At 39.7% G+C, this 1100323-nt stretch overlaps 4 protein-coding genes and 1 non-coding gene across 15 annotated transcripts; 4 read left to right on the forward strand and 1 right to left on the reverse strand.

The window, feature by feature from the left end:
* The first annotated feature begins 137889 nt into the window (after nt 1-137889).
* LOC139158233 (U6atac minor spliceosomal RNA) lies at nt 137890-138014 on the forward strand. Its single transcript, XR_011557632.1, has one exon. It is a non-coding gene; the product is annotated as a U6atac minor spliceosomal RNA (small nuclear RNA).
* Nucleotides 138015-344764: 206750 nt separating this feature from the next.
* On the forward strand, nt 344765-839400 carry ARID1B (AT-rich interaction domain 1B). 8 transcript variants are annotated; one of them, XM_070733771.1, is made up of 23 exons: nt 344765-346463; nt 391201-391395; nt 470764-470901; nt 499587-499697; nt 595172-595213; nt 675142-675385; nt 702895-702984; nt 725062-725241; nt 736088-736415; nt 739145-739273; nt 776523-776668; nt 787553-787659; nt 788407-788565; nt 799978-800187; nt 802692-802896; nt 810963-811101; nt 812547-812719; nt 815762-815912; nt 824466-824582; nt 827525-827621; nt 831582-832374; nt 834703-834833; nt 836780-839400. In XM_070733771.1, exons 1-23 carry the CDS (start codon nt 344766-344768, stop codon nt 838511-838513), a joined length of 7317 nt encoding a protein of 2438 aa, XP_070589872.1. In that variant the 5' UTR covers nt 344765; the 3' UTR covers nt 838514-839400. The 8 variants fall into 8 exon arrangements, with proteins under 8 accessions (XP_070589872.1, XP_070589873.1, XP_070589874.1 ...); XM_070733772.1 differs by having other exon boundaries at nt 787571-787659; XM_070733773.1 differs by lacking the exon at nt 824466-824582.
* Nucleotides 839401-911930: 72530 nt separating this feature from the next.
* TMEM242 (transmembrane protein 242) lies at nt 911931-941367 on the reverse strand. Its single transcript, XM_070733779.1, has 4 exons — nt 941133-941367; nt 935516-935616; nt 929871-930008; nt 911931-915408 (listed from the first exon to the last, which is right to left on the reverse strand). Exons 1-4 carry the CDS (start codon nt 941275-941277, stop codon nt 915310-915312), a joined length of 483 nt encoding a protein of 160 aa, XP_070589880.1. The 5' UTR covers nt 941278-941367; the 3' UTR covers nt 911931-915309.
* Nucleotides 941368-954677: 13310 nt separating this feature from the next.
* On the forward strand, nt 954678-1027769 carry ZDHHC14 (zinc finger DHHC-type palmitoyltransferase 14). Of its 4 annotated transcripts, XM_070733758.1 has the most exons (10): nt 954685-956781; nt 982082-982254; nt 989346-989504; nt 992968-993105; nt 994685-994733; nt 999852-999954; nt 1001533-1001642; nt 1003038-1003140; nt 1007490-1007548; nt 1011583-1012605. In XM_070733758.1, exons 1-9 carry the CDS (start codon nt 956531-956533, stop codon nt 1007517-1007519), a joined length of 1116 nt encoding a protein of 371 aa, XP_070589859.1. In that variant the 5' UTR covers nt 954685-956530; the 3' UTR covers nt 1007520-1007548; nt 1011583-1012605. The 4 variants fall into 4 exon arrangements, with proteins under 4 accessions (XP_070589856.1, XP_070589859.1, XP_070589858.1 ...); XM_070733755.1 differs by lacking the exon at nt 1007490-1007548 and having other exon boundaries at nt 954678-956781; XM_070733757.1 differs by lacking the exons at nt 1007490-1007548; nt 1011583-1012605 and adding an exon at nt 1027729-1027769.
* Nucleotides 1027770-1034099: 6330 nt separating this feature from the next.
* Nucleotides 1034100-1085079, forward strand: SNX9 (sorting nexin 9). The gene is made up of 18 exons (XM_070733765.1): nt 1034100-1034517; nt 1052716-1052802; nt 1054315-1054389; nt 1057429-1057542; nt 1065938-1066091; nt 1068524-1068677; nt 1069972-1070056; nt 1070626-1070751; nt 1071197-1071314; nt 1073158-1073288; nt 1073737-1073840; nt 1074825-1074928; nt 1075439-1075516; nt 1076387-1076463; nt 1077391-1077480; nt 1078338-1078452; nt 1078664-1078755; nt 1083279-1085079. Exons 1-18 carry the CDS (start codon nt 1034506-1034508, stop codon nt 1083324-1083326), a joined length of 1764 nt encoding a protein of 587 aa, XP_070589866.1. The 5' UTR covers nt 1034100-1034505; the 3' UTR covers nt 1083327-1085079.
* The last annotated feature ends 15244 nt before the right edge of the window (nt 1085080-1100323 follow it).

A 1100323-nucleotide genomic window follows, 5' to 3' on the forward strand; every position in this document is an offset into this window, starting at 1 on the left:
AGCTAAAATATCTCTCCAGTATATCAGCACAGGAGTGCTCAGACATTGTTGGTTTTGAGAGAACCTGTGCTTGCGGAACCCATATGAATAGAGTGGAAATGATGGCAGAGAGATTTTCCTTCTCCCTTTGCAAGGTCCTTTTTCCTACAGATTTTGATCAAACATTGCCAGTTGTAATCTAAACTATTCTAAATTTTATTAACTTTAAGACTTGTAGCCATGCTCCCATACAAGTCTTAAAGTTGACAATAGAATAGAATAGAATTATTTATTGGCCAAGTGTGATTGGACACACAAGGAATTTGTCTTTGGTGCATATGTATTGTGGTCCGTTTGCGTCCTGCACAACTAGCAATGGATCCAGATACAAGCAGCCTGTGTTCCTGGTACCCAAGTCTGAGAGTGAAGAGGACATGGTGTCAGAAGCTGAAGAGCAACCAGGGCCTTCTGCACCTCCTGAGATGAGTGACTCAGAAGAGGAGAATCCTTTTCTTGATGCTAGGTCTAGCAGGGCCTATAGGAGACAAGAGTGGTTACTCAGAAGGAAGCTTCCTCATGAGTAGCACTGTTGGCTATTGGGCCATGCCCTCAGGCTATTTAAGGCTAAATCATGTGATACTTCAGTGCAGAGGGCAACACCATTTAGTTCCAGACTCTTGCTGCATCTCTTGTCTTCGGCTTATGATTTTAAAAGAACCACATTCTTGTCTGTGTTCATTAGCTCTGGGCTTCCAGACAACCTCTGTAAGTCTATAAGGAACTCTCCATAATCTAGTAATTATTGTTGTGTTTGCCTATTCCTGGGACTCTGGCCAGCTACTAAAACATTATTAGCAGTGTGGTGAAGACTTCAATAGATTTTACTTTATTTTAGAAGAGGCTCAAAACTGCTAAGACTTTTATTTGTAGTAAACTTTTAGTATTAAATCCGGTGATGTTCATCTTATTTTGGGGGGGGGGGCTCGACACTGGTACAGAACAATATTCTCTCAGTGTTGGACATTCCTGGTCTAAACTCTCCTTAGCTTTCAGATAGCATGGAGGGCTAGGAGACTTGGTTCCTAATGCCACTCTCAGTCTGCCCCTTGGCCAAGCTTGTCCTGTTCCTTCATTGGCTTTTGTTACGTTGATTGTTCTGACATCAGAAACTGTTAGGTTAAAGGCATGGGAAGGAGTTCTGCAGTCTAATCCTGCCCTGAAGGTTGTTAATAATAATAATAACAATATTAATAACAATATTAATAACAATATTGATAACGATAACGATAACAATAGCAACAGCAACAGCAACAGCAACAGCAACAGCAACAGCAACAACAACAAAGTTGAAAGGGATCTTGGAGGTCTTCTAGTCCAACCCCCTGCTTAGGCAGGAAACCCTACACTACTTCAAACAGATGGTTATCCAACATATGCTTAAAAACTTCCAGTGTTGGGGCAAGGTTCTGGATCTATTGTCTGATCTCAGAAAAATATTGTCCATGAATCTTAGAGGACCACGATAGAGTTTGTTGCTATCAGTCAGACTTTTATAGAAAAAATAGCTTGACCCAAAACCACCACCACCACCTCTCCTTCTTCCACTTCTTCCACCTCCTCTTCCTTCTTCTACTTCTTCATCTTAAAATTGCTGAAAAACATCACCAAGGCTTACAAATGGACACAAGTGAAATAGCCTTGAAATTATCCTATTCTAGAACTACAGTATTCCGCAAACAGTTCAGAAAACTGTGTTGTGGTATTGCAAATGAGATTTTTTTAAAAAAAACCCTTATAAATCAACATCCCCCCCAGTATTAGATAACTGAAAAAGCTCGCACTGAACTATCATGTAAAATGCATGTGTTAAAAATTCCATTCAAGTTGAATCACACCGAGCTTCATGCTGCATTTGTAAAATCCACAAAGAAGATATGAGACCCTTATTGCCCCTAGGCCTGTTATTTCATCCCCTGCATGCACATAAGTATATCAACCTTTCGTGGGATTTATCAGCAAATATCCTCCGGAGCACTTAGATAAGAGAGCGCGCCTTCTGCTGCCAGCTTTCTGCAGCACGACATTTGTTACGGTGGTGTCAAAAAATCTCCCACTAGGTAGGATACCTTGAAACACTACTCAGGTTTCCTTTTGCTCTGGTTGTTAGGAACTTTGCCAAGTGGCACATGGTGTTATTTACCTTAATAAAGAAATGCTGCACGTAATTTGTTTCAGCCTGGGCAGAAATTAGCTGCCAAAGAAGTTCTGAAGCCTGCTCACTCATTACCAGCAGGCTCTCCATCTGCTTAATTGAAAGAGCAAATATTTGGAAACCTGAAAATCCTACAGCCATGATTTAAAATTAGGTCTCCTTGTTGCAAGATCTGGAAAGTGACTGTGGATAATTGTTAGGTTGTATTCCGTGCACTTCTAATTATAGGACATTATGATCATATTCACTCATGTGCCATGGTGATGAACTGAACACCAGAGCGGAGAGAAATGATCCAAATAAAATGTCTCTTTTGAGGAGACGTACTGGGTGGCTCTTTGTCTGAAGATCAGAACTGAACAAAGGAGAGCAATGCATCTCCCCAGATTTCTAACCAGATGTATTGCCTGCTACATTAGAAACAATGAGTTTAGCAGTCCGTGGAGATGCAGTTTCTCTGCTTGGTGAAAACAGAGGCTGTTGCTTTGCATTGTGTGGGTGCCATTTTTCTAAAGGATATTCTTTCTATGGGCGCCGGCTCTAATTTGCATTCATGTGCGCATCACTGATCATTTTGTAAAATGGGAGCATGGGACTGATGGATTCAAAGGAACAAGGTTTCAAACGCTTATTTGAAATTGGTCGACTGTGTGTTTAGCCTGATTGACTACATACTTGTATTCACTGTGCTTCTTCGCACATTTCTGTCCCTGTCTCCATATGTAATTCCTTGAATTTGGAAAGGGATGGTCAGGATAAACATTTATCCTATTGCAAGTCAAACCCATATCAGTTTGTGAAAACAAGTAGTTCTCGACTTTCAGCCACCCCTTTAGTGATCATTTGATGTTAAAATGGCACTGATAAAAGTGACTTATGACTGTTATGAGTGTTACAGCATCCCATGGTCACATGTTCAAAATTCAGTTGCTTGGCAACTGGTATCCATGTGTGACAGTTGAACTGTCCCAGTTGCACTGTCATGTGATCACCATTTGTGAACTTCCCAGCAGGCTTCTGACAAGCAAAGTCAATAAAGGGAGTCAGATTTGTTTAGAATAGAATGGAATGGAATGGAATGGAATAGAATAGAATAGAATAGAATAGAATTTTTATTGGCCAAGTGTGATTGTACACACAAGGAATTTGTCTTGGTGCATATGCTCTCAGCGTCCATAAAATAAGATATACATTTGTCAAGAATCATGTAGTACAACACTTAATGATTGTCATAGGGGTCAAATAAGCAATGAAGAAGCTATATTAATAAAAATCTTAGGATATAAGCAACAAGTTACAGTCATACAGTCAACATGGGAGGAAATGGGTGATAGGAATGATGAGAAAAACTAGTAGAATAGAAGTGCAGATTTAGTAGAAAGTCTGACAGTGTTGAGGGAATTATTTGTTTAGTAGAGTGACGGCGTTCGGAAAAAAACTGTTCTTGTGTCTAGTTGTCTTGGTGTGCAGTGCTCTGTAGCGACGTTTTGAGGGTAGGAGTTGAAACAGTTTATGTCCAGGATGTGAGGGGTCAGTAAATATTTTCCCCGCCCTCTTTTTGACTCGTGCAGTATACAGGTCCTCAATGGAAGGCAGGTTGGCAGCAATTGTTTTTTCTGCATTTTATCCTCTGAAGTCTGTGTCGGTCCTGTTGGGTTGCAGCACCAAACCAGACAGTTATAGAGGTGCAGATGACAGACTCAATGATTCCTCTGTAGAATGACCAAATGATTCACTTAGCAGTTGCAGAGATTATCTTAACAACGGGAGCAAGAAAGGTCATAAAATGGGGCAAAGCTTGCTTAACAACTGTTTTGCTTAGCCACAAAAATATTGGGCCTCGACTGTGGTCATAAACCAAGGACTGCCTATAATACCCTTCTGTCATCTTTGCAGATTCCAGTGCTTTTTTCTGCTTGCAGGATCACCTCCTTCTATTCTAATCCAGCAGCTTTTCATTAGAGTACTCATCAATGCCCTGTGTGAATTTTGAAAATGAATTAACTGGATAAGGTTGTTAGGCAAGCACAGCAATGGCAGTTAGGTGGTTTTACATGGAGAGCAACAAGTTCCAATTCAGTCCAATGGATCCCAAGAAGCTGTGGATGTTGAGGCTAGATTCCAGACTTCTGGTTGAGAGCCATGGTATGTTAGTCATCCCTTTTTATAGTGGGACCAGGGATGGGCTACTGCCTGGACAGGATGGAACGCCGTAGGGTAGTGTTTATCTCTTTTCAATTGTGAGCTACTAGAATGAATGAATGAATTCATTCTAGTAGCTCAGAATTCAAATTTTTTTCCTTGGCCCATTATACTCAGGCCACCATGATTCCCCATTCTGTGTCCGATAATATCACACACCAAAACTAAAGGAATCTAAGACAAATAAAAACCTTACAATTAAACATACAGCCAGAGAACATCATGGCAGCTGCAGTCAATTTTCTCCTGTAACCCCCAAAATGTAGAAATGTCTCCTTTTATTACATATGCTCTTTTATTTTCTCAAAGTTGACTTGTTTCAGAATGTTTAGTGAAGGTAAGCTGTTCTTTTCTTCACACTCCAAAAACGTGAAAGGAACTATAATTAATATAGTTGATTGGAAGGCGTCTATTTTATATTGAAGCAGAAATGCATAACAAAAGTACTTATTCTCAGTATCAAATTTCTGCAAGCTTCCTTCTTTAGACTTTGGAAAATGCCATTTCTGTATCTCATCTATAAAAAACCTCATACAGTGATCTTCATGATATCTGTCAGTGAAAAAGAAACACCTCCTATTATGAACTCTTCAATAATGAAAATAGAATATTTTTGAGTTTTTTGAAACAGATAGCCCAAAAGACAAAAAGCAGGTTAATTTTGTGATGTTTACAGTGTGACAGATAAGTGTTATGATTGTGTCCTAGCACTTGTAATCATCAATTTCATTCTGTGAGAATGTTCCTCATATTAGCTATGTCTTTGGCACCAATCGCAACACAATAACTCAGAGGTCAGATCTGTGAAGTTATACCCACATTCCCATAAGCGAAGGAAGCCAGCAAGATCAGATGCGAAAGCAATGGAACATATGTACATGAAGGAATATAATAGCAAGCTGACATTAGGTGATAGTGTAGTATGCACACCAGACCTTTACAATTCATCCCAATTTGGTTTACATTTAAATCTGAGAAAATGATTTGATCAGAATTTATGATTCAAGGGCAACCCAATTCAATTTGAGCCACTTTTGAGATTCAAGTAAAAATATTCGTAGGCTTTAATGAGGAACTCAAAATGCCTGATACTGATTGCATTTTTTAAAACAAGAATTGATAGAAGTAGTAAGAATAGTAGATTTTGTCCTTAAAGGGCATTTACTCTGACAAGTTTCAGCTCAATACCTCAAGGGGCTTTATTGCAATAAAATATCAAAACATCCCGAAATATGCTGTTTTGAATGCATAAATAGCAGGGACAAGAAAATCTTACAGAGAAACTGGGTAATCTGATGCAGGGGGTGTCTTGCTCAGATTTAAAATGAAACCGACTTTCAAAATCTAATTTATTTTTTAAAATTCCTATCTTTCAACTTACTTATCTCTGATACCAGACTAGCAGGAAAATGAAATCTGTTGACTTGCCCTGCTGTGGGATAGTATAAGTTTACTGCCTCTGATTGCAGATTTCTGATTCTGATTGCAGATTTTTGAGGTGTCGAAAAGGATGCGTAACTAGTTGACAAATTTGGTGTCTCATGGAAAGGACCACCCCCCCACCCCCAGTAGGACATAGTGGTGCTGGTGTTATGGTTTACTAGCAATATACTGCTAGATAGCAGAAGCAGGATGTCCATGGAGATATAATGCCCCAGAGGTAAGTAAGGCAAGAGAAAGAGGCTAGTACAGAGAAGGTGGTATCCATAGTCTTGCAACTCCCATTCCTAAAAGTAGTATTGTAGAAGTTTGAGTAAAAACATGAAAGCTATTAACACAGCACCCATCCATTCAGTCTCAAAAGACTTAAACCTGCCCCAATTGCATTAATTAAAAGTCGCATCAGAGTGATAAGAGCTAAACTGAGCTCCTGGTTGTGTTGGGGGGAGTAGCATAGATGCAAATCTGTCGGGGCGATTTCAATGAAACACTTGAAACAATTTACAAATCATATTGCACATTATGTCAACAATGTAATGCTATGGAGTCAGGAGATAATGCACCAGAAAGTTAGGTCTCTCCTTAATGGCTGCAATATTATTATTATTATTATTATTATTATTATTATTATTATTATTATTATTATTATTATTATTTATTGGATTTGTATGCCGCCCCTCTCCAGAGACTCGGGGCGGCTAACAGCAATAAGACAGCGTACAATAATAATCCAATAATAAAAACAATTAAAAAAACCATTAATATAAAAACCAAACATACATACAGACATACCATGCATAAAATTGTAAAGGCCTAGGGGGAAAGAGGTGAGTTTTAAGTAGCTTACGAAAGGCAAGGAGGGTGGGGGCAATTCTAATCTCTGGGGGGAGTTGGTTCCAGAGGGCCAGGGCCGCCACAGAGAAGGCTCTTCCCCTGGGTCCCGCCAAGCGGCATTGTTTAGTTGACGGGACCCGGAGAAGACCCACTCTATGGGACCCAACTGGTCGCTGGGATTCTTGCAGCAGAAGGTGGTCCCTTAGATAATCTGGTCCGGTGCCATGAAGGGCTGATGAATGAGAAATATAATAGATTGGTACCTATTATACTATTATATCTACACTGCTTCAAAAAAACAATATTGTTCACCAAAGAGTCACCAATATGCTGGTAGCCTCTAGTCCAGGATTTCTCTTGCATACGCAGGAAGCAAAAATACCAAAAAAAAAAAAGAGAGAGAAAAAAGATGGCAGCACCTGAAGGACTAGCACCAGAGTGGTCACACACAAATTGCACAATCTAGCGGCTGCTACCGGTGCACAGTCACCTACCGCACTGGCAGCAACCCATCCCTGCTCTAGGCTATTTTTCACATTAATTACTTCTTTCCTCTCTAGCTAAATCTAGTTTCAGTATTGAGTATCCAACACCAGTTATAGCTCAGTAAAAATGGGAAGCTTAACATTTTAGTATGCATATTTTCCTATCCTCACCCTTCTGAAGTAGATATCATTGGAACATTATCTGGAGTTTCCATTCCTTCGGGAGTTTATTTTGCAAGGACAAGTGAGTCTTGGTCATAGGTGGAAATTCATGTGTATGTATTGTGTGTGCCCCACTTATCTTTTCCAATAGATTATGGAAGGTTCTCTTCATAGTGATATCACTGACATCTCTTTCTCTCAGACTGCATGGCCTACATTAGTCTGTGTAGAGATTCTTCCCACCTACTGAGAAAAGAGATGTTTTTTAGATTGATAATTTCACAAATTCCAGAAGGAAGGGCAGTTGCATTTACCAATTGTGGTGTCCTGCAGTGCTGCATATAAGGAAAAGAAACCCTAATGTTACAACCTTGCCATAGCATTTAATCTAGATACCCCCAAAATATGATTCAATCGAAACACTCCAAGGAGAACATTAGCCATGGTCTAAAAAACTACTGGTTTCTTATTTCAAAGCTAGAAAATGAGTTGGAATCCTCCATTAGACATAAGGGAATGAAGAGTAACATTAAAATTATTTGAACAAAACAAAAATGCACCATTAGCAGTGAAAGGAGCTGGTGGGAGGATACAATTGCTCATAGGAAATATATTGCCCCCAAAAATCTCGGTCCTCATTTTACCCACCTTGGAAGGATAGAAAGCTGAGTCAACCTTGAGCCTACTGAGATTATTTATTATTATTTGTTATTTATTAGATTTGTATGCCGCTCACAGGATACAAAAACAACACAACAACAAATCTAATTAATTAAAAAAAATACTACTAAAATCCCATACATATTAAAATCAGTCAGCCAATTCATTCATTCATTCATTCATTCATTCACATCTGCCATGGATTTTCCAAGGATTCGATCTGCCAAACTGCTGCCAATCAGTGATCAGCAGAAGTAGCTTGCAGTACTGCACTCTAACCACTGTACCACCAAGGCTCTCAGCCTGAAGATTCTATATTAGAATTAGAATTGCTTCTAATAGCTATTTTTTAATAGGAATGTTCAGAATCATCATTGTTGCAGCATCTAAGAGATTTGCACCAGGCACATCTGAGTACTACTTATTTCCCCATTGGTTCCCATTGTGACATTTTGTGTGTGCGCGTACGCTCATGTAATTTAGCTTTCACGCATGCTCAGTAACAGGAATCAGCCCAAAACACATCTGAGGAGCTGATCAGATATGCTTTGAGTGAAGAAATAAAGGTCAGTATTAGCCTGGGGGCAGGTGGAAGGGCCCTTTTTCAAGCAGGGTAAGAGGAGAAACCTTCCAAACAATTTCACTTTTTTTAAAAAAAAAAGATGGCGGCACACATGGACCAGCCTCAGCCAATCCAGTTCAGTGACATCACCAGCGGGTCACTATTGGTTGGGGCAACTCAGTACCAACCAGGAGGAACCCCCCTCTGATGTGCACACAATTTCTAGACTCACCTCTCAAATTCTCAAGCAGACATTTTGCACTGGTACATTAGTAGTCCTATTTTCTCTACCCATGGAGTTCACCTATCTCCAGTGAGACAATATAGCAATAGCACTTAGACTTATATACTGCTTCATAGTGCTTTACAGCCCTCTCTAAGTGATTTACAGAGTCACCATATTGCCCCCAACAATATGGGTCCTTATTTTACTGACCTCAGAATGATGGAAGACTGAGTAAACTTTGGTCCTGCCAAATTGCAGGCAGCCAGCAGGCAGCAGGTGTAGCTTCCAATACTACATTCTAACTACTGCACCACCATGGCTCATAAAAGTATAAAAACCAACATCCAACCAGCACTTTATCCTGAACCTTTTGTCATTGAATTTCTTTGTAGCAGAAATTGAACTGAAGTTACTCTGCAAGTTTGCCAAGCTCCATGGCATTATGTGTATTTTGGAGGACCCATGGTACCAATCTCAGGCATATACCATGGACATGATCAACTTTCTCCAAACACATGTCTTCAATTGAAATAAATGACAATTGAAATAAATGACTGCATTACTAAATGTTAACAGTAGCTCTCACTGCTTTCTCCCACTCTCTTTCATGATGATGATGATGATGATGATTATTATTATTATTATTATTATTATTATTATTATTATTATTATTAATTACATTTGTATGCCGCCCCTCTCTGCAGACTCGGGGCAGCTCACAACAGAGATAAAACAATATGTAATAACAAATCTAATATTAAGTCTAAACTAACAATTTCACATTAAAAGCCTAAAAAACCCCATTATATAAGAAACATACACAAAAGCATACCATACATAAAACTGCATAGGCAAGGGAGGATTAGATTAGATTTAGATTAGATTTATTGGATTTATATGCCGCCCCTCTCCGAAAACTCGGGGCGGCTCACAACAAGATAAAAACAATACATAATAACAAATCCAATACCCACCAATCCAATTACAATTTTAAGCTAAAAATTCATAAAAACAACCCCAGAATATTAAAACACGCATACAATCAATCTAACACCAAAACAGCATGGGCAAGGGGGAGATGTCTCAGTTCCCCCATGCCTGACAGCAGAGGTGGGTTTTAAGAAGTTTATGAAAGACAAGGAGGGTGGGAGCAGTTCTAATCCCTGGGGGGAGTTGGTTCCAGAGGGTTGGGGCCACCACAGAGAAGGCTCTTCCCCTGGGTCCCGCCAGCTGACATTGTTTAGTCGACGGGACCCAGAGAAGGCCAACTCTGCTGCTGGGATTCGTGCGGCAGAAGGCGGTCTCGTATATATTTTGGTCCGGTGCCATGAAGGGCTTTATAGGTCATAACCTAGAATTGTGACTGGAAACTGATTGGCAACCAATGCAGACTGCTGGTGTAACATGGGCATACCTAGGGAAGCCCATCATTGCTCTCGCAGCTGCATGATGTCACTGGCAAACCAGCAACTCTCCTATAGTTTTACAAGTGAATATTTTGAGCCATCAAAGTACAGGCACAAATGAGTCCTGCAATGTGGAAGTTACTTCTGTTATTTCTATCTATTGAATGAGCTGAGGTGGCGCAGTGGAGTACTGCAGGCAGTGAGGGGCTCCTATGGGAATGGTCAGGAACGTAGTTCTGGTAGCAAAATTTGGAGCTCCACCCCAGAGCACCCAATTTGCACTGAATGATGTTGAAACAAAATGCATAAGCCACGCCTACAGTGTGGTAGTAAAAATTTTGGTAGCCCATCGCTGACTGCAGGCCACTAAAGTTGACTGCTAGATCTGCAGGTCAACAGTTCAAATCTCATCACCGGCTCAAGGTTGACTCAGCCTTCCATCCTTCCGAGGTGGGTAAAATGAGGTGGGTAAAACCCAGATTGTGGGGGCAATATGCTGGCTCTGTTAAAAAAGTGTTATTACTAACATGTTGCAAGCTGCCCTGAATCTAAGGAGAAAGGTGGCATAAAAATGGAATAGATAGATAGATAGATAGATGGATGGATGGATGGATGGATGGATGGATAGATAGATGATAGATAGATAGATAGATAGATAGATAGATAGATAGATAGATAGATAGATAGATAGATAGATAGATAGATTCAGTGAAGATGTACATTCTACATATCAAGATTGCTGGATCCGATTCAGGCAGAATTGATAGCTGCCTTTTTATTGGACTGTTGATTTTATTATGGTTCTTATTATATCAGCAATATAATAACTACATTAGTTCCACTGAGGTGTACAAATTATAATGTCCATAAGTAAATAAAAAAAATATTTTATTATAGCCAGTTTGGTCTAGTGCTAAAGGCACCAAGCTAGAAATCAGGAGACTGTGATTTCTAGTTCCAACTAAAGAATGAAAGCCTTTGGTTGACTTTAGACCAATCACTCTCTCTCTCTCTCTCTCAGCCCATCTCATTTCACAGGGTCATTGTGAGGAAAACCGGAGGAGGAATTTGATATGTTTGCAATTTTGAGTTAATTAAAAATAATAATAAAGGCAGAATAAAAATAACTATTAATTATTTTATTTCTAATTTCACATATTTTTAGTTTCATATTGGTATTTTATTAATACTCCCACTAACAAAAAGAGCTTTAAACAAATTCTTTTTGAAAGAGTTTTTAAAACTCTTGTTTTGTTTTGTTTTAAAGAAAAACCCCTGTGGTTTATTGTTAGCTTTATGGCATGGTGTGAGTGAAAACATTATGGCAGATTCTGTTGGCACTTATCCCACCAACAAATTGTGAAGCCAGACTAAAAGGAACATAATCAATAGAGTATTGGGAAGTAATATGAAGCAAGATATCTACAGGTTATTTACATCTAGTTGTGATTAGAGAGCTGGTAGATTTTTAATGAGGCATCTTTCTCCTTTCAAGATTTCTCATGTGCTTTCCTCGAAATTACTTATATCACTCTGTGTTCTGACACACTGCTGACCCCTATCCTCTTTAAAATGTCAGCTCTTAAAGTGGTAGGATTGAACTCTAAATTGAGGTTCATCTTCCTACCTCAAAGACACACTGAGTAGGAGGCTAAGTTGGATTCAGTTTCTTCTTCTTCTTCTGAAATATTAGAGTCTCAAATAAAATGGCATTAGAAGTGATTAGATTCTGAGTAGTTATAGCATGGAAGTACTGTTTTGTAACAAACATTTGCAAAAGAAAAGAGAGTGAAGAAATGTGAGTGTTGTTATTATTATTATTATTATTATTATTATTATTATTATTATTATTACTTAGATTTGTATGCCGCCCCTCTCCGAAGACTCGGGGCGGCATACAAATCTAAGTAATTCCAGTATACAGTTTAAGAAACAGCTTTTTGGACATTATTTCTCCCTAATTGTTTATTCAGAATGTTAATTCATCCATCCATCAATCCATTCATTCAATTTTTATGCCATCTAACTCTAACTCATTCTGGGTTGCATAAAAATTGAATAGATAAAAAATTGTTATTATCCTCCACTCGCAACAGAATACACTACGCAACTAGACTTACAATTCTAGTTTTAGAAAGCTTAGAACTATGTCACCTTAAACACAACCTAAGCATAGCCCATAAAATCGTCTGCTACAACATCCTTCCCGTCAGTGACTATTTCAGCTTCAACCACAACAACACACAAGCACACAACAGACACAAAACCGCTCCAAACTCGACTGCAGGATATACAACTTTTAGTAACTGAATGGTTAATGCATGGAATTCACTACCTGACACTCTGACCAAATCCCAAAAACTTTACCCTTAGACTATCCACTGTTGACCTCACCTGATTCCTAAGAGGTCAGTAAGAGACGTACATAAGTGCATCCGCGTGCCAACTGTCCCCTCTCTTAATGTTTCTCTTACTAGTATCATGTCTATAAACATTGTAATATCTTTGTATACTTCCAATATGTATTTGACTAAATTAATTAAAAAATAGAGAATTGAGTATGTTCAGTTACAGTATATGGGCCATCATGAAATGTTTTTGATTATACCTAACTATTAAGCAATTCACGTTTCCTACCTAAGTTGCCAAAATTTATGATTTTTATTAACTGCATTTTTTACTATTTTTATTTGTTTACTTTAAAATAGTCATATCACTGCAATGATGATGTTACCTAGTTTGATGAAATGAAATGTTTGCAAAGAAAAAAAAAGAGTACCAAGGAACTCTCAATCATATCATGCTTCCCAGAAGTTAAGGGGAATCTAAAACAAGCCAATAATGCAACAGTTACAAATATTATTTCAATTTACAGTACAAAATTACACTTTACAATACAGAAAGAGCAGCAAAAATCACATAGAGCAATCAGATAACTCATTTATTAAGCAAACATAGAATTGACAAATTAAATATGGGATGCCTTCATAAACAAGAAGCTCTTTACTAACTTTAGAAAAATCATTATATACAGCCATTCTTTACACCTGAAAGCAAATTCGTAAATATTAAATACAGTTACAAAAAGTCTTCTTCTACAGCCTCAAATAACATTTCTCAATATTATCTAGGATATATAAGAAAAATGTTAAAGATTATATCAATAGGTAGAGTGGTTGATTTTGGTTAAAGTAGTCCTTTAGTTATCCTGGCCCAAATTGTTCTAAATATTATCAAAATAATTTTTTCTTCCCTCTACTTCAGTGTTTTCCAACCTTGGCAACTTGAAGATATCTGGACTTCAACTCCCAGAATTCCCCAGCCAGCGAATGCTGGCTGGGGAATTCTGGGAGTTGAAGTCCAAATATCTTCAAGTTGCTAAGGTTGGGAAACACTGCTCTACTTCATCAAATCAGCTTTTCCTCTTAATAGGCATTGTGAGTGACAGATGTTTCCCATTAATTTACCTACCTTTCAACAGCAAGATCTCCAAACGTGGCTGGATGGGGCTGTATTCTTCCTGAAAGACTAAGTCCAAAGGCTAAAAATACTTCTTGATCCTCAGCTGGATTTTCAGATGATAGCCAATACACAAAGCAGTTTTGCAAAATAATACTGAATGTGCAGCTGTGGTTATTCCTGTGCCAGTTGGATTTGGCAGCCATTAGCCAAGATTTTGTCACAATGTGCATTCTAGGTAAAGATACTCTTCAAAATTGTCCAAAAATTGCAGTTGAGGCTAAATATGGCTGCTAAATTGCTAAATAATGCAGAATAATAATAATAATAATAATAATAATAATAATAATAATAATAATATATTAGATTTGTATGCCGCCCCTCTTCTGAAGACTTGGGGCAGCTCACAACAACAATAATAACAATGTTACAATGGAAACAAATCTAATATTAAAAAACAGCTAAAAAACCCATCATTTAAAAACCATACAAAACACACATACCTGTTCTGCCGGGCTCTATGGTATGAGTCTCCCGAAAATTCAAGGGTACAAATTTCAGACACATAAACACTTGAAAGTTCAAAAACAATGTTCTTTATCACAAAAATTCAAAAGAAACAAAGCACCCTTTTTGTATTGCAAAGAGCACTCGTCCCAAAACAACCTGGTAGTCTGTACAATCCACTTAATCAGTCCTTAAGTACTTAGCTAGCAGCTGTGAAGGAACGTCACAGCCCTCCTTCTTCCACGAATTGAAACACACACACTTTGCTCTGCTTAGGTTTCAAAGTTGTGAAAAATCAACAAAGAAAGTCCAGAAACAGCAAGGCACGGTCCTGAAGAACAACGATCAGATAATCTTCCACAATGTCCAAGCCAGCACACTGCTATTTATATCAGCAGCTCTAATTACTGGAGCCCCACCCAAACACAGGTGGCCTCTCTTATCTCCTGTAATATTTCTTCAATTGGTCACTTCGATGCATAATTCTGCACATGCGTGGGTCTAACACTTCCTCATCCGAATCGACCGAAGACAATGGAGATTGGCTTTCTGGGCTGTGTGCCAAGCCCCCCCCTCTTCCAAGTCACCCCCACCTTCTTTGTCATCGTAGGAAACTGCACTACCTGACTCTGGCGGCAATAAAACAGGCCTATGACATGTTGATGTTTCCCCTGCATCCACCTCCACATTCCTTGGGGCAGGAGCTAGGCCAGAGCGAACCACAACACATACCATACATAATATTTAGATCAAATGAAACACTGTGCAGAAAGACTTGCATTGTATGCTAAATACTTTCCAATAGGGTGTTATTAAGGTATACAAATGTTTTTTGAACCTTACTATCTAGCTAACTGTCCTCTTCATTTGGGAACCTCCTGGATAGTAATATCTGTAGAGGACACCCTTCTGAAAATACCCCTACTTTCAGAAGGGTCTCTTCATCAATCATTCATGTTAGATCAGAGGTGGGTTCCTCCAGGTTTGCACCGGTTCTATAGAAACAGGAGCAAACTCCTGGTGATGTCACAATGATGTCACTGAACCAGTTCTGTCAGTGCTGGTCCATGAACACTGCCATCTCTCTTTTTTGGAATTTTTTTTTCTTCTGCACCTGCACAGAAGTTGAGTTTCTTGCACTGTGCATGCATCACCATCTTGTTTTGAATTAAAAAAAAAAATTCCAGCACTGCGCATGCCCATGTGGAGCCACGAGATGCGACCATGATGCTTGGTCACAAGGCACAGCCACGAGGCACAGGAGGAAGCAAACCAGCAGCATGATAAATTAGAATCCACCCCTGTGTTAGACCAGTGTTTCCCAACCTTGGCAACTTGAAGATATTTGGACTTCAACTCCCAGAATTCCCCAGCCAGCTTATTGCCATGGTTGGGAAACACTGTTAGATGATAAACTAATAAAATCTTCTCTTTAATTTCTAAGATCTGAGATGTTCTACTTGTCTGTAGAAAAACTACCAAGCCATTTTTTTAACCAGCCCATTAAGCATCATATTATTTCATTATTGGTGTTTTCCTTTACTTTTTTTTTCATCTTAATGTTATTTTATAAAGGAAGATCACCTGGATGTTCACCCTGAACACATATTAAGAATGAGAAATCAGGAATATGCAAACATGCACTCACATTTTTGGTGCAGCTGGGCAAACCGGTAGGGAAATTGTATGAATCCCATCGCTGTTTATGATAACTGCTATGTGCACAAAACTGGAAGACTGGAATGATTCGTGTAGAAGTAAAACAATGAGAGATAAAACCTCTTACTGACTTTTTGCATGAAACAGGAAAAAAATAAATTATGCTGGATGATTTTTATTATTACAAAAAAATAGAAATAAGCAATGCTGTAAACCATAGAGTAAAATTTTAATTGACATTAATGTCTATACCATTGTTTCTCTACCTTGACAACTTTAAGATATGTGGACTTCAATTCCCAGAACTCCTCAGTCAGTATGTTAATTGGGGAATTCTGGGAATTAAAGTCCACATATGGTCAAGTTGCCAAGGTTGAGAAACATTGGTCTATACCAGTGTTTTTCAACCAGTGTGCCGTGGCACACTAGTGTGCCGCGAGACATGGTCAGGTGTGCCGCGTAGCTCAAAGAGAGAAAGAAAACAAGAGAAAGAAAGCAAGAGAAAGAGAAAGAAAGAGCAAGAGAGAAAGAAAACAAGAGAGAAAGCAAGCAAGAGAGAGAAAGAAAGCAAGAGAAAGATAACAAGAGAGAAAGAAAGCAAGAGAGAGAGCAAGAAAGAAAGAAAGAAAGAGAGAGAGAGAGAGAAAGAAAGAAAGAAAGCAAGAGAGAAAGAGAACAAGAGAGAAAGAAAGCAAGAGAGAGAGCAAGAAAGCAAGCAAGAGAGAGAGGGACGGAGGGAAGGTGGGAGAGAGAAAGACATAGAGGGAGATAGGGAGGGAGAGAGAAAGAGAGCAAAAAAGAGGAAGGGAGAGAAAGAGGGAGAGAGAAATAGAGCGAAAGGAAGAGAGAGAATTTTTTTGTCCAAACTTTTTTTAGCCCCCCCCCCCCCCCCCCCCAAATGTGCCTCATGGTTTTGTAAATGTAAAAAATGTGCCGCGGCTCAAAAAAGGTTGAAAATCACTGGTCTATACCATCTTTTTAAAAAAATCAAAAATCATTTCTTTACATTCCTTTTTTCCTTTATTTTCTACATTTTTATCTTTGTTATTATCTTCTTTTTCTCTTCTCTTTTTCTTCTAAATATTCGTTCTTGTTCCTTTCATCTTTTGACTTAAATTTTAACACGGTTATATTTTTAAAAGAATCTTACAGTTTAGTTTAATGTAAGGAATGGTAGCAAAACTCACTGATTTCCCCATTAAATTTTAAAGTGATCCTTAAAATTTAATGTCACATTCATGAATTAATTGCCTTTAGAAAGTACTGTATACCTTGCAAATTCTTGCCATGTTCTGATTGGTTCAGGAAGCTATTGCTGATCACCATTATGTATAATGCACATTCTGCATTGTAACTCCTGCCTGTGAACTTATATGGATCTATAGGGAATACATGTATGCGATTAACCTATCCAGCCACTGGGTGTGACCGTTGCTCTACACAAAAGCTAGGAAAGGAGTGAAATCTCTGAACAGGGGGAAAAAATCTATTATTGGAAACAAAACTTTCAAGATCAGAATGTCATCTTATTTGCATTCTTTTACATGAAAGAACAGTAGTATTAATCAGCTCGGAAATAAAACACCTCAAAATTTCGTCATGATACATTAAAATGCTAATTATGTTTTCTAAAGGCGCTCTTCATTTTTTTCACCCCAGCTGTTTGTATCTTTATTAACAAAAATGATGGCAGAAAGTAATTTGTTACTTTTATTTAGGCCATAATGGCAAAAATGAATAATCAACATATACTTAAGTGTAACCTTCTTGAAATGAGGAAAATTAATTGATCAAACAATTTGACATAGCTAATTATAGAAATGGATGTACATTCCAATAATATCAAACCACTTTAAGATTGTGTGTGTGTGTCTGTCTGTGTGTCTTGAGACAAAAAAGGGAGACATAAATATAAGTGCATACGTACATATCATATATAAATATAAGTGCATACGTACATATCATATATAAATATAAGTGCATACGTACATATCATATATTGAAAAATCTGAATAGACTGGTAGAAGTGGTTGAGAATAGATGATAGTTGGTAAAATTAGATAGTAGGGCTATCTTGTAAATATTACTAATAATGTCAAAATAGGATGTTTATCTTCAAAATAACAATCCTGTAAGATATATTTGGCTGTGTGTGACTAGCTTATACCATTTACTGAAATTGAGAGTCAGTGAGGGTTTGGATCTTCAGCTTCCGGTTCAAGTCCACCAGAATAGAATAGAATAGAATTTCATTGGCCAAGTGTGACTGGACACACAAGGAATTTGTCTTGGTGCATATGCTCTCAGCATACCTAAAATAATAATAATAATAATTTATTAGATTTGTATGCCGCCCCTCTCCGAAGACTCGGGGCGGCTCACAACAAGATACATTTTTTTCACAGGATTTTTTGGAAATGGATTGTCATTGTTTCCTTCCCAGGGCTGAAAGTGATTACTCAGCTGCTTTGTACCTAAGGCAAAACTAGAACTCACAGCCTTCTAGTTTCTAAAGAGTAGCCTACTCTTTAACCACTACACTAGCTTTCTATTTTTATTCTGTGGAGATGCAATATTCAGTTTTTTTGCTTGCTGTTTTGAGTGCTGCTCAGCCCTATAATATAAAACAAGTGCCATTGGTGGTAATTAATACTAAAATTTTCATGGTTTAATATATAGCTTTCTTTTAATGGTCACAAGCAAACCACTACGAGATGGCTTAAAACCTTAGTAGAGAATTATGAGCACACAGTAAGATGAAATAAGAAATAACATGCTCATGAACAAATAAGTAAAAGGTTAAATAAATCTAATCTATAATCCTGGACGAGACCAGGAAATAAAAACTAGTGACAATTGCCAACCCACAAACTTAGAGAAAGCAGAATCACCCCCCCCCCCCCCCACCAATTAGATACAGAGCAGTCATTTCTGACTATAGTAGAATCTCTGGTCAAGACCATAATTCATTCCATAACTTTGATCACAAACTGATTTGGTCACAACCCAAAACTAATTTTGGAAATTTGGTGCTTACAAAAAAAAAAATGACATGGAATTGGCAGCAGGAAAAAAAATAGTGATTTTTTTTGGGGGGGGGAACCCAATTTGGTCACAGTCAGAAGCATTCGTGACCAGAGGTTCTACTGTATGGGCTTTTATAGCTGATATCAGGTCTTGCTCCAGAAGATGTTAAAACAGTGTGGAATACAATATAGTTATCCAGTTTCAATAAAGGGAGGATAAAGTGTGGTAGTGACCATTTGAAACAGTTGAAAATTATTTTAAGTTCTGAAGTGTGTGTATATTTTCCAAAACCAGTAGCAACATAAAATATTCTGAGCCCCTAGCTAAAGGGTGTTAAACTCACAGCCTGCGGGTCAGATGCACCAAGCACTGGCTATGCCCAGTTTAGCGAAGGAGGGAAAGTTGTGATACATGATGCCGCTGTGACAGTATGAGTTTGACATCCCTGCCCTAGCTCATCTCCAGTTGTTATTTATTTTAATCATATATTTTTTTTGCAAAAATGTTTTTAGTAGGTTTTCTTACTGTTCTGCCTGACTGGCTCAGGCAATGCGTAACAGTCCAAGGAAAATAAATCAAACACACACATGCTCTGCTAATCAGCAAACTTGTATTAAATAAACAAAAAAGGGTTACTCAAAACAGTTCTTAGTGTCTGAAAACAATGAGAATGCAAGGCTTACTTCAGCCACATACAAAAACACAGGAAAAAACAAACAAAGACAACCTGGAATGAGCAAAGACGTTTCAGGAGTCCTTTTGAATCTTTGGAGCAAACAGCAAGTCCCAGAGTTCTCACCTCCCACTTGTCTGAGAAAGCTGGGTTGAAAACTCCAACGGCATAGAACAGAAACTTCAGAGCAGGAACCACAAAATAACACAGATAAACAGCCACAGTTTGCCTTGGCCTTTGTTCCCTTTTATCCCTTTAGCCCTCATTAAGGGAACCACACCCAGCCCTCAGTTTAAGAACCACACCCAGCCCAGGTGCTCCTATAATGACTTGTAATACTCCTTAAAATGATCCCTTCTTTGCATAGCTCTTCGGCTACGCAGATCAATATATTGATCTGCAGAAGAACCCAGGGACGAAAGACTGTCTGCCAAATCCCCTGGGCTGTCTACTGAATCCTGCGTCCCAGTGGCCTCGTCCTCCTGGCTGTCTGCCATGTCTTCCTTTGTGCCGCGTCTCTCCCATCTGTGGGAGCAACGGCTGGCCCAGGCCCAAACACAACACTTACTACCAGGGCTAAGTTGCCATTTATGAGATAAGCTGCCAGAGAACTTGCCTTCCATCTCTTTCTTGTTTAGGTTTACCCTACTTTCCCAACTTCCTACAATTATTAAGACAGTAAATAGAAAACTATGGCATTGACAGGAAATGCCTATTGATGTTATTTTTTTGGGGGGGGGGATATCATTGATGCACTGCTTTTTTTTTTAGGCCAGTATAGTTTTTGCTTCTGAAGAGTCATTCTTTGTAAACACATACCAAGTTATGCCACACCAAGCATTACACTATGAATTCAACAAGCAAGAGACTTTGCATGTAAAAAAACCATAGAAATAAAATCTGAGTGTTAACCAATAACCAAGCACATAATCTCTCAATACTACAATTTAAGGACAAATGAGCCTCCCAAATAATACATATAATTGGAAATTCTGGGAAACATGTTTGATAAAAAGCTATATTTTCTGTTCCAACTGAGCCTTAACTTTCTTCTGGTTATAAAGTATGCAGCAGATACTGAACCTGCTTATTTCCATTTGAATTTGTTGATAAATAGTTTAAGATAACATACATTACCTTTATGCTGCTTTCTACACTTTGCTTTGTTGAACTGATCACAAAGATGCTGCCTTTTGCCAGGCCAGGCCTTGACCCATTCATGGTAACACTGTCTCCTACCATAGGATGGTCTTCATTTCACAAGCTCTCTTGCAGCTTGGGTACCTTTTAACCAGCCATTTTTCAAGGTGAATATGTGGTTGTACATACAAAGCTGGTGTGATCCCATAACAAAGTAGGTATCTCCAATGAATGCTTAAACTACACAAATTATATCCAGAGAACAATTGTGATTTGGTTTGAAGGTCATGGTGACATTTAACCATCTTAATCTGACATGATAGCATTGAAGTGCTTGCTCAATTAGCACAAGAATAGGTCATCTTGACCAAATGCTGTGCAGGTGAATGGGGAGAAATTAGCTATCAAGGAGTTAAGCAAATGTTATCAAAGTTTATACAGGGCAGGACAGTTTTAAATTGTTCTCTTGGCTGAGCCTGTAGATTGGGAAGTTTGGAATGAATATGCATTTGGCCTATATTAGGATTGATGTATGTTATATATAAAGATTGCCATGTATTAGGATTGAGCACTTGAGATGTTCTATTTAAACATACTGAAACTCTGTCTATTTTTATATCGAAAACTTAATGCTAAGCTAGAGAAATACAAGCTATACTTTATTTATTTTTTATTTAGTCCAATACATAATACACATTGAAGAGAATAGGTATGTAGTAATATAAATAAAGAAAAGAATAGAAGAAAAGTTATAAAAGTATAGGTGAACATATTTGAAAGGAAGAAAAGATAAATGAGATAATGAGAGACAATTGGACAGGGGACGGAAGGCATACTGGTGCACTTATGCACGCCCCTTACTGACCTCAAAGGAACCTGGAGAGGTTAATCGTGGATAGTCTAAGGGAAAAATGTTGGGGGTTAGGGGTTGACACTACTGAGTCAGGTAATGAGTTCCACGCTTCGATAACTCGGTTGTTGAAGTCATATTTTTTACAGTCAAGTTTGGAGCGGTTAATATTAAGTTTGAATCTGTTGCGTGCTCTTGTGTTGTTGTGGTTGAAGCTGAAGTAGTAATTGACAGGTAGAACGATGCAGCATATGATCTTGTGGGCAATACTTAGATCGTGTTTTAGGAGTCGTAGTTCTAAGCTTTCAAGACCTAGGATTGATAGTCTGCTAGTATACTGAAGTGGAATCTTTTGTAGGATATTTTCCCTTTACCCAGAATGAAAGCAACTGACCCAGCATCATCTAATGTTGCTGTGAAATTCTGCTGGCAGAGAACAGGGTTGTTAGACAGCAAAATTTCAGACTGCATAATAGGCCAAGGAGGCCTAGACTGATGTGCTGCATAACCCTTAATAAGGAGTGTCAGAAAAATCTGCTGGTTAGGTGGCAGCTTGAGCAGACTTTTAGAAAACAATAGAAAGACAGAAGGGTGTTTTTCTTGTGGAAATTGCAAAAATTCCAAGGGTTTGCTGAAAACTGCTGTAGCAGGTCACTTCTTGTGGAGCCTTATTATCACATCCTCAAGTTTTCACCCAACAGTGAATGACAAGCTGAGAGAACTTTCGAGTAGTTAAAAGGAATTCGCCTTCAGCAAGATGCTTTGCTTAAGGTTGCCCTCCTAAGCATATTAGATGCCTCGGTGGAAACGCTGATGAGTAGGATACAGATAAATGCCTAATTGCATGTCTGCTTCACAGGAAACTTGAAAGCACTGAACATTGCCTCTTGTTTTCCTGAGAAGAGACCAAACAAATGTTTTGACCTGGATATTGAGGCAAACACTGGAAAAAAGTATGACTTTAGAATCATCTGCAATCAAAATATCTTTTTTAAAAACCTGACAGAAAATAGCCCATTCTTTATCATATGGCACAAACAGGACAGAATACTTCTAAATACAACGCAATCATTTTCATGTGTGTGAAATAGAGGAGATAGAAACATAGAAACATAGAAGACTGATGGCAGAAAAAGACCTCATGGTCCATCTAGTCTGCCCTTATACTATTTTCTGTATTTTATCTTAGGATGTATATATGTTTATCCCAGGCATGTTTAAATTCAGTTACTGTGGATTTATCTACCACGTCTGCTGGAAGTTTGTTCCAAGGATCTACTACTCTTTCAGTAAAATAATATTTTCTCATGTTGCTTTTGATCTTTCCCCCAACTAACTTCAGATTGTGTCCCCTTGTTCTTGTGATCACTTTCCTATTAAAAACACTTCCCTCCTGGACCTTATTTAACCCTTTAACATATTTAAATGTTTCGATCATGTCCCCCCTCGCACTGGGTGTATGGGAGGCAGCACGAGGGAGTCACCACAATGAAGTGGCTTATTCCCTCTCCAAGCGCCCAGAGAAAGAAAATGCATTGTTCACTCTGGGCTGCCAAAGCCTCCTTAAGCACCACCAAAAGGCTCCTCTGGCAGCCCAGAAAAGCCCAAGATGGCCGGGATTAAAGGGGGAATGGCATGAAACTGGCCGGGTCTTCATATCACTCTCAAATTTCCTGGAAAATTTTTCTGGCCTCAGGTTCTTAAGTAGAGGCAAACAAATCTTGAACACCTGGTTCTTATCTAGAAAAGTTCTTAAATAGAGGCGTTCTTAAGTAGAGGTACCACTATATAAGGTAAATAGATGCGGTTTATTTCCACAGACTTTCTAGCCATCTGTCCACACACACATACACACAAATATATACATGCTAAGGATGCTCTGGACCAAACCATTCCTTTATGCAAGGAGTATACTTCCAAATGAAATATTGGGGTTTGAGTTATAGCAAGAAGAAAAAGACTAGAGAAATTCCTCTCTTCCACCCTTCTGTGTTTTCCCCCCTTCTACAGCCAGTCTGTCCTTAAACAGTTGTAAACAGCTGAGAAGTAACCTGAGCCCAAAATAACATACACAATAGACTGCTAATGCTCTTAAATTCTGCATAAATGTTAAGGATTATTATGATAACTTCTTGTCCAAAGGGAAGAACATTTGAAGATTAAAATTTATAGAAAATATTTGGAGAGTATTTTGGCAAAGGAGATCATCGTATTCAGATTTTCTTGCACATTATTGAATTTATCTCTGAATAGAACACCTAGTGTATCTTTCAATATACTGTACTACAAATCTATATCAGAGATAATCTCTGGTAAGAGCAATCTGTTATTCATAAAATTCTCAAAGTCAAGTGATCTCTCAGGACAATAAAGCCTGATAGATGCATTCCAACTCTCCAGTGACTGAAATTTGTTTTGTGTGTCTTTCTTTCTGGGAGTTTGCATTGTCTTGTGGCCTTTTTAATGAGAGATCAGTTAATAGAAAATTTCATGGAATTTTAAAAAACTACTTTGACAGATACATGTCTTCATTTGTTACATAAGTATGTATTTGTACAGGTGCTTCTACATATTAGCATAGACAGATTTTTTAAAAATATTAAAAAGAATGCAATGTAATAATGATGAAACGTATGATACAATCTATAACAAACAAATGTAGGTTTTAGCAATCATTGCCACTACTTCATGCTTCTCCGATTCTCCTGATTTTTCCTTTAACATTTGGAATGAAAATAGCAATCCTTAAATTATCTTGTGTTTTGTTGTTGTTTTTCTAAAAAAAATGTTCTGTTGGATAAATATGAATGTTAAAGACACAAATATTGGAGCTGGCTGAAAGGCATTTAATTTCAAAGATCACTTCCAAGAAATATCTCATGAAGCAAGATCCAATGTTTAAAAATGCCTTCTTCCAAATGCTATTGAGGGGTACCCATGAATTATTTCATAATTATCTTTTAAAAAGCAGGTTTTTGAGTGGAATGCAAAAAGGGGGGGAGAGGAAGGTGCCAACTTCCAGCTGTCGACTGTTTTCATTTCCTCAGAGTCTTTGGATGACTGTAGATGAGGAGAAACACTAATCAATCAACAATGTAGACTTCTGGGGAACAATGGCAGATAGAACATAGCTGTGTGATAGACAAGATGGTGGCCTGATAAAAGAGAAGCCAGTGAATTGATCAGCATCTCAGATCTCCTCTCTGGATCAAGGAGAGGGCTAAGATTATCCATAGGTTTGACCAGTAGTGGATTCTAAAACCCATTACTACTGGTTCATGCTCGCACGCTTGCGCATGTGCACGCACAATGCTTCTGCATATGCGCAGAAGTGTCCCAGGTTCGTGGGTGGAGCCTCCCGACATCACCGCTATCAGTTCACAGAACCAGACCAAACTGGGGGCAACCCACTGCTGGGTTTGACCCACACAAAGTAGCGTATCTCCATGAAGAAATTAATTAAAAATAGTGATATCCAGCAGGTTTGAAAGCTCTAGGAATCTAGGGAAAATCATCCTGACTAAGCCATAGTTCATCACTGTCAGACATTAGAGTCACCTACTTTCTCCCTTAACTATTTCAGAAGGTTGGTATTAATGATTTTGCGATTAAGAACCTTCTGAAGAGCAGGTTTTATCACATTGGGACAGCTTCTTTGTATCCTAGATAAAGGAAGTTTTAGATCAGTTTAATGTGGTAGAAGGCAGTCTTGAAGATAGTCTGGATTGGTGTAATTTGGGTGTACCTTGGCTGCATTCTGGACCAACTGTAGAGTGCATTGCAACAATCTAACCTGAGGTGACTAGGGCATGAGTAACTGTGAGAAGAGTGTCCTGATCCAAGTAGGGTCACAATTGGTGCACTAGCTACAGCTGTCAAATGTTGGTCTAATCTTAGCTGTGAAACTAGGAGGACACCCAAATTGTGAACCCATTCTGAGGGGGGCACTCTCAACATGGTATTCCTCTCAGGGCAGTTGAGTAATGATCTGAGATTAAGGGGCTTAGAAATGTTGCCTTTGTCATGGTCAGACCCTTTTCTACTGCGGCTTGATTTTAAGGCCCCAATCCTTCCCCGCAGGGAGGTAGAACTGATGCCTGATGGATCCAAAAGATTTTCAAAGGGCGCTACGGGTTTTGCCAGTTTTGCTTGTACACAGTTTGGCAGAGTCTCTTGCTGCGGCCTGGAATACAACTGCGACGGAGGCTCTAGACCAAATTGCGCCTTTGCGACCTCTCTGTGGCAACAGACCCTGAAGATCTCCTTTGTTTACTGATGAACTCTGGGGGATGAAATGCCAGAAGAGAGGTCTAGAGAAGTGTTGGAGGAAAAGCAGATCCAAATCTTACCAAACACTTGTAAAAGCTCATATGGAGATTTACAAAGTGGCTATCAGATCAACAAGACATGCATACAATATCGGCCTGATTCTGTTTGCAGAATACCACCCAGTCACCCTGTTTAGGGTGACTCGCTCCCTCCTTAATCAGGGGGGAGTTGAGGAATCCTTGCAGGGTAGTGATGAGGATTTTAACAGGTTTTTCACAGATAAAATCGCTCAGATCCAGACTGACCTAGACTCCAATTGGAATGCAGTGCCGGCTGACAATGAGTCAGTCGAGGTGACAGGGGCTCATTTTAGTCCATCTGTTTAGAGTGAGTTTGACCTGGTGACACCTGATGAAGTGGATAAAGCCATTGGAGCTGTGAGTTCTGCCACCTGCTTATTGGACCTGTTTCCCTCCTGGCTGGTTTTGGCCAACAGGGAGGTGACATGGAGCTGCTTACCAATGCTTCATTGAGGGACAGGTCCTTCTTAGCCCGGCCCTCTGGAATCAGCTCCCCTTGGAGATTCATACTGCCCCACCCTCCTTGCCTTCCAAAAAATTTTAAGATCTATTTATGCTGCCAGGCCTGGGGCCATTAGATCCTAGCCCCCTGACCAATGAGTGTTTTATTGTATTTATGGAGTGAATGGGGATGAATGTTTTTTTTAAATTATATTGGAGTTTTTAAGTTCTTTTAGTCATATTAATTGGATTTTTGAGATGTATACTGTTATGTACTTTGAAATGAGTCCTCGGAGAGGGGCAACATATAGATAGATAGATAGATAGATAGATAGATAGATAGATAGATAGATAGATAGATAGATAGATAGATAGATAAATAAATTGTTCTGTCTAGGTCACTCCAGAAGCTATGACCAACCCAAAAAGATAAGCCAGACACACCGCTAGAATCCAAACACAGTTTTATAATGGTAAAGAGAAAAGAAGCCAACAGAAAATGTCCTTACAAATCAGGAAAACACTGGAACTCCAAATAGATACATGAAGGCAATTGTTCATACAGAAACACAGGATCCTTAATGCCAAGATGAGGCTGTTGAGATAACAGACATACACCTCCCACGGGTCTTCAAGACTGCTGGGCCACGAGCCAGGAACAGAAACGCTGAGACAATGCATATAACAGCAACTCCACGCTGATAACACTCCACACTGCCGAAAGAGTTTGCCTGCCCTAATAAACCCTTCCCTGCTAATGAGGACCACACCCAACCGCCTGGTGTTCCTCATTCAATGCTGATAATATTTATTCAATTGATTCCTCCTTTGATCTATGCATCTCTGTCGCATACTAATGACAGCTTGTGCTTCGTCATCCAATGACTCCAGAGACTCTAGAGAATCCAAGCTACTGGCTTGAGAGAGCCCCTCCCCAGGGCTCCCAGGCCTTTCTTCCTTGTCACTTTCCTCTCCGCTTTCATCCTCCCCCGGGCATGGAGCCAGCAGAGACGCAGCTGGTCTTTCATCTGACTCAGGCTGAACCACAACATACATACATACATACATACATACATACATACATACATACATACATACATACATAAATAAGAGTTGCAAAGCAACTAGACCCAGAAGGTTATAGAAAGAAGGTAGAAGGGAGAGATGTAGATAAAGGGAGGGGAGTGTAAATAAATTAGAAAAAACAGACTGATAAATAGTAGCATAAAATAGATGCGACAATAGGATATTGATTCATGATATATTGGATAAAAATGTATAATTATGTGTGTTTGATATGTTTTATGGTAAATGCATAGATGTATATATGGAAACTGGAGAGAAAAATAAAAATAAAAAAAGATTGGATGGGAAACATAACGCATCAATAACAAATAAAGCTTTTAGTTCTTTAAAAAAAAGGAAATTCAGTACATTACAAGAAATTGTACAAAGCCTATAATGCTCAGTACAACAGAACGTATCTTATCCCTGGAAACCCAAAGCTTCAGAAAGGAAAATGGATACCAAACATGAACATGTGCTGAATATCATCAGAAACCATGTACCTTTGAGGAATCTCCAAATCTAAGAACCATAAACAACTTGTTAAGACACACAATTACTGAATAGCACTAGCAGCAAGTGCTTCCCTTGATGAAACAAAGAACACAAGGCAGCAATAAAAAAAGAGCTGCAAAGCAACTAGACCCAGAAGGTTATTTTAGAAGAAGTAGGGAGATGAAAAAAGGACATGCTTGTAACAGTTCAGTTCTCATATCAAGGATCACTGCTCAAGGCACTTCCCCGGCATTATAAATTGCTAACGGTTTACTCTGCATGCTGGAAGCAGCTCTCATTTATTTTGTAGCAGGCTATACCCTGTTGATTTAAAAGCTAAACACAATGCTATTTGTTGCCAAATACATACTAGAAAATGGCATAATTCTTCTATAATAGCCTCAACCAAACATAACCCTTTCTGACTGTCAAATTTTGATTTTTCCCCTTTTATGTGTAAATTGCTTCACCAGCGTAACCAAAAACTACCATCAGTCGCAGTTTGTTCTCAACATAAGTTATAGTTTCGTATTTATTTTCTTCTTCTATACTAGTTCAAGGTGTTTGTTTGTATATCTATCCCCAATTCTCAGCAGTATGCAAATTATCACTCAATATCCAAAATTTCACATGTTGACGAAACAATGGTTAGGATCATTCAGTAAATATATGTAAATATATGTAAATATATGCCAGAAGTTCAAACTGGTTTTTGAGGAAAGGGGTTTTATTGCTCATTTTGGATAATTAAGAAAGCCAAAGCATAGCAAAAAGAAGTCCATATTGCCCATGTTGATTATAGAAAGGCCTTGTACTGTGTTGACCAAGTAAACTGTAGAATGTCCGTCAGACAGATGGTTATGCAATATCTTCTTTAAAACTTCCAGTGTTGGAGCATTCACAACTTCGGAAGGCAAGCTGTTCCACTAATTAATTGTTCTAACTGTCAGGAAATTTCTCCTTAGTTCTAAGTTACTTCTCTCCTTGATATTACAACATTTCATTGTCTTCATGAAAAATTAAAAAACAGGACAAAAGAGACTGCATCCAGATTGGGGTGAGGCAAGGCTATACAGTCTTTCTCCTTATTTATTTAACCTATATGCTGAATAACTATTAAGGGAGTCCAGAAGAAGAGAGGGAATGGTTTTAAAAAAGGAAAGAAGAAACAACAATAACCGATGCTATGCTAATGGCGCTAAACTTCAAAAGAGACATTGAAACTCTGGAGAAGGTGCAAAAAAGAGCAACCAAGATGATTAAGGGATTGGAAACCAAGACTTACGAAGAGAGACTGAGGGAACTGGGCATGGATAGCCTAGAGAAAAGGAGGGCCAGAGCCGACATGATAGCAGTCTACAAGTATACGAGGGGATGTCACAGAGAGGAGGGGATCACTTTATTCTTCAGGGCACCAGAGGACCGGACGAGGAACAACAGCTGGAAGCTGACCAAGGAGAGATTCAACATGGAGATAAGGAGGAACTTCCTGACAGTCAGAAGGGGGGGAAAAATAAAAATAAAAATTTGCTACCGGTTCTGCGTAACTGACCATAACCATAGGAGCCCATCACTGTACAATATCCACATAATTCCAGAGTATATGGAGAAAACCCCTTAATATAGAAAACCAAACACACATATGTGTGTTTCATCCACCATCAGCAGAAGAGATCTTTTGGTAGGTGCTTATTTTTTTGAGCTTTGAGTTTCTCTCTCTTGCTTCAGGAGGTCCTTTCCCTAATGTTACTCTGTGTCAAATGGCAAAGAGGCAATAATCAGTAAAGGGCATTGTTAACATTGATTAATCTCTTGTGAAAAGACTTAATGATACAAACGGAAAATGGGAATACTCGTGACTTAGTAATCTTCTATATAAAAGTTATCCTTTACTTCAGATATCAGAAAGAATCCAATATTTTAACTTTATGTATGTGCTTTAATAGATCTGTGTATAGATACAATCTTATTCATTGAACTATAGCAGTCATGGTGAATCTTTGGCATGCGTGCCACCAGTAGGATGTGGAGCCATAACTGAGGGCATGCGAGGCATTGCCCTATATCAGCTCCAGTGTACATTCATTTCCGAACTTCCGGTTGGCCCATTTTGCTGTTTTTCACTCTCATCAGGATTCAGGAGGCTTTCCTGAACTCTGGGGAGAGCAAAAAACAGCCCAATGGGCCTACCAAAAGTCTTGATGCTTCAGTTGAGCCTGTGTGCATGCATGGGAGGGGCAGTACAAGGGGATTGTGTACATGTGCAGGTGGCAGTGCGGGGATTGTGCACACACAAAGGGGGAGGGCCTTGCATTATGGGTGCAGCCACGGCATTCACCCATTTGACACCCAAGCTAAAAAGGTTTCACCATCACTGAACTATCGTCTACTATCCTATTTCCAGTGGTGGGCTACTAGCCGGAACGCTAAATTGAGCTCGCCACCATGGCTTGTAAGTGCTTGCAGGGCCAGCACAATTTTGCTTCTGCACCTGTGGATCAAAATCATGCACGGAGCCACAGTTTACTGTGGGGGTGCCTGGTAAAACCTTCTCCATATACTCTGGAATTATGTGGATATTGTGCAGTGATGGGCTCCTACGGTTATGGTCAGTTACGCAGAACCGGTAGCAAATTTTTATTTTTATTTTTTTCCCCCTTCTGGGCTCTGGGTATAGAAACATAGAAACATAGAAGTCTGTTTTTCCTATCGCAGTAAATGGGGTTGAATATGTATAATTTTAGAGGAGCTGTGCTTACGTGTGTGTACATACACTTTATATAGTAGATAATGTATATTTTTGTGTGCCTGTGTGTAATATATATGTAGAAATATAGCATATATACATATAATTAAATAGTATGTTTGGGATGTACAGTAATAGTAAGGGAAATTGTATCTCTGAGGTGAGGCCAGGCACCCTAACCCAAACCCTTGATGTGAGTGGCGTCAAGTTGGTCAAGCATGATCATCAAGCTACTCCTACCTGGTCACATGGCTAGAAATCCACACTCATAGAAACATAGAAACATAGAAGTCTGACGGTAGAAAAAGACCTCATGGTCCATCTAGTCTGCCCTTATACTATTTTCTGTATTTTATCTTAGGATGGATATATGTTTATCCCAAGCATGTTTAAATTCAGTTACTGTGGATTTATCTACCACGTCTGCTGGAAGTTTGTTCCAAGGATCTACTACTCTTTCAGTAAAATAATATTTTCTCATGTTGCTTTTGATCTTTCCCCCAACTAACTTCAGATTGTGTCCCCTTGTTCTTGTGTTCACTTTCCTATTAAAAACACTTCCCTCCTGGACCTTATTTAACCCTTTAATATATTTAAATGTTTCGATCATGTCCCCCCTTTTCCTTCTGTCCTCCAGACTATACAGATTGAGTTCATTAAGTCTTTCCTGATACGTTTTATGCTTAAGACCTTCCACCATTCTTGTAGCCCGTCTTTGGACCCGTTCAATTTTGTCAATATCTTTTTGTAGGTGAGGTCTCCAGAACTGAACACAGTATTCCAAATGTGGTCTCACCAGCATTCTATATAGCGGGATCATAATCTCCCTCTTCCTGCTTGTTATACCTCTAGCTATGCAGCCAAGCATCCTACTTGCTTTCCCTACCGCCTGACTGCACTGTTCACCCATTTTGAGACTGTCAGAAATCACTACCCCTAAATCCTTTTCTTCTGAAGTATTTGCTAACACAGAACTGCCAATACAATACTCAGATTGAGGATTCCTTTTCCCCAAGTGCATTATTTTACATTTGGAAACATTAAACTGCAGTTTCCATTGCTTTGACCATTTATCTAGTAAAGCTAAATCATTTACCATATTACAGACGCCTCCAGGAATATCAACCCTATTGCACACTTTAGAGTCATCGGCAAATAGGCAAACGTTCCCTACCAAACCTTCCCCTATGTCACTCACAAACATATTAAAAAGAATAGGACCCAGAACAGACCCTTGTGGCACACCGCTTGTAACCTGACTCTGCTCAGAATACTCGCCGTTAACAATAACTCTCTGATGTCTACGCTTCAGCCAGCTGCAAATCCATTGAACTATCCAGGGATTAAGTCCAATCTTCACTAATTTATCTATCAGCTCTTTATGTGGAACCGTATCAAAGGCTTTGCTGAAGTCCAGGTAGGCAATATCCACGGCACCACCTTCATCCAACACCTTTTGGACATAGTCAAAGAAATCAATGAGATTAGTCTGACATGATTTGCCTTCAGTAAAGCCATGCTGATTTGGGTCCAATAAGTTATTGTTTTTTTAGGTGCTGATTTATCCTCTTTTTGAGTAGAGTCTCCATCATTTTAACTACCACTGATGTCAAGCTAACTGGCCTGTAGTTACTAGCTTCTTCTCTACTGCCCTTCTTGTGGATAGGCACAACACTGGCCATTCTCCAATCCTCAGGAACATCTCCTGTTAACACGGATTGGTTAAACAAATCAGTCAGGGGGGTAGCGATGACAGATCTGAGTTCTTTAAGAACTCTGGGGTGGATGCCATCTGGACCCATTGCCTTATTTATGAAATAAGCCACAGCCACCGTGTGGTAGTAACATTTTTTGCAGTCCTCCACTGATATTTATTATTATTTATTTATTTATTAGATTTGTATGCCGCCCCTCTCCGCAGACTCGGAGAGGGGCGATATTGTGTAACTGTCTCCAAAAATGGTATCAGGAAATATGTAGTACCTTTCCTGGTGGGTAAATGACAACACTAATTTCTAGCCACCCATTGGACACAAATCATATTTTAGGATTTCTATAGACAGAAGATCTGAAGCTGGGTCTCTGATCAACACTTCATAAATGTTACTTTGCTAACTTCATTTAAATGTTGTAGAAGTTGCAGACAATATGTGGTCCTCCTAAAGCTGACAACCATTGTATTCCACTTCATAGAGCCAAGTTCAAAAACAGAATTAAATTTTTGTTTTATATGTACTCTAATTTGTAAGATAAAAGCCCCCAGGAAATTTTCAAGTGTTTGCCAAAAAAAAAACCTAACAACTTGTCAACAATTAGTTATTAACATTCAAACAGTTATACAAAAGCAAACTCCATGATGTTCCAGGTATTTAATGGAAGGTTCCTTTTTCTCTACAAAATGCAAAATCAGCTACTTCTTTTGGTCATAGAAAAAGCTTTGTAGCAGACATTTTAGTTTGTAGCTGATTATGCCATTAAACAATAAAAAAACCAAGATTCTCTCTGTGTGGCGTCTTAGCCAGCATTATTTTATTTGAACCCTGTTATTAGTGCCTCATTCTTTTAAGTCTTTAATTCGCCCACATAATTAGTTAAAGAAAATAAAGCATCTCACACTAAGAATCTTTGTCTAAAGAAAGTTTATATTTTACATACAATATTATACTATTTGTAACCAATGAGATGGTGACATTTGTTGTACAAGCATGGAGTATAAAGTGAATCTGTGGACAGTATATTACACGGAAGTAGTTCTTCTTTCATCTTTTGTACATTTAGTAAAAACCCAGTGACCCAAAGTCTTCTCAAGAACAACAATGCTGCCAAAATAAGTCAAGCCAGTCAGGAAAAGCAGCCATGGAATGTCAAAGACACATTCCAAAAAAGGAATCTGCCCAACTTATTTTTATATTTATATTCTATTTAATTGGATTTGTATGCCGCCCCTCTCCGAAGACTCGGGGCGGTTCACAGCATATATGAGAAACAATAAGAAGCAATCCAATTAATAATACATTATAAAACAATCTTAAAAATTCTAATTTAAAAAACTTTCATTAACCATTCATTCAACAATCATACTAAAAGCATTCATTGGTTGGGGGGAAGATCTAGAAACCCCAGGCTTGGCGGCAAAGATGAGTTTTTAAGCTCTTTCGGAAGGCAAGGTGGGTGAGGTCAGTGCGAATCTCCAGGGGGAGCTGGTTCCAGAGGGCTGGGGCCCCCACAGAGAAGGCTCTTCCCCTAGGTCCCACCAGCTGACATTGTTTGGTCGATGGGACCCTAAGGAGACCAACTCTGTGGGACCTCACCGGTCACTGGGATTCGTGCGGCAGAAGGCGGTCTCAGAGATAGTCTGGTCCTATGCCATGCAGGGCTTTATTTTATTTATTTATTTATTAGATTTGTATGCCGCCCCTCTCCGGAGACTCGGGGCGGCTCACAGCATACAATGAAACAATTCATAACAAATGTAATAAATTTAAAAAACTTTTAAAAACCCCATTATTAAAAAAACATTCACAAAAACATACCATACATAAATTGTATAGGCCCGGGGGGGGGGTGTGCCTCAATTCCCCCATGCCTGACGGCAGAGGTGGGTTTTAAGGAGTTTACGAAAGGCAAGGAGGGTGGGGGCAGTTCTAATCTCCGGAGGGAGCTGATTTCAGAGAGTTGGGGCTGCCACAGAGAAGGCTCTTCCCCTAGACCCGCCAGACAGCATTGTTTAGTCAATGGGACTCAGTATATACAGTAGGTCATAACCAATACTTTGAATTGTGTCCAGAAACAGATCAGCAGTCAATGCAGCCAATGCAACTTATTGGCCACTAGCCTTGGAACAGGCTAAAAGTCCAAATCTAGAAGAAAGGGGATTTCCAAATTGACCTATTGACGAATGATGGGAGATTATTTTACATGTGCAAATTATCAGAGCACAGAAAATACAGAACCCCCCCTCCTCCCAAAAAAAATCATTCTAATGAAACTTAAGTGATGGTGATTTTTTTCACAACAGTGCAGAAGACTGGTTGTCACTGCTTTCTGTCGTTTATTTATTTTTATTTTTTATAAACCAATAGATTTATGGGGATTTTGTGGCTTTCTTACCCAAGAACCAACCATAATAGCTTTTCAAAACCAACTGTGGTTAACTAAGTGCTTCCATCTAGCTAAGTTTTAAGAATTCATAACTACTGTTCTCACCAAAGGTCTGGAGACACGTGGAAACTCAAGGAATGTTATGAATTCTTACTGGGGGGAGGGCATTTGATGTCTCCCCCAAAAAATCAAGAAAACTGACTTCAAAATAGGCTAAGTAGCATAGTTCTAACCAGTGGTGAAATCTAAATATTTTACTACTGGTTTTGTGGTTGTGGCTTGGTGGGTATGGTGTGGCTTGGTGAGTATGGCTTGGTGGGCATGGCATGGTAAGAATACTGCAAAATCTCCATACTCACCCCAGTCTGGAGCTAGTCAGAGGTAGTATTTGCCAGTTCTCCAAACTTCTTAAAATTTCCAAAATTTCCAGCCTTTCAGAACCTGTCAGAACCTGCTGGATTTCACCCTAGGTTCTAACCTAGGGGTGCTTGGTGTACAACACTGAAATATTCAGGAGGTATATAGACACAGATACAGATGAAGAAAGCAGGAAGCTTTCACCATTTATGAAATGTTAGGTCTAATGCAACAACGTTGTGGGATTTTCTTGAAAAATCCTGAAACAAATCAGTGAAGAACTAAGGCATTTGTAAGTAGGAAAGTAGAGAGATAACAAATCAAATCCATTGAATCATCATACATATCATCATCACTTCTGGGCCTGGCAGTTTCATATCTTTGATACTTTACTTAAAACATTCTCAGTGATGTTGTGGACGTCAATCTTATTACAAAGTTCTTGCTTTTTAAAAAAAGAAAGTTTGCTCCACAGCAATATGCATGTGTCTATCTGTGTACATAAATCTGTGTACATTGGACCAGAGTACCTCCGGAACTGCCTGCTACCGCACGAATCCCAGCGACCAATAAGGTCCCACAGAGTTGGCCTTCTCCGGGTCCCGTCGACCAAACAATGTCGTTTGGTGGGTACCAGGGGAAGAGCCTTCTCTGTGGCAGCCCCAGCCCTCTGGAATCAACTCCCCCCGGAGATTAGAACTGCCCCCACACTCCTTGTCTTTCGTAAATTACTCAAGACCCTTCCATACCGCCAGGCATGGGGGAGTTGAGACACCTTTCCCCCAGGCTTTTTTATATTTATGTTTGGGTATGTATATGTTGTTTGTTTTTTAAATATGATAGGGTTTTATGTGCTTTTTAATATTAGATTTGTTTTCGCTGGAATATTGCTTTTATTATTGTTGTAAGCCGCCCCGAGTCTTCGGAGAGGGGCGGCATACAAATCTAATAAATTGAATTGAATTGAATTGAATAAAACATACATTTCACAATGCACTGTAATGGCTAGCGATTACAAGTCCCCTTGCGTATCATCACTTTTTAAATTCTCCTCTGCTGAAAACTGCCTTAAATTAAACAGGGAAACTATGCAAAAAGAAGAAACCTTCAATTCCTAGCTTCAGTGTGTAGTCATGTTCTCTTCCTGCTGGACGATGTATTTAAAGTGCATTATAAAGTCAATAATTCCCTGTGGTTTAACAGCAAGGCAAGAAGATGAAAAAGAAGGCATCATTCTTTGAAGACAGGGAAGACAAATCATTTGAGTAGGCTAAATCTCCTTTGGATTTTAAAGTCTATACTGTGCTGACAGCAGCGTAGTTTTTAGGTTTCAAAACTAGCCTCTCATCCTTGGCTTTATTAGATCCTGCCACTTCAGAGCCCATCAACTGGTTTGATCAGCCTGAAAAGCTTTTCTTTTAGAAAAAAATCCCATCAAAATCTGTATCTATTTTCACTTGCCAGTCACAAAAGTGTACCAGAAGGGAAAGGATGAGGGGAATTATTTCACTTCCAAAGTTGAAGAGGGGGAAACCCATAGTGTTCAAGTCTAATTTCTAGTGCAAAATCCTTTTTTCTCACATTTGTAAATAAAAGTATAGATACAACTGAATTTTTGTTGTAATCACAAAAGTTTAGGAAGCAGTTAGCTCAAGTAAAAAGAAATTAGTATAACTGACCAGCTAGCATGGTCACACACACACACCGCCCCTTCTATTGTCCCTCAATTTTGGTCATGTATTATTATTATCATTTTTATTATTATTTATTAGATTTGTATGGCACCCCTCTCCGCAGACTCGGGGCGGCTCACAGCAATAATAAAAACAATTTACAATGACAAATCTAATATATTTTAAAAATATCTAAAACCCTTTATTTAAAAACAAAACATACACACAAACATACCATACACAAATTATATAGGCCTGTGGAAGATGTCTCAATTTCCCCATGCCTGACGGCAGAGGTGAGTTTTAAGAAGTTTACGAAAGGCAGCTGGTTCCAGAGGGTTGGGGCTGCCACAGAGAAGACTCTTCCCCTGGGTCCCGCCAGATGACATTGTTTAGTCGACGGGCCCCGGAGAAAGCCAACTCTGTGGGACCTAACTGGTCGCTGGGATTAATGCGGCAGAAGGCGGTCGCGGAGATATTCTGATCCGATGCCGTGAAGGTCATAACCAACACTTTGAATTGTGACCGGAAACTGATCGGCAACCAATGCAGACTGTGGAGTGTTGGTGTAACATGGGCATACCTAGGGAAGCCCATGATTGCTCTCGTATATCAGAAGATAAAGCCCAATTAGAATTTATAAGCACTTCACTTCTATTATCAGAAAGAGCTTAAGGGAAATGCAATTTGTGGACTCCTTGGTGCTCTCTGGGCTTGGTTATTTGCTTGAAGACATTTTACAATCCAACTAACATTTTTAGCCCTAGAAGGGAGTGGAGTTTTCTCTGCTCATATAGTAACTTTACCTATCAAGGTTGGTGAGATGTTGTTTTCTCCATGGTAGTACCTTGCTTATGTTGTGTTTATTGCTTGATTGTTTGTCTGGTGTTAATCCCCGCTTATCTGGCTGTTGTTTGCTGGTCTTTCTGTTTCTTTTCTTTTTTAAATTCCTTTTTAAAATATTGTGTAAATGTTGTTTGTCTCTATGTACCTGTTGATGGCTGACTTGTCTGAATATCAAGATTCTAAAACTTACTCAGGTTTTGGATTAGCTTGATCTAGAATGCTCACACTTTCCCAGTAAAAACTATGGTTGAGTTTGTCCGTGTATTGTGATATTAAAATGTTTTAAGCGTGTCTTCTGATATCTAGTTGGTGTTCATGGGTTAGCTCTGCTAGTTTTCTGTCTGTCTGTCCTACATAATGGACAGACAGACTGTTACAGTTTTTATACTATATGCTGTAGATTACTCTTATTTCCTGTATCTGAGACAAAGCTAAATCCAAAAAGATGAAGCAATGGAATGACTCAATGAACACTGGATTTCAGCAGTGCAGTTTTGATTTCTTAAAATCTACAGATTACATTTCAGAGAACTGTGTGTAGGCTGCAGTTTGTCCAAGTGTAGATGCATTCAAAAGCCCCAAAATGCCCAAAACTCCCATAAAATGGAATTCTATAACTAGGTTCCTATGTATTGAAGGATACTTAGATATTTCTATAAACTTTTGGAGCTGTAATAAAGAGATGGGGGAATTATATTCATACTCTAGGGTGCTCACCAGTAGTTTACAGATAGTTATCCCTTTCATTATTCAGTTACAGTGGCAACTAGTATTTGCATTGGGGAATTTGAAAGTACAAGTTAGGGATAGATTAATATGGAGAGCCGGGGTGGCGCAGCAGGTATAGTGCTGTACTGCAGGCCACTGAAGCTGACTGTAGATCTGAAGGTCAGCGGTTCAAATCTCATCACCAGCTCAAAGTGTACTGAGTCTTCCATCCTTCCGAGGTGGGTAAAATGAGGACCTGGATTGTGGGGGCAATAGCCTAGCTCTGTTAAAAAGTGCTATTGCTAACATGTTGTAAGCCCCCCTGAATCTAAGGAGAAGGGCGGCATAAAAATAGAATGAATGAATGAATGAATCAATGAATAAATAAATAAATAAATAAACAAACAAACTATATATGTGATTGCTAGGAGTTGAAAATGACTGGGTGGTACATAACAACAATAGCTCTTAGACTTATATACCACTGCTTAGAGAGGGTTTTACAGCTCTCTCTAAGAAGTTTGCAGAGTCAGATTATTTCCCCTAACAATCTTGGTCCTCATTTTACTGACCTCGGAAGAAGGGAAGGCTGAGTCAACCTTGAACCGGTGAGAATCGAACTGCTGACAGTCAGCAGAATTAGCCTGCAATATTGCATTCTAATTACTGTGCCACCAGGGCTCAAATAATCAAAAACAACAAACACTGTATAGCTTAATTAATATTATTCTACTTTAACTTAGTTTAATTTTTCAAACCCCTTTCTCTAAAAATCAATATACAGCTTTAAAAACAGTACATAAATGAGTCAAGTATAAAATTTCAAGCAGTAAATCCTGGTTTCAAAACAAATGCGTTTAATTTACATAGCTTCAAAAGAATGTAACCTGGATTTGCATATATCTCTTCTCTTTTGTTCTGCCTGGGTCACTCCGGAAGCCAAGACCAACCCAAAAAGAGAAGCCAGACACACCGGTAAAAGACAAAGGCAGTTTATAAAATTCAAGAAAAACACAGGTAACAGAAAATGTCCTTACAAACAGGAAAACGCTGTATCTTCAAATATATCCACGAAGGCAAAAGTCCATGCAGCAATACAGGATTCTTGCTGCCAAGACGAGGCTGTAGATAGCAGACCTACACCTCCCACGGGTCTTCCAAACTGCTGGGCCACAAGCCAGGAACAGAGACGTCGAGAACAAAGCAGGACACCGTAACTCCAACTGATAACACTCCACATGGCTTCAAGGGCTTGCCTGCCTTTTAAGCCCTGCTAAGGAGGACCACACCCAAGCCCAGCTGTTCCTAATTCAGTGCTGATAATACTTCTTTAATTGCTCCTTTCTTTGATCTGAATGTCTCTGTCGCATGTCAATGACGGCTTGTGCTTCATCACCTAATGACTCCAAGCTACTGGCTGGGGAGAGCCCCCCCCCCCCGGGGCTCTCATGCTGTTCTCCTTCGTCCCATTCCTGACTTTCCTCTCCCCCGTCCGACTGTTCAGCCCCCTCCTCTTCGCTGTCATCCTCCTCCGGGCATGGAGCCAGCAGAGACACAGCCAGTCCCTGAGCAGCCTCAGGCTGAACCACAACATCTTTAATATCTCTTTCACACATTCTCTGATGTTTAGCCCTTTCAGAGGAGAAATTGTTGATAGTTACCAGCTTCCCAACATTCCCCTCTCTAAAACAACTTATTTAGCCGATCCTTTTAAATATCAACCCCGATCATTTGAAACTGACCCCTTCAATGATGGCAAAACTGCTCAGCCCATACAAAAATATCCAATGTGAATCCCTGCAATGTGTTCCACAAGTATTCTACAACTGAAAAGCTGGTTAAAACCAATAGCTGAAGAAGCCTGTGTTGGAATTAGAAAAAGCATTAGGAGGGAGGGAAAAAAAGGAAATAAAAGAACTGTGGGTATAATTGACAAAGAAAAACTGCCTTCCCTCACTTCCTCTAACCAAAATGAACCAGCGGGGCTTGGAAAAATGCTGTTTTACTACTGTGCACCCTCCTCCCCATGGCTCTCATCAAGTACAAATAATGTATGTGGCCACTACCCCTTAGACACAGCGGGAGGCTTTGTTACACTTAGTTCTGCTCTCAGTTCTGACGCAGCGAGTCCCAGCACCCACAGGCTATAAACCTTCTTTTTCCATATGCTTCGAAGGGGTAAGTGGAAATGAAACTACACTAGCGGAGTGCAACATGCAAGAAAAATAGGTTTTTCAAGGAGCCTGGCCATCTGTTTGGAACCCTCCCTTCCTTCATTCAAAGTCTTAAACATGGGTAGAATTTTCACAGGGTTTCTTCAAACCAGGCTAGAAGTTTTTGCTTTGCTTCCCCTTAATGTAATTCCTGGTCTCATCTTCGTGGATCAAGCACTCTCACGGGATCATTTGGTCAAGCTGTTGCTTTCCCCCACCACCCAGCCCCTCAAAAGCCTGCTTTTCATAACAAAGCAGAGTTATTAGATCTTTTTGAATGTACAATAGTGCCAACAAATGACTGGAATACATTAGCCATGCAGAGGATGTTTTTTTATAATATAATAAGGAAGGGGCAGGAAGGAGACTTTCAGAGAAAAGCTGCCAGACTCACCATGTTGAACTGCCCTCTGCACCCATTTAATCCACCAATGACTAAGACCCCCAAACAGTATTACCGGGCTTTTCTTTCTCCCTGCCCCCTGCTGAACCTTAATACAGAAAAATTCACCCCCTGGGAAAGCACGTGCCTCTACGGTTTTTGTTTCTTCTCTTTTCTATTATCCAAGTGTCATATTTTGCCTGACATTTTACAATAGCCCAGCTATTTTACTTTTATATTTTAAAACCTTTATGCAAATCATCTTGATGGCACCGCTACCTCAAGTTCTTGCATTAATGCCAAGTATTATTCACATATAAAAATTCCATTTAAATCCCATTAAGGTTCTGACATAAATCCCAACAAACTAGAAAATGCACAGTTAAAGGTGGGACGTGACATATGTCTTCCACTCTCCTCCCTGTATAAGGCACTGCAGAATAAGGAACCGATTAAAGTGTCAGCCAACTGAATCACGATATTCTTTTGTGTGTTGTTGTTTTTTTTTTAAAAAAAATCCTTTTCTCGCCCCCCTCCCGCTTAAGAGATACTGTTTGCTTTGGGGAAACTACTGATAGTGAAGTGTTTTATTGCTGGATCAGATGGGACACCAAAGGCAACTGTTAATTCTTAGCAAGGGCACTTTGAAGAATGGTCAATTCTCAGTCAAACATTTCTGGAGGGTTGGCACCTAAAAGCATGTTCTGTAAAAGGGAAATAGGAAAGGAATAGCATGAGTGTTTAATAGCTACAGCTTTGGCATTTCCAGTTTGTTCCTTTATTATGAAACAGTCATATTTTAATTATTTCATTGCAATCATTTATTATATCCCAAAGTTCTTCTAAAATAGTGTTTCCCAACCTTGGTAACTTGAAGATATCTGGACTTCAACTCCCAGAATTCCCCAGCCAGCATTCGCTGGCTGGGGAATTCTGGGAGTTGAAGTCCAAATATCTTCAAGTTGCCAAGTTTGGGAAACACTGTTCTAAAACAGTGGTTCTCAACCTGGGGGTCGGGACCCCTTTGGGGATGGAACAGCCATTTCATAGGGTTGCCTAACGCTACAGGAAAAAACAAATTTCCCTTGGTGTTAGGAGCTAAAGCTTCTATTCTGGCGCCTTGGAATATATTTTTACAATCCGACCAATCAGGCGTTTACACTAGGGATGTCCCTCTGACCTTTCTTCCAATCAGCTTAAAGCTCTGTTGGGAGATTTGACGCTAGACTTATGGTTGGGGGTGACCACAGCACAAAGAACTGTATTAAGGGGTCACAGAATTAGAAAAGTTGAGAACCACTGCACCAAAACTTCAGAAGGTACATCCATTCTCCCCTTTCGTTTCACTACATTTTAAAGTATGGATATTTATCGTTCATAATTACCCTGTGTCAGTTTCTCCTTTGGATGACTCTAACTGGACTGATGGCACAGCTGGCAATGCACTTTTATTATATACTAGCAGAGAAGTTACTTTCAATTGATTGATTGCCTTCTGACAGTAAAGGATGCTATTCTTGTTTAAACTTGGTGTCCTTGCCACCTGTTTTTTCATCCCTCAATAGAAACCCTGCTAACTATTTGATGTTTTTTTAAAAAAACCAGATCAGACTATATGAGGTTATGGCTATATTGTTTTGGATAATAAGGACCATCCCAAGAAACAGAATCTGAAGCACATAGAAACCAATGTTAATTTTTTTTGCTGAGTTCCTCTATAAAGCTTGCCCACGGAGGCACTTTATATGAATCCTGCTGAATAACATCCTTCTTTATTCCTCATGCCTGGTTAATTATTAAAGGCAGTCGCTTGCAACAAACTCCTTTAGCAAGTTGAAAGTTCCATAAGGACAAAACCAAAATATTAATATATATCACAGAGGATGAGCAGGATCAGAGTCAGGTTAAAGAAGAATGGGCTGAGAAATCAAAGTCCATATCGGTTGATCAATGTCTTGTTGGGCTTTGGAGTCCCACTGAAAGGAGGCAACATGTCATAGAAGGAAGGATGGGCAGCCTGTAAGGGCAGAGGTTAGATCACAACATCAGAAGACATGTTTCAAACCTTCAGATTCAGTGAACAATCTATGTTTCTCTTGATAAGCTGAGTTAGCAGGGTGAAAAGAGCAGCAAAGTTAGACATTAACTTGCGGGGAAAATTGACAGAGCCTAGGAATCACTGTCAATCTTTGGTAATCTGAAAGCGCCCCTAAATCAAAATGAATTGTACTATAGCCAGATTTATATGTATTCCTTCAAATGAGATGTCATATCCGAAATACTAATTGGTTCATAGTCAAAACAAGCTGATCCATCTGTGTAGCCACCTGGCTTTGATTCTGGAGATGTTGGCTAATTAACTGGTGGATTGAATGCTACTTCTCAGGTGGATGTGCTACAGATTCTCCTCCCACTTTTGTGGAAATAGTGGAGAAAGCAATCAAAATCCCCTCCCTATCTTTTAACTGAAGCTTCTCAAAACTCAATATGGCATGACTTTCCCAAATATATTTGGTATAAGCCTTACAAATATGATCATTTTTCATCATCCTGGGACTGATTGTATTTGTACACCAAAACTCCCAGGATTCACCAGATTTATACAATGAACAATTCTCAGTAACAAAATGCAATGTAATGCTCTCATTCAGACACAATGCTACACAATTATTTAGCACATTCTGCAACCCCATAAATGTCAGTGAATGCAGATGGAATGATTTTCTTCTGTATAAAGCTAATATTGTCCCTGTGATATATCTAAACTTAAACCAGCTGATTAGACTTAACCATTGTTTGGAAAACAACACAATTAAAATTATAGTTTATACTCCAGCAACTTACTTTTTAATAATTTTATTAAAAGGTTTTTTTAAAGGAGCAAATATAAAGTAAGAAAAGAAAGAAACCAAAGAGTAAGCTGAAAATGCAAGAAAAGAAAAAAATAGTTTTAAAAAGAAGAAAGTACAACATGGCTTCGGATCTTTAAATTATCTCTTTCTCTAAGGTTTAAACACAATCTCTCTTTTTTTTATAATATATCCTGTCCAATTAGCAAAACCTTAAATGGTAAATTTGCTGTTTTTGGTTTTCTCCAAAATGTCTATAAGGGGTTTCCAGTCAGCAAGATATATTGATCATTGTCTTTTATTTGATCAAAGAAGTCAATTTGGCCATCTCAGCAAGTTCCATCGTCTTCAGAAACCATTCCTCCATTCTAGCTATTGCCCAATTCCACCTATGCATACACAATAATCTTGCACAATTATTACATACAAATCTGAAGTTCCATGGTAGTCAAAATTATCTAATTCTTTTTCCAGCTCTCAGTTTATAACTTCTGTTTTACTTTGCAGAATGTCCACTTTACCATTAATTTGTTTTACATCTCCTGACACTTGTTCTACTGAGTTTTCCATCTTCTTGACTTCTCCTTTCATCTCCTCTTTCATCTGTACAAGTCTTTCATCCATTCTTTTTTCAAAAGCTGTCAATGGAGTATCAAACGATTTAGTCAATTTAGTATCAAGTGATTCAACTAACGCACTGCCCAATTCCTTAAAGATTTTCTGAAGTAAATTTGGTGCAATCTCTCTCTCTCTTTCTCTCTCTTCATAATTTTTTAATTGTTAATAAAAATAAAAAAGAACAAAACACAAAACTAACAGTGATAGTTGTCAAAGTGTCTTTGCATCGTGTAATCAACTTTTATGACCTTCTGACAAGCAAAATCAATGGGGATTCCCTTAACAACAGTATTACCAAGTTAATAACTGCAGTGATTCACCTAACAACTGTGGCAAGAAAGGTCATAAAATGAAACAAAACTCACTTAACAATTGTCTCCCTTAGCAACAGACATTTTGGACTTAGTCTACCTGTACTTATCTAATGCAAATATTATTCAAGCTGTAGATATTTTTGATACACTTATACAACTGTCTTTTTAACCGACTGTATTCTGGATAAATGAGTCCCATATTCATTATATTTATCCATACAAAGTCTTTGTCTATAGGCAAAGGTGGCAACTGTTATCTAATCTTCAATCTGTTCAATGCAAGGGCCATAAATTTATTTTTCCAACATTCAGTATCAGCAAGGGCATGGAGAATCCAATTAGGTTGTCTTGGTTGTCAACTTCTATGTACTAGATATATAGTTCAAGAGAATATTATCCTCTGAATATTTTAGCTTTTGTCATGCAATGATATTTATATCATCTACTACTATCTCCCCAAATTTGCTGAGTATAAGAAGTTGTAAACACAGGTGTTTAATCCTTATTAATGTTTCAACAAAATATTGTTTTTGAGAATCCTTTTCTATGCAAACATGAACTGTATATAATTATATAAATATATACAACAGTACACATTCTAAATACTAATTTTTGTTATTTAAGTCCAATATAGAGTGGACTTACTATAGAGGCTAAGACACTCTTCCGTTGTGTAGATAATATAGAAACCTCTAATTCATTATTCCACTCACTTCTTAACATCTGCCCAACTAATTGGTTTATTGATAATAAATGTCTATAAAAATGAATAGTTTTTTAATTAAATAAATTAATAAGTTTTCTAGTACTATATATTGCATGTCTCAGAAATTAAAATACTTTTTGATCAAAACAATAAGTGTTGTAACTTGTAATTATTAAAAAGTGGGACTGCTGTGGGAACAGCAGTAGAAAGACTCACAAATACCCACAGAGGAAGAATGGAGTTGGCAGAGATAGCAAAGTTGACTACTTTGATTACAGAAAAGATGTCTGGCTTCATCTCTGCTTCAAAATCACTCTTGAACCTTTTGCCTGAAGTGGAAAGAAATGAAATGTTAACTTTGGGATTTGATGGCTTGATTGGTTTATTGACAACAGAAAAATTGCAAATTATCTTAAGTTACCATATTTTTCAGGTGCACTCCTCCCGCCCCCCAAAAAACCAAGGCGGAAACAGGGATGCATCTTATACACCAAATACAGATGTAGAGGCTATGTGGAGATTGTGTGTAGCAAATTGCCCACCTCAAACAGACCTCTCATACCTACATGATCTCACCTAGTTCACATAGACAGGATGATGTAGGACACTATCCCTGGCTGGTACATGATCTCATCTAGGTTGTATCAAGAGGTTGTTCTTAAGGACTGGTGAGGAGAATTGACCAATAAAATGCTGTTTCTTTCTTATACCTTTTGCTGCTTAGAAAATGCTATAAAAAGCAATAACTGCAAAGGCAATCAGACATCTAAGCATCCTGCAATGACTTGTCTCTAACTCTATCAATTTGTGTCTTTGAAACCTTGGTGCATGTTATAAACTGGTGTGTCTTATAGTCCGAAAAGTACAGTAGTTCAAATGTTTATCATATTTTATATTTGTATCTGCACCAAAGAAAGTGGAAGAGCTATCTTTCATAGCTCTTCTCGTTTGACTGCATTCCCAATTTTATTTTATTCCACCTCATTTTTTCCTTTCCTTGAGGTTTTTTCCTCTTTGTATTTTATATTTCTTTTGAACTACAAATAAATATTTTTTTAAAAAAAACAAACATTGCTGTAAATATTCCCATTGAGTTGTATATCTGATAGGTGATTGTGTTTTTAACATTGAGTATATTAAAAATTTATCATCATCTATCAGTTGGCCATTTTTCCATATCGCTATCTTTTTCCTAATTTTCAAAGTTGGATTTCCCCATAAAGTCAATTTGGCATGGGGAAAAGGGTCAAATCTTGTTTTATTAGAATATTTATTAAACAATAATATTCATTCCGAAGAAAAGCAGGAGAATGGAGGGACACGTGTGATATTATAGTTGTATTCATCTACTGCACTAAGCCAAACAATTTTGCTCATGTTGGTTGCAAAATAGGCCAGGTTTCTGTGTCTGCATCTTCTTCACAAAAAAACACCTCCTATAAGAGATGTAATGGCAGAACCACTTTTAATTATTAGGATTATATCTTAATTCAATTTGGTATGTGTTGGTATACTTCTACTTTAGAGTGTTTCCTTCTTATATTTCCAACAGCTTCATAGCTTTATGTAAGTACAGTGGTACCTCTACTTAAGAACTTAATTTGTTCCGTGACCAGGTTCTTAAGTAGAAAAGTTTGTAAGTAGAAGCAATTTTTCCCATAGGAATCTATGTAAAAGCAAATAATGCATGCAAACCCATTAGGAAAGATATAAAAGCTCAGAATTTGGGTGGGAGGAGGAGGAAGAAGAAGAGGAGGAAGACAGTTGCTGCCGAAGGAAGAAGGTGAGGTGAGGTGAATCAAAAAAATCCAAAACTTTAAGGCTTAAAAAAAAAGAGGGACTCTGAGGCGGCAAGGAGGAGCACGCGCATCCCATACACCCGGCGTGAGGCTGCCTTTTATACACTGCACCAGAGAGAGAAACCCAGGCAGGTGAGAGGGGGAGTGCCACTGAAAGGCTCCTCTGGCAGCTGAGAAAAGCCCAAGATGGCCGGAATGAAAGGGGGAATGGTAGAAAACTGGCCGGGCCTTCATACCACTCTCAAATTTCCTGGGAAATTTTTCCAGGCTCAGGTTCATAAGCAGAAAATGGTTCTTAAGAAGAGGCAAAAAATTCTTGAACACCCGGTTCTTATCTAGAAAAGTTCTTAAGTAGAGGCGTTCTTAAGTAGAGGTACCACTGTATCTCATTTATCATCCAATATCATCAGCCACCATCCTCTCTACTTTCCCAATGGGGAACTCTCGTAATTTGAAGACAGCCAGGACCTACTTCCATACTTACCACAGTTTTGTTTCATAGAAGTTGATAGAAGCAACAATGCCATCTCTTAGTTTGATGGTGGAGAACTGGAAATGGGATAATTGTACTTCCTGTCAAGGGAATCCATCTCCTTCAGAGCTCCAGAGGAAGCGTTACAAAGCTGCCATTCCAGCATTTCCCCTGAAGCAGAAACCTATTCAAAATCAGTTCAGCACTTCAGGCTTCTGGGGGGAAAAAACCCCCAAATATTGTTGAGTCATAGAGAAACTGGCACCACTTTCAGAATGGAAAAATTCCTATATTTCAAAGTGACCTTAAATAAGCTTGGATGTTTTAGAATTTCTGAGCAGGTTGATTCACCCTTAAGCAGCAACCTAGCCATTTATTTAAGGTGGTATACTGTATATTACTTTTCCAGTTCCAGTAATGGTAGAGGAGTTGAGACCGTGCAGTTCTTATATCTAAATCCTCCTCCACTCGAAATAGAATACCCTATGAGACTAGACTTTCAGTCCTGGGCCTAGAAGGTTTAGAACTAAGACGCCTTAAACAAGATCTAAGTATTGCCCACAAGATCATATGCTGCAACGTCCTGCCTGTCAGCGACTACTTCAGCTTCAACCACAACAACACAAGAGCACACAACAGGTTTAAACTTAATATTAACCGCTCCAAACTTGACTGTAAAAAATATGACTTCAGTAACCGAGTTGTCGAAGCGTGGAACTCATTACCATAGTGTCATCCCCAAACCCCCAACACTTTACCCTTGGATTATTCACGGTTGACCTATCCAGATTCCTAAGAGGTCAGTAAGGGGCGAGTACAAGTGCACTAGAGTGCCTTCCTCCCCCTGTCCTATTGCTCTCCTATATCTCCTATACCTTTCTTCTATTACTACCGTATATCTCTTCTTCTATTCTTTCATTGATATGTTCTATTACTATATCTTCTTTTCTATTATTTCTTACATATATTTTACTATGAGTATCTCCTCTATAACTTTCATCATGTATTTTACTATGTGTATATAGATATATACCCACTCAACCCTCTTTGTGTATTGGACAAAATAAATAAATAAAATAAAATAAATAAATCATTGGCACATTGGTACTAATATTCTGTTGAACAAGACTATTAATGCAAAATCACTTTCAGGACTATAACCCCCATGCTTAACTACCTAATCAGAATCTGTCATACTACAACCACTATAACAGTCACATAATAATAACACAGCACTTTAGATGGTTATAAATTATACCCTAGCTGCCATCATTCATGTATTCTGTACAGATCATAGAGTTATGGTTATTGGTTGCAGTATGTATTACCAGGTCCCAGGGTCACCAACATAGAGTAAAGTGATGTAAGGGAGTGAGTAAAAGGATGGTCTGTGTTTTCCAACTGCCTCAGCCTTTTGCTGCCTACTTAACTGACTCGGTATGCTGATACATAATGAATGCATAATCAGATCCACTGGAAACAGTTGGGTGTTGGTAATAGTCATGCAAGAATAGTAGTTGATTACAATGATTTGCAGCAAAGGCTGTTACTAAGAGTTTTAATATGTATATGTCATAGGACCTCCATGTGGTCAATTAGATATGCACACTGTAGCCCCATGCTTTTCAAACTTGGCAACTTTAAAATATGTGAACTTCAGCTATTGAATTCCCCAGCCAACATGCTGGCTGGGGGATTTGGGACTTCACGTCTACACATCTTAAAGTTGCCAAGTTTGAAAAATACTGCCATAGCCCAGTGAAGAAACATAACTTTTTTCCCCAGTAAGCACTATGGATGAAGTGATGACTGATTATCTCTCCTGTATGCTTTAATGGACAAAGAGCCAATTCATAATGGCAATACTTTCCCAATCCAAATACCGATGTACTTAAGGAAGCCTGTTTTTATGAATGTAATACACAAAGTCAGGATGAGGAGGTTGAATTTTAACTAAAATACCCTGGAAAAGGTGCCACTGCAAATAAACTGGAGGCTGTTGGGGCCTGGAAGGGTGTCAACAGACTCAAACTCAATCCAGACAAGACGGAGTGGCTGTGGGTTTTGCCTCCCAAAGACAATTCCATCTGTCTGTCCATCACCCTGGGGGGTGGATTATTGACAATTCGCAACTTGGGCGTCCTCCTCGATCCACAGCTAACATTGGAACATCATATTTCGGCTGTGGCGAGGAGGTGCGTTTGCCCAGGTTCGCCTGGTGCACCAGTTGCGGCCCTATTTGGACAGGGAATCATTGCTCACAGTCACTCATGCCCTTATCACCTCGAGGTTCAATTACTGCAATGCTATATATATGGGGTTACCTTTGAAAAGTGTTCGGAAACTTCAGATCGTGCAGAATGTGGCCACAAGAGCTATCGTGGGGCTTCCCAGATTCGCCCACGTTTTTACAACACTCCGTGGCCTGCACTGGCTGCCGATCGGTTTCCGGTCACAATTCAAAGTGTTGGTAATGACCTTTAAAGCCCTACATGGCATTGGACCAGAATATCTCCGGAACCACCTTCTACCGCACGAATCCCAGCGGCCAATAAGGTCCCACAAAGTTGGCCTCCTCCGGGTCCCATTGACCAAACAATGTCGCTTGGTGGGCCCCAGGGGAAGAGCCTTCTCTGTGGTGGCCCTGGCCCTCTGGAATCAACTCCCCCCCTGGAGATTAGAACGGCCCCCACCCTCCTTGTCTTTCGCAAATTACTCAAGACCCATCTATATTGCCAGCTCTCCCAGGCTTTTATATTTTATGTATGGTATGTATGTGTTGTATGGTTTTAATTGTTGGGGTTTTATATATTTTTTTCTTTTAATATTAGATTTGTTCCACTGTTTTATTGCTTTTATTATTGTTGGGGCGGCATACAAATCTAATTAACTAACTAAACTAAACTAAGCATATTGTCCCCAACAATCTGGGTCCTCATTTTACCGACTTTGGAAGGATGGAAGGATGAATCAACCTTGAGCCTATTGAGATTCGATCTGCCAAACTTTTGGCAGCCAGTGATCAGCAGAGGTAGCTTGCAGTACTGCACTCTGACCACTGCACACCGAGGCTCTGAGTCCCAAAGGGTTGTAGACTTGCCTTATATTCTAAGAAAGTAGCATCTTTATTAAAAATCACTGTCATAGATTACACTGATTCCCTGGAAGTCTGTTTTATTTTACTTTAATTGAAAAATGCTGGCATAAAAGCCACCGTCAGTTAAATAAAGTTAAATAAATTAAATCACAGCTATCACTAGCCCATTATATGAACCCCTGGTAAATGTATTTCACACAAGCATTCAGAATGAAATCCCGAGCCATGCTAAATTTAGGCAAATCCCACTGCAGCCATCTCTATATCTGCTACAAGCAAAAATAATGTTTGCATATGCATTTAGCCAACTCGGTGTTTGCGCTTTAAGCTTGAAGTATTATTCACTAAAATTTTATTCATGAATCCTTTGAACTTTCTTCCATCTTTGCAGTTAAGAGCATTGTATTTCCGCAAATTTGGAAGACCTCAAAGACAGCCCTAATAAATCACAAGTTCCACTGTAGAGAAACTACTGGGACAGAATAAAACAAGAAGATTGCCTCGAATCCCAAATGCATCGGGAATGGATACCCAACCTTAAAAAATGTAAACAAAAGCAATTACAAAAATTGCATGACTCCCCCCTCCAAAATCAGATTACATAAATTCATGTGCGCACATACACACAGAGAGACCCAAACACATATCTTCCACTGTTTTTAGACCACAGAGATTTATAGGCTACCTAGGATTGATTGATCCTGCTACCAGTCGTGAAATGTCAGCACATTCAGGAGCACTAGGTGTCAGCAAAAATAAATAAAAATAAAGCAAAACAAAAAGCTTGCACATATGTTATTTTTATATTCTAGATGAAATCATGTTAGATTTTTAAAAGCGGTGTCACCTGGAGAGTAAAAAATATGCTTAGGTATGAGTTCTTAGGTAAATAATTTCTGTTGGACAATCCATCAGCTTGAAATAAAGTAGGAAAGTTATCTCTCATAAATGGTTTTTTTGTGTCTGTGGAAATGTATTGCTTTGTTGAAGCTGCTCAGCTCTGTGATTTATGTTTATATCTTCTTGAACACCTAGTGATTGTTCCAGGTTTTCTAAAAATGTAAAGCCAATAACAACTGCTATATAAGGCCTGGATTGATGGATATGATCCACTCAAGATGTGGATAGAAAATTCCCACTGGGAATTTTTAAAAACAGTTGATTTCCTTCCTTTACTTCTAAATCTGATCTTCTTGCTTTAGTTCAGCTATCTGAAGTGCACAGTTTAATCAATAGCCATTAAGATAGGTAATCCCAAAAGTGTTTTATTCAGTTTATTGTAATTTTTGCTCCTTTTTGTTTTCTTTCCTATAAAGCACTTTTCTTTTCTAAGCTACTTTGAATTTTATTTTTAGAGAATGGAAATTAAATAGATAGGAACATGGCAATAAACAATAAAATTAAATAAAAACAGGGTCAAAACAAATGCTCAGCAAAGTAATTAAAATCCACACGCATGTACACACACATAAAATACACACTCACATACAAATAAGCATATCTGTAGAAAGTTCTACCAGCAGAAAGCTATTGCTGCCAATTCTGCTTCTAGTATTGGCCTCCCTAGATGGCACAATCCAGGACCAATTGGAGCCACTTTGAAACCTCGTTAATAAAATAGTAACTATTGTAAGTAAAAATTGCTCCCTCAAGTCAAAGAAAAGAAAAGAAACACACACTTATCTTCTTTCCCACCAAAGCAAGTTATGCAATTTGTGTATAAGACAATGGATAGTCTTGGTCCTATTCAGGAATTTTCTGCTAGAATAGAATCAGCAAAGCCCAGTGTTCTCCACTTAAGACAAGGATCTCCTAGCTTTTATGCCAAATGTGGCCATTGTCCTAAGCTCAATAAATCATTTGCCTTATTTCTAAAGCCCATTATAATTGCAAAGCACTGTTATGAGATTCCTCTGTTCCTTGATAATCTGCTGCTTAACTAACCAGGAGAAAGATGGTATCAGAAAAAGAGAATAAATAGTACCATCTATTTTAGTTCAAGCTTCAGCCATCAGTATTGACATGTAACTTGCCAGGAAAAAATAAATTTGCCTACTCCAGATTTCAGCAATTAGCTCCCTAAAACCTTGGCCAAATCAATTTTCCCGTGTCTGTCTTTTGTTGAAAGACAAAAAGGACAAATATAAAAAGTGGAAAGAACGAGAAATAACTAAGGCAGAACAACAGCAAATAGCCCGAGCCTGTAAAGATAAAGTGAGGAAGGCTAAGGCTCACAATGAACAAAGGCTTGTGACAGAAGTAAAAAGTAACCAAAAAAAGCTTTTTCCAACATATTAAAAACAAGAAAATAGTTAAGGAAACAATTGGTTCATTGCAGGGAGAAAGTGACAAGAAGGTGACAAGCAACAGAGAGAAAGCAGAGCTATTTAAAACCTTTTTTTTTTGCATCTGTCTTTGCACAAAGAAAAAAACCAGTCCAATCTATCAAAAACAGCATAACAAAAAAGATATTAGGAATACAAGTTAAAATAGAGAAGAAAATGGTAAGGGAATGCCTGTCTCTCCTAGACGAATTCAAATCACCAGGACCAGATGGATTACACCCCAAGGTTCTGAAGAAACTGGCAGACGAGATCTCAGAACCACTGAACTACATCTTTCAAAGATCCTGGCACACTGGGGAATTGCCAGAGGACTGGAAAAGAACTGATGCAGTTCCTGTCTTCAAAAAAAGGGGGGGGAAAACAGATCCAGGAAACTACAGATCTATCAGCCTGACCTCAATATCAGGGAAGATTTTGGAAAAGATAATCAAGCAATGAATCAACAAACACCTTGTTTGTTTGTTTGTTTGTTTGTTTGTTTGTTTGTTTGTTTGTTTGTTTGTTTGTTTGTTTAGATTTGTATGCTGCCCCTCTCCACAGACTCGGGGCGGCTCACAGCAACAATAGAAACAATATATTACAAATCCAATAATTAAAATATCATTTAAAAAACCCTTATTAATAAACAAAACATACACACAAACATACCATGCATAACTTGTATAGGCCTGGGGGGAAAGGAATATCTCAATTCCCCCATGCCTGACGACAGAGGTGGGTTTTAAGGAGCTTGCGAAAGGCAAGGAGGGTGGGGGCAATTCTAATCTCTGGGGGGAGCTGGTTCCAGAGGGTCGGGGCTGCCACAGAGAAGGCTCTTCCCCTGGGTCCCGCCAGACGACATTGTTTAGTCAACAGGACCCGGAGAAGGCCGACTCTGTGGGACCTAACCGGTCGCTGGGATTCGTGCGGCAGAAGATGGTCCCGGAGGTATTCTGGCCCGATGTCATGAAGGGCTTTATAGGTCATAACCAACACTTTGAATTGTGACCAGAAAATGATCGGCAACCAATGCAGACTGCAGAGTGTTGGTATAACATGGGCATACCTAGGGAAGCCCATGATTGCTCTTGCAAACCTAGAAGCAAACAAAGTAATAACCAAAAGCCAACATGGGTTTGTCAAAAACAGATCATGCCAGACTAATCTTATTGCATTCTTTGACAAAGTGACAAAATTAGTGGGCCAGAGGAATGCTGTCAATGTAGTTTATTTGGACTTCAGTAAGGCATAGGACAAAGTAACCTACTACGAGATAAAGTAGAAAAATATGGGATGGACAGCAACACTACCATATGGATTCAAAATTGTCTAACCAACCACACCTAGCGTGTGGTGCTGAATGGAATAGCATCTACATGAAGGGATGTATGCAGTGGAGTACCCTAAGGCTCTGTTTTAGACCCAGTACTCTTCAACATCTTCATCAATGACTTGGACAAGGGGAAAGATGGTGAACTCATCAAATTTGCAGGTGACACCAAAGTGGTAGGAATAACCAACTCTCCAGAAGAGAGGCTCAAGATACAGAAGGATATTGATAGACTTGAACATTGGGCACTATCAAACAAAATGAAATTAAATGGTAAAAAAAGTAAGGTTTTACATTTTAGGCAAGAAAAACAAAACACACAGGTAAAGTATATGTGGTACGTTGCTCAACAGTAGTAACTGTGAGAGGGATCTTGGAGTCCTAGTGGACAACCATTTAAATATGACCCAGCAGTGTGCAGCAGCTGCCAAAAAAGCCAACACAGTTCTAGGCTGCATTAACAGAGGGATAAAATCAAGATCACTCGAAGTGTTAATACCACTTTATATTGCCTTGGTAAGGCCACACTTGGAATACTGCATTCAGTTTTGATTGCCACAATGCAAAAAGGATGTTGAAATGCTTTAAAAAATGCAGAGAAGAGCAACAAATATGATTAAGGGACTGGAGGCTAAAACATATGAAGAATGGTTGCAGGAACTGGGTATGTCTAATAAAAAAAGAAGGATCAAGGGAGACATGATAGCAGTGTTCCCAACCACTAGCGATGAACCAATAGCAGGCCGCCTCTCATCCACACCCAGGAAGGTCCCCGCTCGGGCTGCCACACACTTGTCATTGTGTGGCTGCGGCGAGTAGTTGAAGCTGCTAGTCCTCCCCATGGTCCCGATTTCTAATCCTGGTCAGGACTGGAGGTAAATGTTGCCACCACTAGATGAAGCCTCAGCTGGTTGTGTCTTTCTACCATTCCTGCCAGGATATCCCTTTTGTGTTCCTCGAAACAGGCCCAGGTTTCACACTAAGTGAGTATAAATACATTTAGAAACTATATTATTAACTATATGTATAATATCTACTGTGTTAGAGTGTCATTTTGTGTCATTTTGGTTGGTGGTGTGCCCCACCAACCAAAATGTAAATGTAAAAAATGTGCCGCAGCTCAAAAAAGGTTGAAAATCACTGCTTCAAAGCACCTGAGTGTAGAACAAGAAGCAAATGGTAGAAACTAAACAAGAGAGAAGTAACTTAGAACTAAGGAGACATTTCCTGACAGGACAGATAGAACAATTAATCAGTGGAACAGCTTGCCTCCAGAAGTTGTGAATGCGCCAACACTGGAGGTTTTGAAGAAGATTTTGAGTAATCATTTGTCTGAAATAGTGTAGGGTTTCCTGCCTAAGCAGGGGGTTGGACTAGAAGACCTCCAAAGTCCCTTCCAACTCTGTTGTTATTGTGGTGATGATTATGATGATGATATTGATGAAGAAGAGGAAAGAAGAAGAGAAGGAGGAGGGGGGGGAGGAGGAGGGGGGGAGGAGGAGGAAGATTGCCTCTTTACCTTTCCAGACTAAAAAAGAACATTTGGGAAGATACGAAGCTACTCAAAATCCTGGAGAGATCCTGGCCTTCAATGTGATCATTAGTGAGAAGAATCTACATTCTAGTTCTTTATGAAGCAGTTATCTAGATTTTCATTTTTCATTCATGCAAAATGTATGTGATGTTGAGTACAGTGTTATCCCATGGGGGCAAGTATGGTTAAGTGTGAATAATGAAATATGCATGACAACATCATCATACTAATGCTGTCATTTCCATATTTGTGACAGTCATCAGGATATAAATTCAGTACATAAAGTTGGCATTGGCATACTGATGTTGCCACACACATGGTGACATTTTGGGATCCTTGTGCCACTATGTTGGAAACCACCCTTTATTTTATTCTTAACTTGTAACATGCATTCCAGAAGCCTGATGCTACTGATAATTTTGCATGGCATAGCAATTGAATAGCATGTGACTAAATTGAAAGTATAGCATCTTCAGACCAAAAACAATAGGATAAATATTAAAGATACAGATAAAAGCTTCTCTCCTGGATTTGCAAAAGTTCCCATCCATTGAGCAATAAAATGAATGGTAAAATAAAATGTAACCTGTGCTGAATTTTTAAACCCTTCAGCAAATCTAAAGTTCAACAGCATACCTCTAATTGATGTTTGCTATTGCACTATTGGTATGTAGACAGCACATCAAAATGTGTAAAAATTCACTCTTCTGTAATACTGTATAGCAATGCTTCTAAAAATGCTATGCATGTGTCAACTGACTTCCAACATCTCTTCAGTTTCTTGAAGTCCAGATATTTCAGAATCCTTTCATAAGTTTTAGGGCATTCCTGTCTAGCTATTTTCTGTAAGAAAATAAATCCTACTTCTGCTGCCTCAGCAATCAATAAAATTAATATTTTGTCATTTTGTCATATTTTTCTCATGTCAAATTCATACTTAAGCTTGGGTGTATGTGGGGGGAGGGTTGTTACATCACTGTGCATTCCTAAAAGACAAATCTTGAACACCCTGTTTTCTGTGCTTTGAAGCTGGCTGCTAGGCAAAACACCATTTTCCAACATGTAAAAGTTTGAACCATTGTGAACGAATTAACCTTTCATTGATGCATTTTGAAATTGATAGAATATGTTATACCTTTGAGTTTATGAAGATGTCAGGGACTATTCTCTGACACTGAGTCTTCGGAGAGGGGCGGCATACAAATCTAATAAACTATAACTATAACTTCCATATACCCTTATAGACAGCTACTTAGTGACAATGTGTCAGCAAGCTTTCTCAGAGGTGGTCCTGAAAATGACCTTTGTTCCATGGCCCATCAAACCCCAATGTTGATATATCGGAAGCAGTATTTTGAAGCAATATTTCTTTACCTCAGAATTACACGGTTCTATGTGTGTATATATATTCTACATACACATAGAACCCTGTAATTCTGAGGTAGCAAATTGTGTTGCTCTTCTCCAGACTTTAGTTCTGTCTACTATTTGTTTCTTCTTCTTTTTTTCTATATTATTTTTAATGGAATTGTAATTTTGGGCATTTCAGTAACAAGTACTTGTATAAAATACTTCAAACAAATGATGCTTACTGGACATCTGAAATCAGAGTGAAATTGTGGAAGTAAATGCATAGAGCTAATTCTGGAACTTTACTTAGACATCTTCTCTTAAGTGTCATGGTTGGCTCTGGGCCAGCTCCTGCTCCGAGGACTGTGGTTTGGGTGTTGGTTTGGGAGAATCCTCACGTTCTCAGAAAACAGTTTTAATGCCAACAGCTTTGGACAGTGAAGATTCTGCCCTTCGGACAGGGCAGACTCTGGGAGTGAAGCAGAATCAGATGATGAGATAGTTACAGGCAGCCCATTAGCTAATGACCCCATTAGTGAGTCATCATCATTAGACTTGGAGGAAGAGCGATTCATAGATGCTCGCAGGTGCAGGTTTATGATGGGAAGGGAACAACTGCACAAGTATTATAGAAGATAAGGGAGAACACCTGTGGCTGGGGCAATTAGGCTAATGGGGATGCTGATAAATTGCCAGTGTCTCTGAGAGCATGCGTGGGAGATTATCCATTTGAAGAGGGGCGAGTGTTGTTTGAGTTTTGGACTGCTCCAGAATTTACAAAGACTTTTTGGATATTTCACAGTTAAGTACAGTTTGTGGACTCTTGAAGGGGGTGGTGGTGGCTGTGATGTCTTCACAGCTGTCTTTATCTGCTCTGCTTTTGTTTTTGCTTTTTATAGCATTCAAGGCTTGCGGTTTGTGGGAGAGTACTTTGGCTGATTAAAGTGCGTGTGTACAATATTTTTGTTTTGATAAACTGACTCTTTGTTTACTTTACAACAGTGTGTGTGTTTGAAGTTACACTTCTGACTTAATTGGGGCTCGTACCGTGAAGCCCAGCATAACATTAAGTAAGTCAGCCTTATTTCAGAATAACAACAATAGTCAAGTTGCTCTTGCAGTGACCAGGCTGCAGTTCACACCAGAGCCAAGCAATAACCACTTTTATTGTAATCAGCAGTACTTCTCAAGAGCTAAAGCACTAACTGCCATAACCAAAAGGAGAAAAGTTCCTAGTTTTGTCCAGGAATGAGGGAAATTGAGCAAATACTTGTGATAGTCAATATGGCCCCCTTTTCTGTACTCCCTGTACTCATACTGTCTATATAACCCAATTTGTCCATGCATTTGTGGTTTTGCTCAAATAAACATTATCCTTCCTCTCCCGCTCCCTCCCCCTCTCCCTCAGTGCTTCACAAGGCTCTACAGGTTCTTAATAAAGTTATTGGAAACTGCATCCTAATTGAGTAGGGATATGAGTGAGAAAGGGAAAGGCTTAGTGTTCTGTCGAGCTCTCTGGTAGAATCCTCCCAAAAATGCACAGATACAATTTCAGATACACACACGTTTGAAAATTCAAAACAATGTTCTTTATAATGAAAATTCACTGAAACTAAGCACTCTTTTTGTATAGCAAAGAGCACTTGTCTCCAAACAAACTGGTAATTTGTACAAGTCCCTTATCAGTTCTGTGATACTTAGCTTGCAGCTGTGAGGCAATTCACAGTCCTTCTTTTTTCACAAAGTGGAACACACTTTGCTCTGGTTTAGTTTCAAAGCGGGGGAAAATCAGCACACAAAAGGTCAAAGTCAGTAAAGCAGTCAGGAAATATAACGATCAGATAATCCTCCACAATGGCCAAACCCACAGGCTGCTCTTTATAGCAGCCTCACTAATTACCACAGCCCCACCCAACCACAGGTGGCCTCATTTTCTTTGATAATAATCTCTCAGTTGTTGTTGCCTATTCATCGCTCTCCTCATGCGTGGCTGTATCATTAACTCTTGTTCTGAATCCAAGGAGGAGCTAGATAATTGATCTCCTTCTGAGCTGTCTGCCACACTCTCCTCCTCCCTGTCACTCATGTCTTCTTGGTCAGAGGAGCCTTCATCAGCAGATTCCACCGGGGGCAAAACAGGCCTGCAGCATGTGGATGTCTCCCCCACATCCACAGTCCTTGGGGCAGGAGCTGGGCCAGAGCTAACCACAACACTGAGGAAACTCAATTAATGTTCTCCAACAAAATCAAAGATGACAAATACCACAAAAAAGGGTCCCCTTATTTTCAGCTTTGTCCCAACTTTATATAATAATATAATTTGGTGTCATAATGTACTCCTTAGAGTGCAATAGTAAGAAATAATAGTAAAGCTATGGAAGATAAATTGTGAAATTTCATGTTTCTTGTTCTACACCCACTGCTGGTTTGGCTAGCGGGGACAAATTCCCGCCACGGGTACAGGGAACCAGTCTGAACTGCCAGCAATCCACCACTGAAGAAGGTCCCACAAGTTAAGAATTAAGCCCTATGAAAACAGAGTGAAGGAACTGGGAATATCTGGCTTTGAAAGTAGAAAATTTGAATGTAGATAAGATAGTCCTTCCCAAATAATGGAAAAATATGTCATGTGTGATTAAATTGCCATATTATAAATCATAACTAATAATGGGTTTTTTTTTAAAAAAAATTATTGGTAAAGACTGTAGTCTGCTAGTTTGAGCCTCGGTGGTGCAGTGGTTAGAGTGCAGTCCTGCAAGCTGCTTCTGCTGACTGCCGGCTGTAGTTCACTAGTTCAAATCTCACCAGGCTCAAGGTTGACTCAGCCTTCCATCCTTCCGAGGTGGGTAAAATGAGAACCCAGATTGTTGTGGGCAAAACACTGATTCTGTAAACCACTTAGAGAGGCATGTAAAAGCATTGTAAAATGGTATATAAGTCTAAATGCTATTGATATTGACAGTCACCATAGCAAAACATGCCATTTATTCAAACCCTCAATGCCAGATCAAAAACAAAATTTCTTAAAATTATAGAGGGTAAAATGCAGCACTATATTATTCATTAGATTTTTATTAGATTTGTATGCCGCCCATCTCCGCAGACTCATACTAAAATTTCATACTAAAATTGTGTTCCCAAAATTCTATTATTATTTTAGGGAAAAGGAGAGACAGTAATAAAGTCCATTCTTTTTTTCTTGAAAAGTGTTCCCAGCGTATCCTCTAAGACAGTGTTTTACCAAACATGGCAACTTTAACATGTATGGACTTTGACTCCCAGAATTCCCCAGCCAGCAAACATGCCATACTTGAAGAGTTGCCAAGTTTGAAAAGCACAACTCTAAGGAAGTATTTGACATCCACATCTTCTGAAGGAAATGGAGCTTTCCCCCAGGCCCCATTTTTGAAACCCCATAACCCCATCAGGACCACCAAAATTTGGCAATAGATGAATTATATTTTTGGTCCCCACAATTTTTGTTTTACAGGACATGAAAGTAATAGGTGTAATAAACTTTCAAGAGCACAAGCAAACCTGGTTTTTTAAATGGAAAAACAACTAAACTCAAGGGTCTTTCTGCACACTCCTTAACAGAACTACTTTCGGGACTCTGGCTCTGGATTTTGCCTCAAGGTTTACTCTGGAAGCCTTTTTCAATGATGGATATAGCCACAAGGCAGTAGAGGTTTGCAGTAAGAGTTTCCCTTCTCCTAGTGGTTGACTAGGGCATCTTTTGTATCTTTCAGTGCTCTTAGCATATCGCATCGCTTGCAGAGACTGCCTTCATGACTTATTCTAGTAGAATGAGCTGTCTGCCACACTCTCCTCCTCCCTGTCACTCATGTCTTCTTGGTCAGAGGAGCCTTCATCAGCAGATTCCATTGGGGGCAAAACAGGCCTGCAGCATGTGGATGTCTCCCCCACATCCACAGTCCTTGGGGCAGGAGCTGGGCCAGAGCTAACCACAACAGACCCATTGGCTACTCTTAACCTTGTTTGGCCAGCCTGTTGAAGCTGTTGCCCAGGATGTGGCCGTTGCACATGCTACAGCTGCTAGGAGCCACAGGTGAGAACTGAGTGACAGGTAGGGACCAAAGGTGAATGAGCTGCCCTAATAGCTGCCCTAAATGAGCTGCCGTAAAAGAACATTTCCCCTCCCTGGACACCTCATACACCCCATCAGTTCGTCTAAAGGTCCAATGTGGCATTTATTTTTCCTCAAATTGCCATTTTCAGTCTGAGGTGAATGAGGAAGCAATGCTGTCTTCTTGGACTGGAATGGTAGAATATCTTCCTGTGAAGCCTGTGATATGAGCAGTTTGCCATCTGGGTATTCAGGTGTGAGAATAGATGACTCAGCAACAATGCTTAGAAACCCTGTCACCGCTCGGTCAGATTTCTCTTCATTATATGATAGGCTAATTGCATTTTCCCCATCTGGGTGAAGATGAAAACCTTCATCATCAAGATTTATTTTTTTTCACAATCTGTGCATTAGCAAATGTTAGGGACTTAGCTGACAAGGTTGAATCTAAGAGTGGAGTCCAGGCCAAATTTCAAGAGGAAAGGCTAAAAATAAGAATTCCTTCTTTGGCCTTTCAAGGTTAAGATAGGTATCTGAAAGCAGGTCAAAAATTAGGTCAATAATTAAGGGTCAAGATGTAACTTGCATCTCATGACTGGGGTTTTTAGTCAGAATTATACAAGTGGAAATCACTAAACCAGAAGAAAACAAAACAGGCTGGAAGCTTTATGAGCTACAGTGTTTCTCAATTTCGGAACTTTAAAATGTCTGGATTTCAGTACTCAGAATAACTTAAAATATTCCAAGACAGCAGTTGTGAATGAGAACATAACAAGCACACAAAAAACCATCCAGTGAGTAGCATTCAAACAAACAAGAATCCTGATTCCCATGCCTCGAGACCTTTACTATTGCCAGTGGCCAATCAAGAACAGAGTTTGGAAGAACTGTCATAAATAATGAGACAAGAAGGACCCAAACTTTTATTAATTCAAACACCTGCCCAGAACATTATACATATGTGGATTGTAGAGAGTGTGCTCTTTCAAGCCATTGAAGGAAAATCAGAATGGGTAAAAAATGCAATGTACTTACCGTGACAATAGATGCTGTGCTAACTACATATAACTTTCAATGTATCAACTTCCTCTTCTCTTGGGGGGAGGGATGCGTGGAGGCTCTTTTCCTATGTATCTCATAGTGCTACTTTAGTTGCATTCGAGAACAACAAAAATCCAGTATAAGAAATTGTAATTTTATCAATAGGAATAGCATTTAGACTTATATACCGCTTCACAGTGCTTTGCAGCCCTCTCTAAGTGGTTTACAGAGACTAAGCATATTGCCTCTAACAATCTGGGTCCTTATTTTACTGATCTTGGAAAGATGGAAGGCTGAGTCAACCTTGAGCCTACTGAGTTTTGACCTGCCAACTGCTGGTAGCCGGTGATCAGCAGAAGTAGCTTGCAGTACTGCACTCTAACCAATGCACCACCGAGGCTCTTGAAGCAAGAATAGGAAAACAGAATGAAATAGCTTAAACATAATTAAGCCACTATTTGCACTAAACCTAGATCGATTGCCTTGCCATTTTCATGATATTTGTATCTACACTGAGAGCAGCCTAGAGTTGCTTGAAAGATGAGTGGACAAGAGGGAGAAGAGGAGGAGGAGGAAGAAGAAGAGGAGGAGGAGGAGGAAGAGGAGGAAGAGGAGAAGGAGGAAGAGGAGAAGGAGGAAGAGGAGGAAGAGGAGGAGAAGGAGGAGGAGGAGGAAGAGGAGGAGGAAGAGGAGGAGGAAGAGGAGGAGGAGAAGGAGGAGGAGGAGGAAAAGGAGGAGGACGAGGAAGAAGAGGAGGAGGAGGGGGAAGAAGAGGAGGAAGACGAGGAGGATGAGAAGGAGGAGGAGGAGGAGGAGGAGGAGGAGGAGGAGGAGGAGGAGGAGGAGGAGGAACCACCAATGTCTAATTTAGGATAGAGCTGTTTATCTTGTAAAACCATGCCTGTCTAAAGAGATCATGTTTACGGGCCCTAAAGAGATCATGTTCATTTTATTTGTCCTTGCAATATCTGAAATCTATTTCACTAGGATTAGGGAGGCAAGAGGGCACACTGGCAACCCAGGTTCGAAACCTGAGCACCATGTAAACAGGTGAGCTCCTGTTCCTTGCCTCGACTCCTGACCATCTGCTCCTGACCTGGCCTCAGCTCCTGACCATGGTGAACCTATGGCATGGGTGCCACAGGTGGCATGCAGAGCCATATCTGCTGGCACGCGAGCTGTTGCTCTAGCTCAGCTCCAACGTGCATGTGTGTGCCAGCCAGCTAATTTTTGGATTGCACAGAGGCTCTGGGAAAGTTTTTCTGGCTTCCAGAGAGCCTCTGAGGGATGGGGGAGGGCGTTTTTTACCCTCCCCCAGCTCCAGGGAAGCCTTTGGAACATGGGGAAGGCGAAACACAAACCTACTGGGCCCAACCAGAAGTTGAGAAACAGGCCATTTCCGGCCTCCAGGGGCCTCCAGGGAGTGGGGGAAGCTATTTTTGTTGTCTCCAGGCATTGAATTATGAGTGTGGGCATGTGCGTGTGTGCAGTAGCTTAAGCCCACGCTCTTTCAGCACCTGAGGGAAAAAAAATTCTCCATCACTAATCTATAGGTTCAAAAACATTCAAAGGCAGGTAGATTAATGGATCTACTCTCTACCTTCCCATTTCAGTACCTTCATTCCATGCATCTTTGGCATATATAACCATGCTGGCCAGATGCCTCCAGACTATGCTGGCTTCTTCAGCTAGGAAACAGAAACGAGCAGGCCAGAGTCAGACACGACTGGGGAAGAAAAACCATTACCTTTCTAATGAGAATATATTTTGTGGACAGTGCATCTAAGCTCTGCAATTCTTTTCCAAAGAAGCTCGGCTCTTTATTAACAACTTTCTATAACCTGTCGAAGTTCTTTATTTTTGGAAAGTCTTTTGGTGAATAATTTTTGTTTTCTGTTTTTAATCACTTTTTTTAATTTAAAAGATGCTTGCTTACTATTTTGCTTATTTATTTATTTTTATATTTGCTTTCTTATTTTGTGTGTGTATGTGCCTGTAAGGGGCATGCATAAGTGTACCAGCGTGCCTACCATCCCCTGTCCCAATGTTTCTCTCTTACTAGTATCATGTATATAAACATTATTATATTTGTACACTACCAATATGTACTTGAGAAAATAAATGAATAAATAAATTTAAAAAATAAACGTTTTTTTCTTATTTACACTTCACTGCTGTGAGACACTGAAGAACTCTATTTTAAATAATTAGTCTTCCAATTCTTCTTTGCAGGGGACTCTGATTATTAGGGAAATTTGTTTGATAAATACTAATAATATCTTCTCTTCCTAGGCTGTTCAAAGAAGCTCAAAAATAAATTGATAGCAGCCATCAGTTATTATTGACAAAACACTAATTGTATCAGACTCCTTTGAATATATTTTTTGAAGTGTAAGTGCTTGTATGCAAAAAAGGGAGTTTAGAAACCAACCTTTAGATCAATATAACACACTACGTTCCATGCAACATTTTCTTGTAAGCATTTGCCTTTTAATAATTTATCACCTGTGGCTTACCAAATTTCTTCTGCTCTACCTACAACTGCACATGACTTCACTCACGCAAAATGAATGAATCATTCTATTGATGTGAGCATGGCTACCTGCAGAAAGATGGATAAAATGTACTTTATAAATGCAAAATGTGGTTTTCCCCCCCCTAAGCAATATATCCTATGATCTTTCCCTTTTTATTTTCTCCCATATTCCTCTCCTCAACATCTATTCATCCATTCACAATAGCTGTATGTATTGTGTATGTATGTACCAGTATGACTCACAAATCAAGTATTTACATATACAGTGGTACCTCAAGATACGAACCCCTCGTCTTACGAACAACTCGTGATATGAACCCAGGGTTCAGAAAAATTTTGCCTCTTCTTACGAACTTTTTTCGAGTTACGAACCGGCGTTCGGAGACTGCTGGGAAGCCGCACAGCTGTTTTAAAAGGTGACAGCCGGGCGGCGGGGCTTCCCAGCAGCCTCCCAAACGCCGGTTCGTAACTCGAAAAAAGTTCGTAAGAAGAGGCAAAATTTTTCTGAACCCCGGGTTCGGTTCAGGAGGTTGCTGGGAAGCCCCCCAGGCCAGCTGTCACCTTTTAAAACAGCTGCGCAGCTTCCCAGCAGTCGCTGAACGCCGAACGCAGAAGTTCGGGTTTGGCGTTCGGCTTCGGGAAGCTGCTGGGAAGCCGCACGGCTGTTTTAAAAGGTGACAGCCGGCCTGGGGGGCTTCCCAGCAACCTCCCGAACCCCGAACTTTTGCCAAACTTCCGGGTTCGGGGTTCGGGAGGTTGCTGGGAAGCCCCCAGGCCGGCTGTCACCTTTTAAAACAGCCGCGCGGCTTCCCAGCAGTCGCCGAACGCCGAACGCGGAAGTTCGGGTTTGGCGTTCGGCTTCAGGAAGCTGCTGGGAAGCCGCGCGGCTGTTTTAAAAGGTGACAGCCGGCCTGGGGGGCTTCCCAGCAACCTCCCAAACCCCGAACTTTTGCCGAACTTCCTGGTTCAGGGTTCGGGAGGTTGCTGGGAAGCCCCCCAGGCCAGCTGTCACCTTTTAAAATAGCCGCACGGCTTCCCAGCAGTCACCGAACGCTGTTTTTTTGTGGGGGGGGGGGTTTGGTTGTACGGATTAATTGACTTTACATTGTTTCCTATGGGAAACAATGTTTCGTCTTACGAACCTTTCGTCTTACGAACCTCCCCCCTGGAACCAATTAGGTTCGTAAGACGAGGTATGACTGTATCATAATAATCAGCCATTCTGTCTTACGCAGAAAACCTTTCTGATCAAAAGATAGACACCATAAAATGTTAAAACCCATTGTGGATGCTTAGAATGTTAACCAACATTGGCTAATGCTCAGCAGTTCAACTGAGCAATATTTGGAGATGTTTTCAAGTTTGCTATGAAGTTGGCATTTCATAGTCAATATCATGGCAGCATTCATGGACCAGGGTCTATTTTATTCCCATGTCCCTACCCATTTTGACGACTTTATCTAAATTGGGAAGAAAATCAGCAAAACAATGTTGTCTGCCAATCTCCAAGGTTTACATAGAAACATAGAAGTCTGACAGCAGAAAAAGACCTCATGGTCCATCTAGTCTGCCCTTATACCATTTTCTGTATTTTATCTTAGGATGGATATATGTTTATCCCAGGCATGTTTAAATTCAGTTACTGTGGATTTATCTACCATGTCTGCTGGAAGTTTGTTCCAAGGATATACTACTCTTTCAAGAAAATAATATTTTCTCATGTTGCTTTTGATCTTTCCCCTAACTAACTTCAGATTGTGTCCCCTTGTTCTTGTGTTCACTTTCCTATTAAAAACACTTCCTTCTGGGGGGGGGGGGAAATCCTTCTTGTGTGTTTGTCTCGATTTATTTCAACTTCTTTTATTAAAAATTTGCAATAGGTTTTGTGCAGCCTTAATCCTTCCGCTGCATAAATCAGAGCCCGGGATTCATTTTCTGGTGTTTTAGTAACAAATTATCTCAAAGAGGGAAGAGGAAACACATTTAGCCATATAGTTTCACTTTGTTTCTATTTGATCTTTTAAAGTCTCATTTTAATTCTTTTGCAAGTTTTCTCTGTTTTTTCAAACATTTAACAGTCCAAGTTCAAAGTCAAAGCAATAAGTGAAAGTGTTGGAAATGAGATCCGGCTTTTGATTCGCGCCTGGATACAATGTTTTAAACAACTTTCTCTTTCGCCTTTTTTCAAGAAATTCTTTAACTTTTCACTTTCTTTTACTGCAATCTTGTTGTTTGAACATGAAACGTAGAAAAAAAAAATTTTACCTTAGTTTTACTTCTTTAATGTATTCCTTTTTCGATGAAAAACGCTGTAAACTGCTTTCACTTTTCCAGTTCTTTCTTGCTTCCCCGGTGGTTTGGTGGGATCGCAATGGTCGTGTCCTCCGTGCTGGAGGGCTGGTTCTCCCTGCTCCCGAGCTGCAGGATGGACCGCTGCCCCTGGAGCTTCGGCGGGAGCTCCTCGGACAGGGGAAAGTCCCCTGTTCTAGGATCGAGCCATCCGGACTCGATCCAATCGCGATTGGGCGACCTCGGGGTGTGTGTGAAAGGAGTCTCTGGGCAGAGCCCTGCCGAGAGACTCCGCTTTTTTCCCCCCCCCTTTCCTTTTTGGATTATAAATTTTTGGATTATTTGATCGTCCACATTTGGATTACTTCATTTGGATTACTGGCTGTTTCGTCGGATTCGTAGCAGAGAGGCTGTTTATTCTCTTCTAGGCTACGAGAGACGGATTGACTCCATCTTAACACCAGATAACTATATTAAAACCACTTTGAAAATTGAGACTGTATAAACTTTGAAAAAACTAAAGTTTATTCCTACTACTGCTGAAATTATCGGAACTTCTTCAAATTAACATTACAAATTTTTTTTTCTAAATAGAACAGATCTTCAATCAACAAAACTACTTCAGAATATTAAATAGTTGAATTTTGCTCCTTGTTTTCTCTATATCCTTAATTTTTAAATTTCCTTTTTTTTTTATACCTACTTCTGGAATAATATATGCATTGTTAATAATCCTTGGTCCTCTGCTCCATCTTAACCAAATTAAAAACCCCTCTTCTTTTTAGATCGCTTTCCTCCCTTTATTCTTTCTTCATTCTCTTTTCTTTTTCTTTCTTTCTTTCTTATTTTATATATATTTCTCTCATTCTCTCCCTCTCTCCTGTACTTTTATTCTCCTTTTTCTGTTGTGCCAAATTGTATTTTTTTTTCTATATCTCTAAGTCTACGTTAAATTGTACTGACGGTTATTTTTTCCTTTTCTCTTTACAAGCATTTAATTTAGAGTAATAAGACAACATAAGGTGATATTTGTTTAAAACTATATATTGACTATACTTTCAATTTAAGTGCTTTTTTTTAAGGGAATCTGTTTTAGAAATTGACTGAATAGGTTTGGAATTTATAGTGATTCTTTACATATCGCTAACATAAAATAATATTAACGGTAAATTTAAGAATGTCGAGTACTTCAACCTTTACTAAAACAATCAAGAAACAAACGTCTGCTGCATCATCACCTCAAGGATCACCTCATTCTTCCCCAGCACACCAGGTCTTGTCTGTAACTATGTCTACCAAGGAGAAGGAGAAAGAAAAGCCACAACAATCCACACTTAATACAATACAAGATACACTGAACGCACTGAAAGACTTCATGCTTCAATCACAAAATGATGCATCCCAGCAGAGAGAAGCCATAAAAACAGAGATGGCTGAGATGAAGGCAGATACGGGAGAGATGAAGGACCAGATGAAGGAGATTAAACAAACTTTGAAGGAGAGTGAAGACCGAATGAAAGCAGTCGAAGAAAAAACTGAGAAAATCGAGAAAAGAATGGATTATCTTGATGACAGAGCGAACCTGCGTTATAGAAGATATGATGAATCGATTACACACTTGGAAATGCAACGCGCTTCATATGGGCTACGGTTTCAAAATATTACAGAAGAGAAAGATGAAGATTTAAAGGCCACTATGGCCAAAATTATTGGAGGAATCCTACAAATGGATCCTGCAGAAATAATAAAAGAAATCGATGAAGTTTACAGAATTTCTAATAGCTACATACGTCGCCATAATCTTCCAAGAGAGATTCATATCAAATTTGTAAGAAGAACTCTGAGAGACGATATTCTACACTGGGCAAGAACTGGACAACCGCAATTTAAAGGCAAAGATATAAAAATATTGAAACAGGTTCCAAGAAGCGTCAGAGAGAACAGAAGAGACTATCACTTCTTGACTAAAATTTTGATCAAAGAGAATATAACTTTTCGCTGGCTTATTCCACAAGGACTGTCATTGACATGGAAATCTACAAGATATAAATTGGAAAACCTAGATCAAGCAAGAGACTTTTACGAATATAGTGGAATAAGCCAAATGGAGCAGATAACAAAAGAATTGACAGCACTGCAGGCGGCAGCCATGGGGGCTGCATCACAAGAGCAAGAACAGGACCAAGGCGCTAGAAGAAAGCAACCGCAGTGCGAAACCAAAAAATACAACAAATGATCACATTGAGTGATTTAAAAATCTTTTCTGTAAATGTTAATGGACTAAATGAACCAAAAAAAAGAAAGCAAATGTTTTCTAAAATTAAGAATCAAAAGGCTCAAATTGTAATATTACAAGAAGTACATATAAAAAAAAAGTAATCGGAATTTATTATTAAATACCAAAATTGGAAACATGTGTGCTGCATTAGCAGACCAAAGAAAAAGAGGAGTAGTGATGTATGTCGAGAACTCTATAAATTCCAAACAATTATTTAGTGATGATGAAGGCAGAATTTTGATTGTCCAAGTTAGTATTGAACCTAGACCTCTTACTATTGTTTCTATATATGCCCCAAATGAAGATCAAATGACATTTTATAAAAAACTGCATCAAAAAATTATTGAATTAAATGTGGAAAATATGTTAATTATTGGAGATTTTAATGCTATTTCAAATAGACAATTAGACCACTCGGGAGGGGGAAAAAATAATAAAAAGAAAAAAAGAATTTACTACCCTCCACTTTTCAAAAAATGAAAACAGAACTACTATTGAATGATATTTGGAGGGAAAGATATACCCAAAAAAGGCAGTATACTTTTTATTCAAATCCCCATAAAATTTGGACGAGAATAGACATGGTATGGGCCCCGAAAATAACAGCAGAATATATAAAAGAGGTTGAGATAGACGTTAATACATGGGCGGACCATAATCCTGTCATAGTTTATATGACAAATAGTAAAAAGCGTTATAATTGGCAAATGAATAGAAATATTCTGAAAGAGAAGGAATATAAAGATTGGATTGAGAAAGAATTAAAAATATTTTTTGAAATTAATAAAAACACAGACACTACTCCCCAAAATTTATGGGATGCAACTAAAGCATACATAAGAGGATTAACAATATCTTATACAGCAAAATATAACAAGGAAAAGAAAAATAAATATGAACAATTAATAAAGGAATTAAAACAGTTAGAATTGATATCACAACAAAATATAAAAGATAAAGACTTAGGAAAAAAATAAATATTATTAAACATAAAATTAGACTGGAAGAACAGAATCAAATGGTAGAAAAAATAAAAAGAACTAAGCAATACTATTTTGAACATGCTAATAAACCAGGTAGGTGGCTAGCATATAAATTAAGGAAACAGAGACAATCTAAATTAATTAAAAAATTAGAAGATAAAGATGGAACAATAAAATATGATACAGAAGGGAAAGCAAATATTGTACAAAACTTTTTTAAAGAATTGTACAAAAATGACAATATTGAGGAAGATGAAGTATTTAAATATTTAGAAAGCTCGGAGTTATCTCAATTAACAGAAGAACAACAGGAGAGGATGGAAAGCCCTATAACAATGGAAGAACTCCTTACAATTATTAAAAGGCAGAAAAATAATAAAGCTACTGGACCAGATGCTATTCCAGCAGAGTGGTATAAAATAGAAAATGAGACAATAAGAAAGAATATGTTACAAAATTTTAACGAATGCAGGCTAGATGGTAAAATCCCTAAATCATGGTCTGAATCTTTAATAACCTTAATCCACAAACCAGATACAGCAATGGAAAAAATTAAAAACTATAGACCAATATCGTTACTAAATGTTGATTATAAAATATTTACTGCAATATATGCAGATAGGTTAAAAACAATTATAAATAGTAAAATCCATCAAGACCAGAATGGTTTCTTGCCAGGTAGACAGATTAGAAACAATCTTAGAACAATTATGAATGTATTAGAATATTATGAACAACATCCAGAAAAAACATTAGCATTAATGTTTTTAGATGCTCAAAAAGCTTTTGACAACGTCAATTGGATATTTATAAAAATGCAACTAAATAAAATGAGATTTGGTCCTAAATTTGTTAATTTAATAGATGCCATTTACTCAGAGCAAACAACTAAAATTATATTAAATAATGATCAATTGGAAGCTTTTAAAATAAACAAAGGAGTTCGACAAGGATGTCCCATTTCACCCCTACTGTTCATTATGTCTTTAGAAACTCTATTAATAAAGATTAGAGCAGATTCAAGGATAAAAGGCTTAACTGTTGGAAAAGAGATATATAAAGTTCAAGCCTTTGCAGATGACTTGACTTTTATTATTGAAGATCCGATTGTAACAGCCCCAAGATTAATTCAGATAATAGAACAATATGGTAAGGTAGCAGGTCTAAAAATAAATATAAATAAAACACAATTCATAACAAAAAAATATGAATAAAACTCAAGAAAGTAATTTGGAACGCATTTCTGGAATTAAGATAGTTAAAAAAGTTAAATATTTGGGAATATGGCTAACTTCCAAAACAATAACATTAAAAAATGATAACTATATAAAACTAATTAAGGAAATAAAAAAAGATTTAGAAATATGGAATAATTTAAAAATATCTTTTCTGGGAAGAATTGCCAAATCTTGTTTTTGTTTCAGGTAATCCCAATAAACCCAGGGGGTAATTTTTTCAAAAATTTAACAAACATGGTTAAAAAAAATTTATGGCAAGGTAAAAAGGCAAGAATAAAAATAAATATGCTAGAGGACATAAAAGAGAGGGGAGGCTTTGCCCTCCCAAATTGGAAATTATATTATCAGGCAGCCGCCTTAACATGGATTAAAGACTGGATAACTTTGGAAGATAAAAGAACATTAAAATTAGAAGGTTATGACCTTATGCTTGGCTGGCATGCCTTTGTATGGTATGACAAAGATAAAAATCATTCACACTTTAAAAGACACACATTAAGAAAATACTTATTGGAGGTATGGAAACATATAAGGAAAAACCATTTTTTAGCCATCCCTGAATGGGTGGCCCCTCTAGAAGCAATCATACATCCAAATTCTATTAAGGACACAAAAATAATAAGATATAAAGATTTGCTAGATGACCAAATGAAGTTAAAATCTAGAATTAAATTACAAGAACAAGGAATAATAATTGATTGGTGGCATTATGCACAGATTAGATCTAGATACCAGAAGGACAGTATGCTTTATATTTTTAATAAAAACAAAAATTTACTGAGTAACTTAATTACTATCAACCAAAATAGAACAATTGGGAAAATATATAAATATTTGATTGCCCATAAGAACATTGAATTAACCTTAAAAGATAACATGATAGCTTGGTGCAAAAATATAGGCAAAGATATAGACATAGATACATGGGAGAAAGTTTGGATACATAATTGGAAAATGACAAAATCAGTGTCTTTAAAAGAAAACCAAATTAAAATGTTCTATAGATGGCATCTCCCACCATATAGAATAGCAAAAATGTTTCCCAAGACCTCTCCATTATGTTGGAAATGCAAGAAAGAAATAGGGACCTACTACCACCAATGGTGGACATGTGGTAAAGCTAAAATGTATTGGAAAATGATAAAGAAAATTATAAAAGAAATAGTTATGCAAAATATAGAAATCACCCCAGAGTTTTGTTTGTTAGGAATTACTAACCAGGTTTATAAGCAAGAAATTTTATATTTAATTATACATATTTTAACTGCGGCAAGAATTATGTTCGCGCAAAATTGGAAAGGGGAAAATATTCCCAAAGAGGAAGAAGTTATTACAAAAATATTAGACTGCGCGGAAATGGATATGATGACAAGACGCTTTTTATTTATTTTATTTATTTTATTATTTGGATTTGTATGCCGCCCCTCTCCGAAGACTCGGGGCGGCTCACAACAAGTGTAAAACAAATCATAAATAATTCAATTAATTAAAATATTTAAGGATTTAAAAAACCCCATATACTAACAGACACACACACAGGCATACCATGTATAAATTAAATGTGCCCAGGGGGAGATGTTTAGTTCCCCCATGCCTGACGGCAAAGGTGGGTTTTGAGGAGTTTACGGAAGGCAGGAAGAGTAGGGGTAGTTTTGATCTCCGGGGGGAGTTGGTTCCAGAGAGTCGGTGCCGCCACAGAGAAGGCTCTCCCCCTGGGGCCCGCCAACCGACATTGTTTAGTTGACGGGACCCGGAGGAGGCCCACTCTGTGGGACCTAATCGGTCGCTGGGATTCGTGCGGCAGAAGGCGGTCTCGGAGATATTCTGGTCCGATGCCATGAAGGGCTTTAAAGGTCATAACCAACACTTTGAATTGTGACCGGAAACTGATCGGCAGCCAATGCAGACTGCGGAGTGATGGTGAAACATGGGCATACCTGGGTAAGCCCATGACTGCTCTCGCAGCTGCATTCTGCACGATCTGAAGTTTCTGAACACTTTTCAAAGGTAGCCCCATGTAGAGAGCATTACAGTAGTCGAACCTCGAGGTGATGAGGGCATGAGTGACTGTGAGCAATGAGTCCCGGTCCAGATAGGGCCGCAACTGGTGCACCAGGCGAACCTGGGCAAATGCCCCCCTCGCCACAGCTGAGAGATGGTTTTCTAATGTGAGCTGTGGATCGAGGAGGACGCCCAAGTTGCAGACCCTCTCTGAGGGGGTCAGTAATTCCCCCCCCCAGGGTAATGGACGGACAGATGGGATTGTCCTTGGGAGGCAGAACCCACAGCCACTCCGTCTTATCCGGGTTGAGTTTGAGTCTGTTGACACCCATCCAGGCCCCAACAGCCTCCAGGCACCGGCACATCACTTCCACCGCTTCGTTGACTGGGCATGGGGTGGAGATGTAAAGCTGGGTATCATCGGCATATTGATGATACCTCACCCCATGTCCTTGGATGATCTCACCCAGCGGTTTCATGTAGATGTTAAATAGCAAGGGGGAGAGGACCGACCCCTGAGGCACTCCACAAGGGAGAGACCTCGGAGCCGACCTCTGACCCCCCACTAACACCGACTGCGACCGGCCAGAGAGGTAGGAGGAGAACCACTGAAGCACAGTGCCTCCCACCCCCAACCCCTCCAACCGGTGCAGAAGGATACCATGGTCGATGGTATCGAAAGCCGCTGAGAGATCGAGGAGCACCAGGACAGAGGATAAACCCCTGTCCCGGGCCCGCCAGAGATCATCCATCAACGCGACCAAAGCGGTTTCCGTGCTGTAACCGGGCCTGAAACCCGACTGCTGGGGACCTAGATAATCGGCTTCTTCCAAGGACCGCTGGAGCTGGAGTGCCACCACCTTCTCAACAACCTTCCCCATAAAGGGAAGGTTGGAGACTGGACGATAGTTGTTAAGTACGGCTGGGTCCAGGGAAGGCTTCTTGAGGAGGGGGCGCACAAGCGCTTCTTTATAGAGTGTTGGAAAAACTCCCCTCCCCAAGGAAGCGTTGGTGATCTCCTGGGCCCAGCTCCGTGTCACCTCCCTGCTGGCCGAGACCAACCAGGAGGGACACGGATCCAGTAGGCAGGTGGCGGAACTCACAGCTCCAATGACCTTGTCCACTTCATCAGGTGTCACCAGATCAAACTCTTCCCAGACAGGTGGACAAGTACGTGCCCCAGTCACCTCGACTGACTCATTGTCAGTCGACTCTGTTTTACAATTGGAGTCGAGGTCGGGCCGGATCTGAGCGACTTTATCAGCGAAAAATGTGTTAAACTCCTCGGCGCTACTCTGCAAGGGCTCCCCAACTCCCTCCTGATTAAGAAGGGAGCGGGTCACCCTAAACAGAGCGGCCGGGCGGAATTCCGCTGATGCAATCAAGGCGGCATGGTACGCGCATCTTGCCGCCTTGAGCGCCACTTTGTAAGTCTTAATAAAAGCTCTTACAAGTGTTCGATCAGATTCAGACCTACTCTTCCTCCATCGCTTCTCTAGACGTCTCTTTTGGCGTTTCAACTCCCGGAGCTTAAATGATCAAGAAGAAACAAAATTTTATGAAACATGGAACAAAGTTTATATATGGATAGACAAGAAAAAAATAAAAGAAAATTAAAGTCAAAATATGTAAAGAAACAAATATGTATGTAATGGTTGAGATTTACTTTTTTCTAAAGAATAGTGTTAGAATTAGTCTATATATACAATAGTAGTAAGATGAGAAGAATGCTTGATTTTATCAAATTACTTGTCATTACTTCTTTTTTATTAGCTATTTTTTGTTTATTAGTATTCAATTATGTATTCAATTATGTATTCTTTTTTCTATATCTGCATTTATACTTTTGAGATAAGCGGGGAAGATACCTCCCCACACTATATGTTTAATGTTTGTAAGTCTGTACGTCCTTTTATGAAAATTAATAAAAAGATTTATTTAAAAAAAACTTCCCTCTGGATCTTATTTTAACCCTTTAACATATTTAAATGTTTCGATCATGTCCCCATGTTGTTATTCATCACTAGCATTATGTAACATATCACTTGATCTGTGGCTGAAATGCTTTCCCTATGAACATATCCGTTGTGTTTCATTCATCACTTTTTCATCTTTGCAAGTAGTCTGATAGATTACTGAAGTACGGGTGTTGACTCTTCAACAGATATGTATATAGTTGTACAGTAAATATAACATCCTCGTTTCTTAAAGGTGTATTGCTTGCTTCTGTGAGAAGAGACTATCAGTGACATCACGTTGATAAATGAACCTTACTGTCAGAGACTCAGGAAAGACTCCACTAGATTAATGGACAATTAAATCTGTAACTAAAATTTTAGATCAATGTCTTTGGTCATTCCTCCCCACCCCATCCTCCACCCTCCACCCACCCCTCACACACACACATTTTTAAAACGTCTTTTCAAATTGGCAAGACCACATTAAGTGCACTTCATCATTTTTAAGGCATGAAGATTAGGCTTTGACTAATTGGTGGATTTGCTCATTATTTAAATGCAACTTGTTTGCTGCTCCATCATCTATACAGAATCTGGAAAGACATCAGAGACTATCCCATCAATTTAGCTGGAAAAGAACAAATGAATAAAATATGCTAACAATTTCTTCCCTTGGGCCGCTCTCTCATATTGTATTGTTTCCTCCATTATTAATTGGTTACATAAAAATAATTTGCTGCGCAATAATATCTACTCCACATTTAAAAGACTAGATATAGTGTCAATCTGTGTGTCCTTTGGTGTGCATTTTTTTTTCTTCGCCTGGCGCACTGTCATGCAATACTGCATTTCTTGGAAGTAAAAAGGCTTCTTATATTGCTGTCCTTTTTGGCAGTTTTGGATACCCACAGTAGTATCCATGTTCATACATTGGGGATCAGGCCCTGTGGCGATTCTTAGATTAAAATTGTGACATTGTAGAGGTTTATTTGCAAGATTGGCAGGTCACTGACATATTACGTTGCCAGCAAGAGTATAAATGGCTGGATAAGCCATAGCCAAAAAAGAGAACCCAGGAAATGAATGCTTTCCAAGTGATCTGAATTTGTTCATAGAGGAAGCATTTCAGTCACAGATAAAGTGATATATATTACATAATGCTAGCTGTTTTCTCTGTCGAAATCTGTTTTAGGACAGAACTGGGAAACCTGTGACTTTAAGTTCATCTTCAAGTTCTTCAAGCTTCCCTAACTGGAATGAAGGAAAATGGATAGCACAATAGCCCTCCATTCTGAGGTGCAAATTATATGATGGTCATAACGTAAGCCTCCAAAGAGGCATGAGTTAATTTCAAAGGTACTTTCAAGAAGGGACCGTTGGCCGCTTTCAGGCTGGCTGCATTTGCGGTGGTGGCGGGAGAACAAAGGACTCTGGCAGCAATTTGGGGAGGAGGGGTCTGCCGGTGCATGTAGTTAGTGCGCAGCCCCCAGCATGCCCAGCGCTCGTCGCGGGGACATGATGTGCTTTAGGGAGGCGGCATCACCCCCAGTATAAAGGGGATGGAGTGCCGCCCACCTCCCCTTTCTGCTGCTGTCGCCAGCCTGTCTTGCTGTTCAAGTTCAAGGCCAAGTTCAAGGCCAAGGGGACCTTCCCTTGCTCAGCAGGGGGCTTCGCCCTATAGTTGCCCAGAAATGTTTGAAGGGTTATTTCCGCCGGCTTCGTTTTACTTCTGCAGGTCCTGGGTTATTCAATAAATGTGACCCATATATCCCAGTTCTGTGTCTGTGTGCTTACTCCGCATCCACCACAAGAACAAGCTGTACTGCAAATGATTGAAGGCTGCTTGACCTTAGCAATCACTGCAGACATTTGACTCCTCCCATTCAATAAAATGATGGCAAAATAATATTCACCAACCATTCTGATTGCATCTGCCATCTCTTTACCATGTGAACAGCATGACCAGGCTATCAGATCCTCTTGCTTACTGGTGATCAGCTAGCTCTACCATTTGGCAAGTTGCAGATTTTGGAGGAAGCAGTCCACCATTGTTCTAGAACCCCTTTGGCTGGGCCTGCTGACCAACCTGATATCAGCGAGGATGATGAAAGAAGTGAACCTTAATCACAACTGGAGAAGATTCAAATACAAATTATATAAAGGCATCAGCAAAATGTCATGGCTTAACCATATCACTAGTTGGTACCATCATTTGTCTTTTCTTTCTTGAAACAGATATCCATCTAGCAAAGCCTCTTGGTGGCTAAGACAATAGGAAATAAATAAAATAAAATAAAAAGGCTAACTTTTCTGCAAATTTATATTGTAGCTGTATACTGTATTCTCTCTCTCTCTCTCTCTCTCTCTCCCTCCCTCCCTCCCTCCCTCCCTGCCTCTCCTTCACTTTCACTTTCTCTGTCTCTCTTTCTCTCTCCCCCCTTGTGCAAATGTATAGGATTATATATTACCTATGTTTATGACAACATTTTTCAAAATCAATGTATATGGCAGTTCTTGCCTTTAGGGCTTTCTATTTCTTTTTCCAAATGTTCCAAATGTGCAATCTAATATAAAATGCTCCCCAAAACTTTGATTCATTTGTCATTAGATGGATCGCTCTGCTTGTCATCCATCTTTTTGTTTATTGTTGTTCACAGGCACATTCTGTGATCAATACCTAAGCCACTTCCTGATCCATTCAAGCATTTTCACCTTCATTCCACACAGATATACCTGCTGACTCATTTTATAAAGAGGTACCATTTTCTGAAGACATCACAGCCTGGATAAATAATATTTGTAGCCCCCTTCTGTTCACCCTTTTGTTTTCTCACCTTAAAAAGAATACTATCAGATTAGTCAGACAGGCTTATCTTTGTAGTAATCCAAGTACAATCCTTTTGATCCAATAATACCACAGTGGGGTCTCTCTATCCTGCACACATCAGCCCAACTGGTATTTTCAACTGGAATCAAGGTCCATTGTGCTGTTCCACCTTTCCTGTCCTCGTGACAAAAGCATATCAAGATTAAGGAACATATGGTACTTTAATATGGCTTTGAAAAATTAGACAGCATGAAGGTTTCAGAGACGCATCATTTATTCCCGCTCCCCAAAGAGCTGGACATCAATTGTAAGTAAGTGAGCCTTTCTCCAACAGCTTCTTTCAATGATATTCCATTTCAAAACTATTTCACCTGCAAGTCATGAAATAATTAATGAAGGTCACACCAGTTTCCAAACAGGTTTTGCACCACATAAAAGGAGATGGAAGCAACCCCTCCTATTATCTAATACAGTCCTCTATCAATACATTATGTCTTTGCAAACCAGAAAGGTTAATACTCTAAGACAGGGATGGCAAACCTATGACACGGGTGCCACAGATGGCACACAGAGCCATATCTACGGGCACACGACCTGTTGCCCTAGCTCAACGCCAATGTGTACGTGTGATTTTTGGCTCGCACAGAAGCTCTGGGAGGGAGTTTTTGGCTTCCAGAGTGCCTCCGGGGGGGATAGCCGAGGGCATTTTTACCCTCCCCCGGCTCCAGGAGCCTGGTGAGGGCAAAACACGAGCCTACTGGGCCCACCAGAAGTTGACAAATAAGCTGTTTCTGGCCTCCAGAAGGCCTCTGGGGGGTGGCAGAAGCTGTTTTTGTCCTCCCCAAGAATTGGATTATGGGTATGAGCACTTGCTATGACTCTCCATTTTGAGTGACATGATGTGACCTCAACTTCAGCTCACTGTGGAGGCAACCTGTAGCCACCTTCACTTCTTTTGCTTTGGAAATGCTGTTTTCCTTCAATCATTCTGCTACTCAAAGAAAAATACTGCAGAGTTTAGAAATTATCTCTTCAATGGGCTAGGTCAAGCAAAATGATTTATCTTGCTCTTACTTGTTTCCTTTACAAAACAAAATAAACATAATTAATCCAATATATTATGAATCCTTTAATGATAAACGTTTACTACTATATGAACACACCAGTGAAGGTCTACCAATTTTTTTACTACCACACTGTGGGCGTGGCTTATGCAGGATGCCCTGCATTTTCTTTCAACATCTTTCAGTGCAAATTGGGTGCTCTGGGGTGGAGCTCCATTTTCGCTACCCCACTGTGTCGTCGTCCCCATTCGGGCAGCAGCCCATCCCTGGAACATACCAACAGGTGTAATTTTGACTCTTTCTTAATCCAAAGGATGAAATCAATTATTATGAGAATTCTTTCACCTACTTAAGCTCTTTTTCAGAAAATTATACCTAGACAGGATAACTTGCCAGTCAATTTACCATATTTTCCAGAGTATAAGACCCACCGGAGTATAAGACACACCTTAGTGGGAGAAAAATAGAGGGGGGAGAATCTGCCTACCAGACATTTATCTGGCTAGCATCCTTAGTCTGGTCAGCTTCAGCACATTATTTTATCCCCTGGTTAGGGCTAAAAAACCTTATACAGAGAGTAATGAAAGTGCTTGCAAGAGGGTAAGAGCTGGGAACATCATTATTTATTTATTTATTTTATTTATTTATTTATTCAATTTTTATTGCCGCCCTTCTCCTTAGACTCAGGGCGGCTTACAACATGTTAGCAATAGCACTTCTTAACAGAGCCAGCATATTGCCCCCACAATCCGGGTCCTCATTTTACCCACCTTGGAAGGATGGAAGGCTGAGTCAACCTTGAGCCGGTGATGAGATTTGAAACCGCTGACCTTCAGATCTACAGTCAGCTTCAGTGGCCTGCAGTACAGCACTCTACCTGCTGCGGCCACCCCGGCTCTTCATTAGCACCTGGTTAGGCTGGAAAGAAACATCTGGAGCAAGTAGAGCAATGAAAAAAACACCTGCAGAGACTTAGGGCTTGGAAAACATGTTTTTTGCTGAATTTGAAAATTAAGGGAGACTAGGATAGATCTATTTCAGCCTTATTTTTTGGCCTCATCAGCTAGCCATACCCTCATTGGGACTTGAACTTGCAACCTTTGCCTTGTAAGGCAGATAATTAACCTCTAGGCTACAGTATCCAATCCCTTCAGCTCTGCACCAGGGAAGGGTTACATATTTTGTGTCAAATCACCCTGGTGTAGACGTATATACACATATATACACTTACACAATTTTATTTATTTCATGTGTATTTACATAACATATGCTTTCCTCATGGTCTGTCACTTCCCATTTGAGGTTACTGTTAAAAAAAACCCTCTCAATAAAAAAATAATACTAAAAAGCCACAGAGTAATAGACTTAGCCCATAATGCAAACAATTAAAATTAGTTTTGGACATATCTTGGGTCACCCAGGTAGCACCACTGCATTGCAATTTCTGGGTGCAATTCAAGATACTGGGTAGAGTCCACACACCCCTTTGTGTCATTTGGTTTGGTTATTTTCAGAGCCACTTATCTTGATTTACCTGTGGCAATCCATGATATGTAGCAGAGCTTCAGGTTCATTCTAGAAAACAATGCACTCTGATTGGAGCCCAGGAAAAGTGCCTTCTCTTTTTCAGCCCTTGCCCCATGGAACAACATTTGCTCTAAGATTTGAATGTCCCTGATCTTTCTGTCCAATCTGCAAAGCCTTAATACCCCAGTTCTTCTCCCAGAAAGTCTATGGAATGGCTCCCTAGTCAAATTCAAGAACTTGATTGCGATTCACTTCAGTTAATTCGATTCTCATTAATATTTCTGTTATCCCATTGTTGTTTTCTTTCTGTTCAAAATGCTTATCATATTATATTGCAGTGTATTTTTAATTCCTTGCTTACATATTTCCAGAAATTACAACTCACTGAGATGCACCTGTCAAATTGGACAGCGTATATATCTAACGACCTGATTTATATCCTATCCAATTCACAAATTCCAAGCCGTTTGTAAACAAAATGTCATAGGACATGTAAAAACCACCCACTTAAAATCTTTGAAATTTCATAAAGACAGTAGCATGTGACGATGCCCAACTGAACAACTATAGCCCCTTCCTGAGCTTTGAAAGGGCAGAACTTAAGTGGTAGGATTTTATTTCATTGCAATGAGACTGTCACAGAAGAAACTTTCTTCTGGTCCACGTGTTTAAAATATGTTGTGGTTAGCTCTGGCCCTGCTCCTGCCCCAAGGACTGTGGATGTGGGGGAGACATCCACATGCTGCAGGCCTGTTTTGCCCCCGGGTGGGAATCTGCTGATGAAGGCTCCTCTGACCAAGAAGACATGAGTGACAGGGAGGAGGAGAGTGTGGCAGACAGCTCAGAAGGAGATCAATTATCTAGCTCCTTCTTGGATTCAGAACAAGAGTTAATGATACAGCCACCCATGAGGAGAGCGATGCATAGGCAACAACAATTGAGAGATTATTATCAAAGAAAATGAGGCCACCTGTGGTTGGGTGGGGATGGTGGTAATTAGTGAGGCTGCTATAAATAACAGCCTGTGGTTTGGTCATTGTGGAGGATTATCTGATCATTGTGTTTCGTGACTGCTTTACTGACTTTCACTTTTTGTGTGCTGATTTTTCCCCACTTTGAAACTAAACCAGAGCAAAGTGTGTTTCACTTTGTGAAAGAAGAAGGACCTATGAATTGCCTCACAGCTGCAAGCTAAGTATCACAGAACTGATAAGGGACTTGTACAAATTACCAGTTTGTTTGGAGATGAGTGCTCTTTGCTATACCAAAAGAGGGCTTGGTTTAAGTGAATTTTCATTATAAAGAACATTGTTTTGAATTTCAAACTTGTGTGTGTCTGAAATTTGTACCTGTGAATTTTTGGGAGGATTCTACCAGAGAGCCCGACAGAACAAAATAGTGTTATTAATATATGATCACATGAAGGTTGGCATATTCAAAAGTTGGGCTCTATGACTTGTATTTTGGGGAGAATGATGACTTCTCATCCTTCTACTAGAATCCAAAGCAGCATCCCCTAATATGGGAGGAAGTTTCCATTGTAGTTAGTGATATTTTCTAAGTAAAATTAATTTACTTAGGAGTACATACTCATTGTCTCTCAAATCCAGCATAATTCTGGTTTAATTGCTTTCATATCTTTAGATGATTGTATCTTCCCTTCTTTCTCTATACAACTGTCTGGGAGAGCATATCAGCAGAAAAAGCCTTAATCACCTGAACTATCCCCAAGCTAAATGCATTCTATATGGACCACTGCACAACATGTGCTGATTAAAACTCCCCTAAGAATAGTGTGTAAAGTGACTTGCTAACATGCATTCACAATATTTATGAGAACAGAAGCTATATTGGACATTTATGTGTACTTTTATCTGGCAATTGCTTTTTCTCCTTCAGAGGTTATTGTATCATCTGGATTTCATCAGATTATTACTTTTGATAGCAATAGTGTGGTGAAATTCACTCCTGCTGCTTTTATACACTTTTTAAAATTCTTTCACAATATTTACTTCTGGCTGAACTTTCACTTCCAATGGTACCACCCCTTAGTCACAAGGAACAATCTTATAGGAGAAATAGGGAACATGCAATTGAATTCAGTTTAAATAGATTGGAATCACGAATCTTGAATTAAGGGTGCTTGCACAAATCTTGAATTAAGGTGCTTGTACAGTTCTTTTGTTACAGCTATTGGATATTAGAGGAGTTCCAATTAAAGCTTTGGTTTCACTTACAAAACAAGTGGTTCATAATGTGCAGGAATACAAAGCTAGCATCTATCTGCAGTTCCTTAAAGTAGCCATGTCTTTGTCTGCCATCTTGTAGCTTCTTTAAAGGACAGGTTCATACTTCTGCAAACTCTGAAGTACCTTTTTGGAATCATTTTAAAGCACTGTAACATAGCCTGCTCCAGACATCACCATGTTGCAAGTCTCTCCAAGGAAGAATTTTGTATCTACAGGTGAGAACTTGAAACTAATGATGCTCAACTGAAGCTAGACAAAGCTGTTGACTGGATCTTGTTAGTATTATGTCCATAACTGACTGGGTTTGGCAATATATAAACAAATTATCAATGTGTGTTTAAATGAATTACCACACTATAGCTTTAAGAGTTAGTGTTGCAGTTAGCCATAAGAGGGAGCCAGAAGCGCCTCTCTCTCTCTCTCTCTCTCTCTCTCTCTCTCTCTCTCTCTCTCTCTCTCTCTCTCTCTCTCTCTCTCTTTCTCTCTCTCTCTCTCATTATTCTCTGCTGGTTTGTCTGTGTGACTATGCTGTAGAACTGTGTGTTCAAATGACGGTTTAATGTAAGTAAGGCTTATAGCGTTGTTTAATATATTGAGAGAGGCTTATAATATTGTATATATATTGAGAGCTACTGTGTATGACTAGGATTGTTCTTGACTAAGCTATTTGCCAAAGTAAATAATATTTATATACTTAATGTATCTGGTTATTTGAATTACTACTTGTATCTCTGGGCTATCAGCTGGATATCTGCCTCCTCCACATTTCCTCTGCATCCTTGGTAATTCAAGGGTTACTCTGCACACTCCTCAACACTTAACAGATCTGTTCCTTTTAGTGAATGAAAACAAGGGCCCCTTCTAATGTATTTACAGGTGTGAGCTGGATTCTGTGAACATGCCCACATCCAAACTGGATGCTTCCATGGGTACTAACCTCTGAACCTGATTCAACACTTCAATTCATTTGATTCAATGAAGAGTCCCTAATATAATCTTAAAACCCCAAATGGTATTATTATAGGCAGTAAAAATTGTTTCAGCTTTAGTGTAGTTGATTTCCTGATCTGTTCTGTCTAGTGGTATTAACAAAATCCTGCAAGTATGATAATATTGCTTTTAATAAGAGGTTTTTAGTGATTTTTAGATTATTAGATTTGTTGTACATTGTTTTATTGTTGTTGTGAGCCGCCCCGAGTCTGCGGAGAGAGGCGGCATACAAATCTAATAAATAAAAATAAATAAATAAATAAAATATTGCACCTTTTCTTCATATTTATAGTTCAAGGAGTTGAGGGTGTCTGCTTGCATCATTTCAAATGTTACCTGCATCATTCCAAATGTTACACAGTTAAAATAGATTTTATTTCTTCTTGTCTTGACAATGCAGCTTGAATATGTGTCGTGACTCTCTGTCTTACTTTCTACACCTGCCACTTCCCCCATCCCAAATCGGTCCTTTTCTTATGAATGCTTTTTGGGCCTAAATGCACAGTGGGATGCCAAAACTAAGATGTGATCCAGACAAAGAAGCAAGCCTACCCCAAAATGCGCAATTAACCGAGCCTGGTGAGTAGAATTCAAAACATCATTCAGAATTCAAATTATCTCCTCTGCATCTTCAGACTTGATTCATCAAAATGATATTCCACATTCAACTGTTTGTAATTTCTATTTATTTATTTCAATGTGTAAGACACCCAACTCTAATAGACTCTAATAGAACAGTGTTGTATTAATTCAACTGTAAAGAGATGACCCTTTTGTTAATGTAATGATTGTTCATAGGAAATTACCAGTAAGCTGCTGCAAGAAATTTGTAAGCCTACTATGAAACTCAAGTTTGGCTTTTCTCCTTTTCTGCATGAGTATGCAAAACGTTTTTAAAGAAAGAATTATAACCAATTATCATAGATAGGTGCCAACATCTTAAATGTCACGTTTGCTTTCACATGGAAAAGTTCATTTGCTGTTAGAAGCTGGTGAATTTAAGAAAGAAATCATTGCACTTTTAGAAATGATGTGTTATATTAAAATCGCATTCAAAATGATTTTTACCTAAAAAGAAAAAAGAAACATAAATACTGAGTCAGTTGATCTAAGAAGAGAGAGAAAAGTAGTTTTTTCCCATCCAGAAACAATTCACTAGGCATATATAATATCTCTAGGACAACATAAAGTTTGCATAAGAGTAGTGCCGAGGATTTTAACACGTTTTTCGCTGATAAAATCGCTCAGATCCGGGCGGACCTCGACTCGAATTGGAAAACAGAGTCGGCTGACAACGAGTCAGTTGAAGTGACGGGCCCGTACTTGTCCATCTGTCTGGGAACAGTTTGATCTGGTGACACTTGATGAAGTGGACAAGGCCATTGGAGCTGTGAGTTCCGCCACCTGTTTACTGGATCCGTGTCCCTCCTGGCTGGTTTCAGCCAGCTGAGAGGTGACACGGAGCTGGGTCCAGGAGATTATCAACGCTTCCTTGGGGAGGGGATCCTTTCCATCATCCTATAAAGAAGCGCTCGTGTGCCCCCTCCTCAAGAAGCCTTCCCTGGACCCAGCCGTACTTAACAACTACCAGCCAGTCTCCAACCTTCCCTTTATGGGGAAGGTGGTTGAGAAGGTGGTGGCACTCCAGCTCCAACGGTCCTTGGAAGAAGCCGATTATCTAGGTCCCCAGCAGTCGGGTTTCAGGCCCGGTTACAGCACGGAAACTGCTTTGGTCGCATTGATGGATGATCTCTGGCGGGCCCGGGACAGGGGTTTATCCTCTGTCCTGGTGCTTCTTGACCTCTCAGCGGCTTTCGATACCATCGACCATGGTATCCTTCTGCACCGGCTGGAGGGGTTGGGGGTGCGGGACACTGTTCTCCAGTGGTTCTCCTCCTACTTCTCCAGTCGGTCGCAGTCGGTGTTAGTGGGGGGTCAGAGGTCGACTCTGAGGTCTCTCCCTTGTGGGGTGCCTCAGGGGTCAGTCCTCTCCCCCCTGCTATTTAATATCTACATGAAACCGCTGGGTGAGATCATCCAAGGGCATGGGGTGAGGTATCATCAGTACACTGATGATACCCAGCTTTACATCTCCACCCCATGTCCAGTCAATGAAGCAGTGGAAGTGATGTGCCGGTGCCTGGAGGCTGTTGGGGCCTGGATGGGTATCAACAGACTCAAACTCAACCCGGATAAGACGGAGTGGCTGTGGGTTTTGCCTCCCAAGGACAATTCCATCTGTCCTTCCATTACCCTGGGGGGGGAATTATTGACCCCCTCGGAGAGGGTCCACAACTTGGGCGTCCTCCTCGATCCACAGCTCACATTAGAGAACCATCTTTCAGCTGTGGCGAGGGGGGCGTTTGCCCAGGTTCGCCTGGTGCACCAGTTGCGGCCCTATCTGGATCGGGACTCACTACTCACAGTCACTCATGCCCTCATCACCTCGAGGTTTGACTACTGTAATGCTCTCTACATGGGGTTACCTTTGAAAGGTGTTCGGAAACTTCAGATCGTGCAGACTGCAGCTGCGAGAGCAGTCATGCTCCTACCTATGTATGCCCATGTTTCACCAACACTCCGCAGTCTGCATTGGCTGCTGATCAACTTCCGGTCACAATTCAAAGTGTTGGTTATGACCTTTAAAGTCCTTCATGGCACTGGACCAGAATATTTCTGAGACCGCCTGCTGCCGCACGAATCCCAGCAACCAATTAGGTCCCACAGAGTGGGCCTTCTCCGGGTCCCGTCAACTAAACAATGTCGGTTGGCGGGCCCCAGGGGAAGAGCCTTCTCTGTGGCGGCCCCGACCCTCTGGAACCAACTCCCCCCGGAGATTAGAACTGCCCCTACTCTCCTTGCCTTTCGCAAGCTCCTTAAGACCCACCTGTGTCACCAGGCATGGGGGAACTGAGACATCTCCCCCGGGCATATACAATTTATGAATGGTATGTGTGTATGTACTGTATGTGTGTTTAGAAATGGGGTTTTTAAATGTTTTTAGTAGAAATTTAGATTTGTTGTGAATTGTCTTTTGCACTTTGTTGTGAGCCGCCCCGAGTCTGCGGAGAGGGGCGGCATACAAATCTAAATAAACATAAACATAAACTGAAGTGAAAGAATTTGGAGAAAACAGCATTAAGATGCAAAATCAGCCCCTCTTAATGTTGGTCCCAGTGTCCTCAACACATAGAAAATGATGGGAGCTTAAACTGTGATTCTGCCTTCTTGACTTATTTACCATACTACCACTACTCCTTGCAGAGACCACTGGGAACTGCATATAAATTCAATCCCAGGGACAAGTGGCTACTACTAAATACATTTTGATGGTTACTACTAAATGCATTTTGATGTCAACAGTGGTTTCTAAGCAGCCATATTCAGCTCTGGCTGGATCTGATCTGTATCACTAATATACACTTTTATGTATTAGTCCATTCCATCAATGTTTTTGTTTTGTTTTTGAAATCCTGCTGGAAAATAGCACATTCAGTATCATTCATAATTCTTCACAATGTAAACAATTTTCCTCAATATAAATTTACAACCATGTGCCATAATCTATATTTTTTTCTAATGAAACCATCTTATAGACTTTGGAAAAAATACAACTCTCCAAATATACATTATTTTGGGACAATAACTGACTTTTTCATGGAAAGTATTGAGCAGAAAAACAACACATGTTAATATATTATATCCATTGTTGCTTCTTGATCCATTTTGAAAGCATGTGCCATTTTGGTTTATATTCCTTTTCATCAGGGGTGAAGTTCAAATTTTTTCCTTACTAGTTCTGTGGGTGTGACTTGGTGGGTGTGGCAGGGGAAGGATACTGCAAAATACCCATTCCCATCCCACTCTGGGACCATCAGAGGTGGTATTTGCCGGTTCTCCAAACTACTCCTAATTTCCGCTACCGGTTCTTCAGAACCAGTCAGAACCTGCTGGATTTCTCCTGCTTTTCATTATATATTTTCATTCCCAAATGCCATAACTCTGCTAAACAAATAATTCCCTCAGTACTGTCAAACTATTTACTAAGTCTGCACTACTATTACTACGTTTTTTCTCATCATCCTTATCATCCTTTTCCTCCCACTTAGGACTGTATGACTGTAACTTGTTGCTTGTATCCTTAAGATTTTTATTAATATTGATTGTTTCCTTATTGCTTATTTGACCCCTATGACTGTTCTGTCTGGGTGCCCCCAGACTTCAACACCAACTGAAAAAAGCAGCCAGACACGCTGATAAAAACAAAGGTACTTTATAGTTGGGAAAACAAACACATAGACAAAACTGTTCTTACAAACAGGGTTGTTAGGAGGCTTCACAGCAGAGTCATGATGGCCAGACAATACAACAAACTTCTTGCTGGCACACACACCTCTGTAGAGAATAAGACCCACGCCTCCCCCCAAGGTTTCAGCTTTCAAGGCCACAAGCCAGAATCAGAGACGCCAAAGAGCACAGCCAGATCGCAGGACTCCCAAAGATAATACTCCACAATTACAGGAAGGGTGGGCCTGCCTTTTCAGCCTTTCTGGGGAGAACCACACCCAAACCCAGCTGTTGCCTATTTAGTGCTGGAAATACCTGGCTAATTGTCCCCTTCGCTGGGTTGCTCTTCTCTGCCTTAGATCAATTATGGCTTGTGCATCCTCAGCTAAGGACTCCAGGCTGCTTGCTGGGGAGAGCTCCATCCCGGGGGACTCAGGCTGTTCTCCCTCTCCCTCGGCCTGATATTCCTCCTCCCCGTCTGCCTGGGCCTCCTCCTCCTGTTCCTCATCCTCCCCCTCTGAGCATGGAGCTGGCAGAGGTTCAGCCATTCCCTGAGGAGCCTCAGACGGAATCACAACATATGACAATCATTAAGTGTTGTACCTCATGATTCTTGACAAATGTATCTTTTGTTTTATGTACACTGAGAGCATATGCACCAAAGACAAATTCATTGTGTGTCCAATCACACTTGGCCAATAAATAATTATATTCTATTTCTTTTCTAAACAGTTAGATACCTACTGGACCGCCTTCTGCCACATGAATCCCAGCAGACGATTAGGTCCCACAGAGTTGGCCTTCTCCGGGTCCCTTTGACTAAACAATGTTGTTTGGTGGGACCGAGGGGAAGAGCTTTCTCTGTGGCGGCCCCGGCCCTCTGGAATCAACTCCTCCCGGAAATTCTAACTGCCCCCACCCTCCTCACCTTCCGCAAGACTCTGAAGAACCATTTATGTTGCCAGGCATGGGGAGACTAATGCGCCCCCTTCTGACTAGTAAGACTTGAGTATGGTATGATTGTGTAGTATTGATTGTTTTTTAATGATAGTGGGGTTTAATTTTAGTTTTAACTATTAGATTTGTACTATAATAATAATAATAATAATAATAATAATAATAATAATAATAATAATAATAATAATAATAATTTATTAGATTTGTGTGCCGCCCCTCTCCGAAGACTTGCTGTTGTTGTTATTGTTGTTGTGAGCCGCCCCAAGTCCTTGGAAAGGGGCAGCATACAAATCTAATACATTATTATTATTATTATTATTATTATTATTATTATTATTATTATTATTATCAATCCACTTACCAGTTTGCCTGGGATTAAGAATTTTTTCTGGTCATGGTTCCTAATAACTAGATGTTTGTAAGCTTTTTTGTATCCTCCTTTTGCATTTCATTTTCATTCTGTGACCATCACAGAAGTTCGGACATATGGGGAAGTTAGCAGCAAACTGTTATACATATTGTCACTAGCACCATATTTTCAGCATTTGTTCCTTGAGGGTGTAGATATCCTGAGCTTTATGCAATGTATAAAACTATAGTTTAACGAATATTAAAACTTATAAAAATATAATAAATTAATTTATATTTTTCTTTAAGAATAAGTGTCCCTGCAGTATTGTTAGTAACATGGTTATTAGCTGAATTCCGTAGGGTTTATAAATAAATAAGGATGAAAATATCATTCATTTTAATTAATTTAGATATAATATTTGAAAATTAGGGTTGACTTCCAATGATTTTATTTGGTTAATATTTGTCTTGTCAAACAACTTAATTTTGAAATATGTATGAAAGTCATTTTTGGATATATTCTGTAATACAATAGATATTGTCACTAATATTCTAAAAGCACACACTCTTTTTTTCAGATAGATTTTTGTGATTTTTTTTTTAATGAAAAGCAACTACTTCACATTCATGCCACAATGAAGTGCCATGGGAGTGAAAGACTCAAAGTTGCTAACAATAGATATTGGGATGGAATTCTTACAGATATGTCCTTAAAATGGATTAAATCCATTCTCCGAGTTAACTTTTCTTTGTAGATGAAGAGCTTCTTATGTGGAATAAAAATAGTGTTCTGTTTATAAAAGAGTTACAGTCCCAAGAATTTTAAACAGCAAAACACAGCTTCCTATGTTCTGTTTTTTAAGCCATAGAGAGGATCGTTATGGCTTAAAGAACAGAACTTAGGAAGCTACGTTATTCCAGATCAGTCCATTAGTACATAGTGCATAGCCCAAGGCCATCTTTTCTGAACAATGGCACCTTTTCAGGGTTTTTTTCCCATCCTTCTGCACCTGCTTCTTGTTTTAACTGGAAATTCAGTGATTTAATTTGGAACTTGCCATATACAAAATATATTAAATTTTAAAAGGGGCCTTGTTCTCCCCCTGTCCTGGATATGTCTTGTCTCAAAAAAGACTGCAGTTGCATCCCCAGTGGAAAAAACACTTCCGTTCATTCCTCTCTCCCAGTCCAGGCAATACCATGCTCATCTTTCATTCCCAGCAGTAGTAATGTGCAGATGTTAAAATATACCCAGGAGGGTTCCTTGAATGTAATAGAAAAACAGGAAGAATTATAGTATGAGAAAATTTAATACAAATATCAACTATAAAGGACCGTGGAATTAAAACAATATCTTTCCACAAGTTCATGCAGAGAACTAGGTACATATAGTATTTCATGCAAATCAGGCATAATTTAATGGGTGATTTATTTCATCCATTAAAAAAAAAGCTTGAGATTCTGGGTAATGTCATTTCCCCTTGTACAGTTGAGCCACACATTTCTCCATAAATACAGTAGTGATGCCAGGGATAGCTGTATATGGCAAAACAAATGCTGAATCAACCAACTCCCTGTACTTGAAGATCCCAATAAGTAAATATCCCTTAATGAGATAGCATATTTGATATCAGTCTCTGCTTTCTTCTTTCAAGATTGTTGGCAGCAGTTCAAGGTAAGCCAGGTCAAGAAACAAGGATGGCAAAAATTCTAGGAATGATCTTTGTTTATTTATTTATTTATTCATTCATTTATTTATTTATTTATTCATTTGTCCAATACACAAATACATAGGAAGAAAAATAGACATGTAGTAATATATATAAGGATAAAGTGAACTTAGAGGAGAGGATATATGAAAGGAAGAGAATATATATGATAGGTGAAAGAAAGGAGAGACAATTGGACAAGGGACGAAAGGCACACCAGTGCACTCAACTGCTCCCCTTACTGGCCTCTTAGGAACCTGGAGAGGTCAATCGTGGAGAGTCTAAGGGAGAAATGTTGAGGGTTAGGGGTTGACACAATTGAGCCCGGTAATGAGTTCCACGCTTCGATAACTCGATTGTTGAAATCATATTTTTTACAGTAAAGTTTGGAGTGGATCGTATTAAGTTTGAATCTGTTGCGTGCTCTTGTGTTATTGCGGTTGAAGCTGAAGTAGTCATTGACCGGTAGGACTTTGCAGCATATGATCTTGTGGGCAATACTCAAATCGTGTTATAGGCGCTGTAGTTCTAAGCTTTCTAGGCCCAGGATTGTTAGTCTATTTTTGTAGGATATTCTGTTTCGAGTGGAGGAGTGAAGGGCTCTTCTGGTGAAATATCTTTGGACATTTTCAAGGGTGTTGATGTCTGAGATGTGGTATGGGTTCCAGACAGATGAGCAGTAGTCTAGGATGGGTCTGGCAAAAGTTTTGTAGGCTCTTGTGAGTAGTGTGAGATTGCTTGAGCAGAAGCTGCGTAGGATCAGGTTAACAACTCTAGAAGCAAAGATCATTCTTTGTTGTACTTTGTTTTCAACAACTTCTTGAAAGCCAATCAGGTTTTCTCGCCACCCTGACTTATACCAAACAAAATCATATTTTGATTTTTGTGTACTTTGTTCTTTCTCAGGACTGAGTGATCTTTTTTTAATGTCAGATTTACATTCCTTCTCAGGGGGTGATGGTGTTATCTGGGCCTTCTGGTACAATCCATTTCCCTTACCATTGGATACCATTGGACACCAAAGAATCCATAAGACATTAAAAATGACTAGAACAAAGTAAACAAATAATCCTTCCCCCCCTAAACTGCTATGGGTGTCTTTCAGACTGAAATAGGTATAAATGATTCCAGTAAATTTAAACTGAATGACAGCATTCTGCTTACTCCTGATGTCATCTTGCCTTCTCATTTTCAAACTGATAATTGTTTTACCGACTATTAGTGGGGCGGGGGACATATTCCTTAAGATTTGGCTGTTTGTATTTGCAAATTAAACAACATAACTGTATATTTCAATATAACTGCAGAGTATCTCTCTAGAAGTTTTCTTTTCTTTAGGGCAACTGTGAACAGTATAGGATCCTTGTCATTTTATAACTCATATTCCATTTGATACGCTTAATCTCAGAAGTCCAGGAACGCATTGTAAGTTTGCTATTGCAAAATTCTTTATGTGTAAAATTTTGGAATGTAATTTCTTCTGAACATCTTTTATTTTAATAACTGGAATATGCAATTGCATTTCCAGTTGCTGGTTGCTAACTTTATATTGATTAATGTGTACTCAAAGCATAGAGTATTGAAGTGAATAAGATTATATCTAGTATTTATGAAATAGATAAATGTTTAAGGCACTTCTCTTAGACATTCTTAAGGATTTCATCCAGTTCACTTTTTAAGCAAATCAGCTTGATTTGATTTTCCTAAAATAATGCACATTGAAATACATTTATTCTTCAGATTAGGTATTTTCCTAGATTTTGTGATGCAATTATCAGCTTCAAAACTCTATCAAAATGCAAATGAGAATGCATTATTTCAGAATAATATAACAATAATGTTACTTAGTGGGTAATTATTTAAGAATAGATTTCATTTAATAGTTCAAACATTTAAAAGAAAGAATGTATTTTTAAATGAACACATGCAAAACAGATACAAACATATAATACGAATTAGTCTGATTTATCCATTCCTAAATCTACATGACTCAATTTTCTGAATAATAAATAACATTTTTTCATTTTTCTTTCTCTTCTCCTTCTCCTTCTCTCTAATCCACAACCTCTCTCTCTCTCCTTCAGGACAAAAAGACAAAGGAGAAATTCTGGTTCAGGATATTTATATGCTTATTTTTCCTTGACATGTTATTTCAATGTATTTTATGTATGTATAAAGCATATGCACCAATGACAAATTCCTTGTGTGTCCAACACTTGGCCAATAAAAAATTATGTTCTCTTCTCTTCTCTTCTACTCTACTCTACTCTACTCTACTCTACTCTACTCTACTCTATTCTATTCTATTCTTTGTGATGACCTTCTGATAACATAGCAAGTGGTTTCCACTATATAATTCTGTATGATGTACAACATCTTAAAGCTCTACCAAAAGTTTAATATAACTACCCAGGAAGGATTATAAAACCTGGCTGTGCTTCAGGCATGGGGCCCATAATATTAGATGAAACCAGCCTAGGAGATAGACATATGTTGGTGTGCTCTGTATGGCTGGCTCTGTTGTTGGCTACTTTTTTCTGATTTTTTTAGATATTGTGATTCTCATTTGGAGTTGTATTCTGTTACTCAAGTGACCATATTATACATACATTATATATACACACACACAGATACAGATACACACACATATATTTATTAATTTTATTTATTTATTTATTTTGTCCAATACACAATGAGGGTTTTAGTGGGTATATATCTATATACACATAGTAAAATACATGACGAAGGTTATAGAGCAGATACTCATAGTAAAATATATCTAAGAAATAATAGAAAAGAAGATATAGTAATAGAACATATCAATGAAAGAATAGAAGAAGAGATATAGGAATAGAAGAAAGGTATAGGAGATACAGGAGAGCAATAGGACAGAGGACGAAAGGCACTCTAGTGCACTTGTACTCGTACACACACATGCCATTCTTTCACAGCATCATACTCCTCTTGTGTACAAATTAGTATATACGTAAATTTATTGTCACGTAATTTGTGAATCTGCACACTTGCTATATTTATGGAAAATATTCATGTCAAATTCATACCTGCAACACCTATTGAAAAACAAAGAATGATACAAATGTAGATAATAGAGATGTAAATGCATAAAATGAAGTTTTAATGGGTTTTTTTTTTAGATAATATAGTCTCCTATTCCAATTCTTTTCGAAGGCCATTCAAAAACAGTACAATCCTTCTTTCCAGTCTTTCTAATTATATACAAATGGGAGGATAATAAATTCTTGATGGCATTTTTTATTTTTTGACATTGTGCTTAACTTTGTAATTTGTATATATTAATACATAATCAGCTTTGCAATTAATTGTGTCAAGGGAGCTATTTATTGGTAGCTGTACTAGATTTTACACTCAAGCGTAGCAGATGTCACAAGAGATCACTAGAGGGACATAACTTTGCTCAAGATTGGATTAGTTAACATGTAGCTGTAGTCCTCTGTTTGTTGTGTGCATATGGAGCTTCTCCAAGTCACGTAGATGCTTTTTCAAGAGGCAATTGGACTTTTTTGTTTTTCTTTAAAGATGTTTTGCTTGTCATCCAAGAAGCTTCTTTGGCTCTGGCTGGACAGTGGGGAATGGAAATATTTATGTTCCTTGCAGACAGCAGGTAATTTGCATTTTTTTAGAGACTTGTGAGGCCACTTGGAGGTTCAGCTATGTCCTCAGGGTCACCTGAGTAGTGCAAATGGGTGTAGAGCTTTCTTGGAACTGCTGAAAGGACTGTGTTCTAGACTGGAGATAGATGATGTTGTATCCCTTCCCCCTCTGTTGAGAGAGGGCTATCCAATTTCGACAAAGACAAATCTCTTTGCTGTAGTTTGCTATGGAAGGGTTGGTCAATATGTTTCAGCTGTGAACTCTATAAATATCTCACCTGCTTTGCTTGGACCCACAGGCTGTGGGTCTACTCAACTGCAACAACACACGAGCATGTAATAGATTCAAACTAAATGTAAACTTTTCCAAAATAGATTGCAGAAAATACGACTTCAGCAATAGAGTGATCAACGCCTGGAACGCATTACCTGACTCTGTGGTTTCTTCCCCAAACCCCAAAATCTTTAACCTCAGATTGTCTATAGTTGACCTCTCCCCCTTTTTAAGAGGTTTGTAAGGGGCATGCATAAGCGCACCATAGTGCCTATCGTCCCTGTCGTATTGTTTTATTGTCTTCTTTTATCATTACTTCCTACTTATGTTATGCTTATACAAACCACAATCCTATACTTGTTCGACAAATAAATAAATACATAAACACATAAATACATACATACATATATACATACATACATTCAGTGAAGGTCTACCAAAATGGCAGCGCCGGACTTACCCGGCGGCAGGCTTTGCTGGAGGGACCGGGAGACACGGTCCCTCATGGCGGCCGCCATTTTGGATCCCGGGCAAAGTCTCGCGATGCGAGACTTCGCTCGGGAGGTCAGGCCTAATTGGCCAGGCTCCTGATTGGTCCGGGCGGGGCCTGCTTGCCCTATATAAGGGCGAGCAGGCCCGGGGCTCTCCCTTTTCGCCCGGACTGCAGAGCCTCAAGCAGACACCCGCCCGCCCTCCACTATTTTGCAGTGTGCTTAGGGGTCGCCCTTAGGGGGCCGAATGGGAATTTTTTGCAGTTCTGCCTCTTAGCCGAGCTGTTTTTTCGCCCATTCCACACTGAGGTGATGGATGTGCAGTTAGGGGGTGCTTGCATTTATTAGGTTAATTGGCTTACCTTTGGTCATTTGGGTAGGCAGGTTAGGGGTGGAAAACTGGGGTGGTTTAGCAACCGCGCGTTCTCCCTTGGGCATCTTTGGGGATGATTGACAGGTTCTCCGCAAGCTCATGGAGGGAGTTTCTGCCTGAGCAGCTGGGGGGAACCTGTCTTTGGGTCCTGCACCTTTAATTCCCGGATTCGGGTTAGCCGGTGGGACCCCCCTCATGCACAGCATGGCAGGGTCGCAGGTGATGGTCTGGCCCCTCACCTGGACTTGCATCGAGATACGCCCATGAGTTGCCCAGGAATGTTTTTGGCATAACGTCATTTCCGCCCCGGAAGTATTTGTTTGACCCTGCAGGTCCATTTCCGGGTCATAGTTGATTATGCTAATTTATGCAAAGTATTGAATAAATTATGCAAATTTATGTTAATAAAAATGACCCAATTTAAATCCAGCTCTTGTGTCCGTGTCGTTACTCCGTCTCTCCAGCAATGTTTACTACCACACTGTGGGCGTGGCTTATGCAGGATGTCCTGCATTTTCTTTCAACATCTTTCAGTGCAAATTCGGTGCTCTGGGGTGGAGCTACATTTTTTGCTACCCCACTACGTCACACACACCCCTACTGCGGCAGTAGCCCATCCCAGCATACATTAGAGTTTCCAGTACGAATGGAAGGAAATTGGATGGTTAAAGGTTAATCCACCATTGAAAAGAAAAAGGAAACTAAAATATTGCCTGGATTTGGGGACTTTTAAGGGGTGCTTTGGATATCTTAAACCTCTGCCATTTTTCAGGCAGCCATTTTCTTGGCGGGTCCCAGGGGAAGAGCCTTCTCTGTGGTGGCCCCAGCCCTCTGGAACCAGCTCCCCCCGGAGATTAGAACTGCCCCCACCCTCCTTGCCTTCCGTAAACTCCTTAAAACTCACCTCTGCCATCAGGCATGGGGGAAGTGAGGCATTCCCCCTCCCTCCCCTGGACCTATATAATTTATGTATGGTGTGACTGTGTGTATGACTGGTTTAATAATGGTTTTTTAAAAATTTATTAGATTTGTTGTGCATTGTCTTATTGTATGCGGTGAGCCGCCCGAGTCTACGGAGAGGGGCGGCATACAAATCTAATAAATATATATATATATATATATATATACATACATACATACATACATACATACATACATACATACATACATATATGGGGGGGGAGAAGAAATCAGAGAGAAACAGCAAGAAACATTTTATCTCTTTACCCATTCTATCACTAACGTGTGGAAATTCATCAATTCTACTACTGCCAGACCACAAGTGAGAATTGGATTCTACTTCTTTTTTTCTGTTCCGGCAACACCGAAATGTCTTATGACAATACCAATTCCACCTGATGTCATTCTTCTTTTCGAGTTCTTTCTAAGCATTTTCAAAAGTCATCTTTAAACAGTAGCAATCTAAAGTGCACGAAACCCTGGATGTCACCACCAGAAGAGTAGCTCGACAGAGAATGGAGAGATCAATAGGAAGTGATACTCTTGAGTATTATGCAATGTTCTTCCTCTTGAATTCTCACTTTTAAAACTCTGTGACTGCCCCCCCAAAAAACTCACAATGAATGGTAAACAGTTACCATTCTCTGCTGTGAGAAGAATGAAGCAAATACCTTTTTCCGTCCTTCACAGCTTTCTTGACTTCAAAGTAAGGTCATCCTTCAGCTTCTTTTTAGCAACAGGTTTTTGAAGAGAAGTTTCCAATTTAGCCAGATAAAACTAAGAATCATACTGAATAGCAAGTAGGAGTATGCTAAACCTGAATCTGACCTTGCACCTTTCTCATTACATATCAGTGGAGCAGCACTATATACACTTTATAGCACTATATAGTTTGTGGAAATGAGTATAGTTACAGAATATATTTGTGTGTCTGTGTGTTCTTAAAATGAAATGATCTTATTGTAAAATTAATGTATAATTTCAAGCATAACACAGGGCAACTCCAAATCTCAACTAGCAAATGCTCTGTCCTACACATTGGGAAGAAGAATCTGAACTCCAAATACGAATTGAATAATCAAATTATCACAGATAATCCCCACTCGGTTAAAGACCTTGGTATACTAATAATAAAAGATTTAAGTGCCAAAGCCCACTGCAACAATATAGCCAAGAAGGCTTCAAGAGTTGTAAACCTAATTCTACGTAGCTTCTGCTCTGGCAATCTCACACTACTTACCAGAGCTTAAAAAACTTTTGCCAGACCCATCCTCAAATACAGCTCATCTGTTTGGAACCCATATCGCATCTCAGACATTAACACGCTTGAAAATGTCCAAAGATACTTCACCAGAAGAGCCCTTCACTCCTCCACTCAAAATAGAATACCCTATGAGACTAGACTTTTAATCCTGGGCCTAGAAAGTTTAGAACTAAGACACCTTGAACAAGATCTAAGTATTGCCCACAAGATCATATGCTGCAACGTCCTGCCTGTCGGCGACTACTTCAGCTTCAACCACAACAACACAAGAGCACACAACAGATTTAAACTTAATATTAACTGCTCCAAACTTGACTGTAAAAAATATGACTTCAGTAACTGAGTTGTCGAAGCGTGGGACTCATTACCGGACTCCATAGTGTCATCCCCAAACCCCCAACACTTTACCCTTAGATTATCTACGGTTGACCTATCCAGATTCCTAAGAGGTCAGTAAGGGGCAAGTACAAGTGCACTAGAGTGCCTTCCGTCCCCTGTCCTATTGCTCTCCTATATCTCCTTTCCCTTTCTTCTATTCCTATATCTCTTCTTCTATTCTTTCATTGATAAGTTCTATTACTATATCTTCTTTTCTATTATTTCTTAGATATATTTTACTATGAGTATCTCCTCTATAACCTTCATCATGTATTTTACTATGTGTATATAGATATATACCCACTAAAACCCTCATTGTGTATTGGACAAAATAAATAAATAAAAATAAAAATAAAATAAATGAAAAGGGATCCACATAATATTCAGCACTGGTTTTAACCACAGATATATTTGCAGTTACCTGCAAAAGTTTCAACATTTTATATTTTATCGAGAAATTAAATAACAGAAGTTGACATAGCCTCCACATGATACAAAGTTAAGCACATACTTTATTTTTACAATTTGAATGCATACTTATTATATAATGCAGTTATTTATAGACTGAAGATAAGAACATAGTACATATGGCAGGTGCCAAAGTTTAAATAACCTTTCAGTAAGGATTTTGTAATGCGTCTTTTGACAGAAATAACAGCTTCCAAAGTTTCTTGTAGCTGGCTTAATATCCTTCTATTCTTGAATTTGGATTTTTTTTTCATTCTTCCTAGCAGAACTCTTCTAGCTGAAAAATATTCTTAAATTTCTTCACGTGCACTTCTTATTTTAGATTTCCCCATAGTTTTCAATAATTTTAAAATCTGGGAATTATGAAATCCATTACAGAACCTTTAGCTTATGTTGCTATAAATAATTAAGTTTATTTGGAGTGTGATTAGATTTGTGTATTGATCTGTATTGATTCTGTATTCCCATCTTTTTCAACTTCTGTTAACAATATTCATTGTTTTATTTAGATATATTCCTCTCCCCTTTATATAATTACTTAAACAACATTCCACTGTGAGGTTGCAGACAATTAATTCAGGAACAGCTAGAATTTCAGCATATTTGGCATTGTCGTTGGGTTTCTTTTTACTATTCCGACCAGTTTCAGAGAGGTTTCTATCAGATTTTTCTTGTTTCAGCAGATCCTGCCTTCCCTTCAACAGTTCTATGTCACTTCAATTTCTTAACAATGTTTCTCACAGTTGAAATTGCTAGCCTGAAGCATGTAGAATAAATTCTATAGCCTTCCCCTGCTTTGTAAGAATGAAATACCTTCATTTTCAACAGCACAGACAACTGCTCCAAGAAGCCTTGTGATTGTTACAAACAGAAACAACAATCACAACCCAAAATATTAGAAAGGTTAAAGTATTTGTTCATCCATAGAACTGTTCATCACAGAAAATATGTAACTTTTAAATATGTTTTGTATGGGGGGGAAGAAAAATAATATTTTTGAATGTATTCTTTCATTGATATGTTCTATTACTATATCTTCTTTTCTATTATTTCTTAGATATATTTTACTATGAGTATCTCCTCTATAACCTTCATCATGTATTTTACTATGTGTATATATATATATATACCCACTAAATCCCTCATTGTGTATTGGACAAAATAAATAAATAAATAAATAAGTTTGATGATAGAAGAAACATGTAGAAATGAAAGCTCGAGCACAAATCCAAAGACAATAGCCTGAAGATGATGAGTGGGACCTCGTTGAAACGTCACCAGGAGTCTACCAACCTTACACTTACTGCAACGCTCTCTACATGGGGCTACCTTTGAAAAGTGTTTGGAAAGTTCAGATCGTGCAGAATGCGGCCGCGAGAGCCATAGTGGGGCTTCTCAGATTTGCCCACGTTTCTACAACACTCCGTGGCCTGCACTGGCTGCCGATCAGTTTCCGGTCACAATTCAAAGTGTTGGTTATGACCTTTAAAGCCCTACATGGCATTGGACCAGAGTACCTCCGGAACCGCCTGCTACAGCACGAATCCCAGCGACCGATAAGGTCCCACAGAGTTGGCCTTCTCCGGGTCCCATCAACCAAACAATGTTGTTTGGCGGGCCCCAGGGGAAGAGCCTTCTCTGTGGTGGCCCCGACCCTGTGGAATCAACTCCCCCCAGAGATTAGAACTGCCCCCACCCTCCTTGTCTTTCGTAAATTACTCAAGACCCACCTATATCACCAGGCATGGGGGAACTGAGACACCTCCCCCAGACTTTTATATTTTATGTTTGGTATGTATGTGTTGTTTGGTTTTAAATGATGGGGTTTTATATGTGTTTTTTTCTATTTTAATATTAGATTTGTTCCACTGTAACATTGTTTTTATTATTGTTGTGACCTGCCCCGAGTCTTCGGAGAGGGGCGGCATACAAATCTAATAAATTATTATTAATTATTATTATTATTAAAAGATCTGAATATGCCAAGACCTCTACACACACACATAGACTATGAATGTATGAATAACATGTAGAAATGAAGTTTTAAAATAATATAAGAAAAGACGGAGATTGAAAAATAGAAGAAAATATAACGATTGAAATAGGTAATTTTGATTTATATTTTGCTTGGAGTAATGATGTGGAAAAAAGGATAAAGGATAAAGAAATTATAAGTTGATTTTGGATTAATGTTCAGGAAATAAGTGAAGTAAAATATGTTAATATTAGAAATATATAAATCAGGAAATGACCACATCTTTGATTGTTGGAATTAAAATAGGGATAAAATAAGAGGGGGAAAAGAATAAAGACAGATAGTAAGAAGAAAAGAAATGCGAGAGATGTATTGAAAAAGGAAATGACAATGGACTGTAATTTTTTTTAAAAAAAAATTATTATGAAAATTAAGAAAGCAAATGCTCAAGACATATGTGGAAAGACCAAAAAAATTAATATTATTTCTTTTTAAAAGGACATGGATGACTTGGAGCAATGAGCATTTTTGTATGAGGATTGCTTAAACATTTTTATAAAGCCAAATCATGTTTTTACACATTTCATCAACAGATTTCAAATTAAGTATTTTCTGATCGATGGTACGACTTTCCTTTTATTTATTTATTTTTAAGCTTTAAGATGCCTAGAAAAGCCAAGGGAAACTATTAAAAAGTGAAAGAATATTTTGTGATGCAACACCCAGAAAAATATGGCATATTTCACTTAATCATCCAAGGAAAGACTGAAGGCAAATGAGATCCAGGCAGAAAAAGAACATTATATCTTCAAAATCTTTTTTGGAAAAAAACTCAACAGCACGTTTTTGTGCGGCTGTTGATAAAAATAGGATTGCCAGCATGATTGCCAACATCCAATGGTGGATATGGCACAAGAAGAAGGTACTTTTAACCATCAATGATCAAATGATCAATGATAAAATCCAGAAACTACCGTATATCTGTCTTGAGGACTGTCTCTAGATACTATTAATATTTCTGTTTTCTGAAAATAGTGGTGGGGGGAATTAAAATATTTGCATGCCTCAAAGAGAAAACTGTGTTCTCGTTATCCTTCCATTCCTAAATTCTTTTCCAAACAAAGATTGCCATTTTCCTAAATACACATTTAATGCTGCTTGTAATAGGGATCTATCTACTTTTATCCAACTAAATCTTAGCAAAAAGAGAATTTCAGGGACCAGTAGACAGAGGCCTTGGAGCAAAGTGATACGTTATTGATTTACTCAGTAAATTTTTGACTCTTCTTAGCTACAGGTGCAAAATGGCTGTTATGAATGTGGCTTTCTGATCTTCATTTTAAATGATTAAGTGGTTAGTTCATGGTTGATAGAGCCTAATGTTTGTAGAAACCAATTTAATTTTTTAGTTCTTTGCTGTTCTGCAAACTTTCTTAGGGTAGGCATTTCAGAGTGGAGAAAACTAGCAAAGGATGAAATGTATTTCATAATGTAAACTCTGCTCTTTTTATACTTCCTGCAACATTGGGAAAACTTCAGGATCATTGTATACCCAGTTATACATCTCCACCCCATGTCCAGTCAACGAAGCAGTGGAAGTGATGTGCCGGTGCCTGGAGGCTGTTGGGGCCTGGATGGGTGTCAATAAACTCAAACTCAACCCAGACAAGGCGGAGTGGCTGTGGGTCTTGCCTCCCAAGGACAATTCCATCTGTCCGTCCATTACCCTGGGGGGGGGAACTACTGACCTTCTCAGAGAGGGTTCGCAACTTGGGCGTCCTCCTCAATCCACAGCTGAACATCATCTTTTGATCATCATTGGAACATCATCTTTCGGCTGTGGCGAGGAGGGCGTTTGCCCAGGTTCGCCTGGTGCACCAGTTGTGGTCCTATTTGGACAGAGAGTCATTGCTCACAGTCACTCATGCCCTCATTACTTCGAGGTTCGATTACTGCAACTCTCTCTACATGGGGCTACCTCTGAAAAGTGTTCGGAAACTTCAGATCGTGCAGAATGCAGCCGCGAGAGCCATCATGGGGCTTCCAAGATTCGCCCACGTTTCTTCAACACTCCATGGCTTGCATTGGCTGCTGATCAGTTTCCGGTCATAATTCAAAGTGTTGGTTATGACCTTTAAAGCCCTACATGGCAATGGACCAGATTACCTCCGGAACCGCCTGCTACAGCACAAATCCCAGCGACCGATAAGGTCCCACAGAGTTGGCTTTCTCCGGGTCCCATCGACTAAACAATGTCGTTTGACGGGCCCCAGGGGAAGAGCCTTCTCTGAGGCGGCCCCAGCCCTCTGGAACCAACTCCCCCCGGAGATTAGAACTGCCCCCACCCTCCCTGTCTTTCGCAAACTACTCAAGACTCATTTATACCGCCAGGCATGGGGGAGTTGAGATCGCTCTTCCCCCTAGGCCATTACAAGTTATGCATGGTATGTTTGTGTGTATGTTTGGTTTTATAATAGGGCTTTTTAGTTGTTTTTATTATTGGATTGTACATGTTGTGTTTATTATTGTTGTTAGCCGCCCCGAGTCTGCGGAGAGGGGCGGCATACAAATCCAATAAATTATTATTATTATTAAGAACAAATGCCTTATGAATTTTAATTCTATCTATTCCAAGTCAGTCACAATTCTAACTGATGGTTTGGACAAGTATCATCTGGTTATAAATATCACCCGTGGGTCAAGGTGCTAGAAAAAATTGTGATCATTCAGCTAAAAGGATATTTGTAAGAAACTAGTTGCCTAGACCCACTTCAATCTGGCTTCAGGTCTAAATAACACAAATAGAAGCTCTTATTCAGCAGCCATTTTTAGAATAGCATAGAATAGAATTCCTTATTGACCAAGTGTAATTGGACACACAAGGAATTTGTCTCCAGTGCATAAGCTCTCAGTGTACATACAAGGAACAAGTGATAAATCATGATCATGATCATAAAATACAATCATCATAGATAATAAAATACAATACTCAGTGATAGTTTAAAAATACCAAATAAAAGCAATCAACACAAATCATAAGCAATAGAAAACAAAGCAATAGTCATAAGATGCTAAAGAATAGGTAATGGGAAAGAATAACATTAATACAACCCTCTTTATGCCCTATGTCATGAGATAGTGTTGTGGGAATTAGTTGTTTACCAGAATGATGGTATGGGGAAAATAATCTTGGTATTTTGGTGTGCAAAGCCCTATAGCAGTGATGTTGAACTCTGTTTTTGGCCAAAAGGGGGAAGAATGGGGGGGGTGTTCCTGCACCCATAATTCCATGTGCCCCCCGTGCATGCAAGTGCTTGCACCTATAATTCTATGCACCCCCAGATATGCGCATGTGACCCTCCCCCTGCTCCTGGCAATGCAATGGCACACCTGTTTTTCGCTCTCCCCAGGCTTCAGAACCTGGGGAGGGCGAAAATGACCTCCCGCCCTGGAGACCTTCCGGAAGCCCATTTGCCAACTTTTGGTTTGACCGGAAGTCCTGTTTTTTTGCTCTCCCCAAGCTTTAGAACGGCTCTGGAGCTTGGAGAGAATGAAAAATAGGCCTTCCCCACCCCTTTCAGAGTCCTGAAACAACCTGTTTCCCAACTTCCAGTTGGCCTAGAAAGTTCAAAATGAGCTGATTGGCAAGCACTTGCACACCAGACCTGAGTTTGCAATATGGATATGGATCCATGTGCCAAAGCTTTGTCATCACTGCCCTCTAGCATCAAAATTACAATAGCACTAATTGTACGGGTCCCTGAAGTTCTGACTGTCCCAGTATCAATATCAACCTGGATGCTGACAACCAGCTCTCATTTATAATACTTGCAGCATCCTGTGATCATACAATTGCATTTTGTGACTTTCTTTCTGGTTTCCCACAAGCAATGTTAATGGGAAAAGCATCCTTGTTCTCACACTGCACCTTGCTGGCTACCTGCACGCCTTTGTACAACCACCCTGGGCCTCAATGGGCTTGTGCTGCATCTCCCCTGCCACTCACACACCCTTCTCCACCACATGTGGCATCTCATAGGTCTTCTCCCATCCAGCAAAGATGAAATCTTGAAACAGTCCTGCTGTATTAATGTACAACGCAAATTTACCAGTGACTTCAAACAACTCGAGATCCCACCCTTCTTGAACACAGCCTGAAGCTAAACCTCTGTAGTCTTACTTTTCTATTTATGTTTCAGTGCATGCTGGCTACAAACCACCCATTTGGCCTGCTTATATCCAACAATAAAGAGAAAGCAGTTTCGACACTGTTGGTTATATATGACAAGGACTCAAGACCATAAATAATGGAAAAGAAATAAACAGGTTGTCTTTCCTATTTGAAAGTGGCTTTCTATGCTGTAGATCAATGTTTCTCAACTTTAGCATTTTATGATGGGCAGACATCCACTCCCAGAATTCCTTGGCTGGCTGGGGAATTCTGGAAATGGAAGTCAGACAAACTTTATTTATTTATCAAAAACCAACTCAAAAGAGATTTGTGTTACAGATGGACGGACGTAGTGGAGATTTGCATAGCCACTGCTGATTGGCTAATATAACAGCGGGAGAGATGAATTGCTGTCAGTGGCTGGCCTGGCTGCCAGCAAGCCCTGCAGCCAGCCAGCAGTTCGTATTGGAATCCAGCTAGTACTGAATAAAGTGTTGAATTGCTCCTATGTACATATCTTCTCTCCTCCGCTATCTAACAACTTGACTTGGAATAACAGAATATTATACTACAGCATTGTTATAGAATTTTTTTCTGAAATGGAAGGTCTAGTATGAAATATTTAGATCTGAGTTCCACTGAATACATAAAGGGATGTTAATAGAGCTGAAAGGTAAATATGTATTCACTGAATTCATTATTATTTCATGATAAATACATATTCCTTAAAGATGAGTCCACCACCACTCTTTTTTAAACGCATATGGAATGATCTAACTCAATATTCCTCCTCCCTGCCCATCTGCTCCCCAATTCCTCACTAATTTGGGATCACTTTGTATTTGCATAGGCTTCGTGCTGCACACATTATTATTTTATTTGTCATTTTATTACTGAACACTAATTGGTATGCTTAACTGAACACACTGGATTTCTTATCCTGAAGTAATTTTCAGCATACTGGACATCTCATCCAGCTTCAAAGATGAGATGTCAATAACTCCAGGACATACATATATTCAACAGACAAAACTTTTCATCATTGCCTACCTATGTTGGGAAAAGTCTTCTTTCTAATTTCTATTTAGCAGCCTTTGGGACAATCCTTCTGAACATCTCAACAGGACAGAAGTTTAATCATCTCTGTGGTTCTAAACATATTTTAGAAATCTTGTGAAAACCAGTGGGATGTAATGATTAAAGTACTGGACTTGGGCAACGAAATCTAGTTCAAGCCCATCAACAAAACCCTTTTAGATTATTCTGGGCCACTAGTGACTTCTTCATCCCAGTTCCCTTAAAAGATTGGCAATGTGGAGCAGAGATGAAAGGACAATTCCTAAGCAATGAGCTCTTAGGGAAAAAAAGAAGAAAATATCCTAGTTATTAATTTTGGAATAAAAATATCTTAACATATTTTTATCATGCAATACAAAATTGCATATGGGACAGAACTTTTCAGGATTTATTTTTGCCATCAGTTTGTTTCCTGTTATCATTAGAATTCGATATACTTTGGGCGCCTGCTAAAGTAGGTCACCTGCATTTAAAAAGAGGTCTCTAGAATTAAGATGTTTTATGGCATGCTTAAAATGTTCCAACACCAATTTTCTTCTCTTACAACAAGGAAGAATAGGAAGGTACACAATGCCTTAACATGGCATATTCTAAAATCCATCACTATTCCAAAAATATATTCATTTTATTCATGGCCTTTCCTGAAAGAATTTATTGCAGAAGGATGTCATGCAGACTATGAATCTTCAGACTGGATCATTCCCCCCAATTAAGTTGTTCAGGACTTAGACTTAAAAAGCTGTCACAGTGGCGACAACTAGATTTATTTCCTGATTATGGTCTGAGCTCTTGAACAAAATGGGAAAGGACACAGATCTGGATAACCTCTATATGAATTTACCTCTTTCCGTTTGTAATAATATCAGAGTGTGAAGAAGCATTCTAAGTAACTCTGATTCTTTCAAAGGGTTTCCCACCTTCTTCTTCTCTCTTCATTGCCTCAACAGGCTCACACCTTCCTTTCAAGAATTGATAAGTGTTTCCATGAACAGCAATTTAAAATTGTTTAAACCTTACCCTCTGGCTGAGGAGGTGTGACCATTGTAACTTGTCTAGATAAGGCAGTGAAAATCAGTGTGAACAAGGTCCTTCTACTCTGTTTCCGATTCACTAAATTCACAGATATTGTATATGTTGAATTAGGTTACGTGGGAATAAGTTAGTACCATAGTCATATTTACTACTAGGAGTGCTTAGAGCAGAAGCAGGCACTTTGTGGTCAACTGGCTGCAAACATCTCCCCAGCCTGTTGTGTAGCCCTTAATTCCTCCATCTGTTGGAGTACCTAGTAAGAATGCGATTACCTAGTAAAAGCAGAACAATTCCTGTCCAACTGGCAAAGGCCAACATGTTTTCTTTAGCTGATCTTTATTTGCTACTGTAAAATATGCCTCTTCGTATTATGCTGAGAACCTTTGGCATTGGTCAAACAGAGGCAAGCATTTATTTTTGGAATGGCAGTTTCAATGCCAGCCACAGCATCCAAGCCAACAGTGCTCTATTCCAAGTATAAATCATAAAGCATAGGGGGGAAAACAAATCATAAGCTGATGATAAAAAATACAATTGAATGATCTGACACAAATTCATTTTTTGTTTTAGATTCTTATTGAAGAAAAGAAAATCTTGGTCGGGTAAGACTTCACAATACATGAGTTCCATGTCATGAGCTATCTGAACAGAACCAAATCTGTTTTAGTTTTTTTCCAAACTAAAAATTAATTCTTAGAAAGTACAAGCTGTCAAGAGAAAATAAGAAACATTAAATCCCCACTTTTCATTATTAAAATACAACTTATTAAAAGTTGTAGCACTACAACTGTATTAAAATACTAACACATCAGAAACATAGAAACATAGAAGACTGACGGCAGAAAAAGACCTCATGATCCATCTAGTCTGCCCTTATATTATTTTCTCTATTTTATCTTAGGATGGATATATGTTTATCCCAGGCATGTTTAAATTCAGTGACTGTGGATTTACCAACCATGTCTGCTGGAAGTTTGTTCCAAGGATCTACTACTCTTTCAGTAAAATAATATTTTCTCATGTTGCTTTTGATCTTTCCCCCAACTAACTTCAGATTGTGTCCCCTTGTTCTTGTGTTCACTTTCCTATTAAAAATACTTCTTTCCTGGACCTTATTTAACCTTTTGACATATTTAAATGTCTTGATCATGTCCCCCCTTTTCCTTCTGTCCTCCAGACTATACCAATTGAGTTCATTAAGTCTTTCCTGATACGTTTTATGCTTAAGACCTTCCACCATTCTTGGAAGCCCCCCCCCCCCCCCGGCTTGAGGGGGGCTGACACAGCAAATAGTCCCCCCTTTGTGTGCGCGCGGGCACTGGTGTGAAGCGGATTCTTCGTGGGGAGGGGGCGGCGGCGGGTGTTTCCGGGCCGGGAAAGAAGCAAAAGGTTGAACGAAGGGATGGTGCTTTCCCGCCCTGGTGTGCCATAGGAGCAGGAAGAGGAGGAGGAGGATCACATGGCCGGCGGCGGTGGGGAATGGTACTAAAACTACTCCTTGATGCTAGAGAGACTACAGAAGGCTAGATTTTGGAAATTCAACTTCCTTATTCTCTGGCTTGTGCTTCTCTGTAGCAAGATGCAGGTAATCTCGAAAGGTGCCAGCTTAAATCCTAATGCAAAGGTATGGCAAGCAAGCATGCAGGGAAACCCAGAAGCTGCAGCAGTAACTAATGGCACTGAGCAATCATGGCAAGAGGCAGCAACTGTGCAGGGTAATTGTACAGAAGGCAATACTGAGGCTGCAGGGGATTGTACTAAACAATATGAAGCAATGTATACATCTTCTGAATTATCAAGAAACAGTTGCTGCTAATGGTCTGGTCTTAGCACATGAATCAGCTGCTAATGGTCTGGTCTTAGCACATGAGGAACTTGGATATCCACTCTATGATGTTTTGGGTGAAGGCAACCCTGTCATATCAGTAACAAAAACAGACAATAAAAGGTACTGTAACAAATCATTATGAAATCAAAATGATACATGCATCAATACTTCATACAAATGACACAGTAATGTAATAAAAGTATGACATCTGACATCAGTAGGTAAATTGCATATTACCTGCTTGCAATATTCAAGAAATATATCAACACCAAAGATTTATTTGACCTCATTTAAATTAAATATGTAAGAGATAGCAAAAATAATCTATGATGAAGCAGTAATCTCAATGGCCAGAAGTCCACTGTTGGTATGACACTGCCAATAAATTATCTTTCATATATACCAGTAAATCTCTTGCGGCTCTTTAATTGTAACTTTCACTTAGGCCATATGATGTATCACAAAGCAACAATGTTTGAATCACTCCTTCAAATGGGCCAATTTAAGAAATGCATCCAAAATCCAAGATCCATGACTGTAACTGGAATTTGACACAGTTGTGACTGCTTCAATGATGCTGCTGCATGACCACATTTTTGTGATCAGCTTCAGTTATGTGATTTCCAGTGCTTGGTGCCAGGTTCTTACCAGGGAAGTAAATGGGGAAGCCAGCAGGAAATCAGAAGTTGCTCTTGGCCTTTTTGCGCACCTGTGCTCATTCTGTTCTCTGTTTAAAATTAAGGAAATATTTCTGAAATGATAATCCAACAGGCTGTTTAGTAGCTATTTAGAATTTTCAAAGAGGTTTCATGGAGCATTCAGGTTGAATGCCAATGCACAAATCCTATATAAATGCATACCTTTTGTTCTGTCGAGCTCTCTGGTAGAATCCTCCCAAAAATTCACAGATACAAATTTCAGACACACACATGTTTAAAATTCAAAACAATGTTCTTTATACCAAAAATTCAAATAAACTAAGCACTCTTTTTGTATAGCAAAGAGCACTCGTCTCCAAACAAACTGGTAATTTGTACAAGTCCCTTATCAGTTCTGTGATACTTAGCTTGCAGCTGTGAGGCAATTCACAGTCCTTCTTTCACAAAGTGAAACACACTATGCTCTGGTTTAGTTTCAAAGCGGGGAAAAATCAGCACACAAAGGTCAAAGTCAGCAAAGCAGGCACGAAACACAATGATCAGATAATCCTCCACAATGGCCAAACCCACAAGCTGCTATTTATAGCAGCCTCACTAATTACCACAGCCCCACCCAACCACAGGTGGCCTCATTTTCTTTGATAATAATCTCTCAGTTGTTGCTGCATATGCATCGCTCTCCGCATGTGTGGCTGTATCATTAACTCTTGTTCCAAATCCAAGGAGGAGCTAGATAATTGATCTCCTTCTGAGCTGTCTGCCACACTCTCCTCCTCCCTGTCACTCATGTCTTCTTGGTCAGAGGAGCCTTCCTCAGCAGATTCCACCGGGAGCAAAACAGGCCTGCGGCATGTGGATGTCTCCCCCACATCCACAGTCCTTGGGGCAGGAGCTGTGCCAGAGCTAACCACAACATCTTTTGGGCAATTTCAACTAAGGGAATAATACATTTTGAAAGTGCTCGATTTATAAACTAAATTTTCAGGCAAATAGGTGTCACTGCACATGACAGTAGCAAAACACAATTGGATTAGCAAGGATGAGGAGCAATGATGACAAAACCAAGAAGTTCATGAAACAATCAAAGGGAATCTCATTCACAGCTATCTCTTCTCACCACATGCTAGACAGATTTTAAATTCTGGAGTTTCCAGTATATTCAGCAGGCATGGGAAAACCTGACTATTTTTTAATTAACATTAAAGCATGGGGGGGCACAAACTTCTAAAATTTCTAATTTCAAGAGATACAGCTATATTTTTTATTATTTGCATTGAAAATTTTTTGCTTTTGCTTGACATTTAATTACTAAAGAGATTTTGCTGATGTTGCCATTTATTGCTTTCCAACGATCTAAAATGAGATGTGATGGTTCTCGGATAAAAGATAGATGTTAATATGAGTGATGTCTAGCACTAATGGCTTCTCATCCTTTATTTTCCTTTTCTTTAATACCAAGTGCCTCTGTTCAAAAGCAAACAATATTCTAAAGTAAGGAACACTTTTTATCACTCATATTTCCTGCTCAGCAGAGACAATTAAGACTTATTGTATTCCAGGCAAATGGGTGTTTAGTCTCTGACAAAAGAGCAAGACAGAATCCTCTGCTTCTTTAGATAATGGATTTTATTTGGGAGTTACAATAAACTTTAATAGTTTCATATTCTACTGTACCACCAAATGTCACCTTCACTGGGGATTGTTGTCAGTCCAAACCCACATCCCTAACCAAATATAATACAGAGTCATTGATTAGGGGGTCATCATCATCATTTATTTATTTATTTATTTACAAATTTTCAATTTGTGAATGAAGAAGAAGAAGTGGATTACATATACAGGAATATTAAATTTGCTTATACTTTTTGTAAAGTTTCTTTCTTTTTTTCTTCCTGGTTTTTCTTTCTTTCTTCTCTTTCTTTCTTCCCTCCTTTCTTTCTTCCTGACTTTTCTTTCTCCATTGTTCTTTTTCCATTGTTCTTTTTTTTCGGATGTCAGTTTGTATTATCTTCCAGTACTGATAAATCCTTAATAAAAATATTTTTTAAAATTGTCATTATTTTTTTAAAAAATATTGGCCACTCAGCTCCAGGGTAAGAAACATGACTCCATTTGTTGAATTAAGCTGTTTTTTACAGTAGAGCACCTTTTCCCAAGATTTACGACACAGTAGGTTGTGTTACAATTATCAGTATTACATCTTTATTTAATTTTCATTATGTTCATTGTTAACAAAAAGCTGAGGGAAAGCAAATCTCATCTGAAGGAAATCCTTGGAATTATCATCACTTTTAGATTCTCACTGTTTTTAGTCACCAAAACCAATATTTGCAAATTCCCACTTGTTAAATGTGTAGGATTAGAAAAGGATCCACTTTTGTCAATACAGTCCTTTGATCACAATGATTGAGTTCCAGCACCAGAAGTAAAATACAGAGACTTAATAATGAATAACTATGAACCTTTTAACACTTGATATTTAATTATTTTGAAATTGTGTGTGAATTCTTTGCCGAAGGAATAAGGGAACATAAGAGAAAAAAACAATGCCAGCAGTCTCCATAACCTTTTCTGTTGCCACACCCATCCCACTGCATATTGTGAATTGTTGGACTTTTTGAAGTCTGTGTCATGCACATATCTTTTAGCCCTATTGAAATTTTCTCACAGAAAGTGCTTATAAGTTTTGCATTATGATCAGGTGAATAAAAGCTCAGAATCATTATCTAGATCAGTGATGGCAAACCTTTTTTTTCCTTGGGTGCCAAAAGAGCATAGGCGCACACTATGTGCATGAGTGAGTGCCCACACCCATAATTAAATGCCTGGGGAGGTGAAAACAGCTTCCCCCAACCCCTGGAGGCACCCTGGAGGCTGGAAACAGCCTGTTTCCCAACTTCTGGTGGGCCCAATAGGCTCATGTTTCTCCCTCCCCAGGCTCCAGGGGCTTCCCTGGAGGCTGGAGAAGGTAAAATCACCCTCCCCCATTGTTGTGGTTAGCTCTTGCCCAGCTCCTGCCCCAAAGAATGTGGAGGTGGGGAAAACATCCACATGTCACAGGCCTGTTTTGCTCCCGACAGAGTCAGCTAGTGAAGTATCCGATGACGAAGGAAGTGTGGGTGTGATGGAAGAGGGAGGCTTGGCTGACAGCCCGGGAGGAGATCAATCTTCCTTATCTTCGTTGGATTCAGAGGAGGACAGTATGACAGACCTACGCATGCGTAGAGCTATGCATAGGAGAGAACAACTTAAGACATGTTACAGGAGATAAGAGAGGCCACCTGTGTTTGGGTGGGGCTCCAGTAATTAGAGCTGCTGATCAAATAGCAGCGTGCTGGCTTATCCGTTGTGGAAGATTATCTGATCGTAGTTCATGAAGACCGTGACTTGCTGTTTCCTGATTACATTCAAGACTTTGTTTGAATTCCTGGAATCTGGACTATAATTCATTATGAGTGTTTATCCTCGTGTGGACAACAGTAGCTGTGAGCCAATTCCCAGTTACTGGGTTAGTAATTGGATTTATTATTAGACTTCGTTCTTGGATTGTCTTTAAAGTGTGCCTTGTTTGTACAAGAGATCCCTTTGAAGTTTAAAAGGAAGTTTTTTCTTCTCCTCTGTTGATAAATAACATTTAATTGCATTCTATCGTATGTGTGTGTCTGCTTGGATTAATTAACCTGTAATTAAGGGCGGGTGGCACAAGCCGGCAGAACACCCATCCCCTTGGAGGCTCTCTGGAAGCCAAAAATGGCCTCCCAGAGCCTCTGTGTGAGCCAAAAATCAGCTGGTTGTCACACACATGCACATTGGAGCTGAGCTAGGGCAACAGCTCACGTGCCAGCAGATATGGCTCCGTATGCCACCTGTGGCACCCTTGCCACAGGTTCACCCTCACTGATCCAGATGAAGTGCCAGGAAATAAACTATATAATTTTTTCCCCTCTGGTCTGAATTTTTTAATTTCCAAGTTTATTTTTATTTGTTTATTTTACATTCCTTCTAGAGAATATATTCAGGGTCTCTTTCTTTACCACTGACATCTGACCTACATATATGCATGTAGATATTTTAAAAATCCATTAAACCAAGTTATTTCAGCAATTCTAACATGATGCCCAGACACTTGACTGGCGTTCTGCATAATATTTTTAACTTTCACTGCCAAAGGCCACAAAACCTGGGTGCGGTTCTCCACAAGTCTGGTTTGTTTTCACGTCAAATACATGCCAGTTCTGTAAGAACTTAATAATTTTATAACAATGGTAGTGCTATACAAGGCAGATTGGGAATTTGGGAAGATGTCCAAAATATTCTTAGAGATGTAATCTTGGAAATCACAAGGATTTCTGCTAGGATACATGGGTCATATTGAAAGGTTCAGACACATTACTGGATGATCTTCACCACTCATCATTTTCTGGTCCATGATCTCCTGAGCTCCACATGCTAAGATAATCCTGTGTGTTTCTATTCTTTGTAATGTTTCGCTGTATTTACCAGTATGGTCTGGCAAATACCTCCTGATGCCCACAAGCCGGTTCTTGACCAGATTGCGCCTTTGCGACCTCTCCGTGGCGCTAGACCCCGTAGAGCCCCATGGTTCAACGAGGAGCTCCAGGAGTTGAAACGCCAAAAGAGACGTCTAGAGAAGCGATGGAGGAAGAGTAGGTCTGAATCTGATCGAACACTTGTAAGAGCTTTTATTAAGACTTACAAAGTGGCGCTCAAGGCGGCAAGATGCGCGTACCATGCCGCCTTGATTGCATCAGCGGAATCCCGCCCGGCCGCTCTGTTTAGGGTGACCCGCTCCCTTCTTAACCAGGGGGGAGTTGGGGAGCCCTTGCAGAGTAGCGCCGAGGAGTTTAACACGTTTTTCGCTGATAAAGTCGCTCAGATCCGGGCCGACCTCGACTCCAATTGTAAAACAGAGTCGACTGACAATGAGTCAGTCGAGGTGACTGGGGCACGTACTTGTCCACCTGTCTGGGAAGAGTTTGATCTGGTGACACCTGATGAAGTGGACAAGGCCATTGGAGCTGTGAGTTCCGCCACCTGTCTACTGGATCCATGTCCCTCCTGGTTGGTCTCGGCCAGCAGGGAGGTGACACGGAGCTGGGCCCAGGAGATTACCAACGCTTCCTTGGGGGAGGGGAGTTTTTCCAACACTCTATAAAGAAGTGCTCGTGCGCCCCCTCCTCAAGAAGCCTTCCCTGGACCGAGCCGTACATAACAACTATTGTCCAGTCTCCAACCTTCCCTTTATAGGGAAGGTTGTCGAGAAGGTGGTGGCACTCCAGCTCCAGCGGTCCTTGGAAGAAGCCGATTATCTAGGTCCCCAGCAGTCGGGTTTCAGGCCTGGTTACAGCACAGAAACCGCTTTGGTCGCGTTGATGGATGATCTCTGGCGGGCCCGGGACAGGGGTTTATCCTCTGTCCTGGTGCTCCTCGATCTCTCAGCGGCTTTCAATACCATCGACCATGGTATCCTTCTGCACCGGTTGGAGGGGTTGGTGGGTGGGAGGCACTGTTCTTCAGTGGTTCTCCTCCTACCTCTCTGGCCAGTCGCAGTCGGTGTTAGTGGGGGGTCAGAGGTCGGCTCCGAGGTCTCTCCCTTGTGGGGTGCCTCAGGGGTCGGTCCTCTCCCCCTTGCTATTTAACATCTACATGAAACCGCTGGGTGAGATCATCCAAGGACATGGGGTGAGGTATCATCAATATGATACCCAGCTTTACATTTCCACCCCATGCCCAGTCAACGAAGTGGTGGAAGTGATGTGCCGGTGCCTGGAGGCTGTTGGGGCCTGGATGGGTGTCAACAGACTCAAGCTCAACCCGGATAAGACGGAGTGGCTGTGGGTTTTGCCTCCCAAGGACAATTCCATCTGTCCGTCCATTACCCTGGGGGGGATTACTGACCCCCTCAGAGAGGGTCCGCAACTTGGGCGTCCTCCTCAATCCACAGCTCACATTAGAAAACCATCTCTCAGCTGTGGCGAGGGGGGCGTTTGCCCAGGTTCGCCTGGTGCACCAGTTGCGGCCCTATCTGGACCGGGACTCATTGCTCACAGTCACTCATGCCCTCATCACCTCGAGGTTCGACTACTGTAATGCTCTCTACATGGGGCTACCTTTGAAAAGTGTTCGGAAACTTCAGATCGTGCAGAATGCAGCTGCGAGAGCAGTCATGGGCTTACCCAGGTATGCCCATGTTTCACCATCACTCCGCAGTCTGCATTGGCTGCCGATCAGTTTCCAGTCACAATTCAAAGTGTTGGTTATGACCTTTAAAGCCCTTCATGGCATCGGACCAGAATATCTCCGAGGCCGCCTCCTGCCGCACGAATCCCAGCGACCGATTAGGTCCCACAGAGTGGGCCTTCTCTGGGTCCCGTCAACTAAACAATGTCGGTTGGCGGGCCCCAGGGGAAGAGCCTTCTCTATGGCGGCACCGGCTCTCTGGACCCAACTCCCCCCAGAGATCAGAACTGCCCCTACTCTTCCTGCCTTCCGTAAACTCCTCAAAACCCACCTTTGCCGTCAGGCATGGGGAAATTAAACATCTCCCCCTGGGCACGTTTAATTTATACATGGTATGCTTGCTTGTGTGTGTGTCTGTTAGTATATGGGGTTTTTTAAATCTTTAAATATTTTAATTAATTGGATTATTTATGATTTGTTTTCACTTGTTGTGAGCCGCCCCGAGTCTTCGGAGAGGGGCGGCATACAAATCCAAATAATAAATAAATAAATAATAAATAACCAGGTGTAATTTCCCAATATGTGATTTTTAAAAAAATGTAAAGTACATTTGATTTTGGAGTTAGGAAATTAGAATTATATTAAACCAGACTCAAACTTCCCAAGATAAGAGGATCAAAAACAGTACCCTCCCTTCCTTCCTCTGTTCTTTCTGCCCACAGAATGTACATTGGCTACCTCTAGAGCCCTAAACAGATACACCCAAAATAGGAATTTTTAACTGGGATTGAAGTAGTGTTTGGCATTAACCCCAAACCAAGAAATATATTTAAATAATGGCTGAGTGCAATCTTCCCCTGTATGCAAACCCAAAAAATAAAAATTCTAAGTATCCTCAGAAGTGCTTTGTTTAATAGCCAAAATTTAATTTAATGGCTGATTTTGGATGGGATTGCCGATCCTTTTTCTGATCCAAGAGATAAGCTTTTGTATTTTGGAAGACATATTTATTTCACAATTTCACAGTCTGAGAAAATTCTGCGTGCTAATTTATCAAAAGTATTTATTTATTTATTTATTTATTTATTTATTTATTTATTTGATTTGATTTGATTTGATTTGATTTGATTTGATTTGATTTGATTTGATTTGATTTGATTTGTATGCCGCCCCTCTCTGAAGACTCGGGGCGGCTAACAACAATAAAAAAGACAATGTAAAGAAATCTAATATTAAAAATAATCTTAAAAACCCCAATTTAAGAGACCAATCATACAAACAAGCATACCATGTATAAATTCTATAAGCCGACAGAGGTGGGTTTTAAGGAGCTTGCGAAAGGCAAGGAGGGTGGGGGCAACTCTGATATCTGGGGGAAGCTGGTTCCAGAGGGTCGGGGCCACCACAGAGAAGGCTCTTCTCCTGGGTTCCGCCAAACGACATTGTTTAGTCCACGGGACCCGGAGAAGGCCAACTCTGTGGGACCTAACCGGTCGCTGGGATTCGTGCTGTAGCAGGCGGTTCCAGAGGTACTCTGGTCCAATGCCATGAAGGGCTTTATAGGTCATAACCAACACTTTGAATTGTGACCAGAAATTGATCGGCAACCAATGCAGACTGCGGAGTGTTGGTGTAACATGGGCATACTATTCATAACAAAATGAAAAAGTGAACAAATACTGTATTTCTGTCTTCAATGCACTGACTGTTACTGACTACATGGATTGGACTAAATTTTCAAAAGAATTTTAAATAACTTAGACTTGTCCTATACTTGAATTTTTCTGCCCCTTTATAACCATGAATGTCATCGTGGTTAATGAGAAGTTAAAGGGACATATTTGACAAAAAGCATCCGGGCTCCTTTTATAGGTGGCTTTATAACTCCCCTGCATTATACAGAATATGACAAACTGAACACAGTTTTCATTATGTTTCTGCTTCGATTTGGGAGAGCATATTAGTACAATATATTGAAAATAAACTATTGGTTCAGTTATCTGAAAGGAACCTGCCCAGAGCACTTAAGAAGTTCTGTAAAATAAAATACTTCTCAGGAAAGAAAGGCTCTTGGCTGGAGCAGTTTGCCAGTTTTTGAAAATAAAATAAATATAAATACTTTTTTTGGATATGAAATAAAATTGCAGGATAAGAAAAGAGTGTAATTCCAGCTCTGCAGCTGCAATTTTATTTCGGAAATAACATACTATTGTAGGAAGGATAAGAAAGGCTCTTGTCTGAGCACTTAGGCAGGGTTTTTTTTTCCAAAATAAATCACTGACTGGCAAAAGAAAAGAGGTTAAATTTCAGTTCTGCAGAAGTTTTTTTTAAATTAAAATACTGTTCCAGATAACAAGGACTCTTGCCTGGAGCACTTATACAATTGTTGACAATAAAATACTGTGTTCAAGATAATAAAAGCCCCAAACTTGACTCCTCTACTACTATTCATAGTGCTTGCTTTCGTATTATTTTCCTCCTGCCCTCTCCAATTGCCCACCAAAGCTTCTTGTCAAATGGAATGTCCCGAAAGAGGGTAGAAAGGCAAGATCTCTTTTGGAAAGAAAGAAAGGGTAGATTCTTCCTACATCCCAGGGCAGATGAAGGCATAGCATTAAGTAGCAATTTGAGCAGCCATCTGGGGAGAGATTTTGCAACAAAGTGCAGAATCTAGATTAGCACCATGGGTAAAACAAAGGGCGAGCATGTTGACAAAACCCATAGAGTTAATTTTTGAGTACGCTTTTTGAAGTGCTGCAAATTTTAGAGATGTGCTTCATTCCTTTTCAGTCTAAAATGGCTTTGAGCATCTTATGAATGCACAGAGAGATACAGAGTAGATCAAACACGTGTTTTAGACTTAATAGTCTAAGACTTTTGCAACTTCCCTCTTCTTCATAGCACCACGACTTGATGCCGCAACTTTCATCAACAATATTTATTGTGGAGTAGCCCTACTAAAGTGGAATTAACTTGGTACATAGTAAAAATGGTTTATGTCTTTCAATATCCAAAAGCTCTGATTGCATTTCTTTTCAGTAAGGAAGGTGGGCTATATATGAGCAAATCTTCTGCCAATTTTGTTGGCAGATCCACTGGCAATACTTTTGTTTAGTCACAGTTTATTTGGAAGCCTGACAGTTGACAGAACACACATACACTCAGAAAATTGGTGGCATGCATAAATGCTTTCATGTATTATAAATGCCTTTTTAAACAGACTGTGTAATCAGAATCATAAAATGCTATAATGATCCCAGAAGTCATCACATCTGAACTGGGTATTAAGTGATTTCCTCCTGCATGGGATTCTTACCACACTACCAGAGTAAACAGCCCTGAACAACAGAGTTTCCCAAAACTTTGCTTTTCAGGGCCTGTTGTGCTATTGACCAAAAGTGGGGGCACGATTGCTCAGTGAAAAATGCTGAGCCTGTCAGATGGAAAGCTGACTGGCCCGGTTCAAGACCCAAATGCCTTGTAATGGGGTGAGCAACCATTATTTACCCAGCTCCTGCCAGCCTAGCAGTTCAAAAGCATGTAAATGTGAGTAGATAAAAAGTGAGCGTGAAGATAACAGCATTCTGTGCACACTGGCATATAGTCAGCGGTGGGCTAAGAGCTGGAACACTAAATTGCACTTGCCGCCACAGCTCCTAAGTTCTTGCGGGGCCAGTGTGATTTTGCTGCTGCACCTGTGGAGGTAGCAAAATCACACACAGAGACGCAGATGCACCCGTGTTTCGCCGAGGTTGTACCTGTGGCTCCATGCGCAATTTTGCTACCTCCACAGGTGCACCAGCAAAATCCCCCTGGCCCCGCAAGAACTTACGAGCCACGGCGGCGAGCACAATTTAGCGTTCCAGCTCGTAGCCCACCGCTGTATATAGTCATGCTGCAGTGCCCACATGTCTTTGGATAACACTGACTCCCTTGGATAAAAAATGGGGATGAACACTGCTCCTTAGAGTCAGATACAAGAGCCGGGGCGGCGCAGCAGGTAGAGTGCTGTACTGCAGGCCACTGAAGCTGACTGTAGATCTGAAGGTCAGCGGTTCAAATCTCATCACGGGCTCAAGGTTGACTCAGCCTTCCATCCTTCTGAGGTGGGTAAAGTGAGGACCCGGATTGTGGGGGCAATATGCTGGCTTTGTTAAAAAGTGCTATTGCTAACATGTTGTAAGCCGCCCTGAGTCTAAGGAGAAGGGCGGCATAAAAATTGAATAAATAAATAAACAAACAAACAAACTGATCAAAAGAAACATTTACCTTTATCGACCAAAACTAGAGACCTGACAGCAATGTAGCTATGATAAAAAGAAAAAAGCTAGCGGGCTAGACTTGAAAAATGGGTGAAAGATTTACAGACTCTGAGAAAACTTGAGTCTCAGGAGAAGGGTGGCCTAGGAATCGATTAAATACATAAATAAATAAATATCATCTCCCCCCCCCCTCTGGATGGGGAATGAGGTTAAGGTAGACCCTTAGCAACCAAGATGTTCTCTGGATGGAACTATTGCTGAAAATAGGACAAGGGAAACTTCACTCAACAGATTAACAAGGAAATGAATTTAGTGGTTTGTTCCTGGTATGTAGCGAATGAGGAGAATCTCCATTGCTGAAAATATGAACTTGTGCAGCCAACTATGTTTGGAGGCACTGTGATAACGGCAAAATCTAAAGCCAGCTGCTTCAGGGGGGAAAATTGTAACTTTGTGTGGGAATTCTAAGACCTAGGCTTGCTTTTGCTGCAATCTCTAATCCTTAGTAAAAAAAACCTATCACTTAAACCAAATGGAGTTGAAGATCTTTCTTTCCTAGGGACTTCGCTGGGCCAGGTGTGACAAATAAATACAATTTAATATCTTCAATCCTCTCGAACACTTCCAAGGTATCCTTATTTCATTCCATGCAAACAAGAAATAAAATTGTTTGCATATCCAATCCCCACAAACATCTTTTTCATGTCAAGTAGGTTTACTTGATTGCATATAAAATTTCTCAGCGCTTCTTTTGAAGGGGAGATGAAAAGGCTTCAAGTGACCTTTCCCTTTGGACAATCTAAAATACAAGAGTAGTGAGGAGGGCAACAATTCCTTCAAATGAAGAAATGAACTATTCACAAGCTAGCGCCAAAATTCTTCCTTTTTCTTTTTTCTTTTTTCTTTTTTTTAAAAAGCTTAGTTCTGGATTGAGATACACTGTTGCTGAACCAGAAATAAATTGATTCAGTTGTTGAAACAGCTGATGTTGTCAGATCACTGAGATTCAAGACAGCTTTGGAATCTCAGATTTAGGGTAAGTTATTCACAGGTAAAAATGTATAAGTTTGCAGCTTTCTGGCAGTGATTTAAACAATAAGCTTGCCATTTTTATTACAAAACTATCTTCCAACACTCCCCCCTCCACATTTGGAGTACTGTGTTCAGTTCTGGAGACCTCACCTACAAAAAGATATTGACAAAATTGAACGGGTCCAAAGACGGGCTACAAGAATGGTGGAAGGTCTTAAGCATAAAACGTATCAGGAAAGACTTAATGAACTCAATCTGTATAGTCTGGAGGACAGAAGGAAAAGGGGGGACATGATCGAAACATTTAAATATGTTAAAGGGTTAAATAAGGTCCAGGGGGGAAGTGTTTTTAATAGGAAAGTGAACACAAGAACAAGGGGACACAATCTGAAGTTAGTTGGGGGAAAGATCAAAAGCAACATGAGAAAATATTATTTTACTGAAAGAGTAGTAGATCCTTGGAACAAACTTCCAGCAGACATGGTTGGTAAATCCACAATCACTGAATTTAAACACACCTGGGATAAAAATATATCCATCCTAAGATAAAATACAGGAAATAGTATAAGGGCAGACTAGATGGATCATGAGGTCTTTTTCTGCCGTCAGTCTTCTATGTTTTCTATGTTTTCTAAGTTATCCTTTTGCAGTGTAATCATACAGCTGTCTATTTAGATGTAAGTCCAGTTAAGTTTATGGACTCTTATTCTAAACAAGAGAATTGTAGCTGTCTTCCTAAAGCATATTTACCAGCACAGCAGAATTAGATAACACTGCCTGTATTTGGCACTTTTCATCACCACTTGGGATGATGAAGAATTCTTTTCCTGTCCCTTTACCTCTTCTGACCATTGGCTGAGAAAAAGGTGCACAAAATAATTTAAAAAATTGATGTATGCGACAATTTGTATCTCATTTGCCTTGCATTCGAACTTTATCAAGCTTTTTCTCAAGAAACTGAAAAAAATCAGTTCTGCTCCTGGCAAGCAAACAGTGAACTCTTGTTTGTCCTAGATACAAAAGGAATAGTGAACTCTAAACTCTATGCTTGTCAGTTTCCAATAGCATCCTGGTTGATGATGTTTTGAGAACTGCTTTGATTGTAGGTGTGTCTTGCGGATGTTTCACATTCTTTCCCAGGGCAGGCATCCTTGAGACAGTGGAATCTGGCTTTTAGCATCTCTGGTTCCTGTCAATATCTTCCCTCTCCTTTTACATTCCTCTTCTCTCCACCCGCACAGCTTCCCCAATTTCTTCTAACAACCCTCCCACACCCCTCTGTTTTTGTCAGGATGCCAGAAAGCTTAGCAAAGTGTGGCAAAGATGGCAGAGCTGTCATGCAGTTGTCCTAAAACATATTTACCAACACAGCAGAATCGGGCAATACAGAATGTATTTGCCACTTTTCATTAATTCTGGTTAGGTTAATTGGAATGTGCCTCCAAAGTTTGCACTTAGTCCACCTCCCAATGCTACATAATGCAACAATCCTAATGTATACCTACCATATCTGAAGTATGCTCATGTTCTGTCTCTTAAATTTAAGAAGTCTTCATATAGGTTCATCCATACATCCCAAACAAGAATTTCTTTCTGCTTTGAATTTAATTCCTCCACCCAAAAGGGAGAACACCCCCCAGATATACATCCAGATATACAACATAAATTATTTGATACTCTCATATATCACAAATTGAATTGAATTAAATCGGGCCTGGGACCATGAATGATTGAGAGTATGTATGGTTTTTATGGGCTATTATTATGTTTTTATATTTTTACTGTTGTTGATATTGTAGCCTTTTTTACAATAAAGGTTGATATTGTAACCTTTCACTGCTTTTTAATTGTTGTTACTATTGTGAGCCACCCAGAGTCCACTGGAGTTGGGCGGTATATAAATTTAAATAGACAGACAGATAGATGATAGATAGATAGATAGATAGATAGATAGATAGATAGATAGATAGATAGATAGATAGATAGATAGATAGATAGATAGATAGACAGATAGATACCGATAAATAGATAGATAGATAGATAGAGAGAGAGAGAGAGACAGACAGACAGACAGACAGACAGACAGACAGACAGACAGACAGACAGACAGACAGACAGACAGACAGACAGACAGACAGGATTTGAAAGCAATATTAACATTAGAAAATATAGTTTTCTCCTTCTTATGTGGTAAGCATCCTGTCATTGAATTCAGCTACAAATGGCTGTTTGGATAGTTTGAAGACCAAAATAGGGCTGCCATTTTTATAGGTATAGAACAGTGAAGTAAGTAATCTGAAGCTCCAGGTTTACAAACAACTCCTTAAAGCCGATCTCCAAGCTCTTCCAATAGTTTTCACCATGTTGTCTTTGTTCATTAAATTTCCTACATTCCATTAATGTTCATTAAGTTTTTAATTAAATGGTATTTAAATTGTGCTCATTTCCTGCTCACACATCCCTCAAAGGTCCTTCAAAGTTGACCTCCGGATAGTTCACAAACTTGTAAAATAATTTGAAATGACCATTAGTAATTTCAAAGTTAAAAACACAGTAGGGGGGGGAAAAGCAATAAACTCAAGTGCTACTGGTTGGCCTAAGTTGTGTCCTCTTGAAATGTATGGGACTGACTTCCATGTAAATATGTTTAGAATTGAGTTGAAGGAGTCTATTGTTATTCCACACTACACTCTTACAAAGATTTATTAGCTAATACATTAACCTGCAAGAGACACTTCAAAAACATGTCTGGAATGTCTGTGCTTAATGGATTTTAAGCCATTTTCTCTAAGGAGAAAGCAGGTTTATTTGATTCATTAAAAATCAGGTAAATTTCTGACTGTGGAAAGAAAGAAAAAGATTCTTTACTGAGATAAGTTACTCTTCTATATCCTATTTTTTTTCCCCAAATGGGCAGACGGAAAAAAAAACTGTCTAAAACCATAAATGTGACTCATAAGCAAGCACACAGTTCTAGAGTTTAAAGAGCTAGATGGTTTTTTTTTAAAAAAAACAACTGGCTTCTGAGAGTATTTATTCCACATGGCCATTAAATAAATGTCTTGTATATTTAGAGTCTCTGATTTTGTGTTTTAATCACAGAGAAGAGTATATTAATTTCCTATATTCCAGTTAAGTTTATCTCCTTTATCAAATCCAAATTTAAGTCATTGGTGATAACTGCATGGCACCATAGCCCTGGCTGCAGAAAAAACTGCATTTTTAAAGTGTATCTTAATGAAATTGGATTCATTACCTTTTGACAAAGCATGCCTGCCAAAAAGGCAGACACCCTTTATCTGCCAGGTCCTGCTTTCAATCTCCCAGTTTCTGATGGTGGGGGGAGTGAGGAGTTAAGAGATACTTGAACCTCTAGCGATATAGGGAAGCTGTGTTCACAAAATATTTTGCTCTTGAAGATTGCATTTATTCGTGTTTTGCTTGGCTAGAAGCTTGTTCTTGAACAACAATGCTGTGTCTCATCTGTGTATTTGTTTATGTACTGTGCACTTTTGAAGGTCAAATGCACTCCTTTTCTTCCTTAATAAAGTGACTTGCCACTTCCCTTACTATAATTTTTTCAGAACCACCCAAGTTCAACTGTTATAGTAATAGTAACAGCCATGGCAATACTATTAATATTAGATTTGTCATTGTATATTGTTTTATCACTGTTGTGAGCCGCCCCGAGTCTGCGGAGAGGGACGGCATACAAATCTAATAAATAATAATAATAATACCAATAGGACTTAAATGTATACAGTGATCCCCCGATTATCGCGAGGGTTCCATTCCAAGACCCCTCGCAATAATCGATTTTTCGGGATGTAGTGGTGCGGAAGTAAAAACACCATCTGCGCATGCATGTGCGGCCTTTTTCCATGGCCGCACATGCGCAGATGGTGGAGTTTGCGTGTGGGCGGCGGGGAAGACCCAGGGAAGGTTCCTTCGGCCGCCCAACAGCTGATCTGCTCTGCAGCGCGGCAGCAGCGAGGAGCCGAAGATGGGGTTTCCCCGTTCCGCGCTGCTGCAGCGCTGCGGAGCAGATCAGCTGTTGGGTGGCCGAAGGAACCTTCCCTGGGTCTTCCCGCCGCCCAGGCAAAGGGGAAACCCCAAGATCGCTTGCCGCTTGCCCGTTTGCCCGCCCGGCTGCTCGCTTGCCGCTCGAGAGCAAGAGGGGGAGAGATAGAGAAAGAGAGAGAAGGAAAGAAAGAGATGAGAGAGGGAGGAAGAGAGTGTGAGAGAGGAAGAAGCAAGATAGAGAAAGAGAGAGAGAAAGAAAGATGAGAAAGGAAGGGAGTGACGTCATCGGGTGGAAAAATCGTGATATAGCGTTTCGCAAAGATCAAGATCGCGAAACTCGGGGGATCACTGTATATCACTTCACAGTGCTTTACAGCCCTCACTAAGCAGTTTGCAGAGTCAGCATATCACCCTCCAACTATCTGGATCCTCATTTTACCCACATCAAAAGGGTGGAGGGCTGAATCAACCTTGAGCAGGTGAGACTCGAACTGCCGAACTGCTGACAGTCAGCAGTCAGCAGAGTTGGCCTATATTTTACCTACTGCACCACCACAGACATAGTGACAGAGGAAATGATGATGATGATGATAAAAAATATTATTATTATTATTATTATTATTATTATTATTATTATTATTATTTAGATTTGCATGCCTCCCCTCTCCGAAGAAGAAGAAGTAGTAGTAATAATAGTAGTAGTAGTAGTAGTAATAATAGTAGTAGTAGTAGCAGCAGTAGTAGTAGTTTTCAAAGTAGTTGAAAACAAACATGCCAAAATACTTTGGGACTTTAGACAGGGTTTTGGAACACAATATACCAGACCTTATGGTTGTGGAAAAGAAGGGGACGTGGATCATTGATGTCGCCATACCAGATGACAGTCGAATTGATGAAAAACCACAAGAAAAACATAGCAGATACCAGGATCTTAAAATCGAACTAAAATGCCTCTGGCATAAACCAGTACAGGTGGTCCCAGTAGTAATCAGCACACTGGGTGCTGTGCCAAAAGACCATAGCCAGCATTTGAAAACAATAAACATTGACAAAATCACAATCTGTCAGTTGCAAAAGGCCACTGTACTTGGATCTGCACACATCATACGAAAATACATCACACGTCCTAGATGTTTGAGAAGTGTTCGACTTGTGATATTGTGATACAAAATCCAGCATATAAATCTTGTTTGATGTCTATTACTGTTCTTTTGTAAATAATAATAGTAATAGTAATAATAATAGTAATAGTATAACAACAACAACAACAACAATAATAATAATAATAACAACAAGAAAAAACAGCAATAGCTTGACAATCAGCAGTGTCAGGAGATTAAAAAGCGGGGAACTGTAAATTCATTCCATTCCCTTTTGTTTATGCATTGATCCTACACGCACCATAAAAAGGCAGAGCTTTGATTGTGTTATTATGATGTCATTCTCACATTCTCATCTAACCTATCCTGTAGATGACAGTAAAGTTGCCTCAAATCAAGCCTGACTGATGGTGTCTTTATGGACATTTCCATCATGTGTTCCCAAAGTTGGCTTGCCCTTGGCTTCTTCTGGGATGTTGCTTTGATTCTTGTGACCCATGTGTTTCTCAACCTTGACAATTCCAACAATTCTGAGAGCTAAAGCCCACACATTTTGGAGTTTCTAAGGCTGAGAAACATTGTTCTAATCGAGTCTACAGATGTCTCCCATTCTAGTACTATCCAGGTCAAGCCTTCCTTAGTTTCCCAAGTTCAATGAGACTGGCAAGGGCTGTGCCTGTTGCCACACTGACATTGACAGCAGAACATCAATTTAGAATTGACATAGAATAGATAGATCGATAGAATAGATAGAATTCTTTATTGGCCAAGTGTGACTGGACATACAAGGAATTTGTCTTGGTGCATATGCTCTCAGTGTACATAAAAGAAAATATAGATTTGTCAAGAAACATGTGGTACAACACTTAATGATTGTCATAGGGGGTCAAATAAGAAATGAAGAAACAATATTAATCAAAATCTTAGGATAGAAGCAACAAGTTACAGTCATACAGCTCTAAGTAGGAGGAAAAGGATGATAGGAATGATGAGAGAAAAATAGAAAAAATAGAAGTGCAGACTTAGTAAAAAGTTTGACAGTGTTGAGGGAATTATTTGTTTAGCAGAGTGATGGCGTTCGGGGGGAAACTATTCTTATGTCTAGTTGTCTTAGTGTGCACTGCTCTGTAGTGATGCTTTGAGGATAGGAGTTGAAACCGTTTGTGTCCAGGATGTGAGGGGTCAGTAAATTCATTTGCAGTGCAAGATAATGCGCTGTTTTGCCTGGAATATTTTGCAACTGCTCTTTTGTTTCCTAGTAAAATAATGTAAAGAAATGTAAAGAAGAACCAGGTTGTGAAGTCCATCACCATATGCTGAGCTGAGTTTAGACTTCATCTCACACATAATGCAATTAAACTGCTTTTCAAATGTGTTAAAGTGTATTTGAAATGGAATTTTTAAAATTAGCCATATACAGTACTTAGCTGAACTGCTGAACTTCAGTTTCATTCTGGCAGAGTGAATGTTTTTAAAAGATAAAAGGCCAGGATACCCAAAACCTTCCTTTAGAGCAGTGGTTCTCAACCTGGGGGTCAGAACCCCTTTGGGGGTCAAACAACCATTTCACAGGGGTCACCTAAGACAAATTTCCCATGGCGTTAAGAACTAAAGCTTCTATTCTGGTGCCATGGAACCAGGGGTGGGCAGCAGGCAGGACAGGGTGGAACCCAGTTCCACCAGTGGAAATGAAGATGCGTGCACAGCTCCAGCTGATCGGTGGCTGTCACTTCCTGGATTACTGGGCTCGGCTTGGCTCAGCTCTCCTTTTTTTCCCTGCTGCTGCTGTATCTGCACCCCTTGCTTTTTTCCTCTTTCCTCCTTCCTGGCCTCAGATGAGCTTCCCTCTCTCCTGCCCGGCTCCCTTCCAGCCTCACGCAGCCACATCCCACCTGAGGTGCAAGCAGAAGGCGTGGACGGAAGCGGCGCTGGCAGCATTTATGCTTCTGGCAGCACCCGTTTGCCTAGCTACCCAGCCTGAGGCGAGGGGCTGACCAGGAAGGAGAGCACGGGAAACGTGAAGCAAATTGTCACCCCAGTGAGTGACACTTATAACTGACAAGGTTGTAAGTCGAGGACTTAACAGTTCACTTGACTAATGATGATTGTTCAAGCAACTCCCACCTGGTCACATGGCCGGCAAGCCATTCTTACCCAGTCACATGACCATTAAGCCACACCCACAAAATAAGCCACACCCACAATGTGGCAGTAAAAAATTTAGCTACCCATTACTGCTTGGGACATATTTTTACAATCTGACCAATCAGGCATTTACAGTGGGGGTGTCCCTCTGACCTTCCTACAAATCAGCTTAAAGCTCTGTTGGAAGAATTGGCTCTAGACGTATAGTTGGGGGTCACCACAACATGAGGAACAATATTAAGGGGTCACGGCATTAGAAAGGTTGAGAACCACTGCCCTACAGCAACTGCAGAAATAGGCTTGGAGGAAGTACAGCTTCAACATATGGAAATCAAGTCAGTTAAAAACCATTGCCATGAATGAGAAAACCATAAATATCTGAAAGTAACCAAACTTGTCTTCTGCTTCCAGGTTTAAATTCACAGAAGTAGTGAATTCAAATTGACAGTAGACCAATGGTGAAACTTTGTCAGCAGGCTAGGGAAGTGCAGGGGTTGATCAGAGAATTGGCTACAATTATAATTCTAGGGGGGACATTTATTTCTTGATTATATTGAATGATTGGTTCTGCTTTTGAAATTTTCCCAGCTTTTGTACATTTTAAGATCATCACCACCTAAGATAGGGGTGTCAAAGTCAAGGGCCACAGGCTGCATCAGACCCACAATGTGGTCAGATCTGGCCCAACGGGCCATCCCAGTTTATACAATGTGAAGAGGAAAGATCAGGCCAGCGTAACTTTGGTTTGGTCTGCCCAATGCAAAGAGGAAACATGCCAACAATTTGGGGAGTGGCATCAGGCTGGCCATGCCCACCCACTTGACCATATTTACCCAGTCACACCCAGCCAGCCTTCCCCCCGAGGTCAACCACAGCCCTGGTGCGGTCCTCAATGAAGTTGAGTTTGACCTCCCTGACCTAGGATAATGTACCCAGTATAAATGAACTAAATAAATAAACAACTGTATTAGCTAGAAACCACAATTTGCAGTAAACAGAAATAAACCAATCATTGCCCCCTACTGACAAAGAATAGCAAAGTAGCATGGAAAAATTGTCTGGTTTTACTTTAATTTAAAGCTTGTGTCTATCTGATATTTTCCTGACATTTTGTATGCCTGTGTGTGCATTTGTGCAATGTTGTGTTTGGATAGAGATATAGATACTCAGGAATGATTTCCTGGAAATTTGCAAGGGAAGAGTTGAGTTAACTCTTAGTTAATGGGAGTCAGGAATTATTTTAGATGTCCAACTTTGAAAGACAGTGAGTGTGTATCCATTACTGTCACATCCAATTCAATTCAAAGTATACATTATATCTAATAAATAGAAGGGCTAGAGTAGGCATAAACTTTAAAAGCAAAGGAAAATATGCAAGTTGATTTTGTTTTGTTCTTTTTAAAAAGACTCTTGGGAATCCTTAAAATAATTTTCCCTACCTACTACCAAGTATCCAATGACAGGTGACTCTCTACTTGTAAAATTGCCTGAAGAGAAACATTTACACACTTCTGGCAAATCATCCGAGACATTAGTGAAAGGTGATCTTAGTCACAGCTACATGTCAGCCAATAAGAACAATTTTGTGCATCTGAATCCAGCTGATGGATGACAATCAGAAGAACATGTATAAAAGTGTATACTACTTTTAACTGTTGATCATTGGCCCATGGAATCACAATGTATTAGAGGCTGGATGGATACTTATCCACAATACTAGGAGTCTTGCATTGATCGATTGGACCTGAGAACTTTCGTGCTTGCTTTTAATGCTATGATTTCATGAAAAGTATTATTATTATTACTATTATCATCATCATCAACATCATCATTATCTACAATTGTATCATAGTGGCCAGTTGTTTCACTGGATTTGGCATTAATTACTAGTCTAGCCCCACCTAGGGGCTTAGGACATTGTAATATATTTTCAAAGTACAGTATATGTACAGAATCAAGCAGTCAGCTTTCTGCATTTGATTGGTGGTGATTTTGTCGATTTTGAGCTGTTTTAAATGTAATTTTTGTGCTTTTGGGACAGCAACCGGTGTTCCAATCACCATTGGAATTGCCACTGCTGGTCTGCGCCATAATTATTGAATTTCGGTTTTTAAATCCTGGTATTTTGCAAGTTTTTTGTGTTCCTTTTCATTGACCTTGCTATCCCCTGGTTTTGCTATGTCAATGATAACCACTGTAATGTCTGGTGTATTATACGCCAGTGCCTTACCCCGTTGGATGCAAAAATCCCACAAGATCTTGACCAACTGATTTTCAGTTACTTTTTCAGGCTTGTGTTCCTATGGATGTTATAGTTTTTGCATAAATTCCATGGATCATTTGTGCAACAGAGTTGTGTTGTAATTTGTAATCAGTCTGCATGATTTTTTTTGCAACAGCTGAGCATATTATTATTGTTGTTATTGATATTATTGATATTATTGATATACTACTATTATTTCAGGAATCCAGCTGTCTATGCCATGACGGCTTTATACAACCAGCATCTTGAACATATTCTACTTTTGATGCAATAGATGCCCTACAATTTGGAGCCACTTAGCAATCAATACATAGTTTGAGGGATATCTCCCTTATAGTATTATTTTGCTTGCAATGCATCAGAGCTTCTGGAAATGTTCTTTCTGCTTCATTTCATTCAAAGATGATAGGCAGAATGCATTCTTCTGCTATCATTTCCTTTGTCAAAAGTGAAAGAAACACTTACATAAATCTTTTTGCTTGTTCTCAGGAACCCAGTCAATAAGCGTGCCCTTTGTTATTTGTGTTTCTGCTGACCAAAGAGGGAAGGCGCTTCTCATGGAAAATTTAATAAGGCCTCAGGAGAAGCTAAACAGAACAAATACATCAAAACTATTTGTGAAAATATCCTGCAGCCAAAGCCAATCAGTGTTTTGAACAGTTATTCCAATGAAAGAGTCAAAATGGAGATAAATGTAAGAAAATAGCTCATAAACTGAGAAATAACAGCTGGAAATCTTTTCACAGCCTAAGGTCATAGTCAAACAAAGACATGCAATGCATACAATATATAAACTTTTGTCATCAAGGCCTTACATAGGCCAACAAAGGTCCTGTGTTTTTTCATGCTTAGCTCTAGAATTTAATCAAATACAATACAATAAAAGCAACGTCTATCCAGAGCTAATAAAAATCTTGCATAATCACTTCTGGGAAAGAATTAAAAGAGTTTATGAAACTGCTTATTATATAAAGCACCTAACACATACATTCTTCAAATGTGTAGGACAACAACTTCCATCATTCACAATAAAGAGGCTGTTGTATCATGCTGGAATTTTGGGAACTGTGATTCAGCACATCTGAATAATGGCAGGTTGAAAAGCTGGTTATGGTTTAGGACTTCAGAGCACCAGAAGGTAAGACAAGAAACAATTAATGGAAACTAATCAAGGAGAGAAGCAACCTACAACTAAAGAGAAATTTCATAACAGTGAGCACAATTAACCAGTGGCACGACTTGCCTTCAGAACTTGTGGGTGCTCCATCATTGAAGGATTCATGGTCCTTCTTTCTTCTTTCAGCAGAGGAGAACATAGTTTGATGCATTTAGGCAATGAAGAAAGATATGGCTTGAAATGGTAAAATAATTGTTTTTGTTAATGATTGTTTGTATGTAGCACGGCTGCCCACTCCAGGAACTCTGGAAAGAAGAGTAATACTAGGAAATCCTCGGGATTTAAAAATCCTTACTCAGGGTTAAATATGCACAGTATAAAGTAATGTGCTTAAATCTTGACAGTTAACGTTTGTTGTGGTGTGTGTTCTGGAATATATCCATTCTGCCTCATCTTCCTGGACAAGACATAATGTATTGGAAATAGGGGATCCCTAAAGGAACCAGGTCCTCTGCCATGAAAGGCTTGATAGACTGTAACTACCACCTTAAATTGTTCTAAAATCTCATGTGTTATATTGAAAAAGATGATTTGTCTTCTCTTGTGTCTCTTGTATTAATTACTATGTTTTCCATCTTCTTCTCCTTTAAAGTTCAAAAAGTCATTGGTTTTTATCACCTCTATCCATTTTATCATTCTAAGACTGATAAGCCTGTTCCAGATCTCCTCAAAGAGACATTCTTGCCACTTCCTCCTGACAAAACTAATTTTTCATCATATATTTTGAAATCCCTCTCCAGTGCCTCCTGGCCCTCTGCAAAAGATGTCCCAACTGCCTGGACATCGCTTGGTGAGGTAGAACTAAAGTGAAAAAGAAAGTGAGCTAGATACATAGACACAGACTGGTGTATTATGTTAAGAGCTATAAGAAGAAATACTACAATGAAAAATTAAAAATTACATTGCAATAAAATCTCAAGATACTCTTGTTTATTTCTTTAATTTATTTAGGAATAATTTTTAGTTGCCATCTCAACTGGGCATGTGTCCATATGCAACTATCAATGATCATAAAGTATCAAAATCAAAGCTTGAATAGACAACATCTTGAAAATGATGATTTTAAGGAAAAAAAGATGACTGCTAGGGAATCCTATTGATTACTCCTAATCTGGGAGTTAAATCACACTGGAATGCCGAAGATTAACTGGATCCTAAACAAATGCATGACTGAACCCATCCATACAGCGCTATACAACACTGTTACCAATCTATGACTCAACCAACTAGTAACAAACAATACTAGACTCAACAACTGCCTTGACCTCATATTCTGCAAAGCAAAAAAATTATGGACTACAAATAAAAGAACCCATTTCTAACAGTGACCACAGCATGATAGGCTTCAGCCTCAATCTACACCACTGCAAGAATCACCTTAATAATGGGACATACAAGTACAACTTTTAAAAAGCCAACTATGAACTCATAGACACTGACCTCTCAACTCTACCATCCCTGTCCAATTGTCCCCTCTTATCAGTACCCATCTTATGTATATAAACAATGTTTTATCGATGTATATTATAAATACGTACTTGACAAATTTAAAAAAAAGATCTCGAGCAGTGGTTCCCAATGTAGAGCCCATACCCCACAGGGAGGCAATTTGATTTTTAATTAGGGCAATTGGAAACTTGTTTAAGCTAAGTTAATGGCATTTTAGACTTCCTCCACATGAATAAGAGTTCACTTTTTGAATAGTAAGAATAATATGTCACGGGGGCAGAATTTTAGAAATGCTTAGGTGGGACATGGCCAGCAAAAGGTTGGGAACCACTGGTCTAGAACCTAGGAAAAGGACTCATTCTCTGAAGAAGACTGAAGTTCATCAAGAGGCCTTGAGTAATCCCTTTTATAGTTCACATAAATGATTGTGTAGAAAACAATAGCTCTGAACATGTAGCTTTGAGGTCCATGGTGGAAGGAAGCTACACAAACATGAGTAGCAGTCCAAGCAACAGCACTGATTCCCTAATGGTTGGAAACTAGGTGGCAACTTCTAAAATATTAGAACATTTGGGATAGAAATTAAATGTCACTACTAACTGGAATAAGCCCAGCTGATTTCTTTGACTGAAATTAGAGGAAGGGGCTACCAATAAAATACATCAAGTAAGTGATGGGATTTCAAGATTGGAGATTCCATCCTGCCTGTGAATATTTCTGCTACTCTTTGTGACCTGTGGATTCAAAAGATCAATGGCATGAGAGCTACAAGGAAAGTAACAGATGGCTTTATTCTTTTACATCATATCTATTTAATAACCTTGATTTGGCGGTTCGAATCTCACCAGGCTCAAGATTGACTCAACCTTCCATTCTTCTGAATTCGGTAAAATGAGAACCCAGATTGTTGGAGCCAATATGCTAACTCTCTGTAAACCACCTAGAGAAGGCTGTCAAGCACTGTGAAGTAGTATAGAAGTCTAAGTGCTATTGCTATTTAGGCTGAAGTATAATTCCATGGGGAAAGGGTTCAGCTAAATACATTTGTAAGGGTAGACTTGGATCATGCTGTCAAGAATGTTAAGAACATTAGAAGCTAATGAAAACAGATTATTTGCATGCTAGTTCTGGTCCAGCATTAGCTCTTAAATTTTAGCATTTTTTCAGAAAAAATAAGGCAGTTGATTGTCTGCCTCAAATATTATTCTATACACTAACTATGGCTGTTCTAATCAATTTTTCAAATATTTGCCTGTATCATGTTTCTTATGACCAAATTATAATTACAATCAATTTGGAATTTCAATATGCTTGTGTCATTTCAACAGAGTTTATGTGTCTAAATATAATTGGGACTATATTTTCACAAGTGTTGGCCACAGAATAGATTCAGTAAGCATGTTCCTGTTCTACCTTCATCACATATTCTTTGCACACCTTTTTATCATATCTAAAAAGATTACTATTATAGTAAAGGGAAGGAGGATAATAATGTACTCCTTCTCAAGTTTGTTGTGAGAACAAATGTGCCATATAAAAAATTTTCCTGGCAAAGATACCATATTTTTAATAAAAATGAACCATATCAGCGACAACTTATGTCTGAGGTGTGGTTCAATACTTATGGATTTTAAAGTATTTTTTTAAGCATGAGACTAATCTTCCAGAGACAACTTTTTTTAAAAAAAAATTAGAAGTTGCCACAAGTTGCTTGGTATATTTTGAAATAGGGTTACCAAAATGATGTTAGAATCCCACTAGCCATTATGGGCTGGTGGTCCTGTAGTATAAAATGAAACAAAATCAAATAGCAGAGATAACACTTATGGACATTAAATAACAAAAGGTAATTAGACCATTACTCAATATCCACGATGGTCCTTTGAGAAAATTTTGCATCAAGCAAATAATTTCAATTTCAGATGTTTTAGATAACTGAACAATTCCTACTGACTCACTTGGTGAGTCTTTGTGTGCCTTTTGTCCCCTGTCCAATTGTCTTTCCTTTCTCTCACTTATCATATATATTTTCTTTCTTTCATATATCCTCTCCTCTAAGTTCACTTTTACCCTTATATATATTACTACATGTCTATTTTTCTTCCTATGTATTTGTGTATTGGACAAATGAATAAATAAAATAAATAAAGTATCCTAAAAGGTATCAAGAATCTGTAACTTTCAATACTTCAGAAAATAAAATCTTTATAAAATGATTCAAATGACATACACACACACACACTTTGTGTGTATTTCTCTGTGTATTCAGTAAGGCACATGATTATGTCAATTGGCCTTTCTTCTACCTGGTGCCCTTTGAAAATGTTGGGGCTGCAGAGTTCATGCTGACTGAGAAATCATAGTTCCAATGCAATTGTTAAGGCATGAGGTTGGTGGCAAGCTGACAGAAATAATGTGAAATTGCAATGTTTATTTCCATTATTATATTCCCTTCATAAGATTTCAGCTTTTAAGCAATCTGGTTTATTGAGCAAGAAATAAGATCACCACCTTGTCAAGCTCATTTGCCCTCTTTTTCTTTGTCTCACTCCCTTTCCCTCCAAGGAGAGAAACGTGTTTTTAACAATATGAAAGCTGATATTCTCTAGATGCCAAATTTAACCAAATGCCAGATTGCAATCTTGTGTGACAAAAATTCACAGATGAACAGAATGGCGTACTGTGTTGTCTGTGCCGAAAAGTCCTTTTTATAAAAGGCACTGAAAATCAGCTAGCATCTTGGAACTCCTTTTGGTTTTCACATATTCATTTGACACTTTTATATCCCACTTTCAGAGTGACACCTAAAGAGATCGTCTGATTTTATCCTCACAAGAACAATAAGTAGAGATAATGTGTTCCAATTTGCACCAGGAGTGTCCCTGTTGCAAGAACAATGTGAAACTTGATTAGTGTATCTGACAACATGATAAACAATCTCCGATGTGGAACCAAAGCCAACTTTGAATAATATTAGCTATTTTTCAGTAAGGATGCCTTATTGAATGTGATGCCTAATGTGAACAAATTATCGTACCGTACAAGAGACAAGAAGATTGTAATTCCCCATGAAATTCAAGATACCCAAATGGACAGGATTATACACAGTCTCTTGTAATCATTACTTCAGATGTGTCAGTACCAAAGCAAATAAAAATAAATACAATTCACTCCTCCACCACTACCACCGTCAACAATAGAAATTTTGTAAAATGAGAGGCCAGGCGAAATAACGCCTGGCCGAAAGTTGCCAATGGCGGGAACCAACTTGGCTCCCCCATCAGCTGGGGGCGTTCCCTGCGATAGCGCGGGAACGCCCCAGAGCAATCAGTGGCCGCTCGGGCATTCTGGGTAATCCAAGGGGCGGGGCGTGTGCCCTTTATCAGGGCTTGCTTGCCCCCCCCCCCGGCTTCTCTTGCCCCGGGCTCGCCAACAAACGGACCAGCGAGCCTTTTCTCCTCGATGCAGCTAGGAAGAAGCTGAGGACGGTGCCTTTTTGGAGCCCCTGGGATCGCTAACGATCGCCAGGGGCAGCTCAGGTTTGCTTTGCTGAGGGAGAGGGGGAAGGTGGTCGGATGGCTTGCGGGGGCCGACGGCTCCGGCTCCCCCCCACACCTTGTGTAAGTGGCAGCGGGGCGCGCAGGGGCTTCCCTGGCTTGGATCCTGGTGTCTGACGGCCCGGCTGGCGACGGTCTCGGAGCTTGCCGGTGCCGGGCGGCCAGGATGAGCGCTGGGGAGTGAGCGGCAGCAGCGGGGAGGCTTCCCCCACGTGGTTTGTTGTCAAGTTCGGGGGTTTCGCACACAGGGCGACGCCGGGGGGGTGCCACATGGCGAGCCTCTCGCACACACACCGTCCCCGGCATGGCACGTCGCGCCTGGCTTTGCTTTTGTATGGGGGGGGGCAAGGCCTGAATCGAGCATGCCAGCGCCCCCCCCTCCCTTCACTTGATGCGTCTCAATTGGACGCTGATCCACGCGAGTGGTGGTTTGCTTCCAGTGCATTCCGATTCAATGGACCGGTAGTGGCCGTGGTGTTGTGCGAAAGGAGAGATTGGCGCTTCCCTTGGTAAGGATGGAAGAAGCCCTTGTGGTCTTTACAACACACGTATGGTTAAGGCTCTGCCATTTACTTCGTGGCATCTAACCAGTGTCCATCATGGTTATCAGCAATGCTGTTATCTTTATCCACACCAAAAGAAAAAAGAATAATCTAAAATAAACATTTTTTGTCTGTTTATATTACATTACATTCTATATATTGCCCATCTCACGGGGGCAACTCTGGGCAAGTCATGATTTCTCTTCAGTCTATTTACTTCATTAGGGAGATTATTTGATGAGGTATGGAATAAACTATCATTTGTTTGGTGCTATTTTAGATGGTCAGTCATAACAAGTATGCCATAAAATTATTATTGCTAAAAATGAATGTTAAAATGATTTAATTTATTTAAACTGTATACTTGAAGGGGTTTAGCATAAACTGATTGGTAAAAAGATTTATTTATTATGTCAGTATAGTGAAATTGATTGAGCTCGAATTGAATTATTAAAATGAATTAATGGATTTAAGTCAATAGACTTGAATTGATCGAACTTAAAATGAATGAATTCAAAATGATCTAATTTAATTTAAGCTAGTATACTTGAATGAATTGATCATAAGAGGAATGAATTAAAATGAGCTAAGTTATTGAAACAATTGTATGGGAATTGGTTGAACATAAAATGATTTGGAAAAATGATTTAGGTTATTAAGTCAGTATATGGGAATGGATTGTGCTTAATGAATTATCAGAATGGTTTAATTTATTAAGTTACTATATTTGAATTGAGTGAGCTTAAAATGAATTAATTTGAAATTAAGCTGATTTACTGGGGGGACACAACACATGGGTTGTGATATTACAGTGGGGGGGCAAAATCCCCCCCCTCTGCCCGCCCCACCAATTCCACAGGGCAATGTGAGCATCCCTTTAAGGCAATCTTTAGCGTACACACATTTGGAGAAATAAGGCTCCTGTACGCTAGTTAAACATTGGGGTAGGCTAAATGGGCCACCAGGTTATGAGCATTGGTTAGAACGAGATATATAATTGAACCATAATGTGGTGGACATAGAAATGGTATGGGGATTAAAAATTTCATATTTGGAAATGCTTTTCATCAGCCCGGTTTCACTAACATTTGATAACAGTTCTTTCATACCCGGTGGATAATGGCGCCCTCCTAGGGCATTTTATCACAAGAGGGACAATAACAATCAGGGATAGTAGCCATGAAACCAGGTTAGGTGGTGTTGGAGCAACTGGACCTATGGAAAGACTGCTTTGTCAGTGAGAATGGCTTGTAGTGATCAAAAGACTGTAGCATTACTATAGACCTTGGCCCCTTTTGTCCATCATGGCTTCAAGGGACTTAGCTGGCTTCTGACAGCAACTTTGCAGTTAAAACCTTGGCTTCTGCTCATAAGCAGGTTTAGAAGAAACATTACAACAAATGATGAGGGTTTTCTGCTACTTGGGAGGCCGTTAATCTTTATTACACTTTTATCAAACATTATAAATCTCTGCACTTCATTTGGAACAGCGCTGCTGAATACAAAGGATTTGTTTCTTCCTATGTAAGGATCTCCTGCCGAGAGCACTGTGCAGAAATATATCTTGGCTTTTCTTTGAAGCACTGTGGAATGGGGACCTAAGAAGCGGTTTGGCAGACAGGTGTGGCATATGTTTCTTTACCACATTGAAAATAGCAATTAGGTTATTGGGCGGTAAGTAAATATAGCCTCATGCAGCTCCCTTACCCTCAATTTAAAATAAATAAATAAATAATTGCCCTCACGCTTTAATAAGGGTTGACAGTGTTAATATAAACTGTTATAGCATGTGTAACATAGTGAGCTATGTTCTACACCTTACATAGTAAAATTTGCTTATTAAAGCTTTTTGTTGAGATTATATACATGTTATCAGGCCGGAGGTTTATTTTTGTATGTTTTCCTCTTCACTTCCAAGTTGGCTTAATGGCAATCCTCCTGGTCAAATATGCCCTGAGGAATTATCTTTGTTAATTTTATGGCCATACTTAACTAGTGATGTATTGCACTAAAGGGTTACTTGGTAACAGGGTTTTATGTGCTTGCTCCTGGGGTATTTTATTATTATTATTATTATTATTATTATTATTATTATTATTATTATTATTTTATTTTTTCATGATGTGCCGGATCCTGGAGCAGTTGCGCATAGAAGTCATTATGTCTCCCTGAATGGTGCTACTAATATTCTGAATTTTGCCACATTTCCAAATGTGAAGTTATTGTACTGAAGGCTACAACAGTACTGGTGCAGTTGGTAGCAGGCCCCCCTTTTCTGTACAAGCAAAACGGAAAGATACTATTAATACCATAACTACAGCCTGCAGATCCCCATGTCATTACCATGCTGAAGGTTGGAAATCTCCCAAATTCTGGCTAATCCTCTCATGAGTAAAACAATGAGGAACCGGATTGTGGGGGCAATAGCCTAGCTCTGTTAAAAGTGCTATTGCTAACATGTGGTAAGCCGCCATGAGTCTAAGGAGAAGGGCGGCATAAACATCGAATAAATAAATAAATAAATTAGTCGGCTTATCTCAGCCCCTTTAGTTTGTTCATAAGAAATGGTATAGTCACTTACCGGAATGGGGGGTTTGCAAGAACGCTAAGCATTGAGGTCATCTGAATCAAATTCACGCTTGAGTTGATTTTAAGCTTAATATAAGTATTAAGCATTATATTAATTGTTTTTAATGAATAATTCAGAAAATGTTATTATCATAAACAATATTGAAGTCGGGGTGTCAGGATGGTACCATTAATATTATGGTTATATTGATGAAGTCATGTTGGTAAAGCTAATCCATACCCTAACGGTAAAGAAAGCATTGGCATGGGCCTTTGCTTATCTTCATAAATTTATTGCAATTATTTTACTCCCTGGGTGAGCAGGCAAGGCCACGGAGCATATTGGCTAATCTCCCTGGCATTTTAATGCTGGAGGAAGAGTATTATGATTTCCTGAGAGGAATACAGGAACATGGGACTGCAACTATGATGTACAGCTGGCCCATCAGTGGAGTGAAGCGAGCCAGCAACAGGAGGCCCAGTCTGTTAACAGGGAGTATGTGTGCATGGGCAGGCGGTTGGCAGCCACATGGCATAGGCTGGGGCGCAGGGTACCCAGAATTGGTGGACGGCACCATCACTCAAGCAAAGGAGTGCAGGTTGCACCACATGGTTACATGCCATCATATAGGGGCAACAGGTGGACTTAGCTCTCCTAACAAAAGACCTCGGTGTCAAACTATTTGAAGATAAGGGGAATGATCAGGAGATGGTCCAAGGAAAGGACTCAGATTGGGGAGACATTAGTAAGCCGCTATACATTACCCAGTTTCAGGGGCAGTGGGCATTGGATGAGACCCAGATCCTCACCCAACGAGGCGAGGCTGTTTCACATGGCAGCCATAAAAAAGGGCCTTTGGGGACATGGTATGTCTGCAAAGTGCTGTCATGATCGCATAGTAGTGGATCATGCAAGGTTCCCTGGGCCAGCAAACCGATGTTAAATGGGGGCTGCGGCAGCCGCGTTGGTTATGCACGGTGGCTGACCAGTAACGCAGATGGTGGTTTGATCACTGCCGGGTATATCAAACAAGGATATATGCCGGGGTATGATAGACTCAGTGCAAGTAAAGCGAGGAAGCCAGGGAATGGTGCCCTTTGTACCATAAGACAGTTCGCCACAGGAGGATTGGCAGGATATCGGGTGGGATTCCCTCAGCAATACTGAATGCAGTTTTCAACAAGTTCTCAGCAAAGTAATGAATCCGGTGGTGGATGGAAGTCAGTGGTTTTCATGAAGTATATTCAGAGCACCTGAGTACAAGTGTTTTTGGGATCGGGTGGCTAACACTGTCTTTGTATCCTTATCGTTTCTCTAGGTCCTGGCCCTGCTCCACTTTGTTACGTGCGAAGTGCGAAGGAGCTGCCCTTCCGTTGCCCACAGTAGTGAACTGCAGCCACAGCGTGGCTTGGTGGCTGAACGTTGAGCTGCAACATTATCTTCAGGAATGTGGAGGTTGCTGAGTCGCTGGGGCTTCAGCGGAAAGGCTTGAGCTCGGAGGTCTTCGTTTGAGACGGGTCTCTTCCGTTGTGAAAAGTCGGGAGCAGTGATGGGCCGGACCCAGATTGTTGGCGTTGCACATGGGTGGCAACGACCTGGTGATGGTGAAGGACTTGGCTCAGTGGCGTCAAGTCATGGCAGTCCCCCGGGGCTTGCAGAGCATATGGAACAGATTGTTGGTGTTGCACATGGGTGGCAACGACCTGGTGGTGGTGAAGGACTTGGCTCAGTGGCGGCAAGTCATGGCAGTCCCCCGGGGCTTGCAGAGCATATGGAACAGATTGTTGGTGTTGCACATGGGTGGCAACAACCTGGTGATGGTGAAGGACTTGGCTCAGTGGCGTCAAGTCATGGCAGTCCCCCGGGGCTTGCAGAGCATATGGAACAGATTGTTGGTGTTGCACACTGGTGGCAACGACCTGGTGTCGGTGAAGGACTTGGCACAGTGATGTCATGTCATGGTGAACCACCGGTCGTACGGGGCCTACGGCTGTGGTGTGTGGTTCTGATACCCCCACATGGAGGGGATGCGGAGTCGCCGTCACACCAATAGCTGTTGACGGGACCAGGATATGGGTTAACATGGCAGGGGGAGGCAAAGTGATCTGACACACGGGCATGTGTTTTTACCCCCCCCCCTAGCTTTCACTGGGTCAATTTAGGAAGACGTCAGGAGTGGCAATTTTTACACAGACCTGCAGTGGTGCCTGCGTGAGCTGGGGCAGGCTTAGGCGGGGAGCAGGGGGCCAAGATAGAGATCTGACCCCCTGCTGTGGCAGAAACGGGGCGGAAAGGGTATCAGTAGCAACTGTGTGTTCTCCTTTGGGTATCTTTTGTAAGATGATTGGCACCCCCATTGCACAACTCAAGCTTCCTCCACGGACAGAGAGGTGTGAAGGGGGTGCCCTTGGGGCTCACCTACATCATTTCCGGTTCCGGGTCATGCAAGGCGAGCCCTCCCACATGCTGGGCGTGGCTTTCGGGTCGGGAGTAGGCAGGGCGCGGCTCACCCTGACCAGGCATGGAGTAACGCCCATTTCAGTTGCCCAAGTATGTTGTGTTCAGGAAACTCCGCCCCATTCAGTGACCCCTGCAGGTCTTTCTGTTAATATTTAATATAGTGACCCATTTTACCCAGCTTGGTGTCCGAGTGTTCATTTCCCGTCCAAGGCAAATAGCTTCCTGTATTATAGCTTAGTCTGGCAAACCTGAATTTTTAGAGAACTCTGGTGTTTTCATTTTTCTTTAACTGATAGCATATGATTTGTCAGAGTATTATCATCATCCAAGACAAAAGCGGTTCGGTGTGTAGTTGAAAAGAAAAGTAGAAAGGAAAACAGACCAGCAACTCAGGAATGCTTCCCCTTTGTGCAAAGCTCATACCTTGTTCCCAAACCACCTTCATTTAATTTTAAAGAAGCTTTCAAACATATTTGCCTGCTTTGAGTTGGACAAGGACAGTCTAGGGAGAAACGTGTTGATCTCAAATCAGATCACACAGCCTGTATGATTTGTATCCTGCTAAGTCAATTATGGCTATTTTTGCCACAGGCACAGGGATCTATTTTGATAGTTATGCCCAGTTTGTTCCCTTTGCAGAAATTCCCTGGCCAATGTATGCCTTGGCTAAATTGCATCATTCATTATTAGGGATGTGGTATATATGTCTAGGATTTAGGGCAGACAAATGTACCGCACTCCCACTAATAAAGAACAATAACAACAACAAAAACAACCTGATAGATTCCCCTAACATTTATATTGCTAAACAAATACCGATATAGAAATAATGGTTGTAATTTAAATAGAATTAGAATCAGCATGGTGGAGAAAATGTGATCAAATGATTCGTGTAGCTACTCAGTCTGCTGCAGAGATTCTGCCTGTTGAGCAGTAACTTCATGTTCCTCTGAACCTTATTAACTGATCATTGTTTTCGAACTGGACACTTTTTCAAATATAGAATATTTCCAAAGAGAAGAGATAAAAGCAGATAACTTTAGTTGAACTTAGTGAGTCACATGTTTTACAGAATGGTTTGGGGATATAAAGATGTTTTGATCTATCTGCACTGGCTGCACTGGCTGACGATTGGTTTCCGGTCACAATTCAAAGTGTTGGTAATGACCTTTAAAGCCCTACATGGCATTGGGCCAGAATATATCCGGAACCGCCTTCTACCGCATGAATCGCAGCGGCCAATAAGGTCCCACAGAGTTGGCCTTCTCCGGGTCCCGTCGACCAAACAATGTCGTTTGGCAGGCCCCAGGGGAAGAGCCTTCTCTGTGGCAGCCCCGGCTCTCTGGAATCAACTCCCCCCAGAGATTAGAACGGCCCCCACCCTCCTTGTCTTTTGCAAATTACTCAAGACCCACCTTTGTCGCCAGGCATGGGGGAGTTAGGATATTCCTTCCCCTAGGCCATTAGAAGTTATGTATGGTATGTTTGTGTGTATGTTTGGTTTTTATAATAAGGGTTTTTAGTTGTTTTATTAAATTGGATTGTTACATGTTGTTTTTTATCATTGTTGTTAGCCGCCCCGAGTCTGCAGAGAGGGGCGGCATACAAATCAAATAAATAAATAAATAAATACATACATACATACATACATACATACATACATACATACATACATACATAAATCTGTGTTCTGCCCACAGACCATGAAAGTTCAGCTAAACTCTATATACAGCCTTCAACACAACGGCTTCCATCTGTTTTCTTCTCTTCTTCCACCCCTATTCCCTGGCAGTTCTGTTCTTCCTATTGACCTCTCTTAGATTTTGCAAAATGGAATTAGGTTTTGTGTAGTGAAACAGTTAAATGAGATGAAGAATATTTCTCAACCTCCAGACCATGGGTAGCTCATATTAAATTACATTGCAATTAATTATTCAATGAAGATTGTCATTAACGTTACAGTGAAAAATATGATCAATATTGCAGCTGTCACAGATGAAAAAATTACATATATGGATGACCATCATGCCTATAATTCATTAATTGGTTTATGGACAGGAATTTTCCAGGGGGAATATCACCAAATCATGCAGTGTCCATCATTGCCAGCTATTACAAGTCACATTGCAGAAAAGAGAGAAGTACAAATCTAGACCTGCCATTTCTTATTGGAGAAATAGCTTAGATCAAGAACATTGCCTTAATTCTGGAAATAACTCAGACTAAATGAATTTAATTTCTCTTTAAGAGTGTGTGGATGTAGGCTATAGACTTAATTTTAACTTCTTTATTATTTTCATTTTTGCAGCTAGAAAACTGCATGGTCTTTCAACATATTCTCTAGTTGAATCCAAAATAATTTTTATGAAGATGAAATGAAGTACAAGGTGTAAATCCAGGCAAGACATTGTATTTCTCATGGCATTTTGCCTGAATTTTCTTTCTTCTCCTGACTGACAAAAATAAATTGAAATTATAAGAAAGGAGTCTTTAAACTGCTGTTCTGTGAAAAATTGGGATTCATCACCCCTGATCATTTTCAATGGAAGAAAGGCTGTTGCAAGAGATCTATTTTTATTTCATTCTTCTTTTCTTCCATTTTAATAGCTATTACTGTTTGTAGATTTCCATATCTTCTGAACAATTGAGCACATGTATTCATAAGTTATCTTAGAAGGAGATATTCTAAAACGTTTGAAGACATTCATTGTGGAATGCTGCCTGAAAATCAGTCACAAAACTACTCTGTTCTATTTGAATGAATTTCCCCACTACGAATCTAGAAAAACCTCTGCAGGGGAAGCAAAAGCTGCACTTAGGTGTGAAAATGCAATTAGTCTTTTATTCATTGATTAAAATCCATTGATTCTTATAATTCTAATGGCCTCAAAAGGAAGATTTCTGCCTGACTCCACCTATTAAGGATGTTCATGGAGGGTTTATGAAAAAGGGCCTTTTCAGTGGTGGCACGTTCTGTGGGGAACATCATTCCCCAGGAGGTATGATTAACCCCCACCTTGTTGCTTTTCCGAAAGGCCTTTTGTCAGTAGACTTGGGCATTCTGAAAGGAGAAGAAGCTAATCAAGCTCCTGGATTTGATTCTGCCATGGGGATAGGAGGTTAAGGGTTTTATGATTTTGATGTTGTGGATTTTTAATCCCAGAATCACCCTTGTGTGAGTTGGGCAGCCATATAAATTTGTTGAATACATAAAATAAGTAAATGCATGTGTAAATAATAAAAAGTTGCAGGAAGATAAACAAGGATCATAAAAAGCAACGGAATCTAATACGGACATGGGGAAAAGTTAAAAAGAAATATTATGCAAAATTTCCAAATTGGGTTTCAACAATGGATATGTCTGAATACATTAGATTTTAAAAAGATAAGATATAAAGAATTATTAGATAGCCAGGGAAACTTAAATTAAATCAAGAAAAGAACAGGGTATAATCATAGATTGGTGGCCATATTTACAGACACAATCAAGGTATAGAAAAGATATGGAAGAATATGGAATTCAGAGGATACCACAAAAATAGATACAATACTGATGGGGAATGAAGAAAAATTTATAACAAAAGCATATAGACACTTATTGGAAGTAGAAATGGAAGAGCACATTGTGAAAGGCTTGATGATTGCATGGGCACAAAATATAGACCATAATATAAATTTAGAGAAATGGGAAAGAATGTGGAACAAGAACTATAAATTAACATTATCACATTTTTTAAAATCAATATAAAATGCTTTATAGGTGGCATTTAATGCCAGTGAGATTGGCAAAAATGTATACAAATATGAAAGCAAGTTGCTGGAAATGCAAAAGTAAGGAAGGGAGTTTTTATCATATTATCAGATGGCTACAGGAGATAATAGAGGGAACAAATAGAATTTAAACCTGAACTGTTCTTATTAGGAATAATTAACCAAAAGATAAAGAAATAATTCCAACACATCATTTTACACATAGTAACTTGTTCTGTCAGGCTCTCTGGTAGAATCCTCCCAAAAATTCACAGGTACAAATTTCAGACACACGCACGTTTGAACATTCAAAACAATGTTCTTTATAATGAAAATTCACTTAAACTAAGCCCTCTTTTGGTATAGCAAAGAGCACTCATCTCCAACCAAACTGGTAATTTGTACAAGTCCCTTATCAGTTCTGTGATACTTAGCTTGCAGCTGTGAGGCAATTCACAGACTTTCTTCTTTCACAAAGTGACGCACACTTTGCTCTGGTTTAGTTTCAAAGCGGGGAAAAATCAGCACACAAAAAGTCAAAGTCAGTAAAGTAGTCACGAAACACAACGATCAGATAATCCTCCACAATGGCCAAACCCACAGACTGCTATTTATAGAAGCCTCACTAATTACCACAGCCCCACCCAACCACAGGTGGCTTCATTTTCTTTGATAATAATCTCTCAGTTGTTGCTGCCTATGCATCGCTCTCCTCATGCGTGGCTGTATCATTAACTCTTGTTCTGAATCCAAGGAGGAGCTAGATAATTGATCTCCTTCTAAGCTGTCTGCCCCACTCTCCTCCTCCCTCCTTTTGGATTTGGTATTATGTACTGTACTGTTTTTTATTATTGTTGTGAGCCGCCCCGAGTTTGCGGAGAGGGGCGGCATATAAATCCAATAAACCTAAACCTAAACCTAAACCTGTCACTCATGTCTTCTTGGTCAGAGGAGCCTTCATCATCAGATTCCACCGGGGGCAAAACAGGCCTGCAGCATGTGGATGTCTCCCCCACATCCACAGTCCTTGGGGCAGGAGCTGGGCCAGAGCTAACCACAACAGTTAAAAAGATTTATGACAAAAGGTCATTTACAACTTACAAGCAAGTGAGAGAAGTGATGTGATTTTGCTGATTATAAATCAAACTTGATTGCTTTGTAAAAAAAAGTGCTTTAAAAATACAGCATCTTGTGATTTGATTTGGTATAGGATATGGATTTAGCTTGCCCGAATTACAGATATAAGAAGCTCAACTGAATAAATATTGAAATTTAGTTTCATGGCAAAATGATGACTTTAATCAATTAAAATTTAATTTTAGAAAGGAACTGAATGGTCCTGTGGGGATCTTGGGAGATCTGGTTGCCAACACTGAATGTACTGCTGGGTTAAATACTACATGTTCTTATTCCTTAGATTTTGCTACTTTTTTAATTTTTTCAAGTTACATATCAATAAACATTTTTAACAGTACTGTGTCATATGTTTCATACGGTTATTTACATTTATTTCTATACATCTTTATTTCTCTGTTCTAACCAATTATGCCACTTATACCTCATCTCATAAAATTCTGTTTCTTCCGTACCTTTCATTTCATTTCTAATGTGAGCTTATGCCACTCTGCACATTCCAGTATCCTTTCATTGATTGGTTTAATTGAAGTTTCCAACATTCAGCATATACAATTCTTGCTACAGTTACTGTTGTGGTTAGCTCTGGCCCTGCTCCTGCCCCAAGGACTGTGGATGTGGGGGAGACATCCACATGCTGCAGGACTGTTTTGCCCCCCCCCGGTGGAATTTGCTGATGAAGGCTCCTCTGACCAAGAAGACATGAGTGACAGGGAGGAGGAGAGTGTGGCAGACAGCTCAGAAGGAGATCAATTATCTAGCTCCTCCTTGGATTCAGAACAAGAGTTAATGATACAGCCATGCATGAGGAGAGCGATGCATAGGCAACAACAACTGAGAGATTATTATAAAAGAAAATGAGGCCACCTGTGGTTGGGTGGGGCTGTGGTAATTAGTGAGGCTGCTATAAATAGCAGCCTGTGGTTTTGGCCATTGTGGAGGATTATCTGATCGTTGTGTTTCGTGACTACTTTACTGACTTTGACTTTTTGTGTGCTGATTTTCCCCCGCTTTGAAACTAAACCAGAGCAAAGTGTGTGTCACTTTGTGAAAGAAGAAAGACTGTGAATTGCCTCACAGCTGCAAGCTAAGTATCACAGAACTGATAAGGGACTTGTACAAATTACCAGTTTGTTTGGAGACGAGTGCTCTTTGCTATACCAAAAGAGGGCTTAGTTTAAGTGAATTTTCATTATAAAGAACATTGTTTTGAATGTTCAAACGTGCGTGTGTCTGAAATTTGTACCTGTGAATTTTTGGGAGGATTCTACCAGAGAGCCTGACAGAACAAGTTACTATGTGTAAAATGATGTGTTGGAATTATTTCTTTATCTTTTGGTTAATTATTCCTAATAAGAACAGTTCAGGTTTAAATTCTATTTGTTCCCTCTATTATCTCCTATTAAATTACACATTCATATTGTCACTCAACGCCCCCAGGCCTTCCGGTAAAGATGAGTCTTCAAAACCTTGTGGAAGGCCTGGAGGGTGGAGGTGGTACGAATCTCTGGAGGGAGTTGATTCCAAAGGGCTGGAGCCACCACAGAGAAGCCTCTACCCCTAGGCCCTACCAGATGGCATTGCCTGGCTGACGGCACCCAGAGAAGGCCGACTCTGTGGGACCAGAGAGTCCCTGGGTCACTGGGATACAAGAGGCAGAAGATGATCCCATAAATAATCTGGTCCTAAGCCATGTAGGGCTTTATAGGTCATAACCAACACTTTGAATATGCTTACACAGCTCCTCTTAATTGGAAGTTGGGCTGTTATTTTAGTAACCGAATACCTACCAATATTTAGTACGGATTGCTTTTTAATACTGCATTTCTAATTTTCCATCATTTCCTCTGCTGCTGTTGCTGACATCCAGGAAGGGTAGTGTGCTGTTGTTTTCTTCTCCTGTGAATTTATTCCTTTGAACCAGAGGTGAGTTACTCCCAGTTTGGATCAGTTCACCTGAACTGGTAGCGACCCGCTGGTGATGTCACAATGATATCACAGAACTGGTTCTGGTCCGTGGACACTGCCATCTTTTTTTTCTTTAATTTTTTTTGGGGGGGGGATTTTTTTGGTGGGTTTTTTTCTCTTCTGCACATGCGCAGATGCAGAGTTTCTGGCACTGTTCGTGTGGTTACCATCTTGTTTTGGGCTTTTTTTAAAAAAATGATTTTTTGCCACTGTGCATCTCAGCCACGTGGTGTAGGAGGAAGCAAATTTGCAATGGGGTAAGTTAGAAACCACCCCTGTTTTGAACATGTTGATTATTTTATGTGTCTTCTATAGTTGTTCCTTTTTCATTATGACAAATGTGTCTTCTAGATACATACCTTTGATTGTATATGTAACTGTAATATGGTTTCTATATTCTAAATTACAGTTGCTGCTGAGTTCTGAGGATGGTGATCCTATGGGTGTTACTCTGTTGTGTTGATATATTTGTTCATCAAACTGAAATTAGATAATGAGAGAGAAAATGACGAGATCCATGATTCTGAGTATTTTGATCTTATCTTACTACTTCACCAGATTTGATGCAGGGTGTAGTACTGTTACCATGTATTCTTTCATTATTTCTGAATCTTCGGATATTAACAGTACCATGACTTCAAATGGAATATAATTTCATCTTATTCTATTTTTAGGCCTTTGATTTTCGGGAAGCACTGTACTCAGGAATCAGCTCCCCCCTGAAGATTCGTATTGCCTCCACCCTCCTTGTCTTTCGAAAGAGTCTAAAGACTCACCTATACCGCCAAGCTTGGGGTCATTAGGTTCTGCCCCCTGGCCAATGAATGTATAGTGGGTTTGTTTGAATTGATATGTGTATATTTTAATAGGTTCTTTCATTTTTTAAATGTAACTTTTAATTTAAATTAATTGTATCTCAATATATCATTTGCTGCAACATCCTGCCTGTCAACAGCTACTTCAGCTTCAACCGCAATAACACAAGAGCACGCAACAGGTTCAAATTTAATATCAACCGCTCCAAACGTGACTGTAAAAATATGACTTTAGCAATCAAGTTGATGAAGCGTGGAACTCATTACCAGAATCCGTGGTGTCAACCCCCAACCCCCAACATTTTTCCCTTAGACTTTCCACGGTTGACTTCTCCAGATTCCTTAGAGGTCAGTAAGGGGCGAGCATAAGTGCACTAGTGTGCCTTCCGTCCCCTGTCCAATTGTCTCTCCTATATTTTATATATCTTTTCTCTCATCCATATATCCTTCCTCTACTCTTCATTGATGTATTCTATTCTCATATCTCTTCTTCTATCCCTTCCCTGATATTTACTACTACACATTTTTATTCTCCTTAACTTTCAATTTGTATTGAACAAAATAAATAAATAAAATAAAATAAAAATATACTATCTTTTTATATGTTGTAAACCACCTCAATTCCTCGGAGAGGGGCAGCATATAAATCTAATTAATAATGATTATGATTATTATTATTAATAATAATTAATTAATTAATTGATTGATTAATTGATTGATTGATTGATTGATTGATTAATTTGACTTTTATGCCACCCAATCCTGAAGGATTTTGTGAGATAGCAAAGTTTTTTTGTAAGTTTTTGGCTCTGTAGTATGTTGGATGAAGAGATACAGTATGTTGGGCTTGTGTATTGGGCATCCATAGTAGTGTGTGTGAATGGGCCCACTGCTTTTCATCTGCCAATGTTCTTTTTGTGTGCGTGAATTGACCTTTCTTAATTAAATCATCCAGGAATCTCTTGATCAAATTGTTCAGTTCCTATATAGAGTGGTGTTTACTTGGATGTAGATTTATTTGTCCTCCAGTAATTCTTTGGATTTTTGTGTGTATTGTGTTCTGTCCATGATAGCTGTGGTCTGGCCTTTGTCTGCCAGGATGATAGTAATGGTTTAGTCCTTATTTAGGTTTTTGAGGTGTTCTCTGCATTGCATTGGTTCTGATTCTGTGTTTATCTGGTCTGTCTTCCTACACCCAGATAAGCAGGGATTAATACCAGACAAACAACCATGCATAAAACTATAAAATAATCAAGGAACTATTAAGGAGAAAACCACATCCCGACCAACACTGGTACCAGCTACTGTTTATAAATGCTGTTTATAAATGGAGAGTACACACCATACTCATTACAGTAGCACTGATGTTACCCACTTAGATAATGAAATATCTCCAAGCAAACAGCCAAGCTCAGAGAGCATCAAGACTAACAGTTCAACCCTGAGTTACACATATTCTCTTGTATTAGAAAAAATGTATCTCCCACTTTTTCATGTTCATTCTTTTATATACTGTTTAATGCAGGAAAGGGACCAACACTAACACTTGCTTTATGGATATCTATTTATGCTGTTTGAAGTTGAGGTATGCGGGCAAGAATATACATAAGTTGATTTAGAAGAAAAAGAATCCATTTTAGTTGGTTTCATTATTTGGAAAAACTCTGCCATAAGGAATAATAAGAACTGTGCTACAGAAATCTGTTTGGCAGATGGCATCTAGATTTGTTTAGAATATTCACAAACTAGAGAACTATTGTCTGTTTTGACAAAAGATACAAGAATATAAACATCAGTATAAAAATACCTAGGCATATGCTGTAGATTTTTTAAAAACATATCAAACTGAGAATAACTTAGAAAAGACCAACAGGATGTAAATGGGGAGAATGCTGCGCTCTCTCTTCCTCCCCAGAATTTTCTAAATCAGCTTTTCCCCTATTGTTATGTCCTTATATAAATCTCTTATTTGTAAGGGTTACGCTTCTTCAAAAATGCAGCACAGCGAATGCAATAAAATGCTATCTTCTGTACTGGATAAAGCCTTTTTGTATTTCATTAGTGATACGAATTTACCTGTGGACCAAGGGAGATTTTAGTATATCACTCAGAAAAATTGAATCTCCATCACTTCTCCTGACAAGCCTTAAAAAATCATAACAGATTTAAACTTAATATTAACCACTCCACACTTGTCTGTAAAAAATATGACTTCAGTAACTGAGTTGTCGAAGCATGGAACTCATTACCGGACTCCATAATGTCATCCCCAAACCCCCAACAATTTACCCTTAGATTATCTATGGTTGACCTATCCAGATTCCTAAGAGGTCAGTAAGGGGTGAGTACAAGTGCACTAGAGTGCCTTCCGTCCCCTGTCCTATTGCTCTCCTATATCTCCTATACCTTTCTTCTATTCCTATATCTCTTCTTCTATTCTTTCATTGATATGTTCTATTACTATATCTTCTTTTCTATTCTTTCTTAGATATATTTTACTATGAGTATCTCCTCTATAACCTTCATCATGTATTGCACTATGTGTATATATATATACCCAGTAAAACCCTCATTGTATATTGGACAAAATAAATAAATAAAAATAAATTTACAGAATTCCGCAGCTAGGATAAGGAAATCGTACATCTTTAAATTGCTGAGGTTAGGAAATACTGGCTAGAACCCTTGAGGACCTCCTTTTTTACTGTTTCCTTATCCTTCTTGAAGTAATGGCAGATGTGTTCTTTTAGTGACAACAGGGGCTGTCATAGACATCCTCAGAGGGGAGTATGTCGTGTGTCATAACACAAAACTATGAGTTATCAAGTAGCATCATATTTCAGGATCAAGCCTGTAAGGGCAGGATTTAAGATATAATGTTACCATGTATGTGTCAACGCTTTGATATAATCCCAGTTTACTGCAGGCATCTATGGTACCTTTTCTAAACATTTGTCTTCTTTTTACCATTTCTTTTCTCTCAATCTTCAGTTTTAGAAGTGATATCCCAATATGAATTTATAATAAAAATTCTTAAGAAGCCTTGAAGAGCCATATGTACTTTTGTTTGCTGTGTGCTTTTCATGTTTTCATATTGCTGACAAAAATTTGTCTCTATGGATCATACTAGTTATTCTAATCTGGACAAATAGTTTTTTAAACCATTTAAATATTTTAACAACTGACATGGGACAAAACTATATGAACTGCCAATCACAAAGGAAGAAAACCTCCAATTTCAGTTATTCATCGTTGTCCCTTCAATGAATATGAAGGGTTCTCATTGTACAATTCTTGGATTTCTGTTAAATATATTTCTCACAAATTAATAGTAATTTGTGCATTGTGACTCTGTTAACAATTTTGAGAATATGATTGGAAATACGCTATCATGAATAAATAACAAATAACAACATTCTAGCTATTTCCACTTAAACTATGGATATTGCTCATGTGTTATTTCTCACATTCAATCACTTTTGAGCCAAATAGCTATATAATCCTTCTTGCAGCTTCTGTAGATTGTAAACTCTCTTTTAGCTTTATACAGCAATTTCTATACAAATTGGTTTTAGCTCAGTAAGGATTTCAGGATTCAGTTCAGATCAGCTTCTGGTGTATATCACAAATATGACCGTGACATGAAAATTTAAACAACCTAAACTGAATAGCAAATAGAACAAGCCAAGTCGTTGTTGTTTTCAATTTATGCAACTGAAGAGAAATAAGCTGGGAGTAGAAATGAGGAATCTGGACAGCATGGGCAGACATGAATGATGGAGTTATTTTAAGGGCCCACTGATTTATGTTTAAGACATTTGAAAACTGGGCAAAATTTTCAGAAGTCCTCCTGGTAAGTGAGACATTGGAAGTAATGATGCACAAAATTGAAGATGTACAGTATTTTCAATACTGCTGATAAAGTACTTTAATACACATATAGAAAAATATCTGCTGATTTATTTTATTTTATTTTGTCAAGCATGTACAAGGTAGTAGGTATTGGTATAAACATAAACATTAGCAAGGTAGATACAGGTAAATTAGGCAATAAGACAGTAGAATAGGGATGGTAGGCATAATGGTGTGCCTATGCAAGTCCCTTACAGATCACTTAGGAATTGGGTGAGGTTGACTGCAGATAGTTTATTTTTATTTATTATTTATTTATTCATTTGTCCAATACATAAATACATAGGAAGAAAAATAGACATGTAATAATATCTATAAGGGTAAAAGTGAGCTTATAGGAGAGGATATATGAAAGGAAGAAAATATATATGAAAAGCGAGAGAAAGGAAGACAATTAGACAGGGGACGAAAGGCACACCAGTGCACTTATGTACGCCCCTTACTGGCCTCTTAGGAACCTGGAGAGGTCAATCGTGGAGAGTCTAAGGGAGAAATGTTGGGGGTTAGGAATTGAGATGATTGAGTCCGGTAATGAGTTCCACGCTTCGATAACTCGATTGTTGAAATCATATTTTTTACAGTCAAGTTTAGAGCGGTTCGTATTAAAGTTTGAATCTGTTGCGTGCTCTTCTGTTGTTGCTGTTGAAGCTGAAGTAGTCATTGACCGGTAGGACGTTGCAGCATATGATCTTGTGGGCAATACTCAAATCGTGTTTTAGGCGCCGCAGTTCTAGGCTATCTAGGCCCAGGATTGTTAGTTTAAGGTTAAAGTTTTTGGGGTTTCGGGAAGAAACCAGTCGGGTAGTACATTTCAGGCACTGATTACTCTGCTGCTGAAGTCGTATTTTCTACAATTGAGTTTGGAGCGGTTTCCATTACGTTTGAATCGATTGTGTGCTCGTGTATTGTTGCTGTCGAAGCTGAATTGACAAATAGGGCATTGTGGTAAATGATTTTGTGAACTACATTTAGGTCAGATCAAAGATGATGAAGTTCTAGGCCAGTGATGGCACTCAGAGCCATATCTGAGGGCACGCAAGGCATTTTTATGTCAGCTCTAGCGCACATGTGCACGCTGGTCAGCTGATTTTCAGCCTTCTTTTCTGGCATTTTCACTCTCCCCAGACTTCAGGAAAGCCCCCTAAACCCTGGGGAGGCCAAAAAACAGCCCAATGGGCCTACCTAGGAAGAGTCCAAAGGCTCCAGTTATGCCTGTGCGCATGCATGGAGGGGCAGTGCTGGGGGTTGTGCACATGTGCAGAGGAGAAGGCGAGAGTTGTGTGCATGCATTGCATTATGGGTGTGGGCACAAATGCACACACTTTTGCATGTATGCCCACCCTTTTGGCCAAAAATGGTTCGCCATCACTGTTCTAAGCTATCTAAGCTCAAAATTTCAAGTCTAGTGGAATAAGATATTCTGTTGCAAGCAGAGGAGTGAAGGACTCTTCTTGTGAAATATTTCTGGATTCTCTTGGTTGTATTTGATATCTGATACATAGTGGTCCTTTTCTTCCCTTTTCGGCTTGTTGGTTGTCTTTTCTGCATGGTATGTAAATGTTGTTTAGTTCTATATGCCTATTGATGGCTGATATGTCAAAATGCCAAATTTCCAGGGATTCTCTACATTTTTGGATTTGGCTTGGTTTAGGACAGTCACAGTTTCTCAGTGGAAACTATGGTTAAATTGGTCCATTGTAAAAAATTTAAAAATCTATCATGTCTTCTCACTCTAGTTGATATTCATGGAGGTGTTCTGTTAGTCTTCTGCCTGTTTGTCCTACAAAGTGGCTGCTGCAGTCTTTACACTGTATGCTGTAGATGAGTCCTATTTTTTTTTCTAGGGCTGCTGAGTCTTTGTTTATTTAGGATGTCGTGCAGTCCCAAAACAGTCCATGTTAGTTGCTAAGAGTCTAAACCAACCCAAGTGTTAGCCAAGGGATGTCCTCTTTCTAACAACATACAGTGGAGGGGGGATTATTTAATTAGACACCAATTGTGCAAGTTCTCCCACTTAAAAAGATGAGAGAGGCCTGTAATTGACATCATAGGTAGACCTCAACTATGAGAGACAAAATGACAAAAACACATCCAGAAAATCACATTGATTTTTTACGAATTTATTTGCAAATTATGGTGGAAAATAAGTATTTGGTCACCTACAAACAAGCAAGATTTCTGGCTCTCATAGACCTGAAACTTCTTTAAGAGGCTCCTCTGTCCTCCACTCATTACCTGTAGTAATGGTACCTGTTTGAACTTGTTATCAGTATAAAAGACACCTGTCCACCACCTCAAACAGTCACAATCCAAACTCCACTATGGTGAAGACCAAAAAGCTGTCGAAGGACGCCAAAAACAAAATTGTAGCCCTGCACCAGACTGGGAAGACTGAAATGGCAATAGGCAAGAAGCTTGGTATGAAGAAATCAACTCTGGGAGCAATAATTAGAAAATGGAAGACTTACAAGACCACTGATCTCCCACTGTATAGCAGCCTTCCTCAACCAGGTGCCTGGGTAGGAGTGGCTTACCAACCAAGATAAGTTTTCAAATAGGTGCTGTTGTGGTTAGCTCTGGCCCAGCTCCTTCCCCAAGCAATGTGGAGTTGGAGGTGGGGGATACATCCACATGCCGCAAGCCTGTTTTGCTTCCAGTAGAATCTGTCTCCTCTGACCAAGGAAGCGTGAGTGACAGGGAAGAGGGGAGTTTGGCAGACAGCCCAGGAGGAGATCAATCATGTGTATCATCCCTGGATTCTGAACAAGAATTAATGACACATCCACGCATGCGTAGAGTTATGCATAGGAGACAACAACTGAAGGATTATTACAAGAGAAAATGAGGCCACCTGTGGTTGGGTGGGGCTGCTGTAATTAGTGCTACAGATAAAAGTGGTGTGTTAGCCTCATGGCAGTTTATCTGGTTCATTGTTTCGTCAAGATTGTGGTTTTTGCTGTTCAGGATTGTGTGTGTGGACTTTCTGGACTTTAGAATTGGACTCAATTTCCCAATTATTGGGTGAGCAATTGGACTGTGCCTTGTGTGTACCAGAAAATCCCTTTGACATTTAAAAAGGGAGCTGTTTCTGTTTTTCTGTTTATAAAAACTTTTGGGTTTTCCTTTTATCGTGTAGTGTGTGTCTTCCTGGACTAATTACCCTGTAATTATGGGTGGTTGAGACAGAACAGGTGCTTGGACTCTTTTTCAGTTAAGTCACATTATTTGAATAGCCACGAAAAGGACAAATGATAGACAGTTCTATAAGATTTGGGAACTAGTTATTTTCAAGCCAGACTAGGCTGGTTAGAATTTGTTCATCCAACACAAGCAAACAGAGAATACCTACTGATGGTATCTGCCTCTACCTCCAAAATCAAGAAATCTGCTAAAGGACACTCAGAGGGCAGATTCTTTGAAGATGAGTTCTTTTGGGACAGCTTTCCTTCAGAGGTAAGAATACCTCTTTCACTCATGTTGAAAATATATGATCTGGCTGTCAAAGTGCTTTTGGGAGCTGAGCTGGAATTACTTCTTAATGTTATTCTCAGTGAAAAATGGCACCATGGGCATTTTGCATTGACTTTCATTAAATATTGTACCTTATGATTCTTGACAAACTTTTCTTTTATGTGCATTGAGAGCATGGCTACCAAAACAAATTCCTTGTGTGTCGAGTCACGCTTGGCCAATAAAATTCTATTCTGTTCTGTTCTGTTCTATTCTCTTATTGTGTTTGTTGATTGTACATATTTTGTAATCCACTTAGAGCGAACCAGATTCAAGCAATATAAAAGTCACCATATGTATGTTTTTCCCACATTTAGTATCTTTGGTAGACATTTCCGTCCATCTCTTATTTCCCAAAAGCACATAAAATGACTTCTTTAGTTATGTGCAAAATCAAATTGCTTGTTTCTTTGAATGACTGATTCTTTTATTTACTCAGAATCTTCATTAAATACTTAACTCATTCAATTATGCTTTGTCATATTAGGAACTCCTTTTGGCAATAAACTCTGTGGCTAACTTTTTTTTAAAAAATCTCTTATTCCCTTTTTAAAAAAACCCTATCATGTGTAGTCATACTAATTCAAAATGTGATATAATGGTCTGAGAGATATTTATCCATTTCAAACCTTTACAGGATAAATGCTTTTTCATCTGAATTGTTCATGTGAAACAATCAAATAAGGATATAATTTTAAAATGTCAATGTCTTTGATCGCAAATAATTATTACTTCCTATGCTTGATTTAACTAAAATATAACTTTAAAAAGTTCTCCTGTTGATCCCATTGGTGCAGAAAAGCTTTTTCTGTTTCGATGCAGAATAAAATGATAGAAAGGAAACTAACTTTGGATCTTTTATTTTTTAAAACCATTTCTAGTAAAATGGTTCATACAATAGTACAATAGTTCTAGTTCATACAATAAGTAGGACAGGTAGCAAAGGCCTAAAATAGAAAGTGCTTTTATTTGTTTATTCTTATTTTAGAATAGAAGAATTTACATAGTGTTTAAGCCTGATTATTTTAGTTGTGTTTAATTTCCTCTTAATTGGAATTAGGTTAGCCGACACAAACCTTTTAAGGTAAATTCACTGACGTCTAAATCCATAGGAAGAATTCCAAACTTGAATATTGTTTGAAAGACAAATTCCACTACTCATTTCTGGGTGAATGAAACATTGATTTGAATGGCACAAATTTTGGATTGAAATAGGATTTTTATTGATCCCCGTGCAAATAAGAAGAATAACACATGGATATAAATCTATTTACTTGTATGCTTACTCATTGAGTAAGCATTATTTTATCTAATAATGTGAAGGACTGTTGACTGGGGATTGGAAATGGGGAAGGAAGAATGAACCATTAAAGAGAGAGTTTCCCAAGAAAGTAGAAAGTATGGGGGGGGGGGGGAATCCAGAATAATCCCACCCTGATTTTTATTTGCTATAAGAGAAAGGTAGAAATAAACCACCAGATTTTTAGGATTTTACTCTGTAACCATTTAATAAATTCTTGCAATCCTTGCTGTATCCGTTTTTTACCTGACTTACCTTAACGAGCTGATGAATTGTTACTGCCTGCAAAAACTCAAATTATGATCTTGAGCACAAGCAGGGAATAATAACAAAAGCCGTTTTAACATAACCCAGCCTTGAAAACTGGACTTCAATAATAGAAATAGGGAGTTCTGGTCTGTATTCCTAAATGTTTGTTTGTTTGTTTATTAAATTTATTGGCCACTAATATTACCACAGAGTAAGTCTGGCTGACTCACAATATTAAAAAGATAAAACTATACAAAACCTATAGACAATATAAATAACATTATAGACAATATAAACCCATTTCCTCCCATGTTGACTGTATGACTGTAACTTGTTGCTTATGTCCTAGGATTTTTATTAATATTGCTTCTTCATTGCTTATTTGACCCCTATGACAATCATTAAGTGTTGTACCACATGATTCTTGACAAATGTATATTTTATTTTATGTACGCTGAGAGCATATGCACCAAGACAAATTCCTTGTGTGTCCAATCACACTTGGCCAATAAAAATCTATCTATCTATCTAAAAAAAACAATTACAAATATCACTACTTAAGAACTTAATTCGTTCTGTGACCAGGATCTTAAGTAGAAAAGTTTGTAAGTAGAAGCAATTTGTCCCATAGGAATCAATGTAAAAGCAAATAATGTGTGCGAACCCATTAAGAAAGAAATAAAAGCTCAGAATTTGAGTGGGAGGAGGAAGAGGAAGAAGAGGAGGAGGACAGTCGCTGCCAAAGGAAGAAGGTGAGGTGAGGGGAATCAAAAAAATCCAAAACTTTAAGGCTTAAAAAAAAGAGGGTCTTTGAGGCGGCGAGGAGGAGCACGCGCCACCCATATACCCGGCACGAGGCTGCCTCCCATACACTGCGCCAGAGAGAGAAACCCAGGGGGAATGACAGGAAACTGGCTGGGCCTTCGTGCCACTCTCAAATTTCCTGGGAAATTTTTCTGGGCTTAGGTTCTTAAGTAGTAAATGGTTCTTAAGGAGAGGGGGAGAAATCTTGAACACACAGTTCTTATTTAGCAAAGTTCTTAAGTAGAGGCGTTGTTAGGTAGAGGTACCACTGTACTCAGTCTTAACTAAAAGATGGAGTATGAGGGAGTAGGATGAATGGGAATGGGGGAACTGTTATTAATCTACCAACCAATCTGAAACTCCTCCATTGGAGCTTCAAGTTAACAGGAACAGCCAAATCTTTAAGCTCTTGCAGAGAGATCAGGGGGTTTCAATCTGATCAATGTCCCATTGCAACCTCTAAGATGATACACTGGTTTAACAATCTGAAAAGCTAATTATCTTTTTAAAAATTCATACAACCATTCAAGAGGTTTTACCCAGAGAAATAATTGAGTTTCTACATCCCTTGGCCAATAAGCAACACTAGCATTGCCCTCTGTTAGCAGACCCACTCAGCAATTCTACAACATGACACATTCAGTGATTTTCGTGGTGGTACAAACCCATATAGAGATCTAACAGAGCACATCCTTTTCACACCAGCATTGATTTTGCACATCTTCTAAAGAGACGATGCCTGAAACTAGCTGAGAAAGTCAATAATGCAAACCAATGTGTTTGAGATCGTGATAAGTAACAGAAAACAAAATCAATGTTTCCAACTATTATTATCATGAAGTATAGTTCATTATAGAGAACATTAAACTGGAACAAATGGCATCATTCACATTTCTGCACTGTCACTCATGATGACAATCATGAGAAATGATGCACGCACAAATACACATTGCCGTTTGGGTAGTTACTACCCAATAGTCTTCCAATCAATGAAGTATTACAGAAACACTGAAGAAGATGGATGCTCGAGTCACACATCATCATCACTGGCACTATCTGGACATAAAGAAGGAAAACTAAATGTGCCAGACTGCCTGTGATGTCCCAAGTAAGGTAGTTTTCACAGGCAAATAAGAACCTTGTATTTCCACAGCAGGAAACAGACAACCTTGTATATCTTGAGCAAGAAACAAATAAGTAGAATGCAAGCAAACTGACTTAAACCATGGTTTATATTAAACCATTCATTCATTGGCCACAATAAACATATTTATTCCCCCAAGGAAGCTTTTCAAAATAGGATGCTCATCTTATATTTCTTAAAAATATGTTAACAAAAACCAAAAGAGTAGAAGGATTGGAAGAATACAAGGAATGTGACAATACTTATTATTGCATGAGTTTTTCGTTTAAAAATATGAAATTATTTTTTTTTTCAGTTAAAAATATTGCTCCAGCAATATCAGTGTTGAAGAAGAAAGGTTCTTTCCCCAAAAATCTTTTGTAGAGTTGTCTCTATCTGGCCTAACTCTAATTACTCTAATTAACATTAATTTGACCAAATCAGCTGCACAATTTCTACTTAGCACGGTATGTCCTTTGACCTTAGATTCTTTGAAAAAGAAAGAATGAGCAATGAGATTCTTTGAAAAAGAAAGAATGAAATTGCTGGGAGGCCAAACAACCAATTGCTCTCATTCATATAGGATGGGCAGAGTTGGATAAATGTAAGTAGATGATTATGTGAAGGACAATCATTTGTGAATGCTTTTTCTATTGGCAGGTGAGAAACTCATAACATTCAAGGTAGTAGTGGGTTCTAAAACCCTTTACTACCAGTTCGTACGTGCGCGTGCCCACACATTGCTTCTGTGCATACGCAGAAGCGTCCTGGGTGGGCGGAGCCTCCCACCGCCGGCACTAACAGTTCTTAGGACTGAACCAGAAGCAAGCCGCCACTGATTCAAGCGTGTGGGAAATGAAGTTAGTGAATCCAATAATTTCAAATTTGTCCTGCATCAAAATTCTAAAGCAGATTAAAGCTTGGCCCATGGAGCAGCACAATTTATGTTAGCACACCTTTCTTGTCATAAAGAGAACTGAAAAAATATACATTAAACACCCACTTGGTTGTCCACATACGTCCTTCAGGATTCCAAATTAAGTAGATTGCATGTTCTATGGTAACAACTGACCTCCTATATTTGTCTTAGTTTCCATCTCTTCGTACAGAGCATGACTGGGGCAGTCTTCTGCTGGAACCTACATGCTACATATGAATAGAATGCAACTTTTCCTGTTTAAAGGCTCCAAGACAAGCTGGGCTTGAAAGCAGCAGTTCAGGGTATTTAAAGCTAATAGCAATAATCATCTAATAGCACTAATTCCTTTGGCAGTGTCTGGATCACACTGATCACAGCAATCCAAATAGTACAATAGAAACACCGTGGCTTGTAACTTTGACCACTCTTGATCTAGGGGATCTTTCTACATCACTATGTACCCCACAAAATAATAATAATAATAATAATAATAATAATAATAATAATAATAATAATAATAATTTATTGGATTTGTATGCCGCCCCTCTCCATAGACTCGGGGCGGCTAACAACAATGATAAAAACAACATGTAACAATCCAATAATAAAAACAACTAAAAACCCTTATTATAAAACCAAACATACACACAAACATACCATGCATAACTTGTAATGGCCTAGGGGGAAGGAACATCTCAACTCCCGCATGCCTGGCGGTATAAGTGAGTCTTGAGTAGTTTACAAAAGACAGGGAGGGTGGGGGCAGTTCTAATCTCCGGAGGGAGTTGGTTCCAGAGGGCTGGGGCCGCCACAGAGAAGGCTCTTCCCCTGGGGCCCGCCAAACGACATTGTTTAGTCGATGGAACCCAGAGAAGGCCAACTCTGTGGGACCTTATCGGTCGCTGGGATTTGTGCAGTAGCAGGCGGTTCCGGAGGTAATCTGGTCCAATGCCATGTAGGGCTTTAAAGGTCATGACCAACACTTTGAATTGTGACCGGAAACTGATCGGCAGCCAATGCAAGCCACGGAGTGTTGAAGAAACGTGGGCGAATCTTAGAAACCCCACGATGGCTCTCGCGGCTGCATTCTGCACGATCTGAAGTTTCCGAACACTTTTCAAAGGCAGCCCCATGTAGAGAGCATTGCAGTAATCGAACCTCGAGGTGATGAGGGCATGAGTGACCGTGAGCAATAACTCCCTGTCCAAATAGGGACGCAACTGGTGCACCAGGCGAACCTGGGCAAACGCCCTCCTCGTCACAGCCGAAAGATGATGTTCCAATGTCAGCTGTGGATCGAGGAGGACGCCCAAGTTGCGAACCCTCTCTGAGGGGGTCAGTAGTTTCCCCCCCCCCCCAGGGTAATGGACGGACAGATGGAATTGTCCTTGGGAGGCAAAACCCACAGCCACTCCATCTTTTCTGGACAACTAATCCTGCTGTGTTTCACCAAATGTAGAAAAATCTGGATATCAGTTGGTTTAATGACAGTGATAGGCAGCAGTAAATCCCTGATGAACAGTAGGCAACTACAGTATTCACTGTTTTAGTTATAAACAAACACATTATTTTTTTAAAAAATATCATATTTTATGAATGCTAACTATCATGATCTCTTGTCAATTTTACAGTTTTTTAAAAAGCCTAAAATTATCAAATCCAAAATATCATTGCGGAGCCTGGAGTAGCAATTTCATTAGTTAATATCTCAAAACCCTGCACTTTTCAAGGGAGAAGAAAACAGATGTTATACTCAGTCTATTCAGATGTTCCTTGCCAGTTATCCAAGGATGCAAGTAATGACCTAAGTCTTTCCAGACTTCTGCAAAAATAAACTGCAGAAGATTATGACATGTGTCCTGGGACGAAAATATGAGTTCATATTAATACGTCCACACGATGATCTCTACTTGACATCTCATATAAAAATTGTTCTTTCTTTCTTTCTTTCTTTCTTTCTACTTTCTTTCTTTCTTTCTCTTTCTGTTCTGTCAGGCTCTCTGGTATACTCCTCCCAAAAATTCACAGGTCCAAATTTCAGATACACACACGTTTGAAAATTCAAAACAATATTCTTTATAATGAAAATTCACTTAAACTAAGCCCTCTTTTGGTATAGCAAAGAGCACTCGTCTCCAAACAAACTGGTAATTTGTACAAGTCCCTTATCAGTTCTGTGATACTTAGCTTGCAGCTGTGAGGCAATTCACAGTCCTTCTTCTTTCACAAAGTGAAACACACTTTGCTCTGGTTTAGTTTCAAAGCAGGGAAAAATCAGCACACAAAAAGTCAAAGTCAGTAAAGCAGTCACGAAACACCACGATCAGATAATCCTCCACAATGGCCAAACCCACAGGCTGCTATTTATAGCAGCCTCACTAATTACCACAGCCCCACCCAACCACAGGTGGCCTCATTTTCTTTGATAATAATCTCTCAGTTGTTGTTGCCTATGCATCGCTCTCCGCATGCGTGGCTGTTCTGAATCCAAGAACACTCTTGTTCTGAATCCAAGGCGAGCTAGATAACTGATCTCCTTCTGAGCTGTCTGCCACACTCTCCTCCTCCCTGTCACTCATGTCTTCTTGGTCAGAGGAGCCTTCATCATCAGATTCCACCGAGGGCAAAACAGCCTGCTGCATGTGGATGTCTCCCCCACATCCACAGTCCTTGGGGCAGGAGCTGGGCCAGAGCTAACCACAACATCTTTCTCTCTCTCTCTCTCTCTCTCCCCCCCCCCTCTCTCTCCCTCCTCCCAACCCCCAAGGTCCATATACAGTATATTAGTTTATTTTTTACTACAAAGCTGGGAATCATTGATAAACATGGACTTTTCATAAATTATGTAACACTGCCCTATTCTAAGCAAGGTCTCCATTTACTGTATGCTTCCCCAAAGCAGACAGCCCAAAAGCAGGAAGGCAGTTTTTGTGGGCACCTTGAAGTAGATCCAATCAGGTTGACAGAGCTGGAGAATTTTCCTTCAGTCAAGCAAAGTCTCCAAAGTTCAAGCTAAAGCAACAGCACTAAAAAAAAAAAAGCAGTGACTTTGTTTCACTCAGCTACAGTGTTTGATGCTGCTTTTCCAATAATAGCCCCAAGTAACTTTCCATTCGGCCTGTCATTTTTCATGCCCAGTGTGAAATTGTTGTATGATTTACTGCTCTGTGTTTTAAGAGCTACTGCCCAAGACTATGTTGCTGCCCTCCGCACTGATTTACTTAAATCTTTCTTACGTTTGTCAGTTGCAGGTAATGGGCATACTTCTGCATAACAACGGATAATTTGAATGGAAAATACAGAACAATGCAGTATAAAGCTAGTGGCTGAGATTACAGCGCTTGACAGATGAGGTTACTGTCATTATCCTCTGTGCTCATGAGTTTCATTACTGGAAGAAGAAGCACACAAAAGAGACCAATTCCCCAAACAATATCTATGGCTACTTTATTTTGGTAAGAGCAATTTCAGAGGGAGAAGTCCTCCCTTGGTTAAAGGTACAAGGATAATGGGGCAGCCACTTCACACAAATATTTAGTGCTCTACACATCAAATGCCTCTGATTATAATTTCCCTGCTCTGTTTGAACCTGGCAGGGTGCTCACTTTAAACAGATTCTTTATCTGAGAAAGCTTAAAGTTCCCTTAGGACAAATTCTTCAAAAATCTCTATCATATCTGCTTACCTTTCCATTGCTGGGTCTGGAGTCTAAGAACTAGGAATGTTGATGGAATTAATTCTTTGCAAACTGACCTAATTCCCACCACCGTGCAGAAATGAAGACTGGGATGTAAATGTCCTCATTTTACCTCACCCCAAATGTCTTTAGGCAGTCCTCCATTCAGATAGAAATGTAGTATTTAGAAATGCCTTTTACCTTATTCAATATATTAGCAATGTACGTTATAAGAGAGAAATATACTTGGATTTAATCTTGCATTTATTCTCATAAACAATCAATTTAATTAATTTTAATAGTATACTATTATTCATTCATTCATTCATTTATGTATGTATTTATTTATTCATTCAACTTCTATGCCACCCAATACCAATGGACTTAGGGAGATACATATCATTCTCTTCATATTTTCATTTAATTATTTCTTATATTCCACCAAGAGTCATGTTGTTGTCTAAGTTAGGTAGCCATGGCAGTGATGATGATGTTATCCAATCAGTCATCTCTTAGAATTGGCAATTCTATGGACCACATCTCACAACATCTTCCAGTTACTGTGGCTTGTAACTTTGACCATTCTTGATTTAGGGGATCTTTCTACATCACTATGTACCCCACAAAATGCCAACTAATCCTGCTGAGTTTCACCAAATGTAGAAAAATCTGGATATCAGTTGGTTTAATGACAGTAATACTTTTGGACTACTTGGACTACTTTTTTTTTTTAGTTTTTCTGTGCTCTGGTTGGTGTCAACTTTGGTGGTATCCAGACATTGTTCTTTGACTTCCTGGCTTCTTTTTACCACTAACTCTTCCAAACAGAATTGCTTTCTCCAGCAAATGGCCCTGCCAGATATGGCCAAAATAAGTGAAATGCAGTTTTGTGATTTTGCCTTCCAGTGACATGTCTAGTGTTACACGTTCCAGTAGTTGCTTGTTAGTCACCTTGGCTGTCCAAGGAATACACAGGAACCTTCTTCAAACAAGTTGATTTTCTTTCTGCCTTGCTTTTTCAAGGTCCAACTTTCACAACCCTAGGTTGTTGCAGGAAAAGCAATAGAGCAAATTCATCCAGATTTGGTTGTCAGGCTGATGTTCTTTCATTTCCACACAGTATATGACAGATGTCCATCATTGTTATGCAACCCAGTGCAAGCTGATATGTAGCCATATAAATGTTCTAAATTAGGGTTTCCAGAATTATCAATATTGCCCCCCCCAAAGATTGATGGGACTGTCGCGCTGGAAATTGCCAGCCCCCAACGACATTGAGAAACATCCAGTAGTTAGAGAGTTAATTCTGTCTAGTAAGGTAGCTCCTCCTGTGTGATGTAACCTGTTTGCTCACATCCTGTCTCTTCTTGAAGAAGAAGGGCGGTCCTTAATTAGGAGACATCTTTTCTCCATGCATCCTTAGCCAGAGGATGTGCTTTTTATGTCTCTTCAGACTTTTATTGTTTTTATACTTTTATAATAAAAACTAATTGTTCATTCGAACATGCTTGTCTGTACTTCAATATTCATCACCTCCGGAAGCTCCCGGCTCACTCCTCACGGGTTGAGCGCCTTGTCTAAGGTAAGGGGGTCATTCCAATCCCGACAGGGACTACCCAATAGGTCAATGTTGCTATTATTGTTGTTATTCGTACTATTAGTTAAAATGGTAATTTTCATAATTGTTTGGAGGGTGATGAACAATATGAAACTTTATGAGAGGATTGATGAGTTGTGGAATTTGAGGAACTCCTGTTCCAAATAAACAAATAAATGTAGGTTTGGATAATGCACAGATAAGTTGTAGGCTGTGTATCACTTCCAGTCACAGCTTTATCCTTTACCCAAAAAGGACCATCTCCTTGTAGTGGTATGAAATGGGACAAACTGGGAGTTTTAAATGGAGTCACTGGAAAAATGTTTCCTTCACAAAAGCAGCAGTGCAAGAATATAATGGCATGGCAAAAGCAACTGTTCCCTGAACTCTCCTTTGCTAAATTTGAAGGGTAAATTTGATCAGCATCGTATGATACAGAGAGATTTAAGCCCCACTCAAAGTTCAACTCTTAACATAACCTTAGCCACAGAGTCACTATTCATGTCTCCATAATATATTTTTAGCATTACCCTGCCATTTCACCTTGTGCAGCTATTTAAAGATCAAAAGGAATTTCTTTCACTAAAGGCAAAAAAAGTAATGCATTTTAACAGGGAAGGAGGGAGGAAGGGGAGAGAGGGGAGAGAGAGAAAGACAGAGAAAGGGAGGGAGGGAGAGACTCTGACTAAGGGGTGAACAAGAATATTCAGTGAATGCTACCTAATCATTCTTAAGAATTTAACATTAGACTGTTAAATGTGCTTCCTCTCTGATTCCACCAGCATAAATTGCAAAACTAAAATGAGATCAGAACCAAGAAAAGGTGGATTCAAATTTCAATTCAGCCATGCACAAAATAATATTGACCTTTGCTTCTCCCCTGACCATTTAATCTACTCCATGTACTTAGAAGACTGCAGAGTGACAGCATCCTGCCCCCCATGTCTGAACTATTTAACAGGGGATACAAGTGTGACAGGAAATATAAAATATGGGACAAATAATGAAAAAAACCTGAAGAAAAGAACATTTCTTTACAGAGGACAGATTTGACATTTTCTTTTAACTATATAGTGGTACCTCTACCTAAGAACGCCTCTACTTAAGAACTTTTCTAGATAAGAACTGGGCATTCAAGATATTTTTGCTTCTTCTCAAGAACCATTTCCCAGGAAACTTGAGAGCCCAGAAAAAATTCCCAGGAAATTTGAGAGCAGCACGAAGGCCCGGCCAGTTTCCTACCATTCCCCCTTTTAATCCCGGCCACCTCAGGCTTTTCTGGGCTGCCAGAGGAGCCTTTCGGTGGCGCTTAAAGAGGCTTTGGCAGTCCAGAATGAATGGCGTGTTTCTCTGGACACTTCAAGAGGGGGAAAAACCACTTTGCTGTGCTGACTCCCTCGCGCTGCCTCCCATACACCCAGCGCAAGGTTGCCTCCCAGAGCATCTGGGCACAGAAAGGCAAAAGTGGGTGCCTTGCCCCATCCAGATCAACTCGGCTCAGAGTCCCTCTTTGGTTTTTTTAAGCTTAAAGTTTTGAATTTTTCTGATTCCCCTCACCTCACCTTCTTCTTTTGGCAGCAACTGTCCTCCTCCTCGTCTTACTCCTCCTCCTCCTCCTCCTCCCACCCAAATTCCAAGCTTTTATTTCTTTCCTAATGGGTTTGCATGCATTATTTGGGTTTGCACGCATTACATTAAATCCTATTGGAAAAATTGCTTCTACTTATAAACTTTTCTAGTTAAGAACCTTGTCATGGAACCAATTAAGTTCTTAAGTAGAAGTACCGCTGTATATGACTTGTTGATTTTAACTACCATGCCATGTGAACTGTATCACTTGAAGCAGTGGTCTCCAAAGTATGGCTCGTGGACAGAAGGAAAAGGGGGGGCATGATCGAAACATTTAAATATGTCAAAGGGTTAAATAAGGTTCAGGAGGGAAGTGTTTTTAATAGGAAAGTGAATACAAGAACAAGGGGACACAATCTGAAATTAGTTGGGGGAAAGATCAAAAGCAACATGAGAAAATATTATTTTACTGAAAGAGTAGTAGATCCTTGGAACAAACTTCCAGCAGACGTGGTTGATAAATCCACAGTAACTGAATTTAAACATGCCTGGGATAAACATATATCCATCCTAAGATAAAATACAGAAAATAGCATAAGGGCAGACTAGATGGATCATGAGGTCTTTTTCTGCCGTCAGTCTTCTATGTTTCTATGTTTCTATGTGTATGTATACACACACACACACACACACACACACATTTATTTATTTATTCATTCATTCATTCATTCATTTATTAGATTTGTATGCCGCCCCTCTCCGTAGACTCGGAGCGGCTCACAACAAGAAATACTACAAATCCAATACTTAAAAACACTTTAATACTTAATACTTAAACACTTAATACTTAAACACACACATATATAAGAAAGATATATATAAGAAAGCATGGCATTAATAGCTTGAATACACAGTTGCTTTGAAATGTAATCTTCAGATGATTTTAAATCTTGCTTTTGTTTTGTCCTTCTGAATCTGAAAGTTAAACCCTTATGCTTTTTGTAAACTAAATATTGGTGGTGTGAACATAAATGGAGGAAATGTGGGGGCCAAATAGGTTTGGTTTTGTTTTTTGAAAAGAAAAACCAAAGTTCATACATGTTATATCTTTCATTTTCACTGTTTTTAAGAATCTCAAAACAGGGAAGCAATTCAGATTAACATTTTTAAAAAATCACTTAATTAAAAATCCTTAATTTAAAACTAGTTCTAAGTACTATAATGAATGTTCAATAGAAGCATGTGAGAACATATATTTTAAATCATAAATTCTTTAAAACTGTCTATAGGCAGCGAGTCGAGCACATACAAATGTACTACTTAACAAAACGGCTTGTAAGCTGATGCGAAAAGTGGTAAGACTTATTACTAACCATACCTGAACAGAAAGAAAATTCCAAAACCGGAGCACATGAATCACACCTTCCCTCACACAAATTGTCACATAAATAATCACTGAAAGATGTGATGCCCACGAGAGGGCACCCCCACTAAAGCATTTTTGATGGGGAAGTACAATAATGGAGCGCTTGTCACATACAGCTTTGTCATATTACAACAAGTACAGTACCTTAAATATTGCTTGATGACAAACTGAGAGCCAATACAACTTCTTCAAAATACAATACACTATATGTAAATTGCCATTTTCTGCAATCTAACCATAGTACTGTATATTACACTGGCTGCAGCTTCTGGACACATGTCAAGGGTAATTTCTCATATAAGGCTTTGCAAATAAACCACTCTCGAGGTTATCAATACTTAAAGCTGGGGGAAGTGAAAGGAATAGTCTCAGTCACAAATCTGATGTTTCAGAGTTGGCTGGATTGCATTCACTTCAAAATAAACTTTCTACTGGATAGCAGTGTTTCTGCCTTGTAGGAATTTAATCCTAGCTTGTTCCTTCCTATCAAGGTCATGATTAGACTTGGACAACATTCAGTTACTATCAGATGTGCCCTTCAAGATTTATGACCAATAGCAACCATTGTCATTTCCTGTATATATAAAATACTATAGTAAACAAAGTGAAACTCTGTAGGATATCCCTTCAAGAGGACAGAAATATATTTGGTAAATCAAATCATTGTTTATCTGAGAGCAACAGGGAAGTTAAATAGGAAAATTCTGATGGCTCCCAGATTGGCTCCCTATTTAAACCCCCTGCTTTTTGTATACTGCTGCTGGAATTTACTTCCTGTAACCTAATAAAGAACTGAAGTCACTCCACCAGCAGGGGTGGGCTACTGCCCGAATTGGGGGGGGGGGACGCAGTGAGGTAGTGAAAATGGAGCTCCACCCCAGGGCACCCAATTTGCACTGAAAGATGTTGAAAGAAAACGCATAAACCACACCCACAGTGTGGTAGTAAAAATTTTGGTAGCCCTTCACTGTCCACCAGTCTCCTATCTCTTCAGTATCAGAACTCAATAAAACTATTTTCTATCGGTCAACCTATAGTCCTTCTAGAATCTAGACATAACGTGATAGGAATGTCTAGGACAGTGATTTTCAACCTTTTTTGAGTCGCGGCACATTTTTTACATTTACGAAACCCTGGGGCACATTGAGCGGGGGGGCGCTAAAAAAGTTTGGACAAAAAAATTCTCTCTCTCTCTCTTCCTCCCCTTCACTCTATTTCTTTCTCCCTCCCTCTTTCTCTCCCTTCCTCTTTCTCTCTCTCTCTCTCTCCATCCCTCTTTCTTTCTCTTCCTTCCTTCCTCTCTTTTTTGCTCTCTTTCTCTCTCCCTTCCTACCTCCCTCTATGTATTTCTCTCTCTCTCCTTCCCTCCCTCTCTTTCTCTCTCTCTCTTGCTTTATTTCTCTCTCTTGCTCTCTCTCTCTTGCTTTCTTTCTCTCTTTCTTTCTCTCTCTCTTGCTTTCTTTCTCTCTGAGCTTCGCGGCACACCTGACCATGTCTCGCGGCACACTAGTGTGCCACGGCACACTGGTTGAAAAACACTGGTCTAGGACAGTGATGGCAAACCTTTTTTTGCTTAGGTGCCAAAAGGGCGCTCACACAATAACATGCATGTGCATGCCCACACCCATAATGGAATGTTCTCCCCCTGTGCATGCACACACAACCCACACACATATACACATTGTCCCTTTGCTCATGCGTGCAGGCCTCACTGAAGCCTCTGGATCTCCAGTAGGCCCGTTGGTCTGTTTTTCATCCTCCCCAGGCTTCAGGAAAGCCTCCAGAGCCTGTGGATACCGAAAAAAGGGAAGTTCATTTCCGAACTTCCGGTAGGCCGGTTGGGACCATTTTTTGCCCTCCAAAGGCTCTAGGGGCTTGCTTGAAGTCTGGGGAGGTTGAAAAACAGCCTCACCCACAGTCCTGAAGGCCAAAAATCAGCCGGCCAGCATGCACATGTGCACTGGAGCTGACACAGGGCAACACCTTGCATGCCCTCAGATATGGCTCCGTGTGCCATCTGTGGCATGTGTGCCATAGGTTCACCATCACAGGTCTAAGACTTTAAGATCCAACTCCACCCAGTAATCTAAAAAGGAACCATTGGCAATGGCCTCAAAAAGGTACTCAGTACTTGCAAAACAATTAATGAAGCGGTAGTCATTGTATATCATCTGTCAAGATGACTTCTGCAGTTTCAGATCCATATCCAAATTCAAACCCAGAATTAAATGAGTCCAAATGAACAGTATTCTCTAGGTGCATCTGAAATGGCATGCAGATGGAAATTTCCTACCTTCTTTTTTTCCTTCCAATGGCATATTAGTTACAATGAGCTAGCCATTAAAGGGCAAGAGCTATGCTGGATTGCCAAATATCAGAAGTCTGTAACATCTTTTCTAACTAACACACTTTAATTAAAAGACGTATACAGTGGCACCTCTACCTAAGAATGCTTCTACTTATGAACTTTTCTAGTTAAGAACTGGGTGTTCAAGATTTGTTTGCCTCTTCTCAAGAACCATTTTCCACTTACAAACCCTAGCCTCCGAAACCGTAACCAGAAAAGGCAGGGAGAAGCCTCCGTGGGGCCTCTCTAGGAATCTCCTGGGCCAGAAAAAGCAGGGAGAAGCCTCCATGGGGCCTCTCTAGGAATCTCCTGGGAGGAAACAGGGCCTCCACCCTCCCTGTTGTTTCCCCAATCACACGCATTATTTGCTTTTACATTGATTCCTATGGGGAAAATTGCTTCTTCATACAAACTTTTCTACTTAAAGAACCTGGTCACAGAACGAATTAAATTCGTAAGAAGAGGTACCATTGCACCATTGTAAGTTGAGGTACTTTAGCCACTCTATGTGTCTAACGAAGTGATCTGTAATTCACAAATGCAATTATTAGTCAGGAAAGGTGCCACCAGATTCCTTTTGAAAGACCTAGCTATGAAAAATTGTGTTCCGCCTTAGCCACGAAAGCCATTTGGGTGATTTTCGGCCAGTCATCCTCTCTCTACCAAACTCTGTCTGAAATAGTGTAGGGTTTCCTGCCTAAGCATGGGGTTGGACTAGAAGACCTCCAAGCTCCCTTCTAACTCTGTTATTGTTATTATTATAAATTCATCTCCCAGAGAAAATAGGAGGAGGAAGGTATGTTGGATATGTTCGTTACTGGGAGTTATTAGTAAAAATAATAAAGGTGGGATGTCTTTATTATTTTTACAAATACTTTTGTAAGTAAATAAATACATTTCTTCTATTTTGGAAGCTTTTTAGTTTCTTTAGCAAATGTGAATACACATCCTGATAACCCTTTCCAGCAAAATAAATATGGCCCCGGCATTTCCACAAAGACATTGATCAGATGTTTGTTTGTTTTTTTAAAAAAAATCTGAGAGAAATGGGATATGGTTTGAAACTATAAGAGAACTGAAAGCAAGGATTATTTCAAGTAATTCTCCTTGAAGCAGTAACAAAAGAATGTTTCCTGGAGATGAATGAAATGTCAGGTAATCAGAAAAGTTGTTTTAAGTTGTCCTCGAGAAATAAAAAGAATTTCTTTGGACAGATTTTCACTGCACAATTTACAGCTTAGACTTTGGTTGCAGGGAAGTTTATTATATCACTTATAAATAGCAATAATTTTGGAATTTTTGCAAATGTCGATTTGGTACATCAGCACGCCAAGATGGATATCGTGGTGTATCTAGTCAGCCAACTATTATATTAGATTATTAAGATAATTGAAGATGTCATAATTACCATTATCATCACTAAATTATAGAATTGGAAAGTGTGTTCCCTGATTAGTGCATGTGAAGTCACCAACAGGAGATCAATATAGTAGAGGTGGGACTATGATTATCTTTCAGATGTTTCTAGGTTTCAGCTCCCAGCATCAAACACCTTTGGCAGCACAATTGGGACTTCTATGGGCTATGGTTCAAAAGGCATATGATTCTCTCTGCCTTATTTTTAGCCAAAGAGGCAACTGGTTAACACTTTGCTTCAATACTTTCAATGAATGAGAGTCCATCTACCCATAAATGGAAAAAGAAACAGGGGGTTAGGTGATGATACTACAGAGTCAGGTAGTGAGTTCCATGCATTACTAAAGTCGTATTTCCTGCAGTCGAGTGTGGAGCAATTTACTTTAAGTTTGTACCTGTTGTATGCTCATGTGTTGTTGCGGATGAAGCTGAAGTAGTCGTTAAATGAGATTTTTTTTTTAAACTAGCCATAATTTGGGGTTTTTTGCATTTTTCCCTTAATTTTTCCCTTAATCTTTGCTTCTGGAGAGATTATTATTATTATTATTATTATTATTATTATTATTATTATTATTATTATTATTACAGTGATCCCTCGAGTTTCGCGATTTAAAAAAATATTAATTAAAAAAAAACCACTTCCGGGTTTGGCTTCGGGAGTCAGCTGGGAAGCGGCGCGGCTGTTTTAAAAGATCGCAGACGGCCTGGGGGGCTTCCCAGCACCCCCCCCGAACCCCGGGGGGTGCTGGGAAGCCCCCCAGGCTGGCTGCGACCTTTTAAAACAGCTGCGCCACTTCCCAGCTGAGTCCTGAAGCCAAACGCCAAAGGCGAACTTCTGCGTTTGGCTTCAGGACTCAGCTGGGAAGCGGCACGGCTGTTTTAAAAGGTCGCAGACGGCCTGGGGGGCTTCCCAGCCCCCCCCCGAACCCCCAACCTGGGTCTTCCCGGCCGCCCACGCAAAGGGGAAACCCCGGCTCCTCGCTGATGCCGCTCGCCCGCCCACCAGCAAGAGGGGGAAGACCCAGGGAAGGTTCCTTCGGCCGCCCAGCAGCTGATCTGCTCGGTAGCGCAGCAGCAGCGAGGAGCTAAATTGGGGTTTCCCCTTTGCGTGGGCGGCGGGGAACGCAAACTCCACCATCTACACATGCGCGGCCATAGAAAAAAAGGCCGCGCATGCGCAGATGGTGTTTTTACTTCCGCAACCCTACATCGCAAAAAATCGATTATCGCGAGGGGTCTTGGAACGGAACCCTCGCTATAATAGAGGGATCACTGTATTATTATTATTATTATTATTATTATTATTATTATTATTATTATTATTATTAATTGGATTTGTATGCCGCCCCTCTCCGGAGACTCGGGGCCCAAATTCTGTCTTTTATGATATCACCTCTTAATCTTCCACCACATACACCAGGAACTCTCAAGATTCATTTAATATAATTCAGACATATATATATATATATTATTTAGACCTATATATATATATTATCAGCAGTAAGGCAATTCAGTGTAAGATGCCAATCTCTGATCCAAATGCCACTGCATGAGAGATGAGGAACAACCAAAATCCAGCATCTTTATCATATACTCATCCATAGACATATGGATGTTGATATATACTTGGGAATCATGACAGACCAAACAGCTTAATTTCATATTTAAGAGAAAATAAAGGAAAAATTATACAGGACTAATGAACTTGAAAATTAGAAGGAGGGAGGGAGAGCTGTGTGTGTGTGTGTGTGTGTGTGTGTGTGTGTGTGTGTGTGTGTGTGTGTGTACAGTGTCCCATAAACATCCTTTTGAAGCAGCTACCCTCCAGGGCTATGCGACAGATGGAAACAAATCACAGAGGAAAAATGTACAAAAAAAACCCCTAGCAGGCACCAAAAGAAACCCAGAAACTAAACAGCAAATTGTTATTTGAAAACACATGAGCCTACATATTTATTTGCTTGCTCCTTTTTTCTTTTCTGTTTTTTCTTCTTCTTTTTTTTTTTTTTTGTCTCTCTTTGTACATGCCACATATTGGGTTTCTCTTGACTGAAATGAGAGTTTTATTATGTTCGATCCCTTGGAATATAGCAGACGGGAGACAGAGTGCATATGATAATATAGACATAGAGTGATAATATAGACATAGATACAAAACTTTTAGACATGAAATGAATATTGTACAAATAGAATTCTTTTGTTTGTGTTGCTGCTTTTGCAAAGAGATTACAGGTAGTCCTCTACTTACGATCATAATTGAGCCCAAAATTTCTCTTGCTAAGCAAGAGTGTTATTAAGTGAGTTTTGACCAATTTTATGACTTAAAATTTTGCCACAGTTGTTCAGTTGCCAAGTGTCCAGATTTTGATATGGAATGCTGCAACCATCGTAAGTGTGAAAAAATTATTTTATTTATTTATTTATTTATTTATTTAGTTAGTTAGTTAGTTAGTTAGTTAGTTAGTTAGTTAGTTAGTTAGTTAGTTAGCTATTATTAGATTTGTATGCTGCCCCTCTCCGTAGACTCCTAAGCAGTGAAGGGCTACCAATTTTTTACTACCACACTGTGGGCATGGCTTATGCAGGATGCCCTGCATTTTCTTTCAATATCTTTCATGCAAATTGGGTGCTCTGGAGTGGAGCTACATTTTTGCTACCTCACTGCATTTATTTATTTGTTTGTTTGTTTGTTTGTTTATTAGATTTGTATGCCACCCCTCTCCGTAGACTCGGGGCGGCTCACAGCATACAATAAAACAATTCATGACAAATCTAATAGATTTAAAAAAACATTTAAAAACCCCATTATTAAACCAGACATACACACAGACATACCATACATAAATTGTATAGGCCCGGGGGAGAGGGGGGGGAATGCCTGATGGCAGAGGTGAGTTTTAAGGAGTTTACAGAAGGCAAGGAGGGTGGGGGCAGTTCTAATCTCCAGGGGGAGCTGGTTCCAGAGATTCGGGGCCGTCACCCACCAGACAACATTGTTTAGTCGACGGGACCTGGAGAAGGCCAACTCTGGGACCGAATCGGTCACTGGGATTCGTGCGGCAGAAGGCGGTCCCAGAGATATTCTGGTCCAATGCCATGAAGGGCTTTATAGGTCATAACCAACACAGCATCCCACCCCTGGTCATAAGACACTTTTTTCTGTCCTGATTTAACTTTAATCAGTCACTAAATGAATTGCTATAAGCAGGGCTATGCACGAATAAGCCTCCTCATGAGTAACCACTCTTACCTCCTATGGGCCCTGCAAGCCCTAGCATCAAGAAGAAGGCTCCTTCTCTTCTGAGTCACTCATCTCAGGAGGTGCAGAAGGTCCAGGTTGCTCTTCACCCTTTGACACCACATCCTCTTCGCTCTCAGGCTCGGGTGCCAGGAACACAGGTTGCTTATATCATCCCTCCACTATCTCTGAGTCTTCTAGATCCATTGCTAATTGCACAGGACGCGAACGGACCACAACACAGTCCAAGCTGGTTCATGAAATACTCTTTCCAAACTCTGACACAACAGAAACACTGACACAAAAAACAATTCCTGCCAACCTGCCTTCCATTGAGGACCTGTATAATGCACTAGCCAAAAAGAGGGTCATGTAAATATTTACTGACCCCTTGCATCCTGGACATAAATTGTTTCAACTCCTACCCTCAAAATGACTCTATAGAGCACTGCACACCAAGAAACTAGACACAAGAAGTTTTTTCCAAATGCCATCACTCTGCTAAACAAATAATTCCCTCACCACTGTCAAACTATTCACTAAGGCTCCATTACTATTACTATTAGCCTTCTCATCGTTCCTATCACCCATCTCTTCCCATTTATGACTGTATGACTGTAACTTCTTGCTTGTATCCTTACAACTCATAGTAATATTGATTGTTTCCTGATTGTTTATTTGACCTCTATGACAATCATTAAGTTGTTGTACCTCAGGATTCTTGACAAATGTATCTTTTGTTTTATGTACACTGAGAGCATATGCACCAAAGACAAATTCCTTGTGTGTACAATCACACTTGGCCAATAAAGAATTTATTCTATTCTATTTATTAGAGTTGGAGTAAATGTTGAGCCGTCTTGGTTCATATCTGTAGCTTCCATGAACATACTTAACCAATTTGTAGGGAAATTTTGAAAGAAAATGTCAGCATAGAAATTATTGTATTTGAAGAGAGTGTAAGAACTCCTGTATTGCCATAGGGTCTTGGGACAATTCCCATTTATAGACTGCAGTTGAAGAACAGACTTTTCCACACCATCTCCAGCTACCAATGAATCCTCACCAGTCCATACGTCTCCATTTATTGCTGACCATGTTGCCTGTCAATGAACCATTATGCCTTCTGAAAGATTTATTTGGTTCCAAGCATCCAAGAGGAATTTATAAGCAAGGACTTTCAGCAACCTAAAATAAACATTCACTGGGACATCATAACACATCTTGCCATATTGTGCACGGGCCTTAAATGGTAACTGCGTTCATAGCAAATTATACTCATTGATGCATCAGCCTTTTTTGAGTTAAGGCACTACTTATTTCTGAAACTGTTGATTAAGCTCCTTTCTATGCACTGCCTCTGCTTAACATGAATCATTTCAATGCAGGGTAATGCTGAAAGTCTGTCACAAACAGTCTGGAAATAAAAGATTGAAGTTATCCCCCCCTCCCTGCATCTCATTAAAAACTGTACCAGATTTGTTTTTAAAAAATAATGCATAAATACATATTTTGTCTGATTCACTTATATATCCAATTCAAATACGCATTATAAAAACCAAAAGGCTGCATTATTCACCTATTTTTAAGTAATTTATTGCTTTACTTTTATTTATTTTTGAATAAGTCACAGCTGGCAGTAACCTAATAACCCATAAACACCTTCCCACTCCACCCTTCTCCACCAAGAAGCAACCAGAGCTGTTCTAAGTAACTTATCCAATATTTCTCATTTTTAATGCTATGAATGCTTCTTCTTACACATAGATTGTCAGAGAGCCGGAAAGAATATTTCTCGCTGCTTAATTAACAGCTCAACCCCATGCATATTTATTCAGAAGTATGTTCCACTCAATCCAAATAAGTGTGTTTTGAATTTTTTTAAACGACAAGAATCTGCCTGAGTCTTTCATGGAGGACCTGTTTCCTTTTGGGAAAAAGAAGGCAATTTGGAATGAGTGATGAAAAAAGATGAAAAAGGCGAAGTTATTGCACCATATTCAGTTTGATTCAAATGGTTCCAGTCCTGTCAGTTGTTCGCAAGGCCTTGAAACAGCATCTTTCTCCAAAAGAGATTGAATTCATTTCTGTTGTCTCTCCCAAAAAAAAGGTCAAACAATATATGTTGACTTTCAGACTGCACGAGATCTGTGATTGTTATTCACTTGATAAAAGTTTAATTTTGAAAAGTAAAGTTTAAATATGTTCAAAATACAAGAAAGAAAAGGAAGAGGGGGAGGAAGAAAGGGACATTCTAAATGCTTTTTGAATAATGTTTTTCTTCCTTTTTTTCTTTTCCCAATTTTTTCATTACAATATCAAAATCTAACCACCAAAAGGGGGGGGGGAGAGATAAATGCATGTAAAATAATAGAAACAGATTAACAGAATTAAAGATGGGAACCACATCAGCTCTTTTCCAGTCCTCTGGTATTTCTTTGTTGTTCCAGGATTTTTGAAATATGCAGTGGTTCTGAGATGGGTTCTGCCAGCTCTTTTAGAACTCTGGGATCTCATTTCTGGTGCATGCACCAGCCACTGATTTTCAGGCCTTCTGGGCCCAGTGGGAGTCAGGAAACAGGCTGTTACCAGCCTCTGGAGGGGGTGCTGAAGGCCCGGGTTTTTTTATTTTGTTTTGTTCTCCCCAAAATCCAGAACCTTTCTGGAGCCTGGGAAAGGTGACAATTATTATTATTATGTCAGTACAACACAGCAAACGAGATCACTATGCTGGATTTCATATTTCATCACCAGTCGGGCGCTTCCCAAGCACCTAGGACTGCGTGATGTAGTGGCGAATTATGTTTGCTGATCCCAGTAAAGCGGCCTTTTGCAATTGACACGTGGAGATTTTGTCAATTCCAATGGTTTTCAAACGTCCGCTGAGATCCTTTGGCACTGCGCCCAGCGTGCCAAGTACCACTGGGACCACTTTCACTGGCTTATGCCAGAGGCGTTGCAGCTCGATTTTTAGATCTTCGTATTTTACTAATTTCTCTAGATGCTTCTCCTCAATTCTGCTGTCTCCTGGGATTGCGATGTCGATGAGCCATACTTTCTTTTTCTCCACGATCACAATGTCTGGTGTGTTATGCTTCAGAATTTGGTCAGCCTGAAGTCGGAAGTCCCACAGTAGTTTTGCTTGCTCATTTTCAACCACTTTTTCGGGCTTATGATCCCACCAGTTCTTTGCCACTGGTAAATGGTAGTTCCAGCACACGTTCCAGTGGGTCATCTAGAACTTGTGCCCGAACTTTTATTATTATTGTTGTTATTATTATTATTATTATTATTATTATTATTTATTAGATTTGTATGCTGCCCCTCTCCGAAAACTCGGGGCGGCTCACAACAGCAAAACAGTACAAATCCAATAGTTAAAAACAATCTAAAACCCTTAATATAAAAAACAATCATACATCTCAGACAAACCATACAGAAAACGGAACGGCCCAGGGGAATCAGTTTCCCCATGCCTGACATCAGAGGTGGGTTTTAAGGAATTTGTCATGAAAATGGCCTTCCCCACCCATCCTCAAGGTCCTCCAGAGGCTGGAAACATTTCATTTGCCAACTTCCTGTTGGACCAAAAGGCCCATGTTTTTGCTCTCCCCAGGCTTTCTAGGAGCCTGGGGAGGGCAAAAATAGCCTTCCCCAGACACACACCTATAGGCCCTCCTGACACCAGAAATTGCCTATTTCTGGCCCCCGGAGGGTCTCCAAGGGGGAGGCCATTTTTGCCCTCTCCAGGCTCCTAGAAAGGCTCTGAAGCCTGGGGGAGAGCGAAAAAAGGCCATGGCATTGCATGCTGGGAGTGGGGAGGTCCCGCATGCAGGCATATGCATACAACACCCCCCACCCACCCACCCCCAGTGCTCTCCTTTCAGCACGCAAACCAAAAAAGATTCGCCATCACTGCTCTAATTGCTGATGTGTGGTTTCAATTTTGCAAAAATCAGAAACACTTCAGACCTAGGGGAAGCCAAGTCAGCAACTCTTTAGCAAGTAAATGTAACCCCATTATGTCTCTACCAACACAACACATTTGACCAGGTCAGTTAAATTTCAGCAGTTGTATTCACACAACATGTTCAGTTAATCATACTCCCAGTCCATGTATGGTATTTTGTGATTCAATATATTCTGCAAAACCCCAAAGAGTTAATTCAGTAACCTAGTTAAGTGTGCTCCTAAAACCAAGCCTAAGGCTATAGATGTTCTCAACCTACACGAATCGTCCATTGGGTTTAACGCTCTGTTGAGACATCTTTCTATAGCTACCTTAGAAAGAGAGCTCTTTAGCCTGCAGGGCTCACTTGTTCAAGATCTCATTTTTTTCTGGTTCACTTTATGAGAATTGCCTCTTTATTAAAGGTTCTATTCTCTGTCCAATCAGAAGGTAGAACTATGCCAAGCATTGTTTCAGATGTATGCCATGGAAGCAGCTGCTCTGCAGGCATTCACAGGTTGTGGGATTCAGTCACAAAGGTGGCATATGGCAATAGATGATAGTAAGAGGAAGGCAAAATCTGGCCACCTTCTTCTTTTAAAAAAAAATATTTTTATTATTTTTCAAAAGACAGACATTACAGACACAATAGATAACATAAAAAAGAGCTACATTCGCTCCGCTCAAAATAGAAGTCTTCATTGTACAAAAGAAAAATCATATTATTGTTTAGATCAATTCAGATAATTATAGAAATACCTGTTACAACTCGCTATTTGAAAACAAATCTAATGATATATTGAACTACATATATTTTGTTAAAAAAAACCCTGAATATAAGTTAAATCAAATCAAAGAAGTACAGTACATTCTATTATGAAACATCAGTGCCTAACTTATTTTTTCTAGTACATTTAAATTTTTGATTTAATATTTCAACATCCTTATACATTTTTTTTATCCCACCAGAGTCTGCGGAGAGGGGCGGCATACAAATCCAATAAATAAATATACCATCTGTCAAATATTATAGAATTCCGATTCTTCTTGATTGTTTAACCGCCTCGTCATCATATCGAGCTCTGCACATTCTATAATTTTCCTAAGTACTTCCTCTTCTTTCGTTGTTTCCATTTCTTTCCATCTTTGTGCAAAAACTATCCTGGCAGCTACTAATATATGAATTATTAAGTAATATATTTCTTTTTTATATTTATTATTTGAGATACCTAATAAAAAAAATTCTGGAGTTTTCTTGATTTCTTGCTGTGTGGCCACCTTCTATATTGATTCAGTACATGGAGCTCACTGTGATATGACCATTTTCTTGATCATCTCCAAAATCCAAAGCCTTCAGCTGGGCAGGCTTCCCTAAACTGTGGCAAGATGCACCAAAGTGGAAAGCAGCTGTGTATACACATGGACACGAAGAGAATATGGAAAACCTATGAAGCAGCTTTTTTGAAACAGAGAATGAGGGCAAACATTTCAAGGAAATGTGCCGGTGAACTTTGATAGACTATTCTATTATTGTGCAGGTCTTGGTATCAGAATTTTGTTTTTATATTTAGATTAAAATTAAATTAATTGCAATTTATGGCCATTATTTGGTTGGTTTGGGGGCCATGGAAAATTGTTCTGGTCCAAGCTTAGGAAATGCTTGTCTCAGACAGATAAAACTCCATGCAAATGGGTAAATCACACAGATTACATTTATTGCCTGGTATCTCTATATCATAGGCTTACTAAGAGATGAAATTCCTCAGATCTTATGTTCATAATTTGACCCATTACATGTAGGTGAAAAGAGTTTCATTTCTTACCATCTGCAGGCTGTTGCAAGGTCCTTTGTTAAGACTTAAAAATGGCTGTTGGAGAGCATGGCACAATTACCCAACTGCCTAGGTATAGCTCAATGGGAAATAAATACACAGAGACGATGTCACATGTCATGGACTACATTACCCAGAGTGCAATCTGTTATTGCATTCCCCTAGCGTAATCTCTTAAACAGACAGCTCTTACTGAGCTAAATATCCCTTTAGTCTATCAGCAAAAATACAGTTCCCATCCATCTTTCCTATTGTTTCTTTTGCGTCCAGAATAGTGAAATCATGTTCCCCGCTGTCTTCTTTCTCCCATATTCCTTTAAAAAGCCTGTCCTCATACTAGATGCAAAACTCAATAGAGAGCCATTGGTTCGGAGTTTCTCATTCTGGTTACCCAGTCAATTATATGCCACCTTTACTAAAATGCTTTAACCAATTAATAAGAATGATTTTTTTTCTTGAAATTGAGGTGGATTATATCTCCACCCCACAGGTTTTGGGTTAGCCAAATTGAATAGTTATGTTGTGTGTGGTGTTTTTTTAATAATAATTTTATGTTCCATGATTACCATGATACCATTCATTTTATTCATTTTTGACTCACTAGAGACTTTTGAATCACTATAAAAAGGCTTCAGTGTTGCAGCCTTTGGCTTGACGAACTAGTCCTCATATGGTACTCGTGATGATTGGATTTTGCACACTGTGTTCTTTCAGAGGAAGGGCATAGAAACATTAAAGATGATGAACAGATATCATCTTCCCTCATTTTTTTTTCTTTACAGTGCTGGGCCATTTAACAGGAAAAATAATGAATTCATATATTCGTTTTAAGATAGGCAATGTTACCACAAAGGCCTTCACACCCAGCTCTTGACCCAATCTTCTATGTGTTACAACTTGTCCTTATGAACCATGTTACACTCAAAATTCTTTTCCCTTCCTCCCTGACCTTGTCACATAGCCAAATCTGATAGCTATCTGACAATATCTCTGACTGCCAGGAAAAACACAAGGCTTATTTTAAAACAAAGAAGTAAACAAGGTGATGCAACTGCCAGTCAAGGCCATCTAACAGCAGCATATTTATTCCCCACCAAAAAAGCAAATAAGGCAGCAGAATTGAGTGCTTGGGAGCACTATCATTAACGCAGTAAGAGTTGTTTGCCTTGATACACACCCTTCATGAAAAAGAAGTTTCAGGAAGCAGAACCCCTTTTCTACACTCAATAGAAAATGTGTGTGTGTGTGTGTGTGTACACATACATATACACACACATGCTTAGACACACACACACACACACATATATATATATTGCTTTGTGTGTGTGTGTGTGTGTGTATCTATCTGTTTGTTTGTCTGTCTGTCTATCATTTATCTATCATCTATCTCATCTATCTATCTCATCTATCTATCTATCTATCTAAATCTATCTATCTATCTATTTATATTTTCTATATACATACATACCTATACACGCACACATACACACAGAGCAACAATCAAAATCAATATTATTACCCATGCTTCCCCGAAAATAAGACCCTGTCTTATATTTTTTTTAAAAAAACCTGAAATAAATGCTTGTCCTTATTTTGGGGGAGTTCTTATTATTTTGGGGTTCCCCTTGCCACCTGATTTCCAGCTCTGTCTCCCTAACCTTAACCAGAGGAAATGGTATTTTTGGGGAGGTCTTATTTTTGGGAAACACAGTACTAAAATCTGTCAACCTCCACTCCAGCTCAAAAGTTCATGAAAACATAGCATGGAATTCAGAAGATGAAGTTGTTCTGTGATAGCCTGGGTGTTTGCAAATAGCTGAATATCTACAAAGCAAACTCCCAGTCTTAACATTTGGCAACTCCTCTACTCAATTTTCTGATTAAACAGTTGGAATCCCTCCAATGTTTGCAAGTAAATCTCATCTTACCTTTCTCTTGGTGAAGACTTTATTATTATTATTATTATTATTATTATTATTATTATTATTGTTATTATTATTATTATTATTTATTATTATTCATTGGATTTGTATGCCGCCCCTCTCCATAGACTCGGGGCAGCTAACAACAGTAGTACAAAACAGCATGTAAATCCAATACTAAAACAGTTAAAAACCCTTATTTGTAAAACCAAACATACATACAAACATACCATGCATAAATTGTAAAGGCCTAGGGGGAAAGAATATCTCAGTTCCCCCATGCCTGACGGCAGAGGTGGGTTTTAAGGAACTTACGAAAGGCGAGGAGGGTGGGGGCAATTCTAATCTCCGTGGGGAGTTGGTTCCAGAGGGCCAGGGCCGCCACAGAGAAGGCTCTTCCCTTGGGGCCCGCCAAACGACATTGTTTTGTTGCCGGGACCCGGAGAAGGCCCACTCTGTGGGACCTAACCGGTCGCTGGGATTCGTGCGGCAGAAGGCGGTCTCGTAGATACCCTGCTCCCCCCTCCCACCGGATTGATCTTCAATTCTCTCAGTACCACATTTGCTTCCCAAGGCAATGAACTAAACAAAATATCCCTTCTGCCAGGGAGAAAAAAACATTCTTGGCAGAGTTATTGCTCAAGAGGAATATACATATGATTTTAGTGAGTGGGTGGATAAGGAAATGAACTGAAATAGCTCATTTGTCTGGATCTTAAAGCCTGATCAAAATTTCTACATTATATATCTATAGCCACCCAAAAGGATAAGATATGTGAGCAAGTGTAGATGCATTTTTCTTATCCATTCCCAGATATACTGTATATTAGGGGACGGACCAACGGATGGACTGGAAAGCAAGTACAGTACCTATCTGCCTTCTTTCATGTTTCAATATATATTTCAATTATATGATCTAATTGAAGATTTTTAATTGAGTAAGACAACTATTTATTCAATACTTAATTAATAGAAACATAGAAGACTGAGGGCAGAAAAAGACCCCATGGTCCATCTAGTCTGCCCTTTTACTATTTCCTGTATTTTATCTTACAATGGATATATGTTTATCCCAGGCATGTTTAAATTCGGTTACTGTGGATTTACCAACCACGTCTGCTGGAAGTTTGTTCCAAGGATCTACTACTCTTTCAGTAAAATAATACTTTCTCATGTTGCCTTTGATCTTTCCCCCAACTAACTTCAGATTGTGTCCCCTTGTTCTTGTGTTCACTTTCCTGTTAAAAACACTTCCCTCCTGAACCCTATTTAACCCTTTAACATATTTAAATGTTTCGATCATGTCCCCCCTTTTCCTTCTGTCTTCCAGACTATACAGATTGAGTTCATTAAGTCTTTCCTGATACGTTTTATACTTCAGACCTTCCACCATTCTTGTAGCCCGTCTTTGGACCCGTTCAATTTTGTCAATATCTTTTTGTAGGTGAGGTCTCCAGAACTGAACACAGTACTCCAAATGTGGTCTCACCAGCGCTCTATATAAGGGGATCACAATCTCCCTCTTCCTGCTAGTTATACCTCTAGCTATGCAGCCAAGCATCCTACTTGCCTTTCCTACTGCCCGACCACACTGCTCACCCATTTTGAGACTGTCAGAAATCACTACCCCTAAATCCTTCTCTTCTGAAGTTTTTGCTAACACAGAACTGCCAATGCAATACTCAGATTTAGGATTCCTTTTCCCCAAGTGCATTATTTTACATTTGGAAACATTAAACTGCAGTTTCCATTGCTTTGACCATTTATCTAGTAACGCTAAATCATTTACCATATTACAGACCCCTCCAGGAATATCAACCCTATTGCACACTTTAGAGTCATCGGCAAATAGGCAAACCTTCCCTACCAAACCTTCCCCTATGTCACTCACAAACATATTAAAAAGAATAGGACCCAGAACAGACCCTTGTGGCACACCGCTTGTAACCTGTCTCTGCTCAGAATACTCGCCATTAACAATAACTCTCTGATGTCTATGCTTCAGCCAGCTTGAAATCCACTGAACTATCCAGTGATTAAGTCCAATCTTCACTAATTTATCTATCAGCTCTTTATGTGGAACCGTATCAAAGGCTTTGCTGAAGTCCAGATAGGCAATATCCACGGCACCACCTTGATCCAACACCTTTGTGACATAGTCAAAGAACTCAATGAGATTAGTCTGACACGATTTGCCTTCAGTAAAGCCATGCTGATTTGGGTCCAATAAGTTATTGTTTTTTAGATGCTAATTTATCCTCTTTTTGAGTAGAGTCTCCATCATTTTAACTATAACTGATGTCAAGCTAACTGGCCTGTAGTTTCCAGCTTCTTCTCTACTGCCCTTCTTGTGGATAGGCACAACACTGGCCATTCTCCAATCCTCAGGAACATCTCCTGTTAACAGGGATTGGTTAAACAAATCAGTCAGGGGGGTAGCAATGACAGATCTGAGTTCTTTAAGAACTCTGGGATGGATGCCATCTGGACCCATTGCCTTATTTATCTTTAATCTTTCAAGTTCTTCTAAGACATCGGCTTCTAAGATCACTGGAGCTGAATCCGTACAGCTGGAAGCAATGCTATATCCCTCTATAGTATTATTTTGTAAGGTGTCCTTTGAGAAAACTGAACAGAAGTAGCTATTGAAATGGTCAGCGATCTCCTTATTCCCATTAATGCATGTATTATTCCTGGTACTAAGCTTTGTGATGCTGCAGTTTTTCTTCTTCCTATCACTAATATATCTGAAGAAGGTTTTATCCCCCTTCTTTACAGATTTTGCTATTTCTTCCTCTTTTGAGGCTTTAGCAGCATATATTATCTGTTTCGCCTCCTTCTGTCTCATTTTATACACCTCTCTATCAGCTATACTTCCAGACTCTTTATACCTCCTATAGGCAGCCTTTTTTTCATTGACTATAGCCCTTACATCATTGCTAAACCATAGCGGTTTCTTCTTCCTTTTACCTTTAGTTACTTGCTTTACATAAAGTCTTGTGGCTTTTAAGATGGCCTTTTTTAATACAGTCCACTGGGTGCTCGCTCCTGCCATTTTATCCCTCCCCTTTAATTCATTATTTAAATATTCCCCCATTGCATTAAAATTTGTTTTTCTGAAATCCAATACTTTGGTTGCAGTATAGGATTGCTCACAATCAGTTTTTACATCAAACCACAAACATAGATGGTCGCTGCAACCTAAATTTTCTCCCACCTTGACCTCTGAAACCCGATTCCCATTTGTAAAAACTAAATCTAGAATATTCTCCCCTCTAGTTGGTGTCTTAACTAGCTGTGCCATAGCTGCTCCTGTAAAGGCCTCTACTATATTCTTACTTTTGCATGTAAGGGCACTGGGGATATTCCAGTCAACATCAGGCATGTTGAAATCACCCATAACCACAATATCTCCCTTTACTGCCATTAGGGTAATCTCATCCACCATCTTGTTGTCATGTTCCTCAGATTGCCCTGGAGGCCTATAGATCACCCCAATTCTAATGACAGAACCGTCTTTATTTTGCATGCAAATCCAGAGGGTCTCCAGATCTTTACATGTATTTTGAATTAGTATTGTTTTTAGACTTTCTTTAACATAAATGGCTACTCCACCTCCCCTTCTCTCTATTCTATCCTTCCTATACAGTGTATATCCTGGTATGGATATTTCCCATTCATTGGAATCCTTAAACCATGTCTCAGTTATGGCAACCAGATCCAAATAATATATTAATTACTCATATGTAGTTGTTGTTTTCTAAAATTATAATGTAAGCACATTACATTATACATTACATACCAATTAATCCAATTAATAAATAATACATACATACATACATTACATACATAAGCACATACATACATTAATTGCAGGATCGCTTCCTGCCATATGAGTCCCAGCAACTGGTTAGGTCCCACAGAGTTGGCCTTCTCCAGGTCCTGTCAACTAGGCAATGTGGCTTGACGGGGCCTAGGGGAAGAGCCTTCTCTGTGGGGGCCCTGGCCCTCTGGAGTCAACTCCCCCCAGAGATCTACCCTGCCTCCACCCTCCTCGCCTTCCGCAAGACTCTCAAGACTCATTTATGCCACAAGGCTTGGGGCCATTAGACCCTAGTTCCCTGGTCAAATGAATGTAGTGTATGTTTGTTGTGTGAATGACAATGACTGGTTTTAATATTATGGGGTTTTTAGATTAATTGTTTTAAATTAATTGGATTATGATGTTGCATTGTTTTTTCTATGTTGTAAGACGCTCCGAGTCCTTGGAGAGGGGTGGCATATAAATCCAATAAAATAAAATAAATAAATAAATACTATCAAAGGAAAAACAGAAGACAGAAGGGCCAGCAAAATGAATCATCACTACATTAATCTAATCACCTTAACTTCAAACCTGCACTGAAGTATTAAACACCCAGTGGATGGGCATTGTTGCAATGTTAACTGCTCAACACTAACAAACAGGTGTTAATAGGCTAGAATGGTTTGGCTCCAGACAGCATATCAGGTGGAATTGGAGTCAGCTTCCTTCCTCACTGGAAAAATAGACGAGGCAGTAGTGGGATCCTGCGACTAATTGTGCACAGTTCTACAGCTCTGGCGCGTGAGCATGCGTTCGAACAAAATTTTGCTTCCTGCACCTGTGCAGCTCATGTGCGCATGTTTCGGTGAGGTATTTTGCTTCCATGCACAAACTTTTGCTCAAACGTGCACCAGAGCTACATGTAATTAGCCATACCATACCACTACTGAGGTTAAGGCTCTTTGAGAACCTAACTTTCCTCCCACTTAGGACTGTATGATTGTAACTTGTTGGTCGTATCCTAAGATTTTTATTAATATTGTTTCCTCATTGCTTATTTGATCCCTATGAGGATCATTAAGTGTTGTACCTCATGATTCTTGACAAATGTATCTTTTTCTTTTATGTACACTGAGAGCATATGCACCAAAGACTTTGTGTGTCAAATCACACTTGGGCAATAAAGAATTCTATTGTATTCTATTCTATTCTATTCTGCCTCCACTGCTCAGCTGTTGCCAAAGATAAGATCTGACACTAAAAAAAGTAAACACATCTAAACTTCAATAAACAAAATCTATAATTCCCACTTAAATGTTTTCCTCTAAACAGTTACAGTAAGTAAGACCCACCATAAATAAACATTTGCTTTTAATTTGTAGCCCCATTGGTGAAGATCTGGTTTTCTAATTACTAAGTTAGAATTATCCAACTTTGAATTTAGGATTCAGAGGGATCTCTTCTGGGTTTGCATTAAACCATAGACTAAATGGCTTTCCTTGACTGAATTTAAGGTAAATCTTTGTTAATATAAGTCGATGAAAGAGTATACCCAAAGATTGCAATCTTAGAAACATAGAAACATAGAAGACTGACGGCAGAAAAAGACCTCATGGTCCATCTAGTCTGCCCTTATACTATTTCCTGTATTTTATCTTACAATGGATATATGTTTATCCCAGGCATGTTTAAATTCAGTTACTGTGGATTTACCAACCACGTCTACTGGAAGTTTGTTCCAAGGATCTACTACTCTTTCAGTGAAATAATATTTTCTCACCTTGCTTTTGATCTTGAGAAAATATTATTTTACTGAAAGAATAGTAGATCCTTGGAACAAACTTCCAGTAGACGTGGTTGGTAAATCCACAGTAACTGAATTTAAACATGCCTGGGATAAACATATATCCATTGTAAGATAAAATACAGGAAATAGTATAATATAATATAATATATCTTAATATAAATATACGGAGGGGAATAATTTTGCTCAATGTAATTTCTGAAGATATGTGGAGAAGGACTGGGCTGGACATCTCTTCCCAACTCTAATACACAGATTGTTCTCAAGATTCCTCAACTGCTGCATTATTTGTGATTACATCCCTAAACTAAAATTATTAAATGGAGCGTGCTTGCACAACCATAAAACAGTTACTGAAACTGTCAAGGTGAAATCGTACAACATGAGTAAGCACATGATCTCAGCATCTTAAATCATCATTTCCTTGCATTGCTCTTATTTATGACCTTGCCTTTGTGGTGTTATTCCTAATTTTAGGTTGGATAGACCAAGCATTTGTCTTTTTGATTTAGAGAGCCTAGCCACTTTGGAGAACTTGCAAACATTTAATAATGACAGCGGTGTGTGTGTGTGTGTGTGTGTTTCTCCCCACCTGTCTTTGATGTAGATAAATCAGTTTAGAAACCTCAGAGATGCTGCTCTATTCCCGTGAAAATGTAAAAGGTGAGCATTCAGCAGTCTTTTTCCTCTCCCAAATGGAAGCTCTTCGAAAGTACTGGCGATGCTGTTTGATCTATTGTCTGAACACAAGAAGCTTGTTACTTTTTCCATTCCAATTACTAAAGCAGATGCAGAAAGCAAAGAAGAGAACCTGCATACCTGAAGGAAGACCTTGACATTCAGGTATCTTACTTTGCAAGCAAATACTTCAGGGAGAGGCAAGAGAGGAGTTCTCAGACCTCAAGTACGTATTCTTGTAGGTTGTGCTCTTTTTATGGATAATTCTTGAGGCATTCCTCAGTCAAACATGGTGGCATTCTTCACTCTGCAATAGGAGAAGGAGAACTACATTTATTTAAATACAAATCAGCTCCGTTGAAAACAGAGGCTGAAGATCATTATTTTATTTTATTTATATTATTTATTTTGTCATACAAATATAGTATTGTATTGTAGTATGTTTAACATAATGTAAGTATAAAGTAGAGATAGAAAATATAAAAAGACATTAGGACAGAAACGGTAGGCACAAAGGTGCACTATCCATTGTTAAGATATTCATGAAGTGGGAGAGCCATGTTAACAAGGTCAGCCAATGAATAGGCATAGCAACTAAGTCAGCCAGTGGGAGCTTAAAACACTTTTGAGTCTGTGCAGAGAATCAAAATTTAAGCTTAAGGCTGGGTGTGGCTCAGTCCACTCTCTGCTTTCTCTGTACTCTCAGCCAGTGGTGGGCAGCAGGTAGGACAGGGTGGAACGCAGTTCCACTGGCAGAAATGAAGATTCCTGCAAATCTCCAGCTGATCGGCAGCTGTCACTTCTTGGATTACTAGTCTCAGCTCGGCTCTCCTTTTTTTCCCTGCTGCTGCAACTGCACTCCTTGCTTTTTGCCTCTTTCCTCCTTCCTGGCCTCGGCCAAGCTTCCCTCCCTCCTGCCCGGCTCCCCTCCAGCCTCCCACGGCCACCTCCCGCCTGAGGTGCAAGCAGAAGGCATGGGTGGAAGCAGTGTTTGCAGCATTTATGCTTCTGGCAGCACCTGTTCACCTAGCTACCCAGCCTAAGGCAGGGGGGGTGACCCAGGAAGAAGAGGGTGGGAAACGCCAAACAAATTGTCAACCCAGCGAGCAACACTGGTAAGGCTGTAAGTTGAGGACTTAACAGTTCCCACCTGATTACATGGCCGGTAAGCCACTCCTACCCAGTCAAATGACCATTAAGCCACACCCACAAAATAAGCCACAACCACAGTGTGGCAGTAAACATTTTGGCTGCCCATTACTGCTCTCAGCCCCCTCTGTCCATACTGTACTCTCAACCCTCTCTGTGCTTATCTGCTCTGCTGAAATGAAACTAACTCCTGCTTGTGTTTACTTGAAGAAATATATAATAGATTATTATGTTTATAAAGAAGTTAATGAATCCATCTGAATCAGATACCTATGTGTGCTTCTGGAAATTAATTATCTGCAACAAACTCTGATAGAACTTAAATCACTAGGATTCCATTCTTATACAGGTAGTCCTTGATTTACAACTCTGGTGACCTTTCGAAGTTAAAGCAACCCTGGAAAAAGAGACTTATGACCATTTTTCACACATAACAACCTTTTCAGCATCCCCACGGTCATGCAATCAAAATTCAGATGCTTGGCAACCGCCTCATTTGTCCTGGGGTCATATAATCCCCTTTTGCAAAGTCTGTGGGGAAGCCAAGGTTCACTTAACAACTACAATTGTTAACTTAATACCTGCAGTAATTCACTTAACCTTGACAAGAGAAATTGTAAAATGGAGCAAAACGTACTTGACCAATGTCTCGCTTAGCAACAGAAATGTTAGGCTCAATTGTGGTTGTAAGTCGAAGACTACCTGTATAAAAAGATGTTTCTCCTCAGAAGCATTGCCAGATGGTTGATACTTTTCTCTCAATCTCCACTCTTTCAGGTAAAGCAGACACTCAGATCACATTCCTGCCTGATGTTTCTGCTTCTGTTTGGATGGTTAAGCCCTATGTCAGGCCTCTGGCTTCATATCCAGTGATATAGAATGGACATGCATCAAACCTTCTGCCTGAAATTTATCTTTTAGAGAAGGTAGGCAATGATGCTGTGTTTCCAAACCATATGGAAACTTATTGCTTCTTTTTCAGCTGTCAACCTGGATAGCTTCAATGCAGGATTAGACAGATTCATGGATGCCAAGTGTATCGGTGGTTACTGAAAAGGATGTCCAAGTGCCGCCACTATGTTGGTTGAGGCAGGTAGGATTCCCTTGGGTACCATTTGTTGGGGCTCAAAGAAAAGGGAGGGTTTTGCCTTCTCTTTCTGCTCAAGATCCAGGGGTGGGCTGCTGCCCAGACTGGGGGGGGACAACTCAGTGGGGTAGCAAAAATGAAGCTCCACCCCAGAGAATCCAATTTGCATTGAAAGATGTTGAAAGAAAATGCAGGGCATCCTGCATAAGCCTTGCCCACAGTGTAGTAGTAAAAATTTTGGTAGCCCTTCACTGTCAAGATCCCCATGTGCAACTGGTGGACCACTGTGTGACATAGAATGCTGGACTCAATGGGCTTTGGCCTGATTCAGCATGGCTCTTCTTTTATTCTTAAAAAAGAAAAAAGAAAAAAAAGAAAAGTTGCATTGAAAGTTACATAACTGTTCCAATGCTATATAGGGAAACAATAAGGTACACTATGAATCATGATGGTTAGCAATAGCACTTAAACTTATATACCACTTCACAATACTCTCTAAGTGCTCTCTAAGTGGTTTACAGCATCAGAATATTGCTCCCAACAATTTGGGTTCTCATTTTACCCAATTCAGAAGGATGGAAGGCTGACTCAAATTTGGACCTGGCACGATTCAAACTGTCAAATTGCAGGCAGTCGGCAGTCAGCAAAAGTAGCCGGTAGTACCAACGCAGCTCTTAGTAACATTTACATTGATTATTTGTTGGTTTAGATATATAGGGTGCCAAACATAAGGACTCTAGGTGGTGTACACATTCAAATAGCACAGAAACCACTTACTGTAAATAAATATAATATATTAAGGATAGAAATACAGGTGAATACGAGTTGTCCATTGCCCACTGGTCAGGAGTAGAAATCACATTTGCCCCATTTAAAAAGTCAGTGTTTTAAGACATTTCTGAAAACCAAGACCACACTAACACACTGACAACACTATGTGTGCTGCCCTTAAAAGACACTCAGATGCTGCAGTTGGCTCCCATTGGATTTCTGGGTGCAATTCCAGATGCTAATTGACACCAACAAAGCACCACATTCATGAGGCCAGGATTTATTTATTTATTTATCTGTTTGTTTGTTTGTTTGTTTGTTTGTTTGTTTGTTTGTTTGTTTGTTTGTTTATTAGATTTGTATGCCGCCCCTCTCCGTAGACTCGGGGCAGCTACTTGTGGCAGATACTTGTGGATCCGTTCGTCTTGCTCAGTCTTTTTTAGTAAGTCCATCAAAACTGACAGAGTTGGCATGCTCCAGGACTTTTTACTAGGAAAAGTCATAATGTGGGACCTAGAAGTCATTCTTCTCTATTGCATCATCTGCCTTATGGAACTACATTCCCCCCCTAAACCTCAGAGATCAGAGTAGCCACCAGAAGTGGGCTGCTGCATGGACGGTCCAGTACGTGGTTCTGGTAAGTAAAATAGAGGTGCTCACGCATCTCTATGTACCTGATACGTGCCTGCTCATGCCCATGCGTGCCCGCATGAGATTTGGCCTCTGCACATGTGCAAGAAGCGAAATCTCATGTCTATCACCTTCTGCGCACGAGATTTCGCTGATTGCTTTTGCATGCCCAGAAGGTGATAGACAGGTGTATATTAATAGTCTTTCCTGCCACAATATTTTGTTGAAAGAAAATGTAGGGTGTCCTGCATAAGCCACGCCCCCACAGTGTGTTAGTAAAAATTTTGGTAGCCCTTCACCGCCTTTCACAAGGCACTGAAGATCTGGCAATTGGAGCAGGAGATTGAACCAATACTGTCAGTGGGCTGGTTGTTTTGGCAGTATGCATTGAAAATGAAATATTTTAGACCCTGGTTTATGTATTATTATTCATTGGGGTCTATTTTAGTTTTATGTGTTGCTGTTTTTAAACCTCTGTATGGTGCCTAAAGTCACCACCATGAGATAATATAATTATAAGCTATGTAAATTGTTCAATTAAATAAACAGGGAGATCATATTCAGATGCCGAGAAGTTGTGGCTCCAGGTTCTCATAAAATTATTAAAATTACAAAATTATAACATTTCCACTATAACATTTTGATCACTATCAATTAAATTTCATCAAATAGATAATAAATGAAATCATAACTTATATAAGATTTTAAAGTTAAACATGCAAATTAGACACACAAGTCAGCAATATAGTGCAGTTTATTTTAAGAGTATAAACGTTCAAGGTTTTCTTGCATTTCTGGAATGGAAACAATCTGATCATTTTTCTGAAGTAGAAGGAAGAAAATGCTAGGTTGATTCCCCCAGGAATAATATTCTATAAATTAATGGCCACAACTGAAAAATTCCTAGCAAACATAGGTTGGCAGTAACTTAAGATATAGATAAAAATAGGTCTTCATGAGATGTCACTCAATGCAAAGATATTGCACCAGAATCAATACACAACACTTAGCATAAAGAAGTTGTCCTAGTCCATTTGAACAAAATATTGTGGCAGGAAAGACTATTAATATACACCTGTCTATCACCTTCTGACCTTCATCTGCAAACTTCAGGTTATTGTCCATCAAATGTGTCCAACTTAAATTCCTTCTTATCTTCAATAGGAATTCTGGAATTGAAATCTCAAGGAATGTTTCTCTAATGCTTAAACTTTTTTTCCCCTCTCAAGAACTTTTCCCACCTTTAAAAATTAGGGAAGACTCCAAAAGAGCTTTTGTTTGCATGAGTTATATTTAGCAATATTTACCATATTAAAAATTTTAAATGATCAAATTGCTGCCACTATAACTTCTCACAAGTGATGTGATTTCAATATTGTTTAATAATAATAATAATAATAATCATCGTCATCATCATCATCAGCGACATCGCAATCCCAGGAGACAGCAGAATTGAGGAGAAGCAGCTAGAGAAATTAGTGAAATATGAAGATCTAAAAATCGAGCTGCAACGACTCTGGCATAAGCCAGTGAAAGTGGTCCCAGTGGCACTTGGCATGCTGGGCGCAGTACCAAAGGATCTCAGCAGACATTTGAAAACCATCAGAATTGACAAAATCTCCATCTGTCAATTGCAAAAGGCCGCTTTACTGGGATCGGCAAACATAATTTGCCGCTACATCACGCAGTTCTAGGTGCTTGGGAAGCGCCCGACTGGTGGTGAAATATGAAATCCAGCATAGTGATCTTGCTTGCTGTGTTGTACTGACATAATATTAATAATAATAATAATAATTATTATTATTATTATTATTATTATTATTATTATTTATTTTTCAATATAACATGCCGAATAGATTTCATGACCCAAGGGGAGTCACAGGGGTCCTAGTAAGTCACACTGGTCTTAAGTGATTAAGTAGTGAGAGCTCGAAGATTAAATCCAGTAATAGGTTACCGGTGGTACGACTGGGATTGGGGCTCCGGCAGCGGAAATGGAAATGTGCATTCATCTCCAGGCTCCCAATGAGTGCATGTGCACGCCTGTGCAAGATTTGCCTTCTGCGCATGTGCAACAAGCAAAATTTCACGGAAGGAGGCTCTCATGTGTGAGATTTTGCCAATTTTTGGCTGGGTTTTTTTGCTTCTGTGCATATTGCAAATTGCCAAAAATAGGTGAAATCCCGCATGTGAGAGTGCCCTCGCACAAGACTTTTCTTGCTGTGCATGTGCAGAAGCTGAATCTCACACCGACAGGCATGTGTGCGCCCACTGGGTGTGTACGCGCCTGCAATAGTCCTGGAGAGCATACCGGTAGCGGCCCATAAGTGCAACGCCTGCCTGATCATATACCTCATGGAACCGAGGGGTTAGGATGGAATATGGGCTGTAATGGGTTTCACTTAGCTTTGTTACAGGTTTGGAGATGAATGCGCGCACAAGCTCACTTCGCTTGCGTGCACATGCATTGCTTCTGAAAATGCATAGATCGACCATGATGACACCCAGGCAGAGCCTCCCTCTGCCACCATCAGTTCACCTGAACGAGGTCAACCCCATCATTGAATATGGGATGTCTAGACCAGTGATGGCAAACCTTTTTTTTCCTCGGGTGCCGAAAGAGCATGGGTGTGCACTATGGTGCATGTGCGAGTGCCCATACCCATAATTCAATGCCCGGGGAGGGCAAAAACAGCTTCCACTGACCCCCAGAAGCCCTCTGGAACCAGAAACAGCCTGTTTCACAACTCGTACACTCGTATTTCACCCTTCCCAAGCTCCAAAGGTTTTCCTGGAGCCGGAGGAGGGTAAAAATGCCCTTCGCCAGCCCCTAGAGACTTTCCAGAAGCCAAAAATTGACCTCCCAGAGCCTCTTTGCGAGCCAAAAATCAGCTGGCTAGCACAAACCTGCACGCTGGAGCTGATCTAGGGCATCAGCTTGAGTGCCAGCAGATTTGGCTCCATGTGCCACCTGTGGCACCCATGCCATAGGTTCACCATCACTGGTCTAGATAATTCCCATTCATCAGCAGAAGAAATGGCATCCCTTAATAGTAGATTTTCCTTGCCTATGTACTGTACTTGTTTAAAACAGGCTAAAAATATTTGGAGAATCCAGGTACACAACAGTACTTTAAAATATACTGCAACTTATTGCTCCTTATGACTAGATTTTTTTTAAAAAAAAATTATGTATTTATTTATTATCCTGCCTTTATTATTTTTATTAATAACAAACCTACAGAATACTCCCTCCTTCTCCTATTTTTGCCACAACCACCTGTGAGACGGCTTGGGCTGAGAGTGAATGACTGGCCCAAGGTCACCCAGCTGATTTTCATGCCTAAGTGAGACTAGAATTCACAGCCTCCTGGATTCTACCCTGGCACCTTATCTACTAGATCAAACTGGCTTTCTTTTGTCTGAGCCAAAATATCAGTAATAAAACATGACAATGACCACGGTTTTGGAGTCTGCTGCATTAATTCTTCTTTTTTCCCCTTTCCTTTTCCTTTCCTTTATTAAGTTACCCGGCTTCAAGCTGTAGGAGGGTAGGTGGGTGGCTTGAGTGACACGTTAAGTGGGAAAGCTTCCTTCTCTTTTAGAGAGACATGAAGAAGTCAGTAATGCATCACTTGAAAAAGTGACAGACAGATCATTTGGCGCTATTTCTGATGAAAGGAAACGCAAGATGTCAAAACCCCAGATTCTGAACTGCACTGCCAGAGATGATAGAGAGAGCAGGCTACTCTCGAGTCCTTCCATTTCCAGGTGGGTTGTTGAAAGGGCCCTTCAGAAGCAGACCAGTGGCTTTCAACTCTTGCCATCCAATCAAAATTGGCCCCGTCAACAAAGCAGCAAGGAAGTATGTTCTTCATTTTTGTTTAGTTCTGAAGCGTGCCCCTCCTCCAACCCTGTATGAAAGGTCTCCCAATTATCTCCTTTACCTGCCAGATGAAAAATAACAAAAAATAAAAAATAAAGCCTCCAGAGTTGTCAAAGATCCCGAGTCTGAGGACATGCCACTGCAACAGAGCCATGACATTAAAACAGATGGAAAACTTCTCAGGAACAAAATGTGCGCACAAAATGGGCTCTTGGCTTTGAAGTGCATATTCATGGCGTATGCTTTCATGTCATTTGAAAAGCCCGAGCTCAAATCTGACCTACTTAGGCAACGTTCTTATGTCTCAGGCTGGGAGAAGTTATATATTTAGCAAACGAAATGAGATGGTTTTCTTGTCATATTTAGAGATTGGGGTAAACTGTCACTGTTTAATTTTTCAGTGTATTTCTCTCTATAGAAGTATGCAACATTTAAATAACAGTGGCTGTTATTGAGAATGCATGGTGTTCTAAAGCAGTGAATGAAATTATGATTTTGCATAAGATTATAGAAAATTGAAAGAAAGCAAGTCCAGGACTTTAGGGCTGGAGTGGTCATTTATTTCCATGACTTTAAATATTAATTAACCTTTAAGTAGCATGTGCAAAGCAATATTAGTCACTTCACCTTTGCCTCTTTGCAGTAAGGAGGCCCACCTCAGCATTGAATGTTCTCCTGGTGTTCTGTCTTTGTGTAGCACGAAAGTTAGGTTCATGAAGAGGGCTTCTTTGCATACATAGCACGTACACATATGCTTCATTTACAGTTTGGTCTAGAAGGGTAAAGGACAATTTTTTTAACTTACGAAAGCAAAAGCTGCTTATCTCATCCTGGAGCTTTTTGACTGACGCTTATCTTTCAGCAAAGTATTTCCAAATTCACACACCAACACCAATTCTTAATAATACGATGTAGTAATTCTGACACAATGCTGAATCAACAGTGAATAAGAAGCCATGTTTTGTAAAAAGGTGGCTGTGTGATTAGCATGGATAGTTCAAAACAGGGGTGGGCTACTGCCCGGACTGGGGGGGGGACGTAGTGGGGTAGCAAAAATGGAGCTCCACCCCAGAGCACCCAATTTGCACTGAAAGATGTTGAAAGAAAATGCAGGGCGTCCTGCCTAAGCCACGCACACAGTGTGGTAGTAAAAAGTTTGGTAGCCCTTCACTGGTTCGAAGAGATGGTGCCATCTCTAGATTTCAAGGTAGAAGACTGCAGAAGAACCAATTTATACAACCCACAAAAATGGTAAAAACAATAGACCAAGTTTAAGGACAGAACAATAATGCAGTGTAGAGTATTGTGGGGAAGTAATCCCAGGACAAGAGTGTTGTCTCTGCTCTTGACCCTGAAGGGGTGCTTAATTGTGCAACGCTTTGAGCTCCTACAACTGGGGTTGAGGCTGGCATAGTAATGTTCTGTGTGCCTGCTGGACTTTGCTTGCCAGTAGGAGTGCCCGCAGGCTGTGACCCTGTAACCTGGTTACTAGCCCAAACCTGGTTGCAGACTGCGTCAATGCCATTGTTTGTTGTGGTGCTATGCCTGGTTGCCCCCCCCCCCCCCCGCTTTCATCCATGCTTCCATCACTTCCACCCGATCTAACTACAAGCAAATTATTTGAGAGACCGCATTATTTCCTTATTCCTCCCACTATTATTTGAGAGACCAAATTATTTCCTTATTCCTCCCACTATTATTCCCAGAGGCCTTTTTGGCCCCATTGGCCTCCCTAGATTTCTGTGATGGTACCGCTCTACGCTTGGGGCGAGATGTGGCCTGAGGCTCAACATTCTTTCTCTTATCTTTGCGGGGGGGCATTATCACCGTTATCCACCAAAGACAGTGCTATGCAATAGATATTTATTAACAGTTATTAATCTACCTTACCTTTGAAAATTAAAATTTGAAAATTAAGGGAGACTACGATAGATCTACTTCGCCCTTATTTTGGCCTCATCAGCTAGCCATACGCTCACTGGGACTTGAACCTGCAACCTTTGCCTTGTAAGGCAGAGAATTAACCTCTAGGTTACAGTATCCAATCCCTTCAGCTCTGCACCACATCCTTGCATGTAAATTTTATTTTTATTTTTACGAAAAAGGATGCCGCAGCAGCGCCGCAAGCAAAGGGAGGTCCTTTCATGTAAAAATAATTTATTTTTACGTGAAAAGACCTCTCTTTGCTTGCAGCGCTGCTGCGGCATCCTTTTTCATTTAAAAAAAATTTACATGAAAAGACCTCTCTTTGAAGGAGCTGGGGAATCCCTCCCACGAAGAGATTCCAGGGGCGGAGCTTTGATGTCACATATACCGGCAGGTTGCTAAGGATGCCAAGTTGATCACTTCCTGGATTCCATGGAATCCAGGAAGTGATCACCTTGGCATCCTTAGCAACCTGCCGGTATATGTGATGTCAAAGCTCCGCCCCCGGAATCTCTTCATGGGATTCCCCAGCTCCTTTTGTGCCTTCCTCCCAGCCTCCTGACCAGCCGACAGCTCCCTGGTGTTCGCCTTCCTCCGCCGCCACCGGCGGCCAACTCCTCCTCCTCTTCTCAGCAGATGACAGCCAGGCGGTGGCTTTCCCAGTGTTCGGCATGAACACCGAACCGAAGCACAAATTTTAAAAAAAAAATCGGGTTTGGGTTCGGCATGCCGAACACCACAAAATTCGGTACCGATCCGAATTGTGCGGGTTCAGTTCACCCAACACTATAGGCAATAGGAACAACATAACAGGATTTTTGATAAATTAGAGTACAGTGGTACCTCGAGATACGAGTTTAATTCGTTCCGGACCTGGGCTCTTAAGTCGAGCAGCTCTTATCTCGAACGACTTTTCCCCATAGGAATTAATGTAAATAATTTTAATTGGTTCCAGCCCTCAAAAAACTCACAAAGTTAGTCTAAATTATGCAGAAAGACATGTTTTTAATGAAGAAATGTACATGTACATATAAATGAATAATGAAGTTTCTTTCACTTAACTTGTAAACTTTCTTAAACTTTTAAATTTACATATGTTCAACTTCTCTGCCACCCAATCCTGTAGGACAGAGGTCCCCAACCCTTTTTGCACCAGGGACTGGCTTTAAGCGATCAAGAGAGGAATGGGTGAATGAATGGACGGAGGGTGGGAAGGAAGGAAGGAAAGAGGGAAGGGACAGGAACAGAGGAAGGAAGCAAGGAAACTTATGAAAGGGGAGAGTAAGAGAGGAATGAGTGAAGGGAGGGAGGGAGGGAAGAAGGTGGGAAGGAGAAAGAAAAGAAGAAATAGAGGAAGGGAAGGTAAAAGAGAGAAAGAAAAAGAGCAAGAAAGAAAGCAAGAAAGAAAGAAAGAAAGAAAGAAAGAAAGGGGGAAGGGACAGGAACAGAGGAAGGAAGCAAGGAAACTTATGAAAGGGGAGAGTAAGAGAGGAATGAGTGAAGGGAGGGAGGGAGGGAAGAAGGTGGGAAGGAGAAAGAAAAGAAGAAATAGAGGAAGGGAAGGTAAAAGAGAGAAAGAAAAAGAGCAAGAAAGAAAGCTGCAAGCACCCCCCCGAGCCCCCCAGGCCGGCTGCAACCTTTTAAAACACGCGCGCCGCTTCGCAGCTGTCTCCTGAAGCCGAACGCGGAAGTTAGCGTTTGGCTTCAGGAGACAGCTCCTTGGCGCTTGTATCTCGAATTTGGGCTTGTAAGTAGAACAAAAATATCTCTCCCCTCCCAGCTCTTATCTCGAGTTGCTCTTAAGTAGAGCAGCTCTTATGTCGGGGTTCCACTGTATTGCCAATACATTACAGTTATTGCCAATATTTTTATTTTTTTAAAACTTAAAATACAAAGTTCCAAAAGAAATTCATAATAACAAACAAAAAACAAAATAAACTAATATTTTAAAAGCACACATACAAATCTCACCCATAATACACGGATAAATAGTATATTATAATATTAGTTTCCCACCCTTTGCAAAAAGTTGTCAAATTTCTAATTCTGTTTGAATTCTGTCATCTATCCACTATTACTACTAGAACTGCAGAAAAAATAGTTGCTGCCAACCTGCCTTCCATTGAGGACCTCTGTACTACATGAGTCAAAAAGAGGGCTGTGAAAATATTTACTGGCCTCTTGCATCCTGGACATAAACTCTTTCAATTCCTACCCTCAAAACGTCACTACAAAGCACTGCACACCAAGACAACTAGACACAAGAACAGTTTTTTCCTGAACGCCATCACTCTGATAAACATAGAGTAATTCCCGGAACACTGTCAAACTATTTACTAAGTCTGCACTGCTGTTACTACTAGTTTTTTCTCATCATTCCTATCACCCATTTCCTCCCAGTTATGATTGTAAGTTGTAGCTTGTATCCTTAAGATTTTTATTAATATTGATTGTTTCTTCATTGCTTATTTGACCCCTATGACAATCATTAAGTGTTGTACCTTATGATTTTTGACAAATGTATATTTTCTTTTATGTACACTGAGTGCATATGCACCAAAGACAAATTTCTTGTTTGTTCAAACACACTTATAACCAGCTTATTTATAGGGGGTCATTGCTCACAGTCACTCATGCCCTTATCACCTCGAGGTTCGATTACTGCAACGCTCTCTACATGGGGCTACCTTTGAAAAGTGTTCAGAAACTTCAGATCATGCAGAATGCAGCCGCGAGAGCTATTGTGGGGCTTCCTAGATTCGCCCACATTTATACAACACTCCGTGGCCTGCACTGGCTGCTGATCAGTTTCCGATCACAATTCAAAGTGTTGGTAATGACCTTTAAAGCCCTACATGGCATTGGACCAAAATACCTCCGGAACCACCTTCTACCGCACGAATCCCAGTGGCCAATAAGGTCCCACAGAGTTGGCCTTCTCCGGGTCCCATCAACCAAACAATGTCGTTTGGAGGGCCCCAGGGGAAGAGCCTTCTCTGTGGTGGCCCCGGTCCTCTGGAATCAACTTCCCCCAGAGATTAGAACGGCCCCCACACTCCTTGTCTTTTGCAAGTTACTCAAGACCCACCTATATCGCAAGGCAAGGGGGAACTAAGACATCTCCCCCAGGCTTTTTATATTTCATATTTGGTGTGTATGTGCAGTATGGTTTTTAATTATTGGGGTTTTTATATATTTTTATTATTAGATTTGTCCCATTGTTATACTGTTTTTATTACTGTTGTGAGCTGCCCCGAGTCTTCGGAGAGGGGCGGCATACAAATCTAATAAATAATAATAATAATAATAATAATAATAATAATAATAATGTATAATATTGTATTGCAATGTCCCTGAATGGACATTGCTTTAGAAAGGAGAGAAGAAAATGTTAAAAAATAAAATAATAATTTTGTTGTCTCTTAGGCATCCACTGCAGCTGTACAAAAAATAGTGCTGCCAATCAATTCAACAATTTGGGTTGATTAGCTCTCTGCCTTTTAATCAATTAATTGATTAAATTTGAATATGCACGAACATTAGCACATCTTATTTCCTTGCTTTTAGAGAGATGGAGACATTGTATAATTTGACAGACAAAACATTGGTAACCATCAGTAGGAGAAAAAATATTTACAGCACAATTTATGCATGTCTCTCCAAAAGTAAACCAATATTCTCTGAGAAATGTATACATGGTTTCAGCCTTAAAATAAATCCTGCATACAAATTTTACCTGAAGAAAGCTCTCTTAAAAGTGTATCTTTTTGGCTAGATGTGGCGACAGTTGTTCAGTTAAATTGAAGCATATTTGGGAATATACTTCCCAAATTCAGAATAAATTCCACTTTCCCATATGAGCCAGCGGTCTTATTATTTATTATTCTCTATTACATTTATACAAACACCAAAAGAGCTATAGAAATAGTTCAACCTTAAAACATCCCTGATGTTTTTGTCCCATGTGTTATAGTAAGTACAGATAAAAACACCATGCAAAAGCAGCTTTCTTTTTAAGAAGTGCTTGGCTGATTAATTTATTAATTGTTCATAGTTATTAAGGACATAAAGACTTTAATCACAAATAAACACTTTATTAGGAGGTAAGTCTTAGTAGGGTCAAAGAAATATATTACCACTGAACTTGAATTCAGGGGCTATGCTTTCAAATCTTAACTAAAACATGTGCAGTGAATTAACACACTTGTTTGTATTCAACAAAGAAACTTAAATTAGTTGACCACATTTTAGCAAAGCGTGTAATACTAATCCATTCAGTAACTGGGTTCACAAATTACACTAAGCTATGGAGCCACTTCTTAGTTCTGATTTAGCTTATTATGTGAAGTCACCTATTGCAATGTAATCAGTAAATTGGAACTAAATAAACCATACCTTAAATGCAATATGTGAACTTACACTGTGCTAAATAACAACCTCCACAGGATCTTGCTGCTTTCACCAAAACGATAAAAACAGTGTTGTGGGGCTGTGCCATACATCCAGTCCTTTTGGGCATGTGTACATACAAAAGAGAAATGATTTACGGTCCAATACCACAACAGTATTTTTTTATCAATATGACTTCCACTTTAATCTCCTCATTCACAAGTCTTGCTGTTAAACCCCAATGGTTTGCTATTTGATTGTGATTTAGCAAACTGTATGAACCAAGGCATTGTGATTTATAAATCATGCTTTATAGCACACTATATTAGTGTGGATTGTGCTGGGTTATTTTCCATGTTTGGAGTTGACAATTCACAGCTGCAATTAACTGTTTAATACCAAAAAAAATCAAGGCATAACATTCACTTGAAACACTTTGGACAGGGAGTCTTTGCTCACGGTCACTCATGCCCTTATCACCTCGAGGTTTGACTACTGCAATGCTCTCTACATGGGGCTACCTTTGAAGAGTGTTTGGAAACTTCAGATCGTCCAAAATGCAGCCTTCCGAGCAGTTTTGGGCTTCCAAGACATACCCATATCTCGTCATCACTCCGTGGACTGCATTGGCTACCGATCTGTATCTGGACACAATTCAAAGTGTTGGTTATGACCTATAAAGCCCTCTACAAAGCCCTACATGGCATAGGACCAGACTATCTCCAAGACCGCCTTCTGCCTCATGAATCCCAGCGACCGGTGAGGTCCCACAGAGTTGGTCTCCTTAGGGTCCTGTCGACCAAACAATGTCAGTTGGCGGGACCTAGGGAAAGAGCCTTCTCTGTGGGGGCCTTTGCCATCTGGAATCAACTCCCCCGGAGATTCTCACTGCCCCCACCCTCCTTGCCTTTTGAAAGAGTTTAAAAACTCATCCTTGTCGCCAGGCCTGGGGTTATTAGAACATCCCCCTGGCCAATGAATGTTTCCTAGTATGACGATTGTATGAATTGTTAATTGAAGTTTTAAAATTAGAATTTTTTAACGATTGTTTATGTTATTAAACATAATTATCTAGGTCCCTAGCAGTCGGGTTTCAGGCCCGGTTACAGCACGGAAACTGCTTTGGTCGCGTTGATGGATGATCTCTGGCGTGCCCGGGACAGGGGTTTATCCTCTGTCCTGGTGCTTCTTGACCTCTCAGCGGCTTTCGATACCATCGACCATAGTATCCTTCTGCACTGGCTGGAGGGGTTGGGAGTGGGAGGCACTGTTCTCCAGTGATTCTCCTCCTACCTCCCCGGTCGGTCGCAGTCGGTGTTAGTGGGGGGTCAGAGGTTGACCCCGAGGTCTCTCCCTTGTGTGGTGCCTCAGGGGTCGGTCCTCTCCCCCCTGCTATTTAATATCTACATGAAACCGCTGGGTGAGATCATCCAAGGGCATGGGGTGAGGTATCATCAGTACGCTGATGATACCCAGCTCTACATCTCCACCCCATGTCTAGTCAACGAAGCAGTGGAAGTGATGTGCCGGTGTCTGGAGGCTGTTGGGGCCTGGATGGGTGTCAACAGACTCAAACTCAACCCGGATAAGACGGAGTGGCTGTGGGTTTTGCCTCCCAAGGACAATTCCATCTGTCCTTCCATTACCCTGGGGGGGGGAACTATTGACCCCCTCGGAGAGGGTCCGCAACTTGGACGTCCTCCTTGATCCACAGCTCACATTAGAGAACCATCGTTCAGCTGTGGCGAGGGGGGCGTTTGCCCAGGTTCGCCTGGTGCACCAGTTGCGGCCCTATCTGGACCGGGACTCACTGCTCACAGTCACTCATGCCCTCATCACCTCGAGGTTCGACTACTGTAATGCTCTCTACATGGGGCTACCTTTGAAAAGTGTTCGGAAACTTCAGATCGTGCAGAATGCAGCTGCGAGAGCAGTCATGGGCCTACCTAGGTATGCCCATGTTTCACCAACACTCCGCAGTCTGCATTGGTTGCCGATCAATTTCCGGTCACAATTCAAAGTGTTGGTTATGACCTTTAAAGCCCTTCATGGCACTGGACCAGAATATCTCCGAGACCGCCTGCTGCCGCACGAATCCCAGTGACCGATTAGGTCCCACAGAGTGGGCCTTCTCTGGGTCCCGTCAACTAAACAATGTCGGCTGGCGGGCCCCAGGGGAAGAGCCTTCTCTGTGGTGGCCCCGGCCCTCTGGAACCAACTCCCCCCGGAGATTAGAACTGCCCCTACTCTCCTTGCCTTTCGTAAGCTCCTTAAGACCCACCTGTGTCGTCAGGCATGGGGGAACTGAGACATCTCCCCTGGGCATATGCAATTTATGAATGGTATGTGTTCATGTATGTGTGTTTAAAAAATGGGGGGTTTTAAATGTTTTTAGTAGAAATTTAGATTTGTTGTAAGCTGTTTTTTTCACTTTGTTGTGAGCCGCCCCGAGTCTGCGGAGAGGGGCGGCATACAAATCTAAATAAACATAAACATAAACATATTAATTGGATTGTTTTTCTACTGTTTTATTATGTGCTGTGAGCCACCCCAAGTCCTCAGAGAGGGGCGGCATACAAATCCAATTTAAATAAAAATAAATAAATAAATAAATACACACACACACCATCTATTTTTAATATAGATTAGCCTATTTATCTGAGCTAATCAGTCTTTCTCAATGCCTCAGGTAAGTGCAGTATAGTTTCTCTTTTAAAAAAAGATCCAAAGGCCATTGTAGAGCTACTTGAAGAAAAACAGGATCAAAATGTAATTGATTGACTGACCAACTTAATGAATGTTCCCATAACATTAACTTTTGTCATTCTGTTACTGATATTCAAAAGATCTTGAAGAGTCCAGAGACAGGCTAAGTAAAGACGGTTCCTTTATTCAGCTCTTAAAAGGAGAAGTGACAATCAGCGGAACACGTCCGCCCTACCTGGGGAGAAACCGCTCTTTTTATACATTTGCGGCGCCCGCCAAAAGAGAGCAGCCTGCGTCTGAGCCAATCAGGAGCGACTTCCTGTTTCCAGCTCAGACAGCGTTTTCAAAAGGAACAAACTATTTACAAGGATACAACACCCCTCCCTCCTTAGTCAGAATACATCACTCAAGAAAGCCATGTGACGAAGTCCTCCAATCTGCTCGGTCTTCGCAGGGCTCGCTCCAACCTGCGCAGTTCATTTGAGTCCTCGCTTCCAACGGTGGAGGTCGGTTCGCCTGTACTTCCCCAGTGCGGCTGGGGCCTAGTTTGGGCTCCGGCCCGCTGAGTCAATTGGGCAGGCACAACACCGACCTCTGAGGATGAAGACGGCTCGGCGTCGCTGGAGGACCCTTCCTGACTGGATAAGTCCATTTGAATGTCCTTTAATGCGGGTTGCGCGTTACAGTCTATTAGAGTGGGAGAGTCTGTTTTAGCGGTTTGTTCAGGGGAGGTTTCAATGCGCTTTCGTACATGGTCAATGTGCCGCTTCCACATTCGACCATCATCCAATTTTACAATGTATGTTTTAGGAGCAGTTTGTTGTACAATTATTCCCTTCATCCAATTCAAACCCCCATCAAAATTCTTTGCAAAAACACTTTGACCCAAATACAATTGTCTTTCAGGGTTCACATACATAGGATTATGAGTACAAAACCTTGGGTGTAACCTATCCAGTGGGGACCTAAGTTTCCTTCCCATTAGTATTTCAGCAGGGCTTATGTGTGTGTGGGAATTTGGTGTAATATGTTGTGTTAACAAAAATTGGTCCAGATGCTGTTGTACATCTCCAGGGCCTGACCTGCGCAATGCCTCTTTTGCCACCCGAACGTATCGTTCTGCCAAACCATTAGCCCAGGGCGAGTAAGGCGAGATGAGGGCATGTCTGACCCCCAAGTTATCTAAAAATAATTCAAATTGCCTGGCTGTCAATTGGGGTCCATTGTTTGACACTAAGATGTCAGGACAGCCATGGGTGGCAAACAAATGGCGCAGAACCTTAATTGTGGCACTCGTGGTTATATTATTCATTGCAATGATTTCCACCCACTTGGAAAATGCATCTACCACTATTAAGAAATATTGTGACCCCACTGGCCCTGCAAAATCAATATGGACCCTGGACCAAGGCCCTGAAGATTGTTCCCACTCTGCTGGAGTTGTTTTGGGGGGGTTAGGCCGAGACTCTTGGCATGGATCACACTTGGCTACCCACTTTTCAATATCAGTATCCAGACCTGGCCACCATAAGTGCCCCCTAGCTAGGCCCTTCATCCTGACAATACCAGGATGGCCCACATGTAACATTGTGAGTACTTTGGTCTTTAGACTCTCAGGAATGATTACCCGATCACCCCACAACAGGCAACCTTTAACATATGACAATTCCAATCTTTTGGTTTTAAAATCACTTAAATCAGATTCTACAGAGTCATTCTGCCACCCCTTAAGTACACAGTTTACCACCTTTTTCAAAATTGGGTCTTGCTGCGTGTGTGCAGCCACCTCCCTTGCTGTTGTTAGTGGGTTATCTTCGAGCTCTATCATTAAAACATCAGCAGATGGGGCAGGGTCCTCTACTAACTCTGCCATTGGGCACCTACTGAGACCATCTGCGTGGTTGATGGTTTTACCCCCTTTGTGAATGAGCTCGTACTGGTATCCTGAGAGGAACAAGGCCCACCTGATTAATCTTGGAGACATAAATGGGGGAGTTGGTTTGTTGGGGGCTAAGAGGCCTAGTAAAGGCTTGTGGTCGGTAACCAATTCAAAACTCCTGCCAAAGAGATAATTATAAAACTTCTTCACCCCGGCCACTAACGCTAGAGCCTCCTTATCTAGTTGGCTGTAATTTCTCTCCGTATTGGTCATTGTCCTTGAAAAGAAAGCAATTTGGGCTTCTGTATTATTTGGCAACACATGTGCCAAGACCCCTCCCACGCCATATGGGGACGCATCGCACGTAAGCCTGACGGGTAGTAAAGTGCTATACTGGACTACTACACTTGCGGAAGTTAATAACTGCTTTATTTGTAAGAAGGCTTCGTGCTCAGTTCTCCCCCATGTCCAAAGGGTTCCTTTCTGAAGTAGCCGGTGTAGAGGCTCTGCTGCTGTTGCCTTCTGTTTTAAAAAGACAGAGTAAAAGTTTAGAAGGCCTAAGAATGCCTGCAATTCTGTTCTATTCTGGGGCTCTGGGGCTTCCCTGATGGCTTTTAATTTTTCAGTAGTGGGGTGTATGCCTTCCCCATCGATTCTATATCCTAAGAATTCTACACTGTTGGTTCCCCACACACATTTGTCAGGTTTGATTCTTAACCCTTTATCTTGTAGTCTATGTAATACTTCTCTTATTCTTCTGTTGAGTTGAGATTGGTTTTCTCCTGAAATTAAAATGTCATCAAAATAGGGAATGGTCCATTTAATTCCTGACAACAAACGTTCCATTATGCTTTGAAAAATCCCGGGAGCTATGCTTACCCCAAATTGTAATCTGGTACATTTAAATGCACCCCTGTGGGTGACAATTGTCTGTGCGAGTGCTGTTGGTTCATCGACAGGGAGTTGCTGGTAAGCTTGGGCTAAATCAATTTTTGCGAACACTTTCCCTTCCCCCAGGGAGTGAAGGGGCTGTTGTACCACTGGAATGGGGTAAGGGTGATGTTGGAGGGCTTTGTTGAGCGTAGACTTATAGTCAGCGCAAACCCTCAAAGAGCCATCCGGTTTAAGAGGCGTAACTATGGGTGTTTCCCATGGCCCCTGCTCTACAGGAACTAAAATGCCCTGGCTTATGAGCTTATCTAGCTGTAGGTCAAGCTTGGGAAGGAGCAGGAGGGGTACCCTGCGAGGTTTGAACCGGACAGGAGGGACCTTGTGGTCAATAGAAAAGGAGATAGGGGGCCCTTTATACGATCCCAAGGTGGGGCTAAACACTTCTGGGAATTCCTGTAAGAAGTTAGGCATGCTATCAGAGTTAACAGTACATATACCAGAAATTTCAATTCCCAATGGTTCCATCCAAGCCAAACCCAGGAGAGAGTGTCTAGCCCCTGTAACAACAATCATAGGAAGGGTACATTTAACAGTCTTAAACATAATAGGTATATTCACTTGGCCTAGAACAGGTATTATTCCCCCTTGAAAATCTCTAATTACCAATGAGGTTTGTAAAAGGTCAGACTTTGAGAGGCTAGGCATGTACATTATAAGCTTTTCCCACGGCATAATGGTGTATTTAGACCCCGTATGAAGTTCCATAGAGCATGGCTTGTTGTTTAGGAGCAGTGAGATTACAATCTTGCCCCCATTTTTTGTTGCCGTGCTATTCACGGAAAATTGATTGTTACCTCTTGAGTAGTCGCGGTTAGCGGTTGAGTAGTTCTTGCGGCCGGAAAACCGGGGAAACCGGTTTTCGCGTGGTTGAGGTGTTTGAGTTTGGAAACGAGGAGGACGAGGAGTGGAGAAAGATTCCTCAGGTAAAGGTGCTCTGCAGGCTTCGGCGATATGGCCGCGTTGGTTGCAGCGGTGGCAAATGGCGTCCCGGAAGGGGCAGCGTTGGCGCGGATGGTTTCCTCGGCAGCCGGCGCAGGGGGTGACAGGGCGAGGGTATCTGGGTTGTCTCGGTTGGTCCTGTTGCAGCAGGAAACAGCTGTCCTCGTTGAGGGCTGGTGGGCTGAGGTCGTCTGGGGCCTCAGCGCGGGAAAACGTGGAGTCGATCTTGGCAATGACTTCTCGCTTGTCGTGCTCCTTCAGCTCTTTGGCAGCAGCGTCGGCGACCTCTGCGGTTTGTTCCAGCTTGATTACTGCCTGGAGAGACGGCTCGTCTTCGGTGAGGAGCTTGTTCCGGACCATGGCATTTCTCATGCTGAAAATTAAGGCATCAGTGAGGCGAGCTTCTGGGCTATCAAACTTGCATTTTGAAAGCACCGTTCGAAGACGCGTAGCGAACTGATTAATGGATTCGGATTCAAGCTGGGCCATTCTTGAAAACTGGTGCCGGAAAACGACGGCTGGTTTTGTAGGCTTGAAATGGCTCGCGAGCTTGGTTTGCAGGACGTCCCAAGCGACGGATTTGGCTGGGAGCGGATCGGTGAGAGTCTGGGCGAGATCGAATATTTCTGGGCCGCAGTAGTTCAGGAAGATTGCCCGCTTTCGTTTGGCGTCGGCGTCCCTTATTCCCGTGGCTTCGAGGAAGATCTCGAACTTGGCTATGTAGGCGTCCCAGGAGGATTTCTCCAGATCGAAGAATTCAGGAGCCCGGCCGATTTGAAGGTTGTTCATTTTGCACGCGTGGTTCTTCCGTCCGTCGTCGCCAGTGAAGAGTCCAGAGACAGGCTAAGTAAAGACGGTTCCTTTATTCAGCTCTTAAAAGGAGAAGTGACAATCAGCGGAACACGTCTGCCCTACCTTGGGAGAAACCGCTCTTTTTATACATTTGCGGCTCCCGCCAAAAGAGAGCAGCCCGCGTCTGAGCCAATCAGGAGCGACTTCCTGTTTCCAGCTCAGACAGCGTTTTCAAAAGGAACAAACTATTTACAAGGATACAACAGATCTAGTGCTGATCTGAACCAGCATGTCTCCACCTGTTAGAAGAGATGAACGTATAAAGACATTCTCAAAGTTTTCAAGCACATGGAAAACCTTATGTTTGCATAAGCAGCCATTTTAAAAGCCCAGTAAAAATCAAAAAAATCAGTAAGGATCAAAGGCTACAAACACTACAATGTATATAAGGCAGGGATGTCAAACCCATGGGCCAGATCCTTCATGCATTGCCCACGCTTGGTTTTAGCAAAGGGGGGGGGGGCAGCTCCAATACAGCACGTGACATTGTTGTGATGGTGAGTTTGACACTCCTGATATAATACATTACCAATCATATAATACATTACCAATCAATGCCTAACGTCCCCTGTCCAATTACCCTTCCTTTTCTCATATATCCTATATATTCTCTCCCTCTCATCCACTCCTCTTCTTTTTTACTTACTATCCCTATATATACTACTTAATGTCTATTTCATTCCATATGTATTGTATATTGGACAAAGAATAAATAAATAAATAAATAAATCAAAGCTGTAAAAAGATAGATGGTCACAGGAGGGCAGCAAAGAGTTAAGAATGTTAGTTCTGCATCTCTTTGCTGCCACCTACTGTCATCTCGAATTCTGGAGACAAGACTGGTAGCTGCAACTACATGCTGTGAACCCCAATAGAAAATGATGTAAATGGATGGAGATGCACTCTCTAGTACTGTAAGCTTGAATGCTGAACAGGAGTCCTTGCATTGCAACATGTTGATGTTGCAGAGAGATACATAACACATTTGTTATTTATTGTAGGATATAAAAACAAGATTCATAAACACATTAAAAATAGGACATGAAATCTGATTTCCTTGGGTTTTTTAAAAAAACAAAACAGCCCTAATCTTTTCAAAGAAGAAATATGAGGTGCATCTGAGGATCTTTTGCTGCCAAAATGCAGCTATTTTGAAAGTGGAACATAGCAGCTGCTGAAGCTGATCAGCCAGGGCTACATCACTAAGTTGAGAACTGAATCTGTTATTGTACAAAATCAGAAGCAAGGGAACACTTCATTTGCAGAGTACAGGAAACTGGTTGAAATGTTGCCAGAATACTGGGTTATATGCCATTGTTACCTTCCTGCCAATAGTTCTTAGGGGACTATAATAAAGACTAAGGGGATATTATATGAATTTTAATATCCACTATCAGCAGATAATACCGTTTGGGGACATTGTTTAGTGAAAAGGACAACCTACTGAATCAGCTTTGGCTGCTGTGATTTGCATCATAGTCTCCAACTTTAAGAGATTCAAATTTCCTATCCTTCAATATGAACTTTTGCTAATAATTGATCTAAATCAGCAGCACACAGAACCTGGCATAAAGGTGATTAGGACAAGGAGTAAATAAAATAAAAGTGGGTTAAAAATTATGAGATATCCATAAAAGGTGGTTGCATTGTGTAGGTATATACAGCAGGAATGATTAGTGTTGCCTATTACCAGATGTCTAGTACTCATCTCAAGTTTAATGGAACCAAACCTTCATGAAGCAGCACTAGCTGAAGCAGAAACATTAAGTTTCAAGTTCAACATCAGTGAAAGTTTTTTATCCAATGTCTTTAAGTTAGTCTACTACTCACATCATAGACAAGAATGTAGATATTTAATCTACATTCATACTAAAAGAAAATTAAAGCACTGAGAGTTGTTAATCTAATCTTGTGAAGTTCTTCTCTGGCAATATTACACTACTAACCAGAACATACAAAACATTTGCTGGACCAATTTTCGAATATAGCTCACCCGCACTGGAGCCCGCACTGAATAACTGACATTGATACAATTGAGAGAGCCCAGAAGTATTTCACAAGAAGAGTCCTCCATTTCTCTGCTTGTAACATAATACCTTATTCCGCCAGATTTGAAATTTTGGGCTTAGATAGTTTAGAACTACATCGCCTTGGATCTGATCTAAATGTAGTTGGTTATGACCTATAAAGCCCTTTATGGCATTGGACCAGAATATCTCTGGGACCGCCTTCTGCTGCACAAATCCCAGCGACCAGTGAGGTCCCACAGAGTTGATCTCCTTAGGGTCCTGTCGACCAAACAATGTCATCTGGCAGGACCCAGGGGAAGAGCCTTCTCTGTGGCAGCCCCAAATCATCTGGAATCAACTCCCCCTGGAGATTAGGACTGCCCCCACCCTCCTTGCCTTTCGCAAACTCCTCAAAACCTACCTCTGTCGTCAGGCATGGGGAAATTGATTCCCCTGGGCTGTTTCCGCTTTATGTATGGTCTGTATGAGATGTATGATTGTTTTTATATTGAGGGTTTTAATTTGTTTAAAGTATTGGATTTGTACTGTTTCTTGTTGTGAGCCGCTCCGAGTCCTCGGAGAGGGGCGGCATATAAATCTAATAAATAAATAAATAAAATCATCTACCACAATGTCCTACCTGTCAATGAATACTTCAACTTCAACCGCAACACAATAGATTCAAACTTAAAGTAAACTGCTTGAAACTTGACTGCAGAAAATACGACTTCAGCAACAGAGTGATCAATGCCTGGAATACACTACCTGGCTCTGGTTTCTTCCCCAAACTCCAAAAACTTTAACCTTAGACTGTCAACAGTCAACCTCACCCCATTACTAAGAGATCTGTAAGGGACGTGCATAAGTGGACTATTGTGCCTACTGTCCCTGTCTTACTGTCCTATATGTACCTACTTAACTTACAGCATGTTTATGTTTATTAAATACATGTTATCTTGTATATGTTTTGACAAATAATACAGCAATACAGAAAACTTTGTGGAAAGCCAGTACATCCAACTAAAAAAACACTAAAAACATGAAGTTCCACATACCCAGTAAGCAACTGTGGAGTGAAAGAGAAATGAGGAGTAATGAAACTGCCTGGGGTTGGCCTGGATTGAGGAATGGTAGAACAAGTGATAGGGTCTTAAGCCAAGTAATCACTGCCCAACAGCAGCAACAGAGGAAAATATGCTCAGTTATGGGCCATCAGCTCACAAAAAACAAGCAGCAAAAATCAGGCAATAGAATAGGAAATTGCTTTAGAAATGAACTCTCAAGCCTTTGGATATTTGCTTGGTGCCCCTAGCAGTGGAGAGTAATCATATAAAACAATTCATTTTAAATTGAATTTAAATACAATTTTGCTTTTATTTTGGCCTCACCCACTTTGAAAGCCTGACAAGCAGTTTAAAGGCCAAGCTTTGCTTTAGGCCTGAAGTGGATTGCACAGTCCTGTTTTGCGTGAATAAAATCTATGGGCAGCTGGGCAACAAATACAATTCACATATTATGCCGGCTCTGTCACTGTATACGAATGGAGTGACTTGCCATTCATATGATCTTTAGTAAACCTCTCATGAACCTAAGTTATAGGGAGGCTAGGAGGAAGGTGATAAATACACTGAGCACCAGCTGGAGGTACTGGGATAACGTCTGCTAAGCCACCTGGTCTCAAATGAGGTCAGAATGCTTTTTCAGTAGTGGGCCATGGAAAACAGGCTCCTTGTGAAGGAGGACAGATTTCCCAATAACTATTTATCTTTATGGCCATATGGAAAAGTAACATTCAGAAGCAAGTACATCTCAGAATAGAGAGAGAATACAAGTAGGAAAAGGGCTCTTGACATTCTGCTTGACTTTACTTGAAGCCAACATCCGAGCAAGATTCTTATCTTTTTATCGGCTTAATAAGACAAACTATATAAAGAAAAAGTCCTTTTCGGAACATTTGCAGACTGCCTCCAATTGCGGGTCATTATGCAGCCTCCTGTACTTGCGTTCAAATAAATGCCCACAAAATATTTGTTTTTTTCCAAATACGTTTCTGCACTTGATGGGAGGTGATTGGGAAGAAGGAATAGTGTGTAAGAGGGCTGGGAGGAACTCCTTCTCAACTTTTCCCTCACTTCCACTTGAACACATAATGAGGATTTTCTCAGAATGCACATGATTTGCAATTGCTTCATTAGGATCCCTAAATGATCATGTGTTAGTTTAAGTCAGTGATGGTGAACCTATGGCACGGGTGCCAGAGGTGGCACGTGGAACTATTTATTTATTTATTTATTAGATTTGTATGCTGCCCTTCTCGGTAGACTCGGGGCGGCTCACAACACAATAAAACAGTTCATAACAAATCTAATAATTTAAAATTTAAAATATTTTTAAAACCCCATTATTAAGCAGACATACATACAAACAAACCATACATAAATTGTATAGACCCAGGGGAGATATCTCAGTTCCCCCATGCCTGACGACAAAGGTGGGCTTTGAGGAGTTTACGAAAGGCAAGGAGGGTGGGGGAAGTTCTAATCTCTGGGGGGAGCTGGTTCCAGAGAGTCGGGGCCGCCACAGAGAAGGCTCTTCCCCTGGGGCCTGCCAAATGACATTGTTTAGTTGACGGGACCCAGAGAAGGCCCACTCTGTGGGAACTAATTGGTCACTGGGATTCGTGCGGCAGAAGGCAGTCTCGGAGATATTCTGGTCCGATGCCATGAAGGGCTTTATAGGTCATAACCAACACTTTGAATTGTGACCGGAAATTGATCGGCAACCAATGCAGACTGCAGAGTGTTGGTGTAACATGGGCATACCTTGGGAACTATATCTGCTGGGACATGAGTCATTGCCCTAGCTCAGCTCCAACGTGCATGTGTGTGCTGGCCATCTGATTTTTGGCTTGCACAGAGGCTCTGGGAGAGCATCTTTGGTTTCCAGAGGGCCTCTGGGGGCAGGGGAGCTGTTTTCACCCTCCCCAGGCATTGAATTATGGCTGTGGGCACTCGCGCATGCACGATAGTGTGCATGTATATTCTTTCGGCACCCGAGGAAAAAAAGATTCACCATCACTGGTCTAAGGTAAATTATTTCTTCTCGGGAGCTTCTATTTTTGTAAAAAGGAAGAAGCCAAAGAATTGGGAAATGGAAAAAAAAGGAGATAAGAGCAAGGAGGAAAAAATAAAGAGAAATTTGTTTCAGTCCTCTCCCTAAGCATAGTTCTTCCTATTGTTGCCAGCACAATGGTATAAAATTGTGTTTACCTGCCACATTAAATAATATGGAAAGAAAGAGGATGGCTGTTCATACTTCTGATAAAAAATACTGTTCTATAGACACGTAGGAATAGGAGCTGCAGTTTTTATTTCAGATTACATCCATCCTCAGTACTCTCCATTGCAATTTATTTCAGCATATTGAATTCTTCCTCATATCTCATTTACTACAGCATAAAAGTGGCTTCATAAGTGTTGGAAAAGAAAGAGAATTTTTTAAAGAGGTGACATAAAGTCACCGTTCCTTTATCAAAAGCCCTCTGCAAAGACAAGCTAAAGTTATCTTTAGATGTTTTGCTGTTAACACGTTTTCCCTCTGTTCTTGACACATATCTTAAGGTAGAAAGAATGTACAACACCTCAGTGATGATGCTGGAGATGACATGGTCAAAGGCTGGGATGTGCTCAGGTTATTTTGACTGCTTAAGGCAACAAGAAAGTTTTTGTAAGTTACTAAAGCAGATGTTTCTCTACTGGTGCATAAGAAGTTGATGTTAGGGAGGTACATAACGATCAGACCTCCGAGATTCTGTTATCTTTGCCAAATTTAATTTAATTTAATTTAATTTAATTTAATTTAATTTAATTTAATTTAATTTAATTTAATTTAATTTAATTTAATTTAATTTAATTTAATTTAATTTAATTTAATTTAATTTAATTTAATTTAATTTAATTTAATTTAATTTAATTTAATTTAATTTAATTTAATTTAATTTAATTTAATTTAATTTAATTTAATTTAATTTAATTTAATTTAATTTAATTTAATTTAATTTAATTTAATTTAATTTAATTTAATTTAATTTAATTTAATTTAATTTAATTTAATTTAATTTAATTTAATTTAATTTAATTTAATTTAATTTAATGCCACCCAATCCCATGGGACTCAGGGCAGATTGCAACATATAAAATAATACAGAGATACAGTGATAAGTCAAATATAAAACAATGCAAACATTAAAACCCCAATAAAACTAGTCAATAAAAACCCTAAACTACACTATATGGTCATACACTCATGCATACCAAACAATCATAGTTCAGGCGTGACTAGATGTTAATTCTTACGGGCCCTAATAGGGCCAGTAGGATGGGAACAGTACAATCAGGGCGCAGTTGGTTCCAAAGGGCCCAGAGAAGGCCCTCCGCGTGGGCCCACCACCCTGCACTGCTTAGTTGACAGGACCCGGAGAAGGCCAACCCTATGTGATCTGATTGGCTTCTGAGAGACCAATATGCGGCAGGAGATGATCCTGTAAATAGTCTGGTCCTAGGCCATGTAGGGCTTGAAAGACCTAAAAGTAGTTTTAGTCTTCCAGCAGAGTTGATTTCCTGGTCTGGGATTGACAATGTGGTTGACAACTATGCATTATGTGAGCTCTTTAGATACACAGGTCTAACAGTGTCCTGGAAGACTAAAAAGATATATCTTTTTAAAAAGAAAGGAAAAACACCCAATTGATTCAAACTGGAAAATAAATGTAACACTGGTTATATCCCAAAGGAATATATTACAGTCCAGACAAGGAGTGTCATAAATTCCAGATGTTGGTACAGTAGTTGCAGGCTCCATCTTTAAATGTGATTATTGAACATTTGAAAAAGTAAAGTTCACATTTATTTGGGAGAGGTGAAATTATATGGGACTATCAATCATCTAGAAGACTCCATGTTAAATATTGATCTATGTTTATATATTTTTGTATCTATTTCTGAGTGACCAGTCAGTGTAAGAATAACAGGGTGTGAGGCAGAGGTCAGTCTGTCAATGTATCTGTGATCTCCACTCTGAGTAATGAGTCACGTTTATATTCCTAGATCAAAAGCAAACTAGATCAATATCTCAACTAATTGGATGCCAAAATATAGAAGCACAGGGTGTTGCAAATTTAGGGTTAGGTAAACACCAGATTAATTAATGTCCCTGCACTCACAATCTCTCTCCATTCTCTTTCATGCATTGCCATATCTCACCAGTCTATCAGTTAAGATTCTTTTCATTAACAGTGGACCAAGGGACTTATATTCATTCTGGCAACTTGAAATGTGGCTAAATCTTCCATCCAGCCACACATCTGGAGCCCCCTTCCCATCCTATTTTACCTATTTACCCTACCCTAGATTATGGAGAGGAATTGGGGGGGGGTTATTGTTGGTAGAATGGAAGGGAATTTACCCATTACGATCCAGAAACATTAAATCTATAAGAGCAACAGCTTTGCTGGCCTTGCTACTGAGGTCCAATGAAGCTCAGCCATGAAGGCAACACAAGTTCAATTATACTTTTCTGCTGACTTAAATAAGGGCAAAATGCAGGTTAATGTAGCAGTCAGTCAGCTATTTCTTTTTCTAATACTTTTCCAATGTGTCCAATTTACTTGGTGAAATATGGATGTTCCTGGAAAAATCAAATATGGCAATATTTATAAGCTTCAGCTCACTTCTCAGTCAAGAAAAGGGAGAAATTGTTAAAAGAGCAAAGGAAGCCTGGAAACTAAATTGTACCAAAAATGATAGACTTGTTTTTGTACCGTATGAAGTACGAATTCTGGGCTTCAATCTACCATGATGAATGTTTTTGACAATGACTCATCATTATCTTCCTGAAATAGAATGTAACTCAAGAATTTACTTTTTCTTGAGGCTTTCCACTGGTAATGTTAGAAGCTAATATATGTACCAAACACCAATTCCTTTTGTGTCCAATCACAATAAAGAAATTCTATTCTATTCTATTCTATTCCATTCCATTCAGAATCAAAACTTACTGGTAAAGGTAAATTGAAGAGAACAAATTCCCCAACCAGGCCAGAGGTGGGTTCCTCCCAGTTTGGACTGATTCACTTGAACTGGCAGCAACCCACTGGTGACATCCCAATGATGTCACAGAACCGGTTCAGTTGGTGCCGCCATCTTTTTATTATTATTACTTTTCCCCCCAATTTTAGGGGGCTGGATTTTTTCTGGTTATTTTTTCTTCTGCAGAGGCTGAGTTCCCAGCACTGTGCATGGAGTCATCATCTTGTTTTCAGTTTTTTGGGGGGGTTGTTTTTTAATTTTTTTCAATTGTGTGGGAAGTTTTCCAGACTTTTTTTCTTCTGTACATGCGTAGAAGCTGAGTTACTGGCACTGCGAATGCAGTCGCCATCTTGTTTTCAACTCTTTTCAACCGGCAGTGAAGTAAGTTAAAATCCACCCCTGAACCAGACATCCTAAAATTGTCTTCAACTTCATCGCCTACAACTTTGGCTAGCATAATTAAACAATTTGCTCAATGAAAACTAAAGTTTGTTGAAATCCAACATTGGAAGAACTAACATGAAGACAGATCATTCTAAGGGCATTCCTATTTCATATAAAATTATATCCAATTTGAGCACCTGTTTTCCTCAGATTGAATTTGTTTTAATAATGGCAAATACATCTTCTGGGTCAAGAATATAAACTCCACTGGAGTAGGTTGCTGTATTAATTTGGGTTGACCGGCAATGTGCCAATAAATACTTTATGGCTTGTTTTGGATTAGTCTGTAAGTCTACACAAAGTCTATACAAAATAAACTGAACAAAACAGTTATCTATACTATCTCAATTAACTTAACTGGAAATCTCTTGCAGAAAGTATGTCTGTATAAAGTGATCAATTAGAACTAGCAGTGATTAGCCAAGGTTTACTCCAGTTTTTCTCTCATGATTATTACAAATCCCTCCTTCAGGTCAACAAAGGCAACAATAAGAGATCTGTAGAATGAAGTGGGTGGGTCTACACACAGATACACACACACACACATACATACACACACTAATCAATGCTTAAACGACATGGTCCAAACTCATCCTGGTTTTTTGCTAAAATCTTCTACTAAAGCGTCCAATGAAGGCATTTGTTATTTATTTATTTATTCATTCATTCATTCATTCATTCATTCATTCATTTGTCCAATACACAAATACATAGGAAGAAAAATAGACATGTAGTAATATATATATATATATATAAGGGTAAAAGTGAACTTAGAGAAGAGGATATATGAAAGAAAGAGAATATATATGATAAGTGAGAGAAAGGAAAGACAATTGGACAGGGGACGAAAGGCACACCAGTGCACTTATGTACGCCCCTTAATTATATTATATTAATATTAAGTTATATTAATACCTAGCCTACAGTTTACTATGTTTAGTAGTCTCATTGGATCATTCGGTCCAGTTGTATAAATAAGGGTACTAAAATAAGAGTCCACCAGACAACATTTAACTGATATTTCCATAAAAACCTCTAAGAAAATTATTAGGTTCTGCTCCATTAAGACGGTCATTAAAAATCAAAGTTTAACTTATTTCAGTAATTCTAATTTCAGTTAACTCCTTAATCTTTATCATTGTTTTGATATTTTATTGCACAAATTCATGCACATACTTTATCTGATTGTCCTTTTAAATGTACCTTTAAATTTATTTTGGTTGTTTGTATGCCTTTTATATGTTCTATGATAATAAATAAATGCAAACAAAGAGATCTTTTCCAAATGATATATCCAACTAAGGTACATTTGCATAGGGTGGTACAGAAGCCAATCGATTCCTCACTTCACCTCTCCTTTCCTTTCCCTCTTATTTTGGATATCAACCAAAACAATTTTTTGCACTGCTGCTATTGAAACTGTCTCACTTGCTATTATTATATCTATTTAGAGGTTTATAAAAAAAAAAACCAAGATCTGATTCAAAGCTTAAGGAGTATAAGAAATAAATCAGCACTGGCTGACAAAAGATTGAACCTAGCTGGGAACAGCTGGATGGCTCTCTTGACTAAATATTTACAAAAGACATGATTATATCACTGGATGACACTGTGTGAATATAACAATTTATCAATCACCCTGTTTAACTCCAGTCCCGGCAGGAGGGAACAAGCACTCTTGCTTAACAATAAATATCTACTGTATACTAATTAATTTGACTTATTTTTCCCACCTGGAACAAAAAAAAATCAGTATTGTATGCAGATGTGACTTAAAAGAATGCATGACTTGTAGAGAAGAGGCCAAAAGTGCTTCCCATTAAGCTAATATAAACTAATCTGGCTTGAGGTTAGCAAGAGTCGTGATGGTGGTGAAGTGGTTGGAATGCAATATTGCAGGCTGCCTCTGCCCACAGCCAGGAGTTTGATCCTGACTGGCTGTGGGCAGTCCGAGGTCGATAAAACAAAGACCCAATATGCTGAATCTGTAAAGCGCTTAGAGAGTGTTGTGAAGCACTATGGAGTGATAAATAAGTTTAAATGTTTTTGCTATTGCTATTTTTGTTTTGCTTACCCTTCTTCTCTGGGCAAACATGCTGTGGGAATCTTATAGTCAGAAATCAGCTCCTCAAATATAATAAGAGTTCATTTCCCTACATGGCAATGGACCAGATTACCTCCGGAACCGCCTGCTACTGCACAAATCCCAGCGACCGATAAGGTCCCACAGAGTTGGCCTTCTCCGGGTCCCGTTGACTAAACAATGTCGTTTGGCGGGCCCCAAGGGAAGAGCCTTCTCTGTGGCAGCCCCAGCCCTCTGGAACCAACTGCCCCCGGAGATTAGAACTGCCCCCACCCTCCCTGTCTTTCGTAAACTACTCAAGACTCATTTATACCACCAGGCATGGGGAAGTTGAGATAGCTCTTCCCCCTAGGCCATTACAAGTTATGCATGGTATGTTTGTGTGTATGTTTGGTTTTATAATAGGGGTTTTTAGTTGTTTTTTATTATTGGATTGTACATGTTGTGTTTATTATTGTTGTTAACCGGCCCGAGTCTGCAGAGAGGGGCGGCATACAAATCCAATAAATTATTATTAATTATTATTAATTATTTCAGGTGTTTTGAAAATGGTAGCCAAAGTTTCCACAACAAAGTTCCTATATCACCTAATGAGATGTAGTCATTAAAATGTTAGATGCAATGACGGAGAAGCAGGCTGAAGTTGCTCCTCAGCCACAGAGCTCCCTGAATGATTACCACAAATTTCTGTTTGATAATTTTTGAGAGAGAACTTATGCCATAGAATTATAAAATCGAGGGGGGGGGTATTTATTTGTGCAATAAACTCCCACAAATAAGGATAGTTATGCATGTTTATATTTAAATTATTTTTTAAATGAATAATGCATGTTCATATTATAGAGACATGGATATATGCCCACACAAATAGAAACAAATAGAAAGTAGCAGACCACTCTTAGATGTACAAAATTATTTCCTCTTGCCTACCAGCTCTGGGCTCACTCCTCCTCAATGCTCCTGGTCTCTGACTGCTGCTATTAAATGGGTAATATATTCATTTTCAAAAATTCAAATAATAATAATAATAATAATAATAATAATAATAATAATAATAATAATTTATTGGATTTGTATGCCGCCCCTCTCCGTAGACTTCATGGATTTCCATGAATTAATACACAATGGTGCCAGAAGGAGGTTCCTCTTGGTTCGCCCAAACTCGTAGCAAGTGATGTTATGATGACATCACATAACCAGTCCTGTTGGTGCTAGTCCATGGCAGCCATCATATCTTTTTAAACAAATTTTTAAAAAATTGGGAGGAATTTTTTCCCCAGGGTTTTTTTCTTCTGCACATGCGTAGAAGCTGAGTTTATTTATTTATTTATTGGATTTGTATGCCGCCCCTCTCTGGAGACTCGGGGCGGCTAACAGCAATAATAAAACAGTATATAATAATAATCCAATACTAAAAAACAGTTAAAAACCCATTATTATAAAAACCAAACATACATACAGACATACCATGCATAAAATTGTAAAGGCCTAGGGGGAAAGAGTATCTCAATTCCCTCATGCCTCGCGGCAGAGGTGGGTTTTAAGCAGTTAACAAAAGGCAAGGAGGGTGGTGGCAATTCTAATCTCTGGGGAGAGTTGGTTCCAGAGGGCCGGGGCTGCCAAAGAGAAGGCTCTTCCCCTGGGTCCTGCCAAGCGACATTGCTTAGTTGACGGGATCTGGAGAAGACCCACTCTGTGGGACCTAACTGGTCGCTGGGATTCATGCAGCAGAAGACGGTCCTGGAGATAATCTGGTCCGGTGCCATGAAGGGCTTTATAGGTCATAACCAACACTTTGAATTGTATTTTCAGCACTGCTCATGCATTGCCATCTTGTTTTTGCCCTTTTGGGGGGGGGGGTTCCGGCACTGCACGGTGCAGGAGGAAGTGAACTGCAATTAGAACACACCTCTGAATGGTGCCATTTTGTTTTTCATATTTTTCATCCACAGGAACTTGTGGCTTGATTAAAAAGTAAAATGTTGTCCTCTACCATTCTATGTAGACAAAAGTGATTAGGTGGATGGCAGCACATTTCTTCCAGAGATGCTGAATCCTACACAGTTTTCTTCTCTAACCTCTTGGTTCCACCTCCAAGCATCTGACACTTGAGGAAACTACTCATTGTAGCTAATGGGAGGACTGGCACCTTCCATATTCTCAGACACGCACCTCTTAACACCCTGCATCAGCTTGTCTTCTCCAATACTGAGAAAGTTTGACCTTCGTTATCCTGGGAAGAATTCCTATGTGAGAGGCAGAAAAGTCTTCATTACGAAAAGTTTACTTAGTGTGCTTATTAAAAGTGGAATTCACTCTCAGCTTCCTGTGTATAGATCTATTATACCGTGTTTCCCCGAAAATAAGACACTGTGTTATATTAATTTTTGCTCCAAAAGTTGTGCTACGTTTTATTTTCGGAGGGTGCCTTATATTTCTCAAATAAGACAAATTCACAGGCAGAAAAGCTGACACCCTCAAAGAAAGTGTACCGTACGGTACACTGATTATGGTACGGTACCTGTCAGTATGGCACCCACACACACAAACAACGGCACTTATATGGTACAACAGTATACTCCCACTATTGCAGCTTCCGGCCACCAGAGGAACTACAGTCTACGCACTGTAGTGGAGACTGTAATGGCGGTGAGACAGCAGCAGACTGTGTCTGTTGTACTGGACGGTACAAAGCGATGGAAGAGGCCAGCAGGGAACGCCACATTATTACGGTATCGCTATGAACAGCTTTGAATGGTACTGTATGTTTTTCCACCATACCGTATGTAAACTTGACTACGCCTTATTTTCGGGGGGGTGCCTTATATTAGCGAATTCTGCAAAACCTCTGACATGCCTTACTTTTGGGGTACATCTTATTTTCGGAGAAACAGGGTACTTAAGCTTTTGAATCTCATCAGCAACCAAAAGGTACATTTCACCTTCTTTGGAAAGTTTTAGAAACCAGTTTGCATGTAGCAAGAAAAGCCCCAAATTTGGACATCTTTCTAGAGGCCCTTGATGGCTGAGATAATCCCAGCAAGTGTTCTCTTCAGTAAAAAAAGAAAGAAAGGGGGAAAAGAGGGGAGGAGAACTTACAATAAATGTAGCTTCATTTGAAGTTAATAACCTTTTACAAAGGCTTTTGGTAAAACACAGACACCTTAACATTTCTTCTTTCATTTCAAACATTCCCCCCCATCACCACCTGCCTCTCTCTTTTCCCTCAAATAGTAAAAAAAATAATAAAAATCTGAGGAAACCTGAGCCTTCAGAAGTACTTTGCTTTGAGAGGATGACATCAGCACGTCATGAGCTTACCACTGGTAAGCGGGCACCCTGAGGAGGTAAAATGAGAGCCCTTAATCTTCTTTGGATCACTCTGTTTTTCCTGCCACGCACATCTTTTAAAATATGCAAAGTAAAGGGGATATTTTTATCACCTTCATTTTCTCCTGCCTTTATCTCCTCCTCCCCCCACTGTGATAAAAAGAAAGTGCATATGTCTTTCCCTTGGGACAATGTGAAAGCAACTATGTCTGCTTCCTCCGTCTCTGCTTTGCTGGGTCTCTACTTGCTTCGTGCCCGACAAAAAGTGTCTCACTGAACAGTTCTATAGGAGTCTACCCAAAAGTCCCACAGAGTTCAATGGTAAGAGCATACATAGGATGTCGGCTGAAAAAAAGTTACAGAAGTTTTTAAGGTTTTGGGATGTTTTTTAAGTCTTTTAACTGTTATTAATTGGGTCGAATTGTTTTATTATGTATTCTATGTTTGTTGTGAGCCTCCCCGAGTCTACAGAAATCCAATTAATAAAATAAAAATAAAATAATAAGGATGTTGTTGTGGTTAGCTCTGGCCCGCTCCTGCCCCAAAGACTGTGAATGTGGGGGAGACATTCACATGCTGCAGGCCTGTTTTGCCCCCGTAGAATCTGCTGATGAAGGCTCCTCTGACCAAGAAGACATGAGTGACAGGGAGGAGGAGAGTGTGGCAGACAGCTCAGAAGGAGATAAATTATCTAGCTCCTCTTTGGATTCAGAACAAGAGTTAATGATACAGCCACGCATGCGGAGAGCGATGCATAGGCAGCAACAACTGAGAGATTATTATCAAAGAAAATGAGGCCGCCTGTGGTTGGGTGGGGCTGTGGTAATTAGTGAGGCTGCTATAAATAGCAGCCTGTGGGTTTGGCCATTGTGAAGGATTATCTGATCGTTGTGTTTCGTGCCTGCTTTGCTGACTTTGACCTTTTGTGTGCTGATTTTTCCCCACTTTGAAATTAAACCAGAGCAAAGTGTGTTTCACTTTGTGAAAGAAGAAGGACTGTAAATTGCCTCACAGCTGCAAGCTAAATATCACAGAACTGATAAGGGGCTTGTACACATTACCAGTTTGTTTGGAGACGAGTGCTCTTTGCTATACAAAAAGTGTGCTTCGTTTATTTGCATTTTCGGTATAAAGAACATTGTTTTGAATTTTCAAACGTTTGTGTGTCTGAAATTGTATCTGTGCCTTTTCGGGAGGATTCTACCAGAGAGCTCAACAGAACAGATGTTAACCCTTTCTTTTTCTTGAGGATAAGAGTTACGCTACAGGATCTTAAAATGGCCTGCCTCTACCCAAAATTTAGACACTTCCATGAGGGTTTCAGCCTGCTTTTTATACCACGGCTGTGCAATGCTACATGCTTGATCCACAAAAAATGCCTTGGATCATGCCAGCTCATGAACATAGTCCCTGTCTATAACAACTTAAAGTAGCCGCATCTTTTCAAACTGCCCTCTGCAGTTCTATTCTTACATGGTGCCAAAGCCCTTTTCGGATATCAATTTTAAAGTGCTGCACAGTCCTAATTTAAGATTTCAGGGTAGCTGGAAAGTGGCTGCCATCAGACAGCTGCAGAAGGCTCGTAGGCATATGGCAAGAGAAAAACTTCTCAGCCTTGGCTTTCTGTTCTTCTCAGCTTCTTCCTGGTTTTGGCGGGAACACTGAGGGGCAGTAATCTCTTCATTTAAAACAAAAACAAAAACACCCTAAATTTATTTCAGTTTTATTTGATGACAGTGGTCTACAGAACTAATTGCTCACAAAGATAGAACTCACATAAGTCAACTCCTTTTCATATTAGATACATTAACTGTATAATAGAAACATATAAACAATGAAGATTGACGGCAGAAAAAGACCTAATGGTCCATCTAGTCTGCCCTATTTCCTGCATTTTATCTTAGGATGGATATATGTTTATCCCAGGCATATTTAAATTCAGTTACTGTGGGTTTACCAACTACATCTGCTGGAAGTTTGCTCCAAGTATCTACTACTCTTTTAGTAAAATAATATTTTCTCATGTTGCTTCTGATCTTTCCCCCAACTAACCTCAAATTGTTTGTTTGTGTTCTTGTGTTCACTTTCCTATTAAAACACTTCCCTCCTGAACCTTATTTAATCCTTAACATATTTAAATGTTTCGATCATGTTCCCCCTTTCCTTTCTGTACTCCAGAGTCCAGACTATACAGATTGAGTTCAATATATTTTTCCTGATAATTTTATGCTTAAGACCTTCCACAATTTTTGTAGTCCGTCTTTGAACCCGTTCAATTTCATCAATATATTATTATTATTATTGTTGTTGTTGTTGTTGTTGTTGTTGTTATTATTATGTCAGTACAACACAGCAAACGAGATCACTATGCTGGATTTCGTATTTCATCACCAGTCGGGCGCTTCCCAAGCACCTAGGACTGCATGATGATGATGATGATGATGATGATGATGATTATTATTATTATTATTATTATTATTATTATTTATTAGATTTGTATGCCGTCCCTCTCAGCAGACTCTTTGTAGGTGAGGTCTCCAGAACTGAACACAGTAGTATTCCAAATGTGGTCTCACCAGCACTCTATACAGCGGGATCACAATCTCCCTCTTCTTGCTTGTTATACGTCTAGCTATGCAGCCAAGCATCCTACTTGCTTTCCCTACCACCTGACCACACTGATTACTCATTTTGAGACTGTCAGAAATCACTACCCCTAAATCCTTCTCTTCTGAAGTTTTTGCTAACACAAAACTGCCAATACAATACTCAGATTGAGGATTCCTTTTCCCGAAGTGCATTATTTTACATTTGGAAACATTAAACTGCAGTTTCCATTGCTTTGACCACTTATCTAGTAAAGCTAAATCATTTGCCATATTACAGACACATCCAGGAATATTAACCCTATTGCACACTTTAGAATCATCGGCAAATAGGAAAAGCTTCCCTAACAAACCTTCCTCTATGTCAGTCACAAACATATTAAAAAGAATAGGACCCAGAACAGACCCTTGTGGCACAACGCTTGTAACCTCTTCCTGCTTGTTATAACTCTAGCTAGGCAGCCAAGCATTCTACTTGCTTTCCCTATCGCCTAACCACAATGTTCACCCATTTTGAGACTGTCAGAAATCACTACCCCTAGAGCCTTCTCTTCTGAAGTCCTAAGTCACACAGTGCTGACCAGTTTTTGCTAATAGTGCTGACCGCTGTAGGTAGGCAACATGACACTCTGGGGTTGCTTCACCCCTGCTCATATATATTCACCAAGTCACCTGCCTTCCCCTAACATATTATTCACAAAATTAAACGAGAAGGAGGTATCCTAGAAAGCAAAACACCAGCCATCTCGAATAACAAGAATACCTCTGAGCTCCGTACAGACCTCTGCAAGTGTTCTTAAACAAATTAAAATGTCATTCCTTTTGTGACAGAACCAAACTTGCTCTCATTACTTCAAAAGGTGTTATCAACCCTTGACGTAAATGATGACCTATTTCAGACGCCCTAACATCTAACAGGCTGACATGCAGAAAGGTTTGCACAGGCATAGCTGTACAATCTCTGGGGACCTTTTCCCCTTTAGTGCTGCCTTAACCATGTAATCGGTGTGCATGTTACATAGCAGTATCTCTCTAACAAAGCAGCCTATATTCATCCTAATGTGGCAATTATATCCTTGAATCTTCTCTTGCTCCTGGCTGTGTCTGGCTTAAAAGCTTCTAAAAATACTTAACATAAATAAAAGCATTGTTTCTGAAAAGAAAGGGGGGGGGGAATCCGCCATCAGATACAAAGGTAGATGTTTATAGGAAGGAAACTTACAGTCTAGCATTTTACTTTCTATTTGATGGCTTTCACATGAAGGGGTTTTTATTATTATTTCTGTTGTGTGATGGATTATTCCATCCTATTCACTCTATAATGTGAGGCATCTTGGCATCAGCAGCACTGCAGTCCATAGTACGATATAAAGAACAAAACATCGGTAAATATATACACTTAAGAAGCATTTGATTATGCTCCACAGTAAGTGTAGACATACCCACTGAGAGCAAAACCGCAGAGTGCAAGAAAAGGCTTCAGCTTCACAAAACCATTAAGGAGCATAAGGAAATCCCTCATGATCCAAGAGGGAATAGAAGTGGATTTGCAAACAGCAGGAACAGGCTGCAATAATTTCACTTCAAGCTGTAGTTATAGAAAGACCCTTTTGCTATCAGTTCATAAATCAAAGCAAATTAAATCAGACTGTCCTTTTATTTCCCAAGCTCCCCCTTGTTCAACACATCCTAACATAGCCAAGTAAAGCCGGAGAAGTATTTATGAATATGATAGGCAGAGTAAGCAGAGCTCTGTTCAAACAGCAAAGCAGCACTGAAACAGCTAAATAAAATGGAATGGGATTCTTTATTCTTTATTGGCCAAGTGTGACTGGACACACAAGGAATTTGTCTTGGTGCATATGCTCTCAGGGTACATCAAAGAAAATATAGATTTGTCAAGAAACATGTGGTACAACACTTAATGATTGTCATAGGGGTCAAATAAGCAATGAAGAAACAATCAATATTAATAAAAATCTTAGGATACAAGCAACAAGTTACAGTCATACAGTCCTAAGTGGGAGGAAAAAGATGATAGGAATGATGAGAAAAAACTAGTAGAAATAGAAGTGCAGACTTTTTATTTATTTATTATTAGAGTTGAAAGGGACCTTACAGGTCATCGAGTTCAACCCCCTGCCTGAGCAGGATATCCTACATCACCCCAGCCAAATGGCAGTCCAATCTATTTTATTTATTTATGTATTTATTTATTGGATTTGTATGCCGCCCCTCTCCGCAAACTCAGGGCAGCTAACAACAATGATAAAAAACAACATGTAACAATCCAATTTAATAAAACAACTAAAAACCCTTATTATAAAAACCAAACATACACACAAACATACCATACACAACTTGTAATGGCCATGGGGAAGGAATATCCTAACTCCCCCATGCCTGGCGACAAAGGTGGGTCTTGAGTAATTTGCGAATCTCCTCTTGAAAGTGTCCAAAGTTGGGGAGTCCACAACCTCCACTGGCAGGCCGTTCCACTGGTTGATCGCTCTCACTGTCAGGAAATTCTTTCTTATCTCCAGGTTGAATCTTTCGTTGGTCAGTTTCCAACCATTGTTCCTCATCCAGCCCTCTGGTGCCCTAGAAAACAGTGTGTCCCCCTCCTCTCTGTGGCAACCCCTCAGTAAAAAGTAAAAAGTTTGACAGTGTTGAGGGAATTATTTGTTTAGTAGTGATGACATTCGGGAAAAAACTGTTCTTGTGTCTAGTTGTCTTGGTGTGCAGTGCTCTGTAGCAACGTTTTGAGGGTAGGAGTTGAAACAGTTTGTATCCAGGATGTGAGGGGTCAGTAAATATTTTCACCACCCTCTTTTGAATGAGGTAGAAGGTTATTTATCACTCAAACTATGGATGATTATCTGGACCCACTGCAGGTGGGATTCAGGGTGAGGTATAGTAGGTATAGCATAGAGACCTCACGGCATTTATAGATGACCAGGGTGGAGGAAATTAGGATAGGGGTGTATCTATCTTGGCCTTCCTTGATCTCCCAGTAGCTTTCAGTATTATTCATTATTATATTCTTCCGGACAGGCCAAAGGGAGGAGGAGCCGATATGGCTCTTTTCCTTCTTCTGAGCCCAGTTCCAGTTTGAGTTGATATGTGAGATGTCCAGCCCTAGGCCACTGCTTTATGTGGTGCCATGTTGCTCAACTTTCTCCCTGTTCCTATTGATCGTTTACATAAAACTGCTAAGTGACGTTATTCTTTAACACAAAGATATGATTGGGTTTTTTAAATAAAATTTCTGACATTAATACCCTCCAAAATGTCCAGAGATACTTCACCAGAAGAACTCTTCATTCCTCTACCTGTAACAGAACACCCAACGAAACTAGACTTATAATCCTGGGTCTAGAAAGCTTAGAACTAAGACGCCACAAACATGATCTAAGTATTGCCCACAAGATCATATGCTGCAACGTCCTGCCTGTGAAAGACTACTTCAGCTTCAACCACAACAACACAAGAGCCCACAACAGATACAAGTTTAATATTAACCGCTCCAAACTTGACTGTAAAAAATGCGACTTTAGCAATCGAGTTGTTGAAGCATGGAATTCACTACCGGACTCTGTAGTATCATCCCCTAACCCCCAACACATTACCCTTAGACTATCCACGGTTGACCTCACCAAGTTCCTAAGAGGTCAGTAAGGGGTGTACATAAATGCACCAGAGTGCCTACTGTCCCCTGTCCTATTGTCTCTCCTATATCTCATCTATCTTCTCTTCTATACCTACAGTGTTCCCTCGATTTTCGCGGGTTCGAACTTTGTGAATAGCCTATACCACGGTTTTTCAAAAAATATTAATTAAAAAATACTTCGCGGTTTTTTTCTATACCATGGTTTTTCCCGCCTGATGACATCATATATCATCACCAAACTAATAATTTTTGCAAATAAATAACAAAAAAAATAATTATTGTTAATAAATAATTATGTTTATAAATATCAGAATTACTAAGTGTCTTATTCAATGGTGAGTACCTGTAATAATGGGGAGTAAATGGTTGTTAAGGGGATGGGAAATGGTAATTTAGGGGTTTAAAGTGTTAAGAGAAGGCTTGTGATACTGTTCATAGCCAAAAATGGTGTATTTACTTCCGCAAATGTACTTCGTGGAAATTTGACGTTCGTAGGCGGTCTCGGAACGCATCCCCTGCGAAAATCGAGGGAACCCTGTATATCTTTTTCTGCTATTCTCTCATAGTTATATTTCACTCCTTTATTTTCTCCTCTATTCCCCCTGATTATATCCTCTATAACCCTCATTGTGTATTATTGTGTATTAGACAAAACAAACAAATAAATAAATAAATAAAAATAAAGTAATATATTTAGTTTTAAATTAATTGAATTTAGGCTACTATATTGTATTTTTTTCTTTTTCTATGTGTTGTAAGCCGCCCCGAGTCTTTGGAAAGGGGCAGCATATAAATCAAATAGATAGATAGAAACAGTGGTACCTCTACATATGAACTTAATTCATTCCGTGTCCAGGTTCATAAGTAGAAAAGTTTGTAAGAAGAAGCAATTTTTCCCATAGGAATCATTGTAAAAGCGAATAATGCGTGCAAACCCATTAGGAAAATCCAAATTTTAGAAGCGAGGCGAACGGAGGGCGGGGATAGGCAGCGAAAGGGAACGTATGGATAAAGCAAGGCTAGCGGGGTGCTTGGAGGGGCAGCAAAAGGGGATGTATGAAGGGAGAAATGGGAGGGGTGCTTGGCAAGTACCAAAGGGGATGTATCGAGGAAGCAAGGCTAGTGGGGTGCTTGGAGGGGCAGCAAAAGGGGATGTATGAAGGGAGAAATGGGAGGGGTGCTTGGACAAGTACCAAAGGGGATGTATCGAGGAAGCAAGGCTAATGGGGTGCTTGGAGGGGCAGCAAAAGGGGATGTATGAAAGGAGAAATGGGAGGGGTGCTTGGACAAGTACCAAAGGGGATGTATCGAGGAAGCAAGGCTAATGGGGTGCTTGGAGGGGCAGCAAAAGGGGATGTATGAAGGGAGAAATGGAAGGGGTGCTTGGACAAGTACCAAAGGGGATGTATCGAGGAAGCAAGGCTAATGGGGTGCTTGGAGGGGCAGCAAAAGGGGATGTATGAAGGGAGAAATGGGAGGGGTGCTTGGACAAGTACCAAAGGGGATGTATCGAGGAAGCAAGGCTAGTGGGGTGCTTGGAGGGGCAGCAAAAGGGGATGTATGAAGGGAGAAATGGAAGGGGTGCTTGGACAAGTACCAAAGGGGATGTATCGAGGAAGCAAGGCTAGTGGGGTGCTTGGAGGGGCAGCAAAAGGGGATGTATGAAGGGAGAAATGGGAGGGGTGCTTGGACAAGTACCAAAGGGGATGTATCGAGGAAGCAAGGCTAGTGGGGTGCTTGGAGGGGCAGCAAAAGGGGATGTATGAAGGGAGAAATGGGAGGGGTGCTTGGACAAGTACCAAAGGGGATGTATCGAGGAAGCAAGGCTAGTGGGGTACTTGGAGGGGCAGCAAAAGGGGGGGACTGGATGCATTGCTTCCTCCATGCATTCCCTTTTGCTGCCCCACTAAGCACCCCGCTAGCCTTGCTTTATCCACCCACCACTCACCACCCCGGGATGGCTGCGGAGAGCTTCTTGGATGCGCTGTTTTCTAGCAGAAGGGATGGGGGGATGAAGACCCCACATGGCAAAGCCTGGCTCCAGTTCCCTTGCAATCATAAGAGCCTGCAAACTTAAAAGCGCTTGTTTTGGCCACTGCTCGCAGCAGCAGCAGCAGCTGGGAGAGAAGTGATGGTTCATAAGTTGAAAATGGTTCATGAGTAGAGGCAAAAAACCCTTGAACACCCGGTTCGTATCTCAAAAAGTTCGTACTTAGAGGCATTCGTAAGTAGAGGTACCACTGTAGATATATAGGTAGATAGATGATAGATAGATAGATAGATAGATAGATAGATAGATAGATAGATAGATAGATAGATAGATAGATAGATAGAGAAAGAGAAAGAGAAAGAGAGAGATGAGATAGGTAGGTAGGTAGGTAGATGATGATAGATAGACAGACAGACAGACAGATAGAAACATAGAAACATAGAAACATAGAAGATTGATGGCAGAAAAAGACCTCATGTTCCATCTAGTCTGCTCTTATACTATTTCCTGCATTTTATCTTAGGATGGATATATGTTTATCCCAGGCATTTTAAATTCAGTTACTTTGGATTTATCAACCATGTCTGTTGAAAGTTTGTTCCAAGGGTCTACTACTGTTTCAGTAAAATAATATTTTCTCATGTTTCTTTTGATTTTCCCCCCAACTAACCTCAGATTGTGTCCCCTTGTTCTTGTATTCACTTTCCTATTAAAAACACTTCCCTCCTGAACCTTATTTAACCCTTTGACATATTTAAATGTTTCGATCATGTCCCCCCTTTTCCTTCTGATAGATAGAATTAGTATACTGATGGTGCATCTCTGGCCTAAGGCGATCTATGAACCATTGTCAAGAGTTGTTGTTTTTCCCCAAACCTGAAGGTTGTGCAAGTCTGCATGGGGAAGAAATGGCTTTATTCAAATAAACATTTCCCCAGTTGTAGGTTCATTTTGGTTGATTTATTCAACAGCACAGAATTTGCCCAAAAAATAAATAAATCAGTGGCAATTCTGTTCTGAGTTGTCAGGATAGGAAAATGGCTCTTATACTGTGTATAATGTGTAAGACAGAGGGGGAGGGAGGGAGAAAGAGAGAGATGTTTCCCACCATCGCTCACTACATTACAAGCTCTGTGATGGCCATTTCATGTTTTCTTTGGCAGAAGAGTCTTATTCTTACCACCTCTACCACCACCCTACATAAAAAACAAAATCAATGTGCTATCTACCAAGTGCACGGCAATTCAGCTCAATTATCTACAAACTCAGCCACTCTGCCCGGGGGTCTGGCAAAGACGGGAAGCTCTTACAATGACTGTGTAGAATAAATTCTGCCATTGACCCTAACTCAGATATATGTATGTATTTACAAAGAGAAGCTGCAATGGGCATCATTATAATCTGACAGAACAGGCAATGGATTTCAACATTTAAAACTCCTGGAAATTTGAAGAAATCAACAGTCAAATTTCAATAAAGATCTCATTGGCTCAACCTAGGAGAAATCACTCCATTATATAGAGAGAAATTGATTTTTTTTTTTAAAAAAAAAACTGCAATACATTCTTAGTCCTATTCATTTTTATTATCCTCTTATACATAGGGGGAAAATGCATAGCAGGTATGAGAAAGAGCAACCAGAACTAATTTTTTTTGTGGGGGTGGGGAATGATACGCCAATATACTCAAATTGAAGTTCACAGTTGTCATTTAGGATGAAAGTATGAAAACGGGGAGCAGAAAATTAAGGTAGTCATAGCACTTATTATTTTCTTCACACAGCATGGCAACAAAACATGTCCTTCTCTAATGTGAAACAGACTCAAACTTGGAATTGGTACAAATTTCAAAAAGCGAAATACTTATACAAATGGAAATGGGGAAAAAAGCCAAATATATTACTTCATTCATCCTGTTAAAATTGTTACAAACACAGATAATGATTGAATCCATCAGTATTTTCAGTATTTTATATTTGTCAAATTTTAAAGAGAGAAATGAAATTTGTATCACTGATTGAGTTCAGGGAAGCATTCAATATTAACATGTCTGCTGGTACAACATACTTGCATGAGGACCCTCTAAATGGATTCACTTAGAAGTAATTTCTATTCATTCATGCCTAAATATGAAGATGGCTCCAAATCAGTGATCCACAGACCACAGCTTTTCGTTTTCATGTATTGCATTTACAGCTGGTATTAAATGCATTAGCTCAGATGTTGGAATTGTCAATGTAAGGAGAGAGAACATGAAAGAATATTTTTCTCTTGATTGCTTATTGTGGTTGGAACAATAAAAGGCAATTTGAAACAGCAAGCTAATGTAGTCAATGAATGTTGACAACTTTTTAAGCAAAGAACATTCCTCTTAGGCAAATTCATGGCCAATATTAAATTAAGGGGCTCAACAGAATATGTGTGTGAGAGAGCATAGGTAAAGCCCTTTTAATAATGAAATCAAGTGCTGAAAACCAACATAAAAGCAACATAATGGATTTACTGAGAAATAAGTTAAAGATTTTCACATGCTCAGAGGAATTCCATGGTTTGCAGCTATGCAGAAATTCAAAAGAAAAAGAAGAAAAAATAGAATTCTACAAAACAACCATGGAAAGCAGAAAAATAGAGGAAAGGAGATAGAAGTATAATATCCTACTGAGATATTATTTCTTGAAACCATGCCTGTGACAATGGAGCAAAATAGTCGAGAGCCAAAGTAGCACATACTTTTTTAAAAATAATAAAAATTATGCATAATCATTACACAAATGTCATAAAAACATTGTTTGTTTCAAACTGCATGATTTGCAGGTTGGCTATTGATACATTTTACCCCCTTTGAGTAAGGACACCTTTATGCGTGGATGTATTTATTTATTTGTTAGTTTTGTCAGGTACGTATTGATGGTATACAAAGATATAATAATATTTATATATATGTAAAATACTAGTATAAAATACTAGTATAAAAGTATAAAGTATAAAATACTAGTAAAAGAGAAACATTAGGACAGGGGACAGAAGGCACTCTGGTGCGCTTATGCACGCTCCTTACTGACCTCTTAGGAATCGGGAGAGGTCAACAGTGTATTAAGATCCACTAAACTGAAGTTTCACTGTGGATATTAAGTAACATGGGAGTCAAGACAGACATTGATGGGATTCCCAAAGCAATTCCCAGCAAGCTGAACAGATGCCTGCTAGTGTCTCATAGCAAATTGTGTACAATGAAGCTCAGTCAGTATTAGGGTCCCAGGACTTTCAGTGCTGTGGCATCTGGCCAGTAGCCTTAAAAATCTCATTGGTTAGTTTCCACTTGCCAGAGCACAGTCTTTGGAGTGGCACCCATTCTATCTCCAGCTGGACTTGTGCCACGTCATTCAAGCTGCCTCCTCCCTCTCATGTTTCATTGCCCCCATCTGTTGCTCATACTAATGGGCATTACATGCTGCCACGCAGAGCATACAGTACATTGGAACCATTGTTAACAGACACCCAGGAGACTTTGTTATTTTATATTTGGCAGCTCACTGATAGGTTTAAAAAAATCAGGTACAAAGTAACATTTTCCATCAGAAGCAGGTCAATTTATTTTGCTCTTTTCTGTAGCACCTAATGAACTGAATACGTATACGAGAAGCAAGAAATTTTCACTTTTATTATCTCTTTTATTCATTAAATGTGAAACTGAACATTTAAAAAAGTGTCACAAATACCAATGGTTGATACGGGTTGCTGCCAGCATTCTAGGTATCAGCCAAGTATCTTCTTAAAATATATGATGTTTCTGGTAGTGCAGTTTTTTGCTGTTCCACTGGTGTTATTGCAAGAAGATGCAATTTCTTGATGTGTTTTGTGAAATTCTTGGACATGGCACAAAGTGCCCCGATGACCACCAGTATCACTGTTACATTCATAGCGGTGTAGTTTCAATGGCCAGGTCATGATATTTCATATTTTTTCCAGTTCTTTTTCTTTGACTCTGGCATCTCCTGGTACAGTGATATCAATAATTATAATTTATTATCAGTTTATAATAAACTATTATTATTATTATTATTATTATTATTATTATTATTATTATTATTTTAAAATATACATCCATATTTTGTGTGGACAGAGTTGGTTCTGGGTATCATTCATGTTAATCCAATTCACAGTAACAATATTAGTAATCTTTATCACATTTATCAAATTTAAGTAATCCTCATTATAATGTTTAAACATATATAAACAAAAAATGCCTTACTCCTCATCTTTATCTCTATCTCTATCTTTCATGTTCAATTTTAACATTTCTCAATTATATATAGACAAAATTAGTATTATTCATATTAATCCAATTCATGCTAACAATGTTAGCAATCTTTTAACAGAATCTTCGGGAGGGGCGGCATACAAATCTAATCTATTATTATTACTATTATTATTATTATTATTATTATTAATCTCTATCACATTTATCAAATTTAAGTAATCCTCATTATATTATTTAACATACATTTTAAAAAATGCCTAACATCTCTAAACTTTCAATCTTTCTATTATTTTTATTCATTCTATAAAAAATGATATTCTAATATTTCCATATCTAATTTTATTTCTGCCTCTTTCAGCTTACAATCAGGCTATTTTAATATTTAAAGGGCAATTCTTTCTATCCATCATCTCTTGTCCTTTTTAGGGCTTCAATTGTGGAAGTTATGTGCTGGTGTCTGGAGGCTGTTAGGGCTTGGATGGGTGTTAACATGCTCAGACTCAACCCCAACAAGACGGAGTGGCTGTGGGTTTTGCCTCCCAAGACAATCCCATCTGTTCATCCATCACTCTGGGGAGGGGACTTTTGACCTCCTCAGAGAGGGTCTGCAACTTGTATCCTCTTCGACTTGACTTTAGAACACCATCTTTCAGCTGTGGCAACTGGCGCACCAGGTCCACCTGGTGCGCCAGTTGCAGCCCTAGTCTCTACTCACAGTCACTCATGCTCTTATCATCTCAAGGTTCGACTATTGCAATGCTCTGTACATGGGGCTACCTTTGAAGAGTGTTCAGAGACTGCAGGTAATACAGAATGCAGTTGCACGAGCAATCATGGGCCTTCCGAGATATGCCCGTGTCATTACAGCACTCCATGTGCTACAGTGGTTACCAATTGGTCTCCAAACACAATTCAAAGGGTTGGTTATGACCTATAAAGCCCTATATGGCATGGGACTAGATTACTTACAGGATTGTCTTCTGCCTCATACATTCCGGCGGCCGGACAGGGACTGCTTCTGTCAGCCTTCTCCAGGTCCCATCAGCCAGTCAATGCCATCTGGTGGGGCCTAGGGAAAGAGCCTTCTCTGTGGCTGCCCCGGCCCTTTGAAACGAGCTCCCCCCAGAGATTCATACTACCCTCACTCTCCCTGCTTTCTGCAAAGCTTTGAATATCCACTTCTGCCATTAAATTTTGACATCTTGCCCCACCCAATGAATGAATGTTGGATGTGTGTTGTGTGAACTTGTTCGTTTAGTTTTAACTGTGGGGGGTTTTTTAGTATACTGTTTTTATGTAGATTTCTAATATACTGTAAGCTGCCCTGAGTCTCAGGAGAAGGGCGATAGATAGATAGATAGATAGATAGATAGATAGATAGATAGATAGATAGATAGATAGATAAATTCTTAACTATTTTTAATTCACTTCCCATACTCACCTTTGTCTCTATCTTCATCTATATCTTTCTTGTACAATCTAAACCTTTTTCTCAGTACAATCTTATACTGCCAATTCTACAGATATCTGCCCATGTCCCAATCTCCTTATCAAAAGTATCTTCCTGTCTCTCAGTTGTCAATTTGTCTGTTTTATTTTATTTTATTGGGTCTTTCTCCCTTTATCAGCTGGTCAGTCCTATTCTTTGCTCCAGTTCTTGATTTATTGTTGATGTGGCCAATACATCTGTTAATTCCATTCATTTTCAACTGCATTCATATCTGTTTGATCAGAGTGCTCCATAATTTTTTTTAAAAACATATAAATGATAAATATTAACTGCACACACAATTTAGAGCATCTTATTCTGAACTAGATCACCTGCAAAAGAAACTGGAGTTTAACTAAAGAAACAGAACCAAGAGAATTGCTTTTATTAAGAGAAGCACAGCCTTAATCTTCAGAAATTGGGTGTAATAATATCCAAAGTACAGTAACTTAAATTATTATTAATGAAATTGAAGGATGCATTTTCTCACAAAGTGATTTTATTAGTAGTACATTTGGTGAGTCAAAACTATGTAATTATCTAAAGACAAATGGTAGCAAGGCAAGTTCCCAGCAACCCCAGCTCACCTTTCTCATTTCATTAGTCACACATCCAAATAAAGTGTTAGCAGAAATAATCTAACATTTTATTATCTAAGAAAACCAACTGTATGTTTTATAAATAAAGTAAATGCTAGGGTTTGGCATTTTATTCTGCAGAAAAGTACCTTCCCTGTGTTTTTAATTAATATAATGAATTTTTTTTTAATTTATTTTGTCCAATACACAATGAGGGTTTTAGTGGGTACATGTCACATAGTAAAATACATGATGAAGGTTACAGAAGAGATACTCATAGCAAAATATATCTAAGAAATAATAGAAAAGAAGGTATAGTAATAGAACATATCAATGAAAGAATAGAAGAAGAGATATAGAAATAGAAGAAAGGTATAGGAGATATAGGAGAGCAATAGGACAGGGGACGGAAGGCACTCTAGTGAACTTGTACTCGCCCCTTACTGACCTCTTAGGAATCTGGATAGGTCAACCGTAGATAATCTAAGGGTAAAGTGTTGGGGGTTTGGGAATGACACTATGGAGTCCGGTAATGAGTTCCACTCTTCGACAACTCGGTTACGGAAGTCATATTTTTTACAGTCAAGTTTGGAGCAGTTAATATTAAGTTTAAATCTGTTGTGTGCTCTTGTGTTGTTGTGGTTGAAGCTGAAGTAGCCACTGACAGGCAGGACGTTGCAGCATATGATCTTGTGGGCAATACTTAGATCTTGTTTAAGGCGTCTTAGTTCTAAACTTTCTAGGCCCAGGATTGAAAGTCTAGTCTCGTAGTGTATTCTATTTCGAGTGGAGGGGTGAAGGGCTCCTCTGGTGAAGTATCTTTGGACATTTTCAAGGGTGTTAATGTTTGAGATGCGATATGGGTTCCAAACAGATGAGCTGTATTCGAGGATGGGTCTGGCAAAAGTTTTGTAAGCTCTGGTAAGTAGTGTGAGATTGCCAGAGCAGAAGCTATGTAGGATTAGGTTTACAACTCTTGAAGCCTTCTTGGCTATATTGTTGCAGTGGGCTTTGGCACTTAAATCTTTTGTTATTAGTATACCAAGGTCTTTAACTGAGTGGGGATTATCTGTGATAATTTGATTGGGGCAAGTATTCTGCTGGACAGCCAAAGAAAAACTCACAGATGCATTGATAGAAACATAGAAACATAGAAACATAGAAGACTGACGGCAGAAAAAGACCCCATGGTCCATCTAGTCTGCCCTTTTACTATTTCCTGTATTTTATCTTACAATGGATATATGTTTATCCCAGGCATGTTTAAATTCGGTTACTGTGGATTTACCAACCACGTCTGCTGGAAGTTTGTTCCAAGGATCTACTACTCTTTCAGTAAAATAATACTTTCTCATGTTGCCTTTGATCTTTCCCCCAACTAACTTCAGATTGTGTCCCCTTGTTCTTGTGTTCACTTTCCTGTTAAAAACACTTCCCTCCTGAACCCTATTTAACCCTTTAACATATTTAAATGTTTCGATCATGTCCCCCCTTTTCCTTCTGTCTTCCAGACTATACAGATGATGTATAGTTGATGCTTATAAGCATGGCATTTCTTTCCTTGGATTAAGCGAAAATTAGGAATTTCACCTAAAATATCCTGGAAACTAAAGTGTCCCTTCAAAATTGTTTGATGGAAAGCTGTGCTAACTAGGCCATTTAACATGGCGATGTATTTACATGGCCTTTGAAAGGAATAAACTCATTTATTTATTCATCTAATTTTTATCCTGCTGCGATTTATCAGTCTCTTGGTGCTGCACAACAAGGCAATATACTTGATTCATCCACAGTACAGTAATTAAAACTACTATAATAATGATAAATTCAATACAGAAATAAGTCAGCAGCAGAGTGTCTTGTAACAATCCACAAAACTAGTTTGCATTATATGGTTTGTATATAGTTTAATTAGTAGATTAAAGCATCCAACTCTCTTTCTGCTTTCTCCGGACATATCTATATCAAATTGTTAATGTTGCATTAATGTTTAAAGTTTCTGAAGAGCAGATCCACACAGCACCAGGCCTACTTCCTAGTCCTTCCAAAGTAACTTGAAGCAGATCTCACCTCTCCATATTTTTAAGAGTAAAAACTATTAATTGGTGTATTATTCATGTTGTTCTATACATTACATTCCCAAGTATAGCAGGCAAAAATTATCTCTTCCCCCCACCCTCAAAAAACAACTCCTCAACAATGACATAATAACACTAGCATAGCATAGCAATAGCATTTATATATTTTTTTTATTTTTTTATTTATTAGATTTGTATGCCGCCCCTCTCTGTAGACTCATGGCGACTAACAACAATAATAAAACATATAACAAATCTAATATTTAAAATAACTAAAAACCCTTATTAAAAACCAAACATACACACAAATATACCATGCATAAATTGTATAGACCTGGGGGGAATGAATATATAAAAAATCCTTTTTCCCTTCACTCCAAAGTAATATATTGCCAGGAATATCAACCTAGTGTCTTTTTTAAACAATAATTTTAGTAAAGTTTACAAATACAAAAATAAGAAATTAATACAAATGGAACAGAAGGCTCATAAATGATTCCTCTTTGATAACAGATGAAGATTTTTCTTTATTCTTCAGAACAATTGAAAAGATGTTTATTCAAATAACAATTACTAAGTAATTGTACAATTGCACTGGCTTTTTGTTTATTCCTCATTTTATTTGGATTGATTTTTTTGTTTTTTTAAATAAATCCTCAAAAACAAAACTTGAGACAAAGTAGTCTTATTGTTACCTCGCTATGTTATTTACAAGTGCTGATTATTCTCTAAGAGGAAAAAATAATGCAAGTGCCACCATCTGTGTTTGTTTTCTCCATGTTCCCATTAAAATGTTCTCAGCATACAGAATGGTGCAACTCCTAAATGGCAATCTTTTAAAAGGCCAGTAGCACACTATTCGTCAGGGCAACACCATGCCATGTGACATGTTGTCAAACTGTGAGACCGCTCAGGCTGCCAAATTGTTTTGCTGTATCTTGAGATTCTTGAACTATAGAAAAGCAAGTTGGAAGGGGAGTGGAAAAGCTACGGAGTTCTTTTTCTCTGAAAAAGAATCCAATCCCTCACCCTGCCTTTTATGTTGTGACAAAAGCAACTAATATGTTTCATTGTTATCTGTTCTTTGGCTCCACACTCCAGTGGAAGCTGCTTTAGAGCAATTAGCAACTTCCCAACACTGTTTTAAAGGGCAAGCGCTTTTGTAGTCTTTCACCAACAGTGATTCTTTAATTGGTTTGGAACATCTGCATAGAAAATGCAGAATTCACTCCTATTAATAGGGAAGGGCATACATACATTTCTAGATATAGAACAGGGTTGATTCCAGGCTGAAGCAACCTGAACATTCTTAATTTATCAAGCAAATTTTTTTTCAGAAATTGTTTTTAATATATATTCACTAAACATACTATCGCTAACAGTAGAACAGTCAAATAATAGCTTAGCAGATTTAACAAACATCATCTTTCTATTTATTAAGCGATATAGCCAAGGCCATTATTGTCTGGCAAATCATTTGAAGCTATACTCTAAACTATGAGTGCTTTGCATGGTGAACATTTTTTCTTTGCATGATGTGTGAATGGGAATGAATGATTTTAATTGTTATTAGAGTTTTAAAACATTTTTAGCTGTATTAATTGGATTTTTCAGATATGTATGTTGTATATTGTTTGATATGTTATGAGCCGCCCAAAGGGGCGGCATACAAATCCAATTAATTAATTAATAATAATAATAAATAAATATGATGAGATCTGCCAGGATTACCTTAAGCCTTATTATCATAATGCCAGCTTCACCCTTTCCCCAAATTTGTGTATTTGCTTAGCAGGAATATAAACAGAAGCCTGTAACTGAGAACTTTCTCAAGGAATACCTTCAGGTAATATTTAGTTTACCTGTATGTTTAGTTATGCTTCAATTTAAATTATCTGTAATATAATTATTCCACAGATGTCTTCTAAGCATCATCCTAGAATGCATCCTAGAATCAAGGCAGGATTAGACAGATTCATGGATGCCAAGTGTATTGGTGGTTATTGAAACAGATGTCCAAGTGCCACCTGTATGTTGGTTGAGGCAGGCAGGATTCCCTTGGGTACCATTTGTTGGGGAGTCAAGGGAAAGGGAGGGTTTTGCCTTCTCCTTCTGCTCAAGATCCCCATGTACAATTGGCGGGCCACTGTGTGACACAGAATGCTGGACTAATCAGGCTTTGGCCTGATTCAACATGGCTCTTCTTATGTTCTTATGCTATCCTGGCCCATTCATGAATTCATTTTTTCATGAATTCCAACAAATGTCTACATAACCCTTTTAGCAAATCTGAGCCACTTCATAATCCAAGTTTTCTTAACACTTATAGGGACACTAAGCTTTCATTTTTAGTTTTGGTAGTACAGTGATTAAAAGGCAGTACTGCAGGCTACTTTTACTGACTGCAAGCTGCAGTTCAACAGTTCGATTCTCACAGGTTCAAGATGAATAGAATAGAATTCTTTATAGGCCAAGTGTGATTGCACACACAAGGAATTTGCCTTTGGTGCATATGCTCTCAGTGTTCATAAAAGAAAAAGATACATTTGTCAAGAATCACGAGGTACAATACTTAATGATTGTCATAGGGGTCAAATAAGCAATGAGGATTGATTGACTTAGTCTTCTATCCTTCCGAGGTGGGTAAAATGAAGATTCAGATTGTTGGGGGCAATATGTTGACTCTGTAAACTGCTTAGAGAAGACTATAAAGCATTGTGAAGCAGTATATAAGGCTAAGTTCTATTGCAATCTTAGGATTTATTTCATTATAATTATAAACTAAGTTTTTTTAAAAAACAAAAATAGCAATAGCAATAGCAATTAGACCTACACAGCAGTTCATAGTACCTTACAGTACTGTCTAAGTCATGTGCAAATATCAGCATATTGCCACCAACAATCTAGGTCCTCATTTTACTAACCACGGAAAGATGGAAGGCTGAATCAACCTTGAGTCCTGTCAGGATCGAACTCCTATCAATGGAATGCAGACTTAGCCTGCATTCTAACCACTGTGCTGCATTCTAACCACTGTGCCCTAAGCACTATGCTCTCTCATTATGGGCAAATGTGCCATTTATCAGGTTAGATTGTATACCAATTGTAGGTCAGTTTGTTCTAATGGTTGATGTGCTAGGTACCAGGCTAGAAAGCAGGAGATGTGAGTTGTAGTTGTAGGCATGAAATCTACTCGGGGAGACTTTAGGCCAGTCATTCTCTCTCAGCCCACTTCATAGGGTTGTTGTCATGGGGAAAATATCAGGAGGAAATGTTGGATGTGGTTGCTGCCTCTTGTTTGTAAACATAGAAAAATGGGATACAAATTAAATCAATAAATAAATAAATTCAACAGAGGGGAAAAGTCATAACAAGTACTTTCCCGAAATCTGATCTATCTAAAAAAGCAAATCATATCTGTACAATGCGAAATTGGATATAAATCACTTATTTCCAGAGTTGAAAGTTGATAATTAAATTGATTTGAAACAATAAGTTAGAAGCTACAGCCTTGCCACATTTTTTACTATCTCCACCATAAACCAATTTTGAATTCTTCTGTCTACATATTTCCTCTACCTCTAATCTCTGCCTGTAGAGAACTAACACAGAGTAGATAAAACAAGGCTCGGATTTTGTAATATACAGTATAGTGAAATATTCACTCTAAAAAATTGAAGAGTGCATGTATAATACATACTTGCAACAAAAAGGTTTACTCCAGAAAGATACTACTACATGATTCTGTAATACAATAGAACAGCTTCAGGTGTTAAATGATTACAGTAAGTTAATCTCAACTTTGAAAAAGCAGGCTAGAAAGAATATTGACACCTTGGAACTCTGATGTTGGAGAAGACCTGAAAAACCAGGTTATGGATAGATTGTCATGGAGAAAATTTATCTATGTGGTCACTAGGAATAAAAAAATTACTTGATGCTACATAATCAATCAAAAATCAATCCATATATTATTACAAGAATGGGATGTAAAAGAGGAACAGAGTACATTAATTCTCATTAATCCATCAACTGTTAAGAAGTACCACTTCACTTTTATTACAGATAAAAATCAGGAATGTCAATGAATAACAAAAGGAGAATAAACTCTCCATTTGTCTAAAATATGTAAACTAAATTTCATGATTCTAGCACATATGCTGCCCTGTCCAAAAGAGACAGCTCAGTGAATTTTGCCTTTACTGTAAAGATTAAATCCTAGAAATGAAAATTTTGAAAACCTTCCATCAAAAGGAAAATATATTTCTTTGCTGAGAAAATGATATAAACTGCTTTACATGCTTTAAGTTATTTATTGCAAGAATAATGCTTTCTTATACGCTTGCAAGTTCAACTCAAAGCAAAATGTCTTTTAAATCAGATATGATGTAAATAATGGGTCTATCTAGAGGCTATGAGTTTTTCAAATGAGAATTTGAAGAAAAAGCTCTGGTCTCATGAGTCATTATTCTAAGCCAAAATCTTTTTTTTGCTCTGGTGCCAAAAGGGCATACACATGCAAAATAGTGTGTGTGTGTACCCAGACCCATAATGCAATGCCCTCCCCTCTGTGCATGTGTGCTGCCCCCCCCCCGCCCCCGCATGTGCACAATCCTGCCATGCTCCCCCTCACGCATGTGAACAGACCTTGCTGAAGCCTTTGGACTTCTGGTCCGACAACCCATGTGGCTGTTTTTCGCTCTCCCCAAGGTTCAGCAAAGTCTCTTGAAGACTGAAAAATGGCCAAACAGACCAACCGGAAGTTAGGAAACGAACTTGTGGTTGGGCCATTGGGATGTTTTTCACCATCCACAGGCTTCAGGAAGCTTTCCTAAACACTGGGGATAACAAAAAAAAACCTGAAAAGAAGGCTGATAATCAGGCAGCCAGCATGCGCATGTGCGCTGGAGCTAACATAGACCCACACCTTGTGTGCCCTCAGATATGGCTCTACGTGCCACCTGTGCCATAGGTTCGCCATCACTGTTATAAGCAATGGAGAGAGAGAGAGTGTGTGTAACATATTTTTACTGATAATTAAAAGGAAACAAGACTACTATAGATGTATTTTGGGCTTATTTGCCCTCATCAGATAGCCAGACAATTTGAACCTGGGGCTCTGACTTGTAAGGCAGTGGTCTTAGCCTCTAGGCTATAGGCTCGCCTCCTGTATCAGTGTGTACCAGGGAAAGGTTATGTGTGATTTTTTGTTGAGTCACTCTGGTATATGGAAGGAGCATTCAGCTTCCTTTTTGCCTCTCAGCCCCACCAAGGGCCCTATTCTAAGGCAGATAAGCTTTTTTTATATAGCCGACAACTATAATCTATAAGGGTAACATTTGTTTGTTTGTTTGTTTGTTTGTTTGTTTGTTTGTTTGTTTGTTTGTTTGTTCGTTCGTTCGTTCTTTCATTCATTCATTAGATTTGTATGCCGCCCCTCTCTGGAGACTCAGAGCAGCTCACAACAACAAAACACAGTACAAATCCAATGATAAAAACAGTTTAAAATCCTTAATATAAAAACAGTCATACATCCCAGACAAACAATGCATAAAACGGAATGGCCCGGGGAATCAATTTCCCCATGCCTGATGGCAGAGGTGGGTTTTAAAGAGTTTGTGAAAGGCAAGGATGGTGGTTGCAGTCCTGATCTCAGGGGGGAGTTGATTCCAGAGAGTCAGGGCCACCACAGAGAAGGCTCTTCCCCTCGGACCCGGCAGATGACATTGTTTCATCGACGGGACCCAGAGAAGGCCAACTCTGTGCAACCTAATCGGTCACTGGGATTTGTCCAGCAGAAGGCAATCCCGGAGATATTTTTGCTGATAATGAAAAGGAAGAGGGACTACTATAAATCTATTTCGGGCTTATTTGCCATCATCAGGTAACCATGCCCTTACTGAATTTATGTACGTACGTATGTATGTACGTACGTACGTACGTACGTATGTATGTATGTATGACGTTTTTGCTGAATTTTTTTAAAATTAATCCGACAGAAAGGGAAAAAACCAACATAAAGATATATATATATATGTTGTTGTTGTTGTTATGTATACATACACACATACATAGAAACAAACAAACACATACACACTAACATGCATGCTTCTTTTCTGAAATATATGCTTCAAAGGTTGGAATTAACAGATCTGGAATAAAAGATCTAGAATAATAAAAGATCTGGAATAAAATGAAAGAGGAGGAAACCTACACTATAGTTTTTCAATTTATCACAGTAAATAACATCGTGTACAAAAATAAAATAATGTAAACATTGTTCATGCACTTCTGAACTTAAATTCAAGTTTTCTTTATGGTAATTACTTGATGAATCATCATCTCTTGTTTACTGTAATAGAGCGTGTGTCCTTATTAGCATTTCATTGCAAACAATTCTAATTTGTCAATATATGGTAGCAAATCATTCACCCCCATGCAGGCAAAGATCAAAGAAAATACATACTTAGGAATTTGAGTTCAAAACGTAACATCTCAGAGTTATAAACCTCTCTGTTCATAATGGAAATACTCTTAATTTTGAAAGTGTTATAATAACATAGACATGTTAGGAAAGCAAATACAATTAATGTTAAACATTTGTGGCCAGAAAAGAAACATATCCAAATAAGGTTCTAACATTGAGATAGTGTCTGTGCACATGGAGGGGAGGTGGGGTGGTGGTGGAGAAAGTAGCCAACGGATAAGCTCACTCACAGAAGACCTTTTGGAGAGGAAGTTAAGGACTGAACCCATCCCCATTTCTCAGCCAATGAACATTGTGTTCTTACTTCTACCATCCTCAGAGTTTGTGTTTTCAGAAATGTTAGTACAGGGTACATGGTTGTTAGGGATTGCCATTGTAAACTGCATATTGTACACTTGTACCAAACCTGTACTTAAAGAGTTAATGTGCACTCAAAGAGTTAACTTGTACTTGAAGAGTTAATATTCAAGGCTGTTTCGTCACTTCCTCATTGAAACTATAAAAGCTCATTATTTTGCTCAGTCACTTCCTTTACTTTTGCCTGAGATGGGGGAGTCGAGTTTAAGCTTCGTGCTTGTATAAGCTTTGTGCTTATTATCTATATTGTATTTTAGCTTTGTGCTTTTATCTATATTGTATTTTGCTTTGTGCTCTAATCTTGTAATTGCTCAGTGCGTATTATTCTGTATTTGCTTCGTGCTTATTCTGGATTGTTTATATTTTGTTTATATGTAAATAATACTTATTTAACTAAGTCTGTGTCTTGGCTTTATCACACAGCCACGCTCTGTTAAAATTCTCTGCTCGGCGTTGTCTAAGGTTTCATAGCCTAACTGAGACAAGCCAACATGAAAGGACGGGATCCAATGGTTGGTTGCTACCGGTTTGACCCAGTATGGTGATTCAGTAGTGGCGGCAGAGGGAGGCTCCGCCCACCCACCCAGACATTATTAAATAAAACCACTCTGCACATGTGCAGAAGCATTGCGCGCCTGCAAAGCACACACACACTCTTGTTTCGCAAAATTAAGTAGAACCCACTATTGGCAGGTTCATCTCATTACACCTTGTTTACATTTATTCTGATATAAATAGGATAAAGCATATTTGCATTCATTATACATTGAGACTCAGATTTCAGTACAAACCACAGCCCAGGCATACGCCAGAACGTTTGCAACACGACATGGGGAAAATAAGTATGGGTTTTTATTTGAATGTTTATCCTGACAACAGAAGCAGGTTCAATACAGGTCCACTCAGAATGCTTTAATTTCTTAGTCTGGGAAGCTTCCCCAACTCAGACTGCAAAATAAATTCTTAGCCATTCAGCTAGCTGAGAGTCACTGCTTGGTCTTTGAAGGAAGGCTTTGCTAGATCTAACTAACCCTCACTTTCCATGTCAAAACAAAAGAAACATCATTGGTTTCTTTAAAAAAAATAAAACTTTTTTATTCTTCATGAAAAGTGATCAAAAAGCCTTTTGATGATTTATCACTTCTGATATCTGTGACCTACTAATCTCCATTCCACCAGACTAAAATGACATTGTTATTTTCTCCCAAATCTCATTGACAAATTTGCTGTTTAGCAAATGTAACTGATGAACATTTTATCTGATGAGAACATCCTGAGATCTTTACTCGAAATTAAGTAGTTCTGCTGATATTAATAGAATCATTTTTTTTTCTGAATAAGAACTCCAGCTGATAGGAAAAGGCAGGAAGATTAGATCCCTCTATACAGTTCTCCCAGAATAAAATTTACTATTCTTTTTTCAAAGTCTATCTCCTAAACACAAATTAGTGGCAAATAACCATGTAGAATAGTCTGGGATGGAGAAATTATCTAGACCTTACAATGTGTCAAATGCAGTTCACAAAGAGTGAGACTAATGTTCTGAAAGACAGACAAAGATCCTTTATGAACAGCTCTCAAAGGGGCAATTTCTTCCTTCATTTTTCTCTTATAAGCCTTAGGGTACATAGGTAACACGAGATTATCAAGTGACAGCAGTAGGTGTTAAATTTATTTTTAAAGAAGGCAGCATTATGATCAGTAGTTTTATATATTTTCTGGGATGGTTTAGATGTGATTAATTTCCCTTAAGCTCTCCAGGAAAAGAATCATACATGAAAGAAATTTTTAACATAAAGCATCTAGACACCCCAGTGAAGCAGCAGACATAGAAAGTGAGCAACTGTCTTAGGCTCTTGATGGACTTACAATTTGCATATAAATTTGCCATTGTGTAATAATATTTGACTCATTTGCAAAAAAGAAGTTCCTATACCTTTTTTTTAACATCGGCAAATCTGTCAATTAAACATTAAAAATGCACGTTTATATCTCTCCTTGAGGATACAATGGATTTCTTTTTCTAAATTGACACAAATAGAATGGTTTGTTGGAAGCCAATGCAAAACAAACTAGGAAATATGGATAAGTTAACATCTACTTATTCAGAGATTACTTCTGAACTCTTCAACTCTTAATCACAAAGACCTACTCTGTCAGCATCTCTGCTGTTCCATAGCATTCCAGAGTTGTTGGATATGAGATGGACAGAAAATATTTTCTAAATAAAAATAAAATTAATAAAATAATTCCATCACACAAGGCTGGTTGCAAATAGCTACTGACAAAATGGTAATCTACAAAATTGGTTTCTTATCTTTTCTGAAAAAGACAGTTTAACAGCATAGTGTTTTTCTTTCATGTAACAATGTCAAAAGTCATACAGGGTGCGTTCCAAAAATAATGTAATTTTTTTTAAAAGTAATTTATTAAACAGATTTGCACAAACACTTAAAATTCTTCAAAGTACTGTCCTTGGACCTCTACACATTTTTTCCAGCGACTCTGCCATGACCGGTATGCACCCTAGAATGCGTCTTCGGAGAACTCTCGCAAGGTCTTCGTCACGGCTGATTGGATCTCTTCTATGGATAAAAAACAGGTTTCTTTCAGGGCTGGAAACAAAAGGAAGTATGCTAGGGCGATGTCAGGACTATAGGCGGGGGGCAGCATTGGTACCTGGTGTTTGGCCAGGAACTCACGGACTCGTAGTGCGTTGTGGCAAGGCGTGTTTTTCGTCCACTGCTTTCACTGCTGTCCACTGCTGTCAGCTCATCTGGGATAATAAACTTGATCAGGCTTTCTTACATGCCACCCTGATGAACAGAAGACTTTTCAGACTTTCCCACATTTATTAATAGTGTCAAAATCAATCTTCCCTTGCAACCATCTCTCGTGCTAAATAAATAAATGGTTGCACAAAGAATTCTGAAAAACTGATGGACAAAAAAGGGAAAGAAAGGCATATAATTAGAATAGAAAACCAATAAATTGCTTGAATCCGCAAAAACAGAGTCAGGAAAGCTAAGAGTCAAAATGAACTAAGACTTGTAACAAATGCCCCCGCAAAAAAGTATTTCAACAGGTGAGGAAAAAGAAGAAAGTCAGTGGAAACGGTTGGTCCATTAATGGGACTTAATGGCAAGAAGGTAAGAGGCAGCAGGGCAACAATAGAATTGCTTACCATATTGTATATGGTAAGCACTTCTATTTGACTATAAGACACACCAGAGTATAAGATGCACCAAGATTTCGAAGAGGAAAACAAGAAAAAAAAATAGGTTTTGCCCTCCTTAGAAGCACTCTATGGGCCTCCCAAACATTTTGCACACCCCGTTTTTGCAAAACATGAACCCATTTTTGGCCTCCCAAACTCCTCACGCATCCCGTTTTGCCTTCCCCAACCCCCAAGAACACTCTGCAGGCCTCCCAAACCCTCTGTGCATCCCATTTTTGTGAAAAATGGCCTAAATGTGGTGTATAAGACTCACTAACATTTCCACTCTCTTTTAGGGAGGGAAAAAAGTGTTCTTATGGTCCAAAAAGTACAATAATTCCTTTTTTCCATGTGCCGTCATGGAAAAGAAAAAAAAATAGTCCAATCTACCAAATGCAACTCCAGGAGAGAGAGAGAGCAAGAATACAGATTAAAATAGGCAAGAAATTGGTAAGAGAACCAGAGCTGGCTACTGCCGATTTGGACTAGTTTGCTTGAATAGGTTGTTACAATTCTATGCAGTTCAGAGAACCAGCAAATCAAACTACTGAAATCATTTTTGGTTGGGGTTTTTTGGGCCCTTTTCAGGCTGTTTGGGGGCTATTTTCAAGCCATTTTTGCAGCCAAAAACATCCCTAAAACACTCCGAAAAATGTTCCAAAATTGGCCAATTTGGGGGCCACATTTATTCTGCCTTTTGGGCCAATTTTTGCTGGAAAAAATGGTCTGGAAACAGCCCCCAAATCACCCCAAAGTAGTCCAGGTTGTAAACTCAAATATTAGCTGGTTTTGTTCTTTCTGCTGCTACTGCAGTCCTTGCTTTATGTATTTAAATGTATTTAGACTTCCAGCTTGGACCAGGTTCTTGTAGTTATGCAAACAAGGAAAAACGACAATCACAACAATGAACAAAACCAGAATGAGCAAAAATGCTTTATGAAGAAAAATGGGAGCGAATTGGATTAAAGCAATTATTTTTTTTAAAGCCATAGCAATGATTAATAGTACAGTATTCACTTCAAATAAATAACTGCGGTAGCCAATCAAACAGTCGCTATATATAAATAGTTGCTTGCAATAATTAGGGCTTTTACGCTGCTATTTTTGTGCAAGGAAGAGGGCTTCAAGTTGCATTGACTCTGGGCAACTGCTTGCATTAGTCCCTGCAATTTTGGGGGACAAGATTTCACAGGTGGCTTGCTCTTGCCTCTTTCGTAGGGTTGAGAGAGACTGACTAATCCAAAGTCAGCCAGTTGGCTTTGAGCTTACGGTGAGACTAGACTTCCAGTTTGCAGCAGAGGCGGAGTAATGACACGGACACAAGAGCTGGATTTAAAATGGGTCATTTTTATTAATTAAATTTGCATAATTTATTTAAATAAATTTGCATAAATTAACTATAACCCTAAACAAGGACCCGCAGGGTCAAACAATTGCTTCTGGGGCGGAAAATGATGTAATAAAAACTTCCAGGGCAACTATGGGCGTAGCTCCATGCTGATCCAGGTGAGTGGCCACGCCCTCACCTGACTCACTGCCATGCACTTGCATGTAGGAGGTCCCGCTGTCTATCCCGTGGTGTGTGTGTGGGGGTTTTTGTAGTTCCTTAATCCTAAATAAATTGTTATTAAGCCATACTTTTTTTGCTTAAGTGACTACTAATTATATTTAGGAGTTAGAAGTGGTTAGGTGAATATTTAAAGCCTCTATTAAAAAAAGAAAAGCAAGATCTTCTGGAGTCAGTGATATATAACCTTTTTGCACTGATATAGGCTCACAAAAGACAAAACTAGAAATTATTCACTTAACCCAACAAATTATATGCTTTAGGTTCAAGCAAAATTGAGGATGATCATAAAATGCCCTGTTCCCAATATGTTATATCATTTAACCTGCAGATATTTCCTCTTCTTATGAATGATCTAACACCAGGATCATAATAATACCCTGAAGCTGAGCAGACAACTTATTTCTCATTTTCCTGGACATTTCCTGTGTTTTTCTGTGCTTTCAAAGAAACTAGCATCTTGACTTAATGGAATTTTTATTAATCCTCCAAATGTTTGTGATAGAACTGAATTCACAAAAAAAGCATTAAAGTGTGGAACAAGGTGACATGTTTTTCTCCTTACTCTCTACAATATGCACTTTCTTATTATCTGACTTCCTAGTTGTGTATTTTCTTCTTTTTGCTGCAGAGTTTAGTTACCCATGGCTGTCTGAACAGGTGCACAATAAAATAGCCCAATGAAACCTTTATCCATACCAATACACAGAAAAAGGGGGAGGATTCACCATGCATAGAATTTAGAGTTTCTTTAAATTGGCTTTTTAAATTGGTGATAAAAACCTGACCAACAAAATGAGGGCTTCCTCAAAACTCAAAGATCTAATCTTTTTCATTACATCACTTTAAAGATGTGAAATAGTATATATTTATAAGCAGTGCACACACGCACAGAGAGAGAGAGTGAGACAGGTACACCTGTATTATTGATGTAATATATTTGGCAAATCCATTAAGTTCTATCCAATGCAAATGTTGCTGTTTACTCATAACTTTGGCATGATAAATGGGTAGTTATAATGCATTGATTAAATATTACCTACTACTGGATTGCTTAAATAAAAATTTGCAAGATAAACTGGAACAGCTCAGACAGAATCATTACAGATTTTGTGGTAATTAATAGGAATGTTATGTAAATACATATTTAAGTGATTTATATAATGGAACTCCAAATGAACTGTTATAATCTATCATGCTGCGATAAATTAGCTTTCATGTAGGTATCTGACCTCTACTGGAGTATGAAAGGACCTGCATATGTGTCTCCTGAGTTTTATTTCCTTTCCTTGGTTTGACTTGGTAAATCCTGCTCCTTGCATTCTTTAACCACAAATGTAGTTGTGGTTAAAGTATAGTTTCAGGACTTACTACACAAAATAAATTTTATAACCATGATTGTGACAGAGCAGAAGAACAAGATTAAAATTAAAGCAAAGCAAGCTATATTTGTCCTGTTATTCTAAATTTACTATGGAGTAAGTCCAATTGACCTTGGTAGGGACCGCTGAAATATATGTTGATTAGCACTATATAACAGAATTATACATTACAGTGGAGTAAAATTTAAACTGGGGTGAAATTCAAAACTTTTTCCAACTGGTTCTGTGGACATGGCTTGGTGGGCAGGGGAAGGATACTGCAAAATCTCCATTCCCTCCACACTCTGGGACCAGCCAGATGTGGTATTTGCCAGTTCTCTGAACTACTCAAAATTTCCACTATTGGTTCTCCAGAACCTGCTGAATTTCACCCCTGCTTTACACATCAAGATCCCTAGGGATACATACACAGCTCTTTTCATCGTTGCACCACACGCAAGAAGTTGTCCTCAATGGTTCCAAATCCACATGGAAGAAGTGGGGTACCACAGGGTTCCGTCCTGGGCCCTGTTCTCTTCAACATTTTCATCAATGACCTGGACGAGGGAGTAGAAGGGGAACTAATCAAATTCGCAGACAACACCAAGCTGGCAGGGGTAGCCAACACCCTAGAGGACAGGCTCAAAATACAGGAAGACCTAGACAGATTAACACTATGGACCCACACTAACAACATGAAGTTCAATGTCAACAAGAGCAAAGTCCTTCATCTTGGTAAAAAAAAACCTAGACACACGTACAGCCTGGAAGAAACCCCACTTAGCAGTAGTGACTGTGAAAGAGATCTTGGAGTCTTGGTGGATAATCAACTAAACATGAGCCAGCAATGTGCAGCAGCAGCCAAAAAAGCCAACACCATCCTAAGCTGCATCAACAGGGGGATACACTCCAAGACCAGGGAAGTATTAATACCACTCTACTACGCCCTGGTCAGACCACATCTGGAGTACTGCATCCAGTTCTGGTCACCACACTTCAAAAGAGACACTGAAACTCTGGAGAAGGTGCAGAAAAGAGCAACCAAAATTATTACGGGACTTGAAACCAAGACTTACGAAGAGAGATTGCGGGAACTGGGCATGGATAGCCTAGAGAAAAGGAGGGCCAGAGGGGACATGATAGCTGTATACAGGTATATGAGGGGTTGCCATAGAGAGGAGGGGGCCACTCTATTTTCCAGAGCACCAGAGGGTCGGACGAGGAACAACGGCTGGAAGCTGACCAAGGAGAGATTCACCCTAGAAGTAAGGAAGAACTTCCTGATGGTCAGAGCAATCAACTAGTGGAACAACCTGCCTGCGGAGGTGGTGAACTCCCCAATTCTGGACACTTTCAAGATGAGATTGGACCACCTGGCTGGGGTGCTTTAGGATTCCTGCTCAGGCAGGGGATTGGACTTGATGACCTGCATGGTCCCATTCAACTCCAACAATAAATAAAATAAAATAAAATAAATAGGGATTCTTTCTTGCCACTGGCTTCAATTTTTTTTCCTTTGCCATAGGTGCCTGTTATTTAGGGATGCCTGTTTTAGGTCACCATTTAGTTGCACAATACAAAACGGAGTGATTTTTGTGGGGCATGTGAATGTTTTCAAGTTCGTGTTGACTTCTGGTGTGACTGCCTAGAGAAGCCCTACAGTTTTCTTCGCAAGGTCTTTTGGAAGTTTGCCACTGCCCAATCCCCAGAGCTAAGAGATAGTGATTGGCCAGTTGGCTTTGTGCAGAAGGCAGGACTAGAACCCATGGTCACCTGATTTCTAGTTTGGTGCCTTATCCACCACACCCTCCAACTTGAATTAGGCTGTAGGGAATTAAAGATGGAGAGGAAAATATTGGTATTAAATAGACAATCACACTTGACCTTTGTGGAAATACTGTGTGTTTAGCATTAAAGAATATAGATAATTGGTAGATTTTGCAAGATAAATGTAATAGGTGCCAGTTTGTAATGATGATTATAACTACTATTTGAGATGGAAGTATATGGACACTGAGTGAAGGGATGCAAAAAAATTTTACTACCACACTCTGGGCATGGCTTATTTTGTGGGTGTGGCTTGTCAGTTATGTGACCAGCTGGGAGTGGCTTGACGATCATGTGACCAGGGTAGCTTAAAGGTCATGCGACTGGCTTAAAGGTGGCCATCTTGACGTCACTCATGTCAAGGGTTTGGGTTAGGGTGCCTGGCCTCTCCTCGCCTCAAAGAGATACAATTTCCCTATCTATTTACTATTGCCAAACACCTAAAATATACTAACTGTTTATTTGTTTGTTTCTTTCTTTCTTTCTTTCTTTCTTTCTTTATTTATTTATTTATTCATTCATTCATTCATTCATTCATTCATTTATTTATTTATTTATTTGATTTGTATGCCGCCCCTCTCCAGAGACTCGGGGTGGCTAACAGCGACAATAAAACAGTGTACAATAGTAATTTGGTATTGATCATTAAAAATCAATTAATATAAAAACCAAACATACATACATACATACCATGCATAGAATTGTAAAGGCCTAGGGGGAAAGAGGATCTCAATTCCCCCATGCCTGGCGGCAGAGGTGGGTTTTAAGTTGTTTACGAAAGGCAAGGAGGGTGGGGGCAGTTCTAATCTCTGGGGGGAGTTGGTTCCAGAGGGCCGGGGCCGCCACAGAGAAGGCTCTTCCCCTGGGTCCCGCCAGGCGACATTGCTTAGTTGACGGGACCCGGAGAAGATCCACTCTGTGGGACCTAACTGGTCTCTGGGATTCATGCAGCAGAAGGCGGTCCCTGAGGTAATCTGGTCTGGTGCCATGAAGGGCTTTATAGGTCATAACCAACACTTTGAATTGTTACCGGAAACTGATCGGCAACCAATGCAGACTGCGGAGTGTTGGTGTAACATGGGCATATTTGGGAAAGCCCATGATTGCTCTCGCAGCTGCATTCTGCACGATCTGAAGTTTCCGAACATTTTTCAAAGGTAGCCCCATGTAGAGGTACACAAAAATATACATTATCTACTATTTAAACTGTATGTGTATGTACACACACACACACAGCTCTTCTAAAATTATACATGTTCAATCTCATTTACTGCGATAAGAAAGCCATACCCAGAGCCCAGAAAGGGGAAAAAAAATATCAAAATTTTTCTACCAGTTCTGCATACCTCACCATGTCCATAGGAGCTCATCACTGAATACGGGGAAATGAATATGGACAAAACAGAAAACATTTTAAAAATCTGCCTATTACTTTCCCTCTTGTAATTGAGACACTTTCACTTTTGGATTATAATATTAGAATGGCAACTACCAGAAAGGGGGGGAAAGTCAGAGGAGAGAGAAAGGGATTGTCAGAATAACCTGCCAAAAGATAAAATGCACCAGAATTGCCTCAGAAAACATTTGAGAAATTAGGTAAAATGGTGTCTGAATCACTTAATACTAAATTGACAAATTTTGGAGACAGTATTAAAGAAAGGCTTGTAAAGTTGAAATAGGAGATTTGAAAAAAATAAGAAAATAGAAATTTCTGAAAAACAAATGAATAGTAGAAATTTTCATAAGAAGGAAAGAAGTTTTAAATAGAGAGCCAAAAAAGAGATTTAGATAATCTGACATTATTGAAGTTATGAGAAAAAGAAGTTTGCTTGAGATTCAGAGGGGTTCCATTTTGGCAAAGACATTACAGAAAAGATAATTAAAATTATTATATTTTTTTAATTGGGATGAAGAGGATACAAAGGCAAGTTTAAAATCTGTTCTATAAACTGAATACTAAAAATTATAGACCACGTTCTGCAGCACCATTTAAAAACAAGACTGAAGATTGATTATACAGATGAAATTGTGCTTAAAGAAATTCTTATTAGAATACTGTGCAAGAGAACAGAAAAATTATTTCTGACTGATAAACTTAAACAGAAAAGGGTTTCATTTTAGCAGGACAAACCAGAAGAAATTATTGTTACTTTCAAACAATTTTGACTGGATTATGTACAAACAAGAAAATGTGTAGGCAATATAAATGGAGATACAGGTGAGTCTACACAAAAGCCTTTATGAATGCAACAGGAAAATGAAAGGCATGATACTAATTAGGTGTTACAGGTATTGATTTTTCTAAATTTTTGCCCTAATTATGGATTACAAATGCATACTGTAGAATACTATAAATCTTTGTTAAACCAGGATATAATTTGCTTACAAAAAAACATACAAGCAAAAATATATAAAATATTTAGCTTACAAAATTTTGGATGAAGATCTTATCTCAACAGAAACAAAAAGTGGGGGTATGGACTTTTCTTTACAAACAATCAACTTTAGCAAGAACTTCAGTTGGCTGACAAGTATGACATACAGTATATTGGGAGTCAAAGTTAATTTGCACAGGGTTAAACCTTTGATATTGGGAATGTAGATAAAGATGAAACATTGTTCTATAATAAAGGATTATGGAGTGAGGGATTGGGGTTTTTTTTGTAATGAAAATTGCTGTTTAATGTTATCTTTACAGGTGCGATGGATTTTATCTATCTGAAATCCACACTTAAAAATTATGGCATAGGTTATATCCCTGTGGCTGTAACTTCATATTAATGTTTAAGAAAATAACAACAGCTTCAATTCCTGACGAATGCACTCTGAATTCTGAAATCTAGCAAGTTTCTTGTGTTGGATTAAGATTCTGATTATTAAAAAGGTGCTTTTAGCATCATGTTGCTGGTAAATGAGCTCTTGGGAGCAAAAGCAGGATAAAAATTACAATAGGCAAAAAAAAAACCAGAACTCCTTTTTTTTTCCCTTCAGAATTTTGCTGTAGTAACAGAGCCAAGTAGGAGGATGGAAATGCAACTGTTTGTGTCACATACTGTATATACATGGTGCCAAAGCCCACTAGGCTTAATCTGAATCAATTTCCAATGCAGTTTCTGAAAATATAAAAAGGTTGTTTTGTTACTCTTCCTCCCAGTGCTGAAGGGACATCCCCTCCCCTTCAGAATCAGCTTAATGGATGAATTGGGAAAGCAGCCAGGAGTCCCTAGTTCCTTTTTCCAAGACCCAGGCATCAACAATTCCAGTTGCCAACTTGCCACCACATGCACGTGTGCCTGCCCCCTTGGCAACAAGGGCTCCAGGCAGCTTCCAAAGACGCCCTTTGTTTTGTAGTGTATGGAAAAGAAACAGCAGGGGAAGACAGCCGGCTGTTTCTCCCCTTCTCTGAGCTGCCAAATCAATGTGAATGCTTTGTAGGGGATTTGTGGAGACGCAGAGTTGTCTATTCTGGCCCAGAATGTTAAGGAAAGGAAAAACTGCAAGAGAAAGACCATCAGGGAGACAGTCCAGAAGCAGCAAGTGGATGTGTGTATGTGTGTGAGAGAGAGACTGCATGAGAAAGCCAAAATAAAAATAAAAATGGAGTCCCCATGTTACAGATCACGCACATATATATGTAGTAGGTGTTGGCATATTTTCACCTATAAACAAACATACATACATACATACATACATACATACATACATACATACATACATGCATGTTTTTTGCTGAATTTGAAAGTTAAGGGAGACTAGGATATATCTATTTCGGCCTTATTTTGGCCTCATCAGCTAGCCATACCCACTGGGACTTGAACCTGCAACCTTTGCCTTGTAAGGCAGAGAATTATCCTCTAGGCTACAGTATCCAATCCCTTCAGCTCTGCACCAGGGAAGGGTTACATATTTTTGTGTCGAATCACCCTGGTGTTTTGAAGGAACATCACAGCTCCTTATTTGTCTCTCGGCCCAACCCAGGGCCATTTCTATATATATGTTTTCATAGATTTTCACGGGTACAGGTATTAAGGTCTTGGCATATTCAGGATTCTTCCCATGTAAGTTTCAGAAATTTCTGGAGACGTTTCGACGAGGTCCCACTTGTCATCTTCAGGCTGGTGCTTTTGTCCTTGTGCTAGGGTGAACACAGCGAGATCTGAGCTGCCTTCCCTCTATAAATACCTGAGCTGCCTTCCCTCTGTGTTCGCCCTAGCACAAGGACAAATGCACCAGCCTGAGGATGATGAGGGGGACCTCGTCGAAACGTCACCATAAATCTCTGAAACTTACACAGGAAGAAACCTGAATATGCCAAGACCTTCACATATATATATTGTTCTGGCCTCATCAGCTACCCATACCCTCACTGGTATTTGAATATATATTTGTTTGTTTTCGTAGATTTTCACAGGTGTAGGTGAAAATACGCCAATACCTACTACATATATATGTGCATGATCTGTAACATTATGGGGACTCCTTTTTTTTTTTTTTTGGCTTTCTCATGTAGTGACAAATATTCTACTCTTTTCTTTCCCAGGAGGCTTTGAGGACAGTTGTGTTGGAGGAACTGGCAAGGAGGTCAAAGAGAGGGTGAATGGAGAATTGTTTATACCCAACTCCATTTTTCTTTGCCTGTTTCGAATTCAGAACTCTCAACTGGAAAGAATGTGGCTATGTCTGCTTCTCTTTTTGGAAAATGCAACATGCTACCAGGTTCTTCTGAAAAGCTTCTAGAGATCATTGCTTGTATTATATTGCTCAGGGCACTCCTAAACTGCTGAGTCCGCTAGGAGAAAGACGGCCTATAAATTTGAAAAATAAAAAATAATTAATTAATAATTAATAATAATAATAATAATAGTATTGAATATTATTAATAATAGTAGTTAATAATAGTATTAATAATGGTAGTAGTATTTTGGCAAACTTGGTGCTGTGCCAAAAGACCTCAGCTGCCATTTGAAAACAATAAACATTGACAAAATCATGACCTGTCAGTTGCAAAGGGCCACTGTACTTAGATCTGCACACATCATACGAAAATACATCACAGAGTCCTAGATGCTTGGGTAGTGTTCGAGTTATGATATTGTGATACAAAATCCAGCATATAAATCTCGTTGGCTGTGTATTACTTAGATCTGCCGCCCCGAGTCTTCGGAGAGGGGTGGCATACTAATAAATGAATGAATGAATGAATGAATGAATGAATGAATGAATGAATGAATGAATGAATGAATAAACAAACAAACAAAACAAAACAAACAAAACAAACAACTTATTCGTTATAATAATAATAATAATAATAATGTGAATATGAATAATAAGAATAATAAAATAAAAATAAAAAATAAAAAAAATTAATAAATTATCTTATAAACACATTTCTTAAATTAATTCAAGAGTCAAGTGGTTTAAAACCTGTTCTACCACTTACCATAGAGTGCTTCTGTTCTTTCTGGAATACTTTCGACATCTATGGAAGATGGAAAACAGTAAGTCAATTTTGAAAGCAGGAAGGCCCAGGAACCTTACATTTCTTGGGTACCAGGGAGTTTGCTCTCAATTTGGATGATAAGAAGAACCATAAATGGTGATCTGCTCATTCCTTCCTTTTCAAGACCAGAGCTTCTCATTTCTTCCCTGCCAGTGTAATCTCCTTCACTTCTGAAAAACTAGGAGACTTTTTAAAATTATCTCAAACACAATAGTACCAGTATTTGACCAATGGTATTCAATAGAATTAGCAAAACTCATACATTACCATTTGGATGAACAACAAGTGTACAAGTGTTCTATAGAGTCTAAATCACTGATTGTTTGCCATGGATTCAGTATTTATTTACTTACCGCATTTTAATACGTCACTCAAAAGGACCCATAGACACAAGTTATTAAAAACTATAACATCAAACAACAGTGCAACAGAACATAATGAATATATTAAACCATGAAAGCTATTGATAATTCACTCCATCTTATTAAGATGTTAGGCTTCCGGATAATTATACCTTAATTAAAGGACCTTCTGAACAGCTGGTTTAATACATTTCTAAAAGGCAAGATGAATATGTGCTCTAGATTTCCCCATTAAAATATAACATTCTCTCTCATACTTTGCTCGAGAGGAAAGATCCCTCAATATACTTACTCAGGATGGGTGCACTGCACAAATAGGACTACTTCAAGGTGATGGGCACCAAGAGAGCCTTTGAAGACACATTTGGTACATTTGTACTGTGGCTTTTGTACTCAGAAATGTATAAATTCAGGCAAACCCCACATCACCAATGGCTCTCACCCACCAGCATGTGGGCTGATATATTCTGGACCAGTTGAAGGTTTTTTAAATGACTGTTGCAATATCAAGCTGCGAAAGAGAACTAAAGTGGAATTCTATAGATCCCGTTCTTCTCATTCAGCTTTTAAGCAAAGTGATGTAGGATTTTTCATCTCCTCTCTCCATAAAAGCATATCTTTCTCCCCCTTCCCTCCTCCAAAGAAATAAAGTAAAATGAAAACTTCTCAAAATATAACATTCTTTGAGTATCTAATGTTATGGTTCATTTTGCATCCCAATCCAGACTAGACGTAGACGAAGGCTTTTATCTCAACCAATTTATTTTAGTATCAGAGCTTGGGATAGCTTTGGACATACAAAGCGGTATAAAAGAAGAATTAAGCAGGGCCCCACTGTTTCTCTTTGGATAAAGCTGATCAGAATTTGTAAACGTGAGAGCAAGAAAAAATGAACACCTATGGTGAGGATAATTCTGGCCGTCTTAAACCCATCTGCTTTAAGCAATGAAGATAAGACATCTTTATTTCAGGTGTTCCTGTCCTTTGTGTGATTTCTATTCTTGCTGTTCCTGTTCCATAGCCATTTGAAACTAATAGCAATTGGGAGCTTTCTAAGAAGCTCCATTTGTTTGCTTGCAGCATCCCTCGGCCTTTTCTACAGCAAAGATTGCATGCAGCCATTAGAGTAACATTGGGTGAGGGATTGTGACTCTAAGCTTTTGACAAGCTGCCTGCCCTTGTTCAAGACCTGTATATCAGAATGCACAGGGCCTCTTGGAACTTCAGTGGCCGTCCCCTGCGTGGTCATCTGTACAATTGCTCACAAATGTCAATTATTATGGGATATTGTCAATAGGTGAATAGGCAGGTAATAGGTAAATATGTCATTATTTAACTCTGTGGATTTAGAAAGAAAAAGAAGCAAAAACAAAGCAAAACAAAATTAACTCACTAAACCAACGGCAAAGAAAAGACAGCCTTTCTGAAACATTTCAAAGCTAATAATGTATCTGAAATATACGAAGAAGGGGGTGGACATGGCAGTGTTGCAAAGTATATCCTGAAGCCATCTTACAAGAGCCTCTTAATGCACCATTTCAATGCAACCCCTTTGGTCAAAGTGTACATTCTAGACAAGAGCAGGAAGGGGTGTAAAACATAGGGATTGTACTTAATGGTTAAATCAAATATAAATTGTGTGTGTGCGTGTATGTGCGTGTGTGTGAGAGAGAGATAGAGAGAGAGACAGACAGACAGACAGAGACAGAAACCAAGGGAGTGTGTGTGTATATAAATATAGATATAGATCAGGGGTAAAACATTCCCAGTTCACTTATTTATTTATTCATTCATTCATTCATTCACTCACTCACTCACTCACTCACTCATTTATTTATTTATTTATTTGATTTGTTTTCCGCCCCTCTCTGAAGACTCGGGGCGGCTAACAGCAATAATAAAACAGCATATAATAATAATCCAATACTAAAAACAATTAAAAACCCATTATAATAAAAACCAAACAGATATACAGACATACCATGCATAAAATTGTAATGGCCTAGGGGTAAAGAGTATCTCAGTTCCCCCATGCCTGGCGGCAGAGGTGGGATTTAAGTAGCTTACAAAAGGCAAGGAGGGTGGGGGCAATTCTAATCTCTGGGGGGAGTTGGTTCCAGAGGGCCGGGGCCATCACAGAGAAGGCTTTTCCCCTGGGTCCCGCCAAGCGGCATTGTTTAGTTGACGGGACCCGGAGAAGACCCACTCTGTGGGACCTAACTGGTCGCTGGGATTCGTGCGGCAGAAGGCGGTCCCGGAGATAATCTGGTCCAGTGCCATGAAGGGCTTTATAGGTCATAACCAACATTTTGAATTGTGACCGGAAACTGATCAGCAACCAATGCAGACTGCGGAGTGTTGGTGTAACATGGGCATATTTGGAAAAGCCCATGATTGCTCTCGCAGCTGCATTCTGCACGATCTGAAGTTTCCGAACACTTTTCAAAGGTAGCCCCATGTAGAGAGCGTTACAGTAGTCGAGCCTCGAGGTGATGAGGGCATGAGTGACTGTGAGCAGTTGTGCCTCTCAGTCATCGGAGAGCCGGTTGTGAAGGGAGTACGAGACTCTGCCCAGGTCCAGATGCAGTCATTTGGATTCTTGTACCCACTGCACATGCACAGAACACTTTGTGCATGCAAAGAGGGCAAAAGAACCCAAATGTTGGCATCCGAGCAGATGGGCGGAGTCTCACACTCCCTTCACAACCAGCTCTCAAACGACTGAGGGGCATGAGTGAACCGGAAGCATTTCATCCCTGATATAAATGTATATATAAACCCACTTCCTATTTATAAAAACAGAGCACCATGTCTTACTTTCACCATTAAGAGTTAAGCTTTAAAAAAAAAACAGGAACTTTTCATCCTAATGCTTTCCTAAAGTCTGCCCATACATTTTCTTTTAAAGTTGCCATTTTACTGCTACAGCTGGGCTTGTCAGTTTTCAGCACTAATGGGTTGTGATACGGTGTCGGGGAAGTCAACAATCAATGCTGGAAAGGGTGGGGGGGAAAGGCTATCGCTGCTGACACAGCCAAGGATGGAAATACAATGGATCTCAGTTGGTATAGAAATAAAAGGAAATTTCTCTTTTGTGTCTTGCTTTTCAGATTAGCAGAGATGTAGCCTTTGATAACAGGGTTGACCGTTTCCTCTCTCCAAGGCCGTTCGCTTTATCCTATAGCTCATCCCCGAACCAAACGCTCATGCAAACATACATGAAAGCATAGAATGCAGTAGATAGGTACTGAGTTTATATTGGCCATACATTTTACAGAACTCAGATTTATAATTGAGAGCTTGCAAAAAGAGTAATTAAAGGACACTGAATTCAGGAGGGGGGAAGTCGATAGGGCACCATATTTTGTAATGGCTGTTTCCACACCAGGGATTTATAGTGTCACCCAGTCATTACTGTGGCAATAGAAACCCTGTCTTCCCTCATGATGGATTGCCATTACAAAGGCTGAATGATGCTGTAAGAAGCTATATAGCTCTAATCTGGTGATGGCCATAGAGTTGTGGCGGGATGAAAGCAGTAACGGGTAAATAAAGTCTCGAGTTGGCAGAAGGTCTTTAAGGAAAGCCAACAAGATAAAATGGCCTTCTGAGGGCAATATGGAATATTTTTTTTATTAATTGTTAGCGCTTTTACCTTTGGGGAGGATGGAAAAAGTGGCTTTACAAATCATCTGAAAGATACAATGACAAACTGATACAGGTCTGTAAAACTCCTGGCCCACGGGCTGGATGCATCACACACTGGACATGCCCACACCTGGTTTAGTCCCAATATGTCACGTGACGCTGCTGTGACAACAGGATTTTGACACCCCTGAACTAATATAATCATGGCATACCAAGAACGAGATAAGGAGTGAAAATCAAGAGAATACTAAGAGAAAAATTAAGAGAATACTCAGAGAAAATTTCCTAGGGCAGTAATAGTGAACCTTTTTTTCCTCGGGTACCAAAAGAGCATGCACGCATACTATCGCATATGCGGGCTTGCCCACACCCATAATTCAATGCCTGGGGAAGGCAAAAAAGGCTTTCCACGCCCCTTGGAGGCCAAAAACTGCTTCTTTCCTAACTTCTGATGGGCTCAGTAGGCTCGTGTTTCGCCTTCCCCAGTTTCCAAAGGCTTCCCTGGAGCCAGGGGAGGGTATAAACAGCCACCCCCATCTCCTCAGAGATTTTCTGAAAGCCAAAAACGCCCGCCCAGAGCCTCTGTGTGAGCCAAAAATCAGCTGGCCGGCACACACATGCATGCTGGAGCTGAGCTAGGGCAACGGCTCATGTGCCAGCAGATAGGGCCCTGAGTGCTACCTGTCGCATCCATGCCATAGGTTCGCCATCACTGTCCTAGGGCCATTTTTAAATATATATATAATTTTTAAAAAATTAATCCCTCAAATTCCTTAGGACAGAAAATAAAAAAAACTAACAGAAAATAATATAGAGTAAGGAAAAAAGAAATCACTAATATAAGTGTAGAAACAAAGAATTCAATGAATATCTTCCAATTGTTATAAACACAGTTATAAGTTTACCTCTTGCTCTATGGTTACAACATAAAACATAAGATTTGTTTCTATAATTTATCCTGTCAAATCATCAAATCCATAAATCATAAATTCATTTTTCTCTGCTTCTTACAAAAAATTTTCAAGGGGCCAATTTTTAATGTTATAATCCTACAACGATCAGATGTAATCCCGTAATCTGATGCTGATGGGTTTTTTTTTGCTGTGGCCATCTGAATTGATATTATTCAAGGAGGCCAGTTTAAATATACTGTATATATAAATACTGTGAAATTTAAAAATACATAGCTGAGAAGAGAAGGTAAAAATTGCTCATCTGTTAACAAGAACACTTAGGACTAGGACAAGGCCTGAGGAAGCTGAAGTAAATGTGAATGGATTATCAAATCCATTTTATTTCAACAAAAGAAATACTGTTATTACATGCTGGCTGCCCTCTCTGATCATGGTCTCTTAGCCTCAACATACAGTACCTTACAATAAGGGTTCCCAACCCCTGGGCCACGGTCCACTACTGGGCTGTGGCCTATTCACAACTGGGTCACAGGCCAGTACACATGAGCACGCATGAAGTTCAACTAATGTGAGCAGCGGGCTGGCATGTATGCATGCAGCTCAACTTGGGCGTACATAAGTGCACCAGAGTGCTTACCATCCCTTGTCCTATTGTCTCTTCTATATCTCATATATCTTCTCTTCTATACCTATATCTTTTTCTGCTATTCTCTCATAGTTATATTTCACTCCTTTATTTTCTCCTCTATTCCCCCTTTAATACATTCTACCTGATTATATCCTCTATGTTCTGCCAGGCTCTCTGATAGGAGCCTCCCGAAAATTCAAGGGTACAAATTTCAGACGCACACACATTTGAAAATTCAAAACAATGTTCTTTATCACAAAATTCAAAATAAACAAAGCACTCTTTTTGTATTGCAAAAAGCACTCTTCCCAAAACAACCGGGTAGTCTGTACAATTTCCCTTAAGTAGTCATTAAGTACTTAGCTAGCAGCTGTGAAGAAACTTCACACCCCTTCTTCTTCCAACGAAGTGAGACACACATACACGTTGCTCTGCTTTGGTTTCAAAGGTGTGAAAAAGCAACGAAGTCCAGCAACACAAGATTCCTGACGAACTCCAATCAGATATTCTTCCACAACAGCCAAACCCACATGCTGCTATTTATAGCAGCAGCCCTAATTACTGGAGTCCCACCCAGACACAGGTGGCTTCCCTTATTTCCTGTAATATGTTCTTACTTGGTCTCTTCTACGCATAATTCTGCGCTTGCGTGGGTCCAAAATGTCATCATCTGAATCAACAGAAGGTAAGGGAGATTGACTGCCTGGGCTGGGTGCCAAGCCCTCCTCTGCTGAGTCACCCCCACCTTCTTCTTCATCTGAGGAAACTAAACTCTGAACTGATTCTGTCGGCAATAACACAGGCCTGTGACATGTTGAATTTCCCCCTGCATCCACCTCCCCATTCCCTGGGGCAGGAGCTGGGCCAGAGCCAACCACAACACTCTATAACCCTCATTGTGTATTATTGTGTATTGGACAAAACAAACAAATAAAATAAATAAATAAATAAATACATTATTATTATTTTAGATTTATAGGCCACCCTTCTCGTGGATTCAGGGCAGCTTACAAGCTATATAACTATATTATTATTATTATTATTATTATTATTATTATTATTATTATTATTATTATTCAATTTACAGCCCAGCTTTCTTCTGGGCTGTAAATCTAGCAACATGGAAAGCAATGTTACAAACTCCTCTCCCTTTGTTCCTTTTCTGTTGAGAAAGGCATGTTGCTGTGACACTAAAATCCTGGGTTTCTGGACGGCTTTATATGGGCCACAGCTACGTTTCAGAAGGAAATTGGGGAAGGGAGATGGAGTGGGTTTCTTTTCCTTGATAGCTATTCAGTTACTACCAGGACTTATGATTCATTGGTTAAGAGCATTAACAGGCATAAATTGGCCACTCTGACAAGACAAATGGCCGAATAATGACTAGCTCTCTTGCCTCTTAGCTTGGCTTCTAAGAGAAGCTATAAACTAGTTCTTTTTTGGTGAATAATGGGACTCTGGAAATTATGACTCAACAATGAAGTCCATCACCCCTCCCCATTGCAACCCTCTTGGAGTTTGGGTTACTGGAATTAAAATAGTCCAGTTGTTCCAATAAAGAATTATTAGCCTTTTTCCATTATCATCTTGCTTTGTGCCTACATGGATGTAAACCTGCGCACCTAGACCATTTTCACATCCATCTTAAAGATTGCATTGTTTTGTCATGGCGAGATGAGATGCAATCATCCAAATGCTTCTTTTGGCCCTTCCAGTTGCAAATGGCTCCTTCAGGCTTTCCCCCCATACACTCGCATGCATCCTTTTCCTTTCGCTTCTTCTGCAGAGCAAGAACAGAAGAGAGCCAGGAGAAAAGGTTATTTAGAAGAGAATTCCTGTTTTATGTGATATAATAAAGGATGGCAGCTCTATTCCATCTAAGACTAAAATGATGTATAGAGAAATGGTGCTCTGCAGAGACTGCCATAGGCAAAACAGCCGATCTAATCAAAAGCTTTATTTTGGAACAGTGAGATGCTCCACGAACACCATGCTCTTTCATCCATTGATTACAATGAAGCTGGGGGTTTATTTGTTTTTGTTTTTTTTTTGCCTCTAACATGCACAGCACCAAGTATTTCCCACTTGCTTGAGATGCAGAGCCCACTGATTTATTTTTTAATTTTTTATATTTTTTTGGACACAGAATATATGCAACTATTACAATAGTTCCCTTCTGTAAAATAAATGATACACCAAACAAATATGTAAAAATATAATTAACCTTTAGAAGGCTGGCATTTTCAAAACTGTCAGCTGAATGAATGTATACAGTTCCTTGGGCTACGAAGGATTAATGGAAGTTGAAACATAAATCAATAAAAGTAAAAACATGCTTCTGTTAAAGCTTGCTCTCTTTTTTTTTTTACCCATGTGTGTTTGGCATATTAAGCCACCTAATCTTATAGACTGCTAGGCTGTCTGGCTACACCGATGTATCGCAATGTCTGGACAAGACATTCAGATACTGTGTGCACTTATTTATTCTGACAAACCATCCTTGAAAATAATGGCAGGGGGGAAAATGGGCACATTCCACCAGGAATATCTCCACTCAACAAGCACGGAAATGCAGTTTTCACAAGGTCATGTCTAATTGCTGTAAGCTGCTTACATACCCTGTTTCAATCAAACATCAGACACTCTTAGTACAGTATTTTGCAAATTCCTCCAATATCTGAATGTCTCGCCACTGCCTAAAGATTGAGAGATAGAAGTTGAGCAGGTAAAAAGAATCACAATAACTGAGAGAATTCTGATAAAATGTAATTTAGGCCTTTACCTTATATACTTTTTTCCCACTTAGTTTGGCCTTACTTTTATGACCCTCTTTTTTCCTATGCATTTCAGGAAAGAGAAGAATCAGGTTCAGAAATGTGCCCCTTCTGAATTGGAAGTATCTCAAAAGGCTGGGCTAATTTGCTCGAATTTGTAACTTTAGCTTAACCTTGCACAACTGCAGGTTGACCCTGTTCAGAGGCACTGATTTATCCCAAGGCCAGAATTGGTCAGCACTGCCACCCAGAGGCTTTGGGGCAGAGATCAGGGCTGCAGTTGAGAAATTTCCCCACTGCTGAAGACAAGGCCACAAGTTCCAATGAAAGAGCCTTTAATGGGCCTTTAACCAGAAATGGTGGTTCTTGATCTCTGCAATGGCGTCAGGAACTAGGACTTTCATTTTTATAATTCACAATAATATCCTGCTTTAAATTAGTCCAACTTCCCATGATTTAGGTGAAAATATGATTGCACGCATAGGTGAGTATTATTTTCTAAACTGATGTGAGTTTTAGAACAACAGCAGCAAGCCACAAAATTAATGGTGGTTCCCGGTAAACCAAACTGGCCAAGTCAACAAGGAAGCTGGTGAGACTCCTGCCCTTTCCATCCTGGAGTTGAGTCTTCATGAACCCCTAGAGGATTCCTAAGGAGCATGAGGTATATTTTGCCACTAAAGCAAATGGCAAACTTCCACTTGTTGAATAAGACTATGGCGTTTGCACTTTAGGGGCATGAACTAGAACACAGGTCACTAACAGGACCTCCACGAGGAAATTTTGATGGTCTGTGGAGAAATCTTGGTCCCTGGGCTGGATATGGCCGAGAGCAATTAATCCAGTTCATGCGTGGAAACACAAGGCTGCGCCGCCCAACATCACATTACATGGGGCTACCTTTGAAAAGTGTTCGGAAACTTCAGATCGTGCAGAATGCAGCTGCGAGAGCTATCATGGGCTTTCCCAAATATGCCCATGTAACACCAACACTCCGCAGTCTGCATTGGTTGCCGATCAGTTTCAGGGCACAATTCAAACTGTTGGTCATTACCTATAAAGCCCTTCATGGCACCGGACCAGGGTATCTACGAGACCGCCTTCTGCCGCATGAATCCCAGCAACCGGTTAGAACCCACAGAGTGGGCCTTCTCCAGGTCCCGTCAACAAAACAATGTCGTTTGGCGGGGCCCAGGGGAAAAGCCTCCTCTGTAGCGGCCCCGGCCCTCTGGAACCAACTCCCCCCACCCTCCTTGCCTTTTGTAAGCTCCTTAAAATCCACCTCTGCCGTCAGATATTCTTTCCCCCTAGGTCTTTACAATTTATGCATGTTATGTTTGTTTGTAGGGATGTTTGGTTTTTACAATAAGGGTTTTTTAGTTGTTTTTAGTATTGGATTTATATGATGCTTTTTATTACTGTTGTTAGCCGCCCCGAGTCTACGGAGAGGGGCAGCATACAAATCCAATAAATAAATAAATCACCCCGCCCACTTGCCAGCCCCCATCTTAACGCCAAGCTCAAACCTTACCTTGAGTATAGTGGTACGAACCACATGAGCTGGAACCAGAAAAGTAAGACCAAAAACTCATCACGCTCAGCCAAACGGCTTCCTGTGGGGGAAGAGGTTCAACCGCCTTTTGGATCTGCATCTCTCCTTCTACAAGGCCTCCGGGTGGGAAGTCTGTGAGAAAATGCCTGCTAGATTCTCCCCAGCTCCTTCTCTCTGCTGTAGTGTGGCATCAGCCAGCCAATAGCGCAAGGCAGCCCTCGTCTCCTGTTGCTTGGGTCTTGGAATGGTAAACAGTGTCCAGTTCAGAGAGCAGCCAGAGTTTGCTGTCCATTATGGATATTAGCAACTCTTGTCTTTCGAGGAGCCCAGCTGGCACCCAGCAAAGTGTGAAAGTTCCAGCCCATCAGCCCCACAAGTAAAGTGGGCAGCGTGAATGAGACCGCTTGGCGGTGGCAGCGGATTGCGTGGAGGAGGGACCCCAGGAGTGGGGAACCCCCTGCTCAGCTGCCCTCCATGCATAAAGATGAACTGCTGTCCGTCCTGAACTCTCACTGGTCCTACTCAACTGTGCTTCTTTGCTGGGCACCAGCTTCTAGGCTGGAAGTTGTTGCCAGTGCCCAGTGAAGATGCATGGTTGAGTGGGGCCAGGGCAGCACAGCCTATTGCATGGATGGGCCTTGTGCATTCCTGCCTGATCTGGCTGCGGATTCATGACGCAAATGTCTAGCACATACAGCCCACAGCATGAATGAGACAATTGGCTGCACCCCTGTCCAGCCTTCCTTGCTGGGCAGTGCACCAGCAGCTCCACCTTGCACAACTCCACCCAATGCCACTTCCCGCAAACTTCCTGGGAGATGGGCGGAGTGAGGGGTGGGCGGGAGCAGACATGGGCCTGGCTGGCACTCATCTTATCTACCTGGTGAGACTCGGAGACCGCTCGACACACCCATCCACCAGCTCTCCAGGCAGCCCCACTGTCTCTCTGTCCCACCAAGGCACCCGCCAGTCCCAGAGCCTGGTGGAGCTCCATAGGTGTGCACTTGGAGGAAGGAATAGAAAAGAAAAGGGAGAGGAGAGGAGGGGAAGAGAGGGAAGGAAAGGAAAAGGAAAAGGGAAAGAAAGAAAGAAAGAAAGAAAGAAAGAAAGAAAGAAAGAAAGAAGGCAGGCAGGCAGGCAGGCAGGGAGGGAAGGGGGAGGAAGTTATGAAGGAAAGAGTAGAAAAGAGAAGGGGAAAGGAAAGGAAATGAAAGGAAAGGAGGGAAGGGAGGGGGGACTACAGCTACAGCTCTGGAATATAGGACTGAGTTTGCCAACATCATCAGTAAGCCACCGTAAAATAAGCTTCAATTATTTTGTAATAATTACACTAACTTTAGTAATTGTGTTACAATTAAAAACAACATTTAAAGATTTTGTTATGATTAAATAAGCATTGACAATTTTGTTATAATAAGCATTTATATTTTTCTTTTATTAGATAGGTGTATTTCATATTAATAAAATGGAAATCTTCTGATCATTATTTTACAAATGTATTTATCTTTTTTTAATAATTCATATTAGTGGTCTGCAGGACTTAAAGTTATGAATTAGGGTCTTTGGGATTTAAAATCATGAATTTGGTGGTCCCTGAGTTCCAAAAGATTGGGTACTCCTGAACTAGAGCTGAGTCACATTGCTGTCATGTGATGTTTTTCCCATTTGCGGAGTTGGGACATGCCCTATATAGCCCACAGGTGGACACCACTGGACTAGAGGGGGAGCTATCACATCTGAGATATTAAAAATCTGGATGCATAGTTCCCTTTAAGCTGAGCAGTGAGCAATCGCTCACTTAAAAATCATCATCAGCTCAGAGTTTTCCAAACCTGCCCAGAAGCCGAGAGGGAAAGAGTGAGAGGGAAGGAGAGAGAGAGGAAGAGAGGAAGAGAGAGAAACAGATAGAAAAAAGAGAGGAAGAAAAAGAGAAAGAAAAAGAATGGGAGTAAGGAAGAGAGAAAGAAAATCAAAATCTAGTTTGAAACTAGCTCAACTATTTAAGTGGCATTTTGATATTGATAGAGTTGCCCTATTATGAGCTCACTGTTATAGTCACACAGTACAGTATTTTATTTTGAAATTCTCTGAGGCAAAACAGGGTGGGTTTTTTATTTGTTTGTTTGTTTGTTTGTTTATTCACTCATTCATTCATTCATTCATTCATTCATTATTTCTGTGCCGCCCAGTCCCGAAGGGACTGCCGCTCAGACACTATACTTTTCCGCCCACCCCCCAAAAAAATTAGAGGGAACACTGTCTGGATGACTTGTTTGCTGGCAAGCTTCTCCATCTTTTCGCCACCCTCTAACTGCCTTGGTTAACCTGAGTAGTAAAAGGAAACCTGGGAATGTAAATCACATTGAGTCTTCAGGATTTCTCAGCGATATTCTGTATGTTCAATATGGCATACAGTGATCCCTCTATTATCGCGAGGGTTCCGTTCCCAGACCCCTCGCGATAATCGATTTTTCGCAATGTAGGGTTGCGGAAGTAAAAACACCATCTGCGCATGCGCGCCCTTTTTCCCATGGCCGCGCATGCGCAGATGGTGGAGTTTGCGTTCCCCGCCGCACACGCAAAGGGGAAACCCCGATTCGGCTCCTCGCTGCTGCTGCGCTACCGAGCAAATCAGCTGTTGGGCGGCCGAAGGAACCTTCCCTGGGTCTTCCCCTCTTGCTGGCAGGCGGGCGAGCGGCGGGCATCAGCGAGGAGCCGGGGTTTCCCCTTTGCGTGGGCGGCCGGGAAGACCCAGGTTGGGGGTTTGGGGGGGTGCTGGGAAGCCCCCCATGCCGGCGGCGACCTTTTAAAACAGCCGCGCGGCTTCCCAGCTGAGTCCTGAAGCCAAACGCCAAAGGTGAACTTCCGTGTTTGGCTTCAGGACTCAGCTGGGAAGCAGCACGGCTGTTTTAAAAGGTCGCCGCCGGCATGGGGGGCTTCCCAGCACCCCCCCCCGAACCCCCAACCCAGGTTTGGGGGGGTGCTGGGAAGCCCCCCATGCTGGTGGCGACCTTTTAAAACAGCCGCGCGGCTTCCCAGCTGAGTCCTGAAGCCAAACGCCAAAGGTGAACTTCCGTGTTTGGCTTCAGGACTCAGCTGGGAAGCCGCACGGCTGTTTTAAAAGGTCGCCGCCGGCATGGGGGGCTTCCCAGCACCCCCCCGAACCCCCAACCCGGGTTTGGGGGGGTGCTGGGAAGCCCCCCATGCTGGTGGCGACCTTTTAAAACAGCCGCGCGGCTTCCCAGCTGAGTCCTGAAGCCAAACGCGGAAGTTCGCCTTTGGCGTTTGGCTTTAGGACTCAGTTGGGAAGCCGCGCGGCTGTTTTAAAAGGTCGCCGCCGGCATGGGGGGCTTCCCAGCACCCCCCCCAAACCCGGGTTGGGGGTTCGGGGGGGTGCTGGGAAGCCCCCCATGCCGGCGGCGACCTTTTAAAACAGCCGCGCGGCTTCCCAACTGAGTCCTGAAGCCAAACGCGGAAGTTCGCCTTTGGCGTTTGGCTTTAGGACTCAGTTGGGAAGCCGCACGGCTGTTTTAAAAGGTCGCCGCCGGCATGGGGGGCTTCCCAGCACCCCCCCAAACCCGGGTTGGGGGTTCGGGGGGGTGCTGGGAAGCCCCCCAGGCCGGCGGCGACCTTTTAAAACAGCCGCGCCGCTTCCCAGCTGACTCCCGAAGCCAAACGCGGAAGTGGTTTTTTTTTAAATTAATTTTTTAAAAAAATCGCGATATAGCGTTTCGCGAAGATCGAGATCGCGAAACTCGAGGGATCACTGTACTTCTGTAAAGTCTATCTATCCATCTAAGTTAGGCATAGTCAAAAAAGTTTTGTAGTGGTTCTGCTCATACCTGAAGGAGCATCTGCAGAAACTGATGCTTGCCCAACCCTGTACAGTATCAATTATGTATGTCTATTCATATATCATCTTCAAAAAGCTTACTCTGCAACCTTCCTATGTGGCATTTGGCTACTTGAGACCCCATTCAAAAGGCCTTCCCTACTGCACTGTAATTAAGTATTTTTTCTCTTGGTCTTTTAATACATTAAATTTACATTTATAAGCTGCCTAGTAATAATTTAACTACTTTGGCTATGTTTTCATTACTGAGTCTTAATTGCCTATTATTACATAAAATGTTTACATTGTGAAGTTAATATTTTGTAAACTTTCCCAGTTTTGAAGGACAGCATAGTAATTTTAAACACAAAAACATATCCCCTCTTAGTTCCAACGTATTTTACACTCCAGTTAACCCACCCTCCCAACCACCCCCAAAATAAAATGTTCTGAGTAACTTTCTAAAACGAGTAAAGGGAAAATCACTGACTTCCGGTTTACAGTATATATTACAGGAGAATTAGGAGGAGCAAGAGAATTAGTTAGAGGTAAACAAGTAATGATGACGGGGTTGATTTGATTATCTTGTGAATAGGAAAGTTCTTATTTTTACTTTTATCAACATTTCTATTTTTCATCTCTTTATTGTCAAGCTTGCACTGCATCTAGTCCTGTGGGCTGGCCAATGTTCAATCTTTTCTTTCTACCTTTGCTTATTGGGGTTTTTCCTCCCTGCTTGCTGTCACTGTGGGCTTCGCTGAAGCACCTAACCAAGGCACAAATATGCCCTGGCAATTTTTTTAAAATTTATGTTTGCTTCTGTGTACATTTCTTTCTCCAGCCCATGAGCCATCCAGCTTTGGTCATCCTGTAATTGCACCAGCATTAAAGTAGCACTTTTCTCTCTTTTGACAGTCCCTATAGGTACCTCCAGTCAAGTAATTGGAATTACCTGAAACAGAATAACAGGCAATAGGGATTTTTCAGACTTGCTGAAAATCTTTACCAGGAGATCTGTTTGTCAAAATCACAATATCTTATTCTGTCACCTGGCAGATGCACACTTTTGGCAAGAGACAAAAACATTTTTAGTTGAAACATGGTGTTTTATGATTCTAAACAATGTGGGTGCACATGTATGAAATCTAGCTACGGTGAAAGATTATGGTAGGTGGATGTAGATTCTTCCAATTCACTTTTTTTCTTTACCAAGAACTGAACTAGTTAATTTTCACAAGACATTACATGCACATTCTCAAGAAAAATGCTATTTTCTTGTTTTGAACTGGAACTAAGTATTTTATAAATCAGCCAAACCTTTCATTACCTAAGAGCAAAAATTGTGGCCAAAAATTATGACAGCATACTTTCTAGCCAGGAACAAAATCCAGTTTAATTTCTTTCAATTTTGCACTTAGTCTATTAAAAAAACTATTTCTTCAATAATTCTGTTAGTGACTTTTGGGTGATCATGATCTGCACACTTCAATTATTACTTGAAGATGCAATGAACTTTTTCAGACTAAATGGACTTGTTCTGAGTAAATACAGCCTCATAAATAAATGTGGCTTGCACTGACAACCATTCCATTGCAAAATCCCATGAATTTAAAACAATTTTGCCTCCCTCTGTGTAACCTAAAAGAAACAATTCTAATTCTGTTAATACTGCAATTTCTGTGCATTTGACTATGTCAGTAATTTCAATGTTCTATCCAAATTAAAAAAAATAACTCAAGAAATATTTTACTTTTAAAAAGTAAAGCCATGTAATGTTATTGTCTTAAGAAGTGGGGGGGGGAGAACTGACCCTGTACATTTTGTTATCTTTACTCATTACAGCTTCCTATTTTGAGAGCTTTCATCTGGATATCTTTTAAGATGCGTATCAGTAGATTTACATATCTTGAATTAATGCTGGCTATCCTAACCAGTTATCTACTTTGCCCAGGAGCCCAGACAGCAATGCTACTTCTGGCCACTTGATTTTGTTTGAAAATTGCCTTTGCATATTTCTTTTCCTTCAGAAACAAATGCTCAAAGAAGCATTCACACACCAATTGCATCATCACAATAACCCTGTGAGGTAGACTAGCCTGTGAGAAAAAAATTGATCCACAATCATGACTGGGTATGAAATTTAAACCTATGACATCTTATCCCCACAGATCTGCACAAGCATTTAAACAGGTTCGGTGGACATGCCCGGAAGTAAGGAAATGCAGTCTTTCTCAAGTAAGGCTTTTGATTACAAAAAAATGAGATTTTTTTTTTTAGTTACTCAAGCCCCTTTTTTTATTTCAGAGTAAATGGATTTCCATTCACCACACCCCGCTCCCTCGAAAAACGACTTCCGCCCGAGTCAAAACTTGCAAGGAGGGTTTATTTCGTACTCGGGATTTTTTATTATTATTATTATTTTTTGGCAGCAAAGTTACACCGGGAGCGGAAAGGCAAACGGTTTTCCTGGTGGTACACTTTTTTTTTTAAATTAAACCAAACCGTGTTAGTGCAGGCAGATTGCTTGCCGCTACAATCTGTTTTCGAGGCTGGCTGGAGGCTTTAAATGCGGATACTGTACTGCATTCTGGCTGGCGGCGTTGCACGAAAAGAACCTGGGAACATAACGTCGGCGATGTGCAACGAAGAGTTTTTCTCACTTCCTCTGCAATATTTCTCTTTTGGCTTTTTCACATTCCGCCGCTTGTGCCTAATTGTTTTGCTTGTTTGGAGGGGGGGGGAAGTGCTTCAGAGTCGGCTCAAATTAAAGAAAACGCACATTTTTAAATCAACGCTTAATTTTATTCCAGGAATCTACTACAATCCTTCTACGTTGATCCCGTTAAAATGCTTCCCCACCCATCCCACTCCGCTCCACCTTCCTTAGCCCTCTGCTTGCTGGTCGGATTTGAGTAGATCCACCAGGCTATGGCAAACCTTCCGGCCCAAAACCTGCCCGGGGGGGGGGGGGGGGCTGACTGATCGGAAAAAGACTGGCTTGCATTTCCTTTTAAAATATATAGGCCAAGCAGGATAGCCCAACCGAGATGGAAGGTCGCTTCTCTTTGCGTCGCCATTTATTTATTTATTTATTGGGTTCCATTTGTATGCCGCCCAACTCCCTGAGGACTCTGGGCGGCTAATTAAAGTGGAAATGCAAGAGAGGAGGGTTTTAAAAACGGGGGGAGAAACAGGCCGAGAGGAAGGAGGGCAAGTACAAGGCTCAGCCCTTTTTATCCAGAAATGATGTCACGTCAACCTTGATTTTACGGACAACTCTCGCTAACGGAGGGAGAAGCCGTTGGAAGCAGACTGGCCCCGCCTCCACAGGCCTCTGAGGGGAGAAGCGATTACACTACGTTCCCTGCCCCAGCCGTCTTTCCACAAGCGGGGGGGGGGGGGGTTCAAAAGGGCCCCATTCTACCAAACTCCTCGGTAATGCCATTTGCGAGAGGGGGGGCTGAAACAATCCTGTCCGGGGTCAACTTTTGAGGAGGTGGGGCAAAAAAAAACACCAACACCACAGCAGCCAGGGGGTGGGGGTGGGAGGCGCTGAGGCGAAGAGCCATTTTCAACCTTGGCGCTCGCGTCCCCTGCAGCTGCTTTGGAAAAGGACGCGGGGAGAGAGAAAATAGTCCTTCCTTCACAACCGGGGGAGGGGGGCTTTTCAACTCAATTCGCATGTTAAGAGGAGACGCCCCCCCTCCTACCGCCCCCCCCCCCAAGAGGCTCGGTTTGGAGAAGTCACGCAGCTGCCAGCCCAACCCCGCAGCTCGCCTACACTCGGGGGCATGTAAGCGAATGGTGCAATAATCCCAACCGGTCCTGTGACTGCATGTGACTTCTCCGAGGTTGCAGCAGGGAAAGAGATGAAACTAAGCGAAAAGAATGCCGGCCGCCTGGAAAACCCGGACTGGAATTCTTGTCCGTTTGACCGGAGAAAAGAAGCGGGCGGGGAATGGGCTTGCTTCGCCCGCCCGGGTTAAAGAAACCCGTTCAATGGCGGGGAACAGTTGAGAACGAGCTGGCTTGTGAGGGGAGAATTCAAACCCATGAAACCCCTGGAAGGCGAACCCTTTTTGTTTTTTGTTTTAACACACGTGTGCTGTATACAGAATAGAGAACGGGTCCCGCCTTTCCCAAAGCTTTCTCTCCTTTCTCCAGGTTTTGGCTGGGTTTGCGTTCGAGCCTGGCCGAAGACTATGATCTAATGCCTTCTCCGTCTTCGCAGATAATTGCAGCTTTTGCAAAAAGTTGTTAAGGCGACAGGATGTGTGGGCGCTCAGCGATTTTGCTGTTAGCAGAGCAAGGCTGAAGAATTGCCTCAGAGAGTTCTGGGAAACGTTCAGAGGACGAATTCTCTGGCTTTCCTGATGTGTCCATTTAACCAGTTTGTTACGTTTATCAGGACGCGTTTATTCCTTTCATCAAAAGATTTATATACGTGTTTGTCGAGGTACCACTGCACTTCTTAATGAAGCCTTAAGTAATACCTACAAATCAAACGTTGCCGTTTTATTTAAAGCTGGCATCATTTTGCATACACATGAGTGTTGTTTTGTTTTTAGCTCAGCTTGCTTGGGTTGTGTTTTTTTTTATATTGTTATTTATGCTTGCCTCTGAACTAAGGCACATTGAGGGTGGATAAAGCAATAACCTAGATGTGTTAATCAGTGCAATTAAACCGGTCAGAGCTCGCTTTCTCCCATTTTAATCAAATGTGTAAAGCAAAGAAAATCAGGGTGCTTATCTTAACTACCTGTGGTCCTTGCAGATTATTGGGCGGGCTTTCCTGAATCCACCAGCCCAGACAGGTAATTGGGGCAATATGAAAACAGTGATACCTTTTTTTTTTTTAAGGAAAGGGGTTTGGGAACCAAACAAATCATCAGACAGGGTGATTACTGTGGCTGCTTACCATCAGCATTGTGCACACAACACATTTGACACCCAGTTGCTGAGTTAGCCCATTTGCGGGGGTTCCTGTCAAATTAAGCACATAAGACAATAAGCCATAATTAACACACAAAGCTTTTCATGGCCATGAAAAATGGCAATCTCTTATAATAATATTAATAATAATAATAATAATTATTATTATTATTATTATTATTATTATTTATTAGATTTGTATGCCGCCCCTCTCCAAAGACTCGGAGCGTTTTTTTATACGACAATTGGACGTATAAAAAATTGGACAATTGTGTGGTGTGAACACGGCCCCTCTCCTTTATTGCTGACTCTGAGCATGCTCTCCTGGGTATGCACTATGTTATATGGGAGGGCAAAAAGTTCCCAACCTTCCTACAAATTGTGTCTGCGAATGCTGGTTGATAAGGCTTCTAGTGCAGAGTATGTGATGGTGGAGGGGGGAGGGAAATTTTCTAGAATAGTCTGCTTCCAAGACTGCTTTCTTGCTGGATAAAATCTATTGTACACCAGAATGGAAGTCATTGAGATGGGATGAAAAGCAGGGGGCTTGTTCAAGAAATCGTTAAAGGCCTGCTAAGAGGGTGGGGGAGGGATTGGACCCATTCTAGAAACAGTCAATGCTGCATCAGTGTAAAAAAAGAAAAAATCACTCATAATCACCTTCGTGCAAGCTGTGGGTTTGTTTTGCTACTTGGAAGTATGTTCTCATAGGTGTATTATGTTAGAATTCATTATCAATTCAGAGATGTAAAAAATTATATCAGAATTAATCTTGGCAGGAGATGGGGAAGAGAGAGAGAAACCCAAGCAAAATCAACATCATTGCTTTAAGAAATTCCTCAGAGATGTAAAGTGTATAAAAATTCCAACAACACCATTTGGGGTTTACATTCAGGACTGGTATACAGTGAATTAGACTGATGGAATGTTGAGAATCTCAGTTAGCCTGAGTTGACAAGGGGATTAATTTGCCCCTCCAGGTCAGAATCGTCTGGCTCGGCTTGCTTGTAGTTGTTAGAAATGATACTGCGTGATAAATTTGTTCAGGTAAGAAAATAGGCATTTTTGTCAACTGGCAGTACATTCTGATACAGTGGTGGACTCTGCAGTGGTGTCAAATCCTGTATCTTGCATTCTGTTCTCTTTATGGAAGAGATTGTTGGAAAATGTGCACATTTTTGTGTGTGTTCACCATTAAAAGAAATACACACAACAGGGCATTTCCTGCATCGTGTTCCTCATTTGCTTAAGATGCAGCTTACCCTGATACATTGAGTGAGTAACTGTAAAATTAAAACTTTTTGTAAATTTAAAAAAATGATTCTTGGATCAAAAGTTAGGAAACATAAACAGTCAGCAACTACTAATTTCGGAGAAGCCACTCCAACATATGGAAACTGGTCTATAGAAATGTTACTATGATGTATAACAGTGATGGCGAACCTTTTTTGGCTCGGAATTGCAGTGCCCTTCCCTGCACACACGTGCACAACCCTTGCATTTCCCCCTGGTGCATGTGCACAGGCCTTACCAAAGCCTTCGGACTTCCAGTTTGCCCTTTTCGCCATTCCCAGGCTTCATGGGCCTTTCCTAAACCCTGGGAATGGCAAAAAAGGCCCAACGGCCAGCCGGAATTTCTTTTTTGAACTTCCGTTTGGCCCGTTGGGCTATTTTTCCCCATTTCCATGGTTCAGGAGGCTTTCCTAAAGCCTGGGGAGAGCAAATATGGCTGAAAAGAAGGCCGGAAATCAGCTGGCACATGCTGGAACTGACATAGGGCAACGTCTCACGTGCCCTCAGATATAACTCTTCTTGCCATCACTGGTATATGAGTCCTTCGGGATTGGGCGGCATAGAAGTCGAATTAACAAATAAATATAATATAATATGACGATATAAGGAAATTATCTGGCTAAAATGGTCTGAAATTTTGACCACTTCAATATTAGCATCCTACTCAAGAGTTAAGAGGCCAAACTACACATAACAAGCAGTTACAAAATTGGTGGAAGAATGATTGGATCAGGTCTGTGGGGTGCACAAATCTCAGCTACAAATTACATTCAATTTAGAGCTGTTATCCACAAGAAAATAAAGCATACAGGTTCCACCACTCTGTTTCTCCTCTATAGGTAATTACAGCAGAATGGAAAGTAATCTGCTGCAGGATTTATGGATTTTTCAGCCCTCCTGCATCACAGTTTTAGTCCCAATCTAAAAGACCTGAACTGCCTTAAATAAAACAAAAATATTTGGAGATCCACTGACAATTCGGTAACACAGACTAGATTAGGAAACAACAAGGAAGGTTAGAGCTATACAGTGGGACCTCTACTTAAGAACGCCTCTACTTAAGAATTTTTCTAGATAAGAACCAGGTGTTCAAGATTTTTTTGCCGCTACTGAAGAACCCGAGCCGGGAAAAATCTCCCAGGAAATTTGAGAATGGCACGAAGACCCGACCAGTTTCCTACCATTCCCCCTTTAATCCCGGCCATCTGGGCTGCCAAAGGAACCTTTTGGTGGCGCTTAAGGAGGCTTTGGCAGTCCAGAGCGAACAAAGCATTTTCCTTTCTCTGGGTACTTGGATAGGGAATAAACCTCTGCCAGCGCCCAGAAAAAAGAAACACTCCCTTTGCTCTGGGCTGCCGAAGAGTCACCACAATGAAAGAAATGCGCCGGCTACAAAAGCGAGCGAGGAGAGGGGAGGCCTTCACCATGGGAAGGAAGAGGCAGCAGGTAGTAGCAGCAGCAGCCAGGCTATGGGAGGCAGTGTATGGGAGGCAGCCTTGCGCCGGGTGTATTGGAGGCGCATGCTCCTTGCCGTCTCAGAGTCCATCTTTTTTTTTAAGCCTTAAAGTTTTGATTCCCCTCACCTCACCTTCTTCCTTCAGCAGTGACCCTCTTCCTCCTCTTCTTCCTCCTAATAATAATAATTTAATAATAATAATTTATTAGATTTGTATGCCACCCCTCTCCTTAGACTCCGACTCCTACTACTCCCACCCAAATTCCAAGCTTTTATTTCTTTCCTAATGAGTTTGCATGCATTATCTGCTTTTATATTGATTCCTATGGGAAAAATTGCTTCTACTTAACAACATTTTTACTTAAGAACCTGGTCACGGAACGAATTAAGTTCTTAAGTAGAGGTACCACTGTACTTCATTGAGATGAGCTACGGAAACAAAAACCTTGCTTCTCTCTCTTCTTTTCCATTGAATCATGAAGGACCTTGACTAGAGGTACTTTCCATTACTATCTTGCTTTCCTGACTTAAGGGATGTTTCAGCCCTCTTTGTTTATGTAATAGCTCTTGCCTATTTCTGTGAAATGTTATATATATACTGTAATATTTTTATAGGCGGATCAAGAATATTGTTAAAATGAGTATCAACTATTTTCAAGAACCCTATTAAAGCAATGGTTAGCTATTTAAAGAATTATAAAAGTGTATCTCTGCAGCGGAAACTAGTTGAACTCATAGGGTGAAAGACTTTAAATCTTAAACTGCTTTTCCAGAAGCCATTTAAATCTACTTATTTGGTCCCATTTCCTGCTGACATCAGATATCTTGCAGAGGATTCCTTCCCTTAAAGCAGTGTTTTTCAACCGGAGTTCCGCAGAACCCAAGGGTTTCGCAAGGGCCCGCCAGGGGTTCCACGACTTAATGAGGAAAAAAAAAACCAGGAGCAGCAGCAGTCCTCGCTACCCCCTCCGCCTTTTGCCTCCTCCTCCTCCCAGAACGCTTATTCAGGGACACTGTTCCCTCTAAGGCAGTGTTTTTCAACCGGAGTTCCGTGGAACCCAAGGGTTCCGCAAGGGTCAGCCAGGGGTTCCGTAACTTAACGAGAAAAAAACCCCAACCAGGATCGCAACAGCAGCACCCTTCACCGCCCCCTCCGCTTCAGGTGTGGGCTTTCATCACTCCCGTCGGTTTGTTTCTCCGCAGTCTCTCCTCTGCCTCTTTTCCTCCTCTTCCTCCTCCTTCGCCGGGTCTCCCTCAGCAGCCAACGGTTAATGGAAGCCCCCCCGGAAGCCGAGGTGGAGGAGCGGCTCCTTGTCTCCTCTCCAGCCAGAATGAAGAAAGAGATGGGATCTGCTGAGGGAGACCTTGGCAAAGGAGGAGGAGGAAAAGAGGTGGGGAGAGACTGGAAAAATGAACCAGCTTTTCTCCGGCATGCTTCTTGCTCCCCGGTACTCTTCACCGCCTGCCGCTGCTGCCACTAGTCCCGCAGCCGCCTCTCATCATCTTCCCTTCCAGCCAACATGGTGTCTACACCGAGCAGAGAAAATGAGGCACAGCAGGGGAAAGACTGACCCGACGCCCCCATCCCCCCCACTCCGCTTTTGGCTTTGCCTCCTCCCAGAACGCTTATTTGGGAACCGTGTAGAAGTTGCGGCCCCGCCCACTCATGGACGCCAGCGACTGAATGCCCCCCCCCCGCACACGCACATCAAAGGGATCCCCTGAAGAAAAAAGGTTGAAAAACACTGCCTTAAGGTAAGTAAGTGGGGGGGAGGGAGGGAGGAAATAATTTCTGTAACGCAACCTCCTGGCATGTGCCTACAAGATACAGTTATTTTTCACCCTCTTTGATATATAAATCAGTAGCCAAGGAGATAAGTACAATCGAGGTTTAATTAAAAATGAACAGCATAGGCAAGGTATCAGGCCCCAAACCAAGAATGACGTGATTCTTTCAAGCTGAGTTCATGTTGTTTTTTTATTTATTTATTATTTATTATTTAGATTTGTATGCCACCCCTCTCCGCAGTGTCTTCAGACAATCCTGGCTCCCTCAACCAAAAAACAGAGATGACCACAGTGCCCTAGAACTGGATATGACTGGACAAGGAAACCTTTATCTTTTACATATTCTGAAATATAAACAGACTGTAATGGTATGTGACGATGATCTTTGGAGACAGGGCAGAAAGATGAAACCAAAGAAATGGTCAAACCAAACTCAATTTAGCCCATAGCAGGAGCATGGCTGGATCAGGCAAATCAGTAGAGACCATCAGCTTCCAATTTCTTGGGCAGTAAAAGGAACAAGGCGGGGGGAAAGAAGTACTTTCAGACTTGCAAGAGTCCGTTAATGTAACCTTACAATAAAGCAGAATTATGGTCACATTTCCTGTCACACATTCCTTGTGTGTCCAATCACACTTGGCCAATAAAAAAGTCTAGTCTAGTCTAGTTTACCTCACAAGACTGACAAAAGCTGAACCATAGACGGTGGTGGGATTCAGTGGGTTATGACCAGTTCTGGAAATTTTGAGTAGTTTATAGAACCGGTAAATGCCAGCTCTAACTGGTCCCGCCCCCATCTATTCTTTGCCTCCCGAGTCCCAGCTGATTGGGAGAAAATGGGAATTTTGCAATAACCTTCCCCTGCCATAAGCCAGGTCTGCCATGCCATGCCTACAGAACCAGTAAAAAAAAAAAAGAATCCCACCACTTCTTAGATACTATCTTGTACAGAGAAATGGGGGGGGGGGGGGTGAAGTTTAACTAGCATTAAACAGAAAAATAAAGATCAAGCTTCTAATGTAGTTTCCTGGCTAGACGTATTTTTACCAGTCCCTTGGAGAAAAACAGATTCATGAAAGAAAAAACACCTTGCTTGCTTTTCTAGTTTTTTCCAGTTTCTTGTAGATTGCAACTTTTAATCAGAGGCTCAGAAGAACAACACTAGTTCTTTTCTTCTCCTACTTCTGGTACGTAGCTTCTGCCTTTGTTCCAAAGGGATCAGAACTTTTCTATATCCACAGAGGGAATGGGGGGGGGGGGGGGAGGATCTTGAGTCTGTGTAATTCAGAGCATGGACGTCCCTTTCCTGAAGATGTGGTTTCAGTATCTGAAAGAAGTGACACTGCATTCTGCATCTGACATGAGGTTCTGTCCATCTGAAGAAATGTAAACGCAAGCTGCCTTGATCACCTTGATTTTCTATGATAAAAAAGAGACTAAAAATAGATGCTTATGGGATGCAAAGAGAGTCAGTTTTAAAAGGATTGCATTTTTGTTTACGATCCAAATGTTTGCTATTGAGTTTTTATGAAGAGGGATTTAATAATATGAGTGTGGTTTGAATTATATACTAGAAATTTGGACTTTTATAGATAGAACTATCGATTTACCAAGCATGATTGCAGTATGCTGAGCGAATGGAACCTAGACTGGCTAGGAGTGAGAGTGAATGTATGTATGTTTGAGTGGAGTTTAAGTTTAATCAGATTTGTATGCCGCCCCTCTCCGCGGACTCGGGGCGGCTCACAGCAATAGCAATACAATGTAAGACAAATCCAATATTTAAATTAATTTAAAAAACACCAAAAGTTAAAAACCAATCATACACACTAGCGTACCATGCATAAATTTTAAAGCCTAGGGGGAAGGAACATGTCAATTCCCCCATGCCTGACGACAGAGGTGGGTTTTAAGGAGCTTACGAAAGGCTAGGAGGGTGGGGGCAACTCTGATATCTGGGGGGAGTTGGTTCCAAAGGGTCGGGGCCGCCACAGAGAAGGCTCTTCCCCTGGGTCCCGCCAACCGACATTGTTTAGTTGACGGGACCCGGAGAAGGCCAACTCTGTGGGACCTAACTGGTCGCTGGTATTCGTGCGGCAGAAGGCGGTCCCGGAGATATTCTGGTCCAGTGCCATGAAGGGCTTTATAGGTCATAACCAACACTTTGAATTGTGACCGGAAACTGATCGGCAACCAATGCAGACTGCGGAGTGTTGGTGTGACATGGGCAAATTTAGGAAAGCCCATGATAGCTCTCGCAGCTGCATTCTGCACGATCTGAAGTTTCCGAACACTTTTAAAAGGTAGCCCCATGTAGAGAGCATTACAGTAGTCGAACCTCGAGGTGATGAGGGCATGAGTGACTGTGAGCAGTGACTCCCGGTCCAAATAGGGCCACAACTGGTGCACCAGGCGAACCTGGGCAAACGCCCCCCTCGCCACAGCTGAAAGATGTTTCTCTAATGTGAGCTGTGGATCGAGGAGGACGCCCAAGTTGCGAACCCTCTCTGAGGGGATTAGTGACTCCACCCCCAGGGTGATGGACGGACAGATGGAATTGTCCTTGTGAGGCAAAACCCACAGCCACTCCGTCTTATCCGGGTTGAGCTTGAGTCTGTTGACACCCATCCAGACCCCAACAGCCTCCAGGCACTGGCACATCACTTCCACTGCTTCGCCGACTGGACAAGGGGTGGAGCTGTAAAGCTGGGTATCATCTGCATACTGATGATACCTCACCCCATGCCCTTGGATGATCTCACCCAGCGGTTTCATGTAGATATTAAATAGTAGGGGGGAGAGGACCGACCCCTGAGGCACCCCACAAGGGAGTAACCTAGAGGTCGACCTCTGACCCCCCACTAACACCGACTGCGACCAACCAGAGAGGTAGGAAGAGAACCACTGAAGGACAGTGCCTCCCACTCCCAACCCCTCCAGCCGGTGCAGAAGGATACCATGGTCGATGGTATCAAAAGCCGCTGAGAGGTCAAGAAGCAGCAGGACAGAGGATAAACCCCTGTCCCGGGCCCGCCAGAGATCATCCATCAGCGCGACCAAAGCAGTTTCCGTGCTGTAGCCGGACCTGAATCCTGACCGCTGAGGACCTAGATAATCGGCTTCTTCCAAGGACCGCTGGAGCTGGAGCGCCACCACCTTCTCAACAACCTTCCCCATAAAGGGAAGGTTGGAGACTGGTCGATAGTTGTTGAGAATGGCTGGGTCCAGGGAAGGCTTCTTGAGGAGGGGGCGCACAAGTGCCTCCTTGTAGGGATCCGGGAAGGACCCCCTCCCCAAAGAAGCGTTGACAATCTCCTGGACCCAGCTCCGTGTCACCTCCCTGCTGGCCGAAACCAGCCAGGAGGGACACGGATCCAGTAAACAGGTGGCGGAACTCACAGCTCCAATGGCCTTGTCCACTTCATCAGGTGTCACCAGATCAAACTCTTCCCAGACAGGTGGACAAGTACATGCCCCAGTCACCTCAACTGACTCGTTGTCAGTCGACTCTGTATTCCAATTGGAGTCGAGGTCCGCTCGGATCCGAGCGATTTTATCAGCGAAAAACGTGTTAAAATCCTCGGCACTACTCTGCAAGGGCTCCCCAACTCCCCCCTGATTAGGAAGGGAGCGGGTCACCCTAAACAGAGCGGCCGGGCGGGATTCCGCTGATGCAATCAAGGCGGAATGATACGCGCATCTTGCCGCCTTGAGCGCCACTTTGTAAGTCTTAACATGTGCTCTTACAAGTGTTCGATTGGATTCGGACTTACTCTTCCTCCATCGCTTCTCTAGACGTCTCTTCTGGCGTTTCAACTCCCGGAGCTCCTCGTTGAACCATGGAGCTCTACGGGGTCTAGTGCCGCGGAGAGGTCGCAATGGCGCAATTCGGTCAAGAGCCTCCGCTGCAGCCTTGTTCCAGGCCTCAGCCAGAGACTCTGCCGAACTGTGTACGAGTGTATCTGGAATAACCCCAAGCGCCTTCTGAAAGCCCTCTGGATCCATCAGGCGTCTGGGGCGGAACAGCTTAATCGGTTGCGCCTCCCTGCGGGGAATGATTGGAGCCAGGAAGTCAAGCCGCAGTAGAAAATGGTCTGACCATGACAAAGGCAACACTTCTAAGCCCCTTAGTCTCAGACCATTACTCAGTTGCTCAGAGAGGAATACCATGTCGGGTGCATGCCCCCCCTCATGAGTCGGACCCTGTACTACTTGGGTCAGGTCCATGGCTGTCATGGTGGCCATGAACTCCTGTGCCAGTCCAGAGGTGTCACCGAGCAACGGCAGGTTAAAGTCCCCCAAGACAATAAGTCTGGGGAACCCCACCGCCAACCCGGCTACCTCCTCAAGTAGCACAGGCAGGGCTTGTGACACGCAGCTGGGAGGCAGGTACGTGAGAAACAAGCCCACCTGGACCCCTAAGTCCAACTTCACCAGGAGGGACTCGCAGCCCGCAATCTCTGGAGCAACGAGTCTACGCAAGCCAAGGCTCTCCCTGGCTATAATAGCCACTCCTTATTAATGTTTTTTATGATGTTTTATACATTGTTCTTATTTATTGAAAGCCACCCAGAGTGGATGGCATGATAGATAGATAGATAGATAGATAGATAGATAGATAGATAGATAGATAGATAGATAGATAGATAGATAGATAGATAGATAGATAGATTAGATAGATAGATAGATAGATAGATAGATAGATAGATAGATAGATAGATAGATAGATAGATAGATAGATAGATAGATAGATAGATAGATAGATAGATAATACCAGTAATAGGTATCTTAGCTGCAATTCCAAACTACCTGGAGCGTCACTTGAACACCATCAGCATTGATGAAATCACCGTCAGTCAATTGCAAAAGGCAGCTTGGCTTGAAACAGCTGCAATGATATCAACACCATCAAACAGTACTTGCTTATTCCAGGTTTTTTGGAAAGGCATGATAGGTGGACAAAATGCCAAATGCAATGTAAAAATCTGCCGTACTGCGTGACAGACCATAAATTTTATTAAAATGGTAAAATAGTTACATATGTTGATATGTTTTTTTTACTTCTTTAGATTTTTTAAAGTATCTTTTTTCCCCTCTTACTGTAAGCTTAAAGCAGTTTTTAAAAAGTGGAAAAAGAAGAATTTAAAAGTTGATCAGTTACTCCCCAATTTATTTCCCCCCCCCCCCCCCAATCTCAGCAACCTTTTAGATGTGTGGACTCCATGCTGGTTTGGGAATTCTGAAAGTTGAAGTTCACACATCCTAAAGCTGCTGAGGTTGAGAAACATTGCACTGAATGTCAGAGAAGATGAAATTCTTGAAAGCAAACACCATCAGAGAGAAGGCCATCTGCAAGATGACAAGCCATAATTTGTGGCACCCACACTAAGACCTCCTGGGACAGTCTCAGTATTTTGTCAGGTTTTTATAATGGAGAAGGCAGCCTACGGTACTCGAGGAATCTTAGTAAAAACAGCCTTTCTCTCTTGCAGCTGCTATTCGTGTATGTTAATTTACAGCCAATTATCACTTCCGTTTGTTCTGCACAGTCAGTCCAGCTATATGACTGCAGAAAGAATTGAAGTGCTGCTGTTTTTTAATTACACTGGGGGGAAATGAAACATTCTGCTTCTCAGAGTACAATGCTGGTTCCATCAAAAACATGAATGGTTATTATTTCTTGAAAAGTCACATGGCCTCAGTGTCTTTCTATTTGATGAGCTAAATTGGTTTATGTATCTATCCATGCAGTTCTAAGAAATTTCAAAAGCTACCTCTCTTGCAGGTGGCATGGTTCTCGTTTTCAGTCATGAGCCATCTTTGCTGCTACAGAAAGATTAAGAATGAACATCTTCATTATCCTATATGGTGCAAACAGCAGCACATTTGAAATAATTGTTAAAGCTTCCAAATTTAGTTTATATTTCGCATTGGAAAGATTTTGTATGTTGCATTCTGCTTGTGGCCCTGGATCGAAGGTCAAGACCACTATTCATGATACAAATCTGGTTTACATTCCAGCATCTAAAGCAGTATGGAGTGAAATTTCCAATGTCATGTGTCACTTCACTATTAATCTCTGCTCAGATTCAGAGCTAAAACTGTTTTGTAGACACTTACCTATCCTGCCTGTATTATATGCTTCCTAGTCTGCACTTCTATACTGTATATTGTCACCCTGCCAATTTAATTTACATACAGAGCACATCATGAGAAAGGTGGGGCTAGATGAATCAAAAATTGGAATTAAGATTGCTGGGGAAAATATCAACAACTTCAGATACGCAGATGATACCACTCTAATGGCAGAAATTGAAGAGGATCTAAAGAGCCTCTTGATGCAAATGAAGGCGAGTGAAAAAGTTGGCTTGAAACTGAACATTAAGAAAACTAAGATCATGGCATCGGACCCTCTCAATTCCTAGCAAATAGATGAGAAAGAAATAGAAGTAGTGACAGATTTTATTTTCCTGGACTCCAAGATCACTGCAGATGGGGACCACAGCCAAGAAATTAAAAGATGCTTGTTCCTTGGGATGAAAGCAATGACAAATCTAGACCCCATACTAAAAAGCAGAGACATCACCCTGCCAACAAAAGTGAATATAGTCAAGACTAGGGTTTTCCCAGTTGCAATGTATGGCTATGAAAGTTGGGCCATAAGAAAGGCTGAGCACCAAAGAATTGAGGCCTTTGAATGATGGTGCTGGAGAAGACTCCTGCGAGTCCCTTGAATTGCAAGGTGATCAAACCGGTCAGTCCTAGAGGAGATCAACCCTGACTGCTCTTTAGAAGGCCAGATCCTGAAGATGAAACTCAAATACTTTGGCCACCAAATTAGAATGGAGGATTCACTGGAGAAGAGCCTAATGCTGGGAAAGATTGAAGGCAAAAGAAGAATGGGATGATAAAGAATGAGGTGGCTGGATGGACTCACTGAAGCAGTAGGCGTGAGCTAAAGTGGATTCCAGAGGTTGATAGAGAACAGGAAGGACTAGAGGAACGTTGTCCATGGGGTCACGATGAGTTGGACATGACTTTGCAACTAACAACAAAGTTTGCACCCAAAGTTTTAATCTCTACTTGAGAAAATTTTCAGATGATTCTTTCATAGTTTTGAGCATCATTAGAGAGTGAGAATCTGTGAAATTATCATTGAGCTGAGATCGTTGAGAATACTGACTTATCTTTTAAATATTTCATACATTTAGGGAATCCTTTTTCTCTGAATCTAAAGACTTAATTACTATGGAAGAGGGAAAAAATGGGCAAGTGGAAAAACAGAAGTCAATTGGATGGGAAACTGTCTTGGTAAAGAAGAAACAAGGTTAAAGGCATACGGAAGAGAAAGAACACATACCGTTACATGTTTGGCATACAAAGATACCTGGTTTAACCAGGCTGCTCTAATTAAAACAGGTAAATATATTTCTTGGGATCAAGGGCATAGTGATCTCAGGTTTTTACTATTATTTCTGGCCTGCTGTTTTTCAGATTTTGATGGGCAAAATATACACGTCCTTTGCCTTGAGTGACTCAGTGTATCTACATTCCATCAACCAAGCCCAGAGAGGATAACTTCATTTTGTAGGCTTAAAATAGAATATCCAAAACCACTGTCTATGGTGTGTATGTGTATGGTATGTTCATGGTTGCTTGTTTGTGTGTACTTGCATGTGTTTGTGTGTTACTTGGTTACAGAAAATATGGGGGACAGAAAAAAAATTCAGAAAGTTTGGAAGACCACTTCACTCTGAGAAGAAATGGAGAGGTGGATTCTTAATAGGATACAGGGTCAGAAGGTACCTTAGAGATCTTCTAGTCCAACCCTACTCAAGCAAGAAACGCTTTGGTATCTTGAACCTATCTTCTGGAGTTTTAGCTATTCCTGCTAGCTTGATATCGTCTGCAAATTTGATGAGTTCCCCTTCTATCCCTTTGTCTAAATCATTGATGAAGATATTGAAGAGAACTGTGTCTAAAACTTAACTTCTGCTCGTGCACAGAAAAAGAAAAAAGAAAAAAAGAAATCCAAAAAATGAATTTTTTAAAAAGATGGCAGCATCCACGGACCAGTACCGACAGAACTGGCTCTGTGACATCACCAGCGGTTTGCTACCGGTTCTATAGAACTGGTGTGAACTGGGAGAAACCTACCCCTGAATAAGTTGTGGTCTATTTTATCAAATGCCTTATTGAAGCCCAAGTAAATCGTATCCACAGCATTTCTTTGGCCAATAATTTTGTTACATTGTCAAAGAATACAATACAATAAGATTTGTCTGGCACAATCTGTTTTTGACAAACCCATGTTGGCTGGTTATGACTTTGTTTGCCTCTAGATGTTTGCAGATTTGTTTCTTGATTATCTTTTCCACAATCTTCCCAGTATTGATGTCAGGCTGATAAGTAGGTAGTTCCCTGTATCCATTCTTTTCTTTTTTGGAAAATGGAAACTATTTCCAGTCATCTGTTAGTTCCCAAGTGCGCCATAATTTTTCAAAGATATAATTCAGTGGTTCTTCAAGTTCTTTCAGAACTTTGGGGTATAATCCATCTGGTTCTGGTGATTTGAACTCATCATGAATAGGTGTTATCTCACAATTTTCTTGCTTATTTTGATTTGAAATCCTATTCTGCATTTTATAGGGGGGGGGTTGGAATAGGTCAGACTGTTTTTCCTTTTGTGTAAAGACAGATACAAAAAAATAAGTTAAGCAGTTCTCCTTTGTCCCTGCTGCTCATCACCTTCTTGCCATATTCTCCCATTTATGTATCAGTCATTTCCTTGATTTTTTTTCTTGTTTTTACATGTTGAAAGAAGTTTTCTTTGTTATTTTTGACTTTGTTGCAAGCCTTAGTTCATTTTTAGCCTTAGCTTTTCTGACTTTTTGCAGGTTTGGGCTAGTTGCTGATATTCTGCCTTAGTAACATACCCGTTTCCACTTTTTATACTTCCCCTTTTTGTCTTTCAGTTTATCAGAGAGTTCTTTGTGCATCCATGCTGGTTTCCTTTGAGATCTCTTATTTTTCTTTTTTGCTGGATTTGTGTTAGACTGGGCTTTTTTATATAATCTCACGTTTTAAAGTTTCCCAAGCTCTTTGATTGTTTTTTCCCTTGAGGATTCTTATCCATGGAATCCTTCCCAAGCTGTTGCTAAGTTTATTGAAATTAGCTCTCTTAAAGTCTAGTTTAAAGGACTCTGTACTCTTTGTCTTTGTTCTATTGCTTGTGCTTGCATATGGTTGAATTGCAATATACTGCATGGTCAGTCCATTTCAGGGTTCCTGAACTTCAGTGCCTTCTATCTTTTCATCTCTGTTAGTGAGTATTAGGTCCAGAATGGCTGACCCTCTAGTTACTTTATTTACATTTTTTGAGAGATGAAGTTGCCTGCTAGGTTTGTCAGGAATCTGTTTGATTTTCCTCTAGATGCAGAGTTTTTCTCCCAGTTGATGTCAGAGTAATTAAAATCTCCCAATATTATTGTGGTGTCTTCCTACAATACTTTAGTTAACTGAATAGCTCATCTAATTCCTCTGGTTGGGTGGCATGTAGTACACCTGTGGTCATGTCACTGTTTTTTTCCCAAATGCATTCAACAATGTTTTCGTCATTATTCTGCTTATTTCTGTAAAGGTATAATTATTTCTGATACATAACTCCCCCCGGAGATTAGAACGGCCCCCACCCTCCTTGTCTTTCGCAAGTTACTCAAGATCCACCTATATCGTCAGGCATGGGGGAATTAAGACATCTCCCCAGGCTTTCTTATATTTTATGTTTGGTATGTTTGTGCTGTATGGTTTTTAAATTGTTGGAGGTTTTTTATATAATTTTATTATTAGATTTGTTCCATTGTTATACTGTTTTTATTACTGTTGTGAGCCGCCCTGAGTCTTCGGAGAGGGGCGGCATACAAATCTAATAAATTGAATTGAATTTAATTGAATATAGCACAAGAGCACCTCCTCTTTTATTAGGTCTGTTTCTTTCAAATAATTTAAATCCTGCTAGCTGTATATTCCATTCATGTTTTTCATCCGACCAAGTTTTTGTAATGGCAATAATATCGTATCTTCCCTCATGTACTTGGATTTCTAGTTTAGCCTGTTCAATAGCTTTACTGGTGTGTAGACATTTGCGTCCTTTGTGATTGGTCCTGTGGTGTTTTCTTTCCACACAACTTGCTTTTTGTCTGAGTTCCACTTCTTCCTTACCACCCGTTTGATTAATGCCCATGGTGTGGCACTATAAAAAGCTTGCTTTTTTAACAGAAAAATCTTATTCTTATTAACAGAAAATATTTTATTGTAAGGCATTACATTTGTTGTTTCTTTGGTAGAAATGTGGGGGTTTGAAGTCACTGTGGAATTTTATATAGTTCCCAAACATGAGTGGATGTGATACAATAAAATCAGAAGAAAGTATCACTAGAGGTCATACTCAGTTTCATGACAATCCAGCCATCATACAGCTGTTTTCTTAATAAGTTGGCAGCTTGTCATTCCTGGTGCAAGTGCCCAACTCAACCTTTACTTAACTGTTAATTTCAGAGAAACAAACCGTTGGACTAGCAGGCAAATTGCAGAGGGTCTTCAATACCTGTCTTTTTATCCTACTGATTTATAGGGATGTGAATTTCCTGATTTAAATTTGTTTTTCAGATGTCATATTAAATTAACATCAAAAGTGAAAATTTTATATTTGCAGATCTTTAGGACATCTATTGATTTGCTAGTAAGATTTCTGTATCTGTGGCTGTTGCAGGCTGCAAGTGCCTAACTTTGGAAGAAAATATACGTCAAAAGTTTTAATGTATGTGTTCTTTTAGATTGATAATGTAATTCTCTGTACTCCCAAAACATGACTGGTTGTTACAGATGGTGGGTTTTTTTAATGCATGGGTTTATACTGAGTCAGCCTCATAGTGTTGAGAGCCAGTAGCCATGTAAACCTTGAGAATGATGGCTTTCTCTTGGCTCTTATGTCAGACAGTATTTCACGGTTGTTGAAATCCTTTCATTTCTATCCACATTGCTTTGGTTTTATCATCCTAGCAGCTGAGAATGAAAGATACATTGCACTCAGAACGAAATGAAACTACTTTTTCAAACTGAGAATGAATCTTTTCACTTGTCTTATATAAGCCGTGCTTTATTTAATTGAAGCTTAATGAATAAATCACAATTAGCTGGGTTTTCATAGGGTGCTAAGCCATAAAACATAGTCTATAAATAGCTGTCTTTGTACAGCATACAAAACTAAAACAAATAACCTGGGACATATGTGTAAATATACAGTATACACCATTAGTATGACACCCAAACTAATAGCAAATGCCAAAAATTAATTCTGGTTAGGTTACCAGATTTCTGTTGCACAAACTCATATAACAGTGCATATAATCACTAGTTGACATTATCTGTATTGGATGATATAAATCAGGGTTCTCCAACCTTGGCAGAGTTGTAATACTTCAATTCCCAGAATTTCTCAGCCAGCTTTAGTGGTCTTAACGTTGCCAAGGTTGGAGATCCCTGGTATAAATAATGGGGGGGGCACTTCAGCTAAAGATTCCCACCTCTGGGTTCCTACTCTTTACACTTCAGCATGGAAAGACAATCCAATGCTCTAAAAGAGACTTTAGTGCACACATGGGTGCATAAAGCAAAAGTCTTTCTGGTCATATATAGCAGTCCTAAGGCATGAACATAACGATTAATACTAACATTTTCAAGTAGGTTCAGAACTTGGAGTCAGAAAAGAACTGGAAGATTTCCAAATCATCTAGGCCAGCACTTTGCTAAGGGTAAGAATCTACTAAGCCAGGGGTGGGCAATTAATTTTGCCATGGTGTCGCATGAGAAATTGGGATGATTTTAGAGGGCCGGACTAATATAATTAACTCAGTTCTACCCAATACTGTAAAGACCCAGACATTGGCCTGACCTAAGCACCCAGAGCCACTCTACAGACTGCTAATTGTTTGCTTTACGGCAACATGGTGCACCACAGTCACTGCACTGGAGTGTTTGCGTGGTTTCTGTGCTCGGACGCTCTCGGTAGGAGGTCGGGGTCCGCTCCAGTGCGAAGATGAAAGAGCTCACCGTGTCTGCCAGGACCCCTCCAGGTCCTGCTTTCCTCATGATTCATCAGGAAAGCAGGAACCGGAGGAGTCCCGGCAGAAGCGGTGAGCTCTTTTATTGTCACACTGGAGTGGACCCCGACCTCCGCGGACCAGTCACAGACAGCAGGTGGGCCAGATGCAGCCTGCGGGCCGCCCCTTGCCCAGGTCTGTACTAAACCCATGATGTCGAACCTATGACACGAGTGCCACAGGTGGCAAGCAGAGCCCTTTCTGCAGCATGCGAGCTGCTGCCCAGCCCAGCTACACGGCACAGGTGTACGCATCTCCCACTGGCCAATTGATTTTTGGGTATCTGCTGCAGATGCATGGAGGGCGGGGCGCATGCAGGAGATGTGCATGTATGCATGGGAAGGGCAGGGAATCACGTGCAGGGGCAGGTGGAGCGCAGGGGAGTTGTGTATGCATGCGTGGGGGTGGGGGTCATGTGCACATGCACAGGGCAGAGCACACAAGGGTAGTGTTGCACACACATTGCATTATGGGTGCCGGCACACACATGCACGTTGGCGCGCAATGTGAAAATGGTTAGCCATCACTGTATTAAGCCATTGAAAATCTCTTGTGGGGAGAAGTCCACCAATGTTCTAAGGAGAATGCTTCTTTTCATCAGTTTTTATATTTAGTATGACTTTCTTTTAATTTCAGCACAATGGCCCTTGTCTTGCTGTTATTTTTAGCAGAGTACAGGGCTGCCCTCTTGTGTGTGACAGCCTTTTCAGTATCTGCAGATGGTTATCATATCTCACCTTATGTTTAGTTTTGCAAGTTGGCTGGCTTCATAATGCTTATTATAAGGCTCGGATTTCCGATTACAATGTGGACTAGATAGCTTACATCTGAACCAAGGCACCTTCTCCTTTATCCTTTGCCAGAAGTGTGCAGTTTAATTAAAACAAAGCATAATTAAATGATTACATCCTTTGATCTGGAGGCAATGCTCTGCTAATGCAGCCCAAGATTGCATTAGCCCTTGTAGGTGCTGCATCACTTTTTGTTCAATATTCAGCTGGTTGCCTACCAGTACTCCTGTATCATTTTCACATGTACTGATTTATTCAGGTGGGATTGTAGCTGTCATACCACCTTAGACAAATAGAAGAAGCATCAGTCCGCAAATAACATTTGTCTGTAGTGCCAGAGAGGAATTATAGAAACACTACCAATCTGTAGATTGAATTATTTGTGCAAAGTACAGTCCCTTCCAGAACAGGCTAAATATTGTTGATATTTAGCTGAAAGCTGGTGAGTAATCCAGGAAAATCAGTAGCTTTACTCTCCTCCTGTTTCTTGCCCAGCAAAGATTATTTCACAGCCAACCAAGCAGGGGTGGGCTACTGCCCAGACGGGGAGGAATGTAGTGGGCTAACGAAAATGGAGCTTCGCCCCAGAGCACCCGATTTGCACTGAAAGATGTTGAAAGAACATGCAGGGCTTCCTGTATAAATCACGCCCCCAGTGTGGTAGTAAAAAAAATTGGTAGTCCTTCATTGCGACCAAGGCAGTTCAGTAGCAAATAGAGGTCTAAGTTCTGATTCAAACAGAGCTAAAAAAAATCTGTTTCATTCCAAAGTGTCAGAGAATATTTGAAAATTATTGTAGTAACTGTCTAGGTAATCTTCTTATTCTATAGAGTGACTGTGACTTCAGTGGATGCCTTCCATACAAGTTAAAACATTCACCAGAGTCTTCTGGTATCCACTGAAAATCATTAGCCTCCATGGAGCAGACATTCTAATAAAGCCCACATTCTTACAGAAAAAAATAGTTCTAAGTCTAAGTCTCAATAGAAATTAATCAAACCATTACCTAGGAACATATATAAAATCTTTGCCAGGATAAACCCAAGGACAATGATCAGCAATTCACCAAACTTCAGTTCTTTATTTTTCACACACAATAGACAGAATCTTGCCAGACTAAACCCTTATTGCTCTTATCCCAAAGGATGAAGATTCTAGGAAATCCTCTCCTTACATTCTACCTCTGTGTACTACCTGGGTCCCAAATGTGCTACTTTCTATCTGTCCCTTCCCTTTTTGGAATATACTCCCTCCTTCCTAGGAAACTGCCAGTTCATTTTTGTCTATCCCACAAGCTCCTCCTCCAAGGGCACCATTTGTCAAAGAACACTGTGATCTTGAATGGACCAAAATAAAATCCATACTACTATACATCTTATCATATATGTTGGAAATAACTATCTAGGACTGTCATGGCAAACCTATGGCACTCGTGCACAAAGTGACACATATAACCATGTTGGCTGGCACGTGTGGTCTTGCCTGTTGTCTTCTGAGTTTCTGGTGCGCATGTGCACAGAACAATCAGCTGTCCGTACACGTGGCAGTGCCGAAAACTAGTGTGTGCATGCATATTGGCCAGCTGATTGTCGGATACGCATACATGCCAGAACCTGGATGTTCAGCTTTTCCGGAGTGCAGTAAATTAGGAGATTATCATGGTTCTCACATATAATGGGATTTTACTCCAAACATGGCAATGCTGGTATGAATATCGAACTATTCCAAGCCATAGTTATGAGATTCCTCAGCATAAAACAAGACTATCTTGATCGGTTCAGTAGAACCTTATTGGGCAGCAGATGGGTGGTACCCCTTTTGAGTCACCATACTATTCTAATTACCAACTAAAAGGTGACGCCTTGGCATGTGAATGTCTAAGAAGCTAGAAAGAGAAACCCATTTTTGTACAGTAAAGTTATTAGTCTTCAACTTACAGTAGTTAATTTAGTGACCAAAGCTACAATGTCATTGAAAAAAAATGATTTATGACCATATTCCATACTTACAACCAGTGGTGGGATTCAGTCAGTTTGGGCCAGTTCAGGTAGTTAAATTGCTGGCTGGTTCCGCCCCATCCCACCCCTTGCAGCCCAGTTTAGCTTCCAGGAGGGTGTAAATCCTGCTTGTGATCCCACTGTATAGAGTGCTGGTGAGACTATATTGGGAATACTGTGTTCAGTTCTGGAGACCTCACCTACAAAAAGATATTGACAAAATTGAATGGGTCCAAAGATGGGCTACAAAAATGGTGGAAGGTCTTAAGCATAAAACGTATCAGGAAAGACTTAATGAACTCAATCTGTATAGTCTGGAGGACAGAAGGAAAAGGGGGGACATGATCGAAACATTTAAATATGTTAAAGGGTTAAATAAGGTTCAGGATGGGAGTGGTTTTAATAGGAAACAAGAACAAGGGGACACAATCTGAGGTTAGTTGGGGGAAAGATTAGAAGCAATGTGAGAAAATATTATTTTACTGAAAGAGTAGCAGATGCTTGGAACAAACTTCCAGCAAATGTGGTTGGTCAATCCACAGTAACTGAATTTAAACATGCCTGGGATAAACATATATCCATCCTAAGATAAAATACAAGAAATAATATAAGGGCAGACTAGATGGACCATGAGGTCTTTTTCTGCCGTCAATCTTCTGTTTCTATGTAAAGAGGCCTACTAGGCCCAAAAGGGGGCATGGGGGTGACACATCACCCCACAGCCCATTTTTGTTCCCAGGGAGGGCTGTCACACCCACTGGCCACAGCTCCCATGGGCACGCCCACCCAGATGGTCATTAGGGCAGAGAAATGATTGTTAAATTATTTGAATCCCACCACTGTTTACAACCATTGTAGAAGCCTCATGGTCGCATGATCAAAATTCAGAAGCTTGTTAATTGGTTCATATTTATGATGGTTGCAAATGCCTCTAGATCATGTGATCCCCCTTTGTGATCTTCTGACAAGCAAAGTCAATAGGGAATCCAGATTCACTCAGCAGCCATGTTACTAACTTAACAAACTCAGTGATTCACTTAAGAACTGTGGCAAGAAAAGTCATAAAATAGGACAAAATTCACGTAACAAATATTTCACTTAGCAACATACAGTACATTTTGGCCTCAATTATGGTCATAATTCAAAGACTCCCTCTCAACCATTCACTCTTTTATTGCAACACCAAGAATCCATGAGGGCACAGCTAAGAGGAAACTAAGGCCTTCCTTATCATTAATCCGTGTGTAATGGGTTACTGTATACACACCAGGTTGGCCTTATATGTGATTGCCATGATACTTTGTTATTTGCTGAAGTGTCTTTTGGAGGTACACTGGAAGTGCTTGCTCTCTTTTTATTAATGCACCTGTAACCTCTACAGGTAACGCTAAGCCCTTTAGATAAATAAGAACGGTTTTCAATAAAGTTTATCCAGAGTCAAAATCTTTAAAAGCTTTTGCATACAATATAGCAATATTGTGCCTCCTGTAGATTTTAGTACTTTTGCAGGGTTTTTTTTTCATTTTGGTACTAAGTGTTAAATCAAGCATACCCATAATTAAACAGTACTTTGAAAAAAAGGCATTTATCTAGCAGAATGCTCTTTCAAAGTATTATTCTAAGTATTTGCATAAGTGCAAATCTTTTCATTTCTATAGTGCGAAGAATAATGGGAGCTTTGTGATGCCAGGTCTTAGCTCTGATCTCAACAGTCAAACTTAATGCAAGAGAACAAAGGTAAGAATTGGTTTTCTTTTCTACTTTACTTTGCAGAATATTTTTAGATTCCTGCTTTAGTTCTTCTCCTGAACTGTACCATTTCCCATTACATATGGAGGTTCTCCTTGATCAAGAGCATTTAATATAAATAGAGTATTGCCTAGGGTTTAAAGTGTTGCTACCAACTTCAGTCAGAGTTAGGGAATAGGACTCTTTGTTGCTGCATTAGTTGGTGCATAATTATCTTTGTAAGCTGCCCAGAGTCATTGAAAGTGAGTAAGGTGGCCATATATGAGCCATATATGTGCCGAGGTGGTGCAGCGGGTAGAGTGCAGTACTGTATGCCACTAAAGCTGACTGCTAGATCTGCAGGTCAGCAGTTCAAATCTCATCACCTGCTCAAGGTTGACTTAGCCTTCCATCCTTCCGAGGTGGGTAAAATGAGGACCCGGATTGTGGGAGCAATATGCTGGCTCTGTTAAAAAGTGTTATTGCTAACATATTGTAAGCCGCCCTGAGTCTAAGGAGAAGGGCAGCATTAAAAAAAATCAAATGAATGAATGAATGAATGAATAAATAAATAAATAAACAAACAAACAAACAAACATTTTCTTAAATAAAATAAATAAATAAATAGACAGCTCTGTATTTTCTACTTCAACTTCAGAAAACCATAAGTCATATATATCTCCAACATCTTTGGGCATAACTTCCAGAGACCTGTTTTGTGGGCTTTGACATGTTATTGAAAAGCTAAATGTAGCTCTTCACACAAAAAAATACATACTGTGCCTTCATGATCAAGTTTTTCTCTTTTTACAGTAAGATACATCAAACAATAACATTGTTTTGCTCTAGTGCTTTGGAAAACTTGGAGAAACCAAGTTCCCCTGGTAAAAAGTGGGCTTAGAAACATCATTACCACCCTATCCCTTGAAGTATTTCGGCTGAACATCAACACTTAATCCTCTGATCATTGCATATTTCCTTGACCTCTTGTTCTTATTTCTGTAAAAACACTAGTGTTGTATTTTCACATAGTAAACTCTTCTTCCACAGTTTCCAGTGCAATAAGGATAAAACAGGCGTTTCATTAGCATAAGACAGTCGCCTAACTCCTTCCCTGCTTCCTACTACACCATTTTTTTATAGTAATAATAATTTTACACATTTTTATCACGCCTCTCATCCCAGAGGATCCTGAATCATTTTGCAAGCTATTTACAAGAATTGCTTTAGCCACTAGTGAAATGAGACCAACTCTGCAGGATAACTTACAGTATGTTTAGCAGCAGCCCAAGAGGGCTGCCCAAGAAATGAAAATTGTGCCAATCAGTTGAAGAATGAAAGAAAGGTTCGTGCTAAGCAATAGAATGCCATTATTCATACAGTTAATATTTCATGTCTTACCTACCACCAGTAGAAAAAAATATATCAGAAAGCCTCAAACTTTCAAGCCTGAGGATACATAAGGAAATTGAGTACTTTGGACATAGATAGTCATGAAGTGGCTGCCTAAGGGGAGCGGTTAGTGACAAATATTGGGAGTGCTTCCCTCATCACACAGAAAAGATATCAAAACAGGGAAGGAGAAAGAGAAGAAGAAGGGGTGTGAAACACTCTAAGTCCTGTTGTAGTTAAATGACCACGGACTACCTTTTTTAGATGGCATTGGATATTGCTTCACTTATTTTGAAATTAAGTAAACCAAGCTTGAAGTAAACCAAACTTGCTGTCTGAGCTAGTAATCTTTCCTGTTCCTGTTGCTGAATAGACGTAGTGTCTCAATTCTTGCACAGATGATGCTACTGAATTACTCAAACCTTTCACTACCGGTTTGCCAGAATGAACCAGCTAAATACCACCACTGGTAAGAGCTGTGGTCTTGAAAGTATTTGCTTTTGGAATCTGCTTGGAACTCTACAAGATTTGTTTGGAGGGATCTGGTTCCCTAGATCAGGGACTGGTTGTTATTAACCCGAGCCCTACGGTCACAGTTTCATTCTTTCTTTTTTTACTCTGTGCTTGAGTCAGGCTACTGCTATCACATCTGCCTTACCTGATCTCTTCCAACTTTCAACTTTTTATTTCATCTTTGTCTCTTGCTGTCAACAGATTGACAGTATCTAGGGCAGATTGTAATATACTCAGCCAGTGTGCTTGCTTGGCAGTCAGAATGAAGTAATGAAGAGAGGTGTTGGGAACTGATCATGAGTTAGTTTAGTTGACTGCTAGTGATTCTTGAGAACCCTAAGTTGCCAGGTGTCTGTGAGCCGAGAAGGAGTAGGACCTATTAGGTAGGTCTGCCCGTATGATGTAGGGAACCATGGAGATGACCTTGGAAAAGTAATCTTAGCAATCTCTGAGTCTCAGGTGAAGGGCGGCATAGAAAATAAATAAATAAATAAGTACGTACGTACAAACTCCAGTAAAGATAAAGGTTCCCATCCCAAATAAGTGCTAGTTGTTCCCCACTCTAGGGGCCAGTGCTCATTCCATTTCAAAGCCAGAAAAAACAGTGTTATCAGAAGGCGTCTCCATGGTCATGTGGGCGGCATGACTAAGTGCCAAAGGTACATGGAACACTGTTACCTTCTCACCAAAGATGGTCCCTATTTTTCTACTTGCATTTTTTATATGCTTTTGAGTTGTTAGGTTGCCAGAAGCTGGGACAAGTAATGGGAGCTCACCCTGTTATTTGACATTAGGGATTGATTGATTGCTTGATTGATTGATTTGTTATTCATTTATTTATTGTTATTTATTTATTTATTTATTTATTTATTTATTTATTTATTTATTTATTTATTTATTGGACTTGTATGCCGCCTCTCTCCGATTTGCACCTCTGACCTTTTGATTGACAAGCTCAGTGTCTTAACCGCTGAGTCACCATGTCCTTTAACCTACACTATAATATCTCAATAAAGACTAATATAGTCCTAGTCTTTTTATGGGATCAGTTTCTTATCTGGTCTACATTGTAGGGCTAGCAGGTGACTAATCGACCATGTAGTTTTCCAGAAGGAACTTAACTCCCTTTTTTTTTTTTGAGGATTTGTTAGTGGTCCAAATGTAACCTTGGTCCCTGTCTAGAATGGACATGTGATGAGGGCCTCATGTTGGAACTCAATGGGCTTTTATTCAGATTAACCTGCATATTGAAAAGTTGGAACAGTGCCCTCCAAAATCTAGAAGCAAATTGACTTATCCTGTTGGAAGTTTTGGTACTATGCATCTGTGACAAAAGGTATGTTCCAAAAATTGCTAAGCTGTTTCCCTGGTATTGGGGCACCTCAATCAAAGGATGACGTGAGCCATCTTGGCAAACAGATCCACTACAACTGGTATGGACAGGTAAACATTGACTGGAGGTAAATCAGTAATAAAATCTAGCTAGACTATATGCCAAGGGCTGGGGGATGAGGGAGTGGGCAATGGATGTGGGCAGCCCTGCTGGCTTTTGATGGGGGATTTAGCTCTTCCACAGGTGTGGCAAGATGCTATGTAGCCATTGATGTCTGATTTTAGGCCACCAAATGTATCTTAAGATCCTATGCAGTGTGTTGTGTCCCACTGTCTGGTTATTGAGGCAAAACTGCAAAACGTTCCTCTCAAAGGTGAAGGAATCACAATTCTGCCCCTGCGCTTCAATATGCTTCAGTGTGCCTCCCTATGCAAAAATGGGGTTATGGTTGCGGGTGGGACCCATCTGGCCCTGCAAGAAGTGGTCTAGAAGTTGCTATGAGTTGCTCGTGGTGATTAAGTCCTGGTGTGGTTCCTAACAGCCTTTCAGGACTTGATAGATGGATTTAAGAAAATCAAATGCAGTCTGAATGTCTGGTTGATTGTGTGGCCAATCACCTATAATAAACCTATGATAAAATTGCCAAATTCAGTCTAAACATCTGACTGTGTGATTAACTATAATAACAATAAACTATTTATTTATTTGTTTGTTTATTGGTATTTATTTATTCGATTTTTATGCCGCCCTTCTCCTTAGACTCAGGGCGGCTTACAACATGTTAGCAATAGCACTCTTTAACAGAGCCAGCATATTGCCCCCACAATCTGGGTCCTCATTTTATCCACCTCGGAAGGATAGAAGACTGAGTCAACCTTGAACTGGTGATGATATTTGAACTGCTGACCTACAGATCTACAATCAGCTTCAGTGGCCTGCAGTACAGCACCCCAGCTCATAATTGTTTGACCCCACTCAAACACAATAATTGCATCTGTACACGTGGAGACCACATCCTAGTAAAATAAGCAGATCATACAGGTATTAAATTGAAAATTCCTATACTAATTTAAAAAGTCCACCTTCCCCAACTTTTCCTGAAAATACTATTTATCAGAGAACAAATCTTCACTGGTTATTTTTTTCCTTGAACTATTTTTTATCAAAAAGATTTATTCCATCAAACAGCTCCCAACTTTGCAATAACAAGTGACAATCACATCAGCATCTCCCTTCTTGCTCTTCTTCTAAAGAAAACATCACCATTTGTATTTTATCAATCCAGAATAGCAACAATAATTCTTTAACCGAGGAGCTATCTTGATTTAAAAATAATGTGTGTACATCTATTAGGTGTCTGGGCATATTGTAAAATTAAACAGCATGCCACTTACTGTAATTTAGCGGAAAATAATTTCAGGCTTCAAACAACATTTTAGCCTCAATACATTTTCTTCAATCTTATAACCTTCAGTTGTATTTAGGACTATAAGTGTGGTCAATAAATCCAAGTGACTGAGAATGATAATATTGGGAGAGACTGATCAATCTTTTCAGACTTACGTTGGTTCTGCTTGTGACTCTTAGATTTATTTGATTATTCCCTGTTGGTTCCACTTTCCTTCTTGTATATGTGCGTATGCTCTTTGTGTACTTCTTTCCATCACTCCGAAACCAGTTCAACACTGTGTGATCCCACACTATCTCCCACATTTGTTGATGGAACTTGTTTATTTTTGATTGAGCTGTGATATAATCAAAGTCTTAATATCTCTCCTGCAACCTGTATCTTGCAGAACCTTAGTGGAGTCTTGTGGTCAGCTCCTGGTGTCAGGTCAATTTCATTCCTCTCCTCACAGTAGTCCAGATCCTTGGCCAGCTTCTATTTCTCACTTTAAAAATAGCAAGCACACATGAATAAAATGCAACCAAGGTGAATTGAAGACATAGGTGAAGCAGGCAGGAAGTGGACTGAATGTCATTCTTGGTGCACTCTTATGCACATGCTTTTGTTGGAAACCTTGCAAGAAATGTTTGGCTGATAGTGTCTTAAGATCAGTATTATTAAAGCCTGGCACTAAAAACCATCAGTATGGAAACGTGTCTCCTTCTCAAAAGTTGTAAATAAAATATTCCAGAACATGTTGTTAGTAGCGTATAAATGATTCTCCCATAGAAAGATGCTGTCATTATGTATTGAATAGTATCTGTCAATTACAGTAAGAATACAAACTAAGTAACCTGAATTAATGTAAATAACTTCAGATATCTCCATCTCTCCAGAATATAACTTCATAGCCAATTTTTCTCTTCTGTGCATTTTGACATATAAACAGAAATCCCAAAAGCTGATGTTTACCAACAAGTATGATATAGTATAAACTACCAGATCATGAATTGCAAAAATTCAAAAGAATGATATCTTTTAGATATGCCTTCTAGAAACAATTGGATTAATTAATTGGATTTTTGCCACCCAGATCTAGTAGCTATATTATAAGCATTTTCTCTTTTCCCATCAATTTGTACCATTCATATATCACATTTGTATAATGAGTTGACAAAAAGGTTTAGTATATTTGTTTATATGCCCAAAATGTCTGAAACAATAGGGATTGCATAAAATCAGGACACATGGCTATCATTACAATATATAAAATGTTGGTTTAGGTTTTATAAAAAGGATTTTTTTTGAAGAAAATAATTGCTTAAAGAGTGGATAAAGGACCTGTAGAAAACTTTTTACTGCTTTTGCAGTAAAATAAGATAGCTTACCTTTTTCCCCCCAGCTAGTTATACTCAGCTCGTAAACAATCAAGTATCACATATTTATAACTGACAATTTAGTTTCCGAAACTCAAAGAAAACCGAACGAATAGGCTCAGCAAATATCACTTCGTGGTTTATTGTTGTCCTTCCTTTGCTGATATACTGTAGTCTTTGGTCCTTGGGGGACAATTGGTAGTTACATCTTACCCTTGGCTTGCTGCACTAATAGGTAATTGCTACATTTGTCTAGATAGTTACAATCATTCTAAGTTACACAGAGGGATATTTTCTAGATATAGAGCTGCGTGTAATGTTCTTGACACATTGCAAAAAGGATGCAGAACGTTTTGATGCTAATATGAATTCTATTGTCTTTATTGTTGTTTTACATTAAAAATTGTAACCCATGTGAGTATCAAGAATCACATTAAAGTTTCTAAGTAATTCCTGACTGAATTTTAGCAGACAGAAAAATGTAGACAAGGATTTTTAGTCCTGACAAAGAGTCTCTTCAGTGCCTATGCTAAATGTTCTGCCCCATCCTCTGTTTTTGGCAGCAATAGAATATGCCCCATATTCCCAATTTACTCGGTTTCCTTTGGAGCACCCTCCCTCCTTCCTTCCCTCCCTCCCTCCCTCCCTCCTTCCTTTTGTAATATGTAGAATATAAACATTATAAATGTCTACCAGAGGTGGGCAGCAGGCAGGATGGGGTGGAATGCAGTTCCACCGGTGGAAATGAAGCTGTGTGCCTAGCTCCAGCTGACTATCTCCCCCCTCCCATCCTCCTCTTTCTCGGAAAGAAGCAGGGAGACCAGCACCGGCAGGAGTTGCAGGGAGGCCTTTTCCTCCCGCTTCTTTTCTCAACAGCTGATCGGCACCCATTTGCCTAGCTACCCAGACTGAGGTGGGGGGGGCGACCCAGGAAGGAGAGTGCACGAAACGTGAAGCAAATTGTCACCCCAGAGAGCGACACTGGTGACGTAAGTCGAGGACCTAACAATTCACTTGAACGATGATGATCGTTCAAGCCTCTCCCACCTGGTCACATGGCCAGCAAGCCACACCCACAAAATAAGCCACACCCACAGTGTGGCAGTAAAAATTTTGGCTGCCCATTACTGATGTCTACTATTAGTATCTATTGGTATTAATAAAGTGAATTTATTCAAACATCTCAAAGCTTCAAAATGAATCTTGGAAAAGGTTTGTTTTAGTTAACAAACAAACAAGCAGTTGACAAAAATCACTTAACCTGTTGAAAAAAATACAATTATCCTCCTTTTTTCAGCTGATGTATGTTATTATTTTAAAAAATAAACTTGGAAATAAAAAGGTTATGGTCACTTTTCATAAATATATGAATTGGAACTCTGTAAACCAGGTTTGAAATGGATGCTGGCCATATTAAAGACCTTCCCCGCCCCCCTCCAAAATCAATTCCTGGCTTCATCACCATTGGAGCGCGGCACAAAGGCAGGTACCATCCAATGGAAGGTGCACCTGATTTACATAGAAAATAACAAAGAAACACAAGAATTCCAGTGATGCATTATAAATATAGGATCTCCTGCCCAAACAAGCATATCCCTCTCTTAGATCTTGAGCACCACCCTAATTCATTAATGGGAGATGCAAATTAGCATACAGGGACCGCCACTTTTTCTTAAAGTAGAAATACACTGTCCATTGTGTCAGGGATGGGTTACTCTTGCCTGCCTACCGGTGCACTGTGTGCAAGTGAAGGAAGCAGAAAAGCACCAACATCTCACAAGGGGATGCTTGCCTGCACATGGTTTCGGTGAATTTTTACTTCCACATATGTGCAGAAGCAAAAAATCACCAAAATGTTCTTTTAAAATTATATTGGAGTTTTAAAGTTCTTTTTAGTCATATTAATTGGATTTTTGAGATGTGTACTGTTATTTGCTTTGATATGTTGCCAGCCACCCCGAGTCCTCAGAGAGGGGCAGCATACAAATCCAATAAGTAAGTAAGTAAGTAAGTGAATGAATGAATAAATGAATACATACATACATACATACATACATACATACATACATACATACATACATACATACACAGGAAGAAAATAAAGCCAATTTTTTTTAAAAAAATGGCACCTCACGACAGATCAGCGAAGACAGCACCAGAGCCATCGCACGCAAATTGTGCAATCCATGAGGTGCTACTGGAACAGAGCTCCAGGGTGCACTGGTAGGAACTGGCATAAATCCCAGCAGCCAGTTCGGTCCCACAGAGTCGGCCTTCTCCAGGTCCCATCAACCAGACAATGTCGTTTGGTGAGGCCTAGGGGAAGAGCCTTCTCTGTGGGGGCTCCGCCCTCTGAAATCAGCTCCCCCTGGAGATTTGCACTGCTCCCACCCTCCTCGCCTTCTGCGAGAATCTTACAACTCACCTATGTTGCCAGGCCTGGGACAATTAGATCTTGCCCCCCCTGACCAATAAATGTGATGCATGGTGTGATTGGATTGTCTGATTGAGTAATATATAGGGTTTTTAGCTGTAGTTTTTTAATGTATTAGATTTGTTTTGTACACTTTGTTTCTATATTTATTCTGTGAGCTGCTCCGAGTTTTCGGAGAAGGGCGGCATACAAATCTAAATATTAATAATAATAATAATAATAATAATAATAATAATAATAACAACAACTCACCACTACTTTGTGTGCTGAGAAGCATTCAGAGGGCCTAGAAGAAGCAAAGGGAAGAAATCAAAATATGTATAGTCTGACCCTGCTAACCCGGGCTGATTTTGGAAAACTAAGCAATTTTTAAAAATCGATGAGTACTTCAGGGGAGACCATTCCAAAGCCCATCTTTTAAGCTAGACCAGGTAACTGAGGGGGAAAAATTTCCCAGAAGAAGACAATAGCAATTCCTCCCATATTATTGGAATTGTCTTTCTTTTTTTAAAAAAAAAAAATTCAAACTAAACTTGGAGGGAGATCTTTGTTGACTAGAACAGAGGTACGCAAAGCTGGCTATTCTATGACATGTGGACTTTCAACTCCAAGAATTCCTGAGCTAGCATGATTGGCTCAGGAATTCTGGGAGTTGAAGCCAACTTTGCCTACCCCTGGACTAGGGCACCTGAGCATAGAGCAACTATCTGACCTCTCCCCTCCTCACAATTTTCAAAATATATTAGCCACCAAGGTATCGCTATGGTAAGTACAATATGTTCAAACTAAGTTTTCATGAATTTTATCTCTTTTGACAACTGTAGTATATTAAAAACAAGAGCATAAAATTGGTTATATTGCACCAATACACACACACACACACACACACAAGAAATGTCTTCAAAACAAGAGGACGGTGTAGTATGGGTTTCTTCCTCAATTAACCATCCATTTATTGCCTTTTCTGTGTTTGCTGTGTTACCAGAAAGGGATTTGTTCCTAATTGCTATGCGGTTTACACTGGAAATGTTCTGCTAAGGACAGTTTATTCCTACAGTGTCTTGGCTTAGTATTATTGAGATGAATATATTGGCACCCAAAGGGATTTATTAGCAAACAATGAAATTAGTGTTAGAGGCAAGATTGCTCATGCCAGGCAGTATTTGTTAACATTAAGGAAAATTGATTAGCAGTTATTAGAGTTTGCTCTTCTAGAAGCCCTTCTGTTTCTCTCTCTCTCTTCCTCTCTCTCTTTCTCTTTCTCTGGCAGGGGAGCAGTTATTCCACATGCACATATATATTTTAATAGTTCATTCAGAAACCCAAGTTCTATTGATGTTGTTTGTCCATATGATAATCAATTTTATTTATTATTTATTTATTAGAATAGAACAGAATAGAATAGAATAGAATACTTTATTGGCCAAGTGTGATTGGACACACAAGGAATTTGTCTTGGTGCATATTCTCTCAGTGTACATAAAATAAAAAGATATGTTTGTCAAGAATCATGTGGTTCAACACTTAATGACTGTCATAGGGGTCAAATAAGCAATGAAGAAACAATCAATACTAATAAAAATCTTAGGATACAAGCAACAAGGTACAGTCATACAGTCATACATACAATTATTATTTGAATTTCTAGGACAACCTTCTCCAGGGGACTCAGAGCAACTTACAGCATTAAAAATACAAAATTGACAATATAAAATCCTACCCTAAAAGCTACATTTGAAAATCCAAATAATTAAAACCTACTCTTAAAAACCCAAAACATTTAAAAGCATTCAACCAACATTCGTCTCATCCAAATCTTAGTAATCAGCCAGAGCAAGGTATCAGAGCTAAATGGCCCCAGGCCTGCCGGTAAAGATGTGTTTTAAAAACCTTTTGGAAGGCCAGGAGGGTGGGGGCAGTGCGAATCTCTGGGGGGAGCTCGTTCTAAAGGACCAGAGCCACCACAGAGAAGGCCCTTCCCCTAGGTCCCACCGGGCAATATTGCTTGGCTGATGGACCAAGCAATTTTGGCTAATTCAAAACAATTCAGGGCTTTCATTTGGGGCCTGGTGGAAATTCATAAAATTGTTTGGTTTTCATGTAGGATGAAACACTGTCCTGGCCATTCCCAGCCCAGTGCTCTCCTCTTTTTAGGGAGAGGGAGGGAGAGAGAAAGAGAAAAAGAGAGAGTAAGATAACCTGAGGTATGATATTTTTAGGGTAAATTGCTCTACACAAAATAGACATTATATAGAGTGACCAACGCAGAAAGGTTATTTCAAGCAGCTTACATTTTATGTGTGATTTCTTGCAATGTATCCTTCAGCTTAGTGATCACAGGGTACTTGTAAACAAGCACATAATTTTATTCAGAGACAGAGGAAGCTTAGAATTCATGGCAAACATTCAGAGACTTGGATGATTGAAGAAACTGGCAGTGGTGGGTTGCTACCGGTTCACCCCAGTTTGGGCAAACCAGTAGCGGTGGCGGGAGGCTCCGCCCATCTGCCTGGACATCATCACGGACAATCTGCACATGCGCAGAAGCACACATCTTCGAACCGGTCGCACAGGTAAGTGAAACCCATTATTGAACCTAGGACAAGATAGGAGAGGACAGGTCAAGGCAATAATAGAAGAAGAATGAGATGGAATAGAATAGAATAGAACAGAATAGGACCTTAGAGGTCTTCTAGTCAAATGCTCAAGCAGGAGATCCTACACCATTTCAATCAAGTGACTGTCTAGTCTCTTCTTAAAAACCTCCAGTGATGGAGTGCCCACAATTTCTGGAGGCAAGCTGTTCCACTGCTTAATTGTCCTCACTGTTAGGACGTTTCTCCTTAATTCCTAGTTGCTTCTCTCTCTGATTAGTTTGCAACAGTGAAGGGCTACCAAATATTTACTACCACACTGTGGGTGTGGCTTATGCAGGATTCCCTGCATTTTCTTTCAACATCTTTCAGTGCAGATTGGGTACTCCGGGGTGGAGCTCCATTTTTGCTACCCCACTGCATTTCTCCCCATCCGGGGAGCAGCCCACCCCTTGTTTGCAAGCATATAAGAGAAGTTGATTTAAATTATCTCCAGAATTCCTGCATATACAATTAGGAGCGCTCTCTGAAACGATGTCAATATCCTGTTATGTCCATGTTGACAAGTTCTTGCTTGAACTTTCTGGATTCTTTTGGAACAGTAGAAAAGAATTGAGCTGTGAGCCACTAAGGGTTTAGAAAAACTTGGAGTGACCTAAGTAGCAGAATTTTGATTCAAGAATTTATTTGTCCCTCCACTCACTTTCAGACACTCTAGACAACTTACAAAAAATAAAAACGCCAGTACTTAGCAATGCTTACAATGTTGTAAGCTGCCCTAAGTCCTAGGAGAGGGGCAGCACATAAATCAATCGAATGAATGAATGAATGAATGAATGAATGAATGAATGAATGAATGAATGAATGCCTTGTGGGCTTAGCAATCCATTGAATAAGTCCTCTGAAAGTGACCACCAAGGATGTGTTAAAAAAACACATACGCACAGACTCAAATCAATAATGAAATAGGGAAGGAGCTTGTAGAAACACAGAGGAGGAAGAGATACCACAGTGGCTAGGCTGCTATTCACCTTGTGTGACTTTTCAAGCAGGAGATGGAACATAATTTTTTGGGTAAGAGAAGGAGTGGAGTTTGATAGCTGTGCCATTTTTCTGATGTCATTTCACACATGCTTTGCTTTGAATATTCAATTATTATTCAATTATCATTCAGTGGTCAATTATGATATCAGTACAGGGATGTCTACAAAAAGGGGGTCAATAACCTCAACACAGACTAAAAAACAAGTGGAACTTCAATCACATGGTTGTAGTTGCCATCTTGACATTTTAGACCCCTCCTAGCAGATACCCCTGTATCAGTGGGTGACTAAAATGAGCTTATTGAGAAGAAGCAATATGTGATAGATACATACATACAGTACATTGGAGGTTGTCAATCCCTGGTCTGTGGACTGGCATTGGTCCGTGCCATGCCAAAAACCGAGCGTCATAAACAAGTGAAGCCCCATTGATGAGATGCAGGCAGCACACTAAATCATGTTCCCTCTGGTCCATGGAGAAACCTCACTCCATGGGACCAATCCTTGGTGCCCAAAACATTAGGGGCAACTCAGTGATGGGCTCCTACGGGTACGGTCAGGTACGCAGTACTGGTAGCAAAATTTGGATCTCCACCTAAGAGCACCCCATTTGCACTGAAAGATCTTGAAACAAAATGCATAAGCCAGTGTGGTAGTAAAAATTTTGGAAGCCCATCATTGGGGCCACTGTAGAACACCATAAAGCTCCATTTCCATGTAATTAAAATCAGCTGCAGATCCCCGGCAGTATATGGTCAAAGGCAAAACTTATTTGGTTGATATTTAGAATTACGTTTCTGGCACTCTCTTCATACAGTACAAGATTCTGCTGACATTCAACAATGCTTTTGTCATTCTAGCTTCTGCCTATATAGAGAGAATAAGTCCAGCAGTATTTTTCCTGCAATAATAACAAATAACGTATATACAGCTTGCCATTGATCAGCCAGCTTTGCAAAATTCCAGGATGTGGACCACAGTTCGTTGATCTTTTTATGGCTCTATTTTAAATTTCTATAGGTAGGAAGAAATTTTTATGGGCAGCGAGACGATACAGGATTTATACAGTTTGTACAACTGACAAGCACATTAGCTATATTCATTGCCATGGTAAGAAGACAAGGTAATATACAATTTTAAAGTTTTATTCTTAAAGAAGTTAAAATTGTGAGAAAAGTGTTCAGCAGCTAAACAGCACTAAAGAGAATTAATATTATAGTTCTGTATATGCCATTAAATATACGGTATTTTTCAGAGTATAAGACACACTCCCCCCGCCAAAAGGATGAAAATGTGGCTGCGTCTTCTACACTGAATGTAGCCCCACCCACCCGCCAGCCCCCACCCTTTGGCCTCTGCCTCCCAGCAATTTGCAGCAAACAGCATGTTTCACTTTCAGCTTCAGCACAGCTTGATTAGTACAAGCCGCTGATTGTCCTCCCGACTGCCAGCTATTTCAGGTTGCAGGAATTGCCATTGCTTATTGCTGCCTCTGCGCTCCCCATATTCCACCCATTCCGATCTCTGACGCCGGGAATAGGTGGAAAATGGAGCGTGCAGAGGCTGAAAATGGGGCATGGGAAGCTAAAAACTGGATGTGGGGGCTGAAAATGGGATGCGTGGAGGCTATAGCAATTCCTGCAGCCTGAAAGAGCTGATCTTTGGGAGATCGATCCAACTGACGATCAGCTGTTTCAACTGCTGAAACTGAAACAGGCTATTTGCTGCAAGCAGGAAAACTGCTGGGAGGCGGAGGCCAGGTTTTTTTTCTTGTGCTAATCAGGCTGTACAGTGTTCCCTCGATTTTTGCAGGGGATGCGTTCCGAGACCACCCGCGAAAGTTGAATTTCCGCAAAGTAGAGATGCGGAAGAAAATACACTATTTTTGGCTATGAACAGTATCACAAGCCTTCCCTTAACACTTTAAACCCCTAAATTGCAATTTCCCATTCCCTTAGCAACCATTTAGATTATTACTCACCATGTTTATTTATTAAAGTTTATTAAAAAAAATATTTATTAAAGGCGGACGAAAGTTTGGCGATGACATATGACGTCATCGGGTGGGAAAAACTCTGGTATAGGGAAAAACCCCGCAAAGTATTTTTTAATTAATATTTTTGAAAAACCGTGGTAAAGACTTTTCGCGAAGTTTGAACTCGCGAAAATCGAAAGAACACTGTACTGAAACTTAAACAGGCTGTTTGGTGTTTACTGCAAGGAGGCAAATTGCTGATTGGCTGAGGCAGATTTTTTTTCTAGTTTTCCTCCCCAAAAGCTACGTACTTCGGAGCATCTTATAATCCAAAAAAATATGGTATATAAACATGTACACAGAAGGGAGGGAGGGAGGGAGGGAGGGAGGGAGGGAGGGAGGAAGGAAGGGAGGGAGGGAGGGAGGGAGGGAGGGAGGGAGGGAGGAAGGAAGGAAGGAAGGAAGGAAGGAAGGAAGGAAGGAAGGAAGGAAGGAAGGAAGGAAGGAAGGAAGGAAGGAAGGAAGTCCTGGCAAAAGCTTGTTTGGACCTAACTCCCTTTTGCTGTAAACAAGAAAATTGAACCACATTTTCAAGGCAAATAAATGGGGGAGGGAAATCCATCATAATATGTACTATTATTTGCTTTTTTAAAAAGAAATTTTAATTTTTTGCAAACTTTAGCCACACTCAGGATAGCTACTTTAGGCATGCTCAAGGGCTTCCTTGAACCTCGAGGGAATTTGGGGGAACTGTAGCACACTATATTACAAAATGCAATTGAAATTCCTCCTGAGCGTCAAGAGATTTGCTATGTGGCATATAGCAACCTAAGCAAATACATATGGGGAATAGCTGCGTAGTATGCATAGTGCCCTGGATTTCAGCCTTTATAATAATTCTGTAATTTTCTCTAAAAATTTAAAAATAAAAGTTTTTAAAGTGTGAGGTCTTCCTTTCTTGGAAGAACAGAAAACCTTGTCTTAAAGCTTAATGGAGCTACGAATGGAGTTTGAAAAAATAATCACTAAACCAAACACATAATGAATTATATTAATGGTGGCAAATTAATGTTTTAGGTAAGATAAATGGAGAAAAACAATACTCCTCAAGCTTCTAAGCAGGTAACAGAAGTGGGAAAATTGGAAGTTACTCTCTACCTAAATAATGTAAATATTCAAGTTAAAGAACATAATAATAATTAATTTAATAATTTATTGGATTTGTATGCCGCCCTTCTCCGTAGACTTGGGGCGGCTAACAACAATAATAAACACAACATGTACAATCCAATAATAAAAAACAACTAAAAACCCCTATTATAAAACCAAACATACACACAAACATACCATGCATAACTTGTAATGGCCTAGAGGGAAGAGCTATCTCAACTCCCCCATGCCTGGCGGTATAAATGAGTCTTGAGTAGTTTACGAAAGACAGGGAGGGTGGGAGCAGTTCTAATCTCTTGGGGGAGTTGCTTCCAGAGGGCCGGGGCCACCACAGAGAAGGCTCTTCCCCTGGGGCCCACCAAACGACATTGTTTAGTCGACGGGACCCAGAGAAGGCCAACTCTGTGGGACCTTATCGGTCGCTGGGATTCGTGCGGTAGGAGGTAATCTGGTCCATTGCCATGTAGGGCTTTAAAGGTCATGACCAACACTTTGAATTGTGACCGGAAACTGATCGGCAGCCAATGCAAGCCACAGAGTGTTGAAGAAACGTGGGCGAATCTTGGAAACATGTCAAGAACTCTTGGATTTTTTTAACCCTAGCAAATCTAGAAAACTTTGGACTATTTTAATCCAGTGTCACTTTATCGCCTTTATGCTACACCAGTTCTGATCTTGAAATCACAGTTACTTTCCTTGCATTGGGGTTTGACTGAATCCTTTCTGTATTAATGCTTCTACTTTGAGAAACACAGATCCAGGCATGTCCTGCTTTCTGTTGCAGATGATGTCATTACAGGTAAAATGAAGCCGGTAAGATTTACACAAGCCCTTGGTTCATAACGTTCAGTTTTAAATTAGATGGCAATTAAATATTAATTGTGATTTTAACTGACTTTAATTGACTTTTAACCCATTTGTCTTTAATCCTTAATCCATTTTGAATACATTATTATTTACCTCATATTTCATAACTGTAGATTTTATCTTCTCACATCTTGGAGTAAATCCGTAGCTGATTTTGGAAAAGTAGGATAGATTTATGTCCATGAGGTTTTCTTGGCAGCACTATGCAATGGATTGCCACTGTCGTCTTCTGTGGGTTTTTTTTCAATTTCCCAGTCTAGTCGGGAGAGGGGAAGGTCTGTGGAAGTGTTCTTTTCTAGTACCAATCAGGGTCATTTAATCCAAATACTGTACTTGTATTAGCTCTAATTGTTGCTTGTTTCCGAGTCTCTGTTCTATCTAAGTGTTTGCTGTGAAGGGCTACTAAAATTTTTACTACCACATATGCAGGATGCCCTATACTGTATTTTCTTTCAACATCTTTCAGTGCAAATTGGGTGTTCTGGGGTGGGGCTCTATTTTCGCTACGCCATTGCGTCCCCCCCCCCATCCGGGCAGTATCCCACCCCTGTCTAGAAATATTTATTTAACAGAAGAGAGAAACAGGAAGAAGGAAGTTTTGCTGTATTCCATAGTTTTCAGACTATAAAATGCACCCAGACTTCAAAGAGGAAAATAAGAAAAAAAAATTGGACCTTGCCTCATCTGGTTTTTGCCCTCACTGGTCCATTTTTCACTTCCCAAGCCCCCACCTGTTGTACATACTCCTGATCAGTTGGAGGAGGATGAAGATATTGAGGACTCGGATTCAGATAGTGTTTATGAAGTAGTGGGGGCCCCGGAGTTACAGGTAGTAGAACAGGTGGGAGGCCAGCCACAGGACGGGGCTATGAGTTCAGGATCTAGTGAGGGAGAATCAGACGCTCGCTGGGTTAACCCTAAATTCAGAAGGGTCCAGGAAAGTAGAGAGCAGAGGTCTGGAAGAAGATATTAAGGAGAGGAATGGGTTAAATATTGTAGTGATGTATTTGCAGTGGAGAAGAAGGGTGGAGTTTCAACCTTGCCGAAAAGAATAATGGATGTGTTTTTGCCACGCTAAACTAAGCCAAAGTATTTTGTATTGTATTCAGTCAGTGCTGCTGCTTTTTCAAAGTTATTTGGTTAGGAAAATAAATCTTGTTTAAGTGAGGCAGGAAAAGGAATGTGAGAAATGCGGCTAAGAGAGAGATAACGGACCGAGTGCTGTATGGAATGTGTTGAAGTACAGGAGAGCAGAGAAATAAACGGAGTTGCTTTATTCATAAAATTATGCATTTAATAAGAGTTATTTGTAATTACTAAATTTCTACCAGAAACCAGAACACCACCCATTGGGGGGTTTTTCCTCCACAGCCCTCAGGAGTACTCCACAGGCCTCCCAAACCCTCTGTGTGTCCTGTTTCTGTGAAAAACGGGACTCTTTATAGCCTCCTGAATCCTCTCATGCATTCCATTTTTGCCCTCTCCCCAGGAGCCCTGTGCAGGCCTCCCAAACCGTTCACACAATGGCCCATTTTTGCCAGAAATTGGATGCACAGGGTGGTGGTGGTTGGGATGTCAGAAACAGGGCCGAATTCGGTCTATAAGACATACTGACATTTTCACCCACTTTGGGGGGGGGGGGGAGTGTATAGTCCGAAAAATTGCAGTTGACAACACAAGCACTTTTCTACAACAGTTATTTGCATTGCTTTCCCAAAGCAGAATTGGATACATCCTTCTTTCAAATATCTGTACATGATATTCAGAACTGATTTAGGACAGCAAATGAGAGCCTGGATTTGAAACGGTGGAGATCATTTCAGCAGCAGCCCCAAACAACGGCGGGATTTAATCTCACATAGGGAATCTAAGTATGGATGGAATCTGGGACTATTCAATTCAATTCAATTTATTCAATTTATTAGATTTGTATGCCGCCCCTCTCCGAAGACTTGGGGCGGCTCACAACAACGATAAAAACAATATTATAATGGCACAAATATAATATTAAAAATAACTAAAAACCCTGTCATAATTAAAAACCAAACAGCACATACATACCAAACATAAATTATAATGAGCCTGGGGAAAAGATGTCTCAAATCCCCCATGCCTGGCGGTATAGGTGGGTCTTAAGTAGTTTACGGAAGACAAGGAGGGTGGGAGAAGTTCTAATCTCCAGGGGGAGTTGATTCCAGAGGGCCAGGGCCACCACAGAGAAGGCTCTTCCCCTGGGGCCCTCCAGGTGACATTGTTTAGTCGACGGGACCAGGAGAAGGCCAACTCTGTGGGACCTTATCGGCTGCTGGGATTCGTGCGGTAGCAGGCGGTTCTGGAGATACTCTGGCCCAATGCCATGTAGGGCTAGAAGTTTTAAGTTTCAAGCATTACCATGTTGTATCACAAAGTACCAAATGCATGACTGAACTAGATCCCATCCCTGGACTTCTTCCTAATTTAATTTAATTAAATTAAAATTAATTTAATTAAATTAAAATTAATTTAATTTAATTAAAATTAATTTAATTTAATTAAAATTAATTTAATTTAATTCAATTCAATTTAATTTAATTTAATAATTTAATTTAATTTAATTTAATTTAATTCAATTTAATTTAATTTAATTTAATAATTTAATTTAATAATTTAATTTAATTTAATTTAATTTAATTTAATTTAATTTAATTTAACTTCACTTCTATGCCGGGACTCAGGGCAGCTTACAACAATAAACAGTACATACAATAAACAAGTCAAATAATTTGTAATAAGAACATTAAAGAAAAAAACACCAAAAAAACCCATAATGATCCAATCAAATCTACATATATACAGAACAGTCACAGTCGGATGTGATAAGATGTCACATTTCACGGCCTCCTAATTGCCTTTCGTAGCTAAGAAAGCCATTGCTACATAATTCCAACATTGCACTTAAACGCAAGACCATATGGGAGGAACTACTGATATGGTTACATTTCCTCTCATAAGCCTCCTATCTTCTTTCAGTTGGGCAGCAAATCCCAAAATTGTGGAGCTGGAAGAACCACAGAAAATCTAGTCCAATCTTCTGCTATAGGAAAGAAAACTCAGGATATTTATTTATTCATCATACAGCGCATTCACATCACATTTCAATTGAAAAGGATATAAATATATAAAACATAAAATACAAAGTCTGAAACCTTAACAGGAAGATTCCAAAGGTATATCCAGGTTATAAATATAATTTTTATTCGACATTTGTCGCAGCCAGAAGATCATCAGAATCTCCTTTACAGGCTCTGTTTTGACACTCTTATCATTATTAGTTGGATAATTTTTGGGGCCCACAGTCACAATTCAATAGAGGGTCATCTGCCATGACAAGTGTGAGTCCGTTTCAGTGTTGTCACGTGGGGTCAAATCCAGGCTTTTCCAAGGAAAGCTTAAACCTTGCGGGAGGAGAGCAATTTTCTATCCAAGGAAACTACCAGTGACTCTCTGTATGCTGTTGTCGATTCTTTTTGTTTTCTTACGGAAGCACATTTCTGTGCTGGCAGAATAATGTGCAGTAGAAGAACCCTGTTGTCTTGAGCAATGATATTAGGGTAATAACAGAGGAAGGAGCCCTGTGACCTGCTCGGTTTCGACTCATCAGTCTCCTTAAATAAACGGTACCTCTACTGAGAATTCTTTTAAACAATCTCATTTTCAATCAGATAAATGAGTTACATATAATGTCTAGCATCTCACTGGTGTAAACGTGATGACTCATATTTGAAGGAATCTTTACTCTAAGAAAGTTGGCCATCTTATTTTTCTGCTGCTAAGAGGAACTATTTATGGGCTGGTTTAACATAACTTGTTCACTATTTTTTTTAAAAAAACATATTAGAAACATAAATCGACAAGGAAGGAAGTCCAGAAAAGAAGAGGCCATTACAGTGAGGAAACCAAAGCGAAGTGTTAATTGTGCTAGGACAGAAACGTACAAGAGAACAATTTATATTTGCTCATTTCTTTTTCTCACTTGTGCTTCCTGTTTCCAGCCATAGTTATGACTCCAAACATGCCCATCACTAATTACCTGCACTAAAGTGCAATTGAATACATTAGCCACCAGATGGTGCTTTGCAAACTCAAGGGTACTATCTTTATCCATCATCATTACACAGTACTGATTGATGCTTGTTTTGATACTAGTTTTATTGGTGATTTCTTTAACACCATTGTAAAATAGTCCAGGCCTACAAAGATTCTATAGAATGTACATTTGGACAATGTATGTATTTGATTTTCAGATATTTGTTTCACACACATTCTATTTTGAGTTATCTAGATACAGTATGTCACACTATTATATAATCCCTACCATATATTTGTGGGATTGTTTTAAACATTGCCCTCAAGTATCTGATTCTCATAGCGAAGCCATTGATGAAGCACACCCATAGCCCAGTCATCTGACGCAAGGGCCATGAATTACTTCTCTAAGATATTCAGGCAATACAGGCAATGTCAAGTTAGATAACCTAGCTAGCACATGAATGTAAAACTTGCAGTGTCACGTTGCCCTCACAATGTTTTTCCCATCTGGGGAGCTGGGGTGGGCATGCTCTGTGCATGATACATCTGGCCCATGGGCTGCCAGTATGACACCCCTGGTCTAGCAGTTCAAGCCCCATGTGCAACTTAATAAAAATTTGGATTTTGACATACATCTCTTTCTTTCTTTCTTTCTCTTTCTTTCCTTCTCTCTGTCTCTGTCTCTCTCTTTCTCTCTTTCTTTATTTCTCCCTCTCCCTCCCTCTCTCTCTCTCTCTCTTTCTCCCTCCCTCTCTCTCTCTCTCTTTCTTTCTCTTTGCTATATTTTATTGGGTGAATTATTCTAACCTATTTCCTGCTATTCAGAGATATCTCTTAAAGCTAGGTGTCACTGTGATGAAAAATATTTCCACACTTGATCCTAGGAAATTAATAATTTTCTCCGTTTCCTACATAAATGACCTTCTGAAGGATAATTTTATAACCTGCCCTGCAGTACCTTTGAAAAAACACATTTGCTGATAAGAGTTTCTCTAAAACCCACCTAAGCTAAGGCTAGTAATTTTGCTCATTTTCATAAGTCGTAAGGGCCATATTATCGAATCTTTACATGGCAATTCCAACAGTTTAGTTGATACGAATGGAGAACGTTATTGAGGCCACTGCCTCCAGCTGAATAAATCAATCTAGTTCTCTTTTCAGATTAATCATAAATGTTTCTTTAGTGAGCAATAAAGAAAAAGCAATGGTTTCACTCATCCTTCCAATGTTCTGACATTCATTAATAAATAAGATTATATGTATGTATATATGTATGTAAGAAACATATTTTTGGTGATAATGAAAAGGAAGGGAGACAGAAAAATGTGTGTGTGTGTGTGTATACATTCTTCATGTCTCCCACAGACTCTTATACTTTACAGAGTCACTCAGGATTGCACCATTGATATTCAGCAGCACGTTGCCAAATTAAAGCAGCGCGATTTTTTTCTTTTCTACACTTTTTGGTTTTACAAGCAAGCAATAAAACAGTAGAATCCCTATTTTATTGGGCAGTTGAATCCTGCTAAACACAAAAAATAAAAAAATGTAAAAAAATCCACCCCTCAAAAAGTTCATTCCCTTCTCCTTTGATAACAATAGGAAAATACCTTCACAAAAACTCAGCTGCACTTACTTGCAGCAAGATTGGTCATCCATGATAGGCAGGGAGGAATATTTGGTCATGCAAGTCTTCAACCACAGTCTGAAGGGCAGGCGCTGTTTGTTACATCACCAAGCCTTAGGGCAATTGTTGTGTTGCAGCAACCCTACTGTCCTCATTAGAGACATCAGCAAAGCACATAAAAAATCTCTTGTCTGATCCTCACGCATTGAGAAGAGTACTGTATTTGCTCTCTTGTTGTCAAAATCCTGTACTGATATTTTGGCAAGGTGTTACTTTCAAGGTAGAACTGCTTTTGTTAAGACAATGGGTGCTATTTCTGCATTTCCACCACCAAAGTTTGCAATATTGTCTTTTTTTTTTCTCGAGGGCTGCCTTATCTTTTATTTTATGCAGCATAATTTGTTGAGGCCTGAAGTGTACAACATGAATCGGGTTGTGTAATGTTTAATTTTTTTTCAATGTTTAACACTTTGAAAAATGTTATGTCAAGTTCTACCCAGGACAAATATGCCACAATGTGTGATTATATGCCACAAGTCAGATCTGCAGAAAAAATAATTGCTGCCAACCTGCCTTCCACTGAGGACCTGTATACTGCACAAGTCAAAAAGGGGGCTATGAAAATATTTACTGACCCCTCACATCCTGGACATAAACGATTTCAACTCCTACCCTCAAAACGTCGCTACAGAGCACACCAAGACAACTAGACACAAGAACAGTTTTCTCCCGAATGCCATCACTCTGATAAACAAATAATTCCATTATTAATAACATTGACAATAACATTGTCAAACTATTTATTAAGTCTGCACTACTATTATTACTTGTTTTTTCTCATCATTCCTCGCACTTAGGACTGTTTGACTGTAACTTGTTGCTTGTTGCCTTAAGATTTGTATTAATATTGATCGTTTCCTCATTGCTTATTTGACCCCGAGGACAATAAGTGTTGTACCACATGATTCTTGACAAATCTTTTTCTTTTATGTACACTGAGAGCATATGCACCAAAGACAAAATCCTTGGCCAATAAAGAATTCTTTTCTATTCTATTCTATTGTGTAAGTACATTTTCTTGGCATATTTTGCTCCTGGAAAAATAGTCCATTTTGCCCATTAAAGCCTCTTAGGCCAAAGCTAAATAAATAAATAAAAAGGCCCCAAAACATTGCTCTTTCTAAGGATTTTGAAGACCGCAGCTGAGATACTGAGGAGTGCATGAAGAATATTTTATCCTGTGACTACACATTTTCTCAAAAACCTCTGATGAGATTAGTCAAGCTTATCCTTACTACCACTACATCCATCCTTTAAAGATAATAGCACTGGGTATAAAAACAGCACCCCACACTGAATAGACAATCACGACAGAAACTGTTTCAAATGCTTTTGAAATAAAGTTAACTTATTAAGAAGTGCTTTTCTGTGATGCTTGATCTTTGACGACTGTTTCACCTATGGCAAGCATTCAAAAGGTCAAGGTTATAGTCAAGTGATGAACATGAATAGGTGAATTACCCAAAGCAATTACGTAGTTTCTAAGAACTACCCATCTATTGTATCAAAATTATTGTACTCCTTTACTCCTTCTTTAAATGGAGTTTCTTCTATTAGTGGTTCCTAAAATGGAATATAAAAAGTTCAGAGAAATAATCAGCTCTCCTCTCTAATAAAAAATATGAGATTACTGCTATCCAGTGATTTGAGAACACAGTGGTACCTCTACCTATAAATGCCTCTACTTACGAACTTTTCTAGAACTGGGTGTTCAAGATTTTTTTGCCTCTTCTCAAGAATCATTTTCCACTTACAAACCAGAGCCTCCGAAACTGTAACCGGAAAAGGCAGGGAGAAGCCTCCGTGGGGCCTGTCTAGGAATCTCCTGGGAGGAAACAGGGCCGGAAAAGGCAGGGAGAAGCCTCTCTGGGGCCTCTCTAGAAATCGCCTCCACCCTCCCCAATCGCACACATCATCTGCTTTTACATTGATTCCTATGAGAAAAATTGCTGCTTCTTACAAACTTTTCTACTTAAGAACCTGGTCACGGAACAAATTAAGTTTGTAAGTAGAGGTACCACTGTACTTGGATCTTTCCTGTCCTCAGCTTGTTGATAAGTAATGTGTTTTACTGGAAATTGATGTTGGTCTGGAAGGGCAACAGAGCATCTGCACAGAGAAAACAATGAAAAGAGGGACGTAGCACAGAAGAATAAGGTAGGATTGTAGATTTCTGCTCTGCTCCCACACCATCCTCAAGATCCTTATTCTCAGGATACAAGTTGGGGAATCTTCATCGCTAATGAATGAAAGTGCATATGATTTTCAGTCTCAATATACTATCTCACATTAATTGGGGGGGGAGTTGTATTTTGAATTGCACTAAAATCAAACTGGCAACCAGTGCAACTTGTGCTGCCATATTCTGGACCAGTTGAGCTCAAGAGAAGTCGCATGTAGAATCCATTGCAGTAGTCAAACCACAAGGCAACTAGGGAATAAATGACTGTGTAACCCCCCTCCCCCCCGCCGTCCATCTAGGAAATAATGCAACTGGTGCACCAGATGGAGTGATGCCAAGGCCTTCTGCTCTTCAAAGCAGGAGCTATGAGTCCAGAAAACCTCACTCAGATACCAACAAGGGGGGATCCCTGCAGCATCCAAGGTGAAAAATGGAATATTTCTAGATCTGGGTAACTGAAATACCCAGCGCCACATGGTCTTGGTAGGCTTGCAAATATATATAATTTTAAATATAATTTAACATTCATAAAATGCATTTATTTATACATAATGTTTTACAAATTATAAACATGGATGCTTAACTGCTTTTTGGATGCAATATAGATTCCAAATCCAGAGAAGAATTACGCTAATTTTAAAGATTTGGGATATGGTCAATCAAAGCAGAACTTCTCCCATGCAATCCAAATTCGGATCTGAACTCTCCCAAAGCTTCATTAGCATTTGAAATTATTCAGAGACAAAGACAATGTGTCTCCTAATTGTGATGTATTACTCCTCCAGGAACTGATGCAAGGAAGGTATTAGAGTGGAGAAAGGAAAAATAGAGGATTGTAACTGACGGCTCATTGCAAATAGCTTTAGCAGGACTCTCCACCACAAAGCTTTGAGGAGAAGTGCTAAAGTAATATATTGCACGTTTTGCATTATTGACTGCTGGAGTTTGTTTTTAACTCTCTCTAACTCTCTCTTTAGGAGCAGAAATATCATGCATTTGGTTGCCACTAAAATTGGAACTGGGGCACAGATTTTGCATAATAATAATAATAATAATAATAATAATAATAATAATAATTTGTTATATTTGTATGCCGCCCCTCTCTGAAGACTCGTATGTTCATATGTTTCTTCTAGTGTGTCTAATTAGACATCTCTCAATTCCACTGTTTTTTCACCTGTCTGTCATTAAATGTAACTAAGTAGGTTTGAATTTTGGTCAGGTTTCTTGCCAAACATACCTCTCTTTTGTTCAATATGTACCTATAAATTGTTTCTCCAAACTTAAAAATGAAGAAAAAGCAAATAACTTCTTTTGTTTGGAGACTCGTTTTCAAAAAAAGCCACAAACCAGCAGTGCAGCTGTAATGGTATGTGGGAATGAACTTGAAGTCTGGGCAACAAGATACAACCAAGGGAACCGTCAGATAAAAGGCAGCTTAGCCCACAACAGGAATGTGGGCAGGGCAAGAAACTTAGGAGAGACCTGAAGTAGACCCAGAGACAGGGTTTTGAGCAATCGGTACTTTTATTCAGCTCAGAGAACAAGTGACAGCTCAGCAAGGTAAAGTGACAATTCAGCGAGTACCGACTGACTCTGGCTGGAGAAACCGCTCCTTTTATATATTTGCGGTTCCCGCCAAAGCCAGAGCCGGCCGCGTCTGAGCCAATCAGGAGAGACTTCCTGCTTGGGCTCAGACAGCGCTGAAAGAGGAACAAACTATTTACAGAGTTACAAGGTAGCCATTACAGGATACAACACCCCTCCCCTCATAGTTGGACACATCCATCAAGAAAGCCATGTGACAAAGTCGTCCAATCGGTGTGGCCTCCGAGGAGCTCGCGCTGACCTGCGCAGTTCAATTTCTCCTTCGCCACCGACTGTGGAGGATGGCTCGCCGCTGTTCTCCCGGTGTGGCGGACTTGGCCTGGCGGGCCCAACGAAGGCTTCGGAGGACGAGGATGGTTCGGCGTCGCTGGATGGTTCCCCCTGGCCCGATAAGTCTCTTTGCGTGTCTCTTATTTCGGGCAATGTACTAAAGTCTGTTGAAGGGGGAGAGTCCAAGTCAGCGGCTTGTGGCAATTGATTTTCTGTTCGCTTCCGAATGTGGTCTATGTGTCGTTTCCACAAACGACCATCCTCTAGTTTAACAACATAGGTTTTAGGTGCATTTTGCTTAACAATAATTCCCTTCATCCAGTTTACATTTCCATCAAAACTTTTTACATATACATTTTGTCCCAAATACATTTCTCTTTCAGGTTTTGTACACATTTGGTTATTATTAACACAGAACCTTGGGTTTAACCTGTCTAGTGGTGACCTCAACTTCCTTCCCATCAATAACTCTGCAGGGCTTACATGTGTGTGCGAGTTAGGGGTAATGTGTTGGGTGAGTAAGAATTGGTCCAAGTTCTGTTGCACATCCCCAGGGCCTGACCTGCGTAATGCCTCCTTTGCCACCCGTACGTAACGTTCTGCCAATCCGTTAGCCCAGGGCGAATAAGGCGAGATGAGGGCATGCCTGACCCCCAGGCCATCTAGGAACAATTCGAATTGCCTGGCTGTTAGCTGTGGCCCATTGTCAGACACTAAGAGATCTGGGCAACCATGGGATGCAAACAGTCTGCTTAATACCTTGATAGTGGCACTTGTGGTTATGTTGTTCATTGCTATTATTTCCAACCATTTGGAGAAAGCATCAACCACTATTAAAAAATACTGAGACCCCACTGGGCCAGCAAAATCAATGTGGATTCTAGACCAAGGACCAGCAGGCTGTTCCCACTCAGCCGGAGTTGTTTTGGGGGGACTGGGTCGTGACTCTTGGCACGGATCACACTTTGAAACCCAACTTTCAATATCAGCATCCAGCCCTGGCCACCATAAATGCCCCCTTGCTAGGCTCTTCATCCTGACAATCCCAGGATGACCCACATGTAACATTTTGAGTACCTTTCCCCTTAGGCTTTTGGGGATGATCACTCTATCCCCCCACAGTAAACAACCTTTTACATACGATAATTCAAGTCTTTTGTTTTTAAAATCACACAATTCAGGTTTCACAACATCATTTTGCCATCCCTTTAGAACACAGTTCACCACTTGTTTAAGGATTTGATCTTGCTGCGTGTGTGCAGCTACCTCTTTTGCTGTGGTTAGTGGGTTTTCCTCGAGTTCTATCATTAACACATCTGTGGAAGGAACAGGGTCTTCCACTAAGTCTGCTATGGGGCATCTGCTTAGGCCGTCTGCATGATTGATTTCCTTCCCCCCCTTGTGGGTGAGCTCATACTGATACCCTGAGAGGAAAAGAGCCCATCTGATTAGTCTTGGAGACATAAAAGGTGGAGTGGGCTTGTTGGGGGCTAGCAGGCCTAGTAAGGGTTTGTGGTCAGTGACTAGCTCAAAGCTTCTTCCAAAAATGTAATTGTGAAACTTCTTTACCCCTGCCACTAATGCTAGAGCCTCCTTGTCTAACTGGCTATAATTCCTTTCTGTGCTGGTCATGGTTCTAGAAAAAAATGCTATTGGGGCCTCTGTCTTATTAGGTAGAACGTGAGCTAGGACTCCTCCTATGCCGTACGGTGAAGCGTCGCACGTGAGCCTAATGGGTAGTGAAGCACTATATTGGACTACTACACTTTTAGAAGTTAATAAAGTTTTTATTTGAGAAAAAGCTTCACGTTCAGTTTTCCCCCATGTCCAGCGGGCTTCCTTCTGGAGTAAACGATGGAGAGGCTCTGCTACTGTTGCCTTCTGCTTTAAAAAAACGGAATAAAAGTTAAGGAGGCCCAAAAATGCCTGCAACTCATTCTTATCTCGTGGCTCTGGGGCTTCTCTAATTGCTCTCAACTTCTCTGTTGTGGGGTGGATTCCTTCCTTATCTATTTTATATCCTAGGAATTCTATACTGTTGGTTCCCCAGACACATTTATCAGGCTTGATTCTTAAACCTTTGTCCTGTAACCTCTTAAGTACTTCCCTTATCCTTTTGTTTACTTGTTCCTGGTTCTCCCCTGCAATTAAGATGTCATCAAAGTATGGAATGGCCCCATTTACCCCTGACAATAGGCGTTCCATAATGCTCTGGAATATTCCTGGGGCTATGCTTACCCCAAACTGTAACCTCGTGCATTTGAAAGCCCCCCTGTGCGTTACAATTGTTTGAGCGTTTGCTGTTTGTTCATCGACCGGAAGTTGCTGGTAAGCTTGCGCCAGGTCGATCTTTGCGAACCTTTTCCCCTCCCCCAGGGAATGTAACAGTTGTTGCACGACCGGAATGGGGTAGGGGTGGTGTTGGAGCGCCTTGTTTAGGGTCGATTTGTAATCAGCGCAAACTCTTAGGGAGCCATCTGGCTTCAGAGGGGTAACTATGGGAGTTTCCCATGGCCCCTGCTCCACAGGGACCAAAATACCTTGGCTAATGAGTTTGTCCAGCTGTATGTCTAGTTTGGGGAGGAGTGGCAGGGGGACCCTGCGAGGTTTTAGTCTGATCGGTGGGACCTTGGGGTCAATAGAGAAAGATATAGGGGGTCCCTTATACAATCCCAGTGTGGGGCTGAACACCTCAGGGAACTCTTTCACAAAATTAGGCATATCATAACAGTTTACATTACACACACCCGAAATTTCGATCCCCAGTGGTTCCATCCATGCTAAACCCAGAAGAGAGTGTTTGGCCCCTGTTACAATAAGCATGGGAAGGGTACATTTAACATTCTTGAATGCGATAGGTACATTTGCTGTTCCCAGGACCGAGATTACTCCCCCCTGAAAGTCTCTAATCACCAAAGAGGTTTGATTTAGGTCAGCCTTAGATACATTAGGCATATACAGTTTAAATTTTTCCCAGGGCATGATGGTATATCTAGAGCCCGTGTCCAGCTCCATTGAGCAAGGTTGGTTATTGAGTAACAGTGATATAACAATCTTAGCCCCTTTTTTGGTTGCCGTGTTATTCACGGAAAATTGAGAGTTACCTCTATAGTAGTCGCGGTTAGCGGTTGAGTAGTTCCTTTGACCCGCGTTGCGGAATGGTCTCCTTTCTCGCGCTTGGGGGGTCTGGTTTTGAGGTCGCTGGTATTGCGGTGTGGCAAATGTTTCCTCTGGCGCTGTTGCTCTGCATGCGATGGCGATGTGGCCTCTCCGGTTGCAACGGCGGCATGTAGCGTCTCGGAAGGGGCATCGATGGCGCTGGTGATTTCCCCGGCAGCTCGCGCAGGGGGCTGGGTGAGTAGCTCTCAGGTGTCTCGGCTGGTCTTGCACCAGGAGGCAGTTGTCTCCGCTGGGCATTTGTTGGCTGTTGTCTGTTTCCACGGCGCTGGGAGACGCGGAGTCGATTTTTGCAATGAGTTCTCGCCTTCCGTGCTCTTTCAATTCTCTCGCCGCTGCGTCGGCTGCTTCTGCGGTTTGCGCCAGTTTAATCACGGTTTGTAGGCTCGGCTCTTCTTCGGTGAGGAGTTTATTTCTCACCGTGCTGTTTTTCATGCCGAAAACCAAGGCGTCGGTGAGGCGAGCTTCCGGGTCTTTAAACTTGCATTGGGCAAGTACCGTTCGAAGCCGCGTTGTAAACTGGCTGATCGACTCGGTTTCCCTCTGAGCCATCATGTGGAATTGATGCCGAAAAACCATGGCTGGTTTGGTCGGCTTGAAATGGCTCGCCAGTTTTTGTTGTAGGACGTCCCACGCTGTGGCTCTTGCTTGTTCCGGTTCGGTGAGAGTTTGGGCAAGTCTACGGATTTCTGCGCCGCAGTAGTTAAGGAAAATAGCCCGTTTGCGATCGGCTTCAGCGTCCTGCATTCCCGCCGCCTCGAGGAAGATCTCGAAGGTGGCCATGTACTCGTCCCATGTCGATTTCTCGGGATCGAAGAGTTCCGGAGCCTGGCCGATCTGGATTTTGTCCATGTTGCACGCGAAGTTTCTTCCGTCCGTTCGTCGCCAGTGAAGTAGACCCAGAGACAGGGTTTTGAGCAATCGGTACTTTTATTCAGCTCAGAGAACAAGTGACAGCTCAGCAAGGTAAAGTGACAATTCAGTGAGTACCGACTGACTCTGGCTGGAGAAACCGCTCCTTTTATATATTTGCGGTTCCCGCCAAAGCCAGAGCCGGCCGCGTCTGAGCCAATCAGGAGAGACTTCCTGCTTGGGCTCAGACAGCGCTGAAAGAGGAACAAACTATTTACAGAGTTACAAGGTAGCCATTACAGGATACAACAAGACCCTTCCTGGTTTCTTGCACTGCTAAGGACACATGGGGAGAGACGTACTTTCAGATTTGCAAGGTTCTTTTAATGTAAATTGAATCTGGTCACATTTGCTGTCTGGTCTACTTAATACAGCTGATAGCAACTATCTTTCTGCAATTCTGCCAAATTCCTAGTTAGGTTCACTTCTCAGGAATGTTTTCAGAAGATGCTGGTCTGGTACTATAATAAACTTGAAATATCCTCAAAAAGAGAGGCTATTTATTATTTCTATTACCTTAAAAGTATGTGCCACCCACAATGTTATATTTTATAATCATAAGCAGATTTCTTGATTGTCAGAAGAGGAATCTCATATATATAAATTCAAATCTTTATTGTCACTGCACAACATATGTACAATGAAATTGGCCGAGCTTCTTCAGTGCACCGCACCCAAACAATACAACTCACAGTGAAGACAGAAAATCCCTAATCCCTAAATGTATTAACAAATACCTGGTCTTATTGCACCAGTATGAACATGTTACATGTTGCACCAGCCCTGCAAGTCCATCGTACTACATTGTTATGATGTTATTTCCCAGCCAGGAGTCTGACAGCCCACAGATAAAAACTGTTCTTCAGCCTGTTTGTGCTGCTGGCTATGTTTCTATATCTCCTTCCCAATGGTACACGGGTAAAGAAGTGCTGACCAGGGTGTGAGTTGTCCCTGAGGATTTTTCTCACTCTTCTAAGGCAACGAGCCCTAGCGATCTCATCTAGTAGAATCAGGGAAAGCCCATGATGTTTTTTGTACTGTGCTCACCACCCTCTGTAATGTTTTTCCATCCAATTTTAAAATCCATCCAATTCAATCAATTTTGAACTTTGGCAGATTCGGCCATTGAATCTACTTTGAACAACCTACTTTCTTCTAAATTTTATTCAGTTGTCTATAATTAGAAAAGTATTATTTTTATTTCCAGTGGACATCAATGGGAAGTCCATATTGAACAACATGAGCAGCACTTTGAATTGGTCTGAAATAAATCAGGCTGTTTTGCACATCACTGAATAAATTTACTAAATCTGCACTTCTATTTCTACTAGTTTTTCTCATCATTCCTATCATCCTTTTCCTCCCACTTAGGACTGTATGACTGTAACTTGCTGCTTGTATCCTAAGATTTTTATTAATATTGATTGTTTTTTCATTGCTTATTTAACCCTTTGACAATCATTAAGTGTTTTACCACATGATTCTTGACAAATGTATCTTTTTCTTTTATGTACGCTGAGAACATATGCACCAAGACAAATTCCTTGTGTGTCCAATCACACTTGGCCAATAAAATTCTATTCTATTCTATTCTAAATTTTCCAGCTGAATGGTGAAAGTGGTGCATATTTCTACTGAAAAAAAACCCATTACTTTGTCATGCTCAGAATCAAATTATTTTACAAAGTACTCATGGTGCTGAAAAAAAGTAAGGAAAGCCATCTTCCATGCAAATCTAACTGCACTGCAATAGCAATTCAAGGACACATCCATGGAATTTTATTGATAATGATTCACCAATGCCACTTTCCATTATATTTGTTTCAAATAACCTATAGTCCTGGAATTCTTTTGTGGTCTTACATCCAATTATTAACAAGGCTCAAACTTGTTTAGCTTCTTTCAGCCTAGACCAGGTTAACCAGATGCTGCCACCTGGTGAAACACCAAAAACAAATTTTCACTCAATTTAATAAGAAAACAGTAGCAAAATTAAAATATTACTCTGCCCGGCCAAGCCCGTTGTGTTCTGTTTGAACTCAAAGTACGTTCTTTTTATGAATTTTCAAACAGTCATGAACAGAGAATGTGTAGTGTACCAAAACTGAGCAGCTGACCTTCTTTTATAAAGCTGATTTGGCCAGAAATCAAACTAAGGAGTAAGTCATTTCTAAAATGAAGCAATTATTGCCTCTTCTTTACAGCCAGTTAAATTTATCATTTAACCAATTAAAGATATGCGTATTTACACATACTGTTTCTGGTATTTGAAAAAATCACGAATGAAGATGAGTGTTCATTGTATATAGAAATTTATGACATATTTTATTTTGAAAAATTGTAGTTCAGTGTTGAGGGAAAAGACATCCTTCTAAGCTATTATCACTTTTTTGAATCAGGCAAGATAGAAACATTATGCAGCTTATGACTGTATTGCAACAGAAACTGGTAGAACTAGTTTATTTGCTTAATCAACTGTTCTTCAGCCATGCTTACATATGTGAGCTTCTCCATATTGCTGACTGAAAAGATTGCCTAAGATTTTTTTTAAGGATAGTTTGAAAGTACGGATACTTCTTTGTCCAAAATGTGTGTCATATTTCTTTAAAAATATGCATGAATGAGTGAAGCCTTGCCATTCGCACATTATTTGCCTTGGGTATGATGAAAAGTCACCCTTGCAAAAATAGCGGAAGAAAGATGCATTTAGTGTTGTTGCTTTTTACAAATACGGCTTATTTTTCTTTGTGGACTTGAATCCACAAAGATGGCTGCTTTTCTACAAAATTATTATCCCTATAAAGCCGCACAATTAAAAATATATTAATTGCACTGGCTAATTAATTAAAACCTGTTTAATGTAAAAGCTGTTAAAAACTATTCGGGGGAAAAAGTAGCTGCAGAGAAAACATTAAAAATAAGATTAAGGCAAGAATGTTTACACATTTACTCAATAATATAACAAAACTAGCCAGAACAAAAGGGCTGAAAGGCTGAAGGACTAACTGGTACATAGAAACTGAGTACATGTGTCAATTGCCAATTATGGCACAATCCTTTAAAAATAATTAAATTTATGCAGGTATAATGTGATGTTATGGGGAATTTTTTAATGTCTTGCAGTGGGGGAAAATACTAGGGTATTCATTCATTCATAAAGAGCTGATAGATAAATTAGTGAAGATTGGACTTAATCCCTGGATAGTTCAATGGATTTGCAGCTGGCTGAAGCGTAGACATCAGAGAGTTATTGTTAACGGTGAGTATTCTGAGCAGAGTCAGTTACAAGTGGTGTGCCACAAGGGTCTGTTCTGGGTCCTATTCTCTTTAATATGTTTGTGAGTGACATAGGGGAAGGTTTGGTAGGGAAGGTTTGCCTATTTGCCGATGACTCTAAAGTGTGCAATAGGGTTGATATTCCTGGAGGCGTCTGTAATATGGTAAATGATTTAGCTTTACTAGATAAATGGTGAAAGCAATGGAAACTGCAGTTTAATGTTTCCAAATGTAAAATAATGCACTTGGGGAAAAGGAATCCTCAATCTGAGTATTGTATTGGCAGTTCTGTGTTAGCAAATACTTCAGAAGAAAAGGATTTAGGGGTAGTGATTTCTGACAGTCTCAAAATGGGTGAACAGTGCAGTCAGGCGGTAGGGAAAGCAAGTAGGATGCTTGGCTGCATAGCTACAGGTATAACAAGCAGGAAGAGGGAGATTATGATCCCGCTATATAGAATGCTGGTGAGACCACATTTGGAATACTGTGTTCAGTTCTGGAGACCTCACTTACAAAAAGATATTGACAAAATTGAACGGGTCCAAAGACGGGCTACAAGAATGGTGGAAGGTCTTAAGCATAAAACGTATCAGGAAAGACTTAATGAACTCAATCTGTATAGTCTGGAGGACAGAAGGAAAAGGGGGGACATGATCGAAACATTTAAATATATTAAAGGGTTAAATAAGGTCCAGGAAGGAAGTGTCTTTAATAGGAAAGTGAACACAAGAACAAGGGGACACAATCTGAAGTTAGTTGTGGGAAAGATCAAAAGCAACATGAGAAAATATTATTTTACTGAAAGAGTAGTAGATCCTTGGAACAAACTTCCAGCAGACGTGGTAGATAAATCCACAGTAACTGAATTTAAACATGCCTGGGATAAACATATATCCATCCTAAGATAAAATACAGAAAATAGTATAAGGGCAGACTAGATGGACCAGGAGGTCTTTTTCTGCCATCAGACTTCTATGTTTCTATGTTTCTATTTGTTTGGTATGTTACTCAGAAACTGCAATGCTATTTAATGGTTTTAGGGTGTGGTGCCTACCACTAGGGGAGGGGGGTAATTGGCATGTGGTATCTTTTCTGATAGATTAATTTAATTGTGCTGGAAACTGATGTGCAATGTTCCATCTTTAGCCTGGGCACAAGAGTAAAACTTTTCATTCCAATATCTGGAAAACCAGCCTTTTAAAATTATGTGTCCTTGGTGTCCTGCATTTTATACTCCTGTCTGCAACTATCTGCAAAATAAGTGAGGAAACATTGTAAAGCCCCAGTGAGTTTGAGCCTATATTTCTTATCAGGAGTCTTAAATTACACATGCACATCAGTTTAAGCATGGATATATGAAAGAATAAATGAATAAGTGAGTTTGCCCTGTATTTTAGAATATGCATATACCTATCTATTTATATATGAAAACATTAAATAATAACCACATGAAGTTTAACATGTATAATTAGAGTTTCAATACAGTAAAGAAGAAAATCTAGAAGAAAATGTCAAAAAGACTCAATAACTAAGATGTACTATTCTCTTGGCAAGAGCTGATGGATTGCTTGGCATGAATTTAGGTTGCAGTTACGTTATTCTCTCTTCTACAAAGATGAAATATATACCCTTTCTAGGAGTTTGCATAGAATTCCAATTTGTTGTTGTTACAGAATATAATGACCCTTGGGGATACACCTGATTTTCCTACTAGAATTACTTACCAATTTTCCCCACTCTATCCGCTTCTAACCATGTAACAACTTTGACTTTGGTGGTATAGAAAAATGTGACTGAAATATAAGAATGATTATACTGTACCTGAAGAATTTAGAGACATCTGAAAACAAAAGGCACAATTTAGCGTAATTGAGCTACCAGTAGAGTCTCACTAAAAAATTCAAACAGAATTCCGTCATACTTCCAATTAAATCTGCTTAAGCTATTCTTATAGTGCAATCTTATTTCTACCCCTGTCCATTCTGAAGTCTTTCCAATTTCAGTGGGGCAAATTTGCACATAACTACAAATGATTGATTTCATAGTTGTAGTTAATATTGCAGAGGTTGTAATCAAAGTTCATATTCTATGGAGTGAATAGTGGGGGAGGTGTAATGAAGGCAATTAGCTCCCCTGTGGTATTGTGGTAAATGGTTATTTTTTTGATAGTATAATATAATCACTTTTTATAGTATTTCTTTTTGATCAGGGAAACTGATACTATAAACATCATGAGCTCAGTAAAGCATCTCACAAAATATCCTCTTATTAGCAATCTAGTAAATATGGGCTGAATGACGTGTGAATTTTGTAGACCTAAAATTGACTCAAAATGTAATCCAAGAATGTTAATAATGATTCCTTTTCTAGCTGGAGAAAACTATCAATGGTGTGCCACATAAATCAATGCTGGGGTTTACTGCGTTCTTCAATATTTTCATTAATGATTTAGGTGAAGAGGCAGTGGGAATGCATATAAAAATCTCCACATGACCCCCAAATTTGATGGAATGGCTAATAGCCTAGGCCAGTGATGGTGAACCTTTTTTTCCTTGGGTGCTGAGGAAGTACCCACACCCATAATTTAATGTCTGGGAAAGGTAAAAATAGCTTCCCCGCCCCCCAGAGACACTCTGGAGAACAGAAACAGCCTGTTTCCCAACTTCTGGTGGGCCCAGTAGGCTCATGTTTCACCCTCCCCAGGCTCCAAAGGCTTCCCTTGAGCCGTGGGAGGGTAAAAACACCCTCCCCCATCCCCCCAGAGGCTCTCTGGAAGCCAAAAAAGCCCCCCCAAAGCCTCTGTGTGGGCCAAAAATTATCTGGCTGGCATACACATGCATGTTGGAGATGATTTAGGGCAATGGCTTATGTGCCAGCAGATATGGCTCCATGTGCCACCTGTGGCCCCGTGCCATAGGTTCACCATCACTGTCCTAGGCTACTGAAATAAAATTCTAAAGATTTGGACAAATGGGTCTGAAGGTATGAATTTTAATGGAAACAAGTACAAAGTCCTTCACTTAGCGGAGGGGGGGGGTCAAATGCACAGGCTAGAGATACCTGGCTTAATAATAAGCCTCAGACAAAAGAACTTGGAATAGTTGTTAACTGAAACCTGAAAATCAGCTATCCTGTCCCCCCCAAAAAAGACATCCCCTGATTATCATTATTATCATTATTGTTGTTGTTATTATTATTATTATTATTATTATTAGATTTGTATGCCGCCCCTCTCTGCAGACTTGGGGTGGCTCACAGCAGTGACAAAACAGTATTTATTTATTTATTTGTTTGTTTGTTTGTTTGTATGCCGCCCCTCTCCGTGGACTCAATGACAAATCTAATATTAAGTCCAAAATAACAATTTTACATTAAAAACCTAAAAAAAAACTTATATAAAAACATACACACAAACATTCCATACATAAAACTACATAGGCAAGGGGAGATGTCTCAATTCCCCCATGCCTGACGGCAGAGGTGGGTTTTAAGAAGTTTACAAAAGGCAAGGAGGGTGGGGGCAGTCCTGATCTCTGAGGGGAGCTGGTTCCAGAGGGTTGGGACCGCCACAGAGAAGGCTCTTCCCCTGGGTCCCGCCAGCCGGCATTGTTTAGTCGACGGGACCCTGAGAAGGCCAACTCTGTGGGACCTAACCAGCTGCTGGGATTCGTGCGGCAGAAGTTGGTCTCGCAGATATTCTGGTCCGGTGCCATGAAGGGCTTTATAGGTCATAACAAACACTTTGAATTGTGACCAGAAACCGATCGGCAACCAATGCAGACTGCGGAGTGTTGGTGTAACGTGGGCATACCTAGGGAAGACCAATTGGACTTTTGAGTGCATGGCAATAAGGCAGGGTTAAAAAAAAATATAAGACATGGTAGTAGTGGGATTTGGCTACAAAGAAAGCAAATTCAGCTTTAGGTTGCATCAATATAATTTTCAAATCACAGGAAGTAATAATTCCACTTCATTTTGCCTTGGTCACACTATGTCTCAGGTACTGTGTCCATTTCTAAGCACCACACTTCATAAAAAAAGATCTAGAGTAATTGGAACAGGTTTGAAGAGCAGTGAAAATTAATAGAAACTAAGTCCTCTGACGAGAGATTAAAGGAGAAGGGTTTGTTTTACCTTGAGATAAGATGACTAAGGGAGAATATTACTTCACATATTTGAAAGGATGTCATGTACAAAAAAGGTCAAGATCTGTTCTCACTTACTCCAGAGAGCACAATATGGGGGAAAATATTATGTTATAGAGAGGCAATTCCAACTGAATGTCAAGGAAAAACAAAACAGAAATAAGTCTACCTAATAACAACAATACAACAGTGAAACACCTTCAGAGTGGTGGTGGACTTTTCTTCACTAGATGTGTTTAAACAAAGGAAAACCCAGGAATTAATATGGATTTCCTCATTGAAAAAGTTGGATTTAGCTGTCTAAAGGGTCTCTTCTAACATAATGATTTCATGTTTTCAAATTACAGTTTAAATATATTTTAAACTGTAAACTTAAAACCAAGATTTGCTGTTTACTTTTGAGATAACATTGTACCTCTCCTTGGTTTAATTGGTGGATTAGAAATGGAGTCTTAGTCGATATCACTGTACAGTGCATATTAATTACATTAAATAGCTCTTAATTTGTTAATGCTAATAGTGGCAATATGCTATTATATAAATGCAAGTCATTTCTATACCTAATAATTTAACAAAATGAGAAGTAATCATTCTTTCGATCATCAAAGATGTTTTACATACACCAAATGTAATTCCATTGTTAAGGGACGTAACGATAGTGCTGGAAATATTTTACTCTCTTCAGGAAATCCTTGCTGTGCATACAAATTAATAGAACATGCTGAAAACAGCCCTGTATATAATAATTGTATTAAGAGCATCATTAATGCAAATGATTATTAGGATTTTGAGACAGCTGGACACAGTAGCAATTTCAGAAATGTTGCTGCCACAGACTGCTGGTCACACATGCTGCTGAAAATGATATAATCAGCAAAAAGATATACAATGTATTATTACTTGGCAACAGTGTTATTGACAGAATAAACTAATATTGGGAATTGAAAGAAGAAATTGTTTTGCATTAAAAGAAATATTTTAATGTTACCAACGAGTTAAACAAACTGCTATGGGTAGCATGTAACAAACTAGAAGTACTGTAAATACACACTCCATATGCAACTATTTGTATCTGGAAACATAGCATCATCTGCAGAAGCAGCAATCTTTGCATCCAATTTAGAATAATTAGACCATGTTGATAATTTAAGTGGCCATTCTAGCATCCTTTTGTACTTGAAAGGGTGAAAGATCTAGATTAACATATTTTCAAGAGATGTCAGCCAATTTTAGTTGAGCAGCTGCCTGAGCTGCTTTTAAATCAATCTATCAATTAATTAATGGATTAAAGTTCATTTTAAGCAGGTCAATACCAATGATACTTGATAGCTTTGCTTTATACATTGTTCAACTCACCAGTCATTGCTTTTACAGTATACCATTTCCATTCATGCCAAATGATAAGGTCACCCAAAAAAGATGCGGTTGACTGATGGGCTGCCCGCTGCCCAAATGGACACCCCCATAACTTGGCATAACTTTAAAAAATATTGTATTGTATGAGGATTGTAGTTAGTAGACCACATGGTCAACAGTTCCATACTTAAAAATAAATCCCTTTCCATTTATTGCAGCTCATTTCCAGGTAAATGGAGGTAGAGCAGCAGCCTTAGAAACAATTGTGAATTTATTAATTGGAAGTTATATGTGGTATTCTGAAAAAAAAATTTAAGAAACAAATGCAAGAGCCATGAAATAAATTTAGTCTGTAAAAGATGTACAGTAATAGTTTATAATAATGATATCATCAGCCCTGAAAAAATGTGAGGGCATTTGAACAAATGTTGATTTTAAATGTAGAAAGTAAAAAAGAAACATAGAAACACAGAAGACATTTATTTTATTTATTTGTTTGTTTGTTTGTATTTCTATGCTGCCCTTCTCCATAGACTCAGGGCGGCTTACAAAAACAGCAATAAAATACAAGATACAACAAAAGAGAAATCCAAACATAAAGCCTAGTACTAAAATCCCAGAATTATTAAAACCAGACATTCACATTCATCCTGACCACAATCCTACATATATCATGTTTTTATCTTTCCATATAATAGCAAATGCAGACATTTGTCTTACTGACCCAGATATTTCTCTCTAATCCAGCAAAGAAACCCATTATGCAAAAGTAGGTTGGATCAGTCCTTTGAATGAAGATTCCTTTATGCATATATTAAGGGCTTATCTTGAGCTGAGTCGACTTACACGCATGTCTTATCACATATGGTGCTTGGACTGTACCTGTCTATAGAGCCTGGTGTTCTGGGAGTTTGAGAATTTATTCATGTGCCGAATTTTTTACTCAGCTTTGTGCACCTTGTGTGATAAACGACGACAGATGTGGAATAAATTCTGGCTGTTTGGTTGTTGCGGGGTAGTTACTAAAAAACTTTTGAAAGTTGGGTGGCACTAAATGAATTAAAAGTAAATAAGTAGATAGTTTTAATGGCAAAACCATACTGCTAAAAAATAATAATAAAGGGAACACTCAAATAACACATCCTAGATCTGAATGAATGAAATATCTCATTGAATACTTTGTTCTGTACAAAGTTGAATGGGTACAGCAGCATGTGAAATTGATTGTCAATCAGTGTTGCTTCCTAAGTGCTTCACAGAAGTTTGATTTACTTGGAGTTATATTGTGTTCTTCAAGTGTTCCCTTTATTTTTTTGAGCAGTGTAGTTTTTTCTAATTCACACCATAGTCTTTTCTTCCTTCCTTTTTCTTTCTCTTCCTTCCTTCCTCCCGTTTTTCCTTTTCTTTCTTCTTCCTCCTCTAAATAACCTTGCTTGACCCAGAAGGAAATGGCAAAGTGGTATATTTTAGAAAACAAAGGGGCTCTCTTTTCTTATTATTTGAAGGCATTTCCCCCCTCGCTTTTCACATGTCTTTGAATAAGAGAAAGCAGGGAGAACGCAGCTCTCCGTCCCTGATTTTACAATAAGGGTGTAGAATGGTTTTATATGAGAGCTTTTATGTCAGTTCTCCCGGTTCCTGGATGGAGGCTGCCGAAAAGCAGCTGCGAAAACTGCCTCCCTTCTCTTTCCCAGAGGCTCCTCTTTGGCCGTAAGAGCCGCAGCAGGAAACGGAAGAGAAAATCCAGTCCGCGTTTTCCAGACGTACCAGGATAATCAGAGAGAAGTGGATAATAATTGTTAGAACTCGTTCTGCTCGCCTCTCCCTCTCTCTTTCCCCAAGCCATGCTGGGCCTGATAGGCTCAGCCAGACGTGTATTTTACCCATATCCGGGCTGGAGAGGAAAAGAGAAAAAAACAACAACTTTCATTTAGAGTAAAACAAAAAAACAAAACAACAACTTTCACTATGAAATCACACAGCAGGAACAGGCACGGATTGCAAGGCGTTCTTCCAATGTCTAATCTCTACCAAGGACTTTGGGAGGGGACTTTTCTGTCATTTAAAATTAATTTAAAAAAAAACCCCGTGCCGTCTGCGTGTGAGTGCGCGCGCCTGCAATAACCACACTGCCTTTTTTTTCATCAAATAAACGTGTGCACCCGTCCTTCAGGGGAGAGTTTTGAGTTTTCTTGCCTCCTGTCCATTTTACACACTTATTTACCCACCCCACCTCCGTTTTTCTAGTGGGGGGGGGGGGCGGCGGGAAGGGGGGGAAAGAGGAGGGAGATCATTTGAGTCTCCCTCGATCATGGCCGCGCAAGTAGCAGCGGCTCCGCTGAGCGCGAGCAAGAACAAGGTCAAAATCCAGAGTTTGACGGGTAACTTAAGCCAGGATCTTGACTCTGGGCTTCCCGCGGCTGGCCCCGTCGGAGCTGCTGGATCGGCCTCCCTCCCGGGGGTCGCAGATGATGGGACGAGCAGCAGCAGCAGCAGATTGAATAATGTAGATCACCATCTTCTCCAGCAAGCTAATGAAGTGAACATGGCCAGTAATGCAACTTCTGGCGCCGCCGCCGCCGCGGCTCCTAACAACGCTATCAGTAGCGGCGGCAGCTCTTCCTCGGAACTGGTTCTTCTGAAAGACCCGGGAAGCGCGTCGGGCTTGTCTCCCTCTTTTTTTCCTATGGAGACGGGGCTGCTCCCCAACCATAAGTTGCAAAGCGTCGGAGCCGCCGCGCCTTCCCACCACCCCCGTGCCCAGCACCAGCACCCAGCTCACCTCCGTGCCCAGCACTCCCACATTCACCACCACCCCCATGCACTTCAACACCAACAGCTAAATCAATTCCCGCCACAGCCGCCGCCTCAGCACCATCCGATGCAGAATAACAACAACAACGGCAGCAGCAACAACAACGGCGGCGGCGGCGCTGCTCAGCCCAGCAGCGCAGACATGGAACAGCAGCAGCAGCAGCAACATGGAGGAAAAGACCGCGGCTCGGGGGGCCAGGCCGAGCCCCAGAGCCAGCCGCAGCCTCAGCCCCCGCTGAAGCAAGGCGGGGACGAGGCAGAAGCGACGCCGCCGGCGGACAAAATGGGCGAGCAGCACCTCAACAGTCGCTATGACCACCCTAGTTTGGGACCTTTGGGCGGGCAGCAGCCGCCGCCGCCTCCACCGCTACCACCACCGCCACCACCTCAGGGAGCGGGTGGAGGCGGCGGCGGCAGTGGAGGAGGAGACGGCGGCGGCGGCCCCTCAGCGGTGGGTGTCTCGGAGTTTAATAGCTATTACGGCAACGCTGGCAGCGGCAGCAGCGGCGGCGGAGGCGCCTCCTCAGCGAGTCGGGCCGGGCCTTGCTTTGATCAACATGGCGGACAACAAAGCCCCGGGATGGGGCTAATGCACCCCGCGCCGGCCCCCAACATCATGGACCCCCTGCCCAACTCGCACGAAGGCTACGCCAACAGCCAGTACAACCACTACTCGAGCGCTTACGGACGGCCTGGCGGCGGCACGAACACAGCAGCAGGAGCCGTGGCGGCGGCGGCTGCAGGAGGAGGCGGCGGCTATGGGAGCTCTTCCTCCGCTTTCGGGGTGCTGAGTTCCCCCAGGCAGCACCAGCAGGGCATGATGCTGGGCCCTGGCGGCGCCGGGAGTTTGGGCAAGGCATCCGGGGTTGTGGGTTTCCAAAGATTCTCGGGCCAGAACCAACACCCGTCTGGAGCCACCCCAACCTTGAACCAGCTGCTGACTTCCCCCAGCCCCATGATGAGGAGCTACGGCACGGGCTACCCTGATTATAGCAGCCCCGGCGGGGGCCCGTCGCAGCAGCCGGCTCAGGGAGCCGCCGCCGCAGCCGCCCCAGGAAGTCAGCAGGCAGTCATGGGCAAGGACATGGGCTCCCAGTATGGAGCTGCAACAAACCCAGCCTGGGCAGCCGCGCAACAAAGAAATCACCCTGCTATGAGCCCTGGGAGCACCGGACAGACCCTCAGCAGGAGCCAGGTAACCCATTAAAGAACACCCCCCCCCCAAAGGGCAGAGCCTTGTGTGGTTTGAACTTCGGGGTGTGTGAATGTGTCCGATGCGACCCTTTTACTTTCTCTGCTTTACTTTTCCCCCCCTCCCTTGCTGCTCCATCTCCGCTTGGTTGCTTGCCTCCCTAAAACAGGATTGGATAATAATGCACAATGTCTGACTCTGATTAGGTTAGAGAGGAATTGCTGGGGGGAAATGGTTTTTCTTCGGGGGGGGGGGGACAAATAAGACGGGCTGAACAATACGAGAGATCCACTGTACCCCACCCAAGTGCCCCTACTCCAGACTTATTAGAAATCTGAACACACAAGGCCCCGAGGAGAACCACTTTGGAGAGGGAAAGGGAGGGACCGGTGTCGTTTTATTGGCTGGGCCAGTTAACATGTTGTCTTTCTTATCCTGCCCTGATTATTTTAGTAAAAAAAAAGACCTTTAAAGTTATGAACACATTGCTTTGCTTGGATGCAGTTGTATTCCGAAACCCAGCAGAAGAAACAGGTTAAGTGGCTTGCATAGGTGCCCCACCACTGATAAATTCTTCAAGGCTCACATTGTTCTTCGGATGACCTTTCCTTTTTGCGGGTTTCTCCTGCCTTTCCAGTCTGCAGGCACTCAGTTTGAAAGCGAAGAGAAGAAAACCATTAAAAATCCGTGGTGAAAAGGGTCCTTAACTAGAAAAGATCTGAGTGATCTGAAAAGATCAACAGTCCGGGTTTCTGGTCACAAATACATCTTTTCTGATTTCATGTATCTTGTAGGTTGCCAGATTAATAGGCATCAGATGGTGATTGAACAATGCTTGCTTAAGTTTTCTATTTAGCACCTTTAAAATGGTAAGGAATAACTCCCTGCCCTTGATTTTTCTTGTTCTGCTGTCTGAGCCTAAAGAGTGACTTGATCTCCTTTGCGAGGTTTGGAATTTGAATTGTGGAGGTAAACTGGCTGTAATAGTCTCCAGACAGCTGCCTCTGAGTTGACATCTAATCTGCCATCTGATTGGCTCCCCTTTCTCCATTGGGCATTTAGCATTGCTGATGTAAATAGAATTGCTGAGCAGTACAGTCACAAAAATTCTTGCCACAAATAATAACTGAGCACTTTTGCTCACAGATGCAAGGTTACACGTTCTTAGAAGAAGCTGAAAGAATAGTCAGTAATCGATAGATAGCTGAGGTTAAGTGGGATTTAGCAAACCACTACCCATTACTATACGTTAGCAATGATAATAAACAATATTTTTTAAAGGGGGGATTAATTCCCTTCTTCATTTTGTTTTGCATTTTTCTTTAGCTTGCTTTTTTGTTAATGGCTCTGGAAAATTTCCTTTGTTCTGATAGCATGAATAAATATTTTAAGTTTTAAATCATTGATACTGATAATGAACAAAATTGTAGCCAACTACTTGTGTATTTTCCCCCTGTGCCACATTTATTAGATCTGTATATGTGTGACTGAATTCTTGCTGAGTATTGATATTTTATAGAATGTCATATTACCTTAGCATTAGATTTTTTGGGGGGGAGGTGATGTTAATTTTATTCGTAACATTGGTTAGTATTGTATCCTTCTCACCTTTAGATATGTAGCTATTAGATAACTTTTATTAATATTGCTTAATGTCTGAGGGTTTTGTTTGCTTCTAAATTATATTAACATTCCCAAAACTGTATTTTTTTTAAAAAAAATGCATTTGTAGTTTATTGACAGAAACAGAAATTACTGTGCTTCATTTCATTCGTTAATTTGAAAGATAAAATGGAAACCTATGTTTCAATTTGCAATAAAATAAACAATTTTTAAAATGATATTTTAGTATTACTAGGGACTGTTTTCCTTACTAAGGTCATGTTATTATGTTAAATCTTTGAAGTTGTTTTAATGTGCAGGGATATGAAAAATAGATTTATATATATGTGTGTGTATACAATTTGGAGATATCAAATGGCTCAGTTTTAAAATAAATTTTAAATGATTGTATTCTGGAATAGAAACTGACTGCAGTAGTGAGTGATGGGATAATCACAAAAATAATTTGAATCTTGGGTAGACTGAAACATATTTGTCTTATTGTCTACATGCTATTGCTTTAGTATTTTACTATCTTCTCCCCCCCCAATGAGGAAGTAAAAATTCAAAGTGTTAACACTTTTTTCTTCTAATTTCCTAAGATTAATAAAAACATTAGCAAAATGTATATATAATTCCAGTTCAACTTAAAACATTTGTTTTATTTTCTGTGCTGTAAACAGATTATTCTAGTATGTAGTTTTAATATATTGAAAAGATAAACTGGATTTTATAGGGTATCTTCATGGGAAAAGTGTGAGTTTTCAGTTTTAGCTAAAAAAGAGATCAGAATCATAATGACCTTATCATGACCCTTGGAAATAGATTTTACACTTAACTGGTGCATATCCTGCTAATGGGGGCAAATACTTGTTCACCGCCGTCATATCATGGATGTAATTTATAAAATGTAGTCTGACAAGTTTCTTTAACATACAAGCATTTGGTACTAATATAATGAATATTATTTATTAGTAATGTTTTTGTTACTTTTCTATTACAATTGAAATCATTTAGTAATAGACTTCAAAATGGCATTTCTATTTTAAAAGGCAAAAAGTTACATAGACAGACAGACAGAAAGAGATTAGATATAGCTATAGCTATAGCTATAGATATATTTTTCTCTGGATCAAATTCTTAAAATTATAGCTATATACTTTTCCTGTATTCCTGTGGACAAAAAAACTATATATTTGAAATGTCTGGAATAAAATGGTTACCAGAACATATATGTGAAATGTATTGTATCTATTTATAAATGCCCATGCATGTACAAATAAATGTACATATATATATCTGTACACATGTGCACAATGTAATGCTCAGTCCAGATATACCGTAACCATTTTAATATTCTCGGTAAAATAAAGAAAATTGAAATCAGCACTATCTATATGCTTAATGGCATTGTTGCTTATAGGTATCTTTGTTTTCACTATGTAGGAGTGAGCAAAATACTCCTGTCTCATTCGTTTCAGAAAACAATTTAAATTATTTTAGTCATAGTCCTTCCCAAATGTAAAAGGATTACCCAATATAACAATAAAACGAAAATCTCATGAAGCCTAAAAAAACTATTGAAGCTCCATTTTTGCAGCATCACACAGATACAAATAAGATCAAATTAGGACAGATCTACACAGTCTCATATTTAATTTGATTATTTACTAGTTTTGTGATTATTCAGGCTAAAGATTAAGAGTCAATGATACAAATTACTTTTAGAAATACTTAACATTTCAGATGTCATAGATTAGGTTATTACATATGTTATAGGTTAATAGATTATATAAAGTATAATGGTTGTTACTTATCTTTTTCTTTCTTTTTAAATTCTTGACTAGATAAAACATTAGTTTAAAAAAAATAATCACAGCCCTTGTTATAGGAATAAGTTAACCATAAATGAATTCCCCTTCTCTCTCTCTGTCTCATTCTCTCTCTCTCTTTTATGAATTAGCTGTAATTCATTGTTTTGAGAGTAATGTGAAACTGCAGGATCACAACCTGGACACTGATGAATATCAGCTCTATAGCTATACATTATTAGTACTAATATGAGAAAAATGCCTTTTATATTATATGTCTAGTACTAGTTAAAATTCTCAATTGTGAATTATTAGGGAATGGAACAATATAGGTAATAGCTTCTTTGTTACAATTATCACTATTAATAGTGAGGACATCAGTGCATATTATTGATTTCTGAAATATTAAGGATGCTGGTATATTAAGTTCTCAATTGAAATTTACATTCAACTTTGCTTGAGGTAGCTATTGAGCTAAATAGTCAGTTTTATAGACTTTTCCACCATGTACTCTCTAAGAAGCAAGCTTATGCTTTCCTAACACATAAAATATAAATATAGTTGTAGTAGATCAATCAGTAGATCAAACTGCCCATAATATGTATAAATTCTTCAATAAAAGGGTAGGCCTCTCTCTTGGCATTGTTGTACAAAATAGTAGGATGTTTGCTGCTCACCATGATTTGACATGAGTAGAATTTGCACCTTTAAAATGAATGTTTACTCTAATATTTAGTGCATATAAGCATGATGTTGGAGCAGCATGCGTATCTATTTCCCCTTGTTCCAAATGCAAACTTTTTTTAATTATTCCAGTAGGCAAATATAAGATCAGATTTAGAACCGAAGTTCAGGCACAGTCATTTCTTACAATTCAGTGATTGCTGATAAATAAATTTATTACCTTATAAGAAAATAAATCCAAATCACTATTCACACCGTTGTATCTTCCATATTGTTGGAAGTGGGAAAAAAACATATATTTGTGTGTTTGGGGAAAAGGCAGCATATAAGATGAGCATCATCATATTTTTCACTCTTTGGTTAATTATGCTTAGTCAGCATATTAAATCTAGTCTGATTGACCCGAAATGTTCACATGCTGCATGTTATGAAGCAATGTTATGTGTATTCTCATTCATATAATTGCCCTGGAGCTTGCTAGAGCTCCATTAAGGCATCACATTTTGATGCAGTTTTGAAATTTGCAGTCTCCTGTCCTATGATTCTTAATATATTTCTCATGAACAAATGCTTACTTTCAGTCTTGATCATCTGTGTCATTTATTAACAGAGATGCGAAGAGGAAAGAGTAATGTTTTTATGAACTCATGAAAGGTAATCATGGAATTGATTTCTCTTTTTGGTTTAATAGTTAAAGGTTGTTTGCACATTCTAGCCTGATCCAAAGCTCTGCTTCCCTTATTAAGATTTTAAGTTAGAAATGCTGTCACAAGCCATTCCTTTGGGATTACACACATGCTTGGTTTAAAAAAATAAAGCATGAATGTGCTAAAGTTTCTACTTTCCTGAAGCATTCATTTGCCAGGACAAAAGAGCTTAGGATGACATATTCCATGAGTTGTATCATGCAGAGCATCATAAAGCAAGACACTACGTTAACATCTCAAGTCAGATAATTTAGAGCTTAACACAGGCTGTTTCAATAATCTTCAAAATCAGTGAAATTCTCTTCAAATGTAAAACTAATAGAGAGACTTTGGCATTTTAAAGATTAAAAAAATCTGTTAGCCACAAGCTTTCATGGATCAGAGCCTGCTTCATCAATTGCATTTCTTTTCTTTGTTTTTTTTTTTTCAAATGTCCCTATTAAGGTAATTGGCAGGGACCTTGTCTAAATGCAGATCTTTTCCCTCACTTTTTTGTGGTCTTTACTGGCTTGTTATGATTTCCTCTGATTGCTCATTTGATAGGCCAACTAAATAAAGTCTAACTAGGTTTTTCATTTTTCTATATTGAACAACAATTGAATTTTTAAAATTGTCAATAGCAATGAAAAAGAACAATAAGACGATTGGGGTTTTCCAGTGATTTCACATTTATTGGGTTTGAAGATTTTTATTTTTATAAACAACTTAATTCAGTGTATTTGAAATGGACTCAGTTGAATTTCAGTGTCCAATTCTGGAGGACAGAAGGGAAAGGGGGGACATGATTGAAACATTTAAATATGTTAAAGGGTTAAATAAGGTTCTGGAGGGAAGTGTTTTTAATAGGAAAGTGAGCACAAGAACAAGGGGGCATAATCTGAGGTTAGTTGGGGGAAAGATCAGAAGCAACATGAGAAAATATTATTTTACTGAAAGAGTAGTAGATGCCCGGAACAAACTTCCAGCAGACATGGTTGGTAAATCCACAGTAACTGAATTTAAACATGCCTGGGATAAACATATATCCATTGTAAGATAAAATACAGGAAATAGTATAAGGGCAGACTTGATGGACCACGAAGTCTTTTTCTGCAGTCAATCTTCTATGTTTCTATGAATATAAATTTGTCAATTTCAGAAAAGTTTATAAACATCAGATAATCACACTTTTTGATAAACTGATATGCTGTTTATATTTTAACAGTTTGTATGTCAGTTTCAATTCTATTCAGCATTGTCACATTAGTAAAGAAATAGAGAATTGTTTATAAGCAATACTTTTTATAATGGTGATAAATAAGTAAGCTTTGAGAAACTAACTAGCATTTTACCCATAAAAAAGGAAATAAAAAGCAAGTTTTAGTGTCTTCATGATTCTTCTACTTTTATTTATGTTAAGAACAGTCATTTTACTGTTTCCCATTTCTTCATTTTAAAAGTCCAGCACTTCTGCTTTATTAGTTCTGTATCTCTTTCTATTAAAACACAGATTGATGTTTGTGGGTGTCTGTGTATATTTTATATATTTCTCTGTCTCAAATGTTATTGAAACATCATTTACTTGCTAATTATAGAAATATTGAAGCTGGCTACTCAGGCTTTTATAAATCAGATAAATACATTGTGGGAATAATACTTGAATCCACCAGTAGAACTTATTTATGGCAGCTTAGTTTACGTTTTCCAATTTTATAGTAGGTAAATACAGAACATCTAAGGATTTTTCTCATCATTTCCTACCTTTCCTATGTTTTCTTTTCTGCTTTTTTATTCAATACATTTTGTTTGACTTCAGTACAATTGAGGTGAAATGCTCAAATACGTTTTAATTGTACATGATAATAATAGTATCATATAATAGCTTAAAAGAAATTAATATATTGCTACATTCTGACCTTCATAGAGACCTATGAATGTATCAGCATCTTAGTATTGACAAATTTAAGATGCTTGTCTCTCCAAAACAACTCAATTCATACATATCTACAAAAAACAAAACCCAAAATATTTTAACTATGTGCTATCAGACGTCATCTTTTTCAAGCTTAAGAATGATATTTGCCTTATAAAAAAATGCAAAGCAGATTGTACTATCATAATTTTCCTGATTGCTCTGAAAGATTTCCCCTCTTAAAATTCTTCCATAGGTTGCTTGCATAAGTAAAATGCTACATTTTTGCATGTTAAAACATTTAGTTTTATATTTTCATACAGAAGTTAAAAGCTTTCATAATAAGCTTATTTGTCTTTATACTGAATATGACAATATCTTTTCTAGAGAATCTTGAAACAACCTTGTAAAAAGGGGCGTGGCAAACAGTTGCACTCAACTAACCATTTATAGCAGACTGTCAGGGATTGAATAAATGTTCTGTTTTACTCTCTCCCCTCCCACTAGTGAAAAGAACAAGAAGCTTGTCAGCAGCTCACAATAAATATAATATGGGTTGTATCTGGCATTGTGGGTTGGATTCTGCAACCTTCTAAAGATAGTACTAAAACAAATGATTTAAAATGATTGTCTGAATCACAACAGAGGAACACTTGTTATTTCAAGGTTGTGTGCCCCTTGTTGTTAACATTAAAATAATGTTTTGATTTAAGAGCAATGAAATATACAAAATTCTATAAATAAAAAATATTCAGTGCATAGGAATTGAAAGTTGTAATTGATTATAAAACACTGAAATAGTTTTAGAACTGTTTATCAAGGACTATAAACTTGCAGTAATCTCCATTATTTTTAGTTAATTGTATGGTACCAATAGTCTTATTTATAAGTGACTTCCTACCTTTGTTTGTGAAAAATATTGACTTTAGCAAAACAGTTAGATGACCTTATTTATAATTATGTTAAAAGTTTTATTTGGAAATATAATTTGCATTCATTTGGAGCAGTGTTAAATTCCTACATGCCAGGACCAAATTTATAAGCACCTGGACAACTAAGGACAGAGATATTTTTCAGCCCAGGTTTAGAGCACAAACCTTCAGTGTGACTATTCATATTTAGTGATGCAGCGAGTTATGCAAATTAATTTGTATGTGAAATTGTCATTTAAATGAATATAAAATGTGTCTGGCATTAGAACTGAGAACTGTGGCAGAGTTCATCCAATGAAAAATTATTATAGTGGACAGAATTAATTTTATTTTGCAGTTTCTCTAATAAATGAAGTTAAATATTTGACTTCCTGGCAGAAATTATAATCCCTTTGTTTTGTTAGGTGATATTTGTTATGATGCTTATAATACTGTCATTTATATTCCTGGTTTTATTGCTGTTTTTGTTTAATTTAGAAAATGAAAAGCTTCCCCTAAGATTTCAGAGTCTGCACGTTTCTCTGGGCTCCGTCCGTTGCACAGCGTGAGAAAGGGCTGGGGGAAGGGCTGTTTGGTGGAGAATTCAAAATATGGCACGATTAGTGACTGCAAAAGTTTCTCACTTGGAGCATGTTGGTTTACTTGCTTGGCATCACATGATCAAAATATTTTTACCCTTAGTGCTGCCAGAAGCTATCTATTGCTTTTCAACAATCTTCGCTGTTGGGCGCCTTGCCAAGATGTTTAAGACAGCCCCTTATGTGAGCTGTTCCATTCTTAACCTCCTTGACTGAAGTGCCCTGACCTTCACATATGTAGATTAGCCATGTGCTCTGTGAATTGAAACTTGCTGCCTCAGGAAGAAAAGGTTTTCTTTTTATTCCTGGGGGAATTTGACAGCCATTCATCCCTGACCTGGGCAGAGGTAATGCAAGGAAATTGGATTCAAATGGAATGCGTATACAGATAACACACAGACGGGATTCAGAGACTAGTTGCTCTCCTGCCCAGCAGAGGAAGGACTAATTCGCCCACAAAGAGAAGCTGCTGATTTGGAGGCTGTGAAAAAGACATGCAAAGAGAGAAGTTTGACGGATGTGTTGTTGATTTGGAGAACTATAATAGAATAGAATTTTATTGGCCAAGTGTGATTGGACACACAAGGAATTTGTCTTGTGCATATGCTCTCAGCATACACACACACAAACACACACACACACACACACACATATATAGTTATATATAGTTATATATATATATATAGTTATACAGTACAGTATATAGTTATAGTTATATAGCTATATAGTTATATAATATATAACTATAAGCTATACAGTAATAATAATATGACAGTTGGTTATTCAGCTGTACAGTTACAGTGGGTTTTTTGCTTTTTGGTCATACACTAGCTTTTCTTCTTTTTGACTGCATGCTCGCTGAATTTATCAAAAACCTTTAAATGGATAGATTCATTAAAATATATATAGAAAAGAATAGAACTCTTTATTGGCCAAGTGTGATTGGACACACAAGGAATTTGTCTTGGGTGCATATGCTCTTATGTACATAAAAGAAAAGATACATTTGTCAAGAATCATGAGGTACAGCACTTAATGATTGTCATAGGGTACAAATAAGCAATCAGGACACAATCAATATTAATATAAATCATAAGGATACAAGCAGCAAGTTACATCATACAGTCATAAGTGGGAGGAGATGGGTGATAGGAATGATGAGTAGACTAATAATAATACTAATGCAGCCTTAGTGAATAGTTTGACAGTGGTGAGGGAATTATTTGTTTAGAAGAGTGATGGCATTTGGGGAAAAACTCTTCTCGCATCTAGTTGTTTCGGTGTGCAGCGCACTATAGTGTTGTTTTGAGGGTAGGAGTGGAAACAGTTTGTGTTCAGGATGTGAGGGGCATAGTTCCCTCTAAGCTGAGCAGTGAGCAATCGCTCACTTAAAAATCATCATCAACTCAGAGTTTTGCAAACCTGCCCAGAAGCCGAGAGGGAAAGAGTGAGAGGGAAGGAGAGAGAGAGGAAGAGAGGAAGAGAGAGAAACAGATAGAAAAAAGAGAGGAAGGAAAAGAGAAAGAAAAAGAATGGGAATAAGGAAGAGAGAAAGAAAATCAAAATCTAGTTTGAAACTAGCTCAACTATTTAAGTGGCATTTTGATACTGATAGAGTTGCACTATTATGAGCTCACTGTTATAGACACACAGTACAGTATTTTATTTTGAAATTCTCTGAGGCAAAACAGGGTGGGTTTTTTATTTATTTGTTTGTTTGTTTATTTATTTATTTATTATTTCTGTGCCGCCCAGTCCCGAAGAGACTGCCACTCAGACGCTATACTTTTCCGCCCACCCCCCCAAAAAATTAGAGGGAACACTGGTGAGGGGTCAGTAAATATTTTCCTGGCCCTCTTTTTGACTCGTGCAGTATACAGGTCCTCAATGGAAGGCAGGTTGGCAGCAATTGCTTTTTCTCTAGTTCTTCAATATGATTATAATGGCAATATTGAATAATTTATTTTGTAAAATGTACACATTTACTTATGTATTTTGAAATGATAATGAAGGCAAGCAAGCAGGAATGTACGTAGCCAATAGTCTCTATTCCAAAAGGGGGGGGGGAAACCAACCCTAAATTTGTATAGTGTGATTGGGTGTAAATGAAATTCCCTGTTAATCAGCTTTAGCTGTTGCTAAAAAAACAGGAGGTTTTTATTTTTAGTTTTTGGCTGACTACACAAAACATTAATATAGTATGCAAATATATAAAAATATTTTAGAGTAAACTTTTATGTTTTATATTATCACCCACACATTTTAAATTGCCAATAAAGTTAAAATGTTAGCATCATTTTCAGATAATTGAGATTTAGATTGCAATCGTATTACCCATTTGCCAGATTAAGACTCATGAATAGGTATATATAAGATTGAATGAATATGCTCAGGCGACAGAGTTTTTCTTTCCTCCCTCAAATTCTTTTCAGATCTGTTCTGAAAGGTGTCTCAACCCTCCAGACAGATTTAGGCAGCCTAAAGCCACTGAATATAGGATGTTCTCTTCTGCAGCTGATCCAGTTCTTAGCTGGTGTTGGCCTTCCGATGCATCAAGTTCTTTCCAAGAATCTAGAGTGTTGTAATGTATCAATGTAGTATATGTACAGATCCAAGCAGTGTGGCCTTTTGCACTTGACAGATGGAAACTTTGTCAATATGCATGTTCTCTAAATGCTGTCCAAGATTTTTTGGTATGGTAACAGGGCACTGATAAGCACTGGGACTACCACAACTGGTTTATGCCATAATCTTTCAGTTTTGATTTCAGATCTTGATATTTTACGATGTTCTCCAATGCTTTGTCTTCTTTTCTATTATCTCCTAATATTTCCATATTAATTCTCCACACTTTTTTTCAACCACAGTTACATTTTATTCATTATGAACCAAGGCTTTATCAGTCTGTATTGAAAAAAAATCCCACAATAACCTATTCATTTTAAATATTTTTTCAACTATATTTTTCCACCAATTTTCATTGCTAGTACAGATAATTTTATAGATGTTCCAATGCCTTCTCATGCAAGCTTTCTTCTGCTTCTTTGCACAAGCTGCACTTTGAATCATTTAATAATTTTTCATGTCTGCCTTGATTGCATTAATCTGAATAGCTTGTTCTTGAGCAGGCAAAATCAAGCCTCCAGTTTCTTTCTTTTTAATGTTTTAATGTTCCAGTTGTAAGCCATTGACAGGCTTTATCTTTAAGTAATTTTCCCATGAAATTTTGTAGAAATTGACCATATTATATTTTTCCTTGTTCATGTTTTTATTACATTATTTCAATATTGACTTTTTGTTTCCAGTACATTCAGTAAATTCCAATTTTTAAATTGCTTTGTTTGTTTTGATTGGACATAATCTGCCAATGCATGTTTTTCTTTTTCAATTTTCAATTTGTTTGACCTGAAGTAAATCTCCATTTTTCCAGGGCAGGTGTAATCTATCAATATCTCTAATGTGATGTTATAATGAATAGTGAATAGTCATTGTTTTTCTTATTTTCTGGTTCAAAATGTTCAGTTCAGCTTGGGTCCGGTTAATAATTCTAGCAGTATCTCTTATCACAGGTATGGCCCAGATATTGATGGCTTTGATGGTTTTTCCACTGTTCAATTTTGTCTCTAGTAATTTGCTTCCTCTCTGGATTTATTCTTTATTATTCACATTTTTAATTAGTCCATGCTTGATGTTATCCAACTGTAAAATGTCCAGATACTTATAGACCTTATCCTGATGGCACCCTATCGTTTAGTCCTTTGGTATTTCAATTTCATTACTGTTCATCATTTTATCCCACTTTGTTGCTACTATAGCATATTTGTATATGCCAAATTCTATTGTTATATTTGTGCTAAAGAAAATTAAGGGTTTTTAATGACTGGATTAATTTCTCATTTTCTATAAATTGTCAGATGGAATGCGTATGCGCATAAAAAACAAATATGCTTGTATTAGCCAAAATATGTTTTCTTCAAAATCACTGAAAGTAGAATCATAGAAATGACAAATAGTAAGGGTGATAATGTGTTACACTAAAATATGCCTCTCCTAATGTTGACCAGCCCATATTTTTCATTTTCAACCACCACTTTGTCTTCTATTGGTATATTATTTTTTCCCATATACAGTGGTACCTCAAGATACGAACCCCTTGTCTTACGAACAACTCGTGATATGAACCCGGGGTTCAGAAAAATTTTGCCTCTTCTTACAAACTTTTTTCGAGTTACGAACCGGCGTTTGGAGACTGCTGGGAAGCCGCGCGGCTGTTTTAAAAGGTGACAGCCGGGCGGCGGGGCTTCCCAGAAGCCTCCCGAACGCCGGTTCATAACTCGAACAAAGTTTGTAAGAAGAGGCAAAATTTTTCTGAACCCCGGGTTCGGTTCGGGAGGTTGCTGGGAAGCCCCCCAGCCCGGCTGTCACCTTTTAAAACAGCCGCACCGCTTCCCAGCTGTCTCCCGAAGCTGAACGCGGAAGTTCGGCTTTAGCGTTTGGCTTCAGGAGACAGCTGGGAAGCGGCGCGGCTGTTTTAAAAGGTCGCAGCCGGCCTGGGGGGCTTCCCAGCACCACCCCGATTTGAACCGCTGACCTACAGATCTACAGTCAGCTTCAGTGGCCTGCAGTACTGCCCTCTACCTACTGCACCACCCCGGCTCTATCATACATTTTTAGAATTGCCATCCTCCCACTGAACAGAGAAACCCAATTAATTCCTAATTTTTTGGCTTTCCCTTAAACTTTCAAGTGAAATTTTTTATTTGCCTCATCTATTTGTTTGCCACCCCCCCCCCAAAAAAAACCTTGTTTGCTTTTCTTGATATTACTCTTCTCTCCAAAAATTCCTTCCTAATTTCAAATGCATTTGGACATTCCCACTTATTATTAGAATCAACTGTTTAAGGTGCCTTTTCATCTTGGCATTTGCTGTCTATGATAAAAGTGTTCCCTTGTTTTTAACTCAGTGGATAGCTTGAATATAAGACATTGGACTTTCATTCATTTGTACAGGCCCAAATTGAATGGTTGTAGAGAGGAAGGAAAAGTAAACGCACTTGAGCATCAAAACAAAGCTTGCTATCATTTTTTGGTAGCGCTTATTTAAAATATGTCAGTTGTTCTTCTAAAACTTACAGAAAACTATTATTTTCTGTAAATATATAGAAGGTTGTGGTGAACTCATTTATTGAGAGTGATACAGGAGAGCGCCCACAAGTCTTAAAGTTGCCAAGTTTGGGGACCTCTGCCCTAATAAGACATCAAATATTAAGACATTTTCATTTGTAGAGATTTTGATATTCATCCACCCCTGCTGCTGCTGCCCTGCTCTGTCCTCCCCTCTTAATTTTTTTTAATATCTCAAACTGCCACCTCCTGCAGAGAAGGTGAGCACCATGTCGGGGTGGCGCAGCAGGTAGAGTGCTGTACTGCAGGCCATTGAAGCTGACTGTAGATCTGAAGGTCAGCGGTTCAAATCTCATCACCGGCTCAAGGTTGACTCAGCCTTCCATCCTTCCAAGGTGGGTAAAATGAGGACCCGGATTGTGGGGGCAATATGCTGGCTCTGTTAAAAAGTGATATTGCTAACATGTTGTAAGCCGCCCTGAGTCTAAGGAGAAGGGTGGCATAAAAATTGAATGAATGAATGAATGAATGAATAAATAAATAAATAAATGTCTACAGTCATAGTGAGACCCTGCATTTGGGGAAATGAAGCTTCTCAAATATATTTGAAGTCGCTTTCCATTCTGTATTTGAATTTTCTGTCTGAAAGAAAGATACCTTTTCTCCAAGGGACAGCATCATGACCCCCATCTCAGGCTCATCAGAGATAATCCATCAGCATGACCATAGCAGTTTCTGTGCTATAGCCAGGCCTGAAACCCGATTGAAAAGGGTCTAGATAATCTGTTTCTTCCAATGACCGTAGGAGTTGTAGTGCCACCACTTTCTCTACAACCTTTCCCACAAAGGGAAGGTTGGAGACTGAACAGAAGTTCTTTCATTCTGCTGGATCCAGGGAAGGTTTTTTTGTGGAGGGGTTTCACCACCGCCTCCTTTAAAGCTTGTGGGAAGGACCCCTCACTCAAGCATACGTTAACTAAAACCTAAAACCAGCCTCATGTCATCTCCCTGCTGGGCGAAACCAGCCAGGAGGGGCACGGGTCCAACAAAACAGTGGAGGAACTCATCACTCCCACAGCCTTGTCTACTTCCTCAAATTCATTCCATATAATAAGACTAAGATCTGCCCCTATCATCTTGGTTGGAATTACTCAATCGGAGTCCAAGTCCATCCGAATCTGAGCGATTTTATCCAGTAGAAACTGAGCTGAACTCAGCTCTACCCTGCAGGGGCTCTTCCATTCCCTCTGCATTAAGAAGGGAAGAAGTCACCCTAAATAGGGTGGCTGGGCATGAATCAGCGGATGCAATAAGTGCGGGAAAATGTGAGCATTTTGCCACCCATATCACCACTAAATAAGTCCTAATAAAGGCTCTTAAAAGTGTTCGGTCAGACTTGGAGTTACTGGTCCTCCAGTGACTTAGAAACGATATGAGAAGCATTGACTGGCAGGGACAACTCATCCACAAGCAAAATGGAGACTGCTGATGCTGGATGCTGAATGGGTCTGAGCAATGGGCATCTGCTTAAGGCATCTGCATGGCCCATTTGCCATCCTGGGAGGTAGTGGAGAGTGTATGAATAAGAAGCCATAAACTCCATCCTAAGGGACAGGATGTTAGGGCTCTGCCTATTGTTTGCAAGGATGCCTAGGAAGAGCTTAGGGTCGTTTAGCAGATGGAAGTGCCACCCGTAAAGATAATCATGGAACTTTCTTATATCAGCGATGCAAGGGTTAGTCTAGGGTTTTTTTCATCCATGGTTTATGGGATTGCATTTTGGCTACAGATTAACAAAGCTAATTTAATGAATAGGGAAATATTTGCTTTCTTTAATTGGTATTAGTAAAATGTTGATTGTCTTCCCATTTAGTATTTCGGTACAACTGTACCCTCTCCATTTTGGATTTGCCAATCATAAAGAATTCAAATTTGACTTAGAAGTTCTGATGTGTGTTTGATAAAAGTATTTTTCAGCATCTTTATATGCTGTAGAAGCCGACCAGATGCCTCTGGTCATCCCATTCATTCTGTGAAAAATGGTGGTGTCTGTTTTATTTTGATGCATATTCTTGGAATTGATCTTTAAATATGTACTTGTCAGCAATATGGCAATGGTTACGTTTGAACTATTAAGACTTAAACATATTTTAGCCATAAATTTTCACATATAAAATGCGCCCTATGTAAGAGAGTACGTATGAATATATGACATCTTGCTGATGAGATATTGCAGGGTTTGAATTTTATATTATTATAAAATTATTATTATTGACATATTACTCATTGCCTATTGCTCTAGTGATACAGATAAAACTTATTTTAAAAGGTATAAGGAAATGTGTTTAAAAGTAGTATCTAACATTGAATTATGGTTGGAGCTTATTATATAAAAATTAATGTGGAATATTATTCACCATAATATGTTAGCAAATTTATTTGTGCAGACTAGTTTGGAAACTTAACAATAAAATACATATGATTTACACATTAAAATACTGATGGAATAAAAATCATTCCACATTTCTAGCTCCAACTTGATAAAAGTAAGAGACCTTTCCATATTTAACTGATGTCAGGATCATGTACATTTTTTCAAAAATTCCTCTTATAGCAAGAGCCTCAAAATGGTGTCAGAACCTGAAATCAGAATGTATATTTGTCTATTGCCACTTCAGATAGCATTTAAAAGAGCCAGTTTCCTATAGTTGTTTGTTTATAGCTTTTACGATAGCTTCATATATTTTTAAAGAAGGAGCTGCTTGCTCAAAGTTGTCTGAAATATTTTACTTTCAGTAGTAAATGAGATGTGAATCGAATTGTCAGATGGATAGTTGCCAAGTTATTTCGGCACTTACTGTTTAACGTAGCTAACAGCACACTAGGAAAGGTGTGAGCCTAACAGATAAAAGTGAAAACAGCACCTTTCTGCTTCATTATATTTAGTTTCTCACCACTTTTTATTTATACTATAAGGAGCTAGATTTGTATGGGAGATGTCACAGGTACTCGCAAACTGTAAGGATATGATGGCTCTATCAAATACACTAGAAGAAATGAAAAAAGATTGATGTAAGGAAGTTTCAATTTTCTACCAAAATTTTCTTCAAAAATTTCCAAGCAAAAAATATTTTATGGTATAGCACCTGTCTAACCTTCTGCATGGAATAGCTTTAAAAATGTTTTGTATCCCTTGATTATTTTAGGCATTTGTGTTTTATTCCTGCACATGCTGTTACACCTTTTTATTATGCAATAAATCCAACTTCATCCATATAAATGTCTGTAGAACTGATGCCTTAATTCTTTTTATGCTAATTAGAAACAGCCCAGCAATTTAGTAATGTACTATCAAAATAATCTTTCATTGTTACTATATCCCATAATTAGGAACATCTTCCATATCATGGAGTATGGCAGTTGTGTAACAATAAGATCTTTTTTATTTCTGATTGACTTTGGCATTTTAAGACTACATTGATGTTGAAGCACTTACTAGGTATCAAATATCAATTAAAATATCTGTTTCTGACCCATTTTATTCTGGTTTCTGTAACTCGGTCTTTAAAGATAGGTTCTTTCTCCCTGCATTGTCCAAACGAATCCCTGAAAAGTATCCATTATAAAGTTCTAGCTACCTCACAATGCAAGATAGACATTGCCTTCTCCTCTGCCCCCCCACCAAAACCTTTCAAAATTGAGAAAAGTAGGGAGAAAAGCCCAGCCCTTTCTAGGATCATAGTTCCTTCCCAGGGTGATTGTCAAATTCTTGTTTAATACCAGTGGTGAAGTCCAAAATTTTTAACTACAGGTTCTGTGGGTGTGGCTTGATGGGCATGTCATGGCTTGGTGGGCATGGTAGGGGAAGGATACTGCAAAATCCCCATTCCCACCCCACTCTGGGGCCAGCCAGAGGTGGCATTTGCCGGTTCTCTGAACTACTCAAAATGTCCGCTACCAGTTTTCTGAACTACTCAAAATGTCCGCTACCAGTTTTCTGAACTACTCAGAATGTCCACTACCTCTAGAACCTGTCAGAACCTGCTGGATTTTACCCCTGCTTGATACTATAGCTGAAATGTAATGTGAATAATCCCATCAAGCCAAGTATTTAAATCACAATTTGTTCCTAACTTGCAGTCCTAATTGACAATAATTGTTCAGCCATTGTTTTTGCTGAGTTGAACATAACACAAATTCTACATGGACCTGTCTAGTGCAGAATATAACATTGTGGGTAGCTATGGGTGTATTTTCATATGCCATTCTAACACCCTTATTCTGTGAGCTTGCACTGGTTACTAGTATGCTTCCAGGTGTGATTTAAAGTGATGTTTCTTTGGGGTGCAGACCTTTGAACACAATTCGGGTAAGTAGGAAATAGGTAGACAATCAAAGGGGATGGGAATAATACAGGTAGGCTTTGACATGGGAGTATAGTATCCCATGTTCACGTGGATCATGATTTGCAATGTTTTTGCTGGTTTTCAACAAAAAATGCCCTGCTCTTTTCGTAAGTGTTAATTATGTCTTCTTATCTGATTTGGGCATATTGTTTCTGTGTAGAGATCCTATTACAGGCATATGCAGCTTTAGAGATTACAACCAGTAGCTTGACTGGCACTCATAACCTACTGGCAACTATTGAGGGGGTTGCAATATATGTGTTATAAGGACATGATACCTCTGATTTACCAACACATGGGCTAGTGCAGTGATGGCGAACCTGTGGTACGTTTAGACATATCTGAGAGCACACGAGGCATTGCCCCATGTCAGCTCCAGCATGTATGTGTGTGCTGGCCAGATGATTTTCAGCCTTTTGGAGGGCGGGGGGGGGGGGGTCGTTTTCGCCCTCCCCAGGCTTCAGGAAAAACTCCAGGGACTCTCCTGAAGCCCGAGAAGGTGAAAAACGGCCCAACAGCAAGTCTGGGGGCTTCAGTGAGGCCTGTGCGCATGCGGGGGGAGAGGAGCACAGTGCGGGGAGGTGTTATGCATGCACGGGGGTGGATGGGTTAGTGCATTTTGGATCAAGTACAGTATCTGGTTACTTTTCAAAGTCAACTCCAAGTAGAATACAATGGTACCTCTACTTAACAACTTAATTCATTCCGTGACCAGGATCTTAAGTAGAAATGTTTGTAAGTAGAAGCAATTTTTCCCATAGGAATCAATGTAAAAGCAAATAATGCATGCAAACCCATTAGGAAAGAAATAAAAGCTCAGAATTTGGGTGGGAAGAGGAGGAGGAAGAGGAGGACAGTCACTGCCGAAGGAAGAAGGTGAGGTGAATTTAAAAAAAATCCAAAACTTTAAGGCTTAAAAATAAAAAGAGGGACTCTGAGGCGGTGAGGAGGGGCACTTGCCTCCCATACACCCGGCGTGAGGCTGCCTCCCATACACTGGGCCAGCGAGAGAAACCCAGGCAGGTGAGAGGGGGGAACCTCCCGCTCCTTTGACTGAAAGGCAGCAGCAGTAGCTGCTGCTACCTACTTCCTCTTCCTTCCCATGCTGAAGGGCTTCCCTCTCCTCTCGCTCGCTTGTTTTGTAGCCTTTCCTTCACTGTGGTGACTCCTCAGTTCAGCTGAAGCTCAATTGATCCGGCTGGGGCGAAGCGCCCCCTTTTGCCTTTCCGGACCCAGATGCTCCTGGAGGCAACCTCGCGTTGGGTGTATGGGAGGCAGCATGAGGGAGTCACCACAGCGAAGTGGTTTATTCCCTCTCCAAGCGCCCAGAGAAAGGAAAATGCTCTGTTCGCTCTGGGTTGCTAAAACCTCCTTAAGCGCCACCAAAAGGCTCGTCTGGCAGCCCAGAAAAGCCCAAGATGGCCTGAATTAAAGGGAATGGCAGGAAACTGGCCGGGTCTTCATGCCGCTCTCAAATTTCCTGTGAAATTTTTCCGGGCTCGGGTTCTTAAGTAGAAAATGGTTCTTAAGAAGAGGCAAAAAAAATCTTGAACACTCGGTTCTTATCTAGTAAAGTTCTTAATTAAAGGATTTCTTAGGTAGAGGTACCACTGTATACACTTTAAATATGCGTGCTGCACACAGGGGGAAATATTGGGCATCTGAATGAATTTATAGAGCATGTAAATGAATTCCTCTTACAACATTTACTAAAGATGGGAGCATGTGAAGATATGTAAAAAAAAGAATAGTGGGTATATGTTCTGTTGTGAGGAATAATTTTGTTTTTCAAAAGAACTAAAAATTCTTTGATGCTTCTAGTTCCTCAGTTATATGGAAGGGAAAATTGAGTATGTCAGGAGGAAACAGTAATTTAAATGCGGTCAAAATGCAGTGGAAATTACTTAAGGAGTATATGCGGTAAAACAGAAAGATTAAAAAATGAATGGATGCTGAATAAATGGGGGTTGAAGATAAAACGGTGATCAGCATGAAAGAATTTCAAAACAAATTGTATGAAGCAACAATAAATGAATTGAGGTGAAGGAAAAGACAGAGGAAGTTGTGGTTTTATTGACCCAATGAACTCTTCAAAAAGAAATTTAGGCAACGTAAGAAAAAATATGAATTAGTGCACAGATGTGGTCAATGTATGCATTACTGTATGTGCAATGATAGAACCTTGTATATATCTGTGTACATTATGCATGACATTGCTTATGACAAGAATGACTATAATTATGGCTATATATGTATAAGTACTGTATATTGAATTGAATAATGTTAGACTTTTAAATTCTAAAATCCATATTAAATGTGTTATTCAGTGTGCTATTCCCTTATTGTAGTATAATCTTTCCACACAATACATGATTCAGTTGGAACAAATTAGCTTTACACATATAAGAAAAGCTATTTAAAAAATAAGTTTGTAAGTCATAATCAAAATTGTAAAATTATACCTGGGAAACATTCCATTACAAAGAAGATCTGTTGTAAATTAAGTTTTCGGTAAGCATAAATCAGTTTCCCAATGTTATTTTCTCAAATGCTTTAAAAATATTTAACTAGTGATATATATATATTTAAACCTTTTATTTTGCTTTTAATAGTATATTGACCTAGGGATTAAAAGAATCTAATTATCTAAGAACTGAACATTTTAAACAATGTCTGAAAATCTAGACTCACCCATTCTTGACCCATTTAAAGGCTGGTATTCAGACTATAAATTGTGTAAAAAGCAATTTTCAAACTGAATTTCTTTCTTTTTCTCTCTCTTAGAGTGGGTTAAAAATTCTCTTAAAATTAACATTTGAAAATCATTACAAATTTTAGCCTTATACATAGTGAATTGCAAGTAAAAGTGGAAAATTATTGTATCTATGTCTGTATCTATATTTATATCCATCTAAATGTATCAATTATCTGTCTGTCTGTCTGTCTCCATCCATTTTGACTGACACTTTATTAAAATAGAATAACAGAGCTGGAAGGTCTTGGAGACCTTCTAGTGTAACCCCCTGCCTAGTCAAAACACTCTACATCCAATCTTCTTTAAACCTCTAGTGTTGGAACATTTACAATCTCTGGAGGCAAGTTGTTTGATTAATTGTTCTAACTTAGTTTTACATTGCTTCTCTCCTTGATTAGTTTCCACCCATTGCTTCTTGTCCTGTCTCCAGGTGTTTTGGAGAATAGCTTGACTCCCTCTTCTTTGTGGCGGCCTCTGAGACATTGGAATACTGCTATCCTTCTTTTCATCAGACTACTACTAGGTTGTCTTCACATTAGCCTTTTCTAATTTTCTTACAATTATACTTTAATTTTTACAAACATGGATACACAATATCTTCTGTGAGCTAATAAAAGATGTAATATTGTTATAAGATAAATGTGTTCCCTCTGCAAACCTATGGCATATGTGCCAAAGGTGGCATGCAGAGCCATATTGAAGGGCATGCAAGACCTATGTCAACTCCAGCACGCATGGACGTGCTGGCCAGCTGATTTTTGCCCTTGGGGAAGGCAGTTTGCCCTCTGGAGGCTTCAGGAAAATGCTGAAGCCTCAGACTGTGAAAAGCATCCCAATGGGTACGCTGAAAGTTTGGAAAATGGACTTCCTGTTTCCCCCTTGTGGTTTGTTTGCACTCCACAGGCCTCAGGAAGCTTCCTTAAAGCCTCTGGAGTGCAGAAAACAGCACAATAGGCAAACCGGACGTCCATTTTTCCAAACTTCCAGTTTGCCCATGGGGCCATTTTTTTTTCACTGTCCCAGATTTTCAGTGAGGCCTGTGGGCATGCATGGAGGTAGGTAGGAAGTTGTACGCATGTGCAAAGGACAGCATGGGAGCTACACATGCATGGGGGGGAGTGAAATGGCCCATGCTACTGCGCGCATGCACACCCTTTTGGCACACGAACCAAAAAAGGTTTGCCATCACTGCTCTGGACTGTGTAGAATGTTAGTTCACCATCCTCTTTCTTCGACATAAAGGTGAAAGAGCTGGAAGGATAAGTCTTTTAAAAAATATATATCCTTGCAATAAACAGACATGCAAGAAGAGAAAATAAGATCCTAGAAGTGAACAACTTTCTGTGTAGATGGTGTCATTGAGAAGGATTTGGCTTCCTTGACCATGGATTGATTTATCTACAAGAAGAACTGATGCAAGAAATGGGTTACATCTTATAAAGGCAGGGAATGGATATATTCGCAGGCACCTTGTCACATTCATCAAGAAAGTTTAAGCTGATTCAAAGGGGACAGAATAGTAAAACACCAGATTTGACTACATAGCTGACATTTAAGGACAGGGAAGTTAGTCATACAGCCAGAAAAAGGAGGATAGATAATACATAGTGGGGGAAATGGCCAAGAAAATGCAAGTCAGGTGCCCATTGTAGACTAACGTGTCTGTATACAGCAGCAAAGTACGGGAAACAAGAGCTGGGAACATAAAAATGATGTCATAGATATTACTGAAACATGGTGGGATTATACACTTGAGTGGAATACATTGCGGGAAGCAGTGTTCCCTCTAATTTTTTTTCGGGGTGAGCGGAAAAGTATAGTGTCTGAGCGGCAGTCCCTTTGGCACTGGGCGGCATATAAGTATAAATAAATAAATAAATAAATAAATAAATTAAGTAAGTAAGTAAGTATGTAAGTAAGTAAGTAAGTAAGTAAGTAAGTAAGTAAGTAAGTGTGGGCGTGCGCTATCACACATGAGCAAGTTCTTGCATCCATAATTCTATCCTTTCTATGTCTTCCTCCCTCTTTCCTCCCTCCCACTTTCCTTTCTATCTCTCCCTCCCTCTTTTCTTTCTATCTTTCCCTCCCTCTTTCCTTTCTATCTCTCCCTCCCTCTTTCCTTTCTATCTCTCCCTCCCTCTTTCCTTTCTATCTTTCTTTCCCCCTTTCTCCAAGCCCTTCCTTTTCCCTCTCCCTAACTACCCCTTCTCCCTCCTTTCTATGTCTCCCTCCCCTTTTCTCTCTCCCTTCCTTCATCTTTCATTCCCTCTCTCTCCATCCCTCTTCCTTTCTCTCTTCCTTCCTTCCTCTCTTTTTTGTTCTTTCTCTCTCCCTCCCTCCTTCCCTCCCTCTATGTCTTTCCCTCCCCCTCCTTCCCCCCTCTCTTGCTTTCTTTCCCTGTCTTTCTCTCTTGCTTGCTTTCTCGCTTTCTTTCTCATTCTCTCTCCCCTCCTTTCTCTCTCTCTCTCTTTCTCTCTCGTTCACCACGCCGGCAACAGAGAGAAAAAGAGAGAGAGAGATGGAGAGAGAGTGGAGGGCGCCGTTGTCTTCGCCTCTGCCCGGCGGCTCTGCAGTGAAGAGGAAGCAGCCGCGCACCGCCTCCCGGGAGCCCGGCCGACTTTTGGAGCCATTTTGTTTTCGGCCGGGCGGAGGCGGCATGCAGAGGCGAAGACACGGCGCCCGGCCAAGCTCCACCTCCCGGGAGCCCGGCCGACTTTTGGAGCCGTTTTGTTTTCGGCCGGGCGGAGGCGGCGCGCGGAGGCGAAGACACGGCGCCCGGCCAAGCTCCGCCTCCTGGGAGCCCAGCCGAGTTTTGGAGCCATTTTGTTTTCAGCTGGGCTCCCGGGAGGCAGAGTGTCGACCGGACTCCTGGGAGGCAGAGTGTGGCCGGGCGCCGTGTTGCAGCGGAGGAGAAAGAGAGGCGGAGTGAGCGGCGGGCGGGCGGGTGGCCAGGTGTTCGGGGGGCAGCCGGCACGCGCTCCCCAAATCTCCCTGCCAGCCCACCCGCCCGGAACATTCAAAATAAGAAAACCCTTCGCTCTTACTTTGAATGTTCCGGGCGGGCGCGCAGGCAGGGAGATGGGAAGAGCGCGCGCCGGCCCGCGCGCCCGCCAGCCTCCGGAGAACGCCTGCCCCTCCCCCCTCCCTTGCAGCGGAGGAGAAAGAGAGGCCGGGCGGGTGGGGGGCAGGGCCGAGAGGCCAGGAGCGCGAGGGGGCCGGAGGCACCATGGAGAGGCAGGTGTGGCCGCGGCTCCCTTCTACTGCCCGCCCCCCCGCGCCCCCCCCCGCGGGCTGGCAGGGGGATGGGGACTGCGCGCCCGAGGAAAAAGGTGCACGCGGGGGTATTTTGGAGCACGTGCGCAGCTTACAGGGAACGGTGGCGGGAAGGCTACAATTTAAAAAGAACGAGGCTCAACAAAAAAGGAAGAGATTCAGGTTTTGAAAGTGCTTGGGCAACAATAAAAAGAAAGAGAAATAAAAAGAATACAGTTGTGGGAATTTACTGTAGCCCTCTATGGCAAGATGAAGAAAAAGATGAAACCTTTACGTGCCGTAGGATCCAATTATCAAAGAATCCTGATTTAGTGACTGTGGGGGGATTCAGACAGTTATAGGTCTGAGAAATTCTTATCCTTTTTCGCAGACAATTTCATTTGTCAAAAGGGAGAAGAGGAAACAAAGTGATCTGTACCATGGCTAATCCTCCCTAACGAGGAGGAAGTGGTTGGGGAAGTCAAACTACCTGGCATCCTGGGAGGCAGTGACTGTGCTATCCTGGCATTTCAGATAGCTTGGGAAGGAGAAACTCCAGCAGTCAGACTTTAGTTTTGGACTTCAGAAGAGCAGACTTTGAGGGACTCAGAAGAATAGTGTGAAGAATACAATGGTTTGATAGCTGAAAGGAGAAAAATACCCAAGTAGGCTTGGAGCTTCTTCAAAAGAAGATTCTAGAAGTAAAAACCCAATTAATTCTTTAAAAAAATATATAATGGTAGACATCTAAAAAGACCAAACTGGATCCACATCGAACTTTATAAATTGCTTAAAAGAAAAAATAAGGAAGTGTACAAAAACTGAATACGCAGGAATATATCTGAAGAGTAGTACAAAGCAATATGCAAAAACTCCGTGACCAAAATGAAAAAAGCTAAAAGTCCAGTACAGATAGACTAGTAATGGATGCCAAAAACAATAGAAAAGGGGGTTTTTGGGGTATGTCAGAAACAAGAGCAAAGTCAAGGAGACAGTAGGTCTTCTGCAGAGATAGAGAATGGTGGATTATGAAAAAATAGATTTCTCAACTCATATTTTGAAATCTGTTTTATCTCAGGGGAACAAGACCTCAGTTGTCTTTCACACTGCTATTGGACATGGAATGGGGATAAATTAAATCTCAAGATAAGCAGAGGGCAAGTGAAGGAATTTCTAGCTAATGTAAATAAGTTAGTCTCCAGGGCCAGATGGATAACACCCTAGGGTATGGAAGGAACTAACAGTGATAATTCCAGAAAAGGTTCTCAGTAATCTTTGAGAAGTCTTGGAGAACAGGTGAAATTCCAGAAGATTGGGAAAAACCCAATGTTGTTCCTATTCTCTGAGCAAGAGGAAAATTACTTTTAAAATCGCTTCAACGATCGAGTCAGCTAACCGGTCTGCCTGTTAGCCGACGTTTTCCAGCTTCGGAATAGCTAAGGTCCCTGCCAGCCCTGTGACAGTGGCGGGACTCCACACGGCTCTTAGTCACCAAACCGAGGCTCCAGGTTTCCCATCGGTGGGCGGAGGGGGCTCAGTCACTGTCCAGTTTCACCTGGGCACATTGATTGCGGCAAGTGCATGTTTGGCGCAGTTTTAACCATGGAAGAAGCAGCCTATTGCGGGTCATTGAGAAAGAACTGACCAAAACCCAAAAAGCTGATAAGAGCCAGAAAATGGAAAGCCTTTCAATGGGAGGAGCTGATTTTTCCTGCCTTCCAGAGGAATGTCTTGTGGGCTCTACTAATGAGCAGCTATTGCCTCTGGCCACCAGATGGCACCAGGGAGTTCTTCTCTGGAAGTCAATAGTAACCAATTGATAGATCTGGTATTTTTACTGCCTGTCTGTAGCAGATTCCTTCATTAAGGGCAATACCTGAGGCTACCTTTATGCCAATTGCAGGGGCTCCAGGGGGTGATGATGATGGTTCAGAATTACCTGACCATCTGAGATTGATTATTTCCCAAGCAATATTGAAGAGAATAGCTGCAGGCCTGTAACAAAGGAACCAACCTCCTGAAAAATTTCTCAATTTTAGGCCCAGCAACTGGCACCCTGGGTCATCCTCAAGGCTTCTCCTCTCTAGCTCCTTCCATAGGAGTGAAGTCTTCTCTAGTGAGAAGAGGAGTTCATGGCTCTTTCGGAGGATGAGGGAATGATCCCTGAACCTTCGCCTTTCACAGGTCTTTTCTGGCTTGATTTATTTAAATCCTTGTTACGCAAGGCCAAGGTCATAATTAATCTAGGACCTGACCCCATGCCAGAGCCTGTGGATTCCAGCCATATGCTCTTTTCAAAGCTGACTGTTGAAAATGACATGGTTCCATCACCAAAGCTATTTCTGGATGTAGCTCAGAGATAGTGTGCCAATCCAGGGATGGGGCAGGCCCTCTCCTTCCCCCCTACAGGCCCTAATTCCTAGGGTGGACAAACCAGTGACAGCCTTGACATCTGCGGTACTTCTACATACTTATGCCATTGATTGCTTCAAGGCAGATGACAAAGTGGAACTGGCTCTTTATAAAGCCCACCAGGCAACTGCCTGGGTGGTAAAGGCCGCCATGTTTGCTTCATTTTTCATTCGGGCCTCATTGCTCTAGCTTCACCAGTTTCAAGAGAGAGTTTCCCCCAAAGGTGTCAGATTACATTCAAGACAACAGCAAATTGGTGGCTGCGGTTGAGCTGATGCCACCCTGAATGTGGCTAAGTTCGCATCTAAGTCTATAGCATCATCAGTCATGGCCCATCACTTGTTGTGGGTTCGACACTAGCAAGCCAACAATAAAAATAAGTGGAAGTTGGCATCTGCTCCCTTCACAGGCAGCAAGTAGTTCAGGGAGGCCCTAGAACCTATGCTGGTTGACATTAAGAGCAAGGGCAAGATCATGCGTTCCCTGTACATACCTTGCCATATATTTGGAGGCAGCCCTTTCGGGTTGTGGATAAGGGACTTGACTATTCAGGTAGGCAGGACAGGAAACCGGACAGGTTCAAATGTTAGAGCTGCCAACAGTTTCAGACCAAGCAGCCCTTTTGTAGAGCAGGAAGTCACCCGTATCGCTGTTCTAAATGACAGCAGGGTGGATCCTCCAATGGGAGGTCACCTCAGCCTCCATGCCCCTCAATGAGAGTCTTCAACATTGGACAAGTGGGTTCTCAGCACAATGGAGTTCAGTTTGGCGCTGGAGTTTCTCACCTTATCCCCAGAATTCTTTCTGAAATGCCCCATATCCTGGGACTCAGCGAAGAGAGGCCTAATGGAAGTAGCTATTCATCTATCTAGGCCATTCAATCTGTTCTTCAACATCAGCGGGGACAAGGATTTTATTCTATCCTTTTCGTAATCCCAAAGAATTCAGGGGGGTGGAGGGCAATTCTGGATCTAAAGTGACTGAACAAGTGCCTCACCTACAAATGTTTCAAGATGCAGTCCCTCCAGTTGATACTGGAGAGTATAAGGGCAACTTCTTCACTTCCATCGAGTTGATGAAGGAATATCTCCATGTACCAATCTTGTCTGCCTATATTCAATTCCTCCACTTTTCCTACGCAAAGAAACAGTACCAGTACAAGACCTGTTGTCAGCACCAAGGACATACACAAAACTGTTGGTGGCCCTGGCAGCTCATCTCCGGACTCTGCCAATCAGGGTCCAATATTACCTAGCCGGCATTCTAATCCAGTCCTCCTCTGCAGATCAGGCTGATCTCTGAGCAACGATCCAAATACTACAGGACCATAGCTTTTCAATCAACACCAAGAAAAGTCATTTTTCTCCAACTACCTGATTGATTCACTTGGGAACTTCCTAGGCACACTTCTTTGTGCCTAGAGACACGAGACAGAATCCTTAACAGAAGGTATAGTATTCCTGATAGTCTAGTCACAACTCCTAGGCAATATGGTGATGTGCATTTCCATTGTACCATGGGCACGCCTACAAGACAGGAGTCTTCAATGGTTCCTCTTACGCTATCAGAGATCCTTCAGGAGCCACTCACAAAACAGGGTTAGATTCCACAGGAGGTAGTGATGATTGTCCCAGGCCTCCAGTGATGGTTGTCCCAAGTCATCAACAGGGGGTGCCTGTTCAAAGAGCCAATATGTCTGACCATCATGACAGATACCAGTCTCTTCGCTAGGGGCCCCATCTGCAGTCTGTGATTGCTCAAGGTTAGTGGAGTTTGTCGGATCTGAGCCACAATATCAATTGGCTGGAGCTCAGGGGAGTTCATCTGTCCTTCTAAAGATTCAAGAGTACTGTCCTTGGCTGTCATGTTATAGTCTTAACAGACAATGTAACCACCAAGGCCCAGATCAACTGCCAAGGGGTACCAATTCCAGGTCCCTCATGTACAGCTGGGCCTCTAGGTGGAGAGACACCTTTTGTCCCTAAGAGCAGAACATATTTCTGGGGTGCACAATGTGCAGGCAAACTGCCTCTACAGGGTGTCAGTGAATCATTACCTCCCCATTGGCCCAGGAAATCATGGTTTGCTGATCTGGCTACCTGTCGATAACTCGACCCTGGTGGATATCTCAGGACAGGATATCCCTCAGACGGGGATCTGATCCATCCAGACCACCAGTGGCTCCAACTGACTGCTTGGCAGTTGAGTGGAAGATCCTGAGTCAAGACAACCTTTCTTCCAGGGTTATTGAAACCACCCAGGCCTCTAGAAGGTCATCCACTATCAGGATACTATAATGCTACATGGAAATCGTTTTGCAACTGGTGCCTCAAAGACACGACCTTACCCTTCTACGACATCAGTGGCCCAAGTCCTGGAGTTCCTTCAAGAGGGGTTAAACAGAGGTTGTCTCCCAATATTATTTGGAGACAGGTAGCAGCCCTGTCTTGTGGAAATTTGGATTCCCTCTCCAAGCCCCCTAATGTTTGCAAATTCCTCAGGGGCACAACTAACTTGCAGACTCCTGTGGTCCACAAGTAGGCTCTCACGAAAGGATTAAGGTGGCATTCCTCATGGCCATCACATTGGCCTGTAGGATTTCTGAATTGGCAACACTTTCTGTAAAAGAAGACCTATGCATTTTCCACCCTGACAGAGTTGTTATGAGGTTTTCCACCCCTCCTTCATTCCCAAGGTAAATTCCTGCTTCTATCAGGCCTAGGAATTGATCCTACCCAACTTCTGCCTGTGGCCTTTCCATGGAACATGCCCTGGAGAGGCATACTTTGGACGTTATGAGGACCTCTGTATATACATTAAAAGGAATACTCTACAAGAAGGAGCATATCATATAGGACCAACACCTCTTTTAAAAAAAAATGATGATGCAAGATCCAAGAAAATACAAATCTATATGCTTGACAGTAGTCCCAGGCAAGCACCTTGAGCAGATTATCAGGCAGTATGTCTTTGAGCATTTAGATAGGAATTCATTAATTAACAGGAGTGATATGGATTTATGCCAAACAAAAGATGTCAGATTAACTTGATTTCCTTTAAGGATAGAATTAGTAGGCTAGTTGATTTGATAAAGGACATTAATAAAATATATCTTTAGCAAGGCTTTTGACAGTGTCTAATAGCATCTTTATTAACAAAATGATCAGATACAGGGTGACAACCAGCAGTGGGTTACTACCGGTATGGCCCAGATCTATGAATCAGTAGTGGTGGCGGTGGGAGAGTCTGCCCACCCGCCCCAGCACAGAAGCATTGTGCATGCACGCAAGCAAACCAATAACGACGGGATTTGCAAACCATTACTGGTGACAACTCAATTTTTAAGTGAATCCATAACTTACTCAAATAGCATACACAAAGTTAAGTTATACATGGTGTCAAATTAATTGGAGAGCCATCTTGAGTGGACGCCACAGTTCTCGGCCCATTGCTGTTCAGTGTTTTTACAAATGAGAAGAAGTTGAGCTAATATTTACCAGGTTTGCAGATAATATAAACGAGGAAGGCTGGCTATACTTGGGAAGAGAGGAAAAACATTCAGAAAGACTAGAACACTAGGAAGAAACAAATAGAATGAAATTTATAAGAAAAATGTAAAATCATGCATTTTGATAAGAACAACAAAAGGAACATATACAGACTAGGGGAAATCTGGCTGAAGCAGCACATATGAGAATGATTTAGGGGTACTGATGGATCACAAATTCAACATGTCCCAGCAGTGTAATTCAGCTGCAAAGAAAGCCAAAATCATCTTAATAAACATTAGAAGAGCAGCAGAGACTGCACATTGCAGGAAGCAATTATCTTGCTGTACGCTGCCTTGTTCAGATGTTATTTGGAGAATTGTGTCTGTTCTACAACACTAGTTTTAAAAGGACAATGATAAAATGGAGCTTGTTCGGAGAAGGGCTATCAATAGTGTTAACGATTGGAAATTAAATCCTATGAGGAATGGTTAAAATATCTAGTTATATGTATAGCCCAGGTGTCAAACTGGCGACATATGGACTGATGCATCACACGTAGGCCATGCCCACCCCAGCTCCGCAAAGGGGAAAATGTCATGACATGTCACATGATGGCAACGTGATGCGGTGAGTTTGACACTTGTGGTGTATAGCTTGCAGAAGCAATATTTATTTATTTATTTATTATTTAGATTTGTATGCCGCCCCTCTCCGCAGACTCGGGGCGGCTCACAACAAAGTGAAACAATTTACAACAAATCTAAATTACAGTTTAAAAATATTTAAAAAACCCCATTTTCTAAACAAACATACATACAGACATACCATTCATAAATTGTATATGCCCAGGGGAGATGTCTCAGTTCTCCCATGCCTGACGATAAAGGTGGGTCTTAAGGAGCTTACGAAAGGCAAGGAGAGTAGGGGCAGTTCTAATCTCCGGGGGGAGTTGGTTCCAGAGGGTCTGGGCCGCCACAGAGAAGGCTCTTCCCCTGGGGCCCGCCAACCGACATTGTTTAGTTGACGGGACCCGGAGAAGGCCCACTCTGTGGGACCTAATCGGTCGCTGGGATTCATGCGGCAGCAGGCGGTCTCGGAGATATTCTGGTCCAGTGCCATGAAGGGCTTTAAAGGTCATAACCAACACTTTGAATTGTGACCGGAAATTGATCAGCAACCAATGCAGACTGCGGAGTGTTGGTGAAACATGGGCATACCTAGGTAAGCCCATGACTGCTCTCGCAGCTGCATTCTGCACGATCTGAAGTTTCCGAACACTTTTCAAAGGTAGCCCCATGTAGAGAGCATTACAGTAGTCGAACCTCGAGGTGATGAGGGCATGAGTGACTGTGAGCAGTGAGTCCCGGTCCAAATAGGGCCGCAACTGGTGCACCAGGCGAACCTGGGCAAACGCCCCCCTCGCCACAGCTGAAAGATGGTTCTCTAATGTGAGCTGTGGATCGAGGAGGACGCCCAAGTTGCGGACCCTCTCCAAGGGGGTCAATAATTTCCCCCTGAGGGGTAATGGAAGGACAGATGGAATTGTCCTTGGGAGGCAAAACCCACAGCCACTCCGTCTTATGCGGGTTGAGTTTGAGTCTGTTGACACCCATCCAGGCCCCAAAAACTTCCAGGCACCGGCACATCACTTCCACTGCTTCGTTGACTGGACATGGGGTGGAGATGTAAAGCTGGGTATCATCAGCGTACTGATGATACCTCACCCCATGCCCTTGAATGATCTCACCCAGCGGTTTTATGTAGATATTAAATAGCAGGGGGGAGAGGACCGACCCCTGAGGCACCCCACTAGGGAGAGACCTCGGGGTCGACCTCTGGCCCCCCACTAACACCGACTGCGACCGACCGGAGAGGTAGGAGGAGAACCACTGGAGAACAGTGCCTCCCACCCCCAACCCCTCCAGCCGGTGCAGAAGGATACCATGGTCGAAAGCCGCTGAGAGGTCAAGAAGCACCAGGACAGAGGATAAACCCCTGTCCCGGGCCCGCCAGAGATCATCCATCAACGCGACCAAAGCAGTTTCCGTGCTGTAACCGGGCCTGAAACCCGGCTGCTGGGGACCTAGATAATCGGCTTCTTCCAAGGACCGTTGGAGCTGGAGTGCCACCACCTTCTCAACCACCTTCCCCATAAAGGGAAGGTTGGAGACTGGACGGTAGTTATTGAGTACGGCTGGGTCCAGGGATGGCTTCTTGAGGAGGGGGCGCACGAGCGCCTCTTTATAGGATGATGGAAAGGATCCCCTCCCCAAGGAAGCGTTGACAATCTCCTGGACCCAGCTCCGTGTCACCTCCCTGCTGGCCGAAACCAGCCAGGAGGGACACGGATCCAGTAAACAGGTGGCGGAACTCACAGCTCCAATGGCCTTGTCCACTTCATCAGGTGTCACCAGATCAAACTCTTCCCAGACAGGTGGACAAGTACGGGCCCCAGTCACCTCGACTGACTCGTTGTCAGTCGACTCTGTTTTCCAATTGGAGTCGAGGTCCGCCCGGATCTGAGCGATTTTATCAGCGAAAAATGTGCTAAAATCCTTGGCACTACTCTGTAAGGGCTCCCCAACTCCCCCCTGGTTAAGAAGGGAGCGGGTCACCCTAAACAGAGCGTCCGGGCGGGATTCCACTGATGCAATCAAGGCAGCATGATACGCGCATCTTGCCGCCTTGAGCGCCACTTTGTAAGTCTTAATAAAAGCTCTTACAAGTGTTCGATCAGATTCAGACTTACTCTTCCTCCATCGCTTCTCTAGACATCTCTTCTGGTGTTTCAACTCCCGGAGCTGAACATGAGAGAACATGATTGTCTTCAAATATTTGAAGGGCAATCACATTGCAGATGCTTCAGACATTCACAGGTTAGACTAGAACAATTGAGAATAAATTACAAGAATATAGATATAGATCAGACATTAGGAAGAATGGCTTTAGAGCAGAGGTCCCCAACCGCCGGTCCGTGGACCGGGACCGGGCCATTGGGGTTTTCCAGCCGGTCCGCGGCGCCGCTGCCCTCCCGGCAGAGGACATTATGCAGGACAGGGTGGGGCGTCGGGCAGGGCGGGGAGAATCAGGAGGCTCCTTTGGCGGCTGGGGGCTGCCTGGCTTTGTGATTTTGGCTGGGGGGGGAGTTAGGAAGGTCCTACTTCTCCCCCCCCCCAGCCAAAAACTCAAAGCCTATCTGCTGGATACGGGCGATGAGCGGGACGAGCGGCGCCGAAGCCGGTGGCTGTGGTAGCTGCTGCAAGAGGCTTCCGCGCCGCTCTGTCCCACTCATCGCCCGTATCCAGCAGATAGGCTTTGACTTTTTGGCTGGGGGAGGGGACTTAGGAAGGTCCTACTTTTCCCCCCCAGCCAAAAACTCAAAGCCTATCTGCTGGATACGGGCGATGAGCGGGACGAGCGGCGCCGAAGCCGGTGGCCGTGGCAGCTGCTGCAAGAGGCTTCCGCGCCGCTCTGTCCCACTCATCGCCCGTATCCAGCAGATAGGCTTTGAGTTTTTGGCTGGGGGGGGACTTAGGAAGGTCCTACTTCTCCCCCCCCCAGCCAAAAACTCAAAGCCTATCTGCTGGATACGGGCGATGAGCGGGACGAGCGGCGCCGAAGCCGGTGGCCGTGGCAGCTGCTGCAAGAGGCTTCCGCGCCACTCTGTCCCACTCATCGCCCATATCCAGCAGATAGGCTTTGAGTTTTTGGCTGGGGGGGACTTAGGAAGGTCCTACTTCTCTCCCCCCAGCCAAAATCACAAAGCCAGGCAGCCCCCAGCCGCCAAAGGAGCCTCCTGATTCTCCCCGCCCTGTGGAGAAGTGTGGAGGGCTGCGTCACTAAGGTCCACCCCTCCATAACCCCACCCCCATTTGACCAAAGCCCCGCCCCCACCGGGCCGTGGAAAACTGATCTAGCTTAAAGCCATTCCCTGGTGCAAAAAAGGTTGGGGACCTCTGCTTTAGAGTAACATCTGACTATCAGTGAAATGTATTTATTTAAAACATACTGCATCACTGAAGATTTTCAAACAAAGTAATTATCAGGAATCTTGTAGTGAATTCTGTAGCCCAATGTTATAGGATGGATTTGGTGACTTCTTAGGTCCCTTCTGATACTGATGATATGATTCTCTAATTCCTTAGGAATTTTAACTTTATCTGATACTATTTGAAGTAGTGTCAGGTTTGGCTGTTCTATTTTTCAATTTATAGATTACCCAAATGTTTCAATGCTAAGTGATTAATAATTTAGCTTCCCAAAGTAAAAAAAAAGGAATACATTTCTTGCTTTTTAACCAGTACAGTGTTCCCTTGATTTTCACGGGTTCGAACTTCACGAAAAGTCTATACCACGGTTTTTCAAAAATATTAATTAAAAAATACTTTGCTGATTTTTTCCCTATACCACAGTTTTTCCCGCCCAATGACGTCACATGTCATCGCCAAACTTTCAACCGACTTTAATAAATATTTTTAAATTAATAAACTTTAATAAATAAACATGGTCAGTAATGATTTAAATGGTTGCTAAGCGAATGGGAAATTGCAGTTTAGGGGTTTAAAGTGTTAAGGGATGGCTTGTGATACTGTTCACAGCCAAAAATAGTGTATTTACTTCCGCATCTCTACTTCGCGGAAATTCGACTTTCGCAGGCAGTCTTGGAACGCATCCCCCGCGAAAATCAAGGGAACACTGTATATTCATTTATGTAATAATCCTAGGTTTCTGTGAAAATTATAACATTCTCAATTCTTTTCCTTAAGAATTATTTTTTCTTCACATTTTATGAAATAATATCATAATAGCAGAGAATATTTTGTGAGGTGCTTTATCTCATATAAATAGGTAGGTAGGTAGTGTTGGGGTTATTTAAGTGGCCTATAATTATATTTCATTGCTAATTAATTCAAACAAATCTCCAAAAATGTAATCCAGACTAAGGTAATATCTGGATTACTTTTAAGGAAGGGATAATTTGAATAACAGTTTTCAGAAGCAATCTCATATGGATAATAAAATTAAGATAAAAAACATACAAAAATGAAATTTTCTACCAAAACTTGATCCCAAAAGTTAGTGCTTAGCTGGAGATTCAGCAGTCTGGCAAACATCACTTTGTCGCCATTGACTTTAGAAAGCATTTAGATGGTTTAGGGCAGTGATGGGGAACCTCTTTTGGTTCACGTGCCAAAAGAGGGTATGTGGGTGTGCTAGCATGTGTGCACATGCCCACACCCCTTCCCTCCCCCCACATGCGCAACCCTCTCACGCTGTCCCCCCCATGCATGCGCACAGGCCTTTCTGAAGCCTGGTAGGCAATGGTGGATTCCTACCAGTGTGGTCCAGAGTGGTCGGTATGAACTCACTGATTTTCAGCACTTTTTATTTTTGACTGTGTCTCCATGTGGAAGAAGCCCTTCCACCCACCCTTGTCATAATGCTGACTTTTATTCTTCATCTAAAGCACAGTTGAGTGTTTCTTCCACACGACACTGGGGAAAAAATCACAGAAAATAAATTGGTTCATACCGCCACGGCTCTCTGGACCACACCAGTATGAACTCATCATTGCTGGTAGGTGAAAAAAATTCCTAAATGGGAAAACTGGAAGTGCATTTTCCTGAACTTCCAGTTTGTCCGCTGTCCGGGGGATTTTTTTTTGCTCCGGGGATTCAGGGAAGCTTCCCTGAAGCATCTGGATAACGAAACTGCCTCCCCAAAGGTCGAAAATCAGCTGGCCTGGAGCTGACACAGGACAAAGTTTCCCGTGTCCTCCCATATGGCTCTGTGTGTCACACCATCACGAGTTTAGGGAAAGTTATTAGTTAGTAGTCATTTAAATGAGTTTTATGTTTCTTTATTTAACAGAGAAATTAGACTGACTCCTAGAAATGTAAAAAATATTCTTTGACGCTTAATAAAGATTGGTAAACGTAAGTGAGAATTAGGAGAATCTTTATTGTTACCTTTGATATTATTCTTACTTTATTTCTAACAAAGCCCAGTTCCTCTTTATTTATTTTTAATGAGATCCCATAAATATATTTTAAAGTTGCCTTATGTGTGTGTGTGTATGTGTGTGTGTCTGTATATATGTACAGTGGTACCTCTACCTAAGAACGCTTCTACTTAAGAACTTTTCTAGATAAGAACTGGGTGTTCAAGATTTTTTTGCCCCTTCTCAACTATTTTCTACTTAAGAACCCGAGCCGGAAAATTTTCCGAGGAAATTTGAGAGCAGCACGAAGGCCTGGCCAGTTTCCTGCCATTCCCCCTTTAATTCCGGCAATCTTGGGTTTTTCTGGGCTGCCAGAGGAGTCTTTCAGTGATGCTTAAGGAGGCTTTGGCAGTTCAGAGTGAACAGAGCATTTTCCTTTCTCTGGGCGCTTGGAGCAGGAATAAACCACTTCACTGTGGTGACTCCCTCACGCTGCCTCCCATACACCCAGCGTGAAGTTGCCTCCTGGAGCATCAGGGCGCAGAAAGGCAAAGGGGGGGCACTTCATCCCGGCTGGATCAACTCAGCTTCAGCCAAACCGAGGAGTCACCACAGTGAAGAAAAGGCGCCGGCTACAAAATGAGCAAGCGAGGGGAGAGGGCAGCCCTTCAGCATGGGAAGGAAGACGAAGCAGCAGCCACCTTTCGGTCAAAGGAATGGTAGATTCCCCCCTCTCACCCGCTTGGGTTTCTCTCTCTGGCGCAGTGTATGGGAGGCAGCCTTGCGCCAGGTGTATGGGAGACGTGTGCTCCTCCTTGCTGCCTCAGAGTCCCTCTTTTTTTTAAAGCCCTCACCTTCTTGCTTTGGCAGCGACTGTCCTCCTCTCTTCTTCCTCCTCCTCCTTCTCCCACCCAAATTCCGAGCTTTTATTTCTTTCCTAATGGGTTTGCACACATTATTTGCTTTTACATTGATTCCTATGGGAAAAACTGCTTCTACTTAGACTTTTCTACTTAAGAACTGGTCACGGAACGTATTAAGTTCTTAAGTAGAGGTATCACTGTATGTGTATCTCTCTCTCTTCCCTCGCTCGTGCATGTGTGTGTTCAGAACCACACCGGCTGAAAGCAGACAGACATAATTCTTCTAATGCTTCCATGTTATGGGGCAGTAGTATAGTCATAGAATAATTTTTGTCTTCATTGCCTGTGGGTGATGTTTTCTAGGACCGCATACTGAACTAATATGGCACAGTGGTGATTCAAGAGACCTGTTTGAATTCAATCAGCCTCAAAAAATAATATATATATATTTAAAAAATAGCTTAGTTCTATATGAATACAGTGTACACGAGATACAACCCTTTTTATTGCAAGGAAACAGTTGGGCAGTTAAAATCAATATAAAAAGTTGAGAAGTTATAGAAAACTTTTGTTTTAAAAATGCAAAATCAGCAGCCTTAACAGTGACCTTTGATCGGATGACAATCCCCTCCCCCATCTACCAACACCCTCATTATACACATCCAGAAAAGGCATGGCATAATTGACTTAAATTGACAGTGATTCACAGTAAGAAATGCTGAATAGTAGCTTGGTAAATTAATTCACTGAGTGGAGGATAGGAGTCACAAGTCTGACTAAAACTGTTAGGAGAGAGAGGGAGGGAGAGAAGGGGATGAGGGGGGAGAAAGAGAGAGAAGAGAGAGAGGGGGGAACAAGAGAGAAAAATAATATAAACAAAACTTTATTTCAGCCTAGAAAACTACTTGGTAAAGCCACTGCATGTATTCTCACCCCCACCCTCAGTTTTAAATAGCAATGCTTTTCATACTGTCAGAATTCCATGCTGTGACACCCCTTTTCAAAAGTTATGACAGCAGTGTAATGACAGCTCCTGCCTCTTGAGAATCAATCAGGCAATTAATTTTGTAAATGAAATGCTGATTATACAAAGCTTCACATGAGAGGCCGAGTGATTAAAATCAATTTAACAAATTGTTTCAGGTGGGACTTGATTAATAATTTGCCATAAATGCAGAGAATATATGGCCAGCATACATTTTTTCTACATTAATATATAACTCTAGAAAATAGAATGGATGTAATTTTGTACCTGCCCCTCTACAATGGGAAAGCCAGTGTGTCTTGGCATCTAAAGTTTTCCCACCTCCAACTTCAAAACCTATTAACAGAGCAATTTGTTTTCTATAATATTTCAAGGCTGCGTTAAATGGAATGTGTTGCCTTGCACAGTCCAGATTGGTAGCCAACAGTGTCTCAAATAGCTGCTCTTCTCAAGCTGCTGTTAATGTGAGTCCTATTAAAGGCAGGGAGCGGTGTCCTTAGGGTCATCTGCAGGAGAGTCAAAAGTCAAGATTGCAACCTCAATCACATGGCCCCATTTGTATCCCCCTCTCTTTGTAGCTTCTCTTGTGCCCATTAGGTTGGGAATATTCAATCTAAAAAGCCAACATAGTGCTAAGGTAGGAATGTGCAGCATATGGCCGTTGAGATGATGTAGCATTGGAATTTCTGTCGTCCTTTGCTGTTGGCTGTATAAGAAAGAGCTGGTGGAAAACTAAACCATGTCTAAGTATCACATGTTGCCCATCTCTTCATTGAGCGTATCACGAAACTCGTTAGAAGCAGAAAACAAGGACATAAACTGCAATATTGGAATTGTTATTGGTAACCAGCATAACTGAAAATAGTGTGGATGCTGGAAATTTTCTACTCTTATCAGTAGCAAAGCAATACCTCAATAGTTACATGCATCAGTCTGAACTATACAGCATTTGAAGAATTAAAAGCTTGATCTCAATACCGACTAGCCATCAGCCTCAATAGGTTTCTATTCCTTCTTTTTTGTACCTCCATTATAGGTTGATAATTCTGAGAGTACAGGATAGACTGCTCTTTTCCTTCTTATTACATGAGAACAAAATCTGTTTTATATATTGTATAAATATAGGTAGAATCATAGGGAAACATTCTGGAACAACATCAGACAGTTTATAGTTGGAAACTATTTCCTAACATTTATTTATTTGATTTATTCTCTATCGTTCAACTCTTGCATGCCCTCCATTTAGGCTCTTATTCAAAATGTTATGAACATTCATCTAGCACTTTGACTTTAAATCTTGAAATCAAAATGCTGAGTGTATATTGTGAATCTGTGCGGATTCCCTAGGGGAATTTGCAACTAGGGCAGGGCTCATGAGTTACTTAAAATGTGTTGCTTTTAGGCAGTTTATCTTCATGCAGCTATAACTGTTAGAAGTAGTTGAATTACATTGGTTTACAGCAAAATAAATTATGAGAAAATGTATTTCTTGGGTAAAGTTTTTTTTAAAACTGACTATGAATAGAGATATGAGCCTCTTGAAGTGGCATATATCATAGTTAAACAATGCTGTTGGAGTTTTCCATTTTCCATTGGAGCTTTCTGTATTGCCTTTCATTTGTATTTAAAAATGAACTTTTAAAACCTCTCCATGTTGCATGGAGCGTACGAAGTCGTATGTAATGTATCAAAATAATGAAATGTATTCTATAGCAGAATGAAAACATTGGGTACTTCAACTAATCCTTCATAGATAGAATTCCTCCCAGTTTCTTTGTCTGTTGCAACCATATGTTCCATTGTGTAGCTTCCCACAGCTTCCCTTCATCCTCAGGAACAGCCTTTGGGGGAGATATGGGAATGCAGCTGGCATAGTCCTGGTAGGTAATCAAAGCATTTGTCATTATTTTTGTGAGCAACTGGGAAAAAAAGCAGTCAGATATTCCAAACTCCTGAAACATAAGACAAGAAAACCAGAGTAAAAAATTTAGAACAAAATAGAATAATTCTTTCTTTATGGATGAAAGTTCTTTATCTTGATTTCAAGATGACTTTGATGTGATGGGTTCAAGGTAACAGAAAGTCAAGATTAAAAATAAACTTGAAATAGGGACGCATATAGAGGAACAGAGTACAAAATACTATAACTTACTCTTAAATAATGCAGTAACATTATAGACAACAAGCAAACCAAGTACTGTAATTAATTTTTCACAGTCATAGAATTCTTACAGCCATCAGGTGGGATAAATGTGAGTAATTGGGTTTAAATGTTATTTTAACCTCTATGTACCTTTGTAACTGCACTGCAAAAAGTCAACTTGTGTGTAGTTCATTAAAAAAGGATGGGAGATGTTGATTGTAATTTGTTTGCTCTATACCCATAATAGATTTATCCAAAGTATAATAAATTACATGTGAATAGTTGATACTCTAACCCCAGCATTCTGGAAGTAAGATTAGAATAAATGTATAACATGCCACTGGAGGAAGTGACATTTAATTTCATTGCTTTATTTTATAAAGGCCATCAATTTGGACTGAGGAAAGATATAGATTTCTATTTAATATTTTAAGACATATCTCTCTCCACTGCTCCACACTTCTAAAGCTCCCAGGAGAAATATGGCAAACCTCCCCATTGCTATTATGCAGTGCAGTAACATCATTGGAGTTGGAGGCAAGTTAGGTCATCAAATCAAACCCACTGCTCAGTTCAACAAACCAATGTAATTTTTGTTCTGGGTTTTTTTTTCTTCATTTGAACACATCCCGTGAAGGAAAGCCCACCTCTTCTTTGGTAATTGGTTTCACTGTCAAACCATTCTTCCAGTTAGGAAGGGTTTTTAAAAAAAAAAAAAAAAAATCCCACAAATTCAAATAAGATTTGCCTTCTTCCAACTTTAATTCATTATTTCATGTTCTGCAGACTTGAAAAGTGCAGAATAGATCTTGACCTTGTGCTGTGTGATGTTCTTTCATGTATTTGAAGGGTGGTGTCACATATCTCCTCTGCTGTCAAAGCTAAATATTCCAATTTCACCCAGTCTATTTTCATAGGACTTCAGTTTCTAATACTTCATTTCCATTCTCTGAATCTGCTCCAGTTTTAAAATGCAGTGTCAAGAACTAGAGAAACATTGTTCATACAGAGTCAGAACATGTATCACTAATCACATCCGGCATACAAATCCAAATAATAAATAAATAAATAAATAAATCCTTTTTACTCTGTGAAGTCCCATAATTACATTTCTAGAGATCTGCAGAGAATTTGCACTAGGATTTTGCAGGAAGAAAAATCTATTTTGTAAATAGGAACCAATTGCATATCTTTAGCTTTAACTCATGACTCTAACCCAGTATTCATTATGAATATAGATATAGAAAACAGTTTTGATTTGGACAAGTCCCTGTGGTTTTCTTGGCAAGATGTCAGAAATGCTTTGGTGTTGTCATTATCCTAGAGCTGAGAGAGAGTGACTGGCTCAAGCTGGCTTTGTGCCTAGATGGGACCACAACCCAGATTGGCTCTCAATGGAGAGAATTATTCATATATAAATGCACATCTCTTTGGAGGAGTATATTTTCCTAGGACATACGTGTTAATCTTTGTGCACATTTAGCTGTTGCAATTTTTATAATTAATTTGTGATAGAGTCTTTGAAAAATGATGCAATAATTACTATCTATTACAATTCGGTTGATTTTAATTTTGTAGAATCTTATTTTGTATTTTTAAGATGAGTAGCAGTATACTAGTCAGATTTAACCACATTTTTAATATGCCAGTAACCATTTTCTTATTGGGTATCTTACTATGGTCATGTCACTGTGGCATGGATTCATTTAAATAACCTAGGTAAATATACCATTTGATCAAATTAATATTGAAAACAGAGATGAGACTAAGGAGAACAAGAAAGCAAAACTATGTTAGGGTGAGTAAATTTAGTTTACCATTAGGAACATCTGCAAGCCCCATACATCTGAATCGAATTCTTAGCAAAGTAATAATATATGGATATTTTAGGTTCCTGGCTCCATCAGAGCCAATAAATTACAATGGATAATTAAAGTGGATATTTAATTGTCAATTCTAATTTTTAAACTCTGTCTATTTTGGAAAGCCACTACTAAAATCCCAAATAAGACCTAAGAACCATAGCACAATTATTAGAATGCAGTATTGCAGGCTAACTTCCCACTGCCAGGAATTCGATCCTGGCCAGCTAAAGGTGGACTGAGCCTTCCATCCTTCTGAGGCTAGTAAAATGAGGACTGGTATTGTTGGGGGCAATATGCTGACTCTAAGTAAACTACTTAGAAAGGGCTGTAAAGCACTGTGAAATGATATACAGTACATTTAAGTGATATTGCTAATAGGAGTAAATGATAATCTCCTGTAAAGAGCACAACAAAGGGGCAGCCAATGGTCTAAATGAAAGTAACTGAAGTTGTAGCTATCCAAGATGGTTAAAATATATTGTACTTTTAATGGTGCACATTAAATAAATAGTACAAGAAAAAATATTAGTCAAATTACGGATTGCATCTAGATGTAGTCAGAAATCAATGGTCCACAGAAAAATAGCATATCATAATTGTATTGGTAGCTTTAATCCTGAAAGAATTCAATATTGAAGTGTAGCGAATAAGTTTCAGATAGCAGCACTGATTAAAAACAGGAAAATCAGTTTTTGAATATTTGTTCATGTTAAATGACCTGTACAATAAAATAGCATATAATGGAAAATTGTGATCTATTTAAAATGTCACAACAAATGATAAATCCATTGCTATTAAAAAGAGTTATAATGATAAAAATAGAGTTTGTAGATATAAATCTATATGAGTATCTGGATATGTACATTTTTTCTGTTATTCTCCTTCAGGGTCAATTAAATCAAATAAATAAAAAAGGAAGCAATAGTTTGCTGCAACTGTTTTATTTACTTACTTACTCACTCACTCACTCACTCACTCACTCACTCACTCACTCGTTTACTCATTTATTTGTTTTTTCGATTTCTAGGCCGCCCTTCTCCGAAAACGCAGGGCAGCTTACAACATAGAAATAAATACAAAAACACAGCATGGTAGAAATCAAAGTTAAAATGGACTAATTAAAAATCTAAAATCCACCAGACATACTAAAATAACAACTCTAAAAACCCACCATGTGCCAGCAACAAAAACTAAGATACAGTGGTACCTCAAGATACGAACCCCTCGTCTTACGAACAACCCGAGATACGAACCCGGGGTTCAGAAATTTTTGCCTCTTCTTACGAACTTTTTTCGTGCTACGAACGGCAAACCCGAACTTCCGGGTTTGGCATTCTGGAGGCTGCTGGGAAGCCCCGCAGCCCGGCTGTCACCTTTTAAAACAGCCAGGGGGCTTCCCAGTTGCCTCCCGAAGCCAAACCCGGAAGTTCGGGTTTGGAGTTCGGCTTCGGGAGGCTGCTGGGAAGCCACCCGGCTGTTTTAAAATGTGACAGCCGGGCTGCGGGGCTTCACGGCGGCGGCAGGTACGTAAGACAGAAAACGTTCAGGAGGCCGCTTTGGGTTTTTGGCTGGGAGGGAGGGCAGGAGGTCCGACGCTGGGGGAGGGAGTCAGGAAGGTCCTCCTGCTGCCCCCCTCAGCGAAAAACACAAAGACGGTCTGCCGCCGCATGACAGGCAGGGCAGAGCAGCATGGAGCAAAGGGAGTCTGAAACCGCCAGCGGCTTCAGTTTCCCATTGCTCCGCGGGCGGCGGCAGACCACCTTTGTATTTTTGGCTGGGGGGGGGGGAAGCAGGAGGCGCAAGATCGGGGAACATCAGCGTGGGAGGCAGGAGAGGACCAGGCAACCGGAGCAGCATCGCCGCTGCTCCCGGCTTGGCTTCCCTGGCCGCCTTGGCTTCCCTGGCCGCTTCCCTGGCCGCCTGGCGCTGCGATCTTCCGATCTTCCCTTGGGTTCCCTTGGCTTCCCTTGGCTTCCCTGGCCGCCTGGCGCTGCTATCTTCCGATCGCAGCGCCAGGTGGCCAGGGAAGCGGCCAGGGAAGCCAAGGGAAGATCGCCAAGGAAAACGCCCAGCCCAGCCCCCCCAGAGGCGTTTTCCTGGAAGGAGTGCCATCCACCACCGAGCTTTTTGTAATCTGTTTCAATTTTCTTCACTCCCCCCCAACATTCCCCGCCTTGCCCGTGGCCAGCAGAAGATCGCTCCGCTCGGTCGGCGGCTCCGGAGAGGCAGGAGCCGGGTACTGGCCTGCCTTTTGTCCCCCCCCTCCGCCGCCGCCCACTGGCTGCGAGTGCTCTGCCAGGCGGCCAGGAGGCATTCAGGGTGAAATGCATGGAGGAATGGGAAGCTGAAGCCACCGGCGTTTGAGCTTCTCATTCCTCCACGCCCTGAATGCCTCCTGGCTCAGGCGGGCGGCAGCAGACCGCCTTTGGGTTTTCGGCTCAGGGAGGAGGGAGTTAGGAAGGTCCTCCTGCTCCCCACCCCCAGCCGATAACCCAAAGGCGGGCTTGAGCCAGGAGGCATTCAGGGCGAAGTGCGTGGAGGGTTTGGCCTTGGGGTTCAGGAGGCTGCTGGGAAGCCCCCTGGCTGTTTTAAAAGGTGACAGCCGGGCTGCGGGGCTTCCCAGCAGCCTCCCGAACCCCGAAATTTTGCCAAACTTCCGGGTTCGGGAGGCTGCTGGGAAGCCCCCCCCCCCCCCCCCGGCTGTTTTAAAAGGTGACAGCCGGGCGGCAGCGGTGTTTTGCGGGGTTTTTTTTGCTGTTGCACAGATTAATTGATTTTACATTGTTTCCTATGGGAAACAATGTTTCGTCTTACGAACCTTTCGTCTTACGAACCTCCTCCTTTAACCAATTAAGTTCGTATCATGAGGTATTACTGTATTATTATTATTATTTTCTGAACTCAAAACAAAAACGATTTTTGATGTGAGCTCTATATTGTTTAATGACTTTTTTTTGAAGAAAAAAAATCATTTGTGAACCCTGGTAAAGATGGAGCAATAAGATTATTTGTGTAAACTGTTGTCTGGTAAGATATTCCCATTGCCAACGATGCATCCTTAAGGACTTTCATCCTTGGGTAATTGATGTGGAACTTATATAAACATGTTTCTCTGGAACGAAGTTATATAATGCTTGAATCCAAACCACAAGTTTAAAATGAAACTTGTTTTTAATGCTAGCAGATTTCATTTAAGAATGAAGACTGTTTCAAAGTGCAACAACCAAAGTGATTTTCAAAATTATTCATTCAGTGGACTAAAACATTGATTTTATCATTTCCCTCCTCTAATCAATAGGGCAACCCAATGGATCCAATGGTAATGAAAAGACCTCAGTTGTTTGCAGTCGGCAACAGCCCCCATGCCCAGTCCCAGCCTGGCAGTCCATATCCAGGGCAGTCCTATGGACCACCAGGTCCCCAGCGTTTTCCAATGGCAATGCAGACCCGGACTCCTGGTTCCATGGGAGGAATGCAGTATCCACAGCAACAGGTTTGTTACCTTCCTTTCTGATTGTCTGCTTTTGTTCTGTAAAGCGATACTTAGTCGACAACATCTCTCTCAGCATATCCTTCATTTAGGAGTGGGAAAAGGAAAGAGAACGCCAATTTGTAATTTATTAGTTTTCTTTTTAGATTTTATTTTCTTTTGTCAGTGATGAACGTATCCATTTAAAAAGAGGATATATTATTCATCAAATGCATTCTCTGGATTTGTGATCTTTTTCATTTGTTCAGCTGCCATAAGCCTTCCGCCTACTAGTCATTTCTTCATCATAAATAATAATACTGAAGAAGGCAGATTGATTGAAATGAATATATATTGGTCAGCACAACAACTGTTGCAATTTACAATAAAGTACTTGGAAGACATAAAAAGCAGTACACACTTTACATGTGTGTGTATTACAGCATCCTCCTTTCTCACTCCAGCTCAGACAGCAGGGAAGGATTTTCTTACGTCCAACAAGAAGGATGTAGATTGTGTGGTTTCATTTTAATCTATGGTTTTGAATTTTGCAGTTGATGTCAATTTTTTTTCCTTTCCCGTTGTCTCAAGACAGTCAATTACTTACATTTTCATTGTATGATAGTCTGGATAAAGCCATTTGTGTTTTTGAAAGCTATCAAAAGATTAGGGTATGTTGGTAAATCTCTGATTAAGCTGTTTATTGAAGACTGTGTTTTTCACAACTGCTTTTTTCCCCCTTTCTTTTTTGAGAAAAGAGCAATGTCTGCATAGGGCTAAAGAGAATTACTTTTTAAAATTTTCTTAATGTTAATTATGGCAAAAGTGGAGAATAATGAAGAGGCAGGCAGGTATATTTATTGCATCGGCATGGAATATTCAATAATTAGCTGTGCATTCACAGTTTTGTTGACTATGTGTGATTTATAAATCACTTATACAATTTGCTTGAGATTTAGATTGAGAAGAGCATATCAGTAAAGGTGCCTACTTTGTGGGAGATGGGTAGCTTCACTAAACAGTGGCAAGAAATTTATTTTGATGTTTCTTAATAGGGCAGTTGCAAGTGATAGATCTTAAAAGACAGTAACATGAATGTTATTTGGAAACAAAGAGGAAGAAAGAATTTATTTCTTAACTTAATTAAAGTTACTACTGGTTTTTCCCATGATGCTCTTTATTTTTAAAATGAAGTATTCTAGTTTCTATATTAAGCATAGTGTTGCATTTTTTTACTTGTGGAAAAAGGCTGTTGTTTTTTTTAAAGACCATCTATCAGAAGGCAGTGATCTGATACAGCAATTGGCCACTGTCCCTATCTGTCTTTTTGCAGCATTAGAATAATTGGATGAGAAATATGGTTATGACTACTAATACTCTTTGGGGAAGTAGTAGGAAGATAATTACAACATTGAATTTTTATTAAATGGACATCAACACCTAGGGATAATTTTGTTTGGGCAGGCTCCAGAGTTTCATATGTTTAGCTTGTAAATCCAGTTCTTGTCTTTAGTGCTTATATCTTATATCTTATGTCAAAATGAAAAATAAATAGTGTTAAAATTTCAGAATGCAGACCTGCCAATGATGTCTTCAGTGGAGACAGTTGTCTATATAAGGAAAACTAAGCTGGAAATCGCTTAAGAATTTGGATGGGTTGTATTATTTGCATATATTGTTATGTGGGATTTATAAATGAATTCAACTTAAAAAAACAAGTATGTGTGTATTTATTCATGTTCAACAGATTATAGGTAGCTTGCAGTAATAAAACTACATAGACCTCATAAGAAGAGGATGTTCTTAGAATCCCCTCCCAGCTAAACTGCATTGGGTGAGCAGATTTCATCTGAAGCATCTGGTTCATAAAGATAAGGAGATCCTCTACTACAGCCATCCCCAGCTTTTATGGCTTGGCAGCCGGGGGGGGGGGAACTGGCCTGTGGAAGTGGTGGGCTAATGCGTGCGTACAAGCATTGGTCCACCGATTGTGTGGCTTGAGCTGCATGTGTCCGACAACCTGCCACTGGCACAATTTGAGCTTTACATGCATGTGCACCAGCCAGCTGCTTGGATGCTCCACTTCCAAATCATCCATGGCTTGATAGTGGGCTACAGCCCAGGGGTTGGTGACCCCTTCTATACCACATAGGATTGTATAAGGCATTCACTTTGAATGTGGTTTAGAAGCTTATTGGCAGCCAATATAGATTCTGTAGAATAGGTATTATTATTGTTATTATTTGGCATATAAATGAACTAGCCTAAATCAAGAGTCTTCAGCAATCTGGAATTTGGGTTAAGATTGAAGGTTTGGAAATGAGAATAGAAATCTTTTTTTTTCTCCCTATCCCTGCAATAACTGCCTAATCCATATCATATTTTGTTTTGGGGATAAAATGAAGGGGGATATTGAGCCTTGAGCTCCTGCAGTCAGGCCTAAAGAAGGTATAACCCCGATTACAACTATTTATTGGAGAATAACATTCTGAACAGCTGGAAAGCTGGTGAGAAGGGAATCCAGAGTCTACGGTCTTGGTATATTCGGGTTTCTTCCCATGTAGGATTTGGAAATTTCTGGAGACGTTTCGACGAGGTCCCACTCGTCATCTTCAGGCTGGTGTTTCTATCCTTGTTCGCCCTAGAACAAGGACAGAAACACCAGCCTGAAGATGACGAGTGGGACCTCGTCGAAACGTCGCCAGAAATTTCCAAACCCTACATGGGAAGAAACCCGAATATACCAAGACCGTCATATATATATATATGGTAGGATTGGGGACTTTTGAAAGTACTTTCATGTTGACCATATTCTGAACATAAGACTTAAACCCAATCCTAAGAAACAGAAATGGTAGTTTAATAGTGAAAGCTCTAGTAGGAATGTTAGAACACATAGTATAAATCACCAAGCAAAAATGTTGATTTATCTCACTTATATGATTTAAATAATCTTTTCCGCTGATAATGATTTAAATAGAGATTCTTATCACCAAAACACATTCATTCAGATCATAGTGCAACATATTCATATAATCTTTAAATTGCAACTGTCTTAGCCTGTGTGTTTCTCACCTTTTTTCAATAAAAATAATAATTGGAGATTTAAAAAAGGGAATGATTTTCACAAGATGCAATACTGAAATAGGAATTGATTCTTGTAGGTTGCACAGTGTGTGTGAACATAACATAGCCTTTTATTCATCCTTATGGGATTGTATCATTTCCACAATGTTGAGATAGCATTTAAGGGCTGTTACTTATAAGAAAAAAATAATAATCCATATTTTTTAACAAACAGAATGCATTCAATTTCTTAGGATCTGGTTTATGCTGCTGCTTTAATTAGAGTACAGAATGATGCTTTTTGTGATATATTGTAGAGCCCAAACACCACATCCTGAACTGGAGGCGAGAGATTGCTGCAACCATGCAGATTGTCTACTTAAAGATATCTGCCTTAACAAGTCAAAGGTTCATCATAATGAAAAATGAGGCTACACAATAAGAAATAATGTGATTATTGGACAAGACTTTTTAAAAGGCCACTTTAAGAATTGTGCAATCCTAGATTACACATAATCATAGAATTACCCCATTTGTTCCATGGCTTATGCAGAAGCCTGAATTTACACTGCCTTATAAATTTTTATATATAAGATTCTCTAAGTAGGGGTATGTTACTAATGCTGTCTGTACTGCTGGGAAATGTTTAGTGTTTCCCCCTTTCTGTGTGATGTTAAGCCTCATTGACTAAATTGAAAGAGGCTGCTCATAGCAGGATAAGGTTTTATGTTGTATTGTCTCCTTTGGAATTATCCTTTCCATTAAGTATAATTCGCTCTATGGAGGGAGGTGAGCATAGATTACGAATAATCACAGAATCAAATTTGACACAAGAAAGAAACTTTATGGTAGCTTAGCTCTACATCTTAACGGTGGTCATTGACAATGTTTACTGAATAAAATCCCAAAAGCAGCACAATTGAATTATTATGGAAACTAGAAACAGTACAATGATTTCTTCCTCTAAACTGATGTAGGGAATTGTCGGTTAAAAAGAAAACGCTCGCTGTCTTGAGAGTAATATTGTTTGAATTAGATGGCACAATAGTATCAGGAAATAGCATTAGGGTTATTGTTGACACTTGTGTCTTTCAATATATACATTTGAGTAAATCGATTGTTGAAATTATTGCATTAAATATCTATCAAAAACTAAGTCATTATAAGAATTGTGATCATTTGCAAACAGAAATCCACATAGTACATGTGACAGCAGAAGAAGCCCATATACCGTTAGGACCTGCAATTGCTAAACTGATTTCTTTCGGTTTTCCTCTCTTCCTTTTCTCATGGGCAGAATTAATACGTTAACATTCTGTGCAGATCTCGGCCTGGTAATTAAGTATGCAATTAGTAACAGTAAGTCAGAGTTAGCATATATCTTGCAAAGTTCTCACGATAGATGCATTTTTGTCACTGAATTTCATATCAGTTGAAGAAGGCAAGAACAACTTCAGGGGAAATAAGTTTGGGGTTTTTTTGCCTATGCAAAACGATCTTGAACCAGATCAATTATAATGCTCAATCTCGAGTCAGTGAAACATGTTCAAGGAGCAATACTTATTTAGCTTTGTGTTTTTGCATGTTTTTCTCCTTTTACAAAATGGATATAAGCAGACGCATCAGGTTTTTTTAAATTTAAATTTTTATTAAAAATTCTCACCTATTTCAAACTGAGTGACTTGTTTAAGGTATTCTTTCTATTTAATTTTCCCCAAATGTCGGTTTATAATTTTTGTTAAGTTTTGACATTGTCTTTTAATTTCCTGTATCATTTATGCAGTATTAGTCTATCTAAATCATAAATTAGTATTAGATGTTCTTTTAAATATTAACAAGTTGAAGAATATCATGTTCCATACTAGAAAATAAATATCAGTTTTCAGTAGGAAGTGATGCTCTCTAGGGAAAAATAAATTAGATCTGCTAGTGTTATTTATGACAAGGCAACAAATAATATCGCTTGCCCTGTAATTCCAAGATCAGGCTTGTTAATGTATCCTAAAATAGAATATACTAAATCAAAATATAGAACAGAGTATGTTTAAATTTAGCATTGCTGTCAATATAACTTGAAGATTAAATCCAAAAGTATATTTCTAATTACTTAATATTTTAAGAGTTGTAACTCATATGTTGTTTATTTTGCTTTGAGTTCCTTTATTTGATATAAAACCTCCCTGGCTCAGGTCAAATAAAGGGGAAATGGCATAGGGAGAAAAAAAGTGGGATAAACAGTGAAGATTAAAAATAGGGGCTGACATAATGGATTTCAACTTTCCCTTGTATTGCTCTTCAAAATATGTTGGTTTTTTTTTGAGGGGGTGGGAGAAATTGAGTTTCTGCATATGAAATTAGGATAAAGTGGTTGAAAAGAAAAAGAGGTAGACATCATATTGCATGAATGTTACTTTTTCAAGCTTGGATGAAGACTCTGTAGACATTAGAAACAGAATCAACTTGATGAAAATTCATATAATGGAGATTTGGATGATCTGTTACTTGGAAAATGCCAGCATCCAGCGTGTGTGCACACACAAACACACAAAAACAAGCACACACACACATACGGCAGGTTTCCCTAGCTTAGAGGCCTTGATTATGCTTGCTAAGAGCAATAATGTAGCAGTAGATTCATTGTTAGCTTGTTTTAATGATTTAATGTTTTCTCTTTTCAAGGTTCTATTTTGACATTTACCATCACTTTTGTTTTGAAATAGACTATTGGCTTACATGTAGGAAAACACATAAAATAAACTTGAAAATTAGGGCTACATAAATTGCTAATGGCATTACCTATCTTCTTTCCATTTAATAGAAAAGTTCCAAACTGGTATCTTGGCATTATGCAGCCCTTCTTAATAAACGTTTTCAAAATATCGGTGATCCTCAACTTACAACTGCAATTGAGTCCATCATTTTCATTGCTAAACAAGTCAGTTATTAAGTGAGTTTTGCCCCATTTTACATCCTTTTTTGCACAATTATTAAGCTACCGTAATTGTTGTAGTTGTTAAGTGAATTTTGGGGACATTAATCAAATCTGGCTCCCCAATGATTTTGCTTATTAGAAATATGGCTGGGAAGATTACGAAGGGTGATCACATGACTCTAGGACAGTGCACCTGTCATAAATACAGGCTGGTTGCCAAATCCCCAAATTTGGATAATATGACCATGGGGATATTGCAACAGTCATCATTGTGAAAGCTGGTCATAAATTATTTTTTTTAGTGCTGTAGTAACTTTGAACTAAGTCGAGGACCACCCATTAAAGGAAGAACAAAACTGTCTTCACTTCAAGCATTTGATATGCCCCCGACTCTCATACACACAAACATCTTAAAAAGCATGCATTCATTTTGAGTCTAATTTGTCCTTTCTGTATTTATGCAAGGATCGCCCAGAAAGTAATGCATCACATTTTTTTCCTCACCTACAGTAATGGTACGAATCCAAAACTTTAGATATACATTATTTGAATTGTCAGGAGTGCGTGTGTAAATTTTGTGTTTCTTCAGACAGATAGCAGCAGTGTTTCGAAATGGCGTCTGTAAGTGATGTACGTTACAAGCAGCACGTGGTCATTGAATTTCTCACTGCGGAGAAAGAAACTGTTGGGAACATTCACAAACGTTTGTGTACTGTTTGTGGAGAATCTGCAGTCGACAGAAGTACGGTTAGTAGAGGGCGAGGCCATTGCAGTGCAGAAATGGCTTCGTGACCAGAAGAAGGAATGGTACCGATAGAGCATACCTTGTGTCTTGCTGGAGGAAGGCCATAGAGTGAGACAAAGATTACGTGGAAAAATAGGGAGTGTAGAAGAAACTTCATTCTTTCTTGTGTGTAAGTTTCATTGTGTTCAATAAATAATTTTTGAAGAAAAAAATGTGGTGCATTACTTTCTGGGCGACCCTCGTATATATTGAAGAAAACTAAGAGTAAATCATCCTACTTCAAAATTCCTAAAGTTTGTAACACTGTGGTTGTCCTAACACTTTCTTTCCATTTGAGTAAGGAGGAGGGAAAACATTATCTTCTCCATCTTAGCAGGAATCAGCAGTCAGGATGGGTTGTCCTCATGCTGTCAGCTACAAGGACCGAGTCTTGTCTATATTGTCAGGATCCGCCAGTTTTCCAGTTAACCCAGTTTTGACTTGGTCCTCAGTGAGGCAAGACATGGCATAATGTTTTCCATCCCAATGGTTAGCCTTCCTTCTGTCATCACTACCTTCTTCAAAATGCTGATCCTCTAGTTGTTCAACATCTGAATTCACTGACAATTCCAGAGTCATCGGATACATTGTTAGTATATTGTTTTATCACTGTTGTGAGCCACCCCGAGTCTGCGGAGAGGGGCGGCATACAAATCTAATAAATAATAACAATAACAACAACAACAATAATAACAATAATAATAATAATAATAAGTGAGATCTCAGGGCGGAGCAGGAGGTGCGCAGTGGCATTGATCTCTCTCCCTCCCTCCCTCTCTCTCTCTCTCTCACGCACACACACGCGCACATATACACACACATACACACCTTAAAATGCATGTATTCATTTTAGGTCTAGGCTGTTTTTTCTGTATATCTATTTTAAAGAGGACTTATGAGTAAGTCATCCTACTTCAGAATTCCTAAAGTTTATAATACCATGTTTGTCCTAATTTTTTATTTTTTTTATTTATTTTGTCCAATACACAATGAAGGTTATAGAGGATATACTTGAACATATCAAAGAAAGAAGAGAAGAGAAAATGTAGGAATAAAATACATCAATGAAAGAATAGAAGAAAAGATATTGGGATAGAAGAGATGATATGGGAGATATAGGAGAGACAATAGGACAGGGGACGGAAGGCACACTAGTGCTCTTATGCACCCCCTTACTGACCTCTTAGGAATCTGGAGAGGTCAATCGTGGATAGTCTAAGGGTAAAATGTTGGGGTTAGGGAATAATACTTTATTTCAATATGAGTAAAGAGGAGGGAAAACATTATCTTCCATCCCCTCTTCTCCATAATTATGTCTTCTTTTGCCATCTTTCAAAAGTGGCAGGCAACAATAAGGAGCTCCTTTTCTGTTACAAGATTAAATGGCCTGGATCTTTTCATTTGAAAATATATATACTGTATAAGGCTCAACATAAAGAAGATGAAAGCTTTCCAATGGTCTGTCTAGAATGAAATGCTCTGAGAGGAGTACTGTATTGCTCTCAGTACTTGAACTTGAGATCATCCAGTTCAGTAGAATGGAGCTTAGGCAAAAAGAAACTCGTTCACATTTTGCGTAATTCACTGCCATATGGTAAAAGCCCACTAGCTTTGATAGCTTTAATAGAGAATTGGACAAAATCCATAGATTGCTGTTAGTCATGAATACTTTATTGAGCCTCCTATGTTTATAGGCAACATGCCACTGAATACCATCTGCTGGGATGAACAGTGGGAGAGAAAGCTTCCTAGAGGAATCTGATAGGACTGTGCACAGTTTGAAAATATTTGGAAGCAACACTTCGGACCTTCCATGAGCACTGCTCCTTCCTGATGTTCTTTAAAGCAGCCCATCTTTTTTTCATGCTTTGCCTTATAAAGAAATGGTAGCTGCTTTAAGTTCTGCGTTAGCATTGAACAGTTGACTCCTTATAGGAGCTACTATTTGTTGTTCAGGGTGATACAGAAGTCTTCTGAAGCTTCAATGAAGAGTAGTTAGGTGCTGTGCTCATTCTCTTGCAAAGTCTAAAGCACTTCTGAGTCATTTTCATAATAATTGGTATACAATAAAGGAATCTGAGTGATCATTATGAGCTTTCAGTGACACCTAGCAAGTGACATGATAAAAAATTCTGACTTTCCATAAACTCACCCCTGCATTCAGTAAAAACTGAAGCGCCACAAATTTGGCATAGTTGCGTGAGTTGCTTTATTTAAGATGAGGGGGGGAAAAGATACAGTAGGGTACTTCAGCTAATTGAGCCCAAAATTTCTGTTGCTAAATAAGACATTTGCTAAATGCATATGTCCCATTTACGACCTTTCTTGTCACATTTAAGTGAATCCCTGCAATTAAATTAATAACATGATTGTTAAATGAATCTGGCTTCCCTATTGAGTTTTATTTTATTTATTTATTAGATTTGTATGCCGCCCCTCTCTGAAGACTCGGGGCAGCTAACAACAATGAAAAGACAATGAAAACAAATCTAATATTAAAAATAATCTTAAAAACCCCAATTTAAAGAACCACTCATACATACAAGCATACCATGTATAAATTCTATAAGCCTAGGGGGAAGTGAAATTTCAATTCACCCATGCCTGACGACAGAGGTGGGTTTTAAGGAGCTTGCGAAAGGCAAGGAGGGTGGGGGCAACTCTGATATCTGGGGGGAGCTGGTTCCAGAGGGTCGGGGCCGCCACAGAGAAGGCTCTTCTCCTGGGTCCCAGCAAACGACATTGCTTAGTCGATGGAACCCGGAGAAGGCCAATTCTGTGGGACCTAACTGGTCGCTGGGATTTGTGCGGCAGAAGGCAGTCCCGGAGATATTCTGGTCCGATGCCATGAAGGGCTTTATAGGTCATAACCAACACTTTGAATTGTGACCGGAAATTGATCGGCAACCAATGCAGACTGCAGAGTGTTGGTGTAACATGGGCATATCTTGGGAAGCCCATGATTGCTCTCGCAGCTGCATTCTGCACGATCTGATGTTTCCGAACACTTTTCAAAGGTAGCCCCATGTAGAGAGCATTACAGTAGTCGAACCTTCAGGTGATGAGGGCAGGAGTGACTGTGAGCTTTTCAGAAGGTTGCCAAAGGGGATCACATGACAGCAGGACACTGCAACTGCTATAATCAATTGCCAAGCATCTGAATTTTGATCATGTGACCATGGGGATGCTGCCAACAGTCATAAGTGTGAAACTAGTCCTAAGTCACTTTTTTCAATGCTTTGAAACTTTGAACCATCACTAAACAAGCTATTGTAAGTTGAGGTCTACTTATATTATCTGGGTGTCCAGCAAACCTGGAAAACACGGAAATCAGGGAATTATCAGGGAAATTGGCGGTTCAGGAAATATCAAGGAATTATCAGGGAATTTGTGAAAAAAACAGAATAAATTAGGGGGGAAAACCAAACTGCATTAAAGTGTTTAAAAATCAATTTAAAAGTCATGTTAAAAAAAAACCCGGATCGCACTGTCCAGCACAGGCAAGCAAAAATGAGCATAACTGTAGCAACAACTTGCTTCCTCAGCTACCGATATTTCTCCACGGCTTAGCCATTTGATATGACGTCATCTATGACCGCACCTTAACTGGATAGCAAGTTACAGGGAACTGTCAGGGAAATATCAGGGAATTTCAAAACCTCAGGAATTTGTATGGAGACTGAAATATGTGGTGGTTGAGGGAAAGTCTTTTAAAGAAGCGGAATGAAGATACTGACATAATTGAACATTTCAAAGAAGAAGAGCCCATGCTACTGTGAAGTTTTCATTCTTAATCTACAGGAATCCTGAGTGCCAGTACAGAGCTGAAAATCGGTATTAATGCTACTGATACTGATTATGTAAGATATGATCGTTCACTTTATTCCTGCTGATGAAAATGCAAAAGAGTACTTTCCTGTTTCCTACACAGGGTTTGCTGAAACATTGCTACATTCTTGTTTATAATATTCCCGTGGATGCCTTTGTATAGAGCAATATGTGTCAGAGCTTGAAATTCTCTTGTACGGTTCTCTTTGAACAGATAGCACAGGACAAGTTCTAGCACATAGTTGCTTGACATGCGGCTGCCTACCACTAGCAAAGAATGCCTTACTTGCATTATCTATGCTGATCTGCTTCAAAGTTTGCCAGTCATTTTGCAATTTAAATATCCTTCTGTAAGTAATTTCTGAGCTTCCATATTGAATCATTGCTTATATTCTTTGAACAAAGCAAGGTAGCAGTGGAAAATATTGAATAGGCTGAAGCAAACTATCGTTGGCTAGGAGATATAAATGTTCACAATCTTTGTTATTATGAACCTATTTCTGTTTTGAATTGCAGCATGCTCTGCATACTTGTATTGCACAAGTTGACAATCATAAAATTACTACCAGTAAGTATGCAATAGATGTATAAGCAGTAATTACCCTCCTATTCTTATATTAACATTTCAACATCTTAGCTTTAAAGATTATTCACATTCTCATGTCTTCACATTGAGTCTTAAGAAATTGCCTTACATCAAATCGGATGACTGATCCATCTAGGCTAGAATTATTAATATCTGATTGGTGGTGACTGACCAGCATTTCAGGCAAAATATTTTCTAGCTGTAGCTATTATGAGAGGAATTTGTGGATGTGTCCCATGGACAAAAGCAAGGTTTTGTATGAATCTTTGTTGTTTAGCTAAATGCTTAACTTGGGAACAAACACACATCTTACTATGGAATTAAACATCTATTCTGGGAAATCTGTGACCATAAACACTTTTTATTAGCATTATATAAAAGGCAGACTTTAGTGTTAGGTGCCTTTGGATTTTATACCAGTGAAACTCGAAAAATTAGAATATTGTGCAAAAGTTCATTTATTTAAGTAATGCAACCTGAAAGGTGAAATGAGGAACATTCATTACATGCAAGACAAGATAGTTCAAGCCATGATTTGTCATAATTGTGATGGTTATGGGGTATAGCTCATGAAAACCCCAAATCCACCATCTCAGAAAATTAGACTACTACATGTGATCAATAAAACAAGGATTGTACATAGAACAATATTGGACCTCTGAAAAGTATAAGCATGCATATGTACTCAGAACTTGGTTTGAGCCCCTTCTGCAACAGTTACTGCCTCAATTGTGCATGGCAGAGAAGTTATCAGCCTGTGGCACTGCTGAGATGGAAGACCAGGATCACTGTTGCTTGTAAGCTGTGCGCATGCGCCCCCCCCAAAATACCCCCCCATGCACCCTTTTCCACGGGCACGCGCTCCCCATCCCCCTGCCAGCTCGAGGGGGGGGAGGCCGGCAGTAGAAAGAAAGAAAGGGAGCCGCTGCCGTCCCTGCTTCCCCACGGTGCCTCCGGCCCCCTCTCAGCCCTGCCCCCCGCCCGCCCGATCGGCCCCCTCTCCTCCGCCTCCGCCTCCTGCCTTGGGGCGTGACTTCTCTCGCAGCCGTGGCTGCGGATTCTCCTCCTCTTCTCTCCGTGCGCTTCGGGAATGCCCTCCCCTCCCCTCTCGCAACCCCTTTGCTGGGAGTGCTTTCATCCCGGACTTTCAGCAAGGGGGCTGCAGTAGAGGCAGGGCAGGCGTTCCTGAAGCGCTCGGAGAAAGCGCTCTCGCAGTCCCCTCGCTGACACACAGAGGGGGGGGGGAGAGAAAGTAAGTGACAAAGAGAGAGAGAGAGAAAGGGGGGAGAGAGCTAGCAAGAGAGAAGAGAAAGAAAGCAAGAGAGATAAAAAGAAAGTGAGAGAGAGAAAGCAATAGAGAGAGAGAAAGAAAACAAGAGAGAAAGAGAGAGAGCAAGAGGGGGAGAGAGATAGAAAGAGAGGGACAGAGAAAGTGAGAAAAAAAGAGAGAGAGAAAGAGGGTGAGAGAGAAAGAGAGAGAAATGACTCTTGATTTAAAGCATATGGTAAAAAGCACCCAAATAATAACAGAAAAAAACCCCGTTTGTGTGTGTGTGAACCCCGTTTGTGTGTGTGTGAACTCTTGAACCATTTCCAATAGCTCACCTGTTATTGGAAATGGTTCAAGAGTTCACACACACACACAGACACACACACACAAGGGGGAGGAGACAGGGATGAAAAAAGAGAAGATAGTAATAATAGTAATAGATTTTGGTTTTGTTTTATTATTAATTTCTTTTAATAAAAAAGAAGGGAAATTTTTTCTTATTCATGCATTCATTCATTCATTCATTCATTCATTCATTCATTCATTCTACTATGCCGCCCATTCCCAAAAGGACTGCCACTCAGACACTATACTTTTCTGGCCACACCGGAAAAAAATTAGAGGGAACATTGACTAGGATGCTTCAATAGCGACCTTCAGCTCTTCTGGATTGTTCGGTCTCATATCTCTCATCTGTCTCTTGGCAATGCCCCATAGATTCTCTATGGAGTTCAGGTCAGTTGAGTTTGCTTGCCAATCAAGCACAGTAATCCTGTGGCCATTGAACCAGATTGTAAAATCCTTGATTTATTGATTGCATATAATATTCTAATTTTCTGAGATGGTGGATTTGAGGTTTTCATGAGCTGTACCCCATAATCATCACAATTATTACAAATCATGGCTTGAACTATCTTGCCTTGCATTTAATGAATCTCTCTCATATATTACATTTCATCTTTTAAGTTGCATTACTAAAATAGGTATAAGATGGTTCTGTGTAAGAAAATTATTTTCAGTCGGAAATTGAGCAACCATTATAAAAATAATATAGTGCATCAGTTTGACTATATAAGGTACAAAATGGACAAATATAAAAACAACAGCTAAAGAGCATAGAATACATTGCATACATGAAACCAATGCTAATTATGAAATTCATTAAGCATGCTAAAGCAAATGCTTTGTATCTTATCTAGCATTTAAAGAGTCAGAATCCAGTGTCACACACAGAAATGAAAGAGAAGTGTTTGGTGCAACTATAAAACCCTGTTTGTTTATAGAACAGTAGTTCTCCGTTCCCTCTCCTTGATTAGCATGTGGAAGTTTATATAGGCTGCTATCAGACAGGATTTTTAGAAATCATAAACCAGTCACAAAGTGCAGGGTAAATATTGAAGCTATCTATTACATTTAGGCTACAAATAACTATAGTGTACAGCAAGTCCTGGTAAACCTGGTAAAGTTATTCCATGACTGGAATATTCAAGTCAGCATTTACCAAAATATACTCTCCTGTCTTCCATTGCCCCTGGCATTTTTCTTTATATAGACAGTTTTGAGACAAACATTTTATTTTTTCTGTATCCCTCCAAATTTCACTCAAAGCTTAGAGAGGAACCAGATTTAGACACATTCAGAAGATTTCTGTCACTTCCAATAAGTCTTATTTGAATATACAAACTCTTTAGTTCAGTATTCATTTATTGTAGACGTGTATGAGGGTTCCTAAAGATAGTAGTTTTATAGCAAATAATTATTTCCCCTCCTTGGAATCAATATTTGTTTGTTTGTTTGTTTATTCGATTTTTATGCCGCCCTTCTCCTTAGACTCAGGGCGGCTTACAACATGTTAGCAATTGCACTTTTTAACAGAGCCAGCATATTGCCCCCACAATCCGGGTCCTCATTTTACCCACCTCAGAAGGATGGAAGGCTGAATCAACCTTGAGCCGGTGATGAGATTTGGACCGCTGACCTACAGATCTACTGTCATCTTCAGTGGCCTGCAGTACAGCATTCTACCTGCTGCGCCACCCCGGCTCAATATCCAAAGAATACCTCCTTATTACTTTATTATTTGAATTATTATTATTATTATTATTATTATTATTATTATTATTATTATTATTAGAAATATTATTAGAAATATTTATTACATCATTATCATCATCATCATCATTATTATTATTATTATTAGAAATATTATTGAAAGTACTGATTCTTTTATCCTTATGCTCTGTATTGAAGTCTACACTGCTGATGTCATGGTTCACTTCTTGTTTATAATGTGCAATTCTGCATGGGCATAGTGGTCATTTCTGAGAATTGCGATTTCCCATTAGACTACTATCATATAAAAATAAAAAAGGAGAAATGTGCAGTGAATAGCTTCATTATTGCTTTTTTTCTATTTACGTTTATATAACAAAATAATAGTATAACTGAGTTGGAAGGGACTTTGGAGGTCTTCTAGCCCAAATTCCTGTTCAAGCAGAAAACCCTATATCATTTCAGACAGATGGTTATCTAATCTGTTCTTTAAAATCTCCAATGTTGGAGCACCCACAACTACTGGAGACAATTCATTAATTGTTCTAACTGTCAGGAAATTTCTTTTTACCTGTAGGTTGGTTTCTCTCCTTTATTAATTTCTATCCATTGTTTCTTGTCCTCCTTTCAGGTGCTTTGGAGAATAGATTGACTCCTCTTCCTTGTGGCAGTCCCTCAAATATTGGAAGACTGCTATCATATCACCCCCTAGTCCTTCTTTTCATTAAACTATACCTACACAATTCCTGGAAATGGATAAACTGAAGTCTCTTGGAGGAGTTTGTGAAAAACTGCTAAGAAGCACACAAGTGTGATAGCAATAATACTTAGATTTATATACCACTTCACAGTGCTTTACTAGGCAGTTTACAGAATCAGCCTTATTGCCCCCAACAATCTGAGTCCTCATTTTACCCACTTGAGAAGGATGGAAGGCTGAGTCAACATTGAGCCTGATTAGATTCGATTTGCCAAACTGCTGGCAGCCACTGTAGTACTGCACTCTAACCACTGTGCTACCGCGGCTCTTTATAAGAGTGATAATAAGGTGGATCCAAATAATAAGGCTGGTCCAAAGCGAGAATCCTTGGATTCTAATTATATATTTATTTTATCTTTAGATTTCCACCTGAGGTTTTACATCTTGCAGTGATTTATTCTTATTTATTTTATTGGATTTAAAGGCCAGGTTGCTTACATGGCAAAAGTATGAAAAAATAAAAGGAAAAGGAAAAAAAACCCCTACAGCCCTGTAGTAGCCATCCTGCCTGGAGGCTGGTTGTAAAATTAGGTGTACAGGGAGCCATATGGATTTCAGAGGGCATTCTGTTCCAAAGGACAGGTGATGCTATAAAACAGGGGTCCCCAACCCCGGTATTGGCCCAGTGCCAGGTTGTAGCCTATTAAGTACCAGGATGTGGAAGTGGTGAGCCAACACATGTGCACATTCATGTGAAGCTGCATTTGTGAAAGTGGTGCATGTGCACACAAAACTCCCCCCCCCCAACACACACACACTGCCATCGCTGCCACCTTTGCCAATCTGCCGAGCCGGAAAGATTGGCGACCACTGCTGTAGGGAAAATATGTTTTCTAGGCCTATTTGGCAGGTAAAAACAGTTAGAGATAGTTGTTATTTAAAGAATTGGCAATGAGTCGGTGTTTTTATATCAGTGTAATATGGCTTGCCAGATCCTATTCATATCACTGCAGAATGATGTAGATGGGCCAGTATAAAGGCCTTCCTTATTACAGCTGTCACCCTTTCTTCAAGTAGTAGCCGTTAGTCCAGAATTACTTTCATGTTATGCACCAGTGTTAAATATGTTGGTAAAGATTCCCAGTGATCCAGGTAGAGTTGTCTAGAAGTTGAATCATGACAACTGGACTTTTTCTCATGTTGGTTCGAAACATTTTGCTGCTTATCAAAACCTTTTCAGGCTGAAGAAGCTACTTGGGTGAGCAGCGAAATGTTTTGACTCAAGGAGAAAAGTCTTGTTGCCATGGCTCAACTTCCAAACCAGTCTGAAATAGGGAAGTGAAGCCCATTTAATAGTGAAGATGAACAACTTCCAGTTTCAGGGCCCCCAGATAATCATAGCCACTCAGTCCTGTCAGAATATTAAGTATAGGTTTTTTTTGTCCCCATCAAGAGCCAAACATGTAGTGGGTTAGGACAGCAGTCAAGATATACAATTAAATATAAACTACGTACTGATAAAAACAGACTCAAAACTAATGGGTGACTCAGTGATGTAGTCCTGTAGATGTCAAATAGAAGGAGCAAGAGAGTCAGGCCCTGAGTCACTCCGCAAGTGAAGAACCATGAATGTGACTTCTCCCACTCTAACATAAACAGTCTCCATCCCATAGCTAGACTAGAAGGACACCATTATCAACAGAATGGAAAGCTGATGAGCTAAGGCCAACCAGGACCAGTGCTGTACCTTTATTTATTATTTATTTATTATTTATTTATTTATTTATTTATTTACAGTGATCCCTCGATTTTCGCGATCTCGATCTTCACGAAACGCTACATCGCGATTTTTCAAAAAATAATAAATTAAAAATACCAAGGGTCACTTCTCTGTCTCTTTCTCTTTCTTTCCTGTCATTCTCTGCTTCAATCATTTCCTCATTTCTCTTTTTTTCTCCCCTTTTTTCTATCATTTCTCTCTCTCTTCCTTCCACTCTTCTCTCTCTCTCTTTCTTCCTCTCTCTCACTGTCTTCCTTCCTTTCTCATCTTTCTTTCTCTCTCTCTTTCTCTATCTTGCTTCTTCCTCTCTCACACTCTCTTCCTCCCTCTCTCATCTCTTTCTTTCCTTCTCTCTCTTTCTCTATCTCTCCCCCTCTTGCTCTCGAGTGGCAAACGGCGGCCGGCCGGCCGGGTGAACAGGCGAGCAGCAAACGGCGGACAGGCAAGCGGCAAACGGGGGACAGGCAAGCGGCAAACAGCGGCCGGGCAGGCGGGTGAACGGACAAGCGATGAACGAGCGGCGGGCGGGCGAAAGGACGAGCGGCGAACGGACGAACGAACGGCGGGCGGGCGAAAGGACGAGCTATCTAATACTGTGTTAGTCGCTCCCCGGCTCCACCATCTGCGCATGTGCGGCCATTGAAAAAAGGGTGCGCATGCGCAGATGGTGTTTTTACTTCCGCACCACTATATCGCGAAAAATCAAGTATCGCGAGGGGTCTTGGAACGTAACCCTCGCGATACTCGAGGGATCACTGTATTTATTTTTTTATTGATTGATTGATTGATTGATTGGATTTGTATGCCGCCCCTTTCCGCAGACTCGGGGCGGCTAACAACAGCAATAAAACAGTATATAACAAAATCCAATACTAAAACCAGTTAAAAACACATTATATAAAAACCAATCATACATATAGACATACCATGCATAAAATTGTAAAGGCCTAGGGGGAAGTGTATTTCAGTTCCCCCATGCCTAGCGGCAGAGGTGGGTTTTAAGCAGCTTTCGAAAGGCAAGAAGGGTGTGGGGCAATTCTAATCTCTATATTGTACCCTGGCCTGAAACTTCACTGAAATGGGACATGGTAATCTGCTTTTTTAAAGTTCCTCTTCAACTGTTGTCCAAAAAAGGGAAAGTTTGTGCTTGGATGGTAGTTGTCCAGAATTGTTAGCTCCAACAAGGACTTCTTCAGAAGGGTAAACACTACTGCTTCCTTCAGAGCAGAAAGAACCACTAATTCTCACAAAAAACAGACATTATAACATGGACCCCTTAACAATCCAGGAAGACTGGGATGGAACAAGAAGGTGCCCACGCTTCCAGCTTGGAATGGCCTTGCCCATTTTATGGGGAGTCAGAACTTCAAATGCCTCTACATGGAGCCCAATTTATATGTCAAACTCTGCTTTCTATCCTGTAGCCATGATCTTTATTCAAGGGTCCCTGACCACTTATTTACCTTCACAGACAAGTTTTTTGGGATTTTGGCAAGAACTGTTCAGATTTTTTTACATTAAGAAATTAAAATAATGTTAATTTAGTCAATATTAACCTAACACTTCCTTAAATACAACTGGGAATGCTATACATCTTCATTATTTAATTTTGTGTCACAGATAGGCAATGACTGTAGCACATTTATTATAGAGATCTTGTGGTGAACAAAATGACATGGCTTCTTCAAGGTCTTCTTATTCATAGACATAGGATCCTGCCACAAAGCTACCCAGGATGGATTTCCTGCTGCTGATCCAGAGAGGCGCTTTGATGATCACTGGAAAATCAGTGCAGGTCAATTAAGTTCTGTGTATTTATATATTTGTGTTTGCATTTATATACAATATGTATATAAACTGCCAGATAGATAGAAATTAATGTTGGATTGAAGACCAGACTGGCTCTAGATAATGATAATGGCTTTCATCTCACCCTTCCTATTCCATTTTTATCATTGTTCATATGAAAATAGGACGTCTGTGGGAATTGTCTCATTCTGACAATCTGCCAATTTTGAGTGTTTACTGCTCATTCCCAGCACAGCCCAGATTTGATTATCTGTAAACTCTTACTTCATTGAAATGGCAAGTTATGTATGAAAAATCAATGCCCTTTAAAAAAAAAGTACATCATTAGCAAAGAACAAGCAAACAAGCCTATATAGTATTGTAGTCATACAAATGCATAGTTTAAACTTCCTTATAAGGTTTATGTACAAATATGAAAGGCACCCTCTACTGCTACTAATAAATAATGACATATATGTACGGAGATTAATTAATCATTAAGTAAGTTAAAGAAAGACATAAGAAAAATTATGTAGTAGACAGGTTTGTAACTAATCAGCTTTGATTTGAGTAAAAGTCACGTTTTAAGGAGGCTTAACAGAATTTGATTTGCAATGAGAAAGAGGATGCTAGTTGTTTATGAAAACTTGTGGAGATGTTTACTGTTAAAAAGACTTGTGTGCTAATTACTTTTCATGGCTGGGTGACGTTTCTCTGGCAATGTAAACATATAAGGAAAACATAAAACAATGTTTCTATAAATGGAATCCTGGCTTGATTAAATTAGTTCCTTTAAAATTCCTTGGCAGTTTTTTCTCTTTTTTTGAATAAGAGTGCCTGATATTTAAAGGAAAGAAAAAGATCAAAATGAAATAAAAGCTTGCTGGGAATACTACTCAAAAACCTTGAGTTCTCCTATTCAAAGTGATAGCTCCCTTGTCATCATCCAATCATAAGAATATTTACAAAGTACTGTACTTTTTGGAGTATAAGACACACACCCTTCCTAAAAAAGGGTGGAAATGTTAGTGCGTCTCATACAATGCATGCAGCTATTTTGGGCCTCCCGAACTCCCACCACATGTGTCCTGTTTTTGCCAAAAACAGGCCTGTTTTTTGCAAAACCAGGACACACCGAGGGTTTGGGAGGCCTGCAGAGTGTTCCTGGTGGTTGGGGAGAACAAAACCAGGACACAGAGGTTTGGGAAGTCAAAAATGGGTCCATTTCTCAGAAAATGGCGTCATTTTTGCTCGTCCTAGCCCCCAGGAGCACTCTGCAGGCCTTCCAAGTCCTATACATTCCCTGGTTTTTTTGCAAAAAATGGGATAAAAAGAGGGTTTAGGAGGCCTGCAGAATGCTCCTGGGGGTCGGGGAGAACAAAACCAGGACACAGAGGTTTGGGAAGTCAAAAATGGGTCCATTTCTCAGAAAATGGCGTCATTTTTGCTCGTCCTAGCCCCAGGAGCACTCTGCAGGCCTTCCAAATCCTATACATTCCCTGGTTTTTTTTGCAAAAAATTGGATAAAAAGAGGGTTTAGGAGGCCTGCAGAATGCTCCTGGGGGTCGGGGAGGTCAAAAACCATTTTTCCTTGTTTACTTCTTTGAAATATTGCAGCGTCTTATACTTCGGTGCATCTTATAATCCGAAAAATATAGTAAGTAACTGGGCCAAAGTGATGAATGGGATACAGTACTGACAAAATTTTGAAGGCAAAAGCAGAATCAAGTGAGGAGAGAAGTAAAGGAATAAATATTATAGTTCTACAAACCTGCCTAAAAGACCTAGGGAGTATTCATAATATGAGCAAAGAACCCTTGCAGTTTTTGCATCTGATTGGATAACTTTGCTCATAATCAGTTGCAACAACATTAGTGTTAAGCTAATTTGTTTCTTATTATTTTAATATAGAATATTCGATAATGCTCTGAAGAATTGCAAGAAAAGTGTGTAAAACAGGAATACACATGGCATTATATACTGGATTTCAGTTATTTAACTTTAAATATTTTTATAATTTTAAATGCATTTAAAAAATGAAAGCTTTTGAAAATATTGTGGGGAAAATGTCAGTGATGTGCTTATAAAAAATAAAGATAACGAAATCATTGGAGCTACCAGATCATGGTTGTAGGTGGGTTATTAATGGTAGCAAAAAGAAACAATTGCCTCACTCAAGTAGATACCCAAATGTTTGTAGCCCATCCATCAAAGACATTGCATGTCTCTTGTTTATCCAATTGTTAGTTATTTTTCTTTTATATCCCATCACAATCCAATAGCTTCTTGGTAATTTACTCATGCTAATACCTTACATACTATTTATTACTGCTTCTATTTATCATCACCATCTCAATTCATTGCATGGTATTACAAATAAACACATTAGAAAAACAGATCATAGCTGCTGAAATCCAAATAGGGGTGGGGGGTGGGGGAATAAAAAGCTAGCCAAATTCTTAGAATGACCTCTGCATTAATTTGATTTTCAGCACCCTCCTGAATGCCATCAGAGAGGGGTTAGAGTCTCATCAGTGCTGACGGATTGTTCCACAGAACTCACATGCTCTGAAAAAGCAGTGTCTCCCTGCCACAGGTCCTTTTACATCTTAAAAGTGGGTAACGAATAGTAGTTTCTGTAGTAGAGTCTGCGGAGAGGGGCGGCATACAAATCTAAATAATAAATAAAATAAAAAGTTTAGGTCCATCTGATTCTGCTTAGACTGAGCCTGCCTACATTTTATAATTAATACCCTCCTTTATGATGTAGCCGAACTTCATATCTGATTGCTAAACTTGCTTTATATTGAATTAGACAGTTAGGTCATCCTGCCTTCCTTAGAGTAGTGCCTTTCAATGGTTTTGCTAGCTGGGAATTATGTGTGTGTGAACGTTTATATCCACTATTCTACAATGTACACAATCCCACTACATCCATAACCTGCTGGATTTAATTACAGTGTGCTTTTATTTTTTGCTCCTATGATATAGGATCCCACAATCCAAAGACCAATTAATCTCCCTACAGCTGCACAGGTAGAACAGAAAGTGTATGTAGAACTCTTGATTTATTTCTGGGCCTGGCATTGATAACATTGACACAGCAAATGTGTTACCTTAGAGTGACCTAGAAATAACCCAGGTTAGCTGGAGTTCATTCAAGCAAGTTGAGATGACCTGCTAAGGAGTATTGTTTACATTCCATTTCCCCCCCTAATATCTGTGGCAAGTAAGCTTTCGACCGTAGTAGATATTTCTACTAAATAATTCTAAATTTTTAAAGTCATTTGTATAGCATGTGTGTTTATCTGTTATAGCCACATTGGGAAGTAGGTTTTTGTTTCTTTGTCTGTTTATATTCTGCTTTTATTATTATTTTTTATTTTTTTATTTTTTTTATTTTACAAATGTGACATACAAGACAAAAGAAAAAACGTACATAAAACATATATATACAACATTTGGGAAATGAAAGTTTCTCCACCTTTTTTTTTTTTTTTGATATTTGATCAGAGAATTACATTTCTTTTACATATTAATTTTTGAATTCTTTTATTTGACGTGTTGCTTTGCATAAATTTTTATTTATTTATTTCTTTTAGCCAATCATAAAATTTTGCCCATGTTTTATAGTAATCTGATTCTTCTTTTCCCTCTAATCTTTTGGATAGCCTGTCCATCTCCGCACAGTCTAGTATTTTTTTAATTATTATGTTTTCTTCCGGTATTTTATCTGTTTTCCACTGTTGGGCATATGCTATTCTGGCAGCTGTTAGTATATGTATAACTAGGTATCTTACTTCTTTTTCTATTTTTTTTATTAAAAATACCCAATAAATATAATTCTGTTTTCCCCCCCGATTTCTTCATTTGCTATTTCTTTTAACCAATTTGTTATTTTATTCCAAAACTTTTATTATTTTTATATAGGTAGATTAAGAGAGAGTAACTGGCAACAAAGTCAGCAAGCTGACCTTATTTACTTATTTATTCGACTTCTATGTCGCCCAATCCCGAAGGACTCAGGGCAGCTTACGACAGCGGAACAATATAAGAATAAATACAAAACAGTAAAAGAAGTTGAATAGTTACCTGAGGATAAAACAAAACAAACTAAAAACCCATTAAAAAGTTATTATAAAGAAAAAAGAAAAAAAAAGGAAAAAATCCTTCATGCCTAAAGAGAGATTAAAACTCATGTAGTGCCTTTATCACTATACCATACTATCTCTTTATTTAAAAGTTTTTATATATCAACCTTTTGTTAATTATATCCAGTATTGGGTTCCTACCTGGATGCAAGGAAGCAAAAAAATGACTGAAATCTCACCCGCCTGCTCGTCTTTTCACGAAATTTGCTTCCTGTGCATGTGCAGAAGCCCAATCTCGCTCTTATGTGCAAACGCGTGTGCCATGTGGATGTGCCCGCCAGTCACTGGAGCTGTGCATCAGCATCGGTAGAGGTGGTAAATTGGAACCCCCGCCTGATTATATCTTTTACATCAGTGTTTCCCAACCTTGGCAACTTGAAGATATTTGGACTTCAACTCCCAGAATTCCCCAGCCAGCATTTGCTGGCTGGGGAATTCTGGGAGTTGAAGTCCAAATATCTTCAAGTTGCCAAGGTTGGGAAACACTGCTTTACATTGGGAGTAATTATTGTTATTGTGGCATAAGGAAAAGAAAGGTTAGTGGTTATCAAGGTAACTATATATATGAAGATTTATATTAACACATTAAAAAGGGAGAAAACATTTAGAAAACAATTTTTATTTACATTTTTTCAAACGGTACCTATTTTGGTGATATTCTAGCATGGGATTTCATTTATTATAAGAAGGAAGACATTGCATAAGCTGCTAAATATTTCTGAATGACCGTGGACAATTTTTCTTTACGAGATGATTTTTCATTTTCTATTTTTTGGGAATAAAGAGAAGTTTCAAACATAAGCTGTATCAAACCTGTCTTCTTCATAATTGTACAAAATGGTAATAACAGGTTATGGAATAATCTTTTTTTCTGGTAATTGCAGCATTTCTGCTTTTCTTCACAATGGTAAATAAAATAATTCTGATGTTTTTATTAATCAAAAAAATTGGGACAGTTTTTGAGTCAAGTCTCTGCCAAATAATAGCAATCCCACCCAATCTCAAAAAGAAGCAAGAGAACTGAACTATCAATATTTGAACTTTGGGCATTTTAATTGCCTGGAAACATTTTTCAAAAGGTATAAAGACACTCTAATAGTTCAAGGTAGGATATTTTAGGGTTAGGGGGACATTGAAAAATTGGCATATCTTTTAAGGCATTTAATTTCAGCAAACCTCTGTTACTGTAAAATGCATTACAGATTATGAAATAGCCACACAATCCAAGGGAAAGGCTGAGCTGCTCTTAATCATTATTTATCATTACCAGGTCAGAATTGTAGGGGAAGGAGAGGCAGGACGGAGTCAGGGGCAGAGTCAAATGAGGCCAGAAAGGAGATGCTTCCTCAATCTGATCAGATGGACAGATAAAGATGGGAGAAGGTACTCCTTCAGATAATGCAGGTAGTCCTTGACTTACACACAATTGTCCCCAAAATTTATGGTGCTAAGTGAAACGTTTGTTGAGTTTTGCCCCATTTTACCTTTAGCTTTCTTGCCACAATTGTGTTTTTTTAATTGACATACACAAAACGAAACAAACATAAACATTATCCATTATCTTACAGGAAATTTCTAAAAATAATATATACAGTACTCTTATTTGCCTTTTACTTCATTTACAAATTTATTTGAATATTCTCTGTAATTATATTTTAATTAACCATTAATTATTTTCCCTTAAGCTTTTGTTCTAACCAATTGTAAACCTTGCCCCATACCTTGTAATACTCAGTTTCTTCTTGATCTTTTAACTTTCTTGTCATCATGTCCATTTCGGCACATTCTAGAGTTTTCTTACTTAGATCTTCTTCTTATGGGATTTCTTCCCCTTTCCATTTTTGAGCAAAAATTATTCTAGCTGCCGTTATCTAATTTCTTTTGTATAGTTTTGTATAGTTTTTGGAGAATATACCTAGTAAGAAGAATTCTGGGGCCTTTTTTATTTCACATTTTGTGATTTCTTTTAGTAATTTCTCAATCGTATTCCAGTATATTTTGGCTTTAGGACATGTCCACTACTGGTGATAATATGAACCAATTTCTTTACATTTCCAACATTTGGGTTGAATAGTTGGAGATGCCATTGGTAAAACATTTTTAATTGATTTTATTTATTTATTTATTTATTTATTAGATTTGTATGCTGCCCTCGCCGTAAACTTTCCTTAAAAGTTGCTGATTTACAGTAGTTATCCTCCAATTATAAGACCAAAGCTTCTCCCATCTGACTAGATGTATGGTACGGCCCAAATTTCTTCACCAACTTTCTTGCTACAATTGTTAAGTGAACCACTGCAGTTGTTAATTTAGTAATATGGTTGTTAAGTGAATCTGGTTTCCCCATTGACTTTGCTTGTCGGAAGGTCACAAAATGGGATGATGTGATCCCAGGATGCTGCAGCCATCATACATATAAAACAGTTGCCAAGTATCTGAATTTTGACCATGAGACTACAAGGATAATGGAATGTTATACTAGGAGTGACATTCAATTTCCCCCATCGGTTCTGTGGGCATAGCTTTGGTCACGCCTACCAAGCCGCACGCACAGAACCAACAGAAAAGTTCGACCAAGTCTTTAGTGTTAAACCTGGCTGCTTCTCACTGTTCTGACATAGGCTTCCTGATAACAGCAAGGCACAAACAGCGTCTCACAAACCTCTTTTTATTGTATTACTGCTGCTAATTGTTTTCATTAGCAGTTGTCCTAAGTTCAAATAAAATAAAATAAGTGTCAGGCCCAAAGTATTATGTGAAGCCTGACAATAAGTCTTTTCTTCATAATGGCTGCTAATCATTGTCATTAGCAGTTGGCATAAGTGCAACCAAAATCAAACAAGTCCAACGAAAAGTCTTTCAGAGAAAGGTAGATAACACCCATGAACCTTGCTCTTCTTTGGCAAGCTGCCAAGAAACAATTTTCAGGAAACTTTTGCCAAATTCAAACAGGAACAAAACGGAGCCTTGAGTTGCAAAGACAAGATTTGAAAATGAACGGAGTTGCTTCCTGTAACTCACCCATCTGTATCCTTCCCTCATATAGCCTATGGGAGAGGCCAATTAGCCTCAAACCTTACTTTGGAGTAGTCCTTCTCCTCTGAAACCATTCTTGCCTTTTGGTAGCTCTGCGCATGTGTGCATTGAGAACAGGCTCCTCCTGTTCTTCTACCTTGCTTATGTTAGCCTCTGGGGGTTCTGGAGGCCCTGGCTGAATCCCTGCCTCTGACTCCCAGCCTTCTCCAGGCCTGACCCTGGTTTCTCCCCAGCCTCCTCACTGCACAGGCTGGTGGCAGACCACAACACTCACCTCCTTCTCATGTTTGCTTTGTGTCTATGAGCCAGAGAAGGAGGAGATAATTAGTAGGAAGGGGGTAGTCAGTAGTGCGATTTACTGGTTTTCCGTACTGTGCATAATCACTGCCACCAGTTCTATAGAACCTGTCCGAACCTTCTTAATTTCACCCGTGTTATACATGTGAAAAACTGCCATAAGATCCTTTTTTCAGCACCATTGTAACTTTGAATAGTCAACTAAATGAACTGTTGTAAGTAGAGAACTACCTGTATATTGTGCTGCTGGCATTAATTATCTAAAAAACAAAATGTGTGTCTGTGTCTGTGTATGTGAGTGTAAAGAAATACAAAATTTCTGGAATCTGTTCCAGGTTTGTTTAATAGAGGGCAGATACGAGGAGTTGAAAGAATTCTTTGAATCATATTATTAATGATGTTGGAAGACTGTTCTTTTTTATTCACTTTAATGATCCGTTTTGGATTTGATTGGAATAAACTGACAAAAGATGGTATTTTGAAATGAAACATGACGGAAAGCAGTTAGTATAAACTGTCCAATAATTCTTCACAAGCAGCAAAAAGGAGCCATTAAAAAGTGAGATTTATGTCAATAAAAAGATAGTAAGATAAATTGATAGTCTCGCAGTAGATCCGAGTTGTAAAAAATGAGCCCTTGTACCCAATGCTCGCTCCTTCCTTCCTTCCTTCCTTCCTTCCTTCCTTCCTTCCTTCCTTCCTTCCTTCCTTCCTTCCTTCCTCCCTTCCTTCCTCCCTCCCTCCCTCCCTCCCTCCCTCCCTCCACCCATCCATCTATAAATTAGTAACAGGCAAATTATATTCTTCTGTTTATTAAAATATATAAAAAGTGTTTTCTCTTATATTAAGCAGAATTGGTTCCTTGATTGCATAGTGTAGAAGTATCCTACCCAAGAGTATCTGTTGCTACCTGAAATGCCTGTGGGTTTCATCAATACCTCATTGTTGTGTTATCACAGGGAGAAGACTTCTGTGCACTTAGCTCATTTCAAAACCTGTATCACACACGGATTTCAAGCCATGTTCATGATGCTGAAATAGATATTAGTCATTCTTGGTGACTCACAGACTGCATTAGCTCAGTGACTAAAAACTGGGGATTTCAATACACAGTAAAGATTGTCATGCCATTTTTAAAAAGAACCCCCTCCCCTCCACGCAATGTCTCTACACTTATTTTGTGTTGTCCTGACATTACCATGGAAAGGGAAAAGACAATTATTAGGGGATTGGAGTTAGTGTGAAAAGGCTAAAATTATAGGACTATTTATGGACAAAAATGTCTCTATTAGCTGGAAGTTTTGTAGATACTCAGTATAATTTAATATGTATGAAGTTTAATATGGTTCAGTATTTAAATTTATAACATTAGTGGAAATATGAATAAGGTGGTGAGATTCCTGTCTGTTTCAAATAATAACAAGAGTTAAACCAAAGTTTGACCCAAATTCATACATAGAATTTTACTATTATCAAATTATTTGATAGGCCACCGTGTGCCAGGCTTTTAAAAATGATTTAAAAGCGGATATAGCATAAATTTGTTATAAATTAGTGATAGCTGTAATAACTATTTAATTTAATTAATAGTAGCTAATATCAAATTTCAATAATAATAGCTAATAATAGAATTACCCCTGAATTCTAGATGTGAAAATGACTATCGGGAGATGATAGTTGGCTACTGCACTCCACTATTTTTGTTTTCTCAATAGACATTTTTTTATCTATGCTAAAGAGAATATGCATGATTTTGGTCCAGCAGAGAATTCTTATGTTCATAGCAGAACTATAGAGTATTGTAGTTTAGAATGGATTCTTGGACCACAAATTTAAGAAGAAAAAATATATGCAAAAATGGACTGGGATGCCATTCTGTATTAAAGATGATTCACACAAAAGAAATATAAGATCAACTTTACAGTGAACAAGTCTCTACTCAGATGAGCTTGTCCAAAAGAGAGATTATTTTCATGTCCGCATGGAATTCTGTAGGTCAATCAGTCACCTTCTACTTATGAATTATACTGCTTGAATATCTCATACTCTATGACTGTTCTCAACATCCATCTATAAGAATCTTTTTGACCCCAAACTAGAGGATGGCTAGATACAGCTGTCTAGACAGCAGTGATGCAATCATATATGTAAAACTAAACCTGGAAGCTTTTACAGCCAAACCAATCCAGAGAGAATCAATGAGCTCCTGTCTGTGAGGATGTATTAGCTTTTAAATTAATAAATCAAACAGAAGTTGTCATACTAAATAAATTATATAAAACATGTTCGTGTTGTACTTCTTAATGATTTTATTTGCTTTCTTTAAAAGGGTTTATAGTGAGGAAGGAAGGGGGAATCAGGAATAATGTGTAGTTCCTCAAGATATCACCGATGATCATGATCTGGCATTCCAAACAAAGAGAATCTGATTCTGATGTTGTTGTATGTGTAGCATATTATGTTTTAACAGAATTGTAATTTTTTTATTACATTTAATTATCTTTTAGAATTTTTGGAGTGTAATTAATCTCTTTCCCTGCACCAACTTTTCACCTTTTTCTCCCAGCTGCTAAGGCCTCACTACTTTTGCTGTTTAATTTTTGAACTTATCTTCTCCTGCAAATGTTTCATACACATGGTCCCTGAGCCTTTCCAACATCTTCCAGCTTTCCTTATGAAGACAGCACAAGGTTGATGTAGTGGATTTTATGGATAACCTTGGGAGAAGAATTACTTCTTGGGAAATTATAACACAAGAAGACAGGAGCCCTCAGTGGCTTAATGGCCAGAGAAAGAAATTTAGGAAGGACCCATCCTAATGGATCAAGCACCTAAAAGTGGTGGAGGGAAGTTTATACTTTTATTTATTATTTATTTATTATTTCAATTTTTAGGCCGTCCTTCTCCGGAGACTCAGGGCGGCTTACAACATAAACATAAATGTATAAGATAAATAGTAGAAATCATTCATTCATTCATTCATTCATTCATTCATTCATTCATTTGTTCATTCATTCGATTTTTATGCCGCCCTGAGTCAGCCACCCCGACTCAGGGCGGCTTACAACATGTTAGCAATAGCACTTTTTAACTCTGGGACAGAAGAAGCTCAGCAAATGAATACTTTCTGGCTTGTCTGAGAGATGTTCCAGGGTGTGGCAAGCAGTCCTAGAACCAGAAAGGTCTGGACTGCTGCTGCCCCAAAAGGCAAGGTGCAGGGTGGCCAAAAGACAGAGATGATGCAGGTCAGGGAAGTTGGAGGCAGTACCTCCACGTCCCACGCAACTAGTCACTTATCCTGAGGATTGAGAGAGGTTTGCGGCACAGTATCATAGGCCAGTGCATCTGGCATCCAAGTTCGATAGTGAGGAGGTCGGAGAGGATGTGGTGTCAGAAGCTGAAAGCCAACAAGGGCCTTCTGCACCTCCCGAGGAGCCTCTTCTTGATGCTAGGGCACACAGAGCTGCTAGGAGGCAGGAATGGTTAAGCAAGAGGTGCAGAAGTCAACTTTTCTGTTGTTCCAGCTGTTCGCTCAGAATTTTCTTTTGGATATTATTGTTTCAATGATGAATTACAAACTGGCAAGTTGGACTAATTACATCCAGGCTTCCTGCCAACTCATAGAAAGTTCGTGAATGAGATCGGTGTGATCAAATAAATGATCTGTTTTTTTGGTTTCGGTTTGGACTCTGGTCCATTGTGGGAGTGCTAATTAGCAGCTGGCACCAAACAGACTTATTTCCTGATTTTCTGAACTTTTAAATCTAAATCTCACTGCTCATAAAATGTTAGAAGTAAAATCTTAAATCTTGTAAAATCAGTGTGTATGTGGGCCTATTTCCGGGGGGCTCATTGCTGGGAGAGAACAGTACCTCACCTTTGGGAGTTCCCAGGCCCGAAAAACTTGGATTGAGGTAGGGATTCACTTAACAACCCGCGATTCTCTATTAACAACCATATCAAAGAGTGCCGGAATTATTGTTGTAAGTCAATGTGCTCATGTGGCATCTCTCTTTGTTTGTTTGTTTGTTTGTTTGTTTGTTTGTTTATTTGACTTATATGCTTTCCCTCTCCGTGGACTCGGGGCGGCTCACAACATTTCAACTGTATGACTGTACTGATAGTACGTTATGATTGTAACTGCAGTCCCAATTGTGAATGTGAATCAATTACTATCTGTAGAGAACAAAAAAGGAATTATATAGTTAAAAATACATTTATACTCTACCCCCATCTCTAAAGTTACAGTGTAATTTTCTTCTTTCCACAGTTTATCCGGTCTATCATCAAACCCATGAATCACAGGTTCACTCTCCCCCTCCCACCAGCAATAGGCGTAAGGATGGTCCAGGTGCTAATAAATGTAATTAGTTGCCCTTTCTGTAATCAAAAAGTTCATTTTGCCATCTCCGTTAATTCTGCCCTATTCACCTGCCCTATTCCATGGTGGATATTTGGAGTCTCCATTTTTCTGCATGTAATAAACTTGCAGCAATTATATTTAAAAAAAAACCCTTCCATATCTTTTCTAATTATCTATTTTTAGTCCCAATAAGAAATTAAATTAAAAAATATTATGTAAGTAAGTAGCTCATGATAGGTGATGGGTGGCATATAAATTTAGTAAATAAATAAATAAATACATTGTTGTTATTGTGTAAATACCAATTGAAAAGCATTGAGCAGACTTTATTCCAGTATTCTTTTCTGTTTCAATATATCATGTGAAGTAATGATGAAATTATGAGTCAATGATGAGCAAGCTCTGCTTTTATTGAGGACAGCTGGAGACAGCAAATGTTTTAAAATGTACTCTTAAAAAGTGATGTATTTGTAGTAATGTTTTTTGTTTTTTAATTTATTTCTACTATTTGCTATGGCTTGGAGGAAAAGCACACAATGTTGATTGACCGTAGTTATAATTACCGAGCAATTCAGTTTTGGCAATGCAAAATCGTACAATTATTATGACACAGTATATCAGTTTATGCAATATGGAATCATTTTGGTTTGAAGTGAATTCTTTCTAACTTTAATCACAACTAAAGAAGAAAGTACACTACAAATTAACAGAAGGCTATTCAAGGAAAAGAGTAAGGTGGGAGGGAGTTCGTTGCAAGAGCATTTGGTGCAACTCCAAGCGTTTAAGTTGATGCAGCTCTTTGTCAGGAAAATATTGGAAAAATAACTCTCTCTGGGATTATTATTGAACACATTTTGAAAGAATTTCCTGAAATATGCTTAACTAAATTGATATACTAAAATATTCTGAAAGGTGATTCTTCAGGTCTCTAACTCTGGTTAGCAGCAAATTATGTTTCACCAAAATCATTTTTTTAACTATATGGCTTCACAGAAAACTTAACTATCACAGTACAGTATCTCTAATAGAGGATGGAATCAGAAAATGTAAAAGAAAGAAAGAATCGACCACATTTTTACATTATTGTAACTTAGACATCAAATTTGTATTTTATAGTTATATAAGGCTGTCACACAGTCTACAATCAAAGAAAAATTGATTTGGTGCATGCATGGGCATACATATCAAATTGTCAATACCTCTTTAATTCCATAATGTCTTTTTGAACTCAGGAAAAGAACATTTCTTCAGGACATTTCCAATGGGTATATGTTTACATGTGCTCTGAATCCAAATCTCTGTACCACACTGAACATATACATATACATTTACGTGTATACATACACATACACATACATAAAATTTGTTATATGTATTTGTCAGGGGAAATCTAGATGTAATATTTCAAGTTGCTTAAAAACCTGGCTGTTCTCCTTGACCATAGGAGTGGCTGGAATATGTTGTATTACTATATGTTTTCTATATTGTTGGCCAATTTTGCCATTTTGTTTTTATTTTCTTATTTATATTTTGTTTTCTTGCTTGTAAATTATTTTGCCCGATTTTCTGTGAGCTGTCCAGAATGGTTCCTGTGTTGGGCAGTGCTTAAATTGAATAGGTTTTTGTTGTTGTTTACAACAATGATCAAGCACTTTTGGAATCATTGAGAGTTCTGGATCATGAATTCATAACCCTAAGGTAAAATATTATATTAACAGGAATACTAAGATAGATTCATTCATTCACTCATTCATGCATTCATTACATTTAAGTAACATTAAGACTATAATTTACTTCCTTTTACCTAACTTTTTAATCTAATTTCAGACTGTGTTTCAGATTGTGATGTAGGAATCCAAAATTTCTCTCTCTTTGGACAATTGTATTAAATAAATTAAATAAATGTTTTGGTGCTGCATGTTGGAATATAGTGCTACATGAAACTGAAAAATGTTTAAAATTTCAGTTTCAGTTTCAATGAGGTACTCAGCAAAGTTGTATGGTGAGGTTTTATAGATAGTCATAAATTTCTAACTTAAAACTTAGTATTTTTTATATGAAAGGGTTAAAGATCTAGATTTGCTATTATCAGCATATTGTAATTTGTAGTGCAGTGGTACCTCTACTTACAAACGCCTCTACGTACGAACTTTTCGAGATACGAACCAGGTGTTCAAGATTTTTTTGCCTCTTCTCACGAACCATTTTCAACTTACGAACCGTTGCTTCTCTTTCAGCTGCTGCTGCTGCAAGCAACGGCCAAAACAAGCCATTTTAAATTTGCAGGCTCTGATGATCGCAAGGGAACTGGAGCCAGGGAACTGGAGCCTGCAAGGTCTCCATCCCCCCATCCCTTCTGCTAGAAAATGGCACTTCCGAGGAGCTCTCTGCAGCCACCCTGGGATGGTGGGTGGATAAAGCAAGGCTAGCTGAGTGCTTGGAGAGGCAGCAAAAGGGTGTGTTTGCAGGAAGAAAGGCGAGTGAAGTGCTTGGAGAGGCAGTGAAAAGGTGCATGTGAAGGAACAAAGGGGAGGGGGGGCTTGGAGAGGCAGCGAAAGGGTGTGTGTGAAGGAAGAAAGACAAACGAAGTGCTTGGAGAGGCAGTGAAAGGGTGCATGTGAAGAAAGAAAGGGGACGGGAGCTTGGAGAAGCAGCGAAAGGGTGCGTGTGAAGGAAGAAAGGCAGACGGAGTGCTTGGAGAAGCAGCGAAAGGGTGCGTGTGAAGGAAGAAAGACAAACGAAGTGCTTGGAGAGGCAGTGAAAGGGTGCGTGTGAAGAAAGAAAGGGGAGGGGAGCTTGGAGAAGCAGCGAAAGGGTGTGTGTGAAGGAAGAAAGACAAACGAAGTGCTTGGAGAGGCAGTGAAAGGGTGCGTGTGAAGAAAGAAAGGGGAGGGGAGCTTGGAGAAGCAGCGAAAGGGTGCGTGTGAAGGAAGAAAGGCGGACGGAGTGCTTGGAGAGGCAGTGAAAGGGTGCGTGTGAAGGAAGAAAGGGGAGGGGAGCTTGGAGAAGCAGCGAAAGGGTGCGTGTGAAGGAAGAAAGGCGGACGGAGTGCTTGGAGAGGCAGTGAAAGGGTGCGTGTGAAGAAAGAAAGGGGAGGGGAGCTTGGAGAAGCAGCGAAAGGGTGCGTGTGAAGGAAGAAAGGGGAGGGGAGCTTGGAGAGGCAGTGAAAGGGTGCGTGTGAAGAAAGAAAGGGGAGGGGAGCTTGGAGAAGCAGCGAAAGGGTGCGTGTGAAGGAAGAAAGGCGGACGGAGTGCTTGGAGAGGCAGTGAAAGGGTGCGTGTGAAGAAAGAAAGGGGAGGGGAGCTTGGAGAAGCAGCGAAAGGGTGCGTGTGAAGGAAGAAAGGCGGACGGAGTGCTTGGAGAGGCAGTGAAAGGGTGCGTGTGAAGAAAGAAAGGGGAGGGGAGCTTGGAGAAGCAGCGAAAGGGTGCGTGTGAAGGAAGAAAGGCGGACGGAGTGCTTGGAGAGGCAGTGAAAGGGTGCGTGTGAAGAAAGAAAGGGGAGGGGAGCTTGGAGAAGCAGCGAAAGGGTGCGTGTGAAGGAAGAAAGGCGGACGGAGTGCTTGGAGAGGCAGTGAAAGAGTGCGTGTGAAGGAAGAAAGGGGAGGGGAGCTTGGAGAAGCAGTGAAAGGGTGCGTGTGAAGGAAGAAAGGCAGACGGAGTGCTTGGAGAGGCAGTGAAAGGGTGCGTGTGAAGGAAGAAAGGGGGGGCTTGGAGAGGCAGTGAAAGGGTTCGTGTGAAGGAAGAAAGGCGGACGGAGTGCTTGGAGAGGCAGTGAAAGGGTGCGTGTGAAGGAAGAAAGGGGGGGCTTGGAGAGGCAGCGAAAGGATGTGTGTGAAGGAAGAAAGGAGAACGGAGTTCTTGGAGAGGCAGCGAAAGGGTGTGTGGGAAGGAAGGCGAGGGGGCGCCTTCTAAGCCCCCCCTCACTTTTCTTCCTTCACACACACTCTTTCGCTGCCTCTCCAAGCACTCCATTCTCCTTTTTTCCTTCACACACATCCTTTCGCTGCTCCTCCCTGCCCTCCGTTTGCCTCGCTTCTAAAGTTTGGGATTTTCCTAATGGATTTGCATGCATTATTCACTTTTACATTGATTCCTATGGGAAAAATTGCTTCTTCTTACGAACTTTTCTACTTATAAACCTGAATGAATTAAGTTCGTAAGTAGAGGTACTACAGTACAAGGAAGTTAGTAAATTTGGGAATTCCTTTTAAAAAGGCTCAAGCTGAAGATATATCCAGACATATAATTATTAGAAACCAGTGAAACAGGCACTTGTGTAAAGGGTTTGTCTAAAAAAAATTTCCAGCTTTTTAAAATAATCAGTGATTTTTATACAATCAAATATTGCTGAAGCATTGTTATTCTGCTTATTCCAAATTTCAGTGGATATTCTTCCCTCTGAAAACTTTTTTTCCTTTGCTATAAATGCTTTGTGCTAGGTAATCCTTTTATAGGTTTGAAATGCATTTGAACTTTATAGTGAGAAAAAAGAAATGAAAAAAAATTGGCGGAAATCAATTTTCCCCTCAAGCAACTTTTGGTATATCTTCCATAGTTATTACTGCCCCTAAGATTCTTTATGTCTCACCATGTAATCATTATTGAATTAATTGGACACCCCTTCATTTGTTTATTAATAGTGAAATAAAATATGCTGTAGATTACTCGAATTCCTTCTTATTTCAGCATTCCAAGTTAATGGTGAACAGGGAAAAAAGGGGTAGTTGCATATTGTGGATTTTTACCTTTCTGTGTTACTTATCTGGTCGAGTATACCTATAGTTATTTGCTTATCTCGCTAACGGGCAGTGCTTTTCAAAGCCTAGAGAGCATCTGGTATCAGAAAACAAGCCAGGACATGGTTGTCAACCCTCCCAAAGAGCTTCATTTTGATCTGATCCCAAATGACACCTTGGCTTACTGACTGATTAAACATCTGGAATGTCCGTGGCTGAAGTCTAGAAACAAATTTGACCCAGCCCATGTTCAGGCCTATATCATGATGGCAAGACAGACAAGGTAAGTTTATACAGTAATACCTCATGATACGAACTTAATTGGTGCCAGGAGGAGGTTCATAAGGTGAAAAGTTCGTAAGACGAAACAAAGTTTCCCATAGGAATCAATGGAAACGCGATTAATGCGTGCAAGCCCAAAATTCACCCCTTTTGCCTCATTTCCGCCGGCATTCCGATTTTGTTCGGGTGTGGGTGGAGGGGGGGAGACGAGGGAGACAGCACAGGCTGCCCGGAGGGAGCCTTGTGGGTGGATTAACGGAAAAGTCAACACTTACTGTCCGGCTTGCAATGACTGGAAGGGAAGGGAGGGAAACGCACGGGCGGTTTGTACGTGCGTCTTCTCTGATTTCCTCCCTCCCTCCCTCCTTTCCCCTCTCCCTCCTGGCCTCCCTCCTGCAACTCCTCCTGTATTCCGCCTCCCTCCCAGCCTCCGGGCCACATTCTCCGCGCCGCCGTCCGTCCGTCATCTTCTAAAGAAGCAAGAAGAGGAGGAGGAGCTGGGCGCCTTCCTCCGCCATCACCGGCGCCCAGCTCCTCCTCCTCTTCTTGCTTCTTTAGAAGATGACAGCCAACTGGCGGCGCAGAGGCTGGGGATGGTGTGCGTGTGTGGAAAGGGTCAGCGGGAGAACTGGGGGGAGCCGTGGCCACTGCCCCGTGGAAGGGACCCGGCTGGGAAGCTCCCGAAGGTGTGGGCTGGGGTCTTTCCGGGAGAGCAAGCAGCAGGCGTGGGCTGGGGTCCCCCCAGTTCTCCCACGGACCTCTTCCACACATCCCAACTCCTGCAGCCTCTGCGTTTTTCTTTTGGCTTCGGGCTGGACAGGAGGAGCTAAGCCAGCCCAGCGGCTTTTTACATTGGGGAGATGTTGCCAGCCCAGCAGCATTGATTCCTCCGGCCGCTTAGCTCCTCCCATCCATCCATAAGCCGAAAGTTCTGGCCTTTGTTCACCAGCCTCCACGTTTTTCTTTCGGCTTCAGGCTGGACAGGAGGAGCTAAGCCAGCCCAGCGGCTTTTTACATTGGAGAGATGTTGCCAGCCCAACGGCATTGATTCCTCCGGCCGCTTAGCTCCTCCCATCCACCCAGAAGCCGAAAGTTCTGGCCTTTGTTCACCAGCCTCCACATTTTTCAGGTCTGCATCCTGGGCGGGCGGGCGGCGGGCAAGGAGGCGCGACCGAGCGGGCCCTGCTCAGGCTCCGGCCAGGCTCAGCGGATCCAGCCCTGGCCCCTTTCGGCCGAGCCTCCCGGGCCAGGCACCGCCTTCCGCCACTGAGCCTGGCCGGCCCGGAAGATCGCAGCGCGCGTTGCCTGCGGCGGCCAGGGAAGCCAAGCCGGGAGTGGCGGCAACGCAGCTCCGGTTGCCTGGTCCTCTCCTGCCTCCCACGCTGATGTTCCCCGCTGCGTCGGGTGCCGCCAGCCCCGAGTCGGACGCACCCTCGCCGCTGCACCCAGCCGCTGCCCGCCCTGTCCTAGCCGAAGCCTGAGCCGGGCCCGCTCGGTCGTGCCTCCTCGCCCGCCGCCCGCCCGCCCACCCAGGATGAAGACCTGCTGCCTCTCCCCGCGCCCGCCGCCGGCCCGATCCTGCGCCTCCTGCTTCCCCCCCCAGCCAAAAATACAAAGGCGGTCTGCCGCCGCCCGCGGAGCAATGGAAAGCTGAAGCCGCTGGCAGTTTCAGACTCCCTTTGCTCCACGCTGCTTTGCCCTGCCTGTCATGCGGCGGCAGACCGTCTTTGTGTTTTTCACTGAGGGGGGGAGCAGGAGGACCTTCCTGACTCCCTCCCCCAGCGCCGGACCTCCTGCCCTCCCTCCCAGCGAAAAACCCAAAGTGGCCTCCCGAACGTTTTCTGTCTTACAAACCTGCCGCCGCCGCCGCCGAGAAGCCCCGCCGCCTGGCTGTCACCTTTTAAAACAGCCGGGTGGCTTCCCAGCAGCCTCCCGAAGCCGAACGCCAAACCCGAACTTCCGAGTTCGGCTTCGGGAGGTTGCTGGGAAGCCCCCCAGCCTGGCCTGTCACCTTTTAAAACAGCCGTGCGGCTTCCCAGCAGCCTCCGAACGCCAAACCCGGAAGTTCGGGTTTGGCGTTCGTAACACGAAAAAAGTTCGTAAGAAGAGGCAAATTTTTTCTGAACCGTTCGGAGGCTGCTGGGAAGCCGCGCGGCTGTTTTAAAAGGTGACAGCCGGGCTGCGGGGCTTCCCAGCAGCCTCCGGAATGCCGAACCCGGAAGTTCGGGTTTGGCGTTCGTAAGACGAAAAAAGTTCGTAAGAAGAGGCAAGAATTTTCTGAACCCCGGGTTCATATCTCGGGTTGTTCGTAAGACGAGGGGTTCGTATCTTGAGGTACCACTGTATCTCCTTCCTTATTGTGTCAAGTAGTTGCCATCCAGCAGCCCTGTATAGGGTGGTGAATTCCCCCTTGGGAAAAAAACAGTTGAGGTATTTTGTTGATAAACTCTCTTAATTTAACTGTAGCCTTGACCCCGTGTCAACAATTTTTAGGGGCAACTGGAATTTTGTTTTGCCCTGTTATTTGGGATTCCTTTTTGTCTGTGACCTCCAAAGAATTGTCAGTTGATGTAATAGGCTGTGAGAATAACACTGAGAAGCAGGAAGAAGAACCAAACCCAAAACAATAGTGAGATAAGAGAAATTTAGTCCAAAGAAGGAATTTACTTATTTTGAGAAAGTGTCTCAGATTTGAGGCTTCCTAGCTGTCTTGAACATGAAGTGGTGCATTCAGAATTTCAAGATTCTGTTACTATAACCATATAATAAAAGTAATATTAGGATTAATTACTTTGGTTTCCTGGTTTACCTCAAAGGGCCAATAATTAGATCACTGCCCCTCTTGGCTTGCCTACATGAGTCAAAATAATTGTCATTTCCTCCTGAGAAAAAACAGTCCTGAAAGTAGTTGTGGCATCCCTTTTCCTGGGAAGATCATTTTTGGATGTAACAATGTTAAACAACTACCAACCACTTTCTAGTCTTTCCATTTTGGGAAGGTTGTTTTGAGATAGTATTAGTGGATTGACTTCATAGCCAAGATGTGGGCTGCTAAGGTGGAATAATGACATGTGCTCGCCTCTGTGGCTCTCGAGTGCTAACGGAGTCCAGCGCAATTATGCTACTGCACCTGTGCAGGTAGCAAAATCGTGCACAGACATGCAGGTACGCCCGTGTTTCAATGTGGTTTTTTGCTTCTGCGCATAATGTCAATCATAGGATCTTTTTGGACTCCCATAAAGGTTAGAAGGCATTGCCATGCATTGGTTCCACTCCTTCCTTAGCAAGGATTTCCTATCTAAGAGGAAGAGAAGTGTGGACTTGTATAATGTCTTTTCTCCACTGATTGACAGCTACTGGGAGAGACCATTAGATAATTTATAGTTCAGTATCAACAACAATAAAAATCTTTATTATGGTCATACGTCATCATAAGAAATACAAAATGCAAACAATAATTTTAAAATATTTTTTAAAAGTTGCAAATTGCAAAAAAGTGACCATGGAACCCTGCAACTGGTTGCAAAGGTGACCTACTTAGGCACCGGGAAGGTGGTCGTGTGACTATCAGGAGGTGTGATATTTTACAATGAGCAGAGTTGATTTACAGGACATAAAGCACTTGTTTGGAGGTCATCATAATTATTAATGGTCATAAAATAACCAATTGTAACTCAACGTCTATCTGTATTTTGGCAGTGCCCAATACTCACTCTAGGCCATGAGGACAATGCTGCCAATCTTTTTCCAAATGCCTGAAAATAATAGAGTGAACTTGAGCCAGGCAAGTTGGCATTAGCATTTTGAGTCCTCTGAAGGACATTACACGAGGTGATGTCCATTTTCTCTGTCATTTGGCCTTCTTAAGCCTCTAGTATGGCAGACGACATTGAGCAGGCTAATCCACCAAATGGCAGAAGAAATCCCACGTTGCCTCAGACCCTGAGGGGGAATTGGGCCAATCCTGGGGCTTTGCCAGGCAGAACAGAGTGCCTCCCACTGAGAGCCAATCCCTGTCCAAGGCCTCCAGGGCCACCCAGAAGGATGAATCCCACAGAGACAGGGCCCTGGAAAAGATCTGTGCCAAAGATCTGTGCCAAATCCAGCCACAATCAAGCCCCAGGCTCACCTAGTCATCCCAATACCAATTGGCTGGTTAAACATGGTTCGGGCCCAGTACAGGCCAATCTGATCCTCCATGACTGCTCAGTAACTCTTTCATTGGACAGTCTAGGCCTTAATATACCGGAAACTGATTCATGGGGTCAAGCAGAGCCCCATCCTCAACGGGGCAAGTTAATCTCCCATCATGTCCTTACATTCTGCAACCTTCACTCCAATAGCTGCTGGGCTTCGCACTGCTTCATCTTCCAGGTCCTCTGATCCTCACATGCAGTCCATCCTCACTGAGGCCATTAGACAGGGCATTGTGACATTTGGTCGCCAGGTGCTTCAAATGGTGTACTCGCAAACCGTGGAATCCTAACAGACCTAGGCCTCCCAATGGATAGCTGGCTTTGGTATGTCCCATACTTCGATGTTAACTCAGAAATACGGTCCTGTTGCTCCTGGGAGAGGTATACCTGCACTCCAGAGAATCCACTACGGAGAAGTTTGAAGCCAACACAATGTCTGTCTGGTCTGTGTTCTGGGACATCAAATTGTGATCTTTTCGTTTTTGAGTGGACATTGGGAGGACACACGCCAAGTTTGTTTATCGGTCTTCACCAAAGAGGGGGCAATAGAGGCAGAGATCTACAATTGGACAGACTCAGTCCTCATTGGTGTCATCCCATACTTGGATGCTGGTGCCACCCTATAAGAAGAGGGGTATCAGGTAAGGACCAACACCCCCTTTTTTGGGAGATGTCCTTAAAAAGGATTTTGAAAACTAAAGTTGTTTCAAAATGCACTAGTCTGCATACATTAGGAACACATAACACCCTTTTTTGCAGATCCAACCTTGGTTGCTATTTGATTTCCATGCCTAGTTTAAGGTGCTGGTTTTGACCTAGAAATGTCTTGGGGATTGCCTTTTCTCCTGATACAGATCCTACATATCTGGAGGCTTGAGGGGAAGCAGTGCTGCTTTTCTGTTGCAGCATGGACATTGTGGCACAGCCTCTCTGTGGAGCTCAGTCTATTCCCCTCTTTGCTGGTCTTATGAAAGCCTTTGAAAACTCAGATCTCTCTGAGAGCCTTCCCTTGGTTTTCTTTGATTTGATGTTGTTATTTTCCCCCTCTTTGTATTACTGTAGCACTGTTGTGTTTTTATCTTTGGATTTTGTATCATTTTTTTGTTTTGTTTAGTTTGTGAACTGCTGAGAGTCATTTGATTGCGGTGGCACAAAAACTTGTGAATAAATAAACAGTATCCTTGAAAATATCCCTTTATGCAGTAGCCATTCATTTAGCTGCACATTGGAGGTTACCTGAAGAAGATTTAGTGGTTAAACGATAGGAGAAACATTCTTCAGGCAATTGGAAAGAGATTTGCAGCTGGTACAGGTGGCAACACACTGTGGCCTATTTTCACATTGGCCAGTCGCAGCTAGCAGTCAGCCTCTTGAACTACAGTGTTCCCTCGATTTTCGCGGGGATGCGTTCCAAGACCGCCCGCGAAAGTCGAATTTCCGCGAAGTAGAGATGCGGAAGTAAATACACTATTTTTGGCTATGAACAGTATCACAAGCCTTCCCTTAACACTTTAAACCCCTAAACTGCAATTTCTCATTCCCTTAGCAACCATTTAGATTATTACTCACCATGTTTATTTATTAAAGTTTATTTTAAAAAAATATTTATTAAAGGTGGACGAAAGTTGGGCGATGACGTATGATGTCATTGGGCAGGAAAAACCGTGGTATAGGGGGAAAAACCCGCAAAGTATTTTTTAATTAATATTTTTGAAAAACCGTGGTATAGCCGTTTTGCGAAGTTCGAACCGGCGAAAATCGAGGGATCACTGTAATTGAAACTTTTAGATAAGAGCAGCCCTATATGTAACATATTGCAAAAGCACAAACAGAATGCTATCTCTGTATGAATATTTTCTGTGTGACTAATTACTGCAAGGCAGTGATGAAATTCAAATGTTTTTACTACTGGCTCCGTGTGTGTAGCTTGGTGGTCATGGCAGGGGAAGGATACGGCAAAATTTCACCCCACTCTGGGGCCAGCTAGGAATGGTATTTTCTGGTTCTCAGAACTACTGAAAATTTCTACTACTGGTTCTCCAGAATCTGTCAGAACCTGCTGGATTTCACTCCTGCTGTAAGACCAACTGCACATGTTGAATCGTAGTTGAATCATTCAACTAAAAGAGATAAAAGGACATCAAAGGCCCTTGGACCTCCAGAGTCAGTGGCAGATGTCTTAAAAATGAAGCTCTTTCTGGAACAGGACAAGTTTTACTCAACCAGGCAGAGAAACCATTCAGAAGTAGCCTATCCCCAAGTAAGTAAGTAAGTAAGTAAGTAAGTAAGTAAGTAAGTAAGTAAGTAAGTAAGTAAGTAAGTAAAATATCCTTTTTAAAAAAATTACAACAAAGTAGTCTATCCCTCTATTGACTGAATTTAAACTCATTTCAGTAGCATTTATCTAATTAGTTTCCATGCCCAGACATTGATTATGAACACAGTCTTTACCGTCAATGTACTCGTAATAATTTACAATTAAGTAATCTGTTAATTAATTTATAGTTTTATACAGCTATTAATCCCAAAAATTCAGGGTAATTTTCAGCTAAAGTAACAACACAATAATAACTGATAGCAGCCAAACTCATGAATTTACATATATAACTATCAAACGAAAATCAACTAGTTTTAATATAACTAATAAAACATCAAATTTGAAAGCCAAAAAATATCACGTGTTAAGTAAACAAGCAAGCAAGCAAGCTGATAACACATTTCTCCGTACTGAAGGAGCGGGTCCAGCAGTCACATGGGTTGCTCATGTCCAATCCGGTGGAACTGAGCCTAGTATTAAAAAAGCTTGCCGGATCCGCCCCTTCCCCAGAATTCGCTCAGTTCGCATATCCTGCGGTTGTATTGTGATAGCTCGTTCAACATTCTAACACCTTCCCTTCGATCTTTTCCTTCAAAAAGTAGTAAGATTTATTGTCTTTAATTATTTACTTGCACTAATTGCGCCAGCCGTTTAAAAGAAAAAAAGAAAAAAAGCGGCTAGGCTTTTTTCCTTGGGAGAAGTTGCGGTTTCGTTTTCCCCCGGCGGTTTTGCCGGTTACGATTCCTGCGGCCGCTTGTGGATTCTTCTAATCCTTTGGCCTGGAGGTCCTGGTGCAAGTATTTATCTATTGAATTATTGATTATTTATTGTATACAAAAATATTTAAGGGCTTAAGAAATACCTCCTGCGGAGTGAGACGCCTTCTAGTCTCCTGGACTTAGTCGATCGCTTCCCCTTTAAGAAATTTTACGGAGCGATTTTTTTCGGCGCGAAGGCCTTCGCGCCCTTTTTAAATCTAGGCCTCTCGTGTTGGCCCCCTGCCAGCCGTGTAGGCCTCAGTCCACCGCGTGGATCCCGGAGCGGGCCTTGGGGGTCCCAGGCTAAATTCTCCACCGGCTAAGCCTCCAACCAGAGTGCCTTGGTTTACTTAATTATAAAGTTTAGGGAGGCTGGCCCCGCTGGGTTTGGGGGCACGAACTCTGGGTTTGCCCAGATTGTCCTCAAGTTTCAGCAGCTTCGAGGCCTCGAAGCAGGATCCATTCCTCTTGGGAAGTCCTTGAAATTCTTCTCCTTATTATTCAGTTATTGGCTCAGCCTTGTCTTCTGTTAATTGTCAGACTATGGCTACTTTTCCCAAGAGAGGCACAACTAAAGGTCCCAGAGAGGCCAGGCCTACAGGCGATGAGATTACTAATATCCCCCAGGCCTCTTCCTCCTCTTCTCCAGGGGCCCGCCCCTCGACCAAGGTCACCAGGGCCGAGAAGAGAAGGGACCTAGCCCTACAAAAAATCCATGACAAATCAGCAAAACGTTTGAAAGTGCAGGCCCAAGTAATCAGTAGTCAAGACTCCCCAGAGGCTTCTAGCCTGCCTCCTTCTGGGGTCCCTGTGTTATCTCTGGATGAGCCAAACCTAGACAGACCCCAACCTAACCTATGGGGCATAGGTCCAGAGGAACCAGACATTATTGAAGATTCCCCCCAGCCAGGATCCTCCCAGGCCTTTAGGGATTCTTCTGCCATTTCTGCTGACATTTCCAGTTTACCTCCTGAGTTCCAGTCTATTTTTGCTGTGTTGTCCAAAGCCATTGATGCCAAACTCTCCACCATCAATGAGCTTCCCTTACCTCTTCCTCCTTCTCGCTCCTCCCGCCCCTTGGGTTCTCCCCCAGCGGTCAGAGCTCCTATTCAGGATGATTCAGATTCCTCCCAGGATGAATATGAGGATATAGAGGATGATGAGGATGCCTTTCAAGGCCTATCAGATGATGAGGAATCCCAAATAAAGGTTCCTCCTCCTATTACTATTTTTCCTTCTCAATTATTCAAATCTCTCCTCCTCAAAGCTAGAATTTCTACGGGATTAGCGGCCCAGGAGAAACAAGCCTCCACTTCCACTGATCCCCCGGAGGAGAATTTACCTTACTTCACAGAGGAACAGGAGGATAACGAGGTAATTCCTATGCCTAAGTTGTTTAAAGATGCTTTACTCAAACAGTGGGAATTTCCAGCCTCTGGCCTTAATCCCTCCACCAAGGACAGAAAGTTGTACAAACTTTCCTCTTCCTATGAAGAGCTTCTATCCTTTCCCAAACCGGATGAACCTGTCAAGATTCTTCACTCGGCAGCGGCTGTGCCAGGCGAGGCGGAGGAAGTCCTCCGCCCAGAGGACAAGCGCATTGAGCAAATGCTCAAAAGAGGATTCACCGCTGATTCCTGGGCCACTAAAAGCTCTGCAGCGGCTTCCTTTTTCTCCAGAGCCATGCTGCTGTGGCTTCGCCAACTTCAACAGCATATTCCTCCCGATGACTTGAGAGGTCAACAAGACTTCAACAAGGTTTTTGCAGCTGCCCAGTACGTGGCTGATGCCACCTTGCAATCTACTAGATTTTCTGCTAAGTCTATTGCAGCCTCTACTACGGCAAGAAGACTCCTATGGATTCGCCCTTGGCAAGCGGGAGTTCGCCAAAAGTGGCAGTTATCCCAGGGTCCCTTAAAGCGCGACCTTCTCTTCGGTGATCTTCTGGATCCACTCCTCACGGAAACCACGGACAAGAAGAAAGTTTTGGGTCCAACCACAAAAAAGGCTACCAAAACGCAGTCCTTTCGTCGCCCAGGGCGCCAGCAAGATCAAGCGGCTTCCTACCAGAGATCTCCAGGTCAGTATTCCCCCCGCTTTCGTTCCCAAGGTAGGAACTCCAGGGGTAGAGGGTTTCGCTTCCAAAGGGGAGCCTCCTCTAACAGGGCTTCAAAAAAACCTAGATGGTAATCCTACCTCTATTCCCATAGGGGGTCGCCTAGCTCATTTCGCCTCTAATTGGCGTCTCACCTCCAAGGACCCTTGGGTCATTGACACTGTTCAAACAGGCCTTCTTTTAGAATTTATTTCTCCTCCCCCTAAACGTTTTATTTCCTGCCCTTCTCCCAGGTCATCCTCAGATTGTAACCGTATGGAGGAGGCCATTTCTCATCTATTGTCCATCAGAGCCATTCAACCGGTCCCTTCCGGTCAGAAGGGCCTAGGTTTTTACTCCATCCTATTTATGGTTCCAAAGTCCTCCGGAGGTTGGAGAGCTATTTTGGATTTAAAGAAACTAAATTTATTCATCAAATATAGGAAGTTTAAGATGCACTCCTTGTCTTCTATTTTGGCCGCCATTCACTCGGGAGATTTCATGGTCTCCTTAGACCTCACTGAGGCCTACCTTCACATTCCTATAGCCAAATGCCACAGAAAATTTTTACGTTTTTCCTTTCAAGGCAGGCATTTCCAGTATAGGGCGATGCCATTTGGCCTTTCCTCGGCCCCTCGGGTCTTTACAAAGCTCTTGGGGTCCCTGGCGGCCTATATCAGGGCGTTTCCCATCCACATTTTATGTTATCTTGATGATATTTTAATTCATGGGAACTCCCTAGAGAAAGTGAAAACAGACCTTTCTGTCACCATGTCAGTCCTTCAGGACCATGGATTTTCCATCAACTTTGATAAGAGCCACCTCCAACCCTCCACATCCATTTCTCACCTGGGATCCATTATTGATTCAGAATCCTCCCAGGTTTTTCTCTCTCCCGAGAGAAAACTCAGTATAGTGGAGTTAATTTCTAACATTTTATCTAATTCTTCAGTTTCCATAGTCACTCTATCTTCCCTTTTGGGGAAGATGGTGTCATGCATAGGCATCATTCCCTGGGCTCGCCTTCATGCTAGGGAACTCCAGTGGCTCCTGTTACCTTTTCAGAGATCAGGGCACAGCAACTCAAATCGACGCATTGTCATCCCACTGAGTGTTCGCAGATCCTTCAAGTGGTGGAAGTCTCCGGCCATGGACAGAGGATCCCCGTTCAGGTGCCCGGATCAATTTGTCATCACCACAGATGCCAGTCTATCGGGATGGGGCGCCCACGCCCAGGGGATGATAGCCCAGGGCACGTGGTCCCCGGAGGAAGCTTCCAGGCCAATCAATTGGCTAGAGTTAAGAGCCGTTTCCCTGGCTCTGAAGCATTTCTCTCCTCGCATTCCCAACCGGCACGTTCTCATTCTCACCGACAACATTGCCACGAAAAGCCACATTTGCAGACAGGGGGGCACGAGATCCAAGGCTCTCATGAGGGAGGCCCTCAAGCTGGGCCTTTGGGCGGAAAAACATCTCCAGTCGCTCCTAGCCGATCACATCTCGGGGAGTCTCAACGTCCAGGCGGATTGGCTATCCCGGGCAACGATAGACCCAGGAGAGTGGAACCTCCATCAAGACCTGTTCCATCAAATCACCCTCAGATTCGGCCTACCAATTCTGGATCTCTTCGCGACCAATGCGAACGCCCAACTCCCTCGCTTCTATTCCAGATTTCCATCCCCGGGAGCGGAAGCAATCAATGCCCTCCGGAGTCCATGGCCTCCAGGCCTACTCTACGCATTTCCTCCAATTCCAATCCTCCCGGACGTGATTCACAAGGTCCTCACCGAGAGGGCCCGAGTAATCCTAATCGCCCCTCACTGGCCCCGCCGGCCCTGGTTCGCGGATCTCCAACAGCTGTCCGTCCAGGACCCCTGGCGACTCCCCGTTTCGGGGGATATGCTGCGGCAGGGGGCCTCCTTCCATCCAGACCCGGAGTGGTTCCACCTCACCGCCTGGCTGTTATCAGGAGAGATTTAGAGCTGCGTGGTCATGACCCCGATTCAGTGGAGGTCATTTTAAAGGCCAGAAGGGGTTCGACCAATCGAATCTACGACCACACGTGGTCCAAGTTTCACCAGTGGTGTCTACAGGAAGGTCTCTCCCCTCTGTGCATCCCCATACACAGAATAATTTCCTTCCTTATGCAAGGCTTCCATAAAGGACTTTCCACCAGCACCCTCCGGCGTCATCTGGCAGCCATTTCATCTGTCCTAGGAGGTCCCCGCAGACAGCCTCTCCGATCTTTCCCTGAAGTTCAGGAATTCCTCAAGGGCATAGCCAACCTCAGACCTTCCAAGGTCCACAGGTACCCATCATGGGATTTGCCACGGGTTCTCCATTCCCTCACGCAGGCACCATACGAACCCCTAAAATCGGCGTCCCTCAGGTACCTATCCTTTAAGGTAGCATTCCTGGTGGCTATTACCTCTGCTCGACGCATTTCGGAGCTGGCTGCCCTCTCAATCAGGCAGGACCTTTGCCAATTCCATCAGGACAAGGTAGTCTTGCGACTGGACCCCACCTTCTTACCCAAGGTCAGTTCCATGTTCCACAGATCTCAGGATATTGTCCTACCTTCCTTCTGCCTCCAACGAGACCATCCCTTGGCAATTAGATGGCACACCCTGGATCTCACCAGAGCGCTGAGAATCTATATCCAACGCACAGGACCCTTTCGGAGGTCAGAAGCACTCTTTGTAGCCTATCATCCCAGAGTCATGGGGGCCAAAGTGTCTTCAACAGTAATAGGCCGTTGGATCAGAGGGACTATATCTAAGGCCTATGAGTCGGCCTCCCTCTCAGTTCCAAGGAACATCACAGCGCATTCCACCAGGAGCGCAGCCACCTCGGCCGCTTGGGCGACTCAAGCCCCGTTGGAGGAGGTCTGCAAAGCAGCCACTTGGGCCTCGCCAAATTCCTTCATCAGGCACTACAAGATTGATTCTTACGCTTCAGCGGACGCTGCCTTCGGCAGAAGGGTACTCCAATCCGTTATCTCACACGATAGCAAGCTAATCCCACCCTAGGGACCATCTATTGGGTATGTCCCATGTGACTGCTGGACCCGCTCCTTCAGTACGGAGAATAGGCGTTGATTGCTTACCTGAACGCCTCTTCTCGTACGGTGAGCGGGTACAGCAGTCACTTCCCGCCCTTGTATGTGTCTTCTTTACCTTTCTATATCTTTCTTCCTCTAACAATGAGAGTTGAACACTACAGAGCTTCACAACTGAGCCTAGTCTATGGATTCGCGAATTCTGGGGAAGGGGCGGATCCGGCAAGCTTTTTTAATACTAGGCTCAGTTCCACCGGATTGGACATGAGCAACCCATGTGACTGCTGTACCCGCTCACCGTACGAGAAGAGGCGTTCAGGTAAGCAATCAACGCCTAGTTTCAAACTCCATTCATGTTATGAAAGCTTTCCAAATTCTCAGGATTCTGGGCAGCAGACTCAAGCAGGACTGACATTATCAAACAAAAATACTACCCTCTTGCTCTTCCCCAGATCTCTTGCAGAAGCGAAACCTATGGCATGCCCCCCCCTCCGCCACTGACACCATTTGTGTGGGCAAGATCACTTCAAAATAAATGGTCTTAGAGATACCTGAATGCCAAGCCATATAGGGCTTTGTAAGTCAATATAGGTTTTTTAAATTGTTTCTGAAAGCCTTTTGGCAATCAGCCAGCACCTGCAATACAGGAGTGATAACCAAATCAGCTTCTACAGATAGCTACATATTGTACTGGTTGTATCATTCAAGTAGTGTACAATGGTTGCCCTATAGAGCAGTGTTTCCCAACCTTGGCAACTTGAAGATATCTGGATTTCAACTCCCAGAATTCCCCAGCCAGTGAATGCTGGCTGGGGAATTCTGGGAGTTGAAGTCCAAATAGCTTCAAATTGCCAAGGTTGGGAAACACTGCTATACAGTATATAACAGAAAGACATGTATTATTGTAAAAACTGGGACATCAGTTGAATCTGAGCAAAGGTTTCTCTTCTCCCGGCACAACCTTTGAACACATGTGCAGGGGCAGTGTGTGTGTGGGGGTGCGCATATGTGGAGAGTGAGAGAATGGGTGTGAACACCTGCACGCGTGCTACAGCATGCACACACCCATTTTGGCGTGCAAACCAAAAAAGTTTCGCCCTCACTGCCCTGGCAGAAATCATTCCAGTTTCATTTCTATATGTGGATTTGTTATTTCTTCAATCCATTTCTTTATCTTTTGCCAATACTGTCTTGCTTTGGAACAATTGCTATCTGAGATCTTTGATTCTATTAACCCATCTCAGTGGCGATGATGTCCAAAAGAGATGTGTGTGTGTGTCAGGGTGGTGGGCACATTTCATTATGCACTGTTTTATGTTGTGTGTATATTAAACTTGTTAAAAATCAATAAAAATATTATATTAAAAAAAAGATGTCCAAAAGGGAGGGTCTATAGCAGAAAAGATTCCTCCTGGATCCTGTCAAGTTATATTCCTTTGTAGATGAGATTCGCAATACAGTGATCCCCCGCTCGTTGCGAGGGTTCCGTTCCAGGAACCCCCGCAACGAGCGGGTTTTCGCGAAGTAGCGCTGCGGAAGTACAAACACCATCTGCGCATGTGCAGATGGTGTTTTTACTTCCGCAGCGCTAGCGAGGAGCCGAAGATTGAGGACTCAGCTCGGAAGCTGCACGGGTGTTTTAAAAGGTCTCCGCCGGCATGGGGGGCTTCTTAGCACCCCCCCAAACCCAAGTTGGGGGTTCGGGAGGTGGTAGGAAGCCCCCCATGCCGGCGGAGACCTTTTAAAACACCCGTGCAGCTTCCGAGCTGAGTCCTCAAGCCAAGCGCAGAAGTTAGCCTTGAATCCCTTTGAATCCCGCCGCTTCTGCTGGATACGGGCGATGGGGGGGCGAGCTGCCACAGCCCCTGGCTTCCGCACCGCTCGTCCCACCCACCGCCCGTATCCAGCAGAAGCTGCTGGATTCAAAGTGCTGCTGGGAGCCGCAGGCGAAAGGAGCTCGGGCATCGGAGCGCGGCGCCAGGCATTGTTCTCCGGACCCCGCCCGCTCAGCCCTGCGGCGGCCCTTTCCCTCTCCAGGCTGCGGGCGGGGTCCGGAGAACAATGCCCGAGCTCCTTTCGCCTGCGGCTCCCAGCCCACCGCCTGTCTCCTGCTGCCCGGTTTAGCCAGGACACGAGCGGCGAAATGACTTGGAGGAATGTGAAGCTGAAACCGGCCGGTTTCAGCTTCACATTCCTCCAAGTCATTTCGCCGCTCGTGTCCTGGCTAAACCGGGCAGCAGGAGACAGGCTTTGAGTTTTGGCTGCGGGGGGAGAAGTAGGACTTTCCTAACTCCCTCGCCCCGCAGCCAAAACTCAAAGCCTGTCTCCAACGCGCGCTACGATCTTCCGGGCGAGCCAGGCTCAGCGGATCAAGGCAGCCGCTTGGGCCGAGAGGAGCCGGCCTTGATCCGCTGAGCCTGGCTGGCCCGGAAGATCGTAGCGCGCGTTGGCTGCACCGGCGGCGAAATCGCTCGCCGCTGCAGCCAACGCGCGCTACGATCTTCCGGGCCAGCCAGGCTCAGCGGATCAAGGCAGCCGCTTGGGCCGAGAGGAGCCGGCCTTGATCCGCTGAGCCTGGCTGGCCCGGAAGATCGTAGCGCGCGTTGGCGGATCAAGGCCGGCTCCTCTCGGCCCAAGCGGCTGCCTTCCGTCACTGAGCCTGGCTCGCCCGGAAGATCGTAGCGCGCGTTGGCTGCACCGGCGGCGACATTGCTGCCGGCTTGGCTTCGCTCGCCGCTGCAGCCAACGCGCGCTACGATCTTCCGGGCCAGCCAGGCTCAGTCACGGAAGGCAACTGCTTGGCCTGGGATGCTGGGCCGAAAGGAGCCAGGCTTGAAGATCGCAGCGCGCGTTGGCTGCGGTGGCGAGGGCTTGCAATAGAGGGTGGAGGAAGCGGCCATGGGAGGGCGAGCTGCCTCAGGGAGGAGGATCGGGCGGGACCAGGTGGGGGCTGGAATTTCTCCGCCAGGGCGAAGGGCGGGCGAGCGGCGAAGGGCGGGCGAGCGGGTGCTGGGGAGGGCTTCTCGCCCTCCCGACAGCAAGAGGGGGGAGCGAACGGCGTGGGCAGGCGAAGGGCGGGCGAGCGGCAGCGAGGAGTTTGCGTGGGCGGTGGGGAAACTCCTCGCTGACGCCAGCAAGAGGGGGAAGACCCAGGGAAGCCGCTGCCATCTACGCATGCGTGCCCGGCACGCATGCGTAGATGGTATTTTGACTTCCGGGTTGAAAAATCGCGAATTACCCTGTTCGCAATGGTCGGGGACGCAATAACCGGGGGATCACTGTATGTCCTTCTGTTTATACACTAGGTTTTCCAAGAGAGTCCTGAGGTCAAAATAATTGTTCTTCTCTTAAGTAGAAGTGGTTTGATTTGACTACAGTGCACAGCTTTTGATTTTGGTTGTATATCTCATAACCACACATTAGGATAATAACAAAGAGCTGGTGTTCAAATTATAACCACAATTTGGGCTGAACTTTCAGTCATAAATTAGTGTAGTTGTATAGCAAGACATCATGTGACTAAACCTGATTTTATAACTATTTGAACTATGGTCATTAAGCAAAGCACATGGATGTTAAGTGAATCCAGTTTTCTCAATAGGCATTTTTATTGCAGAGTGGCTAGAATGTTACAAATTGTGATCATGTGATTATAGGATGCTGCAATTGGTCATAAATGTGTCCTGGTTACCAAACACTTGAATTGTAATTATGTTTCAACACTCAGAAGTGTGAGGATAGGTCATAAATCACTTTTTTCAAGGCAGTCATAACTTTGAACTGTTGTTAAATGAATGGTTGTAAGTCAAGTTTACCTGTATTTTACTATAAAATTTGTCTCTACCTCCTTTCCAGTGTGCTTTAACCTGAAAGAACATTACCGTACCTATTTTATACTATAAACTAATTCAGTGATGGTGAACCTTTTTTACCTCGGGTGTCAAAAGAGCATGAGTGTGCACCATTGTGCATGTGCAAGTGCCCACACCCATAAGTCAATCCCTGGGGAGGGCAAAAACAGCTTCCCCTGCCCCACCCGGAGGCCCTCTGGAGGTCAGAAATGGCCTGTTTTCCAACTTCTGGTGGGCCCAGTAGGCTCGTGTTTCACCCTCTGCAGGTTCCAAAGGTTTCCCTGGAGCCAGGGGAGGATAAAAAATGCCCTCTCTCATCCCATTGGAGGCTCTCTGGAAGCTAAAAATGCCCTCCCACAGCCTCTGTGCGAGCCAAAAATCGGATGGTTAGCACAAACATGCATGTTGAAGCTGATCTAGGGCAACAGCTCGCGTGCCAGCAGATATGGTTCCATGTGTCACCTGTGGCACTCGTGCCATAAGTTTGCCATCACTGAGCTAATTTGTTGCTTTTCTTCAGTTATTCATTTTACATGTTCTCTAATAATAAGATGTAAAATCATAGGTGACTAGTTAAGACCCAAAGATTTTTGATCCACCAATTTTTTTAATAAGGGCTATATGCCTTATTTTCCAGAGAACAAATGACTATTAAAATTGTTAACATGCAAAGGAGTCAAGAGAGTTAGGTAATTATAACACAGACTATTTAGTTCTCTTTTACGCATTCTACTTTCTCTGATTGCTAGTCTTGGTAAAAGGAATGCAACAAGAAATATTTTTTCCACCAACTGTATTGCAGTTTCTGATAAAATGGATTAAAATAGAATTTATATTTTACATTCAACAATTCATAATTGTTGTATGCTGCAATAGATATTTCATTCTCAATGACTGTTACATTTTAGTACTTTTTTCTGTAGAATTCCTTCTGAGATTTTGTGTCTCAGAATATATTTATTATATGAAGTTTGGAACTGTTTATCTAGAGGAAATATCATTTATTATGTTGCAAAAGGCTTGGTTCTTATTAGAATATATGGTTATATGAGTGCTAATTTGGCATTTTGTATTCTTGTCCTGTCCGTTTGTGATACTTAATGTTCTAACATATCCTTGGTTGGTTGAATCCATATGTCACTCAAATGGGAGCTTGTAGTTTGGCACTGGTCTGACAGTCAGTTGGCGATGGAATACAATGATAAAATTATGAAAACTGTGTCTCTGTTCATTGGACCAGTTGAATTGACAAGCATTTTCCCTTATGTGTCTAGATATTATATTTCCACGTCCTGGCCCACACATACTGACTTTCTGGGATTTAAGACTTGTCAAAAAAAGACAACTTATTTTCCCTTGCATAAACCAAAGTTTTTGGTTGCTTTTGCTTTCTGCATATAAATAATGAACCTTAGGTATCTTGACTCATTTTATTAGTATAAAAATATAATTGTGTTCTATTACATACTTGTCAAAAATTTAAAAAGACTTTGAGATGTACTGTATCACTATATTCCAACAGAAATATTATATTTTATATTTTTCACTATTAGGTAAAATGTTAAAAAATACACTTGCTGCTAAAATACACTAATTTCAGCGCATGCCCTTTGACAATATATATAGTAGCTTCTTTATTTAATGTCCTGACTTCCTGAGATTTCTGTAGCCAGATCTTATTGTGGAGTAAGGCAAAAGATTCCTGTCACTATCATGGAAAACACAACACAAAGGCAAATCATTTATTGAGTAGCATTTGGGACAGAACATACAGTATTCTGAAACAGAAGTATATGCATGGATTGTCTACCACTTATCATAAGTGGATGCTTCAGTTGATAGTGGTGTAGCTTGATCTTGAGTATGCCAGAATAGAGGAGACTAAATTAATGTATTTTTTAGAATACAAGATGCGCACACACACACAAACACAAACACACACACACACACACACACACACACACACACGAGGCAGAAATGTTGGGTGCATCTTATACTCCAAATGTAGCTTTTTGGAAGCTTTCTTTCAGCCCTAATGAGGTTCTAACTATATTCTCAGCTCATCCCAGCTTGCAGGCTTTTTTTCCATTGCTATTTCCTCCAAAGGTGTTTTTCCCCCAGCCCTAAGTCTTTGCAGGTTTTTTTTTCATTGCTACTCCATCTGAAGGGTTTTTTTAAAGGCTTAACCAGACTAAGGACGCTAGCCAAGATGAATACCTGATAGCCATTCCCCCCCCTATTTCCCCCCCTAAAATATAAGGTGCGACTTACACCCCGGTGCATCTTATACTCCAAAAAATTACCTGCCAGGAATATTCAGGTCCCTTCTGGTCAGTATTTCCGATATTCTGGTGATTGTAGAGGAATTTTCGTCCTGATAACAGATTGTTTTGCCCGTATATCATAATTCTCAAGATATTCAATGAAAACATGACACATTACACTGCTTCGTGTATTGCTTGTTAAGCAAAATCTCCCTGTCTATTAATAGGAGTGAGATGAAGTTCTTCACATTGTAGGTTTCAATATTGCAGGGATTCAGAAAGTTCTAAAGGGTTCACAGTCCTTCAGTTCTGTGTGGAGTAGATATTGAAGACATTAAAGTTGGCAGTTCTCATTTTTCTTTGTTATGATAGTGTAATATTCCTCCAATTTGTCACCTCCTGCTGTTGGGTTAGAGAAGAGTTTGGAACCCTAGGGAAGAATGTTTACTAAGACATGTTCACTAAAAACATCTAAAAATGTGCAGTTGAGTGTTCTACAAGATCAGAAATACATACCCACGTGCTTTTTCTTCTGATTTTCATTCTCCTGTGTATTGTTTACATGTGTGTGTAGTGTTTACATGTGTGTTAGATATGTTCACAGCTTTGAATTATTTGTAAAAATAATAAAGGTGGGTAAAAGTTTTCCCTGTCCAGTCTTTTCAAACGCGTCACTTCTCCGGGCAGCCGGCTTTGCCTCCTCCTCTCCGCTGCCGCGCTGGGGCTGCCCCCTACAGCCGGGGGTGACAGGCCCGGCCTCAGCCCACTCTGCCCCGGTGTGGCCGAAGCACAAGCTTTGCTTCCTCTCCCTCCGCCACGCTGGGGGCTGCCCGCTGCCACTGGGTCCCCTCCGCCACCCAATCCCAGTACAAAATGGCGGCAGCCCGCATCAAGACGGAGCCAGCGCACAAACAGGTAGGAAAGAGAGGGGAAAGAGAAAGAGGGGGGCAAGAGAGGGGAGAGAGAGGGGGGCAAGAGGGGGGAGAGGACATCTGCTCAAAGCCCTGCAGAGCTGCCACCGCCGCCTCCCCCCCTTCCGTCCAGGGTCTGATGGGTGCCAGCATCTTTTCCTGAACGGGCGAGGCCAAAGTGGAATGGGGAGCACACTGTTTTTCAAACAAAGAAAACCTTGTCACTCCCCGGCCCCAGCTCTGACGCCTGGCTCGGCTGGGCAGCCTTGAAAAAGGCTGGGGGGGGTATTTTTCTGTACTTGCGCACCTTAGAGAGAACATTGGTACTTACTCCGCTGCTCCTGCTGGTTTTTTCTCGCCACCGCCCCCCCACCTCAGCGGCTTTTTTCCCCTCTCGCGTGCAAGCAAAGGAGACAGCCAACCACTCCAACGGCGTGTGAAGGAGGGAAAAGGCCATGGGAAGCTGGTGAGGTTGGAGGGGGTGGATTCCTGCTTCTGTCTTCTTGCCACCGCCCCCCCCCATCTCACCGCCTTTCCCCCCCTCTCACGCGCAAGCTACCTCAGCCGCTCAAGCTAGCAATGCCTGCCAGGTTCCTGCGAGCACCCTCTTGTGGTGACTTTTCTGTGACCCAAGTATAACCCGAGGTTGTGTTTTTCAGCCCATTTTTGGGGCTGAAAAACTCGACTTATACTCGAGTATATACGGTAATTAATTTAATAATTTAAAATATTTAGGAGAATATTAGAAAACTAATATTTGAAGCTTTACAGTAATCCTAATGATAAGGTTGGGAAAATTAATATAACTACATTTTCCCCTGCACTATTGCTTACAACTCCTTGCTTTTATTGTAAATAAGTAAAATCTGATCTGTAGTTCCTTGTGATGGAATTTGTTACTTTCTCATGTGTGAATGATGAATCTGCTTCCATAACAGATAAAAGCTTTTGTTATTTTACCAGTAAACTAGTGGTAAATTAGCAGAGTGGAACTTGTTGAAGAATTGATGCTTTTCTCACTTGTTCATTTGACAGAACGATACAGTACCGATAAAATGTTTCCCTCCAAGTGTCAGTAGACTTACATAAGAGAATCAGCATAAATCAGAAAGGAACTGTTAGTGCAGTTGATACCTTGATGCCTTCTAATCATAACTACATGTTCTACTTTTCCACTTGATAACATAGGATTGACTGGCAGCTTTTGTAATAAATTAGGTTGCTAAGAGCATAATACAGTAGAGACTTTACATTCCTTCAGATACTACTTCTCACACAAATAGAAAACGAAAACCCTACATACATGTATCTTGTTAAAGCCCAGCTCTTGTTTGCATCATTAATAAATGTTGATATATTTATAACTGCAATCTACATTGGCCTTACACAGTTTTAATTTCCTTTGTTGTATTAAACGTACATTAAGAATGTATGTTTTATACATCTGAAAGATCCAGACTGCAATTAACATCACAGCTATTTGTTACTAAAAATTGGGGAGGGGGAAATCCTTGCCCCTGCCTTCATGGGACAAAAAGATGGCATCAACAAGGCAGAACTTCAATGCTTAAGTCAGTTTTCACCAGCCAGCCATCTCCTTTTTCACTGAGAGTAATTTGCAAATAAGAGAATAACATCCTGTGCTGATAAAAGCAACTTAAAAATAAATATGAGAGGGCCATTTGAGGAAAAAAATGGCTTTGTTGCTGATTTTCCCCCAATTCATAAGCAGTAGTAAATGTTCTCATAAAGATGATTAGAAAGAGAAATGCATCTATATTAGAATATACATAGTTTTCTTATAGCACAGAAACATTTTCATATTGCACACTTTGAGTGTGTTTGTAGTTACCATATTATGTCTAGTTTTTATTTGGAAAAATGTCGGAAGAGTCCCCAAAAGGGAGGACCCATTTTTTTGTACCTTAGAGTTATTTTTTAAAAAAAGTTTTCTGGCAACTGTTTGAATATGCCTGCAGTTTTTTTGGCAAGGTTTTTCAGAAGTGGTAAGCCATTGTCTCCTTCATAGGGCAGAGAGAGTATATCGAGTACAGTGGAACCCCGACATAAGAGCTGCTCTACTTAAGAGCAACTCGAGATAAGAGCTGGGAGGGGAGAGATATTTTTGTTCTACCTACAAGCCCAAATTCGAGATACAAGCGCCAAGGAGCTGTCTCCTGAAGCCAAACGCTAACTTCCGTGTTCGGCTTCAGGAGACAGCTGCGAAGCGGCGCTCATGTTTTAAAAGGTTGCAGCCGGCCTGGGGGGCTCGGGGGGGTGCTTGCAGCTTTCTTTCTTGCTCTTTTTCTTTCTCTCTTTTACCTTCCCTTCCTCTATTTCTTCTTTTCTTTCTCCTTCCCACCTTCTTCCCTCCCTCCCTCCCTCCCTTCACTCATTCCTCTCTTACTCTCCCCTTTCATAAGTTTCCTTGCTTCCTTCCTCTGTTCCTGTCCCTTCCCCCTTTCTTTCTTTCTTTCTTTCTTTCTTGCTCTTTTTCTTTCTCTCTTTTACCTTCCCTTCCTCTATTTCTTCTTTTCTTTCTCCTTCCCACCTTCTTCCCTCCCTCCCTCCCTTCACTCATTCCTCTCTTACTCTCCCCTTTCATAAGTTTCCTTGCTTCCTTCCTCTGTTCCTGTCCCTTCCCTCTTTCCTTCCTTCCTTCCCACCCTCCGTCCATTCATTCACCCATTCCTCTCTTGATCGCTTAAAGCCGGTCCCTGGTGCAAAAAGGGTTGGGGACCTCTGTCCTACAGGATTGGGTGGCAGAGAAGTTGAACATATGTAAATTTAAAAGTTTAAGAAAGTTTACAAGTTAAGTGAAAGAAACTTCATTATTCATTTATATGTACATGTACATTTCTTCATTAAAAACATGTCTTTCTGCATAATTTAGACTAACTTTGTGAGTTTTTTGAGGGCTGGAACCAATTAAAATTATTTACATTAATTCCTATGGGGAAAAGTCGTTCGAGATAAGAGCTGCTCGACTTAAGAGCCCAGGTCCGGAACGAATTAAACTCGTATCTTGAGGTACCACTGTATATAGAGCTTGGTGGTGCAATGAACTACTGCTAGCTGTAGCTCAGCAGTTCAAATCTCACCACCGGCTCAAGGTTGACTCACTCCAGCACTCCATTCTTCCAAAGTAGGTAAAATGAGGAGCCAGATAGTTGGGGGCAATAGACTGATTAAAAGCACTATGGAGCGGTAGAAAAGTAGTCTTGAAGGAATGATCATACCTTAGTAGCAAAATACGAAGATCATAAGTTCCTCCCAGCAGAAACTTCTGAAGTGACAAATGATGGGAAAAAGTTTTGGATAATGCAAATAACTGAATCAAGCATATCCCATATATATTCTTAAATAGGATGTCCTGTAAGAACCACTAGAGCGAACTGTTTTGTTAAATTCATATTGCTCATCTAAGGGAGGAAGCAATGAAACTCTCGCATATTTATGAGAGAGTTGCCAGATAGCTGAATTTTGATCATGTGACCATGGGGGTGATGCAGTGGTTGTAAGTATGAAAAATGGCCACACTTTTTCAGTGCCATTGTAATTTTGAATGGTCATAAATTAAGTGTTGAAAGTTGAGAACTACCTGAAAACCTAAGCCTCCATCTTCCTGTGTTTACAATTAAAAAAAAACCACAATAATGGCCTTTTAGTGTTTCTGAAAAGTTAACAAAAATACTATATTTCTTTTGTTGCCATTTTTTTCTATTGTGAAATTGTTGTTTGGAAATGAAACATTTGATTTTTCATCTTGTAATTTCTTTATTATCTATAAAATGCCAAGTCTTCTTCAATTCAAGTAATTGGATTCCATAGAAAACTTCTTTTCACAATAGTATGGAGATGATTTTCCACTTCCTTTTTCCAGATATTTTTCGAGTTGCATTTCCTGATAGTACACTATCCAAGTACTCCTTAAGTACAACTCAATTTAGCTTCCAACATCAACAAAAATCAGCCATATTATGCCAGTAGCTGGATTTAACGACTGAAGGCTGCACATAAAAAGGAAATCCATTTATAAACATTTTGTGTGTGTTTGAGTTATAATTGCTCTTTGCTAGAAATAATTATCTCTCAAATAAAATCTGAATGATTAATATGAGTTTTTAACAGTGAACAAGACAGAAGGCTCCAACTGATGTCTTGGTTTGCCTTGGCTGATTATCTTGTCTGTTTTGTCGAGTACTGTTTTGATAAGGATTCAGATCTACTTTATCTGTACATCATCTGTATCCTGATTTGAGCTACTATCCAATCTAGGGAAAATAAAAATATTCTTTTTTGACTATCCCTAACGATGAAAAATATAGCAACTTCTAGAAAAAAAACTTAGAGAATATTCTTTACATGGCACACTTTCACAGAAAATTCACAGAGAAAAGTAATTCTGAAACTTTTAAAACGCAGCAAATGTTGAAGGAAGAGCAGTATGTTTTTGGAAATTTCATATTGTGACATCAGCATTTTTTGTTCTGGGAAGAAATTGATTTCTTTTCATGCTTGGGTATAGTGTGATGGCCTAGAGATCTGGATCCTTACTTAGAAGTACAGTACAATGCAATCTTGTATCTAAGTTTCATCTTTGTTTTAATGCAGTTTTAAAGTTTGCTTTATTTCTTTTTTATGCAGCTGTCTTGTTAGAAAGTGTTCTGTAGACTTCATAGAGCTGAGGTATTGAATGCCCTCAATGGCTCCTTTGAATGTGTTTTAAAGTGCATAATTAGGGTACTTGAGCATAAAACTACAATTATACACTTGTGTGTTAATTTTTTACATGCTTGTAAGTGAGTTCAACACTATCTGTAATTGAGAATGAACTCTTTTATTGTGAGTGTAACGGCATATACCAACTGCTTAACCAATTTGTGAATTAAAAGAACACCCATTAAAAAGATGGATAATGTTTTATGCGTAGCATGGAGAAGATGCCAGATACTTTTGGATACATGGAAATCCCGATACCTTTAGCATATTGTTAATACACATAGGCACAGATACCCTCACACAGACAGATACGCAAACTTTTTTTTTACATTTTGAGCCTCAATGCTTTAAATGATTTTTTTTAAATACTGTACTTGTTTAGGCCTATTGAACTCAGTGAAATTTAATTTCTTAGAAAGCAAAAACAAAAATGTAACGAAAACTAGTTAATTCTGAACCAATTATAGTTGGTTGCTGTTTCAGATGTCAGTTACCATCTCTTAGTTTTGCAGAATAGTGAAAATGCCCCTGGCTGAAGGTTTCAGTTCTTGATTTCATAAGAGATTTGTCATGAAGATTTAGCAATTTGGGGTCTCAAAGATATTATCTTGGAGCAACCTGAAAGCACAGGCACTATATCAGCAGCCCTTGAGGTATATTATCTCCTTTTTAAAAGAAATGAAGTTTCATTCATGAAACAGCAGTAACAAGGTCAGATACCCTTATTTATGAATGCATGATGGAAAAATTATTATTGTTCATTCAATCAGAAAAAGAAATAGTTTGTAATAGCATTCAGTATTTGTCACAGACTGTTTTTATCAGTTCGTGACAATGTAGTTGGGTTTTCATGGAGAGAGAAATTACATTTTCATAGAAGTGATTGACTGTTTTCTTGTAGTAGATTTATTTATTTGACTCTCACCATGAACACTAGCAAACTTGTTTATAAACTCATAAAATATGTTGACATAAGAAATAGAAATACTTTTTCATACTACAATTACTTTGAACAATTACACTGGAGTATATTATATGGACTTTACAGAGATGAATCATCTGCAATATTGAATTTTAGCAGTATTTTGTGTGTCTCTGTCTGTGTCTATGTCTCTGTGTGTATATGCATATACATACATTTAATATTCACTTTCTATAGTAAGAAATGAAAAATAAATAATCACATCTTGCAAAAGTTAACCAATGGTGAACTGAAGTTTTGCTCTGTATATAATTCCTTCAGGGGTATTTCTTTTTAGGCATTATTTCAAGAGAAGGCATTATAGCAGTCTGTCATATATAAAATCCTTAGTTGGTAATTTGGCCTGAGGAAAATTAAAAGTTAAAATGTATGGAAGGTTAACTATGATTTATTTCAAAGAAATTAAGGTGCATGGAGAGCTGTTTGTTATCTTAATATCTAAGATGAAATTTGCTTTTTTATTTTGTATATAGAGGTTGAGTTTCCATTTTCTTTAAATTATCCATCACAATAAAAAACCCTTCTCCATTGGAAAGCAGATTGTTCAGAGATGGTTGATGTGTATCTGAAATGGGGATATTTTAGATTGATTAATATTTAAACTTATATGCCACATTGTGGATGCTCATAATGCAGGTGTTTATCACCTCTGTCCTTCCTTTGGATTCTAGAGCTCTGACCCCCAACCTCAGAATAATGTAGAGTCCCATGGGATTGAGTGGCATATAAATAAATTAAATTAAATTAAATTAGACTGGGGTGTTAAACTCATATTGTTACAGCAGCAGCACTTGACGTACCAGGACTTTCCCCTTTGCTAAATCGGGTGTGGGCATGGCCAGCAGGTGACACATCTGGACCATGGGTTGGGAGTTTGACAACCCTGATGTAGACTGTATTGTGAACTCTTGTTGGGAATAGAAATTGGGAGTAGAAATTTATATGTGAATAGTTCCTTTTATACCTGAATCAGTTGATCCTGGACCAAATAGCTAAGATTAAGGAAGCACGCTGGAGTCTATATAAATAAAAATGCAAATGTCTGTTTGTTCAAATCTCCAAAAGTTCTTCACCAATTGCTTTGAAATTTTGACATAGCATTGCATTCTATTTTAGCCCTTTTTATATACCTCCTATATTTTATAGATGTAACACAGTGACAGGTAAAAACTGGTGAGAAACATAGAGGCCACATGAAAAACATAGGAGCTACATTTTCATTGGCTAGTGAAAAAGATAGGAGGTACTGGTGATAATTTGAACCAATGAGAATGGTCCGTTTATATGGAGGAATAGGCGTTGATTGCTTACCTGAACGCCTCTTCTCGTACGGTGAGTGGGTACAGCAGTCACATGGGTTGCTCCTGTCCAATCCGTTGGAACTGAGCCTAGTATTAAAAAAGACTGCTGGATCCGCCCCTTCCCCAGAATTCGCGAATCCGTAGACTAGGCTCAGTAGTGAAGCTCTTTAATGTTCAACTCTCATGTGTTATAAGAAATTAGAATAGAAGGTAAAGAAGACCACACAAGGGAGGGAAGTGACTGCTGTACCCACTCACCGTACGAGAAGAGGCGTTCAGGTAAGCAATCAACGCCTATTCTCCGTACTGAAGGAGTGGGTCCAGCAGTCACATGGGACATACCCAAGAGATAGGTCCCTAGGGTGGGAGTACATTGCTATCGTGAGAGATAACGGATTGGAGTACTCTACTGCCGAAGGCAGCGTCTGCTGATGCGTACGAATCAATCTTGTAGTGTTTTATAAAGGAATTTGGCGAGGCCCAAGTGGCTGCTTTGCAGACTTCTTCCAACGGAGCCTGAGTCGCCCAAGCGGCAGATGTGGCAGCACTTCTGGTGGAATGCGCTGTAATATTCCTTGGAATGGGGAGGGAAGCTGTCTCGTAGGCCTTTGAGATGGCCCCTCTGATCCAACGACCTATTACTGTGGAAGACACTCTGGATCCCAAGGATCTGGGATGGTAGGCTATGAAGAGTGCTTCAGATCTCCGGATGGATCTTGTGCGTTGGATATAAATCTTTAGCGCTCTAGTGAGATCTAGAGTGTGCCATCTAATCGCCAGGGGATGCTCTCGTTGGAGACAGAAAGAAGGTAAAACGATATCCTGAGATCTGTGGAACATGGAACTGACCTTGGGTAGAAAGGTGGGGTCCAGCCGCAGAACCACCTTATCCTGATGAAACTGACAGAGGTCCTGTCTGATAGAAAGGGCTGCCAACTCAGATATGCGTCGGGCGGAAGTAATCGCCACCAGGAATGCTACCTTGAAGGATAGGTACCTGAGGGACGCAGAGTTCAGGGGTTCGTAAGGTGCTTGAGTAAGAGAGTGGAGAACCCGTGGCAAGTCCCAGGTTGGATATCTGTGGATTTTAGAAGGCCTGAGATTGGCCACTCCTCTTAGAAATTCTTGGATTTCTGGAAGGGAGCGTAGGGGCTGCCTGCGAGGCCCCGCCAAGACGGAAGAGATAGCGGCCAGATGGCGGCGGATGGTGCTGGTAGAGAGACCTTGGTGGAAACCTTTCATAAGGAAGGTGATTATCCTGTGTATGGGAAGACACAGGGGGGATAAGCCCTCCTGCGAGCACCACTGATGAAATTTGGACCAAGTATGGTCGTAGATCCGATTGGTAGACCCCCTTCTAGATTTCAGAATGATTTCCACTGTGTCTGGGTCATACCCTCGCAGGTCTAAGTCCCTCCGGATAACAGCCAGGCGGTGAGGTGTAACCACTCTGGATCCGGATGGAAGGAGGCCCCCTGCCGCAACATATCCTCCGAAGCGGGGAGTCGCCAGGGGTCCTGGACGGACAGTTGTTGAAGGTCCGCGAACCAGGGCCTGCGAGGCCAGTGAGGGGCAATCAGGATTACACGTGCTTTCTCCAGGAGGATTTTGTTGATCACGTCTGGCAGAATTGGAATTGGAGGGAAGGCATACAGTAGGCCTGGAGGCCAAGGACTCCTGAGGGCATTGACTGCCTCCGCTCCCGGAGACGGGAACCTGGAGATGAAGCGGGGAAGCTGGGTATTGTCTCTGGTCGCGAATAGATCCAACACTGGATGGCCGAACCTGAGGCAGATTTGGTGGAACAGTGACTGATGGAGATTCCACTCGCCTGGATCTATGGTGGCTCGTGAGAGCCAGTCCGCTTGGACGTTGAGGCTCCCCGAGATGTGATCGGCTAGAAGCGATTGGAGATTTTTCTCTGCCCAAAGACCCAACTTCAGGGCCTCCCTCATGAGGGCCTTGGATCTTGTGCCTCCCTGTCTGCAAATATGGCTTTTGGTGGCTATATTGTCGGTGAGAATCAGCACATGTTGGTTGGATATGTGAGGTTGGAATTGCTTTAGAGCTAGAGACACGGCTCTTAATTCTAGCCAATTGATGGGCTTGGAAGCCTCCTCCGGTGACCATGTGCCCTGAGCTAAAAGACCTTGGGCGTGGGCTCCCCAGCCCGAGAGGCTGGCATCTGTGGTGACTACAAACTGGTCGGGACACCGGAAGGGGGATCCCTTGTCTAGGGCTGGAGAAGTCCACCACTTGAGGGATCTGCGAACCGTCGGTGGGATGGTGATGCGTCGGTTCGAGTTGCTGTGGCCTGATCTCTGAAATGGTAATAGTAGCCATTGAAGTTCCCTGGCGTGAAGGCGGGCCCAGGGAACAATACCAATACATGACACCATCTTACCCAAAAGGGAGGATAGGGTGACAATGGAGGCCGATTGCTGGGGCAGGATGCGAGCAATGAGATCCAAAATGCTGCGTTTTCTCTCATTGGAGAGAAAAACCTGGGATATTTCGGAATTAATGATAGTCCCCAGATGCAGGATGGAAGTGGATGGATCAAGATGACTCTTGTTAAGGTTTATGGAAAAACCATGGTTCTGTAGAACCGACATGGTAGAGGAGAGGTCTGCAGCTACACCAGCTCTGGAATTACCATGAATTAAAATGTCATCTAAATAACATAAAATATGAATGGGAGAGGCCCGGATATGAGCCGCCAAGGATCCCAAGAGTTTAGTGAAAACCCTGGGAGCTGAGGAGAGCCCAAAAGGCATAGCCCTATACTGAAAATGCCTGCCTTGAAAGGCAAAGCGCAGAAATCTCCTATGGACCTTGGCAATGGGGATATGGAGGTAGGCCTCAGTGAGATCTAGAGACACCATAAAGTCTCCTCGATGAAGAGCTGATAAAATGGAAGATAGGGAGTGCATTTTGAATTTTCTATATTTAATGAAGCGGTTTAATTTCTTTAGGTCCAAGATGGCTCTCCAGCCTCCAGAAGTCTTAGGGACCATGAAGAGGATGGAATAGAAGCCTAAACCTCTCTGGAGAGAGGGGACCGGTTGAATAGCTCTAATAGTCAACAAATGAGAAATAGCCTCCTCCATTCGAATACGAGATGGAGAGGAACTGGGAGAGGGACAAGAAATAAAACGGTTAGGGGGAGAAGAAATAAACTCTAACCTTAGGCCCCTTTCCACTATGTCAATGACCCAGGGGTCCTTACAAGAGCGGTGCCAGGCGGAAGAGAACCAGGCTAGGCGACCGCCTATAGGCAGGTGAGAAAACTTACCATCTGGTTCTTTTGGAAGTTCTGGTAGTAGAGGATCCTCTCTGATAGCGGGACCCTCTGCCCCTGGTGGTTCTAGCTTGGGATCGAAAGCGAGGGGAATACTGACCTGGGCTCTTGTGAAATGCGAAGCTTTGATCCTGCTGACGCCCGGTGCGCCGAAAGGACTGCGGTTTCGGGGCCTTCTTGGTGGTAGGTCCCAAGACCTTTTTCTTGTCTGCGTTTTCCGTAAGGAGAGGGTCCAGAAGATCTCCGAAGAGGAGGTTACGTTTCAGTGGACCCATAGCTAACTGCCATTTCTGTCTTACCCCCGCCTGCCAAGGGCGGAGCCATAGAAGCCTTCTGGCCGTTGTGGAGGCTGCTACTGATCTGGCTGCAAATCTGGAAGATTGGAGAGTAGCATCTGCTATATATTGGGCAGCTGCGAAAATTTTGTTGAAATCCTGTTGGCCCCGTAAGTCATCTGGAGGCAGGTGTAGTTGGAGCTGACGAAGCCATAAGAGCATAGCTCTGGAAAAGAAGGATGCCGCTGCAGCACTCTTAATGGCCCATGAGTCTGCAAGGAGACTTCTTTTGAGCATTTGTTCAAGTCGTTTGTCCTCTGGCCGGAGGACCTCCTCTGCCTCGCCAGGCATGGCAGCCGTTGAGTGGAGCGTCTTCACTGGTTCATCTGGCCTGGGACATGTTAGGAGTTCCTCATAGGAGGGGGAGAGCTTGTAGAGCTTCTTGTCCTTGGGAGTGGGAGTGAAGCCTATGGTTGGGTGGTCCCACTGTTTAAGCAAGGCATCCTTAAACAACTTGGGCATAGGAATTACCTCATTGTCTTCCTGTTCCTCCATGAAGTAAGGAAGATTTTCCTCTGGGGGGTCTGTGGAAGGAGTAGCTTGCTTCTCTTGCCCGGCTAGCCCCGTAGATACTCTAGCTTTTAGCAGGAGAGATTTGAAAAGCTGCGAAGGGAAAATAGCAGCTGGGGCTGGAATCTTAATCTGAGATTCCTCATCCTCCGACAGACGCTGAAAGGGGTCATCATCCTCTTCTGCATCCACGTCCTCATCCTCTTCCTGAGAGGAGTCAGAGACCTCCATGACTGGGGCTCTGTAGGAAGGAGAAGAACTCACGGGACGGGAGGAGCGAGGGGGAGGATGAGACAGAGGAGGTACATTTAAAGATGAGAGTCTAGCATCAATAGTGTTAGTCAGAATAGTCAAGATAGACTGAAACTCCGGTGGCAAGGAAGAAATATCAGCCGGAAAAGCCTGAGGATCCCTGAGGCCCTGAACAGGTTCTGGCTGGGGGAAATCCTCGGTAATATCTGGCTCCTCTGGACCTAAACCCCATAGGTTAGGTTGGGGTGGATTTAGGTTTGGCTCATCCAGGGATAGCACAGGTACCCCAGAGGGAGGCAGGTTAGAGGCCTCCGGGGGGGTAGGGTTGATATGCACTTGGGCCTGCACCTTAAAACGTTTGGCTGATTTATCATGTATTTTTTGTAGGGCTAGGTCCCTTCTCTTCTCAGCCCTAGTGGGCTTGGCTAAAGACTGAGAGCCTGAGGAAGAGGAGGAAGAGGCCTGGGGAAGCTCAGAAGGATTACCAGTAGGCCTAACCTCTTTGGAACCTTTGGTAGTGCCTCTCTTGGGAAGGGAAGCCATAGTCTGAGCAATTACAGAAGACAAGGCTTGAGCCAAAAAATAGGGGAGAGAAGAATTATTTTGTGGAATTCCCAAGAGGATAGGTGACCCTGCTCCTAGGCCCAGGAGCAGCTGCGCCTTAAGAGGCAATCCTGGGCGATACCAAGAGTTCTTGTCCTTAAGTGCAGCGTGGCAGGCCTCACTAACTTAACTTTAAGAAAAACCAAGGCACACTGGTTGGAGGCCACTTCCGTGGAGAATAGGCCCGAGGGAACTCAAAGCGACGACTCCAGGGTCAGGCGGCGGGCTGTAGGCACTAATGGCCCACCCCTTAGGGCAGAACCGAAAGTGCAACTTACTGGGCGTCAGAGCCTTGGCGCCAAAAATAACTGCTCCGTTATTTGCAATAGGAGCGACTAAGCCCGGGAGACAAAACAAGTCCCACACCGCGGGAGGTAAATAGCCCTTAATTAGTTGAAAAAAATAAAGCTTGCTCACGGCAGGACCTCCAAGGCCGGAATTAACAAACCGGCCGCGGCTACAGCACGAAGGGAAAAACCGCAAATGGCTGAGCCGCTAACTTCTCCCCCAACTCAAAGCCCTGTAGGGCTGAGAAAAAAAACTGCCGGCAAGCTGAGTAATGGAAAAATCTTACTTGCTATTGAAGAGAGATCGAAGGGAAGGTGTTTTATCGAGAGGAACGAGCATTCACACACATCCGAGGATGCGAACTGAGCGAATTCTGGGGAAGGGGCGGATCCAGCAGTCTTTTTTAATACTAGGCTCAGTTCCAACGGATTGGACAGGAGCAACCCATGTGACTGCTGGACCCACTCCTTCAGTACGGAGAAACAGGAAGTTGCTAGGTATGGAGGTTGGTGACAAACATAGGAGCTGTGTTTTTATTGGCTGGTGAACAAGATGGGAGGCACTGGTGATAATTTGTACCAATGAGAATGGTTCATTTATATGGAGAAACAGGGAGTTGCTTGGCATGAAGACTGCTAACAAACACAGGCGAGGCGTTTTGACTGGCTGCTGAAAAAGATAGGAGCCGCGTTTTGATTGGCCCGGCTGATTGGTGCACATTGAAAGTGATGGTTAGAGGGTTCATCTTATTCTAATACAGTAGTCCCTCGCTATATCGCGCTTCACCTACCACGGCTTCACTTCATCATGGGCTTTCAAGAAATATTTCTTAGGATATATGAGAGAGAGAGAGATTACGTATACGTATGAGAGAGAAAGAGAATGTTGTTGCTTTATTGTTTTTTATTATTTTTATTATTTTTAAGTTATATTATATATGTACTACTGTGATATGTACTTTGTAAGAGTGTGGGAAGGGTTTATAAACACTTAAAACAATGAAAACTTACCAAACAATTACAATATAAATACTTAAATAAGTACTATCAGTCGATAAATTCAACATTGCGGATTTCACCTATCGCGGCCAGGTCTGGAACGTAACACGAGCGATAGGTGAGGTCTTACTGTACTTAGTTCAACCATGCACCTCTCATGCAGAAAGCAGGTGACTGGAGACTACAGAACCCATGCAGCAGGCCCAGCGTTCACAACCACCTGTTCTTTCGGATCTTTCTTCAACTTTCATTCCCTTAGCCATTAGCAGGTCTTCTTGTCATCATCCTCATCCTTCTCTTTCTCTTTCACTTGAAAAAAAATACATAGCTTTATGTTAATGGGTTTGGAACATTTTGTTTCAAATTCTAAATGCTGTGTTACAACTTAAAAGTAGCCCATATAACCTTACTATAAATATTCCAATAATCTTCCCTCAAAAGGAAAGGATACATCAAAAATTTTATTTGATTTTATTGGACTCAAAATGCGAGGGTGGATATCAGATTTTCTTTATTGGCGATGCAAAAAAATTGAAAAAGCACTGACTCTAGGATTCAGTGTTGTTGATGGATGACTGGCAGTGTTTTGAACAGTGTTTTAAGATATAAATAGATTCATGGCAAATTTACTCAACATAAAATATATTAATGTTATTTTGGATTATATTCAAACAAATAAATATTAAGAGAATGAGAAACTTGTTAGTCTACAGTAGCAAAAATATTTGAAAGAATCGATAACACATTTTATTAAAAGCATAAGCTTTAGTAAACTCATGAAATTTCATAAAATGTGAGATCTTATCTGTTTCTGAGGGACATTGAGCATGAGGATCTGCCAGAGTAAATTATTTTGAAAAATGTCAAAAATATCTTTACTGTGTATATTAGGAACTGGATTTAAGAGATGGGTAGTTTATCTGTTTTTTTCTACCAATTAAAAAGTGATCTGATATGTTTGAGCATAGATTTCATGGTATATTATAACAATAACTTTTTAAAACATATTTTTATATAATGAATGATTTGATGTGCATGCAACATACTTAGAATGTTTTGTTAGAAAGGGTGAGTGGAAAACACATACAGAAGTGGCTTCAAAACATCTTTATTTGGCAACTATTTACAAACCTGGAAAATCTCTGACTGACAGCCAGCCCTTTCACAGGGGCTGCCAAGACAGTCTAGCCAATCAGCAGTCAATATTTTCCCTCCAAAATGGGGGACCTGACTGAAGCCTGAGAATATACAGTAACAGTTTTCAATTTTCCTTTGCCTTTTTCTTGTTATTTTGATAGGTATTTTGATAGGTATTTTGTATTTTTAATTTGTTTTTCTGTATGGACTTTTTCCAACATGTGATTAAATTTAACTTTGAAAAAAATTGTTCAAATAATTCTAGAAACTCCTCTCAGCTTGAACAAATGATGTTTCAAACTCAAGACTTGATAATATTCAGAGAATATTAGAGACCGTCTTCTGCCGCACGAATCCCAGCGGCCGATAAGGTCCCACAGAGTTGGCCTTCTCCAGGTCCCGTCGACTAAACAATGTCGTCTGGCGGGCCCCAGGGGAAGAGCCTTCTCTGTGGCAGCCCCGGCCCTCTGGAATCAACTCACCCCAGAGATCAGAACTGCCCCCACCCTCATTGTCTTTCGTAAATCGCTTAAGATCCACCTATATCGCCAGGCATGGGGGAATTGAGACATCTCCCCCAGGCTTATATAGTTGTATGGTATGCTTGTGGTGTATATTTTTTAAAGAATGGATTTTTAGATATTTTATTTTAAATATTAGATTTGTTCATTGTACACTGTTTTATTATTGTTGTGAGCCACCCAGAGTCTGAGGAGAGGGGCGGCATACAAATCAAATCAAATAAATAAATAAACAAACAGACAAAATATTTACAGGAAGACAGAAACTATTTCTGTTACAGTACATTTTATTGGAATGTTACTTCCGCTTATTTGAAATATTTTTCCCTACGTTTCTGACATTTTTATATGCAACAGGAACTTTGCACCTTCTTTTTTCAATATTGCAGCTATTGTGGCCTACAATACTACAGTACTACAAGTGGTCCATGACTTACAACTGGTCATTTAATGACTGTTGATGGATAGGTGCTTTTTACAGCCCTAAAGCACTTCTAGGTATTGTAAAATGTCATCATGCCCTCCCGCTGAACAAATAGGTGCATTTCATTTTAACATATTTTGCAACTCTTTTGGAGATATTAAGGATATCATCTGATAACATAAAGCAATTAAAAATTTTAACAGGTGGAGCTTATGCAAATACACAGAGTTATGAATATGATGCAAGTTGTTACAGAAAGATCAAAGGGCTAGAATCTCGGATTCCAGGGTTTGCTGTGTGAAAGGATACTGCTCAAAAAAATAAAGGGAACACTCAAATAACACATCCTAGATCTGAATGAATGAATATTCTTATTGAATACTTTGTTCTCTACAAAGTTGAATGTGCACAACAGCATATGAAATTGATTGTCAATCAGTGTTGCTTCCTAAGTGCACAGTTTGATTTCACAGAAATTTGATTTACTTGGAGTTATATTGTGTTGTTTAAGTGTTCCCTTTATTTTTTTGAGCAGTGTATATTATTATAGGGTCATTCTGTGTCAAGTGGACCAGTGGTCCCCACCTTGCCATCTCAGATTTTGATGAAATTTGGCACATAGTTTCTTTATGATATAAAACTATGCTGTGGTGTTCGCCCTAGAACTAGGACAGAAACACCAGCCTGAAGATGACGAATGGGACCTCGTCGAAACGTTGCCAGAAATTTCCAAATCCTACACGGGAAGAAACCTGAATCATTTCTTTATCTGCAGCCTAGATGCACAAAGGGCAGTTGTAACATTCAGTAATGAGATGGTTTAAATTATGAAATAACAGATTAATGTTGCCAGGAATGGTCCTGTAGAACAATGGCAAATTAAGTTGTAGGAGTACAGTGATCTCTCGGTTAGCGCGGGGGTTACGTTCCAAGACCTCCCGCGCTAACCGATTTCCGCGTTATACTGGATGCGGAAGTAAAAACCACCATCTGCGCATGTGCGCCATTTTTTTCATGGCCGCACATGCGCAGATGGTGGAGTTTGCGTGTGGGCGGCGGGGAAGACCAAGGGAAGATTCCTTCAGCCGCCCAACAGCGCGGAAGCAGCGAGGAGCCGAAGATGGGGTAAAGGCAAAGGGGAAACCCCATCTTCGGCTCCTCGCTGCTGCCGCGCTGCGGAGCGGATCAGGTGTTGGGCGGCTGAAGGAACCTTCCCTTGGTCTTCCTGCCGCCCAGGCAAAGGGGAAACTCCAAGATCGCTTGCCGCTTGCCGCTTTGCAGCTTGGAGCCTTGCTTCGCCTCCTTCGCTGCAATAGGCAAGCGGCAAGCGGCAAGCGATCTTGAGAAAGAGAGAGAAAGGAGGGCGACTTGCCAGTCCACGCCCCCCTGGATGAACAGCCTCGCATGGCCCCAGCGCCGGGCTCCGCTGTTGCCTCCGCCCCCATTCGGCTCTGCAGCTGAGAGGCCTTCCCGGCAGAGCCCTCCCCAACAGCTCCCGCTGCCAGCGCAAAAAAGAAAAGAAAAAGAAATCCCCAAAAGAGGCAGGCACAAAGCGGGGGCACAAGGGGAGCTGCCCGGCAGAGGTTGCTTTTTTTCTTCTCGTGGGCAAGTGGAGGGGGGGAGAGAGAAGGGAGGAAGAGAGTGTGAGAGAGGAAGAAAGAGAGAGAGAAATGATAGAAAAAAGGGGAGAAAAAAGAGAAATGAGAAAATGATTGAAGCATAGTGACAGGAAAGAAAGAGAAAGAGACAGAGAAGTGACTCTTGGTGATGACGTATGACATCATCGGGTGGGAAAAACCGTGGTATAGCAAAAAAACCGTGGAGTATTTTTTAATTAATATTTTTTGAAAAACCGCGTTGCAGCGTTTCGCACTAATCGAGACCGTGCTAATCGAGGGATCACTGTATACCTTGATGACCAAAGTAATTTCATAAGTTCCAAGAATGAGCCTGACACATAATTTAACTCAAATTTGAAAACATTTTTGGAGTATAATTCTATGTATAGTCTTCTGCCAGAGATAAAGGTTGGTTTCTTGTAACTTATGATGCCATTTTATGATAGTTGTTTATATATTGCTTAGATTTTAACAGTGATTTATGGTTTTAAAAGTGAGAATGATTTACAAGTATAAAAATACAGGTTTTTTTTTTTACTTAACTCTACAATAGGTATTCATTGTGTATTTTCTCTCTTTTTGTCTTGTTTGTTTGGGCTTCCCCTTTGTCAAAAACTCTTAGTAAAATATAATTTTAAAAATATTACAATAAAATGTGATGATTGGCTTGCAAAATGATGGTGAATGTTACTATGCAGCGTGGAACGTGTCTATAAGAATTAAGTTCCATATTAAAAACAGGCCGCTCCCTTGGAATTCTCTTTCCACATAGCTAACACGAAAGGACTACTGCATTCTTGTTGAACTATTACTTTTGCAAGGATCCAAACTTGTTTATTTCCTGTTTTGGATAAAGCAAAGATCTTTCTACCAGATGGTTGATAAGAATGATTATATTAGAATTAGAATGTTATAACCTCACCCAACTGCTCTGTCATCTAGGTACCCTAGGCTATTATTGTCTGTCAGCTTACTTATTTACTGATTTATTTATGAAATTTATTTGCTGCCCATTTCATATCCACTGGTAGCTGACAGCGTGAAAACATAAAACAACTAAAAACATTAAAATAAAAAATCATAGAACACAGTGGATAAAATACTTAGCAAATGCAAATATTTTTTGCGGAGTAGGCTTTGATAGTGATTTGCCTATGCCTTCTATGATTTTGTCGTTTCCTTTTCCTAACTTTCCTGCTTGTTTTTGTTTTAATTTTTGGTCTCAATGGTCTTTCAGGATTGTTACTGTGTGCTATCTCAGTGTTGTGCTATGCTCACAACTTTTTCCCACCAGCTGTTAATCCTGCATTGCACTAAAGTATCCTTCGGTTTGGGGGATAGTTCAGCAAATTCTTCAGAACAAAAGTAATGGCAAGAGCTTTGCTGTACTGTGGAACAGGGCAAGAATCCCCATGGAGATGAAGTCACAGATGATTACTCAAATGGCAATGTTTAAACACTGAAAGGCAAATCACTAGTTTTTCCTCATATTGTGGACATGAAAAAATAAATATGCTCCCCCCCCCCAACCCACAAAGTTAATCAAAGATGGTGGTTGAAAATACAGTATCTTGAAAGAATAAAGAAATTAACACTCAAAAAACCTAATAGTTCACATTTGCTTTATTTTACTTAGAGTCATCAATTATGCATTCTTTAATCTGACAGTAAGCACCTCCTGATAGACGATAATTACTGTACATATATTCTTCTTTTTGTGCCCTATCCATCATCGGACGTTGGCAATCATGTTGACGATCTTATTTTTTTCAACAGCCGCACAAAAAGGTGCTACTGAGTTTTGTCCAAACCAGTCCCTTAGATTTTGAAATATACATAGCAGCAAAGTTGTTGCAGCCAGAAAAATAGAATATACAAGAACAAATAAAACATAATTCAGTATCTGCCACTGTCTAAGATTGAACTCTCAATCTTCATCTTTAGGCCACTGCATCAATTTGTCTCTCTACTAAATAAATATATTTTATTTATTTGCATCCCATCTTTATTATAGATGACAAAAATAAAATGACTTTTATTTTTGCCTTCCTTTTTGTGAAGAGTGGGTTAAGAGTATAAGTTGATACAAGAGGTTTTTGTTTGTTTGGGAATATCTGTTTGTGATATTAGTCTCATGTTAGTCTCAACCATTACCAATATAACCATTCCTATTTGATGTTCAAGGTCATATCACAGTATAGGAGGAAGGGTTTTTAGTGTGGGAGTGTTTAGGGCACTTGGTTCTCAACCTGGGGGTCAGGACCCTTTTGGGAATCGAATGACTGTTTCACAGGGGTCGCCTGAGACCATGGGAAAAGACAAATTTCCCATGGTGTTAGGAAGTAAAGCTTCTATTCTGGCGCTTTGGAACATATTTTTATAATCCAAACAATCAGGCGTTTACAGTGGGGATATCTCTCTGACCTTCCTGCCAATCAGCTTAAAGCCTTGTTGGGAGAATTGGTGCTAGACTTATGGTTGGGGGTTACCACTATTGACCTATCCAGATTCCTAAGAGGTCAGTAAGGGGCGAGTACAAGTGCACTAGAGTGCCTTCCGTCCCCTGTCCTATTGCTCTCCTATATCTCCTATACCTTTCTTCTATTCCTATATCTCTTCTTCTATTCTTTCATTGATATGTTCTATTCCTATATCTTCTTTTCTATTCTTTCATAGATATATTTTACTATGAGTATCTCCTCTATAACCTTCATCATGTATTTTACTATGTGTATATAGATATATACCCACTAAACCCTCTTTGTGTATTGGACTAAATGAATGAATGAATGAATGAATGAATGAATGAATGAATGAATGAATGAATGAATGACATGAGGAACTGTATTAAAGGGTTGCGGCATTAGAAAGGTTGAGAACCACTGTTAGACTCTATTTATTTTAGTGCTGTATACTTCAGGAGTCATGCATTTCTGCACTGCCAAATAACGCAATCTTGGAAGGAAAAACAAGTGAGATTAATGGGATGGGGAGGTAATTTAATTTGTTGAAGCATTAGTTATATAAGGAAGAACCATGTGCACACCTCAATGATGGCACAGACTATTAAATGGTTGTTAATGAGAAGCAGGCAACACTTATTATAATACTTGTTGCTGTAGTAAAATTGGTATTTCATTCATCCAAATTATAATGAGTTGTTAGAAAAGCTGAATTTTCCCCTAGTCAAAGCTATGTTGGCTAGAAGCATATGGTCCATTAGTATGTTCCTAGTAAAGAAGGAAGTTGAAAACAGATTGGAGTAGTGCTGAAAGATATGGTGAAACTGATGTAAAGGTACAAGAAATCTCAATGCATTGCTAAAGGGAGATTAATCAGAAAAAAGTAAATTTGCTTCAGCCAGGCTTTTTAAATAGCTTTACTAATAAATAGGCACTGAGAAAGATGCCTTGGAAGATATTATTGTTTCATTTGTATAATAATGGGCATAATAAAATAGTGGTATTACACATAGTCCTCGAGTTATGACCTGCGTTTCAGCAACCATTCAAAATTGCAATGGCACTGAACAAGGGAGATTTGCAACTGGTCTACAAAATTTGGTTGTCATAGTATTCCCCAAACTATGTAATCATTATTATAATATTAGAGTGAGCCATGGTTAGTATGGTCATCACTTGCAACCTTCCACAAACAAACTTAATGGGAAAGCTGGCACAGAAGGTTATAAGTTGTTTTTATTAATTAGTCCTTCCGCATTTTGTTGCCAAGCAACCTGCAAACATGTGATCACCATTTGCAGTATTTACCAGCCTACCCAGAATGTTATTGCTTTCAATTAGGATTCAGGTCAGCAGGTCAGCAGTTCAAATCTCATCACCGGCTCAAGGTTGACTCAGCCTTCCATCCTTCCGAGGTGGCTAAAATGAGGACCCGGATTGTGGGGGCAATAGGCTGGCTCTGTTAAAAGGTGCTATTGCTAACATGTTGTAAGCCGCCCTGAATCTAAGGGGAAGGGCGGCATAAAAAAATAAACAAACAAACAAACAAACAAACAAATAAATAAATAAAGTCAGGATGCTACCCTAAATAGGCCTTTCCCCCATTCCAACAGGGCATGTTTCAGAAGTTAGTAGTTTCAATACTAAGCAAGGATACTTACTACTGGCTCTTGTAGTTATGGCTATTGCAGTGTCCCTGCAGTCATGTAATTGCAATTTGGGTGCTGAGCAATTGCAATTACAGTGTCCCACCATCACATGATCTCTGTTTTTGACATTCATTGCCAGGGTCAGGGTTCCAAATAGCATCTAAAATAAATTCAGAGTCTGAGACAAATTCTTCCTCAAAGTTCCAATTTATTAATAGAGCCCTATTGGCACATCTGGGTGAATCCCGAATCTGAAGCACTTCAGGGTTCACCATCTAGTTGAAAGTTCAAGCCCTGTTCCCGCTGCCCCAAGTCCATCACCTCTGCCCTGGTCTGGATTATTGGCAAATCCGGCACTAGCGGTGGGCGGCAGGAGATTCTGCCCATCTGCAAGGACGAGCGCAAACCGGTAGTAAAGGGTTTTAGAACCCACTACTGCCCAGCACCATCAGTGTGTTTTGTCTGGAGGGCATCTTATGGGCTTGAAAATGTTTTCCTTAAATGCATTCAGTGCAACAGCAAATTTCACATTCCCAGACAGAAGCTCGCTAGGCTGTAATATTTACAGAAAAGCCAGTTGGTCCACTTTGTCACTACTACAGTTTTAAACAAGGCCTCTGCGATTGCTTCAGTGCTGTTCAGGAAATCTGGGCTCAGTATGTTAAATAATATTGATTTTGTGGTTGGGTAACAGCCCTCAGAATCTGCAAATACAATGAAGCTCCTTCTATTCAGTTGAAGGACTGGCAACTTGTCAATTTTATTGATTAAATATTATGAATTTACTTATAATACTGTGTAGTAGTTACCTGATTATAAAATTATGAAGTGTAAACTTAGGGTTCACCAAATTTAATATCCCGCCCATTGAAAAAATCCATTACTACTTTTTATCCTGGGCGACGACCGAGCCAGTATGGACTTCTTTTTGTTTTGTCTCTCCATTAGTTTAAATGGGTTAGGTACGTTTAGTCTGGCTCCTCTGCTTTGACCATTCCGGCAAGGTTAGACCTACCAGTAGTTTACACTACCGCCGGCACAGCTCTCAGCTTCATTGAAGCACACAAGTCCCACTACCACGACAAGGCGTACCCATCAGTGGGGCGACAAGGCGTACCCATCAGTGGCTGCAACGACTCTGGCATAAGCCAGTGAAAGTGGTCCCAATGGTACTTGGCACGCTGGGCGCAGTGCCAAAGGATCTCAGCGGACATTTGAAAACCATCAGAATTGACAAAATCTCCATCTGTCAATTGCAAAAAGCCGCTTTACTGGGATCGGCAAACATAATTCGCCGCTACATCACACAATCCTAGGAGCTTGGGAAGTGCCCGACTGGTGATGAAATACGAAATCCAGCATAGTGTTGCTGTGTTGTATTGACATAATAATAATAATAATAATAATAATAATAATAATAATAATAATAATAATAACAACAACAACATAATGATGATGATGATGTTTGGTTTTCAATCCACCAAAATTTCAACATCTTTTTACTTGTATTGCTGCTCCCTGTGCTTGTCCATCTTCTTTTTGCCATGCCCTATTTGCCTACCCCCCCCAAAAAAGGACGTCACCTTTTCTCCCTTCTAAAATTCATCTGTCTGCTGCTTCCTATCCAGTGTCAATATCTTCCTCAATCTTGAAACTGCCTTCTAAAGTATTACTATCACCTTTGCGTTACCTACAGTTAATAATATTTTACAATTTATAATAATTTACAACCAGTAATTTATAGATATATATATATAGAATGGCACAATCCTCTAAGTTACACTGTTTAACACTTTCTTTCCACTTAACTTGAGTCATTGGTGTACAATCAACTTTGAATCCATCTAATTCTAGCACAAAGCCTCCAACATTTGATATCTTTTCTATCAGAATAACAAACTTTTTTGCATTATTTGCAGAACTCAAGTTATCTGTCACATCCCTATGATTGACTAAACTAGTCAACTAGTCAAAAAGAGTGATCAGTTTAATTTAGCTTAATTTATTATTAATAAGCCTATTCTGACTGAAGAGTGATGTATTATTTTCTTTGTGCATTTAAACTGACAGTTTAATAATCTGTTTCAGAATTTTGTCTGTTATTGACATGAAGCAGTCTGTAGTTACCTGGATCATATCCACAGTCTTTTGAAGTTAAGAACAATATCTGACTTTCTCCAATCCTCTGACAAGTTTAAGTGTTCCCCATGATTTTTCAAAGAAGGTAGAATATTCAGTTTCCTGAGATGACCTTCAGGGTATCCTGTCCAGATATAATTACCTAGTTCCAGAAACTTCAACTTGTTTGTATTAGCCATAATATCCCCAAATCTCTCTTTACTTAGTTTCTGCTTTGGTCCTTTTTAGCAGAGTTTTCATTTTGTGTTGCTTGTAGCTTTCAGTTCCTTTAGTCTTTCTGAATTTCTTTCTATGGTTTATAGCTGCTGTGTATATTGGGGGTGGATAGGTGATTATTCCCATCTTCCATTTTTATACATGTCCTTTTAATTCTTAACTAGTAAAATACCAGACAAAACATACCTTTGGAGCTGGAAGGACTTGCAAATGTACATCATTTAAATGATTTTTCAAAAGTCTCAACTCTCCTGTTGGTCCTTTGATTTAAGGATACTATGGGGTTCCACATAATAGTTCTGTAAAACTTACTGAATATCCCCCCCCCAAACCCCCTTATATGCACATACACCTATGTTCCAATCCCCCCCCCCCCCCCGTTATATCTTGAAACATGGGGTGGTTCACCCAGCAGAAACCTTTGGTGAAAAATTGAAAGATGTAAATAGAGTCATTCTGATAATTTATCTGATAAATACTACTGACTAGCAAGCTATAAATATTCTATAGAAACCCTTTTGTTGTTCTTGAGCATAAATTCAGTGAGAAAACATTATTGATAATGGTTTCTTTGAATGTTTCAGAGAACGTGAAAAGAAATTATTCAGTAAAACCAGTGTGGTATAATTTTTTTGTATGTTTCCCTTGACAGAATATCTCCCAAATAGAGTTTAGCAAACTGCATTTATTCCTTTGTTTAAAATTGACTCTTTCCATTGGGAAAGACTTCTTACCATGGCATTTGCTATTGTATTTATGAACTTTAGGAGTTGAACATATAGGTTTTTGTCCTCAATTCCTAATTGTGTTGGCTTTCCCCCCCCCCCAACAGATGCCATCTCAGTATGGTCCACAAGGTGTAACTGGTTACTGCCAACAGCCATATTACAACCAGCAACCACAACCTCAGCACCTGCCTCCTCAGACCCAGTACCTCTCCCAGGCCCAGCAAAGGTACCATACGCAGCAGGTAAGCCCAGTTCAGTAGTTTCTCAAAACTGGAACAATGGTGATGAATCCTATATTATAAAAAAGAGGATTGATGAAATAAGTTTTAATCAAGGCCCCTCTTTCCCATTGTACTAAGCAGCTATTTTAATTTTAAATTATATTGCATAATTTGCCCTGGTTTTTAGATCAGAGTGATACTTCTGATTTCCCTATATTGTTACAGTTATACAGCTATATAATAAGGCTGTCTGGTTCATCAGATGTTTTGAAGCACTCCTGAATAAGAATGTTGCATCACTTGCAACTCTTTAAAGCAACTGTTTATCTTCCAAGACTGCAGTGTAGCTGTGCAACCCCAGGGAAAAACACAATTGCTTTAAGAGTTGCAGATTGGTGCCACTTTTACACCTCTATGTATTTGGATCCTAATGTATAATGAGATAATTAGAGCCAAAAGGAAGTATGACTTTGGAATTCACACTTTGAAACATGGGATTTCTACCCCACCCCCAGTATACAGTACAAAGCAACGCTATTTTATTTTTATTAACTTAAAGTGAAAGCTTTCAAATTTGATCATGTGTTCCTCCAAGTAATATAAATATATACCTTTAAAATAGTTTTTCTTCATTCTGAAAAGTAAAGAATAAAATACCAGTTTGAACTGAAGATTTATGTTGAGATTTCATGCAAAATGACTTAATATTTTTAGCAGCGTTCTTTTGGCAGTTCTATATATGGTTTGCCACTGTCCATGAATATATTTTTTCTTACCTAAAGGGAATGCACATGCTGAACTGTGAGTTCATAATGAAAAACATAAAACTTGACAAATGTTTTCAGGTCAAATCTAGAATAGCAGCATTATATTTGAAGAAATAATAGTTGGAGGGTCAAACTAAGTTCAGTTATTTCTAGGGAATTGATTAAATGTTCACGATCTGGTATCCACAAGTTTATTATATTCCAGAACATTAATAGTTTTTGTGTTTTTTGAAAGAGCAACAAAATTTTCAGTCAGCTCCCAAATCTTAAATTAGGTCACAATGTGCAGTGTGTATTGAGCATTGTATGCAATTTAAAGCCGTTTGTAAAACTGCTTACTGACCACACCACCTCTTTCTGTTTCTTTACAAGTGTTCAGCTAGAAACCGTAAGAAAATGTAGTTTATATTTGGTATATTTGGTGTTTTGCCATAAGCTAGTTTTTAGGACTTTGAACTGCTCATGAAATATCTGTATCCATTTTGACTAAAGTTATCTTGTTAAATAGTTCAAATCAAATACAAAACAAATACTTCTATCTAGTATATTACACATCTGTAATATGATAAAACTCAAGGGATCTGTTTACCTCCTTTGGATTGATACATGTACTGTATTTATGGAGAGAACCTTCAGCTCTCTAAGCAATATTTTCAGGTGGCTGAACAATGAATTAGCAAGTTTTCATTACATCTTGTGCAAAACATCTGATATTCTTCTGTTGAGTTGGATCCACTCACAGGCTTTGTTTACAAACGATGGATTTCAAGACATCCAGTTGAGGTCAAATGTTCCTTTTTTGGGAGAAATGTCATTGAATACAAATTTGGATTCAGTGATTCTCAATCATCCAGGTCATGGTTGTCTCAAAGGTACTTTTCCATAAGGCAGCTGGACTTCCTTGGGGTTTTTCCTTGAAAAAGTTTCACTTGTCATCCAAGAAAGTCCAGTTGCCTTTGGGAGATCCAAAGAGTAGATTACAAATTTCAGGTAGAATCTGTTAACTCTATGAAAGCATATTATTTTCATGGATATTTCTATATTATTAGAACTGAGCACTTTTAAGTATCAACTTCAGGAAGGCAGTATGATCTGTTTTGTTATTTTGCAACAAAGTAATCTATAACTGATTCTTAGTAAATATTTGGAAAGGTTTTGGTCTTGATAACACTGCTGAGTTCATTAATTAATTTAGGGATATTTGTTGGATGCTCAGTTAAATATTCCCCATTGGTTCAGTAGATCATATATAATATTGTTATGCAACCAATTTTATAAATTAGAACTATTTATAATTAAAATGATATACCTTTTTTCTTTTGTTATTTTTTTACTTCATTTTTCTGTTTTTTATTTTATTTTACAATACCTGTATTTTTACTTTGGGGTTTGTTTTTTTCCCTGTTTATCATTATTTTAAAAACAATAAAAGAATAAATTAAAAATAGTACAGTTTCAAAGGCATTGCACAAGCATAGTTTGAAATCTATAAAGTTTAAAAAAAAAAATATACCCTCAAGTGCATTTTCATTTTTAAAAGGTAAAACACTTGTTAGGATACAAGAATAAAATATCTATGGTTTATGTTTCATACAAAAATATTTCCTTATTATTGCTTAATTATTTTTTAAAGTCAACTATCTGTTTCTCATTACTTAAGTCAGAGAAGGTTAATTAAAATAGCTCTTTATTCTATAACTGCTTGAGAATATTGACTTCACAAAATATGTGTTAAATTTCTGAAGTGATAGAATTATATTTTCTCTGTAATATTTTTGCTGCAAAAGCATAGACCCCCATTTATAGTTCAGTAGCATTAATAACTTAACATTCAGATATTTATTTATGTATTTATTGGATTTATATGCTGCCCCTCTACGAGAACTGGGGCAGCTTATAACATATAAAAAATAAAACAATACAATATAATAGTCTAAATCCAATTAATTTAAAACTTATTATGCAATCTATAATCCCCAATTTATTTCCACCTTAATAATATAGGTTGATCGTTACCCTCAAAAATGAAATTGAGACAAGACAAATTTTGAGACAATTCTTTCAGAATGAATGGTCTTTTCATGGCTGTTCTAATCCTGCCAAAATTAATCACAGAAAACAAGTATTTTAAACACATTGCAGATAGCTTTAATATTTTTACAATCAGAAAAAAGATATAACTACTACCAAATGATAATAACTCTGATTAATATTCATATTCAAAATGCAAGGGTTTTATAAAATTTTGGTTGAGACATTTTTTGGGTTACGAAACACTGATTTCCAGTGGGTATTGAAGATTGGTGACATTTCAAGTTAACGAGCAAAAATAATTGGATGCATACATTTGTTTCATTAGATAAAGAAACATACCTGAATTGTTACTCGGTTGTAAATAGAAGTATGTGTCAGATTCAACTTATGCCTGAAATGTTTCACAGAATTTAGAAAGAGGTCAGATTATTTGGGGAAGTGGGTGATTCTAAATTGTGTTATTCACTGATGTGACCTAGAAACCACTGACATATTCCAGGGGGGGCGGAGGAAACATCAAAATTATCTTCAGCTTCTATTGCAATACCTGGCAATTACTGCCCTTGCGCCCACAGACAAGAGAAGCATAATTCATTGAGAAAAAGTTTTTCCTTTCTATAAACTCTTTATATCTATATGAAATCTGGCAAAAGTATTCTCAACAGAATGAATAATTATTAGTGATACATATTGTATCATATGTTTTATTTAACAAAATAGTTAAAATCAGATATTAAAAGCTACTTCGCTTGGAAGAAACGCATACAAAAAAATTCATTTTTATGAAAAACACCTTACCTAGGTTTTTCTCTTCCCTCCCTCCCATATATATTTATGTGTCTAAGTATTTCCATGTGTGTATTTCAGGCAAAATTTTAATTTGCTTGAATTTGCTTGAAATATTTTGGTGACAAATGAGCTAAAATAGGGAAATAAAAGCACTGTATATCTTTGCCTGTTTAAAGAGAAACAGGAAGAAGAGGCTCATGTTTAGTTTGTACATCTATTTTTTTCCTCTGAATCAGTAGTTCATCACAATTTTTTTCATCCAGTTTTGGTGGTGATGTTATTAAAAAATGTTGCAACTTTAGAAAGTGCAGAGAAGAGCAACAAAAATAATTAGGGGACCGGAAGCTGAAACATGAAAAATGATTGCAGGAATTTAATGAAAAGAAGCACTAGGGATGCCCTGATAACAGTCCTCCAATATCTAAGGAATCCCTGTGGATTTTACTCCACTAGTCGTTGAGGGGGGGGTGCTTATTTCCATTTCAAAGCCATTGAGTGAGCATTTTCCAAAGACATATCCATTGTCACGTGGCCAGCATGATGTCACAGAATGCTCCTACATTCTCACTGAAATGGTACCAATTCATCTACTTGAATTTGCATGCTACCTGGATATATTGTTCTTCTAGTCAACTATGGTTTCTTTATATATTGTTTTTCTTCAGGAGCTGGAGTGAGACTGGGACTCACCCCATCGTGTGTCCCTCGGGTTTTGAACCTGGTGACTTTCCAGCCAACAATCTCAGTACCTTAACCACTGAGCCATCGCTGCTGGAAAGCAGACAGCCTAGGTTTGAGACTTGAGTGCCATACAACAAGCTAATCTCCCATCTTTGTGTCAGCTCCTGAAGAAAAATAGTATACTGGTGTATAAAAAAACATAATTGACAAAAAGAACAATATACCCAGCTATAATCCAAATGTAACTAAAGAGTTCCATAACCATCCTATCTCAAGACCTAGAAGGTTTTTTTTTTAGTAAATTCTTTAATATAATATATTGGCCTTGTTCAGCAATATTCATGGATTGTCCTCCATAAAGTCCCTTTTGTGTTTTAATAATAGATCCATTGTATTAACACAAAACTCTTAAAATATACTTACCGTAGTATAAAAGAACTGCAGTATTCTTTCTAATGTCTCTTCAATTTTTTAAACCGATGAAAAAAGTAATTATCTTGCAGAAACAACTACTGTGTTATTAAATTTTTCATGGTGATTTTGTCTTCTATATACAGAAAGTTTACAAAATATTGTTTTGATGTTTTCTCATTTTTTAATAGTTTTTATATTTTTTACTTCTTTATATTATTTACTCCTTTCTGGTTCTTTTTGTATATTTTACAAGAGGGATAACTATAGTTAGTATAGTTAGATAAGTACAGTATCACTTTTCTATTCCATGCATCCTTCCTCACTTTGTGCTTTTCTTTCGGTCTTGTCCTCTTTTTTCTCCTTGGCATAACAACATCATAGGGTGGAGTAGAAAGACAAGTCTATCTAAGAGTAGCAAGTCAGTTGCACTTATTGAGATATCACGATGCTGACTGGCATGTACACTTGTTTTCTTTTTCAAGACAACACACACACACAGAAACACACGCCTAAAATTCTTCTGTCCTTTTGTCTGTCTGTTATGCTCGATTAGCCAAAAGGGTGCATCATAGGGCAACAATCTTTGAAGCAAGGTACCTCAAATGTGCTAACTTAAAAGAATATCTCCAAAATCTGGAACTCATAATTCCTGCGAAATTAACATTCCAAAGAACTTCAGTATACTTGTATTTGGAAACTTAGCTCAGCCAGGGTCATGTGATCATGATTTCCAATCGATTTGTAAAGCCAATGGGAGAATCTAGCACGAAGTCAGAAAACAATCCTACTCCCATTGCTTTTTTGCCTGCCTGGCCCATGGTCGTTTCTGATTCACTCTTTAGATAAGGAGATATCTCAGTAATCTTAGTTCATCGCATAAATAATGGTAGAAAAATGCAGTACTAATATTAGATGTTCTTCACAACCATTTATATGATTGTTTTTGAAATTTATAGTTGCATTATATCTAATTTTTCCTCTACATTTTATTCCCCTCTTTTAAGTTCATATAAGAAAGTTATGAATAGAATAGAATAGAATAGAATAGAATAGAATTCTTTATTGGCCAACTGTGATTGGACGCACAAATTCCTTGTGTGATTGGACACACAAGGAATTTGTCATTGGTGTTATAGATTCACAGTCACCCAGGTTGCTCTTTCCCTGAATGAGGACTTGAACTCAGTTCATGTCAGTTATAGTGGATTAAATGATATGGAGATGAAACAATTGGCATAAAAACAGCAGAATCTTCACTGATGCATGTAGTGTTAAATTACATATTATGCATTGATGGCTTCAGCCATATTTTTATCCTTGGCAACTGAGAAAACCTATTCTAGTTTTATGTTAAAAATAACCATGTTATTTAATAATCCTAGATCCTATTGGGTTCTGCACATGCAAAAAGCTTTCTAATTAATTCAATGTAAAAATAATTGCGTACTTTAACTAGAAAGACATTTGTTGGAAGCCTGTCTTACATTTCTCCATGCCTGTTTGTTTATAAATAAATTTCTGAGAAGAAACAAAACACATTTCTTTGCAATTTAACATTGTTGAGTTAGTAGCTTTATTATCCAGAGAAACCATCTGCTTGTGGAACTGCTTTTTTTCCTTGACTCAGAAAAGCATCGGCAGTGGTTTGACTCTGCTGTAAGCTTGGGGCAGTGCTATGACCTCATTTATGTGAGCGAGCCCTGGGGTTCATATTCACTTGCGGAGGCATGCTGATGGAGTGTTCTGCTGTGTGGAGCACCGAGACCCAAATTCTCTGCTTGCACAGCAAGATAGCTTAAAGCTGTCACCCTCTAGAGATTGTAATTTTGTTTAGCTCCTGAACTGATTGATAGTGCTGACTTTTGAATCTTCAACTGTAGTTCCATCTTGTACGGATTAGACAAAAGTATCTCCTCAAGGACTTCCAGCAAATATGGCATGTGTGTGTGTGGGGGGGAAGAATGTCTTACAGTCTTTGTGTATGAGTGAAAGAGAACATCGAAGAATCACATTTTGTATTACGACAACCCCATGCTATTTTTTAAAAAAAATCTAATATTTAAACAGCGCTACAATGTCAATTTGAAATTAGAGTACCGGTAATACTTATGTTTTTATAACTTGTAATTTAAGGCTTTTAAATACATTAATTTGATATGAGTACATGTCTTTATGTGTGTGTGTGTGTGTGTTTGTTTTTATGTGTGTGCAGGCATACTCATTGGTTTATCCATAAGGGTACTCTCAGTGATTAAAATGTCTTCCACATTTAGCAGGTAAAACAAAAGCCAGAAAAGACATTTGTAAAGGAAAGAGAATATATATCTATAGTTCATTAAAGTTTCTTATTAAAGCACATAGAATCAAATCCATATAGGTGTACAGATGATATATAAACCATATATTTATTAAAAGGGAGGAAAGAAGGATGGAAGGAAAGGCTAATACAACATTACTATTTCTATAACTCATATACATTACAATAAAATCAAACTGTTAAACTGATATGAAGAGCAAGGATAGGGTATTGAACATTTCAGCAAACATTACCCACAAATAAGTGGTCCAGTATGTCTTTTCTAAGTATAGGATTTCCTGTGTTTTGAGTGTGTGTGTGTGTGTGTGTGTGTGTGAGTGAGTGTGAATATATATATGAAGAAACGATAGACATCACAATCTCCGGAATGTCTAATTTTTTTTTAATATACTAAGCTTTCGTCAGCCCATGTTGACATCATGAGAGTGTAAAATCACCATTGAATATACTCTGAGGATGTCATTAGGGGCTGATGAAAGCTTAATATATTAAACATTTTTAAACGTTCCAGAGATCGTGATTTCTATCGTTTCTTCATCTATAACTAGACCTGGAACTTGCATTTTAGGACAATTTGTTATATATTGATATAGATACAGATATCAGTTGTGGTTCTAACTTACCTCACTACCGGTTCGCTTCCTCCTGCACTGTGTGGGTGTGCATGTGCTTCATGTGTGTAACAAAAAACTGTGTAGCGGTAGCAAAAAATTGTTGCAGCAGTAGCAAAAACATCAGGGAAAAAAATCCCTCCCCAAAAGCCAAAAACAAGATGGCGACTCATGCGCAGTGCTGAAAACTCGGCTTCTGCACATGCGCAAAAGAAAAAAATCCTGAAAAAAAATTCCCTCCAAAAATAAAATAAAAAATATAAAAAAATTAAAATTAAAAAAGATGGTGGCCTCCACAGATCAGCACCAACCGATCCGGTTCCATGATGTCACCGTGATGTCATCAGTGAGTTGCTACTGGTTTGGGCAAACCGATCCAAACCAGGAAGAACCCACCTCTGGTGTATATGTCTGTCCAATCACACTTGACCAAGAAAGAATTCTATTCTATTCTATGAAGTGTAGCAGGCCAAAGATCCCAAATAAAATGATTTTGGCCTGACTTCTGGATCAAAGATATCCAACAGCAAACACCACAAAACAAAATGGAAAATATTATTATAACAACTGACATGGTTGCAAAACTAGCAAAGAAGGTGAAGAACTGAGTACACCTGGCCTGGATGAATTGCATGGATAATAATAATAATAATAATAATAATAATAATAATAATAATAATAATAATAATAATAAAATATTAGATTTGTATGCCACACCTCTCCGAAGACTCGGGGCAACTCACAACAATAATAAAAAACAATATTGGCTAAAAGACCTGACCAACCTCCTTCATCGCATGCAGACTCAATTTGATAAAATGGTTTAAAATGCAATAAGCAAAGAATAGTTAACAGCTGGTCCAAATACTTAATAATGAAAGATCCATAAAAGGGCACACGACCAAGTAACTATCACCCAATTGCTTGTCTGCCAACAATGTTCAAACGTTTTACCAAAATACTGGCAAATTCAGTATTTAGTCATCTGATGGAAAATCATTTGTATCCAGTGGAACAAAAAGGAAATTATAAAAAGTCAAGAGGAACAAAAGATCAGCTGCTCATTGACAAAATAATATTTAAAAATGCATGGCAACATGGCAAGATAAACCATGGATGACTTAAAAATATATGCAAAAAAACCCACTGAACTTAAATCAATACTCTACGCAGTTTAACTGTTCAGCAATGACATCAAAATGAACTTTGGACTTGAAAAATGTACTATATTATCCATGCAGTGAGGAAAAATGAAAAAAAAAATTAGGGGTAGAACTGGAAAACTGGAAGCATAATGAAAACATTAGCAAAGAATGATGGTTACAGATACCTGGGCATATTGGAAGCAGATAACATCTTGAATGGAAAAGTCAAAGGGTCAACACAAAAGGAATACATCAGGAGGGTCCACAAAATATTAAAATCAAAGCTGAATGATGGAAACATAATTAAAGTCATTAATACATGGGATGTTCCAGTGATACGCTACTCAGCTGGAATTATCAAGTGGACTTTACATCAACAAAGTGACATTGACAGGTTGTACCTGCCAAAAAAAAAAAAAAAGCAGACAGAGGCCTGTTACAAATACATCAAACTGTAGAATGTATGGTTAGGAATGCATTAATTACAATCTGGCTAGAAATAAAAAGAAAACATATTAAAATCCCAAATTGGATTTCAACAATGGAAGCAATTATATATCTAAATACATTTGGCAGAAATAAAATGATGAGATATAAGGACCTATTGGACAGCACTGGAAAACTTAAAAGTAGAGATGAATTAGAAAAACAAAATATAGTTATTAATTGATCATATATTCAGGTACAATCACGTTATAAGATAGATAGGAAAGAAAATGGAATTGATCTTGGAACTAATGCTCTAGATAAACTCTTGACAGGCCCAGAGGGGGAAAAATATCTAAATTTTATGGTTATCTTTTACAATAGGAAAAAAAATAAAGATATAGTTAAAGAACCTATGGTGGCATGGGCACAAAGTGTAGGCTGAAATATCCACTTGACAGTTTGGGAACAAGTATGGAATAGGAATCTTACATTATCCAAATCAGTAGCATATAAAGAAAATTATTATAAAATAGTATATAGATGGTATCTGGCTCCAACACAATTGGCAAAAATTTATCCAAAATTAAACCCAATTTTTTGGCAACGTAAAAAAACACAAGACACTTTTTTTCACATGTGGTAGCTGTGCTCCAAAACAAAAAGGTTCTGGAATAGAATACATAAATGGGTACAGGAAATAACTCAAACACGAATGGAATTTACACCAGAGCTCCTCCTAGGAATTTTCAAAAAAGAATTCAATAAAAGTATTAAATACTTGGTACTACATATAACCACTGCAGCTAGAATAACATTTGCACAACTCTGGGAAAATTCAGAAACTCCTTCAAAGAATATGATAATTAAAAAAAAATTATGAGTGTGCAGAAATGGATAGGCTCACTTTGGAATTACGGGAGAAAAAGGAATCTGATTATTGTGACATTTGGGAAACATGGTACCAGTGGATTGAGAATACGAAAAAGAAAGATGATATTCAATAACTGAATATAACATGTAAATATATAAATACAAAATTTTAATACACATGTGATAATAGAGATAATGAATATATACAATGTGATTAGGTATAGAGAAAATGAAAATAAATGATGTTATACAAAGAAATGTGTGACTTATATAGAGAAAATGGAAATATGTAACAATGCAGAATTAATCAAAGTATTATTGTATTATTGTTTTTAATGAAAAAATTGAAAAATGAATAATATTTATTTTTTTAAAAACAAATATATCAAACTGTAGAAGAAGAAAAAAAGTTTGAATAATTATGTGAACCAAAGTAAACAAAAAATTCTTCAGGCTGTGAAAACGGAGAACATTATAAAAACAACAGAAACAAAGCCTGAATATATGGAAAAACAGCTGGATGACAGATTAAATAGATGGAAAACCAAAGCTTTGCATGGACAATGCTTGAAAAACATTGAAGGAAAATGTGTTGACAACCTTATATGGGCATGGTTTAAAATGGGAACCATCAAGAAAGAAACAGAAGGTTTAATATTCACTGTTTAAGAACAAGCACTACAAACTAATGCCATGAACGCGAAGATGCAAAAATCTACCAATAATCCAAATTGCCGACTTTGCAATGACAGTGTTGAAACTATTTCACAATATGTGAGTGCAGCAAAATCGCACATACTGATTACAAAGCAAGACATGATCAAGTTGCTAAATTACTCCGCTGGTCATTATATAAAAATATAAAGTACCCGTATCTGAAAAAAATCATGGAAGCGCAAAGTTGAAAAAGTTAATGTAAAAGAGATAGTGAAGATTTTGTGGGATTTTTGAATACAGACAGATTGTAATTTGGAACACAACATACCAGATATCACTGTTGTCGAAGGCAACAGTTTATTGATATCGCTGTACCAGAAGATGCCAGAGTCAGAAAAAAAGAACTGGAAAAAATTTACAAAATATTGTGACCTGGCCATTAAAACTATGGATGAAACACGTAATAGTGATACCCACTGTTATCAGGGCACTGGGTACCATGTCCAAGAATTTCACAAAATATATCGAGAAATTGCAGCTTCCTGCAATAACACCAGCAGAAATGCAGAAAACTGTGCTACTCAGAGCATCATATATTTTAAGAAGATATTTGGTTCATACCTAGGATGCTGGCAGCAACCCGTATCAACCATTAGCACCAGTCATTAGTATTTGTTACATTTTTTAAAAAAAGTTTAATTTACTGAGTTTCATGCTTAATGAATAAAAATGGTAATGATGATGACGACGATAATAATAATAGTAATATTATTATTAATAATAATAATAATAATAATATACACCCAATAAAAAGCCCATAAACCAACCCTGAAAGCAAAATTTCAATATGTCAGCAACAACAGTAAATGCTGCTTATGCAATGAGAAAGATGAAGCAGTGGATGACCTCATCAGTGGCTGCAGCAAAATCTCACTGCCTGATTATCTACAACATCATGATCAAGTTGCCAAAATTATACATTGGAAGCTTTGCCAGAAGTTTGGGTTCGAATGCAGCAGAAATGACTGGGAACATCAAATTGACAAAGTTCTTGAAAATGAGCAAGTCAAGATCCTGTGGGACTTTTGAATTCAAACAGAGAGACACAACACGCCTGACATCACTATCATGGAAAAGAAAAAAATGTCTGGTTCATTGATATTGCAATGCCAATACAAATTGAAGAGAAACAGCAAGAAAAAAATAACGAAATATTGTGTTTTGCATATCAAAGTTGAGTGACTATGGAGGAAGAAATCAATGGTTGCACCAAAGGTAATAGGAATCCTTGGAGCAATACCCAAAGCAATGCTTAGGTACACGAATATTTTGAATTTATTAGACATGAATAATTTTTTGGGGGAAAAAAACCCCATCCTATAGGAACTGCCTATATAAAGAGACACTACCTTAATAGTTCTTACATCCTTGATTAAGACTTGAACTGTTACGTTTTTACAGTCCCAGACTGTGAATTGAATTAAAGATTACAATTTTAATAATAATAGTATCCTTGCCAAATCTTTCAACTATGTAGGGTCAATTCTAAATTCTGAAGACAGCATTCATGAATGTATGGTATGTTCTCTGTATTCGTCTGAAATAGTATGAATTGCTGCTGTTGCAGAGGTTGTAAATCATTTATTAAATCAGGAAATAAATGCTATATTGAGCTGGATAAGCACACTTACCCAATTATGTGAGTAATCATTTATAAGGTATAGTATTATTATTGTCTGATCAAATACTTAGAAGTATTTGACAATTATTTCCTAAAAAAACCAACATTGTTTCATTTTGAATTAATGTATTTATTTTTATCCTAAAGTTTTTATAAAGGTTAAACACCAGCACCTTATTATTTAATAGATGGGTATTTAAAATCTCATCTTCCTACTTATTACCAGTTCTTCCCTCTAAAAACCCTGTTGACTGCAGTAAAGAAGAACGTAGACCAATTTTTTTATAAACATTTATTTATTTGCTTTTTTGTTTACTTGGGCTTCTGTGCCACTAATTCTTGCAGGAACTAAGTGGATTTACAGACTGTTGCTTCCTGTGCCCTGTGCCCTGGTTGGAAATAAACTCATAATGCATTCTGAAATTGCATTTTCAGCTATGTTAGAATTGATAATTGATGATGCAGTCTTTGAGTGTCTGCCAAAATAGAGAAAATCTGAATGCAAATTTTAGCCAAGTACTTTAAAGCCTGTACTTGTCATCCAAATGTATCTGTCTCTCTGTAAGTTTGATGACATGGGAACAAAAAAATTCTAAATATTCTTGTTTATAAGATATATGTTTATAAAATTTATTTATCATGCATCCTTCCCTTTTCTGTATCCTTCCCAATCAGTAATTAGATCTAAAGTGATTGTTTTCAAATGTCATTGAGACTGACGTTTTGTGTCTATCCTTTGAGGGTTATACTATTGTTTCTAACCTGGCCTAGGAAGTCTCATGTTAGATGCCTATGCTATCTCTTCGATTTAAAGGTAGCTTTAATGAAGTTGTAGAACAGCTCTCTACAGCAGAGATCTCCAACCTTAGCAACTTTATGAGATGTGGACTTCAATTCCCAGAATTCCTCAGCCAGCATGGAATTCTGGGATTTAAAGTCCAGACCTCATAAAGTTGCCAAGGTTGAGGACTTCTGGTGTAGAGTGGGCTACCTCAGAATCCTTCCTTTCTCCAGGTATATTTATCCAGCCAGGATACAGAATTCACTCTCCAGCTGATGATGTGTGCTGTAATGTCATCGCTGTCCCTCAGGGATGTCTAGCTAACCATGTCCTCACCAGAGGTTACCAGGATCATCCAGTTTGCCATGTTCTCTAATTTGGTTTCTCATTTCTTTTTGCCAAAAGTATTCTTGTATTCTAGTGACATAGGAATCTCTAAACAAATAACATCATTGGAGGTTTACAACGTTACTACTTGGGAATAAGATCTCTGCCCTGAGCATGTTTAAAAATCACATACCAATATTTAATGAAAGAAAGACAGATAAAACCAGGCAAAATTAGGCAGCAGAAAATGATTTATAAAAAGCATGTTTTATCAGGAGCTCCCAATATTTATAATTAATTTACCATTCATAAAGAACAGAACCTCTTCAGTAGTGTGTTCATGCTTTTAAATGCCCTTTCCAGTTAAAATTGTTAGGTTTACTGGATTGAATTTTCTGAGAGTATGTGGAAAAGTGAACTATATGATTTCATTATACAGTGAGCATTGCTGTGCAATTCAATGCCTTCTCATTTCTAATATATTTCACTCAAGTAACAACAAAATTTAATCTGAAGCAGAAATTAGACAATTTAGCAAATCTAGATAATGGGTTATTTATAAAATATTTGATGATATGACTTTTTAACAGATAAATCAATATGATTATGTAAGAAATTAACATGTATATTTTAATGGAGGGATCTGATGCAGTTTAAATGAATTGTTCTTCAATGGCAATGCAAAAATATTTATGTGAGGCCTGGAATAGGGTAACAATGTAATTCGTGATCATATTTTACAAAGCTAATAGTCTTGAGCTGCATTAGGAAATGGTTACACTGTAATAAGTGGTAACAAAACTCTGCACTTAATATTATTCCATAGAAATTCATGCTGTTTTAAGACCTAACTGATCATCTGTTTTTTTGTTTGTTTAATTCTTAAACTACTATTAAGGCTTTTAAATGTAAACTATTTTCCCTCTCCATGTTAGAAACTGGCTATGAGAAAATGCAGATTATAACCTGCATTTATTACTACATGGCTTAGGTCCAGACTATTTGCGAGACCATCTCCTACCACATACCTCCCAGTGGCCAATAAGGATCCATAGGGCCGGTCTTCTCTGCGTCCCGTTGGCTAAACAATGTCGACTGGCGAGCCTACGGAGGAGGGCCTTCTCTGTGGCTGCTCTGGATCTCTGGACATTTATTGGATTTATATGCCGCCCCTCTCCTCCTACTCGCCTTCCAAAAAGCCTTAAAGATCTTGCTCTTCCGGCAGGCGTGGGGTATGCATGATTGTTCTTAACTGTTTTAAATTGTCCGATAGCTGTTGTTAGATTCTTGGTACTGTTTTTAGGAAGTTCTCCGTACTGAAGGAGTGGGTCCAGCAGTCACATGGGTTGCTCCTGTCCAATCCGTTGGAACTGAGCCTAGTATTAAAAAAGACTGCTGGATCCGCCCCTTCCCCAGAATTCGCTCAGTTCGCATATCCTGCGGTTGTATTGTGAATGCTCGTTCAACATTCTAACACCTTCCCTTCGATCTTTCCTTCAAAAAGTAGTAAGATTTATTGTCTTTATTTAATTACTTGCACTAATTGCGCCAGCCGTTTAAAAGAAAAAAAGAAAAAAACGCGGCTTGGCTTTATTTCCTTGGGAGAAGTTGCGGTTTCGTTTTCCCCCGGCGGTTTTGCCGGTTACGATTCCTGCGGCCGCTTGTGGATTCTTCTAATCCCTTGGCCTGGAGGTCCTAGTGCAAGTATTTATCCATTGAAATATTGATTATTTATTGTATATAAATATTTAAGGGCTTATAAAATACCTCCTGCGGAGTGAGACGCCTTCTAGTCTCCTGGACTTAGTCGATCGCTTTTCCCTTAAGAAATTCTCAGCAGCGATCTTTTCGGCGCGAAGGCCTTCGCGCCCTTTTTTAAAAATCTAGGCCTCTCGTGTTGGCCTTCTGCCAGCCGCGTAGGCCTCAGTCCACCGCGTGGATCCGGGAGCGGGCCTTGGGGGTCCCAGGCTAAATTCTCCACCGGCTAAGCCTCCAACCAGAGTGCCTTGGTTTACTTAATTACAAAGTTTAGGGAGGCTGGCCCCGCTGGATTTGGGGGCACGAACTCTGGGTTTGCCCAGATTGTCCTCACGTTTCAGCAGCTTCGAGGCCTCGAAGCAGGATCCATTCCTCTTGGGAAGTCCTTGAAATCTTCTCCTTATAATTCAGTTATTGGCTCAGCCTTGTCTTCTGTTAATTGTCAGACTATGGCTACTTTTCCCAAGAGAGGCACAACTAAAGGTCCCAAGAGGTTAGGCCTACTGGTAATTCTACTGAAGTTCCCCAGGCCTCTTCCTCCTCTTCCTCAGGCACCCATTCCTTAGCCAAGCCCACCAGGGCTGAGAAGAGAAGGGACCCAGCCCTACAAAAAATACATGATAAATCAGCCAAACTTTTTAAGGTGCAGGCCCAAGTGCATATCAATCCAACCCCCCCGGAGGCCTCTAACCTGCCTCTTTCTGGGGTTCCTGTGCTATCCCTGGATGAGCCAAACCTAAATCCACCCCAACATAACCTATGGGGTTTAGGTCCAGAGGAGCCAGATATTACCGAGGATTCCTCCCAGCCAGAACCTGCTCAGGCCCTCAGGGATCCTCCGGCTTTTCCGGCTGATATTTCTTCCTTGCCTCCGGAGTTTCAGTCTATCTTGACTATTCTGACTAACACCATTGACGCTAAACTCTCATCTTTCAATGTGCCTTCTCTGTCTCATCCCCCACCACGCTCCTCCCGTCCCGTGAGTTCTTCTCCTTCCTACAGAGCCCCAGCCATGGAGGTCTCTGACTCCTCTCAGGAAGAGGATGAGGATGGGGACGCAGAAGAGGATGATGACCCATTTCAGCGTCTGTCGGAAGATGAGGAATCTCAGATCAAGATTCCAGCCCCAGCTGCTATCTTTCCTTCGCAGCTTTTCAAATCTCTCCTGTTTAAAGCTAGAGTATCCACGGGGCTAGCCGGGCAAGAAAAACAGGCTACTTCTTCCTCAGACCCTCCGGAGGAAAATCTTCCTTATTTCATGGAAGAACAGGAAGACAATGAGGTAATACCTATGCCCAAGTTGTTTAAGGACGCTTTGCTTAAACAGTGGGACCACCCAACCGTTGGCCTTACTCCCACTCCCAAGGACAAGAAACTCTACAAGCTCTTCTCCTCCTATGAGGAACTCCTAACATGTCCCAAGCCAGATGAACCAGTGAAGACACTCCACTCGACTTCTGCCATACCGGGCGAAGCAAAGGAGGCCCTCCGGCCAGAGGACAAACGACTTGAGCAAATGCTCAAAAGGAGTCTCCTTGCAGACTCATGGGCCATTAAGAGTGCTGCAGCGGCATCCTTCTTTTCCAGAGCTGTGCTCTTGTGGCTTCGTCAGCTCCAACCACACCTGCCGCCAGATGACTTACGGGGTCAACAGGATTTCAACAATATCTTCGCAGCTCCCCGATATGTAGCAGATGCTTCCCTCCAATCTTCCAGATTTGCAGCCAGGTCAGTAGCAGCCTCCACAACGGCCAGAAGACTTCTATGGCTCCGCCCTTGGCAGGCGGGAGTAAGACAGAAGTGGCAGTTAGCCATGGGTCCGCTGAAAAGTAACCTCCTCTTCGGAGACCTTCTGGACCCTCTCCTTACGGAGACCACAGACAAGAAAAAGGTCTTCGGACCTACCACCAAGAAGGCCCCTAAACCGCAGCCCTTTCGGCGCACAGGGCGTCAACAGGATCAGGGCTTCGCATTTCAAAGGAATCCAGGTCAGTATTTCCCTCGGTTTCGATCCCAATCTAGAACCACCAGGGGCGGAGGTTCCCATTATCAGAGAGGATCCTCTTCTACCAGGGCTTCCAAAAGAGCCAGATGGTAAGTTTTCCTCCTTTCCCATAGGCGGTCGCCTAGCCTGGTTCTCTTCCGACTGGCACCGTTCTTGTAAGGACCCCTGGGTCATTGACACTGTGGAAAGGGGCCTAAGGTTAGAGTTCATTTCACCTCCCCCTAACCGTTTTATTTCTTGTCCTTCTCCCAGTTCCACTCCATCTCGTATCCGAATGGAGGAGGCTATTTCTCATTGTTGACTATTAGAGCTTTCAACCGGTCCCCTCTCTCCAGAGAGGTTTAGGCTTCTATTCCATCCTCTTCATGGTCCCTAAGACCTCTGGAGGCTGGAGAGCCACCTTAGATCTAAAGAATTTGAACCGGTTCATAAAATATAGGAAATTCAAAATGCATTCCTTATCTTCCATTTTAGCAGCTCTACATCAGGGAGACTTTATGGGGTCTCTGGATCTCACGGAGGCCTACCTCCATATTCCCATTGCCAAGGTCCATAGGAATTTTCTGCGCTTTGCCCTTCAAGGCAGGCTTTTTCAGTATAGGGCTATGCCATTTGGGCTCTCCTCAGCTCCCAGAGTCTTCACTAAACTCTTGGGATCCTTGGCAGCTCATATCCGGGCCTCTCCCATTCATATTTTATGTTATTTAGATGACATTTTAATTCATGGAAATTCCAGATCTGGTGGGGCTGCAGACCTCTGTTTTACCATGTCGGTTCTACAGAATCATGGTTCTCCATAAATCTTAAAAAGAGCCACCTTGATCCATCCACTTCCATTCTGCATCTGGGAACTATCATTAATTCCGAGATATCCCAGGTTTTCCTCTCCACTGAGAGAAAACGCAGCTTTTTGGATCTCATTGCTCGCATCCTGCCCCAGCAATCTACCTCCATTGCCACCCTATCTTCCCTTTGGGTAAAATGGTGTCATGTATTGGTATTGTTCCCTGGGTCCGTCTTCACGCCAGGGAACTACAGTGGCTCCCATTACCCTTCCAGAGATCGGGCCACAGCAACTCGAATCGTCGCATCACCATCCCACCGACGGTTCGCAGATCCCTCAAGTGGTGGACTTCTCCAGCCCTAGACAAGGGATCTCCCTCCCGGTGCCCCGACCAGTTTGTAGTCACCACAGATGCCAGCCTCTCGGGCTGGGGAGCCCACGCCCAGGGTCTTTTAGCTCAGGGCACATGGGCACCGGAGGAGGCTTCCAGGCCCATCAATTGGCTAGAATTAAGAGCCGTGTCTCTAGCTCTAAAACAATTCCACTCTCACATCTCCAACCAACATGTGCTGATTCTCACCGACAATATAGTCACCAAAGGCCATATTTGCAGACAGGGAGGCACAAGATCCAAGGCCCTCATGAGGGAGGCCCGAAGTTAGGCCTTTGGGCAGAGAAAACTCTCCAGTCGCTTCTAGCCGACCACATCTCGGGGAGCCTCAATGTCCAAGCGGACTGGCTCTCGCGAGTGACCTTAGATCCAGGCGAGTGGAATCTCCATCAGTCACTGTTCCACCAGATCTGCCTCAGGTTCGGCCATCCAGTGTTGGATCTATTTGCGACCAAAGCCAATGCCCAGCTCCCTCGCTTCATCTCCAGGTTCCCGTCTCCGGGAGCAGAGGCTATCAATGCTCTCAGGAGCCCTTGGCCTCCAGGTCTATTGTATGCCTTCCCTCCAATTCCAATTCTGCCAGACGTGATCAACAAAATCCTCCTGGAGAAGGCCCGAGTAATTCTGATTGCCCCTCACTGGCCTCGCAGGCCCTGGTTCGCGGACCTCCAACAACTGTCCGTCCAGGACCCCTGGCGACTCCCCGTTTCGGAGGATATGTTGCGACAGGGGGCCTCCTTCCACCCGGACCCAGAGTGGTTCCACCTCACCGCCTGGCTATTATCCGGAGGGACTTAGACCTGCGAGGGTATGACCCGGACACAGTGGAAATCATCCTGAAGTCTAGAAGAGGGTCTACCAACCGGATCTACGACCATACTTGGTCCAAATTCCATCAGTGGTGCTCGCAGGGGGGTTTTTCAGCACCATCCGCCGACACCTGGCCGCCACTTCTTCCGTCTTGGCGGGGCCTCGCAGGCAGCCCTCCGCTCTTTTCCAGAAATCCAAGAATTTCTAAGAGGAGTGGCCATCCTCAGGCCTTCTAAAATCCACAGATATCCTACCTGGGACTTGCCACGGGTTCTCCACTCTCTTACTCAGGCACCTTACGAACCCCTGAATTCTGCGTTCCTCAGGTACCTATCCTTTAAGGTAGCATTCCTGGTGGCGATTACATCCGCCCGACGCATATCTGAGTTGGCAGCCCTTTCTATCACACAGGACCTTTGCCAGGTTTCACCAGGATAAAGTGGTTCTGCGACTGGACCCCACCTTTCTACCAAAGGTTAGTTCCATGTTTCACAGATCTCAGGATATCATATTACCTTCCTTCTGCCTCCAACGAGAGCATCCCCTGGCAACTAGATGGCACACTCTGGATCTCACTAGAGCGCTAAAGGTTTATATCCAACGCACAAGATCCATCCGGAGATCTGAAGCACTCTTCATAGCCTACCATCCCAGATCCTTGGGATCCAGAGTGTCTCCTACAGTAATAGGTCGTTGGATCAGAGGGACCATCTCTAAGGCCTACGAGACAGCTCCCCTTTCCATTCCAAGGAATATTACAGCGCATTCCACCAGAAGTGCTGCCACATCTGCCACTTGGGCGACTCAGGCTCCGTTGGAAGAAGTCTGCAAAGCAGCCACTTGGGCCTCGCCAAATTTCTTCATAAGGCACTACAAAATCGATTCGTACGCATCAGCGGACGCTGCCTTCGGCAGAAGAGTACTCCAATCCGTTATCTCTCACGATAGCAATGTACTCCCACCCTAGGGACCTATCTCTTGGGTATGTCCCATGTGACTGCTGGACCCACTCCTTCAGTACGGAGAATAGGCGTTGATTGCTTACCTGAACGCCTCTTCTCGTACGGTGAGTGGGTACAGCAGTCACTTCCCTCCCTATGTGTGGTCTTCTTTACCTTCTATTCTATTTTCTTATAACACATGAGAGTTGAACATTAAAGAGCTTCACTACTGAGCCTAGTCTATGGATTCGCGAATTCTGGGGAAGGGGCGGATCCAGCAGTCTTTTTTAATACTAGGCTCAGTTCCAACGGATTGGACAGGAGCAACCCATGTGACTGCTGTACCCACTCACCGTACGAGAAGAGGCGTTCAGGTAAGCAATCAACGCCTATTTTCTGTTATATCTTTTTTATCTATACTGTATTTGGTTGTGAGCCGCCCCGAGTCCTCTGGGAGTTGGTGGCATATAAGTCTGGGAGTTGGTGGCAAATAAGTCTAGTTCTTTACCTCCCCTCCTGGGCCCTTTCTTCCTCAATCCTTTTCTTTGTCACTGTCCCTATCCTCTCCACTTTGACTGCCTGTTTTCAAATTTTAAGGTCAACTCTGTTGTAATTGCTTACTTATTTGTGGTGTCAATGTTCAAGAAGTCAGTTAATTGAATAAACAGTTTGTGTTGTTAAGTGTTAGTTTCTGTTGTTGTTGCAGAGGATTTATTCAAGACACCATTATCTGAGGTAGGATTTAAATTTAAAGGGGGGAAATGTTACTAATTTGTTAGCCTGCTAGAAGGCTTTCTTGCTTCTTAACTGAGGAGGGCTGAATGCCATTTGTTGATTCTCCGTACTGAAGGAGCGGGTCCAGCAGTCACATGGGTTGCTCATGTCCAATCCGGTGGAACTGAGCCTAGTGTTAAAAAAGCTTGCTGGATCCGCCCCTTCCCCAGAATTCGCTCAGTTCTCGCATCCTGCGGTTGTATTGTGATAGCTCGTTCAACATTCTAACACCTTCCCTTCGATCTTTCCTTCAAAAGTAGTAAGAATTGTTTATCCTTATTTGTTTACTTGCATTAATAGCGCCAGCCGTTTGCGGCTCGGCTTTTTTCCTTTGGGAGAAGTTGCGGTTTCGTTTTCCCACGGCTTTTTTTGCCGTTTACGATCCCCGCTGCCGCTTGTGGATTCTTTTAATCCTTTGGCCTGGAGGTCTTTGTGCAAGTATTGCTTCATTGATTTATTTATAGTACTATTGTTAAAGGGCTTAAGAAATACCTCCTGCGGAGTGAGACGCTTGTTTCTAGTCTCCTGGACTTAGTCGATCGCTTCCCCTTTAAGAATTCTATTACGGAGCGATTTTTCGGCGCGAAGGCCTTCGCGCCCTTTTTTAAATTAGGCCTCTCGTGTTGGCCTTCTGCCAGCCGCGTAGGCCTTAGTCCACCGCTCGGATCCCGGAGTGGGCTTTGGGACGCTCAGGCTTAATTCTCCACCGGCTAAGCCTCCAACCAGAGTGCCTTGGTTACTTTAATTAAAGTTTAGGGAGGCTGGCCACGCTGTATTTGGGGACACGAACTCTGGGTTTGCCCAGATTGCCCTCAAGTCTCAGCAGCTCCGAGGCCTAGGAGCAGGATCCATTCCTCTTGGGAAGTCTTTGAAATTCTTCTCCCTAATCATTCAGTTTATTTGGCTCAGCCTTGTCTTCTGTTAATTGTCAGACTATGGCTACTTTTCCCAAGAGAGGCACCACTCAAGGTCCCAGAGAGGCCAGGCCTACAGGCGATGAGATTACCAGTATCCCCCAGGCCTCGACCTCCTCTTCTTCAGGGGCCCGCCCCTCGACCAAAGTCACCAGGGCTGAGAAGAGAAGGGACCAAGCCCTACAAAAAATCCATGACAAATCAGCAAAGCGTTTGAAAGTACAGGCCCAAGTACTCAGTAGTCATGACCCCCCAGAGGCTTCTAATCTGCCTTCTTCTGGGGTCACTGTGTTATCTCTGGATGAGCCAAACCTAGACAGACCCCAACCTAACCTATGGGGATTAGGTCCAGAGGAACCAGATATTATTGAAGATTCCCCCCAGCCAGGATCCTCCCAGGCCTTCAGGGATTCTTCTGCCATTCCTGCTGATATTTCTAGTTTACCTCCTGAATTCCAATCTATTTTTTCTGTGTTATCCAAGGCCATTGATGCTAAACTCTCTACCATCAATGCGCTCCCCTTACCTCCTCCACCTCCTCGTCCCTCCCGCCCCTTGGGTTCTTCCCCAACGGTTAGAGCTCCTATTCAGGATGAATCAGATTCCTCTCAGGACGAATATGAGGATATGGAGGAGGATGAGGATCCCTTTCAAGGTCTCTCAGATGATGAGGAATCCCAAATAAAGGTTCCTTCTCCAATTACTATTTTTCCCTCTCAATTGTTCAAATCTCTCCTCCTCAAAGCTAGAATTTCTACGGGATTGGCGGCCCAGGAGAAACAGGCCTCCACATCCACTGATCCCCCGGAGGAGAATTTACCTTACTTCACAGAGGAACAGGAGGATAACGAGGTAATTCCTATGCCTAAATTGTTTAAAGATGCTTTACTTAAGCAGTGGGATTTCCCAGCCTCTGGGCTTAATCCCACAACCAAGGACAAAAAGTTGTACAAACTCTCCTCTTCCTATGAGGAGCTCCTATCCTTTCCTAAACCGGATGAACCTGTCAAGATCCTTCACTCGGCGGCTGCTGTGCCAGGCGAAGCAGAGGAGGTCCTCCGCCCAGAGGACAAGCGGATTGAACAGATGCTCAAAAGAGGATTCACCGCAGATTCCTGGGCCATTAAAAGTTCTGCAGCGGCTTCCTTTTTCTCCAGAGCCATGCTTCTGTGGCTTCGCCAACTTCAACAGCATATTCCTCCCGATGACTTGAGAGGTCAACAAGACTTCAACAAGGTATTTGCAGCTGCTCAGTACGTGGCTGATGCCACTTTACAATCTACTAGATTTGCTGCTAAGTCTATTGCAGCTTCTACAACGGCAAGAAGACTCCTATGGCTTCGCCCTTGGCAAGCAGGAGTACGTCAGAAGTGGCAGTTATCTCTGGGACCCTTGAAGCGCGACCTTCTTTTCGGGGATCTTCTGGATCCACTCCTCACGGAAACCACGGAAAAGAAGAAAGTATTGGGTCCAACCACCAAAAAGGCCACCAAAACGCAGTCCTTTCGTCGCCCAGGGCGTCAACAAGATCAAGCGGCTTCCTATCAGAGAACTCCAGGTCAGTATTCCCCCCGCTTTCGTTCCCAAGGTAGGAACTCCAGGGGCAGAGGTTTTCGCTTCCAAAGGGGAGCGTCCTCTAACAGGGCTTCAAAAAAACCTAGATGGTAGTTCTTCCTCGATTCCCATAGGTGGCCGTCTAGCCTATTTCGCCTCTAATTGGCGTCTCACCTCCAAGGACCCCTGGGTCATTGACACTGTTCAAAAAGGCCTTCTTTTAGAATTTACTTCTCCCCCCCCTAAACGTTTTATTTCCTGCCCTTCTCCCAGGTCCTCCTCAGATTGTAACCGTATGGAGGAGGCCATTTCCCACTTATTGTCCATCAGAGCCATTCAACCAGTTCCCCCCGGTCAGAAGGGCCTTGGTTTTTATTCCATCCTATTTATGGTTCCAAAATCCTCCGGAGGTTGGAGAGCTATTTTGGATTTAAAGAAGCTGAACCTATTCATCAAATATAGGAAGTTTAAGATGCACTCCTTATCATCCATTTTGGCCGCCATCCACCCGGGAGATTTCATGGTCTCTTTAGACCTCACTGAGGCCTACCTCCATATTCCTATAGCCAAATGCCACAGAAAATTTTTACGTTTCTCTTTTCAGGGCAGGCATTTCCAGTATAGGGCGATGCCATTTGGCCTTTCCTCGGCCCCTCGGGTCTTTACAAAGCTCTTGGGGTCCCTGGCGGCCTATATCCGGGCGTCACCCATCCACATTTTATGTTACCTTGATGATATTTTGGTTCATGGGAACTCCCTAGAGAAAGTGAAAGCAGACCTTTCTGTCACCATGTCAGTTCTACAGGACCATGGATTTTCCATCAACTTTGACAAAAGTCACCTCCAACCTTCCACATCCATTTTACACCTGGGATCCATTATTAATTCAGAATCTTCCCAGGTCTTTCTCTCTCCTGAGAGAAAAATCAGTATAGGGGAGTTAATTTCATGCATTTTATCTCAACCTTCAGTTTCCATAGTAACCCTGTCTTCCCTTTTGGGGAAGATGGTGTCATGCATAGGCATCATTCCTTGGGCTCGCCTTCATGCTAGGGAACTACAGTGGCTCCTATTACCCTTTCAGAGATCGGGGCACAGCAACTCAAGTCGTCGCATTGTCATCCCACCAATTGTTCGCAGATCCTTCAAGTGGTGGAAGTCTCCGGCCATGGACAAAGAATCCCCTTTCAGGTGCCCGGATCAATTTGTCATCACCACAGACGCCAGTCTATCGGGATGGGGCGCCCACGCCCAGGGGATGATAGCCCAGGGCACGTGGTCCCCGGAGGAAGCTTCCAAGCCAATCAATTGGCTAGAGTTAAGAGCCGTATCCCTGGCTCTAAAGCAATTCTCTCCTCGTATTCCCAACCGGCACGTTCTCATTCTCACCGACAACATTGCCACAAAAAGCCATATCTGCAGACAGGGGGGCACGAGATCCAAGGCCCTCATGAGGGAGGCCCTCAAGTTAGGCCTTTGGGCGGAAAAACACCTTCGGTCGCTCCTAGCCGACCACATCTCGGGGAGCCTCAACGTCCAGGCGGATTGGCTATCTCGAGCAACGATAGACCCAGGAGAGTGGAATCTCCATCAAGACCTGTTCCATCAAATCAGCCTCAGATTCGGCCTACCAGTTCTGGATCTCTTCGCGACCAATGCGAACGCCCAACTCCCTCGCTTTTTTTCCAGATTTCCATCCCCGGGAGCGGAAGCAATCAATGCCCTCCGGAGCCCATGGCCTCCAGGCCTACTTTACGCATTCCCTCCAATTCCAATTCTCCCGGACGTGATTCACAAGGTCCTCACCGAGAGGGCCCGAGTAATCCTAATCGCCCCTCATTGGCCCCGCCGGCCCTGGTTCGCGGATCTCCAACAGTTGTCCGTCCAGGACCCTTGGCGACTCCCCGTTTCGGGGGATATGCTGCGGCAGGGGGCCTCATTCCATCCAGACCCGGAGTGGTTCCACCTCACCGCCTGGCTGTTATCAGGAGAGACTTAGAACTGCGTGGCCACGACCCCGATACAGTGGAGGTCATTTTAAAGGCCAGAAGGGGTTCGACCAATCGAATCTACGGCCATACGTGGTCCAAGTTTCACCAGTGGTGTCTACAGGAGGGCCTCTCTCCCCTGTGCATCCCCATACACAGGATCATTTCCTTCCTTATGCAAGGTTTCCATCAAGGCCTTTCCACCAGCACCCTCCGGCGTCATCTGGCGGCCATTTCCTCTGTCCTAGCGGGGCCCCGCAGACAGCCTCTCCGTTCCTTTCCAGAAGTTCAGGAATTCCTCAAGGGTATAGCCAACCTCAGACCTTCCAAGGTCCACAGGTATCCATCCTGGGATTTGCCACGGGTTCTCCATTCCCTCACGCAGGCACCATACGAACCCCTAAAATCGGCGTCCCTCAGGTACCTATCCTTTAAAGTAGCATTCCTGGTGGCTATTACCTCTGCCCGACGCATTTCGGAGCTGGCTGCCCTCTCAATCAGGCAGGACCTCTGCCAATTTCATCAGGACAAGGTAGTCTTGCGACTGGACCCCACCTTCTTACCCAAGGTCAGTTCCATGTTCCACAGAACCCAGGATATTGTCTTACCTTCCTTCTGTCTCCAACGGGACCATCCCTTGGCAATTAGATGGCACACCCTGGATCTCATTAGAGCGCTGAGGATCTATATCCAACGCACAGGACCCTTTCGGAGGTCAGAAGCACTTTTTATAGCCTATCACCCCAGAGTCATGGGTGCCAAAGTGTCTTCAACAGTGATAGGCCGTTGGATCAGAGGGACTATATCTAAGGCCTACGAGTCGGTTTCCCTTTCAGTTCCAAGGAACATCACAGCGCATTCCACCAGGAGCGCAGCCACCTCGGCCGCTTGGGCGACTCAAGCCCCGTTGGAGGAGGTCTGCAAAGCAGCCACTTGGGCCTCGCCAAATTCCTTCATCAGGCACTACAAGATTGACTCTTACGCTTCAGCGGACGCTGCCTTCGGCAGAAGGGTACTCCAATCCGTTATCTCTCACGATAGCAATCTAATCCCACCCTAGGGACCATCTATTGGGTATGTCCCATGTGACTGCTGGACCCGCTCCTTCAGTACGGAGAATAGGCGTTGATTGCTTACCTGAACGCCTCTTCTCGTACGGTGAGCGGGTACAGCAGTCACTTCCCGCCCTTGTATGTGTCTTCTTTACCTTCCTATAACCTTTCTTCCTCTAACAATGAGAGTTGAACACTAAAGAGCTTCACATCTGAGCCTAGTCTACGGATTCGCGAATTCTGGGGAAGGGGCGGATCCAGCAAGCTTTTTTAACACTAGGCTCAGTTCCACCGGATTGGACATGAGCAACCCATGTGACTGCTGTACCCGCTCACCGTACGAGAAGAGGCGTTCAGGTAAGCAATCAACGCCTATTTAAATCGTGCTGGTCTACCCAGCAGGAAGGCTGTATCAATATAGGAGGAAAAGGAGGATCAGGACTAATAATCACTCACCCATCAGCCTCTGTCACTCTTAAGCCTAACTGGTGATAACCAAAGGGAATGGATTTCTAAGATTATTTTTGGCACATAGTTTAAAGAAGAGTGGAAGTGAAAAAAGAAATTGATTAATTCCATTAGAACTTTTTAAATCCAACACTATTTGTGTTACATTATAGAAACTGCAATTGACATCTTTACTCTAGCAATCAGAATAAATGAAATGACTAAGGTGAAGTATAATTATTAGCATACAGCACTAAACTTCCATCTACATTGGAATTTTTTTTAATTTCTCTTAATCTGCCAAAATGAGAAGACAGTGATTAAATTAGATGATTAAAACTACAAATTTATATTTTGCATTTGGAGGAATCCTTAGGTGCCATTTTCATTTCATTTATTTGTAATAAAAATAGCATACACATTTACACAATAAAATGTTATAAATAAATAATAAATTATGTTTTATTTATCAAATTTATATGGCTGCGCATCTCACCAACTTTTGGCATACAGCAATAAAAAATAACAGTACAAAAAAAACAACTAGTACAGAATACAACATAATCATTATTGACAATTTAAATTTAATTAAAAAAATAAAATATACAAACCTACACATGGGGAAAGTTAATATATCAACCATAAGAGTGGAGCCATCTTAAGAACATTACCATTTTTCAGGGACACCCAGTCTTGGTGACATAGCCAGGTCTTGAGGAACTTCTTGAATGTTACCAGAGATGGAATTTACCTGACTTGTGTGAGGGGAGAAGAATATCTCATAAAGCAGGAACCATAACAGAGGAGACCCATCAAAACCCAAACATCTCCTACCTAGACCCTTCAAAATTAAATCCCTAGAAAATGGTACCCCCAGCATGCCTTCTCTACCAGATCTAGTGGGATGGGCAGATATAATAAGGAAGATGTAATTGAGTAGAGATGGTCCCTCATATAACCAGCCCCCTGCTATGAAGGGCTTTGAAGGTTAAAGCGCTAATGCCTTGCATTGGATTTACAGACAGACTTTGTAGCCAAAGCAGTTCATTCTATGGGAGCACACATAACTGGCTATATTGTTGCATTTTGCATGACCTGAAGCTTCTAGGGCAGCTCCATGTAGAGCATATTGCAGTAGTTCAATCTGAAGATGACCAAGGCATGAGAGACTGTGAGCAGAACCTCCCGATCTAAGGGCGGGTACAATTCATGCACAACATGAAGGTTGGTGCTAAGACCAACCTAGCCATAAATGTATGCATAACACAGGTGGAGCCATATCTGAGGGTATGTGAGGTGTTGCCCTATGTCAGCTCCAATGTATATGCACGTGCTGGGCAGCTGATTTTCGGCCTTCTTTTCAGTCATTTTTGCTCTACTCAGGCTTCAGGAAATGAATTTCCGGTTGGTCCGCTGGGCTGTTTTTCACTGTTCCTAAACTTCAGAAGGCTTCCCTGAAGCCTGGGGATGGTAAAAAACAGTCCAACAGGCAGCTGTTTACAAACTTCCGGTGGGCCCATTTGGCCGTTTTTTGCCATTCCAAGGCTTCAGTGAGGCCTGTGCAAATGCTCGGGGGGAGCGCCTGGGAGGTTGTGAGCATGCACAGCCAAAAAAGGTTCACTATCACTGCAATAGAGAGTATATTGGTGTTTAGCTAAAATTGTGGGGAGAGGGAATGGAAAGGTATCAACATAGAACTAGAACAGTCCTATAATTTCTGTCCTTTTCTTTCCTTTATCATTGCTAGTGTTTCATATTACTGACATGTAAATATATTTTATCTAGGAATTGTCTCAGGAAGGCTATGGAACCAGGTCTCAACCCCCTGTCACCCAGAACAAACCTAACCATGAAGAACTGACCCTAATCCAACAAGAGAGGCCTTCAAGTTTACCAGTAAGAAAATTGTTGCCATTTGATAGTTTCATACCTTATATTTCTTAGTAAAACTTACATTTAATGTTTTTTCCTACTTCAAGAGCTCCAAATTCAGAATTATCCTTGGATTTTATTCACATTCATATATTTATTGTTAAATTACTTACCAAACATAATATAGCATAATATTTATATAATAAATATTCAATAATTTTAAAATAATAAATGTTTAAGTCATTTTAATTATGTCAGAATAATAATCCTTTTTGATGTGCTTATAGATACTGAGTTCAATTTTATAATCCAGAAAAGAATAAAACTATATTAATCTTAAGCATTTATGCTTAAAAACAGAACATAGTTTTATAAAACGTTCTACGCTATATTTTATATTTCAAACAGTCATTGGTTGGTTTTAGTGCTTTTCTAATACATTTTTAGTGTATAAATGTCAGATACAGATCATTATTGTGGATATGTACAAACCATGTTTTTCATGGTATGACAGCATGACCTAATTATTTTGTAGTGTATCATGTCAGTAAATCATATTCAAGTAATATTGAAAACATGAAAAAAAGTGCGATAAAAACCATATTAATGTTCTTGTCACCTTTTGCTGAATGAATTTGCATGTGACTGGCAATATAGTTTAAAATTTACATAATTTTAAGACAATATATTATTGAATCCATATTGTTAGAGTTATTCAGAAAAGTGCAAAGGTGATGGTGATGAAATTTGGAAAATGTAACATACTAATAATAGTCAACTGACATTGTAATCCAAAGAGTTTGCTCATGTCTGCATTGTAGGAACACATATTAGAACTAATAGCATTGATTAAAAAGTAAGACTCATTGAACTTGTTGGGATTTATATGAATGTAAAAATGTTTAAAATTAAATTCAAGTCTATAAGAGCAACCCACTGAGAGTGTTCATGTAGGTCAGTGATGGCGAACCTTTTTTCCCTCAGGTGCCAAAAGAGTGTGGGCGTGCGTTATCGCACATGTGTGAGTGCCCACACCCATAATTCAATGCCTAGGGAGGACGAAAACAGCTTCCCACACCCCTTGGAGGCCCTCTGGAGGCCGGAAATGGTCTGTTTCCCAGCTTCTGGTAGGCCCAGTAGGCTCGTATTTCACCTTCCACAGGCTCCAAAGGCTTTCCTGAAACTGGAGGAGGATAAAAATGCACTCCCCCATCTACCCAGAGGCTCTCTGGAAGCCAAAAACGCCCTTTCAGAGCCTCTGTGCCAGCCAAAAATCAGTTGGCCAGGATACACATGCACATTGTAGCTAAGCTAGGGCAATAGCTCATGTGCCAGCAGATATGGCTCCGCGTGCCACCTATGGCATCTGTGCCATAGGTTCGCTATCACTGATGTAGGTAATAGTTATATTTCGCTCTTTTAAGAATAGCATTGTTTTCAACATAGTAAAATATTAGTAATGCTTTGGAGAAGACAATAAATATCCCTGCTTATCAAAATTCAAGATTTTTATAGATAGTTACTTTTTTTTAGTTTTCTATACTTGATTAATGTCAAAATTGATAGTAAATTTGCACATTTAATCTCCAAAATATTATGTGACATATCTTTCTATCAGAAATTAGACTTTGATCTTTCAGGTTGATGAAGTCTTTCCATATTGAAACTTAAAACAGACTACACAACAGAAGCAGACTGCACAAGTCAGCAAAGCCCCATCAGCACACATGGGAACCAGACAGTACACAAAATCATGCCCCTCCCGCCCCCCCAGTCTGTGGGAAAACTGCCCTCCATGGAACCAGTCCCTAGTACCCAAAAGGTTGGGGACTGCTGGCTTATTGATTGCTTCACATATAATATCTTGTAGATGAATGTTGATTTGTTTAAAAACAGTTAGTTGCATTTACAGTTATTTAAAGCTATGTGAAAGTTATATTCATAGCGATTATTGCTTTCATACTATTACCAAAGAAGTTTTAAAACCCCACAGGCAAGACAATTACTAGCCAATTGTATACTGTAATATATACATTAACGATTCTATCTAGGGTTTTAAGAAAGAAATTGGACTATGATTTTTCAAGGTAATTTTGAGACCAATAGGAAATAATCTAGTGAATAATCTCTGTTGAGAAATTTACTGTGTTAGAATCCATCGGTGCTGGTATTGTTGGACTAATCGATATCTGTCGCAAGTTGACCATGATATGCCTTTATACTGACTCAGTTGTTGGCTGTTGGAGTCAACACTTTGCATTGGTTTAAGCTCTTCCTACAAAATGGTTCCATCTGTTATATGGTTATTAGAATACTTGTAAAATATTAGCAAGACACTTCAGTCTTTGAAGTCATCATTGTGGTGCTTACAGAGCTAATTTTTTCTACTGATTTTTAGAGAGAGACACTGGAATTTCTCAACCAGTAACAAAAAATTAGGTCAAAAAAGGGTATTGAGTTTAGGGAAAATAAAAACCATATGTGGTAGAAATGCTGGTTTTGAATAAGGATTTAAACATTTTCAGAGGATGATGCACATACTTTGAAGAACTATATTTAAAGTGCTTCTTGGTGTACTCATCTTATATACAAAGATTTTTAGACATATAAAACAAAAATATGTCTGTAGTTGTCTTAATATATGTATGATTTATTTAATTCTGCATCAGAAAATCCAAGAAAGTATAAAAACAAGGGATAATTATATTCCACTTGGATGGAGTAGAATTCAGGTACCATGAATTTGGGTTATGTGCATAAAAACAAAACTTTTAAGTGAGAGAAAGAAACCTCAGGTGAGCAACTAATATTATTTAATCTGTTCCATTGAATGTTTGTAAAGTTACAAAATCCATGCTTTTTTGCCATATATTTGTGGCTGTCAACAGCGTATGTGTGAAAAGTTAAGAGACTGTGCAGAGTACTATCCTTGGGCTTTGTTTTTTCCTAAAATGCTTAGATGAATTGGGAGATTCTCCAGATCAAATTATGAGGATACTGGAAGGGGTATGTGTAGCAACAACAGAAACATAGAGTGGAATTTAACTTCTACTGTGAACCAGCCATTTGGAATCGGCTGCTCCCCTGCAAATTTCACCTTGATCCATCTTTTTCCTCTATTCAAGTCAAGTACTGTATGTAAAAGTGAGATACTGCCTCATAATGGTGAACTAAATAAAAGTGCTAGAAGCATTAGAATATGCGATTTTTAATTGGATTCCTAAAGACTTGACACACATTCAGATCCATCTAGGTCAAACTGTTTAGATAATTGAAGAGCAAAAGGAAAGATAATTTATTATACTGTTTGACAAGTCATTAGGATTAACTAATGAAAATATGGTTTGTTTGTAGCCATTTGTTTGCAACCCACAGTACAAATTCATCTGCCTTGAATTTAACAGGAACATTTGTGCCAAGATTTTTATATATAATGTGTGAAGGAAGTAGAACAACCAGTGAACTGTTTAGCAGGGCTTGCATACACCACAAAATGTTTGTAAAACCTCTCTGAAGGGTGGAAGTAAACATCTTTCTGAAGCAACTAATGGTTTATTCTTTTGAAACACCCTTTCACGTAAAAAAACAGAGCCAAGGAATAAAGGCTACCAGGTAGCCAAGACTATTTTCCAAGAATTTTTTACAAAAATGTTTGAAAAATGAGTGTTCAATTTGTTTAACATACATATTTAAATCCTGCAGTGGATAGACAATGGCGATGGCAATGATGATGATGATGATGATGATGATGATAACAACAACAACTATAATTGAGGTTCTGAAAACATTGCTCATCAGACATTGCTAACAAAATTAAAACAAGTAGTCAATCTTTTTTAAATACTAAAATGAATGAAATATAAAATAAAATGTTATTAAAATGTTTCCTATGCTGCGCTCCATGTTTTCAAATCAATACGTGCCCAAGGAATTTCATGAATTGTCTTACAAAAGTATTCTAAGCAGTAAAAAAATATTTGCTACTTCACTGATATTTGGAAGACACTTGGCAAAATTTTATTTTATTTTATTTATATATATATTTTTTTACTTTCATTAATTTCATTTATTGCTATCATAAATATTGATAGTCAAAAATAACAAAAAATAGCCTCTTTCAACATATGGAAAACAAGAAAACAATCAAGGAAACGAGGGAGAAAGCAGAACTCTTTCGCTCCTTTTCTCGCATTTGTCTTTCCACAAAAGGAAAATACAAAAAACAGTTCAAACTATCAAAACCATAGAAACAGATCAGGGACACAAATTAAAACAGGGAAGAGAATGATAGTTGAACACTCGTCCACCCTGGACGAGTTCAGATAACGGAACCAGATGGATTAGACCCCAAGGTTCTGAAGGGGCGGGCAAATGTCCCCTCAGGACCCCTGAATTCTTACCTTCCAAAGACCCTGGAGCTACCAGAGGACGGGAGAAGGGCTGCTATGGTTTCCATCCTCAAAAAAGGGAATAATAAAAAAAGGCGAATGCTGGAAACCCCAGGCCCATCCGCCTGGACCCAGCGACAGGAGGAATGCTCTGGACGTTCTTGACTTGGACTTCAGTAAAGCTTACTTTTTGTGGTGAGATAGGGAAAGGTGGGATAGACAGCATCATCACCACCAACAGCATCCAAGCGCTCATCCTCAACGGAACGACGCTTTAGCTTCTGCATATTCCATAGAAATCTTAAAAGAAACGAGGAGAACAAGATATACGAATGGTTTGCACACGCAGGGAAAATAAAATCAGCAAGTTTTATTCCTTCAACTCAGTTCATAACTGTAAAACTGAATGGATTGAGCCACGGGGGCCAGAAAGAGTGGGTGGGCGGGGGGGGGGCTGTGAATGCAGCAGATTGGAGTCCCCACCTCAACTTTAGGCCTTTTAACCACACGCTGCCAGGAAATAGTAGCTTCTTTGGCCTGTTAAGGTCCTTCCTTGTCCTCTTACTCTTGTGAGTCAGCAAAATTTTAAATGTAATGAACACAGATATCTTCATTTGATAACTCCATCCTAGTAATTATGTTGCTGTTAAATAATCATGACAAGGTTAGATTTTAATCCTCATCTTTGGTTACTATTAATTTGAATGGTCAGTTTTATTTTCTGAGTACGTTTAGTTTCTACATAGAAATATCCTGAATTTTACCTTTTGCTTTACAAACATACACACATACACATACATCACAGATATATAAATCTTAATTTTATTGGGAAATAGCAAGTGAATATTGGAAAAGACACCAGTGTAATTTCATAGTTGTTCAGCTGGTAGATTGATTGGGAATTATTTGTTGGTTTTTTACAAAAAAACTATATTTGCAAATCTAGCATTCAGTACTCTGGGTTTGAACTCTTACGCACTAGAACAAAATATGGGAAAAGAACTAGAAAGGCTGGCATAGATAACAGAAAAGAACTGCACAGAGGCACAAAACCTCTACTAAAATGACTGCACAGTTAGATGCTTCAGACTTTTTTATACTCTTTGTTCTTCAATGCCCTGTCTCATCCAGCTGGGAATTGTTCATGGAGTTGAAAGCCATAAAGGTACAAGTGACTTCCCCACTGCTGTTGCAGTGCCTGTGAATATTAATCATTTGTTCCCACAAGAGCATCAATGTGTTGGCTTTTACTGTAACTGAGTTTATAGGACAGTAGCACTAATTTTGTCCCCGTTTTTATTTTTATTGCTTTAAAAGACAAATGACACAAAATATTTCTAAAATACCAAAATACAAAGGGGAAAAATGGCATAAAGAAAAAACAGTAAACAATATTTTTTAAAAAAGAAATTACAGTTAACTTACAGTTCCATAACTTGTAAGGAATATTAAGCTAAAAAATTTAAACAAGAAATAAAACCTTGATTGCACAAAATCCTATTGTTCTCTCTTTCCACTGTGTTGGTAAACAGCCAGTTTAAAGGCTAAAAATGTATACAAGCCAGCCTTCATATTGGGACACTTTCCAAGGACACATTATAATAGTTTTTTGCAACAATTTCTGCTTTGTAGCCTTTGCTTTAAACACAAAATATAAAATAATGTAGGGAAAGCTTCTTCCGAGCCTCTAAAATTAAAAAACTAGCAGGCTTGATTCATTTATTTTGCAAGCCAAATTTGCAGATGAATTTACAAACAAAATGAATAAAATAATAAATAAAAATCCCATACTATTTAGGGATATTAGTGCTGATTTGCAGAAATGTCAACAAGCTAGTTCTTGATAATGTAAGTTAAATATAGCCTGCAACTGATACATGAACAGATTTTGGTACCAATCATTACCCTGGGTTATTTACTTTTGTTCAGTATTTGTGCTGAAAATAACTATTTGAAAATATGATAAATTAAAATAGGGTAAGTTTTTATTGTGTAAATTTTGTGCCTGAAATTTCACGTTGTTTTTACCCAGTATGGAATGAATAGTGTTTTTTCCTTCTTTTATTTTGCTTCCTTCAGCAATATTGTAAAATAACTGAATGAACTGGTTTTCTTTGTTTGGGTCAAGAAATTTTAGCTGAAAATTGTTACTCTGTGAAAGAAGATTATTGACTCAACAAGCCTTCAATTTCCAGTGAATAACACTCCCACCCCCTAGCTTCAGGAACATATTGTGCATCCATTCTATTTTAAAGTACAGACTGTAATTTAAGACTGAGGCACTTTGATGCCCCATTGAACTTTGTTTAAGCCTAGAATAAAAGAAGGGGAAAGCATTAAGGCCCAAACAAAGTGACTAGGGTTTCCTAAACCATTCTCTCTATTACTGTATGACAATATAAGAATAAAGTTGAAAATTCTCAGTTTTTGTTTTGCAAAATTTTTACACCTCTTATTTCATAAATAAATATGACCTATGTAGAATTATATCAATTTATTAAGAGAATCTCTGGCAAACCAGATTATCTGCAATCAAGATCATTTAAATATACCCATAAGAAATAATTTAAATGATTTCTGTCTTTGTTATTGGATTGATGAAACTAGGGGTTTTTTCTGTGGATCAGATATTTTGGGGGTACTGAAATCTAATAAACTTAGTACACAAAGCTATACATATGCATACACACATACACACAAATCTTGATAGATGATTGATAGATAGATAGATAGATAGATAGATAGATAGATAGATAGATAGATAGAGTGTGTGTGTAAGTGTGTTCAATTAAAGAACATCAACACTGCTTTTGCAAAAAGAAATTTTGCTTTTTACAGATTTTTTTTATTTTTAGTACTTATTTGAGGAAAAAAATGTTTCTCTATGAATGGAAAATAAATGTCCATACTGCTTGGTAGATGTTCTTCCCACCTGTAATTTATGTCCAAATACGATAGTAATATATGAATGGTTTTTATAATATTTGATCTGGAAAGTTACTTTCTTCTTCCTCCTCCCTCCCCAACTTTTTCCTTTAATACAGAAAATCAAATATTAATTCAATTCAATTATAGTTAAAATGATGGAGACTCTACTCAAAAAGAGGATAAATCAGCACCTAAAAAACAATAACTTATTGGACCCAAATCAACATAGTTTTACTGAAGGCAAATCATGTCAGACTAATCTCATTGATTTCTTTGACTATGTCACAAAGGTGTTGGATGAAGGTGGTACAGTGGATATTGCCTATCTGGACTTCAGCAAAGCCTTTGATACGGTTCCACATAAAGAGCTGATAGATAAATTAGTGAAGATTGGACTTAATCCCTGGATAGTTTAGTGGATTTGCAGCTGGCTGAAGCCTAGACATCAGAGAGTTATTGTTAATGGTGAGTATTCTGAGCAGAGACAGGTTACAAGCGGTGTGCCACAAGGGTCTGTTCTGGGTCCTATTCTTTTTAATATGTTTGTGAGTGACATAGGGGAAGGTTTGGTGGGGAAGGTTTGCCTGTTTGCCAATGACTTTAAAGTGTGCAATAGGGTTGATATTCCTGGAGGCGTCTGTAATATGGTAAATGATTTAGCTTTACTACATAAATGGTCAAAGCAATGGAAAATGCAGTTTAATGTTTCCAAATGTGAAACAATGCACTTGGGGAAAAGGAATCCTCAATCTGAGTATTGTATTGGCAGTTCTGTGTTAGCAAAAACCTCAGAAGAGAAGGATTTTGGGGTAGTGATTTCTGACAGTCTCAAAATGGGTGAGCAGTGTGGTCGGGCGGTAGGAAAAGCAAGTAGGATGCTTGGCTGCATAGCTAGAGGTATAACAATTAGGAAGAGGGAGATTGTGATCCCGCTATATAGAGCGCTGGTGAGACCACATTTGGAATACTGTGTCCAGTTCTGGAGACCTCACCTACAAAAAGATATTGACAAAATTGAACGGGTCCAAAGATGGGCTACAAGAATGGTGGAAGGTCTTAAGCATAAAACGTATCAGGAAAGACTTAATGAACTCAATCTGTATAGTCTGGAGGACAGAAGGAAAAGTGGGGACATGATCGAAACATTTAAATATGTTAAAGGGTTAAATAGGGTTCAGGAGGGAAGTGTTTTTAATAGGAAAGTGAACACAAGAACAAGGGGACACAATCTGAAGTTAGTTGGGGGAAAGATCAAAAGCAACATGAGAAAATATTTTACTGAAAGAGTAGTAGATGCTTGGAGCAAACTTCCAGCAGACGTGGTTGGTAACTGAATTTAAACATGCCTGGGATAAACATATATCCATCCTAAGATAAAATACAGGAAATAGTATAAGGGCAGACTAGATGGATCATGAGGTCTTTTTCTGCCAGTCTTCTATGTTTCTATGTCTCTAATAGGTTTTATAGGGATTGTGGCTTTTATTTTACTAGATTATCTATGGGAATGAGTTTTCCTATGTTGATCTCTATACTACGGCCACATTTTAAATTTACTTTAAATCAAATTAGTTTAACTATTGATTTTACTGAATTATTAGATGATTAAATAGGATGATGTTTCTAATTGGAATGCATTATGTTATGCCCCTTCCTTCTAGACCTTTGAAGACAAAATTTCAGATACTTTGAAAAGATTTGCTATTTTTCCTCTTTATGTGTAACATAAAAGTAGTGCATGAGAGAAAGGCATAACCGTTGACATTTCGTTTCCCAGAGTTGGACTCGCATTGTAAACATAAGTCTCTTTTCATTTGTCAAAACGATCAAGTAGAGAAAGTAGAAACTGATTTTCAAAGGGCTGGATGGGTGGGGTGGGGGTTCCCCCTTTGCCATTCTTGTGTTTTACGCAGAACATGAGATTGGAGAAGAGCAAAGAATTAACATAAATACAATCCCCACCTTACACAAGATTGTTTAGGTCATATGTACCATAAACTTTAAATGATACAGTTTGAATAAAAGTAAAAGACAGATTTCTGGTGATTTCACAGATACAGTTATATACTTTATCATTATCTTTTTCTTGGGACTATAGTTATTTTAATTTCCCAGTTTAGCTATATTCCTGGTTTTTGTAATACAGTGTTCCCTCGATTTTCACGGGTTTGAACTTCGTGAATAGCCTATACCACAGTTTTCCAAAAAATATTATTTAAAAAATACTTCGCAGGGTTTTTTCTATACTACGGTTTTTCCTCCCCAATGACATCATACGTCATCGCCAAACTAATAATTTTTGCAAATAAGTAACAAAATAATAATTATTATTGTTAATAAATAATTATGTTTATAAATATCAGGATCACTAAGTGTCTTATTCAACGGTGAGTACCAGTAATAATGATGAGTAAATGGTTGTTAAGGGAATAGGAAATGGTAATTTAGAGGTTTAAAGTGTTAAGGGAAGGCTTGTGATACTGTCCATAGCCAAAAATGCTGTATTTACTTCTGCATCTCTACTTCGCGGAAATTCGACTTTCGCGGGCGGTCTCGGAACGCATCCCCAGCAAAAATCGAGGGAACACTGTAATTTCTTATTCTTGCCCTAACCAGATCTGACCTAGCATTGCATTTCTAGATCATTTATGGTTGGTACTTTATTTTTCAGCATCTGTAACTTAAATCAATGCTAGTGATGACTAATGTCCAAAAGTCAAGTTTCGTTTTCTTATGCTTACCCAGTATTTCTTTTCAACAGCTTATGTTATACTCACCTGATACAGTAGCTATTGAAAGAACTGGAATGCTTGTCTGCTGGCTTCTGTTTGTTATGGTCTACATATTGCTGTCATCCCTAATATAAAATTTGGCAGGTGGAAAAAGATTCTGTGGCAAAATCATGATGCAGCATCAGTGCTCAATGTGTTATTTTATTTTGAAGAAACCTAGTTAAAGAAGCAAACAAACCAGTGGTGGGTTGCTACCACTGTGATAGATGACTTCGTACCAGTAGCGGCCGCCAGATTGCGCAATTTGCGTGTAACTACTCTGGTGCCAGTCGTTTGGGTGCCACCATCTTTGCATGCACAAAGGCAAGATTTGCATGCACAGAAGCAAAAAACTGCTGAAATCTCACACATGTGCATGTCGCCCCATGAGATTTGAGACTTCTTTTCGCTTCCTGTGCATGCGTGGAAGCAAAATCATGCTGGGGATGTGCACACACGTACATATGTAGCACATGCACACATGTTGCGTGCAGTAGCAGCAGTTAAGAAGAAGCCACCACTGAACCAAACCTGCTTCACTGAGTCTAGTCTGTTATGATTTTGCCCCTTTTAGAGAACAAGATGGACAACAGTGGTAAGAAATAATCAACATTTTCTAAGGTCTTTTGAGCAGCAAAATCCAACATGACGGGTTGGCTTGTCTGTTTCAGTAATAGTAATTTATTTTTGGGAAACATCACTTCCTAATGTCATCTCCCTAATTTACACCATCTTTTTAATAACCTCTAGTGTAGGAAGATAAGATAAGCAGTGTGCTCGTTTGTTTTTTAATACATAATTGTTTATCAAATAAAATTTTCCACGAAATTATAAACATACATATTTTGTAATATCTTGAGTTAAAACAAGAAAAATAATAGAAAAGTTTAAAAAAAATAAAGAAAAAGAGAAAATAAAGACAAAGAGAAATAAAAAAAGAAATGGATTTTGTGTACATTTATATCTTCCACTCTCACACTCTTTTATTTATTTATTTATTTATTTATTTATTTATTTATTTGTCAAGCATGTACAAGGTAGTAGGTATTGGTATAAACATAAACATTAGCAAGGTAGGTACAGGTAAATTAGGCAATAGGACACTAGGACTAGGATGATAGGCACAATGGTGTGTTATGCACGCCCCTTACAGACCTCTTAGGAATGGGGTAAGGTTGACTGTAGTAGTCTAAGTTTAAAGTTTTTGGGGTTTGGGGAAGAAATCACAGAGTCGGGTAGTGCATTCCAGGCATTGATTACTCTGAAGTTGAGTTTGAAGTGGTTTACATTAAGTTTGAATCGATTGTGTGCTTATTGTGACTGAAGCTGAAGAAATGATAGACTAGTAACATTGTAGTAAATGATTTTGTGAACTACATTTAAGGTCAGATCAAAGGCAACAAAGTTTTAGGCTATCTAAGTTTTATGCTCTCTACATGGGGCTACCTTTGAAAAGTGTTCGGAAACTTCAGATCGTGCAAAATGCAGCTGCGAGAGCAGTCATGGGCCTATCTAGGTATGCCCATGTTTCACCAACACTCCGCAGTCTGCATTGGTTGCCGATCAACTTCCGGTCACAATTCAAAGTGTTGGTTATGATCTTTAAAGCCCTTCATGGCACTGGACCACAATATTTCCGAGACCGCCTGCTGCCGCACGAATCCCAGCGACCGATTAGGTCCCACAGAGTGGGCCTTCTCCGGGTCCCGTCAAATAAACAATGTTGGTTGGCGGGCCCCAGGGGAAGAGCCTTCTCTGTGGCGGCCCCGACCCTCTGGAACCAACTCCCCCCGGAGATTAGAACTGCCCCTACTCTCCTTGCCTTTCGTAAGCTCCTTAAGACCCACCTGTGTCGTCAGGCATGGGGGAACTGAGACATCTCCCCCGGGCATATACAATTTATGAATGGTATGTGTGTATGTATGTGTGTTTAAAAAATGGGTTTTTAAAAAAAATGTTTTTAGTAGAAATTTAGATTTGTTGTAAACTGTTTTTTCACTTTGTTGTGAGCCACCCCAAGTCTGCGGAGAGGGGCGGCATGCAAATCTAAATAAATAAAAATAAATAAATAAAATAAATAAAATTTCAAGTCTGGTGGAATAAGATATTCTGTTGAGAGCAGAGGAGTAGAGTACTCTTCTTCTTATGATATATTTTTTACTCTCTCGATTGTATTGATATCTAATATGCAGTGCAGGTTCCAGACAGCTGTATTCAAGAATTGGTCTAGCAAATGTTTTGTATGCTCTGGTTAGTATTTCCAGAGAAGAAGATATGCAGGATTGGATTAATAACTCTTAGTGCCTTTTTGGTAATGTTATTACAGTGGGTTCTGGCACAGATATGAGTACTTCAATGTCCTTGACAGAATGAGGGTCATCTATAAGGTCATGTCCTCCCAAGTTTGTATTTTATATTCTGATTCTTTTTGCTGATGTGTAAGACAGAGCATTTATTGGTTGAGATTTGAAGTTGCCATTTGTTTGACCATTCTGATAAACAGTCAAGGTTTTTTTTGAAGGGTAGCAGTGTTGTCAGCGGTATTAAATAATTTAACATTGTCAGCAGATGATGCAGTTTTAAAGTAAATATGTAATATAATACAATATGTAATACAGTGTTCCCTCGCTTTTCGCAGGGGATGCGTTCCGAGACGGCCCGCGAAAGTTGAATTTCTGCGAAGTAGAGATGCGGAAGTAAATACACTATTTTTGGCTATGAACAGGATCATAAATCTTCCCGTAACACTTTAAACCCCTAAATTGCAATTTTCCATTCCCTTAGCAACCATTTAGATTGTTACTCACCATGTTTATTTATTAAAGTTTATTTTAAAAAAATATTTATTAAAAGCAGATGAAAGTTTGGCGATGACATATGACGTCATCAAGTGGGAAAAACCGTGGTATAGGGAAAAAACCCGCAAAGTATTTTTTAATTAATATTTTTGAAAAACCGTGGTATAGACTTTTTGCGAAGTTTGAACCCGCGAAAATCGAGGGAACACTGTATTATACATTGTATAATATTATATATTATATAATAGAAACATAGAAACATAGAAGACTGATGGCAGAAAAAGACCTCATGGTCCATCTAGTCTGCCCTTATACTATTTCCTGTATTTTATCTTACAATGGATATATGTTTATCCCAGGCATGTTTAAATTCGGTTACTGTGGATTTACCAACCACGTCTGCTGGAAGTTTGTTCCAAGGATCTACTACTCTTTCAGTAAAATAATATTTTCTCATGTTACCTTTGATCTTTCCCCCAACTAACTTCAGATTGTGTTCCCTTGTTCTTGTGTTCACTTTCCTATTAAAAACACTTCCCTCCTGAACCCTATTTAACCCTTTAACATATTTAAATGTTTCGATCATGTCCCCCCTTTTCCTTCTGTCCTCCAGACTATACAGATTGAGTTCATTAAGTCTTTCCTGATACATTTTATACTTAAGACCTTCCACCATTCTTGTAGCCCGTCTTTGGACCCGTTCAATTTTATAATATGTATATTATACATAATATAATATCTCTCTGTCTCTCCATGGAAGTCGTCTTCTTTCCATAAGATAACTTTTCTAATAACCAAATCCATAAATTACCAGTTCATTTTTTTTTCTTTTTTCCAGCAAAATGCTGATTAGAGGTTTTCAGTTCCTAACTGCTTGTTTGCTTTTAAAAAACATTAACTTGTTCCAGCTTTAGATCCATAAATATATGGATCTTCGTCTCCGATTTTTGTTTCTATAGACAGACATTACTGAGAAATAGTTTGCAGCGACTCTTGGGGCTCCAGAACGATAAACACCATTAATTAGAGACGTTTCCCAGGCCTCTTGGAAAAGGGAGCAGATCTAGTGGCTTTCCCCTTTGGGCTGAGCTAAGGGGCAAGCCAAGCTATACTCACATTGGGGGCACAGCTTCTGGTGGTATCATTTTTCCATTCCATGGAGCTATTTTCCAAGGTAGTCAGCTCTGTGGGTCTATTTGAGGAAAAAGAAAAAGAGTTTTTAAAGATTGTGGTAGAATCCACCTCATAACCTTGCTGGATATTTTTATAATTTGTCATCAGCTGACACAGTCTGAGCAGAATATTCTTACCACTCCCTCTGGCTGCTGGAAGTCTGAAATTACATCTTTGTCTTTGAAGTCAGACACACTGTTAGCGTTGCTATAGAGACAAGGCGGGTAATGGCCTCCGCAGAGAGGAGGTTGGTATTTAGTGTTTGAATGCTGCTGTTACACAAGGCCTTGATTTTTAGAGTGGTTACTGAACTATCCCCTTTTAGTAAATGTTTAAAAATTACAGTTTTACATGGGCTTACCAGATTAATAGTCATGGTTTATTTCATTTTAACTGCAAGGATAAAAGCATTATTCCATTAAATGTGGTGGTCCTCCCCCCCCCCTCTTCTGGTTTATGCATTATTAACCCAAGCTTTCTTGTTTTGCTTGTAACGTTTTATAGGCTTTTTCAAACATGCAGTCTGATTTGCTCTGCTGCTCTTTTATTTTCACAGTTTAACCCTTTTTCTGAGAGCCCTCTTTCCTGTGGCAGTGTAAGAGGCCAGCTTGAAATAAATGCCAGGATGTTTTTGAAATGTATCTGGTTGGAGTTTGAAAAAGCTTATCCAACTGGTGTACTTAAATATTATTATTCTTATTATACAGCTCTGTGTTATTTTGGGGATTGCAATAGGTCTGAATTTTCTCACATAACTTTTTTGATTATGTATAATGTTTTGAATTTTGTAGTAGTTTTTACACACACACACACGTGTGTGTGTATCTGTGTGTTTGTATGTATATGTACACACGCACAGGGTGAGAGAGAGGAGGGGAATACCGTGTAGAGTACAGTCTACTCCAGTGTTTCCCAACCTTGGCAACTTGAAGATATTTGGACTTCAATTCCCAGAATTCTCCAGCCAGCAAATGCTGGCTGGGGAATCCTGGGAGTTGAAGTCCAGATATCTTCAAGTTGCCAAGGTTGGGAAACACAGGTCTACTCTATACTTTATAGCAGCGGTCCCCAAACTACGGCCCGCGGGCCGGATGCGGCCCAACGATGTCTTTTAACCGGCCCGTGGCAAGCTCATGAGATTTTACTGGTCGATAAAATAAGCTCCCGAATCTCCTGTCAACTCACCGCGGTCGGCTGCTCAGCGAGGAGAAGGTGGAGAGGCAAGGGGGCTGGGAGGAAAGCGGGACTGCAATTGGCCCCTTCCTTTGTCGCCTTTAGGGAGAGAAACTGTTGCTGCCCTATGGCAGAGCAGCAACAGTTCCTCTCCCTAAAGGCGAGAAAGAAATTGGCCAATTGCAGGCCCGCTTTCCTCCCCGCCCCCTTGCCTCTCCACCTCCTCCTCCCCTCCTCCTCCATGGTGAGTGGACGCGAAATTCATGAAAAGACGATTGGCAATTGAAAAACTGTCCACTGAAAGTCACAGCTAAGTGCACCATGGCTAAGTTTGTGTGTGGGGGGGAGGCGGCGGCTTGAAAACCCCTGACCTCCATCGCCTCCCCCCCACGGCACAAGGCGAGCACACATCGCCGCTGACACAGGCGGCGGGGACTGCCCTGTCCCCCTGTCCCCCCTGTGCAAAACTACGCAGCCCCGGATCGCTCGCTTCTCCAGCCAGCAAATCCGACTGCCCGGCATTGCTGGCTGATGCAGGAAAGGAAAGCGTCACATTTAAAAAGCACGCCACTTTCTGGGACTGCGGCGCCGTGGTGGCCTTCAAGCGCGGCCCTTCGTGGCGCCCCACAACCCGTTCCTGCAGGAAGAGATCGGGCACTTTACCGGGAGGTGGAGGCGGCTGGGTGCCAGGGAGGGCGAAGGAGTGGACGCGCCTCTCAGCTGCAGAGCAGAACGGGGGTGGAGATCAGCGACGGAGTCCGGCGCTGGGGCCATGCGGGACTGCTCATCCAGGCGCGCGTGGACCGGCAAGCCTGGATGAGCGGTCCCGCATGGCCCCAGGCCCCCAACGCCGGACTCCACCGCTGATCTCCACCCCCGTTCCGCTCTGCAGCTGAGAGGCGCGTCCACTCCTTCGCCCTCCCCGGCACCCAGCCGCCTCCACCTCCCGGTAAAGTGCCCGATCTCTTCCTGCAGGAACGGGTGGTGGGGCGCCACGAAGGGCCGCGCTTGAAGGCCACCACGGCGCCGCAGTCCCAGAAAGTGGCGTGCTTTTTAAATGTGACGCTTTCCTTTCCTGCATCAGCCAGCAAAGCCGGGCAGTCGGATTTGCTGGCTGGAGAAGTGAGCGATCTGGGGCTGCGTAGTTTTGCGCAGGGGGGGCAGGGGGACAGGGCAGTCCCCGCCGCCTGTGTCAGCGGCGAGGTGTGCTCGCCTTGTGCCGTGGGGGGGAGGCGATGGAGGTCAGGGGTTTTCAAGCAGCCGCCTCCTCCCACACAGAGATAAGAGAGAGAAAGAAAGAGAGGGACAGAGAGAAAGAAAGAGGGACAGAGAGAAAGAAAGAGAGGGACAGAGAGAAAGAAAGAGAGGGACAGAGAGTAAGAAAGAGAGGGACAGAGAGAAAGAAAGAGGGACAGAGAGAAAGATAGAGAGGGACAGAGAGAAAGAAAGAGAGGGACAGAGAAAAAGAAAGAGAGGGACAGAGAAAAAGAAAGAGAGGGACAGAGAGAAAGAAAGAGGGACACAGAAAGGGAGAGAGAGAAAGAGAAAGAAAGGTAGAGAGAAAGAGGGAGAGAGAAAGAGAGTGAGTGAGAGAAAGAGAAGAGAGAGAGAAAGAAAGAGAAAGGGGGGAGAGAAAGAGGGAAAGATAGAGAGGGAGAGAAAGGAAGAGGAGAGATAGAAAGGGAGAGAGAGAGAAAGGAGGAGACAGAGAGAGGGAGAGAGAAAGAGGGAGAGATATAAAGAGAGTGAGTGAGAGAAAGAGAGAAGAGAGAGAAAGAAAGAGAGAGAGAGGACAGAGAGAAAGAGAGAGAACTAGAAAGACAGAAGGACAGAGAGAAAGGGAGAGAGAGAGAGAGAGGAAGAATAAATATTAAATATTGTATTTGTTCCCATTTTGTTTTTTACTTTAAATAATGTATGTGCAGTGTGCATAGGGATTTGTTCACACGTTTTTTTAATAGTCCGGCCCTCCAACAGTCTGAGGGACAGTGAACTGGCCCCCTGTGTAAAAAGTTTGGGGACCCCTGCTTTATAGTGTGTGTCTGTGTATGTATAATATATACTGCTCAAAGAAATAAAGGGAACACTCAACACATCCTCGATCTGAATGAATGAAATATTCTCATTGAATACTTTGTTCTGTACAAAGTTGAATGTGCACAACAGCATGTGAAATGGATTGTCAATCAGTGTTGCTTCCTAAGTGGACAGTTTGATTTCACAGAAGTTTGATTTACTTGGAGTTATTTTGTGTTGTTTAAGTGTTCCCTTTATTTTTTTGAGCAGTGTATATATATTATAAAGACTACTTCCCTAATCACAAGGAAAAATACTAGACCAATGTTGGCGAACCTATGGCATGGGTGCCACAGGTGGCACGCAGAGCCCTATCTGCTGGCACGTGAGTTGTTGCCCTAGCTCAGCTCCAATGTGCATGTCTGTGCCGGCCAGCTGATTTTTGGCTCATACAGAGATTCTGGGAAGGTGTTTTTGGCTTCCAGAGAGCCTTGGTGGGTGGTGGTAGAGGAGGATGTTTTTACTCTCCCCTAGCTCCAGGGAAGCCTTTTGAGCTTGGGGGAGGGCAAAATACAAGCCTACTGGGCCCACCAGAAGTTGGGAAACAAGCGGTTTCCGGCCGACAGAGGATCTCTGGGGGGGCATGGAAAGCTGGTTTTGCCCACCACAGGCATTGAATTATGGGTGTGGGCACTCACACATTCATGAAAGTGCATGCCCACACTCTTTCGGCACCCAAGGGGAAAAAAGGTTCACCATCACTATACTAGACTGTAGGAAACAGAAGGAGGATAATATTTGTAGCAACTATACCTTTGAATGACAAATCCTAAATTTGGGTAGCTGAAAGCATTATATTCTGATAGTAATTTGTATATTGCTTATAGACAAAGTAGCAGCTATTTCAGATTAGTTAGTTTACATGTGTCTGCCCCTGAAATTACACACATGCTGAGTTTATGTTTACTGTTACAAATAATATCACACACTGGCATTAATGACAGTATCTGATAGTAATATATGCTTTATTATGCTCTGCATGCAGTCAGTTGCATGACTCCACCAGCAGCATCGTAGGAAGTTTGTTGCATAATTTATTGTACATAAAAGAAAACTAATGTAAGAGTAATATCTTCTTCCTATTTTCTTGTGATAGGCAACTTTATTTACATAATAAAAACATTTAACTTCCAAGGATCTCAGTTACCTTTCATAACACTGTTTTTGCACTGCTTTGAATAGAGTAGCTAGCAATCCTGACAACTGTTCAGGATTCCTTGCCAGCACTGCCTTCTCTAAAACTGCCATTACCTTCCTCCTGGCATTCCTTGGCTTGGTGTATTTGGAGCAGTACAGAAGAAAACACAGATGGCAGATGAGAATTGGGGATGGGGTAGGGGAAGGTTGGAAGATGTGATCAAGATCTACTGAATGACTTTTCCTAATTGTCTTGCCCTCTCCTCAATATGAATATACTATACCTAGCCCATAACAATGGATATCTTAAATTTGTTAAATTTCACATGAGCCTTGTGGTGCAGTACCGCAAGCTGCTTCTGCTGACTGCTGGCTTCAGTTCACCAGTTCAAATCTTAACCAGGCTCAAGGTTGACTCAGCCTCCCATCCTTCCAAGGTGGATAAAATGAGGACCCAGATTGTTGGGGGCAACATGCCTATTCTGTAAACCGCGTAGAGAGGGCTGTAAAGCAACATGAAGTGGTATATAAGTCTAAATGCTATTGCTATTTTCAAAAGCAAACTAACAGTGTATCAAATTCAGTTACATATACATATACAGTGGTACCTCTACTTAAGAACGCTTCTACTTAAGAACTTTTCTAGATAAGAACTGGGTGTTCAAGATTTTTTTGCCTCTACTTAAGAACCATTTTCTACTTAAGAATCCGAGCCCGGAAAAATTTCCCAGGAAATTTGAGAGTGGCACAAAGGCCCGGCCAGTTTCCTGCCATTCCACATCGGGCTTTTCTGGGCTGCCAGAGGAGCATTTTGGTGGCGCTTAAGGAGGCTTTAGCAGTCTAGAGCGAACAAAGCATTTTCCTTTCTCTGGGCGCTTGGAGAGGAAATAAACCTCTGCCAGCGCTCAGAGAAAAGAAATGCTCCCTTCGCTCTGGGCAGCCCAGAGCAAGTGTTTTCCTTTCTCTGGGCGCCGCCTCAGAGTCTCCCCCCCTTTTTAAAGCCTTAAAGTTTTGGATTTTTTTAATTCCCCTCACCTCACCTTCTTCCTTCAGCAGCGACTGTCCTCCTCATATTCTTCCTCTGCCTCCAATCCAAATTCCAAGCTTTTATTTCTTTCCTAATGGGTTTGCATGCATTATTTCCTTTTATATTGATTCCTATGGGAAAATTGCTTCTACTTAAGAACGTTTCTACTTAAGAAGTTGGTCATGGAACGAATTAAGTTCTTAAGTAGAGGAAGAATGAGAAGAATGTACAGTGGTAACTGTACATTCTTCTCAGTGTCTTTTTTTAAAGAGAAGATTTAAGTTCGATCACTACTTTCTTAAGGCCACTTTCTTGGATGTCTAAATAAATATTTTCCATTTCTTATATTGCATCTGTCTCATTTTGTCCTTTTATTTTTTTGTGTTCCCATCTTGCGTTTATATCTCAGTTAGCAATAATCTAACACCTTTTGCCACATATTTAGAGAGATTATTGAATAAAGAATGAATCAGGTCCGATTAGATTTTTTTAATGAGCACTTACGTGTTTTTTTTTCTTTTCAGTCTGTCATTGCAAAAGAACTATAGGAATATTTAAAAAAAAAAAATTTAAAAAATTGCTTGGCTTTTTCTAGCCTAAGCAAGATTTTTCTCTTTTTATGTATTTAGAAATCCTACATTTATTATTTTTTAAGGAAAATAACCCCTTAAAGCAGTTCCAAGCCATTAAAAATATCTAGATATATTTTGCTAGGAGCAAAGTGGAAGGATTACTAGTAGAAAACACAAAATATTAACAGGATGGGAGCCCAGATGGTATTTCCATGTATAATCCGTAACCAGGCAGCATTAAAGTCTTGTCTGAATTGAGGATTAGTCCTAACTCTGAGTAGTGATGCCAACAGCAATCTCTTACCACAACCTGTTGCAAAATCTTAATGAAGAGAAGGTATATCTGCCTATGAGAATTTGAGCTTTACTGCATTTTGTTGCTATGTGAACATTCCTAATATGTGTTCGGTTGCAGGATTGTTACTAATGGAATATATATATTGCAGCTAACATTTAAATATGAACAGTATCAGTATGCATTCTGATTAGCTACAGTTATTCAAGTTCTCAAACTTCTCAAGTTTCCAATCCTTTGGAGATCCTTTTAGTTGGTGATGGACTGAATTTAGGACTTTTCTCTGCAATGCATCCATTATGTTAAGGGTGAGCCAATAAAGCATTTTCTGCAGCAAATTTAACCAACCTTGCAAGGCCTTTGATACATGGGTTGCTTCATTGGCTTCTTGATAGCGGCCAGTTCCTATTAGCTTCCCATATATTCATTTTCTTCAACATGTTTTTTTTGTTGAAAGATTCTATTTCTTCATAATTATTTTTACATATCTGAAGCAGTCTTATTTATTTTAAAATGGTTCAAACATCAGTATTGTTTTAAATGGACATTTATTTAATTTCTAATCATACTTCTGCTAATGAATTTAGTTGAACATCTTGGCTTTATGTTTTATATATATGTGTGTGTGTGTGTGCGTGTGTGTGTGTATGTGTGTGTTTTTTCGTAGATTTTCACAGGTACAGGTATGACGGTCTTGGTATATTCGGGTTTCTTCCCGTGTAGGATTTAGAAATTTCTGGCGACATTTCGACGAGGTCCCACTCGTCATCTTAACTAATCAGCATAACTCAGTTACATCAACAACCCCAGGTGTTACCCCACTGACTTACCAGGAAGTTTCTACACAGCAGGCAATTGCTGAGCCATCAAGCCACACCCAGCCACCAGTATTTATAGAAGGAAGGCAGCTCAGGTCTCACTGTGTTCGCCCTAGAACAAGGACAGAAGCACCAGCCTGAAGATGACGAGTGGGACCTCGTCGAAACGTCACCAGAAATTTCTAAATCCTACACCGGAAGAAACCCGAATATGCCAAGACCATCATACCTGTACCCGTGAAAATCTACGAAAACAAATATATATATACATATATATCCATTTATTATGAAATGATTTCTGAGATGATAGAATTGCCCCAGTCTTTACATATCACCATAATAGCCAAAAATTAAGCATTCTTATCTTATAATTTAACAATTTTCAAAGAAGTTTAATGATACCCAAATCTGGGTGTTGGGACGATTGAGATATGGATGGTTTATCTGTTGGAAAAGGAGGAAGAGGCTGCTAAAGATCATACTGTATTTGTGTTTGAGGATGCTCCACATATTCCCCCATAGACAGGATACTGATTAGTATCAGACTTGATGCTATAAAAATATGAAATAGAATAAAATTTACAAGTATTTTCCTGACCTTCCTAATGGAAGTTGGACAATCCGGACAAAAACTCATTAACCATCATAATAAGGAAATTTAAATTGACTTAAAATTACTGGGTATATTAAAGTCTATTCAAAAATCTCTCAAAATATTACTATTAAGACAAAATTTGGTAAAAAATTACCAATAGTAATATGTTGAAATGACATGAAGATCATTCAGTGGCAATATTTTTATAATACAGGTAGTCCTCAAGTTACAATCACTCGTTCGATCACCCTTCTACATTCCTATTGTGTTGAATGAAGAGTCTTACCATCAACCATCCCATAGCGCTTAACACCACTCTCTGGGTGGTTTAAAATGTTAGCATTAAAATGTTAGCATTATTTTGCTATTGCCCCCAATCACCTGGATACTCATTTTACCGAGAATGAAAAACTAATATGATAGGAACATTCTAAGAAATCTTTAATTTGGATTGTCATTATGAAGTTGGGGGATAGGGTGTCATTGGATAAAAAAGTGAAGAGGTTCCTGTTGAAGCTCTACCTCTTTTTAATGTTATGTACACACACACACAAAACACACATACACACAGGTGGGGCTTTGATTGCACAGTTGCAGCTACCATCTGACTTCTTTGAGCTCCTTGTACATGCCTACAATCTGCTTTTGTTAACCAAAGTTTACTGAATAAACTACAGTTAGATCCATATATAAACCACTGTTGGACTGGATATATTTTAGATCTGATTCATTAATGCCATTGACCCAGTTGTTAATAAGTTTCATATCTTTTGGCCTTAGGCTTAAGCATTTGGGTGAAAAAAGCCTTTTGAGCTTCAATTTTAAAATACTGTATTTAAGATTTTTTTTCAGGTTAAGCTGAATATTATTACCCAATTAACTCTCCGTTGTAAATAATGATGCTGTAGATAATTTTACAGAAAACCAGAGAAATAGCTTTGTTCTTTATATTATGCAACATGTTTAGTTATTGTATTTACATATTTTGAGGTTACTAAAGATATCAAATAGGCCTTTCCTTTGTAGTGAGATATAATTAAATAATGTTAAACAAACCATCAGAATGCAGATGACTTCCTAGAATCAAAGTTTGGTTTTCACAATCAGTAATATAATTGATAAAAAATGTTTTTTATTTTGTTTTGTTCTTTATTTTAGTGCTGCTTTTAATAGAATCATTGAAGCTTGACAACTTTTGAGTGTCTTTTCCATGACAGAATTCTACTGAAATTATGTAGACTTTATTCAATAGAATGAAGTTAATTAGAATGTTAACTTTCCTTCCTTTTATGTTTTAAATAGCTTTATGTTTTAAAATTAGGACAAGAGGTTCAGAATTCAGCAAAGATGCACAATAATTTTAAAGAAGCCATGACTGGATTCACTAAATTATTTCATTATTACAAATGAAGGTGAATATACCTGTCTCAAGATAATGTTGCAGGATCCAGTCTAGGTCAGAAGTTTTGTCTCATCCTCATTTTATTATTAAAATGCATTTGTTTTTCTATACTATTGAAAGAGAAATAGATGTGTGAGATTACATTGTAGTTAACAGAAGAAATTCTAGAACTATTTTTTCTTAAATCATATTGCTAAGCTTCTTTCAAATAGCTTTAAAAAACCCTCTAGTTAAATATATACTGTATATTTTACTGCAGTATTTCCCAACCTTTTTTGAGCCGCGGCACATTATTCATATTTTCAAAATCCCGGGGAACATTGAAGGGGGCGGGGCGGGGGGGCGGGCTAAAGAAAAGTTTGGACAAAAAAACCCTCTCTCTTCCTCCCTTTCGCTCTATTTCTCCCTCTTTCTCTCTTTTCCTTCCTTCCCTTCTTTCTCTCTCTCCATCCCTCTTTCTTTCTTTCTTCCTCTTTTTTGCTCTCTTTCTCTCTCCCTCCTTCCCTTCCTCTATGTCTTTCTCTCTCCCTTGCTCTCTCTCTCTCTGTCTCTCTTGCTATCTCTTTCTTGCTTTTTTCTCTCTTTCTTGCTCTCTCTCTCTCTTTCATTGTCTCTTGCTATATGTCTCTTTCTTTCTCTTTGCCTCTCTTGCTATGTCTCTCTTTCTTTCTCCCTCTCTCTCTCTGCCTCTCTTGCTATGTCTCTCTTTCTCTCTTGCTATGTCTTTCTTTCTTTCTCTCTCTCTCTCTGCCTCTCTTGCTATGTCTCTCTTTCTCTCTCTCTCTCTCTGCCTCTCTTATATGTCTCTCTTTCTCTCTCTCAGCTGACTGCAAGCAGGAACCCTGACGGCGGCAGCTGGACGTCCTGCTGGACGCCGTATATGCCAGGCCCGCAGCGCCAGCATGTACGGCGTCCAGCAGCACGTCCAACTGCCACCATCGGTGCCTCCACCCTGGAGCTCCCTTTCGCCGCCGCCATCTCCCCACGACTGCCTGGGGCTGCTGCAGCCTCCACTCCCACCGCCAGTGCCCTCCCGCCGGGCCCCAAAGGACACTTGCCGCCGACACCAGGGAAGCTCCAGCTGGGCGGGGCGCTGCCGGTGCCTCCGACCTGGAGCTCCCACTCGCAGCTGTCCCCCGGCTCCTGCCCGATGCCGTGGTTTCTGGCGCTCTCCTGCTGGGCTCCAAAGAAGGAAGCCGGGAAAAAGGCGCGAAGAATGAAGCTCTCCTTCTTCCTGCCTTCCTTCTTTGGAGCCCAGCAGGAGAGCGCCGAAAACCGCTGCATCGGGCAGGAGCTGGGGGACAGCTGCGAGCAGGAGCTCCAGGTCAGAGGCACCAGCACTGGCAGCGCCCCGCCCAGCTGGAGCTTCCCTAGGAGCTTCGCGGCACACCTGACCATGTCTCGCGGCACACTAGTGTGCCGTGGCACACCGGTTGGGAAACGCTGTATTACTACGTTTCCCCGAAAATGCAACGTGTCCCAAAACTTAGGCCAAGTCTAGTTTTTGGGGTAGGTATAAATATAACCCGTCCCCTGAAAATAAACCCTAGTGAACGGGTGGTCATGGCTAACAGAGGAGGCATCCCTTTCCTTGCCTGGTCACCTCATGGAGGTTCAGCCTCTTAATTGCTGCCCGCTGATCAGCTGCGCCAGCGAGAGATGTGCAACTCAGCCCAGATCTCCAGCTGCTAGGCCCCTCCCCTTTTCCCTGCCGGCCATTCTTTACATGGGATTGCAGCAGAGACACACATCTCAAAATGCTCCATCTGAAACCTTCAGCCTTACAATCCTGGGAGGGGCGTCTATACTATGATCCCAAAGAAAGAACGGTGTGTGTGTTTTTGTGTGTGTGCTTGTGTGTGTGAGAGAGAAAGAGATAGAGAGAGAGAGACGGAAAGACAGATGGAGAGATCCGATCCAACCTTGGAGAGTTATCCAGCGCTGGTAGCACTGTTCTCTCCATCCCCCACCTCTCTTTCTCTCACAAACACATGCACACTTCTCCAGGAAGTCTGGCCTGATGACTCCCGAGGTGGAAGGGCTTCCTGGGCTCGATGGTGGGTGCTCCAGTTGGTCAGTGCTTGGGGGAGGGGGGGACCATGAGCCGATTGCAGTGGAGAGGAGTGGTGGGGGAAGGGGAGGCCTCCAGCAACTGCTGCCCTTACTGCTGCAGAAGTGTAGTTTGGTGGGAGAGAAAGACAGATTTCTGCTGCTTCTGCTTTTGACTGCTTGCAGCAGAAGTCTTTCTTTCTCTCCCCCAAATTACGTCTCTGTAGCTTCCAAACCCCAGCCAGGGCAGCGGCCGCTCTGCTGTGTACTTACCACTCTATGGTGATGACCGGAGCTTGACTTGGACCCTGCAGGGAGAGCTAGCCTAGACCGTGGCTTCTACGCAGGTACTGGTGGTGGGTGCTAGCAGTATTGGCTATGAGCTTCTCATGGACATGGTGCTCACCGGCTTTGCCCAAATCAATATGGTGACGCCGGGGAGGTGCGTGACCGGGGGGGGGAGACAGGCACTTGCGCAGCTTGATGCCTTCAGGCCATTTGCATTCCACACACACACACCGAGGAAAGGGAGGGGTTTGATGGCAGTGTACAGGGAGCCTCTCTCTGCCGGACTCACAGGTTGCCCGGACATTCCTGCACCTCCAAAATAATAATAATCCCTGTTAATAAGGCCAAGCACTTATTTCAGGGTTCAAAAGAAAATAAGACCTGTCTTATTTTGAGGAAAACAAGGCAATAGATCTCTAATAATTCATATAATAGTTGAATGTTCAGTGGAAAGTATTTTCATTTCTTCCTTCCCTTTGCCTGTGGATCAGGGGTGTCAAACTGGCAGTCCGTGGACTTGATGTAACATGTGCAAGCCATGTCAACCACAGCTCTGAGAAGGGGGAAAAAGTCACGTGACGGCAACTTGATGGTGCAAGTTTGACCATGAGTTCTAATCCTGCCTTTGACACAAAGCTGAGTGGCTTTGAGTTTCTGTCTCTCCCTCTCCCTCCCTCCCTCCCTCCTGAAATATAACTGTCACCACATACAACATAACAACAACAATCATGTTTTCTATGGGTCAGTTCTTACCTTCATATTCTTACTGTTTAAAGTACTGACAAGATTTCAAGTTTTAATCTAAATGGCAATACAACATATATAGTTTGGATTAATGCAAAAGTCTCACAGCTACATTTGAGCATTTTTAGAAGTCATTAACAAAACTGAGTAGTTGCACAAAATTGAAGCTGTAGGCTTAGTTCCTAGGTTTATTACTATGATATGGAGAAGGTTAATTACATGCAATTAAAATGCGTAGATTGACTGTGCCTGTCCGGGTTATGATGCATTACTGATGTGGCTTGTGGTCCTAATCAAACAGTTGTTTCTTTCTCTAAGCTTTTGTTCCAATATATAAGTTTTATTCAAGAGAAAAAAATGTTAACACTGGCCAGGAATTAGCATTGTTTCAACATGTTCATTTTCAGACCATATAAAAGTTTAAACTGCTTAAAAACCTGAAGAGGATTTTCCAGATAAATATAGTGAAATGTTTGCATTTGGCAGCATTCATTTATGAATAGAAAATCGATAGGTGAATATTTATTATTTTTTAACGTGAACTTAAGATCTTTAAAGAGTTTCTTGGAAGGCATAGAAATGACACTGAAGTTTCAAACCCTTACATATTTGCTTTTAAGCAGGGCCATAAAAATAAATGTAAGTTACCTCAAAGATAATACAGTGTTCCCTCGATTTCCGCGTGGGATGCGTTCCGAGACCACCCGCGATATTTGAATTTCCGCGAAGTAGAGATGCGGAAGTAAATACACCATTTTTGGCTATGGACAGTATCACAAGCCATCCCTTAACACTTTAAACCCCTAAATTACCATTTCCCATTCACTTAACAACCATTTACTCACCATTATTACTGGTACTCACTTAATGATCCTGATATTTATAAACATAATTATTTATTAACAATAATTATTTTTTTTGTTATTTTTTTGCAAAAATTATTAGTTTGGTGATAACATATGATGTCACCAGGTGGAAAAAACCGTGGTATAGGAAAAAACCCGCAAAGTATTTTTTAATTAATATTTTTTGAAAAACCGTGGTATAGGCTATTCGCGAAGTTCGAACCCGCGAAAATCGAGGGAACACTGTATATATAGTTATAATGTTAGAACATTACTTTGTAACAATGGCATGCCTACTGTCCTCTGTATTTAATTAATGAGAGAGTGTTTGTGTATGCCAGTTATCAGTTTTGAGATTTATCTGACCTTCAACATTTGTTATACCCAATATTTTTTAAATGCGTAAAGCCAGAAATCTTTCTAGAATAAATCCCAAGAATTGTATCAAAACATATAAGCCATCCTATCCAAGTTATTCCAGAATTAGTTCATTCTAATTCAATGTAGAAGGGGAAAACCATAAGCAGCTGAAATTTATCAGTTTATCAAAAAACTAAACTATGATGAAATGAGAGCCTTTCTAAACGTCACATGAAATTGATGCAGGGTTTTTATATTCCTTCAGTTTTGTTCCTTTACCCTTTAGCTGTTAGAAAATGATTAAATTTGTGGTGATAATGCTACATTTGGTGTGGAACATCATGGCAAATCTTAAATAGGTTGATAGACTTCAATGGAATGAAAAAAAAATATTGTTAGGAATGACAATGCCTCTTTTGGTAAAACAAATTGTGAGGGGTTGTAATGACATATGAGGAATTGATTTAGTGTTTTGTTTTTCCCCATAAAAATAAATCAGTTGCTAGGCTATGTCAGCAACTCACAAAAACATCATCTGCAGTCATTCAGGATTGATTGATTTGATAACCATGAGGAAGAATGAATAGAAAAATTAAACAGCTTTGGGTCTGACTGCACGAACACCTCAGATTTAGAGACAGGTTTGTTAATCACTGAATCCAATGTTTTACTATCCTAACCATGAGATTTTATCTAAACACATATGGATGCATATGTGGGTGAGTGTTTGTCCTTCTTTTGTGTAACTGCCGCAGCACTAATCTTTGCATCATGCTGTAACTTTGAAGAAAAATGATTGACAAAGAGGTTTTGTTGGATGACCAGAATTTTGATAGAGCTAGTTTAAATCTATCTAATCTAATCCAAGTGAATTAAATTTTGTTATAAATTTTTCTACTCCCTTTTGTGATCTGAACTTTAGACAGAAATTCAGATTATCAACTTTTTCTTCTTTACTTAAAAGATCAATTTAAAAAAAAATTATAGTTGGTTTATTTTGTTCTTGACTGGTAAATTTTAAATAAAGGGGGTTGGCAAAAAATGATGTTGAATGATACGATATTTGCTTTGGGAAGTACTGCTTTAAAAGAACATGTACATTTTGCATTATTTTAAATTTTTAGCTTTCTAATGATTTGGACCACAAGCAAAAGGGATCTGTTGGTAAGAGGAAAGGGGAAACAATTTTACCTAATTCCCTTTTTTCTTTACAGCTTTCACATTAATTGTTTTCTGTATTTTGGCGGCAGCGTCACTTGCTTTAGCAAATTTCGGGCAGAACATGGAGATTGCATTTTTTAAAAATGCAGTCTTTCCTCACTTTTCTATTATTGTAATCAGATATTACGATTGAAACCAATTCGTTCTTTTTCCCAGAGACTGAGGTTTATATAGAAAATTACACATGAAATATAAAAGAAAACTATAATTTGTCAATTAAAAATGTAGATACTGGAAGGACGGGGTGGGGTGGGGACGGACCCTATATTTTTCTATTATTGATACAAGATTATCAGAAGTAAGCATTTTAAATATCTAACTGATCTTTGTGATGCATGAACTTCTATGTAACAATATAAGTTTTGGAAGGATTATGATAATTTAACATGATCTTTTTAATGACCGAAATCAGCTTCTATTTTTCATTTAATACTTAAAATGTACAGAATAATAGGGTTATATTTAAGATTATATCACTCCCAGCTTGAATCTACTACTCCCATATGTTTTATTCTGCTGTTGAGAACTGAGGAACTCATATTTGGGTGATGCGGATATAAGGGAAAAATTAATTTCTACTGCATGAAAAGACATCTATTAACAAAATGTATTAATCTCAAATTAACATTTTCCTATTTTTAAATTGTTATACTTTCAGAAATCCAGTATTTTAATGGACTTAAAATAATAAATAATCAGCAGCTCAATGATGTGAACATTGCATAGACACTTTTGTGCTATAAAATTTTTGCTTTTGATTTAAGATCAATCTAGATTTTAAAAGATGGGCAGAAATTAATGTAGAGTTCTACTGACCTTCTTTGCCATTTATCTCTCTTTGGTTAGATGCAAGTACACCCAAAAATACCAGGTATATGCATTACAGACTTCATATATTAAAAAATCTTGCTACTATTCTGTGGGCTACAGGATATTGGGACAGACAGAAGAAGCATAGTATCTTGTATGCTTATGCATTATTAGACTTTCGCTGTTTCTTTGATCTTTTTAAAGAGAGACTGTAAATTTTGGAGGGCTGATCAGATAGTTTTTGAATGAAATAATGATTCTTATTTTTCCAATTAATTTTTGAGGAAATGTTGTGTTAAAGCCATAATGGCGAACCTATGTCACCTGTGCCAGAGGTGACACCAAGAGCCCTCTCTGCTGGCACATAAGCTGTCACCCCAAATCAGAGCTCCATGGCATTTCTTTCGCGAACTTTTGTTTCCCTTCAAACAACAAAACAAAAGTTCATGAAATAAAAATATCTTACCTCTTGTTATGCTACCCGTGTTGGGAAGCCCCGCCTCCCCCCACAGCCAGCTGGTCTTCGGGTCTCTGCTGTGCATGCGTACCCATGTCTACGCATGTGCATGATCCTGAATGTCCGCACATGCACCTTTCAATCTGGTCATGTACGTGTGCACAGTTTGGACACTTGGTGTTTAAAAGATTCGCCATCACTGTGTTAAAAGTATCCAAATTCTGAATGCTGTTTTTAGATAATGCCGAATGTTGTTTAATGCATAATGCTATGTTGCCCTAGACCCAGCTGAGTGTTTCTTAATCCATGCATCATTTCCAGCCTTGTGCATTGCCTATATACTATGTGACACCAGAAGTGAATATGTGACTTTAATGAATGACGTAGATCTGCTGAATCAGCCTTTTCTTTTCAAGAACAGGTGTTTTATTTTGCAAATGTATTGCTATGTGTTGATAGCACTTTTCACTGTCCCAGAAAAAACTAGGCTAATAATATTATCAGGCCACTAAAGCCTAAAATCATGTGTTTCTTTTCCATAGTAAATAAGGCTATTTTTTTCCACATGTAAATGGCAACATATTTAATTACAAGATACGTAGTGCAAAAAAAATATTTGAACAGAGAAATTTTAAATAAGTTAATAACTTGGGTACTGATGGTTTATAAATTCATGGAAATAAGGATACTTGGTGCTATTGATTGCATAAAATTCAGAAGACTTTTAAAATGTCTTGTCTTGGTAGAATAATCAATCATTCATGGTTTAAATGGATGGGTTGTCAATTCTTCATGTTACAAATTTTCAACCCTGTCAGAAAGTACAATGATGCATTTGAGAATGAAACTTGTAGCACTATTAAGAAGTGGTTTTAGTAAAACTCTAATTTTCATTAGATTTCATTTAAACATTGGGAAAGACAGAAAAGTTATCCAAGCAGTAGTGTAGCTGAAATCTTAAATAAATTGTAATGAATACTGGAGGACACAGAACGTGTTAATCTTCAAACTATGTGATTATTTTGTATTGTGAAAGGTTAGCTTTTCAATTGAAGTCTTAATTACTTTTCAAATGAATATTTCATAACAATTATTTTTCCATTGAATATACAACTGCATGATTATTTTATTCCATCATTTTGAATATATCGCGCGAGTGTGTGTGTGAGAGGGAGAGAGAGAGAGAGCATATGTGTGTGTGTGTGTGTTTCTCATCAGCTTTTCTAGGTTGGAAGGATTAGAAAATATTCATAATATTTCCTGATAGGTGGTTTAATAAGAGAAATGTGGCATTTAAAAGGCCATTTTCAGGGCATTTTTGCACCAAGCTTCATAGGTAGTAATCGTGCACAATTGATTGAAAACTATCTAAAGCACCAGGTTAGCAATCAATGGTGAAATCTTGCTCTGTGGGAGAATCCAAGTTAACTTAAATGTACTGTGTCTCTGCAAGTTAATATTTATGTGATGTCAAGTTATGCAAAACATGTGTTTTCAATCTGGAAGGCCTTAAACATGTGCCCATCTTCCAGTTAGAAATACATAATTGTTCAATCCCTTAATCCTCTCTGACCAGTCACTCAAATGACTGAAGTTGTGACAGAGCTGCGCGAGGAGACCGTGACTGGTCCTCATTTTGTGGCATACTTGCAACCAATCTGCCAATACCGTGTTTCCCCGATAGTAAGGCAGTGTCTTACTTTCTTTTTACCCCCAAAAGCCCCCCTATGTCTTACTTTCGGGGTATGTGTTATATTGGAAAAAATAAGACACACCCGGCCAACCCACCTACCCGAACCCGCAACACCCGTGTCCCGTAAAAAGTAGTAGCACCCTCCCCCCCACACACGGACACACATCCGCATCCCCGCCTGCCCACCCCATCCGGAGCTGCCGGAAAGGAGGCGGGCGAAGGAGGGCGCAGCTCCGGCCGCTCGCCTCGCCCGCCCACCCGGCGTCTCCGAAGCGCCCTTCGCCTTGAGCTCCCTCCGGAGCCTGCCGCCGCCGCCGCGCTTCCTCCGCCGGCCGAGGAGTCCTCCTTATCCGCGCCGGGTTTGGAGTAAGGCTTGAAGCTGGACTTGTCCTCGGCGGGCGAGGCGGCGGCCCTGGCCGAAACGGCGCGGCTCTGCCTGCGGCATGAGCGGGAGCTCCGACTGCGCTTCCTGCGCAAGCCCAACGCCGACAGAGACGTCCAAAGGCGGACGCTTGCAGCTCAGCGACATCGGCGCCGAGGACAAGTCCAGCTTCAAGCCTCCTCGGCCGGCGGAGGAAGCGTGGCGGTGGCGGCAGGCTCCGGAGGGAGCTCGGGCGGTGGCCGCTCCGCCGCTTCGGCCAGGACCGCCGCCTTGCCCACCGGGTGGCCCAAGCTGGCGCGAGCTTGGGCCACCCGGCGGGCGAGGCGGCGGCCCTGGCCGAAGCGGCGGAGCGGCCACCGCCCGAGCTCCCTCCGGAGCCTGCTGCCGCCACCGCGCTTCCTCCGCCGGCCGAGGAGGCTTGAAGCTGGACTTGTCCTCGGCGCCGATGTCGCTGAGCTGCAAGCGTCCGCCTTTGGACGTCTCTGTCGGCGTTGGGCTTGCGCAGGAAGCGCAGTCGGAGCTCCCGCTCATGCCGCAGGCAGAGCCGCGCTGTTTCGGCCAGGGCCGCCGCCTCGCCCGCCGAGGACAAGTCCAGCTTCAAGCCTCCTCGGCCGGCGGAGGAAGTGTGGGGCGGCGGCAGGCTCCGGAGGGAGCTCGGGCGGTGGCCGCTCCGCCGCTTCGGCCAGGACCGCCGCCTCGCCCGCCGGGTGGCCCAAGCTGGCGGTGGCGCGAGCTTGGGCCACCCGGCGGGCGAGGCGGCGGCCCTGGCCGAAGCGGCGGAGCGGCCACCGCCCGAGCTCCCTCCGGAGCCTGCCGCCGCCGCCACCGCGCTTCCTCCGCCAGCCGAGGAGGCTTGAAGCTGGACTTGTCCTCGGCGCCGATGTCGCTGAGCTTCAAGCGTCCGCCTTTGGACGTCTCTGTCGGCGTTGGGCTTACACAGGAAGCGCAGTCGGAGCTCCCGCTCGTGCCGCAGCCAGAGCCGCGCCGCTTCAGCCAGGGCCGCCGCCTCGCCCGCCGGGTGGCCCAAGCTCTGGGCGCAGCGCACCACCGCGCACAGCTCCCTCGCTTTTACGTAGTACCGTGTTTCCCCGAAAGTAAGACATATGTCTTACTTTCGGGGTATGGCTTACATTAGCCGACCCCCCCGAAACCCCCCATATGTCTTACAATCGGGGGGGTCTTACTATCGGGGAAACACGGTAAACAGCCTGGTTTATGAAAACTTTAATTCTACCTGCCTGTGTTTGATTCCATTCTACAATCCAGTGACATTTGTGATTTGGGCATTTGGTAATTGGTACACATTTATGATGGTCGCAGTGTCTTGGGGTCACTGGATTGGCATTTGTGGCAAAGTCAGTGGAGGAGTCAGCAGGAGGTTGCAAAGGTAGTGGGGAAAACAGCAGGAAGTTTTAAATTATGTTCAGTTGACATCACTCTTAACAATCTTCAGTGATTCACTTAACCATAACCAGAACTGGGGAATTTTTACAATTACATCACTTAGTGACCGAGTTGCCAGTCCCAACTGCAATCTGTATGTGAGGACTGCCTTCTTTCTTTAGCATAGGGCTATTGTAGAATGGAATCAAACACAGGCAGGTAGAATTAAAGTTTTCATAAACCAGGCTGTTTATTGGCAGATTGGTTGCAAGTACCCTGTTTTCCCAAAAATAAGACATCCCCTGATAATAAACCCAATTGGGCTTTTGAGTGCATGGCAATAGGGCCAAGCGCTTATTTCAGGGTTCAAAAAAATATAAGACATGGTCTTATTTTCGGGAAAATATTGTACATAACACATTTTTCCCTAATCTGTTTTGAGAGAGTCAAAGTAGGTTCTGTCCCTCCTACTACTATGGTGATTTCTGCTATTGAGATCAAGTGGGATTTCAGAAGTTCCTCTCACTTTGATTTATCATTTCATAATTACCATATTTGTGGAGTGTAAGATGCACCAGAATATAAGACACACCTTAGTTTGTGGGGAAAAAAATAGGAGGGGGAAAAATCTACCTACCAGGTATTCATCTGGCTAGCATCCTTAGTCTGTTCAACTTCAGCACATTATTTTATCCCCTGGCTACGGCTGAAAACAGCTTTTTCCAGAAGAAGTAGGAAAGAAAACAAGCCTTCAAAGACTTAGGGCAGGAAAAAACCCTTCTTCGGAGGGAGTAGGAAGCTGAGAAGATCATTAGCACCTAGTTAGGGCTGGGGGAAAAAAAGCTTCGGAAAAGCTACATTGGGAGTATAACACCATCCAAATTTTAAGCCTCTTTTAGGGAGGAAAAAGGTGCGTTTTATAATCTGAAAAGTACAGTACCCCACCCCACCCCCCCAAAAAAAGTATCCTGTCCAGCCCTGTCTTGCAGCAGGTAGCCATACTCAGCTATTCTGGCCTACTCAGGATGTCTCTCCATTTGGACTCGGCTGCAGTATAACATACAGCTGTAAGGTACTTCATCTGAACTTCTTCTGGCCTTTCCTGAAAGTTCTAATTACAGACCTCTTCAAAGACCTGGTGCCACTGAGCTGCCCTGGGGCAGATTGCTCTATTTCTGTTTTCCTGGACCTGTTATTGTTTCAGTCTGTAGCTTCAGCTTCAGGCAAGCTTACCTGGGCTGCTGTTGTCTTATGGCTTTTTAACTTTTTGTTTTCCAGCCACATTTTAATTTCCAGCTGAGAAGGAACATTTTTGACTCTCTTCATGAAGAAACAAGGTCCCTAAGTTCAGCCAGTTCCAATTGGGATTTAAAAAACAAAACAAAACCCCTCTTGTGCCATACTTTCCTATTGAGCTGTAACTTCTAGGAGGGATCATTTAAAAGGAATGATGAAGGTTACAGGGCAATAGCAAAAGACTTTCTTTCTTTCTTTCTTTCTTTCTTTCTTTCTTTCTTGCTTGCTTGCTTGCTTGCTTGCTTGCTTGCTTGCTTGCTTGCTTGCTTGCTTGCTTGATTTTTTAATGCCACCCTTCTCCTTAGACTCAGAGCGGCTTACAACATGTTAGCAATTGCACTTAGACTTGTATACCACTTCATAGTGCTTTATTTATAACCCTCTCGAAGTGATCTGCAGAGTCAGCATGTTGCCCCCAACCATCTGGGTCCTCATTTTACTGAACTCAGAAGGATGAGAAACTGAGTAAACTGAGTTGGTCAAAATTCAATTCCAGGCAGTGAGTGAGCAGTGAATTAGCCAGAATTATCGCATTCTAACCTCTGTGACACTTCTTTCTCCATCTGTGCAGGCCCATCCTTCTACAAGGTAAATAATATTTAAAGTTCTTATTGTCAGGTTTTTTTTTAATTTCAGTGCCTTAAATGAATGTTTCCTGTTTATTCAGATAACTTCTTTATCCATCACCCTTGTTAAGAAATGAAAGGGAACCTTTAGTTATGGTGTTATACCTTTATATCAACAAATGTTTGCTTCTTTCAGAACTTTGGTTAAAATTAGTTTTTCTTAATTAGTACTATAGAACAAGGGTCACCAACTTTTCAGAGATGATTAGCCAGTTGCAGGCCATGATGCTGTCCCATTGGAACAAGACCCTCTGGGTCTTCGCCACTAGTGGCACTTCCCTCCAGCCTTCGTCCAAAGCGCAGCACCAGGCTAAAGCAGACCCCAATTTGAAATTTCTGGCCCCCAGGAAGTGATCACCTTGACATCCTTAGCAACCTGCCGGTATACGTGATGTCAAAGCTCCGCTCCCGGAATCTCTTCGTGGGATTCCCTGACTCCTTCAAAGGGATGTCTTTTCATGTAATTTTTTTTTATTTTTACGAAAAAGGACGCCGCAGCAGCGCCGGAAGCAAAGGGAGGTCCTTTCACGTAAAAATGAAAACAAATATTTTTACGTGAAAGGACCTCCCTTTGCTTGCGGCATTGCTGTGGCGTCCTTTTTCATAAAAATAAAAATAAATAAAAATTAAAAATCCATTAAAATAAAAAACGATGGGATTCCGGGGGCGGAGCTTTGGTGCCACGGACTGTTCAGGTTCGGCCGAACTTGCCAAACCAGAACACCGTTGGGTTCGCCCATCACTACTTAGTACCTGTTTCAGTAGAAAGGAGTTAACTTTGAAAAATACTGAAAGCCAATTTTAAGTATCAATTATATCTATTTATTTATTAATTATTTATTTGATATCTATGCTGCCAATCCCACGGGACTCAAGGCGGCTACATGGCTTCCAGTGGATCTAATGAGTTTGACTAGTCATTTTAAATAGTTTAGTTTATATGAAAATATTTTATGTAAGAGATGATTTCTTATCATTTAAAAAACTTCTTTGTATTTTTTTGAGTAAGATGGTTTCTGTCTTCATCAAGCAAAATTCAATGAAAATCTGTTTCTTATATGTGATATAGGAATATTTTGTCTCGATTGCATTTACCCCCCTCTATTATGATGTGTGGCTTAAGAAGCATGGTTGGAATTGAGGTTGAAAAAAGAAAGCAAAATTTCATGACATAATTTCAAGTAGCCATTGCAATTGATTAAGAAAAGACAGATTAAAGCACAAACAGTCAGTGAGTGATGATAAGCTTTGCTTTATCTCGTTTCTAGTGCCAGTTTTGCTTTTTGAAAGGTATATTGATTATTACAACAGAGAGGAGCAAGATGAAGCTGAAGTTTCCTATTTTCCCTCACAACTATAGTTGACGGATAAGGCAAAAGCCAGGGACAAACTTTTGATGGTATTGAATTCTCAAATTTCTTGAGCCCTAGAAGAATAACCACTAGGGAGATGTGATAGGAATTGTAATGGTGGAGCTGCAGATTGCACACAGTGTTATGATTAGCTAAAATAAGACTTTAGATCTTTAGTAACTGGTTTAGTAACCTAGATTTTTAAAACATTGGGATTACTGTACCAGAAATTTCACAGTTGTCCCTATTAAAGCAATATTATATATTCAAATATTATTTATATTTCATGTCCCCATTGTTGTATTATGATGCAGACTATTTTAACCTCAATTGTAAATTATTTAGTGCCATCCAAACATAGGACTAATTAGAAGAATAAATAATTGAATTGAATAGAGGATTTTGTTTGACCTCAGAACTGGTTGTATTCTCTCAAGTGCACAACACATAATTTACTTGAATTTGCCTGCTTAGACTGCTTAGATTGGTTCCCCCTTTAGAACCAGGAATGGAGAGTGATGGTGTTTCTTTGATTATCTGTGCAGATGAGACATCATCATAAATGATTAAAGTGCTTGATATGAAGACTGCATATAAAAAGACAACTCAAAAACTTGATTTAATGGTGAAAATTTAGTTTAATTTTTGAATAGAAAAGATAATCTGTTTTATGATTCACCTGCCCTAATTACTACTGCATTTCAAGATCAATATTATCATGTTGATTTCAATATTTTATTTTGGATACAAGTTATTTAAGGGTTTCTCCTTTTCTGAGCTGCAATTTTAAGTGTAGGCTCTTCTGATTTATTCAGTTAGATTGAGGTTAATGAGTGCATAGGAGAGATTTTTTGGCTATAGTCCTACCTCTTTAGAACAAGTTGCTAGCTAGGAGGTTAATGTTTTTTCTGTTCTACATTTTTAGATACAAGAGTATTAGCATTTTTGTTCCTGACTTTTAAAAAAATTGCTGGATTGTTTTATCTTTTTGAATCATTTACCATATCTTATGCATTGTTAAAGTTCTTTACATTAAGGAGAAATAAGTATTCTCCCCATTGAATGTAACAAAGTACCCCGTTTCCCCCGAAATAAGATATCCCCTAATGAGCCCAATCGGGCTTTTGAGTGCATGGCAATTTTTACAGGTACAGGTATGAAAGTCTTGGCATATTCGGGTTTCTTTCCATGTACGTTTCAGAGATTTCTGGCGACATTTCGACGAGGTCCCACTCGTCATCTTCAGGCTGGTACTTTTGTCCTTGTGCTAGGGTGAACACAGCGAGACCTGAGCTGCCTTCCTTCTATAAATACTGGTGAGTGTGTGTGAAGTGCTGGCTCAGCAGCTGCAAGCTGTGTTGAAACTTCCTGGTGAGTCAGTGGGGTCATTGATGTAATTGATGTATGCTGATTAGTTGATGTTTGTGAATTTGGGGTGATATCCTGAGTATTGGAGCTTGCAGATTGCTTAGCTGTTTTGTAATGTGTGTCTGGGGTGTAACAATTTTGGTTTGGCTGAAAGTTTGTGGTCCGGTCATGTGTTTATGGTGTTTGTCAGTTTGCTTTGTGTGCATGTCACAGGGGGCTGCAACAGTTGGGAGCACTACTGTAGTTTGGCTTCTGGGTGGTGGTTGTATTTGGTAATATAAAAAAATAATAGGAGAGTAAATGCACGTGTTGCAGAACATAAGAATGCATTAAGAAAAGAAGAAAATACTTCCTCCCTTTTCCAACACTTCAACATGAAATTGATGTTGACAGAACTAAATTAATTTCCAAAACTGAACACTACAACAAAAGAATAATCATGGAAGCCATTTAAATAGAAAAGCACCCCCCACAATAGAAACAAATGTACCTCCCGCCTACCAGACATCTGGAAACCAGCCCTCATTAACAGATGTATCCCAGCCATACAAACTGAATCCAGACCAAGAACAACACAGGACACTACCACCAATCACCTCCACCAGACCCAAACCCACCCCCACCCTACAGACCAAATACAACCACCACCCAGAAGCCAAACTACAGTAGTGCCCCCAACTGTTGCAACAAAGGGAAAGAGTGCGCGTGTAGGGAGAAAAGTGAGTGGGATCCTTTGAAACGAAGGGAAAGAGTTCGTGTGAAGGGAGAAAAGCATGTGGTGTCCTTTGAAACGTAGCGAGACGTTTCTTCTTACACACGCACTCTTTAGCTTCGTTTCAAAGGACACCACTCGCTTTTCTCCCTACACACGCACCCTTTTGCTACATTTCAAAGGACACCACCCGCTTTTCTCCCTACACACGCATTCTTTCGCTGTTTCAAAGGACACCACTCCCTTTTCTCCCTATACACGCATTCTTTCGCTACGTTTCAAAAGACATCACTTGTTTTTCTCCCTACACACGCATTCTTTTGCTACATTTGAAAGGACCCCCGCTTGCTTTTCTTCCTACACCTGCACCCTTTCACTGCCCCTCCCCGCCCTCCATTCACCTTGCTTCTAAAGTTTTGGATTTTCCTAATGGGTTTGTACGCATTATTCGCTTTTACATTGAATCCTATGGGAAAAATTGCTTCTTCTTGCGAACTTTTCTACTTATGAACCTGGTCACGGAACGAATTAAGTTCGTAAGTAGAGGTACCACTGTGTATGTATGTATGTATGTATGTATGTATACAAACACACACACACACACACACAAAGATGTATATATATCACATGTTTTTTTGCTGAATTTGAAAATTAAGGGAGACTAGGATAGATCTATTTCGGCCTTATTTTGGCCTCATCAGCTAGCCATACCCTCACTGTGACTTTAACCTGCAATCTTTGCCTTGTAAGGCAGATAATTTACCTCTAGGCTACAGTATCCAATCCCTTCAGCTCTGCACCAGGGAAGGATTACATATTTTTGTGTTGAATCACCCTGGTGTATTGAAGGAACATCACAGCTCCTTTTTTGCCTCTCGGCCCCACCCAGGGCCATTTCCAAGGCAGTAAATTTATTAATAACCGACAAACCAGGGAAGGGTTACATGGTATTTGTGTCGAATATATATATGTATGTCACATGTTTTTGCTCATTTTGAAAATTAAAATTTGAATATATATATATATACACACACACACACACACACACACACATTTTGGGAAAACACGGTAGGAATAAGTGTAAGCTATAATAAATCTTCAGCCTAGATTAATTTTCATAGACACATTTAAATTTCTCTGTTTCTTTTCTTTTCTGTTATCAATTACTTTTTGCTGCCCCTTTTTTGCTCAAATATGGCCCTTTCATACCAGCCTTTGTTTATGTTATAGGAACGTACTATAATAGTATGACAATAGTTATTTGCTAACTGAATATAGCTATAACTGAATATAACTATGGAATGTTTAATAAAAGAAACAAAAAATTAATACAGAAATTTCACATGTTGAGAGTATTACGGAGAGGGGTGGCATACAAATTTAATAATAATAACAACAACAACAACAACAACAATAATAATAATAACAACAACAACAATAATAATAATAGGTAACATTTATTTCCAAATAAAAATGTTTAGATTCAAATTGGCAGCATGCATTGAATAATTGGATTCAGTAGGTGTCTATGTCCCGAGGAAGTACAATCTGTTGTCCTGTTATTCGAAGATCTCTTTGTATGAAAAATTCTTTATTAAACCTTTGAGGCTATTGGGCAAGGTAGATTTTAGCCCAAGGCATGCCTTTAGTACATTGGGTATCTTATTTTAATGTCATGCTTTGCTATGATATATTTCCAACTCAAGGAATTTCCTAACACTCTAAAACAGAACAGTAATATTGATTTATTTCTTTTTATTGAGTATTTATATTCCATTTCCTTTCACACTAAAAAGAAAGTAATGAAAGTTATATGAAGTGAATTCAAGTCAAAGGTGTTTAACATATGTGAAGGAAATGAAGCTTAGATTCAAGCAATGATCACTGAAGTATAGCAATGTAAGATCATTACTGAGCAATAAAACAGGATAGGAATTATCACAAGAATGTATATGTCATTCCTCATGCTTTTATTTTACAGTTTTTTCTTTCATATGTTCTTTTTATTGTTCCCTATGTTTTATAGTCTTTGAAACTATGTACAAAAATCAAATGCCTTTCTCATTTCTATTAACATTTTCACCCATCTTATACAGTGTTATCAAGCAAAATTCAAGATGAAATCTATGTCGCAAATTAGTTTTAAATAATGTGAATAGTGTTAAAATAAATGAATATGGTGCTTATTTCAATTTTCAATTTTTTTAGCTGAAATTTTGTTCCATAGATATATGTTATCTGTATATTATTGGAAACCTTGTATTGTAATGTTACCTACATTAACAAGTGAAGCTCTATTATACTTTTAAATCCAGCTGAGCTTTTGTGCTAAACATGAAATGAGTGACTTGCTATGTGGGGAATGGAGAATTAAGCTTTTGAAATAAAGCTCCCATTTTTTGCTCTTGACTTTCTATATAACAGAGAAGAAAATTCCCAATCTGCCTTCATTTCTTTGTTGCCATAACATTGAGAGCCAGTTTAGTGTAGTAGTTAAGGCACCAGTCTAGAAAGCAAGAGACTATAGGTTCAAGTCATGGAAGCCAGCTGGGTGACCTGGACCAGTCACTCTTTTGTAGTCCAATTCACCTCACAGGTTTGTCATTATGGGGAAAATAAGAGGAGGAATTGTTTGTAAAAATAATAAACGTGGGAAATAAACAAAGAAATAAATAAATAAAAATGTCAAGTAACTTGAGCCATAATTCAGTTTTGAAAATGAGAAAGAGAAGAAAGGCGTGGATGCTTCTAATAGTTCTTATTCCATTAAAGTTCTGTTTGTATTTATACTGTCATACCAACTGTGCAGGAGCACATTGAAATATTTTGAAATTGAGATTTTTTTACATTCTTCCTGTGAAATCTATTGCACATAAGCTAAAATTACATAGCAGTAAAAATACAAAGGTTCTGATATGCTTGGGTTTTTTTCATGGATAATGTAGTTGGGTGATTTGTGAAGTAAGAAGGCTAATGTCCTTTTGAAGCAAAATTCTTGTGCTTCCACTTATTCTTAGTCAGTTTATCAACCTTTTTAATGTTAAACTCATTAGCTGTCACAAGTTGTAAATTTTGTTTTTGATCACACAATTCAGCTCTTAACAAGTCACCTTTTTACATGGGTTTTTTTTTTGCCCAGCTATACATAGCATTCATGTCATCACATTCATCTCCATTTAAAAAATGCTTCATTTGACAGTGAAATTCAATTGACATGACCTGTTTGGCAGTCAAAAATTCAATACTAAAATATAATGATGAATGATCAATATATGCTTCCATTTTACAAATAATAGTAACACAACTCACAGCAATCTTCTGTAAACTGAATCAAAAGAACAGGCGCTAAAGAGCACATCAATGTTTTCAGCACCTTACCATTGCTGTGTGTTGGTAATTTATAACAGTAATATATCAATCCATGGATATTACAATACAAAGTTCCTTCTGATGTGACTGGGAAAAGGTACAGGTCTATGACCTTGTAAAGTCACTAGCAATTCCGATATGCAATAGGTGACTAGAATGACCAATGTCTTGATTCTTAATAATTTGTCCAAAATAATTTTGTACTAAATGTGATAATTTTTTTTTAGTATTTATAGGAATAATACACGATGAGGTGCAATTCCCTTTATTATTATTGCCATTCAAAATTCTGCAAATTAGCAAAATACTGTAATTACAATAAAAGTTTATCCATTTAAATGAAATAAGAAACAATATACAATTATAGCTAAGTCATCAAGGCAATGAGGGCTAGTTGTGACAGTGTCAGAAAATTTAGCGACTTTCAGGGAAACTAAATTGTACTTGTCCAATGAAAGGAATACATTAGTACAATAGTACATATAATAAACCAGAATTATTTCAGCACTGTAAGGCTCTTTCATCTTTATAGAAGATGTAACAGGACTTTAGCAATGAATTCAATATTATTTTTATATGAGGACCCAGATTGTTGGGGGCAATATGCTGACTCTGTAAACCGCTTAGGGCTGTAAAGCACTGCAAAGCAGTATACTGTATAAGTCTTAAGCGCTATTGCTATATACCGTATTTTTCGGTGTATAAAACACACCGATGTATGAGACACACCTAGATTTTAGAGGAGAAAAACAAGGAAAAAAACATTCTGAACCAAATGGTGTAGTATTATATTGTTTAATAAAATACCAGTATAGCAGAATACTTTTTAAAACCATGTATACTTTTTAAAACTATGTACACTTTTTACAAACTTCAAACGTGACAGCTTCAAGACTGGTGGACTTATTTTTAAAACATTTTATTAGATTATAGAATAAAATTCAAAAATACCAAAGCAAACAGTAGGACACAATGGGAGGAGAAGGGGAAAGAAAAGTGAAGAAGGGTTGGAGAAAAAAGTGTTGATTTCCAACTTCCTCTGTTGCAGTAGAATAAAGCATTAGCATCGAACCTCAACTTTTTAGTTTTCCATAATGATATAAACTAGATATTTCTAAACAACAAACCAATCTAATTAGTAAAGCCGAAAATTAAAAGTTCATTTTTTTCTACCTCAAGCACAAAATCCAGAAGTGGTCCCCATATAGCAACAAAAGTAGTTACATTCTTTTCTTTGATCAAAACGGTCAATTTAGCCATATTTGACAACTCCATCAACTTCTGTAGACATTAGTCCACATTGGGAATCAAGGTGTCCTTCCATTTTTGTGCATACTTGCTGCCATCAACATATATAAGATCAAAGTTCCAAAAAAAAATTCAAGTCTTTTTCCATTATGATTAAATTATAATTTTAAAGACATTTTAATAAGATGAAATATTGCTGATATTTAACACCAGATACGTTATCTAGAATGTATAAAGGTATTTCAAATGAATGTTGCAGATGCAATCGTAAAGAAGGGACCTTTTATCATTTATGGTGACATGTGATAAAGCAAAGAAATTTTGGAGTAAGATTCATATTTTAATATAGAAAATTCTTAGAATGAGGATAAAGATGAAACCAGAAACTTTGGAGGAGGCGTTAATGGAAAATGTATTGGGGAGGGGGACATTAAAATGTGCCAATAATAATTGTCGGGAGTTTAAGATCAGTTATTGTGTTTAAGTATCTTGTTGGAGGAGGTCTAATTCCTGCATACATTTTCCTGGATAGGGCAGATTGGTCTAGTACAGCAATAGGAAAAGTTGGCTCTTCTATGATTTCTGGACTTCAATTTCCAGAATTCCTGAGCATGCTAGCTCAGGAATTCTGGGAGTTTAAGTTCACATGTCATAGAAGAGCCATCTTTGCCTACCCATGGTCTAATTGGACTTCCAAAATCTTTAGCACATTGCTTTTGATTAAGGGACCTCAGGTAAAGGAATGTAATAAAAATATAGCTACCCATTAAAATAAATAAGCTGCTAGTAATTAAAATAAATAATAGACTAGAGGGACCAATACTTCAATTTTTAATAACTTCGTGCCAAATATGATAAATAAAAGTCTGTGTTCTTTGTGGAAGTTGTATGAGTGGTTCTGCCTGAGATAAAATTAAATATAACAGCAACAATAATCTGCCCTAGCTTTATTCCCATGACATTAGTCTTTACATCAACTGATATGGTATAAATGCTGTTCTAAATGCTTTTTTAGGATGATAAATAACTATATTAGTATATAAATATCAACTGAAGTAAGTCCCAATGAGTTCAATAAAACTTGAAAAATTCTATATTCCAAAACATTTCTGTGGAATAAAATTAAATCTGCAAATAAAAGTACAGACATACTAAATAAATGCAATAATAAAAACTAGAGTTATATGTCAACAGTAATATATTTGCAAAGTATTTAAAATAAAGTATCATTTTAATGTCTTATTATAGAGAAATATTTTAAGGAAAGATGAGGAAGCAGAAAAGTTAACTATATTTCACTGTATTACCTATCACAATATTCTATTAGTTTTTCATCAAATAGAAAACTGCAAGAATGATCAGGCTAAAGTTAAAAAATGAATATTCAGTAAAAATCTTAACTTTGAATATTGAAACAGTTTATATGTCCTTTCAATGTCAGTTGTGTGCAAAGTGCTTTTTTCTCATTTTGAAACATTAGCCTATGCACTCCCAGGTGATGTTAGCCAAGTGTAGAATTAATGTACATTTTTATTCAAAATAATGATTAGGCTACTGAAGAGTAAACCTCTTAAAATGCCATTTCAGGATTTCTTTGACATTGAAGTTCTACAAAAACATTTTTCAAAGGAATATGTGTTTGGATTTTTAAAAAGATTTTATCTTTTCTCTGGAATTTTCATAATTGTGGCCACTCCCATATTTCAGGGCATCTTATGCACACTACTTGCTAGAAATATTATATGATAACCTTAACTGCATGTATTCTTTAAAAAAGGACATTCACTAAAAAGGAAGAGTTCGTAATATCTCCCTTGTGATACACTAAGGAGTATGAATAATAATCTCGTATGCCTTCATTATTTGAAGACTTTATACAGTAAAGCTCCCAGAAGATTTTTTTGAAAATGCTACTACACTCATTATGAAAACAATTTGGTTGAAAGTACTCATCCAGATTATTTTTTAAAAGCATAAGGTAAGTGTAGCATTTCAAATACATACCATAATATATTTTTATACCAGTTTAAATTTGCTTCTTCCTATTAAAAGGCTAGTTACTAAACCAAGAAACAAATAAGCAAATAGCCAAATCTATTTTCAGAATGAATGATACATTTTTCAATATGGATGTCCTAAGGGAAATCAGTTCTAAATTAGCCTAGCAAAATGTGTTAGGAAAATGTTCTGGGAGGATATTCTGTTCTAAGTCAGAAGGAAGGCTTGTGTTTATACCACTCGCCTAATCCTTACAAATAACAAACATATAATTCACATATTTTGCATGTAATATAATAAAAATGAACAAGAAAATAAATCAGGGTGAGACAATGCCGTAGCTAAAGCCTGATCACAACAAATTTATTTCTTAAAGTTTAAACTGATTTAATAGAAAATTTGTATTGTTAAATTATTTAATTAATTAATTTGCTGGCTATCTCACCACAAGTTAAGCTTTTGCTAAAATGTATTCTGTGGAAACAAATGTTCAGCTGCAGTTGAGGTTTATTTTTCTATTTATCTGTAAAGAATTCAAAGTTTTCTAAAGTCAGTTTGGTGTTCTGATGAAAATGCCAGCCTAGAAACTAGGAGATAGTGAATTCTAGTCTTGCTTGGCCACGAAACCTGCAGATACAAGTTCTGTATATTCTAGAAATACAGGGAGGAAATGAGATTGAGTTTATATAATCTTTCTTTTATAGTCATCTGTGTGCTAAAATGCACTTTCCCTTAGACTACAATAGTTAGAGTGGGTACATATCTTCTGGACAGTATGAATGAGATTCCATAAAACATCAATTTCTTTCTTGTTTCTTTTATCAGCTATGTCACTGAAAACAGATTTATTTTTAAATAAGCTTTTCACAGAAAACACAACAGTTAGAATAATTGTTTTCAATGTGGTTTTCTTGCGTTGTGTTCTCTTTTGTTCTGTTCTGTGTAGCTGTTTTATCAGCTCCCTTCACCCAATATTAAATTGTTAAAGAACAATATGATTCTTCTGAATTATATTTTTCATTGCTCCAGTATTACTTTATAAGGGTGATATGAGGCGCTCATGCATCATGGTGACCTTGATGTCCAGCATGATCATGCTATTTTTAAACGTCATCTAGCCCAGTGGCCCCCAACCTTTTGGTCAGCAGGGACTGGTTCTATGGGGAAAAAAGTTTTTACATAGACTTGGAGGGGTTTTTGTGCTGCCTGCATACCGATGGGGCTTTGATTATTTGCATGGACCAGTTGCTGGTATGCCAGGGGTCAGTGCCAATCCATAGATCGGGGTATGGGAACCCCTGATCTAGCCTACCCTCCATCTATTACTTTGGAGCAAAGACCTCCAAGGCAGCCAGTTCAGCATAAATGGTATTACTCTATTTATGTTTGTAAAATTAAATAATGTATGTTAAGGTATGTGCAGAGCAACCCTTGAGTTATCAAGGACATGCACATAGAAATGAGATATTGCAGTAGATATGAGTAATTATCCAGGCACACACAGAGATACATTAAAGTGTTTACTTTTAAGAAATAGCACAGTCCTAATAAACAGTCCAAATCATACACTTTCAAATCAGTCAATCTCTAGAAATACAATAATCTTCTTTCCAGTTTGTCTTTGTCATATACATTCAATAAAGATATTACAGTTTACAAACACACCAAAATATCAGAGAGAATATCAGAGCATAACACAGAGATCACTATACTGTAGTAAAAGAGTCAATCAGAATGAAACAATAGAGAAAATAAGCTATGACATCTAGTTCCCTCTTATGGCCACTTGCATCATTACAGCCAATCAGAACATAGAATACATTTTAAAAGCTATATTACATCAATCCATATAACCATACATTGTTGCCTTGTTTATATATTACCAACACAACCGTTTGGACAGAGTATCAGTAAGAAGTTCTTACCTCATTAGTTCTAAACTTGCTTATCAACATTATTTATAATTGAATGTCTGACTCCAGTTTTTCTGAATTAAAATATCTTAGTATTCTAATTTCTGCTCTTGTAAGTCTTCCACAGTTTTTTTAACATTTGAAAGAGAACTATACAATAATGCCCCCTTTAGAATTACCTAAATTCTTTTGGTGATCTCCGAAGCAGTTTGATGTACTGCTTAAGGCATCAGGCTAGGAAGGGGAGACTGAGTCCTAGTCCAGTTTTAGGCATGAAAGCTCGATGGCCCTTGGCCAGTCACTTTCTCTCAGCCCTAGGAAGGAGGCAATGCAAACCACTTCTGAACAACTGTGCCAAGAAAATTGCAAGGGTTCATCCAGGGGATCTCCAAGGACTAGACATGTTTGAACAGAAGAAGAAAAATGCTGATCCATTCCCTGACATTTTCATTAAATGTTTATTCATTATAATTTAAATTATAAGAAATTGTCCTTGATTTGAAAATTTAAAAATATAATGAGATAATATTTTGGAAGTCTTGTTGAATCTCTTTTAAAATTAATTAAAGCAGCATGTTTTCTGAGATGGAGCCCTGTTTCTTTCCTTTGTATAGGAAACAAACTGTGAGATAACCTAACAAAGTTGTTTGAATTAAAAGATATACCAGACTCTTCTTTGTAATGGCTGGTATGCTTATATGAATGCTTAAACTTGGCAAAAGGGTGAAAGAAGATTGAAGGTAAAGTATTTTCCTTTGTGTCCATGAAGCAATGCTAATTTGGATTCCATTTCCTTTATATTTCTTTTCACCAGATTTAAGATGTTTTTTGAAAATCTATAATGCAATTGGTCACATTTGCTGTGAAGTGGACCCAGATGCTACAATGCTTCTTTCTGCTTGACTTGATTATTCCCACTTCTCATTTGTAATGTTATAATGGATAATTTGATTACAATGTAACTTCATATGGAGAATGCAGCTGAATAATGGAATGACATTTTCCCTTGTGAAGATGTTGGGAGTTTATTACCTAACAGTAGTAGCTATTAAATTGATTAATCAATTTAAAGACAAGCAGATTCAAATTAAAAAATGCCATGTTCATAAAGGCTTTCAAAAATTATTAATCCATGGACTAGGTGTAAAGTAGTAGAAAGCCAGAAATGTTAAAATAACTCAAATGAGTGGCCTATTCTCATCAAGATAGGGATTCAGAATAATGACAAAGTTGTAAAATTGAAGGTAAAACTCTATAAAATATTGATGAGATACTAACACTAAAAAGGGAGATATAGACAGATATTCAGGTTCAGTAAAGATCCCTCGCTTGGAACAGCAGCTCTGGTATGTCCTATCCTAACTGCTGACTCTTCCTCCCATGGAGAATGAGTGTTGTCTCACCTGATACGCTCCTTCTCATAATAGAGGAATCAGCAGTCAGGTTCCTGCCCTTTTTTCTCCACCACCCCTAGTCTCTATCCCTTGCTTTGTTTATGGGAGTAAGCAGACTGGATATAAGGGGTTCCTAGGGGGCAGATCCTGTCCCCAGCATCTGTGTTTTCTTGACCTTTCCATTTCACACTTCGCTATCTCTCTGTTCCTTACCAGTTGGATTGGGAGTGTTGATCTCTTTTATTAGTTTTATTTTCCTGTTCTGCTCACCACACCGAGTCATTGCTTCGGATTTGTCAGAAACTGGGGTCAGTGGGTGGATCCTTCCTTTAAATAGTAGACTCAGTCCTCACCTCTGATGGGTGAGCACAACCCATCCTGACTGCTGACTCCTCTACCACGAGAAGGAGCATATCAGGTGAGGCAACACTCATTTACTGTAGTTAATGCATATAGTGAGCTAGTTCTTGTTCCCAATCTATCCCACCAAGAAACTGTATGTCAAATACATTCAAAGTCAGTTCTTTGAAGAAGGCCAGATCACGAAACAGACAGGAATGGTGCTTGTATACTGTCATACAATAAAAACCTTGAGAGATTGTCGTAAGTTTTCCCCTATCCCATTTTGTACTAAAAAAAAATTAAGGTAGAGTTACTTTGTATGTCTTTCTCACACTTATTTCGATTTCTGGATGGTTCTTCCTTAACAGTTTTTCCATATCTTCGTTAATGTTATCTCTAACTACTGTGAACCCGGTTTTATTCTGTTTTCATCTGGTTCTTGAATGCCTTGTGTGTCCCTTATGTTTCACTATCCCACTACTTCCTCCATTAGAGGAGACGTAAAAATTTGAATCTCTGTTTTGGATTCCCAGCACATAAGGATCAAATTGGAATAGCTGAATCATTGGAAAAGATACCGAAATACAGATAGCTCTTAAGAAGCAACAGAAGGCCCTGCCTTTTTTGCTAGTTCCACCTGCAAATCTCTTGGTTGGCATTCTTGTCCACCCAAAATTCAGAGGGGACAGAACTAAATTTTGACAATAGGAGGGAAGTGGTGAGTTTACTGCTCATCAGTAATCCATCTCAGTCTGCATTTATGGAGTAGATTTCTGGACCACCATAGCAAGAAACGTCTGACTAAACCCACACGTGAAATGAACAGTCTTTCCTGCCTGCCATTCAATCCTCAGATTGGTATAAACATTTTGTCACCTTTTCCTTCCTCTGCCAGAACCTGTAGAATGAGTTCTGGTTTGGGGGAATATCTGAACAGGAGGCTACAGTGATGGACTGGATACCTTGCTTGCAGTCTCTCCTCAGATCAATTTTTTTCTTCATAATGGGTGGAGCCAGCAGTCAGGATGGTTTCTCCTCGTCCATTCAGCAATGAGGAACGAGTCTATTTTTTCCCCCGACAGGATCCGCCCTGCTAGGAACCAGCTTTTGACTCAGTCCATAGCAGGACGAATGTGACAAAACTCACTCCTTCCTAACTGCTGGTTCCTCTCATCATTAGTGAGAGTTGGTTTTTTTTTACATCGGATCACCTGAATTGGTGGGCGTGGGGGTAGACTGTGGCATTGACTTCACTGTCTGCCACAAGGAGTGGGTTTTTTTTAATCCTCATGCACCTAGTACAACGGTGCCTTTATTTCAAGTGGCTATGACCCTCCATTTTCAAATCATCTTTTTCAGGCAACAAAAATAACTAATGACAACACTTACTGGCTCCAAGCTTGCTGCCAGAGCTTCACACTCAGGCCACTCTCCTACCCACTGTCATCAAGTGAAGTATGCCTACCATTCCTGGATGCTAGCTTCACCCTATTAGAAGGAGTGTATCAGATAAGACCAACACCCCTTCTTACATTACTGCTCTTGACCATATTTGCCTTTAATTCCATTTTTGTGCAGTCCTACTTACGTTATCATTTCTGTAAATCAGCAAACTTTTTTATCATACTCATAGATTTTTTTTTAGTGAGTTGAAGAATAGCCAAAATTAAAACCCTGCACCTAACATAAACTAAACTTCCCAAATGTTGTTCATTGCTGCAACTGGTATCCAATTAATCAGAATTCCACTTTGACCCTTTTTAAGATATCCTTAACAAATTACCTGTCTAATTTTTGTATTCACTCTTGCTACCATTCTCTGTCTTTAGAGGACAATGACATTTTGCAAAACTTCAGCAGTAGTGCAATGATTACCTTTTCTTAATAATCCAGTTAGATATGTTAACATTTGTGCAGTTACAGTTAACACTTACTACAGCCTTATGATATTTCAATATCCTTATACCGATTTTATGACTTATCTTTCATCAGTTTTCTGGCACACTAGCACACGTAATGTATTTTAGTTACATTCTTTAACATATCAGTAACACCATCAATACCACTAAAATTTCCAGCATTTCCGCACATTGATTTCATCATAAGTAAAATCACTTACGTTTAATTCCATTAATTAGCAAATTGTTGCCCTTTCCAAAATATGCTTTTATTCCCATCAAAATAATCCTTCATTTTCTCTTACTTTTTAAAAAACTGAATTATTGCTTGATCACCTTACTTCATTCTTTGCTGTCATATTTTGCTCTGTGTATTACACATTATTCTTCTTTTATACTGATTTTTTGCAACAGTCATGCTTTCCTGAAATTCATGTGCAAGTTTAATCATTTAACATACAGTATATAAAATGTTAAGTTTATATTGGATTAATAATCATTTGTTTGTTATGGAATTGTAAAAGGTATGTACTCAAGCCACCAATCTTAGTTTCAATCCTTCTATATTAATGTTTGAAAATGAAGTGTATAAACAATCATATTTATTTATTTATTTATTTATTTATTTATTTATTGGATTTGTATGCCGCCCCTCTCCGCAGACTCGTGGCGGCTAACAACAATTATTATTTCTTCTGGTTCTTTGTATTCTTGGTTTAGACTAGTACATAACTAACTTTCATTTTATCCTGATTTAAGTGACTGTCTCATTAGATATATTAGAATTTATAAAATCCCATATTCTAACCCCATTTCCACCCTGTTAGCTTAGTTTCAGTCTTTGTTCAAAGAAGCACAAATGGAAGTGTCATGCCTTCCCTTTTAAGTGAACTTGCAGAACTGGTCAAACTAGATCGACACAGAAGTATAAGATTTGCTGTTCTTTTAGCTTTGTAGACAAAATGCAGCCCTAATGATGCCTCTGCCTGCTTAAGGGTAGATTAAAGTACATGCTTTTCTGTAGGATAAATGATGTGGAAATCTAATTCACCTTGATACGTCCTTTCTTTCTTACTTCTTATGTCCCTATTCTCTCTCCCACCCCTTCCCTTTCGGTCCTTTGAAAGTTGTAGGGAAAAGTTCAAAGCAGCAAAGTTCTCTTTTCTGGCATGCGGAGTGAATAAGAAATTATATGATAGGGGATTGAAAGAATAGCACACTGCTGCAGTGAGAATGTTGAGTTGTTCATCAATCTGATGTGGAGAATGAATGGATCAATTCTGAGTGAGCTAAAAGAACAACTAGAGACCACATTTATATTTGGAATATAAAATAATAAACATCAACCAAGTGTCCTGTTAAAAATGTTTTGGGATTTTACAACTCATATTTCATTAATGGTATTCTTTTTCAACACATATCTCCTTAAATAAGGTGGGTCAATGAAAATTAGTTGCAGGGGGGGGGGGATATCATTTTTTTACTCCGATGTGGAGATTTTGAAAGATACCACTATTGTTTTCTACATCGTTCAATATATTAAAATAGCCTTCCAAACCTTTGGCTTCCAATGTTTAGCAACTGCAGTTATCAGCTATCGTGGCTTCATCTATTTTGACTAGAAATATTGGGAGTGGTAATCCTAAGCAATATTTGGAAAGCAAAAGATTGAAAAAAAATTACAATATTTTTTGGAGTATAAGACACACCTTTTTCCTCCTAAAAAGAGGGTGAAAATCTGGATGCGTCTTATACTTTGAATGTAGCCCCACCTACATGCTCTGTGCATTGCATTTTCTGGTGGTTCCAGTGGTGGGGATCCTCACTTCTACATGGAGCCCAGGGAACTGCGTTGAGACTGTTCCTAACTCGGAGGAAAAGGGGTGAAAGTTTGGGTGGAGGGAAAAGGAGATGCCGCGCTGGGATCATCCCTGCTGCCAACACATGGAGCCCGATTCCTAATGGAGCAAAGAGTGCAGGAGGGAGGGAGGGATGGGAGGAGGCAGCAGTGGCCGGGGGTTGGAAGTGGGATGCAGTAGTCGGGGGTAACTCAGGTCCCTGAGAGAATTGCAAGGGGTCTCACTTCCTTTGTAACTATGGCAGGTCCGAATTCAAGAGACACACAATTTCTCAAAGATGAAGAGCTTTTCAATAAGATTGTTCTAAACAAGAGGCAAAAAACCACCACCACCTGGGACAGACCGAATGCCTAACTAAGCAAGCACTTGGGATCTCCAACCTTGGTTTTGATACCAAGTTGCCCACAGAAATAGAGCAAAGGATTTAATCCGGGTGGCAACCAAAGTTGGAGATCCCAAGCGCTTGCTTAGTTAGGCGTTCAGACCAGCTGATTTTCCCAGGCAGTGGCATTTTTTGCCTCTTGTTTAAAAAGATCTTATTAGAAAGCTCCTTGTCTTCCAGAACTCCCACATCTCTTGAATCCGGACCTGCCACAGTTAAAACGGAAGCGAGACCCTTTGCACTTCTTCCAGGGACCCTAGTTACCCCCAACCTCTGTGTCCCACTTCCAACCCCTGGCCGCTACTGTCTTCTCTGGCCTCTCCCTCCCTCCTGCACTCTTCGCTCCATTAGGAATCGGGCTCCATGTGTTGGCAGCGGGGATGATCCCAGCACAGCGTCTTCTTTTCCCTCCTCCCAAACTTTCGTCCCTTTTCCTCCAAGTTAGGGACACTCTCAATGCAGTTCCTTGGGCTGCTTCAGGAGTCAGGCTCCGATCAAGGCAGCAAAGGCGCAGGGAGTGCTGGGAAGCCTGGTAGCATGTTTCCAAATTACAGGTCCAGGAGGACTGATGTGCTGCCTCTGTATTGGGCCTTGCTTTCAGAAAGCCCAGCTTTCAATGCCTAAGGCGGTAGGTAAGAAGAATGGGGCATTTTGGGAGTGGAGCCAAGTCTGTCTTCTGCCCTCATGAAAATCATATCCCACTCCACCCACCCACTCCAGCTAAATTCCATTCCAATTTCTGCAGGAAAAAATGTCAACACATGCATGATAAAACAGAAAGTCTGATTAAAGATTTGAAGAATATGCTTGAAAGAAATCTCCTTAGTCTTCTACGTTTTCATAGTATTACCCGAGGATGCTTTTCTTGGGAAATTTAGTCACCTTATGCAAATAATCCATAGCAGAAATCTGACATTTACCTTATGCAACAAAAGTGGATTCTGAAAAATCCAGGAATATCTGCTACTAATATGTTTTATTAATAATACAAAAATACAGAAGATTATACAATCATATATGACTACTTGAAATTTCTTATTCACTTCACATTTATGTAATCTTAGAAAGCAAAATTCATTTTTATTGTTGGGCTGCTTGTTATCAAAATCCATGTGGAAGTGAGGACCACACTAATTCTGATGCTGGTAGGCAGAAGAAGAATTCTTTTTTTCTTGTTTTCCTCCCCCAAAATTAAGGTGTGTTTTATATTCCGGTACATCTTGTATTCTGAAAAATATGGTATACTAGTCTACTTTCCTCCCCCAAACAATCTACAGTATAAGTAGCAGCTTCATGGATTTAATGTATATCATTGGTACTAGAATTCAAGCTATAAAGCAAATCAGAAATTCTAAAATAAACAAACAAGCCATGTGTTAAATAACATTTATTCATATTCAAGAAGCTAAAGATTGTACATAGCCCATTCTATGAGCTCTTTACTATTAAACCTCTGTCTTATATAAAACATTTAATCATTGGTGCCTGTATTTGCTGATTTATTGACTCTTTCTATCTCTTTTTCTTCGTTTGTAGTGGGATCATTAGGTTATATACTTTTCGGTAAAGCATATTTTTGGTTTATTATTATCCTTCAGGGACCTCTGAAAAAATATTCGTACAACCAGAACATGATTAATGCTATATCATAGATTCAATTTCTGAAAAGTCTATGAAGTTCCACATAGTATAGGACAAAAATTCTACTATGAATGTTAAATAGAGTGATAGTAAATGCCCAAAGTCAATCAGTGACTCAAATGATATTTGAGTGACTGGTCTTATACAAAGTGACCTATGCGCTAAATTATCTTCATTCTTAAACAAAATATTGTCTTAAAATCTCACTAATCCTGTCTTTGAGGACTATACAATTTAAGTCATCATCTCAAGGCAAAAAATGAGCAGACTCACAGTTAGACTTTAAAACTTAAGTTACAGAATGATGGTTTGAATGGAAATATGTCATTGAAATTCATGCTCCAGTATTTGCATTTGGGATCCAGTACTTTCAAGTCAGTTTGTGACTTTGCCTATTAAGCTTTCTTTTAAAACTTCCTCCTTATGGAAGAAATGTGTAAGAGGGAGTTTGGTCAGATAGTACTGAAGAAAGGAGAGGAGGGATATTGTAGAGTAAAACAACATTTGAAAATAATACTGTACTGTTCAAAAATATTTGATAGAGTCAAGAAAAATTCAGAAAAGGAATGGGAAATTGATGATATAACTAAATATATGTTGTTCTCACCTTTTCATATCTGCAAAAATATGAAATTTGTGAGTGAGAAAACAAGTGAATGGACAAAGATATGCAATAGGCAGAGACAAGGGGAAGGCAGAGATAACTAAAAAGAAACAAAATTCCATCCATCACCATTATGTAGCACCTGATCATCCCTTCCCCACCAAAGGAAAATTGTCGGCTTCCTTCAAAAAGCTTTTACATCTCTTATTTAGTTTTCCTGCTTAGATGATCTGTAGCAATCATAAAGACTGATTTACATGTAAAAGAGTTGAGTTAAAATTCATCACAACTTAATATAATTTCTCATGGATAAAATAAATAGGATTTTTTTTCTGACCAAGCTTATTTCTCTTATCAAATCATAAATGCAAAAATATCTATGTCATACCAAAAATCTGTTTTATTATTAATGTCTAGTTTATAGGCACTTTCACTATATGTATCCATTCTTTTCATTTATGTCTGAATCTTTTTACAGTTCATCCATGATATATAAGGGTGTGCATGAAATAGAGAGCTAAAAACAACTATTTCAAAAACTTGTATAGTGGTACCTCAAGATACGAACCCCTCGTCTTACAAACAACTCGAGATACGAACCCGGGGTTCAGAAAAATTTTGCCTCTTCTTACGAACTTTTTTCGTGTTACGAACGCCAAACCCGAACTTCCAGGTTCGGCGTTCGGGAGGCTGCTGGGAAGCCCCTGGCTGTTTTAAAAGGTGACAGCCGGGCGGCGGGGCTTCCCAGCAGCCTCCGAACGCCGAACCTGGAAGTTCGGGTTTGGCGTTCGTAACGCGAAAAAAGTTCGTAAGAAGAGGCGAATTTTTTCTGAACCTTCGGAGGCTGCTGGGAAGCCGCGCGGCTGTTTTAAAAGGTGACAGCCGGGCTGGGGGGCTTCCCAGCAGCCTCTGAATGCCGAACGCGGAAGTTTGGGTTTGGCGTTCGGCTTCGGGAAGCTGCTGGGAAGCCGCCCGGCTGTTTTAAAAGGTCACAGCCAGGCTGGGGGGCTTCCCAGAAGCCTCCCGAAGCCTGAACTTTTGCCGAACTTCCGGGTTCGGGGTTCGGGAGGTTGCTGGGAAGCCCCCCAGCCCGGCTGTCACCTTTTAAAACAGCCGCGTGGCTTCCCAGCAGCCTCCGAATACCGAACACGGAAGTTCGGGTTTGGCGTTCGCCGTTCGGGAGGTCGCTGAGAAGCCCCCAGGCTGTTTTAAAAGGTGACAGCCGGGCGGCAGCGGTTTTTTTGCGGGTTCTTTTTTTTTGGTTGCACGGATTAATTGACTTTACACTGTTTCCTATGGGGAAACAATGTTTCGTCTTACGAACCTTTCGTCTTACGAACCTCCCCCTGGAACCAATTAGGTTCGTAAGATGAGGTATGACTGTATCTACATCTTAGATTACTAAATATGTACTAATATTTTGATATAATTATTTGTTTCTGTTTTATTCAGCTAATCAAATTATTATTATTATATTATTAGTAAAATTAATAGGAGCTGACTTATATATGTGCTAAAAGAAAGAATTACAGCTTTAAATCTAATCTTTGACATAAAAGAAGCAGTCTTTTCTTTTTGCCAATCCACTTTATCATTGAAGCATCTGACATAGAGGATTGTTTGAATATCTCCAAGTTGGAACTTCAAACACTCTTTATGAAAGTTCCTTTACCACTGCTATTAACATTGGTTCCTGGCAATTGCAATAGAGTACCTGGCTAATTTTAGTGAAAAAGCAATACTAGACCCTCAGAGAACATTTCTGAAACAGTGTTTCGGTTTGAACTGAATTGACAATATATTAAAGAAGCCATTTTCACCTCTTTGTAAATGATAGACAGCTGCTAGATCAGTTAATGATCTTTCCTCGTGTTTGATGCTTCCTTTTATCATTTCAAGACTTTTCACTGAGATAGATCTATTGATTTAGTATTAGTCTACTTTCCAGCAATCTCATTTTCCACTGAATGTAACATGCTAAGTGTAATAAACATATTTCAGCTTCCTTTATTTCATATCAAATTACAGTGTACGCTTGAGGAATAAATATTATATGCATAATCCATATTGTCATTTGGCTTTGGTGATACACTATGGGCTCATGATACAAGTATTGAAAATGTATTATGAGTCTCAGGAGAAGGGCTGCATGAAAATCCATCAATCAATCCATCAATCAATCAAATAAATAAATATTTTAATTCTCCAGTGAGGTTGCAGGATAGGCCAGAAATGGGTGTTGACTTCATCTTTTTGCCTAGAGACTGAGTCCTTTGTCTCTCTCTCTAGCTCCAGTTATCGACTGAATCCCTGCCAAAGAGAGATACTTCGCTTAGTGGCTGTCATCCTCTAGGCAAGAGAATGAGTCATCCAATTTCTGATCTATCCTGCTGCCTCTTCCAGAGTGATAACCTTTCTCTACCATCGTCCTATGTCATCCCAGATTTGAATTACACACCCTCTGCCTGCTGGGTGCTCAGGTGGCCTTCCTGGTGTTCTGGATTGCCGCCTACTTTTCTAACCAATTTCATACCTCTACTTGCCTGCCTGAATGGCTTCTTGCCTTGGCACCTCGGAGCCAGCTTCCCTTGGTCCGCTCTAATCTGCCAGCTGATTCAAAGCTGTTTTTCACGCTCCTGTGACTGCCGGTCTGTTGCAGTTCCCTTACCGTGGCACTTTGGAGCTGTCTACCCTAGGTTCGCCCCAGCCGGCTGCCCAATGACAAAACTGCAGCTAGAGAGGCTATAAGTGTGCTGACTAACACGACATCAATCAGTGCCACCACCACTGCTCCTCTCCTTTAATTAATCTTGTCTCTGTGAACTGTGCCCTTTTTTTACCTTGTTTTCCTCCACAAGCCTCATTTCATCTGTCAATGATTGCCTCACATTTAAAATTCAAAATGATGGACCATCACCATTCCTCTGAGGAGAGAGCTTTTGAGGATGTGCCTGTAGGTCTTCCTGCTGTAGGAAACAGCAAGACAAAAGCAAAAAAGTTTGGAGAAAAGCCTTCCAGTTCTCATAGCTCCAAAGCTGAGCAAAGGCATGAGGAACAATGGCTTTAAGATATTAGAGAAGCAGATTTCTGGAGCTGAGAAACTGCAAACTGCCAAAGTGTCAACTACCATGCAACAGAGGCGAACTGTCCCATTTATTGGGGAAAATGATTTCATGTATTGGTATCATTCCCTGGGCATGTCTTTGTGTGTGAAGCCTTCAATGGTTCATTCTCCCCTTCCAATGACCTATTAGCTGTTGACTCACTGCGATGGTGGTCGTCTCCGATCCTCGCCAAGGGCTGTGCCTTCCTTGAGCCCGAATGTATCATATTGACTTCTAATGCCAGCCAATTTAGTTGGGGGGGCGCATGTCCAGAATCAGTTGGCCCAAGGCCATTGGTCCCTGGAAGATCTAGAACTGGTCTATTAACTGGTTGGAACTACAGGCAATCCACCTGGTCCTGTTCTACTTTCAAGATCTTCGTATTACTGTTGACAACGTAGGGGCAAAAGCCCATGTTAATCTCCAGGGCAACACTCACTCACTTCCCCTCATGAGAGAATCCTTACTCTTAGGGATTTCAGCAGAAACCAACCTTTTCCCAATCAAGGCGGAACATATAGCGGACTCACTAAATGTACAGGCTGATTGCTTCAGCACACTGACTGTGGACCACTCATAGGGGCAGCTCCAGCCTGCTCTATTCAGACATTGGTGCCAAATTTGGCCAATCCAAAGCAGACCTCTTTGCATCAAGTCTGAATGCACAACTGCCTCGCTTTTACACAAGGTTCATGACTCCAGGAGCCGAGGTGACCAATGCACTATGCTGCAGTTGGCTAGCCAATCTGTTGTACACCCCCCCTGCCCCTCCTTTGGGCTGTGATCCAGAAACTGATTGCAGAGAGGCGGAGCTTTTCCTGGTGGCATCATACTGGCCCAGACATGTGTGGTTCATGGACCTGGCTCATCTGTCTGTGATTCATCACTGGAGAATCCCTCCAGAGAGAGACTCTCTCTCAACCAAGGGATCCTGCTCCATCCGGACCCTCAGTGGCTGTACCTAACTGCCTGCCACATGAGAGGGAGCTCCTGAGGAGGGATCACTTCTCTGACAAAGTCATCGGGACTGCCCAGGCTTCCAGGTGCCTGTTCATGAACAGGATCTAAAACTACCCTGAGTCCTTTGGGATTGGGCGGCATAGAAGTTAGTTAAATAACCAAACAAACAAACAACACCTGGGTAATTTCACCAAATGGTGTTCTAACCAACTAGTAGTCCCCACTCAGGCCTCCCTTGAGAATGTATTGGACTTCCTCCAGAAAGGACTGGACATGGGCCTAGCCCATAATACTTTACGCAAACAGGTGGTGGCCTTGGCCACGGTTTTACCTGGCAGTGGTCAAGACTCTCTTGCGATCCACAGCCCCCACCCCCCAGCAACGGACCGTTAGCGGCCCGGCGCAGTGATCCACGCCCCACGCCCCCCCAACAATGGAAGGAGGTGTAAAATCTCATGCACTATCACTCACCAGTGGACTGCATAAATGGCCTCAGGCCGCATGCATCCCGCGGGCCGTAGTTTGGGGACCGCTCCTCTTGCCTACCATCCTGTACTCCACAAATTCCTTCGGGGAGTGGCGAACATTTGGCCACCAGTGGTTCATTGATTTCTGACTTGGGATATGCCCAAGGTCCTGCAGCCACTGAGGGTGGAAACCTATACAATTTAATCCTAAAGGTGGCATTTCTGGTCATCATTACCTCAGCCAGGCGCATTTTTGAGTTGCCAGCACTCTCGGTCAGGCAGGACCTTTGCCTCTTCCAACCTGATAAGAGCCATCCTGTGCCCAGATCCTTCATTTGTACTAAAGGTTAACATGTGTTTCCATGCTTCTGTCCTTGGCCTTGTTATGTCTTTGAATACATTATATGTGAGAACGGTCCTCTGGATTTACATGAAACAGCCTTCTCTGGGTGGCCAGAGGCAGTTTTTGTGTCCTTCCTGCCAGCATCCTTAGGATCCAAGGTGTCCTCCTCAACTATTGGGCCTTGGATCCAGGCTTACATCACAGCCACATATCAGGCGCATTATCTCCTGCTGCCAAGAAGGGTGACCACACTCTTCTGCCAGTAGTGCCATTTCGATGGTGTCCTGGTCTACGCAGGCATCCCTGGAAGAGATCTACAAGGCAGCTACCTGGGCATCTCCTTCGCCATTTATCCGGCACTACCGGTTGGATGTGTTTGCCTTGGCGGAAGCATCCTTTGGCAGAATGCTCCAGCAGGTTATTTGGGCAGCAGGCGACCCGCCCTTAGGACTGCCAGCTTTGGTATATCCCATTCTTGACCTATCCTGCGACCTCATTGGAAAAGGAAGGTTGGTCCTTTTTTTCTCAGTGAAGGTTTCAGGATAGGCCAGTCCTAACCTAAAATAGCCGTAGGGTGTGGAATCAGAAGGGTGGGGTTAGGGAATCTAATCTCTGTATAAGTTTTTGTTGTTACAGCTGCACCTTTGTCAATAACTGCAGCCAGAGAGAGACAACGGGTCTTGGCTATAAAAATTATGACTCAGTCTCTAGGCAAAGGGACAAAATCAATACCTATTCTTGCCCTATTCTGCAACTTTCACGAAGAAAAGGCATTCAGGTAATACCAACGCTCCTTTTCTCACATACATGTGGGAATATTATATGGGAAAACATGTAATATTATAATAAATTATGAAAATTGGACAATTAGTACTGTAAAATATTAAAGAGATTTTATTGATATTTTTGGAAGTGTGAAATAAAGTGTATTGTAATCAGATATCAAGTATGCCACTCAGAAAGTTTGATATTCTTATTGTTTCATTTTTTTGTTCCATTTGTCCTAACAAATTTGTTCTTGTTTTGTTGTCTTCTTGTTGGGATCCAGGTGCAACTCTTTAAATAAACTTGGTCATTTTAAAAACAGAAGTTGAAGTACCATGCTGCTCAAAAATTATGCTAATTATACTGACAGAGGCTAGATGAAAATTAATTGAAACCCTAGGGAGAGTAAAGATATTCTGGATATATGCACTATGATTGAATTACATTGTTTGAGATTTTATTTGCAGTTACATATAAAAAGATACTTAGAAGAAATGTGAATTAAATAGAAAAAAATATACCACAATTTGTAATTATTAAGCAATATCAAGTAAAAATGAAATCATTTTGTTGTACCTTTCTTCAAGTAGAAGCATTTGCATTTTACAATCTGCAGCAACTTCCCATCTTGTTAGTTGTGTTAAAAAGAAATGATACAATTACTGAGAACAGAGTCATTACAGGCCTCCTGATCTGACATGTGCAGGCAAAACTAAACAAAATTCCTAATGCCAGAATGGAATGTGGTCCTGTTTCCCAGGAATTAATTATGATGGTATAACTCATAGAATAAATTAATATTACAGATTTCTGGATCTGAAAATTTCATATTTATGCTGTGCGCTGGGTTAACTTCTGTCCGTTGCCTAGGGACTGTTTTAAGAAGAGATCTGACCATGCCCTCTCTGCTCCACCAAGTTCAGTTTTTTAACTCAGTCGAGCCTAGAGGGATATATATTTTTAATGTCTCTCTTAACTCAATCTTGGAAATTGTAGAATTGATGGACTCGCCAAGTATTTCACAGCTTAATTTCATCAAGAGCGCAATTTCATTAGCAGCAGTGAACGTTCACGAGGAGCCTGCTTCGTCGCTCAGCAGCTGTGAGCTTGCTGCTGGTGTGTATGCTGGTTCCCCTGGTCTGCCGGCAAGAACCACTACCGCCATTTCCGACAAACAGCTGAGGAGACTGAAGCAATTTCAGGTGTGGCAGCCAAAGTCCCTGAGCTTTGCAGGCAATGCTCTCTCAGCAAGGTATGCTGTTCCAGCACTGAGAGAGTTCCTCGCGCTGCTGTAATTGGACTTGCTGCTGAGGCACTGGATGAGTTCGCTCCCCTTGCAGGCACCATTTTATTTAAAGCTCTGAGGCTTCACACCATAGCGGGCACCAGTTTAAAGGCCACAGGACTATTGATGGCACCATTTTATTTACCCAATGTTGTGCAGCTTCACGCCATAGCGAGCGCCATTTTTAATGGCTTCATGATTATAACCTCGGGTTCTGGATGTACGGAAGGCTCTCCAGATAGGTACTGCTAGAACACGTCCTTTTCAGAAGACAGAGGCACTCCTTGTGGCTTTCCTGCCACAGTCTCTGGTACTCAAAGTCTCTTCAATGACTATTGGGTGATGGATCGAGGCACCAGCACCAAGGCTTATGAGCTGTCATCCCTTCCGTGTTCAGCGGGCATCACCTCCCACTCAACACGCAATGCTGCCACTTCGGTGGCCTGGTCAACTCAGTTGACTCTGGAAGAACTATGCTAGGCGACTACATGGACATCACCCTTTCAATTTATCATACACTATAAAATTGATAGATATGCCTCTGCAAATGCTGCTTTTGGTACAAGGGTGCCACAAAGGGTAGCATAGGAGAGCTCATGCTCCCCTACGATTTTTCCCCACCCATTGGGACTTGGTATGCCCCATCCTGATTGCTGGCTCCACCCATGATGGAGAAGGGGCGTTGGTCTTACCTGATACACCTCTTCTCATCAGATGGATCCAGCAGTCATTCTCTCTCTTATTATCTATTAAAAGGCCTCGAGTGTTTCTCTGGACATTATCAACTTTCACTGGATTGGACAATCTTTATATGACTACTCACCAAGATGCAGTAGATTCAGGAAGGGAGCTCTCCCCACTAGGGAATGAATTGTACGTTGCAAACACCGAGTCTAGTCTTCAGATTCATCAATAACTGGGGCCTGACAGGGCAGATCCTAGCAAAGTAAAAAAAATGACAGACTTGGTCCTCATCGCTGATGAGGGCAACCCATCCTGAATGCTGGCTCAACCTGATAAGAATCGGCATATCAGGTAAGATCAATGCCCCTTTTCACTTTAAAATCAGGATTGGAAGGACCAAATCTAATAGAAGCCAAAAATAAGGAATCATTGATTATAAAATATAGACTGTGTAAAAAAAAAGGTATTGATTTTGGTTATTATCATCTATACTGGAGAGATTACTTCGCGGTTCTGAAATTAGAATCTCAGGTCTTATTTTGGCGGGGGGACCACCATACATAACCAGTGCATTGAAGCATATCTTTGATTGGAGTGATATTCGAACAGTAGCAGCAGGAAATTTCAATTGATTCGTTCATCTTAATCATAGTCCTGTGGATTTCATAATTCCATGAGAGTATTATTTTGCATCAGGAATTTGGTTTGCTATGTGCTTGCCCTGCTGGGATCTGTCTACACCTGCTTCTCTTTTTTCCTCTCTATGGGAAGATAATGTTATTAGAGTTTCACCGAACAGAGTTTTCAAGGTATTTTAAATATATTAAGGAGGGAAGCCTTCAACTTCTAAAACATACTTGTATAAATCTCAAAGATACTGCAGAGATGCAGTTATCTGATCCAGATTCACTTGAAGTATAATTGAAAGAGAAAAGAGAGCAAATGCATAACATTGTTACTCACTTGCATATAATAGATATCAATATGTGCACAATTATTACTATGTAGGCATTTCCTAATATCGTTCACAAGTAATCTTGGAAAGTATTGGCAGATTACAAATAACAATAATGAATCTAACATAGATTCATTGAACATCTGGTTAGGTAGAATATAATATATATGTAAATAACACACCATTGGCCAATTATTTTTCCTTGTCCTACTACAAAGAATTCTGCAATCCTCAAGTTTATCATAGTATATCCTTCCAAAATGGTATATGGCTTCATTAGCTAGATTAATTTTCAATTTAAGCAGTGTTTTACTAGTACTATTACTACAGTCACTCTGCTGATAATTTTATTCACTGATGAGAATAAAATTATTAGGCATTGCTCATCTAATCAAGTTAAGTGGTTTTTTTTCTAGGATGCTAAATCTATCCTAATGCTTCCATAGGTGCCAGTGATATTTCTTATTATTTAATATTACTATATTTTTGTTATTGAAGTTTAAAATGAATTTTATTATTGCTATTTTAATACCTATAATCCACCCAGGATCCATGACAATTGTGGTACCACGTTGTCATAAATAAAATTTCTAAATTGTTTACAAATAGATATAAAATTCTACAAAAATAACATTTAGAAAAACTTTAAAGATTTCAGTTTAATATTATTCTTCATTCTAATTTAATATGAAATTGGAAAATATATACACTGAGAAATTGTTTTACGTATCGTGTATTCTCAGAATTAAATACTGAATATACATATATATAACTGATATATACTCAATATATATATGCATAACTGATGTTTGAAATTTTATTATGGCATGAAAATACAGATAACCCTTGACTGATGACCAAGTGGAGCACAAAATTTTTGTTGCTAAGCAAGATATATGTTAAGTGATTTTTTCCCCTTTTATGAACTTCCTTGGTACAGTTGTTAAATGAATCACTGCAGCTTCTCCATTGACTTTACTTGTCAGGTCACAAAAGGTGATAGAAACAGAAGATTGGCATCAAAAAAGGACCTCATGGTCTATCTAGTCTGCCCTTATAACTACTTCCTGTATTTTATATTAGGATGGATATATGTTTATCTCAGGCATGTGTAAATTCAGTTACTGTGGATTTACCAACCACGTCTGTTGAAAGCTTGTTCCAAGCATCTACTGCTCTTTCAGTAAAATAATATTTTCTCACGTTACTTCTGATCTTTCCAACTAACCTCAGCCCCTTGTTCTTGTGTTTACTGTCCTATTAAAAACACTTCCCTCCTGAACCTTATTTATGCCTTTAACATATTTAAATGTTTTGATCATGTTCCCCCTTTCCCTTCTGTCCTCCAGACTATACAGAGTTCGTTAAGTCTTACCTGATAAGTTTTATGCTTAAGACCTTCCACCATTTTTGTAGCCCATCACATGATGCTGCAATCATCATAAATATGAGTCATTTGCCAAGTCTCTAAATTTTGATCACATGACCATAGGGATGCTGCAACAGTCATAAATGTGAAAAATTATCATGTTAATGTTTTTCAGTGCCTTTGTATTGGTCACTAAATGAGCTATGTAAGTCTGTACTGTAAAGCAAATTAACTGAGTTATAAAATAAAACAGTACCTATCTTTAAAATTCTACATTGCACACTCTGGTGTTTCAAATCCCCAGATATGCACTGAAGTTTGTAAAAGCTTTCATATAAACCAGTATATTTAACTTGAAAAATGTCTGCCTATCTATCTATTAATCTCCATAATTGGATACATTTCTCTTGCCTTTTCTTCAAGTCAGGAGAGACAGTTAGCAATTTTTTGGGAAATCAGTCTCTGATAATCTTTTTTTACAGGTAGTCTGTCCACAGGTACTATTGAGAAATATTTTCTGCCTTTTCTTACTTTTTGACAAATGGGTAAATTTTAGTTTCCAGCAGGACACAAAACTGATACAGTAAATCAAACTCAAGAGCCAGCCTGGAAATAGCAAAGGACCAGCCCACGGTGCCTCTGCCAGCCAAATAGGGTGTGGCAGGCACGTCCGGACCCCCAGTTTTCGACTTGGATGGCCTCCTGCAGCATTCTGCCAGCCAAAATAGAGCAAGGGGAGGCCCACACATAACTTCCCCCTCACCCCATTTTGGCTGGCAGGCTGCTGCAGGAGATGGTCCTGCCTCTCCCCTTCCCTCCGCCAACGAAGAACTAAAATGCTGATTCAGCCTTCAAAGAAATCCAGTTTGACATGCCTGTAGTAAATAGTTGTGAACGAAGGCCCTTTTCTGAAGTCTAAGCAGGCCAAACACTCCAAATAATGGAGTCTAGCAAAGATTTCATGGCCAAATATTCTGCATACATCTATCATTTTGGAAAAGGCAGGATTTTGTTCATTTTTGGATATTATTGTAAAGATGTAAAACTGCTTTCACCTCCCACGCTACTTTTATGCAAAAATCTATTTGTTTCTCAGATCAGTTGGAGACCATTAATTCTAATTGGGAAGCAGAAATTATACTATGTATGTGTGCTTGGCAACCTATGGTGAAGTATGATAACAGTGTAAAACAGTGTTTCTCAACCTTGGCCGTTTGAAGATGTGTGGACTTCAACTCCCAGAATTCCCCAGCCAGCTTTGCTGGCTGGGGAATTCTGGGAATTGAAGTCCACACATCTTCAAACGGCCAAAGTTGAGAAACACAGGTGTAAAACCTATAAGGCATTGTTTAAATATTATTCTTCAGTTTGTAAAATATTAGCAGACACATATAAATCCTATAAGGCAGTGTTTAAATATTATTCTTCAGTTTATAAAATATTAGCAGACACATATAAATCTTATCATATTTTCCTACATTATCAGTGCCTTCTTCCCATTTTTCTTCTTCCCACTATAGTGAAGCCGCTATTTCTTATATATAGAATACTTATGTGCACTGTAAATTGAAATGTAAGAAACTGTAATCATTCATAATATATTTTTATGCAGGAAAAAGTTGAACTTTTAGCATTCAGTGTAATCTCTCTGGTGAAAGCTTCTATGTGATATTTCAAGAAATTCAGTTAATTTCAGTGGTGTGTGTGTATTTGTAACCCCTCCCCCTTTATTATTTTTACAATGAACATATCCAATACATCTTCCTCCTCCTCTTTTGCCCACAACAACCTTATGAGGTTGAGTTGGGCTGAGAGTATGTGACTGGCCCAAAGTCATCCAGCTCGCTTTCATGACTAAGGCTCACAATCTCATGTTTTTCTAGCCTGGTGCCTTAACATTATACCAAACTAGAGTTAGGGATAGAGAGAAAGAAACAGAGAAACAGAAACGGAATAGTATAGACTAGCCAGACTAGGCCATCATTAAGATGGATGCCAAATATAGTAAGTAAATAAAGATAAATAAACATATGTTTGACAATTGAATTGGATTAAGAATAGCCTAGCTGCTTATTTTGTATATAACCTATGCATCATTTTATACTATTTTTCTTTTTAATTATGTATTTTCTGTTAATGTATAGATTTTTGTATTTCTTCCATCTTAATATATTTCCATTGTACCATATGCTGCAATGTTAATATATACATTTATAAAACAATAACTCATAGTTTTGCGATATTTTAGGATATATTATAGTAATAAAAGCACTTTTATCGCAATGTTGCAAGCAGAAAATCATAAGCACTTGGTTTCTGCTTTTAAATTTACCGTAATTTGAAATCAGATAATCTCTGCAGATTTGAGATGGGACAGTTGTTAATCCTAACAAAAGCATTCAGGTGTTAAAATATTGTGAACATACAATTGATTGGACACAGCACAATGCTGAAATATAACAATTATGGAATATGGAATACTTCAGTAAGTAAAAGGAGTGGATAAATAGTTAAGAACTGAGAACAGAAACAAAGAGTATGGGATAATTCCTGTAATAAACAAAATAGGAGTTTTCAATTTAACTTAAATTATCTGGAATTAGGAAAAATAATAAGACAGCTACCGGTAAGTTTACTACCATATTAACATTACATTAGTTAACGTGGTTAAAACAAATTATAATTTAAACATCTATAAAAGAATATCTTCACACTGGATAAGTATTCAGTAATTGACAAATGTAGTACGTGTAAATAAGCATAAAATGATAAAAATGTGCAGTATGCCCTTTTCTTTCATTACTTTAAATAAATAAAAAAAATCAACAAAGAAATCTTGGAATTATAGTGGATTACTCAATAAAAATATTAATTGCTATGTGATATAAAAACAAAAAATTCCCTTTTCAATTCAATGGAAAGAAAGTAAGAAATTTAATATTCACTGTGTATACAGATTTAGAGTGAAACATTGTTTATAAATTCAATTCAATAGTAGCAGAAAGGTGTTGGAAAAGACCACAAAAAGTATCAAAGAACTGATGAAAAGGCTGTGGTGTTTGGAGTTTTTTAGCCTAAAATAGGAAAGCAGGAGATGCTACAAAAATGTATTAAATTATTGATAGCATGGAGAATATAGGTTTGCTTATGCTATTAGAAGCAAGCATCATCTAATGAAACCAGTAGGAGACTGACAGATAAAAGTAAACACTTTTTCATACAGCAATATAATTTTATTTATTAAATTAAATTTATATGGCTGACCATTTCACATAATCTCCCCTTATTTTTGGAACTTCCCATTCAGACACTTGGTGTATGAATCAAAGCACCTTTAGCAGAGCTGAATACGATCTACTTGTCCAACATTGGGGAGGCCATTATTGGTTTAATTTGTTTCATATTGGGTTACTCTTCCTATTATAAATATTTTTCCTAACTTTCTACTACGATCTACCTTCCTATAATTTAAACTTATTCTGCTATTGCACATTAGACAACAGATCTTGGCTAACTTACCTTCAAATATTGATTCAATAATATAGATTATTTCAAGATAGTTATGAATTCACCAAATTATCATGCCACTCAACCCGTTTAACCCTGCTGTTCTGTTCGAAAAAAGTTCCTAATGTTATGTTCCCGGGTCACCCTGACCCGGACCGAAAACTCTTCATTTGCAGTGCTTATGTTTGGTCTTTTTGAAAGCTTTTTTCACCTGGAAACATGTTTGAACATTTCTGCACACAATGGAATGAAAATTGAACTGAAAAAATTAATCCTTATTGGTTTATTTTGCACATAAATGTGCCTCCCCCCCCGTTTTTGTGAAAGTTTTTTCAATTTATGGATAGTTTTGCTTGCAAAATCCATTCTATTTTACTAAAGTTGGTGTGGGATTGGTAGCTTGAACATTTCTGCACACAATGATATGAAAATTGAACTGAGAAAATTAATCCTTATTGGTTTATTTTGCTCATAAATGGGCCCCCATGCTTATACTCAAATAGGCTTATACTCGAGTAGGCTTATACTCGAGTATAAAATGATATGGTCTTATATTCAAAAATAAACCAATAAGAATCATTTTTTTTCAGTTCATTTCTATTTTTCTTATGTTTAGGATTGTTCAATTTAGTATATCAAAACTTTTGAGTTTATTGATAATTTTGCCTGCAAAATGCATTCTATTTTACTATTCTATTTTGGTGTGGGATTGGTAGCTTGAACCTTTCTGAACATAATGATATGAAAATTAAACTGAAAAAATGATCCTTATTGGTTTATTTTGCTCATAAATGGGCCCCCATGCTTATACTCAAATAGGCTTATACTCGAGTAGGCTTATACTCGAGTATAAAACAATAAACCAATAAGAGTCATTTTTTTCAGTTCATTTATATTTTTCTTATGTTCAGGATTGTTCAATTTAGTATATCAAACCTTTTGGGGGAAAATTCCTTAGGGATTTGTAGCCTTAAAAAATATAAATTGACACGAAATTCAAAAAGGATGGGGGGAGGGGCTTTTTGATCAAAATAAAAATATAAGTCTCAATTTTTCCAGTTCAATTTTCATATCATTATGTTCATAAATGTTCAAACTAGTTTTCCAGTGGAAAAAGTTTTCAAAAAGACCAAATTCAAGTACCTAAAAAAAATCATTTTGATCCGGGTCTATATGACCCGAACAGAGTAAATGTGACTTTTTTTTTGCCAAGAAAAAAATTTTTCCCCCACCCCCACAAATATTTTTTTGATGATCAGCATTGTTAAATTGAGTAAATGAATGCGTAAGATTTTAAAGAATATTTCGGATTTGGAGCATAAAAAAATAAAAAGTGAAAATTGTTGCAAGCAGCCAGGGGGGGGGGAGGCCTTATTTCTGATGTTAAAAAAACAGTAAGAATCATTTTTTTCAGTTCCTTTATATTTTTCTTATATTCAGAAATGTTCAAGGTACCATTCCCACACCAACTCCAGTAAAATAGACTGCATTTTGCAAGCAAAACTATCCATAAATTGAAAAAACTTTCACAAAAACGGGGGGGGAGGCACATTTATGGGCAAAATAAACCAATAAGGATTAATTTTTTCAGTTCAATTTTCATTCCATTGTGTGAAGAAATGTTCAGACTACTTTCCAAGTGAAAAAAGCTTTCAAAAAGACCAAACATAAGCACTGCAAATGAAGAGTTTTCGGTCCGGGTCAGGGTGACCCGGGAACATAACATTAGGGAGTTTTTTTTTTTCAGCAAGAAAGAAACCTCCCACCCCCCCAAAAAAATTCTCATAGAGAGAACCCCTGAAATGATGAAAAGTCATGAAATTTCAAGTTTCAGATATGCAGGGAAAATTTTTTACAGGGTCTCAAACCTTGATTTCGGGTCTCACAGACCCGAACAGAACAGCAGGGTTAAAGAGCTTGGCAACTAGCTTGGGTTAATTTATCAGATGTTTTGCTGAATATGTCCATCATTCCTGCAGTCTAATAAAATTAATAAATTAATAAAAAGCACCAGAGAGCCAGACAAGGAACAATGGATGGAAGCTGACCAAAGAGAGATTTAACCTCGAAACAAGGAGGAACTTTCTGACAGTGAGAGCGATCAACCAGTGGAACAACTTGCCTGTGGAGGTTGTGAACGCTCCAACACTAGAGACTTTCAAGAAGAGATTGGACTGCCATTTGTCTGGGCTGTTCTAGGGTTCCTTTTCGAGCAGGGGGTTGGACTAGATGACCAACAAGGTCCATTTCAACTGTAATAATAATAAAAAATAAGTTAAAAAATACTCAATAAAAGAAAAAAAGGAATTGTTTTTAATAAATCCTTGTTAATGTCTATTAACTAGTTTACAGATCAAAAGCTTAATTGGTCTAAATTTCTGAGTGATCATAGTTTTTGATTTTTTTTTCTTTAAAAAAATAGAGAAACAGTATTTGCCCTCTTTCAGTATTTTAGAACCTCACTTAAAGATTTTTCCATGATTACTTCTCCATCAACCTTATGCTGCAGTCCTCCACTTTCAAAGTGCTCTTCACAATTGCCAAATCTATTTATATTTTGCCATTTTATTGCAAAATAGAGCTATTTTATGCAGTTACAATGCATTCAGAAAATATCCAGACCCCCTTCATTTTTGTCAATTTTGTTATGTGCAGCCTAATTCTACAAGTTGTTGAAATTCATTTTTTCTCCTTAATCTACATTCAATACCCCATAATGACAAACTGAAAACAGAATTTTAGAAAGCTCTGTAAGTTTATTAAAAGGAGAAAACTGAAATAACACATTTCCAGAAGTATTTAGACCCTTTGCAACAACGGATGAAATTTAGCTCAGAAGCCTCCCATTTCTCCTCTATAAAGAATACATCGCTGATAATGCATGCTGTAGCAGAGCAAAAGCCATGAGGTCAAAGGAACTGTCTTCTGAGCTGAGAGACAGGATTATTACAAGGCCTAGATCTGGGGAAGGCTACAATAAAAATTCTGCTGTCCTGAAGGTTCGTAAGAGCACAGTGGCCTCCATAATTCTTGCCTAGAAAAGGTTTGGCACCTGCCCAATATCATCCTAGCAGTGAAGCATGGTGGTGGCAGCAGGGGTGGGCTACTGCGTAGATGGGGGGGGGGATGCAGATATTGAAAGAAAATGCAGGGCATCCTGCATTAGCCATGCCCATAGTGTGGTAGTAAAAAAATTGGTAGCCCTTCATTGGGTGGCAGCATCATGCTATGGAGGTGTTTTTCAGGTGCAGAGACTGAGACTAATCAGGGTTGAGGGGAAGCTGAATGAATGTTCACTTTTCAACACAGCGATTCTGAGCATACAGCCAAGACAATACAGCAGTAATTTAGGGACTACTGTGAATTAGAGACTACTGTGAATGTCCTAGAGTGGCCCAGACAAAGCCCTGATTTGAACAGTATTGAATATCTCTGGAGGGACCTGAAAATCACTGTTCACCAGCAATCGTCATCCAACCTGACTAGGAGGATTTGCAGGGAAGAATGGCAGAAAATCCGCCAATCCAGGTGTGCAAATCTTGTCGCATCATACCCCAAAAGACTTGAGGCTGTAAATTTTGCCAAAAGTCTTCAACAAAGTACTGAGTGAAAGATCTCAACGCTTATAGAAACGTGATATTTCATTTTTTTTCTTTTTAATAAATTTACAGATATTTTTTAAATTCTATTTTCACTTTGTCATTCTGGTGTATTGAGTGTAGATTAATAAAGGGAAAAAGAATTTCAACAATTGTAGAATCAGACTGCAGCATAACAAAATTGACAAAAGTGAAGAGGCTCTGAGTATTTATTGAATGCATTGTACTTATTTACTTTGAACATATCTGAACAAGTCATTTTTGTTGTTCTCTCTTCTTTTGTGATACTGACACTGTTATCTGTGCCTATTCTTCCTTGGTAACTAGTCCTCCTTTTTATCTATATGTGTCTTTTTTATTTTATTCTCAGCACTTTTTTTAGTTAACAATATCTGCTTTCTCATTTTTTAAGCATTGGAATTATTTGCAGTTGTACTTTAAATTTGTTGAGGAATTTACTTATAACTTGAGTTTAATTTTCCCTTGAATCTGTGCTCTGAATTCAGTAAAATGTATTTTCTTGAAGACCAAAGTACTATTTTTATTACATTTCATGTTAATATTTTTTTATAATTGAGTAGACATTTCCTGTATTTACTGCAACCTTCATTTCATTGATTAAGTATCTCTGTTGGTTTGCATCTGCTGAAGTATAGCCAATCCACTTGTATCTTCCTTCTTTTTGAATGAGTGAAGGATACGTCAGGAATTAACAGGAGGAACCATGCTTGTCTAAGCTGTTTCCCAGCAGATGGAGTAATTAAAATCCTGCATTACTGTTCTTCATGTCTCCTTGGAAGAGCTGCCAGTTGCTTTTAAAATGCATTGTTCACATTTTATTTTGGTTGGGCACTCAGTAGAAGATAACCAGCTGCAGCATTATTTTAACATTTTTACTCTATTTATTTTAATCCAGGTGTCTTAGTGGCTCGTCAGGTTCATTCTTTAGGATTTTTGAGGAGTGGTTATCTCTTAAGATATGGGGCAACTCCTTTTATATTACTAAGTTTTTTAGGAATAAGCGAAGTTTCCGTTTTTATTTATTTATTTATTTATTTATTTATTTATTTATTTAATTTTTATGCCACCCTTCTCCTTAGACTCAGGGCGGCTTACAACATGTTAGCAATAGCACTTTTTTAACAGAGCCAGCCTATTGCCCCCACAGTCCGGGTCCTCATTTTACCCACCTCGTAAGGATGGAGTTTATATTATAAACATAGATGTTACCTCATACGTCTCCGTTTTATTATTATCTTCTCATGTTAAGATGTTTTAGATTTGTTGCCTGTACTTTGTTTGTGTTTTCATTCCTGGGTCCACACCAGTGTTCCCTCTAATTTTTGGGGTGGGTGGGCAGAAAAGTATAGTGTCTGAGCGGCAGTCCCTTCGGGACTGGGCAGCACTCTTTCCTTCTCGGCTTCTGGGCAGGTTTGAAAAACTCTTGAGTTGATGATGATTTTTAAATGAGCCATTGCTCACTGCTCAGCTTAGAGGGAACTATGGTCCACACAGTGATCTACCTTAAAGCAGAAGATTTCAAAGTGCAAAAAATAGCTGCCTCCTAATCAGCTATTTCTGGCTTTGAATCCCCTAGGGTACTGTTCAACTAAAACTCCCATTTCCACTGACCCTTAGCCCCACTGGCCAGCAATGATGGAGCTGTAACTAGGAAATACTACTAGATGTAGAAAACATCTTGCAAATCTGAATTATCTACTTAGGCTACATTTCAGTTCCAGCCAGATGTCCCAATTTTTAGTTCATTAGTTGAACTAAACTGTATTTGGGCAACTATTACATGATTACACTATTATAGTTAGTAATTTAGAGTTGTCGCTAAAAATTGCTGAGTGGCAGTTGAAAACTGTAATAGCTGTTGTTTTATTAGAACCTCCCTAAAAGGCCCCTTTCTTTCACTCAGTTAAACGTGTGTGTGTGTGTGTGTGTGTGTTGTTGTGTTGCTTTGGTCTGTTGCTTGCCCAGACTCTTTTCCCCCCTTCCCTCTCCATGTTGGCCCACATATCAGCAGAGTTAATCATTCATTAGCATGATAATTTAACTGTTTAACTCTGGCTACGAACTGCTTTTGAAAGGGGAGATCGTTTTTGGAAATGTGAAGAAAACATCTTTCTACTTGCAAGCATTTTTTTCCTTGGGAACAACTATTTTCACAAGAGGCTTGACTTTCTTGTGAATTATAGATGACAAATATGTTCAAGTGGCTGACCCAAGTCAGAGCAATGTATCACAAAGGTTGTAGGAAGGGCCCACTGGAATGAAAGAACGAGCAAAAAGCATTTAACTTTTATGAAATCATGGGAAGATCTATTATTGCTGCTTTTGCAGGGAACGCGAGGCCTCCGTTCGGTATACAAATCTATACTATAAAAAGATAAGTTTATTTCAGAAGTTGGGCAAAACGTTAGCGATTGCAACACTAAAGAAGCAAAAAAAAAAAAAAAAAAAGCCAGCAAGCCGAAAATTCCCAGCAGTCTCTCCGGGCCTGTCCCTCCCCCGACTGAGCCCTAGAGATTTTATGGCAGCGCTTTCTCTCCCGCTCTCCTCCCTTTCCTGCCTTATCCTCCACCCCCGTGCTTTGGCTCTTGGAAAAAAGATCCTCCAGCCTGACTAGAAAATCAGCCTTGTTTCCTCAGAAACCGCAGCTGCTGCTAGAGGGGAAAAAAAACACGTCAGGCTGGCCCTCCAACAGGCACAGATGTGCCTTTGTAAATCTGTATAAATGCTGAGCAGGCTTGCGTGCTGAGGGGAGATATCCTCCCCTCCCGAGGACAGGGCCAATGCAAATTGCAGGCCGTTTCTCTTTTCTTAAAAGGCACCCCCTCCCTCTGAGCTCCCCTCCCTCCCCATGTTTTCTCTCCAGTTGTCGTTTGCTGCATTAGGGTTAAGAGGTAGCTTTTAATGTTTAAACCTCCATATATCTAGGAGTCACACACGCATAAAGGCGCCGGCAACTAATTTGCTCCCACGCCTCCTTTGCTTTGTTTTCTTTCGGCGAGTTGAGGGCTTGTTTTTGATTTTTTTTTTTTTTTTTTGTATTTTACACATTTTCAAAGCGTGTGCGCGGTGCGTATGCACATTTCAGGGTGAAATCTGCCCTGCGCGAAGCCAGGCGCCGAAAGCGGCATGGAAGAATTTGGGTCGAAACTTTCCGCATCCATAGGGAGGCTGTGCTTAAAATAAAATTGTTGCCAGGATAATTTACGAGGACTTTTTAATCATAGAACGGAATAGGTTTTATTGGCCGAGTGTGATTGGACACACGAGAAATTTGTCATTGGTGCATATTTCTCAATGTACACAAAAAATAATTTGTCAGTCATGAGGTACAACACTTAGGGTAGGGTACAAATAAGCAATCAGGAAGCAATATATATATCGTGCCATCTTTAAAAGCGCAAACCCACCCTCCTGTTTTCTCCCTCTCGAAGCCTTTCTTTTTCTTCGCCCCCCCCCCCCTTTAATATACCGTAACTTCCAGGCGGATGAGTTGCGACTCGTTCTCCGTAATTAAAAAAAGAGTGGATGATGGTTGGAACAGGATGGGGGTAGGGGTGGGGTGTGAGGGAAAGGGAGGTTGGCGGGAAGAAGGGAGCTGGGAGAGCAAAGCGCTGGACCGCTACTGCTGAAGCAGACAAAAACAGGTCGGGTTGATCCGGAGTGGGGGCTGGGACGGTTCTCTGTCATTGGCTCTTGCCGACACTCCGGAGCAGCTGCGCGAGACGAGCGCGCGAGGTCGGTTGCTGCCCTGGCGCTTCGCTTGTTCCAGAGCTCTGCGAACTGCCACTCGGAGCCAAATGCAGCCTCGTCAAACCTTGACTGGCGGGAAAACCGACCGACTCAGAGCTTTTGTGGGTCCTGTAAAAACAGAGCTCTGCCTATCCTGCAGATCTTTTGAATCGTTACAGGGATTTTGCACAGTCCGTTATTACCTTTCCCTCCCTCTAACTTCTTACATATATATGAATTCTTTCTCTGGGTCTCCCTCCTTAAGACTTTACAAAATGTAATCTTAACACTACTTATTCTGCTATTAGTTACTCTTCCCTCCCTTTGAATTTGCTTGAATCTGACTTTTTCATTGCCCTTTCACATTAAACTCAAATTGTAAGTAATGAGGATGAGTATCTTTGAGCTGTGTGTCAGTTGAGTATTGATTTGGGTTTTAGAGTCTCAAATTTCAGCTGTCTTCTACATCTGTAAAAATAAGACTAATGAAGGTCAATCTGAAAAAGGTGTAAGAAGAAATAAGAAAAAAAACTAAATCAAATGGTTACGTTTCATACACACACACATACTGTATATACATGTGCACATATATATTATATACATGTGTAATAATGTACATACACAGTATATCCTAGGATTTAGAAAGCAAGACTGAAAAATGCAGAAAGAAAAATATTTTTGTTATTTCCTTATTATATTACATTGGCTTTAAAAATACCTTGAAATACAGACAAAAACTTATTTATTTTTGAAACTCAAATTGCACTATATACTGTTTGTTTTTATAATAAAAGGGAAATGTGGATTTTATATTTTGACTAGATGTTTATTTTTTATTTTCACAATCTAGTTCTAACTGATGAGTTTAGAGATTTCATTTCCAAATGAATTCCACATTTGCTAGACTATTATAGAAACAAATGACAAGATGATGTTCATAGCACTTTAACACCCCTACCCCACCCCCCAAAATATCCCAGTCTATAGAGCAGAGGAAGAACTGATGTACCAGGCAGGGACTGAATCAGTGTAGAATAATCTGTTTTATTGCGTGCCAGGTTTTTTATACACACACATATATTCTCAGTGGTATTATATAAACATGCCCAAGTAAGTTATTTTGAATCTACAGTGCTTCCTAACTCTTGTGAATTTTAATTAAAGAGGCAAGCTCACACTTTAAAAAAAATGTTTCTCTGGTTTTATATATATGGCGATAGAATTAAATGTCATCAAATAATGCAGTGATAATAATTGTCATCAAATGTCATCAAATAATGCAGTGTACAATAATTAAATTTGTCTTTCATCAATGCACAGTCTAAAGATTTTGAGAACACTTACAATTTGCTTATCCTCCTTAATGTAGATCAGTGTTTCCCAACCTTTTTTGAGCCGCGGCACATTATTCACATTTACAAAATCCTGGGGAACATTGAGCGGGGGTGGGGGTGGTAGGGGGGCGGGGGGCTAAAAAAGTTTGGCCAAAAAAACCCTCTCTTCCTCCCTTTCGCCCTATTTCTCTCTCCCTCCCTCTTTCTTTCCCTCTCTCTCCATCCCTTTTTCTTTCTTCCTTCCTTCCTCTCTTTTTTGCTCTTTCTCTCTCCCTCCCTCCTTCCCTCCCTCTTTCTCTTTCTCTCTCTTGCATTCTTTCTCTCTCTCTCTTTCTCTGTCTCTCTTGCTATCTCTTTTATTCTCTCTCTTTCTCTCCCTTGCTTTCTCTCTCTTGCTTTCCTTCTCTTTCTCTCTTTCTTTCTCTCTCTCCCCTCTCTCTATTTCTTGCTTTCTTTCTCTTGCTTTCTCTCTTACACACACTCTTTCTCTCTCCCTTGCTTTCTCTCTCTCTCCCTTGCTTTCCCTCTCTTTCTCTTGCTTTCCATCACTTTCTCTTTCTCTCTTGCTTTCTTTTTCTCTCTCTCTCTTGCTTTCTTTTTCTCTCCCTCTCTTGCTTTCTCTCTCTCTCTCTTGATTTCTCTCTGGCTTTCCTTCTCTCTCTTTCTCTTTTGCTTTCTCTCTCTCCTCCTTTTTCTCTCTCTTTCTCTCTTGTGCACCACACCAGCAACAGAGAGAAAGAGAGAGAGAGCAGACAGAGAATGGAGGGCGTCTTGCCGGTCCGCAGCCCCTTGGATCAGCGGCCCCGCATGGCCCCAGCGCAGACTCCGCCATCGCCTTTGCCTCCGCCTAAGAGGCAGCAGCCACATTCACCCCTTCACCCTCCCAGGTGTCCATGGCGCTCAGCGCCCGGCCACGCGCCACCTCTGCCTCCCGGTACCCCGCCTGATTTCTACCTGCAGGAACGGGTGGTGGGGCGGCACGAAGGGTGGCGCTTGAAGGCCACCACGGCGCCGTTGTTGTCATCACGGCGCAACGCCACACAGTCCCGGATCGCTCGCTTCTCCAGCCAGCAAGCCGACTGCCTGGGAAAGCGGCACCCTTTTTAAACATGCGCTTTTCCAACGCGGTGCTTTCCTGGGCAGCCGACTTTGCTGGCCAGAGAAGGGAGCGATTCAGGACTGCGTGGCTTTGCTCCACTTCAAAAATTTCTGTGTGTGGGGATTTCCTAGTGGCTGTGGGAGCAAACGCCCATGCAGCTTAGAAGCCATCACCGCCAGGGAATCTCCAGCCAGGCCGGGCTCACGGCACACTGGTTGGGAAACACTGATGTAGATTATCTACTGTAGCCTGGTAGATAATCACTGCTAGCTGTTTAGTCTGAAATAAATGTTTCAGGGTATGCCTCTTAAGCAAGAAATAATTGTTCAGTTCCATAGATTTTAAAAAGTAACCTGATTACAGAAATGTTATTGCATTGAAAACATGTATATTTAGCTTTTTAAAAGAATACAAGTCATATTTTAGCTATAATATATTTCACCATGTAAATTCTACTGTTTTATAGCAGGAGATGTAAGACTAATTGTTGAATTACCATAGTAACATGCTTGTGAACAATTGTATTAAAATGAACTTTTTGTGTAGCATTCTATATTTGAAGTACTGTAATATAATTCATTTTATCAATATCCATGTAAATATTAAAGATTTGGATTTCAAGATACATACAATATGGAAATAGGTTTTTAAACTGTTTATTGACTTGCTCACTTCTTTTCATTTTCCTTTCTCTCAGGAAAAATAAGTATTCTACCTAAGTATAATCCTGTAGCCGAAGCAAAAAGTTTTCTACTAGTTTCCTTGCTTAGGTTATGATTGTTTAGTATGCAATCCCTTAAACTACAGATATTTGTAAACTCCTTGAAAAGGCAATTATAATGAAGGTTATCAGTGACCAGTTTTTATTTGATCTGAAGCACAAGTTCTTTATTTGAAAGAACCACTTTTTTGTTGTGTGGAATACATTTGTATGCATGAAATGAACTCTAAAAAACATGAAAGTGTTGAAAAGATTTGCCAAAGTTAGATAGTTTAGAGATTAAAGCTCTAGCCTTTCACCTTTGAGGTTGCACTTTGAGGCTTTCCTCAAAGCCTGTGTAAAATGAGCTGCTTGGTCTGTGCTCAGTCTTCAGTACTTTCAACCCCAAAGTGCAGAACTGATATAGACTGTTGTTGAAGAATATAAATTTAGTTATAGGATTTGAAACTATTGTATAAAGTATTTACACTTCTATTATATTTATGGATTTTACGTATACTGTATAGGCAAATGAATGAAAATATGTCTCTATAGAAATCAGATTGCTGCTTTCACATAATCTCATGTGCATGTCTGAATCTGTAGTCTAATGCTGTATGGTAATGTCTATACTACTTGCATTTATTAGCTGCTAACTTGAATTACAAGTAGTCCTGTAATTCAATTTACGATGGACTTTTAAAGAGCTATTTAATGATCTGCCCTTGAAGTTAGAACTGCCACCCTGCCTCTGATGGACATGTGATTGTATTTTGGGCATTTACAACTGATAGCCAAGCTCCCCGTGATCTCTGAATTTTCCCCAGAAAGTCAGTGAAGAAGTCAGCAGGGAAGCTTGCAAACTGCTGCTCTTTGCCAGAGGATTTCCCATCCGTCCCCTGCCTGGGTGTTGGCGTAACATCTGCAGTAGCATCCAAGCTTCCCTTCTTCAGTCTATCTCTGGACTTCCCTTCTGTGCAAGGAAGAAAGTTACCTCCCCTCTTTCACTCAGTCTGCTTAACAACCAGGTTCTAGCACAATAATCATGGGGTGTCTCACTTAACAGTCACTTCACTCAGTGACTTAAATTCTGGTCCCAATTGTGGGTTGTAAGTCAAAGACTATTTGTAGAGAGGAAATACAAGTGTAAAAGTCATCCTATATTGTATGTTACTTTATCATTGTGGAATATATTTCGTATAACTTTCTTGTTTGCATCGTTAGCCAATCACATTTAAAATTAGGAAGGAATTTTTTTCCATATGAATTAGCATTTTTTTAAAAAACAAACAAACACCTTTGTTGCTGAAGCATAATGCCTATATGAGCCGAGGTGGCACAGTGGGCAGAGTGCAGAACTGCAGGCAACTAAATCTTACGGCTAGATCTGCAGGTCAATGGTTTAAATCTCATCACCGGCTCAAGGTTGACTCAGCCTTCCATCCTTCCGAGGTGGGTAAAATGAGGACCTGAATTATGGGGGCAATATGCTGGCTCTGTTAAAAAGTAGTATTGCTAACATGTTGTAAGCCGCCCTGAGTCTAAGGAGAAGGGCGGAATAAGAAAAATCAAATAAATAAATATTGCACATTTCTGAATGCATAAATCATTTCACAATAAATGGGAATAGAGAATAGATGTTGGAATTTGAAAGGGATTTAAAGTAGGAATCCCAAATCCATAGGACTTTTTTTTTGCAGCCCTCCAGGTCATTTTGTATGGCTTACACTCTTATTCTGTGTAAACCGTATCCACACACAGAACAAAGGAAGTACAGCAGCAGCTTGATAGTCCTTAGTCTGACCAGAAAGTGAAATGCAGCTTAATGCCTGAGGGCAAGCCATAGTACAGAGAAGGTGCAGTGATCACAAACTATGATAGCCTCCCAAGGCATCTCAGTTGGAAGGAAATCAGTTGCTTGCCTTCTCCCCTTTGGTGTTTCCACAATGAGTGCCTCTCATCTTCCACTTCCATCTCATCAGAACATCAGAAATGTCTCACACTTTTCTGTGTTCTTGCAATGACAACTATGGCTTTAGTGCCAGTTTGCCAGCCCAGTGTCTGCCACTCTCCAGCTGCCAAAGGCATAAGGATGTCAAAGGAAACCACAGCTGCCTTTGCACCTTGGCCTTGCCATTATGGGAATGATGGCCAGATCACCATATATTCCAGCTTTGCCCTGCCCGGTTCCCACTTCCTTCCCTTGCTTCGTGAATTTTTTTTTCTAGTATCTACACAAAACCCTATTTCTTGCTAAAGAAAAACCAATTTTCTGCTTCTCACATAGAAGATTTACTTTAGCTCTGCACAAATCTTTGAACAGGTGTTTCACTTCAAGGAAGTTTTATGCAGAGCAACCCTTCAAAGCAGCTTGATAAGGTTATGTGATTCACCCACTTCTAAAAGTGGAGCAATGCATTCTGTGATGTGAAGCAGTTCAACAAAGATACGATGCCCCTGTATGTCAGTGAGAAAGAACATCTTCCATGCAACTTAAAATACCTCCTAGAATTCCTGCCAGTTGGTATAACTGTATGTTGCATATATTTTGTAATAATTTTGCTTCATTGTAGGAATTGCCTATCTTGTTTGCTGGAATTCAGAATTATGTACTTTTCCCTAGGCTACTGGTAAATCCAGGAGTGAAGTGCTTCCAGTTTGCTCGTGCCTGTCAGTCTTTGGAGAGCCGGTCGCGAAGGGAGCGTGAGCTTCTGCTCATCTTCCCAGATGCCATCATTTAGGTTCTTTTATCCTCTGTGCATGCACAAAGTGTTCTGTGCATGTGCAGAGGATAAAATAACACAAATGGTGGCGTCCGGGCAGAGCCTCGTGTTCCCTTCACTATGGGCTCTCTGATGACAGACAGACATAAGCAAACCGGAAGCATTTCACCCTTGGGTAAATCACATACGTTGCGTACAAATATTCCCACAGATTAAGAAATTACATAAACTATGTTAAAGCATCTTTTATCCTTAAAGGACAGCATCATTATAATTTAAGAATCAGAGCCTTTGAATTGGAATGCTTAGAAACAAAATATTATTTGCTTTGTTTTTTGCCTTCTCTTTTGTACAGTCCCTATTCATTGTTTCATTTTTCTTCTCAAAGGATGTTGGTCTTTAGAAGGCAGTAGCTCTTATACTATTAAAACCTGTCGTAGACATTATGGTGTATCTATTATCATTGTGCAATTTTCATTATGCTTTAATCAAATATGCTTCAGATCAAAAGCAGAAAAATCATTTAGCAAGTTCTTAAGCAAAATGCAAGTTCTTGGGATCAATTCTGCTGGCCGCCCCATGAGTCCTAAGAAAATCTTGTGATTGAAGAGACAAGCTGCTGTGTTCAGCCATTGCACGCTTCCTAGCTATTTGCATAAAAGATCCAGCTGTTTTAAGGATAGCTCCTACATGACTTACTCCTATATTATTGCTAAGGATGTATGGCTTATGTAGGATGGAAATAGTTATGAAATTACATATTTTCACAAAAATGAGGACAGGGAATTTACAATCATTTCCGTACTCTTTCCAGCAAGCATTATGAAAGCCACCAGTGAAACTACAGTCTATACCTCCTGTGAGATATATATTTTACATAAATTAAATGAAATGCTAAAAATCTGATTCTTCCCCTCTTTTATGATTTTTTTTCATAAACCTTTTTTCCTGACAGTTCTAAAACTCAATTGAAAGCTGACAACTATAGCAAAATATTATTTCTCCTATTAAAGATATTGATTCTGCCTGAGATAGAATTAAAAGGCATAGTAGAATTGTTTTCTTATCAGTTCTATAGCATTCACTGTTTCATGAATATTATTTATTTCAATATTCATTCTCGCCAATATTTTATATAAATAATAATTCCTTTGCTGCCTGCCTTAGTTCTTTCAAACATTTCACAACAGTCTTGAAAGCAGTTATCCAGTACAGTGATCCCTCGATTTTCGCGATCTCGTTCTTCGCGAAACGCTATATCGCGATTTTTCCCACCCGATGACGTCACTCTCTTCCTTCCTTTCTCATCTTTCTTTCTCTCTCTCTTTCTCTATCTTGCTTCTTCCTCTCTCACACTCTCTTCCTCTCTCATCTCTTTCTTTCCTTCTCTCTCTTTCTCTATCTCTCCCCCTCTTGCTGGCGGGCGGGCGGCGGGCAGCGGGCGGGCGGGCAGGCGAGCGGGGGCATCAGCGAGGAAGACCCAGGGAAGGTTCCTTCGGCCGCCCAGCAGCTGATCTGCTCGGCAGCGCAGCGAGGAGCCGAATCGGGGTTTCCCCTTTGCGTGGGCGGCGGGGAAACCCCGATCTTCGTCTGCTTGCTGCTGCTGCGCTGCCGAGCAGATCAGCTGCTGGGCGGGCCGCAGCAGCAGCGAGCAGATGAAGATCGGGGTTTCCCCGCCGCCCACGCAAAGGGGAAACCCCGATTCGGCTCCTCGCTGCGCTGCCGAGCAGATCAGCTGCTGGGCGGCCGAAGGAACCTTCCCTGGGTCTTCCCCGCCGCCCATGCAAACTCCACCATCTGCGCATGTGCGGCCATGAAAAAGGGTGCGCATGCGCAGATGGTGTTTTTACTTCCACAACCCTACATCGCGAAAAATCGATTAACGCGAGGGGTCTTGCAACGAAACCCTCACGATAATTGAGGGATCACTATAGTCGCACAAAGCCAGCCAATCACTAGATGGCAGCCAAGAGATACAAGACTAACTCTTGGCTCTACCTAGTGGATAAAAGGTCAAACAGCTGACTAGGGAACATTTTGTATATTGGAATTAAGGCTACATTAGTTGCCAATAAAATGGGGAAGGGAAAAATGATAGAATAACAGGATGCATGCTAATGGATTGGGGGCTTTTCACATGGTGAATTATGATAGAATCAGAATTTCAACCAAGGAATTCACCAATAACAACACTTAGAAGGTGTCATGTTAAGGTTATAGGGGCAGCAGGACTGTAAGGAATCATTCCGGATGCACTATGGCAGTAATGGTGAGCCTTTTTTTCCTTGGGTGCCGAAAAAGCGTGGGTGTGCGCTATTGTGCATGTGCAAGTGCCCACATCCATATTTCAATGCCTTGGGAGAGCAAAAACAGCTTCCCACACACCCCTGGAGGCCCTCTAGTGGCCGGAAACAGACTGTTTTCCAACTTCTGGTGAGCCCAATAGATTGTGTTTCGCCCTCCTCAAGTTCAAAAGACTTCCCTGGAGCCAGGGGAGGGTAAAAACACCCTTCCCCATCTCCCGGGAGGCTCTCTGGAAGCAAAAAACGACCTCCCAGAGCATCTTTTCGAGCCAAAAGTCTGCTGACCAGCACACACATGCACGTTGGAGCTGAGCTAGGGCAACAGCTTGTGCGCCAGCAAATATGGCTCGGCGTGCCACCTGTGGCACCCATGCCATAGGTTCCCCATCACTGCACTATGGTGACACCAAGTTTAAGGGCAGCATGATTTCTGGTTGGCCCTGGAATAGGACGGGGGAAATGATAAAGGAGAATGTGTTCAAAGAACAAAGTCAAAAATAAACATAATTGCTAATGTGATGCACATCACATTCTGCTGGTTTGCTGCTAACTAAAGTGCAATGTAACATCTGAAGAGGAGCCATGAGTAAGCAATGAGTTATTACATTGATTGACCACTGAAAATCATGAAGAAACAGGAGAAATATGGAGTAAAATTCATAAATAAAATGTGCACGAACAAATGAAAACAGAATATTATTAATTTTTTTAAAATATGAGTTGGAAGAAATCAAATTCACACTTATAGAGTTGTATTTTTTGCCTATGAAATCTCCCCATATTACCAGCTCCTGGGATCATACAGATAAGATTTTATGGAGCGGGGGAGGAGATCAGTCCTGAAAGTTTTGTGACTGAACTTTTTTTTTCAATTTAAATAGTCATTTATAGGAAAAATAATTGATCTAGAGCTCAGCTTTTAGAAGTATTGTATATTCCTAACGTAGAGTTTATTATAATTTCTGAAAATATTAGTATTTAATTTTAGATCCAAATAATATGGATATGTATTTTGATCTCCATTATAAACTCTATTGTGCCCTTTAATTAATGCCTCTACGATTGCCATTCTGATCTAGAAAAATCCCATTGAAATATATGAATCTTACATTTGAATAAAATGCATGTTGTAAGCTATAGATCAGTGATGACGAACCTTTTTTCCCCTCGGGTGCCGAAAGAGCGTGGGCACATGCTATCGCGCAAGCACGAGTGCCCACATCCACAATCCGAGTCTTCAGAGAAAGGCGGCATACAAATCTAATAAATAAATAAATAATTCAATGCCTGGGGAGGATGAAAACAGCTTCTCTCGCTCCCCGGAGGCCCTCTGGAGGCTGGAAATGGCCTGTTTCTCAATTTCTGGTGTGCCCAATAGGGTCATATTTTGCCCTCCTCAGGCTCCAAAGGCTTCCCTGGAGCTGAGGGAGGGTAAAAATGCCCTCCCCCATCCCCCCAGAGGCTCGTTGAAAGCCAAAAATGCCCTCCTGGAGCCTCTGTGTGAGCCAAAAACAGCTGGCTGGCACAGACACCCACGTTGGAAATGAGCAATAGCTCACGTGCCAGCAGATATGGTTCCGCGCGCCACCAATGGCACCCATGCCATAGGTTCACCATCACTGCTGTAGATTATTATGTATTATGTTTTGATTAGTGTTACACAACATTATAAAAATAGAATTGGGTGTCTTTGATTTAGCAGTTTTCCCACTATCGCTACCTAAATTTTGTAGCTTTGAAGATACAGTAGGTGCTTGTAGGATCAGAAATGGGTGACAAATATCAATGCTTTAATTAGCAAGCAAACAATTAGTATGCATGATTATTCAAAACATGCATTAATTAGAAAATTGATTTTAATCAATTATTTAAATCAGGTCTTTTCTGGGGTGATTTAAATCATTTTGATTTAAATCAATTTGTTCTGCCCTGCTTTCCCTGCATCCCACACCTTCTTGTAAATTCTCCTCATTCTTCCTATTAGCATATTTAGACAACATAGAAGCTCAAGGACACTTTGCTCATGATAGAAATGACAGTGTTCCTTCCATTTGCTTATATCAATATATCACTAACAAATATTAAAAACTTCAAAAATATGTATTTATTGAAAATTTATTGAGCATTAATGTCGTGTCAGGATAATCTAAAATTCCTTTCAATTTGTAAAAATAATTTTAAACAAAAAATGCAATAGCTACTATTTGAAAACAAAGCAGAGCACTTTCTTATCAATCATTCTACAGATCAGTATCGTGTTTTCAATAAAAACATATCACAATTGATTTTTAAGTACAGTGAAAGGGAATGCAATCACCCTCATATTTTATTTTAACTAATTAGTTTTATTGCCTTGAATTAAAATAATTGAACTGTATGATTCTATCAAATACTACATCATTCCTTTGAATGGGCCTGTTCTGTACATGGGCCCTATTATGCTTAGAAAGGGCAGCTTCTTGTGTTTACGTTCTGTTAAAGTAGTATTAAATTAAGCTGTGGGACTATTCTTAGTGAAGTCATATATGACTCATTAATTATGGTACTGATTGTGGATTTTCATCTCTTTCTAGTTATGACACTTTCCAAATACAGTACTGTTAAATTTTCAGCACAAGACAAAAAGCATATTTGCTTACCCAGACACTTGGCTGCCTTTTTGCAACTGTGTTTTGTCATTATTGCTTTCATGACTTTTTAAAAATTGTTTTTAGATGGATATATGTTTTTTTCTTCTTCGTGTACTTTGCTTTGGGATTATTCTTAATGATAAAAAGTCACTGCATTTAAAATCAATAAACAAGGAATAAAGACACTGCTCCAACACATATTTAGTGAAAACAAATTGAAAAGTGATAACATATTACTAGTTTCACATCACAATAAATTCTTATTTTTTTATTTAATTTCTGTAGTAGCCCTTCACAAAGGGTGACTCTGGGCAGCTTACAATTCTAAAATATTAAAACATTTTAAAATTATTTTAACTATCAAATTTAATGCCAAAGGTGGGGTTCTTCACACATTCGGAGCCCGAGGTACATTGCCAAGATTTAGAGCCCCACAAAAGGGCCAACAGGGTTGGAGCCATAATGCTTTCCAAAGGGAAAATATTCTATAGGTCAGGAGCTACAGCAGAGAAGGCCCATCTTCTGGTCCCTGCCCAGGAAACACTCTTTGGCTAATGAGTTCCACCACAGGTCCAATCTGTTAAATCAAATTGCATGGGTTTCATTAGAAACACCCACCCACCCCCCGGAAATCTGGTCCTAAGCCATGCTACCATGCCACCATTCAACTTCCTTATTATTATTCACTTATTACAGTGATGCCTCACCTCTTCTGTGGAAGGTGTAGAGGCTCACATGACAGGAGAGGAAAGCTCCCACTACATATAGCCGGCAGGAACCCTTGTTAGGTAAATTGTGTTAAGAAATCCTCAAAAAGAAATTTTGAGAAATCACAAATCACTTTGTGACTTGAATCTGTCTCCTCAACTCAGGTTCAATATAAGGAATGGCATTTCAGGCCAGTATAAAATTTCTGCTTAAATGTAAATAAATGTGGATAGCAAGTGAGGGGATTTCAGTTGTTAGAAAATTACTTTGAGAAAGTAAACAGGACTACATTGACAGTTGATTTGCAGGAAGGTTGTATGTTTCTATTTATTAGACCAGGGGTCTTTAAACACTCGAAGAGCCACTTGGACCTGTTTCTCACAGAAAACAAGACACTGGGAGCCACAAAACCTGGGTGGGTGTGACCAACTCCCATCCAGTCACATGACCCTTCCCAGCCTCACCTATCCAGGCTTTGTGTCTCCCTGTGGTTTTTTTTTCTATGGGAAAATTTCTCTTCCTCTCTCTCCCTCTCCCTCTCTCGCACCCATTTCTCTCTCCTTCCCTCCATCCCTCCCTCTCATCTCTTTTTCTTCCTCTCTTTGTCTTTCTCTTTTACTCTCTGTCTGCCTCCCCTCCCTCCCTCCCACTCATCTCTTTTTCTTCCTCTCTCTTTGTCTTTCTCTTTTACTCTCTGTCTGCCCCTCCCTCCCTCCCTCCCACTCATCTCTCTCTTTCCCTCATCTCTTTTTCTCTCTCTTTCTCTCCCTTTCATCCCCCTCTTTCCCGCATCCCTCTCTCTCTTTCTTTTTATCCTGCTCTCTTCCCCCCATACTTCCTCCCACCTCCACTTCCCAACCCACACACCCAGGGAATAATTATAAGGAAATTCATTCATGTTTGTCTCTGGAAAGATACAAAAATAAACATTGTTTTGCAAAAGGAGTGACTGTCAGGCTATTACATCACAATGCCACGAGGTTGCCACCTTAGGTCGTGGCACGTACTTCAGAGAAGTATCATTCCAAGCATCTGCACACACACATATGCATCCTGCAACTTGGTCCAAAGTGGCTGGAAAATATAGCCCGTGGGTGCTCCTGAAGACTCTTGGCAGGCAAAATAGGGACTGAAATCCCCCGTCCCCCATCTCCAAGGCAGTGTCCACTGAATTTGCAAAACTGGGCAAAAGTAGAGAGAGGAGAGCAGACAGTCAAATTGAGCTGAATCTGTCTCTCCCTCTCTGTCTCTCTCGCTGCCTGATTGGCGGGAAACAGGCAGCTACTTCCTTTGTAAGTGTTGGACGCATGACCTGCTTTCTGCCCAGAGAGAGAGAGAGAGCTGCCAGGGGCAAGTGGAACAGGGAATGGGCTCCAGGAGTAGGAGGAGATCCAACCTCCACAATTGCAAAGCATGTTTTTGTTGTGTTGCATAAGGCACTGCGAGAGTAGCGGGCAGGCATAGGGGGGAATTGGATCTTACCTCTGCCCCATGCCAAAGGAAACCCAGGCAGGCTTCTCCTTCCCTCCAGCCTTTCCCCCTGCTCCCTTCCCCCCTGCTCTCTTCCCCCCCCCCCCTTCAATTATACTTTGCAACAGAGAAGCGTGTGCTGGAAACACGTGTTGGGACTACATCAGAGCGCATCATCTGACCCACCAGCACTTCCCAACAACTTTCCGTGCTCCTCCAGGCCTGGCTTGCTGAGGGGGGGAGCAGCCCTGATGTCTTCTGCCAGGCCATCTCCCTCTCCCACTGAGCTATTGTACTCAGTGCTCAGTGGGGGAGGGGAACGCTTCTCTACGGTGCCCCCCCTTAGAAACATAGAAACATAGAAGTCTGACGGCAGAAAAAGACCTCATGGTCCATCTAGTCTGCCCTTATACTATTTTCTGTATTTTATCTTAGGATGGATATATGTTTATCCCAGGCATGTTTAAATTCAGTTACTGTGGATTTATCTACCACATCTGCTGGAAGTTTGTTCCAAGGATGTACTACTCTTTCAGTAAAATAATATTTTCTCATGTTGCTTTTGATCTTTCCCCCAACTAACTTCAGATTGTGTCCCCTTGTTCTTGTGTTCACTTTCCTATTAAAAACACTTCCCTCCTGGACCTTATTTAACCCTTTAATATATTTAAATGTTTCGATCATGTCCCCCCTTTTCCTTCTGTCCTCCAGACTATACAGATTGAGTTCATTAAGTCTTTCCTGATACGTTTTATGCTTAAGACCTTCCACCATTCTTGTAGCCCGTCTTTGGACCCGTTCAATTTTGTCAATATCTTTTTGTAGGTGAGGTCTCCAGAACTGAACACAGTATTCCAAATGTGGTCTCACTAGCATTCTATATAGTGGGATCATAATCTCCCTCTTCCTGCTTGTTATACCTCTAGCTATGCAGCCAAGCATCCTACTTGCTTTCCCTACCGCCTGACTGCACTGTTCACCCATTTTGAGACTGTCAGAAATCACTACCCCTAAATCCTTTTCTCTTCAAGTATTTGCCAACACTGAACTGCCAATACAATACTCAGATTGAGGATTCCTTTTCCCCAAGTGCATTATTTTACATTTGGAAACATTAAACTGCAGTTTCCATTGCTTAGACCATTTATCTAGTAAAGCTAAATCATTTACCATATTACAGACGCCTCCAGGAATATTAACCCTATTGCACACTTTAGAGTCATCGGCAAATAGGCAAACCTTCCCTACCAAACCTTCCCCTATGTCACTCACAAATATATTAAAAAGAATAGGACCCAGAACAGACCCTTGTGGCACACCGCTTGTAACCTGACTCTGCTCAGAATACTCGCCATTAACAATAACTCTCTGATGTCTATGCTTCAGCCAGCTGCAAATCCATTGAACTATCCAGGGATTAAGTCCAATCTTCACTAATTTATCTATCAGCTCTTTATGTGGAACCGTATCAAAGGCTTTGCTGAAGTCCAGGTAGGCAATATCCACGGCACCACCTTCATCCAACACCTTTGTGACATAGTCAAAGAAATCAATGAGATTAGTCTGACATGATTTGCCTTCAGTAAAGCCATGCTGATTTGGGTCTAATAAGTTATTGTTTTTTAGGTGCTGATTTATCCTCTTTTTGAGTAGAGTCTCCATCATTTTAACTACAACTGATGTCAAGCTAACTGGCCTGTAGTTACCAGCTTCTTCTCTACTGCCCTTCTTGTGAATAGGCACAACACTGGCCATTCTCCAATCCTCAGGAACTTCTCCTGTTAACAAGGATTGGTTAAACAAATCAGTCAGGGGGGTAGCAATGACAGACCTGAGTTCTTTAAGAACTCTGGGGTGGATGCCATCTGGACCCATTGCCTTATTTATCTTTAATCGTTCAAGTTCATTCTCTTGGCTCTTCATTCTCTTGGCTCCGCCAACAAAAGAAAAGAAAGGGCAGGCTTGGGAGATGGCCCCCATCCTGCCATTCTCCCAGCCCTCTTTGTTGGCGGCAATAGCAAATGTACCATGATGAAGGCGGAATGCTGTTGCTGCACAAAGGCAAGTGCAGGGGTGCTTTGCTCCTGCACTAAGGCTACGGACATGCCACTGCCGCGACAGGGCAACAGATCTTTCATCCCTCTGCCACGACAGGGAGCCGCAGAAGAGAACCAAAGGAGCAGCATGCGGCTCTGGAGCCACAGGTTGCCAAACCCGTATTAGACCCTCTGTACACCAGCTAAGATGGGACTGCGGCATATGGCCTGCAAATTTGGGGAGAACCACTGGTAGGCAACAAAATTACTGTAGTTTTTTTGCATTTCCCTGCTGCTACTTAGCATCCATCTGGATTTTTGCAGTCCAGATCTTTAGGTCTAGTTAGCTTAAACTGTAATGTAAGAATAAGGGGAGGAACCTTGGTACAGACAACTGAAAGGGCCATTTGATATGAATTGTTTTGATAGTTTGTTTTGAAGCCATAATTGAAATTTGAAAATATTTATATTAATTTGTCATACCAGCTATTTTAAATGTTAACTATTATTATTGCTTATTGTTAACACTGGGTCATGTTTTGAGGTTAGTTTTCAGGCATATTTCTTACTAACAGACTCCCACTGAATTCTGGGGGAGTAAATACAAATGAGAGCCCAGCTGAGATTTAAGAATTTATCACTACAAAATACTCACATGCATCATAATATCCTGGCATCATGTTAAGTATCTCTTGCAAAATTATGTCTTGAAAACATTGTAACTGATAAAATAGCTTTAAATACTGCTCCCCAGCCAATTTTTGTTTTCCTAGTAAGAGTTATTTCTGTTTTTCAATACATCTGTAAGTGAAGCAGTTTGGGGGGAAATGTAAGATCTTCACAATATGTTGCGATGGTGTAATACACTATATGTTGTCTTCAACCTTTTTCCATGACATGCCATTGCCCTCAAGTCCATTTTGAGATGTAAAAGAGCAAATGAAGCAAAAATTTCAGTTACCAGGATTATAAATGTTAAGCAGCGGACTATTTATTTGCATGCATTAATGAGAAAATTATGAGTAGTTATACTTTGCCAAACAGTTCAAAGGCTTTCTTTCCATTCATGGATAAAGTGTTCTTTTCAGGATTCTCCCCTCGTGCATGAATGCATGGGAAGAGTCAGTATTCTGTAAATTCACATGTGAAAAAAATCCATGTAAACCCAATGGCTTGAATTGATTTTGGGAACTTTGCTTGGATAACTTTTACATTTGATGCTTTATTTGCCTTATTGCTTTTGTTTTTTAGGCATATTTTGACTGAACGGTGTAAACGCTTGCTAATTTATATGTTTAAAAATGAATGTATAGAGCTAGAATAAATAATTGAGCCCAAAATTTCCATAGTTAAGGAAGACAGGCATTAGGTGAGTTTCGGCCCATTTTACGACCTTTCTTGCCATAGTTGTTAAGTGAATCACTGTAGTTAATTAGTAACACAGTTGTTAAATAATATGGTTGTCACAAACAGTGACTATGTGTCTCTTCTGGGCACTGCAATAAATACATGCCAGTCGCCAAACATTTGAAGTTTGATAATGTGACCATGAGGATGCTGTTAGTGTGAAGAATAATTATAGGTCACTTTTGTCAGTGCTATTGTAACTTCCAACATCATGATATGAGTGGATGTAAGGCGAGGACTACCTGTATAGAGCTTTTGTAAATAGAGGTTACAGTGCTCTTTTGTTCAAAATTTGTATCAATTAAAACGTTAGCTGCTATTCAAAATCTACACTGAGCAAAATGTGGCAAATTAAAAAATGCTGTATGTCCTGCTGCTTTCCTCATTGTGAAGTATTAATGAGAAATCCAGCACAATCAACTGTCAAGATACATCATAATAGCATGCAAGGAGGTTTGGGGGAAATTTTCTCTGTGAACACCTAGGAAAGTCAAGGGGGTGAGGAGGTGGAGGGAAGTGGTTGTAAGGCTTCCACTTTCTACTATTTTATTAATGACTGGAAAAGTTTTCAATACAGTAGAATCCACACAGCTATAAATGGCCTTTGTTTAAGTCAAGAGAAGGTTACTTGAATTCATAAGTGAACCTACTATTTACTTTGATCTTCAAAAACAGATGAGTAATGCCAAGAGATCTTCTTGGATTTTTTCCTTAGGCGTACGATAAGGTTTTTGCCCAAACTATTTGAAGCACTGTATTTTTTCAGAGTATAACACGCCCCAGAGTATAAGACACTCCTTAGTTTTGGGGACAAAATTAGGGGGGAAAATATGCCTACCAGGTACTCATCTGGCTAGCATCCTTAGTCTGGTCAGCTTCAGCACATTATTTTGTCCCATGGTTAGGGATGAAAAAAACATTCTTGGGAGGGAGTAGCAATGAAAAAAAGCCTGCAAAGACTTAGGGCCTGGAAAAAACTTTATTTGGATGGAGTAGCAGTGAAAAAGCCTGCAAGCCGGTAAGAGCTGGGAAGATCGTTAGCACCTTGTTGGGGCTGGGGGGAAGCTTTGAAAAAGTTGCATTTGGCATATAAGACGCACCCAAATTGTCACCCTCTTTTTTTTGGGGGGGGGGGGTGCGTCTTCTGTTCCAAAGAATACGGTAATCCTCTGCTTTCACTAAAGAGGAATTCCTTCCAAACAAGGTTGTAATCTGTTTAAGAGCAATTCCTGATGCCCTTACATTTTACAAGAGTGCCCAGCAGGGTTTATTTTACCATTGTGTGCTTTCACAAATTATTATTATTATTATCATTATTATTTATTAGATTTGTATGCCACCCCTCTCCGTAGACTCAGGGCGGCATCCTTTTGTAAGGGTGATGACATAAAACTAAAAAGGGTACGCATATATTACAGAGAACAAAATCCTTTCCTATTAAACAAATAGAATATGTTGTTATCTCACCAGTTTGCTCTTGACATGAAATAAAATATTGTATCATAATGGGATTGGAATTCCCATTGTTAAGCAAAGCAGTCATTAAGCAAAAGATCATGTGTTTAGAGATGGCAGCCCAGATTGTGATCATCAGGCCAAAACTGCATGGTTTTTAGGCTAGGATCTCAAATTTCTTCTGCCCTGAGCAAACTGCATCCATTTCAGTCTCCCCACCTGCCTAATTTTCTCCCATCTCTGCCTTTTTAAAAAATAGTTTTTATTAAACAGTTGTAAAAACAACATTAAAGACAAACCACACATTCAAACATAACATAGCATGACATAAACATAACACCATATACCCGTGATGGCGAACCTATGGTTTGTCATCACTGCCCTAAGGGACAAGATGTTCCACAGGGCAGGAGCAGTAGTAGAAAAGACTCTTACATGTTGCCTACCATATCTGCTCTCTTTGAGGAAACACTATGCTTTAATTATGTTCAATTTGTAACAATGAAAATATATCCTGCATATTAGACATTTACATTATGATTCATAACAATAGCAAAATTATAGTTATGAAGTAGCAACGAAAATAATTTTATGATTGGGGGGTCACCACAACATGGGAAACTGTATCATTGCTTTATAGGATGCTGTCATTGTGAGTTTTTAATTTTGGTCCCAATTTTTTTCCCAGCATTCCAGTTCAATTATATAACCAACATTTTGAGCCCAAATCACCATTACTTTTATTGTTTCCTCCTTCACGTCATGGCTCTCTATGGTTAATATTCTTTTATTACTAAGCATTATTTATTTATTTATTTATTCATTCACTCACTCACTCACTCACTCACTCATTCATTCATTCATTCATTCATTCATTCGTTCAATCATTCGATTTTTATGCCGCTCTTCTACTTAGACTCAGGGCGGCTTACAACATTATCCATTCCTTTAGCCATGTTACCACCACTGCCTGATGATATAATTCCCAGTCTGGTAGCCCAAAACTACCCTTTTTCCTTTTATCTTGTAACAGTTTTATTTTTATCCTTGCCTTCTTTCCATTCCAAATAAATTTCAAAATTGTGTTATTTAAATTTGTATTTAAAAAATTACCTAATTTTATTGTAGCAATTTTATAGTGCCTATTCTCCTGGTTAAAGAAATTTGTAGTTTAGTCCAATTTTCCAAATCTTTTTGAATTTTTTGTATTAATTTAGTATAAGTATCCTCTTTTATTGAAGAGCATTAAGAGTTAAGTCTTCCTCTCTTCCTCCAGTCCTAACAAAGTGTTTGATTATCATTTATTAATTTCTGCTTAGAACAGCAGTGCTGTTTTTATATATGAATTTAAGTGACATAGTGGTGTCTGTTCTAGTTTGTATTTTCCTCACAAACTCTGTGGCTTTGTTCACTTTTAAGTGACTACTTTTGAAACTTCATTTCTCCTTATAATTTCAGGTTGAAGTTTTAGCCTCGGAGGATGCTTCATTTGGACTCAAGGTCTGTAGATGATGATATTTCTTTTCTTGGGTACTCTTAAGTTTAAAACAACTGATTTAATATTGTATGAGAACACTTACTTTTTACTGAAAATTATATCATTAATTCCTATACTGTAATATTTTGAGATTATTTCAATCAAGATGGCATTTTATATTGTGTTTCATTTTTTTTCTAAATAAACTTTCTTTGCAAAGAGATCAGGTTGGAATATGAGAACACATTGTAAAGTAAAGTTTATCACCATTTAAACATAACATTTCATTCAGGATGGGTTTTATTTTGTAGTTTAGTAATGTGACCCAACAGTTGATTCCTGAGCACTTTTGCAGTTCTGGCATTCCTGATATTAAATTCCTGACAGGAGTACTTTTTAAGGTTCTAGATTTACTTTTACAAATATTAACCTTATCTATGATTAATGAAATTAGGGTACCAATCTTATTTTTAAAAATTGTGGTCCTTAATGGTAAATTTTACATAGGCTACAAAATAGACTAGTGAGAAAAGAGACTGCATAGTGGAAAAGAGGTAGAAAATTAATTTTCTGTTGTTAATCATCCATATGATGTAATACTTCAGAAAAGTAGAGAAATTGCGTGATCACCAAAGAACAATTGGTAGAAAAAGAATAAAGCTCAAAATTCATGATGAAAAACTCTGCACATGTTAACTCTGGGGAGAAAAATCAAAATTACCACTTTATTAGTTAGTAAATATTTATGACACTATGATTTACTACTGTTTTATTATGTTGTGATATCTGGGAAACTTATTCAAAATAAATTATTAAAAATAAATAGATCTGCTGCAAAATTGTTTGAAGTGTTTAACATATGGTGTTCCGTAGCATTTCCTAGTTTGTATTTAATACGCAGCAGGCATACAGAACATTCACTGAATATTTAATAAACCTGGAGGGTCAGCTTTTGCAAACTCATCTCCATAATCCTTCATGCTAGCTGAGTAAACAGAAGTATTACTGAAGATTATTGTAGCCAATAGCTCTCATTGTCTGACCAATTTTGAAAAAGACTCTGTTATTGTTTTAAGGTTAGAATTGCACTTTGGGAAAGATATTAGGATCAATTTGTATGTGGCGCAAGCCGGGTATTTTCCAAGTAAAAATTTCCCTTTCATTTAAATGCACTTAGGACATGCTGCATCAAGCATTGCCCGGCATTAACAAATAAGTGACTTCAAAGTCACATTCTAGGTTGACTACTACTATAGATGACAAAGGTAGAACATACAATAAATATATTTCTAAAAGGAAGTATGCAGAATGCTTTCATGAATAAACTATTTACCACTCCTCATATGATACAGCCACTTCAAGAATAATGTTGCTTTTGCAGTTCAGAATGCATGTACTTTATCAAAGGATTTCAGTGACAATAACATAAATCCTACTTCTCTTTTTAGTCCTTTGGAATGTTTCTGGAATCTGCTTGTTTTGTTATGTTTCATGACATTGTGACATCCCTGCTTCTATCAAACTGTTGCTTCCTTATGATATAAAAATGGCATAATTCAATGAAATTGGTGAAATTGACTGCCAAATTTGAGATTGTAAACTTGTTGCATCAAATAAGCTTCAAGTATTTGTTGATTTTCTTTTTTAAAAAAAAAATCATTGGTTTTTAGTTTATTTTCTTTATTTTCTGGTCTGGCAATGGGGGAGAGGAAGAATGTCAAACTCTGGAAACAGTTGTGTCAAGTAACATATTTCTTAACTTAAAATTTCACATACTTTCTATATTATTGCATCCCATGCTTTCTGTTTTCATTCCTGAAAAATCACATTTTATTAACAATACCACCACATTTTATTAACCATTTTCTTTTTAATGTTCTACTTATAGTGCTCCAAGACATTTTGCTACTGCAAACCTAACACCAAATTTTCAAAAGCTTTTATGTACAATTCAGAGCGCAACTGCTACCTTCATTATACCTGCTATGTGCTGTTTCCTTTAAGCAGCTTGCTTCATTTTGCTGCTTGGTAGAACTGGCCCAGCTCCCTACAGACAAAAGATTCATCCAGAATAAGCCAAGAAATTCTTAGCAAAATGGGGCCTAGTTGTGGGAAACAAATTACACTTTAACTTACCAAATAGGCAGTGTGTATTGTGTAAAAAAAACAATTCTTTCTAAAAATGATAACTAAATTTGACGTAAATTGTCCTAATTCTCCATGTTAATAAACTTTAGTTTGAAATAATATTATATCAGCTGAATTTCAAATATTTTCATATGAACTGTCTCATCTGCCTTTAAATGTTTTTGGAGAACTAATGAAACAGTCATTGGAACTAATTCCATTCTGGTTTTCTCCAAATGTTACTCTAAATAGATGGCAAATTATTTTCATGGATGCATTCTTTGTAGTTAAGAATGGGGACTAACCCTTTTTTAAAATTTTAGTCAATGCTATTCTACAATTGTCTTCCTTTAGTTATTCATTGGAAATTCTATTCCTTATTTCAAGGCAGTGTGAGTGACAGACAATTACTGGTAGTTTGTTGTATAACATGAACTGACTTACCTATATATTACCTATAGATAATATACACCTATAGGTAATATATATGTAGCTGTACACAGTTAAATTGCTTTATTTTTATATATTTTAAGGAGTACTTTAGTATTTGTTAAAAGTTCCGATTGAAGAAGCCAAGCAACAAAGCAAATCCTAAATATTTTCATTTTTTTCTCACCACCATTTCCATGAGATACCACCACTGTTTTCACTAATTTCTGTAAAAATAATTATAAGCTGTTGTCTCCATTTTTGATGAGTTGATCTTCACTATGCAGGGCCAGACTTTTCAGCAATTTCAAGTGTCAGCACTAGAAAATAGCAACTTTGTTATTTTCTGGAATGTTGCCATGATATTTTCTGGATTTTGTAATGGCAAATGTATTCATTCTTATTATTTATTTTGTCAAATACGTATTTGTAATATACAAATATACCGTATATAAGATGGCTACTGATAAGGGAACAATTGGAAGGGACGGTAGGCATGCTGGTGTGCTTATACTGCTACTAAGAAAACTACATGAACAAATCCATAGACTCAAGCTATACCTTTTATCCTTTTTTCTTTTTCTGTTCAATCATGTCCGATTCTCAGCCATTGAAAAAAATTATTGCCAAGCTTTTTCAGACATAGTTTGCCATTGCCTCCTTCTTCAGGCTGAGAGAAAGTGATTGGCACAAGATCATCAAACTGGCTTTGTGTCTAAGGTGGGGGACTAGAATTCACATGTCCCAGCTTTTGGCTTGATGTCTTGACCATTACTCCAAACTGACCCTCTCCTTATATCCCAGTGCGATTTTAAAAACCATAGGATAAAAATATATAGTTTCTGCGTCAGAGTTATATATTTTATACTTATACAAAACTTCCATTGACATCATATACTCTGACTAATTTTCTTTAAGGTCAAGATAGAAAATTCAAATAATACAGATGATCATTTTCTGTGCAGTATAACTTTCTGCAGCAGATAATAGGACCTCACCCATTGAAGAGAAAAAAATAGATTGTAAATAAATAATTAACTTTGATTACTGCAAATTAATCAAGATTTTAAAATAAACTTTCAAAACCTGTTTTTCATATACTCAATCAGTGCCCCATACAAGCTTTCAATAGCAGAAATAGGGTATCTGGTTATATGTACTGCATCTATATACTTTACATCATCTCTCATTCTTATAACCTCCTATTTCCAGTGTTGATTTCTCAAATAGCCATATGCAGTTTGACTTAAAATGACAGTTGTTGCGGAAGTCTGTATGTTCATATTTCACATCAATATTTCATAGCATTTCCCATGTAGATTCAATAGGTATACAGCTGTATCTTTGTGATTCTTATATCAACATTTCTTCAGTGTCTATCTCCAAGTGTCTCTTTTGAACTTAAGATTATTATATGAATGCAAAAGGAAGAGGACATTTTCTAGGAATCCATCTCCATACTTCACCAACTTACAATTCATACCCACATAATACAGCTAGTTTTCTTTTGGAGAAACACAATTTTACTAGATAAAACCACTCTTCCCCTGGAAATACATATATGCATGCCTGCTGCCAGCTGCCTTCTGTGATCTACAGGTAACCCTTGTCATATAGCTATATTTTATCCACTCCTCGAACATAAATAAATGCTTGCAAGATTTTACACTGGGCATTCTTAAACCTTTGTGCTAATCTAAATAAAGAAAATCAGGTATCAAGGTCAGACAGTTCCAAAAGTCACCTACTAGAGGAAAAATGAAACATAAAAACTAGTAGAATGATATTTATGCCTTCTGCTATCGGTATTTTTAAGTTAAACAAGATCTGCAGCTTATTCTGGAAAATTGCGCTTCTCTAAGCCCAGTATCCCATACCTGAAACAACTACTTATCATTAGCAGTGTCAGCCTGAGTTATAAATCTCAGCAATTCATTCCTTCAAGAAACTTCTAGCAATAACTTATTACTCATCATACCCTTTATCTCTGTGGGCAAACAGTACTACGACAGAGCCAAATCACATCAGCACTAATTATTTCTCTTGCCTTCATAACATCTAACTTAAAATGTATTACCATATGCCAAGAGAGATGTTGCCCTAAATAACAAGGGAGAGATCAGGAAGGAGGTTGGACTGTGATTCAGAGGTGGATATTCAAGTCTACTCTGAATATTATTATTATTATTATTATTATTATTATTATTATTATTATTATTATTATTATTATTTAGACTTGTATGCCGCCCCTCTCCAAGGACCCAGAGCGGCTCACAACATGCAATACAAACAATATGTATACAAATCTAATAGTTAAAAACAGTAAACTAAAATCCCATTATGTAAAAAACAGTCAGTCTACTGGGCATTGAGGATTTCAGGATGACTTTGGAGGGGGAATCACCTTTATTTGCATCACAATGCTGAACACCATCAGCATTGACAAAATCACCATCATCTTATTGCAAAAAGCAACTTTAGTTAGAACAGTTTGCATCCTGTGATGATATCTAATATGAAACAACAATATCTGCCAATTCTTGGGAAGGACTCGATAGGTGGACAGGAAAAGTCATTATTTTATGGTTTTGTTGTTGCTACGATTGCCGTTGTCATTAACAATCCTGAGCCTAGAAAGCCTAGAACTACGGCGCCTAAAACACGATTTGAGTATTGCCCTCAAGGTCATATGCTGCAACGTCCTACAGGTCAATGACTACTTCAGCTTCAACCGCAACAACACAAGAGCACGCAACAGATTCAAACTTAATACGAACCGCTCCAAAATTGACTGTAAAAAATATGATTTCAACAATCGAATTATCGATGCGTGGAACTCATTGCCGGACTCAATTGTGTCAACCCCTAGCCCCCAACATTTCTCCCTTAGACTCTCCACGTTTGACCTCTCCAGGTTCCTAAGAGGCCAGTAAGGGGAGTACATAAGTGCACTGATGTGCCTTTCGTCCCCTGTCCAATTGTCTTTCCTCTCTTTCATCTATCATATATATTCTCTTCCTTTCATATATCCTCTCCTCTAAGTTCACTTTTACCCTTATATATATCATCACATGTCTATTTTCTTCCTACCGTGTTTCCCCGATAGTAAGGCAGTGTCTTGCTTTCTTTTTACCCCCAAAAGCCCCACTATGTCTTACTTTCGGGGTATGTCTTACATTGGAAAGGAGGCGGGCGAAGGAGGGCGCAGCTCCGGACCCCCCCCCTTTCCACCCCTTGTCGCCCGAGACAAGGGGCAGCGAGGCAGGGGAAGAGGCGGTGGCTTCCGAGAACATGTTGCTGTTATTTCGTTGACAGAAAGCCTGCAGCGAGGCACATCGGAGCAGTAAATGGAATTACTACTCGGGATACAATCTTGCGCCCGGAGCGCCTCTTTAGCCCCAAAGCTGTTTCCCTGCAAGTGAGCGGATGTGCACCATCCCCGGAAGCGAGCCAGTTTATGCCCTGGAAACCAGCTACTTTTCCAGCCAAGGCACCTTTTGAACTGGGGGAGACCCCCACCACCTGGCAATGCACAATGGCCCTCCTTGCTCTCCCTTCTCCCCTACCCCACCCCAAGGTTGGGCTTCTCCACGCGCTTCTGTTCAGCCCCAACTCCGAGCGAACCACCTTCCCTCTTTCCCCAACGGAGCGGCGTTGCAAAAAAAAAAACAACACATCTTACCTCTCCCCTTCCCCCAACCCCGGCCTCTTTCACACAACCCGACCCGGAGAGAGTGCTGGAGACGGCGCACGATTTGCAGAAGTTTCTCCTTTGTCGGGCGACAAGGGGTGGAAAGGGGGGGTCCTTTCAAGTGGCGCTGGGCGAAAGAGAGCGGGCGGCCAGCAGCAGAAGGCGAGAGGTGCCTTCTTCTCCGGCTCTCCGGCAGATCGAGCGCGCGAAGAGGCACCTCTCACCTTCCGCCGCTGCTGGCCGCCCTCTTTCGCCCAGCGTCGCTTCGGAAGCCGCCGAACGCCGTCAGGGGGGCGCTTGGCGACCGCCTCTCCGCTCGCCAAGTGGCGGTCGCCAAGCGCCGGTCGCCAAACGCCCCCCTGACGGCGTTCGGCGGCTTCTGAAGCGACGCTGGGCGAAAGAGGGCGGCCAGCAGTGGCGGAAGGTGAGAGGTGCCTCTTCGCGCGCTCGATCTGCCGGAGAGCCGGAGAAGGAGGCACCTCTCGCCTTCTGCTGCTGGCCGCCCGCCCTCTTTCACCCAGCGCCGCTTGAAAGGACCCCCCCCTTGGCTTCTGCTGGGGGTGGGGGGGTCCGGACACCCCCTTCTCCGGCTCTCCGGCATATCAAAGAGCGGAGCGGGGAGAGCCACCTGGCAGAGCGCTTGCAGGCGGCAGCGGGGGGGGGGACGACGGCGGCGGGGGGGACGTATGACGAGGTTCTACTGTCTCTTCATACCGTGTTTCCCCGAAAGTAAGACATATGTCTTACTTTCGGGGTATGGCTTATATTAGCCGACCCCCCTGAAACCCCCCATATGTCTTACAATCGGGGGGGTCTTACTATCGGGGAAACACGGTATGTATTTCTGTATTGGACAAATGAATAAATAAAATAAATTAATTAATTAACAGGGTCGTGTTAATCGGGCAGGCGGCTGTTCTAGGCCACTCCGAGTTTCAAAGTAAGAGTCTATTATACATATTTCAGTGTATTCAATAATAATAAGAGAAATAGTTTTGTTGGGGTATCACAAGACAAATTGGGAGACTGTAGTTCTAGTCCTACCTTTGGCGTGAAGCCAGCTAGGCAATCTTGGATCTGTCATTCTCTCTCCAGTCCTAGAAACAAGGCAGCAAACCATTTCTGAAATCTTGCCAAGAAAACTGCAGGGGAGCCAACACTGACTTGAAGGCACACGGGAACCTATTCAGTAAAAAAATTAACTGCAGAACAGAGACTTAAATGGATTGGAAGTGACCAGCTCTGTTTTCTTTATTTCAAGAAACTAATGTCTGAGTGTTTATTTTTAAGGTATAACAAATATCTATTACTATGCAATATTTTCACTCAAGTTAGCATTCTTTTCTGAAAGGAGCAGTTAAAGTAGCCTCTGCTTCTGCCATCTGCTGGCTACAGACATAATGTACATCCTGAAAGGGCAGTGTCATTTTATTAAATCTAGTTAATCTTTATCATATTGATGTTTTAAGTATTACTTTCATTGATTTGTTGATGAGAGTGTTTAATGTATACTTGTTAAATTATGCTTTGCAGTAACCTGGCATGCAACTTGAGTGACTATAAATTGGTTTAAATTATTTTAGGATTTTTAGGGTTTTTAATTACATTAATTGGATTAGATGTACCACTATGTTTTTATACATGTTGTGAGCCGTCCCGGGTTCTTGGAGAGGGGCGGCATACAAATCCAATGAAAAAACAAATAAATAATAAACTTGTCAGACTTCAGTAATATTACACAGGTCTGAAAACAGATTGCTGATCACTAGTCATTTCATCAGGAAAAGACAAGATTTGGAAACACAGTTTGTTACATCTTGTTCCTTTAGACTTTAATAACATAAAGGAGTCTGTATTCCATTGATTGGGTTTTGGAGCAAAGATTGTTTTATAAATATTTTTTTAAAATTAAATGTCATTAATACATTATTTTAATTTGACATTGTAAACCACCTGTCGGCCTGGAAACCATTGTGGGCCTCGGAACCTCAGGCCTGCCAGTTTAATGCGGTGGGAAACTGGGAGGGCAGATAGTGTGATTGGAGAGCTATAGTTAAAATAGCATTCCTTTCTTGGAGAGTCAAAGTCACTCTGCCCTGCACCTGGAGGGGTGTGCTTGGGAAGCATCTCCAGGTTGGATGGTGCATTAATTGGACAATGTGATGGACCTCTGTGGGTGCTGGGGCAGGGGCTTGAACTTTCTTTTGGGTGTGGAAAACCTCAAGTTTTCAGATTTGGGTTTTCCCAGATGTGCCAATATGACATCTCTAATAAAATGGAACTTTGAGGAAAACTATGCCTTGGAGTTTTCTTTTGTTGGGAGAATTACTTGGAACCCTGACCCCGTTCAGAGAGTGCTGTTAAGCACTATGAGGCTATATATAAGCCTAAGTGCTTTTGCTAAAATCTTACACCCTACATCAAATAATTTTTGAAGATTTTGCAGCAGGTGTATTTTAGGAAGTATATAATTATATTGAAGGTTGGAGTACTTAGCTGGACAGGCGCCTGATTTCTGAACCTGATTTTGTGATGACTGTTTCAATCTGAATCCTACATTTAATGATAATTTGGCACAAATTATGCTTATACTCTCGTTGAGCAAAGATTATCTGTTTTTGCTGACTACGAAATTACTTCAGAATATGCTCTATTACAGCTGTTATTTTAAAGAAGAAAATGAACAGGAAGTTGACCTTTTTTCTGTGAAGTACTCTGATTTTCAGTAGTCGTCTACCAGCGCTAAGCAATGTTTCTTTTTTAGCCACAGTGAATTAAAGGATGAGAGTTTTCTTTTTTAAGTTTTGGGGGAGGCAGGGAGAGCATATGTTCTTTTAGAGTGGAAGCAGAAATTGCAGTAACAGAATCTGGGAAGAAGAAAGATATTTAAATAGAGAAATTGTGGACATCAGTGATATAAAAATAATTCTAAATTGTGTTTCAGTGCAGATTAATTAATCATATCTGTTAAGCTTTCATGCACCTATGAAATAAAATAAAGCCACACCAAAATCAGTATAATTATAAAAACACACAATAATAAAGCTATTTTTCAATCAATGGCATCTGGGAGGAATGAGGTCTCATAATATAACATTTTTCTGCAAGTAGTTATACAATTTTGGAGCTGTTAATAAGAAATTTTATCATCTTGCCATTGAAATAGCCAACCAAATCTGGAGAATAGTTTCCATTTATCAAATGTGTCTTTACTGGGCAAATAAGTAAAATCTAAAAACAGTTTTTTAGGCCCAGAAGCATAAGTGGCCCAAATTAAGGCTTATATGATTATGCCTGTCAAAATGAGACAGTGTTAAAAACCTTGTGTCCCAATCCTTATGAGGATTTTTCAGGATTATAATCTGTAATCATGAAGAATTCACACAATAATAAAGTGGTCATGAAGGTGTTTCAAGATGTTGATTTTGCTGCAAATTACTAGTATCTGAAAACTTACTTTTGAGATTTCAATAAAATATTTTGCAGGGCTTTGGTTACTTTAAATTCTTCTTTAAAACAAGTGCATTTAGATACAGTGGACTTTTCTTGCAATTAGTCTGTTTTATTAAAGAGCAAATCTCATTGAATTTATCAGGTTTTACTTCTATATAAGATAGGTACCGGATTCTTATTCTACCTTAGTAGAAAACAGAATAAGAGCAAGATTTTTTTTACTAGCTAGCTTAGACCAGTGATTTTCAACCTTTTTTGAGCCACGGCACATTTTTTACATTTACAATACCATGGGGCACATTGAGGGGGGGGGGCTAAAAAAAGTTTGGACAAAAAAAATCTCTCTCTCTCTCTCTTCCTCCCTTTTGCTCTATTTCCCTCTCCCTCCCTTTTTCTCTCCCTTCCTCTTTTTTTTCTCTTTCTCCATCCCTCTTTCTTTCTCTCTTCCTTCCTTCCTCTTTTTTGCTCTCTTTCTCCCTCCCTCCCTCTATGTCTTTCTCTCTCCCACCTTCCCTCCCTTTCTCTCTTTCTTTCTCTTGTTCTCTTTCTCTATCTTTCTTTCTTTCTCTCTTGTTCTCTTTCTTTTTCTCTCTTTCTTTCTCTCTTTCTCTCTCTCTCTTGCTTTCTCTCTCTCTCTCTCTCTTTCTCTCTTGTTTTCTTTCTCTCTCTCTTGCTTGCTTGCTTTCTCTCTTGCTCTTTCTTTCTCTCTTGCTCTCTCTTGCTTTCTTTTTCTCTCTCTCTTTCTTTTTCTCTCTGAGCTTCACGGCACACCTGACCATGTCTCACGGCACACTAGTGTGCCGCGGCACACTGGTTGAAAAACACTGGCTTAGACAATACGTTTTCCAAATTTAGAAAAAAACATTTATTTTAGTGCAGAATCTTTTTTAGAATAGAATAGAATTCTGTATTGGCCAAGTGTGATTGCACACACATGGAATTTGTCTTTGGTGCATATGCTTTCAGTGTACATAAAAGAAAATATACATTTGTCAAGAATCATGAGGTACAACACTTAATGATTGTCATAGGGGTCAAATAAGCAATGAAGAAACAATCAATATTAATAAAAATCTTAAGGATAAGTTACAGTGATACAGTCATAAGTGGGAGGAAATGGGTGATAGGAATGATGAAAAAACTAGTAGTAATAGTAGTGCACACTTAGTAAAAAGTTTGTGTTGGTCTTATTGGGTTGCAGAACCAAACCATACAGTTATAGAGGTGCAAATGACAGACTCAATGATTTCTCTGTAGAACTGTATCAACAGCTCCTTAGGCAGTTTGAGCTTCCTGAGCTGGCGCAGAAAGAACATTCTTTGTTGTGCTGTTTTGATGACGTTTTTAATGTTAGGTGACCATTTTAGATCATGAGATATGATAGAACGAAGAAATCTGAAGGTCTCTACTGTTGATACTGTGTTGTCTGGTATTGTGAGAGGTGGAAGGGTGGGAGAGTTTCTCCTACGGTTTTGAGTGTGTTCTGTTCTACATTGTTCCGGTTGCACCACAAGGCTAGTTGTTCAACTTCCCATCTGTACGCAGTTCCATCATTGTTTCAAATGAGGCCAATCACTGTTGTATCGTCTGCAAACTTTAGTAGTTTAACAGATGGATCATTTGAGATGCAGTCATTGGTGTATAGAGAGAAGAGAAATGGTGAGAATATATAGCCTTGGGGAGTCCTCTGTGCTAATTGTACAGGCATCTGATGTGATTTTTGCCTAGCTTCACCTGCTGCTTCCTGTCTGTTAGGAAGCTTGTGATCCACTTACAAGTGTGTTCAGGTATCGCTAGCTGATTTAGTTTAGTTAAAAGAATGTCCAGTATGATGGTGTTGAATGCTGAAATAAAGTCTTCAAAAAGGACCCTAGCGTAGGTCTTTGGAGATTCAAGATGTTGTAGAATGTAGTGCAGAGCTATATTAACAGTGTCATCTGTCAATCTATTTGCTCGGTATGCAAATTGCAGGTGTTCTAACAGTGGATCTTTGTTGGTTTTCAAGTGGGACATCACTACTCTTCACTAGTTTTCATAGCTATAGATGTTAGAGCAACTGGTCTGTAGTCATTTAGTTCCTTGATGGAGGGCTTCTTCGGCACTGGGATGATAGTAGAGTGTTTGAAGCAGGAAGGAACATAGCACACCTCTAGTGATTTGTGGAAGATTTAGGAGACGTTGGGGGCTAAATGGTCAGCACAGACTTTTAAGCAAGTCTGGACTTTTGGGCTTACAAATCATATTTAACTGGATTTAAAGGCTGGAAAGATTTTGTGCTATTCAATATAATATCTTTGAATTTGGAGGTTACATTCTTTACACTTTAAGGAAGTCTCTGTAAATGACCCCCCAGTATTATTCAGCTAGGTTCTAGAAGAAGTTTAAATAGTTTGTTTGGAAAATGTACATGTCATCTATACTGTCAATGGTCATAAGATTATATGCATTTTATATCCTATAAAAATCCATCAAGACAATAAAAAGCATAATGGATAAATATTAAAATAATAACATTAGAACATTAAACAGCTTGTTTAAATAAATGTTTTGAATCTGCTATATCAAGAAAGAGCTTTTTAGAGTATTTGTTGCTGTATTATAATAATAAAAAGTAGCCAAAATAATAAAAAGTAGCCAAAATTCTCAGCAATGTTTTATTTCAAATAAATGTCTTTTTCAGTCACCAATGTTCAATTTCTGCTTTGAAAGGTTATTTATACCTTCATTATTTCAGAAGGGTTTTTTTCCTGATAAATGTTGATCTTTTCCTTAGTCTCTTCCCTTCTAACCTTGACTGTTATCATGTATGATACTGTGGATAGTAAAGAGAATGGTTGGTTGAAAATAACATTTTTAGAGCTTTAGCTATAAAGTGTTTTTCAACTGCTACAGTAATAATAAAAAGAGCTTGTATGTTCCCGGGATGTATTTGATTCTACCCTGCAGTGATTCATTGTGGATCTCTTTCCTAGATAAGTGCTTATTTCTTGTGATCAGGGAAAATGCTGTACACCTTTGGATTCATTTGTGCCTATTCAAGCTTGTACTGTAGGCAGTTTTGTATAGCTCTCTTCAAATTAAAAAGCGATTTAAGCTCAGAAGGTGACTGAAAATATAAAAAGGCCTTTGGCTCCCCTGTCGATCCACAGTAAATTTAAAAATATATTTTAGATTCTACATGCCACTTGTTCTAAGTTCACCTTGCACTTGGTATCCTGCCAAGAGTCATTAGAATGCAGTGGGATATAAATGAGGTCAATTGATAATTTTTCAATTCCTACTGCAAGAATTATTCACTTTGGAACTTTGCAGACTTTTTCCTAATAGGACTCCAGATGATGACACCTTACAAAAGGTGCTGCAACCAGTAAATTGCACATATGTTTTAAAATTCTGTCTTGTAGACTTTTCTTCTACGCCACTTTTGGTATAACATTTTTTTTTTCAAATATGCATACTAAGCCAAATATTCATTTTGCTTTACTTCTGAAGAAATATATACATCTATTTGATCTAAATATTTTATTGTCTTAGTAAGTTTTTAAACTATATTCCTTTGTACAATTCTTACATGACAGCTGCATGGATATACTAATAGCAAGATAACAGTGTCAGCAGGCATCTGTCTATCAGTATTCTGGAGCATGAGCAGTCTGCACATTTGTAAATGCAGAGGAATCAGTTATGACTGTTGGCCCCAGACACCTGATGGATCTTGAAGGCTTAGTGAGGAAGCTTGGGGACTTTCTCACCAATTTGGCAAAAAAAGTAGATGGGGCAAAATAAAGTCAAATCCTAGCAAAATATCCAGAAACACACCATGCTACCCCAAAATTATTCATTCATTCATTTATTTATTTATTTATTTATTTATTTATTTATTGGATTTGTATGCCGCCCCTCTCCGCAGACTCGGGGCAGCTATCAATAGTAATAAAACAGCATATAATAATAATCCAATACTAAAACAGTTTAAAACCCTTATTATAAAACCAAACATACGTACAGACATACCATGCGTAAAATTGTAAAGGCCTAGGGGGAAAGAGTATCTCATTTCCCCCATGCCTGGCGGCAGAGGTGGGTTTTAAGCAGCTTACGAAAGGCAAGGAGGGTGGGGGCAATTCTAATCTCTGGGGGGAGTTGGTTCCAGAGGGCCGGGGCCGCCACAGAGAAGGCTCCTCCCCTGGGTCCCACCAAGCAACATTGTTTAGTTGACGGGACCCGGAGAAGACCCACTCCGTGGGACCTAACTGGTCGCTGGGATTCGTGCAACAGAAGGCGGTCCCTGAGATAATTACATATTTTTTCCCAACAAAAAGGCACCAGGTCTTATTATGAGGGGGAAGGGGCTTTTGGCGGCAGCACCAACAGCTCACGGCAGGAGCGCACTGCCAACCCACTTCTGTGGGTCATTTACCACTGCTCACACTTGTTGTCCTTGGCCTCTGTTTTGTTGCCAGAGGCCCTTCTAGAAAGTCCTCTGCAGCTGATAACAGAGCTCCGTATCAACCTAGTTTCTTGGCTGCAGAGAGCTTTCTCTGACAGTGAAACAAAGGCCAGGAGGTGATGCGTGGGAGTGGTGGCAAGCGGTTGCAGAAGAAGTGGGCTAACAAGGCAAAGCAGGTATCAAGGGCTGGTAAGTAGGATAGCTCCACCTCCCAATCCTCACCCTAGCTTAATTTTTACCTGTGTGCCTTGCCCCACCCGTTGCACCCCAGAGTTGGTGGGATCTTAATTAGGGGTTATTTTTTTGGGGGGGGGGTGTAGGACTTATATTGGATGCACATGTAAAAATCAAGCTAGGACTTACTTTCAGAGTAGGTCATATTTATGGGGAAACACAGTATTAGCTCCAATTCTGATCTGGTTATTGCTTTAGGCAGGGGCATCTAGTACTTCCTCCTAAAGGGTGATCTGTGGCTTTGAGGTTCTGCTATATAGCAGCTCAGAACAAAGAAAGTATGATTTGCAGAGGTTCAGAGAAGGCAAATTACTGCAATGGGAAAAGAAGTAGGTAACAAAAATTGAAAATGTGTACCTTGGCCCTCATAGAAGTTACATTTGGCAAAAGACAGTAGATTTATGGGTGTCATTCCAAGTAGTATGTGCAATCTATAACGTGGTGAGGTTCCAGATTGTTGTAGAAATTTCCTTCTTGAAGAATCTGAGCCTGTTCTATGGGGGTCATCGGGGGAAGGAATGCTTAGGTTCCTGACTCTGAGAGGTGAGAAGGTCAGACTCGAAGACAAATTTTTTTTGCTTGGTCCAGTGCTCTGGAACAATAGTGATTAGTAGTGATTTAATTATGATAGGTGTTATGATCAGTTTCTTGGATCTTTTATCAGGTTTTATGATACTGATGTTGGGATATGAGCAGTATGTAAATAAATCTAAGGCTAAGAACTCAATAGAAAGACTAAGTGAGCATAATCATATTTATTTACATTTTATTTTCTCGGTGTATTCTGTGTAATCTGAATCCAGCTGTAGCTTCCAGGGTCTTATTTTGGCACTCCGCTTCTAATTCAGCAATAATTTGTGGAGGGGCGATTTATGTTTAACACTCAGTAAATTTACGGAACATATTCTGTAAAGGATGAATTAAAATGCATTCATCAGTATGTTGTAATTTTTAGTCAGCTGCACTGTTTGTGTACATTTTAATTTTTTTTTTTAAGCTGTCTTCTTCTGCAGCAGCAACAACAGCCTCATATTCAGCGGTGTGCAAAATAATTGCTGAAACAGGGAATCATCAGCAATCCTGTTCAGTGTCAGAAATTGCCAGGAGCCCTTCTGCTGTATACTGCTGAGTCTCAGAATGGGAGAGTATCTTGCTAGCACTGAAATATTTTCAGAAGTGACCTTGCCCACCACATTTGGCCACTGAGCCCTTACAAAGCCATATAAAGCCTTTCTTATGCCTAGGGACCTTGCCTAAGCAATACATTTTCATAGTTTGATGTATATTTCCCTGCATTCATCTCTGATCCAGTTGCTTGGTGCCTAAGCATAAGTAAATTCCATTTTCTTCTCAATTTCTGGCTCATTTTGAAATTGCTTGTAGCTCATGAATGAAAGCAAGCACTTTCTTTTAAAGGTAAATATTCATTTAAAAAACAAAATAATTAAAAGCGATCCCTGAAGGAAAACACAGTAAAAGGCGTCTTTTTAAAATTAAAATAAAGTTAAAAGAATAAAAAATGTTACTGTAAACAGCTTACTATCTCTCTAACAGAAGACAACTGTAACAAGACGTATTAGAAAGGCACAGCACTGCATACCCAAATTTGCATATATAATAAATCCTCAATTGGCTGGTTGGATTAAATTTTACCTGAGAAGCAGGTATGGGAGAAGGAGATTCAGTCCTAAACAAATTTTCAGGTTTTCATATTGCTTTTCAGATTTCAATTTGAGACACTAGGAAATTGAGAAGCAATTTTACCATAGGTGATTATGGTTGGTGCATAATTAGCCCCCTCCACCAGAAGTCTAGTTGCAGTTTTTTTACTAACCTTGTACGTACTATACGGGAATAATATAATTCCAAAGCCATCTGGATCAGAGTAACATCCAGGAACCAGCTAAAGCCAGAAAAAGTCATGGTGTGACAGAAGGTCCTCAAGTAATAGCCTCAATGTTGTCACACTTCTAGAATAGAATAGAATTTTTATTGGCCAAGTGTGATTGGACACACAAGGAATTTGTCTTGGTGCATATGCTCTCAGCGTACATAAAATAAAATATACATTTGTCAAGAATCATGTGGTATAACAATGATTGTCATAGGGGTCAAATAATCAATGAAGAAGCAATATTAATAAAAATCTTAAGATATAAGCAACAAGTTACAGTCATACAGTCAACATGGGAGGAAATGGGTGAAAGGAATGATGAGAAAAACTAGTAGAATAGAAGTGCAGATTTAGTAGAAAGTCTGACAGTGTTGAGGGAATTATTTGTTTAGTAGAGTGATGGCGTTTGGAAAAAAACTGTTCTTGTGTCTAGTTGTCTTGGTGTGCAGTGCTCTGTAGCGACGTTTTGAGGGTAGGAGTTGAAACAGTTTGTGTCCAGGATGCGAGGGGTCAGTAAATATTTTTCCCGCCCTCTGTTTGACTCGTGCAGTATACAGGTCCTCAATGGAAGGCAGGTTGGCAGCAATTGTTTTTTCTGCAGTTCTGATTATCCTCTGAAGTCTGTGTCGGTCCTGTTAGATTGCAGCACCAAACCAGACAGTTATAGAGGTGCAAAGTCAACCTCCTTAATTTTTAAATTGCCTACTTGCACTGCTTCTGTTTTATAAAGTTGCAATATGTCATTCACTCTCATTTAATACATCATCATATCCAGAAATAATTTCAGGATATGCATAGCGTCTCAGCTGATACAGAGAACTAATAATTGGGTATCATCATCAGTATATAGAAGAGGCGTATATATTTAATTGTTTAGTTAGTTCATTCATACACCTCTCAAAGCCACAGCTATCAGGGAAACTAGCAGAGTATTTGTTGTTTTTCCTCATATTTATCCAACTTTATTGCTAGAATATACCTCTTTTTTTGCTATCCTCCTTGTTCATATAGTAAATCTACTGCAAACAAGTAATCTTATTTTTCACTTATTACTGACTTTGATTTGGGTTGAGAGGCTGTGACTGGACCAAAGTTACATAGATGGCTTCCTCACTAAAGGAAGATTAGATTCACGGTTCACTTCTCATTTACTGCACCATATTCCTTCTCTTTCTGAGTAGCTAACAATCTTGTCATAAAGTAATGTCCACAAGAAAGATGAGATACTGTATTATTTTTTCTTTTTTAAAAAAAAAAAAAATCCAAATTAAAGAAGGTAAAAACTGGAAAGTATAAACCATGTGCTTCCAGACTCTGCCTTCAATTATATCAAGCTTATAGGTCTTTACAGTTTTCCTAAAGTCTAAGAAAGATGAAGCCAATTAGATCTCAACATTTTGCCAAATCTCATACGCCAAATCTTGCCGGACGTGCGCAAGCGTGCACCGTGAGCACCAGCGACTCACAGCCCATCACTAGTTGGACTGATATGGGTGTATCTAGGTACACCCATCATGGTTTGTGCGGCTGCATGCTGGACTAGTTGCAGTCTCTGAACGTTCTTCAAGGGTAGCCCCAAGTAAAGCGCATTGAAGTAATCAAGCCTCAAGGTGATGAGGGCATAAGTGACTGTGAGAAGAGACTCCCTATCCAGATAGGGCCACAACTGACGCAGCAGGCGACCATGTGTGAAAGTCCCCCTAGCCATAGCTGAGAAATGTTGCTCTAGCGTCAGCTGTGGATCTGAGAGGACTCCCAAGTTGCGGACCTGCTCTATGGGGATCAAGGTACCCCCCCCCAAGTAATGTATGATTTCAGTCTTATAACTGAAGTGTTGGTTATGACTTTTAAAGCCCTTCATGGCATCGGACCAGAATATCTCCGAGACCGCCTTCTGCCGCACGAATCCCAGCGACCGATCAGGTCCCACAGAGTGGGCCTTCTCCGGGTCCCGTCAAATAAACAATGTTGGTTGGTGGGCCCCAGGGGAAGAGCCTTCTCTGTGGTGGCCCCGACTCTCTGGAACCAGCTCCCCCCAGAGATTAGAACTGCCCCTACCATCCTCGCCTTTCGCAAACTCCTTAAAACCCACCTTTGTCGTCAGGCATGGGGGAACTGAGATATCTCCCCCGGGCCTATACAATTTATGTATGGTATGCTTGTGTGTATGTCTGTTTAATAATGGTTTTTTAAAATATTTTAAATTGTAAATTATTAGATTTGTTATAAACTGTTTTTACTGTGTTGTGAGCCGCCCCGAGTCTACGGAAAGGGGCGGCATACAAATCTAATTAATAATAATAATAATAATAATAACAATAATAATAATAATAATAATAATAATAATAATAATAATAACTGGGCATGAGGACCCGGATTGTGGGGGCTCTGTTAAAAAATGCTATTGCTAACATGTTGTAAGCCGCCCTGAATCTGAGGAGAAGGGCGGCATTAAAAAAAAATTAAATGAATGAATGAATGAATGAATGAATAAAGAAATCTGGACTAAAAGATAAAGCCAAATCATCCCTTTCTTCACAAACCATCAGAAACTGTAGGGCCATCACACCCTTTTGCAACTTCTGTAGAAAAAAAACCATATGCAACTGGACAGTTAGTAGAATTAACCAGTTCTTAAATTTACCTAGCCGTCTATATTAATAGCAGCCTTTCCTCGGAGCAAAGAACTGAAGGAAAAGTTACTGCCTCCACACTATACACCAATGCCATTTGGTTCTTTGGGAAAATGAATATGAGAACACCAGCTACAGTATTTGGGCAGCTGTGGCCTTGTGGGGAGTTTTATCTGTGGGGCTAATGGCACATGGATGTTCAGTGTTAGAAAGAAAAATCGGTTTTCTGTGAAATCTATACTGTTTTCACTGTAGGCTGTTCATTTCACTAGGAATGTATTTATGAAAACTAAAATAGCTAAATATATTTGTTACAGTCTATGGTAGTTTAAAAATAAGTATTGCTATGCAGCATATACCAGCTAGGGAAGATAAAAAGATATTATAATAGAAGAACACAGCAGTTTTCTCCCTGCTTCATCTCCTTCGCCTCTTATTTCTTTGCTTCTTTTTTTCTCCTTTGCTGTTCCACACATTCACTGTTGCTTTGTGTCAGCAGTTTATGTTCTGCATGCTTAATGAAGTCTATAGCTTGCCTCGGTTCAGCACCGTCTTTCCCCTTACTCTAACAGAATTTTGATCAACGAGGTTTCCTCAAGAGGAGATTTCAGAATGGTGTTGACTGGAAAAGCCTGGGCTAGCACAGAGGCATGCATATTGCTGATGTCTTATCAAAGAAAATAAATTGAAGCCATTCTTCGCTATCTCACAAGTCAATTGTCATACTTTGATTATCTTTTTCCTTTCTTGTCTTTCTTTTGCAACAGGGCAGAGAAGATTGGTAGCAAAATGTTCTGGTTTGTTACGATGATAGAATTCTGTTAACAAATGATTGGGATTCACCCAAAGTAGTTTGGCTTTCCTCACAGATATACAGAGGTTACTTCCACACCTCACACCAATGCTGCTCCAGGAATGTGTTCACGGAACACAATGAATGGTAAAATAGGAGCTATATTTTTGCCTAGCGCAGTGGTTCCCAATGTGGGCCCCACGCCCCACAGGGGGGCAATTTGATTTTTAATGGGGGCAATTGGAACCTTGTTTAAACCAAGTTTTTTATTATTATTATTATTATTATTATTATTATTATTATTATTATTATTATTATTTATTAGATTTGTATCCCGCCCCTCTCCGTAGACTCGGGGTGGCTTACAGCAATGATAAAAACAATATATAATGACAAATCTAATAGTTACAATCTAAAATAACAATAATACATTTAAAAAGTCTAAAAACAAGAAACCCCAATATATAAAAACATACATACAGTCATATCATACACAAAAACTACATATGCAGGGGGAGATGTTTCAGTTCCCCCATGCTTGACGGCAGAGGTGGGTTTTAAGGAGTTTATGAAAGGCAAGGAGGGTGGGAGCAGTTCCAATCTCTGGAGGGAGCTGATTCCAGAGGGTCAGAGCCGCTACAGAGAAGGCTCTTCCCCTGGGTCCCGCCAAGCGACATTGTTTAATTGATGGGACCCGGAGACCAACTCTGTGGGACCTAACCGGCCTTTTAGGCTTTCTCCAGGTGAGTAGCTCACTTTTTGAATAAGAATTATACTGGTGGGGGGAAGGCCTCAGGATTTTAGAGATGCTCAGGTGAGACATGGCCAAAAAAAAAAGGTTGGGAACCACTGGCCTAGCACATTTTGTGAATGTGTATAGATCCAGGCATTATCCAAATCCAAAACACAGGTTGAATACACTATAGTTCAACTAATTGTGTCTGTACCAGGGCTGAGTTTGGACTGGTTCATCTAAACTGGTAGCAGCCTGCTTGTGATGTCATAATGATGTAATCAAATCGGTTGGTGCCAGTCTGTAGGTACTACCATTTTTTTTTTTAAAAAGCATTTTTTTTCCTTCTGAGCATGCGCAGTAGCCGAGTCCCGGCACTGTGCATGCGGTTATCACCTTTTCCCCGGCTTTGTTTTGGGGATTTTTTTGTTACTGCACATGTGCGCGTACACACCCATGAGGCGCACACACGCAGCGCAGGGGGGAGTGAATTGGCAGCTTCACTCCCTTATTTTAAGAAAAGGAGTAAGCAAAGGATTGAGTGCAGAGAAATCTACAGGTTCATACCTTCAAGAAAAATAGCTGAGCCAAGAAACACTACAACGTATTCTCCCTCCTGCAGAGAATGTAGAAGCTAATGAAGTAATTTCTGGAGTATCTCTTCCTTAGTATTAGAGACAGAAGGCATTTGAAAACAGGCATGCCTGCTGGAAACAAAGGCTCTGCAGGACTCTTGAGTAATTTTCAGACTCACAAATTACTTATACATTACTCAAGCAATGCAAACAACCAAAGCTGAGTTGCTCAGCATTATATTATCATGTGCTCTGATTTTGATTCCTGGATAGAAACATAGAAGACTGACGGCAGAAAAAGACCTCATGATCCATCTAGTTTGCCCTTATTCTATTTTTTGTATTTTATCTTAGGATGGATATATGTTTATCCCAGGCATGTTTAAATTCAGTTACTGTGGATTTACCAACCACGTCTGCTGGAAGTTTGTTCCAAGGATCTACTACTCTTTCAGTAAAATAATATTTTCTCATGTTGCTTTTGATCTTTCCCCCAACTAACTTCAGATTGTGTCCCCTTGTTCTTGTGTTCACTTTCCTATTAAAAACACTTCCCTCCTGAACCCTATTTAACCCTTTGACATATTTAAATGTTTCGATCATGTCCCCCCTTTTCCTTCTGTCCTCCAGACTATACAGATTGAGTTCATTAAGTCTTTCCTGATACGTTTTATGCTTAAGACCTTCCACCATTCTTGTAGCCCATCTTTGGACCTGTTCAATTTTGTCAATATCTTTTTGTAGGTGAGGTCTCCAGAACTGAACACAGTATTCCAAATGTGGTCTCACCAGCTCTCTATATAGCGGGATCACAATCTCCCTCTTCCTGCTTGTTATACCTCTAGCTATGCAGCCAAGCATCCTACTTGCTTTTCCTACCGCCTGACCACACTGCTCACCCATTTTGAGTATGTATGTATGTATGCATGCATGCATGCATGCATGCATGCATGCATGTATGTATGTATGTATGTATGTATGTATTTGTTTTTGTAGATATCTATCTATCTATCTATCTATCTATCTATCTATCTATCTATCTATCTATCTATCTATTTGATTTTTATGCCGCCCTTCTCCTTAGACTCAGGGCGGGTTACAACATGTTAGCAGCATATTGCCCCCACAATCCAGGTCCTCCTAATTACCAAGCAAAAGTAAATTTTCTACAGTGTCCATAAAAAATTGGCTATAAAATGATGAAGTATTTAGTTTAATGACTGTAGCAGAGAGACTGTCAAGCTATGGTGAGGAATCAAATTTAGACTCAATGTAGAATCAGTACATGGGCACAAAAGGATAAAGTCCAACAGTCCCGCCCTTGAATGTTGTTGAAAAGTTTCTAGTCCCAACCAAGTTCAAACTAGAAAAGAAGAGATGGGTTAATAGTCTTGAAAAGTAAATCAACTAATAGAACTCTTCATGCATGAACTTGGCTGTTCACATCTGATACTGACATCAGTAAGTATCTAAATCAATGCAGAACCCAGTGGTGCTCCTTTTTATCTTATTTCCTGAATTAACTTTCGAGGAAAGTTATATGAATATAATTATTAGGTTGCTTTGGTCTCCTGGTTTTTTTCTCCTTTTGTTTAAGCTTTTTTTTTAAAAAAATAGCATATTTATTTGATCTCAAACTTAAAGGAACCAAGTAAAAAGAGCAAGAGAAGAGAATTAATTAATGCATGTCCTTGATAACTCAAGTGTTCTTCACACACCTTAACATCATCAACCCCACCCACCCAAGTTTTAGAATCCTTGCTGAGATCAAATACAAGAAAGTTTACAAGCTCAGAATTAATTCAGACAGGGCAAAAGTACTGTTGTCATAAAAAATCAACAATTATGATGATTTCATTTGAATTGTCCTTGCTTTGGCTGCACTTCGGTTTCATAATCTTTGAGTGTTCAGGAGTCAAAATGTTTGTGTAATTTATGTAGTGTGAGCTGGAAGTTTTGTTTTATTGTTCATTTAGGGATCAATTGCACACTTTTGCAAAGTAGTTAGAATTTGCTTTAATTATTCACAATATTTCAGTTTTTCCATCTACTCTATTAGAATCCTCTTTCAGGATGGTCTTTGGAAGGTGGCCTTACTTTTGGCTATTTTTGTTCATAATTTATACATAAAAATCTAACCTGTCGGTTCTAGGTGATTGACCACTTATTTATAAACTCAAATGAAAATGCTGAGTAAGGGTCTTAACACTTTTATTAAAATAGATCCTCTTGTATTTTCTGAGAAACTTAATATTTTCCAGGTTAGGAAATAATTTATCAACATAATCATTGTTATTCAAATGTCAGGGTTATATTGGATATCTTCAGAATGTAGGGGCTTTTTCCTACTAGGGAAATAACGTTTCATATGTTAATTCCGCAAATGGAACAATAGAACAGAGTAAGACTTGTTTTGCAGCACTTTATTATTAAATTAAGATCAAAGTAATTACATATTTTTCAAATTCTATTCAGTAATAAAATATTAAAACATTTCAAAAACATAATTATTACAATGTGATTTTTTTTGAAGACGTTATAGAGTATTGTGCTTGACATCAATTATTATTTATTTTCTTTTAGAATTTTGTTTTTCTTAGATTCTTCATTGATTTTTTTTTAGAAGTTTACCTGAAAGTGAAAGTTATTGAAGACAGAAATGAAACAGGGACTTGCCAAGATTGTTGGCTAGAGTCATGGACAAGAGCAAGGCCTGTCTGAACTGCCACTCAGTTTTCATTCTGTGAGTTTGCAGGGTTGGTGATTAGAGTGGCTTTCGCCCAATTATGCTGTGATTATTCTACTGCACTGTAATTGACTGGGGAGATATGCTAATACCTGTCATTTGGGATGATAAAAGATGAGCAGAGGACGCAATGCATTATTTAGCTGGCTGTGTGATAGATGAGGGATGCGCAGAGTGCTTTAATTGCTGAGAAGAGAGGTTAAGCTGAACGAACGGATGAATTAGAAATGAGTTTTTTTATGGGTTGTGGAAAAGTGAAATAAAGGAAAATGTTCTTTAAAACCAAAGCACCCGACTCAAGCAAAACAAGGCTAAAGCTTTTAAGGCAGTTTACTCTATCAATCTGAACGTGTAAGAAAAATCCATTTAGCATTCAGTAAATATGAACATAAAAGTCCAGTGAATTTGCAGTCTTTACCAGGAAAAAAAAATACCTCAGAATATTGACTCAGATATGGTGTTTTGATGTCCTGAAATCTTTTCAGGTTATGTTGTGTCTACGTGTTATAATACATTTTTGTTATTAGATCAATGTATATGAAATAAATAATTTGAATAATCTTGGAATTTAAATCTCCTGATATGAAATACAGTTGGTAAAATAAAAAAAAATACATGAGAAATTACAGTCCTGTCAGCAATGGGTTGGTTTATGAATTTCATGCTATAAAATATATAATCCTCCGTGGCCTGCATTGGCTGCCGATCAGTTTCCAGTCACAATTCAAAGTGTTGGTCATGACCTTTAAAGCCCTACATGGCATTGGACCAGAGTACCTCCGGAACCGCCTGCTACCGCACGAATCCCAGCGGCCGATAAGGTCCCACAGGGTTGGCCTTCTCCAGGTCCCGTCGATTAAACAATGTTGTCTGGCGAGCCCCAGGGGAAGAGCCTTCTCTGTGGCGGCCCCGGCCCTCTGGAATCAACTCCCCCCGGAGATTAGAACTGCTCCCACCCTCCTTGTCTTCCGTAAACTACTTAAGACCTACCTATACCGCCAGGCATGGGGGATTTGAGACATCTTTCCCCCAGGCTTATTATAATTTATGTTTGGTATGTATGTGCTGTTTGGTTTTTAATTATGATAGGGTTTTTAGGGTTTTGGGGTTTTTTTAAATATTAGATTTGTGCCAGTATAATATTGTTTTTATCTTTGTGAGCCTCCCCGAGTCTTTGGAAAGGGGCGGCATACAAATCTAATAAATTATTATTAAATTATTATTAATTGTCAAATTATTTATCTGACATTTTGAATAAGATGCAAATCAACTAATGTTTCAGGAGTTGATATTCCGGGAATTCTTGGAGCTTTCTATAAATCAGAATTACATCTCAAACATAAAAGCTGAATCAGTTAAAAAAAAACTTTTTTTGTATAGAAGTGAAATAAATATCTCTTCCAGCCAGTCTTAAGTAGTCCAAACTACTATGGAATTATAGCTATCTGGTGTAGTGTTGTTTATTAACCAACTGCTCTGAAAGACATTTTAAAATATTTAATGGCTCTCTGTTGGGAAAATAAGTGGTTGAAATGTATGCAAAGTTTCAGTAAAGAAAGTACTCCCTGGAATAGGTCCTGTTAATGTCAATTATGTGACCCATATGTAATTGACACTTGTTTTACAAATGAAATGTATTTATATCTGGCCTTTCATCACCCAAATGTAGTAATTGTAGTTCTTTTTAAACACTCAGTTCTTTTGTGAACTTGCTAACTTTGAAGTGATTACTTTTCAAAAAAGCAATTTGTGCACCTTTTTTCCCCTTGTACTGGGTGGTTTGTATTGGTGTTGATTTTTTATTTGTAAAATGCCAGTGCTTCTACCTTGGCACATTTCCATGCTTTGACTTGATACAGATTAATATGCCAAAAGTACATAGAGATGCCTGACAATTTCTAAAAGAAATATAATGAAATTCTAGTTGTATTTTTACATAATTTATAGTAAGGAAGTACATATCCCAGTCCAATAAGATTTTGAGAGCTATAAAATAATAGTGTTGCATATAAACTACATGAAACATTTCACTGCAAAGGTCTCCAGCAGTTTATCATTGTGGATACATTAAATGGAATAACGTTTAGGTTAAAAGGCAATCATTAGTTTTGTAGCAATAGAGAGTAGCAAAAAAGAAGGCCAAAGGTCACTTTTGTCAAGCTGGTTCTATTTGTGCCATTAAGCCAGTCCTACTCAAATAGTGGGGCACACTTCTGGGGTGGGTGGGGTGTAGCAATGTCAGGGAGAGTGCGTGTGACCCAGGGAACATGCATGGTCCCTCTCGATCGATTCCTCCAGATGGGGAGTATTTTCCCAGTTGCACGCTGCCCCAAGCCCTGAAGAGAAGACGGCTGTTCTGTCGGGCTCTCTGGTAGAATCCTCCCAAAAATTCACAGGTACAAATTTCAGACACACACACGTTTGAAAATTCAAAACAATGTTCTTTATAATGAAAATTCACTTAAACTAAGCCCTCTTTTGGTATAGCAAAGAGCACTGGTCTCCAAACAAACTGGTAATTTGTACAAGTCCCTTATCAGTTCTGTGATACTTAGCTTGCAGCTGTGAGGCAATTCACAGTCTTTCTTCTTTCACAAAGTGAAACACACTTTGCTCTGATTTAGTTTCAAAACGGGGGAAAATCAGTACACAAAAGGTCAAAGTCAGTAGAGCAGTCATGAAACACAAGGATCAGATAATCCTCCACAATGACCAAACCCACAGGCTGCTATTTATAGTAGCCTCACTAATTACCACAGCCCCACCCAACCACAGGTGGCCTCATTTTCTTTGATAATAATCTCTCAGTTGTTCTCTCTCCGCATGCATGGCTGTATCATTAACTCTTGTTCTGAATCCAAGGAGGAGCTAGATAATTGATCTCCTTCTGAGCTGTCTGCCACACTCTCCTCCTCCCTGTCACTCATGTCTTCTTGGTCAGAGGAGCCTTCATCAGCAGATTCCACCGGGGTAAAACAGGCCTGCTGCATGTGGATGTCTCCCCCACATCCACAGTCCTTGGGGCAGGAGCTGGGCCAGAGCTAACCACAACAACGGCCAGGCAAAGCGGTTGAGAAATGGGAGGTTGCAAAAACAGGCTTCACTGAGTTCAGCGTGACTTACTCCCAGGTGAGTGGGTAGAGCAGCCTTCCTCAGCTGATAGTTTGCTTGCAGCTTATAAATAAAATACTAAATATTAGCACCAAAATTCCATTTGGGCCCATGGAGTTTGGGTGGGTGGGTGCATGAAATGTTTATTTCTTTCTAGGGAGGGCATAACAGAAAATAATTGAGAAGCACTGCATTACGCCAAACCCATTCCATCTGGATTCCATGTCAATGTCAGTGCTTCCGTTAATGGTGAGGCAATTCTCTTCATTTCAGAGCACATTTTGGGCAAGCAAAACATTATAGCCATAAAGAAAAAAGAGAAAAGAGTTCCTTGCCTCTAATGTCACTTCCTCAATTCATTTCATTTGGATTTTGGAAAACTGAGTAGATGCCCTCAAGCCGTCAAGAGTATCTGCTGCACAAATCCCAGTGACCGATTAGGTCCCACAGAGTTGGCCTTCTCCGGGTCCCATCGACAAAACAATGTCGTCTGGTGAGACCCAGGGGAAGAGCCTTCTCTGTGGCGGGCCCGACCCTCTGCAATCAACGCGGAGAGGGGCGGCATACAAATCTAAATAATAAATAAATAAACTCCCTCCGGAGATCAGGACTGCCCCCACCCTCCTTGCCTCTCACAAACTCTTAAAAACCCACCTCTGCCGCTAGGCATGGGGAAATTGATTCCCCCTGGCCGTTCCGTTTTATGTATGGTTTGTTTAGGTTTAGGTTTAGGTTTATTGGATTTATATGCCGCCCCTCTCCGCAAACTCGGGGCGGCTCACAACAATAATAAAAAACAGTACAGTACACAATACCAAATCCAATGCCCACCCATCCAGATTCCAATTGAAATTAATAATCTCATAAAAAAACAGTATATATAAAAAACAGGCACACAGTCACTCAATCAACAAAACAACATGGGCAAGGGGGAGGTGTTTTAGTTCCCCCATGCCTGACGGCAAAGGTGGGTCTTAAGGAGTTTACGAAAGGCAGGGAGGGTGGGGGCAATCCTAATCTCAGGGGGGAGCTGGTTCCAGAGGGTCGGGGCCCCCACAGAGAAGGCTCTTCCCCTGGGTCCCGCCAGACGACATTGTTTAGTCGACGGGACCCGGAGAAGGCCAACTCTGTGGGACCTAACCGGTCGCTGGGATTCGTGCGGCAGGAGGCGGTCCCGAAGATATTCTGGTCCGGTGCCATGAAGGGCTTTATAGGTCATAACCAACACTTTGAATTGTGACCGGAAACTGATCGGCAGCCAATGCAGACTGCGGAGTGTTGGAGTGATATGGGCATACTTGGAGAAGCCCATAATTGCTCTCGCAGCTGCATTCTGCACGATCTGAAGTTTCCGAACACTTTTCAAAGGTAGCCCCATGTAGAGAGCGTTACAGTAGTCGAGCCTCGAGGTGATGAGGGCATGAGTGACTGTGAGCAATGACTCCCGGTCCAAATAGGGCCGCAACTGGCGCACCAGGCGAACCTGGGCAAACGCCCCCCTCGCCACAGCTGAAAGGTGTTTTTCTAATGTGAGCTGTGGATCGAGGAGGACGCCCAAGTTGCGGACCCTCTCTGAGGGGGTCAATAATTCCCCCCCCAGGGTAATGGACGGACAGATAGAATTGTCCTTGGGAGGCAAGACCCACAGCCACTCCGTCTTGTCTGGGTTGAGTTTGAGTTTGTTGACACCCATCCAGGCCCCAACAGCCTCCAGGCACCGGCACATCACTTCCACTGCTTCGTTTGGGGTGTATGACTGTTTTTGTATTAAGGGTTTTAACTTTTTTAGTCATTGGATTTGTACTGTGCTTTGCTGTTGTGAGCCGCTCCGAGTCTTCGGAGAGGGGCCACATACAAATCCAATAAATAATAATAATCTTCTGTGTCTTGCATTCTCCTGACTTGCCATTTACATTGGCTGGCAGTAGCAGCTTGTGTCTGATGAGAAGCCTTGGAGTTTGTTCCCAGGGTGCCTGACAGACATCGCTGTTGGAGAAACTGTGGTGCCAGGAAAGAAGAACATATACAGTAATTCATAACTATAAAATGGGGGGAAAGTTTTCATATTATTAAACTGTTCTTGGATTAGAACACAAGACTATTTATCTTCCGAAGCCAATAATGATACCTTTCAGTGAAATTAAACCTTTTCTTTTATCGCTCTGAATTTGGTCCATTCCCATTTGCCACCAGAAAATAAATGTCCGTGAACAGCTGCTTGGAAACTGTTGTATATCTTGATTTTTGTTAGATGAAAGACCCGTGAAACATCTATGAGCAGGGACAGCATGCTTTTGGGATTTAGGTGTTCACTTTTTAGTAGGATAATTAAAAAAAACAAAACCTTTGCAGTTGATCTGTTTAGCTTACAGAATGTATTGTTTTTCATTTTAATGTCTTATTCAAAATTGTTGAACATTTAATCTTATAGGTCTGTGATGGCGAACCCATGGCATGTGTGCCACAGGTGGCACACGGAGCCATATTTGCTGGCACCCGAGCCGTTGGCCTAGGTCAGCTCCAGTGCGTATGTGTAAGCCAGCCAAGTGATTTTTGGCTGGCACGGAGGAGCTTCCAGAGGGCCTCTGAGGGGATAGGGGAAGGTGTTTTTGCCCCCCTAGGCTCCAGGGAAACCTTTGGAGCCTGGGGATGGTGAAAAATGGGCCTGCCAGGCCCACCAGAAGTTGGGAAACAGGCCATTTCTCCAGAGGGCTTTCTAAGGTAGAAGGGGAAGCCATTGACATCCTCCCCAAGCATTGAATTATGAGTGTGGGTAGTCGCGCATACATGATATTGTGCACTCACACACTTTCAGCACCTGAGGATAAAAAGTTCGCCATCACTGTTATAGGTGCTACAGTTCATTTTCAGTTCTAAGAAAAGGACTGGAGCAAATGTGTATAAATATTGCTCTCTTGTCTATTAAAGCCCCTCCATTTTCTAGACTGATTCTCTTCGTCTTCATCACTTCTTTACTTGTTCCTATTTTTCTTGACCATATCCGTTATTTCACCACATTCCTTAACATAACAGGGAATGATTCCTCCTCTCCCCTCCTCTCCCCAATTCTACCCAATCCTGGGCATATTCCATTTCACCATGGACACTGTTCTGCAATTGCCATTAGTACAAAATGCAATTCCTGGATTTTTGCCTGGAACGAAACAATTAAGCTACATTTCGCAGTTCATAATATTAAAAATTATGATGACTATGTTAGATACATTTTTAAGGCTCAGCTTACAATGCTGGTGTTAATCTTTGAAATTTTCAGCACTTAATGGCAAGTTGCCTGAAGATTGCTTTTGACCATCAACCTTGTCTGTGGCCCAAGGTTGCATTTGGAGCTCTGCTGTGCCTCAGCAGCTCTGGAAATCCGATTAGGTCTGATGATGTTACAGAAAGATGAGCACAGCAATGAGTACAGTTTTTACTGTAGAAAAATGTCATATAAATGAAGTGAATAAAATTATGCCCCCTCTCATGAGAAGGCTCTAATGAGAAGTAAGAAGCCTGCATGAGTGTCTTGAATGAATAAGATCTTGCTTCCTTAGCAGAGCATAGTGAGAGACTCTGGAAGAGGATTCAAGGTGAATCTACACCTTCCCCTGCTTTTGTAATTAAGGGGGCACTTACATAGTGATATGCCTTGTGATTGTGAACAAAGACTGCAGTCTGTAATACGCGAGTCCACAAATAAAAAAAGAATTCATATATTTTCTGCCTTATCTTAATTCAATGTTTATTGAATCTTATATTTAACCTAGATCAGTTAAGAATTCTATAAGATCAACTTACAGATTTTCTCTTTCAAATACAATAACGTGAGGAATTTGTTCATAAACTAAAACAAATCTAAGTTATAACATACTTTCCCTTTCCCTTGGAATAAATATTTGACTGACATTGTTGGAAATAAAGTGATAAGAATTGTTAACAGATCTATCAATCATAACAGTGGCTTTATTTCTTGTATTATTAACTCCTGAGGTTTTGCTGCAGCATGTGAGATGTAATTTTGTATTTGTAGACTTTTCGTACTGTGCTCTTGATGTACTTCTGGGGTAGGCCATGAAAACTGTACTTTTTATTTTTGTTTTCGGTGATTCAGTCATAAGGTTTTGATGATCTCAGCTTGTTCCTTCACTAGTTGTATCTGGCTATGATCTGAGGAATCCTTGTAGCCCGCTGGGGTAATAAAAAAGAGGCTCTGTGGTGGAGCGAGTAAATTTTCTGAGCTTGAAGGGGTGTGTGTGTGTGCGTGTGCTCACGAAAGAAATTGACATAGACACTAAAAGATGCTATTGCATTTTATATATCCTGCAAACATGATAGTATGAAAACATTTCATTTTTAATAGAATCTGGCTCATAGTCGTAATATATATGCATACCAAGTTGAGATAATTTTATTAATTTGTTTCCGAAAAGTGTGCATCAGACTATATCTCTGCAATATGTGTATCAGTCTAGACAAATTCATAAGTGTTACAGTATATTGTACTGTTCATGAATATCAGAAAATGACTATAATCTTACATTATTAGATACCATTTCTAACAGTATTCCTCTGCTAATAGAAGATACTATCAACAGAATGGGAAAATAGGAAATTCTGTATTTCCTTTGCAAACCCCCCAAACCTCTAGAGCAAATTTTGAGAGTGTACTATTAATTACAATAGGCAATGATTGGGATAGAGCAGAGCTGGAGGAAGTGAAGGCCCAGCAGCTTCCTACAGATTGAAGTTTGCAAGTTCTCTAGGAGTACTTCCAATACGTGCTGTAGAATATACACTGCACCTCTGGGAAGCCCCCATTCCCCCACTTCTTCTTTCACCACCACCCCACAACAATGCCTTCAGCAAAACTGCCATCTTCACCCAGGGAGCCCCCACCATCTTGCCTTCCTCATCCAGCGATGGAGTGTGCTGCGTCTCACCAGCATGTGCGCTATACATGGTCTGTGGGCTGTTTGTCCTCATGGTGAAGATGAGACTCCTCCACCAACACCATCTCAATGCCTTTCTCTAATACCAGATCCCAGACCAAGAAAAGTTCAGCTGGGTGCAGCAGCAGTGGGAGGTGGTAGAGTGTAGGGCTGCCCAAAAGGGGAAGTGATGGGAGATAGGCAGATAAGAGGAGTTGAAGTAAAGCTAGTTTGTAGAGGCAGGAGAAGTGTAGTTCCTTACATCTATGGTGATTCTCAGTCATCGCGGTCATGATTGTCTTTTCAAGAGGCAACTGGACTTTCTGATTTTTCTTTGAAGATGTTTCCTTCTCATCCAATAATCGTCTTCAGCTGTGACTAGATTGAGGGGAATGGAAGAATTTATACTCACAGACAGCTGGTCATTTGCATTCTTTTAATGAGTCATTAAGGTCGCCTGGAGGTTTATTTCTGTCACCAGGGCCACCTGAGTTGTGCAAATACCATGGTAACCTGCACCGGCTGGAGGGATTGGGAGTGGGAGGCACTGTTCTTCAGTGGTTCTCCTCATACCTCTCTGGTCGGTCACAGTCGGTGTTAGTGGGGGGTCAGAGGTCGACCTCTAGGTCTCTCCCTTGTGGGGTGCCTCAGGGGTCGGTCCACTCCCCCCTACTATTTAATATCTACATGAAACCGCTGGGTGAGATCATCCAACGGCATGGGGTGAGGTATCATCAATACACCGATAATACCCAGTTATACATCTCCACCCCGTGTCCCTGTGACTATGTAGCACAGATGAGGAAGAAGCTATTCACCCGGAATCAACTCCCCCCGGAGATTAGAATTGCTCCCACCCTCCTTGTCTTCCGTAAACTACTTAAGACCCACCTATACCGCCAGGCATGGGGGAGTTGAGACACCTTTCCCCCAGGCTTATTATAATTTATGTTTGGTATGTATGTGCTGTTTGGTTTTTAATTATGATAGGGTTTTTAGTTTTTTTAAAATATTAGATTTGTGCCTGTATAATACTGTTTTTATCGTGTTGTGAGCCGCCCTGAGTCTTCGGAGAGGGGCGGCATACAAATCTAATAAATTATTATTATTATTATTATTATTATTATTATTATTATTATTATTATTATTAATTATTAAATTGCAAAAATACAAGCAAGGGTCAAACAAGAAGACCCAAACTCATTGGTAGCCTCATGTTGCAATGCACAAGAATATACATTCAATTTTGGATCTACTAAGATTGTTGGATGAGCATGCACAAAAACAGCCAGGGAGTGATCGATAGGAGTGCAGATTTACCACCAGCTTATCAAATACATAGGAGGCCAGGGCGTAGCACCACAAGGAAAAGACATCCAGTGACTTAATAGCCAGCATCAATACCACAATCAACTACAGTGGTACCTCATCTTACGAACGCCTCTTTTAACGAACGTTTCAAGATACGAACCCGGTGTTTAAGATTTTTTTTGCTTCTTCTTCCGAACTATTTTCACCTTACGAACCCAAGCCGCTGCTGCTGGGATGAAGGGGTTTCTTTTTTCCCCCTTTTTTGAAGAAAGAAAAGGGTGGGGTGGCTTGGAAGGAGAAAGAGTTTGCAGAGAACAGCGTGCTTGCAGAGGCACTGAAAGGGTGTCTTTTGAAGAAAGAAAAGGGAGGGGCGGCTTGGAGGGGGAAAGACTTTGCATTAACAAAAGTAGGAGAACAGCGTGCTTGCAGAGGCACTGAAAGGGTGTCTTTTGAAGAAAGAAAAGGGAGGGACGCCCCCCTTGCCTTTCTTCCTTCCCACTCACCCTTTAGCCTAGCCTTGCTTCTTCCACCCGCCCCCTTTAGCTGCTCCTCCCTGCCCTCTGTTTGCCTCCCTTCTAAAGTTTGGGATTTTCCTGAAGGATTTGCATGCATTATTTGCTTTTACATTGATTCCTATGGGAAACATTGTTTCGTCTTACGAACTTTTCACCTTACGAACCTCCTCCTGGAACCAATTAAGTCCGTATCATGAGGTACCACTGTACTAAAAAACCATGAACAACCAGTCACCATATATAGTGAATACCACAAACAGAATAGCCCAAAGCACTTACTCTGCTAAAAGAAATTCCCTGAGGATGGGCTCCAACATGAGTCTGAAAACGTGGAAGACTCTCTACTCCCAGGGGCCAACCCATATTGAATCCTGGGACACATATATTCACCATTCGTGAATCCTAGCACAGTTAATATTTTTTCCCAGTCTTGTATGCATGAATACAAAATAACCAATTGGGACATTCTGAATTCTAGTTGCTCCTTAAGCATGGAAACAATTGAGTGTTGAGTGATTTGGGCCAATCACTTTTTTCTCAGTCCTAGAAAAACCACAGTGGCAAATTACTTCTGAAAAATGTGAGAAACTTGCACAGGTGTATCCATGTATTGTTATCATTTAGTGAAGGCTGACTCAAAGGAACTTCCTCCTAGGAGCTTGAGGTAGTATGACACTATTTACCTTTCTCCTATCATCATAACATTCCTCTAAAATAGGCTTGGTTGAGAGATTGGCTATCAAAACTCACCCAGTAAACTTCATGGTCAAGTGGGATTTTGAACTTGGGTTGCATGGCAGAACAATTGCTTTTGGTGTCAAGTAGAATTTGTACAGAACAAAATAAATGTCTGGGATATTTTGAAGCCTAGTTTTAATATAACAGATTTTGATGTATAAGATGCTCTGTGGCATCTCTTTTTATTTCATACAATATAATTAACTAGGAGAAAAGAATTTGCACTTTGGGTTGAATGCTATTTTATACACTTTTTACATGCTAGTTGTAAAAATTGGTGTTTTTTTTCAGATATTCTAAAAGAAAAATATATATTAGACTACACATGAAGTTACTTTTTAAGTTGGCAAGGTTAATGACCGAACACCCAATGGCTGATAGTTAATTCATACATTGGAATGAATGTATGAATGATATCAACATATCTTGAATACTACCCTGTTTCCCCGATAGTAAGACACCCCCGATTGTAAGATGTATCGGAGGTTTCAGGGGGGTCAGCTAATATAAGCCGTACCCCGAAAGTAAGACATATGTCTTACTTTCGGGGAAACACGGGGGTATTGCCGGGGGGGAGCCCAATGACGTCGCTTCCAAGCTCCCCGCGCGCCCCTCGCCTTCGCCTCGCCGCGGCGCCACCGCCTCTTCCCCGGCTTGGCAAAGCGAAGGACGGCGCTGGTCCGAAGCGAGCCGAGCGGGCGGCGGCTTGCAGCGAAGGCGCTCGTCCCAGCAACCGAGTCCTGCCGAGGCTCGGCTGCAAGCGGCCAGCGAGGCTGACCAGCTCCGAGGCGAGCGGCCGGAGCTGCGCCCTCCTTCGCCCGCCTCCTTTCCGGCAGGCAGGTAGGGCTGCCCAACTGCACAGAGCGGGTCCTCCCCTCCAGACACACGCTTCCCCGATATGCGTCTGTGGCTCCACGCGTGCACGCCGCTTGGAGCCCTGAGGTTGAACTTGGAAAAGGGCTCACGAGGCTCCTGTCCCGCGGCTGCCCTTCTGGACTCTGGGGAGATGCCTTCAGGAACGCGACCCTTTCAATTTTTTTCCAATGTAAGACATACCCCGAAAGTAAGACGTAGTGGGGCTTTTGGGGGTAAAAAGAAAGTAAGACACTGTCTTACTTTCGGGGAAACACGGTATATTCATCCCTGTTTACAACATAATGTGATTTCAGACTTTTAATTTGAAATACAAATTAAACCGGGGAAAACTAGTTTATAAACTAATAACAGATTCATGTACATAGTTTAATAGAAGTCCCCAGTGCATAAAATAGGTGTTCTTACAATCTTCTGTAGGTATGAGCACCTGTTGCATGACTTTATGATAGAGACAACTAATTGGGAGTAATTTAATTGTGTTTTAATGGAAACTAAGTGCAACTATGGCTTCAAACTTAATCCAATTTAAATATTATAAGCCAAGTTGAACTAAGAGGGATTTATTCCTGAACAGAGATGTAAATTGCTAAGCATCAACCCTGAGGTTGCATCTTTATATTTTAAAAATCTGTACTTAGAGATAATATAAAGATGAATACATTCACCATTTAATATCCAAAGATAGATAATATTTAAAGCTATAAATTTAACTAAAGTAAGGTAACTTAGTAATGCCCATTTGTAGTGTTAGAGCTTGAATAATGTAACAATTTTACCGTGTTAGTTACGGCCTTTTTTGTATACTTTATCTGTAATTGTCTTGAATCAAAGATTTATTAAAATAGATTTTAAGGGATTTACTTAGAACTGTGTATCAGTAGTGCATGATGAATCATTGATGTAAAATTCTGAATATTGAAAGTAAAAATAAAAAAGGAATAATAATGGCTTTACTGGGGGGGAAATACACTTTCTAGTGCTATTTGGGGAGTGGTGAAAGAGGAAATCTATTTCTGCGGTTGTTGCCTAATAAACATCTACTCTGCCACTTCACATAAGCTTCTGTCCTTTCCAAGTAAATTAGTTCTTTGGGCAGCATGTCAAGAGGAAGTGTATTGTTCTTGGCAGGGCACTTGAATTTCTAATTACCAGATTCCTGCCTTAATTGCAATTACCTGGACACCCAAGCAGGGTGAACTTTTGGAAAAGAATGTAATTAGTGGAAAAGAAATGTTGCTGCCAATTGCTTGTCTAAATACTTGCAGTAAGTAGACCAATGATAAGTTCAGATCTTAAAAGTCATTCAATCCCATCCGTACAAAACATGCTGAAAGTTACTGTATGCTATTATGCAAACACATTAGTCTTGCATTTGCACAAGTAAGGGGGTTTTCTCTATTTTTCATTTTTCCCCAGGCTTCATTTTGATTCTTTAAAAATTGTACTATAACATGGAAGACCTCAGAAAATAATGTTCCTTAAACCTTACAAGCTCCATAGCATTCTAAAAAATAGATGCTAGGAAATGGCATCATTTATTTCACCTGAAAAAAGCACAACTTTGTATCAATACAGACACTCAAGACAATATGTAAAGCATAATATAACAACATCATTATCAACAACAACAACAACAGAGTTGGAAGGGACCTTGGAGGTCTTCTAATCCAGCCCCCAGCTTAGGCAGAAAACCCTACACTACTTCAGACAGATGGTTATCCAAAAACTACTTTAAAACTTCAGTGTTGGGGCATTCACAATTTTTGGAGGCAAGCTGTTCCACTGATCAACCGTTCTGACTGTCAGGAAATTTCTCCTTAGTTCTAAGTTACTTCTCTCCTTGTTTAGTTTTCATCCATTGCTTCTTGTTCTATCCTCAGGTGCTTTGGAGAATAGCCTGACTCCCTCTTCTTTGTGGCAACCCCTGAAATACTGGAACACTGCTATCATGTCTCCCCTGGTCCTTTTCATTAAACTAGCCATGCCCAGTTCCTGCAACTGTTCTTCATATGTTTTAGCCTCCAGTCCCCTAATCATCTTTGTTGCTCTTCTCTGCACTTTTTCTAGAGTCTCAATATCCTTTTTGGATCATGGCGACCAAAACTGAATGCAGTATTCCAAGTGTGCCCTTACCAAGGCCTTATGAAGTGGTATTAACACGTGAATTTAAAAATAGCTATAATTTTTCACTTTAGACACTTAAACAGAGAGTTATTATCTACCGTATTTTAGAATATAAGACGCACCAGTGTATAAGATGAACCAATATATCAAAGAGGTAAGTAAGGAAAAAAAGTGTTTGTCCTTCCCAGCCCCCAGAAGCATTCTGCAAGCCTCCCAAACCTTCTGCGCACCCCGTTTTTTGCAAAAACAGACCCATTTTTTACCAGTTTTTGTGAAAAATGGGACATGCATAGGGTTTGGGAGGCCTGCAGAGTGCTCCTAGGGCTGGAGGAAGACAAAAACACCCCAATTTTTTTTTTTAATGGCCCATTTTCACAAAAACTTTGTTTTTGCCTTCCCCCAGAAAAACTTTGCAGGCCTCCCAAACATTCTGCATCCTCGTTTGTGCAAAAAATGGGATGTGGGGACGGGGCTTTGGGCGGCCCAAAATGGCTGTATTCTGTGTATAAGACGCACCAACATTCCCACCTTGTTTAAGAGGGGAAATAGGGGCATCTTATACTCTGAAAAAGATGGTATTTCATTTTTCAATGCACATATTAGAGGGAAATCAACATTCTCGTGGTCATGTTATGCTGGACTGCAAAATCCAACAATTAAAAATCTGCTATATCTCTTTGATATCATATAGTTGCTGCCATGTGGAAGCTATCCATAATTTTTGCAACCAGATATGGAAGCCTTAGTTAGGGATATTTAAATTTCATAAACTTTTACTGTATAAAGAACTAGGAATTAATTTCTAATACTAGAAACCTTTTATAGAAAAATGGGGTGGTGTTGAGACATACAGTCACTGAAAGTTCTAAGGCTTTCAAATGGAGCAGCATAGATTAACTAGTCTTGAAATCACTGTAGCATGAACATTTTCTCAAAACTGACACAGTACATTTACACAAGATCAGCCGGGTACATTCAGCATTTCAAGATGTTCTCATAAAAGGGCTTGTTTGGTTATAAAATGGCTACCATTAGAGAGACTTATCGTGTTCACAAAATGGCTGCTGTTGCAGACATGATCGGTCACAAAATATTTGCCTACCTGAAGGTAAAAGCTGCTCTGCACTCCACTAAGTATTCTGCCCTCTCGCTATGTTCTCTCTCCTAGCTTATCATGAATTGCAAGGCCTGATGGAGAAGAATACCTTTTCAAACAAAGTCCTGGGCTGTATCCACCTACCACTTTCATTTTTTAAGAATGGCTATAGGATCCAGAGATAGCCTAGAAATAAAAATAATGCTAACAAAATGGTGTTTTGCAATGATGCAGGCCATTTATTTACTTGTAACATGCCCTTCAAAGTATTTAAATTCTGTTGGGAAAAGGATCCTGGCAATTGCCAATGCAAATGTCTCCGTAGCATTTATACTGCTCAGATAATGATACTTTCTCTGGATTTGCTTAAATGAAATGATCAACATTACTGATTTTCATCTAGAAAAGAAAAAAAATAACCAGTAGTTAAAACATACACCTCATATTTCTGATTGTTAGTACATAGATTTGAGATTTAAAATTTTGTATCTAGATGATCAAAATACAGAGTTCCTAGTCCTTGTGCCTTCTGGGGGGGAATATTGTAAAATGCAATTGGTACATAATCCATCAGGCTCTTTGGAAGAACCACTTCTTTTCATTTAATTGTAGGGAATCTGTTAACAAGAACAGCAACTCCACAGCTGTGCTTGGTCGATTGCTCCTTTTCTGTTCACAGTGACAGTAAACTGTAGAATATTTGTGCCTCTTACTGACGGGCTGAAAATAAGAAAAGCTATCAGATGAAAGTGCTTTGTATTTTATAGACAAATGTATAAAACTGCTTTGTTCTTTAGAAAATCCAGTTAAGAGCACTTCAAACAAAACTGCCCAAGTGATAGGCTCCCCAGGCTCACGTAATGGCAAAATGGAAGTGTTGTGATGTGAAAGGCATTGTAATAAATTGTTCCCTCTGCTTGTAAATAGTGAGGAGTAAGAATAAAAACAAACACACAAAGCTGATACAGCACAATGCAACTCTAACTAGAAGTCTCTAGTTTTTGAATTAAATTATGCTGCCTTCCAAGTATTAATTAAATGTATGGGGTTTTTTAAATCATACAATTTGTCTTATCAAAGTGCACGCATTTTCTGACTCACTCTTTCTAACATACTTCTGCATAACTAAAGACTCTGATCAGTTCAGTATCGACTCAGGCATCATTGATTTTGTGTTCAGTGTTGCTCATTAGATCTGCTTGGTTGTATGAGACATAGCTACTGAAAATGTTGGGGCTTTTTTAGATGTGAATTCATCAAAATGATTTTGAGGGAATCTGTATCAGCCTTATTCCATTAAGCCATAGATGCCCAGAATTACATCATTCACATCATCTGGGTAATAATGGGGCACGTATGATTGCAACTTTCCTTATTTATTAGAATTTCCAACTCAATAGATTGTCATTGGGATCAACCCATACTGATTTCAACCCTATACACTGGTACCTCTACTTAAGAACGCCTCTACTTAAGAACTTTTCTAGATAAGACCCGGGTGTTCAAATTTTTCCCCCTCTTCTTAAGAACCATTTTCTACTTAAGAACCTGAGCCTGTAAAAAATTCCCAGGAAATTTGAGAGCGGCACAAAGGCCCAGCCAGTTTCCTGACATTCCCCCTGGGTTTCTCTCTCTGGCACAGTGTATGGGAGGCAGCCTCGCGCTGGGTGTATGGGAGGCGCATGCTCCTCCTCGACGCATCAGAGTCTGTCTTTTTTTTTTAAGCCTTAAAGTTTTGGATTTTTTTTTATTCCCCTCACCTCACCTTCTTTCTTCGGCAGCAACTGTCCTCCTCCTCCTCTTCCCACCCAAATTCCGAGCTTTCATTTCTTTCCTAATGGGTTTGCACGCATTATTTGCTTTTACATTGATTCCTATGGGAAAAATTGCTTCTACTTAACACCTTTTCTACTTAAGAACCTGGTCACGGATTGAATTAAGTTCTTAAGTAGAGGTACCACTGTATTTTTATTGCAGGCATCAAGTAACTTTATCAATTCTTTCTGTCATGTGCTGTGATAATTGTATAATATTCATTTTTAGGGGGAATAGCCTGTTACTTTAAAAAAGTAGAGGTATAACAAGCAGGAAGAGGGAGATTGTGATCCCGCTGTACAGAGCACTACTGAGACCACATTTGGAATACTGTGTTCAGTTCTGGAGACCTCACCTACAAAAAGATATTGACAAAATTGAATGGGTCCAAAGACGGGCTACAAAAATGGTGGAAGGTCTTAAGCACAAAACCTATCAGGAAAGACTTAATGAACTCAATCTGTATAATCTGGAGGACAGAAGAGAAAGGGGCACATGATCGAAACATTTGAATGTGTTAAAGGGTTAAATAAGGTTCAGGAGGGAAGTGTTTTTAATAGGAAAGTGAACACAAGAACAAGGAGGAACAATCTGAAGTTAGTTGGAAAGATCAGAAGCAACGTGAAAAAAAAATATTTTACTGGAAAGGTAGTAGATGCTTGGAACAAACTTTCCAGCAGACTTGGTTGGTAAATCCACAGTAACTGAATTTAAACATTCCTGGGATAAACATATATCCTTCCTAAGATAAAATACAGGAAATAGTATAAGGGCAGATTAGATGGACCATGAGGTCTTTTTCTGCCGTCAGTTTTCTATGTTTCTGTGTTTGGGATCATAGAGTCTTAAATATATTAATCTGAAGTCCTTATGATGAATTTAAAGTATGCAATAATGGCACAAAAGTATTATTCTTTTTTATAGCAAACATGATGACCTTGTTCTGGGCCATACTTGATACACCAGAGTTTGTATTTTGTATTTTGTAGTTTGTATTTCAAAAATTGTCAGGGCTGGGGAAAACAAACAGATAAGAATTTGATCAAGCAAAATTGATTTAATGTAATTTGGTATAGTTAAAATTAAATACAGTAATTAAATAGCCTTGGTTTGGTATGGTTAATTCAGTCATATTTTAAATAATTTCCTCTTCTGTCACTTAGAAAATTACAATTTGCCTTCACGTCTCAGGGGAACTCTGGAAACCATGCTCAAGATTAAGGATGGGCAATTTCTAGCATCAACTAAATTATTTGCTGTAAAAAATAGGTTGAAAGATTACCGTATTTACTGCTGAATTCAGTTTGTCTATAGTGACAGGGATTAGAGTTAGCAAAAAGAAGTTGAGAAATAAAAAAACATTAAAGATTATAATTCTAATATTTACAGATAAAAGTTGTATTAAATATTTATAATTATTTTGTAATAAGTATTTTGAATTTATTTGGCCTAAATAGATCTTTTAAATTTATTTATTAATTGGATTTGTATGATGCCCTTCTCCATGGACTTGGGACAGCTCACAACATGTCAATAAAACAATATACAAATTACAATCGCATCCAATTAATATAGATTAACTAGAAACATTATAAAAACTAAATATCATAATCATTAGTTCAATGCCAGCAAACACAGTAAATATTCATTGGTCAGAGGCTGGGATCTAATGACCCCAAGCCTGGCGGCATAAATAAGTTTTCAAGTTCTTTCAGAAGGCAAAGAGGGTTGGGGCAGTGTAAATCTCTGGGGGGAGCCGATTCCAGAGGGTCAGGACCCCACAGAGAAGGCCCTTTCCCTTAGGCCCCACCAAGTGGCATTGTCTAGTTGACAAGACCTGCAGAGGCCGACTCTGTAGGACCTTAACCGGACACTTCGATTCATGCGGCAGAAGGCGGTCCCATAGGTAATCTGGTCCAAAGCCATGTAGGGCTTTATAGGTCATAACCAATACTTTGAATGGTGTTTAAAAACCAATTGGCAGCCAATGCAATCCACGGAGTGCTGGAGAGACATGGGCATACCTTGGAACGCCCATGACCACTTGTGCGGCTGCATTTTGCACAATTTGTAGTTTCTGAACACTTTTTAGAGGTAGCCCCAGATAGAGAGCATTGCAGTAGTTGAACCTCGAGGTGATAATGGCATGAGCAACTGTGAGTAGAAACTCCCTGTCCAAATAGGGTTGCAACTGGTGCACCAGGCAGACCTGGGCAAATGCCCCCCTTGCCACAGCCGAAATATGGTGGTCCAATGTCAGCTGTGGATCGAGGAGGACACCCAAGTTGCGGACCCTCTATGAGGGGGTCAAAAGTCCCCCCCTCAACGGTGATGGATGAACAGATGGAAGTGTCCTTGGGAGGCAGATCCCGCAGCCACTCCATCTTGTTGGGGTTGAACTTGAGTCTGTTGACACCCATCCAGACCCTAACAGCCTCCAGGCAACGGCACATCACTTCCACTGCTTCACTGATTGGACATGGGGTGCAGATGTATAGATGAGTATCATCAGCATATTGATGGTAGCTCAACCTGTGCCCTCGGATGATCTCACCCAGTGATTTCATGTAGATATGCTTGTTGTGAGCCGCTCCGAGTCCTCGGAGAGGGACGGCATACACATCTAATAAATTATTATTATTAATTATATTAAACAGCAGGGGGGAGAGGACCGACCATTGAGGAACTCCACAAGGGAGAGACCTAGGAGCCGACCTCTGACCTCCCACTAATACTGACTGCGACCGACTGGAGCGGTAAAACAGTGCCTCCCACTCCCAACCACTCCAGTCAGCGCAGAAGGACACCATGGTTGATGGTATCGAAAGCCGCTGAGAGGTTAAGGAGCAGCAGGACAGAGGATAAACCCCTGTCTTGGGCCCACCATACCTCAGCGCGACCAAAGCAGTTTCTGTGCTGTACCCAGGCCTGAATCCTGACTGCTGAGGGCCTAGATAATCAGCTTCATCCAAGGACCATTGGAGCTTGAGTGACACCACCTTCTCAACAACCTTCCCCATAAAGTGAAGATTGGAGACAGGACGATAGTTATTACACACAGCTAGGTCCAGGGAAGGCTTCTTGAGGAGGGAGCGCATAAGAGCAATACAAAATTGGACATGACTACTAGTTGAATGGAAAATTTCTAGGAAAACTATACTAGAAAGTTAAAAATATCTCAAAAGAGGTTTATTACAAGCCACTTTTTTTTACTGTTGCCAATAAATCTTTATGGCCAGGTTTATGAAGTCACTACAATTTGAGTTTAAAATCAAAGGGAACTTCAATTTTAATAGAAAATGGGAAGGCATTTATTCCAATTGATAATCCATTTGTCTGTGTATATGGGATTGTTATGCTTTTAATTTTTTTTCTTTCAAGAAAATGCTCCAAATATGAAACTGATTTAATGCTTTTCTGTAACCTTTGAAGTTATGCCTGCAGACCCTTGGCATTGTAATTATTCATTCATTTAATAGATTTAGATTAGATCCATCACAAAACTGAACTGAATTTATATAATGTTCTTTTTCTGCTCCTATTCTATAAGAACACTAATGGGATATAGTGGCGCAGGTGTTGAGAGTCAATAAAATTAATAATCTAAAGCTAATAAGATAATTTTCATGATTGATAAATACTTAAACTTATGATTCCCAAGTCCTTCCTCCAGCATCAAATCATTATATCACACTGATGGGAATTTTCCTCTAAGTTCCAAAGAACTTGGTAAAACAATGTTTAATTATGAAAAGGCTAATATCCATTTTTCATAGGATTACTGCATATGTATGAAATCAAGAGAAATAATTTTAAATTAAAATATTTAAATCCTTTAGGACTTACACTATTGCCTCTGAATGCAATATGACTTTATCCACATTGTGTACTGATTTCCTTTCTGCAATTCTGCATGTTTTCTTGATTAATACTGAGTACTATAAGTTTGTTTATTTATTTATTTATTGGATTTATATGCCGCCCCTCTCCGCAGACTTGGGGAGTTAATTTTATAGGAAAACATAAGGAAATTCGAAGGCTTGTGGTAGGTGGCTGAAGGGTCATTGCATGAGTCTTCACCCTTAAAATGAGTTTGCTGCTTCTGTAAAAGTGGATAAAATATAAAGGAGAATTAATGCAAGATAGTAAAAATCCCTAAGTAATTAATCAAACAGATGTGTTTTTGTCGATAACATTTTTGAAAACCAACTTATCTAAGCTCAGTTTATCCTGCCTTCGAAAAATAAATAATTGTTTGAAATGTACAAGCATAAATTATTTTAACAGTGAGATCTTGAACTGGACCATACTTAGTTGTAAACAATTTTCATTTTCTTTAAGACTGAACCTCCAAGTAAGTATCTTCTATACAGAGGTTATAGAATGCATAAAATCAATAACTTCACATTTTCATCTGTTCAATCTTTTTGCAAAACTCAGCTCTCTTATCCTCCTTCCATTTGAAAATAAAAACAAAATACTATTAATAGATTTTTAATGTGAAGGAAACAACCTCAAAACTTTTATGTCAGAATTTAAAATCAGTCTAGGATTGACGACATCCAATTTGATGTAGTGGTTAAGCTATACAGTAAACCGGGAGACCATGAGTTCTAGTCTTGCAATGCCAACCCCTAACTTAGAGACATATGCAAGCACACACTCACACACACACACACACACTTTGCAGAGTATAAGATAGATTTTTATATACTTTAATGTTCAAATTATAGTGTAGACTAATCTCCTATAACATTCTTATGTACAAATAAATCCTGTCACATACAGTATAAGTACGGTTTTACTAAATGCTTCATTCAGAATTAGAAACATTGGGAGGTTTTTTCGTTGTCAAAAAACCCCCCTTGGATATACTTTAGGTTATTTAATTTAATTTAATTTGTTCGACTTCTATGCCGCCCAATACCGTAGGACGCGGGGCGGCTTACAACAATTAAAAAAATATAATAGTACAATAATAAAAAAAGAAGTCGAACAACAACAGTAAATAAAACTCCATGACCCTAACAACCCATTGTAACCCCCCCAAAAAAATCTAACATACATACTAAACAAACATAATTCAGGCACGTCTGATGTTAAACTTCACGGCCCCCAAGCCTGTCGACAACCCAGGTTTTAACAGCTTTTTGAAAAGCCAGTAGAGTGGGAGCAGTGTGAACATCGAGGAGGGAGTCCGTTCCATAGAGCCAGGGTGTCAGAAAAGGCCCTCCCTGTGGTCCCGTCAACCTACATTGTTTAGTTGATGAGACCTGGAGGAGGCCGATTCTGTGCGATCTAATAGGCCCCTGAGAGGTATGTGGCAGGAGATGGTCCCTTCAATTCAATTCAATTCAATTCAATTTATTAGATTTGTATGCCGCCCCTCTCCGAAGACTCAGGGCGGCTCACAACAATGATAAAAACAATATTATAATGGCACAAATCTAATATAAAAAATAACTAAAAACCCTATCATAATTAAAAAACCAAACAGCACATACATACCAAACATAAATTATAAGGAGCCTGGGGAAAAGATGTCTCAAATCCCCCATGCCTGGCGGTATAGGTGGGTCTTGAGTAGTTTACGGAAGACAAGGAGGGTGGGAGCAGTTCTAATCTCCGGGGGGAGTTGATTCCAGAGGGCCGGGGCCGCCACAGAGAAGGCTCTTCCCCTGGGGCCCGCCAGACGACATTGTTTATAAATAGTCAGGCCCTAAGCCATTTAGGACTTTGTAGGTGATAACCAACATCTTGAATTGTGACCAGAGACTAATAGGTAGCCAGTGCAGCACGTGGCGTGTTGGTGTTATATGGGCGTACCGAGGTACACCCATAACAGCTCATGCGGTATATACCTCTCTATATACATATCTGTATATTGCTATAATTGAATATATTTGCTTTGTAATGTCAATTTTATTTTCAAATCTCTTGATTTCTGAGGTGCAAATGACCCCTGAAAATACAGAGATTGGTTATCCCAATCTATGAAAAAAGGTGCTATTTGTATATAACTACACTTTCTAAAACTTTCAAGAAGAACCAAACCTGTGCAATGTTTGGTTCCTTTCTATCTTACTGTTTTTACTCCTTATAGTACACAAGCAGTAAATAGACTATAAAAATAAAGCTTACAGATCTTAGTAACCTAAAAGCTGAGCCTTTTACTTAGTTTCCACTTTTATGGTTAGGCTGTTACAAAATTTTCTATTCTTAGTAGTGGTATAGTGCCCATAATATTGGGTTGTAGTGTTGGGCTTTGACTAGAGAAATCAATTCATTTCTGTACTCGTTTACTGTATGGAGTTTACAGCGTAGCGTGGGACCAGCCACATTCACAAAATTATTCTTTGGGTGATGAAATTAAGAGAGACCCCATGCACATCTTCAGCATTTTGATCTCTTATCTGAGGATTCTGCACCAGTTAAAAAGCTGCTCCAGATTTTTCTTCCTATGATGGCAACTGAATTTGGCAGGTAGTTGATTTATTCCTTGCTCAACTAGAGCATTACACAAAAGCAGCTTTTATTTCTCAGTAGTAAAAATGTGGGCAGTTCATTTTCTCATTGGGGGGAACTCTTATCTCATCTCCCCTTCTTATTCCCGAACTTTTAACTGCATCAAGAGATCTTTTAAGTGCAGCGTTTGCCTGACTTAGCAGAAGAGAAATTGTAAGAGCTGTCTGTTGGAACATCAAAATGAGCAATCACGATAGTAAAAGGGGAAAAATGGTACTGTTAATAGAATTTCATATATACTTCTTCTCTTAATTGGTATCATATAATTTTTTTTTTTTTAAAAATCCCCTTTCTTTTCCACAAGAAATGAGCAGGCATGAAAAATGCAGGAACCCTTTTTAATTACTTGTTTTTGTTTTGTGTTGTGTAAGGGACACAGGGTTTTATTTAATCTAGTGGAATGGAAATAGTGCCATGTACAAGTAGTCTCAGAAAAATTGCAGGATATAAATGCAAAAAATGAAATAAATACCAGTAGCAGTTGACTTTGTGTCTAAACTCAGTAATGGTACTGGTATTAACACTGAATCAGGAAAAAAAACAATAGACAGTACAATTGTCAATACACAAATTAAGATCAGGAGAATGTGTCTATCTGTAATCATTGTGGTAAGATCATTTGTAATACCATAGTCTAACTTCTGTACTTAAAAGCCAATGCTGAGTACTGTGAAAAATGAAAGCAAGTCTCTTACCATTCTTATCTCTTCTCATGCAGTTTCTTGGCTCTTATTGCATTTTTGAGGTCAGTGTTCTCTTTGCTCCCCTAAATGCTGAGAACACAAGAATATCAAGTATAAATGTCAAGTGATTATCATCTAGATCGTTACTTGGAAATTTTTTAGTAGGGTAGGCAACTCCAAGTCATTTTCAATTTTGAGGAGTATGATTTGGTCATCCGGTTACATCAGTCATCTTCCATTTGGATTACAGGCAGCCTTCAATCTACAACTATTGGTTCAGTGATAGTTAAACGTTACAGTGATGCTTGCTGAAGGGATTTTCAACCGTATACCAAAGCTTCACCTATTGCAGCATCCCTGCTGTCACATGCAGAAAATTGGGTGCTTGCCAATTTGGTTACTCTTATAACTAACCACAACACAATTGTTCCCACATGCCTATATCCCCCATTTCATTCTGCTGGATTCCTGGAGCCTATCTCTCACCTAACTGAGCCTCATTGGCCTTGGGCCAGCTTCCTGCTCCACTGGGTCCCATATCCTGGGACCTCATCCCACCCTTCCTTCCTTTCACGATTAGTTTTATTTACCTTTACTGAAGATTACCTTCAGGAAGGAGAATCAGCAGATCCACTATACAACCTTCCTGTGTAGAGATAGCTTTGAACCTGGAAGTGAGTGCCATTTTAGAAGTAACTGCAATTCCTGAATAGTATAAAGTACTACAGTGGTACCTCTACTTACGAACTTAATTCATCCCATGACCAGGTTACTAAGTAGAAAAGTTTGTAAGAAGAAGCAATTTTTCCCATAGGCATCAATGTAAAATCAAATAATGTGTGCGATTGGGGAAACTGCAGGAAGGGTGGAGGCCCTATTTCCTCCCAGGAGATTCCTAGACAGGCCCCATGGAGGCTTCTCCCCACCTTTTCTGGCCCTGTTTCCTCCCAGGAGATTCCTAGAAAGGCCCCACGGAGGCTTCTCCCTGCCTTTTCCGGTTACATTTTCGGAGGCTCGGGTTTGTAAGTGGAAAATGGTTCTTGAGAAGAGGCAAAACAATATTGAACACCCGCTTCTTATCTAGAAAAGTTCGTAAGTAGAGATGTTCGTAGGCAGAGTTACCACTGTATAATTTAAAAACTAAGTTCCTGGCCAGCCATGGACCGATATTGGTTTCTACCCTGGAAATTGGGGGCTCCTGATCTTGAACTTTGTAACAGTGTATATGAAATACACTGCCTCTTCACTAGGCAGGGTTTGAACTATTTTAGGCATTGAGTTTGGGGGGAGGATTTTGGAATTTTACATTGTTTTATAGAGCCAGGGTGGCACAGCAGATAGAGTGCTGTACTGCAGGCCACTGAAGCTGATTGTAGATCTGTAGGTCAGCGATTCAGATCTCATCACCGTCTCAAGGTTGACTCAGCCTTCCATCCTTCCAAGGTGGGTAAAATGAGAACCCGGATTGTGAGGACAATGTGCTGGCTCTGTTAAAAAGTACTATTGCTAACATGCTGTAAGTTGCCCTGACTCTAAGGAGAAGGGCGGCATAAAAATCAATCAATCAATCAAACAAACAAACAAACAAATACATAAATAAATAAATAAACAAACAAACAACATGCAGTAATCTCCTCTTTCCACATATTACCTGTTGTTTCTTCCTCTACAACAACAGTAAGTTAGCATTAAATGTCACTTTGTAATTGAAGTAATGGTCCCACAGCGGTGCTTTTCTGGTAATATAAGCGATGTCAGGATCCGTTTAGGAGCTCAGCTTCATTTTCTGCTCAGATGCCAATTCTGATGGCCATTATTATAGTATGAAAGTACAACTTTTTGTTAATTAGGGCTGAGGTCTGTCAAAAGCTGGCAAGTTGTACGGAAGGCTACAGGGACTAAGCGTTAACATTTGTTCTTAGTCATTGCCTAAAATTCAGTTTCATCTGCAGTATGTAAATGTGTGTTTTATTTGCGAAGGTGAGTTCACACTGTCTTTCACACATGGCACACACTTTCATTTCCCCCGCTGAAGGAATGATTTCTTTATTTTGTATGCATGTGAGATTCTGAGGAGGAGCCCTTACACTTAAATGAACCTGCAAGCATAGAAAAGCAAGTGCCTGCAGCGCTAATAATGAGATCTGACAAGGCAATCCTGCTGTGTTTATTTATGACTTCTGCCTCTGTTAGTTCTTGTGAGAGGTTCTTCTCTAATGGTTACAATATTGCTGGAGTTTGACACAATGCTGAGAAATCCTATGGAGCCCCAAGGCCCACTAAACTGGCAGTGAGTGGCTCAGCTTCTAGCAGGCAGGTGTGATTGCTTTTGATATTTATTCTGTTCATTGTTTAATTGGTTGTTTTTCCAAAATACTGTCTAAGTTTAAAAACACTAAGTTAGACGGTCAGGATTCATCAAATCCACTTTGTATTGGTGGAAGGTCTTAGGCATAAAACGTATCAGGAGTCTTCGGAGAGGGGCGGCATACAAATCTAATAAATAATAATAATTATAATTATAATTATAATTATAATTATTATTATAATTATAATTATAATTATAATTATAATTATTATTATTATTATTATTAATGAACTCAATATATAGTCTGGAGGACAGAAGGAAAAGGGGGGACATGATCGAAACATTTAAATATGTTAAAGGGTTAAATAAGGTTCAGGAGGGAAGTGTTTTTAACAGGAAAGTGAACACAAGAACAAGGGGACACAATCTGAAGTTAGTTGGGGGAAAGATCAAAGGCAACATGAGAAAATATTATTTTACTGAAAGAGTAGTAGATCCTTGGAACAAACTTCCAGAAGACGTGGTTGGTAAATCCACAGTAACTGAATTTAAACATGCCTGGGATAAACATATATCCATTGTAAAATAAAATACAGGAAATAGTATAAGGGCAGACTAGATGGACCATGAGGTCTTTTTCTGCCGTCAGTCTTCTATGTTTCTATGTATTTATTTTGCTATCTGCAATATATGAGTCCGGGTATGTAGGGCTGTGTGTGCGTATATAGTTTTCTTAGCCCAAATCTATAAAGCCCCAGGGAATATTACATCAAGAAAGAGGAAGACTATTTATTTATTAGATTTGTATGCCGCCCCTCTCCAAGGACTCAGAGCGGCTACTGTAGTAATAAGACTACTGTAGTAATAACATCTTATTTTATTGTGATTGCTGGCAAGAACCATCAAAGGGTCAAGGAAAATATAGAAACGCTTCTCCAGTATTGTGTGACAAGACTTGCCAGGCAAATGTGTTCTCAGCTTTTCAAAGGCCCAGTAGGTGGCAGCACCAAGCTAATGTTGGCTGAGCTTAAAAAGAGAGAGAGAGAGAATAGAATAGAATAGAATGAATGAGCTGGAAAGGACTTTGGAGGTCTTCTAGTCCAGCCCTCGGTATGAGGCTTATTTAGTATTCAGATGAGAAACCTACAGAAAATACTGAATTAATAGGGTCAGTTGGGAAGTTAAAATTACTTTCAAAGAAAACAACAGGCAAACTAGTTTGTTACTGTTTCCAGGAAAACTATGTGCACATCAAAAAAAGGGAACAGGAAAAAAATTGGATTTTTCATTTTTCTGCAGATACGTTAATATTTTATTTTTAAAATAATATATTCAACTCCATTTTAAGTGCCTCCATTTTTTAATCTTTATTGATACATAACATAATTTTATTTTATTTTTGGGTTGAAGTATAGCGGATATTGTATTAGTTTTGATGTACGATTCTTTCTGTAATGCTAGCATTAGTGTTATAAAAATAAAGTGCTTGTATTATTTGGATTCTTTTATTATCTGTCGAAATGAATTGGTGCAAGAAATAATGCTGCTTTGATTTGCATTTCTTGTTATATACCATTGTCCTTCCTTGTGCTGTGAATTGATCCCTATTCAAGCCGCTATATTCCTAAAGAGAGAGAAACATTTTCTACCTACCGTATTACTGGTCTCTGTGTTTTGAGTCTCTGAGTTTTTTTATATATCACAGAGCCATTGGGTTGTATTTGGGGAGGATCCATTTGCTGACAAAATGTCCATCACCTTTTCCTTTCACCCATTCCTTGCACCTGCCTATCTATATATATATATATATAGCTCCAAACTTATGGTCACCGCCTGGAACTCATTACCTGACTCTGTTGTTCCCCCAGCCCGAAAATCTTCAACCTTACATTATCTACAATCGACCTCTCCCCTTTTCTAAGAGGTTTGTAAGGGGCGTGCATAAGTGCACTTTTGTGCCTAATGTCCCTATCCTACTGTCTTATTATCCTTTCTATTACTACGTTCTACTTATGTTATGTTATGTTAATATGTACTATAATACTATACTTGTTTGACAAATAAATAAAATAAAATAAAAGTAATATATTAGAAGATTGGTAGGCCTTTTGTCACCAGTTTAGAGGTCATAGATAGTGGGATGAATTTATTATGGGAATTGTTAAGCCTTTTTTAGCCCGTTGCATTCTCCCAGCCTCTCTAAAACTTCCATTTATAAATGGAAAACTTCCATTTATATATGCATAGCATTGTTTGCTATATAAACAACTATGTAATGTCATAGTTGGAACTAGAAGGAATTGTAGTCCACATTAAAGACTTCCTGGTCTTTTTAACAATTGTGGACAGATATTTTTTCTTAGCTTGTAAAAGAAAATCTGCTTTAATCTCGCAAGAAATTAAAACCTAATTAGAGAGTCGTTTCATTCATTCATTCCTTTGCATGTAAAATGACTTGATTATGTCAGGAAAGATGAGAAAATTTCCAGAAAGCATAGCATTGATTCCAGTTTCTGATTACGAATTAGACAAACCAAAGAAACTGTGTGATTTGAAGTCCATAAAAAACATGGAAGTGATACTTTAATTTCTTGAAAGGTAAAGACTTTCACTTCCTTATTTCTGAGATTTTACTAATAATTACAGAATTCCTACATTTGGAGCATTTTATTCAGAAGACATATATCCCAAGATTCCATTTCCAGTAATATACAGTGAACCCTCGAGTTTCGCGTCCTCAAGGATCGCGAAAGGGCTATTTCGCGAGTTTTCAACCCGGAAGTAAACTCCACCATCTACGCATGCGTGCCCTTCCACGCATGCGTAGATGGTGGAGTTTCCCCGCCGGGCAGAGGCTTCCCTGGGTCTTCCCCCTCTTGCCCCCGTAAGACCCCAGCGGCGGCGCGAGCAACGGCGTGGGCGGGCGGGCGGCATGCGCGGGGACACCCCAGCTCGGCTCCCCAGCTGGGAAGCGGCCCCAGCAACAGCGTGGGCGGGCGGGCGGTGCCCGCGCGCTTGGGGACATCGCAGCTCGCTCCCCAGCTGGGGAGCCGAGCTAGGGAGTCCGGACCGCGCGCGCGCGTTGCTGGGGAAAGCGCGCGCGCTTGGGGAATCCCTAGCTCCGCTTCCCAGCTGGGGAGCGGAGCTAGGGATTCCCCAAGCGCGCGCGCTTTCCCCAGCAACGCGCGCGCGGTCCGGACTCCCTAGCTCGGCTCCCCAGCTGGGAAGCGGCCCCAGCAACAGCGTGGGCGGGCGGGCGGTGCCCGCGCGCTTGGGACATCGCAGCTCGCTCCCCAGCTGGGGAGCCGAGCTAGGGAGTCCCGACCGCGCGCGCGCGTTGCTGGGGAAAGCGCGCGCGCTTGGGGAATCCCTAGCTCCGCTTCCCAGCTGGGGAGCGGAGCTAGGGATTCCCCAAGCGCGCGCGCTTTCCCCAGCAACGCGCGCGCGGTCCGGACTCCCTAGCTCGGCTCCCCAGCTGGGAAGCGGCCCCAGCAACAGCGTGGGCGGGCGGGCGGTGCCCGCGCGCTTGGGGACATCGCAGCTCGCTCCCCAGCTGGGGAGCCGAGCTAGGGAGTCCAGACCGCGCGCGCGTTGCTGGGGAAAGCGCGCGCGCTTGGGGAATCCCTAGCTCCGCTTCCCAGCTGGGGAGCGGAGCTAGGGATTCCCCAAGCGCGCGCGCTTTCCCCAGCAACGCGCGCGCGGTCCGGACTCCCTAGCTCGGCTCCCCAGCTGGGAAGCGGCCCCAGCAACAGCGTGGGCGGGCGGGCGGTGCCCGCGCGCTTGGGGACATCGCAGCTCGCTCCCCAGCTGGGGAGCCGAGCTAGGGAGTCCCGACCCCGCGCGCGTTGCTGGGGAAAGCGCGCGCGCTTGGGGAATCCCTAGCTCGGCTCCCCAGCTGGGGAGCGGAGCTAGGGATTCCCCAAGCGCGCGCGCTTTCCCCAGCAACGCGCGCGCGGTCCGGACTCCCTAGCTCGGCTCCCCAGCTGGGGAGCGGAGCTAGGGATTCCCCAAGCGCGCGCGCTTTCCCCAGCAACGCGCGGGGCGGTCGGGACTCCCTAGCTCGGCTCCCCAGCTGGGAAGCGGCCCCAGCAACAGCGTGAGCAATGGGGTGGGCGGGCGCGAGCAACGGGGTGGGCGGGCGAAGGGCGGGCGGCAGTGGAAGCAAAAACACCATCTGCGCAAGCGCAGATGGTGTTTTTACTTCCGCACCGCTACTTCGCTAAAAATCGATCATCGCGTGGGGTCCTGGAACGGAACCCTCGCGATGATCAAGGGTTCACTGTAATGGATTTCTGTAGATATTACAATAGGCTCTGCATCAGGGTGAAATGTGAAATTTTTCCCTACCAGTTCTGTGGGCGTGGCTTTTTCGTGGGTGTGGCTTCAGGTGGGCATGGTCATGTGACTGCATGGACATGGCCAGGCTGTCATGTGATTGGGTGAATGTGGCCAATTTAACTGTCCATTTTGCCAGGGAGTAGGGGGTTGGACTAGATGATTTCTGAGGTCCTTTCCAGCTTTTGCTGTGCTGTTTGAAAGCATCTTCAAAGACAAATTCCTTGTGTGTCCAATCACAATTGGCAAATAAAGAATTCTATTCTATTCTATTTTTCTGAAGCTGTGTCTAGTGCCAGCCAAATTTGCGGTCCTCCCTCCTTTCTTCTTTCTTTCTTTCTTTCTTTCTTTCTTTCTCTCTCTCTCTCTCTCTCTCTCTCCCTCCCTCCCTCTCCTTCCTTCCTTCCTTCCTTCTTTCTTTCTTTCTTTCTTTCTTTCTTTCTCTTTCTCTTCTGTGAGAAGCAATCCCCCACCCCCAAATAAATTATTACTGGTAAGAAAGGTTTCACAGAAAAACAAAGCAAAAATCAAGCTGCTAACTAAGAACCTGTCTGAAGCTTATTCCACACTCTTGCTCGATAGAGATAATGAGATAATGACAGTATCGAAAGTGGAAGCCTGGTGTTTGCCTCCATTCACAGAAGCCAGCAAACAGATCACTAGAAAATCCATTCAGGATGGGATATTTTGAAATTTCCCCATGGCAAGATTTGGCAGCTAACAAAACACAGTAGTAGAATCCGGATTAGCACCCCCGTAAATATTCAAGACCCAACACAGAACAAAAGTCATTTAGCCACAATGGGAATCACCCAAACTCTTTTAGAAACACAAAGCCCATATTGCGCAAATCTTCAAAAACATAGAACCATATTAGAATCCTTCTTTTTATCCAGTTTGTTGTTCAGCTAATCCAGAATGTCACTTCGCAGTTTGGATATGTCAGCTTACGCCAGTGCTTCTCAAATAGAGGGGCGGCCCCCCTTGGGGGGCAAGGATCAATGCCGGGGGGGGGAAGCGTGTGACCCAGGGAACGTGCTTTTTTAACAACAGCACACAGCACAGAGCAGGAGATATGAAATGCAGATAACAAACCCTCAAGAGGCCCCATGGAAAAATATTTAACAGGGATGAAAAGAAAAGAGAGAGACAGAGATAATGAGACAAACATAAGTCTCCCGAAAGCTATGATGAAGAAATATGTAGTATGTGTGTATATAGCGCTTGACTTCACTGTGACTATGGGTGGGAGATGAGGAAAGACCGGTATGTTTACTGTGTCTAAAAATGTTGGCAGCAGACAGCATGAAGCCAAATAAATTAAGACATCACTTAAACACATTTCACCCCAATCATGCTGTTAAGCCGCTTGGATTTTTCAGCAAAAATGTGCCGGATATTGCAAATAATCATCCTGATGGAGAGTTGGGGGTGTGCAAAATGTTTACTTCTTCCAGGGGGGGTGGGGGGTGGAGGTTTAACAGAAAATAATTGAGAAGCACTGGCTTATACCAAGGGAAACCATATCATCTTTAAAAGCAGATTTTTTTTTGTTTGCCTGTTTATATTCTTATTACAATTTCTTCAAACAACAGACTGGTAGGAAATATAAATGATATCAATTAATCAAAGTTCAATCTTCCACAAACTATTACTTGCTTAATAGTCACATTTTCAGTAGTTGTTGAACTCTTATCATTGGTAATACTATTACTTGAAATGTAGTCACTATTCCGATCTCATGCAGCAGCCGAGTATTTTGGTCCCCTTTTACCATGTATTATTTAAAAAATCTCCAAGCACTACAAAGTTTTTCAATTTACATTACCAGATGGCATAACAGATCCAATTTATAGCACCTGTGGGTAACAGTATGCTTTAAAGATGGAGTTGTTCCCAACATACTGCCAGAAAGCATGTGGACAAGTGTTAAAAAAAAATAACTAAAACAACTACTGTCCCAGAATATAATCTTTGTAAAGATGAAACAAACAAAATAATTTCATGATAATTTTTTTCTTTATTTTCTCTAGCTTCTTTACAACTATGGTGTAGCCATAGCTGATCAGTTACATATCATACATTTGTTTCATAGGTCAATGAACTTTTCAGACCCTAAATAACATGACACATAATGATTCTGATAACCTCATTGCCATTATCACAACACAGTTGCCAACAAAATCACACAGGATTTTGTGAACTCATATTTAAGATCCCACATAAAAATGAGAACTTGGCCAAAATGTTTAAAATGAGGGTTTGGTGATTATATATGTCCAGCCATTTTTTTTATACTTCAAAAGAGAAATTTAATATAAATGGAGAAAAACGTCAGATACCATTTTATGAATCTTTGGTTTATTCCTTCTTCAGACTCTGAAGCTTTCAATATTTGCTCAAGACCAATATCTAATAAAAATGATTAGCAAAAGAATTGGACAGGTAATTTAAATCAGATTGATGTCGCTCTTTCGCAACTTCTAATCTTTAATTGGAAGATGCATGATAATGAATAATGCTAAAGTTACATGGGGATCTAGAGCTAAAAAATATTTTAACAGCTGAAAGAAGACAGTGGGGGGTTGGGGGGTTTTTTTAGCGAAGAGATTCACTTGTTTTGTATCTTACGTCCAATCCATCAGTATATCAAATAATTTGATTTATTTTCCGTATTAAACAATAAAAATAATAACCTCAATTAAAATAGAAATAAACGTTTAGTCAGTATTATTAAAATTATGATAGAAACAAATGCGATTTCCCCCCCAAAAATAACATTTCTGTGTTTGAACACACTAGTGAATATGCTGTGTACAGGGCAGGACCTAACATTTTACATATTTATATTTATCTTGCCAAACCCCTATCTTGGTACCCATGCTGCCTTTCCAGCTCGAAAGCACTGGTTTTCAACTTTAAAATGTGTGGACTTCTGTTCCCAGAATTCCCAAGCCAGCACCCTGAAGTTGAGATCTTCCTAAAGGAGAGAGACTAGCAACAGAACACATTAGCCCTCCCCCCTTCCCAATAATTTCCCCAAACTCCCACTTCATGTCGTAGCTGGGAACTATCCCAATGTCTTTGAGTGCATTTGGCCTTCCCATGGTCTCCTTGCTACAGCTGCAAGAGAGTGACGATAAGTGGCTCAAAGTCACTATACAGTAAGACAGTGCTAGGATTACCATAACAGTGTGTAGGTATGCCTGCTTCTTTTAAATTCCTTCTGCCTCATTTTGTGTGACGAGTAGAGAATTGTTGAACTAAAGAGAATATATGCTTAATGTTACCATGTTACCAGGGAGCTACACGCTAAATTTGTCCAAGTTAACACATATATAAGCCAAGATATTGTAGTGAGCAAGCCATGGGATAAAGACTGGGGAGACTCGTTATATCCACTGCCATGGAAGCTTACTACTGTTGTGGTTGGCTCAAGGCCAGCTCCTCTGGCCACTGATTTTGCCTCAGAGGAGCCAGGTCCGTCAGATCAAAGAAGGACCTGTCTGGCTTAATGAGGAGTCAGACAGTGAAGGAGAAGGGGATGTGGAAAGGGCTGAAGAGGCAGAGACTGTAAGATCTCCAGTCAGAGTCTCATCTGAGTCAGACGAGGAAGAGATGATGAATGATCCCATCCTCAATGTCTGGGTCAGGAGAATGCTGGGACTCCAGGAGCAGCTGCACAGATGCAGAAAGAGATTCTAAGTCACAGCTGTCAGGAATCAAAGACACTGCTGCAGAATTAAAAAGTGAAGGGCTTGCAGTAGGAGTTGCGGGAATTTAGTGTGTGTGTATGATTGTGTAGCAGATAGGTTTTTTATAACAATGTATTTTTAAATTAGTTTTTAAATTTTTTTAACATTAGATTTGTATTTATATTGTATTGTTGTTATGTTGTGAGACGCCCCGAGTCTTCGGAGAGGGACGGCATATAAATCTAATAAATTAGAAATTAGAAATCGAATAAATTATCATTATCATTTAGATTTGAGAGAGAGACATTGATGCGTTGGGGTTTCATTTTGGACACCTTTGAAAATTCTGACAATCTCAGTGAGTAATTGGCTGACGTAAGCCAGAAAGTGAGTAATTGGCTGACGTAAGCCAGAAAGACTTCTGTTGCTGGCTTGAGTTATTAACTCTGACCCTTGGACAGATATACCAGCATTTCTCTTGCAGTCGCTGAGGCTTGCAGCCGTTTGTACATAAATAAACCTTTTGCCTTTTTTCAAGCTTGTGTGTGTGTGTGTGTGTGTGTGTGTGTGTGTGTTTGTATAATTGCCTCGTTTGGGTGGCAAGTCACTCTTCTCTACTTGGCCGACCTCACAGGGCTGTTGTTAAAATTTGATAAAATGCTCTAGATGCTGCTTTAAGCAGGTGGGTTACAACTTCAGCAAATAAATCCATGACTGTAATACCATCTCCTCTTATTTGTTAGAACCTCCATTATATATTCAGACAGTTAAGCACTGGCTGTGAACATGGAGGCTCTATTCCAGTTATTGTAACTCCTAACCATTCATCTTTCCCTTTCTAGGTCCTTATTGACAATCTGTTGAATTAAGTAGGCCTGAAAACAATACTTTGAAAATTAGAGGAGCATAGACATTTTTAAACAGATTTTTTCATAATAGAAATTGGAGAGGAGGCATTAAACCTTTTAAAAAGTATTCTGGTTCAGTTATAATACAATATAATAACGGTTATGGAAATACTTGCTGAAGGAAAAAATACTATTCACTGTTTTCTTTTAATTTGTAAAATTGTCCATGTTAAATACTGTACTCTTATTTCTATATAAATATGAAAGGTTTCGACTTTTAAGAATGGATGTGTTAGTGAGTGGTTGTTTTTAGTTTTGCAAATATGTTCTGCATACTTTCAGTTTTAAAAATACAGGTATTGAGGAAATATATTGTCTGGTCTATTTATAGTTCTTGTTATGCTCTATAAAATACCTCTGGGTCATAAAGATTGATTTTTGTATGAGGGGTTTTTATTTTGGTTTTTAATATATCCAAATTCTCCTCAGCTTTCTTCTTTTTGAATACCATAATTTGGCAGAATATAATAACTGACTCAATAGCGCCAATGAGTATATATAAGGTTAATTTGAACCAGTTATCGTCTTATTATTGTTCTGAATTTGTTTTAGAATGTCCCTCCCCTTTCCACTCCAGGGGAAGGTTACTGCAGAATCCCCATTTCTTCCTGATCAGCTGGGACTCGGGAGGCAGAGAATAAATTGGGGCGGGGCCTGTCAGAGGTGTTATTTACCAATTCTCTGGACTACTCAATATTTCCGCTACTGGTTCTCAAGAACTGGTCAGAACCTGCTGAATGCCACCTCTGGTGTGCATGCTTATATACATGAATCTGTTTAGATTATCCTCCAGAATTTTATTATATATATTACATTTCCCCCCAAAAAAAGAACCATATATAAAGAATGCTTCTAACACAAGAAAGATTCTTGGTACTTCTCTATATTTATAGTTTTGGTTCAAATCCATTATGTTATAATTGCAAAGTACACCATGACATATTTTCTGTTCTAACATCTTGTCTGTTTTAGAATATATGATTAAAATTCTCTCTATATAGAACCATATTTTAGAAAATTAGCAGAATGAGGGCTGTTAAAAAAAGAAACATTAGCTAGATATAGTTAAGACTGTTAAGGAGTGTGCAGAGTGATCTCTGAGTTTCCAAAGATACACATACATAGAGGAAACGTGGAGTTCTAGCAGATACCCAGCCCAGAGATACGAGTAATGGTTCAGTAATACAAGCCAGATACATTAAGTGTATAAAATATTTACTTTGGCAAATATTTTAGTCAAGAATAGTCCTAGCCATACACAATGATATCAGTCAATGCATATACAATAATATAAGTCTTACTTGTTCTGCTTACAAATACATAAACCAGTATTTAACACAGTTTATTTTATTTATTTATTTATTTATTTATTTATTGGATTTGGTATGCAGCCCCTCTCCATGGACTCGGGGTGGCTCACAACAAAAAATACATAATAAAACAATTTGATCCAATTAATAATAGTTAAAAGACTTTTAAAACTCCTAAAAATTAAAACATTCGATAATCATTCACTCAATCAATAATTTATTCTAAACACATTCGTTGGTCAGGGGGGAAGATCTAATGAACCCAGACCTGGTGGCAAAGATGATTCAAACTTTTTCAGAAAGCAAGGAGGGTGGGAGGCGGTGCAAATCTCTGGGGGAGCTGGTTCTAGAGGGCTGGGGCTCCCCCAGAGAAGGCTCTTCCCCTAGGCCCTGCCAGCTGACATTGTCTGGTTGACGGGACCCTGAGAAGGCCAACTCTGTGGGACCTCACTGGGCGCTGGGATTCATGCGTCAGAAGGCGGTCTCGGAGATAATCTGGTCCTATGTCATGTAGGGCTTTATTGGTCATAACCAACACTTTGAATTGTGTCCGGAAACCAATCGGCAGCCAGTGCAATCCGCAGAGTGATCTTGAGATATGGGCATGACTTGGAAGGCCCAATACCGCTCGCGCGGCTGCCTTCCTACTACAGCAGTCACAGAGAACATAATAGAAATAGCAGAGAGAGAGAGAACTACACTTCTGGCTCCCTCTTATGACAATCCATAATACTAGCTATAACACTATATAATACATATAACTAGCTATAACAATAGCTCTTCATTGGAATTGGTCTCTGATATATACCTTTGCATATATTCCCAATTATATGGGAGCTTAAACTTTAATTCATTTGTTGGGTAGCAGCAAGACTAACAAGATTCCTGAAAATTTCTTGACATACAGTGTCATACATTGTTAGTTGCTGGCTTGTGAGGAAAATTGAACTTTCATTTAGAAACAGTGAGGAATCTACTGTAAATTGACCCCTTATAACTTTTTCACTATACAACCTAAACTGCCACAATTAAATAAATCTCACTAAAATGAGAGTTTCAGACTCTTTAATCTTTTCCCAAGTATATTGGAATATGCCATCCATGTTCTTACAAGCACGTATAAACTACAGTATATAAATATTGTGGATAATCTATTTTTATTTATTTTGTAGTTTTATATTTTTTTTAATCAGGGCAATATCATAAGGTCAGCTCTCTTTTTAGTAACTAATAAAAGAAGAAAGAGACGCAGTCTCTGGTGGTCACTGTATGACAGATTAATATGGAAAGAGGCATCCAGAGTCATATAAATACTTTGTATTGGAGTTAATAGCAAAGAGATTGTGTGGAATGTTGAAAATGGATGTAATAAGTCTCCACCTTGCAAACCAAGCAATTTTTGTAATAGAATCTGTATTAGTTAAAACACATTACCTAGAATTAGTTAAGGTATTATAATAATTCAACCAGTAAGCTTATTTATTTATTTAATTTATTTATTTATTAGATTTGCATGCCGCCCCTTTCCGTAGACTCGGGGCGGCTAACAACAATAATAAAACAGCATATAACAAATCTAATATTTAAAATAACTAAAAAAAACCTTATTAAAAACCAAACATACACACAAACATACCATGCATAAATTGTATAGACCTGAGGGGAAGGAATATCTCAATTCCCCCATGCCTGACGACAGAGGTGGGTTTTAAGGAGCTTACAAACGGCGAGGAGGGTGGGGGAAATTCTGATCTCTGGAGGGAGCTGGTTCCAGAGGTTCGGGGCTGCCACAGAGAAGGCTCTTCCCCTGGGTCCCGCCAGATGACATGATTTAATTGACGGGACCCAGAGAAGGCCAACTCTGTGGGACCTAACTGGTCGCTGGGATTCGTATGGCAGAAGGCGGTCCCGGAGGTATTCTGGTCCGGTGCCATGAAGGGCTTTATAAGTCATAACCAACACTTTGAATTGTGACCGGAAACTGATCGGCAACCAATGCAGACTGCGGAGTGTTGGTGTGACATGGGCATACTTAGGGAAGCCCATGATTGCTCTCGCTGCTGCATTCTGCACAATCTGAAGTTTCCGAACACTTTTCAGAGGTAGCCCCATGTAGAGAGCGTTACAGTAGTTGAGCCTCGAGGTGATGAGGGCATGAGTGACTGTGAGCAGTGACCCCCGGTCCAGATAGGGCCTGGTGCATCAGGCGAACCTGGGCAAACGCCCCCCTCGCCACAGCTGAAAGGTGTTTCTCTACTGCGAGCTATGGATCCAGGAGGACGCCCAAGTTGCGGACCCTCTCTGAGGGGGTTAATGTCCCCCCCAGGGTGATGGATGGACAAATGGAATTATCCCTGGGAGGCAAAACCCACAGCCAGAGTTGAGTTTGAGTCAAGTTACCAGGAAATGGGTTTTTGTAATCTTTATTCATGAAGACTGCAGCCAAGAACATAAGCAATTATACTCATTTTGACCTCAAGATTTCAAAAGCTTATACCAAAAATATTCTAAAATCTAGTGTGAGTATCTCCTTTTAGTAAAAGTTGAAAATCAGCTTAGTAGACTCCATTACTTCTATATTATCCAGTATCTCTGTTGACTCATCCAGCCCATTACTATGGTAATTCAGTACATGATGAGTAATTCAGCACTTCCAGACAGCATGGGAATCTGATAATAGAAAGAAATGAGCTTAAACCCATCTTAAATTCATCTGATTTTGGAGTGGGGAGGTGTCCTCACATGACAATAAATTAGACACCAAGTCCCAAAGTTGTTCCATCAAACGCCACAGCTGAATCTCTGTTTGCAATAGCTATAAATAACCATTTCTATCCAGTAATGCTTGAAAAATGGGTCAGTAGCATTTTCTTCAGCATCAGTTTATGCGAGAGTTATTAGAATTGTAAGTTTCTGGTCTGGCAAAGATTTCTTAGGAAACAATCTCACAATAGAATAGAATTAGAATTAGAATAAAATAGAATAGAATAGAATACTTTATTGGCCAAGTGTGATTGGACACAGAATAATTTGTCTTTGGTGCACATGCTCTCAATATACATTAAAAAAAAAACATTTGTCAAGAATCATGAGGTACAATACTTAATGATTGTCACAGGGTCAAATAAGCAATATTAATAAAAATCTTAAGGATACAAGCAACAAGTTACAATCATACAGTCATAATTGAGAGGAAATGGGTGATAGGAATGATGAGAAAAAACTAGTAATAATAGTTGTGCAAACTTAATAAATAGTTTGACAGTGTTGAGGGAATTATTTATTTAGCAGAATGATGGCGTTTGGGGAAAAATGTTTTTGTGTCTAGTTGTCTTGATGTGCAGTGCTCTGTAGTGACGTTTTGAGGGTAGGATTTGAAACAGTTTATATCCACTTCATTGAGATAACTGGGATAACTCTCACTGAAATATTAATAAATCTGTCTGTCTGTCTGTCTGTCTGTCTGTCTGTCTGTCTGTCTGTCTGTCTGTCTGTCTGTCTGTCTGTCCATCTATTCATCTATCTATCTGGCTCAGTAGGTTACTGATCATTGGGATCTCTCTGCAATTTGCAATAAAAACAAATTTAAAACTGAAGACATTAAGACATTAAATCTTCCCAATCCTTTAGTATCCTGGGGGAGATAGAGGGGCCAAAATCAAAAGCATTTAAACAAACTTCCCCAGTGTTCTTGTCCATAAAGCAACTGATTCAAGGATATATCAAGTGAAGGAACTCTATAAGTAATTATGTCTGTCAAAGTATGCATAAGTATAGGTAGGTTTGTATTCTAAGCATCTAATAAAATTGCAACTTCAAGTTTAGGAATCTAAAATAATTTTCACAAGTTAATGCTTTGGGGATTTTCATGAACCTGAAGCTCCTGCTGTCAGGGCAGAAAGAGTCCAGGACAGTCTTTTCTCAACAAATATGTCCATTCTTGGAGCATAGTGCCCTAAGGACAGTCACTGAAGCCCTTATCACTTTGCACCTGGTTTTGCAGCACATTCTACAAGGAGTTTTTATATGAAGGTTTAGAAACTGCAGAACGTAGCAAGCCATTAGCTGATAGGTAAAAATATATCTCTTTTACACCTAAAGCGTAAACTAGAACACTGGGTCTCTAGTCTGTTGCCTTAACCATCAGACCAAACTGGCCTATTATTACCTGTCAAAGTTTTTTATGATGAGATCCTGATCCACATTCAGGAACATTTTCTCCAAGTAGAATCTTCCAATTTTATATGTTCAAATTGCAGACAGAATGCTACAGATTGCTACCTGATGTGGCTAACAGGCAAGAACCCAGCAAACATACCTGCTCCATGGCTGCACTATTTTTAGGAAATAGCTTACTCCACCTCAATGTCGTATAATTGGGACAACACACAAATAGAAGCAAATAAAATATTTCCTTAACCATGTGAAAAATTAACCATGTTCTAAAGATGTAATGTGGTGAAGTTGTTCTCTCTTTACTGCAATGTGTACTCCTATTATGCTTAGCTTAGTTATATTATGTGGTTCAGTGTGTTCATTTTGGACACCAGCTACACTTCGTCTTGGATGACTTGTTCTGCCTACAACAACAACAACAACAACAATAATAATAATAATAATAATAATTTATTAGATTTGTATGCCACCCCTCTCATCATTTTACTTCTTCCATAAGCTTGTCATTTCCTATCCCAGCTCCTGTATTTTGTTTCCATCTCATTCTAGAGTTTAAAAAGTACAGACAGGTACCATAAATAAAAGCAAAGAATAAGGTATCCCTCTGAATAGGTTCAATAGGCACCTATTTATGATCTGTTTGTCACTGCAGAAGTGGGAGAACTTTACAAAGAGTGCCTTCCAGGGAATTCTGGGAGTTGAAGTCCAGATATCTTCAAGTGGCCAAGGTTGGGAAACACCACCTTAGAGAGGTCATGGAGCCTTTCTAGGATTTCAACATAGGGCAGTGATGGTGAACTTTTTGGGCACTGACTGCCAAAAAGGGACCGTGTCTGCACTCATCTTGTCTGCAACCCGGAAGATGAACTGCTCCAGGGCACATGCACATGCCCAAAAATGAATTTCCAGTTTCCAGCAAGCGTATGCATGACAGCCAGCTAGTCTTCCAGGTTTCTGACGCACATGCGTGCACGATGATCAGCTGACCAGCACACATGCTCACAAAGGAAAACAGAAGACTAGCTCTTCCAGTTTCCGACACTGTCACACACACAAAGGCCAACTGATCCAACCAGGGGGTTGGACTAGATGACCTGCAAGGTCCCTTCCAACTCTAATAATAAATAAAATAAATAAGTAAAATCATCACATGCGTATGCACGCCAGAAACCCAGAAAAGGAATGGGTGATGCCGCGCGTGCCAGACCACATGGCTCCGTGTGCCAGTTCAAGCAGGCGTGCCATAGGTTCGCCATCACGGTAGGTATAGTTAATTTATCTTCAGAAATCTTTATTTGGAGCTCAATTTAACTTTTTCTGGGAGTACTGTATTACCCAGTTCAATGAACTCAGTTTTAAAACCTGCATAACTCACTCTCCCCACCCTACCCCATGCCCAAGTTACAGGTGCTATGTGGCCATGTGATTGGTGCCTTATGCATTTCCATTATCATCTTTTGTTTCCTGAGATTACAGTGCTCAAAAGGACATTTGAGAGCCATTTCACTCTTCCATAGAGAGACTAGGGCTTGGTAGGAGTGCCAGCCATGTCAAGTGGAAAAAATAATGAAGCTTATTTAATCACTGTGTTTTTAATTATCTTCCAAACTAATAATTTGAGGTAATTATTTATTGTCTAGGTGACCTAGTACAGAGGTAGAAAAGAATTGACTGATCAATGTGCATTAAATTAAATACAAGCTGGTTTGTATATTTACCTGGAGAAAATATACAAGTTGAAGGTCCATAATATGGATGATTGCCACCAGATGTTGAAGACTTAGTTTAACATGGAACTTCCATTATTTGGAAGTTTCTGTACAGTATTACCCTGTTTCCCCGATAGTAAGACACCCCCGATTGTAAGACGTATCGAGGGTTTCAGGGGGGTCGGCTAATATAAGCCGTACCCCGAAAGTAAGACATATGTCTTACTTTCGGGGAAACATGGGGGTATTGCCGGGGGGGGGGAGCCCGATGACGTCGGGAAGACCCAGGGAAGGTTTCTTCAGCCGCCCAGCAGCTGATCTGCTCGGCAGCGCGGCGGCAGCCCTGGCGGCGGTTCCCTCGGCAGCGCGGTGGCAGGGAGAGGCTTGCGGCCACCGAGCAGGTGGGAGAGCTTGGCGGCAAGGCACAAAGGATTTCCCTTGGTGCACGTGTGGAGCCGCAGACGCGTGTCAGGGAAGCGTGTGTCTGGAGGGGAGGAGCCGCTCTGCGCAGTTGGGCAGCCCCACCTGCCTGCCGGAAAGGAGGCGGGCGAAGGAGGGCGCAGCTCCGGCCACTCGCCTCGGAGCCGGTCGGCCTCGCTGGCCGCTTGCAGCCGAGCCTCGGCAGGACTCGGTTGCTGGGACGAGCGCCTTCGCTGCGAGCCGCCGCCCGCTCGGCTCGCTTCGGACCACGCCATCAAAGCAAAGGGGAAACCCCAATCTTCGCCTCCTCGCTGCTGCGCCGCTGAAAGGACCCTTTCAATTTTTTCCCAATGTAAGACATACCCCGAAAGTAAGACGTAGTGGGGCTTTTGGGGGTAAAAAGAAAGTAAGACACTGTCTTACTTTCGGGGAAACACGGTAGGATATGTAGAGGATGGGCAAAGCTTTAATGTAAGATTGCGCTCCAAAGAAGGAACTATAAAAGATGATATGGTTCAGTCATGTTGTCATTTTGTCTATATTCTCCTGCATTTTCAGCAATTGATTCGAGAATACTTGACTATTTAACTGTGCAAAGGTTCCTAGGGAAATTTCCTGAAATTTTTCAGTCACCAGAATGTGTGTATTTTTTTGAATTGACTAGACAGGCAGGCAGATACATTGGAAAAACCAACAGACAGAAATCATTCTCTAGGATGGAGTATGAGTTCTGAATGACTTATAAGACAGGGTCTTTATTTTTGGGGAAACACAGTAATAAGTTTGGAACATAGCATGGCATTTTTAAATTTAATAAACCCACTTTGATTTATTGCCTAGCTGTGCTATTTTTATATAGTGAAGCTATTAAGTATTATGAATGTCTGAATACAAATTGATAATCAACAACTAGTGACCAAATGCTACCCAACTAATTATAGCTATCGTGTTATCTTTCATGTCTGGTGGGTGTAGTGTTTTCCTTTCAATGATGTATAGTGGAATGTTTTCTTAAACAAAACTATAGCATTTAGCATTGAAGTGCTTCCTGTATGCTTAATGTGAACTTGATTTAGTGTGTGTGTGTGTGTGTGTGTGTGTGCGTGCGTGCATATTTTTTATAGTGCGATAGCAAAGAGAACAGTGTTGTATAATAGTGCTGTATTTACCTAGCTTCATTAAAAATAAGTTATCACCAATGAAATAAACCCAAGGAGCAATTTTGGAGTGTTCTTTGAGCATTCTGATTTATCTACCAATATGCATGTGTATCCTTTCTCTTCATTGATGAGTTGCTTTGGGTTTCCTGCTTCTTTATGGGTAGTTTTTCTGCCATCCCGTTTCTTTTCTGTCTCTGATACAGTTGTGAATTTCTTCAAGAGTGATCTCCTGTTGGAAGTCTGTGCTACCAAGAAAGCATGCCATTAAAAAATTAAGCTCAATATGATCTTCTTTTTATCCTTACCACCAAAGTTGTGTATAGATAGAAGCATTAGACAGGAAATAACCATAAATATCACCCTAAGAAAAGTAAATCCTGAGCAAATATGTCTTGCTTGCAATCAAGCTTTAATCTGTAAACAGTGTAAGAACTGGTCAAAATGCAGTAGCTAATATAATCCATTGGTTGACTTAATATTGAAATAAATCTATTAAACGGAAAGTATTGACTCAGCCTTCCATCCTTCCGAGGTGGGTAAAATGAGGACCCGGATTGTGGGGGCAATATGCTATTGCTAACATGTTGTAAGCCACCCTGGGTCTAAGGAGAAGGGTGGCATTTTAAAAAAAAATCGAATAAATAAATAAATAAAATACTTTTTCCTCTTTTGAAAATAGAATTCTTACCCTCGTAATAAGAAAATAACATAGTGTGTGTATGAAACAAATCTAAGTAGTGAGCAGCATTGATGTTATTGTTACCTATTTTTACTCGACAACCCCAGCTTTTGAGATGAATGAAACACCTGCTCCGGCAGGCCTTTGGAATCTGCGTGGGGACTTCCTTTCCATACAATGACCAAACTTGCCAACCTTCCAAAAATAAACATTTAAAAGATAAATGAGAACTTTGTTAGGATGAAAAGGTGTCTTAGTCTGAATAAAATGCAGTAAGAGGGGTTTTTTTTTGTTCTTTACAAGTGTTGTAGATCTGGCTGTCATTCTGAAAGGACAAAGTTGGTGCCCTGCTGACTAAATTATTCTCTGGAGAAGTATCAGTTACAGAGCTTTTTTCCCCTTTCTTTTTAACAAGATCTCTGTGTAATATATTATGGAACTCTTTATTTTATCAGTGTCTCTCTAAGTAACTTTACAACTGGGTATATTCAAATATGTTTATGGCAAATAACTAGTTTAGAAAATTGTGCTTATAAAGATGATGCATACGGTTGTACTTGCATAAATTAGGTGGCCTCTTTTTCTGTGTTTCTTTTTTATTTATTTTTTATTAATAGAGTTGACAGGGACCGTTAGGTCATCGAGTCCAACCCCCTGCCTGAGCAGGAAACCCTACAGCACCCCAGCCAAATGGAAGTCCAATCTCCTCTTGAAGGTGTCCAGAGTTGGGGAGTTCACCACCTCCCCTGGCAGGCAGTTCCATTGGTTGATTGCTCTGACCGTCAGGAAGTTCTTCCTTATTTCCAGGTTGAATCTCTCCTTGGTCAGCTTCCAACCATTGTTCCTCGTCCGGCCCTCTGGTGCCCTGGGGAATAAAGAGACCCCCTCCTCACCGTGGCAACCCCTCAAGTATCTGTAAACTGCTATCATGTCCCCTCTAGACCTTCTTTTTTCTAGGCTGTCCATGCCAGTTCTCTCAATCTCTCTTCGTAAGTCTTGGTTTCGAGTCCCCTAATCATTTTGGTTACTCTTTTTTGCACCTTCTCCAGAGTTTCAATGTCTTTTTTGTAGTGAGGTGACCAAAATTGGATGCAGTACTCCACGTGGGGTCTGACCAGGGCATAGTAGAGTGGTATTAGTACTTCCCTGGTCTTGGAGCGTATTCCTCTGTTGATGCAGCTTAGGATTGAGTTGGCTTTTTTGGCTGCTGCTGCACATTGCTGACTCATGTTTAGTTGATTGTCCACCAAGACTCCAAGATCTCTTTCGCAGTCACTACTGCTGAGTGGGGTATCTCCCAGGCTGTATGTATGTCTAGGGTTCTTTTTGCCGAGGTGGAGGACTCTGCATTTGTCGGTGTTGAACCTCATTTTGTTGGTATGGGCCCACTGTGATAGTCTGTCTAGGTCTTCTTGTACTCTGAGCCTGTCCTCAAGGGTGTTGGCTACCCCCGCCAGCTTGGTGTCATCTGCAAATTTTATTAGTTCCCCTTTTATTCCCTCGTCCAGGTCGTTGATGAAGATGTTAAAGAGTACAGGACCCAGGACAGAGCCCTGTGGTACTCCACTGTCTACTTTTTTCCATGTGGATTTGGTGCCGTTGAGGACAACTCGTTGGGTGCGGTTGGTCAGCCAACTGTTTATCCATCTACATGTGTAGTAATCTACTCCATTTTTTTCTAGTTTGTGGATTAGGAGATTGTGGTCGACTTTATCGAAAGCCTTACTGAAGTCCAAGTATATGAGGTCCACTGAGTTGCGTTGGTCAACTGACTTGGTTATGGTGTTGAAAAATGATATGAGATTGGTTTGGCATGATTTGTTTCTGATGAATCCGTGCTGGCTATTGGATATGATCTTGTTTGTTTCTAGGAAGTGGGTAAGTTGTTTTTTGATTATTTTCTCCAGTATTTTTCCAGGTATAGAGGTCAGACTGATTGGTCTGTAGTTACCTGGGTCGGTCTTTTTGCCTTTTTTGTGGATGGGGACTACGTCAACTCGCTTCCAGTCTTCCGGTAGGTCTCCAGTGATCCAGGATATTTGGTAGATGAGGAGGAGTGGTTCCTCTATGGTGTCTGCCAATTCTTTTAGGACTTTGGGGTGAAGTCCGTCTGGCCCTGGTGATTTGTATTCGTTGAGTTCCCTCAGGTAGTCCCTCACTGTGCTTTTGTCTATGTTGAGTTCGGTTCTGGGGCAGTTTGTTGCAGTTAAATTGCAGATTGGTTGGAGGGAGGTTCCCTTTTGTGTGAAGACTGATGCAAAGTAGGCGTTGAGTAGCTGTGCTTGGTCATTGCTGTCTGTGATTTTTCTACCCTCTTCGTTTTTTAGTGTGACGATTGTTTCTTTGATTTTTTTCTTGTTGATGTGTTGGAAGAATCTTTTTTTGTTGTCTTTGACTTCCGCTGCAAGGTGTTGTTCATATTGTGCCTTTGCTGTTTTTATTTTTTGTTTGCAGGAACTGGCTGTTTGCTGATATTCCGCTTTGGTTATGAGTCCTTCTTTCCATTGTTTGTACTTAGCTTTTTTTCCTTTTATGTCATCTGCGAGGGCTTTGTTTAGCCATGCAGGTTTAGTTTTGGTTTTCCTGTTTTTCCTTTTCATGGGGATTGCGTTGTTTTGGGCGTCTATGATGCTGTTTTTTAGGATCACCCAGGCTTCCTGAGTGGTTTTTCCTTCTAAGAGTTCGTTCCAGGGGCATTGTTCAAGGTTCGCTCTGAGCTTGTTAAAGTCCGCTTTTCTGAAGTCTGGGACTGTAGTGGTGTTGGGTATAGTAGCTAGTGATTGCACTATGTTGAATTTGAGGATGACGTGGTCGCTCTCTCCCAGTTTCCCTTCTTCTTCTGTTCCCTCTATTGTTTCTTCCCTGTTTGTTAGTATTAGGTCTAATATAGCATTCCCTCTGGTTCCTGTTTCAACTTTTTGGGTTAGAAAGTTGTCAGCTAGACTGGAAAGAAATTTGGCAGACTTTCCGCTTGGTGCTGAGTTAGTTTTCCAGTTGATGTCTGGGTAGTTGAAGTCCCCCATTATTGTCCTGCTGTGTTTGTTGCATATGTCTGTTAGTTGGCATGTGAAGAGGTCGTCCATTGTGTCTGTTTGATTGGGTGGTCTGTAGTATACTCCAATTGTGGTGTTGCTCTTTTTTTCTTTTATGTTGACCCATATGATTTCTAGGGGGTTATCATCTTTGGTTGGATGTAGTTCTGTGGCAGTGTAGTGGTCTTTGATGTATAGTGCAACACCTCCTCCTTTCTTGTTTGACCTGTTCTTCTTGAAGAGGTTGTAACCCATTATCTGTGTGTTCCAGGCGTGTGTTTCGTCCCACCAGGTTTCTGTGATTCCAATTAGATCGTATTGGCCCTTGTGAGGGGCGGCATACAAATCCAAATAATAAATAAATAAATAAATAAATTAATAATTCCAGTTCATCCTGTTTGTTTCCCAAGCGTTCGTGTACAGGCATTTTAGATGTTTGTGTTTGTTTGCAGGTAGAAATTTTTTATTCTCAGGTTTGTTTGTAGGCTTGTCCCGTTCCCCTTCCTTGTTTTGTTCAGTGTTTTGTCATATAGTTTGGTCACCCTCCCCTCTCAGAGCTAGTTTAAAGCCCTCCTGATGAGTTGGGCTAGTCGGTTGCCTAGGAGGTTCTTCCCCGCTCTAGTGAGGTGTAGCCCGTCGCTTGCTAGAAGCCCTTCTTGGAGATAGTGCAGGCCATGGTCGAGGAAGCCGAAGTTCTTATGGCGACACCATCCTTTAAGCCAATGATTTATCTGCGGGATTTTGCGTTCTCTGGCGGGGTGTCGTCCTCTAGTGGGGAGGATGGAAGAAAAAACAACCTGAGCACCTGTTTTTCTGATTGTGTTGCCCAAGTGGTCATAGTCTTTCTTAAATTTATATAGCACAGCACCGTAAGCAAAATTGTTCTTTTCAATGTTATGGGTCACATATGTGAGATAGGCAACTATATGAATTGAATAAATAAACAAGGGCATGGCAGATTGCTAAGGTTAAAAAAGCATTTTAAAAGTGTTGATTGTTACATGTTTTTTCCTGTTATTTCCAGAATTCTGCATTCAACTACTTAGTACATTTTTACCTAGGATGAAATTTCCAACACAGAAATATCTTTCTAGGATTATTATGGAATTCCTCTATATAGGTCATGTGTGATGCAGGTGTGCCTAATAATTAACTTCTGCTTCCGTGATAGACAATCCTATTTTTAATAGAAATATAGAAGACTGACGGCAGAAAAAGACCTCATGGTCCATCTAGTCTGCCCTTATACTATTTCCTGTATTTTTATCTTAGGATGGATATATGTTTATCCCAGGCATGTTTATATTCAGTTACTGTGGATTTACCAACCACGTCTGCTTGAAGTTTGTTCCAAGGATCTACTACTCTTTCAGTAAAATAATATTTTCTCATGTTGCTTTTGATCTTTCCCCCAACTAACTTCAGATTGTGTCTCCTTGTTCTTGTGTTCACTTTCCTATTAAAAACACTTCCCTCCTGAACCTTATATAACCCTTAATGATTTCTTTAATGATTTCTTGCCATGTAGCTGGATGGCTCTATATATCATATTAACAGGCATATACATTTCTCAGAAATACCTTCTCTATTTGTTTGAAATAGCAAACCACACATTGTATGGCCACTGTATATTTTATTGGAATAACCAGCATGTTAAATCTTGGTAAATTGGCAGATAATTTAGAAAAACTTATTTTTCTGTAAAAATGTTTATGGCATGTGTCTAATTTAGAAATTCCATGGGATTGATGGTTAGATTTCTATGCATGGAATTTGAGGATGGAAAAGCTAAATAACATTTCAAGATAATCCTTGTAGTTCTATGACAAAGAAATACTCCTTAGTTTTGTTTTCTTTAAGGAAACCAAGAAGAGTGAATTGGGGGCAAGGAAAAGATTCAGTAGGAGTAATGCAAAAAATACAACACAAAGCATTTGAAAGCTCGACTTATGTTTTTTCCTCCTCCTCCTCCTCCTTTCCCATTTGTTTTTTTTTCCCCCTTTGAGGGGAAGGGATAAAATGTAATTCCTTAAACAGAATTACATCATGTGGAGCCCTTTTCATTTTATGAATGAGCTTTGTCAGATTTGTGAGGAAATCCCTTGAAGGCACATACTTGAGGGAATGCCTGAGATTTGTCACACACTTCACTTCCGAGGGGGATTAGTAAAATGAAAAGTCGTAATTTGATCTGATTTGCAGGGAGGGGTAAGTAAACCCCTCTTTCATTTTCACCCTCCACTCCTCTTCCATTCACATAGTTCACGGAGTGAGCCAAAGATAAATTGTTGCATTATGGCAGACTGTTGGGTATATTCTTGATCCCCGAACTGCAGATCATTTTATCCTTCACTATGATGCATACATAATAACATTTTGGAGCATTACTTGGCCTTACAAAACAGTTACCTACAGTTCAGAAAATGCTATCAGTGTCTTGGCTGAAGGGAATGACTGCCCTGAATGTATCCCTTAGAGGTGCATGGTTTCTGTTTCATTTCTTCTTTTCGTTTCTTTCTTTTTTTTCTTTTATTGTATTGTTCATTTTAAACAAGTGAACCTATCTTGAAGGGGGCTGTTTTCATATTCCATTGTATTCTGTGCCATCAGTGTTTATTTCAGCTATGCTTCCGCATTTAATAGACATTTGACTTCATTCAAGGCTCTACTTCATTATATAGTGGATGTCATATAGAATAGGAATAGAATAGAATTTTATTGGCCAAGCGTGATTGGACACACAAAAAATTTGTCTGGGTGCATATGCTCTTATCGTACATAATAGATAAGGATACATTTGTCAAGAATCATGTGGTACAACACTCAAGGATTGTCATAGGGGTCAAATAAGCAATGAAGAAAGAATCAATATTAATAAAAATCTTAGGATACAAGCAACAACTTACAGTCATACAGTCCTAAGTGGGAGGAATGTCTATAGTCTATTGCATAAAAATATCTCCCTAATGAATTTACTCTGACTCAGCTTGATCCATCTTTATTTTATGGTTCAAAAATAAAGCTTTAAAAGGGGGGGGGGGCAAAACAGATATTTTTGCCTGTATATTGGACAGGCTTCAAATTCAGTTCTCAGCCTCCTGCACCACGGCAGGTGGGAGCATTTTTGCCCTCCCCAGATTCAAGAGGCTTTTCTCCAGAAGGGCAAAAATGGCTTCCCCAGGTTCTAGATGTCCTCAGGACTTCCGGTAGACCCGTTTTTTGTCTTCCCCAAGACTCCATGTGCATCCTGCACTTAGCTGCATCCAAAACAGGCCACATGGGGACTCTGGGGAGGGGAGGAGAGGGGTGGGTGGGGCCAGCCAGGAATGGGATTTGAGGATTCTTCAAACTGCACAGAATTTTAGCTAGAGGTTCTCCCGAACCCCTGAGGACCCACAGCAGACCTGCTGTATATAGTTTACCAGATATTATTTGTATGATTAAAATAATTCAGTCTTTTTAACAAAATAGAAATGATCTAGTATATCATTTATTGTATACACAATAAATGTATATTATTGTTAAACAACAAAACTTGATATGAATGCATAAAAGGTAATATTTATATACATATAATAAGCATGGCAAAGCATTTCTTTTATTTTCTGAAATACTATGACTCATTTCTAGTAAGGCATAGTGATAATGGAAGCAGAGGTGGGTTCCTCAGTTTGGTCCAGTTCACTCGAAGGAGTAGCAATCCGCTGGTGACGTCACAATGACTTCATGGAAGCGGTTCGATCAGTGCTGTTTTGTAGGCGCCGCCATCTCTTTTTTTAAAAAAAATTCTTCCACCGTCTTGCCCACTCACTCCTTACCGCCTAATCTGCCTTTCCAGTTCCCATATGGTGTCTGCCCTGCGCTCCAACTGAGCTGCCTCCTCCTGCCTACAGGTAAATTGCGGTTATGCTAGACCCCACCACCACATGACCATCAAGCCATGCCCACAAAATAAGCCATGCCTACAGAACTGGTAGTAAAAATATTCAGAAACCACGCCTGAATGGAAAGTATCCAGAATTAATCATTGTTAGACCAGTTGGGTAGAATCTCTGGAACCTAAGTGAGACATGATAAAACAACTGTGTAAATTCTGTTTTCAAAGCAGAGAACTCTCTGGTCAGCTTTAGAATAGTTATTGGTATGGTCATTCAGAATTAAAGGAGAATATTATTAAATGAAGTTTTACTTGCCCTAAAGGATTTGGGAAATTAATAACCAGTTTCAGATGTACCTTTTCTGACTTTGGTAATTAAAAATATTGCAGGCGAGCAAAACTAGACACATCAGGAAAATAATGTTTATCTGGAATTTGTGACTCTGTCTTTTAAGCAACATATTGTAACTAAGAACAATTTAGTTGTTTGAATGAATTATCTGCAAGAGGAACTGGATGCAGACATTTGGTCCTACTAAGTTTTTTAAATTTCTTGGTAGTTTTCAGTACCATTGGTATTCTTCTTGGACCTTGAATTTAGCCTTTGGGAGTACAGTTTTGTCATGGATCTGTTTCGGTCCATCAAACCATGCCAAGAAATAGCAGTGAGAGAAATGTTATTTGACTATTTATTGTCCCCTCCATTATTTAATATCGCTCCGAGTCTCTGGAGAGGGGCAGCATACAAATCTAATAAATAAATAAAATAAATAATATCTATATGAAAACAATGGAAAGTTATGCAGAGCACTGTAGTAAGTGCCATCAATATGGTAGTGTCATCCAGTCTTCTGCTTATCAACTAAGTCCAGGAAGCAGTTGATTCCACTTAATAATTACATATACAGTACTGTATTTAGTAATAGTCTAAATACACATGAAATTAAATTTAGATAAGAGGAAGATGTTGTAAGCTACAGTTATATCATGGTTATCTATGCAGGGAAAGGGAAGGAAGCATAGAGGGTTGAAGGATGAAAAGTATATATTGATATCATGATTTAATGTTGTAATTTGCATTGTCACTTCAGTTTTTCAGATATACTGTAAGTATTAGAGGCAGCATTAAGATGATATCACTGCATAGCTATCACCATCATAGTGATTTGGTATGCATGCTGTCATGGTCAGACTATTGTGTGTGGGATTGCACTCAATTAGAAAGAGTGACTTTGCATGTGATGCTTGATTTTCTATTGTTTCTGGATTTCCAGGAGGCAGCAATGCAAGGAATCCATTTGTTCAATACTAAAAAAGTTAGGTTATTTTATGAAAATATTAATTGTATTAACATTGTTTTTACTGTGTTACTCAATGATTAGATAGATTAGACATCGGTATTTGAATATAGATCTTTTTAATATTCATATTTTATTGTTTTATTAATCTAGGTTAAATGTTAATATATTTTGCAAGTCCGTGTGTGATATGCGATACCCTAAGTAAATACATTTAGTGTGTTCTAACAGTAAGAAATTTTGTTTAATTTTGACTAACTTACAGCTCTGTGAGTAAAAAATAATAATTCACAGAAACAGTAATTAATAAATGCGTTTTGAAGGAAAAATACTTCAACAGTATCATTTTAAAGGAAATGGGTTACTCAGTTTTCTTTAGTAATTATTATTGTTTTCCAGTGATTGATGACAGTGTAGCTTGGATAACTCAGTTGGGATCCATAATTACTGCATAGTTGGTAATAAGAGAGATTTGGTAAATGTAATTGTATTATGCAAGGAAAGAAAAACGTCTAGACCCATAATGGCAAACATATGGGACACGTGCCACAGGTGGCACACAAAGCCCTCTCTGCAGGCAAGCAAGCCGTCTCCCACCTCAGCTCCACCACACTTGCGCATGCTCCCACCAGCCAGCTGATTTTGGGGTATTTGGTTTTTAAAAAAAATATTTTTTATTGATTTCTTTTTAAAATATAAAACAAAACAAGACAAACAACATTTAACATGTAGAGGAGCTACCATTGCTCCGCTAAGCATAGAAGTCTTTCTAATACCAAAAAGAATAACTAATTCTGATTCAATCAATACAGAAGGGTAAAAGTTGTTAGTAACATAACTCTTAATATACTACTATGGTATAAAATCTACTCAATTCAATATTTTCGTTGTATTATTGTAGTTAAAATAATCACAATCAATTAATAAAACTAAAACTTATCTATTAAGTATAAATATACATTCTACCTAAAAATTTTAACTTTTCTATAGTTCATTTTTATATCATTAATAATCTTTATTAGCATTCCACAAATTATATCTATCTATCTATCTATCTATCTATCTATCTATCTATCTATCTATCTATCTATCATATGCAGATTTTGGGCTGGAGAAATACATAAACAGTATTGATTTTTTATTCATCCCAGAATTGACCTTTCCTCCTTCCTGATAGGGATTTGTGTTCACTGGGAGCAGACTCAATGGACTGCTAGCTTTTTCTCTGCCATCAGTTTTCCATGTTTCTACATATATGATCTCTAACTACTTTTCAAGTATTGGTATTAATTAACTAATATTAATTGTCAATAGACAATTCCCTATACTATATTAATCTACAAACATACCACCAAATTATTATTTTGAATTTAACAGATTGGGGAAAAATATTAAACAAAAAATATTTTTTGAATTCTGATCTGTGCCCAATTGAAGATTTTCATTATGTTACTTGTTTTTTCATATTGCCCAGAAAATGTCAGATACAGTATTTCTCAATTTTTATTTTTTTTAATTAAGCCTCCTCTTTCCTTATGTTACTATGTTATTTCTTGCTCAAAGTTTTTTAATGATAAAGTAGAAGCACTTTTAATGATAAAATAAATGCGCATCCCCAGCTCTCTTTCTCATTATACTTTGCATCACATAAGATTGCAATAAGAAAATTGTAATAATTCTGAATAATAAATTACTGCAAGATATGCATTGCATTTATTCCAAAATTGAAAATTTCTCTTTCTTCCATTTCTCCAGAATCTTGTGGATTCTGGAATCTTGAATATTGTGGGAAGTAGGTGATGTGGAGTTTATTTTTAGGTTTTCCTGCTGCTTTTTAACTAGGCAGTATTTTCAATATGTTTGCTGTTAGAAGACCTTAGAACCACTGATACCTGCTCATATAGCTAGGAATTCACAGCATTCAATTGTGGGCAGCTCATTTTTTTTTTACAAAAGTAATTATCCATTTTATCAGAATAGTGATCAGATAAACTATTGTTAGGAAAAAAATCAAGAGAAGATGTTGAATTCTCTCATTATATAGCTAATTCACTTTCTAGAATTACTAAGAGAAATAAATATGTTCTTTGGACTTAACAAATTCAGGAAGCAATTAATTAAGAGACTTGTAAAGAGCTAGAAGTATGCTTGCTTTACAGTGCTTTCACATAAAGAAAAAGAATTGCTATGATTTTCTGCCAAGGACAACAGTAAAAGCAAAATTCTTTATGGAAAAGTGATTGCATTTCAGTGCACAAAAACAGGAGGTTTTCACTTCCTCGGACTGAAACATTTTTTGTGTACATCATCAAAGCAATCCTATTGCTAGAAAATCACAGTAAGTCTGAAAGAGGATCAAGCATGGGATCTGAAATAATCAGAATTCTGGCACTTCATCTAATTGCAACGTTTTTCTTATGCCACCTCTTTGTTGAAGTTAGGAGCAATTTCTAAGGCTACTTAAAATACTTATTGGTGTGCACTGTAGCCTCATCATGTCCCAGGGTCTGTCCATTCATAATGTCCTTTGTGTTAGCAGTGGTTTATTGGCATTATGGTTGCATATATCTGGTGCAACTATAATTTTATTTATTTATTTATTAGATTTGTATGCTGCCCCTCTCCGTAGACTCGGGGCGGATATTGTCTGTAAGAGACTAAACCAATTTTAATTGTATATTATTTTGTAACAGTTTTGGTTAACAATCTCCTTGATTAACATAATTTCTGTTGGGGAAAATAATTAAATAAATAAAAAACATAACCATTGGAGCTCAAGAGGCACTTTAAGAAGTTGAGTGTTTTCTACACTGGTGTGTAAACAGTGCATCATAATAAAGTTTGCATTAATGTGTTTCTGCATCAAATAGGCACTAGGGCAGAACATCCCAAACTTTTTTCAATTTTTGGAGCCTCTAGGGATTCACAGGGCATCATAAATGTATTTATATATAGGATATTTTTTTAAAAAACAGGAAGTAAAAATATTGTCGTTTGGCAGTATATTTTAAAATTGTCTAAATTTTATGCTTAATGGAGTTTATATATTTTATATGTTTAAAATATGTATATAGTTGCCCAGCTTATATAGTTGGGAACACTACAGAGCTCCTAAATATCAGTAGATGATATTCATCTAATAAGGCCAGAGAATTAAATAGTGAGAGCATAAATAATATGCTTGAATGAACTTCGGTACAAGGTCAACATAATTTGGGAAAATACATAGACAAAAACATGAATGAGTTGTGGAAGAGATCCCTCCCTAGTCCAGTTTCAATAATTATCATTTTAATAGCCATTTTAGAAGAATAAAAATCTGTATACTGTCCCTTTAATTACACTAACACCTGAGAAAATTTTGATACATGTACAAGTCGTACACCTTGTGCATCTTTATATAAGAAGAAAGGAATTCATTTCCATTTTTATGGCTTGTTATTAGCTCATGACATTAGTCCCAAATTGGAATTTGTTCAACCATGTTCTAATATTCCATGTATCTTTTTGTGGGTGTTGGTGATTACTACTCTTTTATTGATTTCCCCTGTTCTTTCTTCTCAGGATTTATCAGGCTCCATTGATGACCTGCCTACTGGAACCGAAGCAACATTGAGTTCAGCCGTTAGCGCCTCAGGTTCTACCAGCAGTCAAGGGGAGCAAAGCAACCCAGCACAGTCGCCTTTCTCCCCTCATGCCTCTCCACATCTGTCCAGCATCCCTGGGGGCCCATCCCCTTCCCCTGTGGGCTCTCCAGCTGGAAGCAATCAGTCAAGGTCTGGTCCCATTTCTCCTGCAAGTATTCCAGGTAAATGGTGGGCTTTACATATATACATTCAGCAATCCGTGGTGCTCTGTTTCATTTCTTACCAATATTTTGTATGCCCTTCTCCCTTCTCCATCCCAGGGACATGTCACAGTTTTCAGTCATTTGGATAGAATGAAAAAACCTTTTCAGGAGGAAAACACTGTAAATTGTTACACACAACCTCAATTCCTATCTCCCCTCCCTTTTTTTCCAAAAGCATTGATCACCGACGTTTGTTTTGCAAGTGTACAAAAGTAAAAGTACAATATTTTGCACAGTAAGAAGTAAGTTTCATTTTATTTAGAATGGATCCTACTTCTGAATACACAAGCATATGAGATTGGGCTAATCTTGATTGTCACTTTCTGCCTCTCTACCAGTTTCTGTCTTCTGATCTCAGTCAACTTCTGATCTCCCACTTAGTCTTGCCACAAGCTTCTCTACATGACATAGATTGACTTGCCCAATCATTTTCCCCCTTCTGGCAAGTCATTATAAAATAAGGAACAGTTGTATTGCCGACACTGTATCAGTAATGCAGAGATTTAGCAGGGAGTGTTTTTCATGAAAGGTTGTTAAAATAAAGGTGTTTTTCCATGGCTTGCTGGTATAAAAACATTCCTTAATTCATACTTTTGTCAACCAAGAAAAAAATGACACCTAAAGAAGTATTAAAAGAACATAGTCACCTTACAGAGGAGATGGGGGCCATACACATTTAACAAATAAATAAAACAAAATAAAAAATAACCCTAATTTAATTTCTAAATGCTGTGTTTGCCTATATATGTTGTCTGAACCACTTTCCTTTTTCATTGTATTACTATTTATTTTCCATTTTGATCATGTTTGTAAGAATGAAATTGCATGCAAATAATCATATTATATACATTATAATTATTTATTTAGTTATTTCCCCATAAAAAACCTGGGCATATAGAGGTGAGAACGGGATCCCTTACTATGTCATTCTCTCCCCATCAACGGTAGCCTCTCTATCACGGAAATAAAACAAATTTATATTATGAAATATATAAATTATTTAAAGTATTCAAGACTTTATACAACACAGATGTTACACAGTTTTTTCCTCGATTATCACTTTATTTTTACCAATATATTATTAATTAATATTAGCAAAAGGAAATGCTTGTCAATTAGAAGGATGGCCTATCTCTCTCTCTCTTTCTCTCTCTCTCTTTCTCTCCCTCTATTTCTCTTTTATAAAATGATAACTGAGGAGTGAAAGCTGACATGGCATTACATCAAAATGCAATGCTGATGCCAGAACATTTAGTGAGTGCTAGCTTGGCTTGCTTCCTGAGCCCAAAGTCTCAGTTTACTAACAAAGCAAAAATGTTAAAAAGCAGGAAGCTGGGATCATGCCGTTCTGTGGCCCGCTCTCAGTTTCTGATGGACTAGTATTATGTTTTACCAGATGCTCCAAAAGCTGAGAATGCTCTTTCCCAAAATTTAATTATGACATGTACAAATTGCCTAAAATGACCTCCACCCTGTTTCAACTTCATTGTAGGGCAGCTAAGCAGTCTGGATTAAAGAATTTATTGAAGTCTTACCTGTCATTTATATTTTCCTCTCTTTTCCTTAAAAAAAAGGATATTCCATGTATTCCTTTTTATTTTTTTCTTACATAACAAAAAAATTGTTCTTCTGAGTTACCTAGCGTCCCACTTGTTTTAACCATTATTTCGCTGATGTCCTTTCTGGATTATCCAGTAGCTTTTGAAGGGAAATACATAGTGTATACTATCAGATTGTGTCAAAATGTCGTGTACATAATATGGTTTTCTTCTCTGATACCGTATATAGTAATTACTTAGCAATTGTGTATGTGTCAAATCATTGTCTCTTGCATAAGACATATTCATTTCTTTATATAGAAGCCCTATGATTATGAAAGAAACATGTTTTTCTATGATAAAAGTTTGCCCTATACGCTTACTGTAAGCAATAATCTATCATCTTTAAGAAGTTTTTAATACAGACAAATCCAAATACCCAGAATGTCATGTGGATAGGTGGGTGGGTGTGAACGTGCATGCATGCACAACATTTTACAATGGCTGTTTATGCTTTATAGTTGATAAAGCATCCTTTCCAGAGCCATTATATCGCTGGATGGTGATTAAACCACCAATTTTAAGGATTATTTGTATAGTTAAAAAGTAACTTCTTTTTAAAAAATGCTTTAAGTGTATATACTCTCTTTAGAGTGGAGGAAAAGCAGCAGTAGGTTTATTTCAAGTGAAGAGTACTTTAGCATGAAGGAAGCAGGGGGGGGGGGGGTGCGCCGCGCCGAGACAGCTTCTCCTGCACTTCTGCAGGGGGATGCCGAATTCCCACTGTTTGGGGGAGCTGATTCCTGTCGGATCGGCCCAGAACCTCACTGGAGGGGGGGTGAAAAAGGAGTCTTGGTCTCCTGTCATTTTGGGGATTGGCACTCCCCGTGATGGGTAGATTTGTGACCTTGACCAGCATCAGGTGAAATGACCTCAATCGCCATAGCCGCGGCAACTAAGTGCTAGAAAGATAGGATTCAAAGCATCGGAAGTCATCTGGAAGGAGAAGAAACACAAGTTCTTGTGCTGGAGGTTGAGAAGAAAAAAAGTTTTCTGGAAAGGGTGAGCGATTATGACGGAGAGGATCTTGACTTGGGTTTTTTTTTAAAAAAATCTGTTTTGGAAGTTGGACGGAAGTGGAAAGGCTGCGGCTGAATTATTATTGGATTCTTTATTTGGCATTAAAATGAACTTCAAAATCTTTTTTAAAAGCCCAAGAATTTTATAATTTGTTTCATTTGTGGAAGTTGGGAGATAAGATAGGACTTTCAGAACTAGTACAATTTAAAATTTAAAGTTACAGAGGCCAGAATTGAAGAATCGGAACTAACTTTGAGACTGTATGCTGAGGACATCTGCTGGTGAAGTTGAGGCAATATTTGGTTGGATTTGTTATTCACTGAATTTGTCCTTGATGCAATGGAATTGAGCAGATTGTTTTCTTTTTCAACAAGTGATAAAGAGGAGCTGAAAAATTAAATAGAAAGAAAATACTTTGGACTTGAACTCTAATTGAACTTGGAAAGGGATAGAAGGAAAGAAGGATATAATCTGCTTTGAAAAATTTTGGCTTCTGTATGATACAAAGGTTCATTGGACATTTGGATAAAGCTTTCTGACATATCAATTCTACAAGAGATGGAAGACATAAGAGATTTGTTCAAAGACATTCTTAAAGACATTAAAGAGTGGAAAGAAGAAAACAGAAATAATACCTGTAGTGAAACCAAGGGAGAAGAAGAGCTTTGAACAGCTGGAACAGAATGATCAACAGAGAAATGAAAATAGAAAAGGGTCATCAGCATGAAAGAAGCAAAACCCAGCACATTTTATTCCTATATCATGAAGGTGTTAGAACTTGAGTTTAAAATGGAAACCTTTTAGTCTTTTGGGTATAGTTTGTTGGAACGTTCCAGATAAATGATGTAACGGGAGCCAAGACACCATCTGTCTATTCTTGAGGGTGACAAATCTCTAAAAATTTAACAAAATACATTGAAATTTGAGGAAAGAACAAAACAAAATAATATGTTTGAAAATGGATTGTGTTAAAGTTTCATGGATAAAATTTTGCAGTACTTCCTTTTGGAGAAGTGATTGGGCAGCAGCTCAAATTGTGGCCAGAAATACCAATCTAAGCCTTTCCTTGTCAGTGGTATTGAAGGCCATCATGAGATCAAACAGAGCAAGAACAGAGCCATATTCATTTTAATCTGTGTTGCTAATGTGAATGAATAGTTCAATAGTGTGTGTGAAAAAAGTCCTTTGGGGTTCTTAAATGTGGGTGCTGGACTGGGACTTGACTAGATATAACTACAACTTTTTCCTTGAAAGATTAAGAACTACTCTATTATTATATTTTAAATGAATAGAATCTGTTCTAGATAAATATCATATAGACCAGTGATGGCGAACGTTTTTTCCCATGGGTGCCAAAAGTGCGTGCCACACCCATTATTCAATACCTGGGAAGGATGAAAAAAGCCTTCCCCTCCCTCTGGAGGCTAGAAATGGCCCATTTCCCAACTTATGGTGGGCCCAGTAGGCCCGTTTCCCAACATCTGATGGGTCCAGTAGACCCATTTTTTATCCTCCCCAGGTCTAGAGGCTTTCCTGCCCTCCCCTATTCCTCTGGAGGCCCTCTGTAAGCCAAAAACACCTTCCCGTAGCCTCTGTTTGAGCTGAAAATCAACTGGCCAGCATGCACATACATGTTGGAGCTGAGCTAGGGCAATGGCTTGTGTGCAAGCAGATATGGCTCCATGTGCCACTTGTGGCACCCATACTATAGGTTCACCATCACTGATATAGACCATCAGTCTGGTTTACAAGGTCATTGTCAATATTTGAATGAATGTATAATTCTCATCCATTTCCTCTCCCACCCATAATTTTGTATGAGCAAGCAACATTTTTGGAAAGGAATACTACCATAATATTTTTTCATTTTTAGTTATACTTATATATAACTAAGAAGTAATTTTAAAAAAAAATCTTAGTGGTCACCACTAGTATGTTCTAACAATAATGAAAGAAACCTCTCCAGTATATTTGTTCCTTTCTTATCCCTAGATAGTGCTGGATTCAAATTATTGTGATGTGTTGATTTATTACAGCTGTTAACTTTCTTAGTAATCAGTTTCATTGCTCATTCTAAATTCACACATGTACCTTTGATTTCTCTTCCAGAACAGAGCAATGTGAGTTGTCGTTGACTAATGAAAAAGAGAATTAGTTTCAGCTTGAGACAAACGGAATGCCGACACCAATCCAGAAATGCATTAATCTTTAATAATCCACGTCTCCATGTTTATAAATGATATAACCAGGAGTTGTTAATGCTGTTATTCTCCCTTGCAAACAAAAACTGACATAACAGTGCAGAAATTCTAAACCACACTATAGAAATATAGATAAACATTTATGTGACTTTTGCAAAGAAGTTTAAACTAATGATCCAAACTTCATTAAGATATTCCTCTTTATGATTGTAGCTATACTACTCTAGTTCATTTAGATATCACCAATAGCTAATGAATATGAGTTTTGTTCCCTGTTTATATATAGTACATAGCTTGCCCTGCCTGTGTTGTGGGGTATGGTTTTCTCATTGATAGTTCCTTGATTAGGTTATTGTTTTGTGCTTGGGAGTACATCCTTGTATATCTAAGAGTACACTGCGTCAGATAATGTGTTCAGGTCTTTTTGTTTCCTTCTTAGCTTTAAAAAAAAATTGGAATAGTGTGCAAATGTAGTTTACCTGTGGGTGTCTACTGATGTCTGACTTGTCTGAATGCCAAGCTTCCTGAATACATAGCTTGTTTGTATTCAACTTGGTTTAGGATGTTCACAGTTTCTGAATTGAAATGGTGGTTGAATCTATCCAAGTGTTTAAGACTTTTTCAAGTAATTAGGGACGTTTCATTCTGTCTCTTGATTGCTAATTGGTGTTCATGGATGGACTTTACCTGTTTATCCTTCATTGTGGCTGTTAGCATTTCACTGTATGTGGTAAATGGTTCCTGTTTTTTTGTTCTTGGATTACTCGGTCTTTTGGTTTTCTTATGCTATTTCCAAAGATTCTACAATTCAACCCTGAGCTACATATATTATTTTAATTGGAATATTCTAGTTTTAGGATATAATGTGATGTTCTTTTACATATATTTGTGAGGTTAGCCTCCCATTCATTCATTCATTTATTATGTTTTTTTAAAAATTATGATTATTATGATTATGATGATGATGATGATGATGATGATGATTATTATTATTATTATTATTATTATTATTATTATTATTATTATTAATTAGATTTGTATGCCGCCCCTCTCGGTAGACTCGGGGATTATTTTAAAATACCCCGATTAGCCCTAAAACAAGATGGGCAACAAATAAATTTAACAAGTAAATAAATAAACAAACATTTTTTTAACGTTTCAGTCTAATGACACCGGACACTGCACTCATGAATTTCAATCTACCTTCCAGTATACATAAGAAATCAATAATGGATAAATAATAGGCAAGGTAGTAATTCAACTGGTATCAAATGTTTATTATTGTGTTTGTATACCATTGAACTCAGCAATTTGTATCTTAAAAGACACTAAAAATAAACCAACAAAAAGCACAAACCTACCATAATACAGGGCCTCCAAAACATCTGTGTCTGTAATAATTTCTGGAAGGACAACAGTAATCAAGGATGCTTTTAAAAATGGCTTTTAAAAGCAGGAGCAAGAGGGCCAAATGCATCTCCCAGGGATGCAGTGTTGAGGCCACTAGAGAAAAGGCTGTTTTCTGATCCATGTCCATTCCAAAGTTTCTATCTGGAATCAGAAGAAGGTCCTTATTTTTGAGTAAGGCATCCTGTTGCTATATCATAATTAAGAGAGCCCAAGGTGCATGTTTTGACCCCTTCTTTCTCCTCTCTCTCAGGTTTAGGTTGTGATCTGAGTTCAAACACTGCATGTCACGCATTCAGAATACAGTGATACCTCGTCTTACGAACGCCTCTACTAACGAACTTTTTGAGATATGAACCCAGTGTTTAAGATTTTTTTGCCTCTTCTTCCGAACTATTTTCACCTTATCAACCCAAGCCGCTGCCGCTGCTGGGATGCCCCACCTCTGGACTTCGGTTGCCAGCCGAAGCGCTGGGATTCCCCTGAGCCTCCCCTTGCTGGGAATCTCCGCCTCTGGATTTCCGTTGCTAGCCGAAGCGCCCGTTCGTGTGCTGCTGGGATTTCCCTGAGGCTACCCTCACTGGGATTCCCTTCATTTTTGCCGGCGCTGCTTTGAATCCCAGCGAGGGGAGGCTCAGGGAAATCCCAGCAACGCAAGAACAGGCACTTTGGATGGCAACAGAAGTCCAGAGGTGGGGTTTCCCAGCGAGGAGAGGCTCAGGGAAATCCCAGCAATGCAAGAACGGGTGCTTCAGCTGGCAATAGAAGTCCGGAGGCGAGGATTTCCAGCGGCGCAAGGCAAAGGGGGTAACTTTTGGGATGGGGTTGCACGCATTATTTGCTTTTACATTGATTCCTATGGGGAAAATTACTTCTTCTTATGAACTTTTCTACTTACGAAGCTGGTCACGGAACAAATTAAGTTCGTAAGACGAGGTACCACTGTATACTTATTTATATATTTGTATCTATTCCATTTGCCAAAAATAGTTTATTACACTAAGAGAAATGGTTAAAATTTAAAATTTAAGACAGTATTAATTTAAAAGCAACATTAAGGAATGCAGCACAATATGTTTTTGTAGGAAATACAAGACATAGATGACATAGAAAATCAATTAGTTAGAAAGTTGGTTTGGAAATGATCTAAAACGGCATAAAGGCAGGCCCCAAGGGAAAAAAAACCCAAAGGTTCTACTCCTCTACATTCAAAGTCTGAGTGCTGGAGTTAGCTAACCCTCCCGCAGTACTGAATTCTACAAAATGGGAACAGTTGCTGGCAGGAGTATCTATCTATATCAATTATAGATAGAGATACAGATATAGATTTGGATAAGCCTGCGACCTCCTCCAGTGAATTCTCCCATTAGGGGAGAATTCAGTACTGTTGTGGGTTCATCTAACTCCTGTATACATAAAGATATAATTGCAGCAAAATATAGATTCAGAAAGAAACCTCTCTAGCTTTTCCATATGTCAAGCAGATTCAGAAGAGAGGGGTTGGATTTTAAATACTTTGGTCTCAATCCAATTTAGGCTATAACCATTACTTTGAATTGAAGTGAAATAATACATTATGTTTTGATCTTTTAGAACCATTTAAAAGCCTAGCGGCTGTATTTTGTGCCAGGGTTTTTTTCATGGCCATTTCATATTTTATACCATGGTCAAATCATGTCTGCTTGTTCATGTACATTTTATGGAACTGTAAAAAACGTAGTGGAATGCTGCAAGAACTTAAAATAGCCTTCATGTATAACTCCTCTATTTATCTTTTGTTTGTTTGTTTGTTTGTTTGTTTAATTCAACTTCTATGCCGCCCAATCCCAAAGGACTCAGTGAAGGGAAGATACAACAGTATAAATTACAAAAACAAAAATAAGTCAAATATAGAATCCAAACTCTAAAACCTTAATTAAAAGACATGATAAACTAACCCGTCAACATGCATACATGACATTTATACAATTTGGCCAGGATAGCTGTTAGTTCATGGCCCCCAGGCCTGCCGGCAAAGCCAGACCTTACAAAAAGCCAATACGGTGGGAACAGTATGGACATCGGGGGGAGTTGATTCCATAGAGCTGGGGCGGCAACAGAGAAGGCGCGGCCCCGCCAACCTGCATTGCTTAGTCAATGGGACCTAGAGGAGGCCAATTCTGTATGCTCTTATAAGTCTCTGGGAGGTATGCGGGAAGAGGCGGTCCCATAAATACTCTGGCCCTTAGCCATACAATTGTTCACACTATATCAGTGATGGTGACTCTTTTTTGGCTCAGGTGGCAAAAGGGTGCGCATGTGCACGATAGGGTGCACGTGCGTGCCCACACCCATAATGCAATTCCCTCCCCTTATGCATGCACACAACCTCCCCTGTTGCCCCCCCCTGCATTTACACAGACCTCACTGAAGCCTCCGGACCTTCAGGAGGCCTCTTGGGCTGTTTGTCACTCTCCCCAGGATTCAAGATGCTTTCCTGAACCTTGGGGATGGCAAAAAACTAACCAATGTGCCAACAGGAAATTAATGTCCAAACTTCTTATTGGGCCATTTTTTGCCATCCCCAGTCTTCAGGAAAGCCTCCTGAAGCCTAGGGAGAGCAAAAATGGCTGTAAAGAAGGCCAAAAATCAGATGACCAACACGCATATGGGTGTGGAAAATGACATTGGACAATGCCTTGCGTGCCTTTATATAGGGCTCCTTGTGCCACCTGTGGCACACGTGCTATAGGTTTGCCATCAATGCATTGTATTATAGATTGGAAGCAATACAAGCAGTACAGGTAGTCTTCCATTTACAATCATAATTGGGTTTAGAATCTCGCTCACTGAATGAAGAGGTTGTTAAACAACACACCACGTGACCGCTTTGCTCATCAACTGCAATCCCGGGTCTCCAGGTAGCAGTTAAGTGACTACATGGGTTATTAAAGGGAACTCAGGGATGAGGGTTCACGCCCAGCCCGGTGTGGTGGGATGGAGAATGGAGCACAGGCCTCCCATCACACCTGTGAGTCCAACTCCTCTCCCCACCCCACAATTGTGGGAATAATGGCATTCCCTAGCATTCTCTCCTCCAGGGAGTAGAAATAATGAAAGCTCAGAATTCTGGCATTAGCTAGTACTTTCACCAGATTTGACATCAATTTCTCCAGTGTATGGAGGATTTTTATAATTTCCTCAATCCTTTAGCTAATCTACTTTCCCCCACTCCTGCAAGCACCTCCATTAGGTAAATAGGGTCCAGTTCTTCTATGTTTTTGTGAAAATAGTGTTAGTAAATACATTAAGATTTAGTTTCTCCTTTTCAGTTGTACGTATTTTTTCCACTTATCACATTTTGATGCTGGCTATATCTTCATGGCTGTCTCCATATACTAAACACGATGCAACAAAGCACTTGAGGAAGGGACACACCAGGTTTTTGTCTTATTGAATGATTCCTCAGTAAACCATCTGCGGCTTTGAAGTTTTGATTGATTGATTGATTATGTTTTATCAAGTTATTTTTGATTCTTAGCAACTATTTAGATCGGACCTGGGCATTTTGTGGCTGTGAACCACATCCAGCCAATGGGTGATTCCAGTCCAGCCTGCGGCAGAGGTGGAGCATTGAGAAAAAGGAGCAAGGCATTGATGCATGACTGCAGAGGGGGTGAAGTAACAGTGATAGAGGGCAGGATGGCAGTGCAATTTTGGCTAGGGGCGGGCAGTGGCAGTGAGGCAGTGGTGGTGGTAGCCCCCCACAGTAATCATAGAAAAATTAAGTGCCCATCCCTGATACAGAAAAATGTTGTCCATAATTATCTATTCCTAACTGGGTCTTTCATGTATTCCAGCATTGTACCCTTTGCCATTGAAACTCATCCATCCACATTGAACAATTTTAAAAAATTGAAACTTGGCTTAAAAAGCAAAAGAGTCTCTTTGGATAAAAAAGAAAACTAACATAAAGCACACTCAATTGCCACCATTGAGTAATAAACTATGGCACTTCTGCTTTTATTCTATGAATGTGATAAAAAAAAATACTGGACATAGAGGAGTGGGTTTTTTGTGCTCATTTGAAATATTGTACACCTCTGTAAGTTGCTCTAAGATACAGGGAGGTAAATCGAAGGGAAGCTTTTTGAGATGGTCAAATTAGACCTTTAAAAAAGCAGTACCTCCGCTCAGAAAATGCCTAAGTATAGACAACAGATGAAGTCAGTAATAAAAGAGCAAGCTTTCATCTAATCTTTCTCCTAGAGACCCAGGTGGACAAATTGGCAACTGTGTTCGCAGCTACCCCCTCCTTTTTGTACCATAAGAACTACTAATCGGATCCATGCTGCTCTAACTGTGGTTAGTTATTAGCAGAATAAAAGCAGTTTCTTCGAAAGAACAGGATGGGGTGGGGTGGAGGGAAATGGTTATACAAAATTGCAGGGTTGTTAGAATCTTAAATGCACAGCAGTTGATTTGTTCCCCCATTCCACCCCATATTCTGATGATGAATAAAATCTTTTATCTGTCAAATATGCCTGCTTCCTTCAGAGGGCAGCCAAATATTAAGCTTTTCAGACAAAAAAAAGTAAATGCTAAAGGAATAAATAGTGGGGAGGAAGAATAATAATAGGCAAGCAATTATGAGAAAGCCAGTGTTGTTTCTATTAATATGCCTGTATAAAGAAATACAGAATCATAAAATTTTACAACACACCTTTTTTCTCCAAGATTGTAATGAAAGTGTTCCTGACCAGATTTTCCTACTGGGAAGCAATTTCAACAAACTCTCCAATTGTTTTATCTTGTCAGTGAACTCTTAATTTTAAATCAGTCTTCTTGCCCAAAACTGGTCATGAAGGTTTGGGAAATCATTCCATTTATCATTCCGACAATCTAGAGCAGGGGTGTCAAAATGAATTTCTCCGAGGGTCAGATCAGCATTGTGGTTCTCCATGTGGGGGGATGACGGATGCCTCCTGCAGCAACCTGGTGGCCAAAATGGGGCGTGGGGATCTGCACATTTATTTCTTTTATTTATTTATTTATTTATTTTGTCCAATACACAATGATGTTTTAGTGGGTATATATATATGCACATAGTAAAATACATGATGATGGTTATAGAGGAGATACTCATAGTAAAATATATCTAAGAAAGAATAGAAAAAGAAGATATAGTAATAGAACATATCAATGAAAGAATAGAAGAAGAGATATAGGAATAGAAGAAAGGTATAGGAGATATAGGAGAGCAATAGGACAGGGGACGGAAAGCACTCTAGTGCACTTGTACTCGCCCCTTACTGACCTCTTAGGAATCTGGATAGGTCAACCGTAGATAATCTAAGGGTAAAGTGTTGGGGGTTTGGGGATGACACTATGGAGTCCGGTAATGAGTTCCACGCTTTGACAACTCGGTTACTGAAGTCATATTTTTTACAGTCAAGTTTGGAGTGGTTAATATTAAGTTAAAATCTGTTGTTATGTTAAGTTAATTAAACTTAATTTAATTAAGTTTAAATCTGACCCACCTGAGCCTCATTTTCACCCTCTATGGCCTCCTGCAGCACTCTTTCAGCTGTTTTTGGCCGGCAGAGTGGTGCAGAAGGCCATGGAAGGGAAAATGAGGCATGGGGAACCGGCATGTAGCCTGTTTTAGCCACCAAAGATACCACAAGCAGTTCCTTTGATATTTCCAGGCCAACCCCGCATGCCAGATTTAAGCACCCCGCAAGTTGGAGGAGGCCCAAGGGCCTTGAGTTTGACACTCCTGGTCCAGAGGGTAGCACCACCTTCATTTTTCTTTTTTTAAACTACTGTATCTTTAGTTTTCAAAAGTAGAACTCATACACATTTATCTAATTTTTTTTGTTAGTCAGCTATCTGGAAAACTACCTTGACACTGAAATTGGCATCTGGTTAGAATTCTGAAATGAGCAATATTTGGCACGAGGCACTTTCTTTAAACATCTTAGAAGATTGGTTCTTTTTCTGCCTTTTAAGTTAAGTGTAATACTTTACAAAATATCCTCTGGCGTGACAGCATTCTGCTCTTAGCGTCTGTATCAGCAGAGGATGTTGCTGTTATGCATGGCAGCCAGAGGGGAAGAACAAGGAGACATCTGATTATCTTTACATGATACCTTGATGTAGGTAGCCAATAAGCAGAGGGTGAACTTTATAAATTTAATAAAATTTCTGCAGACATTTTACTAAGGACCGTTTTATGCTTTTGGATCATCTACTTTGATCCCATATGAGACTAAAGCACAAAACATTCTGGTCCTTCCTTCTGCAGCCATATGTTGTCATCTTCCAAAGAGGAGGAAATGACGAAGAGGCCAAAAGTGTAGCAGAAAGCACCTGAGAAGTGAAGGATATGTTTGAAAGCAGAACAAGAGAAAAGAGGTCACAAAGAAAAGGCAGGTTAGAGATTGTTCTGCCTTCTGAAAATGCCAAAGCTGTCTTAGGTCTTCTCATCTTCCCTTCATTTCCCTTCATTTCATTCCCTGTTCATTTTCCTTCTGTCTCCAAAGTGGATTCCTAATTCTTTTTTTTTAATTCCTTTTTCTTGCACTTTCTTTGAACTCTTATTAATTTACTTTTAGTACTACTTGATGGTTACTTACTTTGAAATTCCCCATTTAATTTTAGTGTTACTATGTTAGTAGTGTGATAGAAAGCTACACATGAGTTTTTAATTTCAGTTTCAAAGTCCTATACATACCTAATGGAGACAACTCCCATGAAATTACCTGGATAACATTGTGTCTTAAAGTTGGTGTTTTTACTGGAGCATATTCAAAATGTACTCAAAAAAATGTACTCAAACACTCATAGCAGTTGGATTACCTGGGGTTAAGATTTATTAAACAAAGTGGAACTTGTTTCTATATAAAGGCATCCATAAAATATGCTTCCAGTTTTGTCTTAGAGTTGTGGAGTTGTAGAGTTGAGTATAGGCTTCAGAAGCTGTGGCAGTAAATAACTGCTGGAACATTGCAATTTTGGTCACCATTATTTCATGCAATGCCAGAACCTTATTCTGACGTTCGGTAAATGTGTGAATGAAAATATATAAATATAAATTATATCCAGAGAGGGGAGTTCTCCTGTATGGTACTTTCTCCCTGGAGAAATATAAAACGTAGCCCATAACAGCGGCCCCCGATCTTTTGAGCACCAAGGACCAGTTCCGTGGAACAAGATTTTTCTGCAGACCAGAATAGCATGGTTTTATATGCTGCCTACATCCCATGGATGGGGCTTCGTTTATGTGTACAGCCCGGTTTCTGGCACGGTGCGGCCTGGCGCCAATCCAGGGACTGGGAATTGGAGACCCCTGATGTATAAGAATATATAGGGATGGGGAAAGTCTGAGGATATTATCTAAACTACTAGATCAAGTTTTTTGTCATTGAATTATTATGATATTTTCTCATTACTTTTCTTTATATTGTTAGTTTAGCCTACACAAGAAAATAAAATTTATTATTTTCATATAACGAAAATAAGTATACCGTTGCAAAAAAGGCTACTAAAGAAGACATTGCATACAGTAAGGAAATTCAAATATCTACTTCTCATTCCTTCTGTGAGAGAATCTGTAGTTTGGATATGAAATGGATTAATAGTTTACTTTCCTTGGGGGGGGGAATTACTTAACGTTGTATATTTTGTTAATAACCAGGAATTTAAAACAAAAATCAGGTCAGGTTATGCTAGATTTGTACAAACAGTGAGAGAAAACTTGCTTGAGGCATCTTTTTATATATATATACCAATTGTTTTTACACAGAGAATGGCACTTCCCTTCTAGATTTATCAGCGCACAAAGCAACCATAAACACAGCTTAAATGGCCAATTTCACAGAGTTTATGACTGCATTGTATTGTCGCTATGACACCAATCAGCCAAGGTGTAATCTGGCCTTTAGAAGGCTGTTTAGTCTGTGTGTAATGCATTGCAATTATCAGGGTCCCAGGCTTGGTTCCAGGTGAGCACCAAAATACTGTCAAGGGAAAATCTATCCATTTAGCTCTGCAGACAAATTAAAGGAAGGGTAAAAGACAGAGCTTTCAAGCAGTAAGGTCTGCAGCACAGTTCAGTATGCAAATTTGTGCGTTCAAACCAGCATTCATTCATTCATACAAACATTTCCTCTCTCCTTACTCTTCTCCTTTTATTAATTTTCTATTTTTAGTACTTTCTAGATATACATACTCCATGCCTTAAATTCTCTAAAATAATATTAATGTAATATTAATATTATTAATTAGGAAAGCAAAAGTCAAAACAAAAGATACAAGTATCAAGAGATAGTTACTTTAGATCTCTATAAAATCACTTACCAGAAGAAAAACAAATAACTAAGACTTACCATAGATTGTATGAAAAATTATCAGCTGAACAACCTGTGAGAAGACGTCCATTCTTGACATCTTTAGCATGAAGAGCCCTCACTTCAACTCACCTGTTTTGAATAATAATTATACTGTCTACAATGTTCAACTTTTGGGGGAAAGTTGATAAGGAGATGGGAAGATGCCCTTGGGGAAAAGATTCTTTAACTCTTGATTCATACTTAGGCTAACATAGAATCACTATTGGTTGCTTAGTCAGATGAAGGTCAGTCAAATGAAGATTGCCCAGACATTTGGGCTGGTTCACAATGCAGTAGATCACTGATGGGTAACCTTGCCCACACCCATAATGCAATGTGCGTTCAACCCTCCCCCATGTGCCCTGGCCCAATGTATGCGTGCACAGCTCCCATGTTGTGGAGCCAACTCTCCCCCCAGAGATTAGAATTGCCCCCACCTTCCTTGCCTTTCGTAAGCTGCTTAAAACCCACCTCTGCCGCCAGGCATGGGGGAATTGAGATACTCTTTCCCCCTAGGCCTTTACAATTTTATGCATGGTATGTCTGTATGTATGGTTGGTTTTATAATAAGGGTTTTTAACTGTTTTAGTATTGGATTATTATTATATGCTGTTTTATTGTTGCTGTTAGCCGCCCCAAATCTCCGGAGAGGGGCGGCATACAAATCCAATCAATCAATCAATCAATCAACAAATAAACAAATAAATAAACAAATAAATGAATAAATAAATAAATAAAGTGCACTTGCATATACATGCATCACCTCCGAGTGTACTTCCCACCCCGTTTTGGCTTCCAGGTTGGTGCAGGAGGCCTTCCAGGCCCAAAGCGGGGTGAGGGATGCTGCACAAGGCCCCAAAATGCAATGCAAGCACCCCCAGCACATGCGCCCCACCCCCAGCACATGCACACACATTCCCCACATGTGCCCTGCCCCCCATGCATTCGCAGCAGAGACTGGAAGACCAGCTAATCAGTGGGAGGCGCACACACATGCACGGTGGAGCTGGGCTGGGGCGACGGCTGGCGTCCTCGCAGAGAGGGCTCTATGTGCCATAGGTTTGCCATCATGGCAATAGACTCTTTATTGATGAATGAAAAGAGCCATTGCCAAGAAATAATTCAGAATGCTGTAATAAAGCCTTGTATAGCTGGGCTCTTAGGTCACTTCAGTCCCACTTCACCCAATGGAATTAACCTATCTTGCTCTCTAGCAGAAATAGTTAGTGATCTCCTGTTGGGGGAAGATTAAGGGGTCAGGGATTCTAAAGACTGCTTCTCAGTCGCAGCTCCCTATGTTATTTATTTATTTATTTATTTATTTATTTATTTATTTATTTATTTATTTTATTTATTAAATTTGTATGGAACATCTTCCCCCTTGAGGCCAGATTAGCATATGCCCTGGTGACATTTTACAAGTTGATGAAACAGAGCTCTGCCAGAGACCATTTGGAGCAGAATATATTCAGGGCTTGTTCATAACTATTCCTTTTAATTCTATTATGGTAAATTTTCAATGGCTAAAATAATTTTAGAGATATTGTGGATGCAATAGCTGGTCAAAAGGAAAAAACCCCTGAAAAGTTATTTTAGATCTCTCTCTCATTCAAAATTACAAAATATATGCCAGTTTATGTGTTCAAATTATCTATATATGAATCAAAAGATAATTTATATAAAACATGCCATTATGAAATACTATTTTCAGTTCACTTCATCCAAAGCCAAGCTTCAAATAAGTTCTCAGTGAATCGTCATCTAACGCTGCCAATCTGTTCAGTGCACATTGAAATCCAATGGGTTAATGCAGCAAAAATAATGTATTGATTTCTTTCACTTTTGCCAGAAAACAAAGCTTTCATTGACTCAAGGAACAGAGATACTATCCAATTATCAAACAGTATGTCTGCTTGATTTGGCATTTTTAACAGATGTGATAGTGAAATTAGACATCTTGCTTGTGAATTGCAAGGGGAAAAGACAATTGCCATCATGATTAGAGCATTAAAAGCTTGCAGATCAAAACTTATCTTTTTGGTACAGATATTGTTGAAAAGGAAAAGTATTTTCCTTTAGCACTCCGAAAATCAACTGATAATAAAACTGTTGCTGGACTCCTGGACATTAAGAAACAAAATATATTTTTTCTCATTAGGCTTACCCAAGAATGCAGTGGCAGATTCCATGTTTTTGAACAGCCAAACTCTTTAAATCTCATGGAAATAAGTTAGTGACATTTCTGAACAAGCATACATTCTCATTCTGTAAAATAATACTTCATTGAAATCAAGGAAATCCTATACTAATTTCTAGTGGATGTTAAAAGTACAGTAGCATTTCCACAAAAACAATAACCATTTCCATCTTTTGCTCTACTTAATCTGCCTATTCTCCATCGTGGGTGGAACCAGCATTTAGGATGGATTGTCCTCGTCCACTCAGAATGAGGACCGAATCTGTTATTTTTTGCCAGATCTGCCCTCCTAGGACCAAGCTTCGATTCAGTCCCCAGACTGGATGGACATGGGTACCTTTTCTTCCTTCCTGAATACTGGCTTTCATCTCTTCTTGGTTGATCAAAAGTTGCACTTGGTGTATTTGCCATCATGAGTTTTTTCTTCAGAATTAAAAGACTGGCGAGACTGAACGTTGTTCCATCAGGACGCTTAGAAGTTGTGGTTATCCTTACCATACAGGCATCCTATTGTCCCTCCATGCAGAGAATCTACACCACAATATGAAAACCCTTCTGTATGTGCGACCAAGGGCTGTTGCGGATACCTCTTCCGAAGGTCCTGAAATTTCTCCAGTGGGAATTGGCCATGGGACTTTCCACAAACAGATTCCACAAGCAGGTGGCGGCTCTAGCTTTGGTCCTGTCCTGTGATCAGGTCGACTCTCTGGCTCACTTTCAGACAGTTAGCTGTTTTTTGTGGGGGCTTCCAACCTTCATCCTCTGGTTATTCACTGCTATCAGAACTGGGATCTTCCCAGGTGTTACAGTCTCTCACAGGGCCGCCTTATGAACAGCTGAGGTCAGGTAGTCCCCAGTATCTATCTTACAAGGTCGCCTTCCTGGTGGCAATCATGTTGGCCCGCCCTATCTCCCAGCTCACCGCACTCTCCATTTGGCAGGACTTGTGTGTTTTCCATTTGGACTGGGTTGTTCTCTGGTTAGATCCTTCGTTCATTGCCAAAGCCAGTTCCTCCTTTCATAGGGCTTTGGGAATGAACAAAGGATCTAACCAGAGATCTTGTTTTTGCGAATTTTGGCACACTGGATGTACGGCGGCCCTTACATATTTACATCCCAGCGACCGGTTAGGTCCCACAGAGTTGGCCTTCTCCAGGTCCCGTCGACTAAACAATGTCATTTGGTGGGACCCAGGAGAAGAGCCTTCTCTGTGGCGGCCCCGACCCTCTGGAACCAGCTCCACCCAGATATCAGAGACTTGCCCCTACCCTCCTTGCCTTTCGCAAGCTCCTTAAAACCCACCTGTCGTCAGGCATGGGGGAATTGAAATTTTTCCCTTCCCCCTAGGCTTATAGAATTTATACATGGTATGCTTGTTTGTATGATTGGTCTCTTAAATTGGGGTTTTTTAGATTGTTTTTAATATTAGATTTGCTACATTGTCTTCTTTATTGTTGTTAGCCGCCCCGAGTCTTCGGAAAGGGGTGGCATACAAATCAAATAAATAAATAAATAAATAAAATAGTTAGTTAGTTAGTTAGTTAGTAACAGACTTGGTCCTCATTCTTAGTGGACAAAGACAACCCATCCTGATTGATGGCTCTGCCTGATGAGAAGAGGCGTATCAGGTAAGACCAATGCAAATTTTAAAAATTTCTGGGAAATTGAAATGCCCCAGGCAGTTGCCTTCTTGCAAAACAAACCGGATTATATTAGCATGGACAAATACGAAACATTTTTATGTTTCACATCATAATAATGATAAATAACACTTTCCTTTAGCATTTTTACTGTAGTTTCTAATATGCCTGTTGACAGCAATAACATTGTGCCAAAATTGGTGATTTTCTGAATAAATGTACTACTGGAAATGCTTGACTCTCTAACTCTTATGAAGATGCATCTATTTCATTTATATTTACCGTAGTTTTGTGGGTATTCTTCAGTAATCAAAAGTAACTGTCCTTTAAAAAATAGAGAAAAGTTTCCTGACATCAAGAAATGTCTATCTAAATAGTTATTTTTTTATAGTACACTGAGGATGTAGTGTAATGAAGGAAATAATACTTTTCTTGTTATTGCTATTAATGCTGTTATTGTCCTACTTCCTACTTAGAAAGCTTTAAATTGCTATTACAAAAGTTAGAAATTACGGTCAGAAGTAAAAACATGATATATCTGGAAAGAAACTCCAAGTGAGAGAAAATCAGTCTCAGGAAGCTACTGTTTTTTTAATCTGATTTTTTCCTCTATTTCATACAGGATAGCTTGCCGTTGACAATACCAAAGAAGTCAGTGACCAACAATAGTTTCAGTAAAATGGAAGGTTTTAATCAAAACACAATCTGATTTAAAACAAAAAACTAATATGCATTCATACTCATTTTTTCTAATTCTGAGTTTTAGATTAGGTAATTTAGATAATTAGCTAATACTTTTTTGCTTATATTCATTTCTAAGTTACAATAGTAATTGTCTAAAATTAAGAATGAGTGAGGAATATCCCAGTTATTTTTTTAAAAAGAAGTCTTTTTAAAATGGTATAACCATTAAATGCACTGTATTTGATTTTTTTATTTTCTGGATCAGCAAGAATTTTTTTTTATTAGTGCATGAACCAATAAAGTAAAAGAAACTTTTAAAATATATTCAGTACAAAAACCATTTATAACTTACTACAATTAACAGTTCACTTATATAATAGCCCACGTAATTTGTACTATGTTCTTTGGATGTTTTCTGATTCCATTATATTAGTAGCAAGAGCACCAATAAATATAAATGCCAATAGACTGCAATCCTTGCCTAGAACCACTAATATATAAGAACAGTGCTGCTGAATTAAGACAAAGGCTAACAAATAAACCAAAGTAATTTGTTGGCTGCCAACATTAATTTAGTTGTAATGGGTTTTTCAGCTTCTAGATCAAAGGTGTTTTCTTCTGTAAGGTGAAATTGCTTTAGTGGAAATAAAAACAAATGCTGGTATTTCAAAGCTACATAACCATCATTATATCATATCATTATATTATCATTATATTATATCATTATATTATTATATCATTTGATATGACCTAAAGGAAGTTAAAACAGGGTCTATTCATTACAGTTACTACTGGGTACAAGTCCTTCATAAACTGCCGGGACGGTTCTGAAAATTAGGGTTACCAGCTTTGGGCTACGAAGCAAACTAACCAGTCCAGATCTGGTATTCCAAGTATAATTTCTGATACTGCTTCAGAAAACATATAACAATTGATGACATAATAAGTTTGATTTTATACAATCTCAACATGATGGCTACACTTGCTTATACTGTAATATTAAACCTGCACTAGAACTACATAACAAATTTGCTATCTTCTCTTCTACAGAGTCATAACCATGCAATCTATTTTGTTTTATTGAATTTATACTCTTTGTTTTCTGCTCTTTGTGGTTAACAATAATAAAAATAAAATGATAGTGTGTGAGTAATCAGAAATGTAATTTCAAGCAGGAAAACTACAGTTTGTATAAAACAGTTTAATATTATAGTTTATGACTCTGGCTTGTTCAGATATACCATAATGAAATTTAAATGAAACTTTCAGGTTAAATGAAACGTGTGTGTTAATGAGTGTGAGACGGGGTGGGTTCCTAATTTTTTTTTCATGTGACTGAGTGAGAGTGCTGTGCCGGCCATGTGACTGGATGGGAGTGGCTTTGCGGTCATGTGACTGGGTGGGAGTGGCTTGGTGATCATATGATTGGGTGGTCATGTGACTGGGGGGCATGGGGGGAATACACATGCAGCCACCAGTCTTTCTTTCTCCCAGCTGCCTGGCTTCTTTTGCAAACCAGGGGACCTTGGGAAACACACCTGGACAGAGAGGGGATGCTCACATGCAGCCACTGGTCTGATGGGGGGGCTAGCATGACTGCAATTTACCTGTAGGCAGGAGGAGGCAGCTCAGTTGGGGCGCAAGGCAGGCACTACATGGGAACTTAGAAGGCAGCTTAGATGGTGAGTGAGTGAGTGGGCAGGGCAAAATAAAAAAATTAAGCTGAGAACAAGATGTAGATGCATGCATAGTGCTGGAAACTCAGCTTCTGCTCGTGCACTGGAAAAAAATCCCCATAAGAATGGTACCTCTACTTAAGAACGACTCTACTTAAGAACTTTTTTAGATAAGTTGAAGATTTTTTTGCCTCTTCTTAAGAATCATTTTCTATTTAAGAACCCAAGCCCAGAAAAATTTCCTAGGAAATTTGAGAGCGGCACAAAGGTCTGGGCAGTTTCCTGCCATTCCCCCTGGGTTTTTCTTTCTGGCTCAGTGTATGGGAGGCAGCCTAGCGCCGGGTGTATGGGAGGCGTGTGCGCCTCCTCACCGCCTCAGAGTCCCCCCCCTTTTTTTAAGCCTTAAAATTTTGGGGGGTTTTGATTCCCTTCACCTCACCTTCTTCCTTCAGCAGCAACTGTCCTTCTTCTCTTCTTCTTCCTCCTCTTTCTCCCACCCAAATTCCGAGCTTTTATTTCTTTCCGAATGGGTTTGCACGCATTATTTGCTTTTACAGTGATTCCTATGGGAAAAATTTCTTCTACTTACAAACTTTTCTACTTAAGAACCTGGTCACGGAACGAATTAAGTTCATAAGTAGAGATACCACTGTGCTTACTGTCTGATTATGATCTCTGCTTCACCTCTAGAGCTTGTTAGAATGTAAAGGTATTTTATTACAACTTATTGTAATATTGCAATCCCCGTATCCAAAATATCCCTAAAGAAAGCTGAAAATCCCAGAGGGTAACAATTAGATTAATCTAACAGTGAAGCATCTACTTGGTTTCAGTTGCTTAAATGGCAGTTCTACTCAAGAATGAGGCCTATTTAATGCAAAACATAATTCCCTTCTTTCCATAATCTACCATTTCTAATAACCAAACCTATAAATCACAAAAATCATTTTTTTCTTGTTACAGCAGAATAGTCCATCCTTCATGAACTATTCTGCTGTAACAAGAAAAAAAATGAGTCACTAATAATTGTAGTTATTATCCTTTCTCTAATAAAACAAGTCAATAATGGTCCAAAATAGTGCTGTCCGGGTGGTTCTAAGCCTCTCCAGGTCATCCCATGTGTCGGCCTCTATGTAGATCTCTACATTGGTTGCCAATTCGAGCAAGGGTCAAATTTAAACTGTTAGTGATGGTATTTAAGGCCCTGCGCTCAAACACACCAAATTACTTGGCGACCTACTTACTGGTATACACCATAGAGGGACCTATGTATGGCAGGGAAGGATTGGTTGACTGTTCCACAGACACATACAGCAACATCAAAATTGCAGGCCTTTCAAGATCTGGCCCCCATGTCTGTGGAACAATCTTCCTTAGAGCTTCGGGTAGAGGAGAATTTTCTCCGCTTCCGCTAGGCATTAAAGGCATTCCTGTTTGATTCAGCAGATTGAAACATCATTGTTCTGGGGATCAGCAAGAGGGGAAGAAATTGGAGAGGTTGGGAATGTTTTTAACAAGTTTTGTGGTTTTATTAGTTGTGTTTTAACTAAGTGTGTGTATGGTCTACTGTCTGTCTTTGTTAGTTGTATATGGCTTGCTGTCATGCCCTTTGTTAAAAGGGCATTATAAATAAATGTTTATTATTATTATTACTATTATTATTTATTTATTTATTTTTGATGTTTTTGTTGTTGTTTTGTCATCTCTGCTGATTTCTTTACCGGCCATTTCTCCACTGTGGGTATTTTAGAGTCTTGCAATTTTTGTGCATACAATCATGCAGCAGTTGTCATATATAAAAACAATGACCCTTCATGTTTTCCACATTTCCGACATAAATTCCAACATTTCCAACATAAAGTACCTTTGTACATTCTAGCTTGTATGTACAGTGTTCCCTCAATTTTCGCGGGTTCGAACTTCGCGAAAAGTCTATACCACGGTTTTTCAAAAATATTAATTAAAAAATACTTTGCGGGTTTTTTCCCTATACCACGGTTTTTCCCACCCGATGACGTTATATGTCATCACCAAACTTTCATCTGCTTTTAATAAATATTTTTTTTAATAAACTTTAATAAATAAACATGGTGAGTAATAATCTAAATGATTGCTAAGGGAATGGAAAATTGCAATTTAGGGGTTTAAAGTGTTAAGGGAAGGTTTGTGATACTGTTCATAGCCAAAAATAGTGTATTTACTTCCGCATCTCTACTTCGCAGAAATTCGACTTTCGCGGGCGGTCTCGGAATGCATCCCCCACGAAAAGCAAGGGAACACTGTATTATAAGCATATATCTCAATTTTTAAAAAGGAATTGAATAACTTTACCATACCTATTTTTAGTAAAACTGTGGTAGGTTACAAAGAGGCAGTTTTGTAAATCAGATTGATTGATACTTTAAAGACCAACAGGTGACTTATCCCATTCATTTATAATATATTCAAAACTATCACATCATGTTGGGCTATATAGTTCATTAGAATTCTTGACACATCTTGTTCACTAAGGTTTTTGGATCAAATTGTTTCTGTACAAATTGCCAATAATTGCCCAAAATAACTTTTCAGCAATTCTCTAGTTATAGATATCTTCTTCTATACCATTCTAACAGCTCTCCTTGAAATTCAAATGTGTAAACAATTGGTTCATTATTATTATTATTTTGTAAATGATGCATCATGAAATGTACAGGACGAGAAAAAGGCCTTTGCAACTATTTATCCTTGGCCCCAATCTCACAATATCAATTGAAAACATCTGATTACCATGTTCTGAGCTAAGAGAAACTTCACATGTGATTTGCAGAAATAAATATTTAATATTCTTTGCTTTGGGGGAGAGGAGAATAGGAAAATATTGCAATTGACTTTATGACTTGATTTTGGAAATGCTTTGAGTGATTAGCTTTATCTGCCATTTGAATTATGGTGTTCACAGTCATGGTGTAATAATAGTTTACAGCCTGAGAGGGTTCACTTCCCTGATTCACTGAACGGTTAAGAAAACCACCTCCTATCAGTTCATATAGATGCCCTTAGGAAAAGATTGGAAAAAATTGTCTTAAGTAGCTAGGAATATATCAGGTTGTGAAAGTGAAAATTATCCAGTTGCTGAAATTTCTGTAATTTAAATCTACAGTATTCTTATTAAAACTTCCAGCAGACGTGGTTGGTAAATCCACAGTAACTGAATTTAAACATGCCTGGGATAAACATATATCCATCCTAAGATAAAACACAGGAAATAGTATAAGGGCAGACTAGATGGACCATGAGGTCTTTTTCTGCCGTCAGTCTTCTATGTTTCTATGTTTCTAAAAGAAAGCCAGGGAGAATATTGCTTGTGAGCCGCCCAGAATTTGACATTAGTATCAGAAACCCCTTATAGCTTGATTTAAGTACTTTAAGTATCTATTAATAATCTATAAATTCAAATTATGTCATTTGCATCAATTTATTGGGGTATTTAAATAAATGATGTAAATATTATTTAATAGATACATCAAAAATGTTTTCGATGTATATGATCCACTTTACTAACTAATGTAGCCTGTGATGAGATAACTGAGAGTATTTTCCCATGCTGCTACAGTTCTATTTTAATAGCCATTTAGACTATGTATAGATTTGTGGAATGAGATGTTAACTAATTTGTTCATTCCTAGTATCCCAGAAAGATTTCCTAAAACTCCATTTAACCAAATTGAATGAAATATATAATACTGATTATATTATTTAGTGACCAACTTATTTAGCTACCATTCATCATTACAACAGTAATAAAACAATAACTTTACAATCAAACTTCATATTTACAACCCTCACAGTGTTGTAAAACAAAAGAAAGCTGAAATAAGTTCATAAGTACATCCATGGGTTCACAGTGATTGCTTCATTTAATGACTCAGTTGCTAATTTAAACTGTGGTCACTAAATGAGGACTATCTTTATACAGGAAAGCTGTCAATAAATATAGAAATTTCCTAGTCTCAAATAAACGAAACTACATCCCATATCCCTGTGTCATTTGACTTCTAGAGGTCAGTAATTCAGCCCAAATAATAACACTAAAAAGAGTTCAAGAAGTAACATATAATTCAGAAAGTTAACAGCAAAATGTTATACTGCTGGTGGTATAGTATTTAGATTCAAGTCTCTCTCAGCATTTTACAGAACCAGCAGGCTTTCATTCTTCAAAGAAATATGTTTTCATGTTAAAATAAACTTTCAAAAACCTAGTTGTTTGGTCACTATCAGTAGATGTTACATTGAAATATTTGTTACATTCCAGTTTTCAAATGAATACAGTACTTATATTTTTAAAGGACTATATCTCATAGTGAATTGATAATCAGACTGTGACACAACAAATTTGCATCTAAGTTGCTTCTTGACATGAACTGTCCAGATTACAATGCCTGTTTATTGAATCATTTAAATGTGTTGTAACATTAATATCGATGGCTGCTGTTAAGCCCATAGTTGCTCTTTACAGCCTGGAAAACAAATTATCAGAATCGTACCAACTAGATTTACTGAAAGGGAAAAGATAGCTTGCAGAAAACTATGCAAAATCTTTTGCAACTGGTCCTACAAAATAATAAGAAATATGGAAAATAAAGGAAGTTTCTAATTTATGTATATTAACAATCTGTTGTCTGTCTGTCTGTCTGTCTGTCTGTCTGTCTGTCTGTCTGTCTGTCTGTCTGTCTGTCTATCTATCTATCTATCTATCTATCTATCTATCTATCTATCTATCTATCTATCTATCTATCTATCTATGGTCCAAGACAATTCATTCAGTTTGGCCTAGGCAAGCCAAAAAGTTGCTAAACCATGGTCATTAGGAAATGATAGTTTTAAAATCCCTCTGCTGGCTATATAGGATTTCATTGTAGGGGCCCTCTCTCAAAATGTAGGGAAATAAGAACTCCTTTTTAATTCCACCAAACATTTGTTAGTTGGATTTATTTTTATTTTAATGGTGCTGGCTTTTATTTTACCTTGATTGTAATTGTATTGTTTTTACTTGTATGTCTATCATTTACATTTTTGGTTGCTATAAACCACCTTGCTGTATAAAAGAGTCTTCGGAGAGGGGCGGCATACAAATCTAATAAATTATTATTATTATTATTATTATTATTATTATTATTATGAAATATAGGATATAAAATCAACAATAAATAAATTAAATTCCTCCTTTGTTGTGGGCCCTGATTAAATGTGGTTGGGATGACCCGCAAGTGATTGCCTTTTAATAGAAATAGGACCTTTATAAGAAGGATTTTCTTTAAGTCCTAGCAGGGGTGAATGTACTGTCTTCAAGCTTTGCTTTGATTTTGATTATTATCAGCCACTCCAAACAAAGGGTATTTGTATTTTTTGAAACCTGCACTTCAATTTAAAGACTCGACTGTACAGCACAGTTGCTTTGGAATATCTTATTAAAGCAGTCACTTCCCTTGCCAGGATTTTATGGCTGGCTTTGTTAATAATTATGGAACAAGTCATATTCTGATCTCATCTGGGGGGCAGTATAGTTGGGTAAACTGTTTTCCTTATTGTGTTAAATAATTCTTTGCTGCTCTAGGAAGCTTCAATAATATATCAGTCTTATAATTGGCAAGCTTTTTCCTCCCAACCCTCTACCTCCACATGACCTCTAAACTTGCTTTCAGAGGTCTCCCAGTTTTCCAGAACAGATTTGGAAGTCAAGCAAGGAGCTATAGGTATATGCAGGCGTCATTCCAGCAAAAGGCTCCATTACATTGGTGGTAGGAACCAACCCATAGCAGTTCAGGAGTGATTTTCAGTAGGAAAACAGTACAGCAAAAATATAAAAACAAAACCCTGATCTGGATTCTCCATCCCTCCCTAGGTGACTATTGTAAGAGGGGGAAACAAAAGAGGAGAAAAGAAGGCAAACCCAAATCGCCTCATAGATACAACGATGCTGAACCAAGCTTTCTGTCTGCACTTTGCCCACAGCTATGCAGATATTCAGGTCAAGATGTAAATCTGCTTGTGTTGCTATTTATGAAGTCATGTTCCCTTTGGTTAAACACTGACTTGGATTCCATCCTATTTCAATTTGCATGCTAGGTTTTTTTTTCCAGATGTAAATTATGAACTAAGCTCTTATTTATTTGGATAACAAAATGCACACCACAGGCTTTAGATATGTATTGGTTTATTGCTGTGTTATATCTTGGCACCAACATTAAATCCATTGATTCAGTGGATTTTTTTCCCCCAAACAGCATAGATAGAATTTATCTTTGGTTCTGAGGTTGGCAGCTGTCCATGTTTTCCTGGCTGTGAGCCAGTGCAAGCTAATAGGATGAATCCCACTGTTCAGCCGCCTTGGATTTTGTAAATTCCTTCCTAAATATATATATTTCAAGAGCTATAAATTGAATTATGTCAATAAGTTTGAAAACAGACTCTGTACAAAATAAAGCATTTCAGGATGCATTATGATTAAATATGTTATGCATGTTTCCAAGGATTATATAAAAGGGAAATATTTGAAATAGATACCACATTTTTTCACTGTATCTAGCAATGTCGCGTCTATCACTCTTTAGAATACCTGTATTATTTTTATTACCTCTTTTGCATTGTAAGGAACAAGTCATTTATTTTGTGTCTCTATGTATGTTGCAGGTAGCCAGATGCCATCACAGACTCCTGGTGCCCAATCAGAATCTAGCACCCATCCTGCCTTGAGCCAATCCCCAATGCCACAGGATCGAGGTTTGTGTTGAAAAATAATACTGTGGAGCAAAACAAAATAAAGAAGAGAAGAGCAAAAAAAAATGATCTTCCTATTAGAACCAGGAAATGCTATGTAAACTTTTCTCAGCAAGAACAATTTCCCAAGGGAAGAGTAAATTTAAAAATATTATCTGAAAGATTGTTTAAAAGATCTTAATGTTTTGAAAACATTCTGTATCAAAAGATCTTGGTAGATAGTTTATGGCACTTTAAAATCTGGATTGTAGGACACATTATTTATAAATATCTAACTTGGAATGTAGTCTCTCTGGGATAAAAATGTTAGCTCATTTTCAAACGAGAGTTCCCATAGTTTTCAAAGTATGGATGTATTGTTATGATTTTGAACATACATATATTTTCTTTTAAAAAGTAGGAATGGGGCTAATGGACTCTGAATGAATATTCTTGCTTTTCTCTTCACAAAAAGTGCCAGTGTTGTATTTTGTCAAATTTCAAATGCACTAGGAATAATCTTTTCTGAATAAGGGTTTTTAATACCGTAGTAAATTATCATGTTCTTGCTGTACTGTCTCACTGTGGAGTGGAGTGTGCGTGGGAAGGATGAGCGATGAAACCTGCAAGTGTAGGGCAAAAATACAGAATCTCAGCAGGATTACTCAGGGTTATCCAAGAAGTCCAGGCAGAGCAAGCAGGTACCTATATTGGACAGCAGCAATATAGGAAGAGGCCAAAGATAACTTTACTGACAGAAGCAAAGGCAGTGTGTGGATGAAGGCAATGGTAAACCACTATTTTATCAAGAAAATCATATGGATAGGAAATATCAAATCACTGTCGGTGCAATGCTGCTCATGTCAGATACCAGTAACACTCAACATGCTACAAGGAAAGAGCTGAGGCTGTTTTAGAGTATTGTGGACTGGATATTTTCAATCAGAAGATTGCATTGTTTACTACTCTGCATTGTTTACTAGTCTGCGGAGAGGGGCGGCATACAAATCTAATAAATAATAATAATAATAATAATAATAATAATAATAATAATAATAATAATGATTAAAAAATACTCAAGTCTTGAAAAACAAAGAAGGGGAACAATGTTGCTTTTATAGTTTAAAAGAGTACAGCGAGAACAGTATTTGGCTAAATTGCAGTGATCAAATAATATTGATTAGACCTCATGGACAAGACTGTGTATACTTTAAGTACTGATGCAAACAAAAAGGACACTGATGAGTTTTATGATCAAGTTCAGTTTCAAATCAGCAGAAAATGGAAGCGAGATGTGATGCTTATGATGGGAGATTGGAATGCCAAAGTTAGAAACATTAAGAAAGAAAATGTAGTTTGATTGTATTACCTTGGAACTGGAAATGAAGCAGAACAACAGTTTCTGCCTATCTAATTATTTTTTTGTCATTGCCAGCACAGTTTCCAACAACAAAAATGAATACTATATACTGTATATGAATAACATCAGAAGGAGTACACAGAAGTCAAATTGTCTACATTATTGATAGGAGAGGTGAAAGAACTCATTTATAAGAGTGAAAATGTAACAGGGTTGACTGTAAAAGAGATAATGAATTGGTGTTTTTTTATGTGCAAGTTCTAAATTAAGCTAAAGAAGAAGGTCAACCAGTTTCCATGATATCATCTTGAACATGCATCCACCATTTCCAGGGAAAACATCAGATATTGCTTTGAAGTCCTGAACTTTATTGGCACACAGCCAGAGGAACTGTGGAATAAACTTAAGGATATTGTTATGGATGAATGAGAACTGACAAAAATCAAGAAACAGAAAATGAGAAACTGGATGTTAGAACAAGCCATGAAAAAGAATAGAAGCCAAAGCCATAAAACGACAAAGATCTCAGGAAGTTAATAAATTATTTCAGAGAGTTGAAACAAGAAGCAGAATTATAACAATATTAGTAAAGATAATGAAGATGGAAACAAACACAGGCAAGAAAGAAAGAAAGAAAGAAAGAAAGAAAGAAAGAAAGAAAGAAAGAAAGAAAGAAAGAAAAAATTCTTCCCCCCAAAAAAATGTCTGTATATTCCAAGTTCCACCCTTGAATTGGTATTCTAAAGAATGTTAATGCATAGGTAGTGATTGAGTCTAAGAAAAACAAAGATGGAAGGGAAATAGTGAAATTATATATAGTAGATACATTAGTAATGAAAACAATTCAGAAGATATTCCTGACAAGGACGTCTAGTATTACAGTGTGAGGTTAGGTCAGCACTTTCATCAATGCCAAATGGGAAAGGTACAGATATTTATGGAATATCTGCAGAAAGCAACGAAAGAAGAACCTGCAATATTTTTTAACCAACTATGCCAGCAAATCAGAAAAACAAAACAGTGAGTGACACATTTGAAAAAGTCAGCCTACATACTTGTTCGGAAGCAGCCAATCTTGCAGGGAAGGAGGAATCAAGCACAGAGTAGCCTGGGGTCACTGCCCAACAACAAAAAAGGCTAGATCTGACTCCCTCCAGGTTAATTTTTGCCAGGAATAGGCTGCCTGACTGGGGAGATTCATGTATTTTAGGCAGAATCTTTTAAGGTAGTTAGCTTGAACTCTGCACATGTGGATCTGGTTATTTACAGATGATAATACTGTACTAATATTGAAGAAAGAATACTGTGCAAAGTATTGTAAAATATACTTAAATCATCTTTAAATTGAGGTGCAAATGGTTCCTGTAGTCTGCAATTTTTCTGGAAATCTGTTCATACTACCACTCCAATGTGTGGAAGTATGAAGGGATTTCCAGAAAAATTGCAGATTACAGGAACTATTTGCACCTCAGTTTGAGATGCAGACAATGCCAATTCATCTTTAACAGCCTTCTAAGAAGCTTCTTGGATGAGAAGCAAAACGTCTTCAAAGAAAAAAAAACGAAGTCCAGTTGTCTCATCTTTGGGACAACCATGATCTGGATGACTGAGAATCTCTATAGGCCACGTAATATAATGACATTATTTCTGATGCCCACCAAATAATTCAGGAAGCCAAACAAAGCAATCAAACAAACAAATATGCTTCATTGATTACAGAGACTGTTAATTATGTCAGTCATGTCAAGCTGTACTTAGGAAAATGGAATCCCAAAATATCTCATTGCCCTCGTTCAAAAATATACACAGATCAGGAAGCTGTAATCCATCAGAACACGGTGAGCCAAAATGGTTCTGGATTGGGAAACGAGTGAGAGAAGTTTGTTTATTCTATTTATGCAATTTATATGTGGAATATGGATTGAGGAAAGATAAGTTGGCAGAAGATAAGCATGGTTTTAAGGCAAAAAACCCCCAACCTATCAATAAACATCTGCTATTCGAATGACATTTCTCTGATAGCCGAAAATGCAATTGATCTGGGGTGTGTGTCCATGATGTTGTATTCTTTCAGTATTTGTGAAAAAATATCTTTGCCATCCTCTTATGATTAACTGGAGGGGAACCAAATAGTTTTGAGCCCATGTTTGTGTCCATTAGAACATGTTTGAAAATTATACCCGGAATCAAGTTGTCAGTTTGCAGAGTTGCTTATCACAACCTGAGAAATCCCAAGCACTTGTGTGAGAAGCTCCAAGCCCACTGCTTGCTATTTATTATTATTGTGTTCTACTGGGACATTTGTGGCCACTTAAACTAGGGCAGAGAACTATGTAAGTCTTAATGCAGGGACGGGGTGCTGGAGATTTGCACAGAGTGGTAGGTCCTGTGCCCTCTGATCCCTCCTGCTATGCTTTTCTCTATTTTGGGGGATGCTTCCAGCTGAAATCATTGAGTGAACATCAGCATCTTCACTGACTGACAGCCTGATGAACTGCAGCAGAGAACAGCATCCAACTCTTGAGTTGCAGGGCCAAACAGAAATGCTGTTTTTATGAATAATTTATCATAACCTGCACTTTGAAAATTTAAACCTTAATCTTCAAATTGCTTTTCTGGCACAAGTTTACTGCCATTTTGTTTCCAATGCATTATCCCAGTGGGTTTATCTTCAAGAGAGCTGGCTTTAGTCAGAATATTTATTGAATCCATTTCCATACTAGGGCTGATCTTTTGTGACCCAACTTGTTTAAAATGCCCATTTGTTTCATGCCACAAAAACAACATTTGTAACCAGTGAAGTTACATTGACTTTGCCAATACGTTTTTCCAAAGCTTTTGTTACTTCTGAGCATTGTGCACATAAACATGTCTGGGCTCCCTTTTGTGACCTGCCATTGATTGGAGACCTCTTTGAAATGGAAAACTTGCTTGAACCATTTTTCTGCTGAACTTAGAAAAACGGAGGGAAAGTACCAGTATGGTATTCAAAGGAAAGATGTTTGTCATTCACTGATAAAACTCAAGTATTAAATCTTTCCTGTTGAAAATACCTAAACTGCAGGCATCTGTAGCAGTGGTTTAAACACTTCACTTACTGATCCAAACATTTCCAACTGAAAATACTAAAGGACCCTCCAATTTCTGGCAGTGTTTGTGCTCCTTTTGACAAATGTGCCATATTTTCCTTTCATACTGAAAGAATGAATAAAAGAGCACTAATATATTTATTTAAAATGTCTCAGTGCTTTGCAGTACACTGTTAGTGGAGCAGTTTATGGGATTTGCTTTGCTGCTATAACAGTGATAGTGAACCTTTTTTTCCCTCCGGTGCCAAAAGATTATGTCCGCACGCTATCACGCAAGCATGAGTGCCCACACCCATAATTCAATGCTTGGAGAGGGCAAAAACAGCTTTCCCCGCCCCCGGAGACCTCTGGAGGCTGGAAGTGACCTGTTTCCCAACTTCTAGTAGGGCCAGTAGACTCGTGTTTCACCCTCCCCAGGCTCCAAAGGCTTCCCTGGAGCTGGGGGAGGGTAAAAATGCCCTCCCCCATCTCCCTGGAGGCTCTCTGGAAGCCAAAAGTGCCCTCCCAGCACCTCTATGTGAGCCAAAAATCAGCTGTCTGGCACACACATGCCAGTTGGAGCTGAGCTAGGGCAAGAGCTCGCATGCCAGCAGATATGGTTCCGCGTACCCCCTGTGGCACCCGTGCCATAGGTTCGCCATCACTGTGCTGTAAGATTGTCAGCATTCTTGTCATAGCCAACATATGACTAATTCCAAATCTTTTCACTTTTAAGAAAGCCATTGAGACCTGATTCTGACCTAGACATCAGGGATCAATTGAGTAAGAATCCTCCGTCGATTGTTCTGCCATGTTCTAATCACCATGGTATATTTTGTATTTATGTATCGTTTTTATTGGTATATATTATTTTCCCTTTTTATTTATTGTTTTTATGCTGTACGCCACTCAGAATTACATCATTTGAGCTGGCTATAAATCTTGAAAATAAATAGAAGATGAATCAGAAACATTAGCAAATGTTTAAATCATAGTTATTTTTAACCCAAGGAATCTAATTTTATGTTATTTTCAGTTGAATAGTTCATGTTTCTAAATTTAAAAATAACTATGTATCACACACTAACAGAGTGCTTCGCCACAAATGTTTTGTATTGTACTGTTTATATGTGGGTGTATGGTACAGATGCTGCCTGTACTTGATCGGTTAGAAATTTGATTAGACTGGTTGTTTCACAATTTCCTTTGCTGTCCATCACCTTTGCAGTGTTTATAGGAATTCATCTCTGGGAAGCAAAGATCCTGGGTCCTATTCTTTTTAATATGTTTGTGAGTGACATAGGGGAAGGTTTGGTAGGGAAGGTTTGCCTATTTGCCGATGACTCTAGAGTGTGCAATAGGGTTGATATTCCTGGAGGGGTCGGTAATATGGTGAATGATTTAGCTTTACTAGATAAATGGTCAAAGCAATGGTAACTGCAGTTTAATGTTTCCAAATGTAAAATAATGCACTTGGGGAAAAGGAATCCTCAATCTGAGTATTGCATTGGCAGTTCTGTGTTAGCAAAAACTTCAGAAGAGAAGGATTTAGGGGTAGTGATTTCTGACAGTCTCAAAATGGGTGAGCAGTGTGGTCGGGCAGTAGGAAAAGCAAGTAGGATGCTTGGCTGCATAGCTAGAGGTATAACAAGCAGGAAGAGAGAGATTGTGATCCCCTTATATAGAGCGCTGGTGACACCACATTTGGAACACTGTGTTCAGTTCTGGAGACCTCACCTACAAAAAGATATTGACAAAATTGAACGGATCCAAAGACGGGCTACAAGAATGGTGGAAGGTCTTAAGCATAAAACGTATCAGGAAAGACTTAATGAACTCAATCTGTATAGTCTGGAGGACAGAAGGAAAAGGAGGGACATGATCGAAACATTTAAATATGTTAAAGGGTTAAATAAGGTTCAGGAGGGAAGTGTTTTTAATAGGAAAATGAACACAAGAACAAGGGGACACAATCTGAAGTTAGTTGGGGGAAAGATCAAAAGCAACGTGAGAAAATATTATTTCACTGAAAGAGTGGTAGATCCTTGGAACAAACTTCCAGCAGACATGGTTGGTAAATCCACAGTAACTGAATTTAAACATGCCTGGGATAAACATATATCCATTGTAAGATGAAATACAGGAAATAGTATAAGGGCAGACTAGATGGACCATGAGGTCTTTTTCTGCCATCAGTCTTCTATGTTTCTATGTTTCTATCCAGCAGCATTATCAAAGTAGATCGGTCCTGGGGCTCGCCAAATGAGAGTAGAAAATCTGTGGACAAACATTAGGTTTTTGCAAAGGCTTAGACTTATCTGTAGCTCTTTGCTGACATCTGATGTTTATTCTAATTAGTTGAGGGAGAGTTTCTGCCATGCTTACCTGCATGCTGTGTTTCTGCCTACTGGCCTGATTTCACTCATTCTGCAACTTAGACAATTCTTAGCTTAGTCTTTGAGCTCAGGCCAGTCCACAAAAGCTTTCTTTGCTTTTTAGGACTGAAGGCCCAGCTGGGCCACCCGAAGCATGCAGTGCTAAGATAGCTGCTATTCTCTATCCCTGATGGAATTTAGAGGAAGTTAGATACAGCGCAGCAAAACACAATGTGTCTTCTCTCCCATTTACACCTTTTTCAGGCTGTCACCCTGCTGAAGCTGAGGAGCTGCGGTCCATTAAAAATGAGTCTGGTTTCCCCCAATAGGAATCATCATTAGACCTCGGAAGAAGTAGAGGATTTATCAGCCTTAAACACAAAAAGGAGGGCAGAGCAAGAAAGGAGAGTAAAACGAATCGCTAATTGCTCTATTGCCATCTTAGAGTTTAAAGGTTACTTCAAAATATTTGTAGAGAGAGAAATTTGGGGGGAGTGATTTGTGACTTGAACTACAGGAGAATTGGAAAAAATAATATTTCTATATCTCTATATTAAAGTTAGTATACATGATTTAAAAGTCATAATGACAGTGTAATGCAGTGGTTCTCAACCTTTCTAATGCTACGTCCCCTCAATACAGTTCCTCATGTTGTGGTAACCCCCAACCATAAGTCTAGCACCAATTCTCCCAGCACAGCTTTAAGCTGATTGGCAAGAAGGTCAGAGGGACACCCCCACTGTAAATGGCTGATTGGTCGGGATTGTGAAAATACATTCCAAGACTCCAGAATAGAAGCTTTGGGTCCTAACACCATGGTAAATTTGTCTTTTCCCATGGTCTTAGGCAACACTTATGAAATGGTCATTTGGCCCCCAAAGGGGTCCCGACCCCCCCGGTTGATTTACAACCCAGTCATTTAACTATTTAAAAAGCTACTTATGATCTGTCCTCAAAATGGTGCTCCCCCTGCACCCCCTGTATATATGTTTTGTACTATGCTCAGAATCCATTGGAATTAAAGCAGCTATAGTAACTTTAAACAATAAACTAAATAAACAAAGGAAAACCACACACACACATAAACACACCAGACACATGCAAGGTAAATGGATACAAATTAGGGCTTAATTATGAATCTTTTGTTTTGGATTCTCGATATTACCAGAACATAAAATAGTTAAATATTCTTTCAATTTTTTTGTACAGGTTAAAAGAGCTAATTTCTCAATACGAATAAAATATAAAACTAATATTTTATTAAAGGATTAATGAAAAGTGATTAACTATATCCCTATATTGTTAGAGAACTCCCGCAAAACCCATTTGTTTGGCACCCTTGGTGCTCTTCTTGGTTTGAAATAAGTGTGCCCTGTTTCATCATGTTTGGATTAAAATAGTACGTAGGGAACAGCTAAAAATACAGAATCTAATGCAAACGTTAAATGGTCTCATGCTGTTACCCTGGCATACATTTTCATGAAGAGGGTGCTTTATAAGCCTTTATTTATTAAGGAAAATATATATGGGTCAGGATTAATTAAAAAAAAGTTTTAATTGTTTTCTCTCTATAATTTTCACAGCAGTACATAGTTAAATATTCATGATAATGTTGATGATACGCCAAAGGTCTGGAGTTTCAAAATCAACACAGGTTATTTAACCCTTTTCATCTGATGCATCATCGGAGATTTCCTCAGAAAATCCCAAAGCTCTGGAATAATTAGAAGAAAGTAATGAGGATTTAATTAGGCCTTGAGATGCGCTAAAATAGGACTACTGAGAACCTCTCCCCCCCTCCCCTGATCCCTTGTTTGGACATGGAATGCAAGTAGATCTGATGCCATTTCAGCTGCTATGATACGCTGGAAAATGTATTCCATATAGCTGGAGGCAATTTCATGGCACCATTCTGTGCCTGACAGATCTGTACGGAAGGTACCCATCATGACAGTTTCTGACAAAAACTCACATTCGCCATCCTTTGCCAAGAGCCCGTTTTACATTCTTCTTCCTCTGGGGTATTTCTTTCTTTTTTTCCTTCCCCTCATTTATCTGCTGTATGTTAGTGTTAGTGTTTCATCTTGCTTTCCTCCCCCCCCCCCAATAGTTTTTGCACAGGGGAAGGGCAGGAAGAAAAGGGGCCCATACGAATGGCGGGGGAGCAGATTGCAAAGAATCGCAGTGGGTAACAAATTGGAGCCTTGTAGAATCCAGGTGTTGCCAAAGGAACCTTGACACACCTGCATGTAAGCATTATCTCAAAATCAAGCTCTTATTTAATTTTAGATCTTCAAAGACATGATATTTATTAAAAGCTCCAATGTAGTAAATTTCAGTGGAGTGGAGATTATTAACTAGAAGGAAGCAAAAACAGAAAGGATGTATTCTGGCATTTTGATTATTTTATGGTTGAGTTTTTATTTTATTTTTTTATTTTTTTGGGATGTACAATAACAAACTGAATTTCTGTTGCTTTGTGTTCTTGATTTACTTATTTCTTTTCATGTTATTCTACTATCTATGTCCAGTCACTTTATTATCCATGTATTTTCATTTAGTGCAACATTAATAAATTTATCCATAGGGAAGTCATGTGTACAATTTAAGGAATTTTTCTCTCACATTCCCCAGTCAATCTCCATCATCATTTAGCAGTGACATTTGATAAAAAGTCTCTTTTTCCTAGCATCTGTTTGCCATCTTTAAGTTGGATGCAAAGGAATAAAAATCCTAATCAAACTGCAATTCAAAAAGCACTTTCTAGTAAGACTATTTTTTATCATAAAAGGATATTCTATCCAGTTTTTCTTCTGAAGAGGATTTACAACTTGACTTACTGCATAATAAACCTATTCATACTGTTATTTTGTATTTTTATACAGTTACTTTCTGGTTTTATGTTCTTTCATATGTTTTTTTTAATCCAAAGCAGAAGTACAGTAACATTTTAAACTCTGCATTTAAATCTGGTTGTTTGAAAGGTCTCAAGCAAGGTTATTTGCTGACACTATGCAAAATTGCACTTTGCTGGCTTATTTTTCTGGTTTATTTGAACAGGGAAAGGAGCAAAGTAATTATATGCAAATGTATGCAATGTATCTTTGCTTATCACTAATCCACTATGAGACAGAAGCAATTTTCACTATATAGATGTTACCCAAATGCTCTAGATCAGTGTTTCTCAACCTGGGGGTCGGGACCCCTTTGGGGATCGAACGACCATTTCACAGGGGTCGCCTAAGACCATGGGAAAAGACAAATTTCCCATGGTGTTAGGAACTAAAGTTTCTATTCTGGTGCCTTGGAACATATTTTTACAATCCGACCAATCAGGCATTTACAGTGGGGGTATCCCTCTGACCTTCCTGCCAATCAGCTTAAAGCTCTGTTGGGAAAATAGGCGCTAGACCTATGGTTGGGGGTCACCACAACATGAAGAGCGATATTAAGGGGTTGCGGCACTAGAAAGATTAAGAACCACTGCTCTAGATGCATAATCATTTGTGCAGTGATCATGTGGCAGTCAGTGGAGTGGATCAATTGAAGTTTCTAAAGATTATTAATTCAGCAGCTTTGGGGCAACTAGGAAAAGGCCCTGTCTTTAATCAAATATTCACCTCCAAGAAGCAAAATGGGTTTTTAAGTAGGTTAATAAATCAGAAAGACAATGTATATAAATATGATACTTTCTCTATAACTGTTCTCAGACACTTCTAGTAATGGGTTTTATAGGATATGAGAGAATTTATTTGAAATTCTTTATAAAGCTTGAGGACAAGATCACATGTAGTAGATTAGAATATTTGGAGAAGAGTAGAACAAATACTTCACTCACAAAATTAAGGGAGATGAAGACAGTCATTGTGATCAACATTATAAAGCAGTTGTATTCTAGTAGTGTCTTCCAGTTTAATTTTGATTCTTAACCTCTAAAGAATTTAGAGAAATGTGGTATTGGGAATCCATTCACTTGTTTAGGATGTCGCCATGCTAATTTCTGATTTGGCTACACCCAATGTTTGTCAAGGACAAAAGTTTTCTTTTGTTGCTGTCATTTTTAAAAGAGATGTCAGAGCACCAAACTAGTTCTATTCTTGGAGAATCTCAGTGCCAGTTTCAGCACCTGATAGATGTCAGCTTCAAGTTCTCAACCAACTTAATCTGGAAATTCAGTTGATTAATTGCTAAATGTATAGCCAAAAAAAAAAAAAGCTTATACACAGAAAGAAATGAATGGGCAAAGTGTATGCAAAGATAAAGGCAGCATTTTCATCAACTGCTTGGTAGAAGAAGCAGAGATGTGTTCCTCCTGGTTCGGACCAGTTTGTCCAAACCGATAGCGACCTGCTGGCATTGTCATGATGATGTCACCAAACCAGATCGATCGGTGCTGGTCCATGGACACCGCCATCTTTTTAAAAAGATCTTTCTCTGATTTTTTTTCCTTCTGAGCATGTGCAGAAACCAAGTTTCTGACATTGGGCATGCAGTCATCATCATGTTTTCAGCTTTCTTTTTTTTTTAATTTTTTTTTAAAATTAAGTTTTTATTTTATTTTTCTTCTGAGCATGTGCAGAAGCCAAGTTTCCAGCCCTGTGCATGTGGTCGGCATCTGTGTTTGCTTTTCTTTTAAAAAAAATTGAATTAAACTTTTATTTTAATTTTCTTGTGAGCATGTGCGGAAGCCAAGTTTCTGGTACTGTGCATGCAGTCACCAACTTGAGGAAGCAAACTGACAGTGAGTTAAGTTAAAACCCACCCCTACTTGGGTCCCCTCAAAGAAGAAATTGACATGAGTGATGTCAAACTCGCCACCACCATCCAGTCACATAACCACTCACCCACCCTCCTACATGACCGCATTGCCACTCCCACCCAGTCACATGACTGCCAAAACACTTCTGCCCAGTCACATGACCATCAAGCCATGCCGCCATCACATGACCATCAAGCCACACCCATAAAATAAACCATGCCCATAGAATGGTAGCAAAAAAAATTGGAACCCACCCCTGGGAAGAAGACAGGTTTGAACTAAATAATCATATTGACAGAATAAAAAACTACAATCAAATCTTTGTATGGTTGTTTAGAAATGGGCATCAGCTTACACTTAGTACAATTGCTAACAATTCTTCCATTTTTATTAGATAGCCTCAGTCCTATAAGAATCATTCTTCATTGAAAAAGTGTGTATGTGTGTGTGATTCTTATCAATCTGTTGGTGGAGCCTTTTGTACTCAGGATAATCATTTCAGAAAGTGTCACTGTGAAACTTTAACTTAATATTATAAACACAATTTGTTTTCAAAGGTTTCCCAATCCAGACCCTGATCTTTTCTAAAGTAGAGTTTGGGGAAAACCACTGGCAAAATTTCTGATCTGAATTGGGAAAACCAAAAGACATGTTTTCTTTTGATGCTTTGTTCTTTTCATTAAATGTAATGACTTTGTCTTCATTGTTCTTTTTAACACTGGACATATCTGAAGATTCTCAGGTGATGTCCCTCACGCTGAAAAGTCAGCACATTTTTTTTGCATTCTAAGGACAACAACTACATTCCAGAGCATAGTAGATCCTATGTTTTTCTCAGTATAAAATAAGCTTTTTGGGGCGGGGAGGAAGAGTTCCAAGCTGTTACTCTAAGAAATGGGCTCATCTTGTATACATTTCAATGCTGCCCAGGTAGATTCAATAATTATTCACGGAGCACAAAACATTATTTTTCCTTTTTCTTGTCAGCCACTTTCAAAATTGCTATTCAGAATTCCTGTCACACACTCCCAACTGAGTTCATTGGCAATGCAAGTGGAAGCCCTCATTTTTCACATGATGTTTCTCCCCTGGGTTTCTCAGTTTGTTCAAAGGATACTCAGAGCCGATCTTTATTTAAATCTGTGTGTGACATAGCTGGATTTTATTTTTTAACATATTCCTCCTCTTCTCCAGAAACTTTTACATTCCTTCCTTTCTTCTTCCTTCCTTGAATTCTTACCCTTCTCTGTCTTCATGATGAATCCTTGCATTTCGCTTTTACTCTCTGGTTCCCAAGATTAGTTGTGCATTCAAATTACTGCCAGAAGCCTGCTAATTCAATTGCTTTGAACCTGTCTTGTCCATTAATCTATCTTCATTTTGAATTCAGAATAAATATCTTTCTCATTCAACTTACTGTCTTTCTGGATAGGCAGAAACAAATGTGGCACAGTTAATGATTATTTGGAGGAGCCAAGAATCTCTCTGCCATTTTAGCTAGCAAGCACTGAGGAAAACAGAGAAGTACAGTCAAATTCATATTTGCCAAAAGTCAGCAAAGATTTCATTACTCAGAATGAGTTTTGGTTTAGGAGAGAACAAGACTCCATTGTTTCCATTCCATGTGCACTGTTTATTTATTTGTTTGCTTGCTTGTTTGTTCAATGCATAAGCCATTTCAACTTTCTAAACAATTCCGCACAACTCTTTGACAAATAATTAAGCATTTTATTATGCATTAGAGTTTGGATTGATGTTTTTTAATTACCTTTATCTGTGGATTTACTATTCTTTGTTGTTTAGGGAGATCCTAGTATTCATTCATCCTTCTCTAGCATAGTTGCTAAGAAGTTGGAAGATATTCAAACTGACTCCTTGCCCTTTTGGTTTTCTAGAAATAATACTTCAGTTTCCCTTGTTGGTCATGGCAATGTACCTAGACCAGGTAGACAGCTCTGCAATAAAGCTGATACAATCTAAAACTCTGAAACATGGGCATTGACATCACAACAGTCAGCACATAATTCAGCTAGGTATTATGTGTACAATGAAATGCCATATGTCTTTGAGATAGGCTCTGAATGGTGAAAGTTGCCAATTTGGAAAAATATATTCTCTTCTGTTTCTAATTATAAATAATTAGACAAGCAATCATAATTGGAAACAGAAAGAAGACATTATTTCTTGTATTTCCTGGAGGGAAGTATGCAATGGGGTACCCCAAGGCGCTGTCTTAGGCCCAGGACACTTCAAAATCTTCATAAATGGTTTAGGCAAGGGGCTAGAAGGGGAGCTCATCAAATTTGCAGCAGACAACTTGAAGCTTGGCAGAATTGCCAACATTTTAGACCATAGACTCAGAATTCAGAAGACTCTTGACAGACTTGAGCATTGAACACCATCCAACGATGCAGTTCAGTGGTGAGAACAATGAAGGCCTGCACCTAGGCAAGAGAATGCACAGGTATAGAATAGGTGATTAGTAGTGTTGGGCGAACCTGTTGGATTTCGTGTTCGGCGGGTTTGGACGAACTTGATGGCGGAGTTCAGATAAGTTCGCCGAACCCGAAGCCCAACACCTCTGGCCCGGCGGGAGGTGAAGCGCTGGAGGGGGGGTGTCAGGCTCGATCAAACGGGCGATGGCCGGGAGCCAAAAAAATCCCTACCCCTAGTTCTCTCTCATTTTGGAGGCTCCCGGCCATCGCCCGCTTGATGGAGCCTGACACATCCCCCTCCAGTGCTTCACCTCCTGCCAGGCAAGAGGGCTCGGGGCTCGATCTGGACAAAAGCTCGATCTGAGTCAGAGCCCTCCCCGCCTCCCACTCACCGCCCGCTTGAAGCTGCCGGCTGGGATCCTGAATAGCCGGCCGGCAGAAACTGCCTCCCGAGCCCTCTTGCCCGGAGGGGGTGTGTGTCAGGTTCCATCAAGTGGGTGATGGCCGGGAGCCTCCAAAATGAGAGAGACCTAGGGGCCATCAGACAGCCGGGCGGCGGCGCTGAGGCTGGGGGAGTGGGGGGGATTCCCCTCTGCCTGCCACTGCCCCCGAAAACTTTCAAGGAGGGTGGAAGCCCCAGCTCCTGACCATCGCCCGTTTGATGGAGCCTGACACCTCTCCTCCTCCCGTCTCCCGCCTCCCGACTGGCCGACAGCTCCCCGGCATTTGCCTTCCTCTGCCGCCACTGGCGCCCGGCTCCTCCTCCTCTTCTCCGAAGATGACAGCCGGGCAGCGCTGCTGAGGCTGGGGGAGTGGGGGGGATTTCCCTCTGCCTGCCGCCGCCCCCGAAAACTTTCAAGGAGGGTGGAAGCCCCAGGTCTCAGCCATCGCCCATTTGATGGAGCCTGACACCTCCCCCCCAGCCTCTGCGCCGCCGCCCGGCTGTCATCTTCTGAGAAGAGGAGGAGAAGGAGCCTTAACTTCCTTATTTATTTAGTCCAACCTTGGCAACTTTTAAGACTTGTGGACTTCAACTTCCAGAATTCCTCAGCCAGCTAGTCTCTAAAAGTTGTGGGTGCTCCATCACTGCAGGTTTTCAAGAAGAGATTGGATAACCATTTGTTCCAGTAGGGGGTTAAACTAAAAGACCTCCCAACCACATTATGCTATATTTTATGTTCAAAAAATCCTAGAAAAGTAGCTAGTAGACATCCTAGAAAACCAGTGGCCTTTGCAATTGATAAAGTACACTTATTTTAGGTGTGATTTAGGTCAGAAACTTCAGCAATACAATGGCATTACTGATTTTTATGGTTTCTTTTATCCTACTTCAGTTTAGAGCAGTTATAGTTTTCCTGAACATTTGTAAACACTTTGCTAGAGATCAGAAGAAGCTGAAGAAATACATTCAGTGGAAAAGTATTCTGAACCGTGTTTGCTAATCAAACTTTAAAGTATCATTATGCAGTAAATTTTGGGGGAAAGGAAGTTGGAATTTTTGTTATCAGAAGCAGTTTAGTTTTGGATCAGTTTGGCAATCAAGAAACAGTAGGTTAAGGGTCTGCAGTTTAACTATATGCTACTTGTGTGGTTTTTTAAAAATATATAAATTGCTTTGTGCATTTCTTTACAGTTTACTCAACATCATTAAGCAAGATTTGTATGAAGAAAATTTGGATTTTTTTCTTCCCAAATTACTATCTGGGGGAATCTGTCTAATCCTTCCCCCAAATTCCAATTTATCAATGATAGATGATATTAATTTTAAAGATTAGACAGGAAGAAAATAAAAAAGGAGGGGTTATACTTAAATATCATTGCTGCTGTATGTAGATGAGGTTTTTGTCCTATCAGAAAGAGAAGTGGTTGAAAGATTTTGCCACTTAACTTAATAGCACAGCTGGTGGAACTCCAGGGGGCCTTGGGTAAAGCTTTAGTTGGATCATTATTTTCTGCCTTCACCAAAGCAATTCAGTTTGTGAAGAGGAATGAATAAACAAATAAAGACCAAAGACCGAATACAGAATTAAAACAGGGGATTTTAAAATACATAGGAGTCTCTCTAGTCTCAACAAATTTGGCATCCTTAGCAGCCTTTTCAGTAGAAGACAAGTGTGCAAAGATGACAAGCTATTTCACCAAAGAAGCATTTTTAAAGCATCTTTAGTTGAATTTATGCAAAAAGCTGTGTCAGCAAGATGCAAATCTTAGCAATCGTTATTTAAATGTTCAGGGTGCCGAACAAAAAGTTTGTTATTGTAGCCCAGTGAATTTTTATTGGCTTACTACTACCCAAAAATGCCCACTAGAACAGCTTGAAGTTTATGTTAGCTAATAAAATTGCTTGCCAAAAATCCTTAATTTCTGTGGCTGCTGTACCAGCAAAAATAAAATAACTGGAAAGCAAAGGTGGAAGGAGGCAGGGAAAGATGTCAGTAAGGTTGAAAGTGATGAGTCAGAATTTGCATTGACCTGGTTTTTCTTAGTCATTTATAGCCTCTTCTTCCCTGATTTTAAAATTCAGAATTTAACATTCTGTGAAGGGGTTGATGATGTACTATTGGGCACTTAAGAGAGCACCTGCCTTCATGTCGCAGGGCTTCTTGGATTCTTTTCCAATTGATTTTATAATATACCTTGTATATTATCTTACCTAGTGATGCAAGTGCTGCTCTATTAATGCAAATGTTTAAAAGATAGTATTTTGCTAATGATCTAATCTGCCTTCCATAAATATCATTGAAGGTACTTTATATTCTAAGGAGATAAACCCTTTTGAATGTTTGTAGCTACAGTATTTCACATCCATCTGAACTTGTTTTCAGAATTGCTTATCCTGTGATAGTTAAGCTTTCAACATTTAAGTTTAATAGACCTTTTGCATCAGAATTCATTGCTGTTGAAGCACCTTGTGTTTGTTATCAGTATCTTCTCATTCACCAGATTGTTCAGATTTGATTACTGTTAATGCACATTTAATAATAGTGGGCATGCTAGAATATATTTATCAGGCTCATGTTTGATCCAAGAAGGACTGCCATTATGTGCCAATAGATTCAGTAGTAAATCAAAAATTGTCACTGAAACATGTAAAATATTATATTTGTAAGGGGCTGTTACTGTAGTTGGCAGATCAAAATAGCTTTTTATGTTCAGTGCTTTCTTGCAAATAGGGTTGCTTAGCAAGGAATGTTTATGTGAAATATTAGGAGTTTTAAGAATTCAGAATGTTTTCACTTCCATTTTCCATGTCTTTGTCATATAGGTTTCCCCCCATTGTTTTAAAAAAGTATAATAGAATAGAATTCTTTATTGGCCAGGTGTGATTGGACACATTGGACACACAAGGAATTTGCCTTTGGTGCTCTCAGTGTACATAAAAGAAAATATATAATATATAATATATATAAATAGGTAGGTAGGTAGGTAGGTAGGTAGGTAGGTAGGTAGATAGATAGATAGATAGATAGATAGATAGATAGATAGATAGATAGATAGATAGATAGATAGATAGATAGATAGATGATAGATAAATTCGAAGCTCTGGGAACTCTGCTTTATTAGTAGAGCTCTGAAGAAATTATATATGAACAACTGATTTATACAGAGAGAGTGACAAATCTGTAAAATGTAACTCTTTAATAGGATTAAAACACAATATTACTGAAACATTAATTAAGATAATCCTGCTTTTGGACACAACAGTTCTAGTGACTTCTATGATTCTCCTTTCGTAGCTTGATTCTCCAAGTGCTCGTGTTTTGTTTAAGGCATGTATGAAAAATAGCTTTCTCAAAGCGGGATTAGGATTAAAACTTCTATATCAGTGATGGTGAACCTATGGCATAGGTGCCACAGGTGGCACACAGAGCCATATTTGGTGGCACGTGAGCCATTGTCCTAGCTCAGCTCTAATGTGCATGTGTGTGCCAGCCAGCTCATTTTTGGCTATGGGAGGGCATGTTTGGCTTCCAGAGAGCCACTGGGGGAATGGGGGGGCATTTTTACCCTTCCCCGGCTCCAAGGAAGCATTGGGAGCCTAGGGAGAGCAAAACAAGAGCCTCTTGGGCCCAACCAAAGTTTGGAAACAGGCTGTTTCCGGCCCCCAGAGGGCCTCCAGGGCACAGGGGGAACTATTTTCGCTCTCCCCAGGCATTGAATTATGCACGATAGCATGTGCCCATGCTCTTTCAGCACCTGAGGAAAAAAAGGTTCACCATCACTGTTCTATACTAATGATCTGATAGTGGAGGAGCTTTGTCACAGACAGATTCCATTCTGTCTATGCTGTTCAGATTAGCATATACCCTTGCATTAGGTGCTAACAGTTCGAAGATCATGCCAATTTGTGGAACACAGAGATGGCCCTAACAGTTGGCACTAGTGCATCTAAATGCAACTAGTTGTAACAGAATTTAAGAGGCATCTTGATGTACTAGCAAACTGAGTATAATGAAATTAGTAAGGAAAAGGCTGTAGTGGAAGAATGTAATACAATCCATAATGTAAATGGAAATATAAATGAAGGAGTTTTCAAGAAGGATTAAATCCAACATAGAGTTTTGGTACTTTAAGTGGCTTACCCAAAAAAGAAAACAGTTACAACAATTAAACAGGGCAAATTTATTGACCTCGGTTGAGTTTGCAATGAACAGGGTTGTGATGCTTTTTCATACCGCATGGCATCTCCATCAAGATATTGGGGGATAGAATCCAAAAATATTGGAACAATTTTCAACATGCTTCTCAAATGAAATTGATCAGATTTGTAGCAGTTTCATTTCCAGTGTTGAGGTAGGTGATAGGGTACCCTGACAGATAACCTTGATAACTGCTCATCCTGTTCATATGGAATGCTTTTCAGCTTTTATTTCTTGAGGACATTGACAGAATATGTGAAGAGGCAAAGGCCACCTTCTGGTTGCTCAGACTTTGAGGGAATTGTTCAGTGTCTTCTTGATTTTTTTTTTAATGTCCTGCCTTACTACTCTTAAATAATTCTTTTCTTGGATACGGTTATTGAGAAAGTGATGGCCAATACTGAGGCAGCTTTGGTCACACCCTGGTTTAGATTTTGTTACTACCACACTGCTAGCTTTCAAGGATCTCTCAGCAATTTTGATGTCATCATGTAGGATATCTTTCTGAGACACCAGTGGATTTGGATCTAAAGACATTACTCCCATGGTTCCTACCTAAAAAAAAGGGTGCTGGGACACTACAGGCATATGATATCTCAAGGAAATTCTCTTTTATCTACTATGGTGCTTAACATCTAAACGAAATAGCTAAAGGTGTTCATTTGAAGTTTTGGAATGCAATTTTATCAATATCCTGATAACAACCAGTGTCACAGATCATCAGCCCCAAGAAAGTAACCAATCTTCTTGAATGTTGCCTAATCTTAATAAGCTGTAGATCAAGGAACTGAAATCAACTCCAGAGAACTCAATATAATATTGGTAATGCTTGAAATGGAATCAGTTTGGGATGTGGGATTGCACTTTTCAGAATCAGCAGTTTGGGAGCACTTTGGGATAGTGTCTCTCCCCTACTTCATGGCCAAAGATTCATCTGTCATGTACATAGAACATTGGCTTCACCTATAATGCTTCTAGGCTGTGGAATGCACTCCCCAAGTTTGACTCCTTCTTGCCCTGTATTTAGGAAAGTCACAACAGCATGACCTTTTTCTTAAGCTTTTAATTGATATTAATTTCAATGTTATTGTATGGGTGTTGGTTTTAAAATTTGATTTTCTTTATATTGCCCTTACACCAGTAGTTTCCAATCTCCTTTTTGGCCATGCCCTGTTGTACATACTCCTGATCAGTTGGAGGATGATGAAGATATTGAGGACTCTGATTCAGATAGTGTTTATGAAGTAGTGGGGGGCCCTGGATTAAAGGTAGTAGAACAGGTGGGAGGCCACCCACAGGATGGGGCTATGAGTTCAGGATCTAGTGAGGGAGAATCAGATGCTCTCTGGGTTAACCCTAAATTCAGAAGGGTCCAGAAATGTAGAGGGCAGAGGTCAGGAAGAAGATATTAAGGAGAGGAATGGGTTAAATATTGTAGTGATGTATTTGGCACGTCAGGATGCTAGTGGAGAAGAAGGGTGGAGTTTCAACGTTGCAGAAAAGAATAATGGATGTGTTTTGCCACACTAAAGTAAGCCAAAGTATTTTGTATTGTATTTAGTCAGTGCTGCTGTTTTTTCAAAGTTATGTGGTTAGGAAAATAAATCTTGTCTAAATGAAGCAGGAAAAGGAATGTGAGAACTGCAGCTAAGAGAGAGATAACGTACCGAGTGCTGTATGGAATGTGTTGAAGTACAGGGGAGCAGAGAAATAAACGGAGTTGCTTTATTCATGAAATGATGCATTTAATAAGAGTTATTTGTAATTACTAAATTTCTACCAGAAACCAGAACATGCCCATCTAAACATCTCTAAAATCCTGATGCCCTTCCCTCTGTGACATACGAGGGTCACCAAAAAGTAATGCACCACATTTTTTTCTTCAACAATTATTTATTGAACACAATGAAACTTGCACACAAGAAAGAATTATGTTTCTTCTACACTCCCTATTTTTCCACGTAATCTCCATCCCGTTCTATGGCCTTCCTCCAGCGAGACACAAGGGCGTGTATGCCCTGTCGGTACCACTATTTGTTCTGGCCACAAAGCCATTTCGGCACTATGTGAATCACCTCTTCGTCATTCCTCAAAATGTCTTCCGCGAATGGCATCCATTCAGATCCATGCAGATTCTCCATAAACTGTACACAAATATTTGTGAATGTTCCCAACAGTTTCTTTCTCCGCAGTGAGAAATTCAATGACGACACGCTGCTTGTAATGTACATCATTTACAGACGCCATTTCAAAACACTGCTGCAGCTACGCTATCTGTCTGAAGACACGCAAAATTTGTGTAAATCACATTGAGGATAGATAGAAATAGAAACTGAGAATAGATAGACAGATAGACTGAAAAGAGAAGTATAAATTCAGTAATAAATAAAACCAATACTGAGATGGAGACAGCATACCAAATCCAATTTTTTTTCCTAGTGACAGCGCATCAACTAAGTCATAAGTGATTTAAAAATATCACAATAATGTATCTTATTTAATCTGTCAGACCAGGCTGCTTGTATGCATTGCATTTGATGGATGATAGATTGAACTAACTCAAATAGCCAAAAGTATTTTCAGAGTTGAGAATTCTCTGTATAATATTTCTGTGATAAATTACAATAGTTGACTAAAATGTAAAATTAATATTCATGTATCTTAACATTAACCAAAGAACTTTTTTTGTTATTTATAGCACTGCATTTAAAACTGGGATAAGCATCATTTTTTGAGGTGGGGTAGATACTGGTCTTGCATTATTGTAGAAGGACAAAAGCAGGCAAAACTAGTAGCTATGATATGATGCCAAGGTCTACTCAAATTCATGTTAATAATTCATATGAAGATAGCAAAACCATGATCTTCTCCATATGAATTGTTAATACATGGTTAAGATTCTCCCTTTAATCATGCCCTTAGTGTTCCTAAAGCAGATAATTTTTTTATTTTATATTTTGTAATTACAGTAGACCTAACTCCCAAAATAGAGAATAGGGCAATAATGACAGCCTTTTGGTTACAGAGGCAGAAGATGAACAATGGAATGGCAGAAGAAATTTAGAAATATCTATTGTGAGATATTCTGAAAAACTGTCATATTTCTCATATAGGTTAGAAGGGATTTGAAAAAAGTATGTTTGAGAAATTGCTATTAAGTATAATTAGAATTTCCCGTCTTCTCATCTAATTTTATTTTAAGATTTATTAATCATCTTTGTATAACATTGTCTATTTGCGTAGATGTGATAAAGTACAAACCATAGTATTACTACTGTACAGTAGTTATAATGCCATGCGCTACTTGGGATTTCAAGATTTAAATGCTTCTATAACTCATGCTGCAACTCAAATGTAATGAGATTCAAAAGAAAGTACTAACCACATTCAATGTTTATCTTAGTTTAAGTTAATGATAGGGAGGTCCTTAATTTTTCTTTCTGTCGTGTCTGTTTTAACTTTAGGTTTTATGACAAGCATTCAAAGAAACCCTCAATTGTCACAATATGCATCTCAGCAAACTGGACCTTCTATGTCACCCCATCCTTCACCTGGAGGTCAAATGCATTCTGGAATCGGAAGCTTTCCACAAAGTAATTCAAGTGGTACTTACGGAATTCAGATGAGCCAGTATGGGCCCCAAGGTAAAATAATTAACATTAATCAGCTTTCTATGACAGAAAAAATGTGTTGCAGGTACTCCTCAACTTACAACAGTTCATTTAATGATCGTTCAAAGTGATGGCACTGAAACAAGTGATTTATGACCATTTTTCACACTTATGACCATTGCAACATCCCCATGAACCAATTTCAGATACTTGGCAACTGATTTTTATAATATAATGTTTACAGTGACTCTGAGTCATGTGAACACCTTGTATGTTACTAACTTAATTGCATTGATTCACTTGACAACTGTGGCAACAAAGGTCATAAATGAGGCAAAATTCACTTAACCAACACACTTAGCAACAAAAATTCGATGTTTAAGATACCAATTCGAACTCATCAAGTTAAGGATGTTAATATTTTTAGATAGTTTGTATCATGTATGTCTTGGATAATCAGTGTTAGTTTAGTTCCTAATATATAAATACAAAAATTGGCAATAATACAATTCAACCTTCCAAAATGTGCTTAATTTTTCTTACAGAGAAGCAGCCACTAATGTAATCCTTCCCAATTATTTTCTGTTATGTGCCCCCTAGGAAGAAGTAAACATTTCGCGCCCCCCCCCCCCCTCACTCCACTCTCCAATCTGGGCACCAATGGAGTTTTAGTGTTAATATTGATTATTTTACTTATTAAACTGCAAGGAAACTAAGGGGAAGACTGTTCTACACGTAGGAGTAAATCACACTGAACTCAGTGGAGCCTGTTTTCAGTTAGGCAGGCATAGGCTACCATGGTTAGGGCCCTCTTTTGGCATGGGGCCAGGCCAGCTTAACCAAGCTGATGTTTTGGGGTTGCTGGCCTGGCCCATAAGCTCCACCTCTGCCGGCGCTCACAGCAAATGGTGTGGAAGGAGGCTTTAGGTTGCTGTTCGAAGCTTTCGCCCAGCTGCTGAGGATGCTCCTCCTTGTCCAGTAGCAGGTTCGGCACACCGTTCATGGCTACCGCAGCGCCCGCCAACCACAAGAACCCACACAGCCACCCCACCCACCTTCTCTTCCTGGCTCGGAGCAGCATGCAAATGGGAAAACACTCCCGGTCTGGGGTAATTGATCGAGAGGGACCATGCATTTTCGCTCTGCATCTCCCGGGGGGGGGGGGGGGGGCTTACCCCACTAACTGAGAAGCACTGCACTAATGCAAAGAGATAGGCTTAGCTTAGATCCATGTGACAGTAACAACCGGCAAACTGAATGAAGCCCCTCCTGTTGAAAGAATGTTTTAAAATTTATTTCTGGCACAGATGGTACAATTTACACAGTTCATTGGTAATTGGGGGGAAAAGTTTCTCAGTTTCCTGACTGATTTAGGCTTGGAACTAAGCAGGATTGGCTCCAATTAGTATATTTGGAAGAGAGATCTCTTGGGAATATCAAAGCTGTAGGCTTGACTGGGAAGCTGAAAAAGAATCCCAGAAGGTAGTGACAAACCTTTCTATATTGTTATTAAGGGAAAATATATGACTATCTCCACAAAGTCACTATGAATCAAGCTCAGTTTGAAGAAGACTTGCCGTGATTCTGCAGCTTTCATTTACACTGCCATCATAAATTAGATCATTCTTTGTGTGTGGATCAGGGTGATACCAGCTTATTTTTACCATAGCAGATGATGGAATATTCTGAAAAATTACTATAACGTAATCTTATAAAGTTAAGTGTGGGCTGCCTGAAATTGTATGTAATTTGTTACACAATGAAGCAGCCATGTGCTCAGCTTACAATTTTTCAGTTCCATTGTTGAATGTTACATTCTGCAGTTTTCTGTTGCTATTTGCCCAACTTTAAATATGTTTTCTATCCCCTCATTTTCATCATAGAAACTTTACTAGAATAAAGCACCTCTCTGTTGTTAGCATATGTAATATGAAAGAGATTGACTGAGATATTTCAGTGACATGGTGTGGTGTGTATGATTGTGCTGGAGATCAAGAACATTAAACAGATTAGAAAGTAAATTATTATTTATTAAACTTATGTGTCATCCAACTTTCAACTGTGGTTGGCTTACAACAATCAAAGTACGGTACTTTGCAATAAAATTAATAATGTATAATCTAAACGACTGAAACAGTTATCCTAAAATAACAAAAAGCTCATTGTATTGCTTCTGCAAACGTTAGTGCTTTTCTATAGAAGTATGATTAGACCGTGATGGTCTTCACTGATAAATTTCATAAACTTCATTACCTTTGATATGATGAATGTAGACATGGATAAAATTAGCAGCATAATAGCTTCAGACACAATGGAGTAATATACTCTTACAAGTTGCAGCTGTTTACAAGAATCATAAGAACATAGCAGTCTTCACTTTAAAAGGATTCAGAAGACCTGGAGCTGTCTTTAGGGTGGAATGTTGTTTTATCTACCTAGATACAGAATACCGATTAACAGAATTGAAAGGGACCTTGTAGGTCATCTAGAAGTGCTAAATACGAGGGTCACCCAGAAAGTAATGCACCACATTTTTTTCCTCAACAATTATTTATTGAACACAATGAAACTTACACACAAGAAAGAATGATGCTTCTTCTACACTCTGTTTTTCGACATAAACTCCGTCCCATTCTATAGCCTTCCTCCAGCAAGACACAAGGGCGCTCTGTCGGTACCACTCCTTGTTCTGGTCACAAAGCCATTTCTGCACTGTGCGTATCATCTCTTTGTCATCCTCAAAATGTCTTCTGCGAATGGCTTATTTATTTGTTTGTTTGTTTGATTGATTGATTGCTTGATTGATTGATTGATTGATTGATTGATTTTTATGCTGCCCTTCTCCTTAGACTCAGGGCGGCTTGCAACATGTTAGCAATAGCACTTTTTAACAGAGCCAGCATATTGCCCCCACAATCTGGGTCCTCATTTTACTCACCTCGGAAGGATGGAAGGCTGAGTCAACCTTGAGCCGGTGATGAGATTTGAACCGCTGACCTTCAGATCTACAGTCAGCTTCAGTGGCCTGCAGTACAGCACTCTACCTGCTGCGGCACCCCGGCTCTTTATTTATTTATTGGCTCAAACAAGTGGAAGTCTGAGGGAGCTAGGTCAGGGCTGTAGGGTGGATGAGGTAACACTGTCCAACCCTGTTTAGTGATGTGTTCCTCAATTTATAATTGTTCTTTTTAACAACCATTACTTAGGCCTCAGCAAAAGTGACCTCCAACCCAACCTTGAGGTCTGTCACACCACCTGATTGATATTTATAACTGTTGCAACATTTTGCAGTGCAATCATGTTTTCATGTTTTGTAATCTGCTCAACAGGTTTCCAAAATCAAAATTAGTTATGAAAGGCAGATTCACTTAACAACCATATCATATATTTAATGTTCTGCCGGCTTCTAGTACAAGCCTCCAATGAAAAGGAAATTGGGTCAAAACAGACACACACACACGCAGTAGAAGTCCAGTAAATGTTTTTTATCTCAACAATAGAGAAGCAAAACTCCCTTTTAGAATTCAAAGGGATTTCTTGTATAAACAAGGCAGTAATTGATTACAGTCCGATAACAAGGCTAGCAATAAATCAGCAATAAACCAGTACTGTGAAGTTTGGCACAAATACTGTTTGTTCCAGACGTGGCAAAAACTTACAAGGATTTCTTTTCTCAAACTCCGTGACTCCCAACAAGCATTCAGATAATCTCCACGCTGCTCAGCCCGCACGCTGCCAATTTAACAGCTGCTATAATTACTTGAGCCCCACCCAACCCCAGGTGGCTTCTCTATCACCTGTAATATTTCTTCAGTTGTTCTCTTCTATGCATAGTTCTACGCATGTGTGGGTCTAAAAATTCCTCATCCGAATCTATCAAAGATACTGGAGACGGCCTGCCTGGGCTGTCTGCCAAGCCCCCCTCTTCCAAGTCACCCCCACCTTCTTCTTCTTCCGAGGAACTTCACTACCTGACTCTGTCGGCAATAAAATAGGCCTCTGACATGTTGATGTTTCCCATGCATCCACCTCCACATTCCTTAGGGCAGGAGGTGGGCCAGAGCCAACCACAACACTTAACAACCATAGTTAAAATAGTCATAAAATTGGTCTGGTCATGTGATCACTTGCTTAACAATTGCATCACTTAGCACCAAAGTTCCAGTTTAATTGTGGTTGTAAGTCAAGGACTGCCTTTATCTGATGATAGGAAACCTTCATTTTTGTGGTGTTTCAAATTGTATTGTTATTTATTATTTATTTCTATTCCTCTTCCATTAATTTGATGATGGGATAAAATTATGTATTTCTGGAGATAACAATTATAAGTTTGTTGTCAATCAAAATATTTTTCTTGTGCTAGTTTGCATTTGTAAATGCCCAGAGTCACTTAGGTGAAGTGTGGACATTTGATAAATAAAATAAAAATAAATACATTTCCAGGTTCTTTTGCCTAAAGAGATATTGCAATAGTATATATATATTTTAAAAATGTTAATTGCAGTTATAGATGATTCATAACAAGAGATTGGATTCCAGATAAATCAAACTTATTGATAGCAACAGACATTAGTAATACTATTGCCATTTTAAAGTCTATGGGGATTCTTAAAATTCCTCAATATACAACCTCAGTTTCCCTGTCACGGCCTGCCCTTTGTTCAGTGCCCTTATTTTATGCTATTGTTTGTAATAAAAATTGTTGATAGGTAAATGTAGTTTCCAGTTTTAGATCCCCAAATATTGTTGGACTTGAATTCTATGATTCTTAACCAGATCGCATGTAGGTGGGGAGAATGAAACTTGTTATACAGCAGGATTTAAAATTAGACATTAGTCTCCGAAAAAGGTTTGGATGATGATTTGAACTGGTTTCCAAGGACGGAAAACATCTAACAACTGAGGGGAAAAAACAGTACATCAGCAAAGGCTCAGTCTCATGCCAGGATGGTATTTGTACTAGACCCATGTTTGTTTCCTATTCTATCCCAAAGAAATATATGGAACAAAAATGAATTAAAATTAAACAAGTGGATTGTAAATAACCTTAAAACAAAATAAAGAAATATTTCTTGCAGTAAACAGTTTTGTTGGCTGTCAAGTAGTTGAAAACTATTGTATGTTGTGAATATAAACAGCTGGAGCAGTTTGCATTATTCATCAACTCACCATGCTGCTATCTATTGAATTTGTGTGTGAAAAGTAGTATGTGCCACACTAAACATGCATTGTTTGTAGCTTACATTTTGGGGAGAAAGAGTTCCTCTAGTGGAGTTATTCCCATTGCTCAGGTTCCAGGCACCAGGATAAGATGGTCATGATAGCACTTGATTTTCCAGGGTGGAGATATGTAATTGCGTATCACCAGCATGCTGACGATATTTCACCCCATGGTGATGGATGAGCTCACCCAGAGGCCTCATGTAGGTGTTAAGGAAAAAGCTCCAAACCATGCGGCACCTCACAGTGTAGGGGGCAAAGGCAAGACCCCTCCTTCCCTATCACCACTGACTGAAATCAAGGCTGAAGGAAGGAGATGAACAGCACAATATCGTGCTGTCCACTAGCAATTTTCTGAGCTCATCCAGAAGGCTGTACAATGGCTGCTGGTATAAAAAGCCACCTTTTATGTTGGAAAAAAAATATTATAAATAAAAAAGATCATTGCCATCATAGAAACATAGAAGACTGACGGCAGAAAAAGACCTCATGGTCCATCTAGTCTGCCCTTATACTATTTCCTGTATTTTATCTTACGATGGATATATGTTTATCCCAGGCATGTTTAAATTCAGTGACTGTGGATTTACCAACCACGTCTGCTGGAAGTTTGTTCCAAGGATCTACTACTCTTTCAGTGAAATAATATTTTCTCACGTTGCTTCTGATCTTTCCCCCAACTAACTTCAGATTGTGTCCCCTTGTTCTTGTGTTCACTTTCCTATTAAAAACACTTCCCTCCTGAACCTTATTTAACCCTTTAACATATTTAAATGTTTCGATCATGTCCCCCCCTTTTCCTTCTGTCCTCCAGACTATACAGATTGAGTTCATTAAGTCTTTCCTGATACATTTTATGCTTAAGACCTTCTACCATTCTTGTAGCCCGTCTTTGGACCCGTTCAATTTTGTCAATATCTTTTTGTAGGTGAGGTCTCCAGAACTGAACACAGTAATCCAAATGTGGTCTCACCAGCGCTCTATATAAGGGGATCACAATCTCCCTCTTCCTGCTTGTTATACCTCTAGCTATGCTGCCAAGCATCCTACTTGCTTTTCCTACTGCCCGACCACACTGCTCACCCATTTTGAGACTGTCAGAAATCACTACCCCTAAATCCTTCTCTTCTGAAGTTTTTGCTAACACAGAACTGCCAATGCAATACTCAGATTGAGGATTCCTTTTCCCCAAGTGCATTATTTTACATTTGGAAACATTAAACTGCAGTTTCTATTGCTTTGACCATTTATCTAGTAAAGCTAAATCATTTACCATATTACAGACCCCTCCAGGAATATCAACCTTATTGCACACTTTAGAGTCATCAGTAAATAGGCAAACCTTCCCTACCAAACCTTCCCCTATGTCACTCACAAACATATTAAAAAGAATAGGACCCAGAACAGACCCTTGTGGCACACCGCTTGTAACCTGTCTCTGCTCAGAATACTTGCCATTAACAATAACTCTCTGATGTCTATGCTTCAGCCAGCTTGAAATCCACTGAACTATCCAGGGATTAAGTCCAATCTTCACTAATTTATCTATCAGCTCTTTATGTGGAACCGTATCAAAGGCTTTGCTGAGGTCCAGATACACAATATCCACGGCACCACCTTGATCCAACACACACAATAATAAAACACACAAGCAACCCCCTGCAATTCTGCAGTTTGTATTTTTTTTTAAAGTTCTGCACTATAAATCTGTGGTATTTAGTTCCCAGAATTGGTTTGGAATCAGCCAAAAACGATTATTTTCTGATTAAAATCCTGCCACATAATAACTGTGCTGTAATATTTTAGAATTGTGAAATGGGTCTCCTGCTGAGTGACAGCAATTGTGCAACTCGAATTTCTATTTTGATTTGTGGAATTCAGCTCAGATTTAAAATCCTAAATAATACAAATGGTTGATTACTTAGTTTTAGAGTAGATGCTAGCGTTGAAGAAAAACAACCTGCTGTAATTAATCATTTATCCCTGTTTTCTTATTGAATTTTGAAAGCATCATCTTTCACTATTCCACGCACATCAGCACAGGCTCGCTTTATGCTTTATGTGCCACACCAATAAATATCTGAGCTTCAGGCAAGAATGAGAAACATAAAAAACATTAATTTCCATGGTTTTAATTCATAAGTTTTGAAGCAGTTGTAACTTTAAAGAGTGATTGAGAAGCGAAATGCCACTTTCAGGAACATTGTTATTGTTGCATAGTAAACCCAGAATTTGAATAATATCAGTTATTACCAGTTCACATACAATGTTCTGGCTGCCAGAAGTTATGAGCAGGTGGCAGACAAGAAATTATTTGCAATTTTTATTACACTAAATTTTAAAAACTGCATGATTCATTTCTAAGTTCGTGTGTATGAATGTAGATTTTTTTTTATTCATAGAATAGAATAGAATAGAATTATTTATTGGCCAAGTGTGCTTGGACACACAAGGAATTTGTCATTGGTGCATATGCTATCAGTGTACATAAAAGAAAAGATACATGAAGTACAACACTTAATGATTGTCAAAGGGTACAAATAAGCAATCAGGAAACAATCAATATTAATATAAGGTGAAAGTTCATTGGCAAATGAATGAATAGTATGGTACATAACAAGTAAATTTCCTAGAATATGTTTAGAAATAAAGTAGGTTTTCTAACTTGTTTCTTTGTTTGATACTGGGAATAATTTTTATTATTTTAGCACCTAAAATTGACATGTGCTACACAGATAAGAAAACAGATTTTGCCCAAAGGGACTTGCAAATAGATTTAGCTAACCAACACTATTGGTGTACTGTACACTTAATATATCTAATTATTTGCCAGATATAATCATGTAAAAGGCAATGAAAGGTTTTTAAAGTTGGGATCCTGAAACCACTTGAAATCAAACTGTAATTACAACATGTTTCTTAACTTTGGCCCTTAACACAAAATTCTGAAAAGCCAATTTAAACTGAGCCGCCTAGGAATAAACATACCAAGCCAAAAATAAATAAATCTTAAACTCCCAATTTTTTCCTTCAAGTTTTGTTTTATAAGAGAATGTTAATGTTTTTATATTTTGGCTTCTTTATACATGTAAGCTCCAGTGCTAAGCAACTTAGTTTCTTCCTCCAAATGAGGCTCCAATGCCTCTGGATTTCATTCTAATTAGCTGAAATGAGCTCCATTGGTTGAAGAAAGAATAGGCTGCTTATTAATGTTCCAAGGCTGCTGCGCCAAAGAGTACTCACTTAAAAAGTGTGGGCTTTTTTGCACTTGGCTGCCTGATATCACAGCTGATGGGGACTAGCTCAGCATCTGCTCCATTCATTGAATCTAATGGTGCATCCATCTGCTTGCTGTCAAAGCCACTGCCAGCAAATTATGAATCTATTAGAAAAACATGGAAATTTGTACTTTTCTTTCTTGGCTTTCTTTCTCATTTATTGTTGGTATTTATTTAGGTGTTGAAAGAAGTCTACCTTTTTTCCCCCTCCTGAAATAATATCACATTATTGACACCCTGGCTTTTATTTAACAAAAGCTTTGTATTTAAAAAAGATACTTGCAGCCACCAAATTTGCTGTCATATCAGATACTTATTTTAATTATATTATTCTGAATGTAGTATTTGGTTGAAAGTTAGGTAAAGAAGGATTAGGGAATGAAAGGCTTATGAGATCCATTAGTTTGTAGTCTTCTTCCCAAGTTTCCTCATATGTGCCATATGGTGACTTCGCAGTTATTGTATATAGGGAATTCTTAAGATGAAATGCCAAATCAGGAACAGCCAAGACAAAAGTTAGAAGCACGTTTGACCTCTGATACATATAGAAATGTTTTTGTTGCTTTCAGCAAACACGGTTGTGCAGAATATAACCTGATTCCTAACTGTTGTAAATTGTAAGCTTGGTCCAAATAGCAAAGTGTAGACTAATGTTGCTAATTATGATTTCACTTGTATCAAATGGTGCTAAATGGGAGCAAAATAACAGTACAAGTAATCCTCAACCAAATTGGGACTGGAAATTTTGTCTTTTAGCGGTACATTTGTTAAGCGAACTGCAACTTGTGACCTGCCAGCTTCCTCATTGACTTTAATTTTCAAAAGGTGGCTGGGAAGGTTACAAATGGCAATCACGTGACTGAAGGACACCGTAGTTGTCATAAGTGCAAGCCAGTTGACAAGTGACCAGATTGCAAGTCCTGCAATGGTCAAAAAGTACGAGGACTAGTCACTTTTTTCAGTTCCATTGCCATTTTGAAATGTGGACAAACAATGGTTGTAAGTGAATGATTACCTGTAAATATCCATCACACTTGAGTGACCACCTAAGGCTTTGTAGGAGCATCAGTAGTGTGGGAGATTTAAATTAAGAAGATTGCTGAATCCAGTTCAGACGTAGTTGGGGGAAGCTACCAGGAGATCCTAAAACTCAGCACTACCCTGGGAAATCAGATATCTAGAGAAAGGTTTCTTGCCAAGGACAGCATGGACAAATATTTGTAATCACCTGGAGTTAAACATTTAAAAGAAATGTTTTTGAAATGTATCTTACATTTCAAAATCTGGAGATTTCTTGACAGGCACTAGAGTTTGTTTGCTATTTATTGTTCTTTTTGTTCATCTTACAAAAGATGTTGTAAGATGATAAAGCAATAAAAGTATTGTTCCTTTATTGTTCATCTTACAAAATCTAGAGATTTCTGGACAGGCACTAGAGCTTGTTTGCTATTGTTCTTTTAATGTTGTAAAGCAGCCTAAACTCATGTGGGATGGGTCAGGTGGTCTATAGATTAAAATAAATATTTCCCTTTTGAGAACCCAACGTACCAATCACATGTGTATCCTTGCCTTCTGAAACCAAATGCCTAATGTTGTTTGATTTCTTTTTAAAGGGCAGAAGGGAGCTGTAATGTTTAAGCATGGGGCATTCTGGTCCCATTATAATTCAGTGTGGGGAAACAACCCAACAGCCTAGATGTCTTATTAAAAAGGAAAACTAAATTGTATAATAAGATGAGATCCCACACTTGTTCTGCTCTTTGTTTCTTACACTAAGTAGAATAGTATGAAGGGGTATAATCATTGTGGGAGACTTCCTCAGTGGAATCTTTAAAAAAAGAAAAAGGACAAGGAGAAGGAGCCATTTTATACCAGGCCAGCTAGATTATTGTGAGTTCTCCCTGTGTTTCATTCTGTTGCTACTTCTGTATTTTCCACTTTGTGGCTCTGGCTACTGCAAGATGACAGCCACTGATTATTCCACGCCATATTCTCATCGGATCAAGGTTGCCTCAGCCTCCCATCTTTCTGAGGTCAGTAAAATGAGGACCTAGATTGTTGAGAGCAATATGCTGACCTTGTAAACTACTTGGAGAAGAGAGGGCTGCAAAGCACTATGCAGCAGTATATAAGTGCTATTGCTATTGCTTTTAGGCTTTCCATATGTTTGCTATATAACCCTATTGATGCAGGCACATCATTTTCAAAAATATAGATCTAGCAATACTAATGTCTGAAAGATATTGGATACTAGCTAAGAATATTTAGGGATATTTTGCCCTACTTAGATAATTTTAATACACACAGCTTTTTCCAGCGGGCTCTTTCCATAGATTCAGAACCGGTAACTTTATTTTCCTCTTCTATATTGTTTTGTTTAGGGAACTACTCCAGGCAGCCAACATACTCTGGAGTGAGCAACGCAAGTTACAGTGGACCAGGACCTGGTATGGGTATAAACACCAGCAACCAGATGCACGGACAGGGTCCAGGCCAGCCTTGTGGTACCATTCCCTTGGGACGAATGCCATCAACTGGGATGCAAAGCAGACCATTTCCTGGAAATATGAGCAGTATGACACCCAGTTCTCCGAGCATGGCTCAGCAAGGAAGCCCTGGGATGGGACCACCTATGCCAACTGTGAACCGTAAAGCCCAGGAGGCAGCTGCAGCAGTGATGCAAGCTGCTGCCAACTCCGCCCAGAGCAGGTACGCCACCAAGGGGAAGGATCTGAAAGCACTGATAATGTCCATGCTAAGTAAAACACATTTGTGTGTAAAAGAAAGAGAACAGTCGAGTGGGCTGAACCAAAACAAAATGGCAAGAGTGAGTGTTGGAGGATTTACAGCATGTTTTCTCTCAGAAAACAAAAAATACATAGAGGCTGAAAACATAAGCTACTAGCTTTTAGCCTCTTTTAGGTCTATGCAAATGGTACAATAAATTGTTGGGAAAGGTTATAAGATGAGATAAATTGTGGGGGGAAAGGCAGCATTACTGGGAAGATAAGCAAAATATTTTAGGCTTTTACAGCCATTGGCAAAGGAACGTAAGCCATTGTCAATAGCAACCAACCTTTGTAAATCTATCAGAATATCTGATTGGCATCTGCATCTAGATTTCTGTACTTAGGTTGTCTGCTCATTTTAAAATAAGGAAACTCAGATAAGTCATCTATTCAGGTTCTAGATTCAATAATTGCAGAGCCTCCTTTCTCTGGAATAATATTTCCAGACCCTTAAACCAGGGGCCTCCAACTTTGAGAACTTTGAGAACTTTAAGATTTGTGGACTTTAACTCCCAGAGTTCCTCAGCCAGTAATTCTGGGAGTTGAAGTCCACAAGTCTTAAAGTTGCCAAGGTTGGAAATTCATACCTTAAAACTATTGATTGAATTGAAGTTTGTTAAAATCTACAAAAATGCGAAGACTGTGTTTGCATGTACTGTCCCTCCCCCATTGCAGACACATGAATTCATGTTCTTGATTGTATCGTTTGGTTTCACTGTGTTAAAATAAGTGGAAATCTCATTAAGAGAAAAATGAATTTCATGATTACTTTGCAAATAGTATTACTATTGTATGCATCTGTATATTTAATGCATGCATATAAAACAGCATGCATATTTATAATACTTGAAAAAGTATAAACATTAGATATTCATTTTTTTTAAAAACATTCATTGCATTACATATACATTACCAGTAAGTGCTCAAAATGCAGATAATCCCATTAATACCAGAAAGGGTAAGAATATTTTATTAGATTGCTTGACCTTTATTTTATTACTTTAAGAATGTATATCTTATTTGAACTGTGAGAAATATAATTTATAAAACAGCAATTTAGTTTTGGTTAATGTGTGCTCTTAATATGTAAAACCAACAGTTTCATAAAAATAACTCAAAAGCCTGTGCAATTTAGCAGGCCGGTGGGTTTAGTGTTTTTTTTTTGTTTTGTTTTGTTTTTTGCTTTGAACAATCCATATTTTTCAGAAGTGAAAACTGGGTGTAAAAACAAAAATAACTCTTAATTTTAAAAGAAGGCCGTTTGCCGTAAAATCAAGTGTGGCATTTCACAGCATCAATTGTGATATAAATAATTATAATTAATGTAAGATATATGTAGCATGTAGGTTTATAAATGAGGCATCTTGCAACTCCATTGTTTTAGAATTTGCTTTTTAGTTTCTATTTTCTATGATACAGTGCTTTGTATTTTTTGCATCTCCTAGCAAAACCTCTTTTACTCTTTACCGACGGAAAGGCTAAGTCATTACTATATTTCTATTGCAAAAAGGAAACACCTATAGGTACTCCCAAGGGACTTTTTCAGGAGGCAAGTGGACTTTCTTGTTTTTTCTTTGAAGACATTTCACTTCTCATCCAAGAAACTTCTTTAGCTTTAACATGAATGGAAGTGGGGAAATGAATGTACAGTGGTACCTCATCTTATGAACGCCTCTTCTAACGAACTTTTCAAGATACGAACCCGGTGTTTAAGATTTTTTTGCCTCTTCTTCCGAACTATTTTCACCTTACAAACCCAAGCAGCTGCTGCTGGGATGAAGAGGTTTCTTCTCCCCCCATTTTTTGAAGAAAGAAAAGGGAGGGGCAGCTTGGAGGAGTAAAGATTTTGCATGCTTGCAAAGGCACTGAAACGGTGTCTTTTTAAGAAAGAAAAGGGAGGGGCAGCTTGGAGAAGTAAAGATTTTGCATGCTTGCACAGGCACTGAAAGGGTGTGTTTTGAAGAAAGCAAAGGGAGGGGCGCCCCCCTTGCCTTTCTTCCTTCCCACTCACCCTTTAACCTAGCCTTGCTTCTTCCACCCACCCCCTTTAGCTGCTCCTCCCTGCCCTCTGTTCGCCTCCCTTCTAAAGTTTGGGATTTTCCTGAAGGATTTGCACACATTATTTGCTTTTACATTGATTCCTATGGGAAACATTGTTTCATTTTACGAACTTTTCACCTTACAAACCTCCTCCGGGAACCAATTAAGTTCGTATGATGAGGTACCACTGTATTTATATTCCTTGCAGAAAAATCCTTCCATTCCCTACTATCCTCTCAGAGCTGAAAAAGCTTCTTGGATGAGAAGCGAAATGTCTTCGAAGAAAAAACAAGAAAGTCCACTTGCCTCCTGAAAAAGCACATTTGGGACAAACAACCATCACCTGAATGACCCAGAATCTCTACAGACATCTGTGGGGAGGATGAGATGAACCCCACCATTTAAGGCTGGGGAAGAACCATGTTTTTCTCCTTATTGCCAGATTAGATTAGATTAGATTTGTACGCCGCCCCTCTCCGGAGACTCGGAGCGGCTCACAGTAAGAGAAAGCAATACGGCTGTTTTCCAAGCAAGAAGAATCCTACCATCAGGTCCAAGCTTGTGGTCCAATACAAATCCAAAAGAAGTTGTTCTTTTGTTCTGCTTTAGGCCACCTTACATTCGGTCGCCTGCTTATCCCAGCCAGTCTGGGGCTGGCGGACGCCCCATGTTTTCTTCACAGCACCCCAACTATGGCAACGCTCAGGGTCCCATGATGCATCAGCCTGACCAGTACGGGTAGGTAGCCGTATCAACTGGACTTGCTGTGGAATCTTGACAGATTTTTTTTTCCTGTACTGCCGTTTAGCTGCCATTTGGCTACCCAGCAGCACCCAAGAGCAAATACAGTCCTCGTACCAGAAAAGCAGTTTGGTTTTTGTTTTACTAACTGTGTCAGATATGATTTTTTAAATCTGCATGTCACCTGTACTGCATGGCTTGTGGCATGGCTTTTTCCCTTCATGCTTGAAAGGGAAGGCAAGATTCTGATCGGCTGAAAATGAATTAAATTTTGCATTTTTGTGCACCATTACCTGTCCTCTATTTTTTTTTCATCGATGTCTAGGAGCAATGCCATGAAACTCTGCTATTTCCATGACTGTATTGTTGATAATCATCACATTTCGTTTCTCCCCTAGAGTAAAACATTTTACTTTTTGACAGGAAAAGAATATTGCAGAAGTTAAGTTAATAAAAGGCTTACACAGAGTGCCATGATATCAACATTTAGACAGTTTATGTCAAGCAGATGGGGATAACTTACTAATTCCCCCACCAAACAGAGTCACTTGAATTTGGTAGCATGTATCTAACTGACAGAGAATTATTTTCTAATTATCTGCTTCTCCCATAACTTTCCTATTATAAGATTTGTGGGTTTTATTTTTGCAACACTTACTAACCTAACAATCTTATAACTTAGTTTCAAAATGTAAGTGTTTTATTTCATAATTAAAGGATTGGCCACCTGGAAACCCCAGTATTTTTTAAAATCCTGATTCTGCCTACAACTCACCACCACCAAGGAAATCAAAGCAAATGATTACAACTTTTTGATCTGTGAGAAGTTTATTTGCATCTGTGTTTGAGTATACAGACAGTCAAGATTCCTCCTTGGAGAACTTTTGAAGCTTACTCAGAGTAGAATATGTGTATGTTTATAAATCCCAAAAGCTACGAAATAATTTTATAAGTAAAATAGGTAAGTTACATATGGGTTGAATCACTTGAAATTAGTGTTGCTAATAAAATGTTCAAATGATATTTGCACTAAAACTGGGGGCATTTAAATTTCTCGAAGAGAATTTAATAAGAGATTAAAAGAAGATGCAATATAATCCAGGCTGTTTCAAAATCAGGAGATCCATTTAATCTCAGAACTCAAGTTTGACTTTTTTTCCCCCTTGGCAAGTCACCTTAAATAAATTTGTTAAATTACTGTAAATGGCATGCATCAGAGAAGATTCATTTCTACTGAGGCAGAAAATCAGAGCTAGCTAACCAGAATTTGGAGGCTCAAGATTTGAGAGTCAAATGATTTTATCCTTTATTTTTATAAAGAAGTTTCTTTCCTAATTAACATCAAGGATTTAACATACAGAACTTTATATATATAATCATTAGCTTCATTCTATTGAATGAAGTTTACTAAGAGGCAAGTGACTACAAAATTGCACTTTAAAAAAACACAGTTTAGACCCTGTTTCTCTAAAAATAAGGCTTTTTTTTTACACACACCCTCCCCCCAAATGGCCTTGGCCTTATAATCAGGGATGGGTTATTTTGGAGGAGTGCAGGAAGCGGGGCAGGCCACGAGACGCGCATCCTACCTGACACTTACACTTCCAGCGCGTTCCTCAGCATTGTGTCCAGGGCAGCCCGTTCTAAAAGAAAACGTCTTACAAGTTCAATCAAGCTTCTCAAACTCGCAAGATGTTTTCTTTTAGGACGGGCTGCCCTGGACACAATGCTGAGGAATGCGATGGAAGTACAAATGTCAGGTAGGATGCGCGTCTCACAGTGGGGCAACTTTGGGGGTGGCGAGATGCATGTTCTGCATGGGATTTGTAGCTCCTTCACATTCCTGTTGTTGTGTCCACTGACCCGCCTCCAGCTCTCGAGTGAAATGGTAGGGGGAAGAAACTCTTGAGGGCTACCTGGGGAAGAGCTGACAGCCAAACCTCTACCCAAGCTCAATGGCAGAAGCAACCAGGCACTTCCTTGTCCCCCTCTCTCGCGGCAGTGAGGAAGGAGAAAGAGTGCATGTGAGATAAAGCACCAGAATGAACCTTTTGGCTGAACACAAGAAATATTGATTGATTACATTTGTATGCCACCCCTCTTCGTAGACTCGGAGCTTTTGCTCCAAGAGTCTCACAAACACTCATTTCTGGTGGAGTTTTGAAGAAAGAAAGATTTCTTGCATTCAGCATGTTTGGAAAAGACAAGGAAGTGCAGCTCAGTCTGGCTTGAAATTTGGCTGTCAGCTTGGCTTTCTTATGCAGCCTGCGAGAGTGTCTTCCCCCTCCTGCTTTGCTTGAGAGCCAGAGGTGCAGGAGGATTAGTGTACACAGAACCAAGAAACAGGTGTCTCTTCCTGCAGGACATTCAAACGCACCGCCCTCATCTGCACCCCCAGTCTGAACGCCACTGGGAGGGAAGTGGAGGATGAAGGGGCCCGAGCCGGTGAACGAGGGAGGGAGGAGACGATGGGAGGTGGAGCTGAAGGGCGGGAACAGGGATGTCTGCTTCTCAAGCTCTGCACTTGTGAGCTTGCAAACAGGACCACGTTTCAAACTGAGTGGGCAGAGCCCAGATGAGCACAGGGCTTGAGAAGCAGATGTCCCTGGTGCCTCCCCTTCAGCTCAGCCTTCTTGCCCTCCACCTCCCTCCTGGCATCTTTCAGACAGGGGGAAAGGCGGTGCATGCGAATGGCCTGCAGGAACAACCACCCAACAGGGATTTCTGCTTCTAAATCTCTGCGCTCATCTGGGCTCTGCCTACGTCAGTTTGCAACACGCTCCTGTTTAGGAGCCCAGAAGTGCAAGACTTGAGAAGCAGACATCCCTGTTGCTGCTGTTTGGCTCTGCCTTCCTCCCTTGCTGGACTGGCTCTGCTGCTCTGGGCTGCCTTCAGCAGCATTTTGAAACGTGCTCCTGCCTGCGATGAAGGGATCGATGCTTGCCTCCTGTTTCTCAGAGCACATTTCAAACTGATGTAGGTACAGCTCAGATGAACTGAGCTAGTCCCGGGGGGGGGGGGGGGTGTGCACCTGCCTCTCACTTGCTCTCACTCTCCCAGCCAAAAGAATGCTGGCCAGAGAAAAAGGCTCCTGGCCTGTCCCCTCCCTTGCCCAGGAAAGTATTGGGGGACTTATTTTCAGGGCTGGTGTTGTGACCTGCCTAGCAGCCTGTGCAGCCAGGACCTTTGGAACCTCCAGCATCTCTTTGCAGGGCTACTCTTTTCCTGAATGCAAGAGCACACAGGGCTACCAAGACGCAAGAAGGTTTACTCCAGATGAGGTCTCCTCAATAGTATTGCAGGCTAATTGGCTTAAGTCCTAACCACACTGAGCCTAGTTGGAACAATGTGACTCGTGAATCTTGCTGTTGGTTTCCAATTTGTATTGTAACTCCTGAATCTTGCATCGTCACTCCTGAATCTTGATTCCTGAATCTTGACTCTTGGGTTTCCAGTTTGCCTCATTGTTACTGAATCTTGGCTTCCACGTTTCCAGTTTTCATTGTAGTTTCTGAATCTTGACTCTACTTTGCATTCCAGTACAGATCTTGTGTCTTGCATTTTATAGTTTTGGGACTTGTACCAAGCATTGTAAGACTTGCCAATTATCTCTTGGACTTCGGCAGCTGTTAAGATAGTGAATTAACAACTAGGGTTTTTTTGAACAGAGTGACTTCTGCCTATCTTGTGCTATGTCCATTTATAAGAAGTTATTATGAGATAGTGCTGCTTACTAAAACAAACTGCTTGAACGTTTCTGTGTGCCTAATTATTTGGGGTTTCAGTGCTAGGGCAGAACAGTGGGGCTTATTTCAACACATGTCCCCAAAAGCCCTGTTGGGCTTATTATTCAGACATGCCTGAATAATAGGGGAAACAAGGTATGTGTTAGTAACATATTCAACATTATACCGTGTTGTCTTATTTCTGAGATACGATTAAAGGACAATATTTGTAGCTCAGGGTTGAAATGAGGGCTCCTTGGTGCTCGCTGAGCTTGCTTGTTTTCTTGCAGATGTTTCATTACCCTAATTAGGTAACATCATCAGCCCTAGTAAAGAGTGATGTTTGCTGTCAGTTTATATTCTGGTGTCTTAACCTGTCTGTATGGCTGGAGGCAGTTTTAAAGATTTCGGCTGTTTACTGAATGTTCTTTGGCAGTTTTTAAATTGAAGTATTACTTACTTGATTGTTGGTCTGATGTTAACCATGAAGTTAATCTATGATGCTCTGAGTTCTGATTCCTGGTGGAGAGATGCTGGAGTCTTTTGGATCTCTTTTGGACTCCTAACTATGGTAGCACTGATGATATTACCTAGTTAGGATCAGGGCCGCCGATAGACGGGTATTACTGGGAGGGGCATACCGGGCCCGGGGAAATTGAATAATGGGGGGGCGGCGCTTCTCCTGCTGAGCCCAGCTGCTGCGGCTGGAGGCGCGTCCGCTCTAGCGGTCCTTTCGGCCGGCCGCCGCCTGTGCAAAGTTTGGCTGCGAACTCGAAAGCGCCATCCCGCCGGCTGGCTGGCTAGCTGCTGCCTGGCCCGCTCCCTCCCGGAGGAGGGTCTCCCTCCGCACCACCAGCGGCGCTCCCCCCGCCAGCCAGCCAGCCAAGCCCCGCGCCCGCCGGAGCCGGCTCCTCGCTCTCCCCCCGCTGCCCGCCACGTTTGCAGGAGGTGGGGAGGGTCGGGCGGCCCGCCAAGGCCAGGAGGGATGCCGCTGCCCCCCTTCCCTCTCTCCGCCCGCCGCTGCGCCTCCTTGACGCCGAGAGGAAATGCCCCGGGCGGGGGAGGCCGGGGGGGACTCGCACCCGCCACGGAGCCAGGCCCCCTCCGCCCGAAAAGCCGCCGCGGAAGACCACGGAGAAGGCAGGCTAACTGAGGAGGGGGCTGGGGCGGGGGCGCATCGGTGCAGCAACCTGAGCAGGCAGGTTTCTCTTTCATTCTCTTTCTTTCCTCTTTCTTTCTTTCGTTTCTTTTTCTTTCTTTCTCTCTCTCTTGCTCTTTCATTCTTCTTTTCTTTCTCTTGCTTTTTTTCTTCCTCTTTCTTTCTCTCCTTCCTTCCCTCCTTCCATTTCTTTCATTCCCCCTCTCTCTTTTTATTTCTCTTTCATTCTCTTTCTTTCTTTCTCTTTCTTGCTCTCTTTCTTTCTCTCTTTTACCTTCCCTTCCTCTATTTCTTCTTTTCTTTCTCCTTCCTACCTTCTTCCCTCCCTCCCTTCCTTCAGTCCTTCCTCTCTTACTCTCCCGTTTCATAGGTTTCCTTGCTTCCTTCCTCTGTTCCTGTCCCTTCCCCCTTTCTTTCTTTCTTTCTTTCTTTCTTTCTTTCTTGCTTTCCTTCTCTCCCTCCATTTCTTGCTTTCCTTCTCCTTCCTCCCTTCTTTCCTCCCTCACTCCCTTCTTTCACTCCTTCCTCTCTTACTCTCCCCTTTCACACCTTTCCTTGCTTTCTTTGCACCCTTCCTCTGTTCCTGTCCCTTCCCTCTTTCCTTCCTTCCTTCCTTCCCACCCTCCGTCCATTCATTCACCCATTCCTCTCTTGATCGCCCCTTTTACCATTCCTTCCTTCCTTGCTTCCTTCCTTCCTTCCTTCCTTCATAGCTCGCCCTCGCCTTTCTTCCCTTCCTTCCAGATGGGAGTGCCCCCTCAAGACACCCGCCTGACTGCTGGTACCCTGCTTTTTCTCTCCCCTCGTCCTTTCCAGCTCCTCTCCGGTGGCTGCCGGGTGTGGGATCCCCCTCCCCTCTCCCCTCGCTAGAAAGCACATGGTTTTGTCAACAAGAAGGGAGAAGTGCCAAGGAGCCGTAAATAAGCCTCGCTCTGCCTGACCAATGCCAGGATCTTTCTTTCCCTTGTCACTCCTGCTTCTTTCTTTCTCCTGGACGAGTCCACACAATCGGCTTAACCCAGCTCCTGAAATAGCCTATGGCAGTGCTTCCCAACCTTGACAACTTGAAGATATCTGGACTTCAACTCCCAGAATTCCCCAGCCAGCATTCGCTGGCTGGGGAATTCTGGGAGTTAAAGTCCAGATATCTTCAAGTTGCCAAGGTTGGGAAACACTGGCCTATGGGACCGCCTCGCTTGGCGTGAAGCGGGAAATGATCCCCGGGGGATGGAGTGGCTTGGCGACTTAAAATAGTTTTAAAATGGCGGGGGGGCCAGACACTTAGGCTGTATGGGGCCCCAAAATTCCTGATGGTGGCCCTGGTTAGGATAATAAAACATCTGCAAGAAAACAAGCTCAGAAAACACCAAGGACCTCGTAACAAGATTTTTCCTTCCTGAAAAATTTGTTTGTTTGTTTGTTTGTTTGTTTGTTTGTTTGTGATTTGATTTGATTTGATTTGATTTGATCTGATCTGATCTGATCTGATCTGATCTGATCTGATCTGAATGCCGCCCCTCTCCGGAGACTCGGAGCGGCTTACAACAAGTAACAATACAAATCCAAAAATTAAAACAGATTTAACACCCTTAATATAAAAAAACAATCATACATCTCATACAGACTATACATAAAGCAGAACGGCCCAGGGGATTCAATTTCCCCATGCCTGACGACAGAAGTGGGTTTTGAGAAGTTTGTGAAAGGCAAAAATGTTGCCTTCAACCTTATTGAGTGCCAACCTTTATGGTTGGACAATTTCCCCTTTCCCTCTGAAAACAGATATTTCTAACATGTTGAGTCACAAGATTTAAGAACTATAATTTGCAAATAAGTAGACTTCCAAGTCCATTTATATATAAATCCAACATAATCCATTCAGAATTGCTGCTTGCCGTTTATGTTATTCCATGGAATTTAATTTTTTTGTTTGGATTTGGTTTGAATACTGTGGATCTTACATAATCCAAGCACTACTGTAACTACAATATAGCCCAGCTATATTAAACAGTTTCTTCTCTGTACAGGTGGTTTGAAACATTACTCCAAATAAGAAGTTTGCTCTTAAGGAGCAGGAAATAACCTTGAAAAGGCAAGGTGTCATAAAGAGTTAAATTGATTTCCTTTTTTCTTCCTTCCCCGCCTCCGCCCCTACAAAGACATTTAGAAGCTGTATATAATGGATAAGGAGAGTATTCTCAGATGTGACAAATCTCTGCAATTACCAGGGAAGGATACAGTGAGTGCACTATAAAAATGAAGGATGGCAGCAAGATGTAGGCTTGGAGTTTCTCTACTGTTTAAGATATGAAGAAGTAATAAAGGGAACAAATAAAGTTGAAATTAAATTTTAAGGGTTTACCAATTTTGAATGTCTCTTGGATGAGCATCCAAGTTGAGACACATTGGCTCAGATAGATATTGTTGAGTCCACACATTGTAGCTTTTAACATTTCTAAAAGAAACGTCTTTAATAAACTCCTTTAAACAATGGAAGACCTATCCTTGTTTCCCCCCTCCCTCTTACCACAGGACTGTTTACTGAATAGAAGGCATGGGTAGCATTTATTAGTATAGATTGGCATGTTACCATGGCAAATAAATGAACACTATCTTAGAAAGGAAATATGCAATAAAACTATCAAATTATGCATAGGGAGTACATGAATAAGGTTTATTTTGTTATAATTGGAGATTCTGATGAAGCACAGTGGAAAATTCAGGACAAATAAAAGGAAATAACTTTTAATATAGCCCATAATCAAACTAAAATATAGTGATGTTGACCCATGTGGATATTTCCAAAGTTGAGACTATGAATGCTGTTAAATATGAAAATATCATATTATTTGCCATATTCAAGCTGTTTATTTCCACAGTAAATGTCTGTATGAATTCATTACAAGAAAAAAAAATTAGGTGACTTCATTTACAATACCAGCTTACAAATCAGCAAACCATAATGTGTAGGTGTGAGTTTGTTACATTTCGCTACCAATTGCATCTGTACACGTGCGTGAGTCACACCATGCAATTTTACTTTTGCATATACTCAGGACGACATTACAAGCCTAAATACAGTGATCCCTTGTTTATCGTGGGAGTTATGTTCCAGGACCACCCGTGATAAACGAAAATCCGTGAAGTAGGATTTTCTTTCTCTCTCCCCCCCCCCACTGTCCCTCATTTCCCCCGCCCCTCTCTTTACCTCTCGTCTCTGCCTCCGTCTCTCTCTCTCTCGGGGAATCCTCACAAGGGGCTCCCGGAGGCTCTGCTCCTCACCCAGTAGCAAAGTGTCACTTTTGCAGGGAAAAGGCAGGTGCGCCGCTGAGTTAGCCCCAGCCCCCCCCTCCGCCACCGCCAGGACCCGCTAACTCAGCTGCAAACTTTTAAAGCAGCCTACCCTCCATTCATTACTGCTCGGGTCACAGGAGAAGGTCTGACTCGAGCAAAACCGCCACCACCCGCGCTCACTTCCGGGTCTTTCAGCAATCCACAATGCACTGAAGCCGTGAAAGGTGGCGAGGGATCACTGTACTGTGTTTCGGATGAAGATAAACACAGAGAAGCCAGGGAAAAAAATCACTGAAAATTACATCACCGGGCTTCTACCAGTGCGCAGTACTGGACTGCATTGGTAGGAACCCACTACTAATAATGTGTTAAGAGATTCAGGTGGAGGTTGCTGCTACCGCTGCTACCAGTGTGCTATGCGCACAGGTTTGGGTCCCTGGCATGCATGCAGACGCGTCCCAGTGAGATTTTGATTCTGTGCATGTGTAGGAAGCAAAATTTTGTGAGGGGACATGCACGTGAAAGAGATTTCAGCAGGTTTTTTTGCTTCTGTGCATGCGCAGAAGCAAAAAATCACTGAAATCTCACGCATGCGTCCTCTCGCGAGATTTTGCTTCCTGCACACGCAGTTCCAGTTTTACTACTGGTGTAGGGTCCTCATCTGTACCAGTAGGAACCCGCTACTGAAGAGATTGTTTTTAACCAGATTGCTGTATATCAGCTACCAGGAAATATGAACCAGATCTTTCTTGTGAATTTCACCTTTGGCATCCAGATAGTAGCTATTCATGATGGGTGTGGGGAGAATGTGAGACTACATAGGCCTTGAGACAGTACTAGCAGAATTCTAATAAAAATGGCATTTTTTAAAAAAATGAACCTCTCAGGTGCCTTACAATGACTACTAAGCAGTTTCACCATCAGGAAGGGACAGTCATTTTCTTTGCTTTGTCTAGCTTGCAATTAAAGTTTGATTTAGGTGTTTTCATGGCAACAGATGGTGAGAAGCCATAATTGTTTGTATGATTGTCTAGACCCTTGTATTACTGTTAAAAAATAAGTACTGAAGTCCTTAGGAAGTTGGGCTAAGACATTTTTCTCTTGCAAGACATTTCTAGGGGCCTTATCGGAATTGGGCTGGTTTTGCTGCTGGGTACAGCAGCTTGTCCCACAGTGCTTCTAGGAGGATTCCTATTTAGAAATTGATAGGACGGTCAAGGATTAGTACTATCCTAGGTAATATTCCATTTAAGGTAGAATGGTTGTGAGTATGCAAAGCAGTCATACTGCTGAATCATAGTGACTAAGCTGCAACCTGATAGGGCTAGAACAGTATAAGAAGCAATGCACCTTTGCAGTGGGTGTGGTTGGTTACTTCTGGTGTGTGGATGGTCATTGTGGTTAGTCTTGTGGGTGGATTGGTTTACTGTATCGTGGTTTATAGTTGTAGTAAAAGTACTTTCTGTAAATAGAAGAATAGGAGAGATTCTATTTTTGATACACCAAAGAATAAAACTTTACCACCAGTTCCTGCTGAATTGTCTTCACTCTTCATTGGCTTCAGTTGCTGATTTCCTGTGTCACATATTCTTGTGCCTAGCCAGTAGCTTTCCAACGCAACTCGGACACGGACTCCCTTGGGGAAAGAAGGCATGGACATTTGTGCTCAAGCAAAGGAACTAGGCACCCCTCTGTTGCCTGAGCATCAAATTTCATTGTAATCTAAACATATATCATGCTCATCATCCATGATTCTTTCTTGTATGTCACATATCACTGTCAGACATATGCCTGCTGCATTCTCAGGCTTCTGTTCTACACATGCCAACTTGGGGTTGAGATTTGATGAGATGTTACATCAGGCCATGAAAGCATATAAGGCATTTTGAGAAAATAATTTATTTTATCATGCCAATAAGCCCATGTCTGAGACAAGGGGAAAGAGGGGTGTAATCACTTTTGTCCAGCCTTAGTGGTAGTAAGGTGGTGATATAGCAAATCTGTGTTTGCAATGTGATGCTGAAATCCAAATAATATATTTGAATATATTATATAATACAGCTCTTTTTTTTTCTTATATACACTTCTGTAAATGCAAACGAATGGATTGTTTTTAGTACGGATGAGTTCAGAATACAAATTCCCTTTGTTTAAACATAAATAACAGACCCTCTGTGGGTGTGGGAGGGTAAGAGAGAGAGGAAGCATGTATGCGTGCACATACGTGCTACATATGCACACACCCACATACAAATACTGTATTTCGTTACAAACAAATGAGCCCTCTATCAGCATTATCTGGTGCAGTGTTTCTGTTTGCAATTCATATTTCATATTGCTGTTGCTAGCAAAGCACTTTTTCACATTTCTCCAGAGTCCTGAGCATGTAAGACTGCTGATGGACCAACAGCCATTGGCAAGGAAATATTGTTAATAGACATAATACATTCATGTGTCAAAGAGAAGAAATAGGGCAAAAAGTTTGTGTTGAATTTGCTGTGTTTTTTCCTCTAATGAATGTATGTTTACACAAAACTGTGGCTGATGCAATCCATTTCCTCCATTTACAATTTTAAGAGCAACTCATAGCATGCACATTTAATACAGCAAAAGAAGTTGAAAGCAGGGTAATGAATTTATACAAAATCTGCAGTTGCTGTTAATTTGTAGTTTTTGCACTAGTTCAATATGAAGTTTATTTTTCAATTTTTTTTCATAAGAAGTTCCCAGTTCCCAGCATATTTGTCCAAATGTACAGTATGTATAGTAAGCAAAATTATTTATTTTGCTTACTGCAGAATGAATTCCCACATTAAACCTCATTTATAAAAATAACAGTGAAATTTTTGATCAGGAAGAACTTCTAATACTGTAGCAATTCATAGTTCTTATACTTAATTTTGAATTGAATTTTTGTTGACAGATAACTAGGTGGAGGGAAGGTTTATCAGCTTGGACAAGACACAGAATTGGGTAGATTTATGTCAAAAAAGACACAATTTTGAAAGTACTGTAATACTGGTAGGTGAGAAAATAGGCTGAAAACAACAGAATACAGTTTAACAAAGATCTGGAATTGTTTATCACACAGACCGATATAAAATATTGAGATATCTAGCTTGGCAGTATTACGTGTGTTTTGGAATAAAAGCTGTTTCTAAACTACTTATGAAAGGGTTTTGCTTCATCAGCAAAAATATATTTCCCAAATTACAGGAAAAACTGTTTTACATTATTCTGCCATTATTGCTAAGGTTTTTTTCCATTTTGTATCTAATTCTATGGAATATTTTGTTAAGGAATATTGAGACAAACTAGAACAGATTCAGAGAAGAACAGGAAAGAAAATAGACTTCTAGAAGCTGGGTTCCTTGATAAGGAATTGAGAATATTTAACTTTGAGAAGACTAGAATGACATACATTAATACTTTACAGGTACTGTATCTGAAAATACATCAGAAGAAAACCAGGACCTGATCTTTATTTTCTTAACATGTGCAGAGCATATTACGGAATAATGAATGTATGTTATTTGGAGGCAGAATTTGATTAAATATTGGTATGGGTTTCCTAAATGTGAAAGCAATTTAAAATAGAATTAATACCTCAAAGTGGTGTTAATGTTATGTATTATGCTCAAGTAGAATCTGGACAGCAGTTCATCATAAATGTTTTTAACTGCATAAAAAAGTGGCTAGACTCCAACTAGTCTTTTTATGATTGTGGCATCCTAATTTCTGTAATACTAAATTAAGTCTTTCTATGCACCGGAACAAGTTCCTGCAGTTCTCAAAGTCGAGATTTCTAATGGACCTCAGTATATAAAATTATAATTCTTGTCATTGGTATTACTTGATTGTCTAAGCAATAACTAGCAGTAAAAGCAGCTGTATTTTGGCTTCCAAAAATAATCCCCTTGAAAACTCTGTTGGATAACATAGAGTTTGCTTCTTGGCCTAAATTACTGTTAGCATTAGTATGAGCTGTTAAACAGCTGCTGCTCTCTGCCTCAGTGCTGGCTTTAGTTCATTAATGGAGGAATTGATTCCTGCTGCTGAGTGGCTCTCAAAATATGTACATGCTTGTTCCTATTTGGTTTTTTAACAGATGTACAAGTGAAATTTTTTTAACCAAAAAGAGAGAAAAGGGGACAGGGAGTGTGGCCAGGCATTTCCTTTCACCTTTTCCTTTCATTTTTAATAGGAGTATCTGCATTGTTTTATAGTCTATATGTTATAAATTATACATACCGCTGTTGCGTTTTATTTGGGTGTTTTAGGAAATAATTAAGTCTCCTAGGCAAATTTTAAATGTCTAGGTTAAATATACGATTCTCCACTTGCACTGCTTCGGAGAGTCCAACATGGGTTAATCTTCAGCCAAGCTGGAAGGGACTGAGTTAAAAATTAGCATAATTTACTGGTCCAACCCCCATGCTGCCCTCTCCGGGTCAGTCTAAAAAACTCAGTCATAGTGTAGGGACACATGAGTTTTTCCTCCTAGGACTCTTTGAGTCTAGGGGTAGTTTTTAATTGTTTTTCTTATTGTTATTAATTGTATATTTCTCTGTATAACTGTTTGAAATAAATGTACTAACTGTACTTAATGGATTTTTCTCCTTTCTGTTTCTATTCCAGATTTATGGAGCAACACACCTCGTGTGATTGGGCCCCTGCTCTGTGGAGTATGGCCCCAATTCGCCTTTCCCAGTTCGGAGCTCGTCCCCTGCGTGGGGACAGCTCCCAAGGCTGGAGGTTACCGGTGATGAAGGTCCCTGGCCTGCGAGGCCATACCGTTCCTTGCAGCAGGAGGAGATTCAAATCTCCCGCCACAGAACGACACCGGCAGAGGTCCCCGGCCTGCGCGGCCATACCTCAGGGCGAGGCGTTTTTTCTTACTATGCTGGGCCAGAGCGAGCGATTGGAAATTCCCGCCCAAAAACGCCGCCCGAGATCGGTTTTAAACCGATTATTCCCCTTTGCCGCCTGAGTCGGCTACATAAGGGAAGGGCCATTACAAGATGGCGCGGCACACAGGGAGCCGCCATTTTGGATCAACCGACTTCCGGCCGGGTTCCTAGAAGGGCAGGAAGAGACCGGATTTCCTGTTCCACAGGAAAAACAATTGCGGTGGCCATTTTTCGCTCGGTAATACTGGTTATAACAAAGAAAGGGCCTTTTTTTCCTCCATTCTCTCGTTACGGAGGCTTGCAATTAAATCCCCAATGGCTGATCTTCCACAGCAGGGGACAGCAGAGCCCTCAGCCACAAAGGCCAAGGAGAAAACACACTCCTCAAAGGCAAAGTCAAAAACCTCTCAGTCATCATCTGGATTAAGAGAGGCCGAGCGTCGAATTAAAGCATTGGAGGAGCAACTTGAGGCTCAGAAACAATGCAATATCACTGTCTCATCGGTACCAGGTCAGAGTGGGGGTGTGATAATTGGGACTCCTCCAAGACTCCCAGAAGGAAGTGGTTTGGCAACAGACAGGGACTGGTCCCCAGATAGGTTCGGGGGCCCATCCCAGGTGGCAGACCCTATAAGACCTGAGGTTACCAGGCCATCCTCTGTCTCGCCTGCATGGCACATGCCGCCCCCACCATTGCCTACTGCCACATTCACCCCAACAGCTACGGGGCTCAGATCATCCCCAGATACCTGGCAGCGCCTGCCACCAGCCTTGCAGGATATGATTGCTTCAGCATATTCACATGGCATAGTAACGGGAGTGCAACAAGCAACTGCACCTCCTGCCCCACTAAATCCTACACCTCCTCCTTCCCTGCAAAGGAATATCTGGGCAGCACCGGCTCCCCCATCCCCTGCTCATGACTCCTTCCTAGAAGATCCTGCATTCAGAGGGCAGGGCTCAGAACCAGATGATGGCCTATCTGAGGATGAGGGAGCACCCCCGGAGCCACCAACATATACAGGCCTCTTTAGACCCGCTATCTTTCGCGTACTGCTTAATAAAGCAAAGATGACTGTGGCCTTGGGCACCCCTGAAAAGCCCACAGATTCTGCATCAGCCCCTCCTCCAGCCTCGAGGGTACTCACGGAGATCCAAAGGGATGCTGACCTTATACCAGCCCCTAAGATCTTTTTGGACAATGTACAGAGGCCTTGGCAATACCCAGCAGCTGCTCTAGGCCCAACAGCTTCTGAGCGTAAATTTTATGCATTTGAACCAGAATTGGAAAAGTTACTTGAATTTCCAACGGTAGATGCTCCGATTGCAGCTCTAGTATCTAACGCATTAGTTCCTTCCGAGGTGGCAGATGGCCTAAAACCGGAAGACCGGAAGGCAGAGGCAATTAACAAAAAAGCTCACCAGATGTCGGCATGGGCCCTCAAAGCAGCTTCGGCAGCCTCATTTTTTAACAGAGCTTCGGTCCTTTGGCTCCAAGAAATGCTCTCTAAGCTGGGACCTGAGGAGGGTCGCTTAAGGCAAGACCTTAACAAGCTACTAGCCGCGGCAGAATTCTCGGCGGATGCCACCCTGTCTGCATCTCGTTTCTCCTCACGAGCCCTAGCAGCAAACCAGTCATCCCGACGCTTACTCTGGCTCCGGACTTGGCAAGCTGACGCCAAGTCCAAGGGACGTCTTGCCTCGGCCCCATTTGATGGGTCAAAATTGTTTGGAGAATCTCTGGACAAGGTCCTTGTGGAAGACAAGGACAAGAAAAAAGTCATGCCTAGATCTTACAGAAGGCAGGAAAGACGCACTGCCCCATATTCTAGGCGCCAGCCCTTTCGGGCCGAATCTTCCCCCTCTGCACCCCAGGCTGGAAGATCTTATACCCAGGGGTCCTACTCTCAACTGTCCTACAGAGGGGACAGAGGTGGATTTGGAGATAGGAACAGACAGTTCCAACAATCAAGGAGGAACTATAGAGGTTCCAACAGAGGAGGCTTTAGAAGGAACAAATGACTCTGCCAAGTCAGTTCCCATAGGGGGGCGGCTGCAGCACTTCACCGCCTCCTGGGCATCTATGTCCACCGACACTTGGGCCATAAATACCATAACTCAAGGACTCGCCCTGGAGTTCACCCTGCATCCGCCAAACAGATTTCTGGAGTGTCCGGTTCTCTCCAACAATCACAAGCGCAACCTCCTTTACCAAGAAATTCATCATCTATTTCAGATCAGAGCCATCGAGAAGGTTCCTCCACACCAGGAGAAACAGGGGTACTATTCCATAGTGTTTATAGTACCAAAAGCCTCAGGGGGTTGCCGCCTCATCCTCAACCTGAAGCAGTTGAACTTATACATAAAATACCGAAGGTTCAAAATGCACTCTCTAAGGACTATACTATCCGCAATACGTCAACAGGACTGGCTGACGTCAATAGACCTCAAGGAGGCATACCTCCATGTCCCAGTGCATCCAGACTCCAGGAAATACCTTCGCTTTTGTTTCGAAAACCACCATTTCCAGTACAAGGCGATGCCTTTTGGCCTATCGTCAGCTCCCAGGACTTTTACAAAGTTATTGGACATCCTCACCGCAGAGCTACGGACACGCTCGCTACGACTGATGGCGTATCTGGACGATATTATTATACTGTCCAGCAGCTACAGCCGGGCACAACGCGACCTGTCAGAGACTATGGAGACCCTGGCAGAGGCGGGGTTCTCAATCAACTACCAAAAGAGTCATCTCATACCGACCAGGTACTTACCTCACCTAGGTACCTACATAGACACCATGGAAGGCAAGGTCTTCCTATCACCAGACCGCCAGGTCAAGGTCAGGTCGCTGATCACAGAAGCGCAACGCAACCGTACAGTAACATTGGCCTTTCTGTCCCAGCTGTTGGGAGTTCTCATCTCCTGCATAGACATTGTTCCCTGGGCCAGACTACATGCCAGACCACTGCAGTGGTTTCTCATTCCCTTTCAACAAAACCGGACCAGCCACTCTTCCAGATTGGTGACAATATCACAAGAGGTACGCAAATCACTCCCATGGTGGAAGTCGTCGGCGCTACATCAAGGATCGCCGTTCCTACTGCAACAAGAGGTGACGATAACTACGGACGCGAGTCTCTCGGGTTGGGGAGCTCACTCCGAGGTAGGGATGGCCCAAGGATTATGGAGTCCAGAGGATCTCGCATGCAGCAACATCAATTACTTGGAACTCAGAGCGGTCCACCTGGCTCTACGACACTTCACAGGCCTGGTGAGGGGCCGAAATGTACTGATACTTACAGACAATGTAGCAACCAGGGCACACATCAACCACCAAGGCGGCACGAAATCGGGTCGCCTGATGCGAGAATCTCAGTCCCTGTTCAGGTGGGCAGAGCAACACCTCGCATCTCTACGAGCAGAGCACATATCCGGCACCTCCAACATACAGGCGGATTGGCTCAGTCGGACCACGATCGACCCGACAGAGTGGAGCCTGAGTTCGGATCTCTTCCAAGACATTGTGCACAGATTTGGGATTCCAGCAGTGGACCTATTCGCCACCTGCCACAACAACCACCTACCAAGGTTCTTCTCAAGGTTCCCCTCACCTGGAGCGGAACAGATCAATGCTCTAGCCTGCCCATGGCCAAGGGAGCTGCTGTATGCATTCCCTCCAGTCTGCCTAATTCCGAGGGTAATACACAAACTATTACAAGAACAGGCAGAAATTCTCCTGGTGGCCCCTCATTGGCCCAGACGCCCTTGGTTTGCGGACCTAGTGGACCTCTCAATCTCTCCCCCTTGGCGCATTCCACATCACAAGGTGGTGCTGACACAAGGATCAATTTGCCATCCAGACCCCCAGTGGTGGAGTCTTGCCGTGTGGCACTTGAGGGGGAGAGACTAAGGAAGGAACAGGTTCCGGATAAGGTGATCTCCACCATACAGGCAGCACGCCGTCCTTCCACAACGCGAATTTACCAGGCTACCTGGAAAGCTTACTGTGCTTTCTGCAGAGGTCGTAATCAGGATCCTCAGTCACCATCAGTGATCCAAATTCTGGAGTTCTTACAAGCAGGTTTGGATAAAGGACTAGCTCCAAATACACTCCGCAGGCAAACGGCAGCTATTGCCACTATACTTAAAATGGACTTCACTACTCCAATTTCCCAGCACCCTTGGATTCGGGATTTTATTAGAGGAGCAGCGAACATTAGACCTCCTACTATTCACCGTTTCCCCACATGGGATCTGCCACTGGTGTTACAGGCCCTCACGGAGCCTCCCTTCGAACCCTTGAGGGAGATACCGCTACGCCTGTTATCTCTAAAAACAGCCTTCCTCACGGCAATCACATCAGCAAGGAGGGTCTCCGAACTCTCAGCCCTATCAGTCCGGCCGGACCTATGTATCTTCCACACCAACAGAGTGGTCCTCAGGCCAGATCCCGCCTTCCTACCTAAGGTGAACACGGTCTTTCACAGATCTCAGGACATTGTACTACCAGACTTTTGTGCCCAGGGGTCCCACCCACTGGAACTAAGATGGCACAAGTTGGATGTCAGACGAGCCATCAAACTTTATATTCGACGGACTAACACCTTTAGAAAGACAGAAGCCCTATTTGTCTCATATTTTCCAGCATCTATGGGGAATAAAGTTTCGCCCAAGACGATTAGTTGCTGGATTCGTTCCTGCATCATCACTGCTTACAAATCAAGGGCTACACCGATACCAAGTGGCATCACAGCGCACTCAACAAGGAGTGCAGCCACTTCAGCGGCATGGACAACACAGGCCCCGATTGACGATATTTGCCGTGCGGCAACTTGGGTCACGCCTAATACCTTCATTAAACATTACAGATTGGACACTTTCGCTTCTGCGGAAGCAGCCTTTGGACGCAGAGTATTGCAGAGAGTTTGCACCGATCCTGCGCCCCTGGTCCAGCCTTTTCCCCCCCTAATAAGTTAAGCTTGGGTATATCCCATGTTGGACTCTCCGAAGCAGTGCAAGTGGAGAAGAACCGTTGCACTTACCTGAACGGTCTTCTCGCTGCACTGCAAGGAGAGTCCAAACCCACCCGGCTGTTTGGGCCCAGGGTCTCAGAGTTGTCATAGTTGAGTTACTTACAAGTTGGTTAATTAATAAAGTTTCCTTGGTTTACTATCACTATGACTTCGTTTTATTGTAAGACTGACCCGGAGAGGGCAGCATGGGGGTTGGACCAGTAAATTATGCTAATTTTTAACTCAGTCCCTTCCAGCTTGGCTGAAGATTAACCCATGTTGGACTCTCCTTGCAGTGCAGCGAGAAGACCGTTCAGGTAAGTGCAACGGTTCTTTTTACATATTGTCGTAATTTTATTTATGATTTGAGGCCGGCCAGCTTCTGAACAGCTCTGGGCAGCCCCAGGCCAGGCGAGAAGGCTAACTCAGTATCACACATCGCAACCCATAGGGCAGTGATGGTGAACCTTTTTTTCCTCGGATGCCAAAAGAGCATGGGCGTGCACTATTATGGATGTGCGCGAGTGCCCACATCCATAATTCAATGCCTGGGGAGAATGAAAACAGCTTGCCCCACCTCCGGGAGGCCCTCTGGAGTCTGGAAATGGCCTGTTTCCCAACTTCTGGTGGGCCCAGTCAGCTCATGTTTCGCCCTCCCCAGGCTCCAAAGGCTTCCCTTTGGATGCCCTCCCCTATCCCCCTGGAGACCCCCTGGAAGCCGAAAACACCCTCCCAGAGCCTCTGTGCAAGCCAAAAATTAGCTGGCCAGCACACACGCGCCCATTGGAATTGATCTAGGGCAAAAGCTCGCATGCCAGCAGATTTGGCTCCGTGTGCTACCTGTGACACTCGTGCCATAGGTTCGTTATCACTGCCACAGGGCTCCATAACCATCCTATCCCAAGGTCTGGACGAACCACATTTTTAATAGTGTCAGAAAGTCATTAAGGTAAGAGCAATATAGCTCTCTGGTGAGATGTCACACTAGAAGGCAGATTCCATAACCAATTAAATGACATCTCTAAAAAAATCGCTATCAAGAAAATACAAAAGGATTCTTTGCTCACAGGTACAGTAAGAAAGGAATTATTCCAATGATACTGTTTTTTGTTCTCTGTGTAACTGTATACTATATGAAAAGTGACATAATTTCACAGAAGTGGTTGAAAATTGAAAAAAGACAGTAATGGAGTACAGAAGCAACATGGATTAAATGAAGATCATTCTAGGAATACTTTTGCCAAAATAATTGATATATTTTTGCTTTCTATGTTGACATAGAAACTTTCCTGTTGTGTTCATAAAATGAGAATTGTGGGTTTGGATAAAATTGGAGATCCTGTTTGTCAGTTGTTCATTTATACCTCATAAACAAATGTTGTTTACTTTCTCAGAATCACAGTACAAATTCACAAATCTAGTAAAATCTGCAAATCGAAAACATTTTGCTTATAACTTGCTTTCAGAAATACACACACACAAACACACAATTCTGACATTTTCACAGAAAATGCTCAGATGCTTCCTTTTTTGACATATGCGAGTTATACAATTTACTTAGTATAAATTTATTAAGAAAAGGACATATTATTTATGTAATGTATAGTAATATCCACGTGACAGCAAATCATCTATTAGTTTGACGTTAGGAAACTCAATTTTGCAGGAGTGGAGATAATCTCCATTTATCCATAAAGCCAGGGTTGATTGACAAATCAGTGTATTTTTATACCAACTAGTAACTAGTGTTCAGTCAGTGAAATATTTTATTAAGAAGAAAAATATAAACCATAGCAACCAACATAAAATCTAAGCAGAATATTACATGAAATGAGATTAAAAAAAGAAGGGCACTAGTACAAACAGTTATCAGTTAAATATTAGTATTTTAAAATGTGAAAAAATATTATAATGTCTTCATCTGGTGCAGAAAATGCTGCAATGTAAACATTAAAGCATCTTTTTGAAGAAAGCATTCTAAAGATAAGACATGACTCAAAATGTTGGTCATGACCTTTAAAGCCCTACATGGCATTGGACCAGAGTACCTCCGGAACCGCCTGCTACCGCACGAATCCCAGCGACCGATAAGGTCCCACAGAGTTGGCCTTCTCCGGGTCCCGTCGACTAAACAATGTCGTTTGCTGGTCCCCAGGGGAAGAGCCTTCTCTGTGGCGGTCCCGGCCCTCTGGAACCAACTCCCCCTGGAGATTAGAACTGCCCCCACCCTCCCTGCCTTTCGTAAACTACTCAAGACTCACTTATACCGCCAGGCATGTGGGAGTTGAGATACCTTTCCCCCAGGCTTTTTTTAATACTTTGTTTTATGTTTGGTTTGAATGTGCTGTTTGGTTTTTTTAAATAATGATAGGGTTTTATATGTTTTTTAATATTAGATTTGTTCCACTACTGTATTGTTTTTATTACTGTTGTGAACCGCCCCGAGTCTTTGGAGAGGGGCGGCATACAAATCTAATGAATGAATGAATGAATGAATGAATGAATGAATGAATGAATGAATGAATGAATGACTGACTGACTGACTGACTGACTGACTGACTGACTGACTGACTGACTGACTGACTGACTGACTATAGGTAGTTCTCAATTTATGATCCTAAGGGGGGTAGGATCGTTTTGTATGGTCATTAAGTGAGACATCACATGACCACACATTAATTTACTTTTTTTGCTGCTGCAGTTCATAGCAAGACATCATGTGATTGCGGTTTGCAGCTTCCTTAGTAGCTTCCCCTAACTCAGAGCCATGCTTCCGAGATGCGGGTGAAATCAAGTCCCACTGGGTTCTGCACCCTAGTGATTTGATAGCCACTGAGTAGACTCTCAGGTCTCTCTTCAGCCAACACTGATCTTTCTTTAGTTAATATAGATGCCAAGAAGCAGGGCAAACTCCCCCAGCCTGAGAAAATAAGTGTCTCACAAGCAGCAGAAAAATGCTGACACAGCAAACAATATTTCATTATTGGCAACCATTGAGCAGGCAATGCTTCAGCTGCGTATGCTCGCCAGAAAAGGATTTAATCCACACAGAGAGTACCTTCCATTCCTGGAAGCATCTTCGGCATCTGTGATTCATGATTTTTTGTGTTTTCATTTTGACATTGGTTTATTACTAGATATGTTTCTATTTCATCTCTTACTACTATTCAAGCTATATTGTGGTATTAGATTACTAGATCTACTGAATTAAATCTCCTCCTCATCCTCTAGTAAGATATTGGGCACACGGATACTCTTTCTCCTGCTTCCTCAACTCTTCTTTTGTCAAACCTACGGTATGTCTATTTGCTGATGCCTCTCCAAACAAAGCTTCCTGATGTTTTTACCAGCCTTGCTGTAAATCTATTAGTCGTTGTTGTGGTTAGCTCTGGCCCAGCTCCTGCCCCAAGGACTGTAGATGTGGGGGAGACATCCACATGCTGCAGGCCTGTTTTGCCCCCGGTGGAATTTGATGATGAAGGCTCCTCTGACCAAGAAGACATGAGTGACAGGGAGGAGGAGAGTGTGGCAGACAGCTCAGAAGGAGATCCATTATCTAGCTCCTCCTTGGATTCAGAACAAGAGTTAATGATACAGCCACGCATGCGGAGAGCGATGCATAGGCAACAACAACTGAAAGATTATTATCAAAGAAAATGAGGCCACCTGTGGTTTGGTGGGGCTGTGGTAATTAGTGAGGCTGCTATAAAAAGCAGCCTGTGGGTTTGGCCATTGTGGAGGATTGTCTGATCGTTGTGTTTCGTGACTGCTTTACTGACTTTGACCTTTTGTGTGCTGAATTTCCCCCGCTTTGAAACTAAACCAGAGCAAAGTGTGTTTCACTTTGTGAAAGAAGAAAGACTGTGAATTGCCTCACAGCTGCAAGCTAAATATCACAGAACTTATAAGTGACTTGTACAAATTACCAGTTTGTTTGGAGAGGAGTGCTTTTTACTATACCAAAAGAGGGCTTGGTTTAAGTGAATTTTCATTATAAAGAACATTGTTTTGAATTTTCAAACGTGTGTGTGTCTGAAATTTGTACCTGTGAATTTTTGGGAGGAGTCTACCAGAGAGCCCGACAGAACAGTCGTAAACACAGAGTATATATGTAAATGTATTAGTCGTAAACACAGTGCATATTCCTGTCCTGCACCGCCTGAAGCCTCATTCCCAAGGGCTCACATCCCTTATGGACCTCACTTGCTCATTGCCTGAGCGTTTTCTCCTTTCACTGAAACCAGGACATAAAATCCATTGACTGCTTGTTGAAAGGCATCTGGGAAGCCCCGGAATTGCTATCCCATGTCTGCAAGAGGCTGCAAGTGTTTTAAATGTTGCCAAGTGCCCAAATTACAATCATGCGACTATGAGAGTGGTACATTGGTTGAGAACAAGTCCTCAGTCATTTTTTCAGTGCCTTCGTAACTTGGAAGTGCCATTAAATGAATGGCTGGTTATAAGTTGAGGGCTGCCAGTGGTAAAAATTCCCCTTTCCACTTGGTCTGATTGTGTGGGAATCTCGTAAGCATTTCAAATAAAACTGAAGGTGTTCCATCAGAGAGCCTGTCCCAACCCTTTGGGGCTTTGTAAGCTAATACTATCTCTTTGAATTAAGCTCAGAAATGGACTTGCAGCCAATGCAGTTGTCAGTGTTTTCGTTTAATATGATTGCATCTGCCAATTCCAGTTAACCAGAGGTGGTATTCAGCCGGTTCTATCCGCCCAGACGTAATCACATCCCATTTATCCAAATTTTTGAGGCTGTGTGCATGCATGGAAGGCTGTGTGCATACGCAAAGGCTATGCACATGCGCACGCACTCACATTTGTGAATCGGTAGCGAAGGTAAGTGAATACCACCCCTGCAGTTAACAGTGCAGTCACTATATTTTTGACTTGTTGAAGAAAGGCAGGCCCTCTTACAAGGAGCTTTGCTTGCAAAGTTATATGTATCTGGGTGGTTATAATTGTTGGATGTGGTCTAAATTGATAAAAGTTACATAAGATTCCAAGGCTTTAGCAACCATGGTAGATTCAGAAGTATTCCAAATTATGTGTCTGTGTAACCTTTTCCGCAATGGAATAGATACTGCTCAGCCAGATAGAAGCCATGACAAAGAGTACTTTTTTTCTAGCTGCAGCTGATCCACCAGTACATGGAGTAGAAGGATTTCTCAATGAATTGTGTTGCTATTACCAAATAGTGGGACTATGCAGTGTAATCTACCTGGAACTGATCTGAAAGACCACTCAAAAACTGCAGTTGGTGCAAAATTTAACAGTCCTTGTATTAATGCCAATAGAGCAAATTGGCTACTAGTACATTTATGGGTACAATTAGTGCTGATTTTGACCAATGACTTCGCTTAGTGCTGATATCTTTGAGGAACCATCTTCTCCAGCAGAGTATTGGTACCTGCGTCATGTAAATTGCTATCTTTCTCTGATTCCATGAGATTAGGAAGACTAAGACCAGAAGGTGCTGTTTTTTTCCATCATTGCCCTATATCAAGGAACACCCTCTCCTTAGGAAGAAGACTTGATCCAATGGTGATTTCTTTACAAAATCTGGTTAAGACAGTTTTATAACAATACATTTTAGCTTTGTTAAAGGAGCTGTGTGACTGAACTTAATACTGTATATGTTCTCAGTTTCTATTTGTTGTTTTTCTATGTCAGTTATTTTATATTTTTGAACTGTATGCCACTGAATATTTTGATTTGTGATGTATAATTATTATACAAGTATTACTAAGATGTAATATTGGTAATCTCCCAATAGATCTCCCTCCTCTTCGTTAATGTTTCAGAAGGAATTATATCAGAGAGCATTCCCTTGAATTTATCATGTCATTACTGCTTCCCATTTTATTGAACATATGGCAGTATCATATCTGGCTGGTTTTCTGTTCATGTGGATGTATACTGTGAATGTTTGGCTTGGTTTTTATATTTTATGTAAGCCACCAAGAGTTTTTGGATTGGAGGATATAAAGATGAAAGATAAAATGGAGCAGGAGAGTACAGTAGCCACAATTCAGCATAGAATAATGTGAAGGTGGGGTAGAGAGTGAAGAACTCCCACTTTTAAGGGAAATTCATGAAGAACCTGACATTGGACAATAATCACTAGGAAGGGACCCTAATTCTACTTAGTGAGACTTAGTTGGGTAATTATGAAGGACTGTTGGCTAGACTAAAAAGTGAGAAGAAAATTCTCAGAGGAAAGCAAACCACTTATGTAATGCTGCCAAGAAAATATTTGGCAGGCATCAACCTTGATTTGAGGGATTTTGTACTTTTTAGTGGCTATAGTAGTAAAGGAATTTGGAGCTAACTGTTGTCTCTGCAGTGTAATTTATTTTATTATGTTTAAAATAATCTGAGTTGGCTGACTGTAATATATTTATTATCTGCTCTGGGGTTTTTTAAAATGTAGTCCAAGATACAAATATAATTAAATTTAGAAAATACAGAGTTAAAGCCTTGTTATGATAATTGCTTATCTTCTAAGAAATTTTCTTCCATGTATTGATGCATCATTTTTATTGTGTTTTTACTGCCCTCATATTCAGCAGCCAACCTGAAGTTATTCTAAAAACCTCAGTACTTAAAATGCCGGTATGGAAAATCATGTTGTCTTTAGAACTTAGCCCTGATTCTGAGCCCAGTTACAAAACAGATTAATCATCTGACAGAATGGTGGGTATAATAGTAGGACTATCTAAACAATTTAGGACGTCCAAAATTATCTAAAACAAATTTAATCTCACAAATACAGAAATACAATTCCCTTTCTACTCCTATTCCTTAGGAGCCAACAAGGAGATCCTATTGAGACTTGCAGGTGGCGAAGAAAAATTCCAATCCATTGGCAGAGGAACAGAAATTGAAGCAAGGTAGCATTAGATCCAAAACTCAGAAAAAATAGAATTGTGTCTTGCTTCTGACCAAAAAACAATGGTTTGGAAAATACACTAGAGCCTTGATTATCCGACATAAACGGGCGGGCTGATGGTCGGATAGCTGAAATGTCGGATAATCCAGACTCTACTGTATGTGGCCTTGACCTGACTTAAAATCAAGGCAGGAGAAAAATAAATAAAAATAATTAGGCCCCGGCTCCTGCAAACTACTAAAAGCCAGCGGGTATTCCGTCCATCCCTCGCACGCTCTTTCCTTCCCTCCTCTGCTTGCCCAAGCCACTGCCGTTGCCAGCACAAATATTTCCTGCCGTCGGGGTCCCTGCTGCCCTCCGCTTTGCTCCTCCCAGCTTGCCCGCCCGCCCACCAGGGCATTGCAGCAACCTGCGCCTCCCCTGCCCTGGCTCCACTCAGCGTAACCTTCCTGCCTGGAAGATGAGATGAGATTAACATGTTTCCAAGCTTTCCTCTCCTCTCTTCATTACACCCCCCCCCGCCCCGCTTCTGATTAGCTGAAGAAGAAAATTGCATTTCTTCCCTGTCACGGCTGCCACGTTCGGGGGTGCAGAAATGCCTACACCCACGCCCCCAACCAGCCATGACGTTGGATGATCCGGAATGTCAGATATCCGAAGGACGGATAACCGAGACTCTATTGTACCTTGAGTTTTAAGCAGAACTATGAATAACTTGGAAACTGAAGTCAGCCTTCTTTATGAGATGCATCTCTCAATATGCTAAACTGGAGCCTTTTAAACAAAACAATTCTGTAAATGCTGTTTGATTATAAATTGTGAATGAATTCCTCCAGAATGGGCTGTAATTCTCATAATAATTTACTAGAAATAAGCCTCAGTGAACACAACGGGATGAGCTTGAAATAAGCAAATATTGATTTCCATTACATAGACCATTAATATCAATAGAACACGTCCCATAGGTTTCAGTCATAACATTAACCAAAATGAAATTTCTTTTTTTAAAGTTCTGTGGGGAGGAAAACATTAAACGGTTATGCAAACACTATTGACCAATATCTGTTCCATTAAAATAAATGCCACTGATTAAAACAACTAAAATTGTTACACACACACACCTTAGTTTCTTGCCTCCATCACCAGATGATTTGGAATCAAGCCAACTACCCTATATAAATTCAGTGTCATTCTCTGAATAGCAAGTATATTTTTAGAGTGTATTACTATTGATTCTGGGTAGCATATTATCCAGAATCAATAGTATTATCCGTATCATCTCTGCTGGCAGGCTGGGGGCTGCTGAGCATCGGTATTCTGCCCTGGCCATATATATATGAGTGTAAATGGAATGAATGTGAGGGGCTGCTTTTTAATAATTGGGGTTTTAGCCTAATTTTAGATTGTTTTAACTTTGGGTTACTCACATGTCCTTTTTTGTATTGTTCCCATTTTGTAAGCTGCTCTGAGTCCAAGGAGAAGGGCGGCATAGAAATTCAATTAATTAATTAATAATATTCCCTTTTCCCTTATATTATTATTATTATTTATTAGATTTGTATGCCGCCCCTCTCCGAAGACTCGGGGCGGCTCACAACAGTAATAAAAACAATATATAGTAGTGGAACAAATCTAATATTAAAAAACATATAAAACCCTATCATTATTTAAAAAACCAAACGGCTCATTCATACCAAACAAAAAACAAAGTATAAAAAAGCCTGGGGGAAAGGTATCTCAACTCCCCCATGTCTGGTGGTATAAGTGAGTCTTGAGTAGTTTACGAAAGACAGGGAGGGTGGGGGCAGTTCTAATCTCCGAGGGGAGTTGGTTCCAGAGGGCCAGGGCCGCCACAGAGAAGGCTCTTCCCCTGGGGCCCGCCAAACGACATTGTTTAGTCGACGGGACCCGGAGAAGGCCAACTCGGTGGAACCTTATCAGTTGCTGGGATTCGTGCGGTAGCAGGCGGTTCCAGAGGTACTCTGGTCCAATGCATATAGAGCATCCGCGCATGCACACAAATAACACCCCACACACATCATACCTCCACTGTTCACTTCTTGCTATAGAAGCTAATAGCTAGAACATTTTGGCTACTTGGCAGTAGGTTAGGAGAAGCTGCTGTGCACTAGTTTCTTATTATGATAAAAGCATTTTACTGAGTCCTTCATGCACAGTCACTAAGCAACCTGCTTCAGGTTAATTCTGTTTACAGTGCTATCAAAAATAACTCTGGCTTAAATGAGGCAGTCATTAGTATTTCACAACACAATAGTGTTATCTATACTTCACACCCACTGCCAGGCAAACAAGGGATATTTGCAGTAATATAGCTATGATCACTTGAAAGTCTAGCGGGATCCAAAGTGCACAAATAGTTTTGTGTTGTCAGGATGTGTACATTGAGGAATTATATATATGCCATAGAATATATAGAGGAATCTAAAGGGCTATTGATGTCATATTCATATAAGCCTCCAAGTGTTCCTTTATCCACAAACTTTCTCTTTCTCTAATTAAAGGAATTGATAAGCAAAAAAACAGCTTTGGCTTTTGCCTCAAAAGCTAAAGCCAAGACACAGAGTATTATTGAAAAAGGTATTACAGTTTTTCACTGAGTTAGCTAACTATCTTCCCAAACATCTGAACACTTCTAGAGCGTGTCATCTGGTGACAATCCAGATTTTTGTAGTCCAGATCTGGCAACTCTCATTTTGACTTACATTAAGATAGGTTTTCCTATATTTCATAAGAAACTCTGACTGAGAGTTTCAATTTGTGCATGTATTTGTTCTATTATCTGGACCGGGACTCACTGCTCACAGTCACTCATGCCCTCATCACCTCAAGGTTCGACTACTGTAACGCTCTCTACATGGGGCTACCTTTGAAAAGTGTTCGGAAACTTCAGATCATGCAGAATGCAGCTGCGAGAGCAATCATGGGCTTCCCAAGATATGCCCATGTTACACCAACACTCCGCAGTCTGCATTGGTTGCCGATCAATTTCCGGTCACAATTCAAAGTGTTGGTTATGACCTATAAAGCCCTTCATGGCATCGGACCAGAATATCTCCAGGACCGCCTTCTGCCGCACGAATCCCAGCGACCGGTTAGGTCCCACAGAGTTGGCCTTCTCCGGGTCCCATCGCCTAAGCAATGTCATTTGGTGGGACCCAGGAGAAGAGCCTTCTCTGTGGCGGCCCCGACACTCTGGAACCAGCTCCCCCCAGATATCAGAGTTGCCCCCACCCTCCTTGCCTTTCGCAAGCTCCTTAAAACCCACCTCTGTCATCAGGCATGGGGGAATTGAAATTTCACTTCCCCCTAGGCCAGTGATGGCGAACCTATGACACGCGTGTCAGCACTGACACGCGTAGCCACTTTCAGTGACACGCGGCTGAAGGAAGAAAAGCCACGCTGGCACCTCTCCTCGCAGCCCTGGCATTTCACTTGGACGGGCACCAACTGGCTGAAGAGGCTCTCCACGCCATCTTGCGCTTTGAGTTTGGCACCCTGCTCCCGCGGGGGGGGGAGAGCAGGGGAGTGGGGGAGAGCCAGGAAAGAGCAAGAGCCGGAAGGGCGGGGAAGGAGCAAGCAAAGCGCCGTCCAGTGGGAGGCGGGGCGGGGTAGGGGTGAATGGGAGAGGAGGAGGAGGAGGAGAAAGGGGGAGGAGCCACGGCAGTGACACCTATAGATAAGATGGCGGTGCATGCCGTTGAGGTGGCGTCTCTTCCTCAGCCGGGGCGATGCGCCTGTTTCGTGGAGAGGAAGAAGCGCTTTTGCAAGGTGGTCCCGGCCATAGGCAGGCGCTTCTGTGCTGAGCACAGTGCTGAAGAGGTAGCAGGAGGGGGGAGAGCTAGGCAAACTCACAGGGATCTCCACCGTTTCTTGTAGGCTGCGAGCGCGCGCGCACCCCAAAATACCCCCCCTGCGTGCCCTTTTCCATGGGCGCGCAATCCCCATCCCCCTGCCAGCCCGTGGGGGGGGCAGGGGGGTGAAGCGCCGGCAGTAGAAGGCGCTGCCCCCGCCCGCCCGATCCGCTCCCTCTCCTCCTCTTCCGTCGAAAGAAACGCGCGGAAGCTGCCCTGCTTGAGCCTCGCGTTGCTGCACCCCACTTCATCCTGCTTGTCATCCTCCGTTGTGTTTTGGGGGGGGAGCAGCGGGAAAGCCCTGTGCCGGCCAGGAAAGCCGGGTTTGCTTTCCGTGAAAGCAGCGCGCCTTTTAAACACGCTGCTTTCCTGCACCTCTTTCCTGGGGGGGGGGGTTTGGCATCAGCGCCACCCCTCTACGACGGGCTGCTCGCTTGGATTCCCAACACGCCTTTCTCGGGGCTTCTGGCATGGGAGAAGACCCTGCCTGAGCCTCCCACTCGCCCGTTCTCTGCGGTCTCCGGGCTTCCGGCAAGGCGGCGCCGTCCATCGGTGGGATTGCCGCCCGGGCGCAAAGTTGTCTCCAAGCACGCATCCTGAGCGGAGCGCTGCGCTCCGCCGCTTAGGCTTTCGACCCTGTCGCTTAGGTTTTTGCTGCTCGTGGAGGGGAAGGCGCCGATGCCAAAAGCCTCAGCGACGTTTGGCTGCGGGGGGGGGGCGGGGAGGAGAAAATCCTCCCCCCCTCCAGGAGCAGCAAAAGCCTAAGCGGCGGGGCGCGCTGTTTGCCTTTCGGCTCCGTCGCTGAGGCTTTTGCTGCTCGTGGAGGGGGGGTTGGCGGTGCCGATGCCAAATGCTTTCCCTCCGCAGGGGGGGGGTGCAGGGCTGGCGCAGGCCGCCCCAGGAGACAAAGAGGGAATGACAGAAAGGGAGGGAAAGAAAGAAAAAGTGAGAGATAGAAAGGATAGAGAGAAAGAGGGAATGAGAGAAAGGAAAGAGAGAGAGAAAGGGAGGGAGAGAAGGAAAGAGTGAGAGATAGAAAGGATAGAGAGAAAGAGGGAATGAGAGAAAGGAAAGAGACAGAAAGGGAGGGAGAGAAGGAAAGAGTGAGAGATAGAAAGGATAGAGAGAAAGAGGGAATGAGAGAAAGAGGAAATGAAGGAGAAAGGGAAAGAAAGTGAGTGATAGAAAGGATAGAAAGAGGGAGGGAGAGAAAGGAAAGAGATGAGAGAGGAAGGAGGAGAGAGAAAGAGAGAGAGGAGGGGTTGCAAATTATGGATGTCAGAACTCGCGCATGCGTAATAGCGTGCGCCCACACTTTTTTAAAAAATTATTTATTTAGAGATTTATGCCGCTCAGACACTATACTTTTCCGCCCACACCGGAAAAAAATTGGAGGGAACACTGTCGCCAACATTTCATATATGAAGAATGCACACCCGCCGAGAGAGAGAGAGAAACAAGCATGCACACAAGTGTGCACACATGCTTTGTGAAAAAATACACTGGTAAAAAAAAATAAAGGGAACACTCAAAAAATATATCCTAAATCTGAATGAATGACATATTCTCATTGAATACTTTGTTCTGTACAAAGTTGAATGTGCTGACAACATGTGAAATTGATTGTCAATCAGTGTTGCTTCCTAGGTGGGCAGTTTGATTTCACAGAAGTTTAATTTACTTGGAGTTATATTGTGTTGTTTAAGTGTTCCCTTTATTTTTTTGAGCAGTATTTTTGAGTTTCTGGTTCATCCCATTCCACCTCGTATTTCCCATCCTAGTGTAATCGAGTGTCAGAAACTATCGTGATTATGAATGTCATTAGGTAGTCCTCGAATTGCAATTACAATTAAGCCCCAAATTTAGGTCGCTGTGAAATTTAGGTCGCAGTTGAAACCAACTGACAGATTAACAAAGAAGTCACTAAGCAGGTAAGTTAAATAATTATACATATTTGTTGTTTAAAGTATAAATATCACAAAATTATGGGTTTTTTTCTTAAGGTGACACACCACCCGAGTTATGCTCGGTTTTTTGGCGAATTTTGACACACCAAGCTCAAAAGGTTGCCCATCACTGCCCTAGGCTTATAGAATTTATACATGGTATGCTTGTATGTATAAGTGGTTCTTTAAATTGGGGGTTTTTAGATTATTTTTAATATTAGATTTGTTTTCATTGTCTTTTCATTGTTGTTAGCAGCCCCGAGTCTTTGGAGAGGGGCGGCATACAAATCTAATAAATAAATAAAATTATTTATATTAGTGGTAATTTAGCCTTGGAAATTTTATCAAATTGTTGCTTTCTGAGGCAATAACATTAACAAAATGACATAAGCATATTCTTTCCATTCTCCATTCTTTCCTTCTTTCCTTCCTCTCTCACACACATAAACTTGCAACCTCTTGTACTCTACAAGTTGCTAATAGTCTGAATTTAGAAAAATCATACTGTGCCAGGGAAGAAAAGCTGCAACCAAATTATATGTATGAAAGACTGTAAGAAAATCCCAGCAGGAAAATATATTTTCAGATCTCACCTCTGAATTACTCTCATTATAATAACACATTTGATGTCAGGGTATGACAGATTAGAAGCTTTTTATTGCTAGACGTAGCTCAACCCAGATTTAAATGAAGTACATCTGGTTATTGTACAGGTCACTGTGTTTAAATAACAACCTTCAAATCATTCTTTGACATTTGAAAGGAAAGAGAAATATTGTCATATGGCAGATACGGCATAGATAAAGCATAGGGCAGTTTGGTCAGTATGTTTGTGTGTGTTTCCAGCAGGCATTTTCATGGTTGTTCATCAAGTAGCTAGGCTTATTGATTGCCACTATGTTACAAAATATCCCTGCTTAAAACTTTTAACTCCAATTATTGTTTTAAAACGTTGCAGTCCCGGGGGTCAACTTGGTAACTTCCAAGAAGTTTGAAGATCGGTTAAGTCAACATTGCTCATACTAAATAAGCAATGTTGATCTCTTGCAATTTAATTCTGACCTTCTGAGATTTCCTTAGTTTTGTCTGCACCTTATTTTATACAGTTGCTCCCCAAAAATGGCTAAATCTCCATTCATCTTTGCCTGTTTTTAATATGTAGATTAGTAACCATCTCAGAGTTCATAAACTTATTACATACAATATTATGCATAAATGTATATACTTTTTAAAAAAATGTTTGTGTTTGAGAAAATGTTAATTAAAAAGAACATGTAATAGAAGGCTTCATGTACATGCATAAGCATATTAAGGTGTAATTTCCTCACTTCAGCAGGTTTGACTGGGAGAAACTGTTCCCCATTTTGGGTTGCCTCTATTACTGATTGTCTTCAGAGGGATTTTCAACACCTAGATAGAGTTTCTCCACACCAACGTGAATTTTAGTTGTGCAGGGATGAAATTCATTTACTAAAATATGAGACAGGAAATGAAGTAGAAATAAGTATTAATGATCAGATATAAAAATGTTCTGAGCATAATATTAAAACAGCTTTTTCTCTCTCCTTTAGTTTTAATAATCTTGAAAAGTTTTGTTATAGTAAAAGATTTCATATAAAGTGACAGTGGTATCTCATTGTTGAGTTTAGAACATGCCTCTAAGTTTACAGAAGTTGTTTTAAATAGACATGAATTAAAACAGTACAATTCAGGCATAGTTCCAAAGGTGTCCCTGACACAATTATTTCAGACACCCTCAGCATTTGAAGTAGAAAGAAGATCACAATTTATTTACAGGACTAGCTTTGACGCTATCTGAGCTAAAGTTAAAATTTTGATTTAGCTGCTAAAAATACTGTAACTATCTTAAATGTAACCAGGGCATTATTTTACACCTTTCCCAATACTGTCTATGGTACATTGAATTTGTTCCACTGTTGACGTTTTTCATCCATAAATGCCACAACAGTTTTGGAAATTGGTTTAAACACTTCAAACACTCATACCATAATGGAGTTTAGGTTGCAGGGGAAAAGCTAAAAATGTGTTAGAGCAGGTCAAATAGTCCTTCAGTGAAAATAGTACTGGCAGGAGCATATTTTCTTCCTTCCTTCATTTCTTTCTTTAGTAACTACAAATGATTGTATGATTTTAAGGATATATAAATATATTTAATAAATGTTGTGCAAGCTATTAGTGTTTAGTGCCCAAAGGTTAATCAGAATAAATCTTACAATTTCAGTTTAGTTCTTAATGGGCTCTACTTGACAATGCAAAATGAATGTAGAACTACTGTATTTGTCATATTCAGTTATCATTCTACTTAAGGACCAAATGCCATGGAATCAGAATAAAAATATAAAATTTCTCTGAATTATTAATTATGAAAGTTGTCTTCTAAAGCTTTATCCCCCTGAAATGTTCATATACGTTAAAAATGTATGTAAAGATACACTGGCTATATGAGAAACATAGGCATAATTTTATATACAAGGTGCACAAAAATGCATCAATTATTTTTAATATATCTGACTGGTTGGAAATAATTGAATACAAAATTATTTGGAACAGGTGTAGAGGTCATATATTCAATTAGATCTAGTCACATCCAGTTAATTGAAACAGTACAACCACTACTGCTTAATAGCGATAAAGACACATCTTGAAGCCTTTAGTCATAGGGAATCAGCCATTGTTATAGTCAGATTGTCCAGTAATTTTTAAATCAAGATTTCTCCCTAATTCTCAGCTTTTTATGTATTAATCTAGTAATGGTCTTAGCTTCAACAGATGTTTGAGGCATTTTACACATGGTAGCTTAATAAACTTGTAGGCCACTAACATATTTCCTTTGTGTCTTTTATTTTGTCATATGGAAATACAGTGTCGTTTTAACTAGATATGTTAAGATTACTCCATTTTCTTATTAATACTCTAAAATATTTATCGTGGCATTGCAATCTCAGATTCATGGTCTTTCCTTTTCTTTGTAATAATGATTCAGGTTTCTGTTCCTCCTTTACCTCTACCTTTACGAATACCAGGAGATCATGCATGAGGATAATAATGAAAATAAAATATGTTAGATTTATATCCTGACACTTACAGATACACACACTTACCCTCTCCCATTATTCCAAAGCAGATTGCATAATGCTGTCTCTCCCACCACCACCCCCGGTAAACCAGTGGAGTAGGTAATCCTGGGAGAGAATGACTAAGTTCATTCATGTATCCAGTGAGCTCCAGTAAGCAAATTTCCCTGAAAAACAGGAACAATCTCCATTGGCATCCATCCCCCCAAAAATCCTTTTTTAATTGTTATACAAATTGTTAATTTGTATAAGTAGCTACTGCTTCCCAAATCTGGATCTTAAGATAGTCACATCTATATAAACACATGTATTAGTATTTTCTCCCAATAATTATGATATAGATTTGTCATTGTAACTCTGTTTAAGAAATTTAAAACTGAGATGTAGATGTCGAAGAGTGTTATTTCCTTGATTTAATTGTATCAGTGAATAAACAATTGTTTGCTTCAGGATAGTAAGTAATAATCAAATATACTTATGATAAGCATATTGATTAAAACCAAATTTTGATGATGCATTAAAATGAACAAGTGGTTTTGTTTGTTACTTGGATTGTTTTTGTATCTACCAAAGTGTCTCATGTGCAGTTATGTAACATTTTGGTGTTGGTGCTTTTCCTCTTTTTTTTCTTTTTTAGTTTATTGTCAGATTCTATAAGGCAAAAGTCTTGGCAAATTTAAGATTTGTGGCCAACTCCCAGAATTCTTCCGCCAGCTATTATTTTTACTTAAAATAGTTATGCTTGGAGTTTAGTTTCTTTCACACCGAAAAAATAAACCAACCACAAAGTATTTACTTTTGGCAGCATCTTAGTAGCATTGTTCAGGCCTGATAGACAACTCAAAAATTGAATTGTCTTAAAGCCTAAAAATAATTTCAAAATTTATTCGAATATTGTAATACTTTCATTTGTCAATTCCTTTTAATGTTTTATGTACATTATAGAAATGTATAAATTTGCTCATTATTCATCCTTTTAGCTAATAATGATAAGTATTAGTAATAGTATTATTATTAACAAATTAATACATTAAAATACAATTTTTTTTTATCTTACTTGTCTACATGGAAAGCCAGAGAGAAACTCTAAAAAGTTGTCAAATAGAGTTAATTGCATTAATATATATATATATATGCTCCTCTAAAAGATGCAATCTCATTTCTTTTACAGACCTACATTCATATTATACATCCAAAGCACTGTGATCTCAGAAAGATTATTTACGAAGTAGTACCAAGCACAAAGGAAACAGTCAAATGTAAAAGTCCTGTTGTAAACCATAATGTGTTATTTTGTTTAATTGATAGATCAATGGCTTACAGTCATCTGAATATAAAGGAGAAACAGGCAGTAAATGTTAATGAGATACTGCTAGTTCAGAATACACCTGCATATGTGTGTGTGTCTATGCATTCTGTTTCCCGTTTTCCATAATTTCTGTTACTAATACATAAGTATTAGGAAAATAGAGGGAAAATAGAGATTATAGTATCCTATGTAATAGCTTTGATCATATTTTTAGAATACCTTTAAAAGTTATTGGCAATATGTATACACACAATATTTTATTTCAGAGAAATCTTCCTACGTTTTTGCAAATGCTTCTGCTCCAATTTTTTTTCTTGAGAGGTAGAGAGGAAGAGACGTGTATGGCTGTGCATTTTAAGTATTTTTCTCTATAACATCAAAACTTGCACCAGGGGAATAACATTGTATGTCAGTTGTCTCCTTCATATCTGAAGAAATCCTTTTCTTCTTTACAGAAATAGAGGACAAAACCAACTTGGAAAAAACATTAATTATACCAAATGTTCCATACTTGTTTCAGTAAAGTGATTTAAAAATCTATTGACTAGTCACTTTTTCCCACAGCATATTAAAAGGGTTGAAACTAATAAGATATTAGTTAATAAATAAAAATATTCTTTTCCATATTCCTTCAGCTCCCTTGATCTGTATTTTCTTTGATCCTTCTGTTGCAACGAAAATCCAAATACAGCTTCTGGATTTCATAAAAGCATTTGAAGGTTAAACATAACTCCCGTCAATAATACTAGGTTACTAGCTAATGAACTGTCTAACACATCATATTCACCTAAGAGAAACTTTCCTTGATCCTAAAAAAAATGCAGAATATAGAAAAATACAGAAAACATATAAATTCACACTTTGCATTGCCACCAGTATTTTTTATTAATAAATATATATATATATATAAACCACAATAAACCATGATTGGCTAAGTCATAAATTACACTTATTAACTCCAATGATTTACTGGTATTTTAAAAAATCCCTTTAAACTATAAGCAGACAAACCATGCTGTGGCTTTCTTCAATTTGTATTTTCCATCCCAGTGGGGGGGAAAGGCATTTGTCTTAAGCATTTATATTTTTTTAAATGGTGAATTTAAGCTTTCTTATAGACAAAAATAACTTGACAAGGACTTATTTATTTATTTTATTATTTATTTATTTATTGGATTTATATCCCCCCCCCCCTTATATTGATGTCAATAATCAGAGGACTGTTATATTAGTGATTGTTGCTGTGTCTGGTGAATATTTCTGACAAGCAAATATTATATATGCTGTATAATATAATATCCTTTATATTAGAGATTTCATTCATTAACAGATTTGTGAGTATATACTTTTACTACACTCAGTTAAAGAAAAACAGAGTTTTGAAAATTTTGCTTGAAAGCTCTTCTGATTCTTTATAAACTAGCTTTCCACAGAAATATCAGCAATCCATTAATAGCTATATAGTATTAGTGGTTACAATAGTTACAATTATAGAAAATGCTTTAAAACAAGATGAATGTCCATTTCTTAATTGCGTATCTAAGTACAGTTTCAATCCATTTATGTATTTTCGTTTTGTTTTGAGAGGGTTGCTTTATTTTTTATTTAGTATGCTATGCAAAATACAATCAAAAGCTTTTAGCTAACATATCTTGAGTTATTTTTTTTAACTTCAATAGTGAACACTCTATTCTCTCTTATGCACGATCATCACTATGTATTGGCCATGTCCAATCTCAAATTCTTTACATAATATTAGGATTTATCCATTTTAAATTAACAGATATATTACATTTATTTTGCTTAGGGATCTGCATGATATATGACTTTTTTAGAATGGGCTTTAGAATATGTTCATTACTAATCCAATAGTGAGTTCCTGGCACAGGCAAAAACTAACTGGCTGCATCTTCTACAGGTGTCTGTAAAACATGAATTTTGTAACTAACTGAGATGTATTGTGCGGTGAGAAATTTAATAAGAGCTTGTGTGCATGTATGTGTCATTTCTCTTCCTTCAGGCAAAGCAGTTTTCCTGTCATCAATCAAAGTGGCATTATGGGATCCAGCTCTCCATATACCCAACCAATGAACAGCAACTCAAGTCTGTTGAACCCTCAAGCTCCTCCTTACAGCATGGCACCTAACATGGTGAACAGTTCCACAGGTAATGACTGGTAAAATTTCAAGGAGTAGCAGGCTGCTTTTTCAAAGGTAGAAACCTTTAAAGGGTTTCTCTTTGACGGCAGTACAATTGCATATGCATGTCTCAAAATCCTGCTGTAGGAATCTGAAAATTCCCAATCACTTGGTCAACTCTTAGATATATTTCCGCCATATCTCTTGCTTTGTTTCTTGAAAACACCGGGTTTGCACATTTGACAGCTGGCAGGTCTAGAAGAAATTTTTTTGCTTACAATGTAGCAGGCATCTTGAAACCAGGACTCCTATAGTTAAACAATATTTTTGACTAAAATAACTGAGAGTGTTTCATAATAGGTCTCTTACCTATCTCAAGAGGGGTGGGATTCAAAACTCTTTCCTACCGGTTCTGTGGGCATGGCTTGGTAGGAGTGGCAGGGAAAGGATATTGCAAAATCTCCATTTCTACCTCACTCTGGAGCTAGCCAGAGGTGGCATTTGCCAGTTCTCCAAACTACTCAAAATTTCCACTACTGGTTCTTCAGAATCTGTCAGAACCTGCTGAGTTTCACCCCTGACTTCCAGTATAAGTTTCTGAAAGGCCCAGATAGTATATTGGTCTACAAAAATAGAAAGAAAATGGAGGACAGAAGGAAAAGGGGGGACATGATCGAAACATTTAAATATGTTAAAGGGTTAAATAAGGTCCAGGAGGGAAGTGTTTTTAATAGGAAAGTGAACACAAGAACAAGGGGACACAATCTGAAGTTAGTTGGGGGAAAGATCAAAGGCAACATGAGAAAATATTATTTCACTGAAAGAGTAGTAGATCCTTGGAACAAACTTTCAGCAGACGTGGTTGGTAAATCCACAGTAACTGAATTTAAACATGCCTGGGATAAACATATATCCATTGTAAGATAAAATACAGGAAATAGTATAAGGGCAGACTAGATGGACCATGAGGTCTTTTTCTGAGGTCAGTCTTTTATGTTTCTATGTTTCTATGATTTTTTTCCCAGTAAAATATACTGAAATATTACTTTACATTTATTTTTGCTTGCAGAGATATCATTACAAGGCATCTTGTTCCCTGTCAGATTATTTAGTTGCTCATTTTCATTGCTGTAATGCTCAAACTTACATTATCCATTTCATTTCCCCCCCTCCAAGGACAGTGTCATAATGAAGTTTTCCAGTAGCCATGTTGTCTTGATTTATAAATAAAAAAGGACTGTTTAGTCACATGTATAAAATAGTTTCCCAACAAATAGGCAGACAAGGTACATTTGTACTTCACCCCCCTTTTTTTCTCTTCCCACAACCTTTTAAAGTTGTTATTTGCATATTTTTTATTTCTGGGAACTGAAAATACCCATTATTGGCCTATGGCCTCATTATACCTGCCTTTTTTTTAACCCTGTAACCTACAGGTTGTAGGCAACTATTAAACAGAGGTCCTCCCACTGGTCTTATTTATAATGGTTGTATGTTGTATTTTCAACAGGGATAAGGAGAGGAATGAAAACTTAATCATACAGAAGGTTTTTTTTAATATAAAATAAAATTGATTCTTTTAGTGTTAGGCACAAGCAGCACATTTTTACTCCAGTTGAAAAAAGAAAAGTCTTGTTAAGCAAATGATAATAATCTGCTTATTCCTCACTGAAGCTGTCCTAGGTATTACTGCGTTTGGGTTATGTAGTTACCTATTTTGTCCGTCTGGCTGAAATAAAATTACTTTTGAGCATTGAAACTGGACTATAAATTCTAGCTTTCTGCTTAGCAGCAGTAATTTTTTTACCCTAACTTCTTTGGCTCATAGATCTGCAAACATCACCAACAAGCAAACAGATGGTAGAATGTCCTGCCTAAGGAGATTTATGTATTGCAAAAGAATAACCAGTTTTAAGAAAGAGACACAGGGTGATTTTTTTCTTCAGATAGCTCAGCCATTTATTACTTCATACAGTGGAAATCTATTCAATACAAAATCACTTATCACATGTCTTTTGTATGCAGTAGTCATTGTATTTTTATTGCATTACACATTCTGAAAAATTGAGTTTTTACAGTAATTTAAACATAGAAGAGAATATATGTAGCTCAGGGTTGAACAAAGAAGTTATGTTGTTCTCTGAGCTTCCTTGTTTTCTGGCAGATATTTCATTACCCAGCTAGGCGGCAGCATCAATATTACTTGAGTGTGTGGTTGTTCCCTGTTTATGTATACCAATTTATCTTCCCAGTGTTGGGATGGGGTGGGGTGATTTTCTCCTAAGTATCAGTAATACACTTTGATTAGGATATTGTTTTCTGCTTACTTGTTCTTTTGGTGCTAATCCAAAATAATTATTTGGGTATAGGCTGCTTCAGAGGATATGTTCTGGTCTTTTTGTTTCCTTCTTAGCTTTTTTTATTATCTCTTTTGAATAATATGTAAATGTGTTTATTTCGATGTGTCTATTCAGGTAAAAGTGGCTGATTTACCTGAATGCCACCCTTTTTGCCTAGGATATTCACTGTTTCCAAGTGGAAACTATGGTTGAATCTGTCCATGTCTTGTGAGATGAAGGACATTTCATTATGTCTTTTGACTCCTAGTTGGTGTTAAATGAAAATAATACAATATTAAAATCCCATCAAATGATTTTGAAAAGCAGTAGCAGCAGTGAATGCATCAATTTTAATTTTTAATATAGCAAATATTGATAAATGTAACCCAGGGAAATAAAGGCTCTTTAATGCTCTTCCGTAATTTTTTTTTAAGTGGAAAGGAATCCCAAGAGAAAAAAAGGTTAAAAATGATAGACTCAAATGAATCTTTCCCAACTTTGTCATCCTTTAAATCTGTGGGTTTAAAGCTGCAGAATTTGCAGCAATGGACATAATTGCTGGGACATTCTGAAAGTTAAAATCCACATGTTTGGATGGTACCAGGTTGGAGCAGGCGCACAGTTGTTTTAGTTGTATTTTTTTAAAATTTACTCTAACTGAGTAATTTAACTAATTTAATTAGGGATACGTAATGTGAACAAAACAGCATTGTTGTGTTGGTGTTGCTGCACAGTAACACCAACATAACAATAATCCTAGCTCAAAAAAATAATCCTAGCTCAAGAATTTTTCACAAGCCAGGAAGGCTCAGCCAGGCTTACTACATTCTTTCTCTCTGATTCTGAGCACATGTAAGAGTTTTCATAGACCTCTATATATTGCCTCGAAATAGGACACTGTAGTTCTGCCAATAATAGTTTAATAGAATTATCTAAAGACATTAATTCAGATAACTGGCATTTTAACTATCTCTCTGTTCCATTACTGCAACATAGAAGAGGAAAAAAAAAACCTCAGATGATCTTGGAAGATAGGAAGCATTTCAAGTAGCCTCTTGGGCACAGATGAATTGTTATAGGCCTTAGTAATTAAATAATTATTGAAAGAGATACAAAAGTGGGTATGTCTATAACTGCCTCTGAAGTTATAAAGCCAAGGAAAAAAATTGTGAGCACAAGAAATATTTCATTTGAAAGAAGGAAGCATTTAATTTTACTTCATGACTATAACTTTGGTTTCTTCCTCATTTTTTTGCCTTGTGGTTCACTATGGGAGATAAATTTTCATTAATCTTGTTTTCGTTAAAAAAGAAAGGTATTGCAGAACAATATTGCTGAGTCTGTATAAACTTGCCATTAATGTAATTATATTTTAAGGTAATTTTTGTTCTAGTCACCAACAGTGATTCTTCTATTTTTGCTTAAGTAAATTGGCACAAAATATTATATTTGGCTTTACAGCTTTACTGCTGCTCGCTTCAGCAGTTCTGTTCCAAGCAAAGCACATCTGTCACTGTGGTAGTCATTTGCCTTGATCCAGGAATCTCTCTATCCAGAAAAAGTGTTCAAGCATATTTCAGAAAATATAGGAACTCTAGCTATGAGACTATAGACAGTTTTGTGAATTCCCTATACTGAGGAAACTATTGGGTGGTAATGTAATGCATGTTACAGACAATTCATTTAGATCTCAGAACCAATCTTTTCCTATAACCAACATTTTCATTTTGCAAAAACCTGCATAAAGGATTTGTGGGATGATACTAAAGTGTAGTCACAGCATCCTCAGCTGAACTATGAACCATTGTGGGGCAAAGAAGAGGCATTGAGCCGCCCGAGTCTTTGGAGAGGGGCGGCGTACAAGTCTAATAAATTATTATTATTATTATTATTATTATTATTATTATTATTATTATTATTATTCTGGATTACCCAGAATACTATGTTGGAAGTATTGTTTTTAGGAACACCATTAGACTGAGTTCCTACTATAGAGGGAGTATAATCCCATCCAGACTAGCAATTTCCCCATTTTTAAGATCAAGAAAGGGTGAGCTGGCAAGCTCACATCACAATATCTCTCAGCATGTTTTGTTTTATTTATTTATTATTTTTTATTTATTCATTCATTCATTCATTCATTCATTTATTTATTTATTGGATTTGTATGCCGCCCCTCTCCGCAGACTCGGGGCGGCCAACAACAGTAATAAAACAGTATACTGTATAACAATAATCCAATGCTAAAAACAGTTAAAAACCCATTATATAAAAACCAATCATACATACAGACATACCATGCATAAAATTTTAAAGGCCTAGGGGGAAAGAGTATCTCAGTTCCTCCATGCCTGGCAGCAGAGGTGGGTTTTAAGCAGCTTACAAAAGGCAAGGAGGGTGGGGGCAATTCTAATCTCTGGGGGGAATTGGTTCCAGAGGGCCGGGGCTGCCACAGAGAAGGCTCTTCCCCTGGGTCCCGCCAAGCGACATTGTTTGGTTGACAGGACCCGGAGAAGACCCACTCTGTGGGACCTAACTGGTCGCTGGGATTCGTGCAGCAGAAGGCGGTCCCTGAGGTAATGTTCTGGATTGTGTCCACGTCTTTTTCCTCGGCTATCCCACATTATTTCAGCCATTTGCAGACTGCTTATAAAAAGAATTTTGGATAAATAAACATGCACACAGCCTTGTTAGGTTTTAATCTCAAACAGTAAGGATGAATAGGCTGTTTTAGATTTGGCTCAAGAAAAAAGAGCTTCCTTTGTCTCAACACTCAGTAGGGACTAGATATATTTGTGGCCTGACTCAGTATAAGATAGTTAAATGTGACATAGATTTAAAAGTGTTATTCTTTAACCAGGGGAAGTTCAATTCAAATCCACCTTTAACCATGAAGACTCTGTTATTAGCACTTCCCTCTGAACCCAACCCACCTTACAAAGTTGTACTGATATGGGGGCAAAATAAAAAGAGAGCCCCATGTAAGATCCCATTAATTATAGAAGACAATAAATGCATAATTCTGCATAAATGTATAATTCAGCATACATCAGTAATCCTGATGTATTACGATTTTTATTGCTTCTACAAAGTTGCTTGAGTTGCCACTAGCATTGAGAACATTTTCTGACACCGACAACAATATCCTTCTCAGAAGATAGGGGAGAAAACACAGACAGCTTGACTGCAATATAAATTATGTTGTATTTGCCTTTAAGTGTGCTAACTTTGGTGTGATGTAGGTCATTCAGAATCTTGACCCATATTTTCTTTTCTCAAATATCCCAACTTTCAACTTAGAAAAAGCCCAAGGTTATTTTTTTTTGGAGTTATTCACTCTCTACAGCAATACTTTTTCAGTAATAGATGTCACGGTTATCTTCCATTTTTATATTTTGTGTCTTTTGACAATTTATGGGCTGGATTGTTAAAGTGTATGCACTGGAGTTTGCCAGAACAGTGACAATTGCATTCTTTCACTGCTTGAAACAGGGTCAAAATTATGCCCTCAGTTTGTCATTGGACTTGAAAGCAAAGGGACTCAGGAGACCTTATAAAGAACATTGCAGCAAAAAGATGGAGAATGCCACAAGAAAGCTAGAATTTATTATCTATTTACAAACCACACTAGTTGTTCTTTCTCAAGATGACAGTAGCTTTGCTCTAGTTGTAGCCATGGACAATGGATCACAGTACAGATGGCAATTTTCTTGTATCCAGATGTGCTTCATAATTCACAGAGGAAACGTGGCAGATGTCTTATAAGCTCTCTTGCTGACTCAGGCAAGAAATAAACCAATTTCAGAGGATATAGATTGCCCATGATTCTTCTTCCATAACATATCATCCAAGATTTAGATTACACTTTTCTATTCAAATTGTTCTGCTCTTGTGCAATCATTCAAGTGGTTACCTGAATAATTTAGACGTAGCAGAAATTATCATTCTTTGTGTAACTCATTGTTCAGGCTTCTTTTGGAAGGCTTGCAGCAGCTTTATATACATTTATACTAGCAAATTCACAACTAACTTTGGCATTATAGTCTGATTTGGGATGGGGAGGGCAGTGGAGAAGATGCCAAAAAGGTGATCTTCGGATCTGGACTCAGCATATTCCATTTTGGGAGGGCATTTTGCACTTTTTATTCATTTAATTAAACTAGGCACTGGGATGTTTACCTGATCCCTAAATCATTTTCCTCTCTGCTATTCCATTAGTTGAGAAGAACAATACATTCTACTTGTAAAGCTGTAGGAAAGCTGTGTTTTAATTTCTGAATTTTGCTCCCTTTTAGTTTGGTCTTATTTGGCTTACTGGTAGAGTTCACAGATTCCTATTCAATATATTGTTAGCTGTATACTCCTGGGGCACATGCTGGATAGGCTTTTTTGGCAGAGCCATTCTCCTAACCTGCAGTGAAGTGATGCTAAAAATATTAGCAAATTAGCACCATGAAGCTTGCCAGCTTATCCGCCAGAGTCTTGCTCCTTCTCTCACTGCCGTAATTAAAACTAATTATTTCCTAAAACATAGTAATACATGGATACGTGCAGTAATCATTTTGTAGTGGGCAATCTGCAAAGTGTTTTTTTAAAGCTCCCCCTTTCCCTTTGGCTTGTTCTCCCACATGTTGGCTGCTGCTTGGAATTCTGCAATTACCCTGTTGCAGAAAAGCAAAGCAGCCCGGCTGAAGCTCCTGGGTCTGTAATCATTGGCATATTTCACTAGCTTTTTCTTTTTTTCTTTTCTTTTTTTTGCCACCCAAGATTTTTATATGACTTGTAAATAGATACAAGAATAACCTCTTTGTTAGTGATTTTACTGCAATATGGGTCGGTCACCAGGACCAGAGTCCTTGGAGAGGGGCGGCATACAAATCCAATTAATAAAATCTTCCAAGCTTTGGGACTCATGCCGGAGCCCTTCTTCCTAGCGGAGTGAAAGATAAGTTCCCAGAGGATGGGCTCCAGCACAAATGTACAAAAGCTCGGAAGGCAAAACCTCTTGTTCCGGTGACTGACCCAGATTGGATGCTGCAACATTATCCTGGGACATGTATATTCAACTTCATTTGTGAGTGTTTTTACTGTATGTTGAAGAATGAATTCAAGTAAAAGTAACACTAATAGCATTTGCTGTGAGACTTTGATTTTATAGGAAACACTGAATGAATTACACACACACATACACATGCAGTAAAGGGCAGCTATTCATGGCCCTACACTCCGGCGGTGGGTGCATGCGTGCGTTCACCCACCCTTCAGCTTCATGCGCAGAGTCGTGGTGTGAAGCAGTCCCGCCCAGGAGCCACCAGTAGGAATAAATCCTCCTGGAAGGAGAGCAACTTGTTGGGGAGATGACGCTCCTCTGTCACCCGCTTGCCAGAGTCTCCCTGATGAGCTGCTCTTCTTCCTGGAGGATCTCTTCCCGCTGGTGGCTCCTGGCTGAGATTGACTACTGCCAGTCAGCCGCAGCAATGGCAGCAGCAGAGGTGCCCCGGTCAGTCCCGGCTGGGAGACACCAGCAGTAAGAAATCCTCCTAGAAGGAGAGCTTCTCATTGGGGAGATGACGCTCCCCCATCGCCCACACTTGCCTGCTTGCCAGAGTTGGTGCTCCCGTCTGGGACTAACCGCCATTGCACCTCGCAGGACCCAGCCCCTCAGCCAGCCGCAGCAGTAGCAGAGGCGGCTCACGCCTGCCAGACGAGCACCACACTCTCTGAGCCCACCTAGCGGAGGCCGCTGTTGCTGCTGGCTGGGGTGGCGAATTTGGCTTCTGCACATTCCCAGAAGCCGAATCTCTCGTGCATGGCGCGTTCATGGGCGGCGGTGATAGAGCTGCACAGCTCCATTTCCGCCGGTGGAATGGCATTCCATGCCGTTACACTTCCGGCCCACCTCTGTACATGTGTGTGTGCATGTGCGCAGGTAATATACAGTATATGTGTAAAACTTTTCTATCTGTAACCTTTCACTGGGTAAAACAGTATGTCCTAGGAAAAACTTTTATCAACAAAGGTACCTTTACCTGCTAGACAGGGGAGGGAGGGAGGAAGGGAGGGTGGAAGGAAGGAAGGAAGGTTGATTTCCAGTGCTTTTCAGTGCCAGCTTCCCATGAGAAAACACAATGGGGAAGCCAGCAGGGAATCCAAAGTCACACCTGCTTCCACTGCCTTTTACTCTACCCACAGTATTGTATTCTTCTCTTTAGGTAAATAAATATATCTGAAATGATGACCCAACAGAGCACAGGTTTTTTAGTGTACACTACAGGTAGTCATCAACATGGCCAATCTTTAGCAATCATTCAAAGTTACTATGAATCTCTCAAAAAGTACTGACAGTTCTAAAGTTCATGCCCCCCAGTGCAGTCACATGCACATTTTGGGTACTTGGCAACCGCCTGCAACTGGCTTGCATTTATGGGCATTTGCAGTATCCCACAGTCTCATGACTCTGAATTATGACTCTCTTTTTTTGCCCCCAAAATGGCATTTACTTCCAGTTTCCTGCAAAAAAAGCTCCAGAAGCAAACAATGGGTTCATCTAATGACTAGATTTGCCAAAGCCAGCAGTTTTGCTTAATGACTGTTAAGCAAAATGACCCCCACTAAATGACCGAATGACCCCCACTAAAACTCAGGTCGATCGTGTAGTTGACACACTTTATGACCATTATGACTTACAACCATAATAGACAGTCTCCATTACAGTCATAAGTCAAAGATTACCTGTATGGTTTTCAATTCTTTCTAGAAAATGTTTGCAAGTATAAGAGGAGTTGCTGTTTTTGTTTGTGCTTTAGGGCTAAGCACACAGAGTCACAACTATATAACTTGCATTTTACAGTTGTGTGTCTCTGAAGTGTATTCCACAGCCATACTAGTGCCTGTCCCTAATCCAAAACATAATGTGAGAAATCCATAGGAGAAAGAGGCAAATATAGAAGAACCATGAAAAGAGAATGGAAACGGGATTAGAAGATTAGAAGATTGACTCAGGAATGCAGTTTCAGGCTATGGATATTCATCAAGAAAATACCTTACACGTCTGCTGTTTAAATATGTGAATACAGTAGTCCCTCACCTATCGCTGCTGTTACGTTCCAGACCTGGCCACGATAGGTGAAATCCGCAATGGGGAATTTATCGACTGATAGTACTTATTTAAGTATTTATATTGTAATTGTTTGGTAAGTTTTCATTGTTTTAAGTGTTTATAAACCCTTCCCACACAGTATTTATTTTAGATACAGTATTTAAATACAGTATTTACAATTTTAGATTTTTTTTTTTTTGAAAAACCTGCCGATCGAGTTCGGCGGGCTGTTTAAATCTGCCGATCGACTTCCTCAGAAACCCGCGATGAAGTGAAGCCGCAGTAGGTGAAGCGCGGTATAGCGAGGGACTACTGTATACTCTAAAAGGAAGCATAAGATATAATTTTGATTCAAGTATTTCTTATCCTCTTGAAGTTTGAAATAGGAAATTTCCATGATGAGCAGCAATGGCCTTATAACTTACTTCTCACATCCTTCCAACACTATGAAGAAAATGAACATTTCTAAGGCATACCTCTGTGATATAGCTGCATAAGTGTTACTTGAACAAGAATTATCAATATTACACTACACTGTATTCCCAACTGGCGTCTTTAGAGCTGAATGCTCATGTCAGCCACTGAGAGATCTATGAAATAATTTACCTGTTAAAGAATGTAGCACAGTTAAGGCCCAGCATTTGCTAACTAGAAGGTTGGTAGAATATTACAAAGTACTTACTAATGTAATTGTAAGGCTTTCATTCTACTTCTGAAACTAATGCATTGCAAATTTCAATTCAGTACTTTAATTGTAATAGCTGATGTGACAGTGATTGGTATCTATGTCTTCCAGTAAAATCCTATCAGATCAGTACAGTGATCCATGGATGCACATACCCAGTTTTCTTGTACAAAAGAAAGACCTTAAGGTTAGAAATGAGAATAAAGAGATGAGTAAATCTTTGAATTATTTAAATTTAAAATCATTTAAATCCAGTTAAATAAACAGATCACACATTTATCTTTTATTACTGTTCCAGCTTTCTTGGTTTCCAGTGCTTTAATGTGCTGTTTTCTTCTGTTCAAGAAATACTCAGTATTTTGACATTTATTGTAAACGCATCTAATCACAGTAGCTTTTCAGTAGTACTGACGTTCCATAATGGGTGACTTCATTCTGTATGCAAAAGTAGCATGACTGATAAAAAATTCCCATAAAATTGAACATAGTTATATTTGAGATAACTCATCTAACGCTTCAACAGTGTTTGCCAGCTCACAAATCAAAGATGGGCCTAATAAATCTGGCCGTCATTTCCCAGAATGAATGTGGCATATGTGTCTGTAAAGAGTTGTGCAATTGCTTTCCCTTTAAGAAACATTTAATTCATTTTCAAAATCTATTTGCTGAGATACAGAACTCTTCCCAGCTTCCATAATAGAAAGAACATCCACCTTTTCTGACCGTCTTGCACCATCAGTTGTGGGCAGAAGGAAATTACCCTTAATCATGTCTCCTGTTTTCAATTAGCACCTATGGGTCTTGCAGATTTGATGACTCAAGGCGAGTCCAAATTGCCCGTTACTCTCAAACCGGATGGAAAAGAAGAAGGACCTCCCCAGCCAGAGAGCAAAAAGGTACTTCCTTCCCTTGCATGCATTCTTGGTTTGGCACAGCAGAACCCTGTGGCTTTGTCCTTCGTTCTCCGATTTGAGCTTGCCCCTTCAGTTCCTTCCTGCATGTTTTTTTCCCCCTCCATTCATGTGCAATCTATTATTTTGGTTTTATTCTTTTCCTTATCTGGATCTGAAAGTTACTAGTTCTTACGGCATTATGGGGAAATAAAGCTCAATACAATCTTCTAGGGGAGTTCAATTAATCCCTGAGTTGGGAAAAAGTGGATCTTATCTTGGCCTTGGTACTTGGTAGCCATGTTTATTCTGTCTTCCATAATAGCTTCCTGTTTTGGTCATTTCAATAGCTACAGCATATTTTAATCCTTTGCTTTATTTCCTTATTTGATAAAAAATAAGATGACCAGCTTTCTTTCTTTATTTTTTTCTCTCCCCCCGCCTTTCTTTCTCTTCTTTCTCTCTCTTTATCTCATGAGGGGGAAACCCCTGCTTGATGCTCCATTTAGCTTGACGAAAGCATGGTGGCATAGCAGCTTAAGCTAAGCATCCAACAAAATTGCAAGATTATATGATAAATGTTGTTTTAAGGCATATATGTATATTATACGTGTGTGTTTTTGTCTCTGTGTGTCTCTGTTTATATTTCATATAGTTTTAAAAAATGGTCAGTCTGTTAAACTGGATGTATTTTTTTTTCCTTTTTAATAAAGTTTGCCCTGCCTTTGTCCTTTTTTTATTCCTCTACCACAGGATAGCTACAGCTCTCAGGGTATTTCTCAGCCCCCAACCCCAGGCAACCTGCCAGTCCCTTCCCCAATGTCCCCAAGTTCTGCTAGCATCTCCTCATTTCATGGAGATGAAAGTGATAGCATTGGCAGCCCAGGCTGGCCAAAGACTCCATCGAGCCCTGTAAGTGGTGCTGGCTTTTGTGTTTTGGGTTTTTTTTGGTCTTTATTAATATTTTAATGCTTGCTTGTCTGTTTTATAGTTTCTTTTGTTCATTATTTATCCGCTAAAGGATTTGTTTAATGTAAGCAGAGGCTAAATTCTGCTCTTGGTTCTCATCCCTTCTTTCGCTCAGGTTTAGATGGGAGTTGAGGCTGCTTGACTGAGAGCAAAATTTGGCTCAGCCCAATTTTAAAATAACCAATGTTGTGAAGCAAATCTTTCTCTTGTAATGCATCAGCTTACAAAGCATGTTTATGTGTTGATCGGGACATTCTGTCTCTGTTATGGGGTCCAAACTCTTAGCAAAACTAAAGGGATTTTCAATTGGTCATAAATAGCATAGCAATCTAAAAATTCATTTCTTCTGGTTTAAAAACATCATTGTTCTCACTTGTGTGTATTACAAAACAACACAGATAATAATTTCTTAGCAGCCAAATGCACTCGCCACATTAGAAAGTTATTTTCGGAATGGGTGAAATCTTGCAAAGTATAAATATAGTTTTTAGACAGCATTTTAACAAGAATATTATTTCTTACAAAGATTTCAGAGGCCAAAGCTTAACTAATTTTCCTCAACTACTTTAATTTTTACCGTACCATTAAGAAAAATATTTTGGCTTTTAAGAAATGTTTGCTCTGTGATAACATGAATGCTGAAAGGTTATTCGTTATAAAGTTCAGCAGAGTGCTTTCAACAACTTTTTGATTTATATGACATTTAATGGAAATGGCGTGTGAAAAGACAAGACTGGAAGACAATGTCTAAAATGAAACATCATTTCTCTGCACTATTTTTTTTAACAAATATGTATTTTCACCTTGTAGATGTGTCAATGAAAAAATGTTTATAAAAGCCTCCAAAATCAGCATTCCAAATGTAGCTCATGCCAAATTGCCATTTTTAAAAAACTAAGTTGCCTATATTTTTTTTTAAAAAAACGCTGTGACCCACGCCACATAATTGTTCATTGTTGGCAAAAAAAAAATTCATAGAATATTCTGACATGATGACATGTGTGGAAGATCAGCCTTCCCAGTTTAGTGTTCTCAACTCCTGGAATTCTACTCTCCCCCACCCCTACCTTCCTTACTGGGAGTTCTGGAAATTGCAGTTTCAGCATACTCCAGGTAGCTACAGATTCCAGATTAATGAAGTTGGAAGGGACCCAGTAGTGGATTGCTACCGGTATGGTAAAGGATGCCACTCCGGTAGCGATCGTTGTACTGCGTGCGCTACTTCAATTAGTTTGCATGCACTCCAGCATGCACTAGTGTGTTTTTGCTTCTGCGCATGCACAGAAAGCAAAATTCATTTATTTATTTATTTATTTTTATTTATTTATTGGATTTGTATGCCGCCCCTCTCCGTGAACTCGGGGCGGCTAACAACAGTGGTAAAAACAGCATGTGACAATCCAATACTAAAAACAGTTAAAAACCCTTGTTATAAAACCAATCATACATACAAACATACCATGCATAAATTGTAGAAGCCTAGGGGGAAAGAATATCTTAGTTCCCCCATGCCTGACGGCGGAGGTGGGTTTTAAGGAGCTTACAAAAGGCAAGGAGGGTGGGGGCTATTCTAATCTCTGGGGGGAGTTGGTTCCAGAGGGCCGGGGCCGCCACAGAGAAGGCTCTTCCCCTGGGTCCCACCAAACGGCATTGTTTAGTTGACGGGACCCAGAGAAGGCCCACTCTATGAGACCTAACTGGTCGCTGGGATTCGTGCGGCAGAAGGCGGTCCCAGAGATAATCTGGTCCAGTGCCATGAAGGGCTTTATAGGTCATAACCAACACTTTGAATTGTGACCGGAAAGTGATCAGCAACTAATGCAGACTGCGGAGTGATGTGACATGGGCATATTTAGGGAAGCCAATGATTGCTCTCGCAGCTGAATTCTGTACGATCTGAAGTTTCCGAACACTTTTCAAAGGTAGCCCCATGTAGAGAGCATTACAGTAGTCGAGCCTCGAGGTGATGAGGGCATGAGTGACTGTGAGCAGTGACTCCCGATCCAGATAGGGCCGCAACTGGTGCACCAGGCAAACCTGGGCAAACGCCCCCCTCGCCACAGCTGAAAGATGTTTCTCTAATGTGAGCTGTGGGTCGAGGAGGACGCCCAAGTTGCGGACCCTCTCTGAGGGGGTCAGTAGTTCCCCCCCCAGGGTGATGGACGGACAGATGGAATTGTTCTTGGGAGGCAAAACCCACAGCCACTCCGTCTTATCAGGGTTGAGTTTGAGTCTGTTGACACCCATCCAGACCCTAACAGCCTCCAGGCACCAGCGCATCACTTCCACTGCTTCACTGACTCATGAGGGGACATGCAAGAGAGAGATTTTAGCTATTTTTTGCTTCTGTACATGCACGGAAGCATCCCCTCATGATATTTTGCTTCCTGCGCATGCGTGAAAAGCAGAAACACTCTGGGACATGCGCGCACACAAACTAACTGAAGCTGTGTGCGCAGCGCACCAGGACCAGCAGGAATAGGAATCCGCCCCTGAATGGACCTTGCAGGTCATCTAGTCGAACCCCCTGCCCAAGCAGGAAATAGCTGCCTCTACCTGGGATTGAACTGTTGATTGTGAAGCAAGAGCTCTTCCTCTAGGCCATAGTAGTTAGTCCTCAATGTCGGACTACAAATTAAGCCTAGAATTTCTCTTGCCAAGTGAGACAGTTGATAAGTGAATTTTGCCTCATTTTACTACATTTCTTGCCACAGTTGTAAAGTGAATTGCTGCAGTTGTTAAGTTAGTAACATGGTTGCAAAGTGAATCTGGCTTCCCCACTGACTTTGCTTGTCAGAAGGATCACAAAAAGGTGATAACAAGACCCCGGGATACTACAACCATCATAAGTAACGGGGCAGTTGCCGAATCTTGATTAGGTGATCAAAATAAGTATGAAATATGGTCAGGAGTCACTTTTTTTAGTGGTACTCTTAAACTTCAAACAATCACTAAAGGAAAGATTATAAATCAAGGATTACCTTCAATTTATGGAAAGACTACTTAAACTTTATGGAGGCAAAGAAGACTACTCTTTCTTCCAGACTCGTTTCCTTGACATCTTTGGGTTACCGTAATTGTAATTTCTATGTTTTTTTAGGGACGTTTAGGAGTACTTGATATCTTGGAAATAGTACTTCCAATCACCTTCCTTCTCTCTCTTTCTCTCTAAATTCCTTCCAAAGAAAATATAAATGCAATTTAAAATGCCAGTTTAAAAGATCATTGGATTTTTTTTTTTACGTCTATGCTCATAATTCTTTATATCTAATGTAAAAACATCAGCAGTAACAGAAAAGAACTGAAGAGAGGCAAAAGAATTGAAATCAATTAGTAACATTTAAATCCTTCAGAACAATTGGCTTTGAGTCTCAGAAGGCATCTTTCTAGTTTAAGTTTCCTCTATGCTCAAAAGTAGTTGTTCCTAACTAGAAGTCTAAATACCAACTCTACAAACTCTAGGTTGTTATATTAGATGGGGATGCATTAAGTGTACAGAATGTCAATCCTTTAAAACATTTTTTGGAAATGTAAAAGATCTTTGGGGAGAAAATATCCATACATGTGCTTTTTTAGCTATTATATATCCCCAGGGAGAGCATTAGAAATGCATATTTCTGTTTCTGCAATAATTAAAGAGAACCACTTAGATTTATTTTTTTTTTAAAGGAAATGGAAGGGGTTACCTTTTTATTTTCAATTGAAGTAAACATTGTTATGTGCTAGAGTTTGTAGAAATTAATTCAAAACTTTAACAAAAGACAACATTGTGAAAAGACTTAGGAAAGAAGAAAACCTGGTTCACAATTGTCCTTTGATTTCAGTGGAAATTATTTGGAAAAAAAGTCTCATGCTAAAGTGATACAAATATCACTAAAATGATGATACCACTAGATATATTTATATTAGTAATATCTAGATGAGATGGGTGGTACAAATATTTAATAAATATTTAAATAAATTAACTAATTTCTGTTTCCTACCGGGGCAGTTACAATATATATCTTTTTCACAATATGTAATATGCTGGTCACAATAAGGACCATTATTAATGCAACAATTAGAGCAAATACATGACATCCTGAATGGGTTAATAATTACAATTATCAATTAATATCAAAAGCCCTGCATCTAACAGATGGACATTTAATATATATAAAGGATATCAAATGTTTGTAGTTATTATAAGCAATGATTAGGATAACAATAGACACGCAGAATAATCAGCAGCTGGGTTTGGCATTCTGTCAGTATTGCATTTTGGACAATCCAAATAACAGATACAAATTCCAAACTGATAGAAAATAATCAGGACTCTTACAGCGAAGAAGATGCAATATCCACAGCAGGATTTTCGTAGGTAAAAATAAGGTTCTAAAATGTATTCTCTTTCTAATAACTCTGTTTCCCTATACTGTACAATGGGCCCCACTGTAACAATATATAAACTTTAATTGAAATGTCTTGCATGTGCAGGAGTGTCAAATGCATATCATCACAACGACGTCACATGATGTATTGTGACTAATGTTGGGCGAACCAAACCTGCAAAGTTCAGGTTTGTGCCGAACTTTGCAGTGCTCGGCATGCCGAACCTGAACCTGAGCTTTTTTAAAAGTTTGGGTAAAGTTCGGGTTCGGCTGAACGCCGCGAAACGCCGCCACCTGGAAAGAGAGTGGGGAATCCCATAATGGGATTTCCCACCTCCTTTTGCTTGCATTTGCGTTTCATCACGCTGCGTTTCACAGCGTTAGCCGAACCTGAACTTTACCTGAACTTTTAGAAAAAGTTTTTAAAAGCGCTGCTTCCATTTGGGTTTGGGTAAAATTTGGGTTCGGATTTGTCGAACTCACCTGAATTTTACAGCAAAGTTCGGGTGAATTTGCTGAACCCAAACTTCTTGAAGTTCGCCCATCACTAATTGTGACTTTTTCCTCCCTCGCTAAACCAGGCGTGGCCAGGTTTGACATATCCGGGCCACAGGCCGTGAGTTTAACACCTGGCATAGTGCAATGTCTTTGAAACACCTTATCTGAAAAGAATACGCAAACTTCGACTAGTAGTCCTGATTTAGCAGCCACAATTGGGACTGGCAACTGGGTTGTTAAGTGACAAGATCACTAAGTTAAACCATGACTGTGCTTATGATATTATTTGACCTTTCCTACAGACTTCAAAGGTAATAAATGTGCCTCATGGACTCCTAGTTCTAGGCCACCACCTTAACCATTAAACCAAACTAGCTCTTATCACCAAACTGGTCTCTTAACAGTGAACAGTCATTAAATAAGGCACTAAACAAGGATTATCTGTAAATGCAACCCCCAGGAGTATACATTATGTTACATAAAAAGATAGACAAGTATTATCTTCATTAACATGCTGAGTGATATAAAAACTAATGATTAAAATATATTAGATGCAGAAGGTATAGGTGTTATCTCATCATATTATGCCTCATTTCAATTGAATAATCCTCCTCTTTCTCTGTGTTTGCCCAAGCAGGCCAAAATCTGTTGTAGGGAGCTGCTGATCCTTTAGAACAAATGTGAGTGGCATATGGGGCAACATTGAATGTAGCCCTATATGATGTGTTGATTTTCTGCCAAAAATTCTTAATAATTTTTCAACATGCACCAGGATATTTTTTTTTATCCTCTCAAAAGTATTTATTGTGTATCAAATAAAGCCACCTGTAGTTATTTGATTTTTTTAGTATTTACTTCAGCATCGATTGTTAAACTGAATTTAGTTTATAGTTTAATAGTTTTAGGGTATAATAAACCTTATAAAATAAAATAAAAAACTTCCCTTTAAGGGAAGATGGACTTTCCATTCAGGCTGCCCATATGAGGCTCCTGTAATTTGTGCTTGACTGAACAGTAGCATGTGCAAAATGTGAAATTTTAATGTGTTTTGCTGTAGGGCTTAAGCAGTAGAAAATCAGGTTTTCTATGGCAAGATTTCCCCTTTTTTCTTCTCAAAGTTAATATTTCATTTTAAAAGAAAATTGCACCACTTCACTGTGCTTGACAGCCTGAAAGCTCCTGCAGTGAGAAGTCCCCCTTACCTTCTGTAAATTGTGATGTTTTCAGATTAAGTTGTCACTTTGTGGCCTGCACCATCTCATTGAAAAGTGACTTTTCTTTATGTATGTAGACAGTACAAATGTCCAGCAAAGAAAAGATTTTAAGCTACTTTCTATTCTTGGATGATTTAGTGTTGTAACAAGAAGTATTTCACTGTGTAAAATTGAAAACCTCTCTTTGCCCATTAAGTCTGAATGTTCCTTGTAATAGGCAATTGGTTCAGGGTGAAAAATTATTAAGGATTGTATTAAACTTAGGTAACATTTGTGCCATTATAAAACATGTGATACAGTAGTGGGGTCTAAAACTCTTTACTACTGGTTCATGTGTGCACTCGCACATGCGCAACACTTCTGCACATAGGCAGAAGCATTCCGGGTGGGTGGGCAGAGCCTCCCACCGCTGGTGCTACCTGTTCTAAGACCTGGGAGCAACCTACCACTGATGTGATATCATGAGTGAGCAACTACAAAAACTAATGAACAGCACTGATACTAGCTGCAATAATTTGTTATTCAAGAGAGTATACATTTTTGTCAACTCTTTTCTGAATTATTGTTCGAAACAGCACAGTGAAAACTGGATTCCAACTTGAAAGTGCCCTTTTCGAAAGAACATTTAATATCTGCAACATAGCTAGAATTCCTTTTGTTTCTTTTTCGCAGCAAACAGTTTACTAAAACAAATTAAAAAAACCTTGCTACATAGTGCTTTGAATGCCTGATATACGAAGGAAATAGCATCCTTCTCAATTAAGAAATGCAACCACGTTATATGGCACCATGCCTTGTGCCAGGACATTCTTTGGCTGCAGTTCTTTATTTGCATCTAGTAAAGCAAATTCAGTTGTGTTAATTAATAATTGCCCCATAGTTAAATATGCTAAAAGGATATCTGACATTGTCCTTTATTTCACAATGTGATAGACACTGTTACAGCCAGGAAGCATTACAGTGAATAAATTAGAATTCTGTATGTAAGGTAAAAAGCTTTAGAGGCAGGCTGATTTAGTTAATTAAAAACCATGGACCCAGCCTACGTAAAATGAAACACTATACTTCAAGTTTATTTTAAATCTCCTGTGAAATCAATGTGACCTAGAAATGTTTGACACTGCTCATTTTCCTGCCAGTAGCTTATGCTGCCTTTCTAAATCATCCAACCATCATTATGCCAAAATAACAATAAGACAAGCTTTATATCACTAAATATATAATAAACTTAATGGTTATATGTTGCTAGATGGTTAAAACATTCATGACTAGCCTTAGAAATACTGACTAAATACTGACTTTAGAAATACTATGATTGGCCTTAGAATATTGTGATCACTTGAAATAAAAAAAATATCTGGATCTAAATATCTAGTAAGCTTTAATGTTTCATGTTCAAGCCTAATGTCTTTTCAAATTTTGGGTCTTTTTGCAACCACCTAGAATGTACAGACAGATGTTCTTGGGGCACATAATTACTCATTTTCTGCAAATCAACAGACTAGATTAGAAAATTATAAGTATGCCAGGTATGGAAACGGAAACTTAGAAATTCTATTCATGGAGACACTGGAGCCAACAGAAATTTTGGATTGAAGGAAATTGAATAGGGTTGGTTTTGTTTTTTACTGGAACAGACTGAAAGAAAGGTGAGTTGGAGAAGATAGCCACTCCACCTTGTTCAAGCACCTACAAAATTCCATAGAATAATATAAGAATAGAGATAAACTATTTACATATTTACTGAATGTTGTAAGAATAAGCTTCTTTGCCTGGATATGGACAGCAGGCTACATTCGTCCCCATGCAATGCTTCATTTCCATTTTTAGCATTTATAACATGGAACCAGGGGTTCACTTGCCTAGGTGGTTAAGACGCTTGGCTTGTTGACCAGAAGGTTGGCAATTTGAGACCCAAGCACCCAGAATGAGCTCCCATTCTTGCCCCAGCTCCTGCCAATCTAGCACTTTGAAAGTATGCAAATGCAAACAAATAAATAAATAGGTACCCTTTCGGTGAGGAAATAACACATGGCCAGAGAAGTGTCTTCAGACAATGATGGCTCCTTCAGCTAAGAAACAGAGATGAGCACCGCTTCCTAAAGTTGGACATGCCAGGACAGGAAACCTTTACCCTGCTGTTCAGTTCGAGTCGTATGTGACCCGAAGCCAAGTTTGAGTCCCTGTAAAAAATTTTCCCTGCATATCTGAAACTTGAAATTTCATGACTCTTCATCATTTCAGGGGTTCTCTATGAGAATTTTTTTTGGGGGGGTGGGGAGTTTCTTTCTTGCTGAAAAACAAAAAGTCACACTTCTTGTGTTCCCGGGTCACCCTGACCCGGACCGAAAACTCTTCATTTGAAGTGCTTATGTTTGGTCAATTTGAATACTTTTTTCACTTGGAAAGTAGTCTGAACATTTCTGCACACAATGATATGAAAATTGAAATGAAAAAAGTAATTCTTATTGGTTTATTTTACTGATAGAATGCGTGCCCCCCCCCCATTTTTGTGAAATATTTTTCAATTTATGGATAGTTTTGCTTGCAAAATGTGTTCAATTTTACTAAAGTTGGTGTGGGATTGGTAGTTTGAACATTTCTGAATATAAGAAAAATATAAATGAACTGAAAGAAATGTTTCTTATTAGTTGTTTACAATCATAAATAAGCCCCCCCCCCGGCTGCTTGCAAACATTTTCACTTTATAGATTAGATTAGATTAGATTTATTGGATTTATATGCCGCCCCTCTCCGCAAACTCGGGGCGGCTCACAACAAGGTAAAAACAATACATAATAACAAATCCAATACCCATCAATCCAATTACAATTTTAAACTAAAAAAAATCATAAAAAACAACCCCAGAATATTAAAAAAACACGCATACAATCAATCTAACACCAAAACAACATGGGCAAGGGGGAGATGTTTCAGTTCCCCCATGCCTGACGGCAGAGGTGGGCTTTAAGGAGTTTGCAAAAGGCAAGGAGGGTGGGGGCAATCCTAATCTCAGGAGGGAGCTGGTTCCAGAGGGTCGGAGACGCCACAGAGAAGGCTCTTCCCCTGGGTCCCGCCAGACGACATTGTTTAGTCAACGGGACCCGGAGAAGGCCAACTCTGTGGGACCGAACCGGTCGCTGGGATTCGTGAGGCAGAAGGCGGTCCCGGAGATATTCTGGTCCGGTGCCATGAAGGGCTTTATAGGTCATAACCAACACTGTGAATTGTGACCGGAAACTGATCGGCAACCAATGCAGGCTTCAAATATATTTATATATAAATATATTTACGCAGGCTTCAAATCCGAAATATTTTTAATATCTTATGCATTCATTTACTCAATTTAACATTGCTGATCATCAAAATAATATTTTTGGGGGGGTGGCTAATTCTTTTCTGGGCAAAAAATAATAATCATGTCGAGTCTGTTTCTGGTTGTATATGACCGGACCAAAAAGAATTTTTTTAGGTACTTGAATTTGGTCTTTTTGAAAACTTTTTCCACTGGAAAACTAGTTTGAACATTTATGAACATAATGATATGAAAATTGAACTGAAAAAAATTGAGGCTTATATTTTTATTTTGATCAAAAAGCCCCTCCCCCCATGTTTTCCGAATTTCGTGTCAATTTATATTTTTTTTAGGCTACAAATCTCTAAGGAATTTCCCCAAAAAAGTTTTGATATACTAAATTGAACAATCCTGAACATGAGAAAAATAGAAATGAACTGAAAAAAATGATTTTTATTTGTTTATTTTTGTCACAAAAGCCCCCCCCTTGGCCTTGATATAATTGAACACGGGGGGGGGGAGGCACATTTACGTGCAAAATAAACCAATAAGGATTAATTTTTTCAGTTCAATTTTCATTCCATTGTGTGCAGAAATGTTCAAATTTGTTTCCAGGTAAAAAAAGACCAAATATAAGTACCTAAAATGATCAATTTGCAGTCCGGGTCAAATAGACCCGGAACATAAGATTAGGGAGTTTTCTCGAACTGAGCAGCAGGGTGTTAAAAAAAAATCATGGAACATATAGTACTCTGTCACCACTGGCTTCATAATTAACCCCTTATGCCGCACCTTTAGCGTAGGGGTGTGCAGTACTTTCCAAGCCAAAAGCAACATAGGTCTTTGAGTGGAATGACCATCTTCTGAAAAGTGGATACGGGTAGGTAAGATGAAAGCATTGACGGATTCTGATCTATTTTGATTTGCACTCAATTATAATCCAGTTTCTTTAATTACAGATAGATTAGTATTCCTCATGCATTTAGTAATTGCCCCCCTTTTCTCCTTGTCTCCAGCTGTAGCATAGAATTCTTTGTTTACAATATCACAGTCAGGACACTTTTAGATTGTTACTCTGCAAGTCTTTAAGTACTGGTAGTTGTCTAAAAGTAGTCTTTAAAAAGCTAGTTCATCCTGAAAAAGAATACCATGTGCTAAGTTTCCAATGCCAAATGCACCAATTTTTCCAAGGGTTAAAATTAACAAGAGAAAAAAAATTTGAGATAAAGTTACAGGTCATATTTGAGGAAATCTCCTACACCTGATAATGATCAGGATAATGCCATTGGTGACAGAAAAAGAAGTCAAACAATAAAGAGGGAATAACATGAATGTGAAACCTTGGCTGTAAATAGTAAATACCTAATCTGATTATTTAAACATTTCTGAAATGCTTTTAACCATATAGACATAATATTTGGAAAAGGAATTGTGCAGTGTTTTTAATTTAGCTGTCAAATCCAAAATTAATTAATCAGAAAACAGTATATATGTGTTTTTGACACATGAATTAGGAATTATGGTGAAGAGTTATTATGAAGTTACTGCCAGTTGTAGTTTTCTTGTTTTCTTCACTACTGATGTGAACGACTAGATGTTTTTTAATTCTAATTACAGCAGAACTGATTTGAATGTGAATGTTTGAATTACCTTGTGTTTCAGGGTTTCGTTTTTTTAATAGAGTGAAATCATTACTAACCTCAGGCATCATCAGAAAGTTGCCTTCTGAGATCCAAAGCTTATCTGAATTAATATGAAAACAATAAAATTGGGAGTTTGGGCCCTTTGTTTTATAAATGAAATGCAGCATGTGGACAGAATGTATTGTTTGTGCCTGAACTAGTAGCCTTCATTCCTGTCTGTTGTGTGATAGCTTTTTGTTTAACATCCTCCTTGGTCTATGTTGTATAAGTTTCTTATTACCATTTCTCTTCTTCCTCCCTTCCCCAACTTTCTTTTTGAAATATGTTTGCTTTAGAAATCAAGTTCCTCCAACACAACCGGGGAGAAGATCACCAAAATGTATGAGCTGGGAACTGAGCCAGAGCGGAAAGTTTGGGTGGATCGCTATCTCAACTTCATGGAAGAAAGGGGAACACCTGTAGCTGGTCTCCCTGCTGTTGGCAAGAAGCCACTGGATCTTTTTAGACTCTACATTTGTGTTAAGGAGATTGGAGGCTTAGCCCAGGTGAGTGATTGTGAGCGATGTCAGATTGTCAAATAGCTTTAATCTTAACCTTGCAGGGGAAAGTATAGACTATCCTTGAAATGTGACTGAATGTGACTGAAACATTGTCCTCCATAATAACTATTGGTTTCATGGGATCACCCCAAATACTATTAACGAGAGCAGAAACATTGGTTAAAGCATTACAACAGTCAGAAACCCAAGCATATTCTGATTCAGTGGAAGAACAAGAAATAAATTTTTGCTTTCTAACTTTCCAATAAATTGGACAACCATTCAAAAACATTATATAACCAGAGGTACTTTGTCGTGTTTCTATATCACCTGCCCAATCAGAATCTGCATAGCAAATCAACTCAGGATACTTGTTGTGTTCTGGTTCTAAGAACAATTTCATGTTTTTCGTGTACTTCATGTATTTCAGCAGTCTCTTTATGCACGTCCAGTGAAATGTACTTGCGTTGCCAACGTGTCTTGACAAAAGATTGACACTAAGTGAAATGTTGGGTCTTGTCCAACTGCTAATGTATAACAGTGACCCAATGACTGAACGGTAAAGTGTTTGATCCTCAAACTGAGGACTATCTTGATATGTCAACTTGCGTCAGTCATGTTGCAATATTGCAAAAGTTGATCAATTTTGTTCTCTTGTGAGAGGCTAAACCCCTTCTGAGTTTTTTCAATCTAAACTAGGTAATCATGAATGTGCCCTAAGCTTTTCAGTATAATTGTTAACATGTTGTAAGCCACCCTGAGTCTAAGGAGAAGGGCGGCATAAAAATTGAATGAATAAATAAATAAATAAAAAAGGATATGATTACTTATTGGATTTCTTAACCATCCAGTCTATCCCCAACGCCTTGGTCTCTTCAGCCTTGAAAGATGGTGTTTAAGGGGTGACTTGATCGAAGTGTATAAAATCATGCATGGGATAGAAAAGGTGGATAGGGAAAAATTCAAATTCTTTTCTCTATCACACTGTACTAGGATGAGGGGGCACTCCCTAAAGCTCATAGGTAAGAAAGCAAGGACAAATAAAGGGAAATATTTCTCCACCCAGAGAGTTATTGGTTTATGGAATTCACTTCCAGAAGAGGTCATGACAGGCTGGTGTTTTCGGCTTCATGCTACGGCGAACAAAACATGGTGGAGCCGTCTTTCTATAAATATTGGTGTGGGGGTGCTGAGTGCTGGTTCAATTGCTGTAAGCGGGTTAGTTGGCTGAGTTATAACATCTTGATTAGTTGATGGGGTAACACCTTGAGTAGTTGATGCAGTTGATGTTTGCAGATTAGTTGAAGTTTGCAGATTAAGGATGACATCCTGACTAGTTGTTGCAGTTGATGTTTGCAAGATTAGTCGGCTGTTTTGTAATGTATGTCTGTGGTGTAGCATCCCAGGTTTTGGTTTGGTTCCATATTTGTGCTCTGGCTATGTGTTATGGCATGTGTCAGTTTGTTTTGTGTGGGTATTGGAGGGGAGTGCAGCAGTTGGAGATGCTGCCGTGGTTTGGCTTCTGGGTGGTGGTTGTATTTTGTCTGTGGGGTGGGTATGGATTTGGCTCAGGTGAGGGTGATTGGTGGTGGCATCCTGTGTTTTTCTGGGTCTGTGGTCAGTTTTTGTGACTGGGATTCAATTAATAATAAATAAATAAAGGACAGCTTACAACATATAAATTTTCAAATACAGATACAGAAAGAAAAGCATATAAACTGTATATGGTATAATTGAGAAAATATATAGGTACATATTTTGTTAGGGGTTTTTTAACCATAAACACATAACTGGAAAGTAAAAAAATATATGCTGCAATGGATCTACATAAAGGATGCATACATTATACATTTTGGGCCTTCATACATCATCCAGTTTTATTTAAGCAACTCTTAGAATTTTAGTGTTACGTATTACCAATAATATTCATCTTTCTCTCTAGAATTCTTCTTAATAAATTTATAATTCATCTTTTCTCCTGCATAGTGAGTGCTTGTCTCACTGTGTGACTTTTAGCCCCTGAACCAGAAATACTAATTGAACTAACCTGGAGCTGCTGGTTTGAAGAAATTTGAAGATATTAAAACACTTCAATAATATCTTTATTATTGCCATTTAAATTTTGTTTTTAAAAGCTGATTTAAAAAAAAAAAAACAATAGCAACACTCAGACTGCATGTTTGTGTGTCAGCGGAACAAAGTATATAAAATAAATTTGATCACACTATACATGGCAAGCTGAAAGCATAAAAAGTAGAGATGTAAATAGCAAAGCATTTTATATAGCGAAAGTAAGTTTTTTAAATGGTTTGGTAAGTGCAGATAATGTTTATGCATTATTAAATGTGGGAATAATGGGCATTTCGTTTTTTTGTTTGAAAGACATTACATCTAGGGGTTTTTTTCCCTTTTCTGTCTTCAGGTTTTTTTATCAATCTATTTTTCTGCAGTTCACTCAACCTGCTATTTTATTTATTCGTGTCTTTGTTCCTCCTTCCTTCATTTCCTAGGTTAATAAAAATAAGAAGTGGCGTGAGTTGGCTACCAACTTAAACATTGGCACTTCGAGCAGCGCAGCCAGTTCCTTGAAAAAACAATACATTCAATATCTTTTTGCCTTTGAATGCAAGATTGAACGAGGGGAGGAACCTCCTCCAGAAGTCTTCAGCACTGGAGATACTAAGAAGCATGCTAAGATTCAGCCGCCATCTCCTGGTATGTTGAAGAACTACAGAAACAATCTTTTTTAAAAAAATTGCACAGGAGATGGAGTTATTAGACAACTTAAATTTCATAAAAACATCTGCACATGTTTCTAATGAATTTCTGAAGCTCATAAATGAGGAAGATTTTAGTAGCTCTTGATTACCTATATCAACAGATCTCTTAAAGTATTTGCATATATTCATATTGACATGTGCAAGTATCTGTCAAAACCGTACTGACATTCTGCAAGTTAAATTTAGCTCCATTAATAACTATTAAAAATGTTTACTACTAATTTCTAATGGAAGTAAAATGCACTCCACATTACCCAAGCAGAATTGGGCTGTACAGTGGTACCTCTATCTAAGAATTCCTTTACTTATGAATTTTTCTCGATAAGAACTGGGTGTTCAAGATTTTTTTGCTTCTTCTCAAGAACCATTTTCCACTTACAAACCCGAGCCTCCGAAACTGTAACCGGAAAAGGCAGGGAGAAGCCTCCGTGGGGCCTCTCTAGGAATCTCCTGGGAGGAAACAGGGACAGAAAAGGCAGGGAGAAGCCTCCGTGGTGCTTCTCTAGGAATCTCCTGGGAGGAAAACAGGGCCTCCACCTTCCCTGTGGTTTCCCCAATCGCACGCATTATTTGCTTTTACATTGATTCCTATGGGAAAAATTGCTTCTTCTTACAAACTTTTCTACTTAAGAACCTGGTCACAGAACAAATTAAGTTCATAAGTAGAGGTACCACTGTATTTCTATTTTAATTTTACTTTTTTAGATCTGCAAAATTCTAATGGTATTGTTCCAGGAAATTATTTATAGCATATAGTAAAATCTTTCTGTGGACTTTTGTTGTTTTACATTTCTTATTTGTAACATTTTGTTTTCATTATACAGTATACTACGTTATAGACTACATTTAATGTTGACAAACAAAATGTTTTATCATCAGGTTTGGGGCAGTGATTTGTTCAGCAGCTCTGATATCACAAAAAACTGAGAAAGCATTTAGAGTTTGTTTGTTTGTTTGTTTTGGAGATAATAAAAATCTGAGGATAGAACTATTGGGTAGCATTAGATAGAAGTGAAAGCAAAACAAAAGAGGCAGCAAATTGCAGATAATAGCAACAGCATTTACACTTATATACTGCTTCATAGTGCTTTATAGCCCTCTCTAAGTGGTTTACAGAGTCAGCATATTGCCTTAAAGAATATGGGTCCTCATTTTACCCACTTCAGAAGGATGGAAGGCTGAGTCAACCTAGAGCCGGTGAAAATTGAACTACTGAACTGTAGTCAGCAGAAGTAACTTGCAGTCCTGCATTCTAACCACTGTGCCACCACAGCTCCTACAAAAATAGGAAGACTAAACAGGGATCATGGAAAGTGAAATAATACATAACAGCCATATAGAAAATATTCCAGAGTGGGTAACCTATTGAGAGAGATATGTTGAAAAAAAGAGGGGGGGAAATAAAAATTGCTAATAGCTGCAAGAAGATTCAGACACCCAAAGAAGGGAAGGAAGCATAATAAGGAAGCCTACCATAGCCCATAAAAATGTAACGTAAAAAATCCATGCTAGAAGTTTAAAGAGAAAGACTAAAATGATGGGCAGTCCTATTGTACTATAACTCAATCAACCTACTATTTTATTTGGCCATTAAGGGCTCATTCAATTGTTCGTCCAATATGATATTATACACTAACACTTATGGACAGGAAGAAACAGATCAGTTTCCTTAAAAAAAATTGAAAAATAACCCTGAACACTGGAAAACGAACTGAAAGTGCTTAGATCTCTTAGTTCTTTTGTCTTACAAGGTGACCGTACTTCAACAAAACATACTTCACTTATAGGCAGCAATGAAAAATTCCCATTCTGGAATTAATATTACTGTGGATGCTGTTGACTTAGGAAAATACTTAAGTATGTTCTGGGCGTATATGCACAGCAGGGGTGGGTTCTAACTTACCTCGCTGCTGGTTCGCTTCCTCCCACACCACGTGGCTATGTGCACGCATGCACAGTGCTAGAAAAAAATTTTTTTAAAAAAAAATCTGAAAACAAGATGGTGAGTCAATCACAGTGCCAGAAACAGCTTCTGCACATGTGCAGCAGGAAAGAACCCCATAATTTTTTTTTAATGGCGACATCCACGGACCAGCACCGACCAAACTGATTCTGTGTCATCATGACATCATTAGCGGTTTGCCACCAGTTCGGGCAAAGTGGGCCAAGCCAGGAGGAACCCACCTCTGATACACATCCACCTATAAATATATATTTGACAACTGAGAGCAATATTTATTTCTTATAATGAAGTAGGCTTCTGTCCAAGAAAGTTTATGTCACAAAATAAAGCTATCAGTCTTTAAAATATTACTTTCCAGAGACAAGAGCTCTTTTTCCACAGAAATACTAGAAAAACATTTGTTGTAGATTACTGGGATTTTATTGCAATGGAAGTAACCACAGGAAATATGCTGAGGAGTGAAACAGCAAACTTAAAATACTACTGGGATAAATTGAATAATAGCAACTCCATTGCTGTAATATCTCTCTGAAAGCCCTATCGTGTCAAAGATGGTGCTGGAACAGTTTAGTTTAGATGGATATTCCGTAAACAAAAAGAATCAGCGTTAGGAATGATTTTCCATATAGTTGAACCAATATGCCAATATTTACTTTTCATCATAACTGTTTACACCTCAATACCCTCTTAACAGCCTGAAGTAAACAGATTTCAATTGGAAAATCTAGCTTTACTTAGAGCAAATGGTAAAGTAGAGAAATGTCAGAGTTCATCGTGTAAACATTTAGCCCACATTTAAAGGTCTTATCGGTATCATATTTAGTTCAGAAAGATATATTTAGACCAAGTGGAAACTTCATTTTCAAAACAAAAACATGATTACATCTGGGGGGGGAAATCACCAAATAGGAGTTGTTGTTCATACATTTTACTGCTGAGTTAGGGACTTTATAAAATATGTAATGATTAGTCTCCTAATTTTCAACACTTGTTCTATACAAACAATTTATGGACACAATGACAGGGCAAAATATATGAAGAGAGTTAACAATGCATAATGGTGCTTGAAGAAAGGAAATAGGACTGTTCATGTTTCAGCTTTCAGTTCTTTGAATCACAATTTATTCATAAAAAGTCAATTACTAAACAGAATTCTCGTCAGTATATACTGAAAGGGAGAAAGGAGTATGTTTACCAAATTATGTTTTTCATATTCTTCCTAACTTACTGCTGGATCTATAATTGAATTTCACCTTACTGCATGCTAATTTGCAGTGCTGAAAAGCATCAGGACACAAAATAGCTACCATGGTAGCACTTTCCCATTCATAAATACCTGCTATTGTGGATATGACTCCATTCATAAAATCCCTGCTCAAAGAAAATAAACTTTCTCATGAAAAAGATAATGTAGAGATAGAGAACAAGCTTCATGCTCTTTTGATATATTCAACTTTTACTCTGTACCCATTTAATCAAAAGCAAACTGGGAATCTTCACAAAAACACAAACACAGACAAACACCCAAATATCCTTCGCATTCAATAATAACAACAATAGTAAAAACAAACAACAACAATGATTTCTTGGTTATGACTTGAACTGTTAAGTTGTTAGCAGTCCAAGATGATGAATCAAGTTGAAAATTAAATCTTAAAAAGTAATGATAATAATAATAGTTCTGATAATTATAATAATAATAATAATAATAATAAATGTCAGTAATACCAGCAAATACCGCTGATGCAATGAGAAAGATGAAACACCGGATCATCTTATCAGTGGCTGCAGCAAAATCTCACCATTAGCTACAACATCATGATGCCAGAATTATACATTACAAGCTTTGCCAGAAGTTTGGGTTCAACTGCAGCAAAAAATTACTGCGAACACCAAGAACTCAATTGACCAAAGTCAAGATCTTGTAGGACTTTCGAATCCAAACAGACAGACATCTGGCCCACAACAAGATTGACATCACTATGGAAAAGAAAAAAAGACTTGCATTGATATTGCAATACCAGGTGATACCTGAATTGAAAAGAAAGAAGAAGAAAATAATGAAGTGCTGCTATTTGCAAAATAAAGTTGAGTTATCGTAAAGGAAGAAATCAATGCTTATACCGATAGTAATAGGAGTAATACCGAAAGGGTTGCCTAGATACATGGAAATTTTGAACTTATCAGACCTGAATATTCGGTCTTTGAAAAAAAAACCCCACTTTATTTGGAACTGCCTATATACTTTAACAGCTTAACAGTTTAAATAAGGCATATTATTTTGCATATTTTGATCTTTCAGTTTAAAGAATAACTTTGAAAAAGTTAGGGACAGATTGAAAAAAAAAGAAGAAGTAACATGGCACAGAAGCTGGTAAAGTCCAGGGGTGGGCTCCGGATTCTGCTACTGCTAGTTCTCTCACGAACATGCCGCACAGGCTGGTATGTGTTGCGCGCAGGTGCAGTACTAAAAAAACTAAGAGAACTGGCTCAGCATGGCAGGCCTGGGTTGCTGCCGGTTCCAGTGACCAGGCCGCCAAGCTACTAACGGTTCTATAGAACCAGTCCAAACCGGTAGGAACCTACCTCTGGTAAAATCTGACAGCACAAATGTCCTTAGAAACATAGAAGACTGACGGCAGAAAAAGACCTCATGATCCATCTAGTCTGCCCTTATACTATTTTTTGTATTTTATCTTACAATGGATATATATTTATCCCAGGCATGTTTACATTCAGTTACTGTGGATTTATATACCACGTCTGCTGGAAGTTTGTTCCAAGGATCTACTACTCTTTCAGTAAAATAATATTTTCTCATGTTGCTTCTGATCTTTCTTGTAGTCACATGATCAATATTGAATTTATAATGGGGGTGGTGTTTTGGGATCATGTGATTACCATTTATGCTGTTTCCAGGAGGCCTCCAACAAGCAAAATCAGGGAGGGGAGAAGTCAATTTTGCTTAACAACTTCACAATTCGCTTAATGACAGTGTGGCACATTTAATGACTGCAATTAAAAAAAACCATAAAATCACGTAAAACTCACTGCATCACTGACAAAGCTTCCGGTCCCCATATATCATTAGAAGTCAAATTTGCATAACACGTTTCCCTCCTTGGAAATTCCAGCAGTCTTGAGTTGGCTTCTTAATTCAGGCCAATAGTTTTTGCATATCATTTCAACTGACTGAAGGAAAAGAGCCAATCCCCCCCCCAACCTCTATTTCTGTAATCCCAACGTTCTCAGCAGGCTTAGTTTAGAAAACTTTGCGCCTCAGTTTACAGGGAGCCCAGGGTTTCCTTGGCAGCAGGGAAACAAGGAGGGGAGTGCGAGCACAGAGGGCTAAGGCAGTCTTTTAATTAGTCAGTCTATAACCAAAAACCCATCTATCTTTGCTGGCAGGTGGGTGACTGCATTTCTATTATTAGCTGACAGGTGATGTCACAAAATCTGGCAGGCAGCCAACTAGGGAATCCCCAGCGGAAGATAAACGAGGAAAGGGGCTGGGTTATAAACAAAGGTGCCCTTTGATTGACCTTCATTCACGGTGGACATGTGATGTTTCCTAGTAAACCTCCCACCGCTTTTCCCTCCCTTCCCCCTTGTCAGAATTAGGGCACCGAGTTCACGCTGTGTAAATTATCTTCCCAGCATGGCGTCTGGCTGTTAAGACTGAAGTATGTGAATGTACTTAACCTTCAGTAACCTTTCCATTGTTTACTTTAGCTTATACATTTGTAGCTTCTGGCAAAAGGTAGGGATATCCTAGAGAGCATGTTAGGCCTCCTATTAATAGAGTTCCAAGAGGCTACATTCATGTATTTATTTGTTTCTTCCAATTTGGCGTACAGAGTTGGGGGGGGGGGAAGCAGGGGGAATTGCTGGGCAATGGAAAAGCTTTCATTCACTCCCTGCCTCCCACCCTCCTTTTCCTTCTCTAGTATTATCAACTGGATATTTGAGACAGTATAAATAAAAAAAGACAGGCATTCCAATGCAATTGTGATTTAGAAATTGCGGTGGATTCTGTGCAAGGCTCAGGGTATAGCATACAATTGCATAGTGGTGTAGCCAACAAGTCCAATTGGATGCTTTTGAGATGGTAGAATTAAGATTCATCTAAGATTCATCTCAACTGATTCTTTCTGTACCTAGATGTTAATCTTGACAAACTATATAGACTTCATTTTAGTGGCAATTTTCAAGTCTGGGATAGTTGTGCAATTGTTATCTTAGATTTTAATTATTAGATTTGTCAATATATATTGTTTTTGTCACTGTTGTGAGCCGTCCCGAGTCTGCGGAGAGGGGCGGCATACAAATCTAAATAATAATAATAATAATAATAATAATAATAATAATAATAATAATAATAATAATAATAATAATAATAATATGCTACTCTGTTGTCTAACAGAAGGGAGCTGTCAGAAGGCCCTGGAAGTAAAATTAAACACTAAAGCAGGAATGTCCAACCTTGGCAACTTTTAAGACTTGTGAAGTTAACTCCCAGAATTCCCCACCTAGCAATTCTAGGAATTGAAGTTCTTGGATATTAAAGTTGCCAAGGTTGGTCACCCCTGGTCTAACATATACTTTGAAGTTACTGCATTGATTATCAGTAGGCTTCTCAACCAACTGGAGAGTTGTGGTCATGACCTTTGTAGCCTATACAGCACAACCCTGGGACTTATCAAACCACCCTTGGCAGAATTGTCTTTGGTATCTAGCCAAGTCATCCAGAGAGGGCTTGATCCCAGATCCCAGTTTTGTGAAGGGCCTTGAGGCATGCAGCGTGGGACAGATCCTTCTCCCCATATCCTCCTGCTAAGGGTCCCCGCAGCCCAACCCTCCTAATATTTCACACACAAATTAAAGCAGTTCTATTTCAGAATATATTTAGCATTTGGAAAGTTTAGTTTTATCGGTGCCTATCATGTTTAGGTTTGGGATGATTAATTGTAATTGGTAATGGTTAGTTTGCACTGTTTCTTTTGACCTTTAGGATAGGGACAGCTTATAAATATTATAAAGTAAATAAACAACTTTGCTTAATAACTTGTATGTAACATAATAGATCTTTTGTGGCAGACATCATATCACCCACAGCTCTTTTTCCCAGCTGTTGAAGCCAAAATTACTATTTTCATCATATTTTAGGAAGCAATTAGTGAACAGGACAAGTCAATCTCATCAGAGGGGAGAAATCCCATATTTTAAGAGCTAATTTAGACATTTCATTGCCTGGTAGAATATTGCTCCATCAGCTTCATCCTAAGTATTTATGAATCCACATTATATATATTGGGAGCTCCTCACATCAAAACATTAGAACACTTAACTTTGCCAAAGTTTCTCCTTTTCAAGTCTTTGTAAATATAAGGCCTGTTTATTTTGCTGCATAATGCTGTGCTTGAGACTCTGGAAGCACTTCTAGGGAAATGATCCAACTTAAATTGAGTTTGTCGTGAGTTTGAAACTATCAGTTCAGACAAACAATCAAATATAGTAAACAATACTCCCACCAACACTTGACAGGGCAAGCCACTGTATGTAATCCCAATTCTTCCAGCACTGAAGATGTTACCTAGTTGGGTAATAAAATTTCTGCAAGAAAACAACTTCAAAGACCACACAGGATTCTATGAAAATCACCCAAGACTTGGTGTTTTCAACTTTTCTGTTGTGGTCTAGGAGTCTATTCTTCTTACAAGTTAAGTGTATTTTGAAAAGAGTTTAGATAAAGCGAACCAATAAAATTCCAGTATGTCTGCCCTGTTAGTCATAAACTTGAACAAGACCTGGACAAGTTTTGCTTAAGCCGTATATAATGATGAATTCTTAGCCATGGCAAAACTTAATAAAATAAATCACATCTCATCTAGGAAGTATATTCAAATAAAATCAAGATATTTCCTCACAAATACCTCTTTTTTTCTGCTTTTCTGCCTCAGTTTTCTTTCTACGCATGTAAGAGTTCACAGCTGATATTTCTTTTTCCTCTTCTTCCCCTTAAAAAAATTTTTTTCCAGCTAACTCGGGTTCTCTTCAGGGTCCACAGACCCCTCAGTCTACAGGGAGCAATTCTATGACAGAAGTGCCAAGTGACCTCAAGCCTCCAACACCAGCGTCCACGCCTCATGGACAGATGACGCCGACGCAGAGCAGCAGGTACTTTTCTTAGAGCCTTTCAGGATATTGGATCTGTGCTTTGGCGAGTGCAGTCACTGCCCCAAATCCAGACACCTTCTCTCTCTTTCAGGGATGTTGCATTTTCCTGTGACTCAAAATGCAACATGTTGTGGGAAATATTATTGGTATCTGGAAAATGAGTGTCACGGGCATTTCTTGGATGCTGCCCATGACATCATTGATGGTGAGTGGCAGTTACCCCATCTTTCTTTGCCACCATATTGTCAATCTCACCCCTCCCCCTGACTAGGAATGAAAAAAAGGAGAGGCATGGGATCTGAAAATGCAGAGGTTCAAACTGATGTGTGAGAAAGTTGCTTTTAATTTCATCAATAAACGCACAGACCCAAACTCTTCAGTCTTTGGTTAGAGCTGCATTGATGGCAAAACTAAAAACTATTTAAAAAGCTTTGCCTTAAGAGTGATTTTATATGAGTTTGCAGGATGAAGCTTCTGCTTTTTCACTGTAGAACTCTGTGTGTGTATGTGTAGGTATGTGTGCAACTGTGTCCAGATAATGCATAAGCAACCAGAAAAAATGGAGAAAATTAGCGAGCAGTTCCAAATAAAGCATTATTATGGCTTAATCCTATTATAGAGAACTAGTTAGTAAATAGAACAAACCTCTATTTTTCCCTAAAAGGACTTCTCCATTATTTCCTGCAGCATCTGGCTTTGAGAAAAAAACCAACTATATCAGGCCCTCTCAAAAATAACCATTTGTGCACAATTTGAATTGTTTATCTGCCAACACACAGGCACATCCATGTACAACCCTACTAACTGATTTTTAAAGTTGCCCATTGTTGTCATGCGTGTTATTTCAATATCCATACATACAAATGTGTATTTCTTTGGCGATAAAATTTGGGGAATATTCAATGAACAGAGGTTGGATATGATCAGTGATCTGGCAAACTAAATTTGAGAAGTTATCTGCTTATATTCATATGTATTTAATTGAATGGTGCAATTAAAATGAATAAATTAACCATACAGTGCCTTTTCACAAGGCATAATACTTTTGATGTAAATTAAGACATTCTGACACCAAGAATTGATCTGTGATGCATATAAATGATGGAAAGGAGGCACTATGTTGAGATGATTAGGCTGCTGGATTAAATTTAAGAAACTCTTGTTCAAATCCCAGTTCTGCTATGAAGTTCATTTTATGGGCCTTGGACAAATAGGTATTCTCATATTCCATTCTGAATTTCTTGACTCAGGTAGAGAATGAGGTACTTGAACACTTGTTCTATATATTTTGAATATCTTATATATCTTATACTGTTAAGGCAACAGTGGTGATTTTCACAACAGTTAAAATTTTTGAACTCTATGGATCACCACCTGATCAGGCATTGTTCATCTATAATTGTGTCTCTATAACTCAAATATTTTCTTATGTTCTATCTCTTTAGAAATAGTTCAGTCAGTGTACATGATCCCTTTTCGGATATAAGTGATTCCACATACCCAAAGCGGAACTCCATGACTCCAAATGCACCCTATCAGCAATCAATGAGTATGCCAGATATGATGGGAAGGATGCCCTATGAGCCAAACAAGGATCCTTTTGGTGGGATGAGAAAAGGTATCTGCTGACATTATTGTTGCATGGGGGAAGGGGCGCATACATAGATTCTGTGTATGTATATATTGTATTACAAAGGTATTAAAAATATTTTTAATACTTTGTTTTTCCCTTTCATAAGTAACTACCGTATTTTTCAGAGTATAAAACACACCTTTTTTCCTCCTAAAAGAGGCTGAAAATTTGGGTACATCTTATACTTGTAATGTAGCTTTTTGAGCTATTTTTTTCAGCCCTAACGAGACACTAACGATCTTCCTAGATCTTCCTGGCTTGTAGGCTTTTTCATTGCTACTCGCTTTGAACAAAGTATCTTTAAGCCCTAACCCAGGGATAAAATAATGTGCTGAAGCTGACCAGACTAAGGATGCTAGCCAGATTAATACCTGGTACCCTATTTTCTTCTCCAAAAGCTAAGGTGTGTCTTATACTCTGGTGCAACTTATAGTCCAAAAAATATGGTGTGCTATTGTTTTGGAAGTTAATAGATGAGTGCAGAGAATTTTTGCCAATAAGTTTAAGAAGTTCTTTTCACGATACAGAAAATTATATGGAAGAGTTTTTTATAATTACATTGTTTGAATTATACCAGTACTATCAACTTAAGCTTATTATTATTATGATTATTATTATTATTATTATTATTATTATTATTTAGATTTGTATGCCATCCCTTTCCGAAGACTCGGAGCGGCTCACAACAACAAAACAGTATAAATCCAATGATTAAAACAATTTAAAAACCCTTAGTATAAAAAACAATCATACCATACATAAAACGGGAACGGCTCAGGGGAATCAATTTCCCCATGCCTGATGACAGAGGTGGGTTTTAAGGAGTTTGCAAAAGGCAAGGAGGGTGAGGGTAATCCTAATCTCCGGGGGGGGGGAGTTGATTCCAGAGGGTTGGGGCCACCACAGAGAAGGCTCTTCCCCTGGGTCCTGCCAGACGACATTGTTTCGTCGACAGGACCCGGAGAAGGCCAACTCTGTGGGACTGAACCGGTCACTGGGATTCATGCGGCAGAAGGCAGTCCCGGAGATATTACTTTTCTGTAAGTAACAGGATTTGGTAAACTCAGATGATATAATATACAAACCAGTTAAATAAGACATACAGTGATACAACATGCACTGCTCAAAAAAATAAAGGAAACACTTAAACAACACAATACAACTCCAAGTAAATCAAACTTCTGTGAAATCAAACTGTCCACTTAGGAAGCAACACTGATTTCACATGCTGTTGTGCACATTCAACTTTGTACAGAACAAAGTATTCAATGAGAATATTTCATTCATTCAGAACTAGGATGTGTTATTTGAGTCTTCCCTTTATTTTTGAGCAGTATATATTATTTTAGTCTAAATCATAATGTACCAGTAAGCACCAATTGTCATTGTCTTATTTCATTTAGATGAAATAGGACTGCTACAGGAAGTTTACAGGAATAAATTGGCTAAGTATAAAGGAATAGATGTAATGGTGTATCGTGCCCTATAACATTCTTGGGGAAAACTTTTTTGACAGGGAAGTAAGGATCTCTTGCAACAGTTCCACTTTATGGGAACCTACAGTACTTCAACAGCAAGATTTTTATATCTCGACAAATGTCTCAGTAGTGTTAAATAGATCATTTATATCATGAGTTCTGCTAATGAGATTCAAATCCCTTTAACAGTCATATGTAAACATACATAAAAATACAAAAAAAAGTCATACTGAATCTTTAGCAGTATTTGTGAAGCAATGCTGTACTTTAAGCAAAATTCTGACTTACTCAATTATTTCAGAAAACCTGAACATAAATGCCTCTCTAGAGTATCTTTCAGGCAAGATTCTGTTTATGTATGTACAGTATGTAGGTAGGTATCTGTATATACAGCTATAACAACTATTTTGCATTCACAAGGACCTTGTAGTATACTTCAAGATGAGAGATAATGACTGAGTCATGATTTATACTAGACAATATTCTGTATCTCTGAAATCATTTATTACTGTTAAGTCCCAAGGAGATTTCCAAAGTGACTTCCAGTTAGAAATCTGAAAGCAGGAATAAATAATAGAGCAATAAAACAGGTAAATAAAATAAGAACAGCAGCAGTTTTAATGTTAAAGCAGAAATTTAAAAGGACCAAATCAAAAGCTGTAAAGAACTTAGGAAAACATTTTTATTTAGTGCCCAGGTTTACCAACCCTGGTCACTTACATTTTTTTTCTGCTAACATCAAAAACTGAAGCCAAGATCAAAAACTGAAGAACTGTGTTTTATGTCACCTCCAGCAGGGAGAAAAACCTTACTTATGGGTAGATTGATATTTTAGAAACTATCCATTATCTGGTAGCCAGTACATATTTAGACATCTTCCTTTCCAAATTCACTGCACAGATAGATATGAAGATATATATTTAATTTGCGGAGGCTGATCTTAGAGAACAAAATTAGCTGTGGTCATAATGCTAATATATTTGATCCAGGGGAGATTTGTAAATTAGTAGTAGACTCCTTTCTTGAGGAAAAAAGCAGAAAAAAATTGTTTGAGATTTTTATTTGGGTTTAAAATTATAAAATTCTGGAATGAGTGTGACTGATTTCTTAATTTAATTAGGGATTTTAGATTGCTGTGTAATTTTTAATTTAATTGCATTGATTTTATTGTAATTTGCTGGTTTTTTATATGTTGTGAGCTGCCCCGAATCTTCGGAGAGGGCTGGCACAGAAATCGAATGAATGAATGAATGAATGAATGAATGAATGAATGAATGAATGAATGAATGAAATACAGTATGCTTAGAGTATAGATGTATAGAATTATTGTAAATCACAGTAAAATACAGAGTGGCATTATAATTGCTGAAGTATGTATTTTCTTAGTTCTGATACTGTTTGTTGAATTATTCTGCTTCAGTTTTCTGAATATTAATGGTATTTAATAATTCTTAATAATATATCTGTCAAATAATATAGATAAGCCATATTTCTTTCTTTCTTTCTTTCTTTCTTTCTTTCTTTCTTTCTTTCTTTCTTTCTTTCATAGTGCCTGGAAATAGTGAACCCTTCATGGCCCCTGGACAAATGCCCAACAGTGGCATGCAGGATATGTACAGCCAGAATCCCGCCGGAACCATTTCAAACATGGGCATAGGCCAACGCCAACAGTTTCCCTACGGAAGTGGTTATGACCGGAGGTGAGACTTCATCAGCTTCAAAACACAGAGAAAAATGGTGAAAAGATTCTGCATTGTCGCTATCCTTCTAACAGACCATTTAACTGAGCCATTTAATGTTCTTCAGAAAATCAGCGAGAGCAAAACCACTAATAGAGACTGGGTCTATTTTGTGTAAGAACTAATAAGTGAGTGCGTGCTGAACAAAGAGTTGCCTTGTCTATAGAGGGCTATGTTTGATTTTTTATTTTAGTTTTTTGCTTAATCAGATTTCAGCATTATTATTCTCTCTCTCTCTCTCTCTCTCTCTCTCTCTCTCTCCCTCCCTCTGTGTGTGTGTGTGTGTGTGTGTGTGTGCTTACTGAACTAGCCACTGGGAAATTGCACCTTCTTCTGATGGCTTTGTGCTATCTGTTGTAGAAGAGTACATTACAAAAATCTGTGTAAAAAAGGTTCTCATTTCCAGGATAGTCATTTAATACACCCCAGCTTCAATAAAATCAACAATACTTCCGTTTGGATTCATATCCTCATTCACATTGTGACCCAACACATGTAACTGACATGGGGTTGGAGTCAATATCCTTTTGTATGCAGGCAAGCAATACACCCACCAATGTAAAAAGGTAAACTTGGATACGTCTGATAGGTAACAGAGATAGTGTATATTCCTTCCCATCCTCTCCCACACCCATTCAAAGTTAAGGTAATGGGAGAGCTTAGTTCTGTGTTAGCATCATAAGACCATAAAAAAGGTCAAATTTCCTCTGCCCTGTTGTGTCCAACACTAGGGGAGGCAGTGCTCATCTCTTGCCTAGCTGAGGGAGCCAGTGTTTTTATTCATTTATTTGTTTAGAAAAGTTATATAGCCACCTACTTGCACATGGTGACTCAAGTTGGCTTACAGGACATAAAAGGACAATATAAAATAAATATAAATAATAAAATAACTATCACCCCCACAACAAAACACATTCATATCAGCCATTTAATGCTGGCTGGTAATACAGTATTCCTTCGATTTTCACAGGGGATGCGTTCCAAGTCCGCCCGCGAAAGTCAAATTTCCGCGAAGTAGAGATGCGGAAGTAAATACACTATTTTTGGGTATGAACAGTATCACAAGCCTTCCCTTTACACTTTAAACCCCTAAATTACAATTTCCCATTCCCTTAGCAACCATTTAGATTATTACTCACTATGTTTATTTATTAAAGTTTATTTTTTAAAAATGGTTTTTAAAGGCAGACGAAAGTTTGGCAATGACATATGACGTCATCGGGCGGGAAAAACCGTGGTGTAGGGGGGGGAAACGCGAAGTATTTTTGTAATTAATATTTTTGAAAAACCGTGGTATAGACGTTCCGCGAAGTTTGAACCCGCGAAAATCGAGGGAACACTGTATTGCCCAAATACACTCATGGAATATTGTTACCTTCCCACCAAAGTGGTACCGATTTGTCTATTTGTATTTGCATGCTTTTGAATGGTGAACTTGGGTCTCAAACTACCAACCTTCTGGATGACACACCCAGGGACTTAATCACTAGGCCAGTAATGTTGAACCTATGGCACAACCATATCTGCTGGCACACGAGCGGTTGCCCTAGTTCAACTGCAACATGCCGGCCAGCTGATTTTCACCTCGCAGGGAGGCTCTGGGAGGGCATTTTTGACTTTTGGAGGGCCTCCAGGGGGATGGGGGGTGGCGTTTTTGCCCTCCTCAGGCTCCATGGAAGCCTCTGAAGCCTGTGGAGGGTGAAAAATGGGCCTACTGGACCCACCAGAAGTTGGGAAATGGGTCATTTCTGGATTCCAGAGGGCCTCCGGTGGGGGGGGGGGCGGTGGAGAAGGATGTTTTCATGCTCCACAAACATTGAATTATGGGTATGGGCACTTGCACATGTGCGATAGAGAAAGTGCCCGCTTTCGGCATCTGAGGAAAGAAAGGTTCGCCATCACTACACTGGGCCCTCACATACACCCTAGTCATAAAACCATAGCCCAGTGGTTCTCAACCTTTCTAATGCCGTCCTCATGTTGTGGTGACCCCCAACCATAATTCTAGCACCAGTTCTCCCAACACAGCTTTAAGCTGATTGGCAGGAAGGTCAGATGGACACCTCCACTGTAAATGCCTGATTGGTCAGATTGTAAAAATATGTTCCACGGTACCAGAATAGAAGCTTTATTTATTTATTATTTAAATATTTATTTACTTACTTACTTACTTACTTACTTACTTACTTACTTACTTACTTACTTACTTACTTACTTACTTACTTACTTATTTGTAGTAGTCTATTTGCATGTGGGTAGACCCACCTAGAGATGGATAGAGGAGTGGTATTTCGGTTCCTAACACCATGAGAAATTTGTCTTTTCCCATGGTCTTAGGCGACCCCTGTGAAATGGTCTTTCAACCCCCAAAGGGGTCCCGGCCCCCAGGTTGAGAACCACTGCCATAAGCCAGAAAGAAGAAAAGAGTTGCTAATTGGCTGAAATTCAGTAGAGGGGAGATCCTTTTTTGGAAAAGCCAAATGTCCCCCTCAAAGAAGGGGATGGGTGACAAACAATGGCTGTAGAAGCATGATAAAATGCACAAAGTAGCAAAACCTTTTTTCTTTATTCTCTTCAAAATTATACCATTTACAGTAACATTCAACCTGCATAAAAATTAGTGCTATGCCAGTAAATGTAAGTTGCTTGCCATGTTTCAGTATTCTGGAAAAAAACCAAAACATTTCATGCAGAATGTGTTTTTTCTCTGCAGCCTGACAGTGGGAACTTTCTGGTTTAGCATTATCTATCTGCCAGAAAAGCATCAATATACAGTGATCCCTCGATTATCGCGAGGGTTCCGTTCCAAGACCCCTCGCGATAATCGATTTTTCGCGATATAGGGTTGCGGAAATAAAAACACCATCTGCGCATGCGCGCCCTTTTTTTCATGGCCGCGCATGCGCAAATGGTGGAGTTTGCGTGGGCGGCGGGGAAGACCCAGGGAAGGTTCCTTCGGCCGCCCAGCAGCTGATCTGCTCGGTAGCGCAGCAGCAGCGAGCAGACGAAGATCGGGGTTTCCCCTTTGCATGGGCGGCGGGGAAACCCCGATCTTCGTCTGCTCGCTGCTGCTGCGGCCGCCCAGCAGCTGATCTGCTCGGTAGCGCAGCAGCAGCGAGCAGACGAAGATCGGAGTTTCCCCGCCGCCCACACAAAGGGGAAACCCCGATTCGGCTCCTCGCTGCTGCTGCGCTACCGAGCAGATCAGCTGCTGGGCGGCCGAAGGAACCTTCCCTGGGTCTTCCTCGCTGATGCCCCCGCCCGCCCGCCCACCGCCCGCCAGCAAGAGGGGGAGAGATAGAGAAAGAGAGAGAAGGAAAGAAAGAGATGAGAGAGGGAGGAAGAGAGTGTGAGAGAGGAAGAAGCAAGATAGAGAAAGAGATAGAGAAAGAAAGATGAGAAAGGAAGGAAGAGAGTGACGTCATCGGGTGGGGAAAATCGCGATACAGTGAACCCTCGAGTTTCGCGTCCTCAAGGATCGCGAAAGGGCTATTTCGCGAGTTTTCAACCCGGAAGTAAACTCCACCATCTGCGCATGCGTGCCCTTCCACGCATGCGTAGATGGTGGAGTTTCCCCGCCGGGCAGAGGCTTCCCTGGGTCTTCCCCCTCTTGCCCCCGTAAGACCCCAGCGGCGGCGCGAGCAACGGCGTGGGCGGGCGGGCGGCACGCGCGGGGACACCCCAGCTCGGCTCCCCAGCTGGGAAGCGGCCCCAGCAACAGCGTGGGCGGGCGGGCGGTGCCCGCGCGCTTGGGGACATCGCAGCTCCGCTCCCCAGCTGGGGAGCCGAGCTAGGGAGTCCCCACCGCGCGCGCGCGTTGCTGGGGAAAGCGCGCGCGCTTGGGGAATCCCTAGCTCCGCTTCCCAGCTGGGGAGCCGAGCTAGGGAGTCCCCACCGCGCGCGCGTTGCTGGGGAAAGCGCGCGCGCTTGGGGAATCCCTAGCTCCGCTCCCCAGCTGGGGAGCCGAGCTAGGGAGTCCCCACCGCGCGCGCGTTGCTGGGGAAAGCGCGCGCGCTTGGGGAATCCCTAGCTCCGCTCCCCAGCTGGGGAGCCGAGCTAGGGAGTCCCCACCGCGCGCGCGTTGCTGGGGAAAGCGCGCGCGCTTGGGGAATCCCTAGCTCCGCTCCCCAGCTGGGGAGCCGAGCTAGGGAGTCCCCACCGCGCGCGCGTTGCTGGGGAAAGCGCGCGCGCTTGGGGAATCCCTAGCTCCGCTCCCCAGCTGGGGAGCCGAGCTAGGGAGTCCCCACCGCCCGCGCGTTGCTGGGGAAAGCGCGCGCGCTTGGGGAATCCCTAGCTCCGCTTCCCAGCTGGGGAGCCGAGCTGCGATGTCCCCAAGCGCGCGCGCTTTCCCCAGCAACGCGCGCGCGGTGGGGACTCCCTAGCTCGGCTCCCCAGCTGGGAAGCGGCCCCAGCAACAGCGTGAGCAACGGGGTGGGCGGGCGCAAGCAACGGGGTGGGCGGGCGAAGGGCGGGCGGCAGTGGAAGCAAAAACACCATCTGCGCACGCGCAGATGGTGTTTTTACTTCCGCACCGCTACTTCGCTAAAAATCGATCATCGCGTGGGGTCCTGGAACGGAACCCTCGCGATGATCGAGGGTAAGAACGAGATCGCGAAAATCGAGCGATCACTGTATTGCAATTTTGGTTCATTTGTTGAAGTACTTTCTTCTTTATAGATAACTTTTGAAAAATGCTACTGAGAAAATTGACAGCAAGAAAAGGACTATTGAAAATGTATATTAAGTAATAAATTTTGCTTTATAAAGCAATAGAAAAGGTTTTATGTCATTATACTTTACTAAAAATCTAAGTAGTGAATTCAAATTAGGTTCTATCACTGATGAGAATATTAGAAATGCCAGTGGATTTTTAAATCAAAAATTGCTAAAATGAATCAGTTTCAAAAAGGTTTAACTCATCATGTAAATATAGCCTCTAAGGATTATGATGAGGATTATCATTAGGATTAGGATTTTTTTTGGGAGGGGGGAAAATAATCACATTAGTTGAGAAAAAGAATGACTATAAAGAGTAAGAGCAATGGTGATATGGGAGGTGCCCAATGAAGGGCTACCAAAGTTTTTACTACCACACTGTGGGCGTGGCTTATGTAGGACATCCTGCATTTTCTTTCAACATCTTTCAGTGCAAATTGGATGCTCTGAGGTAGAACTCCATTTCCGCTACCCCACTGCGTCGGCATCGGCGTCCCCCCCCCGTCAGTGCAGTAGCCCACCCGTGGAGGTGCCTAAAGTGCATTGCCAAGGTGATAAAGAGTAAAGTTCATAACACGCAGAAGCAGCTTCCTAATTCAACACAGACTTGCAAGATTGAGGTCAACACCCTTAGGTACACCAAAGTCAAAAGTCAATTCTACAAGAAGGCTAAAACAACTTTTATTGAGATTGTCTAGAATAAAATAACTTTGCAAGTTGTATTGTACCTCTTCCTCTTTTTTATAGTTTATTAAATTAAAAAGCTCTTTGTCTGATCCACTTCTGATTCCAAACACTATCTGGACAAATATGTTCTACATTTTGTGACCTTGTAATGGGGCTTAGATATCCAATAGGGAAATACAGCCCTCGATGTGGCTAAGTCTATCTTCCCCCTGGGCACCCTGCTGTCCCTCCATTATCTTTTTCATTTCATATTGTTGCATCTTCATTGTTTATTTTTATTGTTTTATTCCTTTACTATTTATATATATATATATATATATATATATATATATATATATATATATAAAATTTATATATATATATGAATGATGAGGCAGCAGCCATCTCGATCACCGGAACATAGAGACTTTAATAAAACCACTTAGCTTTCGGTAGCGTGCTGCTAACTTCGTCAGAGTTTTTAAAATGCCGTGGGAGACAAACATCTTTATAAAGCATTACTCAGTCTGCTCATTGCCCGCGTCACGGGGCCACACCCTTCCCTCCCCCCTGCGGTAAGCCTAATTGTGGGCTTAATCCTGCTGGCTGAAGGAAAATCTACCGCTTTTGCTCGTGTTTGTTGCCTTTTTCCCTCCCCAAGGGAGGGGGTGGGATTGTGAGGCTTAATCCTGCTGGCTGTAGGGAGATCTACCGCTTTTACTCATGTCTGTTGCCTTTTTCCCTCCCCAAGGGAGGGGGTGGAATTGTGAGGCTTAATCCTGCTGGCTGTAGGGAGATCTACCGCTTTTACTCGTGTCTGTTGCCTTTTTCCCTCCCCAAGGGAGGGGGTGGAGTTGTGAGGCAATGCTTCAGAGGTGTTTGGTATTCCTTTCTTCCCCCCATTGTCGTTGTTACTTTCTATAGTGGTACATGTCTGCTCTTGCAATTTTTTTACCCATGTCCTCGTCCTAGGTCTACACTGTTCTAATCCCCCCTTGTCCTCTATGTTAGACTTAGATTGTGCCCCTCCACCTCTACCTCCGTATTGCTCCAGTATGTTCCCTTGTTTCTCGTGGGGGGTTATCCCACCCTCATTCGGCTGGTTTCTATGTCTGGCCTGGGGAATTCTGCTGGGGGCTGTGTCCAATCTTAATGACCCATCTCCTTTAAGTCGTTGTTGGTGCCTTAAAGCCTGGTATGCCGATGGCATATCGATGTGTCTATTTAAAGAGCATCGACACGGAGGTGTACCGCAAGACCACCAGCACGGACCGCATGTTACACAACGAAAGCAACCACCCCAACGCACATAAAGTCAGCTGCATACGGACATTATTCAACAGGATAAATACCCATTGTAGTACACGGGCAGCCAAACAAAAAGAACGAGCGTATCTTTACCAAACTTGTATACGTCATGGTTACTCGAGGGATTTTATCCAACGGTGCGTTACACCTAGACTCCGGCAGCCTACTGAAAGCACAAACGAAACATCAGCGTGGAGGGTACTCCCGTACATACAAGGGGTATCCGAAACAGCTGCACGCATACTGGCACCCCACGGGGTCAAAGTAGCGCATAGGCCTGATCAAACTTTGAGAAAATCAGTAATGCGCCCGAAGGAAACCCTAGTGAAGGAGGAGTCTTCCTCGGTAATTTACCGTATAAACTGCAGTAATTGTACACACCACTATGTGGGTGAAACAGCTAAAAGGTTGAGAACTCGTGTACACGAACACAAATTAGCGGTCCGGCGTCAGGAACAGCGCTCCCAGATTTGGATACACATGGAGGAGCAAGGCCATGGCTTCGATTTCCAGGGAACTGAGATTCTGGCACGGGATGAAACCAAGGGAGGTCGCCTCCTAAAAGAAGCCTGGTTCTCGAATGAAAACTCTTTAAATAGACACATCGATATGCCATCGGCATACCAGGCTTTAAGGCACCAACAACGACTTAAAGGAGATGGGTCATTAAGATTGGACACAACCCCCAGCAGAATTCCCCAGGCCAGACATAGAAACCAGCCGAATGAGGGTGGGATAACCCCCCACGAGAAACAAGGGAACATACTGGAGCAATACGGAGGTAGAGGTGGAGGGGCACAATCTAAGTCTAACATAGAGGACAAGGGGGGATTAGAACAGTGTAGACCTAGGACGAGGACATGGGTAAAAAATTGCAAGAGCAGACATGTACCACTATAGAAAGTAACAACGACAATGGGGGGAAGAAAGGAATACCAAACACCTCCGAAGCATTGCCTCACAACTCCACCCCCTCCCTTGGGGAGGGAAAAAGGCAACAGACACGAGTAAAAGCGGTAGATCTCCCTACAGCCAGCAGGATTAAGCCTCACAATTCCACCCCCTCCCTTGGGGAGGGAAAAAGGCAACAGACACGAGTAAAAGCGGTAGATCTCCCTACAGCCAGCAGGATTAAGCCTCACAATCCCACCCCCTCCCTTGGGGAGGGAAAAAGGCAACAAACACGAGCAAAAGCGGTAGATTTCCCTTCAGCCAGCAGGATTAAGCCCACAATTAGGCTTACCGCAGGGGGGAGGGAAGGGTGTGGCCCCGTGACGCGGGCAATGAGCAGACTGAGTAATGCTTTATAAAGATGTTTGTCTCCCACGGCATTTTAAAAACTCTGACGAAGTTAGCAGCACGCTAACGAAAGCTAAGTGGTTTTATTAAAGTCTCTATGTTCCGGTGATCGAGATGGCTGCTGCCTCATCATTCACGTATGTACCTGGAACTCGCATTTTTAGGACTATTCTATAAATAAAATAAACATCAAGACCATCCTCTTTACTGTCTCTACAATTACTTTTTAGTTATTAATTACATAGAATCCTAAGTGACTTTCATGAATAGATATGAAACTTGCAATCACATAGTTCTTTAAACATCAGGCAAAATTTACGAACAAGAACTGTATCAGCTAGCCTCTAAAATTTTATTCATCAAAAAGTCTGCCGTGGTCTATAAAACATTTTCAGTCAGAGAAAATGTTGATTTGAAATTGGCTATTCCATAAATTCTTTATTATTATTATTATTATTTTAATTCACCAGACATGAAGAATAAGTGGGTTTTTTTACAGTGTGAGGTTTCCTTTGTCATTTTTAGATTGGATCATGGGCTGGGTCCTGAAGGCAGTATGGGAGCACCTGGTCAAAGCAACATGGTGCCTTCAAACAGTGACCCAAGCATGTACTCTCCTAACTCTTATCCTGGGAAACAAAGGTGAATAATTTAACTGTTTAAAATACATACCTGTGTTAACAGATAATCTTAAATGTTAAGGACTACTGGATAGGAGGTGCAATTTGCTACACTGGAATTGCGTTTCATGCTCTCGGATTTTCTGCAAGACACTGGCATAATGAATAATTTATTTATTTATTCATTTATTTATTGGATTTGTATGCCGCCCCTCTCCGCAGACTCGGGGCGGCTAACAACAGCAATAAAACAGTATATAACAAAATCCAATACTAAAAACAGTTAAAAACCCATTATATAAAAACCAATCATACATACAGACATACCATGCATAAAATTGTAAAGGCCTAGGGGGAAGTGTATTTCAATTCCCCCATGCCTGGCGGCAGAGGTGGGTTTTAAGCAGCTTTCGAAAGGCAAGAAGGGTGGGGGCAATTCTAATCTCTGGGGGGAGTTGGTTCCAGCGGGCAGGGGCCACCACAGAGAAGGCTCTTCCTCTGGGTCCCGCCAAGCGACATTGTTTGGTTGACGGGACCCGGAGAAGACCCACTCTGTGGGACCTAACTGGTCGCTGGAATTCGTGCAGCAGAAGGCGGTCCCTGAGGTAATCTGGTCCGGTGCCATGAACGGCTTTATAGGTCATAACCAACACTTTGAATTTTGACCGGAAACTGATCGGCAACCAATGCAGACTGCAGAGTGTTGGTGTAACATGGGCATATTTGGGAAAGCCCATGATTGCTCTCGCAGCTGCATTCTGCACGATCTGAAGTTTCCGGACACTTTAATGATGGTTGCATGGCTGCAGTGCTTGGTAGATTATTTTATGCTTTACTTCGGCTTTTTTAAAAAGTTTGGATTCTAGGGTTGGGTTCGTTTGGAACAGGTAGAGAACTTGAAATTACAGCATTTCTACACGTTATAAAACCATTCACCAGAGAATACTTTTCTCAGCCTTTTACTTTACATTCATTTGTAAAACAGTGATGTTCTCAGATGTTTCTTTGTTGATGTCGTTTCATAAATAAATTAATTGAACATCTGCTTGAAATACAAGCTGCTTCTCCTTTCTCTAAAGCCCTAAAGTAAAATTGTTTCACGTATTGTTATATACAGTTATAACATGACTATTATCTCTAACCTAATATAACTAACACAATTTAAGCCACATATATATTTTAGTGACAAAGTGGATCACTGAAGTTCTTGAAATTTCAATTACAGTACTTCCACTTTTAGGAGATTTCTCCACTTTAGACCACTGGGGCAATAAAGAGTTTTTTTATTGAGGTATTCTAAATCAACCATATGTGTATTTAATGCAACAATGCAATAATCCAGGAAACTGCATTGCTTGGGAAATTGGGAAATTCACTCTCTTTTCTCCCGTGGTAAATGGCTTATCTTTTAGGCATATGTCTCAGGAGTAGCACACAGACTGCTGTGTCCAATCAAAACTCTCTCATTCTCCCTTGCCCCATTTTCTCTACCTTTCTGCTGTACTGTGTTACACTTCTGATCATGATATTTGTGCTGTTACCATAATTACATCCAATGCTGAATACTTATTTGCTTAAAACAATTCAATCAGCTGTGGGAGAATTTGATTACTGCATTTAGATGTCACATTGTAAGAACAAATATAAATGTTTTTTATCTATTTGGATAAAATATATTTAGATGGTGGTTTTCTTCTATTCCAGATATGTTTGAGGCTGCACCTAAAGCTCCTAAGTTTGGAGCCTAATAGATTAATTTAAATCGTTTAGAAGAGTGATACTTAGCTGATTTTATTAGATATGTTTGTAATCTTAGTATTGTTACTGTTGTTTTACATGTCATTATTCCCTTGTATTTCAGTTAACTATCTTTCCCTTTCAGATTTGTAATCCTTTTTCTTAAATCTAAGAATGGCTATTAGGTCATGCATTACTCATTTTTATACAAATCATTTTAAAACTGCAACAGTCTGACAATATTAGGTAACCATATATTGTTGCCAACATTCTGAATATCAAGTATGGAATCTGCTTCAGCCAGTCAGTTACATTTCATCTGAGTAACAGTACGGTAGTCAGATGCTTTTGTATTTAAAGCTCGTTTAGACATTGCCAAGTGAGATTCAAGAATATGGAATCATTAACCGCTAAGTCATCCGAAGAAAGGTGAAACAGGCCTGCATCCAGGGCACATGTTGTTTTTATCTGATGGTAGGCATGTTCAATCCCGAAAACAGAGACATCATTTTTTTTTTTACCAATACAGTGGTACCTCTACCTAAGAACGCCTCTATTTACGAACCTTTCTAGATAAGAACCGGGTGTTCAAGGGTTTTTTTTGCCTCTTCTCAAGAACCATTTTCCACTTACAAACCCAAGCCTCCAAAACTGTAACCAGCAAAGGCAGGGAGAAGCCTCCATGGGGCCTCTCTAGGAATCTCCTGGGAGGAAACAGGGCCAAAAAAGATGAGGAGAAGCCTCTGTGGAGTCTCTCTAGGAATCTCCTGGGAGGAAACAGGGCCTCCACCCTCCCTGTGGTTTCCCCAATCGCACACACATTATTTCTTTTTACATTGATTCCCATGGGAAAAATTGCTGCTTCTTACAAATGTTTCTACTTAAGAACCTGGTCACAGAACAAATTAAGTTCACAAGTAGAGGTACCTCTGTATATTATTACCAATTATTCTAAGAGAGTGATCACTGATTTACTCTGTTACATTTGTACTGAATAAGACTGAGTGGAATTGAGTGCATGTAGTCAAAAATTAAAACCACTTCATTTTAAAAACATGCTGTACTATATTTGGTGGTGAATGCTTGATAGGAAAAAAGAGGATGCTTTTGGAGATTTTCAGGCTTCATGAAGGATAGAAACTGTTTTAATGGGATAAGAAGTTTCAATATATTGAGGCATTTTAGAAATCATAAGCACTAACTTACAGCTCATATTTTTCATTGCAGGCATGAACCGTATGGACCACAATATCCAATGCAAGCTCCTCCTTCTGGACAAGCCCCCTATGGAGGACATCAGTCTGGAATGTTTCCACAGCAGCAGGTAAATAGTTTTATAGCGCTGTTTATTCCTTTTGCAATATTCATTCTAGAAATCGAAACATTTTGAGACTGGTAAAAAAAGGAAACAACGGACAACAATGTTTGCTACTTACGAAAATTGTATACAGTGTTCCCTCACTTTTTGCGGGGATGCGTTCTAAGACCACCCGCGAAAGTTGAATTTCCGCGAAGTAGAGATGCGGAAGTAAATACACTATTTTTGGCTATGAACAGTATCACAAGCCTTCCCTTAACACTTTAAACCCCTAAATTGCAATTTCCCATTCCCTTAGCAACCATTCAGATTATTACTCACCATGTTTATTTATTAAAGTTTATTAAAAAAATATTTATTAAAGGCCGACGAAAGTTTGGCGATGACATATGACGTCATCGGGTGGGAAAAACCGTGGTATAGGGGGGGAAATCCGCGAAGTATTTTTTAATTAATATTTTTGAGAAACCGTGGTATAGCCGTTTCGCGAAGTTCGAACCCATGAAAATCGAGGGACCACTGTATTTGTATCCTTTCATATGGAATGTTTCTTAACAGCAATTGGCTAATTTTATGATACAGAACATTCACTAAAATTATTCTGTTTTATTGACTGACAGATTAATAAGAAAGCATATATAATTAATAAGATGTGTACCAAGCAGTTCTATATGCAATAATTAAATTGGGAGAGCATTAAATTTGGAGGAGGGAAAATTGTAAGATCATAGAATTATAAAATTGGAAGGAACTACAAGGATTAGCTAGTCAAATTCTCTGCATTGTGCAGGAAATAAAGTTAAATCACTCATAAGAAATGGCTAACCAGCATGTTAAAAATCTGTAGACATGTGGAACCCATAGCCTTCGTAAACAGAATATTATATTGAAGCAGAAAGGAATATAATTTTGTCTTCTTATTTAAAACTTCTAAGGCTATTTCAACTAGAGAAAAGTGAACATGGTTAGATGAATCTGCAGAAGTTGCCATCACCTGTCATCCATAATAGGACCGAGCAATTAGTGTTGAGGTAGCCTTTCTTCCACAACATTCAATTTTTATTGATTGATTGGTTTGATTCATAGCTAAAAACTATATCCTGAATAATAACTATATGTTACATAGTACTAGTGTACCTGGACATGGGTTGCTATGGCTCAGCGTGGTTAACTGGAAAAGAATGAAAAGAGAAGTGTAACATAGAAACATAGAAGATTGACGGCAGAAAAAGACCTCATGGTCCATCTAGTCTGCCCTTATACTATTTCCTGTATTTTATCTTACGATGGATATATGTTTATCCTAAGCATGTTTAAAATCAGTTACTGTGGATTTACCAACCACGTCTGCTGGAAGTTTGTTCCAAGCATCTTCTACTTTTTCAGTAAAATAATATTTAAGTCTAGGTTTTATTTAGAATAAGAATTGGAAGGAACCTTGAAGGTCTTGTAGTTGAACCCCCTGCTTAATTTGTTCAGAATAACAGAGTTGGAAGGGACCTTGGAGATCTTCTAGTCCAACCCTCTGGTCAGTTTATTCAGAATAAGAGAGTTTTTGAGATTTGATGTCCCTAGCAAAGATACATTTACGTTTTTATTAATATAGATAAGAATTGGAAGGAACCTTGCAGGTCTTGTAGTTGAAACCCCTGTTTAATTTCTTTCTCTTCCCTGTCCCCCCTGCTTTAAGAGACTGGCATGACCCATCTGCCAAAATACGATAAGACTGGCCTATCTCGCAGGGTTCTTGGTTCCATCCAAGCATGTAATATTTAGGAAGCAACCCCATGGTTTGCAGCCAAACCTGGTTCCTTTATTTTCTGAGGAGAGTTTCCTGTGGTAGTTGAAACAATTATCAGCAACCAATCAAAATGTGCCTGCTATATTTGTCACCAGCAACTTTCTGTCTTTTCATCAGCAAATCAAAATGCACCTCCTGTGTTTTTCACTGTGCAATCCTTTGTTTTTCACCAGTTTTCATCTGTCACAGGCAGTGTTCCCTCTAATTTTTTTGGGGGGTGGGCGGAAAAGTATAGTGTCTGAGCGGCAGTCCCTTCGGGACTGGGTGGCACAGAAATAATAAATAAACAAACAAACAAACAAATAAATAAAAAACCCACCCTGTTTTGCCTCAGAGAATTTCAAAATAAAATACTGTACTGTGTGTCTATAACAGTGAGCTCATAATAGGGCAACTCTATCAATATCAAAATGCCACTTAAATAGTTGAGCTAGTTTCAAACTGGATTTTGATTTTCTTTCTCTCTTCCTTACTCCATTCTTTTTCTTTCTCTTTTCCTTCCTCTCTTTTTTCTATCTGTTTCTCTCTCTTCCTCTCTTCCTCTCTCTCTCCTTCCCTCTCACTCTTTCCCTCTCGGCTTCTGGGCAGGTTTGGAAAACTCTGAGTTGATGATGATTTTTAAGTGAGCGATTGCTCACTGCTCAGCTTAGAGGGAACTATGGTCACAGGTGTGACATCTCTATAATATAGGTATATCAAAAGGGCTGTGTTCGAATGCAGTGCTGTGTCAAAATTTCAAAGCAATCGGTGAAGTACTTTTCCAGATTTGATGTCCCTAACAAAGATACATTTACATTTTTATTAACATAGATTATTATTACTATTAATGTTACTGTTACTGTTACTATTATTATTATTAAATAACTATATCCTGAAGACAAAACTCAAATACTTTTGTCACCTAATGAGAAGGACGGACTCGCTGGAGAAGAGCCTAATGCTGGGAAAGATTGAGGGCAAAAGAAAAAGGGGACAACAGAGAACGGAGTCACTGAAGTAGTAGGCATGAGATTAAATGGACTCTAGAGGATGGTAGAGGACAGGAAGGCCTGGTACCACTGTCTATGGGGTTCCATTGAGTCGGACACAACTTCGCAACTAGCAACAACAATAGCTAGTAACATTTCAAAGTGAATTATTGGCAATTAAAAATAAGTGGAACATATAAGAAAATTTTGTAATGACGATTTCTCTTCTTCGGGGTTTCATTTAGTTAGCAAGCATCATTTATAATATAGTTTTCTCTTTTCTTTCCAGTGTGAACTGTTCATATACTATTTAACGTTTGGTATACTGTACAAATGATAAACCTAGATTGTTCATCTTTTTTTCCATTATTTATTTTTACTTGTTATTGCATGTAGTATGTTCCTGTTTTTTAGGGTTTTTTTATAGCTTGTTTTGGCATTTTCTTGTACATTAATTGGGGGTTTGTATTGTTGTGTATGTTTCAAAATAAATAAATAATGTTATTGGCAACATTTAGCCACATAAGAATCATCACAAGGAAAATATGTGTGAGAGAGAGAGCATGCTCAGATATTCCATCTATATGACTGTCACTTTCAAAACATTTGAATCAATCCACTAATATCTCTATAAAATCTAATCAAATATCATATTAAGTGCCACACAGAATTATTCTTAAAAGATACTAATCAAGATCTAGGAGCATCAAAAATAAGATTCTGGGTTTATTTTAGGGGTTTTTGAATAAACATCTAAATTCTAAAATTATCTTAACTAATAGATACATGATCCAATTTCCATAACATAATAGTTAGAAAAGAAATATTAAGACATTTAATTATATTATGATTGTTGTTGTTGATTAGATTTATATGCCACCCCTCTCAAAACAATTCATAAAATGAAATTGGTACCTCATTTTATGGCTACAGTCATAATCATATAGTCTGATACTAAAATCATTTATTTAAAATGTTACACACTACATATGGACAAACTTTCAACCACCTTATGCATATTTATTCAAATAATTAAAAGGTCATTGTACATCTTTCAAATGCTAATGAAAATAAAGATAATTATTTGTATTTAAAATATTGCAAGTATATTGTAATTATTCTATCACACTAATGCATAAGAATATACAAAAATAATACTTTATAATATTTTAAATATTTGGTGTATTATTTTTTCAGAACTACAAACGCCATATGGATGGCATGTATGGGCCTCCAGCAAAACGTCATGATGGAGATATGTTTAATATGCAATATAGCAACCAACAGCAGGAGATGTTTAACCAGTACAGCAGTGCTTACTCTGGACCAGACAGGAGACCCATCCAGGGACAGTATCCATATCCTTATAGCAGAGAAAGGATGCAGGCTCCTGGACAAATGCAACAACATGGAATACCTCCGCAGATGATTGGTGGTCCAATGCAGTCATCAGCTTCCAGTGAAAGCCCCCAACAAAATATGTGGCCCACAAGAAATGATATGTCTTACCCATATCAGAACAGACAAGGCCCCGGGGGCCCTGCACAGGCCCCACCTTATCCAGGGATGAATCGTACTGATGATATGATGGTACCTGACCAGAGAATAAACCATGAAAGCCAGTGGCCTTCTCATGTCAACCAGCGACAGCCTTCTTACATGTCATCCTCTGCTTCCATGCAGCCTATTACTCGACCTCCTCAGTCATCCTATCAGACACCACCATCAATGCCAAACCACATATCTCGAGCTCCTAGCCCTGCATCTTTCCCACGCTCTCATGAAAATCGTATGTCTCCCAGTAAATCTCCCTTCTTATCCTCTATGAAGATGCCAAAAGTTATGCCCACTCTTCCAGGCTCGCAGGTCACAGGTCATCCAACGCAGCCACCACCATCTATTAGGAGGGAAATCACTTTTCCTCCAGGTTCAGTAGAAGCATCCCAACCAGTTTTAAAACCAAGGCGAAAGATTACCTCGAAAGATATTGGTAAGTCTTCCTATTGTCCTTACAGAGGAAGAGACTTTTTACAATAATTTTGTAGAGCTTGCATTTATTTGTATTAATTCACTTAAGAAATTAGTTTTATTTAATGGAAGCTGAGGTCAAATTTGTTTCATGGTAGGAATAATGATTTATGTATCATCAATCAATAAAAAAATAAATAAATACTGAATATTTAGGGAGGTATAATGGTTTATAATTTAATGGCTGCTTATGATCTCAGAACAAAAGTCTGAATTCACATATATTGCATCTTATATCTAGTAATTCTTAAAACAAAAAACACTTGAAATTTTAACTTGAAAGCTCTCAAGGTGTAAAGTTGTTAATGGAGTAGTAACTCTTGACAAAAGGAAACTCTTAAAATATATGTAAAGGCTGAGGAAACTTGTCTTGGAGCGATATAGTAGCACAGTTGCTTGGAAAATACATCTAGGATATATGATATTGACAAATTCTGGACATGAGGATCAGTCATCATTTGTATTCTTGTTGCATGTTACAGAGATATATAGATATGTTTGGATATCACTCAAGATGTAAATACTATCCTTCCATTGGTAGAATTAGTTTCCTAGGGAGGAATACCTAGCAGTTTTTGAAAATAAAAATTACTTTGGTTCTTTATAAATGTATGCTTTAAGTGAGCATTGGAAGAGTGCTGAAGCAAACATAATTTTTATTTTTCTGAAGAAGAAGAAACCGATAAACATAGAGCAGTGATGATATTTCCCCTGTCAACCTCTTCTACTGGTATTATAAAGCTGATGGTTTTTTTTTCCTCTACACCCTCCTGCTCTAAAGATGTGGGCATTACAAAATTTAAGTGGAAACATACACCTTAAACTTATGTCATGTGTATTTCCAAATTAACTGAGTTAAAACCTTACTGTCCCTGTCAACTTCCTAGGCTTTAGAGAAGATCATCCCTTCAGTTTCACAATAGTCTAGCTCTTTTCATACAGTTATGAAAATTATGATCCGGTCGGTCACAGTTGGTGTTGGCAGGGGGTCAGAGGTCAGCTCCTAGGCCCTTCCTTTATGGGGTGCCTCGGGTCGGTTCTCTCCCCCCTGCTGTTTAACATCTACATGAAACTGCAGGGTGAGATCATCCAATGACATGGGGTGAGTTACCAACAGTACGCTGACGACACCCAGCTTTACTTTCCCACCCCGTGTCAATTCAGTGAAGCAGTGGAGGTGATGTGCTGGTGCCTGGAGATTGGGAGGGTCTGGACAGCTGTTAACAGGCTCAAGCTCAACTCTAGCAAGACAGAGTGGCTGTGGGTTTTGCCTCCCAGGGACAATTCCATCTGTACTTCCATCCCCTGGAGATGTGAACATTTGACACCTTCGGAGAGGGTCCACAACTTGGGAGTCCTCCTCGATCAACAGCTGAGCCTAGAACAATATCTCTCAGCTGTGGTGAGGGGACGTTTGCACAGGTTTGCCTGTGCACCAGTTGCAGCCCTATTTGGACAGGGAGTATCTTCTCATGGTCACTCACACCCTCATCACCTTGCGGCTTGATTACTGCAATGCTCTCTATATGGGGCTACCTTTAAAGAATGTTCAAAGACTGCAGCTAGTCCAAAATGCAGCCGCATGAGCTGTCATGAGCCTACCGCGGTATACCCATATATCACCATCACTCCATGAGCTGCAGTGGCTACCAATTGGTCTCCGAACACAATTTAAAGTGTTGGTTATTTTTTTTTAATAAGTTTTTATTCAGATCCCACAGAGTCGGCTTTCTCCAGGTCCTGTCAGCCAAGCAATGTTGCCTGGTAGGGCCTAGGGGAAGGGCCTTTTCTATGGCAGCTCCAGTCCTTTGGAATCAACTTCCCCCAGAGATTCACACCACCACCACCCTCCTGGCCTTTTGAAAGGTTTTAAAAACGTGCCTTTGCTGGCAGGCCTGGGCCGCTGAGCATTGGCATTCTGCTCCGGCTGATAGTATGATTGCATGACTGCGATTGGATGGACCTGTTGAATGGTTTTAATTGTTTGGGGTTTTAGACTTAGATTTTATGTTTTGGGTTTCTTACATTTTGTATTTTGTAATTGATTTTATTTTGTAAACCACCCTGAATCCGCTGGAGGGGAGTGGCCTAGAAATCAAAATACTGTAAATAACATAACATAACATAAACATAACATAGTAGGACATCAAAAATTATTTGGAAATACTTTGGAACTTGTGTAAGTACAGCACTCTGCTCTTTAAAAAAGCCATTTGTCTCTGTTTCCAGGCTTCCAATGCTGATGCAGATTTCTTCTTAATAAATGCTTTCTTGCTTTGCTTGTTTCCAGTGAGTCCGGAAGCCTGGCGAGTGATGATGTCTCTTAAATCAGGCCTTCTTGCAGAAAGTACTTGGGCATTAGACACTATTAACATTCTTCTGTACGATGATAGCACGGTTGCTACTTTCAATCTGTCACAGGTAGGTTGGTTATTTTTCATCTCAATGTCACCATTCATTCTGTAAATGGAGAGGGAAGCCCACATTCTTTGCTATCTGTTTTCCAATGCCTGAGCCATCCAGTTCCCCTCGGGAGTAGGGCAAGCCCTCTAAAGACCACAGTAGATATATAGCTCATAGATGGTGGCTCAGCAACTGTAATATAATGCAGTAAGGGTGCACATTGTCATGCCACGGAACTAGTTTGTTGCTTAACTCCTGTTATTACACCAATCTATGAATGTAAAAGCTATGAGTTGTCTTCTTCTAATTGCTAAAATTAAAATAAGATAAGACAGAGAATTATAGGAATAATTGTATAATTATACAATTACATCAATAGCACTTAGACTTATATACTGTTTCACAGTGCTTTCCAGCCCTCTCTAAGCGGTTTACATATTGTCCCCAACAATCTGGAACTTCATTTTACCAACCTCATAATGATGAAAGGCTGAGTCAACCTTGAGTCAATCAGGATTGAAGGAATCAAACTCCTGGCAGTGAGCACAGTTAGCCTGCAATACTGCATTCTAACCACTGCACCACCACAGCTCATTATAGTCATAATTGTAACTCAGGATCATATGTAATGATCGCAAAATGTATCCCTTTACAAAGAGAAGGAAATTTTCTTTGAAAAGAACACTCAACTCATTTTTACAATCACATAGACTAAATACTAAATACAATCAGACTAAAGCCATCGTGAGAGCTATCGTGGGGCTTCCTAGATTCGCCCACGTTTCTCCAACACTTCGTGGCTTGCACTGGCTGCCGATCAGTTTCCGGTCACAATTCAAACTGTTGGTAATGACCTATAAAGCCCTACATGGCATCGGACCAGAATACCTCCAGAACCGCCTTCTACCACACGAATCCCAGCGGCCGATAAGGTCCCACAGAGTTGGCCTTCTCTGGGTCCTGTCAACTAAACAATGTTGTTTGGCGGGCCCCAGGGGAAGAGCCTTCTCTGTGGTGGCCCCGGCCCTCTGGAATCAACTCCGCCCAGAGATTAGAACTGCCCCCACTCTCCGTGTCTTTCGCAAATTAAGACCCACCTGTATCGCCAGGCATGGGGGAATTGAGACACCTCCCCAAGGCTTTTATATTTCATGTTTGGTATGTGTGTGCTGCATGGTTTTAAATGATGGGGTTTTATATGTTTTTAATATTAGATTTGTTTCATTGTAATATTGTTTTATTATTGATGTGAGCTGCCCTGAGTCTTCGGAGAGGGGCGGCATACAAATCTAATAAATTATTATTAATTATTATTAAATAATACTCAAAAGTAAACTTTTAAGGAATTCATAATTGTTAACTCTTTATTATGGTGTACTCCAGCAGCGGGTTCCACTTATCCACATATTGGTGTGCTGCATGTGCATCCTGCTGATTCGGGGGGGGGGGCACATAACCACACGCACGTACCCTTGTGCGATTTCAATTATGCTCATGTGCAGGAAGCAAACAAGCACCAGAATCTCACGCCGGGACGTGCGTGTGCAATTTTTCTTCAATGCAAAAAATCACCAAGTTTCCCCTCGTGCAATTTTGCTTCTGTGCATGCGCAGGAAGCAAAAATAGCCCCCCAAATTTGGGGGGGAAATGGCGCCACCCAATAGACCAGCAAAGACGGCACCGTGGCAGTCACACACAAATTGCGCAATCTGGCAGCTGCTACCGGAACGGAGTTTCGGGGCATATCAGTAGCAACCCATCACTGGTGTGTACTCTATAATACTAATCTACAGATTACTTGTCACTATGTGTAAATAGGAAGAAAGGATTAACTAATGTTGTAAAAGAGAATCTAAAGATATTTTTTCCCTAAAACAAAACCTTTCTTATTTTCACAATACTATAATGGACTGAAATGTTCTTTTTCCCTTTTTCCCCCCTATTTTTTCTTTTTGTTTCCTCAGTTATCTGGTTTTCTTGAGCTGTTGGTGGAATATTTTAGAAAATGCCTGATCGATATTTTTGGGATCCTTATGGAATATGAAGTGGGACATCCAGGACCAAAACTTCAAGATCATCATTCATCTCCGAATGGGGATGGTCAGTCTGCAACAGAGGATGTCAGGATAAAGGAAGAAAACAATGGTGAATGTATCGATTACTTTGATGACCTGGAAGATGATGAGGAAGAAGAAGAGGAAGAAGATGAAACTGAGAACACAGAAGAAGGAAAAAGCACTCTTGTTGCTCCACCTGGTGCCATTCTTGATCCAAGCGAGAGGCCAAAACAAGCCAGTAAGTTTGACAAGTTGCCAATAAAAATTGTCAAGAAAAACAACTTATTTGTTGTTGACCGATCTGATAGGCTGGGGCACGTTCAGGAATTCAACAGTGGGCTTCTTCATTGGCAACTAGGTGGGGGTGATACAACTGAACACATTCAGACCCACTTTGAGAGTAAGATGGAGATTCTTCCTTGCAGGCGGCCGTCTCTATCAGTCTCCTCAGGTAAAAAGAAGAATGTGGAGGGGAATGGAGAATCTGAGGAGCAGCAAGACAAAAGCATATCAGCCACTATTGATGATGTTTTATCAGCGCGTCCGGGAGCATTGTCTGAAGACCCCGACTCTAATTCTCAGACAGTTAGTAATAAATTTCCATTTGGGATCCATCAAGTGAAAAGTCATCGAAATATCAAACTGCTGGAAGATGAGCCACGGAGTCGAGATGAGACTCCTCTATGTACCATTAGCCACTGGCAAGATTCTTTGGCCAAGCGTTGCATCTGTGTGTCCAATATCGTCCGCAGCTTATCTTTTGTGCCTGGCAATGATGTGGAAATGTCTAAACATCCAGGCTTGGTGCTAATCTTGGGAAAGTTGATTCTTCTTCATCACGAACACCCGGAAAGAAAGCGTACACCACAGACGTATGAAAAAGAGGAAGAGGTGGACAAAGGGGTGGCCTGCAGCAAGGATGAGTGGTGGTGGGACTGCCTTGAGGTCTTGCGGGATAATACGTTGGTCACACTAGCCAACATTTCTGGGCAGCTAGACTTATCTGCTTATACAGAAAGCATCTGTTTGCCAATTTTGGATGGCTTACTGCACTGGATGGTGTGCCCATCAGCGGAGGCACAAGATCCTTTTCCAACTGTGGGGCCCAACTCAATCCTTTCGCCTCAGAGACTTGTACTGGAAACCCTGTGTAAACTCAGTATCCAAGACAATAATGTGGACCTTATATTGGCCACGCCCCCATTCAGTCGTCAGGAGAAACTGTATGCTACTTTAGTTAGGTACGTTGGGGAACGCAAAAATCCCGTCTGCCGAGAAATGTCAATGGCGCTCTTATCAAACCTCGCCCGAGGGGACACGTTAGTGGCAAGGGCAATAGCTGTGCAGAAAGGAAGCATTGGAAACTTGATAAGCTTCCTTGAGGATGGGGTCACCATGGCCCAATATCAGCAGAGCCAGCATAGCCTTATGCACATGCAGCCTCCACCCCTGGAGCCACCTAGCGTGGACATGATGTGCAGGGCAGCCAAGGCCTTGTTGGCCATGGCCCGGGTGGAGGAAAACCGCTCCGACTTCCTTTTACATGAGGGCCGCTTGCTGGATATCTCAATATCAGCTGTCCTGAACTCTATGGTTGCATCTGTAATCTGCGATGTACTCTTTCAGATAGGGCAGTTATGACAAAAGTGAGAAGCAAGCATGTGTGAGTGGAGATTAAAGGGTCACATATAACTGGCTGGTTTCTGTACCTGTTTATCCAGTGTAGGAAGAATGGGAAAAAGAAGAAGAAGAATCTTTGCTCCTCTGCCCCATTCGCTATTTATCAATTGGGAATTTTAAAACATCAATTCGAACAGTTATGGAATTAATATTTGCTGTCTATGTGTATAAGTACATCTTTTTATTTTATTTTTTTAACCAAAGTCTCTCTGTAGCACATTCAAAGATCACATTTCTTTTTCATAGCTATCCTTGTCCATGTTTATTTGTTTTCCCCATGTTTGAATCATATTTTTCGAGGAGGGGAAGCAACCTTGAATTGGGGGAGGTGTCAGGATATAGCAAAATATGATTTGATGTTGGGAGAAAGGGGCGTGCCACCATCAAATGCAAAAGTGGAGGGAAAAATAATGCCGAGTTAATGTGCTTTTTTATTTTTTAAGATCGAAAGAAATTCCAATCAACCTTACTGCCATTGCCCAAAGCGCTGTGTGCAATAATAGAATGATAGTGATGTAGGTGTGGCGGATGGTCAAGGAAAGGGGGTCAGTTCCTCGTCTGCCCACAACAATTTCTTGGGTTCTCTACACTATGCTAGGAGCAAAACCAATTCTTTAAGAAAGTAAAAACCTAACTCTGAAGACGATCAACACAAATTGCTTCCTCACCAGAACTGTCAACATCGATATCTATTGTTTGACTTTCCACAATGACAGTTCATCACAATTCCTTTAAATCATTTTTAAGATATTTTTATTGCCTGAAAGGCAGTGTTGTATATAGAAGTTGTACATTAAACATACCCTCATCTTTTTTTAAAAAAAATAAAAATAAAACAAGTACAAGGATTTATTTTTTTCATGATGTGGTAACTACAAAGTGATGGTAGACTTAATTTTATTATTATTATTATTATTGTTATTATTATTATTATTATATTATTATTATTATTATTATTATTATTATTATTATTATATTATTATTATTATTTTCTTTGGGCCATAACTCCAAAAACTACGAAAGAAAACACCACGAGGGTAATGTACAAGTTTCTGTATGTATAAAGTCATGCTCTGTTTCGGGAGAGCAATTGCTCACAACTTACTTTATAAATCAAGATGTGGAAATGGTTACGTACGGATTGATTTAATAAAAAGGTTACCAGACTACAGAAAAAAATACATATATTGGGGGGTGGGGGAAGAAAACACAACTTCAAAGATTTTTCAGTGCAAAGAATACACATTTGTATTTCAAAATAATGTAGTTTAAAAAATACAAAAAAACTTGATGTAAATTCCTCCTTTTCCTCTGGCTTAATGAATATCATTTATTCAGTATAAAATTTATATGTTCCACATGTTAAGAATAAATGTACATTAAATCTTGTTAAGCACTGTGACGGGTGTTTTTGAATAATGTTCTCATTTCTTCATGAAATCCCAACCGTTTCAGGCAATGATGGTGAAGGATATGTTTATCTGCTTACCCTGGAGTTCGTCTAGTGTTCAGGTAATGTAACAAACAAAAACGTTATTTTTTCTATCCTTATTTATAATAAAGAAGACCACAGAAGATGTTATTACTAATTTGCACTGTGTCTACAAATGTTGCTGCACTAAAGGTATATATGCTTGAATAAAACTCATAAAAATGGCAATCATAATTTGATTGAGTTAGCTTATACTTTAGTTTCCTGAATTATACTTACCATCTTAAGATTTATTTCTGTTAACTTACAAAATTAGCTGTGTAATAAAAACAACATTATTAAATGTAATTGTAATCAAAACAGTGATTAAAGGTATCAGAGGTCGAAAAACGAGAAACTAGAAAAGATCAAACTGCTAAAGAAGGGCTATTTTTCAAGGGTTAAGAGAATTAAGAGATTATTTCCACGGTGCTGAAAAAAAATAAGAGAAAGGATACCTGACACCTGTCTCCAAAAGAATCCTCGACTTAATTTTTGTGGCTAAGCAAAGTTGTTAAGTGAGTCGTGCCTGGTTTTTATGGTGGTTCTGCCATGGTTGTTAAGTGAGGCACTACAATTTTTAAGTGAATCACGTGTTGTTAACAAATGCAGCTTCCCCTATTGATTTTGCTTGACAAAAGCCAGCTGGAAAGGGTCACAAATGGTGATCCCATGTCCCCGGGATGTTGCATCTGTCACAAATACATAACAATTGCCAAATGCCCAAATTTGATCACGTGACCTTGGAAAAAATTGTAACAGTTGTTAAACCTGAGGAAGAGTCATAAGTCACTTTTTTCGGTGCCGTTGTGACTTTGAATGGTTGCTAAACTAATGGTTGTAAGACAAGGAATTACCTATGCTCGTCACACTTCAACATGCAAAAATAAATGAGAGTAACTTTTGAGTAGAACTATGCAGAAGAGGTGTTCCTTCAGGTATTGGGTTCTCAAGCACTGCTAGGAAATTGATAGAAATTAGCAATACTGTAAACATCCAGGATGTTTTAGTCACAGGAGTTCATTGCTCATAATGTCATAGTTATTGCACCCATTTTATGGAAGAAAATATGTTCACACAGTGTCCTGCCCCAGTCGGAATCGGAATCGGAGATGAAAGACGAAGAGCTGAAAGAGAGCGGGAGTGTGGCTCCGCTGGCTAGGGAAGGGCAAAGTCAGGCTGGGCAAAGCAGGGGAGAGGTAGAACAAGGGAGAGGGTGTTCAGATGAAGACCAAGGCCCACCCCCTCCTCATCCTAGTGCGTGCAGGAAAGAACACTGAAGAGGATAATGTGGGTTGCATTACTTACAAAGAAGGAAAGCACCCTGATCACAAGGCACACCTGGGGATGGAGTTTAAAGTGTTCGGAAACTACAAATTGTGCAGAATGCAGCCGTGCGAGCAGTCATGAGACTACCCAGACATGTCCACATCTTTCCAACACTCCACGGTCTGCACTGGCTGCCAATTATTTTCCAGACTCAATTCAAAGTGTTGGTTATGACCTATAAAGGCATGGAACCAGAGTACTTACGGGACCGCCTCCTGCCGCATTAATCCCAGTGACCGGCTAGGTCCCACAGAGTCGGCCTTCTACAGGTCCTACGAACTAGACAACTAGCCCCAGCCCTCTGGAATCAGCTGCCCCCGGAGGTTCGTATTGCCCCCACCCTCCTTGCCTTTCATAAGAGTCTGAAGACTCACTTATGCCACCAAGCTTGAGGTCATTAGATTCTGCCCCCTGGTCAATGAATGTACAGTGGGTTTATTTGAATGGATATGTGAGTATTTAATAGGTTCTTTAGTTTTAAAATGTAACTTTTAATTTAAATTAATTGTATCTCGATGTATACTGTCCTTTTTATATGTTGTAAGCCGGCCCGAGTCCTTGGAGAGGAGCGGCATATAAATCTAATCTAATATAAATAAAAAAGGAGAGGCAGTTGGGAGGGGCATCTTTCAGGAACAAGCACTGAATTCATATAGGAGTTGAGAGTTGTGGCTTGTAATCCTGGCATTCCTCCTGTCTGTTTGGAGTATTGTCATGCTTCTGTGTGCTGATCTTGTCTTGCTGGAACTATTGCCATGGATTCTTTGCTCCTGGGACTCATTATCTTGCCTTTCTGGAGTCATTGATTACAATTATTCTTCTTACAGCGTTTGGACTTTGAGTATCTCCAGCCAGAAGCTGCTGCAGGTTTGTGGGAGAGCTTTTCTCCAGGCCAGAGAGTAAATGGGACATTAGGGGCAAAGTTGGTGCTAATAAAAGGACTCATACTGGTTCTCTGGCTATGTTGCCTTCGTGCCATGCCCTGGGTCATCACACACACTTTCTCTCTTGCACGCTCAATTTCAATTCTTCTCATGCAAATGAACGTGATAATTCCTGCTCCCAAGAACTTCCAATAGGTCTTGCACAAGTTCCAGAAACTTGGTGTGTCATCAGAAATGACATGTCACATACACTAGCCTGGACTAACAACAAGGCTTGCATAATTGACTAGTAAGAATTGCTCCTTACTGTTAGTTCATTTCATTTGAGTATTATACAGGCACAAAGTGTTGGTGTTCTATCTTAACTGGCATTAGGAGCTATTTGTGTATTATAATTTTATTGCTTTTTTACTGATCTTGGGTTTTGGGGAAAATATGTTACCTTCAATAGACAGGTTCATTGTTTGGAACCATAAGATGCAAGATAGGTACCTAGGCAAAATGAGAACCATTATTATCCAAATTCACCGTGTAACTTCCACTGACTGCAATTTTCCTTTTTCCTCCCCCCCCCCCCCCAATTATAATCGGTGCACTGGTGCACTCGTTCATCTTTTTAACTTACACCTAACAATGTAATCAGAAATTGAATGAAATGAGGCAGATTTAGGAAGCTATAAAAGCATTCTGGGGTCATTTTCATTCTTAATTATGTTGCACAACAACTTTCAAATGTCTTGGCCATACTGGGTTTGGAATTGTAAAACTTGAGTTTATTGTATTGGGAAAGAATGCTGCACAAAATTATCTTCAGGATTCTAACTTGATATTTGTTTTCAGCTCAGCAACAGCTACAGCCTGGCTATAAAAGTGTTTGATGAGGAAGGAAGCAACTTCATATGCTCAATGGAACAAACCCGGAGCATGGTCATTGACTGGATTATTTAATGCTAAATTTGTATGTATCTGTTAGAAGAATAATTATTTTTTGGGAGAAAAAACACAAATATTTTTGGGGGGAAAAACAAAATTTGAAAAGCATTAATACATATGGAACAATGTATAATCTCTGCCTGGTTTTTGAGAGTATCTTTTACTAGTGGAACTCTCAGGTTATATTTCCTACAGGTTTTTATCAAGCCCATAGGTGCCATTTGGTATAAAGAATACTGTGTAAAATATGCTCTAAATGATAGAATATATTTTGGAATGTTATTAACTAAAAATTGGTTGAAATTTTACCAGCATTGCTTTGGAAATAATGGTAAGAAGGTGTTTCTGGTCATTTTACCTGCTAATTTAAGCAGGTATCTGATCTAAATTGTTTACTATAGAGAGATCAATAAAATTATTAGAGATCAAGGTTTATTTCTCTTACATAGTATCAAGAAATTAAATCCATTGGGGGAGGGAAATCATCCATGTTTAAGGAAAAAGGTGATTTTAAAAAATATAAGAATGAACAACTTGAAAGTGTCAAAAAGATCTAAGGAGTCTTCAGCAGTGAGCTCAAGCAGATTGGATAAAATTTAACAAAAGATAAAGTTTTACCTTTGGGTAGGAAAAAAGGAAAAGCATGAATGGAGGATGGAGGATACCTGACTCTTAGTAGCATGTATGATGGAGATCTGAGTAAATATGAGCCATTTGGGATGCAGTAACAGCAGCAGAGTTCAAAGAATGGGAAATTAATTGTAATGCTTCCATGATTGTGGTTTTACCGCATTGAAAACCACTCAAGAGTCACTCTGGACAGTGAGATGAGTGGCATATAAGTTTATTTATTAAATAACTGTTCCACTCCATTCCTGAGCAGACTCCACAATTTTTAAAAAAGGCTAATGACCAAACAAGGTGATAAAGGGTTTAGAAATCAAACGCTTAAAATAAATGCTTAAAAGCTCTGGATATGTTTGTTCTACAGAAGAGAGAACTGAAGAACACTATGATAATATTTAAAGGGAGCTAAAGGCTGTCACAGAAGAAGGGGTGAAGGCAGAATCAGAACCAATGGGGTAAAAATACTGTTGTGGCCTGCCAGTAGCCCATGCAGCTGGTAACTGATTCCGGCAGCGCAGAGGCTGATGTGGTAATGCAACAGTGGCCTATGCAGCTGGCACCGACTTGGACAGTGAGGAAGCTGGAGAGGACTGTGCCAAAGGTGAAGGTTTAGCCAGGGCCTTCAGAATCTCCAGAAGCTCCCATCAGTGATAAGGAAGAGGTGGAGGAGCCTATTCTCAATGCATGGGCACACAGAGCTGCCAAAAGGCAGGAATGGTTACTCAAGAGGAGGTCTCCTCAGGAGTAAGGCTTGGGGCTAATTGCCAACTCCCCAGACCTATTTAAGGGATGATGATGAAGAAAGCAATTTTCAGGCAACAACTTCCGTTCATATTCCTTTGTGTGGACTCCAGAGATGTCTGATCGGCTCTTATTCTCTTTTTGGGCATTTTTCCTGGAAATTGCTTCTGGGCATTTTGCCAACCACCATAAGCTTCCTGTTATCTACAAGACTATTGACTCAGAATTGAGTTGTTATTTAGTGGATTTGTGCTGGCTGTTAATGAAGTTGAATGAATGAACAACCGGTGTTCAAAAAAGACTGCTTTATACTGTATGTGTATTTGACGACTACTGAGAAAGCTCATTAGTAGTCATTAATTAGTAAAGTAAGATTTCTACAGACTTTGTGCTGCATTCTTTGTGGTCCATAGTTGCGGCAGAACAAATACAACAAAAAGATTTAGCTATATATCAAGATGAACTCACCCGCTGTTGGATCTATGACAATTTGCCATGGCTAATTTGCCACAGCCAAATTGCAATGGACAACTTGCTGCAAGACAACTTGCCACGGCCATCTCGCCAAAGGACAACTCACTGTGGCGAAATAGGATAAGAGTTACACTAATATCAAAAAAATGGTGGAATGGAATCAATTAAAGAAAGGATGCAAAAGGAGGGACATAATGAAATGTGCACGACAAAAATATAAAAAATTATTTCTTTACTTACTTACTTAATTATTTACTCACTTATTTATTTATTTATTCATTCATTAATTTATTTATTTATTTGGACTTATATGCTCCCCCTTTCCGAGGACTTGGGGCGGCTTACAACATATAAAAGTACAAAATATAAAAATAAATTCAAATACAAAGTCCAATATTAAATAATTTAAAAACCCATAAAAACCAATTAATCTAAAACCCATTTAAAACCATGCATAAACACTCACACTCATTCATGCCCCAATCAACTTCAAAATTAACAGCCGGAGCAAATGGTAAAACTCAACGGCCCCAGGCCTGCCGGCACAAGTGAGTTTTTGAAGCCTTTCAGAAGGCCAGGAAAGTGGGGGCAGTGCGAAACTCCAAGGGGAGCTGGTTCCAGAGAATCAGAGCCACCACAGAGAAGGCCCTTCCCCTAGGGCCTGCCAGCTGGCATTCCTTGGCTGACGGGACCTGGAGAAGGCCAACTCTGTAGGTTTTAACCGGTCGCTGGGATACACAAGGCTGGAGATGGTCCTGTAGGTAACTTGGTCCTAAGCCATGTAGGGCTTTCTAATTAAATAGAATTGGTAAATTGTCCCGGGGCAACTGTTCCCACAGCAAGTTGATTATGACAAGTTGTCCCGCAGTGAACTGGCCATGATGAGTTGGCCACAAGTTGGCTGTAACAAGTCCCATTCCCTCCACTGTTAGCAAGTGCAATAAATTGCTAAATGAAATTGTAAGGTCTGTAACCAGTACACCTTAGCAACAATAGCGATCTGTTGTGGCCTGTCCACATCCCAGGCAGCTGTTCATGGGTCCTGAGGATCAAGAGACGGGTGTGGGCTGGTACCCTAGGCCCGTGTACCTGGCACCCGAGTTTGATAGCAAGGAGGCCAGAGAGGATGTGGTGTCAGAGGATGAAAGCCACCAGAGCCTTCTGCAATTCCTGAGGTGCATATGAGTGACTCGGGAGAAGAGGAGGAACCTCTTCTTGATGCTAGGGTATGCAGAGTTGCCAGAAGGCACGAGTAGCTAAGCAAGAGGAGGTCTCTGCGTGAATAGATCTCTAGAACAATTGGCCAAGGCCTTAGGCTATTCAAGGTTGAGCCATGTATCACTTTCATTATGTTACCGCTCGGATTTTACCCTTGGGATATTATTATTTCAATGATGAATTATGAACTGGGGAGTTGGGCTCATTATCTCTGGGCTTCCTCCAACTCAGAGTAAGTCAGTTAATGAGAGCTGTGTGATTAAATAAAATATCTGTGAGTTTTAGTTTCTGTTTTGGACTATAAATGGCAGCTGGCACCAAACAGACTTATTTCTTGCTTTGTTGCTAGATTTCTAAATCGAAACCTTCCTGCTCCTAAAATATGCTTAAATCTTGTAAAATCAGTGTAGAGGGGGGTATTTATCGGGGGCTCGTCTCTGGGACAGAACAGCAATCATCAGCCTGTAAGCATAACATTGTGAGACCACTCAGATTTAAGACCATATAACATGGCTGACAGATGGTTCACTAAAAGCAGGGGTGGGCTGCTGCCCGGATGGGGAGGAACGCAGTGAGGTAGCGAAAATGGAGCTCAACCCCAGAGCACCCAATTTGCATTACAAGATGTTGAAAGAAAATGCAGGGTGTCCTGCATAAGCCACGCCCACAGTGTGGTAGTAAACATTTTGGTAGCCCTTCACTGACTAAAAGGGTAGAGGTGGCCCAAAGTAAAAGGTTAATTTGGGCCGAAATTGATACTAAGGCAATGTTAGATTGCCTTAGAACAAAGGATGCTATTAAATGGACTAGAACAATCCAGTCATCTATTACTGATTGGCTGTCAGCCTTCAATGCATTCTCTAATCTCTGTAACATCCTGAAGAAACACCTCACAACTAAACCTGCTACAAAAAGCCCAAGTGGGTAGACCCTATTGACTTGATCCTGAATGCCAGAGACTGAAAAAGAAATTGAAGGCAGCCCTGAGGCTTGCCCGGTGGAATCCTACTACTCATATACTGTTGTGAGTAGTCCACATCCAGCTCACCTGGTCACAAATTTTGAGGACCAGGAGACAGATGAATACTAGCACTGCAGGCCAGTGTTCTTGCCATCTGAGTCTGAGAGTGAGAGTAAAGGGAAATTGGAAACTTGAAGAACCACCAGAGATTGTAGCACCCTCAGTTATGGGGGTGAGTCAGAGGACGATAGGGAATCAGAGGAGGAACCCCCCTGTAAGATGCATATAAGAGGTGACCACTGGTTGCTGCTTTTATAGACCTTACAGTAGCATTTGATATGGTAAACAGAGAAGTACTCTGGAGTAAACCAACATCTCTTAAAATAAAACCTAGACTTCTGGCTTTGATTAAAGCCCTTTACTCAAGTATCTGTGTGTGGGTGCAGTATGGAGTTAACGGAGCTCTGGCTAACAGGATTCACACAAATAAAGGTTAGGGCAAGGGTGTATCTTGGCCTCATTAATATTGAGCTTATATATCAATGACCTGCCAGGGTTAATGAAGGATCCCATAGTACACATGCCGATGATCCTAAATATTACTCTGACAGCTTGCTTTATGCTGATGATATGATTTTATTATATTCTTAAGTAGGATTACGTAAGCCATTAAGAAGATTCAGCTCTTATTGCCAGGATAACACCCTAATCATTAGTAAATCTAAATAAAAAATAATGGTGTTTGGGAAACACTATCAGAAACATAGGTGGCAATTAGATGGTGAACCAATTGAACAGGTTAACACCTTTGTATATTTAGATGTAACTTTTTCCAAGACTGGAAATAGAATGGAATCTGCCATATCTGACCATTGTGTCAAGCCGTTCAAATCTTGCTCATGTAAATATCTCCCTAAGATGTTTTGGCAGCTCTTTGGGCAGCTCTTTAATAATTCTTTGGGGAGCTCTTTTTTTGAATTGTTCTCTTCTTACGCAAGACACAAGAAGGCCACAGCTTCTTACAAAATTTGTTAGTTTGGTGGTCCAGGAGATTTGTGATTGTAATTTTATAGACATAACTTGGGGAGTCTATCAATCTCCATTTCATTGACTTTGCACCTGTAGTTATATGCTCTTGGATCTACACCCAAATTACATCTCAAATGCTGGGACTGTGGTGGAGTCTATACCCCAAACTTCTATTTTAAAAAAACTATTAAGAGACCCCAAACTTCTGCTCCATACAAGAGCATAGGGGTAACCTTAGCTTTATAAACTTTAATTAATGGAGCTAGGGACCCTGGATAACTATGGTTTTTAGTTTAAGCCGTAAATTCAAATGGGCTTTTGCTCTAGATGTATTCATTGTCAACATCTCCACTGTATTATCATTGGCCAATAATAGTCTTATATCAGAAACATGACATGATTGGACAACAGACCTGTCTATCAATAAGTATGTCTAGACATGAGATGGCTACCTAGATTTATAAAAATGGGAATCTGAGAAAGAAGATGCCACTTCAGGATTTAGTGATGTATTGTTGTGTTTCAGGGAAAGTTCTACAAAGAGGAAGAAGAAAAGGAACTGAGGTAACATTTGGTTTCCACTCCTTCCCAAAATCTGCATGAGGAACAGTTTTTTTAAATTCATGTACTTATTTCGTCTTCCTTATTTCCTCCAAAAATGCATATGAGGTGCCAGAGATGCATCTGTCTGCTAAAATATTTGACTGGGCCTCCCAGATTTCTGAAAAAGTAGTGCCTATTGTGGCCCGCCCGCATCCTGCACAGTTGATCTTGGGATTGAGAGATGAGTGTGGGTTGGTATTCTAGGCCTGCATACCTGGCACCCGAGTCTGATAGCAAGGAGGTCAGAGAGGATGTGATGTCAGAGGATGAAAGCCACCAGAGCCTTCTGCAATTCCTGAGGTGCACATGAGTGACTCGGGAGAAGAGGAGCCTCTTCATGATGCTAGGGTATGCAGAGTTGCCAGAAGGCACGAGTAGCTAAGCAAGAGGAGGTCTCTGCGTGAATAGATCTCTAGAACAATTGGCCAAGGCCTTAGGCTATTCAAGGTTGAGCCATGTATCACTTTCATTATGTTACAGATGTCCGCTCAGATTTCACCCTTGGGATATTATTTCAATGATGAAATATGAACTGGGGAGTTGGGCTCATTATCTCTGGGCTTCCTCCAACTCAGAGTAAGTCAGTTAATGAGAGCTGTGTGATTAAATAAAATATCTGAGTTTTAGTTTCTGTTTTGGACTCTAATTGGCAGCTGGCACCAAACAGACTTATTTCTTGCTTTGTTGCTGGATTTCTAAATCAAAACCTCCCTGCTCCTAAAATATTAGAATTACATGCTTAAATCTTGTAAAATCAATTGGGGGGATTTATCGGGGGCTCGTCTGACAGTGAGGAGGTCGGAGAGGATGTGAAGTCATAGGCTGAAAGCCAACCAGGGAATGTTGCACCTTGAGAAGTGCCCATGAGTGACTAAGGAGAAGAGGCGGAGTCTCTTCTTGATGCCAGAGTATGCCGGTGTCCGAAGGCATGAGTGGCTGAGCAGGACCAGGTCTGCATGAATAGATCTCTAGAACACTTAACCATGTCTTTTGGCTATTTAGGGGTGATCCTTATGACAAGTCAGTTCAGAGGTCAACTTTTGAATGGGCTAGATGACTGATCAGATTGTGCTTGTTTACTATTTATGTTTAATTACAAAATTCAGAATTGGAATCTTTGTTTCCAGGCATCCTGCCAACTCAGAGTGAGTCGTGTTAATGAGAAATTTGTGATAAGAGAAATACACTGCTCAAAAAAATAAAGGGAGCACTTAAACAACACAATATAACTCCAAATAAATCAAACTTCTGTGAAATCAAAATGTCCACTTAGGAAGCAACACAATCAATTTCACATGCAGCTGTGCACATTCAACTTTGTACAGAACAAAGTATTCAGTGAGAATATTTCATTCATTCAGATCTAGGATGTGTTATTTGAGTCTTCCCTTTCTTTTTTTGAGCAGTATATTTTGGGAGTTTGATTTACTGCTTGAGACTCTAATGAACAGCTGAGACGAACGGACTTATTTCTTGCTTTGCTGATGCCTATTAAAACATTTAAAACCTCCTTGCTACTAAATTATTAGAATTACATGCTTAAATCTCGTCAAATCCATGTGTGTGGACCTATTTCTTGGGTGGTTCATCGCTGGGACAGAACGATGCCAAATTATAATTTCTAAAGTGATGGAAGAAGAAAATTACCGAGCACATGAGGGGCATTATTTATTATTTATTTATTTATTATTTAGACTTGTATGCCGCCCCTCTCCGCAGACTCGGGGCAGCTCACAGCAGGATACAACAATTCATGACAAATCTAAATATAATTTAAAACATTTTAAAAACCCCATTTACTAAGCAAATATACACACAAATATACCATGCATAAATTGTACATGCCCGGGGGAGGTGATTCAGTTCCCCCATGCCTGACGACAAAGGTGGGTTTTAAGGAGTTTACGAAAGGCAGGGAGAGTAGGGGCAGTTCTAATCTCTGGGGGGAGTTGGTTCCAGAGAGTCGGGACCGCCACAGAGAAGGCTCTTCCCCTGGGGCCCGCAAACCGACATTGTTTATTTGATGGGACCCGGAGAAGGCCCACTCTGTGGGACCTAATCGGTCGCTGGGATTCGGTCCGGTCGCTGGGATATTTAATTAATGCCATGTGTGAAATGAAATTAAAATTATATTTTCATTCTTATTTTTTTCTCTGGGCTCCCTCACTTTTAAGAGGGTGGCTGGCTAGCAGACCACCCAAAGTACCTTTCAGTCAGAAAGTGTCACATATCTCTCCTTTAAGCAATTAGTTTTTCCTTGTCTCCATTTTCTCCCTCCTGGCTGTTAGCAAATGCTATCAGCTGCTATTCCATCCTAGCATTTCAATGAACCTTGTCAATCCATTTATTGTAGCCCCTTTTCTTTCATTTGCAGATTAATATCTTCCTCTGGGCCTTGGTCCTATCTAAACAACCCCATGACAGAGCCGTGAATACCGTTATTTTCTCTGGGTTTTCTACTCAGCTGTGACTGACAATTGCATTATATTGGGAAGTAGTTTGCTCACTCATTATTTCGATCTATTCCTTGGTTTGGGCATAGGGAAGACTTCTCTCCTTCTGACAATACTGTTTTAGTTCTATTTATTAAAGTCTCTCTCATTCCAAGGCTTTCTAAGAGACAGGATGCATTCAAGAAGATGGGGGAGGTAGAATATATACTTTCCTATTTCTCATCCTGACATTGATCGATGGGTTCAAATCTTCTGCTTTACTTTTTTTTTTTTTTTAAAGAAAGGGACTTTCACTTCAAGCATTGGCAAAGCCTAAACTAAAGACAGAATAAAGGTTAATATTTATTGAAAGACTTAAGATTAGTAAATGACAAATAAAGTTCAAAATGGTGTATCTATAGACGGCCTGGCACCTATCTCAAAGACTTCTAACTTTATTTGAAGTGGGATTACTGATCATCTTTCAAGTAACAGGATGCACAAGGGAAGGACTGAACTAAAGTGATTTGATTTCTCCCTTGCTCGCTAAAGTTTAGCAAGTCGAAACTGGCAACACCGACAATTTTGATAACACACCCAACTGATGACACCATTGTGCAGGCTTGGTCCATGCATGATTGTTATTTGCTAGATGCAGGCTTTTTTCAGCAGCAGAGCAGTGGTGAAATCCATTTTTTTAAACTACCGGTTCTGTGGACATGGCTTGGTGGGCGTGGCAGGGGAAGGATACTGCAAAATCTCCATTCCCATCCCACTCTGGGGCCAGCTCAAGGTGGCATTTTCCGGTTCTCCGAAATATTCAAAATTTCTGGTACCGGTTCTACAGAACCTGTCAGATCCTGCTGGATTTCACCCCTGCAGCAGAGCAACTGATTGTAGTCCTTATCTATTTGCTGAAAGCAATTTCTGCACACCCATAGGTTTCTCTAAGATAATGTCACAAACATCATGAATGATATACTGCTTTTTATAAATTTATTAACTTTTGAAACAAGAAAGCAAACCATAGCATGTGCGATTGGAACGTTAAGTGAATTCTTTTGTTGGAAAAACTAAATAACCCCCCCCCCCAAAAAAATTGAGCCATATCTTAATTTTCAGAAATGAACAGAATTCTTTCAAAGGGAACTGAAAGCATTCTGGATTTTATTTCTCTTAGGTACAGATCTGCTTGAAGCAAGAAGAAACATAACAAGACCAAGTCATTCTCTGCTAAATTCCCAGTGGTATTGTTTTATCTCCCTGGTCTCTAAAAGCAATGCTTTGGGGTATGCTTTCATCCAATCTGATGAGTTTTGTTGAAAGAGCTCTTACAAAAACTCCTTCTTCCATGCTGGTGGTTCACCATGTACAATCGGAAGGTCAATTTATATGTGTTCCTTTAACTCTTAGCTCTTTTTTCTCAAACCATTAGACAAAATGCCGGTACATGGTTGCATTTTTTGGTCAGCAAAGACGTCTTCAGAAAACCATGTTCCAAAGGCTACTTCTACTGAGAGACAGACAAAGCACTTCTAGAGAGAGCAATGCACTTTCCTCTAACGCAGAGAAACTAGCAGACAGCCCAAAATTCTTTATTAGGAAATTTTTCTACCCCTAGATCTCCCTTTCTGCCCAAAGGACTGCTTCTTTTTGATCCCAAATTTCCAATTCTAGCTTGCAATTAATTCACCCCCATCTGTACTCCCTGTTCTAAGACAGAATTCTTCCTCCAGAATCAATTGCCTCAGCCATTGGCATCTCTAGTCATGAACCCAGAAGAATAAAAGAACCATTGCTGTAGTTGGTTTGCAAGGGGAAATATTTATTTCAGGGAAATATGGGCACAGCTTCATAAGCATTATCAATAAGTTTCGAACTTTATCATCTGAATTGAAGTCTCTGCTAAGAAATGCCTGTTTGTGTAATGGGACCTTGTGAAACAACCATCGCCCAAGACTAAATCTTTGCAGTATATTCTTTTTCTGATATTTACAAGGATAGGGTTTAGTAGCCTATTTTAAAAGAGAATATTTTTCAGTTACCCACTTTTTTAAAGTCAGAGATGGCATCAAACATTGGCCAAGGGTTTTGCACATTTATGTCTATGTTAATAGCTAATATGTTGTATTAGAAACATAGAAACATAGAAGACTGACGGCAGAAAAAGGCCTCATGGTCCATCTAGTCTGCCCTTATACTATTTCCTGTATTTTATCTTACAATGGATATATGTTTATCCCAGGCATGTTTAAATTCAGTTAATGTGGATTTACCAACCACGTCTGCTGGAAGTTTGTTCCAAGGATCTACTACTCTTTCAGTAAAATAATATTTTCTCACATTGCTTTTGATCTTTCCCCCAGCTAACCTCAGATTGTGTCCCCTTGTTCTTGTGTTCACTTTCCTATTAAAAACACTTCCCTCCTGAACCTTATTTAACCCTTTAACATATTTAAATGTTTTGATCATGTTACCCCTTTTCCTTCTGTCCCCCAGACTGTACAGATTGAGTTCATTAAGTCTTTCCTGATACGTTTTATGCTTAAGACCTTCCACCATTCTTGTAGCCCATCTTTGGACCCGTTCAATTTTGTCAATATCTTTTTGAAGGTGAGGTCTCCAGAACTGAACACAGTATTCCAAATGTGGTCTCACCAGCGCTCTATATAAGGGGATCACAATCTCCCTCTTCCTGCTTGTTATACCTCTAGCTATGCAGCCAAGCATCCTACTTGCTTTTCCTACTGCCCGACCACATTGCTCACCCATTTTGAGACTGTCAGAAATCACTACCCCTAAATCCTTCTCTTCTTTTATTTTAAAGGATTGGGTACTATCTTCATTTCAGCAATCACAAAATAAGCAAGAATTATCTCTTACAATCTGACACTAATTAATTAGTATATCACATAATTAATTGTAAAATATTATTTGGCCTTGACCAAATATGTTCAGAGACATCATCCCTTTGGCTTTTCCATTCATTTAATCCACTTTTCACAATGTCTTGTAGATTGGAAGTGACATCTAAAACATTGTTTCATGGAGAGATGGTAATTTATTTCCCTTTACAGATAGAGATAATACTTTTATGTGGTCTTTTTGAATTGTTGGAATTTGTCTTATTACTGTTTTGAGATATAACAAGAAAACCAAAAGAAAAAGATAAAAAGATAAAACCAGAAACAAATAGAATATACTGTGGAGAAAAATAAAAAACTCTTCCATTCTTAAACCTTATCCACATAGAATATCTTTTCATTACGTACATCAATAAATGGTTCATTAGGAGTGAGTGAATACAACTTTAGCTATTCTGTAATAGTGCTTTCTTAACCCTAATCCGAACCTGAATTGTAACCCTAATCTATTGTAATAAAATTATTTTCATTGCTTCTCTCGAGGTTCAATATATCCACTTCTTTATGTGTTGATAAGTTTTAAATGTTCAATATATCACCAGTTCAGCCTCAGATTAACATTTTAAAATGTTATAACTCAACCCAAAACCATTATATATGATTGCACACATACTATCATAGTTTGTTGCAGAAAAATCTATTTCCAGAAGCACACACAGAGAACTGAATAAGTTGGATTCATTAACTTCTTTATAAATGTAGTAATACCAATGTAGATTCTTCTTCAAGCAGTTACAAGCAACACAGAACAGTTAGTTTCATTTCAGCAAAGTTCAGAGTGGATAGAGAGCAGAGTGGACCGAACCACACCCAGCCTTAACCTTAAGTTTTCAGTTTTGATTCTCTGCACAGACTCAGAAGTGTTTAACTCCTATTGGCTGATTTAGTTGCATTTTTGCAGATTTGTTAGGACGCAGTTTGTACTGTTTTCCTTGGTCCAGCAGCTGAGTCAGAACAGGTAAGTAGGACAGCTCCACTTCCCCATCCCCACTCTAGCTTATTTTTTACCTGTGTGCCTCGCCCCACCCCATGGTAGGGCTAATTTTGTGGGTGGGGCTTAATTTGATCTGCATTCTCTCTGTTGCCTGTTATTTCCTTGACATCTTCTCTCTTAGACCAAACTGTTTCCTTGATTTTTTTTCCTTGTTATTTATATTTTGGAAGAAACTTTTTTTTTGTTATCTTTGACAATGGAATACTGGTCCCAAAACACAAGTCCATAGATGCTTGAGTGGCCCTAAATAAAACAGATTCAGGAAAAGTAAATCAAAGATCTTCCAAAAATTAAGTTAGCAAAAATCAATATTAGTCAATATTCTAAAGGCTCAGTGAACCTCAGTGGGGCTTGTGCTTTGTAAGCCAAATAAATATCAAAAGTTAGCTTTTGAAGAGAACAATTGTAAGCTAACATTTATATCCAACTGCGCCAACTCATTTCTCTATGGCAACCTTTATGAAACTTTTCTTAATACACACTGAATTTAATCTGCTGAGATCTGAGCCATCTTACTCCTCCAGGAAAATTATAGATTGCAATTTTAATTGAAAAAAACTGGCTATAAACTGAACTCTAAAATTATGATGACTAATTACATTTCTCCTTTCATAATTAACAAACTTTGAAGTATTATGTATTAAATGTTTGTCTTCAGCTCTTGAGAAAAGATGTTTTCTCTACTGAGAGGTTCTTTAGTGATAACAAATTTTTCTTATGCAGTTTCGTATCCTGAGACATGGAGCCCATCTATGAACATAACCTTAGCTTAGCCCTTTAAAATAGCTGATCTTCTCTCCAGTTATATCTGACTCTAGGAAGCAGTGATCATCTCTGTTTCCTAGCCAAAAAAGCCCACATTTTCCAAGATGCTTCCATAATCATACGGCCAGAATGACGATGTGCCATGGCAAATACAGTATAATGTTGTTACCTTCCCACCATTGGGGTAACCATTTATCTACTCATACTTGCATGCTTTGGAACTACTAGGTGAGCAAGAGCTGGTGCAAGTAACTGAAGTAACCGAAGCTTGTCCCATCACGTGGTGCTCGGGTCTCGAACCTAGCCTGTCACCTTTCTAGCTGACAAGTTCAGTATCTTTAACCACTGAGCCAACACACCCCACTAGCTCAGCTACAAGCATCAAAAACAGCTACCCAATAGTGAGATGCTGCTTAGGATATGGAAGATTTTATACTCCCTACATCTCTGAGGAGAATTTATTTTTATGGAGGTACATTCTTCCACCAGGTAATCCCAAACGATTTAGCCTTCAGTATTTCTTTTATCTGTTACATCCTCTTACGTATTTCCAACTTTCATAATATCTTCGGAGAAGGGCAGCATATGAATCTAATTAATTAGCAGATTTCACCTATGAATTTCATGTTTTAAATCAGAGTATCTCACTCTAAACCAGCATTTACAGTTGTATAAATGCAGGCAATTATGCTTAGGGGCAAGAATCTATCCATACACTTAACTCTCTCTAACCTGGGTATACATGACTAAACTATTTTCACATTTCATCTAACATCGTAATCTAGTGTATATATAATTTAAATACCAGGCACATTTTTTTCCTTTCCCTTGTTTACTGAATAAACAACATTTGCTGGGTTCACAGAAAGCACAAAGCTATTGGTGTGAATTCCAAATCCAGTTGTGTTGATTCTCCTTGACTCTTCAATCCTTGGTGTCTCTGAGTTTGGTTGTTTGCTTGCAGACCTTTCATTACCCAACTAGGTAGCATCATCAGTATGAGTGAGTGTGGGGTTTGCTCCCTATTTATATACAATAGCTTGCCATGCCAGTGTTGGTTGGGGTGTGGTTTTCTGCTTGATATTTCCTTGATTATGGTATTATTATTATTATTATTATTATTATTATTATTATTAATTAAATTTGTATGCCGCCCCTCTCCGCAGACACAGCAATAGTAAGAAACAATGTAAAATAGTATTCTATTAGAAGTATATAGAAGTATTCTACTCTGCTTGACTATGTGGTGTTAATCCTGCTTATCTGGTTGTAGATTGCCAGAGAAGATGTGTTCTGTTCTTTTGGATTTATTCTTAGCATTTTTATTGCCTCTTTTCAGGGGTCGGCTTCAAAGGTTTTAGCAAGGGATTTTATTCATGGTGAAACCCCACTAAAAATGTTAAAGGCTCTTCAAATCAGTTATTTATAAATCATTATGTATTAAAAGTCATCACAATGCTTGTCATTGCACTAAAACTGTGGGTTGGAAAGCAGGCGGAGTATAGGATGAAATAAAATTATGGCAGATCAGTGTTGAAACTGAAAAACACCAAACCTATATCAAGATGTTTGCTTAGCCATGAAAGAAGCTATTGCTCAGTGATTGTCAGTTTTCTTGGCTGTACTAGATAGAAAACATGCCTAGATAGGCTCAATCTACTTTATTGTATGATTACATTATTTATCTATCTATCTATCTATCTATCTATCTATCTATCTATCTATCTATCTATCTATCTATCTATTTAACTTATATGCCGCCCCTCTCCGTGGACTCGGGGCAGCTTACAACATTTGGTTAAAAGATACAATAAATAAAACATTTCTAGGCCAATTAATAGAATAATTAATTTTAAAATTATCTTAAAAACACTAAACATTTAAAATCAAAGAGTCACATACATACTATCACACTGAATACGTTCATTGGGCAGAGGCTGGGGTCAAATGACCCCAAGCCTGGTGACATAAATGTGTTTTCAAATTCTTACGGAAGGCAAGGAGGGTGGGGGCAGTACGAATCTCTGGGGGGAATTGATTCCAGAGGGCCAGGGCTCCCACAGAGAAAGCTCTTCTGTTAGGCCCTGCCAACTGGCATCGTCTGGCTGATGGGACCCTAAGGAGACCAACTCTGTGGGACCTAACCGGATGCTGGGATTCGTGCGGCAGTAAGCGATCTTGGAGATAATCTGGTCCTATGCTATGTAGGGCTTTATAGGTCATAACCAACACTTTGAATTGTGTCCAGAAACCAATTGGCAGCCAATGTAGTCCGCGGAGTGATGGAGAGATGTGGGCATATTTTGGAAGGCCCAAAACTGCTCGCGCGGCAGATGGACATGTCCTTGGGAGGCAGTACCCACAGCCACTCCGTCTTATCTGGATTGAGCCTGAGCCTGTTGACACCCATCCAGACCCTGACAGCCTCCAGACACCAGCACATTACTTTCACTGCATCACGGAGTGGAAATGTACAACTGAGTATTGTCAGCGTACTAGTGGCAACTCACCCCATGCCCCTAGATGATCTCACCCAGTGGTTTCATGTAGATATTAAACAGCAGGGGGTAGAGGATCGACCCCTGAGGTACCCCACAAGGTAGCGACCTAGGAGTTGACCTCTGACCTCCCGCTAATACTAACTGTGAACAACCAGAGAGGTAAGAGGAAAACCACTGTAAAACGGTGCCTCCCACTCCCAACCCTTCCAGTCGGCACCGAAGGATATCATGATCGATGGTATCGAAAGCCACTGAGAGGTCAAGAAGCACCAGAACAGAGGATAAACCCTGTCCCGGGCCCGCCAGAGCTCATCCATCAGTGTGACCAAAGCAGTTAATCTTGCAAGTCTGTAATTACAAAAGTTCCCACCATCACTTTTAACTGCTTGATCGGATAGGGTGGGTCATCTCCAATTTTCTTTTCCTGACCATTAAGCCACATATTCCATTACAGTGATAGAGTACTGTATATGCTTTGTGGGCAGAAGTCACGGGTTGGTGACTTTAGTGCCAGAGGGACAATAGCTTGACCAAATCATGGACAAAAGGCAGGAAAATAGAATAGAATTAAGAATAGAATAGAATAGAATAGAATTTTTTATTGGCCAAGTGTGATTGGACATACAAGGAATTTGTCTTGTTGCATATGCTCTCAATGTACTTTTAAAAAAAAGATACACTCATCAAGAGTGGGAGGAGATGGGTGGTAGGAACAATGAGAAGATTAATAGTAATAGTAATGCAGACTTAGTAAATAGTTTGACAGGCTTGACGGAATTATTTGTTTAGTAGAGTGGTAACGTTTGGAAAAAAACTGTTCTTGTGTCTAGTTGTTCTGGTGTGCAATGCTCTATAGTGTCGTTTTGAGGGTAGGAGTTAAAGCAGTTTGTGTTCAAGATGTGAAGGGTCTGTAGATATTTTCCCCGCCCTCTTTTTGACTGGTGCAGTGTACAGGTCCTCAATGGAAGGCAGGCTGGTAGCAATTGTTTTTTCTGCAGTTCTAATTATCCTCTGAAGTCTGTGTCTGTCTTGTTGGGTTGCAGAACCAAACCAGACAGTTATAGAGGTGCAGATGACAATTGACCAACACAGGGATGTGATTTCTTGAAAAAACAGTCCAAAATGTTGGCATCACATTGAAAGTCAAGGAGATTTCCTACAAAATACTTTGTAGGTCCCCTCAAAATAAATTCCACTGGGTTCAATGAGGCAAATGTTCAAATAAATGGGCCAAAATTGATAGCTTAAGGCTCTTAAGAGACTTTTAAAATAGTAGCCGTTGTGAAATAGCACTAGATTAACTTTGAAATATGATCTTATATATGAACTGCGATGTTACATATGGAAAAACTGAGTCAATATTTGCAGACATTGTTTAAAACAGCATTTATGAAAATGTATCAAAGAAATACACATTCATGCACACACAGAAATTTGTAAATATGATTTTCTTATTGCTCTCCCTGGACTATATTTTTACGGTATCAGAAAAATAAAAATAGCTGACACAAAACTAAACACAATCTCATCCTGCTGCTCTTGAATGCCATTTGCAAACAAATTTTCCTATTTCCTGCTATGTGACTCCCCAATGTACCTGCAGGAAGCGTCTGTGTGTTTACAGGGCAGCGCGATGGCTGAGAGAGACAAGTCATACATGAAAATCCAGAATAATGCATCTCGCGTTATATTTCTGCTTAAGTCATAAAACATCGCTTGATGCTAACATGTGTTATGAGTCCCAGGAAGAAGATTGAAGGAGGGAAATTGTCTCCTCGCCGTCAGAGGTGAGTTCCTCCTTGTTTGGACCTTTTTCGCCCGAACCTATACCGACCCGCTGGTGATGTCATGATGATGTCATAGACCTGGTTCAGCCAGCGCCAATCTGTGGGCGCCACCATCTTTTAAAAAAAAATTAAATGTATTTTTTCTTCTGAACATGCACAGAAGCCGAGTTTCCAGCACTGTGCTTGTGGTAGCCACCTTGCTTTCCAGATCGTGCAGAACGCGGCCGCGAGAGCCATCGTGGGGCTTCCTAGATTCGCCTACGTATCTACAACACTCCGTGGCCTGCATTGGCTGCCGATCAGTTTCCGGTCACAATTCAAAGTGTTGGTTATGACCTTTAAAGCCCTACATGGCATTGGACCAGAGTACCTCCGGAACTGCCTGCTACCGCACGAATCCCAGCAACTGATAAGGTCCCACAGAGTTGGCCTTCTCCTGGTCCCATCGACTAAACAATGTCGTCTGGCGGGCCCCAGGGGAAGAGCCTTCTCTGTGGCGGCCCCGGCCCTCTGGAACCAACTCCCCCCGGAGATTAGGACTGCTCCCACCCTCCTTGTCTTCCGTAAACTACTCAAGACCCACCTATACCGCCAGGCATGGGGGATTTGAGACATCTTTCCCCCAGGGTCCTTATAATTTATGTTTGGTATGTATGTGTTGTCTGGTTTTAATATGATAGGGTTTTAGTTATTTCTTTTAATATTAGATTTGTGCCACTATAATATTGTTTTTGCCATTGTTGTGAGCCACCCCGAGTCTTCGGAGAGGGGCAGCATACAAATCTAATAAATTGAATTGAATTGAATTTCAGTGAATTTTTTTGGCACTGCGTGGTGCAGGAGGAAGCAAACCGGTAGCGAGGTAAATTAGAACCCATCCATTTACGGGTAAAATAAACAGAAGGAGATAAGAAGTGAAGGAGTAACAAACACCTGAACTGTCAAAGACCCTCAACTCAAATTTATTTATTTATTTATTTATTTATTTATTTATTTATTTCTAAGCTGCCCTTCTCCTGTTGACGCAGGGTGGCTTACGTAGCAAAATCAATAAAATGAAAGAAACCCAATAAACCTAAAAACAGGGGTGGGCTACTGCCCGGATGGGGGTTAATGCAGTGGGATAGTGAAAATGGAGCTCCATCCCAGAGCACCCAATTTGCACTGAAAGATGCTGAAAGAAAATGCAGAGCATCCTGCATAAGCCACGCCCACAGTGTGGTAGTAAAAATTTTGGTAGCCCTTTACTGCCTAAAAAAACTAAGTCTAAAGCCCCCCATGCAAAAACATTAGACTAACACTTGTTCAATCATTCATAGCATCGACCGGAGAATGAGGCAAGGCTCAACAGTCCCAAACCTGCTGGTAGAAGTGTGCTTTTAAGGCCTTACAAAAGGCCAGAAGGGTGGGAGTGGCACGAATCTCCGGGGGGAGCTGATTCCAAAGGATCGGAGCTGCCACCAAGAAGGCTCTACCCCTGGGTCCCGCCAGACAGCATTGCTTAGCTGACGGGACCCAGAGAAGGCCGACTCTGTGAGCTCTAATCTGGGATACATGAGGCAGTATGCGGTCCCATAAATAATTTGGTCCTAAGCTATGTAGGGCTTTTTAGGTCATAACCAACACTTCAAATTGTGTTCAGCGACCAATCAGTAGCCAATGCAGCTCATAGAGTGATGGTGAGTCATAGGTGTATCTAGGCCTCCTTAATTGTTTATTTACTTATTTGGAAATGCTGGCTCATGAATTATCTCAGAATCAAGACTTGTATTTTTAAATGGGAACTAGGAAGCAATTATTGATTGACTTACGATGACTTCCACTTTATTATCCTGCTTATCTCACTCTAAGCAGAAAATCTAACCCATGTTATGATTGGCACTTGACATTCACAGTCTTGTTTTCTTTTGAGCTTGAAAATAAACACTAGGGCTTGTTTTCAGATGTTCCCAGTGTGCCACATAGCCTTCTGCCTCATCATAGAAGCAGCCTGAGCAAGATCCAAGATCCACCATATTTTTTTAAGTAATTCCCAGCACCCATTTTATTATTTATTTTACATTGATTCCTATGGGAAAATTGCTTCTACGTAGAAAAGTTTGTAAGTAGGAGCAATTTTTCCCATAGGAATCAGTGTAAAAGCAAATAATGCATGCAAACCCATTAGGGAAGAAATAAAAGCTCAGAATTTGGGTGGGAGGAGGAGAAGGAAGAAGAGGAGGAGGACAGTCGTGGCTCAGAGCGAACAGAGTGTTTCTTTTCTCTGGGCGCTGGCAGAGGTTTATTCCCTCTCCAAGCGCCCAGAAAAAGGAAAATGCTTTGTTCGCTCTGGACTGCCAAAGCCTCCTTAAGCACCACCGAAAGGCTCCTCTGGCAGCCCAGAAAAATTTCCTGGGAAATTTTCTGGGCTCAGGTTCTTAAGTAGAAAATGGTTCTTAAGAAGCAAAAAAATCTTGAACACCCAGTTCTTATCTAGAAAAGTTCTTAAGTAGAGGCATTCTAAGGTAGAGGTACCACTGTATATGGGTTGCATAGTGTTCTGTCTGGGTTCCCCCAGACGTCAACACCAACTAAAAAGAGTAGCCAGACACGCTGGTAAAAAGCAAAGTCATTTTATATCTTGAAAACAAACACAGATAACAAAAACTGTTCTTACAAACTGGAATGCTATGAAGCTTCACAGAAGAGTCACGACGGCCAGACAATACAATAGGCTTCTTGCTGGCACACACACCACTGTAGATAATAAAACCCACGCGTCCCCCAAGTTTTCAGCCTTCGAGGCCACAAGCCAGAATCAGAGACGTCAAGGATCGAAGCAAGGTCACAGGACTCCCAAAAGATAACTCTCCACAATACAGGAAGGGCGGGCCTGCCTTTTCAACCTTTCTGAGGAGAACCACACCCAAACCCAGCTGTTGCCTATTAGGGATGGAAATACCTGGCTAATTGTCCCCTTCATTGTACTGCCCTTCTCTGCCTCATATCTATGATGGCTTGTGCATTCTCATATAATGACTCCAGGCTACTCGCTGGGGAGAGCTCCCCCCCGGGGGTCTCAGGCTGTTCTCCCTCCTCCTCGTCCTGACATTCCTCTTCCCCGTCTGCCTGGTCCTCCTCCTCCTCCTGTTCCTCGTCCTCCCCCTCTGAGCATGGAGCCAGCAGAGTTCCAGCCGTTCCCTGAGGAGCCTCAGGCTGAATCACAACACATAGTGACCAAATTTTTATCACATGGGGTCACTGCACCATAAGTGTGAGGATCTATCACAAGTCAAAGTTTTTTTCATCATCATTATAAATTCCAAACGGTTGTTAAATGAATGGCCATAAGTTGAGCACTATTTGTAAGAAAAAAATGATCAGGAGGGAATAATTCCTGCATTCTGAATCTCTCTGCTATGAAGAGAGATTTAGAAGAACTAAATAATTTTGTCTTGATCTTTGTTTCCACATTTACAAAATAGAGATAATTATCTACCCCCACAGGATTATTTAGTGAGCCTCTTAAAATACTTTACAAATGAAAAAAAAAAAGTCAGCTCAATGGCAACATATTATTCTAATAAAGAATAAAGATAGTGCTGGATTTATGGCACCTCATGATAATTTATGAAACTAATTAAAAATTGAGTAGGTTGTGCAGATTTTTTTAAATGCTTAATCAGTTACTTGAGGACCACCTACCCTTGCAAAGACACGCATCGCATACAGTAATATCTTTCCCAAAATCATGATTAAAATAACAAAAGCCATGAAATAATGTCTAATCCTGATGTGAAATTTTCTTGATGAAACGGTTTGCTAAAATTGGGAAGTAATTAGAACACTGCATTTTATGGTCTCTGTTTGTGTGTGTGAGTGTGTGTGCATTTGTGTGTGTGTTTCCATGGCAAACTGTTCAATCTATGTTGAGTAGCATTTTGAAAAGCTCTTCCTGAGCACAGGTAGCTAAGAAATAACCTCTAGTGATTCTTTAGACTGAAATGTCACCAATGTTCAACCGATCTAGCTGAAAGAGCCATTTCATGAATGAAAGAAGAAAGAATAAGGTGGATGGAGGAAAGCAGAAAAAAGCATCTTTTTCCTCTCCTTTCACCTTGCCACTCTTAATTTCGTACAGCCATTGCTTGTTGGAAAACAAATAGCATGGCAATGATGGTGCTTTAGAAGCTGGGCGAATGGTGGAAATGGCCTGTCTTCTGAAACATCTCAAACTAACTGGAAAGTAACTAAGCCGTGTTCATTTCTAGCTCTAGCAGGAAATCTTATTAATTCCTACTCCAGACATAAAATAAAGTAAATGAAAGGCTGACATAGGAGCACTACAGACAGAACATCTTTAATTGTGGCGGTGTGGTTGTGGGTGTGCTGTGGTCCACCATATTTTTTAAATAATTCCCAGCACCCATTTTATTGGCATTCTGGCTCCAGTTGCTGGGAGTTCAGTGTAATTGAGAAAATCCCAGTTCCTTACTTCTGGAGTTGCCTCCAGAAGTTAAGGGTGCTCCAACATTGGAAGTTCTAAGAAGAGATTGGACAACCATTTGTCTGAAATCTATAGGGTTTCCTGCTTGAGCAGGGGGTTGGACTACAAGCACGGATGAGCTACTATCTGGAATGGCATTCCGTTGGCAGAAATGGGGCGCATAGGCTTGCTCCATCGTCGCCGGGTGTGCACGTGCTGTGCATGCGCAACCGGTGCAATTCCAGTAAAAATTACCAGGTTTTTTGTTTCTGCGGATGCGCAGAAGCAAAGAAATCAGCAATTTTTGCGCAAATCTCACTGCCGCAACGACACACACATGACATTTCAGCTGCTGCACATGTGCAGCAGCCGAATCTCGCTGCAGCGCCTAGAGTGGCAGCTGGGGCTAGCAACAACAGCAGCCAGCCCAAGCTCAGGCTGCGTGTCCTGCTATGTGCTCTCCTGCTCAGTGTACGCAGGAGAGCACACAGCAGACCGCACAGCTGGAGCTTGGGGCCGCCCTGCCTGCTCTCTGCACCATGGCCCATTGACCTGCAGGAGATCGAGAGCAAGGTAAGACCCGTGGCACGGTGGAGGGGCAAGCGGAAAGTGCTGCCACTCGCGGTAGCACCAGGCTGTGGTGGGACGGTGCACCACGGAGGGGACGGCACAGTGAGGGGGCATGGTGGAGCAATGCAGCGGGGGTGGCAAGGTGGGGGAGGCAGGGTGGGGTGGCATGGTGGGGGCGGCATTATGGGGGAAGCTTGGCAGGGGCTCGTGGGGGCTCGCAGTGCGGTGGAGGGGTGAGCCAATGGAGCTGCCGCTCGCAACAGAGCTGACAGGCCGCTAATGGTAGCAGCGGAGGCTCACGGTGCGGTGGAGGTAGTCCAGTAACTATTTGAAGAATCCCCATTCCATTTGTGCCTCTAAAGATTCTCTTGCGAGAGTAAACAAAGGCCTTTATTCTGTACCAAAAGTGCAATTTTGCACAATCTGATCGTAGGGATTTAGATATACCGTTTCTGGTCCAGAATGGCAACTCAAATCCATCAGCTTCTTTTTAGAAATAAGTTAATTTAGTTGGATCAGAGTGACTATCTCAGAGGAAAAACAAGTCCAGATCTCTCACCGCTATGGAAATAAGGAACATAGGAGGGAAGATTGCTACAGTATTCTATAAATCAATTTGGAGGTTTTCTTCATTTCTTTGATAATGCAATGTTTATTTTTCAAGTGTTGTTTCCCTGACTGACATATTCATAACTGCAGTCTTGGCATACTGCTGTGAAATTATTCTGCTCCACCTCATCTTTTTCTAGTCCAACCTCCCATCTTCTTTGTATATATGCAAACTGAACCAGGATTCCTGCCCAGCCCACCATGCACACATATTGTTTTGATGGACTTCCAGCAGCTCACCTAGCTTCTTTCCCTTCCGGGGATGCCAAGCTCTTCCACGGGGCATGATAGGACTAATAAACCTCTTCTACAAACACTGACAAGTCATGAGGAGGAAGCCAAACTAAAAATTAAAAATGTGTTGTGGTTGCTATTGTTTCATCTGTTGGAGAAGAGAGAAGTAGGAAAAAAATAATCAAAACTGTGTGATTATTCTGTCCTGAACAACATGTTGTTGTGCTGTTTTTTAATGTATTTGAGATGTTTGTCTCCTGGGTACCAGAGCCAAAGTCTGTAGCTTCTTGTTAGTCCAAGATCACTGCTCCGTTTTTCCCTACTAAAGTATTTTCTTTCCAAATAGCATAAGAAAGCCGATTCTTCTCGTCAGTCCTTCTGCTGGCAGGAAACCAGAGGGATAACGTCAATCATATTAATTACTTGCAGGAGGCAGATAAGCGGAAGGATGAATTAAAAACAACAGGTTTTATTTTCTTTCCTCCTCCGTCCCACCCCATGAGACCGAAGGGAGAATCGTTGTGATTTCATTTGCTTTTAAAGCACAGCCCTTGGTAATAAACGGCTTCTGCAAATGTGCTGAGCAAACACCTTTGCAGTCATCAATATGCGGGAGCTGTTTATTGCCTCGTAAACTTGGAAGCCAGTGATATTGTCTCCTAAATCAATGGCTGCCTGGACATCCTTGGCACTGGAGAAGAACAGGCTATTCCAACAAGGCTGATACTTAAATTAATGACTCTGGTAATGGCAGAGAGGTGCTTAGTCACTGATGAAAAAAATTAGGCACTGGATCTAAAGCATTTCCAGGCATCTTTGATGTGCATTGCAAAACAAAAGAAACAAATGGCCACAGATAGAGACATCTCACCGTCTTGGTCGCAACCAATTTTAAGCCAAAGTAAGGTGGGGGCCATGGACAGAAACAGGCAGCCAGCCAATGCTGAAATAAGCAGTGTCAGGAGGCCCCTAGTGTCACTCGGTGGAATGGAAATGGAAACTGCTGTTCCCTACCACGGCCTGTAAAAACCCGCGTGTCTGGTTATCCCTGAGCTTCCTAGTTTATTTTTTTTAATTGGTTTTTTAAAAGACAAAAACAAAAAAGTATTGCCCACAAAATCATATGCTGCAACGTCCTGCCTGTCAATGACTACTTCAGCTTCAACCGCAACAACACAAGAGCACGCAACAAATTCAAACTTAATATTAATCGCTCCGAGCTTGACTGTAAAAAATATGACTTTAGCAATCGAGTTGTCGAAGTGTGGAACTCATCACCGGACTCAGTAGCGTCAACCCCTAACCCCCAACATTTCTCCCTTAGACTATCCACGATTGACCTCTCCAGGTTCCTAAGAGGTCAGTAAGGGGCGTACATAAGTGCACTAGCCTGCCTTTCGTCCCCTGTCCAATTGTCTCTCCTTATCTCATATATCATATATCTTTTCTTCCTTTCATATATCTTCTCTTCTACTTTTATATCTTTTCTTTATATATAATACCTCATGTCTATCCTCTTCAATATGTATTGTGTATTGAACAAAATAAATAAATAAATAAAAATAAATAAAACACAGAAACTATAGGAAACAAAAAAAGTATGCAGCATAATCATTATACACGAAAACATATTTACAATTACATATCTGATTCTTTAGTTACTCCATTTTGGTTTAATTTATATTTATCCTATTTCTCACTTTCCATCAATCTAGTTATAAAGTTTGTCCCAAACAGTATAATATTCTTCTTCCTGTTCGTTCTGTAACTCAAAAGTGATTTTGCTCCATTTTGCGCATTCTAATATTTTTTACCAAATCCATAGTTGATACATTTTCTTTTTTCTAATTCTGTGCAAAAAATCAATCAGGCCGCGGTTAATACATGTACTATAAGATAATAGCTCTCTTTTTCATATTGTCCACTGATGATTCCTAATAAGAATGTCTCAGGTTTAAATTCAAATTCAAAATTTACAAACTCTTTAACCATATTTTGGACCATAATCCAGAATTACCTTTTCTCTGGACACAACCACCACATGGGGTAATAGGTTCCATGCTTTGAATTACATTTCCAACAATTGCTTTTCAGATTCAAATAAATTTTGCTAATCTTGCTGGGGCATAATGCCACCTAGTTTAATACACTCATGAGGAGAGGAGTCAAACCAGGGAGGAATTTATTTATTTATTTATTTATTTTAATTTATTAATTTATTTATTTATTTATTTATTTATTTATTTATTTATTTATTTATTTATTTATTTATTTATTTATTTATTTATTTATTTATTTATTTATTTATTTATTTATTTATTTATTTATTTATTTATTTATTTATTTATTTATTTATTTATTTATTTATTTATTTATTTATTTATTTATTTATTTATTTATTTATTTATTTATTTATTTATTTATTTATTTATTTATTTATTTATTAGATTTGTATGCCGCCCCTCTCCGTAGACTCGGGGCGGCTCACAACATATAATGAAACAATTCACAACAAATCTAATAAATTTAAAAAAATTTAAAACCCCATTATTAAACCAGACATACACACAGGAATTACCATTACTTCCGCTAGTGGTGCGGTGCGCATGCAGCTTCTGTTCTCTTGCATGCATGCGCACACATCCCAGTGTGTTTTGCTCATGCGCATGCACAGGAAGCAAAATCTTGTGAGGGGACGTGCATGCACCAGAGATTTCCGTGATTTTTTTTTTCCTTCCACACATGCACATAAGCAAAAACTTTCCAAAATCTCTCTTGTGCACGTCCCCCACAGGATTTTGCTTCTGCGCATGTGCACGAAACAAAAATATGCTGGGATGTGTGCATGCACACACAAGAGAACTGAAACTGTGTGTGCAGTGCATCATGCGCTAGCAGTGCACTGTCCTCTACCATACTGATAGCAACCCACTACTGGGTCATGTCTTGCCATGGAAAATCCATACAATGTGTTTGGTTTGACTTTTAATGGAATGTGTAAGTGGAAATGTTGTAGACTATGGATTTTGGCCCAGGGTGCTATCTCAATTCTGTCATTAGATTGCAGCTAGTCCTCAAGTTACAACAGTTCATTTAGTGACCATTTGAAGATACAGCAACACTGGGAAAAGTGACTGATGATGGTTTTTCTTACTTATGACCATTGTAGCATCCTCATGGTCAGGTGATCAAAATTTGGATAGTTGGCAACTGACTCCCATTTATGATGGTTGCAGTCCTGGGGAGCTGGTCATGTGATTTATTTAATTGGATTTATATGCCACCCCTCGGTTCTGCCGGCGTGTCCCAACTGCCTGTGATTACAGGGTAATTGGTCCAAAAAGACACACACCAAACAATAGAAGGAAAACCAAAATTTCTTTATCAACAGAAAAGCAGAAAAAACTCCCTTTTTAAATGTCAAAGGGATTTTCTGGTACACACAAGGCACAGGTTAAATGCAATCCAATTTTTCACCCAGTAACTGGGAAATTGAGTCCAATTCCAAAGTCCAGAAAGTCCACACACAATCTTGAACAGGGAAGCAGCAAAATCACGATCTTCACAAATCTATGAATCAGATAAACTTCCACAAGGCTAAACCAGCACGCTGCTCTTTTTATCTGTAGCACTAATTAGAGCAGCCCCACCCAACCGCAGGTGGCCTCACTTATCTCCTGCAATAATCCTTCAGTTGTTCTCTCCTATGCATCACTGTACGCATGCATGGGTCCGTCATAAGTTCTTGTTCAGAATCCAGGGATGATAAGGATGATTGATCTCCTCCTGGGCTGTCTGCCAAACTCCCCTCTTCCCTGCTACTCACGCTTCCTTCGTCAGAGGAGCCTTCGTCAGAGGAGATTCTATCTGGAGCAAAACAGGCCTGTGGCATGTGGATGTTTCCCCCACATCCACCTCCACATTCCTTGGGGCAGGAGCTGGGCCAGAGCCAACCACAACACTTTCTCTGAGGACTTGTAAGGACAGCTTACAAGATATTTGAAAAAAATGCAACATCATAATCCAATTAATTTAAAACCGTTAATCTTAAACTGCTGTAGTATTAAAATCAGTCATTGCCATTCACACAACAAGCATACACTACATTCGTTTGGCCAGAGGGTGAGGGTGTAATGGCCCCAAGCCTGGTGCCATAAATGAGTCTTGAGACTCTTGCGGAAGGTGAGGAGGGTGGGGGCAGTGCAGATCTCAGGGGGAAGCTGATTCCAGAGGACCAGGACCCCCATAGAGAAGTCTCTTTCCTTAGGCCCCGCCAAGCAACATTGTCTAGTTGACAGGACCTGGAGAAGGCCGACTCTGTGGGATCTAACTCGTCACTGGGACTCATGCTTAACAACATAAATTTTTGGCCACAATTGTGGTCACAAATATAGAATGAACTACAGTTCTGTGAGAAATCACTGGTTGTCAGCATGGCACGTCAGCTCATCACCAGGATGCTGAAATGTGTTGGCTGCCTATTCCAAGAGCCATGGTGGCGCAATGGTTAGTATGCAGTATTGCAGGCTTATTCTGTCCATTGCCAGGAGTTCGATCTTGACCGACTCAAGGTTGACTTAGCCTTTCATCCTTCCAAGGTTGGTGAAATGCTGACCTGTAAACCCCTTAGAGAGCACTGTGAAATGTCTTCTTTAATATATTTTTTTATTTTTTATCTTAACAAACATTACATTAGTCAATCGGGTGTCATCTGGATACAAACTTTGTGTCAACATGTTTTCCATTTTCCGCCATTTTATATTTATATGATTTTTGGTTTCTTCTTTGTTGCTAATTCATTTATGCAGGGAAAATCAGCCCATTCATTTAGTGACCATTTGAAGATACAGCAGCACTGGGAAAAGTGACTGATGATGGGTTTTCTTACTTATGACCATTGTAGCATCCTCATGGTCAGGTGATCAAAATTTGGGTGGTTGGCAACTGACGCCCATTTATAGTGGTTGCAGTCCTGGGGAGCTGGTCATGTGATTTATTTAATTGGATTTATATGCTGCCCCTCTGTTCTGCCGGCGTGTCCCAACTGCCCGTGATTACAGGGTAATTGGTCCAAAAAGACACACACCACACGATAGAAGGAAAACCAAAAGTCTTTATCAACAGAAAAGCAGAAAAAACTCCCTTTTTAAATGTCAAGAATCTGAGGGTTGTAGTAAGGAAAAAACTCCATAAGCCAGAAAGGTTTTGGTTACTTACAAAGTAATGATCTAAGAGTAAAAATCAAGACATCTGTCTTACTATGTTTGCTTCAGACAAGATATGAGAGATTCAGAGAAACCCAAAAGTCTTGCTTATGAATTTTTTTTCCCTACTTGGTGTGTTTCAGTGCCACTGGTTTTATTTCTTATAAATGTATAAAAGCTAATTAATGTCGTCGATACAGTAATATTATTTCAGCTCGGCTTTAAAGCAATCTCGGAGACTCTTCAAAATTTAAAACGTACACTTCTAACACAATCGTGACTTTTGCAGAAATCCAATTCAAAACAGAAAAAGCAGCTCTTGCCAGACCTAATACATTAGCCTAATAGCTTTACTGACAGTCTAAAGATGGAGTGAAGAGAGTTTGGGAAGTGAGCAAAAAATTATCACTTCATTTCAGAAATTAAAAGGGGAAAGATGGATGATTTAGTGAAGGAGGTCTGGGAACTTCGGTAACGTCCTGAAGCACCTTTACAAAGCTACATGGTTGGCTTTTTAAAAAGAATGATGTGGGATGCTAGTTGCTTCAATAGATGTAGGAGTAGATGTTTCATAAACCCAACTGCTTACATTTGGTTCTTGGAGCTGAGCAATCAATCAGCTATGTCTACCCAGCTGTGAGTTGATGTGCATCAAGTTTTTGTTGATCCATCAACAAAATCAATAAAAAAAATCAAGCCTTTGTTGAGTACTGAAAACCAGAAGATTAGATTAGATTAGATTAGATTAGATTAGATTAGATTAGATTAGATTTATTGGATTTATATGCCACCCCTCTCCGCAGACTCGGGGCGGCTCACAACAATGGTAAAAAACAGTACATAGTAACAATCTAATATTTAGCAATCTAAATTACAGTTTTAGGTTAAAAAGTCCAAAAAAGAAACCCCAATATATAAAAAACAAGCACACAATCGAATCATACACAAAAACTACATGGGCAAGGGGGAGATGTTTCAATTCCCCCATGCCTGACAGCAGAGGTAGGTTTTAAGGAGTTTACGAAAGGCAAGGAGGGTGGGGGCAATCCTAATCTCTGGGGGGAGCTGGTTCCAGAGGGTCGGAGCCACCACAGAGAAGGTGACCAGCCATGCCACCTTATGTGGCAAGTATGAACTTTGGAAGACCCTGTCATTTTCCATGTTCACCCCTAGCACACAGAGAGAAAGTAGAGAACCGATAAAGCCTCTCTGCGTGTTTATTACTGATAAACTTATGACCGAGAGGAAGGCTGGGATTTCCATTGTAAGTCATGACGGTGATAATCCAAGTGAGGCATCCAAGTGATCAACCTAATTTTGTGATCCTTTTTGCTGTGGTCATTAAGCGAACAAGTGCAATTGTAAAGTGAACACAGTAATAATTGTTAAGTTTGCTTCTGGCAAAAAAAACCCCCACCCCATAAATTGTGTCGCATGATTGTGGAATATTACAACTGGCCATAAAAGCAAGCCGGTTAATCAGGGCCCTGAATGTGGTCATGTGATGGTGGTGAGGGGCATTATCAGAACTTTAGAAGTGGATTGTAAGCATAGTTCCCTCTAAGCTGAGCAGTGAGCAATCGCTCACTTAAAAATCATCATCAACTCAGAGTTTTCCAAACCTGCCCAGAAGCCAAGAGGGAAAGAGTGAGAGGGAAGGAGAGAGAGAGGAAGAGAGAGAAACAGATAGAAAAAAGAGAGGAAGGAAAAGATAAAGAAAAAGAATGGGAGTAAGGAAGAGAGAAAGAAAATCAAAATCTAGTTTGAAACTAGCTCAACTATTTAAGTGGCATTTTGATATTGATAGAGTTGCCCTATTGTGAGCTCACTGTTATAGACACACAGTACAGTATTTTATTTCGAAATTCTCTGAGGCAAAACGGGGTGGGTTTTTTATTTGTTTGTTTGTTTGTTTGTTTAATATTTCTGTGCCGCCCAGTCCCAAAGGGACTGCCGCTCAGACACTATACTTTTCCGCCCACCCCCCAAAAAAATTAGAGGGAACACTGATTGTAAGTATCTTTTGCATTGTCCATTGTAACATTGAATGGTTGCTAAGCAACCTAGTGCAAGCTACCATTCTGTACATGAATTAGAAGATTGCCAATATATGAATTAGAACAGTGTTTCCCAACCTTGGCAACTTGAAGATATTTGGACTTCAACTCCCAGAATTCCCCAGTCAGCTGGCTGGGGAATTCTGGGAGTTGAAGTTCAGATATCTTCAAGTTGCCAAGGTTGGGAAACACTGAATTAGAAGATATATATCTAAAAAGCTCTGCCCTATCTAGAGCTTTCTTTTTGGAAACTATCTAGAGCAGACTGGATCTTTTTGGCATCTCTCATATATGTTGTTGACAATAGGGATTTAGACATGTTTAAGAAAGGAGTGCAAATGTTTGCTAGATTGTTTGATTCATGAATGTGAAAAAGTTTCTAGGAATTTCCTTAGTCGAAATATTATCTTTCAAGGACCAGTAAAAGGCTACTGGCAGGGCAAAGAACCTTCTAACATGTAACCAAATTATAGGTCAGTGATGGCAAACCTTTTTTCCCTTGGGTGCCAAAATAGCGTCTGTGCGTGGTATCGCACATGCACGAGTGCCCACACCCATAATTCAATGCCTGGGGAGGGTGAAAACAGCTTCCCTCACCCTCCAGAGGCTCCCTGGAGGCTGGAAATGGCCTGCTTCCCAACTTCTGGTAGGCCCAGTATTATTTATTTATTTAGGGCAATGGCTTGCGTGCTAGTAGATATGGCTCCATGTGCCACCTGTGGCTCCTGTGTCATAGGTTCCCCATCACTGTTATAGGGAATTATCCACACAAAGTAGGCTGTACACATCTCAGAGAGGGGAACTGCTCCCTCTGGTCCCAGCCAGGCCTCAGTCACACATGCCAGGTCGGCCTCCTCATCCAGAAGAAGATCCTGGATTAGGGGAGCTTTATTTACAACCAACCTGGCATCACATAGCAGCAGTCTGAGCCCAGGGTCCAGATTTCGCTTGTCACCAGTCCCCCCGGGCGGAAGCAATGGGGCCAGAACAAGGAATCGCTTTCAGGCAGTGAGTTCTCATTCCCTGGGAGTGGCCTACGCCATGGCCTACTCCATATAGGCTCGTGTTTCGACCTCCCCAGACTCCAAAGGCTTCCCTGGAGCCAGGGAAGAGTAAAAATGCCCTCTCCAGAGGCTCTCTGGAAGCCAAAAACATCATCCCAGACCCTCTGTGTGAGCTAAAAGTCATCTGGCTTGCACACACATGCACATTGGAGTTGAGCTAGAGCAACGGCTTGCGTGCTAGGAGATATGGCTCCACGTGCCACCTGTGGCACCTGTGTCACAGGTTCACCATCACTGTTATAGGGGATTATCCACACAAAGTAGGCATGCAAACTTTTCACCCTTTCCATAGTTAGGTCTTTCTGTTGCCTAATCAAAATGCTGGTAATAAACCCAGACAAAAACCAGGATGGCTCTATTGTATATATATCAGCCCTTGAATCTGATGCTCCATCCACCAATAGCTTTTCACACAATAACCAGATATATATGCATTGCATAATCCTTGCAGCCATTACCTTTTGATTTATGACTGTATATTCTTTAATAAATAAATAAAGTCTAGTTAGATCATGGCATGGAGTAGCTGGCTCTCTTGTTCTTGGTTTCAAGCGGCTCCATGAAATTCCACATTTTTGATAATAGCATTATTAGTTAAAAAGCGCAGGCCTCCTTAAACACAGTGGGATTTCCAAACGGATGCATAATATTGTTAATTGGCTAATCCTCCTGCTAATCCCACCAAATTTACTTCTTCCTGACAAACTTCCACACACATACACTTGACATTATGCATGTGTTTGTTTTCCCACTCGTATCACACAGGTTGAATAATGTGGGAAAGACAGTGCCTGCTTTGTGTTGTTATTATGCACTTATAGATGTAGAATAGTTCTATGGATTATTATAATGAATATGGCTACCTTTATTGAAATGCTTATGATCCTTTATTGATATGCTTATGCATATTCTGCCAGTGTACTCTGTACGTTTCTGGTTTTTAAAAAAGTTTTAATTTAATTTAATCTTTTTTCTTTCTTTATAACTTTGTGCATTCTTTGTTCTTCTTTCTGTCAGTTTTTTTATTGCATTTTGTTGTTGATATTTTTAAACAATTCTTTAAAAACCATAAAGTCAAAATTGTTAGTATATAATTCAATATTATTAATACCTTTAAGCACTTTTTATTAACCCTAAACCTATTGTTGTGGTTGGCTTCAGGCCAGCTCCTGTAGCTGGGGATTTTGATGTAGATCAGTGGGAGTCATCTGTGTACAGAAGACCTGTCTGGTTGCATCAAGATGCCTCAGACAACGAAGCAGAATACAGGCAGAGGAAGGCAGTGAGGAGGAAGAGACAGACAGGGGAATGGGATCAGCCAGCCCACCAGCTAGAGGTTCCTCAGAAGGGGAAGATATCATGAATAATCCTATCCTGAATCCCCGTGTAAGAAGGATCTTGGGAAGGCGGGAGCAGCTGTGCAAACGTAGAAACAAATGATAGAGCACAGCTGTTAAGAGTTAATGATGTTGCTGAAACCCTGATAAAAAAGGGAGGGTCGGAGGGCTTTGCATGGGTGTTTATCGTTGGCATTTGGAAGAAAGAAACATTGTTGCAGCATTTTGATTTGGCTTTCTGTGAATTCTCTGACAATCACGCAGGAAAGGCTGTGCGGATTTGAGTGTGGAATCTGACTTTATCGACTCATAAATCACCATTGCTTGGCACAAGCCTAAACTTTAAGTGAGTAACCCTGACCTTCAGGACTCGTAAATCAGTATTGGTCTTGCATTCAAGCAGGCATTTAGCCTTTGTACATAAAAGAGACTTTCTTGTTTTATTGCTGTCCTGTCGTGTGTTTGACTTATTTCTGGGCTCATGGGTGGCTAGCAGTAGCCAAGCACAACACTTATTTTAAAAATTAAATGAAATTTTTGACGACGACAAGGTGAAAATCGAAGTGACGAACTGGCTGAAAAAGGCGGCAAGAGACGTCTATGACACAGGCATCAAAAAACTGATCCCACGGATGACAAAAAGTATTTAACTGAATCAGGGAAGGGCTGCCAGTCACCGGCACTACCAATGTGCTCCCGGCAGTGGGCATGGGCACATGCATCCTGTGCATGCATGCACATCGGTGTGAGATTCGGCTTTCTGCGCATGCGCAGAAGCCAAATCTCGCACAAGGAAGCTCGCTCCTGTGAGATTTTGCCAATTTTCATGCAAAATCTTGAAATCTCGCATGTGCGGAAGCAAAAAAACTGCTAAAATCAGCGAAATATCTTGCGCGCGAGTGTCCTCATGGGAGATTCTACTTCCTGCGCATTCACAGAAGCTGAATCTCATATGGATGTGCACATCATGCATTGGGGATGTGGATCTCCATCTCCATTTTTCCAACCTGGACTACCCACTGGACCCTCCATGAATGGTGATTATATGGAAAAATAATGTACTCCCTATGCTACAATCCATATAACTTTGGTTAAAATATATTCATTCTTTGTATTTAAAAAAATCTTGTAACTTTACAAGATTCATGTATGGTTGTAGTCTGAGTGGGTATGATTGGGTTTTTTAAATAAAATTGGAGATTATAGATTAGTTTATTTAGTTTTAAATTAATTGGATTTAGGCTACTGTATTGTATTATTTTCTTTTTTTAGATGTTGTAAGCCGCCCTGAGCCCTTGGAGAGGGGCAGCATATAAATCCAATAAATAAATAAATTTCATATTTCATTGATATAAATCTCATCAAAAAAAGTAAAAATGTATTCACAAGATTGAATCATTATAAAGTTCTTATGACATAGGATTTTTTAAAAACCCTATTCTTATAATAATGCCTATCCTCTTTCATCTGTTTTACAAACTACATCTTTTAACAATGACATGTTAAAATAAACTTTCCCAAAAGCAATTGATAATGTTACTGAGGAATGGCTGGCTATAACAATAGTACATCCATTGATATTAATAAATATAATAAATAAGGAATCAACCAGGAACTGGTCTGGTGGCAGGCTGAAAAAAATATAATGAAAGAGAGTGCCTGAATGAAATCTATAAGCTGTTTGCTGTGAATCCATCCATCTTCCACTTTCCCCAAACCCTTTAGCTGTGGGTTGCAAATAGCATGCTAGCAATTTTCTCCACTTCTTCGTGGAGTCTCCTTTTTGTGTATCTCAGCAGGTTGATCTGATTTTTTGCTTCCTACTCCCTCTTTATAGCCATCATCCCTTCAGTCCGTGCTCTGGAAACAGTATGTAGCGCAAACAGATATGAAGTCACTCTTAGAATGTAAGAAAACCAGTATCGGCCTAGTTTCTTTGCAAAAATCAACAAAACTGAGAAATGGCAATTTCTCTTTTTGTACAGAATGTGTAGCACGTCGTAGTCATACTGATATATTCATACATATCCAAAAGGGATTTAAAAGGATAGAAATTGTTCAGAATCCTTCCAAGCTGTTATACATATTAAACTGGCAGAATTACGGTATAAAAGGTGCTCCTGGAAACATTCAAGTAAGGTTAATGAATCTCAAAAAATGACCCTTATGATGTTGAGCTCTGGTACGTGATTGTTCCTTTTGTATTGTGCTGGCAACAGTTTTGCCTATAGGTCATCTTACCTTTAAAAAAATCTAGTCAATGATTCATAACCTGTAATCCATACTACAAATATTCAACAGTTTCAGTGTATTCAGAAAATGTGACAACTTATTTCACAGGTTTGCATTCCTACATATCTTTCTTTGGCGATAAGCCTCATTGAAGTCAGCTTGATTTTCTTCTTAGTAATTTTTTTTTAAAGTCCTAACATGGCAGTCAAACTGTTCACTTTTAACTAGGTCAGGTGAGGAGAGCAGGCTGTGCAAACTCCAAATCTGAATTAATTGACCTAGCCAATTAATCCTGAGGAGGTTAGATTTAGCCCCAAATAGACACAGGTTCATTTGGAGATAAACTAATTCCCTGCCCAATCAACTAACTCCTCCTCTGTCAGTCTGTGCTGCTCGTAGCCATCATAAATAGCTGACTTAGTTGAACTACTTACCTCACAGTTAATTGCTTTTCCAAATTCCATGAACGAGAGGAAATCGTATAAGAGGCATCTTGAAAACGGGTTCCCTCTAGGCAACTGTTTCTATAGCAATTTTGATTTTTTTAAAAAAAAAACATACAATCATGTGACAGCCAGTTTGACTTAATTAAGGCACCAGGCTAGAAACTATGAAACCATGAGTATTAGTTTCACCATGGGCACAAAACCTTCTAGATGAACTTGGGCCAGTCACTCATTCTCAGACCCAGGAAGGAGGCAATGGCAAACCACCTCTGAAAAATCTTGCCAAAAATTATGGCAGGGACTTTTCCATACTTATTGTGGTTACTAAGAGTCAAAACTGCTTCAAAGGTACTCCCCACATACATACACAACTGCTCCACTTCTGCTTTATCCTCATACACAACTTGTTAAATCCTTACAAGAATCAACTGCAGACTCTCTGAGTAAGTAACGGTTCTTTTTATTAGAACAGAAGGTAACGGTTCACAGCGAAGGAACAAGACAACAACAACATGGCCATGCCTGGCAGCTATATATAACCCGGGCTGCCAGGCTGAGCCAACCAATCACCTTGCAGTATTTTCCCGCCCAAGGAATATGGGGCGGGTACAAGGCCTAACTGTCCTCTGGACAGAACACAACTGAAGGCAAAAGCAGGAATAACCTGCCAAGACCACTTTGAGTCTTACCTGTTGTTGTGGCCAAACATTGCCACTGTGTGACCATCCAAGTTATTCCTGACGATTGAAACAAAAACCAATTGTACAGGGGGAAAGACACCTTGGATAATATTAGGTGTAAACAACCAGGTACTGTACATATATTAAGGGTTCCATTTATTTCTTTATTGCTCAAGCCTACACATTGCAATATTCTCAAATTAATGTTTTGCACCTGAATAAAATGAGTTAAAGCTGAAAAGCATTCAAGGGATTCTTATGCTTATGTAAAGACTCTAAACTAATTCCTTGCTTGACTCTTCCCTCTGGCTCTGCCAGTCTTTCTCCAAAAGATAACTATATCAACAGGGGGAAAGATACTCATCATCACCAAAAATAAAAGAATTCCCAGAGACAACATTATTATTCATTATGGTTGGTGGCACAGTTAGCCAGATTTTTAGACTGGATTTTGCATTTTTTATCCACTGAACAAATCCTTGCCAAGGGCCTGGGATATTGATAGGCAGATGTAATTTGATGGTTTCACCACAGCATGTGGTGGCTTATGTCTTCTTCACAAAATAATATGAGATTATTTTTTGGGCACATCTCCAATTTAATGCTTCCTGATGTATTGGTTGAACTCTCATCATTTCCTTAGCGGGAGTTGCAACTCACACTTTTCAATGGATCAGGTTAGGAATAAAGGTTAATATCCTAGCAGAATAGCGACTCACACCCTGTCAAAGTTCAACCTTTTTCCCATTGCTACCCAGTGGTATTGATTATTAGGCTGGCTCTGGTAGAGCAAATCCATGCTATAAAAGCAGCATGTATTTTAAAATGCCGCAATTAATCAATAACTCTCCTGGTTTTGCAATATGTTAAGTCACTCATCTAAAACCACAGCAGATTTTATAACCCATTGGTCAAACACGATGCATCATTGGGTTCTATACGTAGAGTGGAAAACATAGAAACATAGTAACATAGACGATTGATCGCAGAAAAAGGCCTCATGGTCCATCTAGTCTGCCCTTATACTATTTCCTGTATTTTATCTTAGGATGGATATATGTTTATCCCAGGCATGTTTAAATCCAGTTATTGTGGATTTACCAATCATGTCTGCAGGAAGTTTGTTCCAAGCATCTACTATTCTTTCTTTTTTTTAATTACCGTAAATTTTATTTACACACACACACACACATATATATATATATACACAACAAACAATACAAAGACACACATTTAAAAATCTACTACTCTTTCAGTAAAATAATATTTTCTCACGTTGCTTCTGATCTTTCCCCCAACTAACCTCAGATAGTGCCCCCTTGTTCTTGTGTTCACTTTCCTATTAAAAACACTTCCCTCCTGAACCTTGAGTAAGAACAGGGGTGGATTCTGGTTTCCTTTACTGCCAGTTTGCTCAGGGATGTGCCAGATGGGTGTTCATGTGCAAAGTGCGCACTCATGCACAGGACTTTTAAAAAACTTCGTGCATGCACAGAAGCAGTAAACAAGATGGTGGCACCATAGGCTCCACCAAGAGAACCAGCTCAGGGGCGTGATAGACCTTGATCAGTCCAGCAACCCAGGCCGCCAAGTTACCACTGGTTCTATAGAACCAGTCCGAACCAATAGGAATCCTCTTACCCACCTATGGGTAAGAATCTGGGTAATGTTCTGCCGGCGTGTTTCAACCACCCGTAATTACAGGGTAATTAGTCCAGGAAGACACACACCACACAATAAAAGGAAAACCCAAAAGTTTTTATAAACAGAAAAACAGAAACAGCTCCCTTTTTAAATGTCAAAGGGATTTTCTGGTACACATAAGGCACCGGTTAAATGCAATCCAATTGCTCACCCAATAACTGGGAAATTGACTCCAATTCTAAAGTCCAGAGAGTCTACACACAATCTTGAACAGCACAAAAACCACGATCTTGATGAAACAATGAATTAGATAAACTGCCACGAGGCTAAAACACCAGGTTGCACTAATTACAGCAGCACCACCCAACCACAGGTGGCCTCATTTTCTCTTGTAATAATCCTTCAGTTGTTCTCTCCTATGCATGTGTGGATGTGTCATTAATTCTTGTTCAGAATCCAAGGATGATACAGATGATTGATCTCCTTCTGGGCTGTCTGCCACACTCCCCTCTTCCCTGTCACTCACGCTTCCTTGGTCAGAGGTGGCTTTGTCGGCAGATTCCATTGGGAGCAAAACAGGCCTGCGGCATGTGGATGTTTCCCCCACATCCAGCTGCACATTCCTTGGGGCTAGAGTTGGGGCAGAGCTAACCACAACAGGTAAGAACCTGAATATTTTTCCCCCCAACAAAATCACCACCTTTCTGATCAGGGTAGAAAGAAGCTAGATGGAATAATTCCAACAAATACATAAAACCATCCGCTCCTTTATCCCTTCTCTGCCAGTACAGAATGCATTTAGCTGTCATCCCACGTTTCTGTTTTCCTTCTGTTCTTTCTGCCTTGTTATTCTGCCACTTTCCTAATCTAGTTATGCTGACTTTATTTATAGTCTGTCTATTGTGACTGCAGATCTTAGAATCGCCTATGGTGTTGTCTAAAAATGGCCATTACCAAATCATAACTGCTAACCGTACAAAGTCCTGCAAGAGCCCAGAGCAATCACGAGGGGTCTTCCACAGCTGCCTGCCTTTCAGTCTTGCATATCAATTCCCACCTTGGCATGGACCCGGCGGTATTATCAGCCGTGCAAGAGAAGGGAAAGCAAGGAGTGTCCTTATTAAAATTTGGATTGCAGCCCGGCAAAACGCTCTTTACTTTATTTATGAAGGAATTTAGTTTGCACATTAATAAAGCTACTCTCTCTGTCTTTTATTGGTAAACTATGTAAAATGCAAATGATCTGGAATCCAATTAATTCCTAGAAGGTTGCAGCTGTTTTGAGTTCTATTCAGAAAGACACGTGGTGGATGTCTATGAATGGGCCTGCATATGATTGCGAAGAAAATCAGGCCTTTTTATGAAAGCCCTGACTTCCAAAATTTGAAGGATTGTTCACCAGCAGCACTTCATGCAAACAGATAATATCCAAATTCTTTTGCTCTTTGTTAAAAAGGAGTGGAGTGTGGGAGAGGTGTGACTTATTCCAGGCCAAGTCAAAGACCTGCAGAAAGTTCTTCATCTGAGCAATCTTTGCTCCAATTTGTTCCGAGAGCTTGATTGCCAAGGGATTCAAGTGGGAACATTCAAAGCTTCATTTCAGAATGGGCTGGCTATTCTTTCTCCTTCCAAGAGACCATTCATTGCCTGCATTTGGAGAGTACACAAAATGCTACACATGTTCAAGCAGTGGAAAGCTTTCGCCTTTTCAACATGAGAGGCCTCAATATTGTGTTTTTTTTCCTAGAGACATTCTGGCTCAAGAACATTTGGTTAGCCACCTGATGTTTTCTGTTTATTTGCTTATTTTAACGTCTAAGCATAGCTCACAAAATTATCTGCTACAACGTCCTTCCTGTCAATGACTTTTTCAGCTTCAACTACAACAATACACAAGCACACAACAGATATAAACTCAAAGTAAACCGCTCCAAACTTGACTGTAGAAAATATGAGTTTAGCAACAGAGTGGTTAATACCTGGAACTTACTACCTGACGCTGTGGTTTTGTCACCAAACCCCCAAAACTTTACCCTTGGACCAGGGATTCTCAACCTTTTTTTGTCCATGTACCACCTAAGCATCTCTAAAATCCTGAGGCCTCTGTTGGAAGAATTGGTGCTAGACCTATGGTTAAGGGGTCATGGCATTAGAAAGGTTGAGAACTGTGAAGGGCTACAATTTTTTTTACTACCACACTGTGGGCGTGGTTTCTTTTGTGGGTGTGGCTTGCAGGTCATGTGACCAGGTGGGAGTGACTTGAAGATCATGTGACTGGGGTGGCTTAAAGGTCATGTGACTGGCTTAAAGGTGGCCAACTCACGTCAAGGGTTTGGGTTAGGGTGCCTGGCCTCTCCTTGCCTCAAAGAGATACAATTTCCCTATCTATTTACTATTACTGAACATCCAAAATGTACTATTTAATTCTATGTATATATGCCATAACTGTACATACATATTACACACAGGCACACAAAAATATACATTATCTACTATATAAATTGTATATGTATGTACACACACACACACACACACACACACACAGCTCTTCTAAAATTATACACATTCAACCTCATTTACTGTGATAGGTAAAACATACCCAGAGCCCAGAAGGGAAAAAAAGAAAAAAAAGTTGAAACATTTTCTACCGATTCTGCATACCTGACCAAATTTTTTCTACCGGTACTGCGTACCTGACCATTCCCATAGGAGCCCATCACTGGTTGAGAACCACTACTCTAGAGTGAAAAACAACAACACACACACAGAGTAGAGAGTATGATTATTTACTGTTTTAAATAGTCTTTTTAGTGTATTGTGTTTTACTTTTGTTATGTTTTCAAAGTTCCCTTTACATGGCACGTATTCCTAAATTTGTTTAAATAAATAAATAAATAAACAAACAAACATTAGTTACTGTATATTGGATGTTAACACTGAGAACAGTCGCCAGACATGAACAAAATCCAATAGTTATAGAAGGCATAAAATTAGGGAACTCCAGCTAGATGGGCTAAGGCTGTGTTAGGGAATTCTGGGAGTTGCAATCTACACAATTTCAAGTTGCCAAGGTTCAGAACACTATATGTTTGTTTGTTTGTTTGTTTGTTTGTTTGTTTGTTTGTTTATTAGATTTCTATGCTGCCCTTCTCGAGGCGACTCAGGGCGGCCTACAACATTAAATATAACAATATATAAGAAATCTAATAACTATAAAAATATGAAAATTCACTAAAACATTTTAATTCAATACCAAATTGATGCATGTGGAACAAGAACACAAATCCAGATATGCTGTCCCAAAGAAAGTCCAGCAAGTTCAAAGGAGAGTTACAAGGATGGTGAGTGGTCTGGAAACCATGTCCTATGAGGAATGGGATCTAGGAATGTTTAGTCTGTAAAGGAGAAGACTGAAAGGAGACTTGATAACTGTCTACAAATATCTGAAGGGCTGTCACAGAGCAGAGAGATCAGCATTGTTCTCATTAGCACATGGAAGGACTAGAAACAATGAAATGAAACTGCAAGGGAGTATATTTAGATTAGATATAAAAAAAAACTTTCTAACACTAAGGGTGATAAACCGGTGGAACAGTTTGCCACAGGAGGTGGTGAGCACGCCTTCATTGGAGGTCTTCAAACAGAGACTGGACAGTCATCTTTCTGGGATGATTTAATGAATCCTGCATTGAACAGGGGGCTGGACCCAATGACCCTGGAGGTCCCTTCCAAGTCTATGATTCTATCTATAATGTGCATAGAACAGATAATGTATGAAGGACTATATTATAATTAATAATAATAATAATAATAACAACAACAACAACAACAACGACTCTGGCATAAGCTAGTGAAAGTGGTCCCAGTGGTACTTGGCACACTGGGTGCAGTGCCAAAGGATCTCAGCGGACATTTGAAAACCATCGGAATTGACAAAATCTCCATCTGTCAATTGCTGCTTTAGTGGGATCGGCAAACATAATTCGCCACTACATCATGCAGTCCTAGGTGCTTGGGAAGTGCCTGACTGGTGATGAAATACGAAATCCAGCATAGTGATCTCGTTTGCTGAGTTGTATTGACATTATTATTATTATTATTATTATTATTATTATTATTATTATTATTAATTATTATAATTATTATTAATTAGATTTGTATGCCACCCCTCTCCGAAGACTCACAACAGCTCATTTAGTGACCATCTGAAGTTATAACGGCACTGGGAAAAAGTGGCTTATGACAATTTTTCATACTTACAACTGTTGCACCATCCCCATGGTCACATGATTTACATTCGCATGCTTGGCAACTGGTTCATACTTATGACCAGGTAGGGGGGGGGGTCTAACTTACTGCTGCTACTGGTGCTGATGCGTGTACAGCTCCCTGTGACCAGCATGCATGTGCACGTGTCGGAGCAAGATTTGGCTTCTACGCATGCACAAGAAGACACTCTTATGAGAAACTGCGTGGGCATGTGAGATTTTGGTGGTTTTTTTGCAAACACGCATGTGTGGAAGCAAAAAAGTAGCTAAAAATCACCGAAATCTCATGTACATGCGCACATGTGCATTCTCTCACAAGATATTGCTTCCTGCACATGCGCAGAAGCCAAATCTCACTCTGACATGCGCGCCCACCCTCTGGTCACCCGGAGCGGTGTGCACAGCTCTATTTCCGCTATCAGTGCGGAATCCCCCCCTTCTCCGCAAGAACCCAATAATGGTTATGACCGTTGCAGCGTCCCAAGATCACGTGACCCTCTTTTGTGACCTTTTGAAAGCAAAGTCAATGGGGAAGCCAGAATCACTTAACCACCGTGTTACTAACTGGACAACTGCAGCGATCCACGTAACAAATGTGTCAAGAAAAGCCGTAAAACGGGGCAAAATTCACTTGACAAATTTCTCACTTAGCCACAGAAATTCAGGGCTCAAATTGTGGTCATAAGTCAAGGTCTACCTGTAATAATTGAGAAATCTCCCCCGGGCCTATATAATTTATGTATGGTATGTTTGTAGGTATGTCTGCTTAAAAATGGTTTTTTTTAAAACTATTTTAAATTTTAAATTGTAAATTATTAGATTTGTCATGAACTATTTTATTGTGTTGTGAGCCGCCCCGAGTCTACGGAAAAGGGCGGCATACAAATCTAATAAATAAATAAATAAAAATAAAATAAATAAATAAAATAAGTGTAGGCCTTCAGGCTGAGATTGTTTATTTTCTGTAAAATTTCCTTAGTCAATTCTCATTCTCCCTTTTCCACATTGCTCATTTTTTTAAACAGCCCCACTCTGCAAGGAACACAAAACTTTCTAAGCTACAGTAACTTTTCTTTGACACAGGATTCTTCCCCACTTCCTGATGGTTGAATTTCATGGCAGACTAAAGCGCCTCGCCAATGAGAGCGTCCAGAATGAAAGGAGAAATAGGATTCTCACTCAGAATTGCAGGATTATTACAGCCTCCCACATTACTTGTGACTCATTTGCAATCAGCTTTTTCATTATCTTTCAGCTACACCAGTCCAGAATTATGTTAATTGCCCATTAACTACAGTTGGCTGATTCATTTATTCTTTTAATTTAGAGTATCGATAATGGATCTAACCTCTATTTTGCTTTTAAAACTTTTCTAAAAGACAGTCTGTACCATCAGTAACAGCAAAAAAACATAATGGTCTGATTTGGCTGTAAGCCAGAATTGCTGAGAATTCTGGTTTACTAGGAGTGACCATGTTTTTCATTTGCATCTTCTAAACTTTTCTTGCTGGCTGGGAGAAACTGTGCAGAACAGAAAATTGACATTTCTTATTTTGGTTTTTTTTTCTTAAGAAGCCAAAATCATAAGCCAAAATTTATTTTCCGCTTATCCCTTTGTCTCTTGTTAGGAGCAAGCCAGAAATTCCATTTCAAATGGAAAGCAGGCTATATTTGGCCTGCAAAATTTTAAACGGCAACCAGGTAGCAATAGAGTCCTAGATGCATTCTCTTTGTTGCCATCTTGTGGCCAACTAAATTTCTGCAACCTAATATGGTAACTGGCTAAATACAATTTGTTTAGATACTTCTACTGGCAGGAGAAGCCTAAAAGGAACAATTAAGCCAAATGTAATTAATAACACATTTCCTCGATAGTAATGAGCTAGTTTTTAATCATTTTAGCTTACTTTAAATTGAAAATTTTGACTTTACCCATTATTGTTACTTTTTTTGAAATACGCACGGGGCCTTTTTTGTTTTGGTACTATTTTATTCTCAATCCAATCATAGATGGGAAAAGATGCTTGTGCAGATTTTGTTTGGCGTTAAGTATGAGGCATTACAAACCAAGAAAGTGAGGGATTATTTTTGCTGCTGCTCTCAGGGGAAAAAAACTCATCTTGAATCATTTCTGACTCTGCAGCTTCTGTACACTTGATATGAGCAAGATTGTAAAATAAAGAAAACAACGTCATGAATAAACTGCTAAACAATGTTTAAAAATAGCTCACTATTTTAAAAAAAAATCAGACATCCTTTAAATATGTGCCACTTTTCCCTAGCCTGAAGTATCTTTGGGTTTATTACCATGATATGCCCTAGACACAATAGAAATTAATACCGTAGCTGTATGCCTTCCTAGCTTCTAGAACTTAAAGAACAGAACAGAAATTAAGCACTACATAGCTTCTAAGAGCTTAAGGAATGGAATAGAAATTTAGAGCTGCCTACCTTACTGACTTCTATAGGTTAAAGAAACAGACAAGAGAACCAATGTAGAGTAAATCTGTTGCAGAGGTGGATTCCTCCCGGTTCAGACAGGTTCGCCGGAACTGGTTGTGATCCGCTGGTGATGTCATGATGATGTCATTTATTTATTTATTTATTTATTTTTATTTATTTATTCATTCATTCATTCATTCATTCATTATTATTTATTTATTTATTTATTTATGTATTTGTTTGTTTGTTTATTTATTTATTTATTTATTTATTAGATTTGTATGCCGACCCTCTCCGTAGACTCAGGGCAGCTCACAGCATACAATGAGACAATTCAGAACAAATCTAATAAATTTAAAAAACATTTTAAAACCCCATTATTAAACCAGTCATACACACAGTCACACCATACATAAATTATATAGGCCCGGGGGAGGGAGGGGGAATGCCTCAATTCCCCCATGCCTGATGGCAGAGGTGAGTTTTAAGGAGTTTACGGAAGGCAAGGAGGGTGGGGGCAGTTTTAATCTCTGGGAGGAGCTGGTTCCAGAGGGTCGGAGCCACCACAGAGAAGGCTCTTCCCCTGGGACCCGCCAGACGACATTGTTTAGTCGACGGGACCAGAGAAGGCCAACTCTGTTGGACCTCATCGGTCGCTGCAATTGGTTTAGTCAATTCCAGTCAGTAGGCGCCACCATATTTTTCTTGGTTATTTTAAAAATTATTTATTTATTTATTTTGGATTTTTTTTCTTCTTCTTCTGAGCATGCACAGAAACCAAGTTCCTGGCACTGTGCATGTGTCACCATCTTATTTTCAGCATTTTTCCTTTCAGATTTTTCAGCACAGTGCATGCACATGTGCGCAAAATGTGAGCACATTTACGAGGCGCATCCACATGGTGTGGGAGGAAGTAAACCAACAGCGAGGTAAGTTAGAACCCATCCCTGATTTGTTGGTCTTCTAGAGTGTTATTTGTTTGTTTGTTCGTTTGTTTGTTTGCCTTTTATACCGCCCCTCTCCAAGGACTCGTGGCGGCTTACAACATATAATATAACAATATATAACATCTTAAATCCAATTAATTAAATTTAAAATCTAAAAGAAACCCCAAAAGCTATAAAAAGACAATCATTCCCATTCTGACAACTTACTCTCAACACATGCATCAGCCAGGGGGCTAGAGTCTAATGGCCCCAAACCTGGCAGCATAAATGAGTCTTAAGACTCAGTCCGTGGAGTGTTGGAGAGATATGTGCATGCCTGAGCAAGCCCATGACTGCTCACATGGCTGTATTCTGCACAATTTGCAGTTTCTGAACACTCTTCAAAGGTAGCCCCATGTAGAGAGCATTGCAGTAATAGAACCTTGAGGTGATAAGGGCACGAGTGACTGTGAGTAGAGACTCCCTGTCCAAATAGGGCTGCAACTGGTGCACCAGGTGAACCTGGGCAAACGCCTCCCTCGCCACAACCAAAAGATGATGTTCTAAAGTGAGCTGTGGATAGAGGAGGACACCCAAGTTGCAGACCCTCTCTGAGGGGATTCAAAAGTCCCCCCCAGGGTGACGGATGGACAGATGGAAGTGTCCTTGGGAGGCAAAACCCATAGCCACTCCATGTTGTCGGGGTTGAATTTGAGCCTGTTAACACCCATCCAGACTCTAACAGCCTCCAGACACCAGCACATCACTTCCACTGCTTCACTGAGTGGACACGGGGTGGAGATGTATAGCTGAGTGTCATCAGCATACTGATGTTAATTCACCCCATGCCCTCTGATGATTTCACCCAGCAGTTTCATGTAGATATTAATCAGCAGGGGGGAAAGGACCAACCCCTGAGGAACCCCACAAGAGAGGGACCTAGGAATTGACGTCTGACCCCCCCACTAACCCCGACTGTGACCTACCAGAGATGTAGGAGGAGAACCACCATAAAATGGTGCCTCCCACCAGTGTTCCCTCTAATTTTTTTTGGGGGTGGGGGGAAACGTATACTGTCTGAGCGGCAGTCCCTTTGGGACTGGGCGGCACATAAATATTAAATAAATAAATAAATAAACAAACAAACAAACAAATAAATAAATAAATAAACCACCCTGTTTTGCGTCAGAGAATTTCAAAATAAAATACTGTACTGTGTGTCTATAACAGTGAGCTCATAATAGGGCAACTCTATCAATATCAAAATGCCACTTAAATAGTCGAGCTAGTTTCAAACTAGATTTTGATTTTCTTTCTCTCTTCCTTACTCCCATTCTTTTTCTTTCTCTTTTCCTTCCTCTCTTTTTTCTATCTGTTTCTCTCTCTTCCTCTCTTCCTCTCTCTCTCCTTCCCTCTCACTCTTTCCCTCTCGGCTTCTGGGCAGGTTTGGAAAACTGAGTTGATGATGATTTTTAAGTGAGCGATTGCTCACTGCTCAGCTTAGAGGGAACTATGCCTCCCACTCCCAACTCCTCCAGTCGACGCAGAAGGATACCATGGTTGATGGAATCGAAAGCCGTTGAGAGGTCAAGGAGCACCAGGATAGAGGATAAACCCCTATCCCGGGCCCACCAGAGATTATCCATCAGCGTGACCATAGTAGTATCCATGCTGTAGCCGGGCCTGAATCTTAACTGTTGAGGGTCCAGATAATCGGCTTCGTCCAAGGACCGTTGGATTTGGAGTGAACTCACAGCTCCCATGGCCTTGTCCACTTCAGATGTTACCAGGTCAAACCCCTCCCACACAACAGGACTAAGAGAGGCCCCTGTCACCTCAACTGACTCATTGTCAGCAGATACTGCATCCCAGTTGCAGTCAAGGTCTATCCGGATCTGAGTGATTTTATCTGTGAAAAACTTATTAAAGTCCTCAGCACTATATTTGGTTCGAGTCTCATTCAACCACAAAGCTGTCTGGATCATTGAGAATAGTTACTCTGAGCCCCAGCCAATCCTACTTCAAAAGAAGGGAAAATGACAGAAGACTTCTTTGAAATCTGAAGAGAAGAGGCAGGATGTGAACGTACTGTCTAAACTATTGCAGACATCAGAAAAATATACTGTGAAGCCAAAGCTTGAGCTTTGCTTGAAACTTCAAGAAAAAGTACAGCGCCTCTTTATAGACAATGCTGGAAAGACTTCATTCTTAAACAACTTACTTAGTGACAGTGTTATCTGAAAGTCACAGAGAGTGTTTATTTATTTATTTATTTGCACTGACTTCCCAGTCAGATGTCTGAAACAGCCCTACAGTATTTGCTAGATTCTTTTTCACTTCAACACTTTCCATGCTATCAATTGCCCACTCGTGAAGGACTCTTAACATTTTAAAATGCATTTATATTCTATTCTAGTTACAACATGGCATGTTTAGGCAGTCTCATAATTGCGTTCATAGCCTTACTAATGTACTAGTTACAAATAATGGACCATAGTTTACTTCCTCTGGGTCCGAGGCTTATCTAGCTCGGATGGGGATGCACCATGCTAAACTGCCCCTGCTCACCATGCCGCTAATGGATTAGTAGAAAGGCCCGTGAGGTTTGTCAAAGAGGCCCTAAGTCATTTGGGCACCCCCAACTGGCAGGCTAGCTTAACCACCTACCTATTTGTCCAGCCTACAACCCCATGCCAGGCTACAGGCTAAGTCCCACGGAACTCCTAATGGGACGACACTTAAGAACCATACTCAATAGTCTCCATCCCAGGTATGTGGACTTACAACAATCCTGCAGGCAGACCGCTCCTAGACTGTTACAACTTGGGGGTTCAGTTTTTGCACTGAATCTAGGGACCGGGCCTAAGTGGGTCCCCGGACACCATCTCTCAAATAACAGGACCCTGTTCCTACAAAGTTCTGTTAGAGGATGGTCAAACTTGGTGATGGCACATAAACCAGGTTCGCCACTGCGTACCTGATACTACCCAGCCTCCTAGTATGTCACCTTCATCTACTCCAGTCAGCCTTCTGACCATGTCCTTGCTCAATGCGTTTCCACCAGCACCTTCACCTGCTAAGTTGGCTTTGCCTGCGTCGGTCTCGCCTCTGAGGATGGCAGTCCTCATCGACCCAGTGGAAGGCAAGAGCAGCAGCCTTCGATCTCTTCCTCCTTCGACTCCAAAACCAGTTCTGAGAAAGTCTGAGAGCCCCACCTATTTGAAGGACTATATCTGTGCGTTCTAAGGGGGAGAGTTGTTAAATTCTAGCTTATAACCACCCTGGCTGTTATCGGATTGGTTGAACTTTAACAGCCAGTGCGCGGGAGACTTGGATAGTTTTTATTGGTCCTGTCCCCTCAGCTTTCACAAAAATAAGGAGGCTTGTCAACCGCAGTTCTCTTGTTAACTGTTTGAGTCAAGTCCTCCACAATCTGAGTACTGTATTGTATTGACAGTTCTGCGTTAGCAAAAACTTCAGAAGAAAAGGATTTAGGGGTAGTGATTTCTGACAGTCTCAAAATGGGTGAACAGTGCAGTCAGGCAGTAGGGAAAGCAAGTAGGATGCATGGCTGCATAGCTAGAGGTATAACAAGCAGGAAGGGGGAGATTATCATCCCGCTATATAGAGCGCTGGTGAGACCACATTTGGAATACTGTGTTCAGTTCTGGGGACCTCACCTACAAAAAGATATTGACAAAATTGAACGGGTCCAAAGACGGGCTACAAGAATGGTGGAAGGTCTTAAGCATAAAACGTATCAGGAAAGACTTAATGAACTCAATCTGTATAGTCTGGAGGACAGAAGGAAAAGGGGGAACATGATCGAAACATTTAAATATATTAAAGGGTTAAATAAGGTTCAGGAGGGAAATGTTTTTAATAGGAAAGTGAACACAAGAACAAGGGGACACAATCTGAAGTTAGTTGGGGGAAAGATCAAAAGCAACATGAGAAAATATTTTACTGAAAGAGTAGTAGATCCTTGGAACAAACTTCCAGCAGATGTGGTAGATAAATCCACAGTAACTGAACTTAAACATGCCTGGGATAAACATATATCCATCCTAAGATAAAATACAGAAAATAGTATAAGGGCAGACTAGATGGACCATGAGGTCTTTTTCTGCCGTCAGACTTCTATGTTTCTATGTTTCTATTGAATAAACAATTATTTTAATGCAGAGCTGCCTCTTGCCTTTTTCCTTCGAGCTAGCCGACATCCGGCTTTAACAGATGCCTCTAGAAAATTAAAACCTGTATCAGAATAACCAGCTAATACACATTCTCCCTCTACTATTTACTATCCACTTTGTTGACTTGTTCTTTCAAACCCAAGGCATCCTGTCTTAACTACATACATGTGCAGTCATATTGGTTAATATACCAACATTTTATTTTGGGTTCGCACCATCTTTTACAACATAATATAATCATTCTATACATGAATAAAAATATGCACAGTCCTTAGAAATACCAGATCTTGGCTGTGAAAATAAGGATGATCACCAGATACAGAAAGGGGGGGGGGGGGACAAATTATTTGATGCCATCTAAGGATTAATCATAATCTTTGGGTAAATCTGCAAATTCAATTTTTTTTTCTACAGAAGTCCTAACCTAAAAAAGAACACACTGCATGTTTGCCAGGGAGTAAATCAATGAATATTAGTGGTTGGATCCTAAGCTATTCCTCCATTCTAACACAGATGCCAAGAAAATTTACCAACACACCATCTTGGTAACAACTTAATTGTCACCTCTCACACTTTGCTAGGAAGCTTTCAAGGGTAAAAAAAAAATCCCTTTAGTTAATGAGAGTTGCCGACAAAATGAGAATTTGCAAACCAAATGGTTAAACTAAATTCGCAGTAAATATAGCATGATTGTGTCATCTGTAGATTTCTCACATATATGATAAAATACAGCAATTAGATAAATTGTAAATAGTAGAAATATAGTAGAAATATAATAAGAAAATCTTACTAGATATAGTGCACATTAAGTAATGTGAAGGTTTTCTCTTTAGTGAATAAGCTTCTATTTAACAAGGTTTTTAAAAAGTCTCTTTTTTTCAGAGTGAAAGCCAGAGACAAAGATATTATTAAGTGAAAAAATGTGTCATTCAAATAAAATTTACATCTCTTAAGATAAATATTGCTTTGTGGATTAAGGCACCCACCTCATTATATAGTGACCTCAATGTTAGTCTATTAAAGTTTACATAATAATAAATTTATTAAAATGTACATCTCTCTATGAGGGCACTTTTATATTTAAATACTTGAATTACTTATTTTTCATTATAACATTTGATTCAGGAAAGTACATATTGGTGTTTCTTTTCCGAATTATTAAAAACTAGCAGAGGTGACAGAACAAGCAACACTAAATAAATCTGATGTGACTGTTTTAGCGTATGCCTAGGCTACCCTCTGCTGGACATGGAATAAAATGGCACTCCTTGGATTTATTTATTTATTTTTGCAAAATATTATTCTCTCTGTCTTGGTTGCGTCTTTATGGATTTCACATTTCCTGGACATTTGTTCTTGGCTTGAGCATATCATGTTCTCTAGCAATGGAATATTTGCAAATATAGGAAGGTCCTTTCCTACAAACGTATGCCACAAGCTAAATAAGAATTTGGGACGCCTGTCAAGATTTTTAATGTTTTCACAGGGAGTGCTTCAGCAAAAATAATATACATTTGTAGAAGAGAAAAAAATACTAAGTGGCCTCAATAAACATATTATTTTAGTGTTACTACATGCAAAGATTGTAGGCGGACAGTTCAGGGGGAATCTAGTTAATACTTTTTTTGTGTTAGACAACTAGACACAAGAACAGTTTTTTCCCGAACGCCTTCACTCTACTAAACAAATAATTCCCTCAACACTCTCAAACTTTTTACTAAGTCTGCACTTTTATGTCTACTAGTTTTTTCTCATCGTTCCTATCATCCTTTTCCTCCCACTTAGGACTGTATGACTGTAACTTGTTGCTTGTATCCTAAGATTTTTATTAATATTGATTGTTTCTTCATTTAAATACTTGAATTACTTATTTTTCATTATAACATTTGATTCAGGAAAGTACATATTGGTGTTTCTTTTCCGAAGGGGAAGAGCCTTCTCTGTGGCGGCCCCGACTCTCTGGAACCAACTCCCCCCAGAGATTAGAACTGCCCCTACTCTCCCTGACTTTCGTAAACTCCTTAAAACCCATCTTTGTTGTCAGGCATGGGGGAACTGAATCACCTCCCCCGGGCATGTACAATTTATGCATGGTATGTTTGTGTGTATATTTGCTTAGTAAATGGGTTTTTTTAAATATTTTAAATTATATTTAGATTTGTCATGAATTGTTGTATCCTGCTGTGAGCCGCCCCAAGTCTGCGGAGAGGGGCGGCATACAAATCTAAATAATAATAATAGTAATAATAATAATAATAATAATAATAATAATAGCTTATTTGACCCCTAGGACAATCATTAACTGTTTGACCTCATGATTCTTGACAAATTTATCTTTTTCTTTTATGTACACTGAGAGAATATGCACCAGGACACATTCCTTGTGTGTCTAATCACACTTGGCCAATAAAGAATTCTATTCCATTCTATTTTGTCTAAAAATCAGCTGCTTCCATCTTTTAATAAAATTTGTTAGTCAGAGAAAGTTCTACCTGGCCCTTCCTGATCATTTGCAAGCTGTCAGAAAGCATTAAAAAGAGTTTGACTGGTAAATGTTTTGGATCTCTTGCTCCAACTCTCTGGTGAGATTCTAGCATGTCTAAATCATGGGCAAGCAACACAGCGCACTCAGAAAGTCTTGAAGTGTGACACTCATAAGCTAGTATGGCAATAGCCAGGCATTTTGGAAGTTGGAGCTGAAAACATCTGGAAGCTTGCTCTCGGCATAATGCAAATCAAGCCCGCAGTAGGGCTACACACGATTTGCAGATGAGTTGGAGATTGGATTTATATGGAAAAATGTGTTAACATTAAGATGAGTTTGACAGTGAAATTAATTACTTAGAGAAGTGTTAGTCTCCCCTTCACTGAGTGGGTCAAGCAGAAGCTAGTCGGCCATCTGCTAGGGATAAAATATTATTTTACTGAAAGAGTAGTAGATCCTTGGAACAAACTTCCAGCAGACACGGTTGGTAAATCCACAGTAACTGAATTTAAACATGCCTGGGATAAACATATATCCATCCTAAGATAAAATACAGGAAATAGTATAAGGGCAGACTAGATGGATCATGAGGTCTTTTTCTGCCGTCACTCTTCTATGTTTCTATGTTTCTATGATTTAATTTGGAATCCTATACTAAGCGATGGTTGGATTCAGGAAGCCAAATGGCCCTTCCAATTCTAGGATTCATTCAGCCTATGGCCCTGTAAGTAAGTGCATTCCTATAAAGATGTGTGTGTGTGTGTGTGTGTGTGTGTGTTTGTGTATTTGTTTTTGTAGATTTTCACGGGCATATGTATGTAGATTGTTGTGAGTTCGGGGGTTTTTCCATGCAATACTTTGAGTGTCTTTGCGACATTTCGGCAAAATCACATTCGCCATTTCAGGCTGAAATTATTGGATTCTAACCATACTCAGAGCAGCAGAAGCCAATAATTTCAGACTGAAGATGGTGAATGTGATTTTGCCGAAATGTTGCAAAGACACTCAAAATATTACACAGAGAAAACTCCAAACCCACAACAATCTACACACCCACACACATATGTTTTTGTAGATTTTCACAGATACAGGTATGTAAGTCTTGGCATACTTAAGTTTCTTCCCATGTAAATTTCAAAGATTCCTGGCCAAGAATCGCTGAAACTAACACAGGAAGAAACCCAAATATGCCAAGACCTACATAGACACACACACACACACACATATACCGGGGAGAGAGAGAGACAGAGAGAGACATAGAAACATAGAAGACTGACGGCAGAAAAAGACCTCATGAACCACCTATTTTTTGTATTTTATCTTATGATGGATATATGTTTATCCCAGGCATGTTTAAATTCAGTTACTGTGGATTTACCAACCACGTCTGCTGGACGTTTGTTCCAAGGATCTACTATTCTTTCAGTAAAATAATATTTTCTCATGTTCCCCCAACTAACTTCAGATTGTGTCCCCTTGTTCTTGTGTTCACTTTCCTATTAAAAACACTTCCCTCCTGAACCTTATTTAACCCTTTGACATATTTAAATGTTTCAATCGTGTCCCCCCTTTTCCTTCTGTCCTCCAGACTATACAGATTGAGTTCATTAAGTCTTTCCTGATATGTTTTATACTTAAGACCTTCCACCATTCTTGTAGCCCGTCTTTGGACCCGTTCAATTTTGTCAATATCTTTTTGTAGGTGAGGTCTCCAAAACTGAACACAGTATTCCAAATGTGGTCTCACAAGTGCTTTATATAGCGGGATCACAATCTCCCTCTTCCTGTTTGTTATATCTCTAGCTATGCAACCAAGCATCCTATTTGCTTTTCCTACCGCGCAACCACACTGCTCACCTATTTTGAGACTGTCAGAAATCACTACCCCTAAATCCTTCTCTTCTGAAGTTTTTGCAAACACAGAACTGCCAATACAATACTCAGATTGAGGATTCCTTTTCCCCAAGTGCATTATTTTACATTTGGAAACATTAAACTGCAGTTTCCATTGCTTTGACCATTTATCTAGTAAAGCTAAATCAGAAACAGATAGAGAGAGAAAGAGAGACAGAGAGAGACAGAGATAAGTAGGTCTATATACACTGCTGAAAAAAATAAAACGGAACACTTAAACAACACAATATAACTCCAAGTAAATCAAACTTCTGTGAAATCAAACTGTCCACTTCGGAAGCAACACTGATTGACAATCAATTTCATAGGCTGTTGTGCACATTCAGTTTTGTACAGAACAAAGTAATCAATGAGAATGTTTCATTCATTCAGATCTAGGATGTGTTATTTGAGTGTTCCCTTTATTTATTTATTTTAAGCAATATATATATCCATGTGTACAAACACAAAGTAGTGTCCTCTAGCAATAATTGTTTTCCACCCCAGAAAGAGTGACCAGTGAAGCTATGCAGAAAAGGTGTTGCTGGTTTAATACCATCTATCTCATCAGGCACTGCTGAGGAATATTCCCACTACCGAACAATTGTGCGTATTTCTTACTATGCAAAGACATCAGCTCAGATTTTTCAGACTTCAACAATAAGTGGAGTGAGGACAGATAAGTCAGTGGCACTGAGATCACAACTTCTAGGAGATAAAAGCAAGGGAGTCCAAAAATGATGTCTCTTATTGATTATATCAAGACTTGTGGATAACTTTTTAAAAGATGTTAAAGAAATTGTATGAAAGGTAGGAAGCAGCAATTAGAATAGAATATGGAGCATTTATTTATTTATTTATTTATTTATTTGTTTATTTATTTATTTTGTCCAATACACAATGAGGGTTTTAGTGGGTATATATCTATATACACATAGTAAAATACATGATGAAGGTTATAGAGGAAATACTCATAGTAAAATATATCTAAGAAATAATAGAAAAGAAGGTATAGTAATAGAACATATCAATGAAAGAATAGAAGAAGAGATATAGGAATAGAAGAAAGGTATAGGAGGTATAGGAGAGCAATAGGACAGGGGACGGAAGGCCCTTACTGACCTCTTAGGAATGTGGATAGGTCAACCGTAGATAATCTAACGGTAAAGTGTTGGGGGTTTGGGGATGACACTATGGAGTCCGGTAATGAGTTCCATGCTTCGACAACTCGGTTACTGAAGTCATATTTTTTACAGTCAAGTTTGGAGCGGTTAATATTAAGTTTAAATCTGTTGTGTGCTCTTGTGTTGTTGTGGTTGAAGCTGAAGTAGTCGCCGACAGGCAGGACGTTGCAGCATATGATCTTGTGGGCAATACTTAGATCTTGTTTAAGGCGTCTTAGTTCTAAACTTTCTAGGCCCAGGATTGAAAGTCTAGTCTCATAGGGTATTCTATTTCGAGTGGAGGAGTGAAGGGCTCTTCTGGTGAAGTATCTTTGGACATTTTCAAGGGTCTTAATGTCTGAGATGCGATATGGGTTCCAAACAGATGAGCTATATTCGAGGATGGGTCTGGCAAAAGTTTTGTAAGCTCTGGTAAGTAGTGTGAGATTGCCAGAGCAGAAGCTACGTAGGATTAGGTTTGCCACTAAATGCTTCTAAACTGGGAAAGGAGAGCACCAAGGTCCCTTGTTTTTATCTAAGTGCAGAAACGTATGAGAAATGCTGTCCTAGAAAAATTCAAATTAAACTGGGAGGGAAAACATCAAAACAGCAGTTAGACTGATGATGCTATTTCTGATGGCTGGCAGTGAGGAACTCTTCAAGAATCATTTGTTGAAGGTAAAAGAACAGAATTCAAATGTCACTTTCCTGCTCAATATTTATTTTTAAAAGAAAGCCATAAGGTTGCATCAACAAGTAATGCAATCCAATGCAAATAAGCAGAGAAGATTCTAATAGTAGATTTGGTCTTCACAGTCATCTATTACAACTTGGAAAACCATGGCCTTGTATGCATGTTTTTGTCATTGTGTTATCTCTGAATTTTAATATTTTGTCTCAATCTGTCACAATCTTTTTCCCCAAGTGGCATATTCATGGCACATGCTCTCTATTTCACGGCTACAGTCACCATAGCTTTGTATTTCTGAGCCTAGGCAGCGTAGAAGAAAGAATATGACAAGTCTAGACAAAATATTACAGTGCAGAGCCATCATATTGACAGCAAAGATAAGTATTGTCAAGGCCACCGTTTTCCCAAATGGCTGTGAAAGCTGGTTCATCAGAAAGGCTGAACAAAGAAAAATAGATGACTTGGATTCCTAGTGCTTGAGAAAACTGTGAAAAAATATCTTTGATATCGAGAAGAATAAGTCACTAATTGTTAGTTAAAGTAAAACCAGGCTGCTCATTGGAAGCACTCATATTGAAGTAAAGGCTTAAGTAGTTTTAACATGTAATGTAAAAGCAAGAGACATTAGAGAAGCCCCTAATGATTAGAGATTAACAGAATGGGGTGGAGGGTGACAAAATTCTACTGTTAATGACATGGTGTGGACAACTGAAAACGTAACTAGCAAAACCAAGAATAAAAGACAGATGTGAGAAATGTGAGAAAGAAAATAATTGCCTCAGATCTGGGGAAGCTCCGGCCCACCAGGCATTCAAGATGCTATCACTATAATATTGTAATAGATTATAGAGCAGTGTTTCTCAACTTCAGCAACTTTATGATATATGGACTTACATTTCCAAGATTTCCCTATGCCAGTGAGGTGAACCTTTTTTTCCCCTTGGGTGCCAAAAGAGCATGCCTGCACACTGTCGCACATGTGTGAATGCCCACACCCATAATTCAATGCCTCAGGAGGGCGAAAACAGCTTCCCCTGTGTTCTGTCAAGCTCTCTGGCAGAATCCTCCCGAAAATTCAGATACAAATTTCAGACACACTCACGTTTGAAAATTCAAAACAATGTTCTTTATACCGAAAATGCAAATAAACTAAGCACTCTTTTTGTATAGTAAAGAGCACTTGTCTCCAAACAAACTGGTAATTTGTACAAGTCCCTTATCAGTTCTGAGATACTTAGCTTGCAGTTGTGAGGCAATTCACAGTCCTTCTTCTTGCACAAAGGAAAACACACTTGGCTCTGGTTCAGTTTCAAAGCAGGGAAAAAGCAGCCCACAAAGGTCGAACTCAACGATGCAGGCACGAAACACAATGATCAGATAAACCTCCACAATGGCCAAACCCACAGGCTGCTCTTTATAGCTGCCTCACTAATTACCACAGCCCCACCCAACCACAGGTGGCCTCATTTTCTTTGATAATAATCTCTCAGTTATTGCTGCCTATGCATCGCTCTCCGCATGCGTGGCTGTATCATTAACTTTTGTTCCGAATCCAAGGAGGAGCTAGATAATTGATCTCCTTCTGAGCTGTCTGCCACACTCTCCTCCTCCCTGTCACTCCTGTCTTCTTGGTCAGAGGAGCCTTCATCATCAGATTCCACCGGGAGCAAAACAGGCCTGCAGCATGTGGATGTCTCCCCCACATCCACAGTCCTTGGGGCAGGAGCTGGGCCAGAGCTAACCACAACACCCTGCTCCCTATAGGCCTTCTCAGGTCCAGAAATGCCCTGTTTCCCAACTTCTGGTGGGCCCAGTAGGTTTGTATTTCTCACTCCCCAGGCTCCAAATGCTTCCCTGGAGCCAGGGGAGGGTATAAAACACCCTCCCCCATCCCCCAGGAAGCTCTCTGGAAGCCAAAAATTCCCTCCCAGAGCCTCTGTGCGAGCCATAAATTAGCTGGCCAGCATACATATGCACTTGGAGCTGAACTAGGGCAATGGCTTGCGTGCCAGCAGATATGACTCCATGTTCCACCTGTGGCACCCATGCCATAGGTTTGCCACCACTGTCCTATGTTGATTCAGGAATTCTGGGAGTTGAGGTGCACACATCTTAAAGTTGTTGAGGTTGAGAAATACTTTTATAGAGTTTCCGTGGTTTTTGTAATATTTGTTTCCTGACCTGGCCTACCTTCAAGGGGTAAAATGGAGCATGAGCTTAGAAGAATCAAAAGCAGTGTCTGGTAGACAATCCTGACAAAATATGCACATCATAAAGAGTCAGAAGCAACTGAGCATCTTGCCTTGTCAAAGGACTTTTAACGGATTGTTTTCATGAAACTCATTCTTCCCAGTACATATTATGTAGTGATAAAATTTACATAATAAAATAATTTGAAGAAAATGTTATTTAGGTCATTTTTCTTCCTAAAGGGATTGATCAATACATTAAACTTTGCAGAACTTTTTTTTGGCCACCCTATGTAATCATCACAATATAACCTATGCTTACTTACTGCAAAATAATTAAGGCATCATAATCCTAAATTGGGAGTCAAATGTGTCAGTTGAAAGTCACCTGACTTCAACAAGGCTTGAATCATCAGAGCCTTAAGTAATGAGTAATAATTTTAGAATGATAAAGTTTGTTTGTTTTTGTTTTATTTATTTATTTGATTTTTTTTTAATGCTGCCCTTCTCCTTAGACTCAGGACAGCTTACAACATGTTAGCAATAGCACTTTTTAAAAACAGAGCCAGAATATTGCCCCCACAATCCTCATTTTACCCACCTCAGAAGAATGGAAGGCTGAGTCAACCTTGAGCCGGTGATGAGATTTGAACCACTGACCTGCAGATCTACAGTCAGCTTTAGTGGCCTGTAGTACTGCATTCTACCTGCTGCGCCATCTAATCCCAGTTCATTTCATTTCATACTTTAATACTTTACTTCATTTGGAGTGTTCAGGGCAGCAAATTTATCTATCTATCTATCTATCTATCTATCTATCTATCTATCTATCTATCTATCTATCTATCTATCTATCTATTTGATTTTTATGCTGCCCTTCTCCTTAGACTCAGGGCGGCTTACAACATGTTACCAATAGCACTTTTTAAACAGACCTAGGCTATTGCCCCCACAATCCGGGTCCTCATTTTACCCACCTCGGAAGGATGGAAGGCTGAGTCAACCTTGAGATGGTAATGAGATTTGAACCGCTGACCTTCAGATCTACAGTCAGCTTCAGTGGCCTGCAGTACAGCACTCTATCTGCTGCGCCACCCCGGATCTTTATGTCATTACATCCTAAGAGAAGATTCCATCCCATTCTTCATAAATATTTAAGAACATAATATTGGAATAAAAACAGAACTGAACCAGATTCCACATCCTGTAGACCAGTGATGGCGATCCTATGGCATGGGTGTCACAGGTGGCACACAGAGCCATATCTGCTGCCTCTGGGAGGGCATTTTTGGCTTCCAGAGAGCCTCCGGGGGGGAGGGCATTTTTACCCTCCCCTGGCTCCAGGAAAATCTTTGGAACCTGTGAAGGGCAAAACATGAGCCTACTGGGCCCATTAGAACTTGGGAAACAGGCCTCCAGAGGACCTCCGGCAAGCAGGGGAAGCTGTTTTTGCCCTCCCAATACACTGAATTACAGATGCGAGCACTTGCACATGTGCGATAGCATACACCCACTCGTTTTCGGCGCCTGAGTCAAAAAAGGTTTGTCATCACTGCTGTAGACTCTAGACTTGTAGTCTGTTTTCACAATGGACAAGGAAGCCCGTTAATCTCCCAGCAGCTGGCCTTCAGAGGGATTCCTATGACTTTTTTGACTCCTAGCATTGATGATGTTACCTAGTTTGGTAATAAAATGTCTGCAAGAAAACCACCAATCTCGGAGAGCACCAGCAACCCCACCATTTTCTGAATTGCCCCACTCTTTTTTGAAGCCAAACAAGTTAGAAGCTAGGGCCACATTTCCTAGTAATTAATTACAAGTTGTATAAAAATATCCCCTTTTGTCTATTCTTCACCTTGCAGCCCCTTGTCTCTATTCTTCTTAATCTTCCCCTCAAACATAAGCTTTATGGTGTTTGATTATTCAGGGGAATGAAATCATTTATTAAATCCAATCATTGTTGTGGTTAGCTCTGGCCCAGCTCCTGCCCCAAAAAACTGTGGATGTGGGGGAGACATCCAGAAGCTCAGGCCTGTTTTGCCCCCCCCCCCGGTGGAATCTGCTGATGAAGGCTCCTCTGACCAAGAAGACATGAGTGACAGGGAGGAGGAGAGTGTGGCAGACAGCTCAGAAGATCAATTATCTAGCTCCTCCTTGATACAGCCACGCATGCGGAGAGCGATGCATAGGCAACAACAACTGAGAGATTATTATTAAAGAAAATGAGGCCACCTGTGGTTGGGTGGGGCTGTGGTAATTAGTGGGGCTGCTATAAAGAGCAGCCTGTGGGTTTGGCCATTGTGGAGGATTATCTGATCGTTGTGTTTCGTGACTGCTTTACTGACTTTGACCTTTTGTGTGCTGATTTTTCCCGGCTTTGAAACTAAACGAGAGCAAAGTGTGTTTCACTTTGTGAAAGAAGAAGGACTGTGAATTACCTCACAGCTGCAAGCTAAGTATCACAGAACTGATAAGGGACTTGTACAAATTACCAGTTTGTTTGGAGACGAGGGCTCTTTGCTATACCAAAAGAGGGCTTAGGTTAAGTGAATTTTCATTATAAAGAACATTGTTTTGAATTTTCAAACGTGTGTGTGTCTGAAATTTGTACCTGTGAATTTTTGGGAGGAGTCTACCAGAGAGCCCGACAGAACACATCATTTGCACATTCATGTGGAAGTGAGTTTCTGAAGGACTGAAATCAGAATTTGTAGGGGACATAAGTCACCCTATCATGTAAAGAAGCATCCTATAAGAGTTTAGGACATTACCAATAAGAGTTATTGGTCAAAACGAGAATTTATCAGGCATATTTCTATATGTGTTTATTTTTGTCTCTTTTCTTTCAAATACATGTAGATGATCTTTTAAAACTTGTGTATGACCTTTCCATTCTTGTAGTATCCTCAAAGTAGTGAAGAACAATCAACCATAATGAATGTAATTGTAAAATGATTATAGTGCTAATAAAAATTTTAAAATGGCAAAGATGTTCTGAACTTGTCATAAATTTTATTAAGCAGACCTGATTTGTACTGGCTTCTTGTAAAGATCAGAATTCGTCTAAACTAAAATCGAGCTACACAAGGCCAGGCACATTATTTCCAAATCTTACTTCTTTACAGGTTCCCGCTGACCATTTTTCAAAACCTGTAGATTCTTTTGAATTATTCAGTTTTTAGGCAATATGTAAAAGGCAGGACCGCACCCACAAGTAGCTAAACAGGAAATGTTAAATATGGTTTCTGAAAGCAATGAGATTATTTCCAAGACAAACAATGGATGAAGGTGTATTATTTTACAGTAGGTGATTTATTTTCCAACAGAAAGCTGTTTTCTAAAGTAAATGTGAATTAAAGGGGAAAGTGGAAAAGAAAGACTGAAATTATTCAGCTTTGTAAAGGTGGAAGGCTGCCAGTTTCACAAGACAGTTAAATAATGCCAGCTTTCCTCCACCAGTGCTCATGGCTGCTATGAATGACTTAGGCAAATTGAGTTACTTTCTATGTCTCAGCTCTTTTGTTCAAAACTTTTGTAAGAGAAACTGCCTTCTTTAATAGCAAACACACAAATATGATTTCCATATTTACATTGGCGAGAGGAAGAAAGGTAGTTCTATAAGATTTTTAAAAAGTGTGTGCTATAACATCTGAATGGAACATAAGTAGTTTTTAACACCCTTGAGTTTATTTCTGAAATGTATAAAAGCAAAGGAGAAGTCACTGGTCCAAAAGTTTTGTAAGCAGGAAATACACAATCATTTTTATAATAGTTATTTTACTGAACAAATCTACTAAAAGTAAACTATTGTCTGAAATTAAGCTTGGTTTAACAAGCATTTTTCAATTTATATTTTTATGTCTCTAGACAAAATCCATTTCTTTACAATGTCTTTTCCTCCTTTATCTGCCAAATTTCATATAAGCTCAAAACTCCACAAGGCATTTTATAAGTGAGATATTTGCTATCCTGAATTATGATAATAAGAATTGACTTATGCAGTTACATGGCATCAGTGGAGAAGATGGTATTGCTTGAGATGAAGAGTAAAATAGCTTTATCTCCTCCAACTCATTGTATATTGTACCAAATTTGGCAAATGATCTAGAAAATGTCACTAGAAATAAACTTAAGCAAAATAATTAACAATGTGTTGTCCTGTAGATTCAGGTTTCCAATTACTATATTATTTCAGAATGCAGATTTAAATTCCAGTACCACGGTCCACTGGAGAATTTGATCTTTCCCTGGAGAAGATAGATAATAGATAGATAGCAATAGCACTTAGACTTGTATACACTTAAAAGGTTGCAAATTTTGTTGCTGCTAATTTGTGCCTGCGCATGTGCAAATAAGGGTGCAAAATGGAGCAAAACTCACTTAACAACGGCCTTGCTTAGCACTGAAAAATTTAGTTACACTGTAGTTACAAGATAAAGACTATCTGTAATACAGGTAGTCCTTGATTTACGACCACAATTGAGCCCAACATTTCTGTTAAGTGAGACATTTATTTTGCCCATTTTACAACCTTTCTTTCCATACTTGTTAAGCGAATCAACACAGTTGATAAACTAGTAACACGGTTGTTAAGTGAATCTGGCTTCCCCATTGATTTTACTGGTCAAAAGATGGCAAAAGATGATCACGTGACCTTGGGACACAGAAACAGTCATGAGTACAAATCAGTTGCCAAGCATCTGAATTCTGATTACATGATTATCAATGCTGAAATGGTTGTAAGTGTGAAAAACGGCTGTAGGTCACTGTTTTCATTGCCGTTGAAACTTTGAGTGGTCACTAAATAAACTGCTGTAAGTTAAGGACTGCCTGTAAAAGTCATCCCCACATTGAATGTATAATACATGTAAAAAGAGGGCAGGACTTCAATAACATGAAAACAGGCACCATCATGTCTACTCAAACTACCATCTTTCTACCCTCAACATAGGGTTTTTTTTACCTTTTATATGAGATAATGCAGTTCAGTTTAGATACTTTCTTATGTAACATTATCAGATATACTACGTATGCCCATTTCAATCAGCTGTTCAAAAAGGAAATGAGATTGGATTGGCTGAGTTCAGAGGAAGAAATATATTTAAAAACCAATATGGTTCACTTTAAATAATACATTGTCGCAATACATTTCAGTCCCTGAAATCTAGCATAATCCCAATTCTTATTTAAAATCAATTTGATTTAAAATCAATGTAAAATGACTTGGTTTCATGAAGGCAGATTATATTGGTTTGGTACTTGTATTATTGATCCTAAAAGCTGCACCTCTAGGATCTATTGCTGACAACAGAATTGCACATGTATCTTTAAGGCAGCAACATTATGCATACTTATTTTGGTAAAAATTCCACTGAATGTTGTGGAATATCTTTTTGACTAAATTTGCAAAGGAAGCAGAATTTTAAATCTCACAAACTCCCAATGACTATTAAAATATTGGTTCTATAGGATGTATGTATAGATCATATGAATGACAATGCCAAATTAATCCCATAGGATACCACTTCTATTCTTGAAGGGCTTACATTCAGACAGAATTTCATTAAATAGCACATTTGTAATAACAGAGATAGTTTAGTGCTTTAATCTGAAATCTATTCAAATGCTCTGTATCATTCTGGATTTATGGAAATAAATATAGGCACAGACCAGTGACGGGCTCCTATGGGTACGGTCAGGAACGCAGTACCGGTAGCAAAATTTGGAGCTCCACCCCAGAGCACCCAATTTGCACTGAAAGATGTTGAAACAAAATGCATAAGCCACGCCCACAGAGTGGTAGTAAAAATTTTGGTAGCCCATCACTGGCACAGACAAATCTTATGAAGGTTTTTAGAAATGAGCTATATAGACACATTAGCTTTAACAATTCTTAATGATGTTCTTAGAACCTTACCTTCTTTCTGGGTACATCATATTTTTTTATGAAAGCAAGCCAGTTGGATTTAGTTCTACTTGATAATTAGTGTTCAGTGGTATTCAGCCAAGATTAATTTTGAGCCGGAATATAACATATGGAATAATGGCTAAGCTTCCATTAAAGTCCAATATTGATACATTCTCTCTTCCTTTTCGGAGAATATGATGTTCTAGTAACATCTGATGCGTTCTGAGTACATGCCTACATTTCACTGAGAATTTCTAATAGTTCTCAGATGTGTCCTTCGTCACCTTTTGTTAATGTGTCTTACAATTTTTGCTTCTAATTCCCACAAGAAACATTAACATTCATTATTTATCTGCCTCAAGATTCAGGTTAAAAATTCAATTTGAAAAAATTATGTTGACATTAATTGGACAATTAACAGTCAGGTAAGTCTTCAAAACAGCATTTAGAAGTTATTCCATGTTTATCTAAGTAAGAAATGATTTATGTGTGTGTGCATGCATACATTCATTCATACATATGCACGCTTTTGAAACTGCTCCTTACAGTGAACACAAGCATAGTCATTATAAAATATTCAACACCTCATATGTATCAAATAGACTGAGTTATAGTTACTAGATCAATCTTTTAGAGATCTTGTAAATACTGTGGTCTGAAATGTTATTTTAATTGTAAAGCAAATCTCATTTTTATGGATTACTTTGTCAAGATTACCGAGGTCATTTTAAGAGGCAAAGTTTTCAGCCAATATCCTATTCAGTGGATATGCAAAATGTGCCTAATTTTTAGTTGATTCTTGCTAAGTAAGACAATGTTATAATCAGATATGGATGCTGGTCAAGGATCAGACAATTTCCACATTTGTCTTATTTGATTAGTGAAACCTTACATTCTCCATTTCATAATCTACCCTGGAAAGAACTGTTGAATGGTCATATCTGTAAATTTGTATAATACTCAGTGAAATAAGGAGAAATAATTTTCTAATTCTTCCTTGCAGGCCTTGGCGATCAATCAGTGACTTCAAGATGGTAGATTCTAGATTTGATTTCCAAAATTCCTACTAGTACCAATTAGTGGTGAGATAAACTGTATTAGAAGTTGGTAGCAGAAAGTTGCTTCTATAATTTTTCCATGGTAATGTTTTCTCTTTTCATGGCTTGTTTCATAGACAAAGTACATTTTCCAGAGAACTCCAGATAATAAAACTGATTAAAGTTTAGAATTTGATAAAGAATAACCATTTTTACCATATGAGGTTTTACATTTTAATGAAATATATATTACACACACAGACAGGGTTTTTCTGTCTGATGAATTTTCTACTGAAGTCTATCTGTAATCGCTATTACAAGATTACAAGATGAATTTCTGGAAGAGGTCATAAGCAATCAGGAAATCAACTGTAAAGGACCTCACACCATTTTTCTGTTAAATTAAAATTAAATTGCTTCTAGAACAAAGAAAATGCAGTCCGTTCAGTAGTTACAAACTTCTACCAAAAATGATTAGTGTATTTTTCACACTATAAGACACACTTCCACCCTCCAAAGTGGGTGGAAATGTCTGTGCTTCTTATAGAGCAAATATTGCGGCAGAGGGAGGGGGATTGGTGCTGGGGGACCCTGGAACCTTTACTACTGAGCAGCTGATTGGTGGTTTGACTGGCCTCCTGGAATACTTCTGATCAGCTGTTCTAGGCAGTGGGGATTGCCGCTGCTGCTTATCATTGCCCATTTGCCGCTGCCTAGTGATGGCGATAGGCGAGGAACGGCAGTAGTGAATGGGTGGGGGCGAACAGGTGGCAATTACCATATTTTTCACACCATAAGACACACTTCCCCATCCAAAGTGGGTGGAAATTTCTGTGCATCTAATAGAGCAAATATTGCAGCAGGGGGAATGGGGCTGGTGCCAAGGAACTCTGAAAACGTCACTGCTGAGCAGCTGATTGGCAGTTGGATTAGCCTCCCAGAATATCGCCAATCAACTGTTCTAGGCAGTGGGCAATGGCACCACCACCTATTGTCACCACCCGTTTACTTCTGCCTATCGGCATTGATCAGCAGCAAATGGCAGCGGCATATTGCAGTGTCGAATAGGTGGCGATCTCACTGTCTAGAACAGCTAATCAGTGGTATTCCAGGAAGGCAATCCAACCGCCAATCTGCTGCTCGGCAGTGAAGGCTCCAGCATTTTCCAGTGGCATCAGCATTCGGCTCAGTTGACTGGTGGTGGGTGCAAGAGAGTGAAGCCTTGACAAACCACGTGCTGGGGCTGCGATAATGTGCTGAAGCTGACGAGGCTGTTTGGTGTCTGCTACAAGGATGCTAGCCAGATGAATACAGATAGATGCTGGGAGGCAAAGGCAATATTTTTCCCCTCCTCTAAAGCTAATGTGCATCTTATAGTCCGGAGCATCATATACTGTGAAAAATAAGGTATTTCACACCCATAGAACAAGGCAAAATGCCCGTTTATTTATTTATTTTATTTATTCAATTTTTATGCCGCCCTTCTCCTTAGACTCAGGGCAGCTTACAACATGTTAGCAGTAGCACTTTTTAACAGAGCCAGCATATTGCCCCCACAATCCGGGTCCTCATTTTACCCACCTTAGAAGGGTGGAAGGCTGAGTCAACCTTGAGCTGGTGATGAGATCTGAACCACTGACCTACAGATCTACAGTCAGCTTACAATGGCCTCCAGTACAGCACTCTACCTGCTGTAGTAACATTTTGTCAGTATGGGTGCCTGAAGAGAGTCACCCTCTTCCAGATGTTACTGGATTGGCAGAAATCACTAAATCAGATAGTCTTGAAGATATCCAGATCCTAAGCCTTACAGAGCTTTAAAGATGACAACCAACACTCCAGATTGCACCCAGAAGACAGCCAATAATAAATATTCTGTAGCTGACCTAGCAGCAATATTAATTAACTAGCTAGCTACCCATTACTAACTCAATGAATTCTGGATTCAGCTTAGAGGAGGAGTTAAGGCATCAGGCTAAGAAACTGGGAAATAGTGAGCTCTAATCTCACTTTAAGCATAAAGCCAGCTGAGTGACTTTGAGCCAGTCACTCTTTTTTAGCCCTAGAAAGAAGGCAAGGGTAAACCACATCTGAAAAACCTTGGCAAAAAAACTGCAGGGATTAATCCAGGCAGTCTCCGGGAATCAAAATCGATTAATATACAGCAAAATTAAACTGAGGCAGATAGTTGCTTGTCCAGCTTAAAACATCCCTCTTAACCTGGCACTCTCCAGATGTTTTTGAAGAGGCATTCAGAGAATTTCAGCCAGCACAATCAAATACCAAAAATTGGTGGGGGACACAATAGTTACAACACATCTGGAAAGGAAATGTTGGAAGGCTTTTTTAAATAAACTTTTTAAAAATTATAAATGCACATGATAATAACTAATGAAGAAAATTATCAAAGCTTTGCATGTATGAAACAAATCAGTGTGAACAATATTTTCTTTGTGTTCCTTTTTTGTTGTTTTTCTTCATACACAAAGCCCTTTTGTGTAACACTTTCTAATTTTAGAATGTAAATAAGCCCAATAGACTAAGCAACAATTATTGATTTTTTTTTCATACACTGTACATAATCAGAAAAATACTTTTTAAAGTTGCTCTAGTAGTCAAATCAATGAAAGATGACATAGGGGAATGGCATAAAAATTGCCTTTTGAATTACAGTACATGAAAATATCATTTAGTTAAATTAGGTACTTAATGTTTGAGGGAACAAGTGTGGTGAAAGGCAAATTCCTAACTAGCATTGTTAGGAATATTCAGATAAGTCAAATAAATATTCTACATAGAGAATAAAATTAGAGGGTTTTTTTAACCCATAGTCCATAATAATAACAGAGAGGCACAAAAGCAACAAATAACCCCTACTCTTCTGACACATTAATTTTAAAGAGTTAGAATAATCAATTTTCCAGATGGCAGCATTTAATTGGCTTACAATTAAAGTATTGTTTTAGAATCACAAGTTCACATTTTCTAGGGTACTGACTCATAATTCACATGCTAACTGAAAATCATCCGTATTATCTCTCTGGGATTTCCGAATTGTCTTATAAAAAGTGAGATCCGGTCTGGCCTCTCAGAAAAACTGCCTCGTACCAGTTGGTTCCTTTTCTCAGTTTCAAAAGAAGCAGCCTACTGTTATAGGGCAGAAATCTGCCACTCTTCCTCTGAGAATAGAAAGCTTCTATTTATAGAATGAGGGAAGGCCCAGTTTTTAGCCTTTTTCTGATGTTGCGATCTCCACCAGAGTACAATTGGACTGAGGGAAATTGGGGCAAGGGAAATTGGTGAAAATTAAATCCAATTTCATGTTGTTGACAAAACGTTTGTCTGAAGGGAACAATTCCCCCCCCATTTTGCCTGACTTTTGTAATAAGGCCAATTGTGTATACTAGTAAGAATAAAAGCAAAACCCAGCTGGATTAGGACAACTGCAAAAAGAACAAATGCGGAGAGCAACAGTTTCCTCTTCAGTGCTGGTCCCAGCACTGATATGCAAGGAATGTCTTTGGGGACTCCAAAAATAGTTACTGAACCGTTTTTTCTGTCACAGTGAGGTTCCTTATCGACAAACTTTGACCACGTAGAACTCCTTTGTCTGGTTGCAACATGAACATGCATTATGCAAGTTTATGTGACATGTCTTCTTCAGCATGTAAGATGACAGCATTTTAGTAATGTTCTCTTCTTTTTCTTAATTTCTATCATTATAAAGCTGTATACCCTTAATTTTTCTTTTTCATCTGTTGACTGTCAATGTTTCTTATATCCATGTTCTTCCCTAGATTTAAAAACAGAAAATTTCCATTCTGGCTGAGAGAGACATAGCAGGGGTTTTCTGGGGGTTTTTTACATGTTATTTTTTTAAAAATTGTACTTACTATCTGCTCTGTCGGGCTCTCTGGTAGAATCCTCCCAAAAATTCACAGGTACAAATTTCAGACACACACACGTTTGAAAATTCAAAACAATGTTCTTTATAATGAAAATTCACTTAAACTAAGCCCTCTTTTGTTATAGCAAAGAGCACTCATCTCCAAACAAACTGGTAATTTATACAAGTCCCTTATCAGTCCTGTGATACCTAGTTTGCAGCTGTGAGGCAATTCAAAGTCCTTCTTTCACAAAGTGAAACACACTTTGCTCTGGTTTACTTTCAAAGCAGGGAAAAATCAGCACACAAAAAGTCAAAGTCAGTAAAGCAGTCATGAAACGATCAGATAATCCTCCACAATGGCCAAACCCACAGGCTGCTATTTATAGCAGTCTCACTAATTACCATAGCCCCACCCAACCACAGGTGGCCTCATTTTCTTTGATAATAATCTCTCAGTTGTTGTTGCCTATGCATCACTCTCCGCATGCGTGGCTGTATCATTAACTCTTGTTCTGAATCCAAGGAGGAGCTAGATAATTGATCTCCTTCTGAGCTGTCTGCCACACTCTCCTCCTCCCTGTCACTCATGTCTTCTTGGTCAGAGGAGCCTTCATCATCAGATTCCACCGGGGGCAAAACAGGCCTGTAGCATGTGGATGTCTCCCCCATATCCACAGTCCTTGGGGCAGGAGCTGGGCCAGAGCTAACCACAACACTATCTAGATTTACATTTGGAACAATTAGAATACTTTTCTCCTTCTTCTTCAGACAAGATTCTCCCCAGATCAGATTCTCCTGACGACTTTCCTCAATGACAGTTTAAATACTCTATTACAATTTTTTAAAAATATATTCAATACCGGCAGTCCAGTAGTGGGTTCTAAAATCCTTTGCTATTGGTTTGCACACGTGAGTGCGACACTTCTGTGCAGAAGCATCCCAGGCAGGTGGGTGAAACCTCCTGCCACCAGCTGTACCAATTCTTAGAACCAGGCTGAACCGGGAGCAACCCACCACTGCAGCAGTCTGTTGGTTCTGGTTCAAAAACTATCGCAGTGTGATACATCTAAAGATCTCTTCAGTTTCATCACTATATTAATGCACTGAAATGGGTCAGGTCTGTTCTTCAATTACAGATACTAAGCTCTCTTGTAAGGTGTTGTGGTTCAGCCTGAGGCTGCTCAGGAACCAGCTGTGTCTCTGCTGGCTCCATGCCCGGAGGAGGATGACAGCGAAGAGGAGGGGGCTGAACAGTCGGATGGGGGAGAGGAAAGTCAGGAATGGGACGAAGGAGAACAGCATGAGAGCCCCAGGGGGGGCTCTCCCCAGCCAGTAGCTTGGAGTCATTAGGTGATGAAGCACAAGCCGTCATTGACATGCGACAGAGACGTTCAGATCAAAGAAAGGAGCAATTAAAGAAGTATTATCAGCACTGACTTAGGAACAGCTGGGCTTGGGTGTGGTCCTCCTTAGCAGGGTTTAAAAGGCAGGCAAGCCCTTGAAGCCATGTGGAGTGTTATCAGTTGGAGTTACGGTGTCCTGCTTTGTTCTCGGCATCTCTGTTCCTGGCTTGTGGCCCAGCAGTTTGGAAGACCCGTGGGAGGTGTAGGTCTGCTATCTACAGCCTCGTCTTGGCAGCAAGAATCCTGTATTGCTGCATGGACTTTTGCCTTCGTGGATATATTTGAAGATTCAGCATTTTCCTGTTTGTAAGGACATTTTCTGTTACCTGTGTTTTTCTTGAATTTTATAAACTGCCTTTGCCTTTTACCGGTGTGTCTGGCTTCTCTTTTTGGGTTGGTCTTGGCTTCCGGAGTGACCCAGACAGAACATAAGGTAGGTTCTTGTGCAGTCAAGAATATCACCAAATCCATGTTTGCCAATTCCTTCCTAACTAGTCATGGCTATTGCCAATTAAGACTAATTTAGGGTTATTTTGGTACTCCAAAATCTGAAAAGGGAGTTGGTTCCTTATCTCCATTTCCACATTCACTTTTAGGACATCTATTCAACACTCAGTACTGTCTGTCTCTGAACTGGAATGTTACTGCAATCCAAAAGACTGTTTGCTCGGACTTTTGCAAACTTCTGTTCCCTTTGGATTCCATTATAGTTTGAAGAATAAATCTGAGATCGGCAAAGGCCCAGCAATTTATTTCTTTGGAGTGTAACTAGTGTCAGAAATAGACTGCTACATAGACCCACCATATGTTGTGTTTCTCTTTGAACTGAGAATCTTTATAGTCCTGGTTGTTGTTGTTATTATTATTATTATTATATTTGTATGCCGCCCCTCTCTGGAGACTCGGAGCGGCTCACAACAGCAAAACACAGTACAAATCTAATGATTAAAAAACAGTTAAAACCCTTAATATAAAACAGATACATCCCAGACAAATCATACATAAAACGGAACGGCCCGGGGGAATCAATTTCCCCATGCCTGATGGCAGAGGTGGGTTTTAAGGAGTTTGCGAAAGGCAAGGAGGGTGGGGTCCATCCTGATCTCTGGGGGGAGTTGATTCCAGAGGGTTGGGGCCGCCACAGAGAAGGCTCTTCCCCTAAATCCTGCCAGACGACATTGTTTCATCGACGGGACCCAGAGAAGGCCGACTCTGTGGGACCTAATCGGTCACTGGGATTCGTGCGGCAGAAGGCGGTCCTGAAGGTTCATGCTAATCAGGGAAGGACTGCCTGTCGCCAGCGCACCCGGTGTGCTCCCAGAGGTGGGTGTATCAGGCGCACGCATCGGTGTGAGATTCGGCTTCCTGTGCATGCGCAGAAACAGAATCTTGTGTGAGCAGATGTGCGTGTGTGAGATTTTACAGATTTTCCGTGACTTCTTTGCTTCCATGCATCGGTGAAATCTCATGCGCACAAGCGTGTGAGATTTCGTTTCCTGTGCATGCGCAGCTGAATCTCGTGTGGTCGTGGGCATGCACACGTTAGGTACACAGATGTGTATGCATCTCCATTTTCCTAACTGGGCCTGCGCACCAGACCATCCATGCAGCAGCCCACTACTGATGCTAATCCAGTGAACAAAGAATAAGATTTAGTGACTATCACTTTATTTGTATAATTTTTCACAAGCATTATTCAGTCTGCTTTAGTGGCTTATACCATCTTTTAAAAACCACTATGAATCATTGTGGCAGAGGGAATAGCATATGGATACTCTTACCCATTAACTTGGTCAACAGGTCATCTCTTCTTTAGGGTTAATTGTCTTTGTTTTATTACCACATATTGAGCATACTTTTTCTAATGAACTTCGTGCTTGTTTTAATCTTTTTCTGCCCTTATCATCACTAAGAGTAAAATTTACTTTTTGCCTGGAAAATTAAGAGGGCATGTACTGATACTACCGTACTAACTCCGTGCCATTATGAATATGAATATTTTCATTCCTCTGTAGTTTTGTAAGGCTTAGTACAAATTCCTGCATATGATGTTCACTTAGATTTCCAAATATCCTCCCATTCAACAGAGTTTACTGTAGTTTTTCGAACTGATGGAAATAATGACTGCATTTTGTTTCGGAATTCATTCATCTAAAAAGAAAGATAAAAAGTAAATGTAAAACCACATAATCAGACCATAAATTCACTGCATTGATAGTACAGCGGTACCTCTACTTAAGAACTTAATTCGTTCCGTGACCAGGTTCTTAAGTAGAAAAGTTTGTAAGTAGAAGCAATTTTTCCCTTAGAAAACAATGTAAAAGCAAATAATGCATGCAAACCCATTAGGAAAGAAATAAAAGCTCATAATTTGGGTGGGAGGAGGAAGAGGAGGAGGACAGTCACTGCTAAAGGAAGGAGGTGAGGTGAGGGGAATTAAAAAAAATCCAAAACTTTAAGGCTTATAAAAAAGAGGGACTCTGAGGTGGCGAGGAGGAGCACGTGTTTCCAATACATCTGGCACGAGGCTGCCTCCCATACACTGTGCCAGAGAGAGAAACCCAGACAGTCGAGAGGGGAGAACCTCCCACTCCTTTGACCGAAAGGCAGCAGCAGCTGCTGCTGCTACCTGCTTCCTCTTCCTTCCCATGCTGAAGGGCTCCCCTCTTCTTTCGCTCGCTCACTTTGTAGCTGGCGCCTTTCCTTCACTGTGGTGACTCCTCGGTTTGGCTGAAGCCATGTTGATTCAGCCAGGGCGAAGCACCCACTTTTGCCTTTCCGCGCCCAGACACTCCAGGACGCAACCTCATGCCGGGTATGTGGGAGGCAGCACAAGGCAGCGAAGTGGTTTATTCCCTCTCCAAGCTCCCAGAGAAAAGAAAATGCTTCGTTCGCTCTGGACTGCCAATGAAGCGCCAGTGAAAGGATCCTCTGGCAGCTCAGAAAAGTCCGAGATGGCCGGGATTAAAGGGGGAATGCCAGAAACTGGCTGGGTCTTCGTGCTGCTCTCAAATTTCCTGTGAAATTTTTCCAGGCTCGGGTTCTTAAATAGAAAATAGTTCTTAAGAAGAGGAAAAAAAAATTGAACACCTGGTTCTTATCTAGAAAAGTTCTTAAGCAGAGGCGTTCTTAAGTAGAGGTACCACTGTACTCACCTTCTCTTCTTCAATTTTGAGTAAACATATACACACAAACACAAGTTTTTCTTTATTCATCAACCAACAGGAACAAATGATTGGTTATTTAGTGTAACTAGGTTGTAATGTTTGAAACAAACCAAATGAAAGACAAGCAGGTTTGTAAATTCTTCTTATAAAAATGATCACTTCTGGTAGTGGATTCCTGGCTATAAAGAAATCTGGTTAATATCATGTATTATATCTGGCTGGAAAATTCTGGGAGTTGAAGTCCACACGTCTCAAAGTTGCCAGGTTTGAAGATCTCTGTGCTAAGGAGTTGCTCTCCATTTACAAAATTCTGCAGAGACCATATTACATCTTGGCTAGTTGCACTCTTATCTCAAAGGTTTGGAGCAAGTGACAGCTTTTTTTTTTAGTGGCAAAATCAGATGCTAATTAAAATGGAATTAATTAACCAATTACCTCCTTTTGAGGTAAGTTGTTTAATATAAACTGATGAATGTCAAACCCCGAAGGAAAAATGATCAGGCTTATGAATCTGGTTAACACCTAAGGAAGAAAAAGGGCTAGGTAGATAAGAATGAGACAGTAACTGAGGCTGTGTCTGCACTGCCGAAATTCTGCTTGCAGGCAGTGATACAACCAAGAATATGCCCTCACACCATTATGTAGAACAGTGTTTCCCAACCTTGGTCACTTGAAGATATTTGGACTTCAACTCCCAGAATTCCCCAGCCAGCAAATGGGAGTTGAAGTCCAGATATCTTCAAGTGGCCAAGGTTGGGAAACACTGATGTAGAAGATTAGGTAAAGGAAGTCAACTAGTCAACTGATACATTAAAAACAACAGTCTTGAATTGTATTTAGAAAACTTTGGGACACAAACTCATATTTTGGTTTCCAGATAGGATGCACCACAATCAGAACTTCTGGCTACAGCATGTTTTTCTCCTGCCTAGGTCTCTGATGATATCAAAACTGCATGGAGACCATAATTCCCACAACACTGTTTCAGAATATCAAACAATGTAGTAAGGCCGTATTATTACTATTACACTTCTCATCTTTCCTGTTATCTATTCCTTTAGCATCTTATGATTATCGATTTTGTTGTTTGCATATTGATTGCGTCTACTTTCTATCTTATGACTATGACTGAGATTTTTTTAAAATAATAATAATAATAATAATAATAATAATAATAATTATTATTATTATTATTATTATTATTATTATTTATTAGATTTGTATGCCACCCCTCTCCGTAGACTCGGGGCGGCTCACAACAGTGATAAAAACAATACATGGTAACAAATCTAATGATTTATGATGATTGTATTATGATTAGGATCATGATTTATTACTTCTTCTTCTTTTGAAAAAGACTTTATTAAATATATACATTAAAACATATAACGAAAAACAACAAAATAACAATATATACACTACATACACATAAAGAAAGAAAAGGAAAAAGAAAAAGGAAATAAAGCATCTTGCTTTATACATAGAGTATTTGGTATCATTATTTAGAGTCTGCACCACCTAAAGGGTAGTGTAATTGGCTTGCAGCTTATACCTAATACAAAAAGGAAAATCTTCCTTTTAATAATTATTACATATTTATTACATATATACTGTACAACCTTTTGATTTTCTTGTTATTATGTCAATTTTATGTCATTTTTTCAATGGTATAGTAATGCTTTGATTTGTTAATATTTTTTCTTGGTATCAATTTGATTTTTCTCTCTAAATTTGGGTTTAGGGTTCCTAATTTTCTTTCATTTTAATTTGTTTTTTGCCATCCAGATATACCATCTGTCCCAACTTTTATGAAAGTCCTCCATGTCCTTGTCCTGTAATTCATATATTAGTTTGGTCATTTCTACTAGCTCATAAATTTTAGCTATCACACTATACATCATTGGTAACAAATCTAATGATTTATGATGATTGTATTATGATTAGGATCATGATTTATTACTTGTTGCTTGTATGCACGCTGGGAGCTATGAAACCAGAGACAAATTCCTTGTGTGTGTCCAGTCACACTTGGCCAATAAAGAATTCTATTTTATTTGGAATACTTAACATCTGCTGTAGTTTCTTGACTTTTGAAAACTTTGTGAATTGTTTTAACATTTTGTTAAAATGTTTTGATTCTCAAATCATACTCTGAGTTACCAAATAGGAGAAGCTGCAAATATAACAAATAAGGTTAAACAATTAATTTCCCTCTTAATTAGACACAGTGGAAGTAGTCAAAGCCTTCCTACTCACAGCAGTTCTAAAGGTTAATGTATGTATACAAAACAAAGATGTTATGAATTTTGTCACAAAGACGATATATTATAAGGTCACAGAATCCCTCCTCAGCCTGGTTTGCACCCACCATCTGTATATGTGTAGTCATTATAATTTTTTTTAAAGTTCATAAATATTTTATGACTCATTCCTTCTATAAAATAAATGATAGGATCTGCTTTTGGGAAGGGATTACACAGCTGATTTATGAAGGCTATCATGATGGAAAGAGTTTTCATTACTTATTTCACATTGCTTTCTAATTGCCATAGACCACTACAAATTATGAAAGCTTTTTGTTTCTTTCCTTTTTAAAAATCTTTAATAAAAAAACATTAGCTAGGTGAGACAGATACAGAAATGTTCTTGAAGCTGGCAAGAGTTACAACTACATCTTTAATTAAATACAAAAATACATTGCTTATTTCCTCTGGCTAAAAATAAATTACGACAATTCTGCTGTAACTGCTGGAAAACCATTACACATTTCTATCAAGTGGTTCCTCTGTTGATATAATGTAGCTATTATTATTGTATGGCAATTAAATTAAAACTGGCACGAAGATTGTAACGATTATGTATGTTCCTTTAAAGTAACACATTTTGTGAAAATCCTTGCAATTAGACTACTGTTATTCAGAAAAGGGGGGGGGGGAACCTTTGCTGACTTAAGACATAAGAATATTTGTACAATTCATATTTCACAGTAAATTAGCAAACAAATTGATCCTGTTCTAAGTAGGACAAACATTTCTGGAGAAACAAAGGCTTAGTCAGGAAATGCACAATTTTTCGCTTTGGATTTGGTAGATTATTCTGATTTTGACAATAAAAAGAAGCTTGGCAAATTTTGACATATGTCCTTATCATTTACAAAAATAAACAAAAAACATGCCCTGCTTTTCTAGAGTAAAAAAGCGATAATGTACTCATATCCTTTATTTTTTTTTCTTTTCAAACTAATATAAATTTCAAAGCAAGCATAAAGCTAAGGAACGAAGACAAATAGGCCAGGAAGGTTTGAGCATCTCACAACCTAATTTCAACTTCATGAACTTGTATATATTTAGCAGCTTATTGTACATGCCAGAGTATTCTGATGCTGCTTTAAATCTGAGAAAACAAATTAGCTGTAGTAAGACAATGTACTAACTTGTTGGCTTCTTAATGTAAGGCTAAATAAGGAAGGCATCTAGTGCCATCTGTATCACAATCTCTACTTTTGCCATAGGTAGTCCTCAACTTACAACCTTTATTTATTTATTTTATTTTATTATTTTATTTATTCGATTTTTATGCCGCCCTTCTCCTTAGACTCAGGGCGGCTTACAACATGCTAGCAATAGTACTTTTTAACAGAGCCAGCATATTGCCCCCACAATCCAGGTCCTCATTTTACCCACCTCGGAAGGACGGAAGGCTGAGTCAACCTTGAGCAGGTGATATGATTTGAACCACTGACCTAAAGATCTACAGTCAGCTTCAGTGACCTGCAGTACAGCACTCTACCTGCTGCACCACCCCGGCTCATTAGTGAGCGTTCAAAGTTAGAATACTGAAAAATGTGACTTAGAACTATTTTTCACCCTTATAACCATTGCAGCATCTCTGGTGGTGTGATCAAACTGTGGATACTTGGCAACTGGCATTATTTGTGACAGTTGCAGTGTCTCGGGTTAGTACGATCTCCTTTTGGGACTCTCTGACAAGCAAAGTCAATGGGAAAGCCAGGTTCATTTAACAACCATGCTGCTAACAGTTGAAATGATCAATTTAAGAAAGGTTATAAAATGAGGCACAACTTGCTTAGCAATAGAAATTTTGGGCTCAATTGTAGTAAGTACAAGTACAAGTATCTGTACCAAGTTAGAAACATAGAAACATAGAAGACTGACGGCATGTTTAAATTCAGTCACTGTGGATTTACCAGCCACATTTGCTGGAAGTTTGTTCCAAGGATCTACTACTCTTTCAGTAAAATAATATTTTCTCACGTTGCTTTTGATCTTTTCCCCAACTAACTTCAGATTGTGTCCCCTTGTTCTTGTGTTCACTTTCCTATTAAACACACTTCCCTCCTTTACCTTATTTAACCCTTTAACATATTTAAATGTTTCGATCATGTCCCCCCTTTTCTTTCTGTCCTCCAGACTATCAGGAATATCAACCCTATTGCACACTTTAGAGTAATTGGTAAATAGGCAAACCTTCCCTACCAAACCTTCCCCTATGTCACTCACAAACATATTAAAAAGAATAGGACCCAGAACAGACCCTTGTGGCACACCGCTTGTAACCTGACTCTGCTCCGAATACTCGCCATTAACAATAACTCTCTGATGTCTATGCTTCAGCCAGCTTGAAATCCACTGAACTATCCAGGGATTAAGTCCAATCTTCACTAATTTATCTATCAGCTCTTTATGTGGAACCGTATCAAAGGCTTTGCTGAAGTCCAGATAGGCAACATCCATGGCAGCACCTTCATCCAACACCTTTGTGACACAGGGAAACACTACGGTATTTTCACCTAACCCAGTCCTTCTCAAATAGTGGGGTGCAACCCCCAGGGGGGCGTGGAACGATGTCAGGGGGATGTGACCCTGAGAAACATGTGTGGTCCCTCTGGATCGATTTCCCTGCACGGGGAGTATTTTCCCAGTTGCACGCTGCTCTGAGCCCGGAAGAAAAGGCAGTCAGGCAGGGCGGGGAGGTTGCGTGGGTTCTTGTTGTTTTCAGCGGGCACCGCAGTAGCCATGAATGGTGTGCAAACCTGCTGCTGGAAAAGGAGGAGCATCCTGTGCAACTGGGCAAAAGCTTTGAACAGCATCCTAAAGCCTCCTTCCACACCATTTGCTGTGAGTGCCCGGCAGAAGCGGTGCTTAAGGTCCAGGCCAGCAACCACAAAACATCAGTTTGATTAAGCTGGCCTGGCTGATGTCAAAAGAGAGCCCCAATCATGGTAGCCTATGCCTGCCTAACCGAAAACAGGCTCCATTGAGTTCAGTGTGACTTATTCCCAGGTAAGTGGGTAGAGCAACCTTCCCCAGCCAATAGTTTGCTTGCAGATAATAATAAGTAAAATAATAAATATTCACAATAAAATTCCATTGGGACCCAGATTGGAGAGTTGGGGGGAACACAAAATGTTTGGGAGGGTTTGTAATGGAAAATAACTGAGAAGCACTGACCAGAGTAAATGACTAAATACACCCAGTAGACCAAGGTTAAAAATAGAACCAAGAGACTGATTCATTATAAAGTAAAAGCCAGTAAATTAAAACATCCTTAGAAAATAATTGCTTTCAAATGCCATAAAAGAAGGATAGAAGATTACAGATTTGCTTCTCAAAGAGGGAATTCCATGTTTCAAGAAGTGGAACCAAGGAAGTTCTCAGCTACTTTGAATCAGGTAACAATACCATTGTCTACCTCTCATTAACAGATCACAAAAGTTGGGCAGATCTACTCCATAGAAGTTACGAACTCTACGGAAAATCAACATTTTGCTATTAAGAGAATTAGTCTATTTACACAGTAAAGGAATAACATGATCTCAACATCTTGCTGCCAAAAGAACTGGACAGAAATGGCATTCTTAACTGTCTCAGATGTATGAGACATCTTCTAGGGGTCATTGTGTTCAATGAAAAAGAAACTCGCGTGGATATGCTTATGACCAGATCTACCATATTTTTTGTAGTATAAGATGTACTGGAGTACATCTTATACTACACCTCTAGATTTTAGAGGTGGATTACAAGGAAAAAAGTATTCTGAACCAAATGGTATAGTAATATATTATTTAATAAAATACTAGTGTAGCAGAATACTTTTTACAACCATGTACACTTTTTACAAACTTCAAACTTGTCAATTTTAAGACTAGTGGACTTCAACTCCCAGAATTCCACCTCACAGTCATGCTAGATGGAGTAATTAGAGGGCAAAAATAGTCCCGTTTTTGCAAAAACCATGTCACCCCCCCACCCCCCCGTTTTGTCACAAAAATTGGGTGGGAAAAGGGTCTGGGAAGCCTGCAAGGAGCTCCTGGGTGCTGGCAAAAATGGCTCCCTTTTGTGAAAAATGGCTGTTTTTCACTCAGTTTTTCACAAAAATGGGGTGGACAAAGAGTCTGGGAAGCCTACAGAGAGCTCCTGGGACCTGGAGAAAGGCAAAAATGCCTCCATTTTTCACAAAAACAGGGGAATTTTTGCCATTCCCCACCACCCAGGAGCTTTCTGCAGGGCGTGGGGCTTCGGGAGAGAAAAAATGCCTGTATTTAGTGTATAAGATGCATCGACATTTCCCTCCCTCTTTTAGGGGGGGGGAAAGGTGCATCTTATACTCACAGTCACTCATGCCCTCATCACCTTGAGGTTCAACACTCTCTAAATGGGGCTACCTTTGAAAAGTGTTCGGAAACTTCAGATCGTGCAGAATGCAGCTGCGAGAGCAATCATGGTCTTTCCCAAATATGCCCATGTTACTCCAACACTCCGCAGTCTGCATTGGTTGCCGATCAGTTTCCGGTCACAATTCAAAGTGTTGGTCATCACCTATAAAGCCCTTTATGGCACCGGACCAGGGTATCTATGAGACCACATTCTGCCGCACGAATCCCAGCGACCGGTTAGGTCCCACAGAGTTGGTCTCCTCCGGGTCCCGTCAACTAAACAATGTCGGTTGGTGGGACCCAGAGGAAGAGCCTTCTCTGTGGCGGCTCCAACCCTCTGGAATCAGCTCCCTCCAGAGATTAGAACTGCCCCCACCCTCCTTGCCTTTCGTAAACTCCTTAAAACACATCTCTGTCGTCAAGCGTGGGAGAACTGAAACACCTCCCCCTGCCTATGTAGTTTTCTGTGTATGATATACAGTGATCCCTCGATTTTCGCGATCTCGTTCTTAGCGAAATGCTATATCGCGATTTTTCCCACCCGATGACGTCACTCTCTTACTTCCTTTCTCATCTTTCTTTCTCTCTATCTTTCTCTATCTTGCTTCTTCCTCTCTCACACTCTCTTCCTCCCTCTCTCATCTCTTTCTTTCCTTCTCTCTCTTTCTCTATCTCTCCCCCTCTTGCTGGCGGGCGGCGGGCGGGCGGGCGAGCGAGCGGGGGCATCAGCGAGGAAGACCCAGGGAAGGTTCCTTCGGCCGCCCAGCAGCTGAGCAGATCAGCTGCTGGGCGGCCGCAGCAGCAGCGAGCAGACGAAGATCGGGGTTTCCCCGCCGCCCACGCAAAGGGGAAACCCCGATTCGGCTCCTCGCTGCGCTGCCGAGCAGATCAGCTGCTGGGCGGCCGCAGCAGCAGCGAGCAGACGAAGATCGGGGTTTCCCCGCCGCCCACACAAAGGGGAAACCCCGATTCGGCTCCTCGCTGCGCTGCCGAGCAGATCAGCTGCTGGGCGGCCGAAGGAACCTTCCCTGGGTCTTCCCCGCCGCCCACGCAAACTCCACCATCTGTGCATGCGCGGCCATGAAAAAAAAGGGTGCGCATGCGCAGATGGTGTTTTTACTTCCGCAACCCTACATCGTGAAAAATCGATTATCGCGAGGGGTCTTGGAACGGAACCCTCGCGATAATTGAGGGATCACTGTAATTGTATGTACAGTATGTTTTTTTATATATTGGGGTTCCTTGTTTTTTAGACTTTTTAAAATGTATTATTGTTATTTTAGAGTTTAACTATTAGATTTGTCATTATATATTGTTTTTATCATTGCTGTGAGCCGCCCCGAGTCTACGGAGAGGGGTGGCATACAAATCTAATAAATAAATAAATAAATAAATAAATAAATAAATAAATAAATAAATAAATAAATAAATAAATAAATGTAATGTAATGTAATGTAATGTAATGTAATGTAATATAATATAATATAATATAATAATAAAAATACTGTAATCACAAAAGGATGAAGCAAATGCACAAGCAAAGATGCGGAAAAGCAGTCCACAGCTCACATCATAATACTGCATAGCAAAACCAAGTACATGGTCACTCCAGACTGAGAACTCAATCCGGCACAGGCAATAGTTCTAAATAGTTTCAAATAGTTCTAAGTTTACATCATAATCCTGGTCCAGGTTTATTTTTAGCCCTATAGTATCTTCTTCACTAGAACGTTTCCATCTTTATTTATTTCAAACTGAAAATTAGTTAAACAGGTCTATGACTTCCCATTGTTTCAGCGTCTACTCCCAAGGCAATTTAGTGTAGAGTGCCCATTTTTAAAAGTTTAGTATCCAGTTCATGCTGTGATTTATTAAGGTTCTTAATGTTGAAAATGCAACAATTTTTCAATTATATAAACTTTTATGAGATGATAAAGAAAAACAATGCATCAAAATCTAAAAGGGGGGGGGGATCCATGACGTTTGTCTTATCTCCTCTCTTGCCAGCAGGTGTAGCTGTAGTGCTACAAAGGACTTTCCAAGGCATCTTGTTCAACTGCATACAAGATAAATGATTGCATCATTCCCTGTTTTTATTTTTCATTTAAATAAAAATCTTAATTTTCCTAGTAAAGCTTATTTTACAAAAGGCCATCTAATGTTAATGGATGTCACTGTGCTCTGTCCTAAGCTATCTAAGGTAATCAGAACACATAACAATTATTCCTTCCATGCTAACATTTGTGCCAACAATGTTGATGACTAATGTCTTTAGGAGTTGGGCTAGGGAACCATTCCCATTTTCTCTCTCATTACATTTTGGTTTAAACAGCTGTTGTAATCATCATGACTCACAATGTAGCTACTGAATATGATTGCTCAATGTCTACTGGTATCTAAATTATTTTTTCATAACCCAACCTCCGTAGTGACAGATGGTCAATTTCAAGAACACCAGATCGTCCTTTCTTATATATTTTATATCTTATATATTGCTACTTGTAAGACATACAGCTGGGGAGAAGTGTATGAGATCTCTGTATTTTCCTTGATTATTTTAGAATAGTGTACAGCTCAAAAATAATTTTTTGTGGATATTCCTGTTTTTTCTCTATTTCCTACACTAGAAGATGCATGCTAGATGCAATGCTGGGCTCATATATGCTAAATGTTTGTCATCATCAGTTTCCGGTCACAATTCAAAGTGTTGGTAATGACCTTTAAAGCCCTACATGGCAGTGGACCAGAATACCTCTGGAACCGCCTTCTACCGCACGCATCCCAGCAGCCGATTATGTCCCACAGAGTTGGCCTTCTCCGGGTCCCGTCGACAAAACAATGTTGTTTGGCGGGCCCCAGGGGAGGAGCCTTCTCTGTGGCGGCCCCGGCCCTCTGGAATCAACTGCTCGCGGAAATTAGAACGGCCCCCACCCTCCTTGTCTTTCACAAATTACTCAAGACCCACCTTTATCGCCAGGCATGGGGGAACTGGGACACCTCCCCCAGGCTTTTATATTTTATGTTTGGTATGCATGTGTTGTATGGTTTTAATTGTTGGGGTTTTATATATACTTTTTAAAATATTAGATTTGTATTACTATTATATTGTTTTTGTTATTGTTGTGAGCCGCCCGAGTCTTCGGAGAGGGGCGGCATATAAATCTAATAAATTATTATTATTATTATTATTATTATTATTATTATTATTATTATTATTATTATCATCATGGTTAAACCACAATTGCTGGGTTCACGCAAGAAAGCTAAATAAAGAGAAAAATAAAACCTTAAGCACTATGTTAATCCAAACTGAGGTCACCTTCACCCGCAGCCTTTGTACCATCCTCGGCATCACATCTCTCCAAGCCTACTTCAAGATCCCCATTTGATATCTGAGATGATTGAAAGTCTTGGGAAAGTGATTTTGGACTGGAATATCATAGAAACATAGTCTCACAGAGCCCAGGTTTCTACTGGTAGAGCTCTTTTTGCAGCCTGCCTCCCAGGTCCTCCTTGTCCAGAGGTGGGCTGCTAAGGTGGAACGGTGAAGTGTGCTCGCCCCCGTGGCTCTGAGTGCTAGCGGAGTCCAGCGCAATTATGCTACTGCACCTGGGCAGTAGCAAAATCGCGCACGGACGCCCAGGTGCAGTAGCATAATTGCGCTGAACTCCGCTAGCATTCAGAGCCACAGGGTGAGCACACGTCATCGTTCCACCTTAGCAGCCCACCTCTGTCCTGGTCCAAATAAAGCTTCACCTGTGCCACATCATCTTTTCAACTTAAGCAGAGAAGCAAGCAGCTCTTATACACCCGATACACCCGATACACCCGATACACCCGAATGGTGATCCACCATTCTTTCCTCAAATCAAAGAACAAGCAGAACACAAACTGCAGGTACAAAGAATGAGGGGCGCCAAACTCCAATTTCTGCTGGAAGAAATGCTGATCAGCTCAGGTGAATTTTTAGCATCTCAATTCAGCATCAACGAGTATCTTTCTGAGTCAGTTACAACCTTTTTCTGGGGCTTTGGGGAATGAAAAGTGTATGTCAAGACAATCAAATTGTGTTTTCATCAGACCAGCTAAAGGATCAGCTTTTTTTAAAAAGTACTATACGCTGATGGCCCTGAGCAACAAAGCTTACCGCTTCCCCAGAGCATTATTACTTTCATAATGTTTACTACCTCAGAGAACAATACATCAATTTAACAGAGCCAAATTCTATTTATGACATAAAAAGTAAATTTCCAATACCCCTAAACCTCTTACTCGTGAAAATGATTCTTTTTCTTTTCAGACCTGACTAACAAAAGTAAGTACGACAACACTTTTTTTTACTGACATTTTTCTCATATCACGATTCTTCTAAATAACTAATCTATGATGATGTAATCTGTTAATTGGCTCTTGATTCCTTAAGGATGCACTGCCTATGTCTTTTGTATGATATTTCTGGTGTGCAATTGAGTCTGCTAGTTTGCCTAACCATTTGGGGCAAACAACATTTATTCCCAAAGCAGCACCTGCAGCTAATTACCACAATGTGTTAGGTGTAAAACCTTGCATGCAAACATCTTATTATTTTTTTGGATTCACAGGACAAATAAAGCACATGTTATACTAATAATATAGACATGGGTAGAGGTAAATGCAGTGCAATCTTCCAGGTGCTGCTCAACCATACTTTTCAGACTCTCCATCCATTGTAATGTTTGGTGAAGGATGCTGGGATTTGCAGTTCAGCAACATGTAAAGTACCACAGGCTCTTTACCCTTAATCACAGTTGCATAAAAATTATGGATATGATTTGACAGTGGGGAAAACCCTATATACGAGCACAAAAGTGGCATACCCAGAATTTAAGGATAATCATTTTTCTTTGTTCCTGAATCCTGTTGTATTTTTCTCTATTTTTTGCAGCAGCTTCACCTTTGCCATTATTTTACAATTTCACCTCCATACACTCACATTCTCATATAGCAAGGGCATTTTAAGGTGATCTTATTCTATTATTCTGTCAAGTTTTATTTGGATTGGCAAATTAAAAAAGTAAATGTACAAATTTATTTGAATTAAAAATACATGTCACTGTGTTTTTTTGATATTTAAAAAATAATTCTCTGTCCTACAATTATCCAAATAATATGCCCTACTCAGCTTCCTGACATGAAGAGAAACTTTAAACCAATGCTCTGTAGTGTAGGCAATGTTTTTTAATATGATCTTATAGAAAATCAACATTATTACTTAAGTAGCCAAACCGATCAGTGATGGTTTCAAACTCTATTCAAGTAAAAACATATATTTGCAATATGCCTAATAATCATAGATAATGGAGCTAGAAGAAATTTACTTTAGGTTGTTTTTATCTCACTTTGTCTTGCTGCAGGTTTTGCTACTATTCTAACATTTGAAAAATGTGGAAAAAAATATTGCTCAAGATAACAGAAGTGGACATATTTTGCTGCTTCCCACATTTCAGTGAAACAGAGAAGAATTAAAGAAATTCAATATTAGGCAGAAAGTGTATCCTAATGGCTCATCCCCATAGATTATGTTGTGGTTAGCTCTGGCCCAGCTTCTGCCCCAAGGAATGTGCAGGTGGATGTGGGGGAAACATCCACATGCCGCAGGCCTGTTTTGCTCCCGATGGAATCTGCCGACAAAGCCTCCTCTGACCAAGGAAGCATGAGTGACAGGGAAGAGGGGAGTTTGGCAGAAAGCCCAGGAGGAGATCATTCATCTGTATCATCCTTGGATTCTCAACAAGAATTAATGACACATCCATGCATGCGTAGACTGATGCATAGGAGACAACAATTGAAGGATTATTACAAGAGAAAATGAGGCCACCTGTAGTTGGGTGGGGCTGCTGTAATTAGTGCTACAGATAAAAGTGCAACCTGGTGTTTTAGCCTCATGGCAGTTTATCTGATTCATTGTTTCGTCAAGATCATGGTTTTTGTGCTGTTCAAGATTGTGTGTGGATTCTCTGGACTTTAGAATTCGACTCAATTTCCCAGTTATTGGGTGAGCAATTGGATTGCATTTAACCTGTGCCTTGTGTGTACCAGAAAATCCCTTTGACATTTAAAAAGGGAGCTGTTTCTGTTTTTCTGTTTATAAAAACTTTTGGGTTTTCCTTTTATCGTGTGGTGTGTGTCTTCCTGGACTAATTACCCTGCAATTATGGGCGGTTGAAACACGCCGGCAGAACAGATCACAAAAACTCAGCACTTATCATATTATACCATGTTAAACTTATAATAACTTAATAATAGAATATTCTAATATGACTCAGTGTCATTGCTATCACTGGATAAACATTATTCAGAGAGAATAGCAATGAAAAAAAGCCTGCAAGCCTGTAAGAGCCAGGGAGATAATTAGTGTCTTGTAAGGGCTGGGGGGGAAAAGCTTCATAAGGTATAAGACGCACCCAAATTTTCAGCTTCTTTTAGGAGTGGGGGAGTTTCATCTTATCCTCTGAAAAATATGGTAATTCATTCTTCTGATTTCACAGATTTGCTTCTTTTTGGCTATTTGCTGATTCTTCATTTTATTGACTAGTCTATGCAAATATACCCTGTGAGATCCCAGGAGAGGGATTTATAGAGTTCAGTTTTCTCACTAATTTTCCTCTGTATGCATAAAAAGATTCATACACACAAGACTGCTGACATAAACAAAAAATGTGTAAAATGCTTATTGGCTTTATGGAATTTCTAAAGCCCCAAAGCATGCAACATTCATTGAAGATACTTACATTGTGAACACCCAAAGCCTTCCAGATAGCAAAGCTGATCAAGGCAACTCCACTCCAGGCATAGAGTGAACCCCATCCAAGGGCCCGTAAAGCAAGGGAAGAGCCACTTTCTGGCAAAGCTGCCGTGGCAATTACACCCTAGAATAATATTTTTTTTTTTAAATGAGGGAAAACACATTACTTGGCTACATACATAAAGAAAAAGCATACAATGATTTTAACATTCCTTATGATTGTGTAAAGGTTCTTAATTTCTCCAAATACTAATACCACTAAAAATTAAGGTTACAGGAGAGAAACATATTCCTTCCTTTAAAGTAGTGTTTCTCAATTATTTTCTGTTGTGCTCTCCGCCTTCCCCCAGGAAGAAGTAAACATTTTGTGCCGGGACAATTGTTTGCAACATTCAACACGTTTTTGTTGAAAAAACTCAAGCGGCTTATCAGTGTGATTGGGGTGTAATGTGTGTGATGCCTTAATTTATTTGGCTTCATGCTGTCTACAGCCACCATTTTTAGACACAGTAAATATACCAGTCTTTTCTCGTCTCCCACCGTAGTCACAGTGAAGTCAAATGCTTCATATGCTTCATCATATTTCCTCATCTTAGCTTTCATGTTTGTCACATTATCTCTGTCTCTTTCCTCCTTTCTTTTCATCCTTGTTAAATATTTTTTCCACAGAGTCTCTTAAGGGTTTGTTATATGCACTTCATATCTCCTACTCTGTGCTGTGTGCTATTGCTTGGTGCAAAAACACCCTACTCCTTGTGGCAAAAAAAGCATGTTCCCCGGGGTCATGCAGTTAGCATATAGCATGGAAAAAGGGAATGGAATGTTGAGAGCTAATTTGCATATTGGTATGTAAATCAGTTTTTGACAGTTGGAAGATAGAATTCCAGGATTCATACTTTGACTGTTGGTGAATCTGCATCATAGAGAGCAGATGTAGTGAGAAATATAGTTATACTGTCAAGTTGTTTATTTATATAAATATGAAACCAGTTCAATGAGAAAAGAAGAAATAAAAGCATAAGTTTTATTTTGGACTCATTGTATTATGTACTCAATATACATTGTATAACGGTTCTGCTATGAAGAGACTCGGCTGGATGAAGTGAAGAAGATCACTCAAAACCATAAATCACATAGAAATCCAACACATGCACCCCCCCTGGCATCGCTCCATATCCCCCCAGCGGCCCCTACCCCACTATTTGAGAAACACTGCTCTAAAGCATGATGTCAAACTTGTGGCCCATGGGTCAGATGCATCACACACTGGCCGCACCCACTCCATTTAGCCAAGAGGGAAAAGTTGTGATACATCACATGACAACAATGTGACACCACAAGTTTGACATCCCAGCTCTAAAGTTTCTTCTTCCTTTAAAGATCTGTTAATACACACATGGCAATTAAAGCATATCAGCATGTAAGTGTTTATGGCGATTCTCAGTCATCAAGGTGATGGTTATCTCAAAGGTACTTTTTCAAAAGGCATCTGGAATTTCTTTGTTTTTCCTTGAAGACGTTTCGCTTCTCATACAAGAAGCTTCATTGGTTCTCACAATTAATTAATAATTAATTGAACTTAATTGAGAAGCGGAACATCTCCAAACAAAAACAAAGAAAGTCCAGCTGCTTTTTGAAAGAGCAGCTTTGAGACTATCAACATATAAGTTTCAATTTTCTTTTACAGGACCATTAATAAACTATATGTTTTAAAAGCAGATAAAAATGGGCCACCATTCATAAATGTATGATTCATGAATATTTTTATTTTCAGCAATTTTTTCAACAGCTAGATAATTTTACCAGACCTTGAAGTAACTTAAAGAGAGTTATTGAAGAGAGTCAATCTCTAAAGGTACCTTAGAGCAGTGTTTCCCAACTTTGACAACTTGGAGATATCTGGACTTCAACTCCCAGAATTCCCCAGTCAGCATTCGCTGGGGAATTCTGGGAGTTGAAGTCCAGATATCTCCAAGTTGTCAAGGTTGGGAAACACTGCTTTAGAGGTACAATTTGGAAAAAGTGGTCAGAGTAACACAAATTACGAAAGTAGGATTCTGTTTACAGTGTCTGGTATTGCTATTTTAAATGTTTCTTTTATTATCTGTTGAACCTTTTCATAGATGGTGCACTCCTCTGTTTAAAAAAAAAACCCAACAATTGATTTTGTTATATATAAGTTAAAAATTTGGAGATAATACATCAAAGGAATTTTTAATTTTTTTTATCAAGAAAAGAGAGTTAAAATGAAACATGGTATGGGAATTTCTGCAATGTGAATGCCTCAGAAAGACGATAATGGAAAACTGCTGACCTGAGCTTATTAGCTCAGGAATGTCTGCTTATGAGAAAATTCCTTGAGGGGATAAAATACTCAGATAACTGTGTCATTCATAGTAAAATGCTGTCATATGATGTACACAAAAGCTACTTAGAACCTCAAGACAAGTGTTGAAAAAATGGCTGGAGAAAGTCATTTTGGACTTTTCCCTAGTGGTACATAAAAGATCTCATTGATAAAAGGAGGAAGGAGTCACTATTTTAAGAGCTTTGGTTACATGCTTATTATTGTTTGCCTGTAGGGTTTTGGTTTTTTTAAAATCAAGTCAGGGCACTTCTGTTCTTCATATAAGAACATCACCATTAGTCTAGCAGAATACTTGACCTTCCCCGCCCCTGCCAAGTATGTATAATTTAGTAACATTACTTTGAAAGTTTGTTTTGCTTGATAATGGCAAGTCATGGGTGGAAATATTATGGAAAAAAATATAACTTTAATCTCTTATGTAGCTATTTTAGGCTACTAGTTTCATATCTCTAAGAGAACTATTTTGAAGATTAGAAAGTACATTTTATTACTGCTTAAGATTCTGCAGTTGGGATTCTTTATTCTCCTTTTAATTAATATAAAGTCTACTGGTATTCAGACAGAAATTTAATCAATTAACAGAAATAAAAATTGGTTGAATAAGCAAAATGACACATCATGTTTTTCATGCCTTATACCAGTTACAAATTGATTGATGATATTTATTGTTACAAATATTTGCACAACAAAGACTTTATACTAGTTCAGTACACTAGATCCTCTTAAGTCTGGTTTGAGTATTAAGTTGAATTACTTTTGGCTCACCTGTGATATATTTAAAACCACCCTAAAATTAGCAGTTGTTTCAAGATATAATTGTTTACAGATTAACAGAGTTGGACAGGACCTTGTAGGACATCTAGTCCAACCCCCCGCTCAAGCATGGGACCCTACACCATTTCCAACAAATGGCAGTCCAATCTCTTCTTGAAGGTCTCAAGTGATGAAGAACCCACAACTTCCAAGGACAAGTTGTTCCATTGGTTGATTGTTATCACTGTCAGAAAGTTCCTCCTTGTTTCTAGATTGAATCTCTTCTTGATCAATTATCACACATTTATTTATTTACTTATTTATTTATTGGATTTGTATGCCGCCCCTCTCTGAGGACTCGGGGCGGCTCACAACATATATAAAAACATAGTTCCTTGCCTGTCCTTCGGGTGCTTTGGAGAATAGTTCGACTCCCCTCTCTTTGTGGCAGCCCCACAAAGTATTGGAACAATGCTATCATGTCTCCCCTGGTCCTTCTTTTCGCTAGATTGTCCATGTGCAGTTCCTGCAACTGCTCTTCATATATTTTAGTCTCCAATCCCCTGATCATCCTAGTTATTCTCCTCTGCACCTTTTCTAGAGTCTCAATATCTTTTTTTGTAGTGTGGTGACCAAAACTGTATGCAATACTCCAGATGTGGTCTAACTAAAGCTTTGTAGAGTGGTATTAGTACCTCCCTAGATTGTATCCCTCTGTTAATACATTGACTTTTTAGTAGTGTTTTCTGTGGTGTTGTAGACAAATTGCTTCTCCATTTTCAAGAATTTGTGCCTCACCTACTTACATCTGCCCTAACAGGTCTTTCAAGGAGGAATGGAGGTTTGGCAGTTTTGCAACTCCTTCTCCCCATTCTGTAGATGCACTCTTTTGCACACAATTAGACAAAAGACCACAATAAGAGTATGGAAGCTATGAGTAAGCTATTTGTTTTATTTCTTTTTTGCACGGAAAAGAGGAAATAGAGGAATCTTTCTTTTTTCAAGATTGCAAAATTAGAGGAAGGTTAATTATTCCTTGCTCATTTTCTGTTCTGTAAGATGGATCGACATTATCAATAATCTTCAGACATTTTGAGGAATTGAGGAGTGAAAATAGTAGATGTGCTCAAGATCAAGAAGCAGCTAGGCAGTTTGTTAAATGATGAAATGGATAAGTCATCTTTCAATTAAAACTAGCTTAGATCATTTATTATAGAAAAAGATTTTCAACATATGTCCACTGTGGAAAATACCTAAACCTTCTGCCAAAGGCAGGAATCCTCATATGATCCTGGACAAAGGGTTGCCCAATTTTTCCTTCAAGGCCTACAGGGATGGAGCACCCATAACGCCGAGAGCAAGTTATTCCATTGATTAACCATTCTTATTGTCAGGAAATTCCAGGTTGGATCTCCCTCTGGCAAGCTTCCACCCATTGCCCACAAGTGCTATGGAGAATAAATCAACACTCTCTTCCCTATGATAGCCCTTCAAGTATTGGAAGAGTGCTATCACGTTTCCTCTGAGCCTTCTCTTCATTAAGTTAAACATACCTAGTTCCCTCGGTTATTCATTATGATTTAGCCTCTAGACCAGTGTTTCCCAACCTTGGCAACTTGAAGGTATTTGGACTTCAACTCCCAGAGTTCCCCAGCCAGCATTCGCTGGCTGGGGAACTCTGGGAGTTGAAGTCCAAATATCTTCAAGTTACAGAGGTTGGGAAACACTGCTCTAGACCCCCTTATAATCTTTATTGTTCTTTGCACGTTTTGGGATCTTTTCTGAATTGGGATGACCAAAATTAGACAGAGTTATTAAGGAAAAAATATATCCAAGTAAAAACAATGGTTTGCTTAAAGTTTTTATTTCTTTACTGATATTATCCTTGGAGAGGGGCAGCATATAAATCCAATAAATAAATAAATTTAAAAGGATCGTTCTTACAGGACCATTGGTGATAATAATCATTGGAGGGCCGTGAAAATAATTACTGACCCCTGGCATCCTGGACATAAACTGTTTCAACTCCTACCCTCAAAACACAGACTCATGGTGGAAAAAAGCAGGCTATAAATTTAGTCAATTTTAAAAAGTAGTGTATGTTACAATGATATATGATATAAGGACTGGATTTCTGATATATTTGAACTTCAGGTGATAACAATAAATGCCAATCACTGTTCTATTTATCATGCTTAATCTCAGAAAGACCTGTATTTCCCCTATAAAAACAGAGTTCAACAAAATGCCTGCTAGTTCAATCTTTATGAGATTGTAATTTTAGACTTAACCCTGTTCCATTTATTTTAGCTTTCATTTATATCTCTGTTTTCTTTGTGAGTTTCCCTCCTCCCCAAAAGCTGTTCTCTTTGCAGGCACCTACCTATACATATAGTATTGTATCTTATTATACATCACATTGTGTAATATGTCTATATTGCATCACTATTATTCCATTATGACACACTTATGAAATATCAGAACTGCACAAGAACTTCAAATAAACTAACCTTATTGAACCAATTGGGACTTTTCTTCTTTGTCACAGCAAGTGTCATACCAAAACCTGCTATCATTCCTGCAGTAGCGACAGACGCAAGAAAAAGCCCACCTGCCAAAGACAGAAAGCAAGAAAAGATTAAAATAGCAGTTCCATTTTATAGTATCATGAAAAAAGGAGCTCCATAGATCTCTGTTTTAAACAAAAGCCTCTGAGTGCTAACTACAGGAGGAAAAACTATCAAATTGTCACAATTGCCAAATATGCACATGATAGCTAATTCTGTTTCATTTTATGTATGGTTTGTTTGGAATGCATGACTGTTTTTATAATAAGGGTTTTAAACTGTCCTTTTTTAACCACTAGATTTGTACTATGTATTGTTGTTGTAAGCCGCTCCGAGTCTCCGGAGAGGGGCGGCATACAAATCTAATAAATAATAATTATTATTATAAATACACAGGTTAAAACCATCAAAATCTAGAACAAAAGAATATACAATTGGAATTGTTATTCCAAGTGTTAGGAATACAGTGATCCCCCGGGTATTGCGATCCCGATCATTGCGAAACGGCTATATGGCGATTTTTCAACCCGGAAGTAAAAACACCATCTGCGCATGCGCGCCCTTTTTTCTATGGCCACGCATGCGTAGATGGCGCCGGGCAGATCAGCTGCTGGGCGGCTTCCCTGGGTCTTCCCCCTCTTGCTGGCGGGAGGGCGAGCGGCGGGCATTAGCGAGGAGTTTGCGTGGGCGGCAGGGAAACCCCAGCGCCGCTTCCCAGCTGAGTCCTGAAGCCAAACGCGGAAGTTCGCTTCAGGACTCAGCTGGGAAGCGGCGCGAGCGAACGGCGTGGGCGGGCGAAGGGCGGGCGAGCGGCAGCGAGGAGTTTGCGTGGGCGGTGGGGAAACCCCAGCGCCGCTTCCCAGCTGAGTCCCGAAGCCAAACGCGGAAGTTCGCCTTTGCCTTCTGGCTTCAGGACTCAGCTGGGAAGCGGCGCGAGTGAACGGCGTGGGCGGGCGAAGGGCGGGCGAGCGGCGGGCGCGCGGGCAGGCAGGCGGCGGGCGGACAAGACAAGCGGCGGGCGCGGCAGCAGCGAGGAGTTTACGTGGGCGGCGGGGAAACCCCAATCTTTGGCTCCTCGCTGCTGCGGCGGAAGTAAAAACACCATCTGCGCATGCGCAGATGGTGTTTTTACTTCCGCAGCGCTACTTCACGAAAAACCGATCATTGCGAGGGGTCCTGGAACGGAACCCTCGCAATAATCGGGGGACCACTGTAGCCTAAATTCCAAAACATAGGCTTAAGATACAGAAGGATCTTCACAGACTTGAACATTGGGCCCTATCTAATAAAATGTAATTAAATGGTGAAAAAAGTAAAGTTCTACATTCAGGCAAAAAAAATCAAATGCATAGGTATAATATAGGTAGCACCTGGCTCAATAGTAGTAATTGTGACAGGGATCTTGGAGTCCTAGTGGATAATCATTTCACTATGAGCCAGCAGTGTGCTGCAGCTGCCAAAAAGCCAATGCAATCACAATCTGCATTAACAGAGGATAGAACAAAGGGAGAGTCATTATCATGTGAAGTGGTAATGGTAAGATCATATTTCCAATACTGCATCTAGTTTTGGTTGCCATGATGTAAAAAAGATGTTGAGACACTAGAGAGTGTGCAGAGAAGAGCAACAAAGATAATTAGGGACTGAAGGCTAAAACATATAAAGAATAATTTCTGGAATTGGTTATGACTAGTGTTGGGCAAACCGAACTTGCAAAGTTCAGGTTCGTAGCGAACTTTGTGATGTTCGGCATGCTGAACCCGAACTTTTTTAAAAGTTTGGGTTTGGCGTTCGCTCGAACACTGCGATGGGACCTGTCAGCCGGTCGGGAGGCGCAAAAGGAGCCGGGGAATCCCACGATGGGATTCCAGGGCAGAGCTTTGATGTCACGGACCCGAACGTACCCAAACTCCGCCACCAAGTTCGGGTAAGTTCGCCGAACCCAAACTTCGTTGGGTTCACCCAATACTAGTTATGACTAATAGAAAGAAAAGGAGGATTAGGGGTGACATTATAGCAGTATTCGAATATCTAAGGGATTGCCATAAAGAAGAGGGAGTCCACCGATTCTCCAAGATATCTGAAGGCAGGACAAGAAACAATGGATGGGAACTAATCAAAGAGAAGCGATCTAGAACTAAGGAGAAATTTTCTGACAGTGGAATGCCTTGCCTCCAGAAGTTGTGGATGCTCCAACACTGGAAGTTTTTAAGAAGAGATTGGACAACCATTTCTCTGAAATGGTATAGGGCAGTGATAAGGAACCTGTTTTGGCTCGGGTGCCAAAAGGGTGTGTACGCACACGATAGTGTGTGAATGCGTGCCCAAACCTCCTCCCACGCTTGCACATAACCCCTGCACTGCCCATCACGCATGTGCACAACCACCCCACACTGCCCCCCCCCCCCGTGAAAACTGCCAAAAAGAAGGCCAAAAATCAACTAACTAGCATGCACATGTGTGCTGGAGCAGACACAGGGCAACACCTCACGTGCACTCAGATATGTGCTATAGGTTCGCCATCACTGGTATAGGGTTTCCTGCATGACCAAGAACTCTGTTATTCCATTAACTAGCACAATGTAGCATTTTAAATCTCCAGATTGTTTTGGAGATTAAATCTCCAGATTGTTATGTAAAGTGATGATTCTAAGTACGCTGCTGGTGCAAATTCTAAGTGCAGAAGTGTGAATTTGGAATGAATGTGACTTTCTACATTTATCAATAAACAAAACAGCTTTTCTCTGGGAGGAAGATTAGCAAGGAGTATAGTTAAATAATGACCTAACACATTAAAGTGTTTCTCGTGCCATTAATTACACTTTCCTATATATTACTAGTCCATTAGTTTCTTTCTCTGAAGGAAACACCATCGTCATTTTCAGCTTATAAAACTGCCATTGAACAGCTGAGACTACAGTTTGAGTGTCTTTGGATCAGAATAATTAATATTATACATTATTTGGGATCTTTCTTAGTTTATGAAAGCAGCCTGTTTTTAGAAAAGAGATATACAGCGATTTCACTAAGTTTACCCATGATAATGTACTACTGCAGAATCAACAGTCTGCTCGTGATTACAGAGTCACCCAAGAGAAAAATCCACCCAACTTTCTACGAGGCCTACATCCAGACTGTAAAAGACCCTGCCAGTATTTGCATCTCCATAAGATAGTTTACACACAAAACAAGATTGTTACACAAAAATCATCTATGCCTCAAAAAAAGTGTTCCATCATATCTTCCAAAATGAAGATCAGGGTTTTTTTTTTTTTAATTACTCCTGTCTCTATTTTTCACACTGTGTACCTAATTATTGTTTATTTATTTTGGTCAATTAAGCTAACACAGATTTATCTAGCTCTGAGTTCTCAAAGCAGAAAGTTTGTCCTTCGGAATTCAATTAAATGCCACATGTTCAAATAATATTCATAGGTAGGAATAAATCAATGTCCAATTAAATCAGATGCAGTCTTTTTCATGGATAAAAATGGTCTCATTAATATTGCAAACCACTCCAACACCATGATTTAATGATATCAAATAAGCTTCCAACTTATTCACGTATTCACATCTTGTCCAGCTATTTCTTAAGAATAAAAGCTAAACTGAAGCTTGATAACTTTCCTTCAACTTTCATAATCTCCGGAGCCAAAAAAAGGAAGTTTCCAAATTTGAAATATAAAATAGTTGCATTCTCTTGGTTCATGGAGCCTCTAAAATAGCTGAATTATTAAATCCACCTATATCGATGTTCGTCTATCATGTTCGAAGAGGACATTGACATCTAATGGGTTGTGGGCTGTTTTAATTTAATGAATTCAATTCATTCCTCCTTTCAAGCTGTCACTATGGAATCAACAATAAGGGCAATCTAGCTTCTGCTATTCCTGTCTTGATCCTTAGGTTTTTGGCTTAGCAAGATGTCTTGATACTGTTAAGTCTTTCTATATTCCCCTACTTTAACAAACAGGCAAATATCCCTATTTCATACCTATATCAATCAAAGCTGAAAAGGTTTCAGTTCCAGCACCCACATATACACAAAAGTCACATTTTCCCTGTGTTCATCCCATTAAGATGAATTTTACACATTAATAAAAACCAGCAGACATCCTATGTTTCAAAGGTGATTTTTCAAAAGTTGCCTCTTGAAAAAGCACCTTTGGGACAAACAATGACCTGGATAACTGAGAATCTCCCTAGGCCAGGGGTAGGCAAAGTTGGCTCTAGTATGACATGTGGACTTCAACTCCCAGAATTCCTGAGCTAGTATGATTGGCTCAGGAATTCTGGGAGTTGAAGTCCACAAGTCATAGAAGAGCCAACTTTGCCTACTCTCGCCCTAAACATCCTAGAGTCTCCTGGTAACGGGAGCAGGACGTCTGAGCTACCTAAATATCTGGTTCTTACTGAAACTGATTTTCATGGAAAGAAATCAGGTTCCAGATAAGACGAGGTCAAATCCTTCAAACAACATCCTTGTATGGAACCCACACGGCATATCTGACATCAACACAATTGAGAGAGTCCAGAAATATTTCACAAGAAGAGTCCTGCACTCCTCTTCTCACAATAAAATGCCTGACTCCGCCAGACTTGAAATTGTTCGATTAGACAACTTAAAACTCTGTCATCTCCGTTCCGACTTAACTATAGTTCATAAAATCATATACCAAAATGTCCTACCTGTTAGCGACTACTTCACCTTCAACTGCAACAACACACGGGCACAAAAGAGATTTAAACTAAATGTCAACTGCTCCAAACTAGACTGCAAAAAATATGACTTCAGCAATAGAGTAATCAACGCCTGGAATACACTACCTGATTCTGTGGTTTTTTTTACTCCTAACCCCAAAACCTTTAACCTTAGACCAGGGGTAGGCAAAGTTGGCTCTTCTACATGTCGACTTCAACTCCAACTCCCAGAATTCCTGAGCTAGCATGATTGACTCAGGAATTCTGGGAGTTGAAGTCCACAAGTCATAGAAGAGCCAACTTTGCCTACTCCTGCCTTAGACCATTGTTTCCCAACCTTGGCAACTTGGAGATATCTGGACTTCAACTCCCAGAATTCCCCAGCCAGCATTCTGGGAGTTGAAGTCCAAATATCTTCAAGTTGCCAAGGTTGGGAAACACTGCCTTAGGTATCTACAATTGGCCTCTCCCCTTTTCTAAGAGGTCTGTAAGGGGCGTGCATAAGTGCACCATTGTGCCTACGGTCCCTTTCCTACTGCTCTATTGTCTTCTATCATTACTTTTTATCATTACAGTACTTATCTAATGTTTTATTTGTACAAATTACCATCCTATAACTGTATAATAATAATAAAATTAAAAACGTGCAGCAATGAAAAAGCGGGGACGCTCGCTGTGCCAAAAAACTGCTCCTTCAGGATACCTCAGTACGATCTCGCCTAATTCCCGCCCATTCCAGAGGTTTAAGATCTGGGTTTCCAAAATTCGGGAAGACGCTTCTAATTCGGCAACCTCGCGTCGCCAGAATTGCCCCCTTTTCCCCACGTGTTTGTAAACTTAGCCGCTGCCAGCAAGCGACCTTTGATGGCGAAACGTCGCTGTCGCTGCTCGTCTTCTATGGTGGTCGCCTCGAGGTCGGGGCTCCCCGAGGGCTGAAGCGTTCCCGTCTCGGCCGCCCCCAAAAGGAGACCCCGCGGATCTGCTTCTGGGCCAAGCGGCCCCATGCTCGGAGGAACTCCGGGACCCGGGAGGGAAATACCCGAACCTCCCTCCACGGCTACCCGGATGGAGATGCCGGCTGGAGGCGGACTCGCGTTTTTGTGCTGCCGGGATCAGCGGCGGAAACGACCAGAGCGGTTTGCAGCGCGCCGGCGATTGGGATGCTGCTTTTGCCGTGTAGATAAGATGGTGGAGGCGTCCTCAAAGCTTTGGCTGTGATTTGTTGGGTTTTTGCGTTGGTGGAAGAGTAGAGGGTAAATCCCAGCGGAATTAGAGGGCCCTTACACCAAGTGCGACTGGTGTAGTATAGAGCAGTGTTTCCCAACCTTGGCCACTTGAAGATATTTGGACTTCAATTCCCAGAATTCCCCAGCCAGCATTCGCTGGCTGGGGAATTCTGGGAGTTGAAGTCCAAATATCTTCAAGTGGCCAAGGTTGGGAAACACTGGTATAGAGTACTGCTCAAAAAAATTAAAGGGAATACGCAAACAACACATCCTAGATCCAAATGAATGACATATTTCATTGAATACTTTGTTCTGTACAAAGTTGAATGTGCACAACAGCGTGTGAAATTGATTGTCAATCAGTGTTGCTTCCTAAGTGGACAGTTTGATTTCACAGAAGTTTGATTTACTTGGAGTTATATTGTGTTGTTTGAGTGTTTTCTTTTTTTTATTTCTGTTGAGCAGTGTACATTCCTTAAACCAGTAAGCTTTAGTTTAGAAATCCAAAGTAGAAGGAAGTCTAAACTTTAGTTGAAGAAGGAAATTCAAAGTAAAGGGAAATCTAAACTTTAGTTGAAAAGGAAATCCAAGCTAGAAGGAAGTCTACACTAAACTAAATACCTCTGGATAGGGAAGCACTGCTTTTTAAAGCATTGATCCTCCTGCAGCAGTTAAAGCAACAACATTTTTTAAAACATAGGCGAATTACCTTTAGATGAAGTAAAAGTGCTTGAGATCAATTTCTGAGTTTGAATAGCAATAGTAATAGCACTTAGACTTATAAACCGCTTCACAGTGCTTGACAACCCTCTCTAAATGGTTTACAGAGTCAGCATATCACCCCCAACAGTCTGGGTCCTCATTTTACCCACCTCAGAAGGATGGAAGGCTGAGTCACCCTTGAGCCTGGTAAGATTTGAACTGGTGAACTACAGCCAGCAGTTGACAGAAGCAGCTTGCACTCTAATCACTGCGCTACTAAGGCATATGGTGCAATATGGTTTTTAAGACAGGCCAGGCCACTGTATTTATAGGAAAGTTTAATTTATAGGAAAGTAAGCATTATGAATGCAATACGGAAGGACAAAGGGTGACCAATATAAGGAGCTTCCCTATCACCATCCCTTGAAGGGCTCGGGCATTTTTACAAGTTCTATTAAGATGAACAGGTTGTCCCTAAATCCTGAGGCTGATGCTCAGCCCCTTGTAGTTGAAGGTAAAGGCATAAAGAAGTCACATACACATCTTTTTAGTGTCTAGGTGTGAAGGAGTTCTGATCTGAAAAAACACAACTTATAAACTTTTTTCTGGTGAAACAGTTAGGTTTTTCCCATTTTATTTGTAATGTATCCAGGAGGGAAAGCTTTGTTTCCCTGAGAGATTGTTTACTTCTGTCAGTCCTGCTAGGTAGGCCAAGAAATCAATTCTACAAGAAAATTAAAACTACTTTTATTGCGATTAGCTATAATAATATAATCTTAGAAGTCTGACTGCTACACCGTTGCACCCTTCTTGTTCTCTGATGTTATCTTGTACAATAGTTCTTTAAAAAAAATGTCAGGTCCTTTTGCCTAGATAAGAATTATTGAATGATTACTATCATGAGCAGGATGAGTCTGCAGACAATTTCACAAAAATCAAAGCAGCTCATTTTCTTTTTCTCTTTAAATGCTGATGAGGCAAAGGAGATTCAGATGTTCACTAGCCATGTCAAATTGCATCATCTTAACTATTAAATCAACCCTTTTAGTAAAGTTATTGCTTCTGAATATAATCAGTAATTAATCAAATTCCACAATTAATGTGCAGACCTGTGGTATTCTAAATCAGATAGATTTCGACTTTGGTCGAAATCTCTTTAGTAAAGTGCTTCTCAAACATAAAGTAAGATCAGATTATGTATCACAGTCTGATTGTGATGTGGCTCACACATGCTTCCTTGCTTCCTTTGATAAATTGCAAGGTCACAGGGAGCATAAGAAAAAATTCTAGCAAAATTATAAACATTATTGCAAAAGATAAATACAGTGAAAAGATGAACTTAAAAAAGAGAATCTGCTATGTCCCCCCCCCATCACAATTTCAGAGCTATACCTGAAGTCAGCAAAAGAAACAGTATGTCCCCAAAATTGACTTCAAAGTAACAATGTTTCTTCTTGTGATCACACATTCTATGCATACAAATAACAATTTACAGATAACTCCCATGATAATAATAATAATTATTATTATTATTTACTAGATTTGTATGCCGCCCGTCTCCGAGGCGGCTCACAACAACATAAACAGTGTACAAATCAAATTTTAAAATACAATTTAAAACCCTTAAAATAAAATAATCACACAATTAAACCATACAGCCTTGACAATTGGGGTGTGTGTTAGTTTCCCCATCCCTAGCGGCAACGATGAGTTTTTAATAATTTATGATTTGAATGAAGTCAACACGTTCCATCCAAAGTGACATTACTTCCTTGATTTCAAGAAATCCTAAGCATTTGGAAGACATTTATTTATTTATTTTTATTTATTAGATTTGTATGCCACCCCTCTCCGAAGACTCGCGGCGGCTCACAACATGATAATAATACAATGCATTACAAATCCAATAATAAAAATTAAAACCAATATAAAACATTTATAGCATAGCCAATATTATAATAAAATCACCAACTGCACAATCATACACATTCAACACAATCCATCATACAGTAGGGGTCGAAAACATAACAAGGGGGGGGGGGTAATTATCCCCATGCCTGGTGACAGAGGTGAGTCTTCAACATTTTACAGAAGGCAAGGAGGGTGGGGGCTATTCAAATCTCTGGAGGGAGTTGATTCCAGAGGGCCGGGGCTGCCACAGAGAAGGCTCTTCCCCTGGTCCCGCCAACCGACATTGTTTAGTTGACAGGACCCGGAGAAGGCCAACTCTGTGGGACCTAATCGGCTTCTGGGATTTGTGCGGTTATATGAACATATTTGAAACAAATTGATTTCCTGAAGTTCTAGTATAAGTATGATTGATGAATTATCAATTGACTCTTAGTAATCATATAGATTTCTCCATGACAATTGGCCCTTAACCTGAGAACAGAATGATATGTTTTTATACTGAACTTAACTCTGAACTTATCAACTAGAAAGCTAACAGCCCAGGTGCAGACCCCAGGGCCATACAATGGGGTGAGCTATTACCTGAGCCAGCTTCTGCCCACCAACAATTCAAAAGCATATGAGTAGATAAATAGGTACCACTTTGGTGGGATAGCAACAATGTTTTGTGTGCCTCATGCTGGCCACATGACCCTGGAAGCATCTTTGAACAACATTGGCTCCCTCGGTTAAAAAAGGGAGATGAGCAATGCCCCCTAGAGGTGGGCACGATTAGACAGGCTACCGTAAATATTATTTTTACACAAAGACTCAGATTTTTGGGAAAGACTCTAATGCTAGAAAAGAAGAAAGGAAAGAGAAGAAAAGGATGACTAGCAACAGAGTGGATAGCCTCAGTTCCAGTAACAATGAGTGCAGTGTTGGAAGACCCGAAAGACCAGGTTGTTAACAGATCGTCCTAGAGAAAATTTCTATGTTGCTAAGGATGCACATAATCGGATAATCATACCTATGTCCTGAAAGATTTCTACATGAGCCTGTACAAATTTCAAAATTGCTCCAAGAGCCCTGGTCTCTCATTGCTGGGGTTAAACTTCCAAAGAATGATTTAAATAAGAACTGGATAAAGTTCATTATGCAATTTAGAGCTGAAAGGAGGAATGGGGTCTGATTTTAAATGGGCATTTTCTGTACAGGTCTCCAATTTATTGCTAATCAGCCTGAGACATTTGGAAAAAGTGCACATGCTAGATATCATTGCCTAAAATGTATAATCAAATAAATTATGCAGTAATTCTTTCCATCAGACTTATCTGTTCTTATGTAGAAACCATTATGTACACTTTCCTTCTTTAGCAAGTCTATCTTTAGTTTCCCAGAACCATTTCTGCTGCCCTGGCTGAAGGTTTCTAGTAAATATTTCATGCCGGCATTGATCAGTGGTTTTATAGCATGATAAATACACATAATGCTTTATCTAATTAAGAGATGAGCTGCCTGCAGTAATGTACTTGCTTAGATGGAGTCATCCTATAGTGTTTTACATTTGTTTGGGTCTCTTCTCACTTGGCACTTAAAACAATACAGTTCAGAAAAGAAAGATTTATAATTCAATGACAATTTTGTATGCAATACTGCCTAAGTTAATTTATGTTATGGGGTTCTCAACCTTTTCTTCACCGGGGTGAAATGCTCCCAGTTCGGACCAGTTCTTGTGTACTGGTAGCAGTGGCAGCCCGAAGTTTAGTGAACTGGTAGTGATGGTTGGCTGGCCATACCTCTGAACTGGTCCCCCAGTCACCGCTCACTCACCATGCAAGTACCATGCAAGCAGATGTGCCTGGCACTCCCTGATGACATCTGCACATACACACTGCTGACGCTCCCTGATGACATCAGACTGGCCCGGCCCAATCTTGGCCAGCCTGATGTCATGAGGGAGCACCAGCACTGCGGTGTAGATGTGTAGCAGCTCGGGGACATCCGCTTGTTGCAGCAAGGTAAGGCCGACATTGGCAGTGGGGGAAGGAAAACTCATCCACCTGCCTTCCGCTCCAGCGCCTCCACCGACGCAGTAAAAGGTAAGGTTGATGCTGGTGGTATGAAGGGAGGAAGACCCACAGTAGTCTTCTCCGTCACTGAAGTTCCAAGATGGCGGAGAGCTTGCTTGCTTGCTTGGGCTCTCCAAGGCAGTTTCTGCTACTGCCACTGGCACTCCCAAGCAAACTCTGCCATCCCGAAACCCCACTGCAAAGCTCCCGAGCCCGGCACAGTTCTGGGATGGCAGAAATCTTGCTTGGGCTCTCTGAAGCAAGTTGTGCCGCCGTTGCTGGCTCTTGGCTGCTGCTGGTGCCGGGTGTAAGATTTATGTGTGGTTATAATTGGGTAGTTTGACTGTTTTTAATGATAGTGGGTTTTTAGCTATAGTTTTAATTATTGGATTTGCACTGCATTGTTTATTATTGTTGTGGTTAGCTCTGGCCCAGCTCCTGCCCCAAGGACTGTAGCTGTGGGGGAGACATCCACATGCTGCAGGCCTGTTTTGCCCCCCTCCTCCCCGTGGAATCTGATGATGAAGGCTCCTCTGACCAAGAAGACATGAGTGACAGGGAGGAGGAGAGTGTGGCAGACAGCTCAGAAGGAGATCAATTATCTAGCTCCTCCTTGGATTCAGAACAAGAGTTAATGATACAGCACGCATGCAGAGAGTGATGCATAGGCAACAACAACTGAGAGATTATTATCAAAGAAAATGAGGCCACCTGTGGTTGGGTGGGGCTGTAGTAATTAGTGAGGCTGCTATAAATAGCAGCCTGTGAGTTTGGCCATTGTGGAGGATTATCTGATCGTTGTGTTTTGTGACTGCTTTACTGACTTTGACTTTTTGTGTGCTGATTCCCCCCCCCCCCCCACTTTGAAACTAAACCAGAGCAAAGTGTGTTTCACTTTGTGAAAGAAGAAGGACTGTGAATTGCCTCAGAGATGCAAGCTAAGTATCACAGAACTGATAAGGGACTTGTACAAATTACCAGTTTGTTTGGAGACCAGTGCTCTTTGCTATACAAAAAGAGGGCTTATTTTATGTGAATTTTCATTATAAAGAACATTGTTTTGAATTTTCAAACGTGTGTGTGTCTGAAATTTGTACCTGTGAATTTTTGGGAGGAGTCTACCAGAGAGCCCGAAAGAACAATTATTGTTGGGTCAGAGGGGTGGCATACAAATCTAATAAATTATGTGGCTAAACCACATACTGATAGTTGTACCAGGTATAACCTGAAGCAGTAAATGCAACTGTGTTTAACAATTGTCAACCCCAAGGGGGGAGATTGTTAGTACATGGTATATACCAATATTTGGGATTGCCACGTATGTTAAACTACCTATTGTAGTTTGCATTTGTTACAGTTGTTATAACTCTTTAAGGACTTTGGCTGATTAGCCATAAGAGGGGGCCAGCACTCTCTACTATTGATGACCCTGGATAGCTCATTCACCTTTTGCCTTTTACATTGAGGGGGGAGTATTTTTCTTCCATTGTCACATGAACTTTAGGATCTTGGCAACTGCCTCATATTTACAGCTAATTGCAGTGATTTGCAATCACATAATCACGATGGTTGTAAGCTGAGGACTATCTTGGTGTTAGGTTATTAATTGCCACATTTCATGTGGTTCCTCAAGTAATGGTATTAGCTCCATGGAAATGTTAAGCTCAACTGTCATTGAATACTGCATGAAAAAGCATCCGCTTCTCTTAGGAAGAACATGGCAAGTTAACCAACTGGGATCAAATTCTTGTTTGCCACTGTATTATCTGTCAATTTAGACAACAGCTGGATTCATGCATTGAGCTGAGGCACATGATGAGTTAACGTGCTGTGTGAATCCAGCCATAAAATGGCTTTTGCCTAAAACCAGGATCTTTGTACAGGAAAAGGGAAGGGAAAGGAATGTATCTGCTTAAAATTTTGTTAGATGTATGTATGTATGTATTCAATTAATTAATTAATTAATTAATTAATTAATTAATTCAACTTCTATGCCACCCAATCCTGAAGGACTCAGGGCGGCTTACAATAATAAAAAAATACAAATACAGTAAAGGAAATACAGGAAAATCTAAAACTATAAACCCCAGTTAAAAACCCATAACTCAATCAATCCAGGCAACACACACAGTGAAGGGCTACCAAAATTTTTACTACCACACTATGGGTGTGGCTTATGCAGGATGCCCTGCATTTTCTTTCATCATTCAGTGCAAATTGGGTGCTCTGGGGTGGAGCTCCATTTTTGCTACCCCACTGCGTCATCCCCCCACCCGTCCAGACAGCAGCCCGCCCCTGAACACACATGCATACCATTCAATGTAATTTGGCCATGACAGATGTCAGCTTCATGGCCCACAGGCCTGCCCATAAAGGCAGGTCTTCATGGCCTTTCGGAAGGCCAGTAGGGTGGGAGCAGTACGGACATAAGGGGGAGTTGGTTCCTTTGAGCCGGGGCGGCCACAGAGAAGGCCTTCCCCCGCGGCCCCGCTTGATGGAACCTGGAAGAAGCCAATTCTGTGTGATCTTATTGGTCTCTGGGAGATTCATTGATGAATTATGATGTGCATTACTTTAGACGTTGTCTGTCCTTTCTTCAGCTGGAAAAAAACTTCTGTAATGTTTTCCAAATCAATAAACAATTTATTCAAGTTTTATTTATCGATGGGATCAAGAAGTCAAGTCCACTCTCTCTGTTTTAAAAAGACACAGATGAAGTAAAAAGGATACAGAGGGAAAAGGAATCAAGGATGCTCGTGTGCCAATTTGTAATGTTACTTAGGCATTCTTTTTTTAAAAAATGAGGTTAATTCAATTTGTTTAAATTAAATCTGCTGTAGCTCACCCTTTTGTTTCCAGTAATAACTATAGGGCACTATAGGGCACTGCACACCAGAACAATTAGACACAAGGATAGTTTCCCCCCGAATGCCATCACTCTATTTAACAACTGTTTCCCACAACACTGTCAATTTACTGTATTACTATTGTTTTTATTTGTTTCCTACTACGATTTGATTTAGTGTTACATCTTTTTATTCTTCATGAATGTATTTTATTCTCCTTATGTACACTGAGAGCATATACATCTTAATGTCTTTGAGGGTCTATTTGATGTTTGTCTATCTTTTTGCAGATGTGTAGATGTAGCAGAATACCCTAGCCTAGAGTGACGTTCACCTCCCCAGCCTAAATTAAAGGCTATGTATGATAAAATCACTAAAACAAATGCTTTTGTTGCACCAATAATGGTTTTGCCGAAGTTACCTGTATACCTGCTCTAGTGTACATATATGTTATATATTGTGGAATAGCAGTATTGTAAAAATACTTCCTGAGACTCTTCTTTTAAGCATAATTTACAAACCACAGCTTGAGATAATACCAACAATAAGGTTGCAAAAATATGCTTGGCTACTAGCTGACATTTTTAGACTTTTCTGTATCCCACCCACTGCCATCATCTCAAGTTACTCTGATTTTTGTAGTCCAGATCCAAGAGCTGTATGTTTTAATTTAATGAATTCAATTCATTCCTCCTCTCAAAAATTTCAAGCTGGCACTCTTATGTTTCATTCTTTTCAACCCTCAAAAACCTGAGTTGCAATTAGAGGAATGATGGAATCAACAATAAGGGCAATCTAGGTTGTGCTATTCCTGTTTTGATCCTTAGGTTTTGGGCTTAGCAAGACGCCTTGATACTGTTAAGTCTTCCTGTACACCTCTACCTTAATAAACAGGCAAATATTGAATTAGCTTATTATCGGTAGTATCTGCTGAAGTACAGTAGAAAATGTGTTTGGGCACAGCAGCTCCAATAAGCCAGTTGTTTTTTTTCAAACTTGACAGGTTTAAGATATATGGACTTCAATTCCCAGAATTCTCCAGCCAGAATGCTGGCTGAGAGTTCTGGCTGTTGAAGTCCATACATTTTAAGAGTTGCCTAGTTTGAAAAAAATCTAAAATAAACAGCATGAAATTTGCCATTTTTTTTTCTTTCTTTCTAGGCAATTGCACTGTATAATTACCATCAGAAACTGTAGACTAGTATCAGTGTTTATGCTATGGAGTTATTTACTAGATGGTTCTGTTCCGTAGTAGGAAAAGGGTATCATGACCTTTGCTTTCCCTGTATTTGATGTTAGCTAAGCCCTAAAGGCTAGAGTTCATATTGTTATTAGCAAACCTGTTCCAGCAAAGCACATCCCAAAAGCTTAGTTCAGTTGATATTAATTCTGAATTGGCATTTGTCTATGTCCTCATAATTGCACTAACCTTCAACTGGATTTTTAAAAAAATATATTTTTATTGGTTTTGCTCATAAGAATTACATAAACAAACATAAAACAGTGCACAGTGCATGTGCCCATCACCCGACTGACAATACCACCACCATCACCACCAATAGCGGGGGGGTTCAAATACTGTATTTACTAATTTATATTCTTTATTTCCTTAGCTCTACTTTGCATTTGTTATTATTAAAAGAGTGATTGGAGTTTATTTTTCACCTTTTCGTCACAAATTCTACTTAGCATATAATCTTTCACCTTATTCCACCGTACCATCAGCTTCTCCAATTTACTTTCGTCAAAGTTGTTTAGTCTTATTTCCATAATTTCAAAGTGAATATGATCTACCATGTACCAGTAACCTTCAACTGGATTGAACAAGAAATTGAAGACATTTAAAATTTCTTAATTTCTATGCCCTGTCACTTCATGCCCATGAAATATATGACAAACATCAGATTTAATATAGATTGTGTTATATTTAGAACATATTCATTCAAATCAATATGGCTTAAAATTGCTTTGAAATGGTTGTTTGCAGTGGATCTACTCCACAAATTATTTTATCTTCAGATTCATGAACATTCTCTCTCCCCCCCCCCCCCCCGGGGTTGTTGTCATGGAGAATAAAAGAGGAAGAAGGTATGTTGGGTAGTTTGCTGCCTTGAGTTCTTTGTAAAATAAAGGCAGGATACAAATAAATAAATAAAATACAAAGACTATTCTTAGACATCAGTTATAATTTTTATTTCAAATTGCTTGTTTATTTGGTATTATATGGCAAAAATGGGAAACTTCTAAATCAGGGAACATTTCTGTGCAACATTACTATGATCTACCAGACTTTTTGCTGATATTATTGGAAAGAAAATGACTGATAATGTTGGACTTTTTAATTATTTTAGTTTAATAAGAACTAAATTATTATTTAGTTCACCTCCCGGGGGCATTCTCAAGTAGTCCAAAATACAAATCTCATACCTAATCTCAAGTAGTCCAAAATACAAATCTCATACCTAATCTCAAGTAGTCCAAAATACAAATATCATACCTAATCTCAAGTAGTCCAAAATACAAATATCATACCTAATCTCAAGTAGTCCAAAATACAAATATCATACCTAATCTCAAGTAGTCCAAAATACAAATCTCATACCTAATCTCAAGTAGTCCAAAATACAAAAAAGGGAAGAGATCACACCTTAATTTCAGCCATGGGAAGCATGGGGTAGGGCAAGTGCCAACATATGCATAATGACATAACTGACAAATGATACAGATACTTTGCATCATTTGAATAATGATGTCAAAGTATGCAACTTCATTTGATGTAATTGATGCTTCATCTCTAGAACAAGGGTGTCAAACTCTTGACCCACAGACCAGATGCACTACACGCTGGCAAAACCCACCTCCAGTTTAGCAAAGGGGAAAAAACTGTGATCCATCATGTGAGCTGTTGTCATGAGTTTCACACTCCTCATCATTCAGTTTAAGGGTAGAACAATTGTTTCTGGAAGCCTCCCATTTCCACCCAAGAAAACAGGAAGTAAATGCTGCTAAAATTTAGCAATCTTCACCACTTAATTTTCAGTTGTGCAATGTGGGTGGGTGCCACATGCCAGGGATTGATGTTAGTTTTATATTTGATAGACCAGATCCCTGAGTTCAACAGGATTTGCCCATTTGCATGCATTGAATTATGCAGCAATTCTAACCTTTTTCAGCAACTGAAACATTTTAAGAATAAAAATATATTATAATTAATTTTATTACCCCCATGGCTGACATTGAGAAATACCAAAATACCTTCCAGTTTCAATTAATGTAGATTCTTGTACTTTGCTATAAGAAATAAATTTTCTCTGTGTGTTTAAACTTGACACTTTTAAGATGTTATATTTTAAATGTTTCTATATTGAGGAAAACATTTTATTACATCACTATTTCTTTTAGGAAGCTAATATTCCATACAGCATACTTTTCCAAATTACATTAAAAGGCGAATTAGAATGATCGCCTCACATTTCTTTATATTTTCATTTCTATTTGAAGCTTTTTTTAACAATAAAATCAATATACTGTACTGGAAATTCATTAAATGTTAGTAGTGTATTGAAATGATCTGTGGCTAAACAGATAAGCATGATCTCTAATTTGCACCCCTGAACTGCCAAAAATCACAAAGCAAGATTTTATTTGTAAATCAAAATCATTTGGGGAATTGTAGGGTCTAAACTTTAGTATTTAATAAAAATCCGAACCTGTATAAGGTAACCACCTCCCTCAAATATATTCAAAGTTTAATTTTTTCCTTCTTACGTTTTGGTAATCTGTGTGGGTGTTGGCATGGCTGAAGATGTAATGTAAACATTTAAAAGTGCAGGCAAGTTTGTAATGTAGAAGAAAATGGCAAAATTAACATAGTTATAATAGGAAATGCCATGGGAATAACAGAAGAACCGTAGAGGAGAAAATTCAAAAAGCAGAACTCAAAGAATACGGTATAAATAGCATTTTAAAACTTTGTGGGTTCTCAACAGAGTTAACACAATTCAATTTATTCAGTTAAGCTGGTGATTTGACCCAGGTTCCAGAATTCTCCAGGCACCACAAATAACTTCCATATTTAGACAAGTTGAATAAGTTTTAATCTAACTCTAACTGAAACTTACAAATAAATAAAAACTGAGCATTTCACCAAACTGGCAACATTTAGAAATAGTTATCTATTATTACTATTCTAATGCTAATTATATACTAATTATAATACTAATTTAACGTGACCAGACGTCCTGCTTTTTAGTAATTTGCCCCATGTCCCATGGCATTTTTAAAAAGTACCAATTTTTTAAAAGAAGCTACCGACTAGAGATTGCTGGGCCTCCACATCGGTGCATTTTGGGCAGCCCGGAAGCTGAGCTTCTTTTTTCATGGCTTCAATTTTTTTCCCTGGCAGATTAAGGCTGATTGGCAGGAAGGTCAGAGGGACATCCCCATTGTAAGTGCCTGACTGGTCAGATTGTAAAAATATGTTCCAAACCGCCAGAATAGAAGCTTTAGTTCCTAACACCCTGGGACATTTGTCTTTTCCCATGGTCTTAGCCGACCCCTGTGAAACAGTCACTCGATCCCCAAAGGGGTCCCGACCCCTAGGTTGAGAACCACTGAGCTACGGGAAGACCAATGGACCTCTCCCTCACGGCCCCGCCTTGCCCCCTCCTGGGAAACACTGTGCTGAGCTAGGGGATTCTTGGGGGCGGAGGGGAGGTTGCGAGGTGTGTGTGTGTGTGTGAGGGGGTGTCAGCCCATCATACCCCACCGACTGCTCCGTCCTGTGTCTCAACAGGAGAGAGTCCGCACTCAGGACGCTATTCCTGAGCAAAGTTCCTCCACGGCTCCCAGGGGATCCCACTTTCAGTAGCGCAGCCTACCGTTAAAGCGCGGCACTGGGGAGGGAGGGAAAGAGAGAGAAAGGGGGGAAGAGAGAAAGAAAGAGAGCAAGAGGGAGGGAGGGAAGAGAGAAAGAAGGAGGGAGGAATAGAGAGAAAGAGGAAGAAAGGAAGAGAGAAAGAAGAGGGAGAAAGAAATAGAGAGAAAGGGAAGGAGGGAGGAAGATAGAGAAACAGAGAGGGAGGGAAGGAGGGAGAAAGAGCAAGAGAGAGGAAAGGAGAAAGAAAGGGATGGAGAGTGAGAGAAAGAGGAAGGAAGGAAGAGAAAGAGGGAGGGAGAGATTTTTTTTGCTAAACTTTTTTAAACCCCCCCACCCCCCAATGGTGTACTTTCCCAATCTTAAAATCTGGTCACTTTATACTAGGCCTTCAAGGTCCCTTCCAACTCTGTTGTTGTTGTTATTATTGTTGTTGTTGTTAATCATAAATTGCCTCCTGCCTCCCTTTCGTTTTCCCTTTTATCTTTCCTCTCTTTCCCATTCCTGCCGTTCCTCGCAGATTACATTGCTAGGCGATTTAAGAGGGAGGGACGAGGAAAATGAATTTGGGATTCTGGGATATGTAGTTTCCTCCCTTCCCCTTTCGATTCGTTTCTTATGTACGTCGCAGTCCCACGCGGAGGGAAAAAAAATAAGGCCCGGCATACATTTCCCAGAATGCTTGCGGGCGCTTCGAGTTTTCGGGGGGGGGGGAGGTTCTCCCTTGGGCGTCCCGTGATCCGCAGGTGGGCGAACACGCGGCGTACCACAGAAGTGGGAGGCGGTGGAGAAGGGCGGCAGCGGGAGGGCGTTTTTCCTCCGGCGGCCGCGTGGGGCGCTGGAGAGTCAGCGTCGCCGGTTTCTGCGGGCGCGCCGGGCCGAGTGACACGGCCTGTGCTGTTGCAGGGAAGAGGAAAGAGAGCGAGCGAGCCCGAGAGCGCGCGGAAGGCGACCGGTCGATAAAAGAAACCGCTCAGAGGCTGCCTCAGCCGTGTGGAGGGAGGCGGTGGGAGACGCGCCGCCAGCAGCCCCCCTGCCTTCCCCAGCCAAGGTTGAGCCGTGAGGCGGACGGTCACGGATAGAGCCGCCGCCGTCGCCGCCGCCTTCTTCCAAGCGGCTGACAATGAAAGTGAAAGGCAGGAGCCGCGGAAGGGGAGGCGGAGGCGGCTACTGCTCCGGGGGTTGCGCCTGCCGCCGCCCCCACCTGAGTGCTGAGTGATCCCGAGCCCTTCCAGGGGCGCTTCTCTCTCTCAAGGAGCGTTTCCCCGAAGAAGAAAGCTGCTGCCGCCGCCGCTGGTTCTGCCGCCGCCTCGGAACGTTGGCCGTTGTTTTCCTCGCTGGGGACCGACCCCACGAAGGGGGCGCGTGTGAAACGCTGCAGCTGCTTCTCGAGTGGGGCCGGCCACGGGGAGAGGCGGCGTGGTGGTGGTGGTCCCGCGACGGCCGCCGCCGTTCAGGTGGCTTCTCCTCACACCTTCGCTCCCCCCTTGGTTTGAGGGGGGGGGAGAGAAGGTGGCTGCTTGTGTTCAGGCTGGCTGCAGGGGATAAACCCAGATTAAAGTCGAAGCAGAAAAAACCAACTCTTCTTGCCGTTTTCTTCGACGGTTCCTCCTCATCCTCCTGCTGCTGCTATTTTCTCTGGGAAGACGGGATTTAGGATTGCGGTGGTGTAGCGCAGTTTGGGGGTCAAGGAGAAAAGTTGAAGAGAGAGCAGCCGGTGTCTCCAAACCTGGAAGTTATTTTTTTGCCTGACAAGGTTGAGATCAGGACTAAAAGTGGCCTGAGGACAACTGTATTTCGCTTTGGTTTTTTGCATTTCCCGCCCCTCCTTTGAAATTGGCATATTTTTTATAAAATATATAAAACTTGAAACTTGCCGTGTCTTGCACCTTTTTTCCAGGGATGGCACTTACCAAGTTTTTATTTTGCGTTGCAAAAGGCCTTTTATAATGACAAAAAATAGGAGCTAATCTCTTTGCCATTGGAAGGAAGAAGAAAAAGACCACAGTGGGAGAAAATTGGATATTAGAGACACTGACCACATTTTTATTTTGCATTGGAAAATAATGACAAAAAATAGGAACTAGTCGCTTTGCCATTGGAAGGAAGACGAAAAAGACCATAGTGAGAGAAAATTGGTTATTATAGTTTGTTTTTTTTCAGTTGCTGCACTTAGAAGTTGGTTTTTGTTCAGAACAGTTCATACAAATTCTACTTTTAAGGGGTTTTTTTTATACATCTTTGTGAAGGAGGGTTTTGATTTAGAGACTGCTTGCCTCAAAACCTGACCCAAGAACTTTAAAAGTGGAATGTGAAGTAAAACTGAGTAGTTTCTTAAAACAGAAGGTGGAATGCTTTAAAATCATAAAAGTTCTATGTTTAATTGACAACTGTTTTATATCTAAGCCTTTTTCATTCCTATCTTATTCTATGATTATGCACTTTCAACTTTGTTTTTTATTTCATTGTGAAGAAGGGAAAATTAGTGTGCTTATATTTCATAAATGGCAGCTTTGAAATCTTTAACAGAGAATTGGAAATTTTAAAATGCCATGATAAACTTGTTTTAATAAAACACCCAATAGTGTCTTCTTCAGAAGTTGTAGGCAAGAGTTGCTGGAGGGGTTCCTCCTTATTCTCCATTAATGAGTCCTGGTGGTGGTGTTGGAGGACCCATGAAAGACTGTGAATACAGTCAGATCAGCACTCATAGCTCCTCTTCTCCCATGGAGTCTCCCCATATGAAGAAAAGCATTTCCAAAAGAAAATGGGAGGTTTTCCCTGGAAGAAACAAATTTTTTTGCAATGGAAGGATCATGATGGCTCGGCAGACTGGGGTCTTCTACTTGACATTTCTTCTTATTTTCGTTACCAGTGGACTCTTTTTTGCATTTGAGTAAGTGCCATTATTTTTTTTTCTGTTTTTTACTAATAGAACTAAGCAAGAATTCAGGGATCTCATTGATGCTAGGTTGTATAAGTAATTTATACTGCACTCATGATTTATATGTTTCATTTAATTCTTGAAAACTTTGAAGCTGAATAATTGTCAATTTGGTATGGTCTGAGATTTCAACTCCAGTTTAAAAGTCATGTTGGGCTTTTACAGTGGAAAGATATTTTTAAAGGATACAAAATTTTAAAGTACAAATGTTCATTGAAAAATGTACTAATTTGTCATTTCATAAAGTTCCATTAAGGCAACTATAGCTATTTATGCTTGAAAATACTTCTACAATCAGTACAGAAGCTGTATATTTCTCCTGCTCTAATCAAAATTTTCTATATTGAGTTATATATTCTATATAATGATATATGTTATATATTAAGCTATATCAGATTAATAGGTTATCAATAGGCATAATCTGTGAAGTTATATGGATAGCACTGGTATGATCTACCTAATACGCAATCTTTTGGGGTTTTGCATCAAACTTGCTAACTCACTGAAGACATAAAACTGTCTAGGCTAAAGATATTTCATAATATCCCCCTTTCTTGACTGTTATTCTATTTTTCTCCTCTATGCAGTTATTAGTGCAGGTTCCCTTTTTAAAAGGGGAAATAATATTTTCTCTAGAAGCACTTGCACATGTCAATATGTCATATCCTTGTTTTCTCAAATTTATATTCATGATAATAGAGTAAAGAAAAGTTAATATGTTGTAAATTTACAGACATTTGAGTATGTATTATATATGATGCAATAAAAATAGATAGAATTTTCTAATACAAGTAGTCTTCAACTTATAACCATTTGTTTAGTGACCGTCTGAAGTTACAACACTGAAAAAAGTGACCTATGACTATTTTTCACTATTTTTCTGCTTCAGACCATTGAAGCACCATGTTTGACAACTGACTTATATTAATGACAATTGCAGTGTCCCAGGGTTATGTGATCCTCCTTTGTGCTCTTTTGACAAGTAAAGCCAATGGGAAATCCAGATTTGCTTAACAATCATGTCACTAACTTAACAACAGCAGTGGTTTACCCAACAACTGCGGCAAAACGTTTGTAAAATAAACAAAACTCACTTAACAACTGTCTTGTTTAGCAACAGAAATTTGGGGTTCAATTTTGATCATAAGTCAAGGACTACCTGTATATGTAGGCTGTCTGATATATTTAATAAATATGTTTTCTCACAGCAAGCAAGAATTCTAGAAATTTTAGAATACAGAAATTACATTTATTGTGAATCTTGATAATTAAATTTATTTATTTATTTATTTATTTATTTACTTACTTACTTACTTACTTACTTACTTACTTACTTACTTACTTACTTACTTACTTATTAGATTTGTATGCCGCCCCTCTCCGTAGACTCGGAGACTAAATGAAATATTTGCATGATCCATTAACTGATAATTTATTATAAAAGCTATAGTTTAGAATTTTCTGTTCATGGAAAATGTATTAGTAACAGCTTATTGATTTAATTATGATAAAGTGCCAAATTTTAATTCCTGATATGCATTATGATTTTTCCTTACTTCATTTAAAAAAATACATTATTAACACTTGGCATAAAAGAGTAGCAGCTGAAGTTTTGACTATAATATGACTATGACGAGTCTTAACTGATACAAACTGGCACTATTATTGGATTGTTCTGAAAAAGAAATGCCTTGTCTTCAGATGAGATTTTCTATAGGAGCAAGTTTTTTATAGAATGAAAACACAAATGAGTGGGCCTTTTACATAATCTTGTAATCTTAGATAAAAATAGAATGTCTTTAATTTTCTATTCATTTATAAAGTGGTGTAATTAAAAAGAAGGCAAAACCATTGAAATAACTTTTTGATAAATCAACCTGCCTTTTGTTTCTAACTAAATTACTGCATGAATGTAGACAATTTTTATGTCTGGTACTTTATGCAGGAACTAAAAGAGTTCTTAGGGATCATGCTCTCCATCTGAATAGTGATTGATGAAAGTCACTCAGATTATATTATAATCAGTATATGTCGATGGTCAATCCTTTTGACGGCACTTATATACACTAATAATGATTACGTATTTGTTCACCCAGGTTCTTTTTTCCCCATCAACTGTATGTTAAAGCATGAGAGTGTAAGCTGGGGTGACAAACTCAATTTCATTGAGTGCCGCATCAAGGTTGTATTGGACTTCGGGGGGGGGGGGTGTTTAATGTCACTCCTTTTGGGGGCACCTGTGGTAGCCCAAGCACTCTGTCAGTGAAAATGGGGTCCCAGTGTCTTTTTTTAGCTGGGACAGCCTCCTGCAACCCTCTGCCAGTGAAAACGCATGTGTCCCTCCCGAGCTCCATTTTCACTACAGGGGGTTGTAGGAGGCCCTGGCAGCTAGGGAGTCCGTTTTCATTGGCAGAATCATCACAGGCTGGTCCTTCACTGTTTCCAGGGCAGCCCCACAGGCCAGATGTAAGTACTCCATGGGCTTGAGTTTCACATCGCAGTGTAAGCAATCTAACGACAAATCCTTATCCTTAGAAAAATCATATTGATCCAACAGAAAGAAGCACGACAAAAAGAATTGAGTTGCCAGAATTTGTTTCATTAATTTTGGTGTACTATTTTGAACATATGAGGGTTGCCCAGAAAGTAATGCACCACATTTTTTTCCTTTATTTATTTATTGAGCACAATTAAATTTACAAACAAGAAAGAATGATGTTTCTTCTACATTCCTTATTTTTCCATGCAATCTCTATCCCGTTCTATGGCCTTCCTTCAGCGAGACACAAGGGCATGTATGCCCTGTCGGTACCACTTCTTATTCTGGTCACGAAGCCTTGGAGTTCTGCCGAACTGTCTTCTAATGGTGTCACCCTCTGTGCCCAGTGTCTAACCGTACTTCTGTCGCTGCAGATTCCCCATAAACTGTACACAGATGTTTGTGAATGTTCCCAACAGTTCCTTTCTCTACAGTGAGAAATTCGATGACGACACACTTCTTGTAACATACATCACTTTCAGACGCCATTTCGAAACACTGCTGCAGCTATACTATCTGTCTGAAGAAATGCAAAATTTACACATGCACTCCTGACAATTCAAATAATGTATATCTAAAGTTTCAAATTTGTACCATTATTGTAGGCTGAGAAAACAAATGTGGTGCATTCCTTTATGGGTGACCCTCATAAATTCATTATTTTCATTTATTTACTTCAAAGAGATAATTTCAATATTTTTCAGAACAGTTGCTTATTTTTCAGGTAATGAGGTACCGTGCAGGGAAATATAAATATATATATTTAAAGAAGCAATTGTTTCTTCATGAGTGTGCTATATCATTTTATGAATTACTTTAGAATTCACTTGGAAAGTTATTCAATGGAAGAGGAAAATAAAACACAGGTAGTCTTCAACTTATGACCACAACTGATCCCCAAATTTCTATTGCTAAATGAAATCACTACAGTTGTTAAATTAGTAACAGAGTTAAGTGAATCTGACTTTCCCATTAACTTTACTTGTAAAACTGCCACAAAAGTGGATCACATAACCTTGGGACACATCATTAATATGAGTCAGTTGTCAAATGTCTAAATTTTGATCACATGATCATGGGAATGTTGCAACGATCATAAATTTACAGTGCTGCTGTAAATTTGAACAGTCCCTGAAATCAACTCTTGTAAGTTGAAAACTACCTGTACTGTATTTTGTCCTACTTTATTAATAGCTGTAACAAAGTACTGAGGTACTAATAATCCAATAAAAATCATATGCCTGCTTTATATGTTTCAGTTAAAAGCCTAAGAATCGGTATATAATGAAGGGCAGTATTTTATCACTTATCTTTATTTGGGAAACTTTTTTCTTGAAATATTTATTTATTTATTTATTTATTTATTTATTTATTTATTTATTTATTTATTTATTACTTAGATTTGTATGCCGCCCCTCTCCAAAGACTCGGGGCGGCTCACAACACGTGGAAACAAATCATAAATAATCTAAATTTTAAATTTTAAAGATTTAAAAAGACCCCATATACTAACAGACATAGACACAAGCATACCATATATAAATTAAACATGCCCAGGGGAAGATGTTTCAGTTCCCCCATGCCTGACGGCAAAGGTGGGTTTTAAGGAGTTTACGGAAGGCAGGAAGAGTAGGGGCAGTTCTAATCTCCGGGGGGAGTTGGTTCCAGAGGGCCGGTGCCGCCACAGAGAAGGCTCTTCCCCTGGGGCCCGCCAACCGACATTGTTTAGTTGACGGGACCCGGAGAACGCCCACTCTGTGGGATATGTATTGTCTTGTCTTCCCTCATATTAGGCAAGGACTACCTATATATGCTACTATTTTTTTCATTGTAAGTGCTGACATAAACTGTTACCAGTTGAAGTGCCCTAATATTAAATAGTCTGTAAATTATTTTCCTCTCATTCATTAAATTTTTAGTATAATGGCTGGACTATAATTATAGTTTCTATGAATATTGTGGAAATTTCATATAAATATATGCGTATGTGAAAAAAACAATATTGCATGAAGAACAGGGTGCAAAAATAGGTATGGAAATATAGACAGCATTTGGTGATATATTTTGTTGCATAACCATAGGAAAGCTTTTCTAGTTTCCTTTGGGTTGATATACACATATTTTGAAACACTGCACATGAGAAACGTGTTAACAGTTATTAAAATCTGTATACCAGTATTTAAAGACTCACGCAGGCTATCTAACAAGATGTATATTTTCATTTTTTAAAGTGAGAAGCAAGAATTCAAATACAGTGGTACCTCTACTTAAGAACTTAATTCATTCCATGACCAGGTTCTTAAGTAGATAGGTTTGTAAGAAGAAGCAATTTTTCCCATAGGAGTCAATGTAAAAGCAAATAATGCGTGAAACCCCATTAGGAAAGAAATAAAAGCTCGGAATTTGTGTGGGAGGTGGAGGAAGAAGAGGACAAAGCCAATCGCTGCCGAAGGAAGAAGGTGAGGGGAGGGGAATAAAAAAAATCCAAAACTGTAAGGCTTTTTTAAAAAAAGAGGGACTCTGAGATGGCAAGGAGGAGCATGCGCCTCCCATAGACCAGGTGAGAGGCTCCCTCACATACACTGTGCCAGATAGAGAAACCCAAGCGGTCAAGAGGGGGGAACCTCATGCTCCTTTGATCGAAAGGCGGCTGCTGCTGCTACCTGCTTCCTCTTCCTTCCCATGCTGAAGAACTCCCCTCCTCTCGCTCGCTTTATAGCCGGCGCCTTTCCTTCACTGTGGTGACTCCTCGGTCTGGTTGAAGCTGAGTTGATCTGGCTGGGGCGAAGCACCCCCTTTTTCCTTTCCACGCCCAGATGCTCTGGGAGGCAACCTTGTACCAGGTGTATGGGAGGCAGCGCGAGGGAGTCACCACAGCGAAGTGGTTTATTCCCTCTCCAAGTGCCCAGAGAAAGGAAAATGCTCCATTCGCTCTGGACTGCCAAAGCCTCCTTAAGCGCCACTGAAAGGCTCCTCTGGCAGCCCAGAAAAGCCTGAGATGGCCGGGATTAAAGGGGGACTGGCAGGAAATTGGCCAGGCCTTCGTGCCGCTCTCAAATTTCCTGGGAAATTTTTCCAGGCTCGGGTTCTTAAGTAGAAAATGGTTCTTAAGAAGAGGCAAAAAAATCTTGAACACCCAGTTCTTATCTAGAAAAATTCCTAAGTAGAGGCATTCTTAGGTAGAGGTACCATTGTACTTTGAAGTGCCTTTTTTTCTTTTACATAATTTAGGGCCATGCATATACCCGGAAGCATTAGTCCAAAGCCAGAATATTTTGGTATTTCTTGTAGAGTAAGAAAAGAGAGACTTGCCAAAATAAATAATTTTATATCTACATCAGAATGTTAATTATTAAATATTGATATATTAGTTAAAATTTACCTTGCCTATATGTAAACATAAGGACTGAAATCACAAAGTATGACCCATTATTAAAAGTTTGCTATGCAAAGTTCCAGTTCCTTCTACAGTTTAAAAGTTATTAAAGAGTACCGTGTACAATGCAACTTGCAGTGATAAAAAAGCACTTTATTAGTATGTAGTAGTATATTTTATCACAATTTAAGAATTGAATGCTACTATTCACATTTTTAAACTTTGTTTTTGGACATTTTGAAATAATAATCTATGTTATGTGATGAATCAATTTTTTATTTTAAAAATACTGAACATTTTGTCAATATATGATTCAAATAATTCCATATGCATTTATGGATGCATAGTATGCTTCAAATTCACTGCTGCTGAGGGAAGAGGAAATATTACTATCATCTGTCTGTCTGTCTGTCTGTCTGTCCAGTTGTGTTAGACTCTAGAGCAATGGTTCCCAACATGGGGCCCACACCGCACAGCAGGGCAATTATGATTTTTAATGGGGGCAATTAGAACCTTGTTTAAACCTAGTTAATGGCCTTCTAGGCTTCCTCCTCATGAGTAGGAGTTCACTTTTTGAATAGTAAGAATTATAGATCACTGGGGGGGGATAAGGATAATTAGAGATGCTTAGGTGAGGCATGATCAAAGAAAAGTTGGGAACCACTGCTCTAGGGGGCAGTACTATCTTTGTTTCTTAGACAAGGGAGCCTGTGTTGTCCGAAAACATTTTCATGGTCATATGGCCAGTATGGCTACATACTGTACATGGAATTGCTGTTGTCTTACCATCAGAGTGGTACCTATTTATCTGCTGGCATTTGCTTGTTTTTGAACTGCTAGGGGAGCAGGAGCTGGGGCAAGTAACAGTAGCACTCTGGTCTCAAACCTGGGCTGTCAGCTTTCCAGCTGACAAGCTCCAGTGTCTTTAACTGGTGAGCCATCATTGTCCCATTTATATATAGATATGCTCAAAAAGAACTATAGAAGATCATTGGGGAATGGGATTTTCTCTCATCTCTTGAAAACTTTCTCCTGAGAGGTTGAGAACTCTTCTTAACAAAGTGAGATTAGATGAAACAGAGAATGACATTGTTATAAAGAAGATGGAAAGCCTCCCCAATCTGCACTAGAGTGATATAGAAATATACTGTATAATATATTTTAAGGTATGCACACTGTCTGCAGGAATGTGGGAATGGATAAGATGTAATTACACATTATTGGATGTAGTAAAATTTAAAGCAGTCAGGAAATAGAGTGTAATCTAATATAATACAAAAAACTATTAGAAAGAGATATTAACTTGTTCATATTGAATAAGATACAGTCTATAATTTCATAGGCTAGAGTTTTTAAAACTGCTTTCCTTTCACTAAATCTCTGCTTACTGGCTAATGCTGTTACAAAGTACAGTACTTGATAAGAAAAACATTATGGATGTTAACATGTTTTGTTGATTAAAAAATAAATTTTCCATATATACATAGATAAAAACTTCTGTCTATACACCATAACTCTGGCTAGCTTACATACAACAATAAAGATAGCAAAAGCATGTAATTTGAAAATAGTTGATAGATATCATTTTAAAAACACTCCTTCATATCCAAATTAATCTGTTTTCTGTTATACAATTAATATTTGTTCTTTGTCATAATTTAGTTGAATATATAATGGGTTCTTTTTAGTTGTTTCAGTTAGTACAAAGGCTGCAATTCAGGTCACTGTGCTATCCAGGACAACTCCACATTTCTACAATGGTTAGGAAGTTGTTTTTAAAATAGAGAAATGTTCCTGTTCAAAGTATTGATATCATTTTTATATGACAGATCTCAAATTCTCATTGGGCATAAACAAATGTGGAAGGTGTTAACGTTGTTATTTGGATTGTTGCTTCCTTTTTTACTGTATCCTATACTTTTTATATGATTATTGAGCTCCACTGTGACAAAGTAAATAATTAAACTAGTTATACAACTGCATTGTTAGACTGAACTACCTAGACAGTTTTTGACTTCCTTCCAGGAAAATCCCTACTTCAGATGACAAATTGCTATACTGTGTATAGTTTTCCTCTTTTCAGAGGTTTCACGAGGCACACATTTTTACACCATTAAGTTATTGCCAGCAAACCTATTTAATCCTGTTAGGATTAAATTAAATTAATGCCACCAGCATTGGGTGTATTATTTTGGAATTAATAAGTGTGTTAATTTGTGTAAAAAGACTTTTTGAACTTTATAAAAGATGTTTTGAGGTTATTTGAAGGAATCAGATTTAATAGGTAGTGAGACTGCTGTTCATGGTCTAATGTTCTTTGAAATTTATCAGACCTAAAATAATTGCAAATTTATTTATTTATTTATTGGATTTGTATGCCTTTTTTGGTGATTGTCCTTCAAACTCAGTTCTAAACCTGAAATATCAAATTATGGTATATATTTTTTTCTTATTTTATGTGAGGGGAGCATAGATTTTACATTGAAATAAGTTATATCAGAAACTGCATATTACAATTTTAACAAAATCACATCTTAAATTGAATGTGTTACACGTCTTACAATAAAAGCTAAGTAAGCCTTGACTACTTGTAGCTTCATAGTTTGTTTGGGTTTTGGGGTTTGTTTGTTTTTTGAAACAATATGAAGTGGTTTTCCATGCCTTCTTCAGAGATGTTTTTCAACTTCGTAGTCTAGCTGTCAGCACTGGGGTTTCCTGTTAGGCCCCTAATCTGGTCTGACGCTGCTTAACTTTATGACGCCAATCATATTTGACAAGATGCTGCTAACTAATTGAGCTCTTATATTGGTATATTTCAATTCTGATAAATTTTACAGAATCACTGTAAAACTACAGCCTCCCACTCAATCCCCATACCTATACTCCAATCATGGATGAAAAACAGCTGTGAAATCTGTGGTGTTTTTATCTGAAATCTTTTGATTGGGAATGCCAATATATTGTGAGACTTGCTAATCTCTTGACCATTTTCATTCACTGGTCCCTCTGCAGGAATAGGATCACCTCAGATGGCTTCTTCTCTCCAGGTTTTTATAGTCTCTGGATTCTTGATTGTTTCATCAAGTCATGGAAGCGGGACTGTTTTGACTAATACACTGGATGACAAACTTAGCTTGTGTCTCAATTCACAGATTTGGAGAGCTATGTTCTAATCAGAGTTGATCAATTGAAGGAAGTATAAGCCCTGCAAACAAAACTGAGGGGAAGCGAAATGGATAGGCAGATAGATAGACTGATTGATTTGGAGGTTACATGTACGATGCTGGTTACTAATCTCTGGCTTATGTTAGGGCCGTGCTTCTCAATTATTTTCTGTTATGCCCCCCCCCCCCCCGAAGAAGTAAATATTTTGCACCCGCCCCAACTCTCCACCAGGATGGTTGATATTTGGCAGGTTTTAAATGAAAAAATGCAAACAGATTATCAGCCTGATTGGGGTGTAATGTATTTAAATGATGCCTTCAATTATTTGGCTTCATGCTATCCGCTGCAACATTTATAGACACAGTAAACATACCAGTCTTTCCTCATCTCTCACCATAGTCACAGTGAAGTCAAGCGCTACATACGCTTCATCATATTTCCTCATCTTAGCTTTCGGGAGACTTACATTTGTCTCATTATCTCTGTCTCTCTCCTCCTTTCTTTTCATCCCTATTATTTTCCATGGTGTCTCTCAAGGGTTTGTTATCTGCACTTCATATCTCCTGCTCTGTGTGCTGTGTGCTATTGTTCGGTGCAAAAAAACCTTACTCCCTGCAGCAAAAAAAGCACATTCTTTGGGGTCACGTGTCCCCCCTGGCATTGCTCCGTGCCCCCCCATGGGGGTCCACCCCACTATTTGAGAAACACTACTGTATTAGGATCCTTAAAAGCTTTATTTTCTGCCAATATCATGATCAACTTAAAGAAAAAGGCTTCTCTAAAATTGGTTTTGAAAGGTTTGGTTTGTCTCAGAATGTCATGATTGTAATACGATATAGTGAGAACAGAAATGGGAGAAAATGTTTTAAATATTTATTTAATCATGGGTTTTAGTTAGTTGAGGTAATGTGACATGATTTCATGCTTGTTGCATTTCGTTAGTGATAATAAAAGACTCTACTGAAGGATAGAAGTAGAGGAAGCAGTGAACAGATATTGATATTGAATTTCATATAAAAAACAGATGAGCTACATGCTAATATTATAATTTGCTGATGAAATCAGCTTATCACAAACAAATAGGGCTGATAAAAATGTTCACTTTCGTAAAGTAAACTTTATGGTGGAAATTTGGGTGGAGGGAATTACCATAGATGTGAGTGATGGTTAAAATTATATACACCTTTCACTTATTTTGTTTCAAGTATGCACGTGACTAAATATTTACATTGAATATTTATTTTTAGTGAGCTACATTTACTCAAATTTTCTTGTGTTCCTAACAAGTAATAATTAAGAAATAATTATTCCATAGCCAAATTTTCTGTATGAACAGAATGGGAATAAAAACATTCTGAGATTCAGAATGCTCAGATCTATTATAGATCTTGCCACACAATTCTAAAGTTGTAAGATTCTATTTTAATACAATGGATAAATATAATGAACTTGATATTTCAGGAAAAAAAGAATTGACTCTACTCCCCCAAATAAACAAGCACTTTACAACTGTTGATGTAATGACTGGTATCCAGTCAGTTTCTTCTGAAAAAATGAAGTTTATTTGTTAAGCACTACACCAAGATCAAGCATTTCCTTCAGCTTGTCAATAAAGGATTTATCATTTTATGGAATTTTTTAAAAAAAATATTTATTAATGTTTTAATGCAATTACATAGTAGTGCAGCAATAGGCTGACTCTGTTCTGTGGGTGGAAGACATTAATTTATGGATAGATTCTGTCAACAACGAAAACAGAAGGAAATAATTTATTAGATTTCTCTTTAATTTATTTAGCCTTCAAATTGCTACATTTTATACAATATTCTATATAGTTATCCTCAATAAAAGTTATAGCCAGTCAATAAAATCAATAAAATTATAATATCAGTTTATTTTTAATCAATAAGAGTTATCAACCAATGACCAAGCAACTTCCCTGGTCATTTTAACTATACCTGTGTTTCTATTTTGTTGTCCATTTTAGTCCGCATCCCATTATTATTGTTTGCATTCCTTTTATTAAAATAATAAATGTGCTGAACACAATGACATTCTGACCTGGCATTTTATCAGAGGAATGCTGTTTAACAAATTTCAGTAACAAAACTATTTTCTTAAATATTATTAAAAACTATGCAGTGGTGCTTAAAATGTTTGTGAACTCTATTAATTTTTTAATACTTCTGTAAAAATATATTTTGAAACTTGATCAGTTCTTCCCACAAATCCTAAAATTAGATGAATTGCATGAAAACCATTATACATGTTCTATTATTCATTGAGAAAATGACCCAAAGCTGCGGGTTTGCATGAGGCTTTTGAAATTGCTTCAGAATATTTGGAATTTTGAAATATTTGTATAATGCAATTTCTACATGGCTGCTGTATGGTTATGACCAATGGCAAAATACTTATATTGCTGGGGGTTTCTTTGTGTTTTTTTTTTCTATCATTATTTCTACAGTGGTACCTCTTCTTACGAACACCTCTACTAACGAACTTTTCGAGATATGAACCCGGTGTTTAAGATTTTTTTGCATCTTCTTCTGAACTATTTTCACCTTACGAACCTGAGCCACCGCCACTGGGATGCCCCGTCTCCAGACTTCCGTTGCCAGCCGAAGCGCTGGGATTCCCCTGAGCCTCACCTCACTGGGAATCCCCGCCTCCGCACTTCCATTGCCAACCGAAGTGCCCGTTCTTGCATTGCTGGGATTCCCCTGAGGCTCCCCTCGCTGGGATTCCCTTCATTTTGGCCGGCGCTACTTTGAATCCCAGCGAGGGGAGGCTCAGGGAAATCCCAGCAACGCGAGAACAGGCGCTTTGGCTGGCAATGAAAGTTCGGAGGCAGGGATTCCCAACGGCGCAAGGCAAAAGGGGTGACTTTTGGGATGGGGTTGCACACATTATTTGCCTTTACATTGATTCCTATGTGGAAAATTGCTTCTTCTTACGAACTTTTCTACTTACGAACCAGGCCATGGAACGAATTAAGTTCGTAAGAAGAGGTACCACTGTATATCCCCTCTTTCTACGGTTGTTGGTTTTTTTCCCCCACAGTGAAAAAAAGGGGTTTTTTTCCACTTCAATTTTTAATATTTTTTTGTCCATGATGGGGCCCATAAATGTTCTAGAAAATGAAATTGCATTTCCTTTTTCTCCCTTAACAACTGAAAAAAATGGTTGGGACTGATAAACTGGAGGTCATCAAGAAAAGAAATTCTTGGGTATTATATTGAATATCCCAGCAATCATGTATAAATTGATAGTCAAGTGGTAAAATTGCATGTTCATTTCATGGTTCTCCATTTATGTGGGTAGATGGAAACAAAAATTTAGAGTCTGTTACAATACTGAACTTACCCATTTGATTCTGTAAACTATCTTAAAGCATTCTTACTCTGAGATATTGTTGCAACCAATCCAAATCCTGAGTTGGTATTAATGACTAAATTATTATGCAAGCAGCATATATTCAAATTGTTACATTTTTTTAAAAAAATGCCTGGATGCCTTCAACATGAATTTACATTTGCATCGTGTGAGACAGAACACTAATAAAATGTTTTAGAGGTTTTTTTTTCAGATCTTTAATGCATTTTGTTCTCGGGTGATTATATTCAGGTTGATAGAAATGCCAGCATAATTGGCTGAGGAAGTTTTTATAATCTGATCATATTTATGAGAAAGAAAGAGAATACTACAGTATCTTCTTAATACAAATGTACATAAGAGTGTTCATAGTGATTGAAATGTCAGTGGGGGTCATGAGAAGAAATTTGTGAAATTTTGTTCTAGAAATAGCTACTGAACTGTCCAAAAAGCAAATGTTTTTTTAAGAGGCTAAATGTTAATTAATCATAGTTTTATTGCTATATAGTTCTATTTATCATCCCCCTGAATGTTCAGAATATGTTTTAGATTCTTTATTAATGTAAGATTACTGTGCTAAGATGCAGAATGGAGTCCATATTTTCCTGCTTTTTCTCTTACCATAAGTGCCTAGTGAGCTGGTGTACCAAACATGATGGAGAATTCATTCAACTGAACAATAACATTATTTAGACTACAGATGCTGGCCTTTTGTTTATGTTTTTCTTGGAGAGAGAGAGATAAGAGTTTTTAGAAGACATGAGGAGCATCCTTTTGCTAGGAAAATTGACTCAGTGTTATGCTTTTGATATTGCAAGCAGGAAGAAGGACAATTGTTTTTCTTGAATGAGATAATTTAGATTTTAATAGCAAGTTACAGTTTATTGGATGAAGTTGCTTTAGGCAAATGATTGCAAAACAGCATCTGAAATCATATGCTAAAGTCATTACGTTTTTATATATAAATGTTTTGGGTCACTGTTATGCCCATGTAGCATCTAATATTCTATATCACTTATTTCTTCCTCTATAAGAAAGTCTCTTAAATACCCTTATGAAATATTATGTTACTGGAATCACACTGTGGGAGGGATCTTGGAGTTTCAATGGACAACCAACTAAACATGAGCCAGTAGTGTGCAGCGGCAGCCAAAAAAGTCAGTACAATCCTAAAATGCATTAATAGAAGGATACAATCTAGTCTAGGGTAATACTTGATTTTTGACAAATGTATATTTTCTTTTATGTACACTGAGAATATATGCACCAAAGACAAATTCCTTGTGTATCCAATCACACTTGGCCAATAAAGAATTCTATTTTATACTAATACCATTCTATAAAGCTTTTGTTAGACCACACCTAGAGTAGTGCATTCAGTTTTGGTTACCACACTACAAAAAAGACATCAAGACTAAAGAAAGTTAGAAGAGAGCAATCAGGATGATTAGGTGACTGGGAACTAAGACATGAAGACCAGTTACAAGAACTGGGCATGATTAATCTAGCAAAGAGAAGGACCAGAGGAGACATGATAGCAGTGTTCCAATACTTGAAGAGATGCCACAGAGAGGAAGAGTAGGTCAGGCTATTTTCCAAGGCACCAGAAAGCCAGACAAGGAATAATGGATGGAAACTGACCAAGGAGATATTCCACCTGGAAATAAGGAGAAACTTTCGGACAGTGAGAGTGATAAACCCTTGAAGGTTGTGAGAGCTCCAACACTGAGACTTTCAAGAAGAAATTGTACAGCCATTTGTAGGAAATAGTGTAGGGTCTGCTGTTTGGAGGGGTGGGGGTTGGACTAGATGACTTACAAGGTCCCTTCCAATTTTGTTAATTTGAAAACTGGGGATTTACCGTACTTAGAATGTATTGATGCCAAAAAACCGCAGAACAAAGTCTTGTGCAAGACCAGAAATGCTCTCACATAATGTGGATTTCACTGTTATTTGCAGTTAGTAAATGTTAAGAGTACCTTGAAGAATATTAGATACATAAGTTTTTAATATCTTTCCCCCCACAGGTTTTATTTTCCAAATTTTCTACCCAGTCATTCACTAGAACTGCAATTGTGGAACTGTCCTCCTATGTTTCAACATTTGTATAGTTATTGCTTTAGCCAGGGCCACCATCAGGAATTTTGGGGCCCCATACAGCCTAAGTTCTGCCCCCCCCCGGCCATTTTAAAACTACTGCCCCCCCCAAATCCCGTGCCATGCCCACCATGGCCACACACCCTGGGCAAGCCCTCCCCCGGCCCTATGAGGTCAAACACAGCCCTGATGTGGCCCTCAATGAAATTGAGTTTGACACCCCTGGCCTAGAGGCTAAATCCTATGAACAAGGGCTAAGAGAATGAGTATGTTTAGCTCAATAAATAGAAAACTGAGGGGGAATATAATAGTAGTTTCCCAATCCTTAAAGGGCTGCCACAGAGCAGATGGCATCTATTTATTCTCCATGCCACCTGAAGGTAGTACAAGAAGCAATGGGCGGAACCTCCAACTGTACGGATTCAGCTCCAGTGATCTTAGAAGCCGATGTCTTAGAAGAACTTGAACGATTAAAGATAAATAAGGCAATGGGTCCAGATGGCATCCACCCCAGAGTTCTTAAAGAACTCAGAACTGTCATTACTACCCCCCTGACTGATTTGTTTAACCAATAGTTGTTAACAGGAGAAGTTCCTGAGGATTGGAGAATGGCCAGTGTTGTGCCTATTCACAAGAAGGGCAGTAGAGAAGAAGCTGGTAACTACAGGCCAGTTAGCTTGACATCAGTTGTAGTTAAAATGATGGAGACTCTACTCAAAAAGAGGATAAATCAGCACCTAAAAAACAATAACTTATTGGACCCAAATCAGCATGGCTTTACTGAAGGCAAATCATGTCAGACTAATCTCATTGATTTCTTTGACTATGTCACAAAGGTGTTGGATGAAGGTGGTGCCGTGGATATTGCCTACCTGGACTTCAGCAAAGCCTTTGATACGGTTCCACATAAAGAGCTGATAGATAAATTAGTGAAGATTGGACTTAATCCCTGGATAGTTCAATGGATTTGCAGCTGGCTGAAGCGTAGACATCAGAGAGTTATTGTTAATGGCGAGTATTCTGAGCAGAGTCAGGTTACAAGCGGTGTGCCACAAGGGTCTGTTCTGGGTCCTATTCTTTTTAATATATTTGTGAGTGACATAGGGAAAGGTTTGGTAGGGAAGGTTTGCCTATTTGCCGATGACTCTAAAGTGTGCAATAGGGTTGATATTCCTGGAGGCGTCTGTAATATGGTAAATGATTTAGCTTTACTAGATAAATGGTCTAAGCAATGGAAACTGCAGTTTAATGTTTCCAAATGTAAAATAATGCACTTGGGGAAAAGGAATCCTCAATCTGAGTATTGTATTGGCAGTTCTGTGTTGGCAAATACTTCAAAAGAAAAGGATTTAGGGGTAGTGATTTCTGACAGTCTCAAAATGGGTGAACAGTACAGTCAGGCGGTAGGGAAAGCAAGTAGGATGCTTGGCTGCATAGCTAGAGGTATAACAAGCAGGAAGAGGGAGATTATGATCCCACTATATAGAATGCTGGTGAGACCACATTTGGATAGTTCAATGGATTTGCAGCTGGCTGAAGCGTAGACATCAGAGAGTTATTGTTAATGGCGAGTATTCTGAGCAGAGTCAGGTTACAAGCGGTGTGTTCAGTTCTGAAGACCTCACCTACAAAAAGATATTGACAAAATTGAACGGGTCCAAAGACGGGCTACAAGAATGGTGGAAGGTCTTAAGCATAAAACATATCAGGAAAGACTTAATGAACTCAATCTGTATGGTCTGGAGGACAGAAGGAAAAGGGGGGACATGATCGAAACATTTAAATATATTAAAGGGTTAAATAAGGTCCAGGAGGGAAGTGTTTTTAATAGGAAAGTGAACACAAGAACAAGGGGACACAATCTGAAGTTAGTTGGGGGAAAGACCAAAAGCAACATGAGAAAATATTATTTTACTGAAAGAGTAGTAGATCCTTGGAACAAACTTCCAGCAGACATGGTAGATAAATCCACAGTAACTGAATTTAAACATGCCTGGGATAAACATATATCCATCCTAAGATAAAATACAGAAAATAGTATAAGGGCAGACTAGATGGACCATGAGGTCTTTTTCTGCCGTCAGACTTCTATGTTTCTATGTTTCTAAGAAGAAATGCAATCTGGAAATAAGGTAAAACTTGGGACTGGGCGGCATAGAAATAAATAAATAAATAAATAAATAAATCCCTTTTTTATTAAAAGAAATTCATAGAAACATAGAAACATAGAAGACTGATGGCAGAAAAAGACCTCATGGTCCATCTAGTCTGCCCTTATACTATTTCCTGTATTTTATCTTAGGATGGATATATGTTTCTCCCAGGCATGTTTAAATTCAGTTACTGTGGATTTACCAACCACGTCTGCTGGAAGTTTGTTCCAAGCATCTACTACTCTTTCAGTGAAATAATGTTTTCTCAGGTTGCTTTTGATCTTTCCCCCAACTAACTTCAGATTGTGTCCCCTTGTCCTTGTGTTCACTTTCCTATTAAAAACACTTCTCTCCTGGACCTTATTTAACCCTTTAACATATTTAAATGTTTCGATCATGTCCCCCCTTTTCCTTCTGTCCTCCAGACTATACAGATTGAGTTCATGAAGTCTTTCCTGATACGTTTTATGCTTAAGACCTTTCACCATTCTTGTAGCCCGTCTTTGGACCCGTTCAATTTTGTCAATAATAATTTAAAAAAACCCAAATCCATTACTATTAAAACTAAAACAACCAGCAAAACTATTAATAAAAACAGGTGAGGGCTGGGTTTTTTTCTGTTATTATTTAAGTGCTTTTACCATATGCTTTAAATCAAGAATCACTTCTCTCTCTGTTTCTCTCTCTTTTCTGTCATTCTCTGCCTCAATCATTTTCTCATTTCTCTTTTTTTCTCCCCTTTTTTCTATCATTTCTCTCTCTCTTCCTTCCACTCTTCTCTCTCTCTCTTTCTTTCTCTCTTTCACTCTCTTCCTTCCTCTCATCTCTTTCTTTCTTTCTCTTTCTCTCTCTTGCTTTCTTTCTCTTTCACTCTCTTCCTTCCTCTCTCATCTCTTTCTTTCTTTCTCTATCTTGCTTTCTTCCTCTCTCTCACTCTCTTCCTTCCTCTCTCATTTCTCTCTCTCTTTCTATATCTCTCTCTCGCTTTCTTCCTCTCTCTCTCACTCTCTTCCTTCCTCTCTCATTTCTCTCTCTCTTTCTATCTCTCTCTCTCTTTCTCTATCTTGCTTTCTTCCTCTCTCTCACTCTCTTCCTTCCTCTCTCATCTCTCTCTCTCTTTCTCTATCTTGCTTTCTTCCTCTCTCTCTCTCTCTTCCTTCCTCTCTCATCTCTTACTTTCTTTCTCTCTCTCTTTCTCTATCTTGCTTTCTTCTTCTCTCTCACTCTTCCTTCCTCTCTCATCTCTCTCTTTTCTTTCTCTCTCTTTCTCTATCTCTCCCCCTCTTTCTCTCTCTCTTTTTCTCACTTTCCCTCTCTTGTTTTCTTTCTCTCTCTCTCTTTCTTTCTCTCTCACACTCTTTCCCTCTCTCGTTCTCTTTCTCTTGCTATCTCTTTCTCCCACTATTTCTCTCTCTCTCTCTCTCACTTTCTCTCTATCTTGTTCTGTCGTCGCTCTCACTCTCTCTCGTTCTCCGGAGGCTGGCGAAGGCGATTTTCAATGTCGGGCGTGCGGGCTGACGCAAGCTCTCCCCATCCCCCTGCTGCCAGCCCAACCCGGAAAATTCAAAGTAAGAAAAACCTTCGCTCTTACTTTGAATGTTCCGGGCAGGTTGGCAGGGAGATGGAGAGAGCGCGCGTCAGCCCGCACGCCCAACATTGAAAATCGCCTTCGCCGGCTGGCAGCCCCTGCTGTGAGAATGCCTGCAGAGAAGAAAGAGAGGCGGAGCGGGTGGGCGAGGGCAGCGGCGAGCAGCCACGGGGGCGCGAGGGGGCTAGAGGTGCGGGGGGGCGGCCGCGGCTTCATGCGCGCCCTTGGAAAAGGGCGCGCGGGGGGGCCTTTTGGGGGACGCTGGCGCACGCGTGCGAAGCCTACAACTTGCGCTTGTGTTAAATTTTGTTTCTTTCCTAAGCAGCCTTCTGTGTAAAAAAATCCATTTGGGAACGACTCGTTCCCAAATGGATTTTTTTACACAGAAGGCTGCTTAGGAAAGAAACAAAATTTAACACAAGCGCAACTAACACAATCGCAACCGCCACCCCAAAGGGGCTCCTACCTTCGCCGCACGCTTTATTCTGGGACTGGAGGACCGCGCTGCCAAAGGCTCCGTCGGGGCTTCGAGTCCTGCCTCGCGAGGGCCAGAGGGCCCGCCTTTTTCGTTGGTGAGGCAGGCGGCCGGCAAGAGAGGGCCGGTACTGCGCATGTGCGAGGAGCTTCTCACTGGGCACAAATTACTGTAGGCGCCAGGAGGCCGGCGGGCAAAACCGGGGCCCCCTCATTGTTCAATTTGGCCGGGCCCGTGACACCACTCCCAGTAGTACCGCCCTATCGGCGGCCCTGGCTTTAGCAGCTAGTTATTAAGCAGTTAATCCTTTTTATTAGATCTCCCTTCCTGAATACTCTTCATCACATTTCATTAAAATATTTCATTACATAAATGATGTTTTGCCCTATAAGTTTATGAAAAATTGAAAAATACCTATTTTTCTTTAAAATTCTTCATTATGCAAGGGAGATAGTATATATCGGAATGATATTTTACAATGTTCTAATAACTGCTCAAAAATATTTTAGTTATTCTGAATGTTTAAATCAGTTTTGAGATTAAATGGGGCTCAGACCCAGAGAAAGACTTCCCTTTTTAAGGGGGCTATAACATGTACAGTATTCCCTTGATTTTCGCGGGTTCAAACTTCGCGAAAAGTCTATACCACGGTTTTTCAAAAATATTAATTAAAAAATACTTCGCAGTTTTTTCCCCTATACTGTACCACGGTTTTTCCCACCCGATGACATCATATGTCATCGCCAAATTTTAGTCTGCTTTTAATAAATATTTTTTTAATAAACTTTAATAAATAAACATGGTGAGTAATAGTCTAAAATGTTGCTAAGGGAATGGAAAATTGCAATTTAGGGGTTTAAAGTGTCAATGGAAGGCTTGTGATACTGTTCATAGCCAAAAATAGTGTATTTACTTCCGCATCTCTACTTCGCGGAAATTCGACTTTCGCGGGCGGTCTCGGAACACATCCCCCTCGAAAAGTGAAGGAACACTGTAATATGTAAAATTGCAAATACAATTATGAGTATGATGCAACTCTCCTTTCAGTTTTACTGTCGCATCTTAAAATATTCTATATCATTTCCTGTGTAGCTTGTAGAAAAAGTTTAACAAAAAAACCCATATCCGTTTATTAATTATCTGAAAACTGAATCAGTTGGATATATTCATTGTGAACCTGGTTGAATCAACTACTTACTTTAAAACAATACAGAAGTACATATGGCATTTTCATGCTGATGTAAACTTGAAGCCTAGTATTTTAAAATTCATTATCATTTATTAAAGCTATATGATTTGCCTAAATTTGATTTTTTTTTTTTAAACAAACAGCAACCAACTCGGTATTCAGCCTTCCTGAAAAATAGTATTTTTCTCTTGATAAGAATATAGGTTGGGAAAAGATAGATTTCCCGGCATGTCAGCATTAATTCTTGCTTTCATATCCTAATATATATCCCAGAAATTATTTCAGAAATGGTAAAATAAGAAATAAGAAAACAGTAAAGGAAAAGACGTGAAAAATTATAACAACTGTGTTAATATTAAAAGATTGGAGATATTTTAGCTTTCTAACCCAGCAAGTTTCATGACAGATTAGACAACCTATGCATCCTTAAGTCATAATTTCAGATTATTATTATTATTATTATTATTTATTAGATTTGTATGCCGCCCCTCTCCAAAGACTCGGAGCGGCTCACAACAAGAAAACTGTATATCTCTGTGCCTCAACGAGATATGGAATGATCAAGAGTCATGGGCTTACCTAGGTATGCCCATGTTTCACCATCACTCCTCAGTCTGCATTGGCTGCCGATCAATTTCCGGTCACAATTCAAAGTGTTGGTTATGACCTTTAAAGCCCTTCATGGCATCGGACCAGAATATCTCCGAGACCGCCTTCTGCCACACGAATCCCAGCGACCGATTAGGTCCCACAGAGTGGGCCTTCTCCGGGTCCCGTCAACTAAACAATGTCGGTTGGCGGGCCCCAGGGGAAGAGCCTTCTCTGTGGCGGCCCCGGCTCTCTGGAACCAACTCCCCCCGGAGATTAGAACTGCCCCTACTCTCCCTGCCTTCCGTAAAGTTCTTAAAACCCACCTTTGTCATCAGGCATGGGGGAACTGAAACACCTCCCCCGGCCACGTACAATTTATGTATGGTATGTTTGTGTGTGTGCTTGTTAATATAGTGGGGTTCTTTTTAAAACTATTTTAAATACTTAAATTTATTGAATCTATTTGGATTTGTACGATTGTTTATATTTTTGTTGTGAGTCGCCCCGAGTTCGCGGAGAGGGGCGGCATACAAATCTAAATAATAAATAAATAAATAAATAAATAAAGAGTGATTTTTAAAAAAGCAGTGGGAGCAGGAGTGATTCCTGACTTCTTGCTGACTTTTCCATCAATTTTCCTTGAGGAAATGTGGCAAACAGCATCAGAAACCCCTTCCCAGCAGGAAGGCTGAGTGGGGGAGGGCAGGAGGGACTGCAAGACTGTTTGAGAAACCGTCACATAACTTTGAAATTAACAGGCTAACAGCAGCCAGAACTTTCACAAATTCATTCCTCTGGAAATTGTGTGTCCAAATTTTGGAGACATGTCTATAAGTTAGCTTATTTGAGATGCCTAGGTTCAAACCTCCATCCATAATTAGCTTGTGTCAAGATGAGCGGCTAATACACTTTACAAATAAATACAATAAAAATGGATGCCTATGATTGATGCAGGTCATGACAATAAGAATTTTTGTGGTATGTAGTTAATGGCTGTAAACAAGATATAGTGAACAGTCCTGCATACGAAAGGTTTATGAGCCATGGTGGCGCACTGGTTAGAATGCAGTATTGCAGGGTAATTTTGTTGGCTGACAGGGGTTCGATCCTCAAAGGCTCAATTTTGATTCAGCCTTCCATCCTTCCGAGGTCAGTAAAATGAGGACCCAGATTGTTGGGGGCAGTATGCTGACTGTGTAAAACTTTTAGAGATGTAAAGCGCTGTGCTAAGTGCTATTGCTGTTTACTAAATTAATGGAATACCTGGGTGAGTTATGGAGTATCTGAAGATGCTAACATTTGTTTGTTTCAAATAAGAGAATGAATGAGGAGGAATTGTAGCAGAGGACAAAACGGAGTGAGGAAAAATGACTCAATATTAAATGTGTTTGTATTTATGTATGTTTGTTCAAAATTCTGGTATAATATTGCAATTACAGAGAGAGGGGGGGGAGAGAGAGAGAGTCTACAACAGACCTGGGCAAGGGGCGGCCCGCTGTTTGTGAGCGGCCTGCCATAGCAGGCCTTCACCTCACACACACACATACACACACAGTTTTTGAGGAAGGAAATGGCTCTGCCCAACGGGTAACTGCTTCCTCCCTTCAGGTAGCCTGTCGTTTCTGGGGATTTTTTAAATATTTTTTTTTATTTTTGGCTGCTGAGAGGTGTCGAGAAGGGAGCCGCCGTGCTGCGCTTAGGCGTCTTCAGGCAGAGGGGGGGATTCAAAGATGTCGGTGGCGTTTGCGGGGGCCCAGCAGCGGGGCAAAGGTGAGAGTACAAAAAAGACAAATAAGGAAAGAAAATGAAGGATGGAATTCCCATTCTATACTTCTTATTTCACCTCCTTTCCCTATCATGAGTTCAACAGATGCAGTTTGTTTGCCCTTTTCTGAATTAAACATAACGTGGATAGCGTAGCCAAAACAAATGTTTAGAAACATCTGGCATATATGGCTGTTGTGATTAATTCATTCATTTTGGACTCAACCTTGTTTATCTAAACAGAAATATTTATAAATCTGTTGCACATGTTATCCATTTCCTGTTATACAAAATCATTGACTTGCATACTAAGCAATGTGCTGATATTTCAAATGCTTGATATCCAGGGAAAAAAATTGCATTTTACCATAAACCATTTAGAGGATGACCAGATTTAGCAAATAGAATTTGATAAGAATAATCTCCTGATCTGCTTTTCAGGTATTAGACAATTGTCTAATTATTATTAGACAATATTTCTGATATAGGCAACATCAGAATTTTGATTTTATTTATTGAAGGGCATGCTTGCTTGCAAGATAAAACATTTGTAAAAATATTTTTTAAAATCAAGTTTAAAATGTCAGTATAAACATATCAAAGGACTTTTCTTAGTGCAAAATGGCATAACACTTCATGAAGCATAAGAAGTAATATCAAATGTAGCAAATGTCACATTTTTACAGCTGATATTAAAATGGATGAGATGATTCTGAGCTTACATAATTTTTACTGTTAAATGAATTTTATATACTATAAGCTATGGAAATGGATACCTACTTAAATACTTAATATATTAAAGGCCAGGGTGAACAAAAATCAATGATTTTTTTAAAAAAATTAATTTAAATTTTATTTTTTATGTTTATCAAATTTATTTTGATAAAATGTTTTTGGAGTAAAATTTTATCTAAAGATAGTTTTCTATTTAAGATACATTAATAATTTAGTTTATTCAGCATGAAATGGAGATTAGTTATGTAGCATGAGGCTGTATATTTTGCAATATTTATATTTTTGGTAAACTCATTCAATGAATCCAGGCTGTGCAAGCTGAGATAACTTGCACTGCATTGATGCATTCACACTATTTCACAGTAACTATGAGATAAATCCTAAAACAAAGTTCAGGAATATTCCTTTATCCCATTGTTTTGCAAATTTATATAGACTACATTGTACATTGTTTGAAGAGAAATGCATCTGTGCCACCAGGCTCTAAGTGAGAGGAGGAAGGGCAAGCAGTAAAAATGAAAGTGAAACCTTAGCACCTTATAAATAAAATATTAAAGAGCATTTGTCACTTCAGATCCAACATGGCAGCACCTGTAGTGGGCATCCACTCACCTGCTGCCTGCCAGTTCCCTCACCTTATTGTGTCACTGCCACATCACCAGACATCCCATTAAAATGAATGGGACTGTTAGTGAGTCTTTGTTAGGTAATATCTGGAAATGTATTTATTTCTTTAAAACAAAAAAGGATTTGTACTAGTCCGGATTAACATATACATATATATTGATAATTGATAGAGGGATTGACTAATTGTCAAACTGTTTTGAATACATGCCGGTACATATATAAGTAATAATAACAGAGTTGGAATGGACCTTGGTGGTCTTCTAGTCCAACCCCCTGCTTAGACAGGAAATCCTACACTACTTCAGACAGATGACTATCCAGCATCTTCTTAAAAGCTTCGCATTCACAACTTCTGGAGGCAAGCTGTTCCACTGATTAATTGTTCTAACTGTCAGGAATTTTTTTTTAGTTCAAAATTGATTCTCTCCTTGTTCAGCTTCTACCCATTGCTTCTTGTTCTACACTTAGGTGCTTTGAAGAATAGGTTGACTTCTTCTGTGTGGCAACCCCTGAGATATTAGAACACTGCTATCATGTCCCCTTTGGTTCGTCTTTTCATTAAACTAGCCATGCCCAGTTCTTGCAACTGTTCTTCATATGTTTTAGCTTCTAGACCCTAATCATCTTTGTTGCACTTCTCTGCCCTTTTTCTTTTTTCGTTTTTCAACATCCTTTTTGCATTGTGGTGACCAAAACTGAATGCAGTATTCCAAGTGTGGCCTTACCAAGGCGTTATAAAGTGGTATTAACACTTCATGTGATCTTGATTCTATCTCTCTGTTAATGCAGCCCAGAACTGTGTTGGCTTTTTTGGCAACTGCTGCATACTGCTGGCTCATATTTAAATGGTTGTCTACTAGGACTCCAAGATTCCTCTCACAGTTACTACGGTTGAGTAATGTACCACATATGCTGTATCTGTGCATTTTGTTTTTCTTGCCTAAATGTAGAACCTTACTTTTTTCACCATTGAATTTCATTTTGTTAGATAGCGCCCATTGTTCATGTTGGTCAAGATCTTTCTGTAATTTGCGCCTATATTCTGGAGTGTTGGCTATTCCTGCCAGTTTGGTGTAATCTGCAAATTTGATAAGTTCCCCATATATCCCCTCGTCTGAGTCATTGATGAAGTTGTTGAAGAGTACTGGGCCTAAATCAGAGCCTTGTGGTACTCCACTGCATACATCCCTCCATGTAGATGTAGTTCCATTGAGCACTACACGTTGAGTGTGGTTGGTTAGCCATTTTTTATTTCATCTGGTGGTGTTGCTGTCCATCCCACATTTTCTACTTTATTTAGTACGGTAGTAGGTTATGGCCTATTTTGTCAAAAGCCTTACTGAAGTCTAAGTAAACCACATTGACATATAAAGTATGTACTGTACATACATACATACATACATACATACATACATACATACATACATACATTGCTCAAAAAAATAAAGGGAACACTTAAACAACACAATATAATTCCAAGTAAATCAAACTGTCCACTTAGAAAGCAACACTGATTGTCAATACTTGTTGTTTTTTAAATGATCTTATTCTTAATGTTTTATTTTTTTTATTTTACAGTTGTCCGTATTTATCTGAGAAGATTACGCCTGCAATTCCTGCAGTTGGAGCAATTCTGTTCCTTTTTGTTATGGGGACCTTGTTACGTACTAGTTTCAGTGATCCTGGAGTCCTGCCTCGTGCAACACCAGAAGAAGCAGCAGATCTAGAAAGGCAAATTGGTAACACAGAAGGTCTGTGGCAGTCTCTCTTTTCTCATTTTTCCCTCTCCCTTAAAGGCCAGTTAAGCCTATATTTTAGCAGGTTTTCTAATCATTCTAATAAATTTAGCTTACAATTTTTACTTTCAGATATTCATGACTCTGTTTCTTTAAACCTGTCTAAATTTTCTGTTACATTTAGTCCTGGACTTATGACCACAATTGAGCCTAAAATTTCTGTTGCTAAGTAACAAATTTGTTAAGTGAATTTTGCCCTATTTTGCATTTCTACCAGAGCTGTTAAGTGAATGATTGTGGTGGTAAGTTAGCAATCCAGTTGTTAAATGAATCTGGCCTCCTCATTGACTTTGCTGGGGAGAAGTTTGCAAAAATGATCACATGATCCCGGGACATGATGCAGCTGTCATAAATATGAGCCAGTTGCCAAGCATCTGAATTTGATCTTGTGACTATGGGGATGCTACAGTAGTCATAAATCTCATTTTTTTCAGTGCAGTTCTAATTTTGAATGGTCACTAAATGAACTTTTGCAAGTCAAGGAATCCCTCTACTTTATGCAAAATCTACATCTAACTGAATGATCAACTAAGTTAATTTTACAATGTGAGCATTTTATATATCCCTAAAATGTTTTATACTATTGCTTTATTATGTAGAGACACTGATCACAGATAATACATTTGATTTAAATGACAAGCCAAATTGGTAAAAATGATTTCAGTGCCTCCTTTACAGCAATCAAAAGGCTCAATTTATAATTTAGTTTTAAAAATGTAGTAGAATAGAATACAGGGGTGGACAAAGCAATGGAAACACCTTGAAAAATCATCTAAATATCTTTTAATATGGTGTTGGTCCACTTTTTGTGGCAAATACAGCCCCGATTCTCCAAGGTATTGATTCATAAAAAATGTGAATTGTTTCCAAAGGAATTTTAGCCCATTCTTCAGTTAAAGCAACCTCCAGTTCTTTTTAGAGACTGTGGTGATGGGAATCGACTTCTTACTTGAATCTCTAAAATCGACCATAAATGCTCAATAATGTTGAGGTGCTGTACTTTATTTGAATGAACAGAACATGTACATGATATAGTATACATTCCCTTTTTCAGGCTGTAAATAATAAAAGCACAGATTGAAACTTGAAAATTGAGGTTATTAGGAAAATGCTTTATAGTGAAAGTGTCTATCTTACTTACTTACTTACTTACTTACTTACTTACTTACTTACTTACTTACTTATTCAATTTTGATGCCGCCCTTCTCCTTAGACTCAAGGCAGCTTACAACATGTTAGCAATAGCACTTTTTAACAGAGCCAGCGTATTGCCCCCACAATCCGGGTCCTCATTTTACCCACCTCGGAAGGATGGAAGGAAGGCTGAGTCAACCTTGAACCGGTAATGAGATTTGAACCGTTGACCTACAGATCTACAGTCAGCTTTAGTGGCCTGCAGTGCAGCACTATACCTGCTGCGCCACTCCGGCTCATTATCTTTCATCTGTTGTTTTAAAATTTTTAAACGAACTGACATTAGACTGCATTAGAGGAGAAGGGAGAGGGGCGGCATACAAATCTAATAAATAAATAAATACAAATAAATAAATAGAATGGAAAAAAGCATATTGTTTCTTTGGTTAACAGCAGCAGTTAAAGTTAAAGTCGGTTTAGTTTTTGCCCATTATACAATTTTGAGGGTAGGAAGAGGCACAGAGAGGTCCTAACATTATTTCCAGCTACTGATAGGATTTATCAAAGGGCAATTTTAAGAGTGAATTTTGGAAAATTTAGCCAATACTTTGCTATAAATGTGTGATACGATATGATTGAGCTCATATTGATTCCTGAGAAGCTTCTGGATGCAATTTACCTTGCTTGTTTTTAATGCATAAAGCCATTTGTGGCTTGATGCTAATTGACTCCAAGACTGCAAATATTACCTAAAATTGACCTTACTGATAAAGTGTGATGTTAATTGCGGGGAGAGGAGGTAGAGCTAGAAAGCAGTTGTGGTTTTTTACAGACAGTGCCTGTTCTTCAGAATAACCTTCTGGCAGGAATCAGAAACTTTTGACCATATAGAAAATGTTATTGTTTGTTGTGATTGGTTCAGGGGGTCTTTTTATTTGTTTATATTTTAATTATATGTATTGGGATTATTTGCATTGAAGTGCTAATTAATTAATTGATTGATTAATTGAATATCAATTAATTAATTGATTATTAATTAATTAATTGATTGATTAACTCTTAATATCATTAGGGATATTCAGGATATGTCAAAATATGTCAAGCATATTCTAATGGTAAGTAGCTAATGTTGCATCTTGTCCACTAGTTGCTTGTTGACTTATCCACTGTTTGAATTGGGGGTTTTTCTTCCTTTTTTAAGAAAATCTCTCATTATATACAGAACCAAAATAAGGTAGCTGTCTTACTGTGTAAATAATAACAATTTGATATTTTACCAATTGTCTGTAATGAAATGAGAGAATGATTTTGGAAGATGGCAGGGAAGCCCACAACTGAGTAATGGGCAGAGAAAAAACTGATCTGTTTTACTAATCTGTAACAAGAAACAGCAGGAAATTTGTACTTTTAGATTTGCAAGATTACGTTAATGTAGCCTTGTAATAAAGTAGAATTAACTCTTTATATAGTGTTTCCCCATCTGGTCTATCTGGGAGACCAATATCGTCTGAATAAATTTATGCTAATCTCCTTTGATGTTATGTGTTGCAATTTGGATTTGATCACTTCAGTTTATTTTAGGATTTCAAGTTTACTCGACTGAACAATTTTGACACATAATGATTTAATCATTGATGAAACCTTCATTATGGTCACTGATCAAAATTCTGTGATTTAACAAATAATTTTAAAAATTAGACAGTTTGTTTTATAAATAAATTCAAGACAACAACAAATTATAATTGGGTCATTGCGGCAGTCATGTGTGCCTAGTTATATAGATTTTATAATATAATTTAGCCATATTGAAGGAAACAGATTTTCACTGGTCTGATAAAAGAATACTTAATCATAAATCAGAATTGAATTATTCACCAGATAAGGAATTAGAAAATTGGGCCCTTGCATTGTGATATATAGTGCAATATAATAAGAATGAGATTGTTTGGATTCTTCTCCACAAGAATCTCTGATAAAAATTCTTTTTATCTTTGAAAATATTTTTATTTTCATATCTGCTTTCAAGAATAACTGCTGAGAAGAAGCTGAAACATCATAATGCTAGTGTTTTTTAAAAGTTTAGAGACAGTTATTTGGTTTAATTTTAAATATCTGGTCAAAATCTGTTCCTGGGTAGTACTTCAAAATCTCTAGCATGTTCTTGAATGCAGAAGTGTTTGATCCTTTATTAGATGGATAAGAATCCATTCTTGCAATTTTTACTAGTATGTTTTTCCATATTGGTTTAGAATTGTCTGCACTGAGCAGGATATCTAAAAAAAACATAATCAGCAGAGAAAAAAAAATCCAATAACTAGCAAGGATTAATAAAAATCCATGTACCTGTTTTTATTGTAATTAAACTTCCCCTCCCTCCTAAATACTTAATACCACATTTCAGAGGGGCAAAAAAAGCTATACTGTATGGTCCCACATAATTACCAAACAAAAGTTGCTGCGTTTTCAGTGAAATAAAGTTTTAATGCTGCAGGGACATGTTGTGCATCTCTGATGAAATGGAAATATTATACAGATATTGATTTGTGTGCATTTTGGATTACGTAGTTTTGGTATGCATTACATTTGGTATAGCAATGCCAAATATTTAAAAATGTTGGCTTGCTTTGGTAATTTAGCCTTTTTGTTTGCTTTGCAAAAATTAAGCTCCTTATTTTTGTATAGTTAATTTCAAGCTCAGATCAATAATTGGCTAGGGACTTAGAGCTCATTTTCACTCAAATGACGTCTGCAAATATAAGCACTACATAATTAAATACAATTGCCTACAATAAGATTGCGATATATTTGTGGTCTAGTTTTGGAGGAGGATGCACTTTAAATTATTCTTCAGTGTAGTTATGGGAGACTCCACAAATGGGTTAACCTTGTCCTTTCTGCCCAGAGACTGAGTCATCAAATTGCAGCCACACCCCGCTGCCTCTCTCTCAGGCCCCAGTTTTCAACTCAGTCTATCCGAGAGAGACATTTCAGATTTGGCCTGACAGTCTGGAGCACATTCGTGGACTTTCTGCAGGTTCCTTTCACTGTTGGTGTCTCTGTGAGTGCCGCCATCTTGTATTTTGCTTCTGCACATGTGCAGAAGCTATTTTTTGATTGTTGCGAGCATGTGCACGGTGCATCCCTGAGCGGACCAGCAGCAAAAGGATCAATAGCCCACCCCCTGGTTCAAGGTTGACTCAACTTTACATCCTTCTGAGATCAATAAAATGAGGATCCAGATTTTTTTGGGTGGGTGGGTAATATGCTGACTGTAAAATGTTTAGAGAGTGCTACAGAGCACTATAAAGCGGTGTATCAGACTAAGTGTTTTTGTTATTGCTATATGCTAGTGAAACTTACAAATGTGGAAACAACATTGAAAACTGGAATAGTAGAAAAACTCAATTGCTTGAAATAACAGGGTTATGCAAATACTTTAAATATTCAAAAAACATACTACAGTTTGGTAATTTGAAACAGACTCTTGGTGTGCTTGCAAATCCTCGGATTACATGAAATTTAATGTTGCAAGCAATTCTCTCCAATCCATGTTAAAACAAATTCATGATTTTAATTCAGAAATCTGGGGCACTTTAATTTTTCATTTAGTCCCATTTTAGCGACTGAGTCAGTTGAAAGAATTCTGTTATAAAATATTTAGCCTTACAGTTTCATTACATTTAAGTAGTTGAATGGAAAAGAAGTAAAGGAAGTTATATGGAAGAAAAATTCATGAAGAACCCATTGCATTCCTGAAAATAAAGTATTGCTGCTTTGGAAACCTTATTGGATAAGGAACAGGATTATTTAGAAATAACACTTAACTACATAATTAAACAACTTTTGCATAATAGGCAAGAATATTAATACATCATTTTAATATTAGAAACATGAATATTTCTACGCTAAAGATAACAGTTAATAGCAGACAGTTTATATCAAGTAGACAGCCTTGTGTGAAATAATCAGCTTTTCAGAATGGTAGATAACTTAGGAAATTATACAAAGTATCGTTGGTACTCTCAGTATTTATCAATATCATGCACTTTCATATTACTTATTTATTGAGAAACTGGGAGAAGGATTATTAGTTCATACTTCATACTTGGTCTTTTGTCTCATTACTGCATGGGTATTTTTGTAAATTACACCTTAAAGGTTCTGCCTGGACTTGATTTATAGCTCCTTTTCTTCAGGGGTGGAAATTTGCAACCTGTATATTAATACAGGCATCCTCAAAGTACGGCCCACAGGCCGGATACAGCCTGCCAATGCAAAGTATCCGGCCTACTAAGTGGTGGGATTCAGCCCTACCCCTCACCCTGCTCCTCACCATTGACCTTATCTTCCAATGAGCATCCACTCTAGCTGCACTTCTGGTTAATTATTTCACTGGTTGAGCTTCACTTCTGCTCACACTGCTGCTGCCAATGGTAAGGCCGAAGGGTCCGAGGAGGGCCAGCTGACTGAGGGGTGATCTCAGCAGTGTAGCCACGTGATCCAGGGTTTTTGAGTGAATAGGGGATGATATGCTGCTGGCTTGAAAAGCAGCTGCCAGCTTGTAAAATAGTACTGTACTTTAAAAGTCTTTAAAAATGCTTTAAAAACAGCCTTTCCGGATGTTTTTCACAGCCATATGATCTGGGGCCAGTGGCTGAGTAGGGGAGGGGCTGCTTTTAAAGTAGTGCTTTAAAAGTGGGTGGATGGGAGATATGTCTCCATATCTTCTAGCTTTTATGATTAGTTATTTTGAAGAAAATCCTGTTCGTTTTATTCTTTTTTTAATGGCCTATTTTAAAGAGCCTGAAGCTACTGTTGTAATTAAGTTAGGCAAATGGCAAGAAAGTTTGTGCTCTTTTTCCCTTTTGGGGGAAAAATAAATTGATTCCTTGGCTTGAGCAAGTACAGCAAGGACAAAGAAAAAATGGATTGCTAAATTGGCCACTCCCATCCAGTCACATGACCACCTAACCATGCCCACCCAGCCGATCAGGTCCCCAACAGTCTGGGGGGGTGTTGTTCAAAACACTTGAGGATCCCTGTATTAATACATTGGGACAGTGAGCAAAGAGTTGAGACCTTAGCATAAAATATAAGAAAGTGTATTTTGAATAAACACTGCTCAAAAAATAAAGGGAATATTTAAACAACGCAATATAACTCCAAGTAAATCAAACTTCTGTGAAATCAAACTGTCCACTTAGGAAGCAACACTGATTGACATTCAATTTCACATGCTGTTGTGCACATTCAACTTTGTACAGATCAAAGTATTCAGTGAGAATATTTCATTCATTCAGATCTAGGATGTGTTATTTGAGTGTTCCCTTTACTTTTTTGAGCAGTATATTTAAACAAGGAAAAGCAGGACAAGAAACTGATAGTAGCAAAGTTTGAATATTTAGAGAAGCAGTTGGAAAAAGGCAAAATAGAACTGGATATCTTCAGTATGTGGTTAATATTGAAATCCGTGGGGAGTGATGAAATTGCCTACAGATAAGATATATATATATATATATATATATAGAAAAAGGAAAGGACAAGTGATTAAATATAGGTGATAAAAAAGGCATAGTAATTTTTAAAAAGCTTAAAAGCCTGGTGGACTTGTTTTGCACTTTCCTTATTTTTCTTTTTAAACATATTTTTGTGTTCGTTATCTGCCCCGTTACTATGCAGATGGAAGAGATATTTGTAGCTTTGAAAATATGAGGATATAATTGGAAACAAAAGTTGCATATTCAATGTGATGTGTTTTATAAGAGTTAAATCTAGTAACATTTGATTTGTTACATATCGATTTCTTAATAATAAATGATTTACAAGATGCAACTAACTTTATATTATAATACTATTTACACAAAGTAAAAAGCACTCAGGGTTTTTATGTTTGTGTTTATTTCCTTATTTAGACATTGCAAATGGCTCTAGTACAGGAGGATACCGCCCCCCTCCCAGAACAAAAGAAATAATCATTAATGGTCAGGCAGTGAAATTAAAATACTGTTTCACCTGCAAGATTTTCCGTCCACCCCGTGCCTCACATTGCAGTCTTTGTGATAACTGTGTAGGTGAGTAAAAAAAAAAAAAAGCATACTAGTCTAGATAGCTGGAGCAGAGAATTGATGTATTACTGGTCATTGTATTCATTTGGTATTCCTCATTAAAGTACACCTTTGCTGTTTTGTCAAACTGCTACAACCAAAGGTAAACTGTCAGTGTCTACCCTTCTCTGTTTATACATCCCAGATTCGGATATGTAATTTCAGGTTTGCTATTTGATCACTCCAATCTTCCTTTCAGCTTGAAATGCAACTGCTGCTCTTTGGGTTGATTTTAGAGTACAATGTCATATCCATACTTAATGTTAAAGAAATCTATTATTAGGCTGAGACATAACAGTTTGCTGAAGATAATATACATCCCAATAAAACAACATTTGCCTCAGTACACAAGGTAACAAAAAAGGCATGATACTTAATTTTATAACCCACAACATCTTTTTTTAAACATTATAATGGTTTTGGGCTTCTATGATTAAATATATGGTACTTTTGGGGGGGAAATGCAAAAAAGAAAAGATCTCTTGGTTGACTCCAGATTACTTCATGGACATACCCATGTCATTTTCCTTCACAATTATGCTGAAGTACCATTTCCCCCCAAAATAAGACAGGGTCTTATGTTTTTTAAACCCAATATATGACCTTGGTCTTATTATCGGGAGGGGTGAGGTGTCTTATTATATTCGAGGTATAGGAGGTGGGGCGGGCCGTGAGATGCATATCTTATTGGAGTCTGGCAGCTCCATAGCATCTCATCCAGTTCCAGCTGCAGCCATCACCATAGTGTGGGAAGTGCACTCTGTCTGGGGTTTGGAAGCCACAGAGCCACAGTTTGGGGGAGAGTAAGAGAGAGAGACTTCTGCTGCTTCTGCTTTTGGCTGCACGCAAGGAAAGCAGCAGAATTCTGTCTTTCTTTCCTCCAAACTCCGACTCTTTGACTTACAACCCCAGCCAGGGCAGCGGTTGCTCTGCAAGTGACTTTCCCACTGTAGGGTGATGGCTGCAGCTGGAACTGAAACTGGAAGGTCATTGGAGGCCTCCCCTTCCCCCCTGGTCCTCTCCATTCCAATTACCCCCATTTGAGCGCTGACTGACCAGAGCGTCCGTCGGCATGCCCGGGAAGCCCCACCACCTTGGGAGTCACCAGACAGGATGGTGATTGAGCTGGACTCTTCCTGGGGAGGGGAGCCTCACAGGAACCTTACCTGCACTCCCTCCCGAAGACCCTACTTACCCTTCCCAGGCAGTAAGAAACTGGGCAGTCCCTACAGATGCAGCTCGGCCGGCTTGGTCACAGGCAGTGCTCCCTGCCCATAGCTGAGCTTGCCCTGCAGGGGGCTGGCTAAGGCCTTCGTAGGTGACAGCAGTGAGGGCAGCAGCAATACCCACAGCGCCTCAGCCATCCCGCCGAGTAGAAGCAACTGCCGACCAAGAGGCTGCACAGGCGCAATGAAGACTCATAAAGACTCATTTCTGGTGGAATTTGGAAGAGAGAAAACTTTCTTGCGTCTTATTTCTCCACTGTCCCACCCTTCCCCACCTGGCACTCCCTCTCGCCAGCAAAGATCAGCAGGCCAAATTCGGGGAACTGAACACGCCACCATCGCCCAGGAAAAGAACAATATGAGAAATGGGCTCTCTCATAGCACCTCCTCTCTTTCTTCTTCTCCTAAGTGGCAGCGGTGCATTTGGCTCACTGAATCTGGCCTCCCAATCTTTGGACACACAGCTGCCACTTGGGAGAAGAAGATAGAGAAGACGCGCTGCAAGAGAGCTCATTAATCACATTATTTTCCTGGGCGGTGGCAGCTCATTCAGAAGTTACATTGGAGTTTCCCTGCAAAGTGGTGGAGAGAAGCCAAACGCTGGTAAGATGCCTGTCTCGCAGCCTGCCCCTTTCCATCGCCTACCACCCCCAAATTGTGCCTGAACATCTTACCAGCATATGGCAGCTTCACCGCTTCTCTTTCTCAGCAGGTCTTTGCAGGGAAACTCCTTGAAATGTAAAGAAAATCTTCTCGCGAGTGTGAGAAGTAGTTAATTACTCGCACTCACGAGAAGTTTTTTTTTACATTTTCTTTTCTTTACATTTCAAGGAATGGCAAAGACTGGGTGAGAAAGAGAAGCAGCGAGCTTCCAGACTCTGGTAAGATGTTCGGGCACAATTTGGGGCAGGGTGTGTGTATATGTAGTTGGGGAGGGGGGATTATTTTGGGGGGTTATTTCAATGGATGTCCTGAAAAGCCCTGTTGGGCTTACTATCAGGATATGTCTTATTATAGGGGAAACACGGTAGTTTATCAGTGCCTTCTTCTGGGACTGTGTTTAAATTGTCTATCCAAAGTTTAATTTGCTTGCTTAAAATATTTATAGAAAATTACCCCAAATATTCAGTGTGTGCTTTAGGACAGGAGTGTCAAACTCAAGGCCTGTGGGCCGGATTGGCCCAAGGGGTGCTTAAATTTGGCCTGCAGGGCCAGCCTGGAAATATCAAAGATGGGCAGATGGTGCCTCTGCCAGCCTCCTCAGCCTCCAGCAACCTTCTACTGGCCAAAAACAGAGACCTTGTGCAGCATCCACATGGCCCTTTTTCAGTGGATAGAGTGCTGCAGGAGGACTAGATTGGACTGGATTACAATTATGCAGTCTCAAGTAAGTGACTGATCTGGATAAAAAACAAGCAACATCCTATGTTAATATTACAGTTTCATGCCAGATTTTACATACTGTAGGATCATGTAATCTATGACCTATATTTGTCAGCTGTTTACTATCCTGGAAATTCACCTCTAATGTTAGATCTTGTACTATCATGTTATTTATGCTATTGTATTTTTAATATTAGTCAAATAATAAAAATACAATAGTATAAATAGCTTTTCTGCCTGGAAAAGCAATTTACTATTAAACAATGGGATATAAATTTAGAAATTAAAGGTTTAGTGGAGTATGAAGTATAAGTAATAAATGTTTCCCAGTAATATCTGGTAGAAGATTATAGTAAAGAACTGTGGAAAGAAAGAAGGGGGGGAAATGAATCTTGAGCCTGTGTCAAATGCCCACCCCGGCCACACCCACCATGCCCATGCCACCATGGCTGTGCCCACCCTCAGCCACACATACACACACACTCGCCCATCCGAGGTCAAACACAACCCTGTTGTGGCCCTCACTGAAATCGAGTTTGACATCTCTGCTTTAGGAGGAAAATAATAAAACAAATAACAAAAATAGTTATTGAAAACAGATGATTTATTCAACCAAACAAATGCTTGCTGAAATCTGAAAGTGAAGTAAAAATTCTGCTGCTCATCAAAGGTAGTCAGAAACTAGTTTCAGAACTTGTAAACACATTTAGTTCAGCTAGGCAAAAGGGAATTTGTAGATTCGGAAAAAAATGAAAATTGTTGGTATATACACCCAACATTTTTTCCTAATTAAATTCTTTTTTTCTTCTACATCTTTTCAGAACGGTTTGATCATCATTGTCCCTGGGTAGGCAACTGTGTGGGGAAAAGAAACTACAGATTTTTTTATATGTTTATTTTATCCCTGTCATTTCTGACAGTTTTTATATTTGCATTCGTTATTACCCACATCATCCATCGTAAGTATGCTAGTAAAATCAGATTATGTATGTAATCATTTTCCTGAGAATTAAATTTTAACTTTAATTTTGATCATTTAGGATATGTGTATCCTTATAAGAACCTCACTCCCCCCCACCCCAGTTGGTATTCTTTGTTTGGCCTTTAACGTAATTTCCAACTGTAAAAGTTTCTTCTTAATTCAGATCCTTACTAACTGGTTTTTTGTTTGTTTGTTTGTTATTTCTTAATCATGTGTTGCCTTTTTTAAGTTAGTTTATATAAAAGAATAATTGGCTATTGTCAGTTTTTCTGCAGGCTCTTTTCACTGAGTGGTAGACTTTTAGTAGAGATCAAGATACCTGACACCTCAGTGGAGCAATTTTAAAGATCTTAATAAATTCTAGTTCAGGTACATAGTTAATCAAATAAGTAGTCAGTATGGTGTAGTGCTTTGAGTACTAGACTAAAAGAGAAGAGACCATCTTCAGGCTATCACTTGATTATAGAAAGTTATTGGGTAATCTTTCACTAAATATTATCATTCAGCCCAATCTATGTCACAAACCTGTTGTGAAGACAAAATAGGGGCTGTAAAGTTAAATAACACACACATACTAACCTATATAAAATCATATGATATACTTGTCTTAATAAAGGTGTAATCCAGGGGTGAAATTCAGCGTGTTCTGACAAGTTCTGGAGAACCAGTAGCGGAAGTTTTGAGTAGTTTGGAGAGCTAGCAAATACCACATCTGCCTGGCCCCAGAGTGGGGAGGGAATGGGGATATTGCAGTATCCTTTTCCAGGAATGGGGTGGGGAATGGAGATTTTGTAGTATTTTTCCCCTACCAGACCCACAGAACCAGTGGGGGGGGGATTGAATTTCACCCCTGGTGGAATCAGCTAAGTATTTTATTTCATGTTAGCCCAATGACAATGTGATTTGTTTGTTTAGTAGCATGAACTGATTTTATACTGTATTTTGGGAGATGCCACCATGGATGGAAAAAAAGATAAATGGTTGGATCCAGCCTCTCATTTCACAAAATGCTGTTGTGGCCAGTTCTTCAAAGGGTCCTTTACTCAAGAATTCCTTAGAAGGGCCAAGAGTCTTTTTTATTTCAGCTAAATATGAATCTAATAAATAAGTAATGCACTTGGGGCTTTGAATTCATTAAAATGAAATTTACTGCTGGCTGCTCATATCTCCTAGTAGTATCTCCAAAGGAATTTGTAAAAAGCTTGGAATTTGGGTCAGACTGTAGCTAAAGATCTCCTGATCCAGCCAAAACATTTTTTGTGTGCGTGAGAGAAAAAATAAATCACTAAGCACATTTTTATGGAGAAAACTGAGCTTGAAATAGTTTGTTTCCATATTAGGATAGTAAAAAGAAGGAAATCATGAATCTTATTTATATGTAACTAATGCCTGCAGACATTAATCTGGTGTTAATGAGAAACTATCCTGCATATGCAATTCTGATTTTATTTTCTCTATTTTTTATTGATCAGTTTCATCAACATTTTAAGGTTGGTTTAAACAAATTATGTGTTGTGATTATATGAAAATACAATTGCCATGTATTATCTTTACAGGAACTCAGAAAACAGGATTTTTAACTGCACTTAAAGACAGTCCTGCAAGATATCCTTTTACTGAAATACATTTAGCTCTGTTGCAATAATTCTTAAAGAATTAATGTTTAGATATACTTTTGTTTGCTTTCTGCTGCCAGATAATAGATTTTTTAAATTAATGGATATGAAAACATTAAATTTAAACTAAGTACCTCACTTCTGTGAGTTTATATGTAAAAATATATGACAGATTTACATGTAATATATAATTGATTTTTCCAGCAAGTTACGCTTTAAAGCAATGGCATCTCAATTTCCCATATGAACATGACCAAGCTCTGCTGGCTCCAAATTATGAGAGCAGAAGTCCAAGCACACCAGGAAGGCCCCAGATTGGGAAAAGCTGGCCTATGAATTTTAATGGCCAGAATATTTTTGTGGTACAATTGTAAACATTTTTGATGAGATAGTGAAATGAGTTTGCAGTTTCAGACTTACCCCTCAGCTTATGTAGGAATATGATAGAACACACAAACAAAAATGGTTCTTTGTAAACTAAAATTTCTCACATAATGTGCATTAGAGGCTAAAGTATCCAAAAGAAAATCTGCTATAATACTTAATAGGCATTCTCAGAGAATGAGAAGAAAACCAGGAACATGCTTATGCAACACTTTTTTATTGGTTTACATGACACTTGCTATTTTCCTCTATCTCAATAGGTTCTCATAAAAAAATATATATCATTCATAGGTTTTCAATATGACCTTAAACACTGTAAATTCAGAAGAATTCCCACAGGTATACAAACTGCTTTCTTATAATGTATACATTTTAAGCAATGCATTATGCATACATCTATAAATATTAGTATAACATCTCCACACAATAATAAGCATTGAGTGCTACAAATTTTAATGGAAATTATAAGGCGGCAAATAAAAGGTTTTCAGCTATAAAATGGCTAAACATTTATTAAGCACAAATACTGAAGTATAAACACTTAATAGCTTCTGTTCAAACACTGTTTGTAAATAATGTAATAGCCTCCAATTAAAAGAATCACGGTTCTTTCTAATTATGCTTTTCCATTCCCAAAAAAAGAAAGAACTTTTTATATATTCTGAACAAAAGGATGATTGATGCCAAATTTGTTGATTACTTTCAGGAAGAATTAGTGAATCATTCATTATCCTTTGTATTTAGGGGCTAGCAATCTTAGGGGGAGAGAAGGAGGAAAGAAGGAGGAAAGACAGAAACTAAAAAAATCATTCTAATGTGTTGAATTACATAGTTTAGAAATTTCCTTATCACCATTTACACTCTCTCTACTCTGTTTTTCTCTGTTTTGAAGTACTGTATATATAATTCTATCACTAATGAGGGGTTTTTTCACCATTTTTCATCCATTCCATGTGTAAACAAAGTTAGAAATAGAAGTATGTAATCCTTATTTTCTATCACTTGGTCTCATTTTTTCATAGTAATTTTGGAGGAACTTTCATCTTAAAAGATAATGGGGGGGGGGAGTTTCATTTTACTCACACAGCCCGCAGCGCGTACTTCATATGTGTGCCCCTGCATGCACCCCACCCCCTGCGCACGCGTGGCAGAGACCTGATAACCAGCTGACCGGCAGGAGGTGTGCGGGCACGCGTAGTGGAGCTGAACTAGGGTGACAGCTCACATGCCCAGAGTGGGCACTGCACGCATGTCATAAATTCTCCATCAAGCATCTAGTCTTTAGGAACATATATGGGCTAATGGTTCTACTTCTTTTAGCCTCCTGAGAATATCTATAGATTGTTTGCTTCTCTATTGTTTTATGACAGCATTCTCTTTATTTATTGCTTATGTCATCAAAACTGCTTTGCATTATAATGTAATCCTATTCAGTTCTTCTTCATGCTTGTTTGCAAAATATAAATAGATGGAGAGTAGATGTGTTTTGTTTTATGAGTTTGCATAACAAGCTTTTCATATTCAGAGTCTTAGATAGATGCAGTTATATGATTTCATGTTTACTTATATATTATGTCTACATTTCTCAATAACATTTGAATATCATAGCTAATGGCCAAGATTGTTTATTTTGCCCTGACAGCATCAATCTGTCGAGCAATGGTTGATAGATTCTGATTAATTGGAAGTACAGTATATGATTGGATTTCTGATACTTTTGGTGAGGTTGGATGAAGAGAAAAATTTTCTTTTTCTTTTCTTTTCAGATGGAGATAGGCAGCTTCTAGTTAAGAAATTTAAATATCACTTCTGTCTCAATCCCATTATTTAAATACATGAAATTGAGTTATTAGGAACAATGTAACATACTATCAGCAGCTTCATTTCTTGTTCTTGGTAATTGTTAACTAACCAGAATACTTAATAGATGAAGTGGTGCATCTAAGTATTGTTGCCGGTACCTGGTGTACTTTATTAATGATGTGGATACTTTCTTCCTAGAGTTTTCCCGTAAGTGCAGGATCCACTATTTTCAAATCAAACAAGTATTGATCCACTGGATGCATTAGAAATTAATCAGCCAGATCACTGCCCAAGCTGGTATTATGGCTGAGAGAGTATGAATGGCTAAAAGTCACCCATACAGCTTTCACACCTAAGACAGTACTAGCATATACAGTTTCCAGGTTCCTAGCCTGGTGCCTTATCACTAGACCAAACTGACTCTATGCGGATATTTAAATGTGAAGTATATTTCATTTTTTAATTGGATTTATATGCTGCCATGTGACTCTGGGATGCTTACAAATATTAAAACTGATAGACAATAATAAACTAATAGCGATAATAATAAATACAATTAAAATATGAGGAGGAGTCGAGCATGAAATATTACTCACAGGGATAGGTATGTTATTTCACATATTGTTTAGCTGTCCTCAAATATTTGGTTTTTGAGAAGCAAATACTAAAATATACAAAGGCTTTGGAATTTGTGGCACACAGACTTTCCATAGTAACCAGGCTGGCAAGAGGTATCTGCTTGACAACCATACAGAAATGTCTTAAATATATCTTTTAAAAAACCCAACCCAGTAAAATATTTGGGCCTTATGTTCTTGTTCTGTTTTCTGCTCTTTTCCTTATCTCTGAAAAATGTTTATTTGTGCATTCCTCCAGAATTTTTTTTTCAAAATTCTGGGCAAAGTGGATTAAAAAAATTACATCTCAAGTAAGGTAGAAATAATATCAAATTACATCTTGTCTGCTGTAGAAAACCATTTTGAAGTTGTAACTCCAGTACAAAGAAGAGTTACTATTTTTCCAGGAGCGATTGCCTTCAATGATTTGCAAGAAAAAGACTTGACCATTGTTTTACCATCTGCTGTGTTTTTTTTTAATTCCACATTTCAGAGATCAGATTTGTAGTTGTACTATTAGTACTGTATTTAGAAAATGCCATAAAGTAAAATATTAGAAAGGGGAAAAAATCAGTAAGAAAGAAGCATATCAAAAGGTGAACCAAACATCGAAGTCAAAAGCCTTTATGATATTATTTCTGCTTTTCATTCATTTGTTCCTTTTGATTGGTATATCGTGTTAGTTTTATGTGGCTGAAAAGATATATTGGAACTTAAGTCATATTAGAATAAGCTATATTTATTTTTTCCCACATACCATCCGTTTAACTTTCATAGAAAAGCAAAACTGACTGAATGGTAAAGTGCTGCATTAATCCAATAAGAAGACTTGATTGCGAAGAATAGCCAATATCACTGAATGAGTTCAGATGTAAATAGCTGCAAGTACCACTGGCCAGAAGTGTAGATATCTTTGAAGATTTCCTGATGCTATGCTTTGCCTGATGGGTTTAACTTTAACCCTTTGGTAAGACCTAAACAGGATTTCTGTCACCTTGATCCTTTCTTATTCAGTTATCTTTTCCCATTGCTTGATCTCTATTGAACATTGGCTTTCACTTCCTTTTACTTTATCATGGCAGCTACCCCTTTATCAGTAATGGGCAGCTCAAATTTAATCTACCACACTGGGGGTGTGGCTTATTTTATGGGTGTGGCTTGATGGTCATGTGACCGGGTAGGAGTGGCTTGCCGACCATGTGACCAGGTGGGATTGGCTTGAACAATCATCATCAATCAAGTGAACTGTTAAGTCCTTGACTTACAACCTCACCAGTGTCGCTCTCTGGGGTGACAATTTGCTTTCCGCGCTTTCCTTCCTGGGTCGCCCCCTGCCTCAGGCTTGGTAGCTATGCGAATGGGTGCTGATTAGCTGTTTAGAAAAGAGAGGGGAGGAAATGGGCTCCCTGCAACTCCTGCTGGTGCTGGTCTCCCTGCCACTTTCCGAGGAGGAGGAAGAGGATGGAGCTGGGCACACAGCTTCATTTCCGCTGGTGGAACTGTGTTCCACCCCGTCCTTCCTGCTATCCACCCCTGCCCTTTATATACCATTTCCCCTCTTCCTTCTTTCCCTGTTTTATTGTTCCTATTAGAAGGCAAGAGATAGAGGTATCCTTGGGGTCCAATGCTTTCCAGCATGACAAATGCAGCATTGTGTCATTGTGTGGCAGTTTGCCCACTTTAGTGCATGCCTACAATATAATACACCAATCAAAGAGACAGCTGGCATCATGGGGGCCTGACACTGTGTTTTAATATGCCTCCTCTTGTGGATTTGAAACTGTGTGTGTGTGTATACATATACAGTATGAATGATTGTATATATACTGTATATATGTGCTTGTGTGTACCTGCATGTTTCAGTATAAACGAGTGGCTTGTGTGTGAAATTGGAATATGAAGGTGCAGAATTCAATTTAATTAAAGGGATTACTTTATTTTACAACCAATTAATTTTAAACAATACTATATTTTATTCTAATCCTGCCTTTTTTGCAAGTTATAATGTATATCTCCAGAACTGATTTTAAGTGAAATCCATAACTCCTTCAAGTTTACAGGATGGGAAGATTTTTTAAATATGTATATACCTGCATAGTTACTAATTTAATCAAATTTTTCAGGAAAATGTGGAACTTTCCAAACACACTGTACTAGTAAACTTGGCGTATCTGTTGTTTCCAGGTACAATAGTGATTCTGAGTGATAATCTTGATTTGTAAGGAGTGTTCATTTAACTATTATTGCCAATAGCCTTTATCTTCACTGATTTTTGAGTTAATAATGCCTTGACATTCAATCACTGTCCTAGAAGCTGTAGTGTGTTTCTTCTCCGTTTGGTCCATTGTTGGACTCTCAGGTTTTCATACTTATTTGATCAGCTCCAATCAAACAACCAATGAGGATGTAAGTTTCCCCTTTCTTGCTCTAATTTGTCTCCATTTAATAATTTCATGTATTCCATTTTCACTGTCTGCTTTTATCTATTTTTTTAAAAGGTTACAAGGTTCACTCAAGTGTGCTGTCCTATTTTTGTCTATTTAATGCATGTGACTATTTTTTGATAGCTTCTTGGCAGGAAACAGCATAGTTGAGACATAGTTCTACAGTAAAATCACTGAATGTGACTTGGTCTTAATTAAATGGAGTTTAGGCTAGAAGACCACAAAGACAGCACTAATATTTAGAGCAGCCTTCTGCAATCTTTTTTCCCCCTGGTGGTACTGTTGAAATAATTTTCAGATCTCATAGAATTCCTGCAGAAAAATATATAAAAGCTGTGAAAACTTCACAATACATTTAACGTCTAACCTACACAATTCACATTGTAGAACATTTACAACAACAACAAAATAATTCGGTAGGCTGGTAGCTGAATTGTAGCATATAAACATTTTCACTGTTAGCTGTATTTTTTTTCCTCAGTCATAATCTCTCACAGAAGTTTAATGGAAAAAAACTGTTTTAGAGAATGTGAGTAAGATGCTGGCCAAGCTAGAAAATGTTTGCCTTTTCCAAGCTTAAGAAAATGGTCAGAAATGTTTTGGCAATACAGTATATTGAATAACTAAAAAACAATATAGTTGTCGGAAAACTCTAATATAAGTAGGGTCTGTATGCCTGGTAAATGATAATTATGATCCCCATAATTATGTAAGAAACTTTGCAAAAGATTTGAGAATTTAATGAAATACCATAGTTTGGATTGGGTTATGAATGATTTCACCAGATTATTTTGGGTCAGTCAGTGTCTCTCAACTATATTTAATTGCGAAGATTAAAAAATGGGTAAAGAGGAGATCCCATTTGTAGGTCTTGACTCATACCCTGAACTTCTGTTAATATAAGAAATATAATACATTTGTAAGGAAGGAAAATTGAATCAATTACCATCTATTCGATTGTACATGAGATGTTTCTGGAATGTCTCATTGGAGAAGAGATGATATCAGAGCTGGGTTACTCCTCGTTCGGACTGGTTTGATAGAACCTGTAGTAACGTGGCGGCTGGGTCGCTTGAATTGGCAGTGACCCAGGCCTGCCATGCCCCTTTGCTGATTCTCTCAGCAGCACCATAGGCAGCGTCATCTTGTTTTTTGTTTCTGCACATGCTCAGAACTTTTGTTTTGAAATTGTGCATACACCCGCACAAAGCGCCTGCACAGTGTGCAGCATGGAGCACAATGCCCGCATGTCCTGTCCCTGAGTGAACCAACAGTGAAGAAAACTGGAACCCACCCATGGATGACACATTGATTTTTTTTCCTTTGAAATTTCTGATTTGACAGCATGAAATAATAGAAAACATGTACTGGGATTTTATGGATCAAATGATGTATTAAAATGGGAAAAATAAATTCAGGTTCAAGTCACAGAATTCAAGGAGCTTCATAATTTGATATATAGAAGTTTATTTTTGCTCTAGGTATTTTTTATTGGAATAAATAACACAGTATAATGCATCAGTATTCATTATCTTTATAGATCAAGGGATCTTGGTCAAGTAAAAGAAGCAAAGAAAACTTCAATCCTTACAGCTATGGCAACATTTGTGCTAATTGTTGCACAGCACTTTGTGGGCCCCTTTCTCCTAGGTAAGAGATTTAATGCAGTTTTTCAGTACTGTATTCTTTTTCTTTTGTTGTACCTTTGTGTGTCCATTGAGTCAGATATATGTAACTCCCAAGAGCACATACATTGCCATAGGTGTGATATGACCTTTGAATCTTCTAGTGGTATGTTATATAATGGTGTTCAACTAAGAAGACACTGAAAATTATAGAATACCAGTCTAGGCACAACTGATTAATTTGCTATTGCAAAAACTGAATAATGCTTTATGGGGGAAAAGGTGAGGGTTTTTTTTTTCTTCAACAATATTTTTTTCACTTTCCAGCTGTGAATGATTACAATTTAAAAATGCCTAGCCATAGTTTTGAAAACACAATGTTCCAAGCAGAAATTTATAATTTGATTTGGACATTTATTTTCAAATGTATTGATCTTCAGTACATACTATACCACTAGTTAGTCATACAGCAAACTAAATAGATAAGAATAGAAGCCTATTTAAACTATAGAGTAAGTTGGAATTAATATTAATAACTTTGCAGGGACATACAGCAGATGAATATAGTGTATTTCTATTCTGTTGACATAGAATGATCACTATGTAAATTTTTAAAGACAAATTCTGTGTGTGTCCAGTCACACTTGTTCAATAAAGAATTCTGTTCTATTCTATGAGGGCAAACATTATTGAAACTAAAATAGTTTTTTACTTACACTATTTTTACCTAACTCAGAAAGTGCTACAAGGCATCAGTAAGGCAATAACAATAAAGAGCAAATCTGCTAAGAGATGATGTTCTTACTGTTGTACCATGTATAGGTTTTGCCAACTTAAATATTCATTGAAATATAAAATATCAGAAGTGCCTAAACATGTGCATGCAACTGCATTCTGAGAATCTACGCTGCTCAAAAAAATAAAGGGAACACTTAAACAACAGAATATAACTCCAAGTAAATCAAACTTCTATGAAATCAAACTGTCTACTTAGGAAGCAACACTGATTGACAATCAATTTCACATGCTGTTGTGCAAATGGAATAGATGTGCAAATGAAATATTCAATGAGAATATTTCATTCATTCAGATCTACTGTAGGATGTGTTATCTGAGTGTTCCCTTTATTTTTTTGAGCAGTATATTTTACTCTTCTGAACACAAATTACTTCCATAAATTCTTCATAATAATAGCATTTAGAGTTATATTCTGCTTCGTAGTGCTTTTACAGCCCTCTCTAAGTGATTTACAGAGTCAGCATATTGCCCCCAACAATCTGGGTCCTCATTTTACCCATCTCTTAAGGATGGAAGGCTGAGTCAACCTTCTTGTTGTTCTATTAAAGTATTTGTCTTAAAGTTAGTTTCATTCTTATCTGATAAGAATTATTTGTAATACAATTTTGTATTTGTTCTCTAGTTTAATTGACCGAAGAGGATTTATCCAACCAGATACCCCTCAGCCAGCAGCTTCCTCAAATGGCATTACAATGTATGGGGCCACGCAGTCTCAGAGCAATATGGTAGGAACCATCCCATAATATGGATCAAGAACTCTGAATGTTTCTCTTTTCTCCTTTCTGAGAATAAGTCAGGTCACTAAACTGAATTCTTCCAGTACTTTACAATAAAATATTTCCATGACTATATTGTAATAAGGTTTTTATGTTGCTAAGAATTTAATAAGCAATAATGCAAAATTTAAAAAATACTATAAGAACACTAAGAAATCTGAATCCCAAACCGTTAATTTTTTTTCATTTAAGTGAAGTACAATAAATAGTACAACTTTTTATATCTATATGAGTTTTTAAATGTTTTATAAAATAATATAAGGATTTTCTCAGGTTTATTGATCATTTTTAATATTTGCCACCGTAATATCAATTGTGTTTTAAATATTTTATTGACTCTAGTACCAATAATATATTTTATAGTAGTACTAAATGAATAACATAGTTTTATATATGCTTATTTAACACAAAGACTCATTGAATTTATAAGCAAGTGTATATAAGGGAAATAAAATATTTGCTTGGTGTAAATGAATTGATTTACTTTAAAACACTAGATCATTTTTCTCTGTTTTCGTTTTCCTGTCATAGTAATGATTGCATATTTCTATTTTTAGGCAGAAGTATATAGACCAAATGAAACTAAGAAAATGTTAATAAATTTGTTATTTAAAATTGACTTTAGTCATTTTATTATCTGTTATGCCAGGGTTTTTTGCTATAATTTTACTTTCTTTGCCTTTTTTGAATGTTGTAAAGAAATCTCACTCTGTAACTATGATTTCCATATGTAAACTGAAGAAAGAATTTGAAGTCACTCAGAAATCAATTTCTTGATTTAGTTTTTTGATATGGTCATTTGGGGCGCTCTTCCCTCAATTGTACCATTATTTTTGCTAATACACATCAATAAACTATAATTTGTTATTCTTCTTTTGTATGCTTCTCTCAGTACAAGCTACTGAAATCTCCTTTCAGTACCAGCTGTCTCAAGACTAGAGTATCCAATCAATTTAAGAGACTCACTGAATAATTTCCTTACCTTGCAATTTAATTAATCAGTATTAAAGCAGAGTTTTCTTATGATAATGGATAATCTGTAATGCAATCATTTTTTAAATTTCCCCCCCACTCTCCAAAATAGAGATGAAATCAGCATTAAGATTTTCTTTTGAATGAAGTCTCATAATATTGATCAATTACTGGTTTAGCCAGTAAAATATTATATTTATTGCTGGTATAAATAATAGAATTATATATTTTAGGATGATAATGATGATGATGATGATGATAATAATAATAATAATAATAATAATAATAATAATAATAATAATAATTTATTAGATTTGTATGCCGCCCCTCTCCGAAGACTCGGGGCGGCTCACAACACGATAAAAACAGTATTATACAGGCACAAATCTAATATTAAAAAAAATAAACTAAAAACCCTATCATAATTAAAAACCAAATAGCACATACATACCAAACATAAATTATAATAAGCCTGGGGGAAAGGTGTCTCAAATCCCCCATGCCTGGCGGTATAGGTGGGTCTTAAGTAGTTTATGGAAGACAAGGAGGGTGGGAGCAATTCTAATCTCCGGGGGGAGTTGATTCCAGAGGGCCGGGGCCGCCACAGAGAAGGCTCTTTCCCTGGGGCCCGCCAGACGACATTGTTTTGTCAATGGGACCCAGAGAAGGCCAACTCTGTGGGACCTTATCGGCCGCTGGGATTCGTGCGGTAGCAGGCGGTTCCGGAGGTATTCTGGTCCAATGCCATGTAGGGCTTTAAAGGTTATGACCAACACTTTGAATTGTGACCGGAAACTGATCGGCAGCCAATGCAGGCCATGGAGTGTTGTGGATACGTGGGCGAATATGGGAAGCCCCACGATGGCTCTCGCGGCTGCGTTCTGCACGATCTGGAGTTTCCGAACACTTTTCAGAGGTAGCCCCATGTAGAGAGCGTTGCAGTAATCGAACCTCAAGGTGATAAGGGCATGAGTGACTGTGAGCAATGACTCCCTGTCCAAATAGGGCCGCAACTGGTGCACCAGGCGAACCTGGGCAAACGCCCTCCTCGCCACAGCCGAAAGATGATGTTCCAATGTCAGCTGTGGATCGAGGAGGACGCCCAAGTTGTGCACCCTCTCTGAGGGGGTCAATAGTTCTCCCCCCAGGGTAATGGACGGACAGATGGAATTGTTCTTGGGAGGCAATACCCACAGCCACTCTGTCTTGTCTGGATTGAGTTTGAGTTTGTTGACACCCATCCACTCCCCAACAGCCTCCAGGCACCGGCACATCACTTCCACTGCTTGGTTGACTGGATAGTTGATAGTTGTAAATTCAGATAAAGGCTTGCAATGAAATCAGCATATGTTACGATAATATTGTATGTGATTAAACTAAGAATTCTACCTTTTTTATTTCATTTGAACAGTAGTTTATAAGCTTTCTAGATATTTCTCATAAAGTCAATACTAACTGAACATTTCAAATACTGTACTTCCAATTTTTTAAAAAAATAAATTAATTCAAACCTATATTAACCAAAAATTCCAGTGAAAATTTTGCTTCTGTGAAATTTAAGAGAAAAAGCAGAGTCAAAGATTTATGGTTAAAGAAAATGATAGAAATATTTAAAAACAGCATGACCTATTAACTTTTTGATTTTGGAGACCATATGATGTATCATGTGGATTTAAAAAAACGTTTTAAATTATTTTAAATGCTATTTTAAATCACCACTTTAAAATAAGTTCTGAATTAAACACAAATGTATTAAAACTTAAATGGTCACACATGGACATTTATTTAAGTTTGAATAAGTTGTGGTTTATATGATACAAAAATGATGGTTTGTCATTATAGGTTTCCCAATGATAACTAATATTCAAGTGATGCTTTACTGTATGATCACAGAAGAGAATTTTGGTATCATCAGCTAACAGAACATTTTTCCTTCTTCGATAGATATAAAAAAATCAGTTTTGATAGGAAAATAATACTTATAGCCTTATTAAAATATAGAATATGCTAGGAAATTAGACAATAAAAACCTGGAAGAACCCTTTATAAGTAATTGCTTCCTTTCTTTTATGATTTTCAGCAAAGTTCTGAAATTCTCCCCATTTTATTAAGCCATGAATTATAAACTAACTGGCTCTCTGGGGACAGTGTTTAAGGGCCAGTAAAAGTCAGGTGATACTGAAAACAAGTCTGTTTTCAGACTTTTGTTTGTAAGCCAGTGTGTTTTATTTGTTACCGTAGATTTAAGTTGGTATGTATGTTCAGTTAAACAGTCAAAATAGGGAATTTGATTTAAAATAACAGTGATGTTGTATCTGTCCTTAGCATCATGATGTTTGTCAGTATGTATTGTAACATTGTAATAATTTTAATATTTGTAAATCAGGGAACAATATTCCAGAAAAATTCAATAGTCTAACATGTTCCAGTGATATATGATGGTTGGCGATGATGATCATTTCAAACTCTATATACATTTAGATTATTACTTCAGAGTCCTTTAAAATAGTCTGCTCTCCAAATGATTTCAGCTCCTTTAAGTTAGTTATCCATGCCACTTCACTCTCATTGTTCCCAATATCCAAACCTGTTAAAACACTGCAAATTTGATAAGCCCCTATTGCTTTATTTTTCTAATTGATGAATGATGAAAATAAGTGATCTCGATAACAGCACTTTTAAGTATCCCTTTCCACCTGAAAAACTAACTTTGTCGCAATTAACCAGGCAACTGACTGACCTAGCATAGTTTTTCAATCAATATGAAAGTTAGACCTTGCTTACTGACTGCCTCATTGAGCAACCATTTGAAATTACAATGGCTGGGGGGGGGGGGAAATAATTTTTGTAACAAATCCTTTCACAGAATCCATGATCCCATGATTGCCATTTGTATGCTTCACAACTGGCTCCAACAATTTCCCTAAGTGAACTTATAAGTCACAATTGTGTAATGTCTCACTCAATGACTGCAGAGATTTACTTAAAATGGAAATGAAGTTGGGAGTCTGTTGCAATCTTGCGGTTTTTCACTTAGCAACCTCAGTACTTGGCAACAGATTTGGTGGTCCCAATTATGATCAGTAAGCAAAGACTACCTGTAATCCTCTTTTATTTGTAAACTAGAAATATGAAATCTTTTTATTATAATTTGAACCATCTATATAATTTTCATGTAAAATCTTTATAGTATAATTGGAAAAGTTAGATAATCAAACCTTCATTAATATTACTTTAAATACCCATTGCTTCACTGCCTAAATGTTTAAAAATATTTGGGTTTTTATGGTTTTTTTTGTCTCTCAATATTTCCATTATTTTAATAGGGGACTGAAGTTAGATTAACCAGGTGGTAATTGACAGGATCACCTTTTCCTTTTTGAAGGTTGGTAGTATATTTTGCTTTTATCCCCATCCTAGTACACTGCTAGTACACTCCATCATTTCTTCAACTAATTCTTTTATGCCATAAAATATGCCATGAGAATCCACTCACTCACCAAAAGTCATGTTTCCTATACATTTTTTCATTAGTATTTGAGGCTGCAATCCACAGTCACTCAGTTGTTCTACAGTATTATGAAAGTTATTCTTAATTCAGCATTGTGGATTGTGCCATCTCTTCATAACTGATTCACCTCTTTTTTATTATGTTCAAAAAACCATTTCAAATATTTTAGAAATATTTGCTACGTTTATATGTATTTTTTTTAATTCCTGGAACTGGTGTGTAGTCCTGGAAATGTACTTCATTTATCTGTCCTGTGATGTTTGTATTCTTCTTAAGCACTTTAATCTTACAGAGCTCTTTCACCATGTTCTGTTTCAAATTTGGAATAGTTCTTCAATTGAAGCTGAATACAGATTCAGTCCAGATCCTTATAATATTGATTTGTTGTTAATTGTAATTTATGTGACATCATTGTGTAGATACTCAAAAAGAAAACATTTAAAAACATTAAAATATAAATAAGGTAAAATACTTGACGCCTAAAAAATTTAAAATGCTAGTGAGGGGTAAAAGAAAAAAAAAATCACTGCAAGAACTTCCCTTTTAGCTGACAAAATATTACACATACACATACCTAAATACTATGACACACCAGAAAGTACCCATTGCAGTTGTCCATCGATTGCATATCTCTTACTTACCAAAACTGTGGATAAACTGGACAGACAGTACAGTATTTTCAGTTTTAAAGCAATAGCTATTAAAACAGGTTTAGTTAGTTTGAGAGGCTCCTAATCTTTTAAACCTGATTAATAGAAAACATATATTATATTTCCATCAACAAGAATAATCCACAATGCCATCTTAACATCTACTATCTCAGATTTTATTTATCACAGATAATGCATATGTTTTAATGAGTCCTATTTGCCTCAATATTTTATAATCCTTTGCATATTTTCTATGCATTTTTTCTATGTTACAAAAAGGGCTTCTGTAACAGCATGAAACCGGGGTAGCTTTCAGGCAGCATGATAGGAACCCCTGAAATATTTGTTACAATATGCTGTTCTTTTTTGTATACTTGTTCCATTTTACTTACCGTGTTTACCTTTTTCAAAGTAGTCTGTTTCATAAGTTTAATACTTTTGATATTTCTTCCAATTCTCTTTCAATTAAATTATACTTAATTGATATAGAATTCCAGTGGTATGAATTATTGACCAAGTCAGACAAATGGAAAAATAAATATTGATTTTTAAAATGCTTATTTGCAATTTATTTTTGAAAATTTTTAGACATGGTAGAATAACGTTATTGTTTTATCTCAGGCCTAGTCAGAAAGCATAATGGATGGAATCATCTTTGATGCTGCAGAGATGTTCCTTGGATTTAAATGCCAATTAGTAGATAAGTTTTTTTTGAGAGTTAAGAGTTCAAAAAGTATATTTAGTGATATTATTTTAAAAAGAAATAAAAACATACCTTTAAAATATTTCTGTTTTTATTTTGTATGTATTATAAAAAAGCAATGAAACTGAAGTAGCTAACATATATTTAATATTCAATTGTTAAAATAGTTAATTACAAATAAAATAGCTATTAAATGTTTTAAATGAAGACCAATTTTCAATAGGATATATTTGTTTGAAAGTGGTTGGTATTTCATTTGCATTGTATGGACTATTTGTCTATTAATCTATTAATAGTTAATGAGCATTAGTTCTACTATTTTTAATAGTTTACAAAGATTTTGACAGAATTTAAATCTAATTTAAAAGATACTTGAACCATCATATTTCTCAGTCTAATTAAATTCTGTTTCTAGAATTTTATTAAAGCAGCTATAGAAGCCTAAATGTTTTCAGAAGGACTTATGTGTTACATAAGTTTAAGTGTTTCCCTGGTTTGAGGCTTAAGTACAGTAAACTGCATGAAAAATTAAACACCATATAAAAGTAAACATTTTAAATGCCAAAACCTTAGGTAAATGACAGTAATATAATTTTTGTATAACATAGGTCCTGTATTTTTGTACTAATAATATACAAAATGTATACTTTAAAAATAATTTTAAGGAAATTAAACAGTGGGACTAATGTCGATCTATATGGCTATTATTATATCATATTGTGATGAATTTGTCCCATATTGACTTGTGCATTACAATATACCTCCAATAATCTCATATATTTAAATAATATAATACGGCATTCATAGATTATGTTTTGATTAACTAACGCAGGTATACTAAATATCAATAGTAATCTCTATCTACATTAGAAGGGGGCATTCAGTATTGCTACTGTAAATTTGTAAATTCAAATAGAAGAATGGTTTCACTTATGCAGGAATGTTCTGCCCCTAAATACAATCAATAGAATCAGAGACAAGTTCAGTTTTCTTCACTTATAAAGCAAAAATCAAATGCAGTTATAGCAATAGCAATTAGACTTACGGTATATACCACTTTGTAGTGCTTTACAGACCTCTCTAAACAGTTTACAAAATCAGTATATTGCCCCCAATAATCTGGTTTTAGAATGAGGGATACGTAGACATTGTAGAAGAGGAGGTATATTAATCTTCAGTAGTCAAAACCCAGAAGGAATAGCTTTTTAAAACAGATTTTATTAAAAGAAAAAACTCATGAACGTTTATGCCTTTTAATAAAATTATTAGTTCTGAAAAGGTGCTAGATTAATTCTAATTCATGTTTATTAACAGTACTTGTGAAAATGATCTTTAGAACAGTAGTTTATTAGAAAAGCCGTGAAGACCTAGCTCTTTGTCACTCTTGCCATCTTTAATCTTAACCTTTTATGTTTATTGATTTTATAGTAATTTCTTTGTTTGAATATTGAGTCACTCAAGATCCATTAGGTTGGGTGGCATATAATTTTAATAAATTTTCTTTAAATAGTGTTTTCAATAACGATTCAACTATAAACAGATAAATGAAGGTTTTAGGTTGTATCAACAGAAACGTAATTGACAAATTATGGAAAATAATTGTTCCATTTTATTCTATTTTGGTCAGTTTCTCTCTTAAATGCTATGGTACTGAAAAATATACTTTAAGGAGAATTCAGTATTCAAAGTTGGAAGAAAGACAATGATCAGGAGATTAAAAACAACCTTTTCAATAAAGATATTGAAAGAACTAGATATTTTTAGCTGGAAAAAAAGATGAGTCTGGGATGTATGACAGCATTTTTAAGATGATGATATGTAGAAGACAATCAAGGTCTGTTATTTCTTCTTTCATAGGGCAGGACATGAAAAAGTGGATTAAGTGACAGGAAGTCAGATACCAAGTGAAAATATTAGGAAAAAAACATGAGTAGTCCAGAAAGGTGTTGGTCTCCCCTTCAATGACTATGTTAAGCACATAGGCATCTATGTGGGATTTATTAATTTGGATCCCTGCTCTGTGCAAGAGATTGTACTTTCTGGTTTAAATGATTCTTTTCACCTCTGATTCTATAATGTACTTTTTACCCAAATGAAGCTGCACAGTTATTATGTTGCTGAGCTCTTCCCATTGCTAGGAAACTGATGGAAGCATAAATTTTGAATGTGTAGAGATTATCATATATAGAGAGAGTTGCAGACTTCGTATGTTGAAAGCTTTTTAAATCTGCCCAGTTGTTACTTAAAAGAGTCCTTAGCTTAAATAAGAATGCAGAATCAAAGTACAAGACCTACATACAGATATATAAACATCAATGGACTATGGGGGGAAAGTTAGCATGTTTATAAATTATTTTATCTGACAAATGCTTTTCATACAATATACTTCCACTTCTCTGGAATTCATCAATATATTGTACATGGTCAGTTTAACAATGAAGTGTAATTAACAACTTTTTTTCTTTCTCTTTATGTCCCATTCCTCTTTTCTCCATACCCTTCCACCTCTATTTTTCATGCCTTGTATATTATTTTGGTACCCTTCCATTCTTCAGTGTGATCAAGATCAGTGCATTCAGAGCACTAAATTCGTTTTGCAGGCCGCTGCCACCCCACTCCTCCAGAGCGAGCCCAGTCTAAGTAGTGAAGAGCTGCCTTTACCAGGAAAAAATACTCTTGGTGCTCCCTGTGCTATGGTGACACTAGGACAACCAACGCCACCTTCTTCCATCCCAAATCTCACATCAGAAACAAGCTTGTCAGAAATGATACCATTAAAAGAGGACCCTGAAAACCATCCGTTTCTTACTCCTGAAGAAGCTCCACCAGGGATGTTACCCCTTGGATACGCCCTGGCACACAGCCGCACTATGCACAGCCTCAGCTTGGTTAGCCAGGATTCACTGCATGAAGACTCAGTGCGTGGCCTTGTTAAACTCAGCTCAGTCTAAACGATATAGAACATGACTGCAATTAAACAGAGCTTATTTAACTCCAAGAGCAATTAGCCTTTGAACTCTGACATATATGTCACTGAAAATTATTATGTAAAGAAACCTATTGAAAGGACAAATTATTTTTGTGCCGTGAAGTTAATAATTACATTTGTTTTATAGCCAATTTATTGGTGTCTTGGGTTTGATGGTTACATTGTTAAATAATCAATTTAGTTGAAATTTGTTTGGTGATTTATAATGTCCAGCAGTTTGGAACCCTGGTACTGCAAAGTTGGTTATTATAATGCTTAAAATATGAATGGATATAAGCGTCATATTCCATGTTTTATAAAGTTCCATGTTGTAATATCTCCTTTGTAGCCAGACATTACTGTGCTACTCATATTTAAAACAAGATTACCATTGGATGAATGCAAAATCAATAAGGATTGCAATTGTGGATTTGCATGCCACATTACAGTGGGTGTTACAGTAGTGTTGGTTTTTGAAAGACAGTGCTGCTTTACTATTTGTTAGTACCAAAGTGTGGTTCCTTGTAAAAGACAGTACAACAAACAATATTAACTTTTTTTCAATCAATCAATTATAATAAATGAACTGGCTATGCTCAGTTATGGAGGATTACCTGCTTTTGCATATCATTTACTTTTTAGTGTGAAATAACATACTGTGTTGTGCCATAATACCATCTCCACCATCCCATCTGTGATCACACAAGAGATAGATATTCAGTAAGATGGCATTCTCTGTAACTTTTAATATGTATACATTTATCTCCATACAAAGTTAATGCAAAACAGTATATTACACTACAACAAATTACCTTTTTCCTAAGATTGTATCATTAAGCAGCCAAAGGAACTTCCAAGACCCAATTATAGATTGTTTTGAGTATTTATAGTGTTTTATATATAACCCACTTAATGATGCTATATGCAGATAATTGGTCTGTGTTGGTGGGTTCTAAATTAGATCACCTTTGGTTCATGTGCGCACTCACAACGCTTCTGCGCATGTGCAGAAGCATCACAGGTGAGTGAGTAGAACCTCCCTCCACCACTACCGGTTTTAAGAACCGGTCTGAACTGGGAGCAACACACCGCTGGTCTTCTTGTTAAAAATTACTTGATGTTAGTGAGTTGGATTGAGAAAACTTCCAATTTCAAAAGGATTTTGATTCAACAGAGATTGCCTCCTACATTATTTTTTTTTTAATGTTCACAAAGGAACCATCTACAACAGCATGGGGGTGACGTAAAGGTACTGGGCAAGAAAAAGAACTAGTGAAAAGGTGGGGGGGGGATTTCTCCCTCTTAATGATTTTGGGAACCATCACTGCTCCCTGAGGGATTTCATTTATTTGTTTGAAGCTCATAGTTAAAATCACTGGAGGAATCTTTCACAAGAAAGTTTGAAAGAACACTCATATTCTTAACTTTGTTGATAAAACAAGGATCACTGGGAAGCCCCTCAACAGTTTGTAATCAATAACTATCATTCAGCCATCATTATTAACAAAAATGTTTCAATTTAAATTTGTGGTTGATGCTTGATTCTAAGAAATTTCTTATGGCTTAAAGAAAAGACATTCCCTCAGGGATAATAAACATAATAAGAACTTAAGTGTTGCAAGCCATTGCATTTTATCTTGATTTTAAGATACTAGGACCTGCAATACCCTTTTCTCAGGACAAAGTTTAGTGCAAAATTATTTTTGTCGCTGTGTGTGTGTTTGTATAGCCACATATACGCTAAGCATAACTGCAGGCAAGTACACTTAAAAAACAGATTGTGAAGAAAGAAATACATTGCATCTCAAAGATACTGACAATATACCTTTAGAAAGAAAAAAAGCACAATGTTTTAATTGGAATAAGGCCATCTTTATTATTATAGAAATGCCAGATGACTTAATGGGGAAGAAAAAAAATCCCTTACACTGTGTACAATTTTGTAATTTTTTTCTAAGTAGTGATAAGTGATTTTCCTTTTGTTTGCATGTATAGAAAATAATCTTAATAACCAGAGATGTCTTTTTCCCATTTTACAGAAAACTATTAATGGTGTGTGCAGTTATTTGACTGTGAACCATAAATGTTTACAGCTTTCATGTAAAGAGATACTGTCTGTTTTTCTGCCTGACCTCACAGGATTTATTTAAAATCCTGCATGTGTTATTTTAGCGCATGTACATTCCAAAGAGAAAGAAAAAACCTAGGTGAGTTGTATTCTTTTCACATAGTAAAGTTGATTACTGCATGGACAGGTGTTGCCAGCAACAAATAGCTGTTAATTCCATATAATAACAGGGAGTGGCTGATTTGTAGAAGATTTAGTGAGTTGACACAAAGGAAGCCAACTTCCTCAGAAAACCCATGTAATTGTTTACCATTTCCATACAACAAACACCTCAAAGTTCACAATCCCTAAACTGGCTTGGTGAGTTTATGATAGGTAGTTTGGAATGATACATCATGAGAATTTCTAAACATAGTCTGGGTTATAGTTATTTTTATCCCAAGCATTATGAATTAGCTACATTTTTTTGTAAGGAGAATCAAAACAGAAGAAAATACTTTTGCCTCATTACATTAAAATAGGATTTTAGCCATTCTTTAAAATCCATTCTTTAAAATAAAATTACCTAGTTATTGCTTAGGTCAGTGATGGCGAACCTATGGCATATGTGCCACAGATGGCACAGGAAGCCATATCTGCCGGTACACAAGCTGTTGCCCTAGCTCAGCTCCAGGGCCCATGCGCACGCTGGCCAGCTGATTTTTGGCTCACAGGAGGCTCTGGGAGGGTGTTTTTGGGCCTCTGGTGGGATGGGAGAGGGTGTTTTCGCCCTCCTCAGGCTCTAGGGAAGCCTCTGGAGCCTGGGCAGAATGAAAAATGGGCCTAACAGACCCACCAGAAGTTGAGAAATGGGCCATTTCCGGCCTCAGAGGAGCCAGGGCATTTTTGTTCTCCCCAGGCACTGAATTATGGGTGTGGGCACTTGTGCATGTACAATAGCGCACGCACTTTGAGCACTCAAGGAAAAAAAGGTTCGCTATCACTGGCCTAGGTAATAACTTGATGTAATTTATTTTTAAGAGACATAGATATTAGAGCAGTGTATCCATTTAAGAAGCTTAGTTTTTTACTAATTCAATTGACACCAGAAGATAGAGCACCAATTTTCTGTAGTGTAAAAAAACCAACAATGTTAATTTTTTATCCTTATGGCTTTGCAGTTGTGAAGCTCACACAATGGAATTGAAGTATTTAAAAATGTATTGGCTCACATTTCCATAGAAATGCTAAATTTATCTTGCTAGCATTTTAAAAATAACTTTGCCATTAGGAAATTGCAGTGTCACACGTGGTACCAGACCCATTTGGGTTTGTTTGGTTCCTTTCAATCTGGTAGGATAGAAGGTTATCCTGTCCTTCCTACGCGCACCTCTCATTTAAAGCTTTCAAGTGCTGCACCTGCACTTGGCTTACCTGATGTTTGAGGGAAGTTTATGTACAGAAAAGTACTGTGAATACATATTTTAGAACAAATTATTTTTGTTTGCATTGATGTTTAGTATTTTTTGCTGTTTATACTGTTTCTGATTTTATGTTGAAGAATAAAAATACAGCCTTTTTAAGCATTGCCTTCTGTCTTATGATTTGTTTTGACGTGCGTAAAAAAAAATACAGTACTTCAAAAAATACAGTACTTCTTTTATTTTACCATGACATTTTAAATCGTGTACGGCTGCCTCATGATGACATCTGCTGGAGAACACTGGAAGGAGTCTGTCTTTTAATTAAAGTTGTTTTCTATAAGACTTTATCCTAATGCTAACATTTTCCAATATTATAGGAGACTAATGGTCAACTTTTTTATAAGCAAGACTCTTTTTCTTTCACCAGTTATAAATAGAATTCATTTAATCTTCCAATAACGTAGCTAATTCCATCTGTTACTTCCATCTTTGAAAGATAATCACAGAGCTCGTCACCAGCTCCTTAAAGCAGGGGTCCCCAAACTTTTTACACAGGGGGCCAGTTCACTGTCCTTCAGACTGTTGGAGGGCCGGACTATACAAAAAACCTATGAACAAATCCCTATGCACACTACACATACCTTATTTAAAGTAAAAAAAAAATGGGAACAAATACAATATTTAAAATAAAGAAGAAGTAATAAGTAATTAAGTAATTAATAATTAAGTAATTAAGTAATTTATACTTCATTAACAAGTAAATTTACACTTAAATCAACAAACTCCATTTCTCCTTCCTTCCCTCCTTCCTCTCCACTTCTCTCTTCCTTCTTCCTTTTCTCTCATTTGTTTCATTTTCCTCTCCCTTGTTCCTTCCCTCCATCATTTTCTCATTTTTCTCTTTTTCTCTCTCTCTTTCCATCTCTCCCTCTTCCTTTCTCTCTCCCTCTCTATCTCTCCCTCTTTCTCTTTCTTTCTCTCTCTCTTCTCTTTCTCTCACTCACTCTTTCTAACTCTCCCTCTTTGTATCTCACACTTTCTCTCTCTCCCCCTCTCTCTATTTCTCCCTTTCTCTCTCTCCCTTTCTATCTCTGCTCTTCATTTCTCTCTCCCTCTCTATTTCTCCCTCTTATTATATCGATCGGTAAAATCTCGTATGCTGCCGCGGGCCGTTTAAAAGACCTCAGCGGGCCGCATCCGGCCCACGGGCCGTAGTTTGGGAACCGCTGCCTTAAAGTGTTGAAGCTAAAACTCTGGCTGATGGTGATACCTACGGTAGCCCTGTGCCTTTGGAAGTCTAGATTTTAAACAAAATTTGATTTTCTCCTCATGGTAATGTTTTCCAATTACTGTTCACTAATTATCTTGCAAAACAAATGATTCTTGTAAAAAATGTTCTTCAATTTTTGTTAGATTTTTACCCCATCTTTCCTACAGAAATTCAAAGTTTCACTTCTCAAAAAGCTACACCACCTGAAATCCATTTGTTCAGGGATATGGTTCAGAAAAGTGAAATATAAATAAACCTGATTAAATAGATTGGTCTAAGATGACAAGGTTTCATTTTTTCCTTTTGTTCTCCAATTGACTTAACAACATTTTGGTTTTTGTGATAATTTAAAGGAATGAAATGGAAAAATTAAACTCTGAAAAACTTTTTGTCTCTTAATCCCCACCAAAACAAAGAGTAAAACATACAAATTTGAGGATTGAAAAGGGGTACTCCCTTAGTGAGTGTACAGTAGATTGCCCAACCTGGGACTAGTCCAAAATCATTTAATGTTCAATTTACTGAATGTTATAATTTTTGGGAATTTGTCTATGTATTTTGTACTTTTTCTTTCTCTTTTTGGATGTTGGGTTTTTTTCCTTTTAAAATGAAATAATTTCCTAATAAAATGAAATAAAGTACTTACTGTATTTTAAATAAAGTGTCTAATAAGGTTAATAAGTTTGAATTATGGGATATTTTACAAAATAACGAAGGTTGCAGTATACAGTAAGAGTATGAAAGAAAATCAGCATGCATGAGAATTGAATGCTTGGCTAAAAGTTCAGCTGAGCAAATACAAACATGTTTTCTCCTTCATTGTTTGAGTATATTTATGGATAAATGAATAATTAATTACGTTGGTGCTGTTAGAGATGTGATGGCTGGAGACATGAATGCATGTGTAATTTAGGTGCTAAATAATTATAGATTGAATACAAAAGTGAGTAACCATTACACATATGAATAAGTTGAGAGGAGGATGGAGAAAAATGATGTTGGATGGCACTAAATAAGATCCTTAAAAAAGAGGTGAGAAGTTTAAATTAAGAAAGGCACAATGAAGCACTGATAAATACACTGGAATAGTTTGCAAGAAACAAAAGGTAATGAGAGGTACAGCAAGTTACAATGCTATAAATTATTTAGATTTATTGTGCCTAGTTGGGATGGGGATTTTTGTTATTTGTTTGTTTGTTCGATTTCTAGGCTGTCCTTCTCTTGAGACTCAGGGCAGCTTACAACATAGTAATACATAACAATGGAAGAAACCAAAATTAAATAAAACAACATTATAAAACATCCCTATAAAAAACCCCTTAACTTAAAACATGTCACCAACAGCCCACCTCATACAACGTTGTCATATCTCTAACAGTCAGACAATAATAGGGGCTGGCACAAAGTAACCAAGTTCAACAGCCCCACGCCTGCCAGCATAGATGTGTTTTTAAGCTCTTTCGGAAGGCCGGGAGAGTGGGAATAGTACGGATCTCTGGGGGGAGTTGATTCCAGAGGGAAGGGGCAACTATAGAGAAGGCCCTTCCCCTAAGGCCCGCCAGCCAACATTGTCCTAAGCCATGTAGGGCTTTAAATGTCAACACCAACACTTTGAATTGTGTTTGGAAACTAGTTGGCAACCAATGCAACTCGTAGAGTGATGGTGAAACATGGGCATATTTGGGAAGGCCCATGACAGCTTGCACAGCTGTGTTTTGGATCAATTGCCATCTCCGAACGTTCTTCAGAGGTAGCCCCATGTAGAGAGCATTGCAGGGGTCGATCCTCGAAGTGATGAGGGCGTTAGTGACTGTCAGGAGAGCCGCAACTGTCCAAATAAGGCCACAACTGGTGCACCAGGCAAACCTGGGCAAACCTCTCCCTCAGTCAAGAGATGATATTCCAATGACAATTGTGGGTCAAGAAAGACTCCCAAGTTGTGGACCTTCTTTGAGGGGGTCAAAATCCCCCAAGTGATGGACGGATAGATGGAAATATCCTTGTGAGGTAACACCCATAGCCACTCCGTCCTTTCCGGGTTGAATCTGAGCCTATTGGCACCCATCCAGGCACTTACAGCCTCCAGATACTTTTGCTGCTCCACTGAATTGGCACAGGGTGGAGATGTACAGCTGAGTATCATCAGCATACTGATGGTAACTCATCCTGTGGTCGGCGCATGATCTCACCCAGCGGTTTCATGTAGATATTAAACAGTAGTGGGGGAAGACAGATCTCTGAGGCACCCCACAAAAGAGCAGTCTAGGAGCTGACCTCTGACCCCCCACTAACACCAACTATGTCCGACCAGTGAGGTAGGAGGAGAACCACTGGAGGCTGGTCCCTCCCACTCCAAACCCCTCCAGTCAGCACAGAAGGATACCATGGCCAATGATATCGAAAGCCGCTGAGAGGTCAAAAACCACAGGATAGAGGAATATCCCCTTTCCCAGGTCCACCAGAAATCATCCAACAGTGCGACCAAAGCAGTTTCAGTGCTGTAGCCGGGTCTGAATCCAGACTGCAAGGGACCCAGATAATCAGCTTAATCCAAGGACTGTTGGAGTTGGAGTGCCACCACCTTCTTTACAACCTTCCCTAAAAAGGGAAGTTTAAGTTTAAGTTTAATCAGATTTGTATGTCGCCCCTCTCCGCAGACTCGGGGCGGCTCACAGCAATAGCAATACAATGTAAGACAAATCCAATATTTAAATTAATTTAAAAAACACCACAAATTAAAACCAATCATACACACTAGCGTACCATGCATAAATTTTATAAGCCTATGAGGAGGGAACATGTCAATTCCCCCATGCCTGATGACAGAGGTGGGTTTTAAGGAGCCTACGAAAGGCTAGGAGGGTGGGGGCAACTCTGATATCTGGGGGGAGTTGGTTCCAAAGGGTCGGGGCCGCCACAGAGAAGGCTCTTCCCCTGGGTCCCGCCAAACGACATTGTTTAGTTGACGGGACCCGGAGAAGGCCAACTCTGTGGGACCTAACTGGTCACTGGGAATCGTGCGGCAGAAGGCGGTCCCGGAGATATTCTGGTCCAGTGCCATGAAGGGCTTTATAGGTCATAACCAACACTTTGAATTGTGACCGGAAACTGATCGGCAACCAATGCAGACTGCGGAGTGTTGGTGTGACATGGGCAAATTTAGGAAAGCCCATGATAGCTCTCGCAGCTGCATTCTGCACGATCTGAAGTTTCCGAACACTTTTCAAAGGTAGCCCCATGTAGAGAGCATTACAGTAGTTGAGCCTCGAGGTGATGAGGGCATGAGTGACTGTGAGCAGTGACTCCCGGTCCAAATAGGGCCGCAACTGGTGCACCAGGCGAACCTGGGCAAACGCCCCCCTCGCCACAGCTGAAAGATGTTTCTCTAATGTGAGCTGTGGATCGAGGAGGACGCCCAAGTTGCGAACCCTCTCTGAGGGGGTTAGTGACTCCCCCCCCAGGGTGATGGACGGACAGATGGAATTGTCCTTGGGAGGCAAAACCCACAGCCACTCCGTCTTATCCGGGTTGAGCTTGTGTCTGTTGACACCCATCCAGACCCCAACAGCCTCCAGGCACCGGCACATCACTTCCACTGCTTCGCCGACCGGACAAGGGGTGGAGATGTAAAGCTGGGTATCATCTGCATACTGATGATACCTCACCCCATGCCCTTGGATGATCTCACCCAGCGGTTTCATGTAGATATTAAATAGTAGGGGGGAGAGGACCGACCCCTAAGGCACCCCACAAGGGAGTAACCTAGAGGTCGACCTCTGACCCCCCACTAACACCAACTGCGACCGACCAGAGAGGTAGGAAGAGAACCAGAGAGGTAGGAAGAGTGCCTCCCACTCCCAACCCCTCCAGCCGGCGCAGAAGGATACCATGGTCGATGGTATCGAAAGCCGTTGAGAGGTCAAGAAGCACCAGGACAGAGGATAAACACCTGTCCCGGGCCCGCCAGAGATCATCCATCAGCGCGACCAAAGCAGTTTCCGTGCTGTAGCCGGGCCTGAATCCTGACTGCTGAGGAACTAGATAATCGGCTTCTTCCAAGGACCGCTGGAGCTGGAGCGCCAGGTTGGAGGTTGGAGACAGGCCGATAATTGGCAAGAATAGCTGGATCCAGGGAAGGCTTCTTGAGAAGGGGGCGCACAAGTGCTTCCTTTAAGGGAGCTGGAAAGGACCCCTCCCTCGGGGAAGCATTGGTAACCGCCTGGATCCAGCCTCGTGTCATCTCCCGGCTAGAAGAGATCAGCCAAGAAGGGTCCAGTAAGCAGATGGAGGAGCTGACAGCTCCAATGGACTTGTCCACTTCATCAAGTGTCACCAGGTCAAACCCAGCCCAGTTGACATGACTAAGACATGCTCCAGTCAACTCAACTGAATCGTTATCAATCAACACTGCATTCCAGTCAGAGTCCAAGTCCACCCAGATCTGAGTGACTTTGTCTGTGAAAAAATTGTAAAACTCCTCAACAGTGCCCTGTAGAGGCTCCTCAACCTTCCCCATGTTAAGGAGAGAGCAGGTCACCTTAAACAGGGCTGCTGGGCAGGATTCTGCAGACGCAATCATTGTGGAAAGATACAAAGACCTTGCCGCCCTGATCGCTTCCAACTAAGTCTTAACAAAAGTTCTTAATTTGGTTCGGTCAGATTTGGATTTACTGGTCCTCCGAAACTTCTCTAGATGTCTCTTCTGGCGTTTCATCTCCCCAAATTCCTCGGTAAACCAAGGGTCTACTACAACAGGGAGGTCGCAAAGGCGCAATCCAGTTGAGAGCCCCTTTTGCAGCTGTATTCCAGGCCATTACTAGGGACTCTGCTGGATTGTGCATAAGCAAATCTGGTATCTCCCCAAGCGCCCTCTGAAAGCCCATAGGGTCCATTAGGCATCTGGGGTGAAACCACCTAATTGGTTCCACCTCCCTGCGGGGGAGGATTATCACATTTTAGAGGTTATCACATCTTAGTCCATGTATGTGCCTTGTGTAATATTGTTTATCCTGAAAGAATTGTGTGATGGGTGCATGTTTATGCTGTTTGTTTAGCATCCATAAAATCAAATAATATGTCACTTGATAAAAATGGCTGATCTTTATTATAATTTCCCCTTGAGTGCAGCGGTGGGTTGCTTCCGGTTTGGCCTGGGTGCTGCCCACCCACTTGGGATGCTTCTGCACATGTGCAGAAGCATCCCAAGTGTGCACGTAAGCTGGTAGCAACAGGATTTAGGACCCACTACTGCTTAAATGGGAACTCTTCTAGCTTACTTACCCCAATTAGTTGGAAATTGTCTTTTCCTGTACCTTTTCCAGCTCTATTGTCTCCTTTCCAGATTGAGTTAAAATAATTTTAAATTAATGTGTCCAGGTATACAAGGATGTAAAGCTTTACTTAAAGCATCTGCAGTCTTTGACAGTCTTTTCCCCCAAGATCTGGATGGCTCTCATTCTGCTATTATTAGAAGACCTGTGAAGTCTTGGCTCTTCACCCAGACCTTTAGTGAGGGAGAATGAGACTGCTTGCTTCATTCCATCTGGTCTATTGCACTTGACGCCTTTTATATTTATTTTTAATGTTTTATTGCTGTTGTTGTGATTTGTCTGTTGTGTGCCTCCCAGAGTCATTGAGTTACAAGTTTAATAAATAATAATTATTACTACTGCTTGTAAAGAGAGTTAGCGTGGAAGCAATAGGAACAAGCATCTGTGCAAGCAGCAGGAAATTGGCAAGGCTTCTGCTTTCGTCCACAGAATAGAGACAATGTCTGATAAACAAAAATTCTGTTGGAACTGTAGAGTGGTATGCTTGTTGAAGAATGACATTCATTCATACTTGCCTGAATGAAGAGATGTAATAAGAGCCCTTCTGAAATAATTCTAATGGCTCTTGTTTAGCTATTTTGAAGTAATTGGGGCTTGATTCGGGATCTTGTGTAGCTTCTATTTAAATGATATTGGCCTGCCTGATGTTATCTGAAATAAATCTTGCCATTTTATTTGAATTTATCTAAAGCATTTATTAATCATCTATAACAGCTTGAACATAACTACTAGTAGTTTCTATAAAGAAAATAGGAACAATAATTAAAGTTTCAGCTCCCATGAATATTGTACAAAATAATTTTTCGTTATCTCACATTTTTATTATCATATCTATGGTTTTACTATCTATGTTTCTGGGTTGTTAGTGCTTTGTTAGCCACCCAGAATTAATTTATTAAAATAGTCAGTCATATATATTCAGATAGATAAATCATTTCAAACTTTATTTATTGCTGGGACTTTTATTGTATTCAAGTTAGCACTCTTTTCCTAAGGTACCTGCTGACTTTGTGCTTGGTTGAGAGATAATAAAGAAATTAGAGCTATAACTTGCACTGTAGTTATCAGATGTTATCAATTTTGGTTCATGTATTAATTTTATAGCCCCTTTGCTTTGAAAGTGGTCATATTGAAAATATTATCTGTGCTACATATGTCTGCACAATTAGCCAAAGATAAACACTAAAGTTTCAAAAGGCTACCACATGCTTAATGTAGTAGTTATATAATAGTATGACATTGGAACTGAATGCTACTTTCAGAGACATGATTATTTGCCCAGTGTCCTACATACATTTCTTCTCACTAAAGAAAACATTGAACTAGTAATTTATAAAAAAATGATGTTTCTGGACAAATAGGATGATGCCATCCAGCAAATAGAAGTAGGGGAAATCTGAGCATACCGTATTTTTCGCTCCATAAGACGCAGGTTTTTTCCTCCCAAAGTAGGATGAAAATCAGCCCCGTCTTATGGAGCAAAGATGCAGGTAGGGGGGGGGAGGCGCTGGAGCAGAGGGGGCGCAGGGACGGGGACAGGGGGGGGGAATCGTCTGAATGCGGTTCCGAGTTGGGGGTTCGGGGGTGTGTGCTGGAAAGCCCCCCAGGCCGGCTGCGATCTTTTAAAACAGCCGCGCCGCTTCTCAGCTGACTCCTGAAGCCAAAAGCCAAAGGCGAACTTCCGCGCTTCAGGAGTCAGCTGAGAAGCGGCGCGGCTGTTTTAAAAGATCGCAGCTGGCCTGGGGGGCTTTCCAGCACCCCCCCCAAACCCCCAACCCGGGTTCGGGGGGGTGCTGGGAAGCCCCCCAGGCCGGCTGCGATCTTTTAAAACAGCCGCGCCGCTTCTCAGCTGACTCCTGAAGCCAAAAGCCAAAGGCGAACTTCCGCGCTTCAGGAGTCAGCTGAGAAGCGGCGCGGCTGTTTTAAAAGATCGCAGCCGGCCTGGGCGGCTTTCCAGCACCCCCCCGAACCTCCAACCCACATTTATATTGAGCTATACTATTATCATTATTGAATTATTCCATGGTTTAATATATTGTTCTAATGCTACTCACCATATTATTTAATTCAATTTCTAAGCTTCCCTCTTGTTATTGCTTTTATTTTATTATGTAAAAAAGTATCCAATAATATCCCCCCTCTAATTTCTATCTCTATTCTAACTTTTAATGATGTCACCCTTTTATTAAAAGTCGTTTTCTTTCTATCCTACCTAACTTCTAACCATGTCACCATTCTAAAAAGAAGGGGGGAGGGAAGAGAAGCAGAAAAACAAATCAGAACAACAAAATAGAAAAATCCTTTCCTTTCTATCCTTTGTCTCTTGTCTGCTTCAGTACTTTAGTTGCTATGCTTTTTTTTAAAACTTGCCTCCCATATTTTTCTCTTAGAGCTTTATCTCTGTCTGCATCTACTTCTTGGGTGTTCAATCTAAATATTTCTCCCATCTGTATTCTCTTCCACTGCCTGAATTGTGATTATGTTACTAAGAGGATGCAACAGTGGTTATAAATGGGAGGGTCAAAATATTTTTTTTCTATTTTCCTCCTCTAAAATCTAGGTGCGTCTTATCAGCAGGTGCGTTTTATAGAGCGAAAAATACGGTAATTTTAGTTTGCCAGGCACAAAAGCAAAACTCAAGAAAACACTAATATTGAAACCAAAGAATTGGCCCTGTATAATGACACAAATGCCTTGTCAAAATAGATACATTGTTATTTTGGCAGCTGCAAAGCTAAGGGAAATGGCCAAGTAAAAGGAAACTTGGGAAATATTAATTCTAAATCAATAATATAAGGTATACAAGATATAAAAATTTGCACCTGTGTGATTAGAGTTGCAAAAGCTTGTTTTATAATTGTGAGCCTAATTGCAGAAGTGTGGGTTGACATAAAATAAAATAGCATATGGAAATGTTTGCTATGAAATGGAACAGAAAGTGAGTTGCTTCCTCATATTTTCACAGTGCAGAGTATTGACAAGTCTTCTCTGAGTTGTATGAAGGCTGCTGTCCACCCTTAAAAGTTTTGAAATCTGCAATTATATCTCTGGAATAGGACTTTATTGTTCAATATTTCTAAATCTTTTAATTTTCTGTTTTCATTATCAATCAAGACAAAATAGATAATTCCATGCCACAAATCACCATAATTTATAGTCACTTCTTTGTTTTACTTCTTCTAAAGGAAGAGTTAATTTTACTCTTGCTGTCAAAAAATATTCTTAGTTGCAAAATAAATAAATAAATAAATAAACCAACAACTTTGTATTTAATCATGACTAGGCCTAGCTTTTTCTTCTTCTTTTTTTTTTTTACTAAAGTCACTATTGTCTATAATTAGCTATTTCCCTTTCTTCCTTTGTTCTAGAATGACCCACAATATCTTTGGGGCTTCCTTTCACATGAGGCTAAATAGGAAATGCAAGTTGGAAAAAAAGTGCTTTTATCAGATAAAACCCAGATGTAAATGCTTTTGTTGCAGAGCCTTAATAAATGTATTTGTAAATATAATTGTAAAATATTTTCTGCGTATTCACTATTGGAAAAATGTAGCTGGTAAGAACTTCCACTTGTTTTGACTTTACCCAAAAAAGGGAGATATAGCATTAGTCTATATTGCCTAAGCACAATTAAACTTTGCATCTTTAATTCTTTCATGTGACCAGGAAAATCTCAAAGTGCATTGAGTAGAAAGACACAATTCATTACCCAATTTCAAAAAAGTTTGAGTATTAAATATCATGAAACAATTGCCTTTGCTAATTCTTGACAAATGCTTCAGTGAGTTAGGAGCCAAACCTCTTCCATCCCTTTTTAGTACTGGATGGGACCTGCCTGGAATGGAAAATAGTCATCATTCCAAAATGCTTTATTGTCACATGAAGTGTCATTCTTACAACCCTTCCTTAAATTTATGGAGGAATGCAGAGATGACCTTGAGATGAAATATGCAGCAATCATTAATAAAGCATGACTAAGCCCAGGAAAACAGGAAAGCAGGAGAAAGAAACTCAACTTTGTCCTGTCTTGACTTTTTAGTCTAAGACTTAAGAAAGGGAAATGCCATCAAGCTTCCTAAATTATTTTTATAGCCTTATGTCAATAAAGTTTATTTCTAACATTTTGCTGTTATCTATTTCCTGACCCAGCCTGCCTCAAAAGGCTGACAAAATCAAATAATTTGCATTTCTGAGATAGCTGAGAACAAAAAGATACATATCAGTACAAAGTTATGCAGGTTTCAGATCGTTTGATAGGTTTCAGTCTTAACATTCACATTACTTAATTGTTGAAGAAATAATATTGTCTTATACCTATGATCGAAAACCTGTGGCATGGGTGGCACAGGTGGCACACAGAACCCTATCTGAGGGCACATGAGGTGTTGTCCTATGTCAGCTTCAGCACACATGTTCACGCTGGCCAGCTGATTTTTGGCCTTCCGGAGAACAGGGAGAGTCATTTTCGCCTTCCCCAGGCTTCAAAAAAGACTCTGGAAGCCTGGAGAAGTTTATAAACAAACTTCCGGTAGGCCCGTTGCACCCGTTTTTTACCATCCATAGGCTCTGGAGGCTTCAGTGAAGTCTGCACGCATGGTGGGAGGAGCACAGGGGGGGTTGTGCATGCATGCGTGGGGGGGGGACTGTATTATGGATGTGGGCACTTACTGTTGTAAGCCACCCTGAGTCTGCAGAGAAGAGTGGCATAGAAATCCAACCAAATAAATAAAATAAATAAATAAATAAAAAATATAACAAAAAGGAAACATTATGGAGCTTAATTTTCTTTGGAGGAAGTTGTTTAAAGGAAATACAGTGGTACCTCTACTTACAAACTTAATTCGTTCAGTGACCAGGTTCTTAAGTAGAAAAGTTTGTAAGAAGAAGCAATTTTTCCCATAGGAATCAATGTAAAAGCAAATAATGCGTGCGATTGGGGAAACCACAGGGAGAATGGAGGCCTTGTTTCCTCCCAGGAGATTCCTAGAGAGGACCCACCGAGGATTCTCCCACCTTTTCCGGCCCTATTTCCTCCCAGGAGATTCCTAGAGAGGCTCCACGGAGGCTTCTCCCTGCCTTTTCCAGTTACAGTTTCAGAGGCTCGGGTTTGTAAAATGGTTCTTGAGAAGAGGCAAAAAAAAATTGAACACACGGTTCTTATCTAGAAAGGTTTGTAAGTAGAGGCGTTATTAGTTAGAGGTACCACTGCCTACAAAAAGCAAAGCCACAAAAAGCAAAGCCACTGAAATGAAGATATAGATGCTTAGTAACAATTAATATTGGTTATTTTTGTTTTCATAAATAAATAAGTTAATAAATTTGAAATTTGTTTTCCAAATTAACAAAATTCATTTTTATACACTGTTTATCTTTTAAAGTTTTTTTAGTGAGACAAAATAGTTAAGCCTAATTTATGTGCACTACCAATAGATTAGATTCTTCCTTTGCTTATACAGTATATATCTAAATTTCTACAGGTGAGGAAGACAGAAAGAGAAAAACAATGGAATTTTACCTGATATGCGTAGATAATCTGCTCAGATTATTCAGGATGAAGCGAAGAAGAGGGTGGGGCTAATGCTGTGGCTAACGCTGTGGCAACACGATGGACTCTTTGGACCTCCCAAATAATTATTTATTTGTTTGTTTGTTTGTTTATTAGATTTCTATGCTGCTCTTCTCACAGCGACTCAGGTAACAAAAGAATTTTTAAAAAACTATAGATGCAGAAATAACAAAAAGAAAAACAAAGAAAGAAACCAACAGAAGGGGTGGGGAGAAGTTATGAGATAGACTTTTTGAGAGTCCAAAAGAAAAAGGTTGAAGAGATCATTCTAGCTGACTGAATTGTATTAATGTGATTAATTGTGTTTGATCATTTTAAGTGGTTTTCAAATAGGATTGGCATATAAGGTCATAATGTTTAGAAACAGAATGAAATATAGTTATTCAAATTAAGAAGGAAAAGATATATATTAGCTGGGATTGGGTAGCATATAATTAATTAAATATGAAAGATGAAAATTATTTATTTATTTATTTATTTATTTATTTATTGGATTTGCATGCCGCCCCTCTCCAGAGACTCGGGGCGGCTAACAGCGACAATAAAACAGTGTACAATAGTAATTTGGTATTGATGATTAAAATCAATTAATATAAAAACCAAACATACATACATACATACCATGCATAGAATTGTAAAGGCCTAGGGGGAAAGAGGATCTCAATTCCCCCATGCCTGGCGGCAGAGGTGGGTTTTATGTTGTTTACGAAAGGCAAGGAGGGTGGGGGCAGTTCTAATCTCTGGGGGGAGTTGGTTCCAGAGGGCTGGGGCCGCCACAGAGAAGGCTCTTCCCCTGGGTCCCGCCAGGCGACATTGCTTAGTTGACGGGACCCGGAGAAGAAAATTAGTCATATGGTGTACGTTTTCATGATGATGTAAGATGTAATGAACATAGATATTAGAAAAACTAAATGTATTGTTATTGTGTTTAAATAATTATCTTAAATGGTTTTTATAAAAACTATATAGTGTATAGTAAATTAGAAATATAGACGTATAAAGTTTCTACCAGTGGTTAACATAGTAAGAGATGAGAATTTAAGGGCTTATAGTGATACCATTTGTATAAAAATAAAATAAGTAAAGATAAAAAAATAAGGAAAAGAAAAAATTATGGTTGAAATCAAAAGAAGAGACGGGCAACATCTTGTTCAAAATAAAGTTATGAAGAAGAGGAGAAAGAAGATGAACATTAAAAAAAAGAAGTAATATAAATATAATATAATGTAAAACTCAAAGAAGTGAAGATGATTAATATCATTAATGTGATTTGTAATATTAAATCTGTTTGTTTTCAGTAATATATCGAGAAATAAATTGTAGATAGTAAATAACTGAAAGTAACATTGGAAAGAATGAAGGAGTGGAGGAGATTGGAGGGAAGTAGGTGAGAGGAGAGGAGAAAGGCCAAAAAAAGAAGAGAGGATGAAGGAAGAATGAGATAGAGAGGGGAAGAGAGGGAAAGAAGGGGAAAAGTTGGAAATGGCAAAGGAGAGAAGAAGGAGAGGAGGGGAAAGAAGGAAGGATGGTTGATTGTAAAATGGGGGAAATATGATAAATATGAGAAAATAAACAGAAAAAAATCATTCCTTTTTTGGTTGATTTGATGGCTGTATGATTAATATTAAAATGGAAGATGTTAAAGGTTAAAATATGATTAAATAAATATAATTAAATTTGAGTATAATATTGATGTATGTATGTATAAGCACTCTGACAACGCATTGTTTAAATTGAAAATGGAATTTTTGTATTATAAAATAAAATAAACAATTTATTATGAAAAAAACAAAGATTATTCAGGATGAAACCATGTGATTCAGTACAACTGAGTCATCTGAGAAGGCCGGCATAGAAATCTAATAAATAAATAATAAATAAACTGTGAAAATAGTCCATGCTGGTCTGATTTTCTTTTATTAGGTAGGTAAGTCTTATCATGCACAATGTTTTATCTTCTTTTCAAAAAGCATAATGTTTAAGGTGATTAAATATTGTTTATTTACTTTAATCATTTTAGCTGAATTAAAAATATTTCATTGAGTGTTCATCTCAGTATATGCTGCATTACTGGCGTTTATCGATATACTGTAGAAGCAAGCTGAGTAATTATAAATAAGGTACTGTAAGAGTTGGAAGCCCCAATTATCACAATCCTCTCAACTGGATAAAATGACTGTGGAATAAATAAACTAACAAAACTCTGAAATTTTAGTAAATCATGTTTTCTTGCCTTTCTCTCAACAAAAAAAAAAATCTATGCAATTGCAATACATTTCTAAAATACACACTGTGATTAATTAGATTTAAAAAATTAACAAAGAATTTGATGTAAATCAGAATGGGAGATTTAAGGGAATAATTTTAAGAAGAATAATCATGTTTATAGAAGTGAAATGAAAAAGAGAAAGTCTCTGGAAATTTATACATTTAAACCAAATGTTTTAACTGCCATCATCCATCAATTCTATAAAACTAGTCGGTCTACTGGTTAAGGCACCAGACTATAAACTAGGAGCCTGTAAGTTCTAGTCTTTAGGTATAAAATCTGACTAGGTGTCTTTGGGTCAGTCATTGTCTCTCAGCTGCTGATGTCAATCCCAGGTGACAAGCCAGTCAATCAATTCCTGTTGCAACCAATGGAACACTACACGGTTGATTAAAAATGGGGAAAAAACCAGACCTTGCACTTGGAAGGAAAAATACAAGGAAGAAGAAACTCTACTAATTCTATGAAGTCAAATGAGTAAGATGCTTAAGTACCAACAGTATTAGGAAAAACATTAGAGAAATCTGAGCACTTTCTTAACTTAATAAAGTAAAGACTGAAAGAAAGACAAGACCATTTAACAAAGTGGAAGCATTTTTGATTACTCAATTTATGTGGATCATTTCTGATAAGAGAATAAGTGGTAAGCTAACCTCTTATGAATAAGTTATATACAGCCTCCCTGCTGTCCATTCTCTTGGTTTTTACTCTCATTACTTTTAACTTTTTATATTTATCTTTTTATCAGTTTCTAAGTCGACAACAGTTGTTTCAATAGTGAGATGGGTGGCATATACATTTTAAAAAAGAATTAAAATTTCTACATTATCTAGTGAAACTCACCCTATGCCATTTGCATGGAAGGCCCAGCAGCCATCCCTTTCCAAAGAAGTAAAACAGGAAGAGGAAACACCAACTATTCCATTTCTGTCACACAGACATGAGCACATTTATAAGGATGATGCCCCATCATGTTCTATGATGCTGAACATTTCTAGCAAGGTTTTTTTCCAGCAATTTAATGGTGAGAGGAGTTTTTGCTTAAAGCTAGTTCATATTTACAAATACTAAAGATGTTTATTTTGGTATTTTGGGGGAGAAATGTACAACTGGCATTGACGAACTGGCATTGCAGCAAAATGGGAAAGGATGGTAGCTGTCTAGTGTTAATTCCTCCTCACCCAGCTGCTTCTAAGGAAATGAGCCAGAAAGCATGCAAGCCATGGAACACCACAGATGCTTCTACTTTTTCCCTTTCCTTGCCCACCTATTAGCATCACAACAATGTCTAGAGAGAAAGTGGAAACAATTATTTCTGCTTGTTTACACATCCTCACTCCCCCCCCCCTCCACACAGAACCACAATTGCCTTTGGGGCTTTTATTTTTGTTAATAAAGGTTCTTTCCGATAGACAAGTAGGATAGGAATATTTGAATAGTACATTTTCTTGAATAATTATGTGTATTACAGAAAAAAAATAACGTATAAGTCCCTTTTTGCCCTATAGATCTATATAATATGAGATGATGACTGTTTTAATATCTGACTACTCTCATGGTGCCAACCTTGTTTTTCTAGCCTATCTCTTGAGGATAGACATTTCTTTCTGTGAATGTTTCCTTCACAGGTATTCTATATTCTGTAAATGATATAAAATTGTCCTCTGATTTTGGAAAGTCAGAGGAAAGCAACAGATGGTGCAAATACAAATAGCATTTCCTTGAATATCTGCAGTGAGAAAACCCCCCACTTATTTCACTTACTCTTGTAAGGATTTCACAACATGAGTATGTTATGATATTTAAACAGAATAAAGAATTGTACATGATCTTAAGGATTAAACTTATTTATTGTGGTGTAGATTTTGGACAAAGCTAAAATAATAAATCAAGCTCAAAATAAAATTCAATTGTCTTCAACATGGCAGGGCAATGTGGATCTTCTTTTTCTTTTAATGAATTCCCCAGAAACACCCTGTAACTGTGCTAATTTTATCTGCATTATTACCAAAAATCAGTGATAGGATTTCCTGCTCTTTTAAGACAAGAATCAGATTGTAGGATCCATAATATAAACAGAATATTATAAAAACAAAGTATACACATAGAATAGAATAGATTTTCTTATTGGCAAAGTGTGATTGGACATAATATATAACATAATATAACCCCTTCTTCCTAGAAACTATTGTTTGCCTGCTTTGAATTTGAATACTGCATACCCCTGGGACAGCAGTTACTGAAGTACTTTGAATATTAAGAAGTTGTATAAAATTGCATGCAGATGGTTCCAATTATTTGCAGTTGCATTACCTGCAATTTAACATATCCACAGACCAAAGTTTTGTCTTTTGTCTTTATCTCTTTTAATGCACAATTTTGTTTGAAGTACTTTTGGATGGGATTTTTTGTGTGTGTATTTCAAAGTTACGGCTTTTCCTCACAGCAATATTTTTTTTCAAATTTAATTTAATTTTAAATTTATTAAATTTCTAAGGCTGCCCTGGGAAAAAAATATTCTAAGTTACAGAAACTAAGTGGCAAAAACAATGATCAAAGGAAGCATTACACACTTGGCATACCTCCAAATGAAGAGAGTACTGTTGACTAACTGGGCGGCATACAAATCTAAACAGATAGATGGATGGATGGATGGATGGATAGATAGATAGAGGTAGGTAGGTAGATCCAAGGTCTAGGAGAAAAACTGGGTTTAAAATAACATTGAGGAGCCCCATCAGATTTTTAAAAAATCTATGGGATCGGGAGAATGCAGAGATCAGCCACCTTCCAGTACCTAGCCCTTTTGCCATGAATGTTACTCTAGAGCAGTGATGGCGAACATTTTTTCCCTCAAGTGCCAAAAGAACGTGGTGTATGCTATTGCACATGCACAAGTGCCCACACCCATAATTCAATGCTGAGTTAGGGCAACTACTTGCATGCCAGCAGATATAACTCTGTGTGCCACCTGTGGCACCCATGCCATAGGTTCGTCATCACTGCTCTAGAGTCTAAACAACCAGCACCTGGAATTTCAACCAAAGGCTGCTGGTAACTAATGCAGCTTCTGAACCAGATGTATCACATGGCCATATCAAGATGTGCCTGTAACAGTTGCAGTGTTTCTCAAATAGTGGGCCAAGCTCTCCTGGGGGGGCCTGGAGCTATGTGGTGTGTGTGTGTGTGACCCTGGGGAACATTCTTTTTTTTGCCACAGGGAGTAGGGTTTTTTTGCACCAAACAATAGCACACACCACAGAGTAAGAGATATGAAGTGCATATAACAAACCCTTAAGAGACACCGTGGAAAAATATTTAACAGGGATGAAAAGAAAGGAGAGAGACAGAGATAATGTGACTATGGTGGGAGACAAAGAAAGACCAGTATGTTTACTGTGTCTAAAAATGTTGGCAGTGGACAGCATGAAGCCAAATAAATTAAGGTGTCACTTAAACACATTACACTCCAATCACTAAACCGCTTGAGTTTTTTCAGCGAAAATGTGCTGAATACTGTATTGCAAACAATCATCCCAGGGGAGGGGGGGGGGTGTCCGCACCAAATGTTTACTTCTTCATACGTAGGGGGGTGGCGCAATAATTGAGAAACACTGCGGTAATTGTCCAAGTTGCCACCGTCTGGAGCTTCCGAGCAGTCTCACATCAGAGTGCACTACAATGGTCCACACCTGAGATGAAAGGAATGAGGTTCTGGGGGGCCTCCTGATTCAAAAACGAGTGAAGTGGCACCTAGCAAGATGGAGCTCTTCTTGGCCACAGCTACCACCACTTCTCCTCAATGCCTTGTTTTATGCAGTTTAACCTGCTGGAACGGAAGGAGGGCCACCTACTCGATTCCTATCGCTGTTAGTCATCGCGTTACTAGTGCTAGTATCAAAACATTAAGAGTGTCAATTCAACATGGACAGGGCTACTGACATCCCAAAGAGCTCAGGAACAACCACTTCCCTCGCGCCCGTGGGCTGGGATGCAGAGCAGCCGGCGCCCTTTGCACCGGCCTAAATGTTTCCCACCCTGACAGAATACTATTATTCCAAAAAGGCGCAGGCGGTGACTTTTAGCGGCTCACGAACGGCGGACGCTCCTGGGATGCCCAGGAATTGGGAGGCAGCTTCACCTCGGCTCCCCATTCCCTCACCGAGAACTGGAGAGGCGGGCACTGGCGCCCAAGGTTGGGAAAAGGGCCGAAGGACTCGGCGAGGCGGACTCAGGCTCTTTTTTTCCTGCTTTGAGTTTGGGACGCCTTTGTGGAAACCCCGCCCCTGGCTATGGGCGAAGCAACCAGGAAGAAAGCAGGAGGCGAGAGGAAGCGCAGGCGGTGCTCCGGCAGCCTGAATTCTGCTTCGCCCGCCAGCTCAGGAGCTCCTCTGCCTTCTGTGGCTCGCTAGTCCGGCAGGAAGGGAAGGGGGAGGCGGCGGCTGGCCTGAAAAAAAAAAAGCCAGAGCCGCGCTGCCTCCGCCGCCGCCGCCTTCCTCCTCCCCCTCAGCAGCGCCGCCGCGGCCCAGTAGGAGGGAGCCTAAAAGCAGAGTCCGCCAGTCAGGCTCCCTCCGAGACAGGGAGACACGCCGCCCAAGCCCACCATGGCCACTAAGGTGAGACCACCTCAGGTTTGAGGGGAGAGCGCCCCCGCCCCCTCGGGTTTTGAACCGAGCCAGGTGTGACACGGGGAATGAGGGGGCGGCCGGCGGTTGGGGATGGGGTCAGTGCCTCTCGCGTTGCCCGGGAGAGCGGCGGTTTGGCGGGGTCGCATCTCCAGCTATTGGGGTGGGCGCCGTCTTAGGACGGCGGCATGAGGGAGACTCGTCAAAGGAAGGCGTGTTTGAGGAACCGACCCTCGGCTGAACTGGCGTGGGGGGGCAGAGGGAGGGTGCGTAGCCCGAGCTATGCCTTTTTTTTTTATCTTGCCGCCTTTCGCGTACTTTGCCCCCCCCCCCCCCCCAAATTGGCTATTGCACGCGCAGGCAGGAACCACCACCCCCCCCCACCTCCGCGTGGGCCTTGGGACCTGTTTTCCGGTTGGGACCCGCCAACCGAAGGCAGAAGCCCGCAAACTTTGAAGTGGCGCTAGGAAAGGAGGGGGGGGGAAGGAGTTATCTCCAACTTTATTTACTTATTTGTTCAATTTCAACCCGATAAATAGTGAAGTGAATACTTTTGGACTGGGGAGGGGGGGAGTAGATTTCGTTTCCTAGTTTAAGGGCTTCTGTTCCCTGTTCTTTTACAAACTTTAGTTATTTTCCTACCTGAGGTACTTTGCCCCTCCTTCGAGTTCAGTGTGTTTTCTTTTTAATTGCAAACCTGTGACAATATCAGAAGAGCTTAGGCTGGCTCTTGCCCTTTCGTAGGCGTGTTCGCATTTAGCACACACCCCTTTCATACACTACTTCTTTCCAGATGTAAAAATAAAAGTGTGTCTGCTCTAATGCTGCAATTGTGTCCATGATGCGAGTGGAAATACTGTACAGTATAGGGCTTTTTTTAAAAAAAAATTAAAATTGCAGTTGTTTATGTGATTCGAGTCGGAGTTGGGCGGCCTATAAATCTAATAAATTAAATTATAATTAGGTCTTGCTTAGCTAATGCATTTTTGGGCTGCAAATGTTAATTACAGGAAAATATTTTGACAATACACATTAACAGAGCTCAACAGTTTTGGGGAACTGGAAAATAAAAGCAAAAATTATGTTTAAATTAGGCATTAGATTTTGCTACATTTAATTCTTGAATATGGCTGTGAAAACTTCTGACAATTAGTGGAAGATATTAGCTGAAGTTCATTCACTTCAACCATTTTCTCAATCTTGGTGGAGAATAGTAACTCTTGATCTATAGGCCTAAAACTAATAGAATTACCAATGCATGTTTACAGTAATTAAGATTTCCAAACCATGTGTGAAATAGAATATTTATTTATTAGATTTGTAGAATATGTTCTTTAATCACATGGATCTGTTTAGAATTGTAGTTAGTAGTGCTTTTGTGGTCTCTATACTTCCCATGTATATACCGGTATATGGTGTGTGTGTGTGTGTGTGTGTGTGTGTGTGTATGTATATGTATATGTTTTTTTATGTTGGATCACCCTGGTATATTGAAGGAACGTCACAGCTCCTTTTTGCCTCTAGGCCCAACCCAGGACCATTTCATATACACTAACCTATCCAGGCTTCATCCAGAGCATGATACCATGGTCTTTTGAGACTGAAGGATGCCAGTGCAATGCAACTTCTCATGTTGGTTACTATTCTCCACTGAGATTGGGAAAATGGTTGAAGTGAATGAACTTCAGCTAATATATTGATATTAGCAAACTGAAGTATAACAACTAACATCCATATACAAATATGCATACATCAGCCTCAGTTTGGTGTAGTGAAAGCATGCTGGATTTTGAAAGTATTTATTGCCACTGACCGCTGTTAATATTGACTATTGCACATGAACAAACTGAAAGTTATGTAAAATGTAAACAACTGTTTCTAAAGTCTCTAAAGCTACGCTGAAGGAAAGACGAGCACAAGATTTGCTGGCATTTTTTTTCTCTTGTTGATGATGGACAAAATTCCTATCCATTCTATTTCATTTCAAAATAATTGCCACATGCCAAATTTTAGGCTCTGTGAGTTTATGTGACTTTTCTGATAATTGGCTAATTTAATCAGTTTCTTCAGAACTGGCTCAAGTTCTTTGAAGTATGTCCTTTATTTTTTAGTGCTCAGCATTCTAGCAGGAAAGGAAAAAATGACTTAAGTCTAAGTTTTTTTTAAAAAAATGATCACAAGGCAATTGATGTTGACTAATGCTGTTACTTCATCTATCGTACAGCTCTCCCCCTTATGAAGTAGTTTTATATATAAATAAGAAAATGTGAAATTATTTCAATTTTCAGAGCAGTGGTGGGATTGATTTTCCTTTTGTTTTCTTCAGCTACCCTTTTTTGATTACCCTATTGATTGGACTTTTGCTTTTTTCTACCTTCAGCCTAATGTCCAAATATCCAAATGTATAAGATTTTAAAAAGAGAAAAGAAACCAATAGCAAAAATTAAAAAAAATATTTATTGTTGTACTTTATTGTTCAGTAGTTGTTTGTGGCTTAATACAAAATATCCTTATGTATACATATGGAAGGGGAATATGCCTTTAAGGAGGAAATTATTTTTCATCTTTAGCAGCATTTGTTGAAAGTTCATAGTAACTCTTTACCATTTAGCATATATTATGTCAATTAAGTAAGACTTTTTCTATTGTACATGCCTCTAAGGAAGTAATTGATTTGTGACTATTATATGCAGCAGTTCATTAGATAAACAGTTCAAACTGGGCATGAAGGTGAAGGTGGAAGAAACTAGTGCTGAAATCTTTGGTGCTCAGCCATATGTATGTATGTATATATGTATATGTGTGTTCATATATATATGAATACACATATACACATACATACATACATACATACATACATACATACATACATACATGCATACATAGATGGGGGGGAGAGATTTCTGTGCACTTTACCTATTGGTGAGAACACAATTAGAGTAGACTTAGAACAGAAGCTAAATTTTGAGGTGCATTTTATGCCTTGTACAGTCTTGATTCAGTCCTATTGAGCTTTGTTATAAATGAGTTGTTTACATTTTTAAGCAAGGCTTTAATTTTTTTTTTAAAAAAAAAATTAAACATGACAAATTATCTTGATCATTATTTTGAGCAATACTTCAATTCAATCCTTAAATAAATATTAAATAAAAGACATGCCTTTTCATTTTTAAAAAAATATTTGAAATGTATTGCTATTTTTGATGCTGTATAAGATTCAGTTCTGGTGTCACTTTGAACTATATTTCTACTAGGGTGCAATATGAATTTCCTTTGCCAGCTGTTGGAAGCTAAAGCTATTGAAGATTTTCTATTGAGACAATAGTCCAATTAGTGCTGATTTCCGTATCTGGAATAGGCAACTACTCAGTGTTCAAAGGAAGTGAAGGGTCATTGTCTCTGTGCCAATGAAATACAATTTCATTCTGTAAACAGAGGCTTGTGGCATCTTTTATATAACTAGTTTTCTGGAGGCAAATGATAGACAAATTTATTCTTTATTCACATAATATTCAACTGCAAATGATTGGCTAAAAATATTTTGAAATTCTGAGGAGTAGGGAGTTTTAAAAATGGGAGTTTTGTTTTTATTTTCCAGTTACTAGGTTGGAATCCTGGTTGATCTGTGTAATGAGAAAATAATGGCCCAGAAGTTAATAAATGTATTCTTAAAAATACATTGCTAGATTTCAGAACTTGGTTTTCTACGTTTTTTAGGTAATGTAGTAGATGAGTGGTGTAAAAAGGGTGAGAATGGAGAATGCATTGGGAATGAGAATAAACGTTGCCACAAGATAGCCATTTTAGTTTTTTTATATGAAAAGTATGTATTTGTATATTCACATTCACCTGAGGATATGCTATAGTACTGAGTACACACGTATTATAATACCTATTTATTGCTAATCCTTCCAAAATGGGAGTTGGGTCATAAATAAAGATGACAAAAACCAGTTCTGCTATTGCTTTGGCAGTGCTTGTAGCATTGATTTGGGATTGACTTTGTCCTACTGTTCAAAATCAAACACCTTTTTTGCTATACCCACTATGACTAGCTATTTTGTCAATGTGCAATTAAAGATATGGAAGAAAGGCGGTTTGGTATAGTGGTTAAAGCTCCAGGCTAGAACAGGGGGCCATGAATTCTAGACCTGCCTTAAGCAAAAAGTCAACTGGATGACTTTGGGCCAGTCATACTCTGAAGGAGGAGACAATAACAAACCACTTCTGAAAACCTTTCCAGTAAAATGGCAGGGAATTGTCCAGCTAATCACCAGGAATCAACACTGATTCAACAGCACTCCCCCCCCACCTGAAAAAGGTGAATAATAAAACAGATTACACTAAGTGCAGGGATTTTGTCCAAGCTCATATCTTCAGTGTCTCATTTCTGAATTTACAGCACACTGAACTATGAGGGGCTGAATCCAGTTCTTCCAAATTTGATTTTCATTTTGGCAATTGGAGTTTTTAATTCAATTCTTCAGATAAAATATCTCCATTTAGTACTAACCCTTAGATCAGTGATTTTCAACCTTTTTTGAGCCGCGGCACATTTTTTACATTTACAAAATCCTGGGGCACACCACCAACCAAAATGACAAAAATCTAATAAATAAATAAATAAAGACATACATACATACATACATACATACATACATACATACATACATACATACATACATAAATAAATAAATAAATAACCCCCTCATATATACAATCCCATGTAACATCCTCTTATAAATACAGTCAATCATCAATCATCCCTCCTCAAATTTATACCGCTCTCTCATTTCTGGGTACTTCTCCTGTCTTTCCCCCTTTTCTCTCTCATGTTTCTCATTTCTCTATCTTCCTCCCTTTTCCCCTCATTCCTTCTCCCTCTCACTTCTCCTCTTTTTCCACCCCTGTCTCTCTCCCCCCTTTATGCGTGTGTGTGTATACACACTCGAACCATTTCCAAAACCAGTTGAGGGCTGGGTTTTTTTCCTCTTTTATTGTTTTCAAAAACAGGTGTGGGCTGGGTTTTTTTTCTTATTATTTGGGTGCTTTTTACTATATGCTTCAAGAAGCACCTCTCTCTCTCTCTTTTGCTCTCTCTCGTTCTCTCTCTTATTTTCTTTCTCTCTCATGCTTTCTCTCGTTCTCTGGCGGGATTAGTCATCTGTTGTCCTCCTGATGCTGCTGACATGGTGCCAGGGACAAAACGCCCACCCACTCCTGAGGGAAAAGACGGACTGTTTGGGATGGGAATTAGCATCTCTCCCGCCGCATTAAGTAGGCAAGGCAAGGCAGAAACTCGCCGGACGCGGAGCCCAAAAAAAGCGCCTCAGGAAGGCAGAAGTGAAGCGCCCCCACCGCCCGCTCGCTTTCCAACGCTGCGCCCGTTGCGCCGGGCTCTTTGCCTGAATCCGCCTCCTTTCTGAGGCTCGAGCGAGCCTCCTTCGCCGGCAGCTGGGGGGGTCGGCTTCGCCCCCTGCCCAGCCGAAAGTGTGTATGTGAGGGGGGAGAGCTTGCTTCTGCAACCGCATGGCCAGAGAGAAGCGGGATAGCAAGGCGGCGACATTCTTCTGCCTGGCCTGGGCGCTCTGCTTGGTTTTCCCGGGCTTCCCGCAGCATGTAGGTGGCCGAGAAGACCGAGCGGACTGTGAGAGGGGTGGGCGTTCCCACAGCGCTCGGAGCGGCTAGCGGACGGATCGCCAGCGCCCCAAGAAAGCCGGAGAGAAGGACGGATCGGGCGGGGACAGCCACAAGTGGAAGCCTCAGCCCTGGAGCTCCCACTTGCAGAAGCCACCCCTCCCCCGGCTATTGCCCGCCGCTATTAGCGAGGAGAAGCCATGCGCGCGAGGGGGCCGACTTTCAAAACAACCTTTGCTGGCCTCCGCCTCGCGGCACACCTGACCATATCTCGCGGCACACCGGTTGGGAAACACTGCCTTAGATTATCTACGGTTGACCTATCCAGATTCCTAAGAGGTCAATAAGGGGTGAGTACAAGTGCACTAGAGTGCCTTCCGTCCCCTGTCCTATTGCTCTCCTATATCTCCTATTCCTTTCTTCTATTCCCATATCTCCTCTTCTATTCTTTCATTGATGTATTCGATTACTATATCTTCTTTTCTATTATTTCTTAAATATATTTTACTATGAGTATCTCCTCTATAACCTTCATCATATATTTTACTACGTGTATATAGATATATACCCACTAAAACCCTCATTGTATATTGGACAAAATAAATAAGTAAATAAATAAAATAAATAAAATTTTCACTTTATGGGAGAGCAAAAAAGGAAGAATACAGTGAAAGTTTGGACACCATTTTGTTCCATTTATTATACACCAGTATGCATTTGCCTACCTTTTAACTGCCATCATTGGCTGTAGAAATGGATTTCAGTAAGCAAATGCAATGCAATTCTACGGAGTCTACGGAGAGGGGCGGCATACAAATCTAATAAATAAATAAATTCTGAAAATAACAATCATATCAAGTGTAGGTAGAAAAACAATTCTCATTTATTTAATACTGTTTTTGCCATTTTTTATAGTAACACGCTACTTCTCCCAAATGATTTATTACTACATTAATACTTTCAGCAACAGTTCTTGCATAGTTTATAGTACAAAGAATGTGGTGCCCCACAGATATGTCATTTGGTATCAGTTAGTCGTCTTGTCAGCAGGGAACTCCCTCTTCATACACACGTGTATAGAGAGAGATATCAATACTAATTAAATGGGAAGCTGACATGTTCCATAGTAAAGCACGGCATCTAATATTATTTTCAAGAATGCCTCTGAGATCTGAAATATTTTTCAATAATAAAAATAAAGGCCCAGCTATTTTGTTTAGAGGTGCACCCACATTCATTTAAAAAAAAGTTAAAGCAAAAATGACAGACTTTATCAGTTTGCCTTCTGATAAATGCATACTTTATGATAAGCCATACGCACCATGGCTAGTTATTTTGTCAAAGCTCAAATGTAGCTTATGAAAAACTGTAACAGAGTTTGTGACATGTTTTCAAATAAAAAAAGGGCCCACATACCCAAAATTTGCCTATCCTTTGTAAATGCTTAGTTTACAAACAATGTAAATATTATGCAGCAGTACCTGGAAACAATAGAAGAGAAAGAACTGGAGAAAAGCACAAAATGCAAAGACCTGTAAATAGAAGTAGAACAACTGACAAAAGAAAGTAAAAATAGTATCCATTGTATTAGGCACCTTAGGTGCAATCCCAAAACATCTGGAACTATGTTTGAACACTGTCAGCATTGACAACAATCACCATTAGTTAATTGTAAAAAACAGCTTATATCCTGTAATGATACCTTTAATGAAATAAAACAACTATCTATTCAATGAAGGGACTCAATAGGTAGACAAAATGAGGTTTGATACAATCTAAACATCTCGCTGGCTGGGTGACCATAATAACACATGATTAGCAATTCTTAAAGATGTATTATAAATAATATAGAGAAAAATTGCATTTTCAAAATGCTTTGCAGTTAAGAGTTTACTGAAGTCTGGCAGTACTGTACTAGTATTATTTACTAGAGTAAATAATTTTGTGTTTATTCCTGAAACTCAAGCAGATCTCTAGACAGTAATCAGACAGGTTTTATATACTAATTATTAATTCCTTATCATGGTATGCTTGTATATTAATATGTACTGGCTATTGAACACTTAAGCTTAATTTATATTAGTGCTGGATCAAATATCTCAGTAAAAGGGAAAACATTTTTATTATCTTGTTCTAGCATTTTTCTTTATGATGTGTTGCTGGTCATAATTTCACATTAGAGCGCTAATTCTAGCAATACTTTATAATATATTCATTAGTAAACCTATATTCTAAAGCCTCAATACTTCCACTAGTAGAGCTTAAAACTTAAATATTTATCCAATCAAACAAAGGACACTATAATAGGATCAAGCTAATAGAAGTTTTCATGGTCAATAGAAGAAAGAGACAAGGAAAAGAGAAGAGTGACTAGAAATGGTAGGCATTAAGAGGGACCGTATGCGCAGCTATAAGGAGTGTAAAAGTTATCTAATGAATAGCTTCTTATTGCAAGGGGTATATTTTGAAATCTTGGGTCAATTACCTATCATGGGTGACTTACTGCTTTCTATTGAGTAAGCCCAGAAATATTAAACATTTCTTGACGATTTTAAACAAGTTGGAAATGAAAATCCTGAAGTAAGGTTGCCCATCTAAAATTTATGAACTAGAGTTAGTAATGTTGTAATGGGATCTTTTAAAGCATGTAAAATGAGAAATGGAAGAACATTGGACTATTCATTGTCTATACATGGAGAATAAAGAGAAAAACAAACACAACTTAGAATATGGGATGATTGGAATATAATAATTAAAGTTTATTTGTTTTAAACCCTAGAACAGTGATGGTGAACCTATGGTATGGGTGCCACAGATGGCACACGGAGCCATATCTGGCACGCGAGCCGTTGCCCTAGCGCAGCTCCAAATGCACATGTATGCTGGCTTGCTGATTTTTGGCTCGCACAGAGGCTCTGGGAGACCCTCGGGGGGAGGGGGGAGGGCATTTTGGAGCCTGGGGAAGGCAAAACATGATCCTATTGGGGTCACCAGAAGTTGGGAAACAGGCTGTTTCTGGCCTCCAGAGGGTCTCTGAGGGGTAGGGGAAGCTGTTTTCACCACTCCCCATGCTCTTTTGGCACCCAAGAGAAAAAAGGTTCGCCATCATTGGCAGTGCTGTAGAATAGCAATAGTACCTAGACTTATATATTGCTTCAGAATACTTTACAGCACACACTACAGAATCAGCATATTGCCCCCAACAGGGGCATGATTTGTATCTCATGTATTACTTATTCTGAGCTGCTCCGAGTTTTCAGAGAGGGGCGGCATACAAGTCTAATAAATAATAATAATAATAATAATAATAATAATAATAATAATAATAACAACAACAACAACAATAACAGTCTGGGTCCTCATTTTACTGGCCTTGGAAGGATGGAAGGCTGAGGCAACCTGGTCAAGATCGAACTGACAGTGGCAGAAGAACAAGTAGAAGAACAAATAAAATAATAATGCTGATAGTGACTAAAATTGCTCAGGGAACGAAGGAAAAAATGTAACTGATGCTCCACTCCCCCAAAAGCAAATTTTCAAAGAGATAGACATAAGCCAATTTAATTTAGTGGTTAAGGTGCCAGACTATAAAATGGGAGACTTATTTCAACTCGTAATGAAAGCCAACAGGGTGATTTTGGGCCCTTGTTTCTCAGCCCAACCAAAGGAGGGGGGGGTGTATGAAAAATAGGAAGAGGATGTGTTGGATATGTTTGTAGTTATTTGTACAAAGAATAAAGGTGGATTAAATAAATAAAAAATGACAGAAAGCTATTATAGTTCTAATATCCTTTGAGAGGCAAATGAAGGAATATTTTCTGATCTTTTCAGAAAATTCCTAATGTATCTGGTTGTCAACTTTATTTTTCAGAAAATTAAAAGAAGATGAGTTCCTGTCTTATTGCTAACCACTGGCAAAGATTTAACTGAAATCCTTTAATTAAGAGTTTTTGAATACAATGTTTTATTGATATTGGACTTAGAAGGTCTCTTGTATGGGATGGAAACATTAATGGACAAATTAAAAGAATTGGGTGCATTAGCAGGTTTTAAGATTAAGAAACAGAAATGGTGCTAGCAGAAGTATGAACATGGAAGATCAAGAGAATTGATGAAGAAAATTGGTGTTAAGATTGGAAGAAAGTATATTTGTGTATCAGTATGACAAATATGAACTGATATTATTTCAAAATAACTGTTAAAACATGGAATGAAGTTAAAAAAGACACGTTAAGAAATAATACAAATAATAAGATAAACTACAACTCTCACTGCTAAGGAGAATTTATGTGGTAAAAATAAATAATCTTACGTAGAATGATGTTTTTGTATTGGACAATACCTATTTTGTTTGTTAACTGCCAAACTTATAACAATAGCACTTAGACTAATGTATCTCTTTACAGCCCTCTCTAAATTAATTTTGTCTCATTTTATAACCTTTTGTTTGACAGTTGTTAAGTGAATCACTGCAGGTAAGTTAGTAACTTAGTTAAGTGAATCTGGATTTCCAATTGGCTTTGCTGGTCAGAAGGTTGCAAAAAGTGATCCCATGATTCTAGGACACTGACTCTAGGACACTATCATAAATATGAATCAGTTGCCAAGCATCTGAATTTTGAACATGAGATATTGCAAAGATCATAAATATGGAAAACGATTGTGTCACTTTTTTCAGTGCCATTGTAACTTTGAATGGTCAGTAACCTGATATGTGCTGTCAAGAGCTGTGTTGATAACTACAAAGGAACTAATCTCTTATAATTTTGCCTGTTGGTCAGATACCCTGGATAAAATTCCACTAAATATATGTATAGAACCGCAGAAAAGCTTCATTCAGAAAATGTATGTTCATTAATTAGATGACTATTAACGCAAGAGTGGTGATAGCATGAGTCATTGTTTGGTTCAGAAAAAAGGGTACAGCTGAATTTCCTACTACTGAACCTAGTGATTTAATGAAATCCGTATGTAAAAGTAGGATGTTTCTGACCACCAGATCCACGTGAAAAAGAATGACTTCATGCCTTGCTTGTGTGTCTTGGAAAGTAATAAAAGCATTATGTAATGCATCATTTATCCTTCAAACCTAGAGGCTTGATAGATTTCTGTGTTTGTTTCTACAAATTTAGTTTGTGCCAAGTTTAATTATGCAAAGGAAAATGTAAACTTTAGAGGCTTCCGGTTTGGTGGAGATCGCGGCGAGACGTGTCTGGCAGGGCTCTGCCAGGCGAATCTCTTCTACCCCCTCCGAAGGTCGCAATTGCGATCGGATCGGGCCCGGATGGCCCGATCCATGAACAGGGGGCTCTCCTCTGCCCGAGGACCCATCGCCAGGACTCCAGAGGCAGCGGTTCGCCCCGCAGCTTCGGAGACGGGAGAACCGCTCCTCTTTGCTTAAGAGGACCGGCCAGCGCTTTCTCCCCTCACTCAGCGGGAAGAATAAAAGCAAAGAAGCGAAAGTAAAAATATCTACATCTACATAGAAAAAGAATATAGCAGAGAAAGGACTTAAGGTAAAAATCTCCATTCTGTTTCATTTTTAAGTCAGAAGATCGTAAAACTTTTAAGTAAAAGTTTTTTTTTCCAGGGCGAAAGTGAAAGTTTTTTCTTGTTTAAACCCATCCGCAAATAACAGCCGGACCTAATTTTTTTTTCTTCACTTTTACTTTTCCATTTTGAACGTGAGCTTGGGAATCTACAAAATAATTTTCTGACCTTATGCTTTAACAAAATAGTTTAAATTTGATATGACTATTTAGAAAATTTTAATTGCTAAAGAAAATTTCTAGTGATGAACAGAATCTGTTCTTGATAGACTTTTAAAATCATAATCTTCTGGACTTAATTTCTGAAGCGGAGGAACACAGTCTTGCTGCCTTTTTTTTTTCTTTCTTGCTGCCTATTTTCACAACATGAATAACTTAATAATCATGAATTAAATGGAACCTAGAAGAGATTGAAATTACTTTTTTCTTGGATTACTTATTGTTGGATTAACCTATTTGGAATACTTGCTGAGCCTTTTGGACTATTTGCTGACACCTTTTGGATTATTGCTGACACCTTTTGGATTATTTGCTGAGAACTCTTTGGTTTAACATCTGCCTGCTGCACGAAAATTAACTTGACTCCATCTTGGGATCTCTTTCTTTGTTCTTTGCTCCTGTCTTGAATTTGGAAAATAAACTGACTCCATCTTGAACACAAGCAAGCTTTGGAATTGCTTTACTCCTTGAATTTTGAATTGAAATCAAATATAACTTTACCCTTTGAGATTTGGATCTTCATTTCTACTTCATAGCAAAATTACAGGATTTATAAGAAGAACTAAAGTATACAATACTGTTATTGTGTCTTTGAATAATTATCTGGTTTTTTCCCTGATTTTTCTTTGACTTTCTTCCTTACATTTTTATTACTAGAAGAAGTTTGGTTTGAACTATATGCATTGTTAAAACCTTGGGTTCCTGCTCTATTCTAAACAGTTGAACTAAAATACCACCCTCCTTCTTTTTCTTTTTGAACAATTCTTTTTACTTCACTTTTTCCCCTTTTCTTTTTTTCTTCCCTCCTCCTAAAGTCTTTTCTTCCAAAAAACTTTTTTTTTCTTCTCTTTCTTTTGTCTTCTATATACAGTTGATATTCCTTCTCTTCTTTCATTTTCTGTCCTCCTTTTACTTGAAAAGGCTAATACTTGTTTTTTCTTCCCTGTGGCACTAAACAATAATATTTCTTTTTTCTCTTCTTCTTTTGAACTTTGTTATGAATTGAATTGTTATTGAATTGGTATAGTCATATTATAAGGGAAACAAAATATATTGAATAGATTTGGAATTTATAGTAATTTCTTTTCCTTTTCACTATATATAAAATTGAAACTAACCTTAAAATTTGAAATAGTGGATTCTAATTTGATAATGTCCCACACCTCAACTTTTGTTAAAACAACAAAGAAACAAACAACACCAACTACTCTATCTCCACAAGTGTCACCGCATTCTTCTCCTTCGCATCAAGTGCTAACCATGTCTACCAAAGACAAAGACAAAGACAAAACAATGCAGTCCAATATTGCAACTATTCATGAGACTTTGAATGCTTTGAAGGACTTTATGGTCAAATCACAAGAAGATGCCACTCAACAAAGAGAGGCCATAAAGGAGGAGGCAACACAACAAAGAGAAGCCATAAAGGAGGAGGCAACACAACAAAGAGAAGCCATAAAAGCTGACTTGGTAGAATTTAAAGTGGAGATGGCTCAAATGAAAGCTGATATGGGCGAGATGAAAGATCAGATAAAGCAGATTCAACAAACTCTTCAAGAAAGTGATGACCGAGTTAAAAAAGTTGAAGAGCAAGCTGACAAAAATGAGAAAAGAATGGAGTATCTTGAAGGGAGAGCTGATGAAAGATACAAAAGATATGATGAATCTATCATCCAGCTGGAGATGCAACGAGCTTCGTACGGACTTCGATTTCAGAATATAAAAGAGGAAAAAGATGAAGACTTAAAAACGACTATGGCGGAAATCATTGGAGGTATACTTCAAGAGGACCCCATGGCTTTACAGAAAGAAATCGATGAAGTATACCGAATTTCGAATAGCTATATCCGTCGACACAACCTCCCAAGAGAGATACATATTAAATTCACAAGAAAGGCGTTGCGAGATGAGATACTTCATTATTCAAGAAACTCCCCGCCTCAACGACATGGAGTAGAAATAAAGATATTAAAACAAGTTCCAAGAAGTGTCAGAGAAAACAGAAGAGATTACCACTTTTTAACCAAAATTTTGATTAAAGAAAATATCACTTACCGTTGGCTTATTCCACAAGGACTTTCTCTGACATGGCGCTCTACAAGGTACAAACTGGAAAACGTAGATCAAGCTATGTTCTTTCTTGAACAGAGTGGTTTGGGCCACTCCGACCATGTAAGTAAGCAACTAGTGGTTCAATTACAACCAGCTCAACAGCAACCAGGGGAAAAATCACTAATTCAGCAAGAAGAAAACCTGGGGGCAACTGCCCAAGTAATAGAGCAGGACCAAGGCTCTAGAAGAGTTCAACCTCAGCGAGAAACCAAAAAACCTATTAAATGACAACGAATAAAGACTTGAAAATCTTTTCCGTAAATGTTAATGGACTTAACGAACCAAGAAAAAGGAAGCAAATTTTTTCCAAAATCAGAAACCAAAATGTTCAGATTGCAATACTACAAGAAGTTCATATTAAAAAAGATAACCAAAAATTACTGTTGAATCCCAAAATTGGAAAAATGTATGCTGCATTAGCAGACCAAAAAAAAAGAGGTGTAGTGATGTATGTCAAGAATTCTATAAATTCCAAATAAATATATAAGGATAAAGAGGGTAGGATATTGATTGTACAAGTAGACATTGAACCCAGACCTCTAGTGGTTGTTTCTATTTATGCCCCCAATGAAGACCAAATGACATTCTATAAAAATTTACACCAAATAATAACAGATTTAGCTATTGATAATCTATTGATAATAGGTGATTTTAATGCTATCGCGAATAGACAATTAGACCACTCAGGAGGGGGAGGTAATAAAAAAAGGGGAAAAGGCAAAAAAACAAGAAGAAACTTGCTACCCAGTACTTTTCAAAAAATGAAAGCGGAACTATTATTAAGCGATATTTGGAGGGAAAGACACCCTCTCAAAAGGCAATTTACCTTTTATTCCAATCCTCACAAAATTTGGACGAGAATTGACATGTTATGGGCACCAAAAACAGTGGCAGAACAAATAAGAGAAGTCGAGATAGACGTTAATACATGGGCCGATCATAATCCAATAGTGGTCTATATGACGATGAATAATAAACAGAACAATTGGCGGATGAACAGGTATATATTAAACGACAAGAAATATAAGGATTGGATTGAAAAGGAATTAAAAATATTTTTTGAAATTAATAAAACATCAGATACTACTCCACAGAACTTATGGGATACAGTTAAAGCGTACATAAGAGGTTTAACAATATCTTATACAGCAAAATACAATAAGGAAAAGAAATTAGAGTATTTACAATTAACAAACGAATTAAAACAATTAGAATCCTTATCGCAGCAACATACTAAGAATAGAGATCTAAAGACAGAAATAAACGTAATTAAACATAAAATTAGAGTTATAGAACAAAACCAACTAACTGAAAAGATTAAAAGAGCAAAGCAACAATATTTTGAATATGCAAATAAACCTGGCAGATGGCTAGCGTATAAACTTAGAAAACAGAGTCAATCAAAATTAATCCAAAAATTAGAAGATAAAGATGGTAAAATAAAATTCGATACAGAAGGTAAGGCAGAAATTGTGTATAATTTTTACAAGGAATTATATGCTAAAGATCATGTCATTGAAGATGAAGTTTTTAATTATTTAGAGGCTTCAAATTTACCACAAATAACAGAAGATCAACAGGCTACCATGGATGGACCAATAACAATGGAGGAACTCCTAATAACAATTAAAAAACAGAAAAGCAACAAGGCCACAGGCCCAGATGCCATACCTGCAGAATGGTACAAGATAGATAATGAAACAATAAGAAATCATATGTTAGAAACTTTTAATTTCTGTAGACTTGATGGAAAAATTCCTAAATCTTGGTCAGAATCACTGACAACCTTAATACATAAACAGGGTACAGAACCAGAAAAAATTAAAAATTATAGGCCTATATCACTATTAAATGTAGACTATAAGATTTTTATTGCCATTTATGCAGAGAGACTCAAAGGAGTTATAAATGGAATAATACACCAAGACCAAAATGGGTTTCTTCCAGGGAGACAAATTAAAAATAATATTAGAACTGTAATAAATATACTAGAGTACTATGAACAACACCCAGATAAGATGGCATCTTTAATGTTTTTGGATGCTCAAAAAGCCTTCGACAACGTTAATTGGATATTTATAAAAATGCAATTAAATAAAATGAGATTTGGCCCAAAATTTGTTAATCTAATAGATACCATATATTCAAAACAAACAACGAATATAATATTGAATAACAGTCAATTACCAATACTTGATATAAATAAGGGAGTTCGCCAAGGATGTCCTATATCACCATTGTTATTTATTATGACCCTTGAAACCTTATTAATTAAAATAAGAGCGGACCCCAGAATAAAAGGTTTAACCGTAGGAGATGAAATCTATAAACTCCAGGCCTTTGCAGATGATCTAATGTTTATAATTGAAGAACCGACTACAACAGTTCCTACTTTATTACAAACCATTGAACAATATGGAAACGTAGCAGGTTTAAAGATAAACAAAAACAAAACACATTACTTGACTAAAAATATGAACAAAACACTAGAAACTAAATTAGAAACTATTTCTGGAATAAAGACTGTAAAAAAGGTAAAATATTTAGGAATAAATTTAACAGCGAAAACAATAACATTAAAAAATGATAATTATATGAAATTGTTAGCAGAAATTAAAAAAGACTTAGCAACCTGGAACAATTTGAAAATATCTTTCTTAGGAAGAATTGCAACAATTAAGATGAATATTTTACCCAAGGTCTTATTTCTTTTTCAGACAATACCAATAAACCCAGGGGGTATCTTTTTAAAAACTTTAACCAACTTAGTTAAAAAATTTATATGGCAAGGTAAAAAAGCAAGGATAAAAATGAATTGCTTAGAAGATATCAAAGAAAGAGGAGGATTTGGCCTTCCAAATTGGAAATTATACTATCAGGCCGCCGCACTAACATGGCTTAGAGATTGGATAATCTTAGATAATAAAAGAACACTCGAACTAGAAGGACATGATTTAATGCTTGGATGGCACGCATTTTTATGGTATGATAAGGACAAAAACCATTCATACTTTAAAAGGCATACATTAAGGAAATACTTACTAGAAGTATGGAAAGATATAAAGAAGAATCATTTCTTAAGCATCCCAGATTGGTTAGCCCCCTTAGAAGCAATAACGCATCCAAAGTCTATAAAGGACAAGAAAATGACCCATAGATATAAAGAACTATTAAATGATCAGATGAAGCTTAAATCTAGAATTGAACTACAAGAAGAAGGGATAATAATAGATTGGTGGCACTATGCCCAGATCCGATCTAGATATCAGAAGGATAAAACTCTTTACATTTTTAATAAAAGTAAGAATTCTTTAACTACCTTAATAACCACTAACTCTACAAAAATGATAGGGAAAATATATAAACTACTTATTGCTCATAAAAATATAGAGTTGACTTTAAAAGATACTATGATAAGATGGTGTAGAAATATTGGTAAGGAAATAGATATAGACACATGGGAGAAAGTCTGGATTAATAATTGGAAAATGACTAAATCAGTTTCCTTAAAAGAAAACCAAATCAAAATGTTCTATAGATGGCATCTCCCACCAAATAGGATAGCAAAAATGTTTCCTAAAACATCCCCAATATGTTGGAAATGTAAGAAGGATATAGGAACTTACTATCATCAATGGTGGACATGTAGCAAAGCAAAACTATATTGGAAGATGATTGAAAAAATATTAAAAGAAATAATAAAACAAGATATAGATAATACCCCGGAATTTTATCTATTAGGTGTCACAACCCAGATCTATAAGAAAGAAATTTTTTATTTAATCATACATATATTAACCGCGGCTAGAATAATATATGCGCAAAACTGGAAAGGGGAGGAAATCCCCAAGGAAGAAGAGGTTATAGCTAAGATATTAGATTGCGCTGAAATGGATATGATGACAAGAAGATTAAACGATCAAGAGGATACTAAATTTTATGAAACATGGAATAACGTTTACAAATGGATAGATAAGAAAAAATAAGATATATTTTTAGTGGTTGTTTTTTCTTTCTCTTTATTCTGTATTAGTTTTTATCTAGATGATAACAATAGTAATATTAGTTTAAAAGGATTTTTTGATGATTATGATATAGCTATGTATGTATAAGTATAAACAATATATTATTTTATTATAGTAATTAGGATTATATTAAAGGTATCTTTCCTTTCTGGTAACTATGTTATACTAACCTTAATACCCACATTAAGATTTGTAAACTTCAACCCAAACTTATTAATCTTTTCTTTTTTTTTTATAATAGTTAACACATATGTATTCTTTTTCTATATTTGAATTTATACTTTCATAAGAAGCGGGGGAAATACACCCCCACTTTATGTTCATTGTTTGTTTGTATTTGTTTGTCTTTTTATGAAAAATAATAAAAAAATTGAAAAAAAAAAATAAAAAAAAAAAAAAAGAAAATGTAAACTTTAATTTGATTTTATTAGATGCAACTAAAAAGTTGGAGATATTGAGATTTGGTTTTTCAGGCTTGCCTGACTTGATTCCATTTAAAATATTTTTTGGATTTTGAATTTTATTCAGATTTTAAGAATTCAGATTTTCAAAATGGTCAATGAACAATTTGATTTCCTATTAATTTTTTTTGCATGAGGTTGAGTTAAACCTGTCATTTATGTAGAATTTTTTTTGCGTACCTACAGGCTCGGGTGATTTATGATTTTGCTGCCGAACCAGGAAATAATGAGCTAACTGTTAATGAAGGAGAAATTATTACAATTACTAATCCGGTAAGGTACTTTTAGTAGGTGAAAGATATATACTATCATATGTCGTAAATAATATGTAGTAATCATTTTGAAATTTTAATAATGAAAATGTTCATTAATTTTATTGATGAAAACTTGAAAATCTAATGAAACAGTATTTGCGCATTTTTATTTTTCTAATGCAGATTAATAACAATATGGGCTTTACTTGATACAGGTTTACATATGTAAGCAGGGGCCACAAATTGCACTGAGTTTACCAAGGCAATTTGTTCAACTATTTCTCAAAGCTGCAAATATTTATTGATAAATAGAATTAAGAAATAAAAGAGAATTATATTATAACTGAATACCTGTACTTAAGAGTGACTCATAGAAATTAATGGGAATTACTATAAGTAAATTTTAGGATTATAATAAAATTCTGAAGTATTCCATATTTTTCTCTGTCATTTGATTATTTGTGTTACAAAAAATAGAGGAAATGGTACCCTGTTTTCCTCAAAATAACACATCCCCTGATAATAAGCCCAATTGGACTTTTGAGTGCATGGCAATAGGCCAAATCTTTATTTCAGGATTCAAAAAAATATAAGATAGGGTCTTATTTTCAGGGAAACACAATAGGAAAATGAAGAGTTTGAAATATGATATTTTGTGGATTTCCTATAAAATTCTTAATGCAATTATATAATAAATAAGCTGCAAGAACCATGAGAGATGTTATTGATTTTTTTTTTAATACTAATACAGTGATACCTTGTCTTACAAACTTAATTGGTTCCGGGATGAGGTTCTTAAGGTGAAAAGTTTGTAAGATGAAACAGTGTTTCCCATAGGAATCAATGGAAAAGCAATTAATGCGTGCAAGCCCAAAATTCACCCCTTTTGCCAGCTGAAGCGCCTGTTTTTGTGCTGCTGGGATTCCCCTGAGGTTCCCCTCCATGGGAAACCCCACCTCCGGAATTCCGTTGCCAGTGAAGCACCCGTTTTTGCGCTGCTGGCATTCCCCTGCGGGGATTCCACTGCAGCATCACAAAAACACAGAAGTCCGGAGGTGGGGTTTCCCATGGAGGGGAGCCTCAGGGGAATCCCAGCAGTGCAAAAATGGGTGCTTCACTGGCAATAGAAGTCCGGAGGCGGGGCATCCCAGCAGTGACGGTGGGTTTGTAAGGTGAAAATAGTTTGTAAGAAGTGGCAAAAAAATCTTAAACCCCGGTTTGTATCTCGAAAAGTTTGTATGACGAGGCGTTTGTAAGATGAGGTATCACTGTATTTTGGTTAGAATTAAGTATGAAAATATTGTTTGCCATGGATGTCGATGAAATTAGCCTATGCCCTATAAAAATAATATGATTTTACTTCTCTGTTGATTCTAAAAGGAAAATGTCATTAGGCTTTTCAGGTAGGAAGAAACTAAAATTGGCTGTTGAAGATATAATAAATATATAAACACAGTATAATTTTATTCCTGAAAACTGAATACATAATTTCTTTTATAATTTAACTTCCCTATTTTTAAATTTATTTTAGGATGTAGGTGGGGGCTGGCTAGAATGCAAAAACAGCAAAGGAGACAGAGGACTGGTTCCTACAGATTACGTTGAGGTAAGATATTATAATAAGGCAATATTTGTGTGTGTGTGTGTGTGTGTATATATATATATATATTTGTTTTCATAGATTTTTGTCTTCGGGACTCATTGGGAAGCCGCGCGGCTGTTTTAAAACGTCGCCGCCGGCATGGGGGGCTTCCTAGCAGCCCCCCAAACCCGGGTTGGGGGTCCGGGGGGTGCTGGCAAGCCCCCCATGCCGGCGGCGACGTTTTAAAACAGCCGCGCGGCTTCCCAATGAGTCCCGAAGACAAACGCGGAAGTTCGCCTTTGACGTTTGTCTTCGGGACTCAGTTGGCAAGCCGCGCGGCTGTTTTAAAATGTCGCCGCCGGCATGGGGGGCTTCCTAGCAGCCCCCCAAACCCGGGTTGGGGGTCCAGGGGGTGCTGGCAAGCCCCCCATGCCGGCGGCGATGTTTTAAAACAGCCGCGCGGCCCCCAATCTTCGGCTCCTCGCTAGCGGGCAGGCAGGCGGCGGACAAGCCGTTCGCTGGCGCCGCTCGCTCGCGCTTCCCAGCTGAGTCCTGAAGCGAATTGGCTTCAGGACTCAGCTGGGAAGCGGCGAGAATGAACGGCGTGGGCGGGCAAAGGGCGGGCGGGCAGGCAGGCAGGCGGCGGACAAGCCGTTCGCTGGCGCCGCTCGCTCGCGCTTCCCAGCTGAGTCCTGAAGCCAATTCGCTTCAGGACTCAGCTGGGAAGCGGCGAGAATGAACGGCGTGGGCAGGCGAAGGGCGGGCGGCAGCGAGGAGTTTGCGTGGGCGGTGGGGAAACTCCTCGCTGATGCCCGCCGCTCGCCCTCCCGCCAGCAAGAGGGGGAAGACCTAGGGAAGCCGCCCAGCAGCTGATCTGCCCGGCGCCATCTACGCATGCGTGCCCATAGAAAAAAGGGCGCGCATGCGCAAATGGTGTTTTTACTTCCGGGTTGCAAAATCGCCATATAGCCATTTCGCAATGATCGGGGTCGCAATACCCGGGGGATCACTGTATATATATATATATATACACACACACACATACATACATACATACATACATACATACATATATACATATATACATACATACATATATACATATATACATATACACACACACACAATGCAGCTGTAATATGATAATATATAAGTAGACATTGGCAGCATATAGCAGTGATGGTGAACCTATGGCACGGATGCCACGGGTGGTACGCAGAGCCATATTTGCTGGCATGTGAGCTGTTGTGCCCTAGATCAGTTCCAACGTGCATGTATATGCCAGCCAGCTGATTTTTAGCTCACACAGAGGCTCTGGAAAGGCATTTTTGGCTTCCAGAGAGCCTCCGGGGGGATGGGCAGGACGTTTTCACCCACCTCCGTCTCCAGGGAAGCCTTTGGAGCCTAGGGAGGGCAAAACATGAGCCTATTGGGCTCACCAGAAGTTGGGAAACAGGCCATGCTGATTTGGGTCCAATAAGTTATTGTTTTTTAGGTGCTGATTTATCCTCTTTTTGAGTAGTCTCCATCATTTTAACTACAACTGATGTCAAGCTAACTGGCCTGTAGTTACCATCTTCTTCTCTACTGCCCTTCTTGTAGGCACAACACTGGTCATTCTCTAATAATAATAATAATAATAATAATAATAATAATAATAATAATAATAATAATAATAATAATAATATTTATTAGATTTGTATCCCGCCCTCTCCGCAGACTCGGGGCGGCATACAAAGATTTACCATCACTGATATATAGTATTTTATACAGTACAGAATCCAGTTATTTACACAAAACCAAATCCAAAAGTGTTGATCACAATATCAGATCACAAAGCAGAAGTTAGAAAGTAATATGCCTTTATAATTTATGGAGCACACCAAACTGGGTTAGTCCTATGTGTATGAGTCTCAAGCTAGACTTTTGGTTAAATAGTCGGTTTTAGGTTTATTGACTAGGAAGATTAAAAAATGCTAAATAGTTTAGGTGAGAGTTTCATATAGACATCTTTTATTCTTTCCAGCTAAATGGGTTGATGAAAATAAGCCATGTAAAGACAGGTGCAACTGTCTATCCATCATCATGTTTAAGTTCCAAAAATTGATCAGAAAAGAATAACTAAATTTGGTATGGGTAGTAGAAACATTTGAAGTTAGGCTGGATCGAGTTAGAGAGAAAGAAAATCCATGAATTTTTCCTCATTGCATCCATGTGGAAGAAGCAATTGGGAATGTTGCCAACTCCTCCATTTCAACTCTTCTGTTCTGGTCACATGACCCAAACAGCAGCTATTATTAAAGACCTAGAAAAATCCAGAACTATGTTGTGCATGATTTTCCTGCCTTGTTATTTTTTTCTCAAGCCAACAGAATGTTGGAAAGAGATTAGCTAAAAGGGGATCAGAAATCTGTCTATGAGCCTATAACTCTCCAAAAATGGAATACTGTATAACAGACCAAATTTGGCATAGGGGAAAACTGACCAAAAAAAAGGTGGAGTGTCAAAAATGGGTCAGATTAGGCTAGAGGTTGTAGAGAAAATAGTTATTGGAAACAAAATTTTCACTGTATTAGAGAGATACAGTAATTGTACAGTGATTCAGATGACTTTTCCATTCTTAGTCACATGGGCCCCGGTGCAATGTATATAGTTCATCCTGGGCTTTTCCAGTAAATATATATACACAAAGATGCAAAGAAAAGCAGAAATAGATACTCGTATAGACAGGTGCAGCTGATTGCTTGATTACACAGAAGCAAACATTTCTATGGGTTCTGATGAATTAAAAACAAAACAAAACCATACTTTGCATGTTTTCCAACTTTGTACTGGTCTGTTCCTTCCTGCTGAACCTTTGTATATATTCAGGTTGCACTCAAAACACATAAAGTGTTCTTTAAAAAAAAAGTTTGATTAAGTTATTATATTAGGCACTTGTTCTAAATGAAGAAAATACAATCCTGAAATTTTGTGCTCCATGAAGGTCAAAATTAGATTCCTCAGTATAAATTGTTATCTTTGATTTTATAAATGTTTTTTCAGCAATCTTCTGTTTTTCAGATTATACAAGAAAGCAGCAGAGATGGAATTTTGGTAGCTGATCAAGCTTTTTTTGACGCCTTCTCTTCAAATGTTTCACAGACAAATTCGCAATCCGTAAAAAACAATAGCCAAGTATGTATTTTAATAGTATTCTTCAGTTTTAGAAGTGTTTTTTATTATATATATATATTTGATTTGTACTGCTAATACACCTCTTACGAACAGCACCAAATCATGAAAAGAATTCATATTTTTGTCTTTTCTTTTTAACTTTTTAAAACTTTAAAACGTGAATGGGAGCTTAGCAGTTGGGAAGCACACTATTTTACTTTATTAGTTTGGTTCTAGTGCATGTGATTGGAACTGGATGAATCTATAACTTTAGAATTATATGTTTCTTTGCTCACATTTTTTCAATCTCCCTAGCAGTCTCCCTAGCATTCAATTAGTGTGTTGAAATAGAATATATGTTTTCTCATAATTTAGTAGGAAATAATAAGTCCGGAAATCATCTTAAAACAGTTTTTTCAATGAATTAAAAAATTCAACCTCACAAGACCATTAATAAAGATTATATATTATTATATAATATTATTTCCCATAATATGAAGCATCTGCCTGTGTGATTTACACACATAAGATACTTTTTCATGGACACTTGGAAATTTTATATTAGTTTTTCTGTGCCCTACATGTTAGATCAAAGTTTTTTACTAGTTCAGTTGCTAATACAAAGCTAATGTATTTTATTATTGTGCTGGCTGAAGTTTCTGCATCTCCTTTAAAATCCAGTCAGAATTATACAATTAGTAGTAATTGTTTGGTTATATATTAGTGTATTTAATTAAAATTTCCTCTGTAGAAGTTTAAAAGTGGCTTGTTAGGTTTTAGAAGGGGTCTTAGCGTTAAAAAGAATACTGAGTTACAATACTGTTAGCTAATTGTGATATAGGTATGCTATATCTAAATTATAAATTTTATTCTTGTCAGCCTCTACCTCGGGGTTAATTCTTTAATTCATTACACACTAAGGTCCACACGTTTGTGTATATATATGTCTAATCCCATCCGTAATATCATGTACACCCAAAATGTTTAAAAAGCGCACATATCTGAAACATATAAGTTGTGAATTTTGAAGGGAGAACAGACCTATGGTGTGTATATAAGGTTAAAGATCAGACTGCCTCTGACCTTGGCATAAAAATGCGAGTTATAGTAAGAATTTTAGAATATTGCAAAACGTCACATAAAAACTGATGGGTGAATTCCATCAGACAGAGATACAATTGATTATTTCAAGAAAATATATACTCTTCCTGGTATGTGCTTCCCCTCCTCTCCCCCATTATCTTCCAAGTCTTCCTTTGGTACTACATTCCAGCTCTTTTCCTTGTTTAGTTTGGTCTATTTCAAGGAATTGTTCATGAGTTTGAGAAATTATTTTGCATTAGAAAGAACTTAAGATGTGATCTACATAAATTTGGATCATTAATTTTTCCAACTTTCAGTAGCCTTTCAAAGTTTTCATATTTCTGTTCTTCCTAGAAACTTTTTAGTTTGATTATATGTATAATATTTTATTATATATATAATATATAAGGTTCACCTAGTAACACCTAGAAAACATTTAGGGTACTTGACCTGTCATTACAAAGCCAATGTTATCAGCTTTCCCATTTCCCTTTATTGGATATTGCAATGTAGATTTGGATCTGTACTGGTTTTATTTCACAATATTGAAATCTCTGTCGTCCATAGGTCAGGAGCTGAATGATTATTTTTCTTTTCAAGGATTGTTGTTCAAAGGTCTTAACAGTAAAAAGAAATACTGAGTTAGGTACATATAGTGGTGGATTTCATTAATAATTGAAAAGTGTTTTTGAAACTTCCAAATTTCATTGCAAAAGATTAAGCTATAATATACTTTTGTCTTGTGAAAAGACTCCATTTGCTTTCTTGTTTTGCATTTGGAAATATCGATCTGTTTGCTCTTGCAAATAGCAAGTTTAAAAAAGTAGTGATTAAATACAGCAGTTCAATAATAAAGGATAATGAAATCATTTGATAGCTCAAATTCCTTTGGGTTTTTGCTTTTATAGCAAACAGAAACTTAATCAGCAACCATTTTATTAGTACAGGTAGAGAAAAAGATTTGTTCAAATCCCTATACAGCCATGAAAATTTCTTAGCTTATTTCCTTTGTGATGGGAAATAGCTAAGTTTATATGAAGATTACGTAGTTAAAAAAGAAGGGATGAAATGTTATACAGTGATCCCCCGTTTATTGCGTCCCCAACCATTGCGAACAGGGTACTTCGCTATTTTTCAACCCGGAAGTCAAAAATACCATCTACGCATGCGTGCCCTGCACGCATGCGTAGATGGCAGCGGCTTTCCTGGGTCTTCCCCCTCTTGCTGGCGTCAGCGAGGAGTTTCCCCACCGCCCACGCAAACTCCTCGCTGCCGCTCGCCCGCCCTTCGCCTGCCCACGCCGTTCGCTCCCCCCTCTTGCTGTCGGGAGGGCGAGAAGCCCTCCCCAGCACCCGCTCGCCCGCCCTTCGCCCTGGCGGAGAAATTCCAGCCCCCACCTGGTCCCGCCCGATCCTCCTCCCTGAGGCAGCTCGCCCTCCCATGGCCGCTTCCTCCACCCTCCATTGCAAGCCCTCGCCACCGCAGCCAACGCGCGCTGCGATCTTCAAGCCCGGCTCCTTTCGGCCCAGCATCCCGGGCCAAGCAGCTGCCTTCCGTGACTGAGCCTGGCTGGCCCGGAAGATCGTAGCGCGCGTTGGCTGCAGCGGCGAGCGAAGCCAAGCCGGCAGCAATGTCGCCGCCGGTGCAGCCAACGCGCGCTACGATCTTCCGGGCGAGCCAGGCTCAGTGACGGAAGGCAGCCGCTTGGGCCGAGAGGAGCCGGCCTTGATCCGCCAATGCGCGCTACGATCTTCCGGGCCAGCCAGGCTCAGCGGATCAAGGCCGGCTCCTCTCGGCCCAAGCCGCTGCCTTCCGTCACTGAGCCTGGCTCGCCCGGAAGATCGTAGCGCGCGTTGGCTGCAGCTGCCCGGTTTAGCCAGGACACGAGCGGCGAAATGACTTGGAGGAATGTGAAGCTGAAACCGGCCGGTTTCAGCTTCACATTCCTCCAAGTCATTTCGCCCGAGCTCCTTTCGCCTGCGGCTCCCAGCAGCACTTTGAATCCAGCAGCTTCTGCTGGATACGGGCGATGGGGGGGCGAGCTGCCACACCCCTGGCTTCCGCACCGCTCGTCCCACCCACCGCCCGTATCCAGCAGAAGCTGCTGGATTCAAAGTGCTGGGGTGGGGGGCTGTCGGGACACCCCCCCCCACCCCAGCACTTTGAATCCCGCCGCTTCTGTTGGATACAGGCGATGGGGGGGCGAGCTGCCACAGCCCCTGGCTTCCTCACCGCTCGTCCCACCCACCGCCCGTATCCAGCAGAAGCTGCTGGATTCAAAGTGATTCAGGGAACAGAATGGAGCCTTCCGCGGCGGGGCTGGTAGGAGGGGAGCCGAGGGGATAACCGAGCCCAGCCCCGTGACATTTGTTTTCCTGCCGCCTGCAGCCGAGTGATCGTGGGCTCCTTCGCAACCTCAGAGAGCTTCCTGGTTTTCGTGAGCTTTCATGCCCAGGAAGCTCTCCGAGGTTGCGAAGGAGCCCAGGATCACTCGGCTGCCGGCGGCAGGAAAACGAATGTCACGGGGCTGGGCTCGTCTCCCCCCCCTTAGCAGCCCCGCCGCGGAACGCTCCATTCTGTTCCCTGCCGGCCCGATTGAGCGGCCAGCGGTCTCCATTCAGGGAACAGAATGGAGCCTTCCGCGGCGGGGCTGGTAGGAGGGGAGCCGAGGGGATAACCGAGCCCAGCCCCGTGACATTTGTTTTCCTGCCGCCTGCAGCCGAGTGATCGTGGGCTCCTTCGCAACCTCAGAGAGCTTCCTGGTTTTCGTGAGCTTTCATGCCCAGGAAGCTCTCCGAGGTTTGAAGGAGCCCAGGATCACTCGGCTGCCGGCGGCAGGAAAACGAATGTCACGGGGCTGGGCTCGTCTCCCCCCCCTTAGCAGCCCCGCCGCGGAACGCTCCATTCTGTTCCCTGCCGGCCCGATTGAGCGGCCAGCGGTCTCCATTCAGGGAACAGAATGGAGCCTTCCGCGGCGGGGCTGGTAGGAGGGGAGCCGAGGGGATAACCGAGCCCAGCCCCGTGACATTTGTTTTCCTGCCGCCTGCAGCCGAGTGATCGTGGGCTCCTTCGCAACCTCAGAGAGCTTCCTGGTTTTCGTGAGCTTTCATGCCCAGGAAGCTCTCCGAGGTTGCGAAGGAGCCCAGGATCACTCGGCTGCCGGCGGCAGGAAAACGAATGTCACGGGGCTGGGCTCGTCTCCCCCCCCTTAGCAGCCCCGCCGCGGAACGCTCCATTCTGTTCCCTGCCGGCCCGATTGAGCGGCCAGCGGTCTCCATTCAGGGAACAGAATGGAGCCTTCCGCGGCGGGGCTGGTAGGAGGGGAGCCGAGGGGATAACCGAGCCCAGCCCCGTGACATTTGTTTTCCTGCCGCCTGCAGCCGAGTGATCGTGGGCTCCTTCGCAACCTCAGAGAGCTTCCTGGTTTTCGTGAGCTTTCATGCCCAGGAAGCTCTCCGAGGTTGCGAAGGAGCCCAGGATCACTCGGCTGCCGGCGGCAGGAAAACAAATGTCACGGGGCTGGGCTCGTCTCCCCCCCCCTTAGCAGCCCCGCCGCGGAACGCTCCATTCTGTTCCCTGAATGGAGACCGCCGGCCGCTCAATCGGGCCGGCAGGGAACAGAATTGGCTTGAGGACTCAGCTCGGAAGCTGCACGGGTGTTTTAAAAGGTCTCCGCCGGCATGGGGGGCTTCCTACCACCTCCCGAACCCCCAACTCGGGTTTGGGGGGGTGCTAAGAAGCCCCCCATGCCGGCGGAGACCTTTTAAAACACCCGTGCAGCTTCCGAGCTGAGTCCTCAATCTTCGGCTCCTCGCTAGCGCTGTGGGAGTAAAAACACCGTCTGCACATGCGCAGACGGTGTTTTTACTTCCGCATCGCTACTTCGCGAAAACCCGCTCGTTGCGGGGGCTCCTGGAACCGAACCCTCGCAACGAGCGGGGGATCACTGTACCTTGATTTCTTAAGTCTTATAAATGTAGTGAAGTTTTCTCTTATAAAGTTAAGAGCTACTTAAAGCGTGTCTAGTGAGATGGATAGCATGAATTTTTATGTTACAATGAAAATCATTTTTGATATTGTCATAGGACGATTATGAAGTTATGAAAAGCAATGTGAATTAAAAATCTCTTTGGGGTTTGAATAAGTAATTCATAGTGATTTTCATTGTTACATGAATTTTAAAAAATCATATCCCTGTTACCAGTAAAGGGCAGCCATTTGCGGCCCTACTGGAACGGTCTTGGGGGGAAACGTGAGTGCGCGTGCATGCGTATGTGCACATGGGCACCCTTTAATATCCTGCGCATGTAGTGGGCACAGAGTGCCCGTGCATGCGGGCACGCGAAGAAAGCAAGGCGAAGGAGGGATGGGGGAAAGAGCCATAGAAACGCTAGAGGAAGTTACGCTGCAAGACTTACTTGGGCAAAGGCCCAAGGAAGGGCAGGGGGAAACTACATTCTTTTCTCCCTCTTCGCGCTCTCCTCTGCCCTCTCCCTGCCTCCCTCCCAGAATGTGCGCTCCCCAAGGGATGGTAAAGAGCCTCTGGTCCTCGACCCTCCCGGCCCGTTTGTAGCTCCCAGGTGCGAAGCGATGACGCCCTTCAATTTCCTGCACATGTGTAGCGTCCTGGCTGAAGCCATTCTGCCCAGGAGCTACCAGCGGGAAGAAATCCTTCAGAAAGGACAGGATTTTTTCCCGCTGGCAGCTCCCGGATGGGATGGTTATGGTATAGAATTTGAACCACACTTCTTGAACTTTGCCAATTTTTCTTCAGTTGGCCTGCTGTGTCCTCCATGTAGTCCTTCAATAAAGAAGTGTATTTTTTTAAGTATCAGGACTGGATTAATAATTTCAATTTATGGCTGAGAATCCAGGAGTATAGTCAAAATGATGAAAGCAATGTTGTGTTATCACAGTACAAGTTCTGCCATGTTTGAATCTGATTTGTCATTTGTCAGTCGCTGGGATTCGTGCGGTAACAGGCGGTTCCGGAGGTACTCTGGTCCAATGCCATGTAGGGCTTTAAAGGTCATAACCAACACTTTAAATTGTGACCGGAAACTGATCGGCAGCCAATGCAGGCCACGGAGTGTTGTAGAGCACAAATCCTGTTAGTTAGTTAAAATTTGTATGTCTATTAGTCTATTTGTATGTCTATTAGTCTATTAGTATAAATGGTCAAAGCAATGGAAACTGCAGTTTAATGTTTCCAAATGTAAAATAATGCACTTGGGGAAAAGGAATCCTCAGTCTGAGTATTGTATTGGCAGTTCTGTGTTAGCAAATACTGTACTTCAAAAGAAAAGGATTTAGGGGTAATGATTTCTGACAGTCTCAAAATGGGTGAACAGTGCAGTCAGGCGATAGGGAAAGCAAGTAGGATGCTTGGCTGCATAGCTAGAGGTATAACAAGCAGGAAGAGAGAGATTATGATCCCGCTATATAGAATGCTGGTGAGACCACATTTGGAATACTGTGTTCAGTTCTGGAGACCTCACCTACAAAAAGATATTGACAAAATTGAACGGGTCCAAAGACGGGCTACAAGAATGGTGGAAGGTCTTAAGCATAAAACGTATCAGGAAAGACTTAATGAACTCAATCTGTATAGTCCATCCTAAGATAAAATACAGAAAATAGTATAAGGGCAGACTAGATGGACCATGAGGTCTTTTTCTGCCGTCAGACTTCTATGTTTCTATGTTTCTATTATTACACTATTGCATTCTAAAATACAGGAACAGAACTGGAAATGTTTCACTGTAGCTTTGGGAACTGGAAATTATAGACATGGAGGGATTTACTGGTTAATATGAAGACACCGTTTTCTGACTCTTTTTCCTCATGTAGAAGAGGTTCATTCAATTTTTATTTGACTGTACTTGTTTTAATAGTAAAAGGCACTGTTACATATCTATAAGCAAGAATATATTTAACAAAATCGCTGTAATTTTTGGATTGCTTCAGTTTAAGTTTTTACCAAACTCCAAGAAGTAATAAAGCTCGAGTAAACCATGTAATTCTTATTTTACATACAGATAGTACCTACTAAACAATCTTAGTTGGAACTGGAATTTTTGTTGCTAAGTGAAACAGTTATTAGACAAAACATCATATGACTGCACCACTTACAAATGGCACTTCCAGTAGTCCTAGTTGCAGATGGTCAGCATCATTTTATTGGTTGCATTTATATGCCGCTCACTCCGAAACGGACTCTGAGCGGATTATAGTTGATAGGCGAGGTCTTCATACTTTTCCTGCTCTGCCTTACTTGCCTCCTTGTTTTACTATCCCCTCATCTCTGCCTAATTGGTTGCCCTGCACTCCACCACCACTGCCTGCCGCCCCCTGCAACCCCCTCAATAAAAAATGGCAACTGGCACAAGCAAGATGGAATGAAGCAAGGCTTTAACTCTCCTTTACCAAAGGCTGCTTGAAGAAACAGGTCTTCACGGCTCTTCTAAACAATAGCGGTGTGTGTGTATGTGTCTTACCTTGCAATTGTAGCAACTATTTGTAATTGCAAATCTTGAATTTATTAAGCCAAATATGTGCCACTAACTTTTCCAATGCCTTGCAATATTCTTGTCTTTCTGTACCCTAATTGAATCCGGAAGCATCTAATCATCAGTTTCTTCTGAACTGAGAAGTTCTCATTTTCAAGTTTGGAATAAAACAGGATCTTACACCATGTTTTGAAGTTTGGTTAGGAAACTGTTTAAATAAGCAATTTTTGATTTAACTACAATGAGTATATCTGTGTTGCAGAGGATAATAAAGATACTCTGTATACAGTCAAATTGCTTGTGTTTGTTTCAGTTCAGTAAACTAATTTTCCATACCTTCTATCTTTTTCCTTTTTAATAATCAGGAAAATTCTAGTTTCTAATGTTAAATTATGATTTTTAAAAAAATATTGAACTGAACACTGGTATTGCTTGAGTTTGGTTGCATCTTGAGAGAAATAAACATCGTAATTGGGAAATCATATTTTCAGAGTTTTTTAAAATTAATTTTATACTAGCAAGTAAAATTTGCATGATACAATAAATTACATACATTTCTGTTATTACTAGAAATTTGCTTTTCTCCAAACAAACATACTTGATTGCAAGGCTAACAGGAAGCAAAATTGCCAAATCGTATACAGTATTCATTCTTATGTTTCTTTCTTTCTAGAATATAATTTTGATTTTTTTTTTTGAGGGGTGGGGGAGTACTTTTTTAAAAAAGTCATGTAGTTTTAAAAATTGATTCCAAATACTTTCACTTTATTTTTTATTAATGGTATTTCCTTAGACTAAAGGTTCCTTTATCTCCCTCATGATAGGTTACCAGTAATGCAAACGATCCCTGGTCAAGTTGGGAGAATACAACAGCTGGTGATGCCTGGTCAGCCAAACCTGAAGCTACGCAGAAAAATAGTGCATCAAACAATTGGGAGGCAGCAGCATTTGGTCATCCTCAAGCTTATCAAGGTCCAGGTCAGTAGAGATTAGGAATGGTGATTGGTATCTAACTTTGACTTTTAATAAAATGCATAATTTGAAGTTTTGAAAAGATTATTACTGCAGAATGTATATATCAGTGGTTTTCAACCTGGGGATTGGGACCCCTTTGGGGGTTGAATGACTGTTTCACAGTGGTCGCCTAAGTCCAAGGAAAAAGACAAATTTCCCGTGATGTTATGAACTAAAGCTTCTATTTTGGCACCTTGGAACATATTTTTATAATCCAATCAGGCGTTTACAGTGGGGATGTCCCTCTGACCTTCCTGCCAATCAACTTAAAGCTCTGTTGGGAGAACTGATGCTAGACATATAGTTCGGGATCACTACAACTTGAGGAACTGTATTAAGGGGTTGTGGCATTAGAAAGGTTGAGAACCACTGGTATATATGGTAATCTTTCACATTATATATTGTGTAGATCAATTATTTAAAGTGAGTGATCCAGCAGATGGGCATGTCAGGGAAAATTGAACCATCTGGAAAAACAAAAATAATCTGAACTTTATGTTTTAATGTACCGGTATTTGTTTTACTGAAAAGTATTGTGCCATCTGATTAAAGACAGAATCAAATTTGAGACAGGCCACTTGTGTTCCCCTCATCTTCAAAACTATTTAGTATAAATAGTAGAGCCTGAAGGCCTGGCTCTGCCGATTGGCCTGGGGATCAAAAAGGGGAGTATATCATAGGAGGTAGTTTGCTAGACTAACTTGCTGATCTACTTGCGTCCTGTACTTTCTGGTCTCCTTCCCTTCGTTTTTAAAATTTCATATTATTGTACAGTGGTACCTCTACTTAAGAATGCCTCTACTTAAGAACTTTTCTAGATAAGAACCGAGTGTTCAAGATTTTTTTGCCTCTTAACAACCATTTTCTACTTAAGAACAGGAGCCTGGAAAAATTTCCTAGGAAATTTGAGAGCAACACAAAGGCCCAGCCAGTTTCCTGCCATTTCTCTTTCTGACGCAGTATATGAGAGGCAGCCTTGTTCCGGATATACTGGAGGCGCGTGCTCCTCCTTGCCGCCTCAGAGTCCCTCTTTTTTTTTTTTAAAGCCTTAAAGTTTTGGATTTTTTTGATTCCCCTCACCTCACCTTCTTCCTTCAGCGACTGTCCTCTTCCTCTTCTTCCTCCTCCTCCCACCTGTTCTGGTTTCTGATAGAACTTTAGCTATTACAAATAACTGTTACTAAATGCAGTATTTCATAAACAAAGAAACTCCATCTTTATTCTCTTCTCTTCTGTATTCAAAATGTAGTTCATACTAGCACATTCCTTTCTCTCCCGTCCTCTCTCTTAATTACATTCCTCATACATTCCTCCCAGTCTCTTCCGTTTACCAAGATTTATGTACTCACAGCATGATTCAAAAACAGCAGAAATGACTGTAAAATAACACAGAATGAATTCGCTCGATTGGGAGCTGAACGGGAACACCTTTCATTTTAGCACGACAACATTGAAACTCCACCCTTCTTCCCCACTGGCCCCCTGACGTACCAAATACATCACTCCAGTATTTAACCCATTCCTCCCCTTAATATCTTCTTCCAGACACCTGTTCCTTACATTTTTGGACCCTTCTGAATTTAGGATTGATCCAGCGAACGTCTGTTTCTTCCTCGCTAGATTCTGGACTCATAGCAACATCCTGTGGCTGTGCTCCCGCTTGTTCTACTACCTGTAACCCCGGGCCTACCACTAATTCATAAACACTATCTATATCAGAGTCCTCAAGTTCATCATCATCCTCCAACTGACCAGGAGTATGTACAACACCACCCAAATTCTGAACTTTTAATTCTTTTCTAATGGGTTTGCACGCATTATTTGCTTTTACATTGATTCCTATGGGAAAAATTGCTTCTACTTAAGAAATTTTCTACTTAAGAACCTGGTCATGAAACAAATTAAGTTCTTAAGTAGAGGTACCACTATACTTGCATTGTTTATTATTTCATTCCCTTACTATTGTTATTTTTATACTTTCTATCTTTCCCCTCCATTTTATTGTTGTAAGCCACCCAGAAGTAGTCCCACAGAGAGATGGGCAGCAAATAAATTTATTGTATAGGAAGCAAATAAATTTATTAGATGTATTGTTATATATATATTTTTTTTTTAAAAACGATTTTTAATTCACATTTCATTAAATTATAGAATGATGACATGATAACAGCTTGTTTGTTTGACAGTTGAGCAGTCCTTTCAACAACATGCCACTATTTATTTATTTATTTATTTATTTATTTATTTATTTATTTATTTATTTATTTATTTATTTATTTATTTATTTATTTATTGGACTATGTTCTACATGACTGTTAGGGGAAGTTAAATTAACCTAGTTAATTATGTACATTCTTTTTAATAATTAGCTGCTCACACAGTTCTTTGCTTTTTAGCTGCAGCTGATGATGATGAATGGGATGAAGAGTGGGATGAGCCAAAATCAGTAGCTTCCTCCTATCCTGGTTATAAAGAGGCAGAGCCTTCTGATCCATCCGGGCTTCAACGTGGGAACAGCCGTGGAACTGCTATGAAATTGCCACTGAACAAGTAAGACTTGTACTTTGGCACTAATCAGAATAGAATAGAACAGAATAGAAATTAAATAGATATGTATGAATTCCTCTCTTATTAGTTTGAATACTGTCACAATCAATAACTGATGCATCCTACAGATCTTTAAAAGAAAAAAAACCACTTGTATTCTTCAGTTGAAAGGCCTAGCTAAGTAGTGTAACAGTATCTAGCTGATTACAAAAAAACAAGCAGGAGTAGGCTTAAGTGGTATTAGGATAGGAAATCATCATGACATTCCTGGACTCTAAACCAGACTTGAAAGTTTTTTAAAAATCCAGAAGGTACTGGCAGTCTAGTCTATTAACTGACTGGCCCTATAAGGTAACAGCAATCAAATTAGACCACTCAAAGGTGATTTTATCTATTTTAGCTAAAGGGTTTAGAAAAATGGGAATATTTTCTAACTTAGCTGAAAAGTTTAGAAAAATGAGAATGGTATTTTCTATCTTTAATCATGTTTTATTTTGAAATAAAAATGTAGAGATATCTCTTTATATTAAAAATTGTTATGCCTGAATAATTATTTAGATGGAATTCTGGCTCACTGGTTATGTCAATTATTCTTCTAATTTTCTGTTGATAATGCAATTAGTTGTTTTAACAGGATAAGCCTAATCTGCATTTAATGAATTATATCACTAGCTCGGTCTAGCTGCTCTAAAATTTTAACATTTATCAATTTACATTCTGCTTGAATTGCTGAAATAACCTTAAGAGGCTTTATATCTTGACTGTCACTAACTTTCTCTAGCTAGTTACCAAACATTGAGCTAAGAACTGTTTTCATCACTGGAAATCAATATTCAATGGATTCATCTGTGGCTAAATGTATATGTGGTCTGATTATAAAGTGAGATGGAAATCTTGCTACAGACAAATCTTTTTTCATGTGTTGGGATGGGAATAGGATTGGAACAGAGTTTGATTTATATGAAAATATAGCTGGTTTCCCAAGTGACAGAAGAGAATTCAAGAACCCAATGGATGGTATTTTGGTGGCAGTTGGTACTAACTGCTGCTAGCCACTGTTTGTTCTAATTGGAGGAATTCAACCAATCACAGCTGGCTTAATAATGTATGTAGAGATAGACACTTCAGTTGCAGTTGTTAATTGTCTTGAGACTAGATCATTTTTGGCTCAAGTATTTTACTAAGAAGACCATTTATCACATCCAAAAGCCAAGTGCCTCTAAATCATGGCTGGCATTTCTGAACACACGAAAAACCCTATGAAAGAAGACTTGAGTTTTTTTATTTCTCTGATTAGATTTCCTGGATTTGCAAAACCCGGAGTGGAACAGTATCTGTTGGCAAAGCAGCTAGTGAAACCCAAAGAGAAAATTCCAATAATTGTAAGTTAATATCAATCTATCTAAAATTTTAACCACTGCATGAATCATTCAATACTTTAAAAATATGAGCCACAATTAAACCAAAGTAGTAAATAGTTAGGGCAGCATATTGGACAGTGAAACCTCAATTCTTTATTTCTAAAAATATGAAAGCCTATAATTCATTAATTCAATATTAAACATGGACTGAAGTTCTTCATTAACATTTTCTAGCATAATTTAAGCCTCTTAACTTAATTTTAAGTTTTAGGGAATTTTTTTCTTGAAATCAACTCTCATGCTGTCCAGTCAAAGGCATATTGCATACAGTACTCATTACTTTGAATAAGGAATCTTTGAGAAATATTTATTCATGTTTCATTGTCTACCTGCTCCATATCAATATTGATTGCTATATATAATAGTACACCCCACTAAGTTACAGAAAAGTTATTGGAGTTTTATATTTACAAGAGCTAATTGCTTTTAGATAAAACTTGTAAATCTTAATAGATGTGGGTGGCTATATATAAAAAGTATGATACCATATAGCATTCTTAGAGTTGATATATAACTTTGTTATCCTATAGATTGGAGATTATGGTCCAATGTGGGTTTATCCTACTTCTACATTTGACTGTATTGTGGCTGATCCAAAAAAAGGTTCTAAAATGTATGGTTTGAAGAGCTACATTGAATATCAGCTTACATGTTCAGTAAGTGCGTACCAGATGTCTTTTATCATAGGAATATCTCAATGCTCCAGTTTATAATAATATTTAACTCTAAACTTTAATACTATTGATGATATATTTATTTATTTATTATTTATTTATTCGATTTTTATGCCATCCTTCTCCTTAGACTCAGGGTGGCTTACAACATGTTAGCAATAGCACTTTTTAACAGAGCCAGCATATTGCCCCCACAATCCGGGTCCTCGGAAGGATGGAAGGCTGAGTCAACCCTGAGCCGGTGATGAGATTTGAACTGCTGACCTTCAGATCTACAGTCAGCTTCAGTGGCCTGCAGTACAGCACTCTACCTGCCGCGCCACCCCGGCTTAATAATAATAATAATAATAATCATCATCATCATCATCATCGTAATTATTATAGCTTTGCAGAATTAATATAATAGAATATTTTGTTTGCTTTACAGAACACCAACCGATCGGTCAACCACAGATATAAACATTTTGACTGGTTATATGAGCGTCTCTTAATTAAGTTTGGGTCAGCTATTCCAATTCCATCTCTTCCAGATAAACAGGTTACAGGTAATTTTATCAAGATCACATGTTTGGCTAATGGTTTATGATTTATTTTTCAAAAACAGAGAAGCATTAAATTTATTGAGAGATCTTTCAAATTATATCACATTAAAATCCAGAAAAATAGGAGGAAAAAAAATCATAAAATTGTGTGTACAACTGCTGGTAAAACTATTATAATTATTTTGCCCAATTTTATATTTCCTGAAAATATGTAGTTATTTTGTTTTTTACAGCATTCTGACAGTCTTTTCATGGAATTTCTAATATGCTACATTAGACTACTAATGCCATAGTCCAAGATAACACCGCCCGAAAAAATTTCTTTCACAAAGGCAGCCAGCCACTTCGTTGATCCTTGGCTAACATGTGTCATATGCTTAAAAAATGCCATAATCAAATAATTTTATAAAAATCAAATGCTGTTATAAAAATACAAGGAAAACAAATTGAGTCAATTCAATCATTTATTGGAATTGTAAACCTTTCTAGGATGGGAAGGCTACAACTTTTGCTCTAATTACTATAATTGGCATTTTTCTCCTTGCTTTATCATGATAATCTTTTAAACAGATATATTTAAAACAGCCAATAACAGATCCAATGCGGTAGCTCTTTGTACTGTTCAAAAGAAAACTAAGCGTGGACACACATCCATTTCTATAATGCTAAGGAAATTGAAAACAGAAAAATGTATTTGTTTCCTGTAGCATTGTCTAAAGCAGTGTTTCCCAACCGTGGCTACTTGAAGATATCTGGACTTCAACTCCCAGAATTCCCCAGCCAGCATTTGCTGGCTAGGGAATTCTGGGAGTTGAAGTCCAAATATCTTCAAGTTGCCAAGGTTGGGAAACACTGGTCTAAAGATCCTTGGCTACCTGTTCTATCATTTGAAGGGATATAGTTATATTCCTAAAGGATGAGATTTATTTTCAAAAGTCTGCTTATTAAAGAATATTAGAGAAAGGCAACATTTTTGAAATGAAATCAAAAGGGAGCTGAGATGGTGAGACAGCTTAGAAGAAGAATGGCTGATTCTATGACCCATATTTGCCTACAGTCCATATAAATATTTTATTGTTTTTACTACTTCAACATACTTAAGGGAAAACTAAGTATTCTATGTCAGCAATCTTTTGCCTTAAAATACTTGCTATAAAAATTTAAACTGCAGTGAAAATTACATTTGCCCAAAACTGGAAGAAAGAAAAGGATCTTTTGAATATAAGGTGCTAGAATACGCAGAGATGAATAAACTAGCGATGGAATTGTGAGAGAGAGAGAGAGAGAAGAAACAATGTACTATAAAATATAGGAGAGATGGCATGATTGACTCGAAAAGCAAAGCAAAATTAATGTGTAAATTAATATTAAAAAGTGCTAAAATGTTTTTTTAAATGTGATAAATGTAACTTTAGAATCTAAATGGCTAGAAAATAATGTATTTAATAATGCATAAACATTTATTAATAATGTATAAAATGAATAGATGTATATAAAATGTTTATAACTACAAAACAATAGCCTTAATTATAAAGAATGTAGAATTGAGAAAGAAAATTCCAATATTGTAAAGCTGTATTAGTGGAATTATATTTTATTTTATTTTATTCCATTTGCTTTGTTTTAACTTGAAAAACTTCTATTTTTTAAAAAATAAAGCATTATACAAAATATATAAATTGAGGGGGGAGTAAGGGTTAGACATTTGGTGAATTTGTGAACTGTGTATGTTCACAGTTCTCAAGCCAGGCATAAAAAATCTAATAAATAAATAAATATTAAGTGATTGATCTCAAAAAATGGCATCAAAACATGGATGATAGTAAAAGTCCTATTTTGGCTGTAGGACGTTTTGAAGAAGAATTCATCAAAATGCGTATGGAAAGATTACAAGCTTGGTTGAGCAGGATGTGTCGTCACCCAGTTATTTCAGAAAGTGATGTTTTCCAGCAATTTCTTAGTTTCCGTGATGAAAAGGTAACATGTTTTCTTTTTAAAAATGGGAATGGATTGGTGGATAAATCTTAATTTAAAAATGTAATAGGGAATATTTCTTGTGCAAAATGTTTGCCATGAACTCTAATGGCTTCTAAGCTGGGCTTTATTTAGATTGTAGTTTAGGAAAGTAGGAAAATAGTGAAACTTGATAGCAAGTCATGATCCACAAACTCTTTCAAATGTATCTGCTGAGATTTTAGAGCTCTTCTCTTTCAAATAGCTGCCTCCTAAGATTCATTAAACCATTTTCTGTAGCTCTTTAGTATATGGTAAATTTTATGTCTCTCAGGATCATGGAGTTAGGTATGCTTGATCTGCATATCAGCTGTGAAAAAACAAGAACATTCCAATTTCCTTCCCTCATCAAGATCATGGTGAATACTAGAATGTGCATCCCTTATATTTATATATTCATTCTTATATTTAGGAATGGAAAACAGGTAAAAGGAAGGCAGAAAAAGATGAAATTGTTGGTGTCATGGTATTTTCTACTATGGAACCAGAAGCTGCTGATCTGGATATGATAGAAATGTAAGTTACTGTATTACCCATCTCAATTACAACCTAACAAACATGAGGGAGGAAAAAGTACTGAAATAAAACAAGTGTATCTTTAATCTTACTAGAATAAATATTTTCACTGCAGCCAAAATCTTTTTGCTATTCCTTGTGAGGTTCATTTAAACAGGTTGCAAGTAATCCTTTCAAGGCCTAACTGAGAGTCATATTATTGATGTTTGTTATTTTCCATATTGAGAACAAGTTTTGGACTATTGCCCAAGATATAAATAGATCTCTATGGGACACAAGGCACTTCCATCAGTTGGGATCCCCAGAGACGAAAGAGCTCAGGCCCAGTTGGCAGCAACGAAACACAGATGTGAGAAAGGGAAAAGAAGAATTGCAGTTACTTTTCCCTACAGAAATTGCAGACCTGAGAACTGAGTGTCTCCCCACTTCCTCAGTCACTCAAACTATCAACTTCCCTCCTGCTTGACTCCCTCTCCTCATCTTTGGCCACCTGAAATCCTTTTTTCCTTAATTCTAATGTATCTAATATATCAAAAAAACATATTTGGCTTTAAACATAATTAAAGTTTATAACAGCCAATCATAGTTAATGCTTTTGGCTTACATACTCGCTGTTCCTAGTCTCCTTTATGGTGAATTCTGCCTTCATAATTAAATATATTCTAGTGTTAACTTAAAAAATTGATAATGGTGACTAGATTATGTAGAATTTTCACCTTGTACCAGTAAGCCCGGCATGAGGATGTTGTGCACAACTATAAAGCAAAGTGAATTTTTCATGGGAAAAAATGGGATAGTGAAGAGAGCATGCATTCCTCTCACCCATTTCTGAACTTTTCTCCATGCTGAATAACGGAGGCATTGTGACTGCACTGGGCCAAAGATCCTAAAGAATGTTCCTAAAGAATTTAAAACTATTTTAATTAGATAGTTACTTGGGAAAAGAAGAGAGTGAATGTAATTATTTTTATTATTATTATATAGCGAGCAGAAGTGTGATGCAGTTGGCAGGTTCACTAAATCCATGGATGATGGCGTTAAGGAGTTGCTAACAGTAGGCCATGAACACTGGAAACGTTGTACAGGACGTAAGTGTTTAATATGTATTTATTGATGACTTAATTTTCATTAAATGAAAATGTATACTTCACATGTAAATCTTAGAACTATCGGTGCAATAATCATACATCATATATAATGGCTTTGCGAAACATATTCACATAAATATTTGCTGAATTAACACTTAACTCTAATTTCAGTAAGCTTTTGGGGAAAAGCTGATGCTTTTGTTTGTTTATTGAAACTATTATATATTATCTAGAATTCAAAAGATACAATTAGAATATATTTTGATCCCCTTATATTTTTCTGTCTTGGGTAGCCAAAATTAAGCATCACAAATCTGGTTCTAAGAGATAAAGAGGAAGTAAAACAAGATATGGGAAAGGAAATAATAAGGCAGAAGGGAGTGAATGCAGCAAGATTTAAGATCATTTGTCTTTGCCCCAATGGGATGACAAGGAAGTGTCTTGTATCTAGTTATGTACTGAACATGTTTGCCATTATTCAAATACATTGCAGATGTGTTTTTCTTACAGCATTACCGAAGGAATATCAGAAAATAGGAAAAGCTTTACAGGGTTTGGCACTTGTTTTCAGCACTAGTGGTTATCAAGGTACTTTTTAATTATATTTTCTATATATATATTTCAAAACATCATTGACCTGTTTCCATTTGGGGCGTCACAAAAAATTAGTTTGGCTCATCTTTTTCTAATTAAATAGCATGATTTTATTTGTAAGAATCAGGTATCAGGTTCAGCAATGTGTTTTAAGCTAATTATTGCTACCAATATATTCTAGTTCAATAATTTAGATATTTCACATTACGTTTTTAATTTCTACTTATCACAATAAATCCTACAATAATCAATGAATAAAAATGAATTAGATCGCAGCATAATAAATAAATAAGTCTTCGGAGAGGGGCGGCATACAAATCTAATAAATTATTATTAATTATTATTATTAATTCAGTAATTTCCACATTTTTGGATTTTGGTGTTAATAAACTTATTCAATAATAAAGGATTGTGGTACTTATAATCTTTAAGAGGCCATTTTTTGCTTATTCCTGAATTACACGTGCTATTAAAAATGTGGCTGTTTTATTTCTATATTTAATGGGTCCAATGAGGGAGAAAAATGAAAGCTACATTCTGGTGTTACCTTATTTCTAATTAATTTTACTAATCTGACAATTACAGAAATTAGTGAAAGCAAATATTTTCCTCACTGCCTGCATATTCTATATCTTGATATTTCAGCCAACTTATAAGTAGAAGTTTCTATTAAATATTGACATAAATTAATGAATATGATTCACATGAGCAATAATATCTTAATAAATAAAAAATTATCCATTGGTAATAAAAAATTATCCATGAGCAAATATATCTTAAAATTAGATATTGTTACTCAGGATAACAGTTGTAGATTGTAAAAAAAAAAACACCTTTGCTAAAATATGTAATTATTCTTTTTAGGAGAGACTGACCTCAATGAAGCGATAACTGAAGCAGGAAAAACGTATGAAGAAATAGCCAGTCTTGTGGCAGAGCAGGTATATTCTGTCTTCTTATGATGAGAAAACTTTCTCTACACACATAGGGTGGTGTGCATGCATGCACATGTCTTCAAACATCCCCTATCCTCTTTGGACTCTTGTCAATTGCGTGGATTAGTCTCTGTAGTTTCTGTTTGCCATTGCTCCTTCCTAGGCTGAAAGAGATGGCTTTGTGCCTAAGGCAGAACTAGAACTTAGGGTCTCCCACTTTCTAGTCTGATGCTATAACCAGTACACCAAACTAGCTCCTCTATAGGTTAGCATTATGTAAACTGTATTTTTTGTTTATATTTTCATTACTCTGTTGATTACCTTACTTTTTTCAAGTGACATAACAGGCCAGGGGTGAAATTCAAAAAATTTCCCTACTGGTTCTGTGGGAGTGGTTTGGTGGGAGTGGCAGGGGAAGGATACTGCAAAGTCCCCATTCCCTCCCCACTCCTGGGAGAAGAAAAATCTCCATTCCAACCCCATTCTGGGGGCATTTGCCCGTTTTTCGAGCTACCTAAAATTTCAACTACCAGTTCTCCAGAACCTGTCAGAACCTGCTGAATTTCACTCTGTAACAAGCAACGACTATCACATTAGCAAAACATTTAAAATATAACATGGAAATATTTTAACTTTAAAAGAAAAATAGGTTATGTGTTGTTGTTTTTATAAATAATCATTTTATGTGGTACTTTCCACATAAAGAAGACTTAAACATCTGTTGATTTAAACATCTGGTGAAAATACATTTGAGAAATACTGCAAATTATTTTTAAAGGAATGCTATAATATGGAACTCTACAATGCTTACACAATTATTTATGTATATTTTGCATCTTAAAATATTTTTCTCTCTGTGCTATCATTTTACTTAATTATGGACTTATTGTGACATGGTATTATAGAATTACTAACTATTCCTTTCTTTCTTAGCCAAGGAAGGATCTTCATTTTCTGATGGAGACCAATCATGAATACAAAGGATTTCTTGGTTGCTTTCCAGATATAATAGGTGCCCATAAGGTGAGAGACAATGTAGTATGGGTTTTCTAAAGAGAGAATGCTAGTTATTTTAGTATCAGTAGAAGTTTTAAAGACACTCAATATGAAACCATTGAATTCAAAATCAGTTTATCAGAAGTATTTTATTAGAACTTATTTGTACCAATATTTTTAACATCATTACTACTGAAAAAGCTATTATTTCCTCTTCATTTGTTTTACAAGAAATGGAAACTGGTTGTATTAAACCCATTTTTAAAAATCTTGATTAAATATCAATAGAGAAAGTAATCATCAAATTACAGCATAGGCTGCTTTAGTTAATTTTTATGATATGTAATCCATTTTTAACTGCATTGGAATGTCCTAGGTCTAGGATGATTGTTGTGTTTTTTTCTTAGGATGGACGCATACATTTCAGAATGATAAAAAGTAACAAAATCACATTATGGCTTTGCATTAGGTATAACCTGGTAATGCAAATAAATACCTAGTTGGTCATTTACCAATACTGTACCTGAAAAGCCTATTTAGGCTTCTTTAAAAAAAAACAAAGGAAAGAAACATTGTCTCTTGATCAAATTGATCTCATTTTAGTTATTTAGTAAGAAAGAACCAGGGCAGTAGATATAAAAGCTAGCTTAAAACATCGATAGGTTGGATGGATAATAGATGTGACATATTTCACACATGCATGTATGTATAGTTAGTATGTTTGATCTTATTTATGGTTGCCTGTCCCATGACATTTGACAATATTCAGTGCTTAATACCACGTTTTACAGGTTGAATATTTTTGAAACTATTCAGGAACTGAATGATGTTATTGTAGCACTTAATTTTTTCAATGATGGCTCATGGTATATTTTTCTTAACAGGGAGCAATAGAAAAAGTGAAGGAAAGTGATAAACTGATTGCTACCAGCAAAATTACCCCCCAAGATAAACAAAACATGTTGACACGTGCAAGCGCCATGTCTTATGCATTACAAGGTAAAGTTTCAGCCCAGCTTGCAGTATCACAGCAAAATCCTCTGTGATTCTTGGGAATCGGAACAATTAAAAATAAAGCACAGTATACGCCATGACTCCCAAAAAAGGAATAACCCGTCTTGCGCTAAAGTATATTTTGATTAAATGCCTAAATGATGAATATTTTTTTTAAAATCGGGATATAAAAATATAACTTGTCTTTCATTTACAGCGGAGATGAATCACTTCCACAGTAATCGAATTTATGATTACAACACTGTGATGCGTCTATACCTGGAACAGCAAGCACAATTCTATGAAACGGTAAGCTCCACTGAGTCTAATGCTTTTTTAAATATCTGTCAGCTATCTATACAATTACTTGTTCTAAACAAAACAGAATTCTGCTCAAATTTTATTTTGCATGCTTGAAATATTTAAATAGAAAGTTAAGTGAATATTTATGACTTTATGTATTGCTTCATAAATAACGTGAAAATCTTCCATTTAAAAATGTAGATTTGTAATGATTTCCCTTCGTTCCCTTAGAAAATGCTACTTGGCACTGATAATCCTTCCTGCATTGCACATTTTGCATGAGACTTTTGCAGCTGGCACTTTCTTTTTGGCTAGGATGCACATTGAATTAAACTTGGCAACTCATTAGCAATTCTTTCATTCATTTCAGAGAAAGGGGAATGATTAAGATACATGCAGTTATTCTACTTAATTCTCTGTAATTTCACCTGCTCTTCTGCCACAGTTACCTTGGAAAATTAAGATACTATTTTTATGTTCATCTAATATTCCCACATTTCCTCCTGTACCTCATAACAAGGAGACAGAGGAAATGTAGTTTAAATTGCATTTAAATCCTGTCCAGAAGCTACTGCCCATTGTAGATGAATATATTAATATATAATATGTATATATAAAGAGACCTGAATAATAATAATAATAATAATAACAATAATAATAATAATTTTTTAGATTTGTATGCCGCACCTCTTCAAGGACTCGAAGAGGCTCACAACAGCAACAAAATACAATATGATACAAATCCAATATTAAAACTAATTTAAAAACACATTATTACTAAAAAAACATTCAATTCTACACAATCACACCATTCTCAAATGCTCGGGTAAGAAAGGTGCGGGGGGGAATTAGTCCCCCCATGCCTGGCGGCCTAAATGAGTCTTTAACATCTTGCGGAAGGCAAGGAGGGTGGGGGCGATTCGAATCTCTGGGGGGAGTTGATTCCTGAGTTCCGGGGCCGCCACAGAGAATGCCACAGACGGGACCCGGAGAAGGCCAACTCTGTGTCACCTAATTGGCCGCTGGGATTTGTGCGGCAGAAGGCGGTCCCATAGGTATTCTGGTCCGATGCCATGTAGGGCTTTATAGGTCATTACCAATACTTTGAATTGTGACCAGAAACTGATTGGCAACCAATGTAGGCCACGGAGTGTTGACGAGACGTGGGCGTATCTAGGGAGGCCCACAATTCTTTGCGCGGCCACATTCTGCACAATCTGAAGTTTCTGAACACTTTTCAAAGGTAGCTCCATGTAGAGAGCGTTGCAGTAGTTGAATCTCGAGGTGATGAGGGCATGAGTGACTGAACAGTGACTCCCTGTCCAAATAGAGCCGCAATTGGTGCACCAGGCAAACCTTGGCAAACACTCTCCTCGCCACAGCCTTAAGATGATGTTCTAATGTTAGCTATGGATCGAGGAGGACACCCAAGTTGCGAACCATCTCTGAGATGGTCGATAATTCCCCCCCAGGGTGATGGACGGACAGATGGAATTGTCCTTGAGAGGCAAACCCACAGCCACTCCGTCTTGTCAGGGTTGAGTTTGAGCACGTTGACACCCATCCAGACCCTAACAGCCTCCAGGCACCGACACATCACTTCCACTGCTTCACCGACTGGACATGGGGTGGAGATGTACAGCTGGGTGTCATCAGCGTACTGATGACACCTCACGCCATGCCCTTTGATGATCTCACCCAGCGGTTTCATGTACATGTTGAATAGAAGGGGGGAGAGGACCGACCCCTGAGGCACCCCACCAGACAGAAACCTAGAGGTCGATCTTTGACCTCCCACTAACACCGACTGTAGGAGGTAGGAGGAAAGAGGAGAACCACTGCAGAACAGTGCCTCCCACTCCCAAACCCTCTAGACGTCGCAGAGGGATACCATGGTTGATGGTATCAAAAGCTGCTGAGAGATCAAGAAGCACCAGGACCCTGTCCCGGGTCCGCCAGAGATCCTTCTTCCGGTTCCGATGGAAGCGGCGAGAGGATGGAGGAGCCCTCACTCCTCTGAGACTACGGCAAAAAATACCAAAAAACATCGAGAAATGAATCAATCCGAGCCAGGCATTGTCCGACCTTTGTCTGGTGCTGAACCCTCCATCTGGGGGACTCAGAATTGAATGCTGATGTGCCGTTTTCTTTGGGGTGCCTGGGACAACAGCGCTGAGATATCAGCTGGGGCGTGGAAGATGACGGCCGTTCCCAGATGCCGAGGCGGAGAAAACTGAGAGAGCTGAGAGCTGAGTGGAGATCGAACCGAGCCTCTTAGCAAGGCACCAGTGAGTGAGAGTGACTGGTGCTGAGGCGACAGAAGCGAAGGGACAATGGAGCGGAGACCAGGGCTGGGGCGAGTCTGCCCGCTGAGTGGGGCCGAAAACACCGAGGACGCCGGCCAGTGGGAGCGATCTGCTGTTGGCGTCGGAGGGCGACGAAGGAGACGTGAGGAGCCAGTGACACCAGCTGGTGAAGGTGTCCATTGCTGGTGCCGATGGGCGAGGAACAGCGGCCCAACCCCCTGCATGGCACCAGTAGGTGAGAGCTACTGGTGCTGAGAGGATGGAGGAGGCAGGCGGCCGGAGGGCATAGGAAGGAGGCCGAGGCAAGCTGGACCACCGAGTGGAGTCAAGGGCATCAACCGGTATTAGACCAAAGTGTTGGAGAGAAAGTGAACAATGGAAGTGAACTGCCTAGGATTACCAAAGGCCAACCAGACTGGGGGTATTCACTAGCATTAAGATCTTTGCTTTGTCATCTTCCTGTGTCCCCCCCCCCAATTCTATTTTCTCTATTCCCTATTGAAGACCATCACTGAAGAAACTGTGCCCCTAGTGGAAGATCTTATAACACAGCAGACTCAAAGAAAGATTTATGAAGGACATTATTTATTAACCTGACCTGGATTGATTGATTGACTGATGAAATTGAATTAGTGATTTATAGGACTGAGTTTTAGATTAATTGATAATTAACTACATTTATTGTCTCAGCTTAATTGATAATTAGCTGGTTAACTATTTTAATTTTTATAGTCTTTAGCTTTTTATTAATGTTTAATTGCTTCCCTTTTTAACTAATTTATTGTGGGGTATTTTTATAGATGGATGTTTGGGATCGGATATATGAGATGAAGGGAATGAATGATTGGGTCAGCCTGCCTGGCAATGTAGAGGCAGGAGGGATGGGAGATCCTATCTCTGGGGTGGAAGAGGGCCAGAATATTCCAGTGCTGCTGGGGAGAGGCAGATATGGCTGGAGACATGGGGCAAACCATTTCAGGGGAATGAGGGAACGCTGCTTGAAAGCAATCCCATTCTGGCCACATGGACTTAGACCGGGGCTCTGGTGATGAGTGTAATCCGGGCCCTGGACTCAGGCTGCTACTGCTCAATGTCAGGTCGGTTGTGAACAAGGTTCTCCTCATCCGAGAGGAGGCTGACCTGGTATGTGTGACTGAAACCTGGCTGGGCCCAGAGGGAGGAGTTCCTTTCTGAAATATGCCCAGCCGGGTTTCAGGTATGGCATCAGTCACGACCCCAGGGAAGGGGAAGGAGTGGCTATTGTAGCCAAGGAGATTATTAGCCTACTCAGACTCGCTGCTCCTGAGATTGCGGGTTATGAATCCTTCTTTGTGAAGTTGGACCTAGGGGTTCAGGTGGCCTTGTTGCTCATGTACCTGCCTCCCAGCTGTGTGTCAACAGCCCTGCCTGTGCTGCTCAAGGAGGTAGCCAGGTTGGCGGTGGAGTTACCCAGATGTATTGTCTTAGGGGACTTGAATCTACTGTCGCTCGGCAAATCCTCTGGGTTAGCACAAGAGTTCATGGCCACCGTGATAGCCATGGACCTGACCCAAGTAATTCAGGGTCCGACTCATGAGGGGGGGCACCTACCCGACATGATATTTCTCTCGGAGCAGTTGAGTGATGGTCAGAGACTAAGGGGCTTAGTCATGGTCAGACATGCCTTTGTCATGGTCAGACCATTCTCTGCTGCAGCTTGACGTCAAGGCTCCAACCCTCCCCCATAGGGAGGCGGAACCGACTAGGTGGTTCCGCCCTGGATGCCTAATGGACCCAGAGGGCTTTCAGAGGGCACTTGGGGTTTTACCGGATGAATAATATTGGTAATTGGAGATTGATATTTCCATCTGCACATTGTTGTAATCTGTCAGCTTTTTAATCACCTGATTGCAATGAAGTGCCATTTTAGATTAGACAAATTTTGTTTGCAAGCTGGTTTTGAAGAACATATGAAATTTACCCATGTTTTAATATATTTTTTTTGTAAAATAAAGCACATGTCATGGATTTTAGTATCACAGTCATTAAGTGTGCTAAAGTGTGCTTCTGAATAATTACATTCTTTGAATTATTGTTTGAACTTACTTGTTTCTCATGTCTATCTCATGCCACAGGATCTAATTCTTTAACCTTCTTTCTTCCATGATCTTTAAAAGCAAGTTGATGGTGGGGGAATTCTGACAGCGTTCCAGGATCCTAACTTTTATACTGTATCTTTTTCAGATTGCACAGAAACTGAGGCAGGCTCTCAGTCGCTTTCCTATGATGTAGCTGAGGAAGAACAACAATTACTCCAAAGTGCTTTTTTGATTATTATTGATGGGGGAAGTGCAAATAAAGAAGTGGAAGACTTTGCCATCCAAAAAGCCTTTTTAAAAAAAGTTAATTAATTTTTAGAAATGAACCTTTAAAAAAGAAGAAAAAAATATTCACCTGTTTACTTTGTTAGCCTTAATGCTCTGGATATTTATGATTATTTTTTCATGCTTTTCTTTCCTAGCTGTTATTGAAATGAAGCTGGAAAGTACTGTATTTAATGAGACTAAATTGCCAAATGGTTTGTTTGCCAGATACCAAAAGAAAAGAAAAGAAAAGAAAAAAGATATATCCAGGGCTGGATAAACATATAGATATCTGGATGGATTTGTTTTGTTTTGTTATGTTTTGGTTTGAGTTTAACTACCCTGCCCATGTTAAATAAGAGTTTAGTGTCCTAAACTCTTCAAAAGCAAAATGTGATCAGATCTTAAAAGGATAAGAAAGCCAATATAGGATCTGTACTGTATAATTGTTAGACTTCTTTCTAGCTTTCAGATAAGTTATGTGGAAAGGAAATGTTTGTCCCATTTCTACTATAGCCATAACATCAATTTTCTGTAATATATATAAATATATATTTATATGGATTATTTCTTAAGGGCTGTTCTTGTACCTCAGATGCCTTCCAAGGCTGCATTATTTTCCTTTTTAGGTTTACATACAGTAAATACAGACATTCTGAACATACGGAAAAATTGTTCCATCCAGTGGTCCAAGCCATACATATTCTTAACAAATCACAACTAATACGATAGGAAGTTTTCTAAGCTCATTGCTGTATGTTGGGTTCTTCTGTCAGAAGATGATGAGATCTTGTACTGTTTCATCAAAAAAATTAAATTGCTCAGATTTAAAATATAGGTTAGGATTAACAGAACAACAGCTACTTAAAAATGGACTCTGCTTGCAATATTAGTTTCAATTCATAAGTATCAATTTATATATAGGTTATAGGTCACCCTGAACGGTAGAAAACTGATTGAAAAGATATATTCATAAACAAGTTATTGAGCTAAATGCAGCTTTTTATTTAATTTTGATTGGGAAGTAAAGAACTTTGCTTTCTTATTATCAAGCAAGTGCTACATGCATTCTGAAAGTTTAATTGACTTAATATGGCATTGTCATTCTGTTTCTATGAGATCAATAAAGTATTTGAGCCTGCCAAATTAATAGGCCTATTAAACCAAACCACATCAAATTAGAAGGTAATCTTGACTCAAGTGCTGTTCGTTGTTATGTTTTCAGTGGGACTTTTTTCACAAACTTGTTTTATTTTTAGTTTAGTTGCCTTCTGAAATTCTATACAATGTTATATATTAGCCACTGAAATAAATGTACAAATTGTAAAGAATGTGTATAAATTTTGTTTTACACCAAATGTAATAAGTTTTCATCTTGCATATAGAAACAATTTATAAGTTAACTGCAAAGCATATAGTGAACGTAAGGCACTTTTTTCACCACACCATTTTTTCAGCATTTATATCAATCTTTATAACTGGTTCTCTGGTGATTATTTTTTATGAATCTGGGTTAATCCTGGTGACAGAGGTTGCAGATTTAACATTTTTTTTAACAGGCAAACTGGGCACAAAAAAGCACAAACAATTGTTTCACTGTAAAAACTATTTGGAATTGGCAGGTCTGTAAGCTTTCTAGCAAATGAAGTCTTGAAATTCATAATAAATATTTATACAGATGAGATGCTTTGCTTTATTTCCCTGTGAACAATTTACAAGTCAATACAAAATTATTACCTGCAAAAAGTTTTGTCTATATTCAGAAGTGATTAATTTTTAAAATTAAGGAATGTTCCTTCCAGAAAAATACAGAATAACAGTATGCATGATATGCTATATTTTTTGCAGGTAGCTAGCAGGGATTTGTCAAGGATTTAGCATTTTCATCTCAAAATAAAAAACTAAATATAATTTAGTTGTATGTCATTTATACTAAGTCTATACTATGTCTTCTGTTAAATATTAAATTTCTTTATATAAGTTATGTCGATTCTAGGATAGTGATGGTTTGTATGCCAAAACAGGGTACGTGCGTGTGCTAGCACGCGCATACCTGCCCACATCATTCCCTCCCCCCACATGCACACACACTCGCAATACTCCCTGTACATGCACACAATCTACCCTATTCATGCGCATGTGCGCAGCCCTCACTGAAGCCTGAAACAGTGAAAAAATAGACAAACCAGAAATTCAGAAAAACGGTTGCCGTTTTTTGCACTCTGGGGCTTCAGGAAGCTTCCCTGAAGCCTGCTGAGGTTGAAAAGGCCTGGCTAGCACATGCATGCATGCTGGAGTTGATATAAGGCAATACCTTGCATGCCCTCTGATATGGCTCCTTGTGCCCCCTATGGCATTGGTGCCATAGGTTTGCTATCACAGCTCTAAGAGAAAAGAGAAAACAAAATTGAGAAATTTCCGTTAAGTTAATTCAGATAATAGCATACAATATCAATCATAGTAGGTGTATATCTCTTATTTTCCATTTGGAATTTGACTTAGAACAGTAATTTTTCATTTCTGAATTCCTCTAATTATTCCACCAAAGTACCTAGGGCCCCCTAAATACCAAATATACTTTTTCCCTAGCAGAAAATTAGGTGCATTGTGTTCTGTTGTGATAATGCCATTGATAGTTTTGACTGCTATCTACTTGCCCTCCACAGGACTGGCAGGAAAGGCATGCGGTGGGTCGTGCCGGTGAAATATTTCCATGTGACAGGACCAGAGAGGTTGGCCTTTTCTGTCATGGCAACCACTCTCTGGAACATTATTTATTTGTTAGTTAGTTAGTTTGTTTGATTGAATGATTGATTGATTGATTACTATGCTGCGCCTTTCCAAAGATTCAGGGTGGCTTACAACATATAATAAAAAATAGCAATATACAATAACAAATCCAATTAACTAGCTAAAGATCTAACCTAATGTCCCTAATATTTTAAAAATTAATCATGCACACTCAGACTTCAGCCACACATGACATCCATCTGCCAGGGCACATAAGATCTAATTGCCACAAGCTTGGTGACATAAATAAGTCTTAAGACTCTTGCGGATGGGCCGGGTCCCCCACAGAGGGCCGGGTCCCCCACAGAGAAGGCTCTTTCCCTTGGCCCCGCCAAGCGACATTGTCTGGTTGACAGGATCTGGAGAAGGCCAACTCTGTGAGACCCAAACGGTCGCTGAGATTCATACGGCAGAAGGCGGTCCCACAAGTAATCTGGCCCAATGCCATGTAGGGCTTTATAGGTCACTACCAACACTTTGAATTTTGTCCAGAAACCAATTGGCAACCAATGCAGTCCATGGAGTGTTGGAGGAATATGCCCATGTCTAGGAGGGCCCATGATTGCTTGCACGGCTGAATTTTGCATGCTTTGAAGTTTCCAAACACTCTTCAAAGGTAGCCCCATGTAGAGAGCATAGCAGTAGTTGAATCTCAAGGTGATAAGGGCATGAGCAACTGTGAGTAAAGACTCCCTGTCCAAATAGGGCCGCAACTGGTGCACCAGGTGAACCTGGGCAAACACCCCCCTTGATGATGTTTTAAGATCAGCTGTGGATCGAGGATACCCATGTTGCAGACCCTCTCTGAGAAGGTCAAAAGTCCCCCCCCCCTCCAGGGTAATGGATGGACAGATGGAAGTGTCCTTGGGAGGCAGAACCCACAGCCACTCCGTCTTGTCAGGATTAAGTCTGAGCTTGTTAACACCCATCCAGACCCTAACAGCCTCCAAACACATTACTTCCATTGCACATTACTTCCACTGCTTCACTGAGTGGACACGGGGGAGATGTATAACTGAGTATCATCAGCATACTGATGGTAACTCACCCCATGTCTTCGGATGACCTCACCCAGTGGTCTCGTAGATATTAAACAGCAGGGTGGAGAGGACCAATCCCCGAGGAACCTCACAAGCGAGGGACCTAGGAATCGACCACTGACCCCCTGCTAACACTGACTGCGACTGACCAGAGAGGTAGGAGGAGAACCACCATAAAACAATGCCTCCTATTCCCAACCCCTCCAGCCGGCACAGAAGGATACCATGATTGATGGTATTAAAAGCCACTGAGAGGTCAAGAAGGCCAGGATAGAGGATAAACCCCTATCCTGGGCCTGCCAGAGATCATCCCTCAGCACGACCAAAGTAGTTTCTGTGCTGTAGCCGGGTCTGAATCCTGACTGTTGAGGGCCCAGATAATCGGCTTCATCCAAGGACCATTGGAGCTGGAGCGACACCACCTTCTCGACAACCTTCCCCATAAAGGGAAGGTTGGAGACCAGAGATAGTTATTTAATACAGTTGGGTCCAGGGAAGGCTTCTTGAGGAGGGGGCGCACAAGTGCCTCCTTGTAGGGGGCCAGAAAGGACCCCTCCCTCAATGAAGCATTGACAATTTTCTGGACCCAGCTCCGTGTCACCTCCCTGCTGGCCGAGACCAGACAGGAGGGACACGGTCCAACACGTGGTGGAGCTCACAGCTCCCATCCACTTCATCAGGTGTTACCAAGTCAAATGCCTTTCCTTTCTTCCTTTCTGAAGTGAGCTTAGCCCCAATTCTTATGCTCTCAAAACATTATGGTAATAAGGAGCCTACCCACTGATTATATTGTATATAAACATCTTTTTGTTTTACCCCTTGTTTATGGTTTTAATGGGTTTGCGAAATATTTGAAATTTGGTTTTATTGTATACTGTGCAGATTCACTTTAGGTGAGATATAAATTTGACAAATAAATAGAATTTTTAAAAAATTATCAATAGAAAATGCATGGTAATATTTATTACTGAGTAGCCTGTAAGTTTCATTTTACTGACTGGTACCTCCATGAAAAAATCTATGCACTCCTAACTTAACCACTACTAAAATGCTAAGTGGATCCTCTACTTATGTCTTGCCAGCCACTTACATGTCCTTAGCATTATCCAATACTCGGCTGTCTCCAGTATGGACCAAAATTAGATTGCAGAACAGAGCATCTTCTCCAAAAAATATGGCATAGAAGTTCAAGTCTTGTTCCTCATGTGATATCCATGACCCACAAACTAGCCTGCCTCCATGTTCTTAGGGAAACATTACTTAACCTGTTCCATCCTCTATTCTCCATGCATACAGTAGGTTTGGAAAAGGTTTTCACAATTGTCCTCTCCTTCTCCAGATAGTTCTGAATATCACTATAATATGTATATAGTAGCGGTTGAAAAAACACAAATGCTATATTTGTGCCTCTACACATTGTGTCTTATGTTCTGGTTGTAATGAGTTATTCATTCAAAGTGGCTGTATGAATATGTCTGAATCATTTTCCTGATGCTCACTTTATAGCTTGTAAACATGAGGATCTACGTTGTTTAAGAATTCCAGCAAAGGAAGCATTTCCTTACCACCAGAATGAATCACATTTTACGAGCTTTCTTTTGAAAAAGTTAAAGGTAGTTCCTACCACCTCTGTGATAAAGCTTGTATGTTAAAGTTGTAACAGTTTTACTGTATTCAAAACAAAGGTTTCTTCTCTTAATTCAGATGGAATATTGAAAGTGCTTTTCATACTGTCACATTGTGTGTGACTCTGTGTGTGTATTCTGTTGCCCTAATAATCTGTACCCCATTAAAGGATTACATGGTCAGAAAAAAGGAGATACACAGACACACACTCATATTGAATTTTAAACCCCTCCCCAGCATATGTTAATTCAGTATAAATAATAAAGTACTAATGAAATGTTCTAGGGATATATTATTGTTTACCATCAAATTTAGACACCACCCATTTCATAAAAACCATGTAGAAGAGACATAACAGCACAATTAAAATAGAGGGACAGAGTAAAAACAGATTAAAAAGTAAGTTAAAAGTTGGAGGAAGTGCCCTCAGCCACCAGTCATTCCCAGAGTTGTGGGCTATTCTTCAATTCCCATGCCAATGGGCAGAAGACCAAAATGTGGGGGCCAACCTAACCTTTGGAGACAAGGTATTCTGTAGTGTGAAGGCGACAGCAGAGAAGGCTCTCTTCCTAAATCCTGCCAGTTAAAAGTCTTTAACCAATAGGCTACATACCCTTCCTGCCATGCCTTATCATACCATGTAGAACAGGCTGATGCAACTGGGACAAGATAGTTCCTCAGATAATCAAACCCCATGCCATGAAGGGCTTTAAAAGTGATAGCCAACACCTTGAATAGGACCAGAAGCAAACTGGTATTCAATGCAACTCATATAGCAGGCGTGTTACATGCACAATCCTTGAAGTTCCTCAAACTTACCCACCCTCATTCTGTAACAGTTGCAGCTGCAGCTTACTGTTAAGCTAACTCCATCTAGAGCGCATTGTAAAAGTCCATGTGGGAGATGACCAGGGCACAAGTGACTGAGAGAACCTTGGCAACTTTATAAGGCATGGACTTCAACTCATGGCTGGCTGAGGAATTCTGGGATTTGAAGTCCACACCGCACGAATCCCAGCGACTGATTAGGTCCCACAGAGTTGGCCTTCTCCGGGTCCCGTCGACAAAACAATGTCGTCTGGCGGGCCCCAGGGGAAGAGCCTTCTCTGTGGCGGCCCCGGCCCTCTGGAATCAGCTACCCCCAGAGATTAGGACTGCCCTCACCCTCCTTGCCTTTCGCAAACTTTTAAAAACTCATCTATGTTGCCAGGCATGGAGGAACTGATACATCCTTAGCTGCCTTTGACTTTATGGATGGTGTGTTTGGGTTGTATGACTGTTTTTAATAAGGGGTTTTAAAAGACTGTTTTAACATTGGATTTGTCTATGATGTTTTAGTTGTTGTGAGCCGCTCCGAGTCCTCGGAGAGAGGCGGCATACAAATCTAATAAATTATTATTAAATTATTATTATTATAAAGTTGCCAAGGTTGGAGACCTCTGGACTAGACAACTCACAACAATACATAAAACATAGTTGAAAACAAAGGAGCCCTTCTCTGCAGGCACCAGACCAAACTTTCTCACAACTCAACCCTTATTCTAGCCCGATGTTTGGGGAAAAGAGTGAGTTTCTTCCAGTCCTTCAGAAGGCTAAAAGGATAGAGATTCCTGTGATCGCAGGAGAAAAGGCTGTTCCATTAAATGGCAACATCTAAGTTACAATTCAATGAGAGTTTAATAATAGCTCTCAACAATAACGGCAACAGAGCTGTCTATTAACTAAAAAAAAAAAAAAATTCTAATTTGAAGCATGCCATTTTAGATTTAATCTTTTCTCACACTTGTACCAATGTATATGTACCCTTTATTATTGCAAACAATTTAGCTTTGGAATAGTCCAGCTGCTTCTCTCATTTGTTTTACAATAACACGATGGCTACGAATCAGTATGTGGTTAATGCAAAGCTTGCAGGGATTCTCTGTGGAAGACTATTTCCCTCTCTCTTCACCTCCTCCCTAATCCCATGGTATAATAGTGGCACTTGCATCACCTTTTGCTTATCATGATGTTATAGTACATTCCTTTTGTTATAATGCTGCATTATTAAGCAAGGCGGCTGTCTTATCTTTTTTTCTCAACTCTGAGCATTCAGATTGGAAAACAGCAGTTAGGAGAACAAAGACAAAGAAATCCTGAATAACTTCTAGACTGTTTACTTTACTGGTCATTTATTTAATGGAAGTATAACAGATAAAACCACTAAAAGCCCATTAATAACCTATCTCAGGCAAGGACAGGACATAAAGATACTCTATCAAGAAAAGATAGCAAAAATCTGCAGACACATAGTTTGTCAATATATTACTGATGGAAATCTATGGACCTTTCTCCGCATTATTTTGCATACCATAAGTACCCATTTGAAAAAGGGGAAGTAGCCTCAGTAGTCTGCTAGTAGAGTCAGAATGATCAGGAACAAAATGTAGTAAGTTTCAATTCTATATCAATATCTGATGTTTGTGGAGAAGCCCTATTGAGTTCAAGGAAGTCTTAACTACTTATACAATTTTTACATTGCTTACTACAACTGTTTATACAATTGCCTATTATATTTAATTCTGTGCAATATACAAATGTGATCCTGAAAAAATGTATAATACAAATAGATTTATATATTCTAACATGGAATTTGTTGGGTTGGGTTTATTTTTTAGAAAACTTCATATAAGGAGTTGCAGATATTGATAACATTCTGCAAAACTTTTCCATCAGTGTAGAAACCTTTGCATCATATACAGTAGAAAGGAATGAATGCCTTGCCATTTATTACAAAACTTGTGATCTGGAGGATCATAGAAAAGCTAAATTTGGTTGACTTGGCAATCTTTGCGGCCTAAATAAATATGATATAACTTACTCATCTATGCATAGTTTTGCAGTGAAAGCACCTAAGCTGTAAAACAGCTGCTGCTAAAAATAATATTTTATAAGAAAAATTCACATCTGCCATGGCGAGTCTGTTTTCGTTAAACGATTCTTCACGTAAGGTATGAAGGAATGGGCAGCACTTTTCATAATACTTTAGGCTAGGTAGAAAACGTACACAATTTGAGAAGCTTGCTTAAGAAGTGAAGACTAACACTTAGATAACTGGAACTTTCTTAACTTATCATGCCTGGGCTTAAAATTATAGGCTTTCAGTGCTGTTTTTCATTAAAAAATATATTTGGGGGAAATGGCTCAAATTTTCCAAATCTATTACGCCAAGTCCTGTATTCTCCATCTCATGATCACTCCTTCACTTCTCAGGAACTTCTTTTCTTCATAGTTTTACTGCCAAAAGTTGCAACCATATTAGCTTTGCAGTACAGAATTTATCAGGACTACTTTTTAGCATGTCAGGTTCACACATGAAGTGGGTGGCACAACACTTGAAGATTATACCGCCAGGCATGGGGGAGTTGAGATAGCTCTTCCCCCTAGGCCATTACAAGTTATGCATGGTATGTTTGTGTGTATGTTTGGTTTTATAATAGGAGTTTTTAGTTGTTTTTTATTATTGGATTGTACATGTTGTGTTTATTATTGTTAGCCACCCCGAGTCTAAGGAGTCCAATAAATTATTACTATTATTATTATTATTATTATTATTATTATTATTATAGTACAGTGATGGCTAACCATTTTTGGTTCAGGTGCCAAAAGGGTGTGTGTATGTGTGTGCGATAGCGTGTGCATGCGTGCCCACAACCATAATGCAGTGCCCCCCCGCACATATATACACAACTCCTGCACTACCCCTTGCATGCGGCAACATGGTTCCCCCGTGCATGCACACGGGTATCACTGAAACCTCTGGATTTCTGGTAGGCCCGTTGGGCCATTTTTTGCTGTCTCCAGGGTTCAGGAGGCTTTCCTGAAGCCTGGAGAGAGTGAAAACAGCCGGAAAAAAGCCCCAAAATCAGCTGACTAGTGCACACATGCACACTGGAGCTGACATAGTGCAACGCCTCGTGTGCCTTCGGATATGGCTCCGTATACCACCTGTGGCACTCGTGCCATTGGTTCGCCATCACTGTTATAGTAGATAGTTTTGGGGGGATACAAAAAGAATAATAAAAGTGGGGGGGAAGAAGAGAGGTCACCAATACAAGTCCCATCAGACCATATCTGATAGATGCCCAAACAGCTTCTGTTTGAAAACCTTTAGCAAAGTAAGAGTCTTTTCCAGGGCTATAACTCATACAGTTGGCAAAGTCCTCCTGGCAGGTAGCTTAAACCAAATTCTTTGTGATTGAAATCCCTTGAGGTAATAGATAATAAATCATTTATTTTCTATATGACAGCTTTTCAGTTATTTAACTATTTATTATAGTATTGATTTACGGGTAGATAGCCCACTAATTATGAGACTGAGTAGCAAATACAGGATTAAAATCCAATATAATTTTGAAAAAAAACCCCTAAGATAATAATGGTTATTATAATAACAATACACTGGCTCCTGATGATAATCCAATCCAATTTATATCACGGCAATCATACCAAAACAAATAATCACACTATGACCTCATACAACCTCCAGATCCAAAGAGTCATCAGGACCAAGCAAATTGGGATCGGGTATTGCAAGTGTTTTGCAAATATTTGAAAACCGCATATATCTGCTCTGTTGTCTCTTCCGAAGCTAAACCTCAACCCTAAAGCTTAGTTTACAGATGTTTACTATCTTGGTAGTTTTGCTTTGAAATGTGCTTTCATTCGTTTGTTCATTAATTCATTCTGTGCAGTCACTCAATATATGACATTTGATTCTGAGCAATAAGTAATTTTAAAACAATGAAAACATTAACAAAGAGCCCCAAACACCCTTGGATCCACCTGCAGTGCACATGGGCATTCTGATCCAAATCTGTTGACACACGTTTATCCTAAGAGATCAGCTGTGCTAGAGTTTCAAAAACAGCCCGTGAACAAAGGGCTGATGCATTATAGCCAATGGTGGGCTACAAGCCGGAACGGTAAATTGCACTTGCCGGTGCGGTTTGTAGATGCTTGGCAAGGCCAGCAAGATTTTGCTTCTGCACCTGTGGAGGTAGAAAAATTGCGCTCAGAGTCGCAGGGAAAACCTTGCCGAAAAGCGGGCGCACCTGCGGCTCCGTGTGCAATTTCCACAGGTGCAGAAGCAAAATCGCGCTGGCCCCACAAGCACTTACGAGCCACGGCGGCGAGCGCAATTTAGCATTCAAGCTCGTAGCCCACCGCTGATTATAGCGAACTCCAAAACAATCAAAAGGAGAACTATGACATGGGATTAACATTTATTTCCTTCCCGTGATCTCAGCACCAATGCCTAAGACAAAAAATAGATGTCTCTGGGTCAGGTCATGATAGTCCTGAACAGGAGTGGGTTCTAACTTACCTTGCTGCTGGTTTGCTTCCTCCCACACCGTCGGGCATGCCATGTGGGCATACACACACGTGCAGCAGTGTTCCCTCTAATTTTTTTGGGGGGTGGGCGGAAAAGTATAGTGTCTGAGCGCACAGAAATAATAAATAAATAAATAAACAAACAAACAAATAAAAAACCCACCCTGTTTTGCCTCAGAGAATATCAAAATAAAATACTGTACTGTGTGTCTATAACAGTGAGCTCATAATAGGGCAACTCTATCAATATCAAAATGCCACTTAAATAGTTGAGCTAGTTTCAAACTAGATTTTGATTTTCTTTCTCTCTTTCTTACTCCCATTATTTTTCTTTCTCTTTTCCTTCCTCTCTTTTTTCTATCTGTTTCTCTCTCTTCCTCTCTTCCTCTCTCTCTCCTTCCCTCTCACTCTTTCCCTCTCGGCTTCTGGGCAGGTTTGGAAAACTCTGAGTTGATGATGATTTTTAAGTGAGCGATTGCTCACTGCTCAGCTTAGAGGGAACTATGACGTGCAGTGTCAAAAAATAAACAAAAATTCCAAAGCAATCCCAAAAACAAGATGGTGACGCATGTGCAGTACTGGAAACTCAGCTTCTGCACATGTGCAGAAGAAAAAAAAAAGAAAAAAATCCCCAAAATAAATAAAAATAAAAAATATTCAATTTTTAAAAAGCAACAGAACCGGTTCAGTGATAACATAGTGATATCATTGTGACATCATCAGCGGCTTCCTACTGGTTTGGGCAAACCATCCAAACCGGGAGGAACCTACCTCTGGTCCTGACCTAACTTGCCACTGGTGATTTTGCACCCAGAGAAGGCTGGTTGAAGTCATCGGGTGGCTTTTGGAAAGTACTGCTGGCCTGGTCACAGAATCAAGGAGTATGGGCAAGAAACCTGCCATGCAGCATGGATGCTGGTGCAGCAGTAGCACTACAATCTCATCCCTAGAGCCCAATTTTACAAATAAGGTCTCACATACAGTCATTTGCAGAGCAGCATCTCTGAAAGCCACCAGAATCTCTCAAATGACTACAGCCAATACACCACCCCCGGGTCACAACAGTGCCACACTTAAAATACATTTCTAAGAGAGGACCAGGGACCCCAAACTCCATGTCCAACCAGGGAGCTGATACGAAGAATCAACATGACACCAAGACTACCTTCCCCAAGAGTGAATTGCCCCTTATCTCCCAACATACGAGGGTTGCCCAGAAAGTAATGCACCACATTTTTTTCTTCAACAATTATTTATTGAACACAATGAAACTTGCACACAAGAAAGAATGATGTTTCTTCTACACTCTCTATTTTTCCACGTAATCTCCATCCCGTTGTATGGCCTTCTTCCAGCGAGACACAAGGGAGCGTATGCCCTGTTGGTACCACTCCTTGTTCTGGTCACGAAGCCATTTCTGCACTGTGTGAATCACCTCTGGGCCCAGCGACTAACTGTACGTCTGTCAACTGCAGATTCTCCATAAACTGTACACCAACGTTTGTGAATGTTCCCAACAGGTTCTTTCTCCGTAGTGAGAAATTCAATGAAACGCTTCTTGTAACGTACATCACTTTCAGACGCCATTTTGAAACACTGCTGCAGCTACGCTATCTGTCTGAAGAAACGCAAAATTTACACACGCACTCCTGACAATTCAAATAATGTACAGTATATCTAAAGTTTTGCATTCGTACCATTACTGTAGGCTGAGGGAAAAAATGTGGTGCATTACTTTCTATGCAACCCTCATATTTCTCCCTGTCCATCACCCTACTATCTTGTTTCAATTAGTCACTCTCCTTTTTGACAGTGATATCGAAACCAGACACAGCACTCCAAGTGGCAGGGCAGGATAGAATGGAATAATTAATTCATGTGAATGAAATGTTCTTCATTTATGACTGTATGACTGTAGCTTGTATCCTTAAGAAGTTTCTATTAATATTGTTTCCTGATTATTTGACCCCTATACAATGATAATCATTGTACCTCATGATTCTTGACAAATGTATATTTTCTTTTATGTACACTCAGAGCATATGCACCAAAGACGAATTCCTTGTGTGTCCAACCACACTTGGCCAATAAAGAATTCTATTTTGATGCATGATATTCTGTCAGCGGGACTCTCTGGTACAATTAAAGTATAACACTAAGATTATTGCCCTCAAAATCAATGCTGCCAGTTTCCAAGATTTAGTTAATCCTGTTAACAGAATCAGTGGGTCCTTAGGCATGCATAAAAACAAGGAATGTTGCAAACAGCTGACCCAGCCTTGTAGCTGTAACTAAATATTTCATCTACTTTAACCTCAATTACAGTAGCTTCAATTCTGCTTTGTTTTCTCCTGCTGAAACGTCAGTGTATTGTGTAGGCTTACTAATGCATATCATGTATGAGACAGTGATCCTTGCACACTGAATGGCTTGTACGGCTAAACTTAAGACTAGTTTGTCTTTTTTACATTCAGCAATTATGCAGCAAAGAGAATAGTGATACTGTATTGTATATAACTGCCAGCAGTGTTTAAAAGCTACTCAAATACAGACCAAACATAACTACTGAACAGCAACAGAAATTCAGCTCTGGAGCTGTTAAAAGCAACTGTGTTCTCTTCGCAGATGATGTAAAACTCTTCAACACCACTGATAACACAACTACTCTCCAAAAAGATATAGACTCTGTTTCTGATTGGTCTAACACATGGCAACTCCAAATCTCAACCAGCAAATGCTCTGTCCTACACATTGGCATAAAGAATCAGAACTCCAAATACAAACTGAATAATCAAATTATCAGAGATATCCCCCATTCGGTTAAGGACCTCGGAATAGTAATTACAAAAGACCCAAGTGCCAAAGCCCACTGCAACAACATTGCCAAGAAGGCTTCAAGAGTTGTTAATCTAATCCTACATAGCTTCTGCTCTGGAAATCTCACACTACTTACCAAAGCATACAAAACTTTTGCCAGACCCATCCTAGAATACAGCTCATCTGTTTAGAACTAGTGATGGGCGAACCCAACGAAATTCGGGTTCGGCGGATTCGGGTGGACTTTACAAAAAATTCGGGTGACGTCACTGAACCCCAAACCCGAACACTCCATGACGTCGAAATTGTGGGATTTCCCAGCTCCTTTTGCTGAAAGGACCCCCCTTTACTAGCTTAAAAGAGAGCCCAAAACCATAGCTAATTCTATAGCGCAATTGTTAGCTCTCTTGACTTTGAATCTGCCGATCGGGGTTCAAATCCTAGTGGAACCACCTTTTTTAAAAAAAAATTAAAATTTATTTATGTATTGTTATTATCATCATCATCATCATCATCATCATCATGCTTCTTTATATAATAAAAGGGGTTTGGGTCCTTTTAATCCCTTTTTATTGGGGAAAAAAGAAAGCATTTAAAAGACCCTCCAGCTCTTGGGGGGCAAAAGGGAACCTTCCCGATGTGCCCATGGAAATAATTAATAAATAATTTAATAATGATTAAGAAGGGGAAAACTCCTTGGAGTCCACCACAATACCAAGTGACATCATGGCCAATATCTATGCAGTTTTGTTGGTAACAACATGGAAGAGGATTATATTGTTGTCTTCTAAGATTAACCCCCCCCACCCCCCCAATTTTATCCTCCTCAGAATTTCCTGGTGGTTTCTCATCCAGGTACTGACCAGATCTAATTCTGCTGTTATCTTGAGTGGGTGTGGGTGTGCACCTGTGTGCTCTCAAGTCAAAGTTGATTCCTGGCAACTGTCCCAGCAGTTTTCTTGGCAGTTTTTCAGTAGTTTGCTGGTCTGAAGGAGAGAAAAGGAGTGACTTGTCCAAGGTCAACCAGATGTCTTTGTGCCTAGAACTCACCATTTGATGATTTCTATCCTGGTGCCTTAACCATTACACCAAACTGTCCCCAAATTTAAATGACCAACTTCTTTATTTCCTCCTTCCATTCTCTTGCCACAGAATTCTCTGATCTCTGCTTCATTCCCTCAATTAAAACACCCACTAAGATGCTACATTATTTATCACCTAAGGAACATCAACCAATCAATTTCAATCATTAGAACCCAACCAGACTGTCACTCCAACAACTGCAGAAGTATGATGTGAAATGACCTTAAATAAGGGCACTTTTTATGCTGCATCAGAGGCAACATTAGAGTACAGCAGAGTAGGAATAGAATAGAATAGAATAGAATGTGGTTGATAAATCCACAGTAACTGAATTTAAACTTGTCTGGGATAAACATATATCCATCCTAAGATAAAATACAGGATAAGGGCAGATTTGATGGACCATGAGGTCTTTTTCTGCCGTCAATCTTCTATGTTTCTAGAATAGAATGGAATAGAATTCTTTATTGGCTAAGTGTGATTGGACCCACAAGAATTTGTCTTTGGTGTATATACTCTCAGTGTACAGAAGGAGAATAAAATACATTCATCAAGAATAAAAAGGTACAACACTTAGTGATAGTCAAGGTTACTAATAAGTTATCAAATCATACTAGGAAACAAAAACAATATAAATTGAAAGATATAAGTAACATGGTTATAGTAATAAGTTGGAAGAGATAGATACTAGTGAGGAAGAGAAGAATGGTAGTAATACAATCTTAGTAAATTATTTTATAGTGTTGTGGGAATTAGTTGTTAAGCAGAATAATAGCATTGGGGGGTGGGCTGTTCTTGTGTCTAGCTGTTCTGATGTCCTATAGCAGGAGTTGAAGCAGTTTGTGTCCAGGATGTGAGGGGTCTGTAGATATTTCCTCAGCCCTCTTTTTGACTTGTACATTACACAGATCCTCAATTGAAGGCTGACTGATAGCAATTGTTTTTTTCTGCAGTTCTAATTATCTGTTGGAAGTCTGTGTTTGTCTTCTTTGGTTGCAGAGCTTTATGCACCTTGCTATAAGATGCAAATGTCAAAACTGCGCAAAAGAGATGTAAAAATCCGATTTGATTGTAAATGTAAACAAAAAGAACATTACACCCAATACGATTTGGAAATGATGTCTCTTTCATGGCCAAGTGGAAAAAATACAGAAAAGGGCAACCAAAATGATAAAGGGACTAGAAACCAAAACATATGAGGAAGGGTCGCAGGAACTGGGCAGATCCGGGGGGACATGATAGCAGTCTACAAATACTTGAGGGACTGCCGCAGTGAGGAGGGGGACACACTGTTTTACAAAGCATCAGAGGGCCAGACAAGGAGCAACGGATGGAAGCTGACCAAGGAGAGATTCAGCCTAGAAATAAGGAAGAACTTTCCGACGGTGAGAACGATCAATTGGTGGAATGGCCTGCCTGCGGAGGTTGTGAACGCCCCAACACTGGAGACCTTCAAGAAGAGACTGGACTGCTATATGTCTGGGATGGCATAGGACAGTGATGGCAAACCTATGACACGGGTGCCACAGGTGGCACATGGAGCCATATCTGCTGGCACACAAACTCTTGCCCAAACTGAGCTCCAACGTACATGTGTGCTGGCCAGCTGATTTTTGGCTCACACAGAGGCTCTGGGAGGGTATTTTTGGCTTTCTGAGAACCTCTGGGGGGGGATGGAAGATGGCATTTTTGCCCTCTCCCGGCTCCCAGGGCAGCCTTTGGAGCCTGGGGAGGGTAAAACAAGCCTACTGGGCCCACCAGAAGTTGGGAAACAGGCTATTTCCGGCCTCGGAAGGGCCTCCAGGGGATGGGGAAAGCTGTTTTCGCCCTCCACAGGCATTGCATTATGGGTGTGGGCACTCACACATGCACGATAGTATGCGCACACACTATTTTGGCACCCGAGGGAAAAAAGGTTCTCCATCACTGGCATAGGGTCTCCTGCACCAGCAGGAGGTTGGACTAGAACAGTGTTTCCCAACCTTGGCCACTTGAAGATATTTGGACTTCAACTCCCAGAATTCCCCAGCCAGTGAATGCTGGCTGCGGAATTCGGGAGTTGAAATCCAGATATCTTCAAGTGGCCAAGATTGGGAAACACTGGACTAGAAGACCCACAGGGTGCCTTCCAACACAAACTATAAATAAAATAAGTCTGCCCAGAAGAAGCACCCTCCTTTCTAATAACTATTCATGT

The sequence above is a fragment of the Erythrolamprus reginae genome, chromosome 1 (genome assembly GCF_031021105.1).
Source record: "Erythrolamprus reginae isolate rEryReg1 chromosome 1, rEryReg1.hap1, whole genome shotgun sequence".
Taxonomy (NCBI): domain Eukaryota; kingdom Metazoa; phylum Chordata; class Lepidosauria; order Squamata; family Dipsadidae; genus Erythrolamprus; species Erythrolamprus reginae.

Coding starts and splice junctions, on each gene's coding strand:
- SNX9 (XM_070733765.1), top strand. Junction 1,052,803..1,054,314: donor TTATTACAATTACTAATCCG/GTAAGGTACTTT, acceptor AATTTATTTTAG/GATGTAGGTGGGGGCTGGCT. Junction 1,070,057..1,070,625: donor AAGAGAAAATTCCAATAATT/GTAAGTTAATAT, acceptor GTTATCCTATAG/ATTGGAGATTATGGTCCAAT.
- ARID1B (XM_070733771.1), top strand. CDS start 344,766: ATGGCCGCGCAAGTAGCAGCGGCTCCGCTGAGCGCGAGCAAGAACAAG. Junction 595,214..675,141: donor ATGCTTCATTTGGACTCAAG/GTCTGTAGATGA, acceptor CTTTCTTCTCAG/GATTTATCAGGCTCCATTGA. Junction 736,416..739,144: donor GCCAACTCCGCCCAGAGCAG/GTACGCCACCAA, acceptor GTTCTGCTTTAG/GCCACCTTACATTCGGTCGC.
- ZDHHC14 (XM_070733755.1), top strand. CDS start 956,531: ATGAGTCCTGGTGGTGGTGTTGGAGGACCCATGAAAGACTGTGAATAC. Junction 993,106..994,684: donor TATTACCCACATCATCCATC/GTAAGTATGCTA, acceptor TTATCTTTACAG/GAACTCAGAAAACAGGATTT. Junction 1,003,141..1,011,582: donor CGCAGTCTCAGAGCAATATG/GTAGGAACCATC, acceptor TCCATTCTTCAG/TGTGATCAAGATCAGTGCAT.
- TMEM242 (XM_070733779.1), bottom strand. CDS start 941,277: ATGGGGCCGCTTGGCCCAGAAGCAGATCCGCGGGGTCTCCTTTTGGGG. Junction 935,617..941,132: donor GCGACGTTTCGCCATCAAAG/GTCGCTTGCTGG, acceptor TGTCTTTGGCAG/GTGGGCTTTTTCTTGCGTCT. Junction 915,409..929,870: donor AGGCTTTGGGTGTTCACAAT/GTAAGTATCTTC, acceptor CTTTCTTTTTAG/ATGAATGAATTCCGAAACAA.